The 836,947-nt window shown below is 37.1% G+C and overlaps 23 protein-coding genes and 1 long non-coding RNA gene across 68 annotated transcripts; 11 read left to right on the forward strand and 13 right to left on the reverse strand.

The window, feature by feature from the left end:
- The first annotated feature begins 64,358 nt into the window (after positions 1–64,358).
- Zfh2 (Zn finger homeodomain 2) lies at positions 64,359–450,594 on the forward strand. 10 transcript variants are annotated; one of them, XM_083034260.1, is made up of 12 exons: positions 64,359–64,515; positions 128,971–129,160; positions 129,252–129,293; positions 158,237–158,300; positions 215,890–215,941; positions 251,070–251,109; positions 271,277–271,312; positions 354,264–357,568; positions 359,873–362,694; positions 363,101–365,836; positions 365,966–366,422; positions 445,204–450,594. In XM_083034260.1, the coding sequence occupies exons 8-12, from the start codon at positions 354,454–354,456 to the stop codon at positions 445,920–445,922; spliced, it is 9,849 nt and encodes a 3,282-aa protein (XP_082890386.1). In that variant the 5' UTR covers positions 64,359–64,515; positions 128,971–129,160; positions 129,252–129,293; positions 158,237–158,300; positions 215,890–215,941; positions 251,070–251,109; positions 271,277–271,312; positions 354,264–354,453; the 3' UTR covers positions 445,923–450,594. The 10 variants fall into 10 exon arrangements, with proteins under 10 accessions (XP_082890386.1, XP_082890385.1, XP_082890384.1 ...); XM_083034259.1 differs by lacking the exons at positions 64,359–64,515; positions 128,971–129,160; positions 129,252–129,293 and adding an exon at positions 143,795–144,143; XM_083034258.1 differs by lacking the exons at positions 64,359–64,515; positions 128,971–129,160; positions 129,252–129,293; positions 158,237–158,300 and adding exons at positions 184,214–186,326; positions 186,774–187,038.
- LOC145934056 (uncharacterized) lies at positions 357,982–495,409 on the reverse strand. 2 transcript variants are annotated; one of them, XR_014424982.1, is made up of 11 exons: positions 495,239–495,409; positions 489,921–490,193; positions 489,342–489,432; positions 457,269–457,493; positions 457,093–457,134; positions 441,730–441,865; positions 426,443–426,503; positions 413,252–413,447; positions 396,506–396,729; positions 396,332–396,375; positions 357,982–359,131 (listed from the first exon to the last, which is right to left on the reverse strand). XR_014424982.1 is itself a non-coding variant. In XM_083034267.1 (11 exons), the coding sequence occupies exons 9-11, from the start codon at positions 396,628–396,630 to the stop codon at positions 384,071–384,073; spliced, it is 360 nt and encodes a 119-aa protein (XP_082890393.1). In that variant the 5' UTR covers positions 396,631–396,729; positions 413,252–413,467; positions 426,443–426,503; positions 441,730–441,865; positions 457,093–457,134; positions 457,269–457,493; positions 489,342–489,432; positions 489,921–490,193; positions 495,239–495,409; the 3' UTR covers positions 384,033–384,070. The 2 variants fall into 2 exon arrangements, 1 of the variants encoding a protein (XP_082890393.1); XM_083034267.1 differs by lacking the exon at positions 357,982–359,131 and adding an exon at positions 384,033–384,261 and having other exon boundaries at positions 413,252–413,467.
- A 121-nt stretch (positions 495,410–495,530) lies between these two features.
- On the forward strand, positions 495,531–535,021 carry LOC145933310 (protein-L-histidine N-pros-methyltransferase). Its single transcript, XM_083032896.1, has 4 exons — positions 495,531–495,971; positions 513,685–513,896; positions 531,196–531,408; positions 533,313–535,021. Exons 1-4 carry the CDS (start codon positions 495,768–495,770, stop codon positions 533,767–533,769), a joined length of 1,086 nt encoding a protein of 361 aa, XP_082889022.1. The 5' UTR covers positions 495,531–495,767; the 3' UTR covers positions 533,770–535,021.
- On the reverse strand, positions 533,820–539,617 carry LOC145933308 (uncharacterized). Of its 2 annotated transcripts, none has more exons than XM_083032893.1 (7): positions 539,369–539,617; positions 538,462–538,704; positions 537,993–538,377; positions 537,462–537,852; positions 537,220–537,342; positions 536,946–537,078; positions 533,820–536,872 (listed from the first exon to the last, which is right to left on the reverse strand). In XM_083032893.1, the coding sequence occupies exons 2-7, from the start codon at positions 538,701–538,703 to the stop codon at positions 536,824–536,826; spliced, it is 1,323 nt and encodes a 440-aa protein (XP_082889019.1). In that variant the 5' UTR covers position 538,704; positions 539,369–539,617; the 3' UTR covers positions 533,820–536,823. The 2 variants fall into 2 exon arrangements, with proteins under 2 accessions (XP_082889019.1, XP_082889020.1); XM_083032894.1 differs by lacking the exon at positions 539,369–539,617 and adding an exon at positions 538,904–539,251.
- Positions 539,618–540,513: 896 nt separating this feature from the next.
- On the forward strand, positions 540,514–543,602 carry LOC145933846 (Golgi to ER traffic protein 4 homolog). The gene is made up of 6 exons (XM_083033852.1): positions 540,514–540,670; positions 540,759–540,837; positions 540,946–541,180; positions 541,263–541,401; positions 541,587–541,727; positions 541,822–543,602. The coding sequence occupies exons 1-6, from the start codon at positions 540,558–540,560 to the stop codon at positions 542,069–542,071; spliced, it is 957 nt and encodes a 318-aa protein (XP_082889978.1). The 5' UTR covers positions 540,514–540,557; the 3' UTR covers positions 542,072–543,602.
- Positions 541,910–550,271, reverse strand: Shmt (serine hydroxymethyl transferase). 6 transcript variants are annotated; one of them, XM_083033846.1, is made up of 8 exons: positions 550,150–550,271; positions 547,882–548,207; positions 546,138–546,331; positions 545,849–546,060; positions 545,439–545,763; positions 544,857–545,356; positions 544,456–544,640; positions 544,152–544,355 (listed from the first exon to the last, which is right to left on the reverse strand). In XM_083033846.1, exons 2-7 carry the CDS (start codon positions 548,053–548,055, stop codon positions 544,474–544,476), a joined length of 1,572 nt encoding a protein of 523 aa, XP_082889972.1. In that variant the 5' UTR covers positions 548,056–548,207; positions 550,150–550,271; the 3' UTR covers positions 544,152–544,355; positions 544,456–544,473. The 6 variants fall into 6 exon arrangements, with proteins under 6 accessions (XP_082889973.1, XP_082889972.1, XP_082889971.1 ...); XM_083033847.1 differs by lacking the exons at positions 544,152–544,355; positions 550,150–550,271 and adding an exon at positions 541,910–542,051 and having other exon boundaries at positions 547,882–548,445; XM_083033845.1 differs by lacking the exon at positions 550,150–550,271 and having other exon boundaries at positions 547,882–548,443.
- A 2,458-nt stretch (positions 550,272–552,729) lies between these two features.
- On the reverse strand, positions 552,730–565,926 carry Usp7 (Ubiquitin-specific protease 7). Of its 5 annotated transcripts, none has more exons than XM_083033837.1 (18): positions 564,465–565,926; positions 562,596–562,709; positions 562,132–562,407; positions 561,906–562,024; positions 561,597–561,731; positions 561,322–561,516; positions 561,056–561,227; positions 560,783–560,975; positions 560,487–560,640; positions 559,827–560,021; positions 556,978–557,199; positions 556,172–556,466; positions 555,820–556,039; positions 555,538–555,705; positions 554,903–555,407; positions 554,743–554,814; positions 554,579–554,675; positions 552,730–554,441 (listed from the first exon to the last, which is right to left on the reverse strand). In XM_083033837.1, the coding sequence occupies exons 1-18, from the start codon at positions 565,009–565,011 to the stop codon at positions 554,317–554,319; spliced, it is 3,804 nt and encodes a 1,267-aa protein (XP_082889963.1). In that variant the 5' UTR covers positions 565,012–565,926; the 3' UTR covers positions 552,730–554,316. The 5 variants fall into 5 exon arrangements, with proteins under 5 accessions (XP_082889963.1, XP_082889962.1, XP_082889964.1 ...); XM_083033836.1 differs by having other exon boundaries at positions 554,579–554,681; XM_083033838.1 differs by having other exon boundaries at positions 554,579–554,681; positions 562,596–562,694; positions 564,465–565,925.
- Positions 565,927–566,557: 631 nt separating this feature from the next.
- On the reverse strand, positions 566,558–574,191 carry Inpp5e (Inositol-3-phosphate synthase). Of its 3 annotated transcripts, XM_083033843.1 has the most exons (6): positions 573,708–574,191; positions 572,318–572,536; positions 571,109–571,418; positions 570,456–571,015; positions 569,916–570,384; positions 566,558–569,810 (listed from the first exon to the last, which is right to left on the reverse strand). In XM_083033843.1, the coding sequence occupies exons 1-6, from the start codon at positions 574,189–574,191 to the stop codon at positions 569,696–569,698; spliced, it is 2,157 nt and encodes a 718-aa protein (XP_082889969.1). In that variant the 3' UTR covers positions 566,558–569,695. The 3 variants fall into 3 exon arrangements, with proteins under 3 accessions (XP_082889969.1, XP_082889970.1, XP_082889968.1); XM_083033844.1 differs by lacking the exon at positions 572,318–572,536; XM_083033842.1 differs by lacking the exon at positions 573,708–574,191 and having other exon boundaries at positions 572,318–573,194.
- A 1,408-nt stretch (positions 574,192–575,599) lies between these two features.
- LOC145933842 (uncharacterized) lies at positions 575,600–588,360 on the forward strand. The gene is made up of 7 exons (XM_083033835.1): positions 575,600–576,016; positions 579,486–579,647; positions 579,897–581,105; positions 581,218–583,380; positions 583,480–583,661; positions 583,977–584,292; positions 584,954–588,360. Exons 1-7 carry the CDS (start codon positions 575,965–575,967, stop codon positions 585,154–585,156), a joined length of 4,287 nt encoding a protein of 1,428 aa, XP_082889961.1. The 5' UTR covers positions 575,600–575,964; the 3' UTR covers positions 585,157–588,360.
- A 1,361-nt stretch (positions 588,361–589,721) lies between these two features.
- On the forward strand, positions 589,722–618,004 carry LOC145934080 (uncharacterized). Of its 8 annotated transcripts, none has more exons than XM_083034313.1 (16): positions 589,785–589,866; positions 608,055–608,240; positions 609,061–609,347; positions 609,674–609,950; positions 610,024–610,446; positions 610,526–611,129; positions 611,238–611,413; positions 611,533–612,491; positions 612,732–612,917; positions 613,013–613,163; positions 613,248–613,438; positions 613,551–613,727; positions 613,814–613,976; positions 614,052–614,238; positions 614,328–614,431; positions 615,636–618,004. In XM_083034313.1, the coding sequence occupies exons 2-16, from the start codon at positions 608,225–608,227 to the stop codon at positions 615,683–615,685; spliced, it is 3,951 nt and encodes a 1,316-aa protein (XP_082890439.1). In that variant the 5' UTR covers positions 589,785–589,866; positions 608,055–608,224; the 3' UTR covers positions 615,686–618,004. The 8 variants fall into 8 exon arrangements, with proteins under 8 accessions (XP_082890444.1, XP_082890439.1, XP_082890441.1 ...); XM_083034315.1 differs by lacking the exon at positions 589,785–589,866 and adding an exon at positions 614,611–614,640 and having other exon boundaries at positions 604,949–608,240; XM_083034310.1 differs by lacking the exon at positions 589,785–589,866 and adding an exon at positions 604,950–606,723.
- Positions 618,005–620,606: 2,602 nt separating this feature from the next.
- Pio (zona pellucida domain-containing protein piopio) lies at positions 620,607–673,695 on the reverse strand. Of its 2 annotated transcripts, none has more exons than XM_083034320.1 (9): positions 673,528–673,695; positions 669,111–669,148; positions 662,763–662,823; positions 645,617–645,831; positions 624,951–625,118; positions 624,464–624,669; positions 624,152–624,314; positions 623,700–623,882; positions 620,607–623,526 (listed from the first exon to the last, which is right to left on the reverse strand). In XM_083034320.1, the coding sequence occupies exons 1-9, from the start codon at positions 673,589–673,591 to the stop codon at positions 623,323–623,325; spliced, it is 1,302 nt and encodes a 433-aa protein (XP_082890446.1). In that variant the 5' UTR covers positions 673,592–673,695; the 3' UTR covers positions 620,607–623,322. The 2 variants fall into 2 exon arrangements, with proteins under 2 accessions (XP_082890446.1, XP_082890447.1); XM_083034321.1 differs by having other exon boundaries at positions 672,619–673,695.
- A 1,378-nt stretch (positions 673,696–675,073) lies between these two features.
- LOC145934503 (popeye domain-containing protein 3) lies at positions 675,074–682,688 on the reverse strand. 5 transcript variants are annotated; one of them, XR_014425047.1, is made up of 11 exons: positions 682,422–682,687; positions 682,143–682,328; positions 681,410–681,525; positions 680,782–681,043; positions 680,310–680,677; positions 679,298–679,455; positions 679,063–679,165; positions 678,764–678,904; positions 678,382–678,547; positions 677,380–677,649; positions 675,074–676,953 (listed from the first exon to the last, which is right to left on the reverse strand). XR_014425047.1 is itself a non-coding variant. In XM_083034973.1 (9 exons), exons 3-9 carry the CDS (start codon positions 681,002–681,004, stop codon positions 676,886–676,888), a joined length of 1,227 nt encoding a protein of 408 aa, XP_082891099.1. In that variant the 5' UTR covers positions 681,005–681,043; positions 681,346–681,525; positions 682,422–682,688; the 3' UTR covers positions 675,074–676,885. The 5 variants fall into 5 exon arrangements, 1 of the variants encoding a protein (XP_082891099.1); XR_014425046.1 differs by having other exon boundaries at positions 681,346–681,525; XR_014425045.1 differs by lacking the exon at positions 682,143–682,328.
- A 56-nt stretch (positions 682,689–682,744) lies between these two features.
- On the forward strand, positions 682,745–684,213 carry LOC145934504 (centrosomal protein 20). The gene is made up of 3 exons (XM_083034974.1): positions 682,745–683,092; positions 683,453–683,662; positions 683,799–684,213. The coding sequence occupies exons 1-3, from the start codon at positions 683,065–683,067 to the stop codon at positions 683,933–683,935; spliced, it is 375 nt and encodes a 124-aa protein (XP_082891100.1). The 5' UTR covers positions 682,745–683,064; the 3' UTR covers positions 683,936–684,213.
- A 419-nt stretch (positions 684,214–684,632) lies between these two features.
- Positions 684,633–699,913, reverse strand: LOC145934502 (uncharacterized). 2 transcript variants are annotated; one of them, XM_083034972.1, is made up of 16 exons: positions 699,544–699,913; positions 698,920–699,103; positions 698,509–698,743; positions 698,169–698,408; positions 697,897–698,063; positions 697,411–697,794; positions 695,649–695,817; positions 695,304–695,559; positions 694,903–695,212; positions 694,438–694,507; positions 694,058–694,342; positions 693,795–693,977; positions 693,389–693,688; positions 688,117–688,368; positions 687,715–687,948; positions 684,633–687,534 (listed from the first exon to the last, which is right to left on the reverse strand). In XM_083034972.1, exons 2-16 carry the CDS (start codon positions 699,083–699,085, stop codon positions 685,026–685,028), a joined length of 5,760 nt encoding a protein of 1,919 aa, XP_082891098.1. In that variant the 5' UTR covers positions 699,086–699,103; positions 699,544–699,913; the 3' UTR covers positions 684,633–685,025. The 2 variants fall into 2 exon arrangements, with proteins under 2 accessions (XP_082891098.1, XP_082891097.1); XM_083034971.1 differs by having other exon boundaries at positions 695,649–695,910; positions 699,544–699,912.
- A 2,590-nt stretch (positions 699,914–702,503) lies between these two features.
- Sccro3 (defective in cullin neddylation 1 domain containing SCCRO3) lies at positions 702,504–705,906 on the reverse strand. The gene is made up of 4 exons (XM_083035186.1): positions 705,383–705,906; positions 704,847–705,013; positions 704,233–704,540; positions 702,504–704,068 (listed from the first exon to the last, which is right to left on the reverse strand). Exons 2-4 carry the CDS (start codon positions 704,929–704,931, stop codon positions 703,469–703,471), a joined length of 993 nt encoding a protein of 330 aa, XP_082891312.1. The 5' UTR covers positions 704,932–705,013; positions 705,383–705,906; the 3' UTR covers positions 702,504–703,468.
- A 23-nt stretch (positions 705,907–705,929) lies between these two features.
- Positions 705,930–714,839, forward strand: Obe (activating signal cointegrator 1 complex subunit obelus). Its single transcript, XM_083035185.1, has 8 exons — positions 705,930–706,238; positions 707,263–707,412; positions 707,723–707,814; positions 708,054–708,202; positions 708,306–708,551; positions 708,640–713,937; positions 714,048–714,396; positions 714,483–714,839. The coding sequence occupies exons 2-8, from the start codon at positions 707,273–707,275 to the stop codon at positions 714,569–714,571; spliced, it is 6,363 nt and encodes a 2,120-aa protein (XP_082891311.1). The 5' UTR covers positions 705,930–706,238; positions 707,263–707,272; the 3' UTR covers positions 714,572–714,839.
- Positions 714,840–714,989: 150 nt separating this feature from the next.
- Positions 714,990–718,977, reverse strand: LOC145934596 (protein MEMO1-like). The gene is made up of 8 exons (XM_083035187.1): positions 718,595–718,977; positions 718,120–718,201; positions 717,948–718,016; positions 717,502–717,614; positions 717,216–717,327; positions 716,834–717,053; positions 716,600–716,704; positions 714,990–716,504 (listed from the first exon to the last, which is right to left on the reverse strand). The coding sequence occupies exons 1-8, from the start codon at positions 718,644–718,646 to the stop codon at positions 716,367–716,369; spliced, it is 891 nt and encodes a 296-aa protein (XP_082891313.1). The 5' UTR covers positions 718,647–718,977; the 3' UTR covers positions 714,990–716,366.
- Positions 718,978–719,314: 337 nt separating this feature from the next.
- On the forward strand, positions 719,315–723,930 carry Rga (CCR4-NOT transcription complex subunit regena). 6 transcript variants are annotated; one of them, XM_083033256.1, is made up of 9 exons: positions 719,315–719,997; positions 720,776–720,859; positions 720,931–721,430; positions 721,617–721,843; positions 722,180–722,422; positions 722,589–722,850; positions 723,152–723,259; positions 723,337–723,562; positions 723,811–723,930. In XM_083033256.1, the coding sequence occupies exons 3-8, from the start codon at positions 721,105–721,107 to the stop codon at positions 723,554–723,556; spliced, it is 1,386 nt and encodes a 461-aa protein (XP_082889382.1). In that variant the 5' UTR covers positions 719,315–719,997; positions 720,776–720,859; positions 720,931–721,104; the 3' UTR covers positions 723,557–723,562; positions 723,811–723,930. The 6 variants fall into 6 exon arrangements, with proteins under 6 accessions (XP_082889382.1, XP_082889378.1, XP_082889379.1 ...); XM_083033252.1 differs by having other exon boundaries at positions 720,776–720,846; XM_083033253.1 differs by having other exon boundaries at positions 719,315–719,874.
- Positions 723,556–727,004, reverse strand: LOC145933506 (malonyl-CoA decarboxylase, mitochondrial). Of its 2 annotated transcripts, XM_083033248.1 has the most exons (12): positions 726,855–727,002; positions 726,525–726,779; positions 726,308–726,448; positions 725,909–726,049; positions 725,620–725,772; positions 725,381–725,534; positions 725,135–725,274; positions 724,831–724,966; positions 724,562–724,774; positions 724,273–724,378; positions 724,005–724,205; positions 723,556–723,747 (listed from the first exon to the last, which is right to left on the reverse strand). In XM_083033248.1, the coding sequence occupies exons 2-11, from the start codon at positions 726,744–726,746 to the stop codon at positions 724,064–724,066; spliced, it is 1,548 nt and encodes a 515-aa protein (XP_082889374.1). In that variant the 5' UTR covers positions 726,747–726,779; positions 726,855–727,002; the 3' UTR covers positions 723,556–723,747; positions 724,005–724,063. The 2 variants fall into 2 exon arrangements, with proteins under 2 accessions (XP_082889374.1, XP_082889373.1); XM_083033247.1 differs by having other exon boundaries at positions 726,525–727,004.
- Positions 727,005–727,268: 264 nt separating this feature from the next.
- LOC145933507 (uncharacterized) lies at positions 727,269–731,120 on the forward strand. 2 transcript variants are annotated; one of them, XR_014424876.1, is made up of 7 exons: positions 727,269–727,589; positions 727,769–727,929; positions 728,245–728,404; positions 728,485–729,063; positions 729,171–729,461; positions 729,554–729,883; positions 730,081–731,120. XR_014424876.1 is itself a non-coding variant. In XM_083033249.1 (7 exons), the coding sequence occupies exons 1-7, from the start codon at positions 727,532–727,534 to the stop codon at positions 730,117–730,119; spliced, it is 1,497 nt and encodes a 498-aa protein (XP_082889375.1). In that variant the 5' UTR covers positions 727,271–727,531; the 3' UTR covers positions 730,120–731,119. The 2 variants fall into 2 exon arrangements, 1 of the variants encoding a protein (XP_082889375.1); XM_083033249.1 differs by having other exon boundaries at positions 727,271–727,589; positions 729,554–729,762; positions 730,081–731,119.
- Positions 731,121–731,752: 632 nt separating this feature from the next.
- Ipla2-via (calcium-independent phospholipase A2 VIA) lies at positions 731,753–735,785 on the forward strand. 2 transcript variants are annotated; one of them, XM_083032870.1, is made up of 4 exons: positions 731,753–731,973; positions 732,968–733,058; positions 733,241–735,371; positions 735,758–735,785. In XM_083032870.1, exons 1-3 carry the CDS (start codon positions 731,753–731,755, stop codon positions 735,323–735,325), a joined length of 2,397 nt encoding a protein of 798 aa, XP_082888996.1. In that variant the 3' UTR covers positions 735,326–735,371; positions 735,758–735,785. The 2 variants fall into 2 exon arrangements, with proteins under 2 accessions (XP_082888996.1, XP_082888995.1); XM_083032869.1 differs by lacking the exon at positions 735,758–735,785 and having other exon boundaries at positions 733,241–735,731.
- Positions 735,786–736,659: 874 nt separating this feature from the next.
- On the reverse strand, positions 736,660–746,404 carry LOC145933296 (uncharacterized). Its single transcript, XM_083032873.1, has 4 exons — positions 744,880–746,404; positions 740,365–740,542; positions 738,152–738,239; positions 736,660–737,340 (listed from the first exon to the last, which is right to left on the reverse strand). The coding sequence occupies exons 1-4, from the start codon at positions 744,995–744,997 to the stop codon at positions 736,660–736,662; spliced, it is 1,065 nt and encodes a 354-aa protein (XP_082888999.1). The 5' UTR covers positions 744,998–746,404.
- Positions 737,271–765,546, forward strand: LOC145933294 (transcription factor Sox-9-A). Of its 2 annotated transcripts, none has more exons than XM_083032871.1 (6): positions 737,271–737,351; positions 751,263–752,986; positions 756,178–756,324; positions 761,245–761,581; positions 761,968–762,281; positions 762,557–765,546. In XM_083032871.1, exons 2-6 carry the CDS (start codon positions 752,754–752,756, stop codon positions 762,816–762,818), a joined length of 1,293 nt encoding a protein of 430 aa, XP_082888997.1. In that variant the 5' UTR covers positions 737,271–737,351; positions 751,263–752,753; the 3' UTR covers positions 762,819–765,546. The 2 variants fall into 2 exon arrangements, with proteins under 2 accessions (XP_082888997.1, XP_082888998.1); XM_083032872.1 differs by having other exon boundaries at positions 756,196–756,324.
- Positions 765,547–776,156: 10,610 nt separating this feature from the next.
- Positions 776,157–825,407, reverse strand: LOC145934438 (uncharacterized). Its single transcript, XR_014425027.1, has 4 exons — positions 824,529–825,407; positions 815,775–815,842; positions 796,581–796,638; positions 776,157–776,665 (listed from the first exon to the last, which is right to left on the reverse strand). It is a non-coding gene; the product is annotated as an uncharacterized LOC145934438 (long non-coding RNA).
- Between the last annotated feature and the right edge of the window lie 11,540 nt (positions 825,408–836,947).

Here is an 836,947-nt window from a genome sequence, read left to right on the forward strand (position 1 = left end):
ATGGTGTAATGGAAGATATTTCGCGCTGCAAAACACCCGATCTACCCCTATCATCCTCTCCCTTCCTCACCATCCTCACTCGTCCTCTCGCCTTTGATAATCCCGCCGTGCTGCCTGAAAATAATATCTATCTCCTGCTAACGTAAGAGAAAGAAGAATGAAAATGGAAAGAACGAGCTGAGAAAAGAGTCACAGACAGTCCTTGCTGATATATCCGCGTTGTGCTATCCAAGGGAAAACGCGAATTTCTAGAAGGTCTTTCCGACCGAAATCAAGACCATGCTTGCCTGACTTTTTACGATAATTAACGAGCAGTGTTAATATCACGGAAGGTCATTTACCTTGGATGATGGAATATGCGAATGATCGTGACTCTCGTTCATTGCCTAAGTATTAAAAATGCGCTTTGCAAGACGCAATTTGATTCGATGCAATGTAACAATGTGGATTTTATCGATCGGCTTACGGAACGGAACGAACGCTCGCCGATAAAAGACGAAATGGAATCTCGCGGCGGAATAATAAATTCAAAGGCGGTGGGACAAAAAACAGGAATAATAGGCGCGAGAATCGCGGCAGTAAATCAAGCGGAATCGTACAACGATAAATAAAGGTAAATGACGGTGGTGATTCATAATTAAGGAGCCGGGGACCGGCAATACGACAAGGCGACCGCGACTGTCCGATGGTGAAAAAAGAAGAGCTAGCATGTGTTGGAGAAATTGTGATAGAGGAGGACGATCCTTTTTGCACGCGAAAAATATCGCGATATTTTTTAATGTTAATGCTTAAATAATCTCACAGAAAGTGCGTTAATTATATAATTATAACTTTAAATAATTTTATATATGTAAAATATAATATATATAAATAGGAGAGAGAGATATATGAAATTTTAATCATGTTGTGATATTAATCATCATTGTGTAATTTTTAAAGATGAGTTCACATTTTTTATAATTATTTCGAATAATTTGTTATCAATGTAACAAAGTTGCTGTTTTTCGATATTTCTCTGAAAAATATTTCCTTGGTTTTAATCTTTACTCATAATTTTATAATTTAGATTGTGTATTTTCAAAATACCTATATAATTATTCTTTAACATAGTTGATTATTTTATGCTATTTTAAATTAAATATATATGTATCTCTTTAAACGTGCATTGTATTTCTTTATATTATTTATTTCATTACAAAACAAATGGCACTATAAATATTAAATTCGTAAGAATTGAATCGTTTATCTAAACTATATTTATCGATCAGAATAATCATTTGCCATGGGAGCCTATTTAGAATTTGAGATTCTGCTTTCTTCTACCATCAAAAACGCATAGTATAAAGTTATAGTTCCAAAACCTGTGCGCAACACGTTCAAGGCAAACTAGCGTTCGTCTGCAGTCCGGCGGGAGAAACATTCTTGACATATTCGCGAGATTTCCTGGAGGACTCGGTGTATCCACGGGTATGCGAGAGGCTGTATTGGCGAACGATAACAAACCGTATCGTGTCCAAAGAAACGTTTCACAAACGAGAAATCGCTGTGCGCCCTCCCTTTGCTCCTCCCGTCGACCATGGGCAGAGCTTTCCTCCAAGTATACTCGAGATGTACTCGCGTCTGGAATCGAGTCCCGGAGCAGCAATTATCCCGAGAAGCTCCGTCGATTTTGCATCCGCATGAGGGAATACCTGGACCGGTGAGAAAGAGACAGAAAGTATGGAGGAAGAGAGAAGAAGAGAAAAAGAGAGAGAGAGAAGGCAGAAAAAGGGGATGAGTACAAGAAGGACGAAGCGAGAAAAAAACGGCGAGAGGGAAGGAAAGCGAGAATTCCGGAGAAAGATGCACTTTGCAGTGGCGGCGGAGTATAAGCGGGCTCCATTTTGTCCTACGGGGGTCCTTAGGCGCGTTCTCTCCTCCCGCTCCCTCGGTCTCTCTCCCCGTTCACCACCAAACGCTCGTATCCGATGCACACACTCATTAGAAGCTGTACACGCATGCACACGGGCGCGCGCTTTTCGCCCTCCTACCCCCAGTCTTCTCTTACCATCTCTCTTCTTTCCGTTTCTTTTCTTGCTTCCTCTATCTGTTTTACGTGTGGACCTCGAGGGTTCGTCGGAAGGGATGCTGTGCGCTGCGCATGCGCAACTCGCGAGATATTGATAAAAATAAGGTCCACCCCCCCACTCACACCCCCGATGAACCAGCCCCATCGTAGGGAACTAAGGAGATATTCTGACGTCGAGAGAGCCACCCCTGTACTCTCTCTCTCTCTCTCTCTCTCTTCCTCCCCTTCCCCTCTTTCTCTCTCTTTCTTCCTTTTTTCCCTTTCTGACTATCCCTGCTCATGTCTCTCGACTGAGTTTTATATTACGACATTAACATAATTATTAATATTTTTGTGGCTCTCGTCCCGTTTCTTCTCCGGTTTCCTTTGCCGTCGAGTAATATGGCATCACCGCCATTATTCGCACAATGCCTGTCGTTCGTGTTATGCTAGAATTATATATCATTTCTGCTTTTTTAAACTTTTCCACTTGGAATTATTTCTTGGAAAATATTTTCAAGATTGGTAAGAAATCATGTGAAAAATATCATTTATATGATATTTTCTTATACAAGTGAAAAATATTTGTTCTACATTTAGATTAATAAAATATCGATGCGTCATTTTTATATATTGCATATAATTCTTTTAGTTTTAATAATCTTCTTACAATAAAATAAAAAACCATTTTATGTTGAAGGACAAAATCTATTTTTTTCTTTTAGTTTGATTAAATCTACTTTAAATTAATCGAAGAATATTTTTAACAATCATTATTTAATGGTTCTTAAACTCGGCTATATATAATTATACGATACTATATTATATATGAACGAATGTGTATATAATTTATATACTAATTTGATGTTACTATGGACACAACACACAAGTACGACTTGTACAAAAAGATTTAATCCTGAAAAATTATCAGCATTTTAATTTCATCTTGTTCCCATTTGTTCTTTTTTGCGTCTAAAATAAAAGTCAAAAGTCAAATTAAAGCGAAATTAATTTTACAAAGTAATTTCTTCTCGCCTTTTTACGATTTTTAAACCGCCTCTTTCATGTTCTTTTCTTTTTCTTTATCAACATCCACCCGTTTCTATCTTGATTTTCTTCCTTATTCTCGCAGGCCGATTCGCGCCTCTGTTTTTTCCCATTTTTCCTCGTTTCTCGCCCTTCCGTGCTTCGTTCCGTCGCCGCAGTGCGGCTGAAACGTTTCATTAATCCTAACGACCCGCAGCTTAGCCAATGATCCGTTGTTCCCCCGTCATTGTGCGCGAAGATTTCCTTGCGTCTCCCAAGATTTTTCTGGAGAATGAAGGAATGAGAGAGAAAGAGAGAGAGACAGAAGAAAGCTCGAGTTCCGACACTATCGATCTTCCTCCAGCACTAAGTCCTCTCGCGCATTTACGACCGCCCGTGATTACGTCACTCACAGTGTGTAAATCTTTTACGGATGTTGACATTCTATGTAACTATCTCTCGGAAAGATGACACTTTCACTTCAGTCAAACGAACGAAAAATGAAAACATTTTGTGAATTATATTAAATAAGAAAACAAAATCTTTTCAAATAATTTATCGCTACTATAAAGTTGCAGAATTTAATTTAATCTTTTATGCATCCATTTTATAAGCGAACGCGCATTAAACGTATCGATTATAATGAATCTCGCCGCAGCAGAATACTGAGGGGGAAAAGATTGAGGTTTAAAGTAACGACAGAGGGATAGAGAGAAAGAGAGACGAAGGTAGGACTTTAGAGGAGTGTGCGCACACATAAACGTCCTTTTCTCGAAATCAAAGAGCATGTCCCCTCGGATTTTTTGGCGACTTTTTAAGAAGCGTTTTCTTTCTCTTTCCACGATCGCGGTGGAAAGGAACACTTGCAGACCGAGCGGAAACAATGAGATCGCTACGGAGCTCGCAATTAAAACGTTCTGGTTCAAGTGTTTCCCTTTGAGGATGCCAGAGAATCCCGAAGGAAGGTCAGGGAGGAATGGACGAGGCTGAGGAAAGAGGCCGATCAAAGGGGATTATTTCATTAAATCGACTAATCATGCACGCGCTTTGTTCGAACAATCTCTGATGAATTGCAACGAGAAAATGACTCGTGATTTCATTTATTAACAAGCGCCGTTAATCAAACAATTATATCAATATATAAAAGAGCAATTACCGTATGTTTATTAAATGTTTTAAAATGCGTATGTGAATTACAATTATATTATAAAGTATTTCTCTATTCAACGAATAATAAATCAAAGTTCTGTATAAAAAACATAAGTACACCAGTTAATTTTAATTAAATTTTATCTCAATAGAAAGGCAGATGAAAATTTAAATCGATGAAACTTAATTAGAAATTAAAAACTTGCAACACACATATAATCTAAATATGCAACTTTCTATATAATTTTTTTTCTTTTATTAACATATTATACGTCAATGAATTCTCGCATTAAGTTAAACTCCTCGGAATGAATTATAATTTTCAGGATCGAGAAGCAATGAAAACAATAAGATAATGATACGGCGAGTTTGATTCAAAATTATTTTTTGTCATCCGGACATTTTCAGTGTCCAGGACATTCGCATCCCGAGGGTATTTAAAGACTCTCCATCGTTCTACAGAACGGTGAAAGCAGAGGTTGGGGGAAGGAACGGGGACGTCAGGGCGGCTCCTAAGGCAGTAATCCTTCGAGCTCTCACGTACGAGTATTAGTCTCGTGTATAAGATGAATACACACACACACATACACATATATACACACAGAGATCTGCGTTGGCGTAACGCGCACGCACACGTCGGGAAAGCCGAAAACCGCGATCAAGTAGGATTACTTCGAAGCAATATGCTCCCTCTCTCTTTCGACCGCTTCTTTTTCTCCACCACTCTTGACCTGCCTGCTGCCCCGCAAACCCTGCCGAAGACACCCCCGCACACACGCGAAATATATACACACGTGCTACCCTATCTCGCGGGCAATGGCCGTTATCCAGAGAAGCAGCCTCAAATAAGAACGTGCTGTGTGTGCCAGGCGCTGAAATCGCCAATCCACTTGTTTAGATTTGCCGCTAAATACCGAAAAAAGACATTAAATGACGCGGATAAATGATTTTCTCTCATTTCCTTCAATCTGCTATTGGTTACATATCATACTCCTTATTTAAAATATCTAAAATCTGGTTAAAATCTTTTATGGATTTTTTTACGTGTTTTTTCGAGCAAATTTTTTCGAGCACGCTCCACTTAAATAAAATAATAAACTTCGATAAAAATTTATAATTTAATATAGCAAATATATCTTTCAAGCCGTTAACGTCTTGTTATGTAATTAATCTTAAATAATCCCGTATTATAGATAGCTATAATTTTATATTTTATTTTAGATACGAATAAATGAGATGTAACGCTACTTGCTTTTTGTAATTTTGAAACGTTTGGTATTAATCAAATTGGGATCGTTCTCTTTTGTTAGTTCTTATAATATGCACCGGGCGAATATTATTCTCACGCCTTGCCAAGTCGACTACGTGGTCGTTCTTAAAACTTGTTTTAACATCTCGGTGTCTCGATGTTTCATGAACATACTACGAAAGTTCCGTCATCCACGATGTCTCTACTGCGTGTTTCAATGTTCGCTTATCAATTCGGCAATCTCGTTATATATAATATATAATATGTATTATAACAGAACAATGTAAAATAAGTATGCAATTATACAAGGTTATTATGCAAAACAATTGTAGAGGATAAAAAAAATATGTGACACAATATGTCTTAAATTGAATAGTCTGATTACGAAACTACCCTAATGATAATATCGTGGAAGTGATAAATATTTTGGATAACGATAATATTTAAGTGAAGCAACTTTGGATCCGACTGTAGGAACGACAGCAGCGTCGGGAAAGTAACGTGAAATCCAAGACGCGTCGAGCAGTCAGCCTTAAAGCGAGTTAAGGATGGTTACACAGTCGCCCCGGTAAGGTGCAAGCATAATATTCCCGAGGCGGGCAAAGTAGGTGCCGCGGTGCGATGAGACGGCGAGGTGAAGCCGGATGAGAAGTAGAAGGTATAGAAGAAGCAGTCGGTGGAGAAGAGGACAAGAAGGTGATAGAGGAAGAAGCGAGAAGGAGCACGTGGAAGAGGGCAAGGAGGAAGAAACCGAAGAAGAAGCGGAGCTGCCACCGCGTGATGGGAAGGGTAAGGGAGAGAGAGAGAAAGAGCGAAAAGGGGGTTGAGGGACGGGGGTGTAACGCGGGGTAAAAGTCCGCGAGCCATTTTTCCCCATATAATTATAAGAGAGGGACTGAGCGTTTCCATGGCAACCACACACCACCCTCTTCTCGCCCACCTCCGGCAACCTCCCCGTTCCCCAACCCACATACACCCCCTCATACACTCTGCACCCCGTTTACTTATATGCCGGAGGACGCGCATCGGCACACATGCGTACATATACATACATGTGCGCGCGCGCAACTAGCTAGCGATGGTAGTTCTTATGTCCCTGTGCGTGTGCATATATGAATGTGTGTGTGTGTACGTGTGTATATTCGCGCAATGTCTCCGAACGTGAGCGCGCGTGTATCTTCAGTAAGGAGAGAAAAAGAGACAGAGAACCCCGGGGTATGGGGAGGAAGATGGGAAGAACGGGAAGACGAGGGCGAATTCGTGCGCGTGGAAACCAGGCGTGTGTTTATACGGAGAGACGGCGAGTGGCGCAAAGAAGGAGGTCGGGAGAGGGTGAAATTAATGTATTTGTTCTGCGGCCACCCTCATATGCTCTCCTGGGCGAGAGAAGGCTCGGCTGCTCTCGCGAGAAGGTCTCACGGCGAAGCGGATGGCCGAGACGACGTGGCCCGGCTCCACGTACAATATCAGCCCAGCGTTATTGCTTTTGTGTGCAAAGGACGTCTGTTTCCTCCCCTTCCTTCCCTCTCCTCCATCACCACCCACCGCCACCCGCACCATTCTTTCACGCTAGTCGTTTCTTCGAGGCGCGTATGTGCGCCTATATCGCGCCTTTCTACGTGTCGCTGCGATTCGACTCGAATCGCGTGCTAAACTCACTCTGCTCTATTTTAAAACAAAAAAAAAATCGTAAATAGCTAATTAGCACAATCTTGGCATATTTTATTTTCTTCTACGATATTTAATATCTATTTAATAGCTTGTTAATATCTATTTAATTTATTATATGTCTGTAAATTAAGATATGTTCAAATAAGATCACAAACTTGTGAAATACTAAAATTTTGTTTCCTGTTTGCATTTTTAATCTATTCAGCTTTTACTACCAATAATTTACAAATCACGAATTATTTATTTATGATTCTAGAACGAAAAAAATGTATCAAGCTTGTCAAAGAAATAGTATAAAAAGAATTAGTCTTATACCATAAGGTTTTATGTCTTCACATTTATTCAAAATTAATATTATGCTGCAAATATTATAATTACGAATGTTAGAAAATGGCAGTATTCTCTCAATTTGAATTATTTCGGTTTGAACTATCAGCGCAGTAACTAGTGCTACGTTAAGGGATGAAGAGGTGGGGTTCGTTCAAGTTCCCCTTGGAAAAAAGCTATTTAAATAGGTACGATCCGTGGGGTGGGTGGAGTTGGCTTGATGGTGGGTCGGTTCTCCATTGCTTCATTCTGAGAAGCAACCGGCCATACAAATACGTAACATGGCTGGCTATGATGCTATAGAAAAACTCTTATAAAAGAAAATGTAAATAAAGTCGCAAATTTCTAGAGTAAGTATAATTTAATCCGAGGGCTTTGCAGTTATAATTATACGAGTAAATATTAAAATTTTTCTCAATCGCGCAGATCTTTAAATAATTGTTAAAATGTAATTATTCAAAATTTGGAAAAATTATATTAAAAGAATATATCTAATATTTTATTTCGATTATTCTATACGTCTATAATTCTATATTATTTACAGAGATTATTTACGAAGAGATGCAAGTAATAGAGATTAATACTAAAAAGAAAAACTAATAATTTCGAGAAGAGTAATGTTGATAATTTTATAAATAACAAAAGAAGAGAAATTATTACTTGTCTAATGAAAAATCTAATGAATGCGAGAAATAAATAGAAAAAAATATAGGAACAATTTTATTTGAAAATTTTATCAACTCTTTGCATTACTTAATTTCAATTTCAATTTATTTTATTTGTTTCTTTGCTAAAAAAAATTACTCGCACGCCTTAGTATTATACCATTTTCTAAAGCGAAAGAGTTTAATTTCAATTCACATTCCGATCCCATATCGGTGATACTGATATTGTAATGTATTAATAATTACAGAATGATATGCGATTATTGAATCGAATTCACTCGGGTGTTTCTAGTTAACGTTTCGGATTCCTGATATTGAGATCGCGGTTGCATCGTCGGCCGCAGTTGCCGCGTCACGCAGACATTTAAAATCACCTGTCTTCGTGTTTACGTCCCGCCTGGCGGGATTCTGGCGGTGGCTAGGCGATGTTGAAGGGACGTCGCTTAAACAGTGGCGCCTGGAGATTCCCGTGAATAATTGAGCCGCGTAATTTATCGCGCGGAATGCAGCCGGTGGCTTCCTTTCCCGAGTGCTGAGGATCTCCCGAACGGAAGGGGGGACCGGAGAAGAGGTTATAGGAGATGTAGAGAGGAAGAGAGAGGAGGAGCAGGAGGTAAAAGAGGGATGAGGTTGAAGGTAGGTAGGTAGGTGAGAGGGGTGGGTCGGTGGAAATTGAATTTCGATCGAACACCGCCACGGCGGAAGAGAGCCGGAGGGGCGGCTAAAGCGGGGTGATGGCAGCGCGTGGGATAAAGGGAGAGACGGAGGGCAAGAGAAGGGAGAGTTAGAAGGAGGCTGTAGGACATTACAGGGCATCCTCCGACCCCGTCACTACGGCGAACAAATGAGCAATTCTCTCAACCCCCGTGTCCTATGATGTCCTGCACGTAGGACCTGGCGATGGGCGTCTTCTGGGTCGATCTCGAGCCATACAGGTCTCCCCCCCTTCCCCCATCTCCATTCCCCCCTATCCACCTTACCGTCTTCGATCTTCTTCCGCCTTCTATGTACTAACGTTGGGGCTACCCCCCGAGGTGATCGTAGTTTAAAATTTCTCACACGCGGAGCTCGGAAACCACCCGCGCTTCCGCCTCCTTTTTCTCCCCCTTCGCTTCTCTGTCCCCGTTCAACCCCCTTCAAGTCCTACGTCGACGACAATCACCCATCACCCATCTACCCGTCCGACCGAAGCACTAGTCGTGACATCCAGCTACCACGAATGCTGACGAATTATTTTTCGCGAGTTCGCGGCCTCGCAATCTCGTCGGCGGATGCGTTGCTCTAAATTGACAGTGCGACATCGTTGTAACTCATCGGTTACATGAGCATTGTAAATGTAACAGCAAATGTGCAGCTATGTTCTTTCAGAATTCGAAACATATGCAGCGGAAAGGAACGCGTTGCCTTCTCGAATGTTTTATACTACGATGAATATATCGACGATAGCTTGCGGGCTTGCTAGAAAATATCAAGGTTCAAAATAAAACCCCCGTCGTTGAGAGAGAGAAAGAGAGAGAGAGAGAGAGACTCGATTTTTTCACACTTATCATATAAAAGTAATCTTATTTTATCATGAGCAATTCTTGAAAAATGTTTGTTGAATGATTTAATCACTACTTCAAACAAATCATTAAACGTGCAAGTTTATATCTATATACCACACACTAAAAAAATTAAGATGACTATTTCCAGTTTTATTGATCCAATTTCAAGACTCTGCATTCAATTTTGTGAGTTGCAACTACGGTCTATGTAATGTCACGCGATAGCTACGACGAATAAGCTCGTTTATTTACGAGTTTTCGTCCCGCGAATCAACGTTCCTCAACATCCTCTTTTCATTACCCGGTGCACCTGATCTCGACGACCCCGGAACGGGAAAGGCGTGCGGCAGACACGTTAATCAGCCCGAGGTACTCGCCGTATTCTCGGTGGAGGCAAAGGACTCCGAGCGCAGAGAAAGAAAATGGCCGGTTCGCCATTAATTAATAATAGAACCCAGCGGAGTCGCTCGGTCGGCGAGAGAGAGAGAAAGAGAGAGGGGGGAAAACAGAACGAGATGGAAAATAAGAGACCAGGAAAGATGAAGAGAGACACGCAAACATAAGGGTAGTTCTCTCCGCGATCTCCGTCTCTCTTCTCTCGAATGAGTAGGGGGTGGGGCAGTCTAGGGGGCGGAAGTAAGGGGGAAGGGGGACTGGAACGGGGAATGGATTTTATGCCCAGAGCGAGATATATGGCGGCCGCTACGCCCGGGCAAAAATAATATTAATATCGGAAAGGAAAGGAGGGAAAGTTTCGCAGGCTGGCTGGCTGGCTGGCCCTGCTTCGGGCAGGGGATATCAAGTATAATCATAATAATAAACGCCCGCACACGCGGGGCGCCATTGCTGGCTCTGCCACCCCCTTCTACCTTCATCCCCCCCTTCTCTTTTTCCCTCCGGCTCCCTCATCGCGCACACACGTCAGTGACACACATACGTGTATATACAAATGCTACTCTCAGGTATTACACGAACATCTTTCTCTCTCTTATCCTTTGCGTATGTGTATGTCACGTGTGTGTGTGTATGTATGTGTATGTGTGTCTACCGTTGAGCCAGCTATACACTCGAGGATTAGATTAGCTTCCAGCGGCTTCGCCGCAAAGGCTTATATCTACGGGTCGAATGAGCGGCAAACAAAAATGGCTCTTCCACCGAAAAGCGCCGCGAAATCGCCTGGAATTTTTCACCAATACGACTGCCTTCGCAGCGAGCGTCGCGGATTTATGGTGGGATATAGATGCAATTTCCGGGGACATTTATGCTGATTACTTATGTCGCGGTTGATCGTCATCTAGGTTCAATCATCCACACACTACATTCTTTATTAAATAAATTTCAAGCTTTTGTGATTGAGCTGTTAAAAATAATGTAAATTATTTTAATTTAAAGCCAAAATCAAGAAAATGATAATAATCGTTGATAATAATTATTTTAATGAGCATTGTAACGTCAAAATATTTTTCGCATATTTTATATAAGACTACCTTCATCAAACATCTTCTGTGAACAAAAATGAATTATACTATCCACAATTTTAGATATATCAAGATTACTGATTAGTAATATTCTCTTGTAACATTAAAATTTAATTGCGATAGATTATTCAGTCACCTGCTTGTAATGCAAAAATGCAATGCTTCGATATTTTCTAAAGACAGAAAAATTGATTTTATGTAAATGAATGAGATTGTTTGAAATGATTGCAATATCTTATATAATATACGTGTTATATAAAATTTAATAAAAATCATGTTTCTCTCAAAGATATAAGGTATTCTCATGCGCACACACACATACACATACACACATATAAACTTCAAATTGTCTAAAGAATTCATGAGAAAGAAAGGAACATGCAATAAACTGTACGTTATTAAAAATTGCTTAGTAACTTTTACAAATGCGTCGTAGTAATAATTTGCTGCTTACTTTTATCTTTCTTTACGTTCTATTCGAGATTCTCAGATTTTAATCTTTATCGTCAGAAAAGCAATCCTGTTACTCTAATTGCTAGTGGAACGAGCCGTCTTTCCATCCAAAAGACGCCATTGTTTATACGATATCCCAAAACCCTCGATCTCCTAATTAATCCACGCGACGGATAAGATAGCTTTTCCGCTCAAGCAGAGAGACATCCTTCGACCTGCTCCCTAATCCTCGGTCGACCACCCCGCCCTATCTCTCCTGTCGGAACTCCCTCCTACCCTCCCTCGACTGCCGCGAAGCTCATAGGGGGTTACGAGTAGCGCAGATGCATTTATATCGAATTGCAGCTCGGTCGTATATTGGCTCTCTCGGAATGGAGGCTTTTGTCTTGGCGCGCCTCATAAGCGTGGATTTGCCCTTATCCTTACCGTACTTTCCTCTCTTTCTACTTCTTTATCCACCCTCTCGCTCTCGCTAGCGTCATTCTCCAGTCCACGCTCGACCACCCCCGAAGTCAACTCCCCACGTTCTTCGAGTCAGTGGAAACGGGGAAGGTCGTTCTCTTCGTTCATCCTCCTCTCTCTCCATTCATCGTGTTTCTCTATTTCTCTCTGCCTATCTCTGCCTGCCCCCCCCTTCCTCCCCATCTTTCCCTTCGCCGCTAGTTTCGAAAAAGTATGTTAGCGCACGCTCGAACGGCGCTCGCTACGATTCGTTTCATTATCATATCATTATTTTTTGCTAGCACTCATAAATTGCCTTTTTTCCGTGGATTTCTCGTGCTTTATGCGTCCCACTTCTGCCATTAATGTCACAGACCCGGTTTTCCTTCCTCCTCCTCCCCCTATCGCCCCCACGTCTCATTTCATGACCATTTATCCGGGATACGTGACTTTCGTTGCCAAAAACACATTTCGTCCCGGCTAGTTATTAATGAACGACTATACCAGTAAAGTTCTCTTTCTTGTTCCTCTCCCAAAATCTTATTTTTTCTGTTTCAGAGGTAACTGGCAATCGACATAAACGGAAACGTATGAATTAGTTATTACTATATTAAATTAGTGTATTATGTTTCAGCATGTGACGCAACAATTCTAGCGAATCGTGATATTTTTCTCTGTCAGGTGATAATTCTTGAACATGTACATTTATTTATAATAAATATATCATAGAAGATATAAACCGTAGTAAACTTTGTATTCTGTGTTTCAAGATAATATTTCTGTAAAAATATTAAGTTTTAATTTGTAAGAAAATTTAATTAATTAATAACATCAATTTTTTATTGCTTTGAAGAAATACTGTAATTAACAGATGGCGATGTAATTGATATTTTTTGATGCCATCTCTCAGAATACAAATATTTTAGTGTAAAAATAATCTAATGTATATTATTATTAAATTAAAAATTAATAAAATTAATATTATTCTCGTTAAAAAAATTCCTATTATTCTTACAGAAATAAAAATATCCTTGCATTTGCGATTCGGAACAAAAAAGCTGAATGAAGAATCTGGTAATTGCAAGAAACGGTGAGATTAATTAATGTTTCAGATCGTCAAAGACAGGTTATCAAATATTTGATCATAAAAAAAAAAAAAAAAAACAAGAACAGGTTGCACTCCTAGTGATTAAAGTAAATCCAGGAATTAGGGTGAGGCAGAATCGCGAAGACGGCGACGTCCGTCGAGGTGGCAAGCGCGGGGAAAGAGGCATCTTGGCAATCAGTGAAATGGCAGTGAAAATAAATGAATGGAAATCGAGTCTGTCTGTTCCTCTCGGCAAGATACGGTGAACGAGAACCAGCGACCACGCTGCAGCCGATGAAACGTCCCACAAGCCCGCACGAGCAATAAGAACGGATTACTGAGTTAACTCGAGTCACATTTGTGATTGTAAAAAGCCTCTCTGCTGTTCTCCAGGACGATTCTGTTGCATTATTACGAACGCGCCTCCGAGGAATGTAACGATAACGGAGTCACCGATACGAAACGACACGAACGAAAGATTTATAGTCGTTATAGCTGTCCTTAGAATTATAGTCATTTTCAAGATTTAGATCACTACTCTCGTGTGAATTGTAAAAGCGACTTTACGCATAACGGATCGCATCGATTAATATTTAAACAAAATCATCGAAACTTTACAAAATGCTTAATAATTAAACAAAAAATGATAAGAAATTTAACAAGTAATGTTAAGGAATAAATTTAATGCTTCTCGAACATTTGCATGACATTAAACATATTAATTAATATCGTTGTTAAGAGTATAAAAACTCTGAATAAAAGCAGTTTCATAATATGTAATAAAAAAACATTTTAATATCAAATGTTGCTAGATTTTAATTCAATGTTATATATTTAAAGAGAAAAATTTGGTTTGCTTACTCTCGCATATTGCATCGTCTACTGATACTTTTTCAAGATTGCTAAACAAACTAGACACATTAGAACTACAGTAATCTTGACTATATTTCGTGTAGAATCCCTAAACTAAACTATACCTCATCCCTATCGGCGACCAAGTATCCCCCTACCCTCAGGAAAGCAAGCTTAATGCCTCGGAAAAAATAACACGCGCGCGTACACACACATACCCGCATATATACGTACATATACTAGTCCGCGAGTATCTACACGCATCGGGAAACGTGCGTGTTTTCCGTGTCCTCTTTTTTGCTAGCAGGAGGGTGGACATTTAGGGCGACAAAAAAGGACACTCTGTCTCCCGCAGGAAGCCCCCAAGAACATGCTGGAATTTCGACCTCGTCGATCGATCGAATCTGCATGTTTTTCTACTAAAAACGATATTGCTCCTTGCGCGATTGCTGAAGCGACGATTGCCGCCCAAATAGTTCGAATAGTTGCCTTTGTTAAAATTACATGTATTTTAGCTGCACAACATTGAGCAAACATCATCAATTCTATGCATTCCGCACAATTCGGAGTCGATAAAACACTTTGCCTATTTAAATTATCGCGAACTTATTAAACGATTGACAATGATTATTACACACATTTTTATAAAGACACACAATTTTATAAAGAATGATCACTAAAGAGCAAAAAGTATTTTAATAATTGGTGATTACAAATTCGTTCTTCTCTGCAAACGATTTACAAAAAAAATTTACACAAATATTCAACTTTCGAAAAAAGCTTGGAGAATATATTTATTTTGTAATCCCTTAAATTTAAATCAAATTTTAACAGAAATTTAATGTGATACATAATTATTAAGATATACTTTCGTTAAAAATAAAAAATCATAGCTGATTTAATGATCAGTTATTATATTGCAAAGTTGTACTTTTCCTAATTGCATTTTTTTATTTCTTAGTTTGATTTGTTTGATACTATTTATATTTTATTTAAAAAAACAACATCAATATGATCACGTCAATTGCAAGATATTTTAAAATATTATAACTAATTACTGTATTGTCTAATTAAAGAATTCTTTACAACAACGTATATAAGAAGGCCCATGAGAACAATAATTCTTGAAAGAATAACATATAATATAAAACATATATATTTAAGATAATAATAATATTTTCTAAACAAGTAGAAAAGAAACTTTGTCTATTTATTTTCTCCGTTTTAATTAGCAGGTAATTAATTAATTTCTCTAATTATCAAGCTTAATTGCTCCAAATACCGAGCCACACCTTTCAAATAGCGCATAGGTATGCCCAGGACTCCGAGTATGTGTACCCCGCCATCCCTCTGACAAGTTACAGAGAACGTCAGGCGTATGTATCGCACACTCATATATGTCCGTCACACACATGTGCTGTTCAGTGTAATCCCCCCTGCCCCTCAATCCACTCTCTCATTCCCCTTACTCGCCCCCACTTTTGCCCTTCGTGGGTGCGGCTTCGGCCATTTTGGTACCACCTACCCCTCACGCGCAGGTCTTTCACCCTTCTAGGGGATTCCACGTACACGTATGCGCGTGTGCACACGTACACAAGCATAGACGCGCCGTCGCGCAGAAAGGTGCTCCAAGTCACGACAAAGGGGAGGGATGATAAAGGGGGAGAGGAAGAGGTTGCGGAGGAGACGATATAGGGAAGGGGTGGCCGAGCTTATTCCGGAATCCTACGTGCAGCGAGAGGAAGACGGTGAAAGAAGAGGTGTCGTTTCGAGGAACGTTGGGGCTGGGGAAGCGACTTAATTTCTATCGCCCCCTCAACCCTCTTCTCTCTCGACATGTTTCGCCTTCCTTTCTCGCCCCATCGTGCCGCGCGGAGTTCACTCGTTACAAGCTTCGAGCCACGGTGTAACTTTCCTCGTTGGAACGCCGGTACCGATTTTTCGAAGACTTCTCAGCGCTTTTTTCCTCGATATAATCTTTATCGCGAGAGTCTCCAGCAGGAGGCTCTCGAACTTTTTCGACGAGAAGATAACATACGACCCCCTTTAACAAAACCTTTTATAAACATTCGCCTGTATATTCCCACTACATAGTCGGTATTAAATATTTTGTTCCCATATTATGTCTATATGCAATTTTGATTAAGGTAATGACAATTTAAATATAATGCCTATTTTATTTTAATTATCTACATTAAATATGGTGTAAGAATAATTTTATAGTATATTCAAGCTAACAGAAAAATAAAATCAAAATTAAATGTATACCTTTTCGAAGTACTTTCAACTTTCAACTCGATTATTTTGAATCATAAAGTTTTCTTTAAAAATACTTTCTTTTTTTACTCTACTAAATATTTATTTTCAGGTTTAATATTTATTATATATGCATAAATATAATTATATGTAATAAACTAAAAAATCATAATTCTTGTAAATGTATCAGACAGTTAAATAAGATATATCCATAAAACAATCATATCTCGTTATATAGACTGAACGAAGACTAAAGGAAGACACGACATCCTTGATCACAGATGGCGGCACTCATATACTATTTAGCTCTCTTTTATACAGTTTACAATTTATTTTATAAAACACAATAAAAAAAACAAACTAAATAAAATTATAGATTTTATTATTATTTTTTAAAAACATATGTATCAGTGTAAGATTCTTGAATTCTTCTTTCTTATTATTTGATGTTTGTTTTTTCTTATTTACATTGTTTTTATCAACAATTTTATATAATTTTTATAACATAAAGTAAGATTTCTATTAACACTATTTTATTAGTTTTCAGTTATGTAACTTCCATTCCATTGCGAACCTTTTGCATCAATAGAAAGAATATGTAGTTTCCTTTTATAACTTATTTTTCTGTGCATTATTATTGCTCGTGAAAATACACGCGCGTTATTATAATAATTGTTATATTAATTTTACTACCAAATATGACACTCATATTTAAACACAAATTTGGTCGAATTTATAAACTGGAAAAACAAATGTCTCACATCAAATCAAGTTAATTAAAACACGAAACTTATGTAATCGTCATACTAATTGTATTTAATCATGAATGTCATTTTATTTCCACCTAAGAATCATCTTAATTCCCTGTGCGAAAGTTACGAAATTTTCCACGGAACTCGATATAAATCCACTTCCGTGCCCTTCGCCTCCTTTGCCTGGCGCGAAACATGTTTCCGTGAGAGGGTGGATAGGTTATAGCAGGGGACGAAGAGGCGTAAGTGCTTCTTGTCGGAAAAATTATATGATAGCCGGCAATGCGAGCTTTTTCCCTCGGCTCGGTCCTGCTCCTTTTCCTCTAGCTTCGGATTAGAAAATATGATTAGCTCCGTGCCGGGAGTTTATTCGGGAGCAACGGCGGGACAGGAAGCGGGAAAAGGGGTGGCTGTCGTTCGTACCCTTCGGATTTTATAGATGGCCATGGTCCCCTACGTGCCTCGACGCGACGACACTTTCCGGAAAAAAAAGCGGGGCCGTCGTCCTTTCAATATTGTATTTAATTCGCGCAAAATATCGTGATTGCACCTCTTAGCTACGAACTTTCATGGCATTATCACGTGTGTTTCTTAAACGTCTATTAGCTTACAAAAAATAAATGTCAATTATAAAACAATAAATTGCGAATAGTAAAGATAAAGAAACATTACACAATTTATATATTCTTTATGCAGAGAAAATTGCATAAGATCACAATTGAATAAGAAGTTAACAGAATTACACTTAGAAATAACGTAGGCAATGCACGTCTCGCTCATGTTTTGATGTAAACTTTTCCCGTTTTCTTCACTCTTCTGTCTCTCTCTCTTTTTCTTTCTCTCTTACAAAATCTTTCTCCTATTCTCTACCACCATTTCACCAACTCCTGTAAAGGGTGACTTCCCTCTTACTTTGCAACGACTAACAACGCGACAATATAAAAAATTATATATACATACATACAAACATATACAGAGATTAATGTTTAACCACGATCAAATTCATGATAGAGCTCATAAAAATTCAATTTATATCAAACCTCGTTTTTAAATGTGTAAACTTAAAGATTCATATGGATCATCAGTCGCATACGAATGCTCGCGATATGATAAGTATCATTCGTTCTAGGGAGAAGGAAAGTAAGCGCGAAAAAAACGACAAGCTATTTCGTGCGAGAGATGTCCGCGCCATGAGAGCATGGGGTTGCGCGACGGGGTTGGCGACGATGAGTATTTCCCAGAGGAGGAACTCGGAGTCGACTCATCAGACGACCCTAGCCTTAACACCCGGGTTGCATAATAAAGCCGTGCCAATTTTTATCGAGCTGCGCACCATTGTGCCCCGTACGGGAGAACCTCGCCGGATCCTCGCCGTTTCCACCTCCGATTTTCCCGGTATTCTCGTCGCGACGCCACGCGACAGCTCGATAAAAACTTTCGAAACGCCACGAACCGTGGACGTGCGTGGAAAAAAGTATCGGTTTTAGTACCAAACTGCGACCGGTTTGTCAGAATCGCTGAATCAACGAGATCTTGCGTGGTAATCGCCACGAGAAGTGATGTGGACAGAAGTGACGAAAACGAGTACCGTATGTAATATTTTTTAAGTTTGTAGCCTTAACTCTTAAATAAGCCTGAATCTCAACAACAAAAATCAACAATCTTTTTCTCTGTCTCTTAAATTTATGAAGCTTATTATAATTCTCATCTCCTATTTATAGATATTAAATAATTATTCAGTTTTCTTCGGGTAAAACATTTTCTTTCCTAAAAAAAAAAAAAAAATGTTTTTTTTATTTTATTCTGCCGCGTATTTTTTTAAAATTTGTTTCTTTATTCGAAATAATTTATTAAAGACAATCGTAATTTGTCAATTTTTCGAAAAGCACTTAAAACCCGCGCAAGTTATCGATTTTTCCCAGAACCGAGAAACGACTAAACGCGAAATATCGACGTTACGTCACATTTCCTCAGTATAATACTTTCAACGTGCCGGCGTACCGATGAAATTAGATTCCGGAGACGCGAGTAGCAAGCGATGCATCGGGGCAAGGAGGGGGTGATCGATGAAAAAAAAAAGGGCGATCGGTTTCAACCCCATCCACGAGGTATGTTTGCGACCCCAGCGGATGAGAAACGATCCCCCTGTCTCCACCGAATTTATATCGAGATCGAATTATTGATCCTTGCCGGCGCGACCGATTGCACCGACCCCACGTGTCAATTTTACGGTTTTAACGAACTGCAAACTCCAAAATGTATCGCCGCTATTTCCTTCGGGCTAGAGTAGAGTCGGTGTTGCTGGCATGCTACCAAAACTATTTCAAAAGCGGCACATCAAAGATATATTTATAAATATGACATCAAAATATGTAAGAATTTTATTATGCAGCGTATTTCCTTATTAAAAAAAATAAGTCAGAGATATAGAATAAAATTGTTTCATACTAGATTTTCTATTTTCGAAAAAATGCCTTTCAAAATTATAAAATTATAAAATTAATAACAATTAATAAAAATACGTCTTTTTAAACTCAAATTACTTCTAATAATTAATATATATCAAGTTTATTTCATTTGCAGAGAGATTATTAAAATATGTATATTTAAAAAATACAATTTATTGAAAGCATAAAAGTTTTCTTGATAAAGTTCTTTTTACATACAACTTTTCGTTTCTTTCTTTTCTATGTAATTAAAATTATTTCGAACTTTTTACTAGATGAGAAAAATGTTACATTTTTTAATTTATATATTTATAGCTGCTGTCAAGACAATCTCAATTACATAAAATCATTACAGGACATTCTAACTTACAAAAACCCGCTTGTTATTTTCTAATTTTCTGAGTTAATTTTCTTAAAAATAAAATCTTGTATGAAAACATTGTATATATTCTATATTTTCTATTTATTTTTACATCAAAAATCATTCCTTTTTGCAATTTTAGACATAATCTTTATAATACAAATCTTAAATTGTTGGATCCACAGTGTTCGCTATGGTTTGCTTCGTCAGCGAGTCGGGAAAAGCTTAGCTTGCGATTTATCGCGAGTGGTCAAGAGATATAACGACGAAGTAATTAATCTGGCTCCGAGCGAATCGCGAACTCCGACTAACCAGATGTCCGACCTGTCTGACAGCGATCGGTCAATGTCCAGTTCTATTTTAACTGCGGATTAAAGCGAACTAACTGTCGACAGCTGTAATAGGTATGTTGATGTAAAGGATTAAGAGAAACGATGTTATCTCGATGGTATCGTTAATATTTCGAAGAAATGGCTTTCATTGTCTATCTTAATTGTATGCAATTTGTATTATTTTCGCATCGAAATTGACTGTCATTAAAATAAAATATTTTTTATAGTTGCTACTTGAAAAAAATTTTATTCACTAATACAACATATGAATATACTAATTGTAGTTTTTTTCAGATAAGATATCCAATAAAATTGCAAAAGGAAAAATAATTTGGATTAACACAAAAAACATTCTACCCACAAAATTCTAATACGTATGTTTGTCTCTAAAAACGCTCCGTTGCCAATTATTTGCAAGCTTTGGCAGCGTTGCCGGCAGAGAACCCCCGGCCACGTTTACAAAATTTCCAGGGTAAATCCTCGTATATGAAATTCCATAAATTACGCGTCCCCTTGCTCACCGTCACGCGTAGCGTCCATTATTATTGGCTCGCAATAGTGAGAGAGAAGAAGAAAAGCGATTCGGTGACGAGTGTCCGTCCGGTCGAAGACACCCCCTTCGCGCTGTCGGATTCACCCTTCGCCGGCCGATGCGTGATCTTTAAGGGGATGTATGTAAGCTGTGGGCGGTAGAGGCGTCGCGAAGGGACGGGGCGAGAGGAAAAAGCGGCGAAACAAGCGAAGGCGTCCTAACGGAGTCTGCTGGTGATGGTGGGGTCGAGATGAGAACGACGACGATGGTGGTGGCGATGGTAGTAGTGGTGGTGCGGTGGTGGTGTAAAATATGGATTTACTTCTCCTCCAGGGCCGCGGCTTTTCCTTCGGGCTCTATCTCCACGTACGTGTACCTCTGGGCGCGTGTGACGTCATACGTGGCACTACCAACACCATTATGAGGAGGGTGAGGGGAATGGTGGTGACGCGGGGGGTGTCATGGCTCGTTTGTTAGACGGGACTCGGAAGATCCAGAGGGTGTTTTGTTAGTGTTTTCTTTGCATCGTCACACGAGACGACAGTGTTTTGTCTTCGTGCGAGAAAAGAGGGAGAGAAAGGGGGCGCGAGAGAGAAATAAGGCGAAGATAGAAAACGGGAAATGCTTCGGTTAAGCACGAAGCCGGAATGGCGAGCTTTCTTGCGTCCTTAAACGATTCCGTCAATTTGGTTCTTGCAACACTTCGTTGAGAATAAATTGTTACTGCAAGGTGAATCTTGCGTATTATTTTCATTTTCTTCTTTTTGCATGAATCTATTTCTCCATACGTCATTCGAGATATCCGTGAATTTTAGAGGATAATTATGAATTCTTCAGAACAAAAATACAGCATTACAGCTATTTAAAATGTTTTATAAATGCCAAAAAAAAATGTTGCTTTATAACATTTATCAAATGTATGCATGCTACTGATCCGTTTCTTTTCTAATAAATTCAATTACTTTAATAATCTTACGTTTAATATTAATGCATAATAATACGAGATTCTGTTACTCTTTCATTAAATTAATTAAGTTATTCATACATTCGAAAAACTTCAGTTTTAATGTTTGACAGTAAAAGATGACAAAGAACATGAAGCCAAATTACTCTTCAAGAATGTAATTTTAAGTAAGTCTTAATTTGAATCAAAAGCAATTTTTAGTTATAAATAGTTATACAAAAATATAAATATAAATATTGTAGTTACACAAAAATATGACAATTAGAAATTTTGAAGATTCCCTCTTCCTCAGTTTTATTCACACGAGTTAAGGTGTATCGTACGCATTTCTGATTTTATTCCTAATACCTAAATTTTAAAAATCTGATAATTTGTTATTTCAAATACGAAAATGTTCACGTAGACATTTATCAGCTGATTGTGAATATATGTAAATTTTAGTCTTACGAAAAATAGGGGAGATAAATAAAGTCTTATCGCAAAGCTACTGAAGGTACAGGGCGTTTCGTTTATTTCTCTACCTCTCATTTTCATTTTCACAGCACACGAAGGATCATTATTCTCCCAACACTGCCCGTTCCTATCTATCGATTCGCGCCAGTACTGACATTCGATCTTCCATAGGTCGTTTCCATCCTATCCAACTATACACCTATCCCTATGTATGTGTATCCGTGTACCTACGTGAGTAATTTAAAATGCGATTACTGAAGGGATGTCCTACATGGGAGCGGTGCTTGTGTCGATGGACATAAGAATAGCTAATACGTGGATGGCAAAGGAAGGTCGCAAGAGCGAAGGAGGCAGGAGGACGACGGTTGGATGGCTGCCATTAAAAGATTTCATCCACCTTCCCCGTCACTCCGTCTCCCCCTGCCCTATCCAACTCGCCCGCGGCACCCATATATAAGGGTGAGTAATCTGAGAGCCATCCCTCCTTTCTTATTTTAACCATCCTCCCTTTTCTCGCTTTCCACGCGTTTGCATTCGTTCTTCCGTGAAAAGGAAATAGCGGCCGTGAAAAAAAATGGAACGTGAGAATGAGTGTATGTCCCCAGTTTGTATTGGTATATATTTTATCTCTTCATAAAAAATATTAAATTGATATAACTGAGATCGGAAGAATTATTGTGTTTGTACATGATTTAATGATAACTAAGTCTTTTTTTAAATCTAAACACCATGGACCATAAATATATATGTATAAAAAGATTTCTACTTTTCTAACATATTATAAAATAAAACGTAAAAACAGAAAACACAAAATACATTCATATAAATAATAAACATTATTGCAATTTTCTGAATAATAAATTTGCAATCGAATAACTTTGTCATGTATCTAATTGTCTCGTAATTACATATGGAAAAATATTCTTCCTAGCATTTCATTGAGCGAACGGCGGCAGGTTCTTTCTTCGACGCACGGGTGCATAAGAACGACAGAGATATACGAGGCTGAAGGCTCGAGGACGAGCGAACGCAGACACTGCACCTAAGGGATACGTAAGAGCCAACCAGCGCACACGTACGGATTACAGAGGGTAGGATTGGCAGCTCTGATCAATATTCGATTTTTGAAATATCTCCCTCATTCTCTGTGCCGGTGCTATCCTCCTCGTCCGCCGCTAACCCTCCACCTTCCCTCGAAAACCCACCACCTCGCCGCGCGTCCCCGGACCCCCTCGCGGAACGTTCCTCGAAAGCTCGATACTCCATTTGTATTTTTAAACTGGAATCCCTATACTCGCGTGCTCGCGTGTATGCGCGTCCCTATATGTACACGAACGCAGACGACGACACGTCCAAAGCGTCCTGCCACCACCATCGCCATTCGCCATCACCATTACCACCGCCGGCGGCGGCGTCGTCCTCCGCCACCCTCGGTCTTCTCGCAACCCTCTACTACTTCTTCGTCTTCTCCTCCACCTCCGTCGACTCTCTCCCGCTTTACCACCCCTCATCTTCTCTTGCTTCGCCACCGTCTTCCAGGCTGTTCTTCGCTCTACCTCCTCTTTCTCCCTTATCCTTCTTTCTCTCGCGCGAGCCTTCTCTTCTTCTCCGGTGTTATGTGTGCTACGAGCACGCTTTCGACTCGGCGTGTGCATACGCGCATCGTCTCTGTGAGCGTGTGTATACGTAGGACTGCCTGGGCAGGGGGCAGGGGCATACGATCCATCGGAATTTTAAGGAAATAGAAGGACACTCGATGCATACCGTCGCTGTGTAGTAATGTGTCGGTGTTGGTGGTCGCGCGTGTGAACGTTACAGGGCCGGCAATAGCGACCAAAAGCGAAATATTCCCGGGGCGATGAGATTTCACGTGGATAACGATCCCCCCAAGAGTGCATTGACACCGAGCATCTCGATTAAATTGTATCACGTTATATATGCACGACTAATCAACGATTCTTTCGTAATGATTATAGATAATTTAATTTAACTCACTGGAAAAACATTGAATGAGTTTATCTGGACCAATCAGCTGTTGTATAATTATAAAATTTTTTACGTTATTGTAAGATTTTAAATCGTTTTTGAGTAATAGATATCGAAAATTATTAAGTTGTAAATTTGAATTTGCCTACTGTAATTCAAGTTGTGTGTTTAATTTTTTATTGATACTAAACTTTCGCATTTATTTTGTGTTGGATATCTTTCATTAAAACAATCTAAAGAGCAGAGTCAAATAATTATCCTAATTCAAAAAAATCCAATCGCACGCGCAAATTATTCAATTAGTCATATGATATGCAAGGATATAATAATATGCCTATCAAGACAAAATAGTAAATGTTATGTAACTATTTCAAACATCATTTTTGTTGAATATCCTAATCACATTATTGATATGTTCTAATTATAATTTGGCTCTTCTGTCTTCATTGACAGATATAATATTGAAAACATAGCGGATTCGCCGCGGATGATATAACCCACGTACCTTCAACATCATCACCATAGAGGTCCCAAACGTACGGTGGATCAATTTTCGGTTGGCCCAGTATAAGAAAGTAGCTCTTACCGGTCCTGTGCGTCTTTATATCTCGTCCTGAGAGACGCACACTCGCGTGCACTTAGAAATACGTCTGGCGAAATACAGGCGCGCGCGCTTGTTCGTTCGCTCGCGTTTCAACGGAGGATGGAGGGATGTAGATACGTGTGTACTCTCTCTCGTAGAGACGCGAGATACCTATAGTCGTTCCTCTTTATCCGGCGAATTGGAATTTCTCGCCGCGGATAGAATTCTTTCGCCAGAATCACGAGGCGCCCGATATATACGCGCGACATCCCGGGCGTCACGTTGCGCGGGCGCATTATACATACACAATGTGATTCATCAAAACGTGGTTACGCGAGCGATCGTATATCGGTGCCCGTCTGAATTTTCCGAGATATATTTTCCGAAACGAATGGCAACGCGAACGCGATTTGTCCGCGCTACCGCGATATATTATAATGGATGCGATCATCATTTGCGTCGATGACACCTACGTGAGTGTTCCGATCATCGACATTGTTGAGACAAGGTGCACCGTAGCGTGATAATACTCGATAAAATGTCGATCGCGTTACTCAACATGATGTTTATTGTTCTTCAGAAAACTAGGAGAACCGTCTTGGAAATGTTTTTTCTCTCTTCTCAGAATTTATTTATCTATACCTTCCGTTTTTCGATTTATTAACGCATGCTCTCATTTATAATGTGAAATATCTTTTGCATGTAAATGCATTTTTACTGATCGAATCAAATATTATCAAGAATTATCTATAGATTATTTACTGCATTAGTCACTAATAATCACATGATCTCATTATTCTAAAATAGAAATATTTTTTTAACTTCAACCATGAATAAATAGTAGTCAAAATTTATTATACAGAGAGCATGCGATCAATTAAAAAATTAAGACTGAATAAGTTTCATTTTTACATCTAATGTTACATAATTAAGTACATACAGGGTTTCTATAAAGTCTGTTGTCACCCTTATATTTCGCAAACGGCTCAAAATTATAAAAAACCGCGAAATATGCGAAATACGCACCCCTTGAAGGGACATCCCATCCAACTTTCTTAAAAGAGTAGCCCCTCGAAACGTTCGTACACGTATTTCGCAGTTTTTCATAATTTTGAGCCGTTTGCGAAATATAAGGGTGATAACAAAAACCCTGTATATCTTTTGAAAAAAGGATAAAGCTCTACAAAGAAAATTAAATAGACCTCGAAGTAAATTAATCGGGTCTCGAAGAAGAGAGTTTTCTTCCTGATTAATTTACTTCTAATTAATTTTCTTTGTAGATCTGTTCTGATCTGATCTTAGATACATAAACACAGACATTTAAAAAATAATCTCGACTCTAATGCGTTTTGGAAAACGCGTCATTATCCTGAATCTATCGTCTACCCCGGATGCGGTCCGCGCAGCTGCACCGAGTTCCGTCGATGCAGCGACGCTGGGCGATTAATTAAACGCTGGCGCGGCGCACAGCCGCTCATTAGCGGGCGTCGATTGGCTGCTGGCCGGTCACGTGACATCCACGTTGGTGGTACGAAGTGGACGCGACTGGGGGTCAAATCGGAGAAGGGGGTTGCTGGTCGGTCGGGGGCGAAGAAGGACAGACAAGCAGTGGCGGCGGCAGTGGTGATGGTGGATCGGGTTGGGGTTCGGTGGGGCAGCACTGCACATTCGCTCAGTTGTTTCTGCCGACAAGCAGCCACGCCCTGCCCCTTTCGTGCCACTAAAGGCGGATATCATGGGATTAATTAAGACGCCCACCAACAAATGATATCACGCCGCTTTCAGAGCACCGTGTTCTGTCTCTCTCTTTCACTCTCTCTCGGAGAGCAGGAGGGAATGTTAATTAGAACAGCGGAAAATGGAGAACAGCGCCCGATTGGAGATATTACGCAATGGGGGTTGGTTGGCTCCGTCCGTTCGACGTCTCTACCAGAGGCGAGTGGACGGTGGAGACGGTTTCGCGTAGTTCATGGGCGGGACGCGCGGAATAATTATAAAACCAATTAAGGAAAGAGAGTCCGCGAGAGAGAAAACTTTTCACTAGGAAATTTAATAGGATCAACGAATGGCCGCATCTCATTACGCGGCGCCGATTGTCCATGTTATTCTTTGATAGCGCGCCTATTACAACTAACTGCTGCTCTGTTTTCTGCGTCGAGTCAATTATTGCGTAATTGCATTTAAATGTAATTGATATTTCCTATTATCTTACGAATAGGATTCGATGATGAATCAGATTAATAGTAAAGATATAATATTAATGATTAAAATAATATTAATTGTATCAATACATAGTTAATTATTTTTTACATTAATTCTGCTAATTTAAATGACAAAGCGACATTTATTTTCCTCACAGCATGTTGCATTAATTTCTTTTGGTGAGCTCATTAATGCTTTCTAGACAAGCGATTGAATTTCACGAGAAATAATTCGTAGAAAATTTGCCACCGTCATTCTTTAGCGTCTCGACTGTGCCATCTCCTTTGTCGCGAGCAAATCGGAATGTAGATTCGATGCAAATTGCCCGAATGCGCCTTCGAGAGGGCTCGATTGGCCACTCGGCGAGTCCGTAGATTGGATTGCCGAGCGCAACGGCTAATCACGCAATTACTCTCGACTCGGCTTTAATTTTATCCTTAATTAAATCCAATTCTGCGGAACACGAGCATATTGGCGAGGCGCTTCTGCGACGAGAGTGTCCCCGCAGTGTTCGCAATTTCGAAAAAGTCGGGTATGGGGCGACGTGTAATAAATTAGATGAATTTTATTACGCGCAACGATCGATCAATGTGATCATCGCGTTCATCTTCATCCGGCGCTTTCACTCAAGCTGTGATTTTATTAACAGCAGTAATGGTATATGTCAGTTAATTTGCAATTTGCTATATTACTTATACAATTACATTTAATGATAATTTCAGATAAAGTTGAAAATATCCAGAATTAAATTAATAATAAAGAATTATTTTTTCTTCTAGATTCGTATTTCGATTGTAAAATAGAATAAATCCGATCTAAAATAAAATCCGACCAAAAATTATTAGCAGACAATTATAAAACTCTGTAAGATTATGTCAATAGAAATAATAGTAATAGAAAATAAAAAATAAATAAAAATTACAGTTACATGATTTAAAAAAAAATAGAATAATCATAATTAACTTTAATAATAAGAAAGGCATATTCTAAACATAACGTAAACTCATTTGATAAAGTGTCACATCTTATCCACAATCAACTTTCTTTTTTTTTTTTAATAACGGCATAATCCGTTTCTCCCTTGTCAAGTCGCCAGGGTTCTACAGGGTAGTTGACGAACGACCCTGTTGACGTTCGCCCTTTCTATCGCCCGCGACAAAACGAAAGGAACCGAACAAACTTGCCCTGGCCGTCGTCGAGGCCTTCATATTTCATATTTCGAACACCCTCGATCTCCTTCTCCCACGTTCGCTTGTCTCCGTGTTTCTGTAAATATACGTGTATCGCAAAACTCCGAGCGAGATTAATTTCTGATCTAAGCCGAGAGCCAGGCAACTCCTCAGGGACGCTCAGTGAAAACGGATTTTTGCGAGCAAAACCGAAGTTTACAGAGTGGATCGTCCCGACAACGACGCGTCGTATTTTTATTTTCATAGAACCGCGCGCTGTCAATTTCACGGCTTCGTTTGTCGTTGATTTATAGTTCCGATTTTGAAAATTTATATTTCAATTCACTCTACAGAACGAATGGAAGAATGCCAAGGAGGCGTTTTAACTTATTTGTCTTACATCATTTTTATAAGAATATACGCATATTGAGCTTTGATTTATACAAAATTAAAGCTAAATTTATTAAGTTACATCGTCTGCCTCATTCATGCTGGTTGATCAATTCTTCATCGAGTTATTGCAAATGTCAGATAAAACATTTTTGACAGATCTGACAAGACTTCAACGAAAGTATCGTCGTGATTTTAACGTAAGATAGAGATTTCCACGGATTTGCGCAAAGCAAGCCCGACGAGCGAAAAAGTAAACGAGCCCGGGCTTGTTTCTTCGTGGCTTAATTTAACGGAGCGCGGAACGAGAAGGTAATTTTGTTTAATTTATTAAAACCCCGGAGGGAGACCACCGTCCGCGCCGCCCAGCTAATGACGTAATCCTCTAAAAAGTTATAAAGTTACCGAGTTCATTTTTAAAAGCGAGCGCACCCTCGCATCGTCCAACTACCTCCGCCTCCATGCCATCTCAGCTCCCTTCCTCCTCACCCGACAACGATGTCTCTTGCCGGAGATACTTACGGTACTTTTTATTACGCAGTATTTCACGTCCGACGCAAGTTACTTTTGCATATTTATACAGGTGAATAACTAGGCTCTGTCTCCGCGCAAGGGCTGTTTCAGCGAAATGGAGGAACGATGACGTTAAAAAGTGGCGAAACTTAATAGAAAGGGAAGGGAAGTATGATCGACGCTTAACGCAAAGTTTTTTTTTTCCTTCACATTCTCATCTTTTTATGTCTTGCGTAAAGTGAGCAACGAGAAAATTATTTTCAACATATATACAATTTATTAATATATTATGATTGTCTTTTTCATTAACATTGTACTTCAATTTTCTATTGTAATTTAAAATTAAAAATTAAAATATCTTACATGATAATTTGTGTACAAGACTAGCAATGACTGTTCGTAGAAACTTTAAGGTCTTTAATTTCAGCTACTTTAAAATGGGGTTGAACCGATAACTATCATTTGATTTTCGAATTTACGTTACGCCGGATCGTGATACGATCTAGTACGAAGTATTTTATTTTATTTACATTGATGAAGAGAGATAATATTTTCCGCGCAAATTTTACTACCAAACTCGCGCATTTTGAAAATGCCAGTCGGACGATTGATCTGCCGAAAAATTGTTCCGTCCAATCGGCACTGTGAATGCGCGTCGGATTTCAAATTCAAATTTCGCTGCAATCGAATTAGCCGACAAAAGAGCCGTTTGATCCATCTCGTCGAGCCTGTGGCCGCGGAACCCGTACAAAGCAGAGCCCCAATTATGAATAATTCGGAATATAAATTCGCTTAATTTCGTAGGCCCGAAGAACGAGAGAGAAATAGAGAGAGAGACAGAGGATGAAACGGAAATTAGGACTAACGATACCGGTCCTCGATTGCCTTTATCTTTTTCACCATGTAAATAATATGGCGAGAATTTTGCTTATACTAGCGATAGTATCTTTGCAATTTTGCATAATTAAATAGAGAATGCTTTAGAGCTCTCGCTGATCTTCATATCTTGCAATGCAAGTTAATTTTTTCTTAACAAAAATATTAAAGTATAAATAATTCAAATATAATTAATAGCAATTACATATACATAAAAACAAGAAATATTGGCGACTTCCAGATTAAGTAAATATGTTTAAAAAATCTTGTAATTAATTTTGCCTTTCATAGTTGATGGACATTAGCTTTAAGTGTTTCAATAGAATATAAACATATATTTAAAACCATTTACTCTCGATTATTTATTTCAATTTTTAATACTACTTCTGATTTTTTGAAATAGAAGTTTCACGATAATAACGGTATTAGCGGTATCAGCCGATTTTATTTATGAAATCCTAACTAATCCGCTCATGGATAGAAGGAACAGCTGCGCACACTCTTGGATTTTAATTTATTTTGATCAGAAAAAAAAGAAACTGAGTCACCTGCTATCTGTGCTACCAGTATTCATCCAATTGCTCACCCACGCTTCATCAATCTGTCATTATACTATTAGTTTAATCTATACATGGCATATTAAAAATGAACAAAATAATTAATTTGGTTATAGTTACTTTTAATCTTGTGTTATATCTTTTTACCAGTCGATCATTGTTTGAAGTTATATGTATATATTCGCGATTTATTCATAAAATATTTACTTCGTTCTGTGTTCTTTAAATTTTTCTTTCAGAAAATATAAAGTATTTTTATGAAACCGTTTTATGTTTATATGCTAAATATAAAAGTTTAAAGCTTGAAAATTTCAATTGCGTTTTGCATAACTTCTTTTGTTGAAAAATTAAAAAACTAAAAATATATATAGATAGACAATCAACAAACAAATATTTTAATACGAAATGTTAACAACGAAAATGGCACCTTTGTCTGAGCTCATAAAACAAGATCCAGACATTCTCTCGTTACGAGGATATCATGGTTGGAGCACCACTGGTAGGAATTCACTGAGAAGCATTCGCCAAGGTGAGCATTTTTTCTCTTCTGTTTGATTGACTAATGTCAGTCACCGAGATATCTTGAGACTCGCCATGGTGAATTTCCATTTGGTATGCCATGTAGATAAGTACAGTCCCAGGAGAAATTTTGTGTATGAATATACTGTATCAAGTGAAGATTCACGGCGATGATCACGGATTGTATAATACAATCCTAACTTTGTGACGTCCCTTTCGCGATTTTACATATTCTTTTATTTTTTTTCAAAAGCCTTTTATAAATACATACTGAGCACATTTTGCTTGCGACAAGAAATATTTTGTTGCATAAAAAACGACTACTTGTTAAATCTCATATTATATTATATATACATATATCTTTGCAATTTATTCATATTTTATGAAAATCTGTTTTCGCAGCATATATAAAAGAATATGCTACAATTACTATTTTATTCACATTACATATGACGTACTATATACATCTGCATATAAATAGAAATAATTCAAAACCATTAAAAATAATATATATTTCATAATTATCATATTTGAAAACATTAAATTACTATATAAAGATTGGAAAATATTTGTGTAAAGAGTAAAATGTGTTCAGTGATATAAGTAATAAATAGAGCACGCGACAAGCGAAGATAATAAGTAGTTCAGGTAAATGCGCTGGCAGAGCAGACGTGTACGCGATTTCGCTTATACTCGAACGCGAGTGTAAGTTCGTGCATACAGTAAGTAGAAAACGGAATCGAACGCGATGATGAAGAGGAAGAAAGAGAGAGAGAGAGATAGAGAAAAACAAGCAGGAAACAAAGAGCGATTTGGATAAAGAGAGAGAAGAAGAACAGAGGGTTTAGTGTAGGAAGGTGAACTGGCGACCATCACCAAGTCAAATCGTCTCGCAACGCGCCAGCGAATAATCTTAAATTCAAATTAAGAACGGGTCTACAAATTTAAACAATAAACGATCAGATTCGCCGCGATTCAAATTTAAACGCGGCGGAAAAATGGATTTAAAAGAACGCGCATTTGTGACATTCTCCGATCTTACTTTAACCACTATACGCACATTACAATTTCGGTCATTTTATCAGTACATTTGCACATTCAAAATTAATAAATATTTAAAAAATACTAGCGTACGAAAATAAGTACGAAACTTTTTACTAGTCATTTCATAACCCACATATATGATTCATGATCTATCATGATTTAATAGCCAATAGATAAATATAGCTATTACATATTTATCTATCTCATTTATCTTATACCTCAATATTATATATGAATCTTGTTTCAAGTTAAAAATTGTTAAACCTTTACAATATTTATCGCAGATGGAGACCGAAATCAATTTTCTAACTTCGTCAAACAACGCCAAACGTTGCTACGGAAATTCAATCTCGTTACGAGACGGTAATAAAAAAAAAAATAGAAAAAATATTTTGGTAACCTGCCAACCACCAAAAAGTGAGTCCCTAATTCGGTGGGGCCGATTCGCCGGTCGAATCACTGAGCGAAACGGGGTGTCGAGAGAAAAACCCGAGGACGATTCAGTGGAAGGGAGACGTTGGAAAAAAGAAAACGATGCGCTATCCTGAGCGAGGAGGAGGACAAGATATCAACGCGAAGGGAATCGCGGTGATAGAGGAGGGCGAGCGCGGCAAGGAAGAGAGGCGAGGGACAAGAAGCGATCGGAACGTCAGATCGGATCTCGTTGGTGAATCAAATTTGGCCAAATAAACGAAGAGACTCGGGGAACTGAAGGGGGAGAAAAGGAAGGACGGGATAAAGAAGGGGACCTGGAAGCACGCGGGTGAGGACTGGAGGGCCCGCGAGAACAGTTGCGCTTCGTGCGTGCATTAGCATGCCGTGAGAGCAGCGAGAAGGGATGAGGACGAGAGGGAAGGACGCAGAAAGAGGAACGGAAGAGAGGTTGAGACTTCTTAGGAGCAGGAGCAAGGGAACGAGGGGCAAAAAGGTTGGCAAAAAGGGACTTTTCGAACTTTCTTTGTGTGCTAAGCAGCTTCCCGGGCTACTCGGCGAAAAGCAGGACAGGGCGCTCTGTTCTTTTACGTGTCGTCTCATCACCGATACCGAGTGAATCGGGGAATCGATGCAGCGCGTAAGTGCAAAGACTCCTTCTCTCACCGATCGTTTTCGAGTCTCATAATCGAGCGGCGCGAAAGCAAACACGGCCGAAAACGGATAATCTGAAATCTCGGTCTTGTGAGATCTGCACACTAAAGAGCCGGTTTCTCAGAGTTTCTCTTATGTCGCTTTTATTTTAATCTTAATTCAAGATGATTTCTTATCTTTTCTTAGAGATTAGAAAAAAATAAAAATTATAAAATGACTAATCAATATTATATAAATCGATAACAATATTATATAAAAATAGGATATTGAAGACGTCATATGCGCTCATAAATTCGATGCAATTTTTGTTAACTGTAAATTTATTTTTATTTGTAATATATAGCTATAATCTGGAAGAAGATTGTGAGAAGTGCTATCTCTTTGAATTTTAATACACGTGTTTTATCAATTTTTGTTATTATCCTATTTCATATTTATACTACATATTTCAATCAATAAGTATATAGTACTTATTATTTTTGCTGGCTTGAATCTTAAAATAATTTATATGCGCATATGTATGTTATGTCTATATAAAAGATATACGTAAAACTTTTGATCCTTGCGCCTGTAGTTAGGCGACCAAGAAGTACTTGTGCTGATGGTGTAGTATGCCTTTCATGTATAAGATAAATAATTCTGGCATACATTTACCCCCATGTAATATGCGCACAAATATCATTTTCATAATCAGAGAAAATTATATATATTTAATTAAAAATTTATATAAAATATCCATATAATTTACCTATGTAATGAGCACAAATTTTTGTATTAAAGAAGAAGTCATATTTAATTAAAAATTCATATAAAATATATTTAGTAAATATATTTTGATGTAATAAGCTTGGAAGAGAGCTTTCGTTTTTATTTTCAATTAGATATTCCCGACTTTTCTTTCCTATCGGAGGCAAATAAATGATAAACTTTTATCATTCTGAGATACACCGCCGAAGTCACTTTTCTCAACGTATCGATGTAGCTTCGATATTTTCCCCCCTCACACACACACACACACACACACACACACACACACACACACACACACAAAAGTAAAAAAGATCCTACATGGAGTATATGACGGAATAGTTCCATATAGATATACGCGACACGCCGGGGCAGCGCGTTATCATTCATTGCATCTCGAACTTTTGCTCGCTTTAAAGTAGAAGCCTGTTGAATATTAAACAACAGTGTCAACAACGAGGTTCAATGTTTTTCAAGTTATATACCGCGTTATCTATATTGCGCCAATGTCGTCGGTAAACATTCATGCATTTTTCCATAAGTAAGCAGATAATCACCTCCTCTTCGTCGCGACGACAAATTTTCATGAATTTGTGATCGATAACGTTTCTAGTATTCTTCAGCAGCAATACAAATAACCCAAGCACAAAATAAAAAGAAATATCAAATAATTAATTTTAATAAAAAGTTAGGAAAAAAATCGATCACGTCAAACAGAATTATTTTTACATCTATAATCATGAGGGGTTCAATTTAATTCGAAATAATGCATGTGTCCAGTCTCCAATTAATAAAATTACTTAAATGATAATATCATTAAAGTTATTATTTATATGCTCGTGTAGTTTCACACGATTACCGATATCGACGAAGTTGTCCATCATGTAACGTTCCATCAGCCAACATTCACGAATTAATTTACTTTTATTAATGCACAGAAACGAGAGAACCGAGAGAGAACGCTGGGCAAGGGCGCACACGCGACGCCGCGTGAATTTAAATCGTCTTCTTAAATGGAGCGCCGGTTGTCTAGCGGGGAGATCTCGCGCACGTTTCTCGGACACGTTTCTCTTATAGGGGGACTTGTAAACTTGCTGATATCGTTACATGTGTACACGCACAAAGTCTGGTTAGAGAGGATCGAGAGACAGTAGTCCACATTCGAGTGTCTGCATGTCATTCATTCGAGAACGCATATTTTATACGATAAATACGTCGTTTGCACGCTCACAAACTGTGCGTAATCTGCGATCAAGAGATTTCGACTAATTCCGAATCTAGTTTGTCTTTTTAATCCTAAATTTTAATTCTAGGTTGTCTTTAAAATAAAACCGTTACTTTACTGTACAACATCTTAATCTAAAAAAGCACATATATTAAAAATTGACCTCTTAATAATAAAAAGAAAATGTTAAAAACAGCAATTTTTTTATTTTAAACATCAACATCAAAGACTTGAGACTGTATAAATAAATCAAGGGAAATAGTTTTTAGAAATGAGTTTTTAGATTCGCTGTACAAAGTAATTCAAGAATGTATTGTGCAATAAGTGATTAAAATTAAATATAACCATTAACTTATACAAATCAATTTAAATACCGAATAAATTAAAATAATCTGATCGAAATAGATGCGTCGGAAAAGATTTCGAATTTGAATTCAATCAAGATTTACGTTGTGTGTGATCCGCGTTTGTGCCCCTTAGCAACGCAAATGATGGACTCCATACGCCATCATATATACCCATAAATGCCGTTCTCTCAAGCCGTATCAATTAATTTATGCGCGACCGACGTACTGTTGCAACACCTTGCAACGCGCGCGCTATGTGTGGCTTCGATCCACTCTAGACCTGTTATTAAAGGAGAATTCACGCGGTTGGCTATTAAAACAATCGTTCTGCATAAATTATTCAAAGCAAGAACGCACGAAAAATAGAGGTTTATTTTTCTCTTGCCCCATTCAAGATCAATCATTTAATGGTCTCAATGAAAATATTATCCTTAGAGAATTTAATTTTTCTTTTTTTTATTCGAGATGTGATTCACTCGAAATAATCGTCGAAAGCGAGTTGTGCAAACTCGCCTTAACGCTTCGGGGAAGGAAGAAACGCGCACGAGAGATCTTCATCTCTCTGTTCCAGCGGCGACTATCGCGCGCGGCAACCAATTATTACGGGGGCGAGAATATTGCCGGCGTGGTGTGTTATTAGCGCAAGAGGCATTCGCCGCGCGCTCTTCTTTCCGGCCAGTGCCCGGGATCGGGAGTATCGCCGATGTCGATCGTTACCATCTTGGTACTGACGCGACGTGTCCTTCCCCGCTGCCATAACCCGCAGATGGGCTCGCCGATAAAAAGTGTATCGCCGCTGCGATCACGCCGAGGTATTTTGAATTGTTCTCTCGCGGCTCTCCGAACGAAAGAAAAGGCTGGTCTTTGCCGATTTCAACAAGTTGCAAAATCGGTGAATCGTACGAATTATTTACGGGTTCGCTACAAGCGCGTCATTGGACATATTAATCTCGACGAAATTAATTTTAACGTAATCGTAATTGCTGTCCATTCATTGAAATCGCAAACATATTTAATTTTCATAAATGCTTATATTTATTCCCTAATAATTATTAATTAACTACATAAATCTTTTGATGGTAAAAAAAATATTTCTTAGATATTTGTTTTAGATATAACAGATATACATACATATATGTATAAGTTCATGAACTTTTACCATGGTCTAAGATGCATAATTTTGATAAAATAAAATTTTATTAAGAAGATCTAATTTTTATTATCTGGAATTATTTATTATTACATTTGTAGTTGCATAATAATTTAATATATTTTGTACATACAACTCGGCATTTATGATGCACATTGATATTTATGATTGTATTCTACCTCAAACCAGTTTATCCTGATCCTTCATAAAGTGTCTGTCACTATACGCGAATAAAATTGGAAATTCGCCAACAAGACAGCGGTCAGATGTTTTCTATTCCAAATGCATAAATGATATATAAACCGTAAAAGTACAAGATATATATGTATATATGTTATATCACACTATCATCATTATATTATATAATGGAATCATTATATATATTATATATAGGAGAATGTGGAAATAATCGACCAAACTAGCGTGTAGATAATTTTATTCCATATCACTACGCGTGATATGGAATAAAATTATCTACACGCTAGTTTGGTCGATTATTTCCACATTCTCCTATTTATTGACTAGTGACTATTATTAATAAAAACTTGGGAATTCATTATATATATAATGTGACACTCTATCTAAATCGAACTGCTTCTATATATTTTTTTGTATAGATAGTGTATAGATATTAAATACGTCTCTCATTTATATTATTACAAAATAAAATATGTCACATTTATAAAAGATAAAAGATAATAGTAATTCTTATTGTTTATAAAAGAGATTCATCATTCAAATTACTTAAATATTCCTTAAATTCAACCCAAAGTATTGAAACATTATATTCTTTTTACGTTTTGTCGACGACACGACTTCTTGTGTGACAAGAATTCATGGCAACAAAGTAAAGCAAGTAAATGCGGTAGTTGATCGTTTTAGGAATTACATCGCGGGACATTAAGTATTCATTTGCTTTCGAGAGCACCGATCGCGACATCGCAACTGTTTCTTCTTCTCTCGAGGAGCGCGAACTTTATCGGCTGTCATTCTCGAGGCCTTGTCTCGCGATGGAGATCGATCGTGAACGCCAATCATTTAATTTAAAAATGCTAGATATTTTCACGCGGTTATATATCTATTCTCTCACGGAATGGTCAACTCGCGGAGCAGAAAAGAATCCGCGTCCACTTTGGAGAACCGTACGTGCGCATCTGGAATGCAGCACAGAAGACCATAAAAAACGGTACAATTGCATTTGCCGGTGCGTCTTCGACACACGCACGCATAACAGGATGTAATGCGGCTGCATAAAGTCTCGAATGTCTCCGCGCGCGCATTTAACCTCCTGTGCTTCGTCGAATGAAGAATGTTCGACGCTGCGCACGGAATGCCGCGATTTATAAAACGACTAAGAAAATCCGTGCGAGATGTTTGACGTCGATGATGCAAATCACACAAATTGAAAATGATGTGAACGATTATACATTGTAATCGTAGCAAGATCAATCAACAAAAATATTTCGTAATGAATTAGAAAAATTATGAACTCTCTCTCTTTACATTTTTTACTTACTGTCTTCTAATTCAGCTGTGCTAAATAATTTTATGTATGAAATAATCTTTTCCATTCACCACGGTAATAAAAAAATAGATTTAATGTCATTTTTTAACTCGTTTATCAAAATTATATAACGTATTGATATAAGATGCAAAGGCTAAGATGCAACATCATATAAATTATGATACAAATAAAAATTAAATTTATTAGAATATATTATGTATGCATGAAGAAAGAATGTAATGCAAAATACTATATTGTACTATAATCGAAATCATCAAGAAGGGTTGAAGTAAGAGATCAAAGAAATGCAAAAATGAGATTCTACGTTTGTTAGTTCCAGGATTCGGAAAATCTCGACTATTCCGACATTATTATTCGCGCTTCGCTCTAAGATAAAAATACAAATCGTAAATGAAACAATGTCAAACAGTCGCTCTCGAACAGAAAATTCCAGGGCTACATTGTTACCCATGCATTCGAAACGAGTCGTAAAAGCGCGTACTTGTTATTCCCGAAACGCGAAGAGAAAGAAAAAGAGAAGGAGAGAAACACACGCACGTAAACGCACTTACAGGGCAGGACAACGGTAGACGCTAATAGCGAAAGAGGCTCTCTCGTGTTCTCCAGCCAGCAGCCGAGAAGAATTCGAGAGGAGAGACAGCGGGAGACGGTCAAGAGGGACGAGAGGATTAAGGGCGGTAGGAACGCGGACGAAAAGCGAGGTAGGGTCGAAGAGAAGGCCGGGGATCGCCTAATGAATTCAAATATTTGAATTACAAGAGTTGCGCCCGCGATCTCATTCATAGCGATGCGGCGCCGCGTTAGAAGATGGTTGTTGGACTTAGGCTCTCGCGCGGGGGCCTACGAGTATTTCTGCCGCCGCCGCTCTTTCGGGGACCGGGGTCCCCGGACACGCAATCGGCCGGTACGATCAGAAAAAAAGAAAAAAAAATCGGGAGCGAGAAAAGAAAACTGACACGTAGACGGAGGCGAAAAAGGGCGAGGAGAGAGAAAAAGAGAGCGAAACTATACCTAAAAGGAAAGGAATCACGTACGGACCGGACCAGAATCATCCGTCATGGCCGCGGAGGATTTCATAAAGCCAAACCGTAAAGGTCGCAGCACAAAATTAAGATGATATTACGGATAAACGAGCAACGCGCGCGCGCTGTAAAACAGTGAGGAACGCTTGTTAAGATCTGGCTTGAACTAGCCGGCTCGGGGACTGCTGTTTCGTTGGACAAGTGTCCGAATTAATCTTTATGCAGGTAATTTTAGAACCGATTACACGACTAGACGATAATAATATGTATAATATAGTTATCCCCCTCTCGATTCTCCCTTTAAATGATTGTTGAACGCTACATAATTGTATTATGCAATGAGATATTTAGAGTGCTACCGATATCTCTCGATAATTGAAAATATTATATATTAAAAAAACATTGTTAATACACAATATAGGATATCATAGCTGACGAGTTTCGTAATTATTTTCAGACGGACGAGCAACTGTTTAATTTTGAAGACTGGACCCTCTTCGTTCTCGCGCCACTCTCTTGTCTCGCGATCATCTTCTTGGCGAAAGTACCACTTCGCGGCGAGGACTTTTTCCAGGAAGGATTTCGATAAGGACACGTGGTTCCTCATCAGAAGGGTCGTTGAGGGTCGCGACTCCTTCCCGCGCGGGAACATATCTTTGTTAAGCTTGTTAGGTTAATTTCGCGCGAAAGAGCGGTTGGTAAAGGCTCGCTCATTCCCAGAGCTCTTTTATGTCACGCGTGTCGAAGGTCCCTACCTCAAGATTGTTTTGCAAAAGAGAAGGCAAATATTCTGCATCGACGAAACGCGTGTCGCGTTGATGCTTATTATGTTAATTTCATATTAAACGAGGATGTAAGACAAATATATTTTATTTATATAATTTATTTATATAATATGTCTCTAAATGTAATTATTTTTCTAAGTAATGATAATTTAATATATAATATATAACATTTTCTAAATATTAAATGAAAGAGCGTTTTTAGAATTGATTATATTTTTTAAAGTATTTCAGAATACTGCTGATTAAATTGAATATAAGAGTTTGTATAGCAATCTTTCAAGAAAGCAAAGCCTAAATACATTTAGCTGTATTGTATGTATTTAGAACAACATCAGAACTACGCACAATTGAGTTTCTAGATGTATAGTCGTCATATATACATATATGGAGCATGTACGCGTCATTGGCAGTGAAAGAATCAAGGGACACTCATCACATCGTATCTCTCGGCCGACCTTTCGCCGCATCGATCGCCATTGCCGATCGATCTCGATATCCGACGACGGTCGCTTGGTGTCCATCCGGACGATCGCTCGAATGTCAAGGTTTCCCGTCGATTTCCATAGTCGCCTATGGAAATTCTCCCAACCGCGACGCGAAACGCGTATTCTAAGATACGAATGAGAAAAGAGAGAGCGAGAGAGAAAGCGATGTATCTATATAAATAGATAGAGAGAGATTTCGTTACGAATACGTGCGCCTTGCGTAATGGCTCTCGAAGCGAAACGCATGATTCCGAGAGAGGCAACGAATCTATTACAATACATCACGAGCCGGTTGAACGTCCACTCGAACGTATCGCGTGTCGGACGTGTCGTCGATGGAACGAAAAGAAAATCTCTCCCTCTGAGGAGAGAAACGTAGGATGGAGAGAGATAGAAAAAAAAAGCGAGAGAAAGAGCAAGCGTTAGAGATCGGACCAGACTGATTTGAATTAGAACAATAGACGAGCTCGACGCACACATAGATATGTACACACACATATTCCGGCGCTGTCGGTGACGTACGAGATTAATGATCCGAAAATTCAAAAATCGAGACCTCGTGGGGCGCCCCACACCTACATCCCTATCTCTTTCTCTTTCTCTTTCCTTTCTCTTCCTCTTTCTCTCGCACGATTCCTCTCGCCGAGCGCGCGTCTGCTCGGACTCGCAACATCAATGATACTCATTGATCGATCGCGCTTTGTTTCGGCCAAATTAATTTCAAATGCTCCGCGATGTAGCCGATGATGCCGCGGACAGATATCTGGCTGCACTTAAATCATTCTCGCCGGGGCGCGACTAGTGTCCCGAGTCGACATTCGAATGATTCAACGATGACGGCTCTCTCGGGACGATCGTAGCGCGAGAAAGACTGGCCGCTCGAATTTTTTCGGAATAAACATTGAAGACAAATCGTTAACTCGAAAAATTCAACGAACGTACAACTCTGATGCGGTTGAGGCTGACAAGAGCAAATTACACGCATTGTAGTCAATAAAATAATTGAAATTCAAATCATTTTGATATTATGCGAATTGACATACAATTAGCATCCACTTGAATGTATCCCATGAACAAAATTATGATTTTAAGTTTGATCTTATCATATATGCGCTAGACGTTACAGACGTTGTTAAAAAACATAACAGAATCATCTTGATATCTATGATAAATCAAAAGATATCTTACGCGAAAGTATCTCCCCAAACAGCACCATGTCCAAAATCGGCGCATAAGACATCTTTAAGATATTTTTAAGATGTCTTTTGAATATCATATCATAAGACTTCTTAAAGATTTCTTAAAGATGTTTTATGCTCCAATTTTGGATATGGTGCTGTCTGAGTCTATACCACTGCGCGTTAATCTAAATACATTTTCGTTCCATCCTGTATCGTCGTCATCGTTAAGCTAGCACGTGTAGAGAGTCTAATAAAAAAAAGGAAGGAAGAAAGAAACCACGAAATCGCTATGGTCCATCCACTGCAACTAAGAGTTCGTAACTCCATAATGCGCCCTGCAGGGAGGGAGAGAGCCGCGCATTCCTGCCGACATTCCACTTCGAGATTCCCGCTTGCATCGCGCGGCGGTCGGTCGGTTGCATCCGCGTCGTTGAGATGCATGTGCATCGTTCGCGTTGCTCGCGAAAATAACGCGAATTTCGACGATGTGACACGCGCACATGCAGTAAACGCAACCGTTGTACGCGGCGACGTCATAACGATATATAATGCAAGCGCGAAAAGTATCGCGCTACGACGTATGTGTGGTAAAATACAAGGCTGCTGTACAAATGCCAAAATTTCACTATTTTTATTTACGCGTGAAATATATATCAATGCTTTATTTCTTATTTAATTTATGAGCCATGGCAAAAAGTGATAGTAATGCATTTAAGGAGAGATAATTCATGAACAATATTTTTATCTTCACGAGAATAAAAATTTATCATTTTATTATCCAAATTTATTAAATGCAATTTTTGCCTGTAATTCTATAGTTATAATTATCGCGTCACGTGTCGAAAAATATAAATATATAATAATAAATCAAAAAATTGACAAAATATAATTATAATGAATTGAGTAATTGGAATAATTTTATGTATTCAAATTTAGATTCCAATCAAAAATTTGTATCATAATTATATGAAAAAATGTTAGATATTAAATTTTTTTATTACAACTTTAGTTCTAGAGATAATTTACTTGATAACGCCTTTGATACAAATTTCAAATAAGCTATTTGTTAGCACTTGGACAAATATGCCCTGAACACAATTACTTGTTATGTATTTGACGTTGTAATACGCTACCATATATCGCTTAATAAATATATATTGCACCGATGCAAAATGCACCGGATGCGAGGCATACACCGGAAACGGGCGTTTCGTAATTGCCCTCCAATGACAAAAGGGGCGTTCGAAATTTCGTCGTAATCTATGGCAGATAGCGATCGTACGGAACGACACATACGTTGTCTCGTCGTCGGAGAGTCGGTTCGAGAACCATGACGACCGCGTGCTCAACGATAGTGATCGGTCTTTTGTTTCCATTCATCCCTCTTGGCACCTCGACAAGCACACCCTCGACTAAGGTATCGGTCCCTGCTCGTCTTCCACAATCCCGTGCGCCTCGCCGACCAGCCGGCCAGCGAGGTATGCTAATCGGGAAACGATTCTCATTTGCTTAATCGCCGACCGAGACACTGCGCACTTTCGATCATTTTGGACTAATCTAATTCAAATGGATGAATTAGATTAAACTTGCATTTAATTCGATCTTAAATATAAGTTTAATCTAGTCCGTCCATTTTAAAGCAACGAATCTATCTATAATCTACATCATGGAAATTGTTTTAAAAATAAACATATATACTATAGCGTTATAGTTAAGAGTGATAAATCAATGTGCCGAGAAATCGAAAATCTATGCCTGGAATGAATTAGAATGATCTAAAGATAAATTTATAAGAAACGCTTGCCTGCTGTTGGAACATATGTTGTCACCAGTTGCCTAATCGTCGCGTTACGGAAGTACATACGAATTTATTTGCGCTGCATACGTGACATTTGGACGGCGAGCGTTCTTTCAAGTGAATTTACAATCGTGAATTTACAGTCGCCAATAAAGTGTCGATTTGTTTACGTGAAGAATGTCGTAACCATTTTAATCAGCAAACCAAAATTCCGATCGCAGTCTTTCGCATCTCCGATCTTTTATACGTCTTTGTGACAAATTCGTCGTCCGAGAAATTGCATTGTACTCGCGAAAACTAGCTACCTTGAAGAAAATTGCGCGACGACCCTTGCGAATGTTATTTTGCGACGTCTCGCACGATTGTCAGGACAGGCGGCACATTCTATCGATGTAACATGGCAAAATTCGTGATATTTCGAGGATGCCGACCTGCAGGATGGAGGATCTGCGGGACTCCTCTCCTTCCGAGAAGGTAGCTCGAGATTCTTGTTTGTAGGACCCGTTCCGCCCGGATCGTGCCGATGTGTCCGGCATGTCTAGTGTTTCTCTCGTGAACACAGACACGACAGATTAAATCTTAGTCTACTACTATATAAGTCTCTCATATTACACGCAATGTCGGTTTTATTTGAAAACCGGACACACAGAGAGAAGTCTGCGTGCCACTGCGTCGGCTCCCGTTTTAACATCCTAACATGCCCCCGTTCTCTCCCTTGTTATTCTTCCACGATTTACTCCTTTCGTTTCTCTTGGAGACTTCATGTTAACTATTTGAGCCTCCCTTTTTCCCTTTCTTTTTTTTCTCTCTCTCTCTTTCTCTGGGCCCATTATCAACATTGTGATTATTGCGCGATTATCATTATGACCACGTGTAGTTGTGACGTGTACTCGAAATGAAGCCGTACCACCATGAGGATCCGGTGCCAGCAGTCTTATCTGTTAATCTTAATTTTCCGGGTTCCCCGCCGAGGTTCTCGGGTAGATATAATGTTACCGGCGCGTCCTCTCGAGTGTGACTCGATTGCAAACGTCCCTACTAGACAGCGAACAACGTCGTTGAGAACGTCGTCGGGGGATTTAATCTTATCCGGATACTTAGGGATAGGCGATGAGATTGTAGAATCGAAAACGAGCATATGCGTGCAGCGCGATCGTTAAACACTTTGTTCGTGCTCTGTACTAATGCAGTAGAAGAGATTAAAATATTAGATTGTCAGGAAAATTAATATCATTTAAATATTATTATAATCTTGGAATAATAATTTTTTAGTAAGAAAGTACGAATTTTAAAATAGGCAACACGCAAAGATAAAATGTAAATACTTCATAATATTAGATGAGTCTGTAATAGAAACCTGATTTAAAAAAAATTGAAATATATCGAATAATGAGAAATTAAATTATAGACGTATCGAGAGAAACGCTCTTAAGAGAAGTCGCTCATCACAGAAAAAAGGAAATAAAATATATTTGGACAAGAAGTTGAAATGCCATAATGTACGGACGAAGGGGGTGAGTTTCACTCGTTTCCCGTCCGCGCAAGTAGAAACAATAATAATGACAATGGTATCTCTGCGCAGGGTGGCCCTCGAGATAGTTTATTAGCGCTCGCGAGACAATGGAGGTCGGGACCCGAAAAGAAGAAGAGAAAGATGAAGAAGAAAAACGAGGAAGGAAAGAGAGAGGAGAAAAGAGATGAAGTAAGATTCAGCAGCGGCAGCACGAGCCGAGGTCGAGCGGCGATGAAAGAGGAAGAGATCGAATAAGAAGAAGACGAGGAAGAGCTGGACGCGAGGAAGGTTCAGTCCGTATTTAAGTATGCGTGTGCCCGCCGCCTTCAAATTTATGCACGGCGACAAATATTTCAAAATCATTCCCTCCGTTTCCTCCGTTCTCTACCTCTCCTTGCGCCCTCCTTCTCAAACTGTCGTGGCGGGACAGAAAAGAGGACGACAGCCTCCCGCGGGAGAACCACGATAATAACGTGCGCAGAAAGGTTCCCGAGAGAACGATAGAGCGAGCGAAAGGAAGAGAGAAGAAGACAGATTATGCGAGGACACGGCGAGCGAACAAAGCAAAGCCGGGAGCCGAAATATATTCGAAAATTTAAATCGTCTATTAGAAACAACGGGTCCCGAACGCGACGATGCGTATATACGCGTCGATAGGTAGGAGTTTGGGAAGAAGCGGGCCCGAAGGCGAAGGCGGAGGAGACGATGGACACAGAAAAGGGGCCTCTCGATAGATCCCGACGAGAGATAACGAGGGAGGAGAGAGGAAGTATATGCGAATTATAAACCGAATGATGGTAGCCAGTGGCTTTCTCTCTTCCTCTTCCTCTCGGTGTAGGTCCTCTATGTGCGGCTGCGTGTTCTACACACGTGCACGCGCGTGCAGTGATCGGACAGGTCGGAAGGGTCCTTCGAGAGCCCAGCTGGAGATCTTCTCTACGCGCGCTGCTCTGGTATTTAGGATAGGATCTCGCTGAGGACGTGCCGAGTGGCGACAGGATTTACAACGAGGACGCGGTAAATACACAAAGAAAACGAAATCTTGAAGACAGTTTTGCCACATATTCGGGATCATTTGGAGCAGCAAATTATGCTATGTAGATATCCAATATATATTTACAGATGTCTTTGATATTTTAATATATTTCTGAATATTAATATTCCCGTTGTTTTTAGTACATGAATGTTATACTTAAACTTTGAATTTGAAAAATTCAAAATATTTTCCAGAAACTTTATAAAAAAAGTAAAAATAATTAGACAAGAAAAGCTAAAATAATATAATAATACTGAGATATATAATAATATACAAATAATTATAAAATCTTTCTTCTTTCTTTTCGCAATTGAATAAATTATTGCAATTAATCTGCATGAACTAAAGATCATATTTGAATCATTTATCACTCAGCAGATGATCGCAAATGAAATCAGCAGAGTGTCGCACGATATAGTTCAAGAAAAGATGTCAGGTCGCCCTAGATATTCTTGAATTTAGATTCACTCATTTGTATTACGAGCGGGCATTAACAATGATTGCGGCAATTGTATTTGTCGATTTTCCCTGTAAGAAGACTGCCGATCGAATGGCAGGGCATAAACTATCGTTGATCGTACATATTTAACTTTTTACCCTATCAACCGCAGCGCAATGTTGCGGCTCAGATATAATGACGCCTACAAAGTAAAAGTATGAAAAAATACTAAAGTATTAAAAAAAGTATCAACGATTAACGTAAACTATTGCTCGCATACCCACGTCACGAGTACACAGAAAGATTTACATCTCCGAGAAAAACTTGTCTTTCGTGTAATATCTCTTTCGAGTCTGTTTCGTAAAACTTTTATTTGGAGGCTTCAACATCAAAAGTTAAAGGGGACTTTAAATTAATAAATAATGTTTTAATAAAGAAAAAAAATTACTGTTAAAAATAGTTAATATAAGTTATAAGTTAATAAAAGTACCAATGCTTAAACATGCGCCTATATCTGGACATTCGTATTTTGTTGGTCTTTAAATGCGGATATTTAAACTTTCAGCTATAAACATATATGTACGTACATTTAATATATATATATATACATTCCATATTAAAAATTTAGATATCCGTATTTGAAAACCAAAAAAATACGAATATCCAGATATAGCTGCATGTCCAAGAGCATTGGTACTTTTACCTTATAAAAATCTTTTGTCAGAATATTCAAATTGAAAATTGCATACGTGATGAGCGTAAATAGGATTTAAAAAAGCAGTCATAAAATTTTTTAGCATCTTATTAGAAGCATCTTGTCTAAAAATGGATATAAATGGACCATATTAAAATTATATTTATGGTGAGAAATAATATTCATACATAGTTAGATTGCCATTATATTGATCTCTAGCGATGGTCGCATTTGAACACACTTGAACATCATTTACATGCGACAATGGAAATCATCGACAATCGCGAATATAGCGGCGCTCGTCCGGTCCGATTGTTCCGCACGTATCGATCTGGGTTTCGGGACTTAATTTCCAGCCATGGCCGGAGATATTAAAGCGGACCGTGTGTGTGACGTCGTATGTATGCAAATCCTGCCGCTTTGCCCTCTTCCGTTTGAAGAGGAGACGGATGTAGGGGGAGGAAGAGCCGAAGAGAAGGAGAACGAAGAGGGAAAGAGGAGACTCTCCGCTTCCGTCTGGAGCATCGCCGGAGCTTCGGCAACCGCGAATATCGAACGTACGCACGCGTGTACACGTAGCCGCGTACGAAAGAGTATTCACGCATATACGCGCTGCTCCACGACGAAAGACGAAACGCATATATAGATCATATGTATTGTGATGACACGATGTGCGCGTTCGATTCTTGTGCTCTCTAAATATTCCTTACCTCCGATCCCTCGCGCACCGCGAGACATCACGTCAGTGTCGTGGTGCACGCGTATTTCTTTATGTATTTGCGAATGCACGAGTATCAAGAAGAGGGAGTATTGTACTGTTTTTTAAACGATGTCCAAAGCAAATCACGATAATTTCCCATACGTCATGAGAAAATTATTAATAAATATCGTTCAATAAGACAAGATTATTTTATTTCTATTAGAAGATGACTTTGTTTCATATATAGAATGAAATATTAAAAGACTGCTTAGTGTCTAAAGGAATTAATTCACGAATTTTTATTTTTATATTTTAGAAGAAATTTGTTGTTTATTCATTATTTTTATATATGCTAAATATTTTACGATTTTACTTCTCTCTCTCTATTTTAATATGCAGAGTATATGTAAAATAATACAAATTCTGCGTGCAGAATATACATAAAATAATCACAATAGTGTCCTGCAGGAATTTCTAAAATTGCAATTTGTATGTTTCCCTTTTTAAAAAAGACAAAATAAGACGTCAGCTTTATACACCCCAATTACCGCTATAAAAATGTTATAAAATAAATTTCTCACTCACCGATACCTGCAACGGCGGAGTTGTAGTACACAGCACCTTAATCTGAAAACAAAATATTCAAATTATGTATATACATGTATGTGTGTGGGTGTACAGAGTGTTTTGAAAGTCTGGAAAGTCGAATATCTTAATGCAGTTTAGAAAAAAATGTTTTTATTTTGCTTACCTTACAGTTGTTCCGCTGTCGCCCGATGCCTCCCCGGGCCTCCTCCTCCTCTCGTGGTCCATGGTAACACTCACAACATTCGCGAAAATACGAATAATTACGATCGCCCGACACTTTACACGGCACTCCCGACACGCGAAACTTTACACGGCACTCCCGACTCCCGACACGACGCGTGAATCGCACTGTGTATCGCAATGCTATCTGTAACAAATAAAATACATACATATATTAGAATAATCTTATTATTTCGCATTATAACATACACAATATAAATATGTAAGCTAGAATTAACGAATATATCCACGAATCGCAACACATTCGCGTGCGCGAAAACAGATTAAGTTGGGTTATGTTGGCAAGAGATTTTGCATCGAATTTTTCGCGAAATATGCGTTTCGAACAATTACGACTACATATTAACGTTGAAATTATGATATGCGATTGATAAATATTACAATACAAAGGTTAGAAATCGTTTCTAACGATTATGCTTACTAATTAATCACAGCGGGACGCAGCTCCAACTGCCTGATACTCGCGGCGTTTCGGTAATGGCCGAAACTACAAACAGCGGCAACTTCATGCTAATAGCGCGCGCGCGATACTATATACATGACTTAAAAAATATTAATAATTAATTAAAACTCGAAGGAGATTCGTTCGAAAAGATATAGCTTTAGAAAGAAAAAATATTAATCGAGAATAAGGTATTATAACATATTATTTACAACGTATTACTATTTTATAACTTTTACCATATTATTATTTTAAAATTTAATTAGCAAATTATAACATACACAATATAAATATAAATAGGTAAGGTAGAATATTTAATTAGCAAATTTTATTAATATTTTTTGACAGAAAAATCAGCTGATTAAGAGACATTGAGAGAGAGAATGTCTCTTTCTCCGCAATAATATTTTCTCTCTCGTATTCATAGAAATGTTTTCGATATGTCTTGTGTATTTGAAGCTTGATTATTGTAAAAAATAATTAATTTGTTATATAATTAATTTGTTGTATAATAATTAATTTGGATAATTTGTCAGTGTATCTACCGAGCAATCACAACGTCTGATTAATGTCTTATATTACTACTGAAAAAAAACTAATTGAAGCTCTAAATGACATATATGATTAAAGCGTCAGCTGATTAAAGCGTTAACTAATTAATTAATTAAAAGTTTACTAATTAATTTTTAAAATAATGTTATAAAAATGAAAATAATGTAATATGTATTAAATAATAGGTTATATAATACTTTAAACTTGATTAATATTTTTGACAGTTATCAGCTGATTTCTGTCAAAAAATATTAATCGAGAATAAGTTATTAGTATAACTTATTATTTACAACATATTTAAACAAATAATAAATAGGTGTATATGAGCAAATATATATATTCATATATATATCATGTGTGTGTGTATATATATACATATATAATATATGTATATATTCTTTCTCGTCTACTGAAACCACATACATATGTAACTTTGTACAATCTCGCTACGGCAGCATAAGAACGATTTTACGTCAAAGAAAAGAAATTCCGCACAGTTACGGATAGAAAAAATTCTTTAGAACCAGACTTATCGTAGCTACTTTTCCGCAAGCAAAATCCTGCTATTACAACCATACTGCATACATTTGGTTACGTGTATGTGTTTCTCGTTAGTTCCATTTTAAGAAACGTTCGATATAATATAAGAAATATAAAGGGGATTTCAAGAAAATGGAAAAGAGAATATAAGCGACACGTAAGTTTTGCAATTGTGATAAAATAGATTTGATATAATAACACTTAAAATGATTAGAGCGATCGATTAAATGAATAGTTACGCCGTGATCAAGCTATAATTCAAACAAAATTTATTCACGAATCGCGGTATCATAGATCTAAGCAATAACCAGAGCGATAGATTGAGCGTGTCTTTTGAAATCGAATCTCGGCCACGTCACTGTCGTCTCTCGGTGGACATTGGATAAGTAAAGGGATGACAGGTAGCGGGTGTAACTGTGTAAGGGGTTGGTCAGCGTCGAAGAGGGATGATCCTCGATGTATATATAGCAGTGAGACGTGATTTGCGGCTCGGGACATCCAAGTCTCGGATTTGAATTTATCTTATCCCGCCTCGCTTCCCTCACCTACTCCCTTGATTCATCCGTTCTCTGCTGCTCTCCCTTCTGAATCAAGCCATGGCTGTTCAGCCGGACATTCGAATGTACTTTCAGATCTCGTTTAAGGGCCGCACACTCTCGAGAGAACTTACACGGCGAGATTCATAAAAGGGGCCACGATGAGGATTACCGTCTGTATGCAGATTATCACGTTCCCCATGAAAATCGCGGATCTTCTTTCAGAATTTTTCACGAGTGACATTATCGCGGTACTCAACTGAGATGAAGGCAAAGGAAAGATAAATCGAAGAGGCAGAAGCAAAATTTAACGTTCTTAAAAATTATCTGAATGCAAGTTAATAGCATTTATTTACTATGTGTACTGTATGTACTATGTATTATCATTTAAAATGTTTTTAATATTATTATATTATATTATTTCTTATTCGGAATTTTGAGAATTTTGTTATTTGTAAAATTATGATTAAGATTTTTGTTTGACAAGATTTAATTATGGACTATTTGTGAAAATTATTCCACACATGGTCGGTTTATAACGAAGCGAACTAACGAACTCGTGTGATCGCAATTGCACAATAGAGTCGAACTGTGCGAAATCGTGCACGATTGCAATGCGTTTCGCGCAACGTGTACTCGCCATTATACTCGAAACAAGCGGCTAACGACCCGCTGTTGGACGTCGATTGGCCGAATTAGGCACGATACGTGCACCCGCGTAGTCGAGCATGACCCGCGGGGATGATAATTAGCTCTGTATGAATGAGGTTTAATTGACGCGGAATCAACCCCTTTTGGGAAGTCTCGCCGGAAGTTCCTGGAGTTGCCGCGCCCTTTGACTCTACGGGACAAAGTGATCAAAACCGGGTGTGTGTGTGTGTGTGTGTATACATAAGCATTGCTCATATATTGTACTTACATTATATATTGCAGTATTAATTTAGCAATATAAATACTTAATACGAGGGAATAGAAAAGTCTATATAATATTAGAAAAGAGCGTATCATTATCATATATACTAACGATATTAATAGAATTGCAAATTTTTTTTAGCGCAATAATAAATTTACTATTGTTCAAAAAATTGATTGTTTTCTATTTGCAGTAAAATTTACTTTCGTTACAAAAAGAAATTTTATTAAAGATCGAAAGATAGAATAATAATACTATATTTATTATAATACAAAAAAGAAAATTAATCACAATATTTTAAACGCATAAAATATTTATTCTGCATATATAAATATATAAATATACATTATCAATTATTTACATATGCGGAATAAATCGTTTATGTGTTTAAAATATCGTGACTATTATATAATCGTCTATCTTGCATTATATTTATATATTTATAAAATTTTATATATACATATATATATATATAATTTTGTAAACGTTTTTGAATTGTTACAAAAAAACTTGTAATACCATCATTAGTGATCAAAATTCAAAACAGCCCACCCTGAAGCAGATCAAATATAAAGGCTCACTTCTCTAGCTATGGCAGTCTCACTTGGATATTATTAGCATTGTTAACCAACTAACTCAAGCGATACCCTCTGATGTGTGAGACTCGACCCTGGATTCCAGATCATGATATTCCTCAACCCTTTCTGGCCCGCGGGCCATTCTCACTCCGCGCCCAACCCTAATTGATGTACTAATGTAATGGTGATCCGACCAAGTGATCACAGAACCCTCTACTCTGCCGTGCCTTTCTACCCTTTTGCGATTGACGGGAATCTCTTGAAATTGCTTCGATTACGCTTTTTATAGTTGATTATGATCTCGACAATGTTAATGCTCAAAGCGCATGATAATATCAATACATATATATGTTACTATTAATCTATTATTAATTATTATATATATTATTATTGTTAATTGTGTGTGTGTATTTTGTATTTTATATTCTATTTATATTTGTATAATTTTTTATACAGGACTCAAAGACTGTTTGTTTAAATGACATTATTTTGAAATTCGCTATTAAAATTATTGTCGTAAAATGATATTTATCATAAAAATATATTTTGTCGGGTTATGCAAGCATAGAAATTAAATGTTATATAGTGCATGTTATTGCTTTAAATCGCGGCTTATTTAGATATATATATTTTCCCGTCGCGATGTCAACCGGGAAGAAGAATAAATCCTGATGTTTCCGGAAAACACAAATACCGTCGTGGACAAAGACCGCGACGGTGGTATGTTGACGGGGACGGAACAGCAGGAACGGCAGAGAAAGAGAGAGGAGGGGAAAATCGTGGAGACGAAAGTCGTTGGAAAGGACGAAAGCACGAGGCTGGCATGACGAGTCTCGGGTTGACGTTTCATTCCCGGCCAACTCCCGCACTATGCATACTAACTAGCCTTCGCTATGTTAGCTATATTCTGTATCTACCCTGTAACCCTCCCTCCACCCCTCTCTCTTTTCTCTACTGCCGCTCGTGCCTTACCCATCGCATCCCTTCTGCGCGTCCTATTGCCCGGCACGGCTGGTTCTTTCAAGAAAACAAAAAGAAAGAAAAGACAGAGAGATTCAAAGATATGATGTCTAAACCGAGCAACCCCCGATTAGCTGAACCAAGGGGATGCTGGTCACTGGTTAGTTCCTGCTTTCACCAACAGATGTAGCCGACTGTTACTTGGCGATCTGCTCTTATCATTTTGATTAGACTTTGCTCTGATCATTATCGAGATCTCATACAACACTTTAATAATTAATTACTTATATGCTCTACACGCGAAGCAAATTAGACATTTAATGAAAAGTATTAATTAGATTTTTACAATGCCTAATTGCCTTGCCTATTGTTGCCCTAAATTTTTTTATCAAGTATAAGAAAAAAAATTTATTTATTAATATATATTAGAATAAAAATTAATTAAGTACCTATTCTATAAAATATAATTTTAGCATAATGATAAATTCTCGAGTCTGTCGAGCCCCAGTATAATTTTAATTTTAACCAATTTTACGCGAGATATTAGATCAATCAACATATGCATTGATAAAAATAAAAATGCAAAGACAGATTTAATGCATCTGAATTTTAATGAATATCATTCCCTTTCCGCCAAGAGAAAGTATTAGCTTTCAGAGTTTAATTGCGAGAGCTAAGCTCACTGCCCTCCCAGCGATTTCCTAACGACGAAGATATATCGCAGGTCTTTCTTCGTGTCAACGGTGCAGAGATCTTGGCGCTGACATATTCTCGCGGAAATACGTAAGCCAATGCAAGTCTGATTAGACTTACAAATCGCGGGACGTATCGCGTACAAGGACGACGTAGAGCAATTACTCGCGCTTTACTCGAAGGCGAACGAAGAGAACTAGGAGGCAGGTAGACGCGGAGATTGGAGAGAATTTTCGTTGCTCGTAAGAGAACACACACGTAAGAATCGCGCATAGAAGAAGTACGTGAATTCCGCCAACGGAGACAGTCACGAAATCGTGAACGCGAGTCAGCCGCCTAAAGTTCTATTTTTAAACGGTTTCTTTCCCATTACCCACCTGGCAACTATCTGCAACGACGGATCTAACCATTATTTTGGTCTAGTCTTGTTTTTAACCACCTCCCCCCCTCTATCGGGCCCTCGTCTTCCGACCAAACCGCTCTCATCCTAAAACTCTCCCCCCTTGGGGGGTGGCTTTTATTTGCTTTTATTCCGACGTAATTGTTAGGGCCAGTCACCACTATCGTCATTGCCTAGCGATGCCTAACCATCCAATTCGCGAATGTTTCTCTACCACGCGACTCTTTTATATATCTAGTCTTCCTCTACCTACCACAATCGTGCGGATCTCGTCCTGCGCGACCGAAGGATATCCTCTACATGTGCTTCCACGCGAACGAGAAAACGGGCGCGACTCGTTTCGCGAGATTGACGAGTGCCGTTTATTCATGACGTGTGTAATTTCTCTTTGTTTCGTGCCGAAACACACGTACGGAAGAGAAATTCTTGTTGTTACATTTTTTAAATTAATCGGTCGTAAAAATGTATCAAAATTTTTTTCTATACAAAAATTTGAAGTAACAAGAAATTGTTAGATAACACAATATTATCGCTATATTATATCAAGCTTAGTTGCATTTTTATTTTCAGAGGAATAAAAAATACGTTAAATTAATGATGACTAATATTTCAAACGACATATTCTGATCCACGTATGGCGTGTCAGGTTTTTATCACGGCACCCTATTGTCCTGCATGACAGATTACACTCAATGTGCAACTGTCTTATACGTAATCCGAATTAGTGGCGTGAACCCCTGTTCGCCCAGTGTGGCGTGAACAAAATGCGCGAATGCAAATTTCGAGCTGCGCGATTTCCCTCAACGAAGTGTCGAGAGAGAGAGAGAGAGAGAGTGAGAGGGAGAACAATAATAGCAAGAACGGAAGGAGGGCACGGACTTCGGGAACCAGCGGGACATAGCCGAGTTTAATTATCGAGTTAAACGTAGCGAACGCTGATTTTGATGAGAGTTCCGGATTCGAATGCTCTCTCCAGTACGTGACTGTCACCCTGGCGAGCCAGTTAACTAACTAACAGTCCGGGACAGTTAGCAAGTACCGGGCACAGAAGCCGATCTGTGGGGGAGATACGGCACGTATAAACCCCCTCCCCCTCGTCACCGTTCTACCCTCCCGCCGGATCCGCCTCCGCACTCCGCGCAATGACATTGTTCGCACTCGGATTCATATTCAAATTGGCTGAGACCCGGGCGCGATTGTGATTATTGCGATTATTACTGCCGTCGATGCGCCGACGATGTTGCGGAAAGGGGGTGAAGGGGTTCGAGTTACACGCCCGCGATATTCGTCACACTGTTAATCCTTTCGCCCCAACTCTATACACGATGTCTCGTATTGCAATTGCATGTCCTTCTTCGCGTTAAAACATCATAAAAATTTTATTTATCCTTATTGTTTAATTAAAGCTAAAAAATGTCGAAGAATGTAAGCAACATTTTCGCGAAAAAAACTTTTCTTTAAATACAAATCTCTTGATTCTATAGAAACGTCAAAAATATTTTGTTTATTCTTCTTGTAATATAGATTAATCTTTCATATTTTTTTAGGTATCAAAAGAATACCTTTTTTCAGATACTTTATCTTTATTTAGTCATTTATCGAAGAAACCGTGTATACATTATGAGAGGATAAAGGCAGAAAGAAATGAGAAGTTTGTAAGTTATTAAGCTCCGGCGAAAAAAATGTTGAACATTTTAACGCACGTTCGTAAACTACGGAAGGGAATTGGCCGAGAGAGAAAGACGGGAGAGCCGTAGTATAACCGCAAACGTAATCAGCGGTGAAAAATGCGGCACCTAATGAGAACCTACGCGAGAAAAAGAGAAAAGTGAGGCAAAGAGCAAGGGATCGTTGAGAATAATAATAACAATAAACACACAGGGTGTCGCGCGCGCGGACCAAGGATTAATGTAGCGCGAATCGTCCCAATTAAAAATCCAATTAAAGAAACTGCCGGTCGCTGCGTTAAAATTTAAACGAGACGGGAGAGGCAGTCAACGAATCAAAATCACTTCCGCTTGATAAAGTACGCGTTCATTTGTTAATGGTTTTCCCACTGTTAAGATTCCGCCGTTACTTCTCTCCTCGTTCCTTCTCACGTTCCTCTCTTTCTCTTTCTCTCCTCTCCTTGCCGTTAATTCTTCACGTTCGGGCGTTAGTTTTATGGCTCGTCATTTTTTTAAGTGCAAATGAGTTCTCCGCCACCGCCTTCCCGGCGCGAAGAGAAAGAGAGATCCTTCCTTTATTTCTTTAATTTAAAAAACGAGACGATTACACGGGGGATAGCTTTCCGGATTAAAAACTCCACACCACCACGGAACCATACCAACGCTTTTTTTAGCCGTCAACCCTCGTTTTCTTACCCTCACTTTCGACGACACAACTTCCCTCGCGTAAAGCAACACGAAGAGAAAGAGAGGGAAGGAGAGAGAAATTATACCTCTGAATTAATTATGAAATCAACCGCGACTCTTAGATCAATGTTTCACTTTTAAAGTACTGCTGCATACAGTTGATGCGTATCTTTAATTAATACTTTAATCAATCAATTAAAACTTATTTTAAAATATATTAAAATAATATTTCTTTGAATAATACATAAAAAAATTTCAAGTTACTTATAACGAGAAAAATAATTATAATTTCTCTTCTGTTTAATAAATTTTTATCTTACGACGATTGTCCGCAATTTTGTGAAGCGAGATATGCAAATTAAATAATATTATCTAAATGCATTCTGTGCATGTGATTTGCTAATCAAAATCAACGAGTCTTTAAAACGACAATTATATTAAAGTCCAATGAACTTATACACGCTTCGGTGATGACGACTAGCTGTGGTACCCCGAACAATAGTAGATAAAATTAGGTAGTAATTACCAAAATAACGAGTGTACCATAACGGATGTTTGCTTCGAGCCGTGGTACTATCATTAAACACTATAATTGCCTGCATCCTGCGCGCGTTTCCGTTATCCTTCCACTTCTAAGATATTGTTTCGAGTCGACAATGTGAAAGAATTTCTTGTCGATCCTCGCGAGTTGCCGGTTGATTCGCGCTTTTATCCTTCGATGAATATTGCATTCAACACTTAGAAATTAAGAAATTTGTATCGACATATCAAATCGACGTAAATTAAATCATCAATTAAAAATTTAATTATCGATCGATGTAACGAGAAACATGCGTTTTATAAATAAATATTATTTCTTTTAAATAAACTCCGAAAGATTTAAAAATGTAACAATTTATGAAATTATTTCATTTAAAATGGAATCTATACCACTCAGCTGTTATCCGCTGCATTAATTCCCTCCCTAATTATATATAATTTAATTATAATATTTCTCGTGTAAATATAAAATCGATCACATAGTGACTCAAGTTAAATCCTAATTGCATACACATTACAAAAGAAACTACTGTATATTGCAAGTACGTCGTAGCTATATAATCATTTAAAAATAATTAAAAATAATTATGTTCTGCAGCTTTTTTGAGAACAACATAATGAAATAGTTCTATACAGTTTTGAATTCAGGAAGAACTAATACGGACATCGTAAACTACAAACGACTTGGACGGAAAAGACATAGGCAAATTCAGAATTCGCTCTCGTACTTTTGCCAGCCTTCCCGTCGCCGGCCGATACTTGAAATGGCTATGCGAACAGGGGGGCACAGAGTTCGTTATTAGACATTCCTCCGTTACACCGACACATTCGGCAGACGTTGTTCCTCCCGCGCACCACCGAACGAGTGCGTGAACGAGTGTGTGCGCCTAATCGGGTGTGAACGCGCCTTTGTGGGGTGGCGGGCGGCTCCCCGAGATATTGCAGGTTGTTTAATTTCGCGTGCCCGCGGTGCTTTCTCGGCCGCCCCCTTTGTTTCGAACGGTTCAATTTAAATCGGACCGCTCTCTCGGTCGATCGGCTCTAACCGGGTTAGAGGAGGGTTGAGGCGCCGATCCGTTATTAATTAGAGCGGCATCGGGCGGAAAAGAGCCGGCTCCCAGAAAAGAGCCCGAGCTATCGGTTCTCGATTTCGGGAATCTCTCTCTCTTCCCCCGGACGCGATCCCGCAAAACTCGTTCGCCGAATTCGCACGAAATTAATTGCCGACCCAGCTTTGGGATCCCGTTTGACTGCCAAACCGTTCGATACGTTTCTCGGAGGAAAGGGAGGAAAGGGAGGAGATTTCGTCCTTGCGTCCCGCGATCCTTTGTTGCGCGATTCTCCGATCGAAACAATTTATCTACTATTCACGACGTTTAGACCATGATAGTTACTGGAATGCCGTGTTGGGATTGTATTACTATATGATAAATATTTGCAATCACATTGTTTAGCTAAATATTTCCCCATTTTATAAATATAATTTAAGAAAGAAATAATGTAAAAATATTAAATAGAATATGATTATTGCAAATATAATATCCCTTTTATATATTTTAAGATTCATAATTAAGATTATTATTTTAAGATTCATAATTATGCACACAAATGTGCTTATAAAATCATATTCAAATTTGGAGTACAAAAATAATTGGAGTGTAAAAATAATTAATTTAGTGATGTGTGTATAACAAATACTATGCACTCTTTACTATATCGTCCTTATAATGATAAAATATCTGAAATTGTACGTAACGTAATTGATTGATTGAAGGAAAATAAACAAATGTATTTAACGACGGTAAAAATAGAACTGTTAAGATGTCGAGATTGTAATTAATTAAGTCAGCGACGAGTGCTAAGGGTACACTGTAGGAAAAGGATCTGATCTGATGTCACAAGATTTCTTTGGAATAGCGTCCTTCCGCGAAGTTTTGCGTAATTAATTCGAGGACAACAAACTTTTTCGGTTCCGAGATCTCTCGGTATGCTAGTCGGCATCCTTTAACTACTTTGAATAAACGAGCCGAGGTGAAAGGTGAATCTTTATAAATACGAAAAAATAGATATCGTCATTAAAATAAAAGAATCAATAAATCCATAATTAGCAGTAATATGGTGATAATATTTTGTGCAATGTATAGGTACACGGAGAAAATTTTCTCTTGGAATTTACCTTGAAAATCATGGTAATCGTAGGACAATATGATGGTATAAAAAGAATTTTATGAGAATTTCTCTGATTAATATTTATCACAATAAAAATAATAATATCTATTACAATAAAATATAAAATATGTTTGATTAATTTTACTATGCAGTTTAGTAAAATTAATCATCAAATATGTTTTATATTTTATTGTGATAGATATTATTATTTTTATTGTGATAAATATTAATCAGAGAAATTCTCAGAAAATTCTTTTCATATTGTCCCATGATTACCATGATTTTCAGGGTAAATTCTAAGAGAAAATTCTCTCAATGTATTGTATACTAATTATTTTTTTCATAATTATTTTTTTTCTTTGCTACTAATTTTATATTTATCACCATATTTCTGAATGGATTTGTACAAGGCATTTAAAATGCAATGTTAATTTGCGCCAATTCCGAGTTAACTTCAAAAATATCTTACTCTCTCTCGAGATATAATTTGAAAAATAAAAAAAACATTTAATTTTTTGGCGAATTGAGATGTACAACTTAATACAACACAACGAAAATATACTCCGACTCCCAATAAGTTAACTTTATCGCATACATTGAGCATGTACAAGGTTGCGTCTGCGAGAGTGATTTATCCTTAATGATAATACCGCACCTGGTTTCGAGCGATCAACGAGGAATGCGCATATAAGCCCATAAAGTCATGAGGCGGGCGAGTTAAAAACGCGAGGCGCAGAAAAACCCGTCGGAACGGCGATGAAGAGGAAAAAGGGCTTATCGCTAATGAAGCGAAACGCCTTCTTCGCCATCGAGCACGGCCACTGTCTTGTAAGAAGTCTCGGTACAGCGGCCGTCATGTAACGAGTTTTGTAACGGCGAATCGAATCGAACCTGCTCGCATCAAAGGGCACCGTAAAAATCGAAGACCTTCGTATTGACGGTAGCACGGTGCCCCCGCTGGTCGCGTTAATTGAACACATTTACGGCGAAATTGTGAGATTGATTTCGTTGCACCTTCCCCGCGCGGTTCGGATTTTAAATTATTATAACTGTAATCGCGATGGCTCGAAAAAAAAGCATGTACAAATTCGGTGCTTGATAGAAATTCAAAAGTCTTTCCGAATATTTTTATCAATATAAATCGTAATCAATACACAAATCAATTAAAATTTTCTAATCTACACAAAGATATATCCGTTCTCTTTTAACCCAACTGAATTAGCATATCAACATGATATCGAAATCTAAAACGTTCTTGTAATTCACACTTAAAATTTTACGATAAATATCAGAGCCACTCGCGCTGATGCAAAGAATAACATGTAAAGTTTAAGAGAAGCGCGTCTTTTGTCCGTGGAACGAGACGTCTCGACTTGCGCCGATGCCATTAAGATGGATTAAGGCCGGCGTGGCTAAATAAATAAAATATAATAAGAATAATAGTGGCAATTTCGCCGGCGGCCACCGGAGGAAGTCAGGTATTATAGTGCAGCGTAATGCAATCCGAGTATTTGAATACCTAATAGTTTTCAATGCATACATTAAGCCTTAAACGCCTATTACCCTGACGGCGTTGTCCTATAGCGTCCCAGGATGCTAATTTTAGCCGGGCCGAATTCGAACCCACGTATAATACACACAATACATCTGTATATTCTTGTATGCGTTTCTTATGTATATGCGACATCAACGCGCGTCTTGGCAAATGAGAAAAGGCTCGTATATAATCGTGACGACGGAAGTTTTTAATACGCCGCTTCTTCTATACACCTTGCAGGTCTCAAGTCTTCAAAAAAAATTTCTTCACGTTTTACGATATTAATGCAATCTCATTACCCGAAGAAAGTCACCGATTCCTGGCAAAAGAAACGCGAGCCTTTTGTCATTTTTCTTTCTCTCTTTCTCTCTTCTCTCTCTCTCTTTTTCATTCTTTCTGAATAACAATGCTGACTATTTATTTTTCCGCTATTTACTCGAGAAAACTCGGTTCACTATTCACGTTTCTTTTACTTACCAACCGTTACTTTTTTTTCTTATTAGCATGCGATCATTTATTCCGGCGTAATACCCGCGTCATTTACGATAAAACTTCTGAGTATTCGGCTTAAACGCCAGAAACTTTAAATGATCGCGGAGAGAACCGGAAATTAAATCGAAAGACGGAGGAAGGCCGCGATTATATGAGTAAGAGAGAGAGGGATGAAAGGACGAACTAATTTGCCGCGTTTGAATCAGTCTGCAAAGACTGTGATCGCGTCTTCTGGCGCGAAAGGAGAATTTCTAAGTCCTCGATATGAGTCGTGTAATCCTTCGTAATGAACCTCTCAAGATCGTCAGGAAACGTTTCAAATATTTATCCAGACGAAACGTCGTTCGCGCCCCAGCTCTTAATGGCAACTTGCCATTCCTAGTAGTTTCAAGACATTATTCGAGAAACGTTAAGCCGTCGCAGCTATGCACCCGGGTGCTCCAAGAAGCAAAATTTGCTACCGTCCAAGGAAGTTTCTTCATTTTCCTTTGCATTTCGCATTACGTATACAGTTATAATTCCGAGAATTTAGATGTAGTTATACACATTGATATGTTTCATTGCAATTACAAATATTTTGTATGTGTTGTATTGAATTAATAGACTGAGAAAAAGAGTTGTTAATTTGACTAAATCATTCAACTAATTACTATTTTGTTAATTAAACATATAGAAGTATTTAAATTAAATACAACATGTTAAATCTAACAAAATGTATTTGATTTAAATACTTATATATATTCGATTAACAAAATAGTAATTAAACGCATTTAGTCAAGTTAACAACTTTTTTTCTCAATGAGTAATTCATGAAATTTGTGCCACATAATTACATATAATATAACATATGATAATTATTGTATAATATAAATATGATAGCGTTTTGCTGTAACTTTAACAATGTAAATAATGCATATACAAACAGATATGCAATGTTTCAAGAATTTAAATAAATAATATTGTATATATTCCTTCGTCAATAAGTATTATAATTAGAAAACTATAATATGACTTCTTTAATAAAATGCGTAATAATTTACGCAGTGTTTTATGCTTTAAACTCGTTGAGATCAAATATTTTATGATATGATTGCAAAATTTATATTTATATATGCAATTATATGTATATATATTAGAAATATAACTTTTATAGAACAGACAAATAAAGCTCAAAATCGCAACATTATTTTGGTTTAGTGCAATATTTAGCACTAAATGTTATGTTTGTATTCGGATTAATATTGATAATTCGATAAAAAAAAAATATGACTCACCATGTCTGCAATTCGTCAGCTTAATGAAATCAGTATATAGTTTGTGTCATCAACAGCTTCCTGTGATCGCTGGTCCATCGAAATCATTGTCGAAATTGTGCCCTTGCATGGACAGGAACCACTGCATTCACAGAAAATTGTAATTAGAAGACATAACCAATTTTTTTTATAACATGCGTAATGATTTACACATTTTATGCTTCAAATTCATATCTTATCTCATATTTAGCAATTAAATTATAATTTATGTGTGCAATAGAGTATATCGATATGATTTATGCAACTGCAAATAAAGTTCAAGGTCGATTATGTTTACCATTAAATAATACGATATTCTCATTCTCTCTTCACGAACTTCTTATGTACTAGTATTGGCTAATTAATTCTATATAAAAATATGACCGCTCACCTTGTTCGTTGATTTAATTGTAATTAACGTCGCGAGCAGCTTTTCTGAGCGCCAATTTCACCGCACGTACGGTTAGAATAAACCGATGCTTTAAATTATAGCAGGTTAGTCAACATACAGATATGAAAGTACGCCTGACATTCATAGACATGCATGTTTGGGGTTGGCTAACCTGCTAATATTAACCATCGGTTTATCTAATTGCAACTTGCAACTTTAACTCTACTTGGTTAGGTTATTTTGGTGAGAATGAAAATTCGCGACTGTGAACTTGGATTAATTTAATCGACGTTTAATATCTAATAAGAGATACTTGTTTTATATAGAACAGATTCTCCTATTGAGTATCAAACGTTGATTAACTCTAAAACTCTAATCAGAGTTTGATCGAAATGATATATATCACTAATTACATCGAAACTATTCTCTTAATCGCGTCCGTGGTAAATAGGTAAGCTGGCGTCGCGCGTCCTGCTAGTGACTTTAGTTGGCCGTTACGTCAGAGATGGCGCGCACTGTATCGCGACAGTATCTAGTTAGTTATACTGTGACGTAGTTGATTTCCGTTGCCGGCGACTTCGAGTGCGGAAAGTCGCGTTCGTCAGTCCGTGATAAAAGGATCAATTGTGTCCTTTTTTGCGAGTCGTCCGGTGGTTTGATCGCGTTTCGAGATTCCCCTATGCGGTTTCGCGTAATTTCGGTGCTCGAACCTCGCCAGATCGTCGTGTGCCTTGTCAATCGGCGAGATATTCGTCCCCAGAGGTGCATCGCTCGCGCACGAGTCTGTCGCCGGTATGTAAACATGTTTATACAGCAAGTACCGTAATACCACAACAATGGCATTCAAAAAAAAAACTCATAACGAATTGTTTTCAGGTACCAACTATCTCCAACTCGTGTACGTCTGTGTCGAGAGTAAAAACACACACCGCAATATTACGTTCTCAATCACGGGTAGATTTTATGGTCCACTTGACGAAAGAGAGAGAGAGAGAGAGAGAGAGAGAGAGAGGACTCTCTCCTCGTCTCTCTCGGTTTCGTGACTTATTAATCGCAGTTTCGACCGTGGTTTCGCCATTGTTTCTAATTTGTGAGCGTCCTTGTTTTATTCCTTTTAGTCGGACTAATTAATCTTTATCACTGAATACATCATATCGTTCTTTATTTGTAACTTCTCTATTGATATAAATATAAATCGCAATTCTATAATATAGACGGAACGCTTGGTTAACGCAATTGAGGTTAACTACTCGATTATGGATCGTGCGTTTCACGGTGTACTTATTATTGATATCTGATATTGTTTTTATCTCCGCGAATACGTATTATGAAATAATGTATAAAAATCGTTGGGAATGTAAAATCGTGCGTGATTTTATCGTAATTGTCGCGCGAAAGTTCAGTGCAAATAACATATTAATTGTGACAATATAGTCAAATTGTTTCAATTACCTGCGGAATATTAAACGCGATCGTGATTAAATTTAATCGGTACTCGAGTGACGATCGCACATTTAACCTAATTAACTTCGATATAATCGTGCCAACGTATACGAGTGAGAGACACGAACTTGGCGACGAAGGTTGCTGCGTCGTCGAATCCTGCGAAAAAAATTGCTGCTCCTGTCTAACAACGAAGAGTGAGTACTCTTTTTTTTTTTAACAATATTGTTACAGATGTGTAACAGATATAAATACAGCAGAAAATGTGTGAGATATCGAAGTTATTTATTTTTGAAACGTACCGAGAGAGAGAAACAATGAGAAAAAATACTGATCTTTAATATTTCCTGAAATGTTTGTACATATTTATGATAGAGTTTTTTTATCTTTACTTAAATTAAATCATATATAAATTCAATGGTACATACATAAGTTTATTGTAAATCAATTTGAAAAAGATTCTCTTAAACATTCTCTTGTTTATTCCTTTCTTAATTTTCAAGATTTGCTTTGCTAAGTAATTAGAAAATAAATAGTATAATTATTTGATCTTAACAAATTAATGAATTAAATATAAATATGTTTATATTCTTTAAAACCATATCAATGATTGAGTCTTAAATGAATTAAATAAATATATATTCGCAAAACAAAAATTAATTATTATAACAACGAAAGGTGAGTACTCTTTTTTTTTTTAACAATATTGTTACAGATGTGTAACAAATATAAATACAGCAGAAAATGGGGTGTGTGAAGTTGGCACCCCTATGTTACGATATCATAGTTCTGTTAAGAGTTCTGAATTATTTAGAAGCTAAGGAAGAGTTCTTGATAGTTTTTATAAATAGTTCCGGTCATTATGATAATGAAATTTGACTTTGAAAAATGGGGGTGCCAACTTCACGATTTTTTTACACATCGAGTTCCAATAGTTCTGAGCTTAATTTTAAAACTCTTTTGAGTAGATCTATAGTTCCTGATACTTTTTTTAAAGAGTTCTGCAGTTTTTAGATAAAAAAAAAATACTTAAAAAAAAATTTTTAATGTTTTAAAATTTGATTTTAAGATACGATAGTTCTGGGATATTTCTATTATTATTTTATTGATTTCGAAGAGTTCTCTGCAATTAAAAATAATTTATATCCAAAAATGAAAAAATTCTACACTTTAAACGAAATTTCAAAAACCAGTTAAAAATAACACGTATCTTCTTACTCCGTCACCCGATTGCATTAACTCATAAGACTTTTCGTCAACACTCGTCGAGAACTGTTCAGAACTCCAGTCAGAACTAATCGGAACTCTGAAAAAATTTTCACATTTTCACAGTTCTCGACGAGTGTTGACGAAAAGTCTTATGAGTTAATGCAATCGGGTGACGGAGTAAGAAGATACGTGTTATTTTTAACTGGTTTTTGAAATTTCGTTTAAAGTGTAGAATTTTTTCATTTTTGGATATAAATTATTTTTAATTGCAGAGAACTCTTCGAAATCAATAAAATAATAATAGAAATATCCCAGAACTATCGTATCTTAAAATAAAATTTTCTACAATTTTTAATATTTCTTTAAGTATTTTTTTTTAATCTAAAAACTGTAGAACTCTTTAAAAAAAGTATCAGGAACTATAGATCTACTCAAAAGAGTTTTAAAATTAAGCTCAGAACTATTGGAACTCGATGTGTAAAAAAATCGTGAAGTTGGCACCCCCATTTTTCAAAGTCAATTTTCATTATCATAATGACCGGAACTATTTATAAAAACTATCAAGAACTCTTCCTTAGCTTCTAAATAATTCAGAACTCTTAACAGAACTATGATATCGTAACATAGGGGTGCCAACTTCACACACCCTTTTTTTATCTCTATAAAAATTGCACAACTCTTTCAAAAATAATCAAGAACTATGTAACTATTAAACAATTAAAATTTACTCACCTCACGGTTGCTCCTTTGTTGCCCGATGCCTCCCCGGGCCTCCTCGTACAAGTTTCGAAACACTTGCACTCGCGTTACTTTTTTCCGTTTGCGACGCGCGGCGACGCCCGGGTTTTAGCTATCACATTTTTGACGCGTTTCGGTAAAACGCGAGACTCACGAGAGCTTATTCGCGCACGAAAACCGAAGCTCCGTTTTCGCGTCGCCGCTTTTTTTCAAGGCTCATTTATCGGAGGGCCTTATCGAACGAAGATGATCAAGATGGCGACTTCGCCGCGACGTACTGAAGTCGCTCAAGAACGCAAGCGAGACGAATATTGAGCGAAATTCATGGCCGAGGATATCAATCTCGAGTGTGCGATCGCGATTACGATGTCGGTACGTGCGACGCGATCGGATTTATACGATAATTAATCGTCAAAGACGCTAATTAATACACCCGTCCTTTCGCGGACCGACAATAAGCACGCGACCGTTGGCCACGAACAACCGAGGAACAGCACTGGATTTAGACTGGCACTGCCAGGTTCGGAACGCGCAACGAAGTCACGCCACCGCGTAGTGGTGGGGGGTGGGGGTATGTAGTCGCGATGTGATTCGCCGAGCTCCCACGTCGCGACCTCTACATACCCCCACCACTACGACGTGGCGCGACGTGTCGTTGCGCGTTCCGAAACTGGCAGGCGTCAGTCTAGCTCCATTGCTGCTCGTCGGTTGTTCGTGATTAAGGTCGCGCGCTTCTTGTCGTTCCGCGAAAGAACGAATGTATTAATTAGTATCTTTAGTGGTTAATTATCGTATAAATATGATCACGTCGCGCGTACCAACATCGTAATCGCGCTCGCAAGCGCGAGAATGATCTCGTTGGTCGTAAATCTCGCTCAATATTCGTCTCGCTTGCGTCCTTCGGCGACTTCTGAGTGCGTCGCGGCGAAGTCGCCATTTTCGTTCGACAAGCGCTGCTACGTTCTCGTGGTACTTTCCACTTCGTGATTAACGGTCGCGCGCTCATTGCCGGTCCGGTCCGCGAGTGTGTGTTAATTAGTGTCTTTGGTGGTTAATTATCGTATAAATATGATCACGTCGCGCGTACCAATATCGTAATCGCGATCGCAAGCGCGAGATTGATCTCGTCGGCCGTGAATCTCGCTCAATGTTCGTCTCGCTTGCATCTTTCGGTGACTTATGTGCGTCGCGGCGAAGTCGCCATTTTGATCATCTTCGTTCGATAAGGCCCTCCGATAAATGAGCCTTGAAAAAAAGCGGCGACGCGAAAACGGAGCTTCGGTTTTCGTGCGCGAATAAGCTCTCGCGAGTCTCGCGTTTTACCGAAACGCGTCAAAAATGTGATAGCTAAAACCCGGGCGTCGCCGCGCGTCACAAACGGAACAAAGTGTTTGTGTTGTGAACGTGAGTGTTTCGAAACTTCTACGAGGAGGAGGCCCGGGGTGGCATCGGGCAACGGCAAAGCAACCATATGGTAAATAATTTATTTATTATAATAATAAAAAGCCGTTATATATTGATTTTTATTTATTATATATATATATAATGATCAAAGAAAAATGCGAGATAGAATATGACAAAATTATTTTATTAAATCATAAATAGTTTTCATAATGTTTCGAGATGATAACAATTAGCTGGACACACTGTGTCCTTGTTTGCACTGGATATTCAAGCAACGAAATTTGAAACGATAAGGTAATAATGTTATTCCGAGGAGTGTCTTACTGTCGCAGTACATGTATCGACATGTACATTTTTTCTGGAATTACACATTACTTAGCATTGATCTACATTCTACATTAATCCACAAGCATAAACTAATAATAACCCAGATAAAATTAAAACGTTTTGAAAAGTAAAAATAATGTTATGTCGTTTTTTTAAAATATATTTTATTAAATATTATAATTTATATGAAATCATTAATATTTAATTTTTAATTTGTTCAGATCTAATCGAATTTTATTTCTATTTTGTGTGTGTTCAAGTTTATATATAAGAAATTTTTATTAAAAATGTTTTTTTTTGTTGATTTTTAAAAATATTTTAAGCACGAAGTTTAAAAGAAGACACTTTTTTAAATTTATAATCAGGAATGCGTAACTTTTTGTTATATCTTAATTATAATATAAAAATATAATATAATTTTAATCACTTTTTTATTCACTTTTACCACTTCTACGTCGGGCCAGAAATTTTTCGAGCTGTCATACGAAAGTTTGCAATAACTTTTTATATATTAATCCTAGCGCTTCGAGAATTAATAGTTATTGGTAGAACTCGTCCGGTGCTACCCAAAATTGTTAAAATAACTATAGAAACATTAAAAAAATTTTTATTTATTGTCGAAAAATTTCTATGTCCCGGGGAATAAATAATTTTTAACAGTTCTGATAATCAGGCGTGGAGAATTAATAGTTATTAATAGAACAAGTAAAATCGTGGAAACCGCATGTCTCTGTTTATTATAGTTTAAAAGATATCGATTTATTTCACTTTTACCACTTTTACGTCGGGCCAGAAATTTTTCGAGCTGTCATACGAAAGTTTGCAATAACTTTTTATATAACAATCTCAGCGCTTCGAGCATTAATAGTTATTGGTAGAACTCGTCCGGTGCTACCCAAAATTGTTAAAAAAAATATAGAAACACTAAAAAAATTTTTATTTATTGTCGAAAAATTTCTATGTTCCGGGGAATAAATAATTTTTAACAGTTCTGATAATCAGGCTTGGAGAATTAATAGTTATTGATAGAACAAGTAAAAACGTGGAAACCGCATGTCTCTGTTTATTATAGTTTAAAAGATATCGATTTATTTCACTTTTACCACTTTTCCGTCGGGCCAGAAATTTTTCGACCTGTCATACGAAAGTTTGCAATAACTTTTTATATAACAATCTCAGCGCTTCGAGCATTAATAGTTATTGGTAGAACTCGTCCGGTGCTACCCAAAATTGTTAAAAAAAATATAGAAACACTAAAAAAATTTTTATTTATTGTCGAAAAATTTCTATGTTCCGGGGAATAAATAATTTTTAACAGTTCTGATAATCAGGCTTGGAGAATTAATAGTTATTGATAGAACAAGTAAAAACGTGGAAACCGCATGTCTCTGTTTATTATAGTTTAAAAGATATCGATTTATTTCACTTTTACCACTTTTCCGTCGGGCCAGAAATTTTTCGACCTGTCATACGAAAGTTTGCAATAACTTTTTATATAACAATCTCAGCGCTTCGAGCATTAATAGTTATTGTTAGAACTCGTCCGGTGCTACCCAAAATTGTTAAAAAAAATATAGAAACACTAAAAAAATATTTATTTATTGTCGAAAAATTTCAATGTTCCGGGGAATAAATAATTTTTAACATTTCTGATAATCAGGCTTGGAGAATTAATAATTATTGATAGAACAAGTAAAAACGTGGAAACCGCATGTCTCTGTTTATTATAGTTTAAAAGATATCGATTTATTTCACTTTTACCACTTTTCCGTCGGGCCAGAAATTTTTCGACCTGTCATACGAAAGTTTGCAATAACTTTTTATATAACAATCTCAGCGCTTCGAGCATTAATAGTTATTGGTAGAACTCGTCCGGTGCTACCCAAAATTGTTAAAAAAAATATAGAAACACTAAAAAAATTTTTATTTATTGTCGAAAAATTTCTATGTTCCGGGGAATAAATAATTTTTAACAGTTCTGATAATCAGGCTTGGAGAATTAATAATTATTGATAGAACAAGTAAAAACGTGGAAACCGCATGTCTCTGTTTATTATAGTTTAAAAGATATCGATTTATTTCACTTTTACCACTTTTCCGTCGGGCCAGAAATTTTTCGACCTGTCATACGAAAGTTTGCAATAACTTTTTATATAACAATCTCAGCGCTTCGAGCATTAATAGTTATTGTTAGAACTCGTCCGGTGCTACCCAAAATTGTTAAAAAAAATATAGAAACACTAAAAAAATATTTATTTATTGTCGAAAAATTTCAATGTTCCGGGGAATAAATAATTTTTAACATTTCTGATAATCAGGCTTGGAGAATTAATAGTTATTGATAGAACAAGTAAAAACGTGGAAACCGCATGTCTCTGTTTATTATAGTTTAAAAGATATCGATTTATTTCACTTTTACCACTTTTCCGTCGGGCCAGAAATTTTTCGACCTGTCATACGAAAGTTTGCAATAACTTTTTATATAACAATCTCAGCGCTTCGAGCATTAATAGTTATTGGTAGAACTCGTCCGGTGCTACCCAAAATTGTTAAAAAAAATATAGAAACACTAAAAAAATATTTATTTATTGTCGAAAAATTTCTATGTTCCGGGGAATAAATAATTTTTAACAGTTCTGATAATCAGGCTTGGAGAATTAATAGTTATTGATAGAACAAGTAAAAACGTGGAAACCGCATGTCTCTGTTTATTATAGTTTAAAAGATATCGATTTATTTCACTTTTACCACTTTTACGTCGGGCCAGAAATTTTTCGAGCTGTCATACGAAAGTTTGCAATAACTTTTTATATATTAATCCTAGCGCTTCGAGAATTAATAGTTATTGGTAGAACTCGTCCGGTGCTACCCAAAATTGTTAAAATAACTATAGAAACATTAGAACAATTTTTATTTATTGTCGATAAATTTCTATGTCCCGGGGAATAAATAATTTTTAGCAGTTCTGATAATCAGGCTTGGAGAATTAATAATTATTAATAGAACAAGTAAAAACGTGAAAACCGCATGTCTCTATTTATTATAGTTTAAAAGATATCGATTTATTTCACTTTTACCACTTTTCCGTCGGGCCAGAAATTTTTCGACCTGTCATACGAAAGTTTGCAATAACTTTTTATATAACAATCTCAGCGCTTCGAGCATTAATAGTTATTGGTAGAACTCGTCCGGTGCTACCCAAAATTGTTAAAAAAAATATAGAAACACTAAAAAAATATTTATTTATTGTCGAAAAATTTCAATGTTCCGGAATAAATAATTTTTAACATTTCTGATAATCAGGCTTGGAGAATTAATAATTATTGATAGAACAAGTAAAAACGTGGAAACCGCATGTCTCTGTTTATTATAGTTTAAAAGATATCGATTTATTTCACTTTTACCACTTTTCCGTCGGGCCAGAAATTTTTCGACCTGTCATACGAAAGTTTGCAATAACTTTTTATATAACAATCTCAGCGCTTCGAGCATTAATAGTTATTGGTAGAACTCGTCCGGTGCTACCCAAAATTGTTAAAAAAAATATAGAAACACTAAAAAAATTTTTATTTATTGTCGAAAAATTTCTATGTTCCGGGGAATAAATAATTTTTAACAGTTCTGATAATCAGGCTTGGAGAATTAATAGTTATTGATAGAACAAGTAAAAACGTGGAAACCGCATGTCTCTGTTTATTATAGTTTAAAAGATATCGATTTATTTCACTTTTACCACTTTTCCGTCGGGCCAGAAATTTTTCGACCTGTCATACGAAAGTTTGCAATAACTTTTTATATAACAATCTCAGCGCTTCGAGCATTAATAGTTATTGGTAGAACTCGTCCGGTGCTACCCAAAATTGTTAAAAAAAATATAGAAACACTAAAAAAATATTTATTTATTGTCGAAAAATTTCTATGTTCCGGGGAATAAATAATTTTTAACAGTTCTGATAATCAGGCTTGGAGAATTAATAGTTATTGATAGAACAAGTAAAAACGTGGAAACCGCATGTCTCTGTTTATTATAGTTTAAAAGATATCGATTTATTTCACTTTTACCACTTTTACGTCGGGCCAGAAATTTTTCGAGCTGTCATACGAAAGTTTGCAATAACTTTTTATATATTAATCCTAGCGCTTCGAGAATTAATAGTTATTGGTAGAACTCGTCCGGTGCTACCCAAAATTGTTAAAATAACTATAGAAACATTAGAACAATTTTTATTTATTGTCGATAAATTTCTATGTCCCGGGGAATAAATAATTTTTAGCAGTTCTGATAATCAGGCTTGGAGAATTAATAATTATTAATAGAACAAGTAAAAACGTGAAAACCGCATGTCTCTATTTATTATAGTTTAAAAGATATCGATTTATTTCACTTTTACCACTTTTCCGTCGGGCCAGAAATTTTTCGACCTGTCATACGAAAGTTTGCAATAACTTTTTATATAACAATCTCAGCGCTTCGAGCATTAATAGTTATTGGTAGAACTCGTCCGGTGCTACCCAAAATTGTTAAAAAAAATATAGAAACACTAAAAAAATATTTATTTATTGTCGAAAAATTTCAATGTTCCGGAATAAATAATTTTTAACATTTCTGATAATCAGGCTTGGAGAATTAATAATTATTGATAGAACAAGTAAAAACGTGGAAACCGCATGTCTCTGTTTATTATAGTTTAAAAGATATCGATTTATTTCACTTTTACCACTTTTCCGTCGGGCCAGAAATTTTTCGACCTGTCATACGAAAGTTTGCAATAACTTTTTATATAACAATCTCAGCGCTTCGAGCATTAATAGTTATTGGTAGAACTCGTCCGGTGCTACCCAAAATTGTTAAAAAAAATATAGAAACACTAAAAAAATTTTTATTTATTGTCGAAAAATTTCTATGTTCCGGGGAATAAATAATTTTTAACAGTTCTGATAATCAGGCTTGGAGAATTAATAGTTATTGATAGAACAAGTAAAAACGTGGAAACCGCATGTCTCTGTTTATTATAGTTTAAAAGATATCGATTTATTTCACTTTTACCACTTTTACGTCGGGCCAGAAATTTTTCGACCTGTCATACGAAAGTTTGCAATAACTTTTTATATAACAATCTCAGCGCTTCGAGCATTAATAGTTATTGGTAGAACTCGTCCGGTGCTACCCAAAATTGTTAAAATAACTATAGAAACATTAAAAAAATGTTTATTTATTGTCGAAAAATTTCTATGTCCCGGGGAATAAATAATTTTTAACAGTTCTGATAATCAGGCTTGGAGAATTAATAGTTATTGATAGAACAAGTAAAAACGTGGAAACCGCATGTCTCTGTTTATTATAGTTTAAAAGATATCGATTTATTTCACTTTTACCACTTTTCCGTCGGGCCAGAAATTTTTCGACCTGTCATACGAAAGTTTGCAATAACTTTTTATATAACAATCTCAGCGCTTCGAGCATTAATAGTTATTGGTAGAACTCGTCCGGTGCTACCCAAAATTGTTAAAAAAAATATAGAAACACTAAAAAAATATTTATTTATTGTCGAAAAATTTCTATGTTCCGGGGAATAAATAATTTTTAACAGTTCTGATAATCAGGCTTGGAGAATTAATAGTTATTGATAGAACAAGTAAAAACGTGGAAACCGCATGTCTCTGTTTATTATAGTTTAAAAGATATCGATTTATTTCACTTTTACCACTTTTACGTCGGGCCAGAAATTTTTCGAGCTGTCATACGAAAGTTTGCAATAACTTTTTATATATTAATCCTAGCGCTTCGAGAATTAATAGTTATTGGTAGAACTCGTCCGGTGCTACCCAAAATTGTTAAAATAACTATAGAAACATTAGAACAATTTTTATTTATTGTCGATAAATTTCTATGTCCCGGGGAATAAATAATTTTTAGCAGTTCTGATAATCAGGCTTGGAGAATTAATAATTATTAATAGAACAAGTAAAAACGTGAAAACCGCATGTCTCTATTTATTATAGTTTAAAAGATATCGATTTATTTCACTTTTACCACTTTTCCGTCGGGCCAGAAATTTTTCGACCTGTCATACGAAAGTTTGCAATAACTTTTTATATAACAATCTCAGCGCTTCGAGCATTAATAGTTATTGGTAGAACTCGTCCGGTGCTACCCAAAATTGTTAAAAAAAATATAGAAACACTAAAAAAATATTTATTTATTGTCGAAAAATTTCAATGTTCCGGAATAAATAATTTTTAACATTTCTGATAATCAGGCTTGGAGAATTAATAATTATTGATAGAACAAGTAAAAACGTGGAAACCGCATGTCTCTGTTTATTATAGTTTAAAAGATATCGATTTATTTCACTTTTACCACTTTTCCGTCGGGCCAGAAATTTTTCGACCTGTCATACGAAAGTTTGCAATAACTTTTTATATAACAATCTCAGCGCTTCGAGCATTAATAGTTATTGGTAGAACTCGTCCGGTGCTACCCAAAATTGTTAAAAAAAATATAGAAACACTAAAAAAATTTTTATTTATTGTCGAAAAATTTCTATGTTCCGGGGAATAAATAATTTTTAACAGTTCTGATAATCAGGCTTGGAGAATTAATAGTTATTGATAGAACAAGTAAAAACGTGGAAACCGCATGTCTCTGTTTATTATAGTTTAAAAGATATCGATTTATTTCACTTTTACCACTTTTCCGTCGGGCCAGAAATTTTTCGACCTGTCATACGAAAGTTTGCAATAACTTTTTATATAACAATCTCAGCGCTTCGAGCATTAATAGTTATTGGTAGAACTCGTCCGGTGCTACCCAAAATTGTTAAAAAAAATATAGAAACACTAAAAAAATATTTATTTATTGTCGAAAAATTTCTATGTTCCGGGGAATAAATAATTTTTAACAGTTCTGATAATCAGGCTTGGAGAATTAATAGTTATTGATAGAACAAGTAAAAACGTGGAAACCGCATGTCTCTGTTTATTATAGTTTAAAAGATATCGATTTATTTCACTTTTACCACTTTTACGTCGGGCCAGAAATTTTTCGAGCTGTCATACGAAAGTTTGCAATAACTTTTTATATATTAATCCTAGCGCTTCGAGAATTAATAGTTATTGGTAGAACTCGTCCGGTGCTACCCAAAATTGTTAAAATAACTATAGAAACATTAGAACAATTTTTATTTATTGTCGATAAATTTCTATGTCCCGGGGAATAAATAATTTTTAGCAGTTCTGATAATCAGGCTTGGAGAATTAATAATTATTAATAGAACAAGTAAAAACGTGAAAACCGCATGTCTCTATTTATTATAGTTTAAAAGATATCGATTTATTTCACTTTTACCACTTTTCCGTCGGGCCAGAAATTTTTCGACCTGTCATACGAAAGTTTGCAATAACTTTTTATATAACAATCTCAGCGCTTCGAGCATTAATAGTTATTGGTAGAACTCGTCCGGTGCTACCCAAAATTGTTAAAAAAAATATAGAAACACTAAAAAAATATTTATTTATTGTCGAAAAATTTCAATGTTCCGGAATAAATAATTTTTAACATTTCTGATAATCAGGCTTGGAGAATTAATAATTATTGATAGAACAAGTAAAAACGTGGAAACCGCATGTCTCTGTTTATTATAGTTTAAAAGATATCGATTTATTTCACTTTTACCACTTTTCCGTCGGGCCAGAAATTTTTCGACCTGTCATACGAAAGTTTGCAATAACTTTTTATATAACAATCTCAGCGCTTCGAGCATTAATAGTTATTGGTAGAACTCGTCCGGTGCTACCCAAAATTGTTAAAAAAAATATAGAAACACTAAAAAAATTTTTATTTATTGTCGAAAAATTTCTATGTTCCGGGGAATAAATAATTTTTAACAGTTCTGATAATCAGGCTTGGAGAATTAATAGTTATTGATAGAACAAGTAAAAACGTGGAAACCGCATGTCTCTGTTTATTATAGTTTAAAAGATATCGATTTATTTCACTTTTACCACTTTTACGTCGGGCCAGAAATTTTTCGACCTGTCATACGAAAGTTTGCAATAACTTTTTATATAACAATCTCAGCGCTTCGAGCATTAATAGTTATTGGTAGAACTCGTCCGGTGCTACCCAAAATTGTTAAAATAACTATAGAAACATTAAAAAAATGTTTATTTATTGTCGAAAAATTTCTATGTCCCGGGGAATAAATAATTTTTAACAGTTCTGATAATCAGGCTTGGAGAATTAATAGTTATTGATAGAACAAGTAAAAACGTGGAAACCGCATGTCTCTGTTTATTATAGTTTAAAAGATATCGATTTATTTCACTTTTACCACTTTTCCGTCGGGCCAGAAATTTTTCGACCTGTCATACGAAAGTTTGCAATAACTTTTTATATAACAATCTCAGCGCTTCGAGCATTAATAGTTATTGGTAGAACTCGTCCGGTGCTACCCAAAATTGTTAAAAAAAATATAGAAACACTAAAAAAATATTTATTTATTGTCGAAAAATTTCTATGTTCCGGGGAATAAATAATTTTTAACAGTTCTGATAATCAGGCTTGGAGAATTAATAGTTATTGATAGAACAAGTAAAAACGTGGAAACCGCATGTCTCTGTTTATTATAGTTTAAAAGATATCGATTTATTTCACTTTTACCACTTTTACGTCGGGCCAGAAATTTTTCGAGCTGTCATACGAAAGTTTGCAATAACTTTTTATATATTAATCCTAGCGCTTCGAGAATTAATAGTTATTGGTAGAACTCGTCCGGTGCTACCCAAAATTGTTAAAATAACTATAGAAACATTAGAACAATTTTTATTTATTGTCGATAAATTTCTATGTCCCGGGGAATAAATAATTTTTAGCAGTTCTGATAATCAGGCTTGGAGAATTAATAATTATTAATAGAACAAGTAAAAACGTGAAAACCGCATGTCTCTATTTATTATAGTTTAAAAGATATCGATTTATTTCACTTTTACCACTTTTCCGTCGGGCCAGAAATTTTTCGACCTGTCATACGAAAGTTTGCAATAACTTTTTATATAACAATCTCAGCGCTTCGAGCATTAATAGTTATTGGTAGAACTCGTCCGGTGCTACCCAAAATTGTTAAAAAAAATATAGAAACACTAAAAAAATATTTATTTATTGTCGAAAAATTTCAATGTTCCGGAATAAATAATTTTTAACATTTCTGATAATCAGGCTTGGAGAATTAATAATTATTGATAGAACAAGTAAAAACGTGGAAACCGCATGTCTCTGTTTATTATAGTTTAAAAGATATCGATTTATTTCACTTTTACCACTTTTCCGTCGGGCCAGAAATTTTTCGACCTGTCATACGAAAGTTTGCAATAACTTTTTATATAACAATCTCAGCGCTTCGAGCATTAATAGTTATTGGTAGAACTCGTCCGGTGCTACCCAAAATTGTTAAAAAAAATATAGAAACACTAAAAAAATTTTTATTTATTGTCGAAAAATTTCTATGTTCCGGGGAATAAATAATTTTTAACAGTTCTGATAATCAGGCTTGGAGAATTAATAGTTATTGATAGAACAAGTAAAAACGTGGAAACCGCATGTCTCTGTTTATTATAGTTTAAAAGATATCGATTTATTTCACTTTTACCACTTTTACGTCGGGCCAGAAATTTTTCGACCTGTCATACGAAAGTTTGCAATAACTTTTTATATAACAATCTCAGCGCTTCGAGCATTAATAGTTATTGGTAGAACTCGTCCGGTGCTACCCAAAATTGTTAAAATAACTATAGAAACATTAAAAAAATGTTTATTTATTGTCGAAAAATTTCTATGTCCCGGGGAATAAATAATTTTTAACAGTTCTGATAATCAGGCTTGGAGAATTAATAGTTATTGATAGAACAAGTAAAAACGTGGAAACCGCATGTCTCTGTTTATTATAGTTTAAAAGATATCGATTTATTTCACTTTTACCACTTTTCCGTCGGGCCAGAAATTTTTCGACCTGTCATACGAAAGTTTGCAATAACTTTTTATATAACAATCTCAGCGCTTCGAGCATTAATAGTTATTGTTAGAACTCGTCCGGTGCTACCCAAAATTGTTAAAAAAAATATAGAAACACTAAAAAAATTTTTATTTATTGTCCAAAAATTTCTATGTTCCGGGGAATAAATAATTTTTAACAGTTCTGATAATCATGCTTGGAGAATTAATAGTTATTGATAGAACAAGTAAAAACGTGGAAACCGCATGTCTCTGTTTATTATAGTTTAAAAGATATCGATTTATTTCACTTTTACCACTTTTACGTCGGGACAGAAATTTTTCGAGCTGTCATACGAAAGTTTGCAATAACTTTTTATATAACAATCTCAGCGCTTCGAGCATTAATAGTTATTGGTAAAAGTCGTCCGGTGCTACCCAAAATTGTTAAAATAACTATAGAAACGTTAAAAAATTTTTTATTTATTGTCGAAAAATATCTATGTCCCGGGGAATAAATAATTTTTAACAGTTCAGATAATTAGGCTTGGAGCATTAATTGTTATTGATAGAACAAGTAAAAACGTGGAAACCGCATGTTTATTATAGTTTAAAAGATATCGATTTATTTCACTTTTACCACTTTTACGTCGGGCCAGAAATTTAAAGTCGACCTGACATACGAAAATTTCGTAAAAGTGAAATAAATCGATATCTTTTAAACTATAATAAGTAGAGACATGCGGTTTCCACGTTTTTACTTGTTTTATCAATAACTATTAATGCTCCAAGCCTAATTATCAGAACTGTTAAAAAATTTTTATTCATCGGGATAGAAATTTTTTGACGATGAATAAAAATTTTTTTAATGTTTCGATAGTTTTGTTGACAATTTTGGGTAGCAGCTCACGAGTTCTACTAATAGTTATTAATGCTCGACGCGCTAAGATTAATATATAAAAAGTTATCGCAAATTTTCGTATGACAGGTCGACTTTAAATTTCTGGCCCGACGTAAAAGTGGAAAAAGTGAAATAAATCGATATCTCGGAAAATATAATAGATAGAGCCATGCGGTTTTTTCTAGTTTTATCAATAACTATTAATGCTAATGATGAATATTTGGCTCTCTTTAAAATAATTAATATCGATACTTTGTAGCGAACGCTATACAACGCAGATCAATATTACGTATATTAAATAAGAGAATTTGTACGCTCATATGTTTATGATATAAAAATAATTTTTAAATAGTGTATTATCAAAATATACAAGCCATGAATTTTTGGCTCCTTTTAAAATATTTAATATCCTTTTAAACTGTCGATACTTTGTAGTTACAAGAGATTGATATTTAATATTTTAAAAATAGCCTAAAATTTATCGCTTGTATATATTGATAGTATATTGATTGCAGATTATTCTTATATCATAAACATAGCGTACAAATTTTTTCATATAATAAATATAAATTCCGCGGCTACAAATTATTGATATTTAATATTTTAAGAATAGCCAAAAATCATCCATTGTATATGTTAATAGTACATTGATTGCAAAGTATCTTTATATAGTAGACATTTTGTATATAAAATAAATGAATTTGTACGTTTATATGGTGTTTATAAAAATAATCTAATAATAATATAGCATCGAAATATGCAAGCGATGAATTTTTGGCTTTTTTTAAAATATTAAATATCGATACTTTTTAGCCGCGGACCCTATACAACGCAGACTTATATTACGTATATTAAATAAAAAAAATTTGTACGCTTATATGTTTATGATATAAAAATAATCTGCAAGCAATGTACTATCGAAATATACAAGCGATGAATTTTTGGCTCCTATAAAAATGTTAAATATCGTTACTTTTTAGCCGCGGATCTTATACAACGCAGACTTATATTACTATAACATTATTATTTTAATTTTTATAATATATTTTTATTTTAAAATTTATTTAGCAAATTAACGCTTTAATTAGCTGATTTCTTTCAAAAAATATTAATCAAGTTTAAACAAACTTTATATAAAAATTTCATTCTTTTTTATTTTTATATAAAATCGAGGAAAGGCGCGCGAGGAAGAAGTAGCGCTTGTGTTGTTTTAGTATATATAATTTTATATCAATTTTTTTCAGTTTTTAATAAATTTTAATCATTAGTGGCCATAATTATTTCCAAATTTTAAGATCGCTATTTAGATACCGTAATAATGTTAAGTTGACACGTTTTTTTTTTAATATTTTTTATTTTTGAACGGAGGAATTTATGTTTTTTTCCGTAATTTTAAACGCGCTTTTTAAAAAAATTTTTAATTACACTAGTGTGCACCCAAAAATTATTTTAAATCAGACAATGTTCTTTTTTGAGTGCTGAAAACGATGCCGCAAATAAATTTTCACTAGCACGTCAGGTTTCCGAAATAATTGAGCAGTTTTTTATGCAAAAAACTGCTTTTTTGCGATATTTGAGGTTTTTTCGTAAAAAAAAGTTAGCGTTACCTAAACATTTTGATCAGATATGAATGTATTGTTTATCTCCTATTAAATGCATTTTTTATTTCGATGTCTTACTTTTTAGCCATGTTATGAAAAATTAAAGTTGGAAACTATTTTTCATATGAGACACTCGTCTTTATATGGAAAGTAGTTTTTAGCTTTAATTTTTTATAATATATATGGCTAAAAAGTGAGATATCTAAATAAAAAAAAATGCATTTTATAGGATGAACAATATATTCATAACATCTTATCAGATTTTCCAGATAACATTAACCTTTTTTACAAAAGAATCTCAAATATCACAAAAAATCCGTTTTTTGCATATTAAACTTCAATTATTTCGGAAATCTGATGTGCTAGTAAAAATTGGCTTGCGGCATCGTTTTCAGCATCCAAAAATCTGGGTGTGTGAAGTTGGCACCCCTATGTTACGATATCATAGTTCTGTTAAGAGTTCTGAATTATTTAGAAGCTAAGGAAGAGTTCTTGATAGTTTTTATAAATAGTTCCGGTCATTATGATAATGAAAATTGACTTTGAAAAATGGGGGTGCCAACTTCACGATTTTTTTACACATCGAGTTCCAATAGTTCTGAGCTTAATTTTAAAACTCTTTTGAGTAGATCTATAGTTCCTGATACTTTTTTTAAAGAGTTCTGCAGTTTTTAGATAAAAAAAAAATTTTTAATGTTTTAAAATTTGATTTTAAGATACGATAGTTCTGGGATATTTCTATTATTATTTTATTGATTTCGAAGAGTTCTCTGCAATTAAAAATAATTTATATCCAAAAATGAAAAAATTCTACACTAAACGAAATTTCAAAAACCAGTTAAAAGTAACACGTATCTTCTTACTCCGTCACCCGATTGCATTGACTCATAAGACTTTTCGTCAACACTCGTCACAACTCTGAAAAAATTTTCGACCTCGAAACTTGGAAAATTTTCAATAACCGTTTACATATATCTGACATCTTGCAAACCGTTGGTCCGATCGCATTAACCCATAAGACTTTTCGTCAACACTCGTCGAGAACTGTGAAAATGTGAAAATTTTTTCAGAGTTCCGATTAGTTCTGACTGGAGTTCTGAACAGTTCTCGACGAGTGTTGACGAAAAGTCTTATGAGTTAATGCAATCGGGTGACGGAGTAAGAAGATACGTGTTACTTTAACTGGTTTTTGAAATTTCGTTTAAAGTGTAGAATTTTTTCATTTTTGGATATAAATTATTTTTAATTGCAGAGAACTCTTCGAAATCAATAAAATAATAATAGAAATATCCCAGAACTATCGTATCTTAAAATCAAATTTTAAAACATTAAAAATTTTTTTTTTATCTAAAAACTGCAGAACTCTTTAAAAAAAGTATCAGGAACTATAGATCTACTCAAAAGAGTTTTAAAATTAAGCTCAGAACTATTGGAACTCGATGTGTAAAAAAATCGTGAAGTTGGCACCCCCATTTTTCAAAGTCAATTTTCATTATCATAATGACCGGAACTATTTATAAAAACTATCAAGAACTCTTCCTTAGCTTCTAAATAATTCAGAACTCTTAACAGAACTATGATATCGTAACATAGGGGTGCCAACTTCACACACCCCAGAAAATGTGTGAGATATCGAAGTTATTTATTTTTGAAACGTACCGAGAGAGAGAAACAATGAGAAAAAATACTGATCTTTAATATTTCCTGAAATGTTTGTACATATTTATGATAGAGTTTTTTATCTTTACTTAAATTAAATCATATATAAATTCAATGGTACATACATAAATTTATTGTAAATCAATTTAAAAATGATTCTCTTGTTTATTCCTTCCTTAATTTTCAAGATTTGCTTTGCTAAGTAATTAGAAAATAAATAGTATAATTATTTGATCTTAACAAATTAATGAATTAAATATAAATATGTTTATATTCTTTAAAACCATATCAATGATTGAGTCTTAAATGAATTAAATAAATATATATTCGCAAAACAAAAATTAATTATTATAACTAAGTACTGCTGTATAAAAATACAAATCATTACTTTAATTGAAATTATTAATTTGTAGTATTATTTTGACAAAAATGTCATTATTGTGCATATTATTGTGCATTATTATTATATATTATGCATTTTTGTGCATTTTTATATTGTGTATTGTTTATTATGTATTTTCATATTGTGTATTATTATGTATTGTGTATTTTTATCTTATGTATTCTTTTATATTGTGAACATATTTTTATGTCACAAAATGATATAATATGGCATTATTTCGAATACGTGTCACTTAAAATTTCGTGCACGGAAAAAAAATCAGCTACCATAGCTAAATTTTAACTGTCCCTATATTACACATGAAATTTAATTATCATGTCTAAATTTTAGCTATGATAGCTAATATTTTTTATAGCTATAGAATTCTCCATTAAACTATAACTAAAAAATATTAGTTATCAAAGCTCAAATTTAGGCATGATAACTAAATTTCATGTGTAATATAGGGACAGTTAAAATTTAGCTATGGTAACAAATTTTTTTTCGTGTATAATCGCATCAAAATATCAGCATGATTCTCTTCTGCATAATTTTTAAAAATTTAAACTGTCCCTATATTACACATGAAATTTAGTTATTATGCCTAAATTTTAGCTACAATTGCTAATATTTTTTAGCTATAGAATTCTCCGTTAAACTATAGCTAAAAAATATTAGTTACCATAGCTAAAATTTAGGCATGATAACTAAATTTTAGGTTGCAATATAGAGACAGCTAAAATTTAGCTATCATAGCTAATTCTTTTTTCGTATGTATAATCGCATCAAAATATCACATAATTCTCTCCTGCATAATTTAAAAAAATTAAGAGATAGTACTAGGTTACAAATACTAATATATTACATCATACTGAAAGGATTAATATACATTATCTCATAATGTCTTTCGATATCTTTTTTGTGTTGCAATACGCGCGAGGGAATTTCTCAGCTTTGCACGAAATCGCGAATCTTCTCCATGTCGAATCTCCTACATTCGCAAGCGTACCGTATCGCGATAATTAATAATAGCCGGTGAGGCTTTTGTACACAAACGTGTTTCCGAGAGGCCCTCGTGGACGAGCATAATAGCGGAGTGACCGTACGAAAAAATGAGAGCTGAAGATCACCGGCGAGATCTGACCCGAGATAGCAAAGCGGGCCTTATATACATTCGAGCGTGCCGGTGAGGAGCGCGGATATATCTTTACCTACGTATATATAAAACACGTGCCCAGAAAATATTTAAACCAGTTTCCACTACACTCACCGCGTCTTCTCTCCTTCCTAAGAGGAGAGATGAGACAGCGGACCAGTCATTGACAAATCCGCAGAATATCTAAACAAAAAAAACTGAATCACGCGTGCAATCTTTCTTGATCAAATTATGAAACTTTCAAAATTTATTCAATCTTACACTGAGAGAATTTTCTCTTAGAATTTACCCTGAAAATCATGGTAATCGTGGGACAATATGGTATGGAAAAAATTTTACGAGAATTTCTCTGATTAATATCACAATAAAAATAATATCTATCACAATAAAATATAAAACATGTATGATTAATTTTATTAAACTGCATAGTAAAATTAATTAAACATATTTTGTATTTTATTGTAATAGATATTATTATTTTTATTGTGATAAATATTAATCAGAAAAATTCTCATAAAATTCTTTCCATACCATATTGTCCCACAATTACCATGATTTTTAGAGTAAATTCTAAGAGGAAATGCTTTCTGTGTATTTAAGTAATTAAGAAATTAAATGAATAAAAATATTTAATTATGACAGATTAATTAATCGAATATAAATAAATTTATATTAAAAATATTGCGATAATTGTATCTCAAATAATCGCAAAGTCAAAATTAATTTTACACATATATTGACGAATAAAAAATACGGATATTTTTATGGATATCATCACATTGAAATTATTTATTAGATTGTTATATTATTGGTTTAAAAAATAAAATTATACCATATGATAATTATTTCATTTATTAATTGGGATTATAATAAATATAAATATTGCAAAAGTTACAATATTTTATCACGTAATTTATTATATTTTAAAGGTGATCTAATTTAAGATTTTAGAAAAACATATTTCTATACATTTTTTATTATGCAGAAGCAAGCAAAATTATATTGTATATTTTCTCCTCGCAAAAAGAATTTATAAATAAGAAGTAAGTCAAGTCTTCTTCTATCACGAAACGTTATTAATCGCAAAGTATGAGCCATAGAAATAATTAGAATTAATTTAGGCGGGGACGTTAAATCTAGGCAAGTGGGCCCGCCGAACAAGAATAACCCGACCAGCTCTGATTAGTCTTAATGTGTTAATTAGAGAAGATGGTCGTCTGCTTCTCCGTGTCGCCAAAGTTTGACAGTAGGACGACGTAGTGGAATCGCGATAGGGGAAATTTGAAGGAACGAGAGGGAAAAGGGGATGGAATAGCGACTGAAAGTGTAGAGAAAGAGAAAGAGTTTACCGAGCATCATATTTTACCAGGCATCGGTGTACCTACGCGCACGCACACGTATCCGTTTTCACGCACACGCGCCCACCGGTCGGATCATTAATCACTATTATCTCGAGGTAATTTTTCTTCGATATAATTTCGTCTGTTTACCCCCGCGCGCGAGTTGGCGCGCGAGCCTGCACACCATGAAGAGCCGGGGCACCGTTTCGAAGAGAGTGGCGCCGGTTCCTCTCTCTCTCTCTCTCTCTCTCTCTCTCTCTCTCTCTCTCTCTCTCTCTCTCTCTCTCTCTCTCTCTCTCTCTCTCTCTCTCTCTCTCTCTCTCTCTCTCTCTCTCTCTCTCTCTCTCTCTCTCTCTCTCTCTCTCTCTCTCTCTCTCTCTCTCTCTCTCTCTCTCTCTCTCTCTCTCTCTCTCTCTCTCTCTCTCTCTCTCTCTCTCTCTCTCTCTCTCTCTCTCTCTCTCTCTCTCTCTCTCTCTCTCTCTCTTTTTCTCTCTTTTATTCTCCTCCTCTCCACAATGCTGTTTTCATTGTCGTCTTCTTATTCTTCCTCCTCTTCTTCGCGGTTCGTGAACTCACGATGTCGACTTTGTGTATACATATGCCTGCAGCTTCGTTAGTCCCGACTCGCGTTTCTCCACATCGACGAGTGTGTCATATTCTTTGAAACTCTTTGTCCTTAACACGCGAGGATGTCATGATCTCGAGATTCACTCTATAGCTAGCGCAAAATTTGTCCGCACTACGAATCAGCTGTTTCCTCGCGTTATTGACGCGACACACTTTATTAAATCGTTTAAGCGCGAAAAGACGAATCAAAGATTGCTAAAGTGTAAATATATATTTTATGTAACTTTATTATAATTCGAGAAACAAGTACTCTGCCAATAATAGATTCACATAATTTCTGTCGCATATTCTATACGCAATGATTAATTAAATAATTATACATTTTGTAACAAAAAGTATTGTATTATCAAGATACACAACATATATAAAATTTATATAAAGAATAGTTTGCATTTATCCGACAATCTTTTAGAGAGATGATCGTTTCATTTCTCTACAGTGGCCCGTGAAATATATTCCTCCAGACATTAAATAAATGAGATAGATATTCAAAGTAGTTGATATAATTAACGATCGACATCATCGCGTCGATTAATAAAGCAGATGGAAAAAGTTATGCGCATAGGTTGACTATTAAAAATTCACATTATCTATGGGTAGTTCTATTAATCATTAGATCAATTAGACAGCTACCAAAATGTCGATAATCTCGTCTCGAATATTGGATAGATCGCGATTGATGCATGTATAATCGAATGAAAGATTTTCGCTGCAATATAATTTGCCTTAAATTTTTTGCTTTTATAGTTTTCAAAAAATTATTTTTAAAAGAAATGTTGAGTGGTTTGTTATTATTCCATAAATATAAATGATTATTTTATTGAATACTTGAAATTCTCTTTCGCCAAAGCATCAGTAATTTAGTTAGGTTCCACGATTGATCAGGGAAGCGTGGAACTGGCGTGAAATTGCCGCAGATACAATGTAGAATATTGTGCGTAATAACTTCCGTCGTTTCAAACATTGTTTCGATATTTCATTGTTTCGATATTTCTCGCTAATTTCTCGAGTTTCATCGCGTTTTAACAATGAATCAATCGCGTTATATATGAAAATTGAAAATGCATTAAGCGATCGGGTATTGTTATTAACGTATACATACATAGTTGTTATATCTTGAAATCTCGTTTTGCAGAAATATCGGCAGCAATTTTTTGGAACATTACGAGAAAATAGTGGAAATGGATAGAGGGGTAAAAGAGAGAGAAGTAGTAAAAATCCACTCGAAAATACTTAAGACTCGCGATGCCATTTCCGCTCTTTTCTTTTCGTGTCTCTCCGGCGTTAAAACACTAATTCTTATCCAACCACTTGTAAGACAAATAGCTATTTACACAGTTAATGCGAGTACTTGTTCGCATACTTACCCCGCAGAAAGAAAGGGGGATAACTTAGCGCCACGATCTCGACCTATTGCCGCGTCTCTGTGCTATTTTAACATTGTTTGCCTCGGGGAATATGCACTTAACTTCACGAGTCGACTAACCAATCAAAGTTGGCGAGAGCCATTGTGTTAATTCTTTCTCGGAGCGCACTCTCTTGTGGACGCTTTTGTTCCTCGCACCTTTGTCCACCGGAGAGGTAATTTTATGCCGCACAATCGATAGTTCTCCACATCCGATTTTTATTTTCTCGTTTAATATCAAAAGCACAGGCGCAAATAATTATTATATTCGCGTCCGCGAACAATCCGATATAATTTTTCTCGTCTGCGTAACGTTTTTTAGAAACATTGATTTAACTGGCTGATTTTATAACAATACATCGAACGTCGATGATTAAACGAACGATGATTTTGGGTGGGAGTAACGAGAGTATGCGCGGTAGAGAATTATATGTTTCTGATTACATAAAGCCTCCATTATACATTAAGTCCCTGTCGTATACTACCTCTCCCTCCCCTCTATGCTCGCCATCGTAGGGACTAACTATCCTTCGTTCAGCGACTAACTAAGCGCCTCGAAGATCCTGTAGATCTTTCCATGAGATGATGGTCATTCGACCAGCGGGTATAAATCACCTACGAGAAGTGTCATCCTGGAGTCCCACCTACCCCACCCCATCCCACCGCCCCTGGCATTCCTTCATTTGAATGCAACTCTCTTTCTCTGTCTCTTTTTGCCCCCATCATGCCCCTCGAGCCCTCCGCCGTGACATTATGAAGCATAGACACACGCAGCAGTAAATGAATATTGTATCAGTTGGCTCTGTTGTGTTGTCGGCTCTTTTTTTCCTCTCTCCTCAAGTCATTGTAGCAAAGGTCTACGGAGATGAACTCTTTCGACGTGTGGAAATGAACAAAGAGACCTCTGCGCACGTCGAATGCACACGGATCGATATGTATAATTGAAATCGATGATAACACTCCGAGAGGAATGGGGTTCTGACCCGACGAGCTTGTCGCGGTGGATTCGGTTTGTTGTAATTGAAAACTAACACACCTGACAGTACTTGTTTGCTATGAGAATATTTTATTTACAATTCTTTCGTTATTTTTTTCCACAACTGTACCGAAATTTTATAAATAATAAAACTAGTATTTTTTTATATACGCAATGTATGAATTATTATATTTATAACTAAAGTATATACTTATAATTATATATGTATATTTTTTTAGTTCTGTGTTAAAAATGTAAGATACCTTGGAAACGATAATTTTTTTCTTGCAAATAGTAAAACGCATGATATTTTTAGTAGATATGTATTGTTCGCATATCTCTTATTAGCAATCTTTTAATAGCAATGTTCACTTCCTACGCAGTTATAGTATTATAACTTTATAATACTATGTATGTATTCGATATGATATCGAATACATACATAGTATTATAAAGTTTGTTTTTAGCGAAGGGAGAGGGATCGAATGACGAGTCGACGGATTGTGAGATGTTCTTAATTAATCATTCATATTCAATAACGAGAGGCCGAGCGAGAGGGCTTTGAATACTTCGACGATGATTCTGAGGTTTATCTCCGCGTGCTCGAGCACATTAATAATTAGGAGGAGAAAGAGAAGGAAAAGAAAAAAGAGAGAGTGAGTTTGTAGTATCACTCTGTTAGTCGGTGTTGATTCGATCAACGGCTGTCTGAGATTTCTTCTTCGTAGCATATGGGTGAGAGAGAAACAATCAGTGTATGTCTTTAAGAAAGAGAATGTTCCTTTTGCACCGATCGAAACGATTTATGCCACATGGTGGGATCGAATTCTTCGGTCCTTTCGTTAATCGAAATCGAACGGAAAGCACTTTGGAAGATTAAAATTCTTTCCTTTTATTAGTACAGTTTTAATTTCTCATTATAATAGATTTTCATTTATTTAAATAATTATACATTTTATATGGAGAGAAATTATAGGTATAATTCTACTTTTAATAACTTTTTAAATAAATCTGTTTCTCCCTCACCTGATCTTAAATTAGAAAGTATCGCGTTAAATAATTACAGAGAATCGAGTTTCATTATTTAAATATTTTTTGATAAAAGGAAAAATTAATTAAAATATATCTTGGTAATATTTTTGCTAGATTATTCGATAATTTTTTAAATTCCATGCCGTGGCTATCGCGAAATCACTTTGTGAAGAGATCCGGCGTGTAGTCTCCCGACACGCACGATTACAACTGTAAAGTCACGGAGTGACCGGTTAAGATCTTCGCTAATTATCATCATTTATAATTGTCCCTTCTCGTGTCTCTCCTTCTACCGCGGCTCGACCTCGCGGAGGGTGGGAAGCAAGCGGGCACAGACTTACTTCGTTCCTCAAGGTTTAATATTTCAAATAAATGCGTGCATTAACGCGCTATCTCGGCACGATCCTCTGTTGACTTCTAACAACGTCGAGCGAGCCACTATTATGACTTATCTGACCGTAAGTCTTGTTACAATGCCTCCCCCGTTGTCTTGCTATACACCCCTGCTGTCTCCATTCCATGGTAATAGCTGTTCTTAATATGACATAGCTAGGCAATATCACATATGTTAGGAAGATATTTTAAAATATTTAATTTTAATGAATATTTGCAAATAATATATAAATAATAAATAATATATTATATAATATATATTATATATTATATTATATATATTATGTTATATATTATATATTATATTAAATTATATCATATATTATATAATAATATATAAACGCACATTTTTTTCAAAACAAAAAACGGGCAAATGTCCTACTGTTTGCAATAAAATTCAATAAAAATTTTTGATAACTGTACAAACTAAACATATATAGATGACATAAAACCTGGTATATGTAATATTAAATTTATATACCGCCGTATTGGTTCAGACATGTATCGTTAGGTTAACGTCATTTATTCGATTAAACATGAACAATAGAACTATCCAGGGGTTAAAAGGTTCTCTCAGTTGGACTTGATGCGTTTACTCTACGCGAATAATAAGTCATCGGATAAGACATTCGTTGCCACTTGTGCGTATCCATTAAGAGATCGGTGGGCTCTCGTTAATTCTAATGATGCAGATCACTCTTCACCGCGCTTTCGTCTCACCCCCGTCAGGAAATATGAGAAAGACGCTCCCCCAAGCAGCGTCGGTCGTGTCGCGTCTCCGAATTTATCTTCGGCTCATTAATAAGGGTCGACAAGCATCGATATAGAAATAAAGATCGAAGACAGTGAACCAAAGCGAAAGGACGAACAAACAAGGAGCGGAAGGAAAGCTAGACCAGGTAGTCTCGTTTTACCAGTCGGGTCTCTTGGTCGCGTTTCTCGGTCATCAGTCATTAACGCGCTACCGGGTATCTGTGAAAATGTTCAGCTGTTTAATGAGCCGATAGTAATAGCGGAATCTGGTCCGGACATCATTGCTAGGGCGGACAGGTTTCGACCTTGTAACGACGACCGACCTGTCCGAAACATTCCCGCGAGAACTTGTGATTTTGTAACCGATCGTGAGATTCCTTCATATTCGTATCCTTCGAACTCGACGAAATCGTTCTTGGCAAATTAAGATTTATTTCATCTCTTGATAGAGCAACTCCAAAAATACATACGCATCGCTGTATTTATATATATTTCTTAATTTCTTCAGAATATAAGACAATTTCAAACACAAAGTTTAATTGAGGAGCGATGAATTATTGTAATATGTCGTGTTTTAATATAAGAAAAATTAAATGATCATTTTTCAAACAAGATGCAAATAATTAAATATTATTTTAATAAAATTATTAAATAAATGAAGAAAGAGGAATGAGATATATTATGAAAGATCAATTTATCATGCTTAACATACAGATAGGAACTGTCACATAAATTATAAATTTATCGTTAATAAAATTCTGAAAGCATTTGATGCATAATAGAAAAAAGACTTGCATATCTCGTAACGAGAGGAGAGAATCATCGCAGGACACATTCTCGCTCAGAGATTTCGTACCGACCGCACCCTTTAGCCGTGAGGCCCTCATACACACTTGCTCTCGCCCTCTTGAAAAAATACCACACCCCCCGCCGTGAGTCAGTTCCCCACTTCCCTCGCGCTTCTTTGCGCTCTTTCTTTCTCTATTTTTTCTCTCTCTCTTTCTTCCCTCTCGCTTCTAATATATATTTAATCAGGCCCGAAAGAGAGTGCGCTCGCGCGGCCGTACGGAGAGGAACTTAAAATCTCGACTCACACTCGACACACGATGGTCACCCACACTTAGACCTGGAACATTAAGCTGACACCCACACGAACACCGCGGAGAGACCCTCCTTGTTCTTTTTCTCCCCCTCGTTCGTTCCTTCTCCCACCTGCAGTCATTGGTCGCGGCGCTCTCCTTCTCGAATGGATTCGAACACCTTTTTTGAATCAGAGGGTCAAGCGACTCGGCCGTAGATCATCTTAATGCCTCCATTGTTGTTTTAGGATGCCCGCGCCTGTACCGGGTCTCCGCCGCGATAATGTCGACGTATCTCGCGCGAGAGCAAGGAGAGAAAAAGGGGAAGAGAGAAACAGGCCGGGAAGATAGAGAGAGAGAGAGAGAGAGAGAGAGAGAATGCGGGAGAGGAAAGAGATATGCGTTATTGACCAAATTCCAGGGCGTGTCTCGACACTTTAATGTCTTTTCGTGCCATAGGATTGTGCCCCGACGCGCGATGCACACGCTGTGTATATATCGCGCGCTCCCGATGTGTCCCGAACTTTTATTGCGGTCGAAAGTGAATTTTTACTTTATGCTGGGAGTCACTCGGCCCCCGACCCGACTGATCTTCCGCACGGCCCGCTGAGCTCTTCGAAACGAATTCTTTCCAGAATTGGTTGATAGTACTCCTCCGTCGCGTTTCCGTATTATATATCTCATCGATTGAGATAGAGGTAGACGTAACAATAATTTTCCCCCGACTCGTCGTCGATTTTTTATCAATCTCGCGGATTACGCGAATTATAAGGCAAATTTGTCATCGGTGAGATTATAATAATCGCGATGAATGAAAAAATGACAGCAATTACGAAAGTTGCATTTTTTTTTTGCAAAGCAACATGCATTGATTAGTTGCGCACGATACATCTTTCGTCCCTGACGATACATCGGAATAATCACGCGCGCGTTTCTTTCGTGCGTTCCATTGTGCGTGGTCCACTTTTTCGGTACTTTCCGACGATTTCAGGATCCGACGTGGCGAACAGGAAAGGCCACTCTTGGTCGGCTTGTAAATCCACTGCTCCTTGTAAATCCGCCTGTAATTCGCCCGACAAGGGAACGCAAACGCAAACGCGGGAGGGAACCGAAAGGGGGAGAGAGAGAGAGAAAGATGAAAGAAGAATTACGATCGACACGGATCGCGAATTACCTTTCGAAACAGACCGCGGTAGACACCGGAGGTCGTAGTCGTTGACATCGGAAACTACTTCGATCTGCGATTGCCCGTTCACGCGATCCACCTGGCCCCAGATTTAGACCCCGAGAAGGGTCCGGTGAAGGGGCCCTGGCCTTCGCGAAAAATTCCTTTTCGTCGAAGAAACAATCTTCTTCGCTTCTGCGATTTAATCGATTCGCCTGAATAACCAAAACGTAAATAAAGAAATAAATTGAAATGTATTAGTTTTTTACATTAGTGCACCATGTTGAAAAATTATTTTACTGTCTTTTTAAGAGCTATAAAAATTTTTAAAAACATTTCAAAGATATCTGAAAATGTTATGAAAAATTAGAGTAATTTTTTTATTTCTCTGTTTTTTTTTCTTTTAGATATTTACGTTAATGTAGGTTCTTTCAAATTTTTTCACCGAAAAGATCTTTTTATATTTTATATATCTTATTTATATAAGAAAGATATACATATAAGAAAGTTAAATAAAAAAAAGATAAATTAATTTTTTTTTATATTAATTCTATTAGAGATTTCTTTGTAGAATAAACATTAGTTGCACACAAAGAGCATGATTTTTATCGATCGCGATGTAGACGCATCTATTGACGAGAGATAGATATCTTTGCGTAGGAGTGAGAGAGAGCAGCAAAGCAAATACAAGATAGGGCACGTGTAATAAGAAGGGCGCGAGGTGGGAGAGGGCGAAAAAGAGCATTGAAAGTTGGACGGGTAGAAATCAGAACCCAGCCCTGACTAATCCCACTGTAGATCTGATCTCGCATCAATAACCTTAATAAACCAACAACCACTCACGCTAACGTGTAACATACAACGCAGACGCGCGATATCACGTGGTCCCTCTCCCGGGCCCTTTAGCTCCGGGGCCCTCTACCCACAATGCTCCAGCTCGATTGGTATTTAACCCAAGGCCCCGGAGCTCTTTTTCGAACCACCTTCGGACGCGCCGCGCGCGCACTCGAGCTCATCTTCGACGCTCTCGAGATCGATGAAGTCGGTACTTTTTACCGCGGCAAAATTCAATTTGGCTCGGCACCGGGTTAGCGAATCTAAATGCGCGACCAATTCGTATCGGCGATTGATCATTATCCTCGTGTACGGCGGATTCACTATGTAATATCTTGGACTCGCGATTTACCGAGAAGATACATCGATATAAGACCTTTTTTATATACACATATACGCGTTTTTTTTTATTTCTCTTTAATATCTCGACTTTCTCTCTCTCTCTTTTTTTTGCATACTCTCCCGAGACGTAATCGATCGCCGAAAGAAGAAATGCCAGGCAATCTGGATGTGATATAAAATATCGACAAAAAATTTTGCGACGCGGTCCGTATATGGGTTCGCGATTCTATTCTGCGCGTTTCTTTCCAAAATGCATGCGCGGGCGCGAAATTTAGGACCCCCGTTACATACCGACGAATTTCGGTACTGTCGACTGTTATACGCGGCGAGCGACATAAACTCGGCTCGTAACGACGTTTGCTATGGAGATTTCCTTGCTCTGGTCCTCTCACCCCCATTCGCAAGTCCGGATGAAGGAGTTGAAGGCGCGAGGGTGCGGGAGCAGGAGGAAGGAAGGAAGGGAGTAGTAGGTGGAGGAGAGACGTGGCATATGCATAAGCGCGAACCTTACCGGTCTCTGACACCTTCGAACCGCTAAACCTCCCCCTCGCGCCTCACCAATCTCGCCTTTTTCTTCCTCGAACCTTTTTGGCTTTCGTCCGGGCTCGTTCTTTCGTTGGTTAATTAGATTTTGATGGCCGGCGCGAGCATTTGCATCCTTTATCCCGCTGTTTCGCCGTTCCTCTCGCGCTCGCATTCTTCGCCCTTTCCTCTCTTCGTCAGACTGGAAACGAGACGAGAGAAAGAGAGAAAGAGAGAGAGAGAAAGCAAGAAAGAGAAAGATAGCAGAAAGATGCCGCAAAATGTTCTCTGGGCCCATTTCATTGCTTTCTCTCTTTCTTTCTCACTCTCTCTTTTTTCCGCGTTATTTCCTGGCTCCGCAGGGGAGAGACGTTTAGACCTGCAAACGCTTAACTCCAAAGCGATTTAGCGGCCCAGGGGCCAAGTGTCAACAAGCTAGTACTCCATAGGTACGTAGGTACCATCTAACTGCAATATTTTAAGACTGGCCTTTTGTCCACCCTTCTCGTCCACTATTTAATTTCTTCTCGTATTTTTATTATTCGGTTTTTATTATCCTGTGACGGACAAAATCTGGTCAGCACGCGTCAATTGGTGAACACGTCTTGTTTTTGCGTCCGACTCTGTTCTTTTGTTCAGCATTGTGGATACTTTTTAATAATTGATATTTAAAAATCGAATTCGCGACTCACATAATAGCGAATGTCCATTTAAAAGAGAGAGAAATACTACCGATAATTACTTATTTTCTTCTGTGCTTTTATTTATTTTGCTTTTAAAAATTAATCTCAAATGTAGCTACTAAGCTTAACAAAATTTACTTTGCTATTATTTTCAATTTAACGTTTTATGCTTCTTCTCGAATTTTAGAACTTTGAATTCAATGTCTCAAGTATTATATTTTTAAATTAAAAATTTGGAATTCCCCCCCCCCCCCCCAAGACGCGAATATTCAACCAATTAGAATTCAATTAAAATTACATGTGATAAAAGTATAGTTTTTATTATTTTGAATTAAGCCGATCCGAGATGTATACATAGTAGCCGCCGAACTTTGTTGTCGACCTATATCAAAATCCGCGAATCAGGCCGATTACGGGAGAGTTTCGCGCGTCTCGAATTCCGACACGACGGCATCGAAGGAACGAGAATACCTGGCGTGAGGGCAAACGTCAAAACACACCTCGTCCACCCACACGAATGCGGACTCGTTCGGACTTATACGCTCGCGCATGCATGCACACATATATGTACACGCGCGCGCATCCAAGATTCCTATGGAGCGACCAATGACTGGAATGACTTGCACTCGATGTCGAACCGAAGATCCCTCTCGGTCTTCCACTCCGCTTCTCCTCGTCCTTCCGCCCGTTCGTCGTCTCCATTCGGGCTCGCTCGGGTTACCTTCTCCGAGGGAGGTGCGGGCTTAATTTAATTAATTCCATGCGCCATCTTGACAAGTGTGCGCCCCGTACGCGCATCCACAGAGAATAATTTTCATACTCATCCACCTTTTCCCTCCCCTCTCCTATCTTCCGGCCCTGTCTCTCTTCTCTTCGCCGATCCCTCACCTCGTTCACCGGCTCCTCTTCGTCCGCCACCTCGTCTCGCAGACCCTCGTTCTGAAGGCTCGAACCGTTTCTTCGGTTATCAGATCCCCGATTCATACTCGTCAAGCGCGAGCACGCTGCGAGAAGGCAACGAAGAGGGGAGGATGAGGGAGTTGGGAGGTCAGGAGAAAAAAAAGACGCATTTATCTGCTTCCATCTCGCTGGGATCATTTGTCTTTTTGATGTCGCGCCGTATCTGATTCGTTAATTGCGAGACCTTGCGTGTGATCGACTCTTCTCGGCTCATGCGGGGAAAACGAAGAGTGTAGGAAATGAATGCGGAGCGCGAGGATATGATACCTCCGATATTGTTACGGATGTATCTGAGGAATGTTAGGATCGAAGTGAATATACGTTTGCCTGAACACACTCGTAAATTAATCTTGATGATCGAGAGGATAGATTGATGTTTATAGATGATAGCTCGTGAATAGAATAGGTCAGGAATTTTAAACACAGACGAAGTTAATAGTCGTGAAAAAATATCAAACGTATAAGATATAAGATATAAAAGTTATATGCATAAAATATTGCATTAAAATAAACAAATCTATATATATATATTTTTTTTTTTTATCGATTCACATTACACAACATAATAAAATATTTTTTTATAATACGTAAACATATTTATTTGCATTGCAATTTGCAACGAATATAAAGACAAATATATTGATATTTAAAAAAAAAGATATTTTATCATATCCTATTGTGTCATGTGTCATTGTCACAAATCGATATTAAATCTGTTGAATTAATAGTCCCTGAAAACATCATCGTGTAAAAAAATTATACTCTGCAATATCTAAAAAAAGAATTTATTTTGCTACTCTTTAAAATTTAGGGAAAACACATAATTTTTACATAAAAATTGCATAATAATAATTGCAATATAAGCATAGTATAAGATGATTTTACTCGCGTTGCTATTGACAGAACTTACAAGGCTTACGGGCTAATAAAATTCTCGGACAGCAAGCAACAAAAGTACAGACATCAGCGGACGTGCGCGTTATATGCGAAGATGGAGATAAATCACAAATCGGTGGGCTGGATCTCTGAAACGATTTACTACGGTCTTCCCGAAAATAACCAGCGTTTAAAAAATTTCAAGTAATTACGTACAGGCGAGGAACGCAAAAATGCGCGATCCATCGGGCCACTTTGCGTTCCACCCGCGGTCGCTCAAGGCGATACCGTTGTTGAGCCGCAGGAAGGAAAGGAAAGAAGACGAGTCCGTCATTTAAGTCACCGGCCTCAAACCTTTAGCGCAGATTTATGGGTAATCGAGCGGCAAAGGCGGCTATCATCCGCGACGAGTTGCCGAGGTTTCGCTCTTCCATCGGTCGAACAGAATCGAAACGTCCGCCAAAACCAAAAGTTGCAAACGGAGAGAAATTTATACGGCGTGACTCGCACAATAAAGGTCCTCTCGAATTGTTCCGCTTTATTCTCTTCAGGGGAAAATCGATTTTCTCTCTGGTTATTATAGTGATCTCGATGGAATTCGCGCGTCACATCACTGCATAGGCATTTAAGAATAAAGTAATATGCATTTGCACTTTGTATATACATTGATTTTTTCTATAAACAAACGTATCTTCTTTTGATAGTGAATAGTATAAAATATAAAATAATATATTAATATATAAAATATAAATAAAATGAACAATTAAAAATAATTTATGAGTTTACATTGCGAATAAAAGAATTGTGAAATATTTTTCTTGCGAATATTATCCGCTTACAAACATCTTGCAAACGTCGTTTTACTCGCGATATTAATATCTATCATTAAAAGAAAGTGACAATTGATCAACGATACTATGTACATTTGCCATGGAGTCAAAAGACTGAGAGTGATACCTCATTCTTCATTTGATCGATTACACTTCTCTGTAAAACGTGTCGCGTTCTTATAGGACGACATTTAAGCTCCCTAATTTCCGATCAATCAAGAAACTTTTCATGGAAATAAAAAATAAATGACGATGATGCGCCAGGCGATTCCCGTTGCTAACTAGACGCACAATGCTTCGGCATTAAAGGATCTTACTTTCGGATTAGGCTTGTCAGATTCGGTGACCACTGATGCCACAAATAAAGTCGAATAAGAGAGAGACCGTAGAAAAAAGAGAGACAGAGAGAGAGAGATAAGGGAGAGGTAGAGAAATCGTCGCGAGATTTTCGATATCGAAGGTGCGAGAAAGTGCGTGCGAGAAGAGAGAGGAGAAGATGAGAGATAACCTCTCTCTTCATCGGGAGCGATGAGAAATAGAAAACGAAGAATGACCCCTTGAGATTGGTCCGTTGTGAGAGGTATCAGAATATCAGGGATGATGGTTTCAAGTGAGAGAAAGAGAGAGAGAGAGATTCCCGCGATCGATAACTAACTCAGCGTGATTACTGAAAAATGGCTGTCAAACATTCTTGTCCTTTTAACTCGCTGGGCCACCCCACCCACAGAGATCGTCCTCTCTCATGATTTTTTCACTGTCCCTCCAACGTCGCTCTCTTCTTCGCCCTCTTCGCTAGAGGAGACTCAGACGAGAGGAGACTAATGGTTTACGAACGTGACGGGTCGTGGTTCTTCTCAACGAACACAGATCACTAATTTCCGGGATCCTGCTGCGGGTACCGAAATCTTCTCAATTTGATATTCGGGTACTTGTGATTCTTCAGTGGTTCTTTCATCGATCTTATCGATTTTGCATTTCACGATTGCGCGAGAAATTTATTATGTATCATCTTCAATATCTTCTTATTAATATGAATGAATAAATGTAGCGTTCGCGAATTCCTATTACTTTCAAAAATCAATTAGTATGAATCGAATTATATACATGCTTGTGTGAAGATAAAATTTATGATTCATAAACGATTACAGAATAATATAAATAATATAATAGTTTGAACGAATCTGCTTTCTAATAATAATTAGAGACAAAATATTAAACTTGTCTATACTGCTAGTAGTGTTAATGAATTAATTATTACAATAATTAATATTGTCGATTCTTAATTTTCATCAGTTGAGCATGTTTAATCATATGATAGAATCATTAAAATTAAAATGAACATTTGCAGATACTTTATTGAGGCGCGTTTTATGTAGCATCGATATTCGTTTGACAATACTTTATGAAAATTTCGTAATATTTATATTATCTACAGTCGTCACTCTTTAATAGAAATGGTGCGGCTTCGAGTATCCCGCTATTCTGTCGAAATTTTACGCACGTATCCACACGCTATTACACACGACGTAACACAAACGGAGATGTTGCTCGGTTAAAGTCAGCGGCAGCCACCAGTGAGATTATGAACGAGCTCGACTTAAGAAAGGTCCGTCTGTACTCAAGGGTTGTGCTCCCGCTATATTTATTTATTTTTCGCCCTTCTAAGCTCAATCTTTTCCGCTCTAACGACCGTTATATATTTTTCTGTAAATGGCTTCTATAACAATGCGGCTATCATAATCTGCCTCAACGAGAGTATGGCAGCGGAAGAAATTATTTCTTGAATATGCTCAAACGGATAGATATCGTTATAACTTAAAATATAGAAAAAATAATATAAGAAATGAAAATATATTATCCTATACATTACTTGTATCTTCCTCACGTTTTATTATAATTAATAGTCTATATTTCAAAACTAATTTATTCAAAAATTGACAGAATTTTTTCGAGTATCTATTATCATCAATGGTTTATTAATTATTATTAAAGAAAAAATTATGAAAATTAAATCTAGTCTTTAGGCATTGAAAGAATTCAATGCCGCTTTTTTCTCGAAGAAATTGCGAGATTGCAAGAAACGGTTTTCAGCGATCCGTACCAAATCGTGCGTTCTAGCGCATCACGAAGTGAACGCGCGCGCGTCTTCGTCTTGTCGGACAATCAACGAGGATCGACGAGAACCGGACAGATAGGAGGATGGCGAGAGGGAACGGCGGAAAGGAAGAATAAGGAGGAGAGGGAGAGGTGCGGAGGTGAATGCGCGGAGAATATGGCGAATGAGGCCGAGAGAGGAGAGCGGAGAGAGATCGGGGTCTGGTCCCGCGTGTTGCCCGGGGGTGCCAACCGCAGGATAATAATTTTATAATTGGGGGAATTACTCCGGCTCGCCGTGGTACAGTCTCGTCCGTGTACCACGGCGTGGGAGGGTCCGCCGACATTGTTTCCATCCGGACATACGACCGGGCGATCTCCACACCGGCTGTATCTCCGGGACGGTGCCGTGGGTGAGATATGGCCGCATAATCATCGAATCATTATACCCACTCTCGAAATACCACAGGTCCGCGTAGCCACGGCCGAATTATAAGATTACGCGCGCGCGCGCGGCTTACTCGTTAAAAACATTATGAGCACTTTATCACAAGGGAGAGAGAGCCTAACCCACGGGGCCCATGGTGTTGCGCGCGCATCTTCCTGCCGGGGCGCATCTCGCCATATCCTGAAGGTCCTGTCGCGCGGGACGGCCCGTTTAACCCGTGACCCGCGGGCTTCTCGGTGCTTCTTCGTGTAGAAAAAATGATTGACCCGACGCTGTCCCGCGGGACAGGATATCGTGCATGGAAAATGACGCTCTGTAATTATCGAGCGATTTAGTAATTTCATGCGAGAAGTTGCAGACCGGAGCTCCTTGGGTTCTCATCATTCATGCGTGAAACCACTCACGATCCCTATCTCGTTGTGTTCCACATTATTTTTTTTTTTCTCTTTTACTCACTTTTTTTGTTTAATTCATTAACGGCGACGTGTAAATGCGATTTCGTATTAATATCGGCGGTATTCAAATGCGCCGAGATACGAGAGAGGCGGATCTATGCAATGTGTACGATCATTATCTCAGACAATTACCTCTTATTCCTCGAACCTCACGCCTTATCCGTACTGAAAGCAAGAACAGAGTTGTACGCCCGCAGGGAAGTACGAAGTATTCTCTCTCATATGGTATGTTCATAGCAACTTCTAGATTGTCCGACAAGACGTAGCAATCGTGACCCTCCACCTTCTCGTTTCATCTCTCGGATGCTTTATATATTTCTCTTTTTTTTTTCTCTTCAACAATGATGAGAGATCTGAATTGCTATTCTAATTCAACCAGCATCCAATCGTAAAACATCAGTATATAAAGTTATTTCACTGCATAAGCTCGATGCATACAAACATTATATCCGAGAGGCCTTTGAAAATGCATACATTATAAGGTCAATATCCTGAATTATTTTGTCGAAATAAATATTCTCGAACTTAAAGCATATAATTATGCCAAATATTAGTTTAACATGTCACGATATATATTATTTAAAGTGCAATCTTATGCCTTATATATTTTAATATACTTTTAACTTAAATTTTTCGTAATAAAAATGCAATTTTTTCTTTGAAGCAGCGTTGCTTCGAAGAAGAGAATATGTGTCATGTAGAAATTTCGCACACGTTCCTTCACAATAAAATCGCAGTAAAAATAAAAGACGTAGTAAATTACGATAAGATTTCTCGCGCGATAAAATGACCTCGCCGCGCGCGAAGTCGAAGCTTAATATGGGCCAATCCATATTCTAATCCCTCGGGATTGCACGATTACGAGGTTCGAGCAACGGAGCGTACGATATTCGCGGCCGAATGCAACAGGGCGTGCAGATCGTGGCCGAGAGGAATGATTGGGTTCGCACGAAGGATGAGAATGATGATGAGGAGAGAGGGGAACGAGGCGTTCGTATTTCGTGAGGCTGCTAAGGTCGTTGGTTAGTTGCTTGGAAATCGAAATAATGAGGCATCGCCTCCTGGGCATAGTCATTGGATCACGTGCCACTGCGGTCGCGATCATTTTCCATTATTATTGTTATCGATCGAAACGTCCCCCTGCCTCTTCTTCACCCCTCGTACTCACTCGCTTTCTTCCTCCCCCTTTCCCCGACCGATATTGTGACGACTTGCGGTGTACTTCTCCACCGAAGGATAGAAATAACTCGAGTAAATTTAACTTTCGATCTCATTTCGGAATGTGCGTACCTTCATGATTACACGCAACCGATCCGCGGAACGGTTCGTTAAGTTTCACGTTGATTCGATTTCGTCCGAATCGAACGCGGATTCAATAAGCGCCAATGAAATGAAAATTTATTTTTAGAATCTCGTCTTATGGATCTTCAGTGTGAGATATTGTCGCTTAATTAATCGTAAACGCGTTTTGTCCACGTATTAAAATTAATCCCTAATATACATTGCTTGCATCGACATATGTTACTTTCGTATAAAATTTGTCGACCTTTTTTTGTTCGAAAAATATCGGAAAAATAATTATTTGCGATGTGCATTATAAGAAAAGGTTGCTACGATAATATGTAGAAAATTTTTCATAAAGTCTTGAAAGTAAAAATATATTCGTTGCACAAATAAAAATTCATTTCAGAGTGTCTTGCGTGACACTTTTATAATTCGATATTTCGCGAGAGAGACAAAGATTAGTTTGCAGGTGGTAATACGGGCCAACAGATTGCCGCGAGAAATTTTTAATCCCCTATCGTTAAGTGGTGGTCATTACCGGGCGTGCGTTATGTCGAAACTTCGGCAATAAAGAAGTTCCGCAAACTCGTATACGGTTCGTTCATTACACGAGACGGAATGGCTCAAGCGATCTTGAACGTCGGTTCCATCCACTTAGGCAGATTCTTGGGCGAATTCCGGTGGACAGCTGGCCCATCACGGGGCCGGGGGTCTAATCTAATCGCCAAAAACTCACTCTATGCGCGCGCGAAGAGAAACTCCCTTCATTTCGTTCGCCATATACATCGCCCTTTCCTTCCTCTTCCTTGCGGCGGACTTACGAGAGTTAACAAACTTTAGGAACGCGGACCGCAACGAGAGAGAACCCCTCGAGAGGTGGCGCCTCTCATCCGGGGTTATTAGCAAAGTTCTTACCGCGCGTAAGGCATCTCCTTAATTACGCTCTTTTAGCGAGAGTATTAATACCGGCGAACTTTGATTTATCTCTGGTAACAAAAAATTGTCGCGTTCCTGGCTAATGAGATTGAGAAATATTTTTATAGAACACGCTTTACAGATTACAGATATCACATTACAGATATCTATATCGAAATCTGAATTTAAATATTTTGTAATATATATGTTTTCTGTATATATTATATGTAGTATAATATATTTTGAAATATTCAATTAGATCTTTATTTTAATGGCAATTTTCAGTCGATTCAAACTAGATATCTTCCTCGTATTAAGTACAGCGTTGCAATCTGTTACGAAGCACAAAATTACGAATAAGGAAGTTTCCAGTTTACCTCAATCAGCGCAAAATTATCGCCGCTAACTAGTTGACGTCTCTCGTGTTTATATATTGCTTTCTAGAAATATCACTCATCGCCGATATATGGACACGCGCTATTCGCTACCGGTACCGTTACACCCGGGCACGCGATCGAAAGTGCAGATGATATATCCGGAAGTTCCCCAGACGAAGGTTCCACACCGGTCCGTTCCCCGTCATCGCGTTCGCGCGGAAAGATAGTCGAAGCTAGTTGCGCAGATAGTTGCATGCGGCGAGCAGAACCCTAAGCGCGGCTGGACCATTAGAGCCTGTGCGCGAGCACGGTCCGGCGAAGCCGGAGTTGTATAATGATCGGTAAGAGAGGTCGTAGGGTACACCTGGAGAGGGACGGAAGGGGGGGCACCGGAGATAGCCGATAAGTAGAAAATCGATGATTCGGAGGCATGCTAATTCCAGGTATAGAACCCGCCCGGCCGCCTTCGTGCTCTCTCATGACGGCGCGGCGCTCGCCGTCGGCATTAATGTAACGAGATATCGCGGTCGAGAGCGAGAGCCTACAACGCCGCTCTGATGAGACTCCACTCTCGTTCCCCGGATTGTGACAGTCTCTATTTTCAAGCTTGTTACCGGTAATCAACGTTTGACATGGAAGAACGAGCGGATGGCGGCGCGCGTTGAAAGCCGCGTACTCTTCTCCGCATACATATCTCAACGCACGAAAAGTGTTGGCTAATAACGGGAATGAAATCCGCGATCGAGTCTGCTTTTCATATAAAGACGCGTTTAAAGTTCATTCGTAGGAATAATCTATGTGAAGAGAAGTAGGGGAATATTTTATTTTATTTCTTTTTACCGCGAGAAATCATTTGTAATTACGTGTAGTGTATTTCACGTGGAGTTTTATGTGCAATACGGAATTAAAATTTTCTTTAACGTATGATTCGCTGTCGTAAACTTTTAGTAATTAAATACAAGTTTCTAATATATTTTTAATAGTTATACGATTTTGAAATTTAAGTTTTAAACTTTTTCACAAGTTAGTTCCATTTATTTATACGATGGATATTTTTTTTTAACTATACATTTCCTAATTGCTTCGCCTGTACCATCTGCTTTGGCTAGGATAATCAACCGTTGGATTCGCCAGTGTTCAGACTTATTGTGATTTTTTTTTTTCTTTGGCTAGGTGCGAACGAGGGAGAATTGAACGGTGCATATAATATATTTCCATCTCGGTTACCAGCGTTGGCTATGTTGCTTAATGATGAGAATATTTCACAGGCTGAAAATCAATGGTTCGAAGAGAGCTAAGCTAATTCCGAGCGTAAAACCCGTCTCGGTCATCGTGCCCTCTCACGTGTCGAGCCGCGCTCGCCGACGGCATTAATGTAACAAGAAATTGTGGTCGAGTCGGCCGCGTGCGAGCCTGATGGCACTCTATTTGCTCGCATTATGACATTTCCCGTCTATTCTCGGGCTTGATACCAATAATCCGCGCGCGCGTGTGTGTTGCACATGCTTACAGCTGTCCGCGAGGAAAGCGAGTGCGTCTTCGCTTATGCAATTTACATTCGCGCGTGTATGCACCGTATCGGTATTCCTCATTCGTTCTCTCCGTCTGCCTGCTCCCTCAGGATCGTTACGGGTTTATGTCGCGATGTGCTTAGCGCAACTCGTAAATTCGTCCGGACATCGTGCATGTATCTATCGCGCGATTCCGACGTCGGATTCATTCCGCTGAGATTGTCACGCTTTGATTCGTCGAACGTTTCCTCGTGGTTATCGGAGCAGGTAAACGAAAAGTTTCGTGCCAATATTAATATTTTATAAGATAGATCGTGCATAAGATGTTTAATAAAATGTTTACAACGTTTTACTATAAATCCAAATGTATTTGCAAATCGATAATTATGAATAATTACTGAATTTTAATTAGTCGATTATTTTTTATTACGGATAGACCCGAACCACACTTGCAAGGGAGAGAGGAAGGAAAGGAGATACGCGATTGTATCTTTATACAATTTATATAAATTAAATTAAATTAAAATCATATATTTAAATATATAAGAGGATGGCAAAATAAAATAAATTATGTATATTCGATTTGTCTCTCTGTTGTTTTGCATGTAAAAATCCACGATTTACAATATATTCCGTATATCACACAGCACACAGAGAAAGACGAAATTGAATTCGCACATAGAAAAAAAGTTGATTATATCCTACGCCACACACATTGTGAGCGAGTTACGTAATACGTTTCGAAGAATGGTAGGCCGAAAGTATTCTACGGAAATCGCCACAACCGGACGGATGGCACGAAATTCGCCAACGGTGGGCCCCGACAACGGTCGATTCCCGCGGGGCTAATTACGGAGGTACACTGTAATTAATTCGTTGCCGAACGGCGACGCGCACCGTCCGGCTCATTGTCGGGATTCGTCGGATCGCTCCCTTTCATCCCCCCGCCGCTTCTGTTTTCGTGCACGCACGCACCCCGGACCTTTTAATGCGGCACATATGAAAGGGGTTTTCGGGGAGGTCAGAGAAGGAAGGGTGGTGAAGGTATAGGTGCGGGGAAAGGATGGAAAAGAGAGCGCGCGCGAGGAAAAAAACTCGCACTCAGGACCCAAAGGGTGCTCCCACCTTTTCGAAACCGTGCCAGAGCTCGCTGAAAGAGGATGAATGGACGAGGGAGGACGTTTAGAAGCTGCTTTCTCTCTTTTTTTTTCTCTCTTTTCTTCCACCCGCCTATTCTCTCCCCCCGAGCTCTACCTCTTTCCTCTTCTCTCCAGAGAAGAGGAGGGAAAAGGGGGGCTTCCCTACTTCATCCGAGCGCACGTATAAGCTCCACGGTCCCTTTTGTCCTCCGATACCGGATCGGAAATTAGCTGCCTTCCAGCTATCGCTTTGTTTTCCCACCGCACGGGCCCCGCCCCAAAAAACTACTTATTACGCTAATTATACGCGGATGCCGCGCGCGTCCGACCCCCTTCACCGCCCACCCGTTGCTTATAATCCTCCCGGCACGTATGTCGCGGTCTTTTTGTTCCCCGCGCGATTACCGCCAACTGTCGAACCGCGTGCCCGCTGTCGATTAAATTCGGTATTTAGGCAGCGCGATGGAAGAAACACCGTTGATTCCGGCATCTCCTTTCTCCTTTCGCCGCATTCAACGTTAGCCAGCCGCAGAGTCGCGGCTCGTAAAAAGGTTAACACGCGATGTATATCCTTAAAAACAGGACTTTCTTTTGCTGCGGAAGAAAACGAAGAAAGAAAAAATAGGGAGTATTGTGTGTAAAATAACTATATACATTAAAAATTGCAGTATCGAATCTGAGGGGTTTTATTACGACAGAAAATTGTAATCAATAAAAATGACTTACACAACTGTCAAAACATCTGTCAACAGCTGTGAGATGATTGATTCACAATTTTCTCTTTTCTTACGTTACTTTACATTATTCTCCTTTAATATGTTTTGTTCTACGAAGCATAAAAAATTATTTTTCGATAATTTTAAATCACAGAAAAAAATTAATTATTCGCTTAGCGTACGTAAATTATCGTTAATTTTATTATTCGTCACATGGTGCACAATGTGTGTCATTAGATTTCACACACGCTTTATTTCATATACGACAATCTATCATTTCGCGCAAAATTAATTCGCGCGTTAACGTGCATTATGAAATGTCATAATGCGCTGCTCGGCGACGTAATCGTAATCCGACGGGTAATCGTCATGATGAAGGGCTTGAAGAAAGACGAAAACGTCCGCGCGACACCCCCGTGATCGCCACGTCGGCATTAATTACTGTGTTTAGAGATAATTACGAGCCGGCTCGCCCGTGCGCTATTTATCCCGCGTATGCATTGTGCCGCTCGTCATCGTATGTACCGCTTCTCCTTCGCACACGCGAACGTGCTTATTTCGGCGAGAGGAGAGGAGAGAAAAGAGGAGATAGGTCGCGCAGGTACGCGTGATCGCGTGTGCGTCGAACGCCAGGGTGCGTGTGCTCGGGCGACGGATGTAAGCAAAGCCGCAGATGCAGTCTTTGTAATGCTAATGCTTAGTTTACTAACAGTGCAACGCGGCCCCCTTCTGCTCCCCATGAACGGGATAAATTCGTGCCCTCGCTCTACCCCTTTGCTTGTAACGCGGTATCTATTTTTTTTCTTTTTCGCGCGCTCTCTCTCTGCTCTGTTCTCTCGAAACAACTCAGAGTCCAATCAATAAACTATGATTCTTTGCACACATCAGCATCTGTCATACAAAGCCTTTATCTTTTTTTTTTTTTTTTAATATGTTAGCTAATTTTTTACTTATGGTAGGATTATTCTCTTCCGTATTTGGGACCAAATATTTATTTTATATTTTATAAAAATCGAGCGTATCATTCGACGATGCTAGGTGTTATATGAGAAACCTCTGACCGCGGCGGTTTCGCTCTTCGAAACAAGATCCCGCAGGAAGAGATGGGCCACGCGGGGACTCTTCACGATCCGCACCACGTTCTTCTTTAAATATTGACGGAATGAGATAAACGTATAAATTACCAGCCATCTCCAGAGAAGGACCCTCCGGCGCGCGTTTTCTCGTATCTTACATTCGGACGTTGATCCGGGTAGTTCGGACCACTAGTACCGAAAAGGTGCGAAGACGCGTCGTCTCATTCACCTTCTTGATCTCCGTCCCCAGAGCTCGCGTTATCCCGCGCTGTCGAGCAACTTCCTCGAAATCTGGTATCACTTATGCCATGTAATGTACAAGCGGTAATCGTCGCTGGGACGATTATGAATACGTTAATGGTCCTCGCGTCTCGAGATGCACGACAGACACTTCACCATGTAATTTGGCGTTATTTTATTTGGCGTCTACTCAAAACGCGTGCGTATATTATATATATCTATCGCGTATAACCATGGGAATTTTGGCGATATTTTTATAGTGGACTCTCGCCGTTTGTGTCGAAATACCGAAGATGAGAATCATCTTTATAAAGAGTGAGAGCTAGTAAATCTTATCTAATATGCATTAATTTTGCACGGAACGCGACATTATTTTCTTGAAATTATGCACTGTTATATACAATTCTATATTATAGAATTATTTATATTTTTATGAATAATTTAGCTATTTATTTGAGCCACGTTATCTGCAAAACTGATACGTTTTACCTGACAAAAAGCCCATTCTCTCGTTCGCATAGTTTCCCATCGTACCTAGTCGAAGACGCTTTATGAGGTGTCAGAACATACGTCATATCGCGATCGACGTGTCGACGGGGGCAGGTCGTGCGCATTCGTCAACTTGTGCCTGTTCTCTCCTGCTCGTAAAGGGGATTCAGGGGTCTAGGAGAAAGGGAAGCATCTCTAAGCGGAGAGGTCTGGAGGACGGCGAAGAGAATTTCGCATAGCATCTCTCGGCATGGCATGTCCGTCAGACGATGAGGTGCTAAGTACCCTCTGGCTGATGTTCGGTCAGCCGAGAAACTATTTCTGTTCCCGATGGCAAAAAGGGGCCGGTGGGACGCGCGTAACACATACATATATATAGCGGCCTGCTAAGGCGAGGAACGCGCGCGATTCGACCAACAGGCCAACGGCCAACAGGTGCTGTATACGCGAGAAGTCCGTGCAAGAAGAATCGAGGAGAATCGTCCCCGGGGTCCCCCGACGTGACGCCGGCACCTTTCGCGTTCTTCACGCGTGCGTAGATAGATACGCGGGTCCAGTCACGACGATTACGATACCGTCCGACGACAATCCACGCGTGTCTCGGACCGTTTATCGGACGCGAAACACCTTTTGTCTTTTGCGGCGCCACGTTTGTCCGGCAGAGATTCGCGATTGTGCGTAATTGTTTCGGACAAAATGACCCCCGGCAAGAAATAACGAATTATATCTTCGGATGAAATCTCCGTGATATACTCCGCGACGGAAAAGAATCCGACGATTCAAATGTCAATTGAGATTCATTGCTACTTATCATTATTTTTTTATATCTGTTCCTTTTTTTAAATTAAATTAACGTGAATTTTTTTCTGGCTCTTACTTAATGTCATGCATACATCATGTATAATATTATTTAAAATATCATATATCATTCTCTTTTCAATTATGATTATCTTCCTCTATATATAAATTGCTCATATGTATTTTTTTTAATTGAAAATTATAGAAAAATACATTTTTCTATTTATTATAGAATTTAAAATATTTACTTGAAAGATATAAATATATACATTCCAACGAAATTCAAAATAAGTTTCAGGTTGATATTCTAAACTTACTTTCGATCTAGATTGTTGAGTGATATCATTTTGCGATATTTAAAATATTACGAGAAGTGAGGCATGTCATATATGATAAATTAGAAACTTTCTCTCTTCTTCTCCGACACCTAGGCTGGCATATATTAACAGAACCAATCCAATTAGCTTGTAACAAATGATCCGGCAACCTTTTGCGCCTCAACCATTAAGAGAGATCGCCACTTTAATACGTTTCATAAATTGTTGTGCGTTATATTCTGCTGTTGGCCGCAGTACATAGAAAGGACTCTCTCGTGTACGAATCACGGATTACTGTAGTAAATATTTCCTTCATAAATCTGCGTTTTGATTCTATCCCTACTTCCGGCATGTTGACGCGGCAGCAGAAGCGTGTCGCAATGAGAGACGAAGAGAAACGGGGAAGAGAGAGACGCGGAGCGAAATTGTCGTGAGGATGTTGCCATCTCGCCGAGGCGAGTCGGATTTAATCGCGGTATACGCTATTACTCCCCGATCGCGTTGACGGTGCTAGTATCAGGCGAACCTCCTCGCCAGATGTGCAGAAATCATCGCAACAACGACAAGGTGTGCACCAACATCACTAGTACCAACAACGTCGGGCAGCGAAAGTGGCAGCGACTCGCTAACGACCCCGTAGAACATGGACGAAGGTAGATGAACGGGGGTGAGAGGAGAGGGAATCGTGGGTGGGTTAAACTCGAGCTTAAATATCAATCAGCGAGCGAGCGAGAGGACGCGCCGACGAGAATGAGTAGTGGCGAGAGGAGAATCGATGCGAGCGGGAGAAAGAGAGATGAAAACGGAAATATAAGGAGAGAGAGAGAGAGAGAGACGACAAGTGTGTAATACTTGTGTGTAATCTTGGTGTGGTAATACGGAATTTCTGTTTGCATGTGTGTGTGTAAGATTTGCACACCCGTGTGCTGCACTTCTTCGCGGGTGTTTAATTAGCAGCTCGGCAAACCAGACGCTATATACTCAGAACTCAATCAGATCCCTTCATATATAAGCGCACATCTCAGTTCGGGGCCCCTCGTATGCATAATGCACCAGCCGTATGTTCCACACGCGGACAAGATCTCTTATATCAAGCCGATGGGGTACTGAGAGAAGGAGAGAGAGAGAAAGAAGGAAAAAAAGAGAGAACGGCTCATGAAAATAATTGCAAATAGTTGTCACTATGTTATTATCGCGTACATTCGCGAAGCGAGCGAATCGTCAGTTTTTAAAGTAATTAAAATTACTTTTTTTCTAAACACTCTTAAATTAAAAAATAATAAAGAATATTTTTCAGCACACAAACACTATACTTATCATTTCAATTTTTGGTTCTAAAGTCTCTAACAAATTTAAATAAAAAAAAATCTATCATTAAAATTAAGATTGCAGATTCTGCAACATTCTGTATATTTGATATATAATTAATATACATGTCGTTATTTTAATAATACATATTTTAAATTTATTTTTCAAACTTTCTAATTATTATTAATATTTTAATAATTTTAATTGTGGGATTATGATGAATATAGAAGGAATGCAGTTCGCGAAATCACGTTAAAATATATTGAGCATTGAATATATGTATATCCAGAGTACCGTTGTTTACGCGCAGCTGTATACCGAGAAGACGAACGATGCTGCTCGCGGCTGTTTAATTAGCAGCTCGGCTAACCAGATGCCATTTACTCAGAACTCAATCAGATCCTTCATAAGTACATCTCTCCGGCCTTCGTATGCATAATGCGCGGGCGCACAAGCCGGCTTCGAGATAGACAACGCGAGCAAAAGAGTAATTAAATTCTGATATTGTGCTTCGGGATAATCACGTATCCTTTCAAACGAGAAGTATGTTGAAAATACGCTTAACGACGCGAGCGCGATTTTAACGACGATTACTATAATTAACGATTACAAGCGAGTCATCTCTCAAAATTGTACACGGGACTTTTTCTCTCTTCGGTGTGCTTATATTTATTTATCTCGATCTCAATTCAGGGACACGTGCATTCGAATTTCCTTAAGATAGTATTAATTAATAATTAGTCCGTCAACTCGAGATATCGCGAAACGTTTAGCTCGATATTAACATTCCGCTCTTAAGTGCAATCTAGGCATCTGCCGATCAAAATTGTACATTCTCTCCACTTATGAGTCGATTATATCGTTTCTTCGATTACATTCAGCGAAAAAATCCACAAACGGATTAGCGGAGAGAGAGAGAGGAGGAGGAGGAGAGAGTCTACCAAGATGAAAATTCATTACGCCGAATGACCGCTGGAAACGATTTTATCGGAGAGGGGGATCGGCGGTTTCGGTTCATAATTACCATTTCAAATGCTCACCTCTGCCCACCCGTGGCCTGGTGCGGGCTCGCTCTCGACTCCTCGTTCTATTGCACCGGGTGGTCCCGGTTCGGGGGTCCCGGGAGAGGTAGTGGGCCAAGTGTGGGCTTTATTATTTAGTTTGTTTCTCTCTGCCTCTCGTCTCCTACTCGTTTCCTACTCGCGCGACGCCTCTCCGTCCAATCTAGAGAGATTCGTCTGTGCGTTCGCGTCTATTCTCATTCTAATCAGGTCCACCGCGGCTTTCGTTCAGCTTTCTTTAAGCTGCTCGCCTCTTCGCGCCTCTCTTGGCTTGCATCCGGTCTCTTCTCCCCCGCGGGGATTATTATTTTAGTGCCCTCTCATATCGTGCATCGAACAGCTTCTCAGCATCGTGTGATCCGATACATCGTTATTTTTTTTTTAATCGACGTGTCGGTGACATTTGTCAGCGATGCTTATTTAATGCATAGATTTTTATTACATGTTAGGTTTTTGTTGATTGTCCTCGAGACGGATTGTCTCGCGCGATCGAGCATTTACTGTTTTTTTTTTTCGCTATTTATCAGCTGTTCCAGCTCAATGCTGCGCTTTCAATGTTTACAATCGCGCTTAGAATATTTCTTTTGCTCGCGAAGGGTAATACGCCGAATGATTTACATACGCGCAGGCATATTGGTACGGGGAATTTATCGTCGTTTTGGCAGCGGTGCTTACGGATGCTAAAAAAATTAATTTCGCAGCTTTGTGTTAAATTATGGCCAGCTGCGAGGGATTTATTGGTCGCGCAGAAATAATTCACCGAGATAATGAAGTAAATTTTGCGTACGTTAATTTTTATTTTTGTTCCCCAAGATCGTGACGGTGTCGCGTTATACGATATTACGTAACGTTAGACATAACTACCTGATTATGAGAGGGACAGTGGGTTGGATTTATCGAAATTGTTGTTTTGCATGTTGTGCATGCATAAAAGTTTCTTTTTCTCATTGGAAGGAACACTTGAAATTTATGACTAATATATCTTGGTACGCAATCTCTGAACTTCGGTAAAGATATCGATTAGTAGTTGAACTTATAATCTTAATATACTTAAAATCTATTCCTCCCACATAGTTTTGTACAATTGACGGCGTGATTAGTATGCAGGTAGCCTCGATCTGATGACTTTAGAGAAGCCGAGGCGAAGGCAGTCACACGCGAAAAATCGTAAAATGCGTAATCAAATGAAAAATCCAGGAACGTGCCGAAGCTCGTACGAATAACAAGCGATAGCCACCTCAGCAACGCCTATAAATGGCGATTTCTTCGACTCTCATCTGTCTTTCCGCGGGAATCTTCGTCTTCACCGACACAATGTGCTGCGGAAAACGAGTTCTTCGGCATTTACGAGGCTGGTCGGAGGATTCAATGACGGTTCGAATCTCTTTCCGACTTTCTTTTGTGTGATCAGTTTGCAGATGTAACATTTATTCATATATAGACATGTGCGTGTATATAGGAGCGATAATTTAATTAACGCAGAGAATAATTATTTTTTTTTAGAATCGTAATTCTATGCCTTTTGCTTTTTCTCTTTGCGATAAGTTGGCGCACGCGTACTATTTTTATTATCGCGTATTATTTTTTTTATCACATCTCAGCTATATATAATGCACTTCTAAAGGACTATAATTGTTGCGCCATTACTTAGTGCTGTTAAAATAGCGGCGAAGAAAATAAAATGTACTAATACGCAGACGTCGTAAATATTTTTTCTCGCCGTACTCTTCGGGATCGCCATTATCGAACCGTTTATCGTGCGCATCCGGGTCGGCCGGCGAACGAGAGCCGAGGGCTCGTCACGCCAAAACGAATGGATAAATAGATCAACAGGAGGACGCGGCGTGGTAATATACGAGCATACGCGCCCGAGAAGTGCCGGGAAGGAAGAGTCGTCGTGGCGGTGTATATTACGCGCACCGGGTATATATAACGTGGCACCGTTTGTGTGCCCAGTTAATTACTCGCGTAGTAAATTATCGGGTAATGAGGTGCCGGGTTCGAGCCCGAGGCCTTCTTCTCTCGTCTCTCCCGTTCCCCTTCTCCCTTTTTTCCTTCTTTCTCCACTTCTCTTTCTGGAGCCTCGCGAAGCACTCTGCTCTCCTCCCGTTGGACACCCTCCGGTGGAAAGAGCGAGAGAACCAATAAATCCGCCAGGGCCTTAAGGAGGGATATTGTTAGTTGTAAGGTAAATCATCTCCGCGGCTCGAAAACGGGCCTCTTCACCTTACCGCGACCTCCTCTCCGCCTCGCGAAGCCTCGAGGAGACGTTTGTTACCTCCGCTCGTCGTTCTCTGCAAGATACTTTCTCTCTCTTTCTCTCTCTCTCTCTCTCTTTTTCTGGCCAGCCATCGCCACTTTGGTTCTCTCGTCTTCTTTGCGTCCCTCTTTCCCGCGCCTTCAACTTGCCTTTCTCGCGGTCGGTTCAGTTAGCGTCAATATGCGGACACATAGCCTCGTCATTAGCGTCATCAGATCCCTGATGCCTGCAATGCAGCAGCCCTTAGCGTGCTAGCTTGATCCCTAGGACGCGACCACGAGGTGCCGGACTTTCCGGAACGTCTACGCTGACGAGACGCTTTCATCGTGATGTTACGCAAATGCATGCGTGGAACGTCGCGAAACATAATTTATTACGAAGACGATGCATACGAAATGCAATTTTCTCGCAGTTTCTTGAACATGTGTTATGATTTTACTTTTCAATCAAATCTTAATTTTTTTTTAAGCAACTTTGACTTAATGTCTATAAAATTATTGATAATTTTTAATTATCAAAAAATAAAATATATACTTTTGATACTATTTAATTCATTAGAAGGTCTATTCATTAAAATGCTTTTAAAATATAGATGTAATGCTGCGCTAGATATAATAAATAATTGATGTAATTTTTAAATATATACATTGCCTATTTAAGATAGTGTAAATGACATAGGAAGATATTAACGGCGATATAATAGTAGAGAGACGCGAATACGAATCAATGATATCATCACGAAAGAATCCAGACGCAAAAGAATTTTAAAACACCTTTCCATGGACTGTCATTTCTTCCTTTTACTTTCTCGTGCTAAGTTAGTTTTCATATTGGAGTTAGGGCTTCATTGCTAGTGTCATCACATTCCTAACGCCTGTACGATCAGCTCGTGGTGCCAAGGCGTAAAGTCATCGTGGGATCGTCAACGGTGTCTTATAGTTCATAGAACGCAGCGGCGTAGCGTGACTGGCGCTTTATTCCGATTAACCACGGCAAATTATTCTTAAGCCGGCATATATGTATGCTGTAAAAATAATGACACTTCCGGGCTCTCTTTCCCTCCTCTGGTTCGACTTGTTACCGTCGATTTATCAAACCGACAAGGGAACCTAACAAACTGATCATCGTCACTTCTTCGTCCCCCCTTTTCTTGGTCAGTTAGTGTCACAACACGCGGACACACGGACCCCGTCATTAGTGCCATCAGATCTGTAACGCTTGCACGACGAGTCCTTACCAGCGCTTGTGTTCCGCGAAGTCCTGTTATCGTTCCTGAAACAGTAACTCGAAACCTCTCGCTAACACGTATTACACGATCAACCACTTGTCGTGTCTTTTATTTCTAATTTAAAAGTCTCTAGAGAATGAATTTTGCAAAAGTTTTCGCGAAACAAAAACAGATTTATGATTATGAATATCATTACATTTATAGACATTTATACATTCTTTAAATTTTACTCGGGAATAATTATTTTATTATAATATAATTATCATAATATAAATAATTATTTATTTATTTAATAAATAATAATTATTTGTTGATAATTATCTGCTCCTCTCCTACATTTTTGTTTTAATAATACTTTTTATAATTAAGGTATATTTCTCTCTCTCCCCTAAAATCATTCTACTATACTTTTGTTAAAATTACGTACATTTTTTAACAGAAATATGCTATATTTATTGAAATAACCAATGCAATAAGTAAAGAAAATAACATTTACATCCTTCATTTACATGCGCAAATAAAAAAATTTAACTAATTTAAATAAAAGTATTAAAAATAAATTAATTATTTATATTCTGTAATTATTTAACAAATCAATTACAATTAGATTGAAAGAGTTTATAATTAATACTTCCAAATTATATGCACAAGAACCAACACTCATATCGTGAAATTATTTATTAAATGCTTCATTCTCTCGCATCACGATAATAATCTCACGTAAATAAAGCGTATTTTTGTTACGAAAAAAAATGAGGTAGCCACGATCAAGGAAAATGAGTGCGCAAAGGGGGGAAATATTATGGAAATGCATTGTGTATACAATACCGTGCGTAGTAATTAACCTTTCGCGATATCGCAACTTTCTTAACCGCGAGTTTTTGCAGTCATAAATGTATTTTAAATATGCTATCGGGTTTCCCATCCATTGTAGCAGTGTGCTTTTTGCCACGCCTGCGAACCTTTCACTTAGATATGCTCGCTACAATTGTGTAATTAGATAATTTTGATAATTCTTATTAGATTAACAATTTCACACGAAATGACTTACGTTTCTCTAAAATTGCAAACACTTTTGTCTAGATCGTTTAGATCGATCGATCGTTTTTGAAGCAGGCTTTATATTTGCTACGTGGATGTTTTTCCATTATATAATTCTGGAATAAAAAATATTTTAATTACAAATGTGAATAAATGTTTTAATCATATATTGGAATTTTTTTAAATTAATCGTTTTATAAAAAAAAATTTAGCTTTATAATATAAAGCGCCGAATCTTACAACGGCGTTTCATATAAAAACTGTGGGATTTTAGTAAAAAGACTGAATTTATACAAAGAACCTGCGCTTTTGTATATATGTATGTATGCATATAATGATCTTTCAACGAAATCGGGTTTATGTTTTCTGGGATTTTCATGTAGGACTTTCCGGAAGATCAAATGTCGCGCGAGTGTAGACAATAGATCCACAGATCGAGATCTCTACCTTTCAGAGTCTTGAGGTAAAAGAAAACCACTAGGCTCCAAGGTAGATACCTTACTAATGATTCGCCAGGACTCACCGTCCTCTACGCGTGACGTATCTATACGTTCGCCACGGTGTTGTTATAGAAACAACTCCGCTGCACTCGAGTCATTAGTAGCGCGCTGCCTTCTGTTTAACGAGCATTCTCAGAACACGCGACATTATTATTCGCAATAATTTATTGCATCCTGATCCACGTCCATGTACATCATTGCGTTTCCTACCATCATTGCGTTTGAAATCAGACGTAATACTTCTTGCTACATGACATTTCCTTGAATCGTAATATCGAAACTTTTTTCGTAAATTTTCCCACATAATTATTTTTCATAGTAAATTTAAAAAATTGTTATTTCAGAGTTTAAATAGATATTCGAAGCAATTGATAAAAGAACAATAATAGTTTCATGTACTCATTATTAAATAATGTCGATTTTTGTCGTGGAGAAATGTAAGTGAATAATTTAATCACATTCTTGTGAGATAAATAATTATGTGAAAATAAATAATATTGTAATTTAATCGATTCGTTAGGAAAGCATGTATAACTTTTTGTCGTAAATCAATGAAAAATTCCTATCTCTAGTTTGAATATGAATATCTTAAATCAATATGTAAGAAATATATATTCTATAGTGGGTGATAATTAATTACCGCTGACCAATCTTGATTTAGACTTCCCTTATAGAGCAGTGCCGTTATACATCCGGTTAGCGATGTCATGAATACCATAATATCGGTACATCATGCCACGCCGTTTTAATTAACCCACGTTAAATCAAATACAATCAGATTACCACGCCTATCTCTCTTATGCATTTAACTGGCAGCATTTATTAAGATCATGCTCGTAGTAGTTAAATCATATAAAGCTAAGCTTTCATATAATTCCATTATGTTGCTCTCGCGGCTTTCAATTACGTAATTATCCATTAATTACGACTAAATGAGACTATTAACTCTCATAAATCTATAATATGCACACAATCTAAAACCTTGATTAGCTTGACGTATTATTCAAAAGATTAATTTGTACGTATATGAATACAGCGGGAATACACGATACATACACTCTAAACATTTATTCCGCGCAACTTTTTTCGGTGCATTCGTCGTTTTAGTTCCTCGATAGCTTCGAGATGAAAGTCGCCAAGCGGCTGCAACGAGTCCCGGAGATCATCATCGAGAATAGTCGATAGTCCGCGTACCTGCTCCCGTAAATCATGCATGTCCACCGCCGTTAGTTCGCGGTTAGATCGCGGACGACCAACGACACATGTAATAATGATCGGTCAAGCTGGCAATTACCCAGCCAGCGTCTCGTAATCCTCCCCCCTTCCATCCCCTGAGGGGCCCTCTCCGCCGAATTGTCATTCAGCTCGTGAACGGCGGGGCCCGTTGTTCAACCGCGGGACTGACTGGAATATTATATGATTCTCATAACAAAAATGCACGCTCTCGTCGAGACCTCCGCTGATCGCTGACCGCTTGCCTCGCTCGCTCGTCATCGTTCGCCAAGTCGTCCTTCGTTGAGTCGACACGAGGAGGCCCCACGGGATACGCCTCGAAAACTTGGCCTATGATTTCTTTCTCTTTCTCTCTCGTTGCACGTTCTGACCTAGCCAGGGCTGTTCGCGCGTACTGTAACGCGGGCCTCGGGAAGAGAGCCAATGGGATTGTGCTTTGCCTACTAGAGTGGCGGACGTTATGGATTTTTCCGACTCCGCGCCGGTCTTGGCATCCATGGGAACTCTTCACGATACTCGCGAAGCCTCTACTCATCGGCGCTCTTCTCTCGGTTTTACATCGTGCACGCGTTTTTTGATCGTTATTCGATTTGTATTTGGGACTTGAGAGACAGAGAAAGAGAAAAAAAACTACATATATATGTATATATGATTATTAAAATCATTTCCACCGACCTGGGCAGAAGAAGGTGTCGGTTTCCTGCTTTTCTTTCCGTTCCTCCTGTAGTTTCAGTCTTACCGATTATCTCGAGGATGAAAGCGATGCATCTCGCGGGATGAAACGTCTTCCCACACTGTAAATTATTCTTACTATCTTGCTGGCTACTCTTTTTAACGGTATACGTTATTTGTACACGAGCTTCTCCGCTTCGACATACGCATCGTAACTTTAAAGTATCATACTGAAATTGAACGAGCTGATCTTAAGATCTACGAGAGTATAACTAAAAGAACTTGAGTCATTTTTTTTTCAACACAAGAGCAATTTATGATTTATTGAATGTCTATTTTATATAAGATAATTTGAACGTCGATTAAGAAAAACTGCGAAATTTTTTCCCGTGCTGTTCGAGCAATCTAAAATCGCGGATTTTTAATTTTGCGAAGCAGTTTCAAAGAGAGAACAACATCGATTAAGAATGTAAATTTCTCAGTTCAATTTCTTCAGTTCTTAAACTGGTGGCGCATAACGAATACAACTTCTCGCATAACCACTCACGCGCGTAAACTCCTCTATGGCATTTAGAGACGTACAAAGAAAGGTGAGTCTCTCTCTTTCTCTCTCTCTCTCTCTACGGGGATTCGTGCGTTCGCCTCGCGTTGCATTGCGTTCACAGCATCCGAAACTCAAGTACCGACAGGGCTTTATGATCGTGAGGGGGCCGTGACTATCGTAAAAGTCATCGCGATCGATGGGCAAAAAGCTATTCGGCGGATGATTCAACCGCGCGTTGCATCGCGTTACATTTAGCAATGGGGAACGCCCGTCGTAAAGACAACGACGAGAGGGAATCGGTCACACTTGGTCGGCGGTCTATAAAATTCAGAAGGCTGAATGCAGATTTCAGGGCGCGGTGTGTATCGTTTGACCGTTTTGTAATCTCGCGCCCTCGGTCCGGCCACGCGAGAGACTCGCCATTAAAGTGCTACACGGAATGTAACGACGAGGAATATTACGACGTTGCACAAAGTTAAAGATTCGCACGTACTCTCGAACGGTATCGAAGTATAGTAATTACAACAACCTTGCGGCGCAACTCTTCTTTTCTTTATCTCTCTTTCTTTTGCTCTCGTTTCTTTCGTATATAGCGGCAAATAAAATATCGTCCGAGTGCTTATTATCAGCTGAATTAAATTTAGATTGTCGAAGAAATATATTCATTAATAAAATTAAAGATTTGCTTCTTGCTATCTAACAAGATAATATTTTCAAAGCATTTTAATCTTGGTTCTGAATTTGCATAACTAAAATTCTATTATTCTCTCCATTTACTATGTAATCGAGATTATTAAAGTCACTAATAGCAGTCGTAGATGTGCACAAATGCTCGAAACTGTTCGATATAATAATTTATAATAATTTATACATATGTAACACTATGAAACAATTTTATTATTTTATATATCTTGCATATAATTACTTGGAATAATTATTCGCTACGAGTTTATTGTGAATCACTTTATTTATATAGTTTCTTAAATTTCTAAAATTCTTAAAATTATTTTCAAAGACAATTCCTGCAGTTTACTCGGCAATCACGGTTCACCACGTGTCGCGGTATAAAAGGCCGAGAGGGAGGTCTATTTCTCTTCAAATAGACGGTAGTAATAATAACGTTCCACACGGTATTCTCTGTATTAGGGATAATTGGAGGATGAGCCGCAAACGGCAGGACGGGTTTATCCCTGCGCGATAAAAGTCTAGGGTGGAAAGGAAGTGCCGGATAGAAAGAGAGGGAAGGGGAGGGAGAGTTGGAAAGACAGAAAAGAGATACGCTAGCGAGGAAAAACGCAAATTCCACGGATGGAGGCGTGTCTGAGAGTACCGAATGAAACTATGAAAGCAGGTTGCACAGTAAAATCTTTTGACGGAAACCGAGACAAAGCTTAGGAATAGAGAAGGACGTAGACCGAACTACAAAACGTTCGACCATCGGTCGGGATCTATCATGCGAATAAACATGGTAGGAAAATCAAACTTAGAGTGAAAGATTGTGAGAAGAAAAGCGGTGGTAGATTAGGATGACGATTCTGATTGCGTAGGCAAGGAGCATCGTCGAGACATTATCCACTTACAGGAAATTATCTTTCTTCTAGTAGAAGGACTCGCAGAAAGCGCGCGCGCATCTCAGCGTACTCTCTTTTCTCTTTTTCCCTTTATCTTTCTCTTCCTCCTTTATTCGGCAGCTGGAAAAATCGCGCCGCGAAATAGCCATTGTTCGGTGGACAGAGGGAACAAGAGGGAGTTTGAGCGAAGAATCTTCTCAGGAACAAAAGAGCTGGAAGCAGTAGAGGCGAGAGGAAAGAGAGATCCCGCGCGTTTCCCTCTCGTAGTTTCGTACCGTCTATTTGAGTGTTAATCGCCGGCCATCGGGCAAATTACCGGCTCTCTTCGCACAGAAAGAGAGAGAAACTGCTATGGGTCCTTCCGTTTTTTTTTCTAGTCATTGTTTGACGGCTTCGGGACCATCGGCCCGCGTAACGCGCTCCCCGTTTCATTGTGTGCATCTTCCTCGAGCTGCTTTAGCCGGTCGCCTCCACTTTCCATCCGTGCGAGAATTGCGGTCCGGACAGGTTGTTTAAACGGCCTTGCGTAAACTTGTAACTCAAACAAATGGAAAATTCGTACGACTCGGTAATCATTGCTGTGTAATTCGACAAAATTGCCGGGTCTGCCTTAAGCGAGCACGAGCATCACCGACATCGTTCATCTCTCGCTCATCTTCTCTCCGCGTCTCGCGACGCGCACTTACCGCATATTCTTAATCATGCGTGCATTCCTATGCTCCGATTCACATTCCTGTATAATAGTTTTCTCTCAAAGAGCTCGGTCGCATTGCTACGCGCCGCGGCAGGTATTACAATTCGATCGATTCTCCAATGATTGGTACAAGCAACGTGTGTGATGAACGAGTAGCTAAATTAATCCTCTTTGCTGTGCATGTTTCTGTTGAAGCTATTTTTAAAATTCCCTCTTCCCTTTTAAACTATTTTTGAACTTTTAATTAAAAATTTTATTGGGAGATCATATATTAATTTAATTAATATGTAGCAGACATTTAAAAAATTTTTTTTTAAACGTCTCGTGTGCTATCTCGAATTTAGAATTCACATAAATGCGATATTTCGCAACGCGTCATCTCGTATTCGTACTACTAAGAATACGATGCAAAAATATATGACGACGTACGAAGCAATTAAACGCATGTCCGTTCGCTGAAACGCACGCGATTTATGGGCGGCGGCGCGATTTCGCTTTCTAGTCGACGCGCGAAAACCGACGCGGCTGATCTGGATTCGTGTCGAGCATACATATCGGGAGGTCGTCGCAACTGGACGCAGATAATTCTTGCGAAGGCCCCGAGAATATATATAAAAAAAATTGTATATATATATAATTTTTTGTACATATATACATATATAATTATATATACATATATATGCAGGCGCGCGATCGTAGGCACCAACAATCCGCCGCGCAGCGTGGGAGTTAAAATCCACGCACGCATGAATTACGTTCGTACGCGCAGGAGCATACAATAAGTTAAGCGGTTCACGTAGACACCGGTAATTATGGATGCGTTTAAGTCGCGGCGGTTTGGGTACCAGAATAAAATAATATACGTGAGCCGGCGTTTTTATTGCCGAATTAAGGGCGCCTGCCGAGACGTAGCTGCGTGTCGCGGCTTTATCTGTCCCTCGCATCTCGGTCTCCGATGGAGGGAAGGGCCAGATGTAACTATGCCGAGAGTGGTCTCATCTGATGCATTGAGGAATATTTAATAAAAAGACTAGATGACGCTCGTGTAAATAGTGTCCACATATTTTTCGCTAAAGCGATTAGAATGAAGGACGATTCCGCGCGAGCTAAGAAGTTCCACGACTTGAGTTAATCTAATCTGACAACCTTGTTACAATATATGCATATGTGGTATGACGCGATTCCTTTGTTAGCGAGCAAGCTTTGTATAAAGAGAGATTTCTCGACAGTTTATTACCCATTGTCTATCGTGGCGAAATGGTTTAACATAGCTATATATGCGTTTATCACCTTAGCTACCGATCTCGTGACGTTAAAAATTATTGCTGAATTTCGCTAAACCGCTGAAACCGAGCGAAAATTTAATCTTACACAACCGTTAAATTGGGCAGGCATTTTCAGCGCCGGGTGTAACAATCGAAATGTTTTCGAAGAACGCACACACACGCACGGTTGACGTCACTACCGGCCATCGGCGATTTATCGTAATATCCCTCCGGAGACTCTCCCTTTGGTCGGGCTCTCCTCCGAAGCGCGGTGAGTATCTCTGACATTGGAAAAGGAGAGCGGGGAGCGGCGCGACCGCAGAGATGCGGTTATTATAAAACAAAAGACGACGGTCGATTTCGATAATAAAGAAGAGATACGCGCGCCGATGCGTCCCCGTGGGAGCGAGAAGAGTATCTCGCCGGGGGAAAGGATTGAGACACCCAAGAAAGAGAGAGGCCTCTGATTCTCCGCGAAGAGAAGGCAACGGGCGCGAAGGATGTGGTTCCACGCACCGCGATCGACTTAATTCGCGCGCTGCCCGACTCTTTTTCCGTCCGGCGGAATCGTCGTGCCCCTCCGACGTCGTCCTTCTTCAGCATTGCCCGCGCCCTCCCTCTTACCTCGTGGCTTTCTTATTTAGTGCCCTTACTTTACGTGTGCGCGCACTGTTCCTCTCTACTTCTTCACTCTCCTCCATCAACGCTGCCAGGCCGCTTACCGCCAATCATCATTTTCAATTCTCCGTGGTGCAGCGCCTCCGCCACCTTCTTTCTCTCTCTTTCTCTCCTCGTCCAGGTTCTCGTTTTCTGTCTCTCTCCTCTCGCGCGTCCGTCTTCGTCGTTTCTCTTTTATTTGAGAGATATGCGTGGCTCCGTAAAAAACTTGGGAATATTATTTCCGAGACTGAGAAGGAACACGACTGCCGGCGGTTCCGGTCCGTGCTGCTGCTACTCTGTGAGTCTTGGTCGTTAGTGCGTCGCGATTTGATGCGCAGCAGACGACTGCCTCTTCTTCGGTAAACGAACGTGCAAGATCGACCCGCTGTGGGGAACGTCAAAAACCCACACTAAGACGCAGGCGTCACTGCGAAATAAAAGTTTGAAAAGGGCTAACACGAGGTGATAAGATACCGGATGTAACCCGTTGAACGAGGAATGAATTCTGCTATTACAGAATTTTTTGTCTTTTAGAAAGGATTTAACATCCCCTTAGAGATGCGTGAAAATTATTAATATCTAAGTAATTGTTCTATAGAATCACTTATTCTCTGAAACAATAAAAAATATTATTTTAAAAGAATTAACATTATTTTAAATTCTAAAAAAAATTATTTTTTACTTTCTTTTCCTTTTGCATTATCTTGCTTTTCTTTTTTTTCTTTTACGTGAATAATAGCTAATGAGAGCAGATTCCCGCATCGCTCAAGGTGATATGATTTGCGTTCTCGTAACTTCTTCTCGCGTGACATCATTTCGTTCTCAATGACAAAGAATGATGATTTCTCTATTCATTAGTATTCAACGTTCTTTCGTTTAATGGTATCGTCATCAGTTGTTTCGATATTACTTCGTTTCCTCTTCTTCACATTGTGTACCTCTTTCCTGCCGGACGGAAAATTCCAATTTCTACTTACGTGCATTTTAACGATCCGGAGTCGTGCAGGATTGTCGTGCTACATAAGGAGATTCCGTCAACCTAAGTGGAAACAAACGAACGTGTGTATGTACATGCACGCGAAATAGGAGGAGCCTGTTTGACAGAGGTGGAATCCGTGGGACGTTTAAGAGTATTTTCACGAGGACATAGATCCGCCTTCTCTCCCGTATCGTTGCGAGAAGAACGAACGTTGTTTGTACTGTCGTTGGCCGTATTTTTTGTGCGAACCATCGTAAATTGTATCACTATCGACCAACATTGACGATTACAGATACAGTCGCGAAACTTCGAATTTTTAGTCAATCCGGAACTGATTCTCTATTTTTGATCTTTCTTCAACTCGTATTCTATATCTAATATCTGACGTAGGAAGTAAATATCAAAATAATTTTGCTACTAAAGAGATATCGATATTGTGTATATATTTTGTACGTATTTTTATCAAACTACGATACTAAAAATTTTCAACCGTATCATTATTATGGACATAAAAAATCCAATATATCCGATATGGATTTTTACTGATACTTTTATAATAGAGTTTTGAATATTATATATAATTTTTTCATATTTGTATTTTATATCTATTACATTATTCACAGTGTCAGCATATTCCCTAATATATATTTTACACAAAAATTGTAAAAATATGCATCAAAAATATATACTACAAAAATGAATACATTTTTCGATATCTGCGAAATATCTTGGAGTAGAAATTTTCGCTGGTGTGTCTTACAAATATCTCTCTAAAATCTATTGAAATAAATTAGATTTATTTAGCTCAACTTTGATTGTTCTCTCTATACGATATTCTGGCAGTATCGATCGTACATATGTAAATTGCATGCGAGGACATCGTGTTTTCTCGTGACGTTCTCGAAGAGGAAGCTTTTCTATCGCGATAAATCGTTCGCGCCGTGACGTTATTGATACGATAGTGAGCGTTTAAGAGCACCTCTAACTCGACAGCTCGGTAGACCCACACCTCGAACTGCAACTGCATCGTTCGTCGTTCGCGTACTGTCGCGCACGCCGATTTCTCTGTATGATTGGACCCTTGCGCCCGGTTACACCAGCGCAGAGACACAGAGTCACCTGACCATTGGTGGATCCCGGTGATGATGGTGCAGAGCATCATCCGTTCTTTCTCTCTTTGTCGATGCTCTGTTTCCCTCGTCTCGTCCTTGTCCCTCAGCCACCATCTCCAGCTCTCTTCTTTTCTCTCTTCCGCCCTATTCTCGGTACGAACTGTTAAGAGCAAGGTGTCTCGACCGTTGCGGACTGGTCGGTCGGATGGTTCGATGGTTGGTTGAACGACCTAGCCCGGATCCGCCGGCCGCGTCCATACCGATCGCCTCCTTCTGTCTCCTTCCTCGCCTTTCCGACCGGGCCCATGCCCATAAATATTCTTCGCGTATATACAGCCGTCTCTTTTCGATACATTTTAACGCCCAGAGTTGCAACGCGAAGCACCCACCTTTTACACTCGCAAACGTGTCGCGTTGATGGTCGGCTTGCGAATCGCATCACGGCTATCTTCTGGTACAGTGCGCGATTAACCCTTTAGCTACATTTAAAATCGCATCACGGCTATCTTAAATTCAGACAACTGCGCGAGAATTTTTAATTCCGTCAACATTGTACGCAATCGCGAATTCGCGTGATACGCATGCGATGAAAAATGCAATAGCATAATTAAAACAGTAATTAATAAAATAATACATATTTACCGATGATAATTAATTAAAATAAAAAATAGCATATTATCAAGAAAACAAGTATGCGTCTATGTATGCTTTCAATAATATTATCATTTTAAAAGATAAAAAATATATATTCTTTATATGCAGATAATATGAAAAAAATATATTTCCTTTTTAATAAATATTTTTAATATTTATTACATACATTGTTATATTGAAAATATCGTATATTGTATTATACGATTCTTATTGCTGTATTCATAGAAATGTCGCTTGCTTTGTATTTTTGGCTATGTATTCTTACAATTGACAAAATTGTAAGACAGGAGTGTTTTATGAGAGAAATGTGCTTTTAAACGACGATTCATTCAGCTTGGACGATAGTTAATTTTCACTGACGTATTAATCTCGTGAGCTCCCGTGAGCTCTTGAATACATGCATTGATGCACTTGAATATATCTTGTAATATCTTTTTACAACTTCATAAGCGTGTAATAATATCATTCCTGCAATATGCATGAAATATCCATCAATCTTTCACATCGTAATGGCTATTTCCTATTTTAAACAATTTTAATACAAAAAACTCGATTATCATAAACTTTCGATTGGCACGTACACATTATCGGTAGAAGGATAATGCAGTTGTAACGCATCACGAGCCGTGTACTTTGTCCGACGACAATGATATTCCATAATTGTGCTCACGCGGCGTGAAAACCGATTTAATTCGATAAGAATATTCAAGTGCAGCGATGAAAAGGCACTGTCGTTGACTCGGACCTCGTACATGAAAATAACGGAACTAACGATCGAGTGGCTCGTAGAGGAAAAGGAAGGGGGAAAGAGGGGACAGAAAAGGAGAGAGAGAGAGAGGAGAGTACCATTAATGGCCGTAGCTTCGAAGAAAAGATTTCATAGAGACTATTGTACGATCGTCATACCAAGAGTTACCCTTGCCAACTCGTGTCGACTCTTTGTCTCTGGATTGGCGCGTACTCTACAACGCTAAATGCTCCAGCTTGAGAGCGAGAAGGGCGCACGCGACGCGTATAACAACGTTGACAATACAGTCAAAACATTATTTTTTTTATTCCCCTCGAGTCGCCTTCGTTCTATGCACCGGTGCATAGAATGGCGACAGGTACTTTTGTTGCCACTTTGACGTTGCGCTGTATTTCGCGATCATTCACCTACGAGATCAATGTTTCGAGAGTAAACAAATTATAAAATAAAAGTAAAACAATACTCGATGAAGATTAGTTACATCAATTTAGGAAATTGCCTACTAATTGTAAGTGTACAATCTTAATGAAGAGATATTATATTTCAATGCGTATTGATAAATATTATTAATTAATTATATTAATAAATATACGGTTTAGAAATATGACGGATATTTTGGGAAAATAAATACGCGACAGCGACGATGAGAATCAATTAATACAGCAGTGTGATTTGGACTATACTCTTTTGTAACGCGATGAATAGAGAAAGGAGAATTGTTCGAGTTACATATAAGTACAATGGTATAATTGCGACATCACACAATGTTTCCGTTACATATGTCCGCGCATTTGGACGGAATATATCGCGCATCTGTCGCAATAAAAATGACAATAATTGTAATTAATTTCTCTACGCGCCATTGTACGAAATAAGTAATACGATCTACATCAATAATTATAATTTTGATACAGTGAATTCTGCAGTAAAATACAAAGAAATTGTACAATTCTATAGAACTATATATTGTACAATAATATATAATGCGTATATATATACAGTACGCTATCATGATTATTTTATTATACTAGAACAACACAAGCGCGCGTTATGTGCGCGCCATTCTTCGATTTTATGTTAAAAAGAATATTTAAAAAAAAATAAATATAAGTTTAAACTCGATTGATATTTTTTCACAGAAATCAGCTGATTAAAGCGTTAATTTGCTAATTAAATTTTAAAATAATAATATAGTAAAAAATTAAAATAGTAATACGTTGTAAATAATATGTTATAATACTTTATTCTTGATTAATATTTTTTGACAGAAATCAGCTGATAACTGTCAAAAATAATAATCGAGTTTTAAGAATTATAATATATTATTTAAAACATTATTATTATTTTAATTTTTATAACATATTCTTATTTTAAAAATTAGTTAGCAAATTAACGCTTTAATCAGCTGATTTCTGTCAAAAAATATTAATAAAGCGAAAATTTGCTAATTAAATATTCTAGCTTACATATTTATATTTATATTGTGGTATGTTATAATCGGCTAATTAATTTTTAAAATAATAATATGGTAAAAGTTATAAAATAGTAATATGTTGTAAATAATATGTTATAATACCTTATTCTCGATTAATATTTTTTTTTCTAAAGCTATATCTTTTCGAACGAATCTCCTTCGAGTTTTAATTAATTATTAATATTATAAGTCATGTATATAGTATCGCGCGCGCGCTATTAGCATGAAGTTGCCGATGTTTGTAGCCTCGGCCATTACCGAAACGCCGCGAGTATCAGGCAGTTGGAGCTGCGTCCCGCTGTGATTAATTAGTAAGCATAATCGTTAGAAACGATTTCTAACCTTTGTATTGTAATATTTATCAATCGCATATCATAATTTCAACGATGAATATGTAGTCGTAATTGTTCGAAACGCATATTTCGCGAAAAATTCGATGCAAAATCTCTTGCCAACATAACCCAACTTAATCTGTTTTCGCGCGCGCGAATGCGTTGCGATCCGTGGATATCTATCGTTAATTTTAGCTTACATATTTATATTGTGTATGTTATAATGCGAAATAATAAGATTGTTCTAATATATGTATGTATTTTATTTGTTACAGGTAGCATTGCGGTACACAGTGCGATTCACGCGTCGTGTCGATCTGTAAAGTTTCGCGTGTCGGGAGTGCCGCGTAAAGTGTCGGACAATCGTAATTATTGTGTTTTCGCGAGTGTCGTGAGTGCTACGAAGGACCAAGAGAGGAGGAGGAGGCCCAGGGTGGCATCTGGCGACAGCGGGGCAACTGCGAGGTATGCAAAAGAAAAATATTTTTTCTAAACTGCATTGTTTATTCAATACACATATATGTATATATACATAATTTGAATATTTTGTTTTCAGATCAATGTGCTGTGTACTACAATTTCGCTATTGCAACTATCGGTGAGTGAAAAATTGTTTATTTTGTCACGTTTCTATAGCGGTAATGTATATAATATGTTACAAATATTAAAATAGTAACATATGTTTTAAATAATATGTTATATCTTATCCATAATTAATATTTTGACAAAAATCAGTTGATAATTGTCAAACAAAAAAATCGATTTAACATGCCTTTTTAAAAAGGAGGATAAATGAGCAAGAATTTTATAAATTTATTTATTGATAATGAAATATAAAATCGACAAATTTTTTTTCTTATATTTATTTTTACTTAAAAATTTGTCTAATTTATTTCTAAATTTAATACAATTATGCGCGTCTGTAATTCTCTAGATCACAAATTGTGCTATATTTTCATTACGAAATTACGAACCGGCAGCTGCAACGAACCAAGTTACTTTGCTTTATAATATAGATAATAACAATCGAATCATTTCGCTTCATCGATGTCTCTCTTCGAATCGCTTCGAGAACAGGGACATATTTAAATATTATGCAACAAATATTTCTGAGATTATCAAAAATTACTCAAAAGAGAAGCAACCAAATTAAGACACGTTATTTTTTATTATCGAACTCTTTACACTTCATTGTTCATTCTTTTTCTTATTTTTGAGATATATATATATATATATATATATATATATATATATATATATATATAAAATGTGTGTATGCATTTTGTCATGCTGCATTTTTAGAAGAGATAGAACACAGTCGTAATTCTCTTCCGACGTACGAACAGAAGGATACAAAATTAGCACGAAAGCTGGCCGTTCGCGAAACATTGCAAAACCGAGATTAGTATGTCGCACCTGTCGTAGTGGCGAGAGAAGAAGCGCGCAGAGGAAGAACAAAGCCCCTTTGCTTCGCAACTTCTCTCTTGATTACTTTGCAGTATCTATAGTTTGCCCGTTTAACGATGACACTAATGTTCTCGCGCGAGATATCGAATGAATTGAACTTGACGCCGTATCAATCTTTCGCATAAGTTAATCATATGTATGATAATTGCAAGAAATGCAAGCAATAAATTTCTCGAGCCAAGTTTCAAATTATCACGAGAGCGTCATTAAATTAGCTACTCATTAAACTACTTAAGCGCAGTAATGAAAATTATATAATAATATAAATATTAATATATAAGTGGACGCGCGCGCGTATATATATAAACATAGGTATATTTTTCCGCGAAGTATATTACATTCATTGAGATATTAGATTAATAAATAATTTTTGTTATAAAATATCGAATTTTTAGAATGTGGTGCAAACGATTTAAAATTATAATAATCTCTCACGCACGTGTATTTACACACACACACACGCACGCACACACGCACGCACGCATACAGTCTAGTAAAGATTATTTCAAAGGGTGTCACTGACAACTTGTGAATCTCTGTCGATTCTGATTTCGCAGCGCAATTATCATCGCGGTACCGATCTTTGTCAACCTCGTCGACTACCCACTACATTTCTGACGTAATTCCGCCACTGTGATTCTCGTCTCTTTCTCTCTCTTCCCCCTCTCTCTCTCTCTCTCGCGTTGCAAAAGATCTCTGTGTCGTTCTCCTCTTTCTGTCACTCGGTATCTTTTTCACCGCCTTCACCCCTCGATGTCTCTCGCGCGCTGCTTTGCTCTCGCTGATTGTATAATTGGGAGGCAGCAACGAGCTACGTGCGTCACTCCGATGATTTAGCCTCCCCCTCGGCGTCGCCTTGCCCTCGGCCAACGGGCCCTCGGTCAATCACGTCGTAATTACTTTTAATGCTGGACGACTCGGCTGACACAATATCTAACCCGTCGACAGCTCGTCCCTCTCGTCTTTCTCTCTCTATCTCTCTGTTTTTCTCTCGACATCCATCTTTCTTTTTCTCTCCCTCTCGCTCTCATTGTCTTTTTCTTCTTCTTCCCTACCGCCCAACCTTGTGCTCTTCCTTTTTTATTCCTGTCTCTTTCGTGCACCGTGGCCTAACTGTCCGCTCGCAACATACTTCGCACGATCGGATTAATTGGTAATAGAGAGCGCGGCAAGGACCAAGCCGGGCAAATATCGCGATTAATATTGATAGGGCCACTTTGCTGCTGTTACAACCGAGCAAGCGAATGAACGAGCAAAACACACTCTGCAGTGATGCCTTGGATAGGTGTTAATTTGTTGATTTTCTAAAAAAAAAAACAAAAGATAAAATTATCTTGTCGTTTGATCCTGATAAAATAATCAAAGAGCTATGGAAAGCTACGAAGACCTCAAAAAAGCATAAGTCAAATTAATGTTTTCAAATGTTACATGACACACAAAAATTATCTAAAATGCTTCCAGATTTTTTTGAATTGTATTTCTTTAAATAGAGGACTATATATATGATCAACATATTTCAATCGCTGTAAACTGAAAGAGGAATTTAGTCCAAAATTAGACATTGATCTGAACTATTATCGCGAGATCACTTCGCAACGAAGTTATAATAAAAAGCAAAATTCAAATAGAATATATCGATGTTATAATTAATATGTTTTTAATATTATTAAAAACGCGATATACGACAAATAAATAATTTGTCTATCTAAAAGATTCACAAGTCTATCTCTCTTAGGAAAGAAAGATGAATTAAGTTTTTAATTACTATCTTTTTTACATAATGTGTTTCTGTAATAAAATTTCTAGATTATCGTATAATTTTTTTTTTTTACTTTTAAATATTTTTTTTTAATATTACAATATATAATTATCATTGTTTTAAGTTATAATGCAATTTCGGAATAATCTCTATATTTTATGTACAATGGCAGTATCTGTCACATCAAAATTATACCCGATGAAAAATGTATGTGTGTGTGAAAATATCGCGAATCGAACAGGGTTGCGGTCAAAATGATTTACATCGATAAGTAATTGTCTGTACTCGAATGCTTCGTACAATTGAAACCGCTTTTATTTACATAATCGCCATTTCGACTGCTGCGTGGCTTATGATTGATGCGAGAGACTCATAGACCATGTTGACAAAATTATGAGATCAGGCTTCCGAATGTCCGGAGCCAAATAGGTCGCGATGGGCCGCGTGTAGCGTGACTAAGAATCTTCCATAAATTCCGCCGAATCGACGTCACGTTGATGCTTTGTTCGAAGATTCTTATTAGAAATGCTAATTTGTCGCAAGAGTAAGTTCGACTTGCCCGACAGCGATAAAGCGTAATCGCGATCGCTCATGCCCGGCACAGAAAGATCGGCACGGATCGGCAAGAGTCGCCTGTACTTTGCGGTTCCTTGGTTAGTCCAATAAAAAGAATAAACAAATAAGGAGCTAGGAACAGACATACGTCTGTGTCGCCTTGCAATTCGAAATGAAGCGCATAGGGTAAAATCGGGATACGAGACGAATATCGTCGTCGTCGTCATCGTCATTGTTGTCGTCATCGTCGTCGGTACTGAAAAAGCGAGCGACTCGCCGTCGATGTCTCATCGCGTTTATTGGGATTATAAAGCGTGCAGAGGAAGGAGGGCAGGAAGGAGAGATTTGTTTGAATTATTCAAATTAGATACGAAATTGAATGCGTGCTCTGCTCGTGTGCAGGTAATGACGGCACTTGCATATAAATGGTAATTATTGTCATTATTCTGCCCCGGTCGTCGTGTCCTCTCCTCTTCGTTTTCCTCCCGCCGCCTCATTCTTCCTCTCTCTCGCTCTCTCTTTCTCTTTCTCTCTCTCTTTCCCTTCTCCCTCCGCCGATTGTTCTCATCTCTCTGCTTATGCGCCGTGCCCGTAATGCCGTGTGTTCCCATACACTAGTTGAGATAATTATCAAAATTGTTTTATTGTTACTATAATTAGGGGGGACATGCCATGTTGCCTCCTCCCTCCTCTCGTACGTTCTGGACAGGCGAATATGCGCGTTTCTTCGTCGCCGTTCCCCTTCGTTGTCTCATCCCTCGCCGCGTTGTCCCCCTCCGGTCCTACCCTCTTATTCCTCTTTCCGCGCGCAAACTACAATACGATCAGCTGACGTTTCGCCTTCTCGAATCGCTTCCGAGAAAATCGGCCTCGCGCCGGCATCGCAATTACTCGGACCCGCAATGTTGCAATCACGCGAGTTAGTCGCGAGTTCGTGGCACGGGCTCGGCCGGCCACGCTTCCGTGTGAATTTTATTATATAGAAGCCCCGTCGCTTTGCATCGCGTTTGCGTATAGATACATCGCGCACAATGCTGCTGGTAATATCGCAAGACTCATTTGTATGTCGGAGAATATCTATCATTTCCGTTTGACATTAAGAAAACAAAGTTTATTTGTACAATAGTATTTTTTCAATGATAAGAAATCAAATAGCATAAAAAAAATTAAATCGACAAATAAGCATGCGTAATAATTAAATTGTATATAAATTGGCAAAGTAAAAATGAAAGAATTATATAAGAATCAAAATATGATAATGCGGCAAATACGCGTATTAAATATGAAAACTCTGTTTTCACGTGTGTAGTTATTTTATATAATAAAAATAATGTCAAATAATACGTTTAACATTATATATTATCTTAGTATAATAAATTCAAAGCAGATATCGGAGAATTGTCCAGTAAAATTAATAAAGTGCTAGCGTATATATTTAAAACTATTTATATATATTACTATCAGAGGAACAGAAGAAAAAAACATATAGATTATATTGTCACTTCCTCCATAACTACCGACGAGATCTTCTTTCTTTTCTTATTTTTCTCCCTTTTATCTACACTCACGCTTGTGAGCACGTCTCTTAGTTTCTGGTCTCATGATCGTCTTTCCTCGGAGGAGGACGCACAAAATCATAATAAAGCCAATAATTAAACCGCAATATATATGTGGCAAAGAAGAAAATAAAAGCAACATTTCTCCTACTTATTGTCCTCCTCAGGATGAAAGAAATGCTATAGAAGAAGAATGCGAGGAGTCCTCGTTTCGCGAGCTCCGTCAAGGAAACAATAACCGTGGTAAGGATCGCACAATGACGGAATTATTAACTTCCCGGCGAATTAAAACCGTCGGATCTTTTCTCTCTTAGCACTAAAATCTTGGTTCTATCTTTGCTTCCCCATCTATTTCGATGCCATTCTTTTCTCCGGATAAATCTTTCTCATTGTCTCGATTTTCACATTTTATCACCTTATTTTGTTACATTGCGAAATTACGTGCATCAATATTGCGTATGCATTATAATAAAAACAATTAATATTGATACAATTGTAGGAAAATAATAGAAACAAATTTTCTATGAGGAGAAATTAGTAAAAGTTTAATAGCTCACTAGAGAAAGTGTGTAATGCATTGAATAGTTCTTATACAGTTTATAAATGTCACACGATCTATTTTAGTACTCGTTTAATCTAATATTAGCATTTATTATTTTTCCATGCTCTAAATGATTAGAGCGTACAGTATAACTGGCTCGATCAATCTTTCTACGATAAGCAAAATTGCAGCGTAATCGCATCTCATTAAAAATAGTAGAACTAGTAATTAACAAGTCAACAACGTTAAAAATACAGCATTCCGTTGATATTATCGAGCACTTAATAACTTATTTAACCTCTCGGTAATTATCGCGTTCTGCTAGACTGGCGGTTCACATTCTAGATCTGTCACCCGATATTCAATTCTCCAAAACTCGATCTCGAGATCCGCGATTTTTTCCCGCTTTCTTATCGGTCGATAAACTTATTTCATCGTTTCGATTCTACGATTGCGAGGGTCAAAAAACAGAAGCGAGAGAATGTCACATACACGCGGCCGATCGGTCGCGAAGAAGTCGAAGAAAAACCGCAGGTCATCGAGGCGTTGACGCGTTAAAACGTTCTCTCTTTGCTCTCTCTCTTTCTCTTCAGTCTCCTCTCCCATTCCTCTCGATTCCTTTCGCGAGATCCTGCATCTCGTCGAAGATAGGATATAGAAAGAAGCAGTCTCGCGCGCGCGGTCGGGGCGAGAACGCGAAAGATGAAGAGGAGGACGCGACACAAAAACCAATCGCTTCTAGGAGGAAACGAAAGGGGACGGAATGACTGGTTCTCTCCGCGCCGGCTTCGGAAGAGAAGTCTGGTGCAATAGGAGAAAGAGAGAATATGGGTACATTTGAGAGTAGAGAAACGGCCGCGAGAAGAGAAGGCTATATATGACTCAGCTCTTCTTCGCGGTTGGCATCGCCGTGGTCGGTGGTGTCGGTCAGGGGTGCATCGGGCAAAAGAACAAGGAGATGCCTGGACAGAAGGCCGAGGGCAAAAAGAAAGCGAGAGAGAGAGAGACAGAATGGGTCGTCGAGAAAAGATGGCAAAAGGAGGAAACAAAAGGCGATCGCGTATGAGCGGCAATTAGCCCCTCTAATGGCGCGCGAAAACAAAACAAAGGAGAGGGCGAAGCGTCGAGCTCAAACACAATAAAGCCCACACTCGCGCGGAGAAAGGAGGTAGGAGGGGTAGAAGGGATGAGAGGAAGGAAGAAATAAAGAGTGCCAAGGAGGAAGGGAGGGAACAATGGCGCGCGAGCCACCGCGAGTCGTGCTGCCGTTGCTGTTTGCCGCTGTCCGATGTCGTTGTCTTTGCCCTCCTTCCCCTTTCTTGCCCTTCTTCCGTTGTTCCTTTGCGCTTTTCTTGCTTTTTTTTACCCTTATCTTTTTTTCTGCTCCTCGTCACTGACAACGCCGCGCGACAACTGCTTCCGAATAGCCCGGAAAGGCTCGCTTTGGAAAATTAAAAGTCGCTAATGAGGCTCCCTAACGACAGGGTCATTAAAATTTCTCGGGGGGGGCAACTTCAGGTTTTCACATAATCTCTATGTGATCTTAATATTCTTCATTGTATATTCCATACAATACGCTTGAAGTTTTCTATTGAAAATATGAGTACAGCGATTTTACAACGATATACCTTTAACAGCTGCTTTAATTAAATTAATACGAATTATTTACTTCAATTGTGTGTTAATTAAAAAAATTTTTCTTTTTTTGCTCTTCTCTGAAATTTTCTTTAAAATATTCTGGCTTGGATCTATGATTATGATAAATATATTAATTTATCAGGACACATACAGAATATTAATCATAGCGAGTATGTAATTAAAATGTTGTCACTGAACATGCTCTCGACAGTCTTTTTTTACATTGACTGTGATTTTGTTCCACGTTTAACGCGCAATCTAAATTGCCATGCAAAGAAGTTAATTACTTTTAAGATATGTCCTCTCATGCTGATGTTGTTATTATAACTTAGTAATTAACGATTTCATTTAATAGTATGCATAAAGCATGTTTTTCATGTAAATTTATGTAAATGTAAATAGGTTTTTATTTACGAGTCTACAAAATTGATTAAGCTACACCAGAAAATGAAATACTATTAGCAGAACATGCAAAACAAATCTTCTTAAAATCTATCATTTAGCTAATATAATTTTATCGATATGTAATTGAATATTAAAAAATTGCATAATATGTTTCGATTGCATATATTTTAAATTTCTGCTAGGATTTTTTCGTTTCAAATATGTGCTATTTAAAAGCATAACTCCATAAATACCTAAACGCAATTATTGTATCACATATAATAAAAAAATTATTATTTTTTTCTATATATGGAATGCCATTTCTGAACAAAAAGTGATTTGTATTAATCTGACGAGATATACTGTCGATATTCGGCCATATAGATATGCATCGAATCAAATTTAAAAAACTGGGTCATTTTTAGAATTTTGGCTAACAAAAAAGAGATATCGCGGACAAGTGGAACGTTTTTAATAAAATTTTGCGACGCGTCCGGTATTTCTTTAATATTTTAACAAATCCACTTTCCGGACTAACGCGACGGCAAGAATGAAATTATTAATTATCATCGAGCTACAAACGTTGTAAATGTTGCCGCGGTCACGACGCCGATTTGCGCGACGTCGCATTTGCGAAATGTGAAAGCAATTAGTTCTGCACTCGCGGTCAGTTACGTGTGGTGCATCGCACATATGTATGCAAACCCACACGCGGAACAAAATAATGTAGTCGTCGGGACGCTTAATAGAACTGTCCGTTTACCTCGTCATTACTGAGTCAATTATGTCTGCTCGTCGTGCTAGTAGTCTGCCATTATTTCGTCAAGTACGGCGCGTTATTGGATTCCGCGATGTTTGGTTACTCTGATGCAGCCGCCGCTGCTTCGCCTTTTAATGGATTATATCATCTCCGCGGCGGGAGTCTCTCCTCGAATTCACCGTGTGCTCGCCTCATAAGGTCACCGGTACGACCCATAAAATGTTGCGTCTATGATGTAGCACACGCTCTTTGGCGTGTACGGTGCATTCGCTCGAATGATAAAGGCGCCGGCCCCGGGGCGCGTGTAATCGCGAGTAAACCTTCCGCTGTAAATTCATATTGCGCTTCTTCCCCCTATGTCCACATAACATACTGATGCAGGAACTTCAAACGATGGAAATTGCATGATATTTAAATTGATAAACGGTACGCCTGTCTCTTTCTCTCCTTTATTTTAGCTTTATATTAGTCGCTCATTCTGAAAGTCGAAATACAAGTTTTGAAATCTCTTGCTGAAATTTGTTTCGAATCTTAAAAAAAAAAAAACTTAAGTAAATTGATATTTTTTATTTGAGAGAAAAATTCACATAATATATTTTATTTTAAAATTTTATATTACTTTGATAATTTTCTTTCACGTACATAAATATGTTTCGACTTTAATTGTGGATATTTCTGAAAATATATGAATTAGAAATAACTACATAATTGCAAAATGTAATAACAAATATATTTTCATTAATTATATATAATTAATTAATCTTCATGTCAAATTAATAATATCTTATAATGGATATGACAGTCAAAGAGACAGTCAAAAAGAGCACGTCACGTGAGAGATTATGATTTCCTACAAAGCATCAACTTTTTTTTTCATCAACTCCGCAAGTTTTACGAGGTATACGTAGACGATATCGGTCGCAATGCACACGGATAGAAAAAAAAGGGGATGGAAGGGAAACTGGAGAGCCGTTGGCAAGGAGCAGCTGACGCCTCGAGTTCTTTAATTAAAACTGACCGCCCGCTTTTCTTCTTCGGCCAAGCAATAACGAGATTTATTTCATAATACCTCCGAACTCGTTCGCCGCGTGGACGAGCGTCTGCAATTTCTCAGGAGATAGCATTTTGCGGAAAAATCTGATTAAAGTAATGATCGCGATAATGGCCGCAACAATAGAAGCAATCTTGCGCAAACTTTTGAAAAGATCTACAAGATTTACAAATACAATCTACAAACGACTAATGAACTTCATATGTTTTAATCTATTCGTCATTAATTCTCATGAGTAGGAGAAGAATGTCTAGTAATTATAGAAATGATGAATACAACACACACATACATATACACACATATTAAGCAATTATGATAAATTTCTTGCCTAGAAAAGATATATTGATTTGGATTATTGTACCAATACATACTTCATTCTTTCCTTCTCTGCTGCTTAAATACTTTTTGTAGATTGTATAACAAAAAGATATTCTATGATATATGTATATGGCGTGTGTGTACGAGACAGATCGAAAGAGAAATTATAGGATCCTAATCGGAGTCCATCATCAGTTTGTACCCAACACGCATATTTAACGTGAGAAATCAGCATGAAGGAGTAGAAATCGTCGATCGTAGAAACATGTCATTATGGCTAATTGGTATATATCGACGGTCGTTTCTAAACGTAGAAATCCTACGGTGTATATAATATATAAACATATTCTTAAGAAATCCCGTCCAGAGTAAACGGTGACAGATGCTATTAGAAAGATTAATAATTCTTATCCATCGTTCTTACGCGGATCATATAACGACGCACGTGCCTCACAAAAATTTTCCATTTTAATTTATACAGATATTCTCTCTCTTTATAGAATATACCTATATACGAACAAAGTTCCATATAAATCGGTGACGTTATAAAGTGTGACAAGCACTTTATTAAATAAGACGACTTGAATTTATAAAATCATAGACAGATGTTGCAACACAATTTAAGGATGAGATTTAAGATACAAAAAAAATAATAACAACTTAACAGCTTGAAAATTATGATAATTAAGAAATCATTTTTTCTTATTTTTTTTCTCGATTAAAAAAAATAGTTCAAAATCTATAAGGTTACGAAATTACTACAAAATATTGCTGCTCTATTAAATTAAACGAAGTGCACGCTTTGTGAGAAAATAACATTAAAGCGGATCTTTGCGGATAGCCAACCGAGAAAGACGTGAGATATGTTGAAAATATTAACTTTTATAATCGCGCGTGTTTACGGTCACATCAATGTTGTTATGATATCGCACTCGTTGCAAACGTTGCGATGCATTTTTGCATCGGAAGAATAATTTATAAAAATATATAATCACGTGAATATATTTAATCATATCTATTTTTCTTTTTTATAAAAATTCTTTTTTTTATTTTTATACATGTATAAAATAATATATAATGATAACGTCATTAACGATAAAGTAGTAAGAGAGTAATCATATTAAAGTAATCTCGCAATCGATTTGAAAAACAAGTCGATAAATATATACTGCAAAGATATATGAGTACCCATATGTAGTGTCTACGTAAACAAATTTTATTTTAGTAAATTATTATCGTCTATTTGAGTCACTCTTATCTTAAAAGTTTATTTTTAGTAAAGCGTTGATTTTGAATCATCTTGATAAAATCAAATGACCCATATATTTAATAGTTTGCCCTTATCGGAGAAGCTTTTGTCACATGAAATGTGATAAGAATTTGGAATGTATGATGTTAATAGAATACAGATTGCTAAATTCCTGATATATATTTTATTTAACCCACGTGTTATTTTTTGTTAACGGATATGTATGCATGCAATTTGTTATTAGTGGTATTTATCGTAAAAATCTGTTTGTAGATTCGGATCATTCCTTTCGAGAAAACATATCGGAGGCGCGTTTGCGTGGGTCGCGAAGGGATCGGCGAGGTAAAAGGGGAGAAGAGAGCACAATAAAATTTATTACGCTTAAAGCGTATCTCATAAAATAATGACAGCGCAATACAGCGACTGCGCTCGCGTTCACGCGAATGCGCCATTTATCGGCACTTGCGACGGAGATTCTCTCTCTCTCTCCCTCCGTATCGTAATATAAGCGTGATGGCGTCGGTCAATTATCGTCGCAGGAAATTTAATTGATCGTGATAAACGATCAAATTGTAGAGGAGGAAGAGCTCGGCTGGTTACAATTTTTTTTACCGCGCACAAGTGCGAAATTAATCTTTGATATTATATTTACCAAGTCAGCGGTATAAATTATTAATTCGTATTGCGTTAAATTAGCTAACAATAAGTATTCTACTAAAATTGGAAAAGTATGTCCTTTAGAAATATTTTTTTATTAATCCTGAAAAAAAAACGCGCATATATTCAAAACCAATTTAAAATCACTTGAATTTCAATTAATATAATATTACGAATATTACAAGTTCTTAATAATGTATTTTAATGCTCAGTTAATATGTCAGAATTTATTGCGGCAATATTCGATTCATCGATCACCTGCAAAAAATAAATTACACATGTTTCTGAAATATCGTACTCTGAGATTTACTTCGTCAAGACCATCGCCCATTCGATCGGAACGGCACAGTCCGGCGATGCCGTAACTGTAATCGTTTTTTCTACTTGGCGAGACGATATTAGATTATTCCTTTTTTTTTTCACAAACAGTAGCACGTGTTCGGAGAGAGACGCACGCTATTTATCACGCCCAATTAATTTTACGAATGGCACGATTTTACCGAGATCGTAATCAGCTCGTTCGCTGATGGGGGATTTTCTCGCGGTGTTCATCGCCGAAACGAAAATGATCATCATCGATCAATCGATCGATGGCGAACCGTCACGCGTCATTGACGAAGCGATAAGAAAGCCGAGTGTATACTAAACGCGCGCTGGTCAACGCACTCGTTATCCTGGTTCGCCGATTTGCATATTCATAATGCTCGCACTACGGTATGCCGTAAGAATGCAGGAAAGCAAGCGACTGCAGTCGCGCCTTTTGCCCGTTGCGGCTCTTCGAGACTGCGAGACGTCGTAAAAGTGCGCATAAGTTTTTTTTTGGCCTCTTGCACTATCTCCTGCCGATCCTTACGCGTGCAAACTTCTCGTTCTGCTCCTTTGTCGAGTCGCTTCGCTGTTGTGTTGCACCATATAATGATCGTACGAGACTATTATATCTTTCACCGTTATATTCCACCCTTTGAATTTTACTGACATTGAGTGAACTTGAAACTAGGAAGTTTAACATTGAACATACATCCGTGATTAAGGGAGGATTCGGGATACATCTGATATTGATCGTTTCACAACATTATTTCCAATTATATATATTACAAAGCTGTTAATCTTTATATTCTTATTAAAAATGAATTTCTAAAATATAAAATGTTAAACAAAAAAATGCGATTTTTTTAGAGAAAAAATGAATAATTTGAATTAATATTTAATATTTTCTATTTGTAAAATTACAATAGTATTGATTATATCAAAAACTTTATATACATTCTGATCTACATTCATGATTACTAAAAAACGATTGTGATAAGGGATGAGTTTGTTATCCGTAACATCGCAAATTAGAGGAAGCATGTAGAGCTTCTAATCTCTTCATCGATTTCTGCTTAGCGAAAATTCGACAGTCGACTCGGACACAGCTGTTCACGCTTTTGCGAGAATTCGATAAAAATGACTCGGTCAGTTTTCGACTTTCAGCCGCATCTCAGTTCGAGCGACGAAGACGCAAAGTTTCTCTCTTCGCACGATCAGCTGTTCTGCGCGCGAACACGTGCGCGCGCGATTGACAGCGCGGGGGCGAGAACGCGGCGCACGCGTGTGCGTGCGTTCGCTCTCGCATCTCGCACGCGTGTATTTGGCAGGCAAACAGCCATATACACCTACATGTATACACATATACAATACACGAGAATTCTATCTGGCGGGCGTCGACGCGGCGCGGTGTGTGCATGCGCGCGTACGCTCCCTCGCTTGTACGTGGCTTTCTACGTGCACCCACCGCACACACACACGTAACAGCACGCGTGTGGCGGTCTCTGTGTGGGAACCCAAACGAAGGGAGGCAAGCCAGTAAGCTCGGGCGCGCCGGAGCGGCGAGAGCAGCCATTTTACTCGATTCCGGGTGGAAAACGTCTCGCGCTCTCGTCACGACGACGACGACGACGACGTACCACGTCGATGCCGTCGACGACGACGTTCTGCATCGCGACGTGATAACGCAACACGCGGTCGATACCGCGTTTACTGTCGACCTCTCAGGATACGCGATCGCCGCCGTTGTGCCGCCTGCACGTGTATCACACTCACGCGAGAGAAACATAGAGAGAGGTGCGCGATTGTGTGTGTATGTGTGTCCGTCTCTTTCGCGCACATTGCGAGAAAAGCGTGCGATATATGTATGCAGCATCCACCGCAAAAGGAGCATCATGAGTGTGAATGTTATGCGTGTATGTGTATATGAGAGGGAGAGGGAGAAAAAGAAAGGGGAAAATCAAAAGAAAGACAGAGGGAGAGAGAGATTCTCGAGGTGCTCTGGTAGCACGAGGTGAGGCTATTCGTTCTGCGCAGGACCGCTCAAATTCGCCGCCTGTTTTGCATACCGCGTTTTCACCGACCGTCCGCCTCCACCCCCGCGTCATCCACGGTTTCATCCACGACCCGCCCTACGCGATTTTCCACGACCAACCCCCTAGGAGGCACTCAGGTCTGATTTCGGCAGCCGATCTCTCGTGATTATCCACGCTCTTGCAAATTTCCTCAAAATTTAATATTATCAAAAAATTGTCTTTCTATTATATTTATAAATTATAATAAATTATAATATTTTCATAGATTTTATTCTGTTAAAAAATCGTCTGATTGACATAGGCATAAAAACAACCGATAAAAAACATAGAATAGCATTTAGTTTCCTTTTTACTATTTTAATATTTCAAAAAAAATTTCATAATTGTCGCAAATTTCGTGCCAACAGGATTTTGTTGTTTATAATTGATAACACTATATTCGTCGTTACTCTCTCTCCTTTTCGCCCTATCTCTCTTTCTCTCTCACTGCATCAGCTGTTCGATCGAAGTTTTTCTTTTTCTTCCTCTCTCGCCTGCAAATTCTTTGGAATCATGTGTGAGGAATTACAATGTGCTTTTTTGCGTTATTCGTTAATAGAGAACTCTATTCCCAATACGATTTTCAAATGTGATTACATCACGAATAAATTTATTGATACCGTTGATTTCGCTTCGAAGCAGAATTTCATAATAATCGCTCTTGAATGACGATAGACCCTTTAAATTGAGCTTTAAATCGTCATATACGATTCGTAAAGATTGTCTAGCGAACGCGAACGAAAGAGACTATATGCGTAAGCTGATTGTTCATAAAGACATATATTTCTCTAAATAAGATTCTTAAGAATATGTTGAAAAAAAAATCTTTATACTTCACATACTTGATCGTTCGTTATCAAAACATTCGGTTAGTATCGCGCGATTGATGCTCATGATAAGAAAACATTCCAATTCGATACAAACTTGCGATAAATAGCACCGAATTTTCTATTACGCGAACACATCAGTCAGCAATGTGCTTCGTGACGACAACACTAGGCAGCATTGACCTAGAAATTCGCTAACAGAGAAGGGAATCGTGACATTTTCAAGGACTTCACTTCGAACTGGCTATGTGCAACGAGAAAATTTTGAAAAGTTTGCCACGGACACCGGAAGTCACGGCGATACGGTACGTTTGTAGAGCATCGCGACGCTTTGTATAAGATACGCATCATTCATTTCAAGTGCAGCGCTCACGATTGCATCAATGCTTTGATAATCAGTTTCTTTCTTACTTACAATTAGTCCTTCAATGAATTGCTCAGCGTTAAAAGTGTTGCATCTAATTTTTAAAAATAAATAGTAATATAAATAATAAACAAATCAAGATAAATATGTAAAATTAATTTTTTTGTTAATTATTGCATAAAAATGATGTAAAAATAAACTTTTAAATTTAAAGCTATATATCTTTAAAAAAAGAAGATGAAAAGAATATCGTTAACGTTTTTATTTCAAACTGTTGGAAATTATTCTATTTAAGAAAAATTTTTTGTATACCTTAATATTAATTTCAGTAATTCAAGGATAGCCGCTATTATGTCATTAATACATTAATGTGAGAAAGTTTTTGGCTAAAAACAATGCGGGAAATTCCGGCACGCAATCACTCCCAATTTATTTTCAATAAATTCACGGCGATTTCAAGCGAGAAAACGAACTCAGAGTGCCAAACGCTAGGCTACTGATTTCGTACGTAGATATTGCCTACTGCATACACACGTATATATTTTGACACGCGTATGATGCTCAAAACTCTCTGGCTGCACCAACCGCGTTAATGCTGTCTCGCGTAATGAGCGACTTGGCTCCAACGGACGCATATTTTCTTTTACGATGCCTAAATATAATCTTAACGATGTTCTTATGGCCTATAGAGCAGACGCGCACACGGCTTCGCGAGAAATCCAAAATTCTGCGAGGCCTCGGAAATTGTTTGTTCCCTTCGATTCGATTCAGTTGCGTTCTCACGGAAGACTCTCGCGAGATATCGACTATTTTACGCTCGCTTCTGTGTGTTGTATGCGACGAATTTTTTAATATACTTGTAGCCATTCAGTTTCAAGAGCACAAGTACTTAGTGAAATTGAAACAAGTCAAAAAGTTGATTTATATAAATAATAATTTTATAGATTCAATATATGATAAAAATGATCTCTGATTGCCTTGAAATTGATTAATTAAATATTAAATAATTTTTCTTACACATAATTTTGATCTTACTAAGCAGTAATATATCTTCTATATATATATATATATATATATATATATATATATATATATGTACTGCTTGAATATATAATTATAAACAGCTGAGACATCAAACTGTGGATGTGATTGCGTTTTCTTTAATTTGTGATGCGTTTCATATAGAATTTTGCATATATTAATAAATATGCTTGCATCTCGCTTTGTCTGTTTTCTTATGCTCCTTGTGTAATTGATTGTAATTGTTATATGTGCCCCTATCTGCTTCATTTGTATATATGTAATACTGTATTAATTTTTAATGCGTATACTGTATTTTATATAGTATAGAATTATAGAATATAATTCTTGAATAACATACATTTATATAAAATCAAACGTCACAAATGAAATTAGCGATGTTTGCAGCAAGAGATTTTTTATCATTTTTTTATGCTAAAAAATTATACACATCTACGAAAAGTTACGTCGACATGTCTGTACATTTACATTTCTTCACATAAAGATGCGGAATCGATAGCATGATTCTACATCTAAATTCTCGCGGATTTTAGTTCTGTTTCCCTCGTATTTTCTGCCCGCGTTCCTCTTTTTCTTAGATTCGTCATGATTAAGGATCGAAGTCACGTAGCGAGTCGACTGTCGATCGTCCAGCGTTCGTCACGTGTCAGACGATTTTCCCATAAAACCCGCGCAACAACTTTCGATCGATGGCAATCAGCGATTATTATCCGCATGTCCGGCGATCTTCCTCGATGTAGGGGCTCGATCGTGGGGCTCTTCATGATTGTGCTAAGTTCTGAACCGACAATTTTCTGCGACTTGCAGAGTCGCGAAACAGAAAGTAGCTTAAATACTGACTCGACAATCGATTCTACAGTTATATTGTAGGAAAAAAATCGCATGGAGCAAAAAAGTTGACATATCAACTCACACATGCTTCTAAAAAATTGTGTATCTTTTTCCCGATATTTTATTTTAATTCAATCACCCTAAAAGTAACCAGAAAATTATTTCTGATTTTTATAATTTTCAAAAAGAAAAATATTTTATTAATTTAATATTTAAAAGTAAATTATATTTCATGTAATCGCTGAAAAATATTGTTCTCGATATATTTTTATATGCTTTCGAATCGAGATGCTCAATGGAGAAATATTAATTTCAATAATAAAAATATTTAGCGTTCAATATTTAAGTCAGAAATGAAAACTCTATCATTTTTGCGGAAAGACTGCCTTGTGCATCGTCATCCACGAATATATTCGTCATAAAGAAGCTTTGTTTTTTTCATATACCTCGTAGCAACATTTGCGTGTGGTCGATCCAGGGGTACATTCATCGACACGCCAGACGACAATTAACTGAGCGAAGCAAGTCGTACGCTTACGTCTCACCATCATTTCTTTTCGAGTCTTTCAAAGGGGTTGCAAATGCAAACCTATCATTACTTCGATTATTCTTCGGTAGCGGCTAATCATTGCTGTCGCTCGTGTCATGGACTCGCTACGAATCATTATTTTTCCTACTTGGCCCTCCTCCCTTTCCTTGTGGGGCTCTGCTCCCCCGAAACGCTACCGATGCCTGCATGATTCAAAACCAAGATGAATGAAAAGAGATTGACAGGAGTTGATTCTCTATAGAATGGTGCTCCTGCTAATTCTTTTTGTTCTTTTTAATTATCACTATTGACTAAATTGAAACGATATAATGAAATATCGTGTATATAAATAATATTTAATTACATAATTTCAATTCGTAAGGAAGAAATTTGTTAATTAATATGAGCCAGTGCTCATTAACGAGTTCAATTTCCGGTTATTCTCTCTATCGAAAGAATTCAAATGTTTAAAGAATATTTTAAATATCTTTTTTTCCCTGACTCGCGGGAAAAAGGAATTCATAATTTCGCGGATTGAATTCTCATCAGTTTCTCTTGGCTCGTCTATTTTTTGTTGGCATCGCTCTCTCTCTCTTTCTCGCAATCGCCTCATTCGACGGCCGCCCATCCATTGCGCGCCGTTTAATCCTACGCGTTCGCTCTTTAGCTCGGGCGAAAAAGCCCATTAGGAGGGAAGAAATTAAAGCCTCGCTGTGTATGCGCGGCACGAGCTTAAGGGCATTCGCGCTACCCGATCGTTTCAATCGAGCTGCCCGAGACTTCGACCTCGATATAGCGAAGTGAAATGACCGACTCGCACTAACGTTCTGAGTTAATTAATCCTGGTTCAGCAATTTGCTCTATTTAGATTATGCTTGTATCGCGATTTTACTAGTTCTAGTTATTTAGGTTCAATGTGATTTTTTTTAAGATCTAAAAAAATTTTATGTAAAATATTTCGAGCTCAAAAATAAATTGCTGTAGCTTAGTCTTTACTTTTTAGCAAATATATAAAACAAGATATTTAAAGTAAAATGTTAAAAAGTAATTTAAAAAATATGTTCAATCCAATTTTCACTGAGGAAAGAAAATTGATTTCAAATTGGTCAAAAAACTCATAGATGAAAAGCACTGCGAGTCTCTGTATATGAACACAGTAAAAAAAAAGAATTTAGTTAATCAAAGTTAATGTTGATTGATGTATTAGTGCGAAGATTTAAGAGTGCTGGCTAAAATCGCCTGATCAAAGCCAGACGAATCTCGGCGAAAACCTCAGTCGATCCTCTTCTTCTCTTTTGCCATCGTGAAACCGTCAAATGTAAATGAAACTTCTGCGCAGAGTTGAACCCGCGCCAACAGTTAATTAGACATCAATGCGAGCTAAACAAATTCAGTCGTAGTATAGAAAATTATTGCGTCGCAATTTCATCACAAAGATAACATAGTTGAAATCACGTCGGGATATCGCATAACGTATCAGATTTATGCCACATTCATTTTTGACCAATCTGACACGTATGACAGTTTCGTAAATGAATTATACGCGGCTCGCGTCGAAACTGGATGTGAGTAACTCGCGAGAAACAGCGATATTCGGCACGATGAAAGGAGGATAGGCGATAAAACAGCTACAAGAATGAGGGAAGTCGTGACACCGAAGCGAGTGAAGAGCGGTAAGTCGTGTGAGAGAAAGAGAGAGAAAGAGAAGGAGAGACAAGAGAAACGTGCTCCATCCGGTGCGAAATGGACGGCGAAATATAAAATAGCAAGCGGCGCGTAGACCGGTTGGACTATATGCTCTAATTTTAGGCGATTGCCTCGCTCCCTCGCCCAAGGATTATAATTAGATACAGAAATACCCGCGAACGCCGTCACCCACCCACCCATTCGACCGACAAGACGAGCGAAATCACAGAGTTGAGAAAGCTGCATACGTAGCGTCATTCCCGTACCATCTTACCTCGCAATTCACGCTGCGTTCGTTGTCAATCATGACGACATTACGCATCCGTGGCTGTCCGCCCAGAATGACTCCCACAAAGTGTTTTAGCGTTAAATTCGAATGGACTGTCGTCGAGAGAAATTTTTCCTTAAAGATAAATATCATGAAAGTTCAATCGTGTAGATTAACTGATGAAGAAAACATTCTTATGGATAGCTTCGAGACAATATATGAATAACGAAAACTTTTCTTCTGACAACGTCATTCTATTTTATAAAGACTAACATTCTTTGAGACTGGAAAGAGCCTTTTACTTTTTACAAAAGCTAAAAAATTATTTATCTGCATAATTTATTCTCTACAACTTTTGCACACACATATATATATATATATATATATATATATATATATGAATAATTTTATAGACTAGATTGATTAAATGCAACAACACAGTCTGTAATATATAGAGATACAAGTGTGTCATTTTATTAAGTTGATGAATGCATTTTTTCTACATTAGGACACGCTATTGTATGTAGGCTTTATAATAAATTGCGGAAACCGCCGTGCGTGACAGGCGAGTTTATACGTAATATTGTTTGGCCAAGCTGCATTCTAATGCGAATCAAGAGCAAAGCTAATTTTAAGGCCGCGAGTACACGCTCTGTGGCGCAACGCGAAATTGCTAATATGCTACCTCTGTCTCTATGAAATATGAGGACTGCATTTGTTGTCGCCGCGGAAAAGCTTGCACGATGATAATCACATGTTTATAGAGACTCGCGTATACATGATGCATTCGTATCAAATTCAAATTCGTATCTTAAATAATTTCCGCTAATTAGGAACAATCGATTAGACTTTTTGTAGATGAATACACTCCAAAATCGTATATTTTCGAATAAGCATTACGATAAGAAATACTTAAAAAAAAACTTCCCAATAAGCCTTATTTCCATTTACGGATCTTTCCAAGATCGTTAGAGCACTCACAGAGGGAACTTGAGTTCCACCCATATAAAGGTCGCGAACGTTTCTTAGGAACTGGCGATTGGTTACGCGGTACGATCGATGCCGCGATTCCCAGGAATCCCCAGACGTACTCGATCCGCCTCATCATAATCGGCAAATATTTATCCGCGACGTGGATAAATAATTAATTAACACGACGAACGCCGAAGGATTGGACGACGAACGGAGCAGCTGTCGATTCCCCCTTTGCCACCCTCCCGTCACTCTCCCTATATTCGTGGCAGAGTCTAGTCTAATAGAAGACAGCGGGGCTCGTTTGTGCCACGGCGGAGGGGGTAGCCACCCCTAATGCGGGAGAGGTAATTATTATACGAACCAATCGATACTTCGATGAACGAATCGCCTTCTAGCCCGTGGAAAAAAAGCGCGGCGCGCTTCGACGAAGTCGACGGCATTCGAACGAAGCGGAGTCGTTAACAACCGTTCGTTTCTCTCCGTGAAAACTTCTACGCACATTGTTGCACGACGATAAATCATTGCCCCTGTTATACAATGGACACAAAGAAGCGCGTGTATATTACTTACGTGAGCTTCGAACGTATGGGTATACTTTGACGCACGCAATTTGTAATTGCTTAAGCAGATTCACCAACACTTTCGCGAACGGTAAACTCAATCTCAAAAATTTATTATTTAATATATATCTTTTTATTATAAAATACGACAGTTTGTGAGATAGAGAATAATGAGAAATCGTGTACAAATATCGTTAAAAATTCAATGAAATATGACACTTGTTGAGCAAAATCTCTATAAAATTAAAAGAAAGAAACAAATGATAATATATAAGAAATAATTTGCGGACATTTAATTAAAATTAATAGAAATTACTTGTTTGAGATAAATATTTGACATATTTACATTAACATTGTAAGAATAATTGAAACGAAGAAATCGTTCTAACATATATGCTGGCGTGTTGCCGACGAAGAGGCAGGCGAAACTATTAATAATATCGATAATTACCAATTATTTTTAAAAGCAGTGAGGCTGGAGTTAATTTCAGCACGTGAGCTCATGCACTCCCACGCTAGCATCTCGTGGCACAATGTAATATGCACGCAATACGATATGTATTATTGAATATTACCTCGCTTATTTCTATTATTATTTCAAATGCGAAATATATTCAGAGTTTTTGTAAAGTATACTCGAGATTAAATGATTCATAAAGTATTTTTTACATTTTGGATCTGAAATTTAATTTTTTTAAATTCTTAAATTTTGCATAGCTTGTAATAAGAAAACTATTATTGCCTCTAAATGTTTATCGAGAATGAAAATTATCTACTTTGAGTTTATTCAAAGAAATGTATGAAAGGATGCGCGAAAATCTGGAATATTCTGTATATAAATTATTTTGATGTGCATAGTCGAAGATATAAAAATGAATAGCAATCTCTGGATAACCAATTGCCTTCGGCGCGATACGCGCCTGCACCAGATTACGATTGTTATAATATGGAGCTCGGCCGGTCCCACAGCCTTGCCTGATTGCCGGTTGAAAGATCAGCGGACTGTGACAGAGAGGGCCGTTTCTCTCTGACGGGCGCGCAAGACGTACCGGTGACACACGAGGACGCAGAAATCGCGGGAAGGAGGGTGAGAGAGGGGAAGGGGGAGAAACGGGGTGGGCACTCGAGGATTCATGGTCTCTAATTTTTACGGTGTAACCAACATGCGCGTCCCGTACCGTCTATATTTACAAGTACAAGTAGTCGTTCATTAAATCCGATAATTAATCACAATCGTCTTTATTAACGGGAAGACTTAATTGCTGTTATCCGCGCGGCGCTCCGCTAGGAAAGAGAGAGAGAGAGAGAAAAGAATGTCGCGGCGGGGGCGGGTTTGATGGAAGAGGCCGGTCCCCAGGATATGCCTGAAGAATGGGCCAGTCGATTCGTACGGACGTTTTTTCCCTGCGCGCTTCGAACGATAGCCGCAACTGACCGCTCGCCGTGCGAAACCGACGACGAAGTTTCACGGTTAAGGATTACACGGGTTCGTAAAGAATGGGGAGCTCTTCATTTTGCGTGACAACTCCTTCATTTCTGAATGTGAGAGTTGACGTATATATCAAACTATTGAGAAAACATTTTTAAGACAAAATGTCTTGAATATTAATTATTCCTGTGAATAAATATTTCACTCATAAGAGAAACGGAGCACAATCAGACATCATTCTATTTCTATTGTAAAAGTACTCTTCAGGGCATCGTAGAGCGATGTAATTAAAATATTTTTGATGAAGAATTTAACGATGTTTCTTCCGACAAGAAAATTAGAGGTGTTGTCATTTTGCTCTGTCATTAATTATTATGACCTATTTTTACTTTGTCGAACGCCTCATTATTTAGTTTCATTCAATCGAACTATTCGTTCGACAATCAACCGCGACTATTACTGGATTCATTAGAAGCTGGCGCGCTACATTGCGCCAAAATATTTTTACCAAAGTAATTATGGCTCGACAGCGCGCCGGCGGCGTCGCAGCTAATTCGTAAGGTATCGCAATACTAGACGAGGCTAGGCGAAGTCATCACAGTAGCAACAGCAGCAATGTAGCAGTACCCTGGTTAAGACCCGCAGTTACGTCCGCGTAACTTTCGCAGGCCGAGAGTCTCGGCCGTGGCAACGGAATATAACCACATACACATTCGCTCATACATACACATATGCGTATAAGACGTACGTGGTTTCTCTTGAAATGCGCGCGCGTGTTCTCGCACGCATACAAACGCGCGCGGCTTCTCTTCGTATATGTGGCTATCTACTTACTTTAGTGGTCAGCGCGGAAGAAAAGAATTAGCTAGACGAGGGCGCGTCTCATCTAGGTCATCCACACCGTCTCGCGACCGACCCAATACATACACGCTTTTGCACACACACGCGCATCCGCGCCCAAGGAGCCTCATTACGGGAGCACGGTGGCGAGGGGGTGTGCAGCAAAAGAGGCGAGCGTTAATTAAGAACAGACTCGCCACCCTCTAAGTAAGGAGCACTGACCAACCCTGCTCCTCTTCTCACCCCCTCTCATCTCCGAACCCTCCACCTCGGCCAGCCACCACGCATACATACACACAGACACATACACAGCTGCCGTTCCTCTATTTCTTCATGGTCACCTTAGCCACGGCCTTACACTCTCCACGAACTCCCACTGCGAGAGGAAAAGCCGAGAGTACGAAGAAAACTGCGGGGAAACCGGGGGATGGGAGGAACGAACGGAGAAAGGATGAGAGAAAGAAGCACACTTTTACGTTTCTTAACGTTGTCGGATTAGACAGATTGTAACTTTGTACATATCGCGACAATGAGAAAATGGCACGGTGTCTTAAAAAAAGCGTTTTGAGGAAAAAGATCATCACGTATAATTTATCGGCGCTGCTTTGCGCGCCTCACTTCAACCGCCCACTTTTCTCTTCTGGTCGCAGTCATGATTTTACCCACTCCTCACGTTTTGTCCCTGTTCTTCACTTTTCTCAGCGAAGGATTCCGACGTGTAGAATGTTTTCTTCGGCGATGAGAAAGGAAGACGGAGAGTGACTGCAATGAAAGGTGGCAGAGAAAGATGACCGCGAAGGAAATTAACTAAGATCCGCAATATGCCACGCTGACCATCGTACTGTCACACACTCATTCACAAGAATTCGCGTCGACGGTTCGTCACCTTTTTCCGATCGATTTTCACGCTGCTGATCCAGTAGAGAGACACTATTGATTAAATAGCTTTCTTGAAAATGACAGATGGCAAGATTAAGTAATTTAAAAATCGCGAATTTTATTATTGGGGGGATTTAATTTGCCAATTTTGATAATAACACCATTTTCAAACAAATAATGGAGATCGCAGCGATAATTAAACAGAAAATAAAATATTTGTAATTATCACAGATCTTAATATAATTATATTAAGATCTGTGATAATTACAAATATTTTATTTTATATAATTATATATATAATGAATGCTATTGTTTCTTACAAGCACACTGCCATTCGCCGTTACTAGGCATTTACATTTTGTTTTAAATCTAAACGTGAAATTCTCTTTAATAACGGACGCGAGAGTGTCCCTAAATCACGACGCAGCGATGATCAGTCGATCTCATCGTGACGACACGGAGGCACACATGTTGCCAGTATTATATAATAGGTGTTCCTCTTAGACCAAAAAAAGTCACCCAACTGTTCATCCCCCTCCGTGAACCATAAGCTGGCCCGAGCTGGGGTGAGTCGCGCCTGATTGTTTCCAACAGGTTTGTCAGCTTTTGTTTCAGTCCGTTCTCATGCGCGGCGGAACTGGTCATTGCTCGAACCCCAAAAACGGTTGAACAATGACCCTTCACGGCCGTTACATTGCGCTGCAATAACGACCCCCATTACCCCGAACTCAATGAGAAAGAGAGATTTGGACGGGCTGAGAATTAATCCAACGAATCCCAACGGCAGTAGGATAGATGGATGATGAATTTAAATAACACGATGCGATCTTGTGTGAAGCTAGGGTCTCTACATTCCCTTCCCCCCTCCATTTCCGTTTCTCTATTGCCATTGATGAAGAGAAAGATATATATAAATCGTTTTTTTACCAAATTTATTTTTATTATCAAATGTAATAGTCATTATTTTAGATTATTATTCGATTTGTATGAATTTTCAATAAATATTAGATGTATCGCGTTTCTCAAATTTCATTTTTCACGGTACTTACAATGCTATAAATTATTAAACAAAAACTAGAATAAATTTTTAATTAGACTATGGATTAATTTTGTAAAATAATATATTTAAACAGTATTTCTCTCTCTTTGATAAAAGCCATTTAGACGAGACGAAATTTACTCGAAATGTCTTACTCGACATCGCGCGATGAAATTTCGAGAAACGTCAGCGTTCTAGATTCTTCAAATAACTTTCCGCGCATTTTATGAGCGGGAGCTTAATGAGACAAATTCGCAAGGGTTCTCAGATCTCTCGCTAGTAAGATGTAGATGGTATCACTCTTTACGTAATCCTTCGTCTAACCGAAGGATCTTCGTCGCTTAAAAGTCTGATTTCGTATGCTTTATTTATGTGCATGGAAATCGACGGAAATTACGTTAACCGTCTGCTCATAATCGCCGTGACTTGACTTATACTTCATAATGCTGCACGTCTTATGACATTAGTTTTATTGCCTCATTCTTATACATGGAGCACATTGTGAGATTTTTGCGGAATTACATTCTACTTGGATATAAAATTATTCCAAGTACATAGCTTGCTTCGAATAACAAATATATGAATAACAGTTTTTTAAATAAATGTTTTTATTTTAAAATACTTGCGAATATATATCGCGCGATATTTTAAATTCGTATCATATATACTTGTTTTGTGTCGCGAAAAAAATTGAGGAATATAGCGGGATATGAAACATACTTTTCTCTTCAAGCAAAAGTTGAGTTGCACTGAACGAACGGTTCCCTTTTGCGTATTTTCGGAGACACAAACCGACGAATCCGCAAATTAAACAAACACCCTATTGACGCGCTGATCCTCCGCCAAGGAGGCATCCTGGTTCATTCGCGAGGGTGAGAAAGACAGTGGAGAAAGAAACGATTGCCACCTCCACGAGGCCTTCGTTCAACGGATAAGAAGACCGACAGAGAGAAGAGAACGGAGAGAAACGAGAGAGATAGAAAGACTTGGCAATCCGAATGAACGGACTACACCGCATACAGGGTCTTAGCAGGACTTAACGAATATTGCCGTCGATATCCAGGAGTCCCCAATTCGACACTGCTCCCTTCGAATGTCTTTTGTCCCCCACGTGGAGACGCGTCACGGATCTTCGTTCGTCAATTCTTGGGTTATCAAGTTAATTTCGTGAACCTTGTCTTCTTCATACCAATATCTTACATCAGATACGAATCTCAATTTAATGTTATTTTCTCGTAGTTATATGAAAAATTTTTTAATTTCTATTTATATTTTCTAAGTATATAAATTATGGAAAAATCTATAAATATTTATATTTTATTTAATGTTTTTGAAAAAATAACTACAAAAATTTCATATGATATTTTATGTGACGAAAAAAGCGCTATATTTTGAAGAGTAATAGCAAAAGTTTATATATGTAAAGTATAACGAGTAGTTGTATAAATCGTATATTATTTTAAAGGCATATTAAAAGCAATATAAACATTTTTCTAAAACTATAGATTTATTGTAGATTATTATATCTTTTTTCTTCTCTCTATTGTCTTTTAGAAAAGATATATTTAGTTATATATATTTAGCTATCGCGTGTGCAATTGTGTTAAAACAAGATATGGGGGGTGTGCTTGCATTTACTTGCGTAAATTAAAGCGAGGCGGATTCTTCGCTACATTACGGCTGTCTTTCGCGTATGTATCGCACAAGGGTCGAAAATGTCCAGACGCGGAGACCAGAAGGAGCCAGACGACAACCCAGATAAATTAGTGCGGGTAATGAAGACTGAGCCTCGTGTCTGATTAAACAAACACAGAGAAGCGCAAATAAGTGAGAGAACGCCGGGAAGGCGAAGAGGAGAGAAAAGGAGAGTCTGAAACATAAAATGGTAAAGGAAGGAACGAAGAACGTGGCACAAGAAGAATCTGTGATTCCTCGGACCTTTCTCTCATTTTACTTCCAATTAACTTAAGCAGACTCAGTAATACACTGCGTCCAAGTTATTGTCCGCCATTCTTTCTTCGTCTTTTTTCTTTCGTTTCTTTTGCTGAACTATGATGTAGGGGAAAGAAAAATTTATTCCCTGACAATTTAAGTTGGAGCTAATTCCTAGTTTAGCAAAGAAGCCTTATGATATAAAATTGATCTTGAATGAAATTATCTTTGACTTATCCTCATAATAATTATTACACATATAACATATAAAGAGTTTCTACACATTTTCATAATTAATCCGCAAATTTAAAAATTCCGTCTTATTGTTAGTAAAGTTCTCTTGCATATTACGATATTAATTTTTATTAATATTTTACCACTGCTTAGGAATGTCAGCAAAGAAATCGACGTACGCACAATCACTACTGTCATTTTTTAATGACACTTTCTCCATTTCTCTCAATATTACTTCTAAAAATAAATCTTTTTACGGATCTCCGATTCGTCATCGGTTGATCGTCAATCTCATTAACATATTTTACAATCCCTTTCCCCGGTCTAAATCGAGAAATTCAAACAGAAGAGGGACACGCCAGGTGTCAGGCGTGTAACGCACTGTATCACGTACGGCGCCAGATCGTAAATTTATTTATAATCCTCGCTCTTTTTTAACTGTCCAACATCATGCCGAAGAATTAGTGTCCGCGTATGCGACGATCTCGTTCCAATGGGATAAGAAACAAGAATGACGCTAGGTGAAGAAAAAAAAAAAAAGAATTCGCGAGACGTTAATAATTATTGTCAAACCGGCCGAATCGAGCGTCAAGGCGCTCATCGGAGGAAAAGGCGAGGAGAGAAGACGACGACGGCGACGACGACGCTGTTCGCCGGCAAGGACGTTCAAGTTTAAATAAAAATAAAAATTTCCTCGCGCGCACCAATACACTAATTATAGAATGCGCTCATCTCGAACGGCCGCCGGCTGAATCGCATACGGTTACGTCGGCGCCCGGAGTCTGGATTTTTCTTCTCCGACTCCCGCGACGATGGTTATACGAGCACGCGCATCGGGGAACGTCGAGAAAGGTTACTCGTCGACCGATAAATCGCGGAAAATTAATATCGTTTTTATCAGCGGCACAAGGTAATTAGCTGCGCTGGCTCTCGGCAAGAACGCGAACGCAGGCATGATCGAGGCGATTTCGTTCGCGTTCGGATCAAGCCGTTGGGAAGAGTATTAGTGGTTTAAGTCGCAAGAAGAGTTTTCTTAACATATATATCATGTTTTTGTATTCGATCTCTGAATATTAATTTTCTTAGAAATATTAATTGAAACTAAAGAGCGTAATTTCGGTGTTGAGCTGAAATTTCGTGAAAATACTCGATAATTCGTGACGAGATAACGTTTTCATGAAGTATATTCTATCTATATCTTGAAAATGAAATTTTCCGAAATTGCATTTGGTTTCAATGTCTGCTGATAAATTTATTCTCTAATAGACCGCGATGAGGAATTTTATATTTTGGGAGATGAAAGATGTATTTGAACGCGAGATTTAGGTCGTGTTAAATGAGAAGTCGCATATATGTATATGTATATCTTAAATGAGAGTGGAGTACATATATATATATATATAAGAAACTTGTAAATATGCGTTTTTAACCGAGAAACGAAGGCGCATAAATATTTTAACGGATGATCATAAATAAGCGTCTGCTTCGAGAGAGAGAGAGAGAGAGAGAGAGAGAGAGAGAGAGAGAGAGAGAGAGAGAGAGAGAGAGAGAGAGAGAGAGAGGAGAGACGAAAGCTTTATTCATTCTCTCTTTTGCCTTTTTATAAGATTCTCGCGTGCTCATAGAACGCGCGCGCGTTATATTTATTTTCCGTTTTCTTGCATGATTAAATTTCTAGATAAAAGATCTGGCGCGCGTGCGAGACGTCTCGCGCGTGCAAATTTATTCAGTCTCCGTCTACTTTCGAATTCGACATCGTCGTTTAATGCAAATTTTTTTTTTGCGTTTTAGACTCATGCGAAGGATGTGACGTCAGCGATGTTCGTAGAGTGAAGGTCGTGCTGATCGCAGAACGGTGAGTCACTGATTAATCAACATAGCCGTCCCCCTATCCTGGCGATAATTATTTAACTTGGCAATCGAAGTAATTACCGCTTGTATTGACACACCTATCCCATTTCATATATATACGTACACATGTGTGCACGCAGTTATCTTTCGCGTAGATCGGCGTGCACCATTAGAATGACTGTCCGACGTATCTGTCACTGCCAATCAAGGTGGTCTTATTCTTAAACTGGTATGCATATAATAGTAAAGCTTCGCGTTGGATTGTGATCGCGAAACGTTACACGAACGATAATGCTAATAATACATTTCAGCCAAACGCAAATAGTATGTCATTGGACGAGAGAAATCTCTCTCGTGTGACTATGAAGCGCTTCTAACATAATAAGGTGTAACAATGACAATGATCATTTTTATTTCGCGGTTTATTTTAAGACATGAAATCCGAGAGAATTAATTAGAGATTCGTTTTTAGCGCAATTTATACAGAAATTTCTTTACTTTCTTTAATTATCGCAATCACGAATTTATCGCAAAAATATAATAGAAACGAATTTTGAATATGAGTGCAAAAAAGTACTTTACAGAAATACTAAAATATACTCTGTTAATATATCTATTAAAATAGCATTCTATCTATTAAACACATAATTTCACACATGGAGAAGCATGTTTCTCTCCTGTGTGCTTTATCGAATAGGTAATATAGTTGAAGTGTATCCATGTGTGCAAAGTAAATGACCGTAAAATTCCGAATTTTGCGAATATCGTAGACAGACGAGCATGATCTATATTCGAAAGTCCTTTATACGACATCGTACTTTATTTCGGTCAAGAACAATGTCCTCGGCTTTCTCGGAAAATTAGCTATATTAACGTTATAACGCGTTTCTTCCGAGATTGCAATTAAAAGAACATTATACACACATACACGTAGTTGGCCGATTGGAGCGAATAGATTCGAGATGTTGACCGGTTCTCAGGACTGACTTAATACGAATACAATAAGCGATCCAGCGCCGCGGCTATTATATCTAATTCCATTGAATAGAAAAGGGATTCCGCGTATTTCGTCCTTTAAGGAAGGAAGAAAGACGAAGAAGGAAAATAGTTATTGGTAGGGCCAGGGGGATGGTAAGGGGGGAAAAGGAGTACCACACGCGCGGTGCCCCGGAGCGACGCGGAATCACTCAGAGAGCGTCGGCTGTTACTTCATTTTTGCGGAGCGTTTACAACGTCCTGTCCACTCGCGTGGCATCGTTGCTGGCATTTCGATGCATAATAAACGACCGGTTAGCCCTGCGCTCACCACGGCTCACACCTCTGCCCCCTCTCTACGAGACGACGACGACGAGAGGAGTAAAGGGACTTCTCTTTTTCGCCTCTCTTTTCCCCGCCGCCCTCTCCTCATCGTCTCCCTCATCTTCTCCCTTCTCGTTCAACATCCATAAGCTGGATGCACTCCGTCTTCCTTTGTGGACTTTCTTCCTCCGCGAGGTGCATCTAACGAGATGCGGAGAGGAATGAGAAAAGCGTACGATGCAAACGCGTGTCGAGAGAATATTCGATGGAAAGAGAAAGAGTGAGAGAGAGAGAAGGAAGGAAAGCCGTTACGAAGTTTAACGAAAGGAAATCCGATTTGCACTACGCGCGTCATTCTCTTCTCCTGTCTCTCTTCCTAACCGCGTCCAATTCTCGCGTACACGCACGAGATGACACGCTTCGCGCGAACGATGTCGTTTCAGAATATATACTTTATATCTTTAGTTTCTCGGATGTCATATAGTTTGTCTAGAAGTTGTTAAAGAGAAGTGGCATCTGATTAATATTTAGAAATTTTCACACTCTAAAATTTTTCTTGGCGAAAATTGGATATTAACGAGAATGCAGAAAAATATTCTTCAAAATATAGAGACAATTGTGTTGAAGATATATTATTTCAATTTAAAACCATGGAATAAATTACACTATAAATTTCAAGTAATTAAGCTTGTTTCGCGATTCCATATCTTCTTCTAAATAATGACAAGTTTTTAAACCGTGTGAAATGTTCGCGAAAACAGCGAAATCGATTATCGTATTCATCCGAAGGACACTATAAAAAAAACTGGGACCAGCATGTGGTGAAACGATTATTTGCGCAATCCATTCATAATGGATATGAAAGGGTGATTCGAATTCAATCTCGCGAATGAGTTCCATTTACTGCAATTACTGCAAATTATTGTGGTGCAAGATTTGCGGATTTGTGTTGCGAGAAAAATTGAAGAGTCAAAGTATAAAAATATAACAAATAAAAATGAGTTTTTTTTTTGTATAAAATGTATGAACTATATTTACTTGTCGAGTGTTATAAATTATTTTTTAATTAATTGGATAATTAATAATTATAACAAAATGTATTCAATATAGAAAATTAAAGAAAATTAATGAACATAATATAAACGCGTAATATCTTTACTAAAAGAAATTGAACTTTAAATCTATTAAAAATTTTATGATTAAAATAGAAAAATGAAAAATTATAAAAAGAATGAATTTTTATAAATAATATACATGTTAACAAATAGGGATACAAGGAGGGGAGGTCGCATAAAAATTACTTTATGTTCCGACTAGTTGGAGCTTTTGAAGCTACCCGAAACCGAATGTACTCCGATCGCGGTACCAAATCGATGGTAGACATACCACCTGTGTGACACGCCGAAAAAGTGGAAACGGCGTGCATCGGAGCGATTATTTGCACCGCGCGACTATAATGGATACGGAAAGGCCGGTTTGAATCCGCTCGAATGGGCGTATGAATGGTCGCCGTTTAGCGTAATTATTGGCGCATTGTCTACGGCACAATGCCGGGCGCGAAATTGGCATGCAAAAATCGAATGCGATCCCATTGTCGGCTATTGTCCGATCCCAAGCTACCGCCGCATCGTTGCACCCCCGCCCTTTCTCCATGTGGCCTCAGTTTTCGAATATTTCGTCGTTTCGATTCTCTCGATTCTCTCCAGCGTCGTCGATAGATTTACGCGGACTGGCCGGCAAAAAGAATTTCCCAACCATCATAGTGAATCTCGAATGTACGCGTGCTTTAGGGGCGCAGAAAAAACGCGACTATTGAACCACAAAAGTGCTTTCGTACTGTGTTGGGTGGAAAGAAAAACATAACACGAAGAGAAATTTTGAATTATTGTCGGTAGATTAGCAAGCAAAAATGTTTAATAATGCTCTAGACATTTGGTTTTTACGAGAATTTAAATTGAAGAAGACTGAAATATTTATCTGAAACAATTTTTACAAAAAAATACTTGTATATTCTGATATAAATATGCCTCTGTTTATAAAAAAATATAATAAATATTCTGATAAATTGCTCTAGCTAAAATCATACTAACATATATATCTTATGTGCTTGTGCATAAATATACTTAATGCATAAATACACTTAAAATTTTGCATACTTAATTTAATTCTTTGTTGCGCAGATAGCTAATTGTAAAAAATTTGTCTATGTACTTTGATTTTTTCGCCGCTTTGAAATTTATGTAGCGAATGTAATATTTATTTCTCTCGTCTTCGAAAGAGAGCTAGATTTGTATAGAGGTTGAAGAGGCCGACCAGTAAATTTTGTCGGTTATTAGGCAGAGATGGTTCGGCGGCTTGGTTCCGGCTCGTCTTGAGAGCAACCACGAACTTTTTGTGCGGCCAGATTGGCGGCCATTATGCTCACGAAATTGGGCCTTAATTGTGCCAGCGGTAATGAGTCAGGTTGCTCTAATGCATCGGCACCAGCCAACCACAACACATAGTATCTTGCGATACCATGCTATCCTTGCTATAACGGGTGACCTTTTCATCTATTTCTTGATTCTATTCAAATGCTATATACAATCTTTTATATTTATATATTTATTAAAATATCTAACTCATTATAGTGTTTTAAATGATCAATATTTAACAGATAATAAATAATTGAAATAAAGAATTGAAAAGAAAACTTTTTACAATTGACGGAAATTATCGAAATGTCTTTGTTTACATTCATATTTAATAATATAATTTTTATAATTTGTCTTCATCAAATTCTCTACAGAATTATATTATATACAATCTTTTATGAGAATTATATAAATTATTTTATATTTCAAACAATTCTACATTAAATTATTTTACGCGTTATGTTATTAACGAATGTTTGCAAAAATATAATAAAGATCTTTGAGACACCCAGTAGAAGCAAAGGACGATAGGGAATGCTACTATGTGGCGACGTAGCATTATTTAATTGCTCTTCCGTTGTTTTTTCGTCGCCAGATAATTTGTGTACCTGGCGGCGATCTCTCTGTTTCCCCGTGTCTTTCCTTCTCTGTCTATCACCCTGATTCTGCGTCTATTTCTTCTCGAGCAGCTAGATGTTCTTCCTCCACCTCTGTCTCTCACCCTGATGCGTCTCATCCCTTCTCGAAGGCCAGTTGTCCCTCTTCCATCAGTTTATACCGTCTCTGTATAGCTTTAGTCATCGGTGAAAGAGAGAAAAAGGTTGGTAAAAGGCGTACGAAGAGATAAACAGGTGGAAGAGAAACAAACAATGTGAAGGATGAAAGTTTGAGAGAGAAGATACAGTCGGCCTACTCCTAATTGCATGTAATTACCTATGGAGGCCAATTAGCTCAGATTGGTCGGACGATCCGCAGCTAGCCCGGGGACTTCAGGCTCCGGACAGGATCTTCGTGCCTCTTCGTCTTGGATAAACTCACGCGAAAGCAACCAGAAATCGTCTTTACTTCGAGGATTTCTTAAGCGATAAACGAACGGTTTTAGAGTAGAATGTTGCACAGATTTCTTCGAATAACGCGGATTTGCCTCGAATTACTCTAAAGTACTCTCTCACAATTTATACGAATTATACATATTTAATTTTTTATCTCTCTCATTTTTTAAATAATGTCATTCGTAATATTAATTTTTTTTTCGTAATTTTTATTATTCATATATTTTATATAATCTTACTCATATTATTACTTTTAATAAAAAGTAAAAAAAAAAGGTATCAAGTTTACGTGCTTGTATCTAAAAAATTGTTATACAAGAAAATAATTATTTAATGTACATTTTATTTCTTCAAAAAATGATTCAAAAAGATGCATTGCTTCAATATAAACGCTATCACTTAAACCTTAAACTTATCTTTTCTAAAAGTTACCATATGAAAATAATTGTAAGATTTTTTTTATTATTTCTTCACAATTCATATCTTCTTAACAGAGAGTTCTTAACATATATCTGCAGTATGCCTCTTTTTTATTTTTAATAATTTTTCCGCAGATATAAAATCTACAATTTTTTTACGCCGAACAGTTAGAGGGACATTAGAGAGATGTTCGGAGGGCAATGGCAAGATACTTTCGGTAGTTTGCCGTTTGCCTTTCGAAAAGTAGTGATCGAATAAAATCCGAGTTTCTGGTCAGATTTGAACTTAGTCTTCAGGCACAGAGAGCAGACGCACCGCCCTTTGCGCCACGATCGCACATTTTCTCTTGAGTATTCTTACTACTATATATACTTTCGGGTTATTATGCTATAAATATATCTTATATTTTTAAAAGACATCTATCCTGATAATCACGCATATATTAATATGCCTCTATTTATATGTATATAGTCTATAATCTATAAGTAAAAATATTCTTGAATATATTTTATTTAACATTCTTCCGGTGATCTAATAATTATATTCATAATAAGACGTTTATAAACATGCTCTTAGGGAATTTTTTTGCATCTTTTTTGCATCAATCGAGAATGTCGCTTGAAGACAAAAATTGCCCTATCACCGCTTCTATATGTATATCAGAGTTATTAATGGTAGCGATGTTTTTTTTAGAATGTTTACAATATTTTATAATACTATACTGTTTACTCGTCGCGCTATAATTACGAGCAGTCTAATTATGAGACCAACACTGTCCATTTTGCTTTATTTTTACTGCCGTTTTTCATAGCATCAAGACGAATACACCTGCGGCACTTGCGTTCACGTGCACTCGCAAATAATTGCACGCACATCCACAATCGTTCCCGGAACACGCATGTAATGAGCAATCAACGGTCGATTTCCTTAGCCGAGAGAGTAGTAACTGCTTCATCAGCGCGGAAATGTATTCAGCATGACGTAGATTGCGTTATCACTTTGCAAATCGAAAATCGGACTTGCTGTTTAACTGCATCATTGCACATACGTCATCAGACTTTCATCATGCTTTTTTATGACGATGACTTTCAATACAACGTCTCAACGTGTTAATAGATTACATGCTAGGCAAGCTGGGCTATTTTTCTAGCAAATATAGGAGGAAAATTTAGTTAATAATTGTAAATTCGATAATAGAATCCTACCCTACCTTCGTTGGGTGTTCGCCGAATTTTTCTTAATGGTAGAACTTATTTGATCCAAAAATTCGAAATTGTAATTTATCATGAATTATGATTAGCCCGCTAAAAAATTCGATGTGCGCGATCAATAATATCTTTAATTATTATACTCTATATTCATATGTATTTATATTAAAATATAATACTAAGTTCAAATTTTCATAATTTTGCAATTTTAACTATGTTATTTATTTATTAAGGAAGTTATTAACATTTTTAACGAATTTTTTTTTAAACAAGCTGTTGCGACTTTTTGTTTGTTTTGTTATCAATGATTAAAAGTTTAAAAAATTATTCTCATATCACACATCACTAATTATTAAAAATTTTCATTTTCTTTATCATGAGAGAATATTTTTTATTCCCAATGGTTTTAATTTTCACGTCTTTTGCTTCGTAATATAACATCTGGAGGTATATAGGAATATTCGATATTTTGAAGAAAAAATAATGGTTGGAGCTAAGAACGTTTCAAACTGTTTAATTGACCGATCGGAAAAAGAGACAAAGATTTTTTTGCTTTCATAGCATCAAACAAAACATATTCCTAGTCTCAAGAGAAAAACATTTTTTTTTTTATTGTAAAAGTCGATTGCTTCTTTTTTATGTTGTCTTCTGTTAAATTAATCATGATTTTACATTGTAATTTCATTCTAATTTTACATTTTATAATATTTCATGGAATCGAATTTTAAACAAAAATTACCTATAATTACAAAGTGATCTTTTTCGAATGGTTTCTTTTTTATGAATAAATGAATTAAGAAATTAATGAAAGTCAATGAAAATTATTTTGTATGTTTGCGCCAGAGGTGTAATTTTGAAGATATCGGAAACTATAGGATAATTTAAAAAATTTCGAATATTTTTACAATACCTTTCTACAATATTGTACATTATTTTTTATTCTGATTTTTTAAAAATATTTTTAAAAAATTAGCAAATATTTATTGAAAAAAATATATGCCATATTTTATTACGTTAAATTCAAGTCCAATGGAATTGAAATTCAAATAGAAATCGTACATACGTACTAAATATTTAAGAAATGTTAAAAAACTTGTGGATAGAGATATACATATATACTATCAATTTTTTTTAACTTTTTTGCTACGGCAAATCTTAATGCATAGTGCGCGTGGCAGATGTTCAACTGCAATCGACATATCATAGACCGCGAAACTTTTTATCAGCGCACGTTTTTCAGAGGATATATATATAGATAAAAGTTTGCGACCGGTCGCAACATTTTTTACAATTAAACAGTATTCGTTGCTATACAGTCATTGTCGATAAAAATTGCCGAACGTGTATATCTACAGTTTATTTCGAGCAATGTATGTGTTAACCGTCTAAAAGCGCCATTAGCATCAAATGGCCAATCTAATAATTAGTTAGGCACACGACAAGCACATTTTCAAAGCGTTTATAGGTGCCAACAGCAATACAAGGATTTTAAACGAGTTTATCATTATTTTTATTTCTAAAAGACAGTTATTTTTTGAAGTTATATAGTGTTCGTATATTGTTGTATGTACATGTAGCATTTCTCAATTTACACAAACTATGATAATTTTGTTCATGCATTTGTGTTTGTAAATGGAGCAAAATATGCTTAGTTGAGAAAACTCAAATGTTCATTATCTCAAATCTTCGTTTCTTCATATTTCATTGATTTTGTAGGGTCAATACGTGATGCAGGTGTTCGCGAAGGCGAAAATGCTAAGAAGGTTTATTTCAAAAAAACTTTATTTCTAAAGATCGACAGAGAAAAGATATAAAAGATCCTTCTTCACATAATGCTTTTACTAGTAGGTAAAATTTAGGACAAAGTTTTTAATGGACAAGCGGGCATCCGACGATTACCTGAAAGATGAATTGTGTCAATAGAAGCGTGAGAAACATTGAAAAAATAAAAGTGGTTGGAAACGGCAGATGAAAAGAAGTGATATAGCGAATTTCTAAAGGACCGAAGTATGGTATACATAAAAGAAAATAATTCTTGGGATTCTTTTTTCGTCCCCATTACAATTAACCATTAAATACGAGTATACAAAAAGATCGGATAAAGTATTTCTCTTTTTTTCTTATTTTCTATGTTTCAAAAATTTTACGCGACGTTAATATTGCACAGTTGGAAAATTTGTGTTTTCTTGTTAGAAACGGTCCCCGTTAAAATTTTTGTGTTAAATATTTAACATATTCATGTGTTAAATTAACATATTGCTGTTGTTATAACATACATGTGTTAATTGAACTCAAATGTTAAATTATTAAAATAACTGAAAAAAAGTGTAAAAATAACACAATGTGTATTTATTTTTAATTTTACACAATAAATATGTTCGATATTATTTGTGACAAGATTTATCTGTTAAAATTTACAGAAAAAAATGTTAATTTTACTTTATAATATAAGTGGGGGTGATAAAATGTAAAATTAACAATTTTTTTAGTTAATTTTTACATTAAAACTATGTTAATTTAACACAAAATTTATTTTAAGTTTACTTGAAGTTCGCATTTATTTTATGTTAAAATATTAACACAATATTCGTGTCATCATTTAACATCCGTATTATGTTAAATTAACACAAAAATTTCTGTGGACCGTTTGGGACATGTGATATTTGTTAAATTTAACACAAATTTTTCAACTGTGTGCCCATCTTTGCCTTGAAAAAGGAAAGAAATTATGCTGAACCATTGAATAAAGAGTAAAGGAAGGAGCATTTGCTGAATTTTTGAGAGTGGAGGATGATGCCGAGTACGTCATACTTTGTTCGTGATAGCGGATCATCTCACGAATATAATAATGTTAATGGTATGTGTAAAATAGTGCGTGAAGCGAGTGCAATACACAAACAATTATAACGTCATAAGTTGTACGGCTTTGGCTTCACTTTTTCGGGCAAATGCTCCTTCCTTTATTCTTTATTCTTTTTGTGCTGAACTGATTTTTGTTTATTCATTGCATAGTTGTTTCACGCAAATACACATTTCTCGTATACATTTTATTTTCAAAAATACAATGAATATTCATAAAATGTTCTCCAATTTAATAAATAATGAATGAAACAAACTATTTATAAAATATAATTCTTTTTATTTGATACAAATTAATTTAGAAGAGAAATTATCATCTTAAAATCTTAAAATCCTTGCTACTGTTGTTTAAAAATTTTTTAAACAGATAAAGTTACAGGAACAATTAAAGATTAGAGGGAATATAGTAGAAAACCATAATTTGTTGATAAAGCAATTTTACAAAATTGGAAAAAAGTTGTTTTTAAATGTTTATTTTTTCAATTAGTAAAAATTATTATAAAAATAAAAGAGTAAGCTATTTCTATCCTAAATTTGCATATATGTTTCCTTAAAACTTATAGCGAATTTGGTTAGATGTAGTGGTGCACATTAAAGATTATTGCACACAAATTTATAATGGCATAAAAAATGACCGCATGAATGCGTATACATATACTCAATAGTGATCGGATTATTTTAATATTATTTCAGAATTTCCACTTGCAATCAATGAAAATATCAATAATAATTAATTTTTTAAATTAATTTGGTAATATCATGTGTAGAGAGTTAATATTAATAATAATGTACAAATAAAATACTTTTATTACATATCAATATTTGAAAATAAATCATTTGTTGAAATATTGAAATGCATGATTACGAAGATCATGATAATTGTGTAACAATTATAAAAAGAGGAATTTAAAAATCAAAAAAATTACATACATAATTTTTCGCCAATATACATTACTATCGAAGAAGTGATATAAAATTATTAATTTTAAACTACATTTGATTTTTATTCGGTTAATGCAATATTTCTCACCCTAACACAGCTACGCAAAATCGTATTATAATAACAACGCTATTGCTCTTTGCGGAATAATTAAACGTAACACAATCATTTATTGAACATCTCAATAACGCGGTGCATTCGTGATTTTCTTATCATTGAGGTTTGCGGACTTTCGTCATCTGTCCAAATTTCTCAAATAAGATTAAAAAAAGAAATAAATTTATCCTATGCGCAGGCACGCGCGCACACACATTTGCCCTTTTGCGCGCGTGAGTGGTCCTTTATTTGAAAGGTTTGGGACTAATTTATGATGTGACTAATCAGATTCCCATTTAAATCTTGCTGAAAAAAGGCTTCATTTTTCTATTTCCGTTTCACCTTTACTTCGTGATGCACAAAAACCATTTTTTTATTTCTAAAATGACAAAGGTATCCAAATGACAGGTATCCAAAAAATAGTGTAGGTTAGCAGGTAAAAAATTTAATCATTAACCTTTTCTTTTTGTTGTAATATTTTCTTGTTATTGTTTTTAATAATATAGAAATTTGATGAATTAAAAGGAAATACGAATATAAGGTGTCCGATAATAATCGCAGCACTTTTCGTGTGCCAGCGTAGAAAAGGAAATCGACTTGAAGAAACTTCTACCATTTTGCAATCTTTGTAATAATTAATTAGAAATTAATTAGAAAAGACCAATCCACACGACTACAAGCGCGCGGTGTGAACAGACAGCCCAATGTTTCCCAATTACTAGATGCGCTACGAAGCATTGGGATTAAATCAAGTTTAATTATATTTATTATGCCTATTAGCAATCATGTAACAATGCCTCTTTTCGCCGCGTGCTTGTGTTTGCGTGAATTAGCCGATCTTTTTTAATTAATATCTTATTATTTCTTATTAATTAATTATTGCAAAGCTCGCAAAATAGTAAAGGACTTTCCTACCTTTTCTCTACTTGCATACGACGGGTAGGGCAATTATTACAGGATAGGCTATTTTATTTTCTCATCTAGATATCTTTTTTTTCTACGTCCTTAACGAAATGTTTCGCACAAAAGTTGTTTGACCTTAAAGTCAAACTAGAAAACAAATTGTTAACAAGTAGCAATTAGAAGTCACTTTGTTTACAGATAACGCCACTTTCGAAAAATTTACTAATCATTTTTCTTAAATAAAAACCGATTTTTTGTTTTTTAAATAAAAGTTGTAGATCTCGTCGAGACAAATTTGGTATCATCTGTAAATTAATTGTGATAGCTGTCTTATCTTTTTTAAGATCAAACTTTTATAGAAAATATTTTTTTGTAAAAAAAATAAGAAAAGGGAAATTTATGTGGGGACCTGTACGTGCCTGCCAAATCTTTCTTTTTTTGTATCCGCGATAAAAATTTATTGTAACAAAGGATTTAATTTCAACACATACTTATCAAAAGTTTTAAACTTATTATACAAGTTTTTAAAATTAGTATACAAGTTTATAGTTATAATATAAATTAATTTTTAGATATTAAAATAAAAACCAATTTAAAAAAAAATTAAACTAATCTTTTCTTTGCGCTATTTTCTTTTTTGTGCTTCCTTAGAAATTACTTAATTAAAGCAGTCGAAACTCACATATGAACGGCTTAATATAAATATGTTAATCTATTTTACAAAATAACATATTTAACTTACGATATATGAGATATGTGACTTTTAAAATAATTTAAATTAATTAGATTTCTTAAATCTATGCCTCTTTTTTCATCATATCTATTCAGTATTTTCGCAAATACAAGTGAAAAAAGCAATACAAGATTGTACTTAATTCATATGTATACCAGCTCGAGCTAAAAATTTTAAGATCTCTCAATAATAAAAGGTATTGAAACGCTTGAAGACATTTTCAATGCATATATATGTGATAAAGAGAATATATATTTCTCTTGAATCTTTTTTTATAGATCGTTGTTTTATTTACTCATGTTCGTCTCTAATTTTCTCTTCGAAGATAGTTTAGCTAAAATTTTGCAAAGTGACCATCGGAATGAACCGTAAACCGTAAGATGCTAAGATATTCGTTAATCTCTTTTCTTTCGCTTTTCATGGTTCTTAAGGTGCTGACAGGTTTTATTAAGATTCATCACAATATCGGATAACAAGTTCTATTATACACGAATGTGATATTCAGCTATATGTAAATTTTAATATTAATCATTTTTCCTTTAAATATATTAATCTTTTAAATCGCAAAAGTTTTATAAAAGGTCGATTTTTAAAAGTATTTTTCGCGCGCTATAATTTTAGCCTTCTTGCTCATTTTATTTGTACAATATAAACTTTTATTATTTGGTTTATGACATATGTCAGATTCTAAAGAGTATCCAGTGCATTGCAGTAGCAGCAATTGTAGAAAAGCCTAGCAAAGTATCATCGCACCGAATCGTAAAGCGTCACGGTTGCCTTTAAAGCGACAGATCTCGGACGCTACTACGGTTGCGCGAATCTCACGTACGGATCTCGCATCGAAAAGGTTGTGACGCGTGGAATCCGCAGGCTCTCGGTGGCATTCAGCCAGTCGAAGCAAAAGAGAGAGAAAGAGGTGGCTAAAGGGGGAAAGAGGATAGGAACACGTGGTTCCCATTCATGGTTGCCCGTGGTATACTACTACAGTTTGTGTGACTAGAGGTTGAAAGTCGAAGAAAGAGAGAGAAACAAAGAGAGAATAAAAGAGAGAGAGAGAGAGAGAGAGAGAGCAGGGAGGAGAATGGGACGGCGATGTTGGCGGTGTTAGACAGTAACCCCGTAAGGTGAGGGTGAGAAACCAGGCAGAATCGCCGCCATCTACGATAGAATAGAGAAGTCCACTTCTATTACATCATCATCATCATCTTTCGAACTCGAAATAAGCAACATCTCGATCTCGTGTCGATATCTGACAATGAGTCAACATTTTTTTTCTATTTTCGATCTCAATTTTTAATCTAACATCTACTCTGATATACTTTAAGTAGTCAAAAATACCTTTTTTAAAATTATTTAGGGTCGGTTGTTCCAACCTCTTGGTAAGTTTTACCCGACAGGTAGCATATCTTCGTCTCTTTTTTAAAACTTATTTGAAAAAAGACGAAAATATGCTACCTGTTGGGTAAATCTTACCAAGAGGTTGGAACAATCGGCCCTTAATCTATAACTTTGTCGAAAGCTTCTTGTTTAAACCTCTAAGTGGGAACTTATTTGTTTACTGCCTATTTAAGGTGCAAAATAGGAGTTCAATACATTTTTTAATATAAATGAAATCTCTATTAAAATGCCCCAGAATCCATGCATAAATATGAAAAAGTAGAGGTGAAAAATAGGAACAAAATTGCAACTTAGATACATGCATCGCGGTCCTACATATGTCATATTTGTGAATTTAATTAGATCACGATCTCGTCGTGCATTTTTTGGTGATAATGATATCTTTATTGGCACATATATAGTGAATCGTTTTCTATTTTAAATCTATCGTACTTATGTGAAAATGAAAGAGATGTCTTATCTTTTTTTTTATTTAATTACAAAAGACCTGAGCGATTTATATTTTATTTTTTATACATGAAATTGGAATAATTTTCAAATTCTTTGATGAATTTTTAACTACTATGTCATTTTTTGACTACATATATGCATATATTATATATAAATATATGTGTTTCTTTGCCAACTCGTACGTAGCGCGGATAGATTTTCGTTTTACTTCTCTTCGTGTTTCACTTTCTTTCTCCTACGTAGTCTTTTACAGAAGAATTTTGAACGATAAATACGCGCGGCGTATAACTCAATATCGGGCCACACGAAAAAGAAGGCGGCGGGCACAGAAATGTTCGTGGTTCGACCTCGAGGGCAAACCGAGCGGGGCATTAAAAGGGAGAGGACATTAAGAACCGCCACAGATCTTGTGTATAAGGATCCGCAGCCGCGAAGAGAGGGTGAAGGGGACGCCGTTGGTACAGAAAGATAAAAGGAGGCTGGGTGGACAGAGGGAAAGGTGGCGAGGGAGGTGGAGGCAAGGATGTTCACGTATGAGGCAGGACCTCATAACTCCTTATAATGTCCTCTTCTGCGGATGCCTAGCATACACCCCCGTTCCCGTATGCCGTCTCGGGAACACCGTGAACACACCAATGGCTCTCTTTCTCTCTCTCTCTCTCTCTCTCTCTCTCTCTCTCTCTCTCTCTCTTTTACTTATTCTTTCTTCCCTATCTTTTCTGTATTCGTTTCTCTCTTTCGCCCTTGCTTTCTCTTCGTTGTCGTTCTCGTATTCGTCGTCCAAGTGTGGGTGGTTTGTGTGTACGTGCCATAAGGCCTGCTTGCAGTCTCTACCTCCCGGCCGTTCCACCTCTCATCCTCCCTCGGGAGCCTGTGTACTTCTATATGCCCTTCTATACGAAAGCCATACCTTCGCCAAGGGAATAAGAGAGTTAATCTTGATATAATGGCCGCGACTGTCGCGGCCCACAAGACAATAGTCCAAGATATATCGTTAGCTTCGCCCTTTCGCGTCTCGGCGCCATTATACCGGCACGCTCGATTTTCGCTTCTTTCTCCTTCCTCCTCCTCTTCTTCTTCTTCTTCTTCTTCTTCTTCTTCGTTGTCGTCGTTGTCGCACTTGTCTTTTTGTTCCCGTTCTTATTCAGCTTCACGGGGTGTTACGGTGAACGTGGAGTTTCGACGCAACGATAATGCGATTCGCGCTCGATACGCCGATGCGAGCTTCGAATCTAAAGGCGGGAACACGAAGGCTTAGGCATTTCAGAACCGAAGCTGGTAGAAACCGATTAGAATTGCAGATTATAATCAGATGCATATATTTTGTTTGATGCTATTTTTGCAAAATTATGCCGATTTGTGACTCATATAATTTTTTTTTAAAGATATAAATGTAAATTGAATACATCTTTAAATGCAATTTAGATAATTGATTGTATAACTTTGTCGCATAAAAAGAAGAGAAAAGTGTATTTGTCAAAAATATTATTACTGTCAACTTTGCATATTTTCATCAAAATAGAATAATATAACTGTTTGCTTTTTATTAGTACGCTAATTATTTACATTAATAATATAAATTTTTACTTGAGATTACGAAAATTGTTTACGTCGCAGTATTCCGCATTTTATATCGTTGAGACAACGTTAGCCTGTTGCGCTATTTAATTGATTTCATTTTTATTGAACATTCAAAACGTGAAATATCGATTCGGGAGAAAATGTAAGAATAAATCACACTTGAAAAAAAATCTCGGATACCACAAATTTGACAAGTTATCGCGGTCCCTCTAATCAAGAAGAAGAAGAAGAAGAAGAAGAGAGGTGATGAAGGGGGAGCGAAGAGCCCTACTCTCTCCCTGACACCAAAACTGTTAAAGATCTCCACCAGCTTCTCCCCATCTCCTCGTCAGCCGACTCCCCCGCAAAATCATAATCTGATCTCGTATTAAGGATCCGTTCTTGCACTTCGTTCTCCTTCCTCCCCTTTTCCCCCTTCCTTCTCCTCTCTTCCCCTGGTACTCCCCTATTTTTATGCAGATCAGAAGCGAGCGCCCCGAGGTGGGAAGCTGCGCTATAAACGCTTTATAATCTTGGTTTCGCTTGCTTGTACGTGCCGTCCGTTTCGAAGGGCCAACGGGTATACTTCCACGCGTTCGTGACGGAAATCGATTAATCTTGAAAGGAACGGAATTACGAACTTCTCTCGATCGAGATAATTGATGAATAAAGTTTATCGAATAAACATGTATGCGATCGAAACATCTGCGAAATTGCGCAAACGAGCATCGAATCTTTATTCGTATTGCAGGTGTCTTTTTAATGATAGGATGTCACACTATCATCGCGTATTTTTTCACGGATAATAGAGACTTCGAAAAGATTAGTGGTTACTTCTCACAAATGGCAAAATTACGCGATCCTTTGATATAAACAATTTTTTGAACATATTTAATGTGATCTGTGAGTATAAATTACGTTGTGTGTAATTTAATTGAACGTATATACGCTTTTTTTTATCAGTTGTACTTATTCTTCAACGTTTTCTTATTGTATTTAACTTGGAAGAAATAGCGTTAGCTACTCGGCTATTTTCCTATGGTGTCTGGTATTGAGGCGTCGATGCGGAAGGATATGAGGTCCGTTAACGATGCACAGGGATCGCATTAAACGTATTCGGACGTTACTTGACAATGAATTAAGCACCCCTGAGCCGGTGCGACATCGAGGGGTGACCGACAGGACATGCGAGGATTCGGCTGCTCCTTCTTTCGCACAATGGTTTCCGGGTTCGTGGTATTACCTCCCGAGGGGAGAAATTACCCATGAAATATTGACGGACTTTGCGAGCATTAACCCTCCATCCAATTGCATCGCGTACGATGCATAACCAGCACTTATGACATTCATGTTTCTCAGGTACAGGTGTGCTAACCGTACATCTATCCTTGAATTCTACCGTCCATTTTCCACTATTATCAACCACGAGATCCGCGCTACTTTTATTAGTAATTTACAACTGTCGAAGGAGCATTTTCTCAACACGGTCGACCAAACTTTTTAGAGCGGCTTCACGCGCGAATGCTTACCCTAATCTCTATAATTTTAAGCAATTCGCCCGAGGTGTTTGCATTTCAAAAATTGACCAACTCCAACGAAAGTATATATCAATTATTCGAATTATATCACGTATTACATGCAGTTCTAATATTTTCGTTAATGGCAGAGATCGCGTGCAAACTCTCTAACATTATTATTCAAACGATATCTAATTCCTTATTTGTTTGAATAATGTTTACTGGCACATTATTCTTTCTTCGATCTTTTACATATCTTCTATGTATAAACGCAGGATGCATTCCTTCGTGGAAGACTATTTCATGTGTAAGCAGAGCTATCAACGATAATCAAAAAAATAACCGAATGTGCCATTGCGAACATACATACACGAAGACACGACGTATCCCAGTTTTTTTTTTTCCCAGAGAACGCAGCACTTTAATCATCTCGTACTGGCCACGTACGTCACGCTCGTCCCGCTTCTACGATCGCTATTGTTTTTACCGGCGAGAGGAAGAATTTGCTGAGCGGAAAATCGGCCCGATAGATTCGGGGATGTTGCGTTCCGCTCTCAGCAAGGGTGATAATGTCGGTGTATTTGTGTATGTGTGCGAGAACGCGCGCGTTTTTGTCCGTGTTTGTATGTGCGTGTGATAGACCGAGAGGGTGGAAACGTCGATCGCCGCACAGCGGCCACCGATGCTTATAAGAATCTACTTGGCGTACTTCTCAGGGTGGAAACGTATCCAGAAGAGTATCTTGGAGGGGTAGTTGGCGTGGCCATTAATTCATCTGCTCGTTGATTGCCTTGCGGCTCCCGCGGCCTGTCGTTCTCCTTCTTTCTCTCTCTCTCTCTCTCTCTTTTTCTCCGCACTTTTCTAATTAATTTCTAACTCGAGGTTAGCCTCATCGGCCGGCCGACTGGCGCGGTCTGCCCTCCTCCAACGATTTCCTCTTCGCGTGGTAAGAGGGAATGGAACGTTCTCGTCGTCACTTTTATAGGCTGGCGTAATCGATGCCGACGACGGCAAAGTGAAGCAGTGACTTCTGAATAGTCTGGACAAAGCTACCTACCTACGCGCAGACTTGTGACTAACTTTGCAAGGAGAGATCTAGGTTGATTATATAAAGCACGCATACACAGTCTGCAAATAATGTAACTAGCAATTATTCATGAATCACTTTTCTTTTTTTCCCTATTAAATTTTGAGTTATTAATGACAATTTATAAATTATGTAACATACGTAAAAATAGACAAATTCTTATAGTAAACCAGATATAAGAAGTAATTTATTTCTAGAACTACAAATGATAAAATCTCCATATCTTAAATTAAGATATTTTAATAAGGAAATTTCAATTTTATCATTATTAAGTCAATAAGCGGAAAGATATTTAAGGTAATGTTGTGGCATTTGCAGAGTTCATCGAATTGATGCTCGAGAAATAATACATGCGAATCCTCGATGCTGCGCGCGTAATTCCTATCTTTTGTCTTCATTAAATACGTCGCTTCTATTGTCGCGTGATATTGACTCGTCGTGTCCTCATTTATTCGAATCGGATCAGTCGCGCGCGACTAATCGTGTTAAATCGCGTCACTAAAATAGAGAAAAACATGGTGTTTCTCATATACGTGAAACAATATTATGTCAACTTTATCCATTACATATATAATCAGATGATGAGTGCTGTTAGCGATTTCAGGTTAATCTTATCGATCTTGGAAAGGAGATTAATATTTTCGCTCCAAATAGACGATGCAAAATAATTTCTAAATGATATCGATGTTAAAGATGAGCTAGAACATTTATTATTGTGCATTATTAATTTTCCAGATGCAAAACGAATTTGCATCATTGACAATTATCGAGAACCTGTCGATATGTTTATTTATGAGTCGACTCATTAAGAGACTTCAAATCATTTTTGTCAATACAGTGATAACCATTTTTTAATTTTTGATTATTAGTAACTGTGCGACTGTGACAAGTAAATTATAATTTTTATATTAGAAGTTTGATAACTTTACAAAAGGATAGATTTTTTTTCAAATAGGATTCTGCTTAAAATTCATCCATCTCGATTGTCGCTCATTAACGTTAAATGTATCACGTGGCTTTCCATACTAGCGATTTCTTGCGTTGCGTTAGCACAGGACACAAATCACGACGTTCCGATCGCGTGATTGGATCTTATTGTTATCGTGGCTCGCGGACTTGTTATTATTTCCAGCATTTTCTAAATTATCGTTATATATCAAAGTGATCATTATCCTCATACGTTCGCACAAAAAGGGAACGCAGCCTTGATAATTAACCGCAACACATTCACTTACATAATTATAAGAATTTTAGTCCGCGTTAGAGAGTGATGGAGTCATTGACGCAATGCGGACACGCGTTGGATAATGCTCGGAGAAATAACCATAGCGTGACCGGACGTGTAATTTCTGAAAAACTGCAGCCCGCGCGCGCGCCTAGTCATGGCGTTCCATGGCTTGCAGACAACACAGAACCAGTTTCGTAATCTCGTTGCTATGCCTAATTAAAGTTTTAGTTTCTAAATGCAGTATATATGTATAGGTATCTCGAATTGTCGATTGTAATGCGTTCTTAGTTGCTTAAGAATTAACTGTCGATGCTTTACGTATCAATGTATTAAACTCTCATATTAGTAATCAAAGCAGATACAAATAGTGGATAATAAGCTGTCAAAGAATGCATGCTCGCTTAATACCGAGAAAAGTTTGGATGATAAAATTTTGAATAATCAATGTGCACATTTTAAAATTATCTCGATATTTTTATTATAATATTAATGCGATTGCATTCTTTTATAATATATTGTCACAGAAATAAATTTATTTCCGTGTCTCAAGAATTTTCGATAAATCCTTATACAAATCTAATTTTTTTTAAATAGCAAAAAAAACAAACTTACGCCGTTTGAGAATTATTTGATACATATTTTATGCGTAAAGATTTCGTAACATTATGGCTAATTTTAATTTGTACTGAAGTTAACTATATCAGGTGCTAATTAACATGTCGGATTTAACTGCCAATCAGTAAATAAGAGTGACATATACGTAACAGAGGATATAGTTTCGCGAGAATAAGAAACTGACATTTCCTTGCGCTAATCTTGTCGTTGCTACAATCTACTCTCAGTCGTTTATGACTGCCGGCTTTTCACTTCGAGTGCCTTGACTCCGGTTCGTCGATGCTTCTAACTGGCTACCCGCAGGATAGCCAGCATCTAGCCAGTCTTGTCGCCTCGATGACAAGAACTACTCGAGCGTTTAAGGACCTTGCCTACCCGTTTTGCACCCGGTTTAAAGGACTTTGCGTAAACAAAAGGACTTCAGTACTAACCGAAAGCTGCAACACTTTTTTCTTTCGCTCCCGCTTTTCTGCCTCTCTTTCTCTCTTCCTACCTCTCTCTTTCTCTCTTTTTTTTCTCTCTCTCTCTTTCTCGCGACTAAGTGTGCCATTATGTCGCTATAGACTGCGCCCCATACACACGCGTAATAAAGCAACGAGAAAGATGGACGAAAGACAGAGAGAAGAGAATCGAGCGGTCTGTGCGGTGGGCAGACTTGGGCATTGTGATGCAAATGTGTCTAATCGGCCGAGCCAGCCGACCATATGTCCGTTTGTGCGCGACGAGCCCCAACATTTGCGCTCTGCACCGAGAGAAGTACACGCTAAAACCTAACCATTAATCATTATTGCACACTAATGATGATCGCGGACACACTTATTTAATCGTACGTTTTGTTCCCGACAACTCCAAGCGCCAAGAGCTGTCGCTTTAACCGCCGCTCAGCGCCGTTCCTGACATTCTTCGAGAAGAATTCCACATTGAATTCGTGTGCGATAAACTTCTGTATTTACATCTTCCTTCGCACATATGTATACTTGCTTATTCTTGATTCATTCTCTAGACGGCTCGCGGCTAATTTTGCATCTTTTCCCGTTAATATAAATTTAAGAATAGATCTCGAAAAAAATAGAGAGACGGAGAGAGCAGTCTTTATTAAAATGCCAATTCACGATTCACCGAGAGTTCCGTAATTTTTATTAAGACAAAATATATTTTAGATTAATTAATAAATCTATAATTACTGTTAAAATAGAGATTTTTTAATATATAAGTGTATGGAATTAGTTTAATGAAAATGTCGTGCTTTCAATATCCTAGGTAATATAGATGTTTCAATTCAGATTGACTCTGTCGCGTTAATTAACTCGGATCAAAGCTGTGCACTGTATTTGAGGACGTGATTTAAAAAGAGTCCCAACATCTGCTTTCCGTCTCGCAGCTTAATTCCGAGTTCATCGACGACGGTAATTCGTATGTCCGTAACTTGATACAATTCCATCCCGTTCGTCGCTCGTCATCCGGTTATCCGGTCTAACCGCGGCATCTATATGCTAATGACGGCCGATTCATTACGCAAAACGCAGTACGATGGGGGGACCATTATCTTTCTTTCTTTTTTTTTTTTTTTTTTTTAATCTTTTTGCAAGAGGCGCGGCGCGGGAGTGATGCCGGGGAAAAGTGAAGCAGAAACAGAAACGCGGGGAAGGATGTGAGGAGAAAAAAAGGGAAGAGGAAAAAGGAGCGGAGGAAACGGGCGATCACCCGGTAGCAGCCGATTTCCATACGCGTTAACGGTTCGTGGACGGCAGTTGGTACTTGAGAAAGAGAGAGAGAGAAAATGAAAGAGAAAGAAGAGGGAGTGAGAAGATTTCGCGAGCGCATTACCGCGAGCTCCGACGTATATTTAGGCCCGGATTATTTATGATTACGATTATCCCGGACGGCTTTCGAGCGCTTTATTGAATGTTTAGCATGTGCCGGCCACGCTAATTCTGAGTCGTACGTTTATAGCATATGGGGGTGGGGTGGTGGAGAGGGAGAAAGAACGGGATGATGAGGGGCGAGGAGCATCATCCTCTTTCCTCCTACGTATGTTCTCCTTAGACGAGTTTTCGCTCTGTCGCTAATTCGACCCGTTCGATCAAATTACTCGCCGTCGAAACAGCCTCAATCCCCCTGCCCCTCATTCTCCTCCCTGCCTCGTTTCGCTCCTCTGTGTCTTCTCGCCCACGTTTCTTTTTACCCTTCCGCCGTGCTCTTCCGCCGACTAATGATCGTCGTTAATTCCCCTTCTCAAGTCCTTCCATATCCGGGAAATATCTCGCTCGCGATTCTATATGATAATCATTTCCGCCGCGAATTGAACGCGAGCCGAAAAATTGACGTCTAGAAAGGGAGAGGGAGGGGAAATTGGCCTCAAGATCTCTGTCGGTGGATGTCGTTAACTAATTATAGTTGCGCCCGCCAAATGGTCGCCTATGACGCCGCGGGTACTAATGAACACTTGAGTAAACACATTTTACCGTTTTCTCTTCGCGTGTCGGAGCTATCTTGAAGCGGCATTGAATCGTCTCTAGCGAGAAGTCGAATGTGCTAATGACATCGGTGGAAGAAAGGAGAGATTTCAGCTCGCGAAGTATCAAAGTTTCAAGAGTCAACTTTCGAGACTTTCGGTATATAGAGAATATTTTCTTATAGATTGCTACTTATTTTATTATTATTATTTTTTTTTTTTTTCATCGATAAGCTATAAATAATTATTTTTAATAGTTCGCGCATTTGAAATGCGCTCTGTATCCTAGGATTGGTCGGAACATCGTTAAAACTTTCCCCGTTTGCGGTGGCGTGCTCTGTATGCGCTGCGGCCGACCTTGCAATCTAAGAAAAACAATGAGAAGTGGCGTGTATGTACCGTGGGCGATGCTTGTGCGGGCGCGTGGCTATTTTGGGTCACAAATGTTTCGCGCTTTCGACTACGAGTCGCCTGCCGGCGTAGGTGGCACGCAATTTATCCGAAATAATTACCGCGACGATACCGGAACGGGTAGCCGGATTTGGGACACGCGGGTGCCGGAGTTCTATTTTGAGGCGCGGATATGTTTTGACTTTAATTAATCGGTTCCTTTTGTAATGTGGAGGTGGATCTTGTCGTTGTCGTCGTCGTCGTCGAATAACATTCGAAATAACCACGTAAGACATAACGTGCCCAATAACGCAACCGGTTCCGCGATAAATCATCCGCTGCGTGCTGATGCTAATTGACAAGAAGCGATTGTTAAACTTTCGAGCATTCGCCGGCGTCGGAAATCATCACCGGTCTAGCTATAATCGCCGCTACGACGTATGAGAACATTTCTACGTGGAACATGATACATCTCCTGCGAGATCTTTTATGATCGAGCCATCATGTTACACGATTCATCATCATCTCTTCACTGAACAATTTATTAAAGTTTTATACAACTGAATTTAGAATTTATATCAAATACTTATATGTTTTTTACGCAAATCTGTTTTAGAAAGAAAAGTGTCGTCATTTTCACAGAAAACCTAATTATTATTCCTCTCTTTTTAATATAATATTTAATATTTTAATATTATCTATTCGCGAATATTATATAGTCTGTCATGCTTCACCTTATTTCATACATTTATACGTGAAATCACATGTGCGATCATATGTTACAACATTCATTCTATTTCATAAATTCTTTAATATTTTATCTCTTATTGAATATTAAAAAGCGACTTTAAATCACATTTGCTGCGAGTTCGCGATTGTTTCTGAAATTCAGCGCGTCTCGGAGGAAAACGTCAGCTATTTTCGGATGGTAACGGCTCGCATATAAAAGCCGGTTCGTAGATAACTTCCTGTCGTAGCATATGGTGAATTGTGAACAGCACATAGCACTAGATTCGCTATTTCAACGAGAAGGTTAATTATAATTTTAGTGAGAGAGAGAGAGAGAGAGAGATATGCTTTTCCAAACCCGGATCTCGAATATATCGGTCGATCCGCTCTGTTCATCTCATTAAAGATACTTCATTTATTTAAACACACACACACACAATTACCCGTTAATTAACTAAGATTAGGTAAAAGAATAATCTGCAATAATTGCCAGTCAACATAATAGTCAACTTGCGCGCGGACTTTGCGATCTTTGACGCCTCGGGCACCGGATATTTCGAGCCGTACACGTTCCGCCTTTAGACGTGAACTCATTGATAATACTTTCCGGTGAAAGCGCGTTGTACATCTAACATAATACCGCGAAAGCCACACTTACGATACGTGCTATTACATTTAACACGATGTCAGGCTCGCTTGGATGTCGAATATATGCTTACGTCACGTTAACGTAAGCTTCTATAAATGTCGGTTTTATATTACTAACCGTTGCCAAATTTCATTTGTTCGGGAAAAGTCGTCCAACACATGTCGATTATTTCGCTTCTAAATAGGTGCCGAATGATACCGAAGCCAAGAAACCTTTCAAGAATGCTAGATTATTTTTTCACGGAATAATTATCTCTATAATTTAAACGGATAATTTTGCGTGCATGCATATTTAAATATTAATATGCACGAGTCAACCTTAACCGGTAAAGATATAATGATACAAGAATAAATTTTATTACCATGTAATAACACTTTACGGCTATAGGAATAACTTAACTCGCATAAAAAATATTTCTTTCTTGTAATCGATCCTGTTGCATTAAACATACATCGGTGCATCGAATAATTGAACTTAAAGAGAGCTCATCAACAAAACTGAGGTGTCTCAGCTGCAAGTGCACTTCGCACTTACACGGATTGTAAGATAAGTTCAACGAGCGCGTAGTGTCCGGACGGCGAAGAGTTCACAAATTTAAGTGGATAAAGAAAACGTCGTGTCCGACTGCCACGGAGAGTCACATTTTCCCCACTCGTTGATATTCTACACGACTACGCGCGCTCTTGACAATAATAATATTATTCCTAATCGTGACTGATATTCATCGTTAACATCTACATTCGCGCGTTCACAAGCATCTAGCTCGTTTCGATCCGTGCCGGACGTCAGAGAGTGCGTTTATTGAAAATAAATACACGACTCGCCGCCGCCGCCGCGCCTCTCATTACAAAACCCGAAGACGAAACCGAGTCTTAAGTGTCGGGACCTTTCGCCCCGCTGATTACCGTCGACGATGGTATCGCGTGAAAGGTGTCTTTGCACTTACGGCGTTTTCTACCGGTCCAAGTCATGTGCTAAAAGGAGGGAGAGAGAGAGAGAGAGAGTGAGAGGGAAAGAGAGGACAAGTGCGCGGCACGAGGAAAAGAATACAGCCTCTCGGTTGTACATCTCATCTTTAAATAGCGATGGACGTCGCGCGAGCGCAACAGCAAAATCCATTTCCAAGTAGCTACGGACGCTTTAGACGGACCACCCATGACGACCAGTTCCTCTCTCGACAGCGTTCATTGCACGCGCGTCTCGCACTTCCTCGGGCTCTACCCCTGCGCTCTCTTCCGCGAATTAGAATTGCACTTCCTATCACTAATGTCGTCCGGAAGATCCCCGTGAGCGACGTATCTTGCGTTTCGCATATTTTCGTTAATCTTGCAGTGGAATTATTTTGCAACTTCTTTATGCAATTTCTCTCTCGACTCCAATTTTATAAAAAATGACATAGTGACATGTTTAATAATGACATAGTGACATGTTTAATAATGACATAGTGACATGTCTAAAAGATATATAAAAAAATGTCCGAAAAAATTGCAACATCCATTAAATGAGTTCAAATGTTATTTCTGAGACTCTCATGTTTTTGTACTTCGGAAATCTGATTAAGTTAGTGTTGGAAAGATTTTTTTATTTGGAGAAATAATATCGTAATAAATTCTACAAATTATACCAGCTATAATTTTATATCCCTATAATTTTTCACACATAGCTTGAGGATACATAAGCAATTATAATGACCTTTTCTTCCACTTTGCTATTATTCTCGAATGATCAATAGCATCTGTTACAAAGTTCTACTCTGCAACTGTGTCAATTAGATTGTTTGCCTGTGTGAATTATGTCATACGAATCGGGATTCTTGACGTCAATAAAATATTTGTTTTAGTGCATATGATACGCGACATAATACTCTGAGGTAATCTTTTGATGAATACTGTACGCTGACAGTCGTAAACGGGCAAAATTGCGAGTGTTTAATGACAAGAGAATTAAATATTCATATTATATAAACAATGTTCAAATAACAGTGAGGTTGACCTGTAATATCAGTAATTGCAAACTTTTTTTCTATCTGAAACATTCAAGGGAGGATATCGAGAGGTGCTTTAATTCTACCTAAAGGAGAACAGCTGATGTGACACGTTGAAAATAACATAGATGTAAACTATTCAAAATAGAATCGAGACAAGTATGTAATTTAAGCAGAAATAATTTGTATCACCTTGCCAATTATGCACTGTCGCATAAATCATTATCATCGCCATACTATTATTAGTTACTGCCAAATCAAGTAGTGAAACACTTGATGAAATTATCAAACTCATTTTGTTATATGTCAAAGTTTTTGTCGTATCTTTTCTTGTACGCATTCGTTAAATTTTCAAACCCAAGTCTTAGTTATTTATTCATCAATCATAATCGCGCGCACTGGGATCAATTACGCGGCGAGAGGCGCGAACGAGTGCTATCTCTTTCTCCCTCGCGAATTTCGAGAGTATCGCTGCTCTTGACGTCACCGCGGCATTTAATGAGCGGCTACCAGAGAACAGTTCTCTCTCCACGTCCTCCCTACTCGCGATCAGAGGGAGATGGAGCAAACGCGGTCTCGATGGAGGGGGCGTAGGGAGAGCGAGAAAGACAGATAAGAAGGGGAGAGAGGTAGTATCGTGTCGGACGCTGGACGAAGCGCACGCTCGATGCGAGGCAGCGCGTGCTTTCATGCGTGCGGTGACCGGAGGAAGCGGTACCAGGACCACGACCAGTCCTGGACGTCCACGTCGTCCTGGTCGTAGGCGTCACCGCGGATCTGTCCCCGCGGAACTGCCCCGGACCAGTTCGGAAAGTGGTTACGGACATTGGTGTACCGCCGCTGATCTCGCTACCGCCGCCGCCGACCACGCGGTACACGCACGCACGCATACACGCGCGGCGAACACGTGAGAGCGATAGAGACGAACAAGCCGCCGACCGCGACCGAGCGCGGACGAGGATCCGCAATCGTAGCTCGAGGCGTCCTGGCGCGCAGCCGATTGGTCGACGGCCCGAGGAAGTGGTCACCTCCGACGAGATTCAGACCGGGCCGCCACGTGAGTCGAGCGCGCAGCATCGCGAGATAGAATAGAGCGCGCGCCAATTTCCGATCTTATCTACTCGGATTACTCCCGCGACTTTCCGTATCCGGAAAAGAATCGGAAGAGAATCCCGAGCGCGGTCCTGATCAGTAGCTGGTACCTCCCTGGAGAGGGATCACGGCAGGTAGCGGAAGCGGGTTGTCATCAGCGAGTGTTTTGGTGTGCGGTACCAAACGCGCGCGCAAACTTGGAGAACGCGATGAGACCGAGAGACATTTAAAGAGACATTTGAAGAGAGAGAGAAACGCATCGCGCTCTTTATATTTTATACCTCGGATGAAAATTCACGTGTTTATTTCGGGATAACGTGGATCTCTAATTTCCGATAATGTTTATTAGAAAAAAAGGAAATCGTATTAAGTAAGATATTGATTAATTTCATTGAAATAGAACTAACGAAATTTATGTGACGAGGAGAAAAAAACTTGTAAACATATCGTCACGTGACTTTGATTATTTGTCGAGTCATGTCATGTTCATAACGGTGTAGTGTGTCTTTAAGGACTTTGATACGCCGACTGATCCACAGGATCATTAGAAGTCTTCTCGAGTATTCTTACATGTTTCTAGAGACAAGACGTTGTTTTCTGCTTTTTCCAGCTTCGTATGCTGTACTAGAGTTTTAACATATTACTCGTGTGTATAAAGTAATTGACAGTGTACGGTCAATGAGCGACCTTTTTGACCGAATTTGACGTTTCGAGCCGAAAAGGAGCGCGCAAGTGCGACGCGAGTTGACGCTCCGACTTTGCTATCGATTTACTTAATTTCTGACACGGTCCGAGACGACTGACACGTTTTGACGTTGTCATCGCACTCGCCACGTGAGTGATCGATCAATGGCGACCTAGGACAACATCACGCGCGCCGCTCCTTCGAAAAGGATTTAGCGCGTGTTTTTCGACTCACCCGGAAAACGAACTCGTGCTAGAAATTTCTGAGGTGAGGATGAAGAATCAATTCGTCGAGAGCGATAATCGAGAATCGAGGAACGAGATTCGAGCCCGCACGAAAATACGCGCGAAAATCGTCTTCACGAACGAGCGACGACTCGAATCGGTTCGAGTCTGATTTCCTTTTCACGATCGCCGATATACTCGATCGTCGGGATAATAATCTCGCTGCGTTTTATGCCGTGTCTACGGACGACAAAGAGCGCGCGCGGTGAAACGCGTCGAATACGACGAGCGATTATATCATTAACTTGGATTATCGGCGTGACGTGAGCGTGGAAACGATTTGCTCGGTGATTATTACCGAGCACATCCGGAACGGACATTTCATAAGGATTTTGCAATCATCGCGAGCTATTGACACGCGTGAGACACGTGCAAATTCTGGTTCGCGTAATAATCGAGATCGTGCGAATATTAGGAGATTTTTTTACAGAGAACGCAGGAATCGAATTGCAAACGTAGATTCGGTCAGAAATTAAGCAGGACGATGATTCGTCAAGGACTGCGATAAACTCAGTGAACTCGAGGATCGGTGAGAGAATCGGAGAAAGGGAGGGGAAAACTAGGTAAAAAGATAGTGTGGTGCGCGCGTGCTCCGAGGAAGTGACGAGAAACTTCAGAGTCGCCTGCGGCCGCGAGAAAAGTGTACCGGGCATTTAAAGACTGTTGCAACTTGGATCAAACTGGATGTGTCTTTGGTATGTCGCCTTTTCCTCTTTTCGAGTTTCGGTTTTTTCGCAAAACTCTCCTTCTGAGAGATGAACAATAACAGGACAAATATGAAATATCTATTATAAATCACTGATATTTATAAGTTGCTTAATACTTCTAATATAATTGCTTGAAGTCAAATGTATGAAATAACACTTTGAATACAGACAATATTATACATGTGTATGTATGACTTTTTAAAAAATCGATATCTATTTCGAGAGGTATAAGAAGAGAGGAAGTCGCATGAATCTGTTAAAGCCAATTAATTGAATTAAATCTTGAATTAAATTTTATTCAATTTTAATTTAAAATTTAATTATAATTTATTTTTGATAGTTCGTTTTAATCGAATAAATAAAAGTAAAATGTAAAACCACCACATACGCGAGGGGAAGGAAGAAGGACAGTTCTGAATATATTACACAAATTAAGGTCATTCCGATTTTAATGAAATAATTCAAAGAATTTAAGAAGGTTAACGACGAAAAATGCATTTTGTTCGCGAAAATGTCCGACGCTTTTCATCGATCACAATGTTATAATTAGGACAATATCGTGCAAAGCATCGTTCCGCCCTCGAAATGAAGAAATAAACAATTTAAAAAATAAAACACAGTGCAGACGGAAAACGTCTCTATAATTGGCTCTTACATCGACGGTTATTAATGATTCGCAAAGTAGTGGATGCATTGCTCATGAACTCGGTGATTATACGATTGACACGAAAATAAATTAAAGAAAGGATTCAACGCGTCACATTTCATATTTTTGAGACATAAAAAAGGGAACTTTCATCATAATAAAATAAAAAAAATTGACATATTTTTATGCCATTAAATCGATCACACATTTTTGCTTGAAGGAATCGCTTGTATGTCAAAAGATGCAACTTTTCAGACTGGACATTATTGTATATATAAACAATTATTTTGTTCAGGAAATGCATAGATGAGCTCCTTTTTTTCTGCTGATTTTATTTATCATTATCTCTTTGAATGAATAACGATGTTAGCAGTAGTGTCACTCACAATCAGTAGTTGCAAGAAACGTCCACGGTGCACTAACTATCGTAAAGACCAGCTAGCGTAATTCGCGAATAATAAACAGCGCGAAAACTGCGTTATACAATGGCAGCCAAAAAATTCTGTTGCAATCAATTCTCTTCACTCTTTTTATATTCTGTAGACATATTGCTATATTTCAATATATGAAATAAAGAATCTATTAAAGCTTTTATTTTGCAAAGGGAAGAAAACTTATTCCAAGTGTAAAAAAAACATCATTCTCTATCATTTTTTATTCTCTTTTTTTTAAAAACCGAATCTTTCTCTGGCAACATTGCGTGTTCTCGCGCGAACGTCGTGCTCTAATCGTCGTTGGCCGGTAAGCGAGCGAGTTAATGACAGACCGGAAGCGGCGTTTAATTAAAGTACGCACGTCCGGCAGAGACGTTTTCACGAGGCTCGGTTGCTTGTCCGGCCGTTGCGTAATTCCGAACGAAGGGAAGAACAATAAATTATCGCGGCATGCACTAATAAACCTGAATTTCTGAATAGTCATTGCTTCGCGAGTTAAATCCCGCAGAATCGACTGCATTTTTTTATTTTTTTATTTTTTTATTTTTTTATTTTTTTTATTTTTTTTTATTAAACCATCATGTGACAATATTGTAATTATTATGTAATCGGTGCTAATATTACACGTTTATTTATACAGCAGTATTATAATTATTGTTAGACGCTTGTCTATTTCTTAAAGTAGAATGTAATCGTTAAGTACAATTATGTATAATTCTAATACTGAAAAGTTGTATCACTTTTGACAGATAGATTTATGAAATAATGTACAATAGTAATAAAAAGATTTAGTATTTCTCTTTTCGTTTATATACATTTTATATATTTTAATTTTAATATAAATCTCTGTAAAGTATATTTAGTATAGAGAGTATAATTTATATGTTCTAAATATATCTCTATAAATTTTCTATTATTAACATATGTTCATATAAAGTTTTGGATATATTGAGGAAATAAAGAGAAAGTTAGAAAAACGAATGAATTGTATGATAAATCACAAAGAGTTTTTGTTTTATGTCAAATGCGTCTCACACACACACACACACACACACACACACACACACACACACACACACATATATATACAGAGATGAATATGTTCTTTATGTTACATCGATATTCACGTTTAGAAATATCTCGACTCTGCCTCAGAATTGCCGCTTCGCTGGCGATCGCGTCTAAAAACGATGTGAATTTACTGAAAAATTAATTGATGTATTACAACCCGACTCGTTTTGATCGCGTCGCCATGAATAACGGTATCGAACTTTTTCACGGAGCGAAACGTGAGCGATCGCTTACAGTGTTAATGACTTCTGCGAACTTGAGGCATATTAGTAATTAGTTCATGGCGATTTTTGAAATTTATTCAAACATTAAGGAACATTTATGCCAAACGTGTTACGCAGAAATAATTCATCGAAAAATATGACAAGTATTTTTTTATATAAAAATTACTCGAAAAATTATATATATTTTTATATATAATTAGAATATAATTTATATATAATCAATGAATTATAAATGAATGAATTATAATGAATTATAAAAACTTAATAATTATACAGGATATATAAAATGTGATAAGGGATATTTTTAGAACTTACTATCTCTCACATTAAACGAATGAAGAATATTCCTATTATGTCTAGAATATCTTTTGAAAGTCTTATATGTATAAGCAATTAAATGCATTTACATTAATTAGTTTTTATTAAATGATTAGTTTTGTTAATTAAAATTAAATCTAACTAAAGTTAAATCAACTTTAATCACGAATAAATTCTTTAGAAGATAAAAAAGAAAAACTTTTGTTACTTTTCTTAAATATTTCATATATAATTAAGTTTCGATTAAATATAATTTTTACATATTTCGAATATATGTACATTAACAGAATTTGTCTTTATATTATATTTTTATAAATTCGAAATGTCAGTCTTAATTTTTTGTCGAGAGATTTTTTTTAGCAACTTTCTGAAAATTTTGTGACGTAAAATCGAATGATGGAAAGTCACGAAAGCGATCCTTGTTTAAAGTAATGTAATGCCAGATGGGCAAAAACCGATGAACTCGGTTGGCCGAAAGTTACGGCGGGGAGAGAGAAAGCGATTTCTATGGCTCATAATAAACGGACAGGCCGCGACGGTCGGTCGGGTGTAAATGATTTTATTGCTAAGTGTGTTACGGGGAGAATTAACGATTCCCAGCAATTATTCCATTGGCCTTTTATGCGCGAGCGATGGGAAAGAGGAGCGCGCGAGCTCTCTTTTCGGAAGCGTACTGCGTCTTGTGATCGTTGTAACCAATTCGTAGAAATCGTTGTTCAATTAGCGCCATCGAATTGTCGGTAATGTCACGAAAAGGCAATTTCAGAATACCGAGTCTGATTTTAGAAAATTCTCGTTTCCCACGCGTTCGTTCCTTCCTGCTTTTCCGCAAATATTGCGCTTGTACCATCAGAATTTTATTTCAACACCGTATATCGATTTATTACAGAATATAAAGTCTAATATGATACAAAACAGTATGAAGATAATGATATTTTAATCCGTTTTACTGAATTTAATCACGATAATTTTTAATGTAAGATAGATGTGTGTGTTATATCTAAAATAAAAATCTAAAAATCATGTACCGTAAATACTCTTCTTAATCTATGCAAATGCCGTTGCGTGTATTTTGCAGGTTGAAATACGCGTTTTTTTCAAAGTAATACTTAACATCATGGCCGTTAATTATCTCAGTGCGCGGTCGCTTATTACAGCAAAAACTAGCGCGCTTATTGTTAGTTAATAAAGTAAGCCTGTACTGTCAGATATATAAATCCATCTTCGAGAATTTATCCGTTATACACATTGTAGAAATCAATGGAAATCAATGCGTGCAACACGACACATCATTTTGCACTCTCGAAGCAAATGGTCTTTGTAACACACACGCAAAGCACTAATTACATTCTTGTCGATTATTTTGTAACACGTAAGAACTAATTATACTCTTATGCTTCAGCTCGAAGTTGTTTCGTCGACGCGATTGATAAATAGTTCCCACGTTCTCATTGTGTCTCTTATCTACATTTCATCGATACTGTTAAATTTAATAAACATAATTTTTAGCGAAAATTTTAGTTATTTTTATCACTGGTTCTGTCCGCATGATTAGTTAAATTGATTATATACATGTATGCTAGTCGTGATATATACTGGATATAAAATCAATGTTATATGACAACACCTAATCTGTCAAGCATAGTACAAATTAATCTTTTCAATGCTTTCTTAAATTTTCTAGAAACAGTATCTTTTACATATTTCTACACGATTCTTAAAAATATATTTTAAGAGAGATCCTCTGGAGAGATTCTACGTGTGTCTAGGATTAATAGGACCAGTTCTAAGTCGCCATGGATCATTTTTGCTAGTAAAACACAGTAAATTTCCAACTTGTTGGCAACAAGTGTCTCGGCGCGTTACACATCTCGCGCGGCTTAAGTTTCAGCTGCGGACGCGCCGAATTTCCGCCACACCTGTTGCGAAACGTTTCGAATTTGCCAGCGAACAGTACTTTCCACGCAGTATCGCAATGTTTGGTTTAATTTCGGGAGTTATTATGTCTCTCTCGCGCGCGCGAGTCTCCTCGTCGCGTCCCATACACGCACGCACTCACGCACAAACGCATACAGCTTCGCGTCCTCTCTATTTTTAAATATTATAGCCGCATTCTCGGCACCGGCTTCCATGTTCCAGTCCTCACGATTCGTCTTGCTTCTTTTTTCTTTTCTTTCATCGAAATTAATCGCGGTCGATGGATCGACGCTCTGCGGCGACCACCAGTCTTCTATTTTTACCTCGCAATTCTCTCCTCGGCGAAAATAAAACTCGCGCGTGAATAAAACGATCAAGAGAGGCTTAAGAGGACTTTCGAAGATGAACCATTTGTCTATTCACGATTTTAGTCATTTTAAATAATGATTGGATAATGAATTTTTCTCAATAATTGCTGCGATGTTAATAATTAGGAATTTTAGTCGCAATGAATTTGTAGAAACATTGTCGAAGTAAAATTATGTTTGCAAAAACGAAGTAATGCAATCTTGGATTTATGATGTTGTTTGCTCGTTTTAGTTTTGTTTCGATTTTTCACCATTTTTCACGATTTTAGATCGCATTTATGACACGGTTGCGCTTTTGCGATGATAGGCGCGTCCTTCGGATGATGCAGCCTAATGACGCACGGTTATGACTGACGAAGCGTCTTATTCGCGTGGCATGCCGTAATCGTCTCCTCGTCAATTAACACCGCGCCGAACCGTGCCCGGTTTCATTACGCCACCTTTGGATAATACGCGCGATATAAGACGGAAAGACAGACATAGAGAGAGAAAGAAAGACGCATCGCGTCGCCGTGATATTCTGACTAATGTTTTTTCTGGAATCCCTATCCCGTTTCTCTCAGGTCGTCCGACCTTGCTCCAGATAATTCAGATAGTCTTCAAAACGTTCGGCAGCCTTTAATCCATCGTTCGATGTGATCGTTTTTTAGAAATTAACATTCAAGATTAACATCCATACTCGTCGGCAGGGACACGAAAGAAATAATCGATTCATTTACTATACCAAGAAATCAATTGCGGTATGTTTAATTACTACACGGAGGTCACGCGAGCGTAATTACATGATTCTGATCCTCGTGTTGTATTGATTGTACGAACGTGATGTCATTTGGAGAAAAAGTGCGTCATGCTATTCTATATTGAGGGTAATTGCGTTCGAATACTCTATAGATAATTTTTATAATTTATAATTATAATTTTTATAGAAATTTTTATGCATCCTATATTTTGTATACATTATGAATTTATCACTAAAAAAACAAAGACAACAAACAAAATATATAATAAGATGTTTAAAGACTGCTAAATTAATATTGATAAAAAAAATTTAAAGAAAAATTATAGAATTTGAATAATGATAGATTTGTTACAAATACAAAATTTCTGGGAAAGTGCAATTTACATTCACTTTTTAAAATAAATATAAATAAAAATTAATATTTTTATTTATATTTACAATTTATATTTAATTTTACAATTTAAAAATTTAATTAAATTTAAAGCAAATTTATTTGTGAATATTTTGAACATCGATATCTATCAAGCACTGATGAATATGGACTTTACGAGTGTTATTCTCTATTCTTTTAATTTTCCGGTATTTTACTTGTAAGTCAGTTTTCAGTATCTTCGAGAAAGGAAAGCTCGATTAAATAAATGTTAAACAATGGCAGTTTGTAAACATACGCCAAAAGTAAACGTACATGTCATCTAAAAATTTGATTGCTGATTACGAAACAATCAAATGTGTGATAGCCATTCGAGAATATTTAGGCATCGCAAGTGATGATTGATTTTATGAACGGAAGACGAAAATTGAATGCTATTAATACTTCAAATAATAGTTCGAATGCATTATGCAATCGACTATGTAGCTATTAAACGCAGAATGTGTGGCAAAACGCTAATAGCAAAACTATCAATCTGCTGTTAAAAATGAAAACTATAACTCTGATTAATAAATAATGTGTGTGATTACAAATAATAGTAAGAGCGTCCATTCGATAAAGTTCGAATATATAAGCGATTATTTTAAATGCGCGCAAATACATATACTCAGTATTCACTAACGAACACATTTTGATGACAAAAAGTTTACGTTTCCATTATTTTGTTACTACGTTGTATATGCTAATTATTCACATATTCAAAATACGAGAGAATGTTATGCGACAATTTTTAATAAATATGAAAGCAAAATTAGAATATTACTAATTAAAAATGGCATTTATTGCTGACGTAGATTATATATTTTTTATTAAAACTTTATGAATAATTTTATATAGAATAGTACTTATATGCAAACACATATATTTTTACACAAATTTTTACACAAATTTTATTTTTTGATTAAACGAGAATACTATTAAACAAATATATTAAATATATTCTGCTTTGCTTCATATTTGATTTCCTCGTTGATTAAATTGACTTTAGTTTTTAATAATAATTTTAGCTCAACAGCAATTATATTTGTAAATATTAAATTTAATAACTATATATACCTATATATTAAATATATTTTATATTTTACATAATTGTTTTAATCATTTATGTGAAAATCTTTTTTTTTTATAAATAGCCATAAGTATTTCGTTTCGGACTTATATTTACGCAAGAGCGCAATTATCTATTTAATTTGTCCCAAAAATTAGATGCCAAAATTTCATTATATTTTCGCGAATCGCCCGATACGCCCACACGAATCTAACTATAAGCTTAATTATCAGCTCCAAGAGTACAACAAGTCGCACGACACTCGTAGTCGGACAATTAGCAGGCCTGAGTGTTTACAATCTAGCGCTTAGCGGCAAGTGGCAATCAAGCCGGCCAATTAATCGGGCAGTCGGGTCTGGGCGAGCCAGCTTTGTACGTTCGAGGTTCGAATTCCTTAATTTGCGACGATTATGCGCGACCGGGTAATTAGGTCCGCGCACGAAGCGCGCGGTACTTTGTCCCTATGAAGTCGATGTCTCGACAACGGAATATACATCGGTCCTCTCTTTCTGTGTATCCTACAGGCGTGAAGATTGCAAAATGATCGCAAAATACCGCATCGGGCCAGACTTTTTAATTAAAAGCCTTAATTCGAAGTGGACCAAACGATTGCGACGTAAACGATTCGTTTATCTGTCTGTGCTTTTTTGTTTTTAATAATAGGAATATATTTATATTGATAAATATGCATAAAAAATATGTATGATACTATTTTTTTATTTTTGTTTTTATATAATTTATTTAATTATATTTGTAAAAAAAATTTTTTTAAACCGTCTTAAATTTGTGAGCTTAACTAGGTTGCCTAAATATAAATTCTTTTCTTAATTTGTTATAATAATAATAATAATTTTAACGCGCATGCTTTAGCGAATTTTTCCACAATACGCTTATTAAACGAGTAAAACGCGCGGCATTGGCTGCGATAAATTATTCTTTAGCGATACCATGTTATAGTATCACTTTCGAGATCGTTTCGGTATAGGCCGGCCTGCAGTTATATAGATTTTTAATCTACACCATGTCTCGAGCAAGTCATCAGTCGATCGCATTAACCTTCAAGAGCGAAGGAGTCAAACATTACCAGACTAAGAACACGTTCTTATCCTCATTGTTCCAACGCCAAGGTTCTAGATCGGAGCAATGCAAAAGTAATTGAACATCAGATTCAACTGGCAAGTGTACGTCATTAATTGGTCGTTTTTGATCCGATCTCCTATTATTATGGTTACGACCATCGTAGATCACGTGCAAAGAAGATACGGTATCGGGAAGAGAATACGTGTACACCGCAAATTACGGAGTGCTCGCGAGAAAGTTTATCAACTTAGATTAAACCTCTCTCAGTCCTGAAATCGGAGATTCGAGATTCCTCAGCTTTACATTCCGTTTTGTAAGCTTGTTGGATCTTAAATTCACAAACTTGAAATCAAGAAAAGATTTTTAATTCTGTAAATTTTTAATCTTAAACAGATGTATACACACACTTAATTATATTATAATTAAGCTATCTCTCTTGTATAGATTGCCAGACAATTTAATTTTAATACTTTTGAGAAAAGAATCATGCTCATTTTATTAAAATTCTGTAGAATGGAATTTTAATAAAATAAAAATTTAGTTTTATGCAATATTTGTTACAAATATATTTGGGTTTTTTAGAATTAAAAGTTTGAACATTTTAAACTTCAGACTCTATTTTAAAGTTCTTATACTACGGCAAGGATATTCAGAAAATATCATTTTAAAATCTTGTATTCTAATTACATACTATGAATTGTTGGGAACTGTCTTTCTGCATTACGATTGCTTCTAGAAAATAACCAAGAAACGGGCGAGAACAAAAGATTATGCGTGCCACGCGTTAAAAGAAAGAAAGATTCAGACGAGCGAAGTGTCGCTCAAGACAGCCGGATGCACGTTGCTCGTCTGAGCAATTAATAATTAATAGCCCGAAGGGTCACAGGGACGAAAGGGACACTCCGTTAATTAATCGAGGCTACGTGGCCGCGCGAACGCTAATTACAATTTATAATTAAGCAGCTTAACTTCGCGAGGCCCCGAACGGCGGCCGGGCCCGGCTACGTGCAATTAATATGATTAATCGTTCCGCAAATTGTCGGGACCCGGGCCCCCGACACACTGGTTCTCTCTTTCTCTCTCTTTTTCTCTCTCTCTCGGCACACAGCACTCGCATTTAAAATCGCCCGTTGCGATCTCCGGTTCTTCGACTCCGTTGTGATATCTGCGTGTTCGAAACGTCGCGGAAAAAAATGAGGCGAGCAGCCTTCGAGACATTGTCGGGAGAAAACATTTTTTTTTCCCGAGAGTCTTTTTGTGAGTAGCGATTAATTAGATTTCTAAGCTGAGAAAAAAGTCAGCAATATCTCTCTCTTTGATATCTATTTTTTAAATTCCATAAAAATCTTTTCTTTTTAATTCTACATACTTTTACCTCAAACTTTAATTGACAATTAAGATCTTTCATTTTTCATCCTTTACCAATATATGTTTATATATATTTGTGCATTTTTAGTTTTCGATATAAAATATTTAATCAAAGAAATACTTTTTATTATTATTTAAAATATTAATCTCTCGATGCATTTTTTCCCTCGTGTGTTTTCTATTTTACAATTCATGAGTAAATCAATAAAAGCGGGGACATTACGTCACGCTTAATTTCACAGCAACATCTTTCTTGATTTAATACCGCGTTTTCCCCGAGCTGCGAGAGTGCCCGATTTTTTGGTTCGGGATATACGGGCGTTCTCTCTGATTTAGGGAACTTTCTCCGCCACTTGTGCAACGAGGTGGAGCGCCGACGCGCGTTTTATGACGCGACCCGCGAGATTTACGATGTTTCCAGATACTTTATTATTTACTTTGGGAAATTCATTTACAGATTGCATTGAGACATTTTCTGCGACACGAATGCGACTTATAGTATGACATATCATATTGCGAATATTTGCACAGGACGTCGTCCTTACTTTATAAATCGATCAAAAATATAATCACTGTCAGAATAACTCACACGGAATAGAGATAAACTTTAGATTAGTGACTTTAGATTAATGTTAACCATTAATATTGAGCGGCTAATTAAGAAAAATATAGATACAGATAGAGATAAAATAAAAATATATAAATGTAGAAACCATTTTAATGTTATTTGACAAAGCGGCGTCAAGCAATAAAAAATAATTTTTCAAATACGATATTTTTTTCAGAAAAGATATGCGTAGAGAAAGACATAAATACGCTGCGAAGAATATCTCCCCAGTGCTCACAACGGGAGAAACATTAATTACAGCAATCTGATGTACGAAAATATCTGATCCACGTACCGCTTAATTAATCGTGGCGGTCGAATGATAGTATTAATTTTTTATAACGTCGCACTACTTTTTCGAATTTACTCGCGCAAAATATCGCGTTATATGCAATTGTATTAATACCTTTAATTACCGATCCATATCCGGTTATGTTCGCGTAATTATAAAACCATCATGAATTTCACCTCACATAATGGATTATTTTAAAGTATTTTACTTTAAGAAAACCATATACCTTTACGAAACCAATAAACACTCGCAATAAATTATCATACGATAAGAAACATAGAACTGAGAAAGATTAAGAATGTGTATCTGAAACGTTACAGTAAGCTGTTTTTTTTTTATCTTATTGTTCTGCAAAATCGCTGATCCAAGCTCGGCGAACTAAGTATCAAACGATGGATCTACGAGGGCATCGTGGAAAATAAGAAGGGACATTAGTGTGTAAATGAGGGGTTATGAGGGGGAGAGAAGGAGATCGGCGAAAAACAACCTTCACCCGATATTAATAAAGAATCGTTCGTTTCTGCTGTCTAATGAAGGTAGAGCAAACGCTGCGGGTGTATATGTATGTGTGGGGGTGCTCGCGAAATAACGCACACATACACATTGTATACGCGACCACAATGGTCGGAGGGGTAGGTTCGTAGCGGCGAGAGAGGAGCGACGGGGCTCTGATTGTGTTTCTCCGAATCAATATCATTAATGTAATACAGCAGAGTGTGCTTGATGAAGGCGCGATTACGCCCGGAAAAATCCACAGCACTTCTCTAATCGCGGACTCCCATCGATCGGGCGCGTAACAGATCCGCATTCTGCTTCCGGTTCTACCACGAATGTTCCGATTCAAGAATTCTCGGCGAGCGAAAAGCGCGGCTCATGAAAAGAAAATATTATTTGGTGGAAATAAAAGTATTTTCATCCTATTTTTCTTTTTTACTTTTTGAGATAAAACATATAACGTGTTATAATTTTTCGATTTTTAAAAGAATTTTAAGACGATTACATTTTACTAAAGTATACTTTTTTATATACTTTTTTAAATATTTTTATAAATTAAAATTATAAACTTATAAAATTAAAAAATTATAAATTATCTTTTAACACAAGTTAATATTTTAATATAAATAAATTTTAGCACAAAGTAAATTGAATTAAAAGTAATTTTATGAACATTTTTTTCTCTTCTACTTGTGCATACATTATCATAATAATGAAAAATATATATTAAACGGTGAAAATATATTTTGATTATATGATATTCTTCACGATATAATCTATTATAATTTATTCATAACATTACACATATACACGTGACAATGTTTCACGTATACTGGTTATAGATCTCTACGATTACTGTCTGCAGTAATTATCGCTTTATCTTCATTTCGTTCGATTGCAACACTTTACGAACGAATCGGTTTTGCAATTAAGTCGTGAGTCAGTATTTATAATAATATTCCGTATCGATGTTTGACATGCCGATAAGTCGGTTGTCAATGGCCGACAAAAAAGTTCGATTTTAGATAACTACGCGCTTTGTTCATCACGTTCGTGATTAGAGTGCAGATTAGAATCAAACGTACACCAGCAGCGGCTTAATATTGGTACTCATATCGTATGTAAAACACGACGGCGCGATGACAGCCACATTGTCGATGACCTGTGCACGACTCTTGATTTCAAGTACTGTTAAAATGCTTACAGGAAATTATATTGTAAGAAAAATGCGGTTAAGTAACATCGTTTTTTTTTTTTTTTATTTCAGTAAACTGACAATAAGTTAACAGTCTTAAAAAAGATAATTTAGAATTTTTTAATTTTATATATATAAAACATTAAAAATATCAAAAAGCTATGTAAAGAACACCCTTTTAGAACACACAATACACATATATATTATATGGCATTTTTTTAATATTCAAGATTCAGATATGGTAATGATATGATATATCAATTATTCTTAATTAGCGAACATTGACGATAGAAATGCCGCGTTTTCGTTTACGACTTCATTCACCCCCGCTCGTGATTCGAGTGCAAACACACATTAGCACGGTCACTCGTATCTGGTGTTCTCGTCACGCTTTATCGCGACGGAGGCGCGAGGACGTTTCTTAGGTATGTAATTCATGAAAAGAATATTCAATGAAAATGCTCGGACATTGGCAATGGATATGCTCGACGTGCACTACATTGCAATTTACGGCGATCTAATCGCGGCTAAAGTTCAGGGCTGTGCAGCTTCAAGCGACGAGCCTCCACGATACAGATCATGTTGATATCAGAAAATAAGACTCAATTTATCTTCGATTATCGCATTTCCTATCTATAATTTAATTTTTTGCTGGTTTTGCAAGCATCATCTGCATAATAGTTTATTGCAATATTTCATATTCTAAATAATCAAATGCTTTTATGTCTTTAGTATTTGTTATTTAGGGAATACAAGAAATATTTTACTTTTGATGAAAGTAACATTTATGAGAAGCGAAATCTATCATGTAATTAAAAATGTAACAAAAGTTTTTTGTCTAATTTTTTTTGTCAAATTCGAAGCATAGATGACATATTATTTAACTCTTATGTATTTTCATTATTTTTAACTATGTGGAAAATGTATAATTCGTTATTTGAATTTAGCAGGTACAAAGCTATCAAGTTACTTGCAAAACCAGTTCACGCGTCCGACTCAATTTTTATTTCTCGAATCAAGCGTCCGTATCTCATATCCCCGCATCTCGTATTCCATCCTAGAGCGGCCGTCGCGATAGATTCTACTAGGTATACATAGTACAGGACGAGCACGACGGTTCGCACACTCCTCAGAATCGACCGATCGATAGCTCGCGCGTCTTTGGAGAAGCGGCGACATGCAAGAAGCGAGATAAAAAGAAGTGTTGGTATATCGTTGAGTATTCTGTCTCTGTCTTTCTTTCGCGAGAGAATGTGACACGACACATATAAGTTTCTTTCAAAAAATTGAATATAAATAGTTTAATGAATTATGAATTTATTAAATGGAACGTTTTAGAATAATTTTAGAAAAATTTCTCATCTTATTTTTAACGAGACAAATTTTTTAAATGAGGTTGATATCTTTTCTTAAAACATATTTCAAAGAAATTGTTAATCGTCTTGGTATTTAAATCTCGAATTTAATATCTCGACATTTATATATAATGTCTTGAGAAAAAAATTACTTGAATTTAAATAAACTAAAATTTTTTAATTAAAAGAAAATGGATTCAAAGTTGATCAGAGAATCTACCACAAATATTAAGATAATTTTCGGCATATGAAAAATATTTTTTTCTAAAAATAAAATTAACAACTACAAAAGAAAAAATAGATTCTCTTAACAAAATTGTTTAACAGCTAAGTTTCCAGGACAGGATTAAATATTATCCCTGATGGAACTGCTATATAATAAAATTTTCCGCGAGATTATCAAAGGTTCGTTGCATTATCAATTATATATAGAATTCGCGAAAAAGAGTGTTACTTTCGTGATAGTTAACCTTTCTAAAGATAGTATGGCACCTTCGGCCAGGTCGTTAGGTTCGTGCGAATTAATTAGATACTATTATATATACCGCTCTCTCATCTCCCTTTCACCCACCTTTATACTAACGTGATATTTTTCGGTCGAGCATGAGAACGGAAGAACCCCCTCGTAGGGACCAGACCTCGCCCTGGTGGGGGTGTCGCGGTAATATCTAGTACTAGTGCTACAGGTCGACTGCTTATTAAAAACATCGAGCTTCGGCTAAGCGCGTCCCTTTCTACCCTTAGGGCACGAACGATCGCTCGAATACGCGCGACAATAGACGACCACATATGTGTGTACATATACACATACAAACACAGGCAGCACGTGTAACGCGAAAGAATGTTGCCGGCTCTCGCCCTCGCACACGGGCTAAATTCGCGGCTTATTACCGTTCCTGGCAGGCAGCAACGGAGGATTATTAACTTTCGCAATTTTACGCACGGGCCCCCGATATTGTAGACTCCGCAATCCTTGTCTATTTAAATTTGCACGCTCCTCGGCCTGACACGTTGCATACAGTGGTGGTTTCCTCGCGAAATTGTGTTGCATCCTGTGCAATCTCGCAGCCGGAGCTAATATGGGTATGTACGACGACGCTTTACGTGACCCACATTGCTGATATTTGCAAGAATTTATGTGAGCACAGAGTTAATCTGCGAGTTATGACTTCTGTGTATTTGCTTTTATTCTGTGCCTTTACATCGGGCGATTTGACTGTGTATTTATGTATGTGTACACGCACACATATTTCAAAAATCATATCTCATTATTTAATTTTAGTTTTAAAATTTAAACGACGGATTCTTTTAATGAAATTGATATCGATCTTTTCTTAAAAGACATTTTAAATAAAGCAATTATTAATCGTCTTGGTAATTATATCTTGAATTTAATATCTTGACATGTAATGTCTTGAGAAAAAGTTTGTTTAAATTTAAATAAGCTATAAAATTTTTCAATTAAAAAAAATTAAAAGAAGTTAAAAGAAAATCGATTCTAAATTAATCAAAGAATCTGTCACAAATATTAAATAGAGCATATTAAATTTTCACCATTAATTTTCAACTTACTGTTGAATCTAATTTTGTTCGAAAATTATATTATCTCTTATACTATCTATAAATTATTTATCTCTTCTAAATTCTTCTTACTATAATATATTCTTATCTCTGATAATACTGTAAATATATACTTTACCGCAGTATAAATATTAAATCTATTATGGATATCAGATTCTCATGATTTCTCTAATCGAACATGCTATAAATCAACCAGTTCATTATGCATCTATCGATGCGAGCACGGGAAAAATGCGATAAATCGCTATAATGATCGCCCGGGTCGTGCTTGATGTGTCGCGCAGTTACCCTTCTATTGCAGTAAATACCTGTACTGCAGGAAATTGTTGCAGTGTAGCATGTCACGGTTGCAGGTGCAATTACCTGCTATCTGCGTTTGTAATCGTACCGCCGCACCGACGCTTTTCACAGAACAATAGAAATGCGGCCACGGTACTTATTTATCACGCGTCTCCCTGTAAATTTGCGCCTACTGAGATCAATTTGTACGGCAAAACGAACCTACCTGTAACTAACCGTTTGCCTCCCTCTTCGCATTTATTTCATGCAGATTACTTTCGTCTCTTTCTTAGTCTGTGATGTTTCTGCGCGCAAACAACCCCTCCCGATTTTAGACGCAAAATTAAAACGAGTCTGTAATTATGTCATTCGAATTGATAATTGTCCGACTTTACGTCCATCTCAGCATTGGCAACGCAAAGACTTGGTAATGAGCCAACCGATAATATTGCTAAGTTAGAGTCGAGTAATAGTTCTTGAAATAGTTTATGACTTACAGTGAAATGTATTCGTCGGTTATATGCATAGTACAATTTATGTACAACTCAATAGAATCAGGCAAAATATGAGCTTAAGAGAGAGAAGAGAAACGCTTATTTATTTTTAATCTCTTCTACAAGTTTCGAACTTTATCAGTTATAAATTTATAGAAATACAAGTTTTATTATATTTTATCTTGTACGTAGCTTGTATAATAAATCTCGTTCTTTTAAGTGTTGCACGCGCGACCAATAAAAAGTTTAATTAATTAATTAAAATTAAAAATATGTAATAATCAAATATGTGCATTAATACGAAACATTGATAAGATTCTCGAAAAGGCATCAAAGTTCGAACACATCGACAAAACCTTCTATCTTGTTGAATTTCATTCTTCCATGACAACGATTTCGGTAATATCCCATGTCCCCGGGGTAAAGGGAGGGGGAAGGTAACAGAGTTAACGAGACGTCATAAGGGCCGAGGCATAATTACGTCAAAGGCGTATAACGGGAGTAATCGCGTACTAGTCGATTGCAACGAGCTTTACAGATAAGATAAACAAGGATAGACGAACACACTGAATGGATGGAAAGAGAAAGAAAGAGAGGGGGACGTAGATTGAGAGGCAGAGAGAGAAAGACAGAGAGAGGGAGAGAGAAAGAGAAAGCGTCTCATAGGGGAATGGAACGGAATTAAGGAGAAAAATAATGCGACGAGAAAGAAACTGGCTCCGTCACGGGGGTTGCTCGACAGCGATACACACACAACTGCGCGACCGCGTGGAAAAGACTTTGGTACACGCGTTGATGACCGAGACTCGTCCCTAATTGCGCCTGATGACACCGTGTCCTCGGGGGTGGAACCGCAAAGCACCCTCCGCGAGCGTCTTTCCCCTCCTCCCTCCGGTCGTCTCTGCCCTCCTGACTGTCCGACAGTCTCGCACCCTCCGCGAACGACACGACCAGGGAAAACTCTGGTCGGCCGGGACATGTGTCGTGTTCAAGCATCCGGAAAAGCACACCGGGTTATCTAGGATCCGGACCAAAATACACGGCACAACTGGAGGGTTCTTCGCTCCTCTTTTCGTCATCTTCCTCCTTTTTTCTCCCTGGTTTTCTCGCCAATAGATTCACAAAAGCGACGATCGCTTTCACCTGTATTTATTACGCTGTGGCTGACCGCGAAGCTAAGCTTTCTTATACAAGGAACATTTATTACGAGGAATTCTTTTATCTGATAATTGCAATAACAATCGCTTATCAATATTAAAATTTTTTATCTTGAACTTACATCTACGTATTTTATTCGAGGGTTGCGAAAATTGATGATTTCTAGGAAATAATTTTACTGCAATGCAGCAGTACAATACGACTATATTGGTTTGATGAGTACAAAGCGCCTAATAATGGATTCCGTTTGACGAGCGCGTGCTGCACCTAATGACTGACGGGCATCATTATTCGTTTCGAAGAAAGATATTGAAAAGAAAAATATTCAACTGTTCCTAACGTCATTCAACATTACCAGCTTTGAACCATCTCGAGTAAAAAGCTTGTGATATAATGGAAAATAATCGCAATCTCGAGAATATTCGCAGCGTGTATAAAAGGAGAGGATTTCTATTGGATATACTCGGTGTCTTTGTTAACTTCACTTTGATCGCGTTTTTGCTGTAACTCATTGCTCGGTAAAATATATAACGTCTATTCTATTGCATTTATTTAATAAAATATGACGAGAATACTTTAAGTCTAATTAATTGATATTTACGGTTACTCTACATTCTTGCACACAGTTGTCATTTATAATTTCGGAGACTATATAGAATTCGTGAGCTCACGCAGCCGGAAACATATTTGGAATTCTCCCAAGAATATAGAGATAAAGACTTTTAGTATAGAAAGAGAGAGAAAAAATTTCTCGTCGATATATTATGTGTTATATTTTATATTATATTTAATTATTAGGAAGAGAGAGAAAGAAAGAGTGTCTATATTTATTTATCTATTTTTTTTTTTTATTAAAATATTACCTATATTTTTATTGAGTATTATATTTATCTATTTTTTCTACTTTTTAATCAATAATTTTCGCGACATCTAAGCATTGACTGGGCGCCAGTTTTCTTTCGGATACGACCGCGAAATGTAATTTCGTCGTCGATCGATTAATCGGCGGTCAGTCTTGGCGCTGAATCGAGAATGAGTTTCGCCGGCGCGGAAGAGCGATGTACCGAGAAGCGGAGATAGAACGTCGGGCCAGGCACGTTATGAATATATTATATCTCCGGCTGCAAGGGATGCTGGCACATGCGCCGACTGGGTGGCTCCACCCTGTCTCCCGCCGGGACACTGTCTTTCTCTCTCTCCCTCTCTTTCCCTTCGTCTCGCTTTCTCTTCCGCAACCCTCTCGGTCTCTGCTTGCGCTAATTATACATGCGCTAACCAACCCACCTCCAATGAGGCCCGACCTGTCGCCCTCTTCGTAGAGAGGGTTGAACCACTCTTGTCCTCGCGGTCCGGAGGCTGGGTGGAGCGTGGACCAGCTCTCTGTGTCTATCACGAGCCTCACTTTGCTTAATTAACGCGGAGGCGTTAACTAACTTTCGCCCACCCATGCTTTGCAACCCTTTGCTCGCCCGGGAAAGGGAATCGTCGACGCCGTTGATTGGCTCTTGTACGTCCTGGTAACGTCGATTCCGAAGAAACGGCTGTTTTGAATGGTTAATTGAGCGAATTACTGCTCGAGATGATTTGAATTATATCACGGAATATGCTGTAAATGAAGATGACACGCTCATCTTCACAGGTCTAATCGGAAACACGATTTGATGTAAAATTATATGTATACAGATATATGTACTTGAACATAAGAAATACGATAATTATTTCCTCTAACATTAATCAACATTATTTTGAAAACCAATATTTACTGTAAACTTAATAAAATCCTATTAACCATTAAATATATCACAATTAATTTCGCAAATTCTCATGAATTAATATGAATATCTTAAGCAAAGTTCTATTATTATTATCATTATTGTATTCGAATATCTTGTACGTCTGACATTTATTCGCCGATCGACCGTCTCTTTCTCGAAATCTATCTGGAAAAGCGAACGCCGTTCTTATTATAATTTTAATGATGCTATTTTGTATCATTCCCGTCACGTCTACCTCATCGCACCGACCTAATTCTCGGCCACGAATGAACTCCCGCAATTTCTACGAATCCGAGAGAAACTCGTAAGTCAGTATGTACTGAGAATCGACATAAGCTCACTTAATTCGAGATGGTTGAACATAGTTTATATCTGTGACATAATTAAAGAGAACAAATGGATATCGATGCATTTTTATTTAAATATTCGTGTAATTAACTGCAACAAGACGTCGTTGTGACATGAACAAAATTTGACATTTAACTCTCTATTGGAAATATGAATACTTTATGATATATTAACGAAGAAACAATCTGTAGTATTTGTAAAATATTTACCACATCGCGCTTATCGATATTATTTTGAACATATTTTTTATTGATATAAATTGATATTTATTCTTCTGACATATCTATGGTATTTCTAAATTAATTGCCTCGTCAGACATCGCTTCGTCCATCTGTGTCGCAGCATTTATCTCTATTTTCTCCCATATTCGCAGAGTGGATATTTATTTCCGTGAATATTTTTAACAAACATTCCGCAGAAAAAAAAATAACGACCATGCAATGTCCAATTTACGACAGCGCCACGCACGCGCTGCCGAGGTGAAAGATTTCTTTGCTCTGGCATCCCCTTCGTTTCCATCGCGAAAATGACCGAGACGAAGCCGCGCAACGCGCCGGGGCAACGGAATAAATAAGAAGCGGGTGAGGAGACGAGGTGGGCGAATGCGCGCAAACACACGGCACTCGGATGAAAAAGAAAGACAAAGAGGTAGCGGTGGCGGAGAGAACGGGGGTGGGAAGAGGCGGAGAAGGTTGAACGGAGGGTTGACGGTCGCGAGGATGAGGGGAATCGAACCTCTTTTCCCTTCGCGAAAGAGGAAGAGGCCAGGAGAGAGCCGCGAAACGCGGATTCGACAAATCGAAGTGTACCCCTCGAAGTGTGCGCGGATGGGGTGATGGCGGGGGAGGAGAGCGCGAGAAACGCGAGACGACTGTGCTGGGTGAAATAAGGGGGAGAGAGAAGGAGAAAAGGAAGAGAGATAACGTGGGTGGCGGTGTGCATGTATGTGTGTGCCGCCTTCGACGCGCAGGCCCTATGCAAAATAGCAAGGCTGGTGGGGTGACGGTACCGTTGGAGACCCCCGGGAGCCGCGCGACGGGGCAAACAACCCCTTAGTTCTGCCGTAGTAGCGGCCGCAGACGCCCCCACCACGTGTGCGTGTCGTGCGAGACGCTTTTCGTCGTCGTTGTCGTCGTCGTCGTCGCCGTCGTCGTCGCCGTCGCCGTCGCCGTCGCCGTCGTCGTCGTACCTCGTCATCGTCGACGGTAGCGCCACTTCCGACCGGAAGCCCGCACGGACCCCCCGCGTTTTTTGTTTCCTTCCCCCTTTCTCCCTCGAGTGGTCATCTCCTCCCGCACGTTTAGATTCCGCGGGCCCCTAGTGATTTTTTTCCGACCGGTTTCGCGAACGATTCCGCGGGGTCCGCGACGAAATATCAAGTGAAGCTTAGTGAACGTGTATATACCGGAAGCAGGCTGTACAGGGACATCCTAGAGGAAGGGTGCGATGTTACGGGTAACTGGAATCGACTCCAAGCGAACGAGGTAAAAAGCAGATTGCTGATTTCGAGATCGACACAGATTTTAGAATGGAAAATTAATTCGTCTGTTATTACGGCTCTCGATAAGGTTCGCGCGACCAACCAATTGCGCGATTCAAGTTCATTGCGAGAATCAGTTTGATCGGAAATCAATGGTGTCGCGCCTATAGTCTACCGAAGAATCCGTAGTTCCATCCTTATGTCTCTGTAGTGACTTATTTCCCAAACGGATGTAGCGTGTATAGCGATTATATAAGCGATTCGCGATGAAATCTGCGCCGCTTTGCAAACAAAGAATTTATGATTGCGGGACGTATGAAACAAAACATTCAGATTTGCGATAACATAAACGACTAGTTACAACGGCGTTTTAATTAGTCTTACTATCGTGGCGGTATCGCTACAGAATTTCGCGCTAATTAAGCCAAAAAAAAATATATATATAAAAACATGGGTACGCGTATCGCGCGAATGATTTCGCAGGAGTCTCCTCCTGTGTAATTTTCATTCTTTATTCGCTCATAAACTATGCATGCATTATCGCGAAACGAAAATGGAATCGCCGAGCCATTCAAGACAGGCAATTAACGACGCCTTTTATAATTAACATGCGCGGCAACGGTCGTAAATATTACCGAGAACGCGATAATTGTCATACGCTTCCTCGATGATCAACGAAGTTTCTCGTGGGCCTTATAATTGAGCGGTTGACGACAGAGTTCTGGGACGAATACTCGAGACGAAGGATCCAAGATACGAGAAGGAACGAATAAATGACGACACGCAAAAGGAAAGAAGAGGGGAAGGGGGAGATTGAAAATAGGTAAAGACGAGGTTGATTAATCGCCGATCAATTAATAGCCGCGGGACCCGGAGGCGGCTGTTGCGTCACCCGTTCCGGCAAGGCTCTCATTAATTAGTTATTAACGGCGCGCCGCGGTAATTACAGATGCAAATCGGTCCCATCTACGATCTACGCCCGTCATTATTTCCACAGCGATTTCATAATTCCGACTCGATGCGAGAACGCCACAACTCTGTGAAAAAGTGCGCGAAGGTGGAAGGTCGAGGTAAAGACTAATCGTCTTGGAACGGATCGAAAGAGTCGAAGTTGCGGATTCAGGCGGAGCGTCTCTTTGAAAGATAGAGGCATCTCTCTCTCTCTCTCTCCCTCACTCTCTTTTTTCTTTCTTTCTCTCGCTTTTTCTCTCTTTTTTTTCTTTTTGACCTTCTGACGTAACGTACACGTGCAAACAATTCAACAAATACATTTCAGGAAATTATTTACGACGCGAGAATTTGCACTCAGAGGAAGAGGAGACACGAGGGTAAATCGGAACATTCTGAACATCGCGCGTCGATAAAATCCGACGAGCGTCTCTCTTTATATCACGTTTATGTAAACTATATACGATAATACGGTATATATCCCACGGCGTTTAATATTTTAGTGGAATAAAGGAGAGAGAGACGCCTCCCGATGTGTTTATTGCCGAATCTCTTCCATAAGAAGAAACGGGAAAAGGTATAAATTAAATGGAAATTTCAAGTGAAGACGAATCGCTTTTGTACGACACGGCGTTTAACGTTTCACGCGAGTCGTACGGGAACCAAGATGCGCACACGTACGAGAAATTATTCGCTGTCCAGGATTATTTAAGACCGCGCGTTTTCTTGAATAATGTGTAACTCGATGAGCCGAATCCGCGCCACGATTCTAGGCGGGATCCATCTTACGCTTATTGGCAAAATGCCATAAAACAAATGCGTTGATGATAGGAGAGGCCGAGGTAAAAGACGTATCGCGTTCGCTTATATATTGAAAAATCCATCGACGCGTTTATTTCAAAATTCGTCTTTTGTTTCTTCGTGTTAACACGCGACCATGTAACATGTTCCCGTATTTTGATCATCGGCTAATCGTCATGGAAAAATAACGGTAGATAGGATCGAATTTAAGATGAATCGCTCAACAACAAACCGAGTGTTGACTTACGATTTAACGCTTGACCTTTGAAAACAAGATTTCCCCCCTTAAATGTCGTAATCTTTTCTGCAAACAGTCACATATTTATTTTAAACAGATCGCTTTCTGGATAATTATTTCTCTAATAATTACACTTCTCTATTAATTACTTCAACGCTTAATCTTAATTGAAATATTACTGAATATTTAATATAGAATATATATAAACTATAAATTAAAATTGTTATACTATAACATATGATTAATCTTCATAATCACACAATCTTATAGAAACATTTAATAAATAAAATTTGGTACGTAAAAAGTATAATATAAGTATGCTAAAGATGCTTATTCCAAAATGTTAAGTATAATCAATTATCTTAACATCAAAGTATATTAAAAAATCTAATATAAAAAGTATTATTAATACTTTGTACAAATAATGACACTTTATAAATTTGTCTGAAGCAGGTTTTATCACGTACAAAAATTTCAAACGAGCATGACAGTCATTGTTATTCAAAGAAATATATGCAATTTGAATACCTGACATCTTTCGGTCTCGACATACATGCTAGATTTTCATAACAAACGGAACGGAAATATAAAATGCGTACTCGTTCGCTTTCCATTCCTCTTTCGTTTTGTTCTCGCGTTCGTCGATCATCTCTACGATCTACGATCTATAGTCGGTGCCGCTGCCTGGCAGGAACGAGTCGCGCGATAATTACGATAAAACCGACAGCAGACCGGAGTTAATTATTCAACACCACGCGTGAGCGCCCACGTTGTGTCCCACAAAGAGAAATACTTCGAGACGATAGCCCTTCGATAGGCAATTCGATGAAACGTGCATTAACTAATAGAAAATGATACGACATGTAATACTCGTCGAGGTGATCAAAATTTTATAGAAAAGACACGTATGATGTTGGGAAAATTGTTTTCCCTTATCTAAATCAATCGAACCGTCGTAGATTACGATAATTGATAGAAAATTTGTTCTACGAAAGAAAAATTAATTGTCCCGTTATTTATTTTGTACGAGTAATATTTTTCGTATTTTATCGTACCGATATACTGCTGTTGTTTTTGTTATTTTGAATCGATATTTTTAATAATATTACTATTGATTTTAATATATATGAATCTTTAAATTATATTTTAGCTATAAAGTAATGTCTTTCTTTATATCATTCTATATATACATTCAGAGAAATATTATTTCTGTTTGATTGCAACACACAAAGACGAGTGAATATTTCCTTTCTTTTATCGATATCTTATTTATCGTTACATAAAAAAAAATGTCAGCAATGATTACCTTCGCTATTTATGTCATTTCGAAGTCAATAAGCAGACGAGAATTATTTCTTCGTTTACGAGTTTAGGAGAAACCCGCGGAAGGCACATGCAGAGTTCTTTCCACTTTCCAAAATCGCTTGCCTGACGTAATAAAATCCCTCTCTCAAAAAGTTTTTTTACATCGCGCGTGAGAAGAAATGTCGCGTTTTCTGCCGCGACTTTACGATGTTTCGGGCAAAATCGAAGGGCCATTACCATGGAGAGATCGGTAACGATCGTCATCCTGTTGATTCGCGAGGGATTCAGAAGCCTTCGGCGGGGATCACCGCGGGCGGTCCACGATCGCCTCGTGCGGTGCATTCGAGGGTGGGCAGAGAGAGAGAGGGTAAAATCCCCCGCCGTGGAGGAGAGGGCAGGAAGCTGTCCTTTACCGGATCGACTACCAGCAACGCTGAAATCGGCTCGTCGGAGAAAGGGAGACGGGCGTAGGCGGTCATTCGTTGCTGTTTATTAATTCGAGGCGAGGCGAGATGCGCGTCCACTTTGTGCGGTTCGGTTGCTCGTTTCGCCCACGCGGCTCGTCACTGCGTTTCCACCCGACACGCACGCAAAAGCACACATGCGTGCGCGATGATAATGCATGACACCGCGAATAAAATACGCCCAGAAAGAAAGAGAGAGGAGGGTGGAAGGAAGAGCAAGTATATGGAATCTTTGAAACTGCGGAATGAAGACTTTTTTTAGAGCACCCAATAGCGCGGGGGTGCACCGAGTATGCGAAAAGGGCATCGTAAAAAGGCGACGATAAAGGCGTCGCTACTAAAGTGTCGCTGCCACGGTTTTTTACTAGCCGCTAGGTATCCGCGGTGTTATTTTATTGGTGACAGGCGTAATGAGGCGTCTGCCGACTAATCGTGTGACGGTATTCCGGATCGTTAATAATAATGATTTTATTATACGGCATGCGAATTATCGTTCGTAAGAAAACACGATTAATGATGTTTGGCAGGTGCATATTATTAGCTGGTGATACCATCCGTAAATTTAGGAAATTAATTTCGCCGCACATGTATTACGCAATTATTAAAAATATTATATATTATCAAGTATTTTCAAGTAATTTTTTTTGAAAAAATAAGAATGAGTTAGCAAGTTGAGATCAATTAAGACACTTATTTTATACTCGTAAACAAATATGTAAAATACGTTAATCTACATTTATCGCTATATTTTAAAAATTATAAATTTTCATATTTATTTCGTATTTATTTTAATATCATAGATACAGTTTCGCATGGCTAACGATTTGTTTGTTATATCACTTGCAAAAATAGCGAACATGACAATTCCGGACAGCTCAGTAGCATCTATTAAGTATCATGCCTGACTTTTACACCAGCTATAAAGTTATAATTATGTTTGTGTCCCAAAATCATGTTTTTAGACTTGTTGATGGATTTGTGCCAGAGCATCAACGTGATATCACAATGCTATATGAAGGGTCAGGTATATAAAGAAGATATGTCATTCATCTCCATTCAAAAAGCTATAATACTTCATCGATCTCCTTCATCATAAGAAATCATAAAGCGAATTGTTTTGATTTTACAAATGGAAAGGTCCATGCAAAGTTTGTTTCACTAACATCCGTAGCAGCTATGATGCATTCCTCTTTCCGGACGCTAGAGGACATTAAAAATAACTGTCTAAAGGCATTCTCGCGGTGCTAAACCACCCACGTTCTCGTCTCACGTTACGATCGCGTATCTCTTTTAACACAGCGAGAAATCGCTTGGCCGATACTTGAATACCGTTATACAAAATTTTTTTCGGGTTTCGCAGGAAATCGTATCGATGGAAATAGCTGCCGTAACTAAAACAACTGGCAACCGAGCAAATCGCATTTATTACATCGAAAAATAGACCGAATTTCTTCGTCGTCTAAAATTAAATCCGATAGATTTTGTCTAGCTTACAAATTACGTTAAAAATATTTCTCGCTACAAAATATCATTTTTCTACATTTTCCGGCTCTATATGTGTGTCACACGTTCCTCTTATTTTTTCAAGAAAATATAACATTTATTATTTTAACTGTCTTCCTAAATTAATAATACTTCAAAGGTACATATTTTTATCTCTTTAAATTTTTTCGAAAACATCCGCTCCTATTTTGTGCGTGACTGTAAGATAATAATACTTTAAAACTATGAAAATAAAAATTAAGATAGAAACGAAAATTTATATTACGTTTTAATAAATTTTAATGAAAACGCAGTCTAATATTGTATTTTGAGAAAAGATTGATTTTATTGATGTGATAGAAAGAAAACTTTTTTGTCAAAGTTTCCACGTTTCTAATCATCACGAAAAAATTATTTATTAGATCTATGCACACATGGTGGTAATAATTTATTTATTAAAAATAAGTTGTAAATATGCAATATCTAAATTCTCAATCATGACGCACACTCAAAATCTCGATTTGATAAACAATTTGACGGACTCGCGCGAACATCTGCGTTATGAAGGATTATATCCTAAAGGAACGAGAATTACAATCAGGATCGTAAAACTTTAAAAATATCCTGATCACATGCGGCGGATAACGAGGTCGGACCTCAAGGGTACCTTCCTGCGCTTAAAGAGGGACATCGATGGTTATTATGGACAACACCATGGGGACCCGTTTCGTTAATGTGCCGTTGAGTTGCTGTAGGTCCGCGAACTTCTTATATATATATCCTCTCTCTTCCTCCTGCCCTCTTTTTTCTTTTTCTCTTCCTTCTCGCGTCTTCTCTTAACGGTTATAAAAAATGATTCTCGCGGCAAAGGACATGTAAATTTATGAAGGCTTTGGGTCCTACGAGACTGTCCCTTCCTCTTTGCGCGCTATATCCCTGCAGCTGACCCCGCCACTAGCATTGTTATGCTAACAATTAATTAATGTCGCTGTAATTATGCTGGCAGCATGTCACACTTCTAACTCGCGTTCCCGTGCTTCCCCTCCTTCTTTTCTTTTTCCCAGTACCGGCGACGATCTTCTTAACGCTCTCGAAAGACGGAAATTATGCTAATTAAGACGGTTCATTGTTTCTGTCGGTCTTTGTTGCGTCTTCGGGTGTTTAAGGAATTACTAAAGGGGCTTGCCGCACATTTCTCTTTCTGTATACGTATGAGGGGACGATTAGAAACGGGACCTGCTTTGTGCACGTTTTGTCTCGCGACGCGCATTGTAGTTCTTTACGCAACGCGAAGCACTATTGTCGGTTTGATTAATTATTGTTTTGCGATTAGATGTTTTCGGACACGCACACATTATTTTTTCTCAGCAAGAATTACATAGAAGATTAGATAACTAATATTTTATATTAAAGTTTTTAAAGATATGTTATATATTGTAATACACACACAATAATTAAAATAATAATTCAAAAATATAAAAAACACACCAAGTACATAAAAAAGTATTCAAATTTATACGCAACAGTTAAAAGGGTATTTTAAGAAAAATTAAGATATACTTATATGTACTTGGCGTTTTTTGATTATAAAATAAAAGTTTGTAACTCACTGATTGATGATCAACAGCGAATTTGATTACGTTGATCTGTAACATAAAAATATAAAATACAAATTGTAGCAGCGCCCAAAATTAATTAATAGTTCAAATTAATTAATTAATAATTGAAAAAATTATTATCGTACACATTGAATTTTGTATTCGATGCATATAATAAGCAGATATTTAATGGATTTTAATTTTACATATTTTGCGTTCCGAATTCCGCGATCGCAAAATATTTCGTTTCGCGCGAGGATTGCATTTCGAGTCAACAAAAGAAACTTCGAGCAAGAGTTAAGCCCTCGACTCTTCTCTCAGAACATATTCGGATCTCAGGTGACTGGAACTCGCTTAGGCACACGATTTGCTATGAAATCATAGCGGCTTATAGACGTTATGATATCGCAGCAATCGTGCTAAGTTGCCCTAGCCAGCTCATCAAAATAAAACATATATGTCTTTAGATGAAATCAAACGACGATGATCCCACTTGCTTTTATCGAACAATCGATCGAACTCTAATCGATTCAGGCCGAACCGCTTGTCGGAGCATAGCGTGTTTTTATTGAGCATTTACTACTCGACAATGCTGTGTTTTGGGTACTTAGCTTCCCCTTCAGGGATAAACCTTCCAGGTACCCACTAAGCCCTCCCACCAACGTCAAGGTGTACCCTTGGAAAGGTTTTGTTGACGAAAATCCGACATAGTGCATAGATATTTTAAGCATGCAATAATTACATGTCGAATATTGTTACTCGCATAGCTGAATTAATTATTAATAAATTAATAATCAATACATAACGACTTTTCATTATTCGATTTGTATATTATATTCCACGCTCTACATATGTATTATTTTCTGTTACTTGAATTATTTGATACAGCAATATATTATTCTGCTTCTTTAATCCAGTAACAATAAATGATAATAAATTACATATTGATGAAAAAAATTTTAATTTTGTGCAATGCGAAATATATTCGATCAATAAGTATTAAAGAAATCATTATCTCTCATAAATATCAAGATACAAATTAAAATTTTCATTTCCCTATCGCTTCAAATAAACTATTTGATAGCTGTCAAATGATTCAATTTCTCGAATATATCTTAATATATTTAAACATTGAATGTGTAGCTGTTATAAATTTTAGTCCCTTTTCTGGTTTTCTAAAATAGAATACTTTTTCCGATTCACATTTGCGTGATATGTATTAAATTTATAAATTTGTTAAGTTTCCACGTTTATCTGTGTGTGTGCGCGTACTAATCATCGATTTTATTTCTTTGTTGCAGGACGTAAGAAAGTTCGAAGGAGCGTAGATGAGTTCTACTGTCTGCGTCCTCGGTAAGTCATGCAAACTTAAGCGTTGTACAAATATAAAAATCCACGCCGACAGAATTGCGAGATTGCGAGTAAAATATATACATATATACATATATTGCTTGCGAAAAAAAAATTCTTCCCATCTTCTCTCAGGATCAACTAATTATACATAGCACAAATAACTTCAGATAACGGATACGTTATCAATATGTACTAATATGTAATAACAATTCTCCATCAGTGCGAACATGAATGACTACTTCATTAGATTCCGCGTTTAATGAGTTCTGTATCTTTCTATCAGAGAATCGATCTATCTTTGATGCATGCACCATCAAGCAGAACCAGATCTCTTGCTTTATCGATGAAAAAGATATCGGTCGCCGTAAAAACGCTAACTTCGAAAATTTATTTATTATGATTATACTAGAAACATTAAATCAATATAGAAAACAGAATTCAGAAATATATATTTTTATAGTGAATTTAAACCAATTAATTATATTAATTTTTTTAAATTCTTTTGTAAATTTATTTTGTTTTTAACTTGATTGATTTATTACTATAAAATATAAAATTATTTTATTTTGCCCAAATAAATATATACATAGATAGATATATACAGTTATATTCTTTATAATTAAAATAATTGGTATAAAACTCAACACACACACACACATTTTTTTTATCTTTAAAGATATTTCCAGATACAGATAAACATCTCTTTGCATTGATGAATTGCATTTCTCAGATAATGACGCTGTTATGAATATTGATATGATAAACACGGCATATAAGGGGACAGGGAGGGAGAGACAGATGTAAAATATTTACGCTAGAATTTTATTTTTCATGCTGAACTTACGAACTTGGCTAAGAACTACTATTTGCTATGTCACTAGTTTTAAACAGGCAAACATTCTTTTTATAATTATTTTATAGCGTATAAAAACATCTTCGAAGCTCCGTAAATTATACAGATGCTGCAAATTAAACTCCCATTTATGCAAATATTGTAAGAATCACTGAACTATGTATCCATATAATCTGTTCGATGAATTTAAATTGACAAATTTATTATCTTAGCTCTCGTAAATATTAGGCGTGACTATAAAAATTCTGACCGCATGATTATCGAGTAGACTTGACAGCGATTTTTTTTCTTATTATTGATGAGTTCACGTATGTGCATTTGCAACTCTAAATCGATGTCAACGCATTCGTGCTGAGAGAATATAGAGTGAAAAACAATTAGTAATCACAAAACAGTTTGACGTATTTCTTTTGCGTGTTGATCTCGCACTTCGCTTTACGATATTTGGAGTCATTTACATAGATCGCTATTCGTAAAACGCAATTATATATATATATATATATATATATATATATATATATATATATAATATCGATTGATGGCATGTACGACATTATTGACGCGATACGTCGTCGCGACTAAACGCAGATCATCGCGTCGAGAAACAAATTAATTAACGACCAATCGTAACGTTCTCGCGTTCTCGCGTCGATGCTGAACGGCGATTGTTGATAATCGACACGTTGCGCAACTCGCGGATTTGATTAATGACTCGCGTGCTGATTAATGAATGCAAATTATCTCCGGGACAATGTATATGCGCGCAAAAATGTTAACCAAGCGGCGATTTTTCGTGCGACAAGCTCGGATCGATCAGTCGCGAGAGGCACGAGAGGGTCAGTTCCGAGCCACCTCGGACCTTTTTGGTCGATTCGACATCGGACGGTGGTTTCCCTTCGGTTCTGCGCCGCAACGAGTGTAGAGGAAACGAGAGAGGCGAAGAAGGAGGGCGAGAGGGAGGAAGAAGATAGGCCGTGACTGCCTCCTTCTCCCCATAAATACGGATTTAGTCGCACGGTTTACGACCAAAAACGTGTCGAGCCTCGCGAGCAGAGCCGCGCCTAAATTATTAAAGTCGTAAACGATCGAAATCGTCGTTAAGCGCCGCGCGAAGAAACCCATCGGTACCCTCCTCCCCACGTCCCCTTCGACAAGGATCGTTTTTCTCGAGGTTTCATTGTTAGGTCGCGTTAGGCGGACCTCCGATAGCCCCGACCAGAACTCTGAGCCCCGACACGATCCGTCGTAGGCGACAGTAAACTGGCTGACCATCGCGATTTTTGCGATGAACTTCTGCGAAACGTCCGTGCAGATTAAACTTGAAGATGCGGTAAGGAGACACTTACGACAGATAATCATGCGGCGACTACGCCTGCTAGTCGTGCTACGAGATCGATTTTTAGTTAATTTTATTTCGAGAAAAATGATTAATTTTTTTGCCTACAAACATTCACGTGTTGAATATGTTGTGAAAATTTTATTATAGGAAATTTTTTTTTTTAGGAAAGATATATGCTACAAAAAATTTTAGTATAAAATTTGTACAATTAAATAATACAATGGATCAGTATTATTTAAAAGAAATGAGATAAAACATGTTCTCTGAACAGATTGAGAAAATAGATCATGGTAATAATTAATGTCGCCGCGCAGTAGAAAATAAAACAACGTAATACTTGATGAATCAAAGATGAATTACAATAAATCCTCGCGCAGTGATTTAAAAGTTGCATTAATGTCAAATGAGATTCGAACAAAGAAGTGCGAACGTATAACATTAGCATATTTGCAATTATCCGGATTTGCTCAACGTTGATCGGCCATAACTATTACGATAATTACTAAGACAGTCGTCACATTTATTTCTGTAGAAGCGTCCGCGCAAAAAGTCCGAAACAACACGTCACGTTTCCATGATAAAGTGAATATGCCAATTTATGTTGCGAGCAGCAAGAAACGCGATTAAAATTTGTAATTAAAATCAGTTGTGGCATATTATCTACGCAGACAATGTAACCAACGAATTGCAAGGCGGTTAGCTTACGGCGATACCAGCGACGGTGCGAAAGATTTAATTGCTACATAATTGCTTGTTATTATATGATGATTGACGCAGCGTGCTTTATTGCCGTAGCATCGCCGCGATAAGTATATATTCATATTGAATTGCGATTACGTAAAGCGGTCATGTCGGTTGGTCTAGCAAAGAAACGTAAAATAAGGACTCTGCTTCGTTTAATCGCGAAATATAAATATAAAATATATTATCGCTATAAATATCGCTTCCAAAATTTCCTTATAATAGAACAAGGAATAATTTAGTTGCACCTTCGTGCATTCGTTTTTCTCGCCGCGCGTTAAACGAGGCGCACCGCGTAATGACGTTTAAGAATCTTCCTTTGTCGGATCTCGTTACTTTGTAATTTACTGCCTTCCTTTGAGCGTCGCATTAAAGATTTTCTCGTGGCACGGGCGAGAAAGAGAATACGAGATCGCGTGTAACGATGATACATGCAAGCATATCGCGTCGTTGTATCAAAGTACGAGTGAGAAGGAAACAAAAAGAGGACCGAGAGAGTGGTTGCGAAAAAAGATACGTGTATATGTATCAGAAGGACCGACCACCCGGTTTTTCGACGGGGTGTGTGTAATCTTCACTTCTATTCTTCAAGTCTAAACGCATATGCAACGAGTCAGAGTAGTCATAAAAGTACGTGCTTTGTCTTCAATTTTTTTATTTTTTGATTTATCAAAAAGGAGAGACTAAAAAATTATCTTTAATATTTAAATTATTATAACTATGTTCAATGTAGACTGATACATCGATGCTCCTCGTTCCACTTTGCTTTTATTTATGAATTGTTTGGCCAACATATATAGAACTAATTTTTCTTTAGAAAAAATTCAATGTAGCCTTCTTTTTCGATTCTTTTACATGTAAATTTAAGCATTTTTTAATATATCTAAATGTTAAATTAACAATTAATGCTTGTTGAAGAAATGATAATAGAATTTTTGTCATCGATTGTGCGAAAAAATTAATGAGCTGTACAAATTTATTTCTCCGATACACGACAGACATCAAAGTATTTTTCCGCAACACTATGATAAATTATTCAACGAAAAAAGAAGGCTGTTTGCGAAAATACGTTCGCATATATTCAATAAGATAAATATAAGACATCACTTATAACATGTATATACGTGTCTTATCACACATCTTTTCTTCCTGCCAATACTTATTCAGAAATATTCGTAACGAGAACAAACATGAGAGTAGAATCGAATAAACATGAGCTTACACAATTGCTTGAAAAGAGATGTTATCAAATTGCGTCTATTCTTCGGAGCGAATAAAAACCTGAATATGAAAGAAAAAGAAGAGCTTTCTTTCTCTGGACCAAAGATATAATCGCACGTGCACGCATATTTCGTTGGTCAGAATATTTCTAGATTTATTAACGCAAAAAAAAAGAGGGAGTCTTCTGTAATCTCTATTTAAAAAAAAAAAAAAAAAAAAAAAAAAAAAAAAAAAAAAAAACGCGCGTATTAGATATAATTGCATGCTGTTAATAGCAAATCTAGACTTATATATCTGATCTCTTTAGAATTAATTAATTCCCAGGATTCTTTATATAAATTCATGAGATGACTCGCGCTTTTCTCAGATGAAGATATTATGAATACCGATCCTCCATTATATACGACTCAATGTATACATTTGGCAATGATCGACGATCTCTTCTTCCTCGAGGAAGAAATGTCTCCGATCTTCCCGCCATACACCTGTCCAGAACTCCGACACGTTTGAGATTAGAACCTAATTCCGGGAAGAGTTCACGCGCGCTAGAACTGCGTGCGGTGAGACTTGTGTCGGGTTACCGCGTCACGTATCGGAGATAGGTGGTACACGCACTAGGTGGCTGACTACAAAGAAGCGAAATCAATTTGCAATTTAAATCCGTCGGCGTACGTGCTCGCGGGATCATCCGATTGCCGCGCCGATGATTCCGCTGAACCTGGGATGGGTATGATAACGGCGCGCGAGATCGAGAGTCGTTCGACTGCATTTCAAAGCTCGCGGCTCGCATGAATCCACGGTTCCGAGGTTCCTGACCTATGCATCTCATAGACGATGCGGCATGCCGCATCGAAGTGAGAACTCCTCAATCGATATCGTCGATTTTATACCAATCAGTCATACATATTCCCGCGCATCGTGAGAGGAGCGTTTTTTTTTTTTTCTTTATTTTGCGACTATATATTTTGTTCAAATTTTCTCTTGTTTTTTTAAAATGGAAATACATTGGAATGATTCTTGTATGGTGATGTGTGCGAGGATTTTAAGATTACATTTTAAAATAAGTATATTTTACATCTTTAGAATATTATGCATGAGAATAGAATTTTCTGTTTAATAAGTTTTGTAAAAAACTTGTTTTTAAATAACATTTATGACAATTTTATAACATTGTTTTCAGCATGAATTAATAATTATAAATGCTACGCTATAATGCTTTATTAACTACAGTTAGATAATTTTTGTGATTACTGTCGATCAGTCGATTTATATATTTAAAGCTTATTTTATTATAGAGATTGCATTTTTTAGAATATTGAAAAGATATTATTGTATTTTCTCAAATTCAATTTCAAATATTTAAATTACAATTTACATCTTACATTAAAGTAAATCGTTTCGTCTAAAAAAAAATCGTGTAAAAACTGTGTACAGTTTCTTTCGCGCGCTCGTGATCTTCTAAAACGGACACGTTGATCCTCGAATTAAGAGACTCTAGGGAATAGGTCTAAAGAAGGTCCGACTTAAGATCGTTCAAGAACAGTCTCTGTCTCTGTCTTCGTATCCGTCTTCTCGTTCTTCCAGCAGCAGTTTTTTCTGCCACTATCAAGATAGCTCGTGTAATCGTGCTTTTTGTCATATTAATTGATTCAGAGCAGAATAACACTGTTAAAAACGCATCGGTTATAAGCGATAAGTATTGGTTACTATATTGCAAAAAATATGTAATTATTAAGTACAAGACAATAAGTCATTGACTTAAGATAAAATCTTCCTCGATTACACACTATATCGCTCATTATAAAGAAAACGATTGAAGTTAGTTACACTTAACTCTACTTTTATTTATTCCGCCGGATATCATCGAAACTCGTTCACCCTGAATAAAAAATGTGAGCAGCCCTCTAATTATGTTTTATAACGACACGTTAGTCCATGCAATCAGGCAAGTTCACAAAGATAGTAGCGCGACATTTTTCGTTTTCATCCTCAAAGAGGAGTTTCCAATGGAGACGATTCAAACAAAGGAAAAGAGAGGGAGAGAGGGATGAACACCCTACCCGGTTCCTCTTTTCTCAAGTAATGCCATCCCTTATGCATCCCTTAACCCTCCCCCGACACTCGTTGTCGCCGATGTCTCGCTCTCTCTTTCCTTCTTTATGTTTCTTCGTATGCTTTATCTTTCTCAGTTGTCTTCTTCTTTTTCCACATCCCTCTCTCCCCCTCCCTTTTCCCGTTCGTCTCTCCTTCGCGCCTCACCCCTATGTCGATATTTCCCTATCGATTGATCCGCAAGGAGGCACCCCTTCCGCCGCTCTGTACGGTTCTCCTTTATCTCTCTTTTCCTTCTATTCGAGCCTTTCTTTATACGACGAACCAACCCATCTTTCCCTTTTCCCCGCTGACCTCTACTTCTCTCGCTCTGGTGTTTCTCTACTTTTCTCTGACTTTTTCTCCCATCGTCTCTATTCGACATAGGTTATATCGAAGAGAGAGCGTATCGTCTTTAAGCTTGCAAGATTAGAGCAAAATCTCGTAATATTCATTATTTTTCAATAAATAATACATTATTTAATTGAATTTTATAATTATGAGATATGACAATTTTATACAGGATCTCTGTACCCCACACATAATAAAATTCCAGTAATATTTTTTCCAACTTTTCAATAAATAAGTAACATATACAATATATATATGTATATAAACATTATACAGCAAATTTAATTCTATTTTATAATTATAATTATAATAATTTATTACTTTTATAAAGAATTTAAAAATTTTGCAAAATTCAGATATTTATTTCTGTCATGGTAGTTCAAATTGAAAAAAATAATCATTTTTAAATACACAATGCTAAAATTGTATAAATGGGATAATAATATAATCATCAGATGTTTATTAAACTCATGTTTGTTACCATTTCAAAGACAATTGCAAAAATCGGTTGGCAGGTGGCAACTGTTCGATTCATGGGTCCCCATAAAGGACATAGAAATATCGAGTTCAGGAGGGCCCTCTTAGAAATGGTTCGATCAGTTCGATCAGGCCCCCGTGCAGAGTTTTGCCCCTTTACACAATGTTTCTCACGTCACACAGACAAAGGAACGCAAATTCCACGTGAAAATCCGTTTCAGTATCGATGCGTGTGTCACAATGAAGCCCACATACTCACGCATGCATGCGTGAGAGAAAGCTGGCAGCTACGCCGTGAAATCAGTTACGAAATCACGGGGTCCCATTGCCATAAGCCTAGAGTCCCCTCGCCTCTTCCTCTCTTTCCTTTCCCGATCTCCGCGAGATCGATCATTAATTTGTAACGAACTGGCGCCGCCTGTTATTATCCTATGGTTACGCGATTACGTGATGATTATACTATATACACGCATATATTGTATGTATATCGACGCGTTGATTCCTCTCGTCTAATTCTACTAGAAACCACAGATTTTCAGGACGGTCCGAAAAATTTACGTAGTTCCTACCAGATTTTGAAGAAACAAATAATTTAACTTGAAATGTAACGCATTAAATTATACATATATGATAAATTAAGACGTAATCTGGAAATTGTATGTGCGTATTTAATAATTGTACGTATAATTGAGAAACAGTATATATACATATATATGTATGTGTAAATTTAAGTGTTAAAACTTTCAACTATTTAATATTTAATATATTAACTTTACATTTGCTTTGTCTTTCATATTTTTATTTTCTTTCCAATATCTTCAGAAAAAATTTATATTTTTATTGCTTTCTAACGAAATGAAAAAAGAATGATATCTTCTACGCTACTATAATTAAGATTTAAAAATAGCATTATTTAAATCACAATATGTGCACATTTATATTATTTTATATAATTTTTTAAACTCATAATTCCATATAAATGATTCGAATTCATCGATCAATCAATTTAATTGCACTTTTATTTGACCATAAAATTTTCACGCTAATCAATTACCGCGTTTCTCGGGAGAATTAATTATCTTCTAAGGAATCGGCGTGAATAGCTCGAGAGAACAACGAGAAGTCAGGTCGGAGAAGAGATTTCTCTCTTGTTGTGCCCTTCTCGCGCGAGGAAAAATGATCAATGGTGAACGAGACTGGGCGATTAGCGAATTCGATCGGCGTGCCTAACTGTGCCCCAGGTCGAGCCGGGGAGAGTCTATCGATCGGCACTTCCCGGAAGGTAAGGGGTCGTCGTCGTGTAATCCGTCGTCGTCCTCCCTGAAATGGAGTTATTTCGACTTGGGTTTCGATCGTCTCCACTCGACACGGCACCGTCGCATCCTACCCGCAATCGAAAAGTTAACCGTCGCGTCGGAAACGTGCCCTAACGAATACTCTCCGGCTCCTCTCCCTTTTACCTTCTTCCTTCCCCCCTTTCTTCAGAGGAAGAAAACCGTCTTCTTCCCTTTACAAAATTACGGCCTACCACATGTGTCTGTCTCGTTATTTATGTCTTTGTTTTTTAAACGTAAAGTCGCTTGCTTGCAGTTGTTTATCTGTATCTTTCGAGAAAATACAATTACATAACGTGTAGGCAGCGTAGGACGTGTTATATCGAAATCGTACGTCGAAATATATCGCGGATAAAAATATTTCTCGCGCGATTAAGGATCTGGGTTCTCCAATGTAAAGAATTTCATGTCGTTGTAAAAAAAAAATTGTCATGCGTATTATAAGAGCAAGAGCAGAAGATTGTAGTATGCATCGGTAATTAAATGCTGACCCTTCGTTAATTCCATTATCGCTGCCATTGTACTCCGGTCGAGCTATAGAAAATCCGATTAGCCGCGATCGACGCGACATTACATTTGAGCCCGTACGTGAAAGATGTGCGGGCTCGAATGAAATTATAAGATTTGTGACGCTTTATCGTAACATCGGACAATCGATGACGAATACTTTAGCAATCTTTGTTTCAACGCTTTCTGTGTTAATGATATAATTTTTCTCGTAAGCATATATCTTTTTAAAGAATTTCTTGAAAGCAAATATAAAAGAGAGAGAGAGAGATTAAGAATGTAATTCTCAGTTTTTTCCGCGAACAAATTAATGGGGAGAGTCTCCAATATTTCTCCAAAAATTCCAAAAGATTTTATGGACCGATTTAAAATCACCCAGCTAAGCAATATTTTCTTCCCCTTTTCTTCTAGATGAAAATAATCTCTCACGATAATTTTTTTTATGAATCGATCAGCGTGATTATTCAGGCGATTCGTCAATCGCGAGAGCTCTATAATGCATACATCACTGTATGTGATCCTAACTATAGCAACGTTAACGGCGCGCGTTAGTCAAGCAATGACGTATATTAATAGAGTTTGGAAATCCTCGGGACACATTGTCGGTCGTAAATCCCGCCTCGCGCGCGGCACTGATGTTATAATTAAAGCCTTCGATATCAATCAATACACGTCGCAACGAGCGTGCGTCGGCGTGCGGGCATAAACTGCTGCTCGAAACAACGGGGACGCCTCAGCTCTCGTGTGACATATATACGTGTGTATATGAGTGTATGTATCTATATATATATACATACTTATATACATATATGTGTGGTAACACCCGAAAGTTTTATATTTATAGCGTACCATTAGAGGACGGCGAACGTATCGCGTTGCGCGAACACTCTTCTTCTCGTGTAAACAATGTGTACGTGGTAGATTCGTTTCATGCGACAAACGGCGGGAACATTCCGAGAAACTGAGAGCCCGACCGTAATTAACAGTTGGCGCGACGCGACGTTTAATTGCGATAATTACCGGCGAGCTTGGCGGGTGTACCGTGAGCACCACCGACATCGTTCGTCGCGTCACGACATGTTAACGGCAATTTGTTGTTAACATTTCGCTTCGTGTCATCGAGTGGCGGCTCGCGTGATCGTTTCGATCGATACCGCTTCAGATAAGATTGTTGATCTTGCCCGCAATATGCGGTATGCGCGATGTCGGAGATTCCGTTCGGTATGGCACCTCGGAAATTTGTTTGCAGATTGCCCTTGTCTCTTTAATTAGCATTTGAATTAATCGAAAATAAAAATGATCTTTCGCATTCAATTCTTCTTATACGCGTCACGTTTGTTCGCAAGCGGTAATGCTAGTTTTTCATTATCAAAAATGCAATAAAAGAAATCTTCCTCGCAAATTAAAAATTCCTAAGATTACGATATATTTGTGCAATTTCGTATTTTGAAACATTTATACAGGATAAGATACATAAAGTAGCACATAAGCAAAGACAGATAACTATTTTCAAAATTAAAGATAGGAGAAAATGTTAGGTAAAGAGAAGTGTTTTAGGGATTATATTTTTTCTGTGTAGATGCCAAGGAAATTTCTGCATATATAAACTCTCTTTCGGAAAACATAAATAATTTATATCATCTTCTGATTGTCAGCTACCGAAACTCCGCAAATCTTTACGCATCAACGAGATCCGCGCCTTTCCAAATAAAAAAGATAGAGCGATAAGTTAACGTCGAGATCTGATTTTTGAAAAATTACCGTCATTTGCGACTGACGCAAAGTCGAGAGATGAGACAAGAAGGGCTCGAGGGCAGGCGCGAGGAAGAAACGGACCGGCATAAAACTCGCCCCATAGAATTTTTCGTTCGCACGGTTTCATTTCAATTAACGTTCCCTCGTCCCAGGAGGGTTGCCATCACTGTTCCGTATGTATGTATTTGTGTGTGTGTATGTGTGTATGTGTAACATATATACACGTATAGCCTATCTCGATGTCTCGCCGATAATTGCGCCGAGGTAACACGGCCGAGTTAGCTGCTCCTAAAGGGATGGATTTCCGAACCGGTTTCGCGCATTATGCGCAATTCTCACCCCGAGGCACTCGTAAAATCTTAGACAAGAATTCGCGCCGCGGTCGGGGGAGGAAAGGGAGGTAGTCTCGAAGACCCTCCGATCGATTCCCGGTGACTCTACGACTCTCGAATTCGCGCCTGATTCAATTTAGAAACCTCGTTGTGCCTCGTTGGACTTTGTATTGCTTCTGTTGTCTCGCGCTGGTGTAAATGTAAAATCCGTATAAAAGTAAGAGTTGCAATTAGATAAATACAATATAAGAATAAATTTGTAAAATAAATCTGATAATAAAATTTTGTATAAAATTAATTTTTTTTATAAATTTATTTTTATTCGAAAAATATAATGATGTTAAATATTTTATATTGTATAATAATTTTTTATATTATTAAATTAAAATTATTGTTAAAATAATGTAAAGAAAATATAAATATATCTTTTATAAGATAACGAGAAAGAATAGGAAAAGTAATTCCCACAAGTATAATAAATATACTTGATATAAACTTGATATAACATATTCCAATTCGATAAATTCAAAGATTGATGTCTTGATATCTCGCAAGCCTATATGATTAATAAACGCAATTGTTTTGAAACATTGAAGAGGAAGTCAGTTAGAAAGAGAAAGAAACTTAGCATAAAAGAGGCTTTAATACAAGGATGGGACTTTCGATCGCAAAATCATGGCAATCAAAGCCGCGAGACTCTCAACGGAAGTTACGATTTCGATTATTTGCACAGCACATCTGGCAACAAGTTGCAATCTATTCCTGCTCGGTGCATCAACGTGGTAACCGCGCCGATGCATACAGGCGCATCTATATACGTTGTATGCGTGCATTCCCCCGCGAACACAGATATATAGGCACATACTTAAGTATATATCGTGCGCACAATATTCGAAGTGATTTCTAATGTGTGAATCGCGTCAAACGCGAAGTGACTAACACGGATTTAGATTCATCAGCAGATTGTCTCTTCTTCTCGATAATGTGATTTAGTGATGCTGTTTTCATCCGCTAACCCGGTTCCGTAATGATGAATGTGATATACATTGGCTCCGCAAGTCGACAACCTTCAACGCACGTCGTTTTTTTTATTTTTAACTATTACACTCCCGACTGCCCACTCAATAATCAAATCTAAGTGTGATTCGGAGTTCCGGCATTTATTACGCTTACGCGATTCACCGCGCGCGTATCGCGCAGAATGTAATTAATTATATGCTCATTATAGCTGATGAAGTAGCTAAAAACGTGAACCATTCAGATATATTGATAATTCCGGATAAAAATGAATATTTCCTGCAAGAGATTCTTAATTATCTTTTCTTTATCCGAATATTCTGAAGCTCATTTTAATTATTAATTTTTTAGAAGTTGACTGTTTTATCTACTTAATCTTTGCGAGAATTTAAAACGTATTAAATGTTGCATTTATGTATATGTATACAAAATATATGTTTTAAAATATTTATTTAGACTTCTAGAATATGTTTGAGAAAAATGCAAATTAAAAGATAAATTATTAACGTAAAGCATTCGACGGTATCCTGTATCAATTAATAAAATATTCTTTCAATCTTCACTTTCTATGAAAGAACTTATTTATTATAATTTTAGTTTATAATTTTTTATAAATTTTTATAATTCGAGAACGCGCGATAAAATAATCGAATCGCAGGATCGAGAAAATAAAGATAAGTACAAGCTCCGTGATTAATCGACATTAATCGTCTAATAAATAATTAATCTCTATATTCTAAAATACTTGTATAATTTAATATTCCGCATATATACAGAGTATCCAGTAATAATCGCCGCACCTCTCGTCTGCATACATAGAGCGAATTAAATCGAATAGGAAAGTCCGTTTTGCGAACTTTGCAATAATTAAGGAGAAATTCATTAAAAAAGATCGGCCAATCCGCGCGAATGTAAGCGCGGAACGAGAAGAAATATTCCACTGTCACACGGTTGCTATAGGCATAATACATAATTAAACTTAATTATTACAGGCTGTCTTTTCTCGCCGCGTGCTTGCACTCTCTCGCATTATTTTAAATTAATTTCTCATTAATTATTCCAAAGATCGCAAAGCGATAGAAGATATTTTTACTCGATTTAACCCGCTCTATCTCGACACGTTGGATAGGGTGATTACCTTGTGTATATTTAATAATTAAACAATAATTGACTCGAATCCTTAATTTGTCATATTAGAATGTAAAACTTGATTTAAACAATCTTGATTTACAATCCAATTAGTCTATTGAACGAAATTTGGCAGATTAAACTTGTAGTATCAGATTCATTAAAATCGACGCTAGGAAATAATTAAGTGACTTAACCCTAACCCGTAATACTCGCGTCCCTGGCATCCTTTCTTGCCCTTTAACCACCGGCTCCATTCCATCATCCTCTCTCTCTCTCTCTCTTTCTTTTGTTTATTTCTTCTCTTTTTTACTGCAATGCACGGAGGCTAAGAAACACGATTTCGCCAGAGTCGCACGCGTGGCTCGGCGATGTAATTATGCCGCACAGTGATTGGCGTGGTTCGTGGAACAGAGGGTGGCGGCGTGGCCTAAGCACGAGGGTGGCGTTCGCGGTCGAGAGGGCGAGGGGGCATGCGAGGGGAGAGAGAGGTTTTTAGCTCGAATTCATTAGAAGTAAAAATCGATAGGCGACGCTCTCGCTGCCTCCGCCGGCGGCGGTTCGCTCGGTAAAAAGAATGCGAGAGCGCCTCGGCCACCCCCGGAGAAAGGTGGCTGCCTCTCTTCTTCTTCTTCCCCCTTCTCTCTCTCCTTCTCGTCTTTCTATCCGCGGGTGCGCGTCTTCCTCCGCTTCCTTCACCGACGCCACCGCATCATCCCGTTCCAGAAATCACCCTCGACCCGGACTATCCTTAGCCTCTTCTTAGCAATACGATACTCGGTATTTGAGGGAGAATTGCAATTCAAGATTTTCTTGTTTTATTTATTTATTTATTTTTTTGTTATACTTATTTGCGCTACGCGATGCTTATTATTGTGCGGGTGTGTGAAGTTGGCACCCCTATGTTATGCTATCATAGTTCTGTTAAGAGTTCTGAGTTATTTAGAACCATAGGAAGAGTTCTTGATAATTTTTAGAAATAGTTTCGGTCATTACGATAACGAAAATCAGTTTCAAAAAATAGTGGCACCCCTATTTTTTGAAACTGATTTTCGTTATCGTAATGACCGGAACTATTTCTAAAAATTATCAAGAACTCTTCCTATAGTTCTAAATAACTCAGAACTCTTAACAGAACTATGATAGCATAACATAGGGGTTCCAACTTCACACACCCTTATTGTGCAGTTGTCGCATTGTTTTATGTAATAGATTAACGTTTTTATTAAAGACAATTTGAAACTTATTAGATTATTTACGTTAAAACATTACGAAATAGAATATCTAAGATTTAAATAGTTTTTTCCGAAATTAAATGGTAATAAAATGCTATTAAATGATAATCTATTATGTATTATATGCTAAATATGATTTTCAGATGAATCTTAGTATGTATATTATAACATGAGAGAAATACACGCTAACGTTATATAAAACTCAGAATCAAGAGAGCGAGATTTATTTTTAAATTTGTGATATGAATACGAGCTTTGGTCTTTTATTAGCGACGTATCCAAATCAGTAGAAACCGAAATCTGAATTGTTAGATGAGATCGTACAATGTGTAATCTGATTATTCGCCTGAGAGATATTACGCCATTGACCCCTATTTATATAAATAGCGTTGCAAGATAGATACAATCGTATAATGAAGTCGATGCCGAAGAGACAGAAGAAGATATTGTGGCTTTCTTGTTAGTCATATCTCGTTCTATAACAGTCGCGCGAAATGTAAATTCGAGACTTGTACCCATTACACGCTATTTCCAAGCACCGCTTATTGGCTCATCAGTTGGATCTTTAATAATAAGTGAATGCAACTGGGATACTCGCGTGTATAAATATACCATGTCAGAAGCGATCGCCGTTGGTCTGCGCTGACACTCGCGCACGTGTAAATTACAAACGAACGGCCATACAGTTTTCCAATTGTGCTTTTTCCCGCCGCGTATAAACTCGCTCGATATCGATTACATGGTATATTGCGTATTTATGGCATTGGAAGAATTAGTTGTACACGCGGTTTCTAGCGATGTAAGTACATACATCGGTTGTGACTCGAACAGAACTAAAGATCAAAACGTGATGTACTTTAAACACTTTCGTGCTATATTTGTTGCACGTTTTGAAATAATTATTTTTTTATTTATAATAATCTGTGATTCCCATTACACAAAGTATTATTCACCTTTAATGAGAAAATAACTTTATATAAAATGCGAATAATCTTGTATAATGCCGCGAATATTGATTCTTCTTAATCGATTCTTCTACGAAGATGATCGACTTTCGAGCTAGCCTGCTATTGTTTTTCTGGGTCACCCTATGAGCACGATGAGGGTCGAGGGTCAGGGCGAGTGATGAAGGGGAAAGGAAGAAAGGGACGATGGGCAGACGATTGTAAGGGGGTGGTCGGCCTGGTCCAAATTAACGGTTACCACTTTGGCTCGGTCATTAAGGAAAAACTTTCTTTCCACTGGCGCCGACCAATCCCGAAACGCACAAGCATCTCTGAGACCCGAAAGAATTTTCAATCGAATCGCAATGCTCGAAACGCTTTCGCCCTCGTTTTCGCGTAACGAGGACGCCACTGCCATCTCTCTATTTCGTTTCCCTCCAACGATTCCTCCGACCAAGCCATCTCGTTTGTTTCCCCCGGAACACGCGATTCCAATTCCGGTTGAATGAAACGAACGATATAAAAATCTACATCGAGAAGGGGAAGTTATAGTGCAAAACATCTGCATCGATAGCATGAAATTAGATAGGCAAAACAGTCGATGTAAGATGTAATAAACGTACACTGTATAATATTATGCCTTTGCAATTTATTTGATATCTTATTTTATTTTATCTGTTTAATTGTGTGAAAGATGTAGATAGCTAATATATGCATGGTTTAATTTTCGATTATATGTATATGCATGTAAGTTTGGATAATATTCGGCAAGAGTATATGCTCAACTATACTAGTGATGTTTGCTATTTATTTTCTCTCTTTCTCTCGCTTTCTCTCACCCTTCTCTCTATTGTGTATTCTTTTCTAAATTTATTATCTAGTATTGTAAATCTGTCTCAATTTATTTAAATTATAATTAAATACGAGAAAATGTCAACTAGGATTTTAATACGTGATAAATATATTTTTTTTAATTATTATGACAAATCTCCCTATTCTTTCCTTCATATTTAAACTTTTACAATAATAAAGACATAAAGTAATAAAATGTATTATGAATATCTAACACGCGAAATTTTTAGTATTGCATGATGCATTATCTCCTGTGGAATATTTGCAAGTGGTATGTATATGCATATGTATGCATTGTACATCTTATTATGTTTATTATTTTCTAAAGTCAATAACCTACACTTGCGACAGATATGTTGTAAATATTTTGCAAAAATTGGAGCGACGCGTCTGAACACCGATATATTAGATCCGTTAATAATCCATCTCGTGGAGTGCATTGACCAGCTCAATTGTCATCCCGCATACGTATATAGTTTTCATTTTTAATGCGACATGACGTTTCACTTGCGACGCGACACAAAAATATGAAGTTTTTTCCACGAATATGAATTCGCGCGATGAAGTTTCAAAATATACCCGAGCGCTTATAATGAATATGTTTCGTCATATTTACACGCGAATTGTCCATTCCCGAAATACTCTGTCTTGCGTTTATCGCAAAACCACGTCGTACTCTTTGTACGCAAGAAAAACTTTTTCTTAAGGCAATGTCTTTCGTCCTTCGTTCGCACCATCTTTGCCCGGCTCTTAATTACGATCCGGCGACGGCGAAAGAAGTGGCGAGGCTAGTGGTGGCTATTAACGTCCGGCGATCGAAGGTAAGAGCGTGCCGGAAAGGTAGAGAGGGAGAGAGAGAAGGAGAGAGACAGAGGGACGAAAAAGAGCGTGATAAAGTCGAAGCGGGAAGAAACTAGGTACTTTTATGTATTCTATACCCGACGTGTGTGGTTTCACCGATCGGTCGCGGCTACGACGCGGGAGTGTCCGAAGGAGAGAGAGAGAAAGAAAAGGGGGTGAAGGGGATATATAGGAGGAGGGTGCGGTGAAATCGACGAGGGAAACTGGCGGGGATAATTAGGCGGCAAGAGCGAGAGGGAAACGTTGTGGAAAGCGGGAGGTCGGAGAGGGGAAAAGGAGACTTCTGGGTAAAGCGGCGCCAGATAAGACTTAATATTTGATCGCGAATCCACCCTTGGCTCGACCGCCGAGTCAACCCGCTTCCACCACATCCCCTCTTTCCCTCTCACCTCCGATCGATCTCCACTCCGTTACTTCCTCCGGACGAGGGATCTATCGAAGGGAGTGAGGGGGAGAAAGGGGGACAAATCTGTTGACACTACTGTCCCGGAACCTTGTTTCCGATTTCCGCGTAAACGTCCACGCGTGGGATCAACCCCCGGTGTCGCTCGATGCCTTTCTGACGTTACGCTCAATTAGCCGGCACGCGAGACGGATTTTGTCTTCGCGCGCGTCAGATCGAAAGTTTGATCAAATACTGCTCTTAACTGCGATGGAAGTACGCTAACACAGTGATTTTCAGGGGAAACACACCACTAAATGTGACGATTTTTCAATAATTTTTTCTCAAATCGAAGGCACTAATGATGAAATGATTCACTGATGATAAGAATAATTAACTTAAATCAGATTTTTTTCATGCTTTTTTTTAATTAATGAGTTATCCGATTAAACATTAGAAAGTGCATTTAATGTGAAATAAATTATAATTTGAATTAATTTCGAAAATATTATACATCTAAATTTCATTAATTGATTCACAAGCGACAAAATGTTTTAATATCTATTTGAAGTTTGCTCTTTAATTGTGGACTATAATATTACTTGGAAAACGCTTGGTGTTCATGGGGGTTTCGTTGGTGTAACTTTAAGGGCTGCGCGCCGCCTTGTCTTCATTTCTTCGTGCTCGCAGCGAAGTCACGAAATTCGTTATGTACAATGTAAATGGCCTTCGTGACTTTAAAAGCGTTTGTTTCATTGCGCTCATTTTAATCGGGGACAGCGCGGCTCGTAAACCTTCGTAAAACGTAATGAGGTATTTAAAGCCTGAGAATTCGAAGAAAGCGGATCGATTAAGCGACGCGAAGCGCTAGTTTATTCCTGTAATCATACCGCTACTTAACAAGAAGATAGGTACTCTATAATCTTTTTTTTTTCGTCGTTTTACTTCGGAAGTTTATTTCGGAAGAAATATTGGAGACTTCAGAATTAGTAAAACAAGAAATTATGATATATTATTGTGTACGAATTCGTATGCAACGTGAGTCATCTGTTTCTTCACTTAAATTTTTATAATTTTTTTTCAAACAAAAAATGCTTATTAAATAATATGGGTTTGAAAACCAAACTTGGAAGCATATCATGAATAATCTTATTTATTTATATATATATAAATATTTTCATATACACATACATACATATGTACACGTGTGTGTAAGTGTAAATGATTTTATACATATATATTATAAATGAATAATAATATTTTAATCACAAAAATATATCATATTACTTATTTAACGATTATTAAAAGGATCCCAAGTTAAATAAATAAAATTAATAAAATTAAATAAGCTAAATTTTTTATATTTTTTTCTCTGATATTAACTGGAAATACCTCGAGGCAAAAGAAGAGGATTATAAAATTGCGAGTTTGTATTCAACACAAGGCGTTGTCTCTCAGCACGCAAATAAAGTTTAATTACGTCTTTCTGAAAACATCAGTGTCTCGTTGGAGCCGTTTATATTGCCAACCCAACCTGTCAATTAACGGAACGGACCGGCTGATTGACATCCATCGTGCGAGTGCGAGATCACGAAACGTTTGGACGGAGCGTTAGAAGAGCGGCATTAATCTGTGCAACGAGTACGTCATCGTCGGATCATCGAACTTGTGGTCAGAGGAGACGAAGGAGGGAACGAGAAGGGAACGGGAGGAACGGAGGAAGATCGCGAAGAAGCTCTGTGCGAGATGGTAGGTGTTGCAGAAGAAGGGTAGCCCTGCGGGCTTCTCGAAGAAATTTCCATGTCGAGGCGGCGAATCGATTAGACGCCGGTCAACTCCGACCCTGTCGAACCGCAGACTCGATATTCTCCGCTCCTCCCGCTCTCTTCGCCTCTCGTCTTACTGTCTCTTTTCTTCTTTCTCTCTTCCGAGACTCGAGTTCGAGCGTATAATTATCAGAGGCACGCGAGCCCACGGACTCTCCTCGAGAGGGTTTCTCGGAGTCCTCTCTTCCTCCTTATCCCCGACTCGTTCCGCGCCTCTCCGAATGCCCCTCTCTTCCATTCTAGTCTCTGGTTCGCTAATACTAGGAAGAAACCTAGACTTACTGGGCTCCTACACAACTCGACTCCATGCTGGAGGAGCCGCGGTACCCTATTACCATACGATTTTCATGTTAGCGCCTCCGGGCCCCCAAAGCTGCACGACCGCGCATTATACTGAACCTAACCCAAGTTGCAATATGATGTACATACACATGTGAAAATGTACACATATGTATGTACAAGTCCCGGATATATAATACATATGTGTGTATTGCCCTTCCAGTACAAGTCGAAGAGTAGGTGGCATGGTATGCCGATTCAAGTAATTGTAACAATACTGTAAACATATGAATCTAGCGAGGACATAATCGATCGAGGAAAATTCTTGGAGAATAAATCAAAATTCTTGGAGAATAAATCAAGAATTATAGACGGAAACAAAAGTGCGTCCGAAAAGATTATCATCAATGTTTAAGAAAAACCATCGCGTTCAAAATTTTTGTTTATCTTTCTCTCTCTCTCTGCATGTTTCTTTCTCGAATAGACAAGCATCTTTCCATGTATCAGTCAATACTTTTGAGTGTTACATATAATTTTTGCTCGATATTTTTAGTAAGGGGAAGAAGCAATGAAGGCAAGTCCCTTTTTTTTAGTCTATGCTAATGTCGAACCTTTCCACCGGCTATACACGCATCTACGCAAATGCGACCGCGTATAATTATGCGCGGTTACAGTTATTTGCAACAATCGCACGTATGCATTGAGGTGGCTTTATTTACCTAATTACCGGATTTAACTTGGAAAAAATGACTATGTGAATGATACGTCAATCGACGGTTGGGTTAAAAATATATGCGTGTTTTCCTTCGCATATGCATGTATGCGTGATATGCATTAAAACAAGGAGAAAATTGAAGATCCACGATTATCGTTTTTTCATCTACATCGCGAAAATTTTGCGTCATTTGGATAATTTCACATTCATTACCCCCCACAATAACGTAATAAAAACATACGATGTAATTAACGGATTATTATTATGTAATTTTGATATTAAGTAGATGAAAATTTATCGCCTCTTCAAGATATATTTGGTCTATTTCCTTCTTCTACCTGCATGTAACTTTCTACATTATTTCTCATTATACTTAATTTATTGCTCTTAATATTATCGTATGATTTATTTTATTATTTTATTATGTATTTTATAATTTTTGTGATTAAATTTTGCAGCATGTCATCTCATCGTTTGTGTACGTCTATTAATTTATGTATTTTTGTTAATAATATTTATAATATTTTCCCCCACTCGGCTAAGAATTATTAATTAAAGAATTTTAAAAAAATATTTATTCTCATATTTTTCTTAGACACACACATACATAATGATTAAAAATGAAAATCAAAACACATGATATATTTGATAGCTTAATTACAATATAAAAATATAAAGAACAAGAATCTTTTTATTAGAACGAAATTTTTTTAACTATAACTTTTATCTTAGTAAAATTGATCTTTATTAGGCAAAAATAAATAATTATGCGCCGCGAGGAACATCGCGAGAAACTCGACAGAGAATCTCGTGTTTAGAATCCGTAAAGCTTCAAGAGGCCGTTTGCATGGTGCAAAACTGTAAACGACGATCGCCGAAGTAGAGAGAGAGAGAGAGAGAGAGACTTGCCGTTGTTAGACAATTACTTATTCCCCAAGAGAGTACCGACACCAGTGCAATTGTATATACATATACATGCCATTCTCCTACCAAAGTTTTAATTTACGAAACGCGAGTGTGCGGGATACGAATACTCGACCATTCCGATTCGAATTTCACAAGCCGAGCTCTACGTTTTAGTCCTTATTTTCGAGATATCGAGTATCCAGATGATAATCTCTCTGATGCAAATGTGACACGCTAGCGGGACATTGCGACGTAATCAGTCACGTTGACGTTGAACCGCGATTATCTCAAGAACGAAGATATCTAATGCTGATATACGGAACCTTCGGATCTCCTGAGATGTCTTATCAATTCTCCGATACACTTTAGGAGCTGAAATGTTCTTGTATATATTGCATAATTTTCTCATCGCAGATACTACTTTGTGATGTGTTTGATTATCGAAAGTTGTATTTCATATACATATAATTTATCGAGTCATACAAATTTCATAAGTGTAATATACATATTTATTTATTATTTTAATAAATAATAAATAAATAAATGTGATCTGATGTTCTAGATGTCGGCAAATAGAGCCAAGCGCGAAAATTAATTTCTAATTTTTCGGAACAGTATCTCTTGGTTTGAGATCACTGAGTTCCATTTGATTAATTATCAATCAACCTCGGCTTTTCGGACCTATATTTTTCTCGCCTATTTTTCCATTGTAAGTACGAGGTTGATTGATAATTAATCAAATGGAACTCAGTGATCTCAAACCAAGAGATACTGTTCCGAAAAATTAGAAATTAATTTTCGCGCATCTAGACCATCAGATCACATTTATTTATTTATTATTTATTAATATTGAGAGCCGATTAAATGAAAAATATATTTTATTATTTTAAATTTATTATTTTAATTATGATATTTTATTTCAAATTTTCACATACAAGTCGCGTAAATATTCAAGAAAGTTAAATTAGACTGAAAGTGTATCAGAAGCTTGAAGAAACATCATTGTCAAATAAAAATAAATATGATGATCGCGATATACAGTCTTAAAATACGTAGAATTTGTAATGTAAAATTTTGTATTGTCTCTCTTTTGCGTTGCCCCGTTAAAAAATACAACCGCGATAAAAGCATGTACACCCCGCTCGAGCTTCGTGATTCGCCGCAACTTTTTCACCAGGTGAGCATCCGTGTTATATCACCGATTCTATGATACTTGAAGTTACAAATGTCGCTTTGTAGTCCAGCCTATAAAATTGCCTATAAAATTCGCCCACATTGTGCCATCTTTTTGTTGTTTCTTCCTTTAAGTCAAACGTGTAGAACTAGTTTATCGAAATTGCACCTCTCCTAAACGCATCTACTCTTTGCGATTTTTTTTTCATTCCACTTGAGATATTTCGCGATAAACAAGCGATACTAAAATCGCCTCTTGAGATGATTTTGACAACAATCGAACGTAGATATGCAAAGAAGGCACCTATTAATGTCGTCTATCAATTGTCTTATTATTTTTCATGACTTTATTTTATATTGGAAATCTATTTTTATTCTAATAACCATATTTTATGAAAGAAATTTATATATCTATTTATTATTACGTTTCTGGTTATTACGAAAAAAAATTTTCTCTAAAATTTTACATTATTTTATTTACTTACGATCATGAAATATATTTTGTATCTGTATTGAAAAAAAAAAGATTTAAAATATAACTAAAAAAGAATACTGTTATAATAAAGAAAAAAGGTCATATTTTGATCCATGATTCGTTTCAAAAGTGGGAAAAGTCAATAAATTTTTTTTTTTTTCTATTGATTATATCGAGTTTCGCTGTTCGCTCGATGATGGATGTTTGATAAGATAGATTTACGGACTTACGGACAGATATATTTTCTAATAAATATTTATGAGGCGTGCCGCCGCGCACGATCGTAAACTAGAAACATAATTCGAAATTCGTCACGGACGCGCAGACCATTTGCATCGATTTCAACCGTCATCGTCGCCGTCCTCGTCACCGTCATCGTCGCCGTTGAAGACCCACGTGTCGCCATGTGTACCTTTACCTTCCAACGCTCATAGAAATCCCTTCATGCAAAAGCGATCCATTTTATTGAGGTACATAATCGAACATCCGACGAACGAGACAGAGCGTCGATCCTAATTTTATTATCTCACACAATATAAAGCCGTGCCATCCGCATAAATCTGCAGCCGTCTTCAACGACACGCGACCATTCGAAATTTGAATATCGCCCGAGTTCTCGTGCCAAGCCGTACCGATCATTTGCATCATTTTGATTTTTCACTCTCATCCGCTTTGCATTTATTCTCTATACTCTCGCTCTTTCGACAGGGGCCTACTTTTACGGGCAGATGAAACCATAACAATCCGTTATGCGAAGGCACGTTGTGCCGTAAATAAAGGGACACCGCGTAACGTCTCGATTGGATGATTTTAATTTTCTGAAGCGTCAGAAAATGCTAAATAAAAATATAAGTGACAGAGAATTACATTCAAAAAAAATTCCCAATTAAAATCCCCAAAAATGTATTGCTGCATCCGTCATTAATTACATACCTTGATGTATGACAAATTTTTAATCCGGATTACTTATTTACGTCGCTGTACAAAAATATACGAATATTGCACAAAATAATTTTATTAAAACAAAATAACGTCATTTAACGTTTGAGATTTTTACATGCGCCGCTTGCAAATAAAGAATCTTTATCTTCCGCGGAAGAGAATGGTTGCGCATCACTGCTATATATTCCTGTTTCCGTGCAACTGTCGTATTGTGTATAAAGTACAACGTGTCACAGACAAACATCGCGAGTCAATACGTCCGCTGTAAAACTAAAATCGTTATTGTCACCCACGAATCTCTCTGGAATAAACACACGGCCCTTCTATAACATCGCAAAAATCGGCGCGTCGGGCTTTCAACGTCATTCGGCAACTCCATTCGGATGCAGGTACGACCGTACAATTATTATCATTGTCACCCACGGGTTTCCATACTCGTCAGGAACAGCGTCCGTGGACCGCGCAGCCGTTAAAGCAAGGGGGGCCCCATGGAATATCGCGAAGGCGACCTCGGAGGAACGCCCAAATGGCCGATCGATCGGTCGTACGCACGACAATTATTACTATCGTCATCCGACGATCTTCCGTGCCGGTTGTAAAACGGCGCGCGGAACTTCTTTAACGCGATAAAAATCACCGCGAAGGAAAGATTCGAGAACGCACTAGTCAAGGTAGGCTTGATCTCGCCTGCGAGGGTCGCAGGAGAGCGGGCGGAGATGCGAAATCGCGCGATCGATCGACAGTTATTGCTATCGATGAATCCCTCGCGAAAAAATGTGTTACATACGACAAGAGAGAAGAGAGAGAGAAAAAGAGAGAGTGATCCGAGAAACTCGAGACATTCACGGTTTGTAAACCGGCCCCCTCAATCGCGGTAAATTTTTGTAACAAGTTGACTGCGTTCACCTCTCTTTTTCTTCTTCTTTTCCATTCGCACGAAAATGAATTCCCGAGCGACGTCGACGGACACGATTAAAATCGGGGAGAAGGACCGAACAGTTCGTTTACGACCTCCACACTTTCGATAGCTCGGGTGGATTTGAATCGAGACGTTTTACGACGTTATCGAAATCTACGATATTCTAGCTCGTCTTTTAAGTAAGATAGATAATTAGCAATTTTATATTTTTTTTATTTCTTGCATATAAATATTCTTGTATATAAATATCCCAAATTATTATTTGAAATACATATTTAATTTTCAACGGCTAGTAAGAGTCGGACGCAGATGACAGATTACGATACTAAGAAATTTTAAATAAAGCTTAATTCGAGATTTTATTTTTAATTAATTGGATTCACGATACCAAGGAAAATTAGTGCCTTATGCATAACGAATCAGTCTCAACGAAAAATTAATTCTTCCTTGAAACTGACGCACTACCATTCGCGTCTTGCTCTTATTAGTTGTTGAAATTTAAATATGTATTAAACATTGAGAGCCTTACTAAAATTTTAGTTGTCATTATTTGAATTACAGAGTAATAAGTAATATAAAAATTTTATATAGATAATAATAAGCAAACTAAATTATTCGAAAAATTTTATAGAATGATCTGAAATTAGATATTTAAATATAAATATTAAATATATAAATAAAATAATTTTTCAAAGAGTGCATTTGGGTTTAGATGTGATTAATTTAATTAATAACAATTAATTATGCGACTAACTTTTTTAGATAAATTTTCTGGATAGATTTCTCCTTTTTAATGTTTTTTTCATCCTGCCTTTATATCAATGTTTTTTCGACCCCTGTGTATATTACATAAATTTCCATTTTTTATGCTCGAAATGCGGCTACTTATGCAACTTCCCTCCTGCATCCAAGGCGGATTCGAGACCCCGAATAGAGCAGACTCGTGCCTCTAAGAAGCAAATCATGCAAAACAGCACGCTGGATTCTAAGAGTGGAAATCAGAAACGATGCAAATCGCCGGTGGGCTCGTGGCGGAATTCGAATGTGATTCAAATGCGGTCGCGTGTCCTCGGTTACATCCTGGACGCGCGACAGGACTGCGCCGCAGGATCGGCGTCGGGAGGAGAAAAATATTTAAATCCGTCTTGCGCAGAGATTAGAATTAGAATCGACGTTTCGTCGGACACGTGTCTGCACATCGGGAATCGCTACACAGTTCGAAATGAGCTGGATGGAAAGTGCGCGGCTCGCGTGGACGGGAGAAAAAAATATTCAAATTTTTCGACCTAGCGACACGAGCCGGATGTGATGATGCCTTTGTCATACGGTATTTGAGCGAATGATTTATTTACATTGCATGGTGAATGCGCGAGCTACTTGTATGAGAGATGAGATGATTAGGAAAACGTTTTACATAATATGCTCATTTTACACGAGAAAAATACAGTTTATCCATTTTTCTTTTCAAGCTTAATCGATAAAAATAAATAATTATACTTTTAATTACTATAATCAAAAACCATTGATATATTGATTATTTAGATAAATATCAATTCCGAGTGTTCTCTATAAATATTTGTCGTTATAAATTATATTTTATATTTATCTGTATGCGCGATAATAAAACGAAATTGTTAATTGCAAATTGGAAAACGCGATTTCAAATAACATGCAGTTTTCGAAAAACGCATAAATCCTATCACCGATCGACAAAGGTGCGAACGCAGAAGTCATATCCCTGCTCGATTGGAATAACCGTCGTATACGAGGACAAAGCTTCTGCATCAACGATCTAGTCCTCGAGATTCAGCGCGCCGGAGCATGTCGCCATTCACAAAAGGCGCGCTCCACTTCGTCATCCCCTTTCATGTGCTGGCCATATGCAAATTTCAGGATCCGTGACCGCACGCGACCGACCGCGAACAGGATTCAAATTCAAATTTCTCGCTGGGAGGGTAGATTCGCGCCCGTTACAGGTCTTACCTTCCCGCGTCATTCGCAAAGACCCGGTACACTTGTCACCCCTTTTGAACAGGGAGGATACCTGTCTCCCTTCGAGAGAAAGAGAGAAAAGACGAAAGGCGAGAAAAATAACGTAATAATGTAGGGGGCCCGGCGGGGGCCTATATCGGGCCGGAAGCCGCTACTGAAAAATATAAAATCGACCATCAGATTGTGAAGACTAACCGTCGAATCACGACTATTGATTCCGTGAATCATGGGAAGACTATTATCTTCTTCCTTTTCCCTTTTATTCCCTTGTTCATCTAGATCCTTGTTCGTAATAACGAGACCGTGGAATCTCTTGTCGATATTAGCATGCATACCTGCGACAGTCGCGCACATCACCTTTCTCTTTTTTTTTTCTCTTTTTCTCTATCTCTGTCTCTCTCTGTTTTTCATCCGAAATATTCCCACATGCCCTACACATAAACACCCTTAATTCGCACCATTGTCCTGGCTGGCCCGACTGGCCCAGACAGATATATCCCGCGGGAGCGAATTCTGTCACTCTCGACGCGCGATGGGACCCACGGAATGAATGCACACGCGGATCGGTTCCTCTCCATGATGCTGAATTAGAAGGAGGATAAGGGGGTCCCGGAGACTCATGGAGAGAAACAGAAAGGAGAAAAAAGGGGGCGCTCCCTTTGAGACAATAATAGAAACAGTGCCCCTCACAGGCATGACCCAAATACCTTAAAATACATGATACACGATGAGCCCCTTCTCCCTCCCTCCCCCCCTCTTTCCTCTCATTTTTCCTATTTCCCCTACGCTCTCATCTCCGCTCTACCTTTTCAGTTCGCTGATACAATTAAAGTACGTTGCGGTCTTTAAAAGATCGCCCTGCACCTTCGTTTGTCCGCCGATTTATGCACAGCCCGTAAGGGTGAAAAGGGAAATCTGGGACAGTGTCGTGGATTCTACCTGTTTCCGGGGACCTGGATCCCGATACCATGCCCAATCGGATCGACCCTTTCTTCCATCATAATAACCGAATCTTTGGCGCACCCTTCCTACCCGAGAAATCGAAAGGGCTCGCTCTGCGTATATTCTTTGATTTGTCAGATATATCGCGGGACCCCCGCTCATAGTTCGGTTTTGTTACTAGGGACGCGTATGGTCTGCCATACCGGAAGTCGCCTCTCTCGAATAGCAACACTATAGCTCATACTTTGCAAGCCGTAAATTCGAGCGCTTGGGATACTGATAATTCAACCGTTGAAAATTAAGCAGGATGATCAGAAAATAAGTTTTAAACAAGTATATAATATTCTAAATAATATTCTCTAAAATAAGCATATAATATATTGTATATATACATATATATCTTAATTTTATATAGTACACAGATAAAGTGTTAATTTGCTAATTAAATTTTAAAAAAATAATAGGTTATAAAATTTAAAATAGTAATATGTTGTAAACAAATATGTTATAATGCCTTGTCTGATTAATATTTTTTGACAGAAATCAATGATAACTGAAATCAAAAATATTAATCGAGGTTAAGGAATTATAACATATTATTTAAAACATATTATTATTTTAATTTTTATAACATTTTTTTATTTTAAAATTTAATTAAGAAATTAACATTTGCGCGCGTAGCGCGTGCTTGTATTGTTCCAGTAGAATAAAAAAAATTACTTTTGTTCATATTAGAATATCAGTATTTTTCTATTCTAATTAATATATACGTCACATAATTATCACGACACATATAACGATGTCGTGGAAAGCAAGAACTGGTCAACAAATTGAAATATTGTTAACCAATATATAACTGGAATATTTAATTGTGCGCGATACAAAAACTAAATAAATTTAACTGGAAACTAAATGGAAATTTTCGAGATATATATCAACGAAAAATTAAACCGATTAAGAGAATCGCAAACTATTCAGTCGCTAAAGCTATACATATTTCGCATTATGCAACAATACACTTTGTCATTATATCTGTCGTAGCCGCAAATACTTTATATAGAATGTTCTTTATTTATTTTATAATCGATTATTGTTGAATCGATCTCCATGCAATTACTTTTGCAATGAATGATTGATGATAATTTATTTTTATCAAAACGTGGAAATAGCTGGATCAAAGATTTGCATGCCATTTTTGTTACAAACAATATTATGTCATATTTACGGTTGTGTTTAGCAGAAAAAAACAGATAAAAAAATAGATCGATAAAAAAATAGATCAATGAAGTTTATATACGTCGACAGTCAAAACTCGAACTTTTTATTGACGTCAACTAGTCAATCGCGTTTACACATATGCAATATTTTGTTATAATGTGCTAAGTATATGACGTAACGACAGATATTAGGACTAATTATGGCCGAGTTTCTTGGATACCAAGATCGATTATTTCGCTAAAAAGAGCGATAATAATGACGTTAAAAATTACTAAAATTAGTACATTGTTGACTTGTCATATTAATCATATTCTTTCTGTCGTATTTTTGCAAGAATATCCAGTTTTATTTTGCATACTATATAGTTTGGCAAACTACATATGTATAGCGTTACATTTTTGTTTATCAAATTAATTTACAGCAGCCGCTAACGCATCGAGCATTAGCAGCTTCCTGCCAAGTTCGATTTTAGTCTTTTCATTGCTTGAAAATATTTTAAGCTCGCGTAATATTGCAATATTGAAATATTGCATATGTGTATATGTATACATGTATATAAAATATAAATAATATAATAATATGATACATAAATATTATATATACATTAAATATAAATAATTTATTGTAAATTTTTTAAATGTTAATATAAAATCTCTGGAATATTTTATATGCATTATACATTACACGATTATTTAATTCAGTGCGGACATAATTATTTTAAACTTAACAATCAATAAACGAATAATATATAACAAAATAAATTTTTGATTAAATAAATTACTCACTTTATAGTTGTTTCGCTGTTGCTCGATGCTTTCTATAGGCCGTCTCGTCCTCTCAAGTTATCAGGGTTGTTGCACTCACATTATACTCACTCGCGTAAATAAGTTTACTAAAACTGCACACGCATTAATTAGAAGAATATGACAATCGCGCGACACTTTGCATGATACTCGCGATATGAACGGCGCACACGACACGCACTTTATTATATTGCAATGAAAATAATACGACGAAAACTATACCGTACGAAGTTATAATTTGCTCGGAATTCACAATTCATGTTTCACAACGGCGATGCTGCATCTGTTAATAACAAAAAGTATACATTTTTAATTTTACTAGAATCTTGTATAATATAAGCATAAATGTAAGCATAAAATAAAAATATACGAGTTCAAATTGGTAGATAAATATCTGCAGAATATAATATTCGAAAATATATCGTCACTTTGCCATCTATTCGTGCAAGATTTCGATCGATTAAATTACATAAAATATATACATGTTTTAATAAATCAAACGCTGATATACTTTGCACATCGAATTGAAGTATTAATTTTTTACTACGCGATTGATAGATGTATAAATAAAACAAGTTATTAATTACGACTGTTAATACTTGGTAATTAAATACATATAGCAATACTATTTGACTTGGAGTATATCCATACAATGTTTTATTAATAAAAATTTTAAAAGATAACTGCGTAATTTAACCTAATATTGCGTGATACTAAGCGAATCGAGTATTATGGGCTTTAGTTAAGACACGATGGATTATGCCAATAAGAGCCAAAAATATAGAATTGAAATTTATTATTGGACGGACAATACAATCCGAATATATAAAAGCCGTGAATATAAATGTATTATTAATAAATTCATTATGTTATGATTTAATCATATGATAAATAGCTGTCGATACGTTCATTATGCTTATAAATTGTTGATTTTTAATTGTAATATAATTGGAGAAAATGTGATATTTATTCTCGACGAAATAATAAAACGACATAAAAGTAGCTCGCACTGTTATCTCCTTACTCGAGCCTTACCATGCGAATGACAACAAAAAGGAATCGCGTATAAACAGTAGCGTACAAGTGAGCTATACATTATAAATAAAATACGAAGTCAAACATATCGTGTAAGTGTTATTTCATCACCATTGCGAAATATTTAACTACGAAATATTTAATTATAAGAAATAAATTTATGCAAAAAATTCCTCTCTTAAACTGAATCAATAAAATGTCACTAATAAAAGCAGTGACATAATTAATATTTTATTGAAAATGAGATTTCACTACTATACTTATAACTAAGTCATCAATGATTATTCAATGCTTTTTAATGATATGTAATATAATATTGATTCCATAATTGAAGAGAATTTATTCCTCAATTTCTTTCCATATTAATAATGAAGGATATATTACGACTTTTCATTATCTGAATTACTCGATTCACGTGTTATCTCGCATTTTTGACTCGAAAATAATTAGCAAATTAATTATTTTAAATCTGCGACAAAGCTATGCGATATATTTTTTAAATCAAATATTATTAAACAAGCAGCTATCGCTCACATAAATACCACAATGAAACACAAATTTATATTTATATTAATTCTCATCTTCTATCATTTCGATTCTTACATCAAATGAATAGGTCACGCGAAATATCTTGCATAAATAGCTGTCTTTAATTAAGAATCGTTAATCGCGAAAATCGCAAGTTGATAATTGTAATAATCGTATAGAAAATGCTCACATTTGGCTACTTAGTAATACTTGTCACGATCATATTTCGAGAGATAATGTGACATGTTGTCTCGATACATCTATTTAAGCGTCGAAACTAATTTATATATTTCAAATAAAAATCGATGTGAACAAGGAATATAAATTATGAATCATTATTTCATCGCTATCTTAAGAGCAATAATTTCTTTAACGATGCTTGGATTGCTTTTAATGTCTTACATCGTGCTTTGAATTTTTCAATATAATTAATTAATTTCGAATCGCGGAATATATATATATAATATACGAATCCTGGCATCAAATATTTTTAAAGCAACGAAAAGAGATGCAATAACTTTTTGTTAATAATTTGAGAAATAGAAGGAATAAAATGAAAATAATATATATGAATATATTATTACAGTACGTTAAATATTTCAAATTATGATTGTAACGAGTTAAATATCACATAACCTTCGTATTTTGGGTATACGTACTTCGTATTTTGCATATACTTGCTATCGTTAACAGATGCTTCTTATTCGCACGACGAAACATAATATCATTTCCTCTGATTATTATCTGAAAATTAACAATTGAATGATTAACGACTCATAAGTATGTTATTATAAAATAATGGTTATTTTTCGAAGCAAGTAAATTTCGCGTGAAAAATGAAAAATGAGAAGTGAAATGAAATATAGTCGTTATAAATTATTGTTACATTTGACGATATTTAAGGTAATAATTATTTCATTATTGCTTAAATTCGAACATATCTCTTTTGCGTTACAATTATTCATCGATGTAAATATAATTTACTTATAATTATCGAATCGAAACCGTGAAGTAACCTACACATACACATGTCGTCAAATTAAACAACTTGATTAACGAAAAGACATGTTATAACGAGCGTTTATTAACGGAATTTTCGATACTCACAATGCTCGATCGCATAATATATTCGGACCAGCATCTTGATGCCACAAACAATCGGAGGAAACCACTGTAAATGAGCGCGAAACAATTAAATCTTCTCTCCCCAATTTCATTAAAGCACTTGCGGTTCGATCCCGAGATTCCTCTGAAGTTGGCGCGCGAATGCACATAGCGTCGTGACGTATTTAGTTAGAGTAGTACAGCGGAATTTCCGAATCGGACCATAGTGCTTTTAACGGGAAATAAGAAAATTTATTATTTCGAAGTTGGCTACACTGCTTTAAATGATTATATGTATATATAGTGACGGGTTATTGCAAATATATAAATGTCGATATATAAAGATCGAATATTACAAAAATATATGTTGAGAAGATATGAAATAGGTATATAATTAATGTGCAATTAGTAATCACTATAATTATATCACGGTAAGATTACGATAGCATTATTGAGCATATTTCAAATAACGTATAAATATGATAAACATTAATACCCGGCGTAGTATCAATTTGCGTATGCAAAATATTAATGACTAATAAAATAATCTCGAGAGATGAACAAGTTATTATACATTTCACAGTTATATTACACAGTTATATTACACGTATAGAACGCGAAGAATTGTGTAGCGTTGAAATATTCTCGTAATATATATCTTACTTTATTTGATCGGATTGCGTGGTTAAAAGTTTGAAAAAGGTAGTACATACGTGCTGAACGTACCGCTTCAATTTTCCTCTTTTTGTCGATCTTTTTCGAAAGAGACGCTTATCTCGTGTTCGATGTAACATGATACGTAGTCACATCTACAATGAATTAGCTCGCTCGCTGTCCGCACGTCGTACATAGTACATGCACATAAACAAAGTGGTCGAGCTCGGCTACCGAGAGTCCCCCTCCCCCCTGCCCCTCCCCCCCACCACCCCCCGCCTCACGCGAGGCATACTTTTTTGGATTAGACACAGTTTAGTTTTGTCTGGACGATCGCGGGGGTCGGATCGCGTGTTCCGTGATTCTCATCGACCGTTATAATCGTATTATTTACGCAATCGAGTGTATAACAGTATCGGGAGTGTTAATTAATCAAGTTTCTAATGAATATCGGAACGGATTTTCGATAACTACAGTGATTAAAGCAGTATTATATTCGCGATTCTTCCGTGCTCGATATTCATACGCATTGATGTCGCGTTTAACGGAAATTGAGACGAACGATTATTCCCGGAGTGAATATTTCGCCAAGTAGTATCGAATCTCGTAATCTCGGATATCTAGCTGCCCTAATGAAACCGGAAGTCGGCATGTTTAACATCCGCGTTCGTATAGAGTATGTTGTGCGTGATTATTCGTGGCGTCGAGACGGTTGCAATAGTACACCTAAAATGGCGGTCGTGCATCGCGAGTGTCGAAGAAACGGAATCAGTTGATCTCTGTAATTAGTACTGATGTGACCACTGTGATCATAAGTATTACGATACGGTATTATCGATCGTAAGAATCGCTTGCGTATAGAGAGAATTACGATTTTAGATTATTGAAAATAAATATCTGCAAGTGAACGGTTGTAGTTTCAAAAGTGGCGAAAGAAACGTGGCACGCGCCAACGGTCGTTTTATATTATTCGTATACAATACCTCGCGTCGGTAACCCGATAGTTTCGCGATGGTTTCTCCGCAGTTTCGAAAGAAATAAAATTGCCGAGAATAAATATTGCCTGCGAGAATAAAAATGTGCGTAATAAGAGTGCCGAGAAATGTATCGGGAAATCGAAAAAAGTAATAAGTGTGTGTGTGTCGCGTAACGGAATTACGTTCATCGTTGCAATTAATCACTACGCATTTATACGGTATGATATTACAATTATAAAACTTACTTGTCTCTCGATATATTCAAATTATGATTTTATTTTATTGAGAATAAATATCGCCTGCAAGTAAAAGCTTGTAATATCAGGTGTATCGAAAGAAATATCGGGCGATTATTTTGGTAGACGGAATATTATGTCTATTTTGCTTGCATTTTTTCTGCGCCTTCTCTCTTTCTCTTTCTCTCCCTCCCCCCCTCTCTCTCACACTCTTCTCTCTCTCTCTCTCTCTCTCTCTCTCTCTCTCTCTCTCTCTCTCTCTCTCTCTCTCTCTCTCTCTCTTTCTCTCTCACACTCTTCTCTCTCTCTCTTTTTCTTTCTTTCTTTCTTTCTTTTTCTTTTCCTTTTCTCTTTCTATCTCGCTAACTCACTTGAATATATTTCGTCTCAAATACTAATTCAAGAGAATAAAGTGAACAGATCTAATACAATATATTGTGTCAATATGACACAATTCTCTCACTAAAAAATAAAATAAAATCTTATAAATAAATTTTTATAATCGAAAAAGCATTGGTAAATATATTAATAAAGTGATTATTAAATATCTATAATATAAGAGTCTCTTCTTCAATTTTTTGAAACTCATATTTTATGTACAAATCTGCTTCAGAGAATTGTCATTTTTGTTCTATTTTTTATTTATAAAATGGAATAAGAACGGCAATATTTTCGAGTGACAGATTCGATTTCTATCATGAAATATATAAAATATGTGAACTTTAAAAAATCTTTACATTGCACTATTGCACATTTACTCAACATTGTTTAAAAAATGTATAATAATGATTCATAGATTATTTATATACATATAAGAAAATCAAATTTTTATTTACATCATAAAAAGTTTCATAAATTTTTTTTGACATTTTCTTAAATATCTGTTTAAATAAATGAAAAACTTAATTGCGTTCAATAATTAATTTATAGATATTATTATTTTAGATATTGTTTTAATTTAGATACATTTATTATATTTTACAGATCGACATTGTGTGCTACAACTTCGCTGCGCATCGTGCCGGTGAGTAATAGTGATTTGATTTATAATATTATGTACTGTAGTACACACACTTGTACGATCTCTTATGATATAGAAAAGGAAGTTTACTAAGAGTCAGAATTTGAAGGACTCGTAATCCGAAATTTTTGCTCGTATGTGCGAACATATATATATTGTGAACGGTTATCTTAGGTTCTTTTATATCAAAAGATGCAGTGCTTCATTTGTGTAGTGCTTTTAAATTTTTTGATTTCTCACTTTACAAAAAATTTCCCAAGAATAAAGAATCAAAAGAACTTTGTGTTTAGCCCGAAATATTATTACATATTTTTTTTTTAATATGTAATCATTTTTGCAAGCTGCTTAATATATTAGCGAGTTTTGAATTTTTGTTGCAAAAATGCTCAAACTTTTTAAGAAATACATAAACTTAAGGAAATATAATTTTAAAGAAATATATAAAGTTAATGTTTACCGTTACATCAGCGAGATATTTAATTCAGTATAGCTTATATTTTTCTCTGAAATTTTAAAATCTCATTTTTGTTGTAAAATAATTTTTTACTTCACGTAACAACGAATATTATAAGATTAGCAAAGTATTAAAGTTATAGTCCAACGAGAACAATCGCTATATTTTTTCTTTTTGAAATTACTAGAACACATGCGCGCGCTCTTTTTCCATATTATATAAAAAAAATGGTATTTTTACATTTTGTTTTATTTAAACTTGATTAATATGTTTTGACAGAAATCAACTGATTAAAGAATTACTTTGCTAATTAAATTTAAAAATAAAAATGTTATAAAATAATAATGTTATAAATAATATGTTATAATACTTTAACTCGAATAATATTTTTTAACAGAAATCAGCTGATAACTGCCAAAAAATATTAATCGAGTTTAAAGAGAATACTATAACATTTTATTAAAAACATTATTTTATAATTTTTTTACATACTATTATTTTAAAATTTAATTAACAAAGTAACGTTTTAATCAGCTGATTTCTGTCAAAAAATATTAATAAAGCGTTAATTTGCTAAATAAATTTTAAAATAATAATAGGTTATAAAAATTAAAACAGTAATATATTGTAAATAATATGTTTTAATGACTTATCTGCGATTAATATTTTTTGACAGAAATCAGCTGATAACTGTTAAAAATATTAATCGAGTTTAAGAAATTATAACATATTATTTGAAACATATATTATTATTTTAATTTTTATAACATATTCTTATTTTAAAAATTAATTAGAAAATTAACACTTTAATCAGCTGAATTCTGTTAAAAAATATTAACAAAGTGTTAATTTGCTAAATAAATTTTAAAATAATAATATGTTATAAAATGTAAAATAGTAATATGTTGTAAATAGTATGTTATAATGCCTTATCTGCGATTAATACTTTTTGACAGAAATCAATTGCTAACTGTCAAAAATGTTAATCGAGTTTAACGAATTATACCATATTATTTAAAATATTATTATTTTAATTTTTATAACATATTCTTATTTTACAAATTATTTAGCAAATTAACACTTTAATCAGCTGATTTCTGTCAATAAATATTAATCGCAGATAAGGCATAACATATTATTTACAACATATTACTATTTTACATTTTATAATATATTATTATTTTAAAATTTAATTAGCAAATTAACGCTTTATTAATATTTGTTGACATATATCAGCTGATTAAAGCGTTAATTTGCGAATTAAATTTTAAATTAATATTATGTTATAAAAATTAAAATAATAATATGTTTTAAATAAAAATGTTTCAGTACTTTAAACTCTGTTAATATTTTTTGACAGTTATCAGCTGTTTTCTGTATCATTTCTCTTAACATAAAATCGAAGAATAACGCGCGCTTGTGTTGTTCTAGTTCCTTTCTAAAAAAAAAAGGGACTTTCTAAAAAAGCATGTTAATTTTCACAAGTATTGTTGTCTATTTTTCGCTATGTTTAGCTGCCTCGATTTGCGTTGTGTTATATTCATTGCATCGAGAGGCTATCGCGAGGCTTAGCAGTTTGACAGTTTGTCAAAATAAAATTCAATAAAATAATAATATATTTTAAATAATATGTTTTAATACTTTAAACTCGATTAATATTTTTGACAGTTATCAACTGATTTCTCTGTCAAAAAATATTAATCGCGGACAAAATATATATTATAACATATTATATTATTTACGACATATTATAATTAAAATAATAATTTTTAAGTAATATGTTATAATACTTTATTCGCGATTAATATTTTCTGACAGAAATCAACTGATAACTGTCAAAAATATTAATCGAATTTAAAATATTATAACATATTATTTAAAACAATATTATTTTATTTAATTTTATTTTGGACAAACTCAAATTGCTAACCCTCACGATAACAGCTGCTCGATGCTATGAATATAACACACAACGCGAATCAAGACAGGCAATTGTGGAAAAGTGACAACAATGTTAATAACATGTCTTTTTTAGAAAGGGATGCATGTCAATTGTTATGGAAGTCGCTTATCGATAACTGTGAGAAAAACGTGTGAGCAAATCGAAACGCGGAACATTTTTCGCCGCACATTCCTCCACAATTCATCTTCGCTTTTCACCACGCTCGTCTTTTTCCTCCTATATTCCTCCCTCGACTTGCGCCACGATCCGTGCTTATTCATTCAAATTCCAGGCACCTTCTCGATAGAAACGAAGACGCGGCGCGGTTGTACTCGATATGCATTCCCATATGTACGTATATGCACCATACGCACTGTCCGCGGTTGACAAGTGGTGAACGTGGGCGTGGCATTATCACGAGCGTAATTTTAAATTAAAATAACATATTGCCCCTCCGTATCACGCTATACTATCTTATCCCGCTTTAATTTACTATATAATCGTTAAACATATCGTATATGGAATTCTCTCGACCAGTATTCAATAGAAATTTGCAACCGCAGTAGATACTAATCCTCGATTTACATTTGCGCTATCAGATGGATAGTGAATAAACACATGGAGTATATCTTTTAGAAAATTCACATTTCGCTACTGTGATCATTAATTTAAAAAAAATGCGATATACATATATATAATAAAATATATTTCAATTTTATTTTTAATATTATAAAAATCTTGTAATTCATACTTAAAAATATTATATAAATAACATATATTATATGTATATATACTATTTATATTAAATTTGTTCTCAATTTTACAAAAAATAATACACGGAGAGAATTTTCTCTTAGAATTTACCCTGAAAATCATGGTAATCGTGGGACAATATGGTATGGAAAGAATTTTATGAGAATTTCTCTGATTAATATTTATCACAAAAATAATATCTATCACAATAAAATATAAAATATATTTGATTAATTTTATTAAACTGCATGGTAAAATTAATCAAACATGTTTTATATTTTATTGTGATAGATATTATTATTTTTATTGTGATAAATATTAATCAGAGATATTCTCATAAAATTCTTTTCATACCATATTGTCCCACGATTACCATGATTTTCAGGGTAAATTCTAAGAGAAAATTCTCTCTGTGTATAATTGAGATTTGAGAGTGACACCATGTATAGCTACTGTTACGCACTAAACTATCACCGGTGAACGACTAGATACGCATCGTTGCTTTTTTCCCATCGTACCAAGCGATCATCGATGCGATCGCCAATTCAAATTTGAGCCTACCACCGGAGGCTAAAGAGACGGTTCTTTTACTGCGACCTATAATGCTTCCGTCGAGTCGCGAGAGAACGGCTGCGCGCACGTGGATTCTTCGAAATTAATGAACCGCGAGATTCGAAGCTATTTACGAAGAGGCGCATCCGAGAACCTGCAGTAACGTTAATTATCTGCAGGGCTAAACTACATGGCGGAAAATACGAACGCTTTATCCTCGAATAATTATTTGATCGGCAATGTAACGAGCAAGATAATGTCGCACATTATTATATACATTATTGTACCAGATAAATACATTAGACGAACGATTCGAGATGCAATGGGCTTTCATAATTTTTCTTCTAATTTTGTTTCTAATAAAATTTTAGATACATATCATTTTATAATTGAAAATCAATATTATTATTTAATAGACTCACATAATTTCGAAATTATATAAATTAAAATATATCAATACAAGTTGATAAAAATTGAAATCATTCTTAATGATGTTTAAATCGAAATATAAATTGTGAATGGTGAAAGAGAATCTCTCAAATCGTCAATTAACATGATTATTATAAATGTCCAAGTACTCGCATAAAATCTAGCCAATTAATTAGTTCCTTTCACAATAAGGGTTACGAATGCCTGAGAGCACAGTTGGCATATTCGCGCTGCAAATTTCCAATAAGTGTAAACAAAATTAGATTATCCGAACGATTTATTTTCGCGGACGTGCATCTGCGTCGCATAAGATCGGTATCACGATCCTGAAGAATGATCATAGGATGTGAGCCGCTGCAGGCTTCTCGCGAGTCGCGTATGTACGTCAGACGGATTTTTCTAGGTGTAGCTTCCTGTCTGACGTCACAATTAGCCCGATTATAATTACGAGCGAGAGAGATGCAGTCAGCGGTTACACGCCAGAATGTAGAGGAACAGAGAGACGCGCATTAACGGCGTAGCGAACGACGGTAGTAGAGCTGACAAGCGGGATAATTAGGCGGGATGGGACAGGACGTGCGCATTAATTAATTAGCCCAATCTAAGCCCACTTCGCTTATTGTGCGCGCCCGTAAGCGCGCGCGAACTGGACGCGACCTCAAAACCTATCCACCATGATTTCGAAAGCGATATGTCGCACGGTCGCGCTAATGCAGTATTTCAACCAGTCGTTGAATCACGAAGGAAAACCGTTAATTTTGTCGGAGGGTTATCGAATTTCGTGTCACCGGCAGATTTCAGATGTAAAATGTAAAACTTCTCTTAACTCGCCCAAGTTCTTATCAGCTTATATCTATACATGTACATTGTACATGATAACACACAGTTATAATTAAAATAATATATATTATCAATTCGATTTATATAAATTAAATTTTCTTTGGGCTATAGATACTTCAAACTATACTAACTTTATTTTATATACTTATTCGATATTTATATTTATATTCGAACTATACTAACAATATATATATACAGAAAGAATTTTCTCTTAGAATTTATCCTGAAAATCATGGTAATCGTGGGACAATACGGTATGGAAAGAATTTTATGAGAATTTCTCTGATTAATATTTATCACAATAAAAATAATATCTATCACAATAAAATATAAAATATGTTTGATTAATTTTACCATGCAGTTTAGTAAAATTAATTAAATATATTTTATATTTTATTGTGATAGATATTATTATTTTTATTGTGATAAATATTAATCAGAGAAATTCTCATAAAATTCTTTTCATATCGTATTGTCCGGGGATTACCATGATTTTCAGAGTAAATTCTAAAAGAAAATTCTCTCACAAGTGTATGTATATAAATATAATTTTAATACAGTTCGGATATAAATATAAATATCGAATAAATAAATGAATTAATAAATAATATATACATATATAATTTAATACTTATTTATTATTTATTGAGATGTATCTCGCACAGTAGTATATAATTTTCGTATTATTCTCGTCAAAAATTAAAAAGTTTGTGTACAAGTTTTATTTCTCAATTATCACAACAAATCTCAATTAAATAACATTTAAATTTAATTCGTAATTGTCAAAATATTTAATATCGAAAATTAAAAATTAAAAGGAAATGTCTTCTATCAAATTTGCACTAAATGAAGATGGAGTGTAAATTCATTAAGAAATTCGTAGCCAACGGCTAGTATACAACTACAGATACGCGTTTTATTTAATGGGTCTTAACATCCTGACGGAGGACAATCAACCGTAAGGTCCGCAATGCGGCGTCTCGATTTCCGCGCGCCCGAGCAACAAGCCATCAAGCAACGAATGTCCGGGGCTTGGGATCTTTAGCGAGACCAGACCGCCCCTGGCTACAGTCCTCTCCCTCCACTGTCGCATCCCTGAAAAAATAATTAATTTATGCTAACGAATGAGAAGCGTAACGGCTGGCGCTCTTAAATTCGCGCCATTGAGCGGCCAAGTGTCCGTAAGTCCCTCCTGCGAACGAGAGCGCTCCTCTTCTCTCTTTTCCTCGCGCTCGACTGGTTTCCGTCGAACTGTTCGAAACTGGTTGCAACCCAAGGGACGCAGCCGCCCTCCCGAGATCCAGGAGAGCAAAGCGGGAACGAACGCGAGAGCGAGGTCGGGTCGAGTCCTTGAGGAGAGAGTATATATATCTCTCTATAATTAATTTTATTATTAGAAATTAAAGCGATCGCAATTCACAATGGGTTCTGGTCATTCCCTGAACAATAACTTTCGCGATTACTTGCTGGAATCACAATGAAGCTATTTTTTAAAACTAAAGCTCGCATAGTTATTTAAAGTAATTCTCAACAATCTTGAGTAATCATATTATTTTTGCAAAGTGACGTATTCTTTTCAGAAGAAAATTACAATTTATCGAAATTGTATATGATTTCTCTAAATTAGAATATATAAAAATTTTATAAATTGCTTTTATAAGGGCATATATAATTTAGACAATTTTTATTATAATAGATATTATTTATAAATTATAAAAGATATGTACTATTTCTCTTAATTCATATTCTTAAAAACGTACTAATTATACGTATAGAAAATTTTTTAAGAACCGGCGAATATACATATATATACTAGTTATGCTAGTTTATTGGCGACAACAGCGGTGAATGCTTGAAGAGCTTTTCAGAACCATTCGTTACCGTTCTCGCCAACCATTCTCGCTTAATCTCTTTTCTCAGGAAAATTAAGTTGATTCAGGTGCAGCCGCTTGAATATAACTCAGTAACAATACGTCATGGTGAGAACAGATTGTTAGACCTTCTTCGTTTCTCCTTACGCTATAAAACTATTTTCAAAAGAAATCTGAATATTTTACCATTTTACCATACTTTACGTATACTTTACTTACGCATACTATTAATCCTGCCAACCAGATTTTATTGATACAAATTATCTTTGACTATAAGATTTTCGCGACTATGAAATATATAGAGGCGCGAAAATTAATAAATTGTGTTTCAAAAATAATACAGTAAATTTTTGCTGAAGTTTTAATCTGTAATTTTGAAGATATAATAATTAGAATCTGTAACATTTAAAAGTAACTTCTTCATCAGATTTGATCACGCGAACGAAAACTTAGTTACATCGCAAACAACGCGTAAATTGTTATTCTGCTTAGAACATTGCAATGATTGAAGGGAGCTACTCGAAAGTTACTCCCTCGGCTCCGCGAAATTTTTTTTTACAGGGCGCATCCGGGGAGGGAAACAGCCCGACGCGACAGTGGGAGTACGAGATGGGAATTTTATAACGAATAAAATTTTAAGCGCCTTATAAAACCTGGCAAGTGTGCACTAGCAGTCTGTAATATGGGCCGTATATCCGTGCACCGTCTCGTGTACATAAAGTCCATCTCTCCTCTTTTGTCGTTTCCTCCTGAACTCCCTTCCTGCTATTCGCACATCCTCTTTAGAGAATCCCCACTACGGGTTCTTCCTCCTTATGCATTCTCTGCAATATTTATTATTTTGTATTCGCTTTGTTTATTATTTCGTTATGATACAATATATAATCTGCACGATTTTAACGAGCAAGAATTAGTGGATTTTTCAATGATTTTGCACATTCGTGAAGTTCCTGCAATATAATATGCATATAATGATCATATAAAATAATGAATAATAGTCAGAATTTTATGCGAATATTACAAATATAAAGGTCTAAATAAAAAAAATTTTATTGTTCACTTAATTTAAATAATTTTAGAATTGAAATTTTATGAACATCTAATATTTTCGTAATGTTTATTGGTACTTTACGACTCTTAATTACGATAAATAATGCAGGCATGCGCGTAAAACACGACCGATTTCAAACCCAACTTTCCAACACCACCTGGTAGGCACTTAGAATCGAATTAAGAGCCTCGTGTGCAGCATGCTTTTCATATACGAGAGTGCGCGCGCGCATTGCAGTTTTAATGATATTTTGGAATATAAAAATGCCCTCAGCCTAGCTAGACTCTAATTGGCTGACTGGCTATGCCTCTACGAGAACTTCGGTGGCGAGAGTAAATGCACGTGTTATCCGTCTTTCCTTGAGGCCACGTTTCCGAGCAAATAAGGCTAGTACCCTTATTTACTCGCGATATCCTGCGTTGCGTACCGTAGCTACGTACATATAATGTGCTTCTCTATCGAGACGTGGAATATAGCTAAAGGATATAGTAATCTTTTGTACGACGAAGATATAACATCGAGATAAAAAATGCGTTGCTCGTAATTACATCAATATATAATAAATACGCTAACTTTTAATTTTAAAAAATTATGAATTCGATTCCGTATATAGAAATATGAATACAATATAACGCGTAAATTTTATTATAAAATTATATATTACGGATTATATAGAAATTATATATGCAAATATTATAAAGTCTACATAAAAAGATAATTTTATTAAAATCAAAATTATATTTAATATTAATAATTTTAATTTAACTTTAATATGTGTATGATAAAAATTTTCTACACGCTCAGGAATATTGTTGTTTGTTTGTTGAGAGTATAAATTGAAGAAAAATATTCGGCAAATTAAACGCAAGCGATAACGTGCTCGATAATCAATTGTCTACCTTATTATCTGTCATCTGGCCATTTCAATCGACCTTATGTTAGCATCGATAGTTAGTAGCGATAATTTATGCAGCGCATTATACATGTTATCAAAGATTTATAGGATTTTTCTATTGAGATATACATCTCGTGCATTAACTGAAAGAAAATATCAGAATATACATTGGCATGAAAAAATACTTTTGATAGCAAATTACAATGATATATATATATCTACTTGTAAAATATCCCATTCGTCGCACAAGTATCAAATAAATCTCACGATACAGCTCGAGAGCAGGATGGTGTTATCTCGCGACCAAGAATCAGCGTGGTTTTTAATGATCGGCGAAATAACGTGTCGTTAATAAAATTCCTTCGCATTCCATCCGGGGAGACATACGGTGTAACCGGTGTAACGCCGGCGCTAATGCGTCTGAGACGAGATAATAAATTCTTCCGCGTGGAGAATAAAAATTGCGACGTACGTAACGCACCTGCGAGAAAACACCTGCCGAGAGAAATAAGATACAAGAGAAGAGACGCGGTCTCCTGTAAACGCCGTAAAATCTAAATGCTGCCTCGCGCGTCGTCCGCAACCGTACACAGAATGAACGGGCCGTGAAATATTTATCGCTCGCTAGTAGATCACGTTTATTTACGATTTTTACCACGATCCATACGTTCAAGAGAATATCATTCAATCGGATATAGCAATAAATTACGCTCGTCGTGACTAAATCGGTTCTTTTTATTTTTATTTTTTTATATTCGCCATTAAATGTGACGTGCTCGGTCCACCTTCTTCGAGAAGAAAGAGCTCCCTGACAATAAACTAAAAATCAGTTTAGAAGGAACGCACCCAAATATTAAGGTGGCCCTCGCATGATATTATTTCCCGCGTCCGGTGTTATAAAATTCAGTTATGAGGACCGGTCGATAAATTCCGATTGGCCTACCGAAATTTCGACTTCGAATTCGGATACCAGGCGGCCACCGGGAGCGACTGCTCCCCCGCGGATACGCGGGACATTATGCCCTGAAGGTATACCTTATCTATCATAATTCTCGGAAAAACCAGCTCGTATTCCCTCTCCTCTCTTTCTCCCTTTCTCGATATTATTGCATACACGTACGCACACATACGAAAACGCTTGGTAGCTAATGTATGGAAATGCATTCCATTGAACTGCCCTGACCGGTGTCACCGTCAGGGTCACCACCGGGATGTCGCGGATGAGCTTTTTTTTCTGTTGAACCAGTAAATCCGCTTTATTCGTTTCAATAATAAAGATCACCATTTTGACATATCTTCCTGTCCATAGTTCGCCGACTTCTTTTCTATCTGATCTTTATTTTTACACGAAAATTCGAATTTTCCCAAGCATCTCGTCCTCGTTTTCGTTCTAAAATTCTAAAGATTCATCAACGCGTCCTTTCTACCTGAACCTCTGAATTCATTCAAATAAATCCCAATTCTTACATTTGAGGTACATTTTTCTTTAACCGTTCGTTTCAACCGTCATTTTTGATGGTTCTACGCTTTGCTTCGCGGTTATTAACCTTTAGGTTTCCTGAGAAAAAGGGAAGGACGTCGTTTCTCGATTAAAGAATTTTGCGTTTTGAATAGCATCCGGATCAGGCTTACATAAAGATGCTGCGATTAAATATCGTTGGAAATATTTTTAAGAATATCAGTTGCATAAAAATATTTATTTAAAAATAATATATATAATAATATATATTATATTATACTATATTATACAATGAAATTAATTAATTAATACAATTAAAATAATAACGCACACAAACACATAATAATAACAAGTAAGATAATAGAAATAGATCATTTTTATTATTATTCTTAAGATTTATTTTATCTTTTATATATTATTGTTACATTTTTATTAAATATATTATTCATGCGAGTAATATTATATAAGATATTTATGTTTTCTATATATAAATATATTATGTATTATGTTCGTGTATATGTTATTTATTTCAAAATATTCGTATTTCGAAATTTTTTTTCATGATTTATTTACAAGTTTCTTGAGCTCGGAATTAAAACGAACAATCATCGTGCTTCGACGATTTCTTTGCAATAATCTTTATAGAGTCAAATCTTAGGTACGAGGGTGACAATCTTCACCTGGCCGGTTCTTGTCAAAAGGATAGTAAGGTTTCTTGTTTACGCACCTGGATGCCAGGATGTGTGAATGGTCCATAATAATAGCCAAGTTTACACGTGCATGCACGCGGCTGCTTTTAGAAATGTTTCCTCGAAAAGCAAAAGCATAATTCAAAGATGTGAACGGAAAATTATCGGGAAAAATAATCGATTTTTCGCACAGCTTTGTTATAAATAACGCATCTAAAGAGTGATCCTTATTTTAATTCATTATCATATGGATAATCATGATATGGGGTACACAATAAAATAAACGAATTTCTCTACGTTTCATACGACACTCTCTCATACGGTTAATAAAGACACATGGTTGTGGTGTATTAAAGAGAAAGTTCGTATATGCAACATTCGCATAATTATTTTGAATCTTCCTGAAGATTAGAAAATCGCCGCTTCTCACTCCTGCGAGGTGAACGGACGTCGCCTATTGAAGTCAAATGTTAACGCATTGCAGATGCGGAATTATCGGGCCATTAAGCGATTATCGTTAATCGACTCCTCAACAATATTTTAATCTTTAAAAAAGTATTGCATAAACAATAATTAATTCTTCTTTCTAAAATATACATATTTGATTACAATAAACACATAATAATAAAAGCCTTGCGAAATGTCTATCTTTCCTTAATTTTCATCTTAATAGTTTTATTTATTGTGCGCACATTTTATTTACTGTGCCAACAATACGTCATCTTAATTGTTCATTTACATTTGCTCGATTAATTTTGTTTAAAATAAGTTTTTCCGTCGTATCTCAATCGTATCGAATTTCAACGGTATGGGAAGAAATTCTCTAAATTCCATGAGGGAAAGACGATGTCGCGCGATTGCCATCACTGACCATCAGTGTACCATCGCGCAGAAGAAAAGGCCTTTGCACAATGCCAGGCAATAGGAACAGGGAATAGAAAATATCCACCAATAAGAAAATGGAATAGATATTATTCTCTCCTATTGATAGATATTTTCTATTCCCTGTTCCAATTGCCTGTTGCCTGGCATTGTGCAAAGGCTTATAGCCTTCTCGAGTTTCCCTCTCTCTCTCTCCGTTTTTCGGCGTACAGCCGATCGACCTGTCGATCGGCGAGATCGACGTCTGACGATATGGTGCATACGTAGGGTATGTACACTCCGGGGAATTGGTTTCAATTTAAAACGAGCCGCGGACACGGCCTAATCACTATACCGGGGATATTAGCTAATCTCGACCAATTAAACGTAATGGCTGGATTAAGAACGGGTCGCACACGCATGCTAAAATTGAATATTATATAATCCCCGGACGGAACCATGCCACGGCGTTTCCCACGTGCGTTATATATCGCGAACTCTCTCGCTGCCGTCATTAGCTGCTGACTTCTACCTACCTACGATCGCCGTCGCGCGGGCCGCGTGTGTGGGACTCGAGGAAAACGAGACTAACGATCTTCTACGCGAGGAGCGATTTTCTGCGCCGCGCGGAAAGCTTTTGTTGCGTGGACACGAGCTTGTTGCAGGCACTGTGCGGTAATAGAAAGTAACGTTGTAGAGGCTAGAGGGAAAGGGAAAGGGGGAGGAGGAAGGGGACAGGAAACGAGAAATTCACAAATGAAGATAATGATCGTAGGTACGAATCGGTTGTTCATTAAAACAGAGTTGAAAATAATCACACGCTTCTGCAAGATTACGGAAATTTTTTATAGAAATTAACTATCATAAAAAATCTTTTATAGTGTACTATCATCATCGAGAATAAGAAACTTAATAATTTTAATAAAAACTTTTTACACAAAATATATTCACAAAATTGTTATATAAATTTATTTATTGATTAATATAAACATATCAATTTTAATGAAATTAAAACAGCACATACATAAATGTTAAATTTATACTTATAAATAATTATTAATACTTTTTGCGGGGGAGCGTTATTAATGGATTAACTAAAATAATCAAATGAGAGATAATTGCTGACAAGTATAATAAGAGAGAAATGTGGAACGTTAATGCTCTCACAAAGTTAATTATAGTTATAAAGACGATCGCGCTACACGAAAGTTCAGCGTAAACAATTATCGCGAACACATAGCGTCGAACAGTGAAATATAGTTTGTAATAATAGATTGGATCTCCTACCGCGAACGTACCAGATAATAGCTTCTAATAATTGATCACATTGACATCAAGAAAACGTTTCTTTGTCGTGTTTCTGTCGAACTTCTGATATGTATCTTTTCGTGTTACAATTTCCAGAATCGTTACTAATTGTTGGAGTTTATTGTTAAATTTTGAAAACATATAAGTGTGTCAAACATATTTCACGTCAATCATAGTTAGTTTTTATTGGAGATTGCACAGTGTGTATATTATCGTTACTATACTATTATTATTTTGTGAATTTTATAAAGAGGAAAACGATATTAAAAATGAAGAATTTGCACGTAGATCATCGCTTCGATATTCAATTTGACAGATTGACTATATTTTTTAAATCGACATATCTTTCTTCAAATATTATCGTAACATGACAAACTATTTATGCACAATCTATCATAATCTTTTTCATTTTGAAATCAACGTAGCAACATTATTGGACTTTAAAATGTCATAAAATTTTTTCCAACTTAAAAACATATATATATATATATATATATATATATATATATATATATATATATATTCAAGAAACGATAATATAGCTTTGTAAGAGAATCATGTCATTTTAACACAATATGTAATAATCAGATTATTGATAAGATATCGAAGACTATATAGCATAAATAACGTTAACAAAGAATTGACACCTGTGATGTGTGTTTCCGAAGCCAGACACGACGGAGACTTTAGATAGGTTCCGTGAGAGAACGCAGGTTTACTCGATTATCGTACCAGTGCAACGAAACAACTGGGTTTACAAAAAAAAATTAGCAGATAAAGAAAAATTTTATTTAACGCGTTAGCACATTTGTGTTTGCCGTGTCACGTTTACGCTTTTATCAGATCGAGCCCGCGAGGTCCCGAAACAAATGACGATGTTTCGTATTAAGGTTTTGTATTAAAAAGAATATTTTTTAAAAATAATATAGTTTTTAAACTCGATTAATATTTTTTAACAGAAATCAGCTGATCAAAGGATTATTTACTAATTAAATTTTTTAATAAAAATATGTTATAGAAATTAAAACAATAATGTTATAAATAATATGTTATAATACTTTAAAAACTCGAATAATATTTTTTGACAGAAATCAACTGATAACTGTCAAAAATATTAATCGAGTTTAAGGAATTATAATATATTATTTACAACATTATTATTTTAATTCTTATAACATATTTTTATTTTTTAATTTAATTGGCAAATTAACGTTTTAATTAGCTGATTTCTGTCAAAAAGCGAAAGAAGAGAGATACATTGACATCTTGCGAAACATCTCGCGTCCTTCTCGCGTTATCTCCAATTCTTTCACGCTCGAGTGAGCACGGCTCAGAAACTCGAAACGCGCGTCCGAAACTCGATACGCAGATAAAAACTGAGGCAAAAATACATATCCTTCGACAAACTTTTTCTTTCATACATTTTAGTCACCTATACTCGTGATTGCATTCGTATAGTGTAGTTTTGAACGTTCTTTACGAAAGTCTGGCCATTCAAGCGCGTTTGGACAACGATTTCTGAATTATCACGGTTTCTCGTACCATTCTTAAATATCAGAGCGATGAATTTTAATGAATGTTTAATATATATATATATACATATATTGAAAAAATTAATCAGTTTGTTCAAAATAAAATAAAATAAAATAATATATTTTAAATATGTTATAATACTCTAAACCAATATTTTGACAGTTATCAAGCTGATTTCTATCAAAAAATATTAATCGAGGATAAAGTGTGATAACTATTTACAAGATATTACTATTTTAATTTTTATGACATATTATTTTAAAATTTAATTAGCAAATTAACACTTTAATCAGCTGATTTCTCAAAAAATATTAATCGAATTCAAACAAACTTTATATATATATATAGTGCGCACGTAGCTTGTGCTGTTCTAGTTATTAAAAATATCTACGAATCTTGAAAGAACCTTTCCAGCGGCGTTTCCATTTATTACGCGCAAACATTGAAAAAATTTCAATCATAAATTTGCAGCTTACAAAGCGCGACGATTTAAATAACATTGTCTTGAAAATATCAAAATAGATAAGAAAGACGAAAAGCCGCAACCCCTTGCATGTAACGTTGCATGTAACGTTGCATGTTTGTACGTGAAACTCATTCTTTCTATATATTCTGAAAAAATGCGCAGAGGAAGTAATTGAAAACTTAAATGATAACATGGGGTATAACATGAATTAGAGTTACTAGCTATTTTTTCAGTTGCGATTAAATATATAAAGTAAGATATCTGAAACATTTAATCTTGACAAATAATCTTGACTTTGAAAAATTATCATAAAATATTGCTGTATTCTAAAGAGGTTAGATTTTTGCTTTATAGTTAACTGGATAAGTTTTCCCGCGTGTTTTTCTTTGAAAGTAAACTTTGTATTGTGCAAAAATAAATAGCGCTTATTAGGATCTACTTTTTATTGATTTCGCAAAAGTAATTGAAATACTAAACTCCACAAATTTTTTTTCCCCCCCATGTAATTAAAACTCATTTTTATAATTTTTAAAACTTCAAGTTTATTTAGAGCCATCTTAAAAATCGAAAAGATAGAGGCTATGTGATATAAAAAATATGAATATTAAGTTACCCTTGAAAAAAATTACAATTTAAGATTCTAAAAATTCAAGAACGATTTAAAAAAAATTAAGCTTTGATGTCGTGATAATCCATAGATCCAATTAGCTATTCATCGCGCATTCTAGAGTTCCGTAATTCAAAAACCGCAGATCGTAAAGATTTCGAGTTGGAGCAATCCTACGCTCGGAGAGGCGCGAACGGAGAAACAACAAGGGAGATCGGAAATTCGCATCTCGGGATAGCCGACCTAATCCACCAGCGGAAAGATCTCGAGGCACGCTTTGGTCGCCGTGCGGTTTGTCGGCGGTCGAACGACAAGCGTTCCCCAAACACAGAGGGACAAGGCCAACCCCCGGGGGTAGCAGGCAACAAGTGACCACAGAGCAGACATACACGAACAACACCCGTGAGCGCTTTTACTTCCCCAGCTCGCTCTCTTTCTTTATCTATTTCTTCTTTTCTCTTTCACCTTCGTGGCTGTCGACCAGCCGGTCGTCGTTCGTCGACGACAATCGATATATCGATCGTCCACGGAAACCCGACGTTAGGTCGGGCACACGTGAGAGTAGGAACACTAACGTGTATACGTACATCGATGAGGGGACCGAAGGACGAGAGCGGATCCGTTGCCTTACGTGGGTTGTGGTAGGCCACGGACATCCGTTCATCTGTCTTTCGCGCCCTTTGAAGGTCCGCTATCGATGGTGAGCTCTTTCTATCTTGAAGAGCGAGCTATGATTGCGCGAAAGTGAAATATCGTATTACGCATCGTACGAATGTACCGATTTTTCTTTCGGTTGATTCTTGCTGCGCTTTCTTCATCTTACAAATGCATCTCGGTGAAAATTAAATCCTTTTAAATTCTTTTTTAGTAGAAAGTTTTATCTGGTGCGATGAAGACTAGCATATTACCGTAAAATATGTTGCAAGTTGTTTGCATAATTTAAGAAAATTAAATTTTAAATCACATTTACATAATGTTTTATATTTTATAATATCATATCAGATAATAATCATCTTATTAAGATGAGGTTATATATAAACCTATTTTAATGATTTTTATATACATAGTAATGCAGTTTTATGTTTAATATATTATCATATTTTTATTGCTGTACTATAACGTTCATTTATTATTCACTTATTCATTTCTATGTTTACAATTATTATTACATATTATTATTATAATTAGAGCTTTTTCTATAAACTTTAAAATGCAATTAAATAATATATTTTTAATGATTATCTTATTTTAACGATAAATATCATTGATAGAAATTGCAAATTTGATTATATACATAAAGTCAAATTTTTAATATCTATCAATGATATTTATTTAATATCCCAGGAATCTATTAAGCCATTTAATTTTTTTTAAAATCAATCTTTGGCCGGCCTAATTTCAGAAAGAAACAATATAAGAATCTCGCATAAAATTTTCTTATATCTTCTTTAATGACTTCTCTAATGAGAAATCCACGTTGCGTAAATTTTGGTTACTGACCAAACAAAGATATAAGCTATGATAAAATGAAAGCAGAATGAGCGATAAGGAATAGAGGGAGAGAGAGCGAAAGAGCAAAAGAGCCCGGACGATAAAAGGGTCGAAAACCGGAAGTTCGTTAGCCGCGTGAACGGAGGAGACGCGGTGGCCGCTGGCTAAGGGAAAACACCGCCCCCACGACGGTATTTCTTTCGGGTTTTACACGGCGGCGTCTCGACGTGGCAATGTTTTAGCGTATTGATCCGTTGGAGGTTTAGTCGAGTCGGTGGTAAGAGAACCAACGCGGCTAGAGCCAGCGGGTTAGTGACGAAGGGGTGGGAGATGGTTGCCGTCACGATGGTGGTAGAACGGTCAACCGGGGTTGCGGGAAGGGAAAGGGGGTAAAAACTGGACGGCGGCACTTACTCGCTCATAATCACCCCCCTAGCCACTCCAACCACCCTCGACACCACCCCGGCGTTAGTGCTTCGCTGCACTCTCATCGACACACGTAACGGGTTTCGCCTTTACGTAGGTCTGCTGCGCTCGCGTGTGTGTTTGTAACTATGTGTGTATACGTATATACGAGGTAAACACACGAAGGCGACGGACATCCAACCCCAATGTACGTGCGACGATTAGGAGCCGCGTGCGAGCATTAGCTTCGAATAGTTACGTGCGATCGGCGGCGGCCGGTCGATCCCGAAATAAGGCGAATTGGTATTTCTGTAGAACAGGAAAGAGTGGAATAAGCCGCGTGAAATTTTACACATACAATTTTTATTTATTGTCATGTTTAATAATATTATTTTAATATTATTAATGATATTTTCTAACATATGTTCCTAAGTCTTCGATAACTGTTTGAAAAATGATTGCATAAACATGTCTTACAACTAGAACATTAAATTTTATCGTGAGAATTTTATTGCGGGAAAAAGGAAATTCTTTTTATCTAAAATATGCTACTTCTCTTTTATTCTACAGTAATATATACTCTTTCAATCTTTCTTTATAAATATTTATACTTTAATTTCTTTTGTCTGTGTGTTGTGCGAATAGAATAATTTTCAAATTTTAGAGATATTTTTTCATTTGAAGAACATTGTATATATATGAACATTGTTCTCTTCTATTTTCTAGCATACACAAAGCCTATTTAAATATGTAAATTTGTCGTGCATTCTTTATAAAAAAATCCTGAAATGAAAGAAGAAAAAGAATTACAGTCTCCAAGTAAGGAAGAACACGGTTTTTATCTTAATAGCTTAATAGCTTTTCCTCTTTTTATAGTAAAATTTAATGCAAGAGAGACCCTTCATAATAACGGGGATATAGCAGTGATACCGATGAGGGATCATAATTAACCCCTCGAATCAACCCAACCATTATCATCCCCTTCCTCGATAGTATCGCTTGTTCGATATACTTCAGGCGAGTTGGCGTCCAGTTAGATTTTACCAAAGTTAAAAACTCTGCGATTTTATATATATAAATAATAGTTATATAAATAATTGTAACCTTCTCTAAATCTTTATTTGATGAGACCACGTATCACTCTTGCCCCGGCAACCGACTTTTACACAAATGTTCTTACACGCGATCTTGAATCTCGCGCTTCGATCTCGTCTCAGAATTATATCGCAGCATTGCGGAGTGGCGTTCAAATTTCTGGCCTCGCGGTTCTTCGTAAAACAGCGAGCATTTCCCTTCGGGGCGAAGAGCAAACATCGCATCAGCTGCGAGCATCGTTTCGCGTCGATGTTGCATATCTATTACTTAAAGGTAGCAATTCTCAGAAAAACGTTACGAGTTCGCAGCTCCGCCGACAACGACGTGGCGATCGCGACGTGAATCGATAGACACTCGACAATATAGACGCGGCGTCTTACGTTTAAACGAAACGCCGAGGCCCTACAAAGAGAGAGGTAAACCGAGAAAGAAAGAGAGAGAGAGAAAAGAGAGCCACCCTCTCGTTACATATGCACACCCTTAAATAATTGCGGCTCGTTCGCGCAAATTATCCCAGGGTTTCCGCATCCGACCAAAGTAAAATATAATAACACGGCTGGCTCGTCGCGCGCGTGCGTGCACGTAAATGCGAGTGTCTTTCTCGCCTCGTCTGGACGATTTGCTCTTGCGCGCGTTTGTGCCCATGTTCGTGCGCGACCGATCGCTTTCACATATAAATAGGTTTAAGTATCTGAACACTTACACGAAACACCAAGTGTGAACGTGTGTTTAAATCCTCAAGTTGTCGTAAAATTCCCAGAGAAGAGGGGGAGGGAAGTAATAAACATCCGTGTTGCGCGATAATCCACATTCTCACACGCGCATCTCAGCCAACAAGGTCTAAATGACAGAGAAATTGACTGACAAGGACCAGATTCAGCTGCATCATGCATACGTTCGCATGATGAGGTGTACTCTGCATAATCAAAACAGAATTTTTCGCTTATTTTCACTTAATGATAATGTCCCGTCATAAATCATAAAAATTATGGATAAAATTAAAGCAATTTATTCTGACTTTGACATACTGATGTTAAAAAAATTTTCACAAAGCGTTAAAGATTTTTATTATTTTATATTATTTATTATTTATTTTATATTGTTATATTTATTTTATATTAGAGAGGCAAATTTTACTCTCTCATGTCGCGTGCAAACAGTACGTTGCGTGAAATTGTGTTACGTTGAATTGTTTTTACCTCTTGAATCATTTCCTAGTGCTATTTCTTTTTATCTTTATGTTGGATCTGAATTTTGTAAAACATTACATTGAGTTTGTCATGACTATTACGTCCTTATTTAAGAACGCCTGAAAAGAATTATTCGAACCTAGCGTTTGCATGTATGTGTGTTCGTGTTTTAGGATTTTAATTTGCACAAAAGAAAGAACTAATGTAGCAATATGATTATAGATGTATTTATGAAAGTATTAAATTTTTATTCTTACAAATCTTTTTTGTTTGTTTCAGAACGAGCTTCCAGTTCTATGCTGGCGAACTTATTCGGTGAGTCAATATTGTCATAATTCTTGTTGAGCGTATAAAGCGACATTGTTTATATAGAACTTGTAAACCACTCTCTATGACACTAGTATATTTATATAACATGAAATAATGAGCGGAAATCTATTATACGAAATTATTTTACATATGAATAACTCGCGCATAAATCTTATCTCAGGCGAACGTTAAGGAAAACCCTGGTATACTATTTTTCACCCCGCGATACTAACAGAGATAGATAATTAAATTTCACGATGTTGTGTGCTGCTCAATATAATGAGCGCTGCTAATTTAAAATTTTTCCCATTTCTTTGAATTTGCAATCTAACATATACGCGCAAACGAGTTTTGCTCAGGAATAATTTACAACCCTTTCCGAGAAGCAGCAACATATTTCCGTCACTTTGAAATCGAGATGCCACTCGTGCATTATCGACAGGTCGTCCTCGTTTGCTACACACAGAGTTTTCGTTTTTTCACTCAAACTATCCGCAATCGGGAGGAGCGTGAAGGGAAGCTAAGGGCGGTTGACGCGGTGTAAACGCAGGCGTGTAACACACCCGAGGTGGTCGTTGGGACGCGCGCGCGATTACTTACTCCGCGCCGGCGAATTAACGACGAATCACCGATGGGAGAACCGGTTGCCGGTCTCGAACGAACGGCACGCAGCTTAACGACTTCTCTCTCTCGGCTTCAACGGGCATTCCAACGGCACGAGTTTGCCCCGCGACGCGAATTAATGGAAACACGCCGCGGCATGCCGCGTATGCGCTGATAAAGCGGAACGTACGTCCTCTCTATACCTCTCTATCTCGCCGTCACGAATCGTTATGTTCCGTCGCGTTCGGTATATTAAGCGATTACTAGTGCGATATTTTTCTTTCCTTAAAAAAAAAAAAAAAATATTGGAGCAGGAAGTGCGCGCAGAAAAAATTAGAGATTTATTAATTACGTAGTCGGAATTAATTCTGTACTTTAATCATGATTATTATAATCGGAATTTAGCTAATGCACTTATATAATGGTTTACTCAATCCTAAGCTAATAATTTTTAGCAGAACGCATTTAAAGAATCAAGTAAAAAAAATTATATTTTTATTAATATTAAAATTCTGCCAAGATACATAAATATTTTGGCTTTAGAAATTCCTCGATAATTTAATTAATGTAAAATGACTAATGACATAACATATAGTAATTACGCTGATTTGTATTTCATTGTCGGAAAGTTTCTGTTGATTTAATTGCTATAGCTCTATATTCAAAGAAAACACATGTTTTTCCATGTGTTATTTATGCATCGCATAGGTTGATATACATAATCCGATTTATTCGGAAAATTCTGAAATAGTATTCGAAAATCGATTAATTTCGATGGTACAATGTTGAAACGAATTAATAGAAACTTCGTCTAAATTAGATCACACGCTGATGCAATAGGTCAACTATTTCTATACTACTTCTGTCTGTTCTTTCGTGATATATTTCACTGTATGTGAAATTAAGCGATTCCGCATTCACGCATGAGCGCGATCACCGTACACCGAATTATCGGTTGCATAAATTACATGGAATAAGACGAAACGTGAAGGAACGCATGTAATCGATCATAACTGTCTTTTTGCCGCTGAATATTCCTTTTTGCAGCAAATAATCTTTCAGCAATCATAAATACTCGTCGCGAGATCTTCGTTCGCTCATTAATGAAATAACTGGTGCCTTTCTGTGTAATACGTTGGCCCGTTATATCTATAACTTAAAATGACTAATTCTCTAATCAATGAGAAATTTTAGGAAATAAATTATAAATATATATATATATATATATTTATTTATTTAGAGACAAGACATTTGTAAAAATTGACGGCAATTAAGTGAAATTGTATTTTACGCCAATAGATTAAAATATATATACATATTATAATTGGAGAATAAAATATATTAAATATAAATATAAATTAAATATAAATTATCGAGAAATTAGAGATAGTTGTAAATATATATAGAATATATAGAAAAAAAATACATGCAAATAATCATAAATTGCAAATTTACACGAATGAGTATTTACTCTAAAAACCATCTTGTTTGCTCGATTGCGGCTTTAAGGATTTTCTCGCGATTTCGGATAAAAATTAAGCCCCTCCATCCTAAAAGTGATGAGGGTTAATTGGATTTAGTTTATCAGATCTGAACCGGGGACTCTTAGTTACAGCCATATTTCGCGAGTGGGTCGGCTCGCGACAATATAGCAAATTAGGTTGCTTCGTCTCGCCTTTTATAACCCCGACGACTCTGGGACATTCCGATGGCACGAGTTCGCCTTGCAACGCGAATTAATGGAAACAAGCCGCGGTATGCCGTACGCGCGTGCTGACAAACCGGAACGTTTGCCATTTCGCGTCCGCATCCTTCGCGCCTTCCCTCTTCCCGACAATTCCGATGCGTTTGGATTAACTGATTTCGTGTTCATGCGCGCGTGGAAAAGTGTAAAAAAATAGAGACACGGCACCCCTAATGTTACGTTAACATTTGTAACGCGTGCCACAAATACCGAGAATATTTTAATACTCACATTTTCGAAATGCTTTCTTTCTGGGACATTTCTTAATTAGTATCTCTAGACTCGTTGAAATAAAAGCACCCAATGCAAATTAATTAACGTTCGTAAATTTTTATTATCTCGTTTATTTTTCAATTCATTAGAGGAATGATTGTAATTCTTGATACAGTAAGCAATGATAATAATCAAACTTATTATTATTATTGTTGTTATATATTTTAATGGTAGAAAAATTTAAATTTTATAATTTGTTCACAATACTTGTACCAATTACAACAGATATCACTTCAAACTACGAAGTAATCAGTGTCAATATGATTATTTAGCACATTCAAATTTTATTGAAATTAATTCGAACATAGTGTAAATATTGAAATAAATTTGAAGTATTATTTCAAATACTGCAATTAAGAGAAAAAAAATATATATATATCACATTTTCTGTATGTTATAAAAAAAACTAGGAATATCCTGTAAGACTACGTAATAACGTTGCGTTTGATTTAAATAAATTTTAAAATTAAAGTTATTCCATGTTGTTGCGATAACGGTAATTCATTGAATTAAATGAAAATTGGTCGCTTGAAAGCGATTAGAGGAGCCGTGATCGTCTCGAGTCGGTGATTTGTTCGATGTAAATGTGTCGGCTCTCGAATCAGATTTAAAAATTCGCTGTCTCGGGTGGCAATAACATCGTCGCGATTTTGTAAAGAGTTAACTTACCTCAAATTACCTAACGACTTCGTCTCTCGGCTTCGACAAGCGTTCCAATAGCATGAGTTTGTCCGGCGACAGAATAAATGGAAACACGACGGTACGCCATAAGCACTGATAAACCGGAACATCCGTTCAACGCACCATCCTATTCACATTACTGCCTCAGCACATTCTACATCAAACGATTTAATCCCTACGCTCGAACGATGCTATGTTAAAAAGAGCCTCGCGCGTATCTTCAAACTTTAGACACAATAAACTTTCGACAGTTATTTATCCATTATATGACGACTCGTTTACACAGTCGTAATCTTAATTTAAATATTTATCGATTAAAGGGATTAATTCATATTCATATCGCATAGTGTGTATAGATAGAGGGTTCGAAATTAAAAGAAGAATACAGGCGAAATATATATAAATAATATCTATGAGAGAAATAGCGTAAGAAACCTCTCCCTCGCGTGTTCTCCACATATTACCATTTATTTAATTCGCGCGCACAAGAACCTTTTCAACGCCGTCGAAAAGCGTTACCAAAATGTAAAATCTTGCACTTTGCACCGTTTCTCACACGACTCTTATCGATAAAATGTAATTTCTAACAAAACGTCAGATAACTTCCAACATTGCCGTAGACAGGCTAACGACTTCTCCGCTTGACTTTAATGGACATTCCACGGCACGATTTTACTCGGCGATTTGAATTAATGGAAACACGCTGGCATCCCATTTGCACTGATAAAGCGGAACGTCCTTCTCGTCTTTTCCCCTTTCTTTCTTTCTCGCTCTCTTATGCTTTCTCTCTCCCTCTCCTTCACACACACTCGCTTTCTCTCTTTCATGTTACAAGTTTAGCTCTCTATCATCTATCTGGACGATTTCAAACACGTTTCACGTCACGTCGCCAATGCCGACGTTATTAAGCGATTACGCGTTAGCTTCAGCCTAAGTAAGGTCTGCGCGCGAAGCGTATGCGTATTAATCGCGTGAAAAGTTTCGCACGAGCGCCCAAAGCGTATCCGCCGCGAATTCAGTTAAAGCGCGAAAATCGACGTGCGCGATTACAGCCGGAAAACAAACAATCACGGTGAAGTTCTGCATAACGGTCTCTCGAAGCGCTTAGAATTTCAATGAAAAGCTTTAATTGAATTGTTACGACTAATTTTTATCACACATAAAAATGCAATAAAATAAAGTGATTAAATACACAATATTATCTCTTATATATTTGTTTTAATATTTCGAACAAGTCATCTTCGATAATTATGATGTAGGTGGTCATCTATCGACGTTTGAATACGGAAAGAGAGTTCCGATACTCTGTATGTGACTGTTAAATGCACATAAATTCGCAATATATTATCAAATAAATATATTCTTAAATTTTATTAATTCATTAGATTATTTATTCTAAAGAGACTAATCGTCCATAAATGCCTAAATTTATCATCATTAATTTCATTAATTACTAGTTTTACATATTCATGAATAAAATCATGATTTACTATAATCGCTTAGTATTTTAGTAGATTAGGTTAACTGTATATTTACTGTCACAAAAAAATATAAAATTAAAAATACAAGGAACGAATTATAAAATTATACTGTTGTCGCGACTAGGATGCGTGCGACGTTAATTTATAATACATAGTCAGCGAGTCGAGAATGGTAATTCGCGATAATCCGGAATGCCGAACCGCACACTTGAGAGTCGTCTCGATAACGATCGTCATGACGATTAATCTGGTGCTGGTAGAAATTGCCAGAGGTGACGTGGCGACACGGGCGGGCACACGCAGCTCCGGCGTTAAATTATTTCTGACGCAAATTAACCGGCCAGAGCGGATAAAGCTACGCGCTTGCGTGCGGGCTGAAACGTTGGCGGTATGATCCCGCGACAGAAGCGAGGAGGAAGCTAAAGAGGAAACGAAGCGCCGAGAGCGAAGGAACTGAAGCGAGATGGACAACGAGCAGCGGTAATCCGAGTCACCGTATTGTTTCACCGACGGAAGTCATTCTTTTATTATGGGACACTTCCGGCGCCGTATATATGGGAGCACGTCCACGTTCCTGTTTACAAAATATACATACAACGTGAATACGTTTCCACGAAATCCGTGTTCTTGATAATTTTCAAATTACCGTAAAACACAGATCCTTTGTTCTTGTTATTTAGTAACAGAAAAACTATACGAAATTTTTTATATATAATTATTTTTAATTTAAGAAAATTTAATTCTAATTTTAATCACTTTATTTTATTGCATTTTATCGTTTTTATATTTGAGAAGATTGGTTTCAAAATCGTAAAAGAATCCATAGCTGAAATATGAATCGATACAAAGTATGAAACATATCTTATTGCACGACATATAGGTTCACGTAGGAAAGACTTGATAATTCGTTCGAGAGCAACCGTTTCGGGACAAACACGAAATGATCTTTCGATTTTTACATGCGACTGGGAATATGTAACACGCAATCGCCTCCCGCGTGGCAACGTCCACCGTGTAATTAAGGTGACCACGTTAATTTTTATAAGGGAAGAAAAAAAAAAGATAAGGGACGAGAGAGAAAATCGGCGCGCCGCCGCGTCGCGTCGCGAGGCGTGCTCGAGTGCGTTTCTGTCGCTTCGCTGGCCTAATTGTGCCCCACGAATTCCGGTAATTATCATAATTGCCCGCCGGCCCCGTCACGCCCGAATCGAGACTCGGTACGCTCTATAGGCACGGTCGTTCGCTGATGCGGTCGCAACATAGCCGGCGGGACCTCGATTCTCGTTTTGTGTCCTCTCTCTCTCTTTCGGCATTGCCGATGCCGCCGCCGCCGATTTCGTGCGTCTTTTGCACTTGGCAATTTCGGAAATGAGAACATAATTGCCAGATTGGCATCCATGTCGCCGGGATCGCGCAGAAAAAAGCGGTGTTCGCACTCGCTTTCCTCGCCGCATATATGTAAGTCAGACACTTCTCGTGCGTTTGCTTATGAAACTCTACACCGGTCGCGATGAAATTATTAACGCGCGACGTGAAGATAATTTCATCGGCAAAAGTATGCAAATCTGAACTGGTTGTTGAATTGATTCGAAGAATTCATTCACGTAACAATACACTTTTTAATTTTATATTGTCGCAAATATTGAAAAGTATATTTAAAAAATTATACTTTATTAAGCTGTGTATGATATTCATATTATAAAATATTAAACACGAGGAAACTTTTACTATAAATTAGAGCAAAACGAAATAAACAATTTTTTAGGCTTAAAACGCATATATCATATTAAATTAAATAGCACACTAAAGAAAAAATTTTTGAATTTAGCTTAAAATAATCTATTGTCATTACTGTTTAATTTTTTTTTTTTTTTTATATCATCTTTAATGCACAAAAATAGCGTTGATTAAAATTTCTGGAACAGCTTCGGACAGCAGATTATTACAGCGCCGACAGAAAAAGATATTCTCCACACTCTATTATTTTTCTGTCTGGCTCACAACCGTACGATTTGTATAATTCATGCCAGCTAGATAACGCGCATCCTCCGACGTTGAACGAGGTATGAGATTGACATTTGATCCGAGAACGAAAACGCTCGGGCAAATGTGTTAGAATTAATTATTCGGCGAACGCTATTTGTACAGCGGAGAATCAAACGATTGATCAAACGTTGCTACGGAATCGATCAATCTATAACCTGTACACGCGTTCGCTGGGAGTTATAAATTTACACCGGCTATTAAAGGGATCTCCCGAACCTTATCGTTCATTTATAACTGTCTGCTAACGTCTCATTAACCTCCCGCTTCCCGGAACAAAATGCGCGGGAGATAGAGTCACTGATCTCGAAATATCCGCGAGAGCTAAAAAGGAGAGGCAGGAAGATGAAGTAGAATAGAGGAAGTAGTGGAGGGACAACAGATTCGTTCTAGTTGAGAGATCCGAAATGCCTTCGCATGTAGCGGCCGGATGTCGCGATAATTAATTAACAACGAAAAAAGAAAAAGGGATAAAATATTTGTATAGGAGGAAAATACCGGTCGAATCTCTTCCGGAAGAGAGACTCATATATCTGCAAATATTTCAAGAATATTGAGAGATAAGTGCGCTGTACTATAGGGAATGAATAGGGAATACTTTGATACGCTAAAGATGTGTATGTGTGTGTGTGTGTATAATACCTTTTTTAGAACAGACGAAACCACAACCGCGTTTGTGATCAATGATGCCTCATTCTCGCCGGCAAAGCGTCAGCTTGCCAACGTTAATTATCCCGGAAATTAATTACCGACGACAAATGCACTCCGCGATATTGTACCGTTCTCTCAGACACGTCCGGACGCCGGACACGCCATATCGAGCTGCTTTTCTGCAAAGACACATTATAAGTTTTTTCTCCGGGGTTAATTTCACCGGCGATAGCGAAATCCTTTCCTTCCTCCCTTTCCCCTGCCTCTCCTCTCGCTTCCACCCTCGTTTTACCGTCCTGCTCCGGCTTTTATTCCAGCACCCTCGTCTCACCCTCGGTCAGCTCGAACTAAGAGCGGCTAAGAGTCGGTAGGAGCGTCTCTATGGTTAATTAAACGCATAGATCACCCCCTTTCTCTATCGCAATCTCCACCGACTCCTCACCCTCCGGCCGCCCACACCAGACTTCTTCTTCTTCTTCTTCTTCGGCAACCCCACGAATGCGCGCACACTTCTTTCGCATTATAAGCGTGCGTGTGCATGCTCCTTTATAACGGCAGTGCTGTAAAGAAACTTTTCAGCGAATTTTTGACATACATAATTGTCGGATATACGATTGTTTGCGAGCTATAATTTACAGAGATAAAATAACAGAATTATTAGCAAAAATGCAATAACAGAGATAAAGAGGTAAAATATTTGTATTAATTAAAAATCTGACTTTACAAATTCCTGATTAAATTCTCTTTCAGAAGAAAATTTTTTTATGAATTTTAATTATTTTTATTACATATAACATCATCGCGTTTTTTGATATAAAAATTTAATTAATCAGAATTTAAAACAAAACTTTGATGCGGAATTATTACGCGAATCATGTATAATTATAAATGCTACATATTACTTTTTTAACACGATTAATCACATCAATTAAATTCGGATCGTTTCGTGGTGTGGTTTGTTTGCCAAATTGCATCGCGAAAAAAGTACGTTTACGCTCGAAGCGTCTTTTTACGTGATTTCGCGAAGGAGATCGCACACTATGAACTTCCTTCTCCACGCCCACGTGATGTAAACGAAGAAGAAGAGGGAAAGCCCTCTGGTATATACCGGTTCTTCAAGAAGGCGTAACCTCGGCCTCAAACTACCGTCCACGCTCATTATCGTTTATGCCAGTATCTCAGTCGTCGATTCGTCACCTCTTCGGCTGGATCGATCGATCGAACACCCCTCGTTATCTACTGATCGTATAAATATGGCGTGCTTTATATATATACGTATATCCAAGTCTCAGTTATATCATATTTAACGACGCTTCGAGGATAGAGAAAATTATATTTCAAACACAATTCTCAATATATTTATAAGTAAATGGTCAAAACCGACTTAAGTCATAATTCGCATTAATTTTATGAAGATTTTTTTTCAATAATTTATAGTTATAAGATTTAACATGTAAAGTTATTCGAAAGAAATTCTTATGAAAAGAATGAAAAGCCAACTTGAAATTGAGAATATAAATATCGTAATATAAAGAATGATTAACAAAGTAAAAATTACGGCTGCACAAATTAAATTAAATTCTTAAATAATTATTACGATGAAAAATCAAAGCGCGCTTTCTGTTAAAGAAAAATTTATTCTACAAACGTTAAGTTAATCATTAGCAACATTTTTCTGACTGTAGATTTTTACTTCGTCGTCGCGAATTTCAGAGCAAACAATTGTCATTTTTCTTTTAACGGAAGTAACATTTAAATCGCCGGTGGGGTACCATCGAATAAGGATTGGTTACGTCCCTGTGTCGAAGGGGTGCCGACGGTGGTGTTGGTAGTGGTATATATACGAGAAAACCCGAAGGAAACGAAGGAGGAAAAGAAGGTGAGGGTGAGAGCGGAGGATATTCTTATGAATCGATGAAAGAACCGCGAGCATGCGCGCCGGAATCTTAATAACTCATGCGATACTCCCTTCTTCTCCCTTCCCCTTTTTCTGGCACTCGCCCTGGCTCGCCCTAGCCTGTTATCCAACCACCCCTACGTTATCAAACGCCCGCCGTTTCCCCCCGTTACCCGCAGCAGATATGCCATCGTAACATGCAGGAGTGGCGTAAACACGAGAGCCGAGCATTCCTTTCGTACTTTTGCGAATATTTCGTCACAACTGCCGAAACGCGCTCGTCCTAGACATTGTTAGAAATTGTCGAGTATTTCCTGAGGTGACACTTAAGGAGGCATCTTGCCCACGAAGAGGTTGTTATCACACTTTTTCACGATCGTAGATTGTTGCTGGAAGACGAGGATTACAACGTGACTTTTGTGTCGAGAGATAATGATCCACCCTTTTGATAAAATGTGTCTAGTGAAATCGAATGATGAAAATACTTACACATGAGACATTATATTTCTCTTTGAAAATTGTCAGATATAATTTAATCTCAATCATTTGACTTATCTATACGCATATCGGAGATTGACATACACATATATTCAATATAATAATTTAATCTTAAAACGACAATTAATTTAATTTTAAATATATTACTACTATTTAACAGCATTATATAATAGCTGTAATTAACTTGACTATATCTTTGGTATTATTATAGTTTTAATTTTTAAAAACTATACATATATATGAAATGAATTTTTATTGATGAAAAATATATATCGATTAAAAACATTCTTATATATAAAAAATTCGTATACAAAAAAAATTGTAGCGATTAAATCTTGGAATATATAGAGATACGTATAGAGAAAAAGAAAAACACAGATTGCCATTCGCGGAGAAGAGATCTCGCGCTCGTATATATTCTCCTCGAAGAAAGGCGTGAGGAGGGCAGCACGCGAACAAATTAGCTCTCTATCGAAACAACTTCTCAGAATAGCCGTTACTCAGCGAGGATTGGGACTTTACTGCGGGCCGAACGAAACGACAGAGAGAGTGTGTCGTACGAAGAGTCGAAAGCTAAAAGAGGCTGGAGATGCGACAGGAGATGCGAAGGTAGGAGGACGTCGAAGAGGCGAAGAAAATAAAAAGTTGCCGTACGAGGCATTTCAAATTTCCAGCTCGGAGTCTCGCGGGGGAGGTGGGGTCAATCCGTGGATAAACGGGTCGTTCGAACGATGTTGAACAGGAGTGAATATTTATACGCGGGTCCTGCCTTCGCACCTTTTTTGCCGTTGTCGTCGTCGTCGCCTTCCTCACCTTTCCACTTTCGCCAGCGATATCTTCTTGATTACCCGGTCCTAATTAATTCCTCAGGCTTTATCTTTATTTTTACTACACCACGAAGCCGCTAACCACGCGGCGACTCGACAGACCAATCGTTTCTTCGTGCTAAGGTGGGAAGAGGGATGACGGTCGCGAACCGGGGGGAAAGGGAAGAGGGACTATAGAAAAACGAGTATGGTCATCGACTCCGTCAGGAACGTCGTCAAGACATGACGGGCCACTGCCGTTATTTTTTACCAGCGATTGTGTGGAAAGCATTAAGCATTGATATGATCACGTCGTTCATCATAAATTCTCTTAGATCTTCGCGATAGAAATAGTTGTTTTTATATATGTCGATCATATATATCCGCGCATTCTCAAATCTCACTTCAAGTTATTAGTGATTACCGTCAGTTAAATTTCTGAAATCTTTATACAATTTTTTAAATAATAAACTAGAGAACTGTGTGATTGTTATTTTTGACCACCGACAAAAATACGCTAAAATAAAAAATAAACGATAGCCCATTTCAATCTTAATTTGGAGTGTAATTTTATCTTTTCTGAAGAAATCTCGGATTGCAAAATGTTTTGGCAAACAATGAAAACGCATGATTGTTGAAATTATAATCAAATTATTTTCAATAACTTATCTAAACGCACACTAATAATCTTTACTTTTTTCTTCGTGTAGACGTCATCGGTGACGTCATAAAGAGAGGTAGGTCACGGCCAAGTCTTCGACTTGGGTGAGAGCGGTCCGGTCCGTAGCTATAGAACGCAGGTCGAACGTTGCACGTGTCATACGGGAATATCACACATGTGAATCTCTCCTCACAATAACAGAGTTATTTTCCTTAGAAGTAATTCACAAAATAACAAGTACAATACATACTTTTATCAATCGACCGATCAATTGGTAAAGGTTTCTCAATCAATCGTTAATAGGTAATGTTTGATCAATTATCTTCGGATGTGGTAAACACAATATTTGCAGTAGCAGTATTAGCACTTAACTATTTTTATTTCGATGAAGATTAATTTTCTGCGATCGTTTGCGATACTTTACGACTGGACTGTATCTCTTATCTTGTTAGTTATTAAATACGCGATTTATATCGCTCACCGCGTATTTTTTCGATTAAATTTTACCGATATCCTTATTACAAAGTACGAAATGACACGTGCCTGAAAATATACTCGGTAAAGAAGTAGTGTTTAGCAGCCAGAAAAATAATGAGGATATAATAAATTAATATTGACGGTCTTCTCTTGATAAGCGTGGTAACGAGATGTAGCCGCGCGTTTGTTTGCCGGGAAGGTACGTATTTAGTCATTTTTAAGCGCCGGAAATGAGTTATTAGCGGATGCGCGGCATGCATTCAATTGTCCTGATTTGGAAACCTCTAATCCGGCGCTCTCCCCTCTCGGGTAAACGAATTTAAGTCACTGCGCTTCCGTGCCGCTGGTCATTACTGTCAGCAATTTCTTCCACAGCGAGAGAACCGTCCGAAACGTAACGTCATGTTTGGATCGAATTACCGCTGCAAAATCGAAAATATTTTTATATGCTTCAAAATTATTTTTCGCAAAATCGTTCGAAAAAATACTTCATTCATGTGCTTTATATAAGTAGTGTGAAGTAACTTTATAATACGACGACAAAAAATTCTGCAAATGCTGTCGCAAAAATTATTCATGAAATTTAATTTCTCTATTCAGACATGATGATTTATTTTAATGTTATTACTTATTTTCGTTAAATTTCACGCGTTCCCCGATTATTTTATTTATTTTAATACAAAAATCCAGAAGCGACCCTGCAACAACTTTGAATTTACCGAAACGCTGGGCTTTTAATTATCATAAAGAGCGCATAAATTAGCTGCCAAACTGCCGACGGCGGTGTGCTTTAAATTAGATTTTAATTAATTTACACGGTCACGATCGCGCGCTTTTATCAGATTCGGGCGATACGACGACGCACTTGAAATTCCGAAGACGACGGCACTTTACGGCGACCTAACGAAGCCACCTGCCTAGCAGCTCTGTCCACTCTGTTAATTTTAATCGGGTGAGACGCTTTCTCGCGAATTAAAGGGGGGACAGGGAGAGTGGGAAAGAGAGAGGAAATTTGTGGGACGGGAAGGTGAGAAAAGGGTTGCCACGCTCAGTGCAGTACGCTCGTAAAAGACCTTCGTATCGAAGTGTCGTCGTACTGGCGAAGTCGCTTGGGAACGCCGAGCACGATCAAATGAATCAACAGAGACAATTAATAGCCCGGCAAGAGCCTTGGAAGAACGTCGGAACGCCGTCACCCCCGCGAAGCGAGGGTGCGGACAACAGATCTATCTATGTGTGCGCTGAGCACACACCCTGAGAGTGTCGAAAACACAAGGGACAATTTCTTAATCGGCGCGATTTAATTTGCATACGATAACATGTTGTATGTAAATGTATAATTTGAACAACCTGTATCATCTAGAAAAGAAAATTTTACAAAAAATTATAGAAATTTTATTAAACACGTGGCATATTTTTTTTTTACATTATTTGGAATTGCATTTCTTTTACTATTTCTTTTACAATCTTCAAAAAATTATAGGAAAGAATTGAGCTCTTAGACTTTCTGCGCGTTCAATATTTTTTATGCTTATGTACGCATTTTACTTGAAATGTTATCAAAGATAATTTACCATTTTCTTCAAAGAAGTACACACATCTATCCGTCTATTATCTGATAAATGCGTTGTTGTGAAAGTTGGAGCTGACATAAATTTTCTATCAACATTCAGAATCGATATAATCTTGCATGTATAGCTATAAATGAGCTAAAGTATAAAAAAATTAACACTAATTGATTAAACCGAATTACACATTAAAAGTTTTCTGTATCGCATAAGCAGATCTTTTAGCTTTCATAAATTTGCGTAAAAATATATATATTCCCAAAACAAATTTTAAAAAATTAATCTCCGTCGTGACAATACTTAACTTATGGTTATCATCGTCAAGTGTCCAGCTTCTCGTTACGGGAAGAGTGCTCGATATACAAATACGCAAATCCGTAGACGTCAACGGGCCATGGAAGGAAAATCTCTGCTCATTTAACGAGCCCAAGGGTTCAACCCTTCCGACGTTTTCACCCTCCGACAATATTTAATGCATGTTTTAAGCGTAATTAAATGGCAGAGGGTTTATCGTCTGCGACTACGGCCTCCCTCCCACGCAAATTATCGCATTTAACTCCCTTCTTGCCAACCACCTCATCCTATCAACCCGCCCCCCCTTTACCCTCGAATCTCTCAACCGGCCACTCACTGATGTAGCGACGGTATTTCAGGGCTGCTTCGTAAGTCATAATGTATTTTTCATTAGCTCCGCACCCCTTTCGCGACGCACATTCAGTCCTGGAATATTCATCGCTTCTCGCAACCCTTCCCTTTCAGAAAATTCAGCACTTTATAGCTTCCAACACTCAACAGGTTTTAATTACCGCCGACGCCTCATCGACAAACTAGTTATAAATGTGTGACGGTCTATATTATAATTTTTTTTTACCTAATAAGAGCGTTTCACAATCGCGATATTTGAACTTGATAATATTATATAAAATATTTTCGCATCTCATGAATTTCTCAACAAAAATTCGATTAGTTTAAAAAAATGTAGTATTGAATACTTTGACTAATAAATTAAAAAAGAGATTTTCTCCTAAAAAATAGAATCTATTTGAATAACTTTATCAATATGTTTAAAATTACAGGAATAATTACTTTTTTTGATAGTATATAATTGAAATATTAAATTAATAATCAAACTCAATTGACACACACAAAGAATATCATTTTCAATATGCATTATTTTAATTTTCAAAATTAGCCTGCTTGCAAAAAAATTACTAAAATTACTATTCTCTAATAGAGAAATAATTAATATTATAGCAAATTAATAATCGAATAATTATCTTAATTATTTTCTATATTATAGTAGCATGTATATTTCTACTGATAACGTCGGCTGAAAAATGAATCGCAAAGTCTTCAGTATTTATTACTGCGTTGCATTTTCTAATTTAGTGAGACATCTCGTTGCATCACCCTTCGCGATTCGATAAACCCACTCTCTCCGATCCTCGGGTTCCAAAGCTAAGAATAACCCTTGCTTTGCATCTCACCTGTTGCTCGCCAACCCTCGACATCCCCGATACCGGTGCTTCAGCGCGGGTGGCTAATTAAAGAGCCAGGCGGCGGCTGATTTCGCGGCTGCTTAATACCCGGCACCTTCCGCCCTCCGAGCAGCGAGTTCGTAATCCTCCTTCTCCTCGTCACTAGTTTGTTCTCTCATTCTCTTTGCCGGGGATGGGACACGAGTCGCGACATCCATTCCCGGTCTTTGTTCCTCTCGGTTTCACGGGCCTCGAGAAATTAATTAGCTACTCCGGTTAAACAGGGGATGGTCGGAGCCGCAGCAGCTCTCATTTAGGGGATGTTTATTTTAATTTCAGTCTCACAACGCGGTCTCCTCTCTTATCCGAGCTGATTCTCGAGAGGCTGGTGACTTTTTTATTACTTAATTAACTTCTTTCTACCCCAAGATCGCGTCTTTCTTTCTACGTCATCGCTTCTCCAGCCGCAACACGACTGATGTTCTTCCCGCAAACCCTCCGCGTCACCCTCTGCCGTTACTCCACTTCCCTTAACGTCGTCTTTTAATAACTCCTTTTAAACCAACTTTAAATCTTCTTTCCGAATAGAGACTTAAATATTCGCTCAGATAATTTTAACACATAATGATATAGTACATTATTATTTGATATAGTAATCACGTTATAAAAATATTATTAATTATTCGAGTTACAATATTTAATTTTGATAATATTTTATAAGATATATATTTTTTTTTGCGCCTTGTGAATTTCCCAACAAAAATTCGATTAAATTGAAAAAAGAGATTCTTCTAAAAAAGGGGATTTATTTGAACAACTTCATCGATACATATCAGCGTTTAAATTGCTGCGAGGAAACTGGTTTCGCCAGAATTCGTTAAGAGACGCACAACTTGACACGGATCTTACGAAACACGTAATTTCTGTATAATTAAAAATGTAATCAAATTGTTCCATACGGCAGTAATTAGAGATCTCGTATCCCCGGCAAACGAAATTAAACATCGATCATGATCGCGCAGCACGTCGGACGAGAGCAACCGATCCTCCGGAGAGTCGCATGCGTGCTCGCTTCTCGAGAGCTCTCTCTCTCTCTCTCACTCTTTCTCTCTTGGCGCAGTTTGGCCGCAATTATTTCCTCGTTATTTTTCACCGTGCGAGCGACTCGCGACCCGCTGCCTAATTATCGCCGTGAAGATAATCATCCCGACCGCCTGCCGCCGACCTCCCCGCCGCCGCCGGACGACCGCCTCGTCCTCAAGAGAGAGAGGCCTCGGAGAGGAGAACCCTGTGATTATAATACCAGCATCGAATACGAGTCCCGGGTACGACGGCGTTGGCGCGAGCGAGAGGTAGAGAGAGAGGACGCGAATCGTTTCTCGCGAAATTGCTTACGGCTCTCCGCATTTCTGCACGTGAAACCCTCGCAACGCGGCCGGGCCCCGAGTGTGGTGCCGGTCAGGGCCGGGTATGCTCCCTTGCGTGCCGCGGTACTCGAGAGGACACAGCAAATTAGGTGTTAGAGAACCGCGAATTTACGAGGTGACTTTTTTACGTACACGGAGCGACGTGGCGAGAGAAGATATCTCCGAGAAAGAGTCGTACGCTTCGAATTCTCTCTCCCTCGCTTCTTACCGGCGAATCATGAAGTCGCACCATCCATCCGGCCCTCTTTCTCTCTTTCTTTCTCGTTGAATATGTTTCCGCGAGAAGCGTGTTCCTAGAATATAATTAGAGTGTAATGAGTTGTGAGAAAAATGAATTTAGCGAGGTCTCATTAGTTTTAAATAGTATGCCCTGACGCGAAGATGTTGCAAACAGTTCTGTTTCTTTAAATTATCCCGAAGTAATTATATGAATGTTTTATTATATGTGAATATTTTTAAAATGTAGAAATATTCTTTAAAAGATTATTTTATTCTTCATCTACTTAAACTTTAAAAACAAATTTAATATACGATATTATTTATCGTTTTATCTGTGTTTCCGTGGATATAAGTATTTTAATTTACTTTCACACACAAAGATAAAAAAAAATAAGATGCAATGTAAAAATAAAATATATTTGTTTAATAATTTAATTTTTTGAGAAATGGTACTTTAAATATTCTAATCGGAAGGTGAAGAATTTTATTGTAGGAAAATAACCATAAATCAATTAATTTGAATAAATCTCGTTAAATATATTAAAATCGTTTAAACGAAGCATGATTAACGAGGGGTTTAGCAGTAAAGCTTTTAACCTCCGTGACATCGAGACCGGAAGTTCGCCTAATTAATTTCAGTCATAGAAAAGAATCTCTCTGACGGGGGTTAGCTTTGCAATTAAGAAAACTGCGGGCAAGAAGGTGACGAGGAGGAAGAAGAGTAGCAAAAGGAAGTCGGTAGGAGAGTGGGGAATCGGGATTATTTCGTTATGTCTCGCGGCGAGCCGGGTCGTCCGGCAATTAGCTGTCCTATAATTATCTCTCTCAGTCTTATTAGCTCATTCCACTCGAAGCAACGTTCTGTTGCGTTGATTAGGGGACAAAGTAATATCCGGTAACAAAGTGCAATATCTCGACTACATCCCGCTTATCGTGCTGATATTTCAGCAAACAAATAAAGATATTTAATCATAAACTGTTTGCCGAGTAAATATAAATTAGCGCGATATTTCTTTCTTTAACTGTTATCAACTGCAAAAATTAAAAACACGTAAATAATTATAATTTACTTTCCATATATTTTACATTTAATATTAAATTTAATCATCCAGTTTTCATTGGTTTTTTTTTTTTTTTTTTTTGTAATTATGTCGCATTACCATGGAGTTAAAAATCCCATTATATATCAATCTAATTATATTATATATATAGATATTTAATATTTAAAAAATTTTATTATTTAATTTAAAATAATATTTTATTGATATTTAAAAAAAATTATGTTTCTTAACAGAACCAATGATTTCAATACATGAAAAGAAACAATGCTCAAAGAAGGCGCAACTAATAAACTTGAACAAATTGCATTCTATTGTAAAATTTTCTAATTTTAAACTAGTCTTATTGTCAGAGTCTTGTCCTTCTCATTGTCAGTAAAATTATATCGTAACAAGCATGAAGTCGTTTTATTTTATTATTTTGTCTTCACATTTTTCTTTTCGCTACTTCTATGCTTTTGTCTATCGGAATAATGAAAGATTTCCTCAATATACTAATCCTTGAAGTTGACCCTTGATTTAAAAAACAAATAAACAATTCATTAAACAAGCACAGATACTTTATATATAGAACAATGAAAGCTGAATGCCTCCAAATATAACTTTTCTACATTTTCACTCCGTTGGTTTTTTTGTCCCCATGTCTGATAATAATTATCGTTATAAATAACATAAGTAAAAAGCAATAGTTCTTTCTTAACAGCCGTTAGTGCATTCTTTACTTTTCGCTTCTGACTGCATAAAAAATTATTTCATGAGTAATAACTTCTCCAATTACTTTAACTCTAGACTACTAAATTGGTTAAAGAGAGAATAATCTATCTCGATAAAATTAATTCCGGCAATTTCCAAGTGATTTGTTTAATTAGTTATCTAACAATGTTTTTATAGCTTTTTGTCTTTCCTTTAACTTTCTATATTATTCTTACTGTTATTAATATATTTTTGCCAAATTTCTGTAGTGACCAGAAAGTTAACTTTCCCACGGCGCGCGTAACTCGTCGATCCCGCGGTACATATTTATCACTTAATTCTCGACGCTAGGTCAAATTTCGCGGTGTCGCTTAACAATTAGCGCCGATACATCAAACCTCGCTCATGCCATTAATCTTCATCAATGGCATCAGCATTCCTTCCTCTTTCGATACGTCCGTTTTGCCGTCTGCCTGCAGGTTGATCGAACGCGGCAGATCGTTTAAGCTATGTAGTTTGAAAATCAGGCAGGAAGAACGATTAAAATTCTTGTATAATAATGCAAGTCGATGCTAATTCTTAAATATAAGAAATATAAGAAATAAATAATATCACTAATTAATGTATGGAATTCAATTTTTAGATATAGAAAAATTAATTTTCTATCGCAGAGATACTTTTGCTTCGGTCAAAAAAATAATTATAATTTTTGAAGATCATCTCGGCTATTCTTGATTGGGATAATTCCCTATTTACTCTCGCAGCGCGGATAATCTCACTTACGGTTAATTTAAATTTAGCAATCTCATTATATAATTTTTATTGGTAGATTTTTTATTTCCAATAAAAATTGCTTTATGCGGTATGATTGGATGGGAGATTGAAATTGAGTTTCTCGCTCGTCAAGTTATTACTATTTTTTTTTATTAAGCTGCCTAGAGATTCTCACGACCATGCGGAAAACTACCCTGTTCTTTCAATCACGGTCAAGATTTTGTAGGGATGTGTTGCCACGTGAGAATTCGTGTCCCGGCGACGAGACCCAAGCGCCGCCGTTGTGCGCGGTTGGTTTAAGCGCGATTAATCTTCGTTAAGTAAGCAAGCAAGCGAGCCCTTCCATTCCGTGCGAACGCCCCGCGCACGAGAAACGCGCTCCCACACACACACACACACATATACGTACATACATACACATATATACGCACAGGCACCATCGACACCTCGCGCGTATGGTGCACCATGAGTAGCGAGCCATCTCGTCCGATCCCTCCCCCCGACTCTTGCTGCTCTCTCTTTCTTACCTTCCTTTATGCACCTTCGCTTTATCCTCGTTTCTTTCATGTCTCACCTCTTCCTCGCGTCCGCGCCCGTTTAGTTATGCCAGAGTCCCGGTGTATACACACACCGGAGCGCTGATTAAATCTGAGTAATTAAGGGAGTTAACCTCGACTTAACTTGACTTAACGCAGTCACGCCCGCTTGCCCACCCCTCATATTTACGTCGTTTACACGCGGTTTACATTGTTCCAGTAGAGAAAGAGAGAGAGAGAGGGAGAGAGGCGCATCGTCGTCATCTTTCTTCGTCTTTTTTTCTCCTTCGCTCTTCTTTGCATCCTGCGCCTCCTCATGTACGCACGCACGTATGCTCGATTCACGGTTAATTGCTATGCACCGCTAATTACACAGCTCGTGCCCGTCGGGGAAAAGAGTGCGCGCCGTTCCCGATGCAAATTAAACGCGTGGGCTGCCAATCGCGTCAGAGTTGCGCGAGCAGTGAAATTGACTTTGTTGGACGAGGGAATGGCGATTGGGCGTTGGTTAATTAGGGTCTCCGTGGTTTAGCGGACGTGATTAGTGTCCGTCGGGACGCGCGCGTAATGGCTACGTAAGATTTATTTCCGTCTCCCGTGGCGTGTGACACGCATCGAACTAGCTTATACTCCCAGTGTGTAATATAAAGTCGATTGTGCAAGTTTTAGTTCATACAGATACTTTCACCCCTGTAGCGCAAAAGTTATCTAAAGATATAGCCTCGCCTGTGTAATCGATAATAATTAATTATATACTCCGAGAGAACTAATAGTAAAATCTATCTCGCAGATTTTTACGGTATATTAATTAATTAATTATAATTGATTGAAACGAGAAGTATATTTCATATATATATAAAATTTATATTATTCTTTTTAAAATCTGACAATTATGAAAATATCGAAAGAAACGTGAATTCAGTTGAAAAAGAAATTATTTTTTAAATTATAATTTAAGTTACATTAAAACACTTTTTTTGTTTCCGAATGAAAGCATTCTCTTTCTTTTTCTCTCTTTCCTTCTTTATATATCTTTCCACCATTCTCGTCAAATTCTTTCGCAAATTCCCAGCAAGATATTAAAAAGAACGTCTCTCTGGAAGTAGCCATACATTTGCGCGGCTTAAATAATTCGTGGATAAACGCGAACAGAATGCAAATGCACGTTAAATCAGTCTGTCTGACGTCGCCTATTGACACAAGCGTGCTCAGCATCAACATTGTAAACTAAAGCACGCGTGCACTTTCGCACGAGGCGTCGCGACGCGCATGGGTTCCGCTTGCGTTCGAGCATAGGAGGAGAGGTGCCTTGCCTAATTAACCCGGTCGGGTATTTCCGTCGCGTGACGTCACGTGAGCCAGTTCGCCTGGCCCGCGGCCAGCTTTTCTCTCTTTTTCCCCTCCTTTCCTCTCCGCGTTAAACTATAAACCATATTCACACCCACGCAACACAATTAGCCCGCGCGCCTCTCACAACTCGTGGAATTATAATATCCACGAAGCTGCGGTTGCTCGGGTGGAGAGATGGTGATGCGCCGAAGCGAGTGTGCAAAGGTAATGCGAATGTGCGGGTGGCGATGATGCCGTATGTAAATTTTCAACGGCTCTGAAGAAACCACGATGTTAAAAAGATAAGATGTAATGTCACAATTTTTTTGAATACTTTGTAAATCACGCACTGCAGGATTTCATTTTCTCATCTTAATAATATTTCATATTGATATGGTATCAGTTGGTGCTCTCAGATGGTGAGAGCAGTCGCCCGGCAAGCGAAAGGTCTCGGATTCGATTCCCGATTCAGCGACTTTCGGATCTATATTTTTCTCGCCATTTCTTTAGGGGGGACAGAGGGGATCTTCGGAATTAAAAATCTCGAATTGAGATTGTTCCGTAAAAAGTATTGGCGGTGTACTAAGCAAAATTTGCGCCCCTTGCACAATTAGTTAATTCCAACGAAAAATTAATTTTCGTTGGAATCGACGCACCGACATCCGCGTACGGCTCGAATAGCCTATCTATTACCTATTTATATTTGATATGGTATATTCGTGTTTTATCGATAACGCAATAACTATAAATAAAATAAAGTTATGACGTATTGTAATTTACTAATTGTCGTATAAGGGGACATAAGAATGCGCAACATTCAGTTTTACGTATTTTTCACAGATATTTTTTTCGTTTTAAAGACAATAGTATGCGTAGACGTTGAGAAAACTAAGTCGTGGAGAGATTTTTGAAATTTTCTCGCGGCAATGCTGGCGAGTTTGCGTCACGAATTTCGTTGTAATCTCACCTACGCCTTCCCACTCTCTGCCGCGGAATACCAAGTTTCGACTGCATTCGTTTCCTCCTGCACGCTTCGCTTCGTCCGTCGACCACCCCCGTCGACGAGACCTCGAGACGCAAATACAAACGCGCGTGAGAGCCCATAAGCACCACGATCATTTCGCGATTGCGAGAATTCCCCGATTTTTCTGACACAGACGCAATCTTGAATTCTGACGAGACACGATTAATCAATTTTTTTTATTTAATAAAAGACTAAACGAAAGAAATAAATAAAAATAATTAATTATAATTAAAAATATTCAAAAATTACATACATATATGTATATATATATTTGAACAATACTTTTGAAAAATAATAATATTACGCATATAACAACAGAATTTTATATTCAAAGATATTATTAAATAACAATCTATATCTTGAAGAAGTGAGACTTGATAAAATACTTTATCGATATGAGAGAACTTGACTAGAAAATTTTCTTACATTATACACTGATTTACTCTTTAATGTTCCATGACATCTTGGTTCACTCAGGCCAAATCATCTTGATGGAGATTGATGAATTCTAATGTGTCTCTCTTTCGTCTAGATTTTCTTACTTTATTATTTTTTGATTGCATCATCATACTATGACACACTCTAACTCATTTCGGTTTTCCTTGGCGTGCTTTCTCAGTTGACATTGGCTTACTTCAAAGATATAACTTATTTCGCTTTGCACTAATTTTCGCTAGTCTATCATCGAGAACTAGGAAATATTACACCATTTTATTGAATTAGATCTGAATAGGAGTATATAGAAAAAGTTGATTTAGAGACTGTCTAATTAAAGGCAATGTGTTTTAATTTTTTGTTAATTATTTTTTTCATATTTAGTATATCTCTTGCATTATAATAATCTCGCTTGCAAAATAGTAAAATATCTCTTGAATTTCTTCTCGCAATTTTTTACTGATAAGTTTTATAAAAATCTTATTGATGTTAAAAATGCATTTATATATGAGTAATTATTAATCGATTAAATTTTTTTCATTGCTAATTTGGAACTTTCTATATATATATTTTGTTAAAAAGATATGACTCTTCAACGCAGGATCGTTAAATCAATATGAAAAGCAATACTATTGTTAATAAGTAATGTTGAAAATTATCTATTGTTTTATCTTTGATTAAATATGAAAATGATGAACCGTAATTGTCGCGTCTATTAAAACCGCTATTCTCGTGACACGGAAAAACAATGAGCGAGAAAAAAGAACGAGATCTAGGAATGGAAAAATTCAAAAGAGGAGCGTATACCCTCGAAACCCCTTTGAAGGCGCGGAAGGGATGCTGGGAGATAGGAGGTGAAATGTTCGGTAGAAGGGAAGGGAAGGGAGGGGACGGAAGTAAGTATTGATTTAGATTCAGCTAGTTAGCTATGCTCAGAGTCGGCACCTACTATCCCTCTCGTATTCACCACTCGCATCTTTTTCCATCATTCTCCGCGTCTTCAGTCATCCGAACATCTCGTTCGAGAGGCTCGGCAAGCATCAGACGGGAAGATGCTCCGATGGCGGATGGAAGGAAAAGGGTGGAATAAAAGAACATAAAGCGAAGGTGGAGCACAGAGAATGGGGGGGTGAAATGTATGTGAAAATCCGTCAAGGAAAACGTAGATGACAACCTATCTACGGCGATTTGACCGCGGACAACGAACTATCCCTTCTTCCTGCGTATTCTTCTATGCCACGTTTCTCTGCCAGCGTCCTCGCTTCTTTTTCTCCAATCCGTTAGCTTCGTTCTCCACTTAGGCGCCTATCGCATCAAATCTCTTTGTATCCTCGTGACAACGGGACGGATGCACTCCGAGTGCAAGTGGATGTGCGATAATGTACAGGTCAACGTTTCGCAAGAACGAAATGCACTTCACCGATGAGTGCAATAAAAAGCACGCGTGTTAATCTATAAGTTCAGATTGTCAAAGCATTTATATTTTAAAATGTCAAAATATAGTTCCACAAATAAAAATATAATCGTACTGACAATGTAAATTTATATAATTGTTCTAAATTATATATATATATAAAAATTTATTTTGCGAAGCTTAATATACTATGACGCAAAAATAACAGGTACAAATTTTCATATGATTTAATAATCGTAGAATTTAACGAACAAGACGCATGTGCAACGGGTTGAAATTTAATCGCCGCTTTTACAAGACAATAACAGAGAATAAAGCAAAATTTCAGGCATCGCGTCGCGATATCTTTCTTATTCGTATGTTTTTCTTACATTCTTTTCTCTCAAAGCTCGCAGCTTTGCGAGCGTCTCCATCTCGCGGAGCTTTCTGCAACCAAGGCGTCGGGACGCCTTCGCGGCTAATAAGAGACGCCACCGGACCCGAGATGCTTGCACTCGCGTCGCGACGCTTGCTGCATGCGGATCTTTGCGCGCGAGGGGAAAATAATGTGATATAATAAAGGTGATCTTGATCGTACATCTTTCAAATGCAATGGAATTGTACAGTATACTATAAATATATTAGATATTATTTATGAATAATCTCAGCAATATTATAGATTATAGATTATTACATGCATCGGTTTTATAATTAAAATGATGTACCTTTTTACAATTTCAAGAACTATGATATAGATTTAATATCGAAAGAATTTACTGGAATTCTGCATTTATTATCATATTTATTTTAATTATATCTATTCTAATTTATATATATATATATATATGTAGCCATCTTATAAATATATAGATATAATGCGAGAATTTTCTTCAATCAAATTTGAAAATTATGGATATACCTACAGTTTGATTAATAATAAGAATAATTATATGTTCATTATATTGCTGTACCTATTTTTCATTTTGCTTAAATTATTTGTTTACAGTTTTAATACTCGAGCAAAAAAATAAATTATTGATACTATCAATAAAGCAATAATTTTTTACGGGTTAATTTGTTAGTTTAAAATTTAAATTCCAAACAATACTAAATGAAAATTTTCATGTAACACTTTTCTTTTTAGTTGAGTCACGTTGACGCATTGTTGGAGTTTATCGTACTTCATAGTCTTTTGTTTTGCCTCTTTTTCTTTTGTTTTTTATTATATTTTCATTTTTGTTATATATAAGCTTGTATTCTATTCCTGCACTGGCTGAACTGTGCACCCTGTGCAATAACTTAGTGCAACAAAATATATTTGTCTCTAACTTATTGCACCAGTTTATCAGTGCAGGATTAGAAAACAAGATTCTTCTTTTAACTATCACTTCTATTGTATTTCTTATGTAATTTTTGTTCGTATTGTTTCGGAGTCAGGTCATTTTTATCTTATTTGCTTACCTTATAAATTGAATTTTTGAAATCCATTTCTTGAAATCTGAAAATTACATTAAATATTAAATTAAAATTAAGTTAATAAAAATCACACGCTAGTCGTGTGTAACTTTAGTATTCCTCTAATTAGCAAATTATTTGTGCGCGTTGTAATTATCATTTTACAGAAATTCACAAATCAGCACAAAAGATGAATAAATGGAGCTATAATTTAACCAATCGTCGATCATCAAAAATGCCCCGTCGTGTTTCGTTTTTACAATCACATATATTTCTTAGACTGTTCCAATCACGCGACTAGATTTATCTCCGGCTATAGTAAAAGAAAATTTAAGATCACGAGTACCTATATCTTGGTTTTGATAGATATTATAAAACGGCGCTTATACTATCGACCTCATCCTCTTTCTTGCTCGTCTGCTTGTTCTATCTTCTATATTTTTTTTCCTGATCTCATTAATTGAACCTTGGTGATTTATATAGACAGAAATAGTTCATTACAATCTCACGGATTTTTACCTGCCGCTCTCGATCTCGAACGATTTTATTCATAATCGCGATTTAATGTTTCCTGACATCGATCATGCGAACAAACGTTGCTTAATCCGTACGAGCACCAAATGAGCACTGTTTCTTCGATATGCTGCTAATTTACATATTCGCGGTAAGAGAAATTTTTCCCGTTACATCGTGCGGTGATTTATACCACGCGAAATCCACTTACTCAGCTTCTCTTTTTTTCTTTCTTTATTCTAATTTTTTTAATTATATGTAGTCATCGATTGCAATAGTCAATATCACTATCGTGAAGTCTTCTATTATTGCGCACTGATATCCATCACGTCTCTCAAGTCAATCGTTTCGTATTTTTATGCCGAGCTCGTTGATCTAATTTCCTTAGCAAGAAACGCCGATATTGATTACGCTTGCACGCTGCAATTCTCAGTTGTGATTCATATGCCGACTCTTCGGTTCTGTTAAAAATTTTATCTTGTTCTTTTAATAGCACATTTATTTCTTTTTTAATCTATATCGAGTGTATATAGGTATATTCTTCAGTCATGTTTTAATTATATTATTTAACTAAAATTTTTTGGCATATTTAATTACATTATAAAATAGATGATTGTAATCGTATATCGAATGTTTTCGATTTTTAACAAAAATAATTTTTTTCGCCACGTAAATCACATCTTAGATGTACGTCTGCAATTAATCGAACTCTGACGTCTGTCGCCTATCGCACGATCTACGGCTCGGAGAATTGATATCGGCGCGAAATCATTACTGTCCGCGAACTATATTGGCTGTAATTTGCGTAACGATAACAATCGGCTTTAAGTGGAACAATAGGCTGCCGTGACGGTAATTAGTGCCACGTACTGTCTGGCGTGATGACAATTGTGGCGGCACAGCAATGAGTAAATAGTAACATTAATAATAGCCGTCGATATAGCCGCAATATTCGCGGCGGTTTGAAATAATTCTACGTTATATCCAGCCGGCTTTCATATATTCGAATAAACGAAGATGTACGACGATTACTCGGAAATGGCCATGACGTGTTGCGTGGATTAACGCCAAAGCATACTACAAATACAGATATCAACGATAATAATTCTTTATTGCTCCTCGATATCTGCATTAACCGTATGAGGACAAAAATTTTGAGACAACTTTAAGTTACAGTTCCAATATTTTATCATTATATGGTACAAAGAAAATTTTGTACAAATATTAAAATATTATTTCACACATTGAATCGCGCGCATTACGCTATATTATAAATATATTACAAAAAGTAGTACCGAGAAAACATACTGGAATTAAAAACACATTTAAAAGAAAAAAATATAGCAAACATGCTGATGATGAATTAGGAGAAATTACAGTTTGTCATAAACGCTTCCACCATTTGACGCAAAATAATTCAAAATCGATTAGATCTTGACGCAAATGTCACACGAGCATTAGGAAAACATTATTACAGCGGATGAAAGAAAAAAGATACAGTAGGTGAAAAGGACAAGAATCGGTGAGGGGGGGATAGTCTCGTTTCGAGACAACGGGTCAGCATCTTTCTTTTTCACATATACATACGCATAGATAGCAACAAACATACACTGTGCATACGCGAGACGAAACATTCCGACTCGACGACGCACGCGGTCGACGTTTATTGGAATATTTATGGCGGCCGACTCTATATACGCGCGGGACGAATTTTTATCGATCCGTTGTGTTTGCCGTGCCGTCGATGTCGAGTTCGGGTTTCGATCTCTTCGGTGGAAATCGCGATATTTATTCATAAGCTCCGGTTAGAACACGCGCGGATCGCGCGCATAATAAAGCTCGCGGATTACCCTACCGGCTGACGCTCCTTCACCTTCTGAGAACCGCAAATCTGAATTTCGGGAATACAACTTGAGGAAAAATAACATTTCGAGACACAAAATGTTTAAGATTCATATCTCTGTGACGTTTGGTATTTTTTCCTTCGAATTATTTCCCTTCTCACACATTGTATTTATCATATACAGTTTAATCACATCCGGTTTACTTAGGAAAACTCCAATTCTCCTGCATGATGTTTCCAAGTTTCTCAAACGTTATAATTTTATCACATAATGGTCGCTTGGTTCGACAGTCCTATCACGTTTTTCCGCCGTTTCCTTTTCTCTCCTTTTGTTTTCCCTGTTGTAACAGCACGGTCTCGGTAACGCCCACAAACCTATTCCCGAGTGCTTCTGCTGTGGGTGTTATTAAAAATTAGGCAGCGGATTCGAAGCGTCGGTTGCAAGTCACCCGGCCTAAGTGAGGCGCGCTTATGTAATTAAAAAATTACAGAGCCGTGCAACGGCTCAGTTTTTCTCTTTTCTATAAAGAGAGCAGACTAAAGACGCACTAAAAGTGAAAACACAAATTCCTGGAAGTCACAGAATTAGAGATCTATGTGGCGCCACTATTGTTTTTTTTACTATATTGTTCTCTCAGGTCTAGTCAATTTTTTGTTCTTTCGGGCTTGATTTGTTACGCAGTTTTGAGAACATTAATTGTTTTTCTTCTTTTAAAACTTTAAATATATGAATATTTAATTATGTAAAACGAAATATGTTAAGTAAGTTTAAGCACGAAAAATCACATAACTATTTCTTTCGCAATTACAAACACGAATACGTTTAACGTTGATTTTATTCTGGAAATACTTACGTATTATTCGTCAAAAAATATATATTTGTAGAAAAAAAAAAAAAAATTTTGACTGAGGTAAGATGTATCGAATTGTCATCGACAATCGATAATAATTCCTGCGTCGTATATCATTTGCTGACTACATCGTAATGTTTGCGTAAATTACACATCGCATCGAGGACATATCCAAATAAGGTCGAGCTCTCGTCTGCGATTGAACCATCAATAACTTTGTCGCTAATCGGAGTCAAGCTTGTATGTATGAGGAAAAAAAGATTTAGTTCACGCGATAAATGTATTTAGTGCTAAGGATCGATTCGACACCCAGCCGACACCGATTAACATTAGATGTAGCCGATTATAAAAAGGTGATTCTCTCTCTAGTCGTGATTATTAATTACATCATAAATTATGATATTTTTTCTTTAACAGAAAAACATTTCGAGTTGCGTCATAAAAGAGATAGTTATGTTGTCATTTCTCGAGTGAATCTTACTTGATTTTCTGGCCGACATCCGGCAACGATCAAGCTTTGATGTTGAAAGACAAAATTCTTCTAGAAAGTAACCAAGATAATTACTTCCTTAAGGCACTTCCTGAGCACTTTTTTGTCAATGACAAAATATTGTATATAATTATATAAGAATGAAGTTTATTATAGAATATGAAGTTAATTAGTTAAGAATGAAGAACATATATATATCCATTGAGCCTGTAATATAATCTAGAAAAAATCTAATAGACGGAGAAATAATATCACGCGTAGGAATAAAAATGAGGGGAGAGGAGAAAGGGAAGAAAGGGAGAAATTATCACACGCGTGTAACCCGTATCTCTCCCTCGCGGCACAACTCGCAGGCAAACCATCTCAGCCGATCCCTTCTCATCCGTGATACTTTAATATCGGATATAGTAATAAATTACGTATCGACCTGGAAGCGAGTCTCGCCCCCGCGCGCCCCTGCCACCTTCACCGAGCAGCCCTTCACCTCGAGACGGCACGAAAACCTCCCCCTCCGTTTCACGGCGGGTGTACACGTGAACGGGCGGAGCTATATAATCACACTTAATGACACTCGATACGAACATGTAACATCGGCATTCTGTGTATGTGTGCGCGCGCGCGAGATACTAGGACGATAAGGGACGTGTTTTCGGGCCGCAGGCGCATTGTAAGTTCTGAGGCGCGCCTTTCATGTACCTACGCGTTACCTTCTTAGGTTTCGTCTCCTAAAATGCATACATAAAGGTCTTGCGCGGTACTCTTGACTACGCGCAATTTAATCCTCGAATCCATGCGAGGGGATTAGCTCCGTAATCCCGAGCAATTTTTCACGTAGCGGTATCTTTGTTATCGTACCATATCTGTAACGCTTGGAAACTTCACATGTGTTTAATTCAAAATCTCGGTATCTATAAATCTGTAGTGAGTAACCTCTGTATATATGTTAATCATGAAATCACACACCGGAAAACTATCGATATATTTTTTTTAAGATATCATTTTCGGAATCTATCCAAACATAGCGAGATTTAACGAAAATATCGATAAACTTCTAAAAAAAAAAAAAACGCTATTAGATTTATCATGACAATATTATCGTCGTCATCCGTCATATAAAAAAGGAGCTATATTAAGATACATAGAATATATTGCACTGTTCCAAAAAAAAAGTGATATAACAGATTGTGTCCGCGTAATTGCCGAAATTGGACGAGAGTGTCGCGAGGAGTATGCCGTGTGTAAAGAGCAAATACATGCCGTTCCCTATATTAGCATTTAGTCATTACCTTATCCGGCTGATCAGCCTGTAGTACGGCATATCGGACTTGTATCTCCGTTACGTCCTTCGCGCCTTCCTGGCACGCGAACGATTATTGGTGCCCCCGGTGCATCACGATCACGAACGTGCTCCTCGGAATCAGCAGTGCAATCTGTTTTCTCATCGTAATCATTATTTTTCCTTAAAAAAATCGACAAATCATAAAAACGTAGCGTGCGTTATTGCTTATCAATATCTATAATTGAAACGTATTGAGAGTAGTACAAACCTATATAAAGCACATTTATAAACAAAAATTAAATTAAATGTGTTTACTGCGATTCTATATTTTATATTTTAATGTCGATTAGTAGATTAGATAAATTTATAAAAGAAAGATCTTTATTTTTAAGCACAATAATTAATTACTTTCTTGTATGATAATTAATTTCTTTTTACAAATAAAGCGCACTAACGTGATAGATTCGTCTCGCCGAGGAAATTGTCAGAAAGGATATCTTAACCGGGCTCTCACGAAGTCCAATATTAGAATAGGATTTTCACGCCTCAAAAAGTAGCAGTAAAATACGTTTAAATCACTTAACCGTCTCCAGAGCTTCGATATAATCGGATTGGAAGCTTCCGTGGATATTTCCTTTTTTTTTTAATCTCCGCTTTGAGACTTTTAAACTAGAGGCAAATCCGGTACCGTTAACGAGCGTATAAAAGCGAATGACATTCTACCCCGCTCTCTCTCTTTCTCTCGTTTATGGTGTCCGCTTCTCTCACTCATTGTCAGTGTACTAGCTCCCGGTAATTCCATTTTACTGCACAGCGTACTTGACACCCAAACACCCACAATTGGACCGGTTCGAGACCACACGCTAGAGAAACTTCACGCCCGCTCCGGCAACGTAATCGGCTCCGCCGGAATTTACTGTAATGTGGAAGCTGGAGGGATGATCACACACATATATGATCACTTTAGTCGGGCAAATTAAGGCTAAAGAGCGAGGAAGAAGCTCCTCGCTCATTTCGCTCGCCATTTCGCTTAATGTTCGCGGGTATGGAATTTTAATAACGCGAAAATTAACAAACGCGACGTTCGCGTCCGTGGAAAATATTCGTGTATCCCTCGCGATGATTATACCGCGAATGGGCGTGGATTTTTTCGCGCGAATAAATTATTCTCACACCTTGCGCAAATTGCGGATGGTATGTATCTTGCTGCGTCATGGGTGGGAACGGACTATAGAACAACGGGAGTTGCTCGAGTATAAGAGGATCCATCTCTGAGAGAGACTGGCACTTGATGCTCGTATAAACTGTTTATCGTTAATAATAATAATAGCGTAAAGGAGCAATAAAAGATTACGGCAATGAATAAGATAGCAACGTCCAGAGACTTCTGCGTTCAGTAGACAGACGGACCTGATATTTCCTTGACATAATATCTCTGAATGTGCGTGCATGATTCTTTTGAATTCTTGGTACTAGAATTTATCAGATAATAGAACGACATACAGACTTCTCGTATAAAGCTATTCGACATTGTTATTTATACGTTATCCATCAAACGCGTCACAAGAGATTTTATCTATTTAGATAATTATGCTGGAAAGTAAACTTTAGAAAATCAATATTTTATTCTGACAATTTATTTCTACCGCAAACTACGAGAGTGTGTAACGAATATTATACAACAATTATAAATTGCTTAAAGGATATTATTAACATATCCCATTATTTTGATGAACGTTTATGTATATAAATCATGCGTAATAAATTGCTAAATAATTGTCATTTATTTATCATAGACACACTTCACAGATTGCCTATAAATATAATTTCTTAAATCAAAAACTTTTTTTATCTTCTCCAAAACTTTTCAGAGTAATATACTTACATTATGTCATATCGATACTTGTCGAAGTAATACTGATATTTTCCGATGATAAATGAAAAGTGAATTGACTTTGCGTCAAAGATTACTGATCCTTCTCGACGTAGATCTCGTCTGCTAGTCTAGTCGGACCGGCCAAGTACCAGTGACGTCATTGCCCTTTCGTTTTATCGCGAGTTACGGTCGCGGGCTTGGGGAAGGTCAGGGTTACTCTCTCTCTTTCTCTGTCGGCCCCCGAACGTCCCGATTCCGCCAATGTATGTGCCGTGACCATACATGACTGTATCTCGGTGACCACACGGAGGCTCTATACACGCGAGACCGCGCGCTTGTGCACGCTCACGGCACGGCCCAGCACGTGGTGTACGTACACCTAAGTACATAAGTATAGCCATAACCGCCAGCTTCGTGAATGGAGGAGCGGCGGACGATCAATGCCCTCTTACGTTTATCTACCGCTTTTATGTGCGTTCCGCTCGCTATTCTGCTTTCCGGCGACATGACATGACGACGCGGTCAAAAGCTCATATCACTATAGAAGAAGGCCGTATATGACAAAAAAAAAGATAACATTTCTTGAATTCGTTCTAAAAAATTTCTGTTTTAAAGAAGCAAACTCGTGCATATATATAATCGATATGGATTTACAAAGTTCTGTAAAGTGACATAATGTCGAATTGTTCAGACAGACTCACAGCGCATCAATCAAAAGAAACAAAAAGAGACGGGGAGAATATAGGTATGAATATATTTTAAAAAATAAAAAAAAATTGTAGATATATAAAATTAATATAAAATACAAAAATATAATAATAGAAGTAAAAAGTTTAATTGCTTTTCATTTGAAAATGAGAAAAAGAGAGACGAATAATCTATTGAATCTGCTGCATCCTCTATTATAAAAGCTACGAACACTTTCTTGATTTTACTTTTAATATTTTATAAAATAAAGACTTTTTTTTATGATAGGAAAGAAATTCACAGTTGAATATGGAGAAAAGGAAAGAAAGAAAATGCTATTGCTAATGATAAAATATTTTATTTTAAGTTTATTAAGAGAGAGCGGTAAGAAACTTGAAGCGATTCATTTGTGTATGGGAGCTTCAGCTACATATATTTTGCATTCGACGCTTCTTGGTTGGAAGCAACACGGTATATCCGACCACACTGAATAAAACTCACTCGAGAACATGAGGCTATACACTATTATAGTTTATATCTTCGATCCGAGCGAATAGGATTACCACCCGCGGTAACTATACATATGCGCTTATAAACTATTATTATCTTACGGTCGACGCACGTTTATGCACTATGTCGCAGTTAGTCTGATCGATGCTTTACTTTGTTCTGGCAAGGAAGAATGCTCGAGCAAAATGCGTTCGAGTTACTAAACTTTATAAAATAATATCGAACATCGTTTTTGCGATAAAGAATCTTATTAATATATCGAATAAAAATATCTTGAATAAGAAATGCAAAAAATTGCAAGAGTGTCATTTTTTCTATTATGTTAATATGCGATTTATAATTGTGAAATATTTTAATTTTATAATTGTATTTATATATTAACAAATAATTAATAATATTTGCTTATATCTGTCTGTGATAGAAATCATAAATCATATTTTACAGAAATTTATATTTTAAAAGAATATAGAGAATCGTTAATGAAAATCAATTAACAAAGATTACCGATATATACATACTTCTTTAAATTCACAAAAAAACAAATTTATCTTATTATTTCGTATCTGATAGTGCTTAATAAAAAATTCGTGATGAGACTTAATATATATTTTGACGTAGTCTTACAATTAGAAAAATTTGATTTTAATTACATGCTCTCTCTTCTGCGGATGAAAATCAGTATCTCGTCGAGTATTAATGGAATCATTCTCTGCAATCGAGCGGTCGAATTATAGAACCTAGCGTTTACCAAGAAGGGACATACCTTCTTTTTATCTTTTGTCGGCCGAATAGTAATCGCGGGTCTATCCGGTTCCCATAGTTTCGTGCTTAGATACTTTTTCGAACGAGACGGTTATAGTCATTAAGGCCTGGCGTAAACGCAACACACGAGGACGATTCCTCGTTCCACCGACGTGACTTCGAGGTTTCTTACTACGGTCTCGATTCTCGCGTGGTAAGACACGTAGTGCCGGTCCTCTCGGGGCCACTCTCTAATTGCGACTAATTTCGTTAATTACCGTAGAGGCACCGCGTAGGGAGACCACTAATTCGGGGGTCCAACATTGTGTCTAGACCTTAAACAACATTCGCGTATCCCGCCGACCGAATCGTCGGCTTCCTCTGTTCTTCCACCTATGCGGCTTCAAACCAATTAGACGGTACCATCATATCTCCGACATTTTTGCATCTCCCCACGAACTAGGAATTAGATTGTTTCCGTTACTTCTTCGTTAATGTGCGTTTAATCAGGCATTAGTAAGAACGAGCACGTTTTATTGTCTTTCCTTTTTTTTTTCCTTTATGAAATATTAATGACTTGTTTGAAAATATTAGAAAATTAGAAGCATATCGATATATTATAAGAATGCACTAATTGTAAGAAATATTTTCTATTTTTTCATTAAGGTTGGAATTTAATAAAATTTTTCCTAATTTTTAACTTTGTCATTTACGCTTATTTCTTCTTAATGATCTTAATCAACAATGTGAATAATAAGTTTGCGAGAGAGATAATATACGATCGAAATTTTGACGTATTATTATTCTCGATGTAAACAATAATTTTATACTATAAAAAATTCAAAATAACTGAAAAATTATTAACATTTTAATGATACAACATAGTTTACAACAATTATAGATTCGATGAAATAAAGAATTCAAGATGGTTTTTTATATATTTTAAATTTTATATTTTAAAAAGAAAGGCTTGAAGGAAATTTTGAAATTTTTTAATGAAAATAGTCAAAGTATTTTAAATGGTTTAACAGCTTAATAATGGGTGGCCTTTTTTCCTTTTCTTCAAAAAAAATAAAAAAATACAAAAAATCTCTAGAGACTGGAATAAGACAATATATTTTTGTTTGTTTTATTAAAATTCTTAGGAAAAAATAGTACATATGAAAATGCATAAAAAAGAATCATAAATTTGAGAAATGTAATAAAAAATTTTTTCCCTTGTTTATTACATAACCTTTTATAGATGACATAACTATAAAACAGAAACGTAATCGAAGATATAGTATTATATTAATTATATTAAACATTGCAATCAAATCAATGCGGTCGACGTCTGTAATGTTTAAAGATATATAATCACGGGTATCGACGACTTAAAATTACGCAAAGAGGAACTAGTAACAGCCCCCCTATCACTGTCGATATTCAAGAGGGGTACAATTCGCAGTGGCGCCTGACTGTCTGATAGAGATCTGGTTTCCCTACGATTTAAAAGTTATGATGTGGACGACGGAGTGTCCAAGTTCCTCGCTGTTCCCCCCATAACTTTCTCCATATCTTCTTCTGTCGCGCCGATCTCAATGTCACTCTCTCTCTCTCTGTCTCTCTCTCTGCTACAAGTCTTTCCCGATTTCCCGAAGAAGAATTTGCTTTTACGTAGCAACCATTGCCGTTCGTCGCGTGCCGCGTGCGAGAATCATTGGTCGAACCGAGAGTATGCCCTTCGAGTTCTTGAGGGAGTCGAATAGCCCCTTCCATCAGAGGAACATACTCGATGCACACGCGACAACCGCCGGGGGTAAAGCCATGTGCACGCACATGAACCAAACATTTTCCCATCGTACCTGTCCTTGGGGGATCCGTGAGGGTGAGGTCAGGTTTCGACCTGCTAAGCGTCGACCTCGTGCGTGATAACCTAATAGAATTATGCTAATTTTTCAATACTAATATCTATGTTGCAAACATATAGTCGATGATATTAACGAAAAAGGTATTTTTACTATTCGAATGTCGAGAGAAAGTACGTTTCATAATATGCCATAATAATGAATATACATATAATTTTATATAAAGTCGTAGAAAATTAAAATAATTGAAATTAGAATAATTTTAAAATATATATTACAAAAAAATCGAATGAGAAAATGTAATCTTTCATATTAATTATAAACAAAAATCGATTAGAAATCTTCATACGCAATTATAAAAGTAATAAAATTCAACAAATTTGTTTTTCACAAATAATTATTAAATGTTTCACACATTCACTATTAGATAACACATTACGAGAACTCTATCTCTCTCTTTTAATTATATAAATACTCTATTTCATAGAAACTTATTAAAAATATTCGCACTACTTATTATTGTACATTTCTTTTTTTTTTTTTACTTTCCATGTCTACTCTCGAAGGAAGCACATTTATACAATGAAAGCACGTGGCTTTTTTTTCATTTTATACTGCAATCCCCCCTTAATCCTTGTTCCTATTGGTTGATAATTTCCGTTCAACCAATAAGAATTGATATTGGATTCTTAAGTAAAAAGATTTCTTAAGGTGTTTTCATATCCGTCGGAGTTCTTTCTTAACAGTTACAAAGAAATTTTGGTGATAAAAAACTTTTGTTCCTAAATCGTGTTTTTGAAGAAAAAATGTACATATGTGCACTTAATTACGAATCTTCATGAAGCTTGTAATCTAATAAATATTATTTAGTAACAAAGTAATGACTTAAAAACTTTAATGTAAAAGAAATCACTATTAAATTCTGAAACTTTTTTTAAATATACATTAAAATAAACGGGCTATAAGAGCCGAACGCGGATGTTTGTGCATTAGTTATAGCGAAAATTAATTTTTTGTTATAGCTTGATAATTGTACACGGGGCACAACATTTTGCTTGGTACATTGCCAAGACTTTATTTTGGAATTAATTTCAATTCGAAATTTTTTTAATTCCATTTTTCTCTGACTCCCCTAAAGATATGTTAGGCGAGAAAAATATCGGTCCGAAGTCGCTGAATCGGGAATCGAATCCGAGTCTTTCAAGCGATTTCGGATCGATATTTTTCTCGCCTATATCTTTTTAGGAGGGTCAGAGAGGAATATGGAATTTAAAAAATCTCTAATTGAGATTAATTTCAAAATAAAGCCTTGGATAGGAACCAAGCAAAATGTTGTGCCCAATTATCAAGCTATAACAAAAAATTAATTTTCGCTATAACTAATGCACAAACATCCGCGTTCGGCTCTTATAGCCCGTTTATTTTAAATATATATTTTTAAAAAGTTTCAGAATTTAATAGTGATCTCTTTTACATTAAAGTTTTTAATAGTCATTACTTTGTTACTAAATAATATTTATTAGATTACAAGCTTCGTGAAGATTCGTAATTAAGTGCACATATTTTCATTTTTTCTTCAAAAACACGATTTAGGAACAAAAGTTTTTTATCACCAAAATTTCTTTGTAACTGTTAAGAAAGAACTCCGACTGTGAAACTCCGGATATGAAAACACCTTAAGAAATCTTTTTACTTAAAAATCCAATATCAATTCTTATTGGTTGAACGGAAATTATCAACCAATAGGAACAAGAATGAAGGGGGGATTGCAGTATAAAATAAAAAAAAAGCCACGTGTTTTCATTGTATAAATGTGCTTCCTTCGAGAGTAGACATGGCAAGTAAAAAAAAAAAAAGAAATGTACAATAATAAGTAGTGCGAATATTTTTAATAAGTTTCTATGAAATAGAGTATTTATATAATTAAAAGAGAGAGATAGAGTTCTCGTAATGTGTTATCTAATAGTGAATGTGTGAAACATTTAATAATTATTTGTGAAAAACAAATTTGTCTGATTTTGAATTTGTCGAAGTTAGAAACAGGTAAGAGAGAAGTACTATTTATCTGTACTATATACTTATTTTACTTGATGTAAATCACTATGTATTACATATAAATAAAATTATCATTATCATTATCATTATCTTACACGCTGATAATGATATTTTATTTGTGTGTAATACGTAGTGGTTTACATCAAGTAAAACAAGTTAATAGAGATAAATAGTGCATTTTTTTGGTGAAAATGCTGTTTGAATGTATACAGGGTGTCCGGCAATAGTCACGCCAACCGTCGTGTGCAGATTCCTGGGATCATTTGGAGACGATTTTTCCTCAACAAAAATGTCGAGACACCAATAATTTTCGAGTTATAAGCGATTGAAAATAAAGGGTTTTTCGCAAACGAAGCCTTGTGGAAATAAAATAATAATAAATTCATATTCTTCAGTTAATTTCAGGTAGAGTTTACTTGAATAGAATTTTAGGGCTTAGTTACAAAGATACATGATGGCAAAAATTGGAAACATGCAAAAAATAATAACCTCCCTCGACATTTTCGCTGAGGAAAAATCATCTCCAAATGATCCCAGGAATCTGCACACGACGGTTGGCGTGACTATTACCAGACATCCTGTATAATACATTCTATCTCTACAAAATCTATCGAATCAACATTGCAGTTATCAGGTATCCAAGGTAGAATAATCTAATGGAATTTAATGTTTTATTTTTTACGAAAAAATGATTTGATTGTCTACTTATTACTTTTATTGCTATTTATAAAATTTTTGTAAGATTTCTGTGTCATATTGAATTACGACAAAGCGAGAAATCATAAATCTTTTTCTCGCAAAATATATTGAAATATATAAGTTTTTTTGAATGTGATCATTTATGTTCAATAATATAGATTAGCAGCAAAATACGCCGAAAACTGTTTTTTGTTATCTTGCATTAATAAATGATTGTATAACTCGTATATAACTGCATTTGTCCTACATTTAGCGCAAATGGACTTTACGACGATTGACCAAGATTTAGAATTTATTTATTAATTCACGAATTAATCGCAATTCAAAGAAATTTATTTCTTTCAATGTATTTCGCAAAAAAACTCATATGATCTCTCGTGTCTGATGATTCTGATAATAATCAGTACATCGCTAATAAAGAGTCAGAGAAACCTTAATAAAAGTTAAAATATACATTTAAGTGATGATTTTTTTATTTTTTATTCAATCTATCTATCATATTCATCTATTGTATTAAATAAATGTTATTCGAGTTTAATTAAGCAAACAAGTAATCAATTACAAACGATGAATCAGTGAATGAGCATGAAAAGATCTTAATTTTTATTTTTGCTTAGTAATTATTTAAATAAAATTATTAATTAATTATAACTATTTAGTAATTAATTATTTATAAAATTATTTATTTATTAATGCTTTTTCAATATTCGTTGATATTTGCTCATAATTTTTCATATTTCTTTACTTGGCGTCGCTATTTTTTTGCTTATAAATGATTCCCAGTTGTACACCTTACAGTTAGCAACATTGTAGTTCTAAAATGGCGGAGCCATATTCTGATTTCAAGAGCTCTTTTCGGTAAAATTTTCAGTTTAATACAGCCATCGTTGAGAAATAATTTTGTTTTAAAATTGCACTAGAACAAATTCATCACTTTAAATTAAAAATTGTTTCTAATCTTTTTTTTTGCTCATTGTCTTTTTTTGTCAATATAACAGATTATAGTCACTTTTACTCTATCAATTGTGCACAGTTTAATTTTTTTATCGCAGATAAAGAGATTTACTCTTCGAATTAGAGAACTGTGATGAATTTATTAAGAGATGTATTTATATTATATATACTCACATTATATATATCTAATATTTTTTATTCTGTCTCACTCATAATGTTGATGCAGTGCTATTAATATATGTAGCATTATGTTTATAAAAAATTGGAACAGCAGAATTTTTGAACTTATAATACAAATTATAATGCTTTAGATTATAGATGTTATAGATTTGATAACACAATTTCGTATAAAGTTTATGATGATGCAGCACACATTTACTCATTCTAAAAAGATATTTCGCGTGAAAATAATCGTGCATCAGACATATAACTGAACATTATGTGTAACCTCGTGTGATATATTGAAAGAAATCGCTGAGATATCCGATCGAGAATTCTTGATACAGAACATTTTATGAAGTTTTTGCACGTTGGGTTTCATAATATCAATCGAAAACTTATGCTAAACTTTTTATCACTATCTAAAAAAAAACCACGCAATCAACACAAGTTTATCGATATTCGAGGACGCGCAAACACTTTTCACGATTGTTAACCCCGCGTCTTATATTTCGTCGGAAGGAAATGGGCGAAAAGAAAGAAAGACGAGAAGGAAAAGGAAGGACGGATGAATTCTTTTGGTCTGACGACGTAACCGTGGCGGTGTCATCGACGTCTCCCGCGCGCCGCTCGGAAATCCTGGATCTCGCGGATCGAGCCGCACGGCAGACGATATGTCCGGACGCGTAACTGGAGGCAGAGCGAGTGAGACGGAGAAAGCATCGGGGCTACTCCGGGCGCGAAGAGGAAAGTTTACCGGAAAGATATCCGGGAAGTCGGTGCAGGGGCCGGCGGAGGAGAGTGCCAACGACGCGCGCGCGAGATCGCGCCTCTTCTCCCTCTCTATCGCTCTCCCTCCCCCACTCTCAGATACCACCGGCGACGTCCTCGTTCTCGGCTTCTGCGCTCTATTCGCGTTCAGACGGTGCCGTCTTCATGGTTTTCCAGACAAGCGCGATATACTCGATCGTGATCGTAATCTGGTGGAGGTGGTGATAGTGGTGGTGTCCAAAGGTGGTGGAGGCAGCGGCGGTAGTGGAAGTAGTGCTGGCAGCGGCGGCGGTTCCCCTTGGTAGTGGCACATGAAGCAAAGCGCTCAGAGACGCGGCGCAGCTGTCATCCCCACCAGACCTGCAAACCCATCAGACGCAGCATCCAGTATACAGCCTAGCAAACCACGCCTTGCTGATCGTGGTTGGCCACGTTGCTTCACCCTTATCGTGACCTCCCGCTGGGCGATTCTCACTCCGTGGGCCAGAGTAGGGAGAAGCGTGGTAGCGGCACGGCATACAGTGGAGATGGTTGATGGTCGATGGTGGGAAATGGTTTGAGCTGGTGAGCGCACTTCACTTACTCTGCTTGGAGAGGGGCGGAAGCATCCGGCCGCGGAGGGGCGGGGAAACCCACAGTTCGGCGGCGCGACCCGACGTGGGCACTTCGCTCTGTCCGGCCTTTCCTTCATTAAAATATTATTCGGTGCGTGAGAGAGGAGAGAGCCCGCGCGAGAGCGTTACCCGTAATCGCGCTACGAACAGACGTCACTCTCGCCACCCCCTCGTCGGTTTCGCACGCGTGTTCGCGCTCAGCGAGGGGTTGCTTTTTCCGGATAAACTAATGTGTTAGTGTCTTTTGTTTTCGTTCGTTCGTTTAGTCGTAATGAGAAGAATATATGAAAGGCAAACAACAATACAGAAAGAGAATCTTATTGTTACTGGAAGAAAGGATCTAAAAGAAAGCGAAGGATTGTATCCTAATATCTGAGACAAATACCTATTAAGCTGAAAAAGAAGAAAGATTTCAAGTCCAAACAAAAACAGAAACAATTGCTGCAGCTTGCATGGAAACAATGTTAATGCATTGAATGTGTCTCCATTCGATTGTGCGAATTGATTGGTGCCGAGAAGAAACTAAGTTTTAGGGACCAAGGAGTCACCGATACCAGGGTATATATTTTTTTCTCCACGCGTGTATCGAATATATATTACTAAAGTGAGAAATCTCTCACTGAGAGACTATTCCATGCAAAGAGCAGTGAAAGAGATCGTCTTAACTGTTCGATGAATTCTGGTATCCGATCCGTAGATTGTCAAATATGCTGTGACGTACGTCAGTCGATGCTACGAAACGTCAGAGAGGTTCATCGGTGCTCGAATAATGAACTCGCTCGTTGGCTCACGGACGGTCCTCGAAGACTGTGTGTTGTGTGTGCTCCAATATCGTTCCTTTCTACGTTCCTATCGCGCTTCCTCCGTCCGTGGTTCCTCGATCTGCGCAAAATAGTGGAAACTCGATTAAAAGTGCTGGAAAGTGCTGGACGCTGTTTATATCGACGAGGTTCCCTACTAGGCCGAAAACAAAAGATCGTGTGCTTTGAAAGTACAGTGAGAATCCAAGGGTGCGAGTTTGGCTGCCGGCTAAAAGGGAAATCGAGAGCTTTCGGGATATGAACCCAGGTATGTGACGTTATCTTCCCATCGTCTCATGCTCTCGTCATCGTCAAATGTCATCTTGATTAACGTGGTTCAGAGGTGTTATCTTTATATACGTCGTTTTGCGTTAGCATTTTGTTGGTCGTTATTCAGTGAGTGGAAAATTCGTCGTGCAATATCGTGGTAGCGTGTTGCCAAGAGTGCTGAAATGTTTCTTCTTCGTGATAGGCCGAAAATCTTATGATGTAGTGAAAACGCTAAACGTCAACGTAATTCTTGTATCTTTTCAGTTTATTACTTAAAGTGAAAGACACGCCATTTGTTTTATAACATCAAAATATTGGGTCGTAAAGTTTAATTGATAAATTGCGCTGTTATCAAGAAAATAATAAAAATTATAAGGATATCACAAAATAATTTACACATCTGTAAAAGTCTTTTCGCCAACTTCTAAAACTCGTTGAATAATAAATATTAGTCATAATTTGATTTGAAATTCTCTACGAATCAAATCACTTTAATACTTCAATTTTTAATTTATTAATGATTATATTGTGCGTTTTGATTCGTGCGTCAAAATAAATGTGATTTTTTAACAAGAGAAATAGAGAGAAAAATGAAAAATTTTGCAACTTCGAATCCGCATAATAAATATCGAACTAAATTTAAATCGGGATGATACGAGATCAAAATCCAAGTGCTAATTGTCATGTATTAATTAGTTCTTCCAATTCGTCAACGTTGAATTTTCGTTCTAAAAATACGCACAATCTGTTATACTCTGTCTATAAATCATGCCGCGTAAGAAATTACTTTCTCTTCCTCCATGTGACTTCAATGTGTATCGTTCAGACTGAAGATATTTGATGTACCGAAAAAGGCGTTGAAATTGTTCCTAATTACGGTTCCTGTCTAACGCTACGCTAGCTAGCATGTGAAAAGAATAGTGTCTAAAAAGCATCTCTTCTTCATGTATGTCCCACTTGTGATTCTCTACGGTATTATTTCGAATTTTCAACACGTTGCAAGTAGCAGGCTTTCGCTAAGAATTTAGGAATCTCTCATCGGCTTTCGTTTCACAATGTAGTATTACGATTTCTTCTCATGCCGATCGACGTTACGTTAGTCAATGCTAACCAATCTCAACTTTCCGCTCTTACTTTCCGCTCAAGGAAATTTATCTTAAATATTAATCACATTGGCACCTAGCAATCGATTATTTCGCGAAGATAAATGATACGAAAAATCATTTGATCGTGACAGGCATCGTCGAAATTTTTACAGATCGAAGACTGTTACAGCGTAGCTATTACAAATTCAAAAATTTTGTCATACATGTTTGAAGAACGTATATTAACAATTCTCGGTGTTGTCATTTCTTTGACATCTCAAAGCCTTATGTCGTAATACACGATTTAAAATATAGAAATACTACACAATAATATTATACAAGCGCATGATTCGCATATGCGAAAACGTCAAATTCTTCGTCGATGTATAGGAAGAGAGCACACGTTCGATAAGATTTTGTGCGGTGAGAGATCGCAATGAAAACGTGTGCGACACCGGACTTTCGATACGTACGTAGATCGCATCAGAAGGTACGATATATACCCGTTAAAAAGCGAAATATTTATTTAGATTTTAGATATCGTGCTCTTCTTCTCGCCGTTATTCTCTTATTTTCGGAAAAGCGTGTTTAGATTCACCGAAAATGTCAATGATGCGAACGATGTCCAGTTAAAACGTCAACTGTCAAACGCAACTGTTTCATTTACTCCTTACGCAGACGATCTGTCATTGCAAACTCACAAAATCGAAGATCTGAAATCTTAGGAAAAATCATATCAGCCTTACAAATAAATAAAATTGTACATAATAAATTTTAATCAATATTTGATAAATTCGAACAGCTCGTTCAAGTTCGAATTTTAATAAAATAGGAGAGTAAAGTTAAACAATAGCTGTCAATAATTGTATTATGATATATGCAATGTATAAGAATATGATCGAAATCGAATATTCTCTTCGCTTTTAATTACAGATTTATTTATTCGAGACACTCAAAATTTCTAAAGAAGCATTGACAAATATTAGTTATTAAGGTAGAAGTAGATATTTACTGCCATTTTCTTCAAGATTTATTCGCAGAACAAAGTTATGATTTAGGCTTAATTGCAACTCACAAATATTTTTTCCGGCGTTAACGATTAATTTAAGCATGAACTTTTTCGTGAAAAATACAGACAGAAAAAAATAAGAGAGAGGGAGAGAGAGAATTCATCGGATTCAATGATGTCGCGTTGTCGATACTTCTTGTATGTACATTACCGCGATTTATTCCCGCGCCCACACAATCATAGTACTAAGCGTTTGTCGACGACTAATTAAATGCGATTGATATACACGACGAGTTTGTCATTGGAAAGCGTAATTGCTGTCGTCACAGGCGCGAAACGAAAATTACGAAAAGCAGAGAAATGCGAGGAATTTATTGGTCGACTGTCCCTTTCCATTTTCCATCATTATTCCGCGATCGTGAGAAAATCGTGATGCGGCGGATTGTTGATTGTAATTAATAGTCGCGGCTGGAATTATTCGTTATTAATCGGTGATAGTTAAGACGAGAGAGCACACAACGAATGTGCGCACTATTAAAAGCGATATTTCACGACGGCATCCAATCGCGTTTTACATGTTCCACTTATGAAAGCGATCTCGGGACATTTGCGATAGTGAAGCATAATTCGCGTCACGGACGTTTACTTAATTGCGATCGTCTTGACGAATGATGTATGGAATACGAGAATTAATTAGAATTAATCAGTATAATTAATAAATAAATATTTAGAATTTCGAGAAAGAAAGAAATCTTAAAAATTAAAGAATAAAGAACGAACAAATTTATTACGATTATACGAGGATACAATAGCCACCGTCAACTTGTGTGTGTGTGTGTGTATATATATATATATATATATATATATATATATATATATAACCATTTTTTACATTTAAAAACAATTATTGAACAAAAATTATTAAGAAAGATATTAAATTATTATTAAAAAAATTAAAAATTTTTATTTAAATTTTATGTAACTTTAAATTAATAAATACTTATTTAAATACTCACTGTTTATACAGGCAATATTTAGACTATAGAAAAGTATGATAAAAATCTATCAATCTTTTTCGTTAATATAAATGTTCCAAGCAATGTAGGCGTGAAAGTGATTTCTTCTAAAAGGAAGGCACAAAACAGCGGTTTCTTTTTTCACAGTTTACGTGTCGGATTTTCTAATACTTCTGCAATTTGTTTAGTCGGATGAGAGAGGGAGGTAAATAATTCCCCGGGGCTAATTAATTACGATAGCATGAACGCTCGCATAGGGAACATTCGCCCGTTTGCTTTCTCTATATCTAATTAGACCGAGTAAGCTTAAACGAGTATACCAGGTTTTTTGCCGTCCATCCGCAGTTTCGCAATGTCGATTATTTCGCAAATGCATTAATCAATGTTCTTTTGCCAAAAACACTGACGCGATTGCAGGAAATAATCTCACGTAGAAAAAAAAACAACGCGCAATATAAAATTACTCATATATTATTTCCTATTTTCTGTCAATTAATATTATAGAGAAAAACGTGTGATTTATTCGTACACTTGCGATTTTGTAATATATTAATAATTACGATCGTATAGCATTTGTTATTAATAATGCGATGTTAACAACTCCTAAGCGCATCTCATTTTGGTCAAGTATGGACGGACAAAAAAAAATCTGATTGAGATTAAGTGACTCATTTCGCCCTGGACGGGGCCCCATCTCAAAAGTCGAATCCGCGAAATACATTTAACGGCCGTTCTTACGACGATAAATCATTAGAGGATTGGTGGATAGAATATCGCGCGGGGCCGAGCATGCCGTTATCGCCGTGGCCTGAGCCACGACTTGGAGCTCTCTCGCGGAAGAACGGACGGCAATTAAAATAGCCATAATTTATTATCTCGCTTTGTGTGTAACTTGCTTATCTGCGGCCGTGCGGAGGCGCGAGGTTCGCGCGACAATTAAAACGCTCGTTAAAATATTTTTTTCTTTTTTTAACTTTTGCACGCTGGCGGACTTTATCGCGGAAATCCAATCGCGTGCTTCTCTCTGTCACAAGCGGTTGACGAGTTATCTCGCTGGCGCCGGTAAGTCGTCGAATCCGACGGACACGACGCCGCGCGTTGAAATCACCGCGACGCCCCGCGCCGAAAAATTAACCGCAGTAATCTCAATTACTCGAAATTTGAATAAAAATCATACATCTGTATGTTCGGCGCATGGACTATCTCTTGCATTGCATCTAAAATAATATATCTAAAAAATAAATTATAAATTTATATACAGAGATTTTTTTATCAAAAAAGATATTTAAATAAGAGATGGATCATATGTAATACTTTTGTGAAAATTTTCGTGATTTACAACGTCAGAGTGCGTAGATAGATATTTAGTTTAAAGTAACTGTGAATAATTTAGTTATGTATCTATTTAAAAAATACATTAGAATATAACGTGATAATTAGTAATGCATTTGAAAGAATTATAGGTCTTCAAACACGCGTTACTTCCACAATATTTTTCAAAGTTTCTAATGTCCAGATTTCCCCCCAATGTTTATCCCTTCTATCTTAAAATTCTATCTTTAAATCTTGCACACACACATCTCTGTCATTTCGATATAAAAATATTTCCTTTAATTTTACGACTCCCGCCTTGATTGTCTGATTCGTGAATCGAAGTACTCGTCACAATCTTCATTCGAACATGGTCGTGCTTTCGACGACGATTCGAAACGTAATTCTGTTATCTCGCGCGATCGAGCTCCATTATAAAACAGCTCTAGATACTTTCTCTATCTGAAACGATCAGTCGTTTAATGGACATTCCGAGCGGGCGGGCTGCGAGGGGCCGGTTCTCGATTTGCGCCGATTCAATTAAAAACGAGGGCGTTCATTCTTCGGCCCGCACGTTTATCGCGCAGTCGCGTTAATTGACACGACGACCGTGATCGTCGGCATTAAGCGAAGAAAAAGTAGTCAAGTCCGATCGGTTTGCAACGAAACGGACATGCCTAGCTTACGAGTGGCAGCGATACGCTTCGTCCTTAAGGCTAACAATGCAAGACGTGAATTATGGTGATCGCTCGCGTCAGTACATGAATTCTCGACGAAACGCGCGTAAATTCTCGAAACCAATACTTAGTATGCGAAATAATTGACGTATACTATTTTATAAAGAGGCTTGTTCTATTTTTCTTTGTCGTTTATTATCCAAAGGAGCAAGTTGACGAAGAAAGTTTGTCACATTCCTAAAAAAATTTAGAAATCTCCATAAATAAATTATTAAGATAATAAATTTAGAATTATGACAATTTTTAGTTGTAGTTGAAAAAGATATAAATTTTTTTATAGCTCTTAATCATGCAACTAAATTTGTAGAGTTGAAAATAATATATCTGATCTCTTTGTGAAATCGAAATAGCTAATATATAGAATACGTTCTAACAGCGACATACAGTCTGTGTGAAAATAACAGTAGTTTATGTCTAGAGGATATATCTAGCGCTATTTATATATATATATGACTCCATTTGAAAACATTTATACTTCAATAACAGCACAGTTTTTTCTGCTCTTTGCATAACTTCGAAGTATTTTCGGACAAACCGATATATCAATTTTGCATTCTTCAATAGCAAAGCAATATCAAATCTATATGTATAATCTGTATTATCTCATCGTATATTCAATGCATTAAAATTTATACTATGCTATTTATAAATCGTCCAGATTAAAAAAAAAATATTATATGAATTTTAAGTCTCCGTTTACTAATACTAATAAAATTAATTCAATACGACACTCTTTATTAACGTGTAGTTAATATCAATAAATTAACATTACGATCGAAAGATCGCTTGTTATGTTAATTTGGGATATATCACGAGACTACATCGCAAAATTCAATGACGCGTAAATTAGGGTTGAACATGCAAAACTCGGACTGGCCTGGAATCCGTGATATTCCGCGCTCTACTGAAAAACACGTGACGACTGATTCGAGGACACGAAGCAACCGTAAAATTTTACGTCGTCGATCGAGCGCCGATGCGACGTATGCACGCCTGCCATTACGTCGCTGCACCTAATCGCAAAAGCGAGGGAAATAAACGCGCGCATCGTGAAATCGAGTCGAGCATGATGCTTGCTAATGCGAGCCGCAGTCGATTCTAAAGTTAAAATTACTGAATTTATTTTCTCGCGAGTTTTGTTATTTTTGTTTATTATTCATAAGATGTTTTTTTTTTTATTTTCGTAATAAGCGTTTATCGCGTAATAAGTTTACAACTTTCTCGTTTTTGTACGCACATTTTCTTACGCATACATTGCGTGTGTTTACTCCATTAGCATTAATCTCAATTTTTACGCCGCTCGCGAGAGAAATCGTGAGAGATAATGAAACCGGGTATATTGTATATATATATCGATGTAATTACATTATCTTCGTTCGCGTGATAAATTGGCTCCCGCTATTTTATTCAAACCGGCATAAATATATTGTAGGATAATATCATCCGATGCTAAAATTGGTTTCCGAAATGTAATGATATCGTTACAGCTCGCAATTTCGGAGCGTAGCGATTATTCCGCCGTAGATTTTGACATCGATGGTAAAGAAAAAAAAATGAATGTGACTTGTCGCGACGTTAGCGTTTAACTGCACGTGGAACTGCATCGGCTTTACTAATAAGCACAATTTATAATGAACGGGGCGGCGTAGACCGTCGTCTGTCTCGTCTGTTCGTCGATTAGGAATTCCCGTTTCGTGCTTGCTCTTAGTTCTCGAACCACTGTGGCTTTCGCAGCGCTCTAATCTCGTATTCATAAAGAAGAAGTCACCCTCTCTCGGGTAGATTTGCATGAAATTCATAGAAATAAGTCCGATTGAACTGTCAGTTATCACCGCTGCTTGCGAACGCATCTCGTAAATGTTCTCTCAAAATTATTTTTCAAGCCGCGACAGTCGCTTCTCTCCCTTGAAGGGTTCTTTTATCTCTAACGTTACATACAATCTCTCTTTGCTATTAAATCTTCTTTTGAAGTTGCATAAAGCATTTTTTTTTCTCCCTCGAACATTTTTGTTAACCAATCTGCTACCAAGATTTTCAATCATTGTATAATTATCATGACAATTTGTTAAACATTTGCAAAATTCCAAAACAAATTGAAAAATTAAGAAATATTTTTTGATGAAAAAATATTTGAGTAAAAATTATTCTTTTCAAATTTTTTTAATTATATACTTTTATGAAGTAATATATATATATATATTTTTCAATCTTTGTATTTACTATTACATATTTTTAGTATGTTATTTTTCTTTATGTTTATGCATCAATATTGTTAAAATGTTATAAGAAAGATTTATATTTACATCTTTTTATATTACTGTTTGTAGAAATTATTCTTATATTGTTCTATTGAATGCATTCATTTTTATTACATTCAATTAATTGAGTGACATTTACTATCTCTCTATGTATATTTTTTAAATTCTAACTTACACAAAGATTAGAAAATACACTCGGTTGATTTTTTATTATACGAATTTTCTCTTATGCGATTTGCATAAAATATACGATTACAATTGGAGTTGCCGGGTCGGAAAGGGTTAAGCACATGGCACGCGCGTGTAAGGAAGTATTCATCGTCGTGTGCTTCTGAAGAGGAGGCATCTCTCTCATCTGATATATTTACATAAAAAATTCGTAGAAATTTTGACGTAAGGGTTGATATACTGACATCGAAAGAGAAGAGAGAGGTTTCTCTGTCGCGGCGGCAATAAACAGATGTTACTTAAGAGCACGCGCGAGCTACGCGTATAAAGGCTCGAGATCCTCTTGCACGCGTGCAACGCATATATTCGTCATCGTTGCATTGTCGCTCGCGTGTGCCGGGCATACGTCGGAATTCGTTGGTATAATTTAAGTACATTTTCAACCACGGATTTTTGGCCTGCCTCTTTTCTTCCGTCAGACGGGCTTTACGGAAATCACTTCGCGATAGGGTCCAAATCAACATATACGGATAAAACCACTAATACATTTCGCCCGGCGTCGCATATGTCGTAAAAAGAAAATTAAAAGCGGTCGTAAATTATTTTGACGTGAAACGCATTGATTTTAGGGAAGCCCGGTCGTCGTAAAACTCCGCCGAGCAGAATCAGATCTTTCCTTTGAATCGATCGTTCCGCTCTTTCGACTAGAACAGGTAACTGCGAGGAGTTTGTCGTTATACTTCATTTTTAGTCACGAGCGGCGAAAATCTGCAAGTCTGCGATCTATATTTTTTACGGAGACGTATAATTACACGTCATTAACTATTGCTAATATATTCGATGCGGGCGCAACAATGGACAAATGCTCTTTTGTAATCGCGACTTCTTCGCGAAAAAATTTCCGTCGGAGAAATCGGCAATTATTTATTTATCCGATGACATAAAAATCGTGCCGATATAATATCATAGATATATTGTAGTATATATTAGATAAATCGAAAAATTTATACATAATATAATGTATGTAAATGTGAACGGTAGCAATTTAATAATATTTTACTTGCTTCCATGTATCAATCTATTTTTTTATTCTATCGTAAACATTTATATCTTAATACCGCTAAAGTTATGGCTAAAATATTTTTATCATGAAAACGTTTTTAATAATATACTCGCAATATAATGCAAATTATTTGCATGCTAAAGCCTGATAAACCTCATATCTGCAATGCACTCGACATTAAATGATACAATGCAAGTGTGCATTGAACTGAAAAGATTAAACGCTGATAAAATACAGAAAATCGAACGTGTTGGACAAAATAACATAAGTCCGATTGGACCGGTGTTTTCTCAATTTTCGTTCAGTTTTGGGTTCATTTTTTTCTCTTCTTTATTCTTCTTTTCCGGAAATCTACTGGTCCATATATAAGCAGCGCGTTCTTTACGATCTTTCCAGCAGTCTCCGCGATACTGAGCGACACGGGAGACAGAGGGAGCGAGAGAGAGAAAGAAAGAGAAAGCCGTGAATATGACTGAGGCCTCGGTATTAGGCGCCTTTATGTCGGGCACAATGCCGTTTATTATCATAATCTATTATCACGGCTTATACGCGTACGCGTCCGTTACTAACGCAAAGCCCGGGTAGCGGCCAATACACCGCGCGAGAAATCCTTCCAAGCTCGTTACCCGCCTTCCTCTCCGCCGCTGGCCCTTCGATGATCGCTCTTGATTACTCCGTTCCGCGTCGTTTCTTTTAAACCACTTTCCCCCACGTATCATCTCGCCTCGGCAAGGAATTAAAATCGCCATAAACGCTGCAGATCAGCATTCCACGTGTCTTCCGGATTGAGAAATTCTTCAGGATTGTTGACTAAACTATAAATATGTAAACTATAAATTCTCCACGCTGACATTTACGAATTGTCTTCTTCTATAACGATTACATGAAATATTCGTAGTCTATATAATTTTAATATTAATTTTAACTATCACATCCGCAACATGTAAATTTATTGCATACATTCACCGTGCATTATTTAGTCTGGTTGAGACTGAAGGATAAAGGAGCACCTTAAGATATAATATCATAAAAATCTTAAATCTCGAGGAATGTGCGTAGATACGCGAGCAACACGCCACAATACTCGGTACGGATTAATTATTCGTAACAAGTCCCGACGAGAACTCGCTCTTGTCCCTTAATACGGGCATCGAACGTCACGGGTAGGATTCTCCGAATACGTCGTATGTGTCTGTGTGTACGTTTGATTAATATAAATCAGTCGCGCGGCCGCTAATGGCTCGCGCGGCAGATGTACAGTGTAAAAGTACAGGTATTAAATACCGCTTAGCATTCTCCGGATTGTCCCGCACGCACGATTATGTGCTCTCTTATCTCCCGCTCAAACATTCATCAAGAAACGACGCGTGACATAAGTGCACGCACGGACGAGCCGTGTAGGATCGATTGTCGACGCTAACGAATTTTATTCGCGCGTCTCTGATTTTTCGAGTCAAAGATCCAGTCTTTGGATGCATTCGATCGCACATTTAATGCAACGTAATCTTTCTCTGGTTTTTTTATCATTTTCTCACTTTAAGATTGCTTGCAATTATTACGAAAGCATATTAGGTTCCTTCAACCATATCGCGTAAGAATTAATTTTGTATTTTCATGACAGCATTATTAATTCACGAATATTACACGTTTGATTGGTATTTATGATCTTTCAAAAATTTTAAATTCGATATCGAAATTGAAATTGAAAATTTCAGAGTTCGCACGTACAAGCTCTCACCTATATAATTAACATAGTTTTCCCTATTATTCCGTTCATTATCGATCCGGCGTGCATGACGGTTCATCGAGATAACAGATCAATTTTCTCTCTCGGTGAAATCTCGTGCGCTGCTTATCCGAAGATTGGCCGAGCTCTCGGCGTCGGGTTTTACCAACAAATTGAGCATTCCAGGCGTAATTGCGCTCATTACGCGCCTCGCTCTTCGGTCGTCCGCGCGAGAGCGTCGCCATTACGTTCCGAAAGCGCGTTATTAGCGTAATAATATCGATTAGCGCCGTTCCCGAAATCTCGTCGTCGCGTTCGCGGTATTTTCGATCCGCTCCGAGCTCGCCGAACATGATGACGCGAGTCTACGGTTTTGATTCATTATGTCCCTTTTCTCTCCCTCCAAGGTGTTTATTTTATTTGATAATTATCGCGCGAATGTATGGCTCTGACCAGTGGTGAGAGATGCAACAGCCGGCTGCAACCACGAATGCTCCACGGTGGTCATTAGTAGCTTAATTATATCTCAGCAGCGATTATTCCGGTATTTCTGCGTATATATATACATACATATACACTTTGTGTGCGTTAACCGGGGGTTGGCAGATTGAAGAGAGAGAAGGGGGGGAGAGGTTAAAGAGAAAGAGAGAGAGAGGCGGGAATACGAGCTCGTGGTGGACTATAAAGGCCATCCTTGGACGGACCCTCGTAAAAACGCACTTTGTTGCCTCCTTAAATCCTGATAATTCCACGCTTCGCTTCTACCCGCCGATTACGGCGTAATCGCGTTTCGGTGGGCTTCCCGCGCTCTCTATATGTGGAAGATATTTTTGCGTCGTGGTACGAGATCGTGGCCGTCATCTCGGATTAATTGCCGTAGCTTTTGTCTCGGGGGCGATCGATCGATCGGGTTTTAATCGGAAAACCGGGGACGACACGAATAACTTTTCATCGAGAGTCTTGTATTACGAGTAAGAAATTTGCATACCGCGATTATTCATTGACAATCAAACCGTTCTGTTTACAATGTCAACGTTATAAAATTATCTCTCCCTTTCTCTTTTTCTCTCTATGTTTTTATTCTATTTTATGCACGCGTTAATATATCGCGCATTATTATTTATCCCGACAACAATCATTGGATCTCACGACCCGTAACCATACGTAACTATACGAAATAATGCAAAGCAAATAGACGAAAGGAACGACAGTTTGTAGAGAATCGAAGTGAGCGAACAAGAGAAGACAGATACTTGGTTTTAATCCCCGTGGAAAAGTCGCCGTGCCGCGATTTGCATTTGTTAACGCGGCTTTAAGCCGCAGTCGAATGATCTTTCCGGGTTCAACCGGTTACGGCAAGCCCTTTTGTTGCATTATTAGCTACCTATTGTAGAGCAATATCAATGAGTGCCGAAACGGATATACGGACACTCTTAAAGGGCGAGCGATCGAACGAAATCTAGCTATCGGTATTCACAAATTAAAATTTCTTTGTAAAATATATTTTATTGTATATAAAATACGTCTGTATCTCTTCAAGTTGCAGGTGCATTTAATTACAACAACTCGACGTGCCGACATACACATTGATAACACATACAAATTCATATATTTCAAATTGTGCATAACGTATTCTTTAAATTAAAAGATACTGATACTGTCTTAAACAGCGCGAAGAGAAATCGAAATAATAAAAGTTAAGGCGACGATGTCGAGGAACAAATCGATATTTATCGCCTGTGATCGTAATAATCTCAGGCAGGTTGTCCTGTGTCGATCACAAAGAGTACCCTCATAGTGATTTTAATTGCCTCCATTATACACGACTTCCCGACTGTAGTTTCTCAATTACATCGACTTACACTTAGCTCTACGTGTCGCGTCGCGTGTAAAAGAACGGTAGGTTACTCCGCTGTTTTCTTTCTTCCTCTTTCTCTTTCTTGCTCTCTCTATGTGCTTAATTGAAACGATTGTCGAATATACTGCGTAACGTGACAAGCTCCGTCACAATATTACGATTTTGTGCTGCTACACTGTCAATTAGAGGAGATCCGATTGCATCCGACTAACATCTCGAGTGTAACGGACGTCGATAGGCAACTCGATTGACTTGAATCTCAGTCTTTTTCCTCGATATAAACGAGAATAACGTAAATTAATATTTAATACTAGACCATTATAACGAGAATAGTTCTTTTACGTGGATATTTCATGTGAAACATTATAGAAAGAGTATGAGTATGCAATTTATTTTTAGCTCATCATTTTATGTCTCCATTATTTTATGTGTATAGGTATATTTTCTTGTAGTTTCTGTGAAGATGCAAAGAAAATGGAGAACAGTATTTATGTCTTTCAATCTCAGTGAGAGAATATAAAGTATATCATTTATTTAAAATAAAATAAAAAAGAGTGAAACTAATTGCTAATAAAAATTAAATGTTAGATTGTGTATTTTTATCGCAGATTATCAACAGATTTTATTCTTAATTACATATTCAGAGTAGATTGATTACATTACATAGAACCTTGTGTCTTTATTGTACATTAATATCTATGCATTGCGCATTATTATTCATGCACACAGCCATTGTCTTTGCGCTTTATAACTCCTCGCAAACTGTTCGTAGTTTATCGATGACGACTCGTTTGATTAAATCGAGTTGCATCTTATCAATCTGAAGGTCAAACGTCGCGACGGATAAAAAAAGTCCACCGCTGACATTCCGAAATGCATTACGATCGATCTCGTGGAATTTGATTTGTCGATCGATACTCTCGGCGATGTCGCGTTTAACAGATTCCCCGTAGCCGACACCTCGTGACACATAAACTGCAATTTGCGGCTGACTTAAAAGCATTTCCTCTTTCTCTCTCTCTCTCTCTCTCTCTCTCTCTCTTTCTTTCTCTCATTTTTTTCTTTACATCGGGATGCTCCTGAGAACTCCGTTATTCTTTTGAAAGACGATTCACAAAAGTGATCTTGCACATCGTCAGGTGCATAATCGATCCAAACAAAAGTGGAAAAAATTGCACGCACTTTTGACAGGATATCCACCGATCTGCTTACAATTATTTTCTCAATCAATATCCTTAAATTTAATCTAGATGAATTAAAAAATAAGAGAGAAAAACAAATTTATTATATAAGTAAATTATAATTTTAATTTGATCACATTGTTACGAACTTGATTTCAATAATATTATACTTATCATGATGAATCTGTTATGTATTCTTTTTCTAAGATCGATTTTATTGAAATGAATTGTCGTTTATCGTCAACGGAAATTTACTGTAATAATGCAGGATTGCGCTTCATGAATTACCGCGCTAATTGATGAATACACTTCGTTGGTGCCGCTGTTACGTCTGTTTGCGATCACTGATGGTATCTGATTAAGTTCTGACGAGTGCGTTCGCACCTTTTTTTTACGCATTTATCTCGCGACGTGGAATATATAGTAAAATTAAGTGAAGGAGAGAATTCATATATGGCATTGAACTTAAAACACTAAATAAATGCGAGTCGCTCTTATTAGCTGTCCATGCGATCGGTAGATCATCATTCGTGAGTCCCGTGTTCCCGAGGCGCGACGGAGACGAGAAATGAAATTAAACGATCGTCGTTACGCGTTTAACGCTCGTAAACGCCAGAGCGCGTAATTTAGATCGCTTTAAAAATTAAAACGTCCGATGTGTCGCGAGAGAAAAAAGGCAGAGCAGAAGAGGCACGTCCACGAATAATAACGCGCAGCCAACTCATTAGGGTATGCAAATTGTCGAAAATGAAGAAATATCTATGCTAATTGTCGATCGCGGTCGCGTCTCTCCAATCACTTGGTTTATTAATCAGCTTAACGCGCGCGCGGCTTATGATTTCTAAATCTCAGGCCGATTACGCCTTCTTTCTCCTCCACCCTCTTTTTTCCCCTGCCTCTTTCGTCCTGCTTCGATTCGATGGTACCACCCAGAAATCTCGTGTGCGCCGACGCCGCTATTAATAGACGATCGTGCGGTTGGCGATGCGAACATTAATCGACGTGTCGTTATTCGTGCATACGCGCTTTGCCTGGCATGGAAAACAATATTTCAATAGTTGTCGCCCCGTCAGACCGCTCCTCCGTCTTGCTCTCCTCCTCTCTGTCTTTTTCCTTTACACTTGCCGAGGCCTCTCATTTTTTCTATCTTACTCCTTTTCTTTCTGCCTCTTTCTCTTTCTCTCGCACGAGCTATCCTCGCTGTTCTTCTTTCTTCGCTAGATCATTCCTCTGTCTCGCGTGCGGTTTCCTACGTCGATGTCTCTCTCGCCTCAGGCAGAAACTTGGGTTTGTCTCACCGATGCGAAGACAAATATGTAGATTCTAACAGCCACGTGTCTATATAATATATACTCGTATGAGCGTACAAGCTGGACTCGTTGAACCCATTCGTCGAGCGAATCAGAACCGGCAATTTCTACTAACACTCGATTTAATTCCTGGCTTATTCTTATTTTTCACGTTTTCGGATATATTACGAATAATTACAGAATAATTACAGAATAATTATAGAATAATTACTATCCTAAATAATTACTTCTCTTATTTTATCGCGTCTTCTCTTTCTCAATATATGCCTTTAACATCTTCTTAGCATAGAAACAGAGGGTTATGACTTTAGTGTTTGATTATTGTTCATTTTTTTTATATTATACTGTTTCTCATTTGTTGCATGATATTATGCATTCAAAATATTCATTGCTATCATGATGCTAAAAACGCAATGAATCATATCGAAACATCATACTGAAATGTTCATACAAAAAATTTTCTTATCACTGTGATACTTGACTTTGCATTATTATTAATAATAATTGCTTTGAGAAATTATGTCAATGTTTATAGTTTCGCTGTAAATTTAATTTTTTCTCTTTCTCAATATATGCCTTTAACATCTTCTTAGCTTAGAAACAGAGGGTTATGACTTTAGTGTTTGATTATTGTTCATTTTTTTTATATTGTACTGTTTCTCATTTTTTGCATGATATTATGCATTCAAAATATTCATTGCTATCATGATGCTAAAAACGCAATGAATCATATCGAAACATCATACTGAAATGTTCATACAAAAAATTTTCTTATCGCTGTGATACTTGACTTTGCATTATTATTAATAATAATTGCTTTGAGAAGTTATGACAATGTTTATAGTTTCGCTGTAAATTTAATTTTTTTATCGATTGAAATCATCTTTATAAAAAATACAAAAATATTGCTAAAAAAATACGATACATACAGACGCACGTATTATAAGAGTACACCATTTATCGCTTTAATCCAATATTTAAAACTTTAAGCCGAAATTTATTCTTATTGGTATCGGTTATGGCTTTCTGATCCTTGCAGGGCACAGTTAGTATATACGTTATCTCCATTCTCCAGAGATCGTAACTTTTATTATTTATCACATTATGGGATTCTAATCCTTACTCTTTTATGATGTTTTTTTTTCTATAAGAATTTTCTCTTATGAATATCTTTTTTATAATTTTATTTTATTTTATTTTATTTTTAACGTTTTTCGCATAGAGAGAGTTTCTGCCATTCGTTTTGTAGTCACAGTTCGTTGTGTGTATTCAGCGAAGGACAAACTATCCTTCTACACACGGACAGCTACGAGAACTACCGACAGTCTGCCTAATGAATGCGCCGGCACATCCGATACCGTCGTAGCAAATTAATCCGGCCGACTAACGAATCAACTTATTTGAATATCCCTCTTTCCCTTACCTATCCACGTCGGAACCCACATTGCGACTCATCTTCGCGCCCCAGGAACAAATACTTGTGTCCTCGTCTTTCTCGCGTCCAAATTCTTCCTTCTTCCACTCTCCTTCGTCTCCTTACGAATTTAATATCCCTCCTGTTTCCTCTGCTCTTTCCTCTGCTCTTTATTCTCAATCTTTCTCTGTCTCACGATTTTAATCTCTCATAATCCTTCCTTGCTTTAACATTCACGACTGGTTGCACGAGCATGCTCATACCAATACACGTCCACGGGCCCGATGCCACACACAATGGGTCCTGATTGCGGATTAGGGATTAGGAGACAAAAGTCCGAGATCGAATGAGACTTGACAAATAAATGAGACTGATTTCGATTACTCAAACTCACGTTTGTTCATTATGGTGTTGTGATAATAAACAAATTGAATGAAATCTAGTAATATAGACAAACGATAATTTTTATATAAATTTTTAATTATTAACTGTTTAAAAGAACTTTATGCACACACACATATTGACTTTTAAAATTTAATAAAATATTAAAAAATATTTTGACATCTAACTACATATTATTTGGAGAATGTGTAAGAAATAATTAAAATTTTTCGATAATTTTATGCATTTCTTTTTTTTCTTTTTTTATGCTTATTTGATAGCTAGGACTTGTAAAATGTATAAAATGTTGCCTCAATATCGTTGTCACATTACAGTCTTTTGCTGCAACCTACTGATTTCTGTCCTTCTAGTGAAAGTGAAAGACATATTATATCGAGTGCGCGGGTCATTACGCAAGTAGATATTAATTATTATCCTCGTAATGTGTACATGTTCCCTTTTATTACGCGGATCTCGAATCGGTATCAAAACATTACTGAGTCTAGCTCTTATAGGAGCATAACGTATGTTTCTCTCTTATACATATATATAAGACAAGAATATGTAAAATATCGAAGATTAGAAAAACAAATTAATAAAATAATTAAAAGTAAATAAATTATCAAACTACATAAGTCAGTAAAAAAAGTTTCCTATAAGTTAAGGATTTATCACAGAAGTAAGTCATTCTCGATATGCTGTAGCATTTTTGCATCTAGCGAGAGTTCGTTGCACCGAACTGCATTCTCTCTCGTCTAAAAACTACGGAACACTTGGGGCTTTGTGTTATCGACACATAAATATAAAAAATGCCAAAGCGGACATCGCGCGCAGGTCGTGGCCCGGCGTGTTAGTTTGTAACCGGGTGAGAGATGAGATCGCGGATAAGATGTGTTGTCCGGCTGTAGTATAGATAGCCATTGGTCCCCTCTTTCTCGTGTCACAACTGGTCTGATACACGTTTTGTACCTCGTGCTCGTTCTGCTCAATCCCTCCAGCGATTGAAGCCACGTGATTTTTTCGCGCCATCGCGCGATTCACATCGGGAGAGAATGTTGTCATCGTAATTTTCCTGAACAATCCTAATAGCGACCACAACGGCGCTCGTGTCAATTAACAGATTGCGCGTCGCAGACAGAATCCCATTCTGCTTAGTTAGTTATTTTACGCGAATCGTAAATCTAATTTCATGAGAATAAATTAAATAGCAGCAACATATACAATTTCATATTCGCCTACACGTTTATCTCGGAGATATGATACGACTAAACATACATCTCTTACATTGAAATAGTGTGCTACCCATATGTAGATCCCCATAAGAATTCAACATAAAAGTGATAAGATTGAATATTTTATTATCATTAAGATAAACGTTAATTAATAGTAAATTAGAAATAAAATTGTAAATTTTATCAATGTACTTGGCGAGTTTGAAACGATTCGGATTTCGTTGCAGTCAGTTGCATGTATTACCTCAACCTTGCACCGCACCGGTGATTCTCGTTGAGTGGCTTAATAATGTAGCACAAATTTGGTGTGGGCGCCGCTTGCGATCTCTCTCTTTCTTTCCGTTTTGCCACACCTCGCATATTTGGCGCGTGATGTCGCGACCAGATTGGTTCGACATGCTGTACGAATGTAAAGGTCGGAGTCGTGAACGGACTACTCAGAAGGATGCCGAGTAGATTTTTAAAGCGGCTACGTATAAACACGGGGGAGACGCGATACGAGGCACTCCTTCGATCAAATTTAATATATATTCTCCATTTCGCCTCTTCTTTTTCTCACCGACACCTTGTGCTATCAAGGAAGGTAATGTGTGAAATTAACAGAATATTTTTTTTTAATTTTAACTAAGCATATTGTGCGTCTATTGCTCGGTGACGGATTTAAAAATTCGAATTAAAAGCTATGTAAAAAATGTTACAGAACATAATTGCAAATTATCTAAATCCGCATATCATTCATGTGGCGTGATACGATAAGCGCAAAATAAAATGAAATCTTATATTCAAATAAATCAATATATTCTTAAATTATAAAGCACAAAAAAATTGTGCAACACTGATATGGAAAAAAATTTTGCCTCTGAATATATTAATTAATAAGCCTGCGCGCGAGAAAATTATGGAAAAATATCTTTATTTTGATGTCACTATACTGATTGTCTGCAAGTTATCGCGAATTAATAGACACAGATCTGTGATTAAACTACACTGATGATTATTATAATATCGATTACAACTTGGAGTATCACCGGCGACGAGTTATATTTAATTGCGTCGTTTGACAAACGTTTGCTGTAGATAATAGTATCGACAACCGTGATTATATTGGCGACAGGATTTAATTAGCGTTACGTAACACCGCACTGATGATTTCAGACAATTGCTTCTTACACACACAGGCACATCATACACATGTTTACACGCGCGGAAATTGTATCGATTCAAATGCCCGGTTCACTTCGTTAATTATTTTGTTCGATCGACAAAAGACTCGGGCGAAACAGTTACATGGTCGATTCCGGCGACATTCTCCTCGTCACATACACACACGCAGCGTTAAGTATTAACCATCGTTAGGATTGATTCCTTCGACATCGATTAGCATTGATCGTAACTCGCTAAATATTGTTCACTTTTTGCATTAATAGTGACTATTAGTGAGTTTTTGCAGTATTTTCTTCTAAGTAGAAATCTTTAATAATCTTACATGCTGCCGATTAAAAGACTTTATTTCTGTTTTACTGCATCAAAGATTTTTCGCAATTTTCTTGACATTTATGTATTTTGTATCTTTGATTATTTTTCAAAATAATAATTAAGTGACTGAACATAAATTATTGTCCGAAGATTTTTCGCATTTTAATGAGAATCCGGGCAGAAAGATTTTCCCGCGTACGAAGCGAAGACGGGAACGAGAAGAAAGATGCCGAAGAAAGAGAGGTGATCTTCTCTTCGGCTGTCTTTCTCGTTTATTTTCCGGTCCGGCTGCATGCCCGCCGGAATTGACGCCCGGCGAGTCTCCGATAGACAGCCTTGAAATGTCTATCGGTGATTTAGAACAGAAGGAGTTTACGAGAGGGAGGGGAAGAGGAGGAGGGAATGTCGCGCGTTTCTCTCTCAGGTCGGGTGCGTATATATACACCTGCATAGGTATGCTTACGTTGCACGTATGCGACCGGCCGGCCCCTGGAGCGACTTTTTGCGCGGCGCCCGCGCTTCGGAGACCGACTCGCCAATAGCAGCACGAAGGCGATATCACCCGGTGACGATGGTGATCTCGTCTTCTGGTCTCGTCGTTCAACATCCGGATCTAACACAGTCGGTCCATGCTTCGTTGTATTCCTCACAGTCCATCGCTTCTTCGATCGAATCTTTGGTAACATAATTGTGACGCGATTATCGTAAAACGAGATTAAATCTAAATTTTGGTCATTTAAAAAGATATAAAAATGATATTATATATATGAATTATATTTATTTTTTATTCAGATAATTATTAATGTTTTTCTATAATATCTTTGATTTCAAACATTGTGTATCACTCGAAAATATCAGTCAGCGAATATCGAAGGATCGTAAGATCTTTCTTGGCAAACGCCTTGCAAGAGGACGTGTCGTGCTTTTCTATTGTAACACACTCATTGCGATAATAGTTACACACGTAGTAGTATCACTCATTGACGTTATTTATCATATAAATTACTTGTCCAAGTGTAGCTTTACTTTCCGTAAGTACCAAGCGTGAGCGAACTGTACTAACATAGGAACAGGTACTTGCACGTGGAAATTTTGCATTTCAAAGAAACGCTCGCGCTACTTTGGCATCAAAATCGACTTTTTAATGTGAGAAAATTTTCGCTCTTATTCTACTCACGTACATACGATACAGGTTCACGTCAGAAAAAAAAACATTCCGTTGTTTTCTTTAAAATGTAATACCGTCATGTGTAATTGATTGCTGTAATAGATTGCTTCAATATCGAGTTTTTGTCAATATGAATAATTTCTCACTTAACGTTATACTTTAAGTGAAAATATTTATTTCAATTAATTTTTTTTAATCTTTTACTTTCCACTGCTTCTTCAATCTATACATGACAAATCAATTTTTATTTTTTTGCATATTTTTCAAATTTATAATTAATTTAATTCCTGAAATATCGTTGAAAAATATGTTGACAATGAATATCCTCTTATTGTGAGATGCGAATCTGAATTTAAAAAAATAAGATTAATGTGTATATGTGTCTTATCTCGTCTCGAGGAGATTTATAGATGATCTTAATTTTCGCGCGGCACACAAGAGCTATCTTATTTCCGTGATACATATAATAAAGCCATCGTGCTTGAATCTATTCAGAAGTTAATCATCGTCGATTGGGCTTTCAACAGCGGCGCATGTACAGCGCGGGACTTAGGGCCCTTCGCCTGTTCACAGAAGGGCTTTTCCTGCACACACGTCCATCCAATCCGCAGATTGGATCCCTTCTCTCTTTCTCTCTCTCGTTTCTTCTCGTCCTGATCGTCCTGATCGTCCTGATCGTCCTGTCCTCGTTACCGGCGCTTGCAGATTTAACTCTGTCCGCGTATTCGTCTAGTGCGCGTGCATCACTCTGCCGCGATCTTGCCTCTTCAATCGAGTCCTTTCGATAAGCGCCAAACGCCGTGTCATCCCGCTTAATTCCGTGTAAATTTTAGGCGACTCATTAAGTAACTAGAATGAAGTGCCGTGAATGCGCGGACAAAACGGGGAGAAGTAACAAACGACACAATTAAATAGCAATCGTCGCCGCGACGCTCGTTAATGGCCGACACGTCGCGTTTGCCGACGCGCGAAGTTAAAGCTGTTTCACTCCGTCATTATTTGTTTGTACCAATTAAGTAGTACCTTCGGTTGTGGAACCGGAACGCCGCGTCATTCCGTTTAATTCAAGTCGAAATTTCAACCGGTTCTGGTGCCTGACGAAGGTCGAGACAATAAAAATAGCGAGTACGCCGTTAATGGTGTAATTAAGAATAAATAACGTATTTTCATGAAAAGACATCTAATATATATATATATAAAAGAACGATAAAAATTTAAATATCTTTAAAAACACTTTTTGAGAAACGTGCACTTTATAATCTCAACGCAGTATAATTTAACATAATTCAAGCGCATCTCTTATGACTTTCAATGCATTTCGCCCGTCACATGTTTGGGTCCAGTGGTGCTTGTTTATCCCCTCAAACTTCTAAGAATAAGATTTTTCTTTCTCTCTTAATTGTTGTCATTTCCGCGATTGAACATACGTCTGCCAGACTTTTTTATTGCCATCATCAATCCTGCTGCCTCTGTTATAACAATCATCTGTGTGCTCAGATAATAAATTATCTGATTCGATCAAAGCGATCGGGAAAATTTGGACCAGTTAAAAAACAGCTATTTTTATCGACAATTAAATGTATATATACTTGAATAAATGCAGATTTTATTATCTTAAGCAATGTGAACAGTCTGCAGGATTTACTGTGAAAAAATTATAAGGAAAGACGATGAGCAATGTCTAAAGAATATTGTACTTTACTCAAAATACGAACTGTTCTTTGTTACGAACAACGATCAGTTACAGTCGATTGACTTTATCTCCTGTTCAACAATTCTACCATTCTAATAAAACAAACATTTTTTGAGGAGGAAAAGTTTACACAAAAAATATCTAAATCGACATGAATCTTTATTCTATGTTTTCAAACTTACTTTTTCAACTTTACTTGGATTAATTATTCTCAAAGAACTTAGGATTGGATGAATTACATTCTTGTGATATATTCATTCTAATATATTTATATTACAATTTATTGTAATATATTTATAATGCATTCATTTTTTTTTCAACTATTCGCAGTACAATCATGACAGTCGATTAGCGTTATGGTTCTAAAATAAACCAGCGATGATTCGACAGTGCTCATACTTATCAATAATTTGAAAAAAAATTGTGGAACATGAGAGTGTTCGATTACTGGAAGATTAGACTACAGTGATTAACGTAATAAATGTCATTCATGTTTCTGTTATGCTTTTCGATATCAATCTAATTCCTTCGAAGACGCTGATAACGTCTAATCAGAAGACATGAGCTAACAGACGATAATGCAATCGCTCATGCATCGAATCATTCAGTAATGTGTACTATATTTATAACTCACTGCAGATACGTAATTAGACGATATTGATAGCAGTATAATATCAAAAATTAGATAAATTATAATCAAAATATTTAATATTAAAATATTATATTTAAGTTAATATGATACATGAATACAATTTTACCTTAAGAATCAGTAATAAAGAACCTAAGCAAAAAGGAATAGCAAGAGTGCTAAGAAAACAAAGTTCTTTATTCTTAATTTTAATTTCAAACACAGTAAATTAATTATATTGTTCTTAATAATAATTATATTATTATTAAGAAGCATTATACCTTAAACATTGAGAATTATCCTGCTCTAAACTCTACCCAGCTATTCTGCCTTCGCCACTATGTGCAAATCGCGTACAAAGTATATACACGTGATGTACGAAAAAAAATGATCGGCGAGGTAACAGAGACAGAAGAGGAAGAATGGTCGACGGGAATTACAATCGTCGATAGATCGACGCGAAGAAAACGAATGACTTCTTACTATATGTATGTATATAAACGCGGCGGCACATGAATTTGAGCGATTAGTACACGCGACCTTCCTTTCACGAGGCGAATACAAATCAACGCGACGACTGCCGTGCTACGCGCAGAGAAGTTCTGCGCCCGCGTCGGTTTAACCGGCCATGGGACATTCACACTTCGGACTTTTCTCAGGCCTTGTCTATCTGTCCATCTATCTGTCGATGTAATCGAGCGGACACGTGCCCGCGAGTGAAGCGTCCTGAGAGCCAGTCTGGCGGTGGCTAGCACAGACGAGCTCCAGTGGAGCCTGCTTGTCCAAGTAGAACACGATCGATCAAATGGCAAAAAAAAAAAAAATACGCTGTCGTGGAATTCGCCGTGACGAATTTGCAACGGACATTGCGAATTATTATGGCTACCTATTGATTTCCATGCCCATAATCGCATGATAATCGATCAAACTGAAATTGCTATATTTTTTTTTTTCAATATTGACCGTAACTAATTTTGGCTAAGATGTCAATATCGCTGTCATTACACTTGAATCATTCAGTAAAGTGAATAAATATTGCACCAATTTTTCGAAAAATTTGCACAAACTTCTTTGTAAATAATTACAAAGGAAAAAATAAAGAAGACAGTGCAGAAACAAATTTGAAACGTACCATTCTCTAAACAGATCTCTTACTAATTCATTCACTGTGTGACTCTTTCTAAAATAATTAAATTTAAAAATATATATTTTATCCTATATTTATATGCGAGCAATTTTCTAGCAAAAGAAAAATATTTAAATTGAAAAAAAATATATTTAAAGATGCAGAGAGAGATACTGTGACGCGGGACGGGCAACATATGTGGCACATTTGGAATACATATTTGAGAAAATCATAGTACAGAAAATTTTTAAGTAAACATTTTGTCAAACGTATGTAAAAGGTTGATTTCTGGAAATAGGATGTATAAAAGGAACAAATTTATAGAATAAGTACAATATAATTAGTTAAAATTTTAATAATTAAATTTTAAAATATAATTAAAATAATTAAATTCTATTTTTTGCTCTCTCTGCTATTTTATACAAAAAAAGAACAATTCGAAGAAATATCATTGGAATGAAATCTTACAAAATAAAATTTACTTCAAAATGTAGCAAATTAAATACACTGTACCTCATAAAATTTAATTCCACAAAAATATATTTTTTTATTTTTTATTACAATATATTTTTAAATTTGCTCTCCTAACTAAACTCTTTGCTAACTTTGAAGTACGAAGACAATTATATAATTGTGATGAATAATAAATGTCGATAAAACGTGCAGGATTCTCAAATCGTTTGATCGCTAGATCCCTATACGTAGACTCTTTATGGAAACAAAACGATCGATTATGCGGCAGGAGTGTCCGCGTGGTTTACACGCGCGTTCCTTTGTTGACGCACAATATGGCGAGAGTGCGGTTGCATTCATTATTGCAATCATATCTTTCAGTGGCGACGCTGCGCTTCCGACATAGTGGGTAAATAACACGCGTGTCAAAGCGTGAGACGGGTCGCTCGTATGTCACGTCAGGCAAATTAGCCGCTAACAATATGCACGACTCTCAGAAAACGCGGAAAGACTAAGAGCAGCTTGGAGATGCAACGGTAATGACAAAGTTGCAGACGCCGCTATATTGCTAATTTGTTTGCAAAGCGATCAAACAGAGGCGTGCGCGTAAAATTGAATAGAAACACGCAGCTTTACTTACGATTTCAAACTGTTATCTTGCTATTTACTCGTGTGAATGCGCATAATCTTTATCCAAACTTAATATTGAATTTTTTCTCTATAGAGACACCATGATTCTCTTAGTACAATCCATCGTACAAAGTCATTTCTCAATGCTTTCGAAGCTTGAGAAAGTTCTCATGTAGATATTTTTTCTTTAAAAATGTTACAAATTTTATTAAAACACGGTTACAAGATAAATATATGAATTATGACATATATTTAAAATTATAAAAATAAAATATTAATTTTTTTACATAAATAACAGCGACGGCACTTATTAAGCATGCATATAGTATAGAATATAAAACAATAGCGAGAGTATTGTTATCCATTCTTGTTACGTTCAAAATGTCGAAGAGGGTGATTTTATCACGATAGAATACGATTAATCGCACGAATAAATTAATGGGTTCACAACAAATATAGTGCGTTCCAAGCAGGAAGTTTCCTTCGGTGAACGTGGGCGACCCTAACTATGTGATCCTACTTTCCGATAAGAACACTCCGCGACTAGGAGAACGCATAACCCTACGAGGAGAACACAGGAAACAAGGACATTCTTCACGTCCCTTCGAAATAGGATTATCTTGGCTCCATTCACCCCTTCAAGAATCGTAGAATAGAACGTGTTACGTGGGCGGTGTGCATTATGTCGGAGCTTCTTCGCGCTGAGATCGAAACATCATATCACAAATCGACTCGCTGCTTCAAAGCCTACAAAGTCGCGAGGATTTTCTTCAATTTAATATTTACATAGTGCTGTTTAGGCTTTATAATGTGCTTCATTGAATATAAAATACGCGTTGAATAATAAGATGTTTATTGAGGTATAGAGAAATTCAGTTAAGTTTAAGAAATGAGTTGAATTTTTATGTGATTTTATTTAAATTTATTCTAATATTATTTCAGCCTTTCGCATTTTTTTTATTTGCTATAAATTGCAATAGATATTTTTATATAATTTCAGAAATATAATTATCTTGCTATAGATTCCGGCGTAATTATTTTCCACGGTACAATTATCTATTATAAAGCCGTATATATTTTTTTTCGCGCAACAGTGAACTATTAAATCGAAATTTATTCTCTCGCGCGCGCATACTCATCTCGCCTGCGAGTCCTGCGAGACCTACGTCGGCGATTAAAATCAGCATGATCGTCCAGAATGACGTAAAGATTCCTTGACGCGCACCCGTGTACTGACTCACAAGTCATCCAATCAATCATTCACCGCGTGACTCATTGTACGAGGCGCGGATCATCGACGCCGCAGAGAGGCCGCTATCGATACTTTATCGGCAGTCACATTACACTCTTTTCTGCCCTCCCCTCTTCCTTCGGCTTTTCCCCCCGTCGTCCTTCCCACTTTCTCTCCTCTTTCCCTCTGTTCTATATGTCTATTTCCTTTTTTATCCCGTCCTACACCGTCCTTTCCCGGCCGCCTGGTTTCCCCCGCGACTCCCCAATAATGACACGTTGTTGGTCGAGGAAATTACACCAGTACTTACGAAATAAGTTGCGCGTTGCGCGCGCGAATCCCTTCGTGTCGCATACACCCGGTATACGTGCGTCGACTAATGGTATATGAATAATTGAATATCCGCCTTATCCGGCTCGTATCGGTGAACCGTGCGAGTACATCATTCTGTTAGAGTACAGCATAACGGGTGTCCAGCAGCGATTCAGGTAACCGTAGTCGAAAGAAAGACGCGATAGCAGTTTCTCTCTCGACACCTTTTATCTTGTCTGCAAAACTATACCTTTCACACTTTGTTACGAATGTGCGACTCGGTCCCAAGGAACAATCTGATAAAAATTTAATTTCTTAAAAAATTTCATATCTCTTTCTTATTTTAAAATTTATTTCTTATTTCAAAATTTATTTTTCTTATTTCCTCTTATTTGATTTACACAAAAAATCGCTCTTCTGAAATCTGCTGAGCAATCTAGCGATTATTGTAAAGCGAACGGAGTAAATCACTTCGCGAATGGATTTTCTCTTCGCGCATGAAGCTTTTCTCTATCAAAACAATTTTTTTTTAATGTACAAAACAGACATACACATAATAAAATTTAATAATTTTATATCTTTTGTTGCCTGTTCTTATTTATATATCATCGATCTCGTAATTTATAATAAATTGGCTGCGCGAAAAAAAATGCCGGACACACGTCTAACAATAAGAACAGAAGGCAAGTTGGTAGTTTGGCGGAGAAATAGCTGTGACATATCCATGCAAGTATAGTGATTAGGTATCGATGCGGCGTAGATAAACGTCGCGTCGCGCGACCCATGTATTCTGAGAGCCCCGATCGCGTGTCGGCGGATAATCCTCGTAGGGGACAGTTCCCTAATTCGGCCCTCTTCCTCCTCGCCGTTGCTCGTAACAATCGCGGCATATTGTCATACATCTTTGAAATGCCAGGCTCGGGATACCGTGCAGCGCGACAGGCGTTATCGTACGAATGTTTACTTCACGTGCCAATTGGAACGATATACGACGGGGGGGGAACAATAATCATCATCATGGAGAGAAATGAATTTGTTAAAATGCTTGTTACGCGACACGCAAACGCTATGCAATGTCATTCACTATATGCGACTTTGTGCATATAAAATTAAATTTCTTTAATTTTAGTTTGAAAATAAATTTAGATCTAAAAATGATTTTGCAGACTTTTGCCTTGAACCTGTATTATTTATATTTTAAGCGCATCAGACGCTGAAAAGTGTATTTAACGTGTATTCTTTCTAAAGAATGTTATAGATATAGCTTGATAGAAGAATATATACCATGCTACACGAAACGATATTATTGGCGAGTATAACCGAGAAATTCCATGAATTATTAATAATACTTAGTAGTCTGCAGTCTTTATTCTCTCCTTAACATCTATATATCAAAGGAGAGAATTTCTGCTTATAACTATAATGAAACTTTTTGATAAATAAATTAAGCGTTCATGGTATTTCCCCTCGCGTGGCATAGCATATTTCTGAAGAAACCCTTCAATTCGTTTCGAGAACATACTAAACGTCTAATATTATATTGCAATATATATAATATGTATGTTTTTCTCTCTCTCTCACTATATAGTTTTTTCTTTAACATTTTCAGTACCATATAATTCTCATCATTCAGCTTCAATTTGAATTATGATTAGAGTGCGTGCGTTTTTTTTCTTTTCCTTCTTTTATTAACTCCCTTTTTCTAAATGAATTATTTATTTTTTTTTGTCCAATGGAACGTGATTTCGACGACTGATTCTCGAGCAAGAGCGCTCGCAATCGCTCGAAGGACGACCGGCAATTAGTAATAATTCCAGCAGACAATATGCCCGCATATCTCATTCGCGAGCATGACAATAAAGAGACGCACACGCGACATTTAATGGACGTACGATGACGGCGTAGTCGCCATTGGCCCATCGCAGATGTACAAAAGGTCTCTAATTCGTATGATGTGATCAAGCATAGGCCGGCCATATTAATATCTCCGAAACGTGCGAAAGAAATCTGTTCTTCTATGAAATTGTAATAGGTTTATTGAACACTGTTAAAACAGAATTCGGACGAAATATTCTGGTAAATCATAAAGAGAAGTCGCGTTAAATACATATATTTTATCGATATAATAAGAGACGATGAAATTTGAAACTTTTTTTTCTCTTACATTTCCCTTCTACTTATAATAATTCAGATGTTTTCTAATCGCATAATTCCGAACGAATACAAATATCTGTTAAACATTCACTTTCTATGTCGTGGACGCATCTTGCCTCCTTTTTAGCGCAAAAACCGATCGGATATTATATTTTCACTTTGAATCGCGCACGATGGACCATAATAATGATTTCCTCGCTTGAGAGACGGTGCGCGACGCGTCGCGCAGCATCTGCCGATCGTCTTCTATAACAGGTGTCATCGACACTTCTGCGGCCCCAGATTGACGGCTCGTTAACGGCGATCTTCTTTCCCCGTCTTACACCTTCTCCTCCCTTCGCTCTTCTTTCGCCATTTGTACTCGCCGCGAAGACGACGCGACGTTTCCCGTCGAATAACGAACACGTTCCGATCGATGGAAACGAACGCAACGACTCGACACGTACGGTTTTCTTGTCCGTTCATCTCGACAGCCTCTTTAATGATCTCGTTCGCGCATAGGAATTTGATAATTCCTCGCCGAGCAGCGGTGAGATTTTTTTTTTCCAGGAGATCTAGCAGAGCGCATAGCGTTTTTCAATCGCATCTCATTTTAACAATATTATGGAAAGACACATTCTACAATCACGATGCTCCCTTATTGATTTTAAAACGTGAATGAAAAGCCCGATGGGTTGAATAATATTTCAATGTCAAGATACAATAGAATAATTGAATTATTATCAGTCGGTTCCTTTTATTTAGAAAATAAGTTAACAGTAAGTAAATTTAGAATAAGAAATATATAAATTTTATGTCTAGTTTATCGCTATTATTTGATTCTGCTTCTGTGTTTCTAAAGACGTATACGCGTTATTAAAAATTAAAGCAATTTTTAATAATCGCTATTATTTTCTGTAGAAGATTACATTCTTAAAAATTATTTGTACTCTTAAGATATTTTAGCCTGAAATATTTTTTATTATATATTATGTGAAGGATTAAATTCTGTAAAATTAGATTCACTCCTACTATATAAACTCAAAGTTAAAGCATTATTATTTGCAATTTTTTCTACAAAATGCGATTGAAGACTTTTGCGCCAAACTTTGATCTGTTTACTTTTAAATCTATTATGAGTTGTTTTAAGCCTTAGTGAAATGCTAGTTGCATTTAATGATACAATGTAAAGAAATCGTCAAAAAGAGACAACACAAAAATCTTCATGGTTTATAATATAATGTGTACATCGCACATAATTGGGGATGTAACGATCATCGAAAGGTGAAATCTAACTGTTCGCTTAGCTCGACATGCAACCGAGGTCGATTAGCCCTGACATATGGCCGTTCGATTAATTGCGTTTAAGTAGGACGATTAAGTCTCGACAGAAAACCCAGAGTCGCACAAGCCACTTCTTTGCCCTTTCCCCGTTGTCTTTTATAATTACCGCAGGAGAAACACTATGCGCGAGATATTCTTGAGCCTAAAGATCCCACGGATGCTGCTACTCTTTCGATGCTTTTTATGTTAATTGATTCGCTGTGAAAATTACGGCCTTAGAAATAATCGATATCGAGAAATTCGTTTCTCGTCATTGAAACTCGGTACTGGATATCTTCAAATTTATTTATCTATCTTAATTAATTTTTGATAGTGATTGTTTTATATCATTTTATGTTTTGTAAGAAACTTTAGTGCGAACTTCATAATTTTCTACTGGATATTGCAAGAAACTTTTCATCACGTCGCTACTAAAAAGATTAAATAATTTCGTATGATGCCTATTATAGTGAAAATATTATACATATATAGATACTTTTTTATTCAGGTCTAATGTAACAAGTAATTAGATCGATTTGTACAACATGTCGTTTATGACATGCAAAGCAATTTCTTTTCTACAGAATGTATATATGTATTCCAACTGAGGAAGGATTAATTTCATAAGTGACCTCTCTGTGCTACGTATCTCGAAAAAACAGGAAGTAATAACAACCGTCGTCGCAAAGCTAAGTTTTTTTTTATTCGCGGCGATGAAATATTTTCTTTCCGCGACGATATCACACTTTCGCGAAGTATCAACCGCTGAATGCAGTTGGCCAGTTTCGCCTTCGGTCTACGTTGAAGCGCGAGCTCCGTTCCTTACCTTTTTTTTACACAAGTCGTCGTCCTTTCATTCCCCTCTCGTCTTCCGGATGGTATCCATAAAATAATCGCACGGGGGGTGTCCGGATTACCTTCTTCATGCGCGTGCGTTCGCTGTAAAGGGTATATCGACGATCGGGAGGGTGAGATGTGTATCAGGCGTGGTGACGACGTGGGGACGCGAAGGAAGAAGGGGTCAGGGGGACACTAAAACGCGAGAACGCGCGAGTCGCTATTAAGCCGCATATATTGTTTGTTCTTGCGGCCGCTTAATGAGATCGCCACTGAGAATCTAACGACCCGCCGTTGAATACTGCCGATCCACCACTCGGATTTACAGCTCGCTGTACAACGTAGATTTATGCGAATTTTTTATTCGACATAACGCACGTGTTTCTCTTGCTGGTACAACTGCGGAACGTCGAGATAAACAAAAGCGCACTTGTCTCTTTCATTTTGTGTGCATGGGCAAGAGTTTATTGCTCTTGATAATTGCGTACAATTTTAAAGTCTACACCTCTCTCTCTCTCTCTCTCTCTCTCTCTCTCTCTCTCTCTCTCTCTCTCTCTCTCTCTCTCTCTCTCTCTCTCTCTCTCTCTCTCTCTCTCTCTCTCTCTCTCTCTCTCTCTCTCTCTCTCTCTCTCTCTCTCTCTCTCTCTCTCTCTCTCTCTCTCTCTCTCTCTCTCTCTCTCTCTCTCTCTCTCTCTCTCTCTCTCTCTCTCTCTCTCTCTCTCTCTCTCTCTCTCTCTCTCTCTCTCTCTCTCTCTCTCTCTCTCTTTCTTTCGGTCAATATTTAATCCCTGTCTCTGTAAAAACGATGCGGATAGTATCCATGATAGACGCTTTTGTCGGAACGCGGTGCCGTGTTGTCGTGCAATTGGTGGGTGGGTGTGCGGGATCGTTTAAATCAATTTGTCGACACGCACGAGTACGCGCGACGAGAGGCCCCTCGCATTTCCAGCCTTCCGCTGACAATTCTCGACTAGAGAGAGAGAACGACACGCGTTAACTGAACGCGAAACATCTCGCCCCGTCAGGGGGTTTAGACTTCTTTCTTCGGCAACTTTATATATTACTCCTTGCCCGATTCGAGTTTTATCGACGCTCGTTGACCTCACGCTTGCCAGCGGAACAAACAACAAAATAAATTGTAAACACACCTTGGTGGTGCACGATTACCAGTTCCGGTTACGTTGTCGTCGTCGTCGTCGTCGTCGTCGTCGCCATCGCCGCTGTGTATAGACGCTCATCAATGTTTCCGAGCTTACTTGTGCGTCATCGGCGGGTGAACCCTTTGTCCTGAGGTATAATTAGCCCCGCGTACGCTACACTCGAGCTTATGTGCATATAAAAGCGCCTTCTCTCCATCTATCTCCTACGAATCGAAGCCACGTGTCACGCCATGCCATGCCATGCCATGCCATGCCATCGGCGCGTCGCATCGTGTCACGTTGAAACGCAGCTCGGTTTTATACACAGTTTTATATCAAGCACAAGAAGTCGCATTGTGCAAGTGACGGACTTCGTGGCTTTGTTCGCGTCGAATGAGAGCGCGAAGTAATTTTGCTACGTCATAATGTTAATTCTAAAGCGCGCAACTGGTTGGTAGCCTCTTTATTTTATACACTTCTCTGTGAAATTTTATTTTCTTTTGACATAATATTGTTGCGGTACAATTTAATCTCACTGTAATAACGCGCGTACTCTCGAAGAAAAAAAGAAGCTCGTTAGATCGATTAATTTTAATTTTCTGTGGAAAATCTGGCGGACAATAAATTATAATTCGTTTTCCTTGGTTGTTTAAAATATAACGTTACGCGATTATTATCTATTGAATTAATAAATAATTATAAAAGCAATCTCTTTATTCTCGAAATATAAATCTATGCGATGATATGCGATAATATTACAAGTCTTGCTTGATTATAGTATGCAAGAGCAAACTAATTAATGTTTTTTTATTCGAAATTGTATCTATGATTGTGTTTTATGTGTGTACACTTAAACAGATAAATTCGCTAGATCGTGAAACATCGCGTTTTGCGCCGCGATGGTATGCGCCGCGAATTCGCCGGAATCTTGGGCGATCATAAATCAATGCTGCGTTCCGTTCCCTTGGTGCGAGGCATCTGCTAACGGAGATCATTAGCGCAGCACCTAGAACCGGCCCGGAATCTAATCGGGGAAGGCCACCCGCTCGTTCTCCGAGTGCCCTGCCATGCGGGAGAGTTAATAAAAAATTCGACCAACTGTGAGAAACGGGAAATCCGAACAAGTTTATATCAAAGTCCTGTACAATATTCGACGAAATCATGCAACGAATAATAATGCGCCCGATATGAATAATTAATTCAGCGATTTCGCCGCGGTTAAAATAACTTTTTTATTTAATAACTTATTTTTTTATTTTTTTTTATCAAATTAATTAAAATCTATAATGTCTATTTTTTAGACTTTGTTTAAAGAGAGAGGAAGAAAGAGAGGAGAGAGAGAGAAGGGAAAAAAAGAGAGAGTCCAAGTATTACTGTTCGGGGTGAGACGGACAGGCACGAACTAACGACGAAGCCGTATCGATCACATTAAGGGATGTTTTTACAATAATTTCTCCCCAGCGCAACGGTGGCCCATGAACGTGTATAAGTGCTCGCACACAAACGTATCCGCGAGTCGTGATAGATCGCTAGGTAGCTGGGTAGGTAGGTAGCCGCCATGTCTAATTATGTCGCATTGATTTTGTCATTAGCCACCCCACGTCGACCGTCGACGACTCAGGCTCGACATCAGGGCAAAAAGCACTTCCTACAATGCTCGTGCGAAGCCTCGGGGCCGCGTTCCTCTTCCTGATCTTAAGACGCGAGTGTGTCCGTCGATCCAAGTATCGGGATCGTCGAAGTCTCGAATCGGGAAGTCGCGGTCGAGAAATATACCCGATAATCGTCTTGGAACTAGAAACGGTTTCGTTACACGACAACGTTCCGGCCTGACGTTTAGAAAAAAATTGCATTATATCGTGGACATGAAGTCGATTGCATCGAGTCTGTTTGCGGGGAATGTTGTCTTGAGGTAAACAATTATATGTGTATATATATATATACACACACTATACATTACTGTCGGTACTATATATTCTGCGTCTCTTCTTCGCTGGTTTCCTCTGATGGGCTCTGTCCTCGGCTCTTATTCGAGCTACCAAAGCGCACGCAACTACACTGCGTGGACGTTTCTCTGATGTACGTTTCTCTGATGTACGTGGGTCAAGTGTCGTCGGGAAGTTAAATGAGATCGTTATGGAACTCGTCTCGACGTTAACAAACGAGTCGGTTGCAGGTTTCGCATCATCTCGCGCGCTGCATCCCCGCAATCTGCTTCCTGCATACGAGACGAGTGTTTTGCTTGCCATCCAAGTTTTCTTCAAACTTTTTTACTTCGATTATTTTCAACTTGGAAATATTTTTCATACCCTAATAACATGATCGCGTTTCAAGAGAGTCAACTGGATACTATAAATAATAGAAAGATTTAACGTCTAATTAAAAATTATATCTAAAGATCTTTAGAAACATATATCATTTCTATATAAAGAAAATTAATTTAGAGATTACAAACTGTAACTAGCACATTTCTAGGTGATGAAAGATAGAGATTCTAAATTAACGTGAAAACAGATGACGCATAATTATTGATCAATGTTCTTTTATTATTTTGGAAACGATAAATATTATACGAAGAAAGAAAAGCTCGACAGAGAGACTGTACGATCTTGTAATACATAGTTTAATTAATAAGAATGATCAACAGCGAAATTGGTAGCACATTGGTCTCTCGTTGCGCGAAAAAATATCCGAATTATGATGGATCCGGCTTAGCCGTGGATCGAACTTCTCTCACGGCTGGCTTAATTGCGGCTCCCCCACGCTAACGGGGTTAATTGGCGGATTGGTGTCTGGACCGGATGCCTGCGCACGGACGACGAAAATTCGATGAAATCTAATAATCGGTGACCGCCAATGAACGAGCGGGAACAAAGAGGGGGTTCTCTCTCGGTGTACGTGCGTGCGCGTGCGTGTTACGGGCGAGTTTCTCACGGTGCATTGGGAGGAAATTATAAGGGAATGGGTTAAACCCTGGGTTACCTCCCCCCTGCGAGGGGACGGGAAGGCCCGGAGGAGAGAGTGAGAGGAATGAGATAGGGGAAGTCGGCGGCGGAGGTGGTGAGGCCCGCGAGGAAAACAAGACTGCGCGCTCCCGCGAGAAGAAGGGGTGAGGGCGAGGGGAGAAATCATACTTAATTGATATCACAAAGAGGCCCTCCTCGCGCTCAGCACCTAACCCAACCCTAACTTCATAATCGTCGGCTCCAACGTCGGATTAAACGCCGCTCGGATCCATGTTGCACGTAAATTACGCGCGCGCTCGCTCGGTTGCCTGCGCCTTCGTGCGCTCTGCCCTTCACTTATTGCCGTTGTCTTCGAGAGGGAGAGGGCCCGCACCGCTCTCTTCCATCGGTTCTTTTGCTGACCCCTCTCTCCCCTTTCTTCGTAACCTTCTACCTTCGTGGCTTACTCTCTTCTCTCTCTCTCTCATCTTCCGATTGCGAGCGAATATTCTATAACGGAGCTGATTCCTTCGGGCAATCGAAATAATATCGATTATATTGACGCTCAGATACCGCGAAGACGTCTTGGCTCCCCAACAGAGTGCAGCAGAGCGAGCGCAAGGTATGAAAATGTCGAGATAAGATGAGAAAAATTCTCTTCCGCGCAGAATTGCGAGTCATTCGACTTGAAAAGAGTCACCTCGGATTTCTCTCCGTATTCGACGATGAGAAAAATTGTTCGCTGAATATCGTGAATTTCGAAGAGCGCAAAGTTCTCAGCATTAACACAGGCACCCACCTAGGTATAATCATTTTCTATAATTTCAAACGCATTAGTCAGTATATCTCCGCTGGAAATGGAGATAATTATTGATCGCGTGTTACTATATAACTCGTTTCGCGATTGTAACGAGATTTACGCGCACTCGTATTATAAACCCCAGGACACTGCTCATTATCGCGGCGAACGGTCAATATTTCTATTACGAAATACAAGAGAGCGATCGGCAAATAAACCTATTACCTTTTATTACGGGTTTTTTTTCCTTTTCGTCATTCGTCCAACGTCGTTACAATGATACAATACGCGATAGTTTACATAAATGCGAGATAATAGCGCGACGAACGATGAGACACTTTCGAGCGCGATGATCATAAATCGGAGAGGTCCTCCTCTCTTGCCTCTCTTCCTGCTCGATGATGATGATGGCGCGCGATCGAAGACACTGCACCGGTACCAGGGTGCAACTATAATTATTTCATACCGGCATTTACATACAAGACGCGAAACGATTGTAACTCGCGCCGCGAGTTTCCGCGTAGCTTCGTATGCATCGGCTAAACGTGGTCGTCATCCGTGAATAATTCTTATCAAGCTCTCAGCTCGCATATATTAAGTAGAAAGCCCGTGTGCAGTCATGTAATAACAATAATGAGAGAAATACGACCCCGATTAATTGTACCGCGAAACCGCTAGTGCGTTGCACTTGACGATTTATACAGTCTAATGCACCGTATAACGGTGTCAATAACCATTTCTTTAAAAAAGAAAAAAAAATTAAGATTTCGTATCTAAAAAAATATTTAAAAATCTCAGATATTCTCTTTTCATTACTATTAACATGAACACACTTTAACTTATTTGTGTAACATTAAGATGTTTTAGAGTAGATGCATATAACAAATCATTGAATTTATCTTAAAAAAAACGACAGTATAAAATGTTCTCCACTTCGAAAAATGTGATATATTTCTTTGTCTGAATATATTTATTATAACGATTAATAATGCAGAGAAATACAATTGAATCGTTTATTCTGTATGCACCGTTTTATTTTTTTAGAGCACGCAAAAGTCTCTGCGGTGCGATTTGCACAACGCCGAATTTCGCCGACTTCCGGTTTTGATGTTAAACCGAACAATATACAATCCTCGCGTTCAGCGAAGTGTCGAAACTCGCAGAAAGGAACCGCCGTCCTACTCTCTGTGTTCTCCACCCGGAGGACACCCGTTTCTCTCTCACCGCGACACGCAAGCTCGCCTGAGAAATAAACACCGATATTCAATAAATAACGAGACACGTACGAGATAATTGAGAGACCATAATTGCGCGCATCTTGCGTATTTCGTGCCGAATAAAACGCGAACGCGGCCCCGGCTGGTTCGCCATGTGGGCCCCGCGATCGGGGGGGGGGGGTGGACCGCGGATGCCTCCCTTACGGGGTTCGGTAGGATACAAAGGGACCTTCGAGCGAAACGCCGCGACAAACAAAAGGGCTCGGTGCGTCGACTCCGCGGTCGCTCCTTCGCCGAACGTTTAACTCCCATCATCGGGAGCCTCTTCCCTCTGCCGAATCGTCCTCCCTCTCTCCTGGTCCCACCGCGTGCCCTCCATCGTCTTTCATCCCGCAGCGTTATGTCATGCGCTTCCCTTTTCCACTATTGAACACTCATCAGCCACCTGTGATCGTCCTCGACTTTCTCCAAAGTTATAATTATGTCGGACTTCGTGGTATAGTCCGCTGCGTGTGTTACGCTTGTAAAACCATCGGCGTTCGTTCTTAGCACGCCTTACTTCCGCTTGCTTGGTAAAATATTTATCCACTTTATATATATGTATATATCTTCTATCTTCAAAGATTTGTCAAATATTTGATGATCGATATTGTCACGATTTAACGCATTGAGGGAAATAAAAATTTTATATATATTTGATTTGCTAATTTGCATATTAATGAGACAGAATATAATTTTAAATAAAAGGGAAGCAAAGGACAATTCATTTCTATTTTATTGAATTTGTAATAATTCATATTGAACACAAAAATATTTAAATAAATTTCAGAGAACATTTGTCAATTTATTTAATTATGATAAACATGTGCAATTTTGAAAATAAGATAAACTGATGCACGCATGTATACGTGTCGTTGTTCTTGAAAAGATAAGATCATCTCAAATAATTTATTTAAACGAGATTTCGCAGATTTTTGGCTTACAAACGCACGAGCGGGAATTATGACGATGCACAATATAAGAAAACAGTCGGTCTATCCTCGAAACTCGACGCTCTATCCTCGGAACGATCGCGGCCATGAATCGCCGCGTTAGAATGGTCGGGAGACAATTAAGATGGTATCGTTTAATTAGGGCCAGGCCCTACGAAAACAAAGCCGTCCGACGCCATACGCGCCTTTAACGTCGACGTGTCGACGCCGCTAGAGTCGATCCTGCCGTCCTTCCTCGTTTCATCGTTACCAAAACGCGTGATAAATTGACTAGAAATAGGCGAGTCGAGGCAGGTGATGTCAGATTGGCAGATGTTTTTCGTTACCCTTCATCGCGACGTTATTATCCTCGTTTTCTTCTCCTCGTACCCTTCGTGCACGCTGGCTGTGATAACGTATCGCTATCATTTATACATATGACATCAAACTGTGAAAGCATCACATTATCGTATTAAATACCAACATTTTTATTTTTAAGATTTGATTCAGGAAATTTCAGGAAATCTATCGTTTGCTTCCTGATGATGCAAACGCAACAATTTTTCGCATCTATAATCATAAAGAAACTGGATTCATTAAACTTATAAGTAAAAATGTTAAAAATATAACAGTTACGATGAGACCAGTGAATATTATGCTTTCACAAACTAGCACTAAATTATTGAAAAAAGGCTCAAATTATGCTTCGTTAATTTAGCAATGCGAGTACCTCGATACTATAATTCACATCAGAATATTAGCTGGGGTATCGCGTATCGTCGTCGTTATCAAGAATTACGATGAAGCTCGGATAGAACTTCTCGCTACATATTTGCTAAAGATGCATTTCGCTCTCTCTTATTTAGAATCGTTCCGGTATATTCCGCAAAGCAATTATATTCCGCAAAGCGTACGATTTCGTCTTAATGAGCGCCGTCGACCAGACACCCCGTTTTATCGAATCGCGAAGCATCATCTTGGCGCGCGGCACGTGATTGAGCACGAAGGATTCGCCTAGGATTAGCGGTATCGATCGACGATAATCCGAGGGAACGATCGCGGTCCGGCGTAGGTACCTCACGCATTATGAAAGCGGTATCGTTCGAGAAGGAACGATGCCGGGGGATACGGTGACTAGATTATGGAGTTTGCACCGCGCGGAATTATAACTGTGGCGATGGCGCGGGACGAGATGAGGGATGGTGGAGGAGGAGGAAAAGGAAGAGGAGGAAAAAGAGGGGAAGTTACACGGATGAGAAAGGGGAGAGGGAACCTGTATACATGTGGTGCTCTACGTATGTACCATAATGTCCGGCGATTCCGCCCGCGGGTGAGAGGAGAAGGATGAGATCGAGAGGGAGAGGGATCGTTCTCTCTCCGAGCTCTCTTCTCTTCCGCGAGAGATACGAGAGATACTCGTTGCGGATCGTCACGCCGTTCCACACCCCCGTAACACACGCATGCACGCGAACCTGGTGCATATAAGGGGTCCGAATACACCCACTCGAGACTCATCTTTAATCCGTTAGATTCCGTGAATGCTTGCGGCCGGAGCCCTCTTCTACCCTCTTTCCCTACCTTCTCCTCCTTGCTCTGCCTCACGACGTTGATTCGAGACCGCGATCCCGCGTAATTGGGATTAGATTATTAGAGTCCTGTGCGCCTCTGTACCCCTCCTTCTCCGCCCACTTCTCTCTCGCTCCCGGCAGGAATTCGCATCATCGCGCACGTTTCAGTTGGAAACATGGATTATGCTCCCGTGAGCGTGATATCCCCCGGCCCTCCTTTCTTTCCCTCCCGCGATAATCAAAGCGACCAACGTATCTTGTTTTAGGAGACTCGCAAAATGCGTGTAATCTTTTTCGCGCAGCACTCTTCCCTTATGTAGAATTGTGATATGAGTGCATTTGCAATTTGTCTAACTTGAAATCAGACGGTCTCAACGAAGTAAGAGTATTAGCTTTATGTTGAATCATCTTTATAATTTGTTTTCGATTTTTTAATTCATTTCAGTAAAAATGTGTAAGTCGTATATAATGATTTGAAATTTTTACTCCTACGATTTTTAATAAATTTGATATCCGATTCTTTCTTTTTATAATGACAGAGTAAAACGCAGAAAAGTAATTTATGTAAAAATTGCGACAAGTTTTTGACTGCGAAAAAGTTAAAAATAAACTCTACGAAGAATCGAGCACATATGGAGAGGAGTCAATTCGGAATAAAATGTTACTGTTATTTGTAAACGCGAACAATGCTCTGTTTCATAGTACAGTATATGACGAAAATATATCTGTGTTGACAAAGGGGAGAGAAAGACATATTTATATAAAAGAGACGAAGGATCTTCAATCTGCACATATAACAGGCGAGCATTCATCGACGACGAATTCACCATTGAGTTTCCTTCGCTCATTTCGTCTTTCGTTCTCACATTGCCTGAGCGGAAACATTGATATTCCATCGATAGATAAGCTCTCGGTCGAATCGATCGCAAACACAGCTGGGCTCACTCAGGTAATCCGAATACAACGAACCGTTGTGTTCGCCGTGGCGGTTCTCCGCGGCTTTGTGTATCTTACGTCCGCCGTCTTCTTCGGACCGATCCTCTGCACACGCAGCTTGCACTGCAGTTCTGCGTATTTCGCTATCTTTTGGCTGTCCTCGAAAATGCCGACTCTGTTTGACCGGATTAACCGACTAGACGATTCCTAAATATTCCGATTACAACATCATTCTCTCACGAACGAGCTAACTAATCTCATCCAACGGATATAACTCGATATTTTTAAGGTTTATATACGAGATTTCTATTTCTTTAAAACTGTATACTGTATAATAATAAAAATAAAATAAATATATATATATTTATTTTGTTTTTATACATAAAACCTTTTCATATATATATAAATCATTAACGTAAAACACGCAGTCTTTTAATGGTTGATCTTTATTTGTTTGCAGGTACGACCTGGGCTTACGTCGGGGTAGCTAGTGAACCCTCTCTCGGTGGCGAAAGGAAGAATAAGACGGAGAGGCAGTCGGCGAGAAAGCGGGCGAGTCCGCGCGGAAGAAGAAGAAGAGGAAGTCCGGAGAACGCAGGCGCAGGCACCGTAGGTGATGTGAGGCTGGCGCCCGCCTCACGTCTGGGGTGATGCCCTCCAGTGAGCCTCATCCCCCGTACCACCTTCAGCACCACAATATTCCTCCGTCGCATCTACAGCAGCACACGCCGAGCGCGATCGAGCATCAGTTACTTCAGCAGCTGGTGGCGGTCCATCATCATCAGCAGCAGCAACAGCGACAGCAGCAACACGGCGGGCCTTTCCAAAATTCCACGTACGCGCAGCAGAAGCAGGAGATGAGCCCGGAGGAGGAGGGGGGCCGAGGGGGTGGGTCCCCCCCGGCGGCTGGGGCTGCGTTACATCAGCCCCATCACCCCCGCACGGCCAGTCCACCTTCGGGCACGGAACCCTGCACCCGCGACGCGATACCGACACCTACACCTATCGCGGATACCACCACCACCACTACAACCACTACTATGACTATGCAGTCGCAGAGTCAGCAGCAACAGCAAGGCTCTAGTCCGAGTTCGAGTCCGACGGCCGGCGATGTAGAGAAATTCGACGGCAAGATTGTCTACAATCCGGATGGATCGGCCTACATCTTCGAAGGCGAGAGCGAGCTCAGCGAAGACGACTCTCTACCCGACGGTTGTATCGTGGACGGGCGCGGTGTATCGGTTCCTCACTCCTTAGTTTTCCCACAAATCGCGAACGCGTACTATGTATCGCGGCTGTACGCGCACCAGGTCTACCAGCAGCAGCAACAACAACAGCAACAACGCTCGACGGCCCAACAGCACAATCCCGATCTTCCCGTGATGCACAGTTATCGGGTGATCAGCTATAGGAGCGCAGAGGGTAAACAGCAGCCCCCTCCAAAGTTCACAGCACCACCATCTCCTGCATCAGTGCCCATCAAACCTATCCTAATGTGTTTCATATGCAAGCTCAGTTTTGGATACGCGAAAAGTTTTGTCGCGCACGCTCAGGGCGAGCATCAACTTACTTTAATGGAAGACGAACGACAGATACTCTCACAATCAACGGCGTCGGCCATTATTCAGGCCGTTGGTCGAGGAAAGCAGCCGCTTGTTAGTTTCCTGGAGCCTGTCACGAATTTGGCTTGCGCTCAGACGTTGCCCGCGCAAACGCAAAGTCAACAACGCAATGAGCAGCAGCGTAACGAGTCTAACGAACGCGAGACAACGCCGACGACAACGAACACACCGGCGAGCACACCTGGCGTACCTAGCAGTCCTCAACAGCAGCAATCGCAACAGACGCAACAGCGACCCTCGCCGAGCACTCCGACAACGCCGACATCACACTCGAATCATCCTCTCACATACAATCATCAACAGCATCAGTGGACCGGCGCGCAGGTTAGCGCCGTATCATGGGCCAAGGCTCCCGATGTCATACATTACAGTTCACCACCACCGCCGACTTCGTCAGCTAAAGGATCCCCATCTTCGTACGCGCTCACTCATCCACAGAACCCACCGAGTTATAGCGGCGGTACTACGATAGGTGTGTGTTCGGATCATATGCAAGGCAGGCCGAGCGGAGTAGAGTGCGGTAGATGTGAATTGATATTAGCTACCAGTCGACTCGCCGGTGCCGGTGGACCGCTCGCTGGCATCCACAGTCGAAATTCTTGCAAGACCCTAAAATGTCCTAAATGTAACTGGCATTACAAGTATCAAGAGACTCTTGAAATACACATGAAGGAGAAGCATCCCGAAAACGAGACATCCTGCATCTATTGCATCGCAGGTCAGCCGCATCCCAGGTTAGCGCGTGGCGAAACCTATACCTGCGGCTACAAGCCATACAGATGCGAAGTATGCAATTATTCTACCACGACGAAGGGCAATCTCAGTATACACATGCAGAGCGATAAGCATCTGAACAACATGCAGGAACTGCAGCAAGGCAGCGGGGGTGGCTCCAGTACCAGTAACCCTTCCTCGTCTCAGGAAGCGCCAATGCCGACACGGAGTCCTCACCATCAGCAGAACCACAATCCACACCTGGCCGCCCAGAGTAGTAGTAATCAGAGTAAACCGAAGCATTCGTTTCGCTGCGACGTGTGCAACTATGAGACAAATGTCGCGCGGAATCTGAGAATACACATGACGAGCGAGAAACACACGCATAACTCGCTCGTTCTGCATCAAAATATCAAGCATATGCAGACATTGTCCGTGTTGACTCACCATCAGCAAGCGCAGCACCATCATCAGCAGGCGCATCAGCATCAACAACAGCTCGAACAATTGCTTCACTTGGGCGGTCTGGACAAACCGCAACACGCGGAGGCGGCATTGGCTGATATGGCTTACAATCAAGCGCTCCTGATACAAATGATGACCGGCGGTCCACTGCCGCAGCAGCTCCCACCTGAAATCATGGCGAACATGGCTGCCATGACTAATCTTGGCGGCGATGTTGGGCTTTCGCCGGAAAGCATGGAGCCGCCACCGGAACCTGCGGATCAGGATCCCTCCCATATTTATCACTGCTGTGTCTGCAACAACTTCGCGACGGACTCGCTCGAGTCTCTTGGCCATCATCTGGCTGTCGACAGAACGAGGATCCGCGAGGGCGAGATACTGGCAGTGTTAAACGCAAACTTTGTTTGCAAGCTTTGTTCCTATAAAACCAATCTGAAAGCGAATTTCCAACTGCATTGCAAGACTGACAAGCATCTGCAACGGCTGCAGCACGTGAACCACGTGAAGGAAGGTGGTCCACGTAACGAATGGAAGCTCAAGTATTTGGCGTCACCCACGAGCGCCGCGCAATTGCGTTGCCACGCGTGCGATTACTACACTAACAGCGCCCATAAATTGGCCCTGCACGCCGCCTCGCCCAGGCATGAAGCCGCAGCGCTTTTGCTCCGTCATCTTATCGAGGCGAGCGGCAACATCCAAACTCCTGGGAAATTGTATCACTGCGCTTTGTGCGGATTCAGTGCCAGGCACCGATTGCCGCTCCTACAACACGTGAAATCTATGCGACACTTTCAAATGGAGCAGCTACATCAGCTTCACAGGAGAAGCAACATCCAAGGAAACGAGAATCCGCACACGGATATTAGCGATGTGTTTCAAGTAGTGAGCGATCCCGATGTACCGCCTACGCAACAACCGAGCCCGACCACGCCGACGACACCCAACGCAACAAGCACCAACAATGGTGAGTTACAATAAATCTAATAACAAATATCATAGATGTGATAAATATTATATATTTCCGTCATAAAATATTAATATCTTTTACATTTAATTTACATATATTTAATTAATTATATCATTGTCCAGAGCAATAATTTTTTTTATGTTTTAAAAACAACTTATTCTTAACATTTACAGAAAAGAATACTTCACGTTTTATATAATCTTGAGACTTATCAATAGAATTACGAGGAGCAATCAATTAGTAATGGTAAAGTACTAAATATATTTAAAAAATTACATAAAAATACAATGTTTAATTAATTTTATTTTTTTTAAGTATAGAAATATATTATGATTAAATGAATAAGTTGTATTCTTCATTTTTATTTTTTATTTCTCTTATGATTTTAACTCTCTATAATTAATTGATGGATCATACGGTTGTAAATTTTTTATGCTAGATATACTTGATAGTAGTATTTAAAAAAAGTCAGCATACATTATATAAAAGCTACATACACAAAACAGGGTAGAATTCGTGTTGGATATAATTTCTTTTGTGTAGAGACATTAGTTTGCGCGAGCAAGGAAAACCTGCAGCTATGCTCTTAATGAATTTACTGGTCTCATTATTTTATTATTTCACAATTAACCAAAAATGACAGTAATTTTGCATGGCATATGGCCATGGCGTGTGCCGTCACTACCGACGCGCACAATGCTACATGTTATTATATATATATCGGCAGGGACTGTATTTATATAAATATACGAGGAGAAATGAAACAGCGAGCACACATATACGTTGTTCCGCGCGCGTTGCAAGACATCGCAACTGACGGTCCCAACGTGCAAGTGAGTTTTCGGACAATGCCACACAATGCAGACGGTCTTGTCCTCCTTTCGCCTCCTTTTTTTTTGATTGCCACTTCGTTCCTTTCTTTTTTTTCTTTTTTTCTCCTCTTTCGTAAAAAAACCACCAGATCGACACACATCAGTTCGAATCTGTAATTTGACATATTATTGTTGTAAAAACGGCGCGAAAGAGCATCTGCGACGCGTGCAGAAGTCCTGGCCGTTGGTTCCTCGTCCTTCCTCTTTTTCGACGCGTTGTCTGAAAACTTTCTCTCCACGACGACGACGTGCGTATGTGCGCGTTTCGCTTGCGTAAATCCTTCCGCTCGCACACCGAAATCATTGGCGGAATATATAATTGCACCGGGATAATTCCTTTGCGGACCAGAGTCAACTCAGATGGGCCGCGAGCTCGCGGTTCTCGAAGAAGTCTAATCAGTTTAATAGAATCGCTCTAGAGAGAGAATATCCGCCCTGATACGCAGCCGATGCATACGTGACACTAAATGCGAACCTTTTACATTGCGCGTTGTGCCATAGTTTAGCCGGTAGTATCTATAATTTACTTTCTCTTGTGGCGTTTAATTCCAGCTAATGTCTTGGGGAATGAATCACTGCCAAATAGATGGTTGTCTCTGCGCGCGTCCGAATACTTAATGCCGAAGTTTAATATTGCGCCAACCCCGGATGAAAAATCCGATTTATTGTAACGAATCTCTCAGCAAAACTGAAACATAAATAATTTCAATAGTGATAATAATATACACGACAATTGTCAAAAGAAAATCGTGAAATTTTCTACGATAGATGGAAATGTTATAAATAGCTTCAAGTGCTCTCTTGTCACATTTCGCACATATAATTATATACTTATATGCGTTTTTAATTAATTTACTATGCTCGAGGAATTATCGATTTAAAGTACTTTACTATGATGAATAAATATCGATTACAGAAAACAAGTTTAATAATTTCTAAACGCACTCAAACATTCGTAAATATTATATTAAATGGATCGTAAATTTTCTTTTTTTCTTACATATTTGATATTGAAACTTCTATTTTATTTTAATTTCGCATCAGGATATTTTGATCGTAAAGTCAGAAATACCGATCAATAAATGTTCAATGTCAATTTAAAGACAAATTGTGAATAATAATTTAATTTATACAATTTTACTTACAATTAGAGGAAAATCTGTTAAGATTCTTTAAAAATTTTATATATCTACACACACTAAATTCTATATTTTTTATCTTTTATAATTATGTATGCTTTAAGTCGAACGATTAAATTACAATTTATTCATTTCTAAATGGATTTTTAAAAACTTGAATCACTGATAATTGAATTAATGATTTCTAAGAAAAAATACAAAAGTAGAAGGCTATGAAGGTTCTCATTAATGAATTCGTTGTTGCATTCGAAAAGAATTTTAAAAAATGATTTCTTTTTGTTTGATTTCAGAACGACGAGATGAAGGTAGTGAGTGCGGTAGTGAAGTGAAACAAGAACCGGATAATGACCCAGAACCGGAAGTGGAGCCGGAGAATGACCAAGAGGAAATTACGTGCCTATACTGTACGTATCAGCCGACGTCGCGGGAAGAATTACGACAACATTTGCAAGTGGCTCACGTTCATGATTCGGAAGAGAAAACTGAAGCAGTGAAGGAAGAGACGCCGGATTTACTATGCCCGTTGTGCCAAGATAATTTCAAGGAACGTCCCGCGCTCGAGAAGCACGTGATGCAAATTCATTCCGTTAATTCCGATGGCCTGCAAAGGCTATTATTATTAGTGGATCAAAGTCATTGGCTGAACAATAATCCGAGGAATACTTCAACACCAGCTGTCACGGTTGCAACGATGCCGACGTCGCCCACGACAACGACGAAACCCCATCAGGAAGAAGATATGAGCGAACGGAGTGGCAACGATGACATCGAGGAGCTCACCAGGTGTACTGTGTGTGGTCGAATTTACCGTACCCTCGAAGATCTTCAGCAACATCACAGAGAAGCTCATCCAGCTACGACGCCTACTTTAGCAGTTAGCGAGAAACATGTTTACAAGTATCGTTGCGGACAGTGCAGTCTCGCTTTCAAGACTTTAGAGAAGGTTCAACAACACTCCCAGTACCACGCGATCAGAGACGCAACCAAATGCACGATCTGCAGCCGATCTTTTCGTTCGGTTCAAGCGCTTCAAAGACATTTGGAATCTGCTCACGATTTCCATGAAGACGAGTTAGCTCAGTACAAGCAGAGCTTACTCCACGCACATCCGTTGCTTCAAGCGATCACGGAAGAAACGTTGAGGAGACAAAGCAGCTTGATTAGCGAGCAGATTGCAGAAGATGACACGGGTAAAGGTGACGAAGAGGAAAGTGATGCTAGTGATTCGTCCCCGTTGCAGAAGGAGCAACGTCTATTAGAGGATTACTTAAATAGCCAAACAATTGCCGAAGATTCTTATCACGATCCTAGTCGAAAATTCAAGTGTCACCGATGCAAGGTGGCCTTTACGCGTCAGAGCTATCTCACCGGTCACAACAAGACTTTGTTGCATCGCAAAGGTGAAAAGATGTCTTATCCAATGGAAAAGTATCTGGACCCTAATCGACCGTACAAGTGTGACGTTTGCAAGGAGAGCTTCACGCAGAAGAACATACTTCTCGTGCATTACAACAGTGTGAGTCACTTGCACAAGCTGAAGCGAGCGATGCAGGAGCAAGGTAATAACAATACGTTGCTCTCGGTACCTCCGGCTAGCCCGACCGAGTCGCCCGACTCCCAACAAGATCAAGACAAGAAACCGTATAAGTGCAACATCTGCAAAGTCGCGTATAGTCAGGGTAGCACCCTGGATATTCACATGAGGAGTGTTCTTCATCAAACGCGTTCCAGCAAACTACAGGATCTTGCAGCCAGTGGTCAGTTAGATCTCGCTCGGCCACTGATCGAGCAACCACCGCCGACAAGCCCGACCAGTTCACCCGTCAATAGTAACACAAGTAATGCAAGCGGGATGCTTTGCTGTTCGCGTTGCAATGCTCTGTTCGTCAATCAGGAACAATTGGCGACGCATCAGCAGCTATATTGCATTTTTAGTAATCCGTTGGCATTGTTTCAACAATTGGCTGCATCGCAGCAATTGACCACTCCGGCGAAAACACCACCTCCTGCATCTACGACACCAGGACCGCAACAGCACATGCAGCAAGCCACGCAACATTCGTCGCAGGACATTCTCTCCCAACCGCGACATAAGACCTCGCAAATGTACAAACATCTCCTGGAGAGCTTCGGCTTCGATCTCGTCATGCAATTTAACGAGAATCACCAAAGACGGCAGCGCAAGGAGGAGGAAGCGGCCGCCGCTCTTCAAGCGCAGCAAGAACAACAAAAGCAAGAACAGCAGAAGCAAGCTCTCGCTGCTCAAGCCGCGCAAGAGAAAGAGGAAGAAGCCGAGGAGACTCACATCGATGATGACGTGATACCCGAACTTACGCGCAGCACTTGCCAGCACTGTAACAAAGAGTTTAGTAGTGTTTGGGTTCTGAAAGCTCATTGTGAAGAGGTCCATCGTGATCTCGTACCGCGCGAGTTCCTAGAAAAGTATGCGCAGCAGTTTAAGTGTGAATACGAGAAGAAAAGCGTAGTGGTGACCGTCGCGACGTCCTCGTCAACTACTACTGCGCCAAGAAGTTCTACGCCTGCTGCTGGACAACCACAAGATCTCAGCTCCGATAAGGAATCGCGTGAAAAAGAAAAGGAAGAAAACACTGAAAGCAAAGAACGTATCAGCCAAACACCAGAAGCCACATCTACCACTCCAACAACGACTCCGGCATTGAGCAACACTCCTGTTTCAAGTACAGAATCGGCGACGCCGACTGTATTGCCTACCAATTCGCATCATATTCCACAACAGTCACAGCAGCAGCAGCAGCAGCAACAATCACAACAACAACAGCAGCAGCAGCAGCTCACATTTGCTCAACAAATGTCCGAAATGCAGGCTGCTTTGAACGCAATGGCGGCGTCGCAATTGCAGCAACATCTACAACAATATCCGGGATTGATGATGGGAATGATGGGATTACCATTCTCATTAAATGTACCCGCTTTGGCGGCTATGAACTTGCAGCCACCTCTAGTGCCAATGATGCTACCACCACCACCGTATGATGGTGCTGCCGCCGCCGCATATCCAACGATTAATCAAGCGGATCTTCTTGCTAAGCAGCATCTTGCAACTCTTCAGCAACAACAGGCGGCAGCAGCGGTAAATATATTTGTGTATAAATTATGTGTATTTGTAATATTTTTACTTCATATTTATTCATTTATGTACTTATTTATTTATTTATTATATATTATGTACTTTATTTATTTATTTTTTTATTTGCTAAACGCATCAACAAATAAAATTACAATAGTGTCAGACAGTAGTACAGGCAATATTAAATAATATAGAGGAAGATAAAGACAGTGACGAGGAGGCTAAAAGAGATTTAAAAGAATGTTTAAATTTACATGCAAAAGTAAAAAAGAAACGAAAAAAGGTATTTATGTATTTATTTTTTTTTGTTTTGTTTATTTTCTGCATCGCGGAGTTGTCAAATATCAATTGCATATGTCAAATATTAGCAAGCGGAAGGAAAATACGAAGGACTTTTTTGACCTTTCAGGCGAACGCAGCTGCATCACAGAAACGGGCGCGTACGCGTATCACTGATGAACAACTAAAAATACTACGCGGCCACTTTGATATTAATAATTCTCCTGGTGAGGAACAGATTTTGGAAATGGCCGCTCAGAGCGGTTTGCCGCCTAAAGTTATAAAACATTGGTTCCGAAATACATTATTTAAGGAGCGGCAACGTAACAAGGACAGTCCTTACAATTTCAATAATCCGCCAAGTACCACTCTGAATCTCGAGGAATACGAAAAGACCGGCGAGGCGAAAGTAACCCCGTTAAATTCTAGCGTATCTGGCAGTTCCTCCGACGATAAAAGCCCAAATAAGCAAACCACGCCTCCGCCATCTATGCAGAACGCAAGCACATCGCAGCCTGCCGAAATTAAGCAAGAGATGCCTGAGCAATTGCAATGTCAACAGCAACAGCAAATTCAACAACATCAAGAAGAGCAGCAGCATCATTCGCCCGGTAGTTCGGGTGACCAACAATCACGACCGCATTCACCTGCGCTCAGTATGAGTTCCGTGTTTTCGGGCATCCATCATGACATTTCATCCCATCCTCCATCGATCACAAACGCCCCGAGCACTCCGATGTTACCACCGAAACTGGCGCCCCAAAACTTTGCCAATCCCACTCCGGGAGCAGGTAACGTAGTGTCAAACGCTATCGCTGCCATGGCACTTACACCGCAGAGATCTGTGAGCCCGGGTCGCGGACCGACGGATTATTCTTTTGGCGGCAATAGTAATGGCAGCAACGCCTCTGGCGGCAGTTCCGGGAAGCGCGCCAATCGAACGAGATTTACCGATTATCAAATAAAAGTTCTTCAAGAATTTTTCGAGAACAACGCTTATCCGAAAGACGATGATTTAGAGTATCTCAGTAAGCTTCTTGGCTTAAGCCCGCGCGTGATTGTGGTGTGGTTTCAAAACGCTAGACAAAAGGCACGTAAAGTCTATGAAAATCAACCCGCCACCGAGCCCGTGACAGCGAGCGGACGCGAGACTGACGATGGTTCCGGTAGATTTCAAAGAACGCCAGGATTAAACTATCAGTGCAAAAAATGCTTGTTAGTATTTCAACGATATTACGAGCTTATACGCCATCAGAAAACGCACTGCTTCAAAGAGGAAGACGCCAAGAGGAGCGCGCAAGCCCAGGCTGCGGCGGCTCAGGTTGCCGCGGTTCTAAGTTCCGAAGACAGTAACAGCAGCTCTACCACAACTACAAACAACACGGTAACCAACAATCCATCGGCCGCCCCTGCGCTCGCCGAACAATTACAACAACCGTTGAACATCGCTACGCCTCCTCATTCACATCAGCAGCAGACGTCTCAAACGCATCAACAGTCCCAGCAACAGTCCCAACAGCAGCAGTCGCAACAACAGCAGTCACAAACGGAATCGAAGGAAAGTAGCTATCAGTGCGAGAAATGCAACTTGGTGTTCGGACGATTCGAGCTTTGGCGCGAGCATCAGATAGTACATATCATGAACCCGTCCCTGTTTCCGCCAGCAGCCTACCCACCTGATTCACCTTTCGGAATTCTGCAGCAGCAAGCACTTAATGCTACTTCCGGTGTTACAACAGATACCCCACATCCGCTCATTGCCATGATGCAAAAGAGAAAATACGAGGACTCCGAGGAAGGAACGGGCAGCGACAACCGTTTAAACTCGGAACACAACGAGCAACCTAAGGATAAACGTTTGCGAACCACGATTCTCCCTGAGCAATTGGATTATCTCTATCAAAAGTATCAGATCGAGTCGAATCCATCGAGGAAGATGTTGGAGACGATCGCCCGCGAGGTTGGCTTGAAGAAACGCGTGGTGCAAGTGTGGTTCCAGAATACACGCGCTCGCGAACGTAAGGGTCAATTTCGCGCCCACAGCCAAGTGATCAACAAGCGCTGTCCGTTCTGTCCGGCGTTATTCAAGGTAAAGTCCGCCCTGGAATCTCATCTTAGCAGTAAGCACGCCGATCAGGTAGCTCGCGGTGAAGTGAACATCGACAACATCCCCGATGAGGAGCTCTCGATGGAATCTGCTCCTTCTAATTCTTCAACTTCTCATATGATGCCGCCGCTGTTTCCGCCGATCAATAATAGCGACATGGAGACGTCTTTAAAATCTTTGAAATATTACGAGGACATGAAGCGATACTTTAGCGAACTAATGCACAGTGGTGCTAGTAATGGAAAGCAAGAGACAGCGAATCATCAAGCTGGCAACAACAGCGGCGAGTCACCGTTGGATCTGAGCAAACCGGTCGACCTCAGCCGACCCATGAAACTGACTCTGGGCGGTTTGAATAGTCTTCTCGAAGAGCAACATGGCGCTCACTTTCGCGGTGGCAGCGACTGCGGACCCCTGACTGATTTATCCGAGCGTAGCATTTGCGACGAGGATAGCATGAGCGAGACCACGGAATTTTTAGACGACGAGAGCGGCCCGGCGAGTCCGGCTTCGAGTACTCAAAGCTCGAGGCAAGGACCCGCTAGCGGAAACACCGGGAATACCTCTGGACCGCCGGTGACCAGTGCACAATCCAGCGGCGGGAACACTAGTCAATCCGGCGGCAAGCGGTACCGTACGCAGATGTCTGGCACCCAGGTGAAAGTGATGAAGTCGCTGTTCTCGGATTACAAGACACCGACGATGGCCGAATGCGAGATGCTAGGCCGCGAGATCGGCCTGCCGAAGCGAGTGGTCCAGGTGAGCATCGATGGTCCTCGTGCGAGCCCGGCTCCGAGCTCGTAAATAAATCCACGAGGAAGCTATTGGACGCGCGCGCGTGTCTAATCTTGATCCGAATTCACGGAGACTAATAGAGACGAGTTGCAGGTATGGTTCCAGAATGCTCGTGCCAAGGAGAAGAAGGCTAGGCTAGCGGCGGGTCTACCAGCCGAGAGCTCAGCCGTTCAACCGCATCGCGGGCCGACCGGACCAGACGAGTGCAGACTGTGCTCTGTCCGTTATTCGGCTAAGACCCCGCTGCAGGAGCACGTCTTCTCACGGCGGCACATCGAATCGGTGCGCGTCGCCGTCGAAGAGGGCAGTCTGGTACCGCCGACTCCCGGGGCACCAATCATACTCGGTGGCGGCAGCGGCGGCAGTGGTTCTGGTATCAGTAATTCCCCGGTAGTCGCTACTACCAGTCAGCAAATCAGCCAGCAGCAGCAGTCGGACGAAAATATGATGTACGGATCCGTGTTCCTTCACCCCACGGCGATGTTCCAGTCGCAGCAGCAGCAGCAGCATCCCGCCGGTGCTACGGCCAGCGCAGCTAGCACTACTACCGGTGAGTGTCTGGCTGACCTCTTAGACGACTAAACGACGCCGGAATTCGAAATTCGTACTATTATAATTTAACCAACCATTTATTTTTATAACTATTTTTAACGTAACTGGGGATTTACTCAACTATAATTGTCACTCAAAAATTTTTGTTTCGACTTTCGGGAATTTTTGTTATAAAATTTAGAGAGAGATGAGTGTGGATCATTGGCGTTCGCGTTAAAATTGAAATTGCACTACGGAATTTCGAATTCGCGAGCGTATAGTCGTTTATATATATGTCTATACCTTGGACATATATTGATGTATTTTATGTATATATTAGAATCATGTTGATATTGTAAAACTAGGCCCGTGTGATACTTTAAGGGGTCTATTTGATTAGTATTAAATGATTCGTATTAAACAGTTAAATATTAATAGAAATATACTCTAATACAATTATGTATATATCTAATACGTCTACATGTATATATACAATATACATTCATATACATACATACGTGCATGCATGCATATAATATAATACATGCATGCATGCGTATATATATATATATATATATATATATATATATATATATATATATATATTATTATATATATTACGCGAATATGATGTATCCACAGTTAGGCAATATGAAAAGTTCCTTACAGTTATCATCAGATAACTATTAGCATAAGAACGAATGAGATTTCGCGTAAATAGCATAGAGAATGAGAAAAAGAAAGAAGGGTGGGTTTTTCAAGAAATTTGTAAAAAAGATATATGGATATATAAAACGAGAATAATTTTTTTTTGTTTGAAAGATTTACCCATTTGCTGTTGAATAACAAATTTGAATTTAAACTTTTGTAAATTATGCGCTGTAAAGAGACTCAAATTATGACAATTATATTATTATGTTTTATATTTATCTGTTATATCTCTTGTAAAGACGCGCGTATCTTTTATTTAATCGATTATTATACGAAGCTTTCTTTCGATTGTTCCATTTATATCGCTATCGTTATCATCATCCTTATTTGTGAAGCCATTCCAACATCTTCACACCCTTCAGGAATTTCTTTCGCGCTATGCGTTCGACGTTAGTGTAAATATTTCGCAAATTCTCGCTCCTATCCGGGGTCCGAATCGGGACTCGAGCGAGGGCTCTCTCTTTCGTGATTTCCTTTATTTAGGTACAGACGTAAACTCTTGATGAATTTTACATCTTAGCTTATAAACAGCGTTTCAGCACATTAATGCCTTATCTGCTATTAACGACGACGTCATATGATGTCATATGACAATTACTCGAAAATTACTCGCAAATATATACAGCTATCTAATCACAGACAAAATATATTGTTTTATATTAATTATTTATAAAACTTTTTTATTCTTTCTTTCTTCCTTCCTTTCTTTTTCTTTTTTTAAATTTTTTTTTAAATGTGGTCACGCTCTCGTCTGCCCACGTGATTCCGATTGGGTTCGGAATCAGATGTCTCGACGTTGAATAGTTTTCGATGTGCATCGTTTACTTTTCTCTCTCCTCTCTCCTCTCTCTCTTCCTCTCTCTTCAATTTACTTTATTTTACATTTGTATCTTCGTGGCTGACGAGAGTGTGGCTTCGCTTCTCGCTTCCTTTTCCTCACACATATAAAATATACACTCATTTATATCGCGTACATACACATTAGTATTCATATACGAACATATGTTATGTATGTCGATCACTGTATTAGTTTCCTATCATTTGCTTATGTATATACAATAGTTTATTATATTAATTATTATTAATTTAACGTTTAATTATTGTCATTATTATTGATTAATTATATAATAATAATAATAGTATATTATTTTATGTAATTAGTCAAGAGAATCATAATATTATTATATAATTAAAAATAATATGATAATAATTAATATACTATTAATTATTATTATTATTATTATTATTATTATTATTATTACTTTATGTTATTAATATTATATTATTTTTCCGTTTCTAGTCTAAAATAAAACTAAAATAAAACTGTATTATATACACATTATTTTTTGTTTATTTTCTTATTTCAATTTTTGTATCCTATATATCCCGAATATCCTCCAATTCCTGCCATCAAGGAGCCATCAGAAACGTTTTGGTAAGTCGCGATTGTTTTGAATTTTTATCATTTAACTTTAAATACGAAATCGAAATAAATGATACAATTAGGATTTTGACTCGCGTGAAATTTTGAGATAAACTTTATATTTCGATAAAAAAAATGATGTACATGCTATGAGTAAGGGCGAAGTATTATTCCTTGAGATGTTCGGTAGAAACATTTTATCACAATCAGAATAAAAATCGTATCAATATACATAGAATTAACACACACGTAATTTATATATATGTATAATACACAGATGCGATGCTTTATCATTTTATTTACGGTGAATTAATACATGATATAATTTGTTACGACATTGGCTTTTAGAATTTCGATCTGATCGACATACATGGCATTCTAGCTACTAACCAAGCCTATAACTTCGATCATATGACGAAATCATAAGTTAAATTAGTAGCTGCAAATTGGGAGACTAACTCGCATCCGCCTAGTAAATTAGAAATGACAGGGAAACACACTGAGGTGATATGCTCGCTTCAAATCCGTGCTCATCACTTACCACGTTTCGATTGTTCCTCACAATTATAATTATTTTTAATAAATTTTTTCCATTCATTATTTATGAGTTTTAAACGGTAATTAAATCTTCTCAATTTTCACAGGACATACGGACCTCAACATATAAAGAGAATTATTAAATTTTTAGTTAAGTTTTTACAACTTCGTGATTTTTATGGATTTTAATTTTAAATACTTTAGTTCAAGCATAGATGTGTTTGGATTCATTTATAATTTATAATTACTATTATAATTAACACTAAACTCGACACGGCTCTAATCATTTATTCCTAAGCAACTAACAGCCATTAAAATTATATAAACTTTTATATAATTGCTCGATATAAAAATTCAGACGAAATATTTCTAGAAAGGTAGATTAGAAAATCATTAAATAATTATAGAAATTCTTAGGGATTTAATTTTAAATAAAAGAATAAATTTTCACATTACGCAATTATATTAATTATATTAAACAATATTGGAGAGATATTTCGAGATATAAAAGGGAAAAGTCAAAAATTGTTAAAATGATCGGGGATAACATCGTGATTGGTCACAAATCTGAAACGCGCGTCTGTACCGCTTCTCGGCAAAAAGCTCGGATATTAATTAGTCACGGTGCTTTTTCGAAGCCTCTTAGGCACAACAAAAGCGACGTAGATATATGCGACACTGAGCGAAGAGACGAAGCATCACATGAACCATTGTGCCGCATGGTCATGGTCGTTCATCGACAGTCCACGATCGGCGTCACCGCGACTGCTTCGATAAAATTTCCTAAACGACGCAATCGCCGCCTTGAATAGGACGAGACATGTGAAAAAAAAAGAGAATAGACGACGATATTCGTTGACAAAATTGATTTTCTGGTGATAGAATGTTGTCGGCGCCTTTTGAGTCGAGTTGCTTCATGAACGAAGATTCCGTATGCAGTTTAATCCCTCTTAAGATCCCGCGTAAAGTCGTTGTCAAATACGAAAAAAGATACCTGTGAGACTTCATATACTTTACATATTCACTACTTTGCTTGTTTAAAATAGTAGATTCAGACATTCTTTTAAATATTTATCCTTAGCATAAAAACGAACGCATCAATAGGACACGAGATTTCATCTATTAATAAACGGAATGTGTCGTGAAAAGCAAAAAAAAAAATACAGGGAACTTCCTCGAATTGATTTTTATTTTCCATTATTTATGAAAGTCACAACCCTAGGAGTATATAGGAGTTCTCCACGTGAAGGGCTCGAGAGACCGAATCTCTTATACATTCCAGTTATATACACGAGACGTCCAAAAGCGCTCCGAAGAATAAAAGCAAGAAAATATCTATACGCCGAGCCCGGCATTGAAATCCCATGCTAATGCTGAGTATACACGACGAGCGGAGCGAGCAAACGTACCGTCGTGTCGCGGCACGTGTCACATCGACACTTCCGTATATACACCTATGTCTAAACATTCACTCGAGTTCTCCACACGCGGATCCCCGAGTTTCGGCGCGGGGGAAGGATTTTCTCTTGTACAAATTCATTCTGGATCTCAACCCTTCCGATCGCGGGGCCACGTGTCGTCTGACAGCGGAGGATAGCACGTGTGCGTCACTCCTTTCCTTCCATCAAATATCTTATGCTAATATATCGACTCGCGGGGTAGCTCGCCAGGGTACACCGAGAACACCGTCGTCGGCACGTTTTTTCTAGCACGGTGGAGAACGATTATACGCGCGATTCGTAAAATTATGCAAAGTACACGGCGGAGGAAACTCTCCGCTTCTCTCCTCGCTCGCGTGCTTTGTCGAAGGGTACGAGGGATACGCGAGCGGCGCGTGGCACCGCGCTTGCAGCGGAAATGCAAATGGTAACTTCTCGTCGTGGGGTTGAATATACTTTCCTCTCCTTTGTCCCGAGCGGAACGAGGAGCTCTTGCCCTCGTGTTGCTTGCGTGTGTCGGTGGATATTGAGTCGTCCGGTATAATCTCTCGGATCTCTCCCGTCCCAACGATTCACAATGCGTAAAATTGCAGCGTGGAATTCCTCCCATTCGATGGTTCCTTCGAGAAACCGTTTAGAATCGACACATTGAAGAAAAGCGGTTCGCTTCACAATTCCAAGTTCTCAGTCATAGATTTCAGAATGGTCACTCGTACAATATACTTTAGAGTAGACTAAAATTTAGCGATTGAGAAAAAATTCGAGAAACGTCACAACCCCGAATAAAATATTATTTTTTTTATTCAAAAATCCACATGCAAAAATAAGAGTACAAGATAATTGAGATGTATGTGTAATTGTATATATCGTTGTTCAAAAAAAGATATCAATGTTTTTCGATAAGACACAAAAGAAATTAACTTGATAGATGCACAGACTTCGCGTCAAATGTTGTACGATAAAGAAATTTTCTGCAAGGACGCCCGGCTTAGAATTATAAATGTATCCGGTATTGAACACGTTTTCAGCCTTAGGATTACTTTATCTTCATTATTATGTCTTACCTTCCTCGTAGATCAGGATCATGTCAGCTTTATCTCGGTAGTCGATGCCATATTTGCTAAATGACTTTTTACTTCGATAAAAATTTCATATTAATGGAAGAAATTTTAGAATTGCAGAAAAGCATCGGTTTAATATGTTACTATCTCGGCATGCACATTGAAAGATTAAATGATGACTCAATTATCCAATAATCAAGCTGTAACGGTACGATCGCAATAATATTTCAACGATTTCTTTATTATTTCATGTAATTCATAGTTCATCTATTTACATCATTAAATGCTTATTATATAACGTAATATTCTATATTTATATCAAAATATATATATTATTGAAAATATATATTTCGCTTGCAAAGAATCCGCTTTAAAGGTGCTCAAGGCATAATTAAGGCGGTCGGTATGGTCCAAAGAATTCGAGGGAGCAAGATGCGTCCTTCTGAGTAGGAGTAGAAGGCCTTGTGGACGCAACCAGGTAGGAATTAGCATGCCATGACGCGAATCGTCCTTTTTTCCTTGACGTCGGGCATTCGTATATTCGGTTTTAATCCCTTTCGATTCAGCGGGTGGGACCGCAAACTCTCGGTCAACTTTGAGACCGCGCGGCGGCCACGAAATCGGTTTCCTCTCACCTTTTGCCCGCGCCTGTCTCCTTGGTGTCCCGTCCCTGGCCATATGTTACCTGATCCGTGGCTAAGCTATTAATTATATCGATCTATATAGGCTGCGTATAGTTAACGGCAGCGTGAGCAGCTTTAGAATCGGTGACGCTTTATGACCATTCTTTCTTTCCCCCCGTTACTTTCCCCCTTGTTTCTCACCATCTCTCTCTCTTTCATTCTACTCTTCTCGGCTTCTCCGAGAGTGGAGCGAGAACCTAAAAAAAGCTGAAGCCTCACGCATTGCGCAGAAATACATAAAACCCGACCGAAGGCATAAATCATTAGGGCCGATGTGGAGAAACTATTACGTGACTCATGGCTGGGGATCGGGAGAACTGAAAAGGGGAAGGAGAAAAGGAGATAGCGAAGATTATACGAAAAAAAAATTTAAGGGGTAGGGGTGCATTTCCTAGGGGTACCATCACTGCTGATGCTCCAGTTAGCATGTTATTCAAGTCGTTTCAACGAGCGAGATTCCGGCCGCGCGTTTGCCAATCGTCTCTTTTATTGAATTACATAAGATTGAATGTGATCTTTTTTCGATGCATTTCACGAGAGAATTTTAAAAAATATCAAAAAATGTTAAGATGATTAAAAAACTAGTGATACAAAAATAACAATATTAAATTTCTATTTCTTCCAAAAAAAGCAATAATTAAGTTTTGTTTCTATTAATTACACACATACATTATCATGATGTGCTTCCAAGATTTTTGCAATTTATTATCAATAATCCTTTCTCACGTGTACGTTCTATCATTGCATTCGAAAGAGGAAGAAGATCCATTCTTAAACGCCATAAAGTATCGATTCTGCCGCTCTCGTAGTGAGCTCGCGAAGTGAATCCAATGTCAGCTCATCACTTTCTCCGCGGACGAGCGCTACATAGCAGGAGGTAGAGATTCCTCCGAGGGTTTCTTTGGGGCACTCTTCTCGATGCCCCGCGCGCGGGCTTCATCGAGAACACGCGGACGAGACGCTGGGAGAGGAACCGGCGCGGAACGAGTCACGAGATAACCGTTCGTGAATAACCTAGTAAAAGTAGTGAACCGAGAGAGAAGTGGCCCCCCTTCTCTCCGCTCTTCGGTGTTTGTCCAAGGCGCTACTGGAATCCGGCAAAAAACTGGCCGGTCGGCTACCGGCCACTCTAATGCTTCACTATAATGTGCCACGTTATTTCCCGCCATCAAGCCACGCCGAGCCTTTCAGAGCTTCCTCCGTGACGCTTTGGCCCACATATCATCAGCTCGTTTTGGATACGATTGAAAAAACGACTGATTAGGAGAGTAATTACGTTTGTGTGCAATGTGGGGCGCAAACAATTTTTTAAAGACAGAAAAATAATTTTAGAAAAAATTGTTTCTCGTTAGGATGTTATAGTTGAACGTAATGCAGGGAGAGACTTATTTACGACCACGAATATTGAATATACATATTTAATTTTTCATTTTCTTAAATGGATGGCACGAAGAAGTTCGTACTTTGAGCGCATAAATTCTCGGATCTGTCAGTCGCGCGAGCAGCGGCAGATTTTGCTAAAAATACGAACATGATTGTGCGTCGGATATACCGCAGCGACCGAATTGTTACGACCTGAGTGCGCGTGAACGACGATGCCATAAACTCCGCGAAGGTAACATGGCGCGACGAGTTATGGCAATGATGCTGGGAGTTCCACGCATGACTCGGCACGAGGCGAGTATCCGTGGGCCTTGGGCCCCCTTCTAGTCAAAAAAGAGGACCCGGTCGTTTAGTGCCTCGATGCGCACCGCTCGCTACGTTTCGCAAAAAAAGATCGATCGCTAATTACTAGAAACCGTCTTGATCCTTCGCTGTTCCGATATGTGAAAGCCGATTATATAAAGATGATCTCAAATATACTTAGTAAATCAGAAAGTTAACGGTATATCCGCGACTTGAGAATGAATCAGCATGGAAATGACACGACGAAATATATTTGCATGTTCGCAAAAACGAATGACTGGTTATATTTACATTTCTGATTGGATTAACTTCCTCTTTGTAATTTTAAAAAGAATACACACGCAAAAAAAACAATGTATATTATTTCTTTCAATAGTTAAAATATTACGTACAAACGTTTGAAACATAAAAAAAATCTTTGAATTTATCTCTCTGTAGTTAAAAATCGATCCGTTTGTTTATTTAATTGGTCGAATTAAATTAAGCAAACATTTTACATTAAATTAAAAGTGTCAAGATTAATCAAGTTTTAATCAAAATTATCAATACATCTTATGTCGCTCGAGATAGAATTCTTTGGGTTTATAGTGCACGCATAATTCGCGGTCGACTATCCGTCATCGTGACCTCCAGAGAGGGGACCTCGGATAGACTAAGGTAAAGAGGCACACGTAGAGCCGGATAGTGGATGCCTTGCCCAGGTTCTTTGCTGACGACCGCAGATCGCAACGAACCCCCGGACTCACCGACGGGCTTGTCGGCGGTGGTCGACGGTGGTTGATGTTGTCTGAATTATACTCTGATTATACTGCGAGCGCACGGCGGGTATGATTAAACATTAAATAACGCCATTACGCGCCCGGGTAAAGAGAAAAGCGAGCGAGGGGCACGAGACGCAAAACGCCCCGTGCGAGATGAGGAGGACGAGGACGCAAGATGCAAAGGAACGAAGAGAGGGCACGACGAGAGATCCTTCTCCGCCTTCCCTCTTGTCTATCCCGGGTGACCGCGGCCGCTCGTGTCCTCCTACGAGTCGAGGATTAGCTTGTAATTCCTGGCGAAGGCGCGGCGCACCGCTGACTCTCTAGGCTCTCTGCGGCCGCTCGCCTAACCAGAAACAGGAATGCCAAGAAGCGTAATTAGCTATTCGCTCGCGAGAGGAGCCTATTTGCTTTACCGCATTCCACACCACCATTCACGACGGGCGAAGCTGGTCCCGCCGCGTCGCGGAACGATCCTCGTGGCAAGAGTTCTAACGAGAGGCTGGCAGGCACAAAGATTCATCTCGCATCCTTCCGACACTCCAAAAATAAGATCGATTATATAGCCTTTATTGAATGACGAGAAATTTCACTAAATCAAAAATCAACTCGATAATTTGTTTGTCGATAAATCAAGAGCGCACAAGTAAGTTTTTAATAAAAATAATTAATTAATCAATTGACTTAATGAGTTATGCTGTGTACAAATTTGTATTTAGCTCAACGATTGATCCGTTCTCTTGATATTTTTTAAATTAAAAAATATGAGGCTTGAAGACATTCTTGACTACACTTGTAGAGACATCAATTGTCACAAAAATGAATAGAGCGCAATGTTACGGAAGTTTAATTAATCGTCAGATATTTTAATCTATGGCTCATCTATCGCCTGATCGTGGAAAAAAAAGACATTTTCATGTCTTATGACACGGAAGGAACATCAGACCTCATTGTCGCGGGCCGTATGTGACGTCGGCACATAGTTGTTGACCATTTTACCCGCAGCTGTCTATACCGTAAATACGGTTAGTTACAGACAAGCCTCGGTACCGCGTGACGAGAATTACAAAATAACTTTGGGAACGATTTCAACGGCCGCTTTTGTTCTTAACACGAGGGGTGGTGTCATCGGGGAGAGAGCAAAAAAAGAGGAATCGTGACACTTCTAATAGCGCGGAAGACACTTAACCGATTGGTTTCGTTCAACGACGCTGCTTCATGAGGTACTACTTGACGGTCTCCCGCTAGGATACGTGTCGGATATTCCCCGAGTAATTTGTTCGCGCTGGAGATTCAAAGTTATGAGTCGACTCTTAAATAATCAGTACAGCATTCTGATAACGAGAATGAAGGGATGATTATTTCCGAGAGACGAATGCCTTCAGAATAGATACGATTTCAGTCCATTAACTTTCAATATTATCTTGTTACTATAATATTATGCATTGTGATTTGTATATAAAATTTTACTATAACAATCTTCAAGATAAAATATAAATAACACAATTTATTTCTCATCCACAATTTTAAATTAATTATTTCTTGCTTGTCTCTTTTGAAATAAAATCATTGTCCATAAATATAGACAGCTAGTCGCGTTAATTAATCCAGGATATGATTCAACGTGATAGCAATTAGTGTTTCGAAAGTCGGTACGCGAAAAATCGTAAACGATCGTCGACGTTTCTTTCTTGCCTTGTTGTCACGATCCGGGTACGCGCCGCTTAGATCCCGACAATTTTCAACCGCTTTTACGTCGACCGTGTCCCTTTCCTCGGCGCGACGAGAAACCTAACGATCCGCCGTGCTGTTGTCCTAACTCGCTTATAATAACTCTACGGGCCAGTAATGACGATCTGGTCGCCGCATTATTGTTTCTGCGGCAGGTTGCCCGCACGTTCCTCTCTCGACAATTATTTGGATAATTCACCGCCGCCGTTATTGCGATGCCAGTGTGACATAAGACCGTAAATTATATGCCTGAAAAAGATGGACGGAGCGCTTCGATATATCTCGTCGAAGAAAAAAGCATCCAAAAAATTTTCTCCTTGTATAGGAAGCCAGAAGTATTAAAGAATAAAAATAAAAAATAGTAGTTGCTTGAACAAGACGAATTTTATCATTAAAGAAAAAATCAAATTTACGAAAATTTTCGATGCGTTTCTAGGACAACTGACGTAATTTCTAATGTATAAAATTTTGAGAATAGACAGTCAAGTTCCTACATTTGCAGCGAGATAGTGTGAACTATTACAATGTGCATGCGAAATTATAGGCGCAAGGGAATATGCTCAGAAACGTGCTTCTTTTCGCACCAGGATCATAAAAAGAAATCTTTCTTGGACATAAGTCATCCTCTAGACTCTAGACAGAAGAAAGGAATTAAAGATGGCTCTGATTGCCGTTGGATCGCGGCCAGAGACGCCAGACGTAACTAAGTTTTTCGAGCTTCCCGTCGTCGATAGGAGATTCGAAGGCAGGATACGAGAGAGGGGCTCAGTATATTAGGAATTCATATCTCCTTTGGAGGTTGAGGTGGGTGGGAAAGCCGAGGTTTCTCAAGTGTGATCAATACGAACTCATTCTTACGAACAGCGATGCTCAACCACGAGAAAAAAGGAAACCTTAAATAGGAAAGTTGCGTGTTACTCGACAAATAAGCCGAAAAACGGCGATCTTGTGAAGTAAAACGAACTCTTCCTGCGAAGTTGACAGATTAGCTTGGTAAGGTTGTGACACTCTTATCAAACAAGAGAATTATTACTCGACGCTAACGATGAGGCCTGAAATGTTTTATAGTCGGTATTAATAACTGTTATTTCACGATCAATCATTTTAACGACACTTCACTGATGACCGGTTTTATCAAGGCCGGTTAACTTCAATCTTAATTTAACTAATTTCTTGCCTCTTCTTGTTTTCTTTTCCTGTTCCGGATATATTATATGTACAAAATCATAAACATAAACTTTGATTTGATCGGCTAAATTAGAGTCGAATTTAATAACTCAATTCACGATAGGACATTCGAGCTGATTGTTATGTGAATTAATTATTGCTTCTTAACAGTATACTTGATCGCAAAGATATGAGAACCATCGTTAAGATATTTTTCGCACGACTACAGAATCTTTCGTTCTTCTGGATAACCGAAATCAGAGTGAAACGAACTTACTAGACATACATTAATAACCTGAAGATGCGTATCTCGCGTATCCCATTATCAGAATGATAAAGAAATACATCTCTTATATAAATGCGTACGAGTATGGAGCTCATTGAAGAAAATCGAAAACATTGTTGTATCAATTTTGTTTATTTCCAAAATATTTGCTCCAGCTCTTCAAATTTCTTTCTAGACTTACATTGGTATACATTTTACATATACACAATTTTCAAGGGGTTCGCCTTTCCTTCTTAAATACAAATGCTATGCATATCTACATCTTGTTAAAAGCTTTTATATAACTTGATTTTTTTTTCATTTCTACTGGTAACTTCGTATTACGCAATTTCACGGTTGAATAAACTATTACGATATTCTTTTATTCTCTATCATTATTTGACACGAGTATCTACTGCATACTAGGTGTCTAATCGCCTAATACCACTAATTCCGATACTTTATCGCTCGGGATTAACGAGCATACGGCGATCCGTTTTATTAACCGAGACGGCGCGCGCGTCATAAATTATTATCGTTGAGAGCGCAAGAGAGAAACATTCCAACGAAAAGGGAGATATATCCCTCCGCGGTTGCCGCGGTCTCTCATGTACTCGCGGTCCCTTGAATACTCGCCTAACGTATAACTAGAGCATTCAAAGTGCAATTTGCAGAAACGTCGAGAGCCAAGTCCAATTCTCCACGCCCAAGCGGAATCTCAATGTAATCCTGTAATCACGCACCAAAGACTCGCGATCAAAATAATTACATTGCATACATTAGACCGGAATCCTACCAAACATGGAAATTTTAAACGAATCTACGCTGTGATGCCACGTAAATTTGTTTTCAGAATGGCTATCGGCATCGTGGTTATTTGCTCGACACGTTGGCGCTTTGTTTACATTCGAACGTAGAAATAGAAAAGAAAATATTTGTTTTTTTTTTAGAGGCAGCCTCATATATCTCTGTTTCATAATGATAACCGGGTTTATTGACATTCATGGGTTTGCATATTAACGCATATTAAGCGAGGGATTAGCTCAGTATCACATGGATCTTTATAAAGATAAATGAAAAGATATAGATATATAGTTGGAGAAAAATATATATAGATAATATTCTAGAGGTAATCTGTGGAAAAATGAAGATAGCTTTTATTTTTTTAGTGCCATTTTGATATATTTCAAACATTAAAGATATTAAAAGAATTTATATTCAATAATGTATGTGTACATTTAATTATCTACAATATAAATAACTTTGTTAACTTAAAAGTAAGATTCTTTATACATATATAATGACCATTAATGATAATTTAATTTTAATTTCTTCCGACAAAAACAATAAGGAGTAATTATATAGTTGCGTCAAGTTAACGAATAAAAATAATAATGAAAAAGAAATATAAATAAACTTATATGAATAATCTTAAAAAAGTTTAAATAGAAAAAAATTGAAAATAATAGATGATGGAGAAATTTAATAAGAGTTAATAAAAAAAATAAGGAGAGAAGCTGTAGAGATCAAGGCACGAAGCAGAAAAGAGAGTCATTTACTCGACCATTTTCATACTCTCTCACCTTATCCTTGGCGTTTTTTTTCATCGGATCGCACAGGGGTCTACCCTCTTGCCTGTAATCTCGATAATACCACCGTAAGGGACTCTCTCTCAGTACACCACGCTTTACAGCCCGTAGACATCGAATCCTGAGCAGTTAAGGTATCACGGCCTGAATAGTCAATAAGATTCCGCGGGGCACGTGAGACTCGCGCGAACCATCGTGTGAATTCGAAAATGGAACGCGTTAGTCCCGATTCCTCTTTTACGAACGGTTAAACTTCTACTTCCCGGTTATAAGATAACCAAACAGGATATGTTTATTATACGTGAAAACTGGTTTCAGGGATTTTTTCGTGGCTTACAAGCATAAAGATTAGAAAAAAAATCTTATACTGCAACATTTTGATTTTTAACATTAAATATTTTTGTAAATATTTTTATAAATACTATTTATATTTGTAGGAGCAAAAAATAAGATTTTCTTATTTAAATGGAGACAGAAGTAGGGCGAAGAATAGAGGCAAATTATATTCGCGGTATCGATTAAGAATCTAATTCGCTGTACATTTCCCAGTTCCAACATATACACATTAATGATTATTAAAAATAAAGGTATGTAAAATGTATATGAAAAGATAGAAACTCGTCGTTGCTACGATCCTAAAGATACGAAGGCAGTAATCGAACGAATACTGATGGCGAACGATGGCCTACAAGACTACAATTATTCTGGTGGTATATAGTACCTATGTAATTACCTGTAATTATGCGTTTCTGGTATTGCGAGCTCTAAATGATAAATGGTGCGGTAGCAGGTAAAGATACTACACGCTGGACTAGTTCATACAAATAGATTTTCTGTCAGCGGCTGACGATATTTAAATCCGCGAATATTGGTGATTTTTGCGATACATATAAATTTTTACGCGTTCAAACATAGTATCTATCACTCAAATATGCCCTTTTTTGCTTAAATTAAACGCGAAGCGATCGAACCACATACATTTGCAATTTTTTTATCGCACGATAGAACGAATTAAAAAGGAGTCGAGCATAAAGGAAAGCAAGTTCTTGTCCTGTTGACATGGTCGAGTACTCGCTTAAACATATTTGGACCTAAGAAGAAAAAAAAGAGGGGTTTTCGAGGGATTCCGAGCAAGTATCGCCTATCGACGTTATTATACGCGAGTCTGGAGGGAAAAAAACCAAAAAAAAAAAAAAGCGACAACGACGCTCGAGCTCGGTTGAAAGAGAGCTCCCCCTCTAGACACGATCAAAAAGAGGACGCGATCGCTAATAATATCGGTGGAAGCCCAAGAATCCGCAAAGAGGCACTCGTCTGCGTGGCGAGCTGCCCGTAAATCTGCCGGCGTCACTGGCTTGAATATTCCAAGACTCTACAGCTTTGTCTGTCGATCCCCATCCGTCCGTCCCTCCATCCGTTTTAACATTTTATGTGCGATTATCGACGCATGCGAAACCGGCGAAAATATATACGGACGAAAAGGGAAGTGAAGAAATGTATATACGCGGACGAAGTGGGAACTGAAGGCGAGTATTTAATGAAGGAAGAGATAACTTGAAAGATATGTAGATATAAATAATGCTCTCTTAAAAGTAATGATTCTATATAATAATTGTATCTATAAAATTTCCATATTCTTTAGTAATTTTTTAATTATATATATTTTAAAGAGAGACATAGTTATAAAGTAACTATTCGTACTAACTGAATACAATCTGACTTAAACGTTATGAGAATGGAAAGACTAATTATCACCGACAAAGACCTCCTATCAGAGTGATAAAAATGCGAATCAAGACAGAGGATCAGAATGAAACCCTTCAATTACTGCGCTGCTCACGGATCGCTCGTCAATCCGTGATCTACCGATCAGCGTCAGCTGATCGCGCGTCGAACAGCATAACACGTTCTATCGTCATCGTCACCGCCGTTGACTGAGTTGAACGAACCTAGGCCACCTAGCCGGCGATAAGTGTGTATAGTCATCAGCTTCTTCGATCGAATGCCGATGAAGCTCATGCACAGCCTTTCTCTCTCTCTCTCTCTCTTCCTCTTCCTTTCTCTCTCTCTCTTTTTCATCGCGCTCGGGGCAGAATTTGGCGCGCGCGAAAAATTCGCGTCAACGGGGGGGAAGCGAGGAACAGATGAAGGCCTGAAGGGGGTAGTGTATGGGGGAAACCGTCGGCTACGCCCCTGAAAAGAGGTGGTCGCCATCCACGGTAGGAAGGAAGCGCAAATACCGGGATTGGTTCTCGGTTCTCGGGTACGCGAGACAGAACTCCGAGGTCTCGGTACACGACGTGACTCCTTCTCCTCACCGAGTTCTCCTTCTCTGGAACCGCCGCCGCCGCCACCGCCACCGCCGCCACCGGTTCTCCACCGCCTTCACCACCCCCTTCTCTTTTTCCTGGACCGCGCATCCTGGTGGGGACCGATTCGCGCTTCGCGCGTTACGAATCTACGTTGCACACTATACGTTTCTGTCCACTTACACACCGTTTCCCTCGCCTACCTCTCGGAGAAGCCTCGAAAACTCGGAATTGACAGAAAAGGGGCGACCGAGAACGCGAGATCGACCCAACGAGAGCATTAACCCTTTAACCCTCGCGCGTCAACCCCCTTTTTGCGGGATATTAATCATTGTAGAATTAAACCGTCTCATAGTCGGACGATAAATTGCGCTTCTCCACCGTTCCTCGACAAACCCTGGTTGACATAAATGGCTTTACAAAGAACATGAAAAAAATCGAACGACTTTTAGGGACCAGGGAAAGATTAAAGATACACCGCGTTCTGATTAGAGCAAACGAAATCAAAGTAGTATATTCAGATGTTTTTAATTTTTACGTTTATTCGCGAGGGGTATAATCAGAGATATATCCATATTGATTAGTTTACATACCACTCATTGCTACTAACGGTTGATGCATTACCGGTGAAAGATCTTATGTCCACGCGAAAAAAAATGACATGGAGCAACAGGACAACTTGCGAAGATATCGATAGTCATCTTTCTTTTTCTTCGGTTTTACGAGTCTTACCGGTCCGCTGATATTTCCAAACACGCCAATTATATAAGAAATAATATATTGATAATATATCGAAATCAAAGAGATATTGCCGCTTTGTGTTCCTATTGAAGTATGTAAGAATCATTAACACGATCCGCTGGAATGGAACGTCATTCCGTTGTAATTAAATAATATAAAATTCGCTGACACGTGGACTATTGACTCGGCTCGCGCAGATCGCAATCTCTTGTGCAAATGCAATATAATCAAAGTTCTCCTTCCATGCTGATTGGCTGATCAGATTACGTCGAGCGATGCTAAGTAAGCATTCACGGCAGGTAATTACGACTACCTGTAATTTTCTCCACAATTACCTCAACAATGTACGATGCTAATACAGGAATGATCATGCGCGAGGTCACGAACGTTTAGAAAATATTACCGTTCGTGGATCCCACAAGCGCGATGCTAAAATAACAAAGATTTTTGTGAAACGGAGGTAAGAGGGATGTTTCGATGTGCGCGTCTCCCCTGCTACTTTATTAAGCACAAAGACTGTCCCCCCATACCTTGAAGACGGTCTCTCACACAAACTAGATTACGATCTTCGTTTCCCCGTCACGCCGTCGGCGACAAAGTACCTTCGTTTAGAGACAGCGAGGCGGCGGCCGTTGAAAACGCGGCGCGGAATAGGGCGACCCGGCTATTGTTCGCCGGCCGGGATCCCGGGAGGAATGAGAGATTTCTGGATGCTGTAACAATTTGGATCCTAGAACACCTGGTCGGGTGGCACTGTCTCGCGATCGCGCGGCGAGTATAATGCAGCCAGAGGGAGAAAAGAGAACCTTCCAGCAAGCACACCCCCGATATACGACGGAAGCGCAGATGACAAAGCGTTTTCTCGCCCGAAACGCAGCACAAAGAGCTCTCCCGATTCCCGAGATTACCCGGGGTGCCCCTGAAGAAGAAGGGCAAAAGCGCGTAGAAGGAGACATGATGCTCGCCCGAGGATCTCGTATTCCAACGACGAGCCGCTTAATGCGTGCGCGGGTGTCGAATAGCCTCAAAGTTTTTTCAACAATTGTCAAAGAGAAAAAAAGAAGGAAAGAGAGAGAGAGAGAGAGAGAGAGAGAGAGAGAAAAAAAAGTAGGACCGCGTTGATTATGTGCATTGATTACGGCCGGAAATCGGCGACGACACGCCCACACGAGCCTATTTTCCTAGCGATTCTTTAAAGCAAGCTCGATGAAAATTGAATCTCTCACAAATTACACAAAGCTTCTCGAACAGCCGGAGAAAGTGTCGGATCGTGCGCTATTAAAATGTACGAGGTACATATCGACTGCGATAAACCAGCCTAATTTCGTAAAAAAATGCAGCCACGAAAACAATGGTTCGGAATTCTGGCTCGACCGCAGCCAGAAGCTGATCCTCTGCCGTGTCGTCTAGCGAGCGGGAAGAAATTATAATTGAGTTCGAGATTAAAGGTTTGTCCTTATTATGCTCGACAGCGTATAGGGTAGGGGCTCGAAAAGAGCGGGCCCCCGAATGGCGGGAAGGATTCAGTTTTTACCGGCCCCCCCGTCGGGCACAGAGTCAACCGTCAGCCCGAGATCTTGATGTATCTCCTCCACCCGAGTCTGCCCGTTGGCTTTTCATTCGGCCGGTCCTGCCTCCATTTATATCGCATTACGAGACTCAGCTCCTTGGAATCCGCCGAGAGAGAAGACTGCTCAAGAAACCGAATCCACTGGTTCCCTTGTCTGTCCTGACCGTGGCACTCCTGCACACCATCTTCAGGATGAGCCAGGTCAGGATCAGCAGTTTATCAAAGTGGAAGTAAGATTTGATTATAAAGAATTATATATATTTATTGATTTCAACTCGCGACGAGAAATACTGTCACGAAAAATTACGACTAATTAATTTTTAATTAATTTAGAAAATTGACCAATTTATTGTGTTAATGATATTGAGATATTTATCAATAATTCGCGCCGTATGATGATTCGTGTATCGAAAATTTTTTTAGATGGAAAATACGTGTAATACATTATTAAGTAATTTTTAACTAATCTAAAAAGTTGAAGAATTTATTGTGTTAATGATATTGAGATATTAAGTATTTCGCGCCATATGATGATTCATGTGTCGAACAAATTTTTTACTTCTTATTTTTCAAGGCAAATGTTCTTCGCATTAACGTAATGACACTCTTCGTAACGGCGACGACACTATTATTCTCGAAGTAACAGGCTCACCGCTAGTGATCAAGATGAGTTTAATGATCATCCTCGGATTGTCTTTGGGGGGTTACGAGTCGAGGTAAATTGGATCCCAATTTTAGCGTGATGACAAATGACTCGCGAGTCTACGGGAATGTTTAATGCGGTACCATCTGTGCTCCGGGCTGGTGCAGGAAGCAAAACGTGATGTTTCGCCGAAAAAAAGAAAAAAAGAAGAGAGAAAGAAAGAGAGAGAGAGAGAGAGAGAGAGAGAGAGAGAGAGAGAGAGAGAGAGAGAAAGAAGTTGCAAGAGGAACTGAATAACGAAAAAAAGAGATAATGCGAGCAAAATTGATAATGCCGCCGGATGTAAACCATTACGTTCCCACTCCATGTTCTTTCTCTTTCTCTCTTTCTTTCTCTCTCCCTCTCTATCTCTCTCTTTTTCTCTTCTCTACTCAAATTTTGGCGACGGTATCCCAGCCAAGAGGGACGTGCGAAATCGATTCGCGCCTCGATATTTTCTTAAAATGCGAGTACAAAAATCGCGCGATCCACGTTTGCTAAACCGGTTTGCAAAAACGACGACGTAATGGCAGGCAACGAACGAGGGTGAACTTTTTGTTCGCGAATTTTAATCCACCTTGTTTTGTATCACGACGCTCGCTATCAGAAACCTGTTAATTTGCTGTCAACGCACGACAGGATGATCATTTTCTGTCGTTGCTTGCAACAAAATCAACTTTCTTGCTGTTCAAGACAATAAAGAAAAAAATTAAAATTATGTTAAGATCGTGTATTGTGTGGTGCGACATTAATAAATAGATAATGCATTAAATAATATTAAAACATTAATTAATTTCCATTATAAATGTTAATTATAAAAATAAGCGTTCGTCTCTTCTTTCTTTGATATCTACTACTGAAAAGAGAAAAGTACAACAAATCATTATCTTCAATTTTCTTGCTTTTAATGAAATCTATAAATCTAATATGAAATGCAACTTGTTTGCGTCAAGGCAATTCAGAGTCGATCTGATCGACTCGGCAGCTGCATTGTTTTTCTTCAGAATTATATTCGAGCTCTCGCGGTGAGGTGAGGTCAGGGACGCGAGATGAGGATTCATGATTGGAGCGACCCACGATTCTTTCGAGGGTTCGCGATACTCTAACGCAGAGCGCAGGAAGAGAAGAACTGTTGAGCAATCAGGAACAACGCATGCAGTAGATGCACGAAATTCTGGTTCATTGTCTCAGAATTCAGCGGGACTTCGTTACGCGCGAATTTGCCCGCGACCTGCCTTGTGATTTACGCGGTGTTTATACTTATTTATATTTCGAACGTTTAGTGCATACCGCGATGATCTATGACTCGCATTAACTGACTCTTGTTAAACAGGGCCTCAGGGCCAATGGTTCGACGATTCTATGGTTCGGGATACCGGGTGTGTTCCCTTCCTCTTATGCTCCATTCCAACCGACTTCTCCTTGTCTCTTTCTTTGGCTGCCTCTCTCTTTCTCCGCGCTTCTCTCTTCCCTTTGTGTCCTCTCGCCTCGCAACGCTGACCGCGCTCCATGACCTGACCCTTCATAAACTAGGGCCCAACTGTGCTATATTTTAAATGCATATAGACGTAGGCGTGCATGCGCGTTAGAATAAATACAACAAGTACCCGGGGCGCGTATCGGTTCGGATATAAACGCGGGCCCTCCGACACCTCGTTCGTCCCGTAAAAAAGGACCGCGAGGAGAAAGACGCGCACACACAACAGGGAGAAGACCCCGAGAGTAGCCCCCTTCTTCCCTTCCCGCTTTCATCGCAGACACCGTATACCCGCGTTCGGACACATCCTAGGCATTCCAAAGGAATTGAGCCTCGCGTTGCTTGTCTCTGAGGAACGTTACAGCCGCGACCAGGAGAGAGAAACTTTGATTAAAGAAATTAATGACTTTCCTTAATGAACTTTTTACGAGTGCCATTTTGAGAATTTAATATTTTAAAGAGCATAAATTATATTAAGTTTCTTAATTTTGTTTCCTAATATACAATACATAACGATTTTATTTTATAGATATTACTTGATTACAACTACAAAAAATTATTTAGCAGAATTTGAAAATGAATATATATAATATATATAGAGCTTAATTATCGCGTTATTTTATTATTAATTTAATAATGTATTATTATATGTATTAGTTAAAAAATCAGTACATGTATAATATGTATTATCCAAACATTATATAGAATTAATGCATACATTTTTTATCAGCGATTTATTACGCAAATAAAATAAAAAATAAAAAATGCACGGTGAGAATATAATCAAATTTTTATTTCACTCATTAAAAAAATATCCCTGCAGTCTGGTTTTTCTAAGAAATACTCGCGGCGGGAATGAATTAACGCTCGGAAGAACCGAGCCGATTCGTCTGCTGGTCGTATATGAGCGCGCCGTGAAACAGACTCCAAGCTGTCTGGGCTCCCTGGTGAATCCTCGGATCGCCTATATCCCCTCTCGCTTTATTGCTGCTTGACCTTTTTTCTTCCCTTTCTCTCCCCTTCTCTCTCTCTCTCTCTTACTCTCTTCACGGCAGCCCTTGTATCTCCAGCGGATCCTCGGATTCTCTCGCCGCTCGGCCGCATTGCCAAGGTTTCAACGCGAAGAACGAGAGGGGCACGACGAGAAAAGGAACTCAGGGGCTGAGCCGTGTAAAAACTTTGGGCTACCTAGTTCTCGCTCAAGTGTGTGTCCGCTGGGCTCGATCTACTTGAAACTCACCGGGAAAGGGGCGAGTCGGCCCACTTCTTTCGTGGGCGATCAGAGAGCCGAAATGTAAAACAAAGATGTTTAGAGCGGGTATCCGAATGCTATACGCAGTGTGTTTCGTACACAATCGTTCTTAACGCAATAAAACTCGCGCTGAGGATCGTAACACGCCTATTGTCTGACGCGTAACGCTCGCGACACACGCTAAATCTCGGCGCAAGATTTCACGTCACCGCGTTTATCGCGTAAATTATGAGCGCGTTACCGAATCCGCTCGGAAGAGAAAGAGAAAGAGAGAGAAAGAATACGAGGTAACCCGTTTTTCAGGGACATTGCGACCGACGATTTTATCGCGAGACGCGAGACACGGCGCGACGTCTGAATCGAGAGTGCATCCGGTCATAAGCCTTACTCCTTCGCGCGGGAGGTAACTCGATTAAGGGAGAACCCCGCGTTTTCCCCTCTCTCATTCTTTCTTTTTCGCGCGCGTGAAAAGAGGATACGCGAAGAAGAGAGAGGCAAGAAGTATCCTCGAAAACACCTCACTGGAAGTGGTGGCAATACGGTGGTGCATGACGACTTCTTCGAAGGAGAAAGAGAGAGAAAGAGAGGGCGCGGTTATATCGCGAGGAGGAATCCCGCGGTAACACATGGAAGGATAGAGTTATTTATTGTTATGGTCGCCTGCAGTACGACGTCGTCGTCGTCGTCGTCGTCGTCGTCGTCGTCGTCGTCGTCGTCGTCGTCGTCGTCGTCGTCGTTGTGTGTGGGTGTCGAGAGAGTAAAAGGAGAGAGAGAGACTCCGGAGTCTCCCTTCGGTCGGACTCTTTCTTCCCTTCCCCTCTACTTCACCGATCGCTTCTTCTCTTCTTGCCCACCTTGTCCCGCGCTCGCGCTGTCAGGCCACTACGTTCGGTATCTACAAATACAGATACCAGACCCTCTTGGTGCTATAACACAGCCACTCGAGTCGGGACCACTGCTCTCGGTCTCCGATCCTCTTCCTCTCGCGCGCCGTACCTCTCTTACGTCGTTCTCTGTCAAGGCCCTTCGTTGCAGAGCGCGTATATGCAACGGGCCGCCCACTCTTAGTGTACCCCGCTGGGTGTCCAACACCTACCTACATGGCCGCGGCACAACTGTATCCCCCGTCCGGTTAACCCGGTCCACACACTACGACCGCCGCCAGCATCTTCGCCACCGACACCTCCGTCGCCGTCACCGTGGGCCTCGCACTAAATTTATCCTCTTGAACGACTTTATTACATTACTGCGAAAGTTTAATACGAAATTATTACTTAGGCAGGACTCTCTCTCTCTCTCTCTCTCTTTCTTTCTGAGCTTCGATGAAGCGGAGGAAGGCAAGCGGCCTCAAACGCGGGGCGAGGCGGTGAACAACTTTGATTTACGCGCCAGTAAAAACTGCCTATCCGGAGAGCAAAGACCTCGCGAGGTTCCACCGACCGTAGACCCTCGTGTTTCAAAAGCGATCCTACGACGATTCTCGAGAACGTTCATTCGCAATTCTGAGAACTATACAGTTTAAAGCTCTAGTTAATATCAGACGAAAGTGAAGTCGACGGAAGATTTTCCCCGAAATTTTACAGCGATTCGAGTCATAGCTGAAAATCAAGGTGAACGAGGTACAAATGAAGGACGCTTCGAAGTTAATTCACGACTCGCATCGCACGTGCGAAATCGAGGCGTTTTACGACAACGCTATCTGCGACGGTGATGGTAGAAGAAGAGCATGAGCGGACGCTGCTCGCGATATCGTCCCGAGTCGTGTCGGGAGTCATGAGTTCCGTTCAATTTTAAGGAGAGAAAAGAGAGAGAGAGAGAGAGAGAGAGAGAGAGAGAAAGAGGAGGAAAGGGGGAGGAAAGAGAGAGATATTTTTACGAGTCTGGCTGAGGTTAGTCTCGGGGTTCGACTCCTCGCGGTGGAGTTATAATTTACAGCCCCCTCAGCCTTTCTTCTTCCGACTTGCGCCCCGCTCTCTTTCTCATCTCTTCTCGCTTTGCTCGCGTCGCCCTTCCTTCCGCCGCTCTTACGTATGATCGCGCGCGCAAGCAAACGCTAGTGCCTAAGCCGGCGAGCATCAGCGACTTAATGGTGTCTGTGCGCCTGTCTGTTCGTCCGTTTCTACTCGTCGTCTCTCCCAGCTCCATTCTCGAGAGTACGTGTGGGTTGTTAGTCGGCCAGTTTATGCCCGGTTCGCCCGCATACCCTTCCTACTGCGTTTACCTCTCTTCGTTTGCAAACTCTATCTTTTCTCTTTCTTCCCCGCTTGTCCCGCGATCAGGGAGAAGTGCTCTGCTTTCTCGGGGAAAGATGACGGACGAGATGACGGAAGGCGTCGATAGATTCTTCTAGGAATTATCAATTTTTTTTTATGTCCCCCGCCGTTTAATAAAGTTGCAGTGTATTTTATTAAGATGACTGTGTGTGTGTGTGTGATGTAAGATTTCGTAGAAATCTTTCTAAAATTCGTATGAATTTATTTTAATTTTTTCAGGCATCAAACATATTAATTTTCTTTAAAGACCATTTAAAAATATTCTCGAATAATAAATTACTCCGACTGTTTCTCGTATTGTTCTCACCGATAAGCTACGATCCCATTCGCCATTATGTCGCGCTAGATTCATAGATCCGTATCTTCATCCGTATACACGGCGGAGAAATGAAAACGATGAAGTTGAGCAATGATCCGCTACCAGCCGGCCATCACATTGTTACGGCGGATATAGTGTATAGCGTAACCGAGATACGGACGAGAGAGCGCGGGACCAAGCGTGTACCAAGTGTTGTTACGTAGGTGTACGATGGAGGAGCAGGGGGAAGAGGGCAAGGAAAGGGAGAGGAAGAGAAGCGCAGGAGGCGAGGAAACCGACTTGGAAGAGAGCCTCCGTGGTAGCGTCGGTAACTCCGGCGGGCGACGCGTCGTAAACTTTCGCCTCCATCGGCGAGCGCCTTTGCGCCTTCCTCGTCCCACTCTCCTCTATCTTCTTCCTCCTTCTCTCGTCTCTCTCTTCGTCCTCTTTTTCTCTTCCACGCACCCCGCAAGCTTCTTCTTTTCTCTCTTCCTCGTCGAGAGATTCGCCCTCTTCCTTTTTCTCTGCCTCTTCCACACCGGGTTTGTATCCTCGCTCTCCCGCATGCATACAAACAGCTTGGACGCCCTCCTATTCTTCTCGCGCTCTCGCGTATGATTCAGCTTCGCTTCGGTTAAACGCTTATGCAGATTGCCGATAGTAAACGGCCGCCCCGGACAGAAATAGAGGCCGCCGCCGCACGGTTACGGACGGGAAGGGGAGCGTCCGGATGTTACCAGCGGGTAACGCATTTCGTAGGCCCGTTCGGAGCAGTCTGCCGGTACGTCTCTGTGTTGCGTACCTGTGGACTTGTGGGTGGTACACGCTCGTCAGATGTGATGGGAATCCGCTGAGGCGACGGTGCGTAGCTCTCAGCGCACGCTGAATGTTCCGGTTGAAGGTGATGACATAAAGAAAGAGTCCGGGATGGATCCTCTGGGCGTGCATATTGCGGCCCGGCCGCGGTATGGCCCCCTTCCCCTTAAATGCGCTTCTGTGCGCGAACCCCGGATTACGAGTCCATAACTTAGCATGGGAATATCATAAATTATAGTATCACGCGGCGCGATTCACGCGTATATGAAGATAACGAGCGAATCTGTCGCGAGGCAACGCGAAGGTGACGAAGAAGGAAGTAAATTTTCCTCTAGTGGCTTGTGTCTCTCTCTCCTCGACGTCTTTCTGTTTTCATTTTATTAACGAGTACGATATATTACCGCGGAAGAAGTACTTAAATACATAAGCATTTATGTAAAATTAACATAATAATTTATTTTGTTAAATTCTCAATGCAAATATATTCGTAATAAATTGAATAATGAAAGGAAAGCCAACAACCAGAGCGTGAAGTTCAAAGTTTGAATTACAAAATATAATTAGACTAATGAAATAATGTTACATCATTTCCCGGAGCACTAAGAAAAATTAAGCTTAAACAAATAATACGGATACGAAGACTCAATCGAACAAATATATAAATGGTGTGCCTCTTTTCTTTTTTTAGCTATTTAAGAATAATGCCTAAAGTACTTGACAGTCTTCTTAAAATTCGCATCACGCACCGCTGTTCTCTCTCTCTCTCTCTTCCTAAAAAAAGACTTAATTATCTCACGTCCATCGTAGGATCATTGCGCTCACAAATAAAGATTTTGACATAGCCGTCATTCGAATCACGTAGTCGGTGTATAGTTAAGTCTGACTTTGAATGCGAATCGTGGAACCGATTCCTCCGCTCGCAAACAATATCTATTTTCGGCGGACCGAATGTCTTTTTCTCCTAATGAATTCTCTCCTTCCATATATGTGCTGTACGAAACAATTCTCTCACGAAAATCTTGAGAGTTCAACAATAATATCAGATTATCTATAAAATATGGTTCGTGTAAAATATATCTTATATATAAATTATTTAGATACGCTATGTTTCATATTATCGCAAATTATTTCATATCTAAATATTACGAAATTGATGTACAAATTTATAATTAAATCTAATTATAGACTTCGTGGAAAAATGCGAATCAATATTATTTGAAAAAGAAAAAATGATGAAATGAATTTTTGAAGCCCTCTCAAACTATCTTAAAAAGATACCCATCGCCGGCGACTCGAAGCCCGTTAAGTACTTAGAACAACAGAACACCGGTGTGATCCACGAGTTCATTAGAATGCCTCGCATAATGGATGGCATACGCGCGGATTTCTGTAGGCGGGCGCGGCTAATGAATATTTATCCAGCAATTAGACAGCGCTGATTCCGGAACTCACTACGACCCGATTTCCCGCTACGCCGTTCTCCTCCGCGATGAAGTCACGGCTCGCTCGTCGCGTCGCGGTAGGCGTCAGGTCATTTGTCGCTTCCTTTTGCACGAGCACGAGCGGCAGTAATTAATAAAGTAGCCGGTGGCCGTTGAAATTACCAGAACGTGAAACGCGAGCGCAAACACTCGAGCTCTCGTTCCCAGGTGGTACTAATTGAGACGCTCCCTCGGAAGACAGTCGTCCTGCTGCGCTAACGTCCCGTGTCAACAATCACCGGTGGCTTAATTATGCACGCCTCTAATTACCACCGGGTACCGGGTGCCGGACGGCGACGGCGACGGGAGGGAGAGAGGAGGTGAAAGAATAATGGTAGACCGACCGAGTGTGTGTGTAGGTAGGTAGATAGGTACCCGTGTCCACTCTTATCCGCTCTCTCGACGCTTCTTACGTTAGCCTCGTTTAATTTGTTTAACTAATCGGGACAGAGCGTTAATTATTTAATTATATAGACGCGCGTAGAGGTCACCGCGTGACTAATGACGTCCACGACGGAGTCACATTCGTGACCAGATCGTGCTAATTGTCGCGACTCGTCCTAATTGGCCACTCGAGAGAAAGAGACCGGGATGAGGAAAGAAAGAGATAAGAGAGAGGAAAAATTTACCGGGAGGAGGGAGACGAATCGAAGAAGTTTGGTCTTCTTACAACTGGGGACAGTGATTTCGATTGAAAGATTTACCTAGCTACAAAACTCTCTTTGCATTATATTGTAATTAACGCGCCGACTCACGGTGGTCTTCGCTTCAACGTTACTTTACGCCGCATTCGACCAGCTGCGGCTGGTCGTTACTTGACGAGACTGCGAGGCCGACTATTGATAATAATGCGCGAGCACACACAGTTGAGCTTCTATACTTATTTTTTCAATTCTTCGCTGATAAATAATATCCTATTGCATTAGCTTTTGTGTGACTCGAAGCGAGATATTTATAAGAATAATTCACTTCACTCTTCATTCTTAATGAATCGAAATAAATACCATTCCACCTTGCGAATAACCGAGAGCACGTCCTATTAAGTATTGTATATGACAAATTGCTATGGGAACAAATGTAACTGATAATGTATCATTAATTCAGATGGGATATTATGTTGGAAAGTATACTAGCTAAGTATTATACATAATAAACTCTCACTCAGCATTTCGATACAGTAATATTCTATTATATCGAAAGTGAAATAGAGTGAAATATTCCGGAAGTAAAATGTATGTCGATCGAAATATAATCATCGACTGTCATATAAGACGACAGGCAGTTGAATTAACTTTCTTCTAGCTTGTCGCGTTCAGAAATATAGCGGAGGAGCGGTTAAGCCGCCACTCGTGTAGGTCAACGAGGGTCCAACGTCCCCGTTTCTCCAGCATTACACCCTCGACTCCTTCGACAATTTTATCAGTTATTCTACGCTATTCCCAGCCGTACGATTCTACACGAGCAGATGGAGGAACGGCACGATATACTTGCCGGACTTTTTTCATGACAAGATAGCGAGAGCGGTGAAGAGTGGGAGGTACGGGAGGGACATATCGTTACTTGAGTATTCCGAGTGAGAGGCTCGTCATTCGTGAGAGAAACGCGCGTCTGGTACCCTCCGTTTCGTCTACGTACACCACGATATCGCACCCAGAAGAGTGAGAGAGAGAGAGAGAGAGAGAGAGAGAGAGAGAGAGAGAGAGAGAGAGAGAGAGAGAGAGAGAGAGAACTTTCTTCTTCCCGACAAGACAATCAGGTAATGCCTGTTCGGTATGCCTGCTCTAGCGCGCCTCTGGGGTGCCGTAAGGCACGGCACTGGCGAAAAAAAGCCTGCTGCAGCGTCGCACCACCTTCGACCTCTCCATCTCGCGGTTCCTTCTGAATTCTTCATCGGCTGTTGCCTTCCTAACGGTTCGCGCCTGGCCGAACAAAGTTCGCGAGAATAGAAGACGGATTCGCGAGGAGAATAGGAAAGAAAGGGAGAGAGAGATACGACTTCGCAAGCTCTTAGGAAAGATGATGATGATGATTGAAACACAAATCCCTTGCGCGGCATAATGCAGATGCAACGACCGGTCACCAGTAAACGACTACTGTATTTATATTTATATAATTATATATTTTTTTTTCTGAAAATATAATTGTATTACAATTATATAAAAAAGATCAATCAAGCGGTTATTTACTGTTTAAATAAATGCGCTCATGTTTGTCGACAAACATAAAGTAGTAATTTTAGTATACATCTTTCTATAAAATTGAAAATTAGAAGCAAAATTGATAAACCAAAACAGAGATATCGAATGAACAGCTAAATTATTCAGATCAATAAAAAAAATCTCGCTTTTACAACAGCGAGACAGCTAATGCTTTCTATACGAGAATGTCTAACCGCGATGCGCCTGGAAATCATTGCGCGTGTTATTTTCTCCGCAATTATATTACCGAGAAAATGAGATGAGAAAGCAACCTCCGCGCGAAAGCGCTGCTGCTAATTACTTCCTGTTCGCACTTTACGTCGCATCACTTATCACAATTATTTGCGAATCTTTGCAGATATGGAAAACTGACCGCTTAATGAACGCGGAATCGAATCATACTTGACGGTTTATGACCGCCGTACAATCTGTATAATAGTAAATTAACATTACAAGTTCTAAGTGCTGTAAATTTATATGGTAATTATGTATTTACACAACTCGCGTTTTCCACCGATTTAATGATTTCCTCGTGACATTAGCATTGCAGATATAATTGGATATTATTTATTTCCGTAATTTGTATATTTTATTGCTCGAAACTCTTTTATCGATTTTCAAGATAATGAGACACGAAGAAAAATGCGGAATTAGACGTCGATGGAATACAAAGCAACGGAATAAATGCTCCGTATCGGTCGGTGAAGGGTGACTATCGAACGGTCGATGACTCAGAGTTTTTTTTTAGTATCGTCGATGATAATTTACGTCAGGGGTGCGCGACACGATCAGCAATCAATACCTCGAACGATACTTCCCCTAACGTTTTTTTTTTTCTACGATACTTCGATGTGTGTTATCCCTAACGCTAACGAAGCTGAAAGACAGCCGTTGCCATTTGGCCGTTGTGTGCTTATACCGATTTTTACTATGCAAACATTAATGTAAATAATGTTACATAAATTTCTTATTTGCAAATAATTTTCTTTTACTTACTTTATATATTACAAAGGTGACAAAAATTAATTATCTGTTTCGAATTAATACTTGGAGATGATTATAGAGTCTTTTTTAATAAAATCTTATGAAAATCTTTTTCTAAAAAAGATATGTAAAGTCGATACTCGCATATTTATTGTTATCGCTTTTCCGGGATGCTCATTGGCTGTCAAGATTCGCTTTGTGCATTATATTCGTATATCGAGAAGCTGTTATCGCCAGAGTTAGCAGTTTGACAGTTTGTTCAAAATAAAATTAAATAATACAATGATATTAGTTTTAAATAATGTTATAATCCTTTATCCGCGATTAATATTTTCTGACAGAAATCAGCTGATAACTGTCAAAAATATTAATCGAGTTTAAAGTATTATAATATTTTATTTAAAATTAATATCATTATTTTATTTAATTTTATTTTGAACAAACTGTTAAACTACTAATCCTCGTGATGACAGCTGACAGCCTCTCGATGCTACAAATATAACGCACAATGCGAATCGAAACAGTCAATCAGTATAGCGGAAAAAATACAACAATATTTGCGAGAATCGACTTACATTTTGCCTTTTTTAAAAAGGGATGTTATAATATTTTAAATTCAATTAATATTTTTGACAATTACCAGCTGATTTTTGTCAAAAAATATTAATCGCAAATAAGATATTATATAACATACTATTTAAAATTTTACTATTTCAATATTTTCAACATATTATTATGTACACCTCCATATTACCGCTATAAAAATGTTATAAAATAAATAATTTGTCACTCACCAATACGTACAATAGCGGAGTTGTAGTACACAGCACACATTGATCTGAAAACAAAATATTCAAATTATGTATATACATATGTGTGTGTCGAATATCTTATACAATGCAGTTAGACAATGCAGTGTCGAATATCTTAACAATGCAGTTTAGAAAAAATGTTTTCATATTCCATACCTCATAGTTGCCCCGATGTCGCCCGATGCCTCCCCGGGCCTCCTCCTCCTCTCTTGGTCCATGGTAGCACTCGCGACACTCGCGAAAACACGAATAATTACGATTGTCCGACACTTTACACGCATTCCCGACACGCGAAATTTTACATGGCACTCCCGACGCGCGATACTTTAAACGACACTCCCGACACGACGCGTGAATCGCACAGTGTATCGCAATGCTACCTGTAACAAATAAAATACATACATATATTAGAATAATCTTATTATTTCGCATTATAACATACACAATATAAATATGTAAGCTAGAATTAACGATAGATATATCCACGGATCGCAACACATTCGCGCGCGCGAAAACAGATTAAGTTGGGTTAGGTTGGCAAGAGATTTTGCATCCAATTTTTCGCGAAATATGCGTTTCGAACAATTACGACTACATATTAACGTTGAAATTATGATATGCGATTGATAAATATTACAATACAAAGGTTAGAAATCGTTTCTAACGATTATGCTTACTAATTAATCACAGCGGGACGCAGCTCCAACTGCCTGATACTCGCGGCGTTTCGGTAATGGCCGAGGCTACAAACATCGGCAACTTCACTCTAATAACGCGCGCGCGATACTATATATATGACTTAATATTAATAATTAATTAAAACTCGAAGGAGATTCGTTCGAAAAGATATAGCTTTAGAAAGAAAAAATATTAATCGAGAATAAGATATTATAACATATTATTTACAACGTATTACTATTTTATAACTTTTACTATATTATTATTTAAAAATTTAATTAGCAAATTATAACATACACAATATAAATATAAATAGGTAAGCTAGAATATTTAATTAGCAAATTTTATTAATATTTTTTGACAGAAAAATCAGCTGATTAAGAGACATTGAGAGAGAGAATGTCTCTTTCTCCGCAATAATATTTTCTCTCTCGTATTCATAGAAATGTTTTCGAGATGTCTTGTGTATTTGAAGCTTGATTATTGTAAAAAATAATTAATTTGTTATGTAATTAATTTGTTGTATAATAATTAATTTGGATAATTTGTCAGTGTATCTACCGAGCAATTACAAACGTCTGATTAATGTCTTATATTACTACTGAAAAAAAATTAATTGAAGCTCTACATGACATATATGATTAAAGCGTTAATTTACTAATTAATTTTTAAAATAATGTTATAAAAATTAAAATAATATAATATGTATTAAATAATAGGTTATATAATACTTTAAACTCGATTAATATTTTTGACAGTTATCAGCTGATTTCTGTCAAAAAATATTAATCGAGAATAAGATATTATAACATATTATTTAAAACATATTACTATTTTAATTTTTATAACATATTTTTATTTTAAAATTTAATTAGTAAATTAACGCTATAATCAACTGATTTCTGTAAAAAAATATTAATCGAATTTAAATAAACTTTATTATTTTTTCGTAATATCATTTTTTTAATACAAAATCGAAGAATGGCGCGCGCTTGGGTTGTTCTAATATTATAATAAAAATTAATTAATTTTTGTATTATGTATATTTCTACAAATTATTGCCTATATCTCCTCATATAAAGAAAATATGATTTAATAAATGTTTGCTATGTGCTAAAGAATTTTAAGTTAAATATTTCGTACATAGTCAAGTATTACAAATTTATTGAAAAAATATTATTGAACATGAATTAATCAATTGTTATGAAATTATTAGACTGTTAAAAATTGTCTTATTTATGTATAATAATAAAGTGCGTATTTTAGTATATACGCCAGCTAAAGAAAAAACTTACATACTATAGCGTAAGATAGATTTGACACGTTTTAAAGTTTAGACTTGTGGAAGGTTAATACAGTTTCCTATAGTGAATCTGTCAGCGGAATCCCGAATTCGAGCTTGGGTGTAGGTTCCAACAGCAAGGGGCAATTCGTAAGAGCAGAACCCCTAATGACATTCGCCCGATCAAAGGAGGGCCACCCTCGGAATAACCAAGGAAATTTAAAACGCGCCCTTTTTTCAGCCAAAAAGAAACGAAGACTGACGAGGGTTAATGCTGATCACGTACCCGCGTACGCGAAACCCTTCCTTCCTCCCCGCCTTTCGAGAGGCAAAGCTCACCCCTCATTTTTCCCAATACCCAGTAGTACGCATCATCGATCAATCGGACGGCTCGGAGGAATCGAACTGCGTTACCTGATGCGATTTTCTCGTCAATGTTTTAATCATCGTATGAACACAAACTTGTATAAACTGCAACCACGTTATTTTGTATGATACAATATAATATTATATAATATTATATGATTAATAGAAAATATTATATACATATAAAGAAAATGATTAACAAAATTATTTTATATAATAAAAATATTGAAAATGATTAATAAAGTTATTTAATACAAGGAGAAATATCTTTTAAAAAGCATATATATTTAATAATAAAAATTCTTATTCTTATCGATAATTTATTTTTTAATGTACGTTAGTGAAAGCACAAAAAGAAGAAATCAAGCAACTTGAAAGATTATGAATGGTTTCGTTTTTGCGAACGTGTCTCGCAAATCCTACGATCAAGCACCTCGATAACGAACAAACCGGTACTTAACGAACGCCCACGTGTCAACGATACTTAAGCAACGCGTACGCTTAATTTAAAATCCGCCTAGTACTTCGCAAGACGATCGTAAAACGTGTCCAGAGTGATCGACCTGCGGCTATTGATGTCACAGTGTACGCTCAAAGGCACAAAAGAAGCAGAGTCTCTCCCTCTTACCGATCATAGCTGCGCACAAAGATCAGCTTGATCAAAACCATCACGAACATCTGGATCCAAACGATCTTGTAAATACTCAACTACTGGCAAGGGACATTTTATAATCAATCTTGATGAAGGCCTTGTATCGTTGATATTCACGATGTGAGAGATTATTAATTAATATTTATAGATATTATTTATTGATAAATGTATATTATAATGAAAATTTATCACACACACAATTTTTTGCGTTTAGTTAATATAAAAAAATCGTCATTGCTATGATAATTTACTCGAAAAATAAAGTTAAAAAAATGTAGAATTCTTAATCATGCGATTATATTTTCTCTATATTTCTTTTAACTTTTATATCGTTGTATATAGTAAACTGAAAAGAGATATATGTGGTTATGCATCAATTGAGCATTTTTAACTCATACATAATGATCAATTCGCTCGAACAAAACCGGAAAAAAAAGATAATGTTCATATTAAAGTATTCACTTATCCTCGTTCATCTACCTTGAAATTTGCCTCGGAGGGCAAAACTGATCCATATAGTCATCGAGATTGCTAACGACTGTACGCAATCGTGCACGAAGGATGAAAATTCCCCCTTCGTTGCCGATCACGTACGACGACCTGCTCGATCGGAACGTGTCACGTACAGATAATCGTAATGGCACGCATTTTACGGATAATCCGACTGTGCGCGCGAGATGAGGGACGCATCGGTATGCATGTATTCATAACGAGTCTGTGCATAACAAATCTCTTTGCTTTATTTATTATTATGTAATATTTAATATGGAAATTCTCTCTAATATTCGAAAACGCTGATACAGGAAAAATCACAAAATCAATGTAAAAACATTTCTATATATAAAAAAAAATTAACAAGATTTCTATATAAATGCAATAAAAATATGCTGGTCATCTCATATTTTGTATCGCGAGGAATCGCGAAACCATAATGCTCGTTAAACCCGATTTCCCCGGTCGATTCTCGATTTCGTCGATTTATCCGCGACTTACACCGTCTGTTACCGCCAATAATCGAAAGTGTCGATCCGAACGGCCGACCTGGACGATCTGAGGAATCATCGGCACCGCTGCACGCGAACGATCACAAAGGGTAGGAAGGAAACTGCCCTCTTACCGATCACGTACGAAGATTCGCCTGATCGAACGTGCCACGGACAGACATCTGGATCGCGGTGCAACGTACGGATAATCATAATAGGAGGCGTTTTACGGATAATCCGCGTGCACGCCGAGTAAAGAAGAATGCATTCAGGTATATATTCCCGATGGGACTCACGGATACTCCTCGTACACGCCCGTGTTGGTACACACAGGTGCGAGCACGGGCCGAAACAACCGCGGTTCTGCTTTTTGTCCTTTTTTTCTTTGTACTTTTGCCGGAGCATTCATTCTGACGGAAGAAGAACGACTGAAGTAAAAAAAAATTGTCAGCGTTTCTAATATATCCTTTATTATATTAAATTTAGGAAATATTCTGTGCAGCGCACAATTGTATTTCAATCTATTATATTTCACGCGTATGTGTGTGCGTTCGAGAGAATTACAAAAAATTCCGAATAAAATAAATTGAGTGACACTAAAAGCAACTCGCGTTCGAAATCTTTTGATAACATACGAAGCGGTAGCACTTGGTGCATATGTATATAGAAATGACATGCATACGTGAAAAGTGAAGTGCATCTTGGAGCGTAACGAGGATCGCGGATGTATAGGAAGAGCAGATCGCAAGAGCAAGCGAACCAAGCAACTTCTGTCGGATCTACATGACATGTATGTACATGATACATACATATGTGCACACATTAGTCTTGTGCAACAGTGCACGTATAAATAATTTTATGTAGCATCGTGCGCGCTCGTCACACGTGATTCTCTACGCGCACACATCGTCGCCGATGGAATATTTGAAACGAAAGAGAAAGAAAGGAGAGAGAGTGAGAGAGAGAGACAGAGGAAAGAGAGAGGACGCGTCTTTACATTTCAAATAAGTCGACTCACTCGTACCCACATTTCTTTTTCCTTCTTCGAAAGGGGAATCTCTTCTTTCCCCACCGACCTCTTATACGTATTCATTATTGGTACGCGCTTGATTATACCGCTCGAAACGTGCGTACCTGCGGGCCGAGTTCTCGTATCTGTCATAAATCAGCGCCAAATCGCGCAACCATTCGGGAATTCCTGATTTCGGATTGTCACGTTACATCTAGACGTTCAACATTGTCATTACAATTGCAATCGTATTGCGATAATGCACATCTCGCAATTTAATGGAATAATTATAAATTATAATTTCTAAAAATTCCTTTCATATTACATAAGGATTTTCATGGATAAATCATTAAACTATAGATGGTACATTTATACCGAAAGCAGAGAATAAGATAAAATTGGAAAAAGTAAATTTCTTTAGAATAAAATTTCTGTCACCAAGATTCTCAGCTTTCTTTTAATGCTAGATTAAATTTACAAGATTAAACCGTTGTCAAATATCACAATAGATTAATATTTTTTGCTTCTTTTTCTAGAGTTTGCATAATTAAAAATTGATGTGCTATATGTAATGCTACTTGTCGTTTCAAAAAAAAGAGATTATTTAAGAACTTTTAATATATAAACTGTAGAGGGAAGTCCTTTTTCTATCGTCCTTTTTATGCAAGGAATAAGGTTGAAGAACCCCGAGAGGAGCTCTGAACGAGTCTAACGAAGCCCAACCCAACTACCACCCCGCCAAGGGCTGTCTCGTTATCTTTTACAGATAGGAAGCCCACCCCCTTTCGTTCCCATTGCCGCGTCGCCCTCGTTCGGCTTTCCACGTGGAGGAACGAGCGCCATTATCACGAGAATCCTTATTTATTGGGAATCGATCGTATTCAAATCCCCCCCAGGTTCCTGCCTTGGACGAGGACTGATGCAAACTTCTTTTTCCAGTCTATAGAGAATCGTGGACCAGAAAAGGGATTTATCTGGTTCGATGCTATCGTTCGCGACATTGTTATGCACTGACGGACCAAGGAAAGTTTCTTAATCGAAAAGCGAGAAATTTGCAACGGCGAATTATAAAAAAAAAACGCCTCATTAATCATCATTCTGTTTAGACAGACGTTCAGATAAGCGGAAAGTAACGTTAGTTGAATAAATTTATGAATTAAAATCTTTATTTAAGAGATCCGTTTCAGGCGAATCTTTTATTGCGAAAAAAAGCCGAAGTATAAAATTTCTCTCTCGGCAAAATTCCCGATAACCACACCGATAATCATTAATTCGTCACGAATGATAAGCACTACGACGGGGCTCTCTCTCGAGCTTGTTCTTCAATTACGGGCGCGGATGTACCAGCGGTATAAAACAGGATTCAATGTTGGTATCTGGGTGTAAGATACACAAAGTAAGACGGACACCCGTAAAACGCCATAAAAACAGGCGAGTTTATCTCGCGCAATCGTCACTTCTCGAGTCCGTTCGACGCGAAGGCGCTCTTCGAAGCGGCTCTTACGCGCGCGAGTGCCGCAAAAAAGAGAATGACGACAATCCTCCGGGAACGTAATGCGGCAATAATTGTGCTTTTTGCCGACGACAACGACGACGACGACGACGACGCGCCACGAAAAAGAATTTCCGCTCGTGAACACCGCGTAAAGCATGCGGACCGGGTGACTTTCGTCGCGTGCGATTATCCCGTAAATGTCAGAGGAAGAACCGTGGCGGAGAGAGGAAGGACGGAAGGGGGAGAGGGAGATCGTTGGTGCTTTTACGTGCCGCTTTTACGAGCGTCCTCTAGGATGTGCTCCTCCGAAAAAGGGACGTCTCATTCGGCCTCGCGCGGACACGAAGACGCTTCACGCGATAAGACCTCCTGACACGTACCCCGTTTCCCAAACTAATGCCTTTAACGATTCCATTTTACTGCGAGAGGCCGTATCCGGTTTAGCAGTTATATATTGATTGATACGGAATAGAGAGAATACGTTTGCACGGATACGATTGGAATCACGATGATTCTAGAGTGTCCCTCTCTGTGTAAAATGCATACAAAATGTTACAGAATATATTAAACTCTGAATATTCAAACACGGCTGAATTCAAGTCTTTTGCAAGATTCTGATGAAAAATTTAGCTCAAATAGCAATTTATAAAAAAGTTATTATTTTATTTTAATTATACCTCGACACTCGCGCAAACCGCGTTTCCACGCCTGTCTGGATATTTTCATTAAACACAAATTGTCTGCAAAATATATAACATTTCTCAGCTCATCCGCGATATTTTTGTACCGCTCTTGCGAGATAGGTACTGTTCCGTTCGCCATAATGGAAGGTAATATATCTCGCGATCAATTTCTTACGCGCGTTTGCGTTTCGCGTAGCCTCCTCGCTATCTTCTCGCGCGGGGATATTATTAAGAAGGGCGGCTCGGTGAGAGAACGGTGCGGGCGGGGGAGGATACGAGGGAGAAAGAAAATTGACTTGAAGAAAAACCCCGGCTTGGAAGGCAGCCGACTCCGGAGCTCGTGTGTAAACTTTTCTGAATTTCCTTAGGCAAATATTGGCCGGGCTCGCGGGCGCTCGCTCGCGCAGGGTCGTGCGAGGCGGTGGCTCTTGGGGGAGCCCTTAGGGCGAAGAAAATGAGATTTTTCTCCGAGAGAGCGAGCTATGCGCAGCGTACTCACTCAGGTAAGACGACAGTGGGAAGGGGCTCGAATTCGAAATTAGCTCGTATCGAGGTCGTGCACCGCCGCCGCCGCCACCACCGTGTCTCGTATTACATGGGAAATATATATATATATACATGTACACACACATTCAGACACACGTATACACCTCGCATACCCGCGCCGTGCTCATAAAAATATTCCTTGATCGTCGCAGAAAATTCTGGATTCTACGAAAGGTCACGTAGGAATGAACCATCGCCTTGAGCGCATACGAAACTACGATGTACGAATTTTGTAGGAAGCGAATACAGAAATCTGTCATCTCGCAATCCTTCTGCCGTAATATTGTTCATTATGAACATGAGTAATATGTTCTTACAAGTAGAATAATTAAAAATCTAAGCAAGTTGTCAGAGCTCGAAATGTCAAAGACGTCTTATTTAGAGAAGAAACAGATTATTTAAAGACAGATTTTTTTCAACAGTTGAGATATTAATACATATATAATAACTTGGGTACATATTCATTGTGAAATGTACTTCAATATAGGGAATATGTTAAAAAAAAATCAATATTATTTCAATAAATAATCGAGAAGGAGAGTACTCGTTACAAACTTTGTAACAATAACAATCCGTCAAATTTCTTTAGAAAAGACTGTAACATGAGAGCGAGAACATCCTTAATATTGTTCCTCGGTATTCTTCGATTATTGAACGTCAGCAGGAAGATACTTGGACAATAACCCGTAGGCGAATTCCTCCGAACTTATAAGGGAGCCTAGATTATAGCCGGGTAGAATAGTGGTAGTAGTATAGGGCTGGAGGTGGCTCCCGTGGGTGAGGAGGGTTGCCGGTGGCTCGCTGTCGGGGGTGGATGGAACGGCAATCATCCCTACTTGATGAGTTTTTCTTATTTTCCCGGCGGAGTTTTAAAAATGGCCGCTTGGCATGCAAGTCTGCCCGCGACCTGGTCTCTAGGATTTATTTCGATTACTTTTTTCCACCCTCGTACACGAAGCCATCCGTGTCATTCTCCTCGTCCTGTCCGTGTCACGTTTACACACATTTATTCGCCGGTGTCTGGGAATTTAGATTCCACCTTCGATCGCTCGCATCTTTGTAGCATTCGAGAGATCCTATTCGCATCTCTTCCTTGGAATTCTTTTACAGAGATTTATACGCGAGTATATATATTTTGCTTTCTTTATTATTTAGAATAAAATAAAATAAAAATTATAATAATGATATTATTTTCTTCATTACTTTTTTGTTTATTAAGAGAATTAAATATTTAATTTTGATCAGCTAGACTAGCTGCGCGGACAAGCGAAATGTTCATAGATTCTAGAGTGATGTAGCGGATCTACACCAGACAGGATATAACAGGATCTGTATGTCCAGCAATCATCGAGCATTGAGCGAAAGATTACATTAGTAATAAGCCATTGATATTTCATAAGATCCCGTACCGCCGCGCACACGCACGTATCGCGATCTCACGGACCTGTGCTCCCAGGAGATCTCAATCAAGGCGAAAAATAATTTTTATCCGGACCCACGTCGGCCCGCTCCAATAATCTTCGCCGACTCTGATCGAGTTTCCTCGCGGAATCGATGAAAGAGCATTACACATACACGTACCAAAATAATAATTCTTTCTCTCGAATTCTCTGAGCTGGCAAATTATCTGCATTTATATATGTATATTTCACAATTGCTTCAAATATACATACGTCAAAGTATTTTGATATTAACGCAACGCGAAATATCGTATAAAGAGAATCATTAGAGAGACTCTCTTTTTATTTATTTCCAATTTAACGTTAATTTATTTGCTATTCGGCAACGATGTCGATTAATTCCACAAGAGATACTTTAGCCCTGTCGGAAATTCGGAGAATGAAAATCGCATCCGATCGTCGTCCTTGGCGCAATTGAATTTAAACGAAAAGAGCTAGGCGACGCGAGCGCGGACCCGTTTTTCTCGTCGTCGTCGAGCGCGTCGAGATCATTAGGTAGGAAATCGCATCAGATAGAGAAAGAGGAGGCTGGATGTGCGACGACCGTATAGCGGGAATCAATTTTTTGAAGGATCGTCGCGTTCACGAACGACAGGACGAACGATGAGGAAGAGAGGAACACGACCAGAGAGATCTCGTCGTTTCATCTCCTCCTTGTCTCTCTCTCTCTTTCTCCCCTCTCGAGCTTCCCTCATCGTTTCGTCACACCTCCGCACCTCCTTTGTTTCAGCCGCTTCACCCTCGGTTTTTCATACGGCTTTTTGCCCGCGCGTTTCGCCACTTAACTCCGGTAGTGTCGCGTCATCGCCGTAGCTGTCCAACGATCACTAAGGACTTCGTGCGGAGATATTGGCGGTATGCGAGAGAGACGTCTGGTCCATCTCTCTACCTTTGATACGTCCCCCATCTCCTTTTCTTGCCGACTTCTTCCTGCCTGGGATCTAATAACGCGAAGGTTTCGCGATGCAACGACGATGAAGTTAATCCGCTCAAGGCGACACGGATTAGATTCATATTGTTTATTAGTATGAACGTAAGACTATTTCGCGTGTATAATCAGTTATGAAGGAAAAATATTATATATTTTAATTTAAATTATTTAAACTTGTATAAAAAAACCATGATTTTTAACTTTAAACTCGCAATATTTTCATGAGAAATTTTCAGCGTATATATAATAGAAATATATGTACTATCACATCAACCAAATTAAATATTACAAATCATACTTTTCATTCACGATAATTGTCATTGCAATTAAGCTGTTGTGAGTTATCACAATAAGTACATGATCATTTTTTGTGCTACTTTTTGTCTTATTAAATTAGAAAACCGCTGAAGCGAATGACGTACTGATCGCTTCTCAGCGATAAGAGGTGTCCAAAGAAAATAGAATCAAACGCGGACTTTCCTACCTCTTGCCACAACTATTGTTCCAAGCGGCGTGTCTTAACGAGACGAAAAGAATAATGACGGGATACGGAGAGCGCGGGACAATTAACTTAAAATGCATTGGCCTGATTGAGAAAAGGTTCGTCCGGGCGTCTGCCTGTCTGCTGTGAGCATGTCTGACAACGTCGAGCATAGCCGTCTGAATGGGTCTTGGAATGCACCGCTGCCTCTCTCCCTCTTTCCCCTCTCGTCTCAACATACCACCCGATGTATTCCCTTTATACGCAAACACGTATACCTGGGTCCCTCACCCACGCCATATATAGAACACCCGTCAGTGATGGATACGAACGAGGCATGAACGTCGACTATTTCGGAAATATTACTAATTATCGTTTGTATGGTTCTTCGAATGTAGCGTTCAAAAGTAACGTCGCGATACAGTTTTCACTAACTCGAGAAGATAATTTCGTAGATTAATTCGTGACAAAGACTTCCGAAAATCTATGAATCTATGATTATATCAGCGATTGTCGTAGCATGATTTATTAATTCAATGAAGAATAATTTCCTGCACGCGAGTCGCTCGTTCTGTTAACTTCATTAACCGTGGGTCTACGCCATACGAGAATAAAAAGCAAGCGTATGCAAGCGACCTCATTCATTTTATATCTCTATCAAGATATTATTACGACGATCGTTTAGTATAAGTGATTTCTTCTTTTTTGAATATGAAATAAACTTATCCCAAGTAATCTTTTTCGAACTATTAAATTTGTTAATTTGGATATTTTGCTACACAAACAAAAATGAATAAATTAATATGAAAAGAAATCATTCTCAAATAATTCGCTTTATTCATCAATAATTTCAGAAATCTTAAAATATTAATAGTTAGCGAAAAATTTGTTGAGGGACTAGTCGGATTTTCTTGCATACTTTTATAGCTTTTCAGAAGATTTTACCTCGATCATTTGAATATAATTCCAGAATATAATGTTATAGTAATTGTACATTTATTTTATCACAAATTCATCGAGCGCGATTGCTCTTAAAAAAATTAATACGCACGCGAATAGATCTATAATAGAACGCGTTATTATTATAGATGTACTTTGAGAGACAAAGACGAATATATTAAAAAAAAAACCACTTCTTCCATTACAATACAATCTCCTACTCGCGATAATGCGGCAAAGAAGAGCGCGGTCGCCAGACCCGCGCAAAAAGATCCTATTGAAAATCAGGGTTACGCGATTATGTGCCCGCCGATCCAGAACCCCCGGCCTCTTCCAATTATCCCGAAACTATTGTCCTTCCGCCTTGCGATCCTCGGTCAATATCTTCCCTTTCATGCCTTGGTTCCTCGCAAAAGGCGCACAAAGGAGCGGGTTCCTTCACGGCAGAGCTACGACGCACTGATTAAAAATTATCACCCACCGACTACAAAGGGGGCACTTGCCCGCCACTCGCTGTCCCCTTTCCTTCTCTAGACCGCTATTCCCCGCCATCTCCTGCCTCTCATCCTCCTTTTCTTTTTCCTCGCCAACACTTCGTCTTCTTATTTATCTCGCCCTGGTCTCCACGAAAGCTAAACAAGCCGCGGCCGCGCTCTGAGTTTACAGTCGAGGAAACTTGGCAGACAAATTAAAAGTTACTCTCTGCCCTCCCCTGCACCTCTCTTTTCTCTTACGTAGGATGAGAGTTTCGATTTGTAGTGCGAGATGCTTATGGAAACGAGAAAAGAGCAATCGCCTCCGCAAATATTCTCGGCATGCAAGATACGGCGTTTCCTAAAGTCGAAGGTTTAGAATTTTTTTTTATGTTACTCGATTCCAGTTTTTGCTGGCATATATGTATAACAGAATTCTATTGTATTAATATTAATAGAGAATTCTTTGTCTCAGATTTTATTTAAATTCTAAGCTGAATGAAATTATGATGTAAATTAGATATTATAAATACTATTTGTCATTTAAACTTTATTGAGAACAAGCAAATATCAAGCGATTAGACTGCCCATTAAGATTTCTAATTGCGGCAGTGATTTTAGCGTTTCCGTTCGGCAAAGTATCTTGCATTCTCTTTTCTCGATCGAGAGGATGAAGTACCGCTGGATTGACAGAATTCTAGACCGTGATTCTTCACTTTCGCGAGACGATAATAAACGCGCGCCTTTCAATCATTATTTAATTCCCTCGCAACCGGTATTTAATGTGCGGTTTCGTCATAATGGCATGTTAATCGCCACAAGAGAGAAAACCGCTACCGCTGCCTCCGTACGAACGCCCTGGCTCCTCGATCCTCCTCAGGATCGATCCTTCCCTTCTGACGTACACACGAATACGCCCATCGGCATTCACGAGCATCGGTCACGAAAGAGGCCGTGACTCGCGACGTGATTCGCACGTATCGTTGCCCTCACGATAATCCCAATGCCAGTGAACTTACAATCCCGAAGGAGCTCCGGGCTAACCGTCACTGAATTCCCGCACTCACCTAGTCATTGCTATCCGCTTCCTAACTAGCACATCGATGAAACATTGAACTCGTATTGGTAATCACGACCGCGTTCAATCTGTTCAATTTTTATTCGAAGCAATTAACGCGCGCCAATGAGTACCGCAAAAAATATTATTTGCGCCCTCTTGAGAATATTTAATTTTCTATAATTTTTTATGGAATACACTACAACTTTTTATAAAATTTAATATTGTATTTTTCGAAGTAGTTATTAACGCGGTCCTAATCTGCTTTTAGTAAAAATATATATATTATATAAGTAAATTTCCCAAATAAATCATGAATAAAATAATTGTAATAATTTATTTCTTTAAAGTTTTTTTAAATTAAAATCTAAACTAATTTAATTTGCATAGATATGCAATAAAATTTTCATATGAGAATTAGAGCTATACTTCGTTAAACGATTATATACGTATTGGATCCACGTTGCGGTCAGTTCGACATGTGTGTAATATCGAAAATTTCGAATGCACCGCGTGAAAGGAGTCGCCAGTCAGTCGGAATATCTTTGGCACAGAATTATACCAAGGCATTGAAATGAGTTCTGAGAATACGGGTAGAAGACTTCACTGTCTTAGGTACCGTCCTGGAGTCCATATGAAATTGATGACTCCTCCTAGCCTCGTCTATTGTACCCAATTTGCTAATTTTAGACAAAGGTCATTACGAAGAATACCGTACGGTAGATTCCAAAAAATCGTTTTATATTCCATATAAACTTTCAAAACATATTCATGTCACAAAAGCATACCACAGAATAACGGAGGATTTACTAAATGGCAAATTGTAAAATTATTTGAACGTCACATATATCGTTTATTGAAATCGTATATATCGTTTCATTAAAATTATCATTATTAATTTAAACATGAATTATTAATAATCCGTCCCACCATACGAATGTCAAAAGTTTCAATAAAACAATCGGTATATTTTTAAACCAATATTTTTTTCACAGTAGGATTTCTTTCTGGTACTAAATGCTCAATATTAATAATTTTCTCATTTTATTGTTATGCTGCACTTTCATTAAGTTTCTTGTAATATTCTTTGGCGTGTATATATTGATTAAAAATAATTTCTCCGTTTAAATCTTAGTAATAATTCCAGTCACTGAATTTCGGTATAAGGTGGAGAACGTGTGATTTGGTAGTGCACGAGTCTACCACCCGGCTGCACTATAAAAACCTTATCGGCGATCTTCCTACGGCTCGGGTGGGGACGCTTAATATTAATGTCTCCTCTCTCGCGGAGGTATCCTTGCATTCGTGCATACCGGGTGCTCCGGCGAAGAGTCACGATTTATTCCTGGCGCTTTTTCGTATCTCGAATCCTCTTTATAATTCGTCGAATTTATCCGGAGATTTAAACCCGCTTTAGATGATCCATAATTCGCGATAAAATTCAGAACAGAATTATATTTATAATTTTATATGCCATGTGTAAAATACACACACAACATTTAAAAATAAAATTCACATATATTCAATACCCATACATATCTCAAGATACATACACATATATATTAAAATATGCGGTGTATAAAATTATAACTACAGTTCTATTTTGAATTCTATGTGTGTGTATGTCGCAAATAAAAATAAAAAGATAAGTGCTTCGTAATTTTTTAATTAGATTTTATCTAACTTATTTTTTTATTGTTTTTATATTTTTAGTACTTTATGTTATTAAAACTACATAAAAAATATTTTTTCTAAGTTCCAAAATTGATTAAATATATATAGGCAATGTTCCTATATGTAAGCAAGCGTAATATAGCAAGTGCATGTACATATTTATAATGAGATTCCATCGACAATTTATGCCGAATTAATGTGTCAATCGTGGGAGATAAGTAATCGCAGTTTGATTCGTGTCAACCTTCGAACTCATTTCATCCCGAATGAAATAAATCGGTCTATGACGCAGCCTTGATCTTTCATCCTTGTATACCGAGGATCACCGCCAATATCGAGAATCGAAATCGTCATTAATTCCACGTGACTCTGTCCCGCCCCACCAATCGTTCCCGCGTTTCATGCTCCGTTCGTTCTCTCTCTGGTCGGGCATCATGACTTTTACCTCTAATTGCGAGTCACCTCGCCCAGGGACTTTTCGCAAGATAGACCGTTGCACGCAAAGGTCACCGAGACGTTTACGAAGGAGCAAATGTTATCCTTAGGCGCGATAATGGCCATCATGATGAAGTGGAAACGCTTGACACGTTGTTAATCAGGCAGTCAATGCTTCATAAAAAGAAATAGATATACAAAGAAATATCAACTCCCGCGATCACACAAGATCTTCCTACGTAATCATGATAAATGCTACTTTCTCGAATTTACTTTAATCTATCGATATAACGGGAGAGACCATTATTTCCTAACATAACTCATTCTAGAAATATTACCGTATCCAGAAAAGAAGTAATAATATTGATAATTGCACATATAAGAACTTGACTTATCGGTACGATAAAAGTATGAAAATTATGACAATCATAGCGATAATTATAATTGCGTCTTCTGTATTTTTATCGATTCGACCAAGACAAATTCTTCGGTCACCCTATATAAAATCTCGTGGCCGCATATATAGCCGTGTACCAGATACCAACGTCTCTCATCCCCCAGTATAACGTATGAACACCACGGGCTCGAGGTAGTATAGGAGTTTAATTGGTGGTAATATGAATCCGCGTAATATAAACCGCCATCAGTCTCTCGCCGAGAGAGAGAAAACGAGCGAGAGGAGGTCCAGCGGGCGGATCGGAGCAAAGAGCGAGAGAAGGAACACGGGGCCCGAAACGATGTCTCCACCTTCGTAATACCGACGGCTCTTTTTATCACTGTCGCGAGATTTGGTGCTCTTTAAGCGCACCGATCGCTGATTACGCGAGCAATAATTCACGCAGGACGGACGGTACTCGGATACGGTAATCGGGACCTCTTATCAGATGCAAGCTGCGATCCTTTGTTGTTACCAGAAAAGACCATCTTTTAAGATCTTTTGCATTTGTACATATTTAATCTCTAAATATAAGATATTTAATAATTACAATTATTAAATATTACTATTAGCGATAAGTTAGCTTTTTAAAGAGACAAAATTAACAAAAATAATGTTGCTAAATTAGCAATTATATTGTCTGAAAAGAAATTTAAAAACATCAGATTGCTATGTGATAAAATGTAATAAATTCGAACTTCAATCGTTCATCGGGATTATAGTGGAAAAAAATCGGGAATTGCGCCAGATCGCGAAGGCATTCAATAGAAGGGCGGCATAGAAGGACTGGAAACGCTCAAAATCCCGCAGGGAAGCCCGAGAGCGAGAAGTCGTTGACAAAAAAAATTACACTGCTCGCAATTCTCGAACCGTGCCGAGAGAAAGAGAGAGGGAGGGAGGGAGAACAAAGTTCGTTGACTTTCCAGGGACGCGACCCTAGTGCGATCGGTGGAAGATAAATACCCGAGCGCGGATGCGGAGGAGGATTCCGGAGCATTTTCCTCCGGGAACGAACCATCCCGCTATTCCTTAGAATTCTCTCTCTGCACCCTCCCACCTCCACGCATTTTCTCTAATGTATTCACAAATCTTCGTTTCTAACGCGACGTTATCATTCTCCCAGCAGCCCCGGCCTCCACAAGCGAGTCTGGGTATGCTTTTCGCGTATACGTGCAGTGTCGTACGCGAGTATGCGAACGGTCGCGACGGACGCTCTCCTTTTTTTCTTCCACCCTCCGTCGAGGGGCGGAATTCATTTCGCGGCCCAACGCCCTCGTCTCCCACGAACGGCACCGCCGTTCGATTGCTTCGATTATCCTTACCTTATTCCTCGAAGCTCATCCCTTCAGTCGTTCTCCAACCACTTCGGCGTTGGAAGAGAGTTTTCTCCTTTTTTTCGATCTCGATTCTCCGTTCTCGTTCCGTGACATCGGGAAGCGTCCCTATACGTCGCGACGACGCGGACCCCGTCGCGCAGATCCATCGCCGCAGGTATATTCAGAGGTCCCAGATGGATTTCTACAACAGAGGAAAAAACGCTTTTAAAATTCGGAGGAATGGAGAAAAAACGAGAATTAAAGGCAGTCAATCGAAAAGTCCCATGATAATGTAAAAGTATTGTATTCAAACATAGTTAAATTGATCATTTTGTAAAGTAGATATAATTATTATTACACATAAATCACGCCCGCGCAGATAATCGAGAAATTCTATACATTCAGAATTTTAGGAAAAAAATGTTTTACATAAGTTGCATTTTTTCATCACAATGCATCATAAACACTGCACAAAATAATTAGTGTTTTATATATTCTAAAACTTTTCTCAAATATTTAAGAGCTTTACTACAATTTATAAAGTTGCTGAATTTTTTAATATTCAATTGAATACTCATATAATCATTCTTAAATTCAATTAAATATCCATCTTTTCGACATCACAATTGAAACAGTTGTAATATCTTTCGGATATAAGCTAAGCAACTATTTCCATTTCGCTTACAATATCAGCCCCTAGAACTCACTCGGCTTTTCATAAAACTTTACGTCTCCGATTACGTACGTCGTCCGAGCACGAAGGCGTATTCATAATCGTCGCGGGTACATGCAGGATATTTCGAGGGTAGAGATAGGAATATCCCGACAGGACAGCGCATCAGGGTAGGGGCTTGGCGAGGGGAAAGGAAGAAGGGGGGTAAATTCGCGTCGTCATTCCGGAATATGAGATTTCCAGAAGCGTTGCCGACGGCTAGGCGGGAGAGGATCAGGCAGGACACGGGGTCGCGAGTCGCGGGGGCGGAATTTCAGAAGCGGATAAGGCGGACGATCGCGCGAGCCTGGGCTCTTCCGTATGTAAGCCGCATAAGCGAACCTGCATAGGTGTATGTGTGTGTGTGTGCAACACTACGTGTCTACAACGAAAGAAAACGAAAGAGAGTGAGAGAGAGAAAGAGAGAGAAGAGAAGAGGACATTATTGGATTCTGAGCATTCCCGGAGTTATTAAAATTCGAAGCCAGTCGCGAGGAACACAGTGGCGCGGGTTTCGCGGGGAGGAAGAGGGAGACGGAAGGATCCAGACAGGGTGTACGAAAAACCACGCCGTATCTTGCTTGAAAGAGGGGTAGAGAGACGCTTCTAATATTAAACCCACGATATGGGCTGCCCCTCTTTTAAGAAGGGCCCTCCGTTACCTCGGGCGTAACAGCTTGTTCTCTCCCGCGCGACCGGCTAACCGCGAAGAAGAGAATAAGAAATGGAGAGATTGCGTCCCGGAGAAGAGACACTTAACAGGGTAGAAAGTTAGCTGGGGATTGATCGAGATGAATAAAATAAATCTCGTATATATACATATACTGTTTGTATGAACACGAGCTTGCTCGAATTTGTCAAAATATAATTTACGCCAAACAGAATTAATATATTTATCACAGATTTACGAATTCTTTTTTATAATTAAAAGATTCGTGTAGTATTTAAAAAATCTTATTACATTTTATGCAGTAAAACTATTTTTACATAGTAAAACTAAAGATAGACTGCTTGCGCGAAATTCGATTATATTTAAAAAAACATAATCTTTGTTTATTGGGCAATAAGTATTAAATGATACGCAAAAAGTGACGTTTATACCATAAAAAGCTAAATGACCAATAAATGTGATCGCACATTTAACTGTGTTGTATATTTTACAGTTGAATTCTTTCAGAAATCTTTGAAAAAGTTATTATTACATTAATCCGACATTTTTATTATTAAGGCCACTATCATAAATCGATCGCATAAATTTATTAAGACCTTGCGAGCTAAATCCGGTGATGTTCAATGTCCGATTCGCCGTGACCCCGCAACGGTTTCCCTCGCACATTTTCCTTTCGCTTTTAACATAAACGGACTATTATCGAGGAGAGGCAATCGATCATCCGAGCCAATAACAAATGTCCTCGTCGAAAGTAGCTCTCTCGACGTCGCGACAAACACAAAAGACGACGGCGAATTTTCAAGAGGGTCCGCCGAAAGGACGTCCAGGATTTTACCTTCGTGAGGACCGATTTGGGCAGGGTGGGGCCGGTATAGATTTTACCTACGGCTACGCTATGGCGCGCATGTGAGCAAATATATAGAGAGGATCTCTTTGGCGTAATCTGCGTAATCGTCGAATGACGTCGTTCATCGATCATGTCGCGACAATAAACCTAATATGATTTAGCGCGGCGGAGCAATATGGCCGTGGAAAGTTGACCGAAACGCGTACGTGATTACCGGCGATTCCATTATTTCGAAAACACATTGTATGTACACGTGTGCCATTGTGCGACGTACGATCGTCGTCAATTGCCATTTATATGCGGTGTTTATCCGTATTTGCGTAGGATCCGTTAGTCATCATCGCGCATTGACTTTCGTGACAACGCAGTTTTAAAGATACGTATGTATCTTAGTTATTTTTAATAACAATAATTATTATCGTCCGCAGTTAGCATGATGTGTATTCGGTTGCGTGCGCGTTAAAATATTAAATGTCAAGAAACATAGGGGGTGCAGAGATATAATAGATTACTTCAATTATTGAGGTTTATTTATATTACGAGACATGCTAGATCCTTTAAGAAAACACAGAAGTCTTTTACGACTTTACAGGATTCTAACAGAAATATTCTTTTCATTAACCTTTCAATAAACAATTTTTGGAATATCAAGTCAAGAACATGGATTATTCATATTTTTCATGCAGCAACAATGTGTCGGATAAATTTTATAACAAATATGATGATCGCGGCAAGTCCGTAAATTTTAAATTATATAGGTCCGATCGAAGGGTTTGATCCTGGGACTAATTCTCGTTATTCGCAAGTTACCCTTTGTTGTCGAATAGATCATAGCATTCGTTTTTCTATCCTTACCCTCGAAATCGATCGATTGGTTCTATTATCTTTATTTGTAAGAGAACAATCTCTATTTAAGATTCTAAAAAATATAGGTAAACATATCCAAATATTAAATAAATAAATATGATGTTTTAGAAGTCGGCCAATAGAGCCAAGCGCGAAAATTAATTTTTAATTTTTCGGAACAGTATCTCTTGGTTTGAGATTACTGAGTTCCATTGATTAATTATCAATTAACCTCGAACTTACAACGGAAACTTCTAAAACATCATATTTATTTATTTATTATTTATTAATATTGAGAGCCGATTAAAAAAATATTTCTTAAGTTATATATATCCAAATATCTTCAGAAAAAACTTAGACACATTTGTATAACTTTAGACTCTTAAAATAAGAATTACAAATGTAAATTTATAAATTAATTTTCTTCGTCTATTGCTTTGAAGTGTGGAAACACAATATGTTTGTTGAGCTAATTTTCTCGCGAAAAAAGGCCGCGAGGAAATTTCATACCGTATATAAAAAGCCGAGCGTACAAATGAAACCATCGGGATTACGAATCGCAAACGGGAAAAGCAAAACGCGAACGAACCCTCGCGCGCACGTTTGATTTTTGGGCTGGCATTGCTGCCTGTCGGCCCGGAAAGAAAGCCTTTTAGAGAGTTTTTCCGCCTGGCAGGACCTTCCGAATATTCTTCGTTCTCGGGCGAGAGATGGCAGACCTCTCCAATCCGCTCTTTCATTTCCGTGATTGCTGTTTTAAATAATTGCATCTCTCTGTACCACTCCCTCTAATTCGTCCGAGCGGTTTGTACAACATATTTTATACTTTCGTTAATCATTTACTACGTCATTCACTCTCTTTATGTACCAACATGAAATGGCTCTGGATTTTTAATTAAATGCATCCATTGAAGAATCTGTTGGCAAGCATTTCCGGAATATCCTGCCAACAATCAATTCACGGAAATCATGATTGTGAATTTCCTATAATACTGATGATGTATTTTTTTACAAACAAATATGGATGGTATTGAAATCCATTATTATGGCAGAAAAGGCATAAGAATTACAGATGAGGCGATATGTGCCGTAGATATCATAAATATTTCAGATTTATGAGAATTACATATCGAAATTAATATTTCGTATAATAATGACAAAATTTTCTATCTAATTAGAGAGATAACGATTATATCGAAAAATATTAATTCGAGATGCATCCTCAAGAACTAAATAATATTCACAAATATTTTTGCGAATATTCGCTTAACATCTCTTTTTCTCTCTCTTTTTTCATTTTATATATTATGTGAATAAAATTCAATCTCTTTCAGTCATTTTTTTTCAAAATAACGTAAAACTCACATATTTACAATTTCCCTTGCAATAATGCCGACATTGTGAATTAGAAGACGGGCTTTTACGAAGGGTGTGTTCCGGACCGGATCAGAATACGCGACGAGGTCTGCCGTTAGATATTTTTTAACAAGCTGTCGCAGGGGGAGAATATAATATTTCTGTAAAGCCAGGCATCTCTCTCTCTCTCTCTCTCTCTCTCTCTCTCTTTTTCTTACTTTCTATCTCTCCTTCTCGACCAGCCCTTCGGCCAAACTTCCCCTTGAACTTCAGTCACCGCACTGAACCCCATAAGCGATCGATCGTCTTGGGGTAACATCGCCCTTCATTGTTTCTGACACCCCGGAGCCAGCGGCAGGGAAAAATTTACATCGCCGTCCGTTTTCGATGTAGCACCCTCTTAGCTCACGGTAAACTCGGGGCGCAGTGATAATATGGCTCGAAGCGAAGGATGAAACCTCATCAAGCGGCACCGGCTAAGCGTCGAGAAAATCATTAAATATTTTACAAAATTACCTCGAGGTGTTACATAATGGATAATTTGTTTAGTGCTTCCAATTCAGCCGCCGATGGAATAGCGTTGTAAATACACCATAACGAATTTTTATTCCTAATTGTCTTTATGCAAAAATGGCAAATTGCTTCTCCGAATATGATGACAAATATTTCGACCAATAAAATAATTAAATTTTACGCGTTAAATTTCGAAAATTCTCTTATCTCTCAAAATAAAAAAATATGACTTTTTAAAAACTAAGTCCTGGGCGGGATAAGAGTAAGACGGTAAAGGAAAGAGTCGGAAGAAGGAGGATGCGAAGTATTATACATAGTGGCAGCAGTCGTGCGAGATGGTCCTGGATGGTCCTTGCGAATCGAAATCACTTCATGGTGAGCGGGAAACAACGAACACACGAGGAATGAAAGAAGTAGGGAAAGAAAGAGACGGACGGACGGGTTGCAGCAGAGAATCGGGAAGAGAAAGAGAGAAAGATAGAAGCATGCCCTGAGCAAGTGCTAAGCTCGATGCCGAGAGCGCCCAGGCTAAAGCCCGAAGGCAGAGAGAAAGAAAGGTTTTATCTGCTCGCAGTTATTTATCGCTTTCCGTTGTAGCGGTGGCGTCGGGGCACGACCAATCAGAAGTCAGTATCCCCGGGTACCAGTCCGCGCCATCCGCATACATTATCGTGCGGAGCCTCGGCCATTGTCTTTCCACCGTTGTAAATCACATTTTATTCCTTCGCTTACGGTTTCGTTTTATTTATTTGTCGGAGAAACGTATCGCTACCGTACTCGTGGCCAACGCGCGCACACACCTATGCATACGTGAACAACACGCACACACAAGTGTATGGGGATAGACGAGAGCGTGAGCGTGTGTTTGTGTGGGTGGGCACACGTGCAAAATCGAGAGACACGTATTTTACAGCATGTGTGCGAGATCACGCAGACGAGTACAAGTAAAGAGAGAGAAAGAGAGAATAGTGTGCCCCAAGTTGGCTTCGCCTCTTGACCGCAGAACGTGTGAGGGGGCGAGGGGGAGGACGAGGGGGACCAGGGGACCGCAACGAACGACTTCGATTTTTATTAAGCACCCGAGTCCGACCGTCGTCGACGACTGTTTAACCAAATTCCATCGCGAGATCATCCTGCCGCGTGCTATACAAGAGCCTATCCTAATGTTCTTTTCGTTTCTCTTCACCCCACCCTTCTTTCTCGAATCGCTCTTGTTAATCTGCTTGAAATAGAGAAAAACTAAATTGGAAGTTGAAAAAATCTAACCAGATTTTCGTAAAAATTTTTGTAAAATTATTCCAATAATTGTAATCATTACACTTGCAAAAATTGTAAAGGATCAAACTATTCTCCGCGGTATAAACTGCTTTCTTCTTTGAAAATCTATTTGCGAAATCTGTTTTTGTAATAATCTTTATAATTTAAGAAAACGAAAATTAAAATAAAAAAAAAAGAAATTTTTTTTTAATAACATGTCTATTTAGATGTTATAATTTATAACGTATTTGTTCGATTTGAAACAGGAATAAGTAGCACGCTATTCATGAAAAAAAAATTGATTTAATACAATCCATCGAACGGCGGACTTTATACACGTTGTTCGTGCTGTCTTAATTATACGTTAGGTCGTTGCATGCAGATACTTAACTACAGTGTTGCCATTCCGACGAGGCAATGCGTTTTTCGCTTCGGAGTCGAAGGTCGAAGGATAAAAATGTCTGTACAAAGAGAAGGACCAATTGCTAGCGATCGTAGAAATCAGAGAATCTCTAACAAATCTGCGATTTATTTGTCAGCGCTCATGACTCCGGTCATATTTAAGCGTTGTAACGAAGAATCTTACATTCAACTTATTGCTTGCAACATAGTATATAGCTGATGTTAATGCATGGAGGATGTTGAAAACGATGCTTGACGTTCAATATCCGCATTATCTATTTAAATGTAGCAATGCTGCGACGATGACAAATATATATTTTAAAGAAATTAAATATATGCCAACAGACAAATGTGAATAAATAAAAAATTTTATATTTCAAGTTCCTTTTCCGATTCCGACATAGTATAATTTTATTTGATATTTTTCAATTTTTCAAAATTATATATTATGTAAAAGATATGAGATTTCTCATTCTCAGTAATAATTTTGTTTGTGCTAATGTTCGTCCCTGTGTGTAAGATTGTCAGGGACATATGCGCTAATAAATAAATGAAATGCGTGTTAGCCTTGCTACATTTTATAATAGTAGTAGCCACAAGTAGAAAGTGTTGCCTATGATGACAATTAGAATAAGGTTGTGAAAGAATTCTACGCATTGATGTTGGAGGTGATGATGGTCGAGGCGGAGAGAGAGTTTGGCCTGTAGTTCCGTTTTTTTTCAGGGTATAAATTGAGAAAAATAAAAAAAATATACAACAAAATAAAGCGTTTGTCGATCGGGCGACGACGTATCGCGAAACCCTTCGACCTGCTTCCAAGTCCAAGTAAAGTTCCTTGGCAATGCGTGATTCTGTAGATGTCGATCTAACCGCTTCCGATTCCCGCCCTAAGTTCCATCCGCGAGTCTCATATTTTTAAAAAGAAAAGAAAAAAAATACATCGAAGCCTAGCGCAATGGAATAAAATGCCAAATGCTTGTGACAGTTTCAGCGGTGCAAGTAGACCATGCAGGCCAGGCTCTCTCCCAACCTCAATCGCGTCCTGGCCATCAACAGGTCAGTACGATAAATATTATACAAAGTTATCAATGTATTCCCGCCCGATAGAGCCACGATGTAATCGCGATTTAAACGGGTTTATGTAATTATACGAAATATGTGACTGAGGTTGATAAACGTGTAATTAAATAATAAAGTGCACTCTGCTCTGTCTTATGCTAAATAAGACATAATTAATGATAACGACTTTATACATGTATTTCACACACACGTAATATATGTATATTGCGGTATAATATGTTTTTCTTTGATAGAAAGTTTAACAAATTAAATGTAATTGCGAAATTGAAATAATTAAGAAAAACACTTGTTTAAAATTTTAAGTAGTACACATGTTAACTTCATCGTCAACGCGTTTCTTACGTGGGTCTATCGGACATCTATTTTATCAAAGTGCGCCAATGATTAAGTAAAAATGTTCACCAAACGCAAATATACGCCGCGAATTTCCAACGAAAAGAATTTACAGTATCCTTTGAAAAATTTCGCATTACGACGAACGATGTGCCGCCTGGCGCGCCCCGCGGGGTCCGAAAGAAAACTTTTCGCCCCCGGCGACGCGAATTTGTCTCTCCCCGCGTGACATACATATATATATATATATATATATATATATTTCCTTTTCTTTTGTCATCTTCGAAACAACCCGCTGGGTTGATCGAAGGGCCGCGCGGAATAAGCACGGAAAACCGTCGTGGGGGGAAAGAAAGCAAAAGGATGATGAGGACCGAGGGAAAGGCGATTTCGGCAAAAAAGAGGTGAAACTTTAAATCGCTGTAATTCGTTTTCATGGACGTTCGCCAAATCCTACATCTCCGGTCCTAGCATCCTGATCACTTTTTCGAGCCCCTTCGAACTACATACGAGCGTTTTTTTCTGCCTTATCTTCGCAACTTTTTTGTTGTCTGCAAAATTAGCCCTAACTTCGAAACAAATCCCCGCCTATAATCCTGTGGAATCATTTTTTCTTCAAGGTAACTTGAAACTACGCACTGATACTTGTTTTAAGTCTCTCTCTTCCGACCCTGATCCGATATATATATTTCTGATTCCTCATTCAAAGTACGAGTCACCCTTCGATGCAAATGAGCGCATCGTGATTTTTTATTTGCATTACGTTCACGCAGTTAAAGAGTCTTCTAACATAGGCTTTGAAAACAATGAAAATCTTATAGCTAACTGAAGAAACATACGTATCTCTCTCTTTCTCTCTGCCTACTGCTATAGGTATATATTTATTAATATTATAAATTGTCAAGTTACAAATTTCAGTGAATAACATGTATTTAAAGAATGATTTATTTGCATCTAACAATCACGAACAAAAACCCGAAAAAAAATAGAAAATATCAATTTTATTTTTAAGTAAAATTCTGCTATTTATTGAAATCTCTCAAAACTACCAAAATTTTAATAAATATTTGATAATTTGGGCGTTTTCTATATAGAAAGATATTTATTTTATGCGGAATAGATTAAAATAATATGAAAAATTCAGATTTTAATCATACCATAAAGTTTGCTATAACAAAATGTAGTTTAAATAGATAAATAGTTATAGAGTGAAGAGCCTCGCTTGTACCTATGCAAGGTGAGGAAGAAGAGAAGAGGGGATAAATATAGTATAATCGATAGTTATAAATGTACTGCTTCTATGGACACAGAACTATATCGTTCGATTGCTTTTCAATAATTTATATGCCTGCTTATGGTTCGATTTCTCTATATGCATCAACGTTACGCCTATACAATTTAATATACTTAACTTGCATCCAATATTCGGTTATTTTCAATATCGTTTCGATTATACAATAAACAAAATTTATTGCGAAATGCTGATAATTTGAAATGTTTTAACATGATTAATTACATAGTGAATGATTAATTCACCAAGATATTTAGAAATATTTAGAAATTGTTAAAAAAAATTTATATATATATTATTATATATAAAATTTAATATAGTTATACTTTCTATCATTGTCTATTATATAGCGAAATTCAATAATGACATTCCATGATCGTGTTATGTACCACCCAAGACGACTATCCGTGAACTCGCATTTCGCACGATATTTCGAATAGTTATCGCGCTTGACGGGCATCCAATTACACCCAGCGTTGTCATTATCGCCCGGTCACGGTATCCCATCGTATAAGAGTAAGTTCTTCGACAAACTGGAGAAACGGGGCGGAAAGTCAGGTGGGATCGTCAAGCGGGGATGGTGTCAAGGAAGAAGGAGAATCCGATAATGAGACGTCCTCGCTTTGAAGTCCGCGCCGCCGATCGGTTGCGAATCGAAACCGAGGACGAAGGTAGAGGAGAGGAAACGCGCGCGCGGAAAGATGCAGTTGCAGTCCTTCCGGAGAATTGCGAATCTTGGTGTTCGGTGCGCGACGATCCACGCGAGAGTGACGTATCGACTAAACAATGTGGCACAGTTCGAGAACCCACGGCGCCGAGCGTGAAAACGACATCCGATCGAAATGGCTATCCGCCTCTTCCGCATCGCCTTCGTCCTCCGCCCCCGCGTCCTTCGGATGCTCTTCCGTGACTATCGCGACTCGTTGTCTCGACTCTGCGACGTGTACCGAAATGTCACTGCGAGGCACGCCGGCCCGGGTTCGTCGCCCGCGCGCTTGTCCGGGATTAAATCGTTCGGGAATAAAAACGTCTCGAATAGAAAGCATCGTTAACACGCTCACAACGAGGAGAAAAGAAATTTAAACAAGCACAAGCGTTGAAAAACAAGCTTCAAAACTTTTTAGCTGTATTTCGTTGCATCGGTCTGTGCCAGGTTCTAATGTCTGATACAAGCAATTCTTATCTACTGCATTTTTTTCCTATTACTAGCGATTTCTTTTTTTTTTTTAATAAAACGTAAAGGGAGATATTATTTTTAACTATTTTTTAATTCTTTATTTCTTCAATATTATATATCTTTGCCATTAAAATTTGTTGAAATAGAGTCTAGTTAAATTTAAAGATTTAAATTTTATCGTTTATTTACATTTAATTTTATAATTCGTTGAACTCACTGCACACATGTTAAAATAATTCTGAAATTATCGATATTTTATGTATCATACAAGTTAAGAATTCGAGAAACATCTTAAGCAAAATATCGCATATGCATAATAAATTCGAATAGATTCGTGTCTATCGCTTTCGAGGAAATAATTTTGTCCGCTGCGATATACGTACGCATGCATATGATATACACGATTTTTCTCTAAAAAGATTATGATGAAGGCGTGTGCAATTCTTTTATACGCATAATATACGATTCAATACGAGTTTCACTGCACACGATCGTCAAAGCAAACGACCACTGTGCACTGTGCGCAAGGTCAGGGGTCATCCCTGACCCTGCCACTTTTCGACCCCTCTAGAAGAAAAAAAAGTCTGTAATGATCCCTCGTGACATAAAGCTATTTTTTTCGTCGCCTCCCACTTGCGTCCACCCTACACCCGCAAATGACATGCCCCCGCAATGCAAAGAAGAATAAAAGGGGCATATAATCGGCGCACATACGTGGAACCCCATATCGTGAGGAGGGAGTTTACCCCGTCGATCCTCCACCACCGTATCAATAATAAGGGCTCTTCATATATGCACGCGAACGTGACTTATCTTTTCTTTCATTTATAATTCCGCAAGAAACAAATTAATAATATTGTCGTCATCTTTTTAATTTTGAAAGAAATTCTCTCTCTCTATTATCAAAAAATCAACTTTGCTTTAAACATTTAACGCTTATAATCTTTTTCATACATAACTGTGGTGATAAAGATGCTAAAAATAATAGCAATAATATATAATTGTACATATGTGTTTATATGGTAATGAATAATAATAAAAACTATTAATACAATTATGATGGATATATAACATATATATAACAATTATTATTGCTATTTTTTTTGTTTTTTTTCTTTTAAATAAATATTTTACTTTGATGTAACTATACGAACATATAATCTAAAATTGTCGAGAATGTGCAAGCTTCAGAAAAAGTTTTCTTTACGATATATATTTACTTGCTAATAAATTTCGCGAATCATCGGCAATCGCTACAATAGACAATCGCAAAGTGCTTCTTAAATATTAATATTTATTATCCCTCGCTTGGGTATCCGCTATTATCCGGGTGCACAGGAACAAGAAGCGGTCAGTGGAAACCGCCGATAAAAGTTTTACTTGTTCAATGATTGTAGCAACCGTGTAGTATGCAACGTAGTCATTTGGCGAAATGACGATCGCGGGAGAAATAACGCGAAAAGTTTCCACCGTCATTCGAGGTCTCCCTGTTTTCGAGATGCGCGACCTGTCATCACCTCAGTCTTTGCGGTATAGCAACCCTCAGTTCCACCTCGTCATTATGATTACGTCATTAGATTATGTATAACGGAGTCACAAGTTTATTCGCACGTGGAACGAATTATATAAAAAATGATAGATTTCTATTATTCAGTTAAAAAATTCTCTATTAAACTGTTATTAGATTAAGTTGTTTGTTAAAGTATAAAAGCAGTTTTACCAATAATAATAATAAGAAAGAAAATATTAATTTAAAAATGTATATATCATATATAATATTTCATAATATTTATATAGCGTAATATGTATACGTATACATATAAGTAATAATCTTAATGATATTTTTTTCATTTACATACATTTAATATATGAAACAAATACTTTTGATATACTAGATTCAAATATATGCGCGATTATATTTCTCTTTCATATTATTATATGTATTGATCATTTATTAACGTAAAAAAGTAGGACGATTCGAAATATACAGTAAGAAATCTACGCAAAAAATTTTCGACTGAATACCGCACTCACACACCGCGTGTGAAGCGGTCCGTACAAAATATGCCGTTTCCACCCTACGTGAAATGATCGCCCACCCCTCATTCCGACTCTTCTCACTACGCTCGCCTATATCACGCATGGTTATTAACGTAAAAAAAGAGCACGCATTAACGCCACCCTCCTGGCTACCACCCTACCTCGGCACCATAAATATAAAAAACAACCCTCACCCCTGAGATGCCCTCTATCATCCGTGTCTGAACACAGCGCGTGAAAAACACGATTCGAAACCGACATATGGAGTCCCATTGACCTGATGGCAATGACGAATGTTCGTTAGAAAAAAAAATATTGATTTTGCAGCACTGTGCTTAATGTTGCGTCACCTTACTTTAGTATTATAAAAATTGTTTCCAATATTCTAGATGCGATATTATGCAAGCATTTTTCCCTAACGCACAATGCGAATCGAAACAGTTAATCAGCATCGGAACGTGCCTTTTTTAGAAAGAGATGTTATAATATTTTAAATTCGATTAATATTTTTGACAATTATCAAAGCTGACTTTTGTCAAAAAATATTAATCGCGGATAAGATATTATAACATATTATTTAAAACATATGTTACAATTTTAATATTTTCAACATATGACATATACCCCCATTACCGCTATAGAAATATTATAAAATAAACAATTTCTCACTCACCGATACTTTACACGGCACTCCCGACACGACGCGTGAATCGCACTGTGTATCGCAATGCTACCTGTAACAAATAAAATACATACATATATTAGAATAATCTTATTATTTCGCATTACAACATACACAATATAAATATGTAAACCAGAATTAACGATAAATATATCCACGGATCGCAACACAAGATTAAGTTGGGTTATGTTGCCAAAAGAGATTTTGCATCGAATTTTTCGCGAAATATGCGTTTCGAACAATTACGACTACATATTAACGTTGAAATTATGATATGCGATTGATAAATATTACAATACAAAAGTTAAAAATCGTTTCTAACGATTATACTTACTAATTAATCACAGCGGGACGCAGCTCGAACTGCCTGATACTCGCGGCGTTTCGGTAATGGCCGAGGCTACAAACATCGGCAACTTCATGCTAATAGCGCGCGCGCGATACTATATACATGACTTATATAATATTAATAATTAATTAAAACTCGAAGGAGATTCGTTCGAAAAGATATAGCTTTAGAAAGAAAAAATATTAATCGAGAGAGAGAATAAGATAGTATTATAACATATTATTTACAACATATTACTATTTTATAACTTTTACCATATTATTTTAAAATTTAATTAGCAAATTATAACATACACAATATAAATATAAATATGTAAGCTAGAATATTTAATATTTAATTAGCAAATTTTCGCTTTATTAATATTTTTTGATAAAAATCAGTTGATTAAAGCGTTAATTTGCTAATTAAGTTTTAAAATAATGTTATAAAAATTAAAATAATATAATATGTATTAAATAATAGGTTATATAATACTTTAAATACGATTAATATTTTTGACAGTTATCAGCTGATTTCTGTCAAAAAATATTAATTGAGAATAAGGTATTATAACATATTATTTACAACATATAACTATTTTAATTTTTTACCATATTATTTTAAAATTTAATTAGCAAATTAACGCTTTAATCAGCTGATTTCTGTGAAAAAAATATTAATCGAGCGGCTGTCATCGCGAAGGTTAACAGTTTTGACAGTTGTTTAAAATAAAATTAAATAAAATTAAATAAAATCTTTGAATAAAATAGCGCGCGCTTGTGTTGTCTAGTGATATATAAAGTGCGTCTTATTTTTTTATTGTTTTTGACTCGCATTTATGATTTTATGTTAATGATTAAGTGATTGCGCAACGAAAAGGCCAGCCGTAGTGAGAAATTGTTGACTCGTACTACTTAATCTATCTACATTCTTACTTTGCGCATAATAAAATTACGATATATAAAGTGCGTGTTATTTTTTTATTATTTTTGACTCGTATTTATTATTTTATGCTCATGGCAGAGTAATATTAATTGCTGATTGAATCATATAATATCAATTATTTATTTATCTTTATTTGATGATTCGAAATATAATAAAATATTGTTATGAGTGTTCGACTAATAATACTTATATTCACATTTGCAAAGATTTAAGAGATGTATTACTGATAAACTGTTGATAATATTTCATATTGCAATAATTGTAAATCAATGAACGGCTTATATACGACAAAATAATGATAGAGGATATCGCGTAGCTCCATTCTTCGCACGGCGGTGAGGGAAGGGGCTCGATAGATGGAAAAATCATCCTTTCCACGTACCTACTTGTACGTGTGTTGTGTGTTGCCAGGAGCGGTAATAAAAAATAACCAAGATATACAGCGTAGCGGGCCGTGCCTTCGGGGGCATAACTCCGCTAATGTACCCCACTGAAACCTATTCTCTGCTCCTCCGATCTTTTCGTCTTCCCGTTCCTCCCCGTCACGACCCTTAGACCCATCTCGCTGTTAACGCGACGGAGAGGGCGGTCCTTCACATTAAGATCTACGCGCCACCGAGACGCGATATCCATAAACTTCCTGCCGCGAGAGATCGCAGTGAGCTATCTCGTGCGCGAAACGCCCACGATATGCGCGCAGATAGATTCGGAATTACATCAGCGCCTGATAATATTGAAATTAAAAATGTTTAAAAATAATCTCTAATTAGAGAAAAGTCGTCGAAATATTCTATAACGTTATCCCATCAAATTTCGATTATATATTCTTCGACATTTGAAGTTGATTTCTCTTTGCGGATATTCTGTTTTTAACACTGTCAACGTCAAATATTTTAATATAGTCTCTTATAAAATTTCTGTTCAAATTCATTTACAACATTAATTGCAAAGCAAGATTGTGTTATCTATTTACATTCTTAAAAATTAAGCTTGAGGCTCAGAAAATTTTTATTTTAAGATCAAATATTTCTGTGATTAAATCACTGAATACAGTAAGGATCTAAATAATTAAGCGAAGAAAAAATATCCATAGAAAAAAACATCGCACGTCAATGAGGAATTCTCACACGAATAAGTAACTTTAGCATAAGACATAGACTTCTGGCTTTTCTTAAGCGACGTCGGCATTAATTACGTGGCATCTAACTGGAGTGCAAAAGGAACAGGGATAGCGTCGTTAGTTAGAGGGCTGCGGAAAGAAGCGGCCGCCGCGAAGTCATAAACGTGAGTTATGTCAGCAGTTAGATAGTTGAATCTCAGTATTCTGTGTGGCGCTCTTTCGGTCCGTTAATATCTTCATTACTAAATCATCCTCGTCTTTCCCCGAGATTCTTCTCTCCTTGCGCGTACGCACACACATACACGCGCGCGTGCACACACTGCTGTACACGCACGTGTACGTAGAGCACGTGTAAGTAGACCAGACGGCAATTTCTGGATATGGTCCTAAGTACCGCCATTTTCATCCGCGGCACATCTCTCTTTTATATTACCGCCCGATAAGGTCAATGGCAGAAGCAAAGTTACAGCTTAAGTTCCTCGCGAGATTTCGCAGCGAGTTACCGCCACTAAACTATAGCGTACTTATAGTGTTCACGATAAGAAATGATTCATTTTTTGCGAAATAATTTTCATATATAATTTATAGTTTCTATTTTCTAAGAGGCTATTTCTAAACGATATACTGATATAACTTAGATTTTATTAAAAGAGAAAAATACTATAATTATAAAGGTTCTTCTGAATATAATCAAATTGATGTAAAAAATGGCAATAAGAGCCGTAATTAATTTAAAGAGTGTATAATTTATTATAAATATAAAATTATTGCAAGAAGTTTATCTATAAAAAGAGGAGCTTTCGGGGGGCAAAATTATAGATTAAAATAAGATAATCTGCTTATAGTATCAAAGATAGATTAAACATTGGCTAAAAGTGGGGAAAAAATTTCGACTCGGGTCATGTCTTTTTTTTACGCGAAAGATACGCTAAAAAATCATGACGAACGAACTTTCCATAGCAATGATGCGAACAGCAAGAAAGGAGCGGCGCATTTGAATCGAAAAAGCCTTTTCTTCTATCTCTCTCACTTTTTCTCTCACTCTTTCTCTCTGTCTCTATTCGAGCTACTGTTGCAAATGCGCTTTCTACCAAGAATTAAACTGGCGACTTTAAATTAAACCGTTCGTACGAGCGGGTCGTAGGGCCTGACACTTACGATAATTCATGTCGACCCACGTTGACGGTTGAGCCGTGTCGCATACAAATGGCGAAAATTCGTATAGTCGTTACCTCCGCGTAAAACAAACAAAAAAAATTGCCGACACGGACTTGCCAACGAAAATAAAGGAGCAGAGCGAGAAGGGGGGAATATCGTGTGCAATGAATACATATCGTTGAGAACGAATGTCTTGAAACGTAAAGTACTTGTTAGAGTTCTTAACTAGAGAAATCTTTCTCTACTATCTACATATAAAATTATTAAAAGATATTAAAATACTTCTTCTTCAAAGCAATGTGAATAAATTTCAAAAATTTTGAATGTAGGATATGTGTGACATAAATTAACATATATATATTGCATATCAGAATATAGGATTGAACTTTAATTAGATACTTATTGCAGATTAGAATATTAACATAAAGTTTAATGAGGATAATAATAGATGCATCATTAATGCCATTAATATCACACACACACAATTCGAATAAAATTAATACAATACAGTACGATGTATTTTTTCTTGCTGATTTTTTTATCACATACATAAAAAAATAGAATAATTTTGATTGCAATAAATTTATGCGTAGAAAAAAATATAAATCCACAAATGCTTTGAATTGTAAATGGGACGAATCGCGTGGTGTTGAAATTGAAACTCACGGCGAGTCCTTTAAAAGTTATCGCGGAGGGGATCCACGGGATCTCTCCTCGGTTGAAAGAGCAGAAAAGATCGCGTTAACGACGTGCTCGACAATTAACCCCAGCCGGAAGGGCGGAGGACTTTCCGTCGCGGTACGACGAACAAGCTGGGACAATTAATTAATGCCGGCTCGCTCGCTTGATTCGGGGTGCAAACGAGTTGGGATCGTCGGCTTACCGGGCGTACCGATAACTCTTGGCTCCTGATGCAACCTGTTGCTGATGGCACGAGAGAGGAGAGGAGGCACAAGAGAGGCGCAAAAAGAGGAGAGAGAGAAAGAGAAAGAAAGAGAGAGATAGAGAGAGGGAGAGGAAGAGAGGAAAATCTCGGGGTGTAGGATGTCTCGGTGGTGGCCGACTCGGGGGCGGCCGTGATGCTGCGAGCTGGCAATTAAGCCATCAACCCTTAATGAATGAACTCGCTCGAGCCGAGCCGCCGACCCTGCCAACCCCATTAGCTAACTAACCCCGAGTTATTTGCATGTCTGACGGCGAGGGTGAACGCCGAGATTCGCCGGGACAATTACGAGTGACTTTATGGTCAGGTGCTTAAAGGCTTAAAGCTGACGAGCTCTTAAATACTCGCCACCTAGATACGAAAAATTTACGTCGCGAAAGAAAATTGTCACAAGACAAAATTACGAATCGTTAAATTATTTCACGCCACGAGATTTTGTTAATGAAAATATGTCGAGAGAGAGAGAGAGAAATATATACACATTTTATTTCCTATAAAAATAAAAAATATGTGTATCGATTAATTATGTAATTTATTTATTTTTATTAATTTTAATAAAAATCTACGTAACGTAACGTTGAAAAATTTAAAACAAACAATTTCATAGACATGTATGCATACATTCCGGTTATGCGACAATGACGGACTCTTCCGACCGGAGTTAAGGAGCGTTTAATTAGAGCAAATTAAAGCGTCCATCACTCGTTCTACCCAATTTCACACGCGAATGCACCCTACGTAGCGACGAGGAGGGCGATTTGATCTCAAGGCGTGAAAAGCGATGAGATAGTCAAGCTCCTTGACCACATGGGTTGTCTTATCTGTGAAATGAATCTCTGAGGACACACGCCGAACGAATCCTTCGTTCGGTGGTTGCACGACGGTGCGAAGCGATGCGTGAGTGCACCTGCAAACAATCGAGAATGCGCATCGCGGAAATTTATGCCTCGGGGGAACCGAAATAAACGTAAACAACGCTGCCGTTTTATGCTAACATTCGCGCACCCTGCATCGCTATAAAGCTTTAAGGACATCAAATATGTCACGGTACTTTCAAAGAGTTTTATATATAAGAGATTTAAAACACATGCTATTTTCTCCTAAATTATTTAAAAATTTACATATCTGAGATAATTCTTTTTTCTTTCATTTTCATCAATTTTTGTATTATATTTTCTTACAATATTTTTTTATGAAAGGATTTAATTTATCTAACAAATTTTGCATATTTTTTATTAAATATTTTAAAATATTCAACATTTTTTTACAGTCACTGGCTGGATTGTCAAAATAAATCTTTACTTTTTTACTCGTAGAGCGCAAGTAATAATGCAAAAATAAAAATCGACAATTGTGTGAATCTTTTTGAGATAAATAGCGCACGCGATCTCGCAAATTCCGGGTGGGTTTGATCGAAAAATGTATCTACATCGAGGGACGAGGGGGGAGGGCGCGAATGTGTTTTGTACCTGCACGGCACGGTGGGATCGCGTGTCGAGACGCACTTTGTCCTCCTAACTCCTTATGCCTTATCCAGTCCTTAGCGCGGAAACGCTAATTCGTTGATTATCCTAATGACTGTCGGGGAGTCAGCGGGAAGGAAGCAAAACCACGCGCGAGCCATGAACCTCGTCTTGATTTATTCCGTGCAGAGTCTTTGAACGTGCCGCGGGCTGCTCATTACGCATTACATTTACTCGATCATCATTGTTCCATCGATAAAACCGCTCTTACGCACGCGCGACCTTCGATTAATTCATGAAAGACGCGTAACTACTAAATAATTAATGCAATTTACTTTGCGAGTCGGGAAAATGCGCGACCGATTTGCGAAATTAATTGCCGATGGGGTATATTTTTAATGACGTATAGTATCTAATTAATCTCAAGGTCTTGTTCCCCGAGCACGTTATGTTGACTATACCAATTTGGATCGTTAGGAAACGGATAAAGCACTACGTAATCATTGTATAATATTGGCCTGTGTTATTAACTGTGAGAGATTCTACCTGAGAATATTTTCGACCACATATATTCGTCTGTTTCTTCAATTATTAATAACACTATTAAATAAGTTATATAACTATGCGTGTTTGTTACGTATCGTGAAAAATTATGTTATGTTGAATATTCTAAAATTTTTATTTATATATGTTCGAACATATATTTAATTTTGGCTTTTTAAATGTAGTTTTGTAATTAAATGGAATATATATATGGAATGGAATTTATATTATAATATATTTTTCTTGCTAAAATATAATATTTAGAATTTAAAAGATAGATTGTTTTTAGATTAAATCTGTTCTGATGAATCTAATAATTGTATGAACGACCTAGATTATAGTAAGGTTTCTTAATCCAACTTGACAACTCTAACGCCCTAGTTTTTAGCCTCATATATATTGTACACTTAATCTACAACAACATACACGTATACAATTTTAACGACTAATATAAAAAATTTATAACATTATTAATTAAACCAAAAGTGAAAATCTAGATTAGATTAGATTTTTATAATTTTCTGCAAATTAATCATGTTTTACTTGTTTTTCTTACAACTGTCAGGAAGAATATAATTACGATAAAACTCATATATTAATTATAACTTATAACAATAAAATAAAATAAAATAATAGATATATTACTGTTTAATCATATAAAAGTGTGTGTGTAAATTGTCACTAATTTAGCCACTTCAGATTATACGAATCGAAAATTTATAATCAAATATACATTAATAACTTTATCAAATATATAAATTAATAAATTATTACGTAACACACATAGTTTAACGTAATTTTAACTTTGCTTATGTAACATTTTATGAGTAAATCTAAGCTTATTCGATGGATAGATGATGAATTTAAATTATTTCCGTCGTATCGCCACCGCGATAAGGTTTCTTAATCGCACCAGAATATAACATTAATGCCCTACTTTCGCGCCCTCCAGCTGCCCGTAATTACTTTCACCCTGTGCCATTATCTAATACGCGAATCAATGTTTAGCATCGAGTATTGATGTACTATAGTATTAGAGTACTATAGTGATGCATCAATACTCGATGCTAACTGTCAGTCTATAGTATAGATATACTTGCGTGTATATCGTCATATACATGTATATCTTTCAATTTAAAGTTATTGAATATTTATAAGAAACTTTATTCATGCTTTAGTTTAGAATCATAGAATTTGTAATCGAGTGTATCCTCTTTTCTTCACTCTAGATGATTAAAAACAATAAAATATTTTAGCTTTAATTTAAAGTCGCGACAATCTTTAAAGGATTAGAAATTAGATTATGTCAAGGCAAATCGTAATAACATTCTGCATAGGAATACACTTATATATTACTGAAGATTTTAATGTATTCACTCTTTGAATATTGCTAGACAAATTATTATTTATCTCTTTCTATTATTACTCATTTCAAATTTAGTTTTATAAATCTTGATACTTTTAGTTATTTATTTGTAGGTACTTTTACTTGTACTTATTCACGCGTTAATATAAATGATAGAAACTACAATAATGAAAATGAGACAAATAATTAATTGCTTGACAATGAGTTTTCCAGTGCTCATTATAGTTAGATTGTCCGATTCTGACATACATCTCGTTATTTCTTTTTGCGACGATAATAAGAGGCGATAATAAACGCCGAGGTCTTGGATATTAAAATCTCTCTCCTCAGAAGTCCTCGAGTACCTTCTCGGGAACGGGTGGAAGTGGTGCTTCTGGTATTGTTTGCAGGGTCGGCTTGAATCCTCCTAATTAGAAAATTCTCGTCGCGACCCCGCCGTCGCGTGCGCCTTCTTTCTTCGGTGAACCTTTTTATTATACGAGGGCGTAACAAGGATCGAGGGGGCGCCTCAGTAATTATTATTCAAATATTTTCCTTTGCCCGTGCCCGCCGCATTAATATTTACAATGCCTTCCCGTCGGCCAATCCCCTGCCTGGGGGTGCCTATCGAGAAAAGAGTTCGCGGTTCGAGCAGACGTTTCCACTTTTCTTATCTTGCATCCCAAAAGCGATATTTTTAGCGAAAATTATATCGAAGTTTGAAAAAACATTTTTATACGATTTGCTTTTAACGTTACAACAAAAGGTAAAAACTAATGCTTGACTATATTGTATTAAAATAATTATCAAAGAAATTTCAGTAAAAAAGATGTTTAAACATATAAAAAACATATAAAAAACATCTTAATAAATTACATTTGGAATGAAAGAAAATCAATATAAATTAGATGCTAAAAATATTGCAAGAGATAAGAGTTTTTGATAACAGCAATATCTTTTATAAGATCATCATAAAGTTATTAAACGGAAAGCTTCACTTTAATTAAAAGAAATTTTTTTTGAAAAATAATTTGCACTATGTTTATTAATTGCATCTATACCGTCTGCAAGCTCTCTCTTTTCCTTAGATCGATAAATTATTACTCTCCCAAAGACATAACAGAGAATGTTTTTCTTTTATGCTTCTTCTACATTTTCTTGCATTATTGAATTATTTCTGTCAAACCGACACAAAATCAATTAAGACGTTGTAGCTTGCTATTCGATAGAGCTAAGAAAGCCGCTTCACGGCAAGGTCAATCTCCTTGCGTGACAGAAAGAGAATCGTCGAGCGTAACTTTTCCATGCGGAGTACATTCCGGGGACGAGGGCATTAAAGTTGTATCACGTTGCGACGTCCGCGTATAAGTTAGGTTCGCAAGGTGCGCGCATGCATAATGTGAGGCGGCATGTTCTTCGTGTCGAAGAAGTATGATTCCGGCCGCGTCTGATGTGAGACGCGAGTAACAAGCCGCGCACCGTTGCACCGTTAGTCGAGCCCAACCACTCTCGTCCACAATTCCTGACGGAGAAAACGAACCCCCTCGGTTGCTCCCTAACGATGTGCCAACAAAATACGGATAAGGAGACGAGGAGCGCAAGCAGATCGAGGGCGAAACTGACGAGAGCGTTACACGGAAAGACGGAATAAAAAGCAAGGGTGCGGAGCCCGGGAGGAAGACAAATACGCGGTAGCTCGACAAAACACGACGGAGCGAACTGAAAATCGCTGGTCGCGAAGACATCTGCCTTCCGTCCTTCGAGAAGGAGGTTTTTTTTTCGCCCTCCTTAATTATCCGACTGACAATTATTTTTAACGACTTCGCGATATCTTAACGAGACCTAATCCGCCGACGTGGCGTCCGTTAAAAAAGAAAGAAGCGAACGGGGAAAGATGACGAAAGGGAGGACGCGCTATAAGGGGTGTCTCCTTACCGCTCCTTTTTAATCCCTCTTGCTGAAATCTCTTATTACCGTGCCGTAACATTCCTGCCGGTGGGCTACCCTCCGGAAAGATTTCGAAGGATCCGCTCTTTCTTACGGTTGACTTTGTAACGGCGACACGGATCCGTGCCGTGCAATTAGAGAGCGAATAATAATAATCTTCGTGGTGAATTGAGATTCACGATTCTCGTCTTATTAAAATACTGAGGCGAGCTTGTTTTTTCTTTTTTTCATAATCTTAATATGCTCGACTATAAAAATTCGAATATAATTTCACGAAGTATATACATAAGTATTTATAATTAATATAATTGTGTGCTTAAGTAAAAGCATTAAATATATCCTAAGAGAAGATGTTAATATTATTATTCAGTTCTCGTATAAAAGTACAAATAAAAATCATCTTTATAAATTCTAATTACTTTGCTCTTATTTTTAAAAAATTTAGATCTTTCAACCGTCAGATATGCTTTTAAAATCAAGCGCTAACTTTGTTTTCACAAGAGAGCACAATCAATTGAAAACTGCAGAAATGCGTATTATATACCGTAAACATAATGCAAACAGGAAAAATCTATTATTATCTGACGCGACTCACGTGAGAGCGCGTCCACTCCCATTTTCGATCCCCATTACCGTACGGTAATCGTCTAATAATTGAAGTGAGGTAATTACTGCGCGATAGAGGCTACTTCCCACGTCCGGCGCGCCTGGCTCATTAAGTCGTCGCTTAATGATAGTCGCAATCGGTCAGTCTCTGCCAGCTATAGCCACGGCAAAACGCATAGTCACAACACTCGACGCCGGTGTTAGTTAATCCCGTTTCATATATTTATCGCCTCAAAGGACTTGGATTTATTCTTCCGCGTTAAGCGGAATCCGATGACGCGCCACTAATCATCTCATACGCAGTCGTCGTAGTATTTCACTTATAACTCGCCTACTCTATAATGAAGATATTTTGGATAATAACGCGAATCTGAATTTTAATTCATTTTCTAAACCCTGGATCTCTCCCCCTTCTCTCTCGGTTTCTCTCTTTGCTCGTCGGATAAAGCCTAACGAGAATCCGTTGAAACTTCGAGCCACGGAATAGATGTTGGCCGCGTGTACATTATTGCGCCAGGGTCAACGATGCTCAACGCCGATGCGTATTTATAGAGATAAATACCAAAGTGCTACCGGATACACCGTTGCCTCGAGCCCACTTGTCACTAAGGATTACTCGTGTTCCCACTGAGCCTAGCCTGCGACACTTTGGGCAGGGGCGGATTAGAGGAAATAAGCTTCGATGGCAAGCAAATTCTCAAGACGCAAAGTCTTTAATCGCAAGCAATCACGCACAAAGATGATAAATTGATTTGCTGACGACAAGTATAAGACTTTTGTTAAATTCACAATAGAAATTCTAATTACTTGAGATACATATGTGTTAACATTTCTGTTATTCAATTAAAATATAATAACAAGTATTTAAAAACATTAAGCAATCTAGGATAGATATTTATTAATTAGGATCATTTGAAGGGCAAAGCAAGAGTAATTATTTTTGCTGTGTCATGAGAGTTGGAGATGACCGAAGATCTCACAAAGATATACGCAGATATACACATCCAAGCACGACCAAGTCACGTATCTCCGCAAATCCGCCCCTGTCTCTTTAGGGGGCTCTGGTACTTCATGCCGGGTCTCCGCCGCGGTTCTCTCTCTGCATTTAAATAATTAAAGATCCGCCGGGACGGATGAACGCACGGACTCGTCGTATTAATGGGATAATCGAGCGTTCAACGTCGACCGAGAAGCAGCGGCTATAGGAACGACGAGAGGAAAGAAGGGAAAGAGATAGGTGGTGATGGTGGTGGTGGTGGATGGGTGATAATGATTTTATAGTCAGCTGAACTGTACGGGGGAGGGGGATGTGAGACAATTGACTCGATAATACGAGTCTTCCTGCCTGGCACCCGTTGATACCGACGGCGAATCAAGTGCGAACACCCGTTGTAAGAGAGAAAGAGTTAACGAGAGGGAAAGAGAGAGAAAGAGCGAAGGACAAGGATAAATGCTCCATTCGCTAATGACCCCGGTGCCTCTTTAGGGACGGCTCCTTGACTTAGGCTACCGGTCGAAGACCTCTCCACCTCTTCGTGAGATGCCGAGAAATCAAGTACCTGACAGCGGACTCCACCTTCTGGCTCCCGATGCATCCTTGAGATTCGATGCTACGAGTGACTCGTCACCTGCACGGGCGTTCGAGATCGCTAAAGCGCGCTTGATCCAGATATTTGTTAGAGTAATAACGTATACTTGGATAAAGCGTTACGAGGAAGTAATCAAATGTAACAAAAAATTATAATGCAAGATAGAACACGAAAGAATTGATATACGACCACGTTTTCATCCACGAGAAACTTGAAAAGTATCGAGATGCGTCCGATAGATAATAATAATTAAAATAATGAATTTTTAGATGAAGTGCAATAATCATTGCATCAACGGGAACAGAAATGGAAAAAGAAAGGAATAAATCGTATACAAATCATATATATAGATTTGTAATTGGAGCAACAAATCTCTGCGAATCCTAGGATGCAAATTCAATATGACTTAATAATTTTTCAAACGACCAACAGATGCATCTACAATATAATTTCACAATCGATCGCATATTTATCTCCGTTTTTATAGCCAGTCTATTTTCTAAAGTATATCGAACATTTGGAGAACGGTCATTACGCGAATTAATACTGTCACCTAAAACATTTAATATATGGATACTTGCATTTCCCTGTCGCTCATAAAATGTATTTGCTTCATTAAACCTTACCTTTTTACCACACTGAATGACACAGGTGTCGAAGCAACACCTGTCCCTAGTCACACGCGGATCTGACGTTTTGCACACATATCTTTGAGATTAAACATTCCGACAATATCACTATAATCCTTCAATATGTTTGATTAGAACGATATGCAGTTGATTTTAATATTAAACACAAACGCCAGATAAAATTTAATTATTTTTCACAACGTTAAGCATATTATTGGTATATAGAGAACATTAATTAAATCTAATATTTCTTATTAAAAATCAAGATCTTAATTTAATCAGAAATTATATTCTTATAAACTTGCTATTTTTCTAAATACTGAAAAGCTGAACTTATAGATAACCTTTACTCTACATTTGTGATATAATATATAGATAATGAGAAATTATCATTATATGTATTGTCAATGAAAAAGATATAAAACGTTAATGAGAAAAATAATCTTGCGCATTATATATAGAGATTATTTTTATGAAAATCTCAGATTTCGTTTTAGTCAAAGAAAAGCGAACGCGAATTTCAATTCCGTAATTTTGTCAGCGAGAAAGGGATTCGAAATAAAAGGTGGACACGAGCGAAGGAGAAAGAAACGTTCGTTTTCGCGTGCGGAGGGTCCGAACGAGCGTAAAAATAGCCCTGGGACACGTCAATAATTAATTAGCGGAATTTATCGATACGCCGGCACCGTTATCTTGTCCGATACGCGTACGAAGCGATTTCGTGGCCGAGCCGCGAGATAAGCCGTCGTCAATTCATTCGGGTCTGTCTCGTTCGCGTGGAAATTACGACTTCCTCGTGACATCTAACATTTTCTGAGAGAGAAAGAGACGAGGGGAATCTGCTTACACCGAACATCGCGCAGGATATTAAAGTCAGTCGAATGAGCAGGTGATTCTTCGAGCCGACATTTAATATGTTTTGAGTTCGAACTTTGGACACGACGTATCACTTTGTTTGCATTCGTGGTGTTAATTTCGCACGATATGCAGATAATAACATGTGAATATAATTTCTCAGTCTTTTTAAATTTTTTATAGGATTCTGCAATACAAGTTTTCGACAAATATCAGAAATAATTGTTTTAATTATTAATTATGATAAAATTATATTTTTATTCTTCAATCTAAACTATAATTTAAAACCCCATGTTTATTATATTATTTTGCAATATTAATGTATGCTAATAAAATATATAATTATTAATTCATAAATAAATTCCTGTATTTATATATTATCGTCAATATTCATGAAAGCACGATTAAATGAGACGCGACATATTATTTAAAAATGATCGTGTATTATAAAAAAAACTTTCAATTATTATGCTCTTCTATAATGTATTTCTATAGCTATAGTATAACTACCCCTAATCACGTAATCGCAAGACATTGTAGCGCAATGCCATATATGGATTAAACAAATGATCGAATAAATTATGGCATTGCTCACATCACTTTTCAGAAACATCTTCTCGCTGTGGGTTAATTACAAGAGTGGCTATCGCGGTTTCTCGAAGGCGGGGAGGTACCAGCACCTCGCCATCGCTAAAATCGGAATTGACGGATCTGTTTTTAACGAAGTCGTATTTTGCGCGAGCGAGCTAGCAAAGCCATTGATCCTGCGATGCACCGGGATACGACTTTGACCGTGTCCTCGAGTCCCGGCATCGGGTCTCGAAACCCTCTCCGACATCAGGCCTTGACGTCTTAAGCGGGGTGGGGCGGTCATTGAACGAGATAACGAAATTAGCCCGGCCGCTAATTTATTTCCTAATTCCCGCGCGAGCGGAGGTGTGAAACAGTCGTTTCGGCCCATGGTATCGACGATAACGGGTCTGGATAAGGAATAAAAAGAGGAGAGGATTCCTCCTCGTACGTGGTCGGTCGACGACGGGGGCGAGAGAGAAAGAAAAAGAAAGGGGCAAGAGAAACAAGAAAAAAAGAAGAGAGAGAAAGAGCCAAGAAGAGATAATGCGAAGGCAGGAATGCACGCCCACGTTCACGACGTGTTTTCCTATACACGTACGTGTGCGGTGGTCAACCACGTGAGAACGCGCTAGCACGCACACGCGGAATGCACCGTTGTGCATACTTCGCGTAACGGTCAGTTATGGCACTACGCAGATCCTCTCTTCGGCGGTATTAACTCCACCTCCGAGATTTATCCGCCGCGGTAGTCCACGAATTACTCCGCTCTCTGATGAATCCCGAACAAGAACGCGCGTCACTAATTTTACCATTTAAAATTCCACGTTCATCGTTTAATCAACAATTAATGAGATAATTGGCAAGACTAACTTTCGGCGCAAAGTCGCTGCTCTGCATAATCGTGGCGCATAGTGACAAAAACGATAATTATGATTTCATAATATCATAATCGCATGACTATAATTTAATAACTTCTTTAATTTTCTCAAGATTCAACAAGTTTATAAAACAGTTCAGACATGATAGATTCTGCCTACGATCATTAACCATCATTCAATAACGTGCTACTTCGAACAACCCGCAACATGACGAATTGCATTTTTCCGCACGCATCTTTGGAACAGCCGTCAAAATTCCTGAACGCGTTAACTAACGACATTCCAGATTATTTTGTTCACCGGTCCTCGAATGCGAGTTTATGGCTGCCAGGATATACAGACTTATACGTACTTACCACCAGAGTCTATGGGTCTGACACGGAAACTCGCTCGTAAATTCTCGCCGAACAAATTTCCAGCATGTGTCGTGACAATCTTAAGGTCAGTGGTTCTCACATATGAAGAATCCGAAAATTTGAAGGCTCTTCAGATCTGTAACAATTAATAAAATAGCAAATTTAAAAAGAATGCATTAAAAGTTCGAAAGTAGGAATGCTTCAAATAATTTTGATGTTTAATTCGAGAAAGAGAATTCAGCATATTTTATAGATGACATTTCAACATATTCTGCAATCTAATTAGTTTAATTATAAATATGTACCGTATATAATACAAAATATATGTATATTTAAAGTATAAAATATAAACTCAATAAACACAAGTGCTATATTTTGTAGCACGAAGAAATATTTTATTTCTAATTAATAAATTCGATTCGTGAAAAAACGTCAAATTTTTTCAAGTAAAAATAAAAATAAATTAAAAATATATATGAAACTTTTTCTGGACTGCAATACTGCTCTATTGTACTTAAATAAAAAGCTAATAGGTAACACATTCTAACTCGCATTACAGAGTCACAGAAAGTTCGTTTCAATTGAGAGCTGTTTGCGCGTATTGAGTACCATATAAATGCTCTCCATTAGCATCATGGTCAGAGTAATTCCCGGCGCAAAGGATTAAAGCATAGTGGCATGCTGAAATTAAATAATGAGTGTCCGTCGCGATGACGATCACTGGGGACTTGGGAGCGGCCGGCAATCAGAATCTCGCGCATACACACGACGGGTCACACATTTACACAAAAACACACATCGCGACAGTACCGAAGCACTACTATCTCAATCCGTACGCAAATGAGCCCCACTGAGAAGACGGGACGAAAGTGATGTGCGTATATGGTAGCGAGTGTGTGCGTTTCATCGTATGCATATATACACCAGGAGATGAAACTTACGCGCGCACATATACATACAACACAATCTTCGTTGACCGTCTAGGAGAAGAAGGTGCCGGAGGAGGACGGAAGGGAGGACGAATCAGAGCCACTCAAAGGAATAACTAGTGATCATTAAGAGTAATAATCTCTCTCCTCGACCGTTTCGATTGTTTCAAGGGTGTCACACGGATCGTCCGATGACGCGCTACGCGTTATTTAACGATCTTCCTTATTATATTATATTATATATCTTCGTTCTCTATAGCGCGCGCACGCGGCGAAGAACTGACAATGACCTTGGAAGAAAGAAGGCTAAAGAGATCACATTATTTATCACATCAGTCCCGTTTCAGCTCCGATTGAGCTATGCTAAAATTCAGCGCCAGAAATATTGCAAATATCAATGTTTGTCGATTCTACATCTCGATCGCAGGATCAAAAATATTATTTTTTTTATTCTAAAAAATAGATATTATATTTTTAAAATTTCAAAATAAATCTTCTATATATGCGCATATATGTATAAAACTTCGATGCAGAAACAAATTTATTAACTCGATAACTTTTAATCGACAAGAGCTGGAAATATTTTGCTTAAATGATCGAAATTCTTGTATATAAAGATACGTGTCAGCGATGCAATAATAAATGACAACGAATTTCATTATCTTAATTAAATTGTTTAACATTTTACGACATATGTAGAAATATTTACTCAGCAAATCTCGCAAATTAAATTCAAAAATCTCACGATTATTCACGTAAATGAAATTAAATTCGAGCAATGACTCGTGATTTTTGTCTCTTTCACTCAAAGATTACAATGATATTCTAATTCCACAATAATGCCTGTCGTCCACCGCACGTTAAGCACACGTTTATTTGCGCGCTCGACCATCATTATTCAGCCGATTATATCAAACAAGAAGAGCGGGCTGCCTCCGATACCGACGAGCGAGAGCCCGTGGGGTCCCGATAATGAATTTGCCACATTCCCGTGAACGCTACGAGGCCGTAAAGGGGAGAGCACAGAAGAACGAGCAGAACTGTACAACGTGGCCAATGTTGTTGCGTTAATCCCCCATTTATCCGTAACACTTTTCTCTCTTCTTTACTGCACGGCCGTGCCTCCTCGTTCCGAGAAAGGCCCTTTCGATGGCGGAACATAAAAACGCGGATTATTTGCTCGTCCAATCGAGGTAAACCATAATCCACGAGCAAAATACGCGAGAGCGAAAGAACGGGAGAACCGAAGAGAAACAGAAAGAGAGAAAAGTGTTGGTCAAACAGTGGATCACCGTGAGTGTGTGTCACGGCTTCTCATTAGAGGACAAAGAGGGAACGGAACCGGGCCCTGGCACTTCGGGATTTCGCCGTTTAATAACTATCAATTCCAACGCCAACGTTGAAAGACGAACCGGAGGAACGGAAGAGAAAAAGAGAGAGAGAAAGCGTTCACCCTCCTCGTCTTTCTCGGGCCTCCCTACCAGCTCTGATAATTACAGCCGTGCGTCCAGCGAATGAGCAGGGGTATCATTAACACTTCCTGCCTCATAACGACTCCTCATCTGATACACGATACGCGGCAATATAGCCGTGCGTCACTGCGTAAACCTGTCAACCCGCCTAATCAACGTCGGAACATAAGCTGCATCCTTCCTCGCGATCGTGCATGGGTTGAGTCGTGGATCCGATTGAAAAACCAGCCGAATTAATTCAACACATTCTACGTTTCTCTTTTCGATCGCGTCTTTACGAGAAAGGAAAAAAATAAGACAATAACTCCATTCTACTTTCTTCCCTCTGCGACGTGCATGATCCTGAAATTAAAATTAATCGTTCGACGAGGCGTCAAAAGCCTTTCGATACGCGGACTTCGGGTCGTCGAGACGGCCGCGGGAATTATCCCGTCAATGCGCATCGGCCCGCGGGCGAGCTAATAACTACCAATTTACCTGTCTCGCTCGGGCAAAAACAGGTTCCGCATAAATTCTTCCCCGGTTACTTCGGGGAGTGCTATTATGACAACTAAGTTGGCACAAATCAATTATGCCACGAATGTGCCATCTAGCTTTAACTATTTTTCCTTTACAGATAATTTTATATTTTCTTTTTGAAAGTCTCGAGTTACACGAATCGCTGCGCTTACAGCAATTTACACAAGTCGATTTCGAAAGAAAATCTTCATCATTATAGTTACAGTATATCTTTTAGACATTCATACGTAAAGCAATTTAAATATAAGTGGCATTTATTCTACTCGATTGCAAATTGCTTTCGCGTTGCGAAAGCTGAATCTAAAATTGATCTCACAATCAGTTGCGATCCTAGTTGATATGTGCAATGATAAAATACGAGCCTGTACTCTGAAAGCGGTGTAAGTCCAGTTTCATAAAGATAAATAAATGCAGGACGAAAGATGATTTCATCGACGCGAAACTCGCGCGAAATTGGACCGACATATAGCGATCGGAAATTAAAACGGCTCGTGCGCGACAATATTTCTGTAACGAGTTTTCTTACAAGAACCGATTTCACAATTTGCTTTCAGTAGCGGCTGCGGGCTTGAGCGGTGGCCTACTCGGGGGTGGTCTAATGTCGCTGCACGTGGAGGGCAGCGCGCAGGTGCAGGTACCGCGGGCCTTGATGCAGGCGTTCCTGCAACAGGACCCAAATCATCCGGGCTTGGAGACGGTGCGTCTGCCGTGCGTTCCCGACGAGACGAACATCGCGCCGCCGCAGCACTGCCGCGAAACGGAGCTCGAGCTGTGTCTGGTGTGTCGTCGTTGCGGCCGAGCATATCCGCAAGAGTCGACATTGCTGGCGCATCAACGTTCCTGCTACCTGGGCAATCAACAACGTCGGGGAGCCCTACGTCTCGTGCAGATGCGCTATGCATGCTCGCTCTGCGAACCCGGCATCCCGACGCGCACTTACACTACCGTAAACGATTGGCGTCGCCACGCCGCCGAGACGCTCCAACATCGTACGCGTCTCGAGGTCGCTCAGCAGCAACAACAGCATCAGCACCAGCAGCAGCAGTTCGACAGCGGTGCGCAGTCCGGTGAAGAAACGAATCCGCTCACGGACGAGATGGAGGACGTCGTCAATCAGATCACCCTGCTGGCGGCTCGCGCGGCCGCTGAGAGCACGACTAGCGGTCAGCCACAGGCCGGTGAAAGAACCGGTGGTCAGGACAACAACAACGGGCCTGACGCCAAACGACAAAAGCTGGTCCAGGAGGTCACCGCCCTCGCCGGGGCACGTTAAGCGCCGCCAGATCCGGGGGTTGATCTATCTCTTATCTCCTCCAGGAGAGATGTGCATCATGGCATGTGCGCGATGGCATCGAAGAAGATCAGTGGAAGGGGACGCAAGAGGCAGATACATCGAAGAGAGGCGGAAGAGAGACAAGAAACGGATGGACGTCGCTCGGAGAAGGTCCGGATTCGAGGACGTCGCAGTGAACGACGAGCCAATGTTCCTAACCGGCGATGAACGGGCAGCACGGGTGTATACATCTCGCGGTGGAGCACTCCGTCGCATCGGGGGCATCTGCCCCCTAAAAGGTGGTAAGAGGGGGGCAGGTAGGGGAGGCATTACTACTCCGGCGTGGACGGTGGACTAGTCGTGATCACTGGAGCACGCGACGATTCTCTCGTAAATTTTCTTGTTCGTGTATCGTGCACCGTCATCGCGCATCTCGCCCTCCACTGTCTCCCTGCCCCCTAGCCCCCGCCCAACGATTCGCCTATTATTTTTGTAATGCGAATCCCGCGCAGCGCGCGCCGTGAAATCGCGCGCTCTCCAAAGTTCCTCTCGTAGCACGAAAGAAAGAAAAAAAAAAGATAAATAATGAAAAGAAGAAGAAGGGGAGAAAAGGTAGCAAAAGGACAGAGAGACTCTCGACGAAGACGAGCGTCTAGGTGGAATCGCCCGGAGGACGATCGAACAAACACGATCGAGAAAATCCTAATCCTCCTCTTGCCGGTCAATCAACAATCGGTCGGTCAGTCATCGGTTCGATCGGATCGAGCCGATCTTTTTGGGCCCATATCTCGGAGCGATGCGCGCGGTACATTTACAGGAAGAGGGTACGAAAAATCCCGAAGGGAGAAGGGAGGGAAAGTATGTCGTACGCGACGTGGAACGACGCGCGTCGAGGTGGGCTAACTTAAACGTTCCTATGTAAAGTAATAATAAAGATTTAAAGCACACATACACACACAGAGTTACTAAAAAAAAAAAAAAAAAGAAAAGGAAGGAGGAACAAGAGGAAACAAGCGGATGCTGCTTAGACGCGGCGTTTAATAGGATAGATGGTGTGTGCGGCGCGCGAAACTAAAAAAAACGCCGCCACCGTTACACATACGTACGTACATATTCATATACATATATATTATATATATACATACGTCTATATATATATATACACAGGCATATATATATAGATATTTGACTGTCTCTCTCTATCACTCTCTTTCTCGTTTTGACGCGCGTGTGCACGGACCTGTGTGTATGTGTTTGCGCGTGCGTATGTGTGCATGTGTGTGTATGTGTCGTAAATCGTTCAGCGATCGTGAAAAATGTAAAAAAAAAAAGAGGACACCATCGCGCGTGCTTTGTATTCGCCGCGAATAAGATAGAGATATCCACGATTCTCGGGAAAACGATGAAAGAACGAAGAAAAATTCACATAATAAGCGTATATGTACACATACACACACACACACATACATATATTTACTCGTATTTCTGACACACATATATTCATATACATACTCACATACATACATATACACGCACACGCACACACGCGTATATACATATATACATCGGGCTCGGCACGTACGTTTTTTAACGTTCTTCATTTCCCATAATTTGATAAAACGAGACGTAACAAGACGGCGGACGAAAGGGAAAACGATGGTATATAAAGGCGGTATAATAAACCCCCGGTGCCCGTCGTCGACACGATTCGCGTGCACGAACGAGCAAGCAAGACCCACAAACATGGTTCCTATATTTAATAAATTATATTTATTAACGCTAAACAAATGATTAGTAATAATGTTAATGATAATAATAATATTATTAATAATAATAAGTAATAATAATAATAATGAAGCTAGTAATAATAATGATAGTAATAACGATAAGTATTAGACAGCTGTCGGTAGCTATAACGATTATCGCTAAGCAACGCTCGATGATCGAACAACCGATCGACATACATCGACGCTCGGGGGGGCACCGTCGTCGAAAGGACAGAATCTGATCTCTGTGTTCTCCGATCTTTCTCTCTCTCTCCCCCTTTCTATCTATTTCATTCTCTCTTTCTCTCTCTCTCTCTTTTTCTCTCATTCTATCTCTCTCTCTCTCTTCTCACGCGAGCAAGGAAAATTCGAGCAGAAAATATACATGCGCGAAAACAGGATTTTAAAATCCTCCGAAAAAAAGGACCGAATGTACGTCTGCAACCTAGCATAAATAAACATTTTAGACATTTTCGATTATGAATAGATATTATTATTACGTGAAATCAAGACGCTTTAGTGATCTGAGGCTTTTCCAAACAGAATAAAATAACAACTTTTAAAATTAACAATTGCAATTGAGGCTGGAGATTTAAAAGATCATCTCGCATTTAGAGCAAAACGTTTTAGCGACAGACATCACCCCGTATTTCGCAGGTTGAGAAAGGGATGGGGGGGAAAGAAGATTGCGCCCTTTCGATTGGCAACAGGAGAGAGATTGTATAAAATCGAGAACGACAAAGAATTCACTACTAGCTGGTAAGTTACGGATAAATTATGATTAAACTATAGAATGTAAGGAGGAAATGGGAAGTACATACATGTGCATCGACAGAGACGATATACAGACACAAATACACAGTACACAAAATACACTTTCTTACTCACACACATATAGGTATATACTATACACAGAGAAGAAAGAAGTATATATATATGTATAAATAAAAAAAGAGGAATGAAAATTGAAGAGAATGAATAAGAGAATAATTAATAAGAAAAAAAAAAATATATATATATATATATATATTTCAGTAGATAAATATATATATATACATACATAAATATATATATATATATGATGTTGTGACGTACTAGAATCCTCGCGGGTACTATCCGGAACGATGACGTGTCTACACGCGTACGTACGTCGTGTTCCTCGCTTTGGAAGCTCATTCTAGAGCGTTGACGAAGAAACGAAAACTCGCACGATATGCGGCGCCTATACGGAATGCCGGAAGTGCCACCGAAAGTGCACAAAAAAATAAGGAGACGAAATCGGTTTTTTGCGCGCCGCAGCCGTGAATTTACGCGAATCATTAGAGTAAAAGAAAAAAAGAGTATACCGCAGATATCGGAGAAGAACGAGTGATGGATATCGCGTGGAATGAAGGGGGATGCTGGATAGAGAAAATGTACCGGCGAATGGGCGTATTCGTCTTTGGAGATATAGGACTCGGAAAAAGCGCGAGAGGGGGTCTGAAAGATTCGAGGACGTTATTAAACATGTGTATGGTGGTCGATAAGATCAAACGAAACGCGAAGTAATAATTATTTTTAAGGTACTAAGCAACTCGAGGTTCCTGTCTGCAAAAGATGCTTTTTCTAACGTAAAGTTGGTAACGATTATTAATATTATATTTGAATTATTATTATTATTATTATAGATTACTATATTATATTTATATGTACGTGGTCATGTATTGATTATTATCTATATAAACGTTACAGCGTTGAACTAGTATACATTTACATATTCCAAGAGACACACAAGAGGGCACACACATACACACAAACATACATACACACATATACATACCGTACACTAGCAAGAACATCTAATCGAATCGTTAATATCGAAATTATCAGCCGATCGTCTTTCCGACCGGCACGATCCACCTTTACAGGACGTACCGGGAAAATTCAAAGCGAAATCTCTCTTCATGTAAACCAATACCTCGCAAAATAAGACAATTAATCACGGGGTGCGATTGAATCCCGTAGAATTATTAATTAGGGCAATCGTCGCGCGCGTTTAGCGACCGCAAATTCGTATACTGTCTCTTCGGAATCATTTAAAAAAAAAAAAAAAAAAAAAAAGGATAACTCTGTCACTTTCATTAGCACGAGGCAAGATGTTCCAAAAAAACGTCACTTAAAAGAGACGTTTTTGACTGCGAGAGAGAGAAAGAGAGAAGCGAAATTCACAATATTTCCCTTCGCCGCGTTTCCTATACGTATATACGTGTTATAATCGTAGAAAGGCGAGAATGCGCTTGAACGCACAAGGAGATGCGCTCTTCGACGGTGTCCATCGCGATTCTGGTCCTTCGAAAATTGCTCGCGGAAGGCGGAGGTGGGCGACGCGTTACCGTAAGGATCGTATTAATTATTCATTGAGACACACGAATCAAACACACACAAAAATACGTACACACACAAAAAAAAATACACATCTACACACACACGCGCGCGACACTGAAATCGAATTTTGTGTATGAAGTCGGAGCTACACATCGCATACGAGCGTGACACTCAAAACGCGATTACGTACGTGCGCGTGTACGCAAAACCGGCGCGTCGGCGGTTTTGGCGTTTTGAGTTTCGAGTACGGGAGATTGCGTGATAGAGTAACCGAACCTCGCTAGCTGTTCCTAAAAATCAACAATGAATGAGTGATGAGCGTACGCGGAATTATGTAATGGAGTGAGATGAGCTGATATAATGAGAGGAGAAACGAATGCTATATATACATATATATATTACTGCGTTGCGAAAGAAATTTTAAGCGCGGTCGACGTCGCCGACGCCGTTTTTTCTCTTTTCCGTCGATACGAAAAAAAAAAAAAAAATAATAATAATCCGGACGCCTCTCCCGCGTATAGGATGCAAAACGATCGATACGATGATGATAATCGTCTGTCTCTCTCTTCCCGCGTGCGGAACGCGATCGATGATCGGGATCGGGATGATATCGCGAGGATCATCAAGTGCGCATTTTTACAGAAAACTTTTCGCCGACGCGATTTTTCTCCCTCGACGCGGAAGAGAGAAGAGATACGGTCGGAACAATTTGTGGCGAGCTTGCTACATACTTTATGCACGCTCGATGACACTGACCATATATAAGCGTGTCGTGCTCTATGTAAGAGCAAACAGTCGGAATATCGCGTCGGTAGAACCGTTCGACGACGGAAGAGGCTACGGTGACGTCCAAGTTTTTCATTTTTGTAATCTCGTTGAGTTTTTCTACTAAAAATGCGTTGAACGTGTCTATTTATTATTAACTTTATTCGATTGCCTATATTGCCTATTGTGACTATTATTGCCATTATTATACGATTATTATTATCATTATGATTATAATAATAATTATTATTATCATCTCATTATTATTATTACGTTATTACACTATTGTCATTATTATTACAATTATTATTGCATCATTATTGCCGATTGACTTGCGAATTTGTTCGAGCGGTACTTGATTGACTATTAATTAATAATGGATACTAATTGATAACGATAGCGACTAATTCTTGTGAGAGATTGCCATGTGTATATCTATATGTACTCACTATAGGGCACACCGTGAGCCACTGGTGGGTCCGCATACCCACCGAAGGCGCGGGGCACCCGAAACGCCGTCCCGGGCAACCCCGATGATGTTGGCGCCACGCATCGCGGCTCGGCACGCGATTCGAAATCGGACATTAAGATCGAGTGAAATCTCTCATCTTGGAAAGACCCCCCCCCCCCTTTTAAATGGACAATGACGGACGATAAGCGCCTCTTTTCGCGCCTCTCGCTTGGGCCCTTTTTGTAAAACGCGGAGGCGCAAAGAGATTGGCGATCGAACGCGAGAAAATACGTTATAGACAGCTTGGGAAAAGAAAACAACAGGTTGACGGTAAAGATGACTGACAAGACGTTCCGCTCTTTGTAGAAAAAGAGATACATCGCGCGTGTTTTTCGACATGAGAAAAGGTAGACGAATTTTGCCGCAACGCGCATTTTTTATTTTTTGCGAATATGAATACGTTTTGTAGTGTTTCACCGTATCTTCGATGTTAAGTATATGTCCGCGTCTCGCACCTTTGGTTCTAGTCAGCCGGCTGGTTTCCTCGCGGTCTCGTTTTATCGAACCCACCCCCGTTTAACCTGGCTCGTCGCGTCGCGCAGAGGGTAATGAATTTACGCGATCGATGATCGTGCGGGGGAGAGAAAAGACAAAGCTAAGTCCGCTCGGTCACCGCTCCAAGATCAATGCACACATTTTGTATTACGTGTACAGATTTATTAATATCCATTCTCACAGTGCCATATACGCATAAAGTCGCGCACGCGCGTTTAGATTCTATTCTACGACGATGAAGAGAGACGCGTCGCACACCTAGATGTATCACGACGATGACGATGACGATGACGATTACGACTACGACGATTATGACATCGAACACGGTTGTTGTACCTGTATACGCACGAAGCGAGAGATATACGCGAGCGTGAGACACGCACGTACATACACGCGTGCATGCGAGAACGGAAAGAACCGGGAAGATGATGAAGACGGCGGAGCCGCAATCGTAGGTGCCAACATCGTGCGGAAGAAACGGGCACGGTGCAATCATGTTCCTATTAGGTTTCATATCTAAGCGAGTAATTAATTATACCAGTAAATATAATGATGATGATGAAGGATACGATGATATTAAATATTATTGAATATATATATACATATAATATATGTATATATATATAATATACACCAAACTAGTCTGCGACATTGCAGAATTTACCCAAACCTATTCTTTATCTTCCCCCCTAAAATCAGAGACAGAGTGCGTATAGCGTATATAATGCATACCATTATTTTCATTCATGAGTGCGTACATTATGCACAGCCAACGCAATTCATCGCGCGCAGTTTTGCAGCGAGCGAGACAAACGCGATACTCTCTCTCTTTCTCCTTTTCCTTATCTCCTGCACCCTGTCACTATCCTATCTTCTATTTCCCTCTAGCTTTAACATTAATTAATAACATTAATTGCCCGCGCACTGCATGCGAACAGAACCCATTTCAGACTTAAAAATTCCCATCTTCCGGCTTCGACCAGTCTGATCAATATGCAGACGCATCGTCTCGAAAGTATTATCTTCATGTCAAGAAAAGTCATTTAAAGAACGAGAGCAACATGATGAATGATGAGAGGGGTGAAGAAGAAGATTACGATGTTAAATAATGCTTGGTTCCTAACTCGTTATTCAGAGCCGACAAATATCGTCTGGGTTAATTTCGTGTTCGCTCTATCAAACGTAACTTAAAAAAAAATCCCTCGCGAGATATTCAATGATTTCGTTACATATTCCCTTGCTAAATTCGCTTTTTTGTGAAAACATCAATTTAAACTCAGTTCAAGAAATTCGCAATTGCTAAAAGTTATCTATTAGAAAATATACTCCATGTATTAATTTAAATTTTTGATAAGGATAAGTTTGAAAGATGCCACGGAAGCACTGAACATAAATGACCAATATTTCATATAATATGCATATACATATAATTACAAAGACAGAAAATTTTTTTCTTTTATCATTAATAATGTCTAAATTAAGTAAAACTGCCAGTTCAGTGTATTAAAAACTTGAATGGATTAACTATTAAACAAATATAATGTTTAATTATTAATATTAAATTTATAAATGTTATCATACACGTAATACTAGGTATATCATTAATTAAATATATTTGTTAAATATTATTCTCTCGTTATAAGATTTTAAGTTATAAATAATATAAGTCAAGCTTGCATAAAAATAACTTTCAATGAATCCGACTTTGAAAAAAAATTTATATTATAAAAATATCGGGATATAAAAATCAGAAAATAAATTGTCAATACTTTCGAGCTATGATATAAGCTGTCGAATTATCTTTAAAAAATTCACAAAATTACATGACAATGTTGTCGAAAATTTTATCAACGTTCGACCGCGAATATTGTCGCGAACGCGCGAGCTGTCAAGCGGCACTGCCATTCTATTACGCTGGATTTCATTTTATTTCCGGTTTGCGAGGCACCCTATTTCCGACTGGCGAAATATTAGTTCACCCGCAATTTACATAGAGACGCGAAACACGCTCGCTTGAAGAACCAATGTCGCGTGATAAATTCGCTTATCGGCAGCAACAACGACTTGACTGCCATATTTTCAATCACGACTCGTGCTCGCATTCTCGTACTCGTTTCTCGACACGATCGGTGTTCACGCGGTAAAATATGTTGCCGATTATCCTCTATCCGTTCCATATTGCGCAAAAATATTTTACATAAATAATATTATATCAACCAGTTATATAAAAATAATTTTTTTATATTGAATTATGCGAGATTCCCGTTTTAATTATTGCGATTGAATGATTGCATTAATAAAAATTGCATTCGACATATAATCATCTTTGCTATCAAGCTGCCAAGTTTTGAATATATCTCCTATTTTATCTATTCCATTCCTTTCGTCTTTCAATCCCTGCACACTGAATTGCAAACTCGTTTGGCTTTCGAAAAACCCAACGAGTAAAACCAGACTGTACTAAAAGAATCTCGACGTATTCTATTAAACGCTAGTTTATCAAAAAATCAATATTCCTGCGTGTTTATTGTTTCCTTAAGCTTCACTAGAATAGCAGGATGGTTTTAATGTACTGCTTGGCCCCCTTCATAAAGAAATTAAATTAAGCTTTTTACTCTTTCGTCATTTTTTGGCAAGATGGGAAGATTTATTTCAACGAAAGCTATTACACAGTAAGTATGGATTTGAATTATTCTAATAAACTATATTTTTTCGTCTAAGATTTGTTTTAATAAGACTTTATATAATTATATTTGTATCGAAATAAAATCAATTTTTTAAATAGCTATTCTTCAGCTTCTGATTTCAAAATTAGAATAATGAAAAAAACTTGAATTTCATTGAAATTTAGAAAAAGAGGTAGCATTAAACTTATATATCACAATAAATATATACAATAAATTATTATTATTATACTTTATGTTCCTCAATATGCAGGATTTTTCTCTTATATTTGTAATAATGTTAAGATTATTAATTTATTATTTTGTGATCTTTCATACCATATGACAATATTAAACACGGTATTTATTTTTTTATATAAAATCAAAACTCATCTATCGAGCGCAAATAAATAAATGTCAGATTGGTCACTTCTTTAGAAATAAAGGTGACTGTCGTATCGGCCAGATCACGCCCTGAGGGAAATTCGAGCCAGTTCAAAGAGCACGCCCAACGCTCGCGATACACCTTTCTTGTGTGCTTATGATGTATAACAGTGTCACGGGTAGCCCGTGTCAGAGAAGAATTACGACGGAAGTAAGAAAAAGGGAGGGAAATGGAGAAGAGTCGCGCTCGCGAGCTATCCGCCCGTCTCGTTCTCGAAGAGTGTTTGCTCGCGAGATGGAACGCAAATTAGGTTTGGACGGGGATCGAACCCCCATCGTATCGAAATAAAGGCGGCACGTAAAATATACGCCATCCAGCCACCCGTAACCTTTCGGAGCGAAAGGAATGAGAGGAGACTATATCCCTGCACTAAAGCTTGTAGACGCTGTCAAGTCCCCCTGTACCATGGAGCAACGAAACGCTTTCCTTCGCAATGTCGTTTCGTATGCTAATCCTGATCTCGTGTGTACCTGTCTTTCTTTAAAATTGAGGAATATTATCAATCTAATGCATAATAAATCGATATCTAAATGCAAGAATCTGTAGCAGCTTGCTAATTAAAGAATGCTCAACAATACAAGATAACACATTTATTTTTCTTCAATCGCTTATCACGCAGGCAAAAAAATTGTTTTCTTACACATACAAATATATAAGAATAGTCTAGTATGCGACAGAGCGATAGTCTTACTCACATAAGTTGGTGATTGCATGTAATAATCGAATCAAAATATAAATTAAATGCTGAAAAGCCATTTAAATTCATTTAAAAAAATAATATCTTGTAATATCAATTTGGTTTATAAAAAATATTAAGTACGAAAATTGTATGTATACATAAATGTACATGATATATATAGTAACAAATAAATGAGATATATAAATACGTGAAAATACTACATATATATATCTTAAGTATATAGTTAGTAATAATATATTCATGAAAAGCGGGGAGCGTATAATCAGCCGAAACGACTCAGAACGAGCATTATGCTAATTTCGAAACCTCAAGATATTAATGTCGTTTTGACGCAGTGCTCTTTTCCATTTCGTCAAACCTCGTTGCACGTTTCTGCATCACGCTTAACTCAACCGATCCGCGTCGTAATGGCGGCACGCCAGGAGAGTGACGAGTGTCTCTATATAAATTTAACGACACGCCGTGCATAAAAACATTTCTCCATTATACGGGATACACTCTACGAGGTAGCAGGTGTTAACGTTATTGCCCATTACAAAGTGCTCCTCTCGAAAAGATTTGCATAAGACGCTAGACGACTCATTTCGCGCGCGCGTTATCGCGCCATTGTCGCATTATGCATTCTGAAAGATACAGCCCGTGGTACCTTGCATAATTTGCGAGTGTAAAAAGACATCCTCCGCGATATCTCACTTAAAGACGCACCTGGTTGAGGAAACGGGGGAGTCTGGTGAATGGCGAGAATCTGTCGTTTAATAAATAATTGAACCATTGAACGGCATAAATTACTCTATTCTTTCTTTTAGAGTTGAAAAAAAAAGTTTAGAGAAAAGATACAAAATTATATGCAAAAGGATATTTTTTTATAAAGAGAACAGATCATTTTGAACCTATTATATCCAAACAATCTTAAATAATTCTTTAAAAGCTTTAAAAAGTAAATTATTATTCTTAATAATTGGATTGTACAAATTGTATGCGGATGAATTTAATGAATCAAATGAGAAGAAAATATTTTGATTATATAACAGTATATTTCAACTGTATTATGCTCCAAATTCCAAAATTACAGAGAAGACGTAGAGAAAAGTCTCCTCGACGAAAGGAAATGCAGAAATAAATTCACCTATATACGGTTTCCGCGTATCCTAACCATTTCCACTCAATCGTATCGAGTACACCTACGCCATTATGTACTAAAGTATCTGGTTACTCGTGGCAATAGTATCTACGAAACAATTTGTATCGAATTCTACATAGTTACTATTCCAAACGTACAGTTTTTCTTCCAAGGAATAGAAGTCACAGAAATAAAATAATTTTCCTCATAAAAAATAATATTAAATTAAAGCAATTAAAAATGAATATATAAAAATCAATGTAAATTTAATAGAAGAATTTATATATTTTTTCTATTTAACCACACCGCTATAGAAATGTTATAAAAACAATTTCACTCACCGATACGTGCAATAGCAGAGTTGTAGTACACAGCACATTGATCTGAAAACAAAATATTTAAATTATGTATATGCATGTGTACGTGTATATTTATATGTATATATTGAAAGTCTGGAAACGGTCGAATATCTCATAAACAATACAGTTTAGAAAAAAAAGTTTTTTATTTTACATACCTCACAGTTGCCTCGATGTCGCCCGATGCCTCCCCAGGCCTCCTCCTCCTCTCTTGGTCCATGGTAGCACTCGCGACACTCGCGAAAACACGAATAATTACGATCGCCCGACACTTTACACGGCACTCCCGACACGCGAAATTTTACATGGCACTCCCGACGCGCGATACTTTAAACGACACTCCCGACACGACGCGTGAATCGCACTGTGTATCGTAATGCTACCTGTAACAAATAAAATACATACATATATTAGAATAATATTATTATTTCGCATTACAACATACACAATATAAATATGTAAGCTAGAATTAACGATAGATATCCACGGATCGCAACGCATTCGCGCGCGCGAAAACAGATTAAGTTGGGTTAGGTTGGCAAGAGATTTTGCATCCAATTTTTCGCGAAATATGCGTTTCGAACAATTACGACTACATATTAACGTTGAAATTATGATATGCGATTGATAAATATTACAATACAAAGGTTAGAAATCGTTTTTAACGATTATGCTTACTAATTAATCACAGCGGGACGCAGCTCCAACTGCCTGATACTCGCGGCGTTTCGGTAATGGCCGAAGCTATAAACATCGGCAACTTCATGCTAATAGCGCGCGCGCGATACTATATACATGACTTATAATATTAATAATTAATTAAAACACGAAGGAGATTCGTTCGAAAAGATATAGCTTTAGAAAGAAAATATATTAATCGAGAATAAGGTATTATAACATATTATTTACAACGTATTACTAGTTTATAACTTTTACTATATTATTATTTTAAAATTTAATTAGCAAATTATAACATACACAATATAAATATAAATAGGTAAGCTAGAATATTTAATTAGCAAATTTTATTAATATTTTTTGACAGAAAAATCAGCTGATTAAAAGACATTGAGAGAAAGAATGTCTCTTTCTCCGCAATAATATTTTCTCTCTCGTATTCATAGAAATGTTTTCGAGATGTCTTGTGTATTTGAAGCTTGATTATTGTAAAAAATAATTAATTTGTTATATGATTAATTTGTTGTATAATAATTAATTTGGATAATTTGTCAGTGTATCTACCGAGCAATCACAAACGTCTGATTAATGTCTTATATTACTACTGAAAAAAAATTAATTGAAGCTCTACATGACATATATGATTAAAGCGTTAATTTACTAATTATTTTTAAAATAATGTTATAAAAATTAAAATAATATAATATGTATTAAATAATAGGTTATATAATACTTTAAACTCGATTAATATTTTTGACAGTTATCAGCTGATTTCTGTCAAAAAATATTAATCGAGAATAAGATATTATAACATATTATTTACAACATATTACTATTGTCATAAATCAATAAATAAAAGCTTGTTAACGCTGTTGGTCCGGATAAAGCATGTCACGTATCTAAAGCTTACGTCACACGACGATATTAAGACACATTACCTGGAACTATTACGATACATAACTTTATTCAAGTTATGTTTTTTATGTAGTGAATTTTCTTTTAATTTTCTTTATGATCACACTGCAATAATCTTCGCCAAATTATTTTATGAGAAACTTTAATCGTCTTAAATTCGTTTTCCACAGTTGCGGATACAATGTGCCAGAAATGACACAATCAACGAATACGAATTCTTTAATATAAATTAAAATTACTTTGCACAAGATATATTTTTAATATAAATCTTCAGTTTCTATCAGCTTCTGCAACGTGGAATATCTTTGCTTAGATCTTTGCGTATAGATATATATTTGCTTTCATTTTGTAAAACAATATATAAAGTTAAAGCAGATTCGTCGATAATTTACTGTTGCACATTAAATTTCAATATCAATAGCATCATTTAGAAAGGTAAAGTGTATATGTTAAAAAAAAATAAATCGATGTAATAAAAAAGATTATACTCTGTAATGCAAAATTCAATATTGATATAACACAATCAAAACATTAGTGTTTAACGTTGCATTTCAGCTACCTCGTTACTACTCAGTTTGCAGGCAGACGTATGTATCGTCGATTTGGAATCGCGCCACCCGATACATAAGAAACGTACATCTTCACGCGCTGCAGCACATGAGATGACTATACCTATATACACGCTTACAGGAGGTCGTATCTTCTCGTTAGCCGCGCGATGAAGCTACCCGCGCGTTCGCTGGAGTCACGTTTTTAATTTCTACCAGGTCGGCCTTAGTTCATTTTCACACCCCCACAGAGAGCGAGAGAAGCCGCGCAAAGCGAAAGAAGAGAGAGAAAGAGCTGAACGTCTAATAAGTAAATAATAACTCGTTCCGCCACATAATTCCTGTTACACGGCTAAATTGTTGGGAGGTTTCTCTTTCATGTCTGAGCGCGTTACTCGTTTCATACGTAATTAATATGAATGATAATCCCGGGTAATATCTCGCAGCAGTCGTAGATCTAATTTGCGATATATATGCTATTTGAATAGGATGGTACATTCAAATAAATGGCTAATGTTCCTGGCTAAAATTGTGCAAAATGTAGAACAAAATGCAAAAGTGCATTTGAGCATTCAAGCAAAAAATCCGCGTTACAAAATTGTATAACGCTTTCAAGGATTTATTCTTACATTATATTAAAAATAAATACTCAATAATTAAATTTAAAAAATATGCTTAAAATATTTTACTGATAAGACACATTAAAAAAATTATCATAATAATCAAGATCAGAATGTTTTTATATACTCTTCGTTCGTTAATTAATAAAAAAAATATAATATAATATTTCCATATATACATATGTATGTAATATTTAATTAAAGCATGTATGTAAAATATTAAATAAATATATTTAAAGTATGTTCGTAAATTTTGTTTGATGAAGATATCTAGTCTAATCTTCTAAACATATATGATATATGTGTATCCAAATTATAAAATGCTTATAAATATATAATTATATTATTGATATAATTATCAAAATTATCGAACATTCAAAACAATTTTAAAATTAAATTGTGTATTCAATTATTCAGTACACGCGCGTCTAACCACATTCTATACATTACTGATATTACGTTCAACAGTTTCCAAGAAAATTCTAAGAAAATAAGTTGATATATTCCCCTAACGTTTCCCATTTTCGCCTCACAATTTACTGTTACAACATTTTAAGGATATCAACATCGTCGCTAGTAATTTCGAAATAGATTCTCACCGCAATCGCGAGCGCGGCGATCGAACATACACGCGTGTGCACCTTAGATAACTGGCGGATGTATCTAAAGGAGGAAATAAAACATAGAGGAACGAGGCTTGGCGCAAGTATCCTCTCCCGAGTGCCCGAATACATAGACGTGTGTGCCGCGGGATGGAAAGAAGAGCGAGAGGGAGTCCAAAAGGGAGGCGGATAGCCCAACCTCCTTAGGATGCATGTGTTTGCCTTTAATACATTTTTCGACGATGTTGACCGAGGCGTATCTCCAACCGATTCACGTGTGCGCGCATATGTATGTGAAGCCAACAACCTACAGGGTGCCACTAAAATATTCACCTTGTCAGAGCTGGCCCGCAAAATGTGGCTGGCAATTTCCGCGGTGCCAAATTCAAAGTGCTGGGAAATGAGAATGAGGAAGAGGGACGAATTCCCCAGAGAAACGCGCGCGCTTCGCCCGACTTCGTAAAAAAAAATATCTTCGCTTTAATATGCATTGCGACTAACAATTTAAGGCAGGAAAGCGTCTCCTTCTTGCTCTTGAGCTATTTCATATGTGTTTAAGGAAATAAACTTGAACTCAAAATATATAGTTTTCATCTACTATTAATAGATGTAAAATAATAATATATATATATATATATATATATATATATATATAAATGTGCAATAAAATAAAAATATATATGTAATATACATGTATAAATTAAATAGATTAATGTATACACATTATTTTAAATCAATTAATGTACGATATATGATACACTTTCTCTACTCGCCCTTATTTATTTACACAAAATACGGTCACAATTACACGCGAATTACGTAAATGTATTTGTGTTTATCTATCTAAATAAGAGTCTTTCGCATGATCGCACGACGATCACTATTCAAGGGCGACCGGCAATTTACGATATGACGCGTTTTGTCGTCTATCGCTACAATGGCCGAGCAATCTCCGGGGTGATTTCACGTGACGTGCATTTCGTCGTGAAGTCTCGCGGCGGCTCGTCGATCCAAAAGGATGGATTCAAAGACTCGCCGGCGCTATTTCCGCGAAAATCATTCGTGAAGGATCTCCTTATCTCACTATGCAAGAAGAAAGAAGGAAGGGGATAGAAATTGACAATTCCTCCGGTCTCAACCTGCGAGCAGCCCGCCCTCCCGCTCCTCATCCTCCCCCGGGGTTCGTAAAGGTCTGAAAAGATGAGAAGCACGAGAAAGCAGAGACGAAGGGAGGAAGGGGCGCGACGAGTGTCCTAGTGCGATAGAAGAGGAAAGAGTTCGCGAAAGCTACACCGGAGCAAAAGAGAAATGTGTACGAAAGAGCCAGAAGACGAAGAGATAGACTTAGAAAGAAGAAGAAGACGACGATGAAGAAGAAGAAGAAGAAGAAGCACTCGTACAATGTTTGTCCAGGAGGAACCGAAAGAGTAGCGAGTGTGTTCGTAGGGAACGAGGGCAAGGGGCGAAAACGAAAGGGTGGCCACCCCTCTCACCCGACGGCCACCCACGTAGGTGGTGGTTGTGTTGCAGAAGAGCACAGAGGTGGGACGGCTTCGAGGCAGTCCTCTCTTAGAGCATTTCAATATATGGCGAGGGCCTTTGAGGTTGCGGGGTTCCGGCGCGGGATAGCGGGACGAAAGGGGACACCTACCTCCACGGGGGGAGGGAGGGTGGGACGAGAGACGCTATTGATTCTTCTTTTAATCTCGTCGCGACCCATCCCTCGTGCCGACGTAGGGGGAAAGCGAGTGAAGGCGAAAGAAGGACCTAAGGGGTGGCGAGGGGAAGACGACCGTCCTCGGGCGAAGGAATCGGCGGGGATGAACCTTACTTATTTGAATGTGTCGTCGCGCGAGACAAAAACGACGACGAATCCCTGAAATCGATGTGGCGTAAGCACCACCACTGACTCGATGCCGACGCCGTCATCGACACTTGGCGGAATCGCGGAAACTCGATGGGCGCGAGCATCGACACGCGCACGTGTGTGACGTACGAACAGTATATATATATATATATATATATATATATATATATATATATGCGAAGCGTATATGCAAAAGAGCAAGAGAGAAAGAGAAAGGAGGTAGAAGGAAAGCGAACGGGCTCGCCTCCGAGATGATATTTATGTGTCTATTGATTGAGTGTCGGCACACCAAGCACTGCCCGGGGTTGTTTCGATTCTTGCGAAATCGAGCATACCGAGAGAATGATTGTAAAGTTCGAAATTCTCCAAATAATTCATATTAATTAGTATTTATAACATTTTTTAGCTAACATAAATCAGCATAGTCTTTAAATCGTCTCAGAATATATATATTAAAATAAAAAAATTTGTCGGAAATTTGTGATAGAGAAAAATATAGATAGAGAATGTGTTGAATATAAAATAAGTGTGAAGTATGTATGTAGAAATAAAATTTAATTGATTGAAAACCTATATAAATCTTGAAAAATAAAAATTCAAAGAATGTTAAAGAATTTAGATTCCAATTATGATAAAATTATTCTTAATTAAAAATGATATCAAATTTTATATTAACACTCAATTATATTAACACAATTTCATATTAATTATTTTATTTTCCACTAATTGTTTTTATATTATGTATGTATAATAAATGGAAGAAAACATGAAGTTAAAAAAAAGAGTAACAAAAAAAGATACAAAATAGAGTAAAAAATATTTTATAATTATATTAAATTTTTAACAAAACAATATGAAAATAAAAGTCTGCTATATATCAATGCATAATTATTTTAAGATGTCAAAAGATTTTAATAATTCGGCTTTATATTATAGATAGTTGCATAAGAGCACTTGTCATGTGTATATCGCATTAAAGTATATATATCATATTATAGGATTTTTATCGTGATAACTTAGGTATCTCACCATTATTGAAAGATTATAACGACATCGTCGTTCCACGGAATTACGATATCCGTCCCGATTTTCGCGAGCGTAACAGCGCGTCGCTGCCTGCCAGCAACAGATCCTTAAAGCGTGGGCGTGTCGCACGTGCCAGCAGGGCATTAAAAGTCCATAAGTATGGGCCGCATGCAGCGTATAAAAATTCAGGAAACGCAATAAGCGCAACGGAATAAAGTCGCGCAGTTTCTTCCGTTATCCGTTATACGCCGCCTCGCCGACTACCCTCCCTCCCTCCCACCCTCGTTGCGGCACACCCGTGCGCACCACCCTCGCCCGACAGTGTGCCAGGAAGACTCTGCACCCTTAATAGAAACAGAGAGGAAGAATGGGCAATGCGAGGGGCAGCGGGAAACCGGGGGGAAGAGAGGGGAACGAGGAGAGTACGGAGGGTGGAAAAATCAGCCCCGCGACCGGAGCAGTCAGGGAGCAACGACTAAAACGACGGCGATGGAAGACGACGGGGGTAGTCACCCTATTTTTTTAGCCCGACTCTGGGGTAAGATATTGATTTTTTTATTTTATAATTAGGGGCTCGCACACCCCCCTCCCCTCTTTGGCTACCAGAAAAACACGTCACCCCCTGCGAACCGTCCTCCTTCCGAAAAATTCGCCCCTCTTTCGCGATATCCTCGCGCGCGCGTATGGTCCACATAGACATACCGTTTCTACACGCACATCGTCGAACGCGCATAATGTGCTCATGTTCACTAAAATACATGTACACCATCAAAAATAATCTTTCGGAATTGCAACGTAGTTCGATATTTTTCTCGACAATTTTTGTGCGCCAGATGATATTCTTTCTTTTCCTCCTATACTCAGATTGATGATATTTAATACACGTTTATATTTTTCTACAGTTTATATGTAGCTGAATCACATATAAGAGAGATGTTTTAAAAATATTATAAATCTAAATATATCTTGATTATTTCAGAAACAATAAAGATGATATTATATTTCTAAAATGTAAATATTATTTTTGAACGAAATGTAATATTTAGATCGAGTACATATAAATGTTAGAACTATGTATTATTTTAATATAGATTGTGTGGATCTACATTTTCATATAACATATTCTATGAACTCATATATATATTTATATTACGTTCTCCTGACATTGTCTAAATAAATTTATTTTCCATGTCGAGAGATCAATAACGTGTCACGAGCGCTCTCGCGCAACATCGATGATTTCGCAGGAAGATATGGCACGCTGCGCATTGGATTAAATTGAAATCGCAATTCCGTGCATTTCTCCATCGACACGTTATGCTCATCCATCTACACATAATCTACATCATTTCCGATTCAACTGAAGAATTAAAAAAACCCTGATATAGTAACGCATTTTTATTCAATATTTACTCAGATAAAAAAAATACTAAAGATCTATATAATTATAATTTTATATATATATATATATATATATATATATATAATATTTCACATCAATTTTAAATATATTCTAATTTGCATAAAATTTAATTTGCTCCGATCGTCTAAGAAATGCAAGGATTGATTGATTTATTTTATTAAAAAGTAGCCATTGATATGCGTTTCCAGTCGAAAATAGCTAAAATATAATTTATTCGCAATCAGACTTATCAAGATAAAAACGCGTGCAAATGACTTATTTACAATTTAGTAAATCGCGAAAAAAATGACGATCAGAATTGCGCCAAATTAAATCCAAATGTAAAAGTATCTCGAGATCCGCATACGCGTATCCTATATTTGCCCGCGTAACCGTCACTTCCGATTCCCTTCAAAAAATCAAAGGCATCCCCGTAAAATTCGTGTGCGCGGCGCCCCAAACAGGAAAGAGAGAGAGCCCGTTGAAAATCACAGCACACCGGGCTAACTCTCTATTTCTTTCTCTCCTTCTCCCTCAAGCTCGTTCGTTTCTCCATACGAGATTCCAGGATTCGTAGAATTTCCACCGAGAGGGTGGCATGGGTCGCCGGGTGGGTGGCAGGGCTCGTCGACGACGACGATGGGGTAAGTTCACTCGCGAGGCTGGAGGCCACCGAGGTATGGGAGATTGCAGCAACCCTGCAAAGTACAAAGAGGCGGCATAGGCGTCCCCCTGCCCTCTACCGCACTCTTCTCTCTCCTCCGTTCCTCCCCGGCCACCACCCTCGGGTTCCCTTTCGCGCCCTCTATTTCTTCTCGCTCCCACTTTTTACACACCAGGAACCCCGCCGGGCTCTCCTCGCCCCTTCTCATCATTCCTCGTCGTCGGAGGTGACAATTCCTCATCTGCCTCCGCTCACACCTCTAGCTGATTCCTTTGCAACCCCCTCTATACGAGCGCCCACGCACACATATACAGGCTCATACACACGTTTGGACCCGAACGCGCGCGGGAGAATAACCCACACCTACACGAGCATACATAACGAGTCGGCTTGTCACACACAGAGTATAATATGCAAAGACCCGCCTCCAGGTTGCCATGGAAACTCGGGAGCTGGTGCGAGAGGTGCCCGGCGAAGGGAGGTCGAAGCGGCGAACGTGGAGTGAAGAGAGGATGAGGAGGAAAAGGTGGTTCGAGGGAACGGAGGGTGGAAGCAGACACTCTTGGAAATTTGTATAACTACCCCCAGGGGCGGCCAGAGGCGGTAGATGGGTAAGAGGGGGCAGGGGGTGCTGAGTGTAGAGAAGGCGGGGGCACACACATCGATCCGGGGAACCACCCCGCGCCCAGAGCTCCTTCGTCATCTCTCAGAGCTACTGCCACCCGTCCACCACCTTGCTCTCGCTCCTCTATCCACTTTTCCCTGCCCCCTCCCGCCTTCCTGCCACCCCCTCGAGCCGCCCTCTCTTTCACGGGCAACTTTCTGCGTGCCTGCAATGCCCCCTGTGCCGAGTGTTTATGTCATCGTTGGCGTTAAAACCGCCGACTTCCCTAAAGTTCGATGCACTTCGAATGAGAGAGGCTCGTCCTATCTAGTTTCTCGAGTGCAAATTAAACGAATAAACCGTGCGTTTCGACACGGAGACAATTCAAATTGTACGCGCAAATGTTAGAACTCTGCGAAATTGTATAGCTTATATAGCGATGAAGTTATAAACAATAAAGCTCATATCATATTCAAACAAAAAAAAACATAATTATAAATTTAAAACAAGACTTGCTCGAATATACTTGTATATAAATTTATGCAATATATTTTATTAATTAAATGTAGAATTTGATTCCCGTTTCTAAAATAAAATATGCAATATTATATATTATACAAATATACTATACTATGCTATCAATCATTATGATACATTATTCATTATAACACAGAATAACTAATTAATTACTTTTCGCATCGATCGATATTTCTCAATAATTATCTCTTATATTTGAAATTATGAATCTAATTACACAGTATGTATTTTGCAAATTTTAATAATTAATTATATAAATATTTAATTAAATAATTAGATTAAAAATAATAAGAAAAACTTATTACATTCTGATATTTCTCATCAATATAAATATCATCTTAATAAAATAATATCATTATAATTATCCGAATGCATTGATTATTTATCACCTTAATACTCAATTAAGCTGTAAAATATGAGTGCATATTTTTTTAACACAATAAAAATATCAATTATTCATGTAAAATCATCAACGCGCGCGCGTGTGCGTTTAAAGCAATGCCTGATTTCACATTGTACCTAAAGAGATCCATTTATTAAGACGTGTGATGTCGAATGAAGAAGATGAGACTTTATTCTTAACAAGAATCTCAGGATCGTAGTAGTTCATTTGCCGCGTGATAAATCCACATGGTATGAACTCGTAATAACTTTGCTACAAGGATAGATTGCTCCCATATCTCAACAATTGTAGCGAAGCCATACATTATTTAACGCAAACATTATGCAAAGATTCTAGTTACAATCGGTAATTGTAGTCCCACCAAGATAGTCTTCGATCATGTGTGCGCGAGCAGCCCTGGGCAAGAAATTCTTCTTTATTGAATTGCTTTTGCTGCTCTCTCGAAAATAGGCGTATAAATCACACCATGAGAGCGTGAAAACGATCTGTGGATGCTTCTATTTCGCTCGCAATTGCTATTTTGTATAGTTTCTTGATAGTAGCTCGATCTTTTGAATATCGAAAACCTGTCTTTTCCTTTATATTATATATTATATACAAAGATTTTAAATCAAAGTTATTTATTGTTTGAATCCTTCTTTCGTGATTAAATATTATAAATTGAAAAAGAATTCAAACACTTCAGACAATTTAAATATAACATTTTTCCTTTCCACACTTTTAAATATCAATTGCATTCAATATTTTTCCTAATTATTTACAAAGTGAGTTTCTTAAAAAATCGATTTAACTAGACGATTTAACTTCTAACAGATGTGCAATCTTTTTTTTTATTTTTTACATATAATTTTAATTTCCAATATTTATTTCTAATATTAATTTATAAGATACATATTTAACTTATAAATTATAATATGTTTATAAAAGTATTAATACTCTATATGTATATTTTCTTTTACTATAAATAGATATTCTAAAAATATATACACACAATCGTCTTATTTTAATAATTTAGAAAATGAATCTGTTCAGAATCAAAAGTCTGTCTTCTAATGATAAACTGACATTGAAAATAGAGACATAATTTCATGAAATAAGAAAATTGATCAAAAAAAGCAGTCTATTGTTCTGAAATTAATTTGTCTGACCCAGAAATCTCTAGCACGACGCGGCCGAGACTATCCAGGATTCATCCAACAGCTCCAGGAAGTCCGATATTACCTAGCACGACCTCGGGGAAAGAGGGTACCATCGATTCCCCGACCTCTCATATAATCCGCACACCGAGCAGTAGATATCTGCGATGAAAGAATCGCTCGCGGCGAATCCTGACCGCGGATATACACCAAGGCGATTCTAATCGAATTAACTGAACTTTCACCCGACTTTTCCCCCCCTCTCGATCCTGGTCGTCCGTCGACTGGTCCCTAGCAATTACGATGGGATCCGTGTATTTTCCGTTCGCGCTTCTCGTTGAATGTATTTTTCAGAATTGCGCGCGTTCGCCTATTCTCTGTCTCTTTCGTACATTCTTAGACAGACGTGAACCATCATTTCTTCGGTTCTCCGAGTTGCAAGTCGTGTAACCAACATCTATTTATCGCGTGTTAAAGCGAATCACGAAATAAGCAATAAGTTCCCAGTCTAATGAGAAAGATATGCATTCATTAGGGTCATGACGGTTGTTTAAGCGGCGTTTCATCTAGAAAAGTTATAGACTAATGTCGAATAATAATGTTGACTAATTGGAGAGAGCTGGCTAATGTAGTCAGAAAGTTGTAAGTCGAGCAGTTAATCCGTGATTAATCAAACTCTGACATTATTCATATCAGATTGCGATAAGATTAGGCGAAAAATAAACTGGAACGTTTTCACTTATGAACAAATTACATAAGTGTGTTACATAGGTGAATAGATAAAAGATGAAAAGCATAAATGGCTCTTATTCGCCTTCCACCTCATCGGATAAATGCGCTTGATAAATGTACTTGTTGCGTGTTTGACGCAAAAAAAGAATATCGTGCCATAACGTGCGCAGCAGAGTCAACAAGGTTCTCTCTTCTCTCTACCCTAGATCACGATAAGCTCTAAACAATTAAAGCGGCGAAGATTACGAGGTGAGTATCGAGGGGAAGGTGAGAGAAAGAGAAGAAATCGCGTTACCAACCAAAGTGGCGAAGGATAATCGTGGCCGGGCTCGGTCATAATCATCATAACGATAATTACGTAGGTAAATGCGACTATGGACGAGAGGGGAAAGGAGGGAGAGAGACGGGACCCGATTCCTCTGCTGACCAGCTGTCTCATTCGATCTTTCGTTAATTATCGTCGTAAGCATCGAGTTAATTGCTATACTCGCTGTGCTTCTCGCCCAGCGTTCGGTTGTTCGATCGGTCCTGTTTTTTCAACCCTCTACTCCCCCTTTCTCTCTCTCGCACATAAATGCTTCTCCGACAACCTCTCGCTGAACCGCGCGATCTGTGGAAGTGTAACGTGGGATCACGTGCCTCGTCTTTCAAGAGTTAAGATCCTCATCGCGCAAAAGACTCTCTTCTTCGAGAAAGACCGCTCGATGGCTTTTAGATTATCTATCGCACGATCTTACAAGCAATTCTTTCTAAATAATCGCAAAACTCTAATCTGATTATTAATAAGTATAGTTGTGTGTTTACGCCATTATAGTTATATAACATATATTATGCATCATTTTATAAGTTTCAGTTTTTAATAAGTATAAAAGAGAGAATATATTTTTTTAAATAATGTGCAAGACAAAATGTTTTTATTTAATTTGATTCAAAAAAAGATATATAAATTTATTTATTTATTTAATAATTTAATAATTTATAAAATTAATAAAGGAATACAAAGGATATAATTAATGCTAATTTCAAAGATACATAATTCTTTTTCTTTTATATAATTTTAAAAACATTCTTGCGTTTTCACTTTCTTGTTTTAAATACGTTTTTAGAAAATAAATTGAATTCTGACTTAATGCCGATGTAATTCCTGCGCATATCATATTTGAGAAATTCATAGATGCAGACAACGAACGTATTGTACTGTTCTGAAAGCATCTTTAGAAAGAGACACGTGTGGATACAATGCTATTTCATACATAGTATTAACGAAGTAATAGAAAAACTTCTCTCTCTTTTTCTACTGCTATTATTAAAATCTTACATTATATTTTTATGTAAATAGATTAAACTTAACAATATTATAATAAATAATGCAAAAAGTTGTACGCGCACCCGCGTCCTTAAATAGGCCTTAAAAGATTATGGTGATACACTTGTCATGTGTAACATCTAAAAACAATTATTTTACTTTCTAAAATAAAATATTCTTTATACGAAAAACTGTATAATATATAATATATATCAAAATTTCAAAAACATGTATTGCCGCAGACAATCTTAATCTCCAATTCGGATTGTAATCGGATGTAATCGCGACGAGCGCATTGCAATTCAAGAAAGACCCGGGATGATCCAAATCCCCGAGACCCGAGACATCCATCCAGACGATGGTGTACTTGCGTGATCTCTAATTCGAGGTCGCACGGGGCGCGAATCCAAATGGGCCGAAACGAGCGGAGCGCGCGCGGTGGCGCGCAAAAATGCATAGCGCGGGGGAAGATTACAATGTTACACTGTACGGTAGAACGTTGAATTGCAGAATCGCGAGACGACGGGTAAGAAGAAAGAGAAGAAGGAAAGAGAAGGAGCCTTAAGCTTGTAAAAGAGAAAGATAAGGAAACGAAGAGAAAAAGAAAGAGAATATCTCGCTATAATGTGTGCGTGGCGTGGGTGGAGACTGCCCCATGAGGCCCTACGGGCAGAATTATCATACCCACACACACACAAATACACACACACATATATATACATATATACATAGCGGAGCGGGGCCTGATCTAATCACACTTCCATATACATAAAATAACCGCTCTACGGGGCCCTATGGGGCACACCGTGGCCGGGCTCGGGGTGTAGGACACGAGAGCGAGACCGGAATAGCGAAAGACGGAGAGCGAGAGAGGCGGATTGTTTTCAGCTGGGACTCGAGTATAAATTGGCCAATTATTCGGAAATAAGGTAATTATATAAGAAGGGAGTGATCTCCGATCGCGCGGATTCTCGAGAGGAGAAGGAGATGAGGGTTGGAGGCGCGCGGACGGAGAAGGGCACGGAGAAAAAGAGAGAGAGAGGGTGAGAGCAGCGGGGGGTGGCAGAGGCGGGAGAGAGGAATCGAAGAGAGAAATCAAAGGCGATTATCTGCCTATGAGGTAGGAATCGTCGGCTGGCGTCGGTTCGCTCGCTCTCTAAGTATTACTCGCCATTGGGCCCCGTCGTTGCCGGCGGTGCAAAAGCGCTCGATGCCGAGGCAGATGTTTTTTCTAAATGGAGACGAATTAGCCGATAAATAATGATCGATCGAACGATCGTGCCCGCGACGCTGCCGTGAGAGTGAGAGATGACCACCCCCGAAAATGTGCGCGGAGCTAAGTGAAGCTTTTGAGCCGACAGGTGTCGGATGATCCTCTACGATAATTCCTCTCGTGGATGGACCAGAAAGATTTTTCATGTTTCGCAAGCTAAATTCGCGAAAGGATCTGTGTGGTGAAAATGAAGGGTTGCACAATTTGCAAGACATATGGTAAGAGGTCAATGCCTTTACGACTAAAGTAATTATTTATTTTTATCGAGAATTTTTAAATTTTTTGTTTGCTTTTATATTCGCGCAGTAAGTCACTATTTTATAAATATCATTTTTATCATTTAATTAATTTGGTGAAAGTCATAAAATATAACGGCGTACATATATACATTTAAGAAGTAATATATATATTTTAGATTCGATCAAAATTTAATTTTTTATCGAAACAATTTCATCTTGGATGGAGGATCGTAGAAAAAAGAATTATAAAATTATATATTAGATTAATACAATATTTATATCTCCAAATGTATAGCTGTATTCAACAATAATCTGTGAATAAAATGAAATAAATAGTCTAAATATAACAAGAACAATATATCAAAAGGAAAATAAACTCATTAATAGCATTTGAATTATTATTTTAAAAATTATTACAATAAGATTTTTAATTAAATATAGCTATAAATATATTATATAATAAATGAATTTTGTGATATAATAGTTGCGCATCGGTGTTTATCGTATCACGGTGAATTTATAGTCACGAAAATTGTACTCCCGTACTGCCGCTTCGTCGATAATGATAATCCGCGATGCTCTGTATCAGTATCCTTAAATATCTTCCGTCCGCAATAAAGAAGGAAGCAACCGAGTATTTTTCGATACGACAACGTACCAGCTTGTCTTAAAAGCCAAACAAATCGCAACTTTTGCGATGTAATGCGACATAATGGTATATATACGTCGCAATCTAATTTCTTTAAAAAATCAGTAGTCGAAGCAATTGTATAGCGAGACGTATTTATTATTTGGCATGGCTAAAAACACACATTAGGGAATCAAGTTTTAATTAAAGTAATTTTTCTGAAGAATATAAAATATGCCAATCTTTCTTTTTATGACTTCTACATATAATATATCGAATAATAAGAAGGACAGTCATAGAGATTTATAATTTATAGAGATAATATAGAATACAAAAATATACAGATGTAAATACTGATTAACTAAAAATTGTGATTAAGTAACACGAATAAAATTATTTTAATAAAAAGTAGAATTTTGATCGGACATAAAATATTACTTCACGGAGGTGTTATCATAGTATTCCATGACATTTCAAATTAAATAAATGATCAAAATGATGCACGTAGCGTGAATATACGTAATCATCGAGAGGGAAGAAAGGTGAGAGGTAAAAAGGGAGAGAAGACATTATCCCAATTACACGTACGAGCGCTAATCGTCGTGGTGTGAGCCCCATATAGGGGCGCCCCCGCGCCGGGACATTAACATTCCGAAAAACCGGTGATTCTCGCCGACGGTACCGACGAGACTCCGGCGAGGAGGATGCCTCTATAACTACGAAGATACTCTCTCTCCGGCCCTCGCCTCTCTGTATATACGAGCGCTAGTTGCCGGCATAAGAGCTGCTCAGCTGGCTATTAAGGGCTGCGTGGTGGCCCGAGGCCGGAATTAGCATACCCTCGAACCGAACTCCACCTCCGCACCGATATCTCGGCTGCACGAGGAGGAATATAACTTAAGTTCAAGCGGATATTATGCCACCATTCTTCCCTCCCCGTAATCTGGCCCTCTTAACCATATAGGTAGATGCATCGGCTGCACCGTAAGACCCGATAGAGCGGGCGGTTGAGAGGAGAAAGGAGCGGAAGAGAGGAAGAAGAAAGAATCATGGGGGGAAGGAGGGGCCTGAAGGAACGTGGACGCGGAGGTCGTCTTCGTTATCGATACCGATCTCTTTTAATTGTAATTATATGCAGTCCAGCGTACACGATAAGTATCGAAGGCAAGAGTAAGACCCCAATGGGTCCTGGATATCAGTCCCACCCAAGCGCGTGCCGTTGACGCCCAGGAACTATCGAGGTTTGGGAGCGAGATGCATTAACGCGAAATCCGGTCGCGCGACGTCTTTGGCGCGAGATTCGCGAATTCACGCACAAGTTTTCGTGCATTTTGGGATAAATCAAGAATATATTTTTTTATGGTAACGCTTATGTAAGTTTTGAATATTGTATTGTAAATATAATAACAAAAACAGGGGAAAATATTTTTAAAGAAAAAGAAATCTTTTTACGGATTAATCTATCCAAGTGTAAATAGATAATTATATTCTGCAATTAATTCAAATTAATTCTTTAACAAATTAAATTTAATAATTTTAATCAAACTTTTATAATATTGTAGAGATATTTTTAATTAAAAATTAAAAAAAGAGATAAGAGAGAAATTGTAATTTGATCAAAGTTTCACTAAAGAAATATCGACCTTGAAGAGATTAGACGAAAAGTCTGTAGAGAAAGTCTGGTGTTATTCGGAAAACATCCTGTATTTATTGAATTAAGAACAGCTAAGCTATCATAAATTTTTATAAAACTCTCCATTTCTAGCAGATGCGACAAAATAATATTGATTTGCATTTCTAGGAATTAATACTAGAACGAGTAGTTATTTAGCAATGTGCTATAAAACCCGACTTAGCGAGTAAGCGATCCGATTCCGTGCCGCGGGCAGCGAATTTCCGGCGCATCTAATTTCACATCGAATATTAAATTATAGCCGTTTTAAGGCGCCATTGTACAGCCCGGCATTTATTTTTATAACTCCGTTTCCACAGGATAGGTGCACGGTTTGTCTGCAATCTATTCTACGATCTTTCTAACTTAGCGGTCTGTCATTAAAGAAGAAATTCGTAAAGCGATATTTTTAATAGCAAACTTGCAAAATCCTTTACTAGCATATTTTTAACCAAATTGTATATGTGAAATAAAATAACAGTTTAAACGTATGAAGAAACGATAGCTTTTAATTTCCGAAATTTATAGTCATTGATAAATGAAATATCCCCATTAAATGAGCTCCATCGACAATACAACAAAGAATCATCGTTTCTTTGTATCTTAGCTCTCAAATAAGAACTTTGCTTATACAATCGACAGGATAAACGTTAAGATGATTACACCGTGCAGCATTAAAAAAAAATCAATGAATGTTCTAGGACAACGCAACGCGTACTTTGACATTTTACCGCAGCTTTCAGGAATTTCTTGTTCACCAGAAAAGTCTATCTTTCTATCGTCCTTTACGGCACCTTTTCCGCAAGGTAGAAAACCGGATACGATTAATCCGGGCCCAGCGGGCCCCGATGATATTATGGCTGATAATTGGTCGTTCAAGGATCTCTCGACTGAACGACTGGACAGTAGAAGGGAGAGCAGAACGAAGGAGGAAAGAGTAGTGTCGGTAGAAGGAGAAAAAGGAGGGAGGTAACTAGCGAGATAACACGAAGAGCAACTTTGCTCGACCAACCCATAACTAACAATAAGCTGCGCCTTATTTAAGGCATTATAAGGACTCTAATTAATACAATGTGGGGGTAGGCGAGATTTTTTTACGAGACCGTGAGGTTTTATCGCCAATTAAATGTACCACAAAGAAGATCGGATGGAAGAAAAAAATCAAAAACTACACCAGGAATGAGAGTAAAAAAATGAGAATATAAAAATAACGAGCGAGGAGAACAAACGATACGGATACAAAGACACATTAATACTCCAAAATGAGTTTCAAATAATTTCGGTTGTGCTCTTAATAGAACTTATTTTCGCCACGTATTTAGCTCTAAATGAGGCCATCTAATTACAAGCCTATGTTTATATCAAATCTATGATCAAATATATATAATATTGTGTCAATAAAACTTAGAATTATATAGTCTTTAATTTAGCAATAAACATGATACCAGTCATTATTCCCATCTATGTTGTGTAATTACTAAGACAACAAAAAATTGCAGATCGAGGTTGAAGCTTTTAATAATCTGCGGACATAAAATGTGCTAATTCTTCTGTAGAAAAAGTGTAGAAAAAAAATATAACAGAGATTTTTTATTTCCTATTTTCTTTTGCCCCGTTGGATGGAGATATCAAAGTTGATTTTAACAAATCACTTTATCATTTCGTTCTCAACGCGAAAATAAAAATGGCTTTGGGTAGAGCGTTATAGGAGTCCGTTTTTTTTTCGCTATTACGGATAAAGAAGATTCGCCAGCGAGTTTCACTACGTAATAGAGTTACTGATATTGCATTTTCGATTAAAACGGAGGCATAAAATGACTCACGCAGAAATGTATTGGGATATACGAGGCACGGGCTCCATTACAGCATGCCATGCGGTAATATTACATAAATTCAATAGGCACGGCTGCAGATATCGACATCGAGGGGTGGAAGGAAGAGAGAGGGTACAGCAGTTTTATTTTACATACCATTTTGCGACGCGATCGCGACCTGCCAGCGTTCTGGAGAGCATCCTGAAGAGCTACTGAAATAAATAAACGTGCCGCGAAAGAGCCGTTTCAAAGGCTCGAGCCATATCGATTCCCCGCGTCGCGTCCAAAAAGAAACATCCGGCGGAATTTAATCCACTTTCCACGCGCGCGCGCGTCCTCCCGTATCCCTCCTTTACCCTTCTCACAATCCATCCCTCCCGCTCCTCTAATCGAAGCCTCGCCGATTCCATCGTGGAATTGATTTCCTTCTCATCTGAATATCATTTTCCCCAGGACGCGGCCGCGCGCAGCGGATAATCACGGAGTTATGCCGTAACACCTCGGAGGCATCATCCACCGTGCCTGTACAGCACGTGCATTGTGCACAGGGAGCGTTCAACCTGCACCGCGAACTAGCATACAACGCATGTGTGTATCTGCTGCCTCGCTGTTGCATTCGGAAATTTTTCAACAGCATAGGGATACTACGAACGTTTAAATCTAATTCTCTCTTTAAATGTGTGCATTATGTATATGCTACAGATTATTTATAAATTCAGTTATTTCATAAAGACCTAATCCTTTTATAAAGTGTCAAATTAGATACAAATATTTCATTAAAAAAGCCTAAGCTTTCCATAAAATGGTTAAATTTATAAAAAGACCGCAATATACAAATGAATAATTCAAAATACTTTAATATTATCCAATATTTTCATTTTTTTTTTTTTTAATACTCCACTTATATATTTAAGTTTAGCTAGACTTAAAAGTTCGTAATGGCAATTAAAAGAAAATAATTGAATGATGTCTTTTGTCGTTTGTGATAAACTATAAAGCATGGGAAAATGATATATCGAAATAGATAAAAATATACAAATTTGGTTTATATAGATATGTAAGGTTTAATCTCGAAAAGAATTTACACACGATTTAGGACATGCTGTCAAAGCACCTATCGCGGACAAATATAAAATTTTGTGCGCGAATATATACATCGCAATACGTTTATGAGTGCAACACCATGGCGGAACAATTCGTGACGAGAGGTGAAAACGAGAAAGAAAGAAACAAAGAGATAAAAAGAGATGTGTAGACAAAGAGGACGGGGGAAAGAAGAGAACTTGCCGATCATTTCAATAGTTACCGTTCGAAGTATATTCTCCTTGAGACACGAGAAACCTTTCTCCTCAACCCTCACGAGCCAGCATTGCGAATTTATCCACGTTAAGGGGTAGAAAAGGGAAGCAACGCGTTAGAAAATATGACATCCTGTTGCAATGTGAATGAGCATTTGAAAGTCTGCGAAAAATTTATGAAATAAAATTCTTGAACATGCCAAAAGGAGATGAAGAACAAGCAGTTATGAAACGATAATCTTAAAGAATTGAAAGAACTCGTATTAACGTTGACAAATGACATACTTTTTTTCACTAGACTTGGCGTTTCAGTATCGCATATAACTTGGTAAAAAATCATTATATGAAACATTGAAATTTATAGCATGTTTTATAAATGGTTTTACCAGATATTTTATTTAAAAAATTAATTTGCAAACTCCAAATTTTTCATATTGCAAAAGAAACTATCATGCTCTTCAAAAAAGAAAAAAACAATAAAATCGATTATGTTTGAATCAATAATTAAAAACCACAATTTAATGAGAAATAGAAAGGAGAGACAACTGTGCCTAATAAAATATTCGTAATGTACGTATATATACTGTATAGAAGATCATATCAAGGAATATATTTTAATCCAACATTAAGGATATTAAGAAATAATTCAGTAATGTTAGTTACTTCAGTAAATAAAACTAATTTAATCACTTCGATACGAAATTAAACGGGTAGCTCTGTTACGATTCCATGCATTTTCGAGGAGCTTGTAAAGTAACGAGCGCATTCCCATCGCAGACTCCAAGTTGCGTCCGACGGTACGCATCGCGAGAGGAGCAACATATTGTCCTTCGAAAATATATCCCCGACGGTATTTTTAAGACGATCGTAAAACACCGTCGTAGTTACAGCCATCTAACCGCACATATTGTCCGTCGCGTCCGCGTGCGCGTTTAAGGCACTCTAGCAGAACGGGGCCCTATCCATCCGGCCGATGGAGAGTGCATAAATAACCGGGCAATCGTGGGTGACGAGTTTTCGCGTCGCATATGACGACCTTAAATCTCTCCGCGCTTCGAAGTGACGCCTCGTAATGCCGGGGTTGCTCGCCGCCGACCGCGCGCTTGGACCCCGGCCGCGCCGGGGCGGGCCCCGTATTCGAACGGCGCGAAACAGCGTACAACATCGGCGTTACGGTCCTGGCATTGGCAGGCGTTTGAAATACACTCGGCTGAATTATGAACCGTAAAAACACGGCACGGCGGCGACGGCGAACGATGGGACTTACCCGGGGCTTTAACCCAGGCCCCCGGTAACCATATTCACCCTCGCGAAGGGTTATTACCGGTGCGCGAGCGCGCCCGGCTGCTCGATGTGGTCTGCGGTCCCGAACGGACCGCGGCCGGAATGCCTGCGAAGCGAAATCCGCGCGAGAGAATAAAAGAAAAAAAAAAAAAAAAAAAGAAACGAAAGATCGAAAGGAACGACGTGGCGATGATACACGATGACGGGGCCTTTCTCGCGCGGATTAGACCGGCGGTCGCGCGTCTCGTTAATATTTCGTCTCGTTTCGAAAATCAGCATCGTCGTCGCCAATTCACGAGATGCTGGAACGCGTGTGTATTCGTACTTAACCACGAAGTTCACGAAGAGAGCATAAGCTCGTGGGAATCTTTGAAGTGCCAAATGCTTTTACATCTTGTACGAACGCGCTCCCCAGGAAAGCAAATTTATTAATTTCTCTATTAAATAAGAATATTATTTTTCGTCCTAGTACCTTCAATTTTAAGATCTTTTTTTAATTATTCAAATAACACATTCTCTCTCTGATTTACGTGCATGTGTAATAAATAATTAAACTTTTCTCGCCTTTCCTAAAACTAGAATACTTCGATTTGTCTATTGTAAAAGATTATTAATGACATAAAAAGATACAAATATTTTCATTTTGAGAATATTATTTTGGTTCTACAAAGGATTATCTTCTACGAGAATTAGCAAGACATCTCAGCGAAAACTGTAATAGTAGTTAGTCGCGCAATTTGCCCCCTTTAATTAACATGCAATTATAGTCGATGCAATAATTCATCAATGCCAAAGCAGCAAGACAATCGTGAGCATCGTTGTCACGAGCATTGTTGTTCGCGCTACATCAAAAAACACGTTCTGTCCACGTGGTCCTCTTACGCGGTTTCCGGCAGAGGTCCACCTGCCTTCAAGCCGGTGAAAGACACCTGCCGTTTCTCAAACAACCCCCGCGGACGCTCTCAGGGCGGAACAAATGCACGTTTGTGTGCGTGCAACGCGCTTGTCGAACCCCCCTAGTGCAACCACGATGCCGCCGTTAAAAATTTCATCGCGTCCTCCCCTGCGTTTTCCTTACCGGGCATTTCAGTAAGAAAAAAATCGCGTGCCATTAATCAACTCGATTATTGCAAGTTTATTAATTTATGTACTGCATCCTCTATGCTTCCTTTAATTAATTAATCGTCATTCTCATTCATAAAAAAGAAATAGTTTTCGAAACTATGTGAAAAGCAATATGCATAAGCAATTAAACCAGTGATGAGACCAATTTAACGAAATAATTCGGACGCATGGATACAAAAAAAATTTAGCTAAAATATCAGTTTTGAAATAAATGCATGGAGAAGACGGATTTAAAGTCGGAAAAGAGCGAATTCTGTTTTACAAAAATATCTATACATATTTACACATAAGTCACATACATTGAAGAAGCTACATATATTCTATTGTTCTATAAATAATACTAAGTATACTGAAATAAAAATTTGTTTCAATATTAATAATATAATTAAATTTTAGATGGTAATAGCATTTGTAATCTATTGTATATCATTCAATTATAATAGCTACGAATGCACACACAATCGCAGCTCACATTTAAATTTCTTAAGCTCCATATCCTCGCAGCATGTTCATAACACGCTATCAATCACAAAGATTTCCCGAATGAAAATTTCACCGTGCAGAATGCAGATAACAGTAAAAACACTCGCCATCAGGCAACCACCATAAAAAAGGAGATCGCATCACGAAGGTTAAGTACCAATCAGAACGAATCCTCCTTAGCTTCCCCTAGAAGACTGGAAGCGCATAGTGGAGCTACTCCAAACGCATCAGAGAGCGAACCGTGTCAAGTATACTTCGTAATGAAGGTGTGGTGACCAGAAGAATGAGAAGAAGAAGAAGAAAAAGCAAGAGAAGAAGAAGAAGAAGCATCGAACGATGGATCGAGACGACGCAACGCAATGCGACGTAGAAGAGGAAGGGCAAAAGAGGGGGAGAGAAAAGGAGATGGACATTAGCGTAATGACGTCCAGAGAGTGAGGCGTAATGACACCAGGGTCATCGGGCGATACTGCAGCGGATCATTCGCCGAGGTCGTGATGACGAGGTCGTTCCCTCCACTCGAAAGCCACCTCCACCATCATCTCACCTCCTTCTCTCCAGGTCGTTTCTTCTCCTACCGTCTCCCCCGTCCCCATCGTCCCCTTTCTCCCTCCTATCACCCTTGGTCCTCTTCTCCTTGATTTGCTCTCTCTCTCTTTCTCTCTCTTTTTCCCTCTCCGACCCTCTCTCCATCCGACTTCTCTTTTCCTCCTCGTATTCGCAAATGCGATCCCGCGGAATGAGCCGGCTCGGGCCGAGTTGCCCGCCAATAATAATTCTTACCGGATTCAATTTGAATAATGCCGCGTGCGGTTTCCATCGGCATGCCCGAGCACGCCTTATTATCTCACGTACCAACTCGCCTACTCGATATCCATCGATGGTATACCACCCCACCTTGCTGACTACCATTATATTTTTCCCTCCCTTCCTCCTTTCCCGTTCCCCATGACCAAAGATCTCCGTTCGGTTTTCTCTTCGCGCTTCTCTCGCACTGCTCCTCGACTAGTTCACGCCGAGTCTGTCGTTACAATTTTAAACTGAATTTATCCTACTGTTTTCATTTGAGTTTTCACGTTATTAGCTATGCCCTTTCATTATTACGACTCGTGGAAAATTATTTTGCTTTGTACATCAACAAAAAATTTTAAAAATTACAGCTTTCTTGTAATTATATGCCCCGAAATAAATTTCAAATAGCTAAAGCAAGAAAAGAATTTGAAAACAATCTGCGTTAAAAAATAACCAAAATTCCAACCACGAAAATTCCTAAATATGAGTTAATAATAATTTTCCCGGTTTTAAATGTATTAAATAATGTATTTTTTATTTTACAATAAAATCTAATTACTAATTACTAATCATGCATAAAAAATTTATGAAATTTAATGTAAGAGTGTGTATACTATATAAGACACACATCTTTTAAATGAAAACATTTGATTTTTTAAACATTTAATTTTTTTAAACATAGTACTAATCAGTATATGTAATCAAAATAATTAAAAGACTCTATATCCTCTCCTGGTGTATAATATAATTGTACATCCTTTTAAATGAATCATCGTTCTTCCCGCGTTCTTCTAGTGACTAGCTCAAGTATTTCTAGTCTCGTATTTTCTCATTCACGTTATATCTAGTAAGATATGCGCTTTGTCATGGTCCGCGCAGAAGACTTGCTCGTCTCCTTCAGGCTTGGCATAAGGGGCGCGAAATGCCAGCCAGCTGACGACAGATCGGCGAGAAAAAGTCGATCCGTCGATTGAACGCATTAAGAACGCTACATAACTCATTGCTTGCTTTCTTGCTCGACTTTGGTTTCCGCTAAGTCGCCATGAACGAGGGAAAACATCAAGTATAACAACAAATGTCTATGTCAAAAGTAATCGCTGTTTATCAATTTATTTTCGAGTCACTACAGGCTCCCCTTCAAATTATAATAATTACGAATTAATTATAAATATTGGAAAGAAGTCGATTGTAATTTATAAGCTAATTAATTTAAATGATTTGAAAGAAAGTAAATTGATAATTTTTTCGATCTTTTCGTCGAAAGCTTTTCTTCATAATTGAGTGATAACGACGAATTAAATAATATCAATATGTTTCCAATACATGTTTTAAATATACTACTTATCTCCCCTTAATTATATCAAATTTTCTTAAGATTTTCGTAAATATTAATAAATATTATCCTCAATTTTAATATGCACACAGCAGCGACAAAAAAAACATAAATTTCATAAATTTATTATGCATAATTAGCATTTAACATATATGTGTGTAATCTTTTCAAGTTATTTATTTACTTCATTATTTGCAGCTATATAGTATTTTCAGTTGTAATATGAATTGTCTTGTCGCATTTTAAACTTTTTTTACATAATACAATTTAAAGAAAATGCTCTAATTTACACGCGTATGTATGGGACTACGTATATATATAAATACTATGTATGTGACTACAAATCTATAAAATAAATAATTCAAATACATAATATGTCTATATAAATGGTAATAATGTTTCGTTCAGCTCTGTACTTTTAAAAACATTGCTCGCAAAGTAATAATGCAATTTTCTTTCATTTTACAGGATGCCTAATGGCATACTCGTAGCATGCTCTGAAACATTAAAAGCGTAAAACCTCTTCGTCGCAGCAACAACGACTTCGTGCTAGTGACTTCGGTAAAATGTCAACCTCGATCTTCCCCTATTCGTCGGTATAATGCCCTTTCAACCCCTTTTAAAACCCCTAAGAAGTAACAGTTACTGAGTAAGAGGCGGCTTTCTTCTGTGGCCTCATCGGCCTCAATACTTTCGTGAGAAAGGGGGCCGTACGTGACAAGCATAGGAAGAAAAAAACTCTTCGTTTTGAGGCCTATTTTATCTTTTACCATTAATCGAACGTAGGACGTTCATAGAATATGTGTCTATGACAATCACAGCTATATCTAGTTAAATGACATAAATATTTTGAGACAATAGTTTAACAGCAACGAGACAGGAATTTTAATATATTTTTTGAATTCTGATCTAAAAAAAGTATAGCCCGTAAATTTAATTAAACCGAAATATTTGTTTAAAGCTTTAAATTAAATACATTCAATCTTGTGCGCGCGCGTTCTTTATATCTTAATATATTAGTTTTATTTATAATTTTGAATGCCACGAAGATTGATCGATCTGATATTATCAACAATTTAACGGATCTAATCTGTGTGAATAGTAGACGAAGGACTAATAACATGTTGTTAGTAGATAACAATATTTACGAATCACACTAAAATGATAAACAAATTAGATTTCATGTCAATTTGACGTTGTATCAGACGCCTCCAATCAAATCGAGAATTTCCTGCACGCCATTCGCTTGGTTATTGATTACCTGTCGCAGGAATCAAACGAGGGATCGACCGGACTTGCGGTTTGAAAGAAAGATCATTGTAGCACATGCGTCCCATAGGGGCGCTTTTTATTGAACCCATTATAAAGGTTTCCGAAAAGTTTTCAGTGCTACGTCTCAACCAAAGGTACGTTATATGTCGAGCCATTCTGATATGTAACCACAATAATAAGGGGCTTAAAGTTAACATTGTATAATAATACAATGTATAAGGAAAATTAAATTGAAATATAAAAATTACTAACAAAACATCTATATAAAAATTCGATATTAATTACTTACGAAAATTTGAATTAAACAAAAAATAGGAATATAAGATTAATTATATTTTCACATTTCAGTTTTTTCTTTCTCTTTATACAAGGAAATACACTATAAAATGTACAATTAAATAATAGAATTTTACATTAATACGCTCTCATTTTTTTTTTAAACGTGTGCCTTATAGTATGATTGCATCTAACATCTCGAGTGGCAATTTGCAGGAGCTAAAAGCTTCAGTGCGACTGTTTCGCAATCACGACGCGTGAGTTGTAAAAAAATGCAATCCGCACACGTCCTTGTTCTCCTCGCGGCAGCACCCCCCGTTCCGTCCGGTCGTTTGCGATTCAATACGACACAAAAGTCGGCCCTGAGAGAGAGTCGCCGAAACGAAAAGGACAAAACGACCTCGGCACGTAGAGCGCGGCTCTCCTCTCTTACCCAGGAGGGAGCCGCAACGCGGTAAATCGAGAAGCCGCGCCTGTGGAAGTTAGTCCCGGACGCGGACGAGCGGAGAGGACTCATGATTCAGTTAGGAGTTTGAGGTTTGAGGTCTGGCCGTCATTATGTCGCCTGCCGCCGTAGCCTCGCATTCGACGAAGAGGAGACGAGAGACGGTGGTGCTGCAGTAGCAGCAGCAGAAGGAGGAAAAGGTGGTAGTGCTGATGGTGGTGGAAAGAGAAGTCTCTCCAGGACGAGGAAGAGGCGGTGGTGGTGATGGTGGCGGTGGCGGACCAAGGGGGAGCAGATGGAGAAGGTGAAGAAGGAGAAGGAGGCAGAGAGAAGGGCAAAAGCGAGGAAGGAGGAGGACAAAAACGAGGCATTAGCGCTACCCATGCTACCGTATGTTCCACAGTCCGCCCGACCGCCCGCTGATGCCCATTTCTACTTACCAAATTAGCATTATTACCCGCGCGCGCGGACGCAAAAATGCAATCAATGTGTATATCCGTCCGTTCGCGTATGCACGCCCTGTGTATATACGTATGTATGTATATATATAATCCAAAAAGGAAGGTACCGACCCCCGGCCGATCCGCGTCGGCGCGGCGCGGCGCGGCGCACCCGCCGCGCGCGGTCCGGTGTTAACGACCCTGATTTCTGCGCTTCGCCGAAGACGTACGAGTTCTTGCGCCATCGCCTTATGCGCGCGTCGCCGATTCCTCGCCGTTCTTTTCTGTTACTACCGTATGCGCCGCAAATATATGTATGTACATACTCGGAAAATTAGTAATGAGTATTGAGATTGTCGTTCGTAGAGACCTCGCGGGATCATCTCGCGGTCGGCCGCTGGAGGCAAAGAGCACCCGGCTTCTTATTTATTCTTTCCCGTCGCGTTTTATGCTCCTGACTAGATCCTGAGTCCTCTATACACTCGTATTAACTTGAAATAAGGCGGCACGTGTATGTGGCATTTCATTTCCGCGGTTTTATTATATTTAATATATTTTAATTACTTGAAGGAAAAACAATTATAAATATTCTCTTTTTAATTTAGCGAATACGGTATGCGGAAGCTATCGTTGATTTAATTCCCTCCCGAAGTAACGACGGCGTTAATGACTGTATAAGTTTAATGCGCCATGGCGCCGTTCAATGACTAGTCTTAACTCTGTATGGCCAGTTATTATGGTAATTTATTCACCACATATTCAAGTTTTTATGCACACGTGGAATGTGTCCGTAGGAAGAGGATAAGCGGAATATTCATTTAAACGTATACTGCCCTTTCACACCTCTAACATCGACATTCATTCGTCCAGTATTCTGGTGATGAAAATTTGTCAACTTTGAAAGCCATTGATGGTTCCATTTGAAATATATAAGCAAATCCTAATCATTAATTATAATGATAGAACAAAAAAATGTGCGTGCTATATTATTTTCCCTATTTCCAGAACTGATAAACGTAAGTCGTAAGTTTGATCGCTAGTTATTAATGATAATGGTTGATGCAACGAAACGAGCAACGATAAATTAACATTAAGAAATCCACATACGAGTTACAACATCCCTCGTAAATATATCGCGGCATATATGTGTCCCATCGCGCGAACAAGCGGTCCGATTTAACTACGTGTGGCGGACTCGTTAACGTCCCCCGTGACTTTACACCATCGCGCATCCCGCGGCGTAATTAACGCGCGTTCTCCAAGAACGAAAGATTCGACTCGTAGCGGGGAGGCATGTAATACAAAGTCGAAGGAACATAGAGCGTGTCCGACTTTGGACACAGTCGCTTAATACATTCGTGTCGTCGTCGTATCGTGGCTCACGTGTGTGTGTATGTGCGTGCCACATACACACACTCGTGCATATACGTGTGCGACGACGGCACAAGCCGAGGGACTCGACTTTGGGATGCCTCCGGGCATGTAAGACGTATAGGCTACCTGTCTTACGCATCCCGCCGCACACACGGGGGCATACATCACTCCGCACGCGTGAACTCCACATGCGTCTCCGCCGCCGAGTCGTTTAGGCGCCTCTCGCACACAACCGCACCGACTCTCTTCGTCGCGTGCACGCGCGCCTTGGTAATTATTATTACGAGGGATATAAGAAGAACGAGCCGCACGGCGAGAGAAACAGCGGGGATCGGTGCGTGGATCTCTTTTCGGTGCCTTTTCCCCTGTAATCAGCCGCGGACTCGAACTCGGACGTAGGACGTGAGATGCAACTCACGAAGGGAAAGAAACAAAGAGGCTGTGCATCTCCCGAAGAAACATTTACCGATCCGAAGTAATTGCGCGAATATGTTTAATTGATTCTAACAGATAATATCGCGTCAAGAAAATATGAACTGAGAATGGCGAAAGGCGCCAATCGAGAAAAATTATGTTTATAACGATTTAAAAATCGTAGATAAAAATTAATTAAAAATTTTCATCAAATAAGATGATTTCAAGTAATAGGGTAAACTTATCAAGTTTCACATACACAGAGAGAATTTTCTCTTAGAATTTACCCTGAAAATCATGGTAATCGTGAGACAATATAGTATGGACAGAATTTTATGAGAATTTCTCTGATTAATATTTATCACAAAAAAAATAATAATATCTATCACAATAAAATATAAAATATGTTTGATTAATTTTACTAAACTGCATAGTAAAATTAATCAAACATATTTTATATTTTCTCGTGATAGATATTATTTTTTTTATTGTGATAAATATTAATCTGAGAAATTCTCAAAATTCTTTCCATACCATATTGTCCCACAATTACCACGATTTTCACGGTAAATTCTAAGAGGACATTCTCTGTGTATAATGCATATTTAAATTTCTTTCTGATTCTGAGCTAATCTCGAAAATAGATTTTTTTAAACAATATTATATTACATTAGCGTTTTTCATATACTATATATTTCGCGAATGATAAGAAAAATACATTTAAATTTTATTTTGCTCAAAGTACATAAAATATAATCTTTCAAATAAAAAACAATAACATTAAAATATTCATGAGATTATTAATACAAATGCTTATTAAATATAATTTAAATTATGTATTATATATATTTTTAATAAGCATTTGTATTAATAATCTCATGAATATTTTAATATTATTGTTTTTTAATTGAAAGATTATATTTTATGTACTTTGAGCAAAATAAAACTCGAGTTTATCTTTCTTATCATTCGCGAAATATATAATTAGTATATCATAAACGCTAATGTAATATTATTTTGTGAAAATATATATAATACATAATTTAAGTTATATATTATATATATACATATTTTCAATAAGCATTCGTGTTAATAATTTCATGAATATTTTAATGTTATTTTTTTTATTTGAAACATATTTTATGTACTTTGAACAAAATAAAATTCAAATGTATTTTTCTTATCATTCGCGAAATATATAGTATATAAAAAACGCTAATGTAATATAATATTGTTTAAAAAAATCTATTTTCGAGATCAGCTCAGAATCAGAATGAAATTTAAATATGCATTATACACAGAGAATGTTTTCTTAGAATTTACCGTGAAAATCGTGGTAAATGTGGGACAATACGGTATGGAAAGAATTTTGAGAATTTCTCTGATTAATATTTAACACAATAAAAATAATAATATCTATCACAATAAAATACAAAATATGTTTGATTAATTTTACTATGTAGTTTAGTAAAATTAATCAAACTATTTTATATTTTATTGTGATAGATATTATTATTTTTATTGTGATAAATATTAATCAGAGAAATTCTCATAAAATTCTTTCCATACCATACTGTCCCACCATTACTATGATTTTCCGAGTAAATTCTAATAAGAGAAAATTCTCTCAGTGTAGATTATTTCATTTTAAAATAGATATTATATAATCAGATAGATATAATCAGATAGAACAATATAATACTTTCAGTATGTACATTCAGTATGTACATTTGCACACACATAATGATTAATCCTTAATTGCTCTAATGCAATCATTTTATACTTGTGTATATAAATTATTTTATATATTTCATACATTAGCATTTTAAAACTGCCATGTAAAATTTTATTTTATATAATTTGTATCTAATTAAATCTTATTAATCTTATTATTCTTTTGTTTTATATTAAATCAAAATATACATTTCTTTCTGAATTTTTTTTAATCGACAGATTGCAAATGCTATTGTATTTTATGATAATAATTAGACTTTTACTCTAATCCCAGTTGTCAAGAAATATCGAAATGATAAATAATAATCTGATAAATTCATTAAGTATTATTATGAGAGAAAGATCATGAGTGAGAAAGCAAGATTCATTAATCTGCATGTGTCCCAAGATAAACGCGTGACGTATAAGCATACTCTCGTCGATCCTATGATTGTTATCACGAATTAACGCAGTCGGACATCAAAGCCCACCTTATGAGTACAAGCTACATCGTCGCGTCCCCATTTAAAGATTCTCTTTCGATAGGCACTCCTAAGAAAAACGTCTTCGGTTGAGATATACGTCGCTCCATTGCGCATTAAACGTCAAATTATCGTCGTCACTTTACTATCGTTATAGCCCCGCGTAATTAAATTATTTCTCGAAACATGTGCCTGGAATTTAAACTGTTTTTCACCGCTTTTGGATTATCACGCCGACATCGTCTTACGTACTTACACATGCACGAGAGATGCGAGTCTCAATTGCATAATTATAGGCACGATTACTCATCAAGCGTATACACACGCGTTCACACAAACACGCACGCCTTTTCTAATAACGGCTTGCATCTTCGCAATGGGGATTAATTAGCGTTTTCCACACGCGTACCGTTAATTATGCCTGCGCTGTTGAAAAAGAAAGAGAAATGTCCTCATTATCTTAAACACTGGCTTTCGGTGTAAAATCTAGATTTGCCCGGATAAATGGAACAAAACGCGCCTGTCCGTATATATCTCCTCTCGGCACCCACTTCCTCTTCGTCTTCCTACCCTCTCCTACCCCCTTTCACCCCTCACCCTATTCTCTCACCCCTCGCTATTTTTCTGTTCGCCGGCGCTTGTAGAACGATAAATTTTCAACGCTGAAGAAAGACTTTAGATGCCTGAGGGGCACGTTTTGCGCCGCTTTGTCCTTTCGACTCCTCTTTGCCTCCCTCATCTTATTCTTTTCCCTGACTTGCCCTTCCCCCTCTTGTCCTTTCTCACTCATTCTCTCTTTCTCATTCTCTTATACTGTCTTCTTTCTTTTCCTACCTTGCCTGTCGTCTTCCTTCACTCACTCTTCTTCTCCATCTCCTTTCCGCTCTCGTCCTCGCTCTCGCTTCTGCACTTCTCCGCTTCTTCCCTGCAAATTTACAATGCCCTCGGTTGTAATAAGCGGTTGCGCGCTTCGTTCACGATTATGAGCTCACTTCAGGTACCGAGGGGACTTATCGAGTTAAGGCCCTTTCGAAACGCCGGACGTAGGTAGGAATGTCTCAAAATGGGACTCCGCGAGAGAGTGGTGTACTTTGACTTGCTAATGCGATTTGTATTTTACGCGCGCGAGGACTCTCGTACCTACGTCAGGCAGTATTCGCGTTCAATAAAATTCGCCGTCTATTTCAAAGTCAGTTCAATACTTTCGATTAATCTTATAAAAACAATGAGTAACAAATATTCAACATATTTGAAAAAAAATTATCATTCGTCTCAATACTTTAATGATTAATAATTCATTCAGCTAATTATTTTTAACAAAGTAATTATAAAAAAATTTTGTCTCAAAAAAATGGATATCTCAGTCAAATAATAATACGCAAATAAATTATTAATTATTATGTAGTTGCATACCTCACAGTTGCCTCGATGTCGCCCGATGCCTCCCTGGGCCTCCTCCTCCTCTCTTGGTCCATGGTAGCACTCGCGACACTCGCGAAAACACGAATAATTACGATCGCCCGACACTTTACACGGCACTCCCGACGCGACGCGTGAGTCACACGCGTATTTCGCGTACATTGTACAACGAGAAAAAACGATGCGAAAACTATAATTGCGCGAATCAACGTCCATTCGACAATCGAGAATCTCGCAAACTCGCGCGCAGCTTATTAGCAATGCTACCTGTAACAAATAAAATAAAATAAAATATTACTACTTTAATTTATATAAGATATTATTATTTTAAAATTTAATTAGCAAATTAACGCTTTATTAATATTTTTTTACAGAAATCAGCTGATTGATTGAGCTTTAACTTGTTAATTAATTTTTAAAATAATATATGTTATAAAAATTAAAATAATAATGTGTTTTAAATAATATATTATAATTTCTTAAACTCGATTAATATTTTTGACAGTTATCAGCTGATTTCTGTCAAAAAATATTAATCGCAGATAAGGCATTATAACATATTGCCTTACAGCATATTACTATTTTAATTTTTATAACATATTATTATTTTAAAAACTAATTAGCAAATTAACGCTTTAATCAGCTGAGTTCTGTCAAAAAATATTAATAAAGCGTTAATTTGCTAATTTAATTTTAAAATAATAATATGTTATAGAAATTAAAATAGTAATATTTTGTAAATAATATGTTATAATGCCTTATCTGCGATTAATATTTTTTGACAGAAATCAGCTGATAATTGTCAAAAATATTAATCGAGTTCAAGGAATTATAATATATTATTTCAAACATATTATTTTAATTTTTATAACATATTTTTATTTTAAAATATAATTAACAGATTAACACTTTATTAATATTTTTTGACAGAAATCAGCTAATTAAAAAGTTAATTTACTAATTAGTTTTTAAAATAAGAATATATCATAAAAAGTAAAATAATAATATGTTTTAAATAATATGTTATAATTCCTTAAACTCGATTAATATTTTTGACAGTTATCAGCTGATTTCTGTCAAAAAATATTAATCGCAGATAAGGCATTATAACATATTATTTACAGCATATTACTATTTTAATTTTTATAACATATTATTATTTTAAAAACTAATTAGCAAATTAACGCTTTAATCAGCTGAGTTCTGTCAAAAAATATTAATAAAGCGTTAATTTGCTAATTTATTTTAAAATAATAATATGTTATAGAAATTAAAATAGTAATATTTTGTAAATAATATGTTATAATGCCTTATCTGCGATTAATATTTTTTGACAGAAATCAGCTGATAATTGTCAAAAATATTAATCGAGTTCAAGGAATTATAATATATTATTTCAAACATATTATTTTAATTTTTATAACATATTTTTATTTTAAAATATAATTAACAGATTAACACTTTATTAATATTTTTTGACAGAAATCAGCTAATTAAAAAGTTAATTTACTAATTAGTTTTTAAAATAAGAATATATCATAAAAAGTAAAATAATAATATGTTTTAAATAATATGTTATAATTCCTTAAACTCGATTAATATTTTTGACAGTTATCAGCTGATTTCTGTCAAAAAATATTAATCGCAGATAAGGCATTATAACATATTATTTACAGCATATTACTATTTTAATTTTTATAACATATTATTATTTTAAAAACTAATTAGCAAATTAACGCTTTAATCAGCTGAGTTCTGTCAAAAAATATTAATAAAGCGTTAATTTGCTAATTTAATTTTAAAATAATAATATGTTATAGAAATTAAAATAGTAATATTTTGTAAATAATATGTTATAATGCCTTATCTGCGATTAATATTTTTTGACAGAAATCAGCTGATAATTGTCAAAAATATTAATCGAGTTCAAGGAATTATAATATATTATTTCAAACATATTATTTTAATTTTTATAACATGTTTTTATTTTAAAATATAATTAACAGATTAACACTTTATTAATATTTTTTGACAGAAATCAGCTAATTAAAAAGTTAATTTACTAATTAGTTTTTAAAATAAGAATATATCATAAAAAGTAAAATAATAATATGTTTTAAATAATATGTTATAATTCCTTAAACTCGATTAATATTTTTGACAGTTATCAGATGATTTCTGTCCAAAAATATTAATCGCAGATAAGGCATTATAAACATATTATTTACAACATATTACTACACAAAGAGAATTTTCTCTTAGAATTTACCCTGAAAATCATGGTAATCGTGGGACAATATGGTATGGAAAGAATTTTATGAAAATTTCTCTGATTAATATTTATCACAATAAAAATAATATGTATTACAATAAAATATAAAATGTTTGATTAATTTTACTATGCAGTTTAGTAATATTAATCAAATATGTTTCATATTTTATTGTGATAGATATTATTTTTTTTATTGTGATAAATATTAATCAGAAAAGTTTTCATAAAATTCTTTCCATACTATATTGTCCCACGATTACCATGATTTTCAGAGTAAATTGTAAGAGAAAATTCTCTCAGTGTATTTTAATTTTTATAACATATTATTATTTTAAAATATAATTAACAAATTAACGCTTTATAAATATTTTTTGACAGAAATCAGCTGATTAAGATGTTAATTTAATTAAATTTTAAAATAATAGTATGTAATAAAAATTATAAAATAATATGTTTTAAATAAAATGTTATAGTAGGTACTTTTAACTCGATTAATATTTTTTGACAGTTATCAGTTGATTTCTGTCAAAAAACATTATTCGCGTTAAAGTATTATAACATATTATTTATAACATTATTATTTTAATTTTTATAACAGATTTTTATTTTAAAATTTAATTCGCAAATTAACGTTTAATCAGATTTCTGTCAAAAAATATTAATCAAGTTGAAATAAACTTCATATAAAAATATTATTCTTTTTTATGTAAAACCTAATGTATGATTATATTTTTGTTGCCTCAGAAATAAAGATTGAAGAAACCAATTTTCATCTACATGTTTTATTGTATAAAGAACTGTAAAAGATTATAAAAAATTAAATGTATGTGTATGCAAATGCGTATATATAGCGACTGTCAAAAAAGGAATTAATAACTCGTGTTTGTTATCAAATATATTCGAATTCTCGAATGTTTCATGAGGGCCCTTTGCCTATTCGAGGAGAAGATTAGAAGAACCGAAAGAGACATGGAATGTATTGTAAATGTGCTGTCGCACACGATGTTTTCTGCAAGGCCATGTGTATATTGTTTAGTCGTTAATGTAGCATAGCCCAAACAAATTCTCGAGTTACACACAGGAACGATGCAAGTTAATCTAAATTTAAAACCGATCTCACATCATGCTCAAATATAATATTTGTAGATGTATTATAATTCTATATTTTTGAAAACAATACTTATCAAAATTAATTTATCGCACTACTTAAAAACATGTACACAGAGAGAATTTTCTCTTAGAATTTACCCTGAAAATTATGGTAATCATGGGACAATATGGTATGGAAAGAATTTTATGAGAATTTCTCTGATTAATATTTATGACAATAAAAATAATATATATTACAATATCTATTACAATAAAATATAAAATATGTTTGATTAATTTTACTAAACTGCATAGTAAAATTAATCAAACATATTTTATATTTTATTGTAATAGATATTATTTTTATTGTGATAAATATTAATCAAAGAAATTCTCATAAAATTCTTTCTATACCATATTGTCCTACGATTACTATGATTTTCAGGATAAATTCTAGAGAAAATTCTCTCAGTGTACTATATATATGAATAATTATATCTTTTTATTCTATTTTTCTATCTTTTTAATATTTTAATGTTTTTATCTTTTTATTCGTTTCTTTATAATTTAGTAGTTATTATATCGAGGCAATAACACGCAGAAAAATACGATCAATTTATATTAAATAAATTAATCCAATCAATATGCATGATATAATAAAATCGCTATAAAGTACATTTTGGTTCGCAAAATATAAAATACCTTTTTGGCGTATCATTGTCAAATTTAAGAAAGTCATTATGCACGGCGTATCTCATACTACATTTTTTTCTGCTCCCTCCTTCTCTCTCTCTCTATCACTCTCTTTCTCTCCTTTCTTTCTCTTTCTCTTCAATACCAGAAAAACTGGGGAATATTCGGAAGTTGGTGGCAGGGTGTCAGCGACGGTGAAAAATTCGCCAATTAAAAAAATCTCATTTCTCCTGGTAACGAGGGGTGGCGCGCAATTAATGTCAGACGCGAAAATGATTTATGGCGTGTGGGAGAGGGAGAGGATGTGGCCCGTGGGCGGCATGGCCAAGCTTATCATAAATTAATGAATTATCAGCGCGCGCGTGCGAACAAGCGGACCGATGAAAGCATGAGAGAGAGAGAGAGAGAGAGAGAGAGAGAGAGAGAGAGAGAGGGGGAAGGAAAGAGAGAGAGAGAGAGAGAGCAAATCGCGATGCGTCAATATGGCTTCTAAAATATTCATCGGACCGGTGCGCCGAGTGCTCTCCCCGTGCCATATTTATCCCGCCTAAAACTTTCATGTCCAACTCGGTAACTTCCTCCAAGGGAAAACCGTTGGCAAATAAAAAACGCGAGAAATATGTAAACTATGCTTGTGATAATTTCGGAGCGCCTTCTATGCTCCGTTGATTTCGACCATAGCGCAGATTATTTTATGTATTTTTCGATCGATTTTCGACAAGAAGAGAAACGTGGGATAAATATGATGCACAGAGAGTACTCGACGCACTGACCTACAACATATTATAAATATCGTATTAGCATATGCATTCAGTGATTAATGTTTGACTTACGCTTTATCCGGAATGAGATATAAATTAATATTTGCACATCACGTTCATTAACAGCCAATTCGCCACGTCCGGTAGATCAACCGACGATTAAAATTTGCAGGATGGCCACCCTACTAATAGACAAGGACCTACCAATAGACAAGGTTGCCACCTTGCTAATTATAACTGTCGACTCATCTAACCGCGGACTTAGTGAAATTGGCGTTATGACGCAAAGATCAATCGAAAACGCCACAACTTCAGAGCGGATTGAATTTCGATGCTTGTACTTTACAAAGAGCAATCGTCATGTTTCTATTGCTTGAATACATATAGGAATCAATTATATTCGCAGCATCATAAGCTGCGAACTCGTATATTCGTTGAACGAGCATTAATTATTATAGATACATGCTAATTAGGTTAGAAATACTAATGAGACTTACTTGATGTCGATTCTGCTTACATCGCGATGTCTTCCACGATTGTTCTCGTAAGACTGATTCCCTCGTTGCAGACGCAGACGTACAGACACACGTGCCGACAACAATCAACGAAATATATACGAAAATTCGGCGAGGAACACGTGAAAAAGTTTGTTAACATCACCCACGATGCGTCGTTATACCGGAATTTAAACCAATGACGTCACGAGTAGCAGTGCCAACGTGCGGACGGTAGGTCGATAATTCGGTCGGTCAATTACCGACAAATCTAACCTCTATTTCATGTGCGCGTCGCTCGCGGCGTCACTGTCGCAAGATGGCCACGTGTTGAGAAAGTGCGGTGTTTACGCGACGACGAGGCGCCCGTTTTACGTTTGTGCGCCTCGTTGACGTCGTGATTAAGATCCGTCGATTCGGTGATTCGCGTCGCGGGGCTATCGCCGCTTAATCAACCTAATGAATCATGCGCGCGCAGTGAGTGATTCGTCGACGTGCACGTCGGACGTGCACGCGTGAAATCGCGGCAAGCATGGCGGCGGGCGCGGATGAGCCTCAGGTCGTCAGGTGCGCCTACGTCTGTCAGGATGCCACCTGCTGCATCACCGGCAATGTCGACGATGGGACAGCTCCGAGTCGCTCCGTACGGACGTATCGGCCACACGGCAATCTCGCCAGGGTGCTCTACGACAAACGGAAGGCGGACGAGTGGCTGGCGGCGTACGACAAACGGAGGGTGAGTGAAGACGCATAAGAGATCATTTCTGTATCGCCGTTAATTTTAACGAGACGCAAGGCGTATATTTCACTATTCCTATTCTATCAGAGGGAGCGTACGCTTTACGCGAAATGCGCATAATATACGTAAGCATGAGCATTGTTATCTCGATGAGTGTGTCTTGTCTCTCTCGCACTTGCGCTGCGTTTTGTGACGACAGACACGCGGTGGCCTAGGGCTGTGTTTACCTTTCGCCGCTTGGGGTCACATCAATGGTCTCAGGACCGTAAGCGTTACGAGAAGCGCCACATTGCACCGCGGTCCTTTAATTCGACTCTCAATTTTGTTAGATATGCATTTATATTCGATTACATTGCTGTGACAATAGAAAATATGACACTTAATTAAAAAGAAATTTACGCGTATAAAATTATATAAGAGTTATTTATAAAATAGAATTTATATATAAAATAGAATATAGATATGTATATAGAAAATATAACATTTTAATGACATTAATTTTATGACATTAATTGAAGAGGAAATATACGCGTATAAAATTATATGAGAATTATTTATAAAATAGAATTGATGATAACAGATATATTTTATAAAGAATTCTCATATAATTTTATACGCGTATATTGTCTCTTCAATTAATGTCATTAAATTAATGTCATTTAAATGTTATATTTTCTATTGACACAGCAATTGACACAGTAATTGAAGAGAAAATATACGCATATAAAATTATATGAGAATTATTTATAAAATAAAATAGATGATAACAGATATATATATATATATATATATATATATATGTATATGAAAAGATGAGTGTATGTACGTAAAAAAAACAGAAATATTGCGCGTGCAACTAATCTATTAAACATATTATTAAAAAGTTATCTACACTGAGAGAATTTTCTCTTAGAATTTACCCTAAAAATTATGGTAATTGTGGGACAATATGATATGGAAAGAATTTTATGAGAATTTCATTGATTAATATTTATCACAATAAAAATAATAATATCTATCACAATGAAATATAAAACGTGTTTGATTAATTTTACTAAACTGCATAGTAAAATTAAACAAACATGTTTTATATTTTATTGTGATAGATATTATTATTCTTATTGTGATAATATTAATCAGAGAAATTTTCATAAAATTCTTTTCATATCATATTGTCCCACGATTACCATGATTTTCAGGGTAAATTTTAAGAGAAAATTCTCTCTATGTAGTAATATGTTGTAAATAATATGTTTATAATGCCTTATCTGCGATTAATATTTTTTGACAGAAATCAGCTGATAACTGTCAAAAATATTAATCGAGTTTAAGGAATTATAACATATTATTTAAAACATATTATTATTTTACTTTTTATGACATATTCTTATTTTAAAAACTAATTAGCAAATTAATGCTTTAATCAGCTGATTTCTGTCAAAAAATATTGGTAAAGTGTTAATTTGTTAATTATATTTTAAAATAAAAATATGTTATAAAAATTAAAATATTAATATGTTGTAAATAATATGTTATAATGCCTTATCTGCGATTAATATTTTTTCACAGTGATCAGCTGATTTCTGTCAAAAAATATTAATCGCAGATAAGGCATTATAACATATTATTTACAACATATTACTATTTTAATTTTTATAACATATTATTTTGAAATTTGGTTAGCAAATTAACGTTTCAATCAGTTGATTTCTGTCAAAAAATATTAATAAAGGGTTAATTTGCTAATTAAATTTTAAAATAATATTAGGTTATAAAATTTAAAATAATAATATGTTGTAAATAATATGTTATAATGCCTTTTTGTACGATTAATATTTTTTGACAGAAATCAGCTGATAATTGTCAAAATTATTAATCGAGTTCAAGGAATTATAATATATTATTTAAAACACATTATTTTAATTTTTATAACATTTTTATTTTAAAATTTAATTAACAAATTAACACTTTACCAATATTTTTTTACAGAAATCAGCTGATTAAAAAGTTAATTTGCTAATTAGTTTTTAAAATAAGAATATGCTGTAAAAAGTAAAATAATAATATGTTATAATTCCTTAAACTTGATTAATATTTTTGACAGTTATCAGCTGATTTCTGTCAAGAAATATTAATCGCCGATAAGGCATTATAAACACATTATTTACAACATATTACTACATAGAGAGAATTTTTTCCTAAAATTTAATTGTGGGACAATATGGTATGGAAAGATATTTATGAAATTTCATTGATTAATATTTATCACAATAAAAATAATAATATCTATCACAATAAAATATAAAACATGTTTGATTAATTTTACTAAACTGCATAGTAAAATTAATCAAACATTTTATATTTTATTGTAATACATATTATTTTTATTGTGATAAATATTAATCAGAGAAATTTTCATAAAATTCTTTCCATACCATATCATCCCATGATTACCATGATTTTCAGGGTAAATTCTAAGAGAAAATTCTCTCTGTGTATCGGGTTTTATTACATATCATGATGGATAAAATCACCAATTATTGATACATATAATTAAATTATGAAATAGTAAGTTAAAATGTATTATTTTATGTTTGATTTTTTATAAACTTGAATAGTAAAAAAAGTATTATTTATTTATCATAATTGATACTTCAATCACTTAAAAAAAAACTTGTTAGAATAATTTCGAATTACAAACACACAATTTGTTGAGACCTAAATTTAAAAAAACTGAAATTTACATTAATTAATGTAAACGACAAACAAGTCATTTTACGTTTTTTGTGAAAATTCACAGATATACATATGTTTTTTTATAAATTCTCTTTTAATTATCGCAAAATTATAAACGCATATTTGCACTGATATTGCGTCTTACATTCGCATACTTTATACTAATTCTTTGTCCCTAATTATCCTTGATTATCTCTAATTTATGCAGCCATAAATTAATTAGAATTTCCAAGAAACCTCCCACTGTCAATTTTACGACGGGCAAATCTCTCGGGCGCTAACAAAGATTTTTTTCCAAGAAATGAAGTTCTGAAATCTCCGCGAGTCCGGATTCTCTCTCGCGCGCGCGGGCCAATGGTAATTGGGCGGCCGGGGGGAGGAAACCAGCGTTGCATGAGGCGGGGGCGAAGGGGGAAAGGGGCAGTAATAATTAGTACAATTACTGTACAAGGCCAACCACTGACTATCCCCACTCGAATAACCGCCGAGACGTAGAGCTGCTCAAGAGTCAAGACCGCGCTCGGCAATTATGGGATAATTACGTCCTCGATATTTCTGAAACATCCTCGGAGCCGCTTCGGGCACTGTCCGCGACGTATCGGATCCTCTCCCCGCACTTTCCTATCCTATTTATAATTACGGCGAAGAAATCAACGCCAATTTAACTCGCGGTGGTCACGATCGTGCTCTTCACGACGATTGAGGTGAAAAATACCGGATCGAGAACCTCATCGATCTGGAATGTAGATAGGTGTAATCGAAGACACGAAAAACTAGATCGCTAATTTGTCAAATATTAGTGAAAAGTCGCAAAAAACAAGAGATTTTAGAAGAAAGTATTAGATATAAAGTTATGTCATGTTTTTTAGATAAGAATTATATTTTAGATATGATCTTAAATATGAAAAAAATATTTTTTTTTATTTTGATGAATAATAAGTTATTCACTCCTGTCATCTGTTAATTATAATATACTAGAACAACACAAAAGTACATATTGGCGCCATTCCTCGATTTTATATAAAAAAGAAGGATATTCTTATATAAAGTTTGTTTAAACTTGATTAATATTTTTTGACAGAAATCAGCTGATAACTGTCAGAAATATTAATCGAGTTTAAGGAATTATAACATATTATTTACAACATATTATTATTTTAATTTTTATAACCTATTATTATTTTAAAATTTAATTAACAAATTAACGTTTTAATCAGCTGATTTCTATCAAAAAATATTAATAAAGGGTTAATTTGCTAATTAAATTTTAAAATAATATTAGGTTATAAAATTTTAAATAGTAATATGTTGTAAATAATATGTTATAATGCATTATCTACGATTAATATTTTTTAACAGAAATCAGCTGATTTCTGTCAAAAATATTAATAAAGTGTTAATTTGTTAATTAAATTTTAAAATATAAATATGTTATAAAAATTAAAATAATATGTTTTAAATAATATAATTTCTTACACTCGATTAATATTTCTGACAGTTATCAGCTGATATCTGTCTAAAAATATTAATCGCAGATAAGGTATAACATATTATTTATAACATATTACTATTGTACATTTTATAACATATTATTATTTTAAAATTTAATTAGTAAATTAATGTTTTATTAATATTTTTTACAGAAATTAACTGATGAACGCATTAATTTTTAAAATAAGAATGTTATAAAAATTAAAATAATATGTTATAATTCTTTAAACTCAATTTTAATAGTTTTGATAGTTATCAGCTGATATCTGTCAAAAAATATTAATCAAGTTTAAACGAACTTTATATAAAAATATTATTCTTTTTTATATAAAATCGAGGAATTGCACGCGCTTGTGTTATTCTAATTCCTTTCTAAAAATAGACACATTAAGTCGATTATCGCAAGTATTGTTGCCTCTTTTTCGCGATGTTGAGTTGATTAGCTGCCGATTTGCGTTGTGCATTATATTCATAGCATCGAGAGGTTGTCATCGCGAGGGTTAGCAGTTTGATAGTTTGCTTAAAACAGAATTAAATAAAATAATAATATATCATAAATAGTATGTTTTAATACTTTAAATACTTTGATTAATATTTTTGACAGTTATAGCTGATTTCTGTCAAAAAATATTAATCGCGGATAAAGTATATATTATAAGTATATTATAACATATTATTTACAACATATTATTATAATTAAATTAATAATATTTTGTAAGTAATAGATATAATATGTTATAATACCTTATCTGCGATTAATATTTTTTGATAGAAATCAGCTGATAACTGTCAAAAATATTAATCGAGTTTAAAGTATTATAATATATTGTTTAAAACATAACATTATTCTATTTAATTTTATTTTGGACAAACTGTCAGACAGCTAACTTTCGCAACAACTGCTCGATGCTATGAATATAACACGCAACACGAATAGATACAGCATCGCGGAAAAGCGACAACAATAACATGTCTTTTTTAGCAAGGGATAACATACCTTTTTTAGAAATGGATTAATTGTAAAAATTATATTCACAGATTACCAAAACTAGATCTATTTTGCAATTTTTATTATTGAATTATTGAAAATTAAATGATAAATATAATTTATTTACTTAATTTGACGATCAGAAAAACGAACTTATTTATTTTTCATTCAAACTTTCAATATCAAATACGTTTGCAATTTAGTTCTTATTTATTTTTTGCAATCTCTGGAGAAATTTAATTGATTAAATTGCTTAACGCGTTTAACACGAGATTGATATGGTACAATGAGCTTTGTCATAAAATTGAACGTGATATTTAATATGTTTTATAATTTTAAAAGACAACTTAAATGTTTTATGATGTAAATATTAAAAAAAATTTATTTAAAATAATTTAATTAAATATACGTGGAATGCTAATTACTTTAACAGTATTATATTAATGATTATATATTATTTTTTACATATATATTAATGCATTATATACTATAAATGATAAATTATTATGAGGGAACACAGAGTTTTTTCTCCGTTATTCTGCATAAAATGGAAAGATAACGTTATCTGTTTATATATCGTTATCGGTTCAACAATACTTTCCTATCTTAAATTAGATATAATTTAAAGCTGATAATTTCTCTCTTATTTGGGCCTTTGAATCATTTATATATTTACGCATTTGTTTTTTATTTTTTTGGTAAATAAAAATTTACTTAATTTATTAAAATACTAAATTATATATAATTGTTTCGAAATATTTATATTTTGAAAAAAAATTCTTACATAATTTTTTCTTCACATATATTTACTACACATTTCTATAGACAAACTCTAGAGACAAATTCTGAATCTTTTCAGGATTTTTCTCGAATTATTCCAAACTTTCCTGAAAGTTTCCAGAAAACATAAAGCATAAAAAAAAGTACGTGCCTCAATATTTTTGGCATCGTAGATAATTCTCATCGATTATGTATCACGAACAATTTTTATTAAATTCTACTCTCATTTTTTCTTAAAAGTAAATTTTTCCACACTACACACGACGCTAATATTCAAGAGTTTCATTCTCAGAAAGTAATTCTCTAGAATTGTTCTATTCATTTTGATTTATATTCAGGCATTCTAAGAACTTTGTCTCTCTGCTCTTGACTAAGTTTCGCTTTTTATAAGAAATTTTCTACAATCTTGCACCCTGCGATTCTTGAACTTGCAGTCGAAATTACATCCTCAAATCGAGCTCATCTTCATCATTCGAATCAATCCGGACAATCCGGTCGCATCTCGTCCGCGCGATAAGCGAGAAAAACAGCGGCTTTTATCTCCGTATCCGCGAGCATACCATCTTTCTCCTCATCCTACTCCTTTCCGTAAGAGACGTGGAACGAATCGATCTCGACTCCGACGACTGCGGCGCGTACTTGGGCAGGTGCTCGCTCACGGGAGAAGGGAAGAATCCCATTCGGTCGCGTGAAACGAGAAATTTGAATTTCGAGCGGAGCCAAGGGGTAGTAGACGAGAGGGAAGCTGGGGGATGAGATGCCCCGCGAGGTTTCTTTTTCCCCTTCTTACGAAATCGACGCGAGACATCACTTCGTATCCCCGCTGCCATCGTCATCCTCTCGTTCTCGTCGTTCGAGAGGTGAGGGAGGGAAAGAGGACGTCGTGCTCTAATATCTCCCTTAGCAAAGTCTAAAAACTTTACTCTCGGCTGTGTTGATGCGGCAACTCCGCTCTGGTGTTTTAAGCTTTTAAAAAGAACGACATGGGCTCACAACGACGTTCGCGCGTCTCGTGAACGAAGGGAGGAGAGGGAGGGAAAACGTTGCACAGGGCGCTGCTTTGAAATATTAAGTGACTGATGGATGAGGCTCCTGAGAGAGGGAAGGAAAGAGGCGAGGGATCCGGGAGAAAGACGTGCACAAGACGAGTATATCTCGTCCTTGCTCCATGTTCTCCCTCCCATGTTGTCCTACCCCTCTGTCCTGCATACGACCCTTGTTTCGTCCTTTCCCTTTTCTCCCATGCTTTTCTATACGAACGTGCGTCCCGTTTCTTAGGAATTTTAAGTATGTTGTATACGATCGCCACGATCAATGTTTCCTGAGTCATCGACGCACGGATGCGTGAGATCGCGAAGTAGTAAGCAATTATAGCGGTACTCGCAATGATAATGTTCAAACGGAAACAAGAGGGAGAAGAAGCAGATATAATCGATTGTCGCGAAGAGAAAATGATAAACTGATTAATATTTATCGTAATATATATATGTTTAGGTCAATATTACGATTTTATATAAATGTTATTAATGTTATTATTTTACTATTTACATATTATACACACACATTTTTTCATATATGATATTTAAAAAAAATTATCACTCTTGCAGTTTATTTTATTTCAAAATTGTATATTTGATTATTAATATATCATATTCTAATCTGCAAGTTTATATTCTGACAGATTAATCGATCTTTTTATATCATAATTTTTTATCAATCAATCAATCAGTCACAAAGTCGGATCACTAACATCACTAATCCAAAATCACTTGTCGATCGATCAAAATCCGCATAGCCTCGGGCGCGAATTTACGGCGCACGTGTTAACGCTACAGTTGCATCGATGCTCCAACGCGTTGTAGAAGAGGAATAGCTACGCGGAAGTATTCAGATAATATGCAATAAACAATCCGTTGCAGTATGATTACAATTTGCGTAACATTTTACGGAGTCGTACGAGATGCCCATGCCGTCATACGTGACGTTATCTCGGCGATTCCGTGACGTGAGCTTGCTGTAAATACCAACGTTAAAGCATGCCTATCAACGCGCGATCGCAACCGCACGCACGATGCTGTCTATTCTCCTCCCCCGTTCTCCGTTTCTATAATATTCATTACGCAGCTTATTCATAGAAGCGTAAAAGAGAGACTGCTAGATATGCTATCGCTGCGTGATTGGAGACGCACAGGATTGTTTGGCGAACCGAGCAGATGATGTGTCTCGCGCGCATTTACGACCCTTTCTTTCTCGCGAGATGCGCTTCCTTCTTGCCCGCCTGGTCCAGCATCGCGAAGACGGATCTCGACGTGGAGGATCCGCGATAAATCCGGATAGCCGGCGGATCTTCGCTTATCGTGCCGTAGAATCGTACACGTGATTCACGCACGTCTGACTTTTCTGCATATATACGCTTATCTTTTTAATATTGCAATTAAAAGATGAATATAATTAAGAGTCCTCTCATAATCAAGATCTTATACACATGAAAGCATGTTTTTTTTTATTAATTTTAGAATTTCTTAATATTAAATTATTATTAAATGCAAGTTTTTTATAATTATTCCACGTCATAATCATACACACCTTCATCGTAAATGACCATAAAGATTTCTAAAGAATTAGAATTCGACTGACAAATTCGCAGTCGCATTTTTTTGCATCCTTGCGCGCACGTACGAGAGAAATAATGTACCAGTTTCCGAGGTGGAAATGATATATCTGTCGAAATAATCCGAAAAGAGAAAGATGTGCGCTTTGTGTCGCCGAAAGTTCACGCGAAGCTGAAACTTGGATTTTAAAACGCCAACTTTAAAATTGCGCGAGACGGCCTTTGTGAAAATGGCAGAGATGAGAGAGATCTCGTTAGCCCCGTTTTCTCGGACATTTATTCGGTTTTATTTTTTTATGAAGGTATTGCTTTTTTTATGGTTGCGGCTGACGTATTCTAAAACTCCATAAAGAAAGAAAACCCAAAACGTAATATGCGGCTATATATGTTTAACATATTATTTGACAGTAGATAATATTGATCTATAAACTATAAACACATGAATAACATGTATGAATTATAATATCTTTATTATAAATTGCATTAACATATTTTTTAATTAATTTTTTTAGACATTTTTTAGTGGATAAATATTTTCTGCTGAAAATGCAGATATAATTTTATATGTATAATAAATCCGCATACATATAATTCTTTCAATATTTTGGAATTTATAATTTTATAATTAATTTTTTTCACTTGATTATAATGTTGCAAAATATGATGACGTACCAAAATTGCACATGCTTAAACTAACACATCGAAATTCATACTTAATACTTGCACAGCAATCAATCTTTTCCATTTCAAATCAATTTCGACACCTAGTTAATATTTTATTTCTAACTTGATATTATTAGTGTTATCTGACATAGATTTTAAAAGACTTCAAAAATATAATTCATTACTCATAATTCTTCACTTCAAGTATATGAAAGATTGTCACGAATTAAAATGTGATTGTGTCCATCTTAATTGATACAGAATTTTTGGAGAGATTTAGGTACACCTCCGGTTTTTTTTTTTTTTTTTTTTTTTCCATGCTTACCGCAATCTTGTTTCTGTAAAAAATTCTGCGACCGCCGTTTGATACAAAATTGAGGCGTGAATCAAAAGGACGCGAATGTGTAGCGGAAGTGCGAAAAATGAGCCCAGCATCGTTGAAATCGGAGAAGCTCCGGATAGCCGCGCGTTATAATTTGCATGTTATTTCGCTCGCGCTATAATACGGATCGGATAACGAAACCGCGAGACGGACAGTACAGATTGTTATCGACTTGTTCTCGAAATGTTCCTCGGGGGCACAATACGTACGGAGCAAGTACAGGTCCAGGAATATACGCGACAAGAGAACGCTTTTTTTTTGTCCATGCGTTTCACGCATGATCGACCTCATGCCGCACCGAAAAAACGGATGGCAATCGGACGGATCTTCTCATTGTTCTCTCGTACGTGTTCGTGTGTCCGTGCGTCCGATAGAGATCTTAAACACTGAACTGTCCATTCATATACGTTACATAGCTGCTCTTCGTTATCTTGAAATAATATGAAAGCAATTTATATTCGTTAGTGTGTGTGTGGTCGTTTATTAATATCTCAACATTAATTATTAGATTTTTATCTGTATAAAAAGTATGAAGAATTTTTAGAGAATTGAAAAACTTATTTTATTGAAAGTAAAAGATAAGAAAATAAAAATATATTGAAATTAAAATAACAATATCCCTTTCTAAAAAAGGCATGTTATATGTATATGTTATATGTTATATTCATAGCATCAAGCAGCTGTCATCGCGAGGTAGTTTGACAATTTGTCCAAAATAAAATAAAATAAAATAATATATTATGTTTTAAATAATATGTTATAATACTTTAAACCCGATTTTTGACAGTTATCAGCTGACAGTTATCTTCTGTCAAAAAATATTAATCGCGGATAAAGTATTATAACATATTATATTACTTACAAAATATTATTATTTTAATTATAATAATATGTTGCAAATAATATAATATGTTATAATATTGTATACTTACAATATATACTTGTCTGCGATTAATATTTTTTGACAGAAATCAGCTGATAATTGTCAAAAATATTAATCGAATTTAAAGTATTAAAACATATTATTTAAAACATATTATTATTTTATTTAATTTTATTTTGGACAAACTGTCAACAAACTGCTAACCCTCGCGATGACAGCATCTCGATACTATGAATATAATGCAAATCGAGGCAGTTAATCAACATTGCAAAAAAGAGAACAAAATACTTGCGAGAATCGACTTAACATGCCTTTTTTTAGAAAGAGACTAGAACAACACAAGCGCGCGGCATTCATCGATTTTTATGTTAAAAAGATTGATACAGAAATCAGCTGATAACTGTCAAAAAATATTAATCGAGTTATAGTACATAACATTTTATTTAAAACATATTATTATTTTAATTTTTATAACACACAATATTATTTTAAAATTTAATTAGCAATTAACGCTTTAATCAGCTGATATTAATGTCAAAAAATATTAATAAAGCATTAATTTGCTAATTAAATTTTAAAATAATATGTTAAAAATAATTTAAATAGTAATATATGTTGTAAATAATATGTTATAATGCCTGATCTGCGATTAATAGTATTTGACAGAAATTAGCTGATAACTGTCAAAAATTTTAATCGAGTTTATTATTTGCTAATTAATTTTTAAAATAATAAATAATATGTGACAAAAATTAAAATAATAATATGTTTTAAATAATATGTTATAATTCCTTAAACTCGATTAATACTTTTGACAATTATCAGCCGACTTCTGTCAAAAAATATTAATTGCAGATAAGGCATTATAACATTATTTACAACATATTACTATTTTAATTTTTATAACCTATATTATTATTTGAAAATTCAGCTGATTAAAACGTTAATTTGTTAATTAAATTTTAAAATATTAGTATGTAATAAAAATTATAAAATAATATGTTTTAAATAAAATGTTATAGTACTTTAAACTCGATAAATATTTTTGACAGTTATCAGCTGATTTCTGTCAAAAAATATTATTCGAGTTTAAAGTATTATAACATTATTATTTTAATTTTTATAACATATTTTTATTTTAAAATTTAATTAGCAAATTAACGCTTTAATCAGCTGATTTCTATCAAAAAATATTAATCAAGTTTAAACAAACTTTATATAAAAATATCATTCTTTTTTATATAAAATTGAGGAATGACGCGCGTAGCGCGCGTTTGTGTTGTTCTAGTATGATAAAATATAGAAAATATAAATATTATCTAATAATATTATAATATTATTAATATATTATCTTTTATAAGTATTATAATTAGTAATTAAAGAATTACTTTTTATATAAAATTCTCTGTTACCTTCAATATTTTGTCAAATATTGAAAATTATAAAATTTTAGTTTGCTACTTAAAGGCTTATAATGTTGATTATCTGCCGTGGCCATTTCTTCATCACTACTCTGAAGGTGTTTTCCGGATCCAAAAAGCTTTCCTTTTGGCGTAAACGAAGTGATATTCTAGGCGCGGTCGGCTTCGTTAGTCGATCGTCGATCTCGATGGAAACTTCTCACGGTTAGTTACACCGCCGTTGCTTTCCCAATCAAGACATTCGTGCAGCATTCCCTTCGTGTGATTTTTGCGAAAGAGTTACCAGTTTGCTTCGCGTTTCCATCACTTCTTTAGTTTCCCGCCGATTGCTCTTCGTCAGAGCGGCTTCGCAGACTTTTTACCTACGTTCAATAAAATTTCACAAATTGACTCCTTGACGTGGAAATTTTTAATATTTATAAAGCTTTAGTATTTAAAAAATTATCTTATTGCTTAGACATAAAGAGATGAGAAAGTAAAAGGAAATATATACATATATAATCAGGGGTGTGTGAAGTTGGAACCTCTATGTTTATGCTATCATAGTTCTGTTAAGAGTTCTGAGTTATTTAGAACCATAGGAAGAGTTCTTGATAATTTTTAGAAATAGTTCCGGTCATTACGATAACGAAAATCAGTTTCAAAAAATAGGGGTGTCAACTTCACATTTTTTTACACATCGAGTTCTAATAGTTTTGAGCAGAGTTTTAAGGTTCTTTTAAATAGTTATATAGTTCCTGATTATCTTTTTAAAGAGTTCTGCAATTTTTAGATAAAAAAATCTATCTTTTCAATATTGAAAGTATGTTTTTTTATCTCTATAAAAATTGCAAAACTCTTTCAAAAAATAATCAGGAACTATAACTATTTAAAAGAACCTTAAAACTCTGCTCAAAACTATTGGAACTCGCTACAATGTTTCACCACTACGACTCGGCGCGACGTATCGTTGCGCGTTCCGAACCTGGCAGTGCCAGTCTAGCTCCACCTCCAGTGCTCTTCTTCGGTTGTTTGTGATCAACGAACATTGATATTTTTAATTTTGATATTTTTAAATACGCTCCTTCATTTTTTTTATATTTTAGTTATTAACGGCGATAATTAGTTTTTTCCTAATCTTATGTAGACAAACCTTTCATTGCACTTTTAATATACATTTTCTTATTTGAAAGAATGAAAACGATAGACCAGCTTTTCTCTATAAATTTCTTAGATTTCATTATTCTACGAAATGAAACGAAATAAACATATATTTATACCAATCCCTTAAGCAATTATTTTCGTAATGTTTTTCACCCTTGCACATGATCTTTCGCTCGAACATAACTTCTAATTTCGATTCCGAGCGATCGAATTCCTTTGTAAAGCGCAAAATCTCGTCACGTGCTTTCGCCGCGACGAGAAGAAAAGCTCTTTCGCTCTCTCTGAAAAAAAAGTCTGTTGAAAGACGAAGCTCTCTGCTTCTCTCCCACGGCGCCGATATAACGTCTGTCGACCTGCCGCCACCCTGGCAGCAATAACATAATGGCGCAGGAAGAGAATGCGTTTGACTCGCGATCCAACACGCCTCAGGAATCTGGGGAGCCCCTGCGCGGCCAAACATCCCCAGTATGTATTCCGCGCGGAAAGCATAAACCGCTCGACACGGCGTTGTTTATCGCCCATAGTTTGCGCCGGGTTTACGCGTGCCCCGCTCGATTCTCTCGTCTTTCCGGACGCGAGAAAAAGAAGGAAAGAACCTCGAAGCTGTGCGAGCGATGTTAGAGAACTCTGGTAGTTTTCAATCTCGTCGGGGAGCAGTAGGGTGTTTGAGCATAGCTAACATGTGAGAAGAATACTGATCTTAATCTTTCATAAAAAAAAATCATCTTTTCCGTATTATTAGAAAATTACGCTATCATTCTTTGTAATAGTAAACATTTGAGACATAAATTATTTAGCTGTTATTGACACTTATACAATATATATTGTTTCAAAATTTTAATTCAAGATTTAATTATGAAGATGTGTAGATATAAACAATTTTATAGCATATGTATATTAGGATTTATATTTTTTTATTTAAATGAAAAAATAACAAAATAATTAAAATACTAATGAATTGATCGAACATGCTATAATTTTCTGTAACTCATAACGCTATATGCTACGATGCATGTTGCCAGAATTTAAGATCCAGTTGATTTGTAGCTGTGATACGTCGTATAACCGGCGCAATGGATATAAAAACAATTTGAATACGTCGATTTTGCAAAAGCATGTCGCGAAACATAGTTTGACCATCTAAATAATAACCCAACATTGCAGTTTATATTTCCACGTTTACGTTTTACAAGTTTTCCCATGCATCGTTCCGCGCCGGCATAAAGCGGCGCATAACCATCTCGGACGAAGTGCATCTTCAAACGTAACTCCGCGATGATCAACAAACTTCACTCGCGGATCTGAAATCATAGACTTCCTTCTCGCCGTTGTTGCAAGGCAAACGGCATAATCACGTAACAGGAACATGCTATACCCTGTTATTTTATATTTGAGACTATATAAAATCGTGCTCGCGCATCCCTGTAGCGATGCATTCCTCGATAAATTTGTATACAATATTCTTCTATCTCTAGAATTTTTTTACGTGAAATAAATAGTCAGGAATTTTAGAATTAATTTTTTTTTTTATTGAAAATCTTCATTATTCATCTCTGTCGAATTTTTCGATAGTCGAAAATTAAATATTCACAATATGTTATAAAGAATAGAAATTAATTGTATTCGTGAAATCTCAAAATCTCATAACTTTGCCTAAATGAACCGTAAAATGACGTATCTCGCGAGGATTCGAGGACGTCAAATCTCTCGGCGTTATTTCGCTGGTTCGTCGCGGTGAAGGTGCGACGTTGATTTAGATGGCTGTGATTTCCGAGTCGGCTACTTGTTGTTGGTGCCGAGAGGCGCGATTGGTGCGTGCTACACACGGAAAGTAACAGGGAGATGTAGTACAGTCGATTGTCTTGCGATTCTTCGTCTACGTTTCTCCTTGAACAGATCCTTTCCTTCCTTCCTTCCTTCCTTCCTTCCTTTCTTTCCTCGGGGTCCCGCGCTGCGCAGAAAGTCCTCGCCACTAATGACACGAAGAGGAATGCTGTCCGGGAGCGCGCGCGACCACGTCAGTAGCCATTTGTAATGCCCCGGGGGAAAAAGTCGAATCAAAGTGTGATGACGTGGGGTGAGCACATCGGGCTACCTGCAATTAGCGACACACGCTGGTAGCCATAATTAAAATTGCACGCGCGGCGTCCTCTTTGCGCCGCGCCGCGCCGAGCGAACGTCACAAAGACGCGCTCCCCTTCGCACCTTCACGCATTGCCGGGCTTCTTTGTTTCGATATTATCCTTGAAGATGATGATTGCGCTTTTTACGCCAACAGAAGCAAAATAGAGGCGGGAAAAGCTAAGCGTTAAAGCACTATAAAAGGTATTTTGCTTGCTGTTATATAATTATTTGATTTTTTATTTCATTATTTCAGGCACACACAATCATTGTCTCTCTTTCTCCCTCAATGATAAATAAATAGAGACATTTAGTGTGCATTTAATTACTAATTTTATAATGTGTTTTATATTAAATTGAAGCATAAAATATTTTATTTGACATATGTATAACATTATATTATAATACATGCATTTTTCGGTAATAGATTCATATTCAAAAATACAATTTTGCCAAGGCTGCAAAAGTGCAATTATAAGTCAAATTACGTTCGTTTATATGAAATTTTGCGATTCACTGTGCATTATGAGATTATTTTGAATCGTCTAAAAAGATTCTATTTTTCAAGGATGTAGACCGTAAGGAAAGCTCGTTTGAAACACGATTACTCATCCAGCATCGATTGAAAGCATTTTGCAAAAGTCCGACATTCTCATATCGTAAATGAGTTGTGGTGTTATATCGCGAGAGTCTTATCGATGCCGGGCAAGCTGCTCAGGTTCTCGAACAAGAAACGTGACAATCCGTTGCAGCACCGCCCGGTGGACGATGACAAAGTCGATTGGTGAGACTTGGTGAGGCCGGTAGAGTTAATGTGTACCGCCGCGCCGAGATGAGCGGACTGTTTTAATTAGAGAATCTAATTGATGGCCGACTATGCGGCCGCGGCAGCCGAGCAATCCATAAACGACTTCTTAGGGCCGCGCACCTGGGTGTTAATTACTCTCCTTCTGCGGCGAGGTCCTTCCATCTCCCGGCCTTTTTCCCTCGCTGGCTCCTTCTCCTTTTTCGAGCACTCGACTACCGAAGAACCGCGCGAGAGTATAGGACAGGCAAAGAGAGAGATTTACAATGAGAAGAGAAGGGGAAAGAGAGAAACGATGAGGGGAGAACGAGAAGTAGCGATTAACAATTGCGAGATGAAGGAAGACGGTAGGGTGATGAAATGAAGAAAGAGAGAGGTAGACAGTGGCGGGTGAGAAAATGAGGGAGCGGGAGAGGAGCGGAGCCGAGCAACAAGTGTCCCCCGTCGCGAGGCGCAAAAGCATTCCTAATTACGCTTCTGCCCTGCTCGGAGCGAAACGAGACAAAAAGCGCCTTGATTACATTTTCGTATAATTTCATCGGCCGGCTCTCTCGCCATTAATAGCCGCCTCTCCACCCCGCGCCGCGCCGCGCGCGCGCGCAAATTAGATCGATTCCTTAATGCCCCGGGGCCGCGTAATTGGTTCTTATTCTCGGAAGCTGACGGTGAAATCGGATATCTGTCGTGTAGCGCAGAGCCCGGTGGACCGACCGACCGGTCAACGTAATTGCTTTTCGGACTGTGTGGCGTTTCGCGGTTCTCTTCGAGGACGAGAGAGCGGGGAGAGTATCGTTAATGTCACGATACGCACCTTTGATAATGAAGCGAAAAATATTCAACCCTGACGCAATGCGAAACGTACCTCGGTCGCACTGTGCCTTAATGAAATATAAGGTCTCACGAATTTTTATTTTCGCGTATTAACGTGTCGAAATTCGACGTTTGAACCAAAATCGGCGGTCGAACGATCGAATGCCCTCTTCTCTTGTCGATGACGTATGTAATTTCCAAAAGCGAGGGAAAGAAATGAGAGAAGAAATCCCGAAAGAAGTAGCACGTAATTGCGCAACTCTCGAAATGTCGTGCGGTTTCGAGGGGAAAAATTGATTCAACGGAAGAATATATGTATCATTAATACCGTAATACGCGGTTGTAATGAAGCGAGAAATACATTTTGGGCGGCCCACCTGGTGCGGGACGTTAATGGAATGTGCTGGAGCTTCGCGAATTTTATTCCCGCAAATTGATGTACTTTGTACGGCGCGATGATTTTAGCGATCGAATGATTTCGTCCGCAAGATTGCGTAAAATTCTGAGAAAATCAATTTTCATTGCGGCATTATACCCCAACTTACCATATTTTTTTCTTGAAATATGACATTACATAAAAATAATATATATGTACATACATGAATGTAAAAATACATAAAATTACAGACTCTATAGAATTTTGTAAAGATTTATTCTAGGAAGTAATTTTAGCTTTAATTTTATAAAATATTTAGCGCAATCTCAGGCATATAAAATTAATTGATCAATTATTCAGTAACACTAAAATAAAATCGAATAAAATAATTTATTAATAGTATTGAATAAAAATCTTGATAAGATAAATTTGCATTAATTTAGTATTTAAGAAGACAAAAATGTAAGTCAAAATCAATTAGTCGTGCTTTATTTTTACAGTGGTACAGAGTGGACAAAAGCAAGATCAGAGAAGATTTGCTGGATCTGTGGGTCCCACTCGGTACCGGTCCTAATTCGGACCAGCCCGACAAAGCCACCGAAATTTTCTTCGTGAGATCCGCGGAGAGATCCGACTCGTTGCCTCTACAAGCTTGGCACTCGTTAGCCCGGTCGGCGTTATCCTGGTTCATCAGTCGAACGTCCATAAACGGGTAAGTGCTCATTATTTACACCGCCTCATATTGATTTTTGCGCAAGATATCTCGGACGTGCGAATTTCGTTGATTTTACTTTTTCTGCAAACTTCATATCATGGAAGATAATCACACATTTTTGGTGCATTCACTGCAGAAATATCCCTTTATCTATATTTTTCGTGTATTTTTATTAATATAATTAAAATAAGTACAAAAATTATTTTTAAACAGATAATAAAGAAATTACGTTTATTTATATTATACAATTCTAATATTTGTCTATGTTGATAATAATTAAAATTTTTATAGTTGTAATATATGAGATTATTTTTGTATGAGTTAAAGTAAGATATAAAAGGAAAATGATATTTACCTTTTTGATTATAATTTCTCAAATAGTAAAATATTATAATACATAATCTATGCTCGTAATTAATATTCATAATTGATATATTTTTCATTACTCTTACATTTCGTATAAACTAATAAAACATAAAATAATTGCATGATTGCACGTCCCCGAGATATGCTTGATAAGAATGCGTAATTTCGACTCTAATTTGGACTAATTTGGCCTCCACTCATATTCGTAACATATCTGTCCCTTTGGATACGACGTCGGATTTATCAAGCGAAAAGTCTTCGAGTTGCGTCTGTATATGCGCTATCTATATATGCTAGGGCAAGGCCGAAAGTCCTCTCTCGCTGAAGGCGAGATCGTTTGCGAAGTGATGAAAGGGGGCCTTCCCTTCTCGCCGGTTAATTAATAACCACGGAGATACGATCTCCGCCTATCTCGCTGTCCGCTGCGAGGCTCGACAAGCTGGTGGCAAAGGCCCTGGCATGGCTGCGGGTCGGTCAGCCTGGCGTGGTGGGTCTCGGTGTTGGAAAGAAGGGAGTAAGACGAAGCATATACGAGCGAGAGAAGGTGAGAGAGAGAGAGAGAGAAAAGCAGCGCCGTGGTTATTGATGGCCAGCTTTGTTTGCCCCCCGAACCGTTTATTAAAATCCAGCGTGGGTGATTAACCTTTCCTCCTCAGCCGCGTCGTCCTACCGGCTACCAGGCAACACCTCCACACTTATTTGCCGCGTATGTTATGCACACGGGATCGATGTGTACCGAACAACCGTTTATTAAAATTTCTCTCGACAGCGGAGGCTAGCCACGGCTACTAGGCGTGACACCTTCGCTGTCGGTTTCGTGAGTCGGATTGTTGAGCAAAAGTGCAGAAGATTGACGAGAATCGTGCCTGACAAGTTGCCCTTGAGCCGATAGATATGAGAGAAAATATGAATCTAGCTTGTGTAGTTAACAAAGATAATTATATTTTTCAAAAATGTTAGAGAGGATTGAATCTGTCTGATATTTTGAAAATTCTCTTCTTCACAATTTTTATTCCTTTCTAAATATTTTCTTCTTTTATTGGCATTTCTGATTTAGCTTACATGATTTTCTGAAAAAGTAATTCTTGCTTTTGATAATATTATTAGCGAAATAATTAGCGGGATAAAAGAATATTTATGCCGAAAATATGTGAATTTAATAATCGATCAAATAGAACAAGTAAATAAAGAATATAAAATTTATAAAAATATATAAATATATATATTATATATATAATTTAGAAATTAATCATAAATAGCACATGCGTGTCAAAGCCCTGTAGCAAATATATATAGAAGGACATAGTATATATAAATAATTTATAGAAGAAATATATGCAATCGAGACATATGGAGTATCGTGTGAATTACGCGACACGAATTCAAATCCAATTGTTGGCATCTTGCCTGAGAAATGTGAGATAATCTAATGTTCGCTCGCCAGTCTAACGGAGAATAATCCACAGTCGCGAGAAAAAAGTTTTTTTTTTATTTTGTGTTTATTGAATCGTCAGTACTATGAGACATAAAACGATCTCACCGAATCCGATGCAATCCGGGTTTGATGAGTTTAATCGAGCATCGTTCCCGCGGTCGGCACGTCGAGGAACTTTAGTCACGGTGGGACCAGCTGATCGAAAACTCGACAATTTTACTACTGGCAATCACACTTAGGTATTTGTCTTCGTCATCGCCGAGACGCACGTAATTAACCCTTTCGCCACGCTATTGTGGACCCTCTCTTCTTTCACTCCCCCTCACTCTTTAGACACGAATTGATTGGTATAATAATTACCGATATATTGCAAGTCGATAATACTGGTCACACGTATATTCGTTTAAAATGGGAGCTCATCTTCAATTTAATTATATAAATAAAATAAATATATATAAAATATTGATAGATGTTATCTTTGAAGCTATTATCCGCGTTTTAGAATTTTAATACAAGATAATAGAGCTTTGATTTGTTCACAAAAGGTTAGAAAGTTATCATTAATACATTTCACAACTATGTTAGTTACATATATCGAGATTCTAAAAATGGAGTGCTAATTTTGAAATATAACATCTGTTGCAGATTTGTTTCGCGTATAATGAGATAAAAGCGTAAAAATATAACCCGCCAGTAAGCAAACTCATATATATTTTAAGTAATAATGAATAATGTACGTATTAATGTGTTTCCGTGTAGCTTTTATTATACTATCTATTATTAAGAAAAATAGGATGATTTTTTTTATGAATATTTACCTTGAAGTCTTAATTAGCGTTTCTCGGAATTATTTTCGATAATTACATTTTGATTATAAGCGCAGTATAATTTCACGAAATCAGCAATTATGGCTTGGAAGAATTTCCTTGTCAGTTTATAAATGGGTTTTCAATTCCATGCAGCGACAATTGACCTCGAATTACCAAATAATTACCGATAATTACATAATTACCTTAGACGTATAATTACGGTCACACGCGATTTGAAAAATGATAAAACCATCGTGGCCTCGTGACATCAGTACAATTTAATTCGTATTAAACAGTAATTAACAGTCATTGTTATTACGCAGTTATATCGAGCATACAATTATGGTATATTGCGAGACTACAAAATATCGAAATAAAATTATGAAAATTACATCGGGTATTACCATTTAACTTCGTACATCTGTTTGAAATATTAATTTCTACAGTATTCTTAATGTACTTAATCTAATCAAAATTATTTCCTCAATGCCACAAATCCTCAGGATATTACATTCTTTTATAAATTCAAGGAACGCTATTGTCTAACAATACGCGCATTAAAGAAAGTAGCTGACCAATCATGAATAATGATCGCGCAATTATATTGAATTCAATCAGAACTAGCGACTTAATTGACAGAACCACTTATAGACTCCTTTTTCTTCTTATACAGAGATATACGGATTCTATGATGATTTATATGAATATATAAAACTGATAAAAATAATATGAAAAAAATAATTCGATCGTTGTGTAAGATTAATTAAAGATATAAAATATTCATAAAATCAAAGATGTGTAATTTTTAAGATTGTAACATAGAATTAATTCAAGATTCAAAAAATCAAGAATATCTAAAAGAGAGTTTATTTAGACATCAAATAGATTATACTTTTATCTGTTCTGAGCGATCGGAATCTTTTATGATCTTACAAAGGCGTTTTCTCTTTAATAATATTCACATTAAAGCCAGATTGTTGTCGCGAATTATTACCGCGAGATTATATCACATGCTTATTAATTCATTTCGAAGAAGCAGTCTCATTTGAATACGCATTACCTTTTATAAGTACACATATATCGTTTATATGAATAAAACATTCCCACTAAAATAAACCCACTGCTAACAGCTAATTCAAGAGCTAGATTAATTTAAAATACAGAGATAATCTATTGAATCAAAAAGCCGTGAAACTAGATTCAAAAACTATATAGATTCTTTAAAAAATTCTACAAATTCAAGAATCTGCAGAACAAAGGAATTAAATACATATATACGCATGATTTTCATTTCTAAACGCAACCGAGCGCTTTCCCTCGCGTCTAATAACACGCGCATTAATGATGCGCGGGATAACCAGTCGTGAATAATCATCGTGCAATTATATCGAACGCGTAATTACGCGGACCGAAAGAGGCTCATCGGACACGGAACGGGGAAATCATCGACGGAGTCACCTGGGTGACGTTCACGTGACGTTGCAACGCTGTCCTGCTGAGAATATTAATTACGTCCTCTCCCCTCCTTCCCCAACCCTGTCCCTTTTGCATCCTGATCCCCTGCGCCCCCGGTAGCTCTCGGGTTCGAGGTCCTCGCACGCTCGTCTCACAAATTAATCATAATTAGCGGCGAGATGTCCTCCATCAAAGCGCTAGTCGTCTCGTCCTCGAGAGAGATGAAGAAAGAGAAAAGATATACCGCGGGAAGAGGACGCGAAATATCAGGGAGAGAAAGGGTCGGTGGGGGGTGAGAGGGGACAGCGAAGAGAGAAGGAAGAAAATTAGCCACTCGAAGCGTGCATCCGCCCTGGCGAGAGAACGCCAGGCTGCCTTTTCGAATCCGCCTCGTGCCCGTCCATTTTGATTTTATTTTCGCGCAAATTGCGCGTAATTTTCGCCGGATTGGCGAACGCGCGCAGGTGTGTCTGCACGTATAGAATCCCGGCAAGGGATTTCTTTCGCGTTCTTTTTCTCGGCGGGGGGGTTCGTTTGACCGATGTTAATTAACATTGATCGGCACGGCGGAATAGGTTATTACTCTTAATTGCCGGTCCCAGAAATCTTTCCCGAGCAAGTGGAACCGCACATATAGGGTGAAGAGGGGTTTCTCCCCGTTTCTCCGATTGTATCTCGATGCAAATTCGGTTGTTATATACCGCGGGACGCGCGCCTCTCCTGTGAGATTACGCGCGTAATTACCTGTTCGGCGATCTCGTTCTAACATTATCATTCCGCTATCGAGAGAACGCACGTATAGACTGCGCGAACATTGCGATGCATTGCGAATTTGAGCTTTTCGATCGTCTAATAAAGGAGAGTCGATCCGATTTGTAATTTCGCAACCCCGTTGTTTCTCGCACAATTAATTTACTACCGATTCCTGCCAGATTCATGTTGAATGCGCTAAATTTAATTAGCCACGTGAGGGGAAAAAAATACATGGCGAGACCTTGTGATTGACAGAAATAAAATAATGTGTAATATATATCGAAACGAAAAAGATATATTTTTTTATCATAAAAAATAAGAACAATTAGAGAAATATTTTTATTAATAAACAGTAGTAAAAAAATATTAGTATAATAACTATTTAAAATTTCACTTTATAATCATTTGATTATTATTGTATATTACTTTAAGCTGTGAGTGCTATCATTTGCAATTATAAAATAAATAGAGATAAAGGTACTAGAGCCATTCATAATTGAACTAGTAAGTGATAAGACATCCTGCGGTATCAATTCCACGCATAATTCTAATACGAAGAAAATAATAAAATCGAGATTCAGCGGAACGGACAGATTGATAGCGCGAGCGCCAGTCAAAGGGTTAATCATTCGGTAGCCGATTCATGCGAAGAAAATGAAGAGGAGAAAATGATGTGCTGAGATTCTAGCGTAGTTAGGTCGTTGAGAGGAGCAGAGAATGAGGGAGCGGGATTATCAAGCATCGCGGTCAGAGACGGAATCCAGTAGCTAGTTTTTGTCTTAGGGCCTCAACCTGTATGGGACCGACAAGAATCACCAGGTAGTGGGGCAAACGAGTGAAGGAAAGGGGTATTTAGTTCCGCGCACCACCTGTTACCTCCCTATCTCCTCTTCGACCTCCCCTCTATTCGAATCTGACTTCTAAAAGGTGATCAGACCTCCGGCTTCTTTTCTCACGTACAGATGATCTGATTCACTCAGCGAGAGCTTGGAGAGTCATTCGAGATTAAGATAAACTAATTGTATAAAAAATAACTATCCACTTTAACTATTATCAATTCGGTGTTTCTCTTAATATTACAGAGACTCGTCTTAATATAATAAAATTATGTTTATTTAATAATTCTGTGATAAGAGAATTTTTAGAAATACTGTAAATAATGGGATGGAAAAAACATTTTGCTTTACATACATATATTATTTCTCTTTGGTTTGCGTTAATATTATATTATGTAATATTAAATGCTTAATACAATAAATAAAACTAAGCATCTCTTTTGACAATTTGAAGACGTCATTAGAATAATTAATATCAGCAATACCGCATTTGCAAATGAGTATTATATCCTCATGTATATCTGCATTTATTGAATGATATGTTAAAGTGTTTATTCGTTATATTCGATACGTTTTTCTCACGTTACAGTTCGTATCTGTCACGTATGTTAATGTCTGTCGCTATATACGCCAAATATGAGACAAATGAGCGAACACGTATGGCGTATTCGAGCGCCACGAGGTAAATTCGATTTTAATGAGCGAAAAGAAGCCACGAAGTAATAATAATGCGCGGGGACCGGGCCGAACTTCCTCTTTTTTATTTTTTTTTTCCTAATTTGCTGATGGTCGAGACGGTAATTTTCCGGAAACAAGCCATCGTCGCGTTTGTAACACACGTGTTACCAGGAAGAAATTATTAGAAGAGAACGACAGTAAGAGCAAAACGCGACGCGTTACATTCCGCTTCGCTATTTATTAGATGATGCGTAACGCGCAATATGCACTTTTTCCGGATGCATCGACCTCGTCGTCGGTCATAAAAATCATGCTGCGGTCAGGCGTTGAAAGAAAAGTAAGCGAAACACGATGGAAATGCGGTTCCGCGAGATCGAACCTTTATCTTTAACAATCTTATAATTATCCTATAATTTATCCTCTGTGATTTATTTTTAAAAAAGTTGTAGATATATATTTTAAAACATTAAAAGTCGTATATTTAATGCATTACAAGTATATTAAATAAATTTATCAAGACATTTAGAACTTACGATTAGCTCATCGAATACAAATAATTAGATATTTTGTAATCACGGTTGTTACTATTTTTTTTTAATCAACTCTTACTAATATGATAAAGGTTTTTATCTTAATAAATCGTACATCGCGCAGCAATTATACTTTCCAGCGATTTTCTTAAATTTCTCATGACTTCACTTACATCGTCAGCAATTTCCTATACACTCGAGATTACCTTTCCGTGATCGACCACTTTCGAGCCACCTCGGAGCCACCCCCGACCCTGTTTTTTCGCTTTCGCTTTTCCTTTCTTTCTGGGCAGCATCCTGCGATTGGTCCGCCACGACGCGACGGCGCCGGTCCAATTGGTCAGTAATTATCATTAACGCGTTTGCGCGAGGGGTGGCTTTTCCTCCGATTGGCAACCCTCTCCCGTGTGTAATTAACAACGAGGCGCAGGCGCGAGTTCTCGCGCACCGAGCGGAAAAGCAGTATCGGCGCCGCCTCGTTCACCCTCTCGGAAAATCGACTCAACCCGATGATCCAGGATCTCGCTCTGTCTCTTGGTCGGTTATGACCAGTAATTACGTGGAGAAGGGGTGGCGCGCCGAGGGATTATTTCAGAACCGCGCGACGACTCGTTGCAGCGCGCCGGCGCGCGTTTGCGCTCTGTTAATTACTCATTAACCCTTTCCGGAGGAGCGGCATGCGCCAGGAAAGGGGCGGATTCGCGTCCTTTCGTAACTGCGAAAGGGGTGTTTCCTGCGCGTGACTTTGTTCGCATCTACCATTTTCCCAAGATAATTAGGGATTTGCTTAATTGAATAGATTATATTTCAAAAAAAGATTAAAGTTGTTTTTCAATTGCAAATCACGACAAAGTCTGACATTCTATATGTATATCGATTTTTTGAAATTATATTTATATATAATAATTTTCTATAATATATATATTGTATTAATGAATTAGTTTGTCCTCTATAAAAAAAGATATTTGTTTCATTTCCAATTTAATTCTAAATGATGATAATATAGCTAATTTGTTAATTCCAATTATTTATAAATAAAATCATGCAATATGTTTTATTACATAATGCCAACAACAGATATACAGCGTGCTTGGTATCGAAACTATTACGCGCATAGTAGTCGTGCGATATTGATTTAACTCGATATTGTCTTCGTAGAACTACGTATAAATGGATACAATCGCGAAATTGCTACATCAGACAAATCAATTAACATCCAATATTGAAGCCACTTTATTGTTTGCGTATACTAGAACAAGATGGAATATATTTGAACATAAATTATCATCAAAAAATTATATAACGTAAGGAGTGAATATAAATGTTATAAAAAATAATATCTCTCTTCTTTTTTTCTCTTTTTATATCTCAAACCTCTTAAAAAATATATTTAAAATTATTTTTATTAATATAATTAATTAAACATATAAGAATTTATTCCACATATCACTAAGAAATAGAAAGCAATCTTTTTTTTTCTTTTTGATAAAAAAAAATAGAGATATTTACTTTATTTATTTAAATTGCCTTGCGTGATGTAAGATTATGAGAAAAATAGAGCAGTTTGATATTTCTAATAAATTTTAGAAAAAAATTGGAGAGAAAGGATTTCTTAAAATATCAAAAACATTAGTTTTATTATGGCATATGTAATATTTTAAAAAACAAAATTGTACAATATTTCTTTCACGATAACAGGCATTCTATAAATTCAGAGAGGTACAATAGAATATGACAACGAAGTTGAAGTGAGGGAGCTTTTCATGCAACAATAACAAGCCTCGTTACTTACGTATTAATCCATTCTTTCTGGGAAACGCCAGACAAACGTGATGAAAAAGCAGCGCATTTCTTCAAGAAGGAGTCTTTTTAAAATTCACCCTTTATCTTTGCAACGCACGCGATGCGCGTAATAATACAGCATTGTTGCTTTACTCTGTTTTTTTTTTCTTTTTTTTCTATGCAGTTTACTATCAATCATAAAGCCTTACATAAACTCGCATTACTGTAATGTTTCACAAATTCATTGCATGCAAATGTAACGTAATACTAAAAGGGCGAAACCGCGAAGAGACTAGAAAGTATACTATTGCAAAATAATTGTAATCAGTACTATAGTAATACAGCACACACATACTCTATACACTATAGTTAATTTACAATTTTAATAATATTAAAGATATAATGTAGCTACATAACGATGTCAAGAGAAGATCTGTCTGATTAGCAATGGTTGGAATTATTGCGATAATATTTCATATATTGCAAGATACTATACATACAACATTATTCTAATAATACGAAATACTTTTCTAATATTGTTTAATTTGAACCTATATTTTTATATTGCTTCACATTCTAACATATTCATCCTAAAATGATAATAATATTGAAATTACTTAAGCATGTTGAAATGAATTAAATATTAAATAATGGAATTAATTCCTACGATAATATAACGTCTCGCATTCTATATTAAAAATATATTATTTCAACAATAATATCGTCGGATTCAATAAAAGTTCTTAATATGGTTATTATCAAAGTCGAACGAAATGTTTTGGACATAATTTTCGTACAATCTAATTTTTGGAAATGTATTTCCTAATTATCTTTATTCTATGCGTGACCAATGAGGATGAGCAGCCCAAGTGCATACATGCAAGCACACGGAGTCGCCGGCTCGACTCTGCCGAGTTTGTCGGTGCATAATGCACACGTTGCTGCACATCCGAGTTGCCGCTGCTCGCGTGTATACATACATATGCTCCCGAAACGAGCGCGCAGCCAAGGAGGAAGGATATGTCCCTGTCTGCTACGTGCGCTGCTAAATATGTCCAGTTAAATAATAAATCCCCTGATTCATACCCGTGCCAGCGCGTCGTCTCGACTGTCGTGGATAAGGATACTATCCGGAAACGAAATCAAGTTTCAATTCTTTAGCTGCAGTGCATGCCAATTAGCATGTTTTTGAAATTGCTCGAAAAAAAATCATGATACGCACATTTTCTAAATTTATAAATTTATATATTCATATATCGCACAAATTAATCGTTCTTTTATTTTTTAATTTCCGGGCTCGATTTTTTTTTCTTAATTAGAACTCGATACACGAGATCATAAAGGTATTGTTTGCATTTTCTAATTAATAATAAAGATACTCATTTTTCTCAGCGCGATAATACAACTTTATAAGCATCCGCGATTTCTTTGAACGGAGATTAACGAGTTTATTTGTCTCTTTCTCTTTTTACGGCATGCCAACAGTACGCACGACGCTCGTACGCGAATCACGATGTTTAAGGCGTCTAAAATTCAGAAATGTCCCCGTCAAGAGAGGGATTTGCCGTAGCCAGTGCCGGGAAGGAGAGAAACGAGTTATAAAAGTGTATATTTCCCTGGCGAATAGTGCGCGCCTCGTCCTCTTCGACTTCCCGTCCGCTTGAAAAATCCGATGGCGTCGCGCGACTTCAGCCGAAATTAACGACCGCCTTCGCTGTCACGTTATAGGAATAAAGTGACTTGATATTTTTCACTCATGTTACGTTTTTTTACAAAACACGAAATTGAAAAGATTGACCTAGGTCCCTTTGATGAATTTTCTGCGATACTGCATATACACACATCATGTATATGTATTTATGTATACATATATATACACATATTGTGTGTATATAACTAAAAATAAAATTATTTATTTAACTTTCAATTTTACAACAAATATCATTTGAGAGTTACCGCAATTTTTATTGTTAAACAATGATAAGTAGATAAAGATACGCTAGAAAAAAATAGGAATAAAGATAATGAGAAATATAATAAAAGATTTTAGAACATCCCCCTGACAAAATTAACGAGACGGAATGGAACGAAGAGCAGGGCGTCTCATAAGGTCAGATAGAGGCAGAACCAAAGGGGTTGAGGGGTTGCGTCTGCTCTCAAGTCTCGATATGTGACGTGTGATCTGTGTGCCGTGCAGATACACACACGCACACGATCTTTCGTCTCTATACATGCGAATATGTGTAGACTCTTTTCCGATAGGAATTCACAGAGTCGTCCACTGTACTATATGCGCGCGTCCACTGTACAACGGAAAGGGGGAAGAGAGGGTGGCGAAGCGGCAGATCTAAGGGGTAAAACGAGCGGCCAAGTATATAAGAGCAGGGGTGGGGAATGAGAGAAGAGCAAGAAATAGGAGGAAACGAAAAGAGGAGAAGGCAATCGTAGAGAGAGTACATAGAAGAAGGAAGAGAGCAGAGACTCGCATAACGATCCCGTTTAAGAATCACTCCCTTCTCCTCCCCCTTTTCGTCTCGTCACTCACCCTTCCTTCCGCCTTCTCCCGTTTGTAACCGGGCGAGATAGAACGGGCGGCCGTTCCCGACACCCACTTTGTTCACCGACATTTTCCCTCCTCTCTCTCTCTCTCTCTCTCTCTCTCTCTCTCTCTCTCTCTCTCTCTCTCTCTCTCTCTCTCTCTCTCTCTCTCTCTCTCTTTCTCTCTCCCCACAACCTCCCCAATCTCCGCCAACCCCCTGTCGAAGAACAGCATTTGCAAAACTCCGGCGTGTATAATAATTATTATTGTCCACAGTGCCTCTCACCCCTCCTTCCCTCTGTTACCCCTCGGCGCCTCTCGCCCATCCGCCCCCCTTTCGACGATCGCGATGGCGTGGTCTCCCCTCCAACTGCTGTGGACAGGGTGGTCCATGGTCCACGCCTACCCAGCATCCCCAGCTTCGAGTGACGTTCGCTCAACTTCCCCTCCGCGCGCGTTCTCTCAATCCCTGACACCCACCCCTTAGATCTTGCGAACTCGTTCCCGCGTTCTATGTGCTCCGTCAACGAAGAAAGACCGACAAAAGCGGAAAGAGGGAGGGAAAGAGAGATAGAAGATAGCTAACGAGAACCCGTGCCGGTACAGGGAATGCTAAATACACCTCGGTCCCCTCTATCCCTCTGGCTCTCTCTCCTTCCCGTCATCTCGCCATCCCCTTCCTCATCGATTCTCCGATCGGTCCATGTGTCTCATCCTGTCTTCTTCTCTCTCGCGTACCGTGACATCCCCACCCCCACTGTAGCGGACCCCGCCGTGCGCGATGGTCCCCACAAAATAAATTCACCCCCTCCGTCGCTTTCCTTTCCCTCGTCGAGTCGAGTCGACCTGGCGAAGGTGGCCGATGTTCGCCGAAGCCTTCACTTACATTGTCACTACGAAAGCGCACACATCTCGCAAAGCATGTCGTTCTTGTTAGGGTGAGCCTGTGTGGGTGCCACGACGTGTACAGGCGGTGTACAACTGTAGACGCGCGCCTCTGTATACGTGTCCACGTCTGGCCATCTCCTGTATATGTGTGTTTGTGTATGTTGCGTGTATAGAGCTAACGTCGTCGATTGTATAATCGCGACAAGAGGAACAGAGAGAGAAAGGCACGTGGGGAAGATGGGGCGCAATGATATCAGAGCGAAACATCCTCGGCTCCTTTCCTGTGCGCTTTCTTTCGCGCGCGCGCGCGCTTCCCTTTTACGTCCTTTCACCTAGCCGTATTTTTGTTCATCACACATTGTCGGCCAACTGCTGCGAATGCCCCGTACGTTGCCCTTTTGTCTTTGCACCGACTCGTTTACGTTATTTAGTGTTAAACTTTAAATGTCTAGCACCCATCTCATATTATTTGATTTTAGCCGTATAAATTTATCAGCATTTATCGTGTGATTAATTTACGATAAATTAGATGGAACATTATTATAACAGCTTACCAACGAAAATGTTATATTCTTGAGAATGCAAGAATGCAAGAATTTGTATTTTTTTTTATTTTTTAGTATAAAAGCTATAGTTTCACACTTATTTAGATATTAAGACTTTTTAAAAGAAATTTCGATAACTTCTTGTATTCGGCTATGGCCAATGATCTTTGAAATTTTCCTAGTTTTGTTGGTTTTTTTGCTTTCTCCGATTCGAAATACATTTTTCACGCTGGCGGACATTGATTGAGTGCATCTAAGGAAAGTAATATCGTGAGAATTTACCGGCTCCCAGTTTTGTTCAGCATAAAATATAGTGGAAATGAGCTGCTCTTCTTTTTTCTTCGACAATATTCCACCGCCAAATTCATAATTATATCTAGTCTTCAACTATCAAAAAATTATTACTCGAATATTTTATAATAAAGATGCAACTATTAACTATTAAGAAAAACATATAAAAAATTACGCAACACATATATTTATAAATCAATTCTCATCAAATAAGAAATCGATATCGATATCTTTAAATAATTGATGAATTGTTCATACATCGACTGTATGAAATATTGTAATAACATCGGTAAACAAATAAATCTTATGTCGCATTAAATAGTAATAACGCAAATGTATTAACGATCACGAAAAGCAATCTCGTCCGATGATACAGATGGAATTTGAACGTATCGGAGAAACTGACGAGAGAATTGACATCGAGGAAATAAAAAGGGAAGCGCAAGAAAGAAAGGTCAGGACGCAGCTCCGTTCAGAACGACGACAAACGAAGGTAAAGATGACTGGCCAGATTTCTTAAGTGTTGCCCCAATCAGATCCCATGTCACTCGGTTCATTAATCCATTCAGGACGAACTCTGAAAAGTTTCGTCTCGCGCCATATTACAGAATTACATTTCGTTCGCGCACTTAATGATGTGAATACGTAATGGTCGTTCGAGTCGCGTACTTTCGAGCGTGACGAGATTCAATCGAGTTATCATCGTGCTATATGTATATACATATCTCTTATAACAACCCTTTAAGGTGTACAATCCTAACGCGCGATGTCCTTAACGCACAATCTTTCGACATGATTTTCGATGCAATCAATGCAAAAAAGATATTACACACACATATATATTTTTTTAAATTTATATATATATATAATTTTTTTATACATATACGCACGCATATATAATTTAATACTCTTGTAGTTCCATAAGATTTTATATCTCTCAATGTATCAAAAATGTCAATTTATGATGAGAATACATTCAAAGTAGTAGACACATCTCATCACGCGTCATAATTGATTGACAATTGAAAAAATAAAAAAAAATAGATATGGTGATTTTTCTCGGAGCGATCGTATCTCAGAACACACAAGATTTATTTTAAAATTTATCTTTTCCTTAATGCAGAGGGTCAATGATGAATCAAATAACAGTAAATCATTTGATATTTGACATCCTCTTTGATTACGCCCTAAGTGCATCGCGTCTGCAAGTCGATATCGCTCGCGCGTAGCGATTATGCTCGCGCGTAATAATCCGGCGAGGAAATATTCGCGCGCGAAAGAAGAAAATCGCGTCGAGCTAAGAAGAAGAAAGGGCCAACCACGGTGCCGATCTCGCCGGATCTCTCGCTCGACCGAAGATTTGCAAACAATGGCGCCTTAGCGCGCGGCGCGTTCTTTCGATGGCGGCTCGATACGTATCGCATTTACATATTATTGCTATTATTAGGTAAACGATCCTCCGCCGAGCGCCTCTTTAACACTACTCGCTCGCTCGCCCGCTCTCCGGGCTATTTTACGATCGTGAGGCCCCGCGTGCGACATGGTATGGAGCATCCCCCTTCCTCCCCCTCGCCACCCTCGGATAAAAGCCCAAGCTTTAAGCTCCGACAGTGTGTGCTCCGTCCAACGACAAAAATTGAAGCACCGCCCGGGCCGAGAGAGAGAGAGAGAGAGTGGGTGGCTGGAATTGTAAATAATCGTCCTGCGGGGAGATCCTTATCGGCCTTACACGGCGCTATCCTGTCCTCGCCGCCGGCGAGGGGACTATCAGTGTCCACGGCATCTACTCCTAAATCGATTTCGAATTGTCATCTCTGAATGCATGTAGATAAGTTGCGCGTAGGAGTATTAATCGAACTTAATTTGGAGTGTCATTTCGGAAAGCGCGATAAGCTTCTTCTAATTTACAGTTGAGCTTTTTCCTCGCAAAAAACGTTCAAACTTTGAATTCAAAAATTAAGGCCTGTGTAAGTCGTAGGACATTCGCTGAGAGCTCATTTTGTAGGTCTTGAAGAGACCTTTAAAACGCGCCCAAGACGAATGTGCTACGACTTACACAAGCATTAATTTTCGCAAAAAACGTTCAAACTTTGAATTCAAAAATTAAGGCCTGTGTAAGTCGTAGCACATTCGTCTTGGGCGCGTTTTAAAGGTCTCTTCAAGACCTACAAAATGAGCCCTCAGCGAATGTGCTACGACTTACACAGGCCTTAATTTTTTAATTCAAAGTTTGAACGTTTTTTGCGAAAATTAAGGCCTGTGTAAGTCGTAGCACATTCGCTGAGGGCTCATTTTGTAGATCTTGTGATTGAGATTGATCACTGTATCTCCAGATATAATTGTTCCGCGTTTCTCGACATTCCTCTTTTTAGGCTCGGTAACGGCGTGATCACGTAGCTAGACCGCATGACGCCGGGCCCGAATTAAAGCCGCGCTTTTACGGTCCGGGATTCGCCCCATCGGCTCCGACGAGTTCGAACGAGGCAAAAAAAAAGGTGGTCTGATAAAACAGAACGCAGAGAGATAGAGTTTGAAAGAGAAAGAGAGAGCAAGATAGACGCAGGAGGAAGTTCGAAATCGCGGCGAAGAGGAAGAGATGGTGGAAGGCTCGGGGGTGCGGGATGGAGAGGATTGTATACAAGGAGAGTATACGCATACAATGGAGCCCAGGAGAAGAGGAGGCTGAGAGGAGAGCAAAAGCGGCGAATTAATTGTCGCTCGCGCCGCCGACGAAACCGCTGCGATCTGCTGGGCCTGATTTGTGGACCGCGCATATATATCACCATGGGCCACACGCATATACGTGCATGCGTCCCTCTTTCTCTTTTTTCCATCTCTATCTCTCTCTTTCGCCCTTTTCCACTCGGAATTCGCGACGGAGGCTGCGAGGACGATGTGACTGTACTAAGATTGCTGCTAGTGGCTGACAATGGAAACAAGCCCAGAAAAGGAGAGGGTACGTAGAAGAAAGAAGATACGTATACAGAGGAGAGAGATGAAAGATAAAGAGGGAAGAAGAGAGAGAAAGAGAATAGGAGAAGGGCAGAAGGGGGAAAAAAGAAAAAGAGGAACAAGGAGAGAAAACAGGAATAAGAATAGGAACGAGAAAACGACATACGATGCTGAGGAGCGGGGGGAAGGAAGATGAAGAAGGGAGAGGGGTGACTTAAGGATCCGCAGAAAGAAGGAACAAGGTAGAGAAGCTGGACGATACTACGAACAATGCACCAACCGGGTCCGCGAGTTTCCCTCCGTCGTCCCTACCTCTCTCTCTCTCTCTTTCTCTCTCTCCTTCTTTCCATCCCTGTTTCTCTCCGCGTTTCTCTTCACTCTCTTTCTTATTCTTGTTTATTATTCAATGGGTCCAGAAGGTGCTCGTTAATTGATGGCACCGGCCATGAACGGCGGCGCGGAAGAAGGAAAGAGGAAACCAAAGAAAGAAAGAAAAGGAATCGAAACGTAGGGACGTGGGGGGTGAAAGTGCGGGAAAGGATGAGTGGGAAGAGGGCAGCTCTCTGGACCACCATCGCCTTATTTATAATGCCGGGGATAACCGAATTCACGATCAAAATCCCGCGTTCCGCGGCATTGATGGATCACCGTGCGCCGCGCGACGTCGCGACGACTCCGGTATTTTCAAATGAACCCGCCCCTTTTTCCTCACGATGCCTCCGCACACGAGAGAGAGGAAGCTGAGGGATGAGGGTGGAGAAGCCAACCGTATTCCCCTGTCTCCTTCTCGTTCACCGCTCACCTCCTCCCTCTACCCTGGGATGACATCGACGAATTCCGCGGGGCAACCTGCTGCCGCCTCAGAGATGCCTCAGGGATTCGATTTCTATATGCAGGTGTTCGTTTCTTCGATCGATCGATAGCGAAGGACCGCAAGGTCGGATCCTGTCCCGATGTCTTTCAAAAGCAAAAGGGCATAAGTTGAAAGAAATTAGTGAAATAAATATAGATAAATTTAAATCCGATTGAAACATCGTTAAGAGATTAACATGGATATCCTTGTTGCTTAAACAGTTTTTCTCTTAAAAATCAAAAATTATTTATGTCATACTGAAGCGAATTTTTTATTCTAACAAATTTACCTCGTTATATTATTAATTTTTAAATAATTGTTTTCCAATGTTAGAATTACTTCTATAACTTAAATATAATATTGACTACAACGGTATATAAAATTTGCCTAATATCTATTATTCATTATTATCTTACCATTTCTTTATATTTATCAATCATTTATTATTATATAATTTACTAATCCGAAAATAATTAAATATAAATTATTACACGAAGTGAAAGAATATTTTATTAAACACTGAGCTATTTGCTTGCGCAGGATAGATGTGTTTTATAACAAAAATTATTTTCATATTGTCACAGACTGCTCGGCCGCGGTTCCATGCATGTGTTCTCCAGCGAGCAATTTCAAAAGCTAATGGAGGCAAGCGGCTTCACGGGCCCCTGGCATTCCTTAGTGGATCTCGGGGCAGGTGATGGTGCAACCACCGCCCACGTGGCGCATCTCTTCGAGAAGGTGTACGCCACGGATATCTCACCCCCCATGAGATGGTCTCTAGCGAAGAGGAAATTTACGTACGTAAATTATAAACAGCAGCGCGCCTGAGTTCTCTCATATTATCTTGATTTTTAAAACAGTACAGTAATAATGATAAAATAATAAATTATTTCACTAGAGAAATATATTATCAAAAATCGATGCATTATATATAATAAATCAGCATTTAAATTTAAATTTCTAACATATGTTTATTCCTTTTTAAATTTTGACACAAATATAGCTATCAAATTTAAGCTATCAATTTCTAAAAAATAAAGACTGGCTTTGAAAAATTTAATTTAAATTTAAATTTAGAATTTTTTTTATTTATATGTAAGTAAAATTTATAGAAAAAATGTTCAACGTATATTATAACTCGCCTACAATTATTATAATTCGCCTACAATTTGATATTTGAAATTAAGCAAAACAAAATGTTCCGAAATCAATCGTTATTTCAGTCATTGTATATGCCTATGCAAAGGCTATTCGATCTTGAAAAGAATCCCTATTGACTGAACGAAAATTTTTCAACTACAAAGCTCCCTTGCGAGCGCGGAGTCGCATATGCGAGAACGTGAAACAGATTACATTCTTCGAATCGAATACGAGCGACCAAAGGTGGGCCCTGGAATCTCCGTTGCTTGAACGTGTATTTGCATTTTCTCGGTGACACACAGATTCGCGCGACACGTATTTTATTCTCGTCACAGTTTAAAGCCCTATATTTACGACTTAACGTTTTCGTTTCTGTGAAAATTATTTAAAAATTCACTACATTTATTCACGCTATCATTCATGATAATTGCAATGATATTTAGACTATTCTATTCAACGCATTTTTCGATCGATTCTTAATTAATTTTTCTATCACAAAAGATCTTTCCTAGATCTATACAAAATTTTCTTATTTCCCTTTTATTTAACTTTCTTATATTAAATTTTTAACAAATTAATTTTTGTACAGCTGTGAATGTCTAATTTTTTTTATGAAGATTAAGTCGAGAGAGCGAAGAAAAGGATGCATTCAATTTATGCAAATGAATGTAACGCGAATTAGATCAATAAGAGATGAAGTGTGCGAATGTTCGCGGTTACTCGACACAGATTCTCGATAATAATGTAAGCGCGCGCAATTATGCGCATCGTTCCCCAACGAATTGAGTGGCTATCACGAGCGGTATTATTACGGTTATCTCAAAAACGTGGGTCTCATTATAAAATGAGATAAGATAATTGATCGACGGTTCGATCCGTTCTCGCGCCGGATGATGTATAAAAGAGACATGATGTTCGTCGACACCCTTATACATGTCGATACATAATATCATCAACGCGGTAACGCCACTAACAAGTTTATTGCGCCGAATTGATTTGAGTAGAAGTTTATGGTGGCTTTTACGCTATCAGTGGATACCATCGCCAAGTTGCTCTGGTAGCCACTCGTATTTTAAATGAACGTCCGTGGAATGATGCGACTGATTCGTAACTCTTATACAAGTCCTATTTTCGAATATTTTTCAGTTGTTTTTCGCGTAAAATTAGCAAAAAATTAAAAGTACGAGATAATTATATATTAACAATTGGAAAACAATCAGAAATCGATTGTGAAAAATCAAAATCGAGTAATTAATCTCAGTGTTGTAATTATCACACATGTACTTATTATATTAATGAAACTTATTAAATTATTAATAAGAAAATTTAAAATAGTAAAAGACTAATTTTTAATTATCGTTAATAATACAAAGAATTTCTCCGCGTATCTTATCAAAAACAATTTTTATTTCTTTTTATATTTTCTATATTTCTTTTTAAAACAAAAATGAAATAAGAACTTAGTGCTCTACGGAATGTTAGAATTATAAGAATTGCACACAAATACTGTAAATATTCAAGTAAAGAAAATCTCTTTCTAAACATACCTTGGTTTTTACAGAGTACTCGATGTGGAGAGATGGCACCAGGAAGCTGGTCCTTTCAATGTCATTCTCTGTTTGAACCTCCTCGACCGTTGCGATCGTCCAAATAGTCTGCTGAGGTTACTGAGAACTTCGCTGACTCCTGGCGGCAGACTGGTCGTCGCTCTGGTGTTGCCGTTCAGTCCCTACGTCGAGGTCGGTGAGAGGGGTAATCACAAACCGTCGGAGTATCTGCCGGTGCGAGGAAACGGGCTCGAGGCTCAAATAGCCGGACTGATCGACCGGGTTTTCGCTCCGGTGGGCCTGCGATGTCTCGTCTGGAGCAAACTGCCGTACCTCTGCGAAGGAGATCTGGGACAGTCATACTACTTCCTGGACGATGTGATCTTCGTGCTGGAGGCTCAGCCAGTTAATACACGATCCTGCGAATTCGTCGCGCGAGACGTCGGTGTCTCGTTACAAAGGAACTTTTAGGAAGGAAGTACAAGCGGAGGATAGAGTATGTGATATACGAGACGATCCTCTCACACTTGTAAAAACTTTAATAATTGCTGTCATGAGTTAGAATTATGCGAGAATACAGAAGAGCAATACTGGCAAGCGACGACGAGCTTAATGTGCAGACACAGCGGTTAGCGTTTGGTGTACGAATATCGATTGGCGATCCGAGTTTAAAAAGGAAAACAACGGATCGACAAAACGGTGCGCATTTTACAATCGTTTATCATCTTACTGTCGAATTCGGTGCGGAAACGTGTATACGGTTCTCTATGGTATAGATAGTAACGAGCGCGAGAATAACGAGATCCGGAAACGAAATCTGTATTTCTTCTTTCCTCGTATGTTCGACTCCGTTCGAAAACGTCCCTCTAGAATCCAAGTCTTTGTCTCGCTAATTATTTATAATGATGAACGATTAAATAAACAATAATCGTGCTCTCAAAAAAGTTACTATGTATGTATGTGAGTGTGTATGTGCGCGCGCATATGTATGTGTATGCATGTGTGGAGCATCAGTCGCGATGACACTGCAGCGATAAAGTTAATAAAACGGGTAACGAAAAACGAATCTTTTTCGACTCTAACGACCATTTAATTTAAAACGATGATATCATTAGGCATAAAGTGAAAGTCTAGAGTGAATGTAAAGCGAAGAGTAAATTTACTGCAGTCTTGCGACTTTTGTTTCAAAATTCAAGTTAAACAAACAGATTTCGCATCACACACTTAAAACAATTTGCACGATTGTGTTCAAATAATTAATATGGACTATAGATTTATCTCGAACGCAGCCTCTCCAATGTCTCGCGAAATTCTATTTTGTATGTTAGATCAAATTCTTCTTCTTTCTTGTCAGACTTTGTTTCCGCGCTCCCTTATCTCCGTTTGGCATAAATTGCAGCGACTTAGTCATGGATATGCTTAATTGTGCGTCGGTTATACAACCGACCGATTGCGAGACAAACGGTGATACATTTGCATTTCTTTTTTTTTTACGTAATAATAACTACTATAAGAAATAAGTCCATCTAGTTATTGGAAATACACTTTGGTGTACAACAAGTTATCGTCGAATTATGAACCATATTGCAGCAGCCTCTTTATCAATGTAAATATATATACATATATGTATGTCAACAAAAACGCAGTCTATAGAAGCCGGATCTGTACGTTTAAACAATCACTATACGTGAAAAACGAATAAAGAAAACCGTCATCGAGAGAATTATTCTTCAGACTTATTAATCGTATCTCCGCATGCATCCTATTTCTAATTGCACAGATACATAATGAGAGAAAATATTATAATATAAAAGAGAGATTAATAGTTTGTCGAAAAAGAAAACATAAAATAATGAAACAAACAACTTAATATTTTGCACAGATCATGGATCCGACTCCTAAAATGGTAATCGATCGGCACATTCGCTGCATACGTGTATAGTAAATATAACAGATACATGTATAGAAAGACATCTTCAACATACGCGCATTCATATAAAATTTTGCTATTTGATAGCCAAAACTTCGCATTCTCTCAGATACACACTCGTAGCCCCCACAAAACACAGCCCACGCATTCTAGTACCGCGCTATTTTCCATTCGCGATATACATCGCTTCTTACACATTCAAAGACGAATGCCTATTACTTTACATTATCGAGAAAGAAGGAAACATTTTTATCTCGTATCATTTATATGCGCGTATAACAACCGAGTGGGAAACGATTTTACTCCTGCTGTTACTGTTACGATATGCCATTTTACTCTCGAGGCGGCGATCGATCGAAATCACAAACGCAGTCCTCCAATTCATAGTTTCTGTCTCGCAAGAGTAAAAACGTTTCTGCATAATACTTAGTGCACGGTGAAAAGTCTTTGAGCGTCAGTGTGAACCACACCCTTTAAGAATTCTCTAATGACGCAACGATTTTCCTTCCTTTTCCTTTACTATATATAAGTAGATATATATATAATATATATATATATATATGTATTAGGAAATAATCTGTTTTCTTAAAAAATATCTATGAATTGACCAATGACTTTTTTTACGTGCACACCGCATATACTGCCCATGGAGCTTAAAAAGTAGCATGCACAGCTTTTAACATTCGTACTCGCGTGCTCGATTAGCGAACAGTATTAGAGAAATAACAACAATATATATTCATTTCATCCTTAAAAATAAATAATAACGCGTACATAACTTTTTTGGAGAAAATATATATACATTAATTGAACACAGCAATTTGTTCGCTAATTAAATAACTTTTATGTTAATTGAAAGCTACTTTAAAGAATATATCATATCTTACAGAACAAACAGTTAAAAACATATGAAACAAAATAACGTGAAACTTGGTAATCGGGGAAATCGTCATCCCTTTATGCATCTATGTCGCGAACTTTAAATATCAATTAGTAGCAAAAGCTTTTGTACCAGGCCAATTTAGTCCTTGCTTCTTATTCCGAGACTTAAGCTTATGTATGTGTAACAGTTTTATACATAGTATATAAAAAAGTTTCATGTAATATATTATTAATCAGGTAATCGTTGGAACACAAGCGGCAAAATCGTTAAATTGATACAGTAAAATATAAATGCTGTTCATACTGCATATTATTTACGTCGTAATGTTAAACGACGCTTGAGATTCAGTATATATAACGCGGGATTAGTATATTATTCACCGAATAAGCCCCATAGGCAGAGCAATTACAATACAAAATCAGATTACAGCGATGAAATAAAACTAGTAAGAATCCCTAAGATGACGCGGTGTGTGAGTTAGTCCTACATATAAATCTTTTTTTTTTCTTGCTACTCACGTTTATCACAGTCCACGCATGACTCATTTTGTCTCTTATTATTTGAAGTCCTAAACGCCAACAACTTTTTGAGCAATCCATCGGGTTGTTTAGATACGAAACACCCAGCTAATCAATAAACATCTTGTGACTAGAACATCATAGAGCGCAAAACGACGAAACTTGGTCTGTCGCGAGTGAAGCGAAGACGACGCTTAATCTAGCTTACGCTGCTCGCACAAATCTTCTATTCCACCAGCTTTTCTGTTAAAAAAAAAAGAACATGTTATTTGAATAAGGCTAAAGTTCGGAGAGTTATAAATATTAAAATACTCACAATGTTGACAAGTAAGGAGTACCAGTGTGATCTAATCGGTGTTTATCTTCATTCTTCCAGCTCGAAACTGGTATATGCGGGGGCGGCAAAAAACTTCTCAACGATTGTACAAGTTGTATTGTATCGACCAATGCTGCAATTAGGAATAAACAATGTAAAAATCTTTGTAAATTACTTTGATGAAGAGAATCTATATAAAATTTCACAGCGCAATAGTCTAGTCTGATGAAAAAAAAGCAAGGAAGAAAAACAACTTGTAAAGAATTGAAATTACTTTTCTGGAGAGCCTCAGATTGTTTGCCGTATGGTTTACACATCGCCGGTCGTACACAGGATTTCATCCTTGCCATGTTCTTCATCACCTCTGCGAAAGCACGCACAATCTTCTCTTGACCACCTGAAACAAAATAAATCCAGCACATGCATTAATATAATTTTAATTTTGTTTAGAATACACTTAAAAAAAGCGTGCACTATATCGCGTATATACAATGTGTTTTATATATACTTAATCACCTTCCGAATTTGCAGATGATGACCGAGATCCCTTTTCATTTTCTAAAGGCCATGCACCATTGTGCAATGCCAACAGATCCTTATTGGCATTTCCTATTCCTTGTAAGTTTCCTAAACCAAGTCCAGTGAGATTATCCAAGTTATCCAAATTATTGCGTAAGAAGTCTGTCAACTTATGTTCGGAGATTGGTATATTAGGTATTAGAGATTCATAATGCTGTTTGCCAGATGCCACTTTTTTCTCTTGCGATACAGGCCGATGCGGAATATTTAATGATGGACGGCTTGGAGGACGTTGAAGATTCATTTGATTGCCAGCACCTCTCATCTCTGCTAAATCTGCTGCGGATCCTCCTCCCATATGTGTATTCGGATTAGCACCACCTAGCGTCTATAAGTAAACATTAAATAAATTAATAAATATATATTAAATGCATATATATAATTAAAATATATATTAAATTTAAAAAAAAACTCAGTTTATATACAAAATAGAAAATATAGAAAATATCACATGAGAATTTTGCTCACTGCCTGAAAGTCTGTACTATGTGGAAAACCGCTACGCAAAAGAGACGCAGTTGCTTCATTTTCCTGGATATAAGTTGGTGCCATGTGACCCATCTTCTGAGTGAGTTCCAATTGATTTTTGTAATAACGACAAGCAGGATTAGGACAGTTCTGCACGACTTCTATGATAAATTCCTTTTCCATTCCAAAACATTCCCTTCCGATTGTGTAAGACTCCATAACCGCTCTGACTGTGCCCTCCAAGCCCAAATGTAAGCCATGCGGTCCATTCATATGTTTCAACATTACAGCATTGGCAAAGTGTTCATAAGGAAGTATTATCTTTCCATTCTCTCTGAGGACTAGTCTTCCCTGTGAATCCAATGCTACTCGAGATGCCATCATCCTGTAAATAAATCAAACGTAGCAAAAATATTTCACACAAGTAAGTTGTATCTATATATAATTACAAAATAATATTTATCCTTACTGTAAATAAGCAGCGCTTGGCATCATGGAGGCATCCTTAAATTCCGAAAAACATTGTAGCAGCTCGATACTGGGATTCCATCCCTTGTTTTGCAAATATGCTTGTAACAACATGTACATCTTCTCTGTGACGTAACCAGCACTGCTCGGTGTAGCAGAGTAACCTGACCCTCCACCCGGTGGACCCATTTCTGTTTGCATACCTTTGGCAACAATGTTCTTCATAGTTTCCGCCAAGTCCATTCTGCGCACACATATATGATTCGATACAAACAACTTGTGACGCAATATATAAAATCTTTTTAGAAATATAAATAAATCTTCTTTATATAAATATATAAAATCATACTATTTAACATCATATATTGTGTGTATAAAAAAGACACATGATCTTCCAAGAACAAGAGGTATATATGCATAATAAATAAAAAAAGTAAACATACACAGCAAATAGACATTTAACAGTCAGTCAATCAAGATTGATATATGGCAATTCCCCGTTCATCCATTATCGCGCGCGAATTCACGACTCGAAAGGGAGTCGTCCGGAAGGTCAGCGGACATCATCGAGATTCCAGCTGAATAGAACTCTAGTATACAATGTCTCCTCGTCGCGAAAAGCCACCCGGTCAAGATGATCGTACGCGCGGGCGAGTCCAGCCCGAGCCGTCGACGGCGGTGACAGGACGCGATCGCTCATCAACGTCATCGTCGTCGTCGTCGAGCGTCCGGAGCGACGCCGAACGCGCGGCTCTCTCGGCACGGCCATTGTTATCGTCCCGAAGCTCGCCGGCGAAACCGATAAAAAAGTGCTCGGCCCCGCGAGCGAGCGAGCGAGCCACCGCCCCCCTACCGACAAGGCGCAACGGGGGGACACCGCAACGTTGCTCCCGGAACAGTACACTCACCCCGTATCGCGGCCGCCGCTGCTCCGCTCTCCTCCACTCGCACGGCGTAGCCGGGATAGCCCCAGGAGCCCGGTCCGTCGTCGCTAATCGCCGTACCTCGGCATCGCCCTAATTAATTAGCCCACCCCCGGATCACATTTGCAAATAACATAAATCGCGATAATTATTTCCGCGAGGGTCACTTGCCAGGTCCGCCGCCAGGGGCGCCCCGCGCTTCTACGGCCGCTCCGCTCTTCGCCATCGCTTTGGCGGGTGTCGTGTGTATATGTATACACGCTCCGTGTATGCGGCTCGCCCTGCGTGTGCATGTAAAGTACATGTAGCGAGATGCACGTGGGTGTGTATGCGCGCACACACGGCCGAATACCCGGCTCCGGCTGCGCTTACGCGACGCCACTTTGCGCATTTATCAATATTACTTTTTGCAATTGATATATTACGCCGCCCTGGTGCGCGACCGGCCCCGGCACGAATTAAACGATGTGCGCGCGCGCGCGCGCGCGTCTCTCGCTGCTCCGAAAATTGCGCGCGGTCGTTGAACCCCCCGGCTCCGGCGCCGATCGCTTCCCGGACTCGCGAATCGGGTCGGGGTAAGATCGAGCGTCGTATTAAAAAAAAAAGAAGAAAAATTATTATGATGACAGTACGATGATTATTACTCTTTCCTGTTAATTAAATATATATAATATTGTTTAATTTATACGATGAATTATTTAAATATTTTATATCATTTTATCATTTTATTTACATACCCTCAGTTGATTTAATTAGCAGTTAATTTGATTAAATAACGAAGTATATAAACTTTGAATATATTTATTGTGAACTCGATTGTGAAATTCGGTGCCAATCGATAAAATACCGAAATACATTAGTACCAAAATAGTTGGTCACGCGACCTGCTGCATCTATATATTATCTCGTGCATGAAATTAAAACGCAATAACAAGCGATGATTATCCATTTTTAGCATGACTCGCCGCGATTCGATCTAGTAGGCGTAAAGATTTCCTTTGATTGTACGCACTTTATATACGTATATGAACATACATAATTAATCTCGTATAATGTAAGCACGTATATGTACGTTTTCGAAAATTTAAATCACGCATGTAGATCGCGGCATATCGCGCAACACTGATGCCAACCGTATATACGTACAGTCCCGAGATTCCCAAATAGTGTAAACATGGCCTCGCGGTACAGTCACGGTGTTCAGCGAGTTTTGGCGAAATTAGAGGCGTCGATAAACTCAGAAAATTATTATGAGGCTCATCAGATGTACAGAACTTTGTATTTCAGGTGAGCCAGCTGATCCGATCGCCTCGCGCTGTCAAAGCGCGCTCCCGCTCGCGTAAATCCTTGCCCGTTTAACCTCCTACGTTTACAGATACCTCGGCCATAGAAAATACTCGGAACTATTGGAATTGCTATACACTGGGTCGATGCTTTTTTTACAGCACGAACAGGTATGCGAATATTGCTTGAGTATCGTCGAAAAGTATCTTTCAATTTTTATGTGTCCTAAAAGAAGCAAAGATAAATTTTATAGACACTCTATCGACCATTTATTATAGCATGCAAGTGGAGCCGACTTAGGAATCCTATTTATCAATGTTTTAACACAATCCGGAACGGAACCTACGCAAAGCTACTTCGAGAAGATCACGACCTTGTTCAACTTAATGAGCCCTGCGTCGCCGGAAAGAGAAGTATTTGTACAATCGGCACTTAAATGGAGTGTAAAGGGTACAGATTATAAAACTGGTCATCCAGATTTGCATCAGAAGATAGCTCAAGTATTTTGGAGAGGTAAACTGTTGGAAAAAAACGACATTAATTTGTTATTATTCGTTACGCACTCATGCATAAAGAACTTATTTTTTTTAACCAGAAAAGAATTACATAATGGCGAGGCAACACTTTATACATAGTAGAGATGGCTCTGGATGCGCAGCAATGTTGGTTGAACTTCACGAACAACGTGGATATATGAATGAAATAGACCTCTTCATAGCTCAAGCTGTCTTACAGTAAGCGTATTGATTCTTACGGCAATTTTAATGTTACAAATATATAACATTGCAATATAATATAAACAGAAAGCGCAAGAGTATAAAATAATATTTAAAAATTTTAAGGAATCAATGAGAGAAACTAATTTAAAACGATATTTATATATAATAGTAAATAGTATATGTATAATTATGAATCCTAGGTATCTTTGTCTACAAAACAAAGCAACGGCGCAAGAGGCCTTTAATTCTTATACTTCGAGGCATCCAAAAATAAATAGTGGCCCACCGTATCTTCTTCCTTTATTAAACTTTTTATTTTTTTTACTGAAAACAATTGACAGGTACGTTGTACTTTTATAATATTCAATAGATGTACACATTTTTATTGCGATAAGTTTATCATCAGTTTCTCTCTAATAATCTGATATTTTCCAGTGGTAAACTAGCAGTGTTTACAATTCTTTGTGAACAGTACCAGATATCTTTAAATAGAGATCCGTATTATCGGCAGTACTTAGATAAAATAGGCCAACTCTTTTTCAATATTCCATCTCCGCGTCCACGTAATCAAGGATTATTTGGTTCGTTACTGCAATCTTTCTTCAATGGCCTGGAGGATGATGATTCGGACGATGAACAACGAAATATAGCCTCAACTTCACATGCTGCACAAGAACTTGATTGATTAAAGGTGAGACAACACTGTGCAGTGTGATGCTGAATATGGAACTTTTATATATTATTTTTCAACCCAAATACTTTCACCGACTGCTCCCCTGTTATCTAATAATAAAGTTTCAAATCGTAAATATGTTTATAATTGAAAAAAATAGTAATTCTGGTTTGTATGTATGTGTGTGTGCGTCCTGATCACTGAGAGATAAAAGTTTTTGGGACAATTTTTCTTGTCAAAGGAAATTTATCAAAGTTATAAGTTGAGTATACTGAATTCAGAATAGTAATATTTGCATCAGAGATCGACATCCTAATTATTTTATACATATCTAATAAATGTCTGCTTTTATACATATTTTATCTCTTTTAATCATATAAAGCAAATGTGTAATAATGAGATGCATATTTTTGCATTTAATAAATACTCAGTTTAGAAAAACTTCAAAATATATAACAATTGATAAAATTTGAGTAAGGACTCAAATTTAGTTTTATTTAATATTGTACTTTATGAGATAAGGAAAGAAAATAAGCTTTCTAAGAAATTAATATTTACATGTCATCTTCCTGTATATGCTGTTATAAATTCAGCACTTACATACTTAAACTTTGAATAAATCCTCGCCATTAGTTAAAATCTGTATACCATATATATATATATATATATATATATATATATATATATATATATATATATATTATATATATATAATCACATCAATGTATACCTGCGTGTAATTGCTGGGAGATCAAAGATTTATTTTATATAAACTAAAACACTTATGACAAATAAATGTGACATATTATAGCTTCCGTAAAAAGAATGCTTAACGAAATTGCTTGTTGCTTGTGTTGAAAAACATTGAGAAAATAATCAATTATACTCGGAGCAACAAGCAATATATCTATTTATTGGATTCAATAATGATATGAACCAAGTTTAGAATTTTAATGAAAAACAGATGCATATATTTAGTTAAGGAAATAAAATCGTAAGACCATCACTGTGTAATAAAATTCTTCACAGCATTAATTTTAATAAAATTAATATAATATTGCTGTGTATTAAAAAGGAAACGGAAGCATAAATTAACAATATTCAGCTAATAACTTTAGCTTTGTAATAAATATATCCTTCTATATAAACATATTAAATACACATTGGAAAAATATCTTTGATTTTATATTATTTGTCATTTTATCATAATTATTTAAGATGCAAAATTATATGTTGTTATATCAATTTGTGATAATTAAAATTATTATTCATATTCGTTATACAACAATCCAAAAATTTATATAAAAATAATTCTCTATGTAAAAATTAAATTGAATGTATATTAATTTAATGTAAAGTTATATATTACGCATTATATTACTACTTTAGATTATATACTGTTGTTCTAAAATATACTTTATCATGGATATCACATCACAGTCAGCTCACGTGTGGGTATGCAAGATTAGTACTTTAAAAAATTAATTTAGGTATTATATTTGTATAAATCACTTGAAAAAAATATAATAACAATTGTCCAATATATTACTCTAAATAGTTCCTCTGTCCATCTAATAGAAACATTTAATTTAACAATTGTATGTGAATTGAGTGTGCAAATATGTCTGTCGCACATGTTTCCTAATTAAAAATATTTACCACCTCACAATATAACAGATACATTGATATATACTAACGTAATTTCTTTTAAACTTATATCGTCCATAATCGTTTTCTCAAACAATTTTTTTATTTTAATGTATTCATGCAACTTTGTTATTATATTTACAAATAACTATTCATTTATTAAGCAATTGCAAAAAACGACAAATACATTAAATTTTTTGCAGACGTAATCAATGTGAAAACAATATATATATATATATAGAAGAAAATGATAAAATTAATAATTATAAATGATAATTAGAAATGAGATATGTTGTATATAAAAAATATCATTGTGAAAACATCTTAATAACCATACATATATATTGATAAATCTAAAAAAAACTAAGATTTGTTTCTTTTACTTATAATATGGCATTGCACATATAAATCCTATACTTAAAAATGAGATTGAATATATGAAATATAATTGTGATAGTGTTTATTTAAATATTTGTATTTTCAGAAAATACATGTAATTTATAACAAAATTTCTCAAATATTTCAATGAAAGAAATATACATGTAACATTTTATTCTTGTAAAAAAATACTTTATATTCCATGATATAAAGCTCGCGCAGTGTAGTAATAATTCTATTTTGCATCACACATCCGGATTATAATACAAATCTGTATAAAAACGTAATATACGAATTTGAAATGTATAATTAATGGCATATAAAATGAAGCGTAAAATATTTTAAAATTTATATTGAGTAAATCTACTTACGAAGTAGCTGCTGCAATATTAATATGTGTCCTGACCAGGAAGTGAAAATTGTCTCGAAAACGTTTCCACTTCCTCCTTCAGAGTCGCAACTTTTGCTTTAATATTCTCGTCGGTACTTAATACTTTTTTAAAATCAAGCAGCTTTGGACCCGAAATAGCACTTACTTCCTTAGAAAGCTGCAATCCTACAATAAAATTTATTACAATCGCATTATATTTAGACTTGGATTTCTATTTCTATTTAAGTCACAATATCTCACTCATTAATGCTTAGAAACTATTCCTCGAAAAAATATCGCAAATAAAAAATGTAAATACAAATTATCACAATTTTTTATTTCTCGTAATTTGGCGATTAAAATCACAAAACGCTAACGAGTTTTCATAATATTCAATATTACCTCTATCTATGAAATCCACGACTTTGTCCATGTCTTTTTCGACGAAGCCACGAGTGGTAAGAGCGGGTGTTCCCAATCTAATTCCGCTGGGATTCAATGCACTTTTATCACCAGGAACAGTATTCTTATTGCAAGCGATAGAAATTTCTTCTAGGATCTTCTCTGCCTTTGAACCAGTGATACCCACCCCTCGTAGATCTACCAATAACAAATGGACATCTGTGCCGTGAGTACTGATAGCATAACCGCGTTCTTGCAAACCGGAGCTCAATCTCTTCGCATTCATCACTATTTGCTTCTGATAACTGATAAATTCTGGTGTTTGAACTTGTTTCATAGTAGTGGCTATAGCAGCGATAGCGTGATTATGAGGCCCGCCTTGAAGACCTGGGAAGACTGCCTGATTAATTTTACTCTCTATGTCGTACATAATCTCCTTGCCGTCCTTCGTGACGCTTCGGACGCCTTTTCGATAGAAAATAACACCAGCGCGCGGACCTCTGCACAAAGAAGATATGTCTCGCTATTATTTTAATCGTTACAATGAGAATATATAAACTTGTAAAAGATATAGAGTCGTACCGTAAAGTCTTATGCGTAGTTGTCGAAACAACATCGCTATATTCGAAAGGACTGGGTATTACTTTGGCGGCGACCAATCCAGAGATGTGAGCCATGTCGCTGAAGAGATAAGCATTATTCTCGTCAGCGATTTTGCGGAAACGTTTATATTCCAGCCATCTGCTATAGCAGGAAATTCCAGCGATGATGACTTTCGGCTTGAATAATCTCGCACATTTCGCGAGTTCATCGTAATCGATGAAACCAGTTATAGGATCAACTTTGTACGGCATCGATTCGAAGAAAATAGATGTAGCGGAAATCTTCTTGTTCGCCGTGAAGAAACCTATAACATATAATATATAAATAAAATGTATAAAATAGTTTCTATGGCAGAGAGAGATGGATCAATTCATTATTCAAATTTTTACCATGAGTAAGATGACCACCATCAGGCAAATCTAGGCCCATTATACGTTCATGAGGTTGCAGTAAACCCGTGTATACCGCGAAATTCGCCGGACTTCCTGAATAAGGTTGTACATTACAGCCCCATTTTTCGGGATCTAAATTGAAGGCTTCCAAGGAGCGTTTTTGCGCCAGCAATTCGACTTCATCGATATATTCGTTTCCACCGTAGTACCTGTGAAAAATATGTGAAACACTCAAGCTTATACAAGTATTTATAAAAGAAATGATATGAAAAAGCGATACGCTCACCTTTGTCCAGGATATCCCTCGCTGTATTTGTTGTGCAAGCACGAACTTAGGCATTGTAAAACACTGAGAGATGTAAAGTTTTCACTTGCAATTAATTCCAACCCGGATTCCTGTCGTTTCCTTTCCTTCTTCAACAATTCGAAAAGCTCGGGATCGGTCTCCCAAATGTTATTACGAAGTATGTTTGCCATTTTCTGTCAATAATTGTAAAGAATTTTTATATCAATTATAATTACAATTTTATTCATTATTTATATTTTAATAATATAGATGCTATTACATATTATATATACATTTTAATATGATCACACTTTAATATTTATTTTTAAAATATATATATATATATATATATATATATATATTTTACATATCACATGGACAGTATAAAATTATAATTATTATTTAAATAATAATTTAATAAATTTGTTCAACTTTACCTTCTGTAATAAACTTACAGAAATAAATCAAATTGTATAACAAAGTTTAATCTGATACTTTGAATAACTTCAAAAAGCGAATGTGCTACCTCGAGTGAAACTCTATGTCATATAAGACATATCATATGCATGTTTATATATACTCATATACTTTACCAAAGTTCAAAGTTATCGTTGATAACCCCGCGTATAATATAATGATAGCGACAAACATATTTATATACGTCAGTGTATGTTTTAGAATATAGTGTAGTCGATTATACTTATCGTTTCTCGACATTCTTGATAGTAGATAAATAAATCTTTCTGAGTATTATGCGAATAAATATATCAATGCAACAAAGACAAAAATAAGATAATTTGCAATAAAATTAAAAATACGTCTTACGGAAATTAAATAAAAATATTATCAAATAATTTCTCGTAATTTTTATGTGCTAATATTAATATAATCGTAATATTAATGTAAATTTCTTTTGTATTCGATATAATCACACATACTTTTTAGATAAGAAAAAGATTTAAGAAATAATTTTTTATTTATAGAAAGAGAGCTAAATAGAGAAAAAAAGAACTTGAGAAAAATTAATTACAAGAATGTAATAAAAGTATTGTATAGATATGTATAATTATATTAAACAAATACTAATTATAATGACGAAGAGAAAATATGTCCAAATCGAATTAAATTTCTTTTAATATAATATTGGAAAAAGTTCGATATATATTTTATATTATCAAACTTGAATATATTCAATCGTGTTTAAATCACATCTACATTAAAATTTCTTCAAATTTATAAGATATTCATAAAATTTTAAGGACGAATTATTTTGATATGACTCTCTGTCAAAAACTCAAAAAATTCGAAAATTATATTTGATTCACACACAATAGTATAAAAATTACTGTGCTTTCTTTATTTCATGGTCCGGGCCATTTTATGTCCGTTCAATCATATAGCACTGTCAAAGTGTTAATCAAGCACTCAAGGAAATTATATCAAAGCATTTTGTAAGTCAAGTTTATCATGTAATTCAAGCTATTAAAGACATAAAATCCACAGATTCACAACTAGCAGTTATATATAATGATAAATTTATGCGACTTTATTTAATGTGTATTTTCTCAGAGATATCAGAGATATGTATGATAAAAATTGAGCGATCAACTTTTTGAAAGCCGATTTGATCTGATAAAAAGAATATATAATTCAAGAATAAAATTATCAAATAAACATCAATCGCAAAGTTGAGCGAGAGTGTCGTTTAATTTGCCACAACTCACCAAGATATTAACGTACTTACTCGTTCCGGTATGCCACACGTGGTTGAAAGATGTATACCTCTGGGAAGACCGCAGACGTTTGGCAGTTGTCCTTGATTGGCTAAATTCTTTATAAAGTGGCTTCGTGCATTTAACAGGTTCTCAACCAATTGAAAACCCCGGCGATTCAAACTCAACCATTTCCCGGCCATCATCGTGCATGTACTGACGGCTGATCAGCTGATATATCGAAAGCGTGCGTGTGTTTGCTGCACGTGATGAAATAACGTTTCGCACGTGATTTCGTGTCTTCTTGGCACGTTTTTGCCTCGTCGATCGGACGATTCGACTTACAACGTTGCGATTTCTGTTTACAAACTCAAGACACACTGTACGTGGTACCGCGTCCAACGGACGGAAATCCAAAAAGAACAAAAAGAATCGAAGCACGACGCGCTCGATTTCTCTCTTTTTTTTCTTTCTTCTTTGTTGGATTACCGTCCTTCTAGACGCAGTACCACGCGTACGATAACACTCGGTTTGTTGACTCCGAGCACCGTGTTATGATTTCAGGAAAGTCCTTTCGTCCTGTCACGCATGTCACGCATACTGTGGTACTGGACGAAGCGTGATATATAGGCGCAAAAATATGTTTTGCGCATGTCTGTCACATGACGTCATAAGCGCGCCGATTATTTTGATTACATTATAGAATTTTTTTTTAAATACTTATTTTTCTTTTTAATATTTTTCAAAACTTTTTAAACAAGTTTTTCAACTTTATGAAAATAAGATTATACAAAATATTCTTAAAAGGATTAATATCTAAGAAATATATATTATTTTTTATTTATGTATCTTATATATATATCTTTCGTAGTTATATTTTAATATTTTTCTTTCTCTTTCTCTTAAAAATTAATTGCTTATATAACAAGTTATATAAGCAAATCTTCTATATCTTATTTTTATTCCAATTTTACGATTTTTATTTATTCTCTCTTATAATAATATTTTATTACACATATCCGAAACACACGATTAATATATTCTAAATTATATTTTATTACAATACCGATGAGATGTCCAATATTTCGTAACATGATAAAACATCTTTAACTTCCAATTAACGAGCCTATAATATGTATATTATTTGCATACACGTGATAAAACGTATTAAACTTCTCTATTAAGATTCACTGTTCAATACTTACAATCTTCACGAGAACCGTTTCTTTATCATATTAAAAAAAAAAAGAAATATTTACACGTGATGTGGAATTCCGCGAATAATAATTTGAAGCGCGTTTCGGCAAAGCGGATTGTTTCGATTCAAGTTGTAGACTAGTAAAGGCAAATCGCGGAATTCGAAAGTGAACGATCGATGACTTTTTCTCGTTCTGCCTGGACCACTGTACACCGGTCAATCTGGTTGACATTTCAAGATAGATATCCGAATGCTTTCCCTTATCACAAGCCTGGCTTCTCTCGACCCGATCTTTTGTTTCTCCTTTATCGCACAATAGATTTGTTTTTTTACATTACGATATTGTTTCACTAAACATATATATTATCTAATCAAATGTTATTTGCAATAAAAATATAATCTTAAATAATTTTTCTTAGAAGAGAATAGAATGCAATGTATTTTACATTGTAAAATGAAACAAATAATTGAAGATAGAGCCGCGTAACTATCATTAACTTCTTTTTTTTATTTTTATCGCACAAAATGTCAATATCTGCGTGTCTATTTATAGTTTCGTATTCGAAATATTTGGAAGTATACAATAAATGTATGACAATAATCGCAACGAAGAGAGTTAAAATATAACTACGAAAGTAATAGAAACGCGATATCTTCCTTATAAAGTGCAAAGTTCAAAGCAATTAAGAAACTACATTAAGAAGCGAGACAATATGTTAATAAACAATACAATGGTATCTAATTGGAAGGAAGAAAGATGAGAAAAAGAGTAAATATTTTCATGTAAATAAGAAGAAGAGGAGACTGAAAGGCGATTCTGTGAAAACACTATGTGAGAAAAGAGCATCAAGAGAAAGATAATTTAAAAAAAAATTGATAACACTGTTATATATCCGAATACAAAATAAATAATTATTAAAATAAAAGAGGAAGAAGACGGAAATATAAATAAAACTAAAAACTATCATGAGAGATACAGTTTGAAAACATAGCACCATTACAAAAATACACTATATTTTATCGAGAGAAATTAAATGAAATTTCATCGCACGCGATAGCTAGTTGTTCTGATAACGTGTCTGATTATAATCCGGTCTTTCACCTCGATTTTGCAAAATAAGCATTTACTTGTAACGCGATATATATCGATATAACTGCGGAGAGAACACAATGATGAACGCGTCAGAAGCAACCGAAGAAACTCTCGAGTATAAAAATGCCCTGGAAAAACTTATTACAATAAGTCACTGGTCAGTTTTTACTATTTTCAATTTACTGAACGGTAGCTGCTCAAATGACCGAGTAAAAAATTATGCTTAGAAATCCTATTTAGATGGCTGGCTACTAATCAGTACATAGATAATTTCATTTTTTTAATCATTTTTTTATCATTAATTAGCTGACACTGTTAAAAAAGAAGCATTTTCCGAACAGAAATAACCAGAAACCTAATCAGGTCAAACGAATCAGTAAATGATAACTGGTTTATGCCTAGTAAGAACTCAGAACGTGCTAGTTGTTAAGAGAATACCGAAATTACTATTTACAATTTAGCATAATTCTGTCGAAAATAATACATGTAGTCTTGGAACGTCGCAAATCTTTATAAATCTGAGAATTTAAAGTGCATATAAAAGAGATTGATCACTGATACCCACGCATTTAATTTCTTAATATGCTCTTTTTATCATGAATTATGATTAAAAAAATGGCAATGTGATACTCAAGCGAGAACAAGTTAAGTACATACACAACTATACAGAATTCCCAATGTAATGTTAGAGAAAGTTGAGTTAATGATACGCTTGCATATACAGTACTCTTTGCAGAATCGCTAACGTTCCGAAACATAATTTTTCGCCAGATTATTAACATAAAAGTTAAATCTCTATTCGAATTTAATTAATACATAAACTAGAAGCATATAGACGAATTCTTCTATTCATAACCAGTATCTCTGTTCTTAATCAGCTGATAAACTCATTTTCGTTGTTCTTTCGCTATTTCATTATGACATTGTCACACGTTCAACTATCCTTATGTTAGTCCGACATTACGTATTGTCAATATTTAATAGATTATACAAACAGAGGAAGAAGTATCTTCGTTAACAAACGTAATATTGAAAATAATAACGCGTCAATTTATATTGCTTTTATTATCGTTTTTTCCTTACGTATACCTGCATCTCGCATTTATCTCGCTTAATTAGAGAAATGAACTATCAAATATTCAAATTTATACAATCGCAGTTGAGCAGTTTCTTTTTTATAAAGTCAGCTCTACAAAAACGCAAAAGTATCTGATATACAATCTATTACAAGTGATCGTATGCCGGATGTCTCGACTTGCTTTCTTCCTCGGCATGTCGTTCGTTATTACAATCACGCGCCGATAATGTCAATAATGCAATTAATAACTTAAACGTGATCTCGTCATATAGACTTTATATGATTTCTATTCTTCCTTGCAAAAAGAGCATATAGAATTTCTTTTTTATTATTAATTGTTGTCTCGCGTGTCACCTTCAACTTCAAGAAAGAGATTGCCATTAGTATCATTAATTTCTGAGGAACCTAATAACGAAATTATATATAATTTCGTTATTAGGTATTCGAAATTATATATACATATAACAAAATGTGATTCTTTGCATATACTATTACGTTACAATATTACACAATTGCAACAATCTCGGATGAGAGAGAATCCGTTTCGTTTTCTTTCTTCTCTTGCAGACTATATAAAATATTATCGCCGCTTTTACTAGAGAGACCTATCGGTAGCGTGCTTTCCATGTAATTCGGCAGAGATCTGTAAAATGATTAATTTTTCTGTTTATCTAAAAAGAGCAGTGTTATAAAGAAAAAAATGCAATCAAGAACATATGATTATAATGCTACGATATTGCAAACGCAAATCTTTAGACATATAAAGATATTTGACTCGTTTGAATGAAATATCTCTTCGGCAATTTGTAATGATGCTTTTATATGTTCTTTATAACAACTCGATTTAAATTTGATTATATAAATATGCCGCACTTTCTCTTTCTCTCTCACATTTATCTTGACAAGACATTTATAATCAGCATGCCATTATTCTAAATAGATTCAAATAAAAATGAAAGTATAGAACTAAAAAGCAAAACACGCTCGATGTGTCTCTATAGAGTATAATTTGAAATAGTTTTTTAGATGCATTTTATATTAAGATTACGATTTTTCATATATGCCACCAAATAGCACAGTCTGTACAGCCACATTTAATTTCTTTTTTTTTTTTACAAAATATGCTGTCGTTTAATTAACTTATGCGTCCAGTCTTCAAAAACTATTGCGGGTCATAAGTTTCTCTTTTAATATTATTATTATTAAATTAATCGATCAGGTAAAACACACGACAAACATACAAAGTTTCCGATGAATTGCCGCGTAAATATATGAAGCACTATAGCAATTCATGTACGTATGTGTATATGTGTTGGCGTATCATTTTATGTTTATGTCATTCGCAAAGTGCAAATTTCGCTTTTGCACTTTGAACACATTACGATTTTGTTATGACTTTCAAGTGATCTGCAATCCTTCATAAGTTTAAACATTCAAAATAATGTAGCTTAAAACTACATCTCTAAGCTTATAGATCTAACTCATTAAAACTTATGATCATAATAAACAGCTTCTCAACATAAAAAGAAATTTATTAAATAATGCACACGTAGAAAGCTCGGTATCCCCCTTCTTTAACATTTACAGTTATGCTATTTGAAATATTCGAGAGGCGGCGGTGTCGTGTTTAAATACATGTTAACTAAATTGAATTGATCACAGTAAGGTGCAGAAAATGATAAATAAGGATCCGCAAATAGCAGAGAACTTGCGCAACACACGGGTTACCTCGCTGAAAGTGATTCATCGCGCGAGATCTACTTTTGTCGTGTTTTCAAAATTAAATATAAAAAGGAAAATTGCTAATTCATTGACATTTCTAATTCATGATCAAATTAAGAGAAGACTACGATGATTTCTTGATGATCAAATCGTTAATTCCAACACATTACGTTTCAAAAACGAAACAATCGTTTCGTTCAGACTCTTAAAAAAAAAAGAAAATTCAGAATATGCTATTATACGCGTATTTGCTTAAACTAGCGTTTGCCAAAAATTTTTTTATCTAAGTTAAGCATCGCTCGTTTCAATTTTTTGCTTTATATATATCTGTATACCCTTTTACATTTGCATTTTACGTACTGGCATTACACACAATTTCGTAAAAAATATACAAGATAAAACACAAAAAATATATTCGAACAGAATTATCTCAGAGCAGGCAACTTAGAAATTTCGCTTACGCACTTTTTATGTTCTTATATTCTTCTTATAACGCAACATAAAACAAGTTTTTAGATTTTGTTTAAAAACACAAAGAAAATACAAGAGAAGAAAAAGCTTGAATTATAAATTTCGAGTCAATAGAATCGATTTGTCTTAAATATTAGAATTTTTATGTGAGACAGTATATCTTGCGTCACGAAATCTTTAAGTAAATTAAAAATGTGACATTGTCCTTTTTCTATCGCAATATTAATGGCAAACCCCATATTTCAAATATCTTGAATATTGTACGTACAAGGCATAGAAAAAAGTGTGTAGGCAATTTTTCTCGATACCAACAATATGTTACGAGTGTTAGATGTTACATCATGCAGAACATAATACGGCACCTCTTAGGATGTAACGATTATATACAGATTTTACGTGATAGGATAAAAGCCGGAATATTTCTCACACAAAAAGTCACGTTTTCCTAATAAAATTAAAAAAAAAGAAAGAAATAGTTTATTAGAGAGAGAATTATCAGAGACACAATAATATTAGGTACAATGTATGTGCATTTTATAATCAAACGTTCTCGAAGTCTAGGCGAAAATCCGTACTGAGTGACGCCAAAGTATAAGCATCGGGCCAATAAAACTTTTACAAATTCGAATCGAGGAACTATTTTATCGTTCTTCCATGATGCATAAAATAGCACTGCACATTTCACGACAGTCTCTTATAATCCATCGTATACAAAGCTGGATTTACCTTCTGGTATCGTTCTCGCAGTATTAAAATCGCATATTTTTAATCTGGCTGAAGAAATGAATACAATAAACGCATTTTCCAACCTTTAGTATCAGACGTCGCTCTCTTACTATACAGAGTCGTATATAAATTATTATGAGTGGCTGCCTAATTTAATTTCTTCTTCGTGTGGTGGAAATTTAATTGTAAATCTTAATGGCCTTTTCGAGGTAGTTGATACGAGAGCGCTTGGGCGCTTTGTTGACGTGTTCCAGGCCAAGCCAAGGCCTGTGTGGCGATGTGCCTGCGTTTAAAAGTGGATAGACTACAACATTTATTCTTCATCAGCATCATATTGCAATATACTAGGTATTAAATATAGTGAGACTATGCGATTATTCGACGCTCACTTTACTGGCATGCGTTGAAAAATGGAGAGATAAAAGCACGTTTTATACTCACTCTGATTGCTATATTTAGGAAGGAAATCGTCGAGTTTGATACAATAGTCCGGCGAGTCGATAATGAACTGTGGCTTGCCCATCGTCACCACCGCGAACTTAAACTTCAAAGTATTTTTATGAATTCTCATAAGAGATCAAAAAAAATTAGCTAAGGATGCCTACCTTTTCGAATTCTTTCTCCTGAACTCCTAATTTCTTTAGCAATCTATCCTTCATTTTTGGAAAAGGTTCACCCTATAAATACAACATTAAAAACGTTCATTAAAATGCATTGTCTGTCACATGAATATACGTGAAAATTTAAATTTGAAAGATCACTCACATTCTTGATTTTGAAGAAAAAGGGTATACCGAATGTTGAGAAAACGTCTTTGTGAAAATGCGCAACGGGAACCAGCAATTCGCCCTCTGCTAGATTCAATTCGTCATTCGGAATTTCTTCTATCCTATACAGCTTGGTGCCTGACGAGTTTAAGTTATCTAAAGGTACATCGTCCCCGGGGCCGGGTAAAAGCTTGTTGCAATTTATTTCTAATATCCTTAGTTTTCCCGATCCGTTTTCCGATAATTCTACTTGCTTCTTAGCCTCCTCGAGCAGAGTGGCAACGGTACCATTTTTATTCGGGTAAAGTATAATCTCCTTCTCTTCTTTAAGTGACGGGCCGACCCATATACACTTAAACTGTTTCTTGTTTTCTAGCTCGTTCACTCTAATACTGAGCTGTTGATAAAATAATTTTTTTACTTTTGACTTGCAGTACGAAACCAGTTCTTTGAGCGTGCCTTCGAATGTACACTTTAGAGGATGGCCGGGAGAATCTTTATAACTGGAAAAAAAATGTAAGGATATAAGACTTTTTCTTTCATCCAAAGAAAACATTAAAGTAATCGAAACCTTTCGACATGTAATTGAGAAGAGAAAAGTTAAGATAAGCGAATAGAAATATGAATTCTTACTTTTGACATTTAAAGAATTGTAAAAGATATGGATCTGTGCCGACTCGTTGTGCTACAGCCTTTGCCATTTGATCGTACGTCATTCTTAGCGAAAGTTCCATCGTAAAACCTGGATCGTTAGGAATCGTCTTATCACAAAACGTTACGTCTACCCTATAGAATAGATCTCTGAAAATCCAAATTGTTAAATTAGCAAGCGTTATAGATTTAAAGATACAATTCCCATACTAGAGATAAGAAATATAAGTATTATAAGAAATATAAATATTAAAATATACTTACTTAAAATATTCTCGACATGTTGGAAGTTCATACATTTCATTATCTCCTTCCTTTTGAAATACAATAATGTCACCGTCCATTAATTCCTCTAAAACTTTTTCCAGAGGCTCTGTTAGATTGTCTATTTTTTCAACTAGATTTGGTTTAATTTCCTCGTATAAAGCAAGTTCTGTGTCTGGTGGGAATCCCGCGCGTTCGTTTAAAATTGGTATAAGCTCCTCTACAAAATTTATTATCAGAGTTATGTTGAGAGATATTCTAATTATATAAAAAGAATATATATGCGCGGGAAAAGAATACCTATGATATTCTTTTATTATATCGATATATTATAAAAATATCTTCAACTTACGGACTTTGGCTACAACAGGCATATAATGATGGCCACAGTAATGAATTTTCTTATTTTTTGGATCATAGAGTTTAAAAAAGAGTAGAACGTCGGTGTCCTTGTCGAAAGGCGGTAACGATGTCAAGTCAGAATCTGGAGGAACAAGCTCGACGAATACATTCCATGGATTATGATTTTCTGCGCAATCGATGATGGGCTTTTGAAAATCAGTGTCCGGTTCGATTAGTGTAGGTCTACAGGTTTGATTCGAGCGCTGACTAAACGGCCAGACGCGAATCTGTTCTATCGGATATTTCTGCAGAATAAATTTAATTATATTAAATATCTGCTTTATTCCTTTCTCTGTATCACATCTTCGTTTTTTTAAACTGTTGAAAATAAAAGCTGTTTTCGAAATCAATAGTTTCACATTATTATTTTACCATGTATAAATTTTATATTAGAAAAATTTACACTATTTTGCAAAGAAAAACAATATTTTTTCTATTCTTATATCAAAAAGAAAAAATATCTAGTCTCTTTTCAGGTTTTATTACCTACCGTCATGACAATATAGTTCAATAAACCACTGATATATAATATATATATATATATATATATATATATATATATATATATATATATATATATGATTCACAAATAGTAGCACAAGAAATATATTATATATTATATATGAGATGTTACACCAGAATTGATTTACTTTGTAAATAAATTCTGACACACGTATAAGCATAAGATCAACCTTTAAGCGATATAACACCGAAGAAGCACCGAAAGCGCAAAATGTCTTTAATAAACTCACTTACCAGACTATCGCTCAGTAGCTCGAGAAACTCGTGCACAGTGGCCTGCTTACGTACGCGAAATATACGATTTGTAACGTGCTCTGGGTCGTAGAGATCATTCCCTTGGTGACCGTCAAAGCTATCCTCGAGAAGGACATGAACATTCATGTACAAGTATGCCTCCGTTCTCTCCTTTCTTCTTATCTGTTCCAGCCTCTTCTCCTCTTGCAGCCTCTCCACCAGCTAGACCAACAAAATTAAAATTATCCACGTGTGTACTCATTTCGTTCTCATTGGATCATTTGACTGTCTTTTTAATTTACATAATTTGGCTCTTTTCTTTTTAGAAAAAGAATGTATCATGCTTTTGAGATTCGAGAACAGATTGTATCCGAAACATCAAAAGAATGACGGTACATTTTTCATTCTGTAATTTTAATTTTGTTCATCTGCCGCTATATATCGACTACCAAGTCAAACAATTACACGATAAAAATTATTTGGCGGTGAGTGATGGTTTCCAGTTAATTCTTGCTGGCTAATAAATATAATATCACACAATAAATATACAATTAATAATTAAACATAAAAAATTGATACAACAAATATGGTGTACAAAAAAATATGATATATGAATCCTATAATATTACTTTAATTACATACTGCGTTAACGTCTCAATATCTAGAATGTGTGTAATTGTTGATCAGAAATCAAAATCTTAGCAAAACAAAATACCTTAATTTAACTATATACATGCATAATACATACCTATCAAAACATTATAACCACCACCCATGCCAAATAATTTAACAGTGTAATGTGTAACTATAGTAGTGTGGAGATGCTTTGTGTAACTTGGAATATCTCTATTACTTGTAAATCGTACAAAGTAGATGAAAGATAGTAATAGCGGTAAAAATAAATAAAATTAACGCGATTTCTGCCTGTGAACTTTCTAGTATCCAACAATTTATTTTCGTTATTCTCCTTTTTTTATTTTTATATATAAAATAGTGATGTAGCATTTAAAGGTATCTCACGATTAAAGCTATCATAAAGTATTTACTCTATGGATAATGCTTTAGCGTTCGTTCTCTCTCTCTCTCTTTCTCTCTCTCTCTCACTCTCTCTCTCTCGCGCGCTCTTTTTCTCTCTCTCTCTCTCTCTCTCTCTCTCTCTCTCTCTCTCTAGTTATTAATATATAACAACAAATAAATATATAGATAGCATCTGTCAATGATCGTAATCACTATTAACACGGAGAGAATTTAATGAATTTAACGAGTTGCTTAAGCTGGTTCTTTGTTGAAACACGAAGTTCTCATTTTACTCGTTATTCTGTGTGTGTATGTGTCGACTTTAAATATTAGTTCACAAAAACCGCGAAGAGATGAGTAATATAAATCACATATGTCTCACTCACTAAATAATTCAGTTAAATAACGGATATGCTAAAGAAGACATATCAAGGAAGCTGATGTTGCCGACAAGTACTACTTATATTGGTTTTTTTTTCTTTTTTCCCGTATATATATTGCAAGAGCTAAAACTCATCAGCTCGAACCAATACTTATTATATTCTCACTAATAACTCTTTTTGTTTTTTTTTGTTTTTTTCTAATTCTCTTATACAATTACTCACACATATCCAATTTTCTCTTGCGATATGTTTTGTTCACTTTTCATTCACGGTTTTGATATACTACAGTACAATGATTAAATTTGTTATTGTTATAATATTATACAATGTGTTTGTTACAATAAAACATTCCCAAAACAATTCTAAGGCTCATCACGATACTAGTCTGACGATCAGACTTCAAGTGTATCCAATTCTGGATAAGCATTTCTGACATGAGTGACAAGAATGTAACACGCACATTAGTCATGAATCTTTCTCTTTAATTCATTGTGTTACCGATATAAAATTGAGTTAAGATAAAAATAAATAAAAGATCACACATATATATATGTGATTTTTCTCATATACACCTCGAACGCCCGCACTGAAAAATCCTCATCCTGTCAAAAAAAAAATACGTCAAAGGCATCCTATATAAAACAAATCTCTATATAACATGCATTATATAATTTTATCATTGTAATGTACATGTGTTTACAAAATCACTTTATATCAATCTTTGGATCTTCCCAGACATTATTGAATTCCTTACTTCATAATCTATTCAAATTTAGTACATTAGAAAACAAGTTTGATAAAGCATATCTGATCTTTATATCAAGTATTATTCTATTCTGTGAATGCAACATTATAAAAAATGGACATGAATTACATAATGTTAACATTTATCAATATAGCAGTTCAAAGTTGATAGTAATGTAAATCTGTTAAGAAAATTCCAGACAAGAAATTCATAACAATTGCTCGAAAAAACGTATAATAGAATATTGAGTTTTATCAAATAAATTGTCTAATTTGTATATAGACATAGAATCTCAAAAAATTAAACTATCAACGTGTCGTAGCCAAAATATGTATCGTAACGAGGACAGAAAATTTCCTCGAGTCTTTCTCATATGTATATTACTCCCAGTCTGATGTGAGTTTAACAATTCTATGCTATGAGCAAGCTCACTGCTGTAGCTCGATACAACATCGAAACTTCAGGAAGAATTTGATCGAGAAGCAACACAAGTAATTTACAACTCCTCCCGCCTATTTCCGCCTTATATCGGCGTTTATTGGTTAAAAATCATGAATATAGAGATTTGGATTTCGAGGATTTTGAGTGCATGGACGAAGAGTCGTCGTCTCTGTGTGCGAGTCTTTGATCGAGTCAGTCGCGTCTTTGTCACGTTCAAGGTCGCTCAATTCCTGGGAAAGCTCTCTTTGAAGGACGTTTCTGACCTCTTGAGGTATATCCTCTTCCTTGACTTCTTGTAAGACGTTTTCCAGCTCTGAATTTCTTATGTAAACCAGCATATAAGCGTTAGTGCAATGTTTCACAGCCATAGACATATCCTCGTCTTGACCACCGTAGTTGTGTTCGATAGCTTCCTGCTTTGTACATCGCGAGACAACATCATCGTCGAACTTGCACCACTACCATAAAACAAATGGAGCAGTCTTTTAGAAAAAATATCATTGTATAATATGTTAATGTAATATTTAAATCATGTTGTTGAAAGTTGAAAGAAATGTACAAGAAAAATAATATATGATTATTCTGCATAGTATGCCTTTGAAAATTTTTAAAAATTATTTAATTGTTTTAATTTTATAAAAGAATAACATTTTATAAATACCAAAGTATAAAAATATATGGCTGAAAAAGATAGACTAATTCATTGTTTAATCAGGATATAAAAATAAACTAGCTGCTAAAATTTAAATATAGAGGTTAAAATATACATAGATGGTTATTGAGTTATGGTGTGTGTGTGTATATTTATGCACACCATAATTGTGTGTATACACACATACACACATAAACTATTAAGAAAATGAAAAAAATTTATAATATTTAATTCACGATAGATGTCAAAACATATAAAATATTTTACTTACCTTGCCATCACCAGCGGGATTAATAAATACAACATAATGTCCACCATGATTGTCACCACTATGGACCAAAACTGCATGTAATGTGTAATCTGCACTTGTTGCTTCTTTGTTTTGCAGATATTTGCCAAGACTAATCTTTTCATAAAACTCAAACCTTAAAAGTTAAATTTACATAATTATTTACACGCTAAAAAATATAAAATAAGATTTATATTTTAATTTTTATGGAAGTATACAAATGTACTATGTAATTTAGGTAGATTGGTATTAAACTGTGACAAGTTTCAACTTCTCACCTGTCGTTAAATTTGACAGAACAATCTGTAACTGGATCATACTGAAAACGCATTAAATGTAAATGTAAAACCGGTGGAAATGAGGAAAAGATTACACCCTTTTCCGCTTCTTGTAATCCGTGTTCTCCTGCGTCATATTTATTATCGCCGTCGAGACTTTCTGTACTCACATAATCGCTAAAAGACTCGTAAACTGAAATATTAAAAGATCTATTTATTTCTTGTTACTTACACATTACATACAAAAGCATGATCTCAATTCTAAATACTTACTGTTCTTTTTGCCCTTTATATTTAACTGTATGTCATAAAATGTTTCAACTCTTGTGGATTTATAGTCTATGTTTTTACACTTGATAAAAGAGACCATTTTTCCCTCAAACAATTTTGGCACTGTACCTTCCACGCACGTTCCTTTCATTTTGCTCTCCAGCTTATCTAATAGCTAAAAAATGTACAAGAGTGGTTTATATGTATGTATTAATACAATGCAACAGATAGTTTAAAGAGTAACAATGCAATAAAGCACATATATTTACCACACGTAGAAATTCCTGGACATCATGCTGCATAAAAGAATCCAGCGTTTCCCATCCAAAACTTTTAGTTAATTTTTTTGTACCGACAGGTTTGTCAGAAAACTGTAACTCATGAAAAACCCTTTGCAAGGCCAGCGCAACACTCTTACTCGAATCATCACTTTCTGTTGGCATTTTATACACCGCTTTTCGTAACTAGAGACAGAGAATAGTTTAATAGAAGATTGGTTAAAACAAAAGGAATATCATATTTTCCGAATTAACACTTTACCAACCTGATTTGTGAAGTACAGAGTCTGCAGTAAAGAGTTCATGTAACATGTAGCACCTTGGTTCTTCAATCCTACATATCCTGTGTGTTTTTTGCTGTCCCAACTGACTCCATGGGGTGCATCAGCCACTACATGAACCTAAAATTACAAACATTAAAAAATCATATTTGATATGGATAAATTTCTTTGCAAAAGAGTTAACTTAAATGATTTCAGTGATGATGAAAATAATAAATAGACTAAGATAGATAGAACAAAGAATCATGAAAAAAAAAGATCAATAGTACTTAAAAAATATAATATGTTAAAAACCTCAAGCGTGATTGAATCATCTTTGATGAAACCTCTATCAGGATCCAAAACGTCTTGCCATGTCATGAAATGGCTAAAGCCCCAATCATTCTCTTTACTGTAGAAGAGATGTTGAATTTCTATAAAAATATAAATATATTATTGCAAAACAAATGTTATTTTAAATCAAGATTAAGTTTGTGATGTATGTTGAAGAAAATTAAAGAGAAAGAATATATATATTTACTTCTGCTAAATGGTTCTTGTCCTTCTTTGCAAGAAAGAAGACGTAACTCAGCAACAGCATAACAACTCCACGATGTCGATTCGCTTTCTCCATTACACTGAAGGAAAAATCCAAGCGATCTCTGTGGTTGTCTTTCCTGTGTCTGACTTGACCGTGGCATCACCATTATTTTCCATGGTAAATTGCGGACATAACATGCAGGTGACAACTGTGAATCTTTCATCTTGGAAATATTCTCTACAGTATATCGGAAAGTCGCTTCTGACCGAGCCTCATCTAAAAAGGAAAAAAAAAAAAAAAAAAAAAAAAGTATAACAGAAGAATAAAAAGAAAAAGAAAAAAAAAAGAAAAAATTATCTATCAGTTATAACAATATAAAATTTATATATATATACATACTGTAAGATTATTTATAAATTACAAAGTAATTTAAAAGCCGGTATGTAAAGGAAAAATCATCATACCTTCTTCCATCTCTTGATCTTGAACTATACACGCTAATTCTGGTTCACCATTTATAGGACGATTGTCTGTTCCATCCCCCCCACCATCGTTTGGAGTTTCTACAAGTGTAACATCTATTTTTTTACCAGTTAAACAGATAAATCTGACAAATAAAGAATAATATTCACTAGTAATAACAGACTAATGCAGAAAAGTTAACCTTAAATTTCACAATATAGATTATACAAACAATCAATGTTTATGCAATTTTATTAGTTAATTAATTAATCAATTCGCAATAGATGTATGTTAGGCATTTATGTATACATTGAAATAAATAACACATTTTTGCAATCAAATACTGCAATGTGTTGCAATATTGATACAAAGTAATTAATTTACCTAAAGCTGCATGGCAATTCTGCAAAATCTTTTTTATAAGAACATGAAAATTACAATTTATAGAATACTTCATGTGAAATGCTTCGTCAATAAATAATTTATCACAATATGATTGGTGGAAAATTAAAAAAAAAAAAAAACAAAAAAAAAACTAAAAAGAAAAACAAATTTTATCAGATGAAGATCATAAATTTATTCTAGGTTAATATTCACACTTCGCGATTCACACAGCATATGTATTTGTTTGATTCTAATTAAAATATATTGTAAAACAGAAAATTTTGTCAATGTATCGCCAATTTATACATGTAGAGATGTAGAAATGGCAGATGAATTATAGTGACTACTTGTTCAGTAGCTGTAGAGTACAATTTCCTTTATCAGAGTATGATTACATTTATTTATCCACGAAAATTTCTGATAATGAAACTATGACGTAACACATGCCGTTTTATATCATCTACCTATGTAATCAGGTATATTCGCACCTTATTGTCATAACATAATATATATATATATTGTTTAAGAGAGGCATTTCATTGTCTCACGAAAAATTTAAAAAAATTTGTTATTCGAGTACGAGAGTCTCACATTTCAAATAGAGATAAAATAACAATAAGAAAGTTGAAATATATAGAAAATAAAATAACATGCAATATCTATTATAAATTATCGAGCGCGATATAGAAATCGTCGTGTTTGATAGAGAGCAATTTTTGAGATCTTTGTAGAGTACACCAAAAAAATGCGCGCGATTTTCTTCTCCATCTTGAGAAAAAAAAAAAAAAAAAAAAAAACTATAAATATTTCTACAATAGTTATATATCGCGAGTGGGCTCTCAAGGTCGACGATACAAATCTTCCGTTTCCGTGAAATCCAAAGTGAAATGAAGATGGAGAAAATGTGGTTAATCGCTGTCAGCGCTAATTAACACCCATGAAAAGCCAAGCTCAGCTAAGCTTGTCCCTTACAGGTCTCTGGTCATCGTCGTGCTAGCGACTCGGCTAGCGATGTGCTAACAACGGATCTATAGAGCATTCCTTAAAGTATATAACCTTACGAAGGCAGCGTAAAGCTGCACCACGAATCTCTCCCTCTCTCTCTCTAAATATAAGAATCGTTTGGCGCATTCCTTACCGTTGGACGGGAAAAAAGAAAGAAAATTCGAACAAAAAAGTAGGTAGAGAGAAAAAGAGAGAGAAAGAGAGAAAGAGAGAGAAAGAGAGAGAGAGAGAGAGAGAGAGAGAGAGAGATGCGCGATAAAGAGATCGTTCTCTCTCTCTCTCTCTCTCGCGCGCGCGCGCGCTCGCTCGCTTTTACGTTCTTAGCGAGGCGAGACGTGAGAAAGAGAGAAAGAGAAAGAAAGAAAGAAAAAGAGAGAGAGAGAGAGAGAGAGAGAGAGAGAGAGAGAGAGAGAGAGAGAGAGAGAGAGGGATAGATAAATAGATTGTAAAGAAAGACGGAGATCGAAAAGCTCGTCACTCACCCTCCTGCGTGTCCATCTCCTCGACCTCGTTAACTTGAACGGGCGCGAGGCTGAGCTGCTTGAGATTCTCCTGATCGTTTACGTGGTTCATCGCGAAGCCGATGTTGATGGTCGTCTTGATGGCGTCGGGTACCTCGGTGACGGTCTCCGCCGTCGAGGTTACGTTGTCCGCGTTGATCGGTGCCTCCTCCTGCTGCTGCTGGTCGTCGCCCGCTGCTGCTGCTGGTTGCGAGGTCGCCAACGATGGACGATTCTTACAAGGCGGAGTTATCGTGTATGTTTTCGGTGTATTAGCGAGCACCTTCCTGAGCTGACGTTTCGAAATCGTCAATGTTGGATGATCCTGTTGTGAATGTTGCTGAGTCTGCTGCTCCTGCTGCGGCGGAGATGGCGATCGCTGGCGTTGCTGCTGCTCCTGTTCCGTTTCTACACTTCCTATCTCCCGGCTGCTATCCAAGCTCACGTCGCTACCGGGATTCGACGGCGACGTCGCTTTACCGCACTCCGACGATAGATGTTTGCTCGCAGTTCGCCCAATTTCGGCCATCAAGTGCCCCCACTCGCACGGGGGACGCCCACAGCATATATTCCACCCCGTGTGTTATTAAATCGCTAGGTTCGCGACTGTACTCGAGTATATCCGTGACTACCCGTATTAGTATAATACACGTCCCTTTCTCTCGATCTCTACGTTCCTCCGAATGTCGCCACGGCTACGATCGCGGCTACCTTCGCGGCGGTGGTAGTAGCGACGACGACGACGGCGACGGAGACGTCTCTGATGATGGTAATGACGATGATGGTGGTGCTGCTAGTGGTAGTACCAAGTAGTTGTAGTAGTAGCAACGAAGTAGTGGTGGTGTGGATGGTGCTGCTGCCCACCGCTAACGCTGATTGTAGCGGTGCTGCCGCTGCTCCTGAAGGTGGTGGTGGTGGTGACTGATGGCGATGGCGATGGTGGTGTTGGTGGCGGCACCGACCTCCCCCCCCCCACGGCCGATTCGTGAAAAACGATCCTCGCTACGCCGTTTTTACCGGCGCTCTTCAGCCGACGAGGACGATGTATGACGGACGACGAAGATCGCGATCGACTCACTTCGTTGCTCTATCTCTCTCTCTCTCTCTCTCTCTCTCTCTTTCCGGATCTCGATCGCGCTTGTACTTGTACTCGGCGATTCTCTCGATCGACTCTACTTCCGCGAGCCAACTTCCTTCCGTTGTTCCCCCCAGCGGGTTCTCGCTTCTCACCCTTTCCTTCTCTTTCTCGCTCCAGAGACTCCAGCCCCGACGAGAGCCGGAATTCAGCTTCAGGACAGGACGAACGAATATACTTATGCGCGAGCCGATCCCGTACGTCGTGATCGTCGCTCGCGGATCTCTGTCACTCGAAAATAAACAAAATGGCGGCGAGTGAGTGGCGGAGCGGTTGCGCTCGTTACCAAACGGTTCCGATCGCATATATATACTGATACGTATACATGCACGCATACACGGTATGCGATCTGTCCACGGATAAGCTGAATTCGCCTAGATGCGACTACTCGACTTGTAGAATTAATTATTTTAAAGATTATTGAAATTATCTCGCACGAAATTAGACGGAAAGATAAGAGTTTATAAATAAATTCTCTCCGAAAGTCTCTACATAATTAAACATTCCGATCGCAATTAATATTTCTACGCGAATTATTAACACAGCTGCGTCGTAATTAAAGTGGAACGGAGTAGGTGTATCTATATATATGTCAGATATATCGTGATCGTTTGTTCGAGGTCGAGCGAGAGAATTGGCGGGAAAATTTGAAACGGAAAATTGCACTGTTCGCGTTTCGCCAAAAATAATGCGGTCGGGAGATATAAATATCTCGGCTCGACACGACTCGTTTAACTGCGTTTATTTAAACATACAGTCGAGTACATTTAAATAGAATTCCTATCGTTTCTCTCGTTACGATGAGAAAATTCTACTTGTCGAATCATTTTTAGTGCGTATGTAAACAAAATAATATTATGTGCTTTATGCTGTCGATTTTTTCTTCTTCTCTTTTTAGGATCTCCATCGAGTCCTGTGCGCTTTTGGTTTACGATTGAGATAATTAAATATACACTTTATTTCATTGACAGGTTCGCATGTACGTTGGAAAATGTATCACAGTACAATAAGAGTTTTGAGACAGTTATAAAAAGGGCAGATAGAGCATTACCAACAAGATCATTTACAAGAATTACATAAATGTCTCAAATAATCTCTCATTGCATATATTAAACCATGTTTACTTAATAAACACTCATTGATAATTATATATTATATAATTTGTAACGCATATAGAATGTCTTAACGATCAAAAGCTTTACTAAATTAAAATTGTATATTTTGAAAACAATTTATTTCTAGGCGATAAATAATCTATGTTGTGGGTATAATTGCATTTACATTTTATGCTCTATAATATTGTTTTTATTTCTCTATTTTAATATATAATTAAAAAAGCACGAATAAGCCAATCAACATGTGCGTGTGTGTCTTTCTCTGTTGTCGTATAATTACATTATAATATAAAATTATGTGTGTTTTTATGTCTCATTACATATCTATTCACATATTGGTAATTATAAATATAATTACAACATAGATTATTTATATTTTGCCACATTTTTTAATTTTATTCCTAATTAGACCAGAGATCTGAATCGAATATAATCTTAATAGAATCGCAAGCATACAGATTGAGTACATAACTATGTATGTAACGATTTAGATAAGGCATGGTTTAAGGCAACCTGCTCGGTAGACTTAAAGATCTCAACAATTCTTAGTCTCGCTTCATTATTGAAGCTTCAGAATTAATATGCAAAAAATGTTTTTAGGCACCTAGATTGGCAACCTGTTTGCATAGTTACAAAGAAGGAGTTATCACAAGTCATTAAAGTATGCAACCTGATGACACAAAATGTATCAGGACATATAGAAACACATTTTTCTATTTTAACATTAATTTTTTGATTATTTGTTCGGAGCACGCACGAGCATCTATCATTTTGCATTTTTTGATACTTTACTCGCGATAAAACAATAGAATACATACGCATTTATATAATAATTTAAGCGATAAACCATTGAATCGCTTGAATTTCTTAAAATACTTGCAATTCACTTATCACCTAACACATACATTATATATTTGTCTTTTCTTTTTTAATACATTATATTGTAATAAGTATAAGCACTCTTCTTTCTTCTCTATTAAACGTTTACATTCTGCAATACTCTTTTGGAACTTTATAAGCGTATTAAACTCCATTCTCCAAGCCCATACATTGTTGCGGAGTTTAATTTATATATATGTATAGTGTATATTGTTTTTCAACATATATATATATAATTATATTATCTTTTTGTTAGTAGTTTGTCTATTGCTTTTTGTCAAGCAGTAATTTCTGCTATTATCCTTTCTTCAATCCATATATTACTAAATACATAATATTCCCTAAATATATAATATTTGTGTGTCTATTTTTTTCATATATTAGATAAAACTTTTGAAATTACTGCAAGACAATAAAAAAATAACAATAAATTTAATAAAAATATAAATAACATATAATAAAATACATAACATATAATAAAATAATCAAAGACAACAAAATCATAATCAATTATAATCAAATTGAAAAATATATATACATTTCTATTTACGAACTTTTTAAATATTTTAATAGTCATAACTGCATATAAATTTTTAAAAAACCAAAGATAATTATTAAAAAATTATATAATATGACTACATATTATTTTGCACATGTTGCACACTTCTATCCTTCAATATTATTTTGTCACATTTTTGTTACAGCAAAAATGTTAGATCTAATACTGATACACAGACATCTTGTTTGTGCGTGCATACTTGTTATTGTGTAACAATGTTGTATATAATTTGGGGTTTTATAATTAGCCGTAATTTGCTATTATTATCAATATCTGCAGTAAAGTGTTGATAGAAGTAGTAGGAGATCTCCCATTATCAATTTGTCACTCTTTAAGATATTAATGCTATTCGAAATTAATAATGCACAATTAAAAACGATAATACTAGTCAGCTAATTTCTATTTTTCTTTAATTGCTAGTAACTATATATATATATATATATATATATATATATATATATATAAATAACTAATGCAATATTATTCTACATGCATAATATTTAAGAAAAAAATATTTCGTTTTGTGAATTCTTTCTTTGACTTGATACAATGTCTAGATGGTCCCAATAAATAAGAATATAAACTTAATAAACAGAGACATTATCTCTAAATGTTAGCGACTAATATAGTTCTATTATAATATATTGGCCCAGTAATTTATGGCCTATGATTTATATTAAATCTATGTTGAACATAAAAACACCCGTTTTAAGTTAAAAGCAAATAAATTTAATAAAGAGACAAGTTGACTTAGAAATGTGGATTAACTTGCATTTGTAGCGATAATCTATCTACGAGTATCTTTTTTTTGACATTCATGAAATCAATATTTTGATATATTATGTACAAATTCTTATACATTTTTTAAATTTCTGAAATATTAATAGAGTTGCATTTTGATACAAATACATACAATATATACATTGCAATATATATATATATATATATATATATATATATATATGTATCAATAGTTACTATATAGCAAAAATTTATCGATATAACACAAAATTTATAAATGTCTCGTTATTTTTGTGATTTCTTGGCAAGATTGAAAGTGCCACATACATATAGCCAAATAATATTTTACTTCACGTAAGACCTCATACAAGTTTTCTAATATATATATATGTGGCACAACATGAGTGTCGGAGATATACCGACGATACATTTACAAAATTGTTATATCATCATCTAAATCACTAAACGCATAATTTATTTCACTGCTTGACTAGATTTTTTTACGGTGTTCACTGGTAATAGTAATGACTATACAAATCTCTCTTACTAGCAAAATGTTTCTCATCATCGTTATAAAAAAATGGACAGACTTAGTTACATTACGTAAATCGAACGGAAAAAGAAAAAAAAACGTGACATTTATGTATTATAAAAACGATCATTTAAATGATCATTTTCTCACATCTCGTTTGAGATATTAAAAACCCGACAAATATCCTTACCTGTACGTATATAAGTAGAACCAAGAACATGTTTATGTGCTCGCAATAGTCTCCAATTTTTTTTATTGAATCGCACAAACCTTTGAAGTTCCGAGAGAATCATCCATCGCCGCCGCGCGCCTCCTAATACCTTCCAGATATATCTCGCGATTGAAAAGACCCGCGCCAAGTGGAATTCTAAAAATAGATAACACGTATATAGATTGTATACTGATATATGTTACGTGTAATATACTATAAGACTTTTGTCACTTGAAATGTCAATAAATGATAGACACGTACGTATCGATACCCGGTCTCAACGTAGTCTTAAAAACTCCCCAGACCGGTTTGTGATCCGAGGTGCAAATACTGGGAACAGAATCGTACACCAAGCACTCTATAGCCCCGTCTTTATGCGAGCTGGCACTCTCGTGACTAACACGTCTGATGTATCCTCTAGTATGACCCTTCCCTTTAAAAAGGATTCTATCGGTGTACGCGGGAGTCCGTTGTTTGCTGCTGGAATCGAAATTCTGCGTTCCTGGATCGTATTTATAAGTAGGAGGAAAGGTAATCGGGGCTTCCTCGAAACCACGTAATACTGCGCCTTCGTTTAGGATAGTTTTCAATTGATCTTTGCGCAAGTTTATCGGCGACTCTTGCGGAAAGCACGTATTCGTGATCCACTGGATCACTTCCTCTCTCGGTTGAGCTAGACGGAAGTTTAAGTCACCGCACCAAAATACGCAATCGAAATTTTGTGTTACATCTAAAAAAATATCAAATTTATTTGTTATTACGTGTAACGTACAAAATGTAAAATTATCGATAATGTAATACCTTTGCTTTTGTGCCTGGTAGGTAGTTCCTTGGGAAGGTCGAGATTTCTAACGATTCTCTTTATATCATTGACTCGTTCTTTCACCTTATCTTGATGTGCGGTCAAGTGAGCGGTGACGAAGAGAAAGCTGGTGCCGAATATCATGAGAGCTATCGCCACCGCGCCCTTCGTTCTAAACGCCGTGCCGGGCCTTGTCGAGAAGCTGTCTTCCTCCGGAATGGAGCAGAACCAGATCAGATCTCGTCGCAGAAATAATGCGAGATGGAGTGTACCGAGATTACTGCTAGTGAGCAGCACGTGAGATGGTCCGAGGGTTTCCTGCAAGGCTGCTTCCCATTCAGTTCGTTCGGAGCACGATTCTTGCGTTCCTATAGCTAGCAAGTCAGGAACGGTCTCTATGTCGGATGGCAACATGAAATCATTCAATTCCTTCGGCGGAGTCTGACCGTTCATGTTCCATGTGCCAATGAAAATTTTCAATTCTCGATTCGGCAATACTTTCTCGAGTTCGACCGGTCCGAGTAAAGAATTGGCGGCGATCCTTCCATGAAGAAAATTTCTGCGAAATTGAACTTGGTTGGTCATGGAAAAATGACACGAGATATATAACACAATTTCTCATTTCTTCTATATTATTTTAAAAAGAATATACCTTTCTCGTGCTTTCTGTGTAGGAATCAAATTAAGTACTTGTGCGGCGAGTAACGATTGCTTCGCCAAGCTATCCATAGACGCTCCTGTTTGGCAAAAGTAACGATCCTTCTTTTTGGATAGAGCATCGTGCGATGTTGAACGTGGCTTATGTTGAATCGGTGCACTTCTAATAGATTCTGGACTAGAATGTCTCATGGAATTTGTCGGTGAGTTTACAATCAAATTATCCGCGGATCTTCTATGAAGCAATCTACGACGTAACTGTCCCGATATACTCGGCGATAGCGATCCGGAAGAAGAGTTTTCACCTGAAACAATTTAGAATGATGCGTTAAATATACGAGATTCCTTTATACTGGAAATCATACATCATAGTTGCGCCAAGAAAAAAAAAAAGATCATACATAATTTTGGAAGCAAACAACATATATTGATCGAACAAATATATTTCGTGCCTAGAGATTAGATTCATAATAGTATTACGGTTATTCTGCTGTAATGAAACTCAATTGCTTCAATTACCGCCTACTACAATCTTGGCACCTTAACGTGCAGATTCGCAATATTCAAATTTGCAATATCAAAATTTGTTAACATTCAATTGCTCAGCGTCATTTATAACACCTTCAATGAAAATCTTCTTGCGCAATCTAACACGTATTACATTGATAAATTTATTTAATCAATATAATCATGTTTAAAACTAGAATAGTCCATGCTGTTTGAATCAAGCAATTTGTCATACTAATTGTAAATTTCCAAAGTAATATTAATGTTGTTCTAGCTCCAATACATAGGTATATCAAATCTATGTATGTATAAAATCATCCTATTAAATATATGCATATATCCTAATATTTTATAATTTAATTAGGAAATAGAGATATGTAAAATACAAACAATTACAGATGCGCATAAACAACATCATAGCATTAGACATATACCTATTACTTAACATTTATGTTTCTAATCTAATCTAGATATAAAATGATTGTATATACATATTTTCCTAATAGAACTAATATATATAAATATATATATATATATATATACACACAAACATGTATATCATCAATTTAATAATTTTATGATGCTGAAGAGAAAAGTACAATACCCCACAAGAGAAAAAAAAATATCAAACATTAGCAAAAACATAATAATCAAAATTTGAAGCAGCGTATAAATTTCGTGTAACATTTTCGTGTACCTTCTTTCCCCGGTTTTTGACAATCAGTATCATGATACTGAACCATACTGTAAACTTCCATAGGATTGTAAAACTGCCGTTCCATTTCCAGGAAGAAATAAGTAATATACTTTCCCTTTGTAAAGTAATCATCCTTAAAGTATTTCTGAATTTTTTCAGACTCAATCAGATGTTCATTTTCATCTTCTGAAGATTCCTCGAATGAGTCTTCCGTTGAGTCTGCAGAGAAGTCACTATCTTCACTACTCTCTTGAGAAAGTGCTTTTGTTTCTTTTACTAAAAATTTGCACGTATTGCTCGTAACACTAGCATTATTAGAAAAAGATTGTAACATTGCACTATTGGAATCAGAACCCTCTGTTCCATTATTAGGGCGCAATTTATCAGTATCTTCTAAATATGACCGAGAAGTTACATCTACATCTACATTTTCCTGTTTTAAAAATGCAATTTTTGTATTTATATATCTATCTGATCCTAATTTAACATCTTGCACGTTTTCTGTAACGTTGCATTTTTCAGGGTCTGCACTATTATCATCAGCTACAACATTATGATTAGAATTTTTACTCTTTTTAGTAATTACATTTTTACAATCTCTTTGCATATTTGACAAATTTTTATAGTTATATTCTTCTTTTTCAGATGGCCTATTTTTCACAACTGTTACACAAGTTTCACTATTCTCAGCGATTTTCGATAGAACCTTTTGACCAGAATTACAAGATACACTTCCCGAATTATCAGTCTGTCTGTTATCAAATGTTTTCTCTTGTTTATTTTCTGTCTGTCCTTTTAATTCATCTTTCTTTTTAAATACGTGTCGTAATTTATCAAGAAAAGATCTCTTTCTCCTTTTTTTACTTGGACTCGACATTTTCAATGGATGACTCGCACTTTGATCAAGGGAGGGACATGCACACAATATGTGTCAAAGATAAGATGTCAAAGATAACTGACTGTTACTAGCTGTGCCTCTACTATATAGTCACAGCTTTACATCAATACATACACAGTAAATGTTATGCTCTGGTTTGCAGAGGCTTTAGAATGTAAAGTAGAGGGGATATGCAAGGTCATCTAAGCGTCACCAAATCATATTACACCATGTACATAAAAAGAAGAGGAGTAATACTTAAACGGAATTAGATATGAGGTAATATTGTGATATTTGCTTTGTATAGCTCATTAAAAGATTTTTCCGCAACACCTTATTTTTTTTTAGAATAAAATATTAATTTCCATATATTGTGAATAATTTCATTATTCAATTAATGAATCAGAAATGCTTATTTATCGTAACAGATGTTTTTAATATGTAAATTTCGTATTTCTACCTAACTCATTAATAAAACTTGATTGTTGTAATTGAATGTATTTTCAGGCTTACCTTCTATATAAGAACTATAACGCTGCTCCTTTCTCGCTGCTACATTATTTCTTTTGACTACAGTCTCTTGAGCCACCTGAGTTTGATCATTGGCAACGTGCATCTCTTCCTTCTCAACAAGTACTTCCGTTTGACGATCGTTTGACTCGTTGATGGAAGCTACCTCGGATTTGACAGAAGTACGACTTAACGTCGGGGACAGTCTACTGACAGTTAAGCTCTGGGGTGGCGTTCTGCTACGTTCAGTCATGGCGCAACACAGGGACAGTTTAGTGCTTGTTTGAGATCCATGATGTGAGTTTTCTATCTTGGAATTTTTATTCGAATCCCCGTCTTTGTACAAAGGTTCCAAGCAGCCGACCTTAGTCTTCTTATTCATGAGCATGCGACAGAGAGACTTTTTCTTCTGTTTTGATTTTGGAGAAACATCTACTTTAGCGACATTTGAAACACTAGAAATGTCATTTCCATCACTCTGCTCCATAATACTTGCAGCTGATGCATTACAAAAAAAAAAATTAATTATTACATTTTCATATTACTACTCTCCTTAATTATTTGAATATTATAAGATATCAAATTTTTGTCTACATTATATTATTACGTCATTTACTAAAAGATTCTTTATTTGTACAGTAAATATAAAAATATTATTAAAAAAATTTTAAAGAGAGAGAAAACTATCTTTATATTCAAATAATCAATAAATATACTTTATAAAATAAAGAAAGTTAGCATGCATTCTTTCTTATATTTGCTATTATATGAAGTACATTTAATATCTGAAATGTCTTACATCGTGACTGCTGGTATTTAAAAACGCCGTTCTTTATGCCAATTGTTTGTGCTTCAATAAATGTCAAAGATTATATCTAAATTCTTCTGCATGAATCAATTGCAATGTAATACACTAGGGCGTATTTTATAAGTACTCATCATCACATAATGCTTTGGTATCAGGTCCTTTCTCAGTCAGCTATCCTGTATAAAGACTACATGTTAATCCAAATGTTTAATGCGAGCAAATACTTGGTATTCACTCGACGATGTATATACCTTAAGTACTTAAAGCGAATAATATACTTTTGAAACCTGGACTAGAGTCGAGAAAACAGTGTGCAACTGCAAGATTTAATGCTGAAGTATCTATCGAATCCTCCCCCCAGCGCAATTGCATTTCCGTACCGGAGGCACCAGACGAGTTACGTCAATCAATCACGTCCCTTTTCATTCAACATTTTCTCGACCGGTCAATCCTTATTCTCTCGTATACATATTATTTTACAGTCTGATTGACAATAGTGTCAAAAGGCGCTACTCGATTCGCGCGTGTTTATTATTTTACGATATTCCTACGTATGTACGTACATACACATACATACATACGAGCGGTCGCTTGGGGCTCGCATTGACGATCGGCGTCGACGTCATTCACGCCCGAAAATCTATAGTAAAACCGCCATGATTCGATGGAACGTGTCTATGCGGGTCTCCACTCTGACTTCAGCCTCCATCCCCGCAGCGACGACACGTCGAATACATCGCGCGTCTTCACGAGCTACGGTTCATCGTTCCTGTCATTTATGTATCTCTCCTCGCAATCGTCGCAACACTGCGATTATCGCGACCCGGATCCGGCGCCGACACAACTCGCGCAGCCGTTGCGCTGCCGCAGCAGACGACGTCAGGTGGATCCGCCGAGTTTAACGATCGAATCGAATCCGGCGTTCGTCCCTTCGGAAGAGAAAGGAACGAGGAAATGGCCGGAAGTTGCTTATTCGGGAAGAAAAGGAAACGCCGTGACGGAGAAAAACGCGCGACAGCGAGAAATCGAGAGAATTGACACTCGCGAAAGGATTCGCGATGACGCACAAATGTCAAACCGAGCAGACGACAAGGACGGCCGCCATGTTGATTCGCCGCTGCCGCCAAGCCATGAGTGACTAGAGTGTAGAGGGTCGACGAGCGTCGCGTTTCGGCCGCCATACTTGTTTCAGCGGACCAATAGCGAAGCGTCTAGTCGACGCGGCAAAGTGTCGAATACGCTCTCTCATTCGCTGATCGCGCGTAGACCAAACATATGGCGGATCGCTTCTAACTCGTCACTATTTTACGACTCTATTCGTGTCTTGCACGAGCTCGCACGCATTGCACATTGCACACATGCTTCGTTGACCAGTGGCGGGCTGCGTCGTGATAATGTTTTGTTTACATCGAGTGCGCGACGAGGACCACGATTACGACGACGGCATCCAGGATGCTCGACGAAAATGCGAATGAAGGATCGACCCGCAACAGCAGATTCAGAGGTAGCCTCCCCTTTTTTCATCTTTCAACGTCAATGTCATTCGATCGCGTGTCGCGCTTAACAAGGCGTTCCCGCGAAATTCCCGCCCGAACAGCTGATGACAGAGGGAATTTGCGCATCGCAAAATTACACACGAAATTTGCATCCGAGCGAATTCGCGACGCGACGTAACGTCAATGTCATATGGGTTCTCTCGCGAGGAAAATAATCGGCGAGTAAAGATGAGAAATCTACGGTGTCTCGCCGCGCATTTCGCGCCCTGGGAACGTTCGAGAAAGGCGAAAGAGCAGCTGTCACATACACATACATATATATACACGCATATATATAACGTGCGCCCAATTTTACGTCCTGCGCCTTTCGCGCGAATCCCTGCTTCCGAATAACAATTTCGAATATAGCACGAATGTAGAACGAAGGGAGCGACCTTGACTATTGCGCTCGATTAGGTATCGACAAATAGGTTACTGTCAGCAACGATTTCACGAGCTATTTTCCTCAAAGGCGAGTATTAAAAATAAAGCTGAATTTTTCGGGATTATAAAAAAAATATTGACAATGACGTTGATGCAAGAGAATCGTGCGTGTGCATTCTCGCTTTAGCGAACTGAACTTTGCCAAGAAGGCAGGTTTGTTTGAAACCAAGTACACATGTCGCATTGCGACAGAAATGGCAAACTCATAATATATAATCATTTCATTGAATATTGATATTTTGGAAAATGTAGTCGCAAGAAAATTAGTCATAATTAATCTAAAATTTTATACACTCTTATTCTCTTGCATCTAACTGTCTCCTCATATCTCTTCATTTTTTAACAATATTTTACTTGAATTTTTCTTAATCATTTTTATTAGAGAAAACCCAAGTGCATTATTAAACAATCTTATTTCCAGGGGGGAAGGAAGATATATAAGAAGGGAACTATTCTAATAATATAAAATATTTCAAGACAGAGATGCGGGACAAAAATGATGGAGAAACTAAACTCCCGTCATATTTTCGCTCGCGTCGCGTCTCACGTCCGGCTCTCCCGAAAACGTGAAACGTGACTCGCGCCGCCACCGCCAGGTGGCGGGCCGGCGCGGCGTACGGCTGGTTCGCTGTGTAGACGGCCACCATTGTTGAAACACTGCTTTGGTTGATGCCCCGGACGATTTTCGGGGGCCGAAAATCGCAAATTCGCCCTTGCGGAAGGGCCTCGTTGCGGTAAAGTGCGCGTAAAGTCCGGTCTCGCGTTCGCGCCAGGATACGTCAGCCGCGACGACGGTGTCTCTCGCCAGCGAGTCGCGCGCGACGTTCGGGCGCATACATTTTCTCGGTGATAGTCGTCTGTAATCGTCGTCGTAGTCGCCGTCGTCGTCGTACGGGGGAGAGACGGCGTGCCCAACCACCGGGAAAAACGGAGTGAGACTTGGTGCGTGTCTATCGATTCGTACGAAGGAGCGAGAGGGTGAGAGGAAGACGCGAGATCGCCGAAAATTGTCGTTTTTTTTTTCTCCGTAATTTGTCGGCGCACACTCGCACACACGTACGTACATACTACACATACGTACACACACACACGACGACGTGCGCCCATGGTCGGTGCGACGTTAGAACGTGCGTGTCGTGCGTGTCTTTCGGCCGCTCGCCTGCCGTTGCTGCCGGTGGCAACGCGACGCCGTGCGTAGTGCGTGCGTAGCTACATTCATTCTCGCGCATCGTCCCGGAGTGTGCGTGCGTGCGATACTGCAGGCGTGCGGCGTGAAAAGTGCACACCGGTCCTCCTTAATACGGCGCCGCGTGATATAGGTACTACTTGTTACGATATTTGTGAAATTGCGATACGTCGTCGCGCACGCGGCTCTATTCCAAGAAAAGAGAGAAAAAAAAATATATATATATATATTCAGCGCCTCCTCTCTGCGTCTCTTTCTAACGCCCGATTTTTTTCCTCCGTCTCTATCCCTCTTTCTACCTCTCTCTCTCTCTCGTGCTCGCGGCGACGCTATCGATGTGTGTAGTACAAGTGTACAGTGCGTGTACGTATATACAAGTGTGCAATACGCATGGAATAAACGTGTCCGACGTCGTCGCTGTTGCCTTTCGCGTGTATACGTGCGTGTCGTATCGTGCGCTCTGTCCGCTCCCTCTCTCTCTCTCTCTCTCTCTCTCTTTCTCGCTCTCTCTTTCTCTCTCTCTCTCTCTCTCTCTCTCTCTCTCTCTCTCTCTCTCTCTCTCTCTCTCTCTTTCTCTCTCTCTCTCTTTCTCTCTCTCTCTCTTTCTCTCTCTCTTTGTCTCTTGCTCCATCTATCTCTTTTGCTCTTTAAATGGTGTGTACGCGCATACGTGTGCCGGAATTCGCAAAACGCACGCCACGAGTTGAGGTACACGACGCCGTGATCGCGAGCAGCGTGCGAATACCGAAACCGAGTGTCTCGTGGACGACGAATGTCGGATCGACCGATCGTTTCACAGCCTCGTCGCGGCCGAACCGTTAGACACCGCGTTTTCACCTCGCCGGTCGACGCCGTGAAATTTCCACTCGAAATCTCTCTAATCTTTCTCCCCGTTTCCTTTTCTCTCCGTCAAGGCGCGAATTGATATCCCGCGTATCCGATAATTATTTCATAATTTATTGCCGATTAATTCGCGACAGATCATTTGCATACTTCTGCAAAAAAAGGATATCTTGGAAAAAAAATTTTCCACGCGAATGCTTGTGCGGTAAAAATTCGCAAAACGATGAGTGTATGTTGGCTCTTTTGTGGCGGTCAAACTCGAAAGTGTGCGAATCAATGAATTGCGGATATGTATAGTGAATGAGCTGTTTGAGAGTCAATGTCGATGGGTCGTATGAATAAAAGCAAATGCTCTTGGTAGAAGCATCAAACGTGTGTTTGAACAGGATGAGAAAAGTGTATCTCCCATACAAATGTTCCCTTTGTCTTTACTTACAAAATACTCGTTTTATATCTCTCAAAATATTTGTCCTAATAAATAAGAGCTTTCTGCATTTTATTCATACCAATATTTTCTATCGGAATACAAGCTGCTATATTGCTGTTATGTAAATATAAGTTTGATGGTTCTTCTGTTGAGGAACATTATTTTATTACTTTGTTCGAGATTGAATTACAGTTATCGTACAATACGAGTGTGCAAAAAGTAGAAAGAGTGTGGCAGAGTATTTTTTTTATTTCTTATTTAATAAAAAAAATTTACTCCAGATTTACACCTAGGCTGCAATATTTTATTTACTTCCTGCATCTTTGAAATTTATACAAATTTTTGTATTATATATATATATATATATATATATATATATATATAATGTGATTTTGATGTGATATTTATTACACACAGCAACAAGCAGCTTGTTTATGTCAATTATAATATCTCTAATTGCATAAATATATCTTAATTAAAGTTATTGCAATATGTTTATTCAAATTAGAGTGAAAGAATATTTCTGTTATGATTACAGAATCTCTGAATGTATCTAAACCTATATCACAAGAAGAGAAGTTTCTGGATGTAGAGCGATATTACTTCTACTCTCAAAATATAAATGAGCGAGATAATAAAAATAATCCAGATCTTCAGTATGGTGTGAGTTGTCATGACTCTTCTATTGTTCCCAACAATGGTAAAATATAATTATTATGTTATCATTTTTCTATACATTTCTCTATTAAATAATCATGAAATAAAAATATATATTAATAAAAATTATATATACATATATATAAAACTGCAAGATAAATTTTAATACAATATCTATTTAATCTGTTGTTTTTCTGATATTTTAAACTATATGTTACTTTTTTTATAATCTAGTCAAATTCTTATTACTCTCTATTTTAAATATGAATTACAATTAACTTTTTATTTCTAGGACTACACATATTTGATGTTGCGCCACAATGGGCGCTATCAAACAATTTGCAGTGGGTTGATCTGCAAGCATTGGTAGCACATAATACTGTGCAGGACACATATTATTTACATCACAAAGAGAAAGAGGCCACGAAAGCTAGTAATCTAAGTTCAATATATTCAACAAAGTTATCGCAAACGGCACGACACAATGATAGGATAGTGAATTTTAATGCACTAGCTAGTACGATTAATGAATCACTATCCGAACAAACAAGAACACTGCAAAAGGAACAAAAAGATAGGCTGGATAATTGCCGGAAGGATTTTGGTACGGAGACAGAACTTGAGTTATTAAATATCGATAAAACAACGGAATCCACATATTCGTTTGAAAAAAATCAAACTAAAATTTTGTCTGAATCGCGGAAAGAAATTTATCATGATAAAGATATTTTTAGTTGTGTGTCAAAGCATTCAATTAACGCGCAAAATATTACTGAACTGAAAATTGCATCGGACAATATTGAGCATAATAAAGAAAAGGAAGTTTGCGATTCTAATAACACCATTTCTGTAGTCGATAATGAGCCACTTGATTTAGTAATAAATTCAAAAGAAAGTAGCCATATTTATAGTGAGACGAAAGATCGAATCTGTAACTATCCATATTCATCGATTGGCGATAAAGAAACACCTCTGGTGGATGGTGCCATTTTAAGACAGATAGATCATTCCCCTAATGTACAGAGTTATAACGCAGAGTACAAGAGTGTAGATTACGGTTTATTGAAACTTTCCGATTTAGACGAGTTGTCATATAATTCGGGCAAAGGTAAAGAATTGTTGAAAACCATCGCTAAGTTGGATACCAACAACAAAAGTGAAATAAACGGAAGAGCTGTAACAAATAACGATTTGAAACAAGAGAGAGCGCATATTTTGGACAAGTACATCACGCATGTATTACCATCGCGCTTAAGCAGCGACAGTAAATCATCATCTTGGACACATTTGCAATCGAATGCCAAATGTAACGATATCAAGAAAGAGTGCTGCACCGAGGAAGAGGCACACAAGTTAGAGAATACCGATCTGGTGCAACTGACTGCCTGCATACCAAAATTAAAGGAAATGTCAGGACAGTATCCAGGTCATAGCCGACCACCGGTTGGCACACCTCCACCGCAAACTGTCTGGAATCATCTCACTATGACGCAGGGACCAGGTATTTCATTGAAGTTTCCGACTAATTACATCGTACTAGTTGTTTATCTTACAATTTTGCAATGTCATTAATTCTTAATATGATAAATAATTCATGACGATTGCACTTTCAGCTCTCAACATTCATCCAACATCGTTGTCTGGTGCCGCGTTGAGTACAGCCGGGTTTTATTCACATCCATCTATAGCGCGAGCATCCCACCTACCGTCTCAACTTACTCCTCAACTCGCTCACACGCAAGCACCGCCGACGTGGCATACGCCCACGGTTCCCTCGAAAAGCATTACGCCGGCTAATACACCGGGCAATCCCCTGTTCAATTTACAAATGCTGGTGGATAATCGGCAAAATCAAAATCAATACAGAAACTCACCTGGCTCGCAGAGTACGCTAGATCTCTCGTCTACGTCGGAGATTATTCCGGAGAATTATTCTCGAATACCTCAGGATATTCCCATCAGTTTGACCGCAAGGAACGTGGATAAGGGCAATCGAAACGGCAACATAATCTCACCGCCGATACCGCTGAACGGGGAGACTTCGTCGGATAGCGGAATCAGTTCGTCCGTGCCGACGCCAAACTCTGTGAGCGAACCGGTCTCGCTATCAACGAAAGAACTCATCACTCCTAAAATAACGGTGAAAAACTTTGAGAGCAACTTGAAAGGAGTCGCGAATCTTCACGATAAGATTAAGGAAATGAATGTAGATAATTTTACGCAGAAAGTGATAAATTTGCCGCCTAGTGTGACGATAGAGAGAGTGATCGCGGACAAGAAGGAGCTTGAAACTCCTGTGAAACCTAAGGACACGCTGAGTGTTATCGCGCAAGTGCCAAGGAATGTCTTACCTGTTATAGTCAATCTCACGTCCAAAATGGAAAAGGATGTCACGGATAGTCCTAAAAGGGAATCCTCCTCCGAGAGAGACAAGAAGCATGACGAGACGAGCGTGAGATCGCCTAAGAATTTGCCGAAGAGAGGAAAGAAGGGTGTCGATTCTCTATTAGAGAAATTGGAGGGTGGAAATAAGAAGCTCGGGAGTACCGAGAATATCGGTTCGGTAATTGTGATGCCGGTAGAGGAAAAGGACACGTCCAGTGTTAAAAGTATGTCGCCGGAGAGACAAAAGTCTAAATCACCAAATCGCGAGGACGAGGTCGTGTCGCCGGCTTTCAGCAACGACGACTCGAACGACAATACCAAGCAGCGAAGGAAAAGAAAACTTGAAAAGCCCGTGAGACTGAGCAAGGACTCGAAAACAGAAGTCGAAGATATGGAACTCGAGCCCACGGAACCCACGGAATCGAGAATTATCGATCCGGTGTCGGAGGAGACGGCTACGAGTTCCGCACCAACGACTGACGTTAAAACCGACGAGCAGATTGCTAGAGGAGCGGAAGAGAGAATATCGGACAAGACAATAGCGGACGAGAACGCGGAAGAAATATTGGAGGAGAATAAGCCAATTCGAAGGCGAAGGAGTAGCGAGGATGCCATGATCAATAACTTGACGAATCCGGCGAATCAGAGGATACGAAGAAAATCCAGTGACGACGCGTCATCCGAATTGTCCAAGGTGACGAGTCCGAAAAACGCAAACAACACAACGACGTCGACGACAACGAACGCCTTCGTCGAGGTCGAGTCAGAATTGGCAAAGATGTTTGCCGGAATCGTGGAAGCGGATTCAGATGTCAAAAATGAAGAATCAAAAGCGGAACTCGCGACGGCGGAGATTCAGGGCGACAGCGACGCTGCGAAACTCGAAAGTCTCGAAAATAGTATTCTGTCAATGACGACGGATTCTCAGAACGCTCAGAATACTCCCATTGACGTTTCTTCTACCGTGGATACGAAGTCATCGGGCAAGAAGGGTAAGAAGGGCAAGGCGCAAGGCAAAAGGAAAATATCCAGATCGTCGGAGAATATCTTCGGCACGACGAGTGATTCTCCGCCCAAGGAGACGAAGAAGAGGCGAACATCTAAAGGTTCGAAGAAACAGGAGCAGGCTTCGAAGAAGGCGAAGAAAAACACCAAGGTCGACGGCCTCAGGGAGATGGCGTACGATTCCGGTTCGAACGCGAGTTCGATCAGATCGCGGGGCCCGGTGGTCCACGTAGAAGGCCCTAGAGACAGTCCGTTGAGTATCCAAGTAGTCAACGCACCGCGGGAGGAGGAGGAAGAGAAGACCAAGGAGAAACGGAAAAGTGTCGGCAACGGAAACGGAGGCCGAAGTAAGAGGCTCAGTCATCAGAACGATTTAGATTATAGAGGTGCGTGCGCGCGATTGAAAATCGCTGTTTCTTTGTTACATCTTTAACAAACAAGATTTACTTTATCGTTTTAACATTTTTCGTTGTATTTTACTGCAGGTAAAGTTAGTAAAGCAGGTCTCTTCAGTTCAACCTTGTCGTCGCGATACGATGCGCACACTACGGATTCTACCTGGGTCTGTGTATTCTGCAAGCAAGGTCCTCATTCTGTTATACCCGGAGATCCGTCCAGGCCTCATCCGAATCTGGCCGGACCGCACATTGCGACTGGAACATACACAGTATGTATTTTTTTTCAAATGACTTGACGTTTCAGTTATACAAATTATACAAATTAGACATCTAGTATATCATATATATTGTATATACATCTCTGTGTGTGTGTATTTTCTATATTATAATTTATTTTTTATCCATATTGTATTTTATATATGTTAACTGAGTCTCTCATCGTATCAAACTTAAATGCGATTTTTATACGATATTAAACCAAATGTATTTGAGAGCGATATTTAATATTAAATGCGACGCCCTGCGTAAAAGCGAGAGTTCGTGCACTAGCAATGCAGATATAATGTGAAAAATGCGCGTAACAGGTTCCGGCTGGCGTGTTAAGCGACTTATTTGGGCCGTACTTGATCGGCAAGGAACGTTTGGAGGATGGTATTTTATCAGCCGACGAACAAGAGATTACGACGGAACAAAAGAAAGGGGGCAAGAATAAGAGGAGCTTGAGGTACGCGGGTCTGGCGGACCAGTTCTCCGCAAAGATGGGCAAGAAGAAACGGAACTCAGTTGAAACAAACGCCGTCTTCACGGGTATGACTCTGCATCCCGGCGGAGAGGAGCAACGATGGGAAGTATGGCTTCACGAGCAATGCGCGGTATGGGCAGCCGGGGTTTACATGGCGGGTAAGTCGTCAACGTCGCAAATAATGGAATATACATATAAAACAATAAGAAAGCAAGCCAGCGAATAATATGAATATTATACTATATTACTATATAATAACGAAATATATATAATAATATATATAATATATTACGATCGATAATATATATAATAATATATACACAGAGAGAATTTTCTCTTAGAATTTACCCTGAAAATCATCGTGAGACAATATGATATAGAAAGAATTTTTTTGAAAATTTCTCTGATTAATATTTATCATAATAAAAATAATATCTATTACACAATAAAATATAAAATATATAATATACTATGCAGTTTAGTAAAATTAATCAAATATGTGTTTTATATTTTATTGTGATAGATATTATTATTTTTATTGCGATAAATATTAATCAGAGAATTCTCTAAATTCTTTTCATACCATATTGTCCCATGATTACCATGATTTTCAGGGTAAATTCTAAGAGAAAATTTTCTCAGTGTATATAATATATTTATAATATATAATATTTATATATATATAATATATTAATATATAATATTTATTTATATATAATATATTTATTTATATATAATATATTTATTTATACTATATTATAATATAAATATATATAAAAATATATATAATATATTACGAAAATTGTAAAACTTTGGCAGGCGGCAGAGTGACAGGACTGCAAGAAGCGGTGTGGGATGCTGCCAAGTCAGTTTGCAACTCCTGCGGTTTGACAGGGGCGAATATTGGCTGCGTGAAACGAGGTTGCAAGGCTGTTACGCATTATCCATGCGCATTGACGAAAGGTTGGCATCTCGATACAAATCAGTACATACCTAAGTGTAATCTTCATCGAGTTACGTGAAACTCCGGTGAGTCTGTGAACATAGGCTAATGTGAAAATTAGGTATTATTCACATTATATCACACTGAAAACCGGCTTTAATTAGATGCACCGAATAAAGGGCAATAATGTAAGAGACTAAGTATAAATCCGTTTATGACTGAAGATAGCCTTACTAGTTAGTAAGGTATGTTCTAGTTGACAAAGCGCAGGAGCAAAACATATTCATACGCGACACAATCACTTGATATGTAATAAAGTTACATTGTTGATTGGAATATAATAACACGAGCGAGAAAAAAAACGATATAATTGATGTAACTATAAATAGATAAAAGCTAACAAATGGTTGATTCACAATATTCTCTCTATCTTCTCTAATAGATATAAATTGATCTTGTTTAATGAAATCAATGTGAGATGTTTTGAGATTACGCTTTGTATCATTCGACGTGTAAATGTGAATCTGGAGCGTGAAAGTATAAATGTGAAAGCAGTTATACTAATTTCCAGACAGCAAGTTGTAGAATCAATATGCTCGAGAAAAATACTTCCCAATGTACAAGATGTTTAAACAAGAACGCTATTAACTATATTACTATTTCTGAGAATTAAAAGGAAAAAAAATGAATGACGAACGAAAGTGAAGAAATAGAAACTCTTCTCAATGGTTGAATTTAATTGATTTTCTTGGCCTGTGGCCTTGAACAGTGGCCTTTTCGACTTAATATAAAAAAGCAAGATTTTTTTAAATTTTGAATCTAGAATAGACGGATCGCTGTTGAGGAATAATGATAATCAAAAAGGAAAGCGTTTGCTTTTTTTACTCACATTTACGAAAAAAAACATTACAAATTTTCTTATTAACATCATGTACGCAGGAATACACAAATAGGGCATATTGTACTGAATGTTATCGAATTTAAAATCTGTAAAATGTGCAGCCATCAAAATTGGACACACTTAAATGCAGTAAAATGAGTAAGTCCAAGTAACATAAGCGAAAATTGAATATTCTCTGTCTTTTCTTTTTTTCATGACGATCGAGTATGTAAGGCAAGTGTTCTCTAGTGGTTGTAAAAAAAGAACTTTGTGTATATACAAAAATAAAGAAATTATTGTATACATTATTGAAGCATCATGATTCAAGATTTTATTAGGAGTTTAAAAACTTTGTATTTATTATTCTCATGGGAATACATGCATGTGTTTCATAACAAAATTGTTGTGATAATTAAGGTGTTTTATTTTTTCTTGTTTGTATGTCTCTACATCTGAATCATTAACTATACATGTATAATTGTCCATGTAAAGTTCAATCATATTTTATTAAATTTTTAATATATATTTTTGTATAGCTGCTTTATCATGCAAATTTTAATTTTTGCATGTTACAAATCGACAATTTCTTGAAGATATATATTTTTATGCTTGGATAGAGCAAAATGATAAAAATGAGAACACTTGTAAAACTTTATTAACTCTGTAACTCTAATGTAATAAGAAAGAACAAAGAACACGTTTCATTGCATTCAGTGATACGTTTTGTACATTGTCATACTCACTGTCATTTTACTAATGCATCCGTATGATCATAAAACCAGTGATTTAAATCCAACGTCCCACATGTGACATATGATTTATTGTTAGTGATTAAATTAACAGCTATGCATTATTATGAAATTTGTAATAATTATGTTGATTTATATATATATATTTATATAAATATATATATATATATATATATATATAAATTTTTTTCATATTAATATTGTCATCTTTGATGTCATTGTTGTCGTCATCATCGTTTCCATTGTACTTTATCAGAGCGTAAGAGAGGCAAGTTTTTGCTATAATGAATGTAAGAATATTAACCAGCGATTCTCTTGCTGCATCAAGAACTATATAGCAAAGATCAGGAAAATTGTATAAAAATAATATTATATAGAGATATATATACAATGTGTACATAATATTAATTTGCGTAGAGGAAAAGATATATATACATATATATAGATTATATATGTGTATATATATATATATATATATATATATATATATATATATATACATAAATATATACACATAGCACACAATATACACATCAAGTATATATTGAAAATAGTTGTCACATCTTCTCTTACAGCACAGAGTATGATATAAATTAGATATAATCATTTTTAAATAGTAACTATATATTCGGAAATGGAGATAAAATTATATTGAGCGTAAAAAATTCTTTGTACATATATAGGGCATAGCAACAAATGTAAAAAATATCTCTTTTTATTTAGAGAAACATTTTATTTAGAGAAGCATATAAACTCTGTTTTGAAAAATAATAATAAAAAATATGAACACGTTCACACTTCGAGAAAAAGTACACAAAGCCTAATTTTCTTTTCGGGACACCACTTTCGACGCTCTTCGGTGTTAAGAAAAGACGGTCTTTGTAAAAAAAAACGGACGCGCATACAGCCAAAAAAAGAATACTTAGATGTGTAATAAGAGAGATATTGAATTGTAAACGAAACGCTTATACTCTACAATTGTGTATGAAAAAGGGAAACAAAAATTTTATCGTAGAAGAATAATTGTAAAAAAAAAAAAAATATATATATATATATTAATCTTATTACTTGTGATACAAAGAAAGAAAGAAAGAAAGAAGACAAATTCCGTAGTGAAACGGTCCGACGAACGAGATATTCCAATTTTTCCATCGTCGAGCGATTCTGCGTACACAGAGCGATCCTCATGTACAGTAGAATTTTTGTAGTTATCAGTAATATAGGATTGTATACATATTATCATTTAGATCCGTATCTTGTGGATAGATAAAGTCTAAGGACACACAAATATATTGCATCACCAAAATGGTAGAGAATCCCTTAAAAACAATTTTTCTCTCTGTACGCAGAATCACGCTCGCCGAAATTTGCGCTATGAGAAAAGTGTTTTCGCGTTTATCACATTTCGACAATTTGTATAAATGGATCATACTTGGCTTGTAAATTGCACATCGAGGGTGAGAAGCGTAAAACGCGAGGCGCTGATAGATGAGTCAAGCGCAAAAAAACCTGAATATCACAATGCCTAAGTAATTTGTAAAATAAAAAAAACAAGATAAACCTGTAAAGTAAAAAAAAACTGTCGCGTCGTGATATGTGGGTGTAAGAGAAAAAAAATAGCGCGAAATAGAGGCAGCAACAAAAAGAAGCAGCATCGTATAGTATCGTTAAATGCGAGAACAAGAGTTATGCATCTCTTTCTACTCTTCGTATATTTTAAGTTTAATTTTTTTTTGGGGTTTCTTAGAGTTTTTGTTTCTGTCTTTGACTTTCTTCGCTCTGTCTCTTTTTCTCTATTGTTTTCCCTGACTTTCATCTGTCCCATGTATTTTTCTTCTTTCGAGTCGGATAGATGTATCTATTTTTTGTGACCTGGTTTAATATTAATAATTATTAAGGAAAACAAGATTGATTAAACTCTATTTAATAATATGGAATGGTAGAGAGAAATCGGCGAATTGTATTTGAGATCAATACAATAATACGATTAAGTATACATCTTTGTGTAATATAAATATAATAAATAAAAAAACACGCTCTATATATATACATATAATATATTGTAAGCTATATTATAGGTAAAATCCTAACTGTAATCCCAATGGCTACAATAGTTTTGAAATAATTGCAAAATCTTTTTTTATAATACGAATCAAAATGATATTTATTAATGGAAAAATAATTTAAAATTTGCGATGGAATGTAAATATGTAAAAGATTCTTATTCAAATTTCGCGGCAGTTGCGGGTTAGGGTTAAGGTTAGGGCACGTGGTTAGGGGGTAATACAATATGGTAATTCGGCTAGTTTCACGGCATCTCTTGCACTGTAACGATCATATGGCGAATATGAATAGAAAAAGCTATGCAAGAGAAGAAATTAAATAACGCGTCAGAAGGAATCTAAAGGTATTACACAAAGATTTTTGATTGTAAATATTAGTTTTTAAATATCGTATGCTTTTGTTATAATTTAATAATTGTACAAAGTTATGTTAATAACCGAAAATCAGACATGAATTTTTAGTCGATCGAGTGTATCGTATGCTCGGATATTCACGTATCATGATTGATGAATGATTCAACATTTTTATTCATTAATATTTCACGAATTGTTAATTATTATATATTATGCTTTCTCTTCTCTCATGTTTAATCTTGTGCGCATATTAACTACTTAGACTGATATTATATTTATAAAATCAAAATTTGTCAAGCTTATTATCTAATTAGAATCTAAATAGAATTTTTGGAATTTTTATTAGAATATCTCCAACAAACCTTTTATCTTACAAATATAATATCAGCCTCACAAATGCCACATTATCAGAATTTTCAGTCATACACGAATAAACTAAGCATGACCGAAAATGTCTGATAATTCCAGATATCAAATATATTCATAAATTCTGATGTATTAAAATATTCACGATTCTGAAAATGGTTTTTAATTTTTAAGTTGCCGCGATTTTTGCTCTAGAGACATTTCGGCGCATCTAGTGTTTTTCTCGAGGATACTTCGTTCAACCGCCGACAGATGGCGCCAGCGGTCAACTTAGCGGTTTCAAAAGAATAAAAAGTACAGGACAACAATACGCGCGGCCGAGTCCGATGAAAATTGTGGAAATGGTGAAGTTGTGGTGTGGGAGTACTCCGAGTTAGGTGAGTACATTAACGAGTATACATAATCGAAGTGATAGCGTTATCGAGGAAAAGTGAGAAAAGGGAGGACGCGTCGTGCGAGATTGCACGACTTTATACGCTTTTCTTCTTATTATCGTCCCCAAGAAACACTTTGCCATGCTAGTGCTGGGAATTGTTTTGCATGTACCACCTAGGTGTCTCTCTCTCTTTCTCTTTCTCTCTTTCTCTTCCTTTCTCCTTCTCCGACGATTCTTACCTGCCGATTTCATTCGACTTTGACGAAACGAAACCTCGAAATTATCCTCGGAAAAAGGATGTTCCGCGGTTTCGTATATCGCTGCACGATATCGGCAGGTGCATCATAACCTCTCTCTGGTGCGACACGTTTTAATAATTTCGCGAATTGTTTCACGCGCTCACGCACCGTCCTCGTCCTCGTCCTCGTCCTCGTCATCGTCATCGTCGTTATTGTGTCAACCACGACAGGTGTATATTATTGGAAAATACGCACGCGGTTCGCTTGTACACGCTCATATGAGCGATGCATGACGCGACGATGAGAGAGGAACGAGAACGAATTGTTCATCTAACTAACTCGATCAATTGTTGTTTTCGGCACCGTGCGAAATTCCGATCCTCTCTTTTATTCTCGAAACAAAGGCATCGGCTTCGTTTCTTTCCTGTCCGCGTTTTCCCACACTTTGCATATTTAAAAAGAAAGATATATAAATACTTTTTTCATGTATATATATATGTATTAATATTTTTAATTTTTTTCAACGTGTGTATATAATATATATTTAATATTTAATTTATATATGAGAAAAAAAAACGAAAAATATAAAATATATATATGAAAAAAAGAAACGAAAAATATAGACACAAAATTTTTACACGAAAGGAGCAGGCGAGATTTTTCGTGATCGCGATCTAAAAAGTAATTTCGAAAATTTGAAAAGCATTAATAAAATGAGTCGTGTATTGTATTCGTTTCATTTAGAGAAAATTGTATGAACATTGACAGTTTACGTGAAGTTAAAAAAAATGTAAATATATATATATATATGTATATATATATATATATATATATATATATATATATATTCCTCGTGATCGAATCCACGATTATATCAAACCCATGTGCATTACGCTCGTTATCTGATCAACGTGACAAGATTTTCCTCTCCTAATATTATAACGAAGCGCACAGCGCTCGAACAGCTGTTCGTATATGTATATATATATATATATATATATATATATATATATATATATAGCATAAGGATTTTGAAAAGCATGCATTAAATACGTGATTGAACTCTGACATTTCATATATATTATTATTATTTCGAAGCATGAGATAATCAATGCCAGATTTCGGATCTAACGTTTCGTGTCTTAATTGAGACTGAATCAATCCTGTTGGCTCTCTTTGTTGCTAATACAATTGTTTCGAACAATTGACTATAAACTCAAAATATATATACGTCAGAAACGCGATACATAGAGAGAATTTTCTCTTAGAATTTACCCTGAAAATCACGATAATCGTGGGACAATATGGTATAGAAAGAATTTTAGGACAATTTCTCTGATTAATATATTTATCACTATAAAAATAATAATATCTATCACAATAAGATATAAAACATGTTTGATTAATTTTACTAAACTGCATAGTGAAATTAATCAAACATATTTTATATTTTATTGTAATAGATATTATTATTTTTATTGTGGTAAATATTAATCAGAGAAATTCTCATAAAATTCTTTATACCATATTGTCCCACAATTATCATGATTTTCAGGGTAAGTTCTAAGAGAAAATTCTCTCAGTGTACTAATGAGAAAAGATCATTAATCGTGTTACTAATTAATATAGCCCCTAATTTTTTTCATTTGCTTTTCGTATAAAGATTAATGAATTCATCAAGCAAGGATTTTTCTCCGTTTCGTCCTCTTCCTTCCACCCTCTCGTTATTCACGCGCGTCACCAAATTTGCACGCCGCTCTTATATATACTCCCCCTCTCTCCATTTACCCTACCATGATCCAACCCCTATTGATTGCTCTACCGCACTACTGCCCTACTTTTATGGCTTTACCCCACCAACCCTTCGACGACACCCTCCCTTCACCCTCTCTTTCTCCCTCCTACGTCACGTATCACGGCCATAGACGCGAGGGAGGTTAGAGCACGTTCTCCCTACCGAGGAAATGCCGCTCTTGCAGGTGCGCAGGAAGTGCAGCGTTGCTAGGCTTCCGGAAAAGGGTTGAAAGAGGAAAAGAGAGAGTGAGCCACCCGAATCTCGGGGGTGCGGCCCCTCGGGAACTTAGAACCGTATTTTCGACACGTGTTTAGCCAGATACCACTCTTACCAGATACGACTCTTTGACCCTAGTATCGTATTAACATGTCGTAAAAAATAAAAGAGAAATTTTAAACGTGATTTGAAAAATTTATTTATTTTTCGAAATCACAAGCGGAGGACAATGATATTTAGCATTTGAATAAAAAAAATTGGAAAGTATTTAATGATGTCGCGCTGAGTGATAAATACATTTAATGATTTCGACTATAATTTTTTTCAATGTAAAAATCTCTCGATATGAAGTAAGATAACCCTTGATTTTATTTTCAAAGAGTTTTCTGTTCTCTCTTTCTCTCTAATAAAAATATAGAATATACATTATTTATAAAATTATAGAGCATACATTATTTAAAGAAGAATATCATTTTGTCGTCTGCTCTTTTCTTCTCTCAAAGCAATATATATTTTGTCAAAAATATCTTAAAATATCTTTTCAATCGTTATACACAGAGAATTTTCTTTTAGAATTTACCCTAAAAATCTTTATAATCTTGGGACAATATGGTATGGAAAGAATTTTATGACAATTTCTCTGATTAATATTTATCACAATAAAAAATAATATCTATTACAATAAAATATAAAATGTGTTTGATTAATTTTACTATATAGTATACTATAAAGTTTAGTAAAATTATTGTGATAAATATTAGTCACAGAAATTCTCATAAAATTCTTTCCACACCATATTGTTCCACGATTATCATAATTTTCAGGGTAAATTCTAAGAGAAAATTCTCTCAGTTGTACATACAAATTATTCCGAAAGCTATTTTTGTGGAGGAAGGATTGATTTTTTTTTCTATGTAGCGCAAAAATTCTATTTGTAATGAAAAGAACAACGATTTTGCGACGTCTGCTAAACGCTAATTTAGAGGGTGCTCTATCTTTGCCGATCGGTGTCGTATACGCGTATAAGTACACGAACATCATCGAACGAGACGCACAATCTCGGACATAAATCGTAGACCTTCGCCAGGTTCGTAAATCGTCTTGAAACCTCTATGTGTGACGGCCTCACTAGTAAGTCGCGTGTGCGAGAATCAAGGCTGTTGGTTTATTTTTGATAGTCCTGTAGGGTTGTTTTATCTCTCCTCGCGTGGACAAGGCTTTTCTTCCACGTCGCTAATATCGCGTGCCAAACCCGATGCGTGCGATATTTATACGATCTTTCGCTCGTCGTTTCGTGTTAAAACGGAAATGCATCGCGGATATGCATGATTCTACACCCTTTTTAACTCGGACGAGACTTGCTAATTAAGACGAGCGCGCGATTTCGGGATCCTTGAAAGAGGAAAAACGTTTCGTTCGTCCTTGCCAGCTTTCTCATCGACTTCTCGTCTGACTGTTTTACAAATACCCGCTATAACATATCGCACGTCTAACAAATTATCGCCGCGTGGCGTGACCGGTGGCAGTGAGATTTCTTTTTTTAGCATATCAGCAATCGATAGTTTTAGCCGCTCACGCGAAACCAATCTCGCCATCCGTTCTTTCGGTCGACTGCTGCGGATTAGAAACGCGTCGCTGTTTCGGTATTTTCGCCAATTGATCCTCCGTCATTCATCCGCGAGCGTCCGGCATTATAATCACTGCGACGAAGTGACGTGACTCAGCGTAAAGTCAGCCGGCCGTGAGTGATGCGAGTGCGTGCTAGTCGTACACGCGTTGACCCTACTCGAGTAGTATCAAGCGAGCTTGGTCAGACACCGTGTCATTTCCATCGCATTTCACTTACGGTTTTGCGCGAAATTCCTCTCCGGAGAATATCTGAAGACGAGATTCTCCTCAGGGAAAGATTCCTACTACATCGCCAAAGTATCCTCTCGCTTATATTCTTTAAGAGTAAATATTGCTAGGAAATTCCTATTTAATTCAATATTAATATATATAATTGAGATATTGGTAAATTTAATAAAATCTTATCCTAGAAATATTTTCAAGTTAAAGTTTTTTTTTGTATGCGGAAATATAGAAGGGACCGCATCTTTGTAACTAATGTATAATAACGTAATGGATAAACGGATTTGTTTAGAAGCCTGCTTATACGTAATAAATTTAAGTGACAGTTGTTATTTATTTTACGTTTCCTTCTTTCATAATTCTTCAGCGCGACATATTTTGGAAACGCTATTTTATATATATACGAATGCTATTTCTGTTTGGCACATCATGGTATTTAACAGTACATATCTACGCTTATACAAGTCACTGCCATTCGTATAATATCTATGGCTTGCAGCTAAAACAACTTCGTTTATGTCAACAAGTGTAATTCGTCTTCTATTTTCGACTCACGAGTTTGTGTAAGTGACAAACACATTTTCGTGCAAACAGTATTACTGAGGATCCAATAATGCGATATCATGCTAAAAGGCTATATATATAGAATAGAGAAAAAAATCGGGGCAAAAGTGACGCAATTTTGAACTTAATATTATCAAAAAACGTATCTTCCCTCGCGTCTCGAGTCAGCCGAAGTCAATCAATTATCGACGTATTCCGATGCATTCTTTCGCGTAATTTATTACAGCAATGTGGACTCGACTCGTGATAGTATATGTATTTCTAAATTCGCGTGCCTCGCGATCAAAAACAATTAGCGAAATTTCGACGAACGCGGGGGAATGCGCTTATCGCCCTTTGTCCGCCGTTCGTAAGAATTATATCGATAATCCGCGCGTGGCCAATGTCTTTATTCACCAAGGTCATCAGTGATAGAGAACGTGGTGAAGGCAGTAAGGCAGTAAGATGACTCACACGCGGGATTCGCCGAATCGCGGTCGGATCGATCCCCGGGCGCGCGGCTGCGTCAGAGACGAATTATAGATTTCGATGGGTCGGGGTAGCGCCGATTTTTTGGGGCACACGCGAGATTCCCGTTACTGTCTTTCTCTATACGCTTCTCTTCCTCTCTCTCTCTCTCTCTCCCCCTGTTCTCCATCGTGAGTCGCCGACACCGCGTGTATAGGCACGTGAGAGAACGCGTGTCCCGTGAGCGCAAGCACCCGATAACCTTCCTTCAAGGGAATTCCCGCCCTGCGGATTCGATCGAAGGTACTCGGCCGAGGTGAAGGTCAAGTTTGCTGGTCGCCAGTCGGCGATATATCTGATGATTTGCCTGCCATTACGATATCTCACGGGATATCTCGTTTTACTAACGGGGCAGGGGGGCAATTTAAATCATTGGGCTTCTCGGTTTTCCCCCTGCTTTTTCGCGAAACTTCCGTCGCGTGGCGAATATAATTTATCAGCCACTACTATAAGTATGTAATGAGTATATATGGATAAATATGTACGGAATGACAATCTGAGAATAAAAGAATAACTCTTGATTCTTATGTATCTCCAACTGAAATTTATTTCAAAACTAGATAGCTAATAAAAAGAATTTTATTCAACATATCTAACTTAGAATTAAAATTTACAATTGGAAAAAAGGGAGAGAATAATACTGATAATGATTTTTTAAAGTTTTTACAAAATTTATATATTTTAATATTAATTTGTCAAGGAAGCTTTAGAAGAAAGATAAACTCTTATCGGACGTATACCGATGATATTGTATCTGTTGTCTTTATCGGATGTTCGGTTTTTTGATTACGCATAAGTTGCAATGCGATATGTTCGATATGCTGGCGATATGTTCGAGAAGATCGACTAACTTGCAATTTTGCTGCCGATACAGCTCGGCTATTATTTATGAGGACCGATATACGTGGTAATCCGTGGAACGCGTATCAGACGACTTGGTGCTTTTCCCGGATACGAATTCTGATTGTGAGTCATTCGTTGAGAGTCGAATTATATCAGTTAGTTGCCTGCGCAATGGTAAAACGGCAAAATACGCTGACATTTTGAGCGGCCTGACCTATGGTATATTACTTTTGACACGTCATTGTTAAATATATTCGCCGGATTAAAGATATATCTCGAGCGTTTTATAATTAGCGGCTTTACAATATTTTCTCTCGATTCTATGCACTCGAGCTTCTTCTATTTTCGAGTTTTCCGGATTTTTATATAGAGCTATCTATTTTCCTTCAATTATATATAATTTAGCAAAAATATATATTATTCGCGATCATATATAAACGATTATACAATACAGAACGCCCCGATAAATTTCGCGTTTTTCAAACTTGGATTCTGAATCATCCGATAAACAAAATAGTTAAATAGCATCGCCTTTTCATTATATCGATGCCACAGGTAGAAAAACCAAGCCGATAGTTGGTCGTATTTCATCCATGAAATGTCACTAGCCTGGGGAATTGAGAGCGAAAAGAGCAGCGATATTTTACATATATATGTATTTTACTCAATGTCCCAATCGTTCGCGACTTTTCTCGGAACATTTCGTCATCTATCCTAAAATTTGTTTTTCTCCAAATATCTCGTTAGCATGCAGAGGGTATCAAGGAGATCGATTCGCGCACTGACTATATATCGCGTGCACGTGGATTCGCATTTGCATTTATTATCGCGTGCATGCTTACCGAGAGTAAACTTTTAATCAGCTGTTGTGAGTTGTGAGAAATATACATATCACACATCAATAGATCCTTGCAAATTTAACACTTTCGTCGTAATGCGGCAAGAAATATAAGATTTCGATGGACGAAGAATCGCATCTCCGTTGAATTTTAAATTATAATTATACTTTATTTTTTAATCAAACAATGAAATGATATTTTATGACAATTAATTTATGATAATTAATGACAAACTCGCTTCGGGGCTTTATAAAAACGTTTCATTCATTCTATTCATTATACAATTGCTTTGAGAATTTTCTTACAGTACAGTGCTTAATGAAGAGTCACACTAGTGGTCATTCACTTGCGGAACTTGCAAGAACTTTACTGCACTCGTGAAATAACGGGTTTCCCTCCGGTGTCTTTACTCTCGAAGTATAGGAAAGCAATGATTGCGGTACGCTCTCCCGCATGCATTGTAAATATTTTACAAGATAATCGACATATCTTGGAACAATAAAATCGCGAGAGAAAATGACAGACTAACGCAACGCTCGCTATCGTTTTGCTTATCGCACTTTATTCTTCTTTAGATATTCATTTCTTAGGTACTCTATGCCTAAAGAATTTTCCACAACGATATTACTTTATCGCTTTATTGTTCCTGATAAAAAATTTGTATTAAATAAATATTGTAACTACGATGTTACATATAATTAATATCAGAACTTTAGCTGGCGTTTGTATTATCCGTCTCGAAAAAATTTTATTAACAATTTCTTAGATTCTTATGATTATGAAACGATCTTTATCTTCATAATGTCTACACCTGCTCGATTTTTCTCAATGCTTTCACGTGTTGTTGTATAGTTTCGGTCAATACGAAAAGCTGTATTACATTTAAATAATGCAAAGATGTGAAGTCTAGTTCACTTTCCTTAGTATAACTACTTGGATTATACTTGAGTGTAAGCACGACTAACGGACAAACTTTGTGAATACTGAAGTCTGATAAGTTCTCTCATTAAGAATTACGACGATCGTTGGCAAAAACGTTTGCTGACATTCAATAATTCATATAAGCCAATTTTCACAGTGGATATACTTCTTTAATTATTAAGGCGCGAACAATTTTTAAATTTCTTTTGAATTTGTTAACAGAAATTATAGAACTTTAAATTTATCGTAATCGTCTGCTGTAAACATTTCAATGAATATTAAATTGCAAATAAAAGATGAGAAAAAAAGTTAGCTCTAAAAATGAGCAGAAATAGACAAAAAAGTTAAAAAGAATATTGCTTTTGCAAATGTCGTGAAAGAATTTTGACAATTGTATGGCCACCTCCGTTTTTGTATCAAGATTATGCTTATTATGGCGAGAATCGTATTTCTTGCACTGCCAAGAAATTGCGAAAATTATTTCGACGTTAATTTACGGCTGGTATTTTTGGTCAAGCCTACAGAGAGATATAACAGTTGGAGATATTCCGCTTAACTTTCTGCGTACAGCCTGCTTCTTCTTTCATTGATGCTGGCGTCAGAGATCGTCTTGACGTCGATCTGAACGCGAGCCAAGAGAGTGATCATTCTTCTCTTTAAGATATAAGCCAACATTTGTCAATTTTCGAGCGATTTGCAATGGTAAAGAGATTGGCGAGAGCGATTATTTCTTTATATAAATATCATTAATAAAAATATATATGTCATTTTATATCTTTTAATTAGTGTAACTTTCAGAAAAAATGTGTCAAAGGGAGTATTATTATTGGAAAACATTATATAACAATTCTATATATGGTCTTTCCACTTCTGACGTGAATGATTTTTCGAATTGAAAAATTTTTTATTCTCGAAGGATTTTCTCTAAATGTCTTTTCAAGACATTTATTTTTAATTTATTGAGCACTCTGCAGAAGATCGCGTGGATACGTTACAGTGTCAGATGTCAGCTTTAATTCGTGTCGCATTTCAAACAGCGTTTAATCTCCTCTTTAATAAATTTTAAGCATCGAATGACATGATAATTCTACGAAGAGAAATCAATTCGAGTATATTCGTCAGCTTATCAATTCGTAGCAGATTTACATATAAAACAGCTGATTAAGTGCACACGCAGATTCGTCATCTCTAACATTCGATCGTTGCTTTTCAGTTGCTAGCTCAATCTGAAATTTTGCAAAGTATGATTTAATCATTCTCTTATAATCATTTTGTTAATCATTGAAATCATTTATGGCTTTAGCGTTGATTTAATTAAAGTTCGAAAAGATCCCACACGCAAAATTCTCGCGCGACACGCGAATTCGCATTCAAAATTTAATGGATTCTGAATACGCGAGCCTGTCAACATTGGATCTCATGGGATGACAGCAAAATGCAACTTGTCAGCCGGGGAATGAAGCGACATGTGGCTCCGGTATTGATCCGCACTACGAGAACCGTCCGTCGAAACTGCGCGCTTTTTCGCGTATACCTGCTTCCAATTTCGGCGCATTCTTCCCGAGCGACCGTCCGTGAAGTTACGTTTTTACGCTGCACATATAACATCGTCTCTCCAATCATTTTTTTCCCCGATTCGGTCCGATTGCACGATTCGATGAAATTCTCTCGGTATAAAGGACGCCGGATCGAATCCGCAGGTTCCCTTGTGAACCGAAATCGAATTCTCCTTCCGCTCTCTGACGAAAATAAAGATATAGCGATCGTGCGCCATTTATTTTTATAACAAGTATAAATACGGTTCCGAACCAAAAATATCTAGAATATCGAGGAAAATATTTTAAATATGGAAACCCGTGAAACACACGACGCCGTAAGGAACAACAAAAAAAGAGATTGTGTTAATAATATTATCTAGTTAATATAGTTATCTTATATGAAGGGACGGAAAAAGGAAAGAGGGGAGTAAAGACGTCAGAAGGTTGTGTGCCTATCGATGAAGGTATATTCACGTACTCTATTCCTCGCTTATTTTTACGATAACCGATAATTTTCGCGAGCATCTTATTATCGTCTGCGCGATGACCAGACCCTTAATTGAAGTTATCTAAAAATAACAATGAGATTCGCGCGTACAGAATAATAGGATCTAGCCCGTTTAATTAGTGGTCTCTTGGCGAATATTCTCGGTATAATTTTATTTTTTTTTAATATCGTTTATAAAGAAAGAGAGCGAAAGAAGCTGTCGTGCACGAGGCAGGAAGGCGAGAAAGAGAAGGGGAGAGAAAAAGACGTCACGTCGCGAGAGATCGACGCTCGTAGGCGCGTTAAAAGTGCGCCGAGACGTGTATCCGTCGATAGATATGTGGGCAGTGATGGTCGGTATCGGGGATTGGTGGTGGTCGCGAAAATATTTTCATTATAAATAGCGGTCGACGCGCGCGGAAGGTGCAAGCGAGCCGCTCGCTTCATTTTCCGGCCCTGAATGCCAAAGAACGTTAGAACTTCTCAAAGGAGTTAGAGCTGCTTCTAACGCAAGATTTTCTCCAAACTCAAAATAAGCTAGACTGCCCCTGATTTTTTTTTCTCAACACTTCTCCGCGGAGTCGCATGACAGCGTATAAAATAAATAATAATAGTAGTAATAATATTCTAGTTTTTCAAAAGAAATTAAATTGATAATTGCATAGGTAAATCTAGAAATATAAATAATGCGAGCGATTCCATAATGCGCGTTTATTTTATAGCTTTCAAATAATGAAGGAATAATTATTTATTAGCAGGATGTAACGTTTTACATATATTTTCTTGAGAAATGTTATATCTGCATAATTTTAATGGAATTACATATGTGTGCGTTACGTAATTTACAATAGAAAATGTTTGTCTCTACTTTGTAATAAAGAGAGTTGCCGAGCAAAAAGAAACACTAACTAATGTTTCTACTCTATATTTGTTCGAATTGTATTTCGAATCTCTTGACATTTCTTGTCGGAACAATACAACTAAAGCTAAAAGAGCCGTTTCAATTTTTTCCTCTGCAAATACAAGTGATTGATGCATTTATTGATCGCATTAGAAGTCAGGAAATTCCCTGTGAAAAATCGTATTCTATAAAATTTCGACATGACGCACGAATAGTTTTATTCGTACGATTGAGAGATCTACTAAACTTTTATTTCTATTTTATATGTTAATTTCCGGCGACATACAAAATCATTATGTTAACATTAGAAAAATCCTCGATATCGGATAGAAAGGATAAAGTTTTCTACATAAAGCCGGAAATGAATTCCCATAAAAGCTGCTTCGGTCGCGTTCGTCTTCGTCGTTTATTCTCTGACCTATTTGCCGACATATGGGTCATGGAGTTCAGCAACCCAGGTCGGTACCCAGGTCGACCGCTATAACGGGTGACCCGAATAAAATTGATTAGAATCACAATTTCTTTCGCGAGAAACATTTCCATGGGTAAATATTTCGCGCAAATTTACGCGTGAGTCATTTTCTCTTCGAAGAGATTTTTTTTTAATAACGTAATCTGGAGATGTTTCTAATTTTCCGATCCTCGAGTATACGAATATACAGTAAACGTGTCATGAGTAGAATTGCTTGGCAGTGCGTGGCGCTCTAATTGGACAACTGTGAATCGAAGTATATTTTAGCGGCCGTCACGATCTCGTTAGAATCTTTTAAGCTTCGGTCTCTCCTTTTTTCCCTCTTTGTCTTTCTCATTTCAAACTCATTTCAACACGCGCGCATACCGGCAAATTGGAACGATGGCAGACCGTTCGTCTCGTCTCGTGATGACATCCGACATGTCCGTACCACACTTGGTAATCCTCGCCAGACAATGCCGAGACACATACAGCTGCGCTACGAATGACTGTTGCAAGATAAAGCAACCAATTTTATATAACGATACAGATATGGGTCGCGCGCATTTATTGTTGCTTGCAAAATGTACTCTACAATCTTGCATGCGTCTAAAATTCCAAAAGCTCAGAGAGACGATTTGCGAAAAGATTTCGAAATCTATAAAAGGCGAAAAGCGAACACCCAATCAACTTTCCGACCGCGTCGACGAGTTAGTAAGTTTTATTTCACGACGCAGAGCCAGTCACGAGTACCAGGTACATTTATCCGCAAGTGGCTGCCGGCGTTGAACACAGGGTTGGTCCAGATAATCGTCGAAGTCACTAGGGCGCGGGGATGACGGAGAGAGAGACGAGGACGAGGGAAGAGGCAGTTAGGGGTGCGAGGAGTTCAAAGAGCGCCCGAGCGGATATCCTTATTCGAATGTTTAACTCTTGCGCGAGAGTGCCCGACGCGCGTCCGTCCAGGGAGAGTAGGTCGTTTCCATGGCGACAAGGGGTGCATCGGACTGGTACTGGTATCGTTAAAACTGAACGGGGCATCCCTCTGCCTTGGCAAGGCGGCCCCTCGTCCTCTCACTCTCTTCATCCCATTCCGCGGATACATCCCGCCCCTTGCGGAATATCCTACGTGTACCTGTAACGGTGCACCTACCTTTGCCTGTTTCCTGCATCCCTCCCTAGGTCATCCCTCCCGCGGAAATTGGGTTAGACCTCGGAATTAGGTGCCACCGACCGACGAAGCGGCAAATCCACCACATCGTGTGGAGATTTACGAGTCAGCGAATGTACTTGACGTAATATCCATTACTGTTAGCGATATCGCGATACTTGCGGTAGTAAATATGATATAGTAGCGGATAACAATAAGAGAAATTGTATAGGTGTTAATTCTTTTTTCGTCCCCTAATATTTGCCACGTATATACATATATAGTAATTATTAGGCTGGTTTTCTCGGATTTAGAATTGACATTTCTCGAATAAAAATATCAAACGTTATAGCTGATTTATTTCGTAAATTATAAATGATTACGAAGATACGAAGAATTTTCCGCGAAGTGAAATACAGAGAAACGAACACGGATCGCAAATTCTAATTCTTCGTTTAATATCAAACTGACTTTATTTCAAGAAAAATTAATGCGATAATTATCTTCGTTAAGGGAGATTCAATTCCAAGTCATGCAGAGAGATATGTGATTGGCTAGATCTTTTTAGCCCTGTTGCTATTATAAGATTTTTTCAGATTTTGCATTAATTTTATTCGACTGAAGGTGACACATTTAGTAGACTTGGAGAGTTTCAGCGAATGTCTCGGAATCTCGTTGCCGTTATCGGCTAATATAATCGCCACACACAACAGAATTACCCGATATCTAATTAATCACAGACTTTGCCTACTGTGCGAAGGACGGGAAATCACGTCGACCTCCCTTGCTCTATCTCTCTCTTTTTCTCTTTCTCGTCACCTAACGCGCGGTTGGTCTCGTCTCGCGATCGATTTACATTACAGAGGAGTTTTTAGGGTCGCGAGGAAAATATTTGCGCGGGGAAACCGGATGTCGTCCTCGGTAAACCAAGCGCTTCCTACTCGCGCTCCATGGATTCTGATCAAATCAATCTCGTAAAACAATATGTCTTTTATATCCGATTTGATATCCCTTATCCTTACAACGTCGATGATGATCGATATATGATGACAATTTCAGCGTTGCTCATAAAGAAACTTTACCGATCGTTTTTCCGATCGATCTGTCTTGAGAACTTCGTCAATTCTGAATGTTTAATTTTGCTCTTATCAATATTAATATTTTCCTTATAAATTTTTTTAATTACTCTAAATAATCTAATGTTTTATGATACGTATTAGGTGATATTATTTCTATTCTCTTATTTTTATTATTCGCGTAGTGTTTTGCTCCTCAGATATACAAGTTAAACAAACGTGATGCGATTTTGTGCGTCGTACTTCTCGCACAATATTTGAATCGATAGCTGGCATATTTTTTTTTCGAACAAGACACCCAGTATTATTTCAGGGAATACAGGGGTGCATGACCTAGTTACGGTTGGGCGTGTTATATGGGTCATAGACAACATTCGCACTCGGTTGCACGTGCGCGCGCACACGCGTGTAGACTCTGTGTTGGTTCACGGGATTAGTAATTCACGAATGTGGGACGAGAAGGTTTTGTCACTTCTACTTTCGCCGTTTTCGCGAATTAATAAGATAAGCTTCATCAAGATGTCTAAAGAGATACATCTCTTTCTCTTGGGAAATAAATTTTGCAAAAAAATTCTGTGACATATACATAATTTATCTTATTTTTTTATTTGCATGTAAGTTTCAAATTTGCACACACAAACGAAATGATATTCATCTTGCTTGAATACAAAAACCTGTCTTCTTTTATATGGAAATTATATCTATTTTTCGCTCGTTGAGAGAAAAAAACAGCAATAGTGACGTTCGCCTCTCAGCAGGATTGAAAATCTGTCGACAACTGGCAAATATCGGAGAACGAGAATGATTGTGACAGCAGGGAATTAGATTGAATGCTCGTCGATAATTTTGGTTCAAAGCAAACATAAATTTCTACCCTATAAACTACATATATATTGCTCTTTATAAAATATTCTTATTATTTATTTAAAAAGTTTTAGTTAGTCGTTCGAATTTCTACAAATAATTTATTATACATAAAAATAACATCAAGATAATAAAACCTGTTCAGTAAAAAAAAAAAAAAAATCATCAGAGATTAGCTAGATTTTTTCATGTTGAAGAAAAATTTAAATTTTTCATCATTTTCGCATCATGATTGGACAAGTTCGTGTAACGAGTAGTAATAACGTCTATAAGGCAGACATTTACATTTTGTCGAATCAACTGCCAGGAGGACGAAAATTCACCCGACACGGTTCTTTTCTAGAACAGAATTCCTCGATGTACACCAGGTACACAGACGCACGCGTACATTCAGCCGACATACGTCCCTCTATATCATTCCTTCTCTCTCCTTATCTTCTCTACATCGTTATCACCTATCTCCATCCTCCGTCCACTATTTTCCGCACTTTGCCATCTCTTTCCAATCTCTCCACATCTTTCTCTTGCATCTCTTTTCTCTGATGCTTATTGGCAATGGCGATGTCTTTGTTTTCTCTCCCTCGTCGCTTCTGTTATCGGATTTCTCCTATCTTTATCGTTCTCGTCACGATTCTGCCTCTATCGAAATAGAGAGAGAGAGAGAGAGAGAGAGGGGAACAGATGATCTTCCTCTCCTCGCTATACGTCACCTTTTCCCTCTCTTCCTCTCTCCCTCTCCCTCATTTTCTCTCACTCACTCTCGCTGACTTCGCGACATTCTCGTTCTCTCCAATGTGCCACCCAACCCCTTGCCGCTCTTCGTCGACCCGGGTGAACCGCGCGTCGCGCGCGCCTCTCAGTCTCTCGCGCAAAGCGGTCCCGCGGCGACGCGATATTACACTCGATAGATATTGCGGCTGGTCCAGGTTCTTCTCTTTCCTCGCATCGTCGAATCGCATCTTTCGTTTCTGTCTCTTTCCTCCAGCGTTTGTCGTTTCCTCTTTCGGGTATTCTCCTTTTTTCTGTGTCTTTGTCTCTCTTTCTCTCTCTCTCTCTCTCTCTCTCTTTCTCTCTCCCTGATCCCAGCGAGCTTGTGAAACACCACAGGAGAAGAGAAACGTGGCAGCACATCGGATTCCGCGCGCGAGGAACGCGATCGGTCGGAGCGAGAGAGAGAAGCAGAAGTGTTCTGCTATTTTCGAGACGCCGCGGAACCTTGCCAAAACGTGCCGCCTTCTCGAGTCCGCGAGGAACCAGCAACGAGAGAATCGCGACCGGAAAGTCACGCGATGATCCGCATTTCCGCTCGATTGAGCCTCGAGAGATCCTTGATCGATCGGACAAGATTTCGTCGAGATGCGCGATCTCGTTTCGAAACGTATCGTATGATTCGACGATTTATTAAGAATTTATCTCGCGAGATGCTGTGATAAGGAGATTAGAATGTTGTGATAATCCCGGACTCGTGCCCGGGAATAATTCTCGTCGATAATTCTAGTGTCGTTTAAATCTACATCTTGTCTGGATCGACAGGACTGTATCAGCTGATTAATTAATTCTGCCCCCTTCCTCCCCCGAATAAAGTTCTGTCATTTGAAATGTCGTAAGAGATGATGGGGGACCATCAGAGAAAATTACATACTCGGCCGTAATCTCGAAACAGCCATCACGTTTACATTTTTTGCCATAACGGAACCATCGTGGCGTATCTCTCTGGTGAAGATTTTCGGTGTTCATCATATTTCCCGCTCGCGGCAAAGGTCGAACGACTATACCTTACGAACGCTTTTACGAGCGAGACGCGACCCACGGGGATTCGAGTGATAGTCAACCAACGAGGAAAAAAAGAGAGAAAAGAAGAAAATCCACACCTCCGTATATCGAGCCCGTGCTCCGATCGACGAATAGCTTCGATCGCGTCGCCTTTACGAGGCCAACCACGTTTATCGTCTGTAAAACGCACGCGGCTACCCGATAACGCTCCGGAAAATCACTTTACGCACACGAGATCGAATATCGAGAGGAAGAAGGGAATTGATGAAAGAACGAGACCAGCCAAACGCGACTCTCGATTTAATAATGAAAAAAATTTCGCGTTAATTATCTCGGTCAATTTTTAATGCAAGTGCGAGGAATTACCTCGTAAATCTACACAGAAAAAAAATTTCAGACGTGATCGAGTTGATCAGCGCAAATTCGATCGATAGGGTACAAGTACAAGAGTTCGGTTGAATGAAGACGAGACGGGAATAGATGAACGATATGCGGGGCGATTGATAACCATTGAGTACGGAGGAAACGTCGAGCACAAGGACGTAAAAGAAATAAAAATAAAAAAAGGAAAAAGAGAGAGACTGGGGAGAGAGAGAGCACGAAGAAGGAAAAAAGGGGAAATGTGTGACTGATCGACTGTGATCGAGAGTGGTTTGTGATCGACTCGTCGTGGTCCGAGAATGGAGGATAAATTTACCCGCGTCGCGAGAGGAATGCGGCAGAAGCGACGAGGAAGAGTGTACACGAGTACGCACCGTAGTCGCATTTCCGGTTTAAATTTAACGCGATGATTCGCACTCTTTCGCAATTAGCCGCTATGGAGACTACCAAACTTAACTGGAGGTTTGTTTGGACAGAAAGAGAGAGAGAGAGCGAGAGAGAGAGAGAGAGAAAGGGAGAGGGAGAGAAAAAAATCATTTTTATCACCTGGCTTATCCTTAAATTGCAAAACTGACAATTATTATTATTTTCGCTTTTTTATTGTAATCTTTGAGCACCGTGTTTTTATAAACTCACAATTTAATTATAATTTAATTAGTCTTCTGGAGTTCAAAGGAGATTGAAAATCTCCGTTAACTTTAATTAATGTTCATGAGAATGTACTATATGGCGATTAATTTAATAAATTTTGCTGAGAGCATTAGATAATATTGCGCAAAAATTAATAACGTTTAACTGTGTTAGCATGTTGATATACCCGAGTGTCACACACGTGTTATTAAAATATATGTATGTATATTATAATATCATTTTATCCACGTGGAATATTTATCACTTTATATTTTATGCACAGCACAATTATTATATATTAGCGATCGAGTCAATTTCTCGAATATTGGAATATTCACGCTCAGGTGGATTATTAAACTCTCAATGATTCAAAACATCGCGTATCAATAAGTGTTAATTATGCCCGAATATGTCATGAAATTTATTCGCTCGCGCGACGATTACGTATGCAACGATTTCGTAATGCTATTAAAACGCACATGATAATACTGCGCTCTCGTAATAATTTTCGTTACGCGCGACGCATAATAATGCGCTGACAATAATACTTTCCAACTGTACAATTGTCACACGCGCTCGTAAAGTAACCATCATTTAATAATCGAACGGCGTCGCGTGGACAAATGACTCATGGCGTAACGCTGACCTATAGAGAAGCTCGTGATTCATAGCTCACCTTTGCTACACAATAATTATCGGGAGCTTTATGTAAAGATACGGTAACACAATGTAGCTTTTGTTGATAATTGATAAGAGACAATTTTCCCTTTGTGATGTCTCTTTCCTATATAACAATTGTACCGTTACGTTTAATTTCTCTTCGTATCAAGTGAGGCGTGATTGTTATATTACCATCAATAATACGAATTTATTTATTTAAGAATAGCGTGATAACTTGCAAAGATTTTACGATAACTTGGTAAACATATGTATACGACGTCTTGTCATGCTGTTACATCTACGTGATAAATTGAATTCTATGAATCAATCGATTAAATCGAGTCATTAAGCCTGAGTAATCGCGCGAACTCTCTGGAATACAGATTTATATGATATATCTCGCTTTTTATTATTTTTTAAACGAGCGCGTGTCTCACGTTTTTCTCTTTCTTTTTCTTTTTTTGTGCACGAGATCGTCACGAGCGTGTTGTGTCTGCTTACAGAGTGTACAATGTCGGAAGGTGGACGTGCAGCGATCTGGCTCCTAGTACCAGCCCTTCGAGCTGCACGTCACCCGAAAGATTCACGTACTAACTACTAATTGCACCTGCGTGTCGAACCCCCCATCAGTTGCAGGATACTGCACCCCGTAATCCCATGACGCATTTAACACATGGCTCGCCTGGAGAGTAAGTGCCTCTTTCACTCTGCCCGCAATTTTTCCGCGCTTTTCTTCGTCAATCCCGATCGCGATGCCGTAATTTACTGCATACATACATACATACACGCCTAAACACGCGCACATCGATGTAGAAGAGAAGTGAAACGAACGGAAATCGCCTATCGGAAGCACCGATAGTTCCGAGTTTACGGCTAATAGTGAGACGGATTGTTCGTCGATATAAGACGGTGTATCGATGAATAAACTTCTTTATTTATCAATGTTTGATGAAAAAAAATACTTTTGCTATATAAAAATATTTTATATCGATAGTCACTGCTCGTATGCGACAGTCCTCGTAGCACAGTAAATTATTTATCTCTTTTTTTTATTGGAAAAGTAATCATTGATAAATAATTATTTATTAAATGATTACAAGACCCATAATAAATAAGCTATATATATATATATATATATATATCTTATTTATATATATATCTATAATAAGAAGTAATGAATAAAATATATACAGACCGATCTGTCAAAGCTGCCGGATGTCCCTCATTCTCGGGAATCGAAGCTTAATTGAAGCTTAATCATTAATTATTCGAAAATCATTGATTAATGATTAAGCTTCAGCGGAGGAAATTTTACACTCACCGATTCTTTTTAAAATTAAAACAATTTCAACAGTTAAAATTTAATTAGCAAATAATATGTGATATTAAAAATAAAATATCTCGTTGAGATTTCGTTTCCAAAGAATCTCGATCCTATCCATCCTATCGGAATTTTTCTGTCAGATGGGAAAGTAACGTGATTGCGGTTTACGCACTCGATGATTCCAGTACCAAGCATAGTGGTGTATAAAGGCAGCAGGTCGCAGGATCGACCTGAGAGTCCCACGGTGGTGGTGCGAGGAGGAATGCCCTCACTGCCATCCTCCAGGCAAGGCCTCGCCATAAGTGGTGGCTCCGGCGGTGGTGCGCTTCACCAAGACGCCTTGGACTCGGATATGATAGACGGGAATGCCAACGTCGGCACCTCCTCGGCAACGAATACGTTCCACCGTCCCCCGCCTTCCTGTCCGCCGTCCGACAAATCGGACACCGAGAGCAAAAACTTTCGCAATCGGGTGCGTGTGCCATTAATCGCTGCTAGATTATTGTCCCACATTTTGCTCGCTCTTCCTCATTACGGGCTTCAAGGTACGTCTGGAAAGAGTCATCAAATTAAGAATTAGAAGAACTGTAGGTAAACGAAAATTTGGAATTGTGTATCAATGATTGATTGCTCGATTTTTTTTTAATTTAGTCTTTTTTTAAATGAAGTCCGAGTCGAGTTTGTGATACGATATCGAAACAATCGTATTGCATACGAATCAATATAGGTACCATCACGTATGCGAGCGCGACAATAATACGCTCTGCCGGCCGTAAGCGAATGTAACGATTCTTGCAGACGAACACAAAACTGAAGCTGTTGGTCAGAAGCCATGCCATGAGAGAGTCGACGTCTCCCCCGCGAGAGCCGCACGGCAACGGTCCACCGTCGCCGCACAGTCCGCAATCGGCGGACGGTGAGAAGAAGATCGTGTGCGGCCTCTCGCCCAACTCCAACGGCGCCAAGCTCAATAACAACGAGTCCATGTTCAACAGTAATCTCGGGCCCGCTCAATCCCCCAAGCAAATGCGCAACACGGCGACCTCGCCGACCTGTCGGACACCGTCGCGAAATGGTAAACGAAAGCGTCACTTCTTACGTTGAAAGAATGAAATAAAGAATCTTCATCTTTGAATTTTGTTCCGCAGGTCAATCTAGTCCCTCTCAGATACATTCACCAAAGAGCATCACCTCTCCGACTAACGGCAATAAGTTGGAGAATCATCGCTCCAAGCTCCAAGCGGGCGCGAATAACGTTCAGAAATGCAATAACTGCGTGAAGAACAATCAAAACGAGCGACCGGGTTTATTGCAAACCCCGGTATCGCCCTCCAAGTCCGGTCAAGCGTTGCAGCACTCGCCGAAGAGCACCAATCTCGCTCCGAGCGCGCAGAACAATCAGCACAAATCCGAGCAACGCAGGCCGAACACGTTGAACATCTGCAATAATCAATGCTCAGCGCAATGCGGTAACACGCTTTCGGTGAGCAGACCCGGGTCCAGGCACAAGTTAAGACATCAGAATTCTTCTCAGGGCAGTTACGACAGCGCGTCGCCATGTCTCTCGCGCGGTACGTTCTTCAAAATTTTTCTTCTCGATTCCACTCTCGACCGCTTCTCGTATTACAAATTTTATACTTATATTTACAGACAGTAGCACGGAACTGTATACAGATAGCACGGGGATAGATCTGGAACAGTTCATCGCGGAGACCATAAATCGCAATCAAAAGGATCGCACGGTGCTGCTAAAGATTGAGAAGGATCTAATCGACTTTGCGAGGGACCGGCAGAAAGTTTCTCACAAATTCCCGAATATGTCGTCGTACAACAGAATGCTGGTGCATCGAGTGGCAGCTTATTTCGGCATGGAACATAACGTGGATCAGTCGGGTTTAAGTGTTATCGTCACGCGGACGAAAAACATGCGAATACCGGACACTCGCTTTAGGGAACACATCAGGGACGACATGATCCTGTCGGAGGAGCCGCGAAGAAGTATTTTAAAACGGGACTCGAGCTCGTTCGAAGACAGCTTCAATTTCAAATCGCCAGACAGATTGTCGGGCGATTATTGTCGGCGCAGCAAGAGTTTCGAGGAGCGGGAGGAAGAGTACGAGCGCGCCAGGCGAAGGATATTCAAGGACAGCAGCGGCGAGAGCAGCGAAGTCACATCTTGGCCATGGTCCTCGTCGGAGAGTTCAGATGTCTCGGCGAGGTATCGTTTGTTACCTCCTTCCGATCACATAATGAGGTAAATCAGTTTTCACATCCGCGTACTTAATAATTAATTCGCGTAATGATTATAAAATTTATCAGCAATTATGATATTGAAATATAAATAATTTAAATGCATCTGCAGGCATAATCGAATGCTAAAAGGCGAATCTTTCGACGGGAGGGATTCGTTTCGCGGCGCGGTGTTGCGCCCATCCGTTTCTAAGTCATTCAGCTTTGGTGGATACACTAAAGGCATGCTATCAAGAGGGGATAGTGTTACGTCTACGCATAGCGCAGGAGCTCGCCTCATGAAGCAAGGTAGTTGCATGCAGATTTATATTAAAATCATCGATAAAGATTTCAATATAACGCGATGTTACATACTACTGTGTCTTGTTACGTTTATTCTATCGTAATTATAAACGCTCTTGATTCAGATTCTGGGGCCAGTATGTGTTCACGTTTGAGTCCGAGCCGCTCGAGCAGCGGGTACAAATCGCAGAGTCAGCGCAGCGATGCGACGATATCGCCATCTCCGTCGCCCTCTCCTGTGCCGGCCACCATGATGACGTGTAGCCACACTCAAGTATCTAGTCAGGATCTAGCTTCGCCGGAGTCGAACGACGACCAGACGGTCATGTGGGCAGTCAGTAGTTTGTCGAGCGTGCCACCCGGCAGTATAATAATAAATCCGCAGACCAATCAACCGTGCACGAATCCGGACGGCTCGATCTATCGCTACGATCCGGATAATCCGCCAAAGTTTTATACCATCGAGACCGAGAGGTCGAATAACACGGTGTCATCCGCGACTAACAAGCAACAGCAACACGCGGAACTATCCTCCGAGCCGTCCAGAACGCCGAGCGGCAACTCCAAGAATGATGGCAAGAAGCAACAGCGTTCGTCACAATCGAAAATGAACACCATCAGCACATCTGGAACCCAAGTGACAAACACAGCGACGTCGCCGAGTCTACCGTTTACGCCGCCACCACCACCGCCTCCTCCACCTCCTCCGCCTCCGCCTCCTGCTCCTGCTCCGCAGAACCCATCCATTCCGCAACAGCAGCAACAAGCGCAGCAGCAGCAGCAACCTCAGCAGCCACAGCCGCAGCAACAAAGTCTAGTCAAATCGTCAACAACAATGCAGACGTGTAGTCATACTAACCAAATAGCTCAGCAATCGTACGCGACCTACATACCTACCTCAGAACCGTATAACCAGGGTGTCTATCCGTCTCCCATGGGGCAACCAACTGTGATGATGGCGCCTCATCCGACTCAGGGTCAAGCGAGCATGCAGAACAGCGGTCAGGATGTTGTTTTCAACCAGAATCAGGTCTATGCCAATTATGCGGTACCTGTACATCAAGGACCAATACCACAGTCAGGGGTAAGTGTGTCTTTAGCGAATTAAATAAGAATATTACATAGACTCCGAGTATCAACACAAATATAAATAAATTAGACTTTTCTTCTATAACAAGATTCTTAATATTCTTATAAATGAATACAAGATTTTCTTTATATTGGTTAACTATATAATCTTCATCTTCCTGATAACGTAAATAATTGTAAATGAGCTTATAAGAAAAGTTTCTCGTAAAAAGTCAATAATAATATGATTGACTAGGATGTGACCGAATTATCTGGATATTTCTTGGGGATGAATATCTACGATCAACGTGGCAGCGGAGATAGTCATCCGACAACTCCGCACTCTACGTATCCGCAACCACCGCTATCTGCGAACCAGACCGTACAAAACATGCAGACGGTACAACCGAATTATTGGCAACCATCGCCAAATCAAATACCGGTATGAAACTAGAATATTATGCAATTTCCTTTATTCTTATATCTTTATTATGTTCTACATAAGATTCTACATAAGCGAAAAATGAAACTTTTCAGCCTCAACAAACTATGTACTTTATGCCTCCACCCGGAACAGCCATCTCCGTTGGTCAGAATCCGGGAGACAGGCAACAATTACAGCAACAGAGGTTTCCAACAAATTATTCCTTCAACGCGCAAACGATGACGCCTCCGAGCCAAACAAATTGTATGTTGCACGCTGCTCGCGATCGCTACATCTCCTTCCTCGGCTCTCTCATTTTATATAATTAATGCTATGTATTTTTTTTAGCTAATTACGTTGGCAGTTACCCGGTACCTTACAATTCGATGCCGGCAGTAACCCCAACACCGGGCGACTATACGTATCAACCTCCGGTCCATATGGTTCCTACGTATTATCCGCCAGGACAGCCGGCGATGCAACCGCCGCCCGTGATGTACCGAGTACCTACACCACCAAATACGCCGACGTCCAGTCAGGTAAAATCTATTATCGCTCAACTGTTAATATTCATATTAAACGCGATACTACAAGATAATTCGCAAAAAGAGACGCATTAACAAAATATATCCTACTTGATAAAATTGATAGATACCTGGTATGCCGTTGATGTACGTCAACTCAACAAATAGTTATGCGACCCCGACGATGGTGTCCGGCGGAACGTTCGGCCACCAGGTCACTCACAACGGTACATCCCCGGCGCCGCCTAGCGCATACATGACACCCACGCTGGTTCCCAATCTCGTCTTCAGACAAAACGTTCCTGTAAGGATATGATACGCAGTAACAATGACTATTTCGTTCACTAGTTGCCAAACTATCTTTCTTACAAAAGTCTTCTCGAAACAAAGGTCGTTCCCGGTGTTCGAGCGACAACGCCAGGTAACTCCCAACGAGCTAGTCGGTCGCCAACTCCGGCGCACGAGTTCTTCGGAGGTGGGAGCGGAGACAGAAGCGCACAACCTCAACCACGTTACCCACTGCCAATGTATCAGGGTGTCCATATCGTGCAAGGTAATTTTAAACGCGACGTGCATTCATTGCAAATCATTTTTAAATTATTGTTTCAATTAACTTGAAATGTTGCAGGGGATATGAGATTGATGCATCCTGGCGTACCAACCAACCCTCGGTTGCAGTATGCACCAGTATCATCACCGCCTATTGTTCAAGGTTGCCCGCGACCATACAGGCCGCCCTCTTATTCATCCAACACCTCGGGGCCCGGCACGCCGACTTCCTTCGATGGCAGAAATCAGAAGATTCGCAAACAGAGGTAGTCTCGGAACTTACTTCTGTTCTCTCAGTGTGTAAACGTTATCTTTCCTGATAAATTTATGCGCTCTCGTGCACAACCTCATTCAGGTCCAAAGTAACGTCTTTGCCACCGAGCGGCGCACGGCCCAATTTCTATCAGGCGCCTTCCATGCCATCACTCTCGTCAAACATACCCAAAGACATCAGAGAAGGTATACAAAAATTAACAAAAAGTATTAAGCATTAGAGAAAGAGAGAGAAAGAGAGAGAGAGAAATTCGATGTTCGCTCAAGACACGTCGCTTAAGATTTAGTTACTTTTTACTTTCATTTCGCTTATAAAGAATAAAGTGTGAACACGATTTTGACACATTCTTGTCTCTCCTTAAAAGCGAAACCTGTGGAAGACAGTATGATATAAGGTACAGAACTTTAGTATAAAATACTACACACACAGAACACAGTTCTCTTTGTACGATAGGGGCTTCTTCACGCGTTCATCTTTCTCGATACTTGTTTTTTGGTTCGTACAATAATATACTGGAAAGTAAATTCCTACTTTCGTAAATTTAATTTATTTATATATAAACATAATTTTTATATAATTATAATTCATAATGCAAACATAATTTAAGTAATTACATCGAATCAATTACGGTCTTCTGTCGAATTAAAAATTGCGAATAAAAAATTTTTGATAAAACAATTTGTTTAGAGGTTGTATAATTTTACGGAAGAAAGTAGGAAATATATCTTTTCATTGCACACATATGTATGTACTTCATTATCGCACTATATGCTTAAACAGCAACGCGCACGCGATAATATTCTCATCTACTAAGGAAATGTTTGGAGAATTGTTTCTATTCAATTTTCACATATAATCATATCTTTTTTTTTTTTTTTTTTTTTTTCTTCATAAAAAATATATTTTTCTCAATGTGATCAGTCTAAAAATTGGAAAGATACGATTCTGGAATGTTTTCTCGCAGATCTCGTCACGATAACACTGAATGTATTATTTGCACATCTTTTTTTAAAGTTTTTTATATACTGCTAATACGGTACAGTTTTCATGCTTAACTATCGCACTCGATACAGATAATAAATAATATAATCAACTTTGTTGACGTCGAAGAACATATTGTTCTTCTCACTCTTTCTCACGTCGACTATGACTATATACGATACTGTAGTTTGCGCGATGCTGTATGGATTATTTTTTCTTATGAGAAATATACTTTGTTTTTATATAGGCTTACGAAAGCTTGTTTTTATGAATTATAGTTAACGTATTTACTATAAATCTTCTCTTTGTTTTAATGACATCAGTTTATTTGCATCAGAACGCGATTCATTTGTATTACATGTCTAAAAAAGTAATGATTTATTTCTCAGAAATAACATTTCTTTCTAGGAACGGTAAAGGTGACAATTACCCGTCGGAATCAGCTGGTACATTTTTAAGAAGAGGACCGGTAGAATAACATCCCTGATAACGTGAATCACAGTCCTGATTATCCAACAACCGAGATTAGCAATCTACTTTATTATTCAGAGATACTATATGTGTATATATGGCATATATATATACACACACATATATATATATGCTATATTAATTATTGCCCTAAATTATTTAAAGAGAGTCAAGAGTCAAGAGACGTTAACTAGGATACAATGTATGTATACGTGTATCCTAAGTGAAAAGTAGTGGTGAAGATAGTATACTGTAATGCGAGCGTTTGTTTTCTTTTTGGATAACATACAAAAGACGAAATTTAAATATCATTTGAAGAACTTTCAAGCGCACTGAGTAAATCTGAATTACCATGACAAAAGTACGAGACAAGTGGGAAATAAGAAGAACGAAACGTAATCACATGCGCATGTCCAAACGTTAAAAAAAAAGAGCGAAAGACAACAGTGCACTAAACAGAATTACTGACAAAATTTTAATTACTATTACAATATATATATGAGTATATACATGTATATATGTTATATATATACTATATATATGCTATATATACATACTATATATATAATATTATACTTGAAGATATTTTAACTGCGGTTTTACAGATGCTATATGAATGTGAGATTTACTTTTAAGGAACATTATTAAGGTCAAATAAACGCGTGAATTTTTCGAGGCGGTCGATCACGGCAATTTCCGGCCGCCGAGAGAGAATACGTACGATGAATATAATAAGCTAATGTACGAGAAAAAGATATACTTTACTGAGTACGTTTACAAGGCATGCGAGTCTCTCGGCTCGATATTTAAAAAATCGTGTGATCTAAAGAAGAAATGTATCTATATTATCTATGTATTATCTGCTAATTTTTGATACGCGCTGCCATCGCATCGATCAACGAATATTGCGTTAACGTCGCTGCCCATTTTCCGAGTCCATTTTTTGAAAAACGAGTTATTCGCTACCTCAGCATAATATCGACGAAAATTCTAAAAATTGTTCGCGCGTTGACGATGCCATCCCTTACGCTTCTCTCTGACACGTATCTATTGTACGTGCGAATAATGAAACCCTTTACTACGCACCGCGTCTTTGCAGGATATTTACATATAATTTCTATGATATATTCGAGTCTCAAAAGTTTTTATTTAATTTTACAAAACGCTATACGGATTTCGCAAGGAAAACGAAATAATAGCTACCCCAAAAAAAGTGCGAATCTAACATTTTACACGATGTAATATTCAATCTGTAATATTCAATTCTAGAAAAATGTTTCTAATCAATTATCATAATTCACGATTATACCAGTGAAAGCGTCACTGATTAAGTTAAGTAAATATGTAAACGTATTCAGTACACATACGGTCTCTATGTCTAGTTTCGAGTAGTAGCTAAGCAGCGAGAATCCATCACCGCCTGAGAACACTATTTATATGTTGTTCTTGCAGAAAAAAAATGACCAAAATGATTCTATTCATTTTTTTCATTCGTCGCTAATTTGTTGCGTTTGATACATAACGATAAGATTGCTTTAGCTCTCATTCGTAATTAATATTCATCATGAAAGTTTAATATAATTATTAAATCGAGTTTTTTTATACTGTTATAATTCGTCTTCCAATGTTGTTTAATGGAACTTGCAGGCTCTGTTATCCTAGTATCACGCAACAAATTTCTCGCACACACACTCGTTTCAACGAAATAAAAATATATATAATATATCTGCAGCGGTGATGGTGACCCGCGATAATTAATAACGTTTCCGTCTGTGAAAATTAGGCGGACCAGCGTGGACAAATCTCGCGTGACTAGAATATTTATCGCACAAAATATTGTTTTACTTTATTAAACGCGAATTAAATTACACAATTTTCGCAAGAGAATAGTAGTTGCAAAAGAATAGTAATCGACGTCGTTAGTCGTTACTTTACGTAGCGTAGAATCACGATCGCGAACATCCGCGAGGAATGTCCACGTTGCTCCGTGACGAAAAACCAAGTGGAATCCATCCAGAAGCTTCGCTTACGGTGATTGTATTTCAGAAACGTAGGTGAAGGTGTGCCTATCTTTTTATGAGAGTTTAAATAAGCGAAAAATAATCGCGATATATATACATACGCGCAAACCTATCTATCTTTAGCCGGCTGACACACAAAGCAGCGAGAAACGTCACTTTTTCCTCGTGAGAAAGTGCGACAAAGATTTTAATCTCGTTATAGGTTTAAAAGAAAAAACGAAAGAGACCTGAGCATATATTAAGTGCAAAAAAAAAAAATAGATACCAGAACACTTCAATTATAAAGAGATGGGCGCACAACTATAGTATTTAACTGTACCTAACGTCGTCGTAGTGATTAAAGCAAAAGAAGAAAAAAAGAGTAATCGTACCTATTAAAAAAAAGCAGTTCATGCATCTCTTTACGATAATAATGATAAAGGTGAAGACTAAAAAAAAACTTATCGAAGCCGTCAGACTTTCAATCGCCATCAAGTATCGTCCGACACCTCGCGGCATCATATATTTTCTAGATGATCGATTCACACATGTGATTTATCAAGTATTTCCTACGACCTGAGATAAAGGGGAGTAAAGAGAGAATGATGATCCAAGGGTGATATAATATCGCGCGGACGTTACTTGTTAGGCCATCGCTTTTCTTCTTTGCGAATAAACGAACAGACGAACCAAAACAATTTACGTAAACGAATGATGAACGATATCGTATTATGTATTTATTTCTAATGTTTGGTTACACGATGCCTCTTTGGCATCATTGTTACACATGGATCCTGTTTAAATTAAATCTACGTATCGTTATCGTTTATTTACGCTTATAAAAAAATTAAGGTTCTTGGTTCCCCTTGCGATCATTGAATTTGCGTACCTATATTCTCGACATCTACTTCGGATTCATTATGAAAAGATAAAAATGTTGAAGGAATTATTGTGCGCACAACAAGCGTGACGAATTTCATTACTATCGCTCTCGACTGATTTTGTAATTTCCTCTCCGTACATTCTAAAGACCGAAAAAAAATAGACAGATATCGAGACACACACAGTCACTTTTCTCGCTCGAGAGTGACACGCTTTTATGAAAAATCTTAAAGAGAACAAACGACGAAAGAGAACGGGTAATATAAATGTCGTAAGCTTGCAAGACATCTCATATTCGTTTCCTACTATTTTTGTAATGCGACGTAAGACGATTGTTAGCGGCGAGCAATAAAGATCGGCGCTAGACGGGAAGAGGAAGAGTAATAAGAACGATGCGATCTATATAAAATAAGAAGAAACGAGATTTACATACAAACTGTAACATCGACTCTCTTACACGAAACTTATTGTCATCTCTTTTTCTTTTAACCGCTGTTTTTAGAGGATTCCTTCCGTTGATTTGAGCGTCCCTTTGACGATTCGTAGCCTTAAAGATTGCTAAACTATTATACCTTATTCCGTGTAACAATTTACGAAACAAAATTGTTCGTTTTCTCATTTGTTGTACATGTATATAGACATATATCTCGATAGAGCGTGCGGCTTGCGAGAAACATCATGATGCTGCGTTTTGCTGATGCGTTAGAGCGACACGAAGACAGAAATTATCTCAATACGTTAAAGCAAGGTATCTTACCACACGGTGGATATGCTTGACACTTAAAAACCGGTCGCGTATTGGCAAGTCGATTAATATCCTGATGAATGAATTGGCGAATCCATTGATAAACTGCACAATTTTTCTCCCCGTTTCATACATATTCTACGTAGAACTATATATAGAAGAGTTAGCCGGTCTCTCTTTCATTCAGGATCCAAAAATATTTCCGTATTCTCTCATCTGAACGCGATTATTATTATTATTATTCTCATCCGCCGTTCAAATTGGGATTTTAATTGGCGCGATTTCACAATGGAATTTTCGCAGTTGCAAATTTTAACTGGTTCCCGTCTCTAGATGTCAACTGCTGCTATTAGAAATATATATATAGAGAGAGATTTATTAGCTTTAAATGATATTAACGAGATCGATCTTGAAAGTGCAAAGTTAGTTGGACGAGATGGACAAGTTGCGAGTATATCGATATGTATTTTTTTTTAATGCATGTCGTGATATCATATCACGGTACGTATTATAAGGACGAACCAGTGGCTGTGCCTCCGATGCTTAGCGACGTACTTTACCGCGTTAATTGCGTTCTTTCCTATTTCGCTAATCCTACACGATATAGAGAGCGATTAAGCTTATTAACAAGCCACTCGTTGCTTGTCCGAACGTCCGAATTATTATTGAACATGTATGTACAATGCGACGACGTGTGTACAAGAGATATATAATTTATATTTATTAAATAAGATATTTCTCCTGCGAAAATGGACGGATATTTCAAGTATATTCACCGATTCGGCCGCACGAAGTACGGCGTTAAGACGGTATTGATCTTAATTTGCGAGGAAAAAATAATGAGAAAGGAGCGAGCGAATTAACACGAAGTGAAGAACCGACCTGAATTATCCGTGTGTGTAAATATAATTGCGAGGGTGACGAGAGAAGAGAGAAAGCGAAGCAATTGACAATTTTGTGGCGTAAATAAAGAGCTATATTATTCTCATCCGAAATGCACAACATCATAGAGCCGGAAAAATGTTTGATATAGAAGTCATGTCAGTCTAATTATATTTCTTGTTATATTATATCATATTTTCCAAAAAAAAAAAAAAAAACGAATTATATATATAATTCAATAAAAAAAGAAGACACTCTCGTTTGATAATTTGCCGGCTCACATCGATTATTTCTGCGACGTTGTGTTTTTACCTATTGTTTACTTATAATCTAAGATCTAAGCAATATCTAGACTCGCCTTGAGAATGAAGAGGAGACATTGGAAGAGAATGTCGCGTCTTACAGTTACTATTTTTATTAAGTTTTCATTATTTACACAGATTCGTTGTAGATTCTTTTGACAAGGGTCCAGAGGAACATTGCGGGAACATCGAGACTCGCGTTTACCTTAGACCAAGAAAAAAAAAGATGAAAAAAAAAGATTCTATCGGGCATTTCTACAGACATTTTCGTCCCCAATGATCACTATGAACCAATGCCACGGCGCGGCCAAGAGATCACGCGCGATCCGTTCGCCGAGCGATTCCGACCCTCGACAGAAATTCCGTGGACCCTCGCAGCGCTTCGAAGTTATTGCACTTTTCGGGGGGAACATTGAATCCGATTCAATTGGATTCAATTTGCTATCAGCGTCGAAATGAAAGAAAAATATGTCGAACGCTTTAAAACTTTTGATCGATCAATCAGGATAAAACAAATATCTCTTTGTTACGCTAAGAAAGATGTAAGAAGTATTTGCATATTGAGCGTATTTAGAAGATATTTTTAGATCGATCGGCAAAGATTTGCTCGCCTTCGGAAGGCACGACAGAGCTAGCAAAAAAAAAGAGTCAATATCGCGTTTTATTCGACGCGCTAGGGTCCATTCGGAACAGCTGTCATACATTATCGTTTTCAACTATTATACCACAACATTCCGCTCCTGCACGGCAACGGTTTAGCGTATTAGCGCTTCGTGAGTTAACGAGTTACGTTACACGTGTTGATTTCTTTCTAAAATGTAAAATTTTATGGTCATGTACCCACCACCACGTTGGACCCAGTTACGCGACTGCGTTGGCAGTAGAGTTTTTTTTCCCTTGTCTTTGTGTCAATTAAAATCTAAACACGCTCCAAGATGATACATGATGTCGGTATCCGATTTGCATTTTTTTTTCTATTTAGTATTAATTAAATCTGACAAATTGGATTAAATCAGAAAATATGTGCACATATCGTTAGAAAATAATTCGTACTCGTTTATACTTTGTGATTATTTTCGAGTGGATTTAATACCGACATTGGAGCAGCATCTCATTTTAATTAAACTAATTAATATTAACATTTAAGCGTTATAATGGATTAAAATCTGATTATACTGAGCGCTTACATACGTCGCATTCATTCGATACGTATCGCATCGTAGATATCCGGATAATCTGTATAAGCCTTTTATATATAATTTCAGATTTTAATCGACTTGTGTTTCTAATCTTTTCATTTTGATAAAATTAAATATTTTTAACATTTCTACGACGACAATAGTCCATTTATACATAGCTTCACCGGAAGCTCATAATGCACCAATACACATCTTATTGAATTTTAGTTGCGTCTTTTATAATTACATTTTTTTAAGCTTTATCATAAAATGTTTTTCCGATTATGCTTGCTACGCAAATTTTTGAATTAAAAAAAATCGAATTAATACATGCTATGTGATCGGAAATAACTAATATTACTTTTATTAAGTCATGTAAGAATTAATTACTCACTCATGATTTGCATTTGAGAGAAACGTAAAATTGCAAACTATATTAAGATAAAATGCAAAAATATTGACGTTTGAAATATCAATGATTATACGCGGAAATTAGTGATACATTAAAATATCATTGGAGTATTTGATTGAATTATTTGAGAGTTCACGCCTAAGTGTTGACTTAAACTTAAATCTAACTAAAATGAGTTCACATACTAATAATTAAATTAAATTATCGAAACGACCGCACAACTGGACGGTGCTTTCGCATGTGTGTTGTGTGTGTTTAGTGCGATAGATATGTGTTAGGTAGGACAGCGTATACCGGACTAGTGTACAGTATAGTTTATTATGTGTGTGTGTGTGTGTGTGTATATATATATATATATATATATATATGTATACATATACACATACATACACATATGAAAGTGAAATAACCCTTGACAGGAATGAGTCATGTCGATACGTTAACATACGCGATTGGAATTAAGAGTTTCGCTAAAATATACAACTCGTTATATGGACGGAATATATATTATCTCAAGCACAACGTTTTTCATCCTTAGCACGATTCTTTATATAGTGAAGGCTGATATTGTCAAAATGAGCAATTTATTTGCAGTTCTGTTCCAGACAAATCTTAATAATGCATTCGCGTAAAAAATTGAAAAAGAAAGAGGTGTACATCCTCTTTCTTATAAAGCTATAATTACGTTATCTTTTATAATATTTTTATAACAAATATTATTTCTTATTGTAAGAAATATTAAATATATTTCTTTCTATTTTTTTAATAGTATTGTGTCAAATATGCAGTTTACGTATTTAAATATTTCATTATTCTTGAATATGAATTCTTCGTTAAAGATCCATAAGTTATCGAGATCTTGTAAAAATTTCTCATTCGAAAGAATGGTGTGAAGGTGTGTAAAAGAAAATAGAAAAAAAGCTCGGTATTTAGGATCTAACTATCATTAATTCCTCAGATATCTGGAAGCACCGCCATTGTTAGCTGAGAATATTATATGAAACATAGAATTAAAAAGTAGCGGGGCAGTTGAGCAAGAGATTCGCGTTTCGTTTTATTACATATTGCGCACAGTGGCTTCGATTGTCGCTTCGAATCGACTTCGCGTCGAAAGCAACTTAGTCTAAATTAATTTTCATCGATCCGCTGAAATTTCGTGTATAGATCCCACGAAAAATCGCAGATCTTCGAATGAGGCTTATTCCGCGCCGAACGAGGCGGACTTAGCTACTGTGGCTGTAGGCAGTGTTTGTGTACGGTCCACTGTAGATAGACGATCCCGTAGTCGAGACGCTCTTGTGCCGTCTCTTTGCGAGCAGTACCAAAATGGCAGCCACTACTGCCAGCATGAGTATGAGACCGGCGATGGCGATCCCGATGGCGAAGCTCCTTTGCGATATGCAAATGGTGTTTGGATCATCGAGAGCCTTAAGAGAAAAAAAAAACGCAAAAGATAGATATAAATTTGATTTCCCTTTATTTTATTTATTAAAAATGTTCTTATTCAAATTATACTACTCGAGAATAATCAAAATGCTTGAATTTTGAAGTTATCGATACTTTTAATGCAACGAGCATCGATTACTTTATTTTGTGTTACCCTTTCTCTGAAGACGTCGTCGGAAAAATCCGATTTGGAAACGTCCGAGGCTTCGTTGACGTACAGACCGCTGTAAACCTCGATTGTGGCCGGGGTGCCGTCTATTAGACCTTCAACATTCTTCAGCTCGTTATCGTTAACAGTGTCCCTGCGTCGTCTAGCTATCGAATTGCACAATGGCGGCTGCACATCGAGAATAAATAAATGTCAATTTTCAACGAGTCTCCAGAAAACAATTCGAATATTCCTTTTCAGAGTCAGATATTACGTAATGCTCTTCGCGTGTCCGTTTAAGAAATGTATTTATTAGATTTTAATGGGATAATCGTGGTAGAGAACGAAGTAAATATTTTCCGATATTTTCAAGCGAAGTAAATATAAAATCAGTAAAGGAGAATAAATAATAGTACTTAGAGCTAACGAGTTTAAGTATCATAATGACAATTATGTACCGTATTAGTGCATCCTCCGCCATGATTGATGCACAGTCTAACGTTGCATTGATAATACACGCTCGCCGTATACGGGAACTTGTGCGCCTGGAAGTTCACCCTGGCCTCCGTCTTGTCTTCGTTATACGTAAACTGTCCCATGATCTCGCCGTCGATCGGACAACTACGAACGAACATATATATCAAATAAAAAAAGGAGTCAATGGACCGATCGTTTTATTTATCACGCTCCTATCTGCGTCGTCCTCTTATTTAAAAAAAAATGTTTTCTTATCTAAAATTCTTTCAATATCATGTACTGCTCCGACTTACCCCTCGTCGTTTATCAGCCGCTGCTCGCCCCATCCGAGACCGTCGCGTACCAGACAATCGGAGATCTTCAAACCGAACATCTCTTGTTTGTCGATGCTGATGACCAGGGTCAAGGGATCGCCGATCTTCACGTTCTCCGCCACGTGATGCTGCGTTGGATCTCCGCTAAAAATCTTCATCGTGCATCCTGGCATCGGTGCGGTCGCCTATGTGGACAGAAATTCGCAGTCTAAATATATTTCACGTTGATTCATTAACACTCGTTTATCCGAATACTTGTACAGAGATATCTACGTAGAGATAAATACTTTGCGAATACTATAAAATTATGAGCGTTCAAATTTCCTCGAGACTGGTTTTATCAGGTTTTCTCGTACCGATAATTCGAGACGAGACATATAATGAAACGTTTTAATTGGATGGCGAAAGTTTGCCCGATAAAAATTTTTTTCAGAAAAGGGTACCTTACACGTGAACAGTTTATTACCTGCAACGGTAGAGATTGCAGCATGGACACGTGGGTCTGGTCGTTCGTTACGACTTTGTCGCGCGTCTGGTATCTACATCTCACGTGGAAACCTCTGCCCTGGTTCGTGACCAGCTTCAGGTGTGGCTGCACCACGATGGTGTTGAAGTACTCGATACCACCATCGTCCTGCGAAACAAAGGCAACGGAATCGTGAGAGTGTTGGTTCTAAATTCCTACACAAAGATCACGAATCAAAAAAATATAAATATTGCGAGAAATATTATTTCTACCTTCAATGACACATTTATATAATTGTGATCGATTAATGAGGTTTTATTTCAAAGAATTCGCGAATCTCGACGCCACTTTAAAAACGTTCGAAACGCTAGATCGAGATGTGAGAACACTCGGCTATTGTTCGACCGACCGTTTGCGTATCCGTGTTTCGGTGCCGCGAGTGTTGCAATCTATACGACGGGGGTCTACGTTTTACTATCTTTTCAAGGAGCGTATAATAATACGCGGTCACGTTTCTCTTCTGGCCACTTTCAATGTTGCAGCAGCAACAGCAGCCGTCGCCTGTCCTTGCACCCCGCCAGCAAAAACCGGACCGCTGCTCCTTCTCTCCTCTCTCTCGTCGATTCCGTCTCGCTCGTCCGAGATATCCAGAAAGGGAATACCTACATGTAATTTACATTCTCGCTGTTCCCTTGTGGACTTTACCTTCGCCATTGTGCTTTCTTCCTTCGGATCTCCTTTACCAAGCATGGAGGTCTCCTCGCCTCTCCTCGAGAAACTTAGATATACTCTTCTTCGTCTTCGATCGATCTTTCTTCTGCAGCGCTCTAAAAACTACGTCTTCTTTCGCGATGACTAAACGTTATATTATTTCTCAATCTCGTGGCTGAAACTTTTTCTCTCAATTAATTATATTCCTGACGTTATCTAATATTTCATCATAATATCTCTTTTCTGCGAAGTACAAATTTTGCTTCCACTTCTGATTTTGTCATTTAAAAAATCTTATTTAAGTAGAGAGTATCCGTTTAATTTATGATGCCCTTCTGCATCATTTCCTCATATATCCCATAGGTAGGTATTTAAGCTCCTTCACGAACAAGTCCTTCTTCAGATACCACCGATCGGATTTCAGTAGTTGTCTGTGCTGGCAGACAACAACCGTCATTAATGTCGACGGTGCTCGCTAATGAGGGTAGTAATCCGTAATCGAACAGTTTCCTGCCAGTTCCGCGGACAATGAATGTAATCAAATGGATAATCATCGTCCTTAAAGACCGCTCGTCCTTGACGAGAATCGAAAGGAAGTCTCGAACTCGGTTATCCTTGAAAGTTGGGGCACACACCAACTATTCGGATGTGATGGCACGATAAAATTAATCTTCCACTTGATATTACTACCGCGATACACAACGCCACTTCTATGCGCGTGTAATGCATAATTAGCTGTTATTATATAAAATATGGACTGTATGTATAAATCGCTGATGTTATATATTTGCATATAAAATTGACGCTCACGTCGCGCGTTTAACTTACTTTGGCGAGATTTACGAGTGAATATCACAATTATCAGACATCGTCAATATTATATAAAGTGCTGCGTCAAGTTTATTTCTTTATTTATTATTTATTTTTATTAATTCTTTTAATTAATATCTGTATCGTTATATAACAAAAAAGGAAATATATATATGTATTTATATATTACTAATATAGAAGGTGCGCAATAGCAAAATAGAAAATATTTATTAATTTTCTGCTGCATTAATGTTAAGGCAACATTGTCAAAGTCAATAATTCTTTTAATATAACTTTTAATCGATTTTAACAGTCGCTTTTTTAAAAATAAAAAATTATTTTAACAATATATCGACTTGATTTTTCGATTAGGGATAACAGTATTTAATAAATTCGAGTTCCGTAATCTCTCCCGCGGCAATCGAGCGAGGGAGCGAGCGAACGGACTCTGATGTTGCGGATTCCTAGACGAGCACCGGGTATATCGAGCAGGCAACGACCTTCGGCGGAGCCTCTCAGCGTTCGACCTCAGCAAGGATACTCGCAATCTGCGGTGCATCGGCCCGAGAGAGCCCAGAGAAACGTCGGATCGTCGACTTTACGTTTCACACACCCACCTAGCAACCGAACGAGCGGGGATCTCCGCCAGTTTTATTGCGATAGAGGGAAGAGGCCACGCACGCGAGGCGGGGCCCGGTGTCCCCCGATTACGGTCCTGTGACTGGTCCCTTTTTTTTCTTTCTACTGCATACCACTATACACACCAATAGCAGGACCCTGTCACGCGATACGGGTTCGCGAAGCAAAAGGATGGACACTTTTAGAGTCGTGTTCTCTCCTTAACTCTTGCCTATAGTTAAATAGACCACCCTCGTAGTCGCGAGTTTACGTATTTTTTAGACCGAGACCAGAAACGCGATTCTCACTCCAAAAAAATATTGTCCTTTTAAAGTCTCGCGCATGAACACACACTTTATTTAATGTATTTTTTTTTTAAGAATTTGTCAAATTTTTCGTGAATGTCAATTATCGATATTTTTATTATTTCGATTAAGAACGGAACTCTTTGAGAGATTCCTTCCGTTGCAGAAAAGGTCGTTTGTGCTTATCCGATCGTTACGTTGTCTACGAACTATGTGATTTTCTCCAGGTATTTCTACTTCAAGGAATTTTCATTTACATTCACATACGCGACTCTTCCTGGATCGTATATAAAGATATTTAAGATCTCGAGATAGCTTTTCTCCCTTCTTCCCTTTCCTTTTCTACTCCCTCAAGTGGTGGAGCATACCTCCGGTATTTTTGACATTGAATGCCTGTCCGACATATCCTCAGCGAAGACGCGATAAATTGCTTTTCCTCTGTTAATTACGCGATACAACGACGCTCGTTGTAAGATCTTTTATCTCGATAGCTCGCGTATCCTTCAAACAGACACATTCTTGAACGCGTGTACTCGTGTAAAATTAATTATCTCTCCAATCGCTACCGACCGCTTTCAATGATTGTCGCGAGGGTGGACCATTTCATGGATTTCTGAGGGGTCAATGATCTTTGAGCAACTCCCGATCGAGTCGAATTGTAATTGTATTAAAAATCGGCTATACGGTAACTATTAATCATTTGTCGGTCACTGAACGGTTCTTCTCAATTAATTCGATATTATATGATATTAAGTATTTATCGGCGTTTATTCCTCGCTGTCGGAGAAATTGGTCTCCATCATGCAAGAATCAAAATATACCCGAACACCTAAAGTATAGTATACACCACGCACGCGTCAAAGCGTACGTCTCGTGCAAATACGTACGCTTTGTATGTGCAATTTACGGATATCCCTTTGAGCTGTATATCCATTACTGTATGCATACATATCCATCTTCTCTGACGATCGACGATCGATGAACACGCACGTTTCGCGCGTGAATCAGCGTCTCTCCTCAAGAGATACCTCATGTCAGGACCTTACGTATGAAGTGTGTTTTTGTCGTGTCACACCCTTTGCCCTCTGACGCGATTCATCTCGCGCTTGCCTAATATATACCTATATCTCAAAAGACGATGAAAATTTTCGCAAAATCTTGCGCCGATCGAGAATCCTTCATCTCACAGGGTTTTGCCACGTGAGCGAAAGATATTAGCGAAACGTCAAAGATATGGCGGGGAAGGGAGGATGGTATATGATGAATAAAAAGACGAGAGATGTGGATCCAAGGAAGGACGTGCACAAACCATGTGCACTTGCACGACACGAGAGTGCATAGGAGCGAAGATCACTCTAATGCCAGGTATTACTTGACGCCTACTTGACTGCGAGTCTTACGCCATTATCGCGCAGCGGTCTCTTTATCGTTTCGAACTTCAATAATCTGGAAAGAGGCGCGAAATAGCCGTACTAATGGTAATATCGCGAGAGTAATCGGCAAAAAGGATAGCGATCATCGACGTTTTTTTTCTTGGCGGTCCCGAATTAGCCTTCGAGTATCATCTTCGACAGTATCATCTTCTCTCGCCGTTATATTTAATATCGTTAACATCCTTCGAGCGATCTATCGAGGATAACGAGACATTTTCATACGCGTTTCTCACCGTGAATTTTTCCTCTCGAGTGATGAAATGGAAAGCTTACGCGAGAAGAATTTTGCCATTAATTCTCGGATCTCGATCTTTACAGGATCTCTTCGGGAATGAATTTTTTTTCAATCGACTGTATTTTTTATTTTGTTCTTCTCTGAAGCGGCTAAGCTTGATTACGCGGAGCGATCATTATTGTCTATCAACCGCGACCGCGAGTTGATCATTCGACCTGCATGAGAGTGGGATCTGCTTAAAGACTCGAGAGGGAGGCAAGTACGTCCATTACGGACATCCACTTTCTGCCCTCTGGCTTGAATAGAGGGTACAGTAGCTAAGAGCTTCTCATGCAAATTGGCCCATCAACCGACTCATCAGCACCGCCTTTTCGTATTATTATTAATGCTCTCGCGAGTCTTTTACACGTGGTACTTAATGTAACATGGCACGTAAATGTAACATAGTTTCATAATGTTACGAGCGTATTTGTGATTAAAGATCCCGAGAAAGAAAGAGAGAGAGAGAGAGAGAGCTTGTTCATCCTAATTTATCTAAACTTTATTTAAAAAATATATCAAATCTCTTTGTGTAATAAGTATCGTTTTCTTTATTACAACAGTACGATATATCATTACATATTTGCATGCATTTGCTAGAACACTCCCCGGATTCTGAGAAGACGCGAAACAGAAAGACTAACGGCACCCGAGGAAAGATGCATGCTAAAACGTCGACTTCTCGCTGCATCCGTTGCAAGCTATACGTCCGCATTCTCTTATCCGCGTCCAGGAAGCTGCGAATATATGTAATTATAATTCATACGCGCGTATAGTAAACTGTCATAGAGAAGTCTCGCATCCGTTGTTGTATAGCCTTATATACGTGGTCCTGTTCATTTCCCCTCACGTCGGTCATGCTAATAGAATGCTCGTAACAGTACTGTGTACATATGTACCTCTACGAGGATTACGTCAACGCACGCGGCACGCAGTCAAATTTGCGATCGCGAACCAGGAAGTTGCGCAAAGGTTGCGACGTGATTTACGCGACGAATAAAAAGCGTAGAGAGGCGGGAATTTTAGCCGCGTCGAGAATATTAAAGTTTAAACTTTACACCTACTATAATACTCGTTAATTAAGTATGTCTGTGTCAATAAACGTCAGTCGCGACGCAAGGTAATAAAAAAAATATTATCCAGCAATTTTTACGTGGATAAAAAAATGTGTGTAAAACGTGCAAGTCGCAATCTGCTATTAACGCGATTGCAATCAAAATATAATATAAGGGGAAAAGCTCGATAAAAATGTATGTATACCGTAACGTTAATTTCGCGTAAACCAGGAAGCCGCTAAACTTCTTATTAGCCAAGGTAATTTCCTCATACCGCAACCGGCAGAAGCAAGACGGCAAACTGTGCATGCATGCGAACGGAGGGCGCATCTTCTGTCTTTCTGTCTATGATTTACGTGACGACGATCGTGCCGCACGCTAATATCCCTGGCATCAGGAGAAGGAAATCTTCCCCTCGTGTCGAGCGACTAACGGGATCGGTGATTGGAAAATCACAGGTTTTTCTGCAAGCTTGCGGTGGAACGTCGATGCAACTCTGATCGTATGCAGCGCGAAAAAATGTCTACATCGCGTGCGATCTATCGATGACGGATCGGAAGATCCGTGTCATATCGAGCGAAATTCATCAGCTAAAAAGTTACCAGGCTACCTAACGTCGCAGCTGTCAAAGACGAGAGACAGAGAGAGAGAGAGTCTTGGATGGATAAATGCAAATGGATTCGCACGATCGACGACGGGCATCCTCTCCCGGGACTTGCCCTGCCTGTGGGGCACTTCGTGCACTTATTACGATACATCTCTCGCGGAACATTTCTCGGGTTCGACGGCCGGTCAGTTCAGCAGGCGGCGGCGGTGACTCCAGCTGCAGCTGCACCGCGCCGACCGGCTGACTGCACCTTCGCTTCGTCTTTCTCTCCTTCATGGCAGCGACGTACGAACTTCTGGTAGTAACCCTGGCGAACACGACACTTGGAATGTTCAGACACGACAGCTAACACGTCCATCATCAGAGTTGAAGAGGTTGAAAATTGATCACCGACGACCTTGTGACTTTTCCCACACTGAACTTGGGTTCCCGCGTGAGAAGGCGCCAACGCGATGAAAAAATGAATCGTTTTAAGCTAATTAAATTGCCAGAAGGGAAACAAGAATTTATTTTTAAATATATTTAATAGTTTAATTTTAAATTATTTTTAAAATAAACTCAATTTATACCTACGCCTTACAATTCGCAATAAAATTGATCAAATGTGTGTCTTACTTCTCTTTTCTCAAATGTTTTTCTCGTATCACAACATGTAAGATTATAAATAGAATTTTATCGCGAATTAATTATTCATAAAATGTAAGCTTATAGACATTTTCTATCAAGCGTAAAAAAAATTCCCCCAACGGCAACGGCGGTCACGTCAACGGAAATAGCGATGCGTTAAGAGATGAAATCATGCGGCAAGCGCACGAAGAAGAGGATCCGGGTATAGAGAGGCGGAAACAGGCAAAACGTGAAAAAATACCGGTCGATGTTTGCACAACTCGTTATACGGCCCCCGTCCAATATTCCGCGCGCAACATCCCCGTGGAATCTCTCGGAGTTTTCGCGACTCGGAATTCTCCCGTTGAAAATATGCGCGCATCGCTAAAAATAGCCGATGCAAATCGAGAATCCTCGCGCGAGAGGATTTTCCTCTTTCTGCTTCGCTGCAGGAGCGCGCGATGCATCGCGACGAATAGTATGTCAAATTATTTTACCTGCTATACGTTGGCGTCAATTACATAGTAAGCCCGCTGATCGGCGTCGCGGTACAAGTTAACGGACGCGTGCAACCAGTTAGTTATCTCGTATAATTACTGGGTGCGGTCTTTTCAAGAGGAAAGAAAGAGATAAAAAAATACACATGGTAGATCCGGGTGTGAATGATCGAAGAAGAGAGAAACATGGAGTATTCGCTCCTTTCAATTCAACACGATCATCGTTGTCTTACTGTCTATACATCAAGGATTTTTCAGACGCTTACTGATTTTTATACTTGAAATTCTGTACAATTAATTGAATAAAATTCGTAAGAGCATCTCTTTTATTAATAATACTTTAGTCAGTATATACAAGTGAGATGAAGAATTGTCGCGGATTTTTAGCAATTTTTTTTAGTAAGTTTTACCTATCTATACTGTGCTAATAAAAAAAAGAATAATTATGCAATTTTACGAAAATTTGAAGTTTATTTTATTACAATGCGGAGAAAATCTGCGAGGAGAGAAATCTCCATTAACACAATCGGTATACATAGTTGCGTGTCACATCACGGTTTTGTCAAACTACAGCTCGGCTTTATAGAAGTATGTCAATGAAATTCAAAAGCAGTTCGCGATGCGTACCAATGAGGTAAGAATGTAACTTGCAGCATGCGTGTGACATCTGCCATGATGTAAGAAAATGACAAGGTTACTGTTGACGACAGTAAAAATAATGTTTTTGTAACTTCTTGCGTAACATCGGCTTGCGAAAGAAATAGCACAATTCTCGTCAACAATTAAATGACAGAATATACTAAGAATACAAATGAAAAATAAAAATTGCAGATGTGTTAAAAACAAAATTGACAGAGTATATAGTTTCAAATGAGATTTAATTTTTTAAACTACCACGTATATATCGGGAAAAACGTGGGCGCGAAAATAATGCAGAGAGAGAGGCCAGAATTCAACGGAAACAATTAATTCTAATCTCTGGACGAAATAGTCGGAATCGTCGACGACGTAGGCGCGAGACGTTTCCAAAATTGGTATTTATACGTGGGTAGTTTTATTCGGTGGATGACGAGACGACATTGCGACCTCCCTCTGTGTGTCCTTGTCTCGAAATCGAGTTTCTTCTCGAAGTGCGCCCACCTCGGCAAATTCCCCCCTCGGACAACGCCTAAATTGGATTTTTTTCATAGGGGCGTCCGTCCCTCTTTTGCGCGAGAAAACGACTGGGTATACTTATGCACAAATCCGTGCGACATTAACCACCCACGTTTCTCACACGAGCCGCCTCTTGCTACCAAGAGGCTGACAGAGTCGCGCGATTTTGCAATACACTCGCGCTTTCACGCGTTGAGCAAACGTTGGCGTCATCGACATTTTCGGATGACCGTCTTTTCGAAGACAAGAGTCGTTCGTCATCGTCGCGACAAAAGCCGAATATATTCTCGTCACTTTCACGTTTAATATGTGCATCGACAATGTTTGTCTCTAAATATGTCTCTACGCTGTCACATTTTGTAAATTTGTAAAAATTAAATAAAAATAAAATTCGAATTAATTGAAACAAAAAAATTCAAAGTTATTTATATCTGATAGAAATCTTTAAAAATTATATTATCTTTTCCTTCTTTATAAAAATTATAAAAATTATATTGTACACGAGATTGGAAATATATTTTTATAATAAGTGATTACTATACGAGAGAGTGTATTGAAGATATATTTTTCCGAAGATTATCTGAGCGGCGAGCTATCGTAGTTAGAATTATCTAATTAGATCTTACCTCCGTAGGTACGTCTTATCAGAATTACTCATCCAAACTACAATTTTCTCGAATCCTCCTTACTTCCAATTGCCTTCGCCACCGCGAGGTAGCAAACAGTTGGTCATCACGCAAACACGAGCTACCGTAGCTCCGCAACGACCTTCTCCTTCGAAGGGAGGAGGTCCACGTCCGATGGAACACGGAAGGTACGTGGAAGCGAAGCCGAAGGGAAAAGACGGATTCAAGTTCAGGGCAAGAAACGAGTTAACGACGAAAAGGAAGAGTAGGAAGCGAAACGCGAAGAGATGCCGCTTCGGCGAGCCGCACGAGTTAATGACGCGAGAAGCTCGGGAAAATGATTTCAGCGTACTGGCCGTCACGAATTATTATTCCCATTCTTCGAGTCGAGAACTTGGCGCTTTTCTTTCTGCGCCTCTCGTTTGCTTTTTCCGAAGACATCTCTCGATTCGCGTCCTGTCGTCCTTCTCTGCCTGCCTCTCGTTTTTCAGTCCACCTTCCTTTTAAACCTCGTTCAACATACTTGGCCAACTTATTCTACATCCTCGTTCCCTTCTATCTATACACTTTAATCGATCGATACACTTCGATGATTCTTTTAGTTTGTTTTGCCGAGATTTCGCGCGTCCCCTTGCCATTTACGTACTTTTTATAAAACTTGTTGGAAACAGCCTTTCAATCGAGTGACGCATATCTCGTATGAATATGTATGAAAATATAGACGTACGAGTTTTGCCTTTTAGCTGAGAACATCGATGATCTCACGATTATTAATGTCTTCGCAAGTCGTTACCGTTATCAGATGCTTGAATAATGAATATAAAACCTGACAGCTGTGACCAACATAATGGTTGGTCAAGGAAAATATCTGCTTCGACACGTCTGATGGATTCTACTCTCGAAGTAAAAAGTCGATTACGGAAATTCGAATGATTTTTTATATCCGCAATCAATGTTTCTCACTCTGACAGCATATTTATGAGCTATAAGGATTTCGCTATTCTCGTTGTCCAAGAAAGTACGCTTATAAGGTTAAATAACCTTGGTTACCAACGCTTGTAGCGTTTAAGTATTGCCTACACAGCAATGACTACTTTTCGCTTGGACGCACGGATTTATGTAATTGCGTGAAACGGCCCTTTACAAGCGTTATTACGAGCCTGCGCCGATTTGCCTACGAGCTCTCGCTCCGGAGATTTACCTGCGAGAATAATTCCGCTCATTTTCTTCGTTTACCTAGCTAATTTAGCGACCGCTTTGAGAACGTACAAACTGGTGTGAGCAGTACAAAAAACCGTTTAAGTTTCGCACTTAGTTTTAATACCCCGTATATCAATCTCATGAATACATTTCATATTGCTGCTTCTCCCCCAAGAATCTTGTCATTTTCATATTCTCTTTGAAATAACCAGTAAAGCGATACATCAATCCTTTTTAAAGTTGTTCTTCATTGTAAAGATATATAATTAAATACTATAACAGTGATGATATATAATATTATAATAATATTATGTATAATATAATAGATTATATATAATATTATACATATATATATATATATATATATATAATATTATTAAATACTATAACAGTGATATATATAATACATATGGTACGTAAAAAGATTAATCACTGTTTTAGACAAGATATCGTGCAATTTTACAAGCTTGGCAAACGAGGAAATTAGTTCTCGAAGCTCGGAAGGTTGCCGCTGGCTTCAGTCAATTCGCCATAAACGTTCCGCGTTCTATCTCGCGCGCCATTTCTTTCCGCACGCGTTCCGGGCTCCGGGCAAATTCTTCGGGATAACTAACGCGCGGATGGATCAGTCAGGTCAAACCGAGCCGACAGCCAACAATGCGCAATTTCTTCGAGTCCGACCACCAAGAGTTGTATGTCGGTTCTCCAGCGCTCGCGTATTTACAAGCTCGGTAGCCAACGAGAGCTTCTTCTTCTACGCGGAACGGTCGTCTCGCTGGGGATTTGCTTAGATCGCGGGAGATTAAATGGCTGTTCTGCCGCGGTTATTCATACAAGGTATCACAGGACGAAGCGACGACTCTTCCGCGAGCTACGGTATTGAAATAATCGTGGGAGAGATATCCCGTCGAGATTCGAACTCTCCTCTCTTCCACATCCCGACTGTACACTTCCTGTACGCCCAAGATCAAGCATAAATTCCAACTATAACCGTCACGACGTATAACTTAATCCCTGAACCTCGACCGCGGCTGGTCCGGGTCGAGGTTTCTGATCTTCCGGATAGCTTATCCGGTAAATTTATGGGAAACTTCGATCACACCGACTATGAATCGCTTTCCTCGGAAAGGGAGAACGGGATATCCGGTAACGCGGGTGCGCGAATGAAAATTTTCTCAAACACTTTCGCAAATAATATCTTGGCGTATCTATGCAGAATTATTTTATAAATCCACGAATACTATCGTTAATTAATATTTCTTCGATAATAAATGTGAGATGATTAGATAGACGAAAAGTATATCAATATAAATTTCCTAAATTAATATTAAAAACAGAAATAAATTTGTGCTGATTTCGATTTTTTCCTCTCTATATTCAAGTTTGATTCTTTGGCCGAGCGAGACAGCTCTGCTTCAAAGCCGAAGAAACATTTAAATATCCATAGACTTTTAAACAGAGCTAAAGAAAAAAACATTGGAGTGACGTTCGAAGTCTGGTATTCTGGAATAATGCGGCACGAGTATATATTCTCTCGTCTCGGCGCCAGCATTGTTCCCTCCTTGACTCCTCGGAGCGACGAGGATCGATGGCACTGGAGCGTTGCCAGATAGAAAAGGGGCCAGGTCTCTCCGGTAAAAGAGGAGACCGGTCCCGCTGTGAAGTTACGAGCGAGTATATCCTTGCGAACAGCCGTCCTCAGCTGTTTGAAAAACTAGCCGACGCGACGCGGCGCGGCCTGTTCGCCCTCTCAGTCAGAGGTCAACGAGGTTGAGAGGACCTTCACGTTGATCCTATATACTCTCGAGAGAGCGCGCCGCGTATTTGTACACAATGACTCTCAGAAAGAAGAAAAGAGATTGTATTTACGATTTACTAACATTTTTCTTTCGATGCTTCAGCATTATTTAATTCGACTCGCATCTGCTATTAAATTATAATTAATTACAGTACGCGTTCGACGTAAATGTATCGATATTTCGCTCGTTACTTCAACCATTATTGTTTATTCGAGTAAAAACGATTTTGCAAGTGAAAGTTTTTAACTTAAAACTTATCGATCCGCTTTCAAAGCGGCATACGTCAGGAATATTCGCCAAGTTAATGGAAAGTCTACAAGGCCGCATTTAGATTCGCGCGACTTAAACCGCAGAACAATAGGTCGTTTAAAGAGGTATTCCCGAGGAGTGGACGCATCGTCTCGAGCTTTATCCACTGTGAGCAGAAAGTGAGCAGCTTCTTCTCCGACCCTTACAAGGTTCGCAGAACCTTGCACTCGTCATGTATGCAACAGTGATGCTCAGTCTGACCGATATCGCCCATAAAAGCGCCAATTATTTATATTAATCTTCCGTATCGCGCATATCAAGATAAAAAATTAATTGAATATTGAATTAAGTTTCAAGTTAAAAATTCACAGGCTCCAAGTTACGTTTGACGTTACGCGAACATTGCGTTGCAAACCTCAGATGATGATGGTCAGCGGATAATGAGAGAAAGGGGCACGATACAACGATTGATACAAATCTCGTTTATCACTCTTGGGCGCAATCTTCATTTATCGCGTCGTAAAGTGAATCAATCTTTCCTAGGTCTTGCGCTCTCGTGAAAACGTAACGGACAGCGTAACGGTGTTACTATTAGAGGCGTAATCCGCCGTGACAGAGACGCACCGGAGTGCATTAAAATGTCGTACGTGACTTTTTGCCAAAGCGCAAAAGAGGGGAATGTCATTACAGCGCACTCGAGAGAGTGCGGCCGAGCAAGCTCTACCTCGAGGAATCCTCGGACACCTCGGATTTAACAGTTCGTTCCCGATTTTATCCCCGCTCAGACACACGACGAACGCGAAATAAAAAATGCAAGTCCGTTAACTAAATCTGTTCGCCCCGATGCATACATCATGCGCAAAGTGCCCGTTATATGACAATCATTATTTTGTCATTACTCTTTCTACAGATGGTGTTATAAAAATATCTTTCGCACCCGTTACCTCTGTAACACACATCTATCTGCCGTACTCGATGGAGTACATTAAAGTCTAACTGTTTAAAGAATGAAGAGAAATATATTAGCTACATTAGTGTATAATAAAATCATTATAAAATATAATCATGAAATGACCAAGAATATGCGAAATTTGGAAAATTTGATTTTATTACTGTGATAAATATTGCGTTATTATATTTTTATCATCTCAAGTTTGACTCTTATACAGTAATTAATTGTGTCAAACTAAAAGAAAGAGAAAAAAAATCACTGCCAGCGAGATTAAATAGATGGAACGAGCAATCGATATTTGTTTCGGGGGAAACGAAAGAAGTGAAAGTCGATCATTAATTCCCGGGTTCCAAAGATACGTCGGTCGCGGCATGTGGGTAAGATAATCACGAGATGACCACGTTGAGCATCAACGAGTTCTTTCTCACGACGTTTCCTTACGCCAATGATTATACGGCGCGTAAAAGAGCGCAAAATTATAGCCGCCCATGCCTCAAGTGACGTGGATCCTCGAGAAATTTTATTTGCACATTTTGCAGAGCTATCAGATTTTTACATGTACGTATAATCTCTGGTCTATACTTTATTCAGTGGGAAAAATTGAAGCGAGGGTTGTTTCGACAATTACGATATTTAATTAGAGAGGAATTACCATATTCATAATTTATATTACCACGTAATATATATGATCCTGTTGAAATATTTTCAAATAAAGATTTTTCCACGCCCTATATAAGATTCCTAAAAGTGTGATAAGAAAGTTATACATTATATTACAGGAATATATATTTAACTAACCGCCTTTTATAGATAATATAGAGCTAATAAAAGTCTGCTTGAGCGCTCGCGATTACGAATCGCGATTAACCCTTCGCCGAGTTAATCATCGACCCCGCGCGCTGTCTGCCAGTCCATAAAGTAAAATCGAGGGTAGGGTACGCACAGCCCTTGGGACGATAAGTTCAACAAAAAGGACTGTCGCTAAGGGAGCGAGCCAGCAAAGCGGGGTAAAAGCAGCATGTAATTTCCAAGCCTCGGAGCTACGATTTTACGATTTAATTGGACCTCGAGGAGAGGAATGGCGGTTCGCCTGTAACCGGTGGTTACCTCACTACTAGGAAGATACTATCCGGTCTACCCCGCGCGAGCGCGAGCGGGCAAGGGCACCGTTCCTTCATCTATAATGGTGGTGGTGCGAGAAAACGCACCGCCCGCTGCGTTAAACGAATATACCGGTGGATTCCCATCGAAAGGAAATGGATGCTGCTTTGCATCCAATAACGATGCCTCTCGATTTACTGTGGTCTTTTAAATTATCTTCCTCCGTCGCATCTGAATTGATGATCATCATGTATATTCGCGAATATTCTCCAGTCCAATTTATGTACGAGGTTCGTACTTCTTTACGAAGATGTACAGAGATAAAGTTCAATCTTATACGATATGTGTAGGTGTACGTGAGCACGGAACTTTGATATCGAATAAATAACTTTTTATGTCTAAATATATTTTCTACTTTTACTTTTCTATTTATACTTTCTACGTGGAGAACATTTATTTCTCTCTTTTCATTCTAACGTGTCCGCATTAATTTATATAATTATATTGAATTATATGTTATATATTTATATAATATTAATTTATGTAAGACTTCGATTGAGGATCAATGAAACGTGAGTTGACGTGGTGACTCGGCGGAAAAGCCTTCTAATCTGGAGAACGGAAGAACTTGGAAAAAAAAACACGTTTTGATGTTGAGTAACGCGTTGTTCTGCGAAACTTTTGGGAAACTTTGTGAAGCGATTTTCGTAACAAAAACTGAATCGCGATTGTACGATTAAGATGCAATAGATGTCCAAGAACGAGATTTAAAAGTGATCAGCTGATCTCGCGAAATGATTTAACTTCATCTGTGAAAGCTGAATATATAGTTAGATCCTGGATATCATACGTCATACGCACCATAATTATTCTGCATTCGCAATAATTATACTTCCACGAAACGCGTCGCGTTCTCCGCGAGGGTTTAAAAAGCCGTCTCATTTGCCGATCGTAAGGCTTCACTACGTCCGATTAATCGTCGAGCACATGGCGAGTAATGCGTGCTCGATGCGTCTACGCATTGCAATTGTGCGGCGCATTTGCAAGGTCGTAGCCAAGGACACCCGTCTTCCCGATCCGAGGTTGTTAGAACAGGATGCCAGTGGATGTTAGCCGCGAGCGAGTCGCGCGACATGATTTAGTATACTCGACTAGATCGATTTTTGCTACTCCTCGCGCTCCCTTATCGTCTCATAATTCCACCGCGCAACGATTCCGTTAATCATTTTTACGACGCAATCGGACAGCAGCGATACATTCGCTGGATCCAGATGAACAATAATTGAATCCGCGTCAAAACGTTAGTTCACGAGAGATCCTCGCGGGAGTAAATTTATCGTGTCGATTAAACGGCCGATTAACAGGCGACTATCAATCTTGCCTTCTCGCTGACGACGCCGCATTCGTTCGCCATTGACATCGTTATTAGAATGTAATTTTTTTTTTGATGAGCAATCAATGTAGTTGATGAACAATTTATACGAGGTCGTTTGAGGCAACCGCATTGCGTGATCAACATTATATGTATCGCATTGAACATTCTTGTAATTACACGTGCGTTTGATTTAGCGAACGACAACGAAAATGACATATGAGAGAGTATTTTCTTTCTCATATATTTCACAGTTTTGCAATGTCGAGATAAATTGCTGTCTCTTTAAGTAGTTGAGTTGAGTTTGTTCCGGTTGTGGGAATTCATGATGCATAGCTTGCTAACGCGTAAAGACATTTCATATTGTCAACGACGTGCCTTAAATTAATGTCATTCGTTAAACTGTTCGTATATCCTAAATTAGAATCGTTGATGGACTAACGGAATGTATGAGTAGATAAATTAAGTGCATAAAGATAAAGAAAAATAAACGCGCTACCGCGCGTTGCAAGCAGATGGTGTATAAACGGCGAACGCGTTATATGTATTGTCGAACTGGTTTGACTACTTCTAGCGAATTCTTTTTTCGTGATTTTGTATCCTCTCCGGTGGAAGAGAGCCGTCAAGCTAATTTTGTACATGTATCAAGATCATCGACCGCGATATAAGTTTTTTCATCGTAAAATAGAAACTACCCAAACAGAATTTAAATTAAGAAGAAGAAAAAAAATAGCAATTAAAAATTTGGAATATTTAATTCATCTCGGAAAGAAAAAATCAAGAGAGACAAAAAAGATCGAAAAAATTCGATTATATAATAACAAGTTTATCTGCAGGTGGTCCATCTTTCGGTAAATGGAGAGAAAGTTCGATTTGGACAGACTGGCCACTTAAATCTCATGTAATCATTTTGAGTAATCGAAGAGTCTCTTTGGCGAAATTTGACATGATTCCTCTCGGCTAATTTTGTCGGCAACGCAAAATTATAAGAATCGCTTTCTACTAATATTTCTCTTCTCAATTATTATATAATTAATATAGTTAATTCAAGATTTTTTATAATCATTATTATACTGTCATAAATATTTATATTTAGCATATTTTTATGTAGTAATTTTTTAATCTTTATTTTTCAGTAATTTAAAATATCTATTATCTTACTGATTAGAGCAAAAATGTATTATCTTGTATATTTTACATCTTGCGTTATATATTTTAATATCGCATAAATCCGCAGAAATAAAAATTAAATCAAAAACTTTTACTTTTCTAATACTAACGTAGGCAAAGGCCACATTATTGCCTTCCCACTGGTCCACTCAACACCGATACTAATAAATTTGCAAGTGAAAAAAAATGAAAGGCCGCGAGATCGTAAAAAATTCGTAGAAAGATAATTTTACATGTCAATTCTCGCCGATCTCCAACGCAGAATTATTTATGAGAAAAGTTTCGAAAGATCGTGAGAGTCGAATGAAATATTAATTCGCGAAAGTGTAAACTTGATGAAAGTGTCTGTTAGTAATTATTATATTTTTAAAGAAATTCTTAATGTGTTACGGATAATTCAGAGATAAAAATAAATTTATCGAACGACGATAATAATCGCATTTTGCGCGTGAAGGAATTTGAGAGTGCCTGTATGTCCTTTTTTAAACGACGAGCCTTTTATCGCGCAAGACATCGAGTCATCTGTGTACGCGAGAATGTGCACTTGAGAGTGATTATGTAAGAATCGCTTGAGATACAACTTCGCCATATTAGGACGCAGCTTCTCGCGCATTTCATCCGTGCTCATTCTACTGTTACTGGTGAATGAAAATTAAGAAAAAGAAAAAAAAAACAAAGCGGAAATATACAATTTTTGACATCCTATAATTTGCTATATAAAATATATTCATACTCTCTATCTCCAGTATATAATTTCTCGATATTTCAATATGCGTTCGCGCTTTTGTTTAAAAATAAATTCGCGAAGGAGAGGATGAAACGGACGCAAATTTATGCAGGAACGCCAAAGTTGTTGTTTGACGTCGATTTAACGCAGGCGTGCGCGAAAACCACCGACGCATGTTCCAGCGACGCGACTGCCCACGATGGTTCGCGACGCCCACACCGGAGATCTACCAGAGAATTACCGAGAAAACCGCTCGTATACGCGGAGGTCAAAGACTCCCCCTTGCCTTATCCGACCTCGTCTTACGAGCGAGCGGCGTCGTACCGGCGCGAATTATTGTACCCTTCGGCGTGCCAGCCCTTAAATTATACGGCCCCTTCTCGGTGTCAGGCGGTATACGTGCTGTTGCCATTACACGTCGAGAGAAACTAGTCTCTTCCCCGTTTGGAATCCGTCGTCGTCGTTGTATCTTTGTCCTTCCGAGGGCATGCAAGTGACGCAGGGTTTTGTTACCTCTGATGCGGTTGGTAAATCAAATTGTCGGGTGCAAGCGTGCTCAAATGCGTTTGTAAAGCAAATTATCAAGCCGTACGGGCTCACATTCGAGTATGAACGACGATGAATGCAACGTCGGCGAGTTCAATCTGTTGGGTCGTTAATGATGTAATGCACCGCTAATGGAAGTAGCTCATATCCGTCGTAATGAATAGTTCGTTGAGAAATACAGACTCGCGAGAACGAACATACGTGCTCGCTTTGATTCGCGTACAGTTATTTTAGTTTATATGCGCGAAAGAAAATAGAAATAATTAGTATATCAATGTAATTCTTATGTTACGACACGTTTTTTCCTACATTTCTTGTAAACCGGATATTTATCTCCCTTGCTATTCCTCTAAGTCCCATCCTCCATTAAGTTTACGGCGTCTAATCTATACATGATCGTCGCCGTGATTATCACGATCGCGTCTTGAACGCGTCTACCGCTGATACGAAACGTGTTTCGTATCGCCTGAGGATTTTCTCGGGTGTTTTATTATCAGTCGATCGATGGAGCAAGTAATTCGTTAAAGAGTCAGCGGCTCGACATATATTTCGCACTCTACATCGCATAGAAAAGAGGCGTCAGCTGCGAGCTAAGTCATGTCTCTCCTTTATTCTCTGCCCAAGATCGCGTTAACCGAATGTAATTCACAATCGCGCACACCCGATGATTACATCTCTACCTTTGTAGGCGGTTCGTGAAATGTTCGACACTATGAATTTATGCGAATGCCTTGCGGCTCGCGGAAAAATTAAATGACAATTAAAAATCCAGCATGTGGGTGTATTATTGTCTTATTTTATCAATCTGAAGCGTATAGATAATAATATAGATAATGATATAGATAATTCCGAACGAATTGTTATAGTGTCTAATATAAATTACCCGAAGAATATGATTTTCTAAATATATCTCGTAAAAATAAATTTATATAATTTCTGAAGACCAAATCGAAATTATTTTTTAATACTTTAATTTCTGATCTTCGATAATATCATATATTACATACATTTTTACGATGCTTATCAAAGTTCTACGACGAATTGATTATAGATTCGAATACCGTATATCGTAAGCGTGAGTACGCGTTGACATTAAACGTAGCGTTAAGCTTAATTTCAAATACAGGATGTCTCAAAACTGCTCGATGTCTTTTTAATCACAGCCTTGATTAATTTAAAAATAATCTTTCCTCAAAAATATATCCTACAGTTCTCGAATAATTAATTCACTAACAATTAAAAATAAGAAAGTTTTCTGTAGTAAATTATGAAGAAAAGACGAAATATTTCTTATTGTTAGTTAATTTCACTAAATTTTTTTTTAAATAAAAATTCTTTGGAAATCTAGTTACAAGGAGCGATATAAGAAAAATAGAAAATAGATAATGACTTTATGTAATATTTCAGAAATTATAAAAGTCTATAATTAAATGATTAAAATAAGCAATGTGTCTTAATATATTTTTGACGGGGGAAAAAAATGTTTGGAGATTAAAATCGAAGAAGTTACGAAAAACACTAGTTTTGATTGCGAGACACCCTGTATATCCTTCTTATAACGCTGCCAAGAAGTGGAAGGCCTCAAGTCCGGTCACATAACGGTCCAGTTATGGTATGGCGAGGAAGCGATCTCTCGACACACGATTTCCTCGTTACACGAACGTGTCCTCAACCACCTCCGCCATCATCACCACTTCGTATCTTCCATCCACTACCCCTGCTTATCTCGCGCTGATATGCCTCGTTTCTTCGCGCGCGTATTCGATATTTTTCTTTTGCATTTTTTTATTACCGACAAACGCGATCGCGGATGATCGTTACGGCAACCACGATACGTGTCGAGATACTCGACCGCAAATAAGCACGCTCTTCCCCGTTTGTGTATCTATGGTCGACGATGATAATAATAATAATAAACATAATAACGTAATAACAATCGTTATTACAGTAACATTAGGAATGTTAATAGCGCTCTTATTAGCGTGATTATTGCGATAATATCGCGATCGTTACGCAGGACTACACCTACATACAGGACTTCCTTCTTTCAACGTCTTTGAAACAAATATTTATGGCCTATCTATTTGATTAACAATTTTTATCGATAAAATCAGCAGTTATTATTGTACCTTAATTTTCATCGTTATATATCCCCGTATAATAGTCTTTATACCATAATTGTTGTTTCATTATCTCCCGCGTACTTTTAACAAATTGCTTTTAAAAAATTACGATTTCGTCATATGATACGTATAATAAATACGATCCTAATTCTAAAATGTCATAATCTAGAATCAAAATGAGTTTAATAAGTGTATACTTTTGCGATTCAAGTGTATCGCGAGTAAGCGAGGAAAATGAGAAACGAAACGTTTGCGTCACAGATCTAAGATTACGGATATTGGCACTACTTCCACCTCTTGATTGAGCCTTTCGAATAATTTCGAATCATGCCCACGTTGTAAAGCACGAATCGTAATTACTGCTACCGATAGATAATACCGGGAAATTGTTGCGGAGCTAAACGGGCAGAGAGGCGATAAACGATTTAAACGAATTAAAACGATCGGTCGAAGGTGCAGACGGTTGATGCAACGTAATAACGAGCACCCTCGTGATAATTCTACGGCGCTTGTTAAGATAATGGGTAATAACCTAATTGATTGGCACGCAAGATTTCGCACGCCATCATCGATCATAAATAATCAGAAAAGCGAGAAATATTGTCAGGACAAAAAGAAACAAGTAGGGAATAAATATACAGATCTAAAAAAATGAGAACGTGAAAAAAACGCACTCGCTATATACTGACTCGTGGAGAAATAATGAAAAATTCGGGAAAGAGAAACTCACCAGTTCAGTGGGCATGGTGTTGCAGGATCGGAGAGGCAGATTGTACGTGATCGGAGCGGGCTGGCTCCTGTACTCCTGCAGGCAGGAGCTGTTCTTCGATAACCCACGTGGGTAGACCAGACCGTGGAAGTCCGTGTTGCCCTCCGTCGAGATGTGAACGATTATCGATTCGCTCGCACATTCGATCTGCACGGTGCTCGCTATTGTTGCAGTCGCTGAAACAGTCAAAATAATTTATAATTAGTAAATTACATTTTAGTATAAAATAAAAAAAATTATTAAATCTAATCTATACATCTCCCATTCTCTCTAAATTACAAATTATCGTCATATTTGTAAACATTAGACTTTGATCATGAACATTAGATGAGAGACGCGTCTCTTCGAATATTTTTCAAGCGTGAATAAAGTAACGGTGCTTCTTAAGAACGACGTGATCAATTTATTCGATGTCTATGCGCCATATACATCAAAGATATACTTGAATGAACAGTGACGCTCAACAATACGAATCGATCGTCGACATCCATTGAACGAACCTTATATCCATATAGCGTGCGCGGCCATTGTACCCATAGTGCAGTAATAATTTATCGTTATTAATGCCCGACACGTCGGGAATACGAATCGCGTAAATTAATATAGCTCGGAGTTTAATAACCCCGGGGTTCACCTGTTACAAATCGCGTCTGCTCTCGATTTCAAGGTAATCGCGAGAACGTGAGATTCTCTGTTACACGAAGCGGGGCCTAATTACGGAGAAGAGTCCGACGAGCTTTTTACGATTTTTTATGAAACGTTCCGCCGGCAAAATTGTTTTCCGGTGCAACATCCGTGTCTGTTGGTTTCGTTATAGGTGCTGTTTCGAAGCGTTCACAATTCTATTAAAGCGGTCGGAAGGCGAAGAGATATTCTTCGATCGGGTCGGCAGCGAACCATTCGTAACGCTGAGACGAAAGCGAACGCGCCAGGTAACTTTGCATGGGCCATAAAACGTGAAAATAAGAACGAAAAATTGGTGCCGATTGTGAGATCGTTGCGGTTGGACGAATGGGCAGCGGCGGTGTGAACTATCGCTTTCTGTTTAATCCGTTTCGTTTTCGCAACAAACAAGTCCGGCCTAGTCAAACTATCTTCGCGGATCGACTCTTCCTGATATCGCAAATCATTGATATCGACAACAATTGCGAGAACTCACATTTCGCGTCTTGTAATTATATTGGAGGTGACATTACGAGCAGAATAAAACTACTTTGAGAAATATTGTTTCTTTAATTGTTTTTGTTATTTAATTAAAATAATACATCATATAAATTATTTAATCTTCTTCTCATTGTTATATTTTTATGCGATATTCTCAAGTAATTTGCACAGTTCAAAAATGTAAGAAGATAGTAGATTTAGAAATATAATTAAAAAATTCCACAATATCGGTGAAAATTTGTTTGTATCCGTTGTCCCGTGTCTAATTAGCTATAAAAGTGGATTCGTATACCGAAACGGTACATAACTTACATAGCGTAAAATCACGCGCCGACCACTTGGCGTTACAATTTCGTTCATCAACTTTGCGCAATCGCATTACGGACTACAACGATGAGAATTTTAATTAAATTTAACGCGTACGCGTGGCAGTAGTGTGCGAAATTGCAGAGTCAGGCTAGCGTTTTTTTTTTTTAATGTACGATGAAAATTAAATCGCGGAGCGAAATGAATGGTTACCATTAACAACGACAATGGCTTGCATATATATCGTTATTGCGATCACAATGCACAATGTATGTACGTGCGGTGTGTCTTTTTCATTCTTCATATTATATTTTTCACACTCGGAAAATAAAATTATCTCGTTAGTATGAGGAGGAGGAGGAGGAGAAGGAGGATGTGATCGACGAAATCTGCCATTAACCAGTGGGTGATTAAAACGGGACTCGAGCACATTCATCGCGCCTAATGAGCCTGCGGATTATCGTTCCAGAAAATTCATTAGTGCTCCGAGCGACGCGACGGAGTAAGAGGAACGGCGCCTGAGTAAATTGGGAAGCTCGTATGCCGAGCGCGGCTCGTAATGACAATAATCATCGGCGGATTATCATTATCAGCCCCGCGGAGAGACAATGATGAGAGAGTTGTGAACTTGACTCTCGTCGGTGCAGGCAGTCACGTCGGGCATACTCTCTTCCTGCTCTCGCCTGGATCGCATCATTCGGGTTATTATCCGTCGAGGAATACCGCGAATCGTATCAAAGATTGCTTTCGCGAAAGGGAATGTTCTCATCTGTTCAACACATCCACCCCAAGTCCGTAATACGTGCGTTTTTAGATTTAAACAAAATTATTCTTTAAATGAGGCACGTTTTCTTTAAGTCGTTATTAATTTTAAAAAATCTTCGTGATTATGAAAATAAAGTATAATAAAAATAAAGATTTAATATCAGATATAAATATCAAGTCATGATATATAAGAAAGTAGTCTGTTATATCATAAAAATATTATTTTTATTTATTTTAACTTTTTCTCTCTCTCGTCTCCGCTTCATGTTCATAATATGGGTAGGATAAGTAATTGCAAAAGTTCTAGCTTCAGACGGACGATTCAAAGTCACGTTTGACGAGCGTTTCCTTAATTTAATGCTATTGTCCTCCCTCGTTACTGAATTGAGAAACGACGTTCGATCACAGGTAGGAAACAATTAATGGCACGCGGAAAGTTAATGACGCCGCTCCTCGTAACATCAGGTCCCGATCGTTTGATCATCGTCCGAAAGTATCGAAGTGGGATCCCGAAAGTATCCCGGAATCCGCGAGGTCGACGACCGGCCACGTACACGCGATTTATTTCGCCTCTTTAATACTTTCCATATATAGCAGATCTAAAGGAAAAGAAGATCAGAGAAAAGAAAGTTGCAAAAGTTATTCTTTACTTTCCATTGCAATCTCCGAGAATTTATCTCTGTACAATTTTAATTTTTGAGAATAAAAACTCTTGTTACAAGTTACTAGTCGCAAATTTCATAGCAAAAAGATTGGTTTATTTTTCTTAAATTAATTGAAAATTAATTGTGTTAATTATATTAATCATGTAATATATTTTTATTAATTTCGTTAAATTTGATAAATGACAAGATGTTCTCGTGCAAAGAGATACGCTGGCTTTAAAGCAAGAGTGACTGTGCAGCGGTATCCTTTGCAAGTTGTATCATTACGTCATTAAAATTGCAAGATTGGTATATCATCATGTAGAATCAATTCTAGATACCTAAGATTACCAGCCGATGCCGCACTTCCGTCACGAGATCTCGCGAGATATATATATCGTTATGTGCTTGGCCGTGCTTGGACCAGTCGGGTCGGAAGTCGAAGGTACTTGACCTTTTCTCTTTGTGTCGAGCGACTCATCGGATAAGATTCACTTGGACAACGTCTACAGCGAATCTCTGATGTCACTTGTCACGACGGCGTGAAGCTAGTAAAAATGCTAATGAGAGCCTATGTCTTGACGTCGCTTTTATTCAGTTTTCCTTTCTCTCGCGGCGGCTCCTTTTCCTTCCTCTCCTCGTCGCGATCTCTATGTATGTACACGTTGTATGCACACAGAGAGAGAGAAGAGAGAGAGACGCGGTATTCTTTTCTTTTTCCGCCTCTGACTCACGAGTTCCCGAAGGGCGAAACAAAGGCGCGTCGAAGAAGACGTTCCCCCGAGCAAGTGTAATTTGCAAACGACACGCGAGGCTCGCTGCGCGACTTCCGCCGCTTGGAGAACTCGCCTTCGCATCTTTCCCTGCCTCTCATCTATTCTTTTTTCCCCGTTTTCGTTGAAATTCAACTTACGCGCTCAACGAGCGAGGATTGTTGCCTTGAGATCGTGAGATGCAAGCAGCCACGTAAGCTGAGTGAGAACTATATTAATATTGAGAGTCAAAAAAACTGCATGCGTGTGCGAAATGTTCTTATTACGAAACGATTGACGTTTCTACGCTCTCTTGCATATATTTTGCATCGCCTTCCTAGTTATACATATGGCTTAACGAAACAACGATGATGCAAATTGAAAGTCTTGTGCATATGAATAGAGTTGTAATTTTCCCCTCGCACAAACATCAAATGTAAAAATTAATTTGCAGAACAAATTATAGTTTTTAAAAGAAACGAGTTAATAAACGCACGGTCATTTATATTCATTTCGTAACATTTGCGTAAAATAATTATATCCTACCTGGATCTTTCTTAGATCTCAGGATAAAGAATAAATATGGACAAAGCATATGTATGTTGTACATATATGTACGGTTTACTCAATATAACGCACTTTTATGTATGTGTGTTCTGTCAATACAGATTCGTCGAACCTGCCTTAACTAACCGTACCTTTGGCAAAGCGATATTTTTTTCTGAATTCTTCTGACAGACCGCGGTTCAATGACCTCTCTATGCTTACGGTATAATTCATTTAAGTCGCTACGAACCCACAAGTAATTCAGGATGCTAAAATGTAAAGAGGAATTAACAGCTTCTATAAATCCCGTTGTGTATTACATTGTATATTACCGATCGCGCGCGCAATCTGTACTGAATCTGCATTGAATCTCTTTAGACCATCACACATAAAAACATATATATCGTACTAGATAAACTATGTGGAAAAAAAAAATTGTAATTACAGAGTAATGTATGTAAAAACAAAGTAATGTATATAGTGCAAAAGATTAAATAAAATTATATAAGAAAATTATAAAGAAAATTATATAAAACTTAAAATTCGACAGGAATGAATTTTTAGCTGAGAAATCTGAAGATTAAATAAATCTTATTTATATCGCAAATGGCAACATAAATAAATAAATATTAATTAATAAAACCGATCATGTAAAAACGGTGAAAAATCGAATGACTAATAGCTTACTGTTAAAGTTGCCTGACACGGACACGCACAGTTATGCAAGAACCTCGGGTGTTTTGCGTGCGTAAAATTTTAATGCTTCGCGATGGACATGAGCGGCATAAAATATCGAGAATATCTGAACGAGCGACGTTTGACTTCCTGTCGTCAAACTCGCTTCGTCGACGCGAAAAATGTTGCACGCGATTCCTTGGAAAAAGCGCAAAAACTTCGCTTCTTGCGCTACAAAATAATAGGTTGTTCAAATTTTATTATAATACAAAACGCTAGCATTAAATCCTTTCACATAAGAAAAAAAGTCGTAAAATTTACAGAAAGGTTTTTCGTTGAAATTATTATCTAGTTTTGTATATTATAAACTTTATATAATCTTTGATCTGCTTTTCTCTTGGAGCGAAAGGGAATGAAAATTTTTGACGTAAAATTTACGGACGAATTATTCGCGATTATACAGCCGATCGTCCAACGGAACGAGGTTAACGATCCAAAAATTCAGCGGTGATTAATTTGCATAATCGTCGAATCATCTCGCTTTTGCGGATCTCGCTCTTGCGAGAAACTCGTGACGAAATCGGAGGATTTCAGCTAGCGCTCGGAGAGAGAATCCGAAGAGGAAACACCCCGGTGAGCGAGCATGTACGTATAACACCTAAGTCGTTACGCTCGTTAAGATTTTCGGCGAAGATTGCCGGATGTATCTTTACGAAATTTCACTGAAATCCTTCGACTAGCCCAAGATTTTAAAGATGCTAAACGTGTTAGAAGAGTTTCATAATGTATTTTCGATTAATTCAGTCCAAGTTTCTAACGAGTTTTATCTTGTTAAGGACTATACCTACATCTTTCATTCAGCTGTCAAATATACGAAATCATCAATTGCTACATTTATTTAATTTTAATTATGGTTCTGCATTTTCTGTATAATTCTTTTTTTACTAAATTTAGCAATCTTGTCGAGTGAAGAAATATGCATTTCAATCGCACGATGGGCAATTATGGCTAATTATGGCTAATACATACGTTGCACGTATTTCATATATTGCTTTTCACACATTTCATGCATTTGCAGCGCTACTTTATTGAAAACAGAAGGCATAGCGGTATCCTTCGAAGGCGGATTTCTTTGGAATTGAATGAGACAAATTATAGAAATACACGACTCTAATGATCGGTCAGCTCCATATAAATCTTGTTAGAATTACGAAACGTGTTTCCACAAACTTGCCGCCGTTCCTTGCATTATAACTGTTATATTGCACGCATTTTGCGTGCGTCTGCATCGTCCTGCATCGCGATCCCGCTATAGCGAGCACCGGAAGTGACCAACGGCGTTCCTTTGCAAGCAAACTTTTCGCAAACTAGGCGAGACATTACGTAACACGTATCTATAGATATTATTATTATTATATATTATATATATATTGAAAATATGACAAATAATTTTTCTTGCGAAAATTGTGAATCTTTTCTACCGCGATTGCATGCGTTGCGTGTTTATTTTCACATTCGAGACGCGTCTGCATTTCCGTTTAACAAGTTGAACAAGTTCCGAGTAACAAGTTCGAGATACATGCGATGTACGTGTAAATACAATTTCCACGAACGATAGAGCATGCACCGGTAGGGCATGAGCCGAGCATAAAGAATGTAAATAAGTACACTCTTCCGGTGCCGGAAGAAGGGCCCTTTTCCGTTAAGTTGGAAGTTACAGGCGCGATGCTTAGCCGTTTCCTTCATTTCTCGTAAGGATTGCGTCAATTATTCGCATAATATTCAGTGTAATGCAATTATGACATAATCTCTGGATATGATCGACACGATTTTGATAAATTTTTCCACGCGATTAATTCTTTAATACTACAACTTTCATAATTAAAAATTAAATTAAATAATTAAAAATTATTTCAATTATATTTCGAAATTTATATCTACATTCTTTTTAAATTTCACCCTGTAAATGAATAACAGAGTAAAATTTAAGAAGAATGTAGATGTAAATATAATTGAAATAAATTTTAAAACTTGATAATTAAAAAATAAAACGCTAAGTTTTGAGATTTTACTGCAATTCGATTTATATCGCGCGAAATTAGAGATGCAAATGACATGATTACGCGATTGTGCGAATGTGGCGAGACTAAGTCTTGTTTGAATTAAGATCGAGATTACAGTCCTAGATGCATAAACAGGACGTGTTCGGCGTACCGAGGAAGAGATCCTTACGTCCGAGATCGAGGACCTTTGGAAGGATCTAGCACGATCTAGATGCATCATCGTGCAATCTTATCTCTCGTGTCTCAACGAAGAATCATCGGATAATGCGTTTTAAGAAGAGAAAAAAATGTTTTAATGGAATAATCGCAAGCAGATTTGCGAATAAGATACGATAGACGATTTGCGCGGATCGCATTATGCAAGGAAGTTACGTGCACATCGAGGGAGACGCGCAAGGTTACATTTGATGCTGCAATCGGCGGATCATGTGATTTACAATCTGCGATCCGTTACTCGAGCTCTACACCTGGGTTTTTCCTTGAAATTCGCGAAATCCGCGAAAGAAACTCATTTTTTTGCGTTAACATATAAAATTAGACAACAAACTATATAAAACTGCAAGACGAAGATATGTATAAGTGTTTCTAACGTGAGAAACGCGGAAACGTGGTTGCAGAGACCCTAACAAAATTGGATTAGAATGGAAATGAAATTGTTGAGGCGCAAACTTCGCAATTTAAAACGCATCGGGCAATCTCGACGATCTAGCTGTCAGGCTGTAAATCTGAAGAGCGGTATAAAAGCAATCCGATAGATTAATAGTACTCCGAGGAAACAGTTCGTGCCAAGATGTTTAAGTAATTACGACCACCTTGAAAAGACGAGCGAATTGTCTTTTCAAACTAATGCTGTTCAAAGTACTTTATCATATTTATGACATTTATTGAATTCAAAGATGCATAATTTTTCATGAATAACTTATGTGACAGAAGTAATCACTATTGAATACGAAAAGATTGCTCTGATCCTTGCAAAAACATCGCTTTGAATTTTTTCCTCTATAAACATAATTGTGCGTGTAATACTGTAACATTCTCTTCGCTTTTTCCGATTCAAGAAACGGTACAGTAAACTCGAGTAATCTAAGCCTATTCAGTTTCAGAAAAAAATAACTACTATAAAGTCACGTTTATCACACTGTAACATGACATGATCTGCTATTGTTGGAATAAAATCCAATGGGTACAGTTATACAAATGGCCAGGGACGGATAGGAAGTCGGAAATGGGCAGCAATTTTCAACGATTCAGACTGCAGAACAGGAACATTGCAAGAATTTATGTCGTTCGCGCAATAACAGATAATGGCCAGCGATGGTTCTTAATTACAAAAATCGAGTTTTAATTGACGAACAAATAGATCTCATAAGTCTTGCTTTTTCAAACTGGGATTATCCTTCTCGACGCGAACAAAGACATCGATTGCCTATTCGCTTCTCGCGATGTTTATCCGCGACAATCAACACATCGGTGGCCCTGACCGGCTCTCTCGTTATCTCCCAACGTTCCTCGATCTCCATCATCCGCTATTTAGTATTTTTCAAGAACGGATACTGCATTCATTAATAGTTAACAAGAGAGAGAGAGAGAGAGAGAGAGAGAGAGAGAGAGAGAGAGAGAGAGAGAGAGAGAGAGAGAGAGAGAGAGAATCTTTCATGAACAAAATAAAAAAATACTTTCTGATCGATTTATTTTATATTAAATGATGTAAATTAATGTGTAATGAAAAGTAATCATGTAACGAATAATTGAGATCTGAATTAAGATCTGAACGTTCGAATAGCTGGAGCAAATCTTATATCTTATACTTCGTAACGGTAAGATAGTGGTATACGACGTAAAAACTTTGTCTCGAAAAATTAAAAACAAAAAAAAAAAGGATTTCCTCTGCCTGGACGACTCTCGCAGCCTTGATGCGATCGACGCGCTTCGGTGCATCCTCATACTTGCAAAGAAACTTCGGCGCTCTTATATCCGCCTACACAACGGAGGTTCTACAGTCGCTGCACGGCCTATCATTCGTTACGGTGCCAGCTCGTCGGGTTGCTTATTTCAAATAATAGCAAATCGACATCGGAAATGCCTTTACGATGACGTTTCCGACGTCTCTTCGCGAAGGTCTTTGACGATTGCTGCGGTCTGGCAACCTTGACGCTCGCATCACCGATCGCCTCCTTTACATAGGGAGAAGAATCTTTGCTCTGGTTGTCGCTCACAATAGCGTGTATATGTGTCGCGGAAGGTCCGGATCACCCAAGTATAAGCGATAAATCGTGTTTTTCCGGATGCTTAATTGCTTTTGCACGCGAGAGAATGAGACCGTGTCACCGCAATGAATTGGTTCGTTCGAATTACTGTTATTTGTACATGCATCGCGTCGCTTCGTGCGATGTAACCGGCCTTCACTCCGGCATACTTTATAACGCGATGATGAGTATTCATTGTTCGAATTACGTCGCTTTTTTTTTTATCTCGGAAGGCCGTTCCTCTCGAACGCGTCTGAGATGCAGATATGTATATTTTAAACCGTCATGTAAATCTATAAATATATTACACTGAAAAGACGGCGACTCCGCTATCGAATACGCCGTGAAAATTTAATAAACATTCCGAAACATTCCATCGTCTTATCTATACTTTTTTTGTTTCGGCTATTTTATTCATTATTAACCAAATTCATTAAAATGCTATTAAAACCGTCTACATGACGTTTCGCCTTTTAATTTTACAGCGTTTCTCTACGCTTTATCGTTCTGAAAAAAAAATCCTTGATAAATTCACCATGGATGCGTCTGAAGCTCAATCAAACGCGGGGCAAAGTATCATCGCGCGATTCCGATATTAAGCCCGCGTTATGTATACGCACATTTCGCACCGGAATCATCGCTGCACATACGGAGCAATTACTTCGATTTAACATCCAAGGACGACGATGTGCAGCGGAGATTTCTGTGCGCAATGTTAATATCCAACCGTGCTATTCGTCACAGAGGAATCCTCTCGTTCCCGCTCTCGCAGTCATCGAGTCGCCTGCCGAGTATTAAAACTTTTCGCTTCGATCCGACCAGCCAATTTACCATGCCGACTAATGCTTGTTCCCATAATTAATGACCTCTGAAGTCGCGTCTACTTGTGGTCGCGGCGAATCGCGGAGGAATCGTCGAGAAAGAAGCCAACCGCTGACTTTCAGGGTTTTGGCCTCAAGGTTCCTAGCATATCTCCGCGCGATTCGTGAGAATACATCGCTCATCTCTCGCAAAAGGAATGTATGTACATCGCATATCTTTAATTATCTTTAATTTTAATCGACAGATGCACACGTCAATTAGGTCCTCTATTCAGTACGTAATCGTTTCAATGAGATCGTATCCTCATTTCAATTACGCGGCTTGTTTTGTTACTTTTTAATTAATTTTGAGTCAATGAGAGGAATAAGAAGAAAAAAAGGTAATCGGATTTTTTTATCAATAATAGATAAACCTTGTTACATGGTAGAATTAATTAAAAATGACTAAAAAAAAAAATAAATAAATAAATAAAATTCAGTCGATCAAAATGTATAATAAGAGAAATAAAAATGAAGTATATAAAGAGTGTTAATAAAATAATAAGAATATTATTTAAAAATGACTCAATAAAATTCAGTCGGTCAAAATGTATAATGACAGACATAAAAATCAAATATAAAGTGTGTTAATGTGTTAATGAAGTAATAAAAATATTAATAAAAAATTAATATCCAATGACTCACGATAACTATCTTTTTATATGCCTATTTTCTCTCTTTTCTCTCTCTCTCGCCCTCTTTCTTTCTCGTTATTAACTTTCATAAATTTTTATAAAATTTTTATAAACTTTTAAAGCAATTTTGCGAGTAACTGTATATATCGATAAAACTTAAAATAATGTAATCAAAATAAATGTGAAGATAAAATCGCGTAAATATATTTTGCCCGAGGTAACTATAAAACTAGCGGGAATATCAAAAAAATTCGGAGTCGTCGACCGTAGTCGGGACATGCTATCCGACATTATGGTTTTGCGCAGTTCTCTAACGGCTCGACCAAATTGATTCTTACGCAAACACTGTCTGGGCAAAGTCGTGTAGACCAACGGCACGGATAAATTGCCGTGGATGTGGATTCTACGTGAGAGGGGTATACCGTTATCGGTTCGGGCATTCTGAAATAAACGGCACAGCCCAACGAACGACGCGCCAACTTGTGTGAACTCACTTCTCTTAGAGTCCTTTCATGTCTCATTAACGCTCGAAACCCTTCGACGGCACTCTTAAGGTGCCCCTACTCGACAAAGATCGTTGAATAGCACGATACCGTTCCTAATTCCAACGGTTCGTTCGTCGACACTTGAGCGCTTCCGGAAAAGAAACGCGGCGAACCATAACGCGAATCTTCCTCTCGATCAGGGGCGCGATCACACAACCGAACACTTCTCAGGTCCGATTTATTGTTCTCCACCGGATTACCCGTGACTTACATCGTATACGTACACGTTATTCTTTTCGTTCCGACACGGACGAACGATCGCGGGCAAACCATGACGAGGAAGACAAAACAACCGTATGCAAACGGCAGTATAGAAATGCAATGTCACCGTTGCATCGTCATCGGTGATTAAAGAGATTAAGGAGATGTTCGGTAATATTATTTCCGTCAAGTGTCAACGATTAGAGCAGATGTACACGATGATAAATGACAGGTGACAGATAAAATTGACGCATCTCGAGAAAAATGTTTTTCTTCTCAAGACATAAATGGACATCGAAGAGGAAGGACTTATTATATCATTATATAATTCAAATCTTAGTCGGGAAAAATAAAAATTTTAATTCGACGTTTAGTTAATTCGCGCGTTTTAATTCGACTAACGGGTCACAATCGTTAACTACGGATTATCGTAATTACATGCGTCAGGTGTTGATTTTTGCGTGTAAACGGATCGTGAAAACCGATCGGAATAAATTCGCAGGTAACGGGACACCCGGAGACGGTCATTCGCCGTTGACCGTTTAACGATCTTGCAATCGTCATTAGGTAAGATCATTTATAACCTCCTGCTCTTATCCTATTTACGGTCCTCTCGTAATACCGTCCGCGCGGGTCATCGACGATAATTGCAGATTTATACAAGTGAACGGTCATAAGCCATGCACCGTAAGCTATACGCATGCAAATGCATTCGAACACAATTGCCAGTCACCCTAGTCTTGTCGCGGAGTCGACAAGAGGAACTCAAGGTCGATAAAATTAACATTTAAGTTAATTAATTAAATTTATGACCGAATTATCGCGAACGCGAGACATAATTGCATACACCGCAAAAAACATCTCCCTAATTTGTAAAACAATAACTTTAATTATAAATTATTGTAAAAATTTCGAAATTATTGAAAAAAATATCATTCTAATTTCATATCATTCTGCTAATTATAACAGTTATAATATTAGCATACTTTGTTGACTAAATTACTGATTGAATTACTTATTAAAAACATATAGAAAAATAGAATACAATATTAATTAATCTAACGTGATATTAATAATACTCTGGCTTGTTACAAGAAAGAAGATGTATAATACAAAAGATAATCGCTGCCGTTTAATATAATGACCAACTTTTTATCTTTTTTTTTATCTTGCCTAGAAGACGTGAACAAAAAATCGAGTGGATGGCTACATCATTGAAAAAAAAGCACCGAGTCATTACGTCTGTGATCTATCGAAGCGTCGAATTGATCGCCGTGACATACAATAAATGCGTCGTAATGATGAAATCAGATTAAACGATAATGACGTCAAATCAACGGTAAAGCGTAAGATATATTAGCTGCTCGAACATCAGGTTAATGATGTAAAATTAAGGGCATAATTAATACGATGCAGCAGCAACAAGATCAATCGACGGAGATAAATCGTGATAAATGAAGGACACGATATCGTGCGATGCTTCGATTATTCGATTATCGAATAATCTTTTCCATAAATAAATTCTGACTGCATGTGCAAGACAAATGTATAGGCGTTCTTCGCGCGCAAATCGCAGCGAATAAATGTTTCGCGTAGACAGATTTACGTAGCCAATTCAACTGGCTGCATTTCTCGAGAATATTCACAGACACAAGTTTTACGTACGTTCTTACATCTCCTGAAGAACCGTATAAAGGGTATAACAAGATTCTTTTTTTTTTTGTTAATGCAACGCTAATCGATAAAAATAATCTCTAACTGGAGATATTTTATTTCAGACGTAAAACGTAAATGTCCAAAACAAGCACTGACGTACATATGTACGTACTATAAAATACTAAAAATACTTCTTGTAATAGATTTACATTTTTTTATTATTTTGTGTGGAGAGAAATAAGATATTTATAGGACGCTAATTTATTTTGTTTAAAGCTTTTGCATTTTTTAATCAAAATCATTGATTTGTAATATATGATCTATAATAATTGAGTACTGTTTAAATATGTCTAAACACAGCTCATATATTAATAGCCTTGACAGAAAATAATTAAATAAAATATGTAAATTATATATATATTTTATTTAACAATTTTTGGTCTTTATTTGATTTATCTTTTGTTTTATAATACTCAAATATTCATAATCTTTAATTGCTAATGAGTGATGACAGCTTTATTTAGTATGAATAAAGTGCGAAACATACTTCAAAGATGTAAGAAAACAACGTATTCAAATGTGCATTAAATGCGACCACATTAAACACGGACAATCCGAGTCGCACGACCTAGATTTTTTTTCTACGACGTGTTGCATCGCGCGTTTCTGTATCTTCTATTATATTAACCTGATGTTTTCTCAGTAATTAACCATTTTCCGAGTGCCATCTCTCACTCGACACATACACACACATTCATTAGAGAGATTTATCCATCTCTTTAATATTGGAAATCGTACATTTACGCGAATTCCTTTCGCTTTCTGCAAAATAGTTTCCAGTCTATGATTTTAGAACATCTCTTTGAGATAAAAGCGCCAATTAAGATCGCGATTTTTTTCTAGCGGAAAGTAATATTTTCTCCAAGATTGTAATGCGTTTTTAATGCGTGTCAGTCGACCAATACGAACGATATAAGAATAATCTACTTTTCAATATTCATATTTTTTTTATTAACAAGGTTTAAATAAGAAAAAAACAGAGAAAAAACGCACGTGGCAATTAAAAGGAAACTGATAAGAGCTATTTTTGAATATTTTTTTTGACGTAATTAATTTTTAATAAAAATTTTTTTGGCATATACTTTTTAGATTGTAATGCTTTAGAGATGCTTTAAAAAATTATGCTTTAATAAAATTGCATTTAAAAATGACGTTCTTTAAAAAATTTTAGAAGAAAAAATCCGTATACGCCACATATGCAACAGTAGTTATACTTGTACAATTTCTATAAATAACGACTGTTTTTTATTTCAGACCATCCTAATCGGAATAATCCCTCGAACAGTTCGATAATGCATAACGCACAAGTCAAGGCACATAATTCTTTTTTTTCTTTTCTATATACATGGCATGTATTATTATATTTTAACAAAATTTTATGTATTTTCAAAACGTGTACAAGATATATTCGATAAAAGATTTTTATTAGTGTCACTTCAAGTCAAGAGAGAAAAATATCCTTTCTTTTCAATATTCAACATGACGTTCTCTCTTCGATATTTGGCACGGTAATCGGACAGTTAACCGCAACAGCTATTGTAATGCATGTAAGAATAATAGCGCCTTGTCCCTCGCGAGTGTAAATGAACATTCGCATGTGAAGGTAAAGGCGTAAAAAATACTTTCTTTTAAGGCGCAGTTTCTCTTCGAGAGTGAAGAAATAACAATTTGAAAGGTATTAAACAATACTCCGACTCCAATGGTGATTATTCATTTTATAGTGTAGTAATCAACACAAATCTTTCTAACAAACTAACGAAAAAAATTGTAATTTCTCGCGGATAAAATAAAATATAAATTTAAAAAAATAAATTTTATATGTATATATTGTATAATTTATTTTTAAATTTTTAATATATGTGTAATCTTACTAAAATAATGTAGCGATAGAGAGAGAGAGAGAGAGAGAGAGAGAGAAAAGATATTGAAAGCAAAATTGATATATTATTAAAAAGTACGTATATAATAAAAAAATGAATAAATCTTAAAATATATATAATTTAAAAGACACACGTTTCTTATCAGGGCAGAACGGAACAATTTCTTTTCCCTGCATCTCACGGTGACATTCCAGCGGAACAAACGACAAAAAGTAAAAGTCCGAAAGTGTCCGCAGAATCTTTGACAATGGATTTCATTGGTCTGTCATTGTCATGAGAAAAAGCTTATACTTATCTCGCGCATTAATCGTCATTTTATTACGTCCAAACATTCGTTACTGAAGAAATTACGAGTCTGCAATTTACTCTCTTGATTGGAATATATTATATCAGATTATATTACTTTAAAATTAATTTGTGTCAAATTGCAACTTAAAATACCATATTTATTTCTTTATACATATATATATATTCGCGACTGATTGATCATCAACTATGTTTAGAAGCCCGTCTGTGACTCGCGTACAATAATATTAATGATTGTGCAACTCGAGATCTTCATTAGTCTGACACCCTCATTAGAGAAGAGAATAAAGACTAGAGCAACATATTAGCAGTAAAGTAAAATTTATAATTGTGCTACACATCCAAATTTGATTTCTCGATATTGCCGGATTAACGAAAATTGAATTCGTTGAATTTACTGGACCGAGACAAGATATATAAAAAAATATATATATATTTGCGGAAATATTATTTCGTTGATAACTAAATAAAGGCAAGTCTCTGTAACTATACGATATATGGTATATACGTTGTATTTCCGTTGATTCGACAGGTGAAATTCGACTCACGGTCTCGCGCGGTAAAAGGCTGAAAGTGTCCGCCGTCTGTTCATTTACCGGGACTTTCGATTCGCGTCGATGCTGCGGCGGATATCGCGCCGTTGTATATATTCGTCGTCCATCCCGATTATAATCGTCATCTCGTTTCGTGCCATTTACATCTCATATCACGTTCTCCGTCTTTCCTGCGAACGCGACTTCGCTCCTTTCCACACGAGAATCTAGGTCGCACGGTTGCGTTCACCTTCTAGCAAAAGCAATGTCTTTCAAGGAAGGTCGTCGGTCGGTCTCGTCTGGAAAGGCTCTCTTCCGAACGGCCATATGCTTTTCCCATTCGTTAAATTATCCGTCCGTGATTCGATTAATTGCCCTCGATCTTGCGAGCGAATGTAAGAAAACTTTATAATCGATCGCGCAGATTCCTCCGGTATCGCGAATGGAAAAATAACCTTCGCTTTCAGTTTGTCGGTTATTAATATACGGTTTTTTAAATGCTAATAACTTTCTTCGCTTAATCGTCGCTAGCGTGTAATAGTTTGATAATTGGATTTAATTAATTTAACAGAACGGTTTCTTTAATAATCATAGCATTTTTTTTTTTTTAGAAAACTCGACGAAAGATTTTAAAATATTTACATATCTCAGCCTTTTATATAATTTGATATGACTGCGATATATTATGTACAAGATTAATTATCAATATTTGAATTATATAATTAAATATGTCAGTGTAAATAAAATTTTTAGATAATCTTCAAATACACGTGTGTGTATTTGAGCACATGATTGATCCAAGTACGTAAACACACACAATTAACCTGGGTGATTAATTAAATCTCTTTCCATCAAACAACTACTCAAGAAACTACAGTATATACAGCAGATCAATTACTCCTTTCTAGTAATTACGTTTACTTCCAAATTGTTATACTTCGTTACCGCGAGTATCCCTCTTGGAATCATTGTCATCAAGTTTATTGTGCCGTCATTAGAAAGTGCGCATCATGTGGAAAGCGTCCACTTTATCTGATTATCCGGCACTTTGGCTTCGCGAGAGGAATAGCACGCGCGATTTTTCCTCGAGAGAAAACCACCATATGTGGTTTATATATTTCGAGGTGAAACAGGTGAAAAAAATGAGAACAGAATCGGGAGATATCTCGCGAATTTTCGCATGCACGAGTTTGACGTCTAATTGATTCAGTCTAATTAATCATTGCTGGTCGCTAATAATTAGAAAGTAAGTCTTATATTGTGTACTCACACGTCGGCAGCTGTTGAGGTACCTGGGCTGCGTGTGCGCTGCTGTGCCTCGTTATTGTGATCTGAAGAGAGAAAAGACAACGTGTTTTAGATCTTTTCGCATAATAAGATACAATTGTTAGAGCTAACTTAACCACGCTATCGCCGATGTTGGTCGTTGGTAGTGAGCGTATCGCACGAATATACAATTAGAATGCAAGCGCAAGATATACACGATATTGTACGTAATACGAGTATAACATAGCGTGAGTACTTAAAATATTTAACACTTAAGTAAGAACACGCTAATAAGCTTTAATAAAATTCTTTCAAGGCTGCACTTACAAAGCCAATCGGTGAGATTTATAGACGACATAAATATGTAACGATGTAGTCGACAATGGATGAAAGACGCGGAAAAGAAATTTATAAACGGGGAAAAAGAAGAATCGTGGAAAAAATTACGTAAAATTCCAGATATATGTAACCGGCGTTAGGTAAACACTGAGAAAGGCGTGGAAAAAGAGAGTCTCTCCGTCACTTTTACTGTTGTTAGATCCGATCCGTATTTATCGGCAGATTATTCCCGGTGACAGAGCAAGTTGCCACAATTGGCAGTGTGATATCATCAGTACTTGTGGTGAAGTCAATGACGAAATAGACAAGCGCGATGTTGATTCGAGAAAAAAATATCGACTCTCTTGAGAACTATAAAACGTTTCGAGATGGCATTAAAGTAACGCACGTAATTACGATCAATATAAGTCGGTATATCTCCGTAATATCTATAATTTAAGTCCCATATCTGTGAATTTTCTAAGCAATTTCGCGGTATCATTATTCATTATAAATTATAACAATAAAGCCATAACGCGCTTTATGTTACATCGTTGTGAAATGATTAGAACGCGTTATATCTTTGAACCACGTTGATTAGAAAGAAATACAAAAAGAGAGAAACTCATTTATCACACTGTATTATTCCTTAATACGACGAAGAAATTGGCGATGAGATTCCTATAATTTATAAAATTAGTAATGTGATTTCAAATGTAGTTTCAAACATTTTTGTAACTCATCGTTATATATGTGATAAATCTTCCAACATATATTTCACGCTGTAAGTATTAATTTAACTGATGCCGATGTAGGATCAATCTGATGATTGATCGTCATTCGATTAAAGAGCACGATATGAAAGTCTCATGAAAATGTCAAACTCAACAGACTGGATATTTTGCCTTTCAAGATATATGAATCATATATTTTTAATTTCTACAGTATTAGATTGTTCCGGTTGACTATCTCGCTATCATTAATAAAAATTAGCATAGAAGAAACTTTCCTAAAACATTCGACATTATCATTATTGATGATCGAAGATTATTAAAGTTGATGATTACTTCAACGATTTAATAATATATCATAACATTCGTAACAGAAAAGAAAAATAATTTCACAAGATTGCTATTTACGATATTTAAAAATTGTAAAACGGCGGTGTTTCTTTGTCTTTCAACGCGGAAAGAAAATGAAGTATTTAATAAGATAGTAATTAATCTCTTAAATGAGACTTGGAAGCTCCTTCTTACAAGATTGTAAATGAGACGAGTGAAAGACTTTGTATGTGGAAAAAACGCGCAGATCTGGTCCGATAATGGAAAAGGTGTGCAACACATTAATATATCCGCGAATAATATCGCCTCTAATTATGCTATCCGGTGAAACACGTAACGACGTAAATCTATTTTTAGATTTTAGATTAACAAGCGATGCGATACACATGGAGTAATTGCCTTCAATTCATCTATTTCAAAACTCATTACTGTAGTGCATCTTGGAACACTGGTAATTTCGCGTAACGCATAATGCGCGATCATAATGCAATTATAATGCGCGAGAGATGTAGCTTCTAGAGACGATTTAATCGAGGGCAGAGCAAATTGCGGTTCATGCGCTCGCGTGAATAAATTGTTTTTATCGGCGGTAACTGATTAAATATCGTACGTGTCGTGGAAATTGATCCGTATACACGCAGATCCCCGTAGAAACAAACGTCGCTGAAAGAAGTGAACGAGCGTAAATAATACAAGGACGAGATCGTGTGTCTCCCGCCACGACATAATTTCCTCTCGACATACTTTTATTTCCCCGTCACCGCCAATTTAGGTATCGACGACTGAACGAGAGGAATCGGATCTATAGAGAACGACGGTCGATTTCCGCTAAGCGACTTCAGAAGCTCTTCCGTCACGTCGCGACGAAACTTTCGCGTTTCTTTTTTCTCACGCGGAGAATGTTTCGTAACCGCATATCGGAATATATAAAAATTATTCATGTGTGCGTGCAGAAGTGCTAAATGATCGCTTCGCCGTTTGCTTACACGACGGAAAGTTTCACGACAGGAGTCTCCGCGGCAAACACTGACGTCAGCATGGTCGACGCGTGTTCGTCCGTGCAATGAAAGTGGTCTAACGAGTAACTGGCCATTCAAGTGTATATGCACGCGACATGGTCGCTGCACTTCTCTCTTTCTCTCTTCCTCTCTCGTGAACCGTATTTGCGACTTTATCTAATAATAACGCGCCAAAGTGAAGGCGACAGTCAGGGAACTGTGCTTAGCAACTGACCGATTTTCATCGAGGGAATACTGACCCATTAATTTGATAAACCGCTCGTGGCAAGGCAGATTATATCGCGAGATTATATCGATGTCGCCCGGAGTGATTCCCGTGATAATTGGATCGAAACGTGGACACGAGTCAAACGCGAAAAACGTAGCGATGAAGATACCTTGATATAAAACCCAGCAGCATCACTCACTAGTAGTCAGACCGTACCATATAAGGTTCGTAATGTTCCATCCGATGAACTCTATCAAGAACTGACCTTCCAACGCATAATGTATGTCTTTCTTAGCACGACAAAAAACTGAGAAATTCGTGATCTTTATATATAATATATGCATATAGCGATATATCAATTAATAATCAATTTTTTTCTTATTCATAATTTATCGAAATGGTCTACTAATCGTTCAATTAGCATAGGAATTTTCATTAATAATACGATATATGTCTTAGTTAAAATTATATCCGTAATTTTCACACGTCAACGTTATCGCGAGACATGAGACTCTTTCAAGTAGTTCAAGTAGTTCAATAGGTAATTGGAGCGGCAAACGATGGTCGATCGACAGCCGCAATCGCGGATCTAACGTGGGCAGGGGATCTCCTTGAAATCGCCGCCCATTACACTCGCTCCTTAGCTATTGCAGACACACTTTTCCCAGTTAGTCACCCTTGTATATGCAATTCCTCCTGTCGCGGCGCGTGCTCACGTGACGTGACGTCGCGATTTGACGCCGCGAGCCAAGTCGCGATTATGTCATAGGAGAGCGTTTAAGTATTTAGCGCGGACGAGCGTTTCGCCGACACGAGGCTCCCTCGATGGAGAAAGACCTCCAGGAGTTTGTCGTCTCGCGTGGGCGAGGAGATCGCGCCCAGTTCAATTGCGATGACTTCCGAACTTTAAACGCGCACCCACGCGAAACCTACATACATCGGCCGATGAAATGTACCACGCGATTCTATCGATTTCTAATTAAATTCATAATTCAATTCGCGAATCTTAATTTGTGTTCTTCTATAAACGGATGAATAAATTTGTACGGTGATGTCACGTATGAACTGTCAGTGATGTTTATATAACGTGTACAGAGGAAGAGAGAAAGTGTATTTGACAGACGACATTTTTTACTTTTTCTTTTTGTCAGCATTTACGTCTCTATTGATTTTTCCGATTGACTCATCACTTGAATAGAATGTGTGCTATAGAAGTATCTCTCTTTGCCTATTATATTCATGGTTCGAATCATTTGAAGAATATTATACACGAAGAGCTGGTGCGGAAAAGATAGTCTCTGATTCTTTTAAAGAAAGTATTTAGAAATATTTGTAACTTTTCCCTTTCAATAAAAAATCTATTTTTAAAAAAATTAATTGATGTAATACACATATTAAAATCGCAATACGTTGTTTGCAAAAAATTTATTAATGGAATTTTTGTTATAATAAAAAAAAAAAAAAAAAAAAAAAAATGAAAAACCGCATAACGTTACGAAAAGGGCACATTTAATATCATACTTTCTTCCGGTTATCGACAGCCTTTTCCCGACTCTCGTAGAGTGAAACGTTTATGGAAACGTACCAGCTCCAGGCTCTCTAAGATCTCGAACCGATATTTTAAAGAACACGAAGTAAAAGTGGGCGTGGTAGTTCCGAACGGATTGTCTTTCCTTCTTATATGCATGAAATATTCCGATAAAACTCGACATGCGAACCCGTCACATCTTTCTCGTTCACGCTTCGCCAATAAAAAAAAGAAGCTTGAATTCTATTTCACAAAATACTTTCACTCACGAGAAACATTTGCAAACATTAAAGTTATTTATACGGCATTGAATATATAAGTTCTTGTGACGTAAGTTCTTATGACATTTCGTAAATAGAGCACGGATCATACATTGAAATATTTTAACTGTGACGACTAAAATTTTGGAATTTTTTTCGTATTTTATATGCAAAATAATCCGTGTTAACAATGAAAAAATTTGAGAACAATCAGCGGAAGTGCTTACTTATGTTCTATTCCATCCGACGCATGTTTTAAAGATCCTGTCGTATTAGAGACCTTCTAAGCCGCGTAAACGCCAAGTTTAACGTAATTGTCAATTATTATATGTTACATAACGCCGGGATTGCCGTCTCTTGAATGGGTTAACGATTTTAAATCAACCTCTATCAAGAGAACGATCCCACGACTATTGTCGGAATAGTGACATAACATTCTCCGAAACCACCGCGAAATATCATCATACTTAAATACCTGCTATACTTTTTGTTTACATTGTGTTTCAATGCCATATATATAATTCTTGCTTCAAAGTTAATATGCACTGCATTGCGAGTTTTAATTAGTCAATTAACTTTAATTGTATAAGTAAAAAATTCAAGTTTCTTAAACATTTTAATAACGCGTATATAAACTATTTATTATATAAATAATTATATAATAATGAGTAAATTATTTATTCGCTAATCTGCAAGATATCCATTAGTCAGAAAAAGTATATAATTTATTCTCATTTTATTCTAAACATTTTCTACTTTCATATTTGATACTGGTTGACAAATACTTAGGGGAATAAAATCATATTGCTCTACACAGAAAATTATTACCTTGCAATTGTACTGTCAATCAGTGTACTATAATTAAAAAACTTTCGACAGCGACATTAAGATGTGAAAATACAGACTCAAATATCAGCTCGACATATTTCTCCGTTAAAGATTCAAAAAATCGAAAGTCCACGCATAATTAGAGAAAATTTCACACCCATATTTCTATGTATTTGAAAATGAAAGTCGTCGAGCCGCTTTCTCGAAAAAATTGTCAAATTTTTACTGACGAACGCATTGATTTGAATATTAGAATATGAATATTAGAATCGCAGCTGTTTAGTTTTTAGTTTATTAACAGTTGCAAATACTTCTCTGGGATGTGTTGTATGCCAACAAAGGAGATTACATAATGCATCACATACCAACACGACGTATGCGACGCAGCACGCACAAGAGAAAGTATGTGTATATATTGCGGCATCATTAATCCATGCCATCCGAAACGATAGTGAATTTCCAGATCACGTATTTTCATAATTATATATCATCCGTTTTGTTTGTCCTCCGACTTTTAGAATGTAAAATCGAGTGCAAGGATGTAGAACCGATTAATCAATTTCTTTAAATAAAACTATCAATAATAGAACAATCGTACAATGATATAGAAATAACATTTCGATTGCATACTTTCTTTTTACGTGTTGCTGTCGTTATTAAGAATTATGTCACCTTTGCTTCATGCGAATTGCACGCAGGTGGATTTAGAATAATTTAGGCGTGAATTAAGCAATTTAAGATGAGTCATTTATTATGCAAGCAAATTGCAGATTTTCTACGAGAGAAAAAAAGGATGAAAAATTTGATAATATTCTTAGATTAAATCAAATATATAAAATAGTATAAATAGAGAATATATATTATTTACATAAATAGGATTACGTAATAGAAAAGAAAAGATAATGTACATTTAACCAAATGTTTTCTCTATGATATTTTCGTATAAAAATTCCAAAATACCAATAATTCTATAATATAAATATTTCGGCGTATTTTAATTTGCATTTCGCAAGAAGCATAAGAATCGATTTGCTTAAGCTTAGATATAATTAGAATTATATCTAAGCCTCTTACATTTAAGATAAACTTTTTATGCGCAGAAAAAGGGATGTTTTTTTGTATTTACTCACCAATAAAAATACCAATGTGACCTTCCTCCAGTCCATGGCTAAAATAAAAGAGAAAGTCTTATTAATAACTGGGTCGAAGACTGTGAGAATACGATCGACTGTGCAAACATCATCTACGTCATGAAATATAGGCAATAATTCAAAAATTCGCATTTCTTATCATACTTGCACGCTTATCCGAAATATATTCTTTTATCATCAACGGCAGTAATTCCTTTAGTTAATAAATTTATCGAAGTAATTCGACTTCCCTTTTTAAAAAATATATTTTAAAAATATTAAATTAAAAAAATTACTATTTACTTCATAAAGAATCTATTACATGTCTATATAATTAAGCAAGATAATCCAAAAATCATGGTATACCATACACAATATTAGAAATCATTCAAGTTTAAAAAAGCGTAAATATAATTCAATTTCAATCTTTAAATTTTTTAAATTATTTTTCTCGATAATAAAACCTCATATAAAAAATTTTTATTCTACTTTTTCTCTCAGCTTTTAATTTCTCATAACAAATCATTTTCTTGTCAATTGTACTATAAATTTTGGCTCATCTTATATAATAGAAATATAGTTAGTATAATTACAGAAAAAGTTTAATAGATTTTATAAAAAAAAAATTGTTTTACGATTAATGAACACTTTTTCATTATTATATTACATGTTATTAGAAAGGAGTGTAATAAGTATATTTGTCTAACACTTTAAGACATAACGACTGGATCACTTTCGCTTCACACCCGGTTTATTCTTTTCCTATCACTATCTTACTCTCCTTATCCGACCTTGAGCTCGCTTTTAGAGAGTTGTGTCTGACATTCCCTATGTTAATTTCATCTAATCTATAGAAGGGGCCCACGAGAGAGAAGAGAACAGTTGCCCTAGCATCCTCTACTATAAATCGACACGGGGTACAACAAAGGTCCGCCTCATTCTCTCATTCCATTCCACAAATCGCAGTTCGAAGCGGTCTGCGGTTGCAAAAAAAAAGAAAAAAAAATAAAGAAAAGAACAAAGATCGCGATGCTTCGTGATGTCACCCCGACTGAGGGTTAAGACCGACCTCTCTCTTTCTCTCAATGACGAGACAGGTAAACGTTTTCAGGTGGGTTAGTATATAGCGGGGCCCGTTCGCGCGTTCGGATGCAGTCGATGCAGGCGTTTGCTTGCCGAGAAAGCGCGACACGTTTGTTCGCGAAGGCGGAGGTGGCGATGCACGATGCAACGTTCACTTTTTAGAACACCGCGGATAGGCGGTGGCGATGAAAAATATTGACCTCGACCACCACCGGACCACCATGGTCGGCTATGATCGCTATTATCGCGAGCCCTTTTCAACTCTGGCTCTAGCGGATGTTATATCTCGCGACATGCTCCGTGATTTATGAGATCGACATCCCTGCGCGACGACGTGGTTTCCTTTTTTTATGAAACGGAGGAAACATTGTGATCAGATTCGCGATCGCGGCCAGGGACGTGTCCTTCGCGATGCTCGTTGCACTCGAGGGTGAAAAGATTCTCTCTTTTAGAAAACACAAAGTGTCTTCTGAGAAAAATAAAAAGATCGAATAAATACATATATTTATAATGAATGTATAGTGATAATAAATTATTACTAGTATAGAAAAAAGGAAAAACAATTATTAAACTAATAAAAATTAATAATTACATAATAATAATTAAGAAAATATATTATTTAAAATATATTTTAAAAAATAATCTATCTTATATCTTTTACTAGCATAAGATTAACATAAAATTCTTTAATTTTTTTATACAGATTTATTGGTATGCTGGCCGGCAAGGTCGAGTGATTTGAGTAGTGAATATGAATATTTCGACGGCGGAAACAGCTGTCACGCAGGTGATTTAAGGTTTCGATTCGAGTATGCGGGGGAGCTACGATGGATAATCGAAAAATTCAAGGACAATATAACGAGCGGTATTTACGTGGGAAGAGTCCCACGCCTGGAAATCCTCTCTCTCGATTAGAAAATTGGAGAAAATAGCGCGGTTCTTCATTATGTTCTTCATTATAGAGGACGCGAATTATCCTTAACATTTTAGCATAGCGTGTCTTTCTATCCATTATTTACATCCTTTATAATTCGAGGTAATAAATACTGAATAAATATTAGCTAATATTAGCTAAGTAATACGATTATATGAGCAGAAAATAATTAATATTAATAATCTGAAATCTTTATAATAATACAATTCAAAGTCAGTATAAATTAAGTAATTAATTCGTGTAATAGTAGTATAATACGTATACTGAAAGCGTTGAAATCACTGGAGATTGCAATGCCTGTATATAAGAAGCGTGTAAAAGTTCAGATGATTTTAACGTATCTTCTTTGCATGCGTTTAATTGTATAAAGATTCGTAATAATTAACTATTAATTTTAAATCTCGGCATCATAAACTGTAGATTAATTCGAAAGATAAATCATTGTCATTTTTGCAACACTTTGTTGCACGTAAACCCACTCTGAAAAAATTATTCTTTCTATATCCATAATAACGACTGACTTCGAAATGTTTATTTAACCCACTTGGCTTCGCAGTACGGACAATTCGAACCTTGATAGTTGCATATTTGGTTAAAGCTCGCCTACAACGTGATGTATCGATGAATTCAACGAACAGCCGAAGCCTTGGACTCATTTCCGTTGCATAACAATCATTATTAAAGCGACTATTAAGTTGACATTATTACATCCGACAATTATTATCACGCGTTTCTCATTTGTACACTCATTTATCTATAATAAATATATACTGTCAAAAATTTCGCAAAATTATATTTTCAGACATGTAATAGAAATGCAATTTTTAAATCAAATTGTCAAATATTCGATTAATTTAAATATCAATAAATTGACGGAAAAATACAAGTAATATTGATTTTATTTTTTAATTTATTTAACAGTAGATGTGTATATTTATACATTTTTTTAAAACCGCTTTAATTAAAACAGCAGGCGCGTCCTTGAATGTCCGCTAATGCAACCGTGCAAAACTTTTTTTATACGAAAAAATGATGCTATTTTTTTGCAATTTAGATGTTTAAATGACTTGATAAAATTGAGAATATGTAGTGTCTAACACCTATATAATTGTGAATCTATGATATAATAACAATGATTTGCAGAAATACTTAACATCCATAAATGGTGAATTAATTTCGTTATCTTGTTTTTATTATTATTTTTAAATTTGTATAATTATAAAATGGGACGAATCGAACGAGCGTGCAAGCATAATATTTGTACCACAGAGTGTATTATAATTTGCTAATATATACCAGAACACAAAAATTATTTTGTGCAACTTATATAATAGAGAAATAATAATATAATAGAAAAAAATTTCATTAAAAAGACATTAAAAAAAGATGTTCTAAAATTAGAAACGCTAGCCGAGCGTATTTAAAGAAAATATAATTCTAGATTTCCGGAAGTTGTGATATAATGGCAATTACGATAAACAAGTCTCTCACCTGCTGCTCCTTTTCCGAATCTCCCGAGAATAAATTCCAGGTTACTCGTGCTGCGTTACGACACCGAGAGCGATAGCGAAATTCTTCTCTTTCTCTCGCACGTCCGCCAAACGAGATACAAGCGTCGAGGCGCAAATCACCGGAAGAAAGTTGCGCGATAACGCGATCAATCGGCCAGGTCGATCGTAAATAATCTGACGATCAGCTGCGATGGATCGTCGGCGGTTTAGAGAAGTGTCGAAAACGCGTCCTCGCCGGCCACAAGATCCACCTCCTGTACGTCGGCATCCCAAAAGAATTCCTAACCTTGCTTCTGCTCTTCTCCGCTCCTTTCTCTCAGTCTCACTTTCTTCCTCTCTCTCTCTCTCTTGGCAATTTTGTAATATTTCGCGTCTCCCTCGCGCCTTTCATGAATTTATACAAGGCCGATCGCGAACGGCTTTCTTCAGCAATTCTCACGTGTGCACTTTATTAACGCGACTCACGTAACTTTCGATGATCACTTTTCGCGTAAGATCGATGTCGACAAGCCGATACTTGAACGCGACTCCTTCCTCTCGATCAGCTGTATCGATTACACGAACGACGCGCCTTTCTAAAGCTGTGTTCCGTTTGAACTGGCTGCTAATACGTCACATATGAATGAACATATACGCGTATGATTTATAGTACTGCCAATACATGCGGTTCGTTGGGGGGCGCTTTAATACCGTGATTCTTTTCTTTTTTGAAATAACGACTTTTTCGCGTGTTTAGATATCTCCCGAATTCGTTGGAATTTTTCAGAGTCGTTTTTCACTCTCGCGGCCGATCGCGCCAAGATGCTTTCCGTCGTGGCTTTTTAATGTCACAGAGAATCGAACGATGCGTTTAATGAATAGATGAATATACGTGTAAGATGTTGCTTACTCGTGATGTCGGAATACTCTCTATCTCGATCGAGTCGTTGCTGTTCGTTACGTCGCGAGTACATGTCTCTCGTCCATTGTTGATCCCTCGAGTCGTTTTTTCCGCTCTTGTCCTCTTATTTTGACACTGCACTGCACTTACTGGGTCCGCGGGTCTCCATCGAGACCCATCGAGACCGATCGAGCGCGGGGAAAGAGTACGAGACGGAAGGAACGTCCGCCACGATCAACGCGAGAGCCGAGACTGAACGTTGAGAACGTTCGGTTCGTGGCGCCACTCTTCGCGCCCCCGCGCGCCAAAGTGGGAGGGAGAGGGAAGGACGAACGATTTAACTGCGCATGCGAGAGTAAGAGAGAGAAATAGAAACTTTTGAATTAGACAGAGAAGAATGATCTAACCGCGCGAGATACTTGCCAAAAAGAGAGAGTATATAAAATTACCAATAAAGAAATACATAACAAAATAAAATAAATAAATAAAAGAGGGAAAAAGCAATGACGATAATTATGATTTTTTTTTAAAGAAAAGAGAAATAGCACGATTGAAGAATGAGAGCGAATAGACAATGAAACATAAAGAATTTGGCATTAAAGTCGCTTTTCTAGGAAAAAAAAGAAGAGAGATAATATATCGTGTGGGATAGAGATGAAAATAAAAAGAATGCGTGAAAGAAGACGAGAAAAAAGACGCGGAAAAGGATAAAAGAGCTGCACTCGCGATATGTAAAGGTCGTAATTAGACAAAGATAGAGCATGATAGGTATAATAGAAAAAAAAGAGGGGAAAAGATCGCGTACTTCTCTTTTTCGATTAACGGACGTCACGCAGCTACGAGCGCGAAAAGATGCTGCAAGATCGAAGAGAATATAAAAGAACGTACGCGAAAGCGATGTAGGCGAGAGAGGAAGCAAGATGGAACGAGTTTACGTCATCGTCTAAATTGGTATCATATGGGCGCGATGACTTCTTTCGATTTTATTTTATCTTTATGCCAAAAGATGTTGGTACAATTGTACTTTTTAAAATCTCCCTCACGATATAGAAAAAAATAATTAAATAATAATTAAAGCCCAGAAGAATTTAACAGGCTTTTTTGATATTAAAGAATTTTAAATCTTTGTTTCAAACACCTCGAAATTTTGATAAAATATATAGTTATAATAATTGTTACAGAAAGAACTGTTCATATTTTCGGTATAAATTCAAGAAAAATAGACTAAAAATTTATTTAAAAAAAAAAAAAACATTATTTTATATCTTATTATCCCTTTTATAGTTTTATATATATATCAATTTGCACTTTGTCAGATACCCCATATCTTTCGAGAGTGCAGATCGATATAAATAACTATAAATGTTGAATAATATATAAAGATTTATAGATAATATATAAATATAATATTTTTATAGATAATATATAAAGATTCATGTTATTTGTTTTATATATAGTTTGATATAATGACGCTAAATGTTTGACGTGATGAATATTAATATAAAAGATCAAAAAAAGAATGGAGGATAAAGGACATAAAAATGTCACTTCTATCTCTAAAACTAACTTTCTTTATTCGTGTTGCCACTTTATATTCATTCTTATTGTATCCAATGTGATTCAAATTTTCTCCAATTCATCAGCCATTCTTTTTATATCCCTAACTATAATACTAGAAAACAATTCCATGTACAAAAATAATCATAACAACAATAAGATACGATAAACAACAAATATTCAGTAACATATAATTCACACATTCACATCGAAAGTAACATGAACTTGTTTCTCTGTATATACGGATCATATATGTAAAAGGTGTTAAATTTTATGGTCCTGGATTCCACACTTATATATATCAAAAGGCATTCCTATACTTCAGTATTTTGCTACGTAAAATGATATACTCAGTGTTCAAAATATCATTATGGATATGTGTGTCATAATAGAGAATAATTATTACGTCGTGCGATAAATTATCGGCGATACCCGAAATAGCAGAATTATGATCTTACATATAAAAAGTCTTCTTAAAGTATTACAATCTTAATTGGATATAATATTGTTTTGTTTAGCAACTTTCTAATGTTTTAATGCGATATTTCCAAAGATTGAACAAAGTTGTTTCCAAAAAAATTATTTCTTCGATAATATGTATTTGACTATTGAAATTTAATCGTAAACTCGAGACTTTTCTTCTAAGTTTTATCTTATCCCGCGATTACTGTGATTCTATTTTCTCTCGATCGTTATTGACTTTTTTAAAAAGTATTTACCTTGGATTTGTTTTATGCTTGCGATACATACTTTAAATGTTAAAATATTTACTTTCACTAATTCATGAAAAAATGTATAGAATAATCGTTATTACACGCATTAATCGCAAACAAATATAACAATAATAATCAACATCTGAATGAACGCACTATGTTTATGATCACAATGTTACTCTGTATAGCAACTTGTAATAATCTTTTCCGTTAAATATCGAAAATTACACGCAATTCGGCGTCTCTAGCAGCAATGTTAACGATATAAATTTCGCAACAATGTTCTTACATATCGCACTTTAACATCCAACGTGTTAATGATGGCGTAACTTCGTGTGCTTCTTTGACTCATGTCAACACCGGTTGCTTAACAGTATCACAACATGGACCTTCAAACATGTAATACAGCGATATTTGGACAACTCTACTAGATACATTGGATAAATATATTATAAGTCATATATATATAAGTTATATGACGCGCATATCATAATATTGTACATATCTTCTCCATGGAAACATTAAGAAAGGAAGTGTAAGTAAAAAGGCACTATTTCTGGGAATGGGAAAGAAGTTTCTTTAGGCCTCTCCCTAACTTTTATCAAATCCCTCCGCGACATCACAGATCTCACATTGACAGAAGTTACGCCGCTGCGAAACGTGTCACCCTCATTTCATTACACACCTGCATACTTATAAAGTCTTAATCCATTATTCATCCATCACAGAATACATTCCAATTTTACTAAAGTAAATTATAAATATAGCCCCATTCTTTTAAAAATTCAATATGCTCAAGCATACCCAACAAATATACTGGAAGCATAAACTTATTGTTAGTTGGTTTATAAACTAGACTGGAATTCATTATTATATGCTACAAAACGATGGAATTTTCTCTTATTATCGCATACAGTTGACTAGTCATTGGGAAAATTATTAATTGGCAAGAGAATGTTCAATTGTTCTATGCACAGTTCAACATGCCATTTTTCTAGTCACGATGAATATCAGCTTGTTGTAATCGCATTATGTAAAAACACCGGTGTTACTTTATATTGACTGTCGAGGATGACATTGATTTAACAATCCTTCCATCAAACAGGTGTTTCGTGATCAGTCTCTTCGATTCTTCCCAATCTCCAAGCATTTGGATCTCCTGCCGCTGTAAATTAATAATACATTTTTTTTTAAACAATTTTACAATATATTTTTCACTATAATCAAAGCATATTTGAAAATAGACTTGTTCGAGATATATATTATATAACAGTTGTTTTTTCCTTATTAAAAGAAATTGTAGTAATTGTACATTATTTTTTAAGATCGATATTATATAGATAGAAATAAATATGTCTTTATTATATTTTTGTCAGTTAAAAATGTACAAAGAAATTAAAAGATATAGCATGCAAGAATTTAATATATAATTCTTCTTTTTCTCTTTACATTACTACTATGAATTTTCAAGATTAAATATGTTTTTAAAAACGCCATTTCAGTATTTAATATGTCCATTTTATAAACACTGCTTTTTTCGCATATTTAGATTTATTATGCACAATAATTTTTGAAAGTATAGAAAACTCACCTTTTAGTATAATATCCAGGAAGAACATTAAATGATGTTACTCTTTGACATTTGTATAATATACACGCATCCATTGCAGGAACATGTACAGCATATACGATTTTGTGCTAGATTGCACAATTGGTAGGCAAGGATATTACAGTGAAGTTTGAACATTATACGATATTGGATGTGAAGGAAATGCATAGGATGGTACACGTAGAGGGTTTGTATGGTGTAAGGTATTATTCAATACTTCTTGGCTCGTGTACAGTAGCGGCATTCTCTCTTCTATTTTTGAAGCAAAATCAAAGTTGATGCAAAATTATAAAAAAGGTGCATATAAATAAATATGAGAATCTACAATATATATTAATCAATACATATATTATATATTATATATATTATATATATTATATATAACAATATATATTAATATTATGTTAACTCGATAACAAGAAATTGTATTACTTTGAAATATGATATTTTATAAAGATTAAATATAAAATTAAAATAAAAATGGCTGTTTTTTTAGTTAATAATTTTTTAAAATTATTTTGTATTTATTGGACTTTAATCAATATATTTTTTTATATTATAAATAGTCACTATATTGATGGTGCAAATTTTAGCAACATCATCAAAATTAAAAAAGAAAAAATATATAATGAACAAAATTATATTTATTATAGAAATCAATATTGAACATAAAGAATAACATTACAGATGAATTAAAACATTAGATGCACGCATGCACATGCTTGAGTTCTATAGAGAATGTGCATTTTGCTAAGAATATGTAAGAAAAAGATAGATTGCTGATTTAAATTAATAAAGAATATACAGAGTATAAATACAGTTTCTTTTTTAGGAGAAAAATAGTGCCACAATATATTAAAAAATATTGATAAAGGCAAAGTTCAAAGTAATACCATAAGAAAAGACAATTTATCATACACATTTTTGGTTGAAATCTTTGATAATAGCGAAAATAGAAATCGATACATAAAAATAAATACATACCTTGAAGTTGACGACTAATGAGAGCAGTAATGCCTTGACTGTCACCAGTCTTTTTTACAACAAAAAGTTTTGTATCAGCATCATTTTCTAAGGCTCCGATTCCACCCAGACCAATTATCTGTCCATTTTGCTGCTGATGATTGCTAGCAGCCATTGTTTCACTGACCTAATGCAAATAAATATAGCATATATATATATATATATATTTGAATTTTTTATTAACAAATCTTTTTAACAAAATAATTTACTTAATAATTCTTAATAATTTTCGTAAAGCAAAAAATATTTGAGCTTTTTATAGCTTTTTTAAACATCTTTAATAATTAATATAATTCTATGTAAATTTAATATTTTAGTTGAATATATAATAATAAAACTGTACCTGCATCAACTTCTTAACTACATCTCTGCCCAAAATGTGATCAAACACTGCCTGCAGGAATTGATCGCTAATTATGCTTAACTTTAGTTTGTCCCTATGCCATAATAATATCCTTGATTCTTCCATAGCTGTTATTGACACCTAAGTAAATATATGTAATGTGCACTTTAAGTATTTATATCGACGTCTATTGAAAATATTTGATAAGCATTGAATTGTGCAATAAAAAAACTCGTTGATATGAAACACATATCGATAATAAATTGCATGATAACAAATGTGCCTGATAACAAATTTACCTGGAAATATTCGTCTGTCGAAACACCAAACCATTCTGGAGAATCCAGGAACTGATGTGGGAAGACAATATGCAATGCTCTCCCACTTTGTGAGACAACTAGTCTGAATAATGAGAATAAAAATATATTGTTAATAACTAAATTTAAAATAACTCTTTTTGATATATATATATATATATATATATATATATATATATATCTAAATCTAAAGAACTTAAATAAGATGCATTCTTACTTTCCCGACAGCACCAACGATAAAGAATCGACTTTGGTCACTTTTTCTTGTGCGTAAACCTCTTGATACTTCAACTGGCGAATGACCTTCATACAATTTAATACTTTTTTGAATTGATGACGAGAAACTCGTAATGGCTGGAACACTGCAATGTATACCTATGTAAAAGAAGATGACTGTGAAATATTTTTATTAATCCTGCTTGTTTTAAACATGAAAATAAATTAATATATTAATATATTGAGAGCGAGATTTCAACTGCATTATTAGACCGTCTTGTTAATATATTACTAGTATTATTGTCGTTATTGGTGTTTGCTTATTGTTTAAAAAGATTCTACCACATTCAAAACAGAATTGATAGCAGTTGATCTCAGCCACTAAATTTCATAACACACAAATTGATTTTGACAGGCGCTAAATAGAATATATGTAATTCGTAATAATGTATTTGTAACAATAGTGCGAAAATAAATAAATAAGAAATCATTGTGTATGATACAAATGCTGCAGCCAGACAAGAAGCAAATTACACAGAAATCATCGTGTATGGCTAACTACTTTTCAAGTTCCTAGTATCTATTTAAGATATATAATATATAATATTCTAAAGAATATAAATAAATGAAAATATTTCTCCATATATTTAATGCTATATGTTACATTTCAAAATATAAATTATTTTATATCTGATCTTTTTTGTATCAATCTTACAAATTATTAATATTATTAAAACATACATTAGTATTGAACAAGAATATTATAGAATATCTATAAATAAAAAGAAATAAATAAACATGCAAATTATTTATAAATTTATGAAAACTATAAATATATAATACTGTCTACAAATTCATTCCTCTAATATCTCTAAAAGAAACAAGATAGATTATACAAAATAAAAAAAATTGAGCATAAATGCTTTTAGACCTTAAAAGAATCTAATATCTTTAAGATCAGATATTGACACGTTACTCTTCAAATCATCGTCTTCTACTTGCTCTTCACTTACCTCTTCGATTTCCCTTGTAAACTTGATAGGCCTGAGCTTGTAAAGAAGCGTGCATACATGGACGAAGTTGATGGCAACAAAGAGAGCATTCCAGAGAGCAGCGTCCAGCCAACAAGCTATTGTCCAGCCCCACAAAGCAAGAAAGGCACAGCCCACGAGTAGAGTGCACCTTAAATAGAGCACACCATGTATGCCGCTTGGTGCAAGGTGTGACAATAGGAAGAAGGCATTTGCGAGTTGAAAGTAGATGTGGTTCACGTAAATTCCTTGATAGGGTTGGCAGGTAAGAGCTCCGTACAGAAAGGTTGGAGGCACTATCGGCGAATGAGGATAACCGGATCCATGGCTGACCACTGACAGTCCAGTACCTGCACAGACATGAGAGTAACACGATGCATTTCCGATGAAGTTATCGTCGCAACCCGAAAATCATCCTTCGGGTTAATTGCAAATGGTGAATTGTCAAATGTACCCTCTCTATTATCAGTGGTCACATTCCTGCATTCGTCGTTATCGTGGTGTGCCGACGCTGGTAGTGATACCTCTGACGTGACGGTACTACGTGGGACATTGGACGCTGCTGCATTCGTTAGACTGGCATCGATGGTAATGGAGGTCCAGTATAGAAGCACGACGAACGAAATGGAAGTACCCCAGCCTACTCGGCTTTCTGTTGGGTCGAAGCAGATCCACATCCCCGCATTACCACCAAGCTGGACCGATTTCGTTTCGCTCTACAAGCAAATTCATTTACATATTGATTATAGATTATATTATTAAGTATTAACAAAATATATTCATTTTAATCATTGCAAATCAAATCGGAATTATATTTTCTCAAATTATTAAATACTTTTCCATTTAGTATAATATTGCACTTGCTATAAAAAATTAATAATGCATATTAGAGGATATATGTTATTTTAATTTTACATATATGATAATCTTCTCAATATCATATATTTACAGTGGTATAATTTTTATTAAAATGCAAGTTAAATGCAATTAAATTACTAATAACAATTGCATTTCATACTTATTCATAAATGATGGAAAAGTGAATGCTCTGTGCCATTTGTGAATATGCAGTCACTGCTCACATTTTTATATTACTCTCAGCTAAAATTGGAACTGGATGACGAGAACCATCTTGCAGACTTCAGATCAAGGAAGAATATTTGCATTACCAGTCGCTCTAGGAAGACAATATTAACATCTGTAATTCAAACAAATAGATACTTAATCAATATACATGACTATGTATTATATATATGTATATATGCGTATTTCAAAAGAGTATGAACTATATCATATCTTACAATCTTACAATCAGTAATTATCTTTTTCTGTTATATATCTTTATCAATATTTGAATAATAAAAATTAGATAAGATCGTACATTAGAAAGAACAAGATTGTTTTCAACACAGAAATTATCAGTATATAAGAAATATAAGAGATATGTTAAGTTAACTTAAAAAATACAATTTTATTCACTAATATCCTCAAGTCTTGACTCGCAGCACAATCTAATTTATCGTATATCTTAAAAAATATTGATATCTCGAAATTAAAACATCTGCGAACAAGATAAAAGATAAAACACTTCTCATTGTCAAATATTCCACATATCATAGTATCACAAAAGACAAAAGGAGTATATTGGTGCTCATTCTCATATAAGAACTCGAATGCAATTTAAATTACCGGGGAACACGCAGACAATTTAATTTAATCCAATTTCCACGATCCCATTTCCTGTTTCGCTCGAAGCAGCAGAATATACGTGATCCATGTATATATATATACATATAAGCGTATTCTTCGACCTACCATTTTACACACAATCTCTACTCCAGGAAGGAGATACTCTCTCGTTTCCAAGTAATCCACCGCGTGCGTGCGAAAAAAAAACGCACGCGAGTTTCGATCCGCGAGACGCCGTTGCACGAAAATTACATATATCGCGATGCGTGTCCCGGCACGGGACGTCTCGTTCGTTCTTCGTCCTCGCGAGCTCTTTCGTCGAAAAAACAAGAAAAAAAAATAATCGGAGACAGGCTCGTATTATTTAAGAAAGCACGTCCCTTTTGAAATCAATAAATAACTCACTCATGGAAAATCGGTGACGGTGGGGGCGTACGCGAGGCATACAGATGAAAGGGCGAACGGTGACGGTGTCGTCGTCGTCGTCGTCGTCGTCCAAGGAAGAGACTCGTCGTCGCTGCTGACCCTGGGGTTCGCCGTAAAATCAAGGGACGAGGAAGAGCGCGCGCGCTAAGTTGATCGGGGAAATGAATTGAAATTGCTTGGATCGGCCGCGATCTCTCGTCCGCTCGATCGTAACGGGAAACGTCAGACTGGCGCGGAGCGCGCGACGTTATGAATTTCCGATCGGCCGGATGGAGCGAGGAGGAGAAGAGGCGTGAAGGTGGATGTTGGCGATGGCGATGGAGGGGCGAACGAAGGCGTCGGAAATTAGGTTGAGTGTGTTCGGAAATTCGTTCGTGCGGAGCAAAGTGGTCTTCGATCGACCAATCAGGATGACAGGAGCGAGGGATCCCTTCCTTTTGATTGGTCCATCGAACGCTGCTTCGTTCGGTACGAGCGAATCTTCGAACGCGACCCAGAATTTCCGGCAGAAATTTTGAATCACAGAGGCGGTATTTATTTTAATTTACATCTCTAACCACATCTGAACATTTATTATTTCGGATCTTTCGCAGAAAGATCCTGAGTGAAATACAAGCGTGAAATGGCGACGGAGAAGGATTTAGTAAATGGTACATAGTTACATAAATATTGCATATATAAATGTTAATCGAAATCAAGGATTGTGGCATATTTGACAAGTAACCTTCAATTTCTCCCTCTCTCTCTCTCTCTTTTCTTTCTTTATATAGTATATATATATATATATTACGCCACGAGAGAAAATATTTTTTTCGCCCATTTTCATTGCATCTCTTACTTCTTATTGTCTTTATTCAAAACTACATGATATATACTAACAGATGTTTCATTCACTTTCTTGACACATGTATCTAATTGTCTTATGTAATCTGATTAGAAACACTCATCAACATCAATTGCATACTTATTAAATACAAAAGAAATATATTGTTTGCATTTTAAATTTGCAGCTGTAAGGGAATCGCTAAAGGCTGATGGAGACCTGGATCGTATAAAGGCAGAAATGCGTACAGAAGTGATAAAGCTGCTAGATTGCTCCAGTAAAGAGAATAAATCAAATATTGTTAAGCCTACTCATGATATTATATTCCTCAATGAACTTGTTAGAGAATATTTGGATTGGATGGGATACAAATATAGCTCCACTGTATTTATCGCAGGTACACATTGCTTTACAGAATATAATGTAGCTATATGTATCATATAAAGAATAGCAATAGAAATCGTATTAAATATAAAATAATACATTTTTATTACAATTTTGCAAGTACTAATTCAAAAAAATTGTTATTTCAGAATGTGATCTCCCAAAGCATTCCTTGGATCGTACGCTTCTTGCACAGGGTCTAGGAGTAAAAGACAATGAGAAAAGCAGGAACTTACCACTGTTGTGTGGTCTTGTGCAAACATTTACTAATTTGAAAAATACCTAACTATAAATTCCACCCATAAATTATTCAATATTCAATCGCGATTTTTAATGCTATTTATTTATTTCAGATATATGTTACATAAATCACTTAGATATGTCTTTTTATATATATTATATATATATAAACATATATACACAAACTGAAATGATACAAATCATGATATTCATTACAATAAAAAAAAAATATATAAAGAACCAATGTATTAAGTTTAATTTTCAGTATATATAATATCAAAATTATATCCTCGAAATATATATTACAACAAAATTATAATATATAATAAACACAACGAATAAGATATAAGATTGTGTATGCAGTATTGTTTTGATGAGATAAAGAAAGTGTTAAAAGAATTTTATTATTTTATTTCGTGACTTTTCTTACATATTGACATTAGATTATGAAAGTACAATATAATGCTGAGATAGCAGAGATCCTAAATGATATTGTTCTTAACTCATTACATAATAATTATTGGGTTTCTTTAAGATGGTTATTACCTTTCGACAAAATTATATCATATAAGATGCATACGGATTACAATGTACATCACTTATTGCAATAATAAACTTACATACAGTACTTTAATATACCAAACCGGAACGTGATAATTATGCAAAGGCCATATAATGTTATCTGTTCCTCTTTTAGAGCAACTTGTCTATATCTTTCATATACATATATATGCATATTTATATATATATATATATATATATATATGCTGCTCTTTTTTTTTTTACTACTCGTCAGTCCATTAATTTATTTTACTTGTCAAAAACATTTTCATTTTTTTTTGCGCCAATAAATAATCTACTGCTAGAGATGATTTCTGTCTAAAATAATTTTATATTGAACTCTGGCAACGTCACAAGTACAAAATAATCGTTATTCTATCTGAAAGATATGCGAATAATGTATATATCATCGACTGCATAATCTATCCATAGAATTTACGAAAATGAAATAATTCTCACAATATTTGAAAGCGCCCAAAAAAAAGCTCTTATTTTTTTGCGCTTTTTTTTTTTTAAATCTTATGTTTTTCAGGTAAAGTGTTTTTTGATCAGAGCATCAAAAATATCTAGTGATGTCATTTATGCTTGGACTTTTTCTTCTTCTTCGACTGCTTGCTCTTGCTCTTTGATTTCTTCGACTTTTTCTTATGTTTCTCCTCGTCGCTACTGCTGTCGGATGAATCCGAATAAGTGTCCGAGTCTGAGCTACTGTCTTTCTTAGCCTTCTTTTTCTTATGTTTTTTATGCTTCTTTTTCTTCTTCTTATGCGACTCGTCGCTGCTGTCCGAATCGCTGCTTGTCGTGTCAGAACTGCTGGATGTATCCTCACTACTGCTGGACTTAGATCGCTTTTTCAAAGACTTTATCTCTATCTCCTTGTTTAATTCTGTTTCGTCCAATTTCAGTTTCTTTGCTGGTGCCAATCCCTTTCCTCCGTTTTCACCATCCGATTCCGAATCCGAGGCCGAGTAATCGGGTTCGAAGCTCGCCTCGTCAAGTATACTACGTTTGCGATCGGACACCAGTCTCGGATTCTTCCTCTGTTTCTTCAATGACTCTGTCAGAGGCGCCTCGATATTCTCATAATTGATTTTGCTCTCGTTGCCGTCCGACTTTCCATCTTTCGAGGCTGCGCTTTCCTTGTGCTTCTGTTTCTTTTCCTGATTCTTGTCCTTGTCTTTCTTGTGCTTCTTCTCCTTGCGCTTTTTATGCTCTTTAGATTTACTTCTGCTACGATGCTCCTTCTTTCTCTTTTTCTCCTCTCGTGATTTCTTGTCGCGTCTTCTATCTTCGTCCTCGTCCTTCGATTTTAATAAGCCTATTTTCGCCATATCCGTTCGCTTGAAAGCGCAAGACGGAGGAGGCGTTCTACCTCTGCGTTCACGATCTCGTTCCTTATCGCGATCCTTTTCCACGCGATCCCCCTTGACATCGTTTCTATTTGAGCGAAAATCTGTTCTACAATCAATTCTACTCTCCCTCTCTGACCTCAATTCGCCACTGTGCCTGTCGCCTCGGAAATCCGACCTCTCCTTCGATCGATCGCCTCTATCTTTGTTGTCCCGTTTTCTTTCATCCAGATATACTTTTCGCTCGCCGCTCGTGGTTAAACCCAACGAAGATGGCTCCACACGTCGCTCTAAAAGCGGAGGAGAAATTCTTTTCTCTCTTCTAGGCGATCGACTTCTCGATTGATTCTCGTTCTTTATGTCGCGTCTCTCTAAAAATCCCTTTATAGGGCTGATCTTTCTTTCCTTGCCCTCCTCGATCTTCTCACCGAGTCTTTCCTTAGCGGACAGTCTAGTCGGTGAGTAGGCTGTCTCCGGAACGGGCTTAAACTTGGTACGATCAAGTTTGGCTTTCTTCACCGGCTCTGTGATCTCGACATTTCTCTCGTTCCTGCCGACATTAATCGTCACGTTAACGCTTTTTCGCGGCTCTCGGTTAGCAGCTGGTTCCACCGTCTCTAACACTTTAGGTTCGGGATTTTGATATAATATCTTTCTACTTTCGCTAATCTTTTTGATCTCGATTGGACGAATCGCATTGATGGCTTTTTGAAATATGGCATTTTCCGCTCGTTTTAGAACCTCTGAAGTAACCATCTTCATTGACTTCGGCTCGTCCTCTCTCTGCACTTTCTCCGTCGGCGATTCATCCGCGTTGCTGTCTTCAGGTTTCTCGATTGTGTCGTCTCTCTCCCACTTGGACAACTCAGGTATAGGTGCCAGGAACTCATCTTTCTTCGGGGATTTCTCCGTCGATAGCATAGCGGTAACTTCTTTCTCCTCGGTCTGCGGGTGTTCCGATAGTAGAGAATATTTCTCTGTGATCACAGTGTTGATCTCCGTGTCGTCCAGTCCACCATAGAGACTATCAATTGGTTTCATCTCCGACTTAAGTTCCGGAATCGGCTTGAAGTTTGGATTCGGTGGATTAGTACCGAATTCTGAGCGATCGAGCCGACCGCTGCCGGGACTGAGCTCACTGAATTCCGGCGGTTCTGGATTCATTGCCAGAGATTTGTCTTCGAATTCCTCCTTGACTGGCACGATGGGTGCCTCACTGACGATACATTCTATCCTGTTCTCGATGTTGTCCTCCTCGCTGCATGTTTTCACGGCGTCGAGTTTGATGAGGGGCGAAGACGAGGTGTCATTCGTCGTCTTATCCTCGACCAGCGCATCCTCTACCTTGATCGTATCGTCCTTGGGCATCTCCTTTTGGCTGGATTTCTTGTCCTTCTTCTTTTTCTTCTTCTTCTCTTTTTCATCGCTATCTTTCTTCTTCTTCTTTTCCTTTATCTTTTTCTCTTTCTTCTTTTCTTCCACTTTCTCCTCATGATCCTTTTCCTTCTTCTTCGTACTTCGCTCTGGCGACAGATCCTTAGGGTCGCCTCTGGATTTCTGCGAGTACGGACTTAAACTCTTCCTGCCCTTCTTCCGCTCTAGCGAACGCCTCTCGTATCGCTCATGGCGATCTCTATCCTTCTCCCTCTCGGATTCGTACTCGCGCTCGCGTCTCTCCTTCTCTCGCGGTCGATTCTTGTCATCTTGTCTATGGCGATCTCGATCATCTCTGTAACTGTAGTACAAAAAAAAAAACAGATATAGACAACATATTTGCAACAAATCAAGAAATCAATTTAACAAGCCGCCATTCAATGCACAATAGTTTATATTAAAGTATCTAACGTTGGAATTTTCAACTAATAATGTTTAAGTTGATTACGCATTTAATTCTATTTGATTACGCAGAACGCACCGATCCTTATCGTACTCCTTCTTCTCGATGTGTCTATCATCGTCTCGACGATCGCGAATGTGTCTATCGTCTCGTTCCTTTTCCTTTTCTCTTCTGTCACGTTCATCTTTCTCTCGTATCCTGTCTTCATGATCTCTCGATGGGGGTTGTCTATCACGATCTTCGCGATCTCTGTTCACGATTCTACGATCTCTGTCGTCCCTCTCGCGCATACGATCCTCACGGTCGCGACCCCTTTGAAACATACAATATGCATATCACAAATACATTCCTTTAAGAGACGATTTAAAAAAATATTATATATTCTTTATTTAAATGTAAAATGATTAAAGGAGAAAGAAACATTCTTATTAAATAAAAAAAAATTATTTTAGACTTGACGCAACATTCAACATTATATACCTGTCGTCCCTCAATCTATCACGCTCCTCATTATCACGATCCTTTGATGAATGTTCCCGGTCTTCTTGATCTCTCAAGGAACGTTGTCGTTCTCGATCTTCTCTCAACGGCCTGTCAGGATGCTCGACGCCCGGTGGTGAGAGATCGTAGTAGCCCTCGGTGCCAGGTGGTGCGACGTCTTCGAATCGCTTATGAGGTGGAGGATCCCTCAGAGGACTGCCAAAACGCTGCGGAGGAGGTGGTCCGGAATATCTGTTGACAGAAAATCAGTACAGCGCTTGATACATCGGTCATATTGCGAAAGGTATAATTTTTTACGCTTCCTTTTTTTTTTCTTTTCTTCAGTACATGGTGCGATTTTATTAAACTGATATAGCGCATATACAGAATAGTTGTTAGTGACGAAAATTTGGAATCTCAAAAGTGTATACCGGGAAAATTAATCGTGTTAAAGTACTCGTAGAAAGAAAAAAAACTCGGTCTGCCCCTCAAATTTTCTTCCGTACTTCTGTTAACGAGGCTACACATGTGGAAGACCTAATGATCTAATGAAAATTTAAATAATTGGGGCAAGAATGTGTCATAATTTTTAAGACAAGATAACTACTTCATTTCTTTAAATAATCTTCATATAAGCTGAAAAAATAGAACATCACCTGTTACCCAGACTTTATTAAAGTCATTATCTAAAATTATAAAATCATGAAGAAAGCAACATTTGTAATTTTAAAGGGCTTTAAAGTATAGCAAAAAATATACGTTCTCACAATTATAATTATGTTGAATATTTAATAATAATTACATTGTAAATATAATAGTTAAGAAATTGTCAATTAGTCTGTACAATTTACAATTATTTGATTTATTCATTGACGTGATACATTTTCAGTAACACGTCCTGAGTTTGGTACTAAATAAAAAGTAATTTTGTTTTCATTACAAATGTTGATTTGGCCCTGAATTCACCTGATTCAGAAACCATGCAGATGTGTCAATCAGCTGGCTAGCTTCTGCAATCTCCATGATGGGCCTCGATGCTCTTCCTTGCTTCTCTCTTCTTCTTGCACTTTTAGATTACTACTATATTTCACATAATGTAATATACATTATATACATATTATATATATAACATATATATATATATATATAAATAATACATAGTATATATATCACTTGCATACAATTTACAAAATTGTATATTCAACAATATTGTGACGATATTCAATAGATAAATAAAGTAAACACTTACTGTAATATAATAATGCTTATATAAAACATTATGTTACATATAGCACATATTAAAACTAAACTTAAATTAACAATTTTTTGCAAGACTTATAATTACACCGAAAGATTATTAAACCGAAATAAATCTATAACTTAATTTCTATCTGATATAATAACAATTATCAAACATTGTATAAAACAGAATGCACACATAATTTAACGAATATTTTACTTAAAAGTACAACTAAAGAAATAGCATAATTACGCTATTGACAATATTATATTTAAATAATTATATACTCATCATAATTATATGTACAAATATTATTAAAAAAATATATTATATATATTTTCATTATTACATTATATCTTAATTTATCTATAATTTTAAATATCACAAGTTCTCGCGCGTGTATATATATACAAATACAATTCATATTAGTATAAACTAATATTTAATAATATTTAACATATATACCTAATTTAAAATACAACACAACTTTCACATATACAATTTCATTAATATGCATCCTACATATTTGCTTAAGTAATAAAGAATATCTTTAAATAAATATACTAAGTATTTATATATATATTACGTTAAATTAAAATAATACTATGTATATATAAATATAATATATATATAAAATACATACACACACACACACATATACATCCACACAGTATGTGTATTAAACTCATAATAAAACTCATAAAATAACATAGAGAATGCTAAATTAAAAAGAAATATTATATTTAATAGTCAAATGTTAGCTTTCAGCTATTTAAAAAATATCAATATATTCATAATAATTTAACAATCTAATAATCTAATCACTTAAAAACTTTTCATCTTTTATGCCATCAGATTACTACTTCTGCTAATATTGTTATATTGACAGTAATATTTTCTATCTTATGTTTATTACCTGCAATATATAATTTTAGCTGATATTTTTCAATTTATATATTCTAAATTAAAATGTGCTAAAACGGAAAAAAAAGAAATACGTAGAAAAAACCTAAAAAAATTTTTAAATTTTCAAAAAAAATTATTTTTTCTGTTTATATATATATATATATATATATATATATATATATGTATATAATACATTGATTTCTAGTACAGAAAAAACGAATACTAGTTGTAGAATCAATTTTAATTAGGTTTGCGCCAAGAAATAATCTTAGATCTCTCATTGAATTATTATGATTACAGAGGCAAGAAACTATGTGAATTTGTTTATTGAAATAAAGAAATTTTGTCGTATGTATTCACACGTGCGCACGTACATGCACATACAATATATATTAGTAAAATATACCGAAAGTAAAATATATTAATAAATATATAAGATAAAATATATATTGAATATATATCTTTTTTATTCATGGTTTAATAAATAGTTGTAAATCTTAATCAATTGTCATAAGGTCTATTTTCTGGAAAAGTAAGATATATGAAAATTAATTTATATATACATTTACTAATACAAAAAAAGCAATTTTCGATATATTTTACTAATTTATATTATCTGACACGAGTGAAGGCATACATACAAAAAAATTTATTTATTTGGAAGTATTTCACAAGAAAAAAATTCATATAATTTCTTGTTTCTAACATTATAATTCAATATGATTGTAGTGAGGATACTTAAACAGATTGTAGTATCTGTCAAGAGAGTTACACAAAAGACTTTTTGTAAATTTGAAAACCTTCTTAAGTCTCTACATATGTAATTGCAAAATAAATTTATTTCCATTCAAAATATATAATTATGTATATTTAATTATATAATTAATTTATATATATACATTCAATTTAATCGAACAATTATCAACTTTTATACGTTAAATAAATACCTTGTCATAATAATCAAAATAGCAATAATAAAGAATATTGTAAAATCATGTTTTATATATAAAATATTTAAATATAAATATTATTGGTATAAAAGTTTTATATTATAAAATTCTGCTAAAGAGATAAACAGAAATATATCTTGATCATTTTCTATTCATAAGAATAGAATTATTATTGATTCTATTGATTCTATTGATAAGGAGTAGAAAATTTAAATTCTTTCTGATTTATATATGTGTTTTTGACTGTGTATATGTATGTGTATGGAGAAAGAACGAAAGGAAAAGAAACTTGTACGTTTACAAAAGAAAAAGAAAAAATTATAGTATATATAGGATATAATTATTTAACGCGAAATATAAGGATTAAAAACGTGGATATATAATATAATTAAAGTAAATACAATAGAAAGAAATAATATATGAAAGCCTCGTATTTATAAATTACACATTCAATCATACAATCAATCATTCACACATTGTATTGTCTTATTGCTTATTCTCTTATCACTATGCTTAAAAATATACTCATCTATAGATATTTAAATCTATAGATATTTAATAATTTACACATTAAATTAAAAAATATATGTATCACAATTAATGTAATAATATTAATCAACATAAAATTATAACGTGATATTATCATCAACAATAATACTTTAATTATTGACTAGATTAAAGTAGTCAAAGGAAAACTCTGTAAAACTTTTTATAACTTTAGTAATTTTACTAATTTGCCTATATTGATTAAAATTAATAAAATATATCTTATTATATTTCCAAAAATTATGCACAAAATAAACAACATTTAATTTTAAGTAACAATTATAGTCTGAGAAATGTAAAAACTTGTATGTAAATTTTAAAATAAATGTAAATATATATATGTAATGTGAAATATTAAATATTTAAATATATTTATTGATATATAACTTTTTTAATAAATTTAAAATTTAAATATTAAAATGTTTTGAAATAAAAAAATATTGTTTATATATAAAAAATATATTAAAATAATATAAAAGAATATATTACTATATATATTAAGTTTTTATATTTAATCCACTTTCATTTGATTAAGAGCTTTCTTTTTCTCTTCTCTTTCTTTTTAAAATTGTTAACTCTTTTAATACAAAATAAATATAAATATTATTTTTAAATAAAAAATCATGTATGCAATTCTAACATGTACTCATCTGGAATCATGTTTGTTATATATATATGTATGTTATACATAAAATTTATTCGTATATATTAGACGAATATTATTCAAAGTAATCTTTCAGAACAAAGTTCGATGTTAACTTGTAAAATTCAAATTGCTTTTCAGACGTAAAGTCTTATTAAATATGCAGCTTTAAAAGCGCAACTCTCTCCAGTTCTTCCATCTTCACAGGTAAATACAAGCATATAAAAGATTATAAAAGATTTATAAAATATATCTTGGATACAGTCGGATATCGCGAGATATAAATTAATCAAACACAACAATCTCACATCATACAATTTGCAAATTACCACTTTTGCAAAAACTAGAATATTGCCATAGTAAATATCACATAAACTGCATAAATTTGACATAGAATTAAAAACTCCATATGTACATACGCGCATATTTTCTTCGAATATTATATATATATTTATAATTCAATATTTTTTTCAACTATTTCTCATATTAATTGATATGAAATTCTCTTATTCGGGAAGAATGGACAAAAATAATGAAATTACAGATGAAGAAAAAATTAAGAAAAAAAGATTAATCGATTTACCATTTTAATTTTAAAATTTATATATATATATATTGTGCTATAGGAATTTGATTGATTTTGTATAATATTATTTTCACAAAAAAATATTATTTCCTTATTCTACAAAATTGTAAGATAAAAATTATAGGATGATAGAATCAGTTAGAATTGAGAGAAATGCTTATTATCAAATTTATGCAACGATTATTAACGATGCAACTTATATATGCAAAGTTAAAATGATTTCTAAAGTCATTTCGGTGCGCACAAATTTCTCGCTAACAAGATAATCAAATCTTGGTACTATGTCGCTTTTATATAATTTATCAGAGTCTTTTTGCTTAACTAAACTAGTGGTATAGATATATCGATAGGTTGTCTGCTTAGCGTGTACATGAATGAAAATACTATTGAGGCGAAAATACCTGTTGTAGGAATCATAATAGTCTTTCCTGTCCGTAGGCGGAGGTCCCAATGACATAAGCGGCGGTGGTGGATGACCTCCAGTGACTAGATGCGGCATCAACGGCGGTATATTGTGTTGGGACGGCTGACTCCTTATAGGATATCTCGGCAACGGTCTCTCTCTAGGCGGTAAATCACGCTCACGATCACGGAACGATTGATAATCGTGAGCCGGTGAATCGCCATAATAAGTGCTGTATCCATCTCGAGGCTCGCGTGATCGCGCCCTATCTCTCTCGCGATCCCTCTCTCTTTGAAATCTAAAAAGTCATTCGCGATATGTTAATATATTCTGTATAATATATATTCTAAATGTATTTGAAAAGGTCTTTTCTACGATAGATAAGGATATTATCGAACGCGTACCTGGGAGGTGATCTGGCTGGCGATCGATATCTAGGCAATAAATCACGATCTCGATCTCGCTCGCGATCTCTGTCACGATCACGATCTCTCTCCCTGTCTCTTTCTCGATCTCTGTCTCTTTCCCTATCTCTGTCTCTCGATGGAGATAGCCTCGGCGACTGACTGCGAGAGTATGATCTAGATCTGCAACAACACATCGAGCGAAACTTGATTAATTAAACGACAACGAGTATCGCGTTCTCTCTTTAAAAGCATAAAAATACCTGCTAATGGAAAAACTGCCGCTTCGCGATCTACGTTTCGGAGTACGACTACGCGCTCTAAGTAATGGTGATCTTGATGATCTTCGTTTCGACGGTGGACTGCGTGATCGACTAATGCGAGATGCAAATGGCGATCTGCGACTGAAAGACCGCGACCTTGATCGAGTATAGCTGCGAGATCTAGATCGTGTTCTGCTTCTTCGTCTGTGTTTTCCTAAACGTCGATCTCTTTCGTCCTTCTCTCTGAGCATACGCTCAAATGCCTCCAATGGATCATCGATAATACTGAAGAAGATAAAAGTGTATCCATAAGAATGATATCCAATGAAAACATTCAATATATTTGTACTGATTAAGATTAATATGAAAAATTAACTTACCCAGGTGGATTTCCATTGTGTATGCTTCTACCTAAGCCTGGTGGCGGTGGTTGCAAGTTTCTATATCCCACTGAAACAAAATATATTCAAAATGAGATATATCAATTAAGAATATTATATCAAAAAAATTAAGCAGATTATTTAATAAATGTGAGTAAATATGTATAATTGTAAATATTTAGAACTTTTAAAAGCGTTATAAAAAGATATACAATCAATAAAGATTATAAATTGTAGATTCATAATTAATTTCATATATAACTATACATGTTGGTATAGTTTGAATATTGATACTTGTTAATTGTGATTTAAACAAATAAACTTTAAGATACAAATCAATTTCAATAGCAAAAAATTATACACATAAAATGTAGAACTTTGTTTCAAAAGCTTTTTTATTTCTATCTTCCGCTAAAAGTAAAAGCCTCAAGTTTATTTATGTAATATAGCAAAAATTGCGCTTACTGTGGTGCAATCCTCTCATTGGCCTCGGTGGCCCGCTATAGTTTCGAGGTGGGTTAGACGGTCGATATCCTTGCTGCTGGTAAGGCGGTCTATCATATCTAGGCGGTCCATAATGAGAGCCTTGCTGATGCGGATATATCGGTATTCGATGATTCAAGTACGGATCCGGCAAAAGTGGGGGATTATGGGGGGGTACATTCGGCGGTGGTTGATTGTAATTCGGCGGCGGGATACGCTCTTCACCCGGTGGAAACGGCAATAACGGTGGCTGATTACCGGACGGGGGGACATGCAAATGCGGTTCGTCGACCTAAAGATCACAGAGGCGTACGATGAAATTAATGCAATTAACGTATCAAGTAATGTTAATTATCTATTCAAATATAGAGAAATTAACTCACCGTTGGAGTGCCAGCACGGTCCTCGTTGGATCTACGTATTCCACTGTCATAATGCATAGCAGGCGGATAATGTCCATCGTCCGCTAGATGACCCTGATAACCCTTGGAAGGAGGTGGGTTCATTAAATGAGGCAGTACAGCGCTCGATGATGATGATGGATATTCGCCGTGCTGGGAATGTCTGGGCGACAGGGACCGATTTCGGCTGCGATTCAGCGGACGTAAATTCTCAATCCTACGACCACGTTCTCCACTTCTAAATTAATAAATGTGGATAATATGAATTATATGCCCGATATAAATTTGATAATATTTCTCGTATCTTCTCGTGAAATCGCTTCTCACCTCTCACGATGTCCATCCCTGCTGAAACTTCGTCGACGCTCCCTGGATTGACGTTCCCCGACGTAGTCATTGTCCCGTTCCTTCTTATCACGACCAGGAGGATCACTTCGCTCGCGTTCTCTCTCCGGCGAACTTACGATAGCGGGGATCGGAAGTAACGGCTCTGTCCCTGGAGGAGGAGGCACTTCAGTTTCCTCGTCAGTTGTTAGTTTTGTTACCGAATCACTTTGCAAATACGATTCTGAAGTGGATTCAGGCAGAGCTGTCAGAAGCACACATCACGTATGATTAGGCGAGTGAAATCGGCGATTAGAGCCCGCTAAAGAGCGGATTGCGATGCATAATGGCACTTTAACAAGTTACGGCACGTAAAGACGAACCATACTTTTTTGAGGTTATGTGCTATAAAATTGTCAGCTGGCCAATATATATACGAACCCGAAATATATATCGTCAACAATATATGTTATAGCGCGAAATTAAGCGGCGATCGAACGCATTTCATCGCAACGAAGTCATGTTTCTAAATATTATCCCCTACGTGAATCAAAAATGCCGAAGCTAAATTAGTTCACATACTCCAATATAATGGCGTCTGTCTTCTCTGTTTATATATGACGAGAAGTATATCGTACGGAAAGTTCAACGCGTTGCAAGAAAGATATATGTACACTTGTAAAACATTTGCTGTTAAATATCATTTAATATCAAATAAAATTCCATGTACGAGCGATGAAATGAGAGATCAATGTATTGTCTATTTGTTAGTGTTTACATTTATATTAGCTTTTGGATGAGGAAACATTTTTTTTCTTGATTTATTTTATATGATGTAGATCAAGAAGTCTAGAATATGTATATATCTCAATATCAATACATTATCTGAATGATTAAAATTTGATTATATTTATGAATAAAGATTTGTAAATAACACTCAATTTTGATAATGTATAATATGTTTGTGTTTACTGAGTAATTTCATATTTATACTTTTTTATACTTTGATTATACTTATTTATACTTTGATGAAAGAAATTCATATGTTATATGAAGTGTGATCTAATTAAATTAGTTTAATATTAATGCAATAAGTCTGTGAATTCTAGGTGCTAATTTCAAATATACAAACCTTTTCTGTTTGTAGTTTGATTAGTAATAATATACTGCTGCAATATTTTGAATAAAATAATGTGAAAACATTACTAGAAGAACTTCCAAATCAATAAACTCTTGTTATATATATATATATGTATGTATGTATGTATGTATGTATGTGTGCGTATATGTGTGTGTGTGTGTGTGTGTAAAATTTTCATATAGTTATGCTGCAATATATTTCCTACTTCTCTGACTCTCTTATAAATACATCATAAAATATTACAAACGTTTAATTATAAATTATGTGATTGAGTAGATTTTTTACTAAAATCTTTTTTCTCTGCATATTAATATAATAAATCATTTAAATTTTAATGTATTTATATTGCATCTATTATAAAAATCCTAATATGATTAAATATATACTACTGTTAGCAAAAAGTGACACATGCTGTCACCGATTTCACACTAATTAAAACTATAGCAAACTATAATTATTAAACATAAAACTTTGTTCAAGATATAGCCATTTTTTTGATTGCATTGTCATTAATATATTACGGAAATGTCTATTATTATATTGTATACTTGGATCTATTTTTATTTTTATTTTAAAATTATATATACATCAGAACAATAACATCAGTTACCAAAAAGCACTTACTGGTTGATGTCTGTGGCTGCAAACCGGATGTGGCAGTTGGAAAATGTTGCGAGGCAGATTCAAGATTAGCGGGTTGCGGTTCCGCAGATTCTTGCGATGGTGCATTAGGAGCAATGGACGATTGTATAGTTTGAGCTTGAGGGGATATTTGACTTGTAGTTTGCTGCGCTTCAACTTTTGGTTGTTCCGCCGGTGCAGCGGATTGTCCACCACTCTGAATAGGAGGCCGATAAGTCTGTCTTTTGGCATAACCAGTTTCATTCTTAAAATTCATTACTGCATTTCGTAGGAATCGATTTGGAATAAGAGTTTCCGGTGATACATCTTTCTCGTTACAATCTGGACATTCATGTTCTTCAGATTCTAACAAAAATGTACGAATACCTGTAATGCAAAAGAAAAATACAGATATAAATATAATGATTCTACATAGATAAATGTAATAAATGCGCGTTAATTGTCTATAATTTAAGATAAAAGATTTACATTCATCACAAAAGGAATTTCCGCAACATGGAATCATCACTGCATCTGTCAGAAGGTCTTTGCAGATATTGCATAACAAATCCTCTGGTATCTCTGGTTTCTCTATCACAGGTTCTGGATCTTGTGAAAATGGTGGGCGTTCCTTCTTGCCTTCCTTGTAAGCTTGACTGAAAACAGAAAAAGCAGTGATGAATATATATACATTGTGTGTTATGTATATTGTAATATATTTCCTAGAGATATTGTAATATATATTTATAATTAAAGCTTACTGATCAATAGCAGGAACAGCGTAGTGTCCTGTAGGTGTCATCATAGCACCAGGTACCAAGGGTCCGTCAACTGGTACCATGAAACTTCTGGGAATACCTGTGCTTTTCTTTATTTCAATTGGTTCCTGATTTGTACCCAATGGACAGTTTTTTATCCAATGTCCAGGCTGATGGCATTTATAACACCGATAATTTGCAGGTACATCACCGGTCTGATTGGCTCCACGAATTTTCATATAACTGTTTCAAAAAAAAAATATATATATATTTATATTACAATAAATGGAATAAATAAATTATGCCCCACCCCTACTAAAATAAAATATATAATATTGTATACTTTGAGGGATCATAGTCTTGAGTTGATTGTGTCATCATTGCACGAATTTTATCCTCTTCTGAACCATCTAATCTCGTGAGATCCACAGCTCTGTTCAAATTAGCTTCATCTTTTAAATTACTAAATGGAGGAGTTTCATTTCGGTCCCAAGAACGTTTCTGTTGTACTGTTAACGGAACTCTTGCAACAATAAGACTAGTATTTTTGGCAATTAATGCATTATCATCCGTATAATCTGTGGAAAATGGAATAATTATTGAATATTATTGATTTTATATGCATATTATCAAAATATTTTATTATACAGATTATAAAATTATAATTAATAGATGTGATTAATTATCACAAATATATTTGTATAATTTTGTAAGCTGGAAGTAAAATTATTAAATAATGAAATAAGATATTTGCCTTCTTTTGTTTGGGCATTTGTAATTTGTAAATCAAAATCTGTATTTTTGCCGATACGTTTCTGATGAAAAATAGCCTTTTTCAAATCTGCTACTGAAATATGTAATCCATCAAATGATACAGTGTCATAATCCAAGGTAGATTTAAATTTATAATGTACAGACATTGTCACTATTTAAATAGCCTGAAAAAATATATATATAAGATTATAATTATCAAGCACTATAATATATTAGCGAGATAAATAATTGCAAAAAAAAGCATTATATAAAAATATTATTTAATTCTTATATATATCTCAGAGATAAATATACAATATATTTAACGTAAATAATTGAACTCTATCATCATTCATGCATAATCTTGTAACAAAAGTATAGAGAGGAGCAGCAAGAATATATATTTAAAAAATACATAAACGCGTCATATTATATATATGTAAATTAAAAAGATAAAAGTTCCAGCCAAGAAAATACATTATCGTGGCATAATGTAATCTTACACATTATACCGCGATACATATCACAACACCTCAAACAAGGCTCGTCTCCTCTCTCTCTCTCTCTCTCTCTCTTTCTCCAAACTACCATTATACAACACACACCTACGACCGACAAAACATACCTCCTCGAGAGAACGGCCAATGATGATTGCAAGTGGATACACACTGCATACGGAATCAAGTGAACTGATATTCACGAGGACGAGAGAGTCTCGAGACGAAAAAAAGAGGCTCCGCGGAGAGACACACAGCGATTAAGGTTAAACCGATGAATCGGCGGTGACGCTCGATCGCACCAGCATGATCTCGATATTCGCGCCGCGACGAAACGTCAGCAACAATCACCGGTGTGCGAACCTGGTGCAAGTGGATTACTCACTGCGTGAAGATACCCAACGACAGTCGTCTCGCGATAGGCGTCAAAGGGCGAGCGGCAACGGCAGCTGCTTTGACGACGTTGCGGGCACAAATCGGCGCAAGTACGGTGTCGAGGATTCAAGGTTGCGTTCGAAAAACTACTCGTAAAAAGTAGGGGCCCGATCGACCAATCGGGAGCGAGAGAGCGAAAGTTTCCAGCGTTCCGATTGGTCGATCCAACGCTAGTTCTACAGAGTAGGATTTTCCAACGCATCCCAAGTTTCCATGGAAAATACGGAGCTTCGTTCTTCGTCGACAGCTGAACTCATGGGTTTTCGTTATAACCTGTACAGCTTGATTTTTATCACCGACGAGACGATGATACTTCACTTTAAACATAAAAAAAGCCTCTGATTAAAATAGCGTTATAATAAAGCAACTCTTATAATTAATTCACAATTTTTTATAATCATTTCCCATTTTTTATAGCAATTCGCGATTTTTTATAAATTGCGCTAAATTTTTTTAATATCCACTCGTAAATATTTCTTTGTTTCGATTTGTCAATTAAACGTTTTCCCATCATTATATCGTCGAGACCATAAATATATATAATATTTGCATAATTTAAGTATCAGCTATGCATTTATAGCAGATAAAATGTTCTTCTCCAACGATACTCTTTCATATTCTTTCACACTTACATTTGCCACGTGATTAGAATAAGAAAGAGAATGAACACAAACATGTCCATTCAACACGTATATCAGAAATAAAAAATGTTTACGAGGAAAGAACCTTGAAATCCTTAAAAATATAAAACTAAAATAAAAGAAAAATGCTCGATTTCGACAAAATATAATTGATTATATTTCGCATTAAAAATTAAATTTCATTATTAAATTAATTATTTAATATTGTATTTTAATTACGTGGCTGTATAGAATCAAAATCAATTTATTATTTTTTATGCGAAATGTACAATTTTAATTATAAATATCTATTATACCAGCACGCAAAATTTATTTATATATATATATATATATATATATATATATATATATATATGTCTATCACTTCGTTCTTATTTATTGGTATCACTGTTTTATTTTAGCATCTTATTTATTTTTTGACAATGATATTTTTTAATTTTTCTTTTTATCAGGCTTGACCTGATTAAGAATTATCACAATGAAAGTCGCTCTATGCGATTCTCTTAACATTATTCTATATTATACTTTAACAATTAAATGGAAGCGTTAAAAAATCATGAGCCACTGCAGTCAGATAATACACATACAGATGAGTATCTAATTTCTTATAAGTAAACAACTGCTTAAATTTAACTTCAAGCATTTGTTCAATTCATAGAAAGCAAGAATATATATTAGTAATACATGTGTGCGTCTGTTGAGTAATATATATATGTATATTTGAAATGTAAAAATTTTAATTGATAGGTAATGCTAACACAGAGGAAATTTTTAATTTTAGAATAAATACATATAAATTCATCAGTGTTGTCATCAAATTTTTTTATATACAAGATTGAATAAATATAACAATGTAACTTATTTAAGAGAGGACATTTTTTTAAATTATTTAAAAAAAAAATGATTGGAAGATTACCGCGTGAAACATAATAAATAAATAAATATTCAATAATAGCGCAATAGATTATCACTCCACATTTATATATGTATATATAAATAATAGTTGTAATTTAAATATATCGTATATTGCGCGATATATATATTTCACATCAAATCCTCTGCATAAGCATCATTTTAAAATCTAAATCGTACTTTCAAGCCTTGGTATCTATATATTGTACCTGTTGTATCAGGTACTGCGGACAAAAGGACGGTGAACATTTTCAAGCACGATACTTCTGAAAATATCTCGCAGAATGTCGATTCTTTTTCATTCAGGCTCACATTGGGATAGAAAATTATAGAGATAAGATCGCAGTACAAATATATATCTTCTTGTTGAACCCATCAATATCTTGATTTTCCATTAATTTCTTTCAATACTAATTCGATAGAGATCTCCCTGTTGTTTCAGAAAGACATGGCACTATATACATGTATATAGACAACCTCGTATGCTCGCAAAATGTAAAAAGGGCCTCCATTTTCTCTTAATAATCTACAAGTCACTGCGTATCATTGTTCACTGTACTAACACTCAGCTAACATCCCTCCTTTTCTCAGCACGTTATCAAGGCTTTCTTTTTCCCTTAAATAAAGTTAAAAAACGAATAAAACGATTAAAATTATATTCATACATCTTCCATTGTTTGTAATATTGTGATAAATGCTAAAGTTGCACCGAAATTTTATAGCAAGTATATCGCGTCACATAAATATGTGGTAAATATGTTTATGTAAGTTTTTTGAACAAATTAACGCCATGTACACACCATCCTAATTTTATATATATATATAGTCAGAGGAAATTTTTTAAATCTTTGTACGAGACATTTCATTCTTTTTTACATTTGTTCGCTTTTTTAACAGTATTTTAAAAAAATGTAAGAAATATTGATGCATTGGAGACTATATACTTATATACATTGTATCACAAATTTGGATTGTGAGAATTCTTTCTAAACTTGTCCTTATGCAAAATTACATTCATGTTTCCCTGCACAAATTCCTTTGAACAGAATCTTCTCAAGATGTTCACTAAAATTTTTTTGTGAAAAAATTTTAGTTTAAACACAGAATTTATAGCAGAATTATGTTATATTTTTAATAAATATTTTCTTTTTATGTGAATATTCGCAAAATTATTAGAATAATGCACAGATAATTTTTTTATCTATTCTACATCAAGTAATTTTATATATTATATACATAAAATTGATACTTTGATAAAAATTCTCTCTTTAGCTGCTTAAAATTTCAAATTAGAAGAGAAACTATAATAACAGATACATATATTATTATATCAATAAAGTAAAAAAAATTAATGCTACTTATTACTAGATCAATATCATTTTTTCCATATATTCAATATTTAACTCTTGTTTGATTATTATTTATTAGCAATATTTGTCTTTTTTAAAGCTGCAGTTTTATTATATCAAATATTTTGATAATTTTTTAATATCTTTTTCTAGATTCTTATGTAAAATGATGATTATGTAAAAAAATCAATATTTATAACTTAAAGATGCACTGTTTCTACATATCACTTGTGAAAGAAAGCAGTAATCTTGTGCAGCTATGCATAATAATTAGATTATATTATGGTTAAACAAAATGTAAAAATACAACTTTGTGATAATAAATGTATACTTTGTTCTTACAAAAAAGATATAGAATATATAATTTGCTGCCAGTTAAAATTAACAATACGGAGATTTCTCACGTATCTTTTATATGTATAAATACATATAATATGTATATATATATATATATAAACAAGATATAATTAAATATTACATTAAATAAATTGTCTATATTTACATTAGGAAAAAGAATACCGAATATAAACAAAATATCAACAAACATAAGATCTTTTAAAAAAGTAATAATCAAGAATATAACTTTCGATTGTACGAATAAGAATAAAAAGTCGATCATTTTTAGAATAATGTCATTTCGATGACGATCCTGTTCAAAGGTTAGATTTAAGACAATATTTTTCTGCTTCACTGTTATTTTTCTTAAAATACGAACATTAAGCTTTATCGATAGAAGTATCTTTCATAATATCATCTTTAGTGATATTTTGGTTCATTTGGTCGTTTTCGTATTCCACAAAGTCATCAAATAAGCTTGGCCATGCTTCTGCGTCATCGTAAGCACCAAGATCGTCGCCAATGCTTTCGACAAAGTTTAGAAACATATTCCAAGTATCTCTAGGTATTCCCCGAATGTGATGGCATTTGAGGAAGTTAAGCCATCTCGTCAAAAGCGGAGGTTCACGTATTGTAAAAACAAGTCTCCAAAGGATGATTGCCATGTCAGCCGGTAAAATTCTTTGACCAGACGTCACGTCGAGGCCAAATCGGAATGTGAATCGATAGAGATCTTTGAATAAATCACTATTGACCGTTAATTCCTGAACAATCTCAGGCAATCGTGCTTGTATACTACGTATACTGTCGACCTTCATAGCCTTTAATCCTGTGACAAATTCTTGGCGTGTAAATTGGCACATTTGCTCTGCATTTAGCTTCCATGCAAGCACGAGAACTTTGAATTCCTCAGGTGCTAACTGTAAATCACTACAGAGTCTCACCACGCCTTCCATTAATATCATATCTTCATCATTATCCTTAAAAATAAATAAATAAAATATTAGTCATATATTATAAAATTATTATATAATCCAAGATTATTATATTAACAATCTATTATATTTTACATAAATGTTTTCTTTGTTATATTATATAATATAATCTATATATTTCTACACAGAAAATTAACATATTTTTGTACCTTATATTGGTCAAAAAGTGCATTTAATTTGCTCTCTGATGGTTCCTTTTGTTGCTTAGGTTCAGTAGCTAAATTAAGACCGGATGATGTACTAGATCGTCCTAATGGCTGTAATCGCGCATAAAATCCTCGCGATAAGCGCTGATTACTTTGTACACTAGACACAGATCCACAATTATCTGAGCCTACATTATTAAATGTAGATAGTGTACTTATAGACTTTCTATTCCCATTTATGTGTGTTTCAGGCACAAAAGAACCAGATTGTTGGCAAGAATTTGGGAACAAACCTCTGAGTTCCATTGTTTCTGCAAAATATAATAAAGTTTTGATTCTATAAAATTATATAAAAGAGCAGTTATACTTTGAAAATTAAATACATGTACAATTAAATAATCTATTATTTAGCAGTTTCCAATAAATGCAGAATATAATTACATAAAAAAATTTTTACAATATTGTCTCACAAATAATAAGCAGCTTGGATGCTTATTTGCCAATTTTGTAGTATTCAATATAAAGTATGATTATGATATAGGTATATTAATAAATTGTAATTAATACAATTGATTGATATATATATTTATACAACAATGTAGTAGCATTGAACGTACCGTCTTTATGCTCCAATGTAATTGATTGATCGGTATTGGTAGATGGTGAAAGTGGCACCTTGAAGCACGAGAAACAGTTTCCCATTGATGCTGACCGTACTTGACATCAAAGATGATTATCCTATGCATCAGTGATTCAGTCTTACTTTGGCAGTCTTGATGGAAAGCTGAAGAATGACAATATACGTCATTGTTATTTTTACCACTCGGTCTATATTAAGTTCAATACTTTTGCTTTTTATCATGCTATTAACAGATTCAATAAACAAACGCATAACATTTAGATAATGTATCAACACGAAAATTCATCATATTATAACGTTGAAGATAAGATAACAAGCAGAACCAGAATTTCACCATTATCGTTCGTAAATCTAAGAAATCTCGTCGATTCAACGCGTCGAGTACCTGTCAAAACAAGATTTCATGGGGAAGGCGTAAAAGAATAATCTCGCGAAACGTCAGATTCCGTCGAGAGTAAGGAATGAGTCACGAAATCGTTAATCAAGAATGGGAGAAGCAGAAATAGGCGATACCTTATTGTTGTTGTAAGACGGTTTTTCGACCGATCCGGGCGTCGCGTTGATCTAACATCAGTCTCGAACCAAGACCTGCCTCGGTCGCATTCGTCGAATCCTCGCACAGGGTGCTGGGGGAGATAAAAGCAGAGGGATGCTCCCGGACGTGTCGCACGTACGTATATATATATATATATGTATGTATGTGTATGTATATATATATATATATATATATATGTTGCGTGCGTTTTTGTTTTCTGCAAAAAAAATCGCGAGATCAACGGGAGGACGCCGCGCTACTCCCGATATCCCCGGACATTTTCCCTGACGCGAAGACGAACGGCCGGAGGTAGGATTCGGCCTGGCAGCCGAGTCTGCGTCATTTGCGACGATGCTGCGAGCCCGTGCGACCGCGCGACGTCGACGACGGCGACGGTGACGATGACGACGACGACGACGATCTCATTCCAGGTGGACGGCGTTCATCCGCGAGCCCGAGCACAGCAGTCGACACAACACGTTCATCACTTCGTTCACCACCACCGAGCGATCGTCCCGTGAAAACACCGCAGCGAAGACATTCCTTCGTCTCGCGGGACGTCACCGACCTGGGGGAAAAAATAGCGCCACCTAGTGTTTCTAGTGTCTGAATCTAGTGTTTATTTTGCCTTACGTTGGCACTCGTCATCACGTTGCAATGAGAAAGTAAATATGGCGGATTCGAATAGGTGAGATCGCGTGACGGTGGACAGTCGCCAAGAGTGCGATCGGTCGTTAGGTTATCCGGTGATGCTATGGAAATCGAGGAGTTCATTGTTTCTGCATTGTTTCGATAATTGACGATCACCGTCTCTGTTACTGAAATTCCTTTTCGGTATGTAAATCAATGAAAATGTTATTATTTAATTAACGAATGCATTTTGGTGCCCGAAAACTGTAGATCAATGAATAATTGTCACCGTGACGTTTATAAGATACATATTTCTTAAATGTCGAGAAATGATAGCCCTTCGTAACTTAATTCATCGTTTTATACATATATATACTTTTCTAAAATATTTTTCTTTACATTAAAATATTTTTATATACATGTAAAAAGAATATATCATACTCTTTGACAAACTCCATTTTTCACAGTATTGCATACATATTGCATTATATCATGTAATACACTGACTTTCGAAAAGATATCACAGAGTTATATATATCAGATCTTGCAACAATTTTATGATTCTGTATCTTTATAAAAATAATATAATGTTTCTCTGACGCTATTTATATATAATAATTATTTATATGTTATTTAGTTATATCTATTAGGCTAATTTGATATCAGCCAGGTAACATATTGCAATCTTACAATTAGATTAGAATCTGATATCAGCCATAGGATTCAAAATTTTTGTAACAAGTATTGCAAATAATTGTATCAAAAAAGGTTGTGTTTTGATGCAATTTCAAATTTAGATCCACAATTATAATTTGTCATCTATTTTATATAATTTGTTATTTGATTATCTTCATAACCTATCTATATATGAAATAATTGTTTTAGCAGTGCCAATATAACCACTACAGTTCTCTTGGTTGACGGCACATTAATACCCCCCCCCAAAAAAAAAAAAAAAATTGTTTTACAATAATTGTAAGAAAACTTATGACTGATTGAAGGCACAAAAAAGAATTAATCAATTTCTTAAAAAAAAAATTGTTATATTACTTATTGTCCAAATTTACATCTATTTACATCAATTTGGAACAGATATATATACATATATAAAAGATATTTATACATATATGGATTTATAGATATATATATACATATATAAAATATATGACATATGGGTGTATATATTTATGTGTGTTATATTTTATATTAAATTAAATTTGATCAACAGGTAGTACACAATGCCGAAATTAGCACGTATTACTAGATCCTTGCGCATGTTTACTTCTCTAGAGCGCAGAGAAGAAACATTAGACCTTGAACCAAATGATTTAATAAGAAAAAGGCAAGAAAGACAAGAACGAGCAAAAGAATTAAAAAGGTAAATTTGAGAATTAAAAAAAGATTCTATATTTGAGTGTATTTATAGAAAATGTATAGAAAATTCTTCTGGGATATTTATGATATATAAGCCATATCTACTAAGTTTATAAATATAAACCCCTTCTCATTTTAATTTAGTAATGTTTTAATCCGAAAAACTAAAATAATTAGTAAAACAAGATTTTAAAATTGCCTATTTTCTCTTTTTTTATGGTCAGCATAAAAGCATAGTTTTACAATAAAGGATAGATATAGTAATTACACAGCTTTTGAACACTTTTATAATCTTACATATTTATATATTATAGCACTCTTGATTGGCATGACATATGCAAAAGTGCATCTGATAATCTTATGGTACATCTATTAGAATTGAAAGAAATTGTGCAACAAGTTTTAGGTGGGTATTAAATAAGTAATAAAGATAAAACATAATTTTATTTTTAACAAATGTAATTTTCCAAATTAAGTTTCTGAAATTAATGAAATAATCTATTTTTTTCACATATCTTATGTTCTTAATTGTACTTTTAATATGTAATTATGAGATATAAGTAACACATTATATTTAATACTAATTTTTTATTATTAAAGTACTAACTACTAAATACTTTGTAATTTTTATTCATTTTTTTATAGTTTCTACTCCTTCAGATGTTGTAAACGAATTCACAGTTTATGCATTACGTTTATTAATCGAAACCGAAAATTTTACAAAAAAGGAATATGATACGCTTGGACAAAAAGCAGGACATCTGACATATCAATCTGCACGGAAAATGATGCGAGTATGTAATGTATTCCCATAATTTATATTGATATAAATTGATATATGTTATGTCACTTACTATCTAATCATTTTATACTATCTAATCATTTAATTCTATTTAGATAGTCGCAAACATTCAAAAGCAATGTTATGAGGAAGTTATAACATTATTATCAGAATCTAAAGAAAATATGGACGCTTTCAATCCACGTATTTTTGGTGCAAGTATTCCTTATAATCAAGCAAAAGTTATGTGGCCTGACACCAGTGGACTTCACAATATGTCTACACAAGGGATAAATTCGAGTACTGATAAATTTACAATGATGATACATGATACTACATCTTCAATACAGAAGAAATCTGTAGTGAGTAAAAGATATGGATATGGATAAATAAATAAATTTTTTAAATTAATTAATCTTTTTCAACTTTTTTTCATTTTGTTAATTGCAGTTTGACAAAGCAACATTTACAAAAGGATTAAAAAATTGCAAAGTTGCAATGTCATACCAGGAGTTCATAACGGCAATAATAGAAAAGTTGAAAAATTCTCAAAATATACAAGCAGAGTTATTTGATATGTTAGGCTGCGAACATCTAGACTTTATTGAATACATTATCGAACATCAGAAGGCCATTGTATCGACATATTCGTGTTCAAAAGTACCCAAGAGACCCCAGACAACTGTGCAGAGACCTATAATTAGTGGTCAAGTGATTGTACAATCCGAAGAGGAAAAGCAGTTATGTAAACAAGTACGTAAAGAAGAGAAAAAATTTACCAAAATGGCGAACAAACGAGACGTCAAATCGGAGGTTGAGGAAACTGAATTTGTTCCGCTGGAACTGCGACTTAAGAGACAAGAGGCATTGACAGCTATGCACGCACCGCTATTTCCTAAAAAAAATACATTGAAGAGAGGCACGCAGGAAAATTACCCATTTGTATTTGATTCTAAAGCTAATGATACAGCGAGTTTTGTGTCGGGACAAAAATTATTGCTAGCGGAAGATGTTAAAAGAGATAGTAATGAACTCTGCGAGGAAGTGCACATACCCGCACCAAAAAAAGAAGATGTTAACGTTAACATAGATACCGTATTAATATCTTCTCTGGACGAAATTGGTCAAATGGCTTTTAACGGCGTAAAGTCGTTAAATAAAATCCAAAGTATAGTCTTTAACGCGGCGTACAACACCAACGAGAACCTACTGATTTGCGCGCCGACCGGAGCCGGAAAGACAAACGTGGCAATGTTGACTGTGGTGCATCAGTTGAAGCAGAACATTCAAGACGGAGAATTACAGAAGGGTCAATTCAAAATAATCTACATCGCGCCTATGAAAGCCTTGGCGGCGGAAATGACGGCCAATTTTAACAAGAGACTCGGCCCTCTCGGCATATGCGTTCGCGAGTTGACCGGCGATATGCAACTGACCAAACAGGAGATTCAACAGACTCAAATGATAGTGACCACGCCGGAAAAATGGGACGTCGTTACGAGAAAAGGTACAGGCGATATCTCCCTCACCAGTATCGTGAGATTGTTAATCATCGACGAGGTGCATCTGCTGCACGGTGACCGAGGACCCGTGGTGGAAGCACTGGTCGCGAGAACTCTGCGTCAGGTGGAATCATCGCAAAGCATGATCAGGATAGTCGGTCTGTCCGCCACGTTGCCGAATTACGTGGACGTTGCGCGATTTCTCCACGTCAATCCTAAGAAAGGACTGTTCTACTTCGATTATCGCTTCCGACCGGTGCCCCTCAGTCAGACTTTTATCGGCGTGAAGGCCGTCAAACCGCTGCAACAAATGAACCATATGGATCTCGTGTGTTACAACAACGTTATAGAGATGGTACGTCAAGGTCATCAAGTCATGGTATTCGTGCACGCGCGAAACGCCACCGTGAGGACTGCGAATGTTCTAAAAGAGCTGGCATTGAAGAACGACACGCTTAAATACTTTCTCTCCGACGGACAAGCGAGGCACGTGAACAAGGCCTTTGCCAAATCGCCTAACAAGTCTCTCGGTGAATTGTTCAATAGCGGATTATCGATACATCACGCCGGCTTGTTGCGTTCGGATAGAAACCTGGTCGAGAAATACTTCGCCGACGGTCTAATCAAAGTCCTGGTGTGCACCGCCACGTTGGCGTGGGGTGTGAATTTGCCCGCTCATGCAGTCATCATACGAGGAACCGAAATCTACGATTCGAAGCATGGTTCATACGTGGATCTGGGCATCCTGGACGTCTTACAGATCTTCGGCCGCGCCGGTAGGCCGCAATTCGACACATCGGGTCATGCGGTCATTATCACGTCGTACAACAAGTTGTCTCACTATCTATCGCTGTTGACGAATCAAATACCGATCGAGAGCAGTTTCATCACGTATCTGGCCGATAATTTGAACGCCGAGGTAGCGTTAGGCACAATATCGAATGTGCCGGAAGCGGTTGAATGGTTGAGCTACACTTATCTATTCGTACGAATGAAGATAAACTTTCAGACATACGGCATGGTTTATCAAACTCTCCAGGAAGATCCCTATCTCGAGAAGAAACGAAAGGAGCTCGTGGATGTCGCCGCGAAGGCGTTGGACAAGGCACGGATGATTAGGTACGATATGCGCTCCGGTGATCTCAGCACGACCGACTTGGGACGTATCGCGAGCCACTATTATCTCAAGTACGACACGATTGAGATCTTTAACGAACAACAGAAAGATATCATGACCGAAGCGGAGATTCTAGCGATGATCACGCACGCTCAGGAATTCAACCAGCTCAAGGTGCGGGAAGACGAGATGAAGGAGTTGGACGAGCTGATGAGACGTTGCGAGATCGCACCACAAGGCGGCGTGGAGAATGTCCACGGCAAGGTCAATATATTACTACAGACGTATCTGTCCAGGATTCGCGTGAACACCACGTCATTGATATCGGATCAGGCATACGTCACGCAGAATACCGTGAGGATAATCAGGGCACTATTCGAGATTATGCTCAGACGGAACAATCCGATAATGGCGGGACGACTGCTGGAGATGGCGAAGATGTTCGAGGCTCAGCAGTGGAATTTCTTCACGCCGTTGCGTCAGTTCGATTGCCTATCTATGGAGATCATCGACAAGATCGAGCAGCGAAATTTCGCCATTTATCAATTGCAGGAAATGGATGTGAAGGAAGTTGGCAATATTTTGCGAGATCAACGGGCAGCGATACTAGTGAAAAAGTGCTGCGACGAATTGCCCGCATTAAACATAGAATACAGTTTACAGCCTATTACGCGCACCATCCTAAGAATTCGGCTCAAGCTGATTCCGCAGTTTCGTTGGAACGACAAGATTCATGGAAAAAGCTCGCAGGCCTTTTACATATGGATCGAGGATCCGGATAATAATTTCATTTATCATCACGAGTACTTTATACTGACGAAGAAGATGGTCTGGCAGTATCTCGACCAGGAACTCGTGATCACTATACCGTTGTCCGAGCCACTACCGACTCAGTATCTCGTAAAAGCCACGAGTGATCACTGGCTTAATTGCGAGATCACAATTCCGTTGTCCTTTCATGATCTTATCTTGCCGGAGACTCATCCGCCGCACACAAATCTGTTGGAATTGCAACCGTTATCGATTACCGCTTTGAAGGATCCGAACTTCGAGAGTCTATACAACTTTTCTCACTTCAATCCGATACAAACGCAGATCTTTCATTGCCTGTATCACACGGACAACAATGTTTTACTCGGTGCGCCGACAGGTTCGGGTAAAACGATCGCAGCGGAGATTGCCATGTTCCGCGTCTTCAAGCAATATCCCGATCAGAAAGTCGTTTACATAGCGCCCTTGAAAGCTCTGGTTAGAGAACGCATAAACGATTGGAAGATGCGGCTGGAGGCACGTCTAGGCAAGAAAGTGGTGGAGTTGACCGGAGACGTGTCGCCAGACATTAAAATCATAGCCGGTGCGAACGTGATTGTCACCACACCTGAGAAGTGGGACGGTATCAGTCGAAGCTGGCAGACGCGAAGCTACGTGAAGAAGGTGGCGCTCATAGTGATCGACGAGATTCATCTGCTGGGCGAGGATCGCGGACCGGTGCTCGAGGTGATCATCTCACGGACCAACTTTATATCGTCGCACACGCAGAAAAAGGTCCGAATCGTCGGGCTCTCGACCGCGTTGGCCAACGCGATAGACCTGGCCAATTGGCTCGGCATCAATGAAATGGGCCTCTACAATTTCCGGCCGTCCGTGAGACCCGTCCCGCTGGAGGTTCATATCAGCGGATTTCCCGGCAAACATTATTGTCCGCGAATGGCGACCATGAATAGACCGACCTTCCAAGCGATCAGGCAACATGCGCCCACCAGTCCTTCTCTCGTATTTGTTTCTTCCCGCAGACAGACGCGTTTGACCGCCCTGGATCTAATCGCCTATCTCGCAGCGGAGAATAATCCCAAGCAATGGTTACATATGCCGGAGGAACAGATGAGCGACATTCTGGAGAATATAAAGGACTCGAATTTGAAGTTGATGCTCGCCTTCGGAATTGGTCTTCATCATGCAGGTCTCCAAGACAGGGATAGAAGAACCGTGGAGGAGTTATTTGTCAATAATAGGATACAGATATTAATCACCACAGCGACTTTGGCCTGGGGCGTTAATTTCCCTGCTCATCTGGTGGTGATAAAGGGCACAGAGTATTACGATGGCAAGCTGAAGCGTTACGTGGATATGCCGATAACGGATGTTCTGCAAATGATGGGACGCGCTGGCAGACCGCAGTTCGATAATTCCGGTGTGGCGGTGGTTCTGGTGCACGATTTAAAGAAGAGTTTCTACAAGAAATTCCTGTACGAACCGTTCCCCGTGGAATCTAATCTCATGGCAGTATTGCCCGATCACATTAATGCCGAAATCGTCGCCGGCACCATCAAGACTAAACAAGAATTTCTCGATTACTTAACATGGACATACTACTTCCGAAGATTGATGAAGAATCCAAAGTATTACGACTTGGACGTCTTGGAACCTGATCATATCAATGAATATCTTTCAACATTGGTAGAGATAACCGTAAAGTCGCTGATGGATTCACATTGCATTGGCTACGATGAGGACGAGCAGGCTTTAGTTTCATTGCCAATGGGAAAGATAGCATCGTTTTATTATTTATCGCATAATACGATGTTGATGTTTACGCAATCACTAGAAGAGAACTTGACCGTGGATCAATATCTGCATATACTTTGTAACTCGTACGAATATAACGAATTGCCTGTGAGACATAACGAGGAATTATTAAATGAGGAATTGGCGAATATGTGCCGATACTCCGTGGATCAGTATACCTACGATTCTCCGCACACGAAAGCGTTTCTTCTGTTGCAAGCGCACTTCTCGAGGTTGCCATTACCGTGTACGGATTATAACACTGATCTGAAATCAGTGCTCGACCAAGCAATCAGAATAATACAGGCGATGATCGACACGGTCGCGGAACGTGGCTGGTTAACGAGCACGTTGAGGATAATGCAACTATTTCAGATGATCATTCAGGCACGATGGGTGGACGAATCTGCAATCACGACGTTACCACATATAAGAAAGGAAGACTTGCATTTGTTTTCATCATTATCAATGGCTCTCCCAAAGTTGTGTTCTACAACATATAACAATTATAACAAACTCGCAAAGGTTTTGTGCAAAGAATATTCAGAAGAACAAATACGCGAGGTAATAGAATTATAGTTGTAGAAAGATATCAATTTCCTCACTGTCTATTTATATAAAAAATATTACATTTATACTACAAAGTCAATATCATGATGTTTTCTTTTTTCTAGATACATCAAGTAATTAACGATATGCCGATGATATCCGTTGATTTGATGCTGGAAAGTCCTCGGAATGTCAACGCTGAAAAACAAAAGATAACATTGAAGCAAAATAATGTCGATTCTGTTATTGTTCGACCGAATGAAGAATATACGTTAATCGTTGGACTAAAAAGAATAAATAATTCCAAAACTTTGAAAGCGCACTGTCCAATGTTTTTAAAGGGAAAAGACGAAAGTTGGTTTTTGATATTGGGCGATATTCAGAACAAAGAATTGTGGGCTCTAAAGAGAGTATCTGGAATAAATAGTCAGCAAAGATATCACCAATTACAATTTACTACGCCTAATAATTTGGGTAAACTTGTCAACTTTTATATATTTGTAATTTCGTATTTTTCCTCTCGAGTTTTTTAAAATAAAAAATTGAAATTCTTTTTTCAGGAATGACGAAACTAACATTCTTCTTGATATCTGATTGCTACATAGGATTGGATGAACAATATAATATTCATTTAAACGTAACATGCTAAAAATTTAATAATCGAACACTTAAGACTGAACAAAACACGGGTGATATTGTGTTCAATTATTGCAAATCTTTTTATATTGATAATATAAGGACAGAGAATGAAGAAAAAGTTATAAAACTTTGTTAATATGTATATTGAAATAACGTGAAAAAGGTAAGCTGTAGGTATGTGCAAAATGTAATTAGGGCATATATTTATCGCAAGTTGTGTATTTAGAAACACGTGTATATTTTTTCTTGCATAATTTTATTACACGTCTATGAAACAATATATAGGTATAGATTATATTCTACTTTTTTTCAATACAAATATAAACCTTATTACCTCAGTATATAAAGATAGAAAAAGCAACATGTGCAGGATCAGTTGTACAATTTCATACAATCTTTTTTTTTTCTTTTTTTGCGTTACGAACAAGTTACTTTATTGCAAAACGTAAATCGATTATTGTATACCATCCATTTTATGTTCAATCGAAACAGGATTCTGTACGAATCACTTACAATTTTGAAAAGTAATATATTGTTTAATATAGAAATTTGCGAATAATGTAAAAATAAATAAATAAATAAATAAACACGTTATAAATTTGAAGACTCACACGCGTATACATTTCAGTTATATATACTGACCCCATTTCAGACTTACACCATGTTACAATAATACAATAGATTATTCGATTTAATTTCCTATGCTTAGGTAACAATAGATTATAGAATAGGAAGGATATGAGATCATTCCATTGCTTTGTATAAAAAGAAAAAAAGAGAACATAAATATATATTTTAAGTCCTAACTCTCTTGTATTGATATATCGATATTACAATACAAATTGATACAAGTTGTTCATGCTAAGGGCACAAAAGAGACTACAAAACATTTACGAGTTTATTAGCAATTTAAAACAATTTAGGACTTCACAGTGAAATAAAATAATGCAAGCAACTTTTATTCGATATATCATATAAACTTGGTTTTATCGAGAAAACTGAAAAATTAATCTCCATGTTTAAATTATATAACTTTAAAAAGTAACATTACTTTAATATTTTTTAATATATAATATATATTGTATAAAAGTAATAATAATATATCTTTGCACAATCATAATCTAAATTAATCTACATCAACTTAAAAAAATATTATTTATTTTTAAATTATACTAATTTATATCATAGTCTAGGAATTTAAGCACCATAAAACATTATTTTTAATATATAAATGTATACTTATAAGAATCATTTAAATTATTAATTAACAAGTTTGATTTATCTTTAATTAGTCTTGTTTATAAATAACAACAATATTCTCTTTTGTGCCAATAGTTTGAAATTTGCTCTTTCAAACGCGTGCGCATGAGAAACACATTTTACTACTATAACATTTATCATATATGTAGCTGTGTCAATAACCAAAGCAAAGAAGTATTTAAGCTCCTTCCTATGTATTGAAATCTGGAAGTACTGAATATTTCTTGTAAGTAATAAACCGAAATGCATTTATACAAATGGTTTCGATAATGGTACACTTTCCATCTGTTACATATAACGCAAGAATTAACACTTGCCCCGACACCTGTTGTGTAATAGCCACATAATACAAATAATGTTACAAATTACAGCAGAATGTTAACTTCAGTGTTCCTCTATCTTTCTTCCGCATTACGAAATCTCTCAACATTCTGTGCCTCTAATTTCTTTTAATAATTTATAGAACCTTATTGTGTCGATCCACTTTAAGAAAATGTTTATATTCAGACTGGTCAATGACCATACGCTCAAATTGTATATTTTTATCACTCGAGAACTAGGGAAGCACTAGCATAACTGACAGAACTGTCATTCATATTGTTACATTGACTACTTTGAGCATATTTCAAAAATTTCAAATTCATTCTTTGACCATTTGTATTTCCCTTGAGACCATGAATGGCCTGTAAAGATAAAATATAATATTAAATATGTTGTATTAATAAAATTAAATGCATTAGAATTTTTATATAGATGTCTGAATGTACGATTTATATACCTGCAATAAAACACCAATTGGATGTCGGCCGCATATAGTATTACCATATTTCTTAAGATATTCAGTAAACATTGCAGGATTCAATGTTTCTATAATGTCCATACCCTGATAAAAATATACACGAATTTAATGAACACACATGGAATAAGAAACTTTTCGATATTCTCAAATTATAATAAAAAGAGAGATTATGCATTCTCTCTCCCTCGAAAATAAATTTAAAAATATATATACCATTTTATCAAGGTTTTGAATAGATCTGTGTATAGGCCCACATGATCTATCATAGTAAGTATAGCGAAAACGTTGTCCCCAATGGCAGAAATCAGAAGAGATGACAAATAATGTTTGCGGATCAGCCATGTAGGGTGCTAACAGTCTCCCGTAAAGCGCTTCTCTCTCCGGACTTAAGGATCCCACCAAAATTGGGATTATGGTAAATGAATCCTTAAATCTGTGTATACATAAGACAAATCCACATGAATAATGTGCTTATTTATATTTGTAAGAAATAGAAATAATTTACAACTCTCACTTACTCTGCATTATTTCTCATCAATATAATTTTCCATTATTCCGACTATATAATCGGGAATTAATTTATTTCTAAACGTACCCTTCCATAACTTTGGCGATGAACGGCAACTGCATCTCAATGCTATGCTCTTCTTCATCTGTGTTCAGATCCATGCATTCGAAATGACCAGTTTCTTCAAGTTCTCTTCTCACTGTTAAATGTACACAAGTTAAACTTGTTATGTGTGTAAGTGCTTCTTACAAATAAAGTCCTTATACACACATAACATGGTTAATATTTTTGTCAGTTAAACTGAGCATATATCTTGCTTTAATAAGTAAGCAGCATCGATGCAGAGATACAAATAAAATCTGCATATATGCACCTTGTTGATCAATATGTAGATCATATAACGGTGTTCGGTAAATGGAAGTCGAAGATAGGGCACAGCCTGGTAATCTCACATGATGAGAAGGCCCTAGAATAAATATCCTACGGCTGCATAACAGCACGTTGCACGTTTCAGTTGACTGAGAAATTTGAAAAATTACAAACTAAACTATATATTATAAGGGCTACCGTACATTAATAAAATTTACATCAATAATGCAGCATAATCATTTCTTTACTGGCCTACTGTATAATTAATCTAAAGAGAGACTTTGATATTTTGCATAAGAGACACTACAAAAATATTGTATAGAAAATAAAGACCATGTTGTATTATAAAGTCATACTTTTATCTTAATTTTATCTTTTTTTCACACATTTATAAACAGTAATAAACTGTTTCCAAATTATTAAAATAATTCAATTAGTATAACTACTTACACAACTACAGGACTAATTTGCCGGTAAGCAAAACCAGCACATGCCCCGCAATAACTATACCCTGCATGCCTGCAAAATTAAAATTACATGATTAGATTATCATATTTACATGTTTGTACAAAATATATATCTCAATAGGTTTAAAAAATATATTTTGCAGATGATTACTAACGGGGCAATGATTGCTCTCGCAGGTCCATGAGATAAATCAGCTGCACCCAACCAACCTTCTAATTGTTTACTCAATTCTGAACCTATAGCAAAGAGTTATAATTTTAATATCACATAAATATAATAGAAATTTTTATGATAAACACATACTAAAGAAATCTTTAAACAAAAATGTATATATTTCTATATATATTTTGCATAAAACGACAATAAAAAATATATTTATTTATTTGTCATATATTGCATTTCCACAAATTTTTTTTTCAGATCCAATTTTAACTTTTTTGAATGACAAGTATATTCTATTATTAGTAATCTATTTTTATTTTGTGCACGCTAAATTATTAAATTGCTTAAAATTCAAATATTAACATTTTCTGCGAATCCATCCATCGATACCTTTCCATCGAACAAACAAAATTGCGACATATTCGAGCAATAAGCGAAAAGTGAAGTAAATTTTTCACATTCCTTACCATTGTTCGAGTACCAACTACCAGCGTGAGAGGCTCTCCTAATTAATGCCATTTTTGGACCGAACGCGCTTGCCTTTTCCCTGGGAGCGTATCTTTTTCTTGGAGTTTAACGTTTAATGGCACTTCATCTAATGTGAATGAAACCTCGGCGAGATCAAAGTGACTTATATTTTAGCCGAGAGTGTGTAAAATGTTTATAAAACGCTATCACAAAACCTTGGCTATTGTCCTCTTCCATAGATTATTCAGTAAATATTCGCAAGTTGACCCACCGATACGCGTCGACTCGAAAACAAAGAACATGGCAGATACGTAATCTCTCCTCGAATCGGGACGCGATTGCGAATGTGTCTTTAGGTTTCGACGTTCGACCTTCAAGTGGCGCTGTATCACGCATCGGAATTCGGTGCGCGGAGTGGGGGCGCTCGAGTGGGGGAATGGGGGGGGGAACAGCTGGCTGAGCGCGCGCATCCCCCACCACCCAGCCCCCCCCCCATCGTCGCGTGGTCACCGGCGTCGCGCGTCGCGCCACTCGCGCCGCGCAGTCCGTAGTTGCGCGACCTTGAAGTTGGCAGCTGTAGATCATCATGCGAAAATTTCGGAGCGTTCCATCGACGAATCAGAGCGAAGAGATTTTTGTCCACTTGGTCTCGATTGGCCAATCGGGACACGAGAAAGATCGAGAAAATAACCCTAGATTAGCGCGACGAGGTGTCGCGCATCCTAGTCAAGTTCGAGACTGTTGTGTTTTCGCCGAGGCGACGACGTACACACGACGAACGTTTCTACGACGCGAGGACGCACGATTGACGCGGTAATATCGTCCGTGGATTTATCATATCGCGCGACGTCAACCTCGTACGGAGACCCGCTGATCGATTCGACGCTCGTTCGAGCAACGACGTAGAAATTGTTAATATGGCAGACGGTTCGTGCCTCTAGTGTTGTTTAAGTTCGTGAAACTACGAGTGTGTGACAAAACAGTAGGTTCTGTTAACTGAAGGGCACTGTGATGTGTATGAAATTGTAATCGCCGCGTGCCCCAACGTCCACGTGCGTGTTCGCGGTTTTGACGCGCGCGCGACAAAGTGACAGTTCGTGTTCTCTGGAGTCGCGCGAAGACCCCTTCGCCGAGAGTCCACCGAGAGTCCACCGAGAGTCCACCGAGAGTCCACCGAGAGTCCACCGAACCACCAGCCATCGCCACTGCCAGAACCTCGCGACCGACCGAGAGAGAGAGAGGGTCAACATCGACGACGTTTTCGCGCTCGTGCGTGCGTGTGTGTATTTTTTTTCATTTTGTTTTCCCCCTTAACCCCCATTCGTCCACTCTTCGCTCGTCGCGAATATCACGATGGGATTCGTCGCGTCGTGATACGCAGCTGGTGGCTATCTCGTCCCAGGTAGTATCGCGGCGCGCGCCGCTCTCTTTCGTTTTTTTAACGTTTTACGTACCAATTTATAACCTTTCGTCCCTTTTTGCGCCGCGTCTATCCGTCCGGATAGTGTCAACAGTGTCGTTGATCGGTCCGTGTTTACTTACGCGCGGCTTTTATTCGCGGACGGATCTTAGGGGTCTCTCTCTTCTCGCGGTTTTTGAGAGAAATGCGCGGAAAACCAGTACATATCAAGCGCACTATTGTACGCTCTCTTTGCAAGATAGAGTTGACGAATTAATGAGAGAGACGAAGCTTAGACATGTGTCTGATGTAGAATTTATGAATCCTATGATCTTTTTCTAACATGTGTCATGAAGAACACCGAGGCAGAATTAGATCTGGCATCGTTAAATGTATGTCAAGATTTTTAGATTGAAACTTTAGAATTTAGAATTAGATTCAATGTTTTTGTTTTAAAATCCTTAATATGACTTGTTAAAGTATCAATTCTCACTTGACATAAAGTAACGTACGCATGTAAAAGGCTAGTTATTGCAGTTACAGTTAGTTTACATAAATTTGTTTACAACAAAACTGACATATATTTAATAAGCAGATTGAATTTTAAGAATTAATTAATAAACATATTCAAATTTTAAGTATTATTATACACAACATTCGGTATTCTCTACCATAGATATATACACAATCTCGTTAGGTGTAAGAAACATATATTTATATATAAAATGTTATGCTTATTTTGATATATTAAATCAATAATCTCATATAATTGTTATTACAGGTGTGTACTTTCTCATCTCTGTGCTGCATTTTAATGTAACTGTCACTGAGGGGCTGTGACAAGAGGAGGAGGTAAAACAATAATGTACATTTCGATAGCGACTCAATTATCGATGCTCAATTATCGAAAATTAATTGCGATCCTTCTTGTTTCAGGTCACAAATTTTTGTCATGGATCATCGGCGATCCCATATAATTGAAGAACCTTCGAGTGTTGTATTAAAGAAAGACAAGTGGCTGTGCTAACCAAGTTTTGCGAAACAAGAGTGCTCGGTGGTGTGCCTGTTTTCGGGCAAAAACATTTTCATTAACAGTAGTGCCATCGGGCTATGGCCAATCTGAACTTTGAACAACCGCCACGCAGTATTGCGAACGCAAGTCTCACTTCACGGACAGCTGGCGGTGGGGGGGTTTTAAACACGTCGACCCTCGCGGGTCATGTCACGCCTACCTCGGGCATGTTCTCAGGGTCATCTGCAAGCACCTCGAGTACAGCCAATTCAGCGGTAGTTGCCACTAACGTTTATCCCGGAGCATCGGGCTCTGGCGGTGGACAGAATAGCCATCAGCAACAGCAGCAACTCTCTCCTATGGGCAGTAGAGGACTGTTTGGGCAAAGAGCTTTTACCGATAGACGTACAATGCCTGCTCTTGGGTTAGTTCTCTTAATAAAACCTTTATGATCTTTGTTACGATCTGTCTTTTTTTTTCCTTTTTTTTTACATTGCACTATGAGTGAACAAATTAGACCATAATCGAGCGTAATAATGTAAAGCCCATAGCTTTTTCTCTTTTGATTTTTTTCTCTCTTTCTCTGCAATCATCTCCATCTATATTGCAGAGCTTCAAATCCAATGGGTAGTATGGGCAGTTTCGGAATACCTCCAAGTCGTAATTACGGATCTCAAGGTGCGGTTAACAATTTCCACTCTGTTTTTGGGAGTGGAGGCGGCGGAGATACAAATACTCCCCCTCTGTTAGATCTCTCGGAGTTTCCCTCCCTAACGAATAGAGGTCAAGGTGATTCTATGCCGCAACCTAGTCCCATGCCAGGGAAACAGCCTTATGGTTAGTGTCAAGAAGAATGCAAAGATGCGAGAGCAAAATATACTTTTATATACACTGTAAAACATTTATATTATAATGCAAACCTGCTGGTTTGAGTATTAGTCTTTTTTTTTCTTTTTCAGAAAGATTTTAACATTTTATAAAAGTTTATTATATTTTCAATTTTATTATGTTTGAAATGATATAACCGCACTCGGTATTGAGATATTGAAATTGAAAATAGTATAACGCGATTCACATATGTATACGCGGAATTTACATACGCTTACAATTAGCACAAGTAGTTTATATTGCTAACGTAATTGTCAATACAATTTATGTAATTGTGTTTTACAGTTGGGATGGTCAAACAACCGACATCCGAATCGAGCGAATTTACTATGAGCTCGGAAGATTTTCCCGCATTACCAGGTACGCAGAATCGAGAAGGTCCATCACCCGGTGGCAGTATATCTGGTGATAAAAATATACCTGTAGGGCTCGGTCCGGAGATCGGACAAGACGTGCTGCAGGCAAACAGAGCCCCTGGATCTGAAAAATCTCAGTCTTCTAAAAGAGGCATCCAAACATCGCCCGACGGTAATTAAAGATTCGTTGGATCATCTTACAATTAAACGAAAGATGCGCGATTAGTTTAGTTGGGTTTTGCATTAATTCTGCAATAAATATAAATAAATAATAAAATATAATATATATAATAATATATAATAAATAATAATGCAATTAATTTTAATCTTACGTGCAGGTAAGGTGACAAACATACCCGCAAGTATGGTGAAGGATCAATTCGGCATGGTTGGACTTTTGACGTTTATTAGAGCGGCGGAAACGGATCCAAACCTAGTGTCACTGGCGTTAGGTCAAGATCTTACCGCGTTAGGATTGAATTTGAATTCGCCGGAAAATCTTTATCAGAATTTTGGTGGTCCCTGGGCGGAAACACCTTGTAGACCACAAGATATAGATTTTCACGTACCACCGGAATATCTTATAAATGCCGCGATCAGGTATTGATTGTTTTTGTTTACTATGCATTTCGATGCATTGCTGTGTCCATGCTTATAATAAAAATAATATATAAGTGTTTTTTAACTGTATATTATCATATAAATAGTTGAGAGAGATGCTCTCTTTTTGATCTAAATATATTAATCTAAAAGATAGATTGAAATTATATTATTGAAATATGTAATACTTGAAATATGAAACATGAATACAATTTGAAACGAAAATAATATAGATATAATATTGATTTTGCATCGAGATAAATAATTATTTTACCAATAAAGTTAATTTCCCATGTTTCAGGGATAAGCTAGCACCAGTTAAACTAAATCGATATAAAGATGATCTACTGTTTTATATGTTTTATACAAATGTTGGGGATGTATTGCAATTAGCTGCGGCGGCAGAATTGTAAGCACAATTGATTTTCATACTCGGAAATATTTACAAACGCGTTATTTATATAATTCTATGTATGTGACACAAAGGTACAGCAGAGAATGGCGATATCATATGGAAGAAAAAGTTTGGATAACGCAGGCACCAGGTTTGGGAATTGTAGAAAAGACGTCGACATATGAACGTGGTACTTATTATTATTTTGATGCGCAAAACTGGAGAAAGGTAGCTAAGGAATTCCATTTGGATTACACAAAACTAGAAAGTAGACCTCATCTTCCCGCGAACTTTCACCAAACTCAGCCTTGACTACAGGTGTGTATTTTAATTTTATTTATTTATATATATATATATATATACATATATAAATTTAGAAAATGTATATAATTATTAGTAGAAACATTAAGACAAGAAATTACATGTGTAAATTTAATATTTTCAATATTGTATCAACATAATGGCACTTTTCAATTGTCTCCCCATGCTCTTGTTTGATTACTCTGAAAAAAATAACAAAGAATTTTTTGAATTATAATCGAAATTATATATTATTTGTGTTCTAGACTTGTCTGCAGACCATTGTGCTGTCTTTAAGCTGGAAACGAATCAGCTATTGTATAAATGAACAAATTTAATAATCTTTAATAAAAACATAAAATTTGAAGAGTAATAAAGAGAATTTTTTATCAATAACTTAGGTACCTTCACCTCGGCTCAGCAGTTATATAATTCATTATCATTAGTATCATTATCTTACCACATTCTTTCGCCCTTAGACATGTTTATAGATATTTGTTATATTTCTTCATGATTCTTTCATATTATATCACAGCTTATATTGTAAGTAATTCTTAATTTTTCTGCTTGTGTGGCGATATTAATTATATTTTCCGAAGCATTTATGACAAAATGTTCAATGTAATTCCGACTGTTTTTCTCACATTCTTCTAGGAAATATCTAGGGATGCAGTAATGAGATTTAAAATTTTAAATTTTTTTAGAAACAAGTCAATGTAATGTTATACCTATAGTTAACCATTAAACCACAACTATTTGCTACTCCACGTGGCGAAGGATCAGCCATCCAATTTATTCGCCACATCATAGCTCCATTACGTAAATGAAAATTAGCTGTAAGACAATATATATATCTATAAATTATTAAGAAAAAAATTATATTTTTTTTGCATACAATACTGATTATTTATTATTCACTTAATTTTATTTTATTAATTCTTTTCATTTGAGAAATATATTATAATTTGTGCTTATTGATTATAAAAGTAGAAAAAAAGAATAGTACATAGAACATACCCACATTATTTAAAGCATAGCCACGTCGTTTTTCCTTATATAAATACCATGTGCATGCTCGAAGTAGTGGTTCTTTTAAAGATTCTGACAATTGCTTATCATTTGTCCACAATGAAGTGCTCAGAATTTTTTTCAAGGTTGATACCAAGTCTTTTGTTTTTAAAATATCTTTTATAATTTCATGTTCTTGCATGGTAAATATGAATGCTACATCTAGGGATAAATATAGTATTTATTCATCATTTCTTACTTTTTTTTTTAATTGTTACCTTGTTTTATTTTGTCAAATAACCAAGTTTTGAAGTTTGGTATTGGTGATAAGCTCGATAATTGCTGCACAGCTGGAAATTCAGTTGTAATCTCACTGGCTACCTCTTTTATTAGATAATTACCAAGCTCAATGCCCTGTATGTACAAAAACATTTCTTTATAGTCGTATATAATTTTTTAATTGTACAGTAACAGTATGAAATATATATACATATAACTTTTGTTAATTTGTGATATTCTAAACTTAAATTTATAATATTCTAATTATATATATATATAAAACTTTTGTCACAAATCAACTACCTGCAATCCTTTCTGTGTAGATGTTATAGAATAAAATATTGCCGCTTTTATTTTCGATTTATCTTCTTCTAAAAATGTTATGTGTCTTTTTGCATTTCCTAGGATTCTAGATTCAGCTTCCTGGATACCCTTTACAGTATCTATAAATCAAAGATATAAAGATTATTGTTAAAGATTAGTCTCTTCTCTTCCTATAAAACAATTTCAATTAAGAATTAAAACACAGATTTTTTTCAGATATTTAACCTGGTATAACGTCACATAATGCTGTATGCAATACAACAAGAGGTTCTCTTGGCATGGATGGATGTATAAATATGTAACATCTTCTATATGGTCCAACTCTGCGTTTTAAGTCCAACCAGTTTCTCATAGGATGTATGGCTTCATAATCGGAAACCTTCAAATTTACAAATGAAGAATCAGAGACGTAAAAATTGAAAATTGACATCAATGAAGTAAATGGTAATAGAAGATATTGTTACCTTTTGCAATATATCACACGCACTTTCCCAAGTTATTCTCTCCATGTGCAAAAAACCTATTGAAAACCAGAGCAAAAGCAAATCTCGCAAGGTATGATTTAGCTGTTGTATTATTATACTTTCATCCATATCTTTTGCCTCTGACATTAGTTCCTAATAAAAGTATCCGAATGAAAATAAAAATCTAGCTTGACAAAGATTTTTATTTTATAAGAAGAACTAAATTGTAATTGCATTGTCACTTGCAAGCAAATTATTTATAACATAAACTTTTTTGATATTTATTTACCAAAACATCAGTTCTCAAATCCACTAAAAATTTCACACCATGCTGCAATCTTCCTATGATAAAAAATAACCATTGATAAGCAGGTTCAAGAACATTCTTCAGCATTCTCTCATGGATGATCATTTGCCTCTCATTTTCACGCTGAAACAAAATTAAAATATTAGCATCTTGCAACTTTGTAATTACAATTATATTCTCCAAGAGACAATGCATATTTATGTGATAAATCTATATATCAATTTTCACAAAGTATTAGTATAAATATGAAAAAAATATATTTTATATATGTCAAAATACATTCAATATCTATATAGCATGATCATGACAGCTTGAAATAAGATTCAACATATCTTGAATGTAATTTGATCAAGATATCGCATACAACTTATACAATAATACCTCAGTAGAGACTAACTTCTTTGCCACTTGGCATATATCATTATGTTGCACAGCGTACTGTAAAGCTAATATGCGTAAAATCTGCTGACGATTCTCTCTGTTGCTTTCAGTATATCTGACACATAGTGCACGTACTTTGTTCTGCAAATATTTTTCAATGTATAAACTTTTAATAGAAAAAATTGTGTTTTATTACAATTAAGAAATATAGTAATACCTCTATAATCCAGTTACTAATCTTGGTGTTTTTGAGTTGAAAAATTTCTTGCAGTTCTTCGTCCACAGACAATCCACTGTTCGTTTCGACATGTAATGAAGTGGATAAACTTCTATATTCACCTTTAACATTCCACTTCAATGTATTGATAAAATTAATTTTTTTCATAAGCTCATAATGTCGGAAAATCGGCAAGAAGTTGGAGAAAAATTTTCTCGACATTATATCTGGCTTTTTGAGACAGTGTCAACTAATCTTTTGTAAGAAATATAAACAAGAAGTCTTTAAAGTTTTAATTAAATTATTCTATCTATTTAATTATTCTTTTACCTTAATGCAAAAGGTAATCATAATTTTAAATTAGATTCGAATGAAAAATAAATTAGACTTTAAAATTAAGTACTTTATTTTCAACAGGTGTCACGTGTCACATATCAGCTGTTGAGTGATCAGCTGTTATCGAACTTTTGCGTCATGTAGATACAAACGTAATCATTTTTATCTATCTTAGATAAGATCATTGTTTAGAAAAACGTTGGTATTATCGATAGATTCAATATTCAGTTGGCACTAATCGTTATTGTTGGCAGACATGACATACGCTCTTTTTGACGCTACTTTCGCTTCGAAGTGCTCGATGGACTGATCTGGGCAGCGATTATGTATCTATTCGGAAACGTTTCCGATCGGAATAATTTTGTTTTTCGTCATTTTCCTATTATAAACATTCATATTAGGAATTTATCTGAATGTTCATAATAGGAAAATAAGGAAAAACAAAATTATTCCGCTCGGAAACGTTTCCGAATAGATACATATAACAGCGGCCCCGGGCGAAGAATTTTGTACTCGGAAGCAAAAGTAGCGTCAAGTGGAACGTACCTATAAATCACAGGCAAAATGGCGATTTAGTGAAAAGCCGTCAAGGATTGTTGTCGATGTTCTCGACGAACGTCAAAGTAATTTGAAAAGAATCGCGAATGTGACGCGTTCTAATAACGTACAGAATGCAAACAGCGCGTTTCTATTGCCATCTCGTTTGGGGTGTTTGGTGTTTCTTACAAGGTAATAACGCGTGACAAATTAAAGAAGCTACTTAAGGAACATCTTTCTATTCTATCACCGTTACATGCATATTTTTCTCATTCTTTATACTTTTGCGTTGTTTTCTTTTCTTGCTTATCATTGCATATAATTGTGATAAGCTAGCACGTATCGCTTTACAGTTTTTAATCACTTTGCAGTTACTGCCAAGGACTATGTCCAACTGTCACACGATGGACCAGCTATTTTGGGTGCCACAATCTCTTTCAGAGCGGATTTGTTCACGGAAGATAACACGCGACCATATGGGACCTACAAATATAAATGGACCGATAATTCATTGATGAACCGTGAATATGAGGTTGTAATATAATGTATATTCATATTTGATAATCAAGTTGCTCGAAACTTCAAATTGTCAAGCTATTTTATCTAATCTTTGACGTAGAAGATTGTTAAAATTGGGGGAAATATTAACATTTTGATCACATTTAAATTTATATATTTATTGCAAATATAATATATATAATACGTATTATAAATTATATAATATATTCTCTCTAGTTATTGATTTAATTATTACTGTTATTTTTATTTATATTTTAATATCAATATTTTTCTGTTATTTTTAGAAGAGTTATTAATTTTATCAATTTTATATATTATTACTTTTTAGACCGAAAGTACATCAAACACAACAACATTTTGGAATGTAAGTTATCCACGGGAAAGTAACACTCCTGGAACCTACATGGTAGGAATAGAAGTCAGCTATCATACTTGGGGAATTATATGGATGTTTGACACAAGTGCTCGTATTGAGTTTGAAATTTCTGGTAAACTTTGTTAAAACATTTCTTTTGCTACTTTTTTTTTTAAACGTATTATTTATACTTATTAACTGTTTTAATTTCAGAGTATCTTAATGGTAATGTAACCATAAAACAAACTAATAAAACTATAGTAGGAGATTATATCTCTTCAGCAAATGAAACAAACCTACTGATAGATATACGTAAAGGAGATTATGACTTTATAAAACAGAAGGCAACAGCGATATCAAAGTATTGGTTTATCGATTGCAAGTATTATGGTCAAACGAATAATTTCGTTTTTGCGTATAATTTTACGACTCCTGGCATGACACACGAAATAGGAGCTTTGGTGATCGCTTCGTACAATCCAGCAACAACCACAACCGTTTTGCCACCTACAACTACGACCGTGCCTATTAATGTGACGACAGTCTCACCAAATGCTACTACGACAAATCCAAATGGAACTCGTATCACAGATGTAACAACAACTATGTTGCCAACAACTGTCGCAAGTGTAGATCCATCGATAAAGCCTACAACAGTTGTATCTCCGATCACTATAAGCACAATAGATGCTGCCAATATGTCTTTGCCTTACATTTGTTCGAATACTTCTCTCATTCCGCCGGATCCTAACAAAACGTACGGATACTTTTACAAGAAGATTCACGTTCGTGGTAAGATATGCAATTGATATTTTACACATTTTTTTGTAAATAAATTTATCTACAAATTAATATTAATATAATTTATAACTTATTTCTTTTTGAATAAATGTTTATAGCTCCTGTGTCAAACATCTCGGTGGAAGGTACAAACTGGATCCAACCATGGGATATGCTGTCTCTGAATGTAACTTGTAAGGGATCGGGGCCCTTTTCCAAGTGTCTTCAATTCCATCATGGAAAATATAATGCAACGGGGAACGAGACATGCAACATTGTAGAACAGTTGCACTCATGCAATTTCTCTATTCTCCATTATTTCCTCGAGCCCAGTGTCTATACAATATTGATCATATTGAACAACGAAGTCAGTAAACAAGTTTATCCATTAACAATAAACATTTACAAAGGTAAATTTCTATTTAAAAAATATCTAATAAGTATCGTCGTGTCTTAATTTGTTGTTGACACAATCGCACAATAATATAATACGTTTTTACAGTTACAACAAAACCGCAATTGTCGGTTATCGTAGTGCCAGTCTCTTGTTCGCTCGTTGCCGTGGTACTAATAGTATTCGGTGTGGCGTATTATATTCAAAGCAGAGCAAGATTTACGGTAGAAGTCGCGGACTTCGACTTTGGGCAAAGTAACCCAGAGATGGAATATAAAACGTTTACAGAACGTTTGCGTGACTCATTTAATAACACTGTAAGACCTGGAAGCGAACGGCTAAATATACGCTATTATGGCAGCATGAATCACTGAAAAGGCTATGCGAACTATGTGACTTCTCTATTGCCATCTAATTTTTCTATTACTTTCGAATGCAGTATGATCTATTTCTTTCCACTTTGTTTTTTCATTATTTTCTCTCAATTAGTCTTTATATTCGCTTATTTCAGATTTAATTTGACCAAATTCCAAATTAGAAGGGCCATGATTAAAACGGCCATGAAAATTTTTTTCACTTTTTGTCGAGAAATATTTATGCTAATTACGACTACTAACATAAATTGTTTATTACAGGGATACAAACCACTTAGCAATCCACAAACACTTCAGTGATGTATGCATAAACAAGAAGCAAGTTCAAAAAACGACGTTACTATAACAAACGTTTTCGCGAAGAGTGAGCGGAAACGAGGGATTCATCAGGCAACAAATATTCAACAAATTCAACGATATTAGTGAAAAGGTTCGTCGGATTTTGTTATTGCAATAATAGACGATATTAAGCGGTTTCGCTTAAGGATTGTGCGATACTGGTTAAAAAGAAAGAGAGAAATACAAGGTTGCGCAATTGTTCCAAACAATTTGCAAATGATCAAATTGAAAATTGTATATAGAGACAAGGAAGGAATGTATATATAGGCTGTGAATATAGTATGCAACAATGTATTAGAACCGCTCTCAATACGATAAATGAAGAATTTGATATTTTCTTAAGGTTGCAAAACGAAAATGATCAATTTATAGTCCTTTTTATGATTTACAATATGCTATTGATTACTAATGATCGTACCGGTTTCACATTATACGGAATATAATGGTAATGAGTAAATAATTCTATACTTGTTCTATAATTCTATACTTGTTAATTTATATATGTACACATGTGTATAGAAAAATTACTAATATATGAAAAGGCTTTATTGAGAGACAGAATTTTAGTCACACTCGTATTAAGAAATCTTTTTGTGTACAACGTGTTATGTTGTATTTAATATAATTTGTTATCAAGTAGATTTTTAAAAAGATTTTGGTCTAAATAGAGTCATTTTAGATTAAATTCAAGGAATAAAGTAGATTTTAGATGAAAATTTAAGAGATGGAATAACACGTCTATGCGAGATGTTAAGCTAGATGAATCGTTTAATTCCAGAAACATAATTATTACGTGATATTGTGTGACATAAGAGTATTTATCTATATCTTTAATAAAAAAAGAATGAAGTGTTAATGCGGGAATTGTTGCTTCCCGCATTATTGTCATTCGATCGATCGTTATAATATCGATACAATAGATCTGTCTTGTCGCAATGTGTAACACTTATTAAAAAATTATTGTAATATAATATTGTAATATTTTTTCATTAAAAATAGTTTTAACTATGAGATATAAAATATATAATTTACTAGAATTTTAATCTAGCATTGTAATTGATATAATAAGTTACAAAAATATGATTATAGAAATTTATATATATAGAAATTATTATATATTTTTTAATATGAATTTATGAATGTGACATGTAAAAATTTTCATAAAATGTTATATAATTTTTTTATATTTTTTTTTTACGAATGCATAGTTCATTATTGTGAGAAAGAGCATATAAGTGTGCATCTGATCGCAACAAGCAGCTGCACATAAGGACAACGGAAAATTTATTCCTCAACATTGGCAGCCCTGACTGCGGAACTTCATGTTTTCATCGTGCGAGGTCTTCATGGTCAATTCAACTGATAAGAAGAGTGTTGGACAACGTCAAACCCCTGCCTATACAAGGATGCGAGCCGGGTAAATAAAAGAGCAAGGTACATAGTACAAAAAGCTATATATATATGTCATGCCGCTTTTTTCCGGCACGATAAGTAACGCAAATTTGCGTAATACTTTTTCACGATAGTGGCCCGTGTCTCGTTCTATCGTTGCCAAACATCGTCGTCACGTCACTTCGTCGCAACCGTTAGCACCATGGCATGGCTAGGTACAATCGCGAATAATATGCTGCGAAAATTCTCGGATGTGCCGCCGAATGTCATTCAGGAAGTTCGACCGGAACAGTACACTAATCGACGTATACATTCACGCGAGGATGGCATCGTTCTCTACGGACCTGGGGAAAGTAAAAATCAAGATAAATACGAGATTGTGTTACACAGACCCTGCACGGAAACCTTGCATCTGGCGTATAGGTATACTTATCACCGTCGTTATTTCGTTAATGAAATATATACAGATTGATCCACATTTTAATTTATAAATCTTTCTATTTTGGAAATTATGTTGAGTTGAAAACCGTCCTTTTAGAGGATTGAAAACTTTGAGGAGAACGTTGCAATAAATTTGCTAAAGGAAGTCGTAAACAAAAATTTGAAAGTCAAATGCACTTTCTAAATTGCAATATAACTACTCTTTTATGGTAAAATTTAATAATTGAGAATACTAAAAAAATATATAAATATATGTATTAGGATATTTATATCATGCAACTAATCAAGTTTTCAAGATATACAATTTTTAATTCATGTAATATTGTTCCGCTGTGTGTCAAGTTTATTAGCGAAAACAAACTCAATATACAGAGAAGCAATAAATAAATAAACACGCAGATTGCTCTTAAGCAGATTATTTAAATTTTATTGTGTGAATGCTACTCATAGGCTATTGTAGTCATCTTAATACTTCAGTGAAAGGTAAATATACATGTCGTTGGTCAATCTCTTATCCTTACGTCAATGTTATTGATAAAAATTAATGAGATGGGTATTTGTAGAAATAGTAAATATAAAAAAATTAGTCATTCCATTTAGAAAGATGCATTTAACCTTTAAATTTCCTCGATGCCTCCGCTCTCAATAAGCTTTCTCTCAAAATTCTCAATTCTTCAAAAGAATATTTTTCAAATCAACATATAGTTTGAAATATAAATATTTATAAATTAAAGTAGATCATCTTGTATAATTAGATTATAAAAAATACTATAGTTATATGATTATATAAATAGTTTGTATAATTTATATATAATTATAATTAATAATTATATCTGTATATGAATTTGTTTACTGATAGCAGTATTTCTGCATTTTTCAACATATATGATTGGCTTTCTATAACATTATTTTCTTATTAACTTTTTGTGAGTGCTGAATACTTTTTAAACATTATTTTAAATGATTTTGTTTTCAGTTTGTTCCGATCTGAAACTCTGGAAGGTGGGGATGCACGATTCTTAATATATAAAGACAAAGTTCCTGTACTCGTACAAATAGTACGCGAGGTATGTTTTTTTTTATTTTAAACACGTTTATATTTACCTTTAAAAATGAATCTATTTAAGTACATCTTAAACAGAAACAAGTTTTGTTTTTAATATATCTCTACTGTACCTTTTAGATATAAATTAGAATATATTTGATAATTAGATAATTATATATTGATTTATACCATATTTTTTTTCAGATGTGCAATGTGGGGAAAATTCAAAAGCTCTGTGATACTTTGGTAGAACATCCGACTTGGACTCTGGCACATCTAGCGGCCTATTTCGCGCTCCACGATGCTTTCATGCATGCCATTGTCAACAGTCAGCTTAACAGCGGTGATTTGGAAACCGGAATTTCGCCCTTGCAAGTCGCCATACAGACCAACAACTTACGCACCGTCGAGATGCTAATAGCGGCGAAAAGCTCGCTGGAGCATCTGGATCATAACGCGAATACGGTCTACCATTACGCTGCTACGTCGACCAAGGAGATCATTCTCGCTCTGGGCTCGGGTCTTCCAAACAGCCTAAACAGTCGTAATAGCAACGGTCACACTCCCATCCATGTCGCGTGTCAGAATGATAAGCCCGAGTGTGTCAAAGCGCTCTTGCTAATCGGCGCCGATGTAAACATACCCGCCACCGAGGGACAGCCCTCCAGTCCCGGCTACGTCGGCGATTTTCTCCACGACAAACCGAACGTGCTTCACGCGGAGGACATGAAATTTGGCGGCACTCCATTACATTGGTCGCGTAGCCGGGAAGTGATCACGGCGTTGATCGACACCAACTGCGACATCGACGCGCTCAACTTTGACGGACGCACCGCGTTGCACGTGATGGTGATGCGCAAACGGCTGCCTTGCGTGGTTGCCTTGTTAAGCCATATGGCATCCGTTAACATTGTCGATAATGATGGTAACACACCGCTACATCTCGCAGTCGAGGCGGAGACTCCGGCTATCGTGCAGACGCTCATTGGCTTTGGCGCCGATAGCGACGCGCGGAATTGGAAGTCGGAAACATCCAGGCACAAGGCAAACATCGATACTACCGAGGGTAACAAGATAATCTATGTGCTGCACGCGGTAGGCGCGGAAAGATGCCCGGCGGAGATGACGGGCTGCCATCTTGGTTGCAAATACGGCGAAAATTATACCGGCATCGCGCCATCGGAACCACCGCATTACGTGCCGCGTACAATTCTCGATCAGATGCTGCACGTATCGAGCATGGAGAAGATGGCTGAACACGCACGTAATAAGCGAATCAAGGGCGGCAGACTGCTTTGTCTCGACGGCGGCGGTATTCGTGGACTGGTGCTCATACAGACGTTGTTGGAAATCGAGTCGGTGCTGCTAAAACCGGTGGTGCACTGCTTCGACTGGATCGCTGGAACTTCCACTGGCGGCATCCTGGCGCTCGGTCTTGCCGCGGGCAAGTCCTTACGGGAATGCCAGGCGCTCTACTTCCGCATCAAGGAAGATGCCTTCGTAGGCTCGCGACCCTATAGCAGCGAGGGCCTCGAGAGAGTGCTGAAGGAATGCCTCGGCACGTATACAGTCATGGCGAACATCGAGAAACCGAAGATAATGATCACGGGCGTGCTCGCCGACCGGAAGCCCGTGGATCTTCATTTGTTCCGTAACTACAAGTCGCCCAGTGCCCTGTTGAAAGTGCCGGAGAACACGATGTTCAAGTCGACGTTACCGCCGAAGGAACAACTTCTCTGGAAGGCGGCAAGAGCGACCGGAGCGGCGCCGTCATACTTTCGAGCGTTCGGCCGATTCCTGGATGGCGGTCTGATCGCTAATAATCCCACCTTGGACGCCATGACGGAGATTCACGAGTACAATCTGGCGCTGAAGGCCACCGATCGTGAAAAGGAGGCGATACCGCTGTCGCTGGTGGTTTCTATCGGCACAGGACTCGTGCCGACTACTGCTGCGCTGAACGAGATCGACGTTTACCGACCCGAGAGTCTCTGGGATACCGCCAAGCTCGCATTCGGTATCTCGGCATTAGGTACGCTGCTGGTGGATCAAGCGACGGCCAGTGATGGCCGGGTAGTCGATCGCGCCCGTACTTGGTGCTCCATGATCGGCGTACCGTACTACAGATTCAACCCGCAATTAACGGCGGACGTCGCCATGGATGAGAAGAGCGACGAGATCCTGGCGAACATGATTTGGACCGCGAAGGCGTTCATGCATGCGAATCGAGATCAAGTGAAAGAACTGGCAGCTATCATCGATCGCGATACTAATTTGGACAGTGACTAAGAAAGTGCTGCGTCGTCTCGTCGTGGAAAAGTACTTGGTTATAGAAGTATGTTGCATATGTCTGATATTATTATATCTCGAGGATTTACCGCTGGTTCGGTTAATAATTTATGTAATTTGTCTAGCAAATGTCTCATCACGTAGCATGTGTATTAGAGTCTATACTTTACTGTCGTCGATTTATCGACGAGTGTAATATATTACTTTTTTTTTTCCACACTCATAGGCAATGCAATTTGCGAGACGTTTGCATATAGACGTTCGCGTTTTTTTATGTCGATAGTCAATTAAATTTTTTTTTTTCTTAGCAATTCGGAATCTCAAAACGAAATATACACTTTAATATGCATATCATTTTTTATATAATTGATGAGTTCACTTGTAAATTCTGTGTTTAAATCTTTTAATATATTTTTTTTTATATAATTGCAGATAGTCTCGAAGAATATAAATGTTACATGTTAAGTCGTAAATTAGAAGATAATAGATCTAATTTATTTGCATTGGCACAGAGTTTACAAAGAAAAATAAATAAAAAGAGAGATTACAAAGCAATCGGATATATATATCTTATTTTATAGAATAAGTTTATCAATTTCGTCATTAAGTACAACACACTCGCTATCGTTTAAATACTTTACAGAAAATTTTGGTTACGCACACAATATTCGATTGATTTAAATCTCTGAAGATCGCTAATGAACGATTGTTTACGTTCAAAGTTTATAAAGTGGTAGGACAATATTCATATGCATTATATATCAAGACTCAAATGAGACATAATTTTCATCTCATCGCGATTCCTAGACCGAGGAATGACGCGATCTTGCCTTCATTATTTTCACAGAAACATTGTCCCAATTGATCTCTATGTATGTCCGTAAATTGTATTAGTAACTTCCTGTTCTCTCGGCTGATAATTATTTAATATTTATTTATTTAATTATTTAATATACGTTTGAGTTTTTTCTATCTTTTTTCAATGTCGATAGTCTAATAAAAATTAAATTTTTTTTTATAATTAGGCATCAAAACGAGATATACAATTTAATATACATATTATTTTTTATATAATTGATGAGTTTACTTGTAAATTTTGTATTTAAATCTTATAATTTCTTTTTTGTTGTTTAATTGCAGATAGTCTCGAAGAATATAAATGTTACATGTCAAGTCGCAAATTAAGAAGATAATAGATACTTTATTTGCATTGGCACAGAGTTTACAAAGAAAAATAAATAAAAAAAGAGATTACAAAGCGCCGCGCGAAGAGAAAGTCTAACTTTTCGACTGTATAAGAATAGCTTTGCATCACCTTCGATAGACTAGCGAGTCTATCGCGGTCCCATGTAATATGGTGGTTGCGTCATGGATGCCGCCGATATGTACGGATAAAAGGAAGGATGCGATGACACGTTCTGCGGCTGATAATCATTTTCCTCGCCGTGGACGGTATATCCCTCCGTGGGATAATATTGTCCGTGCACACAAGCATAAGGCGCCTTAACAGCGGCGGCGGCGGCGCTACTCATCTCCGCGGGATACTTCAGACCGTCCGGATATCCTTTAGTCTCCGGATATTTGGGCAGGTCGTAAGATTTGGCCTGCAGATCCGGGTACTTGGTGGTAACTGCTGGCTCGTGATGATGGTGATACTTGGTGCCGGTCATCTCGTGATGATACTTGGCGACCTCGTGACACTTTACCTCGGCGTAGCTCCTCGACGTCGTCTCGTACGTCGACTTGCCCAGATGATCGGCAGCGGGATATTTGGTGACCGTCTCGTTGACCCAGACCGGTCTGGCCAGGTCGTAGGCGCTGGACTTGGCCGGATCGTGATAGGTCGCTGGTCGCTCGTACGCTTTCACGCCAGCATCCGGATACAGACGGGCGTAAGTGCAGTCCGAGGAACCGACTGAGGAATCCAGGGAAGTACCCGGAGATGCGAGTCCACTTCGGTGTACGATGATACCCATCTGATCGTCCGACTTTGGCTTCCTCCGACGCGGCTGATACTATACGAAAGGTAACATATTCGTTGTATTTAAATCTTAAAATTTTCAATTCTTCACCGCAGTTATATTAAATTAAGAAATAAAAAATCAAATAAATTTCTTTTTCGCACTTGAAACTTTTTCTCTCCTGAGAAAAGTCATCTCCTTATGAAAAATCCCGATATGACTGCAGCGAAGGATCGTCTGAGAGAAATAAATGAATGAACGTAAAATTACACGAAAGATTTGCTCAGGAAAATTTTATTAATTATAAGAATTAAGCGCTGTTGTTTAATGATATCGCAAGAGCGGATAAAATTTTTATTATTGCTCTGATAAAACCGGTGAAAACTTTTTTTTTAACAATCTAAATTTCATCTAACGCGTTTCATCGCCGCCGCTCGACTTTCTCACTCGCATAGGGCGGCGACACGGATGGCTTCATCGGGGAATCCATTTCCTCTTCTCGTAAATCATCGCCGGCGCGGCGTGGCGGGATTTAAATCGCGGCTCCGGCGATCGGGCCTCGATTAAACTACTCGTGCGCTTTGAAAACGAATGCGTATTGCACGCGCTAATTCGTTTTGCTATCCCGCACGAATCAAGATCGATCTTGCGTAATTTCGTAACATGCGTGAAACATTTCTCATAATTTTTAATGGTACGCATACGCGTATGTATGTACATATTCCTATACGTATATACATATACATATTTGTATAGTATATATACGTATATACATACATTGTATATATTTTGTCGTCCTTTTATATTAACATGTTCATTCCCCATTATATCTCAATGCTAATTAATTTATTAATTAGTTAGCTACCTTGTAATGCGGATGCTGCTTTTTATGCGCGTTTCGCAGTCTCTCGGCTTCCTCGATAAATGGTTGTTTTTCACCATCACTCAAAATCCTGCGGCAAAAAATCATAATTTTCGACATAGCTGCTGATTAAAAAACATTTAAAAGTAATTATACTGAACGCGACTTTATTGAGTTTTATATAAAGACTAGAACAACACAAGCGCACGCTACACGCCTCGCTACATTCCTCGATAAAAGAGTTATATTTTTATATAAAGTTTGTTTAAACTTCATTAATATTTTTTGACACAAAAATCAGCTGATTAAAGTTTTAATTTGCTAATTCAATTTTAAAATAAAAATATGTTATAAAAATTAAAATAATAATGTTATAAATAATATGTATAATACTTTAAACTTGAATAATATTTTTTGCTGATAACTGTTAAAAAGTATTAATCGAGTTTAAAAAGTACTATAACATTTTATTTAAAACATAATATTTTATAATTTTTATTACATACTATTATTTTAAAATTTAATTAACAAATACGTATTAATCAGCTGATTTCTGTCAAAAAATATTAATAAAGCGTAAATTTTCTAATTAAATTTTAAAATAATAATAGGTTATAAAAATTAAAATAGTAATGTGTTGTAAATAATATGTTATAATGCCTTATGTCCGATTAATATTTTTTGGCAGAAATCAGCTGATAACTGTCAAAAGTATTAATCAAGTTTAAAAAATTACAACATATTATTTAAAACATATTACTTTAATTTTTATAACATATTCTTATTTTAAAAATTAATTAGCAAATTAACTCTTTAATCAGATGATTTCTGTCAAAAAATATTAATAAGGTGTTAATTTATTAATTAAATTTTAAAATAAAAATATGTTACAAAAATTAAAATAATAATATGTTTTAAATAATATGTGTGTTATAATTCCTTAAATTTGATTAATATTTTAGTTATCAGTTGATTTCTATCAAAAAATATTAATCGCAGATAAGGCATTATAACATATTATTTACAACATATTACTATTTAAAATTTTTTAACCTATTATTATTTAAAAATTTAATTAATAAATTAACGCTTTATTAATATTTATATGACAGAAATCAGATGATTAAAGCGTTAATTTGCTAATTAATTTTTAAAATAAGAATGTTATAAAAACTAAAATAACATGTTTTAAATAATATGTTATAATTCTTTAAACTCGATTAAAATTTTTGACAATTATCAGCTGATTTCTGTATCATTCTTTTTAATATAAAATCGAGGAATGGCGCGCGCGTAGCATTGTGTTGTTCTACTCCCTTTCTTAAAAAAGGCTGAAATTGATTCTCACAAATATTGTTATCTCTTTTTTGCGATGTTGATTAGCTGCCTTGATTTGCGTTGTGCGTTATATTCAGCATCGAGAGGCTGTCATCGCGAGGGTTAGCAATTTGACAGTTTGTCCAAAATAAAATAAAATAAAATAATATGTTTTAAATAATATGTTTTAATACTTTAAATTTGATTAATATTTTTGACAGTTATCAGCTGATTTCTGTCAAAAAATATTAATCACGGACAAAGTATTATAACTTATTATATTACTTACAAAATATTGTTACTTTAATTGTAATAATAGATTGTAAATAATATATGTTACAATACTTTATCCGCGATTAATATTTTTTGACAGAAATCAGCTGATAACTGTCAAAAACATTAATCGAATTTAAAGTATTATAATATATTATTTAAAACATACTATTATTTTATTTAAATTTATTTTGGACAAATTATCAAACTGCTAATCCTCGCGATGACAGCTGCTCGATGCTATGAATATAATGCACAACGCGAATCGAGACAGTCAATCAGCATCGCTGAAAAGCGACAACAATGTCAATAACATGTCTTTTTTAGAAAGGGGATTGTTGACATCGTTTTCTTTTTTTTCTGTGTGTGATATTTTATTAACGTTTTCATTAATGTTTACTGATAGGTTTTTTTATACTGAATATTTTTAGCATTGATAGTGTATCTTCATATTATCTGATATAATTGCTAGCCGCAAAACAATTTTCTCAAAACGAAAATAATTATTTAATACTTTGAAAGTACACGACTTTTCCTTATGCAAATTAATATTTAATTTCGATCAAAAAAAATATTCGATATCCGCTCGACACGTCTATATATTTATTTAGTCGAAGCTAGATTACCTCCACAATTTTCCCAGCGTCTTCGACAACTCGGCGTTGTGCAATTGCGGATACTGGTCGGCGAGTCTTCGCCTTGCTGCCTGCGCCCACACCATAAAAGCGTTCATGGGACGCTTCACGTGAGCGCTTCTTCGCCCGCCAGCGCGCGAAGTCACCGGAAGTAGCGTCCAATCGTAGCCTATAATATAAATGATAGGATTCATTAATCTTTATACAAAAATACTAAGACATATATATATCAACACGCATGCCAAAGAAAAAGAAAAAATTTTGTTCCTAGTCTGGTAATTAAAAAAATTTATCTATAACGCGAAACTCCAGCCTAGGCATCCTGGCATAGATTTTTAGTTTTCTCAGTGAAAAAAAACAGTGTCTCCTTCGAACAATAATTATAACATCAGTCATTAATCTGTGAGTACTCGAAAAAAAAATGAAAAAGAAATCATCTGCATATGTCGATTATTCGAATGTTAAATATCTTGGTTGATCGGAATTGAATATTGATTCTTCGTACAAGAGAAAAGTCATTTTTTAACTTTTAAAGTATTGAATAGTTTTCGTTGCGGTATACAATTATATTTTTCGTATCATATTTTACATTAAAAAAATTTAATGAAATCTTAGAATGTATTAGATATGACATATGTCAATAGACATGATATTGAAATTTATCACAAAGTAACTTTACGCTTTTTTTTATGATCGTACAGTCGAAATGTTAAATGACATAAGTGCTTCGAATTACTGAAAATTCCGCATCGCTTAATAAGGATTCGGCTCCGGATGTATTCCTACATTTCATTTCGTGGGAAAAGAGCCCTATGAGCAAGCCGCGGTCGTAAAACTTTGTCTCCCTTTTGAACAAATGTATACCGACTTATGTAAATCTGTCCTGTCGCACTCTCACCGCGATCTCCTAAATCTTAATTCCTTGGCCCAAGAGCGGTTCCAGGGGAGGAAGATTTAGAAGAACGAGGAAGAGATAGAAATGTGCAGATGCGTAACTAGGAAGACTTGGAAAATTAATAGTACTCCATGTGCAAGATTGACGAAACTTACTGGCGATATAAATCCACCCCTCGATTTAAAGTGTTCTATTTTTATAGTGATATATATTTTATTTTTATGACCAAAGACCCTCTAGATCTACTCAGAATAGTAAAAAAAGAGTAGTCTTATGTGTTTGCATTAAAAATTTGTTATTTTATATAAATTATTCAAAATATCCGCGTGTACTCGAAAGTATTATCTATATAAATCAAGAGACAAATGTATATAATATTAATTTTCATTGTATCTTAAATCTTAATCTAACTATATCGCTGTCAAAAGATGACTTACAAAAAAATTCGTGTTTCTAATTGCCATTGATCGTTAGGGGGAGAATAGAGAGAAGGGAGGAGAGAGAGGGGTATGGGCGAGACCTCGGGAGGGACGATGCACGTGACGAAGTGTTAAGCCAGAGTTCGGAAAGCTGGTGGGAGCTAATTACCGTGGGTCCATGGTCCACTGGCGCGGCACTTGTGTCGGCGTCTTTAAGCGTCCGGGGGAGGTCCTTCGTCGACGCCTGCGCCGATAGCCGCGATGTCGAAATATAATTTTACACGGAAACGCGGAAGGGCTTTGCGGAGAACGCGACAGGAATAGAGAAAATTTCGCGCGAATCGGGCGAAACACGACCCTCCGTGATCAATTAGGCATGCAAAGAACATCGGACCCTTTTCTAGGGAGCAGTTTGTATAGTCGGATGTCCTTTGGGACCCAAATGATACACCGACATATAGAGGATTTAATTACAAAAATTAGAACAGCTAAAAAAAGTATTTTTTGTGCGTACTTTTTTTAGAATAACTTTATACGAAAAAGAAAGATATTTTTAAATAAAACATGAGAAGTAGGAACACTTTGTTATATGTTATGTAAAATAAGCTGGAGATTAGCCACGTAAAAAACCGAAGATTTATCTTTGAACAACAATGATGCACCTGTTATCATACAATTCAATCTTCGGCATCGAACATAGCTTGTATTCGGCGATTAAATAATAAATTCAGATAAATCGCAATTTGCCAAATCGCGTTTAATCTTAGATTATCCGCGCTCTTATCTGTTTCCGATTTGATTAATTACGCATAACGACCTGGCGAATCTGTGAATTGGCGGCGCACGCGAGTGACCGAGAAATTTTTCCAGGATTGTGAATGGCTTTTGAGTGGAGATCAGGGCCGTAGTTAGCGCATCCATGCCGAGCTACAATAGACGGGTTGTGTGGCCTGGTGAATGAACCGGTGTGCTCGGGCATGCCGGCCGTCAATGGCGACCTGTCGAGACTCTTGCTACATTAACTCCTTTACAAATCCGCCTGTTACAAATCCCCCTGGCCTTTAACGAGGCCCTCTTTAACGCTTCGACACCTTGTCCCGTCGATGTTTGACATTACGTAGCCCCGTCGCCACGTGCTCGACGATTCTCCGACTCGCATCGTCCGGTCTCGAGTAAAGATACACGAGAATTTATCTTTGTACGGGTACGATATTTAATACAGATCGGTGAAGTAAATTGTGTTCGCGGAATTAAATTAAAGACAATTAGACTTTAAACATTGAATAAGTTCTATACAAAAAATTCCACAGAATAAGAGAATGATATATACATTCATTTTACGATCGTGTATAGATGATATATCGAGGGCCACCTGTATTTTCATCGCATCGATATTTTGTAATGAAATGCGTATCGCTTAGCGCCGTTGGAGCAAATATTTACTCGCCGTAGACACGCAGACTTGTCTCTCTCTCTTCTTGAACGATAAACCATTTGGATTATACATTCCTGCGGTCGGCCTACGAGCATCTCGCGCGTGCCATCGGTTTTTCAACTTTGATCACCAAGGAATTCAAGTGTCCATCACTCCACTGTCGTCCTTGGCATAGTATTGCATCGTATAGATAAATATTTCTATTCGAATTTAACTTTAAATTAGAAACAAACCCGCGTGATTCGATAGTATACGATATTTTAAGAGTGGTTTATCGCCAGAACATATCAAAATAACAGAAAACTGAATTTATTGAAATTACACGCACAAAGAGAGAGAATTTAAGTAAATTTATGAAAGAGAATATTTAACGAGGGAGGTATACAAATAGTTTCGATGCATCTTGCATCTAGATTTCTCTAGAATATCCAGCCTAGAAGAGAGTGATGACATAGTCCGCGACTTTTCCTTGTAATCCACTGTACATCGACTAGACTTCATTAATCCTTGTAATTATATTCGCGTCGCGATTGTCTAATATTTAAACGCGGAGATAAAATTAGTCCGACTAGAGATATCATCCCTCCTGACGATTTCCACCTGTCTATCGTCGCCCGTACCGCTGGTCCCCGACGACGATGTACGTATCTCTGGCGAAACTTCGTCGTCGCGAAGACGTAAGTCTCGACGCGCTTCATAAATCACGTCTTGCGGTCCGCACGTATCGTTCCCTTCCCCTCTCCTTTTCTTCCGTCCGGCGATCTTTCAGATTTAATTCGGTACGAGCATAATTAGTGGCGGTGGCAGGCGGCGCGTTCGCCTCGTCTCGCTCTGTTCGCAGCACCTGCCGTGCTCTCGAATTTTCCTCGGAGGAATCGTCGTCGTCTCTCTTCGCGAAGCGATCTCCTCGGCTATATTTCTCCGGCTCGTCGTGATGACTCCGTCGCTTCGTCGTCTTTTTCTCTCCCTTCGAGTTCTACCCCTTTCTACACTCCTGCGAATATCGTCCGGATAAATCTGCGCGAGCGACCAAATGGAGAAAAGAGCGATGTGGCCGACGACGCGGGCTTTCAGCGCCAATTACCAGTATATGCCTTCCTTCCCCCCTCGCCCCCTTCCCTGCCTTTCCCTCTTAAACGACTCGATAAAGACGGCAATGGGTGAAAAAGAACGAACAGCGAATGGACGCGCGTGTCTCGCGTGCTATTTCGAGAAATTGATATTTTTCGTCGGCCAATTTTGATTTAAATGTCTCGTCAATGTGGTAAATCGCGTTCGAGATGTGCAAATTATTTTATAAATGTTTTTTAAATTTTTTTAACGTTTCTCTTTCTCTCTCTCTTCCTGCTTCCTCTCCTCGAGATAAAATAGTCTTTCTTGTAAAAGCTAATAATAATATTAATTAAAAAATCGTAATAATAAATCAAAGCTTGAGAGCAAGAACTCGCTTACATAAACATATCTTCAAGATATGCATTAATTTTCAGTCTGGCATCCACCATTTTTAAAGCTCTTCGTAATGTTTATTTTTATTTTTTACTATAAATTTCTTGTTTATAATTGATTGAAATTGTCGCTTTCTCCGAAATAAGAAAACACATAATTATGATATAAACTCGCTTTGCCTATTTTTTAAACACGATTCCGCTATATATTTATCTTGATTTTTATTCATCATTTTTTAAAATAGATATAGTATTATATATGATTATGCGTTTTTAATTGTATTATAAAATTAAAAAATTGTATATGCATACCTTGCAATAGCTTGCCCACAGCGTCGTCCAAAGAATTATTGCCGACGTGTTCGTTGCTCGATGAGCTGGCTTTACTTTCCATCGAAGACAAATCGTTATTATTGTGATGGACATCCATTTTTTTATTCTCGTTAAATTCACGATGCAAAACACTCTTTTCACTGACAATCAATGTTTACACAATCACTGAAAACTATAGATGTCAAAGATTCGCGAAAAAAGATGCTCTCAACATATAAATGTCGAAAGTGTCACTCAAATAATGTCACATAATCGATGATAAATAGAACGGCAAATTTCGTCGGGAAATTAAAACGCATCTCGTGGATTTTTTGTCACAGATAAGCGAGATTCTCGGTAAGAGATTTCCGTCGTAGGAAGAGAGAGATTCGATAATTAATCGAGGGTTATCAAGACGCAATTTAGCGGGTCGGATAGGTCACCGAATCTTCTTTATGGCTACTTAGCCGACCCTGCGCCGACCTTATCCGCATCGGATATTTTTTTATCTCGTTATTAAACCGATTCCTATGAACTCGTAGATCACCCGGAGATTCACTTCGTTATCGGCTCCGGGAAATATTAGACAGAAATCGATGCGACGATGCGATGCGTTGAGAGAAGAGGTACACTCTTCAGAACCCTTCGAACTATAGTTCCTCGACTTGTCTCTCATCGAACGATCCGTTCTCGAGTATACCGATTTTACGTTCTTCTCGTATTCCATATACGCGAGACGTCTCGAGGGCCAAATTGTACGGCACGTTATTTCGGGGTGCCAAATCGAACGGAAAAAGATTCGTCCTGGTCGACCTCGAGATCATCGAGTCGTGTCATAGTTAAAATTCACGACGTTTCGTTTGCCAGAAGAAGGTCCTAGTGTTATGGTTTTTTTCCTCTCTCTCCCTCGATTTCTCTCTTTCGTTATCGATTATCGAAAGTGGAAAATGTAAACTCTGTGACGCCGTGTGTCGTTCCTCATAGAATTCTAATCGCGTCATCGATAGATACGTAGATCGAGAGACGTAACGGCGCGGACAGCGGTACTGGCGAATCAGGTAAACTCCGATGGCCGACTGATCGGCCGAGAGGAGAGACGCGACGATGGACCCGATGGACTCAAGGAGGCGAAGGAACCGTCCGCACGGTTCAACCGCACAGGTTGGTCCACACGGGTGGAAGAGGCTGAGGCGAGACGAGACGAAACGCACACGTCTGGCACACGCACCAAAACCGTCAGGCGGATGGCAGACCATCCGCGGAGGCGGTTCCGTGGACCACCTACCTCTGGTGGGGGAGACACGTAGAATCTTCCTTTCTCTTCTTCATTCTCTTTCGTCTTCTCTCTTTCTCTTTCTCTTCTCGTCTTCTCGTCATCTCCTTTCGTCATTTCCTCGCCAAAGTCGATCCCTGTGTATATCCTGCATACGCGATCCTTTCTTGCATCCTTACGTTAGGACGATCGAATCTCTGATGTTCCTTCCGCGGAAAATTGCGAAACCGCCGCGCAATCTGAGATTTTAGAGATCATGAAGTCGGACTCGTAAATGTTTTTCCCTTTTCTCTATTTTGTTAGAAAATAAAAAAAAAGTTTGTGACATTTTGAAACTGAACTTCTCAAGACCAAATGTATTCTTTAAAAAAAATGAGATTCTCTTTGATTACTTCAAAGTGCATATTAGCGAGAAATATTAAAGCCCTCATAATTTTAAAATTATGAGTGATTGAGGAAAAAAATAGAGTCAAGAAACAGAGACGTTTTGCAAGATAAATTTCAATGAGCCAAGTAAATAATGAAGCTACATTTTTTTAAGTAACTTCAGATAGAGAGATAGTTTACTTATTTATGAAATTTTAATAAATTTAAGAGAGGCTTAAAATCATAAAGTTTATTGAAAAAAATATAATGTTGTTTATAAAAATATTTCTTGAATTTGTATATTAATTAGTAATAGTAATGTAGAGGATCTACAGATCCACACAGATAACATGCACACACATCCGGCTTATGATATTCATTTCGCGAGTTATTCGCGACGAAGCATCGACTAATTATCCTCCGTTTGTTGTCGCGTACATGTGCCTTGTACGTGAAAGGTCGCTGGAAAGTAGACCTAGGAATTTATTGATCGTGTCTGCGAATAAATGATTAATGACAAACACCCGCGAAAGATATATCGCGCACGCATTGAACACGACTAAAAGTATTAGATGTGACTGATATAATCTTTAGTTATGTTATACCTCTATTTAGATTTCTAGATGTACGCTCTTATATAGCGACCATTGCGTTTCTGCCGAGGCAAAGCGCGATTTTTCATTCCCTTCAAGTATTTATCCTTGTAACATTTTTTTTCGGTATATCTAGAATCTAGAACATAAATTCGAAAATAATATTCGCGCGTGTCTCGTCCCGCGATCGGAATGCGAAAAAAAGTATACGCGACAAAATAGAGCAGTGTGTTTTTACGCATGGGGGGAAAAGTACCACCAAGTCCCGAAGTTGTTCCCTCTTTCGTTCCGGCGAGCCTAATTATACAACGAATTTAATGAATGAATGAGCTAGCAAATACAGTGGCTCATACAAATCACAGGCGTATATAAACCACGGTCAATGCCGTGTAGCGGCTTTTGTGGAAAGATCAAAGAAGAGCATCTTGCTCGCACTTTGCGGGATTAACTTGGTTGCCGGCGTAAACGCACGAGTGCGTGAGATTTTCAGGATCCTCGTGGATTAAAGATTACATTTTTATGCGGATTATATATTTCTATGCCAAGAGCTTCGAACTCTTTCTAATGAGAGAGTCATTCCTAATTCTGTCTATCTTTTGTATACAAGTGTGAGTGATCTATGTTGAAACCGCTAGAAATTTCGCGAACTTATCTCATCAACTGGAATTATTACATATTTTCTTACTGAAAAATAAATTTTATAATTTACGCCATTAAGCGGAAGATATATTTTCTTCCGCTATCGAATCCGAGTTGCAATCTTGTTAACGCATATTCTATAATGCATTTTATTTGCAGGTAAAAACGTGCAATCAAAAATCATTTAAGATTTCTAATTTAATAGAGATAAAAATAATCAAATTTATTACACATGAAAAACCTGGAGGACGTAAATATTTTTTGCGTTCTCTCAGTTCAGTTCACAGAGGTGATACGATCATTTATTACATTTACAATGAGATTAGAAAATCTCCAGAATAATCTATCTTATCGTATCAAATAAATATGATAAGATTGACGCATAACTTTTAATAATTTGTAGATAATTTGCCGATAAAAAATTGAAGGCTTGATAAAAATAAAATTAATTCGATGAGACTTGCAAATGATAGTAATAAAAACAAATCGATCGGCCGCGATAAATACTTCTCATCATTGTTCGCTGTTCGAAGATATATTTCGTTCGTCCGCAGATTCTCCAAATGTCTGTCCGGGCGTACGCTCGCATTATGCGGCGGCCGCGATGCGCCGGCAATGCAAATTTAGCCCGACGGGAACAATAATATTGATTTCACGAAGCCGGAATTTTGCTCTTGCCGGGATAAACATCCCGGCGCGCGCGCACGTGGCGTCAATATGCGTCTTTCGTTTCTCGGTGTACGTAAGCGAGAATTCGTTTCAGGGCCGTTCCCTGAGACGCAGCCTCGACGTTTCCTCGAGAGGAAACGCTTCGCGTTTGTGTTTCTTCATTTCGAGACGATTAGTGCATCCCTTTAAATAAATATTCCCGAAATCAAGTTAATCGACAGAATTAGAAGAATTTTAAGAAATATAATCCTTGTAGAAAAATTATCTTGCAGATGAGATAAGATATCGAATAAGATCGCCCTTAAAACTCTTACTTCTCGAAAAGATTGGAAAATATTTTTCTTTTGTATATTATTATTAAATATCGTTATTAATCACGTATATTATAATATATATGTAATGATATATAATTCGACGATGGACATCTATAGAGAGAATCGAAGGATGTATCGAAACGGGCGATTCTCGCGCGCGGTTCGTCGCGATAAAATAATAATTCCAGCAATTCCTGGGGGTCGGCGGCGTGCCGTCAGGTACTTGAAAGGATTCCGATAGCGGGGAAAGGGGGACCGATCGAGCCGGGTACCCGACACATGTAGCCCCCCTGGGTGGTGAACACCGCGACTCGCGCACGGACCCCCAACGGAGACACGAGCCTCGATACATTCTGCATCGTCATCATCGCATCCCGGCAATGTCATTGCGTAGTATGTACACGAGGCCGATAACTACACGTGTACGAATGCGTACGCGCGTCCACTCTATTTCTCGCGAATCGCGATTAAACCATCTCTGCAAGAAGTTGCATTCAATAATTGACTCGCGAAGAGACAATGTATAAAATTGATATGGTTTCTTAAAATAACTGATTTTATATTGTAGCTAACAATTAAAAATGTCCAAAGATTTGTTCAATTTTCTTCTCAGATTTGGAAAAGCAAGTTTCAAGCTGAAAAATTTAAAATTTGATTAATATAGCTGCAGGTTCTTGAAAGATGATTAAATTATTGCAGTCTGAATTTCTCAATTATATGCGCAAAGTCTGAACCAGTATCAATAAAATGATACATTTACATTGTAATTAAATACGTAATATGTTATAAAACTAATTATATATTTATTTCAATGATAATTCATATGCAAACAATAAATTTATACTCTTTTTCGGAATATTAAGTATGTAATGCAAATTTCTATGTTCTTTCGACTTAATCATTCGATTGATTAGCTTTATTCAGAATGCATTACGTATGCATAGAATGCAGTGTCAGTAGCTCAGATATGCGAATTATGATTTACGAGTCAATCATTCTCTTTAGGTTTTAATAGATGCAAATGTATCATTTAATAATATAAAATATAATAAAATAAAATATACAGTCGAATTTTAAAAGTAATTAAAAAGCTTTGTACACGGTTTTATTAGAAGATGCTTTCTACTTGCTTCAATCATTATTTATATAATACAATGATCTTTCAACGAGTATAAATTAGTACAAATTAGTTTGCTGAAATTTTTTTATTAAATTTTCTTTATATTATTTCTAAAACTTATTGCAAAGTAGGAAATTTATTTATCCTAGAATACAAAAAGATCTTATAGACTTTATTTATGAAAACCGACCGTACCTAGAAATGCAGTTTTGTTCTCCTTATCTGCGAATCTTCCTCATTTCTACTCTTAATTTTCATTGCGAAACTCAATTCCTATAACTTTCTGATTAATTCGCTCGGAGTGAGGCTTACGAAATCGTTAATTACAACTGACATGATTAATGATTCGAGCTGCGTTTCAAAGACACAGTTTGTCTGAGCTAACACGTATCAAGATTTATGCATGCTGGAGATGTAAATGCAATTTTGTAATAATTACAATAATTTTGGGCGAATTTGAAGGCAAAAACTTTGCTATTGCATTGATTCATAAAGGAAATTTTTGATTTAATAAAACGTCGAATGTAAAGTGCGTAACATTAATGTCTGATAATCGCGAGAATCGGTCGATGAGTGCAATATGCAACCATGAGTGCAATCGGTTTAGCTGCAAGCTGCAACGCGTTCTCTTCTCGTTCTCTTCTGACGTCATAATTGCATCCGACTGGCGGACCAATCGACGGGACCGGGTAGAAGAAAGAGATCGCGAACAGAAATGACGGTAAGCTGCGAGAAGGGACAAAGAGAAAGAGAGAGAAAGATATAGAAGGGGGAAGGAAAAAAGAGTGAGATGAGACGAAAGATAGGTGGAGCAAGCAGAACGCGATTGGTTCTCCTCCCGGAGGATATCGTAGTCATGGAAACTCTTGTCAGAGTGGCGAGAGTACCGAAATATAAATGGAATGACCGGCGATCCGACAGTATGAAGAGGGAGGAAATGGGGTATCATGAGAAAGGAGGGAGGATGACCTGTCTAAGAACGAAAGGGAGATCGCGATATTATTATGATCCCATTGTCGATCAGCCGGTAATCTTCCGCACTAAAAAATTGCCAGAATATATGATGACAATGTTGCTGTCATATGATGCAATATGATTGTTGCAACAAGAACTCTTTAGCCAACAAAACAGATTTAATTTTATTTCCGTCCACATTATGATTATCTATGATTTACTATTAAGTGTCAGGAGAATTTTTAAGAGATAGCTGTAACATATATTAATGAAACTAGTGTGCTAGAAAATTAAATCGACACGGAAAGATAATTAAATGCTTAACATATTGCAAACATAATATTATTTTCTTCTCCAATTAATTTTTGAACTACATATGATTTTTTATTATTAATTATAACATCACATTTTTTAAATGATATTAATTATAATATAAAAATTTCAAACGCCAACAGTGTAGTAAGATAATAAGAAGCGAAAAGTATAGCCGATCTCTCTCTTTCTCGTGGGAGTACTGCCTTATTTGGCCGTGGTCCTCGTCGCGTACGGAGTCTAACGACGACGGAACACGACGACTGCAAGATACGCAGAACGAATGCCTCGCGCGTCTCTCCTCATCTCGCTACCATCGTCGGCCCCACCGGAGCACGGTCGATCTCCCTCCTGGTGTACGCGACAGACCGACTTGCCGAGACTTACGGAGCAACAAGTGTTACCAGCACGCTGCCTTTGCCCCGCCCCTAAACGAACCAGCTGAGAAACGATGTCAGCCTCGTGGTGGAAACTGCCCCGAGGCGATGCAACCACCTCACTCGAGCGCCGATCGCGCGACAAGCATCCACGAACCCCGCTTTCAACTCGGCGCGAGTTTTAACGTGAACGCGAACTCGGTTCGTCCCGGCTCGGCGAAAGAATTTCGAGCAAAAATTACGAAATTATTCCGGAGTCACGATATCGATATGTGAAATATTTGAAGGTCCACGAAAAGAAGCTCTATTAAGAATAAGAGGTGGTGCGCGGGCCGAGCAAGTTTCATAGCCTCGCAAGGCTGGACCAGGACTGGTGCGAGTTTAATTATTTTTCACAGCACGATTAAACGCTGGAATTTATCAAAATTCTCTGTCATATGCTGCGAAGGGTCTTTTATATACTGGAGAACGATTCTGTTCTCCAGTGATATTACGAACGATTTTACGATCTAACAATACTTGGGTGCAATCATTCTCTCTTCCAAAGAGTATCGAACGATAGACCGATACAAGATTGCGTTTAAACGTCAGTGGTATCTACAGAAACACGTGCTACCCTACATTCGAGGATAACCGTTAACTCGCATCTTCGCTGAAGCAAGATACAATAATCCATCGAAAAGTATAAGAACACCGGTCATCGAAGGATGCAATTAGCGCAATCCACACTTACATCGTTCAAATTTGCCTTTTCAGAAAAGAGACCAAGTGCGAGACTTTCAAACGTCGAGATACACAAAGAGAAAAGCGGCGCAGATAAGAAGTGACGGAGTTGGCGAACCAGGACGAGCAAAAAAGCGAGCTTAATAAATAGAAGATACGCATACCGAGACACACGCGCGAGATACGCGAATTAATCGCGAGTCGGAATTAATTAAACGTGACACCAATCAATAGTCGAAACGTGACTTCCAAAAGAGAGGGAAGGAAAATCGGGGTCGACAGCAAAGAGATCGGCAGAATTACTAACCGAGTGAGAGAAGAAGCGCGAAAAGAAAGTGACACACGCTCGTCGCGATGATAAAACGATAACGAAGCGATTAATTGATTGACGGCTATTCTTCGCGAGACGGTTCGAGACGAGATGAGCGTGTTTTCCGCGTGTTCCGCGCGATAAATCGGCAAGACTGATACAGTGTGACTCCTCGATTCGACCCTCGCGGCTCTCATTGTTCGCGCGACGACGCGACGAAGGGGATGAAGATGAACGACGTCAAGCCGGAAAGCTCCAGCACGTCCATTTCGTCGCCAGGCGGAAACAATAACAACAATAACAATAACAATAATAATAACAACAACATTAACGGCAATGGTAAAGCGGCAGCCGCAGCTGCGGCGACGGTAACTGCTAATGGTGGCGAAGGGATCAGCGCCGCCGTCGCCAAGGTTCTTCAGGGATACGACTGGACTCTGGTACCCGTTGCTACCAAGTAAGTGTATCACGTGGCAAATTCGTATTTTTCTTTATTTTTCTTTTAATTATCATTACTCTCTCCGAGCAAGAAGTTCGGAAAATCGCTCGCACTTAGGATGATCCGTAAGTTTTTTTCTTGCAAACTGTTTAATTGAAGAGAATGATGGAAAAGAAGACGTTCTTCGAGGGACGAAAGAATTTAATAAACGAGCGAATTCTGAAAAAAAATGACATCGTTAGTGTTTTGCGAATAAAATATTGTATAATAATGTGTGATAGTTTAATTATACTATCTTATATTTCACGTTGATACGTATATTTTAAAATCTCGATATATTTAATTCTTCTTCCTTTAGCAGAGAAAAGTTAATTATATGCTTAAACAAAAGCGCGTTTTTGAGACTCCTCTTTACTTCTTTCGTTTTCTAGCTTCTTCATGTTTCTCGATATTTTCGTGAAGCATTTTAATCACCGCGAGACGTATTAGCGACGCGTTAACATACATATACACAGGTATACACACGTTAGGCTGCCGTTAAGTCCCCGTGGGCTTCAACCGCGCGATGGTAACGTTAAAAAGCAAGGAAAAAAAAAAACTTGAAAAGAAAGAGAGGAGGAACGAAGAGAAACGGATGCGACGAAGTTGCCGGGGTAGAGAAGAAGAGGGCGAGGAGGAGCGTGGCGGTCTTAAAAATACGTAACGCTAACTCAATTATGACGCACTCGTTTCCCCGGCCTGGGAAACGCGCGCCTCGCGGAAAAATGTCCTCGGTCGCCAATTAACGCAAATTGGCTAATTAATGCCCGATCGCCACGTCCCCCGCATGACTGCTCGTCGATCGTGGGAAGAAAGCCCGGTCTCCGACGAGATAACTGATAACGGTCGGGAAAAAAAGAGAAATAAAAAATGATTTCTTTCCGCGATTGCGGGACAAGTCATCGCGGTGTGTCCTCGGTGCATCGGATGCTCGAGAGAAAAATTATTAGATCGCGACGAGTTCGATAAAATCGTTCGCGCGACCTCGATGCGCAGAAAATTGTGCAATGCACTTCGTCGATCCGCGACGTAATTAATGCCTGCCGATATGCTGTATGATTCTATATTCCTGATTGCCGCGACAGTCGGGATTGCTTTCTGCTTTTTTTTTATACAAATGAGCCGATGAGTCGATCTCACAAAAGCGATCGACAGAAGAATCTATATAGAAGATTTTCTGCTTACGGTTTCTTTATCTCTATGCCATTAAACGTGTGCAGAGATCTTTCGGAAAATCGCGTGCGAATCGAAGATGAAACACAGAGAGAATTCGACAAAGCAGCGAAGAAGAGCAATTAGGTATGCGGTTTGATCGTAGAGAAGAAAAGCGCATGTTACAACGGAAATGTTATCACGGAGTGTATCGCGCTTATCGCTAACCCTCAATTATGGGGGTTATCTTGGGGTAGCTGCAGGGTGCAGTGTTTATTCCTGGCGATAGAGCCTGATAAATATTTCAGTTTTTAATATACCCACAGATTCCGTGGAAATACATCTCGCAGAAGTTGCTCTGGTTCTACTGGAATATACGATATTGAATATTAATTTGCGAACGCATTAACGCAAATTAATTTTACGCAAAAATGTTCAAATAATAATTCGGGATAGATTAAATTTAAGACGTATAATTAAAAAAAAAAATTTTTTTTTTGCTTGCGTTAATTTATTTTTATACTGACACCGTTCATACGAGACCCTTTTGATGTTTCTGTTGTAAAGCTGCACGTTTGTGCCATTTTACGCAGCACCACGCCTACGTCGCGAACGTCAAGTCGCACACTGCGAGCGTTTTTCGCGTGTATTCAGGTAAAACACACGCGTACACACGTCGTGTATGCCGCGTTCACGTCGAGGAGCGCCGTGAAAACCCTCGTTAGTGAGCCCACGCTAATTACCAACGGCTCTACGGGTTTACATACGAATTTAACGCCCCTCTCATTTCAAAGAGGCCGAAATATACGGGGGAAGGGGGACCGCTTTCGAATCCTTGAGACGCACGCCGGAGTCCTTTTCACCCGCGTTACGCGCATTCGCCACGTTTATCCCCGCATGTAATCCACGCGCGAATCGAACGCTTATAGGTCCGATTACATAAACTATACTATAACTGCAAGTTATCCTTAGATTCTGTTTCCCTCGCGACAGAACTTTAATCGCGACACTTATATCACGCATACATATAAACAGGCATATGTGATATTAAAGCTATTACCCTCTACGGTTATCTCCGTTGTATGTCGATTTCATTGCCTCAAAAGATTTTATTTGCAAAAAGTTATTTTTTTATCTGTGTCCAAGGATTTCTGATAAAAATAATCTCCATATACCGTATGCTGTCCGTTCTTCATTCGCATCATGACTCGGGGCCGCGCGAGTCCTTAAAGAATCCTCGATTAAGGGCAAAAAGAAAAACAGGAGGGCCAGGATATCTCTCCGGCGCGGCAATCACGTCAGTCACGTCGATCCCCGGCTGGACGAGGCAAAAGTTTTATGAAGTCATCTTCTCGGAAAGAAAGGGATACGTCCATTCCTATATACCCGTCACACGTCGGCAGCCACGGTGTTATTTTAAGGCCGGTTTTAAACGCTCGCCAGGATGACCCGGGGGTAGCCCGCCGCGGCAAAACCCGATACGGATATGTATACGTGTGTAGGTTGTATATATACGTGCCGTCTCGGCTCTGGTTATTTTCTTCTGCAAGTCACCAGATTATCTGCCAGAATAGTCGACGAGGTAGAGATAGATAGATAGGTAAATAGACAGAGCCAGAAGGAGAGAAGAACATTTTTACCGCCATAAAATTTCGCTTTTATTTCTATCGGCGATCAGGCGATCTAAAAAAACCCTATTATCATACGCGGTTGTTAAAAAATAACAATATGCAATTTCGTGAAAATTTGAAATGTTCAGTAAAAAAAAAAAAAAAAATTTACCGTAGAAATACCAAAGTTGCAGAGTGCATTAAACGAATTGCATATCAGGCCAGTTGCACATTAATCGATGTAACGTTATTGATAGCGACCGTAATAATTAGATAAATGAATTTTTTTGCGGACATATAAATATAAAAAAAATCCATAGCTTTGTAGTAATTAACACAGTTGCGTGCGTTCACGTAAATTTGTAGAGAGATATCGTTTCCAATGAAGATAATGTCTTCGAATTGCAGGGGCTCCGGCGACAAAAGGGCGGCCCACGTCAAGAGGCCCATGAACGCGTTTATGGTGTGGGCCCAGGCTGCGAGGCGAAAACTGGCCGATCAGTATCCTCAGCTTCACAACGCCGAGCTGTCGAAAACTCTAGGAAAGTTATGGCGGTGAGTGTCGTCACGTTTTTTACCCTTGCGTCAATTGCGTATTTTAGACTGCAGCAGTAGTATAGATTAATAATATGGCAAACTCTATATATGTATTTGTAGGAAATACGATTCCTAATTATTTCGATTCGTGTGAAATTTTAAATTTTATGCGTTACATTTTTACAGTCTATCAATTAACAGTTGATTAAAAATATGAGATAGAGATAATTCTTTTTTTACTCTTTCTTTCGAGATTTTTCGGTTCATTAGATTATACGTATTTAGATTAAAAACCTCTCCAATAAAATTGAACACGAAAAAAACGGATAAATATTTGTTTTAATTTTTTTATTCGATTTAATCGTATTGTTTCGATTGTATAAAAATCGTGCACTTGAAGATTAATGAATGCGCGCACTTGAGTGCTCAACCGAATAACATCCAGCGGCCTCCGCGCCTGGCAGAAAGACACTGTTTCGATAAAATTAATCGGTACCACGTGTCTTCAATCGGATGCCTCTCCGTTCTCTCGATCTGATAAGTCCGATTCTCTCACAAATACGAGCTCACCATGCGGCGATCAGCCACGCGAGAGAATCGCGCTCGTTGATCTTCATTCGCGCTCGCCTCGTTTGGAGAAAAAATCGGATTGCGAGCCGCACGGAAATCTGTTGTTGATCGTTTCAGCTGTCGTTGATTCGAAGCCACCTGTGCGTTTATCGCCGATTTAACGGTTTCAAAGCTCGCGCGTTGAATTCACTCGAGGAAGTAAGGATAATCTTGGAGAACTGGCGATATTGCAATCTAATTGTATCAAAATTGATACAATTCTAATGTATAGTAAAAATATCTTTTCATGCGCGTCCTTAACGATAATTGCTATTGTTAATTCATGCTATTTTATTTTTATTTTTCCTCTTTTCCTAGTTACAATTTAGACAAAATTCAGCCGTTAAAAAATAAAGATAGTATTTTTTTTTATTTCAAATTGTTTCGAAATCGTACGATTTCGCTTATGTAAGACAGTGCATGCGATTTCGATCAAAATCGCTGGACCGGAAAGAGTCAACGTCGTCCAATGAGTATGATTGCGTGAAAGTTCGGAGTCACTGCGTTCCAATTCCCGCGACCACTTGTTCACATACGTAACCCGTTCTATTTTTACCAACGAATTCGCAAATGCTCCTTTTTTTTTTACTTTAGCGGCACGTATATTAAACACACTCGTACCACACGTGGCGCCTAGGCTGCACGTGGTACAAGTGTTCCTGCTTCTCGAGACCCGTGAACTCGGGTCGCACATATGTAACAGTGAAGAACACACTTTGTAAGCCGTCGGCGGCCCCTTTTACAATCAGATACGATTCTCCTTAACATTCAAATATTTTTCGATATTTCATACATTGCTTAAAATTTTTCCATTTTTTCAATTTAAATTTAAAATTTTTAAATCTTATATGTTAATATTGCACTTATTGTTAGAAGTAAAAGCTGACAATCAAGAAAATAGAATAAGACAGTTTTTTTGCTAAATTTTAACACTATTAAAATATTATAAATAACACTGCAGCAACATTTATTGAAAAAAATCTTTTCATTTAATTGTGACGCCTTTCAAGCTCTCAACTGGCTTTTAAAAAATTTAGTTTCCTAGAGTTAAAAAAAAACACTTGGGAGAGAAAAAGAAAGGGAGAAAGAGTATCTGACTTTTGACACACCCCGTATACGTAGGCTTCAGGATGACTTGTGCATGATTCCGTTTCCTGGTTGGGAAGACTAACGAGGTGCCCCAGTGGGCCATATAACGATCATCAGAGGACGCGCCGACAAGGACCCCCGTTGCGAATCATTTAATAACACCGGTCGCGATCGCGATTGCTCGCCAAAGATCGACGATTGATATCCCGACGATTGTCACGGCGGAGCTTTTGCCGAAAGATAAAACGCTATCCAGCATTAAAGATCAATCGATTTTTTTCTAACACCGTATCGGGGGTCATTAGCAATCTCTCGGACTGTAACGCGTGTCGATGAAATTAACGTTCGATGAAAACGTCCGTTTATTATTTGAGTCTTTATCTTTTTGTACAACCAGGACATATAGGAAGGATAGAAAGGAGAAGAATATTGTACGTCGGAGACGGAAATTAAAAATTGAAAGCAGAAATAATTTTTTAGTTGCTTGTAATTTGAAAGAAGCAACAGTCGTCCTTGGGCACAGGTACGTTGATCTTACTGTTTCGGCTCTTAAAAAGTCATTATTTAACACCTTTTCGGTATGGACCTAGTACCAATTAACACTCTCCTCCGAACACGAGAGATATTTTCATGATTGCGCCAAGGCTCCTTATAATATGCGCAAATGAACTAGTCAAATCGTCTCTAAGCTCCTTCGTCATGCGCAAAGAATCAGATTTACACGATTGAGAAACATTGTCATGCATCGCTCTGACGTTTTGATCTACCTTACGCGCAGAAATAAATGATACAGTCATCTTCGGTAATGAACACAGTACTAGAGTGATTGCTACATGGATGAGGTTGCTTACGAACTGATGAGACCGATAAAATACAAAGTTCAGCGAAGATCGACGTATATACAGATCGAAATCGCGTGCAGTGGTTTATATGCGAGGCTTTGCTTATAAGAAGTGAATAAAGGAGATGACATAATAAGTGAATACGTTACAATTGAATTATAATACTTGATTTTATACGTACAAAGAAATGAAATTAAATATAAAAGTATGAAAATTAGAGAAATTTTTAAATGTAAAATTAAAGAAAAAAAATTGCGGTATAAATTTTTGTTTCATGCTTTTAGCATAAGAGTTTTTTAATCGCAATCGTGTCAGTATCCATCGAATCCTTGCGGACTTCGACGCCGACTTGTCTCATGTCAGTTCCGATAACAGAGCCAGGTGCTAGAATACCTAGAAATAAATCTTTTTTTTTCGCACTCTCTCTGTCTCTCTTTGCGCCGTCTCAAAACGTATCGCCATTCGGATACTCCAAACGCGACGTGTTTGTCGACAAAAGGAAAACAGATATCCCCTCTGGTTCATCCTTGGCGCGTGCTCGCAGCTGCCGGCCGGTTCCTGCCGGAGATAAAGGGGCCCCCAGGGACCACAATAGGCGCCTTGTGCCTGTCAGGTGAATTTTTCCGAACCTGCCCTTCTGCTCCCCGGGTCCGCCTGCAAATAGCGCGCGATGAGAACAGGTAAATCTGTCTTATCTCCCGGAAGGAAAGATTCCTCCACACATCGGACTTCCTTCGAACGTTCTTCCCTGCGAACCCCGCGGTAGCATTATCAGTGTTAACTAAAAGCGTAAGTCCTTTTAACAATGATCAGAATTTTATAATTCTATTGTCAAGTCTGTATCATGCTTGCAAAAATTATACAGAATGTTTCTCTGCTTTTACATGAAGCTATTATTAGTTCCAATTTTTTTAATATTTAAAATTATATATGTATCTTGTTACAAGCGACAACTGTTGCTTTGACACTTTAATACGTTTCGAGAAAGTCGAGCAATTTCACGATTTGTCGACGATTATCCAAGATGACAAGCGTGATAATTCAATTAGAATCCTATGATGAAGATTCATCGAGATTGATTTGTGCATCCTTTGATCGTGTGAATATTTTTCCTCCTTTATACGAGGTAACATATATACTGATATATACAAGTAAGAGATACTAGCGACAGGCAGATCTAAATTGGCTGACCCTGCGTTGCATCTGGCGAGGGAAAAGGGAAGCCGCGACAACTCGCTATCGTCGGCATTCACTGGTGAAAAAAGCTCATGGCAAGTCCATTGACCAGATGGGCTTTCTCTTCGTTCCTCTCTCACTCTCTATCCATCTATCTCTATCATTTCCTCTTCCCTTCCGTCAGTGAAACAGCGCCGGTTAAGCTTAAGATATGCGCCTTTAACATATATCAACCCGTTTGAGAGCTTAGCTTCTGTCGTGAAACTTAAATCCCATACGAGCTTGCAAATACTCCAGATAATATATTGGAAGCTCAGACGATTCTTAAGACAGTAATCTCTTTTTTATTTCGCATATTATGAGAAATACATTATTTACAAAGATATATTTGAAAATTAAAATATCAAACAAGAATATCCTTATCAAGGATATTATATACAAAACGCGATAAATCTAAGATTATCTTGCAAGTTACGAGATAAATTTATTGACATTATTTATTGTTCATTAATATACTGATAGCACGTTTAAAGAATAAAAAGACGCGAATCGTAATATAAATCATTAGCAGAGCATGACGGAAATTCTCGAAACCTTTCTCTTGGTCGTTCTCTATTATACCGGAAAATCTTATCGGAGTTTACAAACCTAGTGGGAATATAAACACAGAGTATTAAGGACCATAACCGAGCACCGAGAAAGTCCGCACGTCGACCGCTACGAAGCGGACTAACCAAGTCGGCGTGTCAATTGTGCACGTCTACGAGCGCCTTAACGCACCCAGAAACACTAACCAGATCCCCCATTTCGACTCTTCGAGAGTATATCAGACGCCGATGGAAACGTTCTCGTTCAAGCCTCTTCTGATGTCGAACGGCGCGAAGAGGCGCTCGCTCTCTTGCGTGTATATGTACACGCAAGCGCGAGAGACATGAATCACGTCGATCCGACGACAGATTTCACATACGGTCGATCCTGAAAATGAAACCTGAAATTGTTTCACAATATTATATATGTGCGATATACGCGTGTAGAAAAATTTCGGAGTATATACATGCAAATGCAGTTTAAAATGTAATATTAGCCTTATGCAGTACAATTTATCTGATTGAGAATAAAAAATAATTTTATTGTCTAGTGTGTAATTCAAATTTTTTTTATTTTTTATTTTTTATTGTATTTGGTATTTTATTTTTAATACGACAACCACGACTGGTTGTAGGCTCCTGTCCGATAACGATAAGAAACCTTTCATCGAGGAGGCCGATCGCTTGCGCGTTATCCACAAGCGCGAGCATCCGGATTATAAGTATCAACCCCGACGTCGAAAGCAGAACGGGCCTTCTTCCGGTCGTGACGGTTCACCTTCGAGGAATCAGAGCAATGTGACGTTTAGCGTTTCCAGGTCGTTGAAACAGGAGGACATGAGTCCTAGAGGCGTGCAAGGACCTAATTCACCACAGAGTGGCGTGAGCTCTTCGCCACCGACGACCCCCGGTCAAGGTCTTTCGCCACCGACACCCCCTACGACACCCAGAGGACAGCATTACGTCAATCAGGTATTTAAATTTTTCCTTTATGATTTTTTCCGACTCTATATTTTATAATTTAATGAAAAAGAATTTATTTAGATAATTAAATAATTTACAATATGTATATATTCTCTCGTCGAGATTTTATCTTTAAATTATTACAAATATTCTAATAATAATAATAAACTTAATGGACTTTATGTATATTAGGATGAAATAAATCCGTGTTAATTAATATTTAATTAATTTTTATTACTTCTATCGCAATTATTATATTTAAGCGAGAAGAGAGAAAGTAACCGATTTCACAAATATAATTATCTAAGGCTACACCTTTCGCTCAATGGACGTGATTTGCATCTCCGATCATGAAATCGTTAAAGTCACGCGAAATGAAAATGCTTGATGTGCAGAGCAATCAGCCTCCGCAAAACAATACCGTATACTACCAGGAGTTAGTTAGCAATACGCCATCGAGCGATTCTCCGCATCAGCAGCCGGCGGTCGATCTTCGGTACATCGAAATCGGAGATGGCCTTCCCGGCGAGGAAAACCAGTTGAATGGCCTCGGCACTTTGGGCGGGCTCGGGCTGAATCTCCCGGTGAACTTCCAGGAGTGCGAGGTCGAGAGCAACGAGCTCGACCAGTATCTACCACCCCAAACCGCGCCGATACATCAATATCCACCTGTGCAAGTCACCACCGCTTCGCAATGGTTACTCAACAGGTACGAATCGCATCTTACTTTCGTCTATAAATTGATAAAGTGCACTTTGAAAAAAAATTTAGAATTATTTATGGCTCTCTTCTCTTTTCTCTTGAATCTCTGAATATAAAGAAATAATTATGAAATATATTTGCATGCAAAAGTAATTCGGAAAAATGATTCTGCGATTAATATATTTGATGTGAATATCGTTCATAAATGATTTCTATTTTCTCCTCATCTTTGCTGATTTTTTGATAAAATTTATGAAATGTCGAGATGCGTCCTGATTCCAGATATGAGGAGGAGATCGAGAGGCCGATGAAGCGCCACTGTTCGGAGCAAGCGATCGCGGAGGTTTCATGGGAGGATAGGACTCAGGAGATGGTCAGGTACCACGAGTTGCAGCCTCCCCTTCCACCGGTCCAGTACATATCCGCCCATAATGCACACCACTCGCACGCGACCGCGCAGATGGGTCATCCGCACGTGTCCACGTCCTATCAATACGCTCATCGCTACGTACCTGGCATCGAGACGTGGCCCAACTACATGTAGGATCAAAATCACAGGTAAACACAATGGTCTGTCATTTTTAATGGAGTGCTAAGATGCGAAAAGTATCGTTGAATATTCGATTTACGCAAATAAGCGCGTAAAAAAAAATTTGCATAGATCGTCCCAGATTCGCCGAAAAGAATTTCAAGGATTCAGATTTTTGGAATTTGATACAGCGATTTTTTTTCTTAATATATCGACATAAATATTATCTTTGACTCGTAATCAATTAAGTACAATAATTAATAAAAATTAAATCAAAATGCGTTAATGCATCAACATAAAATCATACAGTTATGAAGTCTTTTAAATTATTTTAAATTATTTAGGAATCGAAGATTTGTTACACAGGGAGAGAGGAGGATTTTAATCACAATTTTTATTCACGCGAAAACGGTTTTATTTTTAATAATATAAATTATATTTTTTGCAAAAAAAGAACACTTCTCGTTAAGAAAACATCGGTATATCAAATTCGTTCAAAGATCTGCCTTTAAAAAATTTTTTGGTAGATTCGGGGAGCGTGTAGATACTGCTACGGATATATTTTTGTATGAAACGCATTAAACGATGCGTTAAAGACACTTTATTTTATTACGTCGATTATTTTATTATATCGACGCAGAGTTACAAACATATGCAGATTGTATAAACGAATTGAATTAATCATCGCGATGTGTTAAATCTCTGCGGCGTTGCTGGGCATCAAGCCCGAAAGATAGCCAAATACAATGTAATTATTGATTATAATTACAAAGACGAATTTTATTAATAAATATATACGCTAATTTAATCGCGAACTGTACGCAGAATGCGCAGATAATGCGCGAGCTTTGTGTGATAAAGTTTATAATATTAGCGTGTAACGCAAAAATATTTCAGATATCACTTGTGCATATCGGTTTTAGGATAAAAGGATAATCGTTCCTTTGTCAGGAAGGAAATCCTAATATTATTTCTAACATTTGATAGCATTGCAAATCTAGAAAAAAAGAGAAATATAATAAATATGAAAATTATACATTTTGAGATTTTTTTTCTGAAAACTTACAATCGAAATGCATTCTAAAATTCCACGTACAAATTTTACAAACACTTACATACGTAATATATCTCCTTAAACTAACTAAAATAACAATATATACATAAGCCAAACAGAAAAGAAGTTTATCGCACCTTTTGCGCAGAATGTAAAGAGCATAATATATATAACATTTACATAATATTGTGAATATTTTTTTTTTAAAAAGAACATTAACAGAATTCGTCTCGAATTCATTTTTTTCTCCTAACTTAAATAAAGAATATGAAAGAAAATATATATATACATCGCAGAAAGTGGTGGTTGCGCTAATTTACTTTAGATATATATCTTTACCAGAGATACTCACAAGTCAGAGACTGGCAGAATTAAATCATTTAAGTTATGCTTCTCCTAATTTTCAATTCTTTAAGATAGGTACATAGAATCACATTTCTTCACTAATTTTTCTTCTCGATGTTTATATTTTTGAGAAATTTTTATATCTTTATACACACAATATATTTGCTATAATATTTATAGTTTTGTATAAATCATTATATTGCTACAATTAGTGTCGTTATATTTTCGCTGAATTAATAATTAATAAAATTAAAATTAAATATTTCCTTTTTAAATCAAAATTTAAAAAATGTTACGTTTCGTAAGTAACGTTAATTTAAATAAGATATTAATATATTTTCCTTGTTTTAATATAATCTCTGCTGGTATAATTTTTTTTATGTCCATATAAAATTATTTATTAACTCACTGAATCCGAGAAACGGTCGCGTTACATACTTTTTGCTCGATAGGAAAATGGCAAATTAGCCATTCTCCGACTTGAGAGTCTCTACTACTTAGAACTTTACTATGTGGATGAGGCGCGGCCACGATACTCACCATGACATCATTCCATGACAGCCGGCCATTCCAAAGCGCAGAATTTCAGGCCAAACAAACAGGCGGCCGCTCGATATATACGGTGCCCAACGGCGCGTTCCAAAATGTAATAATATATACTACATATATACATATATATGTATATACGTGCGGACGCTATAAATCGTCGATCGGTTTGCCGTACGTTCGTATACGTCTCGTTCAAATAAACGACTGAAATACGATCGAGGGTGGCAACAAATGTGCGCTTGACGCATTTTTTATTTAATGATCCAGTGTTAATTTCAGAATTCGAAAATTCTCGCACACAAAATATTCGCTGAAACTCGCCGCGATGTGTGTGATCATCTCGATTATTCTAATTATATTCATATCTTCTTGAAAGAGATTTACGAAAATAAAAAATTGAAGATTCAATATTATAAAAATTTTCTACGTTCTTTCTCTTATGTTTCAAAATTACATATTCTTCTAAATTAATTTGGATTTTGTAAAAGAATCGCTGCCGGAGACGACCGACATATCGAGGACCGAATAATATCGAGCGTGCAGCTAATGTAAATGAGCTGACAGCTCTGTACTAAAACATGTAGATTGCGTATATTATTAACACTAGTTACTACGCTGACAGCCGTGCTTTTGTACTTAGATATTTATTCACAATATTACGAGAATTGATAAAAAGCGTAGGTAGGTTAACGTCTCGGTGTAGTTGTGCACGTTGAAAGACGAGCATTAATCGTAATTTATAAGTGAGATGTACGCTAATTTGTAGAAATAAAACAAAAAGAGAGTAAAAGTCAATTTATCGCATTTAATCCCTTTCGTTCCTGACTTCCTAAATTATTCATATATGTATAGACATGTATATTTTCTCTCATACTTTTTAATATGGTTTAATATGGTTTTATAGAAATACTTATTAGTATCGTCTCACTTTATACTTTGTTTCGTGTGTATACTCTAAATATATAATAATGCATAATAATGTGTATACTCTAAATGACAAATCATACAAAAATTCTTGGTCATTTAGAATGTCCTTTCAATCGAAGCTATATCAAGATAAGATTATCTTGGCTAATTTCAACCTAATTTTTTAATTTACGAGAAAAAATGCAGATTCTTAAAAGTAAAAATTTTAATTTTACCGACAAGCTTATTTAGATTTCCGAATTTAGCCGTATTTATGTAAAAGTAAAAAGACCGTGCGACGATTCGGCGACATCAACGTGGAGTCTCTTATCTCGCTTTCTTAAATGATATTTGCAACGATATACGCAATGGAATAGTATAACCCGGACTAGGTCACACGCGGTAATAATGCGTCTCAAATATTTGTCCAGCCCTTTACTTCCCTTTTTTAACAGCCCAAAAACCGCGAATAGACTTTGGGTCGACGTCGAGCAAACAGGGCGCTTATCGAAATCCAACCGGTGCGAGGGACGTGGGAATGTCGCAACTTTTATATCACTTATCCGCGTCTAGGAGATTAAAAGGAGCGGAGGTGCGCGCACACATGTGTATACGATATGGCAGTTGTACGCATTTTTGACACGTGTACTTTGATACCTACAGCATTCAACTCGAACTCGAAAGAGATGTATAAATCATTAGTCTAAGTTTAAATCGCATTTTTAATATATTTTTTTCTAAACGTATATTAGACATCACAATTATTTTTTATTCGTCATAGAAGAGCTGCTTGAATTTCTTATCATGTGCTTGAGAATTCTCTATATTTCCTCTTCAACATTTATATTATATTCGCCTGATTTTTCTTACTGAGTCATGTATGCCTACTTTAAGAGAGTTATGGCAGATCATTTTAATAAAAATAACTCGATAACTCTTGCGGCGATCGCTTACGATGGGTTTTGGGTTAGATCAACTCGGTTGGCCTTTTTTTTCTTCGTCGTCGAAGAAAGAGGACAGCTCGATGAGCTTGACGAGAGTCAGCCCTTCGATTTTTTTTCTTCGCATCGTTGTCAGTCATCGAGATTTCGATAAAGTACCGTCGAGAACAAGCAACGGAACTAAACAAACGACGGAAATTGTGCCTGAGCTCTCTTGACCCTTTGGCATGATAGGAATCCGTGGAAAGGACGAAAAAGATGTTGGGAAACGAAAAGATGTTCCGAAAAACAATCGTGACGCAAATGTGACAGAACGGTCCATTGAAGTAATACGGATGCTGGGTGTCGGAAAGAACTGCCATTTACGCTTTATCTATTTTAATTTCGTCGCGTATATTCGATTTACTGGAAGGCGGTCGTTCTTTAACATCGAATGACTTCCGGGTGCCGGTTCCTGGAAATCATAGAAATCCTCGTTTATCTCGATACAAACATCCATATCTCCTTTCAACTTCATATATTTTCATAATGAGCCTCAATAAAACGCTTTACTAGACGTTTAAGCTGTTCCGAAAATTATGTCAATAGAAATATATTAAAATAATTTTACGAAATTTATACAAGTAGTTGGCGCATGTTTTTCGGCATATTTTCTCTAAATATGATCTTTTTAGTTTGTGACTTTTATTTATTAAATATGACAATGATGTGAAAGTTTAACGTGAAAATTATCAGTATTGTCAACACTAAATGCACAATTGAGATATGAATATTTTATCGTGCTGGTAATGTGAACGAATTTGTTGTTCGTCTAAAAACATGCTAATCGAGCATTATATTTGCGTCTTCGCTCGAATCAGGATATTCTACCTTTTCGTTCGAATAAAGGACATTCCCCTCTTGCGAGAATAGGGCCGATCGCGAGTGCGTTGACATTTCGTACGATGACTAAATATTTGAGCGCTGAATACGATAGTATCGATAAAATTTTCGACAGTTCGGGCATTCAGCGTCCTGCAGAATAAAGAGTTGTAAACCCCTTACAGCTGTTCAGATTGCGGTACGCTATCGGCTGGTTATACATATATCCTTCCTACTATCTATCCATTCATCGAAATCTCGCCTCGTGGCACGCGTAGGCCATTGTGATTGGAAAGCTTAGAGTCGACAATTTCATTGATATTTTTAGCGAAAATAATTTGTTGTAAAATCGCATTAAAACTGTAAGATGCAAAACATAATAAGAATATACGCAAGAATATAATTTTTGACACTGCATAATTATTTCGAAATTTTATTTTAATTGGGATATTATAATATTTTATACGAAAGATTTGCACGATCTTCGCGAAGTTTTTGTTTCGATCACTCAGTATATACACATATGTGTGACAGATATATGAAGAAGGATCGAAGAGCTTATCGGCCGATGCGGCTCTAATTAGCGCGGCAATTAGGCCGTTTTAAGAATCGCTCTAAATAGCCCCGCCGGAGATAAGTTTCATCTATTTACTCGCGCGCCGAGATTATCAATTAAATTCGCTGAGAAGTCGCGCGACGCGTCATTTTCCGGTCACCAAAGAGAGACGACATCTCTTCGCTCTCGTTGTTCTTCAACGAGGGGAAAGATGAAGCCAGGATCGCGCCAAAGCAATCTAATCGATCGCTCTCTTTCGGTACACACACTAAGCAGATTCACCACGTGTGAAACTAGACGGGACGGCATACCCATAGAAAGAGAAGGGTTTACCGCGATGGATGGTCAATAGCAAGTCAAATACGAGTAGCGTTTTATCGTCGCGTTACCATGGTAATTACGCGGTAGATATCGATAAACCGCGCACCTAGGTACATAGTAGTAGCGATTACAAGTTTATCAGTAAGAACCAAAGGGGGTTCGCATCCAGGAATTTTAATCTTTCTCTCTTCTCGACGCATAATACCTAAATTTCGATAGACTATGATAAATTGTACATCCTGTCTCGCGAGATGTGTCGAGATATTTTTTTATACAAAAATTATAATTATAATAAGCGTATAATCTGCGATTTAATTGGCATCTCATTGACATTTCACGAGTTCACGCTCCCGTTTCGACGAAATTGAAATATGCGTACTTGTTCGTCCCTTGGCAGCCGATATATACCGCCGTTTCTCCCTTCGGTCCCGGTCGTTTCACGAGCGCGGCACGTCTTAATTGCCAGCGGCGAGTAAAGATAATTGGCATTTGGCAGCGAGTGATCCGCGATACGCTCGACGATGGCGGCATGACGCGGTAGCTTCTTCTCGGAAAGAAGTTTGTCTGTTTGTACGTTTTATAGGTCTTGAATTTACCGCAGGCGTCGCCGACCGCGGCCGCGTCGTTTTCTTCGTCCAATGCCGATGTTAGATACGGGAAGACGCCGTCTTAAAGACGGGAGGGCCCATCTATCCCTTTCCTCCCCAGATCTCTTCTCTTTCTGCTCCACTTTTTTTTTCTCCATTTTTCTGCGCGGTTTTCTCCGCAGCACTTACTGACGTCGATGATGCATTAACGTAATTGCGTTCCGCATGCGAGATAAGACAATGAACGACGAATCTGCCAAAAGCCTGTCTTTCTTTTGACTAAAAATTCGAGAGCCTTTGCCTCAAGAACTGACACTGTTTAATAATCAAACATGGGAACGTTTGACATTTATTTGAAATTCGTGCAATTATATTTGCTATTCGTTTTTAATTACGTATTTTAATTTATGAGAAATATAACAACTATATTTGTTATTCAAAATAATTCTATTACGTATAAGCATTGCGATATGCTTGTTTCGTAAACATATGATTCATCGTCAACAAAACATATATTTATGAAACATTCACACTTATATTTTCTATTTCGTGATAATAAAAAAAATTCTATTCACTTATCTAGCTTGCATATTTCAATATGTAAATTTGTAAAAGTATCATATGCATCGTATGTGTATACAAGAATTAGATCTTCACACACGAGTCTCTCATTACATCACATGCTTTCAAACGTCTTCTTTTCTTTGCAATCTTTAATGTTTTCTCAATATTTTCTGATCCTTTATTTTCTAATCCTTTCCGTTCACACGAAGAAGAGTCACTATCGTTATTACGTCTAAGTCTTTTCGAAGGTCAGGATTCCCAAATGAAAAGATTCCGTTGCTTCTGATCCGAAAGTTATTCGCAACGAGTAGAAAAAACTATAAATGCCGCGACGTCACCTAAGGTAGAGGATATAAGAGGAAAAAGTGAGAGGAGAGTCGAGGCCTTCTGCACTGTCTCAAGCACTCTCCTCGTGAGTGACTCTCGACTGGTATGGCTGACAAAGAGCAAGAGTATCCACCAGTATCGAGGTACTAGAAGCACCATGTGTATAATACAAGTGTACCCGTGAATATTATCAGGCTTAGCGAAATCACGCTGTACGAATTCGCGCATTATCGTCGTAGCTTTTAATATTCCGGCAAGAAAGAGGAATCGATATCCAACTGAATGACATCATAATGAAGTTTGATAGAATAAAAATCATAGTTTGAATTGAAGTTTTGATAAAATAAAAACCGTAAAAAAATATTAGGATGTAATATATGCAAGAGATAATTTACATATAATTATTATATAGAAGGGTAAAAACGCGCGTCACAATACTGGCGACATTTATATACGGAGAATTTTACCCTCTCCTTTCGGCTCTCTTAACGAGCGACTTCGACGCACCGTATAATCATGACACGCAGCAGGTACGTCTCACTTCTCAGACCCGGTTTCAAGAAGCTTTTGAAATTCGAGAGGCGACACCGACACGTGACCTACTGATTCGTCTCGTGTACGAGCCCTTGTAATCGAGAATACGAAATATGTCGATCCGTCAATTTGTCAATAGTGTTTAAAAATTGCCGATATAATAAACATATATTGGGAAAAAAAGTTTTACGACTTCCATTTTGACATATTTGCAATTTTAATAGCTAAAATTATTGTAACAATTAAATCTGTGTCTTATCAGTGACGCAATTATTTCTCGATTATTAAAATACGAATATAACACTTTTATATCATCTCATAAGATAATACAAGAAAATATACTCACTACTTATATAGTATTTATTCATATATTTTTAATATTTTTAAGAAGCTATCTCTAAACATGTTTAAATATAGTTTCTAAAAATCAATTATTATTTAATATGTATTAAATAATTTAAATAATTCTTTTATAATTAAAGAAAAAATATTTAAAAATATATAGACTTCTCCAATCGGTGACACACATTTTTTTTTAGTATTAAGCAAGACGGGGTAACAGTATCATAAATAATTATTCTCTTTCCAAGACTTAACGTTCGGTGTCCTACAAGTCATTAAACAAATGGATAAAGAAATTTGTTAAGTTTCTTTTTTTCAAAACTATACGTAGATAAACGCAAACATTCCTTCAAGTGGACACAAACGATCAAGCGAGAAGGAGCTTCTATCGGAAATCGCGATGAAAAATTGCCGCGATAACGGTCGAACACAATAAACCCGCTCCCCACTCAGGTCACCCAGTGGCGACTGAGACTAATTGCGGCTCCGATTACAATGTTCTCGGCTATTATTATAATTTATAACTCAGTATTGTTATTGCGCGATCACGTTATCGGCGATGTGACGCGCGCATGGCTTTCCATCAAAGCCAACGAACGAAACCTGTTCGGTTTTATGCGATCTAAATTATTTATTTTTAATTTATTGGACGGTAAAAAGCTTCATTAGTTTCCGAGGCAAGAACTCAATTATTGGAAAAATTGTTAGCATGATTTTTAGGTTGACTTTTAAGTTTCAAGAGTTGAACCGCGATGTTGTGGTTTATACAGACGTCAATAAAAAACAATTCTAAGTTGTTTCGAATTTTACAATTAATCGTAGATACAATATCTTACTGAGTGAACATGATCAGCAATTTTTATTTTCGAAAATCAAAACGAGACGGCTATGAATTTATTAAGAAACTCAACATATCTATACCTTCGAATTTATCGAGCTTAAAAACTTTTACGTGTATCGCGCGTATCATAGAAGATATTAATAAGATTAGAAATATTATTTCTGCATTAGGTTTTTGAAAGATGTTGAACATTTCATTCAGTTTTCACTGCACTTTTACGTAAAAATTTAAATGTGTCAAATATATATTTCATTGCTGTCAGATGACTACAATTGTTGCCATAAAATAAAATAAAAAGATTCGCCCAATCATCCCGATCCAATTTTATCTTCCGACCTTCATATTAAACAAATATTGTTCGTAATTAAAACGCCAACGCAAACTGTAATGAGCAAAATAAATGCAGTATTAATGACGAATCGCCGGTGATTGACCTCTTTGTGGGCTTCGCACGTTATTTCACTGCGATAAGAGGACCGATTTGATAAGAATTGGAGTGGAAAAAATTTATATGCACTCCAAGAGTGCTTTTTGGGATCTGATCGTGACGAATCGGCACAATTACGCAATCGAGACATAATTGGTTAAAGAGTCAGATGTATTATCGTCAAGGCGGGATATGGATAAGAATCGATATGGATATCGAGTCGTTAAACGCGGATGGCGCGGCCTCATCAAAAGTTTTTATCGTTGTCCTATGCGCGAGTTTTCCCCGGTTTTTTCACTCTCTCTCTCTCTTAGCGGAAAAAAGGGAAATTATCGTCGCCGTGTATTGTCTGTGAGCTTGATAGAGAGGTCTTTCGGGGTCAAGTTGCAAGAGCACGATGCCAAGACGCAACGTTGCCGGACAGCTGGATACAGCAGATGGCTCGATCCATTTATTTATTTTAATATTTATACGGTGCTTATTTTGCAATAAACATAAGTAATCTTTTTTAAATAATAGAGTTTTAAAATCACATTAATCTAAAGTGCTTACAATCTTATTGCATTGAAATTATCTATGATTAGAAAATATTTTTTCATCAAGTTTATTATATCTCCTCACACATTGATGAGTTTAAAATAAAATCAGCAGCCAACGTCGGAAGACGAAGCTTCCACGGCACGATCGTCTCTCTTCCGCGTTCGTTTGCAAATTCCGTCGACCGCGAGCGGTCATAAATTTATTACCCTCGGCCACCCGCCTCGGTCGCGATCCTCAAAGCTCGGAGGGCACGCACGCATAAGGGAGGACGAAGGCGAGAGCGTAGCCTCAAGGCGGGACTTTTTGCTTGGCACACATGTGGCCAAGCGGCTAGCGGCGATTCGGACCCGATAAAAGCTCGGATCCCCGAGATGATGACGGCCGGGAAAGAAAGATAGGCAGAAAGAGAGAGGATAGAGCGGATAGAGAGAAAGAGAGAGTCGGCTGGACCTCGCTGTTCGCCAACTTGAGCGAATCGCGTGTGCGATGGTGCGCACATCCGCGAGCTCGGACATAGAGGGAGAAGGCGAGGAAGACGGGGAAGACAGACGTGCGTACGCGTGCGTGTGCCGTGCATTATGCACGTGCATCGCTGGTCAGCGATGGCGGACCAGCCGCGACCAGCAAAAAGCGGTTCTCTCTCCTGCAGCTTCCAATGTGAGAATGAGCGCGGCTATCGATTATGCGCGACGGAGAACGCGATGCGATTCATTAACTCCTCCTTTCGCGGTCCTCCTCCACGTCGAGTGATTTACGAGAAAATAGAGAGATAAAATATTTCTGCAATCGCATATATATTTTAATTGATTAATTATTTTTATCGATACGAGATATATCGACGAGCGATTTTCCTCCACGAGAATAAAAAATGAAAAGAGGCCATCCGATCGGTGTGGGAAAAGAACAATTTATTTAGCATTCCTTCGCACTTGTACGCGCGTGTTCGGGTTGTCAAAATGACATTTCTCGGCCGCAATAATCATGCGAGCGAGCGAGGCACAAGTGGTTGCTCTCGCACGAAACGAGGATTTACGAGTTTTCGAGAAAATCATGCCAGGACACTTTTACGATGTCATTTAAAACTCTCTTCGCAACGACGATGACGTCGTCGACGACGACGATGGCTCGTAAAAGTCGTCTCGCTTTTGCCGTGATGATATAAGAATTCTGGACCGATAAGACGGAAATTCGAGTGCGGTTTTTTCGAAAAGTGACCCCGGCGCCAGCTAATTATTCAATTTTATTATATCACATTTTTTAACGCCCTTCTCGAAAAAGCTCATTCGTTTCGACCGTAACTTGAATAATAAGCAATTAACAATCATAGACCCTCGTTGGGTAGAAAATATTACTTCTCTCCCTCCTGTTACTCCGTCAACTAAAATGTTATTAAAATTTAATTATTATTGGAAGATCGATATATATTTTTCACCGTCTACTTTAAGATAACATACTTTAATCTCCACGAATAAAACTGTAGTTTATTGTTGAAGTAGTTTATTGTAGAAGATGAGTTAAAGTATCTTCGATTCTCTCCCAAATGTTTCACGTAATAAAATTTTCTAATAAATAATGAAGGAAGCGATAATATCATAAATAATAATTAGAATTGATCATCTTTCATTGCATATTTTTCAGTGCATTGCTCGTTTCATCATTATAATAATTCCTTTCGCTACAAATTAAAAATAATATGACACTTTTAAATTGGAGTAATGGGACGTTTTTACGCATTCCGATTAGAGATCATTCTTTCTTTCTTCGGACCACAAAATCTAAGGTTTCTCGATTGCGCCAGATCGGAGAACGTTCCCCGAGCTTTCACGTTTACGACGGTGGATCGTGCCCCGATGGCACGCTCCGGGTCGCGAGCGGTCGTAAAACAGCGAGGCCTTGTTTCGTCTAATAGCTCAAAACATGGTCGCCCTGGGTTGGCCAACGAAAAAGTGCCACCTTGCACCACGTCCTCCTCTCCTCTCTTTCCTCTCGCTACGCGCCGATAAATTTCCTCGCGCGCTTGTCAAAACGTTGGTGGGATCATAAATTTCATCCGGTCCACCCGAACCGGAGCGGGTTATTAACGCGCGACCGACATTTCGCGGCCACCAACGACCCCCGCAATAGCGTTACTTCTCCGATACCGGTACCAGCTAAGTTCACCGTCACCGACGGCGAAACACGAGCGGCACATCGTATATCACCTCGGCCTCTCCAATTTGCCAGGTGATTTTTACGAGCCGCCGCCGCACGCACAGCTTTTACCGGGAAAACATGACGAATCTATACCGCCGATGATGCCATGCGAGCAAATTTTAATATTTCGTGGTATTTAAAAAAAAAAATATTAAATAATATATACATATAATAAAACAAAAAAATATTTGATTAATTATAGCATACTAATCTTTACCTTGTTCTTTATCGGTAAAAGAAAGAGAGAGAGAGAGAAAAGAGAGAAAGTTTAATGCTTGCGTTATCTCCATCATAACGGATTGACTCAAAAGTTATCCACTATTGTAAGAGAGATCCGCAGAAGAGGAGAGCGTGCTCGCGTCCTCGAGGAATGCGAAGGATGCGCCCAACGTTCGGAGAAGCCGAATTTGTCCGGCTCGAGGATCTTTAACGTGTAAGGACCCGAGAGACGGCCGGGTTCTTCAGAGGCTCGAGGACACTCCGTCGTTCCTTCGAGCTGTCATGCGCCTGACGCGAGGCAAGGGTTTCCAAAGTGCCCGATAGTGTATCCCGTCGAGACCCGCGCGGGTTCGAACGTCGCGAGATGCCGGTGTTATTATATGGACATCGTATAAAGTTTCCTGCCGACTCTCGCGCGTCCGGCTGCTTTTCGTCAAAAAGAGAACCCCGCGATACGCGCCTTTAGGACTTTTTCCTACGTTCGGTCCGTTTGACACTTGATAGCGCCAGGCGGGCCTATTAGGCCCTGTATTAGAATATCTATATACGCAATGCGTACGTATATCCCACTAATATACACACGCGACATACGTGCACGCGTATATAGAGATGTAATACATAGGATGACGTAGGCAGACATGGACACGTGGTGCGTGCACGCGGGTATGGGATACGAGGAGGCATCACGAAGCATATTCTCCTTCTTCTCGTGACTTCGAGGAGTCGTTTCTTGCCGCCGTCCGCGTCCGTCAGATATGATCTTTCCCGTTTGATAAATCACTACCGGAAATTCCGACAAAAAAAATGTACATTGCTCTCTCTCTCTCTCTCTCTTTCCTTCGCGCTCTAAATGTTTAATTGGTGAGTATCCGTTAGAATGTTCTTTTCCTCTCGAGGGAAAACATTGCTTTCAGCTGATATCATAGTCTTACTTACTTGTGTTTTATCCTGCGTTGAATCCTTTGTATGCCAATTTATTTTATGTATAATATATAGTATAAGGGTATATCTTAAAATATCTTAAATAAAATGCGAAAATATCTTATCGAATACGCGCGTTTATATATTTGTCATTATAAAGCGCTTTCCGCTTTTCATTGTCTCATCATTTCGTGTCGAAAACAATGTGATCTCGATAAATTTGCATATAATTTTTATTTTTTTCTATTTCTAGTAAAAAAACCATATTTTTGCTAAGATTGCTAATCATTCTATGTATTTTATTATATATAGTTAGCTGCATATATTTATATTTATTTATATTGTTCTGATTATACATAAATCTATATATAACTTTTATTTAAATAAGTTTTTTTGTATAGATATAGATATTATGTATAAGCTAATATTAATCATATATATGCTATTACGTATTTTAATCTCCCAAAACTTACTATTCGTGTTGCTTCCATCTTTGTTCTTCGAGCTTAACGTGATCAAGGCTCGTCCCGTTGATACTTCAACAAAATCAGCTTTCACAATGATCTCAGAATCATATCTATCTGTCAGTTCATTGTGAAAACCAGTTTTGTCTTAATTGCCCCGGCGATGACTCCAATTTCGTAGCTCGATAGCATCGTCCAATCCGTATATTCTAAGATTATATTTATTAATTAGAAATATATGATATGTTAATCTCGAATTGCTTAAAAGATTTTTTTTTTTTTTCTACAGCGAGATTTTATACAATTAAGATTTTCTGCAAGTGCTAGGTGTTCTTCATGTTCCTTCTCCCATTTTCCATGTCGCAACGTCCTGAAAATAGAAAAAAAACAACAGTTGCAAACTAGAAAAGAATAAAAGGAGAGAGAGAAAAAAGAATAAAAGAAAAGCAGAAAGAGGGCTTCTTCTTTGCATTCACAGCTTTCACTTCTGCGGATTTTTAAAGTGGGGCGCGACGGATGGCCGATGCCCTCGGGGAAAAAGAGACGTTCTTACCGGGCCTCGAATTTCTGTGAACGTCCTAAAATAACAGGCAGACGTGTGCCAGACGTTGCCGAAAATCGTAATTTCGAGAATCGGTCACCCTTCGTGACCGCCGCCCTATTCGTTGTCTGTGTCTTAAGCTCCTTTGAGGGAAGAAAAGAGAATGGCGAATGATGCATTTGTTATGCAATGGATACACACATGCGTTTCCCTAAATAATACATTCCTCAGCTTTGTTGCATACATATCATGTGTTACATCGACGAACCGTATTAATTCTGATAATGAGTCAGCTAAGGTTTTAAGCGATCAAGAAACACAGAAATTAGTGGACCAAATTAAATTCAAATGGATTACTGTGCGAAAACATTTTATTCTGTATTTTATAAATTTGTCATCTCTCTAAAGTTCGAGCGGGAGGGAATTGAATACTTGTCCGTCGTCAACGTATCTTTAAGAGATCATTAGAAAATGTGTCGATAGATCGGACTAACGGTAATGTTCGCCTCTCAAGAGTCTGACGAAACAAATGATAATTCCACAACATAATAAAGCAAAATTCGAAAAAAATATAAAATGTAAAAAAATCAAAATAAAATCAATTAAAATTAATTATAAATATTTCATAACAATAATTAAAATATAACAATGAAACAAAGACGCATCGATTTCAACGTAAAGATTTCCATTCTAAAAAAATGTTATTAACATTGTTGTCACTTTTCCGCGGTGCTGATTGTTGTCTCGATTCGCGTTCTGCGTTATATTCATAGCATCGAGCAGCTATCATCGCAAAGGTTAGCAGTTTGACAATTTGTCCACAATAAAATTAAATAAAATAATATATGTTTTAAATAATATGTTATAATACTTTAAACTCGATTAATATTTTTGACAGTTATCAGCTGATTTCTGTCAAAAAATATTAATCGCGGATAAAGTATTATAACATATATTACTTACAAAATATTATTATTTTAATTATATTAATATGTTGTAAATAATATGTTATAATATATATACTTTGTCCGCGATTAATATTTTTTGACAGAAATCAGCTGATAACTGTCAAAAATATTAATCAAATTTAAAGTATTAAAACATTATTTTATTTAATTTTATTTTGAACAAACTGTCAAATTGCTAATCCTCGCGATGATAACGCACAACGTAAATTAAGACAGCTAATCAACATAGCGAAAAAGAGGCAACAATACTTGCGAGAATCGACTTTATAGGCTTTTTTTAGAAAGAGGGACTAAAACAACACAAGGGTGTGCACGTGCTATTCCTCGATTTTATGTTAAAAAGAATGATACAGAAATCAGCTGATAACTGTCAAAAAATATTAATCGAATTTAAAGTACTATATTTTATTTAAAACATTATTTTAAATTTTTGACACAAATCAACTGATTAAAGCGTTAATTTACTAATTAATTTTTAAAATAAGAATATATTATAAAAATTAAAATAATAATATATTTTAAATAATATGTCATAATTCTTTAAACTTGATTGAATTTTTGACAGTTATCAGCTGATTTCTGTCAAAAAATATTAATCGCAGATAAGGCATTATAACATACTATTTACAACATATTACTATTTTACATTTTATAACATATTATTATTTCAAAATTTAATTAGCAAATTATCGCTTTATTAATATTTTTTGGCACAAATCAGCTGATTAAAGCATTAATTTGCTAATTAAATTTTAAAATAATAGTATGTAATAAAAATTATAAACACTAAGAATTTAATAATTTAAGAATAAATAAATTAAGAATGAAGAAATTAATAAACACAAAAAATTATAAAATGTTTTAAATGTTATTAATTTAAAATGTTATAATGCTTTATAACTCGATTAATATTTTTTGACAGTTATCAGCTGATTTCTGTCAAAAAATATTGATCAAGTTTAAACAAACTTGATATAAAAATATCATTCTTTTTCATATAAAATCGAGGAATGGCGCGCGCATAGCGCACGCTTGTGTTGTTCTATATATATAGTGAGTTTAAAAATCTGTATACTTATTTATAGAAAAAAAATTACTAATTGTTAGCAAAACACTGTTACATTCTTAATGAAATTATGGTAATATTTGAGAATAAATTGACGCGTTCTTGGAGTGTGAGACACACCACGGAAAGCGGTGTCGCTGGACAGGTCAAACATCACACGGACCGAATACGATGACCTCGAGGAATGCGAGGAACGATGATCAGTGATATTTAAACTCTCCATCGATCCTTAATCGACAGATCTACTTGGGAGGTTTTCATCATACCAGCAGGGAATGTTATAAGGCGATTTAAAAACCGATGTTTAATATCCTTGCGCGCAGAGGAATAAACGTGTCTTACATAAACGCGTATTATCGCATGTCTGTTAATTCCTTAAATGTTTCGCAGCAATGCGGCACCTGCGCATTCTTTAACACGACGGCTTTTCTTTTGCTATTTCTCACTTCAATTATAATTATTTCTAAAATGACAAGATTGAATTAAATTAAACACAATCGTTACGGCTCTGCTAAGTTTTAATAAATAGTTAAATCTCAAATTGAGTTGGCTATGAGAGCCCGGGCGCAGTTAATCAAGCGCATGCTTATTAGATTGAATATATTTAATATAAAATTACATAGATGATGATAGCGATTACATAATTAATAATAGCGAACGTTTCGGCTCTTTCTTTGAGCCTTCTTCAGCGCATACAATAGATGAAGGTATGAAAATTAAACGGATAACGTTCGCTATTATTAATTATGTAATCGCTATCATCATCTATGTAATTTTATATTAAATATATTCAATCTAATAAGCATGCGCTTGATTAACTGCGCCCGGGCTCTCATAGCCAACTCAATTTGAGATTTAACTATTTATTATAATTATTTCGTAATCGTAATTTTCATTTGATTGTCTTTATCGTAAAAAAAAAATTCCGCGATAATTATCAATTATATTAACAATAATTTAATTGTAATCTTTTCGAAAAAGAGAGGGGTAATGAATATATCTCTTCTTTACAAATGGTATAGAATACATACTATTTGTGAATTAATTTGATTAGTCAATTTGCCGGATTTTAATCCCTTAAAAAAAATTAGTCTATTTTAAGGACTTAATTTTCGCATGAACGGATACGAAGTGAACGTGGATGAACGCAATTTTACGATTCTTTACGGTTTCGCTATTGGACAGTAAACGTTCGTAAGGGTCCATCGCGGTATATACATTATTTTATACGTGCTTTATCGGTCTGCTGATAACGGCACGGCGGCAGTTACACGGAGTCCTGATAAAGATACGGCGCGACCTCGCGACCCGATGGCTATATATTCCATGGAAGAGAACGTCAGCGAAAAGAGGAGCAACGAGCACTCGAGGATTCGGTCTTTCAAATACAGAAAGAGGAGTACCAGAAGCTAAATCCTTAATTAATGTGACGATTGTTTTTTTGTCGTTGCATTCTCGATAATCATTAGTGATTACTCAACATTGATGAATTTTGGTGAATTAAACGAAGATGTAAATAGTTGACGAATCTCCTGCTTTACAATCGATTTTAACTGGATGTTATCTTGATAGAAATTTAATGTAAAGTTCAAACGTCAAGATAGTGTCTACGTTCTCTCTTTTTCTTTTTCTCTGAATATAATGAAGAATCTTAATATTATAGCTTTTCGCGAAATTGTTTTTTGAGGAAAAATTAATTTCGAATTTCTTGTACAATCTACGACTGGGCAGACTTGTTCAGTGACTTTTTGGGGGCTAGGACATTTACGAGACTGTAACGAAACTTTGAACTGTCATCCGATGCACTTTCTTGAACGGTGTTCACTGTTTTCCATTCTGTATATTTCTGGAATAGCGGAGGAGGCACGTTATAAAGAAGGGAAGTATGACGCATCTTAATGTCGATATCTCGTAATAGCTGGCACCGCCGACCGGTTCGTTCGCTGATTACGCCTGAATCCTTCCGAGAATTCGATCGCCGCTTTTATCTAATTAACGCGGTCAGATCAGCCGCGACGGTTATCGGACGGTCCTGAACGATCGTAAAACTTAACGAGCGAAGATCGCCGGAACATCGTAATGTACGTGCGCGAAGTTGCCCAGCTGTTATCGAGATGCGTTTTATCTCGTTGCGAAATGTTGCCTGATATAATCGTCTGTACGAATAACCGAAAGGATCGAATCGCAGAACGATTATTGGAATAATTCTTCGACGTATATCGAATCAATGTATCGCGAATTAAATTATTCAGGTGGATAAATCTAATTCCTCAGGTTCACACTTTTGCTGCTTTTGTGCTGAGAGTAATTTGAGTTGAACACAGAGTATTGTAATTTTCATTTGAATAATGAATTTTCATATGAAAAACTGAATACATGGAATTACATTTACGAGATGCATAATAATGAATTCATGTGATGAAAAAATATGTAAGAGATTAAATACGTATTTGTTATATCCAGAGAACAATAAGAAATACGAAATAAATAGTAATATAGAAAGAAGAAAAGGATACATTTGATAACTAATTACTAATGTAATAAACACGGGACATTCATACACTGAGAGAATTTTCTCTTAGAATTTACCCTAAAAATCAAGGTAATCGTGGGACAATGTGGCATGGAAAGAATATTATGACAATTTCTCTGATTAATATATTTATCACTATAAAAATAATATCTATCGCAATAAGATATAAAACATATTTTATATTTTATTGTAATAGATATTATTAATTTTATTGTGGTAAATATTAATCAGAGAAAGTCTCATAAAATTCTTTCCATGCCACGATTTGTCCCACGATTACCTTGATTTTTAGGGTAAATTCTAAGAGAAAATTCTCTCTGTGTATATATTTATTAATGAAAAATTTATAATGTTTTATTAATCATGTATAATTATTGTTTATATAACAATACATTATTTATCAATGAAAGCAAAAAATTAAAAAAAAAATTATATTTATTTCTAACAATTATAAAATATCAATTCGTCCAGGAACCAAGAACTCACATCGCGGCTTTTTAAAAAATAGTAATAATAATAATAATAATGATCATGTTGATAATTGATCTTAGGGGAAACAGCCGGTATACTTATCTAAGGATACCTTGTATCGACAGTAGAACTCAAGTTATACCCAGTGTAAGTATAGCGTGATCTCTACATGGTCATGGCTCATATTCTTCATGCAAGTTCTCTGTGTTACCGACTAAATATTCTGCATGATCCAGTCCATGTTTGAATGTTTATAATTTAGTGCATAGCAAAAAAAAACTTATTACACAAAAATTTATCAAGCAAAGTTATCAAGCAAATTAAATTCCCACAACAAACCAAAAGATATACGAGTCGTGTTTCACACATGCACTGGAAAAAAAATTTAAGGCAGCATCAAATTTATATAAACAATTTATATGAACGTCAATAGATATTTATCACAAAATGTGTAAATATATTTATACACGGAGAGAATTTTCTGGTAAATCGTGGGACAATATGGTATGGAAAGAATTTTATGAGAATTTCTCTGATTAATATTTATCACAATAAAAATAATAATATCTATTACAATAAAAATATAAAACATGTTTAATTAATTTTACTAAACTGCATGGCAAAATTACTCAAACATGTTTTATATTTTTATTGTAATAGATATTATTATTTTTATTGTGATAAATATTAATCAGAGAAATTCTCATAAAATTCTTTCTATACCATATTGTTTCACGATTACCATGATTTTCAGGGTAAATTCTAAGAGAAAATTCTCTCTATGTACATTTAAAATATTTTTTCTTCAAGAATAGTTCTATTCTTTGTTGTCCCCCCCCCCTTCTTAGTAAAAGTTTGAAACTGATAGACTCTCGAATTGTCAAATCTCGACATTTTAGTCTGGACGCGTATAAAAAAATAATTCTTATATTTATTCATGATACAATAATACATAAGATTCTAATTTTTTTGCGTTCGCGTCATCAAGAGAGCTGAGCTCATCGAAATTTATACCGGTTTTTAATCTCGCGTGAACCGCCTCGTGCGAAAGGGCGTAGTAAGCGGAAGAGGCGTAAAAGTCATTCAGTCCAGCGGCAAGCCATTGATAGAGGCGACGAAGCGAGGTCAGCTATTTGTACGCGTGACAGACCCCTATGGAGAATCTCGCGCACGCACGCACGCACTTGGGTCGGATCGGGTGTATACGTGCGTGACACATCCGCGTCGCGTTGCGTGGCGCGAATCGATTCCGGAGCTCGATACAGTAGTCGAAAAAAAAAATCCAACAAAAAAAGATATTGGGAGATTATCTGAGTCTCGTTAGAGCCCGATCGTTATTCACTCACGATACATCACGCGTCTTCTCTTCACGATAGATCGTCTTACACGAACGTTTACACAGCTGTCGAACCGCATTGATATCTGGAAGATAGATTCTCTGCTGTCTTTAATTTCTTTTTTGTGTGTAACTTAATTTATTTGCGATTATGACTATTCTGCTTATATAATATAGACATAATGTTTAGTTAAAAAGAATTTTAATTTTTTAAATACGTCTTTTAAATATCTCTCTTGGACTTTTACGTCATTCAGAAGATTAACATCATTTGCAATTCATGTCACTCTTTGTTAACTATTTTTATTCAATATTTTGTGTAAAATTCGAAGTTACTACTAATACTAGGTATAATATTTTTAATCCGAGAAAATTAGCCTTATACAAGAAAGTTGTTGCGCCACTTGTATTTAAATTTATAATATACAAAAAAATCTATGATAAAAAAGTTTAAAAGTTTTTTGCAGAATGGAAATTTTATACTGATGTCCATTATACTTTATCGATATCATAAACTGCGTTATTCGCGGAAAAAAAATGATAATAACACGCAAAAGATTGAAGATTTAATCGTATAAGACAAAGAGTGAATTTTTTCCTTAATAATAAAAATTATTTGACACTTTATAATTTTTCGTCATGGACAGGTTATAAGATAGGTGAGTATCACTACTCGAGATATAATGTGTGTAACGTGTGAAGACTCCTTAATTTTTCCACCGAGACCGGACACATAATACAAGGCGAAGCAAAGGTCGATATTTGAGCGTTACAGTCTCGCAAATGTGACACGTCCCGAGATCGATTTGCATACAATGGAGGCGCTGGGCATTCAATATGGTTCGGAGAACATCTCGCGCGGCAAGCATGCGCGGGTAACGAGCGATTAAAGAAACATTAACGCGTTACAAAACCGCATTGAAAAAAGGCGGCGGCGGCGGCGCGTGATGTCATCGCCGAGCCACAATCGTGAATGCCGATTAAACGAATACCACGTACGTAGGGCATGCGATCATGAGACGGGGATGGACGACCTGGGGTGGTGTATGTATTATATATACTACGAGGCAGATGTTTTCCATGCAAGTCCTATCGCGCGGAGCAGAGCACCTTGACAAGGCTGTCGTTCTTCTCGAATTTATTTCTCACGTGGGGAGTTGAAAATAATTGGGTGAACAAGAAACAATATTTATTTAAGTAGTTCCCTTCGTATTTATTTTCTTAATTCAATTTGAAATTGAGTTTTTCTTACTTTAAACTGGGTTTCTTTTGAGAGATATAGTGAAAAATTTATTTTTCGTAGAGTATAATAAGATTGACATTCATAAATATTTTAATTTGACGTCTAACATTCTTATTAATACTTGTCATATTAATACTTTATCGTCCTTTTTCAAAAATCTTTGCAAAAATTGATAATGAATTAACAAAAGTGGAGAACCTGAACCTGAACTTTAACAAAATTTTAATTTGAGAATTATAATAAAATTTAATGTTAAATATTAAAGTTATATAATGGCGAAAGACAGGTCTAATTAAGCATTACGCAGCGTCTCGGGCGCGCCAACTACTTTTGGATTATAATTAGAATACCGATAGTAATGATAGAAAGACGTAATGATAAGATATCGATATCAAGTATTTATCTCTTCCCCCTTCCCCTTCTCTTTTTCATAATTTATTCAATTATTGTGAAACGATATCGTTGCAAGCAAGTCAATAGTTACCCGCGGGTATGTCATGGAGAAGAGCCTTCTTCCCGATTGACGTAATTTGCTCTAAACTAACTCACGATCAATAGAAACTTCGCTGCACGAAGGCCGAGATATCGAACTATGTTTGTTAGCCCTAAAATTATTCGCTTATACGAAATAGGTTAAAAGAAAATTGCTCCAATTAAACAAAATCTGTCTATAAACGTGTAAACGAGTGAGCGAAGAGAGATGCAATCGTCGGTGATTATCTCGGATGGAGCTAATTTTTTTTTACTTTTACGATTTCGACAATTATTGATTATTGGATGTTGCATCTTTTATTTTATTTCTTCATTTAAGCAACCTTTGACTTTTGAAACTACAACTTTGTAACTTTGGCAATGTAAAACTCTTGTAAGAATCATGCATCTTATATTTTCATTTTCTTTCGATTTCAGAAATACTGTATCTGTCAAATTTTTTGATTACACTGAGAGAATTTTCTCTTAGAATTTATCCTTAAAATCATGGTAATTTTGGGACAAATGGTATGGAAAGAATTATATGAGAATATCTCTGATTAATATTTATCAAAATAAAAATAATAATATCTATTACAATAAAATATAAAATGTTTGATTAATTTTACTGTGCAGTTTAGTAAAATTAATCAAACATATTTTATATTTTATTGTAATAGATATTATTATTTTTATTATGATAAATATTAATCAGAGAAATTCTCATATATAATTCTTTCCATACCATATTGTCCTACAATTACGATAATTTTAAGGATAAATTCTAAGAGAAAATTCTCTCTGTGTATAAATACTTGTATTACTTCTTTTTTTTTGTCATCAGTCTATGAGATTTCGATTCGTCATATAATAAATAAATAGCATGCCTGCAATCGAACTGTCTGATCCGATGTACGTGAATCATTCGGGATGCTTGCGTTATACACTATAGTAAAAGCATCGAGCACGTGCGACAACATGGAGGTTGCCGAAGGGGCTGCCGAACTTTTCGTTCCGCGTAGTCGACGTTTCGTGTTTCGGCAACGACGGGGTTACCGCCTATACTTTTGCGAAAGTTTGCTAAACTTTTGAGCGACACGTAGCGCACGTGTGTTGCCTGTATACGAATTCGCAAATTAAACATATACAAGGGAGAGTTTTTTTTTATGTACGTATCTTTCTAACACGTTCCAGTCTATTTCCATAATTTTTTTTCTATACAAACTACCCATCCCTTGTTTTCCTTTTCTAACTCTCAACGATAATTAGCGACAATAATGTCAAGGTATTAATGAACATCGCATCTATACCAAATAATTTAGATTTAGATATCGCTATTTATACCCGAAAGCTTTTCAGTAGTTTTTCCTCGTATTTTTCCGACATTCCACGCGCGTGTGCGATTGCTTCAACAATTTCTTCAACTTTTTCGCATTTTTTTGTCCGACTCGTTTTCCTGGTTTAATAGTGCGCGATAGGAAGGCAATAACATTGCTCATTGGCTATGCGAATTGTCACGATGAACGTATGCAGCTGACATACACACATGAGACCGATACGATGCGACGCGTCATCTTTCTATTCTTGGAGCGGTTAATTGTTCTAATTAAGAGGACCGCAGCTCCGGAATAACTCGACGGGTTTATATTTGTCCGACGACACGACCGACGAGAGTTATTCCCATGTCGCTCACGAGGCTATTTTTCCACGATCCGGTATTATTTCGAGAACGACATTGAATCCTGCTTAATCTTTGTAATGGAAACTCACTGGTAGAGAGGAAAAGATGGACAAGTGCTGATAGCGTTTATTAATATGCGAGATGTTTTAAGCATTACGCTTTTAAGTGCAGAGCATATAATGACATTTTAGATTCGACTTCTCGTTAGTAAAAGATTCATTCTCAAGATTGTTCTATGCACATACAAATTTTAGGTCTTTAATTGTAGTTGATTTAAATATTTTAGTGATTAAATTCAAATTAATATTTCCCAAGAGTACGGTCCGTTGTAATATAAAGTTGCCATATAATATTGTATTTGCTTTCGGAATTCACTTCGGCAGAAATCGCGGTGCATCAGAGCGGCGCGATTTCTTTTCTTCGTGTACGCGATCTGTTTATCAACGGGGAGTTCGAAGAGAAAAATAGACGAAATCGCGGACAAAGTGCGAATGACCGCGGGGTGTCCACGGAGGAGGCGACTAATGAAACGAGCCTGGGAGAAGGGAGAGATGGAGAAAGCCGTAGGGGACCGTACACCATCACTCCGCAAAGTGTGAAGTATGCCGCTCTCGGGCAAGAAGATAATCGGAGGATGAAGAAATAGGAAGTCGAAGGAGGATGGCGAATGCGGCGAGCAGAGGGAAACGACGTCCTGGTCTCTCCCTGCAGGAACGAATTTCGCGATAAAATGGAAATGATTTGCAGAGAGGCGAGACTATTCACACAGGGACGATCGTCGCGAATTTCGGGAATTTCGCGAAATTTATGCTCGGGATGTCTTCATCGCCAGGATCCTCCGATCCGGTTGAAGAACAGGGCGCCGAAATAAAATGATGATGAGAGAAGGAGTAGGGCAGAGACGAAAGGGCAGCCTATCAAGAAGGACTCTCCCTGTCTTTCTCTCTATTTCCCCATGGAAAGAAAAGAGTAGGAGTATGAAGCCGAGAAGAAGAAGAAGGAGAAGGAGGAGGACGACCACCTATACAAAGATCTACACGACCAGTGGGAATGGAATGCAGGTACGAGTCTAGTCCTCTGCTTCACTCCCGCCTCTTTACTTTCTGACCAGCCATCCTTCCGTCCCTCCTCTTTCTTCCCGTCTTCACCAGGAACTTCTTCTTCTTCTTCTTCTTCTTCTTCTATGCCTCTTTGGTATCCACTGCCGACCACGATGTTGCTTACCGAATCATCACCGTGTTCTACCTTTCTGCTGGTTTCACCATTTACTACTACATTACTGTGCGTGTCTGTTGGACTGCTACTACTACTATTACTACTGCTTTCGACTGCTGTTGCTGCTACTGCTACTACTACGTGTGCACACGCAGTCTATTATTTGCGAATGCTCTCTTCGTTATTTTTAACAAAAAAATCGATTAAGAATCAATTATATTACATTTTAATTTGGATAATATAACTCTTTTATAAATTTAAAGCAAGAAAAATTTGCTATTTTCGCTCCAATTTTCCATGCTCTGAATTATCGAAATTTCGAATCGATCTAACGGTTTGACCAATTAGTTCAAACCGCTCGAAGTTTTCGAACTGTTTCTATTTCGATCACGCAATTCGTTCGAATCTGAGCTTTGCACGTTATACGGCCTGGAATGCGGCCGACGTGCGGCCCTGTCGAGGGAGAGACGTAGAAGCAACCAAGACCCGTACCTAGCATCAACGCGTCGTTGCGTGCTCGTCTCGCATCGCGGCTCGTTAGTTTATAGCCCGTGCGAGCTCGCGGACAGTCATAGCCACCTCTCGCGCCGCTGATAACCAGCCATTTATTTGTCCCGAATATATTTATTTAATGTACCGCACGTTTTCGACGAAGAATCCCGAGGAAAAATGATGCGCTCTGCGCGTTTACGAGGAGGGAGGGGCGATCGTATGGTAATTTCATGATGAATGACGTGATCGGCGCCACTCAAAGAAGTCGTGTATACAATCAGAAGACGCCGCGTTGCACATTCTTAAACGTCGTTCTCAGAATGCATTTGATAAGAATGACTATCGTCTTTATTGCGCGGCACTAACGAACGAAAATTCAAGACGTTCGTCATTCTTAACGAGATTGCAGGATTTAATTTTAACATTTTTTATTATGAGAATTATTTTATTTTATTATTATTTATATCTGTGCAATATTATATGAATAAAGTATCGAATGTGTATAGACTTAATATTTCATATTTGATTTAAATCAATAATCATTAAAATTACCTAACTTATTCATCGTAAAAGTCGAATAAAACACATGCATACTTAATTTGTTACTAATTATAAGTCATGGAAAATACATCTAATTTGTAAATCATAAAATTGCTCAACGCGCGGGACATGAGCAATGCTCGGAATCCCGGCGATCTATACATCATCAGAGTTAAGAGGATTAAGGCAATTTTGCCTTTAGAGAGGTGTACTCGCGACCAGAAAGAGGCGACGGCACTTTTACGATTTCAATCGTATTAAAATGTGTTTTCGAGGACTCGCCGCGGCGGCGCGTATAATTGTGCCGATAAAGAGGACGTGACGAGATATCTTCGCTCTCGTTTGACGCATTCCGGCGCGTATACGTAAGCGTGCATTTCGCGCATTTCATTGCAATTGCGTTCTCGTAGACGACGATTTTGATTTGACGCTCCGGGACCGTCAAACGGGCCTCACGAAAGTGCAACGTGAGGATGATCGTCAAACGCGGATGAGACATTACGCGCACGTGCGAGATAAACTGCAACAGGATGCCGACCGCCAGCAGGACTCGTCTCTGTCGGGTTGCGTCTGGTTATTATCCCCGGATGCCGTTTGGTACATTGCACTTGTAAGCACAGCCGAAGCATGCGGCGTATGCATGTGTCGCGAAACAGCTTTGTTAACTTGTACCGTGTCGACGTAATCCGTTCGATATTAATTGCATCGAGAAACTTATATTTTACACGCTCGAGAAGTATAACAAAATTTTGTAATTTAAATAGAAGCTGTTGCGATAGTTACATCTATTATTTATATGCCTTGAGTATGAAGCAAGTTCTCAGTTTTCAAGTATATTGTATCTCGTGAATATTATCGTAGATAATAATCTTTATCTATTTTATGCAACCGAAAGTATGTAACCTGCGAATATTTTTGGAAAGCACGCATTTGCAATCGAGGTTTGTGGAACACGAAAACAAAGTAACGCTTTATTTCGACATTTTGTAATGTGACGATAATATATATATATAAAACTAGGTAAACTGCCTATAGGTGACTGCGTGATATTTATTCGGTCTGAAAGATTAAATAAAACACGCCGAATTAAATGTAAAGCGAGAAATACATACGCGAGTTTTATCTTTATTCGCGTTTTTTAGCGTTCGATGTTAAAGCATTTCATATTCTGGCACAATAACATGCACAGTTTATCCTAGATGCGCTTGCTTCATCATCCTATAAGCATAAATCGCTAGGAAACATACTTTTACGTATAGAAAATGAACATCGGTGGATAATACCTGGAAATGGAACAACAGAGAATTCGAAGAGCTTCTATTATCGATTCGTCGTATTATAATTTATCGATAATCTACATGAATAATGGGATACGCTCATCTTCGTATACCAATGCCTATACGATGTCACTGTCAGTCTATGCAGCTTTTAAAAGGTAGACGACGATCGCTGCATAATTGATTAGATCCAATTCGCGTACACCGGACTCTGTATTTCTACTACTATTATATTTAATATATAATTTCATATATAAGCTACAATAATATTTTGCAGAATCATTCTTTGCTTGTATGTTAATAGAAGCATACAATAGGTTCTTTTAAGATTTAATTAATATAATAGGTTTTCTTAAGATTTAAATAATATCATTGATGATTTTTTTTTAAATAACAGAAAATGCGGTACATATCGCGTAAAGTTCCGTAGATTTTGCTACAAAATTCCGACACCGCCGATCATCTTTAAACCGTATTTTTCTTCTATTCGCAATTATTCATGAACTTTTCGGAGGGGCGAATATTTTCAAAGCCATCGACACCAGCATCAGAGAAAACGAGTCAGAGCGGAACGGAGAAAAAACTAAAGGTAAAAAAACAAAATGAAATTGTTCGTCTCGGATATGATGAAATTCTGAAGAACTTTCACGAAGAGAGGTCTTCGACTTCTTCGCTTGCACAGCACCCCGGATCACGAAGATCGATCGTTGCTATTCGCGATCGTTAGCACGGGTCACTGCATTCGGGTCGAAGGAAGTCGAAGTAGAATCGAAGTAGCCGCCAGAGGTTCTCAGAAGAAGTTCTGCCGCATCATTTTCCTCTCGATCGCGGATTTATGAATCGATATCGCGAGAGACTTTAAACTTTAAACCTTTAGCATCATTTTGTTAAAAAAATAAGGATAAACAAAATATGAAAATTTTTCAAAATTTTATACCTCACAAAGTTTTCGTTTTTGAAAGTTTATACGTTTGGGAATTCAACTATTGTTACATTCTCGCGCGCGTTTCAGCAGAGATATTTTTCTCGACGAAAAATATTTGATATTAGCTGTATATTCTATTGACGTTCGAGTGCGCATAAAAATTTGCAAATATTGTGAACGAATACGTGGCATTTTTAATGCGTCTGAATTCGAGGAGAAAACAAGCTACGAAACCTTGACATGGCCGGTTTCTTCGAGTTTTGTTTTTTTATAAGACGTCGATAAATAGTCTGAATCTTTTTCCCGCGCGATAATAAGATTGTAAAATCCTTTGTTCGTAAAGCTTTCACGGGAATCGACGATATTTTTCATGGAGTATCATTGTTTTCCGCATTCAAGTAAATTTTGTACGCGTATCAACAATTCTACGAAATATTTCATAAGTAATCAAGATTCTATGCCGAATTCCAAATAAACTTTTTTCGGAAAATACCAGATTAAGTGTTTAATTAATTTTATGTTTAGGATATTAAAGAATTTCGACAATTAAGTTTATTTTCAATTACTTTAATAAGAGAGAATATTAATAAATTTAATATCCTCTTAAGATAAAAAAAGATTTCTTTACTTAGATAGAAACTTAAGATTTAATCGTCAAAATATCTAATATCGATTTTTCAAAGATAAGAGTAAAAAATTTTCTCTAATAAGAGAAGATTATCATTTAAAAGATGTGATGCGCTAACGTTTATAATAAGATTTATGAAACATAAGCATAGGAACATTATTGCTTATATAACATGCAAAGTGTAATCGCACACGGGTAAAGTCAATGCGGGTATTATATTTTATGATTGCCAGTTTTTTACTACAATTCGCTGCATCATGACTACGAATGTTCACCGGAAACCTTTACCGGGTGTTCAACAGTTTTTTAATTATTATCATATATATGGAGGTACCCATAGTTTGCAAGTGATTAATAATTGCAAATAAGAGGTTTCTGACAAATCTCTCTCTCTCGTTCTTTCAACGACAAAGAAAAAAAAATATAACAATGAATTTCTCGGTCAATTTCACTCTGCCTTATTTTATATTTAGAATTTGAAAAGATATCAGATCTAATCCCCGAAAAAGGAAATAAATGAGTAAAATCGTGGCTTTTAATTTTTCATTTCAGATGGCCTTTGTTTCATCAGTATTTAAATTTCAGGCTTAGTTACGAAGAGGGACAAAGCTAAAAGTAAACATGAAACGAGCAACGTTTTTGTCAAGAAAAAGGAGTCTCCAACAAACTCTAGCTAAAACATTCGCCATTAAAATGTAATGTGATAGAAGAGACCGGCGTCTTCTCCGTCTGTCTCGTACCTAACCGCGTATATTTCTCGACTAGAAGGGCTTTCGTGTTTTGGAATGCACGCACGAGTATCGCCGCGGGATCGCGGCGCATATCGACAAGCGCGGTGTCGATCGCGTAATGGTATCGAGCAGGAATGCGCGCTCGATATATCGCGCGCGTAATGTATACACGCGCGTGTGTAAAACGAGGCTTCGCCGTAGATGTATATGCGTAACCGCACGTTAGTGCATCGCAGGCCGTGCGTGCACGTATATGTGTGTATTAATGTGTATATACACCGTTCATAGTCCCGGCGTGGGACCAAAGCGACTCAAAAAGTCGCACGGCGCGCAGCGGCTCTCAGACGACGCGACGTAAAGCTCGCCTTTAGGCATACACGGTAACTGAATTGAAACTCATTCAAGACGAAACGTAGAGAGATATTATCTCTTGGCGACAAAGTCAACGAAGACGAGGCTAGAATAGGATCCACGTGTGCGGTTGAAAAGCTCCGTAATTTCCGCGAGTTCTAATTTCGATTGTCATCGAAAAGTATATCTTGAATATTGAAAGTTTCATATTTTTTTTTACCGTGAAAGATGTAATTAAATATATATTTGTTTAAACAGGACAAACGTACACATGTGCGTTAATGTGACTAAAGATCGGCAGTTTTCGGACTGTCATGTTCCCTTCCTGTTATGCGGTCCCAAGAGTTTCAAATGCCTTGTGAAAAACATCCCGCAGGGTGTGCACTTTATTAGAAAACTTGTGTTAAAAGTATCGTTTTTCGTCCGAACTTAAGGCAGAGAGCGGTCAGGAAAAATGGCGAGTTTTCCCCCAAAATACTCAATGCATCGCTTAATGACGTTTGCCTTTCGAAAGAATTTGACACGGCATTGTAATCGTATATATACCTTTTCGAAACCCTTCACACATACGACCGACATCAATTCATTTCAAACTCTCGCTATTTGTGCGATCTTCGTATCAGTAATGATTTTTTGTTAGTAATCTAAAATCTCTATAACTCCATAAAAATGACATTCGGGAATATATACATAATATATTTAAGCAAATTTATCGATTCTCTATGAAAAGAAAAATCCGAACATATACATCCTTTTTCGCTCTCGAAAAGATTTCCACATAATGATTTTCGTAAAAAGGATTTATCTAAAATTCTTCGACGGAACAGTTATTGAGGAAATAGCTCTTAGAGCTAAATGCTTTCCACATGTTATATATGTGTGCGGACATATGTGTTGCAACACGCAGGGGTTTAATAAAGATTTCGCACCGAACCGAACAAATATTCCAAACGATCCATGAAATGACAATAGAATAATTGATTTGGGATATCCTAATTTGTCAATGGAGAATGGGGCCTCCAGATTTAATCGGTCTGCAATTTCATTCTGCGGGGTTATATTAAAGATAATTGTTACCGGAAAACCGCAAACTCTAAGCGACTTCGAAATAACTGCTCGAAAATGTTATATCATATAATGTCATCCGTATTACATATCTTGTTCTTATCGATAAGAATATTTCTGTTAATTCTTATTTTAATTCCCTTCGATTTTGCGCATTAAAATTCCCCGAGACAAACGCCGGAAGACGGCATCCTCGGATCGGTAAAAAGTCCGCGTAAAAATACAATAAGACGCGAAGCAACGGACTCGCCGTTACACCGGTGCGAAATCCGCTGTACAACGAGAGCAGCTGGTGCGTCCCTTCGAGACGAGGAAAAAGAAAGAGGCAGAAGAAAAAGGAAGGAAGAAAGGAAGCGGCGTGACGCGGTAGAGAAGTTCGTAGCGAGGTTCTACTACGCGAGGAGACCCTTCCTTTTCGGCGGTTTTCCGCTCTCGTTTCTTGTCGAGGCGCGATACAAGTGAAAGAAGAAAGAAGGGGGGAGCCAGGAGAGCCCGAAAAATGGGGACCACGTCGCGGGCACGTGTCTCGACCAGGACATCTGCCGTTGAAAAGGACCCACTGTTACGTCCCCATTATATCGTTTACCTTAGTAGCAAGCCACCTCTCTTTCTCGCCCTTCTTCCTCCTCCTCCTCCTCCTCCTTCTTCTCTTCCCCCCTTTTTTTTTACACTGCTCGCTTGCCCTTCGTCTCCTTGTGTCTAGGAACAAGCAGCTGCCCTTCTCCCTATAAAGCGGACCTACGCACCTGCCCTTCGAGAAGGATGACTGTTAACCGGTCTCGGGGTGATCATCGTGACGTATTGCCGACCAAGAGAAAAAAGTAGGGTAACTTCACTACCGAGATGATGCAACCGAAAGAAATGCAACGATCAAGCAAAAATTATGATCGAGATTTTCAACGCGATCGTTAGTGCTTAATACAATGAAAATATAACATTTTTTTATAGCATTTTTGAAAAAATTGCGTTAAAGAGAAAGAAAGAGAGATAAAGAGCAATGAAAAAAGTGCATCAAAAAGTGTCTAAAATCTGAGATCATATCTATAATTCGGGACAGAATTCTATTTATAATTTTATACGTCACAACACAGAAAATCGAAGTAAAATACACATAAAATACATATCGAGACATACATTACGCGGCATAATGCTTGCCACATGTATAAAGTATGCAGCACATAAAATTATAAATAGATTCCCGTCTTGAATTTTGTCGCGAATTTATAAATCGTCTAAAGCTGGCTTTAAACATGTGTCCGTCACCATAATTATTTTGCTGATATTTTTTCACAAAATAAATAACAATTATGGCAAATCATCATCGTTTCGATCTGTCACTGTTGCATAACGACGACCCGGAAAATCGCAAGATCCAGTAATACGTTCGGTTAAACGCGACACTTTCGTAGGTGACAGAATGTAACGAGCATCGCGCGGCGCTTCTATTCCGAGACGACGGACGTCGACCCGCAGACGACTCCCAGACTATACGGTAATAATTAAGATGAGGTGCTGGCGAAAGCCTTTCGCAGAAAAGGGAGCGAATGAGAGAGAGAACGGGCGAGAATTTCATCCACATCCATCGTCAACATGTGTCGCGTCGCGCGCGAACATAAATCCCAAAAATTGAGCTATTCATCACTTTAGACAATATCTCTCAATAAAATGCATAGATTAAATTCGTCTCCGTCAGGTGCGTGATTTCGCGCTCAAGTATATCCCTACATATTTATCAAACAGATACGATATTTTTTTGTTGATAAAATTTTTGGAATCGTATGATGAGACGATGCATTTTTAACAAATTGATATACATAAGCAAACCGCAATTAGAAAATTTAAGTGTATGAAAGTTGAGTATATGATAGAAATTAATATTAAAATAATTATACGATATTACTTAGATATTACACAACCGTACGCACATATTTAATTAGCCATTGTTTCTCATTTATTCGATAAATTTTTTTAATTAATTTTAATACCCCCTTTTAATTAGTAAAGTAATATTATTTTTAAAATATAATATTAGAATGAGATGGAAAATCATCACGTGTTCTTTCATTTATATAATTACTTTTAAAAATATTTTATGTTTTTATAAAAATTATATTTGATATACATATATTTTGATTAAAGAGAAAGGAATGCACATTAGTTTTATATATAAATCGAAAGAAATGCAAATATAATAAAAGTTTAATATCATAATTATAAAGTCCATATATATTAACGATATCGCGATTCGAACTTACTGGGGTCATCAATAGCATCATCACCCCTCATCCCGGATAAGAATTAAGAAAATATTATTTATGATAGCCTGCGTGACATATGTATATCATACAATGCTCGTATAATCGTGAAAAGCACTATTATGGTTTATAAAACTATTACCGGTAATTTCACCGCATTATTGCTTATTATTATCAGTACAGTTTGTAACTAATGGCTATTTAATTTGTATGCATGTTTACTAATAGTTATCTAATAGCTAGCTATTACAAACTGATTATATCAAGTTTTCGTCAACCTATTTATTATAAATTTATATACTGTGTCTTAGACACAGCAATTTGATTCAGTTAATCTCAAACAAGAAGCGTGAAATTATCTTAGACGCGATCACATTGCTCGAAAATAACGGAAGTTTCCAAAGCGCGATTCATGTGGAGCACGCGTGTGGAACGTGTTTTTGTCTATAGAAAAATCATTTGGAGATAATTTATATGAAAGCAAAATAAGACTTACCGCATCGCATTTGAAACCGCCAGTGGGCTTTTACAACACGTCACGTTGCACGCGCAATCTGTAACCAGACCGAAAAAGCAACAATTAGAACATAGAAATTATTACGATTGACAAGTATAATAATTTTGCACTCCGTATGACGGCTCGCGTACCAAGAGCCTGCTACTACTACATGTCGAGGAGCTGAAAAGGGGCGGCATTGTCGTCATTAAGATTCTAACCGAGCTCGTCCGCTTTCGAATGAACGACCCCTCGGCAACGAAACGGCCGCGTGCACACATACAAAACACACGAACGTACACACACGCATATCCATGCACGAAGTAATGCGCGCACGCACGAACAGAATACCTTGTAGGTACGAAAGGAAGCGAACTTCCTTCCTACGTCCGATGTCACGCGCACCATCGTTTATATAATCCATCCTGTGACGTCATGCTGTGTTTAATCCATTCATTACTGAACCGGCTCTCTGTCTCCGTCAGAGTCTGTCTCTTCTTTCCCGCACCCCAGTACAATAAGCAGCGTTGCACACGCAGAAACGGACATTAACAAGCATAAAAAACGTTGTATGTATTGGATACCGTTTCTCTTTAGACGAGGAAAAAACGATTGAAGAATTATGTGAGAACTATTTATCTTGAAAATGGTATGAATATAATTTTGAGAATCTTTCTATTCATGCGAGTATGCGTTTGCTATAATTCTTAGGATAGAAGAGACACTCTGAACACCCATTTATATTCTGTTACTATATTTTACATAAAATAAACTTGACATTATACCAAAAATTTTATGTATGCAGACATACAGGATATTTCAAAAATAGGCCGAAATTAAGAGCATATTTTTAATATACTTTTTATAACTTTTTTGATCCATGCATACAATGTTACGGTGAGTAGAATATGCTCTTAGAGTTTGGCTACCTGTATCATTTCTAAAACACCCTGTATATAAAATTTTTTTTGATACTGTGTGATATCGTATTAGCGCAAAACAAGTCGTTCCGGTAGATAAATTCACAAAAAAAAGCGAAATTTTTCGCTTCGGTAGATAAACGTGAGCGATAATGATTCTGATGCGAACAGAAATCGATCTGCGGCGAGATCTTTTTCTGCACACTTTCGTTATTCGAAAAGAGGCCGGAACCTTTGGGATCTTGTATCTTTGATTTTAACGGCAATGAATATTTACACTTTCGAGTGAAAAATGACAAATATTTTAGGTTTTACAATCTTTAAATTTAAATTTGTTTTCGGGATCTTCTTTCGTTTCTCTTTCCTTTATATTATTAAATTATAATTTATAGAATAGATTAAATTATTTGCTTGTGCAATGTATGTATATCTTGCCAACTAATACAAATGCAATTTTGCACACTCACATGCAGCTCCGGGTGGGTGTGTGAAGTTGGCACCCCTATGTTATGCTATCATAGTTCTGTTAAGAGTTCTGAGTTATTTAGAACCATAGGAAGAGTTCTTGATAATTTTTAGAAATAGTTCCGGTCATTACGATAACGAAAATCAGTTTATCACTGGAGAATCAAAAAATAGGGATGCCAACTTCACATTTCTTTACACATCGAGTTATAATAGTTTTGAGCAGAGTTTTAAGGTTCTTTTAAATAGTTATATATAGTTCCTGATTATTTTTTGAAAGAGTTCTGCAATTTTTAGATAAAAAAACGTATACTTTCAATATCGAAGATATTTCTAAAATATCAAGTTCTCATGAAAAACGTTAGAGTTTGTAATTTTCTAAATGTTTCGTAAAAGTATTAATTTTAAAAAATCAATCTCTTCGAAACTATAATAGATAGAGCCATGCGGTTTTCACATTTTTTCTTGTCTTATCGAGTACGATTCAGAAATCGTTTCTCGCGTTCGAATCTCGCGTTTTACCGAAACGCGTCGAAGATTGTGATAGCTAAAACCCGGGCGTCGCGAACGAAAAAAAGTAACGCGAGTGCAAGTGTTTCGAAACTTGTACGAGGAGGAGGCCCGTGGAGGCATCGGGCAACAAAGGAGCAACCGTGAGGTGAGTAAATTTAAATTGTTTAATAGTTTTCTAGTTTTCTAGTTCCTGATTATTTTTTAAAAGAGTTTGCAATTTTTATAGAGGTAAAAAAACATACTTTCAATATTGAAGATATTTTTAAAATATCAAGTTCTGGTGAAAGACGTTGAGTTCTGAATCAAACTCGTTAAGACAAGAAAAACCGTGAAAACCGCATGGCTCTAATTATTATAGTTTCCGAGATGTCGATTTTTTAAAATTAATCCATTTTTACGAAACATTTCAAAAATTACGAGTTCTGGTCGAAAATGCTGGAATTTTGAATTGTACACGATAAAACAAGAAAAAAAGTGAAAACCGCATAGCTCAACCTGTTATAGTTTCCGAGGTATCGATTTTTTTAATTCATCGGAACGTAGAAATTTTGCGACGATGTCAAGTCGACGTATGACATACGTGAAGGTACGTTTTTTAATCTAAAAATTGCAGAATTCTTTCAAAAAATAATCAGGAACTATATAACTTTAAAAGAACCTTAAAACTCTGCTCAAAACTATTGGAACTCGATGTGTAAAAAAATGTGAAGTTGGCACCCCTATTTTTTGAAACTGATTTTCGTTATCGTAATGACCGGAACTATTTCTAAAAATTATCAAGAACTCTTCCTATGGTTCTAAATAACTTAGAACTCTTAACAGAACTATGATAGCATAACATAGGAGGGTGCCAACTTCACACACCCGCTCCGGGTGCATGCCCTGAATTGCATGTGCGTGTTATCAATTGATAAATATTATAATATAATTAATTTTCAGAATTTAAGACTCAATTATATTCCACGATATGAAATAAGACACACTTCTGAAAGATTAAATTAATGTATGCAGACATTAGTATTATTATTAAGGAAAAAATGCGCACGTTAATATTGGAATTTAATAAAAACTTGAAGTTACAGAAGAATTAATCACGATTTTATGAAATCTGTTACATATTTATGTGTGTACGGAATATAATTGCAACAATGTAATATAGATTCGGACAGGACGTCACGATATACGAGAAGAGAGTTCAAAAGAAACGTTTCGTAAGAGAGACAGTTCTATTTTCAGTATCGCTGCACTTGCTAGAGTATGCGTGAGGAATATTATATCTGCAAGCCCGCAATGAAATAACATATTCCGTGTCTTCGCTCTAGCATCACAACCTTCACTTACAAGCGTTATTAGCTCCTATGCGTTGCGCAGTCATGGCACGAACGCAGCATTAAGTCGCGTTCATTCTACCCACAATGATTCTTTATTCGTTACTTACTGTAACGAAAAAAATATTTTTAACAATAAACATATGTTACGTAAAAAATTTTTCTTGTAATTTATAATCGAAAGTACTTCACAATTTTTAATATTTAATTCGAGCAAAGTAGATTCGTCAGGCATAGCTTTCAGGACTCGCATAGTGAGTTCGTCGATTTATGATTGTCATGTAGTGAATGCGTATTATGTAGATCGTGTTTTAATATGTTACTTTATCACGGATTGCGACACTGTGTACGCAGCTTGCGACGGTGCTGGCGACAACGTGTGTGGCGGCATAGCCAGTGGGCGGGTACCGCATGGCAAACGATTCCGATAGAAGGTACCGCGGTCTTGTACTCACCGATCGGCGTGCACGCAACGGAATTTCACCTTACATACGTTGAAAGGATAATTGAAGCGATCAGGAAACGTAACCGGAAAAGAAAATGCGCTCGAATAACACGTCAATAACCCGACGAAGTGCGCCTTCGCGAGGAAACCGGGTCGCGATTATTCGTTGCCGATGAGTTTATTACATTATCCCGGCTTTAATTAAATGACGAGTGTTCAGCCGCTCGAATCAAATGGAAATATCATTAAAGAATACAAAATTATTAACACGATTATGATTTTTTCCTTTCTCGATAATATTCCCATTTTCTCTGTGTCAATTATGTCAAAATTTTTGTTCTACCATTCAACCGATGAAAAATTGTCTTTATATGCGCTTGTATTTTTCTTTTAAATGGTACAAAAAATATTCTATATCTTTGTAATACGTTGATAATTATATGTAAATTTGTAGGGCAAAATTAAGAGTGACGTAAATAATCTGTTATTGCTTTAAACGCTTCTAATTTAGCCTCATTACTTATACATGCTATTATTATGTATATTTAGGCTCCCGAAGTACAGCACTCATGCAAGCGATAATTAAGCGATATCGAGAGACGCAAACTCTCTCTCCCTCCCTCTCGCCCTTTCTCCACGCGTCGAATAACACAGTTCGCAGTTCGGGATTAATCAGCCGTCGTGACCTTCGTGCGATCGAAAAAGCCCGCTCGGGGATATGAAATCGTCGTGTCGTCGGGCGACATCCGGCCCCGATTGTCGACGGCGCGGTGGCGCACGTGAATGAAGCTCGGCCTGGTGAACGCGAATGGGGAACACGCGCTGGATGCATGAGTTTAAAGAGACCCCGGAGAGCGGCGTTAACACGAAGCGACACAATCGTGCGTGCGCGAGCGATAAGCGCCGCGATGTTCTTCGAGGCGCGATAAGACGCTGTTGAAAAAATGTTGACCGTGTTCTCGTAAGCGGATCTCTCAAAAGCGAACCGTCGTGTACCGACGACGTAGTAATTTCTCGTAGATTTTATGTTATTGCATTGTATATTGAGAAATTAATTCATAAATGAAAGACTTTTTCAATAAAAGCCTTTTATCACATTTAAAAGCGCAAAAGAATGCAATCTTTTTATGATATTCAAGAGACAGAGTATAGATGTATAGTATTTTAAAAGAAATATATTACAACTTCCTTCTTTTTTTACGTCTCGAAAAATGAGAAAAGTAAGAGAAAGGATTCCGCAATAAAACACTAATAATAAATCAATCGTAACTGCATATTGAAGCAATAAGAGAAGAAAATGGAAATGACTGCGGGAAATCGACAACCGACGGATCCATCGCACGTCCTATTTACGTTGAAACGGCAAATTAATCTTACATTGCCGTGAAATAACTGTCAGAATTTAATTTCGATTTCGCGTTTGTGTCAATGAAGAATTTCGCAGCGCGCATCCGACAGTAATATTAGCACCGATACGTAATTATAATTAGTAGTAGCGAATATAATTATAATTAGCAGCAACGTTCTCCTCTCGTAATGGACAACATATTTGCTGCGTGGTCTTTCATATAACGTAATAGAGTGCTCCCCGGCGATTGATAAGAATTCTGACACGCCTCCATTCAGAGACGAGAAACGGGAGAAGAATGAAACCTTCGGAGACAAACGGAGCGAGCACGAGAGGTGACGGGTAGGCAATCGGACACTGATACGGGAAGGCGAGATTACGAAATCGAGAGCTACGAACGCGATTTTTCTGCCCGAGAAATATCTTGTACTCTCTGGCCCGTACTCAGATAAGCGAATTTTTTTTCTGTCATATTATATACGTACGGAAAACGCTATCGCGATCGCATCGAGAACGCGTACGAGTCACAGTTCAACGAGTCGATTTTAACTTTGAACCGACGGATGTTTAGTTTCTTGCGTAACACAAGCACGGAAGTACGTGTATATACATGTATATGTATGTATGTGTATATGTATGTATTCACTTTTATGTGAGACATATTATTTTTTATATCCGTAAGAGCGTTTACTGATATTATATTTTTATTTGATTTTTTGTCGGCTACTTTTTTCATGACTTCTTTTACTAAGGATTACGTTCCGTAAAACTTTGAATACAATTAACAATATGTTAAAGAAAAGAACTCTTGAGGAAGTTAAAGAAAACTTGGAGTACAACTTTGTTAAATTATTTATTCTCGGCAAACATATCATTTTTGATATGTTTTCATGAGAAAAAAGAAACATTTTTAAGATCTAGAGATTAGACGCGGTATAAGCTTAGGTTTATTAATCTTTCATCAAATTCAGATTTAAATATTTATTACATATATTGATTGAACATTTTTACTCAACAAGTACTACTATCATTAAGAGAGTTCTGAATCCTTTTCTCTTTTACACCGTTCAATATAATTCTCTGATTTCTTTTAATGCTCCTTTAATTTAAATGACAGATAACATATCAGCTTGTAAGAGGACAGACTCGTCTCTTCTAAGAACTTGTTTAATCGCGTTGTGCCTTTATAGGCAATGAAATAAACACCCACGTTACGCAATATTGTCTCCCGTCGCGCGTGCGCAAATTTACGACAAATTCCGTATATTTAATTTACATTGAAGTAGATACATACGTGTGTGCACACACATTACAAGTGTATTTACGCAACAGGCCGCGCATGTGCCTGACGCAGGTGGCGTTATGACGCAAATATTTTATCGGTTATTCGGTTGTGCTTTGCTATATATATAGATAGATAACAGAATCGACGATCGAAATGCGGACGCTCGAGTAAATTACACATATCACATCTCTAAGTTTCCCTGCCATATATAATGACTTCAGGTTACCGTGTGTGCGTTCCTCTCTTCTCTCTTTCCGCGTTCTTTAATTTTTACTAACTATCTATAAGCAAATGAGCACTAGAAAATTTAAGATAATTAATATGTCTATTAAAAGCGCAAGAGAGTCTAACAATGTCTCTACATTGTTAAAACAATTCGTAACTGTCCATCTTCGTCGAGAGCTGTGCTTCCCGATTTATCAGTGTGTCGTAGGCAAACCGGAAAGGGTTACGAGATTGGTAGAAGTCGATATCTCTCTCTCGAACGCGGGCAACGCGCCGAAATTCTCGACTCGGATGCAGGGAGCACACTTTAAAAACGTCTCGATCTCATCCGGTCAACCCCCTTTCCTCGGTTCCTCGAATATCGTCGTTATATCACGGACAATGCGCACTATACATGTATGCATCTACTTACAATAGAAAACAAACCCCTCTTCGGCGAAGGATCCGTGAAGCATTGAACGAAATTTAATCCTGCTTTTAGTAAATGTAAAAAAAATAATTCAACGTTTTTTTTATTTGAATGTGTCCATAATATTCAACATAATAATATTACATCATCATTAATTGTCTCCAGATACGAATCTGGAAAAGCGTCTAAAAATGTATAACTTTCAATCCGTTCATTTCGAAACGATAAACATTACGGCACTGCTGGGACGTAGTTGGCAAAGAGAAATGATGTCACGACCGGAAACAGGACGTACATGTATATAGATTCATAGAGACGTAAGTACGTGACCCAATTATAACATGGCAAAAAAAAGCATCGATCGTATAATCAAGTAAAAGGTTCGTTAACCTCACTTTTTTAAAGAAAAATCCGATAAAAGACTCCAGTGAATGTAACTTAATATTATTTCTTTTAATGTAAAATTGCGGTTTACATTATATATCCTCTATATGTAATCAGGTGCTCAACCACAAATTTAATATTGCGAAGTTTCATAAACATAATAAATAAAACTGTATATTAGCTTGTGTTTTTTTGTACTTATCACACACATACGCATGATATTCATTTATATTAATCTGAGTAAGGATGTATGAGAACTTATAATTATGCGTGGTTGACCACGTGTCGACGTGTCGGTGGAATTGTCATGATCGGCAGTAAACATCGGTGAATACAATTTTAGTGTCTTCACCCAATCATGCTTTGTGGTCGGATAATAATAATCGTCTTGACAGACACATACTCAACAGAATATTTAGCAAATCATTAAAGAAATATAAAGAAGACAATACATCATTGCATTTGAGTAGCTTTAACTTTATCGAAATATTTTCTATCGTATAAAAAATGTGTCATTTAAATAATATTTGAATTCTTAAAACATTTGCTGTTCAACAAAGCTAAGACATACAAAATGCATTCTTATAAAAAATAAAATAAAAATAAAATAATTTTATATACTAGAATACAAGCGCGCGCTACCCGCGCACTTATTGAAAAGAATATTAAAAAAAAAATAATATAAAGTTTGTTTGAACTCGATTAATATTTTTGACAGAAATCAACTGATTCAAGCATTAATTTGCTAATTCAATTTTAAAATAATATGTTATAAAAATTAAAATAGTAATATGTTATAAATAATGTTATCATACTTTATCCTCGATTAATATTTTTTGACAGAAATCAGCTGATAATTGTCAAAAATATTAATCAAGTTTAAAGTATTATTAAAAATAATAATAAAGCATTAATTTGCTAATTAAATTTACAAATAATAACATAATAAAAAATTGTTTTTAAATAATATGTAAATAATATGTTATACCTTATCCTCGATTAATATTTTTTGACAGAAATCAGCTGATAACTGTCAAAATATATATTAGTTTAGAGTATTATAACATATCATTTAAAACATATTATTATTTTATTTCATTTTGAACAAATTGATTTATTTTTCAGTAAATATATTGAACATTTATTAAGATTCATCGTTTTGATATTTAAGAATGGTACGAGAAACCGCGATAATTCAGAAATCATTGTCCAAGTGCGCTTTGAATAAACTGACTTTCGTAAGAACGTCGAAACTACACAAGTGCAATCGCGAGTATAGATGACTAAAATGAATGAAAGAAAAAGTTGGTCGAAGGATATATTTTTTGCCTTACTTATTATCTGAGTATCGAGTTTCGGACGCGCGTTTCGAGTTTCCGAGCCGTGCTCACTCGAGCGTGAAGGAAAATTGGAGATAACGCGAGAAGGATGCAATGAGGAATAGAAAAAGAAGCGAGATGCTAGGTTTCGAAAGAGAAGAACGCCAAAAGGAATAAAGAAGGACGCGAGATGTTTCGCGAGTAAATGAATCTCTCTTTTTTCTCTTTTTGACAAAATCAGCTGATTAAAGCGTTAATTTGCCAATTAAATTTTAAAATAAAAATATGTTATAAGAATAAAATAATAATGTTATAATTCTTTAAACTCGATTAATATTTTTGACAGATATCAGCTGATTTATGTCAAAAAATATTATCTGAGTTTAAAGTATTATAACATATTATTTATAACATTATTATTTTAATTCTTATAACATATTTTTATTTTAAAATTTAATTAGCAAATTAACGCTTTAGTCAGCTGATTTTTGTCAAAAAATATTAAAATAGCGTTAATTTGCTAATTACATTTTGAAATAATATGTCAAAAAAATCAAAATATTAATACGTTGCAAATGAGAGATATGTTATAATACCTTATCCGCGATTAATATTTTTTGACAGTTATCAGCTGATTTCTGTTAAAAAATATCAATCGAGTTTAAAGTATATAACATTATTTACAACAATATTATTTTAATTTCTATAACATATTTTTATTTTTAAATTTAATTAGTAAATTAACGCTTTTAATCAGCTGATTTCTGTCAAAAAGTATTAATCAATTAAAATAAACTTTGTATTATTTTTTAATAATATTATTTTTAATACAAAACCGAAGAATGGTGCGCACGAATCGCGCGCTTGGGTTGTTCTAGTCTTTTTTTCTAAAAAAGGCATGTTAAGTCGATTCTTGCATGTATTGTTGCTTCCTTTTTCGCGATGTTGATTAACTGTCTCGATTTGCGTTGTGCATTATATTCGTAGCATCGAGAGGCTGTTATCGCGAGGGTTAGCAGTTTGACAGTTTGTTCAAAATAAAATAAAATAATAATATGTTTTAAATAATATGTTATAATGTAATACTTTAAATTCGATTAATATTTTTGACAGTTATCAGCTGATTTCTGTCAAAAATATTAATTAAATTTGAAGTATATTATAACACATTTAAAACATATTATTCTATTTAATTTTATTTTGGACAAACTGTCAAACTGCTAACCCTCGCGATGACAGCCTCTCGATGCTACGAATATAACGCACAACGCGAATCGAGACAGCCAATCAGCATCGCGAAAAAAATGCAACAATACTTTGAGACTTTCGAGAATCGACTTAATATGCCTTTTTTTTTAGAGAAAGGGATATGCTTTTTCATTCATTATAAAATATCCGCAATATTACGTATATATAATAATTATTCTAGTTGTAACTTTTGTAAATATATATTATATCTTATCCAAATTATTTGGAAAAAGGGAAAGCTTTACTTACAATATTAAATAAACGATAATATCTCGAATGATTGTTAAAACGACCATTGTGTAATGTCATTAAAATAATATTTTTTATACGTCAGTGTTTAGTATTAATGTTACATTTACAAATGTAACATCGCCATAGTATATAAAAAAGATCGAGGAGACAGCCTCGATCTTCGAAGGATGGTTATTGTGGCATTAAAGTGTGGGAAAAAGCGTTTGCTCTACAGTAAGAATGAAGAGTCTGCGGTTCATTCATGGCCAGTATCTGAATGGAGAAAGAATAAGAGAGAGAAAGAAGACAGAAGGAAAAAGAGAGAGAGTAAATCTATGTGCATGATTGTACACGTATACGGACACATGCACATTTATGTGCAAGTATTCACACATGCATGGCAATATAAATAAATATACTCATGTGTTTATGTATATCGTATCGCGAATTATAAGAGACCGATCGAATTCGATCATATCAAAAAGAAACATATTTGGCTACACAGCCTAAATATAATTTGTTATTTGTGATGGCTGTTAATGATATTTATCTCTTATTTAAAAAATTTTTTAAATTATATGCAATATTTAAATATATTATGAATAAAAGTGACTGTGTGTGTGTGTGTATTTCTTTATATCGTATGTATTATATACAGGATATATTCACATGCGTTTTTCGCAGTTTTTGCAATTAAAATAATTCTTTTATGACAGTTTATCTATAATTAAATAAAGTTAATGGATATAATAAAGTAATTAACTTAAAAAGATTCTAATTAAATTGCTCATTTTTTTATCTTTATAGAGAGAAAGAAGTTTTGTTAAGCTTCTTCTTTCTTAAGTTGTATAAATCTTTAACTTTTTTATGAAAGCTTTTAGTAAATTACAATTTAAAAAGTTGCAGAAAACTTTGAGCGCTTTTTTTCGCCCCTTATGATTATCTGTTAAAAGTCATCGAAGAAAGAAGTGCGAACGGATTCACCTGATGTGTCGGAAGTCTTAAACATCGGGAAACAGTCTGTGCACGCTGCTCATTATATAACGGCGCGTATATGTAAAATACCCACACATTCGATACATAACACACTGCCGCCTAGATACTCTACAGGACGTCTGTAAAAACCCACTGTGATGGCGCATTGTGAAGCGAGCCGGCTATAAAAAGCGCCGCTAAGCCGCTCGTAAAACACGGCAAAAACTCGCCAAATAAAGTACGCGAGAGAAGCGAGGAGAAAGAGAGAGACGAAAGAGAGATATACCTACGATGTACGGCCTCTCCGAGCCTAACCAACCACCTCTCATCTCGTCGGCGGCAAGCACAGACCCGAGCAAGTTTGACCTCCATTATTTCCCCGCATTCCACGAAACATTGACCCATCCATCCCCGCCGTAATTTCCTACCGAGTCTCGCGTGAAAGATCCCGATATACTATTTTCATTCAAGGTAAGACGTTCAGCTTTAATCCTTTCCTTTCGATCTGCTATTCATTACAAGGTATCTCTTTTTTTTATATTCGTATAAAAAAGCAAACAGAGTAAAGTGTATTGCTCCCTTCATGGAAAACTGCAAACAAATCATTGACTTGAGAGAAGCGTCTCAATTTTTTTTTTTTATTTTTTTTATTTATTTATGCAAATATTTTTTATTACGATTCTACATAGTCTTCGAAGAGATAACTTATTCAGCTAATGTATGTTATATCGAGTTGATTTAACAATTCCTGTAAGAATTGAGACATGTGAGATCGCGGGAATATTTTTTTTGTCGTCAATGTATCTATATCCTAATTAATCTCCGCTCGACTTTGTGCACGTACCCGCGGAGAAAATCGTAAAATTAATGTGTGAACTTCGATAGCGCGCTATTCGTACGGCAAATCGCCGGATTCGAAACTTAAAAGGCGAGAGGGAGTCATGCGAATTTCCGGCCAACAATAATTCGGCCCGATTGAGCACCGCTGCGTGTACTCCGAAGGAGTTCCCACGCTGCTTCGCGTCGCACACAGCTACATCGCGGCTAGATACGATGATTCGTTGGTGCTGGTCCACGAGCCCTAGAACTCTGTTGATTGGATGATCCGAAAACTGATTACGAATGAGGGAAAGAATAAGCGCACTATTCGTATATATACGTTCTAATGTATGCATGTCTCTATTTCTCTCTTTCTTTCTCTCTTTCTCGTTGCTATTTTCAAAACGCAATAATGATTATGCTGACGAATCATCGGTTCATATCTTTTCACATTTTTTCACGTTTTTTTAAAATCAATATAATATTAATTCACACACTTTTCTGCAATAAACACAATAAACTGTAGTAGTTGTCGCGGTTTTATCATCAAAAAGAAAAAATCAATTTTTTGGGACGTAAGAATTATTCTTAAAATTTCTCAAAATTACATAGATTTTGCGTGATACTGCTAATTTGATTACTGGCAATAAATATCGAACGTGACAATGAACAATTTTATGTTAGGATCCCAGTAATGCTGTAAATGTTTATATCGATGCTAGATCATTATAAGCAGCGATTGTTAGCACTCTCTAGGTAGAAGTCGTAAATAACAATGTAAAGGTTCACAAAATACGAAGATCTGGCATTCATTCAATATAGAAAACGCCGGTTGAGAATTTGTACCCTTGCAAGAGTTGTAAACATAGGCAAGTTTCAAATAACGATATATTACAACGTACATGGGAACCGTGTCATCCACGATTATCTTAACAGCAGTGATACCGTATTGTTACGACCCGTCGTCGCTTCTCCCTGCTCATTTTTCGTCATCGTTTTCCGAAAAGTAATAATCGTCCAAAAAATTTTCCGTCATCCCAATAACGCAATGTCAACCGCAATAATCGTAATCTGAACTAAATAATAAAAATTACTCATTTCTATTACACGTCTCTCCAATGTTTCGTACTTTTGTCCTTTGTATACATGTGTAATTTTATATCATGTCTTAGAGTGGGTAAAAATTATAAAACAACGCCGTTATAAAAGAGACCGTGTTTAAAAAAAGAAATTTGTTAAATATTAAAATATTTAAAAAAAAATATTTAAGATATAACGTTTGCAATATAATTTATTTGTTCTCTATATTAATTTTTTTTATCATTATAAATAAAAAAAATATTGTTACTATTAAAACTCTTTTATTTAATAATCAAAGAGAAAAAAATCTTATTTTGAAAGAAAGAGACAGAAAGTTGTTAGATTTCAGAGAACCATTTGTTCAATTCACTAGCATATATTCTGCAAATTATGGAGCATATACCTGCATGCACTTCTCCCTTTGATTCAACCTAGCCTAGCAATAAAATCGCTGGCTTCGTAAATACATTTCCTGCCCCTTATCGATGTTGCAAGGAATAAAGTTATTATTACACACAAATTATTTTTATCCATTTATGACGAAATATTAAGCATTAGTCATTTTTACGAAATGTCAAATGCATCAGTTCCCCGAAATGATGTCGCAGCATCCAAGATTACTCGTGAACTCAATATCTCAAATGAAAAAACTTCCAATCATAATGTCAGTTCTAAGAAATGCATTACAAAATATATTCCCACGCGAATGTATTTCATATTTCTCTATAAATGCATATTCATAATTCTAATATTTCGTTTTGGAAGACATCTCTAATTTCATCTTTTCTATATCAGTTATGAACATTATCTAATCTTTCAAAAGTGGAATGTTAAAAAAAAAGATAAAAAAAGGAATGCTAAATAATTTTACGTAATAAAATAAAAAGAAATTAAAAAAGAGCTAGAGAAATAATGAGTTATTTCGGCAAAGCATTCCGTGCTCACGTGGACATGCCCAATTCGTCAGAGAACGAATTAGAAGAGAGAAAGAGAAGGAAGAAGGGAAGAATCTGTGTGGAAGAGAGGAGGGGAGATATTCGTGCGTACGTGCGTACACGCCAGTGAACGAGCGAGACAGATAAAGAGTTGAACGAACCCACGCGCGGACCCCGAACCTCGCTAATTTTTTAAAGACCCACCTCCGACCAGTATTTCTACTATCGGAGAGGCCACCGTAGAAGCCGATGAAGGTTCTGCTGCGTAATAGAGGCGGGTTTTCGCGACGAGTTTTAGAGGGGAGACCCTCTATGCGGCTGTAGAATCGCCGCAGCATTTTTACGGCAAAAAAAACAGCGGCGTCAGATATTAAACGAGATCTTTCACCGAAGCTATCTCAACGAAATGGGACGGAATTTAAATCACCGATGACAATCGAGTAAACTATAATGCTATTTTGATGCTAATCGGCTTCAGTAAGATTACCTTCTGGCCTAATGAGTATTTTGCGCAATGTATCTATACTTGAGATTATCATAGAGATTGATAAATCATCAATAAATAAAAGAGGATATATATGGAATGTATAAAAAAAATCTCTATATATAAACCGTATGATCCACACATACACACAATATTTCGAAAGTTATGTTTTAGTAAACTATTTTCAAGTTAATTTTTATATCTGAAATCTTTAAAATGTTGCAACAATTGTTTGTATTAAAATAAATAACGATATTACTGATATTTGTTTACGTCATTATTAATGGAATAATAAAATATTTATGGAATAATATAATATTTAACAAAAATAACGCTTTAATCAGCTGATATGAAAATAGTTATATGTTGTAAATAATATGTTATAATATGTTATAATGCCTCATCTGCGATTATAATAATTTTTGACAGGTATCAGCTGATTTCTGTCAAAAAATATTAATCGCAGATAAGGCATTATAACATATTATTTACAACATATTACTATATTTAAATATTTTATATATATAATTTATATTAGTAACGTGATTAAAATAACGTGAGAAGGATGCGAAGAATATACGAAAAGAATGGAAAAAACGAAACATCAATGCTCGTAATACTGACGTTATAATCGCGTGTGTGAGTAACTACGTGAATGAAAGAAAGTACGAGTAACACTAAATTAAGACATAAATCACCGCGATAAAAAACTGGATGACAGCTCGACATGTATATAGTTTCACACTTCGAGGTGCGATGTGCGACAACTGAAAATTGTGAAAAAAGTATCCGCATATCTTCTTTAGATTTTATCTACGTATCGAGTTTCATCAAAGCCGCGCAAAGCTCGCTCGAGCATGTCTTTTAAGAGTGCAAGAAGGATGCACGCGAAGGAATAGAGAAAGATAGAAAAAAAAGTCGAGGCTCGAGTCCGCGTGGATCGATGTGCCTTATAAGGAGTTAGAGATAAGAAAGAACGAGACGCGACGAAGAACGAAAAGGACGCGAGAAGAAAATCCGAAACGCCAATAAGAAGCGATGTTTCGCCAATAAGACGAGCTCATTTTGCGAGTCGACGAATTTCGACTTTTCTATTGGATCTAATGGTCATCGCTCGATGACTCCGCGCGGACTCCGCGCGGACTCCACGTGGACTCCACATGCAAAAGTCAATATGTCATGCGGATCACAACGCATCTCCGAAATCACGATTTTTCTATTAAACTATGGGAATAAAACAATTATGATTATTTGCGTACGATGACTCTGCGCGGATTAATTAATACACATTAATACAAGTTTTAAGAAATCCTTTGCCTGCTCCTTGCCATCTCTATTCTTTTTCTAAATAGCGATTTTAATATTCATTAGAACAACACAAGCGCGTGCCATTCTTCGATTTTATGTTAAAAAGAATGATATTTTCAAAAAAATAATATGAAGTTTGTTTTAACTCGATAAATATTTTTTTGGCAGAAATCAGCTGATAACTGTCAAAAATATTAATCGAATTTAAAGTAATATACATTTAATAAACAACATATTATTATTTTTAAATTTAATTAGCAAATTAATACTTTAATCGGCTGATTTTTGTCAAAAAATATTAATAAAGCGTTAATTTGCTAATTAAATTTTAAAATAATATGTTATAAAAATTAAAATAATATATTTTAAATAATATTTGTATGTTATAATATTTTAAACTCGATTAATATTTTTGACAGTTATCAGCTGATTTCTGCCAAAAAATATTAATCGAGTTAAAACAAACTTTATATTATTTTTTCGAAAATATCACTCTTTTTAATATAAAATCGAAGAATGGTACGCGTAGCGCGCGCTTGTGTTGTTCTAATAGATAAATAAATTTCGAATCCTAATCAGATTAATCGTATCTCTTGAGTGATCGAGAATCTTTTATGCCCTGATCTTGATAAGGTTTTGCAAATCTTTTATCGTGGATATGTGTGTATTGTATGATAATAAAATATTTATATACCGATTATATGTAAGCGATACGAGTATTTGAGTAGCAATTAATAGTCGCGAGTGTCATTTAAATGCTACAAAAAATATTGTGTTTGAGCAATAAACGAGAGCACTTAGTAATATCTTTGTTCTTCATTTACATTTTTCTTTTTGATTATCTAATTGTTGCTTTACATTTAAAACGTAATAAAGTATTGTATCGGGAAAAAAATTTTACGTACTTTATTTCACTTTTAATCACTTGTAAGTCAAATATTCACGTAGAAAGCATTCGCACCGTCGATCGAGTTTTATAAATCGCGTGCTTACACAGGGATTAAGAAATTAATTATAAAGTCAGTGAAATATTTGGCACGGTAAATTTGACAATTTTATAGAATTCCCTATTTTCGCTGTAAATCTGCATGATGTAATTTCAGCACGTATATAAATTTCAAGATCGTAGTGTTTCGAGATGTATTATTAAAAAAAAAGAAATAACGAAAGTATGACGAATAAAGCTATGGTATTATAACAGAGGCACGTTCTCACGTAAGCTCGTTTCGAACAAATTCTTAACACAAAGTATATTACAATAATGATAATGAAGGTATCTGATTACAGAGAGAGAAGGAGGGGGAGACAGAGAGTAAGACAATAAATATGACAAGAGATTTTTAAACAGGCCTTTGACTTGATTAGCATTCAACACATCAAAGTTGAATGCTAATCAACTATGATAAAATCACAGAACGATTTTACGAAAAAATTGTTTTTAAAAAATTAGAAATTTTGTATGTTGTGTATTGAGTGTGTGTGTGTGTGTGTGTGTGTGTGTGTGTGTGTGTGTGTATAGCATTTTTTTATACTGTAATATATACTTTCATATAAAAACTTTTATATATTTTTTATACTAAATTAATTTTATTTTCTCCTGTTCCATTTAATAACGAAAATAAGGATATGACGTTGCTGCACTTGTAAATTTTGATATAAAAAAACTTTGATATGAAACCAACTTATTTTTTTTTGTATTATACTCTTCATAACTATCGTACATAAAAACGCTTTACGTATTCACACACAATTTCATCTAGTTTGAATAAATCTCATAAAAATATGTAACATACAATAGCAATGTAGCATCGTATATATAACACGATATTGTTACATACAGTCTGATTATCTTGCGAGAAACGGAAACGACCGACGATCCTAGCAAAAGAACATAAAACGTCCTTATCTCTCATGAACTTAAACAACATGTCATACCCAGTTGTGAAATAATTAAACGCCGCTTTACTATAATATGCGTCTGCGCTATAATGACTCTCAATAATTAGTCAATATAATTATCCCTCCCAAAAAGCGATGTAATTACTGTACTTCTCTATAACAAAACATAGAGATATTTTAAAAAACGTGCCATTTTGAGAAATATTGCCTGAATTATCTGTGGATATTATCAGAACATGAGTATTATTTCTACGTCAAATTGTCAAAATTTCGAAATTATCGCAAAATTGCACTTCCTGAAGATATATTGAATTGGATCAGTGATTTCTTCTCATTCCCAGCCACGTATCTATCGACGACCGTACGTCGTCCTAACTACCCCCCAAAGAAAGATACGAAAAGAAATTGATGTCGATCATAACGCGTACGTTTTCGGCGTATTGTGACGATTGTGCTATTTTCTAAGAAGATGCCTGTGCACGTGCCCGGGCGAGAAAGCACGCGCGTGACGTCAGCGTGCGTCTGGGAACAGCTGACCGCATTCCACGATAATTGTTTTGCATAATCGCGGTGGAAGCGGTCGCGCGGTGGAAGCCTTACTTACTGTGTCCGCGAACAAGAGAAAGAGGCCGACACAAGAACGAGATAAGTGGGGGTGGAGAAAAAAGTAGAGGGGAGAAAATTCGAAAGGGTCCTCTCTCTCTTGTCAGGGTAGAAAGGGGGAAGAGGGGAAAGGGTCTACGGACCGACAGCGGCGTCCCTGGTCCAGCCGTCAATAGTTTCGCGGCCAACTCGCGCATTGGCTTTTAAAGTTTAAAGATCCGACCGCGACGGCGTCTAGGCATGTAAGCGGTGCTCAACTCACGACGTCGTGACGAAGTTTTCTTCTTAACGTGAAAAATAGATTAACGGAATAGATAAATATAATGTATTAGCTAAATTGCATTAGTTCCATATTGCATTCGGATTATGCATTAAATATTGGGACTGATTCTAATCAAAAATTTTTACTCTTTTTGTTCTAATTGTTTCAACTCTAATTTTCAACATACAGTTTAATACAGATTTAATACAAAATTATAATACAAAAATTACGTACAAGACTTGAGATTATTTTTTCTATAATAAAAATTCTATTAAATAGTTTGATATTTTTTTTTTTAGTTTATGATATCATGTATCTTTGCAGTTAAGATTAATATTCCATGTAAAATAAAATTGTATTCTCTATTTGCATTTCCAGAGATGACTCATTCATTGGTAGCGACTATATTCCGAGAAATATCAACGATTCGATATTGCAAAAATCAATTATGCGACTTTTAGATTTCTAGATGAAATATCTACAAAAAGAGGTTAAGGAAAATATCACGGACCGAGTACAGCTACTGAGATATTTGTACCGTATATGGTTCTGTTTAGCAGCATCTTGCCACGTCCCATGCGACCCACATTACGTTCTTTCGCAAAGACTGGCGCGACTGGCTTTCAGCGTACCTCATTTGAAGGTCGAGAATCTTAGAATTAGTGGGACGATTATAAAAAAATATTGTCTTAGAAATTATTTTACTTACTTTTGTAGAAGTTCTTTTGTCTTGGTTAATATCACGTCGTCCTACTATCAAGGGCTCCTGTCTTGGCGCTGTAAAGAAAAAATTAAATTTATTATTGATACAAAGTATGAAATATATATATGTATAAAAAGATACGTCAAATAGTATCAAGGTGTAAAAATATATCAAATGTGAAAATAAAAATTAAGAAATTAATAAGGCTCTCATGTGAAACACAAGTTTAAATTTCTCAAGCTATTAAGAGCCAGACGCGGATGGTAGTGCAAGAGAAATTAATTTTTTTAAACACTGAATCGTAGTATACATAAAGCACATATTTTCCTTGATGCGATACCATGTAATTAAATAAATCTCAATTCGAGATTTTTATTTTTAATAAATTTCTCCGGACCGTTCTAAAAAAAACTGAAGAAAGTAAGCTAAAAACAATTTCCGGAATCTGAATGCCCCGATATTTTTCTTAAAAGAAAAATTAGTTTTTTTCGAAACTGATGCACTATCATGTGCGTCTGGCTCTTATTAGCCCAGAAAATGGAAATGAAAATGTTTAAAAATTGTGTAAGAATAAGGGCCGGTTTCACCAACGTCGATTAACTTCAACCTCCGATTAAACTATATATAGTTTAATCGGCCGATTGAGTTAATCGGAGATGGTGAGATCGGCCCTAAAAGAATTTTAAATGTCGCTTAGAGAAATGTGTGACTTTAAAAGGTTTATCAACAACTATATCACCTATTTATCTTGTTTCATAATGATAGGAAAGACTAAAAGGTATACGCGCGATAATTTTGATAAAAGACATATTTAAAAATCCAATCCAAGTTATCATAAAAAAATACGATAGATATTTCCGATGATGCTGGTATCAAATCGGTAAATCGTTTAAAGAGACTGACGCAACGACAAAACTACGCACGGCCTATCTATATCATTGTAGAATCATATCGCGGCGTCGCGTCGGTCGTTCAGCAAACTACGAACGTAAGACCTTTTGCAATCCCGGCCGCACGTCTCCGAGAATGGTGTGTCGCGCACATAGTTGTCGCGTGACGTTGGCGAAGAAACGACGCCAACGACAAACGACCCCGGGGAACGGCGATACGGAGAATAATAAAAAGAGAGACGCGGTCGCGTATAGCGTCCGGTCATCCGCGGTTCCGTGAAAACTCAAACGAGCAAATATCAAGACATCTACGCACAATCGATTATACTTGATATCTGTTTTTGCGCTTTACCGTGCAATCTTACAAATATAGGTATTTGTTCACGAGATTAAGACATCGTCGTTTTAATTAAATTTTCTAAATTGCGACACGCAATTATGCAGATCATTGTATATATTCAATTATATACATATCGCTCATTTGCTGCAACAATGACATAATTCAAAAATCCAAAATTTTTGAGTTATTAGTACAGGGAGAAAGATTGCTATGTACTATTATTAAATGTGTCTCCTGAAAAATCACAATTTTTGAGTTATGTCATTGTTGCAGCAAATGAGCGATATATGTTGAAGATAATCATATAGACATCTAATTAATATAATCACAAAAATTCCAGTAGGAAGCAACTACAAGATTCCAATCTTATTTTCGAGAAAGTTTGCGCGATTTTTATTACAATTTAATTCTAACAATAAGTCCGCAAGTTCTCCTTGGTATTTCAAGTTTAGGGTTAAATTACGCATTGCACACGGAGCGCACATAGTTGTCTTCTGGAGATACTCGATTCGCGCGGACTATGCGATACTGACATACGATACTATAGTTTCTCTTACATATGCGTATCGGCTCTAAGCTGCAGCCTGCGTTTTTTCGCTCTTGCGACATTCGTTATCGGATCAGGCGGATCGAATTAGCGGAACGAGAGAGACCAAGGAGGAACGCGACCAAAATTAATTTCTGCTGGCGACCTTCGCGGCGGCGGCGACGACTCGCGAATGAATTTCTGCGCGCGTGGCAAGAGAGGGCTGGAGGAAGAGAAGAATATTTTCCGCGATGATCCACTTCTATCGCCACATCCTGCAGAGAAAGAGAGGCAAGGAGAGAGAAAAAGAGGATGGCATTTTCGATGACGTAACTTCGAGCGCACGACGCACGTCGACGATTGGTCACACAGTCAGATTGCTCATCCGCAGTTTATCCTATACATGATTCTCGTTACCGGCGTGCTATCACGCGCGGACTATGCTCGGCGGTTCGTTTTACACGATCTATAATCCGACGAGAGGGAATTCGCTAACTAGCCGATATTTTGACTTCTCGAAATTCCCGGTAAAATTATGCTAAACTGACGATCGCGAAATTTAGCGAGCACGTTAAAAATAAATATGACAAAATATATCGTGTCAAACTGAAGACATTGCGCAACATATTGATTTGTATTCTTACATATTTCTTTCTTTTGCAACAATCAATAAAGATCGATGTATATAATGTACGCTGCGATAAAAGATGCATTTCAGAATTACTTCGATTACTCGACATTTCGGAAGTGAAATCAGCGTGTCGAGCTTAGCCGGAAGTGAAGCATCGAGGCACGCAAGAATACTCCCGGTATCTCGCGAACGGAGCATCGATACACTATCCAAGTATCGTGAAAGGTGGGTAACGGGGCGTTCCGGCGGTTACCACTATGAGAATTCTAATTAGAGATAATGACGTCATTAAGGTCTGAGCCGCGACGAGACGGGATGGTCTACTGCGCTTACTGTATATACGTACCCTATTTTACACACATGCAAACATATACACGCACGCGGCCCATGTACTTGCACGCGAAACGAACTTTGTTTCGAGAACGCATGTCTTATGCTCGAGATCGTCCCTCTTCAAGTGAGCGCACTACTGTTAAAACTATTCCCGGGAGAGAGATTTACATCGCTCGTGTTCATAGCGGACGGAAAAGGAGTACTCTATTCACGACCCTCTCTGTTCTCTCCTATTAGATAAGGCAAACGTCAAACTTGCAATTCAAAATAGGATCGCAGGATTTAAACAACACATTTATGAAAATTGTTTGATCAATTTTAACTCAATTCTTTATTGAGAAAACTCCAATAAAATTCTAGCTTTTTAATAATACATTCTGCATGCACATATTATTTTGTAACAAAATTTTCAAGATTTATTTTCAACAATTGATCATATAAAATTAAGTTTAATTCGATAAAAAAAATCCATAGATAGAAGATGATTCGATAAGCATGAGACATTTTATAGTACATGCATAGCAGAAGCGCTGATCTTTATTACGATATTGGAGTGTTCAAACAATAAAAACTTTTTTTGATTTAAAATAAACAAATTAAATGCTCCCTATCACTTTGACTAAAGCAATTCTACTGATCTCGCTCTAGAGAAGTTTATCTTATATTTAAATATTCTTTTTTTAGAATAGTAATTTCTTTTAATCTTAATATAATTCACCCGCCCTTATTGCTATCGTTATCGATATGTATTATTATCGGGGTGGAAGCGACTCACACGAACGGCACAGCCGCGTCACGTCCGGAATAATAATCGCATACGAAAATAATGGCAGCGCCTGTTATCTCTCGTTTCTGCGCGCATATATTACGACGCACGGAGTCATTCCGTGATTCATGACGTTGTTAAAGCAGTTCGCGGAATTACAGTAACGGACACGTCGGTGGACTCTCGACGAGACCGAAGGAATTTGTAAATAAAACTGCGCAAAGTGTTGCCGCGATGAAAAAAAATTCGAAACACACGCTCGAACGCGTTATCACAGAAATTCTTAAAATTGATTCTTCGAAAGAATCCATGAAGCTTAAAAAAAAAAACTCTAGAAAAAGGTATATATTAATTAAATTAGTATATCGATTGATATTTAATTTGGCCAAAAGCCACGAGAGTTTCTACTTTTATCTCGACTTAGATAGAAGAAAATTTAATCAACGATTTTTAATTTCTCGATCGACTTGTCGGTGTAATAATAACCGTGCACCATCGTCGACGCATACGTCGCTGCTCGTCGCATATTTTCGCGCGCGCGTTGGATAACAGCCTCGTAACACGGCGCGTCGCGGTGACACAACTCTGTTCGAGTTAAGCCCAGAGCTCGTCGGCCAACAAAGCGGTGAACGGGGACGAGAAGAGAATCGCGGAAAGGAAAGAGACGGCAGATTCAGTCGACATTCTCAGTCAGTCAGGCCGAGTCTCGCATGTGCGTGTGATTCTCCGAGTATATTCCCCACTCTCTCTGTCTGTCTCTATCTAACTTTTGGCGTACTTTTTCCGTCAGTGCGTCTCCGATCTGATCGTCTTTGTCGGTGGTTCGTCGCATGTATTTCTCTCTCGCTTCGTCCTAACACGTCAGTGCGGATACCTGTTGCATGCCGCACTGAGAGAGAGAGAGAGAGAAGCGTTGGTGCGTGCAACGAATGATCGAGACGACGGCGCCAAAGCGAGAGAGAAAATAACAAAGATTGATTTTGCTTTGGGATAAAATTCCTTTAGATTCAACGTCGCACATGGTTAATTAATTTAAAATTATTTAGTTACAATAACAATTATAAAAGCGATTCATTTTTCTTTCGATATGATGCACCCGCAAGCACGATTTATTTAATTTCTGAAAAAAATTATTCATCGCGAGAATGCAAAGAAAGATTGTGTGTGTGTGTGTATCGCGATATTCTTAAAGATGATCTTAAAGATTCGCGAGATGAATACTTTATGCAGCACATCGTTTCTTTATCATTCGCGACATTCGTTAAGCGCGACGCCGATTTGTCATGATTATTATCATCTTTATTGCGATATTAATCGCGTTCATAGAGTGTGCCGACAAGGCGGCGGCAGTCATTAAATACCATTGGCGGAAGGAGTATCGAGGGTGAGCGCGACCAGTTTGCTGGGCTGGCTTTTCAGGAAGATCGGAATCAACGAAAATAGACGAGGCACGAGGCTGCCCCATCTCATTTGGACGTTCGCCAGTAATGTGGCGCCGCGGAAAAATCTCTGACGAAAGAGAGAAAGAAAGAGAGATAGACCTTAGACTCGTTTCATGCGAGTTTTATTTTTCGTCGACGACATACTCTGTATGTATGTGCATTATTCATCTTCTTCTTAATGTAGATATTTACCTCTTTCGGAAATAATGTATATTATTCTCCTCTCTTTCTTTTCTATCTATATTTTTTTCCTCTTTCAACAATCTTGCTGATTGCTGAAGATACTTTGTCTTTTATCATATTTTTGTGGGGCAATATGTTATATATTAAAATGTGCAATAATCATTTGCCTCGTCCAAGTTATTCAAATCAGATCTGATATTAATAATCATTTTTCGCGCATACATTAGATTTGCAATCAATCCCTGTCACGCTAGAAGCAAGAAAAAATAGCGCAATCATATCTGTGCGTATGGGTAGAAAAACGTGTAAGTCACTCAGCTGTAAGCTCTCGCAATTTGGAGAAGAAATTATCGCGCGCAACGTTGATAAGAGGCAAACAGACCTATAGCAAGCACAAGCGATGATAACCGCGAACGTGCGTATTATTCCATACCCTTCTCATTCAGTGACTCTCTAATCGAGCATTCTCTTATCGAGCCGCGGAAACGACCTGTGACTTTTACGTACGCACAATCCGAATTACGCACGTATCGCGTTTTAAGAGCGACTCTATCATATTATCGTTATATTGATAATTCACGAAAAAGTTACCGAAATAGAATCGAATTAAAGGGGTTTGATTTCATTCATAGATGCCTTACAAATCATATACATTTATTCGCCAAGAAATGTTGGTCGACTTAATATGCACGTCTTATATATAGAAGATATCCACTTATCTTATATCTAGGTGCCTACTTATATTGAAGACGAAGTTATGTACGTGACAAATGTATAGAAACACAATCCTCACATAAATTCTTAGATTATTATCTTGTTAACATGTCTGAAAGTTTTCTACAGCGATATTCTATACATTCTTTCAAATAATATATTTATTTTGCAAATCGCGGAGTTCAGAATGTTTAATAGATAAATTGAATTATATATATATAAAAAAGATTAGCGACTATTAAATGAAAATTTAAATGAGAATGACATACAGTAATGAAATAATTCCCGGTAGAGAGATATCTTCTAAGAGACATACTAATACTTAAATCTTCTATAAATTTCGTAGTAGGTATGATATATCACGATATTCTATGTAGGATCTCTTTCGGCATGATCTCGCGATCGACCGGTGGATATTCGGCGAATAGGCAGCATCGGATTTCCGTCATCGGGAAGTCGGGGAATGCGGTTGAGAGTCGCTGTCTTAAAACACGCTCTGGTCGCCGGCACGGAAATAGAACGATTGGACCTTAACGCGCACTTTTGCGCCTTTATGTAACCCGGCCGAATTTATGGCCGTTATCTATTTAATAATACGCGGATTTACTCGCGCCATTCGCAAAGATCAAACGATCCCACGCACGCACACTGTCGCGCGCGAGCGCGCACGTGCGTGCCGCAACACACACGCACATATACACATAAAATATATACACGTGTGCGCACGCTTGACGTAAATTTCGCGCCAGTGCGTTCACCTCTTCGATCTCATCGCTCGTTCTTCACGGACGCTTGAATGTCGAGTTGTTAATTCTCCTCGCTCGAGGAACATCGAAAACTACTGTTCGATCGACGGCTGGCTGTCTAAATAAAGGCACGTTCGCCGCTCTGCGCGGATCCGTCGTGCTCTCTCTTTCTCTCGCTAAACTTGCCCTGTTTTCGGCTATGATCCCCTTTCACTTATTAGGATAAGTCGAGATATGTGGAAAAACGAGACAAAGATGTAAACAAGAAGGTTTCGTAAAATTTCTTCTCGTAACTTTAATAAAAATTTAACAAAACCTCTTACGAAATTTTACGTCTTCGTTAGAAACCTTCGTGAAAAAATAAATTTGAGTTTATTAAGATCAGAAGATTATTCGTCTATTCTATCTGAATGAATAAGAAATAATAGAATGCCTCGTTTTTCACATCACTAATATAATTCTCTCTCTTTCCGTGGACAATACTACTTATTGCAAGTTATTGTAAAGAGCTAGTAAAAGGGGATAGCAAAGCTTGTCTATACCTAATTGCATCAATAATCGATAATATCATATAATTGACGTATTTAGTCATTAACTATATTTTTCAAGTCGTATACGTTTCTATATATTCCTTTTATCTCGTTTCTTCGATCGTGTTTACATATATGCTTATTAGTATTTACACGTGTTGGCGCGCGCGCGATTTTACGAGCGGACTTATGGAACGTACTTTGATATAGTTGCACGATAAGAGACTTATCTCGGTTACATAGATTTTTGACCTACATAGCTATTTAAGAAAGTACATGTTCGTTAAAATGTTATTATTTTAGCTTCTCGAACATTCTCAAGAAAGATAGATCGAAAAACCTGCTCGGATCAGATCACTGTAAGGCTAAGCCTTTACCAGGAATACAAGCCTTATCGCGAACGGAATGCTCGCTCGTCCTCGCGCTACAAAATAACTATCGCGCAATTTAGCCGTCACAATTCGAGATCTCAAATGTATTCAATCCATTTTGAAATTAATATTTTTTATAAATTGATTTAAATAATTAATTCTCCAATTCTTTTGTATATTTGTATCGACGATCAAATAAATATTTTTAATGTAGCCGTGATATCGCGAAGGCACACTGAAAAAAAAGTTTTGTTAATCGATTGTTAAATATATAAATATTTAAATCAAACACACGTTATGTTTGATTTAAATGTTGTATTTAATTTAAATACTTCTATATGTTCAATTAACAAAATAGTATTTAGTCGAACGATTTAGTCAAGTTAATAACTTTTTTTTCAGTGCACGTGTACGATAGCTCTTATATAAAGTAAATTTAATCCTTGTCATCAGAATTCATTATTCATTTGTAAATTTAAACAATCTGTATATGTAAAGCTTTATTATAAGTAAAAGATATATTTCCATACTGATATTTTTTACTCCTATTTTTTAGTTAGAAAAATATTTTATGTATGAATGTAAAAATCGCGCGAGTCAATCATTGATTGCGATTTGCAGCATAATTTCACGAACTCACATAAAGTACGATTTGTATCTATATGTATGTAAAATTTTATATATATTTTTACAATCTTCTTAAAATGACTATGCCACATTTTTCAATTGCAATAGTCGCACAATAATCTTTTATTTAGAATAGATTACTATAAATAATATCTAAAATGTCGTAAGAAATTGTGTGTACGAAATATTTTAATATATTGTTAAGAACCGTTTCTCTAAATATATTTTTTGGGTCTGGAAATAATTATAAATTCAGTGAATTTAAACTTCTCGATGTTACGAAAATATGAGAAATATGTAGCGCGTAAATATGAGAAATATTTATATTCGTTACGATAATAACGTTAATATAACAATAATACATTTGGTTAGGTATAGTAAAGTTCATTGTTCACGTATCATTTTTAGTAATATCGCAAATTAAATTCAGCTTAATTCGCGCGCAAAGGAATAAATAGCGCGAGAGATTACGGACTATATTACTCGTCCGCCTGCTCGTTCGCCGGCGATTCGTCAATTTCCTGCGACGTCGAATTGACGTAACGGAAAAGGTAGTGACGATATTCCGGACGAGCGAGGAACAACGAATCGCGCGCACATATCATGAGCGTATTCCGCGATAGACATTTTTCCTCGTTAATAACGCGCTGTCGACACGTACCTTTACACATAGCGCCTTCGATGGCAGCTACCTTCAGGACGGTTTCCTCCTTCGCCGGTTTGCGTCTTTGTAACTGTCACGAGAATGTCGGAAAATAACGTGGGACTTGGTCGTAGGAAATCCAAATAGTCCCGGAAAATAGAAATGGCGACGTCGCGACAAGTAACGCGATAGGCGCAAGTTCTCGTGCTATTACGCGAATCTCGCGAAACCCGGCGACAAGGTCGCGCGTGACACCGGACATTTTTCGTTTACGTGGACTTGGAGAATCGAAAATGCATCGTTCGTATTAGCGAGATAACGTCTCAAAACGGCGACGCGAAAAAAAGAACAAAGTACGCGCGTATTCAATCGTACAATTAGCCGGAGAAGCGTCGCAAAAGGCGTGAACTGTCAACCGCTTTCACCGTAGATAACCGGCTGGCAGACGGACGAGGACTGAACAGGACTGAGTAGAGCAACCGATCGCTCGAGGATCCCCTCTCTCGCTCACACGTTCCACGCTTCCCCCCTCAACCGCCAGCGCCGTGCGACGTTCAGCGCTTCCCTCTCTCACCCAGTCGTTCTTTTTCGCTGTTTTGTCCCCCCCAGTCACGACTCGGCAAGTCTTTGCGACACATCGCCGCAAAGTATGCGTGAACACAGGGGAAGGGAAATACACGAGGTCGGAAAATACGGAAATCGTATACACATATTCTTACAATTAAATGAGAAAGAGAGAGAATATTTTTTTAAATATGCATGTACATCCTACACTATATAAAGTCCTACACTATATAAAAATGGCAGGAAAATAGTAAAAATAAATTTAGAATATAATAGAGTTCTTATATTAACAATAAGTTAGGTCCGAATAAAATAAACGAACATGAATAATATATTAACAAACGAGTATGAAAAAATCACAGAAAAAAAATTAGCTACCGTAGCTAGCTAAATTTTAGCTGTCCCTATATTGCAACCTGAAATTTATCATGCCTAAATTTTAGCTATGATAACTAATATCTTTTTAGCTATAGTTTAATGGAGAATTCTATAGCTAAAAAATATTAGCTATCATAGCTAAAATTTAGGCAGGATAACTAAATTTCATGTGTAATATAGGGACAGCTAAAATTTAGCTATGATATAGCTAATTTTTTTCCGTGAACGAGTGTTTAATTATTCAAAAAATTTATAAACAATCTCTTATAAAATTTATATATAAAATAAATTTGTATAAAATTATGAGTTAAATAATATCTTTTTTTTCACTTATATATTCGTTCGTTTATTTGTTTGTTTGGTTTCTGGATCCAGCTTTACACAAGAAATATCTCCATATTAACACGTGATACTGTGATATGTATAAAATTACATATCTGATACGAACGTTTATAAACATTTGACTCGAAACGACACATATTTCTCAATGAGAATACTGATAACTACGGTACCATTGAGATGTCTATGATATCAATATATATCAGAATAAATGAGCTATATAATCATTGCATAAAATTATATACCAGTCTGTCTTTAAAGAAATTTTGTAAGTATATATTACAGAGTTTTAAACATATTAATTTAATTGCGTGAGAGAAAAATTAAAATCGTACTCTTTCAATTATCAGTTAGCACTAATATGCGCGAGCTATTAAATTACTGTCGCTATTGTCGTCGAAATTCATATGCGCCTTTTTCTGGCACGCAGTGTGGCAAGCTTTCGAAATGGTTTCGCGAAATGGTCGTCGCTCTTATTTCTCCTCCAAGAACTTTCTCGAGTGCTAGAAATAGCAAAGTAGCGACGAAAGTTCGCAATTGCGTCCTAGATTTAATATTAAATGTAATTTTTTCGTATTTAATGATAACGCGTCCAATAATGTATATATATATTTGATATAAATTAGTAATATATTTGTACAATTGTCTTTCTCGCATCGATTCATATGGAATTCGTGTATAATTATTTATTAATGTCTTAATTTACAGCTTTAAAAACAATATGTTATATTAAATTTATTTGAAAACAGTTCGAATCGGTTAAATTTTAGCTTAGAGTCTCTTTAAAAGTATAGACGCCGTATTACAAATGACAAAACAATTGAAATGCTGGGTCAATGAAATGCGATTTGCGTCAATGTCGAGGAGGTGAGTTTCGGCCCGAGTGAGCATCAGCCACGGCGAGCTCATGAATTATGAAAAAGCTAAATTTAAAAAAAAGAAAAAAATTGCGACCGTGCGTCAACAGAAACGATAAGCAATCAGATATTTGTGTAAAAATTTACAATCGATGCAAGAGAAAAATACGGAAAATAGAATGTTAGGCAGAATTTGCGGGATTTTTTTCAGATATAAAAATTCAATCTACATAGAATTTTATTCACGCGTTTCGTTCGCATATATCGGAGATCGTCTTTGCATCGTGCGTGTTTGCGGAAATGCGGTAAAATTTTGCGGAAATTCCTAATATTCGAGCGGTTCGCACACGTATTTACACAGTCGCACGTAATAACATGCGATTATATTTGTCACGGTTGTATTCTTACGGACTCACAGAAGCGTGTGATGTTCACGTGGACAGCCCGGTGTTTAATGACCACGGCAGACCGCGTTTGCTCGCGGTACTAATTGCTCGATCGAATGCGATTACGTTCCCGCGGAAATATTTCACACGGATGTTTGCAGGGTCAACGATATATCGTTGTCGGATTGAAATCCACGAAAAGCCGAAATACTCCGTGTTCGTGCAAGTCTCATATATTCGCGACTCGTTGTTCGCAATCACGTTCCGTATTCGTTAATCTAAACTGCGCTTATTCATGTGGTAAAATCTATAAAAATATGTGTAGTGCAACAATAATAAAGAAGGTATGACTTTTTAACGTTTTATAGTTTTTGTTTTAAAATGCAGCTGTTTTAATAAAAACATGATCAACTAGATGAGAGTTAATATTAGACAAAGGTTTGCATTACATCGATCGTTGCTGACCCGATAGAATAATGTATATCAAAGAAAGTATATCTACAGTCCAATCGTAAATTAATGTTTTGCAAGAAAGTAGGAGATAAAAGCGGGAAATGTTTAATAAGAAATAGTATGAGATTCATATTGATCCACTGTGTGCTCTAGATAGATAAACTACCTACCAAGACTAATCCAATTGGCCTCTTAACATAATTGGTTTATATAGTTATAAAAGAAAAAGAAAAATGAAATTCTCGCGTAATTAAAAAGCCAGGTTGTCAATTAAATTTTAATTACGTATTGCTTTATCAATTATTTTGTCGAAAAGAACTTATCGATGTGAACAAATTGTTCCGCATACATTGAAGTATTATGATTTAAAAATAATATAAAATAGTTAATTAAAATTATTTGTTGAAAATTATTGATGCAATTCACGTTGGCAGTTGTAAGGTTAAAAAAATCGATAATTTTCTAAAGATTAAGCTAAAAATAAAATTAATTCAAAATGGAGCAATAGACTTAAGAAATTTCAAATATATAAAAAAGAGATTCGATACAAAGAATTTCTGTCGAGAAGCGTAGAATATTATTTCGTCGGTACTCGATGATTCTCATAACAGCCTATTAAACGATATCAAGTGTATTAGCACAAACGAGCAATTTAGTTCTTCCTCGCACGATGGGATCGCGTCGTAGCGAGAAAATTCAGGATGTGCTGATAGAAAAAGCAGCATCATGTACAAAGCGTTAGAAGTTTACTCGTATACAGAATGTCGGAATTCTAAATTTTCCTATAAATGTATATACATATATTTTGACCCTTTATCCTTACACGAAAGATGCAGCGATTATTACCGGATACTCTGTATTATACGCGGAATATTAAATTATACAAGTATTTTAATACAGAGATTCATTATTTAGACTGTTAATGTATCATGAAGCTTATCCTTATTTTATTTACTCTATCCTGCGATTCGATCGTTTTACTGCGTGTTCTCAATCCGAATTATATTTAGATCGTCAAAAAAAATCGAACCATAAAGCATCGGACGTTAAAGTATAGATTGATTAAAACGATCTTTACGAATATTTTTTTTATTAACTTAGAGTTAAATATATTTCATCCGATTATTTATCGTTTGACTTTTTTCGACAATTTAAATATTATTCGATTTGAGAATATATAGTAAAACAAACGAATCGTAGGATCGAGTAATTAAAATAAGGATAAGTTCCGTAAAACATCAATCGTTTTATAAATAATTAATCTATATTTTATAGTGCTTGTGTAATTTAATATTTCGCGCGTATATAATATGTCATAGTTGGTAAAATATTTCGACAACGAGTTATCAATACAATAACATGTGGCCTTTTGGTGTCGTTTAGCATGTTATTGTTAACATGCTTTAACTCTATTATCATTCACACGCCGATACTCAAACGGGTATATACATTGTAGTGCAAATTCCTTTCCTAAAATCGTGATCGCGATCGATATCGGAAAACAATACGATACTGCTTTTCCTATCACGCTGAATTTTCTCGCGATCTGATCGCGCGAGGAAGACTAATTGTAAATTGTTTGTGCTAATACGATATGAAACATTTTAGTGATTAAGTCTCGAATTAGGAATTTCGAGGTGTTTGATGTGTTTTATTTGCATCGCGGCCTATCCTGTAAATGTGATGGTGAGCATCTCGAGCCCCCGTTTCCTCGAAATATCGCAGACGTATAAACTCGTCGCGGCGACGTCGTCGCGTGGAAATAGAGAATAGAAGTGGATTTAGAAATAGAGCCGCCAGTCGTCGGCCTAGAATTTGATCGGACGTGGCTTAACGGCGGCCTGCACCGGACGGCACTGTTTCGGGCGAGTTCGAACGTGCATCGCTCTTTCAATGCGATGCACTGGGCAGCTCGCGATGAATAATAAACAGGAGACGTGCGAGACGGATCTAAGCTTCGACGGTACTGAGAAGCATTTTCATGAGAAAATTATCGTAGTACAGAGTCTTAAAATAATGGATGGGCGTACACCGAGAGAGAGTTTCGCCAGGAGCAGAAATACCGCGCCGATGAATAAGTCGTGTCCGAAAATAGTCGCGTCGGAGGGTCCGATATTAAGGTATTACGAGGTATCAATTTTAATCCCGCGAGGAAAATATTTCGTTTTTCATTAACTTTGTAATTTCAGAACTTCCGGAATGTAATAGGTATAATGTTTCAGATTTTAATGAAACGTGTTCGTTTCGATAACGCGATCTATTAAAAGTTTAATGAGAATTTTCATATATATGTTTATTCGAAATTTCGTTCACATAATTTCGAAAAGCGGAAGGACGCATTTCTCAGCAATCTACTCCTTCACCAAAAGAATTTACCTAAATAACGATTAAAAAAAAAAAAGAGAGAATCTCGCTCCCCCTTCCCGAGTCATCGTCCAGCTGACCTCGAGCTATGGACTCATTAGGAATCGCCAAGAATTCGAAGGTATCTAATTAAACGATGAATAATGCACGATACATTGCGCGATTAAAGGCACCCTTGGTACGGACGGTGCGGTGCTCGTGCGGACCGAGTTACACTTCCTTGAATGCGGCATCCTGTCGCGCAAGTACTGTCCGACGCGGTCGTTCCGCGTTGTTCGTAACGGAGAGGACATTACTTATGCCGCCGCGACTTCCTTCCTATACGTAGAACGAGCGAGTAAATGCGTGCGCGTACTATCGTCTCTCGTCTCGTAGAAATCGCGCGAGCACGCACGCACGCACGCACGCACGCACGCTCGCTCGCTATCTGTGCTCGTGGTGGTTTCATTCATAAAGTCACGCGTTTCGCGAGGAAACGCCTGCACGCGCGCGTTAACGACAGGAACAGACGACTTCGCCCGCTTTTTCTTACACATAGGTACGTACCCTCGCGAGAGAAGACGTTAATACGCGCCTTCGGAACCAACGAACGCTCCGCGCCGACTTCCGGTTGGCTCGGATGCACAGAGCGTCGGAGGATGCGCCGGTAGGCAATAAAAGCAGAGCCGTTAATGCACCTCTCTCTTCTCTTTCTATCTTTCTCTCTTACCGCGCTCTATAAACCGTGGGATGGATTGCGCGATTCCGCATCCTTTTATATATTGTCATAGCATTGCAATCGATTCACACGACATCAGAATCTTAATCTTTCATAATATAAAATTGTAAATGTCGCCTTTTTCAGCCGCAGCTGTTTTCTCAAAAAATGAACAACTTCTTTTTATTCTCTATTTATAAAAAATTAAGAAATATTTTCTAAAATCTTTTGCGCGACTAAATGTAAAGAGATTTTCTCATTTTTTCTCTCTCTCGAACGTTAAGTTTTGTATTAAAAAAATTGAAGTAAGTTTTTCATGAGATTCCTTAAAAACTGATTAATTTGATTATGGAATGAAAAGAGCCCAAGAAAGTCTTTAAATTTCAAAATTATAAATTTTTAGTACATTTTTTAAACGTTCTCTTACTCATTACTAATTATCATATCATAGGTTTTATTAAAATAAAATTTTTCTTTATGTTATTCTTCAAATCTAAAGTTTGATAGTTCTTGTGATCTCTAATGTTGAAAATCGTATTAAAATTTCGTCAAGTGTACGCGCGGTCGTGAATCTTGCTTTTCAAAGTGCGGTGACCCTACAGGCTTGGGCGGAACTCCTTCGCTTCCGGTGCTGTTCCGCTGCTGCTATTTCTATATATAAACCCACACGCGTTTATCGACATAAACCGCATACACGTATGGAAGCTTCGTATATGTGCATGTTGCCGAATACTATCGCAAAACGAGGGGACGACTTCGTTATACGAGAAGCTAATTTATAGGCCGCGCATTTTGCCGAATGATTCTCCGTAGGAATTACTTAATCCTTTCACGTAGAGCGATTTCATTGAAAAGAATAAAGAATACATATATATATATATGTATATATACTTATTAAGAAAAAGAATATATAGTTATTATCATCTCGCAAAATGCTTAATGTTTTTTTAAGCATATTTTTCTAGATTTATCTGTCTATTAATTTTCCAAATATTTTTATCACACATTTATAAATTCTTAGTGTTTATATTTATCAATGTTTTCTACAGAGAGAATTTTCTCTTAGAATTTACCCTGAAAATTATGGTAATCGTGGGACAATATGGTATGGAAAGAATTTTATATAAGAATTTCTCTGATTAATATTTATCACAATAAACATAATATCTACACGTTAAAATATAAAACATGTTTGAGTAATTTTACCATGCAGTTTAATAAAATTAATCAAACATGTTTTATATTTTATTGTGATAGATATTATTTTTTATTGTGATAATTATTAATTTGAGAAATTCTCATAAAATTCTTTCCATATTGTCCCATGATTACCATGATTTTCATGATAAATTCTAAGAGAAAATTCTCTCTGTGTTTAATTATTTTCAAATATTTAATAATTATTTAGAACTTTAATAATTTATTAATTTTATTATATACCTATATATTAAAATTATTATTTTTTATTAAATCTTCTATTATATAAATTATTTTAATTTGATAAAAAATTGATGGCTATAATTTGTGTACTAAATATATGACATTGTGAATCTCTTTCGCTCTCTCTCCTTACATCTCGAGCATTATACATATACATATATTAGAATTGGAGATAATAACGCGAGACAAAACTAGATATATAATAAAGATTCTTATAATTGTTACTTTTAATAATTTCATTTTCTCTGAACGCTTACAGAGTTAATAATAATAATAATAAACTCAAGAAAAAATATATGTACAGTTTTTCTACATAAATTTTAAGAATTTCAAAATATATTAAAAATAATAAATTATAGTAAAAATACATTTAATTAAGCGACAAAAATAATTTATTTTTAATCACATTGTTAAATTAAAATTATAATTTTATTAATAAAATTATTATTTTTTTATTAAATCTTTTATATCAAAATAATTTTTTTTAACTCGATAAAAAATGTATGACTATAATTTACGTACTAAATATATAACATTATATGTGAATCATTATTACATATCGAGCATTATATAATATTAGAGAATTGAAGACAATAACATTACTACCAACGCTCACCGATAAAATTTTCGCCGCTCAGATTTTGCTGCCCTTCAGTAATCCATATTCCGCTGTATATCATACCCATATCCAAATAGGTATATATCCAATTGACAGGGGAACATTTTAATGTTTCTTTTTAAATCACTCATACACTCATACACTCATATAAACGCCCGATATGAATTCGACACTTCCGCACTGACGACGAGATACGTGATTTACTTTCGAGGCGAAACGAGAAAAAATGATGGAGAGAGAGAGAAAATTGTTTTCAAGACTCCCGTTTGGTGGAGTCCCGTTCGCGGCGTGTCGTTCGTTTCGTGACGTCACGACGTCCCTCGTACTTGCTGCTCGGGTAATATTTGCACCCATTTTGAATCTCGTTCGGTGCATTCCCTATTGTCTCATAATGCAGTCTTGCGTGCTAATTACCGCGCCACGATACTCGTCCAATGTCGATTTGGCACCGGAGACCCTCGCCGAACATTAATTCGACCCTCCTGGCACTCGTTCGTATCCACAATTCGCCTACGAAGAGGGACGGGCCGCGAGTCTGTCGCGGCAAATAAGTCAAGAAGGGTCATTTTCGCGTGACTACGTCATCGCAATCTGAACATTACCGCGCAGTTATGCCGGCCGTTGAGAATCACTGAGCTCGCTCCACCACTTTGCCGGTGCTCTGCACCGCCACAATTCCGCGAGATAACGCATACCCGATACTTATTAACGCGGCACGGCGTTAATACGGCACTCCCGACCCTAATTCGCGCCCGCGGGTTACCTCGAACCGGGAAAGAATCGCGAAAATTCACCGGATCCAAGGACCGCCGAAAGGACGACCGGCAGGAGACTCGACGAGACTGCACTAACGCCACCGCGCATGCGCGCCGAAACTTTCGAAACTACCAACGTCCGCGTCAAATCGAGAGATTATCGCGAAGAATAATAAAATCTTGATAATACTACAAGCGCACACACACATACACATTTTATTCGACATATATTCGCGATGCTCGCCGCGATTATAATGCGTGTATGCGTGTACTCGAGTCGCCGCGAGAAGTTACAATCGAAGGAAAAACGCGACTGTTTTGTCCAGCGAGGGGGACAGAGGGGCCGCGTCGTACATGCGTGAACATGTCTAGGCTGCGTTCGGAAACATCACCCGAGTGCATTCCCTCTCTTTCTATATCATTTCTCTCTCAGTGATGTAGAAAGAGAGGGAATGCACTCGGGTGACGTTTCCGAATGCAGCCCTGTCGTGACGGTCGTGACACTCGATACGGCCCAGTAATCGAATATATATAAATGCTTAACTTTTATTTTAACAGTATAATGTTTTGTAACAATAATATATAATGTTAACAAAATGGTATTAGTTTGTAGTAATAGATATCTCGATCAGGCTCGTGGAAATCATCTGCGAGATATTTTAGAATGAAGATATAGATTGAAAAAAATTTTTATATAATTAATTGATGTTTCCGAAGTGTATGCTAAGAATTGTTTATTCGTAAAATAATTTTTTCTAAGACATACAGCCTTGGTATAAAGCACCCAATTCATTGCAATAACAATTAAACAAAATAAAGTTGTGAAATAAAAAAAATGATTTAAAAATACATTCTATCATTTTGTTAACATTTATTAGTTGATTTTTATGATAGACTCAAATAGCGATAATCATGCGTTTTCGAGTATTAGTATAACGCATTTAAAACAAAGAGAATGGAAGTAAAGTGTCATAGGTCAATCTTTCCCAACATTTTGAAAGCAAAAATTCATGAAAAAAAAGTCTGAAGGAATTTATAACAACTTGTAGCACAACAGGCAGAATGTGTGTTGTAACAAATATATGAAAGTATATATAGCGCGTTTCAGTATAGATAGTCGCAGTATAATTGTAATTATATTAAAATTTGATATTCAAATGGTATGAAAAAGATTAAACTTTTAGAACTATAAGGCACTAAAAAAAATATTTACGAAATCATCTTCTAAATGTAATGTTCTTCAAAAACATCTTTTAGATGTATATGTATATCTTGTTTAGAGATTTAATAATTAATAAATAAAAAGATTTGTTTGTGCAAAAATTGCTTTACATTCTCATTATAATTATCAATTTATAACTTTGCATTCAATCTAAAATAGGCATAATAGTTTTAATGATACAGAATATGTATTGAAACAGTGTTTGTACTTACGTTAGCTGATTTCTTCGAGTCCTCGTGACAAAAAAATATTCGTTTATCCCGTATTATCGTCGACTGATTATTCTTGGTGCATTAGATTAACAGCGATTTATCGGATATCATTGTACAATTGGTGGGTTGCTACAATTTCCGGTATTGGCTGTGAAGATCGGTGATTACTTTTTGTTGGAAGTGTGTTGGTAAGTGGGAATGATGGAAACGATTACTGGAATCAAAAGAGAGATCGTCTTATATACACAATGTTATGACAAGTTTATTTTTTGTTTATAATTGCGTGTTCTAAAGGCTTTTAATTGTCTTAGAATTCAAGTTTCGAGTTTCTGATAATCTTTGTTTTTATACGAACGAGGTTTATAATTTTTCTTACATCGATTATTTTGTTGTTTTTGTTGAGCAAAATAGAAAATACAATGGAACTTAATAAAGAAAGACAACAATCTCTTTGATAAATTTTGCAAGTTTTCAACAAATTAACTTTCATCCATTGTAAAATATTTATGATTTAGAAATCAGATTTATATAAATGTAAAAGATATCTTATTTAAAAAATATATTCGTAAATATTGTATCTAAAATTAAATTTTTTTATGATAAAGATTGTGATATTTTTTAAAAATGGTATAAACACGTGTCTTTAAAGAGATTTAAAAAATGCAACAATGAGCGTAATAGAGATTAGTATCAAATAAAGCGAGAAATTGCGTAATAACCAAGTCTACGTTATATTGAATGAACGAAGAATGAACAAAGTTAGACGTGAATGAGAAGGGAAAGGACAATGTCCTAGGGTAGATGCCTAATGCTTGGAAGAACCGAGTTTCGTTTTAGAACGCACTCTTGCGTATCGACGCGCAGCGAACCACGATTCTGCTAGTTATTTCCTAAATCGACGTATCCTTATACAGGCAGCGAATTTCTCATACGAATTGAAGTAAATTGTCAAGGAAATCCGGAGATATCGAATTAACTCGAGAATACTCGCAACTTGTTGTTCGACGAATTCCTTGCAATTCAACGTTACAGTACAATTATCGAATTAAAACTCGCGTTAGAGGTCCAGAGGTTGACGTCTCCTCGCGTGATTCAACGCGACATTTATCACGGTATAGAGCAAACGACGAAAATTGGACCACATTATTTAGCACTAAATAGCGGCGCGTTTGATAGAGATCTCACTAAAATGTTGCAATCATAATGGAAACACGAAAGTCAATCGCTTATTAATAAAATCGATAAGTAATATAAGATTACGCGCAACACAGGTATAACAATAACAATTACAACACTGTCAGCACCAAGCGTTGTCACAGCGACTGAGACAGAGAGACAGAAAGAATAGATAGAAAGAAAGACAGAAAGAAAAAGAGAGATTTGTCATCGAACCGCGTTGCACGTGCGCCGTGCACCGGATATGTCGGCTGCGGCGCGCAGGGCAAAGTGTATTGTCAGACTGCTGGCGGGTGCAGCGCCGGTGTCCCGGCTTTCCTATGCAACGCACTGCACCCTGCCTCCCATCCTCCTGTCGTTGCCGTTTTTCGCCCCTCTTCCTATATCTCCCCTCTCTGCTTCATCCCGTTTCTCGATCGTACGCGCATCGTCGACCTACCAACCACGTGATCACCCTCTTTAGCTAGGCCGATTACTGCACCACCGACGACCATCCCTCCGGCTCCTTGCACTTATCTTGCCCTATTTTTTTATTCCCCCATCGTGCTATTTCTCCCCCTCTTTCGAAATTAATTTTTAATCTTTCCTTCTTCAAATTTTAATCGGTACAATATATCTCAATTAATTATATTTCATTGCGTATTTCGTCAAGACTAATTTTTCTCAACTAGAGGGTAAATTTTATATCTTTTTCTCGCGCACACCCCTCGCATTCCAAGCGCTCGCCGCGCATCCGCATCTTCGCGTCCGTACTTTGCTCGCTGGAATTTTTCGTCCCCTTTCCTCTCCACGTGGAGAGGAACGCGGTTCCTCTTCTACAACCGGCCGACCGCTTCCATCTTTGTCCACTCCCTCCGCGAGCAAGCGCGAAGGCAGATGCGCACCAGCTTCTCTTCTTCGTTGTTGCACGCGCGAATGTACTTCTCTATATATCTCGCTCTCGTGAAAACGGACGTCGTCGTTCCACCGGAATGC

The sequence above is a fragment of the Prenolepis imparis genome, unplaced genomic scaffold (genome assembly GCF_030444845.1).
Source record: "Prenolepis imparis isolate NDT839.2.m4 unplaced genomic scaffold, iyPreImpa1.0 SCAF_3, whole genome shotgun sequence".
Taxonomy (NCBI): domain Eukaryota; kingdom Metazoa; phylum Arthropoda; class Insecta; order Hymenoptera; family Formicidae; genus Prenolepis; species Prenolepis imparis.

Excerpts from the sequence above, each read along its gene's own strand:
- Zfh2 (XM_083034260.1), top strand. The coding sequence starts at position 354,454 with ATGCCCTCCAGTGAGCCTCATCCCCCGTACCACCTTCAGCACCACAAT. Across the intron at positions 362,695-363,100 it reads AACAACAGGCGGCAGCAGCG|GCGAACGCAGCTGCATCACA; the intron begins GTAAATATATTT and ends TTGACCTTTCAG. Across the intron at positions 365,837-365,965 it reads TGCCGAAGCGAGTGGTCCAG|GTATGGTTCCAGAATGCTCG; the intron begins GTGAGCATCGAT and ends GACGAGTTGCAG.
- LOC145934056 (XM_083034267.1), bottom strand. The coding sequence starts at position 396,630 with ATGCGTGTAAAGTGTCGGACAATCGTAATTATTCGTGTTTTCGCGAGT. Across the intron at positions 396,376-396,505 it reads GACATCGGGGCAACTATGAG|ATCAATGTGTGCTGTGTACT; the intron begins GTATGGAATATG and ends TTTTGTTTTCAG. Across the intron at positions 384,262-396,331 it reads CTCCGCTATTGTACGTATTG|ATGGTGTGCAGGAGTGCCAC; the intron begins GTGAGTGACAAA and ends CTCATCCTGAAG.
- LOC145933310 (XM_083032896.1), top strand. The coding sequence starts at position 495,768 with ATGGCGGCGGGCGCGGATGAGCCTCAGGTCGTCAGGTGCGCCTACGTC. Across the intron at positions 495,972-513,684 it reads CGGCGTACGACAAACGGAGG|TGGTACAGAGTGGACAAAAG; the intron begins GTGAGTGAAGAC and ends TTATTTTTACAG. Across the intron at positions 513,897-531,195 it reads AGTCGAACGTCCATAAACGG|ACTGCTCGGCCGCGGTTCCA; the intron begins GTAAGTGCTCAT and ends ATATTGTCACAG.
- LOC145933308 (XM_083032893.1), bottom strand. The coding sequence starts at position 538,703 with ATGGACTTGGCGGAAACTATGAAGAACATTGTTGCCAAAGGTATGCAA. Across the intron at positions 537,079-537,219 it reads ATCTGAGGCTCTCCAGAAAA|CATTGGTCGATACAATACAA; the intron begins GTAATTTCAATT and ends TCCTAATTGCAG. Across the intron at positions 536,873-536,945 it reads ACTCCTTACTTGTCAACATT|AAAAGCTGGTGGAATAGAAG; the intron begins GTGAGTATTTTA and ends TTTTTTTAACAG.
- LOC145933846 (XM_083033852.1), top strand. The coding sequence starts at position 540,558 with ATGGCCTCGCGGTACAGTCACGGTGTTCAGCGAGTTTTGGCGAAATTA. Across the intron at positions 540,838-540,945 it reads TTTTTTTACAGCACGAACAG|CATGCAAGTGGAGCCGACTT; the intron begins GTATGCGAATAT and ends CATTTATTATAG. Across the intron at positions 541,181-541,262 it reads AGCTCAAGTATTTTGGAGAG|AAAAGAATTACATAATGGCG; the intron begins GTAAACTGTTGG and ends TTTTTTAACCAG.
- Shmt (XM_083033847.1), bottom strand. The coding sequence starts at position 548,055 with ATGATGGCCGGGAAATGGTTGAGTTTGAATCGCCGGGGTTTTCAATTG. Across the intron at positions 546,332-547,881 it reads CGTGTGGCATACCGGAACGA|AAAATGGCAAACATACTTCG; the intron begins GTAAGTACGTTA and ends AATTATTGACAG. Across the intron at positions 545,764-545,848 it reads TGGTGGTCATCTTACTCATG|GTTTCTTCACGGCGAACAAG; the intron begins GTAAAAATTTGA and ends TATATGTTATAG.
- Usp7 (XM_083033836.1), bottom strand. The coding sequence starts at position 565,011 with ATGGCCGAAATTGGGCGAACTGCGAGCAAACATCTATCGTCGGAGTGC. Across the intron at positions 555,408-555,537 it reads CAATTCTTTAAATGTCAAAA|TTATAAAGATTCTCCCGGCC; the intron begins GTAAGAATTCAT and ends TTTTTTTTCCAG. Across the intron at positions 554,442-554,578 it reads TCCTAAATATAGCAATCAGA|TCTATCCACTTTTAAACGCA; the intron begins GTGAGTATAAAA and ends TAAATGTTGTAG.
- Inpp5e (XM_083033842.1), bottom strand. The coding sequence starts at position 573,194 with ATGTCGAGTCCAAGTAAAAAAAGGAGAAAGAGATCTTTTCTTGATAAA. Across the intron at positions 571,016-571,108 it reads ACACAGAAAGCACGAGAAAG|AAATTTTCTTCATGGAAGGA; the intron begins GTATATTCTTTT and ends TCAATTTCGCAG. Across the intron at positions 570,385-570,455 it reads TACCAGGCACAAAAGCAAAG|ATGTAACACAAAATTTCGAT; the intron begins GTATTACATTAT and ends ATATTTTTTTAG.
- LOC145933842 (XM_083033835.1), top strand. The coding sequence starts at position 575,965 with ATGCTCGACGAAAATGCGAATGAAGGATCGACCCGCAACAGCAGATTC. Across the intron at positions 576,017-579,485 it reads CCGCAACAGCAGATTCAGAG|AATCTCTGAATGTATCTAAA; the intron begins GTAGCCTCCCCT and ends TTATGATTACAG. Across the intron at positions 583,662-583,976 it reads TTGCGACTGGAACATACACA|GTTCCGGCTGGCGTGTTAAG; the intron begins GTATGTATTTTT and ends TGCGCGTAACAG.
- LOC145934080 (XM_083034313.1), top strand. Across the intron at positions 612,492-612,731 it reads GACCAATACCACAGTCAGGG|GATGTGACCGAATTATCTGG; the intron begins GTAAGTGTGTCT and ends ATGATTGACTAG. Across the intron at positions 613,164-613,247 it reads GCCTCCGAGCCAAACAAATT|CTAATTACGTTGGCAGTTAC; the intron begins GTATGTTGCACG and ends TATTTTTTTTAG.
- Pio (XM_083034320.1), bottom strand. The coding sequence starts at position 673,591 with ATGTACTCGCGACGTAACGAACAGCAACGACTCGATCGAGATAGAGAG. Across the intron at positions 625,119-645,616 it reads ACACCATGCCCACTGAACTG|GACGATGGTGGTATCGAGTA; the intron begins GTGAGTTTCTCT and ends TTTGTTTCGCAG. Across the intron at positions 624,670-624,950 it reads TGCAATCTCTACCGTTGCAG|GCGACCGCACCGATGCCAGG; the intron begins GTAATAAACTGT and ends CTGTCCACATAG.
- LOC145934503 (XM_083034973.1), bottom strand. The coding sequence starts at position 681,004 with ATGTGGATCTGCTTCGACCCAACAGAAAGCCGAGTAGGCTGGGGTACT. Across the intron at positions 678,905-679,062 it reads CGACAGACGAATATTTCCAG|GTGTCAATAACAGCTATGGA; the intron begins GTAAATTTGTTA and ends ATATTTACTTAG. Across the intron at positions 676,954-678,381 it reads CATTAGTCGTCAACTTCAAG|CGGCAGGAGATCCAAATGCT; the intron begins GTATGTATTTAT and ends ATTAATTTACAG.
- LOC145934504 (XM_083034974.1), top strand. The coding sequence starts at position 683,065 with ATGGCGACGGAGAAGGATTTAGTAAATG. Across the intron at positions 683,093-683,452 it reads GGAGAAGGATTTAGTAAATG|CTGTAAGGGAATCGCTAAAG; the intron begins GTACATAGTTAC and ends TTAAATTTGCAG. Across the intron at positions 683,663-683,798 it reads CTCCACTGTATTTATCGCAG|AATGTGATCTCCCAAAGCAT; the intron begins GTACACATTGCT and ends TTGTTATTTCAG.
- LOC145934502 (XM_083034971.1), bottom strand. The coding sequence starts at position 699,085 with ATGTCTGTACATTATAAATTTAAATCTACCTTGGATTATGACACTGTA. Across the intron at positions 695,560-695,648 it reads AGGGATGGACATCGTGAGAG|AAGTGGAGAACGTGGTCGTA; the intron begins GTGAGAAGCGAT and ends TTATTAATTTAG. Across the intron at positions 687,949-688,116 it reads GATAGATTGAGGGACGACAG|GGGTCGCGACCGTGAGGATC; the intron begins GTATATAATGTT and ends TATGTTTCAAAG.
- Sccro3 (XM_083035186.1), bottom strand. The coding sequence starts at position 704,931 with ATGGGAAACTGTTTCTCGTGCTTCAAGGTGCCACTTTCACCATCTACC. Across the intron at positions 704,541-704,846 it reads TACATTGGAGCATAAAGACG|AAACAATGGAACTCAGAGGT; the intron begins GTACGTTCAATG and ends TATATTTTGCAG. Across the intron at positions 704,069-704,232 it reads CACTTTTTGACCAATATAAG|GATAATGATGAAGATATGAT; the intron begins GTACAAAAATAT and ends TTTATTTTTAAG.
- Obe (XM_083035185.1), top strand. The coding sequence starts at position 707,273 with ATGCCGAAATTAGCACGTATTACTAGATCCTTGCGCATGTTTACTTCT. Across the intron at positions 707,815-708,053 it reads AATTGTGCAACAAGTTTTAG|TTTCTACTCCTTCAGATGTT; the intron begins GTGGGTATTAAA and ends ATTTTTTTATAG. Across the intron at positions 708,203-708,305 it reads CTGCACGGAAAATGATGCGA|ATAGTCGCAAACATTCAAAA; the intron begins GTATGTAATGTA and ends AATTCTATTTAG.
- LOC145934596 (XM_083035187.1), bottom strand. The coding sequence starts at position 718,646 with ATGGCATTAATTAGGAGAGCCTCTCACGCTGGTAGTTGGTACTCGAAC. Across the intron at positions 718,017-718,119 it reads GCGAGAGCAATCATTGCCCC|GCATGCAGGGTATAGTTATT; the intron begins GTTAGTAATCAT and ends TTAATTTTGCAG. Across the intron at positions 717,054-717,215 it reads ATCGCCAAAGTTATGGAAGG|ATTTAAGGATTCATTTACCA; the intron begins GTACGTTTAGAA and ends ATGTATACACAG.
- Rga (XM_083033256.1), top strand. The coding sequence starts at position 721,105 with ATGGCCAATCTGAACTTTGAACAACCGCCACGCAGTATTGCGAACGCA. Across the intron at positions 721,844-722,179 it reads GCCAGGGAAACAGCCTTATG|TTGGGATGGTCAAACAACCG; the intron begins GTTAGTGTCAAG and ends TGTGTTTTACAG. Across the intron at positions 722,851-723,151 it reads CTTATAAATGCCGCGATCAG|GGATAAGCTAGCACCAGTTA; the intron begins GTATTGATTGTT and ends CCCATGTTTCAG.
- LOC145933506 (XM_083033247.1), bottom strand. The coding sequence starts at position 726,746 with ATGTCGAGAAAATTTTTCTCCAACTTCTTGCCGATTTTCCGACATTAT. Across the intron at positions 726,050-726,307 it reads AGAAGTTAGTCTCTACTGAG|CGTGAAAATGAGAGGCAAAT; the intron begins GTATTATTGTAT and ends ATTTTGTTTCAG. Across the intron at positions 724,775-724,830 it reads ATTTGACAAAATAAAACAAG|ATGTAGCATTCATATTTACC; the intron begins GTAACAATTAAA and ends ATTTATCCCTAG.
- LOC145933507 (XM_083033249.1), top strand. The coding sequence starts at position 727,532 with ATGCAAACAGCGCGTTTCTATTGCCATCTCGTTTGGGGTGTTTGGTGT. Across the intron at positions 729,064-729,170 it reads CAAGAAGATTCACGTTCGTG|CTCCTGTGTCAAACATCTCG; the intron begins GTAAGATATGCA and ends AAATGTTTATAG. Across the intron at positions 729,763-730,080 it reads GTGACTCATTTAATAACACT|GGATACAAACCACTTAGCAA; the intron begins GTAAGACCTGGA and ends TGTTTATTACAG.
- Ipla2-via (XM_083032870.1), top strand. The coding sequence starts at position 731,753 with ATGGCATGGCTAGGTACAATCGCGAATAATATGCTGCGAAAATTCTCG. Across the intron at positions 731,974-732,967 it reads ACCTTGCATCTGGCGTATAG|TTTGTTCCGATCTGAAACTC; the intron begins GTATACTTATCA and ends TTTTGTTTTCAG. Across the intron at positions 733,059-733,240 it reads TCGTACAAATAGTACGCGAG|ATGTGCAATGTGGGGAAAAT; the intron begins GTATGTTTTTTT and ends ATTTTTTTTCAG.
- LOC145933296 (XM_083032873.1), bottom strand. The coding sequence starts at position 744,997 with ATGGATGTCCATCACAATAATAACGATTTGTCTTCGATGGAAAGTAAA. Across the intron at positions 740,543-744,879 it reads TGTGGGCAAGCTATTGCAAG|GCTACGATTGGACGCTACTT; the intron begins GTATGCATATAC and ends TTTATATTATAG. Across the intron at positions 737,341-738,151 it reads AGCAGCATCCGCATTACAAG|TATCAGCCGCGTCGGAGGAA; the intron begins GTAGCTAACTAA and ends CCTTTCGTATAG.
- LOC145933294 (XM_083032871.1), top strand. The coding sequence starts at position 752,754 with ATGAAGATGAACGACGTCAAGCCGGAAAGCTCCAGCACGTCCATTTCG. Across the intron at positions 756,325-761,244 it reads ACTCTAGGAAAGTTATGGCG|GCTCCTGTCCGATAACGATA; the intron begins GTGAGTGTCGTC and ends GACTGGTTGTAG. Across the intron at positions 762,282-762,556 it reads TCGCAATGGTTACTCAACAG|ATATGAGGAGGAGATCGAGA; the intron begins GTACGAATCGCA and ends TCCTGATTCCAG.